General features: G+C 35.9%; 2 protein-coding genes across 6 annotated transcripts; one reads left to right on the top strand and one right to left on the bottom strand.

The window, feature by feature from the left end:
- Positions 1 to 342,075: 342,075 nt before the first annotated feature.
- Positions 342,076 to 869,524, bottom strand: STPG2 (sperm tail PG-rich repeat containing 2; the record flags this gene model as incomplete). The annotated part of the gene is given in 14 exon segments (XM_082642509.1): positions 342,076 to 342,114; positions 610,114 to 610,229; positions 717,795 to 717,954; positions 766,114 to 766,206; positions 784,127 to 784,287; positions 790,640 to 790,802; positions 793,946 to 794,053; positions 846,553 to 846,558; positions 846,560 to 846,665; positions 850,060 to 850,172; positions 860,691 to 860,855; positions 861,361 to 861,424; positions 868,250 to 868,316; positions 869,222 to 869,524. Coding segments are annotated over 14 exon segments (1,470 nt in total). The 5' UTR covers positions 869,331 to 869,524.
- A 118,420-nt stretch (positions 869,525 to 987,944) lies between these two features.
- RAP1GDS1 (Rap1 GTPase-GDP dissociation stimulator 1) lies at positions 987,945 to 1,138,924 on the top strand. 5 transcript variants are annotated; one of them, XM_082633983.1, is made up of 15 exons: positions 987,945 to 988,150; positions 1,023,259 to 1,023,369; positions 1,043,090 to 1,043,212; positions 1,045,934 to 1,046,059; positions 1,085,455 to 1,085,601; positions 1,098,544 to 1,098,672; positions 1,105,794 to 1,105,919; positions 1,115,900 to 1,116,043; positions 1,116,892 to 1,117,023; positions 1,118,222 to 1,118,356; positions 1,119,722 to 1,119,847; positions 1,120,620 to 1,120,756; positions 1,124,721 to 1,124,847; positions 1,128,438 to 1,128,566; positions 1,138,233 to 1,138,924. In XM_082633983.1, the coding sequence occupies exons 1-15, from the start codon at positions 988,147 to 988,149 to the stop codon at positions 1,138,358 to 1,138,360; spliced, it is 1,824 nt and encodes a 607-aa protein (XP_082490109.1). In that variant the 5' UTR covers positions 987,945 to 988,146; the 3' UTR covers positions 1,138,361 to 1,138,924. The 5 variants fall into 5 exon arrangements, with proteins under 5 accessions (XP_082490109.1, XP_082490108.1, XP_082490107.1 ...); XM_082633982.1 differs by having other exon boundaries at positions 987,946 to 988,150; positions 1,023,262 to 1,023,369; positions 1,120,617 to 1,120,756; XM_082633981.1 differs by having other exon boundaries at positions 987,946 to 988,150; positions 1,120,617 to 1,120,756.
- Positions 1,138,925 to 1,153,433: the final 14,509 nt, after the last annotated feature.

The raw sequence follows: 1,153,433 nt of genomic DNA, 5'->3' as shown, positions 1-1,153,433 counted from the left end.
TCTTCACTCGGAGGTTGCAGAGTAGTCAGGTCCAAAGGAGATGTTCCTAGGCACAAGAAGCTAAGTGCTTTCCTAGGTTTTGTTTGTAAGAGTTATGGAATTCTGTGGAATTATCCCAGAAGGGAAAGAATGAAAAAAACAAAAGTTACTAAATGAAGAACTGTTGGCAGAAACTTTCTTCCAAAACTGTGAAAGGAATAAGGATATTATGAGTATCATAGCATCCTGGAAATCGCAGGATCTCAGTGGAGAATGTCTATGCAATGCACTTAGAGAGACTGGACACTTGAAGCCCAACATCACCACCTTGCAGGTCAACAATGGTTTAGCTTGGTATCTGCATTAGTAAGACTAAGCTGGTTTAGACCCTGAGCACATCAACTATGACCAGTGTAGACTGAAACCAGAGGGCCCGTCCCCCACATGTTCTATAACCCATAATAACCTATGGAACTTTGTTCAGTTGTCTACACTTATATCTTTATATTCTCCTCTAAATAGTCCTTGGTAAACTGCAGTTAGTCTCCTGACTTCAACTTCTTATTACCGCTGCTTTAGCCATGGTGGCCAACAAGCTCTCTATTGCTAAAACCAGAGGACAATTTTTAAGGAATTTAATTGCTACTTTTGACATGGTCTATAGTTCCTTTCTTGAAATATTCTCTTCCATTACATTCTGTGATTGTTTTTTTTGTGTGTGTATGTGTATGTTTTTCTCTTATCTGTGGATAATCCTTTATAGGCTCCTTTTTGGGCTTTCCTCCCTCTACCCGTTTCATAAAAGCCCTTCTTCCTTCCTCATATTAACTCTCCTTTGCACTGTTAACTTTTCACTCCACATGTTGTCCTGGGTGATCCTATAGTCTCAAATTCACCTCTTTTTTTAATTCACTAATCATCTCAGTTTAAACATTACTTTCTCCAATAAATTATTTTTGACTCTCTAAGTTCAGATTATTTGTCCTTCTGTGTGATCTTTTAGAGCTCAACTTTATTATATCATGTGTCAGATTATGTCTCTGGACTATGACCATCTTAGTACAAAAGCTAATCTTGTTCACTATTGCATCCTCAAGGAGTCACACAGTATCAGACATGTAATAGCCACTCAATAATCATTTACTGATTTTTAAAAAAATAAAATTGATTAAAATAGTGGGACATCCTCAGTATCTCTGTGTCCTCATTCCATGTGTCATAGAGAAATAATATTTTCTAATTAAAAAAAAGAAAAAATTCTCCTTAGATCCCAAAAACTCAAATTCCTTGCACTCCTCTTTTTTCCTATAACTGAAGTCATTTAATTCAGTCATTCCTCCAGTGTCTAAGGTAAACCCTCATCTTAAACTGGAGATGGAGTTGTAAAGCAATTGTAGAAAATCAGAAGTGCAAGAACAAAAGGATCTAAATTATACTAACTTTGCTCTCTTCTTTGATATCAAATTGTTCTTATAGCTGTATTAACTTTGCCCTTTTGTTTCAATTTTTTAAAACTTGGCTTCTGCCTAACTCATTCCTGAATCTGTGTCTTAGCAAAGACTTAGTGGCCCAGTCTCTATGGAATTGTCCCTGTCTTATTCTTGACAGCCTTTCTTCCACAGATTGGAGTCTGCTTGTATTTCACATCCTTGGGGAAATGTTCCATAATTATGTCGACTAGGTTATATTTTCTTGCCATATGGTCTCATAGCTCAGTATGGCACTTACTCTTGATAAGTATATATTATACTTATATAATTATAAGTATACACCAATTCTATAATTATATATGTAAAATTAATATTTGTTTATCTCCCTCACTAAACTGTTTGCTCTATGAAGGCAAACATCATGTCTACCTTGTTCAAAACTTTTATTTTGTGTCACTAGCATAGGATCTGGCACATAACAGATATTCAGTAGCATATAAGTAGTGAAATAATGAAGCCATCCCTTTGGCTGGGGCATATTTCCCCCCAGCACATTTCCTGAAGTCCAGCTGTCTCTCTTCCTCTAGGTCTTTGCCTTTGGATGCTCCACTTACCTACTGTTACTTTGGACTAACACAGTGCACTGGCACTCACTGCTGGTCTGAAACATAGTCTTTTGGTGCCATACCTCTGTGTGTGGCTTTTCTCTCAGCACCTAAAATTTAATCTTTTTCTCTACAATAATCATCTAATTCCAGATCTCAGATCCCCTAAGATTGCCTTACTCAGCCACAGTTACCCAAATCCCATCTAATTTTGCTTAAATTGAGACAAATTGCTTTTGTAGCTCAAAATATGCTGGATATGATTTGACCAAAAGTGATGCTACTCTCAAGTTCATATTTGACATTCCTGCACATCAAGAAATGTCATGATGAGGCAAACTAGGTGACTGTACTTTAAGCAAGATTTCCATTTAGAAAGCCAGTTTAAAATGTCCCCTTCCATTAACACAAGATAATAATAAACATGCTAAAGTCTGCAGAGTGGATGAATTGACAGAAAACATGGATATAGAGTTCCAGAAAGACAGAGGAATTCTGCATTCTGTGTACAAGTAAATTTATCCCTCAGAAATCAGTTGTTAAAGGCTGATATTTAACAGTGGTAAACTTTGAAAAGTAAGGAAGACTAAGCATGAGTGACGATACAGTCCATAATCTACACAGTTCATTTTAGGTTTACAGTCGTGTTTTGGCAACTAAGATTGACGTTAACTGGAAACTGTTCCTTTGTATAAGAAGCTATTAACTTACCACTTCTTCCATCATTTGTCTCTCTGCATCAAGGCTGTACTCTCTTTAATCTCTAGTAGAAATTTACCTGCATGGAATATAAAGACATGCAATTATCAATTGCAAATTTATGTTTCTTTGAACTATGGATTACATAAAATGTAGCTGTTTATTTTGTAAGCTTAGACTTAATACAATTACTAATTTTCTAGAACTTAAACAATTTGTCTGGGTACTTAGTGGTATAAAGACTTATCACAGAATCTTCTCTTGACAAAAGGGATCTTCACTTTTAAAGAGAGAATTGCTTCTGTAGCCTTTTGCAATAATGCCCTCAAAGAGATTTGTGACATTTAAAATAGCTTAAATAAATACAAATAAAGTAATCACATGGATTTTATCATCGTCTCAGAAAGATTTGCCATGTTGGCTTCTTTCTTAAGTACCTAAACAATTCATTATTTACTTTATCTCCTTCGAGGTATGTTGACATTTGCATTCTAATGTTTCTGAAGGTTTTCACGCACACACAGAGGCATTTCTAGATAAAAAATATCTTTTCATAAGTATATCATTGAGACTTGCCTCAACACACCTCATTTCATCTACATACCTGTAGGTTGGTATACCAAATAAGTGTTTCTGACCACTCAAAGGTGATGTATAAATGAGATTTTTGTGATCACAAAAGTATATATGTCGTGGTGAGCTCACTGCTTAAAGGGATCTTATACTGAATGCATTGATTAAGAAAAGGACAGCTAAACAAATGGCAACTTTGTTATTAAACAGAGGCCATATTTTCATCTATTATTTTTCTGTGATAGGAAACAACTTTCAATAGATAAAATAAAAAAAATAATAACTATATTATTAAATAAGTAGTTAAATAAACTATTTATTTCTTTATTTGCTAAAAGTATCTGCTGCATATTTGGTGGAGTCATTATGGAGATTCTGATGATGATGTGATATGTGGTCATCATTAAGTAGCTTAAGTTACAGTAAGACAAATAACTGTTTGTTACCAAATTCGGGTTCGGCTGCTTACTGCTCAAAAGCCAATACTTAAGAGACAAGTTGTTCAGAAAGGAAAGTTTGCTTTATTCAAGAGGCCAGCAACCTGGGGAGAAGGCTGATTCATGTCTAAGAACCAAGTCTCAAGATTCTGCTTGACCCAGAATGTTTTTCAAGGGAGAAAAGAGAAGTTAATTGCAGTTAATTATTTGGGGAGGAGGTCAGAGTCTTCCTTATCTTCCACTGTGTACAGACTTTCTTCTGATTGGTTGGTGGTGAGGAAACAGGGCAGTTCTCCAGGACTTTTGTGCTCAGCCTGAAGTTACCATCCTCCACCTGAGTAGGGGCCTTAGTTCCTGCAGAAGAACTCAGAGATATAGTGTTATGTATATTCCTTGAGAAGGAACCAGGACCCTGCTTTACAGCTGCACTGTTGTTTCTTGACTTGCTCCTCTTTTGTTTTTGCATTCTTTCCCCTCCCTGATTAGCAACTTTTTGAATCTGTCCTTTGGAACTCAGGGAAGGTCTTAGGAGGCTGAATTAAGCCTATTTTCTACAGAAAAGAAATGGGGGATGCAGAAAGTATTTGTACCCTGGAGGACTCCACAGGGTCCTGCTCGGTTTCATATTCATATAAAATTATTTAATTTAGTCATTTTAAATAAAGATAAAAATTGGAAGCAGATTATAAAGGAGATTAATTTCAATTGGAGACTATGTCATAGAAAACAGCCTTGGAAGATGTAATGAAGGGAAGGCCATTTTATGGTAATAAATAATATATACCATTTATTAGTAATAATAATAGATATAGTAATATATAATAGATACCATTTATTTTACACATTATTTTTAAGTAGTGTGTAATATTATCATGTTTGTGTCTGGCAAAAATTCTACAAATTAAATATTTCTTTTCTCATATTATACGTGAAAAGTCTTGTCTTAAAGAGTTAAGGTCCTTGACCAAAGCCCAGATTATCTTGCTGCCAACAAGGTCAGAGACAAAGTTTGAATCCAGGTGTATCTGATTCCAAAGTCTGAATTCTAAATTACTCCTCTGTTTTTTACCTCTTCTGAGGAGAGATGATGACTGCCAAAATAATTGGGGAGGTATAGTGAATACCTGAGAAAAGAAGTGGGTGGGGTAGGACAATAGTGATTGAGATGCATGTGAACATGTGCATCTGTGTAGACACATAAATGAAAAAGAACAACTCAGAATGAAGTCCAAACACTTCATCATGTTTCCTATGCCCCTTGGTGATCTGATCCAGGCCCATTTCTCTGACCCCATTTCCTACTGTCTTCTCTGGCATCTATGATGATACCTTCGTTTTTAGAAAGTGAAGCATCTTCCTACCTTTGGCCTATAACACTAACTCTTTTCTCTCCTTTCTTTTGTTGGAGAAGAAGAAATTTTCCTTTACTCTTCTAGGTTCTTCTAGCTGGTCTAAGAATTAACTTGACATGAAGCAGATTGACAAGAGAAAATCAAATGTTTAATAACATGTATACATGTATATTAATAACATTAATAACATTAAATGTTTAATAAATGTTTAATAACATGGGAAAGGCCCAGGAAAACTGAGTAACTGGCAAAATGGCCAAAGCCCTCACCTTAAATACCATCCTCAGCTAAAGACAAGAGGATGTTGAGGGTGGAGTTAGTTATGGGAGGCTACCAGGAAAATCACCATAAATGAGTATAAGATTGTGATGCAAATTTAAGTCATTGCCTTCTCAACTGATAAGATTTCTAGATATTTGGTCACCCACCTCATCTTGGTACAGTGAGGAAGACATCCTTACAAATGAAGATTTCCCTTACAAATGTAAATGTTTCTTACAAAAAGATAACTCCTTGGGTTTTCAGAATTTTTCCCATATCTGCTGTTTCTTAGAAAATAACCAGCTTAAAATAATTGATATGCCAGAGACATAATTTTGGGTGGCAAAATCTGGTCCCCTACACTTCCAAATCTTAGCTGTTTTCTTCTTATCATTTACATATGACCTTCTCAAAGACACATTTTATTTAGAGTTTCTCAATCAAAAGAAGATTTATCCCTCTCATAAAAACACTGTTCCCGCCCATTCCTCAAGCTATGATATTCCCATCTTTTCCATAGCATTCAGCCATAGTTTACTGCACCTAGAGACTCAAAGTTCAGGGGGATGGAGTAAAGATTGCAGAGTAGGAGGATGTGAAGTTTGTGTCTCAGCTGGGGGTCGGGCCTGAGCCCTTGTGGTGGGAGTGCCAAGTCCAAACCACTGGACTAACAGAGAATGTCGGGCCCCAGGGAATATTAACCAGTGTGAGCTCTCCTGGAGATCCTCATCTCAGCACCAAGATCTAGCTCCACCCAACGGCCTGCAAACTCCAGTGCTGGACACCTGAGGCCAAACAACCAACAAGACAGGAACACAGCCCCACCCATGAACAAAAATGAGATGACAGAGAAATATGGTACAGATGAAGGAGCAAGGTAAAAACCTATAAGACCAAATAAATGAAGACAAAACAGGCAACCTACCTGAAAAAGAATTTGGAGTAACGACAGTAAAGATGATTCAAAATGTCAGAAATAGAATGGAGGCATGAATCGAGAAAATACAAGAAATGCTTAACAATGACATAGAATAACTAAGGAACAAGCAAACAGAGATGAACAACACAAAAACTGAAATGAAAAATACACTAGAAGGAATCAATAGCAGAATAACTGAGACAGAAGAACAAATAAGTGAGCTGGAAGATAGAATGATGGAAATAACTGCCAGGAGCAGAAAGAAGAAAAAAAAAAAAGGAAAAGAAATGAGGACAGTCTCAGTGACCGCTGGGACAACATTAAATGCACCAACATTCGAATTATAGGGGTCCCAGAAGAACAGAAAGAGAAAGGGTCTGAGAACATATTTGAAGAGATTATAATCAAAAACTACCCTAACATGGGAAAGGAAATAGCCACCCAAGTCCAAGAAGTGCAGAGAGTCCCATACAGGATAAACCCAAGGAGAAACGTGCCAAGACACATATTAATCAAATTAACAAAAATTAAATTCAAAGAAAAAATATTAAAAGAGCAAGGGAAAAGCAATAAATAACGTACAAGGGAATCCCCAAAAGGTTATCAGCTGATTTTCCAGAAGAAAGTCTGTATACCAGAAGAGAGTGGCAGGATATATTTACAGTGAGGAAAGGGAAAAACCTACAATCAAGATTAATCTACCCAGCAAGGATCTCATTCAGATTTGATGGAGAAATAAAAAACTTTACAGACAAGCAAAAGGTAAGAGAATTCAGCACCACCAAAGCAGCTTTACAACAAATGCTAAAGGAACTTCTCTATACAGGAAAGCAAGAGAAGAAAAAGACCTACAAAAACAAGCCCAAAACAGTTAAGAAAATGGTAACAGGAACATACATGTCAATAATCACCTTAAGTGTAAATAGATTAAATGCTCCAACCAAAAGACACAGATTGACTGAATGGGTACAAAAATAAGACCTCCATATATGCTGTCTACAAGAGACCCACTTCAGACCTAGGCACACATACAGACTGAAAGTGAGGAGATGGAAAAAGATATTCCATGCAAATGTAAATCAAAAGAAAGCTGGAGTAGTAATTCTCATATCAGACAAAATAGACTTTAAAATAAAGACTGTTACAAGAGACAAGGAAGGACACTATATAATGATCAAGGGATGAATGCCAGAAAAAGCTATAACAATTGTAAATATTTAAGCACCCAACATAGGAGCACCTCAGTACATAAGACAAATGCTAACAGCCATAAAAGGGGAAATCGACAGTAACACAGTAATAGTGGGGGACTTTAACACCCACATACACCAATGGTCAGATCATCCACACAGAAAATTAATAAGGAAGCACAAGCTTTAAATGACACATTAGACCAGATAGACTTAATTGATATTCGTTGGACATTCCAGCTGAAAGCAGCAGAATACAATTTCTTCTCAAGTGCACATGGAACATTCTTCAGGATAGATCACATCTTGGGTCACAAATCAAGCCTTGGTAAATTTAAGAAAATTGCAATTGTATCAAGCATCTTTTCTGACCACTCCATGAGATTAGAAATCAATTACAGGAAAAAAACTTAAAAAGAGGAACACATGGAGACTAAAAAATACACTACCAAATAACCAAGAGACCACTGAAGAACTCAAAGAGGAAATTAAAAAAATACATAGAAACAAATGATAACAAAAACACAATGACCAAATACCTATGGGATGCAGCAAAAACAGTTCTAAAGAGGGAAGTTTATAGCTATACAATCCTATCTCAAGAAACAAGAAACATCTCAAATAAATAACCTAATCTTACACCTAAAGCAATTAGAGAAAGAAGAACAAACAAACTGCAAAGTTAACAGAAGGAAAGAAACCATAAAGATCAGATCAGAAATAAATGAAAAAGAAAGGAAGGAAACAATAGCAAAGATCATTAAAACTAAAAGCTGGTTCTTTGAGAAGATAACCAAAATTGATAAACCATTAGCCAGACTCATCAAGACGAAAAGGGAGAGCATTCAAATCGATAAAATTAGAAATGAAAAAGGAGAAATTAAAACTGACACTGAAGAAATACAACGGATCATAAGAGACTACTACAAGCAACTATATGCCAATAAAATGGACAACCTGGAGGAAATGGACAAACTCTTAGAAAGGTACAAGCTTCCAACACTGAACCAGGAAGAAACAGCAAGTATGAACAGACCAATCACAAGTAATGAAATTGAAACTGTAATTAAAAATTTTCCAACAAACAAAAGTCCAGAGCCAGATAGATTCAGGGCGAATTCTATCAAACATTTAGAGAAGAGCTAACACCTGTCTTTCTTAAACTCTTCCAAAAAATTGCAGAGGAAGGAACACTCTGAAGCTTATTCTATGAGGCCACCATCACCCTGATAGCAAAACCAAACAAAAATATTACAAAAAAAGAAAATTACACACCAATATCACTGATGAACATAGATGCAAAAATCCTCAACAAAATACTAGCAAAGAGAATCCAACAACCTATTAAAAGGATTATACACCATGATCCAGTGGGATTTATCCTAGGGATGGAAGAATCCTTCAATATACATGAATCAATCAATGTGATACACCATATTAACAAATTGAAGAATAAAACCCATATGATCATCTCAATAGACGCAGGAAAAGCTTCTGGCAAAATTCAACACCCATTTATGATAAAGACTCTCCAGAAAGTGGGCATAGCAGGAACCTACCTCAACATAACAAAGGCCATAGACAACAAACCCACAGCAAATATTATTCTCAGTGGTGGAAAACTGAAAGTATTTGCTCTAAGATCAGGAATAAGACAACAATGTTTACTGTCGCCACTATTATTCAGCATAGTTTTGGAATTCCTAGCCAGAGCAATCACAGCAGAAAAGAAATAAAAGAAATCCGAATTGGAAAAGAAGAAGTAAAACTGTCATTATTTGCAGAAGACATGATACTATACATAGAAAATCCTAAAGATGCTACCAGAAAACTACTGGTGCTAATCAGTGAATGTGGTAAGTTGCAGGATACAAAATTAATGCACAGAAATCTCTTGATTCCTATCAAGGAAAGATCAGAAAGAGAAATTAAGGAAACAATCCCATTTACCATTGCAACAAAAGGAGTAAATTACCTAAGAATTAACTTACCGAAGGAGGCAAAAGACCTGTACTCAGAAAACTATAAGATACTGATGAAAGAAATCAAAAGACTACACAAACAGTTGGAGAGACATACCATGTTCTTGGATTGGAAGAATCAATATTGTGAAAATGACTATACTACCCAAAGCAATCTACAGATTCAATGCAATACCTATCATATCACCAAGGACATTTTTCACAGAACTAGATCAAAAAATTTTACAATTCGTAAACACAAAAGACCCCAAATACCCAAAGCAATCTTGTGAAAGAAAAATGGAGCTGGAGAAATCAGGCTCCCTGACTTCAGACTATACTACAAAGCTACAGTAATCAAGACAGTATGGTACTGGCACAAAAACAGAAATATCAATGGAATAGGATAGAAATCCCAGAGATACACCCACACACCTGTGGTTACCTAATCTATGACAAAGGAGGCAAGAATATACAATGGAGAAAAGACAGCACTTCAATAAGTGGTGCTGGAAAACTGGACAGCTACATGTAAAAGAATGAAATTAGAACACTCCCTAACACCACACACAAAAGTAAACTCCAAATGGATTAAAGACCTAAATGTAAGGCCAGACACTATAAAACTCTTAGAGGAAAACACAGGCGGAACACTCTATGACATAAATCACAGCAAGATGATTTTTGACCCACCTCCTAGAGAAATGGAAATAAAAACAAAAATAAACAAATGGGACCTAATGAAACTTAAAAGCTTTTGCACAGCAAAGGAAACCATAAACAAGACCAAAAGACAACCCTCAGAATGGGAGAAAATATTTGCAAATGAAGCAACTGACAAAGGATTCATCTCCAAAATACACAAGCAGCTCATGCAGCTCAATATCAAAAAAACAAGCAGCTCAATCCAAAAATGGACAGAAGATCTAAATAGACATTTCTCCAAAGAAGATATACAGATAGCCAACAAACACATGAAAGAATGCTCAACATCACTAATCATTAGAGAAATGCAAATCAAAACTACAATAAGATACCACCTCACTCCAGTCAGAATGTCCATCATCAAAAAATCTACAATAAATCCTGGAGAGGGTGTGGAGAAAACAATAAATCCTGGAGAGGGTGTGGAGAAAAGGGAACCCTCTTGCACTGTTGGTGGGAATGTAAATTGGTACAGCCGCTATGGAGAACTGTATGGAGGTTCCTCAAAAAACTAAAAATAGACCTACCATATGACCCAGCAATCCCACTCCTTGGTGTATACCCAGAGAAAACCATAACTCCAAATGGTACATGCACTCCAATGTTCATTGCACCACTATTTACAATAGCCAGGACATGGAAACAACCTAAATGTGCATCAACAGAAGAATGGATAAAGATGATGTGGTACATACATACACTGGAATAATCCTCAGCCATAAAAAGGAATGAAACTGTGCCATTTTCAGAGACGTGGATGGACCTAGAGTCTGTCATACAGAGGGAAGTAAGTCAAAAAGAGAAAAACAAATATCGTGTATTAACACATATATGTGGAATTTAGAAAACCAGTACAGATGAGCCTATTTGCAAAGCAGAAATGGAGACACAGACATAGGGAACAAACATATGGACACCAAGTGGTGTGGTGGTATGGATCGGGAGATTGGGATTGATGTACGTACACTACTATGTATGAAGTAGATGGCTGGTAGGTGCCTACTGTATAGCACAGGGGGAAAAAAAAGAAGGTGTGATCTGTTTATAGGACATATATTAAGTTAACCTTAAAAATGCATTCCAGTATGCATCAGGTGCAGACAAATACTGTTTGATTCCACTTATACAAGGTACCTAGAATAGTCAAATTTATAGGGTCAAAAAGTACAGTGGTAGATGCCAAGGGGCGGGGAGGGGGTGGGTGGGGACGAGGAATGGGGAGTTAGTGTTTAAAGGGTCAGAGTTTCAGTTTGGGAAGGTGAAAAATTCAGGTGATGGATGATGGTGAGAGTTGCACAACAATGTGAATGTACTTAATGCCACTGAACTGTACAGTTAAATATGGTTAAACAGTATGTTTTATATTATGTGACTTTTACCACAATAAAAAATTTTAAAAAAAGAAGCTCAAAGTTCATTTCCTTTGTCTTTTTCTTTGTTAAATTGTTATATAAACTCAAACTGTAACCACTCCTTTGAATTACTCATTACTTAGTGCTCCTTTGTTTAGTGTGATGCACAGGTTAATAAACTTTTTTCTCTTATTAATCTGTCATTTATTAATTTACAAAGCCTCAATCAGAACCCACAAAGGGTAGAGGAAAAAGATTGTTTTTACTCCCCTACAGTAATCACCTCAATTTTTTTTTTTTTTTTTTTTGGTTGCCCCAGGTCTTAGTTGCAGCGCACAGGATCTTTAGTTGCAGCCTGCAAACTCTTAGTTGTAACATGTGGGATCTAGTTCCCTGACCAGGGGTCGAACCCGGGCCCCCTGCATTGGGAGTGCAGAGTCTTAGCCACTGGACCACCAGGGAAGTCCCACTTTTTTTTTTTAATATTTATTTTAGCAGTAATCATCTCAATTTCAGTACTATTTGAATAAATATATTTGAATAGAGTAGGCTTTGGTTATCTAATACTTTATCTCTGTGTACACACATCTTTCTTTCAGTCTATGATCTGTCTCTTTATCTATCTATACTAAGTAATGAGTGTTTATAATTTCAACATTTATTTAAAGTACATTTTTAAATTATATTTTTGAGGTTAAAAACTTCTGAACATGGGTTATTTCTACAATTATTATTTTTAAATCTTGTGAGCTCTATAAAAAACCCAGGCTATGCTATTTTCAGACTGTATAACTCAAGAGAAATTTCTTGAGAAATTTCCTCTTTGAATCCTTGTTTTCCTTGTTTGTATAAATGTAAATAGTAAGTAGATTAGAAATTTGCTGTAGGATTACATTAAATTGAATGAGTGATAATATGTGAACATGCCTACCCCAGAACTTGAGCATTAGTACACCTACAAATTTTTCAGTTTTCTCAGAAAAATAGTCAATATGGCTATAATTTTAGCAGATGTCATAGTCGATCCCACCTCATTATACATAGAGGGGTCCTCTAAATATCTAAACTTTATTTCATAAAGATGTGCACAGATTTGTAAAATCATTTGTCTTTTACTAAAAGACACTGTGCCATTCTCTATTATTTTTTCTCTAAAATACAATTTCCCTATACAAAGTAAAAATATATATTAAAGATAAGGGATGTAGAAAGTTCATTCAACTGTTGTAAAACTCCATGATTTTTAAAAATATCCACTAAGGCAACAATATACACTTTAAAATAAGACTAAAGATTCCACTTCTAGGATTCAGTGAACATAATCCACCCTCTCTACCCCACTGAAAGCAGCTATGGAACCTAGAAAAAAATGCATGGGACAGCTATTTATAGACTCTGAAAAGTAAATAATGATAGGAAGATTGAAGAAGAATACCAGTATTCAAAACACTATTGACCATCAGTGAGTCTGCCATTATTTTTCCCTCTTGTGTCCCCTAGCATGAATTCAATGCAGCCTGAAATCTGGAAGAGATAATCAATGCAGAGAGAGAGAGCTCCAGGAAAAATCCACTTGTCCAGCTTGAAGAACAAGAAAGAGATGTTCTCATGCTCAGAGAAAGTAAGGAAAGTCACCATTTTTTTTCTCTTTTTCTTATCTTTTTCTGTTCTTTTGTATCCTGAAACCTAAATGATCTTGTGGAAGCAGTAACAAGTGAGCTACAATATAAGCAAGTGCATAACTCTCTAGAAAGGAAGTCTTCCTCACTGTCCATGGAGCTGGGGTCCTTAGAGAATGGGGAAAATGCCCATTGACTTTTTTTTCCTTTTTATCTTCCCACATCTTAGTTGTAAACATGTGTGCTGTTGTAGGAAGTATGCAGCATATTGGGGCAAATTGAGACTCAACTTTTGGCCCAAGGATAAGAAGGACCCAGAGGATTGGAATATGCCTGGGCAATAGTGCAGGGGGTTGAACTCAGAAGACTGACCCTTTAAAGTTGTTTATAAACTCTCCTCTGACCTGAACATGCATGCATCTGCCTCTAAACAGCATACATAGCATTTGAAAACTAACTTCAAGATAGAACATGACTCAAGATTCAGACTTGGTGGTGAATGTGTGGGAAAGCTTAGACTAGCACTACAATAATTTGAAAACTAAATTAGTATCACAACTCACAAGATACTGGTTGGAACTTGTGGCTTGAACCCAGCTGGATCAATTGTTTGTAAAAATCTCTTTTATTATATATATTGTTTATTGACTGCTTACAAAACAAAAATAGCAACATTCTCTATAGATGTTAAATAAGCCCCAGAATCTTATAATATCAAAAGTGTAGTACAAAATCCAAAATTACTCAACATATGTAGAATTGAGAAAAATCTCAACTTGAATGGGGACAGTTACTGACACTGAGATGACATAGATGTTGAAATTATTGGACAAAGACTTTGGATTTCTTTAAAATTATAAATTTCTGTTCTGGAAAAAACACTTAAGAATTTAATGACAAGCCCTAGACTGGAAGAAAATGTTTGCAAAACACATATCTGGTGAAGAACTTGTATCCAAAATATACAAAGAACCCTTAAAACTCAACAATAAGAGAAATAAAAAGTGTGGGTAAAATATCTGAACAGATATATCATCAAAAAAGATATACAGATAGCAAATAAGCATTTGATTGAATATTCAACATTATATGTCATTAGGGAATTGCAAATTAAAACAAAATAAGATAATCTGAACATTTATTAGTATAGTGAAAATCCAGAACACTGACAACACCAAATTCTGGCAAGGTTGTGGAGCAGCAGGAACTCTGATTTATTGCTGGTGGAAATGTGAAATGGTACAGCCACTTTGGAGCACAGTTTGGCTGCTCTATCAGAACTAAACATACTCTTATCTTATGATTCAGCAGTCACATTCCTTGTTGTGTACACAAATGAGCTGAATACTTAATATCCACACAAAAACTTCCATATGAATGTGTATAACAGCTTTATTCATAATTGCTAAAACTTGAAAGCAACCAAAATGTCCTTCATTTGAGTGAACAGATAAACTCTGGTGCATTCATACAAAGGAATATTATTCAGTGATAAAAATAAATGAATCATTAAGCCACAAAAAGACATGGAAGGACCATTAATGTATATTACTCAGTGGAAGAAAGCAAACTTAAAAGGTGACATACTATATGATTCCAACTATATGACATTATGGAAAAGGCAAAACTATGGAGAACATAAAAAGATCAGTGGTTGCCAGGGATTTGGGGGGAGTCAGGGAAGGATGAACACACAGAGCAAAGGGGATTTTTAGGGCAGTTATTCTGCAATGGTGGATTAATGTCATTATGCACTTGTCAAAACCCATAGAATATAAATCACAAAAAGTAAACCTTATATAAACTATGGACTTTAATTAAATCTAAACTATGCACTTTAGTTATGTATTATAAATTAATAATGATAAATATTGACTCAAATCACAATGAAAGCAATACACTAATGTAAGATATTAATAATAGTGGAGATTGAAAATGTATGTGAAAACTCTAAATTTTTCACTCAATTTTTTCTATCAACCTAAAACTGCTGCCAAAAAAAGTTTATTAAATTAAAAAAAAAACTTAAAATCTATGGATCAAAGAGAATGTTTTAACGGAAATTAAAAATTATTTTTAAGTGAACAAAATTGAAAATACAAAATATCAAAATTTGCAGCATTCAGACAAAGCAGTATTTAGATATTTCTAAATAACTAGTAGTAAAAATATATTTGGAGGTATTGTGATATTATTATAGTAAGCCTTAAAAGTGGATAGTTCAATTGCTTCAGCTATTCTTTTTAAAATTATTCTGAACATTTTGCCTTTTCATTCAGTTTTAGAATAGTATATATATCTGGAAAAGAAAAAAAATCCTGCTTTGGTTTTGAATGGAATTGTGTTACAGTTCAATTTGGGAGTAATTGACATCTTTACTATATTGAATCATCTAATCCATGTACATGGCATATCTTTTATTTATTTATGTCTTCTTTGATTTTTTTCATTAGCGTTTGTAGTTTTCCCCATAAAGATCCTATACATATTCTTTTGGATTTATCTTTAAGCATGTTGTTTTTGAGCTATTGCAAATATATATATATATATATATATATATACATGAACTTATATATGTGAATATATAAACTCATATAGGATTTATATAGTACTTATTACCTGCTATATAGAAATCATTTACAATGATAAATTATATATAATATATATTATATGTATATATACATATATACTTATTTTTGGATATATGCAAGCTAACTTTAAAATTGAATGAAAAGGCAAAATAAGATAGTCAAAACCATTTTGAAAAAGAATACAACAGGATTCCCACTGCCCAATTTTTAAACCTACTATATACTGCTATTGGTAATGTGTTATTGGCAGAGAGATAGACATCCGTGGAATAGAAAAGACAGGCCAGTAATAGATCCACACAAATATGAACCATTGATTTTGACACCCGTGTAAAGATAATTAAGTGGAGAAAAGGTAGTCTTTCAACAAATGGAAAAATTGGACATCTAAATGCAAAAAAATGGATACCAACCTCACACCTTATATAAATATTAATTCAAAATGGATCATAGCTCCATATGTAAAAATTTAACACATTTAGAAAAAAAATAGGAGAAAATCTTTGTGGCCTAATAAAGTTATTTATGACAAAGGAGTTGTACATGCCAGATGACACCTGTGCCTTTTCAAAGCAGGACTTTTCTAGATCAGTGGTTTTCAACTTGGGCAAATTTGCCCCCATAGGAGACATCTGGAAATCTCTGGAGCCATGTTCATTGGTTATAATCTGAAAGTGTATATGTTGTGTTTGTGTGTGTGGCCGGGGCTGGGGGTGGTAGTGCTACTGGCATCTACTGGGTAGAGGCCAGGGATACTGGTAAACATCCTACAATGCACCAGACAGCCTCCCTCACAACTATTACACTGTATCTGGTCCAAAATGCCTGTAGTGCTGAGGTTGAGAAACCTTGTTAAGGTGTTTTGTTTTTTTCCTATGTCAGACACTTTAAAAATCATTTTGTATTTATCTAATTATTCAGAAGGGGAAAATATCTTTATTGATATTGTTTGATAAGATCAACCTAAATAACAAAGATAGTTTTTATACGAATAGGCATTTTCAGCTAGTATTCTGAGAGAAAAAGCATAGGTTACCAAAATCTAAAAAAAAAAAAAAAATTCTTGCTTCACTGCCAGATATTTTCAAACAAAACCATTTATTTCACTGGTTATAGGGAAGAAAATGGTGGCTTTCAAGTCAGTTATCACTGCAACATTTAAACAGTTCAGATTTTTTACAGACTTTTATTATTGGAAAAAGCAACAGCCCTGTCAAGGGATAACAGAAACTCAAGGAAATCAGGCATCCCTAATGACTCTGTTCCGATTTAGCACAGGTCTCTGGTGATTTCTTTCCAAGGATTCCAGAGCTCAGGCTTTTGATCTTGAGGGGGAAAATCTAAGCATGGGCAGGAAGGCATTCTATTTGCACAGCCTTAGTGCCTGTAGCATTCCCAATTTGGCCAGAGATCTCCCAGCAGGAGAGGTTCTTTCACACAGTGACTATAAATCCACATGTCCAGGGTTGGTTTCATTTGTTTTCTTTGGGAAGTCTCTTGAGGGCTTAAGACAATTAAAGGGCTAATCGGCTATGCTTTGCCTGTAGGGTGTTCAAGTTATTGATAGTTTCTTCATAGCAAAGTCACTGTTAACCACTTTTTCCTTTTCAGTCTCTAGATGTACACTATAGCTGGGACAAAGCTGAAAAGCTTTAGTCTCTGAGGGCAACATGCTCTTACTTGTTTGGGAATGGGCTTGAGCTCATTCTGCAGGTATACTGACACTGAGAAAACTAGATGTACACACTATGGCAGTGATTTTCAACCACGGGTGATTTTGCCCCCTACGGGACATTAGTCAATATCTGGAGACATTTTTAGTTGTTATAACGGGGGGTAAAGGTGATACTAGCATTTAGTAGGGAGAGGCAAGGCATGCTACTACTAAATATCCTACAATGCATAAGACGGCCCCCCCAAAACAAAGAATTATCTGGCCCAAAATCAATATTGCCATAGTTGCAAAATACTGCTCTGTGGGCTCATTCCTCTTCACAAGCATTGGATATATTTTTCCAATTTATGCATCTTCTAATAGTCAGTTATGTGGGGCAAACCTTAGATGAAAGATTTTTAGAGGTGATATCCTTAAGAATACATTTCTTTTGCAATATCTGTCAAAGTATAAAGCCTTCAGAAGTATTTATACTTTCTTAATTTTCTGAACAGGCTTGTAGGAACCTTTTGCAGACTGGTTGAACTTTCCAAGTCCAAGGGTCTTTGTAACTTGTGTTTAAGATGTATCTTCTATTTTCCAGTTTCAGTGCACAAATGTTTAAAATAAAATATATGGCTCATGGTTACTTGTGATAAAATGCTTGAAATTGAAACATATTAAGTGATTTCTTTGGAATACTATTATAGTTTTTTCTTAAGTTGTATTTTTTAACATCTTTATTGGAGTATAATTGTTTTACAATGCTGTGTTAGTTTCTGCTTTATAACAAAGTGAATCAGCTATACATATACATATATCCCCATATCACCTCCCTCTTGCATCTCCCTCACACCCTCCCTATCCTACCTCTCTAGGTGGTCAAAAGCACCCAGCTGATCTCCCTGTGCTATGTGGCTGCTTCCCACTAGCTATCCATTTTACATTTGGTAGTATATGTAAGTCCATGCCACTCTCTCACTTCATTCCAGCTTACCCTTCCCCCTATCCCTGTCCTCAAGTACATTCTCTAGGTTTGTGTCTTAATTCCTGTCCTGCCCCTAGGTGCTTCAGAACCATTTATTTATTTTAGATTCCATTTATATGTGTAAGCATACAGTATTTGTTTTTCTCTTTCTGACTTACTTCACTCTGTATGACAGACTCTAAGTCCATCCACCTCACTACAAATAACTCAATTTCATTTCTTTTTATGGCTGAGTAGTATTCCATTGCATATATGTGCCACATCTTCTTTATCCATTCATCTGTCAGTGGACACTTAGGTTGTTTCCATGTCCTGGCTGTTGTAAATAGAGCTGCAATGAATATTGTGGTACATGACTCTTTTTTTTTTTTTTTTTTTTTTTGAGGTACGCGGGCCTCTCACTGTTGTGGCCTCTCCCGTTGCGGAGCACAGGCTCCGGATGCGCAGGCTCAGCGGCCATGGCTCACGGGCCCAGCTGCTCCGTGGCATGTGGGATCTTCCCGGACCAGGGCACGAACCTGTGTCCCCTGCATAGGCAGGCGGACTCTCAACCACTGCGCCACCAGGGAAGCCCCATGACTCTTTTTGAGTTATGGTTTTCTCAGGGTATATGCCCAGTAGTGGGATTGCTGGGTCATATGGTAACTCTATTTTTAGTTTTTTAAGGAACCTTAATACTGTAGGTTACTACTTAATACTTAATAAAAGTTAATACTTAATAAAATAAAAGTTAATACTTAATACTGTAACCTTAATCCTCTATAGTGGCTCTATCAATTTACATTCCCACCAACAGTGCAAGAGGGTTCCCTTTACTCCACACCCTCTCTGGCATTTATTGTTTGTAGATTTTTTGATGATGGCCATTCTGACTGGTGTGAGGTGATACTAAATCGTAGTTCGATTTGCATTTCTCTAATGATTAGTGATGTTGAGCATCCTTTCATGTGCTTGTTTGAAATTTGTATATCTTCTTTGGAGAAATGTCTATTTAGGCCTTCTGCCCATATTTGGATTGGGTTGTTTCTTTTTTTGATATTAAGCTGCATGAGCTGCTTGTAAATTTTAGAGATGAATCCTTTGTCAGTTGCTTCATTTGCAAATATTTTCTCCCATTCGGAGGGTTGTCTTTTCGCCTTGTTTATGGTTTCCTTTGCTGTTCAAAAGCTTTTAAGTTTCATTTGGTCCCATTTGATTATTTTTGTTTTTATTTCCATTTCTCTAGGAGGTGGGTCAAAAAAAAGGATCTTGCTGTGATTTATGTCATAGAGTGTTCTGCCTATGTTTTCCTCTGAGTTTGATAGTGTCTGGCCTTATGTTTAGGTCTTTAATCCATTTGGAGTTTATTTTTGTGTGTGGTGTTAGAGAGTGTTCTAATTTCATTGTTTTACACGTATCTGTCCAGTTTTCCCAGGACCACTTATTGACGTGGTGTCTTTTCTCCATTGTATATTCTTGCCTCCTTTATCAAAAATAAGGTGACCATGGGTTTATCTCTGGGCTTTCTATCCTGTTCCATTGATCTATATTTCTGTTTTTGTGCCAGTACCATACTGTCTTGATTACTGTAGCTTTGTAGTATAGTCTGAAGTCAGGTAGCCTGAATCCTCCAGCTCCATTTTTCTTTCTCAAGATTGTATTGGCTATTCGTGGTCTTTTGTGTTTCCATACAAATTGTGAAATTTTTTATTCTAGTTCTGTGAAAAATGCCAGTGGTAGTTTGATAGGGCTTACATTCAATCTGTAGATTGCTTTAGGTAGTAGAGTCATTTTCACAATGTTGATTCTTCCAATCCAAGAACATGGTATACCTCTGCATCTGTTGGTGTCATTTTTAATTCCTTTCATCAGTGTCTTATAGTTTTCTGCATACAGGTCTTTTGTCTCCTTAGGTAGGTTTATTCCTAGATATTTAATTCTTTTTGTTGCAGTGGTAAATGGAAGTGTTTCCTTAATTTCTCTTTCAGATTTTTCATCACTAGTGTACAGGAATGCAAGATATTTCTGTGCATCAATTTTATATCCTACTACTTTACCAAATTCATTGATTAGCTCTAATAGCTTTCTGGTAACATTTTTAGGATTCTCTATGTATAGTATCATGTCATCTGCAAGCAGTGACAGCTTTACTTCTTCTCTTCCGATTTGGATTCCTTTTATTTCTTTCTCTTGTCTGATTGCTGTGGCTAAAACTTCCAAAACTATGTTGAATAATAGTCGTGAGAGTAGGCAACCTTGTCTTGTTCATGATCTTACTGGAAGTGGTTTCAGTTTTCTCCATTGAGAACGATGTTAACTGTGGGTTTGTCATATATGGCCTTTAGTATGTTGAGGTAAGTTCCCTCTTTGCCTACTTTCTGGAGGGTTTTTATCATAAATGGGTATTGAATTTTGTCAAAACATTTTTCTGCATCTATTGAGATGATCATATGATTTTTCTCCTTCAATTTGTTAATATGGTATATCACATTGATTGGTTTGCATATATTGAAGAATCCTTGCATTCCTGGGATAAACCCCACTTGATCACTATGTATGATCCTTTTAATGTGCTGTTGGATTCTGTTTGCTAGTATTTTGTTGAGGATTATTGCATCTATGTTCATCAGTGAAATTGGCCTTTAGTTTTCTTTCTTTGTGACATCTTAGTCTGGTTTTGGTTTCAGGGTGATGGTGGCCTTATAGAATGAGTTTGGGAGTGTTCCTCCCTCTGCTATATTTTGGAAGAGTTTGAGAAGGACAGGTGTTAGCTATTGTCTAAATGTTTGATAGAATTCGCCTGTAAAGCCATCTGGTCCTTGGCTTTTGATTGTTGAAAAACTTTTAATCACAGTCTCAAATTCAGTGCTTGTGATTGGTCTGTGTATATTTTCTATTTTTTCCTGATTCAGTCTCAAAAGGTTGTGCTTTTCTAAGAATTTGTCCATTTCTTCCAGGTTATCCATTACATTGGCATGTAGTTGCTTGTAGTAGTCTCTTATGGTCCTTTGTATTTCTGGGGTCTCAGGTGTAATTTTTTTTTCATTTCTAATTTTATTGATTTGAGTCCTCTCATTTTCTTTCTTGATGAGTCTGGATAAGGGTTATCAATTTTGCTTTTCTTTTCAAAGAACCAGCTTATAGTTTTATTGATATTTCCTATTGTTTCCTTCATTTCTTTTTCATTTATTTCTGATCTGATCTTCATGATTTCTTTCCTTCTGCTAACTTTGGGGTTCTTTTTGTTTTTCTTTCTCTAATTGCTTTAGGTGTAAGATTAGGTTGTTTATTTGAGGTGTTTCTTGTTTCTTGAGGGAGGTTTGTATGGCTGTAAACTTCCCTCTGAGAACTGCTCTTGCTGCATCCCATAAGTTTTGGGTAGTCGTATTTTCATTGTCATTTGTTTCTAGGTATTTTTTTATTCCCTCTTTGATTTCTTCAGTGATCTCTTGGTTATTAAGTAGTGTAATGTTTAGCCTCCATGTGTTTGTATATTTTACAGATTTTTTTCCTGTAATTGATATCTAGTCTTATAACATTTTGTTTGCAAAATATATTTCATGCGATTTCAATTTTCTTGAATTTACCGAGGCTTAATTTGTGACCCAAGATGATCTACCCTGGAGAATGTTCCTTGAGCACTTGAGAAAAAGTGTATCCTGTTGGTTTTGGATGGAATGTCCTATAAATATCAATGAAGTCCATCTTGCTTAATCTATCATTTAAAGCTTGTGTTTCCTTATTTATTTTCATTTTGAATGATCTGTCCATTGGTGAAAGTGGGGTGTTAAAGTCCCCTACTATGATTGTGTTCCTGTCGATTTCCGCTTTAATGGCTGTTAGCATTTGCCTTATGTATTGAGGTGCTCCTTTGTTGGGTGCATAAATATTTACCATTGTTATATCTTCTTCTTGGATTGATCCCTTGATCATTATGTAGTGTCTTTCTTTGTGTCATGTAATAGCCTTTATTTTAAAGTCTTTTCTTGTCTTATATGAGAATTGCTACTCCAGCTTTCTTTTGGTTTCCATTTGCATGGAATATCTTTTTCCATCCCCTCACTTTCAGTCTGTATATGTCCCTAGGCCTGAAGTGGGTCTCTAGTAGGCAGCATATATACAGGTCTTGTTTTTGTATCCATTCAGCGAGTCTATGTCTTTTGGTTGGAGCATTTAATCTGTTTACATTTAAGGTAGTTATCAATATGTATGTTCCTATTACCATTATCTTAATTGTTTTGCGTTTGTTATTGTAGGTCTTTTTCTTCTCGTGTTTTCTGCCTAGAGTAGTTCCTTTAGCAATTGTTGTGAAGCTGGTTTGGTGGTGCTGAATTCTCTTAGCTTTTGCTTATCTGTATACATTTTAATTTCTGTGTTGAATCTGAATGAGATCCTTGCTGAGTAGAGTAATCTTGGTTTTAGGTTTTTCCCTTTCATCACTTTAAATATGTTCTGCCTCTCCCTTCTGGCTTGCAGAGTTTCTGCTGAAAGATCAGCTGTTAACATTATGGGGAATCCCTTGTATGTTAATTGTTGTTTTTCCCTTGCTGCTTTTAATACTTTTTCTTTGTATTTAATTTTTGATAGTTTGATTAATGTATGTCTTGGCATGTTTCTCCTTGGATTTATCCTGTATAGGACTCTCTGTGCTTCCTGGACTTGATGAACTATTTCCTTTCTCATCTTAGGGAAGTTTTCAACTATAATCTTTTCAGATATTTTCTGAGTCCCTTTTTTTTTTCTCTTCTTCTTCTGGGACCCCTATAATTCGAATGTTGGTGTGTTTACTGTTGTGCCACAGATCTCTGAGACTGTGTCTTCAATTCTCTTCATTCTTTATTCTTTATTCTGCTCTACAGTAGTTATTTCCACTGTTTTATCTTCCAGGTCACTTATCCGTTCTTCTGCCTCAGTTATTCTGCTATTGATTCCTTCTAGAGAATTTTTAATTTCATTTATTGTGTTGTTCACCATTGTTTGTTTGCTGTTTAGTTCTTCTAGGTCCTTGTTAAACGTTTCTTCTATTTTCTCCATTCTATTTCCAAGATTTTGCATCATCTTTACTATAATTACTCTGAATTCTTTTTCAGGTAGACTGCCTATATTCTCTTCATTTGTTTGGTCTTGTGGGTTTTTACCTTGCTCCTTCATGTGTTGTGTGTTTCTCTGTCTTCTCATTTTGCTTATCTTACTGTGTTTGGGGTCTCCTTTCCACAGGCTACAGGTTCGTAGTTCCTGGTTTTTTTAGTGTCTTCCCCCAGTGGCTAAGGTTGGTTCAGTGGGTTGTGTAGGCTTCCTGGTGGAGGGGACTTGAGCCTGTGTTCTCTGGTGGATGAGGCTGGATCTTGTCTTTCTGGTTGGCAGGACCATGTCCGGTGGTGTGTTTTGGTGTGTCTGTGAACTTATTAAGATTTTAGGCAGCCTCTCTGCTAATGGGTGGGGTTATGTTCTTGTCTTGCTAGTTGTTTGGCATATGGTGTCCTGCAATGTAGCTCGCTTGTTGTTGAGTGGAGCTGGGTCTTAGCATTGAGATGGAAATCTCTGGGAGAGCTTTCACTGTTTGATATTATGTGGATCTGAGAGGTCTCTGGTGGACCAATATCCTGAACTCGGCTCTCCCACCTCAGAGGCACAGGCTTGACACCTGGCCAGAGCACCAAGACCCTGTCAGCCACATGGCTCAGAAGAAAAGGGAGAAAGAAAGAAAGAAAGATAGAGAGAGAGAGGGAGAGAGGGAGAGAGAGAGAAGAAAAGGGAGAAATAGAGAGAGAGAGAGAGAGAGAGAGAGAGAGAGAGAGAGAGAAAGGAAGGAAGAAGTAAAATAAAACAAAGTGATTAAAAAATTATTAAAAGTAAAAAACATTAAAAAGTAATAAAAATAGAGAAAAAGAAAAAAAAGAAAGAAAGAAAGAAGAGAGCAACCAAATCAAAAACAAATCCACCTATGATAACAAGTGCTAAAAACTATACTAAAAAACAAAACAAACAAACAAAAAAACAACAACAACAGACAGATAGATCCCTAGGACAAATGTTAAAGCAAAGCTATACAGACAAAATCACACAAAGAAACATACACATCCACACTCACAAAAAGAGAAAAAGGAAAAAAATATAGGTATCATTGCTCCCAAAGTCCACTGCCTCAATTTTGGGATCATTCGTTGTCTATTCAGGTATTCCACAGATGCAGAGTACATCAAGTTGATTGTTGAGATTTATTACACTGCTCCTAAGGCTGCTGGGAGAGATTTCCCTTTCTCTTCTTTGTTCGCACGGCTCCTGAGGTTCAGCTTTGGATTGGCCCTGCCTCTGCCTGTAGGTCACCTGAGGGCATCTGTTCTTCACTCAGACAGGTCGGGGTTAAAGGAGCAGCTGATTTGGGGGCTCTGGCTCACTCAGGCCGGGGAGAGGGAGGGGTACGGAATGTGGGGAGAGCCTGCAGCAGCAGAGGCCATCGTGACGTTACACCAGCCTGGGGCGCGCTGTGTGTTCTCCCAGGGAAGTTGTCCCTGGATCACGGGACCCTGGCAGTGGCGGGCTGCACAGGCTCCCGAGAGGGGAGGTGTGGACAGTGACTTGTGCTTGCACACAGGCTTCTTGGTGGCTGCAGTAGCAGCCTTAGCATTTCATTGCCATCTCTGGGGTCCGTGCTGGTAGCCACGGCTTGTGCCCGTCTCTGGAACTTGTTTAGGTGGTGCTCTAAATCCCCTCTCCTTGCGCACCACGAAACAATGGTTTCTTGCTTTTTAGGCAGGTCCAGACTTTTTCCCAGACTCCCTCCTGTCTAGCTGTGGCGCACTAGCCCCCTTCAGGCTGTGTTCACACACTCAGCCCCAGTCCTCTCCCTGGGATCTGACCTCCGAAGCCGGAGCCTCAGCTCCCAGCCCACACCCACCCCAGCGGGTGAGCAGACAAGCCTCTCAGGCTGGTGAGTGCTGCTTTGCACCAATCCTCTGTGCGGGAATCTCTCCACTTTACCCTCTGCACCCCTGTTGCTGCACTCTCCTCCATGGCTCCGAAGCTTCCCCCCAGCCACCCCCATCTCTGCCAGTGAAGGGTCTTCCTAGTGTGTGGAAGCCTTTCCTCCTTCACAGCTCCCTCCCAGAGGTGCAGGTCCCATCCCTATTCTTTTGTCTGTATTTTTCCTTTTTTCTTTTGCCCTACCCAGGTACATGGGGAGTTTCTTGCCTTTTGGGAGGTTGGAGGTCTTCTGCCAGCATTGAATAGGTGTTCTGTAGGCGTTGTTGCACGTATAGATGTATATCTGATGTATTTACGGAGAGAAAGATGATCTCTACATCTTATTCTTCTGCCATCTTGGAGGTCTCCTGGAATACTATTATAGTTTTCTGCTTCTTTCTTTTCTTAAACATATCTGGAGGGATTGCATGCTATTATATTCCATTTACTCCTAAATAACCAATGTCAAAAGAAAAAAAATCAGTATTTGGATTTGGTAGAAAGATAAAATTAATCATTGAATTGATACTATTTTAATGAATTGAATCAACATGCTAGAGTCAAATTGTCACTTGAAACACACAGAACACTATCTTATATGATTTTGTCAAGCATTTATAAGACTTATGAAACTATCCAGTGGTTAGTAGCCATTAAGTGAAGCTCAACTTGCTTTGTGCCTAGGTCATTACTTGAATAAAAGACTAAACTGGAAATTGATATTTATCAAATTTTTTTAAAGAATGTTATAAATATTTAAGTATAATTCAGTAATGTCTTAAACTGTAATTAAGTGCATTGTGAGATTAAAAATGAGCGTTATCTGTAACCAATGTGGAAATGTCAGTAATGCACCAAGGTTCTTCTGCTTCATCCTACAGACAAGGAATCAATACCAAAGTCTATTCAAGCTCAGAAAAAAGGAGAGTTGAATAACTGTCCAGTTAATTTAATAAATGTAAACAGCTGACTTAGATAAATCAGATTGTAAAGAACTCTTTTACCTCATTAGCATTTTTGGCCTGAATTATCCAGATAATTATTCCAATTTTCCACATCACTTTGCCCACATTGACAGAATGTCTTTCAGTTTTTCATGTAAGTGCATTTCTTCTGTACTGCTTAAGGCCCAGCAAGGTGTGTGTCCTTTATGATGCAAATCTAGCATTTCCCTATTTTGTTGATACTTTTCAAAATGCTATCTTTTCTGTTTGTATAACCTTTAACTCACTATTGATAATTTGACGATGGTGGTGCCAAGAGACCTATTTATGCATTTTACAATTCTGAATAGAAAACATTTCTTGGCTATTCTGCTCTATTTTTTCTTCATTTATATGTGGTTTATTTGAATTTCTGTAGAACATGCCTTTTTTTCCCTTTGCTCCTAATATATTTCTAATCAGTCGGGAAAACTAGTTCATTTGCTGACCTGGCTTATACCTACTTAGGTAGCAATGTTGTATTCAAGATGTTTCAAGCTTCTATTTCACACTGCTTAAACTAGTATGATTCAGTTTTTCTATGTCTAATCATAAAATTCTTATCTTGAATAATTTGAGATCATTTGATTATTTGAATGGGATTATAGAGAATGTATTATGGAAAATAAATATTATTTTAAGTGCAGCCATCATTTATATTACTGTTATGCCAAGACCATTAGTGTGGGGGGAGAAGGATATGAGAGTATGGAGGGTCAAACAAAAGCGTTGCTTAATTATTTTTCATAGCTTCATTCACCCATTGTTTATAATATATATATAAATAATTTTTTCTGCTATAGATTTTGAAATTATTTTGCATAAGAAAATAATACAACTGAGAAACTATACAATCCTGAATCATATTTGCTAGGCATCACTCACTATTTGACTAGTGAATCCAACTGTTGTTTATTAGTATTCTCTATAGTATTTTGCTTCTAATTTTAGTGGTAGCATGCATCTACATAACTTTTTTCTTATTCCAAATTTTTAGACTGTCCACTGTTATGATTTTTCAATTGCAGTTACCCTTAAGCCAGTACATTAGTTAACTATTGTTGTGTAACACACATTTCCTAGACTGAGTGAATTTTTAAAAAACCATTTATTATAACTTATAAGACTACAGGTCAGCTGGGCTGTTCTGCTGATCTGGGTTTCTTGAATTGTTATATATGTGAGGTTTATTGTCAGGTTAGCTAGGGGCTGGCTGGTGTTTGATTGCCTCACTCACAAGTCTGAAGGTTAGCTGTCAGTGGTGGAAACAGGATAAAATAGACCACATGACACTCATCATCCAGCATATTAGCGGATCTTATTCACATAGCAGTCTCAGGATCCCATGAGAGAGAAAGCAGAAATAAACAAGGCTTAGAATTCACACAATATGATTTCTGTTTTACTGTATTGGTCACCACAAATTAAAAGGACAGCACAGATTCAAGGAGTAAGAAAGAAATTCTACTGCTTAATGTATGATTTGCAGTGTTATATTCCAGGTAGGGTATGGTTATAGAGAAAAGATTAATTATACTATTTTTCTAAATGATATTCCACAGTCCACTTCCTGACCACAGTTGTTTATATCCATTCTATTTCAAGAGGCTCAAAATTCTGATCCACTTACAATATTATGCTCAAAGTACAGGATCTCATGATCTACATCAAGTTTTGATGTAAGTCTTACAATACAATTTGTATAAAAAAACAAATTATCTCACTTTTATGAAGGAGGAACAGAGACAGATCAACTGTAAGACCCAGCGACACCCAAGAAGGGAAAGAATGAGAGGTGCATTATAGTCCCTGGTCCATAGCAATTCTGAAATCCTGCTGGGTAATGTTGTCTTGATATCTAAGTTTGGAGAAAGAGTTTATGTGTATAAATTTCGGGGAATGTGTTTGTGTATGTGTGTATGTATATAGGTAATTGTATGATTTTTAAAAACTTTTTCACAGCAATATAACTATTCTGAAGGTATACTCTATTATTGTCAGTAACTTAACACTAGACTGAGAGATTTAGGAAGTATCGCTGAGCAAAAACTGCACATAAAATCATTATGTTTATGTCCTCCTTCAGAGGTAACCACAAGTAACATTGTACATGTTTTTCAGTCTTTTAAAATTGCATTCAATTTGTATTAAAAAATTTTAAATACCAAAGTATAATACAGTATGTATGGAAAACATAATATATAGGCAATCTATATAATTTTATGTAAAAATATTTTCCAATTTTAATACAGTGGTTTCCTCCCATAAAATTATATTATTTGTTAGGAATGATAAGATCTATCTAAATAGAATAGATATTTTGCATCTATGTATAGTCATTGATCTCTGTCAACTAAACCTTTTTTTTTTTTAATTTATTTATTTACTTATTTATGGCTGTGTTGGCTCTTCATTTCTGTGCGAGGACTTTCTCTAGTTGCGGCAAGCAGGGGCCACTCCTCATTGCGGTGCGCAGGCCTCTCACTATCGCGGCCTCTCTTGTTGTGGAGCACAGGCTCCAGACGTGCAGGCTCAGTAGTTGTGGTTCATGGGCCCAGTCGCTCTGCGGCATGTGGGATCTTCCCAGACCAGGGCCCGAACCCGTGGCCCCTGCATCGGCAGGCAGACTGCCAACCACTGCGCCACCAGGAAAGCCCTCAACTAAACCTTTAATTTTACATTAGGAGGATTGTTGTAGCTTTTACATTCTCTTATGTAACTTATTTAAATATGTATGTTTTGTTTTGTTTTGTTTCTGATTGATTCTAAATTTGTAAAGCATATTTTGCATTTTTGAGAACAAGAAAAGAGATTGGTCTGGTTGGAATTGAGTGAAGGAGTAAAGAATGTTTGAGGTGGGGTGTAAAATTTTTAAAAGTAGCCACTGTGAAGATATACAGGACGTTACAGACCATGGCATGAAGTTTAGATTTTATTCTACTATATTAGTAAACAGTGGAGAGCTTTGAAGGAGACATGCATGACCACAGTTACTTTTTAAGGGGAAAAGGTATATGATGAGTGAGGTGAAAGGTCAGTGGGGCAAAGAAGGAAGAGACAAAGTCAAGGGAAACTTATATAGTCCATTGGTGAGATGGTGGTGTCTTGAATAAGGTGGTCATTCTGTAGTTTATGAGAAAAAAATTGGGCTTGGATTATACTTTTTTTTTTTTTTTTTTTTTTTTTTTTTTTTTTTTTTGCTGTACGCGGGCCTCTCACTGCCGTGGCCTCTCCCGTTGCGGAGCACAGGCTCCGGACACACAGGCTCCGCGGCCATGGCTCGCGGGCCCAGCCACTCCGCGGCATGTGGGATCTTCCGGGATCGGGGCACGAACCCGTGTCCCCTGCATCGGCAGGCGGACTCTCAACCACTGCGCCACCAGGGAAGCCCTTGGATTATACTTTTTGATGTAAAGTAGAATTGATAAGATTTACTGGTAAGTCAGATGAGAAGTATGAGAAAAAAAGTGGGTAGGGATAACTGTAAGGCATGTGCCCTAAATTAAGTACATGAATGAAAGTACCGCTTTTTAAGAAGGGAGGCTTAATAATTAGAGGGACTTGTTGTTACTATTATTGGTAGTGTTGGTGATATTGTTTTAAATAATCTTGTGGTTTCTTGATATATGCCTCTTTCCTCCAGAGTCAGTTCTAATGTTTATCTGTTGTGGTCTTTATATTTCAAGGTTTTGATTATTACAGGTTGATTTTTTTTCAGGTAGCTATTGTGATTTTCCTTCACTCCTACATATGTAAATTTCCCTCACTCCTACTTGTCTGTTTTCAGCCAAGTCTGTCTCATAAATAGGAATGTTGACTGAAAATTCTGTATCAGTTAGCTCAGCTTGACGATTAATAGACTTTGCTTAAGAAATTAGTGGTCTAGGGCTTCCCTGGTGGCGCAGTGGTTGAGAGTCCACCTGCCGATGCAGGGGACACGGGTTCGTGCCCCGGTCCGGGAAGATCCCACATGCCGTGAGCGGCGAGGCCCGTGAGCCATGGCCGCTGAGCCTGCGTGTCCGGAGCCTGTGCTCCGCAACGGGAGAGGCCGCAACAGTGAGAGGCCCGCGTACTGCAAAAAAAAAAAAAAAAAAAAAAAAAGAAATTAGTGGTCTGAGAAACCATGAATGGATACGACTTTGCTCTGGAATGCCAGAACCCTAAATCTTCTCCACATAGTTTTTTCTATTTCTTATTTATTGTTGATTTTACTGTTTTTCTACTGTATGATTGCTTAGTTGGATTTTACCTAGGGTTAAAAGCCAAGTGCATGAGGATGGGGTAAAGGAGTACGCATTGGGTTAGAAGATGCCAATTTGTACAGCTATTCATCTAAGACAATTTCAATTAATTCCTTTTTTTAACCTTACTTCTCATTACTTTGCTCTGTAACTTCTAATCTCAAGCTAAAGCATATCTTTGTTTCTGAAAAATTGGTTTTTGCTTGAATTGAATCTTATTTTGCAAAAATTGTTTTTGTATACCTTTGTTTACTTAACCTAACATCAAATTTGTCATTGAATTTCTCATGGTATTCTTTCATTATCTTTTAACATCTTCAGTGTTTATGTAATATTTTTCACTCCAAAAGTTATATTTTTATTTGCATCTACTTTTTCTCTTAATCACTCTTGCAAATTTATCAGTTTTATTCATTAAAAAAACCACAACTACTGTATTCTTTAATTCATTCTATTGCATGCATGTTTTATGTTTTAGTGGCATCTGGTCTATATTTTCTTCTTTCTACTTTCTTTACATTTATTCTGTTGCTCTATTCTCACATATTAAATTGTCTGCTTCCTTAAACAATTTTTAGGTTTTTTCCCTAACATGAGCATTTAAAACTCTTACAGAATTCCCTCCAAGCAGAGCATTAACTGCATTCCACAAGTTTTGGTTTTGTTCTAAATATCTCCCAAGTTTTATTATAATTTATTCCTTAACTGTAAATTATTTAAATATGTTCTTCCTTTTTAAAATTTATTTATTAAAATGTAACATCCATTTAAAAATGCACATAAGCATACAGGCTGATGAACATTCACAAACTGAATATACCAATGTCACTAGCATCCAGTTCAAGAAATAGAGCCTTACCAGCAGCCTGGAAGAACCCCTATTTTCAGTCACTACTACACCCAATGGTTAGTAATTTCCTACTTCTAGTATTATAGATTAGTTTTATCTGTAGTCAAATCTTATTGTATAAGGATGCACTACCTGCTACCCTGCTCCCTGCTTTTTTACTTGCTTTTCCCCCTCAGCTTTGTGTTTTTGAAATTCATCCATGTTATTGTTCATAGTTGTAGATGATTCATTTTCATCATTCTGTATATTTCACTTTATGATATATTATAATTATCCATTACAACATTCATGAACATTATGGTAGTTTTCACTGTTTAGTTATTACAAATAATCTTTTTCTGAACATTCAGTTACATGTCTTTTGGTGAAAATATGCACACATTTATTTTTGAATGTACACTTAGAAATAGAATTGCTGAATCATATGGTATATGCATTGTGTTCAAACGTAGCAGGTATTTATAAATAGCTTTCCACCAAAGTGGTGGTACCAATTTACAATGTAACTAGCTGTGTATTAGAGTCATGTACAGAGTACAGAAACAGATCTGCACACAGCATCCTGATTTTTGACAGATGTTAATCAGAAATGCAATGTAGAAAGGATGATCTTTTCAATAAATGATGCTGGATCAATTGGATATTCTTAAGGAAAATTTAGTGCATCTACCCCTGAATCTTAAACCTTTCCTAAAAATCTCACACTTCTCCTAAAAATCAATTCCATATGGATTGCAAATCTAAATGTCAATGGTAGAAATAATAAGGATTTTAGGGAAAAAAGCATGGGAAAAACTTATGACATTAGAGTTAAACAAACTAAAGAAATGAAGTTATTTGTCATATATATTATGCATATATATATATCTCTCAGGAAAAAAGGCACATGTACCAAAATTGTCAGAAGATATCTTACAACTTAATAAAAAGGGAGATAATTGTATCTCTTAACAAACAACTTAAGCTAGTATTTAAAAAAAAAAGGCATAAAATGGAAAATAATCATTCGAAAAGCTGCTCAGTATCTTTAGTCATTAGGAAAATGCTCATTAAAGCTACAATATGATACTTCTGCATGTGAAAAGGGATAAAATGGAAAGCACAGAAAATATCATGCACTCCAATATGTGAAAAGACTTAGAAGTATATTCCTAATCCCAAAGAAATTCCTACTTGCTTTGTCATTGCCAGTTCATAATGCTATGTTTTTTACCACAAGCTGGTAACCTGACTTCAAGTCCCAGGTGATATGTTTACATGCCTAGCTAGTATGTTGTTCTTGGCATAGACGTTGTCTCAACTTCCATTAACTATAACAATTTGGATCAGCAGCAAGAGCCTAAAATCTTTTCATTAGTGACCATACACTTTCCTTACTCGCTAACCAAAAAGTATTTTTTCCTAGGGTCAGAGTTTAAACAAATTTATATGCTCTGGTTATTTCTTAAAGTTTGAAGTTCTCTCATCATTCATTAACTTTTTTACTCATTTATGTCTTTTTTTTTCACTCAGCCAGAATATATTAATTACATTCTATGGTTGTGCACTATGAAATATTATGAGTAGAGAGAAACACATAGCTTCTATGGTCAAGCAGTCCAAAATATATTTAGGAGAAATATAGTACTAACATACTTTGTTAGTTATACATTTTACATTTTCATAAATTTTTATGAAGGATTAGGACATTATATCTTATTTTTACATGTCTTTGACTCAGATTCTTACAATGTAAAAAGTATATCATTCACTTCTTGAGTGAATGAGTTCTTAACTGTCCTTGAAATTTATTTATAAAATAGTCCCAGTAGTCTGAAGAAACCGATAATGTACGTACTGACCAACAGTGAACATTTTAATTACTTCTTCAAGATTGATTGACTTCATAGCTTTTTATCTATTTTTATATTTAAATCACGTATTTATTCATTTATTAATATATTTGATCAAAAGATATGCTTTCAAAGATAAGACTAGATATTATGATTAAAAACAAACAGGCCTTGTCTTCAGACGTTGTAAGATTGTTTAGGGATGTAAAGATGTGGAAGTGAAGTTGGAAACAGCAGGTAGAATATTTTTCTCAATATAATTTCTTTTTTTTTTACCAGTCCTATACAACATAACAGATTCAAATGCATTTATATCTTTTGTGAGATTGAGACATAATTTGTATTATTAATAAAATAAGTGAAATATATTATTTTAAACTGCAAATTTAAAACCACAAGGCAAAGTAGAAAGCAATATGTGGGAATAGATCTATGAATGATTTAAGCTAAGCTAAGTGATACATAATTATAGGGGCAAGAAGGAGGAAAAGAGGAATCCATTGTGGTTGGTAGGACCTGGGGAGAAAAATCAGAGAAATTGACTTTTGACCTGGCTATTAAAAAAAGACAAGCATTAAGTAAGGAAGAAAAACATAAACAACCACAAAAATGGAAATACATGATATAGATTCGAGGAGCAGATTGGCTGTGAAGTTGAGTAGATACAGCAGAGTAATATGTGACGATTCTAGAGAGGTTCCCTCCTACCAGATGACAAGAGCCATGACTGCCACGCTGAGCAATAAAGACACCAAGTGGTTAAGAATACAAATTCTGAAGCCAGACTATATGTTTGAAACTCAGTTAGATCATTAACTCTCTGTGACCTTGGACAAGAGCCTTCAATTCTCTGTGCCTCAGTTTCTCCCTAATAGTAAGTATCGCATATGCTGTGCCAAAAATTAAATGACGTAGTATGTGCCCACTGCTTAGAACAGTGCCTGGAATGTAGTAAGTGATTGAGCTCAGTAAATATTGTTTATTATTTTATTATGATTATGCAGGTAATATATACCTTGAAATTTGTAAGCTAGTAAATCATACATATTTTTGTGTGGAAGTGAAATTGAAAAGAATGGGTAGAATATTTTTCTTAACATAATAATTTCTTTTTTTCCCAGTCCTATACAACATAAACAGATTCAAATACATTTATATCTTTTGTGAGATTTAGACATAATTTATATTATTAATAAAATCTCATGAAATATTGTATTATTTGCAAATTTTCAAAACAAATAGTAATTTTGTTATTATTTGCTAATTACTATTTGTAACTGTTCGTTACTATTTGGGATTTTTTCTAGATCTGGTGTAGACATAATACATATTTTTCTATTTCTACTTTCCTTTCTCTTTTCTTGAAGAAAGGCATTGTTTGTAGCATTCACAAAATATAAATTTGAAATGAATTTTTTCCAGAAGCCAATAAAAAGGTTTGAAAAATACAATAAAAGCAATATGTCTTTTTTTTCAGGAAAAGAACCAAAATTAGTTTTTGTGGTCTAGTGCTATTAAAATGTTATGCTATACTGAAATAGTATTCTTTATTGACCTATTATACTATGTTTAATATTTCAATAGATAATTTGAAGCTTCTAAGTTCCTGGCACACACCTCCAATGAGGTTAGGAAATATTTCTAATTTAAACTTTAAAATATGAAATCATAATATAATTAGATGGTCTTCATATTATTAATGCAAAATTTTATACAGGTCAAAAGAAATATCAGTGTTCAATCTAATTTTATTTCTTTTTCCCAATTGTCCTCCAAGTTTTTCTCATATTTCAGAGATTTTATCTCTAAGAAAAATCTTCTTTTACCCCTTACTATTCACAGTTTTTCTTCAACTGCCCAAGAATCTAATGATTTAATTATTTTCTTTACACACATGTGCATGCACACACACACACACACACAAATCATGTATCTTCCTTATGTTTTCATAAGGACTGATGAGTTTGCCTGCTTTATACTTTAGTCAGGTAAGAGTCTGGTTGCCAACTGTACTTCTTGGTTCATCTTTCTGCATTCCAGCCTTTGGTGAATCTATTTGCAACAGGTCTGTCCAACAAACCCAATTCCTTTTTACTCTTGTTCTCCTGAAAATGGGAAGCTCCTCTTGGTCTTCTCTGTATTCTCCAAGTCCTGTAGTATAAATCACACTATTTTTTTACTCAGTATTACCTTTAAAAGTCTATCCTCATTGTCAAGTGTACAAGTGGACTGTTGCTTCTAACTGCTGTTGCTGTGTGTTCTCCATGCTCCAAGGTGTGTGTGTGTGTTTGTGTGTGTGTATACAGATAAATATATAGATATATAGATACATGTGAGTGGAGGTACATATATGTATATGGTATATATTTGGTATTACCTACATGCATACATATAATTATATATGATATATAATTATATATATATACAAATATATTTTCTGTATTTTAAATATTTTATATATTTATAATTTTTACCTATTTACTTCCCTTTCTCCCTTTGCTTTAAATGCCATATTTAAGTGGCACCTCTTTAAAATTTCCACTACCCCATTGAGACAGAATTAATGATTCCCTCCTTTATGCTATATTAAAACTTTGTACCTTTTAGCTTACAGACATTATTTGTCTAATTCTGTCAAATTTATATATGTGATTGAAAAAAATGAACCATCATTCCCCTGTATCATCATAAAATGCAAATTCAGGATCCTAGTATTTTACTAGGATCTAAGTAAGTCTCTTATAAACAAGGAATAACTTCAAAGCATAGGCTGGGATTTTATAGCTAAAGAGCCATTTAAAATGAAAACATCCAATTATCAGATTAAGGGTTAGGGGGAAATAGGGAGCTATTGCTCAAAGGGTACAAATTACCAGTTACAAGATTAACAAGTTTGGGGATCTAATGTACAGCACGGTGATTATAGATGATAATACTTCATTATATTCTTGAATGTTGCTAAGAAAGTAGATCTCAAATATTCTTACCATAAGAAAAAATGGTAGTTGTGTGATGGAATAGAGGTGGTAGATAATACTATGGTAGTAATCATTTTGCAATTCATAAATATATCAAATCAACACCTCATAAACACGTTAAATTTACAATGTTGTGTGTCAGTTATATCTCAACAAAGCTGGGAAAAATTGGTCAATTATCTTATTCTAGATGCACCTAAGGAGATATAAAATGAGAGTGTGTGGAGGGTGACGCCAGAAGGGGATAGAATCAAAGAAAAAAAATAACAGGACTCTGCTAGATAAAAGCCATTCCTTTTTCATTTGGAGATGAATTAGCTTTAAAAAATTATAGGGCAGTTTCACTATGTCCTTCTAAGTTGAGATTCAACTCTGTCTAAGGATTAATACCTATCAGCAGGATATGTTTTAATCAGAATGGACTAGGTTGTGTCCTAGTAACAAATAATCCCAAAGATTAGTGCCTCAACTATACCAAAAAAGTATTTCTTGGTTGTATTCAGTACTTTCTGCATCTGAGTAAACCTTCAAGTCAACTTTTCTCTTTGTGTTGGCTCAGCATTCCAGGCTGGTTTGACTTAGCATTTTCACATCAATTTGTGCTATGATCATTGGTGCTGGAAAAGAGATTGCTGGAGATATGAGTTCTAGCAATTAAATGCTTCTACCTGTGAAAGATATGCTATATCTGCTCTTCCTTTATTGTCTAAAACAAGTCACTTGGTCTTGTCTACTTTCAGGAGGAAGGAGGAAGTGCAGTCTTCCTGTGTACCCAAAAATAAAGGGTAGTAATTTTCCTACTCTGACAGAGGTAGTGTGTTTGTGTGTGTACTTAGAGAAACAGAACACAAAAGAGGGAGAGACAGAAAGAGACCCAACATATGTGATAAACATACAGAAACATAGGAGTTACATTTCACATTCACCCAAACCATGTTAAAGAGGAACTATTTGAAGTGCTAAAGGCCTCTTTGCCTATAGTTGTCTGTTGGTCTATGTATGTATCTCCCCTGCTATCATGGGAAATTCTCAGTGCTAGGGAACTTGTTTTTCTTTGTTTCCTTGTGCCTAACTCAATCTTGAGACATTTTTCTTTTATTTCCAAAAGTCACTGAGGCTTGTACTGCTTAAAACTTGAAATCAGTATTAAAGAAAGAACATTGGAAGATAATTTAAAAAACAGGTTCTCAGCCTGGATAAGACTCTTCACTCTTTTGAGCTAATTTTGGTCTTCTATAAGATAAGAAATAAGAGTTCTTTTACAGATTGCAGCATTATGATATTATAGTCTTAGTACCTGAATTCCTTAATATTTAAACTCACACTTGGTTCACTGCAGATCACAGGAAGTGGGATGATTTTGTCTACTTGGTTATGCAAAGGCATTTCTGGTGATGTTTCTTGGAAACCTGCCTGTCGCATTCAGGAGTCAGACAGACACACAAAATTAAAGCAGTGAGATTCTGTTTTTCATAAATTAAAAGACACTTTTACTGAAAGTTGGTTTTTGTACCATTTATGTCATATAAACCCTAATGCAGAACTTCCAACTTTAAATAAAGTCATGACACACATAGTAAGTAGTAAGAGGCACAATAAGGTAAATGAACAATGCTACTTATGTCTAACAGTAACAAACTTGGGTGCCAGACAGCACTGAGTATGTCTTTATATTGACATACCTGTAATTCAGGTTAAGAAGTTTGTGTTAAAGGATCAAGACTTGAAAAAGCTAAGGACTGAGGGATTTGCCTGCTTTATACTTTAGTCAATCATTGGAAAATATTCATTGAGCAACCTCTGTGTATCCAACACTGTGACAGCTGCGGGGTACATACAATGGAGATTAACATTATAGATGTAGTTCTTATCTGTCAGACACTTAATTCTTAATCTATGAAGGGTCTGACATATCCCACGTGTTTTTTTTTTCATTTTATTTTGAGCCATAAAACAAGTGCCTATTGTTTTTATTTTTGGATGATAATACAACTGAAAATATGCAAACTAAGTTGTAAAGACACAATTCTATCCCTACTATTAGTTGACAGTCTTGTTGTATTGCAATAAAAATCTTGGAATGATCAACCTTCAAAAAAAAAAACCTTTCTTAGAGGATAAAAGGATGTTCTGATCTATAGCCATTATGAATAATTAAAATAAAAACTGCAGCTTATAAAAGCAACCAGGTATAGTGATACATTCTCAACATTAATATATATAAGCATCACTTCAGGAGTTTGTGAAAAATACAAATACTCAGCCATTATTCCAGAGGTTCTGTTTCAGTAGGTCAGCTGTGAAACCCTCAAAACAATATATATATATTTTTTTTTTAATTAAGGGTACTTTAATTAATTAATTTTATTTTTGGCTGTGTTGGGTCTTCGTTTCTGTGCAAGGGCTTTCTCTAGTTGTGGCAAGCGCGGGTCACTCTTCATCGCGGTGCGCGGGCCTCTCACTGTTGCAGCCTCTCTTGTTGCGGAGCACAGGCTCCAGACGCACAGGCTCAGTAGTTGTGGCTCGTGGGCCTAGTTGCTCCGCGGCATGTGGGATCTTCCCAGACCAGGGCTCGAACCCGTGTCCCCTGCATTAGCAGGCAGATTCTCAACCACTGCACCACCAGGGAAGCCCCAAAACAATATTTTTAATAAGACTTCCAGGTACTAATTATAGAGGGGATCCTGGGACCCAAACTTGTAGACACTGATGTTATGGAAAAAGAATTGGTTTAAGTGTCAGGCAGACCTGGATTTGAATTTGGCCTCTGTCTCGAATACTATGTATTAGTTATATATTGCTGTGTAACAAATAACTATAACTTACCACCTTAAAAGAAATACACATTTATTACTTCACAGATTCTGTGGGTCAGGAACTGGGAGCTTCTAATCTGGGTCCTCTACTTATGGTTTCACAAGGCTAGAATCAAGGTGTTGACCAGAGCTGGGTTGTCATCTAGAAGCTCAAGTGGGGAACGATCCACTTCCAAGCTCCCTCAGTTTGTTGACAGAAATCATTTCCTTGCGGTGGTAGGACTGAGAAGTTCAGTTTTCTGCTGACAGCCAAGGATCAGTTTTAAAGGCCTCCTCTAGTTCCTAGAGGCCACCAAAAGCTCCTTGACACCTGGGCTTCTCCAACATGGATGCTTACTTCAGCAAGGCAGCAAGGTGAGTCTCTAGCAGAAATCCACTAGCAAGATTGACATAATGTAACATTAGCACCAAAGTGACATCTCACCATGTCTGCCATATTCTATTAGATAAAATCACAGGCTCTGCTCACTGTTAAGGAGAAGAGATTATACAAGGGTGTGAACACCAAGAGGCACTAATCATGAAAAGCTACCTGAGAATCTGTCACCCACAGTGTGACCTTAGGCAAATTGTTTAGCACTATGAATTCTTAACTTCCTTATCTAAACATGTAGTTTTTAACACATGCCTTAAGAGATAACATGTGAAGGTTCTGGCATGTAGCTATTTTTATTAGTACCACTAACATAGAAGAACCCCAAAGAAAAAGAACCACAGGGCTATAATGCTGTATCTATAAAGTCCCTTCCAATTCTGTGGTTTAATGTCCAAAAAATATGTTCACTCTTGTATTGAATATGACCAATCTCCAGAGCCTAACATGGGGTCTGCCTCATGGTAGACACTAAGTAAGTGTTTTTCAATTAATAGCAATTTTAGTAAATTCATTTTTCTTTTATTTCTTTAAATATGACTTCATCTTACGATTTCCTTTCCAAAGATGGATGAGCGATAACCTCTCATAGCCATGTTTTGTTGAAGGATAATTTCAATCTGGGAGTGAAAACTATGAATGCATCCATATAAAAGCAAAATCTCCCGAAAGACCACAAGGGGAGTGTTCCTACATAAAAAAGAGCACACAAAATATTCTGTGCACAAGAGCAGCAGCTACTTCAGCTTGGTGTTCATAACATGACTGTCTGGACAGCTTCCCACTGCAGAGTGCAAGCAATTAGCAGAGCTATGAGTATTTCCCTTTCTGCTCATATTTAAAGACTTAGCATTTTCCCTACTGGCTGTTTTCCTCAGCTCTTCATTCCACTTTTCTAACATATCAAAAAAAGCATGTAGAGATGCAAAGATAATTATTTGAATGCTGATCTCAAAAACATAAGCAAGTGGGGAAACTGAAGAAAAATTGCTACAAATAACCTCCTTACTTCTGTTGTACATGTATCCTGTTTCCTTAATTATTCTATCATTATTTTTTTTCTGTTAGAGTCTTTCTTAAATAAATTTGATAGGTAGAGACATGAGAATTAGAATGTTTAAATGTAGTAGTAAATACTATAGGTGAAAAAATAAAATATTCTTCTATTCTCATCCTATCAATGTATAAAGGTCACAACACAGTAAGTCTTCAGAGAAACACAAGAGAAAGAATAATAAGAGATTTACTTTTCAAGCAGATAAACCCATAAACTCTAAAAATATATAATTTTTTCTTAATGCGCCATCACTTCTTAAATTAATCTGTTCAGTCTCTGACCCCTGTGTCTATACTGTGTAAATCCTTTCTCTTTACTCAATGATAAGCTCATTACATTTATAAACAGTTGTTCTACCCAGTAAGCATCAATTTGTTTTTTTTAAATAACTCGCTCAGTCTGGCACCTTTTCTCATCATGCAGTGTATTACAATTTTGGAAACATTTTTTGCCAGCAGCCAAGAGTTCTTTTTTTTAACCACACATTTCCAAATTACCCAGCACTTCAATAGATTTTGGAAATGGGTACTGCTAAGTAAAAATAAAGTAAATTCTATTTAATAAGTATTTCCTGAAAGTGGGATATAAGATAGGTAGGTAGGTGGATAGGTAGGCAGATGGTACGTTATGAAAAAACTGCAAAATGGAAAAATAAAATCTTAAATCTGAACTAAATATGAAAGATCATTAGCTCAAACTCTAAGGTATTAAATGCCTGTGTAAGAGCATAAAGCTGGTTTTTGTAAAAGCTGGGAGTGGAATATCTAGCCCTGCTTCTCCTGGTCTAGTATTCCTTCTACAGAGCCATGCTGACTCCATATATGTTTGAAAAATGGAGCTCAAAGAAGTGGGTAATAAAAATTCATAACCTTTTCCCATATTATGCATACTCTCCTTTTCATGCTTAGCAATCAGGATTTTTCATGCTTTTCTAAATGCTCTTATAAAGTCCTCAGAATAATCCAGGCAGCTGCCAAAAGGGTGGATTGTATGGCTACAAATATCTGTGCATTCACGCCTCACAATCTGGGGAAAATAACAAGGAAATACTTTAAAAGTAAATAGAAAGCTCTTGGGAATTAACTCAGATAATTTGTCTGAATTTATGAAAGAAGTAACAGTATTACCGATGCCTAACTTCACATTTCTTTTAGTTACACGTACGAATGGCTTCAAAACAGTGCAGTTTTCTAAAGGTAAAAAAATAATGTAGCTTTTTGGAGTTTCTAATCTTTTAATTTATAGGAAAGACTATTCATACGAAGTGTGTTCTCTCAATGTGTGCTCTAAATGTGTGTGCTGCATGCATTTTCTGCAGCATCTCAGTAGAACATTCTGCCTGAAGCTCAATGCTTTCACCTAATGAAAATGAACCACATTACATTCAGTGCAGAACATAAAAGAAGGATCTTTCAGGAATCAGGACAAATAATTATCAGTTTCACCTTCAAAGTAAACCATGAAGACCTGTGGGTAAGATTTGGGGCCAGTCATGTACACATTCAGTTTAAAAGACCTGGCTTCCAGGGATCATTAGGAGACCATTCAAGATTTTTGGTGTATAAACACTTAAAATTTAATTACAGGCATGAATAAGGCAGTAACAGTTTCAAACTTCATAGTATTTGTTTAGCCAGCCACCCCTGTGGTAATGTATTTTAATTCATTCATTTTCAGGATGAGATGAGCACAGTTAGCTATATATCTGATATATGGCTTCAAATATAAATGCCGGTTTGTTTAGACTTTATTGGTTAGACACTCAGTTGAGACTGTCATATATTGAAATAGATACAGAGTGGGCTGGGCTTTAGGAAATTTCAAACTCCAGCTCTTTCGGGAAATGTTATCCATAAAAAGTCAATTGCACCAGGATTTTCTGAGTGGTGGTATCCGTTGGCGGAGACAAAGTGCTCTGCATCCCTTTGTCTGCTGTTCTGCGATGCTGTGGGCTAGGATGTAATTGGTAGACTGCATCTGCTGGGGAGCCTTCAAAAGCTGGCTGTCCCTCTCCTGTTGCCCCTTCTGTGGTTGTAAATGAAAAGATAATTTGCAAGGTGATGACTTTTTTTTTAAAGGTAAATGTACCGTAATGCAGCCCGCAGGGTTAGCATCAGTCAGACTAAGATATCATAGGCAAGAGATTTAACATCTTTTAATCTGATATTCTGTGCACTGGTTAGAATTATTTTCTGTACACAGAAAGCCTCCTATGCGTTGTGTATTACATGGCAGGTGTTTAATGAGAAGTTAAAAATAATAAAAATAATAAATGGGAAAAAATAATTCTAACTTTGAGTACTATAAGTGTCCCAGATTCCTTTTACCAGAATAAAGTCAGTCAACTGTTTATAATCTTAAGTATTTCTAATAACATTTATATAATTTACACAAAGTATACATTATAAACATTTAGAGAAGCATTTTTCTGCTCACTAGGAATTTGAAAGATATAAGTGAGATTGTAGATTACACATCCTTTGGTGAATTTTTAAGCACCTCAATTTACACAAGAAAGCACATATTTTAACTAATAATAATTGCTTTTTATATTCTTTGCCAGTATTACGTTAGTTTGGCATTAAGGCAGTAATAAAAAGAATTTGATTTACCAATATTACACAAATTGCTCCACAGAATTGCTAATCCTCTGTAGGGTATGTAGTCTATATAATATAGCATATGTGGCCTTGCAGTTAAATGTGATAAATTTGCAAGGGAGGCAACAGAATAGAGCATTTAGTAAAAGTTTTGGATCAGACAGACCTGAATGTAAATCCTGTATCTGTGTGACCTTGGGCAAACCACTTAACTACCTTAAGCCTCTGTACCTTCAACAATAAAAGGGATAATAATTGTCCTTAAATTCAGGGGTGATTGGGGGATTCAAAAGAAATATTATCTGCATTGGTTAACTCACTAAATGGTAGCTAATCATCACATTATTTATAATAGTCTGGATAATATTAACAGTAGTAGTAGCAGCAGTAGTAGTAGTACTAAGTAGCAATTAAGTTAAAAGTTAAGGAGAATATCTACTAACTTCTCCAAGAAGAGTTAAGGAAGGTTTCCCAGGAAAAGTATGATTTAGATTGTTAAGGAGAAGGCGAAGTTTGCTAGTTTAAAGCATACTGTAAGGACATTACAGGTAGGGAAAAAGTTGATCAAATATGTATAATAGTGTAGAGTTGCATATTTAGATAAAAATGAGAAGTGCAATATAGGTAGAGTATAAGATGAAGATCCAAAATGGTAAGTTATTTGGATGATTTGGAACATTTTTCATTGCTAAACTAAGAAGCTAGAAGTTACTTTGTAGATAACTGGGAACCAATAAATATTTTTAAGCAGCAGTATGACACAATCAAATCTGTATTCCTTCTGACATTTTCTAAGGAGAATGAGGATTGATCAGACACCTTTCTAGGATTCTGTGGATGGAAGAGCAAGATACTGAGATATTTTGTGCTGATGGGCTCAATTATTTTATGGAAATAGGAAGTTAGATCATCTACTGAGAAATGGTGAGGATTGGGAATGCTTAAAGTGAAGGGTAAAAGTTTTCTTCTTGTTTTTGTTTTGTTTTCTTTTAATAGACATTAAAACTGGAAAGGGATAAGTAAAATTAATACTGCAGACTGACTTAGATTGGAGACCCTTGTTTTATGGTCGGTCCTCTACTCTGCAGGAGCACCAGTGTATGGGAGAAGACAGCATGGGTGACTGATCAGCCTGGGGGTGTGTCTGGGCCTGGGCAATAGTATGACAGCAAAGTAAGGGAATTGAAGGATCTGAGGAGAGAGTAATAAGGATGATCAAATTACAGTAAACATAGAATAAAGCAAAAGCGACACCAATGAAGAAAGTGAAAGATTCAATATTGGATATTGCTTAGAGAGTTCAATGAGCAGATTTAATAGAAATGAGAAAATGGAGGATAAAAGGCCAAGTTTAAAAAGCAGGGTACTGAAATATGAGAGATCTGTTTTGTAGGATATGTTAGGCAGAATAATGGTCCCGAAAAATGTCCACATCATGACACCCAGAACCTGTGGCTATGTAACAAGGCAAAAGGGACTTTCCTAATATGATCAGTTAAGAATCTTGAGATGGGAAGATTACCTTATATTATCCAAGTGAACGAATGTAACCACAAGGGTTCTTATAAGAGGAAGATAAAGGTCCAAGTTAGCAGTAGGAGATGTGCCAAAGGAAGCAAGTGGTTAGAGTGACATGAGGGAGAGGCCATGAGCCAAGCAATGGAGGCAGCCTCTAGAAACTGGAAAAGAGAAGGAATAAATTCTCAGGAGGTTTCAGAAGGAACAAGCTCAGCCAACACCTCAATTTTAGTCCTCTGACACTTAAAACTATAAAAAAACAAATTAGTGTTGCTTTAAGCCACTAAGTTTGTGGTAATTTATTATGGCAGCCATAGGAAACTAATACAGAGTACTCTGGGTGTCAAGGTTTAAGGTATGGGTGACCAGAACTGGAGTTGTATCACAAGACTTGAAGTTGAGAAGTCTACTGAGTGATTTATAGAAACAGAGAAGAATGTGATCTCGCTTTTGAAAGTTTTATACAAACTTCAATAAATAAACAGAGATACTACTTTCACTATAGGTTTATAAACCTCCAGAAAAACTGTTTTCTTCTTCTCTGTGTTCCTAAAACATTTTGATTATAACTGTATGTATTAGTTAAGTAGAGATGCCATTAAAAAATACCACAGGCTAGGTGGCTTAAACAACAGAAATTTATTTCTTCACAGTTCTAGAAGCTAGAAGTCCAAAAGCATGGTATTGGCAGATTATTTTTCTCCTGAGGATTTCCTTCCTGGCTTTGTGGATGGTTATTTTCTTCCTATGTTTTTACATGTTCTTCCTTTTGTGTGTATCTGTGTCTAAAATTCCTCTTCTTACAAAGACACCTGTCATACTGGATACTAATCCAGTACTAAACCCTGGCATATTGGATACTAACCCATCCATATGACCTCTTTTTACCTTATTTACCTCTTTAAAGGCTCTATCTCCAAAAACTGTCACATTCTGAGGTACCAAGGGTTAGGACCTCAACATATGAATTGGGGATGGAGGGTGGGGAGGTACACAATTCAGCCCGTAACACTGACACTGTACTATAGTGTTTATTACAGCCGTCTGGCTCTATTTTACATTTTTTATTGTTTGTTTGTTTCTTTCTTTCTCTAATGGGAGCCTAACCTCCTTGAGGATAGAGATACCCTCTAATTTAAATTGATTATCTTCACAATGCCTATCACTGTTTCTTGCTTATGATAGATGCTTAATACATAAGTAATTAAATCATCACTTTGGCAATCCAGCTTCCAAATGTCTATATCTAATTTCTAACAAAGGTAATTACCCATCTAGTATTAAATGCTAATCATTTTCTACATTAAATGCTAATCATTTTCACTCATCATTAATACAGTCTATCTGGGATCATTCTTCCTTTCTCCATGATAGTTTATAGAGATTAGATCATAATGTAATATAGTCTTTCTTAGTAGAATATATATAGTTCTATCTCAATCAGAGAAAACCAATAAACAAATTAAAATCAAATATATAGCTGATCTTCATTTCCCTATAAATTGCATCATTCAATCCATTTTTTTTTTTTTTTTTTTTTGCGGTATGCGGGCCTCTCACTGTTGTGGCCTCCCCCGTTGCGGAGCACAGGCTCCGGACGCGCAGGCCCAGCGGCCATGGCTCACGGGCCCAGCCGCTCCGCGGCATATGGGATCCTCCCAGACCGGGGCACGAACCCGTATCCCCTGTATGGGCAGGCGGACTCTCAACCACTGCGCCACCAGGGAGGCCCCATTCAATCCATTTTAATAAAAATTCACTTTAATTCTACTGTATATCCAACACTATGTCAGCAATAAAATTTTATAAAAATGAGACATGCTGTATGGTAATATTACTGTCTTAGAAGAATTTTACAACTCTACTTTGCAGGTATTTATAAAATATTCAGGAAAATGACAATGATGAAAATTTTTATGTAAAGCATAGTTTTATCCACTCATTCATTTATTCATCAAATATATATGGAGGATTTATTATGTGCTACTATGAAACAAAGTAGACTAATGGAGTTTAAACAGAGAAGTAATAAAGAGTAACTTTAATAAAATACTTGCACAAATAATGTTTGGTTGCAACTGTAGTAAGTGCCACAAAGGAGACACATAAGGTGCTACAGAGCCTTATAATGGGAGTTTACCTAACTGTAGTGGACAGGGAATGCTTCTTATAGGAAGTTTGCTTTTTCATGAAAGATCTCAAGCAAGAGGAGGAGTCATAGATGAAGAGAGGAAGAAAGACCATAACAGCAAGAGAACAGTATATGCAAAGTCCCTGTGGCAAGACAGAGCTTGAACAATTCTAGCGGCTGAAAAATGAGAACAGTAGGAGCAGTGTGAGCTAGGAAGAGTGCTGGGGAATCAGCTGTGGAAGGTTCAAGAAGACGTGTTGAAAACTTTTGTATTTTTCCCAAGAAAAATGGGAAGCCATGGCTGGGTTTTAAGGAAGAAGGTGCCATGATTGGATTAGAGTTTCAGAAACACTATTTTACTTCAGTGTTGGAGGTTAACTTGGGAGAAACCAGACTGGATACAGTAGATCAGCTGCAAGGTAGTTGCAGTGATCCACAGAGTGAAGATGGCAACTTGAATTGAGTGGTAAACAGCAGAAATGCAGAAAGGTTTTCAAGATATTGCACACAGTTTCAGAAAGACCAAAGGTGATAGTAATATGTCATATTTGAATGCCGTTTTATGCATATTAAGCACATTTATATGCTCTCTCAAGTCCCCTTAAGGCAGAGAAAAGTGAACATACACGCTTGATAGGAGGATAGGTTGAGACAAACAGAGTGACAAAATGGAATTTCAGTGCCACGAGAGACACTTTCTCACTATTAGTTTTGAATGTTTTATCTTAAACATTCATGTAACTTTTGAATTCCATACCATAATACTGGTATTGATTTTATTTATAAAATTATTTCATTTTTCTCCCTCCAAATTTTCAGTGAAATCCTTTTTTGTTGGATGATGTACCATCTTTATTTTAAGAATTCTGCACCTCCTGATTACCACTTTTCCTCCTTGGAATCCTTGTTCTCCATTTTGAGACGCCAAGTTGTATCTTATGTCATTTGATCCTCACAGCCATTCAGAGAAAGAGTCATGTCAGGGAGAGCCATTACCATTTTAGAGATGAGAAAGTTGAGGCTTAGAGTGACCACGAGACCCCCAAGGTTGATTGCCAGAAATGAACAGAGCTAGAATTGTTTAACCGTCATAAACACAGTAAAATTTTTGTTTGTCAGATCTTAACAGCAAGGCTCTAACAGGCCAGAGGTTAGCTAATTTATGCCATCAAAGTGTTGGGAAAATTAAAATGTAATAAAACTCAGCTGGCTTTAAGTGCTAAGTCCATATAGACACAAATAGAAATAGGCATTGCCAAGAGAAAACTGAAAAGGTCTATTTCAAAATGTAGTTATTATACAGAATCAATCGCAATTTTAATAGAAATCATACTTTATCATAGGCAGCGTAAGAATTACATGCTGCTGCATCAAGGTAACATGGAAATAGTAGCATCACAACAAAACAAGAGAGCACATCCTTGGAAATTATCAAGGACCTTGATAACTCTTGACACAATTTTTAAATGTATTCATTCCATAAAACTCAAAAAAGCATAAAAGGTGAGTGAGACATGAAAGCTTTCCTATATCGACTGGAAATAAAAAATAAATATGGTTTTAGAAAATACAGACAAGAGATCGCTGTGGAAAAATGAGTAGCAAGTGGCAGCAAACTCTAAAACCTATAGTTAAAAACTTGCTAACACTGGCTTTGTCTACAAAAAAAGTCCAGGTTCCTGAGTTACAGTTGTTTATACACAATACATATTTGCATTAAAATAACCAGCATTTTCAGGATTGTGGATCTGCTGACTCCTCAAAGCATAGGACTTGATTATGAAAAATTACCAGTAGTACATAGACATTTAGTAGTTGATGCTTGAAATGAAATGTGAGGACCAATTCTCTTTTATTTTTTTTTCCAATGTACTCTTCAAATCCCATTGTTCACCTGACACCTTGGCAGGCTCTTTTCCCAGCTAGAAGAAAGTAAAGCAAAACTGAGGCTTTACTAACTTCAAAATGTGTGTCATTGAAAAATTAAAATAAAAGCTATGTTATAGTTAATGAATATATTTCCTTTAATTATATCCTGAAACAAATAACTGAATAAAAACTATGTTAAACTTGGATAGCAATGAAACAAAATATGAACACTAAAAATATTAACAAAAAGAGAAAACAAAGGAAGAGATGGTCGCTGCATAAAAGCAAAGCTTTTATTTTTCATTGCCCGGAAAGAACCAAAAACAGTTTCTAAAATCATCCAATTTGTCTGAATGCCAAATTAACAATACTTGGTTTATAGCATATCACACAGGAAGAAAAAACATGAGTGGAGAAAATGATTAGCCTTAGGTAAACTAAGACATTTTACGTACTGATGGAATTTAAAGCTTCCCCTATTTTTGCCATTTGAGTAGAAAATGATTACTCCATGATCTTACTTGGAAATATATACATTAAAAAAAAAAATGTAGTGCAGTAGCAGGTAGGTAGAAACCACCTATCCTACCAGGTAGATAGATCACCAGAGATAGAAACTCAGACATCAGGGTGAATTATAGTTTTAAAATGAGTACATTCTTAACGCCACTTGAAATAAGTATCAGAGGCAGAGTATAATGAGGAGAGCCTTGATGACAGGGTAGGTAAGAGAGTGCTCTTTGGAGCTGGACTGATTAGACTCAAATCCCAGCCTTGTCTTTTAGTAGTTACATGACCTTACACAGATTACTTAATTTTTTAATGTCTCAATTTCTTCATCTATAGAATGAGGTCAGTAATAGTTACTACCTCCTTTAATTATTGTGAGGAATAACTGAGTAAAACGGAACCCTTCAAGCAGAGTCTAATGTATTTTAAGAAGTACAAAAGTGTTTGCTATTGTGATATAGTAAACAAATAAATCCCCCCAGAAAAACAAGAAAAAAACCCCACAATTATCAATAAATGCACACAGACGTTGTAATTATTTTGTGCCAAGCCCTGTGCTTGTGATTTCTGGCACATTCATTTGCTTACTGCTTAAAATATCTCTACCAATATCTCTACTTGCATGTTAATGATGAGAAAAGCATAGATATCCCATTTTTTATGGAGCCTTTTGTGATCTTCTGTGACCAGGTTTGTTGCCTTTCCTATGAGTTTCTGCAGTACGCTGTGCTGCTCCATCGTTTCAATTGCCGTGCAGCACTGTAATTGCCTATATTAATTTTCTGTCTTCCACACCATACTATGAATTCTGTGTTTATGGTATGTGTTTTGTCCACTCATATATCTTGAGTGTTTGGCATAGCGTCTGTCATTAGTAGTAGGTCAATAAATATACATTTGTTAAACATTCTATGAAATTCTCTGAAACAGATTCTGTAGATTGAGGGTTCCCAAATCCATTGTTAATCATCCTTTTCCTTGTCTCCTTTACTGTAGATACTGTAGACCTATAGTTATATTTCATGTAACTATTAAAAAGCCCTCTCACTTTTCCAGCCATTCTTGCAGCTAGGAGTGACCATGTAACACAGTTCTGGCTCTTGAGCTATACATGAATCAACTACATGAGGAAAGGATGGTGGTGTGGGAAGCTTTTGTTTTTCTTCTAAAAAGGGGATAAAGATAACAGGTCCCATTACTTTTTCTCTCTCTCTATTTTGTTTTTTCTGTTTTTATAGTAACTATGAGATGCATGGCATTTATCTTAAGACCACAAAGTGATAACCACAGTGGTGTGAGCTGAAATAGTGCCCCTTACCAAAATTCATATGTTGCCCCTAACCTCCAGTACATAAGAATGACTATATCTGGAGACAGAATTCTTACAGAGGTAGTTAAAGTCATTGGGATGGGCCCCAATCCACTGTGACTGGAGTCTTTATAAGAAAAGGAGCTTGGAACACACACACGTGCACAGAGGGAAGACCACACAAAGACACACGGAAAAGAGGACCATCTATAAGCCAAGGAGAGAGGCCTCAGAATGAAACTATCTCTGCGGCCAACTTGACGTCAGATTTCGAGCATCCAGAACTATGAGAAAATAAATTTCTGTTTTAAACCACCCAGTCTGTGGTCCTTTGTTATGGCAGCCCTAGAAAACTAATAAATGTGTGGACCCAAGCCAACATATAAGAATGACACGACAGGGAGATGTAAACGGCTTGGGTAGATAAATCAACACCAGCAATTAATTGCCTATCTTCAGATTTATGTGATATAAATAACACCTACATATTTGAGCCATTTTAAGTCAGAGTTTATGCTAACTTCAGTTGCTACCTAGAACATTCTTCCTTTTTCTTTGATTCCTAAGTGAGTTTGACCTGATTCAGAGTTTGGCATGAGAAGTATTCTATTACCAAAACCTAGATCAATATGCTTACCTGTCTGTCCAGATGAAGTAAAACAGCCAGATTTGGTCAGAAAATTCAAATGGCAACTGCAAAACCAGCATAAGGACAGTGACTAATTTAAAATAAACTTTGGTGAATTTTCTTTGGAGTGAGTCTGTTAACAATTGACATTCTCTGGGAATGTGATTAAATGGGGTTTCTATAAATATCCCAATATTTCAATTTTCTTAGTATATATATCTTATTTAAAAACAACAACAACAACCTGAGCAGAGATTTTCATAGATGTACATGAAAATATAAGTGGCAGAGGAAAAAAAAAAAAACTCTTACAGGGCAAAGTGTGATAAATGTCAAGGAAGAACTGAAATTAAAATGATGAGCAAAAAAAAAAACCAAAGAAAACCCAAATATACCTAAATTCTGTTATTTACTGCTAAAATGTTTAATACTGGTACTATTATTTCATTCCAGGGATTTTTATCACCTTATTTATCACCCCCAATGATTGAGTCTTTATTGCTTTCAGACAGTTGAGAAATTCGACACCAAATTTCCTCCTGAAGTTCTTCTTTTTATGACCATCCTTGATACTAGTTTTCTAAGCTGAGCTTCTTTAGCAAATATTTCCTAAAGCAAACCTTACGTGTAAACACTGTATTGAGAGAGGCAGTACAATCACAGGGAAACGAGTGAGTGTAGAGGGAAGTGAGGCAGTGAAGAAGGGCAAGCAAGTTTAAAGTTGCCTGTTACTTAAACTGTCCCAGCTTCCCAGGAAATGCAATCAGCTGCTTAGTTATGTGGAATATCTGCAGAGAGACTATATGATACCACCATCTCAAGGCTGTTAGAGGAGAGGAAAGGAAAGCAATCTTTCAATGCACTTTTCCCACTTTGTCTTTCTTTGGTCAAAGGTCATTTCATATGATGTTTACTCTTCCACTCTTCTGCATTTTACTAATTGGCCCCTTTGAGTAACTGCTGGGGAACCTGGCCCTTCCAAAAGTCCATTTGCATCACACTGAAGAGCCAAAGCAGCTTCATCTCATACCATGAGGATACAATAGAATTCTTGCCGAAGCTCCACTCTCACTCTTGGGATGGTAGGATAACTTAAAATGCTGAAGATGAGGCAAAGGTAGTGGCAAATAGATCTTGGCTTTGAGCCCATGGGAAGAGTGAAAGCCATTACTGGGGCAACTCTGTGTGGGAAGCAGGGAAAACAACCAACTCCCAGGCCCAGGGTTGGAGTGGAGTGGAGAGATCTAGAAGGCTCATAAACTGGCCTGAATACTATTCAATTTTCAGTTATTTACGTGTCTGTGATCTTACACTTTCCTTTTTGGCTAATTGTGCAGCATCATTACAATAACAGATTTATTTGCTTGAGGACAAACAGATAGTCCTCATAGTCTGTATGGGCACTGTTGCCATTCTTGCTATGTACGTGTATGAAGTTAAAATGAGTTTTAATGTTGGTTTAATTTCATCATAACTTTGTGCTTCAAAACCCACTTTTGAACCATTTGTAAAGTACACATTAAATTCTTCCAGTTTCCCCCTGTTTGGTTGCATATTAGGGTGGTAAATTTTAAACCTCTGAAGTTAGAAATGTAAGTAAAAGTGGCAGGTGTCACAACCAGGCAGATGTAGAAGGACCCCTACAGGAGTAACGTATACTCTTTCTATGGCTCCACCGGTTACAGAAGCATAAGCCAAGCTGAAGCTTATAATGCTGAGCAACTAGAGTGAACAGAGCTCCCTGCCTGCACATGTGGGATAGGTAGCCTAGGTAAGAAATGAACTTTTATTATGTCAAGCTGCAGAGAGTCAGGACTATTGTACTACCGAAACATAACCCAATCAATCAGAGTCCTAAAAGGAAGCCCCTTCAAACTAGATGATTGAGGAGGTTTAAACGAAGGAAGTATTTATCGCGTTGTCATCATCGGAGGGTAGGTAAACTAACCAGGACTGGTGTAGTATCCTAGGCCTTATGACATTGGATAGATGTCATGACCACTAGACCTGAAAGACCAAGAAGAAGGAGAGTTAATTACTAGAAGATGGATAGTATAGTTGTGTGGAAAGGGCCTAACAATAACTGTAGCCTTCATTAGAAGAATTCTGCCAACCTGTAGTGACCTGAACGGGAAGAATCCAGGAGAGTGAGCAACCTACTTTTACCCTCCAATCTCCTACCATTGATTTCTATTGCTGAACACTCTTGGAAGCTGGAAGACAAAAGAATCCACTGATGTAGATAATAACGTCAAGCTGCACCCCCTGCCCACTCCCCCCACTCCCCCCGCCCCGGCTCTGCTCTCCCTCCTCACACAAGGCACAAAGTAGTGAAGTGTAGACTATAGATCTAGCGGGGCAAATGAAAATATCCTGTCCTGATTTATACAAAAATTGATACTGGATGCTTCTGTGACAACAGAGCTAAAACATGTGGGATTAATATAAGGGCTAGGTAACAAGTAGGGAGATAACTGATATAGGAACCTGAAAGGGTGGTCCATGTTATGCAGGGTCAAAGCTCTTGGTAACATTTCCACCTCTGCTTGGAAGGCAGCTTATACACCACATGAATTTTTAGTACTAGAAGTGGTCTAATAGTGGAAAATAGGATAGTAATGGTTTGTTATTGACTGTATTTGGCAAGGTATCAGAGGAAATAGTTGAGTTCAAGAAAACAGATTTAAAAGACATAGAAATAGTCCACAAATTCAGGGACTTGTTGGTTTAGAAGCAGAACTGCTTTCAACTCCAAACTATAAAAAAATAAAATGGAGAAATGCTTTGCATTAAAAAGGCCAATTAAAGTTCAGACTCTTGGCAAGCATCATATCAAAGGCTTGGCCATTAAACTCATTATTAAAACCTCTGAATGGTTTATGGCAACACATAGGAAAAGAAATCCTTTCAATTAGTCAAAATCTCTCGAGGAAAATGATTGTTTAGATTTCCTACCAAAAGCTGATAGTATCATGGTACCTGCAATTAAGTCGAGAGAGATTCATGGGGGTTTAGTCAATAATATGTGAGCAAATGAGACACATCCATTCTGGGCAGACCTTTTAGAGACAGTGCATGGACTGGCAGGTTCTTTTCCCTCTGCCCTGCTAATCTAAGAAACAGGTGTCAGGATGAAGCCTGAAGGCCTTTGGTCCTGGTGACTGTGGTGAGAAGAGCACCCTGCTGGTCTTTTAGATGTGAAGCAACAGTAAGAGCAACATTTGGTTCTATTAAGTCTATTAAGAGCTTTGTGGTTATTTATTATCATCTAACATATCTTGAATACTACAATCAGCTTTTAGAATTGAAGATATGCAATATAGTAGTAACTATGAAAATGCAAATTGAACAAGTGAAACCATACAGGCAAATACTATACAAATAGGAAAATCATGAATAACTGCAGCCTAGATGAAATAACTGGTACAACCTTTAGCTTCATTTATACCCGTTCAGAGCACCATGGTTAGTTAGGAAGAAAAAAAAAAAGAGAATTGCTTTAAAGATCATGAAGGCTTACATTTCAATTTTGTAAAATATATATGAATAAACTTTTTTTTCCACTGAAAATTACTAATCAGCTAATGCAATTTTAAATATTTTCAGACACTGTTTTTATCTGTTCAGAAAATAATGAAGACCCAAGAATAGAGAACAAGGGTTTATGAGGGTGATATGGATGTTCTGATTGGTCTGATCTCGGAGAGGCAGAAGTGAGTGGTGGTGTGAAGTGAGATCTTAATTCCCTGCTCAGGAATCACACCTGGGTAGCCTGGATGAAAACCAGGACTCCTAGCCACCACACCCCCTGGCTCTTGCCCTCACTGATAAATGCATTTCTCATGGAAGCAAAAGTGTAAAAACAGGTACAAAGTTTATTATTAGAGACATAGCACAACACCAAGTGGGAGAGCACACAGAGAAACAGTTTGTTTAGTTAAGACAGAAGCAAGGCAGAGATGCACACCTGGAGAGAAAGGGTGTGGGCATCCTCCCTAATGAGGAAGACTGGAATAAAGAGGTGGTTAAGTGATTTCTATAGGGCAGTTCCTCCGGGTCTGTGTTTACCTCTGGCCAATTACCTGGTTTCTTTCTCCACACCTGCCCTGCCCTAGGACCCCCACAACGTGCGTGCCCAACATTTTTCCAAGATGGATTTCAGCCCAGAGGCCTATGGGACGGTCTTAGCATCACATATTATGGGGTGGTGCCCCCTCTTTTTTGACCCCCAAGGAGCCTTTCTGCACATGTGCCATGTTTCCCTTGCCCCAAGGATGGGAAGTGTATGACCCCTTGATCTTTTAACAGGGTTGAGCCCCTCTCTGTCCCTGCCATAAAAGTATCCAGTGTCTGGTCATCTACCCTATTTCTGTTATTATTTCTTATACCGATGTGCAGATCTCGAAATGCAGACAGAAGTCCGGTCATAAATATGTAGTCCGGAGCCTATTTGTCTCTTGCCTCAGGAAATGTAAAGAGGGGGCTGGTAATGAATGTCCAGCTTGGAGCCCACCTTCTTCTCACCCCAGGAGGTATGAACAGGAGGCCAGTTGTAAATGCCTAGCCTGGAGCCCATCTATCTCCTGCCTCAGGTCGACAGGTAACCTCTGGAATTTCAGGGAGAAATTCTGTCCTGTACTACAAAATATATTTGGCTTTGTTCGTGGTTCCTGGCATAGAGTTCCTAAAACCCTTGGAATTTCCTGAGTGATGGGTGTCTTTTGTTATTCATAAGGAACCTCTTTGTATCCTGCCTGACTGTTTAGATGACTCATAGCAATCCTCTAGATAGCTTCAGGATGAGGACTGGAACCAACCACATGATTAGAGGGTAGAACTTTCAGCCTGATCCCTCAGCCTCCTGGGAATGGGGCTGGAGATAGAGCTCAGTCAAAGGGGTCTATGATCTAATCAATCATGCCTGTGTAATGGAACCTTGATTAAAAACTCTGAATGACAGGGTTTTGAGGGGCTTCTGGGCTGGTGAACACATTGAGGTTCTGAGAAAGTGATGCTCCTAGAGAGGGCATGCAAGCTCCACGTCATCCCACCCTACACCCCCACCCCTGCGTACTCTGTCCTATTCATCTTTTCTATTTGGCTGTTCCTGAGTTGTATGCTTTATAATGAAACTATAATCATAAGCATAATGCTTCCGTGAGTTCTGTGGGTTGTTCTAGTGAATTATCAAACCTGAGGGTGAGGTTGAGGGAAGACTCGAATTTGTAACCAACCAGGCAGATGTGTGCATTACCCAAAGACCCCATTTATTTTGGTTCCCCCAATCTGATTGGGGCAGTCTTGTACAGCTGAGTTCTTAACCTATGGGATCTGGGTAAACTCAGGGTAGTTAGTGTCAGAACTCAATTGAATTGAATTGTTGAACAACCAGTTGGGTGTTGGAAAACTGCTGCAAGAAGACTTAGCTCTAGACTCAGAAAATGGCAAGCAAAGGTTAGTCTTATACAAGCCAGTACCTGGGGTAGAATCTCCAAATGTGGACAGAGCAGCTTGAGGAAATATACCATATGTCTGGTGGAAAAATCATATTCTGATTGGAATATAGAAAAGCATCCTTCTTCAGAGGTTGGGAAGTCTGTGTGAAGCAGATCAAATTTCCACACCTGGACAAAGCTGAAGAAGAATTATCAGAAGTCAACGAGGGAGTTTGCTTCTTTTACTTTTAATAATTTTGTCTAATACTTATATTTAAATTTGCTTGAATCCTTTTGTCCCTATAGATGTTCCATTACCTTTGACCAGTTTTTGTTTTGTGGCTCTTCCTTTTATAATAGAGTCAACTGTTTCCACGATTATTTAACCCTTGGTTTCTTTATAGGTATATTTCAGGGTACCCGTTTTGCCCTCCTCCATAGCTTGCTCTCAGACCCTACCTTTTTCAGTTGAGGATCTGTTTGTTCCTGTATTCGTACCCTTCAGGCTTACAATCCAGCGTGATGCCCAGAATTTCCTCAGGCCAGTCAGTTGGGAAATAATCAGCACATGCTCCAAAGAACAATAGTCTCAGAACGATACAAGCTCAGGAAAGCTTCAGGCACTTAGAGATAACCAAAAATTCAGTATGTTAAACAGAGCACAACACTAAGAAATCCCATATAGACTATTGATTAGGAAACAAAATATCTGTCTATAGTCAACAAACTTCCACTTTCAACTCCCTAGGGACTGGGGGTTATAGAAAACAAGGTAGAGCCCTACAGAAGAATCGAGGGATAGAATGAGCTAAGAGAGAACACATTTAAATCCTAAATGAGAATGTGGGTATTAATTAGGACATCAGTACTACTGGGAAGAATTCATAAGCCCCATCAAGCGCTCTTTCTGACCTGCAGCTACCAGGTAACTCCTTTGGCTGCCAAATTCCATAAAGAAGGAAAAAGGCATCCATTTTCATTTCAAAGTTATAAAAAAATCCCATTAAAACTGTCTAAAGGAAAAAGGGTAATTTATTTTCTTACACAACTAAAAAGTCCAGGAAAAGATCTGGTGAATTGTAGCTTGATACTAAGGGTTAATGGGTGTTTAGACCAGATCTGTTGTCATTTGTTGACTTTCTTTTCCCCTATTTTGGCTTAATCACAGACTCCTCTTAGTTAGCCAGATGGCTACCACAAGTGCTGTGGCTTTTTCTTCCAGGGTTAAGTCCAGTGTAAATGAGTAGGGTCTTCTAATTCCAAAGTCTGACTAACATCTCAGCATCTCTGTAGGTTACATCACTTCTCTGAACTAATGTGTCTCCAAGGGAAAAATGATATGTTTAGAGATTCTGGGACATTTGATAGACAAAAGATTAGAGCTACTGGCCTCATTTTATTACCATCACAATATCCTCCTATATTCTTGAGCATTACTAGGAAGGGCAAAAGAGACAAGACAGTAATGAAAACAATGTTCCTTCCAGCACTGAATGGGATATATTGTATAGTTCATTAACATTCTACAAAGACATATGAAGGTAAAAGAATTTTAGTCCACCCAAGGGGGGCTGAACTGTAGACCAACATTTGTGGATAATAAGGTTGAAAGAATAAATATCAGAACTTGAAAACTCAACTGCCCTCTTTAGGCCCAATATAGCTAAAACAGTTCAGGATGCAGTCTTGCCTAGATTGATGCTGGATAGCTCAATACCTAGGCCAGGTGCATCAAATCTATAAAGCAGCTCACAATATGATTGTTAAGGAATAGTGCACAGAACAGATATTTCTGAACAAACTTCTCATCTTCACTCTTTTTTTTTTTTTTTTTTTTTTTTTTGTGGTACGTGGGCCTCTCACTGTTGTGGCCTCTCCCGTTGTGGAGCACAGGCTCCAGACGCGCAGGCTCAGCGGCCATGGCTCACGGGCCTAGCCGCTCTGCGGCATGTGGGATCTTCCTGGACCAGGGCACGAACCCGTGTCCCCTGCATCGGCAGGTGGACTCTCAACCACTGTGCCACCAGGGAGGCCCCCATCTTCACTCTTAATCTCCCTGAGTTTACACAGCTTGGGCCAGTATCTTCCTGGCTTTATTGTTACAGAGCTAAAATAAACTTCAGTTACCCAGATGTCTCGGTGAGTCAACAAGTTCTTGAACTAGTTTTAGAGTCCATCCTTCCTTCTACATCTGACAGACAGACATAACTAGAAAGATTGGACCCATTCAGAGATAATGTTGGGGAAAGGAGAAATAACTAATATCTAATTAGTTATAACTAATAACTAATATTAAGTCCTTACCATGTACAAGGCTTTCATTTTTATTATCTATTTTACATAAATTATCTCTTCTAATTCTTCCAACAGATTAAAAAATATTAAATCTTTTGTTTTCTTAAGTGAAGACAGCTAAGGCTCAGAGAACTCAAGTAATTTGCCTAAAATTACACAGCACATAGTAATGTTTCAGCTTAATCTCAGGGCATTCTGTCTCCAAATATTATTCCTTTCCTTCCTCTCTATCCCTCCTTCCCTCCCTTCCTTCTATTCCCTTTCTGTCTTTATTTTTCATATGTATTCATTTTAGGATTTTTTTTAATTAAAACCATTTTAATGAGGCAGGAAAAATTCCTCTGCCTTTTGTTCTATTCAGGCCCTCAGTGGATTGGATGATGCCGCCAACAACAGGGAGGGCAATCTATTTTGCTGAGTTCACCTGTTCAAATACAATCTCATCTAGAAACAACAGATGCCCTCAGAAATAATGTTTAATCTGGGCACTCCATGACCTCTGAAGTTGTCATGTAAAATTAACCATCAAAGCTACCTTATGAAATCCTCAGAAAGACTAGTTAACCAGGTAGATCGAGAGAAGGGAGGCAGTGGCCACAATAGTGTGGGTGACACAGTTTTATGTTGTCCCCATCAGACACTCTCCAAATGCCACTCAAATCTAGAACCAGCCAATTCAGCAGCTGAAAATTCCTGATTGTCCTGAATCTTTGTATAACGATCACAGAAGTCAAAATTCTGCATAGGAATACTTAATTGTCTACACTAAGGCCCCAGGTCCACTTTATAGCAGTTTCTGGAGTGGGAGAGAAAATATGCATTTCATTTTACTTTTGTCATGAGAGTTGGGATAATACCTCCTACCTATATTGAAATTTCCTCCAAATAAAAAGTATATGCAGATGACAAATGGCCAAAAAATGTAAATGATCACTATAATCTAGTTGACATTTTTGGGTGTGCTCAGTTGAGTACAGGTAATTTTCATATTGATGTCAACCCAAATACCAAGTGGATTGAGGAGGAAGCCCTGCGTGGGTTCACCACATCTTAAGGATGGAATCCTGAGGAATATTTATTCTATAACAGTCTTAATGATTAGTCTGTGCTTTGCAAAAAATTCAAGTTGTGTTCTCTGTCTATGGTTGGCTTCAAGAAGAGGTGTGTTCAGCAGGTCAGTGACTGTGGCTCCAAAAACACTGAGAGAAAGGAGCCTCTTTGGTTTCTGTCAGACTTAAAAGTAGATAAGCAGCAAGCTGCACAATAAATGTTACTCCTTCCTTTCTATTTTCTGCCAATTTAATAGTAATCTGTAGAAATTTGTAAAATCAGAAATATTTAAAGAAAAAAGAAATCCAGTGACATTCACTATGCAACTTTAATATATCTCCTTATGTCTTTCCTGGTTTTGTGTTTATTTTTAAATAGGGTCATATTAAGGCATTTAAAAATTTGTATGTATTTTTAGCATGAAAATATTCTTGGACTGTTTTCCTTCATTCTTTACATTCTCCTAAGAATGGGTTTTTACTCTACTATTTCAAAGACGTATCTTATCCTTTAACCAAGCCATTGTGTTGGACACTTAGATTCTTTACCACTATTTTGCTACCTTTGGCTGACAGGTTTTAAGTTATCTGCCCAGAGTACAATGATTTGTTTATCTTCAGGAATTTCTCTCCCTCACTCCTAATTGCTCTCTATTTTAAGTGTCCTATATTTGTCAAACAGTATATTTTTGTAATTGAATTCATAGGTAGTTGGGGTAGGGACTCTGTTACCATGTTTTATATCATGGTCCTGTCTTGTTTGGCCATAGCTTATTGGGCAGAGGGTGGACACTTAGTTCAAGCTGAGCCAATGAGAATCCCTTCTCTAGAAATTTGGAATTGAGGCCAAATGAATATAGTATAGTCTCAGACTTGGCTGCCTTCTTGAACAAGGAGGTAAAGATACGGGCTTTATGATGTGATCATCTTCCACCTGGTAGACTGTATGAATAGCAGACAGTCTGCAGAGAAACATGAAATAGAAATGCTAAATTTAAAAGGTAAGAAGAGATGGAGAAAACACTAAAGATGAGTGTCCTGATGCTTTTTAAAACAGTTATTATTATACTCATAAAAAATTTAAAATGTGCTCTCATTGGCAATAGTTCTGAATTTTTAATGTGCTTCAGAACCACCAAAGATGTCTATCCAGATGCTTTTGTACAGCACTGAAATATTTTGACCCAGTGTGTTTTGAGTGGGCCAGGAATTTAAATATTTATTAAGCATTCCTGTTTACTGTACTGCAGGTGGTAGGAGAACCACTGTTTGGAAAGTGCTGCACTGTGCCATGTTCCCTCTTTAATACTTTGTCTGGACTCCTTTCTTCCAGGCTTCTTTCCCGACATCATTATCATCTAACTGCTTCCCAGGAACCAAATCTCCCTTTTTTAAGCATTGTATGCATTTAGTACTTAAAAAAGAAAATAGTACTGGAATGTATTTTATTTAAATGGGAGCTACTCATTCAGTGAAGGACTATGTTTTTCAAAAGCTCCTATTCTCCAAAAGGAAAAAAAATAAATTCTTTTTTATCATCCTTATTAAATTTTTCTCCTGAAGACAAAAGGAAACTTATTATAAAATTACCTTTAGAGAATCACATATTTAAACTCATAGTAAAAGACAAATTCACAAAACAAGTACACACAAAATCCTTGGCATTGCAGTTATAAAGTTTCATGACTTTGTACTTATTCTTAGAAGATAACTTTGATGCCTTTAGCAAGTATTAGTTGCCTGGTCCATTAGGATATGATGGCAAGACAATAGAATTAAAATTTTATTTTATTAGCAGGTAAATTCTGGTAATAGAATACATTCAATCTTCTAAACATGGAAGAATAGTTTCATTTACAAGATTGCAGTGAGAGTTAATGAGGAAGTATAATTATCTGATCTGTGTTTATATTCTTTTCCTTTTATTTTCACTTTTAGCTTCTTCATGTCTTACTCTTCAGGATAGATGCTAGTTTGCCTAACTGTTCTCTTTTATTATAACTCAAATATGCCATAAATAAACATGGTATTCAAGAAGGAGAATTGTTTATTTTTCTCTCTGAGCCATTCAGCTTCCTTCTGTGACAGCCAGGAGAGTCAAGCCAAATGAATGTTGGGAGGCACTATGAATTCATCAGACAAAACACACATTAAGGCTGGATATTATAAACTAGAACTGTGTTAACATTTTAGTCATTAGACCTGCTTAAATTCAGTTGTATTTTTGCCACATTATAGCAATTGCACACTAACCACATTGCCTTTCCTGTGCTAGAAAAGAAAGCTTCATTCCAGTGCAAGTCAACAGTTTAGACTTTCAAACATATCTTTGAGATGAATTAGATCATCTTTCATTACCAAGGAAAGAAATAAGGAAGATCAGTGTGTTTATTTGATAGTGCCAGACTAAAGACTGATACAAGATATTGAGAGGCTTTCTACAGATCCCTATTAATTAGTTAATTACCATGTAAATACTGTTCTCTGTCAGTTTTGTATTCTTTTTCTGTAAAATGAATGATACGTTCAGGAATAGACACATCAAACTATTCAAACAAGAAATATAGACTTAATGATTGGGCAATAAAAATTTGAATTTGAAAATTTAAGTAAGCACTTTGCATTTCATTAGGATCTAGGTCAGGTGATCACATGTGTATTTAATACAGCAGACCTTGTGCATTGGAGAAATGCAAAGGTAATTCAGACATGCAATTAAATGCAAAATAGGAACTGAACATACAGATAAACTGCATTTTATGATTTTAGAGGAGGGAAAGAACTATCTTCTTGCTGTAGATCTAAGAAGACATCTTTGAAGGAGTAAGACATTAACTAGAATTTTGAGGATGGTTACAATTTGTGCAGGAAGAGAAAAGGTTAGTTCAGATGGAGGGAACCCCATAATCTGTGACACAGACATAAGAAGGAGAAAAGAGTCTGATTGAATTTGATTGAAGTAAAGACTTCAAGATGGGAAGTACTAAGAAACAAATTTTTTTAAAAGTAGTTGGAGGGAAATCATTAAATGCCAGACAGAGACTAAAACTTTTTGTAGAGGATAAGGAACCACTGGAGTTTTTGAATAGTGAACAGAAGGGGTGATATTGAGCCAATATCTTTCACCTTGCATGCTGTGCACTTTAACCTCTTTTCAAGTCTGTGCTGATCAATCACAATTTCTCATGATCATGGTCAAAGTAAAACCACAATGTGGGCTTGAATCAGCCTTTCAGCTGTCTTTAGCCTAGGTAATAAATTTAGGACAGGAATATGCTTGAAGGGTAACAGACCCTGGCAGATGTATCCTTAACCAGTATTCCCTGATCTATGCTGGCAAAAGTGAAGTGCTATATATGCAGTTAAACTAAAGAGCTATGTAGCTTATTTGATGGTGATGGACCATGGCTATGTAGTACAGTGTACTTAAGGCAAAATTTAGTTAAGACAATTCTTGAACTTAGCGTGAGGAGCTATTTCTTCAATGGACTATTGGTTGTCTCTTGTTTCCTTAAAAAAAAAAAAAGGTAATTATATTATTGCTCTGAATAAGGCAGAAACACAGTAATATCAGTATTTATTTCCTTACCATTCAGGTTGCTTTTATGTACTGGAAATATGTCAATTGTTTGTCAATATGTCAACAGCAATACAAATTATGCTGTTTCTCTGACAGGACAGGTCATAAATAAAACTTACTGAGCTATTCACAATGTGCACAGGTTGCTTACAGTTCCATTTGTGGAAAAATGTATGCTTTCTCTCTGTGACAACTTCACTGATTTATTCATGAAGCACTTTAGAGTGTGAAAAGTTACAGGCACACCCACCAGGATTTTAGGATCTCCTTTCATTGTATGTCAACCATTTCAGTGTAAGACATAACTGGGCGTAATGAGCCTTAGCCTGAGGGGGAGCAAACTTATCAAATATAGAGAAAGATAAATTTGGCTGCTCAGGTATTACCATAATGAGATTAATATGATGTAAAATTTCTCTACCTCTTTTAGATGCTTTATTATCAGCTTCTAGCTTGCCTATATATTTCAGAATGGACATAGCTCTAGGGTTAATAAACTTAAAGTATTTTAATGGAGACATGTTTCATACTTTGATTTCTGGGACATTCCTAAAGAAAAAGATGCTGTGATCTTTCAAAAATGAATGAAATTGCATTGATTTTACAACAAGATTCTCAGAATGTACTTAAAAGTAATTTCCTTTTGGGTAGTAGATATTAGAGATAGTTTGTGGAAAATGAGATCTAAAATCTGCTGTCTACCACCTGCCGATGCAGAGGACATGGGTTCGTGCCCCGGTCCGGGAAGATCCCACACGCCGCAGAGCGGCTGGGCCCGTGAGCCATGGCCGCTGAGCCTGCGCGTCCGGAGCCTGTGCTCCGCAACGGGAGAGGCCACAACAGTGAGAGGCCCGCGTACCGCAAAAAAAAAAAAAAAAAAAAATCTGCTGTCTAAAGGTACTGTTATCTTCTTTAGACCAAGGTTTTTCAACTTCAGCACTATTGACATTTTGGGTCAGAAAATCCTTTGTTGTTAGGAGGATGTCCTGTGTGTTATAAAATGTTTAGCAACATCTTCAGCCTCTACCTCCTAGATTCCAGTAGCACCCATAAAGTCGTGAAAACCAGAAGTATTTCCAGCCAGTGCCAAATGACCCATGTTTGAGAATCAGAGTATATGTCAATGCATTAGTTCTCATGGCTGTATATATCAAATTAACCCTAAAATTAACAATTTCTATGGGTCAAGAATTTAGATATGTGATAAATGGGTCCTCTCCTTAAGAATCTCTCAAAAGGCCACAATCAAGTTGCTGGCAAGAGAGGGGGGTATCATCTGAAGGTTCAACTGGAGAAGGATCTGCTTCTGAGCATTTAGTTTTGGGCAGCATTTAGTTCCTGTAGAATGGTTCCTGGAGAGACAAGGACCTCAGTTCCCTGCTGGCTGTTGGCTGGAGGCCATTCCATGTGGATCTCTCCCATATGGCAGCTTTCTTCATCAAATTATGCAAGCTGAGAAGGCAATACTGAGAATCTGCCAGTAATAGAGAAGTCACAATCTTTTGTAATATAATGTAGCATCCCTCAATGTTGCTGTATTCTATTAGTGAGAATCAATTACTAAAGGAGACAGGATTAATAAGGCTATGAACACTAGGAAGAGGGAAGTATTTGGGGACCATTTTCAAGTCTGCTTACCACAATCAAGTTGGCAAAACCTGACAGCTCACAAACTATGTCAGTATTATTCAGTCTTCTGCTTTCTAGAATCACAACTGCCCCTGCCATCCCCACCACATCCTAAATAGCCAGTAATGAATGCACTGTACAATCAGATATAAAGACAGTCTAAAAACTAACCACCACGTAAAAGAAGTTTCAGACCTATGAGATAATCTATGTGATTTGGAGAGGCAGTAATCCTACAAGGTGATGGAAAATACTGTTTTTTGAAACAGGTTCAAATTCTTACTTTTATCTATAGTAAAATGAGGACAGAATGAATTGGCCAAGTCAAAATTGATGTTTTTATGAAGAATTAGCATTTTAAGGCATCAAGTTCATTCCCCTTTTACTTTAATCTAACAGAGGAAGACAATTAGCCAGAGTGGTTTGACTAATAGAAGCAACAAGGAAGTACAGAATTATTTCATTTAGATCTCTTTCACTGTATTTTCCAACTTCAAATATTTTTGTCCACAACTTATAGTGAGCAGCACATTTCATATCACGTCCCAGAACACACACACATACACACACATGCACACACACACACAGATATATACACAACCAAAGTAAACATTTCACCAAATATTCTTCACCTCCTAATCTATTCTGATTCTGTATTATTCTATTCCATTCCATCCTATCCTATCCTATTCTGTTCTATCCTATCCTATCGTATCCTATCTTATTCTATCCTATTTTATTCAATTTCATTTTCAAAAGTGATGTTCCAGATCTACTAAGGCATTACACTGATTGATACTGTCTGTTTGGAAACTACTCACCTACTCCGAGTTGCTGATCAGATGTTGCTCAAGTTCTCTTAATTAATCATCTTTACAAGATCAAAGGCAGTCTAGAAAGACATAATTAGAATTAAATCCCCCATTACATGTTGCCACCATGACCAGCTTGAGCAACATAGTTTTAAAAGCAGAAATCAGAATGGAAACAACCTAACTGTCCATCAATGAATGAATAGATTAAGAAAGTGTGGTATATATGTGTAATTGACTATTATTTATTATTCAGCCATAAAAAAGGGTGAAATCTTGCCAAATGTAACAAAAATGGTTGGACCTTGAGGACATTATGCTAAGTGAAATAAGTCAGACAAGGAAAGACAAATACCATACGTTCTCAGTTATATGTGGAATCATAAAAAAAAAAAAGCTCATAAATACAGAGTACAGATTGGTGGTTTCCAGAGGTGAGGTATGGGGAGTATGGAAATAGGTGAAGGGAGTCAAAAGGCACAAACTTCTAGTTATAAAACAAATGTCATGGGGATGTAATGTACAGCATGGCAATTTTGTTAATAATGATGTATTGTATATTTGAAAGTTTTTAAAAGAGTAGATCTTAAAAGTGCTCACCTCAAGAAAAAATTCTATGTATAGTGGTGGATGTTAACTAGACTTACTGTGGTGGTCCTTCCACACTATACGCAATATTGAATCATTGTAAATATTGAATATTGTTGTACATCTGAAACAAAAGTTACATGTTAATTACACCTCATTAAAAAAATTAGCAGGGAAAAAAGAAATAAAAAATAAAAGCAAAAGTCAGAGAAAAGCTTTTTCTTCTATCAAATTATCTTCATTTATTACATATCATACATCTAGCATTATTAATAAGACTTCTAGCGTTATGGTACTAAAATGAACTTCTCATCCTTCTCTCCTTTATGCCATTGAAGATGCAAATGTATTTTTGTCCATTTAATTTCTGCTTCTTAGTGATTTATATAAATAATTAGAGTGCACTTCCCAGATATAAAATCTAACATGTTCTTCTCTATTACACCTTACTCATTTCATACAGAATGATCTCAAAATCCCAACTATATCCTGACAACACTGACTTTTTACAGAAGGAACCCAGCAAATACAAAACTATTTTACTTTTATTCAATCAAAGTTGGCCCCAAAGACAACAACATAAGTAGAAAGAAGGGGAAAAGAGTCCATTGGGTCAACCTCATTGACATCTCTGAGAATCAGCTTTTTAAAAAGATGTTTTCTCCCTCAGAAGATAACTAGAATTATTTCTTTCTCTTTGAATGCCAATACACTACAGAGAAGTGTACTTCCTTGATGTTTAAATGTTTACTAATCTGCATGCCCAACAGCTTCTACCAATACTACCAAGTGAGTTTTGCAATGACCCATCAACCCCCAGGGTGTTTCAGGTGAACAACAGCATCTGTTAACATGTCTAACAAACTTTAGTAAAAATCATCTGTGGGCATGAGATAAGTGATGCTAACTGGCCCATTAAGGAAATATACCTGAGACCTTGGCCTTATTATTACCTTAAATGCTAACCAGGGATCTATGAAAAGAAAGTAAAGCAGGTCAGCATTTTTTGTCTTGGATCAAAGTTTAGAATTATTTCATAATGTTAAAGATTTTTACACAGCTGTTTAAGTATAAAAGAGAAATTGCATACCTTTGCATCTCTGGAAGGTTGGTGGAAAAGTAAGAAAAAAGACTAAATGATATATTACATAGTTTTAAAACTCTTAGAAAATGGAGTGAACAGATTTGGGCTTTAGATTTCAAATTTTAGATATTTGTGCATACTTCCTGGTTTGAAGGCAGCATATTCCAGTATAAATATAACTCTAAAAAAACATCAGTCTATACCAATTTTTTGTTACTGTCTCAACCCTTCTTTTTATCCCCGCATCCCATCTACATTGAAGGTCTGTGAACTATTTCCCGGAGTATTTTTCCAGTTGGCTTCTCTCTGGGTGTGATCGATAGGGGGCACTGCTGGGAGATGAGAAACAAGCATCGTCCTCTCTCTGTGTCTCTGTCGCTCTCTGTCTCCTGCTCCTTCCTCTTGCTTCCACACTCTCTCACATTCACTCTCACTCTAGCTTTTTTTTTCTTATTCTGGCATTGCTTCTGGAACATACCAAAGGTAGGGTCCTTTCCTCTGTGCTCCAAGGTCTGGTACTAACACTTCTTCCCTTGTGTTCCTCCGCCCGTCAGGTGATAGCTACTTCTCACAATTTCTAATTTCTGAGTTAATACACATTCCAATTTTTGCTTTTTCCATTTTCAAAAACATGCATAATGAATTTCCTGTGTTAAATTCTTCTCTGTTTGAAATACCTAGTATGGTTTCTATTTTCCTCATTGTAGGCTGTCTGATACAAATGTAAATATTGCCTTTGGCCACTAACTAGATAGATAATTCTGGATATGTTATTTAAATATTTTAAGCTTTATCTTTATCTCTGAATAAAAGACAGACAAGATAATATCCACATTGGAGGACGGTTGTGAAGTTTAATAAGGTGGTATATTTAATGTACATGGCATATTGTAGGTATTAAAAAACTATTAGGAAGAATTCTTATAATAGATATTTCTGTAGATATTTCTGTAACAGATGATACTATGTATAAAATAGTAATGTTAACTGAGTTAATACTTTGTGTGAAGTGACAGTGATAGTTTGGTTGATTAAATACTGGCTTGGAAATTATTACATTCATTTTGAAATTTTACTTGATCATTGCATTTCATCCTGACACCTTATGTTTTAAAAGATCAGGTTTGATGATGCTAAATATATTCTGTATCATATATCCAGGCTTTGATCTTTAAAGATCCAGTACTGGATCAGGACCAAGTTTGGTTGTTAGCCAGAGTGAGTGACCAGTCCTGAACAGGTCTTTGTGTATAGTATATGGAATGTATTTATTTTTCAAAGACAAATAAATATAATAAATATATGTATCAAAATACATGCATACCCTGTCTTTCTTTTTTAAGTTTCTTTTGGTAATAACTTTAGAGTCACAGGATATTGCAAAAACAGTACAGAGACATCTCATGTACCCTTCACCCTTTTCCCTAACAGTAACATTTTACATAACTATAGTACAATATCAAAATCAGGAAATTAAGATTGGTATAATGTATGCATATAGTTTATGCCATTTTGTCACATGTGTGTATTTGTATAACAACCACCAAAATCAAGATACAGAACAGTTTCATCACCAGAAAGAAACCTTACCTTCCTTTAAATCCCTTTACCCTTTTCAGTTTATAATAGCACTGTCTTAAATATTTCCTTTACATAGAAAACCACACCAAAAAAATGGCATAATTTTTGCTTCAACCAACAAACACAATTTAGAAACCCATCAGGAGAAAGAAAGTGTATGGTATTTGCCCATATTTTTTTTTTTCAGTTTTTCTTTCTTTCTTCATGTTCCAAGATTTGCTGCTTTTATTTTTATTTTTTAAATTGTACCCAGCCTGATTCAAGAACTCCTTTTAGCCATTCTTTTAGGGCAGATGTGCTGGTGACAAATTCTCATAGTTTTGGTGCTCTTGGGAATATTTTGATTTCCCCATCATTCCTGAAGGATATTTAATTGAATATAAAAGTCTAGAGCATTCTAATTGTTTTTTCTACTATATGTAAGGTGTTATTTATCTTGTGCTTCTTTGAAGATTTTTTCTGTCTTTGGTTTTCAGAAATTTAATAATGAGTTGTTTTGACATGACTTCTTTTAGGTTTATGTATAATTTTTTAGCCATACTCTTTTTCTACTCTCTGTCTGGGAAACCAATAACATGAATGTCAGATCTTTTCTTATAGTCCTACATAATCTCAGAGGTTGTTTATTTTGTTCTTCAGCCCATTCTTGTTCACACTAAGAAATTTGTATTTATCTATCTTCAAGTTCACTGATTCTTCCTCTGCCCTTTACATTATGTTATTGAGCGCATTCCCTGAGGGTCTCTTTTTTTCATCTTATTTCTTGTTCTAAAGTTTCCATTTGTTTACTGTTTATATTTTACATTTCTTTCCTTGTACTTTTTATTTTTTAATGTGTTTACAACAAGCTCATAATTTTTCTTTGAAGCGTTTTTCTGATCGCTGCTTTAAAATCTTTGTCAGATAACTCCAGCATTTGTATTATCTCAGTGTTAGCATCTTTGATGGCCTTTTTTCATTCAAGCTGATATTATCATGGGTCTTAGTGTGACAAGTGAGTTTTGATTGGGTCCTGGACATTTTGGGTGTTATATTGTTAGACTCTGTGTCTTATTTAAATCTTCTGTTTAATCAGGCCTCCTCTGACACTGTGTCAGAAGGGAAAGGGGTGCGCAGCTTGGCGTGGGAGTGGAAAACTAGGTTCCCCATGAGGCCTACACTGCACCATGAGGGTAGGGGGCCCAGGACCACCAGGGTCCCATTCAGCATGGCTTTCGGTATACCAAAGTCAGTTCCAAATGCAGAGTTGTCCCCTGACTTAGAGACTTTCCACATGGCACAAGGATAACTGCTGGGCCGGCACCATTGTTTTGCACCTCCATGGATTCCCCCCGAGACTTCGCCCCCTTTTCTCTTCCAGAGGCCCACTCTCAAGAGGATCACAAAGAAGGAGGCTTGTTCTGAAGCTGAGTCAGAATGATGTCCTGCAAGCACTCTTTCAACAGAACTGCTACCCTGGGATAACAACCAGAAAATAACTGGCCCGAGAACTTGGCATTCCAGAAAGCAGAATTCAGGTATGCCCAAGTCTCTCTTTTTTTTTTTTTTTTTCGGTACACGGGCCTCTCACTGTTGTGGCCTCTCCCGTTGCGGAGCGCAGGGCCCGGACGCGCAGGCTTAGTGGCCATGGCTCACGGGCCCAGCCGCTCCGCGGCATGTGGGATCTTCCCGGACCGGGGCATGAACCCGTTTCCCCTGCATCGGCAGGCGGACTCCCAACCACTGTGCCACCAGGGAAGCCCTGCCCAAGTCTCTTGATACGTTCTCTCTCTCGGGGTCTATGTCCAGATGCAATCTGCCCTGGATATATATATATATATATATGCTTAAATTTTATTATTTACTTGTATCGCAGTTAAACATATATATATATGCTGAGTCGTTCCTTGGCCCCCCGAGATCCCTAGTTGTTCTGCCTTCTTCTCTCCACCTTCCAGAGTTTTCTTATGCTTTTTGTATGTATAATCTCCAAAGTTTTTAACTGTACTTATCAGGAGCAATAAGGAGAAGTGAATTTACTCTATTTTGGTCCAGAATCAGAAGTCCCTAGGCTGGTTGATTTTAAAAGTATAATGCATTTTTAATAAATACTGTTTATGCAGAATTTTAAAGGTTTTAAAGAATTTTCAATATAAAACCGTAGTTAGTGGTTAGAATTTCAATAATTTAATTTAATTTCAAAAATTTAAGTTGTTTAACTGTGATACAAGTAAATAATAAAATTTAAGCATCTCAGCACCTGAGGCTTCCAACCTCTGCTCCAGGGTTATGGCCTTACTTCTTCTATCACCATCAGCAATACCAAAGCCCAGGGTTTCTGGCACCTTCTTACCAACTTTGTCACCTTTATTAGCCATTATTATGATGAAATAGCATCTGAGAGCTTTCTTCTCAAGTTCTTAAAGTACAGAGTTAGTTCTAGAATACCTGTACATTATAGCTAACAGTAAAAGCATAATGTGAATGTTGTTCAATCAAATGAGTTACAAAAAACCGTACATTTGAAAACCCACTATGTAGGAGGTAAGACTACCAACAATAAGCATACATCCATATTTGTAACTCACATTATTCTTGCACATATACATGCCAACTGACCCACATATTTTAAAGGATTTTGTTCTGATTAATATATCTTTGCTGCATAGATTTTATTATTGTTCCTTATACTCATGATTCAAAGACAACTGACAATTCATAGTCAAGCAAAAAATGTGTAACATACAATATATAAGATTTAAAGTTTACTCTTTTATTTATATTCATTTATTCAGTAAATATTTATTAAGCAGCAACTAAATGTGAGACACTGGGGATATAATGTTAATAAAGCACTTTATCTGCCTTCCAAGCTTCAGGAGTTTGAACTTCATTTGGAGAGACAAAGAAAATATTTATGAAAGTATGTCAAAGGGCATATCCAGGAAAATAAGTTACATGAATTGCAGTCCCAACAATCTATAACCTGAGTTTGACATTTCCTCAAGCCTTTTCCTAGAATCATTTATTCCTTTATTTCCTCCGGCTTATTCTGTCTTTCAAACTTCTATTCACATGCCTAATGTCAAGAATAAAGGTAAGTTTTCAGAGAGAATAAACTCTCAGAGAAGTAATTGGTTAAGAACTTTTGCCTACAGAACTCTGATTGTTGGGATTCATACTTCAAAAATAACCATTTAAAACTACCTTTGAAAAAGATTTCGGGTTTTTATTAAATAGTTCACTTCCAAGACTAATTGAAGATTTCAGGCTTATTTCATAATCTATTAGTAAATTAAGTGCTATAATGCCCTGGTAATCTTTGACCCATCTTAGATGGAACCCCAAGTCATGGTAGGTAATGACCTTGGGAAAATATCAGAGGTCCATTTGCATGTAAGAGCACATAGTCTTTGGTCATTCTTGCTGCCAGCACTGTGATCCAGTAGGGGAAAAGGGTGTTTTGAAATCAGAAACTGGTCCAGAAACACCAGCTATATCACTTCACAATTGTGTGATTTGGGGCAAAGTATTTAACCCCCTAAGCCTTTTCTCTGATCTCCCCAAATAGGGTTATGGTACAATAACATTAAATGCAATAGAATATATAAAATTGCATGTTTCCCTCCCACTGCTACTGTTGCCATCCTGGTTTCTTCCAGTATCCAAGTACTAACAGCAGAGAGAGGACATTCTCAGGAAAGGTTGGGGGTAATAGCTAGAGGACAAGAAGTTCTCTCACCTCAGGTCACAAATGGTGATGTAGGTAGTAGAGAAAGGAAGAATAGTACTTTAGTGACAACTGGGGTCCCATGATCTCATATGTGTGAATAAGCAGGGGCTGGCATGGGGTTTGAGCCTGGCAATAAACCAGACCCAGCTTCCCAGTAATGTTGTGAACATGGAGTCTAATGAGGGAATTAACAGTATAACCTTAAAAGAAAGAAGTTCACAACTTCATTAGGTAAACCTGGACCACAGTTGGGCTCAGGAATACTGTTATCCTAGCCTTACTCTAAAGCTTATTTAAATCATAATCTCTGTCTCTAGCTACTTTACAATGGGCTGCAGAATATATTAATTATTTACCACTTTCTTTTCCCACTGCAAGACAAGGTATGTGAAATGGATAAAGCTTAAACATTTGTGAAGCCTTTATTTTACAATATCAATTGGTGCTTTAAAATAACCATTGTTATTTTCTAATGTAAATTCACTTTAATTTATTCCAGTTAGAACAAATATCTGCTTAAGTACCCATGATGAGATTATTTTTAGTACTATATTCTTATTACAAACATTTACTTTAGTGTTAAAATTTACTTCACAAAGGTATTCTAGACACAATTGATATAAAATTTGTTAAAAACTTTCAATAAGTTGAAGAAATTCATAACACAGTAGATACATGGTGATAGAAAAGAAGAAAATTTTCACCAATCTTTTTTACAGTGTCTCAATTTCAGTAGTCAGTAGGACAAGGGTGAGTCAAAAATAGCTTTTTAAATATCCTAAGATGCAGCACAGTTTTATAATACTTGATTTCTTTGGATATGTACATCCAGTGTGCATATCAGCATTTGGAGATCCAAGACAAACACAAAGGTCAGAGAAGATGTTACAAATCCTAACATCTTTAAATGATAAGACAGGAGCCAGTGGATTAGAGAGTGCTGATGTCATCATGCTGTGATCAAATGTCTCAACACTGGTTTAAATTACCGATCATATTGTGTTCAAAAGGATTAGGCAGATTTAAGTGAAATTGATAAGGCAAATTCAGCATTACTTTAAAAATCACTCCTATGCATAGCTCCTAACCACCTTCAAGCTGTTCTTTTTCTGCTTTGTTGCTGTGGGATATTCTTTACACCATAAAGTCCTTTTCACTTTTCCCAAGGCTCACGTTTCACCTGACGCTTTTCAATAATTTCACTGTATTGCTTGAGAATGCTAAATTTGGCATGTTAAACTTACTCCATATTTATATACTTACACAAAAAAAGTTATGAAAAGGATTCACTTCATAATCTTGACATTTTCAACTAAACTTGGGCAGCTAAGGATGGACAATACTGTAGTGTTGAAGAGCAATTAGCAGTTAGGATTGTTTTAACTAGAAGAAAATAACAGATATTCTATTTCTCTAAAATGGTTCCTCTATTAAGGGGAGGGGGGGAAACAAAATAAAACCTGACATTGGCTAGTAAAAGTCACTAGAAGAAACATAATACAACTGCAAATAGAAAAGATACTGTCAAAAAGAAAATAATGTGTCTAAGAGCCTTGCAACCGTAGTTAGCAGTAAAGAACTACAGCATTTTGAACAGTAAATCAAATTTACTATAATATTGTAATGTAGATTTTTCTCTCAAATATATCCTAGCTCCTTTAATACCTCTAATTGGTCATTGTGAATAACCAAGCCAACATTTGAGGCATTGATGGAAAAGGCATTTTTTAAATTATTTATATTATACATATCAAATGTTACCACATAATTTAGAAACTGTGTACTTCCTTGAACTTAATGAAGCTCAGTTAATTCTTTGCAACACAGTAAGTAGTTACTAACTAATACAACAGTAAAAGTTCCATTTCCAAGCCACTAGCTGAGCTATTGTAGTAGAGAGTATATTTCATGAATTAATTCAAAGCAATCTCTTTAGGCTCTCACTAAGTAGGTACAGTAAAAAGTGCTGCTGCCCTATGAGTCACTTAGTCTTACTCTAGTTAAATATACAACCAGAGGGAAAAAAAAACACGCAGCATCTCAGAATCTGGGCTTAAAATCAGTTTACATTGAAAACCAAAATGTCTCCTTTATAAATATTTATAGGAAAGGATTTCAGATTATATGTTCAGCATTGAATGGTGCATATTATTCTTATTAATGTTTCATAGACATTTGTACAAAAAACAATATGCTTTACTTTGCTTCTAAGTATTAAGTAGAATTATTGCAACATCTGCTTCCAATGCTTGAGTGCACAAGCTATTCATGCCGTGTCATAAATTCCATGATGCATTAAAATGTCATTAAATGTACCTTCTGTGGTTGTCTCCTAATTTACATACCTTGTAAATTATCAGGTAAAAATCAAGTGAATTGGGGAATAGTCTCCTATGCTCTTCCCTTCTGCCACAAACTAAGTGCAATTCATATTCTTCTCCATTCCAGGCTCCAGCCACTTCACATGCTTCATCTCTGAGACTATGTCTCAGAACATTTGAAAACGTAGTTAATGGACACAATTATTAATGGTTTTTAAATGATGCCTGTAATAGTATAGAAAAAAACTTGGGAAATAGGCTAGGAGATTATAGATGAGGTTAGGCATAGCAGTTAAATTTAGCATCTCTGTTATAAAGAGAGGCTGCCTTTCCAGGGAACCAGCAAGTAGAGAGAAATTTGGAGGATAACTGGGGGATTCAGTGTCTCTTTTTCCCCAGCCTGTTTTTAATGCCCTCACCATATGGTTCTTAGAACAATGGAATCTCAGCATTAGAAGGGGCTTACAGTTCACCTGGCACAATTCCTCCCTATTGTGGGATTCCCCCAGATTTGTGTCCATCTCTTGTCTGAATACCTACAGTGATGGGGAACCCACAATTTTGTAAGGAAGTCCATTCAATTTGTCATTTGGATTGACTTGCTTTTCGGTTCTAGAAGGAAAAACCTCACTTAACTTTCAACCCCTTGTCTCCTCCTGTTTCAGAACTGTAACAATGGCAATTTTTCTTCAGTTTCTATGGCCAGACTAGAGTCTTCTCATGTTGAGTGCTACTGCTTTGTTAGGGGCCATGTCACAACAATATTATTCCTCTGATTTTTGTTACCCAAGGCATTTAGTTCAGAAACTTATATTAAAATCAACAGTTTCAGGCTACCTGGTTAAGTCACAATTGTTAGGATGCTGGAAAATTGAACTTCTGGAAAGAGCATCTTTGTTTTTACTAAACTGGACCTAGAACATTAATAAAATTTTATTGAAGAGAAAGATAAGGTATCCTAGGAGTTTTAGTGTTGTGTTTTTTACTGAAGTTTGGATGAGATTAATATCTCACAGAAATCTAACAAAGTTTTTTTGAGAGCAATGTCACTGAAAATCGATAAATATATGGGGATTTTATATCTAACACTCAGAAAAGAGGAGAATGATGGACGTATCAGTCAGGGTTCTCCAGAGAAACAGAACCAATAGGATATATATGGATATATGTAAAAGGAGATTTATCATAGGAATGGCTCCTGTAGTTATGGAGGCTGAGAACTTCAACTATCTGCTGTCTGTGAGCCGGAGAACCAGGGAAGCCAGTGGTATAATTCAGCTGAAATCTGAAGGCCTGAGAAATACAGATGGGGGGTGTTGGGGGAAAAGGCGCTGATACAAGTTCCAGAGTCTGAAGGTCTGAGAGAGAGGGCAGGAGAAGATGTCAGCTCAAGAAGAGAGAGAGAGAGAGAGAATTTACGCTTCCTCCACCTTTTTGTTCCATTTGAGCCCTCAAGGGATTGGACTTTGGTGAGGGCGGATCTTCTTTACTCAGTGTACTCATTTGAATGCGAATCTCCTCCAGAAACATCTTCACAAACACACCCAGAAATAATTCTTATCAGCTATCTGGGCATCCCTTAGCCCAGTCAAGTTGACACCTAAAATTAACCATCACAATGGGGAATAAGAAGGGAAGCATGAAACCATCACTGAGCAATACATGAATACAAGATGAACCAGAATTTTGCCAGAGTAAATCAATTTGTTTCATTTTGAATTTGTTTCTTCCAAACAAAAGTTGTCTAACAAATAAAATATCCTTTTATTTCAGGGTCAGATTTTTCCCTTATGTGATTTTACAGGCTGTACCAATTCCAACCACTAACACCATACAGGTCAGTTGTCATAGGCTTATACTAAAAGACAAACCTCTGAAGTTTTGCCTTAGAGAGGAAGACATGGTTACCAAGTGATGGGCAATTTTAAAAACATTGTGACATATAGAAAAGACATCAGCTTCTTGTTTTTCCTTGTTGTTTTTGCTTAATATACATACATCAGCCTTTGCAACAGTGAGTCCTTGAACTGCTATTGTAAGGGGCATTGTGAGAAATGGGAATTCTCTGCAATATCTAAACCTGTTAAAGCACCAAGAGTTTCTCTTTGCTTTTGTCCCCCAGGGAAACACTACAGTGTCTTGAGGAATCAAGAGCAGGGAGGAAGATGAATACAGGAGTGTAGAGGTCAGCAATATGAGAGAAGAGAAAGTTGTTCCCTTTAAAAAATGTATCAAAGTATTATACAATGCTCTAATATATCACTTTGCAACATGTTTTCCTTTTGAGGCACTGGAGGCAATGCCAAGAAGCAGGTGTCAGGAGAAAAGCGTAGGCAGCAGAAACAAATCCAAGTATATGAGCTTCTTTGACATTTTTCTCCTCTTCCATCTGTGAGGTTTCAATGGGCACACTGAGTCTGGGAAACTAATTTTAAATGTCACTCTCATCAGGACACAATCATATTTTCTACCAAATATAAAGGCAGATCCATTCTCAATAATAACACATATACAAGATTAAACCTGTGTTAAATCAGCTTTTCAGATGGAATTAAGATCTTGTTAATGTCAAGAAAAACAAGCATACACTTACCACATGTTATGATTTAGAAACTAAAATCCCCCTGTCTCTTTATCAGTGATAATTATTTGGAAGTCTCCAAAATGAGGTTTACACATACAGTACAAGTCTGGAAAGCTAATACGAAAAAAGCTCACATAAAGAAAAATGTTCTTATTTTGAAGTCATATAAATTTACGCATGGATGATTGCACAGGACAAATAACAAAAGTACTTGCAGATTATACCAGACCTTTGATTCAACCCCAGATTTACATAAGTTTAAAGATAGAAGACATCTTTGAAATCACTCATCTTCTCCCTTGTCATCAGAAAAGAAAACTGAGGCTTCCTAGCTTAGTCTTACCAACGCTTGGCAATGGGACACTTGGTAAAAAAAAAAAAAAAAAAAATGGGGCTAAAGGTCCCAGCTCCCAAATTCCACTCAGTGTTTTTCCCTTTACACAAGGTATTGAAAAGTGCAGCAGCTTTGCATTTTTTGTTTCTATAACTTTAACCATGTGGAATCTTGGGCACCAGAAATTATAATATTTCAACATAATAATGATATATATCATGTTTTTCTTTCATGTGCTATATACTCTACTAGGTAATTTGTATCCATTTATTCCGAATTATTCAGGAAAAGTTTGATTGAATACAACTTAAACCCTTCACCCAAGCTTAAAGAATGACTCATGAATCTAAAATTTTGAAGGCAATTTTACAGAGTCTAACTTTAGGAAATATAGTAGTTAGAACATTCCAAGCTTGTGGTTCCATTTCTGCCTTCTCTATTTCTCTTTCTCTTTTCATACAAAATCTGTTTTATCCCATGCTGCCCATTTTTCTCTGCAAAATTCTTGACTTCTGCTTTCCATGAATTTGACAGGCCAGGAAACTTTGAACAGCAGTAGATCCATCAACCCACTGATAGCTTCAGAGACCAAAAACCAAATTCCTGAAGCTCTCTGTCTCTCTCTTTTTCTCTCTCTCTCTCTTTTTCTAAATTGATAAGAAAACCTGATTGTATTCTCTTTCATAAAGTACAATGAAGTTTTTATTAAATCCTACACAGTTCAATTGATACTTATCTTCTAAATACACGTATGCACACACACACACGTACACACTACACACGCATTGTCTGCCTAACAAAATAGTCAGTTCCTTAAGGTCAAGTACCGTGTTTTATGCTCCTTTAATATCTTCTAGAATCCTGGGCACACTACTGATGATGAATAAATAATATTCTCATTGGTTGAACTGTCTGTGGTTGCTTTGAATTTTCATGCAATCTAAGATTGTGTCCCTGAATCACTCCCTCAATGATTAATCATGGTTAATTTTCTTTAGTTTATGAAGTAATCCAAAAGTATGGGACAAATGCCATTCTCTTTGCAGTTTAATGTATTCAGATGGGAAATGATTTGAAAAGGAGTTTGAAATGATGTTAAGTATCATTCCCTTTGTTTCCAGACAGTGTTGTACAATGAAAAAACAAACAAACCAAAGACAGTAGTCAGATTTACTTCTCTCTCTAACAGTAACCATGGGGAAATTACTGGAACTCTCTGTTCTCAATTTCCTCATCTAGCACCCAAGTTGTAAAATGATAGAAGGAGATGGAAGGAGGTGAAATAGACAAGAAGCTTCCAACCATGTTCTGTCAATTCCAAGGGCCATGTGGAACTCAGAGCTTTCTGGGAGAACCGTAAGGTCTGCCTGGGGGGATGTGGAGGAGATTGAGTAGGGTGGGGCTTTTTATTCTCTTCAAATTTTAACCAGAGGAGCCCCATTTTTATTGGCTGTTGTCAGGTTTAGATACTGGAATTCTGTGATATGATTTCCTTTGACAAATTAAGCTGCCATTTTTTTAAAAAAAACATAGAATTAATGATATTTCAACTCTTAAGTTGTATGATATTACTGACAGATAGTTATTTATGGTCTCTCAGGAGTTAAAGGAATGGCCTGCTTCTCTTTACCTCTCACATTTTCCAGCTTCTGCATACAGTCCTAACAGCCCTCTTGGCACCCAGGAGAAAGCACCCATCTTAGAGCCCTTGCAGTACAGAAAAGGCTCAATGTTCACCCTGGTGAACGACTCATAATTTCCTGGTATCTCTGTCATCAAATGCAACTCACATCAGATTTGACCTATTCCAGCTTTATTTCTTTTATGGGCTAAACACCCAGAAGCTGGGGAAAGAATAAAAGGGAAGGCTCAAATATATATCTAAGGTCAAAATTACAAGTTTGAGAATTACTGGTTAAAGGGTACCAATGTGACTTTGTAGATTTTTTAAAATCTGTTTTATTTATGTAGATTTTCTTTCTCTTGTCTGAAGGAAGGATGAAGAGGGGCGAGTTTGAGTATAGTAGTGGAAATTAGTAAATTATTAGCATTTTATCTTTGAGCATCAACGAAGTGTTTTTGCTTCGTCAAATACTGAATTAGACAAAGTTATTCTCCAATGACCTCACTTTTTTTGTTAGAATATTTTCTATTACTATCCAAGTCTAATCAATTCTCGTGCCCAAAGCAACAGAGAATCCATTAGGGACATTAGCATCTGTTGGACACCGTTTTGAGAAGTACAATGGGTGGTTTTCCAATGCCAGATCTGTATTTCTGTGTAATAATCCAGGGTCATATGTGTGACAGTAGGCAGTCTCTCCTTCCCAAAATTTTCTTGGCAGAAATATTTAAGAACCTGCTCATAAATACTCTAGAAACCTATCCCTGACCCAGTTGCTTTTAATTTGAACCCTGGTGGATATTTTACTTGAGGAAAAATAGTTATTAGATCATAAATTTTTAAATATATATTTCTATGTTGATATATCTATTAGATCACACCCAAAATGATTCTATTACTCTCACACCCTCCCCCAAAGATTTTCTGCATTGTAGTCTCATGCAAAATAAATCATTTTGCCACTGCTACAGACATGGAAGTTGCATCCAACCACAGGTTATGTCACTGAGTGTCTCTGTCAGTTAGGAGTTGTGTTTGGTTACTTATAACTAACGCCAGACTCCAGAAGCTAAAATGAACTACCATTTATCTTCTCCCAAAAGAATAAGTGCATCAGTAGGCATGCCCAAATTGATGAGGTGACTGCATCGTATCATTAAACAACTCGGACTTCTGTTTTTCTGCTCACATCCTTCCATCCCTATCCACAAAGGAAGAAACTGATACCAGAACTCCAAATTCCATGTATCAATACATGTTTCAGCAGGAAGAAGAACAAGGGGAAGGAAAGGCTAAAGGGTTCCTCCCAGCTAATTAAGTTCCATTTAAAATACCTTTTCAGGAGCCCCACCAATAACTTGCATCTGTATCTCATCAGCCATAACTTAACGCAAGTGGCTACAATGAGTAGAGAGGAGGCTGTAAATATAATCTTTTAGCTGAGCCACTTGAATAAAATGGGGGATGGTGTTGGGGAGGTATCTCTTCCTGAGAAAGAAATAGAGGAAGAAGAGAACGGATATTGAGTAGTAACTTGCAGTTTCTGGCATAGTGGCCTACAATTAACCAGGTATTCTATTTCATTATTTCTCAATGGCTCCATATTTTGATTGTGTATAGCCTCTGAATATTATTTCATAACTATGCATGTTCATGGGCAGCATGGTTCTCTAGGATGTCAAATATAGGCTCAATGATGTGTAGTTTTAAAAAAAACAAACAAAAGATTGTCAAATGTATTTTTCAACATTATATTAAAAGAATTTAAAAGAGGAATTCTGTAAACTTTGAAAACTTCTTTGTTTTCAAGTTGATAAAGGCAGAAAGCTAAAACCTTTTTGAGGAAATTCTAATGATTCAGATTCTGAAGCGATTGATAGCATAACACTAAAAATCTGAAAATAATATTATGAATCATGGAGAAAATCATTACTTTTGAGTTCAGTGATTTTTATAAACAAATGTGACATCTCTTCTGGTATTTTATCCTTATATGATTCTTCCTTAAATAAGGAAGAGTGACATTATAATTGATTTTATATTTATTTCAATTCAATTAATGTAACAGGTATAGAACAAATGTTGACTCCTCAAATGAAAAACCATAAAATAATAACTTCCTTGGCGAAACCCAAAGTCATCGAAAAACTAAAGTGTTATCTGTAGATTAATCTAAAATAACCAGGTAATTGATTACCTGAATTGACCATTCAGGTAATTGGTCAATTCTGTGCAGTGATAGAGTATGATATTAGTGAACTAACCACTAATATAAGAACCCTGAGCTACTAGCAAATGTTTTGTTGTTGTTTTTGAGTTTAGCAACTATTCCCTTTGCATATATTGTATAACTGAAACGTTTGTTTAATAATAAGTACTAGGCTACTCAGTTTATTGCATTATAGCAGCTTTTTTTTCTTTATTTATTTTTAACCATTTTGACGTAGATCATGATCTCAAAGCATTTTACACCTAAAAAGGCTGGTATATCTCAAAAAATTATTTAAAATATTTTCACCCTGGCACAATTTCCACAACACAGCTTGACATGACATGCAATACCAAAGCTATATGCATTCTTACATTTAATAAAATAGATCATACTTTTAAATTTAGGGGGAAAAAACTTAAATGAAATATACAACACTGTTCTTTTTAAGCTGACATTTTCAACCCTTATCAGTCTCATGAGAGAAAAGTGTGTTTTTATCCATTATTAATGAGAGAAAACTTATTCCCTTTCTAATATTTCATAGCCCTAACATCACGAAAGGAAAAGTCAATTTCACTTACTTACATTTTTTTTTTTTTTTTGCGGTACAAGGTCCTCTCACTGTTATGGCCTCTCCCGTTGCGGAGCACAGGCTCCGGACGCACAGGCTCAGCAGCCATGGCTCACGGGCCCAGCCGCTCTGCAGCATGTGGGATCTTTGCGGACCGGGGCATGAACCTGTGTCCCCTGCATCGGCAGGCAGACTCCCAACCACTGCGCCACCAGGGAATCCCCACTTACACTTTTTAAAGACTTATTTCACTATTAATTTTGAGCTATCACAAAGTCCCAAATCATGAAGTTTGTACCAACTTAGACTAAGATGATATCACTTGGGATTCAAGTCCCACCTATCTTCAGGATAAACTAGACAGAGACCATCATGAAAATTTAGAATTTAAAGGAGGTCAGTAAGTCCAATTTACACCCAATAAAAAATTACCTCTATCACTTTTGACATCATCGTCTAGTTTTGCATAAACTTCAGAACCTAAGAATTTTTTTCTTTATGTGCTTTTAGAAAGCTGTTATGTCTTAAAAACAATCTGTCTTTAGTTTGAATTGAACACTCTGCATTTATTTCTACCCACCGCCTTAACTTCATCCTATAGAATGACACAGAATCAGTCTAATTCTTCCATATGATCAGTCTTTACATAGAAACCGGTAAACCTACTTTTCCAATTTCTATTCCTTTCAAGCTAAATATCGCAGCTCCTTCTGCTTTCCCTCATGTGACAGAGCTCTTAGACCATTAACCAGCTCTTTCCAATTTTTTCCTGGCCTTACACTAGGTGTTTTTTGGTTTTGTTTTGTATGATTTTGCCTTGTTCCTATTAAAGTGTCCCCCCTATAACAAACATAGAAATCAAGATATGGCCAAGAACTTTTACCTGTCTTGCTTGATACTGTACTTCTACCAAAACAGGCTAGAGTAGTTTATCTCTGTTTGCAGCCATAGCTCACTACTGTCTAAGTATGAGTTATAGTCAGTTAAAATACTGGATCATTCTTATTTAAAATTCAATTAAGACAGTTCTCACAAAAACATACCGAGAAACATTTTAAGCAGCCTTGATGAAATACAGTTGTCTGTGGTCCTCACTATACCAGTTAAATAATTTTGTCAAAGCCTGAGAAAAATCAGGCAAAATAAAAGGACCTTTTTTTTTTTCTTGGTAAATAGAGACAGGGCCATAACTACCAATACTTTCTTTCCTAAACCTGACATGATTTTGTTTAATTTTGTTGAGGTTGTTACCAAGATCACTTGTCTATATTTTTAGAGATCTAGCTTCCCCACAAAATAGAAAGAAAGGAAGAGAAATGAAGGAAAGAGAGAGAAAGAAAGAAAAGAAAGAATGGAAGAGGTTAGGGAAAGAAAAAAAAGAGGGAGGGAGGGAGGGAGAGAGGGAGAAAAAGAAAAAAAGAAAAAGTGTAGACAGCTTTCTTCTACTGTTTTTGAAATGATCCATAATTCTTCAATTATCACCAATAGTAGGTCTGGAATTAAAACTTCAAATTGCTTCTTGTTTCTTAAGTATAACTTATCTCGACAAGAAATTTAAACTTAAAATAGGCCCTTCATAGCCACAGATTCAACTTCAAATTTCTATATGCAGAATCCACAGGTACTGAACCAGTGGACATTGAGGAAATCGAATGGAAAACCAAGGGCTGACCATACTAAGAAACTTGAGCATCTGAAGATTTTGTTATTTGTGGGAATGCTGGAACCAATCCCCCAAGGATATGGAAGGATGACTATATTTAATTAAGCAGTTAATATTTAATAACTCACTTATGATATTCAAATATTTTATCAACCAAGTTTAGTTTATCCTTTGACTTTGAAGATCATTTGTTTGGAAAGGCTGGGAGAAGTGATTCTTCTTTTGGCCTCTCACCAGTTCATCCTGTATTACTTAAAGTACTTCACATTTTCCCTACTTCAAAGTTTAGCATGCATGAATATCACCTAGTAAGCTGTTAAAAAAAATATCAGCTTGGACTTCAGCTCCAGATAATTATTCAACCAGACTTGAGTGTGGTTCTAGAATCCACATTTTTATGAAACAGTCTACATCATTTTAATGAAAACAGTAATTTGAAAAATATTGCCATATTTCTTCATCTTTGGAATTATTTAAAATTGTGTTATAAGAATTTATTTTTTATATCACATCACATTTCTCCTGAGCCATCTCCTTTAAGAATATCCAGCTTATTCTTTCTTGAAGTTTTTGAGATCAGTTGTCCTAGTCTAAATTGTTTATCTGACTATACATTCATTTCTATGTCAATTTAAATTCCAAGATGATGTGATCACTTTGCTTATTTGCCTAGTATTACAGTTATTTCATTCTGTATTATATAATTAATTGCTTATAGGCCTGTTTCTTTTAGTAAAAAATGTATTATTATAAAAAATAACTCAGCAGTTAACAAAATTAAAACAGGTGTTGTTTATAAAATGTTTTGTAAAGCAAAAAGCATATATTTGTATTCAGTCTTAGGTCATAGTCAAATTATAACAGGTCTTAGTCTGTTAGGCTGCTATAAGAAAATACCATAGTCTTGGCAGCCTTTAAAAAACCAGAAATTTATTTCTCACAGTTCTGGAGGTTGGGAAGTTCAAGATCAAGCCTCCAGCAGATTCAGTGTCTAGTGAGGGCCCGCTTCCTGGTTCTTAGACAGATGTCTTCTTGCTGTGTCTTCACTTGGTGGGAGGGGCCAGAGAGCTCTCTGGGGTTTCTTTCATAAGGTAACTGATCCCATTCGTGAAGGCTGTGACACATAGCCACCTATTAAAGGCCCCATCTCCTAATACAATGAGAGTTAGAATTTTAATATATGAACTTGGGGGGACACAAACATTCAACCCATAACACTTGGATACTTTAAATACCTTGTGGCACCTTAAAGGTTAAGTTTCAATTGTCCTAACTTGCAAATTAATTTAGTTACCATAAAAATATAGCTTCTCACTACATTTCTCCTGTATGCTGTTTCTGCGATGGTAATAATGATAACTGCTAAATTATGAGCTAGGCATCCTTCTGAGAACTTTGCCTGTACTGATGCATTGAATTCCAATCATAGCCCTATTAAATATCAATCCCTCTTTTAGAAATAGGGAAACTGAGATTCAGAGAAGTTAAGCAAATGCTTTGGGTCATGGAGCCAATTTAAGTACAGGCAGATGGGCTGTAGAGCCAGTTCTTCTAACTACCATGCTATACTGCTTGTCAATGATCGTGTATGGAGTTGTGTGGTCAAATGCAAGCTTCATAATGAATTGTTTCTATTGAATTATTTTAATTTATCAAATTCAACAGGTACAATTTTGATTTTTATTTACCTAGTAACTATTTAGGAGTAGCCTAAATATTTATCTCTCACAGTAATCAAAAGTCAAGTATGTTTCAATGTAAGGAGGGAATAAGTATGTATTTATATATTTAGTGTCAACGCAAAGTTTTTTTATGAAAAATAACAATATTTTGCAAGTATTCTTCCATGTCATCTTAGTTAGGTGTTCAGAAGAAATCATTTGATTGAACAAAGACACAATAAGGTGTTAATGACAAACACTCACCACTTGTCTCCTTTCTTTATAGGCATTTACATGTTCAAAGAAAAATTTGTTAGCCAAAGAAATAGATGTCACTTTTCAAACACTTGCATTTTATTTATAAAAGCAGTCTTATATCCTCACAGTACTTGTTTTTGACCTAGAGAAAAAGCATTTTTACTTATTTGAAATTGCCTTAGCACTCAAAAGGAATACGGATTAACCCTCAAATCTAAATCTAAATCACTGTTAATTTTATAAAGATAGCTACCATAGGGCAAAATGACTGTTACAGGTGTTCATCTTCAGAACCAAATACAAATTACAGCTCTAATCTCTTTGGAGATTCACTTTTCGTCTACCTGAAGTACTTCATTATGCAACATTATTTTGTTATAAACATCTCATTCTTCTGTCTTGTAACCAGATGTGCTGAAGATAACTCTCTCACTCAAAGTAAATTATGTGAGAATGAAAAGGAAAGCAAATCATTTCCTCTTAATAAAAGTTAGAATGTGAGCTATATGTTGGTCTGTATAAAAATAGCTAAGGGTGACTTGAGAATCTTTAAGATAAGTACATTTTCCTGAAATACCACTGTCTCTTCTTTTGAGAGAGAGAGAGATTCTAAATGATAATGAATTCTCACTTAGAAAGTAATAGGATTTAGGAAATACACTGGCTAATTACATGCACTCTAGACAGGGTTCTGTGGTCCTGAAGGAATTATTTTGTTTACTTTATGAAGGTTTATTAAACCATGTTTACGAGGTGGTACACAAACATTTGAGAATATAATATTACAGTTTAATATTGATGAAAAAATTAATCAATTGATCAAAAAAAGAAATGGAAAATTTCATTTGAGCCAACCTGAGGGTTAAAACCCAGGAGACAGTCTTCCAGAATGCTCCGAGGACTGTTCTGCCCATTAGAGATCAAAGCACAGTTGTATAAGTTTTTGAGACAAAAGGTTATATATCAAATGATGTATTGATAGTTTACACAATCCAGATCTGCACTTAAAAAGCAAGTAGGGGTCATGGGTCATTGTGACCTCTTACAAGAGTAAGAAGGAATGTTATCTCCTAAGGAGGTCTGGTTAATGCAGATGCATAAAACACACTAAAGGGGAGGGAGGAGACCCAGATGGGCAAAGAAAAGTTTTATGTTTAAATTTTTCTTGTCTTGCCATAAAATACGAATTTTATTTCATCAACTTGATAGGATGGGAGAATGCAATAACCACACATAATTAGGAATCATTCCAATAAACCTTTTTTTCAAAAGGTTTATTTTTTTTTTTGCTTTAAAAATATATATAAAACTGTTACTATTGTATGAAAGTATCTGCTTTTGTTACCCAGTTGTAACCACAGCTGTACCAGGAGCTAGGATTTAAGTCTGGTGCCTGGAACTTATTGAGGAGGAGACTTATCAAGGAAGATGGTTACATGCCCAGAGACAGGGAACCAAGCAAGATCACTGGCTCAGAACATTGCTCATATGGATGGATCATCAAATTCTCCTACTTGAAGCTAAGTTACAATTATGAAAATGAGATAGAATTTGGGGTAAGATGCATTAAGGCTTAATGGAAGAGGTACAGTAGCAACAGAGGCAGAACAAAACAAATGTTCTGAGACTGAACCAAAGTTAGCACCTAGTGCCTCTTATCTGAATGATGTTTGCAGCAAATTACAGATTTTTTTAATTTGGGGCAGCTTGAATGCACCATAGTCAGACCCATTGGTGAGGGAGTCCTTTCAGGTATGAATATAAGAAACTATTAAAGCAAGATATGATCTTTTCATTACTGACTTAATTGGTTGTTTTGTGATCTTAGGAGACTCCAAGTCCTTTGGGCCTCAGGATCCTCTTCATCTAAATCTTTCTCCAGGGTCCTATACCCTCCAGACTGAGAGGAGGAGACCTAAAAAGTAACAAGATAGATATAAGTATATCTTAATGTAAGACACAATTTGCAATAGTAAGATGAATCTAGGAGCTACTTCTCATAGCCAGTCTCTGAAGACTTGAAGTTCCTTCCTAGTAAGCTATATTTTTCAAATACTTAAGTTTTCCCATATAGCACACCTAAAGAGTATAGAGTAATGTACAATGTGGATGATCACTGAGTGAATTTTGGATTTATATTTAAATGGGGTAGATGGCTAATATGTGGTAATCTTGTTAAAAATTACATCTATAGTGGACAACTTTATCAAACCTTAATTAAAATAATAATTTGATTTGATTTTCAATATTATTATTATTATTATTATTATTATTTTTTTTTTGCGGTACACGGGCCTCTCACTGTTGTAGCCTCTCCCGTTGCAAAACACAGGCTCCGGATGCGCAGGCCCAGTGGCCATGGTTCACGGGCCCAGCCGCTCTGCGGCATGTGGGATCTTCCCGGACTGGGGCATGAACCCATGTCCCCTGCATCGACAGGCAGACTCCCAACCACTGTGCCACCAGGGAAGCCCTGATTTTCAATATTTTTAAACATTTTTATGAAAAGGGAAACATTTAGTAACACAAAAAAGCATTTCATTTTTGAAACCAAATATTTTATTTTAGTACCATTATTGTTTGCCAGTGTCCATTCTAAATAATTCTTTAAAAAGTTATCACATACTGGTGAGAATTGAAGACATTATTACACAGAGAAAATAGAATTTAATTAATTAAAATCTCCCTCATATATGAAATCTCAATTTAACTGTAATTAGAATATATCATACAAGTTGAAATATGTTAGTATAACACAAACATATATTTATATCATTTGGTTTGAAAAATTACCATGTTGTACAAGAAATATATATTTTATTCACTGTAGAATGTGAAACTAAGCAATAAAAGAAAAAAAGTAAAATAAGGATTATCAGTAATTTTATAACACAGAAATAACCAGAAGTTAGTATTGTATTCGTTTCAAAATGATATCCAGTTAATTATATGTTCTGTTAATGCAAGCCTAGATCAACAAACTTACTTTCATTTGCTCTATTACAATCGATTTCTACATTCTGAAATGGAGTTTGTTTTAGTGAGAGGTAAAGAGCAGGAAGGATAATAAAAATAATAATTAAATACAAGGCTAAGGTTCTGAAAGCATAATTAAATGAGCCCATCCCCATTATTTCTAGTTCTATATGGTCAGTTATGGCTTACCCAAGGAAAAACAAGCTAGTGTCCTAATTGTTTCACCAAAATGTCAAGTAAGTTTTGTTTGTCGTATAATTTCTTCTAACACACTTAGAAGAATTTATATCAAACTTTGGACTAAATACATTGAAGCACTTTGTTTCATTTGGGCTTTCAAGTCTTTTAAAAACTATGCATTTGGCGGGCTTCCCTGGTGGCGCAGTGGTTGAGAGTTCGCCTGCCGATGCAGGGCACACGGGTTCGTGCCCCGGTCCTGGAAGATCCCACATGCCGCGGAGCGGCTGGGCCCGTGAGCTATGGCCGCTGAGCCTGCGCGTCCAGAGCCTGTGCTCCGCCCACAACAGTGAGGGGCCCGCGTACCGCAAAAAAAAAAAAAAAACTGTATTTTTTAATATAGCATATTTTTCCATGTAAACAGTTTGCCTTTCTTAACTAATTCTACTTTAATTATAAAAATACATACTTAACATATCCATACAAGATGGAGACGAAACCTTGTTTTAATTGCTCTAGAATTTTACGACTATTTATATACTAGCAAAGTAAAGACAATATTATACAATTATCAAATATGCAGTGGTGTGTAGAGAAAAAAGTATTAAGTAACCAAAAGTAGTTTAAAATGTACCATATATTAATCTGTGATTAAATGGATAATTATTCCAGTTCTCCAATTAAGAAAGTAGTTACTCGTATGTAAAGCAATTATAAATAGGTAAAAATGACTTGATTACACCAATTCAAAAAAAAGTAAACTAAATACCTTGTATTTAAGATATAAGGTATTATACCTGTTATATATTAGCTTTGTATGTTGATTGTTATATCTTACCAGTCAACTTTTGCTATACCTAAAATAGGCAACGGTGTGTCTATATATTCAGTTTATTTAAAAAAAATTATAATTCACTTCACCATCTGTTTTACAGTTGGAAAGTAGTGAGGGCAAAATAAGCTCAATCAATTGGTGGAAAACAAGTTTGTAAAACTCTAAGCCTAGTCAGAGTGTACAGCCATAGACAAGTTTAGATAATAATGTTACTAACAAGTTTTTAAATAACTTGTGCTTAAGTTTATTAATAAGAATCGAATTCATTCCTAAATCATACAAGTATCACTTCATAAGAACTTGAGCATAGGTTTCAGGAAGGAACATGATTCTTTTAGATTCCCAGATTCACTTTTCAATAATTGAGAAGAGTCAAGTGCTTAGCAGTCACTAAGAATGATGGCTAACATTTACAAACAGATTTTTACATGATGGACTTTGCTAAGTTATTTTCACTTGCATCAATTCATTTAGTCCTCAAATAAAACTGTGAGTTTGGTGCTATTATTACACTTATTTTAGAGTAACAAAGTTAAGCTACAGAAAAAGTTACTTCCTCAAAGATGGAGAGTGAAGATATAGAATTCACAGTGACACTTTTGTGCGACACCTCCCTGAGGGAATACCTAACAGGCTTCAGGTGGTGATGGGGTGAATCTACAAGGTGGAACTGCAAAACTCTGCAAAAGGCATGATAGAAAAGAGAGAGACAAACTTATCGTCAAGTCAGAGCCAGATCTGTTTCTTTACACAGCTTAATGACCATTCACTCTTTTGAAGGCAAGCCTATACCATACTTATACATTACCAGGCTAACACCTGATTAATAGTTATAGTTAGCTCACTAACTGACAAAAGAAACAAAATACATTAACAATTACATTTACAAGAAATGCTTAACATAGCAAAATTTGCACAGAATAATGGCTGTAATTTATTGAGCATTTATTTTATGCCAAGTGCTACCCATTACTGAATTTAATATCCATAATACCCCTGTGATGTAAGAATTATTATTCCTAATTCCCTAATATGTAAATAGAGGTTTAGAGATGTTTAATGACTTGTTCAATTTTCAAAGTAAGAAAATGATATAAATATGATTTTCTGAATCTAACTCCAGACTCTCTTATTCCTACAGTAAACTGAATCGCAAAAATACTTCATTGCTACCTGATAATTGTTTATGCTACCTGTACCATGTTTATGCATTTCTGTAATACTGTATATAAATGCCCATTTTATCTTCCAGATTCACAGTATAACTACTCAGTCCCCCCATTTCAATCTAAAGTATGTCAGTTATCTTCTCTATGTCCCCAAACCTCTTGTTTCTGACCAAAAAGATACCATAGTATCTATGGCATTAAAATATAAAAAAGACAACTGAAATATTGAACTTACAATAATTTTTTTTACTTCTGTACAAAAGCAAAAATCTAGAGATTAGAAATTAAAACACCTAGATACTTGAATTTCCTTATGCAGATGATCTGTGGCATGCGAAAATGGCCCTAATATATATATAGCTCAGATAGTCATAGAGTACTTAGTAGTATAATATTAGTATTTATACTGGTATTTTACTCCATTTTCATTGCCTTCCTTTGGCGTTCAATGGTAGCATCAATTATACTTTCTTTCTCTTCTTTGAAATTTCAAAATGCTTTATGTGGATTTTGTAAACATTTATCTGTACAACATATGGTTAAAACAGCAGCAGAAAACCTAAATTTCAGTGTCCACTTGTACTGCATTCAAACATACTTAACATTTTAAGAATTCTGAAGCAATGATACTATTTTCAGGAATGTCAGTGAATCACCCCTGAAATGCCTTCCCTTTATCTTCCTAAAACTATAATAAAATGCTAGTGTATAATGTTTAGTGAATGAAGTTAAATGATGAGCTATATCTGTTACAGTAAAAAACACTTTCAGAAATAAATTAAATGATATTTTGACTTGTTACACTAATGGAGAAAAGCATATGTCTCCTTGATCATACATCTTTCTGAAAGTGCATTTGAAGGTCTCTTTGCCATTGGCATCAACCAGCTGAAACATTAAGCTCATTTGCCTCCTTTAGTGGAAAGATCCATTTTGACTGAAGTCAATAGAGGTAAAAAGAGCATATGTTTAGAGGCTCTAATGCAATAGTTAATAGCTCTGCTAGAGTAGCACGCTTTATGTCCCCAGTGCATGCTTCCTGCTTCATTCACTTTAATAATTCAACATTTTAGGTAGAGTTCTTTCCATCCAACTTCCATGTTGTTTTAGAGTTAATTACTGTTCATAATCATAGTATTTTATCACTGAGGAAGAAGAAAGAAACCATTCTCTGAAGTCATGTATTTTCTCTGCTGATATCAAGATTATTCCCTTATGGATATTTTGTGTACTTTGTCCATTTTGGTTACAGCTATCTTCAGAGACATGATTTCTATCATTTTCTCTGAAAGCTCATTTGCCCTATTATTAAATTCATGGATTTTGTGATTCTTTTACTTTTAAACACAAAATGTACCTTCCATTTTCTTAATTGTATCTAAATTTCACTAGATAAGAGGCCTTATAATGGCCTAAGTAATTTATCTCCACTTTCTAACTACATTCTCTACATAAGATAGTGATACAAAATGATCAAAGCATAATTTTATCTATACTATATAATGATAAATTGATTTTTCATCTATTTCATTGTGAAGAATGGAACTATATCTTAAGATATTTGTCTTCCAAAGTACCATATAGTTAAGTAAACTCTGAGAGAAAAATAAATGAAATGTTTTCGTGAATAATTATAGTCTTCTAAAATTTCAATTTTAATAGTTGGTAATATATTAACTTGCTATACAATTCAGAAGGTACCAGAAATTACACAATTAAAGGAACTCCCCCACACTTTTTCCCCAAGCAGCTCATCATCCCAACCAGATACCCCATCAGTCTTCCAAAGGTATTCTTTCTTACTTATTATCTAAACAAGTAAAACAAATTCATATATAAGCATACTAAATTACTATATATAGTGAGAAATTATGGAACACAAGTGGCAGCATAAACTAAAAATTATTGCAACTTGATTTTTCCACTTAATATATCATATTGATCTTTTCCTTATATTAATAATAGGTCTGTCTCATTCTTACTACCAAACTTGTAGCAGTAGAAGTAGTCACATTCTGAACTTATTTGAAAGAACTAACAGGATTTTCTGGGTGATAAGTATGACTCTGAGTTTTTTGGTCTGAAAAACTGAAAGGATGAAGTTGTCTTAACATACATGGAGAAGATTGTAAATAAACCAAGATTTTTGTGAAATGATCAGGAGCCTGGGTTTTAACATGTTAACTTTGAAATACATATTATGCATATATATATATATATATGATCATATATTTTGTATATATATATATATATATATATATATATATATATATATATATATGTATCTGTATGGAACTTTACACCTATTTCTACTTTAATAAGAGTTTTCATCCATAGTGGATGTCAAATTATATCAAAATTGGTTCTAAAACTATAGAAAAACTCATATGAATTCTTGGTCATTTTAAGTAGTTCCAGATAACCAGAAATCTGGTTGTCAGTTCCATATAATCAGCATCCTGATTGTCTAGTAATTAAATAGGATGTTTTAAAGTTATATTTTTTTCTAAAATTTCCATACTGGAGATTGATATGCATATAGTAAAAAGTTACTGTAAATATTCAAGAAAATCTGTAAATCTGTAAATGTTCAAGAAGGTTACCATGTTATACAATTCCAGAAACATCATTCCCATTCTATTCTCTATAAATGGTACCCCCTGGGGTAGAAATTAGTTCCAGACTTTATATTTTTCTTTTTACTTCGCTAAATCTACATGAGAGTTCAAAAGCAGCTCAGATGTAAGTACTGATAAACAAAGACTTCATAATTAAAAAGTAACCTATTGACTAGTGCATGCCTTCCCAAACTATCTTTTGCCTGTTAGACATAAAATTCTAAGCAGACACATTCTTTTTGATAACTTCTGATAGAATTGCTTGGGTCACTTTCCTTGCCCAAAGTTACTACCAATTTAGCACCTCATACAAACTAAACATTTTCAGAGGTGTTTCTTTATTTTTTCACTCTTTCTTGTACTAGTAATCCTGGTTGCTTCAAAGACTGTCAAGGACTTCTTTCAGTATTGGCCTCCTCCTGCTGAGGATTTGCTCCCCTCTGACAAGCACTTAACTCAACCAAACAAGACTTTAAAGGTGAGGCATCTGTGGAACTGAACCAGAAGCAACAGTCATTGGTTAGTTTGCTCAGCCTATCTCATCTATACAAGGTTATTTTGGGGCAAACTTTAACTTTGTCGGATTCTTAAGTGAAAATGCCAACTTTTCCATTGTAAATTTATTTTAAATAAGTAATTCTGTATGCAGGATTTGTGGGCTATAAAAATTTCAATTGGGTAGAAAGGATAAGAGGTCAAATAGAGTAAACCAAAACATTCTTGAACCCCTACCAACATATATCTAGCAGGCAGATACCGAGTTTGAAATTGAAGAAGGGGGAGGGGGAGGAAACAAGGGGAAGAAGAAAAAAAAAGAAAGGAAAATGCTACAGAATGCTTGCAAGAATATTGTTCTGCTTATAGAATATACATTTTCTCTATTCACCAGCATTAGAGAGGGAATTTGGGCATTAATACTTACTATTTATTTATTTATTTATTTATTTGCATAAACACAGTAGCCAGTTGTTATTGACTGTAGGTATTAAGTTAGGTCATGTCTTATTTCCCAAATTATCTTTAAGAACAAAGCCTATACTAAGCTTGGTTCTGTCTTCAGTTTTTTAGTAGACCCATAAAACAGTAATTCATAAAGTATAACAGTGACACAATGTATTTTTTATTTTTATTTTTTTAAATAAATTTATTTTATTTATTTATTTTTGGCTACATTGGGTCTTCATTGCTGTGCATGGGCTTTCTCTAGTTGCAGTGAGCGGGGGCTACTCTTCATTGTGGTGCACGGTCTTCTCATTGCGGTGGCTTCTCTTGTTGCAGAGCACAGGCTCTAGGTGCTCAGGCTTCAGTAGTCGTGGCATGGGGGCTCAGTAGTTGTGGCTTGTGGGCTTTAGAGCGCAGACTCAGTAGTTGTGGCACACGGGCTTAGTTGCTCCGCAGCGTGTGGGATCTTCCCAGACCAGGGCTCGAACCTGTGTCCCCTCTATTTGGCAGGCAGATTCTTAACCACTGTGCCTCCAGGGAAGCCTAACACAATGTATTTTTTATTTTTATTTATTTATTTTTTTGTGGTACGCGGGCCTCTCACTGTGTGGCCTCTCCCGTTGTGGAGCACAGGCTCAGCGGCCATGGCTCACGGGCCCAGCCGCTCCGCGGCATGTGGGATCCTCCCGGACCAGGGCATGAACCCATGTCCCCTGCATTGGCAGGTGGACTCTCAACGACTGCGCCACCAGGGAAGCCCACAATGTATTTTTTAAATGATTGTTTTCCACACCTTTATTTTCAGTGATTCTCAGACATATGATAAAAATACATTAGATTTACTTCTTTTTTTTAATTTTGTTGTTGCTGTTCATCAAATTTTAAACATAATGCTATAAATAATGGAACCTCTATAGCTAGAGGTTCTACTTAGAGAAAAATTTCTAATTTTAAATGTATATTGAATAATTTGCTTACAGTGGTATCTCTTTGGTAAAGGTATCTATCTGTTTCATAGTTTTCCAAAGTTTGTCAGACATAGGAGTCATACTTAACCATTACATAGTTCAGTTAACTAGCAAGATATCCCAAAAAAGTGACGAGTCAGTATAACCTAGGCCAATGCAGAAGAATAGAGCTGTTCTGTCCTGTCTGTAAATACTAAAGCATAATTCACAACTTAAAAGTGTGGCCTTTTACTGATTAGGGGCTGTTAGCAGGGTTGAAACGTGTTTCAGCCTTTTTACTCCAAGCTGCCCTTCTGGTGAAGAATACAAAACCTAACCATGGCTATGTTAGGCTTAAAGCACATTTTCTTCTCTAGGCCATGATCTTCGCGAATCACAGTCTAGCTGCTGTCAACATTTTAGGCTAGAACCACAGATAAATCTTCTTCCTTACATAGTGGACCCCGGGCTCAGATATTTCATTCAGGACTCCAGGATTCATTTTAAGCTTCAATTCTTTATGAAGCTTGTGTTTTTTTCCACCACCTTGTCACCAGTTTGATTAGAGCCCTCACCAATGTCTCTCCACAGCAACTTGCCCATATCACTTTCTTTGTCATTACCTTCTTCATGCTTAAGTCTTGTCCCATTAAACACTGCGTTACTTGGTGTTAAGGCCTGTGCCAGCACAATGGAAGGCATATACTAGGAACTCAATATATGAGTTGAATGAATGACCACATCTATGAATGGTCATTGGTCTGGACACAAGTTCCATCCTGTTGGTTGATCTCCCAGCATTATTTCCTGAGTGCCCCAGATAGTAACTTCTTTCTTCACTGTGACCACCCAGAATTCTTTTTTCTTTCCTCCTTCATGGAACTGCTTTTGTAAAGGAAGAAGATGAGAAGGAAAAAGACAGAAATAGTTCAAGGGAAGAAGAAAAAGAGAGAAAAGAATTGAATTAGAAAAAATTTGTATTGAAGAAAAATAAATATATATTTAATTACTAGAATTAAGAACAGAGTATATAGTTGGAAAAGTAAACAGGTGATGTAAATTTCTGAATGGGGGAATAAGAAATGCAATAAATTTATCTTTTCAAGGTATGTTCACCAGCATGGAATACAATAAAGAGCCTGAGTTTTTAGAGTCAGTCATATGTGGGTTTGAAATCTGTCTCCCATTCTATCCAGATTTATGACCCTGGGGAAGTCATAGCTTCTCTAGTCTCAGTGTCTTTACTTGTAAAATGGAAATAATGATGGGTACCCCTCAGGGTAAATTCTTGAGATAAAACTGGAAAGTGCCTGCCGCACAGAAGCTCAACGTGTAATTCTCTCTTTATTTTTCTACAAATCCTCTTCATTAAAAGATGATATGGGGGCTTCCCTGGTGGCACAGTGGTTGGGAGTCTGCCTGCCGATGCAGGGGACACGGGTTCGTGCCCCGGTCCAGGAAGATCCCACATGCCGTGGAGCAGCTAGGCCCGTGAGCCATGGCCGCTGAGCCTGCGCGTCCGGAGCCTGTGCTCCGCAACGGGAGAGGCCACAACAGTGAGAGGCCCGTGTACCGACAAAAAAAAAAAAAAAAAAGATATGTATCAATAAGCAGGTGACTGTAGAATTCTCAGCCTCAGTTTTGCGTTAGTGAGGCCCTGAATGCTCAAAGATACGCCAACTATGTAGAGTAGAAGCCGATTTCCAGGAGCAGCTAATTCAGCTGAGTTAAATAACCAATATTTGATCAAAGATGGTCACCTGTGATGAAACTGATTATGCTTTTTATCAGTTTAAGCTTCAAATCCTGTAAGTTTGCCATTTTCTTTTTAACTGGCTCATGTATTACCTGTCTCACGGAACTTTAAAAAATAAAACAGGTAATTTTTCTGTACTGAAAAATAACTATGAATACAAAGACTTTTTTTAAAAAATCACTTTCTTAGGACAATTATTATATGACAATACTCATTGTATAATGTAATGCTGAGTAAAGTATTGAAAGAATAGAGAAACAAACATATAGTTACATTCATTAATCTTGTTTTTCAGCATTCAAAAATGAATTGTGAACAATTTTGTTAGGTGTCTAGACTTCATAAATACTTCATCTCCCTAAAGATTATTTAAATTTCACTCAAATAGAACTACTTTTCCATCTTTAAAAATTTTCTGATGCTCTATAACTTCCCATTCTTCCTTTGGGTCCATGGAGGAAATAAGATGAAGAACACGGAAGAACAGAAGAACAGTCTGTTCTGTGACTAATAATAATTATATGATTATGATCTGCCACTGCAGATGTTTACAAGGTACTTCTGTGTACATGGCATTGAGGTTCCAAAGATACAGGTCAAGGAAGGGACAGCAGCACACAGCCTCTTTCCAAAGAGTCCATGGGGAATTGACTGCTATTTTTTATACCAAGGTGTCTGGATTATGCCTGTTCCAACATCAGAAGCTTCCAAACACAGAACTGTTTAATAAGCTTAGTGATCTCTAAGAAACATTTGCCAGAAAGAAAACCCGAGGCTCATGATTTCAAAGTGACTCAAACAGAGCTTTTTACTACAAAGGGTCTTTTCAATTAGAATGCTGGAAATCAGACAATGCTCTAAGATGTAACGAGGGCAGGCAAGTTGGGGCTGCCCATGGCTCAATTTAATTCATCTCCTTGAAGAAACCTGGGGCGCAGCAGATACCAATTCCTTGCAGTTTCTCCCTTGTTTCCGCTTTGAGTGTCTTTGTATATAGTCTGTTATTCCTTCAAGTCTACTGTGAAGTGGCTATTAGTTTTGCTTTTGTTTCCAAGAGGTAGCCTTTTACTTTTCCCACAACAAGAAAATAAAATTACTAAATATCATAAGCTTGGGCCTGTTTCTAATCATGGGGAGATTAAATGAGGAGATCATCTGACAGTCTCTGGATGTTGGAAACATCAACTAATGACATTTATTACTAATGATCTAGGCCCTCAGGCAATGAAACTAGACAACTCTGATTAAGAGCGAAGCCTGCTGGTTTTTATAGCTATATAAAATAGGAGTCTTTGTGTTAATAGAGCAGGGATAGGGCAGAGGAAAAAATGTACAAATGAATGAACTATAAAAAAGAAGGACTTTTTCCTTCCTTTGTGCTACATGTTTGAAAATTAATTAGCAAATATGAAGGCTCAGAAGTAATTTTGAACCAATGTGTGGGACTAAGTCTCTGGAATGGACAAATCTAACAACAAAAAAGCAGTTACCCACCAAATTCTGTGAACTTGGCCTACACATGCTCCAAAAAAATGTGTCGTTGTCTAAAGGGAGCTACATCAAGCACCTGAGACTTAGCAGAGTCCTGGCCACCTGACTTCAGTAGTGAGTTTAGCCATTCATATAATAATAGTCCTCAGGGGTCTCTCCTGTTAAGTGTTCTTTCTGTTCTCATGAAGTGGCACCAGGGAACTCCTTTACTGCTTCTCTTGGCAGGGTGTTTTTTACACAGGCACCACCCACTGCTTAAAACACTTCCTTGAGATTATTGTCCAAACTTTATTTAACCATTGTTCGTCCATTTGTCCCTGTCCTGGAGGTTTAATGAATGCAGCTGATTCATATCCCTCTTTCATTTTTAAAAATTTTAATACTTAAATCCACATTAGTTTCAACTATTCATTGATCTTCAACTGTTAAGATGTCCACACACAGCGAAATTTTTTGTAGTTGCATTAGAAAATTCCCTTATTTAAAATAATTTGAAGTAGAAATATTGTGGAAAAACATAAAAGCAGATTCCATAAAATTAAAATCACTCATAATCCAAACACTCCCTAGAAATACTTTAATAATTGGTTATGTTTCTAAATAATCTTTCTTTCTAAAAAAAATTGAGTTCACAGAGTATACAGAATTTGTGTACTATTTTTTGCATTTAGCAGTACCGTATATTTTGAGAATTTTCCCATGATGTTGGAAATATGATTTTTATTGGCAGCCTAATGCTGGGCATGCAGAATGTAGTACTCCAATAGATATTCAAGCTGAAAATAATCAGATCAAACAGCTAGTTAGTCCAAAAACAGTTAGCACATGATTAATAGCTGATTGTTAAATTCTGCCTTCTGATTAATATATGAACTGGTTATATGAATTGATAAATCTTCATTTCTAACCCTCTGACTAAAAGCATTAGTTCAATTAACTTATCACTTATTAAAATGTTTTCCATATGAAGAACAAGATATATCTTTGGATCATTGTTACAGAAAAAAAATAACTCTACCTTTATGTGACTGTTTTTTGGAGTGTATTTTATTTGAAAATCTTGAGGATTTCAAATGGCTAAAATAGCTTTTCTATTTTAGAAAATAGAATACACCTTTTGTAATACACCTTTTGTAAAGGTGTAGTAGAGTTCAGCAATCATATCTTTGCATTTATAGCATTCATTTATTCAACAAATATTTATTACCAGAGACTATGCTAGGTGTTACCAATACTGCAGACAACCAGATAGAAAAGAGTTTGGCAATCATGGAGCTTAGATTTTAATAAGGGGAGAAAGTAAAGAAATTAGGGAAGAGAGAGTAATGTGCTAGACAGCTTTCTGAGAAGGTTGAGACCTCTCTCAGCAGCATCCTCCCTGAGGAGGACATTGACGTTGAGACCAAAGAATGACAGTGTGAAGAGATGTGGGGAAAGTATTCAGTCAGAAGAAAGAACATATGTAAGGTCCTGAGGCAAAAAGGGCCCTGGTTTCCTCAGGGAACAGAGAAGAGGTCAGTTGCTGGGGACAGCGAATGATGGGATAAGTATTGACATGATGTTGGAGAGTGGATAGAGCCAGGTTTATGCAGTGACTTATAGGTCATAGAAGTATTGAAGTGGAGATGAGGACACTACAAGATTCTTGTTCCTCTTGGTGCTACAGAAAGATGAGAATTTTCATTTCTCAGGAGGGAAACAAAATATGAGGACTCTTATCGCTTTACCTAAGAGGAGAAATAGAGTATGTATGACTCAGCCCCATATGCATCCTCATTTTGGCTTAAGGGCTCTCAGGATGGATGTAAGTCCCTCCATATCCTGTTCTCCATGAGGAGAGCCAGGGCCCAGGACTGCTTTCTAGATGCAGATCTGTAAGTCTGCTCTTTCTGTGAAGCAGTGATTCTTGATATTCATGTCTCTCTGCAAACTCAGACATGCCCTTGAGTGGATGACCCAAGGTCTAGTGATAAATACATCTGTTTTTGCCATATTATTCACAAAATATAATAACAAACATTTAGTGAGACTTTCCTACTGCTTAAACCTCTGAACCCATTTAATCCTCACAACAGTCGTACAAGGTAAGCATGAATGTTTTTTCTATTTTACAGATAGAGAAATTAGATACAAAGAAGTTAAGTAACCCAATGTCAAGTACACAGCTTGGTAAGTAGCAGAGTTGAGATTTGAACACAGTTTGTCTGGCTCCAATGTTTATGGTCTTAGTCATATGTTCTTCTACTCTGCTGTATGTTTGCAATACCCATATTGTTGCTGCCTCTTGGCATTCACACCCTTCATCTTGAGTATGAAAGAGGACCTATTACTCGTTTCCAAACAATAGGATAAGGTAAAGGGTGGGAAGTCCCTTCTAAGATTGTAATTTCTGTCTTGCTAGGAGACTTCATTGACTCTCTCTCTTGCTGGTTTGGATGAAGTAAGCCAGCCATTAAAAAGGCCCACAGGGCAAGGAACTGAGAATGGCCTCTGGCCAATATCAACAAGGGCCTGATAATCAAAAAGAACTGAATCTTGCCAACCAACATTTGAGCTTGAAAGTGGATCCTTTCCTATTTGAGTTTCAGATGAATCCCTTGTCTTAGTCAGCACCTTGATTTCACCCTTTCGAGAAGCTCTGAAACAGTATCCACTAGCTGTGTCTGGATTCCCCAAATACAGAAACTATGAGATAATAAATATGTGGTTTTTTTAGCCACTAAGCTTATGGTAGTTTGCAATACAGTAACAGGACAAATGTATTGGCTACAGTGCCACTATAATAGGAGCCTGTTGGCACCAGTAAGCATTTCCCTACTTGTCTCCTTTCTCTGGTTCAAGCTGTAATACTCCCACAGACTGGGTCTTCTCTCTGGAACTAGATGTCCTTTCTAGAACGATGACTTATTCCTCCCCAGAGGAGAAGCCAACAAGGTTGGGCTGCCTTTCTGAAATCATAGGGACCCACAATGGTGTGATACCACCCCTTGATTAAGTACAGTTTCCTTACCTGGCTTTGTCATCTTCTATTCCTCACTGGGCCACATCTCCCATGACTGACCACTGGAAGGAATGATCTGTTTTACATTGACTCACGCCACAGCACGTACTCATGAAAAGTGGGAATACATTACTACTGGTCTAATTGCATTGTTCTGCTTAGGGAGATAAAAAAAAGTAGCATAAGAAAATCCATTATTCTAGTAGTCAAGTAGCAAAGGCCAGTATGAAGCCGTTACTCATATCAGAGTCCTTATAGCTTATAAATCAGTTTACATTTGTTTTCCCACATTTACTCACTATCTCAGTGAATGCTTATTGAATGAGAAAAATAATTGAAAGAGTCAATTGATTGATTTATTTTATGGTAAGCATGTCTGGAAACTAACAAGCATCAGAAATGAAAAACAGGAGAGAATGGTAAGGTGAGAGAGAGAAAAACCAAAAATCAGTACTTTTTTCTTTAACTGAAGTCAAAATTGGCCCTAACATTAAAGTGCCAGCTAAAGCAACCTGACACTACCTTCACATGCTACTATCTCCTACTCCATCCTTTAACAGGTCTAGTGTCAGAATATCTTTCATAAATGCCATGGCCAAATTTGCATGTGCACAATTAAAAAAATTATTCCATTTACTAAAAAGATTCCCACTGGTCAATACCATCTGTTTAGTTGGTGACTTGAGATGAAATTCTGTTAATTTAAAAACGTCATAAAGGGGAGCATGCTCTTAAATGCATAAACATAATTGCATCCTCAGAATTATACTGCCTTCTCTCATAAGGTTCATTGTTGTTGTTGTTGACTTTGGTTTAATATTAATGGGAGACTAGATGAAGAACATAGTCCAGAACATGATACAGGACAATTCCCGGCTGAAATAAAGCCTTTTATAAAGCTCATAAATCTTTAAAAGAAGAGGAAGTATGATCAATCCGAAATCTTGCCCTCCAAATGACACAAAATATTCATTAGTGTAATATGCTACAAGTAAAGAGGAGAATAATGATTCTAGATATTGAGGTCTGCTTAGATATATAAGCTCCAGGTGGCAGCTAGAACTTTGAAATGAAGTACTGAAATTACCTACAGCAGATCACTGAGAAAAGTATATGTGTCAGTATGGTATTATGTGCCTTAAACTCAGCATTTCAAAACCTTCATTTATATAATGATAAGAAAAAAAGTCAACATTCTCAGCATTAAAAAGATACAATCAGCCTAATTATTCTACATTTCATTTATATACTGGATTACTTTTCTCCCCAAATAGCCCTGCTTCTTTTTTATTTTTTATCTTTGTGAAATATACCACCACACACCAGAGACTCATGCCAAAAATCTAGAGTCATTCTAGGGTTTTACTTCACATTTAGACATTACGGGCACTCAAAGTCTTATTAATTCAAACTCCTTACAACACTCTGAAGCTACTGCTTCCCCATCACTACTACAGATTGCTTTTTTTTTAAATTTGGGGTATAGTTGTTTTACAATGTTGTGTTAGTTCCTACTGTACAGTGAAGTGCAGTTCCCTGTGCTATACAGCAGGTTCTCATTAGTTATCTGTTTTATACATATTAGTGTATATATGTCAATCCCAATCTCCCAGTTCATCCTTCCCCCTCTTGGTGTCCATACATTCATTCTGTACATCTGTGTCTCTATTTCTGCCTTGCAAACTGGTTCATCTGTACCATTTTTCTAGATTCCACATATATGTGTTAATATGCGATATTTGTTTTTCTCTTTCTGACTTACTTCACTCTGTATGACAGTCCCTAGGTCCAACCACATCTCTACAAATGACCCACTTTCGTTCCTTTTTATGGCTGAGTAATATTCCATTATATATATATGTACCACATCTTCTTTATCCATTCGTCCATCTGCTTTTAACTATGGCTTGCCAACATTTCTGCACTATTCTCCAAAATTGTCTCCCTACTTCTGTCTGTGCTTGCCTCACATTTTTCCTCCACAGTTGAAACCAACATGATATTCCTAAGATCAAGTTCAATCTTATTAACCCCCCTGCCTCCTCTAAAACCATGCAATGTTCCTCAACACCTTTTGACTAAATTCTCAGTCTTTCAAAATGACATACAGAGCTCTGTAGAATGACATATGGGGTCCTTCAGAATTCTACGTCTTCAGCTATTTTTCCCCTAACGTAACCCACCCTGTGTCATTGCTTTGTCAAACTGCTCATATTTTCTTTTTCGTCAGACTCCCTCACTCTAGACTACATCCTACTTGCTTATGCCATGCCTCATATTCTCTTCTATTCCTGCTTGCTCTTCCTGGAAGACCTTCACTGCTCTGACCAGCTAGAGAACATCTGGCCATCTTTCAACACTCAACTCAAGATTTTTCACCTCTATGAAGACTTGCCTAATCCTTCCACACCTAAATAGAATTGACGACACCTAGACCTTCATCCACAGTCTACTTTCTACGTATTTTCGTAATCTGTAATACTTTTGTGCTCTTATTCATGTGTTGTCATCCCCAATAGGTCATAAGCATCTAAAAAAAAGGGAGAGAATTTATTAGTTTTTGCATCCTGAGCCACTAGAGACAGTGCCTTAAGTGTTCATTCAAGGATTAATGTTGAAATAATGAATACATGTTCTGATATGTTATTCCATTTTTATAGTTTTATTATATATTTGATTTTTATTTGATCAAAAAATCATGAGGTGATTATAATATACATAAATGTAGGAATAACCATATTTGACATATTATTCATTGTGATTTTTTTCTTGGATATTACCCCTTTTACTTTGCTTTATTCCCCCATGTCAAGTTGCTAGACCTTTTCCTACTCAATACTTCATGGGAGAGATGAAAGAAGGCAGAAAAGAGAATTGTCCTGCCTATTGTCTTCCAAGAGACTGGTTTCCTCAGTAAATGGAGAAATACTATGTATACAATAAATATTTAAGAGGGGTAGATTGAAGAATCTTCACACTCACTCAAATAGAAAATTTTTCTTTGGAAAAAAGGAAAGTGAGAGGTGAGACACGATGAAGACAGGATACTGAAATGGATGGTTCCCTCCCAGACAAACATTCTGAGTTTTACTTCCCAGGCAGCACCATGAAAGTGGAGGAAAAAGGCAAGCCCTCAGACAGCCTTCCAGGGATTTCTGTGCCTTAGCTTTGCATGGATATAATAGCATGATTCTTGTACCTATGAATGTGGCATGGAAGTACAGGAAATAGAGGAAGAAGAAACAGAGGAATAGAGATGCCTACAAGGCAACGTATATGTACTGGTAAATGGGTCCAGATAAAACAATGGATCTCACTCAGCCAGGAAGAGGACACTGAGGATCTAATGAGTCTCTCCAATGCCTTGTCCTATGTAAGATTTCCCAAAATTTAGTACTGCCTTAGAAAAAGAGAAGTGGTTGGTTATATATTAAATTTTTTTCTGCCATATTGGCAGAAATTTAATTGAGTTATAGAAAATAAACAAACATAAAACAGAGGTTCCTACATGTTACATAAATTTGAAACTCTATTCCCAGCCAACTAATTTAGTTATAGTTGATTCTTTTTCCAGCTATTTTAATAACAGTACTCTTTATTGATTGCTGTATCAGTCACTCAGGTGATTGAGTTAGCCATTCATACACTGTGATTGACAGATTTCTCAATCAGGTAACTTTTGCCAATTAAATATAAATGTATATGCCTCACTGCCCGAAACTGTTAGATTTACTGGTACTCAACTTCAATTAACTCTTGACTTGATTTCAAATTCATCATATTTTAAAGAATTCAGTGTGTGATTTTACAAGAAAATCTTTGGAAAGTTTCACTACCCTCTCTGGCTGACTGAGAATGACTGATGTACACATTTCACAGGGAACTTACTGCTTTATATTTTGTATTATAAAAAGATCTGTGTGATTTTCTTGTTTTCTGTCCTACTCTTTAAGCCCCTGAGGGTCTATTTATTTTTTTGTGTTAAACATTTTTGTATCTCCTATGGAGTATAGTAGACTTACTTAAAGGTGGAGGTGCTCAGTAAATATTTATTGAATGAAGGAAAAAAAGAATAAGTCACAATTATATTCTATGAAACCAAAGTCACAAATTCATGTTAGAACCAAAATGCATTAGGATAGAAAGGACACATGCCTATAGACAAGGAAATTATTAATATAATAATGAATTCTTTCTTAAATAGTATTTCAAATATAGGTATTTTTAATAACAAAATGTCCTCTTGAAAGTGCCCTGTATGCTATGTGTAATATTTAAGGATATTTGTGGGACTTTTAGGAAGTTACATATTCACTTTGGGAGAATCTTCAATTAGACACTCATGCAGTGAGCTAGATAATCTTCCCTGAGGGATGTTTTCTCTGTGTACATGGGAGTCTGAGTAATGTTCTTTTGGAGATTGTCTTATACAATGAGGTGAGGTACGGCATTTGGTACCAGCTGCAATCTCCACATGGTTTTTTCTCCCCTAGTTTCAGAAAAACACATTGAAATAGACACATCTGAACATGATAAATGCAAGGATCACTGTAGCAAAGCCTGTGCTCTGTAGGAAAGGATGCAGGCAGTCAGTCAGATGGAGAGTTTAAAAGGGCATCCTGGCCACCTAAGCAATCTGAAAGGCATCAAAAGTGATAAAGCTAGTGATATTCCCAGGTCATGTTCCAACTTCACAGTTTGAGTACAACCAAAGTTCAATTTGTGATCCAGTTTCTCTCTTACACACTATGAAAGTATGGTTTCCTTCTTGACAATATCACTTTTTGTTAACTGGAGTTCCACTTACCCACTCACACCGAATATTGAACTCCACTTGTTCTTTTATTATTTATTGCCAAAAATGAACCTGTATTTATGTTGTATATAATCTAAATGTTCAATATTTTCTTGTTACAATTCTGTCCAGTATTTATCATTCATATGTGCATGTGTACCCTGCCAGTCATATATATTAACAGTGTCTGCCTTGCATTATTTCTACCAGATGTCCCAACTAAACTGATGAAACATGACAAATGAAAAATATGGTTTGTTTTGTTCGATAATACCTGACAACAGGTTGCTATATCTTAAAAAATTAGTTTACTGACTCTTTTCATATTTTTTCATTATCTACTCTGTCCTGGGGACTGTGATAAGCACTAGAAATTAATCTGACTAGTTTAATCTGAAAAGCCCTAAATGGGAAAGTGCTCACTAATGATTCAGAATGAGGATATCATAGTGCTGGTGATGAGGGGCTTCTGAGTTAAGTGGCAGAAATTTAGGGGTACCTGACTGACCACCCCTTCACATTCCCGCTGAAACACAACACAAAATAAAATGTGAAGTGAAAAGTTTTTACAGCACTAGAACTATTTTTTTTTAATCTGGCAAATATCAATAGAATGTCCCCTAACCAAATTTCTAACGAAGACTTGAGGCAAAACAGCAAGTGCACGCAAGGAAAAAACAGTATATTTGTGTTCACTCACCAGTATTGCAATCACTCATTCCCCCCCCCACAAACCCAAACTTTTTGTGGCTACAGGGAAGTAAGTCACCCCTTTATAATACTGGACCCAGTTTATGGAGCATTCAAAGCTGTTTTAACCCTTCTCCCTGCGCCACGCCTCCCTTACAATAATTTTTTTCCTACTTCAGTTTCTAGAAACGTGTTGTATTTGAAGGAGGAAAAAGATGTTAGTCTGGCAATAGCTGTCAGGGACTTCGCCTTGCTGAGACATAGGAGCAATACAATCTGGCCACTGTAGCTTACCATTTATTATCCTGGGAAGAGAAGCTCTATACAGTCTTTTGGATTATTCACAAATAAGTAATTTCTTTACAAAACTAGCTGTTCCTATTGCTGCTTCTTTTTAAATATTGTAAACACTGAGGCAAGATAATACAAACTCTTGAGAGTCAAAATATTACCAGTTGCTGTCTCTTTTTCATCTTGGTGTTTTCTTGATTTTTCAAATTTTCTAAAATATACATGTATTATTCTTGCAGTCTTGAACACCTAAATGCTCTCCAAAATAATGCTGAGAACCAATTTAGACTAGGTCAGTCTTATGTTTTCAACAGATACTAGGACAGCTGGGATCTTGCTCTATTGGATTTCATTCAAAGGTGATGTAGAATTTTGTGTTCTACACAGGAATTTCCATATGAGTCAACAGACTTTGTGACCTTGGTCAGACTTTAACTAGATAGGCTGGCAACACCAAGCCCTTGAAATATCTACCTCTGAGGAAACTTAAAAGTGAAATAGGAATTAAACCAAACAGTGTACCAGAACACAATAACTATTAGAATAGTCCTCAAGAAGCTGAGAGTACATTTTGCAAAGTCTTTTTTCTACACAGAACTATAGGGAACAGAATACGTTTTATAATGATATCACGGATATGCTGTGACACATTTAATTTCAAGTTTTAATTCAAGGTTTATATGAAATAGGAAAAAAACTGAGGTATTAAGGTGACTTTGTATGAGGGTCAAGTGGATTTATGTTTGTCTTATAAACAACAATAGCAGAGTAAAAAACAATAATGATGAGGACAACAACAATAATAATAAGTGAGAATACTAACACAAAACTTTGGATATTTAGTTAAAAAAAAAGACCCCATTTTATTTAAATTTCAAAATTGTCCCAGTGTATGTTTTTGGCATTATAAATAGTCTGAGAATGCTCAACTTTTCTACTTATTTTTTATTAATTGCATTTCATAATAGATTACATGTAATTGGCAAGATACCCTGCCTCCTTGTCACTTGCTTCAGATGCATCCTTTTCCTTGTAGGTTGGATAAACTACCTCATTCACGACAAATCTTTTTTTTTTTTTTTGCGGTACGCGGGCCTCTCACTGCTGTGGCCTCTCCCGTTGCGGAGCACAGGCTCCGGACGCGCAGGCTCAGCGGCCATGGCTCACGGGCCCAGCCGCTCCACGGCATGTGGGATCTTCCCAGACCGGGGCACGAACCCGTGTCCCCTGCATCGGCAGGCGGTCTCTCAACCACTGCACCACCAGGGAAGCCGCACGATGAATCTTGAGGTACTCAGTTCTTGGAAATTAAAAACCAGCCCGTACTATGAAAGTGTGGTGAAACAAGGCCTTGTCATGGGGGGCGGGGTGTAGATTTAAATTCTCTCTGTGTTCAGTGGGTCTGTCAGTGGATTGCATTTCTTTCGGAACAGCAACAACAACAAAAGATATAACCAAAGGCTGTATTAATTTGCTCCTGGAGACTGAATGAAGAAAATCACTGGACTCTGCAGAACCCTATTGTTTTTCAAGTCTTACTGACACCTGGTGGCTGAATCTTAACAGACTTCACAATAATCAAAGATGAGCTGCTTTTGCAATAAAACTTAGTCCAGGATTTGCAACACAGTTGACACTGAGGGAGTGCTAAACACTAACTCCAGTCTAAGCAGGGTAAGAAATTCAGAGTTGAAGCAAAACCTTGCAATTTATTCATGTTCAAAGATACTCATGGGTATTCATTTTCAAGTTTTCACACCTGTTTTCAAGAACTCAGTTCATCTGCTGTGAGTTTCTGTGTGGAGAAAATCTGAGTGTTTGGAGGTTGAAGCAAAATCACCAAGAGGTCTTACTGGTCTTAAATCGATTTGGGCCAATTTTTCTCTACATACAAATGCATTAATAGAAGTACCAACATTAAAAAAAAATCAATATTATGTGGTAGGTGTCCATTTTGTGGTCCGGTTATTTTCTTGCTTCAGATAACAAGTGACAAAGAAAATCATACAAATTCACAACTCAGAGAAACTCTACACATTGAATTATTGAGAGACTCAGGCCTTCCCATGGTTATAATTTTAATCCAGTGATTCTCAAACTTTATAGAGTGCTAAAGAATCCTTATTTTTTCTTATTTTAAAATGCACATCAATAGGACACAACCCTAGAGGATCTGGTTCAGATTCAGTAGAACTCGGGTGGAGATTATGAATATGTCCTTTTATCCTATCTTTTTTTTCATTGAAGTATAGTTGATTTACAATGTTGTGTTAGTTTCAGGTGTACAGCAAAGTGATTCGTGCATATATATATATTTATATTTCGGATTCTTTTCCCTTTATAGGTTATTACAAAATATTTAGTATAATTCCCTGTACTATATAGTAGGCCCTTGTTGATTATCTATTTTATATATAGTAGTGTATATATGTGTTTTTACTTCTATCCTATTTTTGAACTTGTTTTTACAAATCTCATTGGAATCCATCTCCCAGCCATTAATTTCTTCTGGTCCTTCTCTGATTCTCAGTATCCTGATTCCCTCTGTAATCCCCCACTTCCCTATCTCCCACCTACATACATTTCTACTTCTTCCAATAACATCATCCTGATTTTCCCTTAGTGAACAACTTCTGCACCCTCAGGCATGTTGAGCCAGTGTGACTCAGAAAAGCCTAACCCCTTACCCATTGAAGGTTGGGCATGTGAGTCAGGCCTGGACAAGGAGGGTATTCCATTTCCTAGATCATTTCCTAGTGAGTGAGTGGTTCAAGGATGAGTAGGTGACCTGGATTTAAAGGAGGCTTTATTATGGGAATTATTGAGAAAGAGGCACTACCTCATTGGAGTCACTTGGCCGGTAGAATATGACCTTGGAGGTGCTGTTGGCAATGTGTCACTTCATATGAAAAATTAAATCACACACAAAAACAGAGCTGGGAGATGATGAAACGCTTCTTCTGCAGTCATTGTTTGAGCATATGGATACAATGTGTCTGAAGCTAGACAGGCCTCTACCTTTCCTGTTACATGTATCCATAAACTCCCTTTGGTGGTTTCTGTTATTTACAATAACAGATTCTGTACTTGCAGTTTCCTGGCATGTGAGTTACCTTACCTTTAAGCTCCTGTGCTTTTCCTCCTCCATTTTCTGTATTTATTGACCACCTTATACCCAACTTATGATCTAGGTATTTGATCCTCCAAAAGAAAAACTAAATGTCTGCCACGACTGTAATGTCATCACAGCCGTAACCTCCTCATTATATTCAGAATAATGTAAAAACTTCATGATTTAACTCCGTCCTCAACTCATATTGTTACCAAACTGGGTTCATGGACTCTTTAGTTAATAAAAACTGATAAGAGGCCAGAGGAGGAATTCAGGCAAGGCTTTACTGGGACTCTTGTTGTAGCACAAGGGAGTGAGAACAAGTAACAATTGCCCTTGCTGCTTGCCCCTGCAGTGGGGAGTGGGGGGCCCTAGCTGGCGAGCTGCTTCCCTATAGGAGGTGAGGGTGGGAGCAGATCGGTGGGTTGGGCCAGAAGGGTGGCTTAGGTGGGCTGTCCACCATAATGTGGTGTTGTGTGCAGAGATCATGCATCATACCCTGCTTTTGCTCCTGGCACCTCAGAAGAGGCATTTGGGTTTAGCCTTTTTGTATCTTATTGTTCATAATTTGTCCAGCTACTCAGGCGTGCAGTTACTTTTAGTCCCTTGTAGTTTCTTTGTATTCTGTTGCTTGAGGAGATGTTTGTCCAGGTGCAAGCACTGCAGTGAAGGGTCCCAGATCTCAGGTCCCAGCCTGCCTCAATATCACTGCCCCCATTGCTCAAAAACCCTCCAGCCCACCTGGAAATTTTTCACAAGCTCTTCCTTCATCTAAATTGTTACTGTTATTATTTAATGAGCTATTCATCCTGCCTGAAACACACATTCTCTTTTTCTCCAGATGCATAACCTCTAGTCACCCTTCAGACTGCAGCTTAAATGCCATTTTGAGCAAGACTGTCTATAACCACCTCCCCTAAAAGTCGTTCTTCCTCTTACTGTATATCATTGCATCCTATTCTTTTCCTTCATTGCATTTTTCACAGATTTCAACTGTGGATTTATCTTTGTTCATTTAATGTCATTCCAAGATAACTAAAACTAGGTGTGTTTTGTTGAATACTAATAATAGGTACTCAAAAGTAGTATGTTGAACAGATTATAGAAGTTTGGTCTCTAGGTTTTTGTTTTTTGTTTTTTTAAATGAGGGTAATCTTGTACAACTCAATTAAAAGGAGAGAAGAAACACATTATATTTAAATTAGCTTTTAAACAAAAATAACAAATTACTATTGAAATTTACTGTTTTCTGGCAAGTTAGCCTAAGGCTGGTTAACAAATACTTTAACCGCAGCATGCTAATCCATACATTTTAACTCTAGCAAAATTGTTAGATATGATATTAGTCCATTTAGTTATGCAGTTATCAGAATTTTGCTACAAATATCTATATGGTTAATGTTCTGTGGTTTCGACTATTTGTACATTCTCCATATTTACCCCAAGATTATTCATGCCTACTTTGGATAATAACCGAGATGACCTATACCAATGCAGACTAGCAGTTGACAGGAGAACTGACTAATGCATTGTTCCTTTCTCTCTCTCAAAGAGATGCTACAAATATTCTCTATTCTATATAAAATGAGTCGTCCTCATTTTATATTGTATAAAATGATCTCATTCAGGTATACTCTTTGTTTTCTGTCCTCCAACTTTTGCTCAGTTATATAAATTCAGTTATTTGCTTATGTTTTAAAAAACCAATTGTAAGCCAATAAAAGACTGGAATCACAATTAATAAATTTCTTTTAAAATAATTAAATATTTTTCAATAATTAAAATTTTCACTTTGAAGTGAAATTATACATGGGCAAAAAAAAAAAACAGAAAACAAAACAAAAAACCCCAAAACAAGTTCTGTTGATTTTTAATGTACATGGAGGGTCTAGTACCTCACCTTACTTCCTTCAAGGACAAGAATTCAAGGAAAATTGAAATTTTTCATTACATATTTTATTTTTATGTTTATTTTTTGTATCACAAAGTATTTTATTTCACTATTTTTAAATATTACTTCTGTATTTCACTTACATAGAATGTAGGTTAGTTTTTTTAAATTTTTCTTCATTAAGTTTATTCCCTAATATTAATAGGTCTTGTATGCTAGTCTAGACAGAGTTTTCTACAGGAAGCTACATTCCAAATATCAAGCAATTAATTTTTTTTTTTTTTTTTTCGCGGTATGCGGGCCTCTCACTGTTGTGGCCTCTCCCGTTGCGGAGCACAGGCTCCAGACGCGCAGGCCCAGCGGCCATGGCTCACGGGCCCAGCCGCTCCGCGGCATATGGGATCCTCCCAGACCGGGGCACGAACCCGCATCCCCTGCATTGGCAGGCGGACTCTCAACCACTGCGCCACCAGGGAGGCCCAAGCAATTAATTTTTTAGTCTTTTGGAATGCAGACTTTTTAATTTGAGAATCTGGGGAATGTTGAGAATTATGGGTAAATAATACAATCCAATTATAAATAACCATAAAGGAGCTTAAGATAAATCCAAAGATCCAGGGATTAAGGATATATAATGGATTATTAAGGAAAGAGATTTAAATAACACCAACTTTGTGAGATGTTAATTTATCAACCATGTTCATTTAACTTTAGGAAAATATTTAGTACAATACTGAAGAGGAGATGTAAGAGTAGGCATGAATGTATTTGAAAATAGGACTTTGCAATAGTTTTCTGAAAGGTACTCAGAAAAAAAAGCAAAGTTATGTTTCAGTAATGGGTACTAAAATGCAAAACATGATATTGGATATCTATCAATATAGTGATATTATTTTATTTCCTTTTTAATCTTATTGTAGTAAATTACATTAGAGATTTCCTGACATCAACTAATCTTTGAAGTCATAAGACTGCTTTATGAGGTGTTTTCCCCTTGATACAGTGTTAGGTTTTATTTACTAATACTTTATTTTGAATCTTGTATCTTTACTCATATGTGAAAATGTTCTACTTTTTTTTACATTATTTGTGTTGCTTTGGTGACAGTGTTTTACTCAACTTATAAAATTAGTTGGAAGATTTGGATAATTTTAAATAAGAATTATATCTTCCTTGAAGGGCTGGTGAAATTTACAGTTTTCATGTTTCACTTAATTGATTTTTAACTGTGTTTCCCCCAACCTGTAATTTCCCTCAGCTTAGAGACCAGGTCCTGCACCTCTGTACATTTAATACTTAGTGTAGACTTTGCCACATAGCAGATATTCTGTGAACTTATGTTCAGTGAATTAACAAAGTAATGCAGTTGGAGAATTCTTTGGATCTGACCAAGCACAAATAATGAAAGGAAAAGCTTTCTTTAAACACTTCTCCAAACTCTGTGTAAATTTTCTCCCAAACAATAAATGATCCCTCCACTTTAAGATAAAATCAACATACAGAAAAGATTTCTCTTATAACAGTATTGATAGCTGAATGCTATTCCTTCAACTCCTCTGGAATTTTTTTGTTTCTATTTCAGCTAATTTGCATGTTTTATTATTCCTATTCTGCAAAATAATTCTCCTGTGTAATTTAGATAGAAGGGAAGCCTTGTCTATTCAACAACAAGTTAGCCCACAATACCCTACAGGCAGTCAACTCATGTCAACTCAAGTTCAGTCATCATAGCAATGCAACAAAAATATTAGCCTGCTGAAAATAATGAGGACTTAGGGAACTTAACAGTACTTCATGCCAAAGATTTAACACAAGGAGGTTATAATGTACCATATTAACAGCAATATTCTGTTCAGTGTTCAAATTCTGTGGTTTACTGAACAACTCTTCAATTTGACTTTCACTCATTCTCACAATTCTTGAATATCACAGAATATTCAAGTCTTGAACATTACAGCCATATAGTAAACATTAAAATGTTAATTTTGTCTTTTAAGAAATGATAGACTTTAAGAGGAAACATTAAGATAGAAAAGACAACCAAATATTGCACATATGAAAGGTGTAAAATTTTTCAAAGGCCTGAAAATTTCTACCTATGTTCTGCTCTTTCAAAAACAAAAGAACTGAAAAAGAGTGGGACTATAATGAATGCACATACTTTTGTTACTCGTGTTTTGGAAATTAACCCTCAATGTTTTTATTTTTCTTCTATTATAAGCAATTGAGATTTTCAGTGTACCCTTAAAAATAAAAACATGAGAAAAGTACTTAATATTCGAAACATCTCCCTACTATATTCTACTATGCATTTTTCTTCTCTCTATTAAATGTACTCAGCTCTTCCTCCTTGTAGACTGCTTAAGCTTTTTCATGGAATAGACTATGTCTCTTTTATCTTTATGTCCTTTAATATGCCTGGCATAATGTCACTCATGAAGTAAAACATTCTCTAAATATATTTAAACTTTCTTTTTAAAGATTATCAAAAATATAACAATGTAAAACAATGAGATTAAGAGACCAAATTAAATGGAAAGTTTAAAAGATATGTTGGAGCCTAACAAACCACATAGGAAACACGATTGTGCAAACTTAAAGTAATATATTACTCTCCCTATAATGTAAATGTTCCTCACTGGCTTTGTCACACAAGGCCAAATATCTCATTTGTCATTATCCAGCACCTTTCCTCCAAGCACTTAAATGTTCCTACAGATTTTTTTTCCTGAGTCAGAAGTTCTTACAATTGGAATTACTAATTAGAAAACCAAAGGTAGTTCAAAGTTTACGTCTGCATAGTTTTTCTAAATGTAGGAATTTTTCATGAGATGCTAAACTTAAAAAAAAAATCCTTGAAAAAAATTAATAAATTATTTTGGAATGAGAGGCAGATTTTTACGCAGACAGACACAGATGGAAGTTTCAGAACTTTACAAAACCTTTAAACAGACATTTTCCTCCCAATCTTTTCTTTGTTGATTAAGAGCCATTTTAGAAAGATTGAAGTCAAGGGAATTATTCACATATATACTTAGTACTATTGAAACATTAGGTTGACAGTCTTTCTCACTGTATTTTTCCACATTATAAAGTACCCCAAGCGTAGTAGTAATTTCCTCCCTTGGAATATATAAATTGCCTTATATAACCTCTGACTATATTGTTGCTGAGTTGGGCTTTAGGATTTTCTCTTGGGGCATTATAATAAGGTATGCACCCATATTTGTCTTAAAAATCATTGTCCAATCACATAGTCTCCAGTATGACAAATTCCATTATTTTATGGCTCTTTTGTCTAACTCTAACAAAAATTTTAAAGCATCATTTTAGCTTCTTTCTGCACAGAAGTAAATAATTGTTTCAGTAAAACACAATCCTTGTAGGTAAAAGTATCATGCCAAAGGGAATGAACCATGTTTCTGCAAATATTTTTTAAACTCTCTATAGCTTATTTCCAGGGTTGTGTCAGTTAATTTATTGAATGACTATTACATGTCAGGGTAGGAACTGGCAATAAACCAAGTGGTGAATATCTAATTGAGTGTTGAAAGAACTAAGAGACAAATGTTTTGTTGGGGAAGGTAAGAGTAGGAGAGAGAATTAGATGCAGAGGCCCAGGATGTACATTACTACTCCGGATATTCAATTACTCACTACTTTCTCTTACCAGCAGAAATATACTGAGTGAGATTGGAAAATCAAGAGTAGCAAAGTGTTCACTCTTACAATTACATTGGTTGTCCACAAAGACGCACCCCTACAAAGAAGGAGGGATTACATTAGTTTGCCTGTAATTCAATCAGTGGTAAAATGCAGGGAAAATTCCCTAAGAAGTGAAAGGAAAGTAGCTTTCAGAATTGAAAATGCTGATTCAAGCGTTTCAACTTTTATTCCTCTACGGATCTGGAGTAATGGTATTCTGTAGAAAATGCCTTAGCTTACCAAAATCAGACACTTAGAACTGGACATACAATTACATATTTGTTTTCTGAACTCCTGGGTAAGTGTCAAGAAGGCAGAAACAGCAATTGCCATGTTTATTTCTTCCTCTAAGCCACAGTACCCAGATTCAGAAGGGGCTCAGTAAATACCTATTGAATAAATAGGTACATTAAAATCCAGTCTAAGAGTTGCATCATTTTTCTATTTGGATTAAGAAAAAGGAGAAGTAAAATATTGATATAAACTGAAAATTAACATTTCAAAAACTGCTTTTTAGCTAGCAAGCTAAATTTCCAGCTGGATCAAAGCTACGTGGTAAAACCAACTTGTCAAAAATAGGTTTAGCAATACAAGTATAGGTAGCACAGTTGTGTGAATAGCATCATTATGATCTTTTCCCTTTTCCTTACTCATATTTAGGAAACTATCAAATTACATTCTGGCATGCACAAGATAATGGGAGAATGGGGTGGCCAAAGAACATGGCATTCATTACTGAATTTGAACAGTATGATAAAATCTCATACACATTGATAAGTCCCAGAGCAGCAAATGTCCCAGTATTGAAAATGAAACATTAGTTATAAAGCATTATCATGCCAGAGAGCTTTGTTAAGATGAGATTTTAAGAATCTTTAAATAGCTGATATTTAAAGAAATTAAGTATTTCTCAATACTTAATTACTTAATACTTAATTCAGTTATCTGTGTACTCTCCTGACTAATGAATTACTTTTTGAGAGAGAACCATAGTACATTTTGATGATAAAATAAAATTAATTAGCTCAGTGTCACAGTACACAGAAATTTCAAACACAAAAAGCACAATGTTACCTGAGCATGAACCAGAAACTCAGTTTTCCAGACATAGACCTAGATGATAACTGTAATTCATGTCATTTTATGACATTTCATGGAACATTTGGTCATTATGACATTTATGATGCAATGAAATAGGCCCTAAAGTGCTGTAAATTGTTGGGAACAAAAGACATTCATATTTGTGATGGGCATTTTAGGTTCAATCAAGATGTTAGTAGGTGAAATCAAAACTCAGTTTAGAGTTGAATGTTAAAGTTTTAAGTTTAGGTTTTTCTTTTTCCTTCCTCCTTCCCCAAATCCTCTCAGTCATTCTCTCTCTCTCTCTCTCTCTCTCTCTCTCTCTCTCTCTCCTATTAAATCAGATAAATAGTACAGAAAAGCTATAAGTTGAAAAAAGATTTTTTTTCATATTTTCTATGTTAGTATTTCTAGAAAGTGAAAAAATTCTATGTGTTAGCATATATGAATGAGAATAGCAAATCTAGAAAATGCAAAATACATGATGGTTGGTTCATTTGTTTATATCTCATGCTTGGGGAAATTATGGAACATGAAGAATTTCTAAGAGTAAATGTGTTTTTCCTATATCTGGTAACATCATTTCTTGAAAACTTTTTTTTAGCACTTACTGTAAAAGTTTTTAAAATGTCAGGATTGACTTTGTTGAATTATGCATGAAATTAATACAAATTATTTTCTGAGAAATAGATTTTAAATGCACATACATTCATTTTAGGAAAAGAAAGACAAATGTATGCTAGAGAACATTTTACTAACAAAGTTTGTCTATCCTTTTAGGTCTTGTTACTTCTTTTTTAGTTAGTATTTAGACTGTCACAAGAGTAGCATTTGAATATTAAAGTTTGATATGTTCCAAAATGTAATCAGCTCAATGTTCAATGAACTGTATAAGTATGAAGCTGCAATAATATATGAAGACAAGTAAGAGTATTGCTATTAATACCAAGAATACAACATTCCAGACTTGCAATTTTGTGGTTGGTCCACAAATAAAAGGTTAATTTCCTCACCAAATACATATAAACTACCCTGCTATCCAATTATTATCTAATTTTCTAACTTACCTTTTACCATTGTGGTGAGAGTTATTTGAAATACTTTGAGTAGTAAAAAGAAAAATGTATAGAAATGTTCTTTTTAAAAACAATTTTCCAATGTTATTTTGTATGATGTACAGTAGAAGAATATAGTGGTTCATAAACTCAGGAACTTGAAAATACTATTTTTTTTAAAAAAAGTTATTATAATAGTAGAATTACTCTTATTGCTTAATGTACTTGAGTGTTTAACTTCTATCACTTGGCAAAATGCATTTGAGATCTATCCATATTATTGCATGAATCAATATTTTATTCCTTTTATTGCCAAGTAAAATTCCATTGTATTGATGTATCAAAGTTTAACTATTCAACAATTGAAATACAAATGCTTGATTTCAGTTTTTGGTGATGAACATAAAGCTGATATCCATTCAGAAACAGATTTTTGTATAATTATACATTTTCATTTCTCTAGGCCAAACACCTAGAAGGAGGATCATTGGATCATATGTCAAGTGTATATTTAACTTTACAAGAAGCTGCGAAACTGTTTTCCAAAGCAGTTGTACAATATCATTTTACATTCCTACCAGCAAAATGTGAGAGTTCCAGTTGCTCCACATCCTCACCAGCACTTGGTATCGTAAGTGTTTTTTTGTTTGTTTTTCATTTTAACAATGTTAATAAGTATATACCTGTATCTCATGTGGCCTTAAGTTACATTTCTCTAATAATTAATTTTGTTGAGTATCTTATCCTATGCTTTCACGTCATCAAAATATCTTCTTTGGTGCAGTGTCTGTTCAGATCCTTTTCTCATTTTTCATATTGGGTTTTCTTTCATTGTTTGACTTTTAGAAAATTTTATGCATTCTAGGTACAAGTCCTTTGTCAGAAATGTGATTTATCAGTATTTTCTCTAGCTCTGTGGTTGATCTCTTCATTCTCTCAACAGTTCTTTCACAGAACAAAAGTTTTTAATTTTGATGAAGTCTAATTTAGCAATTTTTCTTTTATATATCATGTTCCTGGTGCCTTATGTAAAAACTCTGACTAATCCAAGTCTTCAAATCAGGTAATGTGAGTATTCCAAATTTGTTCTGAAGGGGAAAGAACATGGAGGATCACATTCAATCTTCTGTGGGCCACCTCTGGAAGTAGCACACTTTATATCATTGTCAAAATTCAGTCACTTGGCCACACTTAACTGCAAGGTATGCTAGTAAATGTAGGTTAGCTCTATGCAAGGGAGGAAGAAAAAACAAGTTTGGTAAACAGCCAGCCAGGTCCTGCAACAGAGATTAATAAGTATTTTATTTTGAGCAGCAAGCATAAACTAATTTTACTTTAACTATATCTTTCTAAGCTCATCTTTCATTTTCCTTGGGAAAACTTTACTAAACAACAATATTTTCCTAAGTCTTATGATTATGATTTCTCCTACTTCTTCTGCTTTGTTTCTACTGCTCAAAAATCTTACTGATTGCTCATAGGTTGTCTCAGATGCCACCTACTGAATGAGATATTTCTGGATTCTTAATGATATATATGATCTCTCCTTTCTCTGGATTTTCACAATACTTTATTTATATTAATAGTGTTGTGTTTATAAATTTTATTTTCTTCATAATTATTTATATACTCTCAGTACTTCTACTAGGTTTATAATTCTTGAAGAGAATGACCATAGCTTGTAAATATGTTCTATTCATTCCTATATTCCTAACGCAAGAACTCAGTAAACATGTGCTTTACTGTTGATGGTTCAGCCAAATGGCCCTAACATTCTTAGTGAATTAAATGGAAGTCATCATAAGGCCAAAGCTCAAATGAAAGAGTATAAGAATTCATATGGCATTTTGTCACTGTGAAATGCTTCTATAGTGCTTCTATCTTGTTCTATAAGGAATAAGAAAAAAGCAAAATAAGATTGACAATCCTGAGCCTAAGGTGATTTGAAATATTCTTTGGCCTACATAAGTCAAATGAATGTCAGACTAATAATATAGAGAGAAGCATTTTCTGGCTGCAAACCTCATTAATTAAATTAAGAAGTGCAATTCCATTAGTTAATTTAGTCTACAATATTTTAAGAGAACCACTGGGCATTCATTCTCAGCATTTTCTATCTCATTTCTGTTGTAGATGGTCCCTCTCTACTTTGATTTTCTCCCGGTGCCATTGTAGGCCATGAATTTTATTTCTATTATAGGCAGATATGGTATTTAAACAGTGTTAGAAATAGCCAATACAGGTATATCTGTTTCATCAATATTACATTTATTCTTTTCTTTTTAAGAAAAATTAGTATGTTTGTTAATATGTATTGTGAGATAACAGAAAAAAAAATATATATATACATATATTAGCCTCCACCCCCAGTTCCTGACACAGGTCTCCTAAAACCCTTGTAATTTCCTAGGTGATAGGAGTGTCTTTTGTTCTAATGAGGCAACTCTGGATGGGCTCCTGGATGAGAGCTGGTCACCAGAAAGACCAAGCCATGATTAGAAGCTCCCCACTCCACATTCTCCTGAGAAGGCACAAGGGCTGGAAATAGAATTAATGATTGATCATGCCTACATGAAGAAGCCTCCATAAAATCTTAAAAGTATGTGTTAAGAGAGCTTCCAGGTTGGTGAACATACAAGAGGGTGACACACCACAACTCCTCAGGGACAGAGAAGCTCCTGCACCCAGAACCCTCCCAGACTTTACCCTATACATCTCTTCATCTCACTGTTTATCTGAATCATTTATCTTATCCTTTAATATACTGGTTAACATAAGTGTTTTCCTGAGTTCTGTGAGCCATTCTAGCAAGTTAATCAAACCTGAGGAGGAGGTCATTGGAACTTCCAATCTATAGCTGGTTTGTCAGAAGTATAGGTGATAAGCTGAGCTTGAGGGTGGGAGCAGTCTTGTGGGACTGACTTAACCTGTGGGATCTGTCACTATATCCAGGTAGATAGTGTTAAAATTGACTTAAATTGTAGGACACCCAGCTTGTGTCGTGGAAACTTGCTTCAGGTTGTGAGGAAAACCCCCCACACAGTTGGTGACCAGAGGTGTCAAAAGTGAAATGTTTTTGTGAATAGTAAAGAGACTCAAAGAGAAGAAAAACATAGTAATGAAGAACTGGGTTTTTCCCTACACAGGAAGGAAATAAGGATGTCTGTATCTCTCTAAATGTTATCATTGTTGAACAATAACCAGTGTCAAGGCTGCAAAGAACTTTATTTGGATTCTGAGGAATTGCAATACCAGAGACACAGATTTGGGTAAAACCAAAACAGTGTTCTGGGGAAGAGAAAGAGTTAGGGGATTATAAAGACAAAAGTCACACAATTGTTAAAATTGTTTAGCAAGAATGGTGGTTGACTGTGATGCAGGAAAGTAAATATTTGTCCTTAAGGAAAAGGCTGTCACGAGTTATTTTAGGGTAAGTGTCCAATAAGTATATTAAGTTTCTGGCAGATGGTCTTATGCCTGGTTAAGACAATAAGTGGTCAAAAGTTTAAATTCCATCTGGGTTGAGACATACTTAAATCATACTTCCTCAGTGGCCTCCCAGCTCCATTTTATAGAGCATTCTTAACAATACCTACTCCATTATGATTTTCTCTTCACATCACCCAGCTTCAAAAACCAGAAATCTAAAGTCATTCTCCTTTCTGTATCACTCAAGTTTTAAATTAGTCAACAAGTCCAGGTGATTGTATCTCCTAGAGATTTGTCATTCTCTCTACCGAAACATCACTGCTCCAGTCAGATCTTTGTTACCTAGGTTACTACAGTAGCTTCATAACATGGCTTTTTTTCCCTCTAATCAGTTAGTGACGCTGCACTCATTGTTAGTGAATGTCATCACCTCATTCTCCATACAATTTCTTCAGAACCTGACCATTGCCTTGCAGGGTAAAATTCCAATTTTTTAGTAAGGATGTCCTTCAAAATTTTCCCTGGGCCTAATTAACCATGGAGGTATTTGTTTGTTTTTATCTTGGATCTACAGATAATTTCAGAAAAGCAACAAATGTTATATTTATGCTCAATTTTCTTCTGAGAACACTATAATTGTTTTTCATCAACTGTTTAAATTGGTTCATGGCCTCCCCCAAATTTAAGGTCTGCTGTTCTACAATTTCATCTCCCACTTGCCTCCATAGTTTTATAACTTAACATATTTTCCCATATCATTAAGCTTCTAGGTATGTCTTTCCCTTAACCCTTTATTTTAAACACACTTCCTCTATGTTAACAAACAAACAAACAAACAAAGCTATAGAAAAATGACTTCCTAACTACTATAAGATCTTCAACATGCATTTCAGGCACATATTACTTCTTTGCAACTCTTACCACCACTACAAAAGATTTAACAACTCCTCCTCTGAGCTACTATTGTATTTTTTATACACCATATGGTAGACTGTTTCTAAAGTAGCTCCCAATGATGCCTGAGTTCTAGTATGCATGCCTGTATGTAATCCCTTCCCTTTGAATGTGACCTGAATTACTTCTAATGAATAGTACATAGGCATAGGGATGAAATGTCACACCCAAGTTTAGGTTACAGAAAGACTCTAGCTTCCATCTTGTTAGACCTCTCTTGCTCTCTCACTTGCTCACTCTAATGAAGAAAGCGGCCATGTTGTGAGATACTCCATGGAGAGGCTCAGGTGGCAAAGAACTAAGGCAAGCCTCTGGCCAACACCTCAATTCCCTCTGTCCAAAAACATGAGAGGAACTGAATCCTGCTAATGACCACATGAGTGAGTCTGGAGGTGGTTTCACTTCCAGTAGAGCCTTGAGATGACTGTGTTTCCAGCTGATGCTTGATTGCATGTGAGGGACCAGCATTAGAGGACTCAGCAAAGCCATTTCCAGATTCCTGACCCATAGAATCTTTGAGATAATAAATATTGCTTTAAGCCACTAAGTTTTGAGGTAATTTATTACTCAACAATAGATCATTAATACACACCATTTTTATTTTATTTGCTTGTCAAGGGGAACGTGGATTAAAGGAAAGAAGTTTTGGAACTAAATTAGACAGTTCAAATTCTACTTCTACCATACTATTAACAGAATGAATTTAGACAAGTTACAATATGTTTTCTTATTGATTAAATTTGATACATATGTTGCATGGTTATTGTGAGATCTTTACCCCAATAATAATAGATGCTCAATATTATTGTTATTATATTATTTGTCTATAGGAGTGACTGTTCTGCTTACGTGTATGATTCTTAAAGACAGGGAAGATGTCTTCATCCACTTTTGTATAACAGCATTTGTCACATAGTATTCAATAATAAATGTTTAATTTAAAAGTAATTAAGTAGTAGAAAATATGTATTATACTTAACCTTCTCTTAAAAGCAAATATTAAGAAATATAGGGTGCTTTGCAGTCTTAATTATTTAATGGACATTGAAGAAGCAAAACTTGGACTCTTTCTTTATACAAAAATTTAACATTTTTATTTTACAAAGCAGCTATTTTTCCTTCATCTTCAAGCAACCATAGTTTCTATGCTCGTTTTAATGTCAAAATATGTTCATTATTAATTTCTTAATGTAACTCCAATAAGTAGTGAAAACAAAACCTTCAAAGTGAGTTCATGAAAGTAAAGCCAAAGTATCACTGATGAAATGAAACTCTGTTATATTTTTTAATCCTTCTCTCCCTTAGAGCCCACCACTTGTTCAAATAAAATAAACAATATTGTGGAGCACACTAGTTTGTAATTTCCCAATAATAAGTTTTTTTATTGTTTCTGAATTTAAGGCAGATTTTCGCATAAAAGCTCTGAATTTTTTTGGACTACTTAACTACCTCCTTTCCATATCTCATCTCATCACATTTGAAAGGGAGAACTCTCACCCCCACCTGTGTTTATTCGTAAGTAACAAATCTTCTCCATGCAGATACACTTTGTCACAACCCCCTTTAGATTTTAAGTATTCTGTGAGCAAGTCAGCTGCTCATATTCACCTGCATTCTGCTCTAGATTCCAACTCCTATAGACTAATCAGGAAATCACTGAAGAGTTCTCTGATATGAACATTTACTTCCTCAATACTGAATCATTCATGTCAGCATAAAAACATGGTGCTATATTTCTCTTCCTTAAAAGATGGCTCTCAACCACATTATACTGTCCCCTCCAACTACCATTTCATTGATTGCCTCCCTTTTACCATGATACACATCAAAAGAGCTTTCTATATTAATTTCCTCCAGTCTGTTTCCTCTAATTCTCTCTTGTAAAACATTTCAATAAGACTTTTACCCTAAATCTCCACAGAAATGACTTGCTCCAAAACCAATGACCTTTACGGTGCTAATCCAATACTCAATTCTCAACCCTAGTTTTACTTGAAGTGTCACAGTCAATTAAAAATTGGACATGGTAGATCAAACTCCATGTCTGCTCCTTCCTCCATGAGATATTTTCTTCATTTGAATTTCTGGATTCAACCATCTCCCAGTATCTGTCCCACATCATTAGCTGCCCCATCCCAATCTACGTTTTGCTTCCCTCTCATCTTCCAAATATATTAATCCAGGAATTTCCCAGAGCTCAAACTTTGGACTTCATTTCCTCTATATCTATAATGCTCAATAGAAATATGAGCTACAAATATGAGCTGCAAAAGAAACAGGTAAAATTAATCTTAGTAATATATTTACTTGAACGGCTCTAGATATTACTTTAATATTTAAGAATATATAAATGTTAGTAAACTATTTTACATTCTTTTTGGCATACTCAGTCTTTGAAATTTGGTGTATTTTTCACACTTAACAGCACTCTCAATTGAAGATAGCTGTATTTCAGGTGCCCAGTAGACACATTTGGTTGTGGCTATCATATTAGACAGTACAGGTTTATATCTCCACTCCCTTGATGTTTCCCTCCTGTTTCATGTTGTTAAATAATATCTACATGATGATGACTCCCAATTTATATTACAAGGCCAGATCTCCTCTCTGAAATTTGTACATATAAGCACAACTACCTACTTGATGTTTCCACTTGAATGCCTACTACTTGTCTCACACTTAACACATCCAAAATCAAACTCCTGATCTTCTCCACAGACACACAGAAAACCTCACCTTCCATTCTTCTCCATCTCAGTTAATAGCAAATGCTATGATTCCAATCATAGAGTCCAAAAAACTTGAGCCATTCTTGATTTGATTTTGCTCTCACAGTCCACGTTCAATCTCATTGGCTTTACCATCAAAATATTTCCAGAATCTGAACATTTCTTAGCAACGCAAGATCAAACACTATCATTTCTTGCTTGTGCTAATGTTCTAACTTCCTAACTAATCTCTCTGTCTCTCCCTTGCCTACTTTCCAACATAACAAGCAGGGTGATCCTGTTTAAATTTATCAGGCGATCTCATTCTGCTACTCAAAACCTTGCAATGATATACCATGTCACTCATGCTAAAATGACTTAGACTTAGATATCCATTATTTCTTAAATCGCCTGTTGCTCTTTCCCTTGCTTTTTCAAATTCAGGGATATGAGCACCTTGTTGCACTAATACAACAAAAATACAATTTTCTCTTTGCTTTGCCTAGAAAGTTCATTTCCCATATACCCATGTTGCTGGCTTTCTCCTTTAAGTCTTTACCCCTATGCCTTCTCTGATTACCTGTTTAAAAATTGCTACCCCTCCCACTAGCTTTTTCTATCCTCCTTCTTTGCTTTATTTTTTTCCATAGAACTCCTCTCTATCTAGCTTAATATATATATTTCCTTAATTATTTTTTATTATCTATATTTTCTACTAGATTGAAAGCTCCATGAGCATATTTATGTCTGTCTTTTGTACCACTAGATACCCATCACTGAAAAGAATTCCTAGTATATACCAAGGTACGCAGAAAATATCTGTTAAATAAATGTATGAATTAATTAATTAGGAGTAGAAAAAAAGACCTCTTTCATTATCTTAGTATTTGCAGAACAACTAAGTAATTGGAATAACAGTTAATGCTAGTTACTGCTTCTCACTACCAAACCTATTACTATTATATAATAGCTGCATGTAACTGACATCCATAATGATGAACAGGTAATAATTATATACCAAAGAAAAATGATATCACTCAATCAATCCTTCTGTCTCTTTGGTACAGACTGAAAAATAGCTTTGAAACATGGGCCTTGATTTACACAACAAAAGTTAATTACTCTATCAAGAGTTATCAATGTGTGTCTATTAAGTACTATCTCTAATAGAAGTTAGAGTCACATAGCTCCTCATACTGCATTTACTGATGCCTGGAGTATAAAGGAATTTGTATGTGTCCCAAAGGCCCTTTTAATTTTTTTCCCATTTTCCTTATTTTCATTTTCATATGAGTTCTACTAATTTATTCTGGCCCTGAACAAACTTCCTTTTGGTTCTTGTACTCAGACTATATTCTAGAAGCTATGGAAATGTATGGAGCATGTGTAATTACAGAGTGAAACTACCAAGTATAATTTGGGAGAAAATATGCACTGATTTTATCTAATACACGGTGGGTTTCTGAGTTCTCTCCTGAGCCTAACATTAAAAATATAAGTCTTCTGGTTCTTCTATGTTGTATTTGAGATTGAGAGGTAATATGGTATAGGGAATAAGAGCACAGACTCTGCAGATAACATGCCTGGATTCAAGTCCTGACTCTTGCCCTTACTAGATGTGTGAATTAGCACAAGATACATAACCTCTCAGTGTCTCATTTTCCTCATACACAAAATAATACTAGTAATAGTTTCTATATAGCTTTGTGATATAATGTGATAATTACATTAATACATGCAAATTACTTGGAATGTTGCCTAGAGTATGTATAATACCTGTTCACTAGATGTTAGCTATTATGAAAACTGTAAATAGTTTTTACATAAAAGAAGCAGTATATACATACAATCTGTTGAAAAAAACAGAATATTCTCTGGGATACTAGTCAATAAATTGACATAATCCAGGCTATAAAAGGAAAGGAAAATTTAAAAATATATTATGAGATTTTCTCTTATTAAAGAACTCTTTTGGAGTAGCACTGACAGTATTATGCACTAGGACACACAAATTAGATTCAAATTCCCTACTATACAAATTAAATAGTATTCATCCATTTATTTAATCATGCAATTTATGCTTAAACAGTTGTTTACTGAGGGACTACAATGCTAGGTTCTAGAGAGATAATAACCAAAATATGGATCTTACATACAATGTGTTTATAGTCCCAGAAGACATAGATAAATTAAAAAATAAACACTTTAAAAAGCAAATACTAGGGACTTCCCTCATGGTGCAGTGGTTAAGAATATGCCTGCCAAGGCAGGGGACACAGGTTTGATCCCTGGTCCAGGAAGATCCCATATGCCATGGGGCAACTAACCCATGTGCCACAACTACTGAGCCTGCACTATAGAGCCTGTGAGCCACAACTACTGAAGCCCATGTGCCTAGAGCCCATGCTCCACAACAAGAGGAGCCACTGCAATGAGAAGTCCACGCACCACAACAAAGAGTAGCCCCTGCTCACCACAACTAGATAAAGCCTGCTTGCAGCAACAAAGACCCAATGCAGCCAAAAATTAAGCAAATACTAAAATTGAAATAAATATAGGATCTTCCTCACCAAACAAAAACATAGGGAACCAGCCCACCCAACAGTAAGGTGGCAGCAGCCCCATGCCCCTCTGGGCCATGTAACTAATCACACAGGAAGCCTCCAGCAGACCTGAGAGCCACTACATAAGGCATGGCCTCAAAAAAAAAAAAAAAAAAAACAGGCTGGGGGCCAGCCCCACCTACCATCATGCCGACAGTCAGCCCTGCCACACCAGAAGAACCCATGCAGTGGGCACCCCTACCCTAGAGCATATAGCTCTGGTGACCAAAGGGGAATGCATTGCTAGGCCCCATAAGATGTATCTTACATAGGACCTTTTATCCAAGATCAGGATACATAACTAACCTACATAACACATAGAAATAAACATAGAGAATTGGGAGAAAATAGGAAGACAGAGGGACATGTTACAAAGAAGTAACAAGACATAACCTCAGAAAAAGAAATAAACAAAATGGAAATAAGCAGTTTCCCCTATAGAGTTCAAGGTAATAATCATAAAGATGCTCAAAGAACTTGGGAAAAAAATGGATGAACACAGTGAGAATTTCAATAGAGTCAGAAAATATAAAAGGGAACCAAACAGTGAAGACTACAGTAACAGAAATACTAGAAGAACTTAACAGTAGATTAGATGATGCAGAGGAACAGATCAGCGATCTGGAAGACAGAGTAGTGGAAATGAACCAAGCTGAACAGAAAAAAAGAATTTAAAAAATGAGGGCAGTTCTCATAATGACATTCACATTCTAAGGGTCTCAGAAGGAGAATAGCGAGAGAAAGAAGCAGAGAGTTTATTTGAAAAAATAATAGCTGAAAACTTTCCCAACTTGGGGAAGGAAATAGACATCTAGGTCCAGGAAGCACAAGAATCTTAAATGAGATGAACCCAAAGAGGTCCAGAACAAGACACATTATAATTAAGAGGGTAAAAATTAAAAATAAAGAATCTTAAAAACAGCAAGAGAAAGCTGGTTACATACAAGGGAATTTCCATAAGATTATAAGCTGACTTTTCAGCAGAAACTTTGCAGGCCAGAAGGGAGAGGCATGAAATACTCAAAGTGATAAAAGGAAAAAACCTACAACCAAGAATTCTCTTACTGACAGGTTATCATTCAGACTTGAATGAGAGGTAGAGTTTTACAGACAAGCGAGAGCTAAAAGAGTTCTGCACCACTAAACCAGTTTAATAAGAAATGTTAAAGGGACTTCTCTAGGAGGAGAGAGAAGGCTACAGCTAGAAATATGAAAATTATGACAAGAAAACTTCACTGATAAAGGCAAATATGCAGTAAATGTAGTTGATCAACCACTTATAAAGCTAATAGAAAAGACAAAAGTAGTAAAATAGTCTATGTCCACAATAAGTAGTTAAAGAATACACAGAACAAAAAAGATGTAAAATATGACTTAAAAAACATTAAAGTGGGGAGTAAAAGTGTAAAGATTGTTAGAATGCTTTCAAACTTAAGAGATCATCAACTTAAAATAATGATAGATAGGTTGATTGATATATATAGATAGATATAAACCTCATGGTAACCACAAAACAAAATTCTGCAATAGATACACACACACAAACATAACACTAAAGACAGTAAACAAATCACAAGGAAAAAGAACAAAACAAGAAGACAGGAACAAAAAAAGGCCTACAAAAATAACCAGAAAACAATGAACAGAATGGCAACAAGCTTATATCTATCAAAATTACTTTAAATGGAAATGGACTAAATGCTTCAGTTATAAGACATACATTAGCCGAATGGATAATAAAACAAGACCAACATATATGCTGCCTACAAAAGACTCCTTTCAGATCTAAAGACACACACAGACTGAAAGTGAAAGGATGAAAAAAATGTATTTCATGCAAATGGAAACAAAGAAAGCTGGGATAGCAATACTTATATCAGACAAAATAGATGTTAAAACAAAGACTATAACAAAAGACAAAGAAGGACATTACATGATAAAGGGAGCAATCCAATAAGAATGTATAACAATTGTAAATATATATGCACTCAACATACATAAATACATAAACCAAAAGTTAACAAACATAAAAGGAAGATTGACAGTAATACAATAATAGTAGGAGACTCTAACAACCTATTTAAATCAATGGACAGATCATCTAGACAGAAAATCAATAAGGAAACACATAAATGACACTTAAATGACACATTGGACCAGGTGAACTTAATAGATATACATAGAACATTCCATCCAAAGGCAGAATACACATTCTTTTCAAATTCAAATTGGACATTCTCCAGGATAGATCACATGCTAGGTCACAAAACAAGATTTAATAAATATAAAAAGATTGAGATGATACCAAACATCTTTTCCAACCACAACACTATAAGACAAGAAAAAACTACAAGGGAAAAAACTGCAAAAAGCACAAACATGTGGAGGCTACATGGTATGCTACTAAACATAGAAAGAAAGAAATCAAAAAGGAAATCAAAAACTAACTGAAGACAAATGAAAATGGAAACACAATGACCCAAAACCTGTGGGATATAGTAAATGCAGTTCAAAGAGGGAAGTTTATAGTGATACAAGCCTATATTAGGAAACAAGAAAAAATCTCAAATAAACAACCTAACCTTACACCTAAAAGAAATAAAAAACAAGCAAGTTAGAGGGAAAGAAACAAAAAAGATCAGAGTGGAAATAAATGCAGTAGAGATTTTAAAAACAATGGAGGAGATCAATGATACTAAGAGCTGGTCCTTTGAAAAGATAAACAAAATTAATAAACCTTTAGACAGACTCATCAAGAAAAAAGAGAAGGCCCAAATTAATAAAATAAAAAATGCTAAAGGAGAAATTACAATTGACACCACAGAAATACAAAAGATCATAAGAGGTTATTATGAACAATTACACACCAATAAGATGGACAACCTAGAAGAAATGAATAAATTCCCAGTGGTAAAATCCCTCAAGATTGAATCAGGAAGAAATACAAAATATGAACACACCAATTACTAGTAATGAAATTGAATCTGTGATTTTAAAAAGAAAAACTCCCAACAAACAAAAGTCCAGGACCAGATGGCCTCACAGGTTAATTCTATCAAGCATTAGAGGATAGTTAATGCCTATAGTTCTCAAATTATTCCAAAGAAATTGAAGAGAAAGGAATGCTTCCAAACTCATTCAACAAAGCCAGCATTGCCCTGATACCAAAACCAGACAAGAACATCACAAAAGAAGAAAATTACAGGTCAATACTACTGAAAAACCTAGATATAAAAATCCTCAAAAAATACTAGCAAACTAAATTCAACAATACATTAAAAGGATCATTGCCCATGATCAAGTGAGATTTATCCCAGGGATGCAATGATGGTTCAATATCCACAAATCAACCAATGTGATGTACCACATTAACAAATTGAAGCATTAAAACCATATGATAGATAATAGATATAGAACAAACTACTGACAAAATTTAATATTGATTTATGATAAAAGTTCTCAAGAAGATGGGTAAAGAGGGACATATCTCAACATAATAAAGTTGCAGGATATGAAATTCATGTACAGAAATCTGTTGTGTTTATATACACTAATAATGAGCTATCAGAAAGAGTAATTAAGAAATTAATCCCATTCACAGTTGCATCAAAAAGAATGAAATACCTGGGAATAAATCTAAGGAAGATAAAAGACCTGCTCCTCTTCTTTCTTTTTTGCATGGTAAAATTCTTACTCTGTTTTACATCTCAACCCAATCTTCACTTACTCAGGCTATCTTTTCTGATATCCCTAAGTTAAATTGTGTTATTTTAGTGCTATGTCCCTAACATTCATACCACTTGTAATCATTCATACCACTCATACCATTCATACCACTCATCACACTTGTAACATTTTATATACTTGCATGATTACAGAACTAATGCTTGTGATTTGTGTCCAACACCAGAATTTTAGCTCCATTAGGGATGGAATTACATCTATTCTTTCTCTCTGTGGTTAACCCAGTTCCTAGCACAGTGCCTGGTATCCTATTGGTATTCAGCATTTTTAAAATAGATAGATGAAAAAACTGGGTGTTTGAAGGAGGAGGAAGGGTCAAATGTGTTAAGTTTTATGATTTGGAAGAAGGATGGATGTTAGTATAATTAAGTATTTCAGGGAATAGTTAAGTTTGTTGTTAAAGACAAGGGGATAATCATACAACATATTGTGGCTGATATACCTGTATACACCTACTAGGGACTAAAATGTGTCCTTAATCCCCAAAGTGTTGGTATTTGGAGGTGAGACTTTGTTGAAGTAATTAGACTTAGATTAGGTCATGAGGGTGGGACCCTCATGTTGGGATTTTTAGTGCTCTTTTAGGAAACACCAGAGAATTCATTCTCTGTCCTTGTCCCTACCGTGTGAGGACAAAGCAAGTAGGCAGCCAGCTGCAAGCCAGAAAGAGTCCTCACTAGAACCTAACCATGCTGGCACCCTGACCTTGGACTCTTCAGCCTCCAGAACTGTGAGAAATATATTTCTGTTGTTTAAGCCACTCAGCCTATGGTATTTTGCTATGGCAATCTGAGCTGACCACTAAAACATTCAAGTGAAGTTATCTAGTAAGCAATTTGATATGTAGACCTGATGCCTAGAAGAAAGAAATAATTGGATATTTTAAATAAATGTATATCTTCAATATATAAATTATAATCAAAACCATGGAAATGAATAATATTGCCTTGCTAGTATGTATATAGAATGAGATAAAAATAGGTTTAAACAGAACCTTGTTTCACCAATATATCAATATTAAGAGGAAGCAAAAATAAAAAGAGGTCCTGCAAAGAGGACTAAGAAAGAGAGACTAGAGAAGAAAAGAGCTGTGAAAGCCAAGAAAAGGGCATTTCTAAGAGGAAGCTCTAGTCAGTGTTAACTACTGACAGAAATAGTCACAGAAAGCCTGAAACCTGTAATTTAGGAAAATGAGAAAGTGACCTAAATAGATACCCTGTATAATTACTGAGGAATGTTGAAATCTCACTTCATATTTTTATACCAAATTCATGTTGATAAGTCTAATTGATTATATGAATACTTTTGCACATAGGCTGTGGATCCTGGGCACAGGTACAAACAAAGATAAATAATCATATTCATCCAGGGTTTGTAGTTTTGCTAGATGTGTTTGACAAAAAGTTAGGAATAAGGCAGAGAGATAGCAAAAATATTTCCAATATACAGACCACCGAATCTGGGACAGAATATTAATTTGGGCAAAGACAAGAAGGGAATGATGCATCAGGAGAATTAGAGGGATGGATTGAAGTGTAGATATTGAAGGGACAGGGAAAAGCAAATGAAAAGGAAAAAGAATCAGTCAGAGAATGGAAAGTTTGAATTTAATATTTCAGAAGTGAAGGGGCTTCAGGGTATAACAAGTACTAATGTATGACAGAAAGAGAGTGTGACTGTATAATCTTGTTGAAAATGAGAAAATTTAAAAAACAGAGTTTTGGGATGAACCATCTGGTTTGAATAATGTCTCCCCAGAATTCATGTCCATCTGGAGCTTATGAATGTGACCTTATTTGGAAATAAGTTCCTTGCAGATATAAAGTTAAGATGAGGTTGTGCTGGAATAGGGTGGGCCTTAAATCTAATATGATTGATTTCCTTATAATAAGAGGGAAATTCAGATATAGAGACACAGACAAACATCTTCCACGTGAAGATGGAACAGAGATTGGAGTGATGCATCTACAAGTCAGAGAGTGCCAAGGACTGCTGGCAGCCACCAGGAGCTAGAAGAGGTGAGCTAGGAAGGATTCTTCCCCAAAAACTTCTGATAGAGTATGGCCCTCCCAACACCTTGACTTTTGGCTTCTGCCCTCCAGAAGTATGAGAGAATAAATTTCTGTTTTTCTAAGCCCCCAAATTGTGGTAATTTGTTATGGCACCAGTAGGAAATTAAAACACCATCTATATAAATATAAAATTTATTCAGTAGAATGGCAGGACTGAGATGGAGAAGTAAATTATGAGTCTGACTCAAAACTAAGGACAGCAGATTAATGGGCATAGATATAGACTAATGATTAGAACATAGTGGTTTACTAAAGAAACTAAGGTTGGGTAAGTTGGATGGACATATGTGTTTTTGTTTTTGTTTTTAAATATTTATTTATTTATTTAGGCTGTGCCAGATCTTAGTTGCAGAACTCGTGATCTTTGTTGTGGCGTGCAGGATCTTTTTTTTTTTTTTAGTTGTAGCATGCGGACTTCCTAGTTGTGACATGTGAACTCTCAGTTGTGGCATGTGTGCGGGATCTAGTTCCCTGACCAGGGATCAAACCCGGATTCCCTGCATTGGGAGCACAGAGTCTTACCCACTGGACCACCAGGGAAGTCCCAGACATAGGTTTTAAAACAACTAATTGCATCAATGCCTAGTTTGAGGGCCTTCAAAAATTCTGCAAGGAGTTCATTAAGGCTTGACTTTATCGTTCTAAAATAATCTTACTCCAATATAGCAGAGCAGTTATAACGTTAATTTCCCCCCAAGTTCTCTTTACCTATTTAAAGAGAAGTAGGCTCAGATGATTGGAAGAGCTCTTCTATCTTCCAGAAAAATTCAGACTCACTAAAACTGATTTGGGAAAGGCACAATCTATGTTAGATTCAATGTGCAAATGAAATCTCATATGCCTGGTAGATAAAATTTACTTTTATTTTTTCATTTTTATCTTGTCTTCCTTTTTTATTATTGAGATAGCTTTTTTATGACATATAAGTTTAATTTTCATGTGTACGATGTTATCTTTCTACTCTTATATACACTACAACATGCTCACCACCAAAAATTTAGTTTTCACAATACAGTTGAACTCCTTTACTCATTTTGCCCTCTCCTCTCCCTTCCCTCTGGTAACCCACATTCTGTTCTCTATATCTACATGTTTGGTTTTTTTGGTTCGTTCATTTATTTTTGTTTGTTTTTTATATTCAATATATGAGTAAAATCATATGGTATTTGTCTTTTTCTGTATGAATTATTTCACTTAGCATATTACCCTTAACGTATATCCATGTTGTGACAAATTGCAAGATTTCATCTTTTTTATGGCTGAGTAGTAGTATGTGTGTGTGTGTGTGTGTGTATATATATATATATATATATATATATATATATATATATATATATACACGCACACACTGTTCCTTATCCATTCATCTGTTGATGGACACTTAGGTTGTTTCCATATCTTGGCTATTGTAAGTAAATAATGCTACTGTGAACATTGGGGTACATATATCTTTTTGAATTAGTGTTTTCCTATTCTTTGGATAAATACCCAGAAGTGGAAGAGCTGGATAATATGGTAATGCTGTTCTTAATATTCTGAGGAACTTCCACACTGTTCTCCATAGTGGTTGCACCAATTTATATTCCCACCAATAAGATGTAAGTGTTTCCCTTTCTCCACATCCTAGCCAACATTTGTTATTTGTGGTCTTTTTGATAATAGCCATTCTAACAGTTGTGAGGTGATATCTCATTGTAGTTTTGATTTGCATTTTTCAAATAATTAGTGATGTTGAACATCTTTTCATGTACCTGTTGATCACCTGTACATCTTCTTTTGAAAAATGTCTATTCGGGTCCTCTGCCCATTTTCCAGTTGGGTTGTTTGAATATTTTGCTGTTGAGTTGTATGAGTTCTTTGCATATTTTGGATATTAACCCCTTAAAGATACATGATTTGCAAATATCTTCTCTCATTTGTTAGGTTGTCTTTTAATTTAACTTTATTAAAGAAAACACCTTTTTACACAACATTGTTAATCAACTATACTCCAAGATAAAATAAAAATGTAACAAAAAGAAAATACCTTTTCAAAACTTCTGATTATAAGTACATGGTAAAGGTAAACCAGTCAGACAGTAGTAAAAGCAATGAAGAGGAAAGTGAAAATGCTCGTAATTTCATTATAAAAGTTTTTCCATAAACAATATAGCTTAAATCTATTTCAACCTTGATACGTGTATCATTTTAAATAATACAAAATATTCAGTTATATAAAGAACTATAATTAGATGTTATTTTTCTAAGTATTGTTATAAGCATAACTTTATATATATATATATATATATACATATATATATATATATATATATATACACCCATATGTGTGTGTATATATTTATTTATTCATTTATTTTTTCTTTTTACCTGACAACAAGCTTAGGGAAAAAAATTCAATGCAATAGAGTTATTGACTTAGTATGTTAGTCAGAATGTACTAACTACTGTAACAAACAACCTCAAAAGTCAGTGGCTTCACACCATAAAATTTTTTCTTTGTCATGCACCAGTCTGTCATGAGTAAAGCAGATCTCCAAGTGGCGTCTTAGAGCCTATGGCTCCTTCTCTCTCATCACTCTGCATTCCCTAAGTAGGTAAGCTCCTCTGGTGAATTCTCTGCAAAGAAGTATGGGGATCATTTGAGGATTTTTAGGAGTTAGGCTTTGAGGTATCACACATCACTTGTGTCCGCATTCCGCTGGCCATAACTCAGTCACAGGGACATACCTAAATAAAAAATGTGGTCTAACTGTGTTCCCCAGAAGAAAGGGAATGTAGCTTTCAGTGAATCCATAGCAGCCTCTGACACAGTGTATCCATCTGATCCCCAAATATCATTTTGTACTTTTTCCAACTTACCCCTTTCCTAAAGAGATACATTCTGAAGTCCTATCTGGTCTTCATACAACTTGAAGTGCAGGATATTGATGTAATATGAGTGTAGTGATCTTTATTAGATCCATGTATATCTACTCTGGTCTGATGCTCTTGAAATAGAGCTTTAGCTCCCCCTACACCCAATGTACAGTAGCACAGTTGGGACAGGATGACCACAACAGAAAATCGTATTTGAAAAGGGCAGAGTGGGAGATACATAACAGTTATTGGTATGCAGACATCTAGAAATCTCAGTGGCAGGCTATATAAAAACTCCTTATCATAAGGTAGGGGATATCCTTGATGAGACTATGGTTTGCTCTTTGTGTGGAACTCCCTTGTCTAATGGTTCTACCCACTGATAAATTATTATCTTCCATATTCATATCTGAAGTGGTCTGAGGTGAGCAATGAGGAATATGCCCTTATTAGGTCTTCCCTTGTTTCATAGCCTGTTCCCCCTGGTAAAAATTGTGTTCTGAATATTATTTTATCATTTGAATGGCTGGTGGCTTTTAAGTTCAGGCTCATAGTTCCTTTTGGCAATAATATTCTCTCAGAAAATTAGTAGATCTCTCTTTGCCTCCAGTGAGTCCCAGGTGCTGCTAACCACAACCAAGGTTATCTTTTAGGCAGAAATTCTCAAGGCTAATGTTTTGCTTCCTCAAACCCATGCTGCTTTATCAACATAATGGCAATTATTTTGGCCAACTTAAAACAATAGGTGGAAAGTCCATACACTTAACACAGAAATGATGGTCTCTTTTAAGCTTAGAAGCTTTGCAATATCTTTTGAAAGCTTTTTTCAGTGTTATCTTTCACTGTTTAGGTCTAGAATACATAAGGTTTTAGAAACTTTTATTGCTCCAAGTCTTTGTACTTTCAAAACTCCTGTCCATATCTAGTAACAAATCAGACAAGACTTTCTTGAGTTTTTCACTTTCTTATAACGTGCCCAAAGCAACCAATAATAACCAAAACACACAAACACTGATTTTTTCTCTAGAGGTACAAGATCAGTAAGGCATGTGGTCTGCCTTCCAAGTTATCCCAGGCAAGAATTTTGCCAGATATACCATCACAATACAACCTGGGTTTCCACTTTCTCAGCCTCTGATATCAATTTTCTTGCTGCCAGCCACCTGACCAATTAAGCCAATGCCTCATTAGGTTTGCTGTGGCAGCATCATACTTTAAGATAATGATTTGTCTATGTCTGTGTTTGTTATAAACAACCTCCAAATTTTGGTGGATTAACACAAATGTTCATTTTCATCATGCAACCGTGCAACATATGGATTCTTTGTTGACCAGCTGTCCTGAGTGGCTCTCTTTCATGCAGTGAATTAGCCACTCAGACACCTTTTTAACTTATAATTCCTCCATTCCTTAGGGCCTTAAGTCCTTTGCTACATTATCATAATTCAACTGGTAGACATGAAATAGAGGGTACATAAAAGATTACATGTGATATATTTTAGTCTTCAGGATTTAAAACTGATGTGTCACTTCTAATCTCTTTCCATTGGCCAAATCTTAGTTGCATGACCATTTAACAGCAGATCTAACATCTAACAGGAAATCTCATCCAGCTATGTGCCCATGAACAAAAGCGAAGCAGGGTTTGTTGAGCACACTTATAGAAACCTCTGACAAAGTACATTTTGGTACTTGTTATCAGAAATATACCAGATTGCCTTCCTATCAGCATTGTATGAGAGTCCCTGCATGTCTCACAATCACATCTACCTTGGTATTACTAATGTCTTAATTACTGACGTTCTGGAATATGAATGTGCAATTTTATGATTTTTGTAACTTACATTTGATCTTATATGAGTTTGAAACATTTACTGATTATTTGTGATCTGTGTTTGTGATCTTACCTGTTCATGTTGTTGTGCATTTGGTAATAGGCCATTCAGCTTTTTCTTAATCAGTGTATCTAACTCAGTAACTCAGCTCATTGTGTGTGTGTGTGTGTGTGTGTATATATAATCCTTTTTCACTTCTTTTCTATTTTTTTTCTGCATCCAGGGTAAAGGCTTTTCCATAAATTTGTTCACTGTTTCTATGAATTCTCTTTCTATATATCAGTTTAGCTCCTTAGTACTTTTAAAATCATTTTAAAGGTAAAGTATCATTATTTTCATCCTAAATTATTTTCTTAATTCTGCCAATTCACTTTCATGTAATTGACATAAATCTCATCTTTAATCTCTTATTTATTAAACAAATCCTTTAATTTCCAAGTAATTCAAAGAAATTATATATTTAAAAAAATAAATCTCCTTCTAGATTATGATTCTCATCTAGCATTAACTGACCTTGTAAACTACAACTTTTTTGTTATAAAATATTGTCTATGTTTATTTACATTAGAACTGGAACATCACTCTTTCAGCCTACATTTGATCCCCAAAATTGTATGTACATAGATTCTATTTTAATCTCCTTCATTTTTTTTTCCTGGGTGCAATTTAACACCTCCCATAAAATATTCACACAGGATTTTGTGGATTTATCTGATCAATTCTGTCTTTCAGCTGTCTGAGGAACATAGGACAATGAATAATAATATTTAGGATAGTTTGTGTTTCTACATTTGCAAACCCACTTAATTTTGGAAAGTACCGTTATGTTAAGTTAGGGTAACTTATTCTATCAGGCAGTGATTATATTTGTTCTATCACTTAATGTATAAAGTAATTTTGGTGAGAGAAGACCCAGGCTATTTTAATGGTGATCCATATTTTTCTTTATAAAGTTACCTTTATATTTGCTGCTGTTGAGCCACAGTTTCAGAAAATGGTTCTTAGGAGACATTTTCTTTAGGATGGCCAATTCTGAAGTCTGTACTTCTCAAACTGAGGTGAAAAAAACAAAGAAAACCCCCTGGTTTTGACACTTCTTACATAATACTGAGTTCAGCTTGCGGGCTTTAAGTAAAACTATTATTCAAGAAGATGATGGGACTTTATTAGACATTTATGTGAAGGAAAACATATCTTTCTACATTGACATGTTTGAATAGTATGTCATATATATTTATATGTATGTATATATATACACACACACACACACACACACACACACATACTCTGCCTCTTATTAAAGGTGATAAAGCCAAATTATTTGACTCATAACTGGGAAAGTGGACAGTGATCACTCCTAACTCATACAAACTTAGTTGAATAATTGGGTATCATTTTTTAGGAGATTGGCTCTATTAGTTATCTATTCTATGTAATAAACTGCTCAAAATTTGGTGGCTTAAAATAGGAGCAATCATTTATGAATTTCATGAATCTGAAATTGTGGCAAATTTCAGAAGGATGGTTCATCATTGCTCTCTGTAACCATCAACAGGGGTGGCTTAACTTGAAGCTGGAGAATCCACTTTTAAGATAGTTGATCTATATAGCTGGCAAGTTAATGATGCCTGTCATCAAGGAGCTCAGCTAGGCCTGTAGTCCAGAAGGTCTTGGTTCTTCTCCTTGGAGACCTCTCCATTAGCTGCTTGTGTTTCCTCACAGCATGGTAATAGGTTCTCAAGAACAAATATTCAAGAAAATCAGTCAGAAGTTGTATCACTATTTATGACATAAACTCAGAAGTCATACTTCTGCCATAGACATAATCACATACAGATTCAAGGAGAGAGAATATAGACCTTACCTCTTAATGGAAGAAAGGTTAAAGTCGTATTGTAGAAGAGAATGTGGAATGGGAAATATTATTGGGGCTATTTTGGGAAAATACTATCACCCAAGTTATGAAGATAATCTCATTAATAGCCTTGTTCTCAGATCTATAAGACCTAATAGAGGAGGAGCTTCAAGATGGAAGAAGAGTAAGACGTGGAGATCACCTTCCTCCCCACAAATACATCAGAAATACATCTACGTGTGGAACAACTCCTACAGCACACCTACTGAATGCTGGCAGAAGACCTCAGACCTCCCAAGAGGCAAGAAAATCCCCACGTGCCTGGGTAAGGCAAAAGAAAAAAGAAAAAACAGTGACAAAAGACTAGGGACAGGACCTGCACCAGTGGGAGGGAGCTGTGAAGGAGGAAAGGTTTCCACGCACAACGAAGCCCCTTTGCAGGCAGAGAGTGCGGGTGGCGGATGGAGGAAGCTTTGGAGCCACAGAAGAGAGCACAGCAACAGGGGTGCAGAGGGCAAAGCTGAGAGATTCCTGCACACAGGATCAATGCTGACCAGCACTCAGCAGCCTGAGAGGCTTGTCTGCTCACCTGCCGGGACGGGAGGGGGCTGGGAGCTGAGGCTCAGGCTTCGGAGGTCAGATCCCAGGGAGAGGACTGGGGTTGGCTGCGTGAACACAGCCTGAAGGGGGCTAGTGCACCACAGCTAGCCAGGAGGGAGTCTGGGAAAAGTTCTGGAGCTGCCCAAGAGGCAAGAGACTTTTTCTTGCCTCTTTGTTTCCTGGTGCGTGAGGAGAGGGGATTAAGAGTGCTGTAAATGAGCTCCAGAGATGGGCGCGAGCCGCTACTATCAGCACGGACCCCAGAGACAGGCATGAGATGCTAAGGCTGCTGCTGCAGCCACAAAGAAGCCTGTGTGCAAGCACAGGTCACTCTCCACACCTCCCCTCCCAGGAGCCTGTGAAGCCCGCCACTGCCAGGGTCCCGTGATCCAGGGACAACTTCCCTGGGAGAACACACGGCGCACCTCAGGCTGGTGCAATGTCATGCCGGCCTCTGCCACCACAGGCTCGCAGCACATCCTGTACCCCTTCCTCCCCCCAGCTTGAGTGAGCCAGAGCCCCCTAATCAGCTGCTACTTTAACTCCGTCCTGTCTGAGTGAAGAACAGATGCCCTCAGGAGGCCTACAGGCAGAGGCGGGTCCAAATCCAAAGCTGAACCCCAGGAGCTGTGCGAACAAAGAAGAGAAGGGAAAATTTCTCCCAGAAGCCTCAGGAGCAGCGGATTAAATCTCCACAATCAACTTGATATAGCCTGCATCTGTGGAATACCAGAATAGACGAATTATCCCAAATTGAGGAGGTGGACTTTGGGAACAATGATATATATATATATTTTTTTCCCTTTTTCTCTTTTTGTGAGTGTGTATGTGTATGCTTCTTGTGTGATTTTGTCTGTATAGCTTTGCTTTTACCATTTGTCCTAGGGTTCTGTCTATCCGTTTTTTGTTTTTTGTTTTTTGTTTTTAGTATAGTATTTAGCACTTGCTATCACTGGTGGATTTGGTTTTTGGTTTGGTTGCTCTCTTCTTTCTTTCTTTCTTTCTTTTGTTTTTTATTACTTAAAATTTATTTTAATAATTGTTTTTTATTTTTTATTTTAATTATTTTATTTTACTTTATTTTACTTTATTTTATCTTCTTTCTTTCTTTCTTTTTGTTTCTCCCTTTTATTCAGAGCTGTGTGGATGACAGGCTGTTGGTGCACCAGCCAGGCGTCAGGGCTGTTCCTCTGGGGTGGGAGAGCCAAGTTCAGGACACTGGTCCACAAGACACTTCCCAACACCACATAATATCAAATGGTGAAAATCTCCCAGAGATCTCCATCTCAATGCCAAGACCCAGCTCCACTTAAACACCAGCAAGCTACAGTGCTGGACACCCTATGGCAAACAAATAGCAAGACAGGAACACAACGACATCCATTAGCAGAGAGGCTGACTAAAATCATAATAAGGCCACAGACACCCCCAAACACACCACCAGACGTGGACCTGCCCACCAGAAAGACAAGAACCAGCCTGATCCACCAGAACACAGGCACTACTCCCCTCCACCAGGAAGCCTATACAACCCACTGACCAACCTTAGCCACTGGGGACAGACACCAAAAACAACGGGAATGATGAACCTGCAGGCTGCGAAAAGGAGACCCCAATCACAGTAAGATAAGCAAAATGAGAAGACAGAGGAACACACAGCAGATGAAGGAGCAAGGCAAAAACCCACCAGACCTAACAAATGAAGAAGAAATAGGCAGTCAACCTGAAGAAGAATTCAGAATAATGATAGTAAAGATGATCCAGAATCTTGGAAATAGAATGGAGAAAATACAAGAAACGGTTAACAAGGACCTAGAAGAACTAAAGAGCAAACAATCAGTGATGAACAACACAATAAATGAAATTAAAAATTATCTAGAAGGAATCAATATCAGAATAACTGAGGCAGAAGAACGGATAAGTGACCTGGAAGATAAAACAGTGGAAATAACTACTGCAGAGGAGAATAAAGAAAAAAGAATGAAAAGAATTAAGGAGAGTCCCAGAGACGTCTGGGACAACAATAAAGGCACCAACATTCGAATTATAGCGGTCCCAAAAGAAGAAGAGAAAAAGAAAGGGACTGAGAAAATATTTGAAGAGATTATAGTTGAAAACTTCCCTAATATGGGAAAGGAAGAGTTAATCATGTCCAGCAAGCACAGAGAGTACCATACAGGATAAATCCAAGCAGAAACACTCCAAGACACATATTAATCAAACTATCAAAAATAAAATACAAAGAAAAAAATATTAAAAGCAGCAAGGGAAAAACAACAAATAGCATACAAGGGAACCCCCATAAGGTGAACAGCTGATCTTTCAGCAGAAACTCTGCAAGCCAGAAGGGAGTGGCAGGACATATTTAAAGTGATGAAAGAGAAAAACCAACAACCAAGACACTCTACCCAGCAAGGATCTCATTCAGATTTGACAGAGAGATTAAAAACTTTACAGACGAGCAAAAGCTAAAAGAATTCAGCACCACCAAACCAGCTCTGCAACAAATGCTAAAGGAACTTCTCTAGGCAGGAAACACTAAAGAAGGAAAAGACCTACAATAACAAACCCAAAACAATTAAGAAAATGGTAATAGGAACATACATATTGAAAATTACCTTAAATGTAAATGGATGAAATGCTCCAACCAAAAGACATAGACTGGCTGAATGGATACAAAAACAAGACCTGTATATATGCTGTCTACAAGAGACCCACTTCAGACCTAGGGACACATACAGACTGAAAGTGAGAGATGGAAAAAGATATTCCAGGCAAATGGAAATCAAAAGAAAGCTGGAGTAGCAATTCTCATATCAGACAAAATAGACTTTAAAACAAAGACTATTACAAGAGACAAAGAAGGACACTACATAATGATCAAGAGATCAATCCAAGAAGAAGATATAACAATTGTAAATATTTATGCACCCCAAATAGGAGTGCCTCAGTACATGAGGAAAATACTAACAGCCATAAAAAGGTAAGTCAACAGTAACACAATCATAGTAGGGGACTTTAACACCCCACTTTCACCAATGGACAGATCATCCAAAATGAAAATAAATAAGGAAACATAAGCTTTAAATGATACATTAAACAAGATGGACTTAATTGATACTTATAGGATATTCTATCCAAAAACAACAGAATACACATTCTTCTCAAGTGCTTATGTAATACTCTCCAGGATAGGTCATACCTTGGGTCACAAATCAAGCCTTTGTATATTTAAGAAAATTGAAATCATATCGTTTCTTTTCTGACCCCAATGCTATGAGACTAGATATCAAATACAGGAAAAAATATGTAAAAAATACAAACAGATGGAGGCTAAACAATACACTACTTAATAACCAAGACATCACTGAAGAAATAAAAGAGGAAATCAAAAAATACCTAGAAACAAATGACAATGAAAACGTGACGACCCAAAACCTATGGGATGCAGCAAAAGCAGTTCTAAGAGGGAAGTTTATAGCAATACAATCTTACTTTAAGAAACAAGAAACATCTCAAATAAACTACCTAACCTTACACCTAAAGCAATTAGAGAAATAAGAACAAAACCCCCCAAAGTTAGCAGAAGGAAAGAAATCATAAAGATCAGATGAGAAATAAATGAAAAGGAAATGAAGGAAATGATAGCAAAGATCAATAAAACTAAAAGCTGGTTCTTTGAGAAGATAAACAAAATTGATAAACCATTAGCTAGACACATCAAGAAAAAAAAAGGGAGAAGACTCAACTCAATAGAATTAGAAATGAAAAAGGGAAAGTAACAACTGACATGCAGAAATACAAAGGATCATGAGAGATTACTACAAGCAACTATATGCCAATAAAATGGACAACCTGGAAGAAATGGACAAATTCTTAGAAATGCAATACCATATGGTACTGAACCAGGAAGAAATCGAAAATATGAACAGACCAATCACAAGCACTGAAATTGAAACTGTGATTAAAAATCTTCCAGGGCCTCCCTGGTGGCGCAGTGGTTGAGAGTCCGCCTGCCGATGCAGGGGATACGGGTTCGTGCCCCGGTCTGGGAGGATCCCATATGCCGCGGAGCGGCTGGGCCCGTGAGCCACGGCCGCTGGGCCTGCGCATCCGGAGCCTGTGCTCCGCAACGGGAGAGGCCACAACAGTGAGAGGCCCGCATACCGCAAAAGGAAAAAAAAAAAAAAAAAAATCTTCCAACAAACAAAAGCCGAGGACCAAATGGCTTCACAGGCGAGCTGTATCAAACATTTAAAGAAGAACTAACACCTATCTTTCTGAAACTCTTCCAAAATATAGCAGAAGGAGGAACACTGCCAAACTCATTCTACGAGGCCACCATCACCCTGATACCAAAACCACACATAGATGTCACAAAGAAAGAAATCTACAGGCCAATATCACTGATGAATATAGATGCAAAAATCCTCAACAAAATACTAGCAAACAGAATGCAACAGCACATTAAAAGGATCATACACCATGATCAAGTGGGGTTTATCCCAGGACTGCAAGGATTCTTCAGTATACACATGCACCATGCACGTATGGTCACCTTATCTTTGATAAAGGAGGCAAGAATATAGAGTGGAGAAAAGACAGCCTCTTCAATAAGTGGTGCTGGGAAAACTGGATAGGGACATGTAAAAGAATGAAATTAGAATGCTCCCTAACACCATACACAAAAATAAACTCAAAATGGATTAAAGACCTAAATGGAATGCCAGATACTATAAAACTCTTAGAGGAAAACATAGGCAGAACATTCTATGACATAAATCACAGCAAGAGTCTTTTTGACTCACCTCCTAGAGAAATGGAAATAAAACAAAAATAAACAAATGGGACCTAATGAAATTTAAAAAGCTTTTGCACAGCAAAGGAAACCATAAACAAGAAGAAAAGACAACCCTCAGAATGGGAGTAAATATTTGCAAATGAAGCAACTGACAAAGGATTAATCTCCAAAATTTAGAAGCAGCTCATGCAGCTCAATATCAAAAAAACAAACAACCCAATCCAAAAATGGGCAGAAGACCTAAATAGACATTTCTTCAAAGAAGATATACAGATTGCCAACAAACACATGAAAGGATGTTCAACATCACTAATCATTAGAGAAATGCAAATCAAAACTACAATGAGATATCATCTCACACCGGTCAGAATGGCCATCATCAAAAAATCTGCAAACAATAAATGCTGGAGAGGGTGTGGAGAAAAGGGAACCCTCTTGCACTCTTCATGGGAATGTAAATGATACAGCCACTATGGAGAACAGTATGGAGGTTCCTTAAAAAACTAACAGAAGAACTACCATATGACCCAGCAATCTCACTACTGGGCATATATTCTGAGCAAACCATAATTCAAAAAGAGTCATGTACCAAAATGTTCATTGCAGCTCTATTTACAATAGCCAGGACATGAAAGCAACCTGAGTGTCCATCAACAGATGAATGGATAAAGAAGATGTGTATATATATATATATATATATATATATATATATATATATATATATATACACACACAATGGAATATTACTCAGCCTTAAAATGAAATGAAATTGAGTTATTTGTAGTGAGGTGGATGGACCTAGAGTCTGTCATACAGAGTGAAGTAAGTCAGAAAGAGAAAAACAAATACCGTATGCTAACATATATATATGGAACCTAAAAAAAAAAAAAAAGGTCATAAAGAACCTAGGGACAAGACGGGAATAAAGACACAGACCTACTAGAGAATGGACTTGAGGACACGGGGAGGGGGAAGGTTAACCTGGGACAAAGTGAGAGAGTGGCATGGACATATATACACTACCAAACGTAAAGTAGATAGCTAGTGGAAAGCAGCCCCATAGCACAGGGAGATCAGCTCAGTGCTTTGTGACCACCTAGAGGGGTGGGATAAGGAGGGTGGGAGAGAGGGATATGCAAGAGGGAAGAGATATGGGGACATATGTATATGTATAACTGATTCACTTTGGTATAAAGCAGAAACTAACACACCATTGTAAAGCAATTATACTTCAATAAAGATGTTAAAAAAAAGACAATAGAAATTTCAATTTGAAGTGTACTCATCAATATTTATTTTTCCAATTTTCTCTCTGTCATCTATTGCTTCATAGCAATATGAGAAATTACTTGAAGAAAATCATCTTTTTTATGAAATCTCAATAAATACTGTGTATGTAAAAGAAATAGTTAATCACATTTCCTTAGAGTCATTCACTGAGTAGATCCTTATGAGGAAACATGAAATTTAAGTACAAACAAAATCAGGTAAAACATTGTTTTGCTTTATTTGACATCTTTTTTCCACTTTGTATTTTATAAACTTTATATCTTTGTACTGTGATTTCTATGTGCTTTCTTCCTGCAATATTTGAAAGAATTTAGTATCAATCAAGTATGCATAGAGTTTCTTTCTACTATTAAACAGAATAACCAAAATCATAATGGAAAAAGAGTAAATGTAAGTAAATATATGTTAAAAGAAGGTAATTTTTTCTTTGCCAGTAGGAGAAAAGTAAGAGTTTATTGCCCTACAACAAACATAAAGAGTGGGTGGGAAGAAATCCATATCTGAAGAGACAGAATTTAAGCTTTTTTATTATTGTTGAGTGCATACATGTCCCTATAATCAGGTATCTGATTATACTTATAAAGTGCCAGATTATAATGAAAAGTACCAGATTATAATTAAGCCCCCAAAATGAGCTCCCATTCTTCAAAAACTTACAATTCATTTCTATGGGAATTCTATTTTTGAGAATTTCTTAGATTTATTAAAAACACAGAACTCAGTAACAATAGTACCACAGAAATTATTTTCATAATCTTTAAAAAATAAATTAGACATGTTAAAATGGTACCATCTGAAACATGTACAGTAAATATACATGAAACCAGTCTGGCTAAATTAAAATGTGGTTTAGATATATGCTTTTAAATGCTCAATACAATAAATAATTTGGTAAATCTAATAGTCTATATGATGAATAACTTAACTGGTGTATTTCATTTTGTCACTGGTTCTGTTATGTCATATGTGAATAGGAAAACTCAGGTATTCAATTTAACACGTGCACTTTCTTAACACAGAACTCAAAGAACATTGAATGTTAAGATTTTGTAATACTGTGGTAACAGTTCACTTATATTTTTTTAAAAATCTCTATCATTTGGAATACAGCCAAAAACCTAGTAGTAGGCAGCCATAATAGACGAATATAAACCCATAGGAAATTGTCTCAGTCATGTAATCAGAGCCTGTTTACCATTATTTTAGGCAATATTTTATCAAGCTAGAGTAACATTCTCCAAAAACACAACAAAAGGCATACTTTTAACAGCGTGGGAGAATGTGGAAGGGAAAAGGGTCTAGTGAGTGCTTTATGTATCAGGAATCCTGTTAAATATCTGGTGGATATTGTTCATTTAATTCACACAGCCGGTAGGTCCTATTATCCTCATTTGACAGGTGAAGATAGTGGGTCTCATTGAGTTTGAGTAATCTGCTCACCTTGAGAAGCCCAGGATATAGCTCAGGTCTGTCTGCCTCAGAGGCTCATTTTGTTTTCACTGTAACTGTAACACTCTGTTTCCCCTGGGAAGTGGAGAAGTGACCAGTGTGGCTGGTGAGCTGACCACAGCACGACTCCAGAGGAGAGCCAAAAACTGCAGGATTAAACACTGAGAACAGAGTAACAGTCTGGGTCCACTTCTGTTTAAGGAATAACTTTCCAACACAGCTCAAATGGCTCATTCTATTACAACCCAGAGGAATAACTAATACTGATAAAAATTTGCCCCAAAGGGTGGGGGAGAGATTTTCCTATCTAAAATACACACACGCATACATACAGGCAAAGTTCTCTGCCTAGACTATAAACTTTGATTATATGGGAAATGATTAGATCAGGAGTCAGCTGACCTGGGCCCCAGGTCATTCAGTCAATTCTATCCCGGAAGCCTTTTCAGTGTATCACCCTATCATTGATCTTTACCCTTATCCCTCACTCATTACCCATTTTTCATTCCTAATCCTATTTGTCCTTTTTGTTATTTTTAAAATGTTGAGAATATTCATAATTAGTTCTAAGCCTTAACTCAAACTGGCCATTTATGTGGTAAAATAACTTTTTCTAAAAGAGTGTCATTAAATTAAGTATCCATAGCGAAAAACAAACAAACAACTTTTGGAGCCTATATTTTGAGGAAGTTCCACCGGCAGAGTCAGAAAATATTCCCCACACTGTGCATATGTACATTGCCTCTAGAGCCAGGCAACATGTTTGTATTTTTAAAAACAAAAATATTATTAACAAATCAATGAGTCATATTTCTATTATCTTGAATACATTATTTATAGACATTAAGCCAATCTTACTATTTTTTCTAGATATCGACCTTCATATGTCTTTGTCAAATGATCCATTTTCAGTCAACGTATTCACACAAAGATATTTCAAGACACATGAAGTTTTACTGAAGTGTACATGTTACATGAAGCTTACGTGTTACAAATAGGAACCCAAAATATGAATTTGCTATTTAAACCGTTCCCTATTTAAAGATTACTCCAGATTAGTCATTTGCAGCACATGACTAAGCATGTAACACTTGTTTTATCATTAACGTTTTCTAAATGTTAACATCCTCAAGGAAAAGGAGATTATTTTATTTGTGCTAGGCAAACTCCACTCACATCTGGTGTTCTCCATCATTTAAATCTCCCTAGGGTGCAATAAATATTGTACTTGAAGTCATAGGAACCAAATTTCTCTGATTTCTCCCACTCTTATTAACTGGATCTCAGATGAGGTCAGATTTTTAACTTCTTGTTAAGGCTATGTAATAGAATGATAGGAGAAAATTAATATTGTGGATGTGTGTTTTGTGGCAGGCTTTGTAGTTTGAATGTAAGGAAACTGAGTCTTAGGAAACTCAGAAAACTTAAGACACTAGCCCAAAGCTACATAGTTAGAAAATAATAGTGCTTAGGATTTGAATCCATGACCAGCTATCCTAAGGCCAACATCCTTCCATGATACTCCACTGTTATGATCTAAGTCAATAAAAAATATTACACATAATTTTCTGTTTAAAAGAAGTAAGAGGAAAGAGAGTTTTAAAATACTCTGAATTAGAGGTCAGATAATACATATTAATTCTGTAAAATGTTCGATCTAAAATTTTCTAACTATATTCAATGTAAAATGTATTTTATTAATCTTCCATTTTAATAAATAAAATATATGATATTTATACTTGAAAATATAATTATCAGCTTTTCTTCTACTTTTAATGCACTCTGAATAAATGTAGCACAATTTTCAGAGTTTACATCATTAAAAGTCCAAATTCTTTATATATATTTGCAATTCTTAATTATTAAAATTATATAAAAATTTAACTTACTTCACACAAAATTCTTTGAAAATAGGATAACTCTCCTTATGTCAAGTTGTTCCACTAAGGCAGAGAAAAAAAAATTTTTTTGTTACTTTTTGGGAAGAGTTTGTCAAATTATCTTTTGTACCTTTTTTTTCTCCTGCATTTGTCAAATCACGCACTATTTTGTTGCCTAATGTCACAGCATCCACTGCATTGCTTTTCTCATTAGACTCATCCAAATGACAAATCGTTTCCTGATTGGTTGAGCTTTTAGTCTTCCCTTCTTACCAAACCCTTTCATTGATTTTTCTAGTCATTCCTAAAGGAAAATACTGGTCTTATTATCTCCGGGCTTCATGTTTATGGCCCCAGTCCACATGAATTTTTCTCTGTATGGTTTACCTAAAACAAAAGCAAAGAAAATTGCCTGCCATTTTAAGCAGGGGATTTATTCCTTTTAATTAGAATGAACCATGGCATAATAGGAAGAGCATGTGTGTGGAGCAGAATTGGTTCTAAGTTTAGGTCTGCACTGGCAGAGCATCAGGGAACTGCTGAGCAGCTCCTTTTGCTTGGCTTCACGGTACAGTCATTGATGATGCAGCATCCAGGCTCTGAAGTGAATTACTAAAATACATTTGGTGGTGATGCAGAAAATGTGAGATAATGCACAGATCTCTCTCTCCCCCCTGATCTTGGAGAGCTCTTCCCAGTATCTTTTGTACATATTTTTTTTCATTTAAGGTTCAGAGTTTCTTTAGAACTTAAAGTCTTCTTCCCCAAATGGCGTCTAACCACTTATTCATTGGTCAGTTCAATCATTTCAAAAAACATGCTCGTGCACAAACATGTGGGTGTGGTGAAGTCAGTGATTGGGTAGATTTCCTATAACAGGGTGACAGGAAATCTGGGATTAGCACCAGAAGGCATCAGAGATAAAGAATTAAGGTTGGGCCTCCCTGGTGGCGCAGTGGTTGAGAGTCCGCCTGCCGATGCAGGGGATACGGGTTCGTGCCCCGGTCTGGGAGGATCCCATATGCCGCGGAGCGGCTGGGCCCGTGAGCCATGGCCGCTGGGCCTGCGCATCCGGAGCCTGTGCTCTGCAACGGGAGAGGCCACAACAGTGAGAGGCCCGCATACCGCAAAAAGAAAAAAAAAAAAAAAAAAAAAAAAGAATTAAGGTTGTCAAGTGACTAAGACTTCCAGGGAAATATGCCTTTTAAACCCTCCGTTTCAGAGCCTGTTTCCTCACTTTTTCCAGCTACCAGAGTTTTGTCCATTCTGCAAGGTGTAACTCAAGTTACACTTCCTGAAGGAAACTTCAAATCTTTTTTTAATTATATGATTTTTGTCACCCTCCTCTGTACTTTCTTATACACACTTGCCATTTCTGTCAGAGGAAACCGTCAGCGGTATTGTTCCAGCTGTTGACGTGTCTGATGTACTCACTAGATCATAGAGGGACTCTCCTGCAGTGCCTGCAGAGAGTAGATAACACATGTTTGTTCAACTGACCCGAAGTACCAAAGCTGTTATTTGACCATGGCCAGCCTCAAAAGCTGACTGTAATTTGATCGTGATCTGTAACATCAAAGGTGTTTCTATCTGAACTCTGCCTTATGATATGGATTTCTGCAACTACTGGGCAAGAACATGTGTGTGTGTGTGTGTGAACATGCATATATACACGTTTCTTTTACTTACAAATTGTTATAAAATAGATTGTCTGTAAAATGCCAAGTGGTTTTTATTTTTAGTAAGTTTTACAGGATACATAATCAGAACAAGAGTGCTACTTCAAAGGAATCCCTTGGGGGGACAAAATTTATTCAAATTCACTGTCTTTGCTCTGAGCATTTTTGGAATGAAACTCCTCTTAAGAATTCGCCTTCAGAATTTATTGTGGAAGAAAATTGTGAACCTCATTGCTTTATAGTCACAAGACATGTTTCCTTAGTCCCCAGCCTTTATTCTCTCTTCTTCTCCATTCCTCTATCCTAATATTTTGATGTTAAGTTCTATAATTTTGTCTCTATTCTCAATTGATTAAAAAACAGCCATTCAGAGGAGGGTAAAGGTAGAAGACTTAGGAAAGCAGAGGCTATTAAGCATATAAAGTATAAAATAGGAATTAGAGTGTTAACATATGTAGGCCTTTTTTGATGCATCGAGCACTTTGATAAGCGCTTTGCATGAATTAACTTACATTTTCCTCCCCAAATGCTATCATGTGCATGCCATCATTATCTTCATTTCTACAGTGAAACAAATGAGAGAAGTTAAGTGACTCGTCCAAAGTCTTGCAGCTAGGTAAGTGATAAAACAGAGAATCAGACTCTGTCAGCGTTGATCTCAGGGCCTGCATTTTGAGTAACTACTCTGGCTATTTTAGATAATTTCAGTGTAACTAAGAGTCTAGTCAGTATTTCTGTTCCTTTTCATTCTCTGCTCAGCACTATTAGAATAACCCAGACTGAAGTTCCTTAGTTCTACCTTCAGACCATACTATTCAGAAACACTGTCATTCGTGCTTTTCACCTTTCCCTTAGATCATATATTATGCAGAGTCTATGCTAGGCTTGCCATTTGATTACTGGGCAATTAATACTGTTTATAATTAAGAACAAAGGACCAAAATGCACAGTAGAGCCTATATTCCACAGTATGTGTGTGGTCGTGTGCTGAAGATGATAAGACATCATAACAAGAAATGGAAAGGATCTTCTTGGATAAAAGGGTAATGGTCCCAGTGCCAGGATGATTCATACTGCCTCTCCTAGTAATATTCCTTCCACATTCCTCAGAAAAATGATTCAGTGATCATGGTGATAGGCTGAGAGGGGACAAAAAATGGGAATAGATTATAAAAAAATTTGGGGGGGAAACTGGATTTTTGTAACCTATTTAAATGTTGGTATACCATTGAGACAGATCTAAAATATGGTATTTCCAGTACTTTGAGTAACTCATAGGCTTGATGAGGAAAATAAAATAAACTTAATTAGATTACTTGCATAATTTTTTAAGATAACATAACACCACATTGGGTTATGATAGCTAAAGAGGAAGCAACTCTTTGGTATAAGAAGATGGCATATATATAATGCAGCTACATTATCTATACTAAGGCTCAGTGCTCTCTATAGAAACCCTCCCTGTGATTATTTAGATTTTATTCAAAAAACTCCCCAAACAACTCATTTTATCTTTCCACAGATTTGATTTTTAGAATGGTTTTCTCTCTCTTAAATCAAAATAGGTATCCTAATTTTAAGGGTATACCAAAAAATTATTTTTCCATTTGAAATATCTTTAGATTATTTTCATGACAGCTACTCAAATATTCTCCCTGAATCTTCCTTTGTTCAGGATAACCACATGAAGCCCATTTAAGTATTTTCTGTAAGTCTTAATTTTGAGTTCATTCATTTGTTCATTCATCAAATATTTATTGAGCATGTATTATATACCAGATATATTCCAGGAACTTTGATAAGAAGATAAATAAGATCGATAAGCTTCTGTTCTCATAAAGCTTGTACTCCAGTTAGGGCTGATAAAAAATAAGTATATACACATATGTGTACAAACATACATACACAAGGTAATTTTACACAGTATTAAGTAGACAGTATACAAAATATAAAACATAGTATTGACACAGAGATTGCTGGTAGAGTGTGATTAGGTGTGTCTATGTGAGGGCGATATAATTTTGGATAAGGAGTCCTCTTTAGGAAAGTAACAGGACAGGAGCCTTAAATATTTGATAAACAGAAATAAATCTGGAGTGTGTGCATTTTGGCTATAAGGAACATGTTGCATGAAATGAAAGGATAAAACCAGGTCAGACCAAAAAGGAATTTATCATAAATTTTAAGGAGTTTGATGTATATGCAGTAGAAGCCACTGGAGAGTCTTAAGAAGGAGAAATATATAACTTGACCCATTATTTAAAAAAGAAAACAAGTTACTATGAAGATAATAGACCATGGTGTTGCACAAAAGTGAAAGCAGGGAGACCACTTGGGGGCAACTGCAATGAGTTAGGAAAGAGATGGTAAAATAATGGACTAGGGTAGTAATAGTGGAGATAACGAGATATAGACACATAGAGGAGCTCCTATAGTCAACCCATTTATATATTTCATTGTTCATATGAGAAATTTTATACTGAGATTTAAATATTCTCAAGTTACTAGTACATGGGCATCTGTTAGAATTAGTTGGCCATGACAGAAACTATAATTAATCTTTCCTCTATCTTTCACTGTACCATTCTCAACATGCAGTTTCCACCTGATAGTCAAAATGACTACTTGAACTCCAGCTAATCACATTGATAGGGTGCCAGTAAGTAGGACCGGATCTGACAAAGAAAGGTGCACTGTCTCCTCTTAAGCATTCTCACTGAGAGTTGATGCAACAATTTAACATATATTCTAATAGCTAGAATAGAATTTTATGGTCACAATTTGTGAATTTGGGCAGGTGGAAAATACAGTTTTTATTCCAGATTTTTATGTACTCAAGTGAAGCTCTGAAGGAAGGAGGAAAGTGTGGATACTGGAGGACAACCAGTAGTTTCTGCTACAAAACCACTTATGCATTTGTATGTATATATGGACATATAGAAAAATACATAGTGAGCTAGGCAGATATTGCTAAGTAATAAAGAGAACATGGTTATAAGCAGACAATATGTGTGTATATGTATGTGTTTGTGTATGTATTTATGTGTGTATATATAATTATTGACTCCTTACTAATGTTTCTGGTACTGTTCTAAGCTTTATTTAATCCTAAAACCTATTCATGTTTCAGATGAGAAAACTGAGGCTTTGAAAAACTAAGAACTTGCTGAGAATCTTGCAACTTGGCTTTGACTGACTTCAAAATTTGTTCTCTTTGTTAGGATGGGTGGATGTTCAGACGGACAGATGGATGGATGGATGGATGGATGGATGGATAGAATTTGAATAGCTTGATCGCTGATGTTGAGAGATAGATGAATGCATAGATAGATAGGTATGTTAGTAGTTTAGCTATACACAATCAGTTTTTCCTTTCCTATAGCTACTGTGACAAAGTTATCACAAACTGGGTGGCTCAAAAAAAAAACAAATTTATTTTGTTACAGTTCTGGAGGCTACAAATCCGAAATCAAGGTGTCAGCAAGGTTGGTTCCTTCTAGAGAGCTCTGAGGAGGATTTTCTTCCATGCCTCTCTCCAAGCTTCAGGTGGTTTCTGGCAATCCTTGTCATTCCTTGACTTCTAAGTGCATCACTCTAATCTCTGCCTCCATTGTCACGTGGGGTTCTTCCCAGTATTTCTGCCTACTCTGTGTCCAAATGTCCCTCTTCTTATAAGGACACTAGTCATTGGATTAGTCACTTTAATTCAATGTGACTTTAACTTGATTACATCTGCAAAGACCCTGTTTCCAAATAAGGTCATATTCACAGGTACTGGGAGTTGGGACTTCAATGTATCTTTTTGGCAGACACAATCAAACCTGTAACAGAAATCTATTTTGATATGCTTAGGTTAATTTTCAACAAAAAATAACGCTGGTTATTCATAGCAATATTTTGAACTTAATTAATTGAATTTTCTTTCCTAAAATTCCAAAGGAAGAATATCGGGATTTGTTTAGCTAGAAAGATTTGAACTCAGATGAATTCAATTAAACATCCTGATTTCCTCTATTTCTGGACCCAGGGAATAGCTACTTAATCCTGTCTTATATTGTGAAATCACCTATTAAAAAAAGAAAAGTTTAACATTTGGATAATTGGGAAACAAAAATATCCCATTATATCTAGATCTATTTGTAACCACTTAACATTTCAAATTTGGTTCCTTTTACTATAAATTAAAATATACCTATATCGAGAAATATTAAGTGAGAAATAGATAACTAATAGGTGACTAGTTCCAAATCAAAAGCTAGATAATGGTTGTAGGAACAATTAATGCAGCCACTATATCAAGAAAAGATGAACTTGAAAAAAATCTTAGAACACATAGAAAAATTATTTTTCAGTAATGGTATTATATCTCTTTAAAGCTCAATTCATAGGCCAAATCCAAACAACTCCCAGGAGATATATAAACCCTGAGATGTAGAGGCTTTTATAAGTTAAGCTAAAGTTATCTTTGAGAAATCATATGATATATTGTTGTTTGGATATAGAGAGAGAAACATTACAGGATGTACTGTTGAAATTCATTGTGAAGGATGAGTAGATAATGACACAAATTTTAGAAAAAGGATTTAAGCAAGGTTCATGTAGGATGGAGCAGATGGAGGAGACTGAAGTTAGAACACATACAAAGCTCTTTGATTCATCTCTGTGTTAGGTGATGAAACTGTGGATTAGGATGTTGACAATGAAAGTAAAGTGAAAAGAACTTGGATAAGTGATATCTTAAAGGAATAATTCATAGAATTTGGTGACTAACTGGATCTTAAAAAGAATTGGGTTGAATCACATCTCATCCAAAATTTGGAGGCTGGATGACTAGCTTGAATCAAAAATAGGAGGTAAGAGTTTTTCAATGTCACAAGCTAGGAAGAAAAACAATTTACAATATGTTGACTTCCTCTCCACTAGAACTTGGAAAAAAACAGGAGAATGTCAACTCAGGCTGTTTTTCTTCTATATCCAGATGTCTAAACAAAGCCTATAACCTTCTGCTATGCTCCTTCTATTATTCTCTTCAATTCTCTCTGACCTATTCCACCCTCCCTAATGGAATTTTGGGAAAATTCGAAGCATTAATTGCCCCTAGTAACAGATGCCACTGTACTTTCAAATCACATTTTTCCCAAGTTCAGTATTATAAACTTTCTAAAAGATCAATTAAACATGCCAGAGAAATTATATAACAGACATGGATATGGTATATCAAAGAAAGTATACATAAAATGTTTTGCCTCCTGGAGCTCAGTCACCGTGGAGCCTATAATTTTACAATCATCCCTGTTCATGCTTTTATAATGCTCTTATTTAGGTAAATTGACTTTAAAGGGTTCCAATAATTATGCTTTAATAATTCTAAAGCAAAAGGCATACTTTTAAAAAGTTATAGATCTTATTTCAAGAGCTTTTATTAATAAATTTGTTCTCTTTACTGAGACATATTTGCAAGTCCCCTGTAACAAGTAGTAGGGAAAGTTTAGTTGGTAAATTCCTATGCCTTGCAGAAAAATTGCATTTCAAATGTGATATATTAAAGTTGGTGCTTATTCTAGGGGTATCTTAATAAGTGTTAGAAAATATAATTTGTATAAAGTAGATATTTTTCGGATTTTCCATACTTCATCGTTCATGGTTTCAAGGAGCTTATGCAGCTCTTTGAAATTATTTTTAGAAACTTAGGACATCTTGTTATGCTCTAATAAATGGTATGAGTAGCTCTTATAGTTTTACTAAAATACTGAAAAATGAAAATAAGCAATGATATTTTCTACAAAAGTATTATCAAATCTCTTAAGGAAACAGATCTAGTATTTTGATCAAGACTTATTTAGTTTTAGAGACTTAGGAGATGGATAAAGTATCAAATATTAGATAGCATTTGAGATACACTAAAGATTAAATAATTTTATTTACTTGAAACATACTAGCCTGTGGAAGTAGTCAGATTTCATTGTGTGAAGCAAAGTTTTGGATTAAAAGGCCTTCACAACATACACAATGAAGCAGCACTCTTAAGGATTCATAACAGCTCAACTTTGCTCATATTTTAAAGTAAATATTAAGTGCAGCTCATTTATTTTCATTTATAAAGCAGTAAGACAATATTTTGTAGGGCTTTCTTGGGTAGTGTTTTTTTGTCTTTATTTGAAATACATGTCGTACACTAGCCAATTTATATACTGCTATATTTTAACATTAACACCCCAACAAAATGGCCTGTGAGGGATTTGGTACTGATTGTTCTTGACTTTGACAACACATCAAATATGAGAATACTGTATAAGTCAATGATGAATTGCTTGAAGCAAAAATCAAGGAATGTTAACACCTGATTGATTACCTGGCCTTGATGCATGAGTGTTTTGAAAAACAACTTGTCTTTTACTAAGAGCATAAACATGGTATATCAAACAATTAGTCATCTGATACTATTCCATGGAGAATGATAAAGCAATGAGCATATACAAGTGAGGTTTTTTTTCACAAATAATTATTTCCAGATGCCTATATATCCATATTACCTAAAATCTGTGTGAGAATTGTAGGATATAAAAAACTGTGCATATATGTGGGTGTATGTGTATGTATGTATGTATCTATCTATCTATCTGGAAAGCTGCCTCGAAAGTCTAAGACCTTACTTGAAGAATGGCTTAGAGCACATTGTGAAATCCTAATGATAAAGAACAGATGGGATTGATTGCTAACTCAGTGTGAAATAGGAGGAAAATGCCTGCAGATATTCAAACCTGGTATGGAACAGCTATTCCAGCCTCAGTAGCCAGGGCTTATCAGGGTGAAAGAACCAGACTGATGAACACAAGGCAAAGTTTGTGTGAAAGAAGTGAAATCAGCCTAGTAATTGCTTGATTACTGAAAGGAAAATATCACTTCTGGAGGGGGAGGTTTTAAATGAACTAAAAAAATAGGCATACTGGTCTCAGTAGGCTTCAATTAAAAAGTTGTGAGATTTGTTTTACTGGCACTAGGAGATGCCCAGAAGTAATTTATGTTCTGGGGAGCCTTTCATACATGAAGTCAACTCCTCTTTTATCTTTAGATCCCCTAAGTCTCCTAAGAAAAAATTATGCCAGTCAAATGGCAAATCAGAATCAAATAGCCACATAATCCACAGTGGAAAAATTTTTTAAACACATAGAAATATTGCAAATAGGCTGCTTGGAAATCTTACTCTGTTCTACCTAGTATCTGTGGAAGATAAAAGAAAAAACAAGGGGGACTTCCCTGGCAGTCCAGTGGTTAAGACTTCGCCTTCCAATCCAGGGCGGGCGGGTTCTATCCCTGGTCGGGGAGCTAAGATCCCACATGCCTTGTGGCCAAAAAACCAAAACATAAAACAAAAGCAATATTGTAACAAATTCAATAAAGACTAAAAATGGTCCACATTAAAAAAAAACAGAAAGAAAAAACAAATTATTATTGTGAAATAATGAAAGAAAGATCTTACTTGTCATCTAGGATGGATAGAAAAATGGACTCTTGATTCATTTTGGTGTAACATATTTGTAACACTTCAGGTGCTTAGAAATGCATCATGTGTAAAAGCCATTATTCAGTTAATGAGATGCTAAACCACAATTTGCGTTGAAATTGTCCAGTGTTGCTTTTCATTAAATAGATAATGATTCAGAAGATATTTTAGGTGTTGCTACAAGCTGCTGTTTCATTCCATTTTTATTTAGCAAATTGGGTCACATTGTATTACAAGAAGATAATCTGATCTATAATATACCCATGTTACCTGATTTTGCAACGCAGAAATGATGAAACGTGATAGCCCCTTTGCACCTGGCTTGCAATCTCAGCATAATGCCATGCTGAGGCAAGTCAGCAGACCTTTATGCAATAACCTAAATTTTGCTTTATGGCACTTTTGTCTGTATTAAATGATACTCTTGGAATGCAAAACATCTGCAACAGTTCAGTATGGTAAAGTAGACAATATTACAAAGTCTGATAGTTGTTGGCATTGCAAGCTAGATGAGGATGAGGGCTCCATAGAACTCATTAGCTAGAGAGAGGAAGCACCTGGCAGTCACTGAAGTGCTAATATGGTGACTCCCATAGTAATAGACTTTCTTTGGAAGCATATATATAGCCAAGCTTCAGGGCAGTTTTTTAAGCTGCCAGGCCCCTTGGTACAAAGTCTAGATCTCTCAATCTTCCTCTCAGTACAAAGAGTGAGACTATCATGGAGAAAAGGCAATTCATAAATGTTTTACTATAATCATGATTCTCATCATAGGTGAAGGTATGGTGAAATCAGTCAATGCTTACTTTGTTAGTAGTGAAAACTGCCTCTCAGAAATAAGTTGAGTAATATGCCTTTAGGCAGAGTTTAGCCACTTCTTCTGTAAAGAACCAGATAGTAAATATTTTCAGCTTTATGGGCTGAACTACTCAACTCTGCCCTTGAAATATGACAGAGGGCATAGGTGATATCTAAATGAATGAGTGTGGCTGTGTTACAATAAAACTTTATTCACAAGAAGAGGTAATGGGCCACACTTGACCCACAGGCTGGAGTTTATTGACCCCTTCTCTGAAGCCATGTAAAAGTTCATGCTTTGATCCACTAACCCTATTTCTGGGTATGTACCCTAAGAAAGATGTTTACCAGAGAAATTTTTAAAAATATATTTCCACCCTAATGTTCATTGCTATGTTAACCATAATGGGTAACACTGTTATTGTCTTAATTCTCAAGAACAAAGAAATAGTCAAGCATACCAAATAGAGGTAACAGGCATCTGCCCCAACATAATTTTGAAAAATATGTGTCCATATCTAAATATCTATTTTTAAATAAATGAGATTAAGTGAAAAATTCAGACTGCAAAAATTTGTATACATAAGGACAGAAATTAAACATGAACACACATAATCAAAACATTTAAAAAAATTCAGGATATAAACAAAAGTTAAATTATTCAAAATTCATAAGTAAGACAGAGGGAAATCACTGGGATATGTCTGTACATTAATTCAGCAGTCTCTTATTGAGCATTTCCTATGTGAAAGTCCCTGTGTTAGGCATTGCAGTAACAGAAATAAATGAGAGCATTCTCCTGAAAGAGGCTTAACCGCAGACAATGGAATATGACAGAGAAGATGAAATTATGACACATCCTGCAGTGGATAATGAGGGAGGAGATTCTAAGGGAGCTGTAACAACATGAAGGTCAGGACAAAAACTTGCCAGAAAGGAAATTAGTAGTTTAGTACAACTGGAGCTGTTAGGTGGAGAATGAAAGGAGATGGGTCCTAAGAGACCAGGTCAGGGAGAATTTGATATGACATGCTAAGGAGTTTAGATTTTAACCAGAGGGCAATATGGATAAGAGTGGACTGCACTGAAGGGATTTAAATTCAAAGTCAAATAATCTTTTAAAAAATGTTTTTGGCGTAATATTGGGTTGGCCAAAAAGTTCGTTTGAGGTTTTCCCTAATAGCTTGTGAAAACTCCGAACGAACTTTTTGGCCAACCCAATATAAAGGGTCTAATAAGTAAAACAAGGACATCAGATAGGAAACAATTACAGGAACTATCAGAGGAAAGTGTCACTAGAGTATCAGTTGAATCCTGGATCCTTCTCTTCCAATTGCGTGGCCTGCAGCATTTGTTAGCCTTTCTAAGTCTCCTTCCCCTTACTTGTACACTGACATAGTAACACCTTTCTTGGCATAGCATTATAAAAATTATGAAAAATAATTTTTATAAAACCATTAGCATGGTGCAAGTTTTGAAGAATAAACATATAATTGGATGCTGTTAGTACTGATTGGAATAATATAGGTTAGCAGTATTAGAGGCTTGAATAAAATCAGTTTGAGAATAATGGAGAAAAAGGATAGACATACTAAGGAAGCCTCTGGATAGGGGAAGGAAAAGGAGGGGTCAAAATTAGCCTTCTGGGGAATTATGTCAGTAACCCAGTTTGGAATTATATGAAAAGGAACCAGTTTTGGAGTTAGAAACTTAAGAATTTGTCTTACCTTGGAAAATTATTAAAATATTTGAGGTATAAAAATGTTGGACTCTGACCCAGTACTGATGTGAAAATATGAAAAATGGGATTTCTTTGGAGTATACAAAATGTGTAAGACATAATGCTGTGCTGGTCTGGGCTTATAGGTATGGGAAAACATGAAGTGAAGAAGAAAGAGGAGAAAATATATCTAAATATATGACTGAAGGAAGGATTGAAGGAAGGCAGTTAAGATCTGCCCTCCCCTTTTTTGTATATGTCCTTTGAACAGAATATTCTAATCATCCATTAGTGTGTGAAATCCATTTTGGCACAAAAGATACAGCTATTGCTGATGAAAAACTCTTTCATATTTTCTAAGGAATTCAAAGCCATTAAAAAATCAAGGGAATAAATTTCTAATAACAGACCCACTTTGATCCTAATTTGTTTTAATCAATACCCAACTTTCAATTTTGTTCCCTTTAGCAGTTGTCTCTCTGAGCAGATATGGTGTGTGGGCACAGCTGCAGCCCCCTCTTTCCATTTAGGTCTTCCTTCTATGTAATCTGGAATGCCTGTCAATGTTCTTCACCATTGTGCACTTTTTTTCATTCAATGTATAATGTCTCCATAAATAACTTGCTAATTTCATGTTCTTGTCTATGATGTGGTAGCATGTCAAAGAGGTTTTTTAGTCTGTAAACAAATTATGTCTATTACTTTACCCCTGTCAAGAACTCATTGACTCTCCTGCCTGATGAAAGTTAATTGGTTTGTTAAGTCTGACATTCACCTTTCTTTTTATCAATCCATGCCAAATTTTTCCCATACCATTCTGTACTTGCTTAAGTGTTTTCATATTGTTTTCCATAATCTTTTTACCCAATATATTTCTTCTCACTAGAGTTACAGTTCTCCTTTTAGGGGCTTAATATCTATTGAGCTTCTGTCCATAAGAAGAAAATATCTGTCTGAATTTGCTCAATTTGATATTTATGTTGTATTTTAGGAAATGAATTTTCCCATGTTCTGATTTTGTTAAAGTAACATTTGTTAAGTGGAGCATAGGGTGCCAGATGGTGAATCACAGTTTAACGACAGACCAAAAGAGAAATTGAAATAGAGGTTTATTACTCCCAGGTCCTGGGGGAAGCATGGCATGCCTCAAGGGGCTACATGGGGAGGTCAAGGCAGACTACAGACAGAGCCATAGCATCTGGGGTACATGCCTTTACTAGGGTCCTTGGACAGAGTGCTTTGGGGTTCCAAGGCTAAAGCCAGACTGGTCAATTCAAACCAAAAGAGCACAGCTTTGGTAAGTTGCATGGGGGTCTTAGCTAAGCACAAGGGAAAGCCTCTGGGAGGCTAGGTGACTGTTGATCACAAGGGCAGTTGGAGGAGTCATATCAGGAACTTAACATTTGCTTGTGACTCTGAGCTCTTATCTAAGGCATGCATTTACATGAGGGGCTAGTGTTGGTTTAAGAGCCCTGCAGGTCACTTGGCCAAACAAAATGGACGTCAAGGCAGCAATACCATGAAGTAGCTTAGCTAAACTCTCAATAGCCCAAAATAGGAAAAAATGTGATTCAAGACAGTGGGTTCTGTCAAATGATCTAACTACAAGTGAAATTGAAAGTTACATACTTACACATCTCTTAGAAATGGAAGACATGGAAGACAGGAAGGTTCTGGAAAAGCCAGTTTCAACTAATATCTGCCCATGAGTCCTATGATATATTACATCATGCTCCTTGACAGTGACCTCCATTCAACAACAGCGCCATCAGAAGTTTCCTACAGTGATCAATTAAGGGAAAATGTGACTTCTAGATATATTCTCTCAGTTATTTTAAATGCTAAAATTATACTTTCTAGACACTATAATTTTTATTAGACCCTCATTTTAACTTAGTGAAATAGGATACAATATACCATTAATCCAAAAACATGACATTATGAAGTGATCAAATGTTGAGAAGCTGTATTAAGCTTTCTATCTAGTATGAATTATATCTGTAAAATGATATCGTGGTCATTTAGAACCAGCAAGCAGACCTAAATAGCATAGAACAAGTAATAAATTATGGCTGAAATGGGTAATTCTGAACAATGAAGTAAAATGGAACAATAAAATATGTGTTTAATGATTGACAGGAAATCAATGAAGAATAGACGTGGCCATTTGGCAGCATGCTGAAGCATTATAAATTTTAGTAGAAATAGTATAGTTAATTCTATTCATTTCACAAATTGTAATATATTTAATCAAATTAATTCAACATCTGTTTCATACAAAATACTATTCTAGTTATTGGGTAGGAGAAGAAATATTTTCTCTACCTTTAAGAAGAGGTATGAATGTGCAGAAATAATATACAGAAATTAGCAGAGAGCAGGAGGAAGAGAGAGAGCTGAATATGGTCTAAGAATACAGCCTAAAAATGGGTGTGGTTAGTTCCAAGTTCTCAAAATAGAGCATAGACACTTTGGTTTGAAGGGGTTGCTTTAAAATCCTCATCCAGTGAGAATTTCAGATAGAATATCTCCTCAAAACATTATCAGATCCTGCTGCTTTTATTAATGATTGGATTCTAAACTATTGGCCAGACCCCAAAATTCACCTTTAAATTTCATTTTAACACAAAAATTAATAAAACAAACAAACAATATCTGTAGAAAGTAATGAAGAGAAAATAGCTAGATGACATTTTTAGAAGAGAAAGAGAAAAAATATATACACATACAGTGTTTGTTGTTTCTTATTTTAAGAAATCAGTCATAGACACAATAAGGAAAATGTGACAACCATCATGCATAACACATTTTAGTGTTCTGATATCCACTGTCATAAATTATATTGAGAAAAATCAAAGAGAATAAATCAGTGTTTATACTTTTGATGCCAGAGCATTTTATCAACTTTTCAACAAATCTTAGAAGAATTTGATAGGGATAACATAATAATCTGAGAATGACTATTACCTATATATTTCTTATTTATTCACACAACAAATGTTGTTGTAGATCATATGCCAGAAACTTTTTTGGGCAGTGGGAGTATATTAGTCTGTGGTATTACTGATATAATGGGAGAATAACAGAAAATGACAAAAATAAATGATGGAATTTTAAAGCAAAATGGTGGCTTGGAATGAAGAGATAGTAAGTAAGCTAGATAGGAGAAATATTACTGTTAAGGGAAATTGTTGAATATAGAAAAGTTACAACATTCAGTTGATCAAATCAGTTTCAGGTGTATAGGATGGTGGTGAGGTGCCCAGAATCCCATTCAGGATGCATTACATTTAGTCCTCATGTTTCCTTAGGCATCTTTTGGCATTGGTAAACACCTATATTTTTAAATTAACATCCAATAGTTTAAAAATACCACCCCAAATACTCTCACTATAATTATTATAAATGATTATTCCAAAGTTTTAAATTTCCATAGTTTAATCAGAGAATGAGCTATCACCTTAAGTAAGAGATAGTATGTAGATTCCATAATAATAGTAATAAACCCTTTTTCTTCTTAGTTACCTTCTTTCCTTCCTGTTTCTCTTTCCTTTTTCTTTCTGTTTTCATTTATTCATTCATTTCTTTTTTTCTTTCTCAAAATATTAACTGACTGCCAACTGCATCAGATATCATTCCATGCTATGGGAATTTATCCAACAACAAAGCACTAGAAAAACCTGCTTTGTGGGGGCTTATGTTTTAGTGAGTAGAGAGAAAATGTAAAAAATGAGCATAGTAATTAAATTACAGAGTACTCTAGAAAGTGATAAATGGCATGGGATAAAATAGTGCAGGGTAAGGAAGATTGGAAGGGAAGGAGTAGTCAAAGTCCTCCTCAACTGACATACAAGGAAAGAGGTGAAGGAAATCAAGGAGTGAGCCATGCAGATATCTGGAGAAAGAAGCAAGAGCCACTACAAAGACTGTGAGTCAGGTGCTACCTGGAGTATGTGAAGAATAGGTAAGAATACTGGCACAGGTGACTGGAGAAGAGGAAGGGAGCAGGCAATAGACAGTACTGTCAGCAAGGTAACAGAGGGTCAAATCTGGTAGATCCTTGAAGGACTGTGTAAGGATTATAGCTTTAACTCTAAGAAATATTGAGAAAATTTGGAGGGTGGAGTAGAACTGTTCCATGATCCACGGTAAAACAGAATCATCTGTGCTGTTCTGCTGGGAGTAGACTGTAGGAAGCAAGAATGGAAGAAGGAAGAATGTTAGGAGATTAGTAATCCAGGCCAGAGATGATAGTGCTGTGGAAATAACTGTAGGAGCAGTAGAAATGTTTAGGGGTGGTCTAGTTCTGGAAATATTTGAAGGTAGAGCCACACCAACTTTCTCATAAATTAGATGTGAGGTATAGAGAAAGCAAAAAGTAAAAGAGGATTCTAAGGACCTGAGTCTAAACAACTGTATGGCAGAGTTGCCATTAATATGACAAAGACTAAAGTAGGACAGGTTTGTGGCAGGAAGGCAGAGTTAGGAGTTCAGTTCTGGGCATGTTGAATATGAGATATCTATTAGACATCCAACAGGAGCTATTGAGTAGACAATTGAATATATGTCTGGAGTTCAAGGTAGAGTTCTAAAACATGGATATAAATTTGGTGCCATTGGCACATAGATCATATTTAAAGCCACAAGATTTCATGAGATCTCCAAAGAAGTAAGTGTTTAATATGAATAGGTGGAAGTACTAAGGCCTGTGGCCTTCCAAGAACAACAAGTTTGGAAAACAGAATTATTCCTAAGGCAAGAGGAAAACCCAGAGAAGTTGTGTCCTAGAAACCAAGTGAAAAACACAGGACTTCGGGGAGAGGCAGTGATCAACTGAAGCCATCAACACATTTACAATTTTGAACTGAAGTATTATAAGACATAGTGAGATCATTTAAAATTCACTGTAAAAGTTGAGTTCCTATATATTGTATGGAGGAAAAAGTATGGGTTTTGAACTTAGACTTACGTAAATACGAATCTCCTCTCTGCCACTCAGGCTGTGCCTTGGGGAAGTTGCATACCTTCTTTATACCTCAGATTCCTGAGGAAAGCATTTCCTCTGGTTTTTCTCTGAAGTTGTTTGTCAGTTTCCTATATATTGTCAGGCTACAATAGACAAAAATACTGTTCAGTAACTATTCAGATTTTGAAAATGTTTAATTTTAGCTCTGACTTAATAAACCTTTATTTATTCCTCCAATAAGAGTAGAATCACGTTTATGAATTGGGGTCACTTTGAAAAACACACACACATTTTTGACTCCTTTTTCTCCCTGACATGGCCTAGGTGTATGCTATTTTACTCTATCATGGCTGCAAGTTATTTACGGGGATCATATGCAAAAGCAAATGTTTTGTTTTGGCTGCGCTGCGTGGCTTGGGGGATGTTAGTTCCCCTCCCAGGGACTGAACCTGTGCCTTCGGCAGTGAAAGCACAAAGTCCTAACCATTGGACCGCCAGGGAATTCCCAAAGCAAATGTTTTATGAGTACTAATATGTATGTCTTTGTAACCCTAATGGGTTCTTTTAAAATTCAGTACTTCCACCTATCTAAATGAAATGGGAGAGAGAAAACTATGAAAAAGCACAGCTGAAAAACTGGTGACCAGGTGCTGTATTTACAAGATAGGTTAATTTGTAATTGGAAAATGGTAGGATGGTTTTGTAACTTACAGCCCCAGGATCCATGACTTGAGATTCTTTTTAGCAATGGAGACAACCAAGAATACAGCAAACACGAGGAGGGGTACCTTGGGAGACAGGAACTCATTCAAAATAAGTATTTTAATTGATTGAGGTCAGTTATTACATACTTCTGAGTTGTCAGTTAGGATTTTCAGTTTTATGTCCACATAAAATATTGCATCTCATGTATTTTCCTCAAACTCAGCAAAAAGTAGAAACTGTCCTAACTGAAAGAGCACATCCTCACCACTTAGGAGCTTAATAAGTAATGATTTTTCTAATGAGGAAGAGACCTTCCTTAACTTTAGTGATAATGTAGATTTGGGGTTAGAGGAATAAATGTCTTACATGGAGAGAAGAGTGGTATCCATCAAGGAGAAACTGGAGTTGAGTAACCAGCAGGTTAGTGTGGCATTTGTAGCAAACCAGAGAGACAAGTATCTTAGCCCAAGTCAATGGTCATCATTTTATTTAGGGCGAGCCCCTAAAATGGTAGCTAAAGCCACCAAAGCAGTCAGACTTCATATGGTCATTAATGGAACTCAAAGAGATTAATCAGCCATAATTTGACCCTGATTAAAAAAGAGGTTTAAAGGTATTGGAGCTTCAGTGATTACATTGATGGGAGCTTATATTTAATTGCTCTTATCTATGTTTCTTAAGATGGATGTTGGGAAAATCTATGTTATGTTTGTGTGAAAATTTGTATCAGCATCTTATTTTTTCTGTTGTGAGTCTTTGAGTTAAGTTACAAAAATCATAAAGCCAATGATCTGTTTCTCTGTCTCTAAACAAGACCAGATAAATCATTTCAAACAAAATGTAAACATATTCTAAGAAGACCCCTAAGTAAACAATTCCATCCCAGGCAACTATGACCTCATATAGTGGAAACTTAATAAATATTGAATGACAAACTGAACATATTCATAATCAACTAACTTGAACATCAGGAAATGTTTCCTCATTGCTGCCTTAGTCTCTCCTATTTTATTTCTTATTATTATGATCTCAGAAAATGTAGAGAATAGCTAGCCATCAATCTCTGTATAATATCTGTTCTGTACATGAAAACTATTATTAAATTTCCTTCATGATCCTCAAACCCATTTAGTCTTCTCTTCTGCAGGCTAAATAATTCATATCTTTCTTTTATTTTATTCTTATCTGAATTTCTTGCATTAGCCAGGAGGAGAAATGCTAAAGTCACAGGGGATTTTGAACGCAACATTCCTTAAATATGTTAAGAGTAATAAGAAAAGAGCAGTGTTGTGTGGAGATAGCACTACTAAAACATGATAACTAACAGAAATTTTCAAAGAAATTGCTAACATCTGAATAATTTTATAATTTGCATTTCCTGTAAGACACAAAAGAAAAGATGTTCAGTGAGGGAAAATAAAATGTTTGTGCTTAGTCTCTATTCTTTAACTACATGTACTCTGATTCCACAGTTCCTCAGAACTCCTAAAATCTTAGGTTCGTATTCAATACCTGCTAATGGTCTCACTCTGTAAAGTGACAAATGCCTTGGAGTCTTCTTTATACAAGTAGATTCCTCTCTGAAGACTATAGAAAAGAAAAAATGGTTCATAAATTTCTGATGGCCTCAGAGAAGAAAATCTTGAATTCCATTCAGAGAAGTTAAATATAAAGAATGCAAGCTATTTATCAGCCTGACACTCATGTTTAAAGGAGTGAGACATGCAAAGTTTTTGGTTGTGAAAAAGCTTTGCTACTGAATTCTATCCAACATTCTAGTTCTGTATAATATAACAGACGGGCATTCTGAGCTGGTTTATGTCATGAAGCAGTGGATTCAAGAGAAGTTAAATGTCTTTTCCTCCGGCATACTGAGAATAAACTGCTGACATTACCAAACTGGTTCCAAAGTTAATACAGAAGATTGGACAGCTGCAACTTGATCGCCCCTGTTTTAAGAAAGAGCGGCACCATCACATTAGAACTTCACTAGACAGCCCTTAAAATACTAAAGCTTTAACCTATAATGTGATTACTTTATTCTAAATATTTTATTTGAATCAAATGTAATAGGTATAGCAATCTCATAGCCCTTCCAGACATATAAAGATTTCTTGCCTTAAAACGTAGAAAGATTACCCAGGAGACCTGTCATCTTTACAGTGAAATACAAATAATATAATTCAGTCATTTACCTCAACCTAAGTTCTTAATAGTACTTCATTGACCCAAATGGTATGCATGTGTCTCAATTTTAATTTTATGTCTTAATTTGCAGTCTGATTTAAAGAGTCATACTCCACCAAGCTTTTGAGGAAAGAGGAGTGTCTCAGATTTTGCAGTATCGTCATTAGTGAGGGACTGAATGGATAACTGGTTTTCTGCAAAACATGTTTTCCCTAGGGAATGCACTCACCCTGGTTAATCAACTGGCAAACAAGACACCTAGGGTTATCTCTTTACCACCCTATTGCCCCATCAATAATGTACAGACTGTCACTAAGTAGTCATTTCTCCCTTCTGGGCTGAATTTTGAGAGGTGAATCATGTGGGAAAAAATAGGAGTTATAGTGTGGAGACTGTGGGTCACACTGTAATCTCAAATACATGCTGTGCTATTCTGCAGACAGTCCATCAAGATATGTTTCAAGATGTGAACTGGTGCATACAAAAATATATAGGCTGAGACCACCAAACTCATTTCATTAGGACCTTTCAAGGTTAACATTATAATCATGCTTCAGGGCATAAACTGATCACCCGTTGAGCTCAGGAAGACATTTTACTTCTGTGAAAAGTGTCCCCAGTGGGTCAAGTTGCATTGCAGGTACATTTTACCTTTTGCAAATATTTCTTTAACCATACCAAAATTTCTTTCTTATCTTTATCTTTGTCTTGCAAATTAAAGCTTAAATCAAGCAATACTAATTTTGTTTTAAATAACTCCAATCTGAAGTGTTCTTCTTTCTTTTCTTTTTTGTTATTGTTTCCTAAATTTCCAATTAGTTATATATATATACACACACACATATATATGTGTATATGTTTGTTTGTTTACTAACAAATTTACATGAGAACTGTGCATTAGGATTCATTATAATTATCTCATAATGGAAGTTTTATTTAACTAAGGACACTGAAAGTACTTCCAATAGTTAACAATTTCCGTTGTCCAGAAGATTTCTGATGTTTAGCACCAAATATTGGACACTGCATTAGTGTAGTATATTTCTGATGGTCCAGGTCACTCACCTGATCAACATCATGAAAACACATACATGGTCCCCATCACCAGCTCCTACTTATGGCACCTTGCACAGAATGCCAGCAAAAAAGTCCTTGGAGTGACATCCTTCAAACATTCAGCTCCCATCCATCGCAGGAGTATTAAGGCAGGAAGGTGAGGAAACAGAGTTTGGGTCTCCATAAACAACTGGACAGCATGGAAAAGGAATATGAACATTATTAGCATGTCATACTGGTGTTCTTTTAATAGGATTCATCTGGAGTTTCTTGCTCATTATATGCTCATTTTGATAGGTGCTCTCTTTCATCTGTTTAGGATCTGGAGATTATTAGATACACTCAGAGAAAGGAGCCACTCTCAAGCAGATTCTTGGTCTTCCAGTAATGCTATCACTGAGAAGGCATAACCCTAACATTTTTTTTAACCATACAGGGGATATCACCTACATCCCCACAACCTGCTCAGCTTGAAAAATCACCTAGAGCTGTAGTTAATGACTTCTCAGCAGGGCCTATCTGCTGAGGCAGTAAAGCACTGACCCAGACTGCCTGGGTTCAAAACCCACCTTCACCACTTAATTAAGCAATCACTTAGCTTCTCTATACTTCAGTTCCAGCCCCATCCCCAGACACATCTGGGGATAAACCACAAGGTCAGTGTGAGGACTACATGAGATAATTCAGAACAGTCCCTGGCATACAGTAGATATTCAATAAGTGTTTACTGAATAAATGGATGTAGAGTACATTGGCATATACCTGGCTCATAGCAAATACTCAATTATTTTTGTACTACTTTTATCATAACTTTATATTAGAAATCTTGATCTTATTTGGGGGTAGAGCCAAGCAAACCTTGTCTTGGCAGTGGCTTTGCTGTGCACATCAAAAATCCTAGAATTTCAGAGTGGGAAGCGGGGGAATATCAAATTGCCTAAAACTAATTTTCTTAAAATCAATTGGCATAATGATCAATTTACCTAATGACACATTCATCTAAAATGTTCACTTACCAAGTATACAACTTTTCATCTGTACTAAAATAGTAGTAGCTTGGAAGCATTTTTATAAACTTTCATAGTGACTATTTTGCCGACCTTTGAGGATTTTCAAGCCATTTCACCCAATTAAGACTAAATGTTTAAAGTGTTATAAAGTAGATTTTAAAAGCCTATTATATCCTAAAAATGCTTAAGAGTGGCATCTTATTATATATGAAACGCTACATCTATGACAGATTTTTATTAGGAATATGATCATTAGGCTAATGGGTATTTGGGCAGATTGGATATTAGGAGAATTGGTTTTAGGTGAACCACGTTCAATCTCTCACGGGGTCGGGATGTGAGAGCAGTGGCACGAGTTTTTGCCTGAGTCATTTTGTTGACTTTTCTCTGTGACAAGGTTCGGCTCTGAAACGAGATCTAGTCTGACAGCTTTCAGCTTCAGATCCATGACAGATTTCCAGAGCTGGAGCCTGCTCACCCACCTTGGTTGACCCTATGACAAAGTAGCAAATCTGTATTCTGCACAGAATTGACATGGCCACAGAAATCCATTTTGCCCTATCTATGAACTCACAATGGTACACATGATTTAATACAACAGCTTCTTTTCGTTTTACCTGTTTTGATAATATATATTTTACATCACACATCTCCTCTGATCATAGGCTGTTTTATAACCAGTTCTTCTTCAAAAATAAGAAAGATAATTAAGATGCAGAGGCATGGTAAGTTTGCCTAAGAAAAGAGAGTATGGGAGAATATACAAAAGGTATGGGGGATATGTACAATTTCTATACACAGGAGTCCTAAGATACATGTGAACTCACAGTTCTTCTCCTAAAATGGCAGCCAACACAACAAACCTTTCTTTGAAATCAGTTTTACTTTCATTGATTCCGGCTCTCATATGGAGCAGTAAACTCTCTGCTATTGCTACTTCATAAAATTCTTCTTCAATTGTACATGTACTATAAAGGCAAGGAATTTTCATCTTGATGAGAATGTTTACATTTTCCTGAATTCAAAGGAAGGTAAACAGCGTACTAGGTGCACAGAGTTTGTTTAAAGTTCTGCCTGCCTATATAATAAGGTAAGTGTGTCCGTCATATCATGTAGTAACTAGTGGTGTGGAAACTGACATCTGCCAACCAGTAATGCTGGTCATACTTCACTGCTGCCCCAACTGCTCACAGTATGGTTCAGCCTGCCACCCTGAGCTCCAGCCAGCTGTCAAGGCTGCCACAGCTGCCATCTTATTTACTGCCATAAGCTTTCTTGGCATTGTGGGCCCAGACACTGCTGAGATGGCGCCTGTCATTGGCTGTAAAAGGCACAGGGATGAAAGACTCTGAGGAACCCTGGGAAGGTGCAACATGTTTGAACCAACTGACAGTGGAACCAGTAGGCACTGAATTCTCCAAGGTTGTTCTTTGTTGACTGATAAGATTGGACAAGTCACAGTAGGCCCCCCAGAACTCCTATTCAGAGCTGTTTTAATTGAATGTGTCATTGACAAGGGACAATCACTTGGGCTGTGGCATCTATTCCAAATGAAACAATTGTTTTAAAGTAATTGGTCTGACAAGAAGGCTGGCAGCCATTGAGGATAAGATGCATGTGTTTCTATGAGAAGAGACAGAAAACACGCTCCCTGTAATTGCCATGGCTAACCTGTTAAACTTTTCCCTTTACTTCTCATGAAACAAGTCCTTCCAACACCTCTGATTTGAATAAACATTGAACAATTCTAGGGACACCACAGCTTTGCTTTACATGTTTTTTATACACATAAGAGGCTCATTTTCAGCTTGTTTAAACTAACCAGTCACAACAATTTGTAATGGATTTAATAGGAAAAAAAGCAGAAAGGGTTAATTTGTCTTTGAACTTCTTTGCAGATCTCACTGTTAGCAACTCTCGATACAAGGGCTACAATTATGCTCTGTAAGACAGAAGGTCAGTTCCATCAGCCAGTTAACATGGATTGAGCCAAATTTCCCCAGTATGTACATGGTTTCCCAGGAGACCGCCGAGTCTGCAAAAGCCAAAAGCATCTAGGCAAGTGGAGTTTAGCCATATAACATACCTAGGTCACAACAGAATATATAGCACATTAGAAAGAGAAGAAATGATATGCTCTAACCCACAATCATTGCATACACTCTAGTCCAGATCATGCCCTATTATAGTGGTAAAGAAAACCAACATTGCTATAATATTTTGCAAAATATTTCACATATATGATCTCATTTGATCTTCACAATATCTGAGGTAGGAATTATCTTTAGCCATTTTATATATAGGAGGAATGAAGCCCACCTATATGACTATGTGGTGGAAGTTAATAGAAAGCAGTATTTTTGACTCCAAGTCATCATTTTTCTAGCACACCACAATGACTGACTCCATCGTCAATCTGCTTTTATTTTTGCTATATTGAATATGCCCTTCCTATGAAATAACATCTAGCCTAAAATTTTAACTAAAATACGTAAATTGGGGAAGAAGAGGGAATTTACTAGTCTTTCTCTAACACCTTCTTTTGTGAATCAGTTACCACTAAGTCACAAGACACATAAACATGCATGTTCTTAGTGATATTGCTTACGCTTAATACCTGGCTCTTGACATCTAATAGGTGTAGGAGCTTGGGAAATTCACTTATTTCTCTATGCCACAGTTTCTTCATATATAAAAAGAGCAGTAATCCATTCATTCATTCATTTTTACATTTATTCAGCAAGTATTATATACCAACAGAATGCAAGAGACTGCCCGTAGGTCCTAGGGATATAACAGGGAACAAGCCAAATAAAATCTCTACTTAGATTACCAGAGAAGATAGTCAGTTAACAAATAATAGATATATTCATTGGGTAGCAATACCCAGTTACAAATGAAGAAGAACAGAGTTGGTTGGAGGCTAGAGAGTGATGGTAGAGAAAAGAAAACGATGCTATTTTAGATAGAATGGTCACAAAAGGCGTCTTTTAGGAGATGACGTTTGAACAGAGATCTTTCTGTGGGAGGGAATTCTGTGAAGACAATTCCAGGCAGAGAGAAGAACAAGTACAAAAGCCCTGAAGCAGAACATGCCTGTGTGTGTTCATGAAACAACAAAGAGGTATATGTTGGGCACAATGAGAGAGGAGGAGGAAACTGGCAGACATTAGGTCAGAGAAGTGACCAGTGATTGCTCAGGTAGGGCCTTGGTGGTCTTCAACAGGACTTCTGACTTAGGTCTAAGTACGATGAGAATCAATTGGTGTTTCTGAGGCCTGAGGAATGTCACTCCAACAATTGTAGGATGAATAGGATGTAGGGAAACAGACAAGAACAGGGAAACCAGTTAGGAAGCAGTTTCAGTTAATACTGGAGAGAGATGACTGCAGATTGGACAAGGGCTCTGGCCGTGGAGGTTGTGAGGAATGACGATTCTTTACTGATGAATTGGAGGAGGGTGGAAGGGAAAGATTAATCAAGGGTGATGGCATTTGAATCAAGCTATTGGGTGAAAGGTGGTTCTAGTTACTGAGCTGGGACACCTAAGAGGTAAACAAGTTTTGGGGGAATTAAACATACCTACCTCAAAGGTTTAATGTGAAAATAAAAGCATTCTGCAAAGAGCGTGGTATATAATAAGTTTCAATAAACATCAGGTATTGTTATGATCATTACCATCCTCATTATTATCATTACTAAATTTATCAAGTCCTGTAAATCTTATTTCCTAGAAACTCTCAGAGCTTTCCTCTCTATACTCACTATTGTGCCTTGGTCCAAGCCCTCATTATCTTGTACTTGGATTCTTGCAATGGCCAGCTGAGTTTCCTGCCTTTAGACTAGACAATATTTAATGTTTTCTTCACTGCAAACAGAATAATCTTATCATGTTTCTTCCTAGCTTCACCACTTCAGTGACTCTCCATGGCCAATCGAACAAAGCTGTGACTCCTTAATTATTTGCCCCTCTTCTACTTCTCATCACTATCCTCCTGTTTTTTTCAGCCTCCAATAATATCAAAAAATACCTGTGGTTACCCTAACATTATAGGTGTCTGTGCCTTCCTGCCTTTGCCCATGTCATGTGTCTTGCCTGGAATACCCTTTCAGTCTCAGTGTATCTTGCAAAATTTTATTTTTCAGTTTAAATCCTAACAAGAATCACCTTTTCCATTGAAGTATTTTGTAAACGTTCCTAGAAAGAGCATATTATCATGTCTTGTACACAGTTCTATTACTGTAAATAGCACATTTCTTTTTCACATACAGATACTTTAACATGTATATCTGTGTTTGTCTCTTCTTCACAATTGTGAAATCCTTAATGGCAAAGATATGCCTTTTTACCTATGAATGGGTGTTTGTGCAGTTAGTGGCATGTATGTATTCACCTTTATTTTTGTGACCTAACCTCAGTGGTTTGTGAGAAGAGGGTTTGCTTCATCACTCGTGGGTCTAGATGTCAGAGATGAAGAATGGAGCATTAGTGCAGCTTCTACACTCTGCTGCCTAAGATCACCTGCTTAAGACAGGTTTTAGGGTTTTACCTGACTTCTTTACTTTATTATGGATTTTTCCAATGACATTGGCTATTAACACTAGTGAGTTATGCTAAATTTGAAAACAACTATAAAAATGAAAGTGATGGTGGAAGTAACACTCTTTTCTTTGCTTCAAGTAACTACTGCATTCTATCATGACTTTTTAATGTCTTGTGTATTCATCCTTTTCTCTCATCACTACCCCAAAGTATTCATATCTAACAAGTCTCTTTGTAGATTTTTTTAAAATTAATTAATTAATTTATTTATGGCTGTGTTGGGTCTTCGTTGCTGTGCGCAGGCTTTCTCTAGTTGCGGCGAGCGGGGGCTACTCTTCGCTGCAGTGCACGGACTTCTCATTGTAGTGGCTTCACTTGTTGCAGAGCATAGGCTCTAAGCACATGGGCTTCAGTAGTTGTGGCACATGGGCTCATTAGTTGTGGTGCACGGGCTTAGTTGCTCTGCAGCATGTGGGATCTTCCTGGACCAGGGATCGAACCTGTGTCCCCTGCATTGGCAGGTGAATTCTTAAACACTGCACCACCAGGGAAGTCCCTATAGATATTTTTAAAATCATCTCTGCCTTGAAGCCTTTATACCTCTGCTATTTTAAATATTCTGTCTTGTTTTCCGAGACTGTAGGTCTAACACATGCGATTTATGAGTCACCTCTTCCTTGGAGTCTTTATTGTTCACTCTGGTTTAGATTGATATCTCCCTTCTCTGAAGTTACAACATTATCTATACAACCGTCACTGGTTTCTAAATATGCATGGTTTCATGTTATTTTAGTACTATTTCATGTGTACATTTGTTATTTCTCCAAATAGACTTTAATACCCTTATTTGAAAATACTGTTGCTATCCCTTTTGCATCTCTCAAAGCCCATGGTACCGTTTTGACCTCAGTACAGGTGTTCAATACTAGATGTTGAACTGAAGAGAGAAATGCATAAAATGTAGTGATCAAACCCATAATTATAATCATTTCATGCTTACCTTAGTGGATTTTTGCATGATCTTAGACAGAACGTCTTTTTGAGGATCTCAAGGCAAAACGTAGAAAACACTTTATTTCCTTCCACCCACAGCATGTCTAGGAAAATGAACTCAATTAAAACTTAAAATTTGATCATCAGCTGTATTTTTTAGAGTTAGAAATGGAGATTCTAGTTGGAAAACAAAAGCAAAACTTATTTTCCCTTCAATTTTATAAGAGTAATAAACTCACAGGTGATATTTTACCATGCAGGAATGAGGAAGCAGTATCATCAGACCTTCCAACTTCCATTTTTCAAGGAAAATGGGCCTATCTGAAAATAGTTGGCTAAAATGTTATTTTTTTAAGTGCTTCAAGGGCCAACATTTTGAGGGCCAAACAAAATGGACCTGAAGGCTGGGGGCCTTGTAGGGCCAGATTATACCACCTCTGTTTTCTAAGAACTACCAGGGAAACATAATTAGATTCATCAGGGTTAAGAGCTTTCAAGGACCTAGCAAAATTGATATTATCATGGTAAATCCAGTATATAATATAACTGCATTCCATCCTTGGTTTTCACTCCTGAAACAGCAAGTTTGGGGGAGGGGGGAGGTTTGAAAGTATTTCCTCCATTTGACACATATTAAAATGTGAAATAAAGAAACATATATTTTTTATAGTACATAGTCTAAGGACTGTTTCTATTGCCCATGTAATATCTAATGTAAAGTTTCCTCATTAGACAATTTCACACTGTCTGGCTGCCCCCCTCCTCTATTACTTCTTTGTCAAAGAAGTTTTAAAAATGAAAGCCCAAGACAAGAGGCATTTTAAATGAACTAAAAACTGTCACAGCTGTTCCAACCAACCTGGGAAGACATATAGCAAATTTTACACCCCTTCATGTTATTTTTTCTCAGGATAACTATTGGCAAGTGGTCAGCCAGTCATGACAGAGTCCAATTAAAATTATATATCATTGCAAGTTTTCTTTTCTCTGTTGTCAATAATGGGAGCCTTTAGATAGCTCTTCAATATCCACTCCTGGGCATTCTAATTTCCTGACAAATCTATCATCTGAAATTTGCCATCAGGAGTAGTCAGTCTCTGAGCAGTGATAAAACAGCACAAATCCTGGTACTTTCCTTAGCATTGTAACAAAGAGATAATCTATATAACATTATTGTGGCTCTGTATTCTTATAACCTTGCCTATGTCTGTGTATCACAGTAGTACTATAGGAATGAAATTCAGGCAGGAATTTGATAAACTTATGAAGGAATGTATAAATTTATGATATCTTAGACCAATATTTCCAAATCTTTAAGATCTCCCTGGTCTCTCAAATTCCCATTATGTTATAATAAATCTCTTATACATATTTAGAGTATGTAAACAATAAAATTTTTATTCACTCACACAGAAAAGCATAATTTCCCAGAGAGTATATTGAGAATGAGTGCAGATATTTAGAAGTAGAAAAACTACTAACAGAGGTCAAAGCCACAAATTTAAACTGTTAAGAATTTATTGTCTTTGAAATGTATATTTATCCAATTAAACAAAATATAATATTTTCCCTTGGAATGTACAGAAATACTTAGGATCTGGGGATGGGGGCAGGTGAGAGTTTCTTATTTTTGAATTGTTAACTATTTGTTACTTAACAAATCAAAGTGGAAGCCAGTAAATTTGTTACTATTAATACTAAACTGTATTAATAGCAGCAATGATCACAAAATATTTGGGGGAGCTATTTAGTTTGTTTTTCAAGTGATGAGCTGTTGAGGAAGAGATTAGTTAATAAATGGGATGGCTCAAATGTGAGAACTGCTAAGACATCAGCAGCACAGAGCAGAGTACATGCCACTGTTAAGGGTAGAATTGTGCCCCCTCCCCAAATGTTTATGTTGAAGCCCTAACACCCAGTTACCTTAGAATGTGACTATATTTGGAGATAGGGCCTTTAAAGAGGCAATTATGTTAAAATGACGCTCTTAGGGTAGGCCCTAATCCCATCTGACTGGTGTCCTTATAAGAAGAGGAAATTAGGGTACAAAAAGTGATACCAGGGATGCTGTGCACAGAGGAAAGACCATCTGAGGATACAGCAATAAGGCAGCCAACTGTAAGCCAAGAAGAGAGGCCTCAGAAGAAACCAAACCTGCCAACACCTAACCTCAGACTTCTAGCCTCCAGAACAATGAGAAAATAAATCTCTGTTGTTTAAGCCACCCATTCTTAATTTGTTTTGGTATTTTGTTTATTTTGGTATTTTGTTGTGTCAGCCCTCGCTAACTAATGTATTAGGGAAGGCCAAGACTCATTAGAAATCAATGCAGTGGCATCCAGAATGGAACTAAGGAAGCAGTGTTTGTTGCAGAAGTCTCCCCTACCCTACACATTTACCCAAGAAGAGCACAAGAGAGCAAGTCTGCGTTTGAAGCCCTGTGTCTAGTGAGCATAAGCTTAGTCACTGTTACATACCAAGCATTCCAATCTGCATTCTGGGATATAGCAATAAAAGGAGATTAGGTAATAAATCAGTTCTGAAATGGGGCAGGGTGGTGTTTAGTTCTATGTCAGGCAATTTGTACATGCAAAGAAGGACTCTTTGATAAGAGCCTGAGGTAAACTAAGCAGGATTTAGATCTAGGGTAAGAGGACTGACAGGAATTAATGCAGTACCAGGACCCTTAGGTATTGGTTGAGGTTTAGAGCAGGGCCACCATCCTTGATTACCACATAGAGTAGAATGGAGAACAGTGGGCCCAAGAATCACAGGAAGATAGGAAACGTTATAACCCAGAGGCTCAGTGAGGCTTGATTTTCTTCCACTTTACCATTCTCCTTAGCAGTACACCAGATCTTTTACCTAGATGGCCACAGACAAGACGTGGAGACAATGGAGCATTGGTAGAGGGGTAAGGTGGGTTTATGTAAATGTGTAGATTTATTCAAGGATCTATTAATCATGGTTCAGTAAGAAGATTCTAGGTCTGGGGGAACTTGACTTAATAAGTTTATCATTTATTCATTCAGACATTCATTTAAATGCCAATATTTATGGAGTAAACACAATAGCTGAGGCTTCTTTCTGCCACACTTAATTCAGTAACTGATACTGAAGATGGGGTGGCAGGGAAGGTTTAGAGAGGGAGGTAGAACTTGAATGTAGTGAGTTATAGGGTAAGAGGCAGAGAGGTAAAGGTGTAGATTACATTTATTAGGTAATTTACAAATTAACAAATACTTGTTGCTCTTTTAAATAATGTGCCTCGTCTTACACAGGATTTATTAGAGAATTCACAAATCATTTAAAACATAATCTCAAATTTTAAAGACTGATTCTTACTTAGCAGAAGAATACATTTACAGGGAAATATAAACTATATGACTCAGTTGGAATGAGGAGCATAAATAGTCTTGCAGATGAAGGGCAGGGGAATGTCAATGTGGACTGAGACTTTGTGCTTTGTAAAAGCGCTGGAGAAAAGGCAAGCATTGAAGCCAGACATCCTGAGCAGAGGTTTTGAATTAAGAGATTAGCACAGCACATTTTTTTTTGAAACAGAAAACCCATTGATCCTACTTGAGGGACGTGATTAGTCGAAGAGCAAAACAGCATTTGAAGGTGTTGATTTCCCCAGGAAGGAGACTCTGAGATGGAGAGTGCACCTGGGGTGTTCTCAGGATCAATAGCTGTGGCAGGACTAAGCAAAGTGAGGATCTCGGTTTGGAGGCTGTCTCAACAGAGGCCTCAGCTACCCAAGGGGAAGCTCTGAAGCTAAGACGACCCTTCAGAGTTGTATCAAAGGGGACTGAGGCTTTATAGTCTCATATTGACCTGTCAATTGAATGTAGACTTTCACAGGAAGGAGGGTGATTTTGGACAAACCGGATCTCTCCAGCTGAGGGCAATTTCCAGAGGACCCTGACTGCCAGGGGGATCAGCTGGCAGCTGGGAGATTCAGTCTTTGAGTTCCGAAAGGAGACATGGGAAATAATGCAACATCCACTGCCATTTCACTCTTTGTGCCTCTCAGATACAGTTATTTGTATAAATTCATGGAGCAAATCTTCTAGAACTCTGGTGTACCTATTTTCCTTAGGAAAACTTAAAAGAGGAAGGTTAGTGGGACAAACTATGCCCCACTGGTACAGCTGGTTTCAGGACCACAAATTATGCTCAGGTCTCCCATCTATACTACTTTCTAGATTTTTCTATCCTCAGCTGACACTCCTCGTCTAGGTGGCTTACTGAACGATGTGACTGTGACACATCCTTATGGGATCTGAACTTGCCCTTTTTAGGCTGTGGTTTCTGCACTAGTCAATTTACTGTCAAAGATGAGCAAGGAAGTAGCAACAGGTACTAAAGTGAATCACCTGGTGCCAAGCATTTTCCTCCCTGTCCCTCCTGGGCAACATCCGGGTCAGTTATCCTTGCCAGGATGGTGAGTCCTCCTCTTGTCCTCTTGTCAGAGGAGCCCAAAGTCCTCAGGAAAAGTCAAAACGTATATAGTTCAGTGGAACTTTTGGTATGTGTCCAGGTGTAGGCATCCCTGCTTTGGAAATTAGAATCTTTAAACCCACGAAGCCCAGCATTACTAGAACAAGAAACTCAAATGTCCCAAGTGAGTGACAGAAGTGATGGGAAACACAGTCACTCTTGCCTCCAGCCTTTGGTTCCTGGATCCATATATTCTAGCTGTTGGAGAAACATCACCTTCAGTGTACACTGAATCTGGGATGATGGTGCCCCCTGTTTACAAAATACTGTCTGGTGCTGTAGTTGTGCTTTCCACAGACTAACCCATCATTGCGTCAGGCTAGAAGATTCTGGATAGTGTGGTATATGATAGGACCAGGCAATGGGTTCCTGTTCGTAAAATTGGGCAAAGCGTCATGAAATTTTATTGGGACAACGGCCCTAACCTCCTGACCATCACTCTTGACTGGTTTTTGTTATTTAGATGGTTGAATTATTTACATACCCTTATTGGCTCCTATGTCTTTCCCCGAAGAAAGCCATGTTCTATTAACCATCTCCCAAACTCTCTGTGTGTCAAGCCACCCCATATCCTCCCTTCCACGCTGTGACCTTGCCACCAATTACAATAATTGCATCCGCCTAGATTATGTCGATTAAGTCTCCCCACCTGGCCTCTATCGCTTGGGAGTCCTTATCATCCCACTGATGTCAGAGAATGCAGTTCTGTAATGGCATATCTTACCACCTTCCTTGGTTTAACAGAGAAGAGGCATAACTGAACCTCTTAGTGATGCCGATTCTCTTATCATCAACCTATCCCTTACTGTTTTGGTAAATAATGAACACTCTGGGTGCCCCTAAGGAACATAATCATTGGTGGTACTTCAGACCTTACCTAGCATAGTTATTCTAGCATCCTTTCTTCTCTGTCTGCTATGACAGTTTTGGCATTTCTACCTAACTTTGTGTTGTTGCTTGATTATTTTCAGCTTCTGAGAACCATTCTAAGAAGTGTGTTGCTAAGATCTTTATTTGGGTGCTGAATCCTATATCCCATGACAGCAGACCCATACTGTAACTTATCCAACTTTATGTTCTTTCCCTCCATTTGATATATCACCCTCAGAATCCAGTTCCATGAGTATCTCCTAGTTCCTACTGGTGTATGTTGCCTATGTTCTACAGCTCCTTGGGAGTATATTTCTTTCTCTCCATTGGCAGGCACAGCACTTCCTGAGCTAGGTTATGTTGGAATTTATCCCTAATTAATATCTTAGTGTCCAGAAACGGGGATAGGGGAGATTCAGAGGGATTGCAGATATATATGTCATATTGTCTTACAGGTAGAGGCCTCTGCCTTTTCATCAAGCCAAGGGGTACACTAGTCCTTAATAAGGAGACATGGACAATTTTGCCAAGCTGAGAGTTCAGGAATATTTAGAGATTCCTGAGTTTTTGAGCGCCTCAACATAGATGTCCCATTCCATAACTCTGGGCCCTGACTTTTGGGTGGCCGACTTAACTAGGTTTTGTACATAACTTTCTTAGGAGCTCTACCATATTTATGATTAAGTCCTGGTCTGCAGATTTTTCTGTCTTCAAGTTTTAAAAAGTGAGAGCCTTTTTTTTTTTTTGCCATGCCATGTGGCATGCGGGATCTTAGTTCCCCTACCAGGGATCGAACCCATGCCCCCTACATTGGGAGCGCAGAGTCTTAATGACTGGACTACCAGGGAAGTCCCAGTGAGAGCCTCTTTATGTTCTAGCAGGAGGACTCCTGACTTTTACACTTAGTTTTAATCCCCAGTTAGTCCTCTCAGCCTTTTTCATTATCCTTCTCTAAACCATCAATTGTACTTAGCAACACACATCCAATTTCCTTATCCTTATAGTTACTATTTCACCATTGTTCTCAAACACCTGATATACTGTCCCCATTAATGGAATCCCTTCCAGTCATATTGTTGCAGTTCACCACCAATGAACACTTTAAGGATTGCATCTGCTACCCTAGGCCAGCAACTATGCACACTCTACTTACCACCAGTGATGGAGTCCTCAGTGCCAGTGGGCTGAAGAATGATGGGCTCCAGAATCCCATCTTAGCATCTGCTTTCTTATATCATTATTAATACCACTCATGGAACCAAATGCTGTAGGTTGGGTTCTTCTAAAAGCAGATTCTGAGATGGAGATTAGCATGCAGAAAATGTGTTAGGGAGTGTCCTTGGGATCAACTCCTGGTACAAGGAAAGGAAAGAAGCAGGATTGAGCAAGGGAGAAGTTATGTTTTTATATAATCCACATTAGACTCAGCTGACCCCTTGGGAAGCTCTGAAGCTGGAATAACCTTTTAGATTTAACCTGCTTGTCGCAAGGAGGCCAGACCTTTAATACTCACATATCAATCAGTCATTGAGTGTAGTTGGCCTCTGAGAAAGGAATATGGCCTGGATTGAGACAGCTCTCTCCATCTGAGGGCAATCTCTGGAGAGGGTTTACAGATGAGGTAACCCACTCCTAGTAGCTGGGAAAATATGTCTTTCAGTCTTATAGATGTATTTGGGAAATGAATCATAGTGTTCACTACTGACTGAGGAGGTCTAGAAAAGGAATGAATACTTTATAGGCTCATTTTGAATAAAAGCCCCTTTCTCTTCCTACCACTATTCACTTTGTATAATCACAAAATTTATTCAGTGTAACTAAATCTGAACTATCACACAAAAGAATGTAGAATTTGATGAAATTGTAAGAACACAACCCCATCAATGCTGATTCCTTAGCATTGTATTACAGGTTATAAAAAGGCAAGAGTTTACATAGAAAAAAGATGTTTAATGTATGATGAACTCATAATTATGTAGATTACCATGAAAATAAGCAAAAATAGCAAAGAGGTTGCAATAACCAAAGTGAAAATTTATTGGAGTTCAAAGATATAAAAATCTTTTAGAAAGCTATACAGGAAGAGAACAAATAAAATATCTCTATAAGAGGATAGTTCATAGTTGAGTTGTTCACAACACAGAAGTTTCAAGGAGAAAAATGCTGCAGGTTATTAAAAAAAATAGATTGTTATCTGGCAGTAGGATACTGCTCCTAACTTATCACAAGAATCATAATGGGGGCTTCCCTGGTGGCACAGTGGTTGAGAGTCCGCCTGCCGATGCAGGGGACGCGGGTTCGTGCCCCGGTCCAGGAGGATCCCACATGCCATGGAGCGGCTGGGCCCGTGGACCATGGCCTCTGGGCCTGCGTGTCCGGAGCCTGTGCTCCGCAATGGGAGAGGCCACAACAGTGAGAGGCCCGCATACTGAAAAAAAAAAAAAAATAATGGAATGCTTGTTATAAATGCAGATTCCTAGTCCCATTCCAAACCTATCAGATTCTCTTAAATTGAGTGACCCCCCAAAAAGAAAACTGAAAAAAGTATTTGAGTACAAATATCATATTTGTGAGGGGAGTCCCAGGAAGCAGTTAAGGGCGAAGGGAAATGAAACAGGGAAGGAGAGGAAGCCAACAAGTTGCTTATTGCTGAGCATGTTACCGTTGAGCTGAGGCTCAATGTTGGAGAACTGTGGGACCATGTAAATAATTATAAATAGTTATTCCATCCAAAGGGTAAGGAAGCTCTGGCTCCCATTAGTCATTGACTGAGGTCTATCCCCAGGAACATGAAGCTTCATTACTTCTTGTCTGCTCTGCATAGACAAGAAAGAGTACCCAGAAGGAGAGTTGCAAGTGCTCATAGTGGGAATCAAGAGACATATGCCAGAACAGTGAGACCAAGAGTGGATATGGATGGGATACTTACAGTGTCTGACAAACAGACTTTCCAGAAGAGGAGCCTGGAATTAGTATTTTTAATAAGATCCTTAGCTAATTCACATGACCAGGTAAGTTTGTACAACACTGCTCTATTATGCGCTAATGGAAAGTGACACAAATGTTAGAAATGGCCAACATAAAGATATTACAGGCACACCTCGCTTTATTGCACTTCATTGTGCTTTGCGGGTAATGCAACCCCGTGTTGAGCAAGTCTATCAACGCCATTTTTCCAACAGCATTTGCTCACTTCATATCTCTGTGTCACATTTTGGTAATTCTTGAAAATTTTCAAACATTTTCATTATTATTAGTTTCTTATGATCAGTGACCAGTGATCATTGATGTCACTATTATAATTGTTTTGAGGCACCACAAACCGTGCCCATATAAGACAGCAAATTCAATTGATAAATGTGGTGGGTGTTCTTACTGCTCCACACACTAGCCATTGCTCCATCTTTTTCCCTCTCCTCAGGCCTTCCTATTCCCTGAGACACAACAATATTGAAATTAGGCCAGTTTATGACCCTACAGTGGCTTTTAAGTGTTCAAGTGAAAGGAAGAGTCACACGTCTCTCACTTTAAATGAAAAGTTAGAAATCATTAAGCTTTGTGAGGAAGCCATGTTGAAACCAAGATAGGCCAAAAGCTAGGCCTCTTAAACCAATTAGCCAAGTTGTGAATGCAAAGGAAAATTCTTGAAGGAAAGAAAAGCGCTACCCCAGTGAACACACAAATGATAAGAAAGCAAATCAGTCTTATTGCTGATATAGAGAAAGTTCTAGTGATCTCGATAAAAGATCAAACCAGCCACAACATTCCCTTAAAGCAAAGCATAATCCAGAGCAAGGCCCTGACTCTCTTCAATCTATGAAGGCTGAGAGGGGTGAGGAAGCTGCAGAAGAAAAGCTTGAAGTTGAAAAAGGTTGGCTCATGAGGTTTAGGGAAAGAAGCCATCTCCATTACATCAAGTGCTGTTGTAGAAGCTGCAGCAAGTTACCCAGATCTAGCTAAGATAATAAAGGTGGTTACATGAGAAACAGATTTTGAATGTAGACAAAACAGCCTTTTATTAGAAGAAGATGCCACCAACTAGGACTTTCATAGCTAGAAAGGAGAAGTCAAGGCCTGACTTTAAAGCTTCAAAGAACAGGCTGCCTCTCTTGCTAATGCAGCTGGTGACTTTAAGTTGAAAATATTTAAGTTCATTAACCATGCTGAAAATATTTAAAAATATTTAAGTTCATTAACCATGCTGAAAATCCTAAGAATTTCCCTTAAGAATTATGCTAAATGATTCTTCCTTTGCTCTATAAATAGAACAACAAAGCCTGGATGACAGCATGTCTGTTTACAACATGGTTTACTGAATATTTTAAGCCCACTGTTGAGATCTACTGCTCAGAAAAAAAAAAAGGATTCCTTTCAAAACATTACTACTCATTGACAATGTACTTGGTCATCCAAGAGCTCTGACAGAGATGTACAATGAAATTAATGTTGTTTTCTTGCCTGCTAACAACACAAGATCCATTCTGCAGCCCATGAATCAAGGAATCATTCTGACTTTCAAGACTTATTATTTAAGAAATACATTTCATAAGAGTATAACTGCCAAAGATAGTGATTCCTCTGATGGATCTGGGCAAAGGCAATTGAAAACCTTCTGGAAAGAATTCATCATTCTAGATGTCATTAAGAACATTCATGGGGACTTCCCTGGTGGCGCAGTGGTTGAGAATCTGCCTGCCAATGCAGGGGACACGAGTTTGAGCCCTGGTCTGGGAAGATCCCACATGCCATGGGGCAACTGGGCACTTGCACCACAATTACTGAGCCTGTGCTCTAGAGCCTGTGAGCCACAACTACTGAGCCCATGTGTCTAGAGCCCATGCTCCACAACAAGAGAAGACACCAGAATGAGAAGCCTGCACACCGCAGTGAAAAGTGGTCCCTGCTCGCTGCAACTAGAGAAAGCCCACATGCAGCAGCGAAGACCCAACACAGCCAAACATAAATAAATACAATAAATACATTTAAAAAAAAAAAGAACATTCATTATTCATGGCAGGAAGTCAAAATACCAACATTAACAAGAGTTTCGAAGATGTTGATTTCAACATTCGAGGATGACTCTGAAGAAAGCAGGACTTCAGTGGAGGAAGGAACTGCAGGTGTGGTGGAAATAGCATGAGAACTAGAATTAGAAGTGGAGTCTTAGGTGTAACTGAATTGCTACACTCTCATGATAAAACTTTAACCGATAAGGATTTGCTTCTTATGGATTAGCAAAGAAAGTGGTTTCTTAAGAATATACTCCTGGTGAAGAGGTCATGAAACTTGTTGAAATGACAACAAAGGATTTTGAATATTACATAAACTAAGTTGATAAAGCACTGGCAGGGTTTGAGTGGAGGATTGACTCCAATTTTGAAAGATGCTCTACTGCATACTACAGAGAAATTATTCATGAAGGAAAGAATCAGTCAATGAGGCAAAAGTCATTGTTGTCTAATTTTAAGAAATTGCCACCACCACTCCAGTCTTCAGCAATCACCACCCTGATCAGTCACTAGCCATCAACATCAAAGCAAAAACCTAAAAGAACTAAAGAACAAACGAACAGATATGAACAATACAATAACTAAAATGAAAACTACACTAGAGGGAATCAGTAGCAGAGTAACTGAGGCAGAAGAACAGATAAGTGATCTGGAAAACAGAATGGTGGAAATAACTGCCACAGAGTAGAATAAAGAAAAAATAAATGAGGAGAAATGAAGACAGTCAAAAGAACTCAGAGACAACATTAAACACACCAACATTCACATTATAGGGGGCCCAGAAGGCGAAGAGAGAGAGAAAGCACCTGAGAAAATATTTGAAGAGATAATAGCTGAAAACTAACCTAACATGGGAAATGAAACAGTCACCCAAGTCCAAAAAGAGCAGAGGGTCCCAAGCAGGATAAACCCAAGGAGGAACACACCAAGATACACAGTAATCAAATTGACAAAAATTAAAGACAAAGAAAAAATATAAAAAGCAACAAGGGAAAGTCAACAAATAACATACAAGGGAACTCCCATAAGGTTATTGGCTGATTTTTCAGCAGAAACTCTGCAGGCAAGAAGGGAGTGGCACAATATATTTAAAGTAATGAAAGGGTAGAACCTACAACCAAGAATAATCTACTGACCAAGGCTCTCATTCAGATCCAACAGAGAAATCAGAAACTTTACAGACAAGCAAAAGCTAAAAGAATTCAGCACCACCGGACCAGCTTTGTAACAAATGCTGAAGGAACTTCTCTAAGCAGAAAAGAAAAACCCTGGTAGTCCAGTGGTTAAGACTCCACACTTCCACTGCAGGGGGCATGGGTTCAATCCCTGGTCAGGGAACTAAGATCTCACATGCTGTGCGGCGTGGCCAAAAAAAAAAAAATTAATTAAAAATAAATTAATTAAAACACATCTTCCAAAAAAAGAAAAGAGAAGGCCACTGCTTGAAACAAGAAAAACATGAATGGAAAAGCTCACTGGTAAATGCAAATATAAAATAAATGTAGGAAATCATCTGCACGCAAATATTGTATCAAAACCAGCAATTGTGAGAAGAGGAGAGCACAAATGCAGGATATTGAAAACACATTTGAAATTAAAAGACCAGCAGCCTAAAGGAATCTTTCTTATATATAGACTGCTATATCAAAACCTCATGGTAACTGCAAACTGAAAATCTACAATAGATAAGCACACAAAGAAGAAAAAGGAATCCATACACAACACTAAAGTACGTAATCAAATCAGAAGAGAAGAGAACAAAAGAGGAAGGGAAGAAAAAAGACCTACAAGGGCTTCCCTGGTGGCGCAGTGGTTGAGAGTCCGCCTGCCGATGCAGGGGACACGGGTTCGTGCCCCGATCCCGGAAGATCCCACATGCCGCGGAGCGGCTGGGCCCGCGAGCCATGGCCGCGGAGCCTGTGTGTCCGGAGCCTGTGCTCCGCAACGGGAGAGGCCACAGCAGTGAGAGGCCCGCGTACAGCAAAAAAAAAAAAAAAAAAAAAAAAAAAAGACCTACAAGAACAGATCCAAACAATTAAGAAAATGGCAGTAGGAACATACATATTGATAATTACCTTAAATGTAAATGGATTAAATGCTCCAACCGAAAGACATAGACTGGCTGAGTGGATACAAAAACAGGACCTGTATGTATGCTGGCTAAAAGAGACCCCCTTCAGACCTAGAGACACATACAGACTGAAAGTGAGGGGATGGAAAAAGATATTCCATGCAAATAGAAATCAAAAGAAAGCTGGAGTGGAAACACACATATCAGACAAACACTCATATAGACTTTAAAATAAAGACTGTTACAAGAGACAAAGTAGGATACTGCATAATGATCAAGGGATCAATCCAAGAAGAAGATATAATAATTATAAATATATATGTACCCAACAGAGGAGCATGCAAATATATAAGGCAAAACTAACAGACATAAAAGGAGAAATCAACAGTAACAAAATATCAGTGAGGGACTCTAACACCCCACTTTCATCAATGGACAGATCATCCAGACAGAAGATCAATAAGGAAACACAGGCCTTAAATGGCACATTAGACCAGATAGACTTAATTGATATTTACAGGACATTCCATCTGAAAGCAGCAGAATACACATTCTTCTCAAGTGCGCTTGGAACATTCTCCAGATTGACCACATGTTGGGCCACAAAGTAGCCTTGGTAAATTTAAGAAAATTGAAATCATATCAAGCATCTTTTCCAACCAGAATGCTATGAGATTAGAAATAAACTATAAGAAAAAAACTGCAAAAAATACAAACACCTGGAGGCTAAACAGTATGCCACTAAACAACCAGTGGATCACTGAAGAAATCAAAGAGGAAATCAAAAAATACCTAAAGACAAATGAAAATGAAAGCACAGGGATCCAAAACCTATGGGACAGGGCAAAAGCCACTCTCAGGGGAAGTTTATAGCAATACAACCTTACCTCTGTGCTGTGAGACAAGAAGAATCCCAATTAAGAGACAAGAGACAAGAGACAAGAAAAATCCCAATTAAGAAGCCAAACCTTACACCTAAAGCAACTAGAAAAAGAATAACAAACAAAACCTAAAGTTAGCAGAAGGAAAGAAGTCATAAAGATCAGAGCAGACATAAATTAAATAGAAACGAAGAAAACAACAGATCAATGAGACTAAAAGCTAGTTCTTTGAAAAGATAAACAAAATTGATAAACCTTTAGCCAGACTCATCAAGAAAAAAAAAGGGAGAGGGCTCAAATCAATTAAATTAGAAATAAAAAAGGAGAAGTTACAAGGGATACCACAGAAATACAAAGGACTGTAAGAGACTACTACAAGCAACTACATGCCAAAAAAATGGACAACCTGGAAGAAATGGACAAATTCTTAGATAAGTTTGTGCTCCAAAGACTGAACCAGGAAGAAATAGAAAATATGAACAGACCAATCACAAGTATTGAAATTGAAACTGTGATTTTAAAACATCCAACAAACAAAAGCCCATGACCAGATGGCTTCACAGGAGAATTCTATCAAACATTTAGAGAAGAGTTAACACCTATCCTTCTGAAAGTATTCCAAAAAATTGTAGAGGAAGGAAAACTCCCAAACTCATTCTCTGAGACCACCATCACCCTGATACCAAAATCAGACAAAGATACCACAAACAAAGAAAATTACAGGCCTATATCACTGATGAACATAGACGCAAACATCTTCAACAAAATATTAGCAGTCCAAATCCAACAGTACCTTAAAAGGATCATACACCATGATCAAGTGGGATTTATCCCAGGGATGCAGGGATTTTTCAGTGTCTTCATATCAATCGCTGTGATACACCACATCAACAAAATGAAGAATAAAAAACATATGATCATCTAAATGGATGCTGAAAAAACTTTTGGTAAAATTCAACACACATTTATGATAAAAACTCTCCAGAAAGTGGGCCTAGATTGAACATACCTTTACATAACAAAGACCATATATGACAAACTTACACTTAACATAATACTCAACAGTGAAAAGCTGAAAGCATTTTCACTAAAATCAGAAACAACACAAGGATGTTCACTCTCACCACTTTTATTCAGTGTAGTTTTGGAAGCCCTAGCCACAGCAATCTGAGAAGAAAAAGAAACGCTTTATGACAACCTAGAGGTATGGGATAGTGAGAGTGGGAGGGAGGCTCAAGAGGGAGGGGATATAGAGATATATGTATATATAGCTGTACATATAGCTGATTCACTTTGTTGCACAGCAGAAACTAAGACAACATTGTAAAACAATTATACTCCAGTGAAGATATATACAAAAAAAAAAGGAATCCAAATTGGAAAAGAAGAAGTAAAACTGTCACTGTTTGCAGATGGCATGATACTATACATAAAAAATTCCTAAAGATGCTACCAGAAAACTACTAGAGCTCATCAAAGTATTCGGTAAAGTTGCAGGATACAAAATTAATACACAGAACTCTGTTGCATTTCTATACACTAAGAACAAAAGATCAGAAAGAGAAATTCAAGAAACAATCCCGGGAGTTCCCTGGTGGTCCAGTGGTAAAGAATCCACCTTACATTCAGGGGACATGGGATCGATCCCTGGTCAGGGAACTAAGATCCCACATGCCGTTGGACAACTAAGCCCACACGCCACAGCTACTGAGTTCACAGGCCTCAACTAGAGCCCGTGTGCTGCAAACTACAGAACCCATGTGCCCTGGAGCCTGTGCGCCACAACTAGAGAAGAGAAAACATGCACATCACGACTAGAGAGAGGCCCGTGAACCACAACAAAGAGCCTGCACACTGCAATGAAAGATCCCACATGCCTCAATGAAGATCCTGTGTACCACAACTAAGACCTGATGCAGCCAAAAATAAATAAATTAATTAATTAAATAATAAATAAAATCTTTTTAAAAAGGAAAAGAAACAATCTCATTTACCATCACATCAAAAAGAATAAAATACCCAGGAATAAACATACCTAACGAGGCAAAAGACCTGTACTCAGAAAACTATAAGATACTAATGAAAGAAACCAAAGACGACACAAACAGATGGAGAGATATACCATGTTCTTGGACTGGAAGAATCAATATTGTGAAAATGACTATACTACACAAAGCAATCTACAGATTCAATGCAATTCCTATCAAATTACCACTGGCCTTTTTCACAGAACTTGAAAAAATGTCTTAAAATTTGTATGGAGACATGAAAGACCCCGAATAGCCAAAGCAATCTTGAGAAAGGAAAACAGAGCTGGAGGAATCAGGCTCCCTGTCTTCATACTATACTACAAAGCTATAGCTATCAAAGTAGTCTGGTACTATCATAAAAACAGATGTAAATCAGTGGAACAGGAGAGAAAGTCAGGAAATAAACTCATGCACCTATGGTTAATTAATCTATGAGAAAGGAGGCAAGACTATACAATGAAGGAAAGAAAGTCTTGTCAATAAATGGTGCTGGGAAAACTGGGCAGCTACATCTAAAAAAATGGAATTAGAACATTCTTTAACATCATACACAAAAATAAACTCAAAATGGATTCAGGACCTAAATGTCAGACCAGATACTATAAAACTCTTAGAGGAAAACATAGGCAGAAGACTCTTCGACATAAATTGCAGCAATATCTTTTTCTGAGCCATCTCCTAGAGTAGTGGAAATAAAAACAAAAATAAACAAATGGGTCATCTTTTATCTCATTCATCAGTATCTTATTCAATACAATCCCTATCAAATTACCAATAGCATTTTTTTCCAGAATTAGAACAAAAAATTTTACAATTTGTATGGAAACACAGAGACCCCAAATAGCAAAAGTAATCTTGAGAAATAAAAATGGAGCTGGAGGAATCAGACACCCTGACTTCAGACTATCCTACAAAGCTATAGTAATCAAAACAGTACGGTACTGGCATAAAAACACAAATATAGATCAGTGGAACAAGATAGAAAGTCCAGAGGTAAACCCACACACTTATAGTCACCTAATCTATGACAAAGGAGGCAGGAATATACAATGGAGAAAAGACAGTCTCTTCAATAAGTGGTGCTGGGAAACTGGACAGCTACATGTGAAAGAATGAAATTAGAACACTCTTTAACACCATACACAAAAATAAACTCAAAATTGATTATAGATCTAAATGTAAGGCCACAAAGTCTAGAAAAATGGTATAGATAAACTTATTTGCAAAGTAGAAATAGAGACACAGACGTAGACAAAAAAAGTATGGATACCAAGGGGTAAGGGGGGGGGGTGGAATGAATTGGGAGATTGGGATTGGCATATATACACTAATATGTTTAAAATAGGTAATTAATGAGAACCTGGTGTATGTATAACACAGGGAACTCTACGTGGTGCTCTGTGGTTAACACCATGAGAAGGAAATCCAAAAAAGAGGGGATATATGTATATATATGGCTGATTCACTTTACTGTACAGCAGAAATTAACACAACAGTGTAAAGCAATTATTCTCCAATTAAAAAACAAACAACAAAAAATAAGAGACACACTTATAGCATAATGACAAAGAAAATTTGAAGAAAAGAGAATGGGTAAAGTATACTAGGCATATACCATCCAGAAGGCAGTTGATATGGCTATATGAACATATTTATATTTATCAAATAAATGATATTCTAAGATAAAAAATTTATTAGGAAATACAATGCTTTCAACATACAAAATATTAATTTGCCATATATATTATAAATATAAATATGTACACATCTAATAAGAATTAGTTCACCGTATAGATAATATATATTAATTCAAAACATGCATGCATCTAATAACATCATCCCAAAATATGGAAAACAAAAGTTAACAGACTTACATGAAGTCAACATATAGATTCTTATAATATGTACAAAATAGTGAAGAATTTGTAATTTTGGTTCTTGATGTTAAATTCTTATTTCTCCTCTTTCTAGTTACCTAATGTTGTGCAACAAACCACCTCAGATCTTAGCCTCTTAAAACATTTATTTTGCTCTTGAATCTGCAATTTGAGCAGGGCTTACCAGGGATAGCTTATCTCTGCTGTACTCAGCATCATGTGAGATGGCCCCAAGGCTGGAAACTGTATTCATCTAAAGGCTTGGTCACTCACATGTCTGGAAGCTAATGTCATTCATTTGAGACCTTAGCTGGGATACTGGTCAGAACACATACTTGTGGCCACTACACATGACCTGAAATTCTTCACAGCACAGTGGCTGGATTCTAAGGGTGAGCATTTGAGAGAGAGAGCTGGGGCAGGGGTTGGGCCAGGTAGAAGCTACATTACCTTTTATGAACTGTCCTTGAAAGTTATGCATCATCACTTCTACTGCATTCTACTCGTTAAGGCTGTCACAAAGACCAGCCTAATTTTAAGTAGAGGGAAAAGAGACTCTATCTCTTGATTGATGAAGTGGCTAGGTTCTAGAAGAGCATACAGGACTGGAAAATGTGCTGTGCCTTTTTGTTCAAAATACAACGTGCCATACCCTTAACCTAGAAATACATGGTGAAAACAAATGAAAAAAAAGGAATCGTATCAATTTGACAAATAATTAATTGAACTTAACTTCCTTGCCTACTTATCTTACTTTAACATAAGAATCTTAGATAACCAAAAGATTCATTGCCATCTTTACTGAATTCTCTTTTAAAAGGTAAATCAATTTTTGAACTATAAGACTTGTTAAACCACCTAAAACTTATTATCTAAAGTAATTACCTATTATCAGAAGCAGTACTTTTCTTCATTGATAGGTGGAAGAAGTTGAAAAATTGCAGTTGGAATGGGAAGCAAACAAGGGCTATTTTATAATTGCTTTTCATGGAGTTTTCTCTGGCTGTTAAAAACCCCAGACCAGTAAACAACTTGGGTCAGATTGTGAGATACTCTACAAAATGCTTACCCGTTTAAAGTTCAGTGAGGGAATAAGTTCTTACTTAGTTTCAAAGCCACATTTTTCTTAGTAAATGGGGAAGATGTTAACATACAATTATATTGAAGCTTTAGTAGAATTCACCTGAAAAACTTTTTTGTTTGTTCATGCCTTTTTGCCTTGCTTGCCTTCCTCCAAATGACAGCATCCATAGGTAATGGCACCCATATTTTAATTCATTTTAGGTTGTGATCCTAATGATAGTGGCACTTTATTGACACTTATGTTTTCTCCATAGTATCCATTGCAGTGTCCTTATGCTTAAAAATAATCACAATTATTTTTTTTAATATATTGGAAAATGACATAAAAAATAGTAAGATTTCAAAAGACTGCAGCAGCACAATTAATCAAGCTTCCACCAAAGGACATATAATGTATGTATCTATTTTCTCTAAGTAATGATTTGATAAATATACCCTAAGCACATAGAAAATTTATGGAAACTAGTATTAGGTCATAAAGTAATAAACTATTATCCTTCAATGCATGTTTTCTACTAGATTTTTTTCTTAAGTGCTTTACAGTTTTGTTGCTGTTGTAGGTGACTTAACATAAATTTCATTTTATAACTGTTGTTGGAATGTACTTTCATATATTACTCTTACATTGAGGAAACTTGCTGACCTCTCATCAATTGTGAGAATATATCTGTAGCTTCTCTTTGGATTCTATGTGCACTTGGACTTTGTGGACTTCTGTAAGAAGAAAGTAGGGACATGAGGCTTATTGGAACCAACTTTGACTTTCCTTAGTGGAAGGTGGGTACTCTGTTCTAGAGTTCTCATTCCAAATGCTTAGCTTAGTGATGCAGCTTCTAAGCCATCTCCCTGGCCCTCACATGCAGTACTCATGGCATAGCCTCAGCTCCAGGCTCACACTCCAGTTTTCATCATTCTAAATGTGCTCGGTAGGATGACAGTAGGGTTATGAACAGCTCTTGTAAAGCAAAGACTGTCGCTATGTGGAAAACCTCTTTTAGAGGAAAAAAAATCAACTCATCCACTTAGCTAATTGCCATTAATTAATTGCTTTTTAATTCACTCACTCTTAAATTTAATAGCCACTTCACTGACATTTGTTTAATATTTTTCTCTTGCTGCTTATATTTACTATCATAAATATCCAAGGATTTTACCTAGGGATTACATTGAATATTACCAAATAAGCAAAGCCTTCTTATGTGGAATTAGTTAAATTGTTTTATGATTACAAAATAAAGACTTTGTAGGAATGAGACATTAAATATGGAAAAACCTGGGTATATTAGGATGATAAAAGACTGTAAAGTCACCCACCGTGAACATAATCTAGATGGAGAGGCTGGGATGGAGGATGTGTGGAAGAATGATACAAGGAAATACACTCACACAAACGTTGCCTGAGAAGAGATATTGATTTGAACTCTGAACAAACTAAAACTTAGTCTAAGTATCACATTCATCAATTTTCTTTTAAGCAATTGGATGCATTTTCTGTGTGTCCACAGAATGATTACCAAAAAAAGTTTTGTTACCATATAATATTACTTCAAAAAAAGTCATTTTTAAATGTAAAACGTGAAGTCCAGAGGCGATAATATGTAATAAGATTTTGTTTTGGAAGTCATGAGATGTCTGAATTCCAGACACAGGTCCAGTGGGTTTGGGAGAAATATAGTTCTATCTAGTTAGACAAATGCCCTCAAATAAATAGGTGGGTCTGTGCCTTAGTTTTCTCATATGTAAAATGACACTCATAAACTTAACATAAATCTCAAGGATACTATCCAGTTGGTGATGTGGGGTATTTCTGGAAGAAATTGTATATTCATTCATTTATTAGAACCCTGTTGAATGCTAATAATACACCACCCCTCAGAACAAAAAGGGCAAAACCTCAGCTTCATGAAGCCCATGTTCTATTAAGGGTAAACAGATAAATATATAACATTTCAGGTATCAACAAGGGTTTAAAATACACACACACACACACACACACACACACATAAGAAAATTAAATCAGTAGGGTCTGGGGTTCTGTTCTACCAAGGGTGAGCAAAAAGCCTGCTGAGTAGAGGTTTGAATGAAGCAGGTTAGTGATTGAGGTAGTTACTATGGAAGAGAGTGATCCAAACAAAGCAACAGGTCAGGACAAGAGTTCCAAGACAGAAGCAAGAGTGGCATGTGCAAAGGAAAGCAAGGAAAGCAATGTGCTTCAGAGGAGTGAGTGAGGGGAAGAAGAAAGAGAGGTAATGGGTCCAGAACTCATAGGCTTTTACTCTGAATTACATTGCAAGTTGTGGGAGATTCTTAGAAGGAGAGTAACATGGTCTTATTTAAGTGTCAGCAGGATCCCTCAGGCTGCTGTATGACTGGGATCGGGGTAGACTAGGATTCAAGGAACCTGTCCAGTTGCTATAGTCTAGGTGAGGATCATACTGACTTTGAGTAGGATGGCGGTGGTGAAGATGATGAATAGTGATCAGCTTTGAGCTCTATTTTAAAGAAAGAGCCAACAAGATATGTTGATGAATTGGATGTGTGATATGAAAAGAGTCTAAGATGGCTCCAAAGTTACTCTTAAAATTTATAACTTAAAATAGTACAAAAAATTTTAAATAAATGTACAGTATGGAAGTATTTTGGTTCATCCCCCTCATGGTTTGGATCAATGGTTCTCAAACTTGGGGGTGTAGCAGAATTGCTTGGAAGGCTACCAGAGCACAGAGGCCAGCATATTGAAGCAAAATAGCACCTGAGCCTCTGTGCTTTTACCAAGTCCCCAGGTGATTGTAATACATGCCCAAGTTTAAGAATCACGGGTTTAGATAAAATCTTTTAGGGATATTGACTAATAGCTAAGGTCCTTTTTCAGCATAAGCCAAAAGAAAAATTAGAAATTTATTTATTTTCCTTCTATGACCAGGGACTGTTATTTATAAGTTATTTAGCATTTGCTGGGAAGAAAATAAATCTTATTAAATTAATCATACATGTTTTTTCTTTATGACATTTTCTTTTTGCTTAGATTTAATCCCCAGACTGAATAAATTCTCATTTTCCTATTGTATTTGAAAACTGCATTTATTCTTGGTGCCTGTTGCCCATAACCAGGCAGGTGAGTGTGTAATTCTCTTACTGTTTTCACACACACAGGAGGGAATATTTGCTGGCACAATGGAACACCGTGCTAATACTTTCTGCTTTGCTACATTCACCCTCTTGCTCTTTGGGGCTTTAAGTTTCGTTTTGTGCCCTAATTTTTCCAGCAGAAGAAAATTGTACCTCCCACAGGGATCATGCTGTGTTTTCAAATCCTAAAGGTAATGCAACAATGGTCGTTCCTGGAAATGGGGAAACCCAGAGAGAGGAAAACAGTTCTAGTATCTGGGTCATCCCAGATGCTGTGGGCTTAAGGAAAAAGCGTGAGAAGCCCCAGACACATGGGAAACTGTGGTTTGTACCCAGTTCGTTTTCGCACAGCAGACTGCCTCTATGTGGCTGAGAGAGCACCTGATCGAGATGCAGTGGAGAGATGGGGGCTTCAGGAGAGAGAAGGGAACTTGGGGATAAAATATTGGACAAAAATGCAAATGAAGTAAAGGTAATGGCCAGCATTACCAGGCTCCGTTGCTTTCAGTAACACAAATGCTTTCAAGAAGATGAATTTCTAGGACAAGAGAAATCTAATTGACAGAGTTGTTATGGGCAACTGATTCTATTCTTTTCTTTTCTTTTTTTTTTTTTTTTTTTTACCCTTTTATAGGAACATTTTTGCAAAAGCATCAGAGTTCACCCAGAACTGTCTGTAAATGACCAAAGACTTAAAAATGACCATGGTTAAAGATTTGATGAAAGTTCATAATAATGCAATTGACAAGAAAATTTAGTTATTTCTGAGATATACATTTTAAAGTAATAACTAGAATTATGACTTATAACATTATACCAGAACATATAAGATTTTTAGGAATTTCGTATAATGTCTGAAACATTTATATTAACATATTTCCATACAAATAACCCAAAGAAAGTTTAGTTTTTTTTTAATTTTTTAATTTAATTTTATTTATTTTTTTGTACAGCAGGTTCTTATTAGCCATCAGTTTTATACACATCAGTGTATACATGTCAATCCCAATCGCCCAATTCAGCACACCACCATCCCCACGCCCCCTGCGGTTTCCCCCCTTTGTGTCCATACGTTTGTTCTCTACATCTATGTCTCAGCTTCTGCCCTGCAAACCGATTCATCTGTACCATTTTTCTAGGTTCCACATACATGCGTTAATATATGATATTTGTTTTTCTCTTTCTGACTTACTTCACTCTGTATGACAGTCTCTAGATCCATCCACGGCTCAACAAATGACTCAATTTCATTCCTTTTTATGGCTGAGTAATATTCCATTGTATATATGTACCACCTCTTCTTTATCCATTCGTCTGCTGATGGGCATTTAGGTTGCTTCCATGACCTGGCTATTGTAAATAGTGCTGCAATGAACATTGGCGTGCATGTGTCTTTTTGAATTATGGTTTTCTCTGGGTATATGCCCAGTAGTGGGATTGCTGGATCATATAGTAATTCTATTTTTAGATTTTTAAGGACCCTCCATACTGTTCTCCATAGTGGCTGTATCAATTTACATTCCCACCAACGGTGCAAGAGGGTTCCCTTTTCTCCACACCCTCTCGAGTATTTGCTGTTTGTACATTTTTTGATGGTGCGCATTCTAACTGTGTGAGGTGATACCTCATTGTAGTTTTGATTTTGCATTTCTCTAATAATTAGTGATGTTGAGCAGCTTTTCATGTGCTTTTTGGCCCTCTGTATGTTTCTTTGGGGAAATGTCTATTTAGGTCTTCTGCCCATTTTTGGATTGGATTGTTTGTTTCTTTAATATTGAGCTGCATGAACTGTTTATATATTTTGGAGGTTAATCCTTTGTCCGTTGATTCATTTGCAAATATTTTCTCCCATTCTGTAGGTTGTCTTTTCATTTTGTTTATGGTTTCCTTTGCTGTGCAAAAGCTTTTAAGTTTCATTAGGTCTGATTTGTTTTTGTTTTGTTTTGTTTTTATTTCCATTACTCTAGGAGGTGGATCAAAAAAGATCTTGCTGTGATTTATGTCAAAGAGTGGTCTTCCTATGTTTTCCTCTAAGAATTTTATAGTGTCTGGTCATACCTTTAGGTCTCGAATGCATTTTGAGTTTATTTTTGTGTATGGTGTTAGGAAGTATTCTACTTTCATTCTTTTACATGTAGCTGTCCAGTTTTCCGAGCACCACTTATTGAAGAGACTGTCTTTTCTCCATTATATATCCTTGCCTCCTTTGTCATAGATTAGTTGACCATAGGTGCATGGGTTTATCTCTGGGCTTTCTATATTGTTCCATTGATCTATGTTTCTCTTTTTGTGCCAGTACCATATTGTCTTGATTACTGTAGCTTTGTAGTATAGTCTGAAGTCAGGGAGTCTGATTCCTCCAGCTCCATTTTTTTCCCTCAAGACTGCCTTGGCTATTCATGGTCTTTTGTGTCTCCATACTAATTTTAAGATTTTTTGTTCTAGTTCTGTAAAAAATGCCATTGGTAATTTGATAGGGATTGAATTGAATCTATAGATTGCTTTGGGTAGTATAGTCATTTTCACAATGTTGATTCTTCCAATCCAAGAACATGGTATATCTCTCCATCTGTTGGTATCATCTTTAATTTTTTCATCAGTGTCATAGTTTTCTGCATACAGGTCATTTGTCTCCCTAGGTATGTTTATTCCTAGGTATTTTATTCTTTTTGTTGCAGTGGTAAATGGGAGTGTTTCCTTAATTTCTCTTTCAGATTTTTCATCATTAGTGTATACGAATGCAAGAGATTTCTGTGCATTCATTTTGTATCCTGAAACTTTACCGAATTCATTGATTAGCTCTAGCAGTTTTCTGGTGGCATTTTTAAGATTCTCTATGTATAGTATCATGTCATCTGAAAACAGTGACAGTTTTACTTCTTCTTTTCCAATTTGTATTCCTTTTACTTCTTTTTCTTCTCTGATTGCCATGGCTAGGACTTCCAAAACTATGTTGAATAATAGTGCTGAGAGTGGACATCCTTGTCTTGTTCCTGATCTTAGAGGAAATGCTTTCAGTTTTTCACCATTGAGAATGATGTTTGCTGTGGGTTTGTCATATATGGCCTTTATTATGTTGAGGTAGGTTCCCTCTATGCCCACTTTCTGGAGGGTTTTTATCATAAATGGGTGTTGAATTCTGTCAAAAGCTTTTTCTGCATCTATTGAGATGATCATATGGTTTTTCTTCTTCAATTTGTTAATATGGTGTCTCACATTGATTGATTCGCATATATTGAAGAATCCTTGCATCCCTGGGATAAATCCGACTTGATCGTGGTGTGTGATCCTCTGTGTTGTTGGAATCTGTTTGTGAGTATTTTGTTGAGGATTTTTGCATCTATATTCATCAGTGATATTGGCCTGTAGTTTTCTTTCTTTGTGACATCTTTGTCTGGTTTTGGTACCAGGGTGATGGTGGCCTCATAGAATGAGTTTGGGAGTGTTCCTTCCTCTGCAATTTTTTGGCAGAGTTTGAGAAAGATTGGCGTTAGCTCTTCTCTAAATGTTTGATAGAATTCATCTGTGAAGCTATCTGGTCCTGGACTTCTGTTGGTTGGAAGTTTTTTGTTTTTGTTTTTGTTTTTTTTTTGCTGTATGCGGGCCTCTAACTGTTGTGGCCTCTCCCATTGTGGAGCACAGGCTCTGGATGCACAGGCTCAGCGGCCATGGCTCACGGGCCCAGTCGCTCCATGGCATGTGGGATCTTCAAGGACTGGGGCACGAACCTGTGTCACCTGCATCGCCAGGCAGACTCTCAACCACTGCGCCACCAGGGAAGCCCTGTTGGAAGAATTTTAATCACAGTTTCAATTTCATTACTTGTGTTTGGTCTGTTCATATTTTCTATTTCTTCCTGGTTCAGTCTTGGAAGGTTATACCTTTCTAAGAATTTGTCCATTTCTTCCAGGTTGTCCATTTTTTTGTCATAGAGTTGCTTGTAGTAGTCTCTTAGGATGCTTTGTATTTCTGCGGTATCTGTTGTAACTTCTCCTTTTTCATTTCTAATTTTATTGATTTGAGTCCTCTCCCTCTTTTTCTTGATGAGTCTGGCTAATGGTTTATCAGTTTTGTTTATCTTCTCAAAGAACCAGCTTTTAGTTTTATTGATCTTTGCTATTGTTTTCTTTGTCTCTATTTCATGTATTTTTGCTCTGATCTTTATGATTTCTTTCCTTCTGTTAACTTTGGGTTTTGTTTGTTCTTCTTTCTCTAGTCCCTTTAGGTGTAAGGTTAGATTGTTTGAGATTTTTCTTGTTTCTTGAGGTAAGCTTGTATAGCTATAAACTTCCCTGTTAGATCTGCTTTTGCTGCATCCCATAGGTTTTGGATCGTTGTGTTTTCATTGTCATTTGTCTCGAGGTATTTTTTAATTTCCTCTTTGATTTCTTCAGTGTTCTCTTGGTTATTTAGTAACGTACTGTTTATCCTCCATGTATTTGTGTTTTTTACGGTTTTTTCCCTGAAATTCATTTCTGATCTCATAGTGTTATGGTCAGAAAAGATGCTTGATATGATTTCAGTTTTCTTAAATTTACTGAGGCTTGATTTGATGTCATCTATCCTGGAGAATGTTCTGTGCGCACTTGAGAAGAAAGTGTAATCTGCTGCTTTTGGATGGAATGTCCTATAAATATCAATTAAATCTCTCTGCTCTATTGTGTCATTTAAAGCTTCTGTTTCTTATTCATTTTCATTTTAGATGACCTGTCCATTGGTGTAAGTGAGGTGTTAAAGTCCCCCACTATTATTGTGTTACTGTCGATTTCCTCTTTTATAGCTGTTAGGAGTTGCCTTATGTGTTGAGGTGCTCCTATGTTGGTTGCATATATGTTTATAATTGTTATCTCTTCTTCTTGGATTTATCCCTTGATCATTATGTAGTGTCCTTCCTTGTCTTTTTTAACACTCCTTATTTTAAAGTCTATTTTGTCTGATATGAGTATAGCTACTCCAGCTTTCTTTTGATTTCCATTTGCATGGAATATCTTTTTCCATCCCCTCTTTCAATGTATATGTGTCCCTAGGTCTGAAGTGGGTCTCTTGTAGACAGCATATATATGAATCATGTTTTTGTATCCATTCAGCAAACCTGTGTCTTTTGATTGGAGCATTTAATCCATTCACGTTTAAGGTAATTATCAATATGTATGTTCCTATGACAATTATCTTAATTGTTTTCAGTTTGTTTTTATAGGTCCTTTTCTTCTCTTGTGTTTCCCACTTAGAGAAGTTCCTTTAGCATTTGTTGTAGAGCTGGTTTAGTGGTGCTGAATTCTCTTAGCTTTTGCTTGTCTGTAAAGCTTTTGATTTCTCCTTCAAATCTGAATGAGATCCTTGCCGGGTAGAGTAATCTTGGTTGTAGGTTCTTCCCTTTCATCACTTTAAGTATGTCATGCCACTCCCTTCTGGCTTGTAGAGTTTCTGCTGAGAAATTAGCTGTTAGCCTTATGGGAGTTCCCTTATATGTTATTTGACATTTTTTGTTTGCTGCTTTCAATAATTTTTCTTTGTCTTTAATTTTTGCCAATTTGATTACTATGTGTCTCGGTGTGTTTCTCCTTGGGTTTATCCTGTATGGGACTCACTACGCTTCCTGGACTTGGGTGGCTATTTTCTTTTCCATATTAGGGAAGTTTTCAACTATAATCTCTTCAAATATTTTCTCTGGTTCTTTCTCTCTCTCTTCTCCTTCTGGGACCCCTATAATGTGAATGTTGTTGCGTTTAATGTTATCCCAGAGGTCTCTTAAGCTGTCTTCATTTCTTTTCATTCTTTTTTCTTTATTCTGTTCCACAGCAGTGAATTCCACCATTCTGTCTTCCAGGTCTCTTATCCATTCTTCTGCCTCGGTTATTCTGCTATTGATTCCTTCTAGTATAGATTTCATTTCAGTTATTGTATTGTTCATGTCTGTTTGTTTGTTCGTTAATTCTTCTAGGTCTTTGTTAAACATTTCTTGCATCTTCGATCTTTGCCTCCATTGTTTTTCCAAGGTCCTGGATCATCTTCACTATCATTATTCTGAATTCTTTTTCTGGAAGGTTCCCTATCTCCACTTCATTTAGTTGTTTTTCTTGGGTTTTATCTTGTTCCTTCATCTGGTACATAGCCCTCTGCCTTTTCTTCTTGTCTGTCTTTCTATGAATGTGGTTTTTGTTCCATAGGCTGCAGGATTGTAGTTCTTCTTGCTTCTGCTGTCTGCCCTCTGGTGGATGAGGCTATCTAAGAGGCTTGTGTAAGTTTCCTGATGGGAGGGACTGGTGGTGGGTAGAGCTGACCATTGCTCTGGTCGGCAGAGCTCAGTAAAACTTTAATCTGCCTGACTGTTGATGGGTCGGGCTGGGTTCCCTCCCTGTTGGTTTTTTGGCCTGAGGCAACCCAACGCTGGAATCTACCTGGGCTCTATGGTGGGGCTAATGACAGACTCTGGGAGGGCTCACGCCAAGGAGTACTTCCCAGAACTTCTGCTGCCAGTGTCCTTGTCCCCAAGGTGAGCCACAGCCACCCCCTGCCTCTGCAGGAGACCCTCCAACAGTAGCAGGTATGTCTGGTTCAGTCTCCCCTGGGGTCACTGCTCCTTCCCCTGGGTCTGATGCACACACTACTTAGTGTGTGCCCTCCAAGAGTGGAGTCCCTCTTTCCCCCAGTCCTGTTTAAGTCCTGCAATCAACTCCCACTGGGGTTCAAAGTATGATTCTCTAGGAATTCCTCTTCCTGTTGCCAGAGCTCCAGGTTGAGAAGACTGACGTGGGGCTCAGAACCTTCACTCCAGTGGGTGGACTTCTGTGGTCTAAGTGTTCTCCCATCTGTGACTCACCCACCCAGCAGTTATGGGATTTGATTTTACTGTGATTGCTCCCCTCCTACCATCTCATTGTGGCTTCTCCTTGGTCTTTGGATGTGGGGTATCTTTTTTTGATGAGTTCCAGTGTCTTCCTGTCGATGATTGTCCAGCAGCTCGTTGTGATTCTTGTGTTCTCGCAAGAGGGAGTGAGAGCACGTCCTTCTACTCCACCATCTTGGTTCCTCTCTCTATTATTTTCAATAGGCTGAATCAGAGAATCTGTTCAAACAGAGTCATAGCTTGTAAGAATATTCAAAAGGGAAGAATGTATAAGAGGCAAAACTGATTTAACTTTTTCATGTTCTTTCACATAAATACCTAAAGATGCAAGGTTTCAAAATGGCCCAAAGTATAATTCAGATACAGGGAATCCATGTCATGCTAAATAACTTAATTAACATAGGTGAGACTTAAAGAAAAAAATCAAAAGCAGAACCTTCTCAATCTGATAGTCATCTTTCATTCATCTTTCAAACAAAACCTTTTCCTGAAAATTCATGTATCACCCACATGTGTGGAATTATCTTAAGAGAGCAGATAATTCTAAAAAGCTGTTATAATGGATTTCCATAAACTATTCCATTATATGCTATTTTACTAGATTTAACATATTGATAGGTATTCATAACATTTTATTTAAATCTGTTAGCCAAAGATATAAAATGTTTTCCTTCATTTTAAAACCAATTTCCTAAGGTAAAATTATTTTCTCAGTTTTAAATCAGAAAGAAAAATATGTATTAGGAGAATTTTTTTTTGCAAAAGTATTCCTAAAACTATAAATATTAATTTTTTCTGTATGTATTGGTTTAGAAGCAGAAAACCAATGAAAAATCCAGGGTTAATATTTTGATTTGCATATCCAGTCATGGTCCAAATAGCTATGAGAATAATCATTGAACTGTATCTGCATTTTAGTTTCCTTACCTGTTAAGTGATGAGAATCACAGTCTTGCTCTACAAAGTTTGTAGAAACTTCATGAAGTTCACTGAAATTCTTAGGAGAACTGTGCCTCATAAATGTAGAGTTACTACTTTAAAAATAATAATAATAATTAGGCATCACAGAGATTTAGACACACTATACTTGGAAATCCCTGAAAATAGACCTGGCCTCACCTGTTCCCAGGGATATTGGCAAATCAGTACTCTAGTGGGATGGATTTCTGTTGTCCTTTAAATGAAAAAAGCCCTTTTTAAATTGTAAAGCACTTACAGAAACTACAAGTTTGGGTGTTATTATTAAAAATATCAATTTGTGTCACAATTGTAGGTTGATGATCAGAGTTGGTCTCTGTCTCTGGGAAGAAACAATTAAATAACTTAAGAGTATATTTTTATAAGATCAAGTAAAGCTTACCTAGTTTCCTAAATTCCATGTTCAACTAGGCATAACTTTATGGTAGAAAAATATGCTTAAGCTATAGGTTCAATAAATAATTCCTGCATTTATAAAAGTATTATTATTATTATTATTATCATTATCATTCAGAGGACTTCTTTTTAAGGAGATGCTCATAAATTTTGGAGTCACAGATTCCTTTGACAATCAGATAAAAATCAAGAATCCTTACTGCCCCACTCCTGTGCATATACACAAAATTGTACTTAGAATTTCAAGAGGTCTTGGAACCATCTGACATCCAGGTGAAGAATTCACCTCTAAAGGGACTAAGGTTAATTCATTCAGCAATCACTCACTGGGCCCTTACTTTGTTCTCAAAAATGCCCTAGATACTGAAGATACTAGGGAACTAGGCGCTGCCCCAACTCTAGTAATCGTTATACATACGTTGAGTAAAATACTGTCTCACCTAATCACAGATATGACTTCATGTGCCTTCATGTAAACAAATAGGTGATAATTAGGATGATTACAACTTTTGAATACACTAGGAGAATTGAAAATATTCAGCTCAAGGAAATAATGAGCTTTTTTTTTGCCTTCATTTTTTTTTCTTTTGGCTTTTTACTACCATAAAATGTAAGTAAACATGAAACCCTAATTTTGCTTTCAAAAAGTATGTTATGGCCTATCTTTGAGTTAATAAGCATTTTTGAGTGCCTACAATATGAAGAGAACTACACTAGATACTGTAAGGATACCCATCTAAATGTTTCAAAGCCATCTTTTATTTCCATCCATTTCTATGCTTTCATACTCATGTGTTCTCTCTCACTGAACACTTGCCTTTGAAAAATGGTATTTTAACACTTGATTGTCTCTTCAGCAAAAGTCATCTTATTGAAATAATAAAACAGACTATATCCTGCTGAGCATGATATTGTATGAGGAAAAAGAGAAAAGGAATAAAGATTTGCTTAACATTGATGAATGTAAGGAAAAATAAACAAAATGTCAAGAGATAAAGGATAAATACCAAAAATTATATACCAGTGTGTATGTTCTATGCAGCCAGGTCCTAAACAAAAAATGTGAGTGATATTCAGATAAGGGAGCATAACAGTAAACTCTCCCTCCAGTTGTATTTTATTGTTTCTCATTTGGGAGCCAATTCATTGGGTAACTGGAAGGTAGGTGAGAGAAGTGAGTAAGACAATATAAATGGAGGGAAAATAATAGAGAAGAATCCCATTGGAGGTCCTCTGGGAGCTGTTCATGAAGTGGGTGTTCTTCTAGTAGAAAGAAAGAGAGACCCAATAAAACCCTTTTATTTCTGCAACTATTCTTCACCTAAAAAGTAAAGCAAGAAGCACTAATAATAATAATATTAAAGAGAGGACAGCAGAATAACAAATAACCACACACAGTCACTTCAGACCTATTCTGAAACAAGAGAATACACTTTAAAAAGCAGTAAAAACAATAAAAATCCAGTTATTGTGAAAAAGGAGAGCCTTAGCTGCAATAAAGCCAGTCAATAAAGAAGCTCTCTCATTTAAGCATCAAATGCACATTGTTTTGCAACACCTGTTATTCAGACATAATAGCTTTCTTAACCTGTCAAAGTGTTTAAGCTGAGGAAAAGAAATGGGCCTCCAGCTGTGCAGTTCTGTGGAGAAAGTCTGTGCGAAGCGATATTAGTTTAATGAAATGTGTACAGATTGTAATTGTGGTAATAAGAGGGCAATTCCCTAAGGTGCCATAGGAAGGCGGTGAGCGCAGCCAGGCAGAAAACAGAAGCTTGGAGGCTGAGGGAGAAAATTCGGCCTGCTCTGGAGAGAGGGCAGGAAGTGAGCAGGAAAGATCAGGGAAAGAGGAATTCTGCGAATGTGTTTTCCTCAGCCTCACTCCAAGAAAGAAATCAGGCCTACAAGGGGTTAAAACCCTCTCCTTACAGCGCTGCTGACCCAGAGCTAATCTGAATCAGTGTGAACTCTGTGCTGCAGGTGCTGGTTCGGAACTCAGGGGAGACAGCTCTCAGTCTGTGACAAGATGACAATGACCTTCTGAAACTCATATTCAGGGTGAGAGACAATGAATAATCAAAAATAAGTGAGGTGTAAAGGGAGTGATGAAAAAGGAAAATATTGCAAATCAAGCAAGCATTGCCTTCCTTTGTGTTTATCTAGCCATCACCCCAGGATTTGCGTTGGGAAGAACATATTTTAGGAATCTTCCTTAGAGAAGGAGCCACTTCTACCAGTCACTTGATAGACGTTCAATTTGTCATTGTTTTAAACTTCCCAAATAATTTAAACGCCTGAAGGTGAAGCATGTGTAGCAGGTATCCATAGACTAGCATTATATTTCCAATTCTTTTTCTAACTAGCTGTGTGCCCCTGGGCAAATCATAGAACCTCTCTGGACCTCCATTTTATTACCTGTAAATCTGAGGTAGTCAGTCTAAGCAATGATTTAGTATGATGCCTGTCAGTGGTTTACTATTACCTAATAACATCAAGATCCATTTTAATCTTGACCCTCCTCTCCTCCTCAGGGCTCATGTTCCATCTGCTTGACGGCAGAATTTTTTTTTAACACCTTTATTAGAGTATAATTGCTTTATAATATTGTGTTAGTTTCTGCTGTATAACAAAGAGAATCAGCTATATGTATACATATATCCCCATATCTCTACCCTCTTGCGTCTCCCTCCCACCCTCCCTATCCTACCCCTCTAGGTGGTCACAAAGCACCAGAACTGATTGCCCCATGCTATGTAGCTGCTTCCCACTAGCTATCTATTTTACATTTGTTAGTGTATATATGTCAATGCCACTCTCTCACTTTGTCCCAGCTTACCCTTCCACCTCCCCGTCTCCTCAAGTCCATTCTCTATGTCTGCATCTTTATTCCTGTCCTGCCCCTAGGTTCTTCAGAACTATTTTTTTTTCTTTTTTTAGATTCCATATATATGTGTTAGCATACGGTATTTGTTTTTCTCTTTCTGACTTACTTCACTCTGTATGACAGGCTCTAGGTCCATCCACCGAACTACAAATAACTCAGTTTCATTTCTTTTTATGGCTGAGTAATATTCCATTGTATATATGTGCCACATCTTCTTTATCCATTCATCTGTTGATAGAGACGTAGGTTGCTTCCATGTCCTAGCTATTGTAAATAGTGCTGCAATGAACATTGTGGTACATGACTCTTTTTGAATTATGGTTTTCTCAGAGTATATGCCCAGGAGTGGGATTTCTGGGTCATATGGTAGTTCTATTTGTAGTTTTTTAAGGAACCTCCATACTGTTCTCCATAGTGGCTGTATCAATTTACATTCCCACCAATAGTGCAAGAGGGTTCCCTTTTCTCCACACCCTCTCCGGCATTTGTTGTTTGTGGATTTTTGATGATGGCCGTTCTGACTGGTGTGAGGTGATACCTCATTGTAGTTTTGATTTGCATTTCTCTAATGATTAGTGATGTTGAGCATCCTTTCATGTGTTTGTTGGCAATCTGTATATCTTCTTTGGAGAAATGTCTATTTAGGTCTTCTGCCCACTTTTGGATTGGGTTGTTTGTGTTTTTGATATTAAGCTGCATGAGCTGCTTGTATATTTTGGAGATGAATCCTTTGTCAGTTGCTTCATTTGCAAATATTTTCTCCCATTCTGAGGGCTGTCTTTTCATCTTGTTTATGGTTTCCTTTGCTGTGCAAAAGCTTTTGAGTTTCATTAGGTCCCATTTGTTTATTTTTGTTTTTATTTCAATTTCTCTAGGAGGTGGGTCCAAAAGGATCTTGCTGTGATTTATGTCATGGAGTGTTCTGCCTATGTTTTCCTCTGAGAGTTTGATAGTGTCTGGCCTTACATTTAGGTCTTTAATCCATTTTGAGTTTATTTTTGTGTATGGTGTTAGGGAGTGTTCTAATTTCATTCTTTTACATGTAGCTGTCCAGTTTTCTCAGCACCACTTTTTGAAGAGGCTGTCTTTTCTCCATTGTATATTCTTGCCTCCTTTATCAAAGATAAGGTGACCATATATGTGTGGGTTTATCTCTGAGCTTTCTCTCCTCTTCCATTGATCTATATTTCTGTTTTTGTGCCAGTACCATACTGTCTTGATAACTGTAGCTTTGTAGTATAGTCTGAATTGACTGCAGAATTTTATAGAAGTATACCCAAATACTAGTGCTTCCTCATATACATGGTGGATTTAACTCCTCTATAACTTCACGTATGGTTTTCCCTTTCTCAAAAATTTTACTCAACTGGTTCAATTCTATTTGTTCTAGAGTATGAAGCTGAGGCTGTTCTTCCTATGTACTTTTCTCTAGGCTGGAATATTTCCTTCACTTCCCCCACTTTTCTCTGGCTACTCTTTCTCTGACTTCAATTATAAGTTCAGATGCCACTTTGAGAAAGACTTCCTTGAGTTCCCTTGTCTGGGCAGTTTTCATTCCATATATTCCAATAGCTTGTTCTACTTCCTATATCATGTCAATCTATATTGCAATAGCATAGTCACTAATAGTCAATTAAATTCATATTTCTTGAGGACAAGGTTTATATATCTATGTTAATTTTTTAATGGTAGTATCACAAGAGATTCATGAAATTCCTGATATCTGACTGACTCACAGTGAGTGTGCCTTGGAAGAATGAATGAACAGAGCACTAGGAGAAGCTTAGCGTGCACATCCAGGCAGAGCAAAGGACCTAGTCCATGTGCTGGCCCAGTACGTTCCTTATCAGTTAAATATTCTCTGACTTTGTCCACATCACTCACCAGATTCTTAACTTCCTTCAACACAGGAAGGCCATTTACTACCTTGCACAACAGCTTTACTGCAAAGATGTTTGACAAATACTCATTGGAATATGTGTTTACTGATGAAAGTTCTATACAGATTATATGATGATAAGTCATTTCCCAAAAGATTTTCACCCAAAAGGGATTTTTTTAATCCTAAATGATAGATATTGGTTGGGAAATTATATATCTAACTATTCAATACTTGTCCTGTGTTTTAGAGAGCATATGTATAAAATTTAGAGAAGGAAAAGCAAAAATGATCAAAAAACAAACATAGTACCAGAGCTGAACATAGATTACCCAGTTTACTTTCTATCTCCATAGAGGGAACATGGGAGATTATAATTCTTATCCTTAAAACTGTACAGACTGAACATTCCTCAAGCATCTTTGGTAACCACTTATGAATATAAAAATAATTAACTGATATAAAACTTCCCAGAATAAATTTATCTTTTTAATACATAATATATGCCCAGGGATCATTTTTTAAAGTAAATCAATCCTTTAATAAAGCTAATCTGATAGAGCTTGAGCTCTAGAAATCATGTTAAATTATCTTTCTTTTTCATATCTTGGACACAATAGAAGGTGGCCTAGACTTTGAAATTTAAAAGTTAGGTGCATGTTCTGACTCTCTAACTTTCTGTTGGTTGGCCTGTCTGAACCTCAGTTTCCTCTTATGAAAAATCAGAATAATAATACATACTCTCATTTCTACTGGATCCATCCACATAAGTTTTATGTAACCCTAACACATCCACAGTTGCTTAGGGACAGGCACCTTGAAAGTCTGAGCTAAGAAAACTAAGATCCAAGATAGCACAGGACAAATTGAACCTGGATTCTTGCATTGTTTGAAATTTGATATTAGAACAGATTTTAAACATTCTTTAAAAGGTCAAAATTACTTGGGGACTAAGTATATCTTCTTTTCTTCCTCCATGTAATTACTAGGCATTGAAGTCATACAGATATTTAGTTAATTACTCAGAAACCATGGGGTGCCAAGCAGCATTAACTGTTACTATTAACTAATATTTACTAATAGCATTGTAGTTTGTACAGCATCTTCATGAACAGTTGCTCACTTACTGTATGCAAAACATTTACTACCTTTTTACCTAGGAACTGTGGCCTAGGAAATGGTAAACTCTCAACAAATGGTAAATTTCTATAGCTTAATTACCTTCAACAACTCTTAGAAAGAGGAATAATATTTTAATTCATGGTTTACAAATAGGAAAACTGGCTCAAAATGTCAAGTGACTTGCCTAACATTACTGCACTAGGAATTGGCAGGTTAGAATCTGAATCTAGTTGACACAGTACCAAATTGTGTACCTTTATCATTACTCTATGTAATCACCTAATCCATAATCCATGAAAGATGACTAAACCATCATGAAAGAGGACAATTATTAGGAGTTCAAAGATTTCACATCTTACTAGTAACTCTATGTATTGCATGTCATTTACTTTCACTGACAATTTATTACAATTTCCTTTTCAAAATTATGCATTGCTTTAATTCCCATAACAACAATGTTTTCCTGTGTCATTTGTATCAAAGGCTATCTTGTTAATTAAGCTACCATTTGAAGAGGACATAAACTATGTGTGAGGTGCTGCAAAGCTATAGGATCTTTACTATCATTTTCTTGTCTCATCCCCACTCCAACCTTAGGTGGTAAATAATATTATCTCACATTTACTAGATAAGTAAATTCAGGCTTAGCGATGCTAACTGACATACCAGGTACACACAGTTAATGAATAGTAAAGTTAGGATTCTGAGCCAAATCTGTTTGAGTCGTCACCACCACACTACATTACTTGAGGAAATGATGAAGAAACATGTTAAACAGTTAAAAAAATTTTTTTTTAATTCTCAGGTCTTTAATACACTCATATACAATGAGCATCTACAGATGATGGTTTAGTATACATTACTGCTCATGTTTCTTTAACAATGGAACTTTATTTTCAGAACATCGTGTGGAAATAATATTCTTAATTCTGTATATTTTAGGAATTAGATGATTTCTAAGAAAGCTTCCAACTCTAATATTCTGTAGTTTTATTCCTAATTTTTTACTCTCTAGATCTCTCTTTTCTTTCTCTCTGAATCTGCTTTTTAACCAAGACCAGTCTCAGTTTTCCTCCATGTGAAACAATGTCACATAAACACAGAGAGATGTTTTGGTGTCATTGGGCACCAATTACAAAATAGCATAAAACAAAAAGCATTTATTTCTGAAAGGTAATAAGTACTGTGTAGATTTAAGTAATATCTTAGATTGTATCATCAATTTGAAAACCCACATAGGCTTTTCTAACTTATTTTTTAAATAATGGTCAGATAAATTAAAGAATTTTTAGCAAGTGAGATGAAGCCTGAGCTAAGTGGGAGAATTCTGATATCTATCTCCGAACTAAACAAAATCTCCAAACCCAACTTTGTAATCTTTGTTTACTCCCATGTGTTCTTAACTTTTTCTGAGATAAAATTTTGAACCAAATAAAATTCAATTTGCCCAGCAAGCTGAACTTTTCATTTCCAATTTATTTCCTTTTAATAATGTGTTGGAGGGTTTCTGAGACTTTCCCCAACTGAGACCTCACATTATGAATGACACCATCTCCTTTCATCATCTGCACTTGTCTCTGAACCATGAGGTCAAGTGGAGCATTATGATAGATAGAACCTGACACGCCCTGTCCTGGAGCCAGATGCACCAGCTGGGAAGCCTATGGAGCAACAAGCTTCAGCTAAGGGCAACTTGGAGGTTAAAAACTTGGTTTTTGTTTGTTTGTTTGTTTTTTGAGGACCAATTTACCTGAATTACAGGGAACCTTTTCTAAATCTAAGCCAAGAAAATGATTTAGAACCAGATCCATGTTCACTTTTGAGGGTAACAAGATTGTGGAACAATCCAACATATATATCTTGTTCTGATTCCTTTTAAAATAAAAATTAAAAGTTACTTTTCTCTCTTAATATTGAAACAAAAAGGAAACTATTAGACTGGCTTTTTTTTTCACCACAATAAGTGGTTTTATTATGACAATCTTTATTTTTTCACATTTTCACTAAGACTGGCATATTCTTAATAAAACTCAAACAGCATTTGGGTCATCTGATCTTGGTAAGTTTCTTAAAACAGAGTACAAATATTGTTTTTTCACTGATTGCTATTTGAGTATTACAAGGAAAATGGTGATCTTTCTCAGTGGCTTATGGAGTAACTTGTATTTTGTGTAGAGGAATGGTGGCAGGGTGTTCCCACAGGGCTGTTAGTATCGGCTCCCTTCTTTTAGGGCTTACCTGGTAATGTTGCCATGAGAAAAACTCTGCCTAGGGATTAAGCTGAATGAATTTATTCCTACTATCTTGACATTATTAAAATACATCTCCATTCTAAGTAGAAAGTCTTACCTCCTTGAACATTAGGGGAAATAATTCAAACTTCAGCTGTTCCATCAACTTCTCTGTTTCAGTAGCCCTGAGTTCAGCACAAAAGCAAAACTCCCTGTATGAAATGCCTCTGAAAGCATTATAATAGTACATATTGCCCCAATGTTAAGTAGCTGAACTTTTTTTCCACATGCTTATTCCTATTTTTTTATTATCTTTTTCCATTCAACATCTGAACTCCAAGATATCTTTTCTCTTACCTCACACCCATCAATCAATAAAGTAAAATGGATCAACTTTAGGTAAATATGAATTTTAGCCAATATTTAGTTGTGCTTCCATAGATATATAAGCCATTTCTTTAATGGAAACAAAAATTCTCAGTACCTCATTAAAAGGAACATAAAACTTCATTGAATGGGACAAAGGTAGAAAATTTTATGGCCTATGGAAGCAAATTCCCCTAGAACACCTCTACAAAAGGACATTCTAACCAGGATTGTGTTAAAAAAAAGATTTAGTCCTTCCTCTACTTATTAATTCAACATAACCTCTGCCTATATCAATGTTTCCAAGTTAAGAGTAAAAGGCTTGGTTTCTGATAGTTTGCAGAATGAGCTCTATTCCTAATATCATTTTTGCTGTCAATAACTATCACCAAGGTGAGAATTGTCTATCTCTACCCTACTTCAGGCTTCAGCTTTGGCAAAAAGAAAATATATGAGCTACCTGTATTGAAAGGCCTTGTTCAGTGAGTCTTCTGTATATGCTCTCTGGGCATCCACAAGTTCTGCAGTGTTTTGTTCAAGCTGCTCAAGGTTGAGCATCTATTCATATTACTTTGAAATTGATACATTCATAGCTTTTCCAAAATAACCTTCCTATTAGGTCCAAGCCTTTCTACCCCCTGTCTCAGGGAAAATAATCAGAACAGCTTCTTTTCTTCCTTTCTGCACGTTATTATGTGTTTCAAGGTTGAGAAAAATACAGAATCAATGATTCCCTTTAAAATATGACATAGCTATTTCTTGCCCACAGAATAGATACCATAGATTTTCCTAAGGCCCTGGTTATGATACTAGATGAAGCTAATTTTAATGAGTCTATTTCAGGCTGCTGGGTTCCTCTACTCTTTGCAGGAGTAATTCACTTCTGTCTTTACATATATCTCTGCTGACACTTTAAAATGATCTGTTTGTTTCCTTTTAAGCATAGTACACAAAACCAAGTTTAGTAGCAGCTTTATCCACCCAGAAGCCAAGACAACTCAAAAGCCAAAACAATTTCAAAAGCTAAAAACAGAAGAAAAATTTAAAATATCTATTAGAAAGAATAAAACATTAACTCTGGCTTTGCCTGGGATACTCATCAAACATAGGGAACAATATTGGCTACTTGCTATTATCATCCATCATTGGAGCTTTTTACACTTTGATTTTTATTTTGGTAATATGGCTAATAGAAATATTCCTACATTTTTGTATGATCACATCAAAATGTGTGAATCTCTGCTACTAGAATACAAATTTTCAGGGCACCCAAGCTTTTGCTGGGCAAATCTGAGCCTTTTTTCCTGGTGTCAGGAAGATAACATATTTGATCCAGGTGAACATATAATCAAGGGAAAAGTATTTTTAATGGTGGCTTATAGTTTCCATTTTTATTAATATTTTGACTAGCATGGCAGAATTTTTAATAAACGCAGTTGAAATAAATGGCTTTTTAGCAGTTTTAATCCAAACTGAGGCCAAAAGAATTCCTAGACACTGCTGAGCTCATGAGAAAGCTAATTATTTTCTCTTCTTTCGATGAAGTGATGAAGCATGAAATATAGAGATTAAGATCATAAACTTTGAAGTTAGCTATATTTTGCCAGTTATTAGCTGTTATTTAATCCCCATGATCCTCAATTTTCCTGTCTCTACAGTGGGGATAATAATGGGTAGGTAGAGATGATTTGTATGAGATAGCATAGATCCTGGCCCATAATAAATACTCAAGAAACTATTGATACCACGTTATATTTTTTTAACATTTGCTGAGAATGTAGAAGAGTTCCTCCAAGTTCACTGAAACCAGATAATAGTTCTAGACTCTTAGCTTAAAGCTTATCATTCAAAAACATAATAACCAATGGATATGCAAAACATTCCTTCAACTTCATACTCTTGACAGGCATGAGAGGGAACCATCAGCATTTTAAGGTTCCCTTTTACTCATTTTCTGCACCCTGGACTGAGCTTTACTTCAGGTGTGGCTACCAAATAATGACCAAACTGAAACTGTCTGCCCCTTGATTTTACTCCATGTTTTAGTTCTGACAAACTATGGGTTTATGTTGGGCAGGCAGAACCAGCTGCCAATGCCAAGTGAGGATTTCCACTGTATGAAAGATGGCAGAGATCATAACAATGCCAACCTCCAGAAGCAGGAGCCCACAGCCCTCGGCCCACTGCATCTCCTCTGGGTGCAGAGTTGCTAAAGAGGACTCAGCACATAATATGCTGGTTGGAAGAAGCCTTACTCACAGAAAGGAGAAGAGATGCAGTGAGATCAGTATCTATAGTGTGTGCTGTCATCCATGGCCACCAGGTCCCTTCTGATAGCCAACACAAGGCAGTGGCTTCAGCACATCTCTCATGCTGCAGGCGAAGACCCCTTTACCTTGGGTTGGGGAGGGCAGATTTACTGGTGGACCTGTCCATATGACACGCATGTAAGCAATACAAGGAAATTCACTGTGTACCCGGAACATGGGAAAGTTTCCTGCTAATAAGAAAGAAAAATCTGGAGTCAACTGACACTTCAGCACCTGTCTTCCGTATAAGGGAATGTTCCAGGTGCAGGGCACTGATTGGGCAATCCCAGAGAGAGGGGTGGCAGGTTGAGCAGTGGCTGCTTACCCAACAATTTACTTATTTTTTTAAATGGTGATGGGAAGACTGAAGTTCTGTGACTTAGAAGTGAAAGTCTTTGTACTAAATTACCAGGCCTCTGAACTCATATGTCTCCTAAATAGGCAATTCCTATCATCAAATTTTATTTTCTTTCTTTATGATTGTATTTCACCCATCACTAATTCCCTATTTCTCTTGGTTCTCATTAACTGCTTTCATTTTTTTTTTTTTTTGCTTATCAGTCCGTTGAGGAAATGTGTTCTACAACATGTTTTAAACAGTAACAAGTTCATATTTATTTACTCACCAAGCAATCATTAAGAAAGCAACTAGTCTGTACAAAAAATTATGCTAAGTATGGGCAAGTATACAAGGATAAACAAGATACTACTGTCCTAAGGACCTCACATTTAGAAAATAGAAAAGTGCTCACACCCAAGAATAACATGAGGCAGATTCTGATTAATTTCATAATTGTCTTATTGTCTTACGATAACTGATTTCATAGACTTCATGAAGAATCTATGCCTTGCTTTTATGTATAACTCAACCTGGAGTCATACTGGTCTTTAAAAAAATCTGATCATCGCTGGCCTTAAAATCCTTGAAGGGCTGCCTTTTGTTGTCAAGAAAAACTTCAAACTCCATAGCATGGTGTTCCACGCTTTTCACAATTTGATCTCTGTTTAGATCTGTCACCCTTCTTGTCCTCATCTCTCCCAAACCCCACCCCACTTTATGTTTACTTATCTCCATCACAGAAACTACATCCTGTTTATCATTCTATCCTTAGCACCCAGCAGTGCCTGGCTCACTGAAGCCAACTGATAAATATTTTTATTAAGGGGAAAAATGACATGTCTTTTAATATTGATTCAAAGTTCTGGCATAATATTCAGACCAAGATATTCAACAGGTAAGTGGAAATGTTGGATTAATGCTTGACATAGCAACTGAGGCCCATTATATGCAGTTATTTGCAGATACATGATCCTTTAAAATATAGCAGTTAACAAGAAACCAAAAAGAGTGTTTGAAATAGTGCTAGATGTTGAGTTAAACACAAACAAGATTCTTTATTCCTTGGATGTGTAAAAGAATCTAATATGCTTTGGTAAGTTACCAAGAAGAGGGTGTTATTTGTAGTATTTTCCAAATTTATTTGGCAAAAGAGCACTTTTCTCATTGACTATTATTTGTTTATAAACATTTTGAGAGAGAGAGAGAGAGAAAGAAAGGAAACAAGAAGTGATCAGAAAGGTAGAAGGAGAACCAGGTAAGTGAAGCATCTTGAAAATAGAAGGATCAATTTTAAGAATAAAGTAGTGTTCAGTAAATCGAGTAATGTTGGAAGATCAAGGAGGAGTTGCCTGGCATAAGTATTCTTAACAAAATAAAGTATAACCAACTTAGAAAATGGAGTAGAGTGGAAGAGAGAGTAAGAAAAGGGTAATGAGTAAGACCAGCAGGCATAAAATGGGACAGTGTAATAGATGGCAAAGCAGTTGTGGAACTTGAATACAGCCATCCTGAATTGTCCCAGTGATGTGAATTAGGTGATACCACCTCTTTCAGCTTCCAGCTACATGAACCACACCAATTAAGACTGCAGTCTTAATTCGTTGAGTACATAGAGACATTGCCCCAAATAGAATTTGGATAATAGTTGTGCCTGTTAGAATTATATAATTGATGGACCACAGTCGCCAAATTGAGTTTATTTATTTATTTTTGACAGCCTAATTTATTAGAAACAGGCACATTGACTGTTTAACATTCCAGAATCATTTGCTAAGGGACAAATAAAAAATGTGACCTCAGAGAGACTCAGCAGTATATTGCCAATATACCTGTGCTTATTTTATATTCCACATCTATTCACCCCACTTTCCTTCCATTTTATGTGTCATTTCTGTTTTATTTCACTTTTTCCCTTTAGAATCAGGCCTTTGGTGAGTCTGATTTTCTGCTTATTTTCCACCCTCCTTTTTTCTCCCTTCTCTCTGACCAACAAATGCTATATAGCAGACAGACTCATTCATCTCTAGAACCTTATCTAGGGGAGCATATGTTTCTTTTCTTTGAGGTCAGATTAACTATTCCTTATATGTAACACAAAGAAGAAATATGCATTGGCAGCGAATTCTCCTACGGTAAACCAACATTTCTGTCCACTACGTTAAGCCAATTTAACATGCTTAAACATGCCTTTTGTCATCAACAACAAAAGCAAAAAGCAGCTGAACTCTGGTTAATAAATCATTTTCTGAGGCAGAAAGACTGCTTGGGAAATATGATCCCAGACATTTAAGACTATTCTCTCAAGAATTTTAGTCATGAGTTCACCCAACTTCCTCATGATTAAAACTGTTTTACACCGCAACAAAGAGTCGCCCCCGCTCGCTGCAACTAGAGAAAGCCCACGCACAGCAACGAAGACCCAACGCAGCCAAAACTAACTAACTAACTAACTAACTAAATAAATAAATAAATAAATAAGAAAAAAAAACAACAACAAAAACTGTTCTAACAAAAGACACTTAAAAGTGCATGAGGGGGCTTCCCTGGTGGCGCAGTGGTTGAGAGTCCGCCTGCTGATGCAGGGGACACGGGTTCGTGCCCCGGTCCGGGAAGATCCCACATGCCGTGGAGTGGCTGGGCCCGTGAACCATGGCCTCTGAGCCTGCGCGTCCGGAGCCTGTGCTTCGCAACGGGAGAGGCCACAGCAGTGAGAGGCCCATGTACCGCAAAAAAAAAAAAAAAAAAAAAAAAAAAAAAGTGCATGAGGAGTAACTAATTTTAAAAACAAACTCACTAAGTAGTTGAGGCAGACTTTATATTTGCAGAAGGGTTTATTGGATAAATTATAATTCCACAGAGAAGGGTAATGGGAAGATATTACTGAAGTATTTCATGAGGATATGAATTACAAGAAATACTAGCTTCTATATTCCCCCCAAAATCACAATCCTTCAATCTTTCTCTATTTGAGCTTCTGTTATATTAATTTAAATAAAATGCATTCATTCACTATTAACAGGGTTATATAGTAATGAAGCTAATGTGTTTTCTCCAAGATTACGTTGTAAAGCACTTACCATAAAAGACAGAATACCTCAACACCAAGAAAAAAAAAAAGATTCAACTTGAAATGCTTACCCAAAAAGAGAGAGAAGCCAACTCCTGGAGACTGCTACATGTTCAGCTGAAATGGCCATCTATTATCTGACCACAGACACATAAAGACACTACGACTATTATAAGAAAAACTTGCCAAATGCCAGGTTCTTAATTATCACTGCCAAATATTTGAGATGATAGCATAAACAGGACTAACTATTCACACTCATGTATTTAATTTTATTTCACTATGAAAAAAATTGTCAGTATTATACATTCATTCATACATACATTCATTTCAGATAGAACATTTTCAGGTCTGGTGATATGTTTAGAAATACCTCTTCAGGTGGTCTGGGAAGAATTTTTCTGGCCCTATTTTTATCTCTCCTCCCACCCAGCTGGTAAATGACTTTTAGAGTTTGGTCATGCTTCCAAACTGAGCAAACTCAGAGTAAATGGGAGTAAAAGCTTTTGAACACACAGGTGGCACTGTATGCAGAATCTTCTGTTGCTGTGCTTACTAATGAGTGTAGGGGAGTGACAAACAGCCCTGGCCAGATAACATAGTCATCTCTAATCTCTGAAAATGACATTGTTTCCTAATAGATGAGTAACATTGCAAAATACCATTGTCTACATGGACCCCTAGAGGAAAATTGGGTTGAATCGCATTTAGGACGATGTAACAAGCTGTGCTTTGAAAAGAGCTGTCTATAGCCAGTAGAGACAAACAGCAAATCTCTGGCTAGTATATAGCTTGCTACTGTCTTCATAACAACATGCTATATTTATATAAATGCTTTAGCCTTACAATAATTAGGTCCTTAACTTGGCTAAATAAACTTATAATAACCATGACACTTATGTGCCAGTTAATGTGCAAAACACTAAATATTCATTATCTCTCTTTTATATGACAATACTGAGCTGATAGATGAAATTATTTAGCATGCCCTTCGTGATTGTATTTTTATTAGCCTTATTAATGGAAAGAGTGCTACTTTGAAACAACTTCTGTTTGTGGCCAGTTCTGTTCCATACAATTAATACTACCTTCACTATCTTTTTAAGCAAATATTTATTAAACACATACTATTCTGCAGGTATTGTTCTAAATGCCTTAGTCATTTAATGTTTACAATAAAACCATAAAATATTATTTCCATCTTACAGATGAGGTAACTGGAGGCAAAGAAGTTGTTTACCAGATACTACACATGTGATAGGAGGCACAGACAGGACTTGAATCCCAGCATTCTGGGTGTTCTTAACCACTTTAATATATTGCTTCTCTTAAAACCTTGGAATAGCTCACTTCTTAGAGTTTTTTATTGCAAAAACTATTGTGAGTGATGTTGGGGAAAGGAGCTTTGTATTCTGAAAAGTACTATGAAAATATTGGTGATTTATTCATCCATCCATCCATTCACTTATTCATTCACTCCTTTGTTCCACTAAAGAATGAAAGCATAAAAATCAGTAAAATGCTGTTTTATCAAACCACTGTATTGTTTCAGATGCTAGATTGACTTCTCACTTCCTATCTAACAGCAAAGGATGAATAATACTGATCCCAACCTATTCGTTTTAAAATCTACTTTGCTAATCCAAATATAATTTTACATTTGCCAGCTCTTTTCTGATTACTTTCTTAGGTATGTTTCAAATATATCACTAAGATACCCAGTTTAAATTGTGTTTTGATTTAACAGTATCTGCTTCAGTTTCTCCTAACTTCCTGATAAAGCTTAGAAAAGAAACTTCATTCATTAATGTAAATATCTTAGAGAAAATAATAACTTAAAGTCAACTGCATGTGACACCCTACATAAAGTGTAGTTTACTTCAGGAATGCACAGATAGTGTAATATCAGGAAATATATCAGTGCAATTAATTATATCATTATGTTAAAGAAAGAAAAAGTAATATTCATAGACAGTTCCTATGAATAGTGAGTTCCTGCTCCACACAGCAACCAGACATATCTTTTTAAAACATAAAGCTTGGGGCTTCCCTGGTGGCGCAGTGGTTGAGAGTCCGCCTGCCGATGCAGGGGACACGGGTTCGTGCCCCGGTCCGGGAAGATCCCACATGCCACGGAGCGGCTGGGCCCATGAGCCATGGCCGCTGAGCCTGCGCGTCTGGAGCCTGTGCTCCGCAACGGGAGAGGCCACAACAGTGAGAGGCCTGCGTACCGCAAAAAAAAAACCCAAAAAACATAAAGCTTATCACATCACTTGTTTGCTCAAAATTCGCCAATGACTTGCTACACATTTAGAATAAATTTCAAAGTCCTAACCCTGTCCTTAAAAGATTTTACATGCTCGGGTCCCAGATTATCTCCTTGATTTCATCTCTTAACCACCCTTCATCTCATACTTTTCTAGCTGAGTCTAAGACCCAGCACACCTGTACCCAGTCAGGTCCTTTATACTTAAGGTTCTTCTGCCTGAAAACTCTTTCCATTTTATTTTCATGTAATTTTACCCCCTCATTTCATACAAATTTTGTCTAGTAACACTCCACAGAGTGTTTATTGGCACACATTAGAATGCTAAAAAAAAATAAAGAAACACAAAAGCAAGCAAAATATGTAGAATACCTCTAATCAAGCACAGTAATGAGTCCCTTATACACATTTTGACTTTTCATAATTTATATATTAAGGGAATGCACATAAATTTTACTCCAGTCTAAATGATAAATATAAACTTTATGTATTCCTAGATTAACAGACTCATTCTGGATAAGCAATAAAAATTTACATTTTAAAGTATACAGATTTGCTCTGTCTGCCTCACATTTAATTCAGCCCAGACATCCATACAGATCTACAAAAACAATAAAGCAGAATGTTAAAATGAGCATCCACTTGGTTCAACATGAGGCAAATAACCTAATTAAAGGCACCCAACCTTCTTTCACAGCTGCATATGATACAACTAATGCTTCTGCAAAGATTATAAGCTTGTGTCCACTTGTCTCTATCCACAAAGGACAGATTTTCTGACTTTACAAAATTAATACAATGGGCAATTGGTAAAATATGTACAGTGTATTCACTGCTCAGCTGCACATTAAAATCTCAGGAATGAGGCATGCAGAGGACACCAGAAGTCTAAGCAATGGACCTCAGTATTCTAGTGTACTGTACACATAAGGACATCCTTTAATGATATTGACTTCTGAGCATGTAATTGGGTTGATAGATGTGCATAAAAATAGTTCTTTTTACAAAATTTGCATGGTTGCTTGTGTGGGTGGTTAGATTAATTATTTGTGCAATGTAATAGCCCTAAATTCTTTCACTGAGAAATTTGATTGTTGATATAAATAGTTGCCACCTTTTCCACTTGTGTATTTGGATCAAATGAAGGAGTACTGTGGTCAAAGACAACTGAGATTCTAGCTAGATCAACATCTCATGGATTTTATAACTGATGTAGGAAGAAAGAAACGAATATTAGCTTTGACCCCCTCCTCTGGAGTTTCTTCATGTAAGTTTAGATTCTCAACAGATTTCTCAAGGAAACTATGTCACAGCAAACCCCTAGATTTGGATATGCTCTCAGAGAGTCTAATCCTCCCTAGGTCTTTGAAGTTACAAATAGACATATTCTGACTCTGTCTCTGTATCAAGCCTCAGAATTAAGCAGGAAAGAAAAACAAAGAGGAAATGCTTTTATTTGTGAGGGCACCTAATTCAAAGTAATTTACTTTTCCAGGTATCACTGAGAAGTGGTGCTTACTTTCTCAGTCCAATCAGATCACTGGGGTAGTGAGCCCGTGCCCACAGTGTCTCTTCTTACATTCACATGAAGGGATTCTCTCAACTTACTATTGTATGAGGAATGAAAAAAAACTTAGGGGGGCTTCCCTGGTGGCGCAGTGGTTGAGAGTCCGCCTGCCGATGCAGGGGACACGGGTTCGTGCCCGGGTCCGGGAAGATCCCACATGCCGCGGAGCGGCTAGGCCTGTGAGCCATGGCCGCTGGGCCTGCGCGTCCGGAGCCTGTGCTCTGCAACGGGAGAGGCCACAACAATGAGAGGCCCACGTACCGCAAAAAAAAAAAAAAAAGAAAAAGAAACTTAGGAAAGACTGATGTCATTTTAGAGTTAACTGATTTTTATCTTATGTCACAAAAGCATAATTATATACAGAAAACTACAACTATATATATATCCATAGTCTCCACATAATTTTAGGAAATCTAGACAAGGAAAAGAATAAACAGGTCCTGCCAAGTTCTAGAAAATCACGTTACTATAAATTAATAAACATTTTCATAAATATTCTAGTGAAAGGAGTTAATATAGTATACAACGCATCTTTAGAAAAAATTTATTCTCAGTGAACTATTCTCTGAATTTTTCTGGAAGAGACTCCCTTTTCACCTTTAGTTTTCCCCTTCTTTGTGCCTGAAATTCAAATGTAGTGACATGATGTCATTACATGATGACATTATCCTAGGAGCAGAAAGTTAGAATCAAAGAAGGCTTCTTTTGTATAAGAAAGTAACAAACTCCTATCTTGCTTATATTACTACCATTTAATAAAATATCTAACCAAACCAAAACCAACAAATAAAAAAGACAGGTGGAGATAGAGAAGGTAGGTGTTGGTGCCTGGGGCACAAAGGGGAAGTCTTCTTTGTATTGACTGCCGTGATGAGCATGTGAAAGAGACCATATACCTGCTCTCAGGGGTTCCACCCTGAGAAGAGAAATATGCTGGCTAAGAATAAGGCTTCTTGTCTTAATATCTTTTTCCTAAAATGATCTTGAAGGTGCAATAACTTGAATTGATTTAGGTTTTGTTTTTTTTTAGATGATAAGCTAGAGTCCAATTTCACATGTCAGTTTTGCTGTAAAGCAGAGATCAGGTGGTCTTAACGATTTCCATCGTTATATGCTTTTATATGCTTTGTCCCAAGCCTGTTCAAAAAAAGTTAACAAATACCTTTGAATCGCATTTTATTTAATAACATAGGACCATTTAGGGAAAAATTCACATATTCATAGACTTTGACCATTAGAAATGACAAAGCAGTTTTTTAAAAAAGGCTAATTGTCCACATGGACACCTAGAGGAAAATTGGGTTGAATGGCATTTAGGACGATGTAACAAGCTGTGCTTTGAAAAGAGCTGTCTATAGCCAGTAGAGACAAACAGCAAATCTCTGGCTAGTATATAGCTTGCTACTGTCTTCATAACAACATGCTATATTTATATAAATGCTTTAGCCTTACAATAATTAGGTCCTTAACTTGGCAAAATGAACTTATAATAACCATGACACTTATGTGCCAGTTAATGTGCAAAACTAAATATTCATTATCTCTCTTTTATATGACAATACTGAGCTGATAGATGAAATTATTTAGCATGCCCTTCGTGATTGTATTTTTTTAATTTCACTCTTTTTTTAAATTTTTATTTATTTATTTATTTATTTATTTATTTATTTATTTATGGCTGTGTTGGGTCTTCGTTGCTGCACACAGGCTTTCTCTAGTTGCGGCGAGTGGGGGCTACTCTTCATTGTGGTGTGCGGGATTCTCATTGTGGTGGCTTCTTGTGGAGCACAGGCTCTAGGCACGCGGGCTTCAGTAGTTGTAGCACACAGGCTCAGTAGTTGTGGCTTGTGGGCTCTAGAGCATAAGCTCAGTAGTTGTGGCGCACAGTCTTAGTTGCTCTGTGACATGTGGGATCTTCCTGAAGCAGGGCTCCAACCCGTGTCCCCTGCATTGGCAGGTGGATTCTTAACCACTGCATCACCAGGGAAGCCCAGGTAAGGAATCTTAAGCAAACAATAAAACAGAGTAATTCTTAGGATTTTTTTTTAATTTGCTTTTGGAATAGTTGTTCCTTAAATGTTTGAGCCAGAATTACTAAAATATATACTGTATGTCAAATATTTTACATTATCGTCACAGCAATGCTTAGACCTAAATACTATGCATAACTTCAGCAATTACCAAAGACGTTTTCCTGCTTTGTTTGACCTTCATTCCACAATATATCTATATTACACATATGTAAATACTCCAAATATGTATTTTCAAAATCTTCTGTAATGAAAAGAAATACAAAACAGTTGTACATTTATTAATATTTATAAATTTATCAAATTTCCCATATGGTTTGCCCTCCCTTAAGTTTTATAAATGTCTTCATGCATATCTGGAAAGATAAAGTCCAAAGGATTTTCGAGAATCACCTTACAGTCCTTTTCCAAATGCCATCTGCCTTCTTGCCGAGAAGAAATCTTCAATTCAGAATTAACAGAGCCCCTTGCTTAGGTTTAATTTGGATACTTTCACTCTTTAAAGAGCCAGACATTTTATACAAACAGTTAAAGATCCTGTTTGGAAAGCAGTTGGCTGTGGCGGGGGTAATTCCTTCCCCCAGAGTTTTGAGTATGAGGGTGTATCAATGTCAAATCTAATTGCTCTCAGTGTTTTCCACGACTGATGGAGTTGAAGCCAACAAGTCCATAACATATCTCATCATTATAGCTTTCTCACCGTGGGGTTGATTGGTGCATCTGCCCATGTGAGACCAAGGGCCATCTAGATTTATTTATTTAGTCTCTCTGCTGCCCTTGCAGAGTAGAGCTCTCTCCTACCCTGAACATGAGTTCAATAATCATTTAGATGAAATATGAATTCATGAGGAAACCCCCAAAAATATGAAAACAAATTCATAAAGAAACCAATATAACTAATTTTAAACATAATATAGGCAAATTAAAAACTGATCTTACATATATATGAACTATAAAATGGGCATAGACTTAAACTATAAACTGGGGAAAGGCTTAAGCTATAAGATGGGAAAAACCGCTAACTACCAGTAAACTATGAGAGACATAGACTGATGCAACAGCACATCATGGGTAAAGAACACACACTGAGAAAAACTACAGCTCTGGTGGCTCCAAGTGTCATTGAATTACAACCTTAGAAGTTCATGAAGATAAATTTTATGTAATATCAAATAAAAATGATAATCACTAAGCTCATTCTGTGTTCTTGGTGCTATGCTAGATCAGACAAGGTAATCCCTTTCAAAGGGAACTATTTCAAGAGGAGTACACTGATGTGAGTTAATGGTCATATAATGTAACTTTGAGGTCATTTTCTCTTAGCAGAGGAAAAATTGCCTATCAGGACAATATCTTAGGATGTTCAGATAACATAGTATGCTAAGTACAAACACAAAGATGTGCGCATATGTCCGTGTCTTGAGTCTGAGTGTAGTTTGTAGAAAACTACAAAATTAGCATTCTATCTCAAAATCTGGCGGTACGTAAATAATAATTTCACAAACCTTATTTATTAGTCTCAAATATCTATAGATATAGATATTTTACTGTAAATGTGAATTCTAAAAATATAGCACCTTAACAAACAACCTGAATCATTTTCAGCATAAAAATTGACTGAAAAAAAAAATCAGGATGAACTAGAATCTTACAATTTTTTTTCTTTTTTTGGCTTGCAATCTTAATTTTAACATCAACAATTAATCAACTTAACTTACCATGGTCAATTGGCTTTCCATCCCAAAGGCCATTATATAGGATGGCAGGATGTTTCCTTTTGGAAACTGTGCCAGTTTCACTGTGGAGCAGATGGCAAGTCAACTGGGTTTAGGTGGGCAGTCTAGATAATGCCATATTAAGTGACATCTTCCAGCAGGAAGTCAACTTCATTGGACACTGGTACCACCTTGATACACCACAAGGCTATCTACTGCTTTCCATCAGACCTGTTGCCACTGACAATGAAAATAGAGAATCTTGGGCAATGATTGGGATATTCAGACAGTGTACTTCTGAAGGTTTATTTCAAAAACACCCCAGCTTCCAGGTGAATCCCAGTCCTTTAACTGTTCAAACAGAGAAGGGCATGTGGTTCTAGTCCACATTGTGAAATAACTATTGGTCTAACAGATTAGAATTCATCTTCTCTATAGTATCAGACACACAATCCACATCTTCTTGTCAGGCTGAAGAAACAGTGATACTATATTCCCTTTACCTCCTGAAATGCAGTTGGCTAGAATAGTGGAAAATCATCACTTTCACAGTAAAATAATAGAAATACTAATAACATATAAAATTCCTCATCAGGATTCTTACCCAATGAAAACATATCTGACACCATATTCAGTCTAAACTCAGGTTAATTTTGGCATGAATCTGTTGTACATCCTTAGCATTAGCTTGGAGCAGAAATAATTTCCTCTTCTACTTTCCTGGAGCTCTGACTTTTATTTGACTTTAGCTCAGCACTTCCATTTTCATACCAGAACATGAAACCTCACTGGTATTCAATTCTTCTGAATTGAAGTGAAGTCTCAGCCAACGAGCAGCTTCCAGTAGGGACCGTGTAACTGGCACAACCATGGCAGAAATGACAATGTGCTCTGCCAGTGTTCAAGTCTCATCTGTCCTGGGTAGTTTTATTGTTGTGCATGTTTATGGGTATGAATCTTCTTGTCTAAAGATTACAATACAAAAGAAACAGGTCTCTGACTCTGAAATGAGGACTAAAGCTTTATAATATAGTGCCTTTGATAGCAAATATTATAGCTGGTCAATTTACCTCCTCAAGAAATAGTATCCACATTTTTGGCAGATTGCAGTCAGTATTTTTTTTTTCACATCTTTATTGGAGTATAATTGCTTTACAATGGTGTGTTAGTTTCTGTTTTATAACAAAGTGAATCAGCTATACATATACATATATCCCCACATCTCCTCCCTCTTGCATCTCCCTCCCACCCTCCCTATCCCAACCCTCTACTTCCCACTAGCTATCTATTTTATATTTGGTAGTGTATATATGCCCATGCCACTCTCTCACTTCATCCCAGCTTACCCTTCCCCCTTCCCATGTCCTCAAGTCCATTCTCTACATCTGTGTCTTTATTCCTGTCCTGCCCCTAGGTTCTTCAGAATTATTATTATATTTTTTAGATTCCACATATATGTGTTAGCATACAGTATTTGTTTTTCTCTTTCTGACTTACTTCACTCTGTATGACAGACTCTAGGTCCACTCACCTCACTGCAAATAACTCAATTTTGTTTCTTTTTATGGCTGAGTAATATTCCATTGTATATATGTGCCACATCTTCTTTATCCATTCATCTTTCACTGGACACTTGCTTCTATGTCCTGGCTATTGTAAATAGTGCTGCAATGAACATTGTGGTACATGACTCTTTTTGAATTATGGTTTTCTCAGGGTATATGCCCAGTAGTGGGATTGCTGGGTCATATGGTAGTTTAGTTTCTTAAGGAACCTCCATACTGTTCTCCATAGTGGCTGTATCAATCTACATTCCCACCAACAGTGCAAGAGGGTCTCTCTTTTACCAACTAAGAGAAATACACTGATTGCCTTTCAACAACATCTTTTAAAATTATTTTAATGCCCAACTATTTCATTATTTTTTGAATAATATAAGCAAGAATTTCCATGCTTTTTGTGCTTAATTTTTTGTGATTTCATTAAGAAATGATTATGAATTGGAGCTTTTTTTCTTCAGGCAAGTGTGCCTGAGTTCATATCATAAGTCGTCATCAACATTTTTAGGGAAAGGAGAACCAAGCATTCTCCACTGGCACCTTTATCTTTGCATTTAGTTTTAAAATCCATCTCCCATACACCTGCCTACTATGAGAAGCAGCCAAAATATTTTGTTCAAAGTTCAGTTCTGTAAAGCATTGCCTGGTGACTAGGACACATGACAAGAAGTGATAAGCAATATTTCAGTGGATCTGTATTTTACCCAGGATAAATGTGCCATGTATCTGTGGTTTGATAACATTTCATTCAAATTTGTCTTCATGCAGAGGGCACAGAAAGCATGCACACTTAAAAGTAAGATGATTATTTTGGTTAGTGAGTTTCATGATATACCTCCATCTTATCCTCTACCCCCAATCAAGATATTTCTCTGCTTCTTTGTTTGCCCAAGGGGAAGTTAAGAAAACTGCTGAAGGCAGACTGATGCAGACATTGCATTAGATGCTTTGTCTATATGGCCTTATTTCATTCTCACAACAGCTATTTGTAATAGGCATTGTTAGCTCAGTTTTATAGTTCAGAGAACAGAGGCCAAGAGAGTCCAGGTAATTCTTCAAGACTCACAACTTACAAGTAAGAGCCAAAAACCAAGATTTGAACCCAAGTCTCAAAGACTTCATAACCCATGCTTTTTTCCACCCTTGATAATGGCAAAGTGGTTTTCCATCTCTTGATGCCAACTCCAGCTGATTGGCAGTGGTTCTCCTGAAATTTGTCTTTAGAAAGTTTCTGAGGTAGAGTTAAGACCCAAGAGGGAAAAGTACTGAGATATGTTGGTATTGCCTGGAAAAATGGGGGCAGTATTTGTCACAAGTGCTGTGTACTTGACATGAAACCTTCTGGTCTCTCAGTACCAGGCATGTTCTCTGATCTGCAAGTTGGAAAACATGCTTTTGTATTTCTCCATGTTGCCACTGAGAGTTGAAGTGACATTATGGTGGGGCCTTGCTATTATGCTTACTTTGAAAACACAAATTTGTCCCAATTGATTTATTAATTTATCTATTAAGGAACATTTTAAGCATCATGCAAATTTCACACTTGCTTATGTGTAATTTCATCAGTGAGAAATGCTATGTGATGGCAAAAAACTGCACCCTCCTGAACCAAGACATATATGAATATATGTAATACATACAGGCACACACCTCAAATATCTACTAGTTATCTCAGTTCATCCAGTGTGTTATGAACCACACCTATCCACAGCTGCCGTCACAACTTTCGGACTGATTTCAGGTAACCCTCCCTTTGCCATTTCACAATAACTCTCAGGCTACAACCCTTCCAAAACCCCCTTCCATGTAAACTTCAGGTCTCTATCAAGATAAAGTGTCATATTGAATTATTTATCTATTTCTTAACAATTTAAAATGTGTTAAACTATGCTAACATTTTTATTAGATTCCTATCTTTTTTTAATGTGTCACTGAAGTTTTTGAGTGTTGTGACTCTAACCCCATTGTTCCCATAAGTCCTGTGATCTTGACTTTTTTGTGTGTTAAGAGTTTAGCTAAACTATTAACTATATTACTGCCTTGGCATCCAGCATCTGTTTTACGTGGCAAACAACCTACAGGTACCTTGAACTGACACTAGGCACACCCTCGATTACACGCCCTAGATAGCCTGCAGAGTCACAAGTAAATGTAAGTTCCTGATATGACTCTTGGCAACTGCCCTCATGATAAGCAGTTTCTCCCACCTCCCAGGGCCTTCTCCTTGTGCACTACTTATATAAGCCCCCTTCAAAGCCAATTTGGTTTTAGCCCTGGAATCCCAAAGCACTCTGCCCATGGACCCTAGTGAAGGCATGTGCCCCATGCCCTGCCACTCTCTCTGCCTACACCCTGCCTTAATCTCCCCATGTAGTCTCTGAGGAATGCCTTTACCTCCAAGATCACCAAGATCTGTGAGTAATAAACTTCTCTTTTTCAGTTCTCTTGAGGTCTTTTGTTGAACCACAGCTCACCTCAGATACCCAGGGCTTTACGTAACAATTGTTAATTTAACAAAGTTCCAATGTTGAGAATTTGTATAGTGATTTTTAGGCACACAGATGTCTCATTATAGCAGCACTTACTGTACCTGAAATAGCCAAATTAGACTTTGATAAACAGAAATTTTTAAAAATGCACCTGGAAAGAATGTAAGTGATTCAATGGCAAACCAAAGGTGGAGCCGCAGGAAGAGTCCCCTCCTATGTAGAGATGGTGAAAGGATGTCTATTAATCTTCTTTTTCTTATCATGATCCTAAACAATATTAGTGGTAAATTACCTCTCCATGAAAAGGATCTTTTGATGGTCTAACTTTTAAACAAGTGCTACAGTTACTCTTGAGTTTCACTAATGTACAAGGAAGTTTAACATGAGCACATTTTCATTGCTTATCCTTTAATAAATATTGTTTCTTTCATTAAAGTTATTTCAGGCAAAATCTAGTTATACAACTGGCCCTGACACATATAGCCTCAACTATGCACATTTATTTCAAGAAAATTTCATAGCAATTCAAAATTTTTCACTTTTGGTGCAGTTCATTTATCTAATGCCTATGAAAAACCCTATTTAATAGATTAGAAATAAACATATTTTTGTGTTTAGCTTGTTAGATAGAAATAAATGAATTGAGCACAGTGATTGTAAAAATAAACAGACAAAATACCCAGTACTTGAGTTCCTTCAGTTCTGTCAATCCATGCATGATGCTCATGAAACAAACTTTTGTCCACTCACCCAACGCACAGTAAAGCCAGTCTACTGACACAGGTTTGTGGCGAAGGAAAGTACAGGGTTTATTGGCTTTCACGGAAGGATTTTTAAAGACAGTGTGAGGGAGAGGGTCACAGGGTGTGTGCTCAGCTTGTGCACAATTCTCTGATTGGTTGATGGTGAGGTAACAGGGTGGTATTTTGGGAGTCAACATCTTCAACCTTCTGGTTCCAACCAGTCTGGTGTCTACATGCTAGTGGTCAGCAGTTAATTTCTTCCACCTGCTGGGGGCTATAGTATCTGCAAAAAAAACTCAAGGGAATGACTCAAGGATATACTCCTTAAGAAGGAACTAAAGGAGTAGTTTATTTTTAAACTATTATTATTTTGTCTTGCTTGACTGTTTTCTTTCGTTTCTGCATTTCTCTGATTAAATTTGCTCTTTGGAACTCTAGGAAGGCCTAGGAGGCTAACTCTTTTCAACAAACAAGAGGAAGGGGACACGGTTGGGGGGCGGGGTGGGGCTCTTGGGAAGGCCCCGCAGGGTCTTGCTCAGTTTCAATGTGAGCATTTGGAGTTTTTATTTGTGTTTAAAATATAAAACAGTGAAAGAAAGGGCAAACTGTAAGACACAATATTTTTGATTTGTGTGATAGGCAAAATAATAACCGCTTCCCTAAGATGTCCATGTCAGAATCCCTGAATCTGTGAATGTTACCTTACTCAGCCAAAAGGACTTTGCACATGTGATGAATTAAGGATCTTGAGATGGAGTGGGCTCAGTATAATCACAAGGGTCCAAGAGGTTGGAGTGATGTAATAGCTGGATTTGAAGAAAGAAGAGGGACAACCTCTAGAAACAGGAAAAGATAAAGAAAGTCTCCCCCAGAGCCTGAAGAAGGAACATAGCTCTGCCAACAGTTTGATTTTAGTCCCATGAAACCCATTTAGTACTTCTGACCTCCAGAAATGTAAGACAATAAATTTGTGTTAAGTCACTAAGTTTGTGGCAATTAGCTATAGCAGCTATAGGAAATACTACAATTGGTTAAGTGCAATTTTAGCTCACACATAAAATATTTTAATAAATTTTAATAGCTTTAAAATTGAAAGTAATTCTCTTCTTAAATTATTAAGTTTTATTAATAAAGAACAAATAAAAATAATAATTATTAAATGCTACTTAATTATTACTCAAAACAATTCTGTCACAGAGAACAGAGAGATGTTAAAAAATATATCAACTAGGCTAGGTCCATCACAACGCTGGTGCTAAAGTTCAAGAATTAGGTTGGCTTTTACACATTTTATCATATTTATATGCTACCTTCTCTGATTTATTACTTTTCAACTTCTTTTCTCTCTATATCATCTTCTCCACTTATAACCCTAACTGACTGGTTAAACACAATTTTTTAAAAGTTTGTATCAATGTATTTATACTACAGGAGGAAAAAGGAAAAAAAGATAAATTGCTTTCATAACATGAAACATCACTATTATTTCTTTGAGGGCAGAGACCACACCTTATTCATCCTTCCTCCCAGAATCAGACACAAGGTCTGACATATAATAGAACAATCAATACATTTTGAGTAATAAATTAACAATAAAAAGCAAAGGTTTGTATTTTGAATGCCCCTACTCCCCAGATATCTCCTATATAACTTCTAGGTGCCTTTTAATATTCTACTTCAAAGCTATATATTTACCAAAATTTTCCCAGGTACCCTGCACTCAGAACTAAGTTCTTTCTTCCCTAAATTCTTATGGCCTCTTTGCACCACTGTATAAAGATCTTATTATGGCCTGCTGCATTTTAAATCTAATTATATATGATTTTTATTTCCTCTGCTAAATTATACGCTCTTAATGGTTAAGTGCATGCAGTTTATTCATAACTGTGGTCACCATAGGACCTACAGAATAATTTTCATATTTACATTATCAATAAATCATTGTTCAATTTCAGTTGAAAGAACTATCTCATCATTACCTATTTCATTTCTGTCAATTCATGCTTTTAAAGATATAAGAATGTCAAACATCTTTACATACATTCTAAAAGCCATACATAGTAAGATCATACCTTTACCTTATTACCTTTCTTATTTTATACTATGATGTATCAGATGAAGAAACTTTCTCCAGGGAACTGATTCAATTTACTTGAATCAGTTATTATGTCAGTCATTATGTGAGATTTCAATATATGTTACATGCACTTATTCATGGCCCTGGATATAAATGAGTTATTTTTCCTTTCCTTATCGAAACCATATAGTTTAAATGAGTCTTTTTGATATAAATGCATTTTCAATACATTTTCAAAACATTTTCATTCCTCCTTTTTCTCTGACTAAATCCTCACCTTACCCCCACCCACATTATATTACTGCACGTCATATCCTTATTTTCTCCATCTAAGTGACCTGTGGGGATTATGGAGGCTAAATGGTAATGACTTTAATAAACGATTTGATGTGAAACTGCCTTTGCAATTTAAGCATATATTCCCCCACAGTCTTTCCTGGAAAATAAAATAATCTGGACGTCATCCTTACCTCTTCATGTACAAAAGGGACAGACAGCTGGAATTTCAGACAAGCTGTCTATATTTCCCCCTGCTTCCAAGACTCCCCAAGCTCAAAACCTACTGCTACCGGCTTGTGGCACTAACATTATTATGCCAAAGGGCTCCAGGGAAGAGCAGCTTTTCCAACATCTGATGAAAGTATCCGGCTTAACTCTCTAATATTCCTATCACAAATAATCCACATTGCAGTATCTCAGATAAACCAAGTCCAAGATGTTTTACAAGTAAGTGCTAAGTTTTTAGGAAACAGTAACATGAAAAAAACTGAGGAAAAATGAATTTGGCTGGAGGATACTGAGAAGATAAAGTCTTCTCTCAGATGAGGATACTCTCTGAAGCAAATAGTCTCAATGAAATGCAAAGAACATATCATTAACAAATATAATACCTATATATATATATCTTGTCACAAAGTTTGTTTTAAACCACACAGTGGTTAAGGGTATGGATTCATAGACTAAAGATTCAACTATTTCAGATGATATTTGTAGATTTTTTCTAACAAAACATATGAGAAATAAGACATTTTGAAACAAATTGACTATAAAGAAAACATCTCCACATCTCTCTCCAACAGTCAGAGTGGGAAGGGAAGTAGTAACTCTCAGAGATAATGAAAGAGAATATGCTTTTAAAATATAGATGGTGGTGTGCTGGAGCCAGCTCATACTGGTTCATGAGTATTAAGGTAATTCTGTAAATATTAAAGAATTCTTATTGGTAGCTTGAAATTGTCCACAGTGGAGGTATTTCCACCACAGAAATTATTTATGCAAAATTATTTAGCACATACTAATTTATGGAGCATTATTTAGCCTAGTGTGAGCTATTTTATATACCTGGAAGAAGTAAGTACATATTTAACTAGTTTAAATTAGCTTATTTCTAGTTAGTTCTCATTACAGAGGTTTTACTACACAGGTTGATAGTTGTTTTGTAATTGCTATCATGTTGTTTCATGTGCCTATGTTTTATTTCCTCAACTAGCTTCTAAGGGCCTCATACTCAGGAACTATATTTTCTATTTTATATTCCTGTCTAAAAGACCTGTGTGCACTATTAGCTGTAAGATTACAATGAATGCTTAATTTATGTCAGATAATTGGGTACATATTTTTAAAAAACAGTTACTAGTATTCTCAAGAGGCAAATACATATAATACTGTTTTGTGCATCTTCAGTCAAAAATTTAGCTTCAAAAGCAATAATGTTAAGAAAAATGTACTTTATTATTGTAGTAGATATAAACATACAAACTTACCTTCATTGGTAGAGATCATCCTCCATTTTACTAGGCTGTTCCCTTGAAGCAAAGCTGATATTTTGTCTTTCTGACAATTTTCTGTGCTAATCACCAGGGCTAGTGCTTTGCTGTATTTGTTTATCAATAAATTTTCATTAAATAACATATTAGCTCTCTCTTAATAACCATAGCAAGAACAAGAGACCAAATTTCTAAGTTACGAAGCTTACATGGGACAGTTTCTGTGTTCTCAGTTATAGTTTCTAGTTTCTTACTACTAGGTCAGAAAAATGCTAATGATATTTGCAAGATTTTTTTATATTCAGCAGGCTCTCTTTTTCACTTTAATAACTTCTTGATTCTGTTGGGCTTTCTTTGTAGATAATCATGTCATCTGAAAATAAGAAATATTTTTTAGTTCATTTATATTTTAGCCAGGATCTCCAAACCTGTATATTATATTTTAGCTAAGTTTAAAATCAGTATCACAGCTTTTCTTTGAATTGATATTTTCCTGGTGTATCTTGTTTGATCCCTGGCTTTGTTCTTTGCCCTGAACCGTTTCTTTCAGGTAAAATCACTTAGACAAAGAGTGGTGAGAGGAAAATTCTCAGGAGCTACCCCCCCCCCATTAGCTCTAGATACTATGTGCTCTCCACCTCAGCTGGACCTCTTTCTGTACTGATGTTACCCTGTCACCTCTGGTTGGTTTCACTGTGACGTCACTGGTTTTTCTGTCCCAGAATAGTGCAAATACAGACAATTATCCCCCCATGCTTAAGTAGGGGAGAGAGAAAGGCACAACTATAAAGCTTTTGCCCACTTTAAAACATCTAATTCTCCTCTGACCTCAACTCCCAAGGGTCCCCATTACAGATGTGATCCCAAATGTCTTCTCTCTCCCCAGGATTTTCTTACCATTTTTCAGGTTATTGAATCCATCAGTGTCATTCTTCTATTTCTGGTTTTAGGTTTAAGGGATAAGCTAGCAGCCATGCTAGATCTTCTAGTCAGGAATCAGAAGCATTTTTTTTCAGTCAACTATTTGTGACTGGAAATTTCCTCATACTTAAAAGATTCTAACTTGGTATCACTGAGTATACTTGCCACTTTCCCTAAAGGCTTAATAACATTTAACTAAGATTTAGAAATAATCTTTAAAATACCTTGTATAAAGATGTCACCAGGGATTCACTAAAGGTTTGCACTTAAAATACTTTTATTAATAACGTGAAAAAGATAGTAAGCATGGAAAAAAAGAGCTTAGGAGACAAGTGTGAAGAGAATGAAAAATATTTTATCAAAGACATCTTGTGGATAAAATTTTAAGGTAATACTTTTAGGACAAAAAAATGGGGGGAAGTAAGGACAATAGAGCATAAGAGATTTTTAGATAGGTTGTTCTTTCAATGTCCTTCAAACGTTGAATGTTGCCCACATTGTCTATGTAGAATTCTAGTTCTGTTACTACATTTAGACCAAGCTGCATAGTTATATCACATGAAAAATTAATCTTATTTCTAATCAATTTTCTCTTCTGGCTGTTTGAAGAATCCTACCACCTATTTAAAAATGTTTCAGTTGAAGAACAACCATTTCCTCATTCAAGTTTAAGTAGAATTTTATGAGTTTATTCTTCCTAATAGATTTTTTTAATTTGAAAAAGAGGCAAAATCTCCAGGAAATTCAACCCATCTGAGAGGTGTTTTCCCCTTTCTTTCAGTGGCATATAATGTGCTGGTCAAGGATTTTTGATGCAATTAATATTGAGATAACAGTGACACTTCTGTAGGATTATTTATGTACTGTGTTCAAGAAGAGAGGAGAGGAATCTGCCAGTTAGAATTTCAGGTTATCTCCCAATACAGTTGATGATAGATGAGTTTTAAGGTTGTAATTGCATATTGATAAAACTGACTTAGAAACATCCTGAGATTTACAAACATAGAGTTAAATCTCCCCCTTGGTACATAGTGTACTTGACTATTTCTATACCTCCCCAACAAGGCAGAATGATTTTCATTCGTTGTAAAAAAAAAAAAAAAAAACTTCATGTGGAAGGCATTAATCTTTGGAATCCTTCATATGGTATATCTGTGTTTATGTACATCTGCCATAAAGTGAACTAAGAATCTGAGATAAAGGATGTTCTACCCTAAACCATAATCCATGTCTTTTGTTCAAATGACCCAATCTTCTTAAATATAATTAACATAGAACAAAATCTGCATTTTCCAAAGCCATGAAATCATAGTAATATAGAAATTTCAAGTAATCTACACATTAAATTCAAGTTATTTCCCATCGTTTCTAGTTCCAGCTCTAAACACCAATATAAGCTGGTAATGGTGGTTGGTTAGTTATTTGTTCAGGAACTCAACACATTTTTATTGAGCCAGAGATTCTTCAAAGGTCTAAAGATTTGGCAGTATACAACACAGAAAGTCCCTTTCTCATGGAGCTTACGTTTTGGTGGGAGAGAGAGACAATTAGCAAGTATTGATAAATAAATGAGATAATTTCAGATCATGATTATAACTATGAAGAGAAGAAAACAATAAAATGATATATTAATGTGAGTGGGCAGTGGGATGGGTGGCAGTGGGTGGGCTGTGCAGTGGGTGGCATTTCATAGGGTGCTCTAGAAAAGGGCTCTCTAAAAATGAGATATTACAGCTAAAATTTGAATAAGAAGTTGTCAGCTATGTGAAAATCTGAGGAAAAACATTGTAAGAAAGAGGAAAGGCAAGAACAAAAGAAAAGGAATAAAAGAAAGCAAACAAATGAAAACTCAAAACTTGATTGAAATCAGTGACGATCTCTTAGTTACAGAACACTGTGTGGACATTACCATATATACATTGTTTGGCTGGAACAATCTGTGTTTATGCCTATTGCCCAGGCATAATTACCCATAGCTCACCCATTCACTCTTAAAATGTTCTGGTTTCAAGAAGAAATAATGTGGTCAATCTGATTATAAATCTGAGATAATTGTAGCTATTTATAGGACAATATAGGAAACTTTGAATGTTAATTTTATTGTGCTGCAAACTCATAACTCAGAAAACTACTTTCATTCATTAGAATCTACCATTTTAGGAAAATTCTTTGAATTCAGAACCATCCATTTAATTTACCATCTCCTCTTATGATGCTTATACTCTCCTCTGTTAATTTTCTAGCTGTCTACTCTAAAGCTGCAAAAAAAAAAAAGGAAAATAAAATTAAATGCAAAAATAATTTAAATGCCTCCTATTATTAGCTTTCTTTAATTATCACTTTTTCTTAGTCGTTACAATGTACTTGGGAAGTAGAACGATGCAAATAAGAGTGATTGAGTAGACTTTTACCATGTTCCTTCATGTGTGCTCATCCATGGTTTTTATCCCAGTATTCTGCAGTCTACACAAGAAAAAGTCTTGCATAATCTGAAGCCAGTTTGAAAATACAGAAAATATTGAAAACATCAACACAACAGATGCCCCAGGACTGGACATGGAGCCCCAGTAGTTAAAAAGTAGAATATTTGTCTAACACAAATGTGCCAAAGGAGCATTTTTTTTCAACTTTCAAGCACTTTTAAACCCTGCTTTTTGGGAGAAAGCATTGCAATATATTTTTTAAAGCCTTATGTGTGTGTGTGTGTATATATATATATATATATATTTGCAGTTTCTACCAGATCCCAGGTGCAATAAAAGGTAAATGACATTACTTAATTATCTTTATGATTAAAACACTCAACAACCCTTGGAAACCAGAAAGCATAAATGTTACAGGACAAAGGTCAAATAGGGGATGTGAACAAAAGTAAATATTTCTTCTGGCATTTTAATGTGTGATGTCTATCAACAGCCAAAACATCACCTGCCTTTTTTTTTTTAAATCTTCTTTTATTTTTCCCGGAAAATTCAAGAAATTTAAAGGCAATCAAATGTGCACTTGGCTTAAAGATCCCAGATGTATAAATAGGCAAAATAACACAGTTTTATATCTTTTTAACATTCTGTTTGTGCATATGCTAGATATTCAGTAGCTAACTTGTGAACAGGGAGGTATAATGAATCTAAAAGTAGGATATCCCAAGCACAGTAAGTTAAGCAAAATGAGAAGACAGAGAAACACATAGAAGATGAAGGAGCAAGGGAAAAACCCACCAGACCAAACAAATGAAGAGGAAATAGGCAGTCTACCTGAAAAAGAATTCACAGTAATGTTAGTAAAGATGATCCAAAAATCTTTGAAATAGAATGGAGAAAATACAGGAAACATTTAAAAAGACCTAGAAGAACTAAAGAACAAACAATGATGAACAACACAATAAATGAAATGAAAAATTCTCTAGAAGGAATTAATAGAAGAATAACTGAGGCAGAAGAATGGATAAGTGACCTGGAAGTTAAAATAGTGGAAATAACTACTGCAGAGCAGAATAAAGAAAAAAGAATGAAAAGAATTGAGGACAGTCTCAGAGTCCTCTGGGACAACATTAAATACACCAATATTCGAATTATAGGGGTCCCAGAAGAAGAAGAGAAAAAGAAAGGGACTGAGAAAATATTTGAAGAGATTATAGTTGAACACTTCCCTAATATGGGAACAGAAATAGTCAATCAAGTCCAGGAAGCGCAGAGAGTCCCATTCAAGATAAATCCAAGGAGAAACACGCCAATACACATATTAATCAAACTATCAAAAATTAATACAAAGAAAAAATATAAAAAGCAGCAAGGGAAAAACAAAAAATAACATACAAGGGAATCCCCATAAGGCTAACTGCTGATCTTTCATCAGAAACTCTGCAAGCCAGAAGGGACTGGCAAGACATATTTAACATCAAGAAAGGGAAAAACCTACAACCAGGATTACTCTACCCAGCAAGGACCTCATTCAGATTTGATGGAGAAATTAAAATGTTTACAGACAAGCAAAAGCTAAGAGAACTCAACACCACCAAAGCAGCTTGACAACAAATGCTAAAGGAACTTCTCTACGCAGGAAACACAAGAGAAGGAAAACACCTATGATAACAAACCCAAAACAATTAAGAAAATGGTAATAGGAACATATGTATTGATAATTACCTTAAATGTAAATGGATTAATGCTCCAACCAAAAGACATAGACTGGTTGAATGGATACAAAAACAAGACCCATATATTTGCTGTCTACAAGAGACCCACTTCAGACCTAGGGACTCATACAGACTGAAAGTGAGGGGATGGAAAAAGATATTCCATACAAATGGAAATCAAAAGAAAACTGGAGTAGCAATTCTCATATCGGAAAAAATAGACTTTAAAACAAAGACTATAACAGGACACAAAGAAGGACACTACATAATGATCAAGGGATCAATCCAAGAAGAAGATATAACAATTGTAAATATTTATGCACCCAACATAGGAGCACCTCAATACATAAGGCAAATGCTAACAGCCATAAAAGGGGAAATTGACAGTAAAACAATCATAGTAAGAGATTTTAACACCCCACTTTCACCAATGGACAGATCATCCAAAATGAAAATAAATAAGGAAACACAAGCTTTAAATGATACATTAACCAAGATGGATTTAATTGATATTTATAGGACATTCCATCCAAAAACAACAGACTATACTTTCTTCTCAAGTGCTCATGGAACATTCTCCAGGATACATCATATCTTGGGTCACAAACCAAGCCTTGGTAAATTTAAGAAAATTGAAATAGTATCAAGTATCTTTTCTGACCACAATGCTATCAGACTAGATATCAATTACAGGAAAAAATTCAGTAAAAAATACAAACACATGGAGGCTAAACAATACATTACTTAATAACCAAGACATAACTGAAGAAATCAAAGAGGAAATCAAAAAATTCCTGGAAACAAATGACAATGAAAACACCATGACCCACAACCTATGGGATGCATCAAAAGCAGTTCTAAGAGGGAGGTTTATAGCAATAAAATCCTACCTCAAGAAACAAGAAACATCTCACATAAACAACTTAAAGTTACACCTAAGGCAATTAGAGGAAGAAGAACGAAAGAACACCAACATAAGCAGAAGGAAAGAAATCATAAAGATCAGATCAGAAATAAATGAAAAAGAAGTGAAGGAAATGATAGCAAAGATCAATAAAACTAGAAGCTGGTTCTTTGAGAAGATAAACAAAATTGATAAACCATTAGCCAGACTCAACAAGAAAAAAAGGGAGAAGACTCAAATCAATTGAATTAGAAATGCAAAAGAAGAAGTAACAACTGACACTGCAGAAATACAAAGCATCATGAGAGATTACTACAAGCAACTATATGCCAATAAAATGGACAATCTGGAAGAAATGGACAAATTCTTAGAAAAACACAAGCTTCCAAGACTGAACCAGGAAGAAATAGAAAATATGAACAGACCAATCACAAGCACTGAAATTGAGACTGTGATTAAAAATCTTCCAACGAACAAAAGCCCAGGACCAGATGGCTTCACAGGCGAATTGTATCAAAAAGTTAGGGAAGAGCTAACAACTGTCCTTCTCAAACTCTCCCAAAATATAGCAGAAAGAGGACCACTCCCAAACTCATTCTACGAGGCCACCATCACCCTGATACCAAAACCAGACAAAGATGTCACAAAGAAAGAAAACTACAGGCCATTATCACTGGTGAACATAGATGCAAAAATTCTCAACAAAATACTAGCAAACAGAATCCAACAGCACATTAAAAAGATCATACACCATGATCAAGTGGAGTTTATGCCAGAAATGCAAGGATTGTTGAATATATGCAAATCAATCAATGTGATGCATCATATTAACAAATTGAAGGAGAAAAACCATATGATCATCTCAATAGATGCAGAGAAAGCTTTCGACAAAATTCAACACCCATTTATGATAAAAACCCTGCAGAAAGTAGGCATAGAGGGAACTTACCTCAACATAATGAAGGCCATATAGGACGACCCACAGCCAACATCGTCCTCAATGGTGAAAAACTGAAACCCTTTCCACTAAGATCAAGAACAAGACAAGGTTGCCCACTCTCACCACTGTTATTCAACATAGCTATGGAAGTTTTAGCCACAGCAATCAGAGAAGTAAAAGAAATAAAAGGAATCCAAATTGGAAAAGAAGAAACAAAACTGTCACTGTTTGCAGATGACATGATACTATAAATAGAGAATCCCAAAGATGCTACCAGAAAACTGCTAGAGCTAATGAATGAATTTGGTAAAGCAGCAGGATACAAAATTAATGCACAGAAATCTCTTGCATTCCTGTACACTAATGATGAAAAATCTGAAAGAGAAATTAAGGAAACTCTCCCATTTACCACTGCAACAAGAAGAATAAAATACCTAGGAATAAACCTACCTAAGGAGAAAAAAGACCTGTATGCAGAAAACTATAAGACACAGATGAAATAAATTAAAGATGATACAAACAGATGGAGAGATATACCATGTTCTTGGATTCGAAGAATCCGCATTGTGAAAATGACTATACTACCCAAAGCAATCTACAGATTCAATGTAATCCCTATCAAACTACTAATGGCATTTTCACAGAACTAGAACAAAAAATTTCACAGTTTTTATCAAAACGTAAATGTCCCCAAATAGCCAAAGCAACCTTGAGAAAGAAAAATGGAGTTGGAGTAATCAGGCTCCCAGACTTCAGAGTATACTACAAAGCTACAGTAATCAAGACAGTATGGTAGTGGCACAAAAACAGAAATACAAATCAATGGAACAGGATACAAAGCCCAGAGGTAAACCCATGCACATACTGTCACCTTATTTCTGATAAAGGAGGCAAGAATATACAATGGAGAAAAGACAGCCTCTTCAATAAGTGGTGCTGGGAAAACTGGACAGCCACATGTAAAAGAATGAAATTAGAACACTCCCTAACACCATACACAAAAATAAACTCAAAATGGATTAAAGACCTAAATGTAAGGCCAGACAGTATACAACTCTTAGAGGAAAACCTAGGCAGAACACTGTATGACATAAATCACAGCAAGATCCTTTTTGACCCACCTCCTAGAGAAAGGGAAATAAAAACAAAACTAAACAAATTGGACCTAATGAAACTTAAAAGCTTTTGCACAGCAAAGGAATCCATAAACAAGGTGAAAAGACAACCCTCAGAATGGGAGAAAATATTTGCAAATTAAGCAACCAACAAGGGATTAATCTCCAAAATATACAAGCAGCTCATGCAGCTCAATGTCAAAAAGCAAACAACCCAATCCAAAAATGGGCAGAAGACCTAAATAGACATTTCTCCAAAGAAGATATACAGATTTCCAACAAACACATGAAAGGGTGCTCAACATCGCTAATCATTAGAGAAATGCAAACCAAATCTACAGTGAGAAGAAAGAAAACAATGGGGAACACTCAAAACACAAACAGACAAACAAACAAACTACAGTGAGGTATCACCTCACACCAGTCACAATGGCCATCATGAAAAAATCTACAAACAATAAATGCTGGAGAGGGTGTGGAGAAACAGAACCCTCTTGCACTGTTGGTGGGAATGTAAATTGATACAGCCACTATGTAGAACAGTATGGAGGTTCCTTAAAAAACTAAAAATAGAACTACCATATGACCCAGCAATCCCACTACTGGGCATATACCCTAAGAAAACCATAATTCAAAAACAGCCATATACCACAATGTTCATTGCAGCTGTATTTATAATAGCCAGGACACAGAAGCAACCTAAGTGTCCGTTGACAGATGAATGGATAAAAAGATGTGGCACATATATACAATGCAATATTACTCAGCCATATAAAGAAATGAAATTGAGTTATTTGTAGTGAGGTGGATGGACCTACAGTCTGTCATACAGAGTGAAGTAAGTCAGAAAGAGAAGAACAAATACCATATGCTAACACATATATATGGAATCTAAGAAAAAAAATGGTCATGAAGAACCTAGGGGCAGGACAGGAATAAAGACACAGACGTAGACAATGGACTTGAGGACACGGGGAGGGAGAAGGGTAAGCTGATATGAAATGAGAGCGTGGCACTGACAGATATATATTACCAAATATTAAGTAGGTAGTGGGAAGCAGCCGCATAGCACAGGGAGATCAGCTCGGTGCTTTGTGACCACCTAGAGGGGTGGGATAGGGAGGGTGGGAAGGAGACACAAGAGGGAGGAGATGTGGGATATATGTATATGTATAGCTGATTCACATTGTTATAAAGCAAAAACTAACACACCATTGTAAAGCAATTAAACTCCAATAAAGACGTTAAAAAAATTAACAGAAGAGGAAGCATGCATAGCTGTATTATTAGATAATCAAACTCTGTGAAAATTTTAAAGTAGAAATTAAACAATGATTTTCCAGATTATTTGTATTTGAATGTTATTGTGTTACATACATACCACACACTGTATATCTCATTGGAATTTAAACTAGAGACGTTTGATAAATTTTTTACATTTATAGAGTAACCTTTAGGACAAGAAAGTTTCCTAGGTTCTCGTTGCTGGTGACCACATAAGCAACATGGCAGCAAAGAAGCTTATATATTTCCTTCATTATCTACATGATTATTTGCAAGTAGATAATATGGCTGTGCCTTTTCTTATAAACTTCAGATTCACTATGGAGTTGGCTAAAACGTAGTGAAGTTCTCTGTTCCATTTCTGAATATTCATTCAGCCTCACCAGGTTCAGCAAACTTTCTATTAAATGCCAGATAGCAAACATTTTACACTTATAGGCCATAGGGTCTCTGTTGCAACTTCTTGACAATGCAGTCATCAGGGAGGAAAAACTCCTTTTCAACCCTCTTAAGTTTATTACTTGGGGCCCTGTGAATTAAACTGACAGAAGACATATTAGCAAGAGAAAAGATAAAGTTTACTCATATGTTCACAGGAGAGCTCACAAAAACAAAACAAAACGTGTCTCGAAGAGACAGAATTTGAGGTTTATATACCATATCAATAGGGGAAGAGGTTGAGGAGAAAGGGCACTTGTGGGAAAACAAATGACTTTTAGGAAAGATACTGGGCCCTTAGCAGAACAGATGGGAGATATGATAGTTTTGTGACAATTTCTGTTTATTTCTTATCCCCATTGCTGACTTCTTTCCAGTGATAGGAGTTAATCTTCCCTGGTTGTGAAACTCCAGGGAGGGGTTTTATGACAGTTGAATTCTTTTGGGAGAGTCTGTTTCTAAGCAGATAAAGGGAATTCAGAAAAAGCCTTCATCTATTGATTCTCAACTGTCTTTAGCTCAAAATAATCCTTATGTCACAGTGGTATATTCTAGGACCCTTCATAGTTTTATAATGAAAACAGTCATAGATGGTATGTAAATGAATGGGGATGGCCATGTTCCAATCAATCTTTCTTTACAAAAAGAGTCATCGGCTAGGGGTTTTTGGTTTGCAGATCCTACTCTAGACTTTTACTGTAAGTTCAGGTCACACACATTAAATATAGATAAGGCAGTTAAGATTCAACTTGTTAACAAAGATTTTTACTTAATTTCCTGTACTTAGTTTGTCAAGAGCCTTCATTATTTCTATAGTTTTATAATGCTGTTTTTGAAAAAGTGGGTAATAATAACATATAATGTTCAGATTATTAGGTAATTGTCTACTTGAAAGAACATGGCTTTGGAAACAGACAAATATTCCTCAGATTTTTGGCTCTGCCATTTACTAATTGTGGGAAAATAATGTCTCCAAAACTCAGTTTGTTCATTTATAAAAGGGAAAGGATAAAATCTATTTCATAGGGTAATTATGAAAATTAAATGTAAAATACATAAAAGGAGTTAGCACACTCCCTTAGCATATAGTAACTTCTAAATAACTAATGGCTAAGTTACTCTTTCATAGTTTATCATGTATTATTAAATAGAGGTTTTATTGTACAGGCAATGGAGAAATGAGCATTTGGGTTCTACTGATGTCCCTAGAATAGACTTGATATCTACACCTTGAAACATTCAGTTTTAATGATAATTACCACTTAGAAACACCATGCTCTAAATTTTATAACTAAGAAGATATCCGTATTATTTTGTTCAGAATTCTGAACAAAAAATTTCTCCTCAACCCTCTAAGATTCAGTTCTTAAGATGAAAGTACTGAAATAGTACTGATGAAATAGACCCAAGTGCCAGTTTGAAACCTTATCATTTGAAAGATGCGGAAGAGTCTAAGTTGGTATCACCATAATTTCAGGAGCCTGACCCTTGTGTCCTTTTGTATGAACTTCCTAGTTTTATGTAGGGTGACTAGTGACTGAATAAGAATAGTGCAGTTGAATAAACAGATTAGAATAGTGCGTTGAATAGTTAAAATACAATATAATGAAGTAAATTGCTATCAAGCATGGGAGAAGCATATGACATCACAATCTCGAAACATCCTCTACAAGTCAAAAATACTTTATTCACCCTTCTCTCTCATCAGGGAGCATTGACAACCCTAATGACATCTGGGTTTCTTTTGAGCCAGTGGGTTTTGGACAGGGTTGAGAGGTTTTTTTCTTTGAATGGTTCACAGCCCCAATTAGGAAGAAAATTAGGCACTATCAGGGGATGGATGATTCTTTTCACAGAAGACTTTTCTGAATATATTTGAAATGCAAATGTCAAAACCCCTGAAGAAAATGAAGGCAAAATAAGTAAACAGTGCAAGTGTTAAGAGCAACAGTAATTTATTATCAAGCAATTAACCTTGCAATAAGCTCCCATTTCTCAGTTTAGAATATTTCAGTCAATATTGGAAATATAATTATGATAAAGGTTGAAGACATAGTGTAGTACTCAAATGTTAACCATTTATAAACAATTTGTCTTTAATGACAGACAGGAGAGCATCTAATTACACTCAGCATTTCAAGAAAGGCTGACTATTTGCCAGACATCACTCCCTTTGATTGCTTGTAAAGTGCAGCCCTGGGTTGTTAAAGGGAAAATAGGATTTTGGGCTCCAGGTAATTAACTTTCCCACTGTTCCTTTCTTAGGCCCGAACGAAGGTCCTTTGAAGTCTTCAGTTTACCAGTGGGTATTTGTCAAGGCCAAAAAATAATGCACACCCCAAGTCCTTCAAATAACAGTTTTCTTTGTCATTACTCTGTAACATTTTTGAAATGACTAATGATGGCCTGATAGGTGCAAAGGGCAAGGTTCTCTGCCTGCAAGGAGGTCAGTCATCTAGAAGGCTGGGAGAGGACAGCCTAAGAGAGGAAAGTGATACTGAACTGAAGGAGGATAGAGAGGGATTATTTGTAATCTAGATTCTTTCAACAAAGGCTCATTCTTCAACGCATTGTGGAAAGTGTAAAGGAAAAAAAAAGAAAGTATAAAAAGTAAAGTGAAAAAATTTAAAGCATATTTTAAAATACACACGTGATCATAGGAATTCTTTGTTGAGTGTGAATGGGCCAATATTTAGAAGCATTTGCCTTGAAATAGGAATAAGGGTGAGATCAGTCACAGAGCTGGTCTGCTGCATTTGTCTCAGAGATCACTAGATATATTTCTAGCACTTCTTTGTCTCCTAAGAGTCTAGCATTTATAGAATCTATTCGACAAGAACTCAGAAGTGCAGCATTTCTTGGACTCTTGATAAGCTGTCTGAATCAGGTGCCATTGTGCCACGGATTTCCTCAAGCCCCTTCCTTTATTAAGGTGCACAAAGAGACTCTGAATTACAGATTTGCCTTTGTTAAGACTTTTCTGCCCAGTTTCTGCAGTGTCCTACTGGAGACAAGTTTTCTTAGAGCTAATAATGAGCTCTCTAATTTTGACACGTTTTGGGAGTCTCACATTCTTATATATATTTTTTCAGATTATTCAAAAGAGAACCAACACTGATGGAATACTCACTGTGTGCCACATTACCATTTTCTCACTTTAACCTCCCAGCTTTTGTGAGGATGAAGGGATAGCCTTAATGAGTTAGTCCCCTCCTGGTTTCGACTCCTAGTAGCCTAGACTTGATTTACTTAAACCGTTAAATCTCCCAACAACGACTTTAACACCCAGTGCAAATATTCTTCCAGCAAACTCACTAGGTAAAATCTAAACCTTAAAATAATGGAACCATCTGCTTTCTCCAATGCCTCACTCGATAGCTTATTCTAGCTGTGGTTCAAATGATGCCTCTAAAAACTTGCTTAAGACTTGCTTCTCTTCTCAACATGCAAGTGTTCTACAGCTGTGCCACATAAAATTGTTAAAAAAGAAGAAAACAGGCCCAAAACTGAGTCACTTATGCTGAGCCCAAGGTCACCAGAACTGAGACTTAATTACTGTTTTGGCTCTCCCAGAAACGAAATCTTAAACCAGTCAATCAGGAATCACCTGATCAGCACTAGTTAGGTAATCTGTCTGATTACCTGCCATCCCCTAAAGGAAAGTAACCTTGCAGTAACCAATCTGCTTTTTTGACTAGTACAACTTCCTTGTTCCTGCTCCCTTCTGCCTATAAAAGTCTTTCATTTTGTACAGCTTCTCAGAGCTCCTTTCTATCTGCTAGATTGGATGCTGCCATATTCAAATTGATTTTTGCTCAAATAAACTCTTAAAAATTTTAATATGCTTCAGTTTAACATAATAAATCTTCTTTGATTTAACATTCTCCTCCAGCCATCATCTGATCTCTCCTTCACCTAAAAGCCTGTACATCAGAAAGAGAGCTAAACCCACGCTGTCTCCAGTGCTTCACCTGCCATTTAATTTGCCCAGTGAAATCTGATTTCTGTACCTCACTATCACAGTGATTACACCTAACATCATCTATGACCTCCTAGTTGCTAAATCCAGTGGAGAGTTTTAATTTTTTACCTCAGTAAGTCTCTCTGCAACCTATAAATATCCCTTCTCCCTTGGGTTCTGAGATCCACTTTCTCCTTGTTTTACTAGCTTGCTGGAAGTTCCATCTTGGTCTCCTCTTCTAGAATGATGTTCTTCCTATATTAATAACTTGCATTCTGACATTTCCTAAAATCAATCCCTGACTCTTTTGTCTCCTTATTTTGACCTCATTCTGGGATCTTCTAAGTTCCCTAATGGCATCCGTATCTATGATTGAAGCCAGACCTCACCTGGGGTCTCTAGACACAGGTTTTAAACTTGAATTACAGACCCAGGAAATCTCTTCTTGGATTTCTTGTCTTTCCTACCCTCCTCCACCTCCCCCAAATATATTTCATCTTTATTACTCACAAACCTAATTAATGGCACAATCATCCACCCATGAGCTAGTCTGGTAATGGCTGAAAGCTTAGAGATGGTGATGACTTGGCTTGGCTTGCCCTTCTCTATGGTTTATTCATGAGGCCACAATAGGAAATGCAAAGGATACAAGTGATAGGCATGGCTCCCAATTCATTCCTTGTTTTCATGAGAAGGAATGCTCAAAATTTGGTATTCTTTTTTTTTGGCCACACCACACAGCATGTGGGATCTTAGTTCCCTGACCAGGGATCTAACCCATGCCCCCTGCAGTGGAAACATGGAGTCTTAACCACTGGATCGCCAGGGAAGCTCCAAAATTTGGTATTCTTGACCACCCACAGAGAAAGAGAGGCCTGCCAGGTCAGAGGAAATACAGAACTTTGGGCATACTTGCTCTTTATCTGTTGCTACATCAGCACTTTGAAGCAAATTATCATACAAGGCTCGGCCTTCAGGCCTTGGCATTCTTAATGTGCCTGCACTGTGCGCAATCTTCATTGATCTCTGCCTCTGCTCTCAGACCCTAAGAGTTTTCTGTTTATGTCCTTTTAGAAGGTATCTGTGGACAAGGCTGGTCATGGCCCATCACAACCCAGTTACCCAAGTCAGAAAATTTGGAGTTACCCTTGCTGTCTCCCTCTCCCTCACCTCCTGTATTCAACTAATGAATAAGTCTAGCCATTTTATTCATAAATGTCTTTTGTCTGTCTATTTCTCCTTATTTATTGTGCTATTGCCACCATCATCTCTTAAATGAGATACTGCAAAATCTCCAGCCTGGTCTGTACCCTCAATCCTTGCCCTCTCTCCATCCATTTTCCAATCTACTGTCAACATTAGCCTCCTACACTGTAAATATAAAACTGCCTCACTCCTTCTCAAAAAACCTTCAAGGATGCCTTTCCACATTCAGGATAAACTCCAACCTCCAGAACACAGCAGCAGATCCTATATAAGCTAGGTCCCCTTGAGCTTTGAGATCTCCCTTGTCATTTATTTTTCTTCTCCTCTTCCGCCAAGGGCTTTCCAACTCCTCAAGCATGTACTCTTTCCTTAAGCCTCCATGCCTTCTGATAGGTGTGGAGTGCTGTCCCTTCCACTCCCACCTTCACTACTCCCCTCTTCACCGTGATGTTTACTTGTCTGACAAAACTCATTTCAGGTCTACTCACATACCCCATCTGCAAATCTCGGATTCCATTTTCAGAACATAACAACTCCAACCACTTCTCATACTAGTTCAAGTCACCATGACCTTTCAAATAGATTCCTGCAGTCTCCATCTAACTAGTCTGTCAACTTCTACCATTGTTCACCCCATGCTGAATTCCTCTACACAGCCACCAGAGGGACACTTGAAATCCTATGTTAGATCATATTATTCCTTTGCTTACAACTAACCCATAAGCAGACTCACTCAGAGGAGAAGGAAAAATTCTCAAATGGCCTTCATAGCCTACATGATCTGGTCTTCATTTACCTCTCTATCTCCTGTCACATGTTTCTCCCCTTCACAGGCAATAGTGGCTCCTTTGCTATTCCAACAATACTCTTCTACCTTAGGACGTGTTTCCTTTGCCCTCTCGCTCTGTGTGTGTGTGTGTGTGTGTGTGTGTGTGTAAATATATATATATATACACTATATATATATATATATATACATACACATATCTGATGTGTATATATATATATATATACACATATATATCTATGTAGATCCATATACACATACACACATATCTGATATATATATACATACACATATATATCTATATAGATCCATATATGCACATACACATACACATATCTGATGTATATATGCATACACATGTATATCTATATAGATCCATATACACATACACATATCTGATGTATATATATATATATATACATATATATCTATATAGATCCATATACACACATATACATATCTGTTGTATATATATACACATATATCTATATAGATCCATATACACACATACACGTATCTGATGTGTATATATACACATATATATCTATATAGATCCATAAACACACATACACATATCTGATGTATATATATACATATATATCTATATAGATCCATATATATGGCTCATTCCACCCGAATGCTATCTGATGAAAAACACTTCGTCTGACAACCCCAACTGAAAAAGTAACCTCCCTTCAATATTCCTCATCTTCTTATCTGACATTTTTTTTCATAGCATCATCCAATGTATCCTATATTTTATTTTTTCTGCTCTACCCCAATAAAATATAATCTCCAGGAGAAGCGACCTTCATTTTATTGCCCACTGCTGTATCCCCAAAACAGGGGATAATGAGTAGATGAATCTACTATCTTTCATTTTGTGTCCTCCTCTCATTATAGATTCTAAGTAAAAATTTATTATCACTTTTTTATGATTCTAAAGACAGTTTGCTCCCAATTTTGAGATATTTGGAAACAAAGGACATCACTTTCCATACATTACTGTTACCCAGTAACTTATAAGTATATGTTCATTCAATTGTTTGTTCACTTCAAAGAGCTCACATTTCAGGTGGATGCCATGTTGGGAGACCATTAACACCTTACAGAGTAGAGGCAATCCTTAAGTATCACATATGCTTTTATTTTCTTGCCTACACCAGTTCCAATTTAAAGATAACCCCAGGTAACATAAATAAGACAGTTTAAACATACTAGGTGTTTTGGTTACCTAGCATTTCCCTAACAAAGCACCACAAACTGGGTGGCTTAAATTAACATAAATTTATTCTGTCTCAGTTCTGGACACTAAAAGTCTGAAATCAAGATGTTGACAGTATCATGCTTCCTCCAAAACCACTAGAGGAGAATCTTCCTTGTCTCTTCCAGCCTCTGGTAACCCCAGGTGTTCCTCAGGTTATAGCAGCATAACTCCAATCTTTAGCCCTGTCTTCATGGCCATCTTCCCTCTGTGTCTGTTTTTCCTCCTCTTATAAGGACACCAGTCATATTGTATTAAGGGCCCACCCTACTCCAGCATGATCTCTCTTTAACTAGTTACATCTGCAACAATCCTATTTCCGAATAAGATCACATTTTGAGGTACTGGGATTCAGGATATCAACATATTATTTGGGGGAATACAATTCCACCCAGGAAATAAAACCTCGTATATTTCCCACCATTGAGGCTGCTCCTTTATTAATTTCACACACATTTATTCAGCAGTTCTTTTTTGATAGACGCAATGCTAGATTCTGAGTGATAAAAATTAATTAGATCTAGTTCTTACCTGAAAGAACATATAGAAACAAACACTTAAAATACTGTATTTCGATGTGATACTTGTGGTATGACCAGAGTGCCCTGGGGGCGTAGATTAGTGTGTGATTAATTCAGCCTGTGAGACCAGGCTAGCCATTACAAAGAAGATTTTCTGGATTTAATATTAATTGAAGTATAAGAGCTAAGCAGGCAGGGCTTCCCTGGTGGCACAGTGGTTGAGAGTCCGCCTGCCAATGCAGGGGACACGGGTTCGTGCCCTGGTCCTGGAAGATCCCACATGCCGCGGAGCAGCTGGGCCCGTGAGCCATGGCCGCTGAGCCTGCGCCTCTGGAACCTGTGCTCCGCAAAGGGAGAGGCCACAACAGTGAGAGACCAGTGTACCGCAAAAAAAAAAAAAAAAGAGCTAAGCAGGCAGAAAGATCAGAGGAGGCATTCCAAATATGAGTTTATTCAACACACATATATTGAGCACCCACTGTGTGCTAAACATAAGAGTTAGGTGCTGGCATACAGATATAATTTGTGTTAGTTTTTGGAGATAGAGACATTAAATGTTCCTGTTTTATGAAATATTAATTTAGTCGGGAATACAGAAAAGTCAACAAATAACCATAATGGAATGTGATAGGTACTATGACGGAGCTATAAAGGAATAGACGAAGACAAATAATTAGGCTTGAATACCATGTTAAATGCCTTGGCAATATCATGCAGACTACTTATACAGGGGAGCGATATGATTAGACATTTTGCTAAAAAGAAAAAAAGACGCCTACAGAGCATTTTATTGCCAAATGAAGAATACTTCAGACAGTGCAGTATCTATCTTTTTTTCAAGCCCAGATTTTTATATATCTATATCCATATTCTCTTTGCTAGATGTTGCTTGGATGTTGTGTTTTTTATCCCTATCCATAAATTAGCCCCCAGGGTCTAAAACAAACAGATGATAAGAAAGGAATAAAAGGAGGGCCAAGTTTCTCTCTTTCTCTTCAGCATCAAGCTATTAAAAAGAAAAAAAAATTGAAAGGGAAAAATAAAAAATTCTTTGGTAATATAAACTTGAATTTAAAGTTTTTCTATGCATTATACAAAATGTAATCTTTTAAATCACTGGATTCTGTAGTAAGAAAGGATTTGGGAAAACTCCTCATTTACCAGAGTTCAGTTTTTTCTAAAGACAACGTTTTCTCATGATTCCTTTTGTTTTAAGGGGATCTCAGAAATAATAGTTTTACATAAATGGCCATATGCGAAAATTATATGGAATAAATTTATGTATACATATGAGTATACATGTTATAACTTTATCTTTTTAAATACATACAAATGAAATTCTATAATACATTGATGTCTGGAAGCCACCCTAAACAAAAGGCAGAGAGAATTTTGCTAAAATTGTTAAGCATAAGCATAAAACCCTGTCTTTGAGGAAAAACTTTTCTTCTACCCTCTTACGTTGAGTTTTGGGAGGCCTGCAAATTAAATTGACAGAAGACAGATTAGCAAGAAAAATGACAGATTTTAACCACCTATGTACATAAGAGAGTTCACCAAAAAATGTGACTCAAAGTGGTGGTTAGAATTTAGAACATATAGGTGAAGGGAATGGGGAGAAGAACACATGGGAAAACAAGTAAATTCTTAGAAGGGGAGGTGGGGCATAGAGAAAGGCACTTATGGGAAAACAAATGAGTTTTTGGTAAGATAAATGAGTCCTTTGGAGAACAGACAGGAGTTATGATAGCTTTTTGACAGTGTCTTTTAGGTGTGCTGCTGACTTATTGTTTGTCTCAGGTGATAAGAATCAACTGTCCCTTGTGGCTCCCTGGAGGGAATTTATAACAATTGAGTTCTTTTGGGAGGCTCTACTTTTAGGCAAATAAGGGATTTCAGGAACTCTAATGCCTTCAACTCACAATAATTATTATGCCACAGTAGCATATTCTTCAACCAGATAAGGGAAAGGCGGGTACAGGTTCTCAAGGAATAGTAGAGATAATAGGATTCTCTCTGTGCTGAGCACACTAAGGCTAAAAAGAATAATCTTTCTGTGTTCTCACTTTGTAACTGGGTGGCTACCACATCCAGTGGAGTGTTTAAGGATAGATAGATTTCACCTCCAAGTTTTGTCTTTGCCCCTCTCCCTCTTTATTTCTCTTTGCTTTTTATGGGGAAGAATGATAAACAGCTTAAATTAGCCAAAATCCTCTTTGCTGAGTTATTTTCTAACTACCCTTGCAGTTAAAAAAAAAATCTACTCCTGCCAGTTAAGGAATTTTAATCAGGACTCTGGAATCCAAACACAATATAGCACTGTGTGTGATTAAAAACTGAGGAGACCCAGGAGCATCCAGGGTGTCCACAGTGAGCTGGTCTACGAGGTCAGGGAGAGTGACAGAATACCTGGAGAGAGCTGCCAGTGCTTCTGGGCAGGAGGGGGAGGAGGCTTCAGACACGGTGGCCCACAGCTTGGGGGAGTGGGGAGGGTGACGGTGCCAGCGCAATCCAATCATTATCTCTCCTCCTCACAGGCTGATTTTGATACCACTACCATCAAACATTCTTTTCAATTATCTGTGCTAAATATAGGCAATGCAAATCAACCTGAAGGGATTTTTCTATAAAAATATTAAAAATGCATTTCTCTTTCTTAAATGGACCAATGCCATCTTGCTCTCTGTATTCCTATCGTAAATTCTGTAATTGTAGCTTCTTTTCACTTCCCTTCTTTTCTATTTTTACTCACTTTTATGTACAGATGAGAGGTTTTAAAGGCATTCTCATTTGCTGAATATAAAAACTGAAGTGTAACTGAAATTCTTAGAAGAGCAACCTATGTCTCTCACTCAACCATCACCTTCTACATTGTTTGTGATTACTGGGCTTGAACTTAACAAAAGGCTTCGTTAGAAACCAAGGGCAAGATCCCACCTTTTTGAAGGAATCTATTAAACAAAACCAAACCCATGAGATTTGGGAGAAAAAAAAAATAACAAAGAAATATCTGACCCATTTTTAGCATGCTAAAATAAACCACCAGCACCATCTATCAGGAGATTTCAGACAATGACAATAGCACAAAGACTTCATCCAAACGGAAAGGTGATTTGAGTAGAATTGTTGGTATGCCTCACAGTCTTTAATTTGTTCATTAATTTAATTAATTCATTAATTATTGTTCCGTTCAAACTCAAAACTCATTTCTTGTATACAAAACATTCAAAATACATGTGCATGTCTGAACCTATGTATATGAGTGTGTGAGTATACATCTACACACTGTAAAGTGCAGCAAACACAAACACACACATACACAATAAAGTCACGTTAAGGTGAGTCTAAAAACATATATTATAAAGACTTTTTCACATGTTAGATATGGGCTTTTAGATTTCTAATGGCAACAAAGAAGCTATGATCAGTTATAAGATTCACAGTGGCCAAAGATTTATGAACCTATTTCAGTTAAAATATTATCTCTATTTTGAACAAATAACTTTATAGAGCCTATGACTAATAAGAGTTATACTCTGATTGTATTATCCAGAATATCCAGCAAGTTTTTGTGTACTATCATTGAAATAGCAAAGCAGGGATAAAAGTTAACATAAGAATTACTGAGGGTAAACGTGGATGTCCTGGCTGTTATCACAAATTCTAAAACTCTGATGATTGCAGTCTTCATATGAATTCTTTCCAGAAAATAAGTTTTTGCAAAAAGAGAGTGTATAACACACACATATAATTCTTTAATTTGTAATCTGGATTAAAAATAAAAAGAATGGGAGGTTTTTTGTTTCGTTTTGTTTTTACAAGTAAAACTTTTTGGCATTATTGGTAATACACTTCTACCTTTCTCAGCAATTTCCTTTAAATGTTCAATTTACATTTATCCAATCAAAGAAGACACAGCATGAGTGACTTTATAAAAATGATCCTTCATCCAGTCCCTTATGTTATCCTGGCCCATGTCAGTGTTTTGAAGGTATGATTTTAGATAACAAGAAGTAAGTGAAAACTCTGAAACCCAAGCAAAAACATTTTATTCGCTTTGCATATGAGCTTCCTCTAGTCATAACTACTCCCAGCATTTGGAGAAGAGGTGCAAGTTAGGACTACAGTCCAAAGAGTTATACTCTTAGTATAAATACCCGTAGCTGATGCAACATCTATTGTAGAGGCTGGTTAGAATCAGCGCTATTAGTTTTAAAGAAAGATCAAAACACCGTCTTTATTGTCTTGTTTTGGTTCTATATTAAAAGTGAGGTATTTTATTCGGCAATTTTCCATCTAGTTGTGACACAACAGGACTCATGATTGGTGATGGTGGATGATTGAGCTGTTTTTGAGATAAGGACTGCTTAGTGGAAGAGTTGTGAAGCAAAGCAGCCAGTAAAACTATCTACAAAGAATAATTGACAGTGATGACAGAGCTATAAGCACAGCAGGAAACGTTTTTAGCTCCCTTTCCTGTCATGGGAGTGCACTTTCCTCTGCATTAGCAAGGGTTGGGTCAACACCTGCAATACAGTGCATTTTAAATCTCAAATGGAAGCTCACCCTGCTCAAGAAAAAAGGTACTATCAGATTTGCCTTTAGCTTAGTGCAGCCCTTGTGATTGTGTGACCACTTAACAAAATATGGGGCTGGGCATCACAAGAAGAAAATAGCCAAATTATGACAAATTCATAGCATCTGGTAATCCCAACCTGTTTACATGTAGATATAAAATGATCTAATCCAAATGACAGAATCTTACTTCTCCCTCAACCACAAACATAGAAAAAGTGCTCAGTGGGCACATTTTATTCCTAAATCCTAATTTCAGTTTCGTATCCACCATCACATTTCCAAGTTATTATTGAAAAGAAGTGGAGAAGAGAATGGGAGTACAGGAGAAGTCCTGGCTTGAGCCTGGGCTACTGGTATTCTTGGGCAAAATTGGAAACTTGAAGAGAAGCCTAATTTTATGAGACTAAAATTTTCCAGGGAAATAACTCAGGCTGAGAGACACTAACAAATCCCTTTTCTTTGGAGGGCAAGAGGAAAGACAGTCAGTCATTAAGATGGCCCCCATGGATATGTAGCTAAGTGGAGTATCTCATAAATAAAAACCAAAACTTCTGCTTTGCTAAGAACTCAATTAGGCACAGACAGACCAGCATGGGACATAAGAATTCCCTGGAGTGATTTTATGTGTTACTACCTCAAACAGGTTTAAAACGGTTTTGCATTCAGTGTACAGTTAACAGGGGCAGAGAGAAATTGATTTGCTCTTTAATATTGTTTAAAAACCAGTTTCACTTATCATTTCATTTCCATGGTCTGGATCAGACCTGGCATTGTGGAAATAGTTTACAAACCACCTCCTTTTTCTTTTGCACTTGTTCTTCTTTAGCCTCTTGTGATTTTTCAAAGCTTCTTGGGAGGCACATTAAGCCATTTATGACTTAGATAATAAAAGCAGAAAATTAGTCTCAGTAAACAGCACCAGGCCATGTATTCGTATGTTTAGGTTTTCAGTTAACTGTGACCACTGGCTTTCAACTAGCCAAGTATGTAACCTTGCAAAATGAATCAACAGAAATAGACCTGTGTTAGCAGGGAGTTGCTGCTGTTGTTGTACTGTGATGCCGCTTGGTTTATTTTTGTCAAATTCCAGCCAATGGTCTAGTCCATTTCACAGGGAGTAAGCATCATAATATAACAGTGATGTTTCCTCTCGATTACATATAGGTAGCAGAGCTATGCTCTGGCTGGCCTACTCTTTTCTCAGACTCTTCACCAGGACAAAAGTAATACCTTCTCTATACCCTCTATCTTAGAGCAACATTTCAAGATGAGAGACCAGTTAGTCCCCAACTTTGCCTAAGAACACTACACAGTGCTAGGGGATATCCTATTCTGTTTCCCCATGTTTATGTGAGTTTCTCCCTCCAGCTTCTCTCTCCTTCTCTTAGTTCCTCCTCTCCACAGAAAAAGGATTGACTGATTTGATTGGTGAGATGACGAGGCTCTGGTGCCCATTGTTCCACTGGTCCATGTTCCTCCATTGCTTAGTGGCCCAGGCCCAGGCCCTGGGCCTCACTCTCTGTCCCTGCTCTCAGGGGGCAGTGGGTATGAGACTGTGATTTCCCATTGCAGCTTATCTGTGTAAACAGCCTGCATACCCTGTATTCCTAAAAGGAGTTTTCTAAGATCAGAACTCAGGCAATAGCTATTAGGAAGTCTGTGCACAGTCACACACCCAAGCTGTGTTTTCTAACCCACCTCCACTGATGATTAAGCTGACATTTTAGTCTATATTTATCAAGCTCCTGTATCTGTTTTTCAACTGACTCTACACTTGAGGGGGAGGGGGACTGTGTACTACATTGGCCCTAGTTAAACTCCCAACTCACAGGTCTGCCACCTCCAAAGCTCCAGGGCAGTGTCCCTAGAGAAGGCAATGGACCCGGCGGGTTCCCAGGACCTCACACAGGGAGGCCATGGCAGGAGAAAAGGTAAGAAATTGTGGATGGCATTTGGCAGCTCATTGAAAATGTTTATGAGAACGTGAGAGACATTCCTTGGAGGCTCATAGAAAAACTCAGATAAAATTCAGGAGGAGGTGTGGTGAAATTGCAAGATGTGGGATGAAAACATTCAAGCCATTATTATATTTGGGATCTCAGACTAGTGAAACTTGGGGAAATTTAGGTTACCTTTGCGTATATCAAGTAAGTTGTTATAAGCAACTTATTTGTTCAAATGACTCTTTTGGTTTATGTCATTTAATTATAAGAATATGTCTGTGAGGTAGACAAGATAACCACAATTTCCCTATTTCACATGTACAAAACTGAGGCACAGTAGGTTATGAAATTAACCTATGTTGTATAGCTGGCAAGGAATGGGAAAGAATTTTAAAATATATATTTTCTCTAATTTCTAGACAGATTTAGTAATACATCACTTAGGATTTCTCAAGACTACAAATTCTCCACCACAGAAATATTTGTACAGAATTTTGCAGGAATACAAATTTACTTAGACATAACTGGATTCAAAAATAGAGAAATAGTTTAGGGCTTAGTAATTGGGATGGGAAGATTTTAAGATGGCCCCCAGTGATCCCTGCCTCCTGGTATTCACACCTTTGTATAATCATCTCCCTTATGAATGTGGATAGCACCTGTAACATACCTTTAGCCAACAGAATATGGCAAAAGTGATGGATGTCACTACCATTATTATATTACATAGGGCTATAGTTTCCGTCTTCTAGCAGACTCTCACTATTGGCTCTGTCTCTTGCTGGCTTTGATGAAACAAACTGCCTTGTGAAAAGGCCTACATAGCAAGGAACTGAGGGAAGCCTCCAGCCAACAGCCAGCAAAGAATTGAATCTTGTCAACAACTATGTGAACTTAGAAGTAGATCCTTCCTCAGTCCAGCCTCAGGTGAAACCCCATTCCTATTGGACACCTTGATTGCAGCTTTGAGAGACCCTAAAGCAGAGGCCTCAGCAAATCCATGCCCTGATTCCTGACTACAGAAACCATTAGGAAATAAATATGTGTTATTTTAAGCTGCTAACTTTGTGATAATTGATTATGCAGCACTAGTAACTAAAGTAGTAATTGATCCATTTTATTTTCAATAGAACAAGAATGCTACTGTAGGTAAAATGCTAACAACACACCTAACAATTATGTTTGCTGTCATCACCCTGTTTTATATGCTACCCTAACTTGTACCAGATAATAGGATATATACTTGTACCTGATGATCTTGTGCAGCAGACGTAGTCATCTTATTGTGTTATCTCTTACCTCCCTGGCAGAGTTTAATGCTCAGTTGTCCACTACCAGGCACTGCAAGGCCAAAATCATTTATTATAGAATGCTTAAGAATGTTTCTGTATTAACAAGTCCTTGTGACATAAACATTAATGGAAAGCATAACTCAGTCTCAAAGTACCTTATGGAATATTTATCATGAATGGCTTTACCAAGGCCTGGAAACAGTTAATCAGAATTCCCCTCTGATGATGTATGCAGCTCAGAACTACTGTGACAGATGAAGGAAGGGAGGAAAGAAGAAAAAAGATAGCAGCCCCCTTCTATTGTTCCCAGGCAGCCTTTCATTTAGGGCATCTATTTTATTAAGTGTCTTTTATTCCTTCTGTTTCCATGCAAGAAGTGGAAATGAGAAAGAATTGGCTTAATCATTTTTCTGAGAAATCAGCTAAATTCTAATGTTGTTTGATCACATCCAGTTGCAAAAATGTCAAGTGCATTTCCATTTAGAGTGCTTGCTTAAACAGCCGTGCAAAATGGGGAACACCCGAAAATCAGCATATATCATGGGAGTTTTGATTTTTTTTTCAGTACACACTTGCATTAATCCACTCTATTACTCTTGAAAATAATGCATTTTTCCAGCACATCATTCCTTAAATGAGAGTGATCCATCACCACTGGAGATTCACCAGTGAGGTACATTAATAAAAGCAGACAGCTTCAGTCGTGTTTTCTTTGGGAAGGTTTGCTTCTCCTGAGTACATTTGGTTGCTTATGCCAAAAATCCAACCCAGATGTTCCTACAACTTCTATTTTCCTTGCTAGGACATTTCCCCAGATAATAGTCTTTCACAACTCTCATTCTACTCTTCATTAAGGACCTGTTCATCTCAAAATATTCTATGTGACATAGTGGGATGGGATTTTTCTCCCCTCTTCTGAAAACTGAAGAATTAAAAGGTGTTATACTAGACATCCATTCTCTGATTAACTCAGAACTCTTATGTGATTAAAACACACACACATTCAGTCACTCATTTGAGTAATAATCAGTGAGGCTCAGACGTGGAGTTCAAACAAATTTCACATTTTTATCACATATTTTTCAAATCTTAAATGTTTCTGGATCATTTGCTTCTTGCAAATGGAAAATAATGTGTTAGATGGGAGCACTGAATCTTGAAATTTGGGTATTTAATTAGATTAAGAATTAGCTAAGTGATGTTCTATTGAATGAAATTATATGGTATTTTTTGTCCTAATCAAAACCCATTTTTTTAAAATTCCAAAATGTCTATAAGTACATTACATGTTTGGGTAGCACTACTGACTACGTGCAGTTTAATCTCTAAACCCCACTACTGTATTTTATAATCTAGACTTTCCATAGGGTAGGGTGAACTCTCCAGCATAGCTATATTTTAACTTTAATGAAAAGATTATTTCATCATCTCATATTCATCCTGACAATTCCATACTTCAGCTATATATAATGATTGAAACAAGTGTCTGTGCTTGTAGTGTTGCATCAAATATTTAATCACCTCAATAACACTGAAAATAAATATGTCGTAATCTATATATCATCAAATAATCAGCGCTCAACTATATGTTTATGACATTTAGAGAAATATAAAAATATAACAATAAGATACATAGAAACTCCCTAGAGCAGATCAGCTTTTCTTGTTATGCTCAGTAATAGATTCAAAGGAGCTCAATCAAGTAAAGCAAATTGATAAAATATGTGTTGATTAATCATAGCAATATAGTTATGTGTTAGATGCATGGGGCCATGCATCATTTGAAACATAATTTACAAAAATTCTCAGTAGAAATAGTGTTGAGTATCTAATTGCATGAAGTTGCCAAAAGATGCAAAGGGATTTATTTTTATTTTTTCTTCCAGTTTTATTGAGATGTAATTGTCATACAGCACTGTATAAGTTTAAGGTGCACAGCATAATGATTTGTTTTATGTACAGCATAAAATGATTGGCATAATAAGTTTAGTGAACATCCATCATCGCATATAGTTAAAAAATAAAAGAAAAAAAATTTTTTCTTTGTGAAAAGAACTCAGAATCTACTCTCTTAACAACTTTCATATGTAACATACAACTGTGTTAATTATATTTATTATATTGAATGTTACATCCCTAGTACTTATTTATCTTATAACTGGAAGTTTGTGCCTTTTGACTGCCTTCATTCAGTTCCCCCTCCACCTACCCCTTACCTCTGGTAACCACAAATCTGATCTCTTTTTCTATGAGTTTGTATGTTTGCTTGTTTGTTTGTTTTTGAAGTATAATTGACCTATAACACCATGGTAGTTCCTGGTACACAACATAGTGATTTGATATTTCTATACATTACAAAATGATCACCACAATTAGTCTAGTTGCTATTTGTTTTATTATTTGTTAATAATATTACATTATTATTAGCTATATTCCCTTCACTGAACATTTCGTCCCTGTGACTCATTTATTTTGCATTTGGAAGTTTATTCCTTTTCATCTCCCTCAGCTATTTCACTCATCCTCTCCAAGAGACAGGAAGTGTTTTCAAAGAGAAGAGAATTACCATAATACTCAGATTTAAGTTCAGGAAGAGTCACATGTCCTTATATTGGGCTGGCCATGAAGTTCAGGTTTTTCTGTATGATGTTACAGAAAAATCCAAACAAACTTTTTGGCCAACCAATGTGAAGAAAAACTGACCTAAAGAAAGAAAGAATACATTCAAATCAATTGAGGAAGTCAACACAAAAAAAAGAATACTAAAGAAATGAATTGGAATGTTCAAAGGCAAACACCTAGTATGAAAAAAGAACAGGTTTGAAAAAAAGGAGGTGCTTGGGAACAAATAAATTTACTTGCTTGATTTTTTCCTTACAGTTTCCTGAGGTTGGATGTGAATTTCATTGTGCCCCAGGGCACCGGAGTTCAAATTAGTATTACTAATTTTTCATCACCAAGTGGAGTTAGTATCTAGAAAGTCACAACTGAGTGTCACTCCATCCAAACAACTAGAACAAGCTAGGTAAGCTACAAATGAAGGGTGTTAAAAAATCAGAGAATTGACTATGCAAAGAAACCAAAATGAACTAAAATCCTGAAAGTTATTAGCATTTGGACACCTGCTTTCACTGCTAACAAGGGGAGAAATGGAGAAATCTTCCAGAGATAAGGGTAAGACATGTAGAAATCTGAACAACCTTTAATGAACTTTCACAGCAGAATGTAGATCAGTATAATGGGTGAGAATCATAGGGCACCTCAGCCACAGAGTAAGCCTGTACCCACCTGCCCAGTCTTTCCCCAAGTATTCACATAATAAGGTACACTGCAGCCCAGAGACAGAGCAGCAAAGTTGAGAGAGATACCCCTCAAGGTACCTGGGCCTTCCGAAGGAAAAGCAGCTATATACTGAAAGCTGGGTCTAGGGAGGGAGTAATCAGAGAAATTCATAAAAATTTTCTGGGCTTTTGCCACTGTACTGCAGCAGCATGCCAAAGGCTGGGGCAGAGCAGGAGAACAGAGAGAAATCCCTGTGGGAAACTCTGGCGCTTCACCAAGTGTACTGCAGCAGTACAGAAGCCTATGGACTGGGCTGCAGGACAGAGAGAGACCTCCCAAGTAGCAGGACCGGAGAGCAAAGAGAACTCCCAAATGGCCCAGAAAGCTGGAAGATGGATGTTCATGAAAAAGAGGTTAGCAGACTCTTGCCAGTGCCCAGGTCCCAAGACTCGCTAAAGGGAAACATTTTAAGTCAGTTCTTCAAAGTATTTTAAATCAGTGATTAACTGAATTTAACTAAAGCTTCAAGAAAACTCAGACGGAGGTCAAATATATATTAGGCTGATTTAGTCCTCATCACTAATGGCTGATATAAGAAGGGCACACCTTTATGGAGATAAATATTATTTTCTTTGGTTGCTTATGTACAAATTCTGTCATAAAAAGCAATAATAATAATAAACAAAAAGAAATAAGGTATATGACCTTTGATGAAGAGAGGAAATAATGGAAACAGAACTAGAATTAGCCACAATGCTGGAATTATCTATCAGACAGTGACTTTTAAATAACTGGGAAAAATATGCCTAGTGAAAAAGGTAGACAACATGCATGTACAGATGATGGATTTTAGCAGAAAGGTAGACACTATAAAAATGAAGAAAATGAAAAATACAATATCAGAAATCTTTTTTTCTATGAGATTAACAGAAGACAGGACACAACAGAAGGAAGAATCAATGAGTTTGAAGACCTGTCAACAGAAATTATACAAAGTGTAACCCAAAGAGGAAAAAAAAGGTGCAGAACACCTGAGGTCTGTGGAACAATATCAAATGGTAAGACAATATATGTGTAATTGAGGTCCCAGAAAATGAGCACATAGAAAGTGGGCCAGAAGAACTATTTGAAGAGATAATTTGCTGGGATTTTTTCCAAATTGATAAACCATATTAACCTATAGACTGAGAAAGCTCAACAAACCTCATGCAGAGTAAATGCAAAGAAAACCATAACTGGTTTCATCATACACAAACTGATGAGAACCAAATATATAGAAACAGCTAAAGAAAAATGAATCATTACATAGAGATATATTGGTAGCTGACTTCCCATCAGAAACAATGAGAACCAAATACAATTGAACAACATCTTTAAAGTGCTGAAAGAAAAACAAAAAAGAACCATCAAATGAAATTCCATATTGAGTGAAAATATGCTTCAAATATGAGGGCAAAAGAAAGACATTTTCAGACAAGCAGAAGCCAAGCGAATTGATTGCTAGCAGACCTGTACTGGGTGAAATGTTAAGAGATCTTCTTCAGGAATTGATACCATAGAGAAGTCAGATATGCAGAAACCATTAAGGGGACCAGATAGGGTAAAAGTATGGGTAATTATAAAACATCTTTTTACTTTATTTACATACAAATTTATTTTTAAATGTTTTAAAAAGAATACTGACTTATTAAAGCAATATGTTTTTAGCATATACAGAAATAAAATATATTACAATAAGCGTGGAATTATACCATTGTACTTTTAAACATTGTAATGAAGTAGTATAGATAGGAACAAATATGAAGATGATAGACAAGCTCAACCACAATATACTAAATTAAAATGAGCTAATCACTCCACATAAAAGGCAGATATTGTTAAACTGGATTTTAAAAAATGGATTCGATTATATGCTGTTCCAAGAAACACAGTTTATATATTAATAAAGATATTGAGAGTAAAACCATGAAAAGATACACCATGCAAATGCTAAGCACAAGGAAACTGCCATGGCTATATTAACACGACGGTGATTTTCACTAGAACTAAAGACATAATGATAAAAGAGGAAATTCATTAAGAAGACCTAGCAAGTTTAACTTTATAACTACATAAAAACAAAACTTTCAAGTATATGAAGTACAACTTAAACACTAAAAGAAGAAATAGACAAAATTCACACACAGTTGGATATTTTAAGAACCTTATCTCAGTGGTTGAAAGGACAAGTAGACAAAAATATAGGTATCATGGTGGAAGACTTGAACAAGAGTATCAACTTAGTTGACCCAGTTGATATTTGTAGAACTCTATACCCAACAGCTATAGACACACACATTTTTGGTAAGCATACATAGAATATTCACCAAGAAAGACAATAAGCTGGGTGCAAAAAACAAGTCTCAATAAACTTCAAAAGATTGATATAACAATACAGAATAGTGTTTCTGACCCCGATAATGTTAACTAGAAATTAGTAACAATAACATATCAAAAACATCACAAAATATTTGGAAATAAAAACACAAATGACCCATGATCAAGATACAGAACTGGATCAGTCTGGTAAACTTTCAGATGCCATCAGGAAACAAGAGTGTGGGTATATAGCTATAGAGCTATAGCTTTAAAAGCACAAGGAGGGGGCTTCCCTGGTGGCGCAGTGGTTGAGAGTCCGCCTGCCGATGCAGGGGACACGGGTTCGTGCCCCGGTCCGGGAAGATCCCACATGCCGCGGAGCGGCTGGGCCCGTGAGCCATGGCCGCTGAGCCTGCGGATCTGGAGCCTGTGCTCCGCAACGGGAGAGGCCACAGCAGTGAGAGGCCCGTGTACCGCAAAAAAAAAAAAAAAAAAAAGCACAAGGAAATGATTATTCCTTCTAATGTGAAACAGAAATCTTCTTATATGTTTCATGATCACTGACAGTTAATTCCTACTTTTTGGAGTCTTGATCAACTATGTCATTCATTTCTGTCTGAAATATATGGGATATTCTTTTTTACAATTTCTCCCCACTGCTCCCATTTTATTCTTCATCCCCAGAAAATAGTTTATAGCGATACCAGAATAGTATGGGCAGCAGCTGGTAAATACATTTAGTTCCCCCAGGAGTCCACAGTGCTATAGTTATCATTTTAACAACAGAATGTTTGTAAGGGAAGGTTAGGTGTCAGTAATGAATGTTGTTAATTAATCAACTCATGATCACAGTTGTAATTTAAATAATACAATGTTGGTATAGTTAAAAAATAAGTTCTCTAGTATTCAAAATCTTACAATAAAGCAAGGCAAACAAATGTAAAGAATGAGATATTATGCAAAAATGGAACATAAAACCCATAATGATTGTTCAATAAGGGCAGCTGCATAAAACTAACGTGCATAAAACTATTTTACTTTGATCTTTCATAAGAAGACTTGATGGAAATTGGTAAAGTATACAAAAATCAAAAGATTTTACATCTGATTATAATACCTGCATCTATAGAATAATATCTGATCACAATTCTTTTCTGTTAAATTACTAGTAAGTATTGGGCCAATTTTGCATATGTAACTAAATTTTCTCCTTTATTTGGAAGTCGTTTTTGCTCTTCAGATTATTTCTATAATCAAAGTAACCTTGTTCTATTTTATAAAAGTAATGTATGGATATTATTAAATATATCATATATAGAAATGTCTAAACTGAAGAAATGTATAAAGGAGAAAATGAAGTTGCACCTTAAATCACCCTAGAGATCATCACTGTTCAATAGTCAGTAAATATCCATTCAGACTTGCTTATGTACATAAACAAAATTTGGAGATATGTATACATATATATGTGTCTGTGTATAAAACATTCATTAAATGTGCATATAATTATAAATACATATATACACCTATTATCCTGTAATCTTATTTATTCACATAATTATGCAAAGCAGTTATATTTCAAAATGTACTATAGGTAATAAAAATCCAACATATATAATAGCTGTATGCCAGGTATTTTTCTCAGCATTTGACATAAATTAACTCATTTTATCTTCATAATAATCAGTGTGTTAGATACAATTATTATCATTTACAGCTGAGAAAAATGAAGTACAAAGAGGTCAGGTAAATTGTCCCTGGTTACATCACTAAGATGTGGAATAACAGAGGACTTCATCCTCTTTTATAGTTGCCTGACAGCCCAACGTATAAATGCACCCGGTTTATTTAATTAATCCCATATGGATGAACATGTAAGCTACTTCTACTATTAAAACAGATGTCACAATAAGCAATCCTATACATATATATATGTATATTTGTCCAGTCATTTTCAAAGGATAATTTTGTAGGATAAATAGACTAGCTGGGTTCCAGGAGACTGGGGGTGGGGGTGGGGGGGAGATACACATATGTGTGTACATATATGCATGTACAGTTGCACCTTGATTACATGGTGGGGCTCACGGGCACCAACCCCAAGCAGGTGAATCCATGTATAAGATTACAGTCTGACCTCCATATTCAAGGTTCCTTTGTATCCATGGTTCCACATCTGAGGATTCAACCAGCAGTGGATAGTGCAGTACTATAGTATTTATTAAAAAATATCCACGTATAAGTGGACCCATGTAGTTCAAACCTGTGTTGTTCAAAGGTCAACTGTACATAGTAAAACAAATAGAAGAAAAACAGTTTTTGTTTCTTGAAAGATTATTGATAAGGGTACAAATGGAGAAATATAAACTTTGATGATGAATTTTCTATATGCATATAGATATGTTATACATGTGCGTATATATAGTCTTACAAATAGGTTTTATACACACACATATATCATGTAAGTATTGTGTATGTATCATGTGCATATTGCATATATATTTATGTAGGTATATACAAACATGAAATTGTATATCAAAGTGTATTTTTATCCATATATACCTTTACCAATAATCTTTGCAAAAAACCCACAAAATTGTGTTTCTTTTACTATTAGTAATATTATGTATCTTTTCATAAAGTTTATTAGCTATTTATTCTTTCTTTCCCAAGAATATTTGATCCTGTGTTTACTTCTACTCTGGGAGACTATTGTTTCACATTTGTGGCTGCAGTCGGGTAACTGCTTCTAGGCTACGCAGTGCTCTCAAAAGGAAAGCACATGTTCCTATAATTTATCTATAGTTAAAATAAAAGTGCCTGAGAGTTGGCCTCTGTGGGAAGAACACTTGCCTGGAATGCAGGAAAATAGATGCACAAGCCCCCATGTGTGATGCGCCTGCCTCTATTTGTAATGCAAAGTTTGTTAATAAGAGCCAGCTGTCTCTTATAGTGCCAGGGAGTTCCTACTCAGAACATGTTTACTAAAAGGCCCTCTCAAGCTGACAACCAACTGGGCAAGTATCCTCAAGCTGTTTTTAAATGAGAGAAAAGAAGGGAAAATGGGGTTAAAGATACATTTTATAGAACCCCTGCTGAACAACTTCAGGAAGCTTTCCAATAAATTTAAGGTGGTACTCAATAAATGAAAACAATTCTACTTAGAAATTGCATTTAAGTCCCTTAATAGCCTTCATTTTCCCTGCATTTGGACCATTTCATCAAACCAACTTCTAATCTGGTCATGATGCAGATCTCTTTACTTGTTCAAAATATCTATCAATTATTTATTTTTCAGTCATATGCCAAAGTGTTTAAAGATCATTTTTCTTAGATCTGAAAATGAATGGCTTGAAATGAATTTTTCAAAATGAAATATTACTCTTATCTAATGTGTGTGTATGTGTGTGTGTGTGTGTATGTATGTGTGAAAGCACTTTAAACAAAGAATAACATACAGTTTATGTGGAAAGGTTTAGGAAGCCAGTAAGGAACTCTATTATTCACAGAAGGAAAATTGTGGAAGAGAACTTAAGCAAGTTGTTTAATGTATGGATTATGATTTGGAATATCCTGAGAAACAGGACATAGTTGGAAGAAATCCTTTAGAGATTTCATGTGGTAAACCATGTCAGCTCAAGCAGTATATTATTTGAAAGTCACTAATTTTGAATAAACTACTGATTTCCAACCTATGGAAACTTTGCATAATTCTATGGATATACTGAGTTACTGCACAAAGTTAAATAAGATCCAAATGCAAATCAAAATGTAGTATAACAGAGATGTTGCTTTACATTTACAGGCTTCTTTAAAAATCAGTAACAAACAATGGTGGTTCAAAGGAAAATATTGTGAGTAAAAAAATACAAGTCATGAATAGATTTTATAAAATACCAGTATCCAGGACATGAAATTTTGAAATGTTCATTTTCAGTACGAAATGTTGAATGATACATTGTTGACAGCAGTAGCTCATAAGTGAGAAGGACATGGGTTCCAGCTTTGTGACCTATGGTAAGATACTTACATGGTGTTCTGAGTCTCAGTGTATCTCAGTGTCTTTATTTATAAAAGAAAGACAGTTCTTACCTCATGGTCTTCTGTGAGAATTTTTGTTTTTTTAATGAACGCATCGGTAGCTAGTGAGAGATTTTTCATTCATTACTTAGTCAAAGAATTAAACGATGCTATTCTATGTTGGCATGATTTTGAGAAATGAACATAGCACATTATATGCAGAAGTTCAAACTGAATCATATTGCCACACTGGAAGGAGAGTCGGCAATCTGAATCAACACAGGGAGCAATTCCATTTGTAGAATCCATAATAAATAAATCGAAAAATAATAAAAAGTATATGTGCAAGGTTGTTTCCTAAAATTTTCCTTATAGTAGCAAAAAACAATTCTAACACAGTAACAACACCCTTTGCCACGTAAAGCAGGACATGGTACATAATAATACTTATTTACATGGCTGATATAATTCTCTTACATTAGCAGTCAAATTAAACCTATTGAACTGCTATTTCTTAAGTTCTCAAGTTCTATTTGCCTAGCCCTTACTAGGGTGAGCTAATTACAAAGATGGAGGAAATTTTTTTTAAAAATCTGACTCCTCTCTTAGGTCTACCTATCCCCTTATAAAAAAAAATCTAAGCATTTCTCATATTTTAAAAATGTTGCAAAACACATTGGTCAGGTTGCAAAGAGTAGAAATTTATCTCTATAATTTTACTAAGGTTTCCTAACTCATTCTGTATTCAAAAGCATAGAAATTGATGCTAGGTCACTCTTGCATTTATTGACCCAATAAATGTTTATGGAGGGACTTCCCTGGTGGCCCAGTGGTAAAGAATCCGCCTTCCAATGCAGGGGACACGGGTTCAATCTGTGGTCAGGGAACTAAGATCCTACATGTCAAGGGGCAACTAAGCCCATGCGCCACAACTATGCGTGCTGCAATGCAGAGCCCACGCACTGCAACGAAAGATCCCGCGGGCCACAACTGAGACCAGACACAGACAAAAAATAAATAAATAAATAATAAATCTAAAAAAATATATTTATGGAATACCTACTCTGTGCCCGGAGTCAAAGCCTGAGTGTAAACAATGGCTGGATGTATCCATTGATTCTAAAACAAGAGTTATACTAATGATTAAAAGAACCTGGTCATGAAAGAAATAAATAATTGCATTACTTTTTCCCCCACTCATTGATATAGAGGAAGTAACTCAAAAAGTAAATAAAATTTGTATCCAATGATTGACATTTCTCTAAGCTTATTTAATGGTAATTTATTTTTCTTTTGCTATGTTGGCCTTTATTTGCAACTTACAAACTTTTGACTACTAGATCTGATTTGAATATTATGAAAAAGATTACAATAATAGCATTTCCATTACTCACATACAGAGTGGAGAGAAAGAAAATAGGAAAAGGATGAAACTATCATAGTATATGATGAATCCTAGATGAAATACTTTACATATATTGGAATCCCTTTCTAAGGGACGTTATGTATAATTTCAACATACAAGAAAAGCCATCTTACCTAATTGTGACTGAGCTAGAATTTGTAAACGCAGAGACAATGACTTCTTAGTAAATTTGTCACTTTCTTCGTACAATGCAGATTGTGAAGAGAAATGAACAATTACAGGAGACTCAGTTCAAGTTTGTTGAGTCTATTTAAATTCAGCAAATGTTTATTGAACACCCAATGAGTGTCAAATCTTGGTGCTGGAGTAATCGATTCATAATGGTTTGGATGGTTTTCAGTTAACAGAGTTTGCAGTATTTCTTTGCTGTATGTGTGGTTGGGTGGGGTTCTGAGATAATTAATGTATTAAAATCATATAAATTCCTGGAGGAATGATACAGAAAGATAAACAAATGTTATTCTCTCCACTCATAACTATCATTTCTTTTCAACAACCTATTTGTCAGAAAATTGTGCCTTAAAAACAAATATGGAAAACTCATAGTTGATAACAAATGTAAATGGAAATCAATCTGCAAATTATTTTGAAACTTTACAAAAATCTTGACAAATCAACATCTGCTCCTAGAAAGTTACTCAGACATGCTAATAAATAAAGAAAGATGAGGCTCATAAAACCATGAGGCTAAATGGGACTTCAGGATGTATCTTTATTTTTTGTCTTCCCAGGAGAACTATATCAAATCATTCACAGAAGATTTGGCTATTTTATTCATGCAAACCTCCAAAAAGGAGTTTTTCTTTTTTTTTCAAAGCTGTGACAGGAGATTCATTTATTCTCTAAAGTGATATTTATCGAATTCTATGGCAAGCCACTTAATATCTCCTCATATGGTCAAAACTCACTAAGCTTACCATTTAGCTGCCAATTTTTATTTTTTTATAATTGAATTTCTTTAGCACTTCTCACAGATTATTCTAAAATATTTCACAGCCTGTGCCTCTCTTCAGTATCCTCTTAAATCTACTCTTTAAAATTCTCCTGTAGTTTTTTTTTTTCTAATATGAACAAAGTCAAAGCATCTAGAATTTAACCAGTGTGTAGTCTTAGGAGATAAACTCTTATAGTAGCAGAAGCATGAAAAACAGAAATCCAGGATTTTTATCTTATGTCGTTTTGTCACACCAATGGTTTATCTGAATTCCAGGCACTGTTGAAGGAAACTACTGACATCAGATACTTGTATAGTTCAGATCTAGGACATAGGGTTGTACTTGTGTTAAAGGAGGTACCCATGGGTGGTGAAAAGCAAGAAAAGTAATTCCAATAGCAGGTTCTCAGAGACAGCCATTGACAGCCTTGCCTGCCCATTTGCTTCCCATGAAGCCATTTGATTTAGATAACAGTTCTGCTTTCAGGGCTTGGCATCTGGCAAATCCCAAATCCACACCAACAAAAGCTTTATATGGTTGGTTTCCACTAAGAAGGGCCTACGGTAATAGGGCACCCTTCTGCGACCTCCAATACTGAAACCCTGGTACTCAAACACCCCTTACCCTCCCACCCCACACCCCTTGTCAAAGTCCTCAAAATAAGATTTTGACGGGCACAAATAGGCTGAGCTTGACGGCACCTCCAGAAGTGACCACATGATGTTACATTTACTCCAGAAGAAAGGGGTTTGTGCTTTTTAGTGGCACAATTAAATGTCAGGCATCTCTTTGCATACATTTTTAAATATAGATGGGGAAACGCGGTAGGGACTAGATTCATTATCATGGGAATGTTTCTGCCTCCTTATCTAACTTAATCCCTTCCCTTTACCCAAGGGAGTGATACAATTTTTTGGATACTTTGTAAATGAATAAACAGGATAGTAGGAAACGGTGGAGGCAAGAGTGAAGGACTTGATTTCAGAGGCTAAACCTATCAATGCAATAAAAGCCTGGGAGTAGAGGGAGAAATTAGGTAAAAGAAAACTTGAAATGGAGAGAATGGTGGGTGTGAGGTGTGAGAGATTCCAAATGAGTTCTGAGTGAATGGGCTGTTCGAGATGTGTCACCCTGGGCTGTTCAGGAGACGAGAGTAAAGAATGAAGTTCTTTTTACTTACATGAGTTATTGTCCAGTGCTTCTCTAAGTGTGTCTGTGCAGATGTGGAACCCCCTTCCCCCAGGTTTTGTGGGTCTTAATATAATATTCAGTTTATCTCTATTTCCCTCTCTAAATTTTAAACTTCTTAAAGGCAATTCTCTTTTATTCATATCTGATTTCTGGCCATGGCTGAACAGTTGTGTGATTACTTCAACATGTCCTGGGGACGCTACATTGACATTTCCAAATGCAAACCTTTTATTATTCAATACAATATTTTAATAACTTTCTCTTGAAAGATTTAATATATTTGTGTTACCTTAAATATGTATATATATATATATATATATATAAATGCATAAATATATAGATAGAGGCATAGATATATTTAGCATATATCTTAAAAGTACATATATTGAAGGTATAGTCAGAATATTAGACTTTATTCTTAAGAAATATTACAAAAGTGTGATGATTTTGTGCTTGAGAAAACATATCTTCTACCTCTGAAGTTATACTGTTTGGCAGCTACTGTTTGAACAAAGATATAATGAACATATTCTAATGTTGAGGAGCTAAAACATTTAAAAATAACTTTTAAGTTTTATTACATTCTAAGTCTAGAATATCACCTAAGAAAATAATTTTTTTCTTTTTTTCTTCCCCAGTCTCTCTCTCTTTTTAAAAAATTTTCATTTTATATTGGAGTATAGTTGACTAACAAGGGTGTATTAGTTTCAGGTGTACAGCAAAGTGATTCAGTTATACACATACATGTATCTATTCTTTCACAAGTTCTTTTCCCATTTAGGTTATTACAGAATATTGAGCAGGGTTCCCTGTGCTATACAGTAGGTCCTTGTTGGTTATCTATTTTAAATATAGCAGTGTGTATATGTCAATGATTTTTAATTCAGTAAATAAATTTATGTACAAATACATTCATTGAGCATTGCTTTTTGATAATGAAAAATTGGAAATATCCAAAAATATCCTAAAAAGAGATTAACAGTTTAGTTAAATTAGTATAGTTTTAAAACAAAATAGCTAGAAAATATTTTGTTGTGATGTTGCTGAGAAAGGTAAGATTAAACTAATATACATATATATGAAACAATCATAACTAACTTTAAAGTATAGATAGAAAATGATTAGAAAGTAATGCAGTTGAATGTTAACAGTGTTTTTTTAGTGTTCTTTAGATTATTTTTTCTTTCTTTTTACATTTCTGTATTAACTATATTTCTATAATTGCATAACTTTTAAAATTAAAAATAACTTTAAAAATCTTATTAAGGAATAATTAGATCACTATTTTTTTCAATTCTATTAATAAAATTTCTTTTTCAAATTTCTCATGTGCCAAATAAATTAGCATGCATAACTACTCATTCAATCAACGTATATTGAGCACATTCTATATATGAGAGAGTGTGTTAGATGCTGGGGACACAAAGTGTCAGGCTTTGAATTAGTCATCTCTCCTATGTTACTTTTTGAAATAATGAAAACTATTATTAACAAGATAATCATATATATTATAGGAATTTTTACTATTGGAATTATTAAAATGTATTGTACTACCTTTTTGTATATGTTGGGTATTAAAAAATATATAAAAATCAATAAAATATATTAGCTACAATTAAGTTCCAAAAGATATTTTAGAAGTAAGCCAGCCTAAAAGTAAGTACAGTAAGTCCCCTACATACAAACCTTCAAGTTGTGAACTTTCAAAGATGCAAACATGCTCCTGTATGCCAGCTGTGGTACTGTACTACTGTACTTTTCAAGGTACTGTACTGTAAGATTAAAAATGTTTTCTTTGTTTTTTGTTTTTTATGTATTATTTGTGTGAAAAGTATTATAAACCTATTACAGTACAGTACTGTATAGCCGATTGTTTAGTTGAGTACTTAGGCTAACTCTGTTGGACTTAGGAACAAATTGGAGTTATGAATGCAGTCTTGGAACAAAACTCATTCATATGTAGGGGAGTTACTGTAATAAAAAGCATGCTTATACTACCCTTTCACCCCAAGAAAAGAATCACACTAAAAGACAAAAAGAATTTAAGAAACAGTAAGATAACAAACTAAAATCAACCTTGGACTTTAATCCATCTATGAACTTCTTTTACTATCTATACTCACTCCTTAGGTGATTTCATCCAGTTCAGCAGATTAAATAGCATCTTTAGGTTTGTGTCTCCAAATCTTATATATCTGGTCTAGATCACACCCTTGAATTTCAGGCAGCTATCCAACTAGCTCTTCATTCTCTTCACTTGGATATCTAATCAACACCTCAGACCTAATGTTCAAAACTGGCCTCCTGAGAGTTTCCACTGTTCCTCTTACAGCCTTTAGTTCTATTTTCCCAGAGGCTTAGGCCAAAATCTTGATGGTCTCCCTTATCTTCTCTTTTTTTTTTTTCTTTCACACTCACGTATGATCTGTCAGCACATCCTGTTGGATGTACTTTCAAAATAGTTCCAGAATCTGGCCAATTCTCTCTACCTCCACTGCTGCCATCCATCTCTCACCAGAATCATGATCTCCCCATTTCTGTTCTTACTTTCTCCTCATTTTCTTCTCAAAAAAGACACCAGAGTGATCATGTCAAAATCTAAGTCAAATGCCTCATCACTGTTCACAACTCTCCACGGGGTTTCCCACTTACTCAGCGTACAAGCCAGAGTCCTCAAAAGGCCCTCCAAGGCTCACTGTGATTTGCTTCTCTCCCATGGCCTCTTTGACTTCACTTCCTGTTCACCTCATGTTAGTTGCCTCTGCTCTACCACACTATCATTGTGATTTCTTAAACAACACGTCCTCACTTGAGGGCATTTGTGCTGTGCCTGGGTTCTTTTCTTAATAGCCACAAGGCTCATCCCAACTCTTCCTTTTGATCTGCCTTCAAGTGCCCCCTTCTCAGTGAGACCTCCTCTGGCCAGCATTGCAAGCCCTGCCTCCCACACGGAAATTCCCTAACCCCCCTCCCTACTTTGTTTTTCTAACCAGCAGTTTAATTATTTTAATATCTTACACACTCCCCTCCCAATATAAGCTTCATAAGGGCAGATATTTTTGTCTATTTTGTTCAGTGCCACATCTCCAGTGCCTAATAAAGATGCTTGGCACATAGCTGATACACAACAAATATTTCTTAAATTAATGAATGAGTGACCCATGGGATGATTGTGGTAACACAGGTAGAAAGCTGAGTAGAGGCGAAAGAGGGACTAAAGAAAGAAGCATGCTTGTTTAAGAACTGGGGAATGTAGCTGAGTTATTTCTCCCATCAAAAAATTAATAGATGGTGAAAATAAATTAATATTGGCCAGTTTGTGTGGTTTCACATTCTCTACCAACCAGCCTCATTGAAAAACTGGCTCCTATCTTTAGAGACGGAATTGCTTTGGATTGGTCAGTTTCTGGCAGTCTTGCCACAGCTGAATTGCTCTCCCAGCTCCTGCTTCCAGCTGATGCATGAATGAGAGAGTGGGCTCTTCAGTATCTGGACATGGGGATACATTTTTCAATGTCTTTGAATTTACATAATAGAGAGTTAAACTGCTGAAGAAGATAAACACGATTATTGGAATCATCTACATTTGCAGGACTTTGAGCTGGAAATGATTTGAGAAAGATATAGTATATTCAGTGTTGAGGGATCTAACTTTTTCAGTAATTGGCTAAAGATGGAAACAAATAATTAGAAAATTAGATATTAGAAGTTACAGTTTATATTTCAACAAGGACACTTGATAGGATTTTTTTACTGTGTTTTATAAAAATCAATTGTTAGATGCAGTAAGGTCAAGCAAACATAAATATGACCTCCTATTTATATCTCTGAGGCTCAAGTGACAATGATGCAGAAGTGCCATATTCAGAATATAATTCACAGATAATTATGTTCCATATTTGTAAGGAATCTAGTACATAAATCCTTAAATGGAGCAGTTTAACCAAGTTTTAAAAGAATGAACAGCTGAATGGAATTGTAATGATATAATGTAGAAACATAAAAATCGAAAGAGTATGGTCACCCTATAAATTTTCCCCATTTCATATTTATGCTCTCTCTCCTCGATTTATTGTATCATATATCAAATTATTCAGCTTCCTTGGAAACCCATTTTTATAAGAATAGCCCCAGTGATACAGCCATGGTAAGTCTGGAGTAGGAATTTAAGGATACATGACAACCTATATACTCCAGATGGCCTTGTATGATTTCTTCAATCGTTATAAAATGCAAAGAAGCTCTATGGACATCAGTCAAATGGTGACATTTAAATGTTCACTAACCTAAGATTTTCTTGTGTGAAGAAGGCGTATGGATAAATATGCACATTTGGAAAACAGTGGAGTCCCAGCCTCTGCCACACAGGCCTGTAAAATAGCCAGAATGGGCCAGGAATGATCAGATGAACTCCCACACAAAAGCAAATCATGCTGTACCTTGAACCAATTCTTCATCTTGAGTGTCAAATTGGGCTTAGAAATAGCTTCATAGCTGTTGATAACACTGGATTATTTAAATTGCCACTGAATTGCCCCCTTCAATTACTTTGTCGTGATCAGTAAAAGGCTCACTACATTATGTAAGGTGGTGTCTAGACCTATTGTTCATGATGAGCTGTATGAAGCATTTAGTATTACCTTCTTAAAAGACACTTATTTCATACGATTCTTATATATAATTTTTCAGATATTCTTCTGTCTGTTGCTAATAACTACTTTAAGTGTACTTTGAAGTAACCATTACAGAATATTTATATTTCTCACTCTATTACATGTTTTTGGCCTTCCTTAATCTCATTCAAGCATATTTTTTTATTAGAGAAATAAAAATTATTATTAGCTTATTTCACAGAGAAAGTTTTTTCCTTCTTTATCTACAAAAATAATTCAGATGTGTAAAATGTCTACAATATACAAAGCAGTTGTATTTACAAAGCAGCCATAAGCCAGAAAATTTTTAAAGCCAAAGTATATCTTTGCATGGCACTAATTTTACTCAGAGGTGACTACAAAACAAAATTTTATTACAGTTAATGTAATATATTAAGGAATAGAATTTAAAAGTCATATACATTTTTTATTTAAAAAAAAAAAAACTAGTAAATCAAAGAAATTTTGTGTTTGTACAGCTGGTTCAGACTTAGCCCCAGAGTCCCAGGGTTATACATCCATACCCCAGAATCTTAAGACTTACATAGATAAAAACGGCGAGACACAGCAAATATATAATTTATATGTTTTAATCATTGTGACAACTATGTGTGGTAGGTAGAGCAGAAGTTTAACAATCCCATGTTACAGAAAGGGAAGCTGAGGCTAAAAAGAATTCCATGATTTGCCAAAATGAATAATTATTGTTTTGAGACATGGTCCCAGGTCTTTAAACTACAAGTCTGCATCTTTTTCCTGAATGTCATGCTCATTTTAATAATAATGGTGAAGGACAAAAAAGTATAAAGAAAAAAGTAGTAAAAACATAGACAAGAGTAGACAAACCCATCAAATCAGAAATTAACTTTCTCCCTCGATTCTAATATATACTTTCTCTGATTTGTAAAAATTCTATTTAATAAATTTCTTAGTACAGCACTTTTACTATGGCTCATTTGCCAAAATAATCTCGTAAGAATCACCCACAAGAAGTACCTATCCATCTATCTATCTATCTATCTATCTATCATCTATCTTCTATCTACTTACCTACTTATCTAGTTATTTTTATGTCTACGATGAGTGAAGTACAAAAATCAAAAGCTAAAAGGAAATATTTCCTGACCACAATAATGATTACATAAAATTGTTCTCTGCAAGACAGCCATGGCCTGGTGTGATCTGTATTGGATGCTGTAATATGAACTAAATGCAGTATATTAGCCAAAGGATCTCAACAGCATATGCAGCTGTTAATTGACAAAAATAAATTCAGCTGGTACATGAACTCATACCATGAACCATGCTTTATATTCCGACAGTTTATGTGAAACTGAATGGGGCCCACATGGCATAACAATAAAACGGTTGTTAGAAAAATGGCCTCCTCTACCTCCACTTGATTTGTATATTTAAGTACTCCCATGGTTTCACACTTCATACAAAGTCATTACTTAAAGGGGGAATCACTGAAGAAACAAAAGAAAAAAATTGTTGAGGAGTTCAATTATTTTGTAATGTCTTCAAATAAATAAATAAGTCAACCAGTTCCATCCAATTTTAGAGAAGGACTTATTTAAAATGTGAGCTTTATGGTTGGTATTTCTTATAATAGAAATTTGTGAAACTGAAATTTCCAAAACGTGTTATGGATTACTAAAGAATGACTTAAAATGAAATGTGTATTCAGTAAAATCTCTTTACATGGCATATATTGCATCTGTTTGACAGATTGGTTTATGCTACAAATACCATGTGTAACAGATATTATTTTTGCCCAGATACTAACTTTGACTCTTGCCTGTGGATCAGGAGGATTTTTTTCAGTAAAAATGAAAAGTATATAAAATAAATAATCTGAATTGTCTCACTTTACTAAATATGCATTCTGTCATTTAATTCTCACAGAATAACTATTAGATAAGTAATTTTATCTGCATTTCCTATAAGAGTAAGTCAAGGTTTATAGCAATTAAGCAGCTAGCCCCAAATTGCACATTAAAACTGGTAGTTGATCCCAGGCCTATGTAAATACTCCAAAACCAATGCTTACCATATTTGCCTCTAAATGAGTACAGGAATTAAAAAAAAAATCAACCCAAGTCGGGTTATCTTTTCATTTTCTAAGCTTAGAAAAACAACATAAAATCATGAAATCTTTAACTGGGTATGACAGACAGACCCTGAGGTGACCCCAGTGATCTCTGCTATCTGGCACTCATGCCCTTCAAGATCCCTACCCCTTGAGTGTGAGTGGGACCTGTGACTTGTTTGTAACTGCTAGAATATGAGAAAGGGATGAAACTTTCTGTGATTATATCCCACTGTATAAGTCTTGCTAGCCAAATTGCTTCACAGCTTCTCCTTGTTAGCTTGATGAAGTAAAAAGCCCACCTGCAAGGAATCTCTGGTGTTTTTTAGGACCTGAGGGGAGCCTCAGATGAGAGCTGACAGCCAGTAAAAAGTCAGGGCCCTCAGGCTTACAGCCACAAGGAAATAAATTCTGCCTGGATGTGCTTAAAAGAAGATACATTCCCAGCTGAGCCAGCTGAAAACGCAGTTCAGACAACGCCTTTATTGCAGCCCTGCTTCATCTTGAGCAGAGAAACCAGTCCTGTGCCAGGATGCCTGACCTATAGAGAATAAGAGGTAATAAATATGTGTTGTGTTACCCACTAAGTTTATGGTGATTTTTTATGGAGAATATAAAACTAATGCAGGATGAGAAGCAGGATTGGCAGGAATATTTCAGAAACTAAAATATCTCTATTTTAATTCACTTGCATCTGAACCATATCTGTGTGCACTCTCCATCCTTGAGATACCGATGCTAGACTTCTGCAGTTACCTCAGTGATCTCGACCTTGAGGCCTAGAGAAAATCCCAAAATGGATAGTGCTCAGAGTTACCTCATGTCAAGTGGAGAGAGGTTTTGCTTTCTCTCAAGTTAAAGTATTTTTATTCTGCAAGTGAGAAATCATCTCCTGAGTCATTATTATTCAATACCAAATATGTAATATTTGAGTTGAGATTTTGCTAACACACAAGGAAAAAAAATAACATTATTCTTTTATTTTTCTTGCTGCCCCTTGATTTTCTTGGGTGCCCTTTATAAAAAGTCAAAACATACCCAGGGAAAAATAACTGATTTTCAGAAACTTTGGAGTTATGTTGCTTAATTTCAATGACTATTAAATGTCAGGAAATCATCTGAAGGGAAAAGTGATGTTGATGCTAAATTCTAAATAGTGTTTGGAAGAAATTTAGATGTATTTACAAAGTGCTTCCTGATTTATTGTTTGTATGGTTTCTATCACTACCATAAAGAATCACCACAGTCTTAGCCATTTAAACAACATAAATGTATTTTCTCATAGTTCTACGGGTCAGAAATCTAGTGGGTTTGGCTGGTTTCCTTACATAGGGTCCCACAAGGCCAAAACCATCAGGGCTCTGCTTTTTTCTGGAGGTTCTTGGGGAGAATCCATTTCCAAATCCTTTTCGAATCTACCCACTGACAGAATTCAATTCCATGGCTTTGTGCTACTGAGGTCCCCATTTCCTTGCTGGCTGTTGGCTCCAAGTGTAATAGGGAAGAAACTTTGTATTCTATTATAAGTTGATCACTAAAGGGATGTTGCCCATAAGCTTAAATTTTACATAATGATCTATCTCTGGGAACCTGGCCTCCCAGGTAATGAAGGTTAAGCTAAAATACCTTTGGTTAACTCAGGAGCGTCTCAACCAGGCCCACCTGTGCGTGGCTGGGGAAAAGAATCAATTAACGTATCCCTTCGGAGTGCAGCCAGACGCAGGACTTTAACCCCTCCCCTTTTAGTATAAAAGAAGGCTGAATTCCGTCTCGGGGGAGACAGTTTTTTGAGCGCGGTAGTCTGCCATCTTCTCGATCTGCTGGCTCTCTGAATAAACTTGCTATTCCTTGCCCCAAAACCTTGCTTCTCGAGTGATTGGCCCGTTTTGTGGCGAGCAGTATAAGCTTGGACTCCGTAACACCGGAGGTGAGTTCATTTCTTGGCTTATGACCACTTTCCTTCCATCTTCAAAGGGGCTCAAGCTCTTCTCACACTTTAAATTTCTCGGCCTCACCTCTCGGCTGCCGTTCTCTTCTGTGGCATCTCTCTGACAACAGCCAGAGAAATTTCTCTGCTTTTAAGGGTTCATATGACTGGATTGAGCACATCCAGATAATCCAGGATGATCTCCCTACCTCAAGGACTGTAATCTTAATCATAGCTGCAAAGTCCCTTATGCTGTGTAACCATAACATATTCACAGGTTTTGGGGATCAGAGAGTGGGCACGTTGGGGGGGCTAGTATTCTGCCTACCACACTATTCTTCAATTAAGTTTAATTATAATTTAATAATAGACAGCTGCATAGGGCCTTAAACATCTTTAAATGGGGGGAAATGGTATCTCAAAAGAGTTTTCTGTTGTGTAATTTTTGTGAGCTTTGTTTGGAATTGATTCCATCACTTTCTTTTCCTGTCTGTATAGAAGCCCATTTGAAGGCCTCTCTGTAGTTATCAACTGGCATAACTTTTTGTTTTTAGTATCTAGCTATCTAATGATACATTCCTCTATTTTTTCTTTACTTCACTGACTTTTTAAAATTGATAAAATTTACATAACATAAAATATTAAATTAACTTTTTTTTTTTTTTTTTCCCTGTACGCGGGCCTCTCACTGTTGTGGCCTCTCCTGTTGTGGAGCACAGGCTCCGGACGCGCAGGCTCAGCAGCCATGGCTTACGGGCCCAGCTGCTCCACGGCATGTGGGATCTTCCCAGACTGGGGCATGAACCCGTATCCCCTGCATCGGCAGGCGGACTCTCAACCACTACACCACCAGGGGAGCCCCTAAATTAACCATTTTTTAGTGTACAGTTCAGTGGTATAAAGTACATACACAATGTTTTGTATCCATCACTACTATCTATTTTCAGAAATTTATCATCATCTCAGATAGAAACTCTCTACCCATTAAGCAACAACTCCCTATTGCCCCCTCCTCCCAGCTCCTGGTAACAATTTCTCTCCCTAAGAATTTGCCTTATTCTATATACCTCATATAAGTGGAATCATACAATAGTTTTTCTTCTGTAACTGGCTTATTTCAGTTAGCATAACGTTTTCAAGGTCCATCCATGTTGTAGCATGCATCAAAACGTCATTCCCTTTGATTGCTGAATAACATTCCATTGTATGTATATATTACATTTTGTTTATCCAGTCATCTGTTGATGGATACTTGGGTTGCTTCTGTCTTTTGGGTATTGTGAATAATGGTACTATGAACATGAATGTACAAATGTATCTTTGAGTCCCTACTTTTAATTCTTTCAGATATATAACTAGAAGTGTAATTGTCAGATTACTATTAAAACTCTATTTTTAATTTTTTGAGGACCCACCATACTATTTTCCATAGCAGATGCACCATTCTACCTTCCTAGCAACAGTGCACAAGGATTCCAATTCTTCCCCATCCTTGCCAATACTTATTTTCTGGGTTTTTGTTGTTGTTTTGTGTGTTTTTTCATACTAGCCATCCTACTGAGTGTGAGGTACTATCTTAATGTGGTTTTAATGTGTGTTTCTCTAATTATTAGTGATGAGCATCTTTTCATTTGTTTATTATTGACCATTTGTATATCTTCTTTGGAGAAATGTCTATCCAAGTCCTTTGTCCATTTTATAATTGAGTTGTTTTCTTCTGTTGGTAAGATGTAGGTGTTCTTTAGTCTCAATATTAAATCCATATTAGATACATGATTTGCAGAATTTTTCTCCCATTCTTTGGGTTGTCTTTTCACTCCTTTTATAGTCTCCTTTAATACACGAAAGTTTTTAATTTTAATAAAGTCCAATTTATATATTTTTTCTTTTGTTGCCTGTGATTTTGGTGTCATATTTGAAAAATCATTGCCAAATTCAAGGTCATGAAGATTTTCCTTTTTTTTTTTTTCCAAAGAGTTTTATAGTATGAGCTCTTAAATTTAGGTCTTTGATCCATTTTAAATTCACTTACTTTTAAGCTTATCATTTACTCTTTCATTTTTCAAGATTTCAGTTCAGATAGCAAAAAGTGTTGTTCACGTTTTTTTCATGGCTTGGCAGCAAAAAATACTTCCCCTTCTGTTTCAAATGAAAATCTAGGATATGAACAGTATTTAATTGCTTGATATTGTGTTTTATTCATTTTAATAAATGTAATATTGAATCAAGATATAGATACTTTATAAACTATGGCCACTGACCTTTTTCTCATTATGTTTAAAAATGCACGCATGAAAATCTAAGGAGACCAATTTTCTTCTGCTTGGTAAGAAAGTTGTTAAATTTGTGTACTTATTTTGTGTGATAAAGGATTTGGCTGGCTGTTACCCCAGTTCTGAGGAAATAACCTCCTAACCCTTCGAATTTCCCAAGTGATAAGACTGTCTTTGTTATCCAGGGTGGGCCCCTGGACCACATTTGATAGTTTATGCTAACAAGGTGAATCGTGGTGGGCCCCTATATAGTTTATGCTAATGAAATGACTCAAAATGGGGGCTGGCCATGCCAGAAAGACCAATCATGTAATTAGAGGGTTTGGGCTTTGACCCAGGTGATATCTATCCTACCTCTGAGGGTAAGGAGGATGGAGATTGAGTTCAATCACATAGCCAAATCTTTTAATCAGTCATGCCCACAGAATGAAGACTAAATGAAAACTTTGGACACTGCAGCTTAGCTGAAGTACCCTGGTTGGCAATACTTTTTGAGTATTATCACACTTTGGTTCTGAGAAGGTAACCACATCCCTGGAAAGTTTGCATTTGGAACTCTCCCCAACTTTGCCCTGTGTATCTCTCCTTTTGGCTCGTTCTAGTTTGTATACTGTTGTTATAATAAAACTAATGCTAAGACTGGGGCTTTTAGTAAGTTTGTTGGAAAAAAAAAGACTCGATGATAAATCTGAAGGAAGGTTAATGGAAATAAAGGACAATTAATGGAAGAGAGGAGATGAAGTCAAGGGTTCAGTTTACATCAATTGTAATACATCATGTGCTGAATATGAGAAAGAAAGATTACTCTGGGCTTGAGGTATCTGAGAGAACTTCTTGGAGGTGTCAAGTCTTGTTCAGGACCTTGAAGTTAGAGCAAAGTGAATGAGAGAGAAGATGTGAGTTTTCCAGGCAGGGAAACAATGTGAGCACAGTCACACAAACTGCTCATCAATTTTAAGAGAAACTTCATGGTGTGAAGATCTAGAGGTACAAATTGAAACTGAGAAATGGTTTTACTTTTTTCCTAGAATTTATCTCCTAAATTAAGTGATAAAAGTCTGATAGCCAATAGAATGGACTAGGCATATGCTATGTTTTTCTTATTTTAGTATATACAAGACTGAGCATTAAAAAGAGATTATATGCCACAAGTATGCCACTTAAGCTCACCACATGGAACTAGGATACTTAGGGTTTTTTTTTATTTTAAATTTTAAGCTAATTTTTTACTTATTATAAAAATGTACATGTATGGCATAAAAGCTAATTTTAATAAAGATAATATAAAGAAGCAAAATAAGATCATCTAGAGATAATAGTCATTATAGATAACTATATTTTTACATAGATATCCTTTTGGTCTATGCATTTTTTTACATAATTGGGATATTATAAATAGAGACAAAGAGAATTCTACTTTAATTGTATAAATTCATAAGCAGTTTTCCATGTCTTTATAAAAAAACATTTTGAAGGACTGAAAAGCATTCTAATATAGTTAGCCATTTGCCTTTTAAATATTTCATTTGTGTTCATTTTCACAATTCCAAATATTTATATACGTAAATCATTATATACATTGCAGATTATTACCTTAAATATCTAGGCATTATATTATGGATACAGTGGGTAGGACTGAGATACCTTATTTTGACAACCAACTTCTTTATCAAACTTGCAAAATATTTGTTTTATATAATTTAATGAATAACCAAGAATCAAACCAATACCCTCATATACACAAAGAGAAGACTACTTTCTCCTCTTGGGGTCTCTTTGACACTGTTATGGAAGAATGAGCTTGTGGGAAATTATTTTGTGAAAGCATTTTGTTTGTTCAGCTGAGCTAAAAGAAAAGAAACAGTTATACCACATACCTGGAACAGTGATGTACATCCACTATAACCATGTAACTAAAATAAAATATGATTTATAACGGCATTTAGAACAAGCACATTCTATCAAGGAGCAACCATGGAAGAATGCTTTCCAGGAATCTGAGTCTGCCTGTACCTCCCAAATCCACAGCTGAAACTAAGAAAGAGCTTCCTTTAATTCAATGTAAATCCTATGACAAAAGGTAGTATGCACTCCTAGATAGGTAGGAAAGTACGTATAGAATTTTCCCCCTTGACTAGACGAAGGTGCCCAGTTTTTTGGCAATATCAGTCTAGATACTGCTGTGAAGGTATTTTTTAGATGTGATTAATATTTAAATCAGTACACTTTGAGTAAAGCAGATTACCCTCCATAATGTGGATGGGTCTCATCCAGTCAGTTGAAGACTTTAAGAGAAAAGACTGGGATCCTTGAAAAGGAAGGCTTTCTCCCTTGAGCCTGATGATCTTCAGGCTCAAGTCTGCAACATCCAATCTTGCTGGGATATAGGGATATATCTATATCTCTATATAGTAGTCCTATGTGTTCTTTTCATTTTATATATGTGTGTGTGTGTGTGTGTATGTATAGAGAGAGAGAGAGAGAGAGAGAGAGAGAGAGAGAGTGAAAGAACATAGGATAGGAGATAAATCTATGTTTATCCATTTGGTTCTTTTTCTCTGGGGAACCCTGACTAATTAGTTAAATAGGTGAATGGATATGGATGGAGAGAGGGAGAGATGGCCAGATAGCCAGATAGATAGAGGTGTTGCTCCCAGGTGATATGACAGTGTGCATTGAAAGTGCATTGGAATAATAGTCAAAAGACTGGGGTTTGAGTTTTGGTTCTACCGTTTATAAGTTGTGTGACCATAGAAAAGTCATTTAACCTCTCTGAGTTAGTTTCCTTATCTATAAAATAATATCAATAGTCTCTTTGCCCATCTTGCCAGGCTGTTATAATGATTAATGATAAAAATAACATGGATAATGGCTGCTAATATTTACTGAGTCCTAACTATGAGCCATGCAGTGGTAGTCACTTTGCATACATTATCTCATTTAATCCTCAACAAAAAACTTCAACGTAGATACAATTGTTATCTTAACCTCATAGACAAAATCTCATCTCAAATGTTATTTCCTCAGAGACCTTCTTGATTATCCTACCTAAAGTAGCACCCCCTTTATGCAACTTTCATTCATCTCCCTGTTTAATATCTTAAGAGCACTAATCACAATCTAAGATTTTCTCGCTTAAATGACTTGTTTACTATTTTACTATTAACTTGGCAGAGAGTAGGCTCTCATTTAATACTTAAGATGAATGAGTGAATGAGTGAAAATTTTGGGGGGAGATGTGAGCATATATTATAATTTTGGGGGGAGATGTGAGCATATAATATAATATATGTAACCATTAAAAATTTAGAAGTAAAAGCTCTAGAGATGAACATTATTGCAGTTTACACTATTGCACAAGTGACAGGGCCTCAAAGACTCATCTCTACTCTTTCTGAAGAGTAGAAGAAGAAGCCTAAAATACAAAGCCTCTTCCTGGTTCTTATTTCCACTATCCTGTAGAAACTGAGGGTGGGGAAGCTCGTCTAAGAAGGGAGATGCACTCCAGAATGTACTTTTTCCTTGCAACACTTACTCTGGAGAAGATATTTAGTGCATGCTGCTGATTTTTGCCCTCCTCCATCATAACTGCCCTTGTACTGTAACCTAGTCCTTCAGTAATACAGTCCTTTAGCCCTGCTGTCTTGGTGTTATGGTCTTGGTTTTATTTGAAGGACCTAGATGACCAAGGAGGACAACCTCCACCTCTCCACTAACTCCCATGCTCAGCAGCCTGTACCCAAGAGAGGAGGAGTGCTAGAAGGTGGTCAGCGTTATTGTGAGTGGGGGATCCCAGAGATGCTGGGACATGTGCAAATCAAAAGGACCAGCATCTACATTTCCCCACCATAGTCTAGGCTGAGCCAACCTACAAACAAGACAAAGCAAGGGCTTGAGGAGGAGTGTGGGGAGAGGTATTTAAACTGCAGTGTTACTGATGAGGAAACTGTGACCAGACACATCAGGAATTGTCCAGGTTTACATGTTAGTGATAGAGAAAGGTCTAAAACTCTGATTCTTTCCACTAAATGGTGCTTCACTTTTTTTCTTGACAATGAGTATTGCAAAGCTTATTTTCAATGAATATATTTGAACAATAATGAGAAGAAATGATATTTCAGAATATGATAGATGAATACCTGTATTTGGCAAGGCAGTTTCTTCCCATAGGCCTAATTAGGTTATAATTTCAAAAGATTCATGTGACTCTCTGATGGTGCCTCTACTATATTTTCATGCTTCATTTCTTACCCCCCCCACCGAAATGGTGTTGCAAATGGTCCAGCAGCTGTTATAACCAGGCATCGCATTTTCCTTCTATTTATAATTTTGTAGAAATTCTGATAGTCGCTCTTATCTTTAAATGTAAAGTCAAAGTAAAAATATTACTTTCCCATCTTCCACATTTAATGCTTTCAGAGCCAAGCTGTGGGTGAAGGGCACTTTCTGTTTGGCTAGTATTTGGTGTCTTCTGGGTTGAATTTTGAGATCTCATCAGCAAAATTAGCATTACCTGGTAGACTGGTGGTTCTCTTCATTGGGAAATTGTGCCTTAAAGTTGTGTGAAATATTAGTGAAATGGTTCAGACCTTCAGGCCACATGAGACAAACTGGGCTCAGATTGATGTGACACATGCTCACACTTCAGTGTTAGAGGGCAGCTGTGAGCAGTTGGGCTCAGGGAGCTCAGTTACTTATATTTTTTATGACAATTAATGATTTCTTTAGCTCTTCTTCCCTAAACACTTTCATAACCAGAATCCCCGAATCCTTCCTTTTTCTGTTATTTGTATTATATTTGCATTGGGTTGGTTTTTTTTTTTTTTTTGCCTTTTTTTTAAATCTCCTGAACCCTTGCTCTAAACTCATTCTTTTCATCATTTTTGAACAGATTATTCACATAAAGTGAACTTCGTTTTTATGCATAGTTGACTTGGCATACTGTATTTTTACAAGAGTGTAACAAATGTGGAAGCTGCCACAAAGTGCATGGTTTCCCATAGGGCTTAATTATATATTTCTTTTTATAAGACAAGGTAAGCCACTGAAGTAAAAAATTTCACAACATAACAGTGAGAACAGTAGCCATCTAATTAAATCTTTCCCTAGGTGACAGATATCAGGTGAAAACATCAAGGTGGGCTCCAGATAACATCTAGTCCACTCTTCCTCTAATTTTCACTTATCTTACTTTAAACAAAGAAGGAAGAGGGAGCACTTATTTGTGGAAGTTTAAAGAAAGCTGTAAAAGTGGCCACCAGTGACAAGTGAAATATGCTCCGTAGAATGAAATAGAACATACAGAAACAGCAAGTGCCTGCTATTCCAATATTCCCTTCAACTATGTTCATAAATAGACTGAAACAAGGCAAAATAATATATACATACCCTCCTCTGTACTGAAGGAAAATGTTTATAAATCAGGATCATCCTGGGAGAATATGCTTATAAAAATGGACCATACCCACATTGTTTTCAGGAAATCAAGTCAGGATATATCTTCAGTCTCCCTTAAGATATATCCTGCCCGTGACCCATTATTACCCACTTCACTGCTACCACCTTAAATGGAAATGCTTTGAACTCACACCTCAGTTACATCAGTGGCCTAATTTCCTTGCTTCTACCCCTTACCCTTTATAGTGTTTCACCAAACCAGCACTTACAGTGACCCTTTTAAAAGAGAAGTCAAATCTTATCCACCTTCAAATTGGCAGTCCTGTCACTCAGAGTCTAAGCCTTATAATGGCCTAAAAAGCCATTACTGGACTAAAAAGCCTTACTGGACATAGAACTTGGTGTTCTGATGACCTATTGCTGTGTAATAAGTCACCCCACAGTGATCATTTTATGATTCTCTCTCATGGTTCTGGGGTTGATTGAGCTCAGCTAGGTGGTTCTTTCTCAGGTTCTTTCATGATGGTGGGGACTGGAATCATCTGACAGTCTTTACCAGTTACAAGACTGACAACTAATCCTGGCTGCAGGTGGTCATGCCCTGTTAGCTGGGATCTACACGTAGCCCCTCCACGTGGCCTGCACATCTCGCAGTTCTAAGAGCAAGCAATCCAAGGAACAGTAAGCAGAAGTTACCAGTTTCATAAGGTCTGGACCTAGAAACTGGCACAGCATAACTTCAACCACATTGCCAGTCAGTCACCCACCTCCATTCAAGGGGGAGAGACCTATAAGCTCCACCTGTCAGTGAGGGAAGTGTCAAAGAATCTGGGAATTAGGTTTCGAAACCACTATAGTTGGCTACCTCTCAGAGCTTATCCATGTACCTCTTCTCTTTGCTCACTCAATTCTAACCATAGTCACTCCCTTCTGGTCCTTAAACACACCATCCAGGCCCCTTCCTTGAGGCCTTTGCACTACTGCACCCCCTTCCCCCCACCTCCTGCCATGACCACACACAGATTGTCTACACTCCATAGTGTTCCTGAAAGCTTTCTCTAAAATATCTCCCTTGAAACTATGCTATTTTTTATACTAGGGTATTTGTTTCTTAAAGAAGCTTCAGCTTACTCTTCCTTTGGTATGCTTAATGAGCAAAGTCATTACTGAATATAGAATGGGTTGAAGGGTGATTAATAATTGATATTTATAAGAATGACTTAAAGAGAACAAAAATAACCTTGACTCATCAAAAAATTATGTTTGGTATGATGTAGATAGTAAAGCAAAGGATTAACAGTTTAATTTTAATAAGATTTTCAATTATGAATATTGAAATAAGGAGAAAATTCTGGTTAATTTAGGGTTAACCAGAAAATGATTTAAAATACTTCTTTTCTTAGATCTCTTTTAGTTCAAGTTTCCACTGAAATATGTAATGCCGTATCACAATAGATGAAAATTGTATCTTGTGTTTATATCTTATTTATACCTGAGTATTCAAGGTGTTTTTTGCTGGAAAGTGATGTGAGAGTTTGTTCAAAGATACATTTTATCTTTGCTATCTTAGGAACTGACAATAAAAAAAACATTACAAATGGATGAACATTTTCAGGCTTTTAACAAGTGAGAAATACATGCTTGGTGAAGAAGTATCAATATAAAACATAGAGTAAAACAGTGTTACAAAAACATCCTTTGATGAAGGAGGAAGGGCTAAAGCATAATTATCCTATGTCATTCCTCATGTCCAATTAACCACCAAGTGCTATCTGTTCAATCTCTCGAATCTGTCCTTTTCTCTCCACCAGGGCACCAGCACCTTGAATTACGGCATCATCATTTCGCAGTCCACTATGGTAACAATTTCCTAAATGGTTTCCATGACTCCTGTCTTGCCCCCTTAAGTTCACTTTTCACATTATCACCAGGGTAATATTTCTTAAACCTGAATTATGTAGTGACACAGTTTCTTTCTTAAAACCCTTCAATAGCTCTCTGTTGGCCTAAGGGAAAGGAAAGTTTAAACTCTTCAGTGTGACATGTAGGCCCTTTTATGGCTTTGCTTCTCCCATGGTAGCCACTCAAAATCTACTCCTTCTGAAGCACTATCAGTTCCCTGAAAGAGTCATGCTTTGCTTACCTTCAAGCCTTTGCATTTGTTATCCTTTCTGTCAAAACACATCTTCATTCTCCTTTCTTTCCTTTGGGAACATGTAAAAGTGTTAGCACCTGCCCATTATCTAGTCCTCTCTATACACATGAATTAGGAGTAGTGGATACAGAAAATTATAATTCAGATGCTTCCAGGCAAAGTAGGACCAAGACCAGGAAGGACTGATCAGCACAAGTGGGCACACACCGTACCCAGTTTAAAAGAAGGTCCAACAGTATATTGCAATGGACATGAGCCTTGGATAGGCTGAGGCTGGATACACACCCCTTGCTCTCAAGTGGGAACAAATGAATGTGTTGTCTCTGGCTTATTGCTAATAAAGAAGGCCAACTGTCCTTGGGGCCAATAGGAAATTCTTCTGGCTACATTGGTTTTGGTGCTTGTGACTTGGGACCTTATAGCAAGAACTACTGGATCACAGTCAAATCTGAGGATTAATATTTGCCTGCTCCTGGAAGACTTTCCTCACTTCCCCTGGCCTTTCCTTCCCAGGCTAGGTTAATGCCCTCCGATGTGCCTGTGACAGCCTGTGCTTATATCTGTAGAAGCACACTGTCATTTGTGCTTTGTAAAAAAACAATGTTTTGTTTTTTTTTTTACTTCCTCCACCTATCTGTATGTTCTTAAAAGAAGTATAAATAATTCCCCATCACCTAGTAGACACCTGAGACATAGTAGACTCTGAATTAATAAAGTGAGTGATGTCCTGTGACTTTGAGGGACACCAAAGTCTGAGACTATCACTACTGTATATTTACCTTCAAATTCTAGGGTGGAAGAAAACAGGTAGAGGACACGACTTCCCTGGATAAGATGTCTTAGCTTACTTGGTGAGAACCTGTGGTTCTAAAATAAAACAGCATTATGTTCTAGCATAGTGGTCAGAGTCTACATTCTTGCATTCATCCCAGTCTCAAAGGAAAAATGATGAATATTTCATCACTAAGCATGACGTTGGCTGTAGGTTTTTCAGAGATGCCCTAAATCAGGCTGAGAAAGTTTCCTTTTATTTCTCACTTGCAGCAAGTTCTTATTAAAATGAGTGCTAAATTTTAATCAAATGCCCATACTGATTCTATTGAGGTTAATTTATGATACTTTCTTCATAATATGGTAATTAAATTGGTAAAAATGTTAGTGCTGAACAAACAGCATTTCTGAGAAACTTTCTTGATCATGATGGATTAGCCTTTTATGTATTATATGATTTGATGCACTATATCCTGTTATGGATTTTTGTGTCTATGTTCATAAGTTTCAGATTTGATAAGTTTTATTGACATTGATTCGAGTTCACTAAATCTTTCTCCATCTGTGCCCAGACCACATTAGCTCATCAGATAAATTCTTTTTTTTTTCAGATAAATTCTTTATGATTCATATCATATATTTTTATCCATAGGAATCCCTTTTGGTTCTTTCTATAGTTTCCATCTCTCTCCCATTGTTCCCTTAAGTTGCTAATCTTTCCTCTGGAACACTTAACATTATATCTCATAGTTATTTTTAAGTCTCTGAAAATTCCAACATCTGGGCCATCTCTGAGTCTGATTTTATTGATGCTTTTCTCTTTTGACTATATATATATATATATATATATATATATATATATATATATATTTTACTTTATCTTATAATAAAAACACATGATGTGTTTTATCACATGACAGTAACTGTATAAAAAACAACAAAAAAAGTATGACATTAAATATTTTTTGCCACTTAGAAAAGTTTGTGTGTTGGGAAAGGCAGTCTCATGTTTACAGGCTTTTGACTCCCACTCGGCCTCATAAGAATGGGCCTTGGACCTGGAACATTTCCTTACCAAAAGAAAGGGAACCTCCTATACTGTTGGTGGGAATGTACTATGGAGAACAGTGTGGAGATTCTTCAAACTAAAAAAAGAACTACCATATGATCCAGCAATTCCACTCCTGGGTATATGTCTGAAAAAAAACACAAACACTAATTTGAAAAGATACATGCACCCCAGTTTTCATAGCAGCGTTATTTACAATAGCCAAGATTTGGAAGCAACCTAAGTGTCCATCAACAGACGAATGGATAAAGAAGATGTGGTATATATGCACAATGGTATGCTACTCAGCCATAAAAGAACAAAATTTTGGCATTTGCAGCAAACATGGATGGACTTGGAGGGCATTATGCGAAGTGAAATAAGTCAGACAGAGAAAGACAAATACTGTATGTGATGACTTGTATTTTTTAGATTCCACATATAATAAACTAGTGAATAAAACAAAAAAGAAGCAGACTCACAGATATAGAGAACAAACTAGTGGTTACCAGTCGGGAGAGGGAAGGGAGAAGGGGCAATATAGGGGTAGAGGATTTTAAAAAAGGGTTATTATGGGAATTATATGAAATCATGTGTGTGAAACTTTTGAAAACAGTAAAGCACTATAGAACTTAAAGAATCTTCCATTCGATTTTTTTAAAAGTTTTAAAAAAACTTTAAAAAAGCTCACCCAGCCTATGCCACGCTTATCACCTTGTGTGGAAATACCTTTCCCTGTTTCATGTTCAGTGGGTTCTCTGTGGTTCTCCTTACATGTGTGTGCTATAGAGCACTTGATCAACCCTACCACTATGTCTGTCCTTCACAGGGATGGCATGGGGTGTTTCCACTGCAGCACGGGAGGGCTGCACATAGGAGAACTGCCCTGCATTGGCTGCTGAGAGAGAGACCTGCAGGCCATGGGAACCGACACCCACTACAGAAGCTGATCTCACTCTGTCCCTTCTCTATGTAAGTAAAGCATTGTTTCATCCAGTGCTTGATGCATTGTTTTCCTTGGAAACTCCAGTACCAAGATTCAGTGGGCAGAGGTGTCTGGACTGCTATTTCTGGTGGTTGGCACAGTGATGATGTTTGCTACTCTCCGTGTAGTTGAGGAGTCTTCCCCTGGAAATGGGAACCAGTATACAGTGTTCTGGACGTCATGCCTCTTATTCTCTCAAGCTGTTGGTATAGGGGCCTGAGTTAATGTAATTTGTGTTTTATTTTGGCCTGAGTTTTGTTGTACTTCTAGTTAGATTCAGTTCACCACTGGTTTCAATTATTTGAGGGTGAGATCATAATCTTCCCTTTAGAAGCTGAGAGGCTAGAAGTACATGGCACTGTTTCTGAAAACAGCATTGTGATTTGGGATCGTAAAATCTTTGGAGGATGCAATACATTTTTAATATCTTTACTGTAGAATAGATTTTTATTCTTTAAGTGGACTTTTGGTATTTTAAAATGAATTAAACATCTTTGAATCGATCTGGTTAAATAAAATTTGTGTGACCAAAGGGTAAAATATTATTATGGGTGCAGTAAGATAGTGTGGCCACAAGGGGAAGATGCTGATTTCTTGGGGTGTCTTATGCTCTGTCCCAAAGCAAAGTTCATAGCAGATTTCAAGCAATGACAGTCTCTTTGGACTAGATGTACTACTCAAGGCACTGCTTTCAAAAGGGCAATGTGTCTGAGTCAGTAATTCTAACCTAGTGCTTCTCGGAAGGTAGTGTGCATACAGATCACCTGGAGATCTTATTAAAATATAGGTTCTAATTCACTAGATCTGACATAAAGCCTGAGATTCATCATTTCTACTCAGCTCCCAAGCGATGCCAACCCTTGGATCACACCTTGAGTGGCAAAGGTTGTGTCTCTGGTCCAGAAGTCAAAATGCCTGACTCCCCACTTATGGTAGCTAGCTTCCAACATGGCCTTCAGTGATCTATGCCTCCTGGTATTAAACACTGTTAAGTCCCCTCCTTTGTCTGTATGACCAATTAAATATGACAGAATAGATGTTATCTCACTTCTGAGATTAGGTTACCAAAGGCACTGTGGCTTCTGTCTTGGTTTCTCTTTTTCTATCTCATATCCCTCACTTTGATGGATGCTGACTGTCATATCACAAACATCCCTCTGGGGAGGCTGACCTGGTGAGGAACTTAGGCCTAAAGCCAACTAACACTGCAGAACTAAGTGAGATTCCAAGTGGATCCTCCAACCCTATTTAAGCCATCAGATGACTATAACCTCAGACACCAGTTTGACTAAAACCTCATAAGAGACCCTGAGCTACAACACCCCAACTAAACTTCTTGATTCCTGACCCTCAGAAACTGTTAAATAATAAAGGCTTATTATCTTAATTGGAGTAATTTCTTATGGAGCAACAGAAAACCAATATAAGTTGCTTAACTTCTCTATTTTAAACACAGTGATGTCAGTAGATTTTAGAGACACTAGATCAGAACTTTTTACTTTGGGTGCTTTAGTGGATTAAATTGTGTCACCTCCCTACCTACAACCATATATTTAATTCCTAACCCTGGGTACCTGTGAATGTTACCTTATTTGGAAATAGGATTTTTGCAGATGTAATCAAGTTAAGATGAGATCATTCTGGATAGGTTGGACCCTAATTCCAGTGATTGGTATCCTTATAAGGAGAGATATAGAGACACAGACACAAAGGGAAGAAGACAGCGTGACAACAGAATCAGAGAATGGAGCAATGCAACTGCAAGCCAAGGGATGATAAAGACTGCCAGCAACCCCCAGAAGCTAGGAAGAGGCAAGGCAGGATTCTTCCTCTTCAGGGCTTTCAGAGAGAGTATGGCTCTGCTGACACCTTGATTTTAGACTTCCAGCCTCCTGAACTGTGATAGAATACATTTAAGTTGCATTAAGCAGCCCAGTTTATGATAATTTTTTATGGCAACTCTAGGAAACTAATACAAGCGCCCATCAGAATGATCTGTTACACATCTAAAAATATACATGCCAGGTTCTCGTTCTTACTCATCCAGTGAATAAGCATCTCAAATTCTTATTCGTACATACCTGGAGCTCAAGTATATATTCTTTAGCACCAAAGCTTATTATAATGCATATTCAAGCTTGCAAATCACTGGACTAGATGATTTTAAAGTCCTAACTTTAAAATTCAGTGACTACAAGTCCTAGTGAACTATTTTAAAAGGAAAAAGGTAATGTATTAATGTATAACCTACTTTGATTATTCATGCAAACACATGAAAGCCATTTGCAATTGTTTTCAGGGATACATATATAAACCTAATTAACTCTTTTGTATGAAAGACATTCTAGGTATTGGGTTGTTGACGTTAAATTGTTTGGGAGTTAATACCAGTTTTAAAGATAACTACATTTAAATGTTTACAAATTTATAAGTATCCCAAACAAGAACAGCATATGGTTTTGCTCCTGTAAGCACTCCACAAAGAATAACTGCCTGTATGTTGCTGCTTTTTTGAATTGTGTGATAAAGTGGAAAATTATCAGGATCTGGCTCTTCAGTTTTTGCTAAAATAATTAGTGAAAAAATTGAACAGATGCTGGATATAAATAAATTTCATAAACTCAGATATTTAGAGATCTATGAATTCTGGGCACCACTTGTAGAGATATATTTATGATGGCCTCAATGAAACAGTTATTTTGTACATTTCCAGGTCAGTGCAGTGAGGTGAATCTCTCTTCCAAAAATCACCACAGCAATGTGGAGCCAGAATGTCATAGTTTTTATCTGACAGTAGGAGGGTAAACAAGCTCTGATTCCTATATAGCCAAAGCCTCAGCGGTCATAAATTACTTCCAGCATAATACTGCTCTTCTTTTTCTGTTCTCCTACTGGCAGTACCAAAGCATAGGAAGCAAAATTTCCCTACTAAAAATAGAGATTCTAAAATTTGTTTCTGTGACTTATAAAAGAAGAGGTGACATGAATAGGACCACACAGATTTCAGTACACTTGGTGAGGGCTTGGTGAGAAAGGCTGCCACTTCCACTGCATCATCAAATTTACCAAGGAGGAGGATTAAACCAATGACAAGTACCATTCTTGGGAAATTGAATTTAGGACTGCTATCACTGCCACACTCAGAGTAATGATGGTACAATAAGATGAGTGCACACAGAAAAGCTGAAATGTATAAGAGTGTTTCTAACAACAGATACTTACCAGAGGGCAACTTTGGATTTATGATGATTTCTGCATATTCAGGCAGAAGGAGCCAGCATGAAGCAGAAGATGTGATTCACATGTGGGCTTCAATTAAGGCTATCAAAGAGCAGCAAGGGAACAAAATACAGAGGTAGGAAGGTAATTAGAACTTACTCTTAACATTCCTTAATTGCCAACCTTTATCAGCAGCAGATGGTAAGTGAGCAGGAATTTGGGGGAATAGCCACCTTTTTGACATTACTTCTAATTAAGAAGGCTTTCTCAGTTATCAGAACAAACTTTGAAATCATTGCATTTTTCCCAGGTCAATATTAACTCAGAAGGTGTAATGAATTCTGTTCCCCTTCTGTCTATCATTTTCTCTAGCTGCTTCCATCTGTTCTAAGGTGAAAAGATGAACTTTCCAATGATTCTAGTCCAGGTTGCATGCTCAGGGCCCCCAATGACTCATGAGTGTTACTTCTCATTGGATAACTTTTAGGGGAGAGCCACCTTAATGGCACCATTGATACCTGGGAGAGTGTAAAATGGGCTCTAATAGACCACCATTATGTGACAGCATGGGAATTTGATACAAAACAACAGTGAAACAAAATATTGCTACCTAGCACCAAGCTTGAGTGCAATACTGTTTTGGAAGGAGAAGTCGTCCCAGGCCAATACAAGACCAATGCATATCAGCTGAAGACATTTGTATACCTCTTCAAAAATTCTATTCTTGGCAGACTCCATGTTAAGACAATAATTCTGCCTAAAGGCCCTTTTCTTCAACGTCTCTGATAGGCATATCTGTTAAATGCCTCTGATAAAGGCACCTGATACAACATGACCACTTTGACAGCTTCTCTTTTTATAGAACATTTGTCAGGTACTCTATGGCAGTGATTCTCAAAGTGTGGTCCTCAAAGCAATAGCATCAGCATCACCCGGGAAGTTACTAATAATGCAGATACTCAGGCCTCGTTCCAGATCCACTGAATTAGAAACTCTGGGGGTAAAGCTCAGATCTGTGTTAAAAAGCCTCCAGTGTGTCTGATGGAAACTAAAGTTTGAAGCTGTGATAGAAATAGACACCAGTTACTGGGTGATACCGGTATACCACACTAGATCCAGTGTTAATCATTTAATTGTAAGCATTTTGTCAGTCATCACGATAACCATGTGAATCAAGTTTTATCATCACTCACGTTGTATAGGTCAAGAAGCCAAGGCTTATCAATGTAAAGTAACTTGACCAAAGTTATGGAACTAACAAGTGGGAGATAGATTTCTAAGCACATTCTGACCAGTCTAAAGCTCATACTCCGAACCACTGAAGAATATCCAAGCAGAAATGGGAAAGACAGGGACTTCTCCAATGCTGTGCAAAGATACACTGTAGGCACAACAGAAAAGTCAACTGTAGGCCCCAAATAGAAAAGGCTACATAAAACTTTTCAGAAAAACAAGGCTCTGGGGATCAGTAATTGACCCAATGGTGAGAAAAAATGACCTCTCTTATGGACATAAAAACTCCTGTATTGTGGAATACAATCACTTTACCCCCATTTAATGCATGATTTAAGGTTATGTTAATACATATTTTCCAAAATTTCAATTGGGAAGCAACTAATCTGAAACCTAAATAAGTTATAGTTTTGGAAATTATGACAGATACTCCATTTTCATTCCATCTAATAACCATAGGAAGGTTATATGTAGTTTAGCTTCATTCAGGACAATCTTTAACACATTGTAATTCTGTGTTAATCATTTAATTAAAAAAAAGTTCATGAAAGTATGTAAAAACCAATTCAGTATTTGTTTTTTTGGATTTGTGTCAAGGATATGTTGAGTATATTATTCAGTGCCCCTCTAAGGACCCACATTAAACAAGACTTTTATGACTTTTCCATAAAGATGATTCATGGTGAGTCATTAGTTCTGCAAGATTTTAGTGAGTCTTCCAGAAAACATTGTTGCACTGTTGAGCAGGTCTACAAATGCTAGATTACACCTACTTATACGTAGGTCTTCGTTGTACATCCCAGAGCCTTCAGCATACTGACGTGCTTTGTGAATTTCCAAAGAAGTTATAACATGGGTAAAGTTCCCCAATTCATTAAGCCATGGAATCCTTTTTTGGATGATTATTCTGAGAGACTACAGTTCTCTGGAATAAGTGCAAAGATACCTTTTTATAATTAAATACCAAGAGGAATGTCTTCCCTAAGGTATCATTACGCTCCATTTTTGCCCTACATTCGGGAACTCAATCAAGTCAGATACTCAGTTGTGCAAAGTGATAGCATAATGTAGAGGAAAAAGCATTAACTCCAAAGCCTGTCTACCAGGATTCAAATTCCAGTTCTACTGCTCCTTGGTTATGTGACTCTAACAAGTACATAAACTTCCTGTGTCTCAGTTCCCTCAGCTGGCAAATCTTTTTTTTTTTTTTTTTTAATAAGAGTAACCTCTTTGGCGTTTTTGTAAAGGTTAAAATTTGCAAAGGACTTAGAAGAGTAACTGGCATACGATTAAAACTACCTAAGCATTTGCTAACTAGCAACTAAACTAGCTTTCTCATGGTAATATTGTTGCTTTCTCTTTTGATCCAGGTCCTGCTTGTCAGCATCTATTTCTCTTTTATTAATTTTAAGGTACCTAAGTCACTTGTGAGTGGCATACTTTTTGGAATTATATAAATCATATAATGGCATATTTCAAAATGAAGCATATGGAATTAAAAAAAAAACAAGCTTTCAAAATAAACCTGATCAGCCAGTGTTTCTGAGAACAGTTCAGGGAAATTAATGCTATGTCAGTTTATTGCAAATATAGTTAATAAGGCCTTTCCAGAGGATCTGATTGGTCATTGGTAGGGGCCAGCTTTGTGACACTGCTCCAAACTTAGTATCATCTAATTCCTTTTGCTCTGACCTTAGTGAATTTCCCAAGAAAACTTTCCTACTGGGATAAATAGCTATTGTGGAACTATTCTATTCCTCTTAAAATTATTTTAGTTTATCTTTTGTTCTTTTCTGATTTGGGGTGGTGTACTTTAATTTACCAGGGTTTGGACACCTTGAGCGAACTCATAGAAGTGTGCTTTTACACTGACAAAGGTAAGAAGTAGAAAAAGTTGCAGAGGAAGCTGAAACAGAAGCAGTGCCCGTGACTGAGACACATGGTCTTGCTTAGATTAGCAAGTCAGCTCTGCTTTCATTACAAGGGCTACAGAGGGCTGTGCTGTCAGAGGGCCGTGCTCCACAAGTAGATCTGGTGATGAAGGCATGTTATTTGAAGAAATGGAGAAAAAGTGTTTGCAATCTGACAAGAGTACAGTTGTGAGACAATAATTAAATCAAGATGGAGACTAGGTTTGGAACCTGCCAGTGTTAATGAAGATTTATTCACTAGTGACATTTGACCAGATCTACTAGGTGGATTCTTAGATTTCATTAGTTAAAGACGTAAAGCGGTCTGTCTGATTAAAAAGGGGAAAAACAGTAGGGAGTACCCATAAATTATTATAGCTCAATTAGGTGCAGACAGTTTAGTGAGTGTTTATTACTAGTACGAAGGAAGATTTTCCAATTAGATTAAAAGGTTTTGAAAACAACAGTTATAGTTACAGTGATTTAGACCCGTTGCTAGAATAATACATTGTGAGATGCTTTATTAAAAGTAAACTGATAACTTATTTGTAGTGTTCACTGTCTATCAGTAGAACCCCTGCTATGAGGTACAGTTTCCCTCACAAGATCAATGAGAGGACTGGGCTAATTTCTTCTTGCTCTGAAAATTGATAAGAATATAAAGGTCACTGCTGAAAAGACCAGCATGATTTATTCAGGTTAATCATCGAGAAAGTGACATTGCATAAATCATTGGGAATTTACCTTGCCAGACTGGGCCCTTCAGGCAGGTTTCACTGTCAAAAGCTGGACCAAAGAAAGACAAAAAGAAGCCGAGGATTTGTTCAGACAAAGCCTTTGGCTCACTGAGCTGCCACCATAAGCTATTGTAAAACCTGGAAATGGCAAGAAATCAAAGGGAACTTACAGGGACACCTCTGTAATAGTGACCACTAGAATTTATTACAGTACTTCGGTGGGATGAAGCTCTAAGATGCAGGTAGCTCATGTGTCTCTTTGTCTTGAAATATCCATGTGACTTCCAGGAGTGCTGGAAATGCCCTCCACTTTGCCACATGTCTTGGAGTAGGCATTTCATTGGCCACAAAGTATCGATTTCTCACTACAGGTGATTAAATATGAAAAGAGGGAAACAAAAGCAAAGAAATGATAGCTGAGTTTCTGGATTCTGTGGATGCAAGCAATACTAATGCATGCTACACATAGATATCATGACATATGTTACCAAAATTTTGCTTAAAGAATGAGATATTTTTTCCCTTAAAACTCTTGCTCTTTAAAAAGTAGCTTAGAAATAAACAGTATCCCTTTTTTAATTTCCTTATTGAAAAATATACTGAATTTGTCTTTCTGATAGATTTGTCCCCTTGTGGTTCTATTCTTTCTCATTCAGTTCTTCTAACTTTGACTTTCCTAACTGAAATTTTGAAGCCAGAAGCAGCAGAGGATAGAAAAAGACAACAAACTAGAATTCCATCTGTTGTGAGATTTAGTATTAATTTTCCCAAGAAACTGCTTAGTGAATCAATTTCATATTAGCATTAAAAAATTAAAATCTTAGTTCACATGATAGCATACACTTATATTTCCCTTGATTCTGGAATCCAGCTGCTTTTTTTGCATACCTGAACTGCTTTTCCTTGCTGCATGTATGTGCCATTGGACAAGTTTTATTTTAATTGAAGTACAGTTGGTTTGCTATATTGTGTTTCTGGTGTACAGCAAAGTGGTTGAGTTTATATAGATATATATATATAAACTGAATATATATATATATTCTTATTCAGATTCTTTTCCATTATAGGTTATTACAAACACAGTAGGAACTTGTTGTTTATTTTATATATAGTACTTTGTATCTGCTAATCCCAAGCTCCTAATTTATAGCCCCCTTTCCCCTTTAGTGACCATAAGTTTGTTTTCTATGTCTGAGTCTGTTTCTGTTTTATAAATAAGGTCTTTTGTATCATTTTTTAGATTCCACATATAAGTGATAATATATGATATTTGTCTTTCTCTGACTTACTTCACTTAGTATGATAATCTCTAGGTCCAACCATGGTGCTGCAAGTGGCATTATTTTGTTCATTTTTATGGCTGAGTTATATTCCATTGTATGTATGTGTGTGTGTGTGTGTGTGTGTGTGTATATATATATACACCACATCTTCTTTATTCAGTCGTCTGTTGATGGACACTTAGCTTGCTTCCATGTCTTAGCTATTGTAAATAGTGCTGCTATGAATATTGGGGTGCATGTATCTTTTCAAATTATGGTTTCCTCTAGATATATGCCCAAGAGTGGGATTGCTGGAATCCATGGTAGCTCTCTTTTTACTTTGTAAAGGAACCTCCATACTGTTCTCCCTACTGGCTATACCAATTTACATTCCCACCAACAATGTAGGAGGGTTCCCTTTTCTCCACACCCTCTCCAGCATTTATTTTTTGTAGACTTTTTGATGATGGCCATTCTGACCAGTGTGAGGTGATACCTCATTGTAATTTTAATTTGAATTTCTCTAATAATTAGTGACGTTGAACATCTTTTCATGTACCTGTGGGCTATCTGTAAGTCTTCTTTGGAGAAATGTCTGTTAAGCCTTTTTGCCCATTTTTTGATTGGATTGTTTCTTTTTGTGTTCAGTTGTACAAACTGTATGTATATTTTGGAAATTAAGCCCTTGTTGGTCACATCATTTGCAAGTATTTTCTCCCATTCTGTAGGTTGTCTTCTTGTTTTGTTTATAGTTTCTTTGCTGTGCAAAAGCTTATAAGTTTGATTAGGTCCCATCTGTTTGTTTTTCCTTTTATTTCTTTTGCCTTAGGAGACTGACCTAAGAAAACATTGCTATGATTTGTCAGAGAACGTTTTGCCTATGTTTTCTTCTAGGAGTTTTATGGTGTCATGTCTTATATTTAAGTCTTTAAGCTATTTTGAGCATTTTTTTCTGTGTATGTTGTGAGGAAGTATTCTAACTTAACTGACTTACATGCAGCTGTCCAGCTTTCCCAACACCACTTGCTAAAGAGACTTCTCTTTTTTTTTTTTACTAGAAGAAACATAAAATGTTGTGTATTATTAAGAAATAGCTGTACATTTTTTAACTTGCTTTTCTAACTCTAAACACAGATGGAGTTCAATTTATACACATACATTTCCTTCTAACTACCAGCCAGTTAATTATATGATTGATGTATGTAAGGGAAGAAAAGAAAATATTGCTCTGTCACTTTTCATATATTAATACTGAATAGAACTTAAGGAAGACTCGTGACATCACTGCTTCTTCTTTCCTACCTCCATTAAGTCCACTTATCAAAATGTAAAAGTTTTGTTATTATTTTCTAAAAGAGAGTGGACATGATTAATGATTCTTATATTCTTTTGAAATCATATTACTCCTGTAATGACCTTATATTTTTCCACGTTACCCATTATTCAATTAAAAACAAAGAGGTTCAAAACGTTAGTATATTGTAAACCTTGGCTTTTTGTTCATTTTTTTTTTTTTAATGGTGAATGAAGCATTTGGCATGAGTAGCTCTTATAAGTGATGGCTAAATACAGGTCAGCTTTTTTTTCAGATTCAAAAAATGAACAGTGTATTTCACATCTAGATCAAGAAACAACACATTGCCCGGAACACAAAAGTTCCTCTCATGTTTCTTTTCCAGGCACAACTCCCTCAAAGATACCCACTGTCCCTAATTTCTTTTTTTTTTTTTATTCAGACAGGAAGTCACAAAACTTATAATCATCCTCATCAGTTCACTCAGTCCCATGTAATTAATTTCTTTTTCATCTTGATCTTTTGTTAGCACTATTATGAATTCATCAGTTTTCCATTAGAGTTCTGAAAATGCTTATTCATTCAGTTCAGCAGTATAGTCAGTTACCACAAACCTGTACTTGTCAGAGCCTTTTCCATGAATTTGTTGAAGACGAAACCCTTTTATAGGAACATTTTTGCAGATGCATCAGAGTTCACCCAGAACTGTCTGTAAATGACAAAAGACTTAAAAATGACCATGGTTAAAGATTTGATGGAAGTTCATAATAATGCAATTGACAAGGAAATTTAGTTATTTCTGAGATATACAATTTAATGTAATACTAGAATTATGACTTATAACATTACACCAGAACATGTAAGATTTCTAGGAATTTCATGTAATGTCTGAAACATTTATATTAACATATTTCCATACAAATAATCCAAAGAAAGTTTAGTATTCATTGTTTTTTTGTTTGTTTTTTTATACAGCAGGCTCTTATTAGTCATAATTTTTATACACATCAGTGTATACATGTCAATCCCAATCGCCCAATTCAGCACACCACCATCCCCACCCCACTGTGGTTTCCCCACCTTGGTGTCCATACGTTTGTTCTCTACATCTGTGTCTCAACTTCTGCCCTGCAAACCGATTCATCTGTACCATTTTTCTAGGTTCCACATACATGCATTAACATACGATATTTGTTTTTCTCTTTCTGACTTACTTCACTCTGTATGACAGTCTCTATATCCATCCACGTCTCAACAAATGACTCAATTTCGTTCCTTTTTATGGCTGAGTAATATTCCATTGTATATATGTTCCACATTTTCTTTATCCATTTGTCTGTCGATGGGCATTTAGGTTGCCTCCATGACCTGGCTGCTGTAAATACTGCTGCAATGAACATTGGGGTGCATATGTCTTTTTGAATTATGGTTTTCTCTGGGTATATGCCCAGTAGTGGGCTTGCTGGATCATACGGTAATTGTGTTTTTAGTTTTTTAAGGAACCTCCATACTGTTCTCCATAGTGGTTTTATCAATTTACATTCCCACCAACAGTGCAAGAGGGTTCCCTTTTCTCCACACCCAATCCAGCATTTGTGTTTGTAGATTTTCTGATGAGGTCCATTCTAACTTGTGTGAGGTGATACCTCACTGAAGTTTTGATTTGCATTTCTCTAATAATTAATGATGTTGAGCAGCTTTTCATGTGCTTCTTGGCCATCTGTATGTCTTCTTTGGAGAAATGTCTGTTTAGGTCTTCTGCCCATTTTTGAATTCGGTTGTTTGTTTCTTTCATATTGAGCTGTGTGAGCTGTTTATATATTTTGGAGATTAATCCTTTGGCCGTTGATTCATTTGCAAATATTTTCTCCCATTCTGAGGGTTGTCTTTTCGTCTTGTTTATGGTTTCCTTTGCTATGCAAAAGCTTTTAAGTTTCATTAGGTCCCATTTGTTTATTTTTGGTTTTATTTCCATTACTGTAGGAGGTGGATCAAAAAAATCTTGCTGTGATTTGTGTCAAACAGTGTTCTTCCTATGTTTTCCTCTAAGAGTTTTATGGTGTCTGGTCTTACATTTAGGTCTCAAATCCATTTTGAGTTTATTTTTGTGTATGGTGTTAGGCAGTGTTCTCATTTCATTCTTTTATATGTAGCTGTCCTGTTTTCCCAGCAGCACTTATTGAAGAGACTGTCTTTTCACCATTGTATATCTTTGCCTCCTTTGTCTTAGATTAGTTGACCATAGGTGCATGGGTTTATCTCTGGGCTTTCTATCTTGTTCCATTGATCTATGTTTCTGTTTTTGTGCCAGTACCATATTGTCTTGATTACTGTAGCTTTGTAGTATAGTCTGAAGTAAAGGAGTCTGATTCCACCAGCTCCGTTTTTTTCCCTCAAGACTGCTTTGGCTATTCGGGGTCCATTGTGTTTCCATACAAATTTTAGGATGATTTGTTCTAGTTCCGTAAAAAATGCCATTGATAATTTCATAGGGATTGCATTGAATCTGTAGATTGCTTTGTGTAGTATAGTCATTTTCACAATAATGATTCTTCCAATCGAAGAACACGGTATATCTCTCCATCTGTGTGTATCATCTTTAATTTCTTTCATCAGTGTCTTACAGTTTTCTACATACAGGTCTTTTGTCTCCCTAGGTAGGTTTATTCCTAGTTATATTATTCTTTTTGTTGCAATGGTAAATGGGAATGGTTCCATAATTTCTCTTTCAAATTTTTTGTCATTAGTGTATAAGAGTGCAAGAGATTTCTGTGCATTCATTTTGTATCCTACAACTTTACCAAATTCATTGGTTAGCTCTAGTAGTTTTTCTGGTGGCAGTTTTAGTATTCTCTATGTATAGTATCATGTTATCTGCAAACAGTGACAGTTTTACTTCTTCTTTTCCAATTTGTATTCCTTTTATTTCTTCTCTGATTGCCGTGGTGAGGACTTCCAAAACTATGTTGAATAATAGTGGTGAGAGTGGACATCCTTGTCTCGTTCCTGATCTTAGAGGAAATGCTTTCAGTTTTTCACCATTGACAATGATGTTGGCTGTGGGTTTGTCGTATATGGCCTTTATTATGTTGAGGTAGGTTCCCTCTATGCATACTTTCTGGAGAGTTTTTATCATAAATGGATGTTGAGTTTTGTCAAAAGCTTTTTCTGCATCTATTGAGATGATCATATGGTTTTTATTCTTCAATTTGTTAATATGGTGTATCACATTGATTGATTTGCATATATTGAAGAATCCTTGCATCCCTGGGATAAATTGCACTTGATCATGGTGTGTGATCCTTTTAATGTGTTGTTGGATTCTGTTTGCTAGTATTTTGTCGAGGATTTTTCCATCTATATTCATCAGTGATGTTGGTCTGTAATTTTCTTCTTTTGTAGTATCTTTGTCTGGTTTTTGTATAACGGTGATGGTGGCCTCATAGAATGAGTTTGGGAGTGTTCCTTCCTCTGCAATTTTTTGGAAGAGTTTGACAAGGATGGGTGTTAGCTCTTCTCAAATGTTTGATAGAATTCACCTGTGAAGCCATCTGGTCCTTGACTTTTGTTAGTTGGAAGATTTTTAATCACAGTTTCAATTTTATTACTTGTGATTGGTCTGTTCATATTTTCTATTTCTTCCTGGTTCAGTCTTGGAAGGTTATACTTTTCTAAGAATTTGTCCATTTCTTCCAGGTTGTCCATTTTATTGGCATAGAGTTGCTTGTAGTAATCTCTTAGGATGCTTTGTATTTCTGAGGTGTCTGTTGTAACTTCTCCTTTTTTCATTTCTAATTTTACTGATTTGAGTCCTCTCCCTCTTTTTCTTGATGAGTCTGGCTAATGGTTTATCAATTTTGTTTATCTTCTCAGAGAACCAGCTTTCAGTTTTATTGATCTTTGCTATTGTTTTCTTTGTTTCTATTTCATTTATTTCTGCTCTGATCTTTATGATTTCTTTCCTTCTGTTAACTTTGGGTTTTGTTTCTTCTTCTTTCTCTAGTTCCTTTAGGTGTAAGGTTAGATTGTTTATGTGAGATTTTTCTTGTCTCTTGAGGTAGGCTTGTATAGCTATAAACTTCCCACTTAGAACTGCTTTTGCTGTATCCCATAGGTTTTGGATCATCGTGTTTTCATTGTCATTTGTCTCTAGGTATTTTTTTATTTCCTCTTTGATTTCTTCAGTGATCTCTTGGTTATTTAGTAACGTATTGTTTAGCCTCCATGTGTTTGTGTTTATTACAGTTTTTCCCTGTAGTTCATTTATAATCTCACAGTGTTGTGGTCAGAAAAGATGCTTGATATGATTTCAATTTTCTTAAATTTACTGAGGCTTGATTTGTGACCCAAGATATCATCTATCCTGGAGAATGTTCCATGTGCACTTGAGAAGAAAGTGTAATGTGCTGTTTTTGGATGGAATGTCCTATAAATATCAATTAAAACTATCTGGTCTATTGTGTCATTTAAAACTTCTGTTTCCTTATTTATTTTCATTTTGGCTGATCTGTCCGTTGGTGTAAGTGAGGTGTTAAAGTCCCCCACTATGATTCTGTTACTGTTGGTTTTCTCTTTTATAGCTGTTAGCAGTTGCCTTATGGTATTGAGGTGCTTCTATGTTGGGTGCATATATATTTATAATTGTTATATCTTCTTCTTGGATTGATCCCTTGATCATTATGTAGTGTCCTTCCTTGTCTCTTGTAACATTTTGTATTTTAAAGTTTATTTTATCTGATATGAGTATAGCTACTTCAGCTTTCTTTTGATTTCCATTTGCATGGAATATCATTATCATCCCCTCACTTTCAGTCTGTATGTGTCCCTAGGTCTGAAGTGGGTCTCTTGGAGACAGCATATATATGGATCTTGTTTTTGTATCTATTCAGCAAGCCTTGTGTTTTTACTTGGAGCATTTAATCCACTCACGTTTAAGGTAATTGTCGATATGTATGTTCCTATGACCATTTTCTTAATTCTTTTGGGTTTGTTTTTGTAGGTCTTTTTCTTCTCTTGTGTTTCCCACTTAGAGAAGTTCCTTTAGCATTTGTTGTACAGCTGGTTTGGTGGTGCTGAATTCTTTTAGCTTTTGCCTGTCTGTAAAGCTTTTGATTTCTCCTTCGAATCTGAATGAGATCCTTGCCTGGTAGAGTAATCTTGGTTGTAGTTTCTTCCCTTTCATCACTTTATGTATATCATGCCACTCCCTTCTGGCTTGTAGAGTTTCTGCTGAGAAATCAGCTGTTAACCTTATGGGAATTCCCTTGTATGTTATTTTTCATTTTTCCCTTGTTGCTTTCAATAATTTTTCTTTGTCTTTAATTTTTGCCAATTTGATTACTATGTGTCTTGGCGTGTTTCTCCTTGAGTTTATCCTGTGGGACTCACTGTGTTTCCTGGACTTGGGTGGCTATTTCCTTTCCCATGTTAGGGAAGTTTTCAACTATAATCTCTTCAAATATTTTCTGTGGTCCTTTCTCTCTCTCTTCTCCTCTGGGACCCCTATAATGCGAATGTTTTTGCGTTTAATGTTGTCCCAGAGGTCTCTTAGGCTGTCTTCATTTCTTTTCATTCTTTTTTCTTTATTGTCTTCCGCAGCAGTGAATTCCACCATTCTGTCTTCCAGGTCACTTATCCGTTTTTCTGCCTCAGTTATTCTGCTATTGCTTCCTCTTAGTGTAGTTTTCATTTCAGTTACTGTATTGTTCATCTCTGTTTGTTTGTTCTTTAATTCTTCTAGGTATTTGTTAAACATTTCTTGCGTCTTCTCAATCTTTGCCTCCATTATTTTTCCGAGGTCCTGGATCATCTTCACTATCATTATTCTGAATTCTTTTTCTGGAAGGTTGCCTATCTCCACTTCATTTAGTTGTTTTTCTGGGGTTTTATCTTGTTCCTTCATCTGGTACATAGCCCTCTGCCTTTTCATCTTGTCTATCTTTCTGTGAATGTGGTTTTTGTTCCACAGGCTGCAGGATTGTAGTTCTTCTTGCTTCTGCTGTCTGCCCTCTGGTGGATATGGCTATCTAAGAGGCTTGATGGGAGAGACTGGTGGTGGGTAGAGTTGACTGTTGCTCTGGTGGGCAGAGCTCCATAAAACTTTAATCTGCTTGATTGTTGATAGGTGGGGCTGAGTAACCTCCCTGTTGGTTGTTTGGCCTGAGGCAACCCAACACTGGAGGCTAACTGGGCTCTTTGGTGGGGCTAATGGCAGACTCTGGAAGGGCTCACGCCAAAGAGTACTTCCCAGAACTTCTGCTGCCAGTGTCCTTGTCCCCACGGTGAGCCACAGACCCCCCCACCCCCGCCTGTGCAACAGACCCTCCAACACTAGCAGGTAGGTCTGGTTCAGTCTCCCCTGGGGTCACTGCTCCATCCCCTGGGTCCCAATGCACACACTACTTTGTGTGTGCCCTCCAAGAGTGGAGTCTGTGTTTCCCCCAGTCCTGTCGAACTCCTGCAATTAATTCCCACTGAGCTTCAAAGTCTGATTCTCTAGGAATTCCTCCTTCTGTTGCTGGACCCCCAGGTTGGGGAGCCTGACATGGGGCTCAGAACCTTCACTCCAGTGGTGGACTTCTGTAGTATACGTGTTCTCCAGTCTGTGAGTCACCCACCCAGCAGTTATGAGATTTTATTTTACTGTGGTTGCGCCCCTCCTACCATCTCATTGTGGCTTCCCCTTTGTCTTTGGATGTGGGGTATCTTTTTTGGTGAGTTCCAGTGTCTTTCTGTCAATGATTGTCCAGCAGCTAGTTGTGATTCTGGTGTTCTCGCAAGAGTGAGAGCACGTCCTTCTACTCCGCCATCTTGTTTCCTCCCCGAGAATTTTCTTCATTGTATGTTCTTGCTTCCTTTGTTGAATATTAATTGACCGTAGGTGTGTGGGTTTATTTCTGGGCTCTTCATTATTTACCATTGATCCATATGTCTGTTTTTGTGCCAGTACCATGCTGTTTTGATTACTGAGGTTTGTAGTATTGTCTGAAGTCTGGGAAGATTATGCCTCCAGGTTTATTCTATTCCTCAGGATTGCTTTGGCAATTCTGGGTCTTTTGTGGTTCCATATGACTGTTATGATTACTTGTTCTAGTTTTGGGGAAAATGTCATGGGTAATTTGATAGGGATCACATTAAATCTGTAGATTGCTTTGGGTAGTATGGCCATTTTAACAATATTAATTCTTCCAATCCAACAGCATGGGATATCTTTCCATTTCTTGACTCATCTTCTGTTTCCTTTTTCAATGTTTTATAGTTCTTAGCATATAAGTCTTATACCTCCTTGGTTAGGTTTATTCCTAAGTATTTTATTGTTTTTTGATGTGATTTTAAAAGTGATTTTACTTTCTTTTTCTGATATTTCATTGTTAGTGTAAACAAATCCAACAGATTTCTGTATGTGAATCTTGTATCCTGCTACTTTGCTAAATTCATTTATCAGTTCTAGTAGATTTTCTGTGGAGTCTTTCAGGTTTAGTGAATGTTCCTGAGAGAAAAGATGCAACACTCTTCTAATCTGGCCCACATACTCAGAAGTTCAGAGGTTAGAGTAATTTCAAATAAGTCATGAATATACTGCCTGAGGAATCAGCAACCTTCAAGGGATCAATCTGGGTAACCAAATGCAGTAAGTGTCGCTTTGTATTAGCTAAACAGTGGCTTTAGGCAGACAGAAATCAGTGATCAGTAAACCATATCAGTTAAACTAAACAGCCTGCACTGTTTATATATGAATAAAAGAAAGAAGGGGAAGAGCCATGAACAGAAGCCAGCTGAAGATTGGGAGTCAAAGACCCTGACTAGAGATCAGGGGGAAAAGAAAACAAAGCAAACAAAAAAAACCCAGGCATTATTTTTTTTCAGAGTGGTGATTTTTATTTTTTTTTAGAAAATACTTTTTTTTGTGTGTGTGTGTGTGGTACACAGGCCTCTCACTGCTGTGGCCTCTCCCATTGCGGAGCATAGGGTCTGGACACGCAGGCTCAGCGGCCATGGCTCACGGGCCTAGCCACTCCGTGGCATGTGGGATCCTCCTGGACTGGGGCACAAACCTGTGTCCCCTGCATTGGCAAGTGGACTCTCAACCACTGCACCACCAGGGAAGCCCGAAAATACTTTTTTTAATTTTTAATTTTTAAATTTTTTTAACTCTTTTTTTTTAAAATATTGGAGTATAGCCAATTAACAATGTTGTAGTAGTTTCAGGTTCACAAGCAAAGAAACTCAGCCACACATATTCATGTACCCGTTCTCCCCCAAACTCTCTTTCTGTCCAGGCTGCCACATAACATTGAGCAGTGTTCCCTGTGCTGTACAGTAGGTCCTTGTTGGTTATCCATTTAAAATATAGCAGTGTGTACATGTCCATCCCAAACTCCCTAACTATTCCTTCCCCCCCATTCTTTCCACTTGGTAACCATAAGTTTGTTCTCCAAGTCTGTGAGTCTGTTTCTGTTTTGTAAATAAGTTCACTTTTATCATTTCTTTTTAGATTCTGCATATGAGGGATATCATACGATATTTTTATTTCTCTGTCTGACTTACTTCATTCAGTATGACAATCTCTAGGTCCACGCATGTTGCTGCAAATGGCATTATTTCATTCTTTTTAGTGGCTAATATTCCATTGAATACATGTACCACATCTCCTTCATCCATTTCTCTGTCAATGGAGTTTTAGGTTGCCTCCATGTCTTGCTTATTGTAAACAGTGCTGCAATGAACACTGGGGTGCCTGTATCCTTTCAGACTATGTTTTTCTCCAGATACATGCCCAGGAGTGGGATTGCTGGATCATATGTTAGCTCTATTTATAGTTTTAATCTCCATACTGTTCTCCATAGTGCTTATAGCAATTTACATTCTCACCAACAGTGTAAGAAGTTTCCCTTTTCTCCACACCTTCTCCAGTATTTATTATTTATAGACATTTTGATGATGGCCATTCTGACTGGTGTGAAGTGATACGTCATTGTAGTTTTGATTTGCATTTCTCTAATGATTAGTGATGTTGAGCATCCTTTCATGTGTTTCTTGGCCATCTGTATATCTTCTTTGGAGGAATGTCTATTTAGGTCTTCTGCCCATTTTTTGATTGGGTTGTTTGTTTTGATGATATTAAGCCTCATGAGCTGGTTGTAAATTTTGGAGACTCATCAGTTTTTGGTCACATCATTTGCAAATATTTTCTCCTAATCTGTGGGTTGTGTTTTTGTTTTGTTTATGGTTTACTTTGCTGTGCAAAAGCTTTTCAGTTTCATTACGTCCCATTTGTTTATTTTTGTTTTTATTTCCATTATTCTGGGAGACAGATTGAAAAAGATATTGCTGAGATTTTTGTCAGAGAGTGTTAAGCCTATATTTTCCTCTAGGACTTTTACAGTGTCCAGGCTCACCTTTAGGTCTTTAATCCATTTTGAACTTATTTTGTGTATGGTATTAAATAATGCTCTATTTTTGTTAACATGTAGCTGTCCAGTTTTCCCAGCACCATTTGTTGAAGCGACTGTCTTTCCACCATTGTGTAATCTTGCCTCTTTTGTCCCAGATTAATTGACCATAGGTGCATGGGTTTATTTCTGCACTCTCTATCCTGTTCCATTGATCTATATTTCTATTTTTGTGCCAGTACCATACTGATTTGATAACTACAGCTTTGTAGTATAGACTGAAGCCTGGGAGCCTGATTCCCCCAGCTCCATTTTCCTTTCTCAAGATTGCTTTGGTTATTTGGGATCCATTGTGTCTCCATACATATTTTAAGATTTTTTGTTCTAGTTCTGTGAAAAATGTCATTGGTTATTTGATAGGGATTGCATTGAATCTGTAGATTGCCTTGGGTAGTATAGTCATTTTGACAATATTGATTCTTCCAGTTCAAAAACATGGTATATCTTTCCATCTCTGTATGTCATCTTCGATTTCTTTCATCAGTGTCTTATAGTTTTCTGAGTACAGGTCTTTTGCCTCTTTAGGTAGGTTTATTCCTAGGTATTTTTTTCTTTTTGACGCAGTGGTAAACAGGCTCTTTTCTTGAATTTCTCTTTCCGATCTTGCATTGTTAGTGTATAGAAATGAAACAGATTTCTGTGTATTAATTTTGTATCCTGCAACTTTACCAAATTCATTGAGCTCTAGTAGTTTTCTGATAGCGTCTTTTAAGATTTTCTATGTATAGTATCATGCCATCTGCAAACAGCGACAGTTTAACTTCTCCTTTTCCAATTTGGATTCATTTTATTTCTTCTCAGGTGCCATAGCTAGGACTTCCAAAACTATGTTGAATCAAAGTGGCAAGAGTGGACATCCTTGTCTTGTTCCTGAACTTAGAGGAAATGCTTTCAGCTTTTTACCATTGAGTATGATGTTAGCTGTATGTTTGTCATATATGGCCTTTATTATGTTGAGGTATATTCCCTCTATGCCCACTTTCTGGACATTTTTTTAAAATCATAAATCGATGTTAAATGTTGTCAGAACCTTTTCCTGCATCCATTGAGATGAGCATATGGTTTTTATTCTTCAATTTATTGATGTGGTGTATCACACTGATTTGCAGATATTGAAAAATCCTTGCATCACTGGGATAAATCCTACTTGATCATGGTGTATGATCCTTTTAATGTATTGTTGGATTCAGATTGCTAGTGTTTTGTTGATGTTTGCGTCTATGTTCATCAGTGATATTGGCCTGTAATTATTTTTTCTTTTTTTTTTTGTGGTATCTTTGTCTGGTTTTGGTATCAGGGTGATGGTGTCCTCATAGAATGAATTTGGGAGTTTTCCTTCCTCTGCAAGTTTTGGAACAGTTTCAGAAGGATAGGTGTTAGCTCTTCTCTAAATGTTTGATAGAATTCGCCTGAGAAGCCATCTGGTCCTGGACTTTTGTTTGTTGGGAGTTTTTTTAAATCACAGTTTCGGGGCTTCCCTGGTGGTGCAGTGGTTGAGAGTCTGCCTGCCGATGCAGGGGACACAGGTTCGTGCCCCGGTCCGGGAAGATCCCACATGTCGCGGAGCAGCTGGGCCCGTGAGCCATGGCCGCTGAGCCTGCGCGTCTGGAGCCTGTGCTCCGCAATGGGAGAGGCCACAGCAGTGAGAGGCCCGCATACCACCAAAAAAAAAAAAAAAAAAATCACAGTTTCAATTTCAATACTTGTGATTGGTCTGTTTATATTTTCTATTTCTTCCTGGTTCAGTCTTAGGAGGCTGTACCTTTCTAAGAATTTGTCCATTTCTTTCAGGTTGTCCAATTTATTGGCCTGTAGTTGCTTGTAGTAGTCTCTTATGGTCCTTTGTATTTCTGGGGTGTCAGTTGTAACTTCTTTTTCATTTCTAATTTTATTGATTTGAGTCCTCTCGTTTTTTTTCTTGATGAGTCTGGCTAAAGGTTTATCAATTTTGTTTTTCTTTTCAAAGAACCAGCTTTTAATTTCATTGGCATCTGTTGTTTTCTTTGTTTCTATTTCATTTATTTCTGCTCTGATCTTAATGATTTCTTTCCTTCTACTAACTTCAGGTTTTGTTTGTTCCTCTTTCTCTAGTTGCTTTAGGAGTAATGTTAAGTTGTTTATTTGAGATTTTTCTTGTTTCCTGAGGTAAGATTGTATGGCTATAAACTTCCCTCTTAGAACACTTTTGCTGCATCCTATAGGTTTTCATCATTGTGCTTTCATTTTCTTTTGTCTCTAGGTATCTTTTTGATTTCTTCAGTGATCCATTGGTTGTTTAGTAGCATACTGTTCAACCTCCACGTGTTTGTGTTTTTTATATATTTTTTTCTTGTAGTTCTAATCTCATAGCATTGTGATCGGAAAAGATGCTTGATATGATTTCAGTTTTCTTAAGTATACTGAGCCTATCCTTGTGGCCCAGCATGTGGTCAGTTCTGGAGAATGTTCTGTGTGCACTTGAGAAGAATGTGTATTCTGGTTTTGGATGGAATACTCTATAAGTAGCAATTAAGTCCATCTGGTCTAATATGTCATTTAAGGCCTGTTTTTCCTTATTCATTTTCTGTCTGGATGATCTGTCCATTGATGAAAGTAGGGTGTTAAAATCTCCCACTATTATTGTGTTACTGTTGATTTCTCCCTTTATGGCTGCTAGTATTTGCCTTATATATTGAGGTGCTCCTATGTTGGGTGCATATGTATTTACAATTGTTATATCTTCTTCTTGGATTGACCCCTTGATCATTATATATTGTCTTTCTTTGTCTCTTATAAATCTTTAAAGTCTGTTTTGTCTGCTATGAATATTGCTACTCCAGCTTTCTTTTGATTTCCATTTGCATGGAATACCTTCTTCCATCCCCAACCCGGCCATTATTGATGTACTAAGTACATGAACAAGGTGCTGAGTCAATGATAATTGTTTCCCCCTTCTAGAACAACTGTGAAAAAACACTGAGAACTCTATTACTGACTTCCTGGAAGAGGGTATAACTAGTTAAGCTGGATGTCCTACTGAGTATTTGGAATCAGCACATTCTTTGGTCTTTCTAGTAGTCATTTTTTAGAGAAATAAATGTCTTGCAGAAAATGGCCTAAGTTTCTCTCCATTTAATGACTTCTACCTTTAAATGAAGATATTTTGACTTGTGAAAGAAAAATTAATTTTATTTCTGGCTCCAGGTAAATACCTGTTTAATTTCTGAGACATTGCATAAGAGCCATCCAGAACATATTTATTGAAATTTACTCTTTCAGGGAGAATACTGAGTTGCCACAAACTCTTCAGATATCTACACTCACAATGTTTTGGTCTGAAAACAGAAGAAGGCCAAGCAACCAATTCTCCTATTGAAATTTATTTGATTCCCTTTCTAATATGCATGTTGAAATTTTAAAAAGTAGCCTTATGCTGATAATCACTAGCAATCTGAACAATAAACTTAGAAACTAACTGTTACATTCTATCATCAAATCCTGTCCATAATGTCTTTGAAATAGCACATATATCCATTCTATTCATCATATTTACAATTTTCATTTTCATTCTGTGCCATTATTTCTTCTATTCTAAACTAAAGCAATTATCTCATAAATGACTCTATTGCTTCTGTTTTTATTCAAATATTTGATCCTAAAATCTTTTGTAAGCTACCATTTGCTGAGCACTTACTAAATGTAAGCCATCATGGTGAAGGCTTCACAAACAAGCTCATCTAATCCTCACAGTCACCCTGAGAGTTAGGAGGTGATAATGTGCATTGGCTCCTTCAACATTTAATCTTAACTTTTTCCCAGTGTACCTTCCTGGCCTGGAAAGTGGGAAAGCTAAATGCCACATTCCCCAGACTCATTTCCAACCAAGTGCATCATTCATATGCATTCATGCAAAACTTGAATCAGAACTGAGGGAAGTCTAGAGAGATGCAGAACTGGAGGTGTATGTTTTCTATTACAAATTATAGCAAAGATGTCATGACTCTGGTCTTGAGAGATGTCATGGTGACTTCTTGATACAGCAGTGGCTTCCTGATTATGGCAGGAGCAGCAGTATATCCATGTTGGTCCAGTTCTTCATTGGCTTTGGGCATCATTTTTTAAAACTCAGCAAATGCTTCCAAAGGCCATTTGGTATTCTGTAGTAACTCTCTCCATGCTTAAACCAGGCAGAGTAGATTATAGTAACCACAAATAAGCACTAAACTCTGTAGGTAAATTATATTCCCACTGTCTATTTGAGAGAGAGTAGTTAAAAGTATTTTAAATTTATACAGATAGTAAATAATGATTTAGGATTTAAATCCAGACAACACTGAGACATTGTTTTAAACCACTATGGCATGATGTGTGTGCACTGTTTTAATTCTCTCTTTATAAATTCATCACCGCTGACAAGATGAAGTCCAAATACATTTGATTATCACCAAAAGCCATTTTTAGCTTATCCCAAGTCCCTTTCTTGTTTCTCCTTTTTTTTTCCCCCAAAGCATTCTATGCTCTAGTCATGCTGAAATTACTCCTGGCCTTGCCCTTCCATCTTGTTTTTCACCCTAATTCTTTTATCTGGAATTCTTTCCACTCACTTAACTTAGCCCAATTCTACCCATACTTTGGAGGATTTATTCCAATCTATTGCTCTGAGAAAATTGTAGTGCGTAATTGTCCTTTCTTTTAAATTTCATATCACTTATTATATATCATTGCTTTGATAATTAAACATAATGCCTTATATCTCACCATTATCTTATATAGTGACTCTTTAAATTCTTTATGGCTAAATCAGAAAGTTTTTGGTAAATGTGCGTCCTCTTGTAGTTCACTGAATCCTCCTCAGCAGTATAGATATCCTGGTGACTTGCTTCTTTTATTTGTGTAATAATTTTAAGATGATGATTTTCAAGCTATAGCTCTCACAAGGATTTCCTAGAGAGTTTCTTAAAACATGGATTCCTGAGCCCCATCCTCAAAAATTCTTATTCAGTAGAGCTGGGATCTGAGAATTTGAATTTTTAACAAGCTCCCAGGTGATGCAAATGCTGCTAGTCTTGGAACTGTATGTCAGCCTTGTGGTAAGAATAATGGTCATTTCTATAAAAATTTTTTTAAATTATTTTTAATTATTTTTTATTGGAGTATAGTTGCTTTACAACATTGTGTTAGTTTCTTCTGTAGAGCAAACTGAATCAGCTATATGTATACATATATCCCCTCTTTAAAAAATTCTTTTCACAAGTACTATTTTATTTGATCCCCATAATAGCTCTCTTAGAATTCTAGTATTACACCATTTTAAAAATTAAGAAAGGATATTGTGAAGTTTAAATGACTCTCCCTAGTCACAATGGTAGTAAGTAGCAGAACAAGATTTCTAATTCAGGTCCATTAATTTTAAATTCTTTTCTTTCCCTTGACATCATAATGCCACTCCCTTCTCTTGAAACTTGAAAATAATTTATAGTAAATTATTTGTTACAGTAGTTTTCATTCCTTGCAATCTTGAAGCTCAGAAGTAAAATTTTCTTGTCATAGGGTATATTTATTTTATAATCCTTGGTCATACTAATTTGATGTCAAGTGAACAAATAAAACAGTTTTATACAACTCTGATCAAATGAAAACCTTTACTGAAGAAAAAGGAAAATGTAAGGGAAACAGAAAGAAAGCATATATTCATTTACATTTCAGAAGATTCTAGAAAATTGCATATGAGTCAAGACTATTTTAGTTGCAAATGACAGAAACCCAACTCAAACCACTTTAAGCAAAAAAAGGATATGTACTGATTCACAAATCCAGGGAGTAAAGCTTCAGTTAAGGTTGTTATCTAGGTGTTTAAACAATACTACTAATATTTTCTTTTTCTCTTCAATTGTCAAATTCTTTTCTCTGGTCTGGATAATTCAGAGAAGCTATACTCTCATGATGGCCAGAGAGTTACCAGTAGCTCCAGGTATGGTTCCAGTTAGTACCTCATAAACCCCATACAAAAGATAGATGGTCTTTCCCCATAGTCTGGCTCACACCTATTGGCTCTGTTTAGCTCAGCCTGATTCATATATCCACTCAAGTGACACTTGTTAACAACCAAAATTCAACTGAGTAAATTTAAAGACCTAAGCTTGCAGAAGCTTTAAATGATTCATGAATCAGGCAGCATCTCATCTGGCAAGCAGAAAGATATTCTGAGGGGTTATACAAAATAGAAGGCTTTTAAAGAAAGTGGGATAAGGAAGTCATCAGCAAGAGAGAAATGAAAGTTCATTGAAGGAAAGTAAGAGCTCAGGTGATGATAGCTTCTCATTGACTGAGCTGTGGCAAATCCATTGACTGGGCTTGTTGCTGGGCAAGAAGATCTTCCTTCCCCCTGCTGGCTAGGAAAGTAGTTACACTTCCTGTTTGAGAGTACAATGTAGTCTCTTTCAATTGGGGTCTGCAGTTGACCAAGATCGGTACCGTGTTTGAGTTCCCTCTACAGTCCTTCCTGACTCCAATTTTAGTTGAGGTTTTTCTTTTATTAGTTTTCACACACTTTAAAGCACAGAATATCCAACTGAGACAGGGGTTTGAAAATGGTTAAAGGGTAATTTTTTTAAAAAAATTGGAGTATTATTACCAGAAAAGGCTGGAACATTATCTAAAGCAGGCAGAAACAAAAGATGTCTAACAGGCCACTAAATATTTGGGTATAAATTTTGGGAAAAGTAATATGAACCTGCATATAAGGAAACCTTATGTTGATTTGGGGAGTTTGAAGAGATTAATCATGCACATGGATAAAAGTAATCTGATTAAGTGTTTTTCAAAAGTCCTTTTATGAGAGTGATCAATATTAGTCATTTCAAGATTAGAATTATGTTCTTCCAGATGAGAAACAATAACAACAACAGAAAGAACAGAGGTGACCATAAAGGGGTACATCCATGAAGAGAAAAATACCAATATTGGTGTTTTATAGGTATCAGAACTATGATTGGTCTTTGTAATAGATTGTATTTTGTTCCAAATTATTTTCTTCCTCCTTCCTTGTTAGAATATTGCATTTCTACCTTTTATTATGTGACTTGCAGTGCCTTTCTATTGAAGAAGTATACTTCTCAACCTCGTGGCACCATGCTGGCCCAAATGATCTGCATTTGAGTAGAAGTGAGAATATGCCAGCTGTGAGCAGAGCTTTAAGAGCCATTGAGTACTTTGGTTTGGACTCCTTTCCTCTGTTACAAGAATAGCATGTTCTAGATAGGTACTTCAGGCTCTATTTTTAGCCTGCATTCTGGAATGAGGGAGAAATGTGGGGCAGGAACAGAACTAGTGTGACAAGTAGATAAAACAAAACAGAAACAAGAAAAAAACAAAAACTAAACTACAAAAAAAGTTTGTTCTTATAAACTACTTGAGATTTGAGGGAGGGTCATTTGTTACAGCAAACTAACCTAGAAAAAAATTGACACAGTCTTGTGTAAATTTTGTTGAGTGACCTGGAGAAAGGCCTGCATTGTTTTCTCTTCAATTTGTAGATAACACTAAGCCATTTTGAATAATAAAATGAAAACAAGTAAATTTCCTGAACATTTGTTAAATCTCAAGCTTTATGCTAACAGCTTTACCAACTTTATTTTCAGTATCCAGTTCAGACTTCTCTGAATCCCTATTACAAATATCACGAATCCCTTTACCAGTAAGGAAACTCACTCATAGGTCATAGACTATGACTCGCCTAAGGTCATAGATCTACTACCAGGCAGACTCAAATTAAAATTCCAGCTTAGGTGCCAGGCTTTGAAGCATTTATGAATTTTGGAATGAACAAGTGATACATAACACATGTTTGCAGTGATAATCCAAACAATGGTAATGCAATTGCAGACCCTAAGAATGTAGAAATTACCCTAGAAAGAGTAAGAAAGAACACTGTAAGACACCTGCATGAAAGCAATTGGAACACCATAGACACTGAAAATAAAAGCTGGAAGAGTAGGTGACAAATCTAAAAGCCATGAAGAGTGTTAAAAATAAAAAAAATGAATATGGCTTCAAATATAAATTTTAGACTATAATGAGTTATTATTTCAAGTTGCTTGAATAAATTTAACTTAGATTAAATAAAATTGTGTTATGGGTTGAATTATGTGCCCCCGACTGCCAAATTCGTATATTAAAGTTCTAATCTCTAGTATGTCAGAATGTGACCTTATTTGGAAATAGTTGTTGCAGAAGTAATTAGTTAAATTAAGATGAGGTCATACTGGAGTAAGATGGGCCCCTAATTCACTATGACAGGCATCTTTATGAAAAGGGGAAATTTGGACACAGACATGCACACAGAGACTGCCACATGAAGATGAAGGCAGAGATCAAGGTGATGCAGCAGAGGCTAATGAAGGATAAAGATTTCTACCAAACCACCAGAGGCTAGGAGAGAGGAATAAACAGATTTCTCTCTCCCAGCCCTCAGAAGGAACTGATCTGGCTGACAACTTGATCTCCATTTTCTAGCCTCCAGAACCAAGAGACAAAGCCACCCACTTTGAGGCACTTTATTGTTGTTTAAGCCACCCGGTTTGTGGTACTTTGTTACAGCAGCCCTAGAAAACTATTAGAAATTGATGATTACTAACTTAGAAAATAAGTTGTAAACTTAATACGCACCACTACAAAGTGATAATTAGCTTATCAATAGGATAAAACAAAGTTTGTATAAATTCATAAAGCTAAAAGCAGCTGTGAAGGACAACTGTGATATGTTCATGCTTCTAGTCTGAGGCTGACTTAGAGGGAGAACCTAACAGAAAGCTTGAAAAGTTGTTAGTTTATTCTATCAAAGGGATAAACATTCGAGGTTACTTCAATAATTGTGTATAAGACTGGGATGATTTTCCAGATTTAAGTTTTGGTATTTCCCAAGAGTGTCTAATATCTCCTTGTAAATTTTTAGTTGCTTTAAAAATGTAGGCATAGTGGAAAGGGCAGAAGTACTTTGGCTTCTCGTGGAAATAGTGTATTCTTTAATGCCCTATAGCACTCAGCTGAAAATGGTGCCTTGATGGATGTGAGAGAGTTAATCCACATCCCAGATACCTAACTTACTCCCTGGGAGTAAATTACTCATGGCAGGGCAAGGTCATTCTTCATTTTAACCATCACCATAACATTTTATATTGTCAAGTGCTACGTGGTTTCTCAATCCTTAAAATCCCCTGGTGGAGTAAAGGGGATGACAAACAAATTATGTCTGATTTACAGACTAGGGAACTGGGACTCAGGCAAGAGACAAAGCCGTCATTGGTAAGGACCATCCCAGAAGGCAGGAACTGTGGCTTGGGTCTCTGTTTATCATGTAGAGTGCAGGAATAAACCTAAGGGATATTAGCTATGCATGCAATTCTTATATTTCCTGGAACTTTAGCTCCCCACCCAAGCTGATTCTTAGCAGCAGCCATCTGTCAAAGAAACAAAAGGTACAAAGAAAGTTAAGTACAAATTATGTACAGTGTGTTAGAATCTAAGCTGCAAAATCAAAATGAAACACACTGTAACTTAAAGTCAACTCCCCAAAACAGCATCCACGAAAATAAGGACACTCTACTATGTGCCACTAGTTTGACAGGTGAATCCAGTTAAAACTATCAGTGGAGGCATGGAAAGGGGGCCAGGAGAGAAAAAGCTTAGAAAAAAGTACAAAGAACAAACACTCCATTACTTAGTATAATTTCATCTAAAAGTTTACATTAATTTGAACAAAATCACTGTTTCTACTTTGTCATTTTATTATGAGGTCAAGCCACGACTTGGCATTTATTCAAACAAGCATGTTTTACGGACTCTTGCAGCTATACACTCAGCATTTGTCAAATTATCGCCTGTAAAACAATGCTGGGCTTTGTGTTGTGAGTCTTCTGGGAATGCTCAGATTCTACCAGCCTACCAACCTAGGATCCTAGTTCTTGAAAAGTGATAAAAATTTCAAAATGAGATATCATAAAGAGCCCTTAAGAGTAAGTCCACATTTGGGTCTCAACTGGAATGTTGGGCAATGGGATACAAAGTTGGGGTGGCTGGCTGATTTTCAAATTTCTGAAGTTGAATGTTGGACATTTCATGTCTGCTTCAAGCTGAATCCTAAAATGCAAGCAGCCAGAGCAGATGTGATTTCGTGAAATTTAATGTTTATTTTGCCTTTATTTTATAAAGTTTGAAATGTTCTAACCCATTTTCCTGCTGCCAATCAGAGATCCAGTGTTGCCCTGATGTCCCATTGATTCTAAAATCAATGGCTGTGCTACCAGTGCTTAGGGAGCATGATTGTTCTTTGAAAGCAAGCTGCTGGGTAAAGATGACCCTTCTGAGTTTGATCAGTTTTTACCACAATGAGGCAGAAGAGTTAAGAATCAGTGTGATGATCTATTTATATTGATGTCACTCAGGTCTACAGCTCTTCTGGCACAAAGACTTACAGATGGAAATTACAAATTGGGGGTGACACGCGTGGAAACAGCTGCCACAAATCTATGACACAGAGTATACTAAAACTTATTTCAGTGTTTTTACAATTCAATAAAATGAACACATAATTAGACTTAATTTTATGATCCAAATCGCACTCTTTAATACAATTATAGAATTTCTTCTTTGGTGGTAAGGTCATAGTATCTACTGAGCTAAATTACTTTCTAACAGACCAAGCAAATTAATTACCATTATATGCTCTCACTCTTAATAAATAAGGGAAAGTTCTCAGATACTCTTTCACCTGGACTTCAAGGTAAAATTCCACCCATTACAAGTATTTGGAAAAACGTTTATCCTTTAATGAGAAATTAAACTTCAAAAGAATGTACACGATCCATTGGTGGGGCCTTTTTTTTATAAATTTTTTTTATTGTATTAAAATTCATATAGCATAAAACTCACCATTTTAACTACTTTGAATTGTACAGTTCAATGGCATTTATACTAATGAACATGTGCAACAAATGAATAAGTATACTATTCACAATATTGTGAAACCATCATCACTGTCTTATTCCAGAGCACTTTCATTACCCCAAACGGAAACTCCATATCCATTAATGAGTCACTACCCATTCCTCCCTGCCCACAATCCCTGGCAGACCACTTATCTGTTTTTTGTCTCTACCAATTTGTCTATTCTGAATATTTCATATAAACAGAATTATACTGTATATGGTCTTTTGTGTCTGGCTTAAATTTTCACTTAGCATAATGTTTCTAAGGATATCCATGTTATTGCATATATCAGTGTTTCATTCCTTTTTATGGCTGGGTAATATTCTGTTGTCTAGATATACCACACTTTGTTTATCCATTCATCAGTTGATCAACTTCTGGGTTGTTTATTTCTTTTTGACTATTCTGAATAGTACTGTTATGAATATTCATGTATAAGTTTTTGTTTGAACATTTGTTTTTAATTCTTTGGAGTGTTTACCTAGGAATGGAATAGTTAAGTCACATGGTAATTCTATGTTTAACTTACTGGAGGACTGCCAAACTGTTTTCCACAGTCACAGCACTATTTTACATACCCACTAGCAATATATGGGTATTCCAATTTCTCCATGTCCGTGCAATATTTGTTATTGACTACTTTTATTATTATAGTCATCTTACTGGATATTAAGTGGTATCTTATTGTGTTTCAATTTGCATCTCTCAAATGAACAATGATGTTGAGTATCTTTCACGTGCTTGTTGACCATTTGTGTATCTTCTTTGGACAAATCTCTATTTAAGTACTTCACCCAAATTTTAATTGGGTTGGCTTTTGTTGTTGACTAGTAAGGTTTCTTTATATATTCTGGATACTACACTCTCTCTATATATATGATTTACAAATATTTTCTCCTATTATGTGGGTTGCCTTTTCACTTTCTTCATAGTGCCCTTTGCACAAATGTTTTTAATTTTGATGAAGTCTAATTCATCTGTTTTGTTTTAATTTGTTTCTTGTGTTTTGGGTATAATATTTAAGAAACCATTGCCAAATCCAAGGTCATGAAGATTTACTTACGTTTTCTTCTAAGAGTTTTTAGTTTTAGCTCTGGCACTTAGTTCTTTGCTCCATTTTGACTTAATTTTTATATACTGTATGAGGTAAGGATCGAATTTTATTCTTTTGCATGTAGATATTCAGTTGTCCTAGCATCATTTATTAAAGACACTATTCTGTCCCACTGAATGGTTTTGGTACCTTCATCAAAATAAATTGGTCATAGATGTATTGGTTTATTTCTAGATTCTCAATTCTATTCCATTAATCTATATGTCTACCCTTATGTTAGCATCACACTTTTTTGATTATTGTAGCTTTGTAGTAAGTTTTGGAATTAAAGAAGTGTGAGTGTTCCAACTTTGTTCTTCTTTTCTAAGATTGATTTGGGTATTTGTGGTCTCTTGCAATTCCGTATGAATTTTAGGATCAGCTCTTCCACTTCTTAAAAGTAAATGATCATTTAGATTTTGATAGAGATTACATTAATCTAATGGGGTATAATTCCATTTTAACAATATTATGTCTTCTAACCCATGAATATGCAATGTCTTTCTATTTATTTAAGTCTTCTTTAATATATTTTAGCAATGTTTTATAGTTTTCAATGTACTAGTCTTGTACCTCCTTGGTGAAATTTACTCCTAAATATTTCATTCTTTTTTATGCTATTATAAATGGAATTGTTTTCTTAATTTCCTTTTGGGATTGTTCATTGCTAGTATATATAAATACAACTGATTTTTGCATATTGCAAAATATTGCAATCCTCCAACTTTGATGAATTCATTTCATAAAACTATGTTCTATGTTATAGTTACTAGTCAAAAACAGACTAGAGAGTGCCTGAATAACTTGGTACAATGAGTTACTTCAGAAAAACCATTACATTAAAAAAAAAAGGATGGTTTTCTTATCACATTTCTATTTTAATTGATATTATGGCTATTATTACATACCTCTTCCACAAAATAATGGTGAATTTAAAATAAATCTTTCTGCATATGACCAGAACAATTGCAATGTACTCTTCCTTTCAGAAAGACTATTATTTTTGTTAACAAAACATTGTTTGTCTGGTGAGTAAATAATAAACCTGACAGCACAAGACCTATGAACCACTGAAGAAAGCAAAGAAGAATTAGGAACTAAGCAAAATCGATTTTTAAAGAAATGGTCAGGAGATATAAAAATGTATTTTAACACTTTAGACTCAGATATATTTCTTGTACAAGTTTATCTTAAACAGCACATAGGACCTGTCTATCTATTGGTAAAAACTTCACAGTATTTGCAGACAAGTTTAAACCAAAGCACCAGAAAGTCTGCCACTACAAAGAAAATAAACACACAAAACTTATGTCATAAAGTGTTATGAATTTAAAGCAGTCAGGATTCATAAAAAATTTAAAAGCTTAACAATGATTAGGGAGAAGAGACTAAGTGCCACCCAAAACATCTAGCTCAGAGATAATTACGTGATTAAAAGGGTGGGAATAAGAACATAATTCTCTAGCAATAAAGAAAAAGAGCTGAAGCAGAAATAGGTTGGCTCAGGAATGAGACTGATCACAAAGGAAAATTGAAGGAACTAGATGATACATGGCCAGGGGACAAAAACCTGGAGAAGAATCAGATTTCACATTAAGAGCTTAATGAACAAAGTAAGCAACGTGCAGAGAGCTTAAGCAGCAGAATTATCAACCCATAACATCCCTATCTGCAGTACTCATAGAACCCGAGCTCTCTAGGCAGAGGTGTGAAGTAACTGGCTGAAAATATTTTAAAACAAGTACAAAGGATAAATTTTATGGCATCAAGGACATGACATTTTAAATAATTTTGTTTTAAAGTCCCAGCTTAAATTCCCTTGAGTGGTAGCAGGAAGAGGTGATCAGTGACAAAAAAGGGAGTTGCTCTTTAGAGTTTGCTCTAAGTCTGCTTTATCATGCTGATCTAATAGTGTTTGAAAGTTCAGGTCAGCATCCATCAGTGTTGGGAATCATTTAGCATTCAAAATTTCACAGGGTGTCCATAGAGGTGAACCCTGCCTCCAGCAAGGTCACCATATGAATATATTGCTTATCTTAAAGCTAAAAATCTAAACTAGTGGATGATTTTTTCCTCTATGAATTAAAGCATCCTTCGTTTACAGAAGTTTTAAATATGACATCTCTTGTCTCATAATTAAAATGGTTCCAGTTTTTAAAAAATCAAGCCCTGTATAGTATTAGGAGAGTATCTTTTACAAGGTAAACTTGTGGTGATATTCATTCTCCCATGTAATGGGCACTGTAACGCGGTACCCAGATTCCTTTCAGTGAAGGACTTGCTGCCTCAGCTATGGGAAGCGCTGGTGACAGACAGCTTTGAACTGTCAGCACCTTCAAGGGATTCACTCAGCTGCAGAGAGCCACCTTGCACAAGGTCACACTCTTTGTGGGGTGGCCCACTGCAATGACTGACTGATCTATGCAGGAGTACAAAGGCCAGTTGTTTTAGCCCAAGTTAGAACAACTCTGAAAGCCCATTCTCCCTCCAGAGCACCCTGCTGGGTTGACTAGGGCTGCTGTTGAGCTAGGATTGCAGCTCAACTTCTCCCTCTGCTCAGTCCTGCTTCCACACCCTCCCTTCCATAAGTGTTGATCCCAAGGATCCTTAAAAGACATTCTGCATATTAAACTGCATACCAGAGACTGTTTTCCAAGGAGCCCCACTTCTAAGTATGTAAAGAAAACAGATCCAGATTGTAAAAACGTACAGATTACAGAAAATATGTAAAGAAAAATTTATCCAGATTATTGAATTATATACATATTTTCAGAGATAATAGAGTATTGAAAGAAAATGATAAAAAATGGAAGGACTTAGATAATATCAAGTAGAGAATTAAGGTTCGAGCTAATACATACATAGTGGTCAAAGGGATTGTGTGTGAGTATACTCTCAAGGATATGCCTTTACTTTTTTTTTTCAAATGAATATTACCAGAATTAAAAAAACAGGTGTTGTTCTTCTCCTCCCGTCCATAAGAAAATAGAATTCACCTACTCTTTACTGTTGGTGGACAAAATGAGGATTATTAATAAAATTGAAAAAGGGCAAAAAGAATAGAAAGTTGGAACAGGGAAAGGAAATTTTCTATAATAATTTTACAGTATTAGTTCATCTATGGTTCTATTTTCACTTCCAACACTGGTTTGTACAGACTTTTTTTTTTTTAATTTCCTTAAATCAAAATCTGATATTGTATATAGATTTCTGTTGACTTTGCATCACAAACATTTGTTTTTGCCTCCAAAAGCACATTTTAACTAGTAACAGAAAGGTTAAACACAAAGTTCATTCTTATATAACCTAAGTATTTAAATCTAAATTTTAAGTTGTTTATGATTCATGCATATTCTATTAGTTTGCTAGGGCAGTCAGAACAAAGCACCACAAACTAGGTGGCCTAAACTATAGAAATTTATTGTCTCGCAGTTCTGGCAACTGAAACTTTGAGATCAGGGTGTTGGCAGGGTTGGCTGTTTCTGTGGCTATGAGGGAGATTCTGTTCCATGCCTCTCTCCTAGCTTCTGGTAGTTTTCTGGCGATCTTCAGCATTCCTTAGCTTCTGTTGCATCACCCTGATTTCTGTTTCATCTTCACATGGAGTTCTCTCTATGTGCATTCACAAAGAGAGAAAATTCTCCCTTTTATAAGGGCAGAGTCATATTGGATTAGGGTCTACCCTGATCTGTCTTAACATAAAGTTCTGCAAACATCCTATTTCCAAATAAGATCACATTTACAGGTACTGAGAATCAGGATATCAATATCTTTTTTGAGGACACAATTCAACCATATACATATGAAATTTTTTTCATGCGCACAAGTAAGTTACAACAAGTTCTAGTAAGATATGTACGTTGAAGGTGGCCTAATACTTTCGATAACATTTAGCCTGAGCAAAAGAAAAAGAAAAACCTTACTTTGTTTTGCTGTAACTCTTATTTTATCATAAATTCTGCTCATGCCAGATTGATCTCAGTAAATTAACATGTATTGACTGACTATTACATGCAAAACATTTTGCTATGCACTTTGGGTGATACGAAGATATACAAGTTGAGGACTTTTTAAGAGTTTGTAATATTGTATTTATAAAAATATCAAGGGTACAAAGACATTTAGATCTACTCCCTGCAATTTAAGAAAAATGTTATAGAGTTCTTCAGTTTTGTATACATTTCTTCATTGCAGAATTTGGTTTATACTCTGAGAGCTGAAAGTTGTGAAAAGTCCTTGAATGATGTAATTCTATAAATTCATACCACCAGTTACATTGAGAATGACTATAATATAACAAGACCTTTTCAATTGATAAAGGAAATTTAAAGCATTTTTATTGCTGAATAAAACAATGATCTATTGCACAAAAGATCAATTGGTAGTTAACTTCTTGTTATAGGTTCAGCAGTTTACATTTATTTGACATTCATGAAAAATTATCCTTGGGTATTAATTGCATGACTTTAGTTGAGAGTGAACAGCTTTAGGCACAAGATCTGGGACAGTAACCCTTCTTTTGCTTAAAAATTTGCTCTGTGACCCCTTAGCAAACAGCATACAATATATTATTATCTTTACATAAAATTCTGATTAATGCTATATTCAATTTCCCTGTTTCACTATTGTTTAAAAAAGAACAAAAACTTAGGCAAGTAAGAACCACTCTCTAAGAATATGGGTTTAAGTGTCATGTTCCATATAATCCTATAGATTACATAGATCTCTATTCACCCTCAAAGCAGTTTACAAGATTAAATTCAAAATGAGATAATTTGTATTTTTGGAATAATGTCTCTTTTTACAAATCATTTTACAAGATTTAAGACATATTTAGCCATGGGAAGAGAAGATAATCTTCAGTAAAGAATTTATGCCTCCCCTATGATATCATCTGCTAAGAATAGTGTTAAATCCAACTTCAGATCTTTGATTGTAAAGAAAATTATATGCATAGGCACCAAGGTAAACTGAAGACAATTCACCAATAAGATCTACCTCACATAAAGATAAAATCATAATGCACAGATGTATATCATTCTGGATATCTGAATTATCTTGATAGGTGAGCTATAACATTTTAAATACTATCAATTAAAAATTTTAATTATTTTTAATGGCTGCATTTCTTCAACCTACTCTGCACTTCACTGTCATGTTAAGTAGATGTGTAATGAAACTTTCTTGACACCTTAGCCATTATTATTTAATATTTGTTACTTAATATAGCAAAATATGATTTTAGACACATATGTATAACTAAGAGATTTAGTCCTGAGGGGGCCCTGACCAAGACATGGGCCCTGAATTTTCTTTCTTGATGTCAATTTGCTTTTTAATTATCTGTTGCATCTTTATGAGAAACTGCCTTGTGAAAAATTAATTGGTACCTCATGATTTGATGTTACCTTCTTTTATGTGGATTTCTTGTTGTTCAGAAAATTATATTCTTCATTATGTTAATCCCCATCACTCAAAAGTTTTGTCTCCAACTGAATATCATTGGCTCAAAAGCCGTCCCCAAAATCTTTGTATCCTTTCTTCTATAGTAAGTATCTTACTTTCAAAAGAGCATAAAGAAAACATACACCATATCTTTTTAAGAATTAGGTAAAAAATTTAGAGAGGTAGCTTACTATAAATTCAATAAATACATAGATAATTCTGTAGACAAGACTCTAAGATTTTCTTAGTGCTTGACATTTATTAGAATTCTAGGTATAAGTAATATTAAGAATACCACTTAACCTACATAAATAAATATACAGTATTTATGAGCACAAGATTACAAATCAAAGAACCTTTTTTATCTTGTGTTTTATGGGTAAAACTCAGCTTTTAAAATATATATATAGTGCTTTGAACGATGCAGGGGTTAGGGCCCTCAATGCGTGTGCACTGGAAAATCTGCATATAACTTTTCCGTAGGCCTTCCAAACCTGTGGTTCTGCATCTGTTGATTTAACCAACTGCAGATCTCCTTTAGTATCATAGTAATTATTGGGAATAATCGTTGGGGAGGTCTGATTTAAAATAATGGAAAACTTAAAATAAGGCACATAAAATACATTTTCAGCAACCTTGGAGGTAAAGAGGTAGATAATAATTTTCCAGAACTGCTAAAACTGAGGTACAATCCTAGTTTTTAAATAGCTACTGATTGGGAGAAATAAGCTATATTAATTAAAATGCCAGAGAGCAAGAAAACAAATGTCTTTAAAATTGGATGTAGAATTAGAAGCCACAAGGGAAGATCATTCAAGTCATAGCATAATTTAGCTGCTTCCCACATGGGGAACTTTAGGCAACATACCCTGGTGTGAGTAAGAGCAGGAATTTGTTTATGTTACCAAGGCTAATGACAACCCTGGGCAACATAGGAAAAAAGTGACAGTGCAAGAGTAACAGTATAAATTTTGAGAGCGTCCACATGATGGATTGTCCTGCTTGTGAAATCCCTTTTGTAATAGCGTTTAATATCTCGAACATTAACATATTAAGAAAAGATTAAATTGGTCAGTAACACTAAAGGACAGAAGATTAAAAAATATTCCTAAAAAAAACTGCCTCCTTGAAATGAGCTCTATAATCATCAAATAAGAATAAGTTTCCTCAAGAAAACCTAATGTTTTAAGTGATAGTGATAGTTCAGTTGAAAGAGATGAAAACTAACTAAAAGCAAATAAGAGACTTACTGGATGAAATTGCTGGAAAGGATTAGTTGGTGGGTAGGGAGGAAGCTTTTCCAACTTATGTTTTTCCAACTAATTCTGGTCTAGAAAATTTTTAAACAATTCAAGATTACAGATGTAAGAACTGTATTGTCTTAAGAGCTGTGACTGGCAACTGTCTCCCACATTCTAAATTTTCATTTTTCTTTCATGAACAGATTTTCATATCATGTAATATATTATAGAAGAATAGAATTAAGACAAAGACAATAAAAATTATTCTATAAAGTTTTATCATAAAAGAATACATGCAAGGGTGTTGCAACATATGTAATACAATTCAAATGTTCCTGGTCATCTGAATTTTCTGTGACCAGAATTATATTTTACATGGTCACATGACATAAAAAAGTAACTGCTGAAAAAAATACCATATGGCTAATAGAAACCTTGGGGGCTATGTAGCTACAGTTTAACTTCATCACATTAACACCTAGAGGACAATACAGGTTCCAGGACTCCATCCAAGGATACAGACCACAGTAGTTGGGGAGTTGTTAGATGAGGAAGTTGTATTGTTTTATCAACTCATTTGGTAATTGTGAAGCAGTGTCTGTGTTTGAAAACTACTAACCTAGCACACCAACTGTTTATTTTAGAGCCATAGAACAAAGAATGAGGTGATTAAGTAATTCACTTAGCGTTTCCTAGCCAGGACATGAGCTCAAGGTTTCTATCAACCATCAGTTCTGTGCTGTTTTTCCAATTCAATTCAATTTAATTCATGAATCCAATGGAAGAGCAAGTATTCATTGACCATTTATTCTGGGTTTTATTGTTCCAATCTTAGATGAGTAATTCTAGGTACACTAGTGGAGATATTTTAGATAAAGTTTTCTTAAACCAGAATATATTGAAAGAGTTCAGGACTTGAATCCTTTGAAATGATGCTAAATTTTGGGTTCTAAAATTTAGAAAAAAATTAGGTTCTAAAATTTATGCCATTCTAAAAATAGCATAAGTCCATTTTTATTAATTAAATTTCTATAAGTTTTATCAAAATTTCAAAGGGGAAATAATTATGTTCCCCCCCCAAATTAAGACCCATTGATCCAAATCCTTATCCCTAACTGATTTCCTTTTCAAGACTATGTTAGAATTAGAACATTAACCCCAAGTCTTGGAATTTCATATTTATCTATCTTCCCCAAATATATTGGCTACTGGAATTAAATTGTGTTACCACAATTCAATCACTTTTTCCTTGCTCTCTTATTTGCACATAAAACTCACAAAAAGTAAAATATACTGAACATTCCTTTTATGATTTTTATTCTCCACTTTTATAATTTCAGAGAAATAAAGAGTAAGAAAATAAGTCAAGTGGATAACACATACACATAATAACATCATTTGCTTTGTTTCAGCATGCCTGGTATTTGGAAAGTAATTGCATTCTCTGGTCACAGAATGAGAGTCTAAAGTGAAAAAGACTTTTCATCAGATGTCTTTATTCAGCATTATATTTTGTATGAAAGCACTAGTAATATATATTGAGAAAGAATGCAACAAATACATTTACTGTTTTTGTAATAGGAAAATTTTTGAGGAAAAAATAATTAAATGTCTTGCAAGAACAGATTTTTCTATCTCTTGAGGTTAGAAGAGCAATTATGTTTGAGCAGCTGATGGAGGACATCATCAAAATGGAATTACTTCTTTGTGAGAGAACTGTCAGCTTACTTTATATTAATAGATAATAACTTTGGAATATATCTGTGGGGAAAGAAAGCCTGTTTCAGTAAGTGGTGTCTTTATTGTACTACTCAACCTAAGCCAAAATATTCTCTCAGATTGCTCCTCTAGTTACATTACCTCAAATTAAAAAATATACAAAAATTTCACAAAATACCTTTTTTCCCCTAACCAAATTGACTAAGTATCACTGATATCAAGTAGTTCATATTATGCCAAAATCCTAGCTTTTGGATTGTCCTAATGACTCTTCTAGAGATTCAGGGTACTTGAAAGTATATATTAAAATACATATTATAACTGCAATTGTTTGGATGTTACATCGTAATAATAGTGAATTTAATAAGATGAAGTATCAACTGACAGAAGTCACAACTAAATAAACTGATAAAACTTTCAAAATATAATTTGATATACTGATTTATTCATTGATGAATATTTGGGGAATGAAGATCCTTTATAATATAATTGGTTTTAAAATGTACTTGTAGCACATAAAAGGCTGTACTAGATTTCATCTTAGGAGAAATCAATTTTTTAAGGAAGTTTCATGTATGTGAGACTATACATGCCAAAAATATTTTATGTTTATTTCCATTATGACCAGGAACAGTTGAGCAAAATGTGGTTATTTGATCCTGGCTAAACCTGTGAAGTCCAGAGAATTTGTTTTGGTGACATCATCCTTGCTATTTAACATTCAATTGGTGATTCTTTCCCAGTTTTCAATCATCCAACACTCCTCTGTTATCTAGCTTGCTCCCCCTTCACCCAAACATGAGTGGAGCTGATAGCAGCCACTTGAACATGTTAACTCACTCATTTTTCTTTAGAGTTAATGTAGTAGCTCAGCCAAACATTAAACTCCTCTCTAATTGTGAAATAAAATTGTTTTTCCTGAAAATTAATTAAAAGAGGGAGCCTCTAAATTACACTATATTTACTGAAATGCAGAATAATTCTGAATCCAAATCTGATGTCCTTTTTTTGAGGTTCTCTAGTGGTAATGATAGGAGAGTATATAAACAGAAAAGACGGAATCAGTCTTTTTGTTCATCTGTGATGGAAATGTTGAACAAGGAGCTAGTCTGCTTTGTCTTCTGAAGGTTTATTGCACAGAGGGTTTGGGATGTGGGTGGGCACATCTGGGACATGAAAACATTTTTGAAGGACTTATTTTGTGGCACCATGTAAAAATAAATAATTAAACATATAATCTTAACATATTCTTTTAGTTTATAATGTGACAATAATAATTCTCAGAGAAATAAATATGCAAGTAAGTTAATAAATATACTTTCTTAAAAATACTGTATACTTTTAGTTGGGTGATGAGCATATAGTTACATGTCTAGAAAATATTATATTTAGTTATAAATGTTCATCAAAGATATATGATTTCAAGAATTGAGTGGTAAAAGGCAAAGAGCTTGGCAAACTATAGTAAAGGAAGAATTTCAGATATGGCAGAGTAACTTGTTGTAGACCAAGTCTCTGAGAAAAATTAGGGAATTTATTTCTGTTTATATCTAGTCAAGAGAATGGAGAGCTACACAGACAACCATGTCTTGTAAGGGCCAGGAACCTGGTGAGAAGGATGGGGAGGGCACAACTTTGAGTGTAACATTGCTTTGGAGGACTGCTGTAGTTCCTAAGGCTAAGAAGACAGCCACGAAGTAGATAGGAATCTAAGCTGAGATTCTGGCCTTCTTAGGGTCTATAGAAACAAACCCTAGAGTTCAGGTCCAAGATAGCAGGACTTGAGGGGACAAAAGTTCCAAAGAAACGAGAACACTGATGAAAGTCTAGTATTGTGTCGGGTTTTTTTTTTGCCCCTCAAGCCATTGCTAAATTTTATTTGATGTTGGGTCAAGAGTCTAAGAAGTAGAGTCAGAAGTGGAAGGTAAAGATCTGGGCATCTGCACAGAGTGTTTGGCAGTTTCACAGGATGGAGGAAAAAATGTTAGGGGAGGAACTCTAGTGATTGCCACTGACTTCCTGTTAGGATCACAGAAATATACCCTAGGAACATGGATGATGAGAATTAGATCAGTTCTCACAAAAATGGGAAGCTCAGTCCTAAAAATGCAAAATCCCACACTGGAAAAAATTGGTTTGCTCCATATCTAAGGTGCCTGAGAGAAAGCAGAAGAATATTCTGTCTGGAGGAATATAGTATGAGACAAAACATCAAATTATCTCTATAATTTTTCATAAGCTAAAACCAACATTTAATCAAATTTATTAGGCATGCCAGAAGATAGAATTAAAAGACAGAAACTAAGAAAATAAACAATATGAGCAGATCCAAAGGTGAATCAGAGTTGGAGTTATGTATTATGGCCTTTAAAATAATGAAGAGTAAGATGCTTAACAAAATTGTTGATGAGATGGAGAATCTCACCATATAACTGGAATTTATAAACAATAAATGGAAATTATAGAATTAAAAATATAATAATTGACATTAAGAATGCAATAGATGTGTTTAACTTCAGATTAGACTATTGAAGAGAGGATTAGTGATCTAGAAGAGAGATTGTTTGCAAATATACAGACTGAAGTACAGAGATAAAAGAGAGTCTGTAATATAGAAAAGAAATCCAGGATATATGACATACAATAAAAAGATTTAATATCTGTAATTATATTTTCAAAATAAGAAGAGAGAGAATGTTATAAAATGTTATAAAAGCAATATTTTAATAGATAATGTGTGAAAATTTTCCACAATTGATAAAAGGACATCAATCCACACAATCCAGAACTTTAGCAAATACCAAGGAGGATTGTGGTGGAGAGAAATAAAACCTAGGCATATTAGAGTAAAATTAATTTTTTAAATGCATAAAGAACATTTGGAAAAGCAGCCAGATAAGACACATTATATTCAAAGAAAAAACATTTCATAAAAGAAACATGCAGAAGATAATGAAGTGACATCTTTAAAATGCTGAAAGAAAATATGTGTGAACCAGGAATTCTTTATCCAGGAAAAATATTCCTCAAAAATGAAAATGAAATAAAAATGTTTCCAAACAAAAACTGAGAGGACTCCTTAACAGCAAATCTACATGAACCTACACATTAAAAGGAGTTCATTAGATAGAAGAATAATGATCCCAAATAGAAGCATAGAAATGAAAGACAGAATGAAGAGCAATGGAACAGATAAACACATGGGTGAATCTAAATGAATATAACAAGAAATGATAATAACCCCTTTGGGGTAAAAAATAGATATAGAATTGAAAATTATGACAATTATACCATAAATGGTAAGGCAGTGGTTTTAAATTAAATGAAATAGCTTTTAAATCTTTGTATTTTAAAGGAAATGCTGCATATTAATAACTAATAATGATTATGAGTAAAGTTAATGGGCTATTGCTCCCTGTCATAACAAAACATATAACAGAAGCAAAAGTATAATGTGTGGGGCTCCCCTGGTGGTGCAGTGGTTGAGAGCCCACCTGCCAATGCAGGGGGCGCAGGTTTGTGCCCCCGTCCGGGAAGATCCCACATGCCGCGGAGCGGCTAGGCCCGTGAGCCATGGCTGCTGAGCCTGCGCGTCCGGAGCCTGTGCTCCACAATGGGAGAGGCCACAGCAGTGAGAGGCCTGCTGACCGCAAAAAGAAAAAAAAAAAGTATAATGTGTGAAATGAAATTGAAAATGAGACATTATTGTAGATATTCTTTTTCAGCATAATTTACTGATGAATTCACTATTCCTAAACATGGATGCTCTAGATCCTCACTGTTCAATAGAAATATAATATGAGCCTATGACCATATTAAACAAGTAAAAATAAACAGATGAAAATAAGCATAATGGTATATTTTAACACAATATATCTTAAATATCATCATTTCAACATATAATATAAAATATTATTAATCAGATATTTTATACTCTTTGTCAAATTAAGTTTGCAAAATCTGGTGTGCATTGCAGACTTACAGCTCATTTCAAACTGAAATAGCCACATTTCAGGTGCTCAATAGTCACATGTGGTTAGTGGCTACTATAATGGACAGCAGAGGTCTAGACTGTAAGCAGGAATAAACTCAGATGACATCTATATGAATTTGATCTACTGACCAGTAAGTAGTCTAATGATATATCAGATATTAAAGTTTATATTTTATTGTAATACTTTAATAAATAATTTTCTGTTTAGAGTCTAGTTCCCTAGCAATTAATATAATCTCAGTTAGTTCCTGAAATATAATGCCACTTGGTGGTATGGATACTGAAGTGAAAAGGAATTTTTGTCTGGAATACAATAACATCAAATTGTTTAAATCCAGCCCCTCCCCACCCCCCAAATCAAAGTCGAAACCACTGTCACAGTCATTATTATATAGTCAGTGTTTAACCCATAATTCAACAGCAGCTATTGATCTATCTTAGTGCAATCTTGCTTGATTGTACAATTTGGTCAAAAAAGCCTAAATATCAATGAAATGTAATCTCACAATAACTGATTTAAGCATTGCCTTAATTTTCAATTACTTTGTATTGAAAAACATGTTAATTAAAAGAAAGTCTGTTGCCTTTACCTCATTAAGGTAACTCTTCTATCTTGGCAACAAAGGTAAATGAAAAGCAGGCTTTATAAAAATGAAAATGTAATAGCTCTTCTTGACCAGATTAGTACTCATTTCTAGAAGCATGCAGATTGTCCTCTACTGTAACCCCTTAATTACTCCTTGGGGCCATAAATATAACCAATCTTTAGAAGAGGGATGCAAATATACTGCCTTGAAAACAGAAAAAATTTATGTCACCCAGAGATTCTGAATGACAGTTAAATTATGGATTGTAAAAATGTAGCAGCCATGTGATTCAGTGAGGACAAGCAAGCACACTTACCATTTAGAAGATTCTACTTTGCTTCCCGGGTGTTTTTGTTTGTTCTTTTGTTCTATAATTGAAGCATTTTCTCTTTTAATTGGGAAAGGATTTGATAGAGTGACATTAAATGTTCTTTTCAGAACAGAATACCTTAAAAACGGACTGAGCTATGGATATTCAAACAAAAGAATAACATCTTAATTATATCATTCATAAACTTTGAAAAATTATTTTACATAAATCAATAATGGATTCATTAATGTAAATAACTTCTGTAACATACTAATGCTATTCATTAATATCTTACACATTTAGATTCTTAGGGTTAATATGTATAAATGTACTTTAAACTGTAAAAAAGTTACTAGTCATGAGGTTAACTAAAGTATGTTTAATAGTTTTCCCAAACATATTTGAGAGAGACCAAAATCTTTGGTGAAACCTTAACCATTTTTCAAAAAGAAACACAGAGTTTTTTGCATATATTAACATCAAATAATTTTATTCTCAAAACAAATTTTGCTTCTAATGAAAGTAGATATTTGACTCCCAAATGTGTCTTCTCTCAACATTTATCCTTTCAACAAATATTGATTAAATGCTTATCATCTGTCCAAAACTATCTTTAGTACTGTGAACATGCAGTAACAAAAGTTCATTTGTATTCCGCATTCACATACCAATGAAAATATTGAGAAGACAAAATTTGAAACTACTCTGAAAACTAGAAAACAAACAAAACCCCAGTGCCTAATTTTCAACTGCTGTGAGGAATGTCCACTGAATCTCTTGCTAAAAGGAGATGACTGATGGACAAAATTATGGAATTTCATTCAACCAATATGTATTGAGTGCCTCCTATATGACTGGTATCAGTCCTAACATAGCCCTATCAACACATATCCTTTTTTTTCATGCCCCCACCAAGAACACTGTGTAACAGGATATACAAAGAAGTTGGGTATTGAGATGCACAGCCGATAAGTACATATTTTTGAGAATACTGCATTCATAGATGTATATTGTTTCACTGTCTACATGTGATAGGATGAGAATTACAGATTTAGAACCAGTTTCATGAAAAAGGATACTTAATCTCAGTGAAATTTTAGACTCGTACACTTATAATATCTGTGATGTTTGGAAGGTTATCTCCTCTTTATGAACCTCAGTTCCCTAATTTTTCAAATAGAGACAATGTTATCCACCTATAAACTTTCTTGGCATTAATTGAATTAAATATAATTGAATTAAATATAGAAAGTAGTCTTTGTTCTTGAGAAGCAATATAGCTTAGTGATTAAAAGCATGGACTTTCTATGACCACACCCTTGCTATGTGCTTTCTTTGTGTCCTTAAGCAACTTACTTACTTACTCTCTGTGCTTTGTTTTTCACGTTTGGAAAATGAGGATGATAAAATGATACCTATTTTGTAGTACTGTATTGAGGACCAAAGAAATTAATATGTTTAAAGCATATCAAGCCTGGCATATCAACACCATTATTTAAGTATCAAGTATTGTCACTATTATTATTATTACTTGTATAGTGTCCTCCCAAAAAGTAAATATTTGCATCAAGTTAGTTAAAAATAAATTTCTGATGCAAAGAGACAGAAAGATATCGTGTGTAAGTGGATTGGAAGAATTACTATTGTTAAAATGTCCATAAAACCTAAAGCAATCTACATATTTAATGCAATCTCTATCAAAATACCCATGACATTTTTCACAGAACTAGAAAAAATAATCCAAAAATTGATATAGAACCACAAAAGACACTGAATAGCCAAAGCAATTTTGAGAAAAAAGAACAAAGCTGGAGTTACCACACTCCCTGACTTCAGACTATACTACAAAGCTACAGTAATCAAAACAGTATGGTACTGGCACAAAAAGAGACACATAGATCGATGGAACAGAATAGAGAGCCCAAAAAATAAACCCACACACTATGGTCAATCTATGACAAAGGAGGAAGGAATAGACAATGGGGAAAAGTCAGTCTCTTCAATAAGTGGTGCTGGGAAAACAGGACAACTACATATAAAAGAATGAAATTAGAACACTCTCTAACAACACCATGTACAAAAATAAACTCAAAATGGATTAAAGGCCTAAATGTAAAATGGGATAGTATAAAACTACTAGAAGAAAACATAGGCAGAACACTGTGACATAAATCATAGCAATATTTTTTTTGGATCTGTCTCTTAAGGCAAAGGAAGCAAAAGAAAAAAGGAACAAATGGGACCTTAATGAACCTTAAAAGAAATGGGAAAATCTGAAACTTAAAAGCTTTTTCACAACAAAGGAAACCATCAACAAAATGAAAAGACAACCTATGGAATGGGAGAAAATATTTGCAAATGATGGACCAACAAGGGGTTAATATCCCAAATATAAAAACAGCTCACACAACTCAATATCAAAAACAAAAACAAAAAACTCAATCAAAAAATGGACAGAAGACCTGAGCAAACATTCTTCCAAAGAAGATACACATATGGCTAACAGAAACATGAAAATGTGCTCAGTATTGCTAATTATTAGAGAAATGCAAATCAAAACAACAATGAGATATCACCTCATGCCTGTCAGAATGGTTATCATCAAAAAGTCTACAAATAACAAATGTTGGCCAGGATGTGGAGAAAGGGGAACCCTAGAAAACCATAGGTGGGAATGTAAATTGGAGCAGCCACTAAGGTAAACAGTATGAAGGTTCCTCAAAAAACTAAAATTAGAACTACTGTATGATCCAGCAATTCCACTCCTGGGTATATATCCAAAGAAAATGAAAACACTAATTTGAAAAGATGCATGCACCCCAGTGTTCATAGGAACATTATTTACAATATCCAAGATATGAAAGCGGCCTAAGTGTCCATCAACAGATGAATGGATAAAGAAGATGTGGTATATATATACAATGTAATACTACTCAGCCATAAAAAAAGAATGAAATAATGCCATTTGCAGCAACATGGATGGACCTAGAGATTATAATACTAAGTGGAATAAGTCACACAAAGACAAATATCATATGATATCACTTATATGTGGAATCTAAAAAAAAGACACAAATGAATTTATTTACAAAACAGAACAATGAACCAACGTTCATAGAATTACTCCCAAAAATATAGTCGTAATCCAAATTTTTCATGGTTTAAAAAAGGAAAACTGGGTAAATTCCATTTATTCCGCCTTCCTCTCATTTATCCCACAAGTGGATATCAAGTGCTTACAATATACCAGGCACTGTACTAGGGTCTAATGATAAAATTGTCAAGAAATAAGATAAAATTTCAGGCCTTGTGAAATCCACTACCAATAATCAGATAATCATAAAATAAATGTAAAATCAAACAGTGATAAGAACACTTAAGAAGAGGTACAAATTGGAAGATTTGACCAAGGAAGTGCAATCATTGGCTTCATTAAGGAAGTGATGTTTGAACTGAAGTCTGAAGGAAGGATAGAGCTTAGCTAGGCAATGGTGATGGGGGGATTGAGGGAGGTACTCCAGCCTCAGAGATCAATATAAGCAAAGACTCTGTAGCATGTTCTAGTAACTGAAAGAAGACCAGTGGGCCTGGAGTGGAATAAAGAAACAGAGGCATCACAAGGGATGATGCTTTGGAGGAAAGTAAGCCAAGTTAAGGAGTCTTTATGATGAACTTGACTAGAGACCATTGAGGTTTATTAAAAATAGGGTGAGAGATGATTTTCTGATTTACTTTTTAGAAAGATCATTCATTACTACATTTTGCATTAATGTTTTTATTATGAAAACATTGAATAGCATGTGTGTATTATCTAATTACTGAAATAATTGTGTATCATCAATTTCAATGGGAATTATTTATTTTTGTTTATTTTCTTAAATGAGAATTACTCAGCAAGAAGTTTTTCAGGTTACAGTTATCTTCTGGAAGCAGGGAAGACTATAGTCTGAAGCTCAGAGGAGAAGAATGGGTTAAAGATTAAAATTTGCAGATTGTCTGCAAATAGACTATGGAGAGATCACAGTACAAGAGAAGGACCCAGGGTCAAATTTATGAAACCAAATTCATGGCCATGTATGGGAAAGGAGGCTATAAAAGACAAAAATGGAGCAGGTAGAGAGGCAGAAGGAATAGCAGAGAGTAGTATGTCAGTGAAGCCAAGAGAAGAGAGTGTACCAAGATTTCAGTACTGCTGAGAAGTCTAATAATAAGTGGACAGAAAAACATTCTTCATTTTGAAACAAAAGGAGTATACTAATTAACTTAGTTGAGGTAAGCTAAAGTGAATATAAGCCAGACTGGAGGAAATTGAGAAGAGGAGAAGAAAGTACAGCATTACTGAGAAACTTTTTCAAGAACTTAGGTTCAAAGATAGAAAAGAGGAAGAAATAACCAGAGGTAAATGAAGCATCTGGAAATACTGGTTTATAATTTTAGTTTTATTTTTTTTAACAGAGGAGATTTAAAACTATTTAAAGATGAGAAATTACCCTGTTGATGAGAATAAGAGGGCATAACTGATAGTAAAATGTCCCAGAAAATATAAAGAGGATAAAATCCATAGCATAAGATATTTGGAGTTACTAGTATTAGAAAAAATGAGTGAGTTTCTATTGTAGCAGTTGGAAGGATTATGAGATAAAGCCAGATGTATATAAATTTATGAATTAAATAAAATGTAAATGAGAGACTTTCCATCTGATGTCTTTTTGTTGGTTTGTTTTTCTCTATAGCTGGCATCAAGTGTTCCTCCTCAAATTCCCACAGATATGGCCAAGGAAACATATGATTAGGGAAAACTCTGTTAATGAAAAACAAGGATGGAACATCTATCTGCTGAAATTTTCAAACAATTACAGGTAGATATAATAGTGATGGGAATGGACTGAAGGAGATTTAGAGGGCTGATTCAGGCTTCCTATCCCCCATCCTCAACCTACTTCCAAGTAGAAATATTCACTTCAGGAAGCTGAAATTTTGTCATTCTCAATCTAGAGATAATTAAGTAGTGTAATATCATTGAGATTAAAATACTGGAGTCTACTGACTCCAGTATTCAAATTCAAATTTTTTTGAATTATTTATTTTTAATTTTTATTGAAATATAGTTGATTTACAATGTGTTTCAGATGTACAGCAAAGTGATTCATATATATATTCTTTTTTTATATTCTCTTCCATTATAGGTTATTATAAGATATTCAATATAATTAACTATTAAATATAGTTCCCTGTGCTATACAGTAGGTCCTTGTTGGTTATCTATATTATATAGAGTAGTGTGTATATTTTAATTCCAAACTCCTAATTTATCCCTCCCCCCTCCCCTTTGGTAACCATAAGTTTGTTTTTCACATCTGTGAGTCTATTTCTATTTTGTAAATTAGTTCATTTGTATCACTTTTTTTAGATTCCACATGTAAGTGATATCATATGATATTTGTCTTTCTCTGTCTGGCTTACTTAGCTTAGTATGATAATCTCTAGGTCTATCCATGTTGCTGTAAATGGCATTATTTCATTTTTTAAGGCTAATATTCCATTTTATATATAATAGTCATATATATGTGTGTGTGTGTGTGTGTATATACACACACACATACCACATCTTCTTTATCCATTCATATGTTGATGGACATTTAGGTTGCTTCCATGTCTTGGCTACTGTAAATAGTGCTGCAATGAACACTGGGTGCATGTATCTTTTCAAATTACGGTTTTGTCTAGATCTATACCCAGGACTGGGATTGCAGGATCATATGGAAGCTCTATTTTTAGTTTTTTAAGGAACCTTCATATTTTTCTTTATAGTGGCTGTACCAGTGTACATCCCCACCAACAGTTTCTTTTTCTCCACACCCTCTCCAGCATTTATTATTTGTAGATTTTTTGATGTTGGTCCTTCTGATCCCTGTGAGGTGATAACTCATTGTAATTTTGATTTGCATTTCTCTAATAAATAACAATGTTGAGCATCTTTTCATGTGCCTCTTGCCCATCTATATGTCTTCTTTGGAGAAATGACTTTTTAGATCTTCTGCCAGTTTTTGATTACGTTGTTTGCTTTTTTAATATTGAGCTATATGAGCTATTTGTATATTTTGGAGATTAATTCCTGGTCAGTTGCATCATTTGCAAATATTTTCTTCCATGATATAGGTTGTCTTTTTTTCTGTTTATGGTTTACTCTGCTGTGCAAAAGCTTTTAAGTTTAATTAGGTCCCATTTGTTTATTTTTGTTTTTATTTTTATTACTCTAGGAGGTAGATCCAAAAAGATATTGCTGCAATTAATGTCAAGGAGTGTTCAGCCTGTGTTTTCCTCTAGGAGTTTTATAGTATCTGGTCTTATACTTAGGTCTTTAATCCATTTTCAGTTTATTTTTGTGTATGGTATTAGAGAATGTTCTAATTCCATTCTTTTACATGTATCTGCCCAGTTGGCCCAGCAACATTTATGGAAGAGACTATCTTTTCTCCATTGTATATTCTTGCCTCCTTTGTCACAGATTAATTGACCATATGTGCATGGGTTTAATTCTGGGCTTTCTATCCTGTTCCATGGATCAATATTTTTGTTTTTGTGCCAGCACCAAACTGTTTTGATTACTGAAGCTTTGTAGTATAGTCTGCAGTCAGGCAGCCTGATTCCTCCATCTTTATTTTTCTTAAGTTTGCTATTGCCTATTCAGGGTCTTTTTTTTTTTTTTTTTTTTTTTGCGGTACACGCGCCTCTCACTGTTGCAGCCTCTCCCATTGTGGAGCACAGGCTCCGGACGCGCAGGCCCAGAGGCCATGGCTCACGGGCCCAGCCGCTCCACGGCATGTGGGATCCTCCCGGACCGGGGCATGAACCCGTGTCCCCTGCATCGGCAGGCGGACTCCCAACCACTGCGCCACCAGGGAAGCCCCAGGGTCTTTTGTGTTTCCATACAAATTAAAAAATTTTTTGTTCTAGATCTGTGAACAATGCCATTGGTAATTTGATAGGAATTGCACTGAATCTGTAGATTATCCTGGGTAGTATGGTCACTTTTAACAGTATTGAGTCTTCCAATCCAAGAACATGGTATATCTTTCCATTTGTTTGTGTCATCTTCAATTTCTTTCATCAGCATCTTACAGTTTTTGAAGTACAGGTATTTTGCCTCCTTAAGTAGGTATATTCCTAGGTATTTTATTATTTTCATGCAATGGTAAATGTGATTGTGTCCTTAATTTCTCTTTCTGATCTTCCATTGTTAGTGTATAGAAATGCAACAGATTCTGTGTATTAATTTTGTATCCTGCAACTTTACTGAATTCATTGATGAGCTCTAGTAGTTTTCTGGTAGCATCTTTAGGATTTTCTGTGTATAATATCATGCCATCTACAAACAGTGACAGTTTTACTTCTTTTCCAATTGGGATTCCTTTACTTTCTTTTTCTTCTCTGATTGCTGTGGCTAGGACTTGCAAAACTATGCTGAATAAAACTGGAGAGAGCATATAGCCTTGTCTTCTTCTTGATCTCAGAGGAAATGCCTTCAGCTTTTCATTGTTAAGTATGATGTTAGCTGCGTGTCTGTCAAAAATGGGCTTTATTATATTGAGGTTAAGTTCCCTCTATGCCCACTTTCTGGAGAGTTTTTTTATCATAAATCGATGTTGAATTTTATCCAAAGCTTTTTATGCATCCATTGAGATGATCATATGGTTTTTATTCTTCAATTTGTTAATGTGGTGTATCATAATGATTGATTTGCAGACATTGAAAAATATTTGCAGCCCTAGGATAAATCTCACTTGATCATGGTGTATGATCCTTTGAATGTATTGTTGGATTTGGTTTGCTACTATTTCGTTGAAGATTTTTTCATCTATGTTCATCAGTGATATTGGCCTGTAATTTCCTTTTTTGTGGTATCTTTGGTTTTTGTATCACAGTGATGGTGGCCTCATAGAATGAGTTTGGAAGTGTTCCTTCCCTTGCAATGTTTTGGAATAGTTTCAGAAGTATAGATGTTAGCTCTTCTCTAAATGTTTGATAGAATGATAGAATTCACCTGTGAAGCCATCTGGTCCTGGACTTTTGTTTGTTGGAAGTTTTTTAATCATAGTTTCAATTTCAGTACTTGTGATTGGTCTGTTCATATTTTCCATTTCTTCTTGGTTCCATCTTGGAGATTGTATCTTTCTAAGAAATGGACAAATTCTTCTAGGTTGTCCATTTTATTTGTCATATAGTTGCTTGTAGTAGTCTTTTATGATCCTTTATATTTCTGTGGTGTCCCTTATAACTTCTCCTTTTTCATTTCTAATTGTATTGATTTGGACCCTCTCCCCTTTTTTCTTGATTAGTCTAGCTAAAGGTTTATCAATTTTGTTTATTTTTCAAAGAACCAGGTTTTAGTTTCATTGATTTTTTTCTATTGTTTTTTAAGTCTCTATTTCATTTATTTCTGCTCTGATCTTTATGATTCCTTTCCTTCTAACTTTGGGTTTTGTTTGTTCTTCTTTCTCTAGTTGCTTTAGGTGTAATGTTAGGTTGTTTATATGAGATGTTCCTTGTTTCTGGAGGTAAGTTTATATTGCTATAAACTTCCCTCTTAGAACTGCTTTTGTTCCATCCCATAGGTTTTGGATCATTGTGTCTTCATTTTCATTGGTCTCTGGGTATTTTTTGATTTCCTCTTTGATTTCTTCAGTGATCCATTGGTTGTTTAGCAGCATATTATTTAGCCTCCACGTGTTTGTGCTTTTTGCAGTTTTTTGTTGTAGTTGATTTCTAATCTCATTGTGATCAGAAAAGATGCTCTATATGATTTCAATTTTCTTAGATTTACCGAGGCTTGCTTTGTGGCCCAGCATGTGATCTATCTTGGAGAATGTTCCATGGGCACCTGAAAAGAATGTGTATTCTGCTGCTTTCAGATGGAATGCTCTTTAAACATCAATTAAATAGCAATTAAGTCTATCTGGTCTAATGTGTCATTTAAGGCCTGTGTTTCCTTCTGATTTTCTGTCTGGATGATCTGTCCATTGATGAAAGTGGGGTGTTAATGTCCCCCACTATTATTGGGTTACTGTCAACTTCTTCTTTTATGTCTCTTAACATTTACCTTGTATATCAAGGTGCTCCTATGTTGGGTGCATATATATTTATGATTGTTATATATTCTTGAGTTGATCCCTTGGTTATTATGTAGTATCCTTCTTTATCTCTTATAACAGTCTTTATTTTAAAGTCTATTTAAAGTCTGATTTTCCCATCCCCTCACTTTATGTCTGTATGTGTCTCTAGATCTGAAGTGGGTCTCTTGTAGAGAGCATATATATGAGTCTTGTTTTTGTATCCATTAAGCCAGTCTATGTCTTTTGGTTGGATCATTTAATCCATTTACATTTAAGGTAATTATCAGTATGTTCTTATTTCCATTTTGTTAATTGTTTTGGATTTGTTTTTGTAGGTCTTTTTTCCTACTTTCTCTTTTGTTCTCTTCTCTCATGATTTAATGACTTTCTTTAGTGTTGTGTTTGGATTTCATTTTTTTTGTGTGTGTATATCTATTGTAGATTTCTGGTTTGTGGTTACCATGAGGTTTTGTTATAGCAGTCTATATATGTATGTGTGTGTGCATATATATATATATATATATATATATATATATATATATATACACACACGATTGTTTTAAGTTGCTGATTGCTTTATTTCAAATGCATTTCAAGTATCCTCCATTTGTACTCTTCTCCTCTCACAATTATTGGTTTAGATATCATATTTGTGTGTGGATGATTTCCTACCTTTACTGTATGTTTGCCTTTACTGACTGGTGAGCTTTCCCATTCACAATTTTCTTGTTTCTAATTGTGCCCTTTCCTTTTCTGCATAGAGAAGTTCCTTTAGCATTTGTTGTAAAGCTGATTTGGTGGTTCTAAATTCTCTGAGCTTCTGCTTATCTGTAAAGCTTTTGATTTCTCCATCAAATCTGAAGGAGAGCTTGCTGGGTAGAGTATTCTTGGTTGTACATTTTTCCCTTTCATCACTTTAAGTATATCCTGCAACTACCTTCTTACTGGCAGATCTTCTGCTGAAAAATCAGCTGATAACTTTATGGGGGTTCCTTTGTGTATTATTTGTTGCTATTCCCTCATTGCTTTTAATATTTTCTCTTTATCTATAATTTTTGTCAATCTGATTACTGTGTCTTGGTGGGTAATCTCTCTGCTTCCTGGACTTGGGTGACTGCTTCCTTTCCCATGTTAGGGAGGTTTTCAGCTATTATGTCTTCAAACATTTCCTCAGGATCTTTCTCTCTCTCTTGTCCTTCTGAGACCCCTATAATGTGAATGTTGGTACATTTGACATCGTCTGAGAGGTCTCTTAAACTGTCCTTGTTTATTTTCATTCTTTTTTCCTTTTTCTTTTTTTTTTAATTAACACCCTCAGGTCTTTCTTTGCATGAGCTGCTGTCAAATGGATCCCCCAGCTCTGTAACTCTTAAATTGATTTTTTAAAAGCCCAAATGGAGATTTCAAATGATTTTTTTTCTGCTTTATAACAAATTTAATCAGTTATACATATGTTCCCATATCCCCTCCCTTTTGTGTCTCCCTCCCACCCTCCCTATCCCACCCCCCCAGGCGGTCACAAAGCACCGAATTGATCTCTCTGTGCTATGCGGCTGCTTCCCACTAGCTATCTACCTTACATTTGGTAGTGTATATATGTCGATGCCGCTCTTTTGCTTTGTCACAGCTTACCCTTCCCCCTCCCCATATCCTCAAGTCCATTCTCTAGTAGGTCTGTGTCTTTATTCCTGTCTTACCCCTATGTTCTTCATGACATTTTTTTTTCTTAAATTCCATATATATGTGTCAGCATACAGTATTTGTCTTTCTCTTTCTGACTTACTTCACGATGTATGACAGACTGTAGGTCCATACACCTCGTTACAAATAGCTCAATTTCATTTCTTTTTATGGCTGAGTAATATTCCATTGTATATATGTGCCACATCTTCTTTATCCATTCATCCGATGATGGACACTTAGGTTGTTTCCATCTCCAGGCTATTGTAAATAGGGCTGCTATGAACATTTTGGTACATGATTCTTTTTGAATTATGGTTTTCTCAGGGTATATGCCCAGTAGTGGGATTGCTGGGTCATATGGTAGTTCTATTTGTAGTTTTTAAAGGAACCTCCATACCGTTCTCCATAATGGCTGTACCAATTCACATTCCCACCAGCAGTGCAAGAGTGTTCCCTTTTTTCCACACCCTCTCCAGCATTTATTGTTTCTAGATTTTTTGATGATGGCCATTCTGACTGGTGTGAGATGATATCTCATTGTAGTTTTGATTTGCATTTCTCTAATGAGTAAAGATGTTGAGCATTCTTTCATGTGTTTGTTGGCAGTCTGTATATCTTTTGTGGAGAAATGTCTATTTAGGTCTTCTGCCCATTTTTGGATTGGGTTGTTTGTTTTTTTTGTTATTGAGCTAAATGAGCTGCTTATAAATTTTGGAGATTAACCCTTTGTCAGTTGCTTCATTTGCAAATATTTTCTCCCATTCCAAGGGTTGTCTTTTGGTCTTGTTTATGGTTTCCTTTGCTGTGCAAAAGCTTTTAAGTTTCATTAGGTCCCATGTGTTTATTTTTGTCTTTATTTCCATTTCTCTAGGAGGTGGGTCAAAAAGGATCTTGCTGTGATTTATATTATAGAGTGTTCTGCCTATGTTTTCCTCTAAGAGTTTTATAGTGTCTGGCCTTACATTTAGGTCTTTAATCCATTTTGAGCTTATTTTTGTGTATGGTGTTAGGGAATGATCTAATCTCATACTTTTACATGTCCCTGTCCAGTTTTCCCAGCACCACTTATTGAAGAGGCTGTCCTTTCTCCACTGTACATTCCTGCCTCCTTTACCAAAGATAAGGTGACCATATGTGCGTGGGTTTATCTCTGGGCTTTTTATCCTGTTCCATTGATCTATCTTTCTCTTTTTGTGCCAGTACCATACTTTCTTGATTACTGTAGCTTTGTAGTATAGTCTGAAGTCAGGGAGCCTGATTCCTCCAGCTCCATTTTTCGTTCTCAAGATTGCTTTGGCTATTCGGGGTCTTTTGTGTTTCCATACAAATTGTGAAATTTTTTGTTCTAGTTCTGTGAAAAATGCCAGTGGTAGTTTGATAGGGATTGCATTGAATCTGTAGATTGCTTTGGGTAGTAGAGTCATTTTCACAATGTTGATTCTTCCAATCCAAAAACATGGTACATCTCTCCATCTATTTGTATCCTCTTTAATTTCTTTCATCAGTGTCTTATAATTTTCTGCATACAGGTCTTTTGTCTCCTTAGGTAGGTTTATTCCTAGATATTTTATTATTTTTGTTGCAATGGTAAATGGGAGTGTTTCCTTGATTTCACTTTCAGATTTGTCATCATTAGTATATAGGAATGCCAGAGATTTCTGTGCATTAATTTTGTATCCTGCTACTTTACCAAATTCATGGATTAGCTCTTGTAGTTTTCTGGTAGCATCTTTAGGATTCTCTATGTATAGTATCATGTCATCTGCAAAGAGTGACAGCTTTACTTCTTCTTTTCCAATTTGGATTCCTTTTATTTCCTTTTCTTCTCTGATTGCTGTGGCTAAAACTTCCAAAACTATGTTGAATAAGAGTGGTGAGAGTGGGCAACCTTGTCTTGTTCCTGATCTTAGTGGAAATGGTTTCAGTTTTTCACCATTGAGGACGATGCTGGCTGTGGGTTTGTCATATATGGCCTTTATTATGTTGAGGAAAGTTCCCTCTATGCCTACTTTCCGCAGGGTTTTTATCATAAATGGGTGTTGAATTTTGTCAAAAGCTTTCTCTGCATCTATTGAGATGATCATATGGTTTTTCTCCTTCAAATTGTTAATATGGTGTATCACGTTGATTGATTTGCGTATATTGAAGAATCCTTGCATTCCTGGAATAAACCCCACTTGATCATGATGTATGAACCTTTTAATGTGCTGTTGGATTCTGTTTGCTAGTATTTGGTTGAGGATTTTTGCATCTATGTTCATCAGTGATATTGGCCTGTAGTTTTCTTTCTTTGTGACATCCTTGTCTGGTTTTGGTATCAAGGTGATGGTGGCCTCGTAGAATGAGTTTGGGACTGTTCCTCCCTCTGCTATATTTTGGAAGAGTTTGAGAAGGATAGGTGTTAGCTCTTCTCTAAATGCTTGATAGAATTCGCCTGTGAAGCCATCTGGTCCTGGGCTTTTGTTTGTTGGAAGATTTTTAATCACAGTTTCAATTTCAGTGCTTGTGATTGGTCTGTTCATATTTTCTATTTCTTCCTGATTCATTCTTGGCAGGTTGTGCATTTCTAAGAATTTGTCCATTTCTTCCAGGTTGTCCATTTTATTGGCATAGAGTTGCTTGTAGTAATCTCTCAAGATCTTTTGTATTTCTGCAGTGTCAGTTGTTACTTCTCCTTTTTCATTTCTAATTCTATTGATTTGAGTCTTCCCCCTTTTTTTCTTGATGAGTCTGGCTAATGGTTTATCAATTTTGTTTATCTTCTCAAAGCACCAGCTTTTAGTTTTATTGATTTTTGCTATCATTTCCTTCATTTCTTTTTCATTTATTTCTGATCTGATTTTTATGATTTCTTTCCTTCTGCTAACTTTGGGATGTTTTTGTTCTTCTTTCTCTAATTGCTTTAGGTGCAAGGTTAGGTTGTTTATTTGAGATGTTTCCTGTTTCTTAAGGTAGGATTGTATTGCTATAAACTTCCCTCTTAGAACTGCTTTTGCTGCATCCCATAGGTTTTGGGTCGTCGTGTCTCCATTGTCATTTGTTTCTAGGTATTTTTAAATTTCCTTTTTCATTTCTTCAGTGATCACTTCGTTATTAAGTAGTGTATTGTTTAGCCTCCATGTGTTTGTATTTTTTACAGATCGTTTCCTGTAATTGATATCTAGTCTCATAGCATTGTGGTCAGAAAAGATACTTGATACAGTTTAAATTTTCTTAAAGTTACCAAGGCTTGATTTGTGACCCAAGATATGATCTATCCTGGAGAATGTTCCATGAGCACTTGAGAAAAATGTGTATTCTGTAGTTTTTGGATGGAATGTCCTATAAATATCAATTAAGTCCATCTTGTTTAATGTATCATTTAAAGCTTGTGTTTCCTTATTTATTTTCATTTTGGATGATCTGTCCATTGGTGAAAGTGGGGTGTTAAAGTCCCCTACTATGATTGTGTTACTGTCGATTTCTCCTTTTATGGCTGTTAGTATTTGCCTTATGTATTGAGGTGCTCCTATGTAGGGTGCATAAATATTTACAATTGTTATATCTTCTTCTTGGATCAATCCCTTGATCATTATGTAGTGTCCTTCTTTGTCTCTTCTAGTAGTCTTTATTTTAAAGTCTATTTTGTCTGATATGAGGATTGCTACTCCAGCTTTCTTTTGGTTTCCATTTGCATGGAATATCTTTTTCCATCCCCTTACTTTCAATCTGTATGTGTCTCTAGGTCTGAAGTGGGTCTCTTGTAGACAGCATATATATGGGTCTTGTTTTTGTATCCATTCAGCCAATCTGTGTCTTTTGGTGGGAGCATTTAGTCCATTTACATTTAAGGTAATTATTGATATGTATGTTCCTATTCCCATTTTCTTAATTGTTTTGGGTTCGTTATTGTAGGTCTTTTCCTTCTGTTGTGTTTCTTGCCTAGAGAAGTTCCTTTAGCATTTGTTGTAAAGCTGGTTTGGTGGTGCTGAACTCTCTCAGCTTCTGCTTGTCTGTAAACGTTTTAATTTCTCCATCAAATCTGAATGAGATCCTTGCTGGGTAGAGTAATCTTGGTTGCAGGTTTTTCTCCTTCATCACTTTAATTATGTCCTGCCACTCCCTTCTGGCTTGTAGAGTTTTTGCTAAGAGATCAGCTGTTATCCTGATGGGGATTCCCTTGTGTGTTATTTGTTGTTTTTGCCTTGCTGCTTTTAATATGATTTCTTTGTGTTTAATTTTTGACAGTTTGATTAATATGTGTCTTGGCGTATTTCTCCTTGGATTTATTCTGTATGGGACTCTCTGTGCCTCCTGGACTTGATTAACTATTTCCTTTCCCATATTAGGGAAGTTTTCAACTATAATCTCTTCAAATATTTTCTCAGTCCCTTTCTTTTTCTCTTCTTCTTCTGGAACCCCTATAATTCGAATGTTGGTGTGTTTAATGTTGTCCCAGAGGTCTCTGAGACTGTCCTCTATTCTTTTCATTCTTTTTTCTTTATTTTGCTCTGGATCAGTTATTTCCACTATTTTATCTTCCACCTCAATTATCCGTTCTTCTGCCTCTGTTATTCTGCTATTGATCCCATCTAGAGTATTTTTCATTTCATTTATTGTGTTTTTAATCGATGCTTGATTCATCTTTAGTTCTTCTAGGTCCTTGTTAACTGTTTCTTGCATTTTGTCTATTCTATTTCCAAGATTTTGTATCTTGGAAATAGAATCGTGGATCATCTTTACTATCATTATTCTGAATTCTTTTTCAGGTAGACTGCCTATTACCTCTTCATTTGTTAGGTCTGGTGGGTTTTTATCTTGCTCCTTCTCCTGCTGTGTGTTTTTCTGTCTTCTCATTTTGCTTATGTTACTGTGTTTGGGGTCTCCTTTTTGCAGGCTGCAGGTTTGTAGTTCCCATTGTTTTTGGTGTCTGTCCCCAGTGGCTAAGGTTGGTTTAGTGGGTTGTGTAGGCTTCCTGGTGCAGGGGACTAGTGCCTGTGTTCTGGTGGATGAGCCTGGATCTTATCTTTCTGGTGGGCAGGTCCACGTCTGGTGGTGTGTTTTGGGGTGTCTGTGGACTTTTTATGATTTTAGGCAGCCTCTCTGCTAATGGGTGGCATTGTGTTCCTGTCTTGCTAGTTGTTTGGCATAGGGTGTCCAGCACTGTAGCTTGCTGGTCATTGAGTGAAGCTGGGTGCTGGTGTTGAGATGGAGATCTCTGGAAGATTTTCGCCGTTTGATATTATGTGGAGCTGGGAGGTCTCCTGTGGACCAGTGTCCTGAAGTTGGCTCTCCCACCTCAGAGGCACAGCACTGACTCCTGGCTCCTCAATTTGGGATGATTCGTTGTCTATTCATGTGTTCCACAGATGCAGGGTACATCAAGTTGATTGTGGAGCTTTAATCCGCTGCTTCTGAGGCTGCTGGGAGAGATTTCCCTTTCTCTTCTTTGTTCTCACAGCTCCTGGGTCTCAGCTTTGGATATGGCCCCGCCTCTGCGTGTATGTCGCCGGAGGGCGTCTATTCTTTGCTCAGACAGGACAGGGTTAAAGGAGCAGCCGCTTCCAGGACTCTGGTTCACTCAGGCTGGGGGGGAGGGAGGGGCACGGAGTGCGGGGCGAGCCTGCAGCAGCAGAGGCCGGCGTGACGTTGCACCAGCCCGAGGCGCGCCGTGCGTTCTCCCAGGGAAGCCGTCCCTGGATCCCGGGACCCCTGCAGTGACGGGCTGCACAGGCTCCCCGGAAAGGGGGTGTGGACAGTGACCTGCGCTCGCACGCAGGCCTCTTGGCAGCGGCAGCAGCAGCCCCAGAGTCCCACACCCATCTCTGGGCTCCGCGCTTTCAGCCGCGGCTCGCGCCCATCTGTGGAGCTCCTTTAAGCAGAGCTGTTAATCCCCTCTCCTCGTGCACCAGGAAACCAAGAGGGAAGAAAAAGTCTCTTGCCTCTTCGGCAGCTCCAGAGTTTTCCTGGTCTCCTTCCCGGCTAGCTGTGGCGCACTAGCCCCCTTCAGGCTGAGTTCTCACTGCCAGCCCCAGTCCTCTCCCTGTGCTCTGACCGAAGCCCGAGCCTCAGCTTCCAGCACCGCCCACCCCGGCGGGTGAGCAGACAAGACTCTCGGGCTGGTGAGTGCCGGTCAGCACCGATCCTCTGTGCGGGAATCTCTCCGCTTTGCCCTACCCAGGTACGTGGGGAGTATCTTGCCTTTTGGGAGGTCTGAGGTCTTCTGCCAGCGTTCATTAGGTGTTCTGTAGGAGTTGTTCCCATTCTGTTTTCTTTACTCTGTTCCATAGTGATTTCCACCACTCTGTCTTGCAGCTCACTTATTTGTTCTTCTGCCTCACTTATTCTGCTACTTATTCCTTCTACTGCATTTTTCATTTCAATTATTATGTTCTTCAAGTGTTTGGTTGTTCTTTATTTTTTCTAATTCTTTGTTAAAAACTTCTTGTAACCTCTCACTCTGTGCATCCATTCTTTTCCTGAGTTCTTGGATCATCTTTACAATCATTACTCTGAACTCTTTCTTGGGTAGATAGCCTATCTCTATGCCACTTAGTTATTCTTCTGGGGTTTTATCCTGTCTTTTCATCTGGAACATGTTCCTCTGCCATCTCATTTTGCCTAAACTTCTATTTGTATTTTTATGTATGTGGAAGGTTTAGTTATGTTTCTTTACCTTGGAGAAGTTGCCCTCTATAGGGGATGTCCTATGTGTCCCAGCGGTACACTACCCTCTTTTCATCCAGTGGCCAGGGACCAGCTGGTCCAAGGGTAGGTTCTGTCCTATGTTTGTGGACTCAGTTCCACAGGGTGTGGGACTTTATATTTCTTGCTTCTGGTCCCTGCCACTTTTGGGTGGAGTTGAGTCTTGGCCCTAAGCTGGGCAGGGCCATGCAAAGGGGCAGGTGTAGAGGTTGCTGTGCGCTCCAGAAGTCTTTAGGCAGCCTCTCTGTCTGAGTGGGACTGTTTTCCTGCCCTGCTGGTTGTTTGGCCTGAGGCAACCCAGCACTGGAACCTAAGGCTGTTGGTTGGGCCAGGCCTTGGTGCTAATGTCCCAAGCAAGATGTCAGCCTTCAGATGAGTACTCCCCGATATATTTACCACCAGCTTTTATATCCCAAGAGAGGGTCATACCTGCCCCCCACCTCAGCATGAGACCCTTCAAGACCAGCAGGTAGGTCTGGCCCAGCCTCCTGTAAAGTCACTGCTTTTGCCCTGGGTCCCAGTTCACATGGAGATCTTGTGTGTGTCCTCCAAGAGTGGTGTCTCTTTTCCCCCCCATCCTGTGGAGCTGCTGTGATCAGGACCCACTGGCCTTCAAAGCCAAATGCTCTTGGGGCTATCCTCCTGATGCCAGACCCCCAGGCTGGAGAGCCTGATGTGGAGCTCAGAATCCTCACTCCTATGGGAGAACTTCTGCAATATAATTATTCTCCAGTTTGTGGGTTGCCCACCCAGTGATTATGGGATTTGATTATATCATGAGTATGCCCCTCCTACCATCTTGTTGTGATTTCTTCTTTGTCTTTGAATGTAGAATATCTTTTTTGGTAGGTTCCAGTCTTTTTTATTGTTATTCAGCAGTTAGTTGTGATTTTGGTGTTCTCATGGGAGGAGGTGAGCTCAAGGTCTTCTACTCTGCCATCTGGTCTTCTCTCCTCTGGAGTCAGTATAGTTTTGTGAGGACCCTAGTTTCAGTCATGACACAGCACACGAAATGAACTTAGACATTATCATGGTCAACTTTGTTTCTGACAATAGAAGCCAGACAAAGCTGAGACACTAGCATGTATGAATGTGGGCAGTGGAGACATATAAGTGGGGTGGAGGTCTGTCAGGCTGTATCTAGAGCAGAGGAAAGAAATGAAACTCTTCTAGTGGCTATTCATTGCACCAGTTCTCTCTCTATACCTTTCCCCAAAGTCTTCTGGTACTGAAAGGGTCTGAAATTGAAGGTCCATCTGAGAAAGATTTGAAGAGACGTGGGAGATAGTACCAGACATTATAAAATAATATAAATCTATAATACTTAAAACAGTATGGCTCAAGCCCCAAGACAGGTGGTAAATTCATTGGAAAAGTAACCTGCTAGGCTTAAGATAAACATATTCATTTAGCAAATGGTAAAATTGGCATTTCAAGTCAACAGGAAAAGGATGTACTCAAAGGTCATGGGTACTGGAATAATGAGATTTGTAAATGACTATAAATAGTATCTTCACATTGTGGGCTCAGGCAAATATAAATGTTTAAATTTTTTTTAATGGAACATTAGAATAAATAGAAGAAAACACAAATGTATATCAGGTCTAGGATTTTATTTTAGGAAATCATCCTGATTCTTCACAAATTGGTTTATGAGATGATATTTATTGTATTGTTTTATATAATAAGTATGCTGATAGTCTTTTAAATGTTCTAGAAAGAACTTCTGATAATGTTTTATAAATTTGTCCCAATATAGCAAAAATAGAATGGTCATTTTATAAAATTAGTTATATGATTCTAAAAGGCTACTGTTCTTTATTTAAAAAACATCCAAATTCAAGAGTTACTATACCTTACATTTGACAAAGTAATCAAGATATTGTGGTACTGGTGAAAGAACAGACAAAAATAAATGGAACAGAATAAAAAGCCCAGAAAAACATCCACACAACTATAGTCACTTGATCTTTTTTTTTTTTTTTTTTTTTCTTTTTTGTGGTACGCGGGCCTCTCACTGTTGTGGCCTCTCCCGTTGTGGAGCACAGGCTCCGGACATGCAGGCTCAGCAGCCATGGCTCACGGGCCCAGCCACTCCATGGCATGTGGGATCTTCCCGGACTGGGGCATGAACCCGTGTCCCCTGCATCGGCAGGCAGACTCTCAACCACTGTGCCACCAGGGAAACCCTAGTCAACTGATCTTTGACAGAGGAACAAAGCCAATACAACAGAGCAAAGACTGTCTTTTCAACAGTGTTGGAACAACTTGACATCCATATGCACACAAAAAGGATCTAAACACAGAACTTACACCCTTCAGAAAAATTATCCAAATTGACCTAAATGTAAAATGCAAAACTATAAAGCTCCTAGAGGATAACACAGTAGAAAAACGAGATGAACTTGTGTTTGGTGATGACTTTTTAGGTACACCATCAAAGGCATAACCCATAAAAGAAATAATTGATTAATTGGCCTTCATTAAAATTGAAAACTTCTGTTCTGCCAACAATACTGTCAAGAAAATGAAAAGGCAAACCACAGACTGGGAGAAAATATTTGCAAAAGACATATCTGATAAAGAACCATTATCTAAAACATACAAAGAACTCTTAAAACTGAACAATCTGATTTTAAAATGGGCAAAAGATCTAAACAGACATCTCAGCAAAGAAGATATACACATAGCAAATAAGCATATGAAAAGATGCTCAGCACCATATGTCACTAGAGAATTACAAATTAAACCAACAAGATACCACTACACATCTATTAGAATGGCCAAAATCCCAAACAGTGACAACACCAAATACTGGTGAGGATGTAGAACAAGAACTCATTCATTGCTGATCAGAATGTAATATGGTACGTCTACTTTAGAATAGTTTGGTGGCTTCTTACGAAACTAAACTTATTCTTACTATACAGTCCACATGAATTGTATTTACCCAAATGAGTTAAAAACTTCTGTCTACAAAACACCTCCACACAGATGTTTATAGCAGTTTTATTCATAACTGCCAAAACATGGAAGCAACAAATATAAGCTACAGTAGATGAATGGATAAATACACTGTGGTACACCCAGACAACGAGATTTGATTCAGGTCTAAAAAAAAATGGGTTATCAAGCCATAAAACCTATTGAGGAAACTTAAATGCATATTACTAAGTGAAAGAAGACAAAAGACTTCATACTGTATGGTTGCAACTATGACATTCTGAAAAGGCAAAACTATGGAAACAGTCAAAAGATGAGAGGTTACCCAGTGTTATTGGTGTGGGAAGGATTAATAGTTGGAACACAAAGGATTTTTAGAATAGGAAAACTATTCTGTACGATACTAGAATGCTGGATACATGTTTTTTAAATTGAAGTAGAGTTGATATACAATGTTTTGTTAATTTCTGCTGTACAGCAAAGTGATTCACATATGTATACATATATATGTATATATATATACTTTACCATTATGGTTTATCACAGGATGTTGAATATACTTTGCTGTGCTATGTAGTAGGACCTTGTTGTTCATCCATTCTATATATAATAGTTTGCATCTGCTAACCCCAAACTGACTCCATCCCTCCCCTACCCCCACCTTGCAAACCACAAGTCTGTTCTCTATGTCTGTGAGTCTGTTTCTGTTTCATTTGTATCATATTTTAGATTCCACATATAAGTGATATCATATGGTATTTGTCTTTCTCTCTCTGGCTTACTTCACTTAGTATGATGAATTCCATCCATGTTGCTGCAAATGGCATTGTTTCATTCCTTTTTATGGCTGAATAGTATTCCATGTATATATGTAACATGGCTTCTTTATCCATTCCTCTGTCGATGGACTTTTATGTTGCTTCCATGTCTTGGCTATTGTGAATAGTGCTGCTATGAACATAGGGATGCATGTATCTTTTTGAATTATAGTTTTGTTGTGATATATGCTCAGGAGTGGGATTGCTGGACCATATGGTAACTCTGTTTTTAGTTTTGTGTGGAACCTCCATACTGTTTGCCATAGTGGCTGCACCAACTTACATCCCCACCAGCAATGTAGCAGGGTTCCCTTTTCTCCACACCCTGTCTAGCATTTGTTATTTTTAGACTTTTTAATAATGGCCATTCTGACCAGTTTGAGGTGGTAGCTCATTGTAGTTTGGATTTGCATTTCTCTAATAATTAGTGATGTTGAGTATCTTTTCATGTGCCTGTTGGCCATCTGCATGTCTTCTTTGGAGGTCTTCTGCCCAGTTTTTGAATGGGCTTTTTATTTTCTTGATGTTGAGTTGTATAAGCTGTTTATATATTTTGGAAATTAAGCCCTTGTCAGTCGCATCATTTGCAAATATTTTCTCCCATTCCATAGGCTGTCTTTTCACTTTGTTTATGGTTTCTTTTGCTGTACAAAACTTGTAAGTTTGATTAGGTTCCAATCATTTATTTTTGCTTTTATCTCTATTGCCTTGGGAGACTAAGAAAACACTGGTATGATTTATGTCAGAGAATGTTCTATGTTCTCTTCTAGGAGTTTTATGGTATCATATCTAATGTTTAAGTCTTTAAGCCATTTTGAGTTTATTTTTGTGTACAGTGTGAGGCTGTTTTCTAACTTCATTGATTTACATGCAGCTATCCAACTTTCCCAACACCCCTTGCTGAAGAGACTGTCTTTTTCCCATTGTATATTCTTGCCTCCTTTGTCAAAGAGTAATTGACTGTAGGGGTGTGGATTTATTTCTGGGCCCTCTATTCTGTTCCATTGTGTGAATGCCATGCCCTTTTGATGACTGTAGCTTTGTTGTATTGTCTGAAGTCTGGGAGGGTTATGTCTCCTGCTTTGTTCTTTTTCTTCAGGAGTGCTTTGACACTTCTGGGTCTTTTTATAGTTCCATATAAATTTTAAGATTATTTGTTCTAGTTGTGTGAAAATTGCCCTTGGTTATTTGACAGGGATTGCATTAAATCTGTAGATTGCTTTGGGTAGTATAGCCACTATAACAATATTAATTCTTCCCATCCAAGAGTATGGGATATCTATCCATTTCTTTGAATCATTGTCATTTTCCTTTATTAATGTTTTATAGTTTATAGCTCTCTCCATATAAGTGTTTCACCGCCTTGGTCAGGCTTATTCCTAAGTATTTTATTTTTTTGGCACAATTTTAAAAGGTTTTTTTTTTTAACATTCTCTTTCTGATACTTCATTGTTAGTGTAAAGAAATGCAACCAATTTCTGTATGTTAATCTTGTGTCCTGCTATCCTGCTGAATTCAGTTATCAGTCCTAGCAGGTTTTATGTGGAGTCTTTAGGGTTTTCTAAATATAGTATCATGTCATCTGCATATAGTGACAATTTTACCTCTCCCCTTCCAAACTGGATAACTTTTATTTCTTTTTCTTGCTGTGGCTAGGACTTCCAATACTATGTCGAATTGAAGTGGTGAGAGTGGGCATCCTTATTTTGTTCCATATTTTAGTGGGAAGGCTTTCAGCTTTTCACTGTTATTATATAGGGTGTGGGTTTGTCATAAATAGCTTTTATTATGTTGAGATATGTTCTGTCTATATCCACTTTAAGATTTTTTTATCATGAATGAATGTTGAAATTTGTCATATACTTTCTCTGAATCTATTGAGATGGTCATGTGATTTTTCTCCTTTTTTTTTGTTGGTGTGTTGTACCACACTGATTTACGTATGTTGAACCATCCTTATGAATTGGGGATGAATTCAACTTGGTTGTGGTGTTTGACCTTTTTTATGTGCTGTTGGATTCAGTTTACTAATATTTTACTGAGAATTTTTGCATCTATAACCATCAAAGATATTGGCCTGTAATTTTCTTTTTGGTTGTATCTTTGTCTGGTTTTGGTATCATACAATGTCTTTGTGAGTGTTCCCTCCTCTTCAATCTTTTGGAAGAGTTTGAGAAGGATCAGTATGAGTTTCGCTTTGTATGTTTAGTAGAATTCACCTGTGAAGCCCTCTGGCCCTAGACTTTTGTTTGTAGGGTTTTAGGGAGGCTTTTGTGTTTTTTCTTTATATATATATATATATTACAGATTCTATTTCACTTCTAGTGATTGGCCTTTTCAAATTATCTATTTCTTCTTGACTCAGTTTTGGTGGGCTGTATGTTTCTAGAAACTTGTCCATTTCTTCTAGATTGTTGAATTTGTTGGCATAAAATTGTTCATAATTTTTTTTTGTATTTCTGCATTATTGGTTATTATTTCTCCTTTTTCCTTTCTTATTTTGTTTATTTGAGTTCTCTCTCTTTTCTTCTTGGTGAGCCTGGCCAGAGGCTTGTCAATTTTGTTTACCCTTTCAAAAAACCAGCTCTTGGTTTTATTGATTTTTTCTATTGTTTTTAAATCCCTATTTTATTTGTTTCCTCTTTGATCTTTATTATTTCCTTCTGCTGATTTAGATTTTGTTCGTTCCTCTTTTTCTAATTCTTTTAGGTTGTAGGTTAGGTTGTTTGAGACTTTTCTTGTTTTTTTTTTGAGGAAGGCCTGTATTGCCATGAACTTCCCTCTAAGAACTACTTTTTTGCTATATATAACTCATAGATTTTGCATGGTTGTGTTTTCATTGTCATTTGTCTCAAGGCATTTTAAAATTTCCTCTTGGATTTCATCACTGACCCATTGGTTTTTCAGTAGCATGTTGTTTAGTCTCCATGTAATCATTATTTTTTTCATTTCTTTTTCTGTGGTCAATTTCTAGTTTCATGCCACTGTGGTCAGAAAAGATGCTTGAAATAATTTATATACTCATAAATTTGTTGAGGCTTGTTTTGTGCCCTAGTGTATGGTCAGTCCTAGAGAATGTTCCATGTGCACTTGAAAAGAATGTGTATTCAGTTTTTTGGGATGTAATGTCCTGAAAATATTAAGTCTAACTGTTCTATTGTATAATTTGGGATGTCTGTTTCCTTACTGATTTTCTGTCTAGAAGATCTGTCCATTGATGTGAGTGGGGTGTTAAAGTCTCCTACTATTATTGTATTCCTGTCAATTTCTCCCTTTATGTTTGTTAGTATTTTTTTATATATTTGGGTGCTCCTATATTAGGTGCATGTATGTTGATGAGAGTAATATCCTCTTCTTGTATTGATAGTTTTATCATTATATTGTGTCCTTCTTTCTCTTTCTTTATGGACTTTGTTTTAAAGTCTATTTTGTCCAGTATGAGTACTGCAACCCCCCTCTTTCTTGTCATTTCCATTTGCATGAAATATCTTTTTCCATCCCCTTACTTTCTATGTGTGTCCTTTGTCGTAAGTGGTCTCTTAAAGGCAGCATATTGTAGGCTCTTGTTTTGTTTTTATCCAACTTGCCACTCTATATCTTTTGATTGGAGCATTTAGTCCATTGATATTTAATGTAATTATTGATAAGTTATTTATTGCCATTTTAAACCTTGTTTTGTAATTGAATTGATTCTTTGTTTCTTCTTTGTACCTTTCTTTTTGTTTTTCTTTTTGTGGTTTGATGATGTTTTATTTTATGCTTGTGTTCTCTTTTTGGTTTCTGTGCATCTACTGTATGTTTTTCACTTGTGGTTACTCTGTTTTTCAAGTATGTAACCCTCTCCTATATCTACTTACTTTAGACTGATAGTCATATAGGCTCACACACATTCTAAAAAAAAGAATCTTCTCATTTTCTTACTCTCCTCCCCCTATGTTTTATGATTTTGATGTCCTTTTTTACAACTTCATGGTTATCCTTTTGCTGTTCATTCTGGGTATCATCACTTTCACAAAATTTTTTAATTAAAAAATATTTAATCTGTATACTGGTTTATTTAAGTGATTTACTTTCCAATTGTGATTTTCTCTTTCCTATAAGATTCTCACTTCTTTTCTATTTAGAGAAGACCTGTCAGCGTTTTAGGATAGGTTTAGTATTGCTGTATTCTTTTAGTTTTTGCTTGTCTAAGAAATCCTTTCTCTCTTCTATTCTAAATGATAATTTTGCAGGGTAGAGTATTCTAGGTTACAGATTTTTCTCTTTCATGACTTTGAATATATTTTGCCACTCCCTTCTGGTCTGCAGCATTTCTTTAGAGAAATCAGCTGATAGCCTTAGGGGGGTTCCATTGTAATTAACTCTTTGTTTTTCTCTTACTGCCTTTAAGATCCTCTCTTTAACATTTTCCATTTTAATTATGATATGTCTTGGTGTAGGTATGTTTGGGTTCATTTTGTTTGGAACTCTCTGTGCTTCCTGTACCTGGACATCTGTTTCCTTCTTTAGGCTTGGGGAGTTTTTATCCATAATTTCTTCAAATACATTTTTGATCTTCTTTTCTCTTTATTTTCCTTCTGGAAGCCCTGTTATGCATAGATTGGCATGCTTTGTATTATCCCATAGGTCTCTTATAGTGCTTTTTAAAAAAAATTGGGCTTTCTGTCTGCTGTTTTAATTGGGTGATTTCCATTATTTTATCTTCCAAATCACTTGTTCATTCTTCTGAATTATTCATTCTGCTATTCATTGCCTTTAGCTCAGCTTTCATCTCAGCAAATGAATTTTCTAATTTTTCTTGGCTCCTCCTTATAGTTTCTAGTTCCTTTTTACAGAAATATGCATTTCTGTTGACAGACTTTCTTAATTCCTTCAGTATTTTCATTTTCTCCTTTTTGAACTTAATATGTTAGACTGAAGAGGTCTGTTTCATTCTTCTTTCAGGGGAATTCTCTTGGTCTTTTAACTAGGAGTGTTTCCTCTGCTTCTTCATTTTACTTATATTTCTTGTAATCTGTGAGTTTAAGAGAAACAATTATCTATTGTGGTCTTGGAGGGCTATTTTTATGTGAGAGTGTCCCTGTATAGCTTGTGTGCGTTTAACATTTTTCGTGTGAGAGTTGTTTTTAGTATGGATGCGTGCTGCCTCTTTCCTCAGCATGTGCTGGCTGTTATCCCCTAAATAGGGGGTGTGCAGATGCAGCGACCGGTGCCCACATCTATGGCAGTCCCAGGCTCCCTCCACATATACCCTCGGTTGCGCCTGCAACACACTCCAGCCCTTTCAAACTGTCTCTGCGCTGCCAACCCCAGACCTTTCCCTGGGCCTGATCTCCGAAGCCTGAGCTTTAGCACCCAGCCCCTGCCTGTACCAGTGGACACGTGTCTCAGTCTGGGGATTGCAGGATGGTGGCAGGGATTGTCTGTGCATGTCTCTCTCCAGTCTGTAAACTGGCTGCTGCACTACCCTCCGAGGCTCTGAAGCTCCCCCTCCATCCTAGGTGATCTCTCTGCTGGTTGCAGGGCTCCGCAGGGCACAAAGCTCCTCTCCTCTTTCACATTTCCCTTGAAGGTGCACAGGTCCCATCCTGATTCTCTCTCTCTCTCTTTTTTTTTCTTTTATCCTACCCATTTACGTGGGGATTCTTCTTGCCCTTTCAGAAGTCCAAGGTCTTCTGCCAGTGTTCAGTAGGTATTCCGTGAGAATTGTTCCACAGATGTATTTTTAGATATAGATGCATTTTTGATGTATTTGTGGGAGGAAGTGAGCGCTGCATCCTGCTACTCCACTATCTTGATCATTCCCCTCTGGATCCATGTTATTACACATCTGTCCAAACAAACAGAATGTATAACACCAAGAATGAACACTAATGTAAACCATGGACTTCAAGTGATAATGGTGTGTTGCTGTTGTTTCACCAATTGTAATAAATGTACCATTGTGGTGTGGGATGTTGATAGTGAGGGAGGCTGGGTGGGGAAAGGAGTATATGGGAACTTTCTGTATTTGTCACTCAATTTTACCATGAACATAAAATTTCCCTAAAAATAGTCTGTTAAAAACATGGAGTAATTCTGACATTCATCTGAAAGAATAGACAAGAAAGAATAGATTGGTAATTTTTCATAAAAAATACTAAGGAGAAAAAACTTGCCCTGTTATAAATTTTAGTATATGTGCTGCCAAAAGTGAGCATGCCCTGTTATAAATTAAATGATTTAAATAGTCATAATGATTAAAATAGAAATGTACTGGGTTGCTATTGACACATTTTTGTGTGGAAACAACTTTTATCAAACTCAAATGTTACCATGTCCTACATTTTCCATCCTAACCTCTTACTTGCCAGACAACATTAATTCATCCTCTTGGACTATTCTTAATGTAATTTCATATCATATTCTTTAATATAAGTTAAATAAGACATTCATAGTAAATTGTTCAAGAATACATCTATTTATTATCATTGAAAATACAAACTTAGAAGCTGAGGATGGTATGCAACATAAAATAAAGGGTTAAAAGTCATTAATACTGCAAATAAATTGCAGAACAACAATAAACAAGTATACGGAGAGACAGCTTAGGTTTGGAAAAGACTAAATTACATGATGAGAGGTGACAATATCCAAAAAACTAAACTTTAACACTTATTATACTGTTAGGCAAAAAAATGAAGTTATATGTATGATAGCACATAATTATGAGTTCTTAACTATGCAAAAGCATCATCTAATTAACAATTTGCTTTTTCTTCAGGCATATGCAAGTAGGAGAAGTAAAAAGACTGCTATCCTTGCTATATGGAGATAAAAACATTTATTTTGTATTCCAAGCGTTTTCCACCTGGAGTTAGAATGAATATGAGATGGCTTTTAAGTATATTTGATCTGCATTGAAACCATGTTCAGACTGTAGCTTTCAGAATACAAAAATATCTGAAACTATTTGTCTGCAGCAAAGAGTTGTCTAATGTCCACTTAGACTTTTTATATTCTGTGCTCTATGGTTTGCAAAACTGATTTAAGATTAATCTGAACTAAAGAACAATTTATATATGCCATTCCATTGAAATTATGATAAGTGCTTTGAAATTTGAATTACAATTGAAGTAAAATCAATAGTGTTCAAAGCTATACGTTTTCTTTCTCAAACTCATAATGAAATAAAAGCTAAAATGACTATATTCTAATTTGCCATGTTTATAGTTTTCACTGAAATTATAAATGATATGGTATCTATTTGTTATGTGAAATAAAGCACATTGCCTAAGATATTTTAGTCACAATGAATCATTAGGGTATTTTTGTTTGGTAGGATAACAACGATTATATTTTTCCTGGCATGATGAATGTCTTTTCATGTCACTGTGGGATATTAAAAAAAAATGCATTACATTGTTCCCTGTCAGAGAAGGATGAAAGGACAACTACCTGATAACTTTTGTACTACTGATTAGAAGTATGCATTTAGAAGAGACAATAAACAAATATTGAAACTAATTTTACTAAACAGCATCAAAAAGGTCTCATACCGCTACTCAGTCTCATACCATGCAGTTCAAAGGATGCCTCTTTTAAACAGTTTTGATGTTAGACAGTCTCAGATTTTTCTGCTAGAAATTTTTAAAATCTGTATTATTGAGCTGGTTGGGTCCTCCTAATCATCAAGTCTATTTGCATGAACACCATCCAACACCCTTACAAGTACTAAAGAGAAGTGTGTTTTTCCTATTGTCTTTCTGTCATTCTTCTTAAATAGCATGATCCTTTGACCTTTTCCTCTTTCAGGTAGTTAGAGAATGATAGTGAAAGCAACATTATGCTTCATTTACTAAGTGTATGGGGTAGAAGGGGCACAGAGAGGGAGAGGGAGATGCAAATGATACAGTACGTTAACGATTGACATATAAAATCATTCCACAGGGTCATTAGATAACACTGTGGAATATCCCTCACAATCAGGTAATAGGTAACTGAATTATGATTTCACTACAGAGAATTAGCTACAGTATTTGTAGAAGGATATCTTACTTCACCCTCTTCTATCAACCCCCACAACCACATCTCCCCACCTGCCTATATTTGTACACTTTATATCTCTCTACATTCAGTAAGGCTCTCCCTAGAAGCTCCACTTAAGATTTCCACATTGCTTCCCAAACCCAATATTTCATAGACTCTTTCTCTGCTTTATGTTTTCTACTTACTACTAAGTTACATATTATAGATTTTATTTTGCATCTTGCTTTATTTCTTATCTAGCTTACTAGAAGTAGTTTTTGTCTTTTGTTCTGTAACAGAGACCTGAGAGGTTTTATGTGTGTTTGTTTGTTTTAAAATTCTGAGGACTCAGGTCTTCATTCATTTCTGGAAAATTCTCAACTAAGAGTATGTATGTATCTCTTCTCCATTTTCTGTATTTCCTCTTTCTGGAACTGCTATTAGACACTGTTTAATCTTCTTAAACATTCTCCATGTATTTATTTAAGTAAGTGTTTACTAAAGCATAACATACATAGAGAAAAATGTAGAAATAAGTATAATATAATGAATCTTCAAAAAGTGAACATGTTGTGTAAAAAGACCCAAGTCAAGAAATAAAATATTACCAGTCCTCCAGAAGGTTCCTATATGCCTCCAGGCAGTCACAACTCCTGAGATCCACTTCAGAGCCTGCAAAAGTCACAAGTATCCTGACTTCTAAGAACATTATTAGATCAGTTTTGCCTGAATTTGAATTTTACATAAATGGAATCACACAGGGAATCTACTTTTGTATCTGGCTTCATTCATTCAACAATATGCTTGTGATATGGATTCAAGTAGTTGTGTATAACATTCTCCATTCTTTTGCATTCTACCATATAAACAATGTATTTAATCCATTCTACTTCTAAAGACCATTTATAGGTTGTTTCCAGATTTTAGCTGCTAGCCATTATTATGCATGTCTTTTGGTGCACATATGTACACACTTCTGTTGGTTATATACCTAAAAGAGTAATTGTTGGGTCATAAAGCATCTGTACTTTCAGTTTTAGTAGTCATGTCTTTGTGTGACTTCATAGCTCATTCCTTTTTTCACTAAATTTTATTTCACTGTATAGATGTATCACAGTTTGTTTTTCCATTCACCTATTGAATGACATCTTGGTTCCTCTTAGTCTTTGGAATTATGTATAAAGCTTCTATAAACATTTATGTCCAGGTTTTTGTGTGGCATTAGTTTCAAATCAGTTGGGTAAACACCTAGAAACATGATTGCGGGATCGTATGGTAAGACTGTATAGCTTTGTAAGAAACTGTCAAATTATCTTCCAAAGTAGCAGTACTATTTTGCATTCCCACCAAGAATGAATTTTGTTCCTGTCCCTATAGTTCCACATCCTCACCAGCAATTTGTATTGTCCATTGTTTGAATTTTAGTAATTTTAATAGGTTTGTGGTAGGATCTTTGGCTCTTTTAGCTTGCATTTCCTAATGATAAATAATGTTGAGCATATTTTTTATATGCTTATTTGCCCTGTCACTGTGCCTGGTATGTGTCACTATATAATAGTAATTAGTAAGTAACATTACTTACTAATGTTAATTACTTAATTACATATTTTTTATATGCTTATTTGCCCTGTCACTGTGCCTGGTATGTGTCACTATATAATAGTAATGATAAATAGTGGGTGAACTGAATTATTTCACAGAATATTTGCAAGGAATGTAAATGCATTATCATGTAGCCATATATCAATAGCCAAAAAGGTCACATTTATGTCCACTCCAATAATTATAGCCCTCTTAAAATATGCACTCTTTAAAAAAAGAAGTCACCTATTTTTTTTGTGCCTCAGTTTTCTTCAGCTGGTATAAACTTTCAGAATTACATCAGGAAAAGTCCTTCCCCCTGGAGAGTAGACCTTTTATTTTGGAGAAGGCTCTGGGCTTGTTTCACAGTGGTTATGCTCCTTGCTGGGTTTATAAGGGGACCTTTGTAGTCCTCACCAGAAGAACCTAGTGGTGAAGTAATTGGAGAGGGGACCCCCTTAAGCTTGCAGACCCCATGATTTTCTCATTTTTAGACTAGTCCACACTCAGCCTCTAGCAGTTTGTCGAATTTTTCTTGTAAGTATCCCTACCAGTTTATGGCTCAAGCAGCTTCTGCTCCAGATCAGTAAATCTCAGTCTCTGTATCTCTCAGGATGTGCCTGTCTCTTCAGATTTCAGAGCAGTAGTTGTCCCAGCAACTTCAGTTTTCAGACGGGTCTAAGAAAAGTCATTGATTTTCACTTCTTCCAGCTTTTTCTTGTTGTCAAGACAAGAGTGATGATTTCCATGCTGTACATATGTTAGAGCTGAAATCAAAGTCTATGAGTATTTTAGAAATCTTTAAAATCTTTGTGTTTCTGTTTCCCAGATTTTTCATTCTGGTTTCTATTAAATCTTTTGTTTAATCATATGTATTTTATAGTCTCATCATATGTATTTTTAAAGTCTCATCACATTGTTTTGATATATTGTTTTTGAGTGTGCTAATTCTCCTTTTATTTACATGTGCTTATTCTTCCTGATAGTGGTTTGTAATGTTTCATTGTTAGCTCATTTTTAGAAGTTAGGAAAGAAAAATCTGTTCAGTACTGAAAGTAATCCTACAAAGAAATGTTGTATTTGCTTTTACAAGATTCTGGAGTTTTAAAATAATTCTTTATATCTATTTACTATCATACCAACAGGTAATAAAAAGTAGACCCACACCTATGATTAATGGGAGGCCTATGACTTAGATTTCTCCTACTCAATATCCAGCCGCACCCAACATCCAGCACCAAGGTCGGAGAGCCTGTAAACTTTCAGGAGTTTATACAACCATTCTGAAACGTAATTGACAGAAGTTGGGGTTCATCTTCTACATCAGTTTAGTTTTAAAATATCTAGATGTTTCCTAATCATTGTTCTACGTATTCCTTTATGGGATTCATTATTGTTGCCCCTTGCTGCTTGCTTAACTTTGTGTTAAGTAGCAGTGGTTACACTATTTATACAATATCAGGATTTCCCCTAGGCTCTTCAAACTTTTCAAAAACATATTTTAGGGCTGCATAATATGCCACTGTGTTGTTATGTCATATTTTACTTCTACACTTACTTAATCTATATAATTTGTACTGTTTTCAGTTTTTCACTTTTAAGATAAATGATTAGACATAGAATTATTAGCCAGAGGAAGTCATATTTTGAATTTCTTAAGAGGCCTGATTCATACTGTCATCTTTTTCATCAGATTTTTATTGTCATTGTGTATATTTTTGAAGAAAAAGTTTTTGATAACTTGAATGATATGTAATGTCATCTAGTTCTTTTAATGATTTGTCTTTGGTTACTAGTACAGAGGAGTCTAAATTCTACCTTTACCTTTACCTTTAAGAACTAGAGTTCTTTTAAACTGGGCCTTAGAATTAAATTGGCTTAAGACAGATCAACAGGAAAGAATCATACAAATTTATTTAATACAAGTTTTACATGACATGGGAGCCTTCATAAGGAGTGAAAAAAGAAAATGACAACATCTACAGGCTTTTATATTAGGTTGAAAAAAGAGACGCAATTGTGGAAAAGTAACTAACCTATGTGGAGAGGCTAAAGGGAGATAAGAATTATTTTAACAAGGTCTACTTGTACAGAATTATCTTAGTCTCAGCTTCTCATCCTTAATGATAAGAATGTTACTTTTCTTCTGATATAGGGAGGACATCTTTCACATGGAAATTTCACCTCCTGCTTGGAAAGTTGGAGTGTTATTTATATATATTTTTTGTATTTGCCATTTTTCAAGTGCCTTTAACTCAGAATAGTCAGTACACCAGAGTGGCTTATTTTAGGGTGGCATGTTCTGAATTCCTTCACTCATAATGGAAATAATTTTATATATTTTTTAACTTTTAGTGGAGAGGTTGAGGGCATGTTCTCTCAAGCTATACTTTTCTAGATTTAGAACCAACCACTGCCTCTTAATAGTTTTGTGAGTGGGAATAGGTGATTGGTTTCATTTTCCACTGAGAGGAATGAGTCATTCTTAGAAGAGAAGTGGGCACATAGTAAATGATCCACATCTGTTAGCTATCTGTAGTATTTGATAATAATAATATTTTTTATTTCTTTCTGAAGATTTTAAATGTGTTTATTTTTCATACAAAAGTTTTTACTTTTTGATGGATAAGTCTATCACATTTGTCTTTTGTGGGGTTCTTGCATTTTATGGTTACATTATTCACACCCTCCTAGAGTTTAACAAAATCATCCAAAAAGTATATGAACAACATAGTAAAAATGTTAAGAGTAAAAAATGAGTTACTTTAAACAAATAAAAATGAATAAAAAAGGAAACCGGAGATGTTTTTCCATGTCCTTTCAGAAGACTAGATCATAGATTATTCAATGCCATAAATCATGCATTGAAGTGTGAAACAGCATTATCTATAAGTTGAGAAATACAGAGTTTGTTAAAGATATTTGCAATAGACTTTTTCACACCCATGTTCGTATAGTCAAAATCCACAAATGTGTGAAAAAAAAATAGTTAACATTTTAGTGACATTTTTTAAAAGTTCACAGTATTCAAAAGAAATATTATAGCTGAGAAATGGAAAATGACTAAGTTATCTCCAGTATCTGAAAAAGGTCATAAGAATTGCATAGCCACTGAATTTAACCCCATCTTATGGGGGAGTTTTAACCAGACAGTGCTTTGACATTATTACAGATGGAAGTTAGAAGCCAGATTCCCTGAATATATTCAGAATCTTCCAAAATAACCATTGTTGGTTTTCATGGCACCCCTAAAAAGAATTTTTTTAATTAAAGTGTTAAAAACTATAGGATTAAAAGAACACTAAATATTTTAAATTGGATAAAAGCAAATTCTTAATTATATATTACTATAATTAATCTACTTCTTTTATTTATACAGAAAGATTCCAAAAGTATCATTGTTAATTTACTAATGACAAAAGTAGAACAGAATCACCAGATGATGATTCGCCAAAAGAAATTTTCAACTTTAAAATAAATTACATGTATAACACATTCAAGAATTCATTTTACAGTCATACAGTATTTAGGCAATATGAATCACAAAGCATCTTAATAATTTTTAAAACCTACTGAAAGGAGACTAGTCTGTTAACAAATTATATTAAAAATGGAGAGAAAAAACGTGAAACCTGGTAAATAGGTTAAAAAATTTAGACCATTTTGGTGACTGGGTTCAGGAGATAAATGCAAACTCAGAGAAGACAAATGAAAAATAATTAGATTGTGATCAAGGAACACTGCCAGGAACTGGACACTAAATAAAAGTCATCCTATGATTTAAATAAGAATGTGGCTGATGGAGTTATTAAAACTGCTTTGCCATTTTTTTTTTAAAGATAGAACTCTGTATACTACAGTAAGAATGGATTCTTTACTTGGTAAGGCATCTATCTGGAAAACTGTAGACTGTAGAGTATAAGCATTATATTACCTCTAAAAGAAGAAAGTAAGTTGATAGGAAAAAGACACACTAGCATATTTATTTATTTATTTATTTATTTATTTATTTTTGGCGGTACGTGGGCCTCTCACTGTTGTGGCCTCTCCCGTTGCGGAGCACAGGCTCCGGATGCGTAGGCTCAGTGGCCATGGCTCATGGGCCCAGCCGCTCCACGGCATGTGGGATCTTCCCGGACCGGGGCACGAACCTGTGTCCCCTGCATCGGCAGGCAGACTCTCAACCACTGCACCACCAGGGAAGCCCACACTAGCATATTTAAATGATTTTACTATATATCCTCTTAAAGCTAAATCCTGTGATTAAGTTATACTTTAACAGCCTATCATCAATGTCTTGTATAAACAATGAAAGCTAAAAGAAATAAATGTTTATGATTCTAATAAGTGCATAAAATATTTCTGTTGAACTTTTTTCCTCATGTAATGATTTCTTTAAAACTCTGTGATAGTGACAAACTTGTATATTCAGTTTGATTAATATTTGAAAGCAATAATAAAAAGTGATTTCTGGGCCTCCCTGGTGGCGCAGTGGTTGAGAGTCCGCCTGCTGATGCAGGGGACACGGGTTCATGCCCCGGTCCAGGAGGATCCCACATGCCGCGGAGCAGCTGGGCCCGTGAGCCATGGCCGCTGAGCCTGTGTGTCCGGAGCCTGTGCTCTGCAATGGGAGAGGCCACAGAAGTGAGAGGCCCGCATACCGCCCCCCCCCAAAAAAGTGATTTCTTTGGATTTTAAAATTCATATTGATGTCCAACTAAGTTTGTTTTGTTTTGTTTTAATTAATGAAGGGTGAGCACTATCTTTTCTTTTCTGAGGGACCATCAGGAAAAAAGGAAACCTCCAGTGACCTCTGTGCTCTCTGGAAATGAGAACTTAATTGGATAGGTTGCTAACATTGATGTCATCTAGAATCAGAGTCCCTCATCAGTCTTCTCTCATTCCATACTTTACACCATTTTCTTTCTCAAATTCCTAAATATATAATGTGCACTTATATATAAAGTTCTGTCTGGAGGCTTTGAGCTTTTTAGAAAAAGAGATACTTAGAAGTGGTAATAAATTTAAAAAAATAGTTCAAAGTTTCTCTGGAGGTGGTCATTATAAACCTGATCTCTAAACTACTAAATTTCTTCCTCTGCCCTATAAACACTGTAGAGTAGCAAATCAACTCCCTCATGGTTCACTTGAATCCCATTTCCTTCCCCTTAGGCAGAGAAAGTTCTTTCATGTGTCAAATAGCCTTGTGGTAGTTTGGCCTATGCAGTGGAACTGGAAAATGAAGAAAAAGATATTTGAGAAATGTATTTTATTTAGTCAAGCTGCTTTAAGATTTCTCACATAACTAAAAAATTGTAAACTCCCTTCTCTATACCATCTAACTTCTCTTTCCACTCAAAAACAAAATCTACAGCAGAACTCAAACAAAAAAACACATACAACCAGTTTAGTACATTCAAAACTTTGTGGTATTTTGGTCAGACCATTAAACGAGCTGCCACTTTCTAGAAAACATGGGTCAGAAAAACAAAGATTGGAAATACTCCCACATGGCAAGAAGCATTTTTTAAAAATCAGGCAAAAATACCTAATTATGATATTCAGGTAGTACTATTAAAAATCCACCTGTTTATTGGCTTCACAGAGTGCTCAGTTTTCTATAATAACAACCCAATAATGTTTATAATTTTTTAAATGCATGTTAATATGTTATAGTAAAAACTGAGTTCATTCTGAATTTGGATTTGCAATTACTATGGTCATTTTTGTCTTCTTTTTGAATAAAAATGAAATAAAGTCTGAAATGATGTATTATTGAATCAAGCTATTCTATAATAACATCTAGAAGAGAAAGTTGGGGATTCATTGGAAACAGCGGATGGGTTGTCCAATTAGATACAGCAGTGATATAGAGGAAAATAACTGGTAGGATGTTGCTATAACTCACCATTAGAGACGGTACAGTGGGAGAGCAGAATCAGGCAGAAAGATATTAGGTTTAGTTCTGGACATCTGGAGTCTGATATGTCTGAGGGAGAGCTGAGACAATGAAGGTAGTAGGCAGCTGCACATTTGAGTCTAGCACTCACAGTGTGGGAGGGATAAAACTAGTTGTTTCTGACCCATGACCACGAGACAAAAAAAAAAAAAAAAAAAAAAGAGAGAGAGACACAGGCAAAACCAAATAGAAAGACCAAGCTTAAAGAGTCAAAAAGGAAGACTGAGGAAATGCCACATAAAGACACAGATACAGAAGTACACAAGCTAAAATACTGAATCAGAAATCTCTTTGTCAGGAAGTCAGGAAGGCAAAAAGGAGTGCAAGTGCCCAGAAAAGGTTTTGTTATTCCTTGCTTACTTTTTATGTGCTGGTCGGGGCATTGTGAGGGAATGATCAGAAAGAATTTAAAGGACCAGTAACCAAACCAACAGACAATTAATGAGGCATGCTCAAAATATTCTCCTTTCTATAAGCTATGAGTATATAAAGAAACAGAAATTAACATGTAGTAAAACCTACCCTACTATAATACTGGATTCTATTAGAACCACTATATTTAATAAGCTATGATTATGGGAGCTTTCAGCTTATAAAATATGTTTTCATTTTATAAAATGAAAGTAATTGAGACAATTATTTTGTGATTTGGATTCAAGTCTTCTCCCTCAGAAATAGATAATTAACAATAAAATAAAATATGAAGGCAATGAGATTAGGGAAATATTGTGGATGAACTCTCTTAATGGGAGCTATGTGATTCTAAAACAGCTGATTGAGATCTGAGGCACATTTGCTTTGCTGATATGTGCTGCTAGTTTTTCACTAAATATTCTGTGATCTATAATGTGGAAAAATTTCATTATTTTGCAAAGGAGAATTTGATATGTTTTATATATATATATGATAGTATTTTTCAGTGTAATTATGAAATGTAATTCTTAAAAGACATGATTTATGATACAAAATGCATCTTTATAGAATTTTATACACTATTGTATCATGTAGAATATATTGATTATCACATAGTTTAAACTTTAGTCTCCTTTATCTGAGTGTTTCCTGACCACAAGTGTCTCCTGACCACAGTCTCCAGTTGGAACAATAAAAGAAAACAGTAATATTCATATTATTAAAATAATATGCTATTCCTATTATTTCAATGTTTCTCAAATATTCTTCAGAATTATAGAAGTCATTGAAGTGATTCCTTCGTATGGCATACATTTCATCCATAGTAAAATACTAAAATACTGCCCAGGAGACCCATAGAGATTTTGAGAAAGTGCCTCAGGGACTCTCTTGGATGTGGGCTTTAGGGAGAAAAGGAGTAGCAGGTCAGGGTAGCCACCCAACCATTCCCCATAACAACTGCAATTGTATCTGTTTATCCTATTTGGCTTCTTATTTAAAAAGCCATTTTAAGAGAGTGTTTCACTGTTGGGGAAAAAATGAAAACTAGTATTCCAAGAAGAGGTTCATAACAGTTAAGGTTTAATATTGTAAAGAGGATACCACTCAAATTTGAAGAAAACATTTTCTGAGTGTTTACTGATTTATCTAAGCACTATTAGTTCTTCAGTTTCACATATAATGCAAAACCAACGTTTATAAGGCAAGCATATCTAAATGGTAAATAAAAAGATTTCTTTCTTCCTTTGAGCTCTCAAATTAGATATGCATAAATATACATCATACAAAATTTCAAAATGGCATATTTGAGAATATTTATGTTTATATTGAGTGCATATAGTACTTTATAAAACTCAAGCTATTTGGAATACATATGAAGTCAAGTTACTAATTTGATAAATAGCACAACACAGGATAATGTATATTTAAGAACATTTAGAAAACCATGTAACTGAATTTTGAAGTGGTTAAATTTATGTTTAGTCTAAAAAGATCAGAAGGAAGAAATATCTGCTTATGGAATGATACACCCCAAGAGGTTGACATTGGTTCTCCTTTTTTGTTTTTTTTTGTTTGTTTGTTTGTTTTGCTGTATGCGGGCCTCTCACTGTTGTGGCCTCTCCCGTTGCGGAGCACAGGCTCCGGATGCGCAGGCCCAGCGGCCACGGCTCACGGGCCCAGCCGCTCCGCGGCATATGGGATCCTCCCAGACCGGGGCACGAACCCGTATCCCCTGCATCGGCAGGCGGACTCTCAACCACTGCGCCACCAGGGAGGCCCTGGTTCTCCTTTTGAGATAGAATTGAAGATTCTATTAACCCTCTTGAGGATATTTCCTTTTTTGTGAATATATATTTCTATTGTGATGAAAGTAGATTTAACTAAAGAAAAATGTTGTTCATAATCGTTACTAAATGCCACCCCAGAATATGTATATACACACAAAAATACATATATATATATATACACACACACACACACATATACACAAAAACCATTCAATATGTACATTCAAAAATACACACAGGGGCCTCCCTGGTGGCGCAGTGGTTGAGAGTCCGCCTGCCGATGCAGGGGATGCGGGTTCGTGCCCCGGTCTGGGAGGATCCCATGTGCCGCGGAGCGGCTGGGCCCGTGAGCCATGGCCGCTGAGCCTGCGCGTCCGGAGCCTGTGCTCCGCAACGGGAGAGGCCACAACAGTGAGAGGCCCGCGTACGGAAAAAAAAAAAAAAAAATACACACAGGCACACACACACACACACACATTCTTTGTTAATAGCAAAGGATTAAGTAGAGAAAAGTTTTCTAAAATTGAGATATGATAGAAGCTACAGATTAGTAAATTAGTTACCCAGACTAACATTTCTTTTTCTATTGAGATATAACTGCCATGTAATATTATATTAATTTAGCTTCTTAACTAAAGGTGGAACATGGAAAGTGGTTGTTGGTGGTGGGGGTGATAGTGGACCCTCTGGCAGGGAGAGGCAATATCACTGATATTATTTAGAATTGCCAGCTCATAATGATAATAAAAATCGAACTGACTTTTAGTGGGTTTGCTTACTGTTTTAAAATTTTCTTCAATATACTTTCATATTGATTGCATGTAGGACAAACTTTTCCTACTACCCCACCCTTTGGTACACCAGAAACATGGAAGATGTTTAAAGAAGAGGAGAAAGCCTCACCAGTGGACCAGAAGACTTTCTGACTTTCAAAGAAAAGCCTCAATTAATATCATTATGTTCCTTTTTATTTTACTGAATTCTTTGAATAAGTTGTATTTTTTAAAGGTAATAAACAACTAACCCTCAACCAACAGGTAACAACCTTTTCATATGGATCCATCCATACTTTTCTCTTTGCTGAAACAAATTATGCATACATAGATTTATCTCATATAAATATATGGCATTATATAACAATTCTTTAATTGCTTATTTACTTAATAATGTATATGGATATCTCTACAAGTCAATTAATACAGCATTAATTCACTCTCAATCTATTTATTCATTTTCTCTTTTAGCATACTCGCAGTATAGATACATTACTATCATTTATTCAAATATTGCTGTAGATAGGCATGAGGATTGTTTTGAGTGTGCTGCCTACAAAAATATTGAATAACCATCTTTAGAAATAAATCCTTATATACAATATTTTTTTAGGATATTTTCTAAAACTAGATTTTGGTGGGGCAAATAAATACTGTTTTTCCAAAAATGTTGTAACACTAAATGTTTTTATTGTTTCTTATGCCAAATATTTTGTGAAAATACTAGCCCATTGTTTTGATTCATGTTTCTCTGTTAAAGAATTTGAATATCTTATTACGTTTATTGGTCATTTGCCCTTCCTCCACAGTGAATCTCATACTTATATATTTTTTCCTTTTATATTATGGTTTTTTATTGAAGTGTTGATTTATAATGTTGCGTTAGTTTCACATATACAGCAAAGTGATTCAGATATTTAAATATATTCTTTTTCAGATTCTTTTCCATTATAGGTTATACCAAGATATTGAATATAGTTCCCTGTGCCATACAGGAGGCCCTTGTTTACCTCTTTTATATATAGCAGTGTGTATCTGTTAATCCCAACTCCTAATTTACCCCTCTTCTCCCTTCCCCCATTGGTAACCTTAAGTTGATTTTCTATATTAGTGAGTCTATTTCTCTTTTTTTGTGTGGTACGCGGGCCTCTCACTGTTGTGGCCTCTCCCGTTGCGGAGCACAGGCTCTGGACTTGCAGGCTCAGCGGCCATGGCTCATGGGCCCAGCCGCTCCACGGCATGTGGGATCCTCCTGGACTGGGGCACGAACCCGTGTCCCCTGCATCAGCAGGCAGACTCTCAACCACTGCGCCACCAGGGAAGCCCTATTTCTCTTTTTTAAGTAAGTTATTTTGTATCTTTTTTTTTTTTTTTTAGATTTCACATAGAAGCGATCTCATGTGGTTTTGTCTTTCTCTGTCTGACTTACTTCACTTAGTATAATAATCCCTAGGTCCACCCATGTAGGTGCAAATGGCATTATTTCATTCTTTTTTATGGCTGAGTAACATTCCATTGTATATGTACCACTTATTCTTTATCCATTCATCTGTCAGTGGACACTTAGGTTGCTTCCATGTCTTGGCTATTGTAAATAGTGCTGCTATGAATACTGGGGTGCGTGTATCTTTTCGAATTTGAGTTTTCATCTTTTCTGGATATGTGCCCAGGAGTGGGATTGCTGGATCACATGGTAACTCTATTTTTAGTTTTAAATTAACTTCCATACTGTTCTACATAATGGCTTCACCAATTTCTATTCCCACCAACACTGTAGAAGATTTCCCTTTTCTCTAAATCCTCTGCAGCATTTAGTATTTGTAGACTTTTTGATGATGGCCATTCGACCGGTGTGAGGTGCTACCTCATTGCAGTTTTAATTTACCATTCTCTAATAATTAGCAATGTGGAGCATCTTTTCATATGCCTTTTGGTCATCTGTATGTCTTCTTTGGAGAAATGTCTATTTAGGTTTTCTGCCCATGTTTTGATTGGGTTGTTTGTTTTTTTGGTATTGAGCTATATGAGATGTTTGCATATTTTGGAAATTAAGCCCTTGTCAGTTGCATTGTTTGCAAATGTTTTCTACCATTCTGTACGTTGTCTTTTAATTTTGTTGATTATTTCCTTTGCTGTGCAAAAGGTTTTAAGTTTAATTAGGTCCTATTTGTTTATTTTTGCTTTTATTTCCATTACTTTAGGAGATGGATTCCCGCAAAATATTGCTGTGATTTATGTCAGACTGCAGAGTGTTCTGCCTACATTTTCGTTTAGGAGTTTTATAGTATCTGGTCTTACATTTAGGTCTTTAATCCATTTTGAATTTATTTTTGTATATGCTGTTAGAGAATGTTCTAATTTCATTCTTTTACATGTGGCTGTCCAGTTTTCCGAGCACTGTCCAGTCTTTTCCCCATTGTATATTCTTGCCTCTTTTGACATAGATTAATTGACCATAAGTGTGTGGGTTTATTGCTGGGCTTTCTATCCTGTTCCATTGATCTATGTGTCTGTTTTTATGCCAGTACCATACCATTTGTATTAGTGTAGCTTTGTAGTGTAGTATAGAGTCAGGGAGCCTGACTCCTTCAGCTCTGTTCTTCTTTCACAAAATTGTTTTGGCTATTCAGAGTCTTTTGTGTTTTCACACAAATTAAAATTTTTTTTTTGTTCTAGTTCTGTGAACAATGCCATTGGTAAGTTCATAGGAATTGTATTGAATCTATAGATTGCCTTGGGTAGTATGGTAATTTTGACAATATTGATTCTTCCAATCCAAGAACACAGTATATCTTTCCATCTGTTTGTGTCATCTTCACTTTCTTTCATCAGCATCTTACAGTTTTCAGAGTGAAGGACTTTTGCTTCCTTAGGTAGGTTTATTCCTAGGTATTTTATTCTTTTTGATTCAATGGTAAATGGGATTGTTTCCTTAATTTCTCTTTCTCATCATTTGTAGTTAGTGTATAGAAATGCAAGATATTTCTGTATATTAATTTAGTATCCTGCAACTTTACCAAATTCATTGATGAGCTTTAGTAGTTTTCTGGTAGCGTCTTTAGGATTTTCTATGTATAATACCATGTCACCTGAAAAATTGACAGTTTTACTACTTCTGTTCCAATTTGGATTCCTTTTATTTCTCTTTCCTCTCTTATTGCTGTGACTTGGACTTCCAAAAATATGTTGAATAAAAGTGGCAAGAGTAGGCAACCTTGTCTTGGTTCTTGATCTTAGAGGGAATGCTTTCAGCTTTTCACTGTTGAGTGTGATGTTAGCTGTGGGTTTGTCATATATATCCTTTATTTTATGTTGAGGTATGGTCCTTCTATGCCCACTTTCTGGAGAGTTTTTATCTGGAATGGACGTTGAATTTTATTTATCAAAAGGTTTTTCTGAATCTATTGAGATGAACATATATTTTTTATTCTTCAATTTGTTAATGTGGTGTATCACACTGATTTATTTGCAGATCTTAAAAAATCCTAGCATCCCTGAGATACATCCCACTTGATCATGATGTATGATACTTTTAATGTATTGTTGGATTTGGTTTGCTAGTATTTTGTTGAGGATTTTTATATCTATGTTCATCAGTGATACTGACCTGTAATATTCTTTGTTTTCGGTATCTTTGTCTGCTTTTGGTATCAGGGTGATGGTGGCCTCATAGAATGAGTTGGGAAGTGCTCCTTCCTGTGCAAATTTTTGGAATATTTTCAGGAATATAGGTGTTAACTCTTCACTAAAGGTTTGATAGTATTCACCTGTGAAGCCATCTGGTCCTGGACTTTTGTTTGTTGGGAGTTTTTTTAAATCACAGATTCAATTTCAGTACTTGTAATTTTTTTTTCATATTTTCTATATTTTCCTGGTTCAGTCTTGGGAGAATTTACCTTTCTAAGAATTTGTCCATTTCTTCCAGGTTGTCCATTTTATTGGCATATAGTTGCTTTTAGTAGTCTCTTATGATCCTTTGTATTTCTGTGGTGTCAGTTGTAAGTTCTTTTTCATTTCTGATTTTATTTGGACCCTCTCCTTTTTTTCTTGATCAGTCTGGCTAAAGGTTTATCAATTTTATGGTTTCAAAGAACCAGCTTTTAGTTTCATTGATCATCTGTATTTTTTTAGTTTCTATTTTATTTATTTCTGCTCTGATCTTTCTAATTTCTTTTCTTCTACTAACTGTGGGTTTTGTTGGTTCTTTCTATCAATGTGTTAGGTGAAAGGTTAGGTTGTTTATTTGAGATTTTTCTTGTTTCCCGAGGTAAGCTTGTATTGCTATAAACTTCCCTCTTAGAACTGTTTTTTTTTCTGTGTCCCATAGGTTTTGGATCATAATGTTTTCATTTTCATTTGTCTCTAGATATTTTTTGAATTCCTATTTGATTTCTTCAGTGGTCCATTGTTTGTTTAATAGAATATTACTTAGCCTACATGTATTTGTGTTTTTGCAGTTTTTTTTCCTTGTAGTTAACTTCTAGTCTCATAGTGTCATGGTCAGAAAAGGTGCTTGATATGATTTCAGTCTTCTACAGCAGGCTGAGGCTTGTTTTGTGGCCTAGCATGTAATCTATCCTGGAGAATGCTCCATGTGCACTTGAAAAGAAAGTGTTTTCTGTGTCTTTCAGATGGAATGCTTTATATATATCAATTAAGTCCATTTGGTCTAATGTGTTATTTAAGGCCTGTGTTTCCTTATTGATTTTCTGTCTGGATGATCTGTCCATTGATGTAAGTGGGGTGTTAAAATCCCCTACTATTACTGTGTTACTGTTGATTTCTCCTCTTATGTCTGCTAATATTTGCCTTATATATTGAGGTACTCCTTTGTTGGTTGCATATATATTTACAATTGTTATATCTTCTTCTTGGATTGATCCTTGACTATTATGTAGTGTCCTTCTTTGTTCCTTGCAACAGTTTTTATTTTAAAGTCTATTTTATCTGATACGAGTTTTGCTACTCTGGCTTTCTTTTGATTTCCATTTGCATGGAATACCTTGTTTTCTGTTCCCTCACTTTATGTCTGTATATGTCTCTAGATCTGAAGTGAGTTGCTTGTAGGCAGCATATATATGGGTATTGTTTTTTTATCCATTCAGCCTCTGTTTCTTTTGCTTGGAGCATTTAGTCCATATACACTTAAGGTAATTATTGATATGTAGTTTCTTACTGCCATTTTGTTTATTGTTTTGGATAGTTTTGTAGGTCTTTTTTCCCCTTTGTTCTTTTGTTCTACTCTCTTGTGATTTGATGGCTGTTTTTAGTGTTGTTTGGATTTCTTTTTCTTTTTTGTGTGTATATCTATTACAGACTTTTGGTTTGTGGATACCATGACATTTTTGTATAGCATTCTCTATGTATATGTGATTGTTCTAAGTTGCTGATCTTTAATTTCAAATGTGTTTTAACTACCCTGCATTTGTGCTCTCCTCCCCTCAGGATTACTGTTTTTGATGTCATATTTTACATCTAACTGTTTTGTTTATCCCTTAACTCCCTGTGGATACAGATGACTTTTAATAATTTTGTCTTTTAACCTCCCTACTAGCTTTCTGTGTAGATGATTTCCTACCTTTACTATATGTTTGCCTTGACTGGTGAGCTTTTTCATTTCATAATTTTCTTATTTCTTATTGTGACCTTTTCTTGTTCACCTAGAGAAGTTCCTTTAACATTTGTTGTAAAGCTGGTTTGGTGGTGCTGAATTCTTTTAGCTTTTGCTTGTCTGTAAATCTTTTGATTTCTCCATCTAATCTGAATGAGAGCCTTGTTGGGTAGAGTATTCTTGGTTGTAGGTTTTTCCCTTTCATCAGTATAAATACATCATGCTACTCTATTCTTGCCTGCAGAGTTTCTGCTGACAAATACCAGTGGATAGCCTTATGGATGTTCCCTTGTATGTTATTTGTTGCTTTTCCCTTGCTGCTTTTAATATTCTCTCTTTATCTTTAATTTTTGTCATTTTGATCATGATGCATCTTGGTGTATTCCTATTTGGGTTAATCCTATTGGGATTCTCTGCACTTCCTGGACTTGGGTGACTGTTTCCTTTACCAAGTTAGGGAGTTTTTCAGCTATTATCTCTTCAAATATTTTCTGAGGCCCTTTCTTTCTCTCTTCTCTTTCTGGGACCTCTATAAGCAAATATTACTGTGCTTGTGGTTGTCCCAGAAGTCCCTTAAACTGTCCTCGTTTCTTTTCTTTTCTTTTTTTTCTTTTCAGGAACAGTGGTTTCCACTACTCTGCCTTCCAGCTCACTGATAGGTTCTAAAGTATCACTTAGTCTAATATTGATTCCTTCAATATTGATTTTTCACTTTCGTTATTGTATTCTTCATCTGTTAACTTGTTCTTTATGTTTTCTAACTCTTTGTTAAAAAAAATTCTAACTTCTTCCTCTGTGCATCCATTCTCCTCCCAAGTTCTTTGATCATCTTTATGATCACTACTCTGAATTCTTTATCAGATAGATTGCCTATCTCCACTTAATTTAGTTCTTCTTAAGGGGTTTTATGTTGTTCCTTCATCTGAAACATATTCCTCTGCCACCTCATTTTGTCTAAGTTGCTGTTGGTCTTTTTATGTATGTGATAGGTTATTTACATTTCTCAACCTTGAAGAAGTGGCCTTCTGTAGGAGATGTCCTATGCATCCCAGCAGTACACTCCCCTCTCATCACCCAAGCTATATGCTCTAGGGGTTCCCTCTAAGAAGGCTGTATGGGTCCTTCTGTTGTGGTGGGCTGACTACATAGGGTGGTCTGGTAGGCTTATTTGGCCCCTAGTCTGGTTGGTTTCCAGGACCTGCCTTGTATGTTCCTGACTACTGTTTAGCCTGGTCACCAGGTGGCTGGTTGCAGAACCCTAGGGAGACCCATGACTAGAGTTGGCTCACTGGTGGGTACAGTCAGGGTTCCAGAGGCTCTAGAGCTGTTGCCCACCCACTGGCAGATGAAACCAGATCCTGGGGTTACTGCCAGACCACTGGCAGGCAGAGCTGTTTCCTGGAGTTTGGCTGCAGGACCCAGGGATCCCAGAGCTTGTTTCAGATCCTTGGGAGGAGGCGGTTCCTGACAGTTGGGTATGGGGTCTGGGGTGTCCCAAAGGTTCTGTTGACCTGCTAGTGGGCATGGCCAGGGCCCAGCTCTTCCCTGAATAGGGTCTGGCCAGCTGTTGGCAGACTCTGTCTGCAGGCCATGGGATTGTAGTTTTCTTACTTCTGGTGTCTACCCCATCATAGGTGAGGCTGGTCTAGAGGCTAGTGCAGGCTTCCTGGCAGAAAGGGCCAGTGCCTGCCCACTGATTGGTAAAGCTGGATTTTCACCCTCTGGTGGGCAGGGCTGTGTCTAGAGACATGTATAGAGGTCACTGTGGGCTCAGGAAGTCTTTAGGCAGCCTGTCTGCTGATAGGTTGGGCTGTGTCCCTGCCCAGTTAGTTTTTGGGCCTGAGGCATTCCAGCACTGCTGTCTAGAGTCTGTAGGGTGGGGCCAGGTCTTGGCACTAATGGGCCAAGATGGCAGCCTTCAGCAGCAGAGCTCACATGGTTGAATGTTTGCAAATATGTCTGACACTATTGTCTGTGTCCCCAGGGTGAGCCACAGCCACCCCTCCCACCTCCCTAGGAGATACTCCAAGACCTGCAGGTAGGTCTGGCCCAGGCTGCTATTACATTACTGCTTTTTCCCTGGGTGCCAGTGTGCATGAGATTCTGTGTGCTCCCTTTAAGAGTGAAGTCTCTATTTTCTACAGTCCTGTGAGTCCCCTGCAATCAAGCCCTGCTGGCCTTCAAAGCCAAATGCTCTGGATGTTTGTCTTCCTGGTGCCTGACTGCTGGGCTGGGGAGCCTGATGTGGGGCTCAGAACTCTCACTCATGTAATTATATTACATGCAATATAATTATTCTCCAGTTTGTGGGTCACCCACCTGAGGTATATGGGATTTGATTATATTGGGAGTATATTCCTCCTACCCATGTTGTTGTGGTTCATTCTTTATGTGTTTAGTTGTAGAAAATCTTTTCTGGTAGGTTCCAGTCTTTTTCATCAATGGTTGTTCTGCAGATAGTTGTGATTTTGGTCTGCTCATGAGAGGAGGTGAGCACAGGGTCTTTCTATTCCACCATCTTTGCTGCTCTGGTACATTATGTTTCTTAAGAACTTTTTTTTTTTTGCCTACTAAGAGTATTCACCTTTTAAATACAATGTATTAAAAATACGTTGAAATGCTTAAATATAATACAATGCAGATATAATATACATGGGTATGTGTGTATGGGTCCTACAGTAGTCTTTTCTTTTTTTAACTACTCATCCATATTCATCTTCTACCACATTCCCCTTCTGCTCCAGACACTGTTAATTGTTTTGCTCTTCCCAAATATACCAAAATCACTCTGGCCTCAGGGCTTTTGCGCTTGTTGATGCCTCTAAGTAGAAGATGTTTCTCATATTGTTCCTGTAATGACCCCTCACTGTTCAGATGTCTCTCCTGAAATGTCCCCTTCACAGAGACCGTCCCTGACCACCTATCTTTTAAAGACCAATGCCACCACCACCATCAGGCTCATGTCTATGCCCTTACTTTATTTTTGTTTGTACCATTTATAATTACCTTAAAAAATATTTATTTGTTTATATGTCTATTTGTCTGTACCATTTGAATGTAAGCTGTAGGAGGCTGAATCATAGCCATCTTGCTCATCCCTGTATTCCTAGTGTCAGGGTCATAGTGGGTATTAAATTCAATAAACATTTGTTGAATCAATGAATATATAAATAAATATATTGCATTAACTATATAATCTTTTAAATGTTTTCATTATGTTCAGTTTTCCTATACAGGTCTGTAGCATGTTTTCTCATATATGTGCAGGTTTTGGTTTGTATCATGCAGCAAAATTTTACAGTTTTATTCCCTGATATACTTCTTTTTATTTCAGATATTATACTGTCTTTCTGTGTGTGTGTAATAAAAATTTCCTAATTTGTTATTTTAACCTTAAAGAATTTTTTCAATATATGCTTGTTCTAGTCACTTTGCAATAGTCTCCAAATAATTTTAATACTGTTTCTTGTTTTCATTTTGCCATACATTCATGTCATCTGCATCTCTTTTTAATATTTTATTTTATTTTTTTTATATTGCATTATTTAGAGCCTCTGGAACAAAGTTGAATGATGGTTGGTATCACTGTCTTCATCCCAGTCTTAATGGGAATAAGACTAATATTTTAATATATAATATTATGCTTACTATCAGGATTTTCTACATAGTTTTAAAATTATTTTAATGTAGTATCAAATCCTATTTTAATTCAGCTTTTTTATTGGAAAAGCTTCCTGAATTTTGAAAAAAAATTTGCAGCGTATTTTAAAATAGTTACATTGCTTTTATTCTTTAATTTGTTGATGCATTTAATTACATTAAAATATTTTCTAATGTTGAGCCATTCTTTCATTCCAGGAGTAAACTCTACTTGGTTGTAAGTATCATTCTTTTAATTTCTTGATTTGGTAAATATTTATTGGTCACCTAGTAGTCACCTGGCACTATTTCAAGTGACATCTCCAAATGAAGATATCAAATAGGCAGTTGGGTAAATATTGTGGAGTTTTGGGAAGAGAACTAGAGCCAGGTTAGAGATATAATTTGGGAAATATCAGCAGATAGGTGGTATAGATTTGTAGTGTAGTTTAGTGAGAAAAGGGAAAAGGTCCAGCAAATGTATCACTGGCACTCCAATATATGAAATCAGGTTGATGAGAGGAATTAGTATAAGAGATCTAAAAGAAGCAGCCAGTAAGACAGGAATAAACCAAAGAATGTATGATATCCCAGTAGTCATGATCTAGTCTGTTAAATTTGACTTAAAAGTTAGGTAAAATGAAGGCTCAATACCACTATGACAGTTAAGCAGTTTATTTTGTTTTATTTTCAGTATATGTCATAGTGATGTCTATGATTGACTGCTTTCTTAAATCAAAGCAGCACATAAGCCTATATCATCAGGAAACAATTTATAACAATTAAGATCCCTGTTCCTGGGCTATGAAGAGTAACTAGAGTCTTCCATAGTTGTTCATTGGCTGTATCTCTGAATGTGACAGTGAGTCTACATGTGTGTGTTCGCCCTCAATAATTATTAACTGTTGTTGTTTTTTTGTTATTATTTAATTTTTATATAAATTGTCTATTTTCCATTTACTTATATGAGTCATATTTGTTCTCTGACACATGGGTCATTTATACTGAAAACTTATTTTGTATAACAGTTTCCCACATACAGCTCTGAATTACTAATTTCTTGGGTAGATACCATCAGTTCTAGGGATTTACCTACCATTATCTTCCTAGAAAAATCTGTAACAAAATTTTTGTAGTATTTTAATCTATTTTAATCTATCCTCAAACATCAAACGCTCTTTACAATTCTGTTTGTCTTCTCTTTTTTGTGTTCACACCTCCTCCTTAACTTATTGTCATTATTTATTATTCTTTCTCTGTATCCTTTTAACAAATCTGTAGTTTACATTAATCCAACAGAATGTAAATCATGTACTATATGATAAGTAAATAAAGGTGAGTAAATAAAGGTGAAGCAGACACAGGTATGGCTTATAAGAATAGACAGTCTATTAAAAGACATGGAGCTATCACATAACTAATAATATGAGATATAAATTAATTTGTTTATGTTATAGGGGGTAAAGATAAACACATATTCAAAGGAAGAGGTCACTGTGCTTTGGAGTGACAGGTAAGTCAACATTTAATCTGGGCACTGAAACATAAATTAATTCTATAAATGTAGAGATGAATAAGTTATACTCAAAGAAGAGTAAACATAATAAGTAAATAAACACAGTGGGATATTGGATCAAGTAGTGTGGTGAATGTAGCAAGAGGTTTCCTTAAGCTAAAATTTATGAATATGAAATGAGCTAATAGGAAATAATATTTGAAAAGAAAGTATATTAGGATCATGAAATAGAACTTTGGAGGTGAAAATTTTACTTTTTACAGTGATCTAGTTGAGTTTTGCTGCAGGTAGATTATACTAGAAGATTACTATAATTTTCTCATGATAATCTCACTGACCGTCAATTAGCAACAGAGGATTTGTTTTTATCTTGCATCCCACTTTGGCCTGAGTCCTACTAAAGTATTTTAACATAGCCTCCAAATTAACAAACTAATGTTTGTAAAAAATGTCACTTTTCATTATTTTTGTACTTATTTTGTATAGTTTAATTTTAGTAAAATTTAATAACTTTAAGATTAGGTTTACTCTTCTAATAAGATATTCAATTTAAGTATGCTATTATTATTACCTAATAACTCAGATATGATAACAACCAAGATAACTGCAACAAAATGAGTAAGGTATAATTTGCCATACTAGATCTCTATACTAATTAAATTCACTAATTTATTGGATTGACTGACAAGGATACTAATGGTGAGAACAAAATGGAGCCCAGAAACCAAGTCAGAAATGTATGGAAATTTGGTATATGAAAGACAAGGCACTATAAACAAGTGGAGGATGAATAATAAAAAATTATTTATCTACATTAAAAGTATTTAAATTCCTACAACATAAAAATATGCTCACCAAATATTAGATTTCTAAAATAACTAAATATAAAAGCAAATACTTTGAAACTATTAATACGATATATATAGAAGAATGTGTTGTGTGTGGGTTAGAAAATGATTATTTAAACAAGAATCAAAAAGGAAGGGGAGCTTAAAGATGGCAGAAGAGTAAGACACGGAGATCACCTTCCTCCCCACAAATACATCAGAAATACATCTATATGTGGAACATCTCCTACAGAACACCTGCTGAATGCTGGCAGAAGACCTCAAACCTCCCAAAAGGCAAGAAACTCCCCACGTACCTGGGTAAGGTAAAAAGAAAAAAGAAAAAACAGAGACAAAAGAATAGGGATGGGAGCTGCACCTCTGGGAGGGAGCTGTGAAGGAGGAAAGGTTTCCACACACTAGGAAGCCCCTTCACGGGCGAAGACTGCTGGTGGTGGAGGGGGGAAGCTTTGAAGCCATGGAGGAGAGCTAAGCAACAGGGGTGTGGAGGGCAAAGCGGAGAGATTCCCCACAGAGCATCGGTGCCGACCAGCACTCACCAGCCCAAGAGGCTTCTCTGCTCACCTGCCGGGGCAGGTGGGGGCTTGGAGCTGAGGCTTGGGCTTCCCAGGTCAGATCCCAGGGAGAGGACTGGGGTTGGCTGCGTGAACACAGCCTGAAGGGGGCTAGTGTGCCACAGCTAGCTGGGAGGGAGTCCAGGAAAAGGTCTGGACATGCCTAAGAGACAAGAGACTTTTTCTTGCCTCTTTGTTTCCTGGTGTGCGAGGAGAGGGCATTAAGAGTGCCACTTAAAGGAGCTCCAGAGATGGGCATAAGCCACGGCTATCAGCACAGACCCCAGAGAGAGATGGGCATGAGACACTAAGGCTGCTGCTGCACCACCAAGAAGCTTGTGTACAATCACAGGCCACTATCCACACCTGCCTCCTGAGAGCCTGTGCAGCCCCCCACTGCCAGGGTCCTGGGATTCAGGGACAACTTCCCAGGGAGAACACACGGCGCACCTCAGGCTGGTGCAACATCATGTCAGCCTCTGCCGCCGCAGGCTCACCCTGCATCTGTAACCCTCCCACCCCCGGCCTGAGTGAGCCAGAGCCCCCTACTCAGCTGCTCCTTTAACCCCGTCCTGTCTGAGCGAAGAACAGATGCCCTCGGGCAACCTACATGCAGAGGCGGCTCCAAATCCAAAGCTGAACCCCAGGAGCTGTGCGAAAAAAGAAGACAAAGGGAAATTTCTCCCAGCAGCCTCAGGAGCAGCAGATTAAATCTCCACAATCAACTTGATGTACCCTGCATCTAGGGAATACCTGAATAGACAACAAATCATCCCAAATTGAGGAGGTGGATTTTGAGAACAATGATATATATATGTTTTTTTCCCTTTTTCTCTTTTTGTTAGTGTGTATGTGTATGCTTCTGTGTGTGATTTTTGTCTGTATAGCTTTGCTTTTACCATTTGTCCTAGGGTTCTGTCTGTCTGGGTTTTTTTTTTTGTTTGTTTTTAATTACTTAAAATTTTTTTTCTTAATTATTCTTTATTTTTTATTTTAATAACTTTATTTTATTTTATTTTATTCTTTCTTTCTTTCTTTCATTTTTCTCTCCATTTTATTCTGAACCATGTGGACGACAGGCTCTTTGTGCTCCAGCCAGGTGTCAGGGCTGTACCACTGAGGTGGGAGAGCCAAGTTCAAGACACTGGTCCACAAGAGATCTCCCAGCTCCACGTAATATCAAATGGTGAAAATCTCCCAGAGATCTCCATCTCAACACCAAGACCCAGCTCCACTCAATGAGCAGCAAGCTACAGTGCTGGACACCCTATGCCAAACAACTAGCAAGACAGGAACACAACCCCATGCATTAGCACAGAGGCTGCCTAAAACCATAAGGTCACAGAAACCCCAAAATACACCACCAGACATGGACCTGCCCACCAGAAAGACAAGATGCAGCCTCATCCACCAGAACACAGGCACTAATCCCCTCCACCAGGAAGCCTACACAACCCACTGAACCAACCTTAGCCACTGGGGACAGACACCAAAACAACGGGAACTACGAACCTGCAGCCTGCAAAAAGGAGACCCCAAACACAGTAAGTTAAGCAAATGAGAAGACAGAGAAGCACACAGCAGATGAAAGAGCAAGGCAAAAACCCAGCAGAACTAACAAATGAAGAAGAAATAGGCAGACTACCCAAAAAAGAATTCAGAATAATGATAGTAAAGATGATCCAAAATCTTGGAAATAGAATGGAGAATATATAAGAAATGTTTAACAAGGACCTAGAAGAACTAAAGAGCAAACAGAGATGAACAAAACAATAAATGAAATTAAAAATTCTTTAGAAGGGATCAGTAGCAGAATAACTGAGGCAGAAGAACGGATAAGTGACCTGGAAGATAGAATAGTGGATATAACTACTGCAGAGCAGAATAAAAGAATGAAAAGAATTGAGGACAGTCTCAGAGACATCTGGGACAACATTAAACGCACCAACATTCGAATGATAAGGGTCCCAGAAGAAGAAGAGAAAAAGAAAGGGACTGAGAAAATATTTGAAGAGATGATAGTTGAAAACTTCCCTAATATGGGAAAGGAAATAGTTAATCAAGTCCAGGAAGAACAGAGAGTCCGTACAGGATAAATCCAAGGAGAAACACACCAAGACACATATTAATCAAACTATCAAAAATTAAATACAAAGAAAAAAATATTAAAAGCAGCAAGGGAAAAACAACAAATAACACACAAGGGAATCACCATAAGGTTAACAGCTGATCTTTCAGCAGAAACTCTGCAAGCCAGAAGGGAGTGGCAGGACATATTTAAAGTGATGAAAGGGAAAAACCTACAACCAAGATCACTCTTCCCAGCAAGGATCTCACTCAGATTTGATGGAAAAGTCAACAGCTTCTCAGACAAGCAAAAGCTAAGAGAATTCACCACCACCAAACCAGCTTTACAACAAATGCTAAATGAACTTCTCTAGACAGGAGACACAAGAGAAGGAAAAGACCTACAACAAAAAACCCAAAACAGTTAAGAAAATGGTAATAGGAAGATACATATAGATAATTACCTTAAATGTAAATGGATTAAATGCTCCCACCAAAAGACACAGACTAGCTAAATGGATACAAAAACAAGACACATATATATGCTGTCTACAAGAGACCCACTTCAGAACTAGGGACACATACAGACTGAAAGTGAGGGGATGGAAAAAGATATTCCATGCAAATGGAAATCAAAAGAAAACTGGAGTAGCAATTCTCATATCAGAAAAAATACTTTAAAACAAAGACTATAACAGGACACAAAGAAGGACACTACATAATGATAAATGGATCAATCCAAGAAGAAGATATAACAATTGTAAATATTTATGCACCCAATATAGGAGGACCTCAGTACATAAGGCAAACACTAACAGCCATAAAAGGAGAAACTGAGAGTAACACAATCAGAGTATGGGACTTTAACACCCTATTTTCACCAATGGAGAGATCATCCAAAATGAAAATAAATAAGGAAACACAAGCTTTAAATGATACATTAAACAAGATGGACTTAATTGATATTTATAGGACATTCCATCCAAAAACAACAGAATACACATTCTTCTCAAGTGCTCATGGAACATTCTCCAGGATAGATCATATCTTGGGTCACAAATCAAGTCTTGGTAAATTTAAGAAACTGGAAATCATATCAAGTATCTTTTCCGACTACAACACTATGAGACTAGATATCAATTACAGGAAAAAATCTGTAAGCAATACAAACACATGGATGCTGAACAACAAACTACTTAATAACCAAGACATCACTGAAGAAATCAAAGAGGAAATCAAGAAATACCTAGAGGGCTTCCCTGGTGGCACAGTGGTTGAGAGTCCGCCTGCCAATGCAGGGGACACGGGTTCGTGCCCCAGTCCGGGAAGATCCCACATGTCGAGGAGCAGCTGGGCCCATGAGCCATGGCCACTGAGGCTGTGCGTTCAGAGCCTGTGCTCCGCAACAGGAGAGGCCACAACAGTGAGAGGTTCCAAAAAACAAAACAAAACAAAACAAAACCTAGAGACAATGACATTGAAAACACAACGACACAAAACCTATGGGATGCAGCAAAAGCAGTTCAAAGAGAAAGTTTATAGCTATACAAGCCTACCTTAAGAAACAAGAAACCTCTCAAACAAACTAACCTTACACCTAAAACAATTAGAGAAAGAACAAAAAGACTCCAAAGTTAGCAGACGGAAAGAAATCATAAAGATCAGATCAGAAATAAATGAAAAGGAAATGAAGGAAACAATAGCAAAGATCAATAAAATTAAAAGCTAGTTCTTTGAGAAGATAAACAAAATTAATAATCCATTAGCCAGACTTATCAAGGAAAAAAGGGAGAAGACTCAAATCAATAGAATTAGAAATGAAAAAGGAGAAGTAACAACTGACACTGCAGAAATACAAAGCATCATGAGAGATTACTACAAGCAACTTATGCCAATAAAATGGACAACTTGGAAGAAATGGACAAATTCTTAGAAATGCACAACCTTCTGAGACTGAACCAGGAAGAAACAGAAAATACGAAGAGACCAATCAAAAGCACTGAAATTGAAACTGGGATTAAAAATCTTCCAACAAACAAAAGCCCAGGACCAGATTGCTTCACAGGCGAATTCTATCAAACATTTAGAGAAGAGCTAACACCTATCCTTCTCAAACTCTTCCAAAATATAGCAGAGCTAGGAACATTCCCAAACTCATTCTACAAGGCCACCATCACTCTCATACCAAAACCAGACAAAGATGTCACAAAGAAAGAAAACTACAGGCCAATATCACTGATGAACATAGATGCAAAAATCCTCAACAAAATACTAGCAAACAGAATCCAACAGCACATTAAAAGGATCATACACCATGATCAAGTGGGGTTTATTCCAGGAATGCAAGGATTCTTCAGTATACACAAATCACTCAATGTGATACACCATATTAACAAATTGAAGGAGAAAAACCACATGATCATCTCAACAGATCCAGAGAAAGCTTTCAACAAAATTAAACACCCATTTATGATAAAAACCCTCCAGAAAGTGGGCATAGAGGGAAATTTCCTCAACATAATAAAGGCCATACATGACAAACCCTCAGCCAACATCGTCCTCAATGGTGAAAAACCATTTCCAGGAAGATCAGGAACAATACAAGGTGGCCCACTCTCACCACTATTATTCAACATAGTTTTGGAAGTTTTAGCCCCAGAAATCAGAGAAGAAAAAGAAATAAAAGGAATCCAAATTGGAAAAGAAGTAAAGCTGTCACTGTTTGCAGATGACATGACACTATAGAAAGAGAATCCTAAAGATATTGCCAGAAAATTACTAGAGCTAATCAGTGAATTTGGTAAAGTAGCAGTATACAAAGTTAATGCACAGAAATCTCTTGCATTCCTATACACTAATGATGAAAAATCTGAAAGTGAAATTAAGAAACCTCTCCCATTTACAATTGCAACAAAAAGAATAAAATATGTAGGAATAAACCTACCTAAGGAGACAAAACACCTGTAGGCAGAAAATTATAAGACACTGATGAAAGAAAGATGATACAAATAGATGGAGAGATATACCATGTTCTTGGATTGGAAGAATCAACATTTTGAAAATGACTACTACCCAAAGCAATCTACAGATTCAATGCAATCCCTATCAAACTACCACTGGCATTTTTCACAGAACTAGAACAAAAAATTTCACAATTTGTATGGAAACACAAAAGACCCTGAATAGCCAAAGCAATCTTGAGAAAGAAAAATGGAGCTGGAGGAATCAGGCTCCCCAACTTCAGACTATACTACAAAGCTACAGTAATCGGGCTTCCCTGGTGGCACAGTGGTTGAGAGTCTGCCTGCCGATGCAGGGGACGCAGGTTCGTGCTCCAGTCTGGGAGGATCCAGCATGCCGCAGAGCGGCTGGGCCCATGAGCCATGAGCCTGCGCGTCCGGAGCCTGTGCTCTGCAACAGGAGAGGCCACAATAGTGAGAGGCCTGCGTGCCACAAAAAAAACAAAGCCACAAAAATCAAGACAGTATGGTACTGGCACAAAAACAGAAATATAGATCAATGCAACAGGATAGAAAACCCAGAGATAAACCCACGCACATATGGTCACCTCATCTTTGACAAAGGAGGCAAGAATATACAGTGGAGAAAAGACAGCCTCTTCAATAAGTGGTGCTAGGAAAACTGGACAGCTACATGTAAATGTAAGAAATTAGAACACTCCCTAACACCATACAAAAAAATAAACTCAAAATGGATTAAAGACCTAAATGTAAGGCCAGACACCATCAAACTCTTAGAGGAAAACATAGGCAGAACACTCTGTGACATAAATCACAGCCAGATCCTTTTTGACCCACCTCTTAGAGAAATATAAATAAAAACAAAAATAAACAAATTGGACCTTATGAAACTTAACAGCTTTTGCACAGCAAAGGAAACCACAAACAAGATGAAAAGACAACCCTCAGAATGGGAGAAAATATTTGCAAATGAAACAACTGATAAAGGATTAATCTCCAAAACATACAAGCAACTCATGCAGCTCAATATCAAAAAAACAAACAACCCAATCCAAAAATGGGCAGAAGACCTAAACAGACATTTCTCCAAATAAGATATCCCGATTGCCAACAAACACATGAAAGAATGCTCAACATCATTAATATTAGAGAAATGCAAATCAAAACTACAATGAGATATCATCTCACACTGCTCAGAATGGCCATCATCAAAAAATCTACAAACAGTAAATGCTGGAGAGGGTGTGGAGAAAAGGGGACCTCTTGCTCTGTTGGTGGGAATGTAAATTGGATACAGCCACTATGGAGAACAGTATGGAGGTTCCTTAAAAAACTAAAAATAGAACTATCATGTGACCCAGCAATCCCACTACTGGGCATATACCCTGAGAAAACCATACTTCAAAAAGAGTCATGTACCAAAATGTTCATTGCAGGTCTATTTACAATATGCAGGATATGGAAGCAACCTAAGTGTCCATCAACAGATGAATGGATAAAGAAGATGTGGTACATATATACAATGGAATATTACTCAGCCATAAAAAGGAACGAAACTGATTTATTTGTAGTGAGGTGGATGGACCTAGAGACTGTCATACAGAGTGAAGTAAGTCAGAAAGAGAAAAACAAATACTGTATGCTAACACATATATATAGAATCTAAAAAAATAAAAAAATTTGTCAGAAGAACTTAGGGGCAAGACGGGAATAAAGATGTAGCTAGACCTACTAGAGAATGGACTAGAGGATATGGGGAGGGGGAAGGGTAAGCTGGGACAAAGTGAGAGTGGCATGGACATATATACACTACCAACCGTAGAATAGATAGCTAGTGGGAAGCAGCTGCATAGCACAGAGAGATCAGCTCATCAGACAAATGAAAATGGAAACACAATGATCCAAATTTCATGGGTTGCAGAAAACTGAGTACTAAGAGGGAAGTTTATAGCAATATAGGCATACCTCAGGAAACAAGAAAAATCTCAAACAGTCTAACCTTGCACCTGAAGGAACTAGAAGACGAAGAACAAACAAAACCGAGTTAGTAGAAGGAAAGAAAGCATAAAGATCACAGCAGAAATAAATGAAATAGAGACTAAACAATCAATAGAAAATATCAGTGAAACTAAGAGCTGCTTCTTTGAAAAGATAAAAGTGATAAACTTCAATCCAATCTGATCAAAAATAAAATTAAGAAAAAATAATGTGAAAAATAAAAGAACAGCAATAGAAATCCTATAGCTAGTAAGTGAGTAATAAGGGAATGTTACAAATAGCTAATATATTTGACAATTTATATAATACAGATGAATTCCATGGAAGATACAAACCATTAAAACTTACACAAGATGACACAGACAATGCTAAGAACCTTATATCTATGAAAGAAATTAAATATCTGTTTATTCTTTCCCATAAAGAAAACTGTAGGTACAGATGGCTTCAGTGATGAACTATATCAGTCATGATATGAGAAATTAATGTAAATCCTACTCAATTTCTTCCAGAAAAATGAAAGAGATGGAACTCTTCTCAACTCATTTTTTAAAGCCAGCAGTACCTCAATACAAAAATCAGATAAAAATATTACAATAAGTGGAAACTACAGACCAATAACTTTTATTAACATAGATGCAAAACCCCATTCAAAAATTGTTTAATCAAGGGCCGTCTGAGCTGATTATCTGTGGGTGCAGCTCACGTGAGTTTATGCACCAGCAGTTCTGTGAGTGTGTACACATGCCTAAGGGACCTCCAAGCTGATTACTAGAGCCCACAAGGAGAGGCAACCACCAAGTGCAGTGCCAGCAACAGTGATCTTTGTGGGCACACACACCAGGTGGCAAGTGGAGTCACAGAATCGCATGTCCTAGAGGACAGCTCCTGGGAAGAACATGCAGCAGCTCCTTTCCCAGAGTGAGTGTTCCAGTCCTGCCTACTTCCCACTGCAGATTAGAACCTCTGGGGGCTTCAACTCCAACAACTGGGGAACAGACCCTGCTTGCAACAGGGCAACCACAGAGCAAACAGGAGGCCTTGTTCAACATCCAGTGTAGGCTCTGGTCACCACAATACCAAACACAACCCACTATGAAGGGATCAAGTGCCAGAACACCCTAAGGAAAGATGTGGTAAGCATTCAGAACAAAAACAGCCCTTGCACCAAAAATATTGGACTCAAGCAGGCTATACAGGTATACTCCCACATAAAAACAACCCTTCAAAATCAGTACATAACTGTTTCTCCTAAATTCATAGTCATAAATATAAGAAAAATGAAGAAGCAGAGGAATTACTCCAAACTGAAAGAACAAGAGAAATCTCCTGACAGAACAAACAAGGAAATAGACCTCTTCAGACTACTAGACCCTGAGTTAAAAAAGGAGGTAATAAAAACACTGAAAGAATTAAGAAAGGCTATCAATAGAAATGCAGATCACTGTAACAAGGAACTAGAAATTATAAATAGCCAATCAAAATTAGACAACTCAATTGCTGAGATGAAAACCAAGCTAAAGGCAATAAATAGCAAACTAAATAATGTAGAAGAATGAATAAGTGATCTGGAAGATAGAATAATGGAAACCACCCAATCAGAACAACAGACAGAAGTACGAGTGAAAAAGAAAACCCGAAAGCAACATACTAGATCTATGGGATAATATAAAGTGTGCCAATCTACTCATAATAGAAACCCCAGGAAGAGAAAAGGGAATCAAAAATGTTTTTGAAGAAATTATAGCTAAAAAATTCCCAAACCTAAGGAAGGAAAAAGATATCCAGGTACAGGAATCACAAGGATCCCAAACGAGATGAACCCAAACAGACCTACTCCAAGACATATCATAATTAAAATGGCAAAAAAAAAAAAAAAAAAGAAGATAGAGGATTCTAAAGGCAGCAAGAGAAAAAAAGTCAGTTCCAAGGGAGTCCCCATGAAGCTATCAGCTGATTTCTCTACAGAAAATTGCAGGCCAGAAGGGAGTGGCAAAGTATATTCAAAGTCCTGAAAGGGAAAAACCTGTAACCTAGGATATTCTATCCAGCAATATTATCATTTAGAATAGAAGGAGAGTAAGAGAATTTGTCAGACAAGAAAAAAGAATACAGCAATACTAAACCTAACCTAAAAGAAATATTCAAAGGTCTTCTCTAAATAGAAAAGAAGCAAAAATCTATAGGAAAGGTGAAATCAATAGGAAAAAAAATAAATACATAAAAGGGCTGAAGTTCATGTAAATAAGCCACATCCTAGATTAAAAAATAATCCAAAAATTTCTGTGAAAGCAATTATAACTACAATGAACAGCAAAAGGATAAACATGAAGATGTAAAGTAGGCCATAAAAATCACAAAATGTGGGCGAGGAGAGTAAGAAAATGTAGATCTTTTAGAATGTGTTTGAGCTTATATGACTACCAGTCTAAAGCAAGAAGCTATAGTTACAGGTTAAAATACTTGAAAACCAGGGTAACCACAAATCAAAAACATATAACAGATTCACAAAAATCCAAAAGAAAGTAACTCAAGTATAATGTACAGGAAAACCATCAAACCACAAAAGGAAAAACAAAAAGAAGCAGAAAGGAACAAAGAATAAATACAAAGTCAACTGGAAAATAAGGTTTAAAATGGCAATAAATACATACTTAACAATAATTACTCTAAATGGCAATGGATTAAATGCTCCAGTTGAAAGATACTGAGTGGCAGATTGGATAATAAAACAAGCACCTACAGTATGCTGTAGGTGACATACTGTAGGGTGACAGATAATTATAGATTGAAAGTGAGGGTATGAAAAAGATATTTCTTGAAACAGGAAATGACAAGAAAGCAGGGATAGCAATACTCATATCAGACAAAATACACTTTAAAACAAAGGCCATAAAGAAAGACAAAGAAGGACATTATAATCATTATGAAAGGGGGATCAGTACAAGAAGAGGATATCACACTTGTTAACATATCTGCACCTAAAATAAGAGCACCTAAATATATAAAGCAAATATTAATAGACATAAAGAGAAAAATTGATGGGAATACAATAACAGTAGGAGACTTTAACACCCACTGACATCAATGGATGGATATTGCAAACAGAAAATTAATAAGGCAAAAGAGATCATGAATCACACAATAGAATAATTAGAATAGTAAGTCATATCTACAGGACACAACATCCAAAAACGCCAGAATACATATTCTTTTCAAGTGCACATGGAACATTCTCCAGGCTAGGCCACATACTAGGACACAAAGCAAGCCTCAACAAATTTAATAGGATAGAAAATTATTTCAAGCATCTTTTCTGACCACCATGGCATGAAACTAGAAATCAATCACAGAAAGAGAAATGAGAAAAAATGATTACGTGAAAACTAAACAACATGCTATTAAAAAAAACCAGTGGGTCAATGATGAATTCAAAGAGGAAATAAAAACATACCTCGAGACAAATGACAATGAAAACAACCATATGAAATCTATGGGATGCAGCAAGGGCAGTTCTAAGAAGGAAGTTCATAGCGATACAGGCCTTCCTCAAAAAAAAAAACCCCCAAAAGACGACCAAACCTACCACCCAAAAGAATTAGAAAACGAGCAAACAAAACTTAAATAAACAGAAGGAAGGAAATAATAAAGATCAGAGAGGACATAAATAAAATTGAGATGAAAAAACAACAGAAAAAAATCATTAAGACTAAGAGCTGGTTTTTTGAAAGGATAAACAAAATCCACAAACCTCTGGCCAGGCACACCAAGAAGAAAAGAGAGGACCCAAATAAACAAAAAAAGAAAATGAAAGAGGAAAAATAACAACCGATACCACAGAAATTTAAAAGAAAACCCATAAGACAATTCTATGAACAGTTATATGCCAACAAATTAGACAACCTAGAAGAAATGGGCACATCTCTAGAAACATACAGCGCACCAAATCTGGATCAAGAAGAAATAGATAATTTGAACAGACTGATTACTAGAAGTGAAATAGAATCTGTAATTCAAAACAAAAATCCAGGACCAGATGCCTTCACTAGGGACTCCTACCAAACATACAAAGAACGTATAACTGTCCTTCTCAAACTCTTCCACAAGACTGAAGAGGAGGGAACACTCCCAAAGTCATTCTATGAAGCCACCATCACCCTGATACCAAAACCAGACAAAGACACTACCTAAAACGAAAATTACAGACCAATATCTTTGAGAATATAGATGCAAAAATCCCCAACAAAATTTTACCAAATCCAAAACATATGAAAAGGATCATACACCATGATCAAATTATATTCATTCCAGGGTTACAGGCTGGTTCAACATACACAAATCAATCAATGTGATATACATCAGCAAAAGAAAAGACAAAAACCACATGGTCATCTCAATAGATATAGAAGAAGCTTTTGATAAAATTCAACATCGATTCATGATAAAAACTCTTGACAAAGTGGGTATAGAAGGAACATATCTCAAAATAATAAAAGCCATTTATGGCAAACCCACAGCCAACATAATACTAAATGATGAAAAGCTGAAGCCTTCCCATGAAAATTTGGAACAAGGATGCCCACTCTCAGCACTTGTATTCAAAGTACTATGGGAAGTCCTCACCACAGCAATCAGACAAGAAAAAGACATAAATGTATCCAAATCAGAAGGGAAGAGGTAAAATTGTCACTATATGCAGAGGACATGCTACTATATATAGAAAATCCAAAAGACTCCACACAAAAACTACTAGAACTGATAAACAAATTCAGCAAGGTAGCAGAATACAAGATTAACATACAGAAATCTGTTGTATTTCTTTACACTAATGAAATATCAGAAAGGGGAAGTAAAAAAAAATTCCATTTAAAATTGCATCAAAAAAATAAAATACTTAGGAATAAACCTAACCAAGGAGGTGAAAGAATTATATGCTGAGAACTAAAAACATTGATAAATGAAATGGATGATGATTCAAGGGAATGGAAAAATATCCCATGGTCTTGGAGACCAAGAATTAATATAGCTAAAATGGCCATACTACCCAAAGCAATCTACAGATTTAATGCAATTTCTATCAAATTACCAATGACAATTCTCACAGAACTAGAACAAATAATCCTAAAATTTGCATGGAATCACAAAAGACCCAGAATTGCTAAAGCAATCCTGAGGACAAGAAGCTAGAAGCATAACCCTTCTATATTTCAGGCAATACTACAAATCTACAGTAATAAAAACATTATGGTATTGGCAGAAAAACAGACATATAGATCAATAGAACAGAATAGAGCGCTCAGAAATAAGCCCACACACCTATGGTTAATTAATCCTTGACAAAGGAAGAAGAACACACAATGGAGAAACAACAGTCTCTTCAGCAGGTGGTGTGGGAAACCTGGAAAGCCACATGTAAATCAATGATGTTAGAACACACCCTTACACCATACACAAAAATAAACTCAAAATGGCTTAAAGACTTAAACATTAGACATGACACTATAAAACTTCTGGAAGAGAGCATAGGCAAAACATTCTATGACATAAATTGTACCAGTGTTTCTTAGGTCAGTGTCCCAATGCAATAGAAGTAAAAACAAAATAAAGAAATGGGACATAATCAAAGTTACAAGCTTTTACACAGCAAAGGAAATTAAAAAAAAAAGAAAAGAAAAGACAACCTACAGAATGGGAGAAAATATTTGCAAATGGTGCTACCGACAAGGGCTTAATCTCCAAAATATACAAATAGCTCATACAACTCTACAACAAAAAACAAACCCAACTGAAAAATGGGCAGAAGACCTTAATAGACATTTCTCCAAAGAAGACATACAGATGGCCAGTAGGCATGTGAAAAGATGCTCAACATCACTAATTATTAGAGAAATGCAAATCAAAACTATAATGAGTTACCACCACACACCTGTCAGAATGGCCATCATTAAAAAGTCTACAAATAACAAATGCTGGCAAGAGTGTGGAGAAAAGGGAACCCTCCTTCACTGTTGGTCGGAATGTAAATTGGTGAAGCCATTATGGAAAACAGTATGGAACTTCTTCAGAAAACTAAAAATAGAATTACCATAGGATTCAGCAATTCCACTCCTGGGTATATACCTGGACAAAACTACAATTCAAAAGGATACATGCATCCCTATGTTCATAGCAGCACTATTCACAATAGCCAAAACATGGAAACAACCTAAATGCCCATCAACAGATGAATGGATAAAGAAGATGTGGTACATATATATAGTGGAATACTACTCAGCCATAAAACAGAATAAAATAATGTCATTTGGGGCTTCCCTGGTGGCGCAGTGGTTGAGAGTCCGCCTGGCGTTGCGGGGGACGCGGGTTCGTGCCCTGGTCTGGGAAGATTCCACATGCCGCAGAGCGGCTGGGCCCGTGAGCCATGGCCACTGAGCCTGCGTGTCCGGAGCCTGTGCTCCACAATGGGAGAGGCCACAACAGTGAGAGGCCTGTGTACCGCAAAATAAAAAATAAATAAATAAATAAATAAAATAATGTAATTTGCAGCAACATAGATGCAACTAGAGATTATCATACTAAGTAGAGTAAGTCAGAAACAGAAAGACAAATGCCATATGATATCACTCATATGTGGAATCTAAAATATGGCATAAATGAATGTATCTACAAAACAAACAGACTCAGAGACACAGAGATCAGACTTGTGGTTGCCAATGGGGATGGGAGGAGGGAGAGGGATGGACTGGGACTTGGGGGTTGGTAGATGAAAACGATTACATTTAGAATGGATAAACAACAAGGACCCAGGGAACTATACCCAATCTCCTGGGATAAACCATAATGGAAAAGAATATTAAAAAAAGAATGTCTCTATGTGTATAACTGAGTCACTTTACAGCAGAGATTGGCACAACACTGTAAATCAACTAAACTTCAATAAAAAAATAAAATAAAAATAAAGAATTACAATTATAAATAATGAAAGATTAAAAAAATGGGACCTAATCAAACTTATAAGCTTTTGCATAGCAAAGGAAACCATAAACAGAACGAAAAGACAACTTATGGAATGAGAGAAGATATTTGCAAATGATGTGACCGACAAGGGCTTAATCTCCAAAATATACAAACAGCTCATACCACTCACTAACAAAAAAACATAGAACCCAATCAAAAAACGGGCAGAACACCTAACTAGACATTTCTCCAAAGAAGACATCCAGATGGCCAAGAGGTACATGAAAAGATGCTCAACATCACTAATTATTAGAGAAATGCAAATCAAAACTACAGTGAGGTATCAGCTCACACCAGTCAAATGGCCATCATCAAAATGTCTACAAGTAATGAATGCTGGAGAGGGTATGGAGAAAAGGGACCCTCCTACCCTGTCGGTGGGAATGTAAATTTGTTCAGCCCCTGTGGAGAACAGTATGGAGGTTCCTTAAAAAAACAAATAGAGTTACCATAGGATCCAGCAATCCTACTCCTGGGCATATATCCAGAAAAGATGAAAGTTCTAATTCGAAAAGATACATGCACCCCAATGTTCACTGTGGCACTATTTACAATAACCAAGTCATGGAAGCAACCTAAGTGTCCATCAACAGATAAATGGCTAAAGAAAACGTTGTGTATATCTACAATGGAATATTACTCAGCCATAAAAAAGAATGAAATAATGCCATTTGCAGCAATATGGATGGACCTAGAGATGATCATACTAAGTGAAGTAAGTCAGACAGAGAAAGACAGCTATTATATGATACTACTTATATGTGGAGTCTAAAAAGTAGTATAAATTAACTTATTTACAACACAGAAACAGACTTACAGACATAGAAAACAAACTTAAGGTCACCAAAGGGGCATGTGGGGGGAAGGATAATTTGGGAGTATGGAACTGACAGATGCATGCTACCATATATAAAATAGATAAATAACAAGATTTTACTGTGTAGCAGAGTGAACTATATTCAATATCTTGTAATAAACTATAATGGAAAAGAATTGAAGAAAAAGGTGTGTGTGTGTCTGTGTGTATATATATATATATACATATATATGTGTATTACTGAATCACTTTGCTGTACACCTGAAACTAACACAATATTGTAAATCAACTGTTGATTTACCACAACAGTCAATTGCCACAACTATTTTACATTCAATGCCAAAAAAATCTTTTCTCTTTGTCATGACATATCCAAAAATTAAACTCAAAATGGCTCTTACATATAAATGTAATTAATAAAGCTACAACAAATATTGGAATAAAAAACCTAGTAGAAAATAGTTGTATCCTTAAGTGAAGCAAAAATTTCTTAGCATGCAAAATTATGTACCATAAAATGAAAAGCTGATAATTTGGAATCCATCAATTTTTTAAAAATATGCTTTTCAAAATAAGTTACAAAGAAAATTAAGTCAAGTCACAGCCTGAGAAAAAATACTTGAAAAACATATATCTCATTAAGAGTTGTAAGCAGAATATGAAAAAATACCTACAGCTAAATAATGAGAAGACAAAAACCAATTAAAGTAGTGACAAAGTTTCTCTCCTTGACCAAACTCTATCCAGGCTGTTTGAACCCTTTCTCCACTAGGCCTCAACCTTGGCCTATAAAGAATTGAACAGGGACTTCCCTGGCAGTCCAGCAGTTAAGACTCCAGGCTTCTGCTGCATGGAGCGTGGTTTGATCCCTGGTCAGGGAACTGAGATCCTACATGCCAGGTGGCATGGGCAAAAAAAAAAAAAAAAAAAAAGACTTGAACAAAACACTAACATGGTTTCTAACAGCTCAAGGCCACATCCTTAACATGACCATAGACCCCCTTAAAGTGCCTGTTGAGAAAACTGATAAAAGTTTGCTGGTTTCAGGGCTAGGCTGCCAAAAGAATTTTCTGTTTGTTCCAGTCAACACCTGCAGGGAGAGTCCCTGTCTCCCAGCCTCTGTGGGAGGGTAGAAGTCTAACTTCCATAAGTACCAGTTAACAAACCAATGTGGGTTTCACATGGACCAACCCCCTTCTGATTTTTGTAATTTTCACTTCCCTGGCTCTACTGAGCCCCTGCTCACCTCCTTCCCTATTCCCTCATGGTCCCTTCAGAACACCTAATTACCCCTGTACAAATAGAAGTTGAGTTCAGCTCAGACTGGACTCTTTCCTCTACTGTAATAGTATATTACTGATTAAAATCTGTCCTTACCACTTTGACTAGTGTCTGGCTTTGTTTATCTTTGACAGGAGCCAAAATATTTGAATAAGCATTTCGCAGAAGATTATAAACAAATAAGCATATGGAAAGTTGCTCAATATTATTAGTCACAAGGGAAATGCAATTTAAATTATAAACCAAATACAATGTCTAAAATTAAACAATATCAAATGCTGATGATAACAAGTAGCAGTTGAGGTTGGAGACAAGACAGCAGAGTAGAAGGACTTGAGCTCACTTCCTCTCACGACAACATGAAAAACACAACTAACTGCTGAACAACCATGGACAAAAAAGACTGGAACCTACCAAAACAGATTCTTCTTCCAAAGACAAAGAAGAAGCCAGAACGAGACAGTGGGAGGGGAGCATCTGTGATACAATCAAATTCCATACCCACTGGGTGAGTGACTCAGAAACTGGAAAATAATTATATCATAGAGGTTCTCCCATAAGGAGAGAGAGTTCTGAGCCCCATGTCAGGCTTCCCAGACTGGGAGACTGGTATGAGGAGGAGGATCCCCCAGAACATTTGACTTCGGAAGCCAGCAGGCTTGATTGCAGGAACTCTACTCTTGGAGGGTACACACAAAGTCTCATGTGCACCAGGACCCAGGGAAAAAGCAGTGACTTCATAGAGGCCTGTGCCAGACCTACCTACTGGTCTTGGAGGGTCTCCTGGGGAGGCAGGGTTGGGTATGGTTCACTGTGGGGATAGGGACACTGGTGGTGGAGGTACCAGGGAATAGTCATTGGTGTGAGCTCTCCCAGAGGCTGCCATTTTGACACAAAGACCTGCCCCCACCAAAGAGCCTGTAGGCTCCAGTACTGGGATGCCTCAGGCCAAACAACTAACAGGGCAGGAACACAGCTCCACCCATCAGCAGACAGGCTGCCAAAAGTCTTCCTGAGCCCATAACAGCCTATAAATGCACCCATTGATATGGTCCTTCTCACTAGAGGGCCAAAACCCACTCCACCCACAAGTAGGCAAAAACCAGCCCTTCCCACCAGGAAGCCTGCAGAAGGCTCTTAGACCAGCCTCACCCACCAGGGGGCAGAAACCAGAAGCAAGAGGAAGTACAATCCTGTAGCCTGCAAAAAAGAGATCGCAAACACAGAAAGTTAGACAAAATGAGACAGCTCCAACCAAAAGACACAGACTGGCTGAATGGATACAAAAACAAGACCCATATATATGCTGTCTATAAGAGACACGCTTCAGATATAGGGACACATACAGACTGAAAGTGAGGGGATGGAAAAAGATATTCCATGCAAATGGAAATCAAAAGAAAGCTGGAGTAGCAATACTCACATCAGACAAAATAGATTTTAAAATAAAGACTGTTTAAAGAGACAAAGAAGGACACTACATAATGATCAAGCGATCTATCCAAGAAGATATAACAATTGAAATATATATGCAACCAACATAGGAACACCTCAGTATATAATGCAAATGTTAACAGACATAGAAGGAGAAATTAACAGTAACACAATAATAGTGGGGGACTTTATTTAACACCCCACTTACATCAATGGAAAGATCACCCAGATAGAAAATCAAGGAGGAAACACAGGCCTTAAATGATGCATTAGACCAGATAGACTTAATTGGCATTTGTAGAGCATTCCATCCCAAAGCAGCAGAATACACATTCTTTTCAAGTGCACATGGAACATTCTCCAGGGTAGATCACATGCTAGGCCATAAACCAAGCCTTGGTAAGTTTAAGAAAATTGAAATAATATTGAGCATCTTTTCTGACCAAAAGGCTATGAGATTAGAAATTAACTACAAAAAAAAAAGTAAAAAACACAAACATGTGGAGGCTAAACAATATGCTACTAAACAACAAATGGATCACTGAAGTAATCAAAGAGGAAATCAAAAAATACCTAGAGACAAATGAAAATGAAAACACGATGATACAAAGCCTATGGGATGCAGCAAAAGCAGTTCTAAGATGGATGTTTATAGAAATACAATCTTACCACAGGAAACAAGAAAAATCTCAAACAAACTAAGCTTACACCTAAAGCAATGAGAGAAAGAACAAACAAAACCCATAGTTAGTAAAAGAAAAGAAATCATAAAGTTCAGAGCAGAAATAAATGAAATAGAGATGAAGAGAACAGTAGAAAAGATCAATGAAACTAAAAGCTTGTTCTTTGAAAAGATAAACAAAATTGATAAGCCTTTAGCCAGACTCATCAAGAAAAAAGAGGAGAGGGTGCAAATCAATAAAATTAGAAATAAAAAAGGTGAAGTTACAACAGACACCACAGAAATACAAGGGATCATGAGACTACTACAGACAACTATATGCCAATAAAATGGGTTACCTAGAAGTATTTGTCCATTTTGTAGAAAGGTACAATCTACAAGATGGAACCAGGAAGAAATAGAAAATATGAACAGGCCAGTCACAAGTACTGAAATTGAAACTGTGATTTAAAAACTTCCAACAAACAAAAGTCCAGGACCAGACGGCTTCACAGGCAAATTCTATCAAATATTTAGAGAAGAGTTAACACCTATCCTTCTGAAACTATTGCAAAAATTTGCAGAGGAAGGAACATTCCCCAACTCATTCTATGAGGCCACCACCACCCTGATACCAAAATCATACAAAGAGACCACAAAGAAAATTATAGGCCAATATCATTGATGAACACAGATGCAAAAATCCTCAACAAAATACTAGGAAACAGAATCCAACAGCACATTAAGAGGATCATACACCATGATCACGTGAGATTTATCCCAGGAATGCAAGTATTGTTCACTATACGCAAATCAATCAGTGTGATACACCACATTAACAAACTTAAGAATGAAAACCATATGATCATCTCAATAGATGCAGAAAAAGATTTTGACAAAATTCAACACCCATTTATGATAAAAACTCTCCAGAAAGTGGGCATGGAGGGAACATACCTCAACATAATTAAGGCCAAATATGAAAAACCCACGGCTAACATCATACTCAACAGTGAAAAGCTGAAAACATTTCCTTTAAGATCAGGAACAAGGCAAGGGTGTCCACTCTCACCACTTTTATTCAACATAGTTTTGGAAGTCCTAGCCACAAGCAATAAGAGAAGAAGAAGAAATAAAAAGAATCCAAATTGGAAAAGAAGTAGTAAAACGGTCACTGTTTGCAGATGACATGATACTATACATAGAAAATCCTAAAGACACTACCAGAGAACTACTGGAGCTCATCAATGAATTCAGTAAAGCTGCAGGATACAAAATTAATACATAGAAATCTATTGCTTTTCTATACACTAAAAAGGAATGACCAGAAAGAGAAATTAAGGAAACAATCCAACTTACCATCACATCAAAAAGAATAAAATACCTACCTAGGAATAAATCTACATAAGGAGGCAAAAAGCCTGTACTCAGAAAATTATAAGACCCTGATGAAAGAAATTGAAGATGACACAAACTAATGGAAAGATATACCATGTTCTTGGAATGAAAGAATCAATATTGTCAAAATAACTATACTACCCAAGGCAATCTACAGATTCAGTGTAAACTCCACCAAATTACCAATGGCATTTTTTTGCAGATCTAGAACAAAAATCTTAAAATTTATATGGAAACAGAGAAGACAGCAAATAGACAAAGCAATCTTGAGAAAGAAAATTGGAGCTCGAGGAATCAGGCTCCCTGACTTCAGACTATGGTATATAGCTACAGTAATCAAAATAGTATGGTACTGGCACAAAGATAGACATATAGATGAATGGAACAGGATACAAAACCCAGAACTAAATCCACTCACACATGGTCAACTAATCTATGACAAAGGAGGCAAGAATATACAATGGAGAAAAGACAGTCTCTTCAATAAGTGGTGCTTGGAAAACTGGAGAGCCACATGTAAAAGAATGAAAGTAGTATATTCTCTAACACCGTATACAAAAATACACTCAAAATGGAATAAAGACCTAAATGTAAGACTGGATACTATAAAACTCTTTGAGGAAAACATATGCAGAACACTCTTTGACATAAATCACAGCGAGATCTTTTTCAATCCACCTCCTCGAGTAATGAAAATAAATACAAAAATAAACAAATGGGACCTAATTAAACGTAAAGCTTTTGCACAGCAAAGGAAGACATAAACAAAATGAAAAGACAACCCACAGAATGGGAGAAAATGTTTGTAAACGATGCAACCAGCAAGGGATTAATCTCCAAAATATACAAACAGCTCACATGGCTCAATATCATAAAACTAAAATAATCCAATCAAAAAATGGGCAGAAGACCTAAATAGACATTTCTCTAAAGTAGACACACAGATGGCCAAAAAGCACACGAAAAGATGTTCAATACCGCTAATTATTAGAGAAATGCAAATCAAAATTACAATAAGGTATTACCTCACACCAGTTAGAATGGCCATCATCAAAAAGTCTACAAACAAAAAATGCTGCAGTGGGTGTGGAGAAAAGGGAACCCTCCTATACTATTGGTGGGAATGTAAATTGATACAGCTACTAAATTGGTACAGCTACTATGGAGATCAGTATAGAGGTTCTTTAAAACACTCAACACAGAGTTCCCATATGATCCAGCGATCACACTACTAGGCATATAACCAGAGAAAAACATGGTTGAAAAGGATACATGCACCCCAATGTTCACTGCCCCACTATTTACAATAGCCAAGACGGGGAAGCAAGCTAAATGTCCATCCTCAGATGAACAGATAAAGAAGATGTGGTATACACACACACACACACACACACACACACACACACATACATAGCTGGAATATTACTCAGCCATAAAAGAATGAAATAATGCCATTTCGAGCAACATGGATGGACATAGTGATTATCATATAAGTGAAGTAAGTCAGAGAAAGACAAATATCTAAAAATATCTCTCATTTGTGGAATCTAAAAAAAAGTGATACTGATGAACTTATTTAAAAAACAGAAACAGACTCACAGACTTAGTAAACAAACTTATGGTTACCAAAGGGGAAAGGTGGTGGGAGGGATAAATTAGGAGTTTTAGATTAACATATACACACTACTATATATAAGATAGATAATCAACATGGACCTACTGTATAGCACAGAGAAATCTACTCAATTAAGTAATAACCTATATTGGAAAAGAATCTGAAAAAGAATAGATATACATGTATGTATAATTGAATCACTTTGTTGTATACCTGAAACTAACATAATTTTAAATCAACCATACTCCCATATAAAATTAAAAAAAATAGTGATGGAAACTCTTTAGCATTTTTTTACTATAGCATTTTTAAGAAGAATAATGCAAGTTATTTGAATAAGCTTTCAATGCTGGGAATTTGTTACTACCAAATATTGGGTTGGCCAAAAATTTCATTTGGGTTTTCCGTAACATTGTATGGAAAAAGACGAACGAAATTTTTTGCCAATCCAATAAATTAATTATAAAAAAAAAAACCAAGTAGCAGTTGATACCCTCATAAGTCTTAGTGGGATGTATGATTTTATTCAACTACTGTGGAAAATTCTTGGGCAGTCTTTTGTGAAATTAGATATACACTAACCAATCTCACTCCTACTTATTTACTCAAGAGAAATGAAAACATATGTTCATGTAATGAATTGTACAAATTTTCATAACTGCTTCAGTCACAATAGTTAAAAACTGAAAGCAACTATAATTCCTCATCAACTGTTAAACAGATAAACAAAATATTGTATAGGTTTATAATGAAACAACTGAACAGATAGAGAACAAACTGTTAACTCATTGAACAATGTAGATGGGTCCAAAAACTATTATAATAAGTGGAAGAAATCAGATACAAAAGACTACATATGGTATGATTCCAGTTATATGAATTTCTAAAAAAGAAAAAATATATAATCATAGAAAGCAGAAGAGTGAACAGGGTTACTACGTGTTTCAGGGCAATTGCATACCCTGAGGTATATTCAAAACTGCACTATTCCATTAATGGTACATAAAAACACCAATCTTATGTTTTTAACTCTTTAGACAAAAAGCTATATATAAGCAAAGTGCACTGATTAATAGGAAAGTTGATTATTTATCAGTGTATGTAACTATATATAGATATAAAATATCAGAAAACCTAATTTGTATTTTAATTATATATTTCAAAATTAGAGAAAATAGAGTATAGTGTGTAATATAATAGAAACCTATATTTACCATCCATAACAGTCAAAATTGCATTTTAAAGAAAAAGCATATAATTCCATCCCTACTTTCTTTCCTTCTATTTCTAGAGATAACTATAATCCTGAAGTTGTTACATGTTCTTCACACCTATATTCTTACACTTTGTATTCATAGTAAGAAATAACCAAGTCATAGGTCTTAACACAAGAGACTACTATTAAACAGTCAAAATAAATTAACTAAATCTACATTTTTCAAGAGATCATCTCTAGAACTTAAATTAGAAGAAAAATCAAATAATGAATGTATAATAACAAGTCCAATGTATTTTAGGCTTTTTCCTATCTACTAGGCACTGTTCTAAGCACTTTACGTATATTAACTCATTTAATCCCAAGAACAGCTTGGTTTACATATGAGGAAAGTGAGGCATAGAGAGATGAAGTGTTTTACTGAAGATCAAAGAGCTAGTGATTTAGTTATACACACTCTGTCTGTCCCCAAATTCTGAGCTCTTACCCACTCTATTTTGTATAAATATAGTTTTGACCTAAACTGCTGTAACAAATAGGCAAATGGATACAATAGAAATTGTATCTTATTTGGATAAGAGTGAAGAACTAATGTTTCAGGTTAGCCTGGTGAATGAGGTGAGGGGAGTAGGTAGGTATTCAGTGTTTCAGGAACTTAGACTTATGGCAAATCAGCCATCTTCAAAAACTGGCTTCCGAGATGGCTCTGACAATCACAGTTTAACAGAAAGAGAAAGAGCACAGAGGACAACACAGTGTATAAGAGCCAGGCCTAGGAGTGACAGGCATCATTTCCACCCACATCCCAACGACTAGAGTTCAGTCATTTGGCCAAAGTACCTATATGAAAACTCCTTTGAAGAGCTCTGATTTTTAACTTCTCAGTTTTCTCTTTTCTGATGTTAACTATCCCATTTCCTGAACACTAGTCACTGGCAAAAAGCACACAAATAAATGCACTAAAAGGCAAGTAATATATTTAACTAAATCCCACTTAGAGAACAGAGAAATTAGCTTGGCAAATGCATTTTGGATTCTCTTTCTGATTCACTAACTTAAATTTTTTTGTATTTTCTTTTTCCTAATTGTGACAGTTGAAATTGTTGTCTTTGTTAACTCATTCTAAATCTATGGTGGGCTGTTAACCTCATCTTGGCTGAGCCCTAAATCCACTATCTCAAGTTTTGGCAGAAAATGATCTTTCACAAATCACTCTAAACTTACTTCCTTCATATATCCTTCCTACAGAAAATCCTTCATATAAGCATTCTTGGGTTTTTGTCCCCACTCCACCCATTCCCATGAGAAAAAAAAAAAAATGTTCTCGGTCTTTTCATTTCTCTCTGTAAAAACTGAATGCTCTTAAATAAGTCTTTAAAGAAATTTCCAGCTTCTTCTTACCTCAGTCTCTAACAGCATCAGAGAACCTAGCTCCAATAACTCATTTCTTAAATTATCAAACATTTATTTGGTAAAATCTGTGCACCAAAGGCTTTGTGCTTGGTGTCAGAGTTACAGAGGTGTTGAAGACATAGTAAAGAGCATAGAAGAGGGTCTCTGAATGGCAACTAGAGATGTAAAAGAGAATTCACTCTCTCTGTTTAACTGTCTTTTGAGCTGGAACATCAGTCTTCTGCTGCCTTCTATTCAGACTGGAACCTACAGCAGGCCTTTTTGGTTCTTAGGCCTTTGGACTTGGATTGGAACTATACCATTCACTCTCCTGGGGCTCCAGCTTGCCAACTGCCGATCGTGGGACTTGCCAGCCTGTGTATAACATGAGCCAACTCCTTATAATAACTCTCTTCATTATTGTGTGTATGTGTGTGTGTACATATGTATAGAATCCTATTGGTTCTCTGGAGAACCTTGACCAGTACAATACAGTATCCAATAATGGTACAATTTACAATGCCATAGCAATCTTTTCTTTATTTATATTCATTGCATGCCTAGATGGTCATCTGGTAAGAATAATGTAGAATGTAGAGGTAAATAAAAATTTTTTTTAATTACAATAAAAAATTTCCCTGTTGCCAAAGGGAAAATTTTGAATGCTTTCTTTGTCTCCTTGTATCTGCCTAGCTCTATAAAAAGGTTACATTCTTTTTTCTTTGTATTTTCTTTAGGGATTGCCTGTGATGTGTGTCATACATTAAAGTTTATTCAATGATAAAACTGTTTTCTTCGTTTCCTATATTTTGTGGCGAGGAATCTTTGGTTTGGTAGATTTTATTATTTATTATATTCTCCCCAAAAGAAAAGAATCCTTCTTGTATAGAACAATATATTGGATAGCTTATGAGACACCATTCAGTTATAATATCTGATACCTCAAAGTTCAAAAGATCTATGCTAATGCATAATATTATACAACATATTTTTAAAGGTGTATTTCCAAGATGGCCATAATAAAATTTCCTATTCCTAATTTTTTCCTGCTAAGAAGATTTTCATACAAAATGTCAATTGTCTTATTTTAGCTGCCCATAACAAACTGCATGAAAAGCAAGATGCACTAAAGGAGGAACTGTTCCATTTTCAAGTAGAATTTAGTGAAAAACATAAAAGAGCCAGTGTTTTCTGGAAATAAACATGAAATTGTTCTCACCTGCAGTCTCCTCCAACAAGCAACTATCAAAGTGAAAAAAGTTTCCAGTGCAAAGATTAAATCCATAGTGCTCCAAGGGTAATGATCAAACCAAAGGTCTGCAAAATCCTTTGTTAAAATGCCAAAAAGATTTAAGGAGGTGCCTTCTAGAACCCTTTTGCTAGGCAAATGGACTTCTAAGAGTCCTAGTGGAATATCTCAATTGCTCACCTAGGCAAAAACCTTTTAAGAACATTGTCCCACAACACCCTGAATCAAAGCAGAGAGATTATCTCAAAGAGGTTGGTAGGTATGGGTTTGCCAAATGGAGTGAATTTGTAATTTTATACATATGAAATCCATAAAGTTTTAAAAGAACTTATATATTTATGGGCTGAAAGATATAGGCATTTTGAAACACGTGAAAGCCTTTCTTACATAAACGGAAGTGGACAGAGTTAAAAGTAATAAAGAAGGATTCCTGGGGAATAGAACCCCCCTAATCAAGAAACCCACAAAATTTGCCAAGCTGGATTTTAGAATTGCCATGGACCAATGATTTCTATGTGACTCTGTCTTTCTCTCTTCCCCTCATATGTGTTTTTTGAGGTCATCCTGTCTTGTTCTCCCCCATTATATGTTGGATGAAGGAAGGGCAAATTGTTTTTGTAGTCTGTAAGTCTTTGGATTAAGAGAAGCTACATCCAGGGAGCTACACCTTAGGTCCCAGCCCTGAGAAGCATCATCCACAAATTGACATGATGAGATGATGAGATGATAGAATTCAAGCCAATGCTGTGATGGGATGAGACTTTTGGGGGAGAAGTGAGAATTTTTCGCATGGGAAGGATTTAAATATTATGGCCAAGAGAGCAGGGAGTGCTAAACTACGATTTCAAAGATAGCTACAACAATATCTCTCATTCCACAAGGTTTTCTGCAATGTGATATTAACATTTTCCCATCATAATAATTAAATGTATAGATTGATGCAAAATTAAGAAAATATATATGCCACATACTTACACTGGTATCCTAAATCCTAAATTAAACTATATCCATTGTTGATAATATAAATGAGAAAAAAAAGAAGATATCAAAACAAATGTTTTTGATATAGTTAATGATTGACAGTATTTCAGTTAATCTCTACAACATAAATATTTAGCACTCGTATTTTTCGTGTTTCTTTCTGAGAATAGTTGGATACCCATAGATATATAATAATGGATATATGATAAACATTTTAAAAGGCAAAGAAATTGTGACGAACTACATACCATTTCTAGTTGAGTACTTTTTATTTTGTACATAAGAATATTTCTTATTCTGTTTTTTTTTTTTTTTTTTTTTTTTTTTGCGGTACGTGGATCTCTCACTGTTGTGGACTCTCTCACTGCGGAGCACAGGCTCTGGACGTGCAGGCCCAGTGGCCATGGCTCACGGGCCCAGCCGCTCCGTGGCATGTGGGATCTTCCCGGACCGGGGCACGAACCCGTGTCCCCTGCATCGGCAGGCGGACTCCCAACCACTGCGCCACCAGGGAAGCCCTCTTATTCTGTTTTAATTTCTCCTTTTTATTTCTTATTATTTCTAGTTGTTTATTCCTATTTCCTTTTTAAAATCACCAAATTTTATTTATGCATTTCTATTTTTCCTAGCTTCTTATCTCCATGTTTTCCACTATGCTTACTATGCTAAAATATGGCATAAAATCTGATACACAAACAAAAAACATGAGTTTCTAATACTAACATTTCAAATTACATTTAAAAATCAGGAATGAAATATTATCCTTAAAACAATCCATAAATTTTTTTTTTGTTAATTATTCTCTGATATCGGACAAGCTATGCTTTCTGGGGCTTCTTTCTAGTGTTGTAGCTCATGTTTAAATTCCATGAGGCAAAATCCTATCTCATCCTTTGGGAGTGACAGAAATGCAGTCAGTTTCAAGAAAATAATTTAGATTTTAAAAACTATAAATGCAGGTAAAACTATATTAATTTTTTATATTTACAATATTCAAAAGGAACTCGGCCTCTCAGTAGTAAAGCAACTTACTTTGCCAAATATTATACATTTAATGTTTGAGAAAAAGGTGTTTTGGACAAAAAAATAACCAAGGGAACCATATGGTAAGTAAAATTTCAAATTTCCATTGAATTCCACCTAAGGAGTTTGGTTGAAAAAACAGATGAAGTAATTTACTTTCTTTAGCTTATTAACATCTGTATATATCAACAAGTAGCTATTGTCCACATGAACCTAAATAGTTGCAGGCTCTTTTTTACTTAAGTTTCACCCTTATAAGAGGAGAGAAGTATTTTGTATGCTCTCTGTAGATTGCATGGACACGTTAAATAAATACTCGAAAATGATTTACATATACACATACACACATATATATGTTGAAAAATCAGAGAGAGACCAAATGTGTTTTATAAATTATACATGACTAATATTAGTAAAGGCAAATTTCTTCAGTACGGTCATTTTCTACTTTTATTACCCTAAACATGAAAACATCTTCAAAGAACCAATTTATACACCCAAAAAGGAAGAAAGTGTTTCAACCAGAATATACTGTAAAGGGAAAGCAAAAAATAATTTGCAATTTTTCACTTGATTTTAACAATTGTAAGTTCTTGCCTACACAAATATAGAGTTTTAACAGTTGAACAGAATGTCTTTTGTACCTCCAGGCAGACAAAATAAAACAGTCTCAGGAAAAAAAAAAAATTAAACATGCCCCCCAAGACACATGCTGAACTCAGAATTACACAGCGTGCATCTAGTCTCAAAAGACTGTGATTTGCTTTTCAGTCAACTGTTTCCTGCTGCTAGAAAAAAAAAAAAAAGTAAGCTTTGTTTCATAACAAAGCTTTAACTGGAGAATTACTGCACTGCCATGGTTACCCAGTAAAATATATTGCATAATCTAGAAGGGACCAAGAAAACATTAGGTTTGGAAAATAAAATGATCTTTCTGCTGAAAAGTCATACACATGCCCTCTATGCTTGTATAGATATCTATACAGTTTAACGCATTTCCTTAGAAACATCCTAACTCTGAAGAAAGTTCCCACAGAGCAGTATGTGTATCCCAGCAGTATGCAAATCATTTCTTTTATCTAATAATCTTTTACAAATGTACCTGGGTTGTTCTTTGACTTTCCTCAAAGGTGAGACTCACCATGGGGCATTCATTTTGTCTGCCAAATATTTTCTTAGAAGTTGTTTGTTTTTCTGCTGCTATACTTTAGCTAGGAGTTCATGACTCCATGAGAGCAAAGAAAGCAACATTTATATTAAAATACTAAGAAAACTAAATTTATCATGTTTAAGTCCATCTTTTTAAAAAAAGCTTGTGAGTGTTTTACATAGGATAAAGGAAGCATTATTTAGGATGAGTTATACAGGAAAAATAAGTATTATTTTTAAAAAAATGATTAAATAGTTTTGAGGTATTACTTATTTCAGGGGTCCCCAGCTCCCAGGCTGCGGACTAGTACCAGTCTGTAGCCTGTTAGAAACGGGGACGCACAGCAGGAGGTGAGCGGGGGCAAGCGAGCGAAGCTTCATCTGCCGCTCCCCACTGCTCGCACTACCCCCTGAACCATCACTCACATCACCGCCTGAACCATCCCCCACCTCCATCCGTGGAAAAACTGTCTTCCATGAAACTGGTCCCTGGTGCCAAAGAGGTTCAGGACCGCTGACTTATTTCCATTACTTCCCAAGACTTATGGGTAATACAAACAGAAAACAGCACATGCAGGCAGCGTATATGATTCTGACTACTTGCCAATTTGACCTAAATATAGAAACTAATTATACAGAATTGTGGATAAACACAGCCTTTAACTACACGTCCAATTACAATCATTTCACTGCAGTAACTAACTAGTAATTTAATAAATGTGAATTATTTAGCATTATTGATCAGGTTACATAAACAAAATATGTAACATTGATATAAATGCTCCAGTTAAGTACTAATATAACAGGAAAAAGCAATACTTTCCTACCCTACCGCATGTTTTCCAAATCATTTTTCAAATTTTGAGTAATCATTTAGCAAAAAAGTTATCTAATTAATAAAGGTATACTTCTTCTATCTAGAGTCTTCAATTTAAACAAACATACATTTCTGCTAATCTCTTTGTTAGATAATTAAATTAATTTGAATTATGTTACACTCATTACTTAGAAACTATAATTAAAAGATTGTCATGCTGAGTTAAAACTTTAAAAAATTTTAGCAGTATAAACAGTAATACTCCAAGAATCCATGGCACATTACTTTGTCTTCTTTTTGCAACACTCTTAGAGAGCTAATGTACAGTATGTCTGACAGGGAAGTGCATATGATTTCAAAATATTGATAAGGAAAACACAAATAAGCAAGCTATCACTATAAATTTTTCCATTCTTATCATATTCATGTACATATTTTTCTGATTCCTATATTTTTCATTATCCCTATGTTTTCTGTTATTTATTCCATTTCTCTTGTTGCCTCAGTGTAATTTATCGATGCTGAGGTTTAATAAATTTTAATGGTGAACAGCCTGGGAACCAGTTCTCCTGACCATGTGCAGGAAGGGGAACAGGAAGAAGCAATTACAGACAGCGCTTACTAAATGGACCCTGGAGAAAAATCAGAATCCCACAGACCTTTTCTCTTTCCTGAAAACGTGGGTATAGAATTAGGGCATGTGTTTATTAAATAAAGGAATTTTAACAAAGAAACACTCAGTTTAGTCTTTGTGGGTCCTTCATGGGTTAGGCACTCTCAAATGATGACTTCGTTTTCATTTCTGAAGAAAACCAAGCTGTCCACCTTAACTGGTGGACTTTTTAATTTGCAGAGAATGTGTTCATGAGGAGTAATGTTGCTTAAGTGGGTGAAGTATTTTTGTAGGTATGTGTAATTTCCATGTAAGGTATTAAAAGGTTTTTAACAAAAAGTCCATTTGCAGGACTTCCCTGGTGGTCCAGTGGTTAAGACTCTGTGCTTCCACTGCAGGGGGCATGGATTCAATCCCTGGTTGGGGAACTAAGATCCCGCATGCCATGTGGCGTGGCCAAAAAAAAAAAAAAAAAAAAAGTCCATTTGCTTCAATTTTTATGTTATGCAGCTTAAGATTAAGAAAAATCTCATAAAGATCTGATTTAGCATTTGAGAAGACTTTTTTGTTCCTGATTATAAGTAATACTGCTGAATGTTGCCATTATTTAATTATAAAGACTTCTTATAAATCACAAACCAAGTGCTTTCATGTATAAAGAAAAATGCATAACCATATAGTTTAGGAAAATGTTACTTAGAAATTCTCACAGTAAAATCTACAGCTGGAAAAATAAAAAAAGCAGGCTGAACAAAAATATAATGGTCTTGGAACTTACAACCAATAACTGCACATTTTAACTAAAATAAGAAACAATGAAACAAAAACATGCAAATAGCACAGATTGCTGATTTATTTTAAAATATTGCTTCATTTTTAAAACTAAAACAAAATACACAGACTTCCTGTAAAGACAGACGATTGAAACAGTACTGAAAATAATCTCACTCCTTCGGTATTTAACAACATCAAGAAAAGTAGTAAAAAATTACAACAAAATTCACCAGCAAGACCTAAACTATGAAAGGGAAGAATTAGATGCCCAACCTAAAAAAGTAGTAGCCAACAAAAGAATACAGATGGTCTCAGTTAAAAAAAAAAAAAGTATCATTACTTGCCCCATCTCTCTCCAAGAAAGTAATACTTAGGAAACGAGGAATCAAGAAAATCCTGTGAATTTTCATTTATACTTTCTAATTTTGAGCAAAGCTGATTGGAGTGATTCATCAGTCCTGGGAAAATGAGAATAAACCCAAGAAAGTACAAATAACTGCTATGATGCAGGAAAACAGTAGCAGAGTAAGAAAGTATCAACAGGAATTTCCATATTCCAGGATATTATACTGAGTTAAGTAAAAGATCTAAAAACTATGGGAGTTCCACACCTTTAGCTGGGGTGAGTGGGCCCTGACATGGCAATTAATAAACAATAAGAAAAAGAACCCAGGTTACACAACATGAATTACTGTGAGCTGCAGCTAAGACCTAGCCCTTCCACAGTTCATTTGTTCATTCTTTTTTTTTTTTTTTTTTTTTTATTGTGGTATGTGTGCCTCTCACTGTTGTGGCCTCTCCCATTGCTGCGGAGCACAGGCTCTGGACGCTCAGGCTCAGCGGCCATGGCTCACGGGCCCAGCTGCTCCGCGGCATGTGGGATCTTCCTGGACCGGGGCACGAACCCATGTTCCCCGCATCAGCAGGCAGACTCTCAACCACTGCGCCACCAGGGAATCCCTGTTCATTCTTTTATTCATTCATTTAACCACTCTTTATTGAGAATCTATTATGTATATGGCACTGTTCCAAGTACTGAAGAAATGGCAGTAAACGAATCAGGCAAAAATATCTAGTTTTATGAAGTTTACATTATAATATTTAGAAACAGTTATTAAAAACAAAACAAATACATCGACAACTTATTAAAATGTGATTAAACATTAAAGAAGAGAAGAGAGAGAAGTCCTTGGGGGAGAATGGTGCCAATTGTTAATAGAGTGGTCAGGGAAGTCCTCTGTGAGAAGGTGACAAGTGAGCAAAGACTGGAAGGAAGTGAGAGAGTGAACCATGTGGACAGGTGAAGGTGAGATTCTAGGCATCAGAAACAGCAGGTACAAAGGTAGGTGTGAGGGACAGCCAGCTAAACAGTGCCACTTACATGGAGTGAGCTGGGTGGAGGTTAGTAAGGGATGAAATAAAAGAGTAACTGCGTTGGAGCTTGAGGCAGGTGTATTGCATAGGGCCTTATACCATTCTAAACATTTTTGCTTTTACGTATAATGAGAAGTAAAGCCATGGAGTGTTTTGAACAGAGGAGAGATTTAATCTAATTTATATTTTAATTAGCACATTCTGCCTATGGTCTTGGTCTTGAGAATAGATGCTAAGAGGAGCAAGCATAAAAGGAAGGAGACCCATTAGGAAGTTACATCTATAATTCAGAGAAAAGTTGATGACAGTGGTAGCAGTAGAGGTTATAGAAACAGGTGGAAATTTGTATATATTTTGAAAGTAGAGCCAGTAGGATTTTCTGATCAATTGGATGAGGGTGTGAAAGAGATGAAGAGATGAATCAAGCCAGAAGTTTGGCTTTGGATATGTAAATTTTGAAATGCCCACTAGACATCCAAGTGGAGGTTTGACATTTGAAGTTTAGAGAAGAGATCCTGACTGGAGGTAAAACATGGGACCTCCACGGACAATGGACCTTTACCTCCATGAACCATGAAGATAGCATTTAAAGCTGTCACCAAGGTTGTGAGATAAAAAGGAAATTGAAAAGCAGAGCCTAAGAGCAATCCAACTTAAAAAAAATTAGGGAGATCAAAAGGAACTGGAGAAGAAAATTGAAAATGGGTAGTCAGTGAGATAGGATGTTGTCCTGGATGTCAAGCATACAAGTTTCAAGGAGGAAGGAGTATTAAGTGCCATGTCATATGCTGCTAATAGGTAAGATGAAGACTGAGAATCCACACTGGATTTAACCACATGGCAGTTACTGCTGGACATAAGAGTGGTTTCTGTGCAATGTAGAGGGTGAAAACCTACTAGGTGCAAAGAAGAATAAAAGGAAAAGAGTTGGGGAAAGTGAGCCCAGAAAATATTTTAAGGAAGTTTACAGTAAATGGAAACAGAAACATGCAGCAATGACTGGAGGGGAAGAGGGATCAACCAAGCACTTAAAAAATGTGATATACAAGAATCTGTTTGTCTGATGTTGAGATGATCTAGAAGAGGAAAAACCTGATGATGAAGAGGGAGAGGAGAATTGCTGAAGAGATGTCTTTGAGTGAAGGAGAACCTGATCTAGTACCTGGTGGAGAGAGGAGGATTAAGGTGCAGGAAAGGTTCATAAATATCACCAAATATTCAAATAGAGACAGTGTGTAGATGAGAGTATTTAGCTTTTAGATAGTAAAGTAGAGAAAATACCCTTTAAAATGTAGAAAAGTGTCAAGGATAATTCAATCACATGAAGACAAAGCAAATACAAGATCTGAACAATGCTGCCCATTTTAAGATTTCTAAAAAATGAAAGGAAGAGCATATGTAAACTGTACAAACATACTATAATAGGAAAAAAAGAAAAGAAAGAAAAGGTTAGAGATGGGAGAGAAACAAAATTGAAAAAAATGAAACATCACATGCAAAATAAAAACAAGTAATTTGAAACATAATCCAAGGACTAAAAGCATATTCTTAAGAACCATTTGAGATATAGAAGAATTTAATAGAAGAAATTAGGAGTCAATGAGGTGGATCACAGAGATAAGATGAAAGACAACAAAATGAGTTGAAACATAAGATTTTACAGCTAAGGGAATTAATTGAGAGCCAAAATAGTCAACTTGAATGTACAGATTAGAAACAGTAAGAATCAGAATAAATACAATAAAAGTCAAATCAATGACATAAGAGAATATTTGAGGCAGTTATAGAAAATCAAGAGAAAATAGAAACATATTAAAGATTCTCATTGAGAGATGTTGATAAGCAGACACACTAAGATGATCAAATATATGGGTAATTACTTATTAGAAATCTTGTAACTGGAATAAAAAAATTGAAGACATGTGATGCAATAACATTTCTATGAAGAAATGAAGGAAGAACTGAATCTAAAGATGTTACAATATATACCAGAAAGAACTTTAACAGAACATTCAGAAATGTCACAAACTCTGGTTAAACTACTTTGTGCCCATGATAAAGAGTTCCTTAGGCAAACAGGCAGAAAGCACAAGTCAACTTCAAGGAAATAAATTCAAGCTGGCCTCAAATTTCATCACCACAACACTTAATTCCAGAATTCAGTCAAACATTATCTTCAAATTTCTGATGATGAAAAAAATGTATGAGTGAATATTATTATTCCCCAACGAGTTGCTTTTTGGACATAAAGGCAAATGGCAAACAGTCACATATGTGAGACAACACATAAAAGTATCCATGAGTTCATGGATATTTAAAAATTAACTATTCAGCATTGAAGTCCAGACAGCCAAAAGATGATTCAAAAATCAAGAATTAAAAAAAAAATTAAATGATATAGCTATGGTTATTTAAGGATGATAGTAAATGTTGAATTCACTTAGGGTACTCAGACATACCTTCTAGAAAAATTAAGGTTGTAGGGGAGTCTATAATATAAACCCTGACGAAGAAAAATAGTATCAGCAACATAATTAGAAAGTGGGAGGAATGGTAAAAAGTAGAACTTTAATTTGTACATCAGGGAGTCAGTACATGCAGATTAAGTTGAAACATGTAGTTAAAAACATTTCTTTAACTGTTGTTTTTCTCCTTCATTATACAGTCAGTAGCAGGGACCACGCCTATTTCACTTTCTGTGTAGACTGTCTCTCTCTCACTCTCTCTCTCTCTCTCCCATTGATGCTGAAAGTCTACCATGAGTTCATTGAAGACAGAAAAATTGTGATAGTTAATTCTACTATTTTGTATTCATTTATAACTGAAATAATTATTTATGAAGAGATCCTACTTTATATTATTTGGTTACCAAGGGGATAATTCAATCATAAAGAACTGTAAATATTTGATTCTTTCCTTTTATGTACCTAGTTTTCAGGATGATTAACTAGATCCCTGAAATGCTAGGATGACTCATACCAGATCACAGAACAATTTCTAAATTTTCAGAATTTTTACACAGTAGTTTAAAATAGGTCATGGCGGAAAGAGTCAAATAGTATCAGCAGGACTTACAGGTAATATATTTATTGATAATTTAGATTTGTTTCCAATGATAAGACACCATATTTTTCAATACCTTAAAAAATACTCATTTGGAAACAATTAGAACAGCAAGGAAAAAATATATTTCAAAATGTATCATTTATTCATAACTGCCACCAATATACTTGTGTATTTCCTTATGTTTTCAGTATGTATGTTTTTAAAATTAAAATGCAGCTTATAATTTTGTTTTTCATACTTTTAAGTATCCAATAAGCAACATTTGAATAAACTAATATGCTAAATGGAAATAACATTGTGTGCAATTGTTCTGAATTTGTTGGGTATTTAAATATTTTAAAAATGTTTACAATTATACAAAATTATCTGAAGAATATTTTTGTGTACTTTTTTCCTCCTATTTTCTGGTTATTTCCATAAAATGTATCCTAGAATTGAATTATATAGGAAAAGGATATTATCTTCTTTAAGATTATTACATATAGCTAAAACTGGTCTATAGCTTATACTCAACAGATTCTGGTTTTGATATCAAAATTACACTTCCACGTTTAAATAAGCTTTATAGATCTTGTGGCGGGGCGAGTGGGGAAACAAAGAACATCATTGAAAAATGAGAAAAATTGAAAAAGTACCATGTGAAATAATGTGAGAAAATAATTATCTCTGAAAGTTTTAAAATTTTAAGCTATGTTCCACATAACCAATTATTATATTCAATAGAAAAAAATGAATTTTTTATTAAACTTTCTATTCTCTAGGATCTTAAAGTCTGAATGTTCTCTTTTATCAATCTATATTGTCGTTTGAAAAATAAGAAAACAACAGTCAAAATCAGATATAATGCAGCAGATTAGTAATGAAAGTGCTTATATGGAATTTCCTATGGGATTGTTAAAATGTATACAAAATAAAACAAACAAACAAAAATGTGCTTTAGGTTTTAGTTAAAGAGAAATCATTTTGCTTTCAACTAATAGCTGAATGCCAAAAGAAAAACCTGTTATGTCCCAGGAACTATTCAATAGTAATTGTAATGTAATATGTTTTTGCTTTTTACAATCCTGTAAGGAAGTTATTGTTGTTACCATGTTAAAGATAAAGCAAGGCCAACATTCATAGGAATTAGGCTTGCTCAAATTAGCAAAGCCATAAAATGGAAGTCTGAAGCCCATACACAAAAGGACAGTCACAAATGGTGATATATTCCAGAGGTGTTTCTTCACTTAGATAATCTGAGTTGGATCTTTAGCCAACAAGCTGCTAATAAAACAAGTCTGCCCTCAAGTACTTATCCAACCAGAGGTCAAAGCATTTTCTCAGAATGAACCCAAAAGTATGCAAATGGCCCCCTCTCCCCAAGCAACATTTCTCCCATTTTCACAATGATTACCTTCCAGTGCTCTTTGCTCACTATTACCCCTACAATGAACAGCATCAGCAAATATGTAATGTTCAAGACACTTAACTTATCTAACCCAGAAGATGAAAATAGAAGTTGACAGTCCTTGACATAAGATTTCGGGGCATAATGGTTACTGAAAGGATAATAGTTGAAAAGAAAGGAAAACTACAACAAAAAAGCAAAGAGTGACTCAGGTGCAGAGGGGTTAGGGTGAGAAAGGCAGATTTAATTGGTTACATGCTGACAAATGCAAAAGTCCTGAGTTCTTGATGGCATTGTTTCAACCAGTGTGCACTGAAATTGTGCACTTACTTTGTTCTAATGATGAATTATCTATTGTGAATATGTAATTTCAGCACCTTGTCTATAATAGTTGCACATATTTTGAAGAATCCATTTTGCATTTCTTGTTCCTCATCTCAAAATGCAAAAATCAGCTAACCATAGGTCAGTACTACTGTGTTGTGTACCTCCAGGTAGCACATTGCATTCTAACTAAAGGCGACCCTGGAGTTGTGCAATAAGCAAATCCTACCTTAGATATTCACGTTCATTTTGAGGAGGTTTTTATATAAAATTGACTAGCTACTATTTTTACAGATATTTTCTCCTTGTTATCATTGTTAGCAATTATGTATTTTTTAAAGGCAATGTGTTCAGTGCAGCAAATAAAATATTTCCTAGCATCTGGAATATATATGTTCTTCTGTATAGAGTGTTCATTCATTCAGCAGACTTTAAAAAAAAATCTCTAACATGTTCCACACAATGATACAAAAAATGAATAAGACACTCTCATGGTCCTCGAGAAGCATCTTAACTTGAGCATCAAACTTCAAATCACATAACTAATTTGCCTTCTTCTGATTAGGTACTCACCAAACTACCTTTCAATTAAAATAGTTGCTCACATGGCACCTAGGGAGAAAATGTGCTTGCTAGAAGACTGAAGTGTCTGGTTCCCTGGATAGTTGTATTTCTTGCCGTGAATTTATAGACTGGCACCTTGATTATAATTAGGCTTTTCAGGTAGCTTTCCTTATTTGGTACCTTTAGAAATTGCAGTTCTCATTGTAAGTTGATATTTGGGTTTTATGTGTCATTTTCCTAAGCATGGTTAACACAGGTTTGCCTATGAATTTAACGTGTTTTTGGTGTACTAGAAAATAAAATTTCTTAAAGAGAATAGCTGAGACTCAGGCCCTGGGTGATGGTAAATTTACTAGGGTAGTGCCACATTTAAAAACTTCATGGAAATTATCCACCTAAGCTTCCCTAATTAACCCACCTCTTCTTTTAGATTAGTTGAACCAATTACATATTTGATAGTAAACAAGTTAAAATATTACCTTAAATATTAAGGTTTCTGAACCAATTAACAAGTTATGCATATAAAATTATAGTTCTAAACAACTTGACTTTTTTCTCTTAAATATTTATATATTTCCTTTGAATAACTATCTACTAAGAGCATATTTAGCTGACTGTTTCTCCTTACCCTACTACCTGTAATCCAGAGAAGTAGAAACTATAAAAATAAGCAACGTATTTTCAAATAATTCATGGGTCAAAAAAAATCAGAAAGCAAATTAGATAACATTTTGAATTGGATGATAATGAAAATGCAATATATCAACAAAAAATCAACTCAGTATTATTGTGCTACTCAGAATAGTTTGCTGTTTTCCATTTCATTAACTAGGTTTTTCATCTGACGAGCATTTATATTCTATATATTTAGAAATTTAAAACCATATTTTATAGGCTATTAACAAATCATTTACTTCAAAGGAAGATAATATTGGAATAAAAAGAAAGTAGGAAACTTTATAGAAAGTCCTTCAAACCTGACTTCTGATATATTTGTATTATCACATTATCACTCACTCACTAATCCCTTATGATTTGTTTTCTTTCCTAAATAACTAGTGAGAAATGTTGCTATTTAAATTAACACAAGGGTTTTAGTAGAAAAAAGTTTAGTAAGTATAATTTGACTACATGAGGGATATGAAGCTAAAAAAGCATTCACCAAATAATTCAATTCATGAGAAAATTTTAAGAAGCCTCAGATGCAGAGTTACATAATACAGAAAGTTTCCATTTAAGTTTTTAAGATGAAACTTTATTCCTCCTTATGAGCTTAGACATCCAATTTATAAAATTAGAATTGATGCACTAAATTTTAATTAGGTTCAGAAAAGTCTTACAAGAAATTGTAATAGTGTTTTGTCTTAAAATAAACCATAAAGAACAGTGAAGTTTCATTAGCACATTGTTCAGGGAATCATAGAGAATTTCCAAATGAGAAAGAAAGTGTGAAAAAGAAAACTTAGTTAGGATTTACAATATGAAGTGTCATTACAATATGAAAAAAAGCTGAAAACAAAGCCTTATTTAGGTGTTAACATTAGAAAGTTACTCAGAGTATTTGATTTTAAATCAAGAAAAATCTGCACTTTTAGCATTATGTAATATAAAGGCAAAAAAATATATAAAACACTGCTGTCATTTTCTCCACTTTTGCCACATGGTAAAGAGATGAAAAAAGGCATCACTCTGAAGAGGGAAAACAGGAATTTGTGCTACAGAATTACAAATGACATCATAATAGTGTACTCCACTATAACATAATAATGTTACACAATTGGTCATTAGAATTAAGCCTTGAGAATTTAAGAACATTGAAACCTTAGCAATAGCTTTATATGTAAACATTAAGTGTCTACTAAGAGCAGAGAACTCTGCTGAACCCTGTGAAAGACATAAAGAAGAGGAAATGCTATAGTTAACCAGGGTAAACTGATAAACTCTTGTCAGGGTCAAAATTACATCTTTGGCACTAGATTATACATCAGTATGGAGATAGTGTGGACACTGGAAACATTTACAACAAGCTATTTTAAATATTTCAGGCAACAATAGATTCCAAACTTCTAATAATCTGTGTCCTAGGATGAGGATAACTGCCTATCATTGATTTGTTCCATGTGTATTCTTCACCTTCCATCCATCACAGACACAATGCTGGGGACAATGACTCTAGAAACCCTACAGTCTAGAGGCAGAGACAGATAAAGACAACCAGCAAACACAACCAATATTCCCTATCCTCTGCATACACACATACATACAGACACAGAGAGGATCATTATTATCAAATGAGAAAAGTATTATGACAAAGATAAGCACAGAGCATTACAGTGTTATAAGAACCCTAGGAAAGAACAAACAGCTTCAGATAAGGGTAGGGAACCTCCATTTCTGCACAGGGCCTAATAAGTTGCAGTTACCAATGCTCATGCTACAACAACTAGTAAAATGAGTAAAACAGATAATTTGAAAAAGTCACATATTTTTTACAATATTAGAGTGCTGAGGAACCAATAAAGAGTAGATAAACTAAAATACCTAAGTGATGAGTCTTTTCTCAACAGATAATCACCATCTGTTTTCCTCTCTAGGGGCATCTGATTCTGGGTGTGGTCAGAGGATCCAAGTAGGATCACACAAAGTGACTTTACTGGAGTAAGGACAAACCAGTAGATGATTCGATGGTCATGTGGAGTCAGTGTGATTGTTTAGAAACCAGAGAAGTCACAGGTAAGTGTCCAGTTTTCCACATCAGGGGTAAGTGGACAAGGATGGGGCTGGGCCTGAAGGGAAGAGTGAAATCTTTTCCATCTGGCTGTGTTTGTGAGGCGAATACTAAGAAGTGACAGTCCCATCACACATGCACATCTGACACATTTTGAAGCTTTTGGGGGCAAAACATGAAAGCTAACTCTCCCACAGTCTTTCACAGTTAAGGAAACAAAAACCTACCAGGCTTTCAGTCAAAAGTTCATCAGGGCCATGTTCAAGGAGCAGGGATGAACCAATGGTGAACTGAGTGTTAACTCAAATTACAACCCAAGCCAGATCCTGCTCTGTCCTGGATGGGATTGAGTGATTAATCTCATGGGTAAACCCTCCCTGTTGGCAAATAAATTATAGAGCTAAAGATTTTACAGTTGTTTTATATACAAGACCTGACATACAATAAAAAAATTACTTGTTGTGCAAAGACGCAGGAGATCGTGACCATCAGTCAGGACAAAAAGTAAACAATAGAAGTATATGAATACTTGATTCAGATACTGGAGTGATCAAAGAAGAATATTAAAATATCAGTATGTTATAAATCATTAAGGAAAAGATTGATGAAAAATTTCTCTAGGGAATTGCAATCTATAAAATAAGCATCGAGTAGGCATTTAAAAATTGTACAACCACAATATCTGAAATTTAAAGTTCACTGAATGAGGTTAATAGTAGATTGGAAGGAGAAGAAGACAGAATTAGTGAACTAAAAAACAGGTCAATAAAAAAATTGTAAACTGTAACATAGAAGGAGAAAAGCATGGAAAGAACAAAATAGAGTGCAAGAGACATAAGAGACAACATACAAAGGTCTAACACACTTGTAATTAGGCTACCCACAGGAAATGACAGGGAAGTTGTGGCAAAAGCAATCTTTGAACAGATAATGACCAAGAATTTTCTAAAACTGATCAACGGTATCAACCCACATATTTAAGAAGATCATGGAACCATAAGCAGGGTAAATAGCATGAAGACCATAAGTAACCACATCAAGGTCAAGCTGATGAAATCCAAGGATTAAAATAAATTCTAAGAGGAGTAACAATAAGACCGACAGCCAACTTATCAATCAAAATATGGAAGTCAGTAGACAATGTGCTGAATTCTGAAAGACTGAAAAAAATTTCCAACCCAGATTTTAACCCAGTGAAAATACCCTTTAAAGATAAGGGTGCAATCAAAATATTTTCAGACAAAGAAAGGATAAGAGAATTAGTCACCAGCTGAGATAATTGGTTGCAATATAAAAATACACAGGAAGTTTCTCAGGCTGGAAGAAAAATGACCCCAGATGGAAAGATGAAACTGAAGGAAGGAATGAAGAGCCCTAGAAAAGGTGATTTTGCTGATGTATAGAAAAAAACTGACTTCTTAGAAGAACAATATTATTTGTGTCTTGTGGATGTACATCATAGAAAGAAAAATGTCTGACAACAATAGTACAAAAGGTAAGAAGCGACTAAATGAAGCTAAAATAAGGTGTGGTTTCAGCATTTTTAGGAAGTGCTAAATAGCACTAGCTTAGGGAGACTAATAAATCATGGATGTATATTAAAATCTAGAGCATAAGCACTAAAAATGAACACAAAAAGAACCAGAAGAAACAATCAAATAAATTAATTAGGTAATATAATTAAATACAATGGATATAAATATAATTAAAGTTTTTTATAAGAAAGAGGGAAGAGAAATAACAGCAAAAGTACATGAAAGAAATAGAAAATATATAGCAAGATGGTAGGTTTAAATGCAAATATATTAGTAACTGCATAAAATCTAAAAGTACTGAAACTACAATTAAAAGACAGAGATGTTCAGAACAGGTTTAAAAACTAAGATAAAACACATGCGGTTTACAACAAATATGTTTAAAATATGAGAACACAGAAAAATGCACCATAAAAGAATGGAAAAAATATGCCACAAAATACTTATTAAAAGAAATAGGTGTGGGCTTCCCTGGTGGCACAGTGGTTGAGAGTCTGCCTGCCGATGCAGGGGACACAGGTTCATGCCCCGGTCCGGGAAGATCCCACATGCCGTGGAGCGGCTGGGCCCGTGAGCCGTGGCCGCTGAGCCTGCGCATCCAAAGCCTGTGCTCCGCAGCAGGAGAGGCCACAGCAGTGAGAGGCCCACATACCGCAAAAAAAAAAAAAAAAAGAAAAAAAAAAGAAATAGGTGTGGCTATATTAATATCTGACTAAGAAGACTTGAAGGTAAAAATAATCACTAGAGATTTAAAAAGGCATAATTCATAATGATAAAATAACTTCAACAAGAAAATAATACACTCCTTGGTTTCTGTTTAATGATAACGAGATACAAAGTATATGAAGAAAAATTTGAACAGAGGAATAAGAAGAAATACATATATCTACAATCATAGTAGGAGATTTTAACGCACCTCTCTCAATAACTAGTAGAATAAACAGACAAAAAAAACACAAATAAACCCAGTAAGACAACTGAAAATTTGAACTACATGATTAATCAGTTTGACCTAATTGGCATATATAGAACATTATGCACAGTATCTGCAGAAGAGAAATTATTTTCAACTGCACGTAGAACATTGACAAAAATGTGTCATTAAAGGATCATTTGCCATAAATAGAGTAATCGTCAAATTAGAAATACAAAGAAAACAAAGCAGTTATGCCACTAATGTCCATACCTTGTTAAGAAGTTTTTTTTAACCTGAGATTGTATAAGGAACAACTTCAAAATTAACAAGTCATATAAGAAAATCAGATTTGCACTTTGCTAGTTTTAAACTGGCAATGGTTTGAATATTGGATGAGAAATATGCAAGACCAAAGATAGTGAACCCATATAGCAGACCACTGTAGTAATCTAGATGGATAATAAGAAGATTATGAACTGGGAAAGGAAGAGCAGGCATGGAAAAGATGATACAGATTTAGGAGATAGTGAAATTAAAGAACTTCCAGGACTAAGTGACTGGCATCAATAACTAAGACAGGAATGAAGCAGATGTAAGGTTAGTGGTGAGATAGGTTCACTTGAGCTTGGAACATGCTGTCTTTGAGGTGCCAAGGAAATCTCCAGCTGGAAATGTTTAGTGTGAAATTCAATATGAAGCTGAAGTACTTGAGAAAAATGTGAAATGGATAAGCAGACTGGGATTTATTGGTAGCAATAGCCATGGCAGTGATTGGAGCATCTGAGAGGACTAAAGAAAGAGACTCAGAGGAAGGGAGGAGGAAGGGAGGAGGATGGGAGGACAGAGGAAGAAAAAAGAGGAAAAGGAAGAGAGGGAAAGAAAAAGAGGAAGGATAGAGGAGTGGATATACAGGGGGAAGAGTAAGGGAGAGGGAGGAGTGTCCTCATGGTTTAAAAATATTGATAATAGCTGTCACTTATTGAGGACTCAGCATGCACCAGACATCATGATAGGCTCTTTAATAATTTTAAAAATAAGTGATCCTTACAACCCTATGAGGTAGATATGATTACTATCTTTACTTCAAAGAAAACAAAATTGAGTTTAAAGAGATTAAGTAATGTGCCCAAAGTAATCCAGACATTAAATAGCAAAATAGGGACAATAGATCCAGATATTTCTGACAAGTTTCATGAAATCAAACACTATGCTACAGTGCCTACCCAGTCTATGTCACAAAGCTAAGTCAAAATAGAAAAAGTACCAACACAGAAGAAGTGGTCACAGTAGCCAATACTGCAAAAACAAAATCAATCAAACAAACAAATCTAAAGTGAGAAACTATACTTCAAAACATGTTCTTTGGATTCTGCATTCAACAGTTCACTGCTGCTCTTGACAAAAACATTTGCCACTGGGTGGTAGAAGATAGACTACAATAAGTGGAGCATCATAAAAGGTAAGCAGATGAAGGCAATACATTTGGACCCTTCTTTAGAGCCTGGCAAAGGGAGACTGAGAGTAGTTAATGTGTCATGGAAGGAGGTCTTGTTTTTGGTCCAAATATCCTAGAGTCATGAATATACTGGATGCTGAAGGGAGTGTAAGCAGCTGGAAAGGTTAAAGAAATAGGAGGAAGAAGACGACTGTATGAGGGACTGTTCTGAAGAAACAGGACAGAGGAGATTGATGTAAGTGCGAGAGCCATGGGAGACATGAAAACTGTCCTCAAATTCAAGGAAAGATTTTCTTTTCACTGTGAAAGTGGATTCCCAAAGTGCCTATAAAAACGGGCATTGAAGAAATTCTTCCCGAGATGTCTATTTTCTTATGGAGGAGAAAAAAGTGAGTTGCATTTTATTGGCAATAAAAATATTTTTCATACAGTATGTGACTTAGTATTACTTAAACTAATAGTAAACAAAACTGAATCACTTATATTTATCCTTATAATTTCTTAGCTTCAAGAATACAGGCTTTTATATACTTGAAGATACTATCTGTAGATATTTAAATAAAGGTTAAAGCTCCAGTTCTTCATTCCAGTTGGCTCAATTTTTTTCCCCAGCCCTCAGTTACCTTGTACTTTTTAATCATCTTTATTGCTATCCCAAATTATATACACAGTCAAGTCTGCATTTCTTTGCAGAGAAGTTGTAGCTTCTCTCTCCCAAACATATTATCTTGCAAAGTCTTGTTTAAGAGGTATTATGTACGTGTAAACATATGTGTGTGTGTGTATGTATATTACACATATTCATCTTAATCAATGTGTTCTCTTTTATTAGGATGATTGAGGATGGAGCAAGGCTGGGGAAAACAGTCACTAACTGGAACGTCTTATCTGAAAGTTTATAAAATGTTATGAATAGGAACACTAAAACATTGTTTTTTAAAACATTCATGGATCTTTAAGTCCAAGGTCTCAGTGAAATCAACCTAAGTGCAAAATAATCAGACCTTTGGACAGAACCAAAAATGTATGTGGAACGTGATCTGCTTAAGGCGAGTGTGAGGCATGACTAATAAGTGCTATGAAGATATACAGTCATAATTAAGTGAACTACAAATCTGTTTTCTTGTGCTATGGAACGCTTTCGGAGATGAAAACCTTACTTATGGGAATTTACATGACTGTAAATCATTACCTTAGTAAATCTATAAGTTTGCATTATTATAAGTAGTTACGGATATTACAAGCAAGCCATTTTCCCTTCTGGCTTTTCAGATTTAGGGTCTTGTATTCAGAAATGTATACCCATTTGGGACACAGCATTCTGGAATTTTTAACAAGATATAAAATTTCATTTTCACAGAAAGATGGCCTCATTGTAAAGGCCACATATCAAGTAAATGAGAAAAGACATGAACATGTGTTTGTGGGTGCTTAGAGGGGAAAAGCAGAAAAGGGAATTGAAAGAAGAAACAACTGGAAAATAATCACCCCATAAAAAGTCAACCACTGTCTCCAGAGTAGTAAATTATAAGTTGAGGGAGCAATATGAAACAGGAAGTTAGGAAAGAATGCACAGTTTGTAAAGTTAAAATATTGTAAAGTTGGAGTAAGGAATTTTAAAGTAATTTTAATATATGGAAAAGTTTGGGAATATGCGATATTGTTTTTCTTCACTTCTAAAAAAAGTACTGTAATACTGAGTATAAAATTCCCTATGAATTCAGCCTGTAATTATATGTTAGAAAAATATTCTTATTTCCTTTATAAATGAAAACTTTATATATATATATACACATAATTTTTATTGAAATCTAACTTTAAAATTTTATGTTGAATATTTCTTATATTTTGTTCTGATATTGCGATACTGTATTTCCAGTCTGATTAAAGAAATTGTATCAAAAAGTCACTATATTTTCAACTACTTAATGCAAACCGGGAAAAAGCATGAAGTTGGAATGAAGAGTGGAGGAAAGAAATAAAAAATAAGTGAAGTCATCTCTTTTTCCCAAAACTGTTCTCAAACGCACCCTGGGAAATTTCAAAGCTTTTTAGAGTCTTCCTGAAATTCCTCCCTCCATGTCACTTGCAATGGAATAAAACCCATGAGCTTGGATGCTGCCTGTTACTTAGCTCAGCTCATTCTCCACTGAAAAAGTACTTCCAGATTCGTTCAAAATAGCAATTTATTTGCAGTCACCTTTATATGGTTTAGCCATGAATCTCAATCAGAGTTACAAATTTTAGGGTTAAACAGAAACTTTCAAATATTCTAACGGAACTCATTTGTTTTATGTGCAAATCTGAATGTCAATTCCAGTGAAATGTACTATAGTACGCTGGTTTTCCTTTCAACAGCTATCCATACGGAGCAAGTTTTGGGAAATCAGAGACATATGTTCATCTTACTTGAAGTAGCCTTTGTGCCATTCTTGTGATACTTATAAAAAAACTGCCTTATATTAAAATGATATGGTTTGGCTCTTGAGGGAGCACACATTCTTTTATATAAAATTCTAACTGGGCTCCCAGTTTGTGCTATATATTGGGCGTAGTCCTGGAAGCCAGAATGATAAGCGTGATGGGGATGGGCCCTGTTCTAAGGGAGCCCCCTAAAAGAGAGACAGACTCAGCCCAAACAATATAGTGTTAAAAGGATCTCTGACTTATGTATAGAAAAACAATACAAGTACATTTTAATCTAAAATGCAACATAAAGTGTATTAAGTCATAAAGTACATTAGGCTTGGAACTCTGTATACTCTTAGTTTTAAAATATACTTTTTCAGTTTTAAAAACCAACATGTAACTATATTTATACTGATTACATTATTCCTCATAAATTTATATTTATGAAGTTTGTTTCACATTTCAAATACTTTTCTCTTCAATCTCTTCTAGGTGTCAAAAAGCTATTAGTTTGACAAACCACTTTACCACATCCATTTCTATTAACCACAAAACAATAACTTATGAGATTTGACCTGTGATTAAATTGCAGTTTAAATGTTAACAACTGAATTAATTTTAACACGCTGCTACCTTGTTAGTTTTGCTCTTTTAAGTTTTCTATTGCTACTTTAACATAAAGCACATCAACTATATTGTCTTTATAGATTGTTCTCTTATTCAAAGAGCTATTACTCATTTACTAAAAATAAGGTGAATAATAGAACAAGGCTTTCTGAACTATATATCAAGGAGAAAGTTTTATAGCCTTAGTATTGCTTACAAATCAATTCCTTAGAGTTGGCCTGCCATTAGCAGCTTTTAAGGCTGCCTAGAGCTGTGTCATTCACTGCTATTTTGACACATTAATGCACTAATGGTATGTGCAGGCTGACATAACTTCTCTCAAGTTCTATTACAATAATTATCAAGACCCTTCTATGAGACATGCAAAGTTAAGCAAGGTGACAAAGAGTATGTAAATACTCAAGTATTCCTGGAGCATTCATTTTAAAATGACAGTGAATAATTAAGAAACTATAAAAACACAGAGATAAGAACTGTTTGCTGAGAACCTTGTCAGAGACAGTCACTTAGAAATGATGGCAGGTACACTTAAGTATTCATTTTCATTTTATAAAATAAGGTTAAAAGTTATGACATGATAACACAAATCACATATTAAAACCCTATGAGTTATTGGTAGTTTAATTAAATGAATATACAATAAGGAGCACATAATATAGTAAAAATGGAGTTGTCAAAAATTATTTCACATTTCATGGGAAGGTGGACACCATTCTTCCATGAAAAAGCAAAAGCATTAATATAAACTAGTAAATATAACACACTCAGGAGGAAAAACATTGACTATAAAGTACTTAATAATCTGCCTCCTCTTGTCTCCCTCTTTCATTTTATCATATCACAGGCTAAAAGAACAAAATTCCTCCATATAACCTCCCTGTTAGTTACTTCTGTCAAAAATATTAAATGCCTTCCTATTATTTATCTTATCACGTTAAAACAAAATTTTCATCATCCAGGCTCCCTACAAGCTCATTCTCATCAACCTTATTTTTTACCTCTGATGCCAATGTGAGGGAATGACATCAAAATCTTTTAATAGAATTGCTTTTCATCCTCCCCTTTTTCTTGTCCTGAATGGCCCAGCTATTTGTAGAAACTTGGTGCCCTAAGGGACAGTGGAACTAAAAATAGAGACATCAAATCCCTGATTTTCAAAACATTAAAAGCAGCAAACAAATAAAAATGGTGGGTTAGCCTTAAGACAGGAGAATTAAAAATAGTAAGAACTGCAGAGTTATTGGTACAGAGATAAGAAATTAAAAGGTAAAAGAGATGGAGAAGTGAGAGGCTTAGAACCAGGACTAGAACAAAGGATGTAGTTGCTCTCTTCCCTTGCTTGCTCTGGGAGGTATCAAGGTCTGGAAAGTTCCCCAGAATTCCATGCCAAAAGAAAACAGAATTGAGGTAACTACGAAAGGAGATTGGTGTAGAAAAGCCCACTGACACTCTCAAAATGCCACCGAGGTATAGAAGGGTAGCCAAATTTCCCGTGCTGTGAAAGGATTAAAAAAAAAAAAAGAAAGAAAGAAACATTGAGCCAGCAGACACTGAGGAGCATTAGTTGTCATAACGCAGGATGTTGCAGAGAAAAGTGGGATCAAATGTAGATGCAGGCACCTCTGCAAATGCCAGCACAGAGGGAAGATCCCAGGCAGGAATGTACTAACTCAGGAAGGAGATTATCACTCAGAAAAGAAGATGACATTAAAGCAAATATCGCCTTGCATCTCTAGCCAGGACACTACACAGCTAGGAATTTATATTATTCCTGAAAGAATGAGAGAAGAGAAAAAGGGAGAAGGGGAGAGAAGGAAAGAGAAAAAGAAGTGGAGAAAGGATGAAAGATAAGAAAGGAGGAGGGATGGGTAGATCTCAAAATAAACTAGTTGAGAGATCAGATTTTTGAGTCAGAATGTCAGAGTTTAATTCCCACTTCTACCTTATTTGCTGTGTAACCTTGAGCAAGTCACCTCATCTTTCTGTGCCTCAGTGTCCTTATCTTCAAAGCTCGGATATCAGTAGTACCTAACTCACAGAAATGCTATAAAATGAAATGAATCAATACATATGCAGAGCTTAAAAAGAATAAAAGTAAAGCTTTTAAACAAGTGGAGAGGATATTCTGATAAAAAGCAATAGAATAATTATGGCATGTCCAGGGAACAAGTAAAAGACAGTTGGCTAAAGTGGAATAACTGTACAGACAAAAAAGGAGCTGAGTATGGAGCGCTAGATATGAACTAAGTATAAAAAGGCAGGACAAGGACTTGGGCCTATCTCTTGTGTTCTACACGCACAGGGTCTAGTATAAGTAGGTATGTGATTGATGCATGAAAAAATGGACAGTGGGGAGTCAATGAAGGCCTTTAAATTGGGGGATATATGTATAAAGGACTAGATTTCAGAAGAGCAATCTTGCAAAGTTAGATTGAGAATAAGAGATGAACTAGAAAGAAGTAAATATGACAGAAGATAAACATATTTTCATAATAATACGCTAAGAACATTGACATGGATAGTGACAGTGAAAATCAAGTGGAATTTATTATTAGAAATCTAAATCAAAAAATATATATAACAAAATGATAATGTTATGAAAATCATAATCCCCAAATACTGTGACTTCCATAGATTAAAAAGAAAAGAAAGACATTAAAAATGCAAGCTGTCTTTTACTTGTTTCCTGGACATGCCATAATGCCAATGCTCCTCTGCTACAACACTCAGGATCATTATCCAGACTGACAAATCTGTAAGTCAGCATTCAGAAGTACATTTTGGACACCATGAAATAAACACAACAGTGAAACTGGAATTAACCACAAAATCAAAAACCCATTATTTTACATTATTTAGTTATCTTTGTAAGGGTTTTTGAAAAATTAAACTAGAAGTTCATCTTCAACACACATATGCTCTAATTTGTTCAGAAAAAAATTACAACAAAGATTATATTTAAAAATTGAACTAATATTAGCATGCATGCATAAGTGGGCTAGAATAGGATCCTGAAGTTAAACAGGATGAATTGAAATTAACTTTAAAGAAAAGTATTTTACATAGTCAAATTTAATTTGTCATTAAAAATGTCAAAAACAAACTATCTAGTCCAAGTATATTTTATTAAAAATATTTGTTGTAATGGAATATCCACCAGTACTAGTAAACACCAGAGTTAGTTACCTTTTCAATCTAAAGCCTGAACTTTGCTGTCTCCTATAGTCAGAGGATATAATTTTTTTTAAACCTACATCCATGAGAGGAAAAATAGTAAAACCTAATAATCACAGATATCTAATTAATTGAATAATGTTCACACAAATGTTTAGTTTGATACATTAGACTGCTTTTTAATAATCTGATGCTACAACTAAAATAGGAAAACAGTATTAGTATTAAAACACATACTTATAGAATTGCTAGTACTATATATTTTTCAAGTTTTTTCTATTGAGGAATAAAAATAAAAGCTGCTACTTTTGCATAAACTTTACTAGGCTTCTTATAGTATATAATTTAGGAAATTTTTAATAGGTTTTCAAGCTTTTATAATTTCAAGTAGTTAAACATTTCCCAACTTCCAGTTTTACAATGGAATCTGGTGGAAAATCAAACAATTGTATAGTAAAATTTGTTGGACTTAATTTTTCCACTCTGCAATTAATATTTAGTTATTTAAATTCAATATGTTACCATAAAAGCTATTAATATATACTTAATTAAGGGGTCACTAATGAGACTTAAATCATTTATAATGACACAAATTTTACTAGAGACACTTGACAAACATCCTGTAGGTGATGTTCAGGCTTTGTATAATCTTAAGTAATATTCTTAGAGAAAAGAGATGATTTAAACACACACACACACACACACACACACACACACACACACACATTCTAGTGAGTTGTCCTACAGATGGACAATGGAAAGCTTTAAATTAGACTGCCAGAACTTTTGGTTGGACAGTTGAAGAATAAATAAAATATTGGTGTGGCCTGAAGGGGTTTTAAGTTTCAAAACAATTGTTGACCATCTATACTGAATAATTTAAACAATCTTATGACTCAAGACAGATGTGTGGAATAATCATTTATAAGTCCTTTCAGCTATATATTACAATTTTAATTTCTTGAAATACCATATACTATTGTACCACCTAGATGTTTGTCACATGTGAATGGAAGAGTTTCCTCCACTACAGTGAAGTAGCTCCTTAAAGAAGCCAGCTAGTCAAACAATTTAAAATGTCACACTGCTTTAAAGTTACAAGTTTAATGTAATGCAAAGCATTTTTATCCACTGTATAAATAGCACATGGTATTTGACATTTTCCTACTATTTTATGGCTTTAGATATGTAACATGAAATTTTCAGAAAAAAATTTGGTTCACTATTCTTAGAACAGTGGAAAGAGTACACAGAAGTTTTGGTAAAAGGTAGATTTGGATTGTAATATAACCTCTGTTACATACCGGCTGGATACGGGCTTTAAACACTTAGTCTCATTTTCAACACCTATGAAAAGAGAGGCCATAACTACACTTCCTAGGGTAGTTATAAAGATTAAGTAAAATAATTAATATATAAAGGCCTAGAAAGCACATGATAGATGGTCAATAAATACGAGTTATGAGTTCTCTTAATACATACCTCCCAAATCACTTCAAGATGGGGATATATAAGTTGTAATTTGTGTTTATAAGGAAATTCATAATAGTAAAGGGTGAATGGACAGTCAAAAATTGTTTGTTAGGATAGTTTCAAGATGGTGGAGGAGTAAGACACGGAGATCACCTTCCTCCCTTAAAACACATCAAAAAAACATCTACATGTGAAATAGCTCCTAGCGAACGCCTACTGAATGCTGGCAGAAGACCCCAGACCTCCCAAAAGGCAAGAAACACCCCACGTACCTGGGTAGGGCAAAAGAAAAAAGAAAAAACAGACAAAAGAATAGGGACAAACCTGCACCAGTGGAAGGGAGCCATGAAGGAGTAAAGTTTTCACACACTAGGAAGCCCCTTCACTGGTGGAGATGGGGGCTGGGGGGGGGAGCTTCGGAGCCATGGAGGAGAGCGCAGCAACAGGGGTGAAGAGGGCAAAGCAGAGAGATTCCCGCACAGAGGATCACTGCCGATCAGCACTCACCAGCCTGAGAGGCTTGTCTGCTCACCTGCCAGGGCAGGTGGGTGCTGGGAGCTGAGGCTCGGGCTTTGGAGGTCAGACCCCAGGGAGAGGACTGGGGTTGGCTGCGTGATCACAGACTGAAGGGGGCTAGTGTGCCACAGGTAGCTGGTAGGGAGTCCAGGAAAAAATCTGGAACTGCCTAAGAGGCAAGAGACCATTGTTTCAGGGTGCACGAAGAGAGGGGATTCAGAGCACCACCTAAAGGAACTTCAGAGACAGGCACGAGCCGCAACTATCAGTGCGGACACCAGAGACAGGCATGAGACGATAAGGTTGCTACTGCAGCCACCAAGAAGCCTGTGTGAAAGCACAGGTCACTATCCACACCTCCCCTACCGGGAACCTGTGCAGCCCACCACTGTCAGGGTCCCGTGATCCAGGGACAACTTTCCCGGGAGAACACACGTCATGCCTCAGGCTGTTGCAACGTTACGCCAGCCTCTGCCACCGCAGGTTCACCCCGCATTCCGTACCCCTCCCTCCACCTGGCCTGAGTGAGCCAGAGCTCCCTAATCAGCTGCTACTTTACCCAGTCCTATCTGGGCAGAGAACAGATGCTCTCAGGCAATGTACACGCAGAGATGGGGCCAGAACCAAAGCTGGACCCCAGGAACTGTGCGAACAAAGAAGAGAAAGGGAAATCTCTCCCAGCAGCCTCAGGAGCAGCACATTAAATCTCCACAATCAACTTGATGTACCCTGCATCTCTGGAATATTTGAATAGACAACGAATCATCCAAAACTGAGGTGGTGGACTTTGGGGGCAACTGTAGACTTAGGGTTTGCTGTATGCAACTGACTGGTTTCTGGTTTTAAGTTTATCTTAGTTTAGTATTTAGAGTTTATTATCATTGGTAGATTTGTTTACTGATTTGGTTGCTCTCTTCCTTTTTTTAATATATATATATATTTTTCCCTTTTTGTCTTTTTGTAAGTGTGTATGTGTATGTTTCTTTGTGAGATTTTGTCTGTATAGCTTGGCTTTTACCATCTGTCATAGGTTTCTGTCTGTCCGTTTTTTTCTTTTGTGTTGTTTTCTTTCCTTTTGTGTTTCTCTGTATACTTTTTAGTGCCTGTTTTCACTGGTGGATTTGTTTTTTGGTCTGGTTACTCTCTTCTTTCTTTTTTTAAAAAATTTTTATTCCTTTTTAATTTTTTAATTTTTAATAATTAAAATTTTTTTCAATAACTTTATTTCTTTTTATTATATATTTTTTCTTCCTTCCTTTCTTATTTCTCCCTTTTCTTCTGAGCTGTGTGGCTGACAGGGTCTTGGTGCTCTGGCCAGGTATCAGGCCTCTGCCTCTGAGGTGGGAAAGCCAAGTCCAGGACACTGGTCCACCAGATACCTCCCAGATCCATGTAATATAAAATGGTGAAAGCTCTCCCAGAGATCTCCATCTCAATGTTAAGACCCAGCTCCACTCAACGAACAGCAAGCTACAGTGCTGGACACCCTATGCCAAACAACTAGCAAGACAGGAACACAACCCCACCCATTAGAATAAGGGCTGCCTAAATCATAATAAGTTCACAGACATCCCAAAACACACCACCGAACGTGGTCCTGCCCACCAGAAAGACAAGATCCAGCCTCATCCACCAGAACACAGGCACAAATCCCCTCCACTAGGAAGCCTACACAACCCACTGAACCAACCTTAGCCACTGGAGGCAGATAGCAAAAACAATGGGAACTACAAAATTGCAGTCTGCCAAAAGGAGACCACAAACACAGTAAGTTAAGCAAAATGAGAAGACAGAAAAACACACAGCAGATGAAGGAGCAAGGCAAAAACCCACCAGACCAAACAAATGAAGAGGAAATAGGAAGTCTAACTGAAAAAGAATTCAGAGTAATGATAGTAAAGATGATCCCAAATCTTGGAAATAGAATGGAGAAAATACATGAAACGTTTAACAAGGATTTAGAAGAACTAAAGTGCAAACAAACCATGATGAGAAACACAATAAATGTAATTAAAAATTCTCTAGAAGGAATCAATAGCAGAATAACTGAAGCAGAAGAACGGATAAGTGACCTGGAAGATAGAATGGTGGAAATAACTGTCACTGAGCAGAATAAAGAAAAAGGAATGAAAAGAACTGAGGACAGTCTCAGAGACCTCTGGGACAACATTAAATGCACCAACATTCGAATTATAGGGGTCCCAGAAGAAGAGAAAGAGAAAGGGTCTGAGAAAATATTTGAAGAGATTATAGTTGAAAACTTCCCTAATATGGGAAAGGAAATAGTCAATCAAGTCCAGGGGGGACAGAGAGTCCCATACAAGATAAATCCAAGGAGAAACACACCAAGACACATAGTAATCAAATTATCCAAAATTAAATACAAAGAAAAAAATATCAAAAGCAGCAAGGGAAGAGCAACAAATAATATACAAGGGAATCCCCTTAAGGTTAACAACTGATCTTTCAGCAGACACTCTGCAAGCCAGAAGGGAGTGGCAGGGCATATTTAAAGTGATGAAAGTGAAAAACTTACAACCAAGATTACTCTACCCAGCAAGGAGCTCATTCAGATATGATGGAGAAATTAAAATGTTTACAGACAAGCAAAAGTTAAGGAATTCAACACCACCATACCAGCTTTACAACAAATGCTAAAGGAACTTCTCTAGGCAGGAAACACAAGAGAAGAAAAAGACCTACAATAACAAACACAAAACAATTAAGAAAATGGTAATAGAAACATACATATCAATAATTACCTTAAATGTAAATGGATTAAATCCTCCCATCAAAAGACTTAGACTGGCTGAATTGATACAAAAACAAGACGAGTATATATGCTGTCTACAAGAGACCCACTTCAGACCTAGGGACACATACAATGAAAGTGAGGGGATGGAAAAAGATATTCCATGCAAATGGAAATCAAAGGAAACCTGGAGTAGTCATACTCATATCAGACAAAATAGACTTTAAAATGAAGACTATTACAAGAGACAAAGAAGGGCAGTATTTAATGACCAAGGGACCAATCCAAGAAGAAGATATAAAAATTGTAAATATTTATGCACCCAACATAGGAGCACCTCAATACATAAGGCAACTGCTAACTGCCATAAAAGGGAAAATCGACAGTAACATAATCATAGTAAGGTATTTTCACACCCCACTTTCACCAATGGACAGATCATCCAAAATGAAAATAAATAAGGGAACAGAAGTTTTAAATGACACAATAGACCAGATAGATTTAATGGATATTGATAGGAAACAGAAACAGCAGAATACACATTTTTCTCAAGTGCTCATGGAACATTCTCCAGGATAGATCATATCTTGGGTCACAAATCAAGCCTTGGTAAACGTAAGAAAATTGAAATCATATCAAGTAACTTTTCCAACAACAATGCTATGAACCTAGATATCAATTACAGAAAAAAATCTGTAAAAAATACAAACACATGGAAGCTAAACAATACACTACTAAGTAACCAAGGGACCACTTAGGAAAACAAACAGGAAATCAAAAAATACCTAGAAACAAATGAGAATGAAAACACATGACCGAAAACCTATGGGGTGCAGCAAAAGCAGTTCTCAGAGGGAAATGTATAGCAATACAAACCTACCTCAAGAAACAAGAAAAATCTCAAATAAACAACCTAAACTTACATCTAAAGCAATTACAGAAAGAAGAACAAAAACACCCCAAAGTTAGCAGAAGGAAAGAAATCATAAATATCAGAACAGAAATAAATGAAAAAGAAATGAAGGAAACAATAGCAAAGATCAATAAACCTAAAAGCTGGTTCTTTGAGAAGATAAACAAAATTGATAAACCACTAGCCAGACTCATCAGGAAGAAAAGGGAGAAGGCTCAAATCAATAGAATTAGAAATGAAAAAGAGGAAGTAACAACTGACACTGCAGAAATACAAAGGATCAAGAGAGACTACTACAAGCAAGTATATGCCAATAAAATGGACAACCTGGAAGAAATGGACAAATTCTTAGAGAAGCAAAACCTTCCGAGACTGAACCAGGAAGAAACAGAAAATATAAACAGACCAATGACAAGCACTGAAATTGAGACTGTGATTAAAAGTCTTCCAACAAACAAAAGTCCAGGACCAGACGGATTCACAGGCAAATTCTACCAAACATTTAGAGAAGAGCTAACACCTATGCTTCTCAAATTCTTCCATAATATAGCAGAGGGAGGAACACTCCGAAACTCATTCTACGAGGCCATCACCACCCTGATACCAAAGCCAGATAAAGATGTCACAAAAAAAGAAAACTACAGACCAATATTACTGATGAACACAGATGCAAATATCCTCAATAAAATACTAGCAAACAGAATCCAACTGCACATTAAACGGATCATACACCACGATCAAGTGGGGTTTATCCCAGGGATGCAAGAATTCTTCAAAATACATAAATCAATCAATGTGATACACCATAGTAACAAACTGAAGGATAAAAATGATATGATCACCTCAACAGTTGCAGAAAAAGCTTTTGACAAAATTCAACACCCATTTATGATAAAAACTCTCCAGAAAGTAGGCATAGAGGGAACTTACCTCAACATAATAAAGGCCATATATGACAAACCCACAGCCAACATTGTTCTCAATGGTAAAAAACTGAAACCCTTTCTACTAAGATCAAGAACAAGACAAGGTTGCCCACTCTCACCACTATTATTCAACATAGTTTTGGAAGTTTTTAGCCACAGCAATCAGAGAAGAAAAAGAAATGATAGGAATCCAAATTGGAAAAGAAGAAATAAAACTGTCACTGTTTGCAGATGACATGATAGTATACATAGAGAATCCCAAAGATGCTACCTGGAAAGTACTGGAGCTAATCAATAAATGTGGTAAAGTAGCAGGATATAAAATTAATGCACAGAAATCTCTTGCATTCCTAGACACTAATGATGAAAAACCTGAATGAAAGATTAAGGAAACACTCCCATTTACCACTGCAACAAAAAGAATAAAATACCTAGGAATAAACCTACCTAAGGAGACAAAAGACCTTTATGCATAAAACTATAAGACACTGATGAAAGAAATTAAGGATTATACAAACAGATGGAGAGATATACCATTTTCTTGGACTGGAAGATTCAACATTGTGAAAATGACTATACTACACAAAGCAATCTACAGATTGAATGTAATTCCTATAAAACTACCAATGGCATTTTCCACAGAACTAGAATAAAAAATTTCACAATTTGTATGGAAACACAAAAGACCCCAAATAGCCAAAGCAAACTTGAGAAGGAAAAACGGAGCTGGAGGAATCAGGCTCCTGGACTTCAGACTATACTACAAAGTTACAGTAATCAAGACAGTATGGTGCTGTCACAAAAACAGAAATATAGATCAATGGAACAGGATAGAAAGCCCAGAGGTAAACCCACACACATATGGTCACCTTGTCTTTATCTTTGATAAAGGAGGCAAGAATATACAATGGAGAAGAGACAGCCTCTCCAATAAGCCATAATTCAAAAAGAGTCATGGACCACAATGTTCATTGCACCTCTATTTACAATAGCCAGGACATGGAAGCACCTTAAGTGTCTACCAACAGATGAATGGATAAAGAAGATGTGGCACATGTATACAATGGAATATTACTCGTTATAAAAAGAAACGAAATTGAGTTATTTGTAGTGAGTTGGATGGACCTGGAATCTGTCATACAGAGTGAACTAAGTCAGAAAGAGAAAAACAAATACTGTATGCTAACACATATATATGAAATCTAAAAAAAAAAAAAAAAAGGTTCTGAAGAACCTAGGGGCAGGACAGGAATAAAGACACAGACATTGAGAATGGACTTGAGGACACGGGGAGGGGGAAGGATAAGCTGGGACAAAGTGAGAGAGTGGTATGCACATATATACACTACCAAACGTAAAACAGCTAGTGGGAAGGAGCCACATAGCACAGGGAGATCAGCTCGGTGCTTTGTGTCTATCTAGAAGGGTGGGATAGAGAGGATGGGAGGGAGATGCAAGAGGGAGGAGATGTGGGGATGTATGTTTATGTATAGCTGATTCACTTTGTTATACAGCAGAAATTAACACACCATTGTAAAGCAATTATACTCCAATAAAGATGTTAAAATTTTTTTTATGAGTCTTGACAATCTTCAAAGGTATGATTATTTATCAGAAAAAATGTGTATTATTAGGTAACAATATAGTTACTATGTAATTATCTGACTTTCTACCAGATTCCATTGTAAAATTGGAGAGGTTGGGAAAATATTATCTAACATCACAGAAAACAAATTATTGGTCAGTAAGTAAATCTTCTCTAGGCTGAGGTAATTCTCCTATATCACCCAACAGCAAGTTATGGTCATTCATTCAGCATCTAGTCACTGAACTAGATATTGGCAATTCAATTATAAACAGAGATACAGATCCAGAGAGCATAAGACTTACAGTAAAGTGAGGGAGACATATAAGATTAAGATAATCACAATACTGAGGACATAATTAAAACTTACATAAGACATCTTGGTCTCTAAAGGAGGAATCATACTTGGGTTTAGGGGACTGGGAAGACTTCCTGAAAGAAGAGGCCTTTGCTGATTAGGTACAGCAGTAATAATACAATAATACAGTAATACAGTTTTGGTGACAGGAGTAGACAATGCAGACTCCAGGTAAACAGCACAGCATGGTTCAACTATGATTTAATATGCCAATTACACCATTTAATATGCCAATTATACCATTATCTTTTCTCTAGTAAAAATCACTTCAACAAATCCCTAAATTTGCCACTACAATTGTGCCAGACAATTGTTTCTTTTTGGTTGGTGCTCTCAACTTTATAGCACAGAGTAAACAAATTTACAGATATTGGTAGTGCTATTCTGATTTTCTTGAGTCAAAATTTCAAAGTTTCTTTGATGAGCAAGACCCATTTGGTGTTATATTCATATGATTCTTCTTCTCAACTTACAGGAAGCTCCCTGTTTTATCTTCCTTAATTTATTATTGCCTTCTGTTCATATTAATGATGCCTTGAGTCTCACTGTTTTGTTGAAACTCAAAAGATCAGCAATACTCTTTTCCTAAGCATCTTATTCTAATGGGATTCAAAGAAGCTAGTCCATTATTATTATTTTTTTTAATGGAAGGACTAACACGACTTTCATCCTACAGCAACTCTGTCTTTTGGAGCATTATCTTCTGAGATCTTTCTAGTAAGGGTCATCTTGTTTCCATCTCTGAGTTTCAATCTGGACAAATTTTGTACAACTAATCACTGGATTTCTAAGCTGAAGCAGCTTTTTTTGGTCTTCTTCAATAAAGGCCTGTATTCACATTTTTCCTTTCCAAGAATTCAACTTCAGTAGGTCAAAAACTGAGCGAAGCAGCAAGTTGACTTTCAAATTAAAGACTTGTCTTTATATAGAATATATACATTATATAAAAATTATTTAACAATTAAGAACAAGCTATATTTCATCAGAGATCTTTCTATATTTAAACATATAGAATATCTTATATGTAAAATCCAAACTGATAGATGGAGAAAGTGAGCTCATTGAACTATATATTATAAATAATAATAATACATAATACATATATATGTTTAATATATAATACATATATATATTATACACCTGTTCTCATAAATCTTAAGTACTAGTGGAGGGAAAAAGAAAAATTAAAAAATTTAAAAAAAAGTTAGTTATTACAGAGAGTAATCAATACCATGAATAAAGTATTATAGGGTGACACAATAGAAGCTACCTTAAATTGAATTCAAAGGAAAAGTTTCTCTGAGGAATTCATAGTTGAGCAGAGACACTAAAGACATGAAAGAAGGCCGTCTTTAAAGATGGTATGACAGGAGGCTCCTGAACTCCCCTCGTCCCATGGACACACCAAATTAATAGCTACACATGGAGCAATTCCCTCTTAAAGAAATCCAGAAATTCCCTGAGCAACTCCTACACATTGAGAGAATTAGAAAATATCCAGAATGAAACGGGTAGGAAAGGCTGAGATGCTCTCTCATTATAAACCTTATCCCCAGCATAGCACCGTAAAATAAGGAGAAAAACTCCCAAGTCCCAGCTTCTTCCTGAAAAGTGAAGAGTTTGTACCCTATATATAGCAGCCCAACTTTAAAGACTCCCAACTGAGGGACAGGCCCCCAAAACATTTACCTGGGAAAGCCAATGGGGCTTGATCCCATGAGACCCACAAGACCATAGCAAATAAAGAAGTAATTAACAGGAGCAAGCATTCTCTGCAGCTATCACCCCAAGGCTCAGTGCAGAGAGAGTAGCAAAAATTGCCCATCTCCCAGTCTTTACCTGAATGGAGTCTATTTGTATACACTCAGGCTTCTAATTTAGCACATATTACTAGGCTGGCTGTGATCCTCACCTGAGAACAGGGAAGCCAGTGGACACCTCCCTCACCCTCTCTCTCCTGCATGCTCCAATTCACCAGCACCTCCCTTGGAAAGAGCTTGTACACAGTTCTGTACCCCAGCTTTAGCACCTGCTACCCAAGGGACAGGTTGCCAGATCATCTGACTCTAAATGGATTCCCACAGGACTGTAGCAAACAAAGAAGTCCTTAATGGGCTCAGGAGTACCCCCCCCATCCCCACCACACAATCATACACCTGGTCCCAGTACAGTGCGAGATGGCAAAAATACTCATCTTTTAGTTTACCCCAGGAGTGCTTTAACTATATACTTTCCTAGCTGTTGCCAGGGATCCAGCTTCTAATCAACCTGCATATAGGTGCAGACTGTGATCCACCCTTTCGGGACATTGATGGAGCTTGGCATACCCTCAAACTACTGGAAGCCACTAAGAACAAAGAAGGAGGTCTGGACAATCATAGAGGTTTGAGAGACAATCAGGAGCATGGGCTGGGCTAGTTGATGAGGTTCATCTTCTACATGAGACCACTCTGTCAGGACCGGGAGAGGTGGCTGTTCTACCTAACACACATAAACCAACACAGAGAGTCAAGGAAAATGAAGAAACAGAGGAATATGTTCCAAACAAAAGAACAAGATAAAACTACAGAAATAGAGTGAAATGAAATGGAGACTCATAGAAGAGTCAAAATAATGGTCATAAAGATGCTCACTGAGGTCAGAAGAACATGCATGAACGAAGGGAGAATTTTAACAAAGAGAAAATATTAAAAAGTACTAAACAGAAATCACAGTGCTGAAGAGTATAAAAACTGAATTTACAAATTCCATAGAGAGACTGAACAGCCGACTAGATGAAGCAGAAGAAAAGATCAGCAAACTCAAGGACAGAGAAGTGGAATTAATTCAATCAAAGGAATGAAAAAAAAGAATGAAAAATTTGATGATAGCTTAACAGGATTTATGGTTTTTTCCCAATCATAACATAATTTGATTTATCTAAAAGGAAACTCTGCAAAGAGGTCATGGAAAGTTTAACTTAAAATTAAATGTATTTATTAAATAGCTTCCTAACAAATTTAACTAAGCAAATATACTTTATCAAAAAATAAGTTAAAAAACAGAGCTCTATGCATACAAAATTATAAAGATACGATTCCAGTTAATTACATTATAAATCAGTATTTCAGAATGTGTGATCTCATAGTTCATGGAATCTACAGAGATATCCATAAAAGCATACAGTTCAGCTTTGGATAACAGTACCACTCAGTAGTAGAGCTTTTCAGATGAAATCTATAAACTACTGTGCTTTACTGTAAGGATTCACATGTTGAAAGTCAGCATAAATGGATTAAGTATTTTTAAAAAGAACAATGGGAATAGTAGAGCTGTCTTCAAATATTCAAATGACATTCAAAAAGGAAACATAGCAGCCACATAGCTGTTGTAGAGAACTAGAAAAAGTGAAGAAAGTTGTGAGAAGGGAATTGTGTAATAAATATAAACAGCCTGCAGCGGTTAGAGATGTTCAATGAAATATCAGAAATTAAATGAAGGGTGGAGTACAAGCTGTCTGGAGAGGGGCTCCTGACCTTGGCAAGATGTTATACTTGATGACCCTCATTTTCCCTTTCAAATCTCTGATTTCACGATGATTTTCAGTGAACAAAATAAATGAATAGATATAGCAAAAATAGAGAAGTATACTTTGCAAAGTAGCAATACAAAAATAATAGGCACACCCTGAAAAGGAGAATTGAATTTTATAGCCATATTTTAAAAACCTGATATGAGCACAAACTCACATAAGCTTATGGAAGGAAGACTATCTAAGGAAGGCCTATATCCACACAAATACATTTCTTGAAACTGAACTCAATACTTCCTTATATCTCCAGAATACAAATCTCTACAAAGCACCAAGAGGCAGCAATTTAGTTTTCAATGACTATTTTGGTAAAGTTACAAGAGAAGGTATATCACCTAGTACAGAGCAAACAATTTAATGATAACTAATGATACTTCTATTTTATCAAAAAAAAAAATTCCCTCTTTACTCCCAGCTTCCATGCCTCCTTCTTTCCACCCTTCCCAATAGCTTCTAAAAATTTCTCAGGCTTGAGTCTCTCCCTCCACCTACTTATACCTCTCTAAATTTTTCGCTTTCAGTGCTAAACTATTTAGGTAAATTCCAATTCCCTTGATGTTGCATCCTCCACATTATTGCTTAGAACCATTCTGATGTGTATGAAAGGCCATTGAATGCCTCTGTACTCTCAGAAATCCTCAGGGTGACTTGTAAATAACAAATACCTTCTTCTGCTTCACTTTATCCTTTTTATTTTATTTACAAGCATAATTATGGTATGTATTAAATGTAAGTTCACTTTTTAAAAATATTTAAGTGTTTTACAAATAACTCAATTTTCATATCAGTATAACTCTATTAAATGTATAGGCTTCCACTTAACCTTTTGGTTTTAAGTCAAGATCCAATATTCATTTGGATTGGTACTTTTGAGATAGACAATAAACTTTAAAATATAAGTGGGAACAGTTTACTACCTAAAATTTACTACCTAAAATGCTTAGTATATGATTAAAAACACATGCTTGCTTTACACAGGGGCAAAGTGTTACATATTGTGGAATCACAATCTCAACTTAAGAATTGTTAATTATAGGGCCTCCCTGGTGGCGCAGTGGTTGAGAGTCCGCCTGCCGATGCAGGGGATACGGGTTCGTGCCCCGGTCTGGGAGGATCCCATATGCCGCGGAGCGGCTGGGCCCGTGGGCCATGGCCGCTGGGCCTGCGCATCCGGAGCCTGTGCTCCGCAACGGGAGAGGCCACAGCAGTGAGAGGCCCGCATACCGCAAAAAGAAAAAAAAAAAAAAAAAAAGAATTGTTAATTATAAAGATAATACTTTTTTATCTGAGTTGTTTTTTCTTTTATAATACAGGGTAAAACTCAGCTGTTTGTAAAAAAATAAAGACCAGGCAATTTCCAAGAAGCCAGAATATTATGAAAGTGGAAAATTAACATAGTTTTTTAAATTCCCCAACATACGGAAGACAATAAAACACATATGTAACACCTGAAAAGACTCTTTCCTTGACCAAACTTGAGTCAGCTCATCTGAATCCTCTTTTTGACAAGGTCGCAAACTTGGGCTCTGCTTTGGCCCACTTAGTTCAGTTTTAGCAAAAAGCCTACTGAATCAGTTTTCGTTAGATCTCTCACTCTAGATATATTTTCACATTGGATACCTCATCAAATTCCTCATCCACCACTCTCAATATCTCATCCCCCTAGCCTGCCTTCTGCAGGAATCCTGTTGAGTTGGTTTAGGAAAAATCCCCCTAGCCTTGATGTTTCCTTCTAGTAATTTTCCATCCACTGACCCCTATCCAGTTCCTTGGCTATAAATCTCCACATATCCTTGTTGTATTTGGAACTGAGCCCAATCTCTCTCCCCTACTGTAAAAACCCCACTGTATTCATCCCTCTTGAATAAAGTCTTCTTTCATCTCTAACAAGAGTAATGATCATTTTTTTCTTTAACACACCAGGATAAAGGAGACATAATGCCTAATCTATACTTATATCTTTCTAAAGATTATAATGGGAAGTTAAACATAATGTTCTAGACAGCAAGTTCTATCAGGCAAGAGTCATTTACGTACAGCATATAGTTTAGTACCCAGTAAAAACAGACAGACAAACCATAGTTATAGCAAGGCCTAGATCTAGGTAAACAGGTAAAAGCTAGTGGAGAGAAGGGGGTTAAGGAGGAAATGAAATCTAGAGCTGGTACTAAAAATGACATGTGATTGTTTTCTTACACTGCTTACGTGTTTCTCAAAGTATGGTCTACAGAGTGCTTCTCAAATTTTAATGGGCAAACAACATCTAAGAATACTGTTAAGAATTTAAATTCTGATTCAGTGCCTGGGAAGAGGTCTGAGATTCTGTATTTCTAATAATCTAATGATGCTGATTCTTCTAATCCTTGGACAAGACTTTGGGAAGAAAAGCATAGGCAACTTGTATTCATCTAGGTTGTTTCTTAAAAGGGTAAAATGAATCAACCAATCCATGCCAGATTCTGATTCAAAAGATCCAAGAGGAGACAAAGGAATCCACAATTTTAACATCCTTTCCCAGGTTATCCTCTATGAAATCTAAACTTTGACAAGCACTGACTCATAAAGAAAGCTGGAAGAGGATTTGCGAATGGGTTTGCTAACCTAAAAACAATAGTCTTTATACACAGCTCCCAGGGGCTTCACACTTTTAAGAATGTCCTTGATGTTAAGTTTCACAGGATTTCATATGAATAAAAATGTTAAGCAGTGAGACTGCAAAATGATCTGCTCAGGGCCCTCTACCCCACCCTGGGGATGGCCTTAAACCATTAAAAACAAGTTAAGTGGTAGAAATTGAGTGGAAATAAGTTCCAAATCCTCAGGAAGCAAAGAGGTTAATTAGCAGGGTTAGTCTAGGATCCATAATTGTGTCTCCTATTCAATACTTTTGTTAATGATCTGGAAAAGAAGGTGAAGTTTTAAAATTTGCAGAAAAAACTAATTTTAATTTTCTTGAGATTAGGGAAATTGGTTGAATTCCAAAAGACCTAACAATGTAAGGTAATTAAGAAGCACAAAGGTTGATAAAATCCACTTAAAATATGTAAAGGCAAAGCACAGTTGAAAAATAAATTCAAATTACTCATACACATCGATGAGCTCTGAACTAAATGCAATTTTCTCAGGAATAAGATTTATGTATCTCTTTGTGCAATTCAACGAAGACATTTGTTCACTACCCAGAGGCAATAAAAATGGAATGAGGTATTAAACCATATTAAAAGAGTCCAGAAATAGGACACACATATTATAATACCTCAATTTACAAATCAATAATATCTCTTTATCTTAACTATAGTACCCTAGTAGTCATCTTAGTCATATCATCTTTAGGAGGTTATGTGAAAAAAACAGAGAACCAGAAAGCGATGAGGACTACTGCACTTACAAGGAAAATGAGGTACTCTTTATGATAAAAGACTAAAGGATACATTTAGTTGAGAGAGGGAAAATTAAAAGGATATGTAATAGTATACAAAATAATGAATACTAATGGCAAAACCAATTGGGCACTCTAGTTTACTTATATATCTAAAGACCACTTGCTAGTAATAGAAAAAATATAATCCAATTATATTAGGAGGTAGATGAATATTACAAATAAAGGGTATATTGGTTCTTAACAATGTCTTTCTATGAAAAATTCACTGTAAAGTGCATTGTATTATCTAGGTAAATAAAATGACAACAATATTAGCAGGCATGGTTTAAAAATAATGGCTTGTAGTTTATCTGAAGATGATATGCAGTATATTAAATAATAAGATCAGTTAGAATTAGGTAATTTTTTCTTTGTTCCTATACTGTGCAGTATAGAGAAAGAAAAGAAAATGGAAAGAAAAAAAGGTTGCTATTTCACCCTGGCAAGCAAGGTAGGTCTAATCATTTCCATCTACTGTTTCTGAAAAACACAACTTTAAAAATTCATGTATCAATTCTTATAAAGAAATAGAAATAAAATTAAGTATATGCCATTAAAAAGTCTAAATCAGGAGATTATAATCACTCATTCATTAAATACCTAGTACGTGCCATTCATTGTGCTAGATGCTGGAAACAGACTGATGAACAGGAAAGACATTGTCCCTGACTTCATCAAGTCAACCCCACAGACAATGATACTCTAGTGTGAGAAATGCCAAGACACAGGAAGTACATGCGTATATGATAATATAGGAACATATAAAAGAGACATATAATCCAAATTTAGGATATCAGGTAAAGTTTTCTGGAATACCTGATTCCTAATATGGGGAACTAAAAAATATTCAAGTGAAAAGCAGCAGGGCCAGCTTGTTCAACAGAATCAATTACCTGGTATATTCTTGCAAATGAAAGTTCAGTATATTCAAACAAAAAATGAGAATCGAAAAGAGGCTAGGGAGGTAAACTAAGATTTGGTCATGCATGCCACGATAAGGGTTTGAATTTATCCTGAAAGATATGAGAAACTCTTGAGTGACAGAAATATATAATTAAATTTTCACTTTAGAAAGTGATCTGTCTGCACTGTGAAGCACAGACTGGGAGTGGAGGATGAGGAGAAAGACTGGGAGTTTATGCAGTTTCTACGGAATAGATGATTATGAGGAAGGTACTGATATCGAGAATGAGTAGAAGCAGACAAATGAGAGAAATGTTTAATATGTAAAAATAACAAGTTTCTAATGGACTAAATGGGGGTCCACAGTGGGGAAAACCAACAAACAACTCCCAGGTTCAAGTCTGGTACTATTTGCTCAAATAGGAAAGCCAACACAGAGGACAAATTTGGGGTAGGAGAAGGTACAGATATATATTAAGTTGGAGTCACCTACAAGTACTTCAAGTGGGATGTCAGTAGGCAGTTCAATACGTTGTATTAGGAGTCAAGGCAGAGAGCTCCTTGAATATGAATATTCAGCTGTCTAATGAAGGGTGGCAGCATACGCCACCTCAAATGTACCACTTTGGGGCTTCCCTGGTGGCGCAGTGGTTGAGAGTCCGCCTGCCGATGCAGGGGACACGGGTTTGTGCCCCGGTCCAGGAGGATCCCACATGCCGCGGAGCGGCTGGGCCCATAAGCCGTGGCCGCTGAGCCTGCGCGTCTGGAGCCTGTGCTCTGCAACGGGAGAGGCCACAACAGTGAGAGGCCCGTGTACCGCAAAGAAAAGAAAAGAAAAGAAAAAAAAGTACCACATTGGTATAAGGATTATTTTGAGCTGAAGGCAATTGAGAAGAAGCAGATACAAAAAAAGCTACCTGTCTTTTCCCTATTTACCTAAAAGCAGGACAAAAATTTCCAAAGGTGTCTCTCCTCCCCCTCTGTACCAGGAAGGACAAAATCAATCACCAGAGACAATTTTAGATCCCACCAACCTGAAGATAGCACCAGAGGAATTTACATGACAAATTTACTAACTAGCCTTTATCTACTACAGTAGATATTCGTTTCCTCCCATATATTTATTTTCCCACATCTCGGGCCTTTGGAAGCTTAAAACTGCTTTCCTTTGTTCTGCCATCTCTCCACAAATTTATCATTACTTGTTGAGGAAGCTACACCTCAGTTATTAAGCCACTGCTTTGAGTTACTCATTCTTCCCTGGTTATCTCCCATGTATACGTGAGGTACACATGTTAATAAACTTCTATTTGTTTTTCTCTTGTTAACTGGTCTTCTGTTATAGAAATTCCAGCTGAAAACTTAGAAGGGTAGAGAGAAAAATACTTTTTCCTCCCCTATTAGTGAGTCTGAATAGACTACCCATGGGAAAATGTGTGGAAGGAGAAAAGAATGTAAAAAAGAGCTCTGAGAAATATGTGGAGAAAAAGAAGACTGATAAAAAATAGGCAGATAGATAGAAGGAAAATCAGCAAAGCATAATGTTGATGTCATTCAGGCAGGGACAAAAAAAAGAAGGAGGAGGGAGCATCAACACTGCCAGAGTTACAGACAGATAATTTAGTCTTTCGACTAGAATGCCAGCTCCATTGGGCAGTTATCTATTCTGTTTTGTCCATCATTATATCCCCAATGCCTAGAACTGAGACAAAGAGAATAAGCATTTACTTATGATTAAAGAATAAACTCTTCATCATTGTTTAATGGTCTTTAACTCATTTGGAGTCCATAATTTATTTTATATTATTGATTTATGCCTTGAATCCTTACTACGATAGTAGTGAAATTTTTACAAAGAAAAATGGTGTATACGTTTGTATAGAATTTGAAGACACTTTTTGTTTCTAAAGAGAAAAAAAATCTTCAAAAATCTGATGATATTAAAAGAAAGATATGTTGGATATAATTTCATAAATGTTTAAAATTTATAATAGTTAAGATTGTCTTGTACTTCAGTGTTGACAATTTTATTGAGAAATAATCATATATTAAAAATTCCCTACTACTACTATACTCTGGAAGAGTATAAAAAGTATTTCAATTTAAAACTTGTTTCTTTGATTTTGAGATTTTATTATAGTTGTACTGTAACAACCGTTGCAATGTTGAATGAGGTACAAGTATGATACCCCACTTCTCTTATGTTTCTGAAAACTGCTTTTATTAGAAATAGCACACAAAAGAGAGTCAGTTTGATAAATAAGGATGTGAAAATGAAATAATTACAAAAATAATTAAAAGGGGGAAATGGTTATAGAGAAGAGAGGGGAGTGGCTTATACTATGGAGCAGCCTAGTTTAGGAGAATTTAGGCTAGTTCTATATTTATTTACCACCATGTATGGAATATTATAACACTAATAGTCATAATTACCCATGTTGCTAATGCTATCCATTACAACAAATATATAGAAGAATAATGTATCCCTTATGATTTCTAAAAGGTAAGTCAGTTCACTTCAGATTAATAAAACTGCAAATGTTCTATGATTACAGAATCAAAGTAGTAAATGAAGCTATTTTTAAACAGAATCACTTGTGCTAAGTTCTATCTTTGTGTAATAGAGCTTTTAATTTGCTTAGAATGTCCACGCAACTAAATACAACACTACCATTTCTGAGAGTTTTTCACTTATAATTTTGTCTTAGAATGTGACTTTAAATCACTTTTGATCAACATCTGCTGTTGATTTTTTCAGTTTGCATTAGAACAAATTTTAATCTCTACTGAACAACTCCACAGGAGACCTGAGTTCTAGTCTCTGCTCTCTCATTAATAGCTGTGTGACTACAGTTATTGTTATGTAAATTATCATTTTAAAATAAGGAGCTCCTACTCGTGTTCCTGGACAAAATAACACTTATTATTACTACAAAAATTCTTTTTCGAGCTGTCTTTGACAGTTGCCAAGTATGCAGATAATAGATTCAGGGAAGTATTCTAGGCTTGGTGGGTTCCTTATATCATAGTTACTTGCTTATGGGCACTTTCACTACTAGGTAGAGACTGAGGTACCTCTTATTATGACTATTAAAGAGTAACTAAAATCTTAAAATCTAATCAATGTTGCATGATATTATCTAGATTCTTAATACTTAAGTAAACTAGAATACAAACAATGTGAAATTCAATGCAGATAACTAACTAAAATGATGTATTTTTAAAGAATACAAATAGAACATAATAAATATCTAGATTAGTTTGTGTCAAAAAGATTTGGGGATTGTCTACGAGCCCTACTAGTGCCAAGAATGTAACGGGGCTGGCAAGAAAGGGAATCTAACCTTAGTCCACATAAATAGGAGAAATGTATTATATAGCCAGTATTCAAATCAAGACTGATATGTATTCCATTCTATTTGTATCACTCAGAACATATCAGGGTGAATTTGGGCAAGTACTTCACCTCTTTTGTTCTTAGTTAAATATGTAAAATAGGTATAATAAAAGCAGTTACCAATATAGTTGTTATGATAAGTAGACAAATATATGAGAGACACATAGAATAGTTCTTGTATAGAATAAGCACTAAAAAAGTATTTATAAGATAAAGAAATATAATAGCAATTAAAGTCATGATGGGTCTAGAAATTGATGGGATAGTGAGTAATTTTCCTAGCCAATCAGTACTCACTTCTGCCTCTGCCTTGTTACATTTTGGACAGCTCTGATTCTGATTTCCAAGTAATCCTGCCTTTCTGTGACTGGATACTATATTAAAGGAAAGATCAGTTTTAAAGTTTCAAAATATGATTTTTCTGCTACTGAGTTTTTTTTAGAAGGAATCCTATACAATGAACTTAATATATAGACTAGAAGAAACAAAATATGCCTGTAATATTTGGAATATTTTTAGAATTTAGATTTTTAAAATCCATGAAAAGAATACTATACTTTTGGAGACAAACTCTAACATAAAGAAGAAAAATGAAATATATTGAGTTTTCAGATACTAATACTAATACTGGAGCAAATATGAGAACATACTTTTTCAAGTTTTCAAAAGTATGCTAGCAGTTGCTTTTCATGATTTTATTCACTGCTACTAGTAGCTAGACCCTGAGTCTTGAGAAAGGTCAAGCTATCTATGAGTTATGTTTTAAAGCAAATCAAACCAGACTGATACTCTTAACTCTTAATCACTTCCATTACAATAATAACTTGCAATCATAAGGCTCTTTTCCATGGATCCTTTTTCTGAATAATCTACCTCCATTATAGAAGTAGATGGCAATGCTCCTTTTCACAGTTCTCAAGTACATCTCTAATTTTCTCCATTGTGGAAGCAGTTAATGGCTTATCTTCTCTTTCTTTATGACATGAATGTTAATAGCAAGGGTCTGCGAGATAAGTGACTAAATCCTAGATGAAAGGATTTGTCGGAAACATTTCAAATCATGGCAGAAAATAAAATTGTTTTTGTTTTTTCCTAATTTCTATCATATTGGTGTGCCACGGCCATTTCATTTTTATTACAGAATAACATACTGCCGCACATGCTTAGGAAAACATCCACTGGACTAAGGCAGATGTAGTGAGGACAAGCCATCTCTTTTTCATCATTTTGAAATATTGCTAAATTTCTTCATGTGACATTGAGATATACGCTATATGGCTTTATGAATATAGGCACTAAACTATTCAAACTGTCAATATTCTAGGACCTCTTTAAGAATCATTACTAAGTGTCCTTTTCCATTAAAAATCTTCAGTATTTACTTACGTTTTTTGGAATAAAGGATTCTGAGTATATTTGAAAGAATGTTGGACTGGGTGTCAGATAATTGGTTTCAAATTTACTTTGCTACACAAGATTTATATGTTTGGAAAGTCCCTCCATCTCTCTTAAATCTCTCAATTCTATAGGACCATTTTGTCTCAGCCCCAAGTCTTCCTGCTCAGTAGTAGGCAGCTCTGATCAACTATGGGTATAGCCTCCTTCTCTTGGGTCTGGCCTATTTTATCTTTGGGATAGTCAATTCAACAGCATTTGTAAACCATACTTCATGAGAATGACAATAATACGCCGTTGTTATCAGTGCTGGCTCAATCTCATTATACCAACTTTAAGGCTTAGGTTATTGAAAACCTTGTAATAGAAGACAGTTCACACATACAAGTTCAGCCTCAACTCCCCGCTTCCTAAAATTTCTAAGGTCTGTACTTAATTTCTTATCATTATTTTTTCTCTCTCCTAAAATGTCATTATAAATAACTTCTATGTTTCCAACTGCTTTAGTTTCATTTTTCTATCCCTAAATCTAAACTTTCTCTGTCTTAATTTCTAATTATGTCTCAACAAAATGGAATGAGGACAGAAATTTTTGAGCTGAGGACAATATTCAGATGTAAACCTATGTGCCCTAGAATTTCAGGAATGGAAAACAGGAAGAGTTTTAGACTCCTGTGAAAATACTATCATAAGATATGCTTATATGATTATGCTACATATGCTATCCCAACTTGAGCACTCAAAGGGCATCTATTTTTAAAGATGTATCAGTTTTCTTTAAACTGGCTTGGTTGCAAACTGTTTTTCATCTCATTTTGTCTCAATAGAAGACATTGGCTAGGTAATATGATGCAAAAGATAAAATCTCCCTGAACCTCAGTTTGCTTTATGGGGCTGAAATTCCTATAAGATTGATTACGCTGTTAGGTTTTCTTCCCTGAAAAAGTACTGTGGAAAAGAATGATGGTGAAAGGGAAATAGATAACATAGTATCTGCCATTAATACATTAGTGCTATTTTTTTAAACCTAAAAAGTAACTCAGAACAATTATTTATGGTTATGCATGCTATCGTAAGAGTAAGGAGAAATGAGAGCTCCAGAGATCAATTAATCTGTAAAATCAACATTTATTAATCTAATGTTCACTATATGCCAAGCACTCGATACATACCAGATTCTGAACAAGTAGAAGTCCCAAAGCAGGTGGTATAGGACAGATTGGGAGCAGCATGAAAAAACAGTCTGCTAGAAATAGGGGGTTACGATAAAAACCTAACATTAAAGATGGGAGACAACAAACTCTCGCTCTGGGTAAATCATCCTTACCTGCCTGTATCACTTCACCAGTTACGTCTATTTATCATTCCATAAAGGTCATTATCATTCCGTATATATTTCTTAACATAACACACATCCTTTTCCTGAGCATTATAAGGCATGAGAGAGTCTTATGTTGATTCAGATTCCAGCATGATTTTTTAAACCTCTAAAATGAAAAGTCATTATTAGGTGTCTCAAAAATAGCTACTTTGAGTGATAAAAATATCTTTATGGAAACTGGTAACATCTTCTACGTGCATTTGCAGAAATAAAGAGATTTTATTGCAGAACTCTGGGACAAAGCACTCTTCATCTACTAAAGAAAGTGGTCATTAGAGTAAATGGTGAAGTTACTTAGGTTTACATCAGTAATGCATGGAATTAACCATATTTAATGTTATTAGAGAGGAATAAGCCATCTCCCTAATCATAATCATCTTGATCCAATTCTACCCTTCAGAAATTTTAATTTATCTAACTTATAAGAAAATACGTTAAACAAAGGCACTTCACAATATTAGTGCAATTTGCATCAAATGCACTAGAGAAAATTACCTAATACTATTTTCTAAGCCATTTAGTACCATGAAATTGGCACTAAAAGGAGAAAATTGCATTTTATGATTTGTAGGCTGTTGAAAACATCACACACCTGAATTCACACAATCTACATATTTTTATGCAGTTTCCTCAACAAAAAAGCCAAATCTTTAATAAGCCAGAACACTAACCTGAAGATTTTACTGTATTAAACTAAAACAGAAAGATAAGACATCTAGCTCTATTTGAGAAACCAACAGTAACTATAAAAGCACTATAATCATTTCTCTCCCTCTTTTGGAATAAAATTACAAGTCTCTTCTTATCTCTATAGTTATTTTTTTGTAAGACAGAAGGAATAAAAAAATTAAAAGGGGTACTAAAAAATATGTGTATATACTTTATTAATGTTTATACTCTATTGAATAAAAGGTTACTGAATAAAAGGACCAAAGAGATAAGACATATATATTAATAGAGTACATTAATTTCCCTTTAAAAAATACTTATACTTTATTAGAAGCTTTGTGTCCATATAAAATTAATTATATAAACTAGATTGAGTTATTCATTTAGAATAACTTGTAAGGAAGGCCTTCTGATTTGAAATTCCCTAGTCAGCTATCAGAGAGAGAGGGAGTCAAAATAAATGAAGCACTTTATATTTGGAATTATGATAAACAATACAAGTTTTTCAGAATTTGTCAAATGAGTTCAACAGAGTAGCTATCATTTCTATCTTATCATCATAGTCATGTGGCACATAAAATAGTGACAATAAAATGCTGTAAAGAGAATTATTCCTGAGATTCTTCTGTAGTCCTGGTCCTGCAAACATGGCAGGGTCACATTTCAACTTAGACACCCAAAAACTGATTCATCTTGCCAAAAGCAATAGAATATAAAACATCACCTTAACCTCAGCATCAGAAAGAGAAAAGAGATGGCAGAAAAGACACAAGGGCAGACACAGATTTCTCAGGCAAGAGAAGGAGCTGCAGGGCCAAGCAAATAGACAAAGTCATTCCTGAGGTTAACATCTAATACAGGTGGCAGGCATTTTGCAGGACTTATTCAAGCAAAGGAAGCAAAGACTCTGTAGAAATCAATTTATAAAGACTGTACTTAAAGTGACCTTTGAGCAACTGCATTAGCAGGAACTGAGAATTTCTTGCAAATAGAATAAGGGTCCTAAAATAAGAGGTATCAACACCGGGGAAGAAAGGCACAGAAACAAGAGCAAAGTGACATACACAAAAGAGGAATCTAGATTAAAGGGGAATAGAGACTACTTCCTAAGCTAAACTAAGCCTCTCTTACATTTCCTTAGCAATAAGTAATTGTCACTGTACATTAGAACGCTATAGCCTACTTTTGGAGTGGCTGCATGTATCTGTGCCAGAGGTAGCTATATGATAAAATCCATACAGTGTCATATATACTGTCATTCCCTGGTGTGGGTTCTATTTTTATATACACATTATATATATATATATATATGGTTTATTAATTAATGAAGTTGAGAACTAACATGCCAATCTGGAAAATGTAACTTACAGATTTGTAAGGTCATGTAAATCCTACCTAATAATTAGTCAAAATCCCAGAATGTGGTGACAGAACAGTAGGTGGCCTTCTAAAATGGCCCTAATGATCCCCAGTTACCTGTATTCACAATCTTTTGTGGTTCCCTTTACCTGAGTGTTGGCTGGACGTGGAAAAGGAATATCACTATTAAAGGTATGTTACAAGATTCTGTGACTTCCATCTTGCTCATACTGTATTTCCGGCTCTTCATGCTCACTTCCCCTGAGGGAAGCCAGCTGCCTTTGTGTCTACTGCTCTATAGATAGACCCACTTGGCAAGCAACTGTGGCCATCCTCCAGCCAACAGCCAAGGAGAAACTGAGGCCTCAGTCCAACAGCCTCTGAGAAAGTGAATTGTACCAGCAGGATCTTTTCCCAGTCAAGATACCTGGATGAAGCCTTGGCAAAGACCCTGGGCCAGGGGACCCAGTCAAGCCTCACTCAGATGCCTGAACCAAAGAAACTGTGAGATGATAAATATTGCTCTAAGCCATTAAATGTTGGAGTAATCTGTTAAGAAACAATAGATAACAAATACAATATCACTTTTTTTCTTTTCTTTTTTTTTTTTTTTTTCTTTTTGCGGTATGCGGGCCTCTCACTGCTGTGGCCTCCCCCATTGCGGAGCACAGGCTCTGGACGCGCAGGCCCAGCGGCCATGGCTCACGGGCCCAGCCGCTCCGCGGCATATGGGATCCTCCCAGACCGGGGCACGAACCCGTATCCCCTGCATCGGCAGGCGGACTCTCAACCACTGCGCCACCAGGGAGGCCCACAATATCACTTTTTAAAGAAATTTTTCTTAATAAGATTTATATCTTTGTGGTTTTGTCACATAGTTACTAAAGTTTACAGAAATGCCTGAACAAATTAAAAAAATCTTTATTACATCTAAATTTGAAATAAACTATATTCAAGTTACTGAGCAATGAGCAACTAACCTCCATTAAAGGCTTTTTTTTTTTGCTATAAATTTGTGTTACATTATCTGTAGTCATTTTACCAAATCTTTATTTTTCTCTCTCAAGATATCTACTTAATAAGAATGAGAAGAGAAAAAATTATCTACTTTAAAGAAAAAGTAATCTAGAAATAGAAATTAATACCTGACTATTATTTAAGCATTACCAAAGAATAACAATTCTTATAAAGTTAGAAGTTAAATATATAAAATGAAATAATATGTTTAAAACAATAAAGCCTGTTTCTTCAAAATTAAATGTTTGAGAATATAATAAATAATCAAAAATATATTTTACATCTAAATCCAGTACTTTAGTTTTTACTTCAGGAGGAGTCTTGTACACTTATTTACTTGCAATAACTTATTGCATAGGCCCACACATGTAGCAGAAAGCATAAAATTCATGGAGGTCAGGCATTCCTACCCTAGTAGAATAAGGTTTATTTGGTGTTTCTATTCAGTGATGAAACTGTTTCAAGACCCCCTGCCCTTCTATCCTTGTTCTTTATTTGGCCTCTGAAATCTGCAAGAGCTATTCAGCTTCAAGGGACTTCTCTACTGGCTTTAGAGTTTGCCTACTCTCAAATGTGACCTCAATGACCTCTGTCCTAACTTTTGACTTCCAGAACTTTAGTCTTCCTGTGCTGATTACTGTAGAGTATTTAACCTGCAATGCTCTGTTTCTAGTCTGGAGTTTTGACTGATTCAGTTTAAGCTCCAGTCTGAGTTACCTTACTTGTTCATATCCTATGCCACCTGCAGTACCTATTGCTCTTTTGATAAAAAGAGCAAATATTTTAATTAGCATTTCATTGCTCAACAACAAACATTTAATAAGTATATAGTAAGGGCCTACCTTATGCAAAGGATTTTCAATTCCTATTCTAATTTCCTTGCCTCTTCCTTCTGCAATAACCTTTGATTGATCCAAGTGACCTGGATTTCTCAGTCCTTCCTACTCACCAGACAAATGTGAATGATAGGACGATAATATTTAAACAGTGTCAGCATCCATTGACTAGGCTTTAACGTCTGACATCCTCCCAGACTATAGAGTCCAGTGCTGACCCTTAGGTAACATATTCTGCAAAGCAGTATAATACAGTGGAAATTGTTTGGTCTTAGAGGCAAAGGAGCCCAAGTTAAAACTCTAACTCCAACACTTGGAAATGTAAGATCTTGGGCAAGTTACTCAGTTTCCTAAATTATGACAGAAAACCTCTCTCTGCTGAGATATTACTAAGAAAAATGGGTCTAAATACAAAGTCTAATGTGCTGACTTATCAACCACACTGTAAAACTTTGTGTATAGTCAGAAAGACATCTCTCCTTTCCTTCTTGGAGTACAAAAGTGTTTAGACAAGAAAAGTAAATCTTTTGTGACAAAGGATATGATTTGTTGAGGAGTGAGACTCCATGCCCTTTGAGAGAGAGGGAAAGAATTAAGTACACTTTAGAGATGTAAGAGAATATTTAAGAGAAGAAGGTCTCAAAGACACTAGAGTCATGGAAAGTATGTCCCCCTTTAATGTAGCACTGGCTGAGTGTAAATTGCTGGAGCCATAGCTCTAAATTCCCCTTCTGTCCATCTATAAGAGAAGAGGCCAACTGCCATAGGGCAAAAACAAAGTAAAACTAAACAAAATGAGAAATCATGAATCCAAAGAAATAACATCTGGTAGCCTGGAACACCCGTTTTAAACCAACCCCCGTCAGAAAGGAAAGAAGATCAGAGACGCTTATCCAAGACTGGGACTCATAGAAGATGACAATCTGAGTGAGTAAAATCAGTGAAATTATTTGCCTACAAAGGGTGGATGCTGCTAAATGGTGTAAAAAAGATTAGAGAGCAGTGGTAATTCTCTGGATATATATTGTTGCATAGTTTTAACTTTTAGAAGCATATTAATGTTCTTCATATCAAAAAATATTGTTTGCAAACAGAAACAAATGAACCTAACTCTAAAATGAATAACACAGCCACACTAAAAGAGGAAAACATAGCTAATCCACAGTGTTTAAACACAGTACAAAGAAAATTTAGTACAAAGAAGAAGAAAACTACAAACAAATCTTGAACCCTTTTTAGTCAGTTTGTTTAGTAGGTATGAGTATTGCAATTCTGAAACTCTTTATATGCATGGTACAATTGAGCAAGTAAGTAAATGTGCAGATGTTGCCTCTCAGAATGGAAGAAGTAAGTGATGAATGTGGAATGAAGAAAAGCAAGGAAAAATTCTGTGGCAGGTAATTGAAATTAGAGGCAAGTATGAACTTAAACAACTAAATACCTCTCTGTCTCCATGTCTCTCTCTCTCTCTCTCTGTCTCTCTCTTGAAAGAGCAAGAAACAACCACACCCTAGTAGCAATGAGAACACGTAGTACCCAGATCTTGTTTTCTAAATACCATTCATTACCTAGTAAAGGAAACTGGCTCCTTGGAAAAATGGTTGAGTCCAGGACTTGATCTGGGAAGGTACTAGATGGTTCTGTAATATTTTCTTATTCCTGAAATGAAGTGCCCCCAAAGTGCTAAAATAAATGAAGGTGAGAGACACGTCAAAATGTCCTAGGAAGAGTTTGAAGGGGCTAGCACTGGCCAAATCTGTATAAGCATCAGAAATACTTTTTGCAGTAATGTGTTAGAATCAACTGAATATAACAGAGATCTATTAGTAATACTGATCATAAATATATAGGTAGATATATTAACAAATAAAGGTGAATGGGGGGTTCTTCTTTACAATAAATAGCTAACTGATAAATCTAGACTGAGAGGCAGAGTTAGAATAATCCCTGTACGGTCACCATTATATTTAGTAAAAATTGGTTTGGGCAAGAATCATCAAATAATGCTAAATAGAGGAAGAGAAAGGATGATGAGAAACAGTATTCACATAATCTCGAAGTATCTCCCTATAAATTACCTATTACTTACAAAAAAGAAATATAATATTTATATGGTAGGTAAAATAGACAAAATCTTAACCAAATGACCTTACTAATAAAGGACAAATAGTCACTCTGTGCCTCTAATGTGATACCCTGAAAAATAAACATATGACATATGTAGCATTTCAGCCATAAATACATATTCTGATCCTAATCATGAGGAAACACCAGAAAAGCCAAAATTGAGGAAAATTCCTCAATTTCTTAAAAAAATCACCATCATGAAAGACAAAGCCTATGCCAGTTTAAAGAAGACTAAAGACACATGACAGCTAAATGCCAAACATGATCCTGGATTGGATTCTGTATCTCCCAAAAATGATATAAAGGACATTAGTGAGATAACTGACAAATATAAGATGTGCATTGTTAAAGTTATTATATCAATGTTAAATTTTCTAAACTTGATAGCTGTACTGGGTTCTATAAATAATACCCTTATTCTTTGGAAATGCACATTAAAATTTTAAGGCCTAAATGGTGGCACAATGTATGCACCTATTCTCAAATGGTTCAGAAAACTTTGTACTATTGTTGCAATTTTAGTCTAAGAATAAACATATTTCAAAACAAGAGGTTAAAAAAATTCAATAAAACATTGAAGTTGAAGTTAAAGCTGAGGCCAGAATCACATATAAACAACATAAAATGAAGTTCTGGGATGACAGAATATGTTTGAAATGTAATTAAAATACTTTAATTTCTATAATTTTGTTACCAAAAATATTAGTACACTATATTGAAAGTTTGACATAATAGTGCAGGGGCCATAATTTCTTACTAATACTAGCTGTGAGTTAGTTTTGTTTCTGTACATATGTGAAATTTAATAAATGGTAGCTCTGAACTGAAGCTGCTGGAAGAGAAAGTATATTTTGGCTCCTTCTGCAAGTGTATGTATGATGTTGTCCCCAAGTTACTACTTGATTTTAACTGACCAATGTATACACCTATGTTCTTTTCCATTCCTGGACTTGACGATTTGCTCCACAATAGTGAAACAAATTAAGAGAAATAATGCCTCAAACTGAAGTCTGTGCATTGCTTGAATAAAATGCTTCCTAAACAATTTCAAGGCTATCGTCAGACTGTTGCCCTTAATTATATATTTTATTTCTAATCCTTTTTCATGTGCTTTATTTTTTACACAATCACTTGTCATCATTTTACTTTTCATTGAATACACATTTTCAGTACGGCCCTGGAGTCTAATGGCAGGAGGGTTTCTAGAGGGTTTATCATTTAACAAATACCTGCATTTCCAGGGCACAGCCATTTTGTTACTTCTTCCATGGTTTCCATCAAACTATTTTCTCTGCTAGTAACCACTGCTTGTTACTCATTACTGTTATCCTGGATTTTATAAGATTTTTTTTTTCAAGCAATAGCTTGAAAGTGTTATTTTTTTCTTACATGAAATAGCTGTTACTATATCTTGGTTGAACACCTCACATAAAAACAGTTTCCAAATCTTTTAAGTCATAACAGAATTTCAAAATATGAAGAATATTATAAATTAAATTTTATATGTTACCTCTATTTCGAAATGTATCTTGTATATTAACATAAAGGCAAATGTCATGCCTCGTTTGTGCTAGTAATAGTATGCCTTATAAAACTGCATGATCCTATGACTACTAGTCACTGGTAAGTTCAAGGATGTCAGAAATGATTTTGAAGTGAGCATTTATTAGCTCATTCTGTCTTCCAAAGTTTGAGACCTGAAGTTAAAGCTGAATTGCATATTTTGGCTAAATAATAAAACAGAATCCAAGCTTCCATTCATTTCTAGTTTATATGAATGTTTATACCAAAGCTTTGAGAAACACACTTTGAATAAATGTAGGAAATGAGAATACATGGTTAGTGTTAAAGATAGTAATTGTTTATAAATTTTAACTACTATTAATCAAATTCATATGTAAATAAATTTTAAATAAATTCAATGGGATTTTAACAAGTTTTATCCTTATTAGAGTTAGGTATTTGATCATTAACATTATAAAAATCCTCAGGGTAATTTGTAGCTGTTAAGACAGAAGCCTAGTTTGTTATTTCCCCTCTGCAGTGATTTAATAAAAATGCCTCAGACACTTGCTAAGCCTAAATACAATGTGAAATCAATACAATGTGAAATCTCAGTAATGAATGTGGATAATTTAAAAAATTTTCTTCTTTGAGTTTCTGAATTCTTTATATTTCTATAATACTTCTTAATTTCTATAGCAAATTGCTTTTATAATTGGAACAAATCTACACATATTATATAAAAATATTTTGATGAAATACAAAGTATTCTAAATATTTTGAAATAAAAACAGTAGCTAATATAATTTTTTAAAGATGCTCTAGAACTCAATAGTATATTCACTCACACAAATTCACCCAAGTAATCATCAGACTAATATCGGTAATTGCATCAGATACCTGAAGTCAAATAAAACATGAAGTAGCTTTACATAAGGATACGGAGAATCTGAAGAGGAAAGGAGGAAAAGGTCAGAGTGCTGGTTGTGAAAACTACATGGAAGAAACCAGGCTTTACCATGTATTTATTAATACAATCATAATTATTTTTATATTATAATTTCAAGAAAAACATTTAAAGATAAAACTAAAAGTTCTGAACTTTCAATTAATTGAAAATTTTCTATATTCTAATACGAGGAGAAAAAGGCAATTGAAACATTAATTCTCAGAACTTAGATAAATATATAAATAATTTCTTAAAAAGTGTCCTCAATATCTCCTGTGTCCATTCATATTCATTGTTTTCTTCATCTACCAGAAACACGGCTTAAGTAGAAATTGTATGGCATTATAAGCCAAGTCAACTATGTTTTAGTTTTAACACTAACAAGTGAAGGATTGCAGAATATACCACCCCAAAATATGCCACTTTGGCATAAGGATTAGTTTGGGCAAAAGTGACTTGGAAAACAACAGATGCAAGAAGGACACCCTGATCGCCTCTTTTCTTCCTAAAAGCAGAGATAAAACTCCCATGGTAAAGATGCCCTCCCTAAACCAGGAGGAAAAGAACATTCTTATCACCTTAGATGGGGAGTTAAGACCAAGAGGAAGATGTACAAACAAGTTTTGTTAAAATAACCCTTCTTTAGTCTTCCCTATATATTATAGTTACTTTTCCACAATTACTACTCTTTGTTCAACATAGTATATAAGCACTTAGGCCTAACTGTTCTGGAGTCTTCATTTTCCTGTGAGGATTACCATGTACATGTAAAAATATTAAGTAAGATTTGTATGCTTTCCACCTGTTAATCTGTCATATGTCAACTCAATTCTCAGGCATAGCCAGAGAAGTTAAGAGGATAAAGGGAAAGTTTTGCCTCCCTTACAAAAGTAAATTTTTTGAGCTTGTCAAACATCTTTAACATCACTAGGCCTCATTTTTCTTATCAATAAAAGAAGTTAGAATTAAACCAGCATTTCCCAAATTACTACAAATTTAGAGGCTGACAACACAATTTATCTCACAGTTCTATAGGTCCAAAGTTCAACATAGGTCTCACTGGGCAAAATTCAAGGTGTCAGCAGACAGTGTCTTCTAGCTTCTGGAAGGTGCCTGTATCCCTTGGCTTATAGTCCCCTTCTTTCACCTTCAAAGCCATCAGTGGGAAAGGCTTTCTGCTTTTTTCAGTCATATGATCATTCTGTGTCCACCCAGATAATACAGAATAATCACTCCACCTCAAGGCCTTTAACCTTAATTATGTTGCCATATAAAGTAAAATACTTACAATTTCTGGGTATTAGGAAATGGACATTTATGAGGGGGCAACTGTTCGGCCCACCACATAGTATTTCATGTGACTGCAGTTTAGGACCATGATTATTGATTTCTGAGAACAAAAAATTATGTGGTCAAATAAGACTGTGAAATCCTCTATTAAAGTTGTTACTTTTGGAGAGTCAAAGTATATATTACTACTTTACGGACTCTAAAAGTCTAAAAAGCATTTAAAAATTTTTATTTAGTAATTATTTTATATATTTTCACACCTATTACCTGGGAAGATTTTCTCTTAACACTAATTGTAAAGTACATAAATAAAATATCTTGTTTATTTTAGCAAAAATAGTCTATATATATTAACTTAATAATAATCATGAATATTCAAAATCACGATCTGAAGGATGTTAAAAGTCCTCAAAAACAAAATAAAGGGCATAACGTGTACAATGACAGGTATGTGTCCATTATGCAATAATTCATTAGAATTACAGATTGGCAAGAAAGACCATGGATTAACTAGATTAACCCCTCAAGTAGTTTGTCAAAAAAAGGGAATTTAAAGCAAGCAATGTAATCTGACTATATAGGGGAAGTAGATCCCATGTACCTTGGTAAAGCATTTCCTTAGTTTCTATTCTCTCAGTAAGCTCAAAGTTGCTTAGTAAGTTTGTCCACCAAGATAGGAACCTGAAAGGCAAGAGACTAGCCTAAATCCCACTCCCTCAAAAACCTTTTCTACAAGCAAAACCTCAAACTCGTCTGGGATGTGAATCAAACGCATCATCAGAAAAGCCATATCCTCCTCATCTGTGCACCCATATCTCAATCTTCAGTTTTCCTATAATCAAAGAAAGCCAATTTCTCTGCAATTTTCAACAAAGGTTAAAGCAAAAAACAGTTTCTGGTAAATATTTACTTAATCAGAAACTCTAATAATGAAAATAGCCCTTCTTCCTATAGCAATACAAAATTGAACATATCTATATTAAGCAGTAACTACTTAGGTACTTCTGTTCCTAACTATGGCATAGCCATAGCCTTCACTGGCTAGAAACTAAAAACTAAACACCTGGGGAGACAGAAGTTGTTAAGATTTAGAATTTAGAAGTTTTCCTATTCATTTATCATCAAATAAACAGTATCTGTGTAATCAAAGAAATAAAACACCCATCTGTTTTAGCCAAGAGCTCAGGAGTAAATGAGAAAGAGAATATTTACAATAAATAATCACTAAGTAATCATTAAACCACATCTGTCTTCTAGGCAAAAAAAAAAATTATCTACTTCTGCAAAGAACTTTCATGCATTTTTAATAAACTGATAGTAAAGATCATTACTTATGGCTATTAAATGATATTTGAACATGTCCAACATTGATTTCTTATTAATAGAGAAGAACATATCATATATACTCAAGAGTTTCATATTAACATAAACACACACATACATACATACACACTCGGAAAATACAAAACATTGCCTATGGGAGTTAAAATATTAATTATTTTTGCTAACTATCCTAATCAGGAAAACAGAATTTAAAAAATCAACTAGTACATTTTTCCTTTTAGGTACTAATATATGGCTCTTGAAATTTCAAAGTAAAATGTTATAATAGGGGTAAAAAAAAGTTTAAGTCCTCACCCCTTAGAAAAGATTTTTTTCATTTATAACATCTTTATTGGTATAATTACTTTACAATGGTTTCTGAGTTTCTGCTGGGAAACTAAATTAAAAAGAGAATCAGCTATATGTATACATATATCCGCATATCCCCTCCCTCTTGCGTCTCCCTCCCACCCTCCTTATCCAACCCCTCTAGGTGGTCACAAAGCACTGAACTGATCTCCCTGTGCAATGCAGTTGCTTCCCACTAGCTATCTATTTTACATTTGGTAGTGTATATACGTCAGTGCTATGCTCTCACTTTGCCCAAGCTTATCCTTCGCCCTCCCAGTGTCCTCAAGGCCATTCACTATGTCTGCATCTTTATTCCTGTCCTGCTGCAAAGTTGGTCAGAATCATTTTTCTTTTCTTTTTTAGATTCCATATATATATGTGTTAGCATACGGCATTTGTTTTTCTCTTTCTGACGTACTTCACTCTGTATGACAGACTCTAGGTCCATCCACCTCATTACAAATAATGCAATTTCGTTTCTTTTTATGGCTGAGTAATATTCCATTGTATATATGTGCCACATCTTCTTTACCCATTCAACTGTTGATGGACATTTAGGCTGCTTCCATATCCTGGCTATGGTAAATAGTGCTGCAATGAACATTGTGGTACATGACTCTTTTTGAATTATGGCTTTCTCAGGGTATATGCCCAGTAGTGGGATTGCTGGGTCATATGGTAGTTCTATTTTTAGTTTTATAAGGAACTTCCATACTGTTCTCCATAGTGGCTGTATCAATTTACATTCCCACCAACAGTGCAAGAGGGTTCCGTTTACTACACACCCTCTCCAGCATTTATTGTTTGTAGATTTTTTGATGATGGCCATTCTGACTGGTGTGAGGTGATACCTCATTACAGTTTTGACTTGCATTTCTCTAATGATTAGTAATGTTGAGCATCCTTTCATGTGTTTGTTGGCAATCTGTATATCTTCTTTGGAGAAATGTCTGCTTAGGTCTTCTGCCCATTTTTGGATTGGGTTTTTAGTATTTTTGATATTGAGCTGCATGAACTGCTTGTGTATTTTGAAGATTAATCCTTTGTCAATTGCTTCATTTGCAAATATTTTCTCCCATTCTGAGGGCCGTCTTTTTGTCTTGTTTATGGTTTCCTTTGCTGTGAAAAGCATTTAAGTTTCATTAGGTCCCATTTGTTTATTTTTGGTTGTATTTCCATTTCTCTGGGAGGTGAGTCAAAAAGGATCTTGCTGTGATTTATGTCATAGAGTGTTCTACCTATGTTTTCCTCTAAGAGTTTTATAGTGTCTGGCCCTACATTGAGGACTTTAATCCATTTTGAGTTTATTTTTGTATACGGTATTAGGAAGTGTTGTAATTTCATTTTTTAACATAGAGCTGTCCAGTTTTCCCAGCACCACTTATGGAAGAGGTTGTCTTTTATCCGTTTTATATTCTTTCCTCCTTTATCAAAGATAAGGTGACCATATGTGTGTGGGTTTATCTCTGGGCTTTCTATCCTATTCCATTGATCTATATTTCTGTTTTTGTGCCATTACCGTACTGTCTTGATTACTGTAGCTTTGTAGTATAGTCTGAAGTCAGGGAGCCTGATTCCTCCAGCTGTGTATTTCTTTCTCAAATTTGCTTTGGCTATTCGGGGACTTTTGTGTTTCCATACAAATTGTGAAATTTTTTGTTCTAGTTCTCTGAAAAACGCCATTAGTAGTTTGATAGGGATTGCATTGAATTTGTAGATTGCTTTGCGTAGTATAGTCATTTTCACAATGTTGATTCTTCCAATCGAAGAACATGGTATATCTCCCCATCTGTTCACATCATCTTTAATTTCCTTCATCAGTGTCATAGTTTTCTGCATACAGGTCTTTTGTCTCCTTAGGTAGGTTTATTCCTAGGTATTTTATTCTTTTTGTTGCAATGGTAAATGGGAGTGTTTCCTTAAGTTCTCTTTCACATTTTTCATCATTAGTGTATACGAATGCAAGAGATTTCTGTGCATTAATTTTGTATCCTGCTCCTTTACCAAATTCATTGATTAGCTCTAGTTGTTTCCTGGTGGTATCTTTGGGATTCTCTATGTACAGTAGCATTTCATCTGCAAACAGTGACAGTTTTACTTCTTCTTTACGGATTTGGATACATTTTATTTCTTTTTCTTCTCGGATTACTGTGGCTATAGCTTCCAAAACTATGTTGAATAATAGTGGTGAGAGTGGGCAACCATGTTTTGTTCCTGATCTTAGAGGAAATGGTTTCAGTTTTTCACCATTGAGAACCATGTTGCCTGTGGCTTTGTCATATATGGCCTTTATTGTGTTGAGTTAGGTTCCCTCTATGCCTACTTTCTGGAGAGTTTTTATCATAAATGGTGTTGAATTTTGTCAGAAGCTTTTTCTGCATCTATTGAGATGATCATATGGTTTTTATCCTTCAATTGGTTAATATGCTATATCACATTGATTGATTTGCATATATTGAAGAATCCTTGCATGCCTGGGCTAAACCCCACTTGATCATGGTGTATGATCCTTTCAATGTGCTGATGGATTCTGTTTGCTAGTATTTTGTTGAGGATTTTTGCATCCATGTTCATAAGTGATATTGGCCTGTAGTTTTCTTTTTTTGTGCCATCTTTGCCTGGTTTTGCTTTCAGGCTGATGGTGGCTAATAGACTGATTTTGGGAGTTTCCCTCCCTCTGCTATATTTTGGAAGATTTGAGAAGGATAGGTGTTAGCTCTTCTCTAAATGTTTGATAGAATTCACCTGTGAAGTCATCTTGTCTTGGGCTTTTGTTTGTTGGAAGATTTTTAATCATAGTCTCAATTTCAGTGCTTGTCATTGGTCTGTTTATATTTTCTATTTCTTCCTGGTTCATTCTCGGAAGCTTGGGCTTTACTAAGAATTTGCCTATTTCTTCCAGGTTGTCCATATTATTGGCATATTGTTGCTTGTAGCAATCTCTCATGATCCTTTGTATTTCTGCAGTATCAGGTGTTACTTCTCCTTTTTCATTTCTAATTCTATTGATTTGAGTCTTCTCCCTTTTTTTCTTGATGAGTCTGGCTAATGGTTTATCAATTTTGTTTACCTTCTCAAAGAACCAGCTTTTAGTTTTATTGATCTTTGCTACTGTATCCTTCATTTCTTTTTCATTTATTTCTGATCTGGTCTTTATGATTTCTTTCCTTCTGCTAAATTTGGGTCTTTTTTTTTTTTTTGGTCTTCTTTCTCTAACTACTTTAGGTGTAATGTTAGGTTTTTTGAGATTTTTCTTATTTCCTGTGGTAGGATTTTATTGCTATAAATTTCCCTCTTAGAACTGCTTTGGCTTCATCCCATTTGTTTTGGGCCGTCGTGGTTTTGTTGTCATTTGTTTCTAGGTATTTTTTGATTTCCTCTTTGATTTCTTCAGTGATCTCTTGGTTATTTAGTAGTGTATTGTTTAGCCTCCATGTGTTTGTATTTTTTACAGTTTTTTTTCCTGTAATCGATATCTAGTCTCACAGTGTTGTGATCAGAAAGGGTACTTGGTATGATTTCAATTTTCTTAAATTTACCAAGGCCTGATTTGTGACCCAAGATATGATCTATCCTGGAGAATGTTCCAGGAGCACTTGAGAAGAATGTGTATTCTGTTGTTTTTGGATGGAATGTCCTATAAATATCAATTAAGTCCATCTTGTTTAATGTGTCACTTAAAGCCTGTGTTTCCTTATTTAGTCTCGTTTTGGATGATCTGTCCATTGGTGATGGTGGGGTGTTAAAGTCCCCTACTATGATTGTGTTACTATCGACTTCCTCTTTTATGGCTGTTAGCATTTGCCTTATGTATTGATGTGCCCCTGTGTTGGGTGCATAAATATTTACAGTTTTTATCTCTTCTTGTTGGATTGATCCCTTGATCATTATGTAGTGTCCTTCTTTATCTCTTGTAATACTCTTTATTTTAACGTCTATTTTATCTGATATGGGTATTACTACTCCAGCTTTCTTTTGATTTCCATTTGCATGGAATATCTTTTTCCTTCCCCCTTTCAGTCTGTATGTGTCCCTAGGTCTGAAGTTGGTCTCTTGTAGACAGCATTCATATGGGTGTTGTTTTTGCATCCATTCAGCCAGTCTATGTGTTTTGGTTGGAGCATTTAATCCATTTACATTTAATGTATTTATCGACATGTAGGTTCCTATTACCATTTTCTTAAGTGTTTTGGGTTTGTTTTTTAGGTTTTTTCCTTCTCTTTTGTTTCCTGCCTAGAGAAATTCCTTTAGCATTTGTTGTAAAGCAATCGGGTGGTGCTGAATTCTCTTAGCTTTTGCTTGTCTGTAAAGGTTTTAATTTCCCCATCAAATCTGAATGAGATCCTTGCTGGGTAGAGTAATCTTGATTGTAGGTTTTTCCCTTTCATCGCTTTAAATGTCCTGCCACTCCTGTCTGGCTTGCAGAGTTTCTGCTTAAAGATCAGCTGTTAACCTTATGGGGATTCCCTTGTATGTTATTTGTTACTTTTCCCTTGCTGCTTTTGATATTTTTTGTTTATATTTTATTTTGATAGTTTAATTAATGTGTGTCTTGGCATGTTTCTTCTTAGATTTATCCTGTATGGGACTCTCTGTGCTTCCTGGACTTGATTGACTATTTCCTTTCCCATGTTAGAGAAGTTTTCAACCATAATTTCCTCAAATATTTTCTCAGTCCCTTTCTTTTCCTCTTCTTCTTCTGGGACACCTATAATTTGAATGTTGGTGCATTTAATGTTGTCCCAGATGGCTCTGAGACTGTCCTCAATTCTTTTCATTCTTTTCTCTTTATTCTGCTCTGCCACAGTTTTTTCCTCTATTTTATCTTCCAGGTCAGTTATCCGTTCTTCTGCCTCATTTATTCTGCTATTGATTCCTTCTAGAGAATTTTAAATTTCATTTATTGTGCTGTTCATCATGGTTTGTTTGCTCTTTAGTTCTTCTTGGTCCTTGGTAAATGTTTCTTTTCTTTTCTCCATTCTATTTCCAAGATTTTGGATCATGTTTGCTATCATTACTCTGATTTCTTTTTCAGGTAGAGTGCCTATTTCCCCTTCCTTTGTTTAGTCTGGTGGGTTTTTACCTTGCTCCTTCATCTGCTGCATATTTCTCTGTCTTCCCATTTTGTTTAACTTACTGTTTGTCATCTCCTTTTCACAGGCGGCAGGTATGTAGTTCCCGTTGTTTTTTTCTGTCTGCCCCCAGTGGGTGAGGTTGGTTCAGTGGCTTGTGTAGGCTTCTTGGTGAAAGGGACTGGTGCCTGTGTTCCAGTGAGTGGAATGTGATCTTGTCTTCCTGTTGGACAGGGCCACATCTGGTGGTGTGTTTTGGGGTGTCTGTGACCTTATTATGATTTTAGGCAGCCTCCCTGCTAATGGGTGGTGTTCTGTTCCTGTTTTGCTAGTATTTTGGCATGGGGCATCCAGTACTGGAGTTTGCTGGCCTTTGGGGGGAGCTGGATCTTAGCACTGAGGCAGAGATCTCTGGGAGAGCTGTTGCCATCTTATATTACATGGGGCCGGGAGGTGTCTGGTAGTCCTGTGTCCTGAACTTGGCTATCCCACCTCAGAGGCTCAGGTCTGACATCTGGCCAGAGCACCAAGACCCAGTCAGCCACACAGCTCAGATGAAAAGGGAGAAAAAAGAAAAAATAATAATAAATAAAAATATTATTAAAATTAAAGTAATAAAAATAGGAGAGCAACTGAACCAATAAACAAATCTATCAATGATAACAAGCTCTAAAAACTAAAATAAGATAAACATAAAAATCAGAAGCAAATAAGTTGCAGACAGCAAATCCTAAGTCTACAGTTGCTCCCAAAGTCCACCACCTCAATTTTGGGATGACTTGTTGTCTATTCAGTTATTCCAGAGATACAAGGTACATCAAGTTGACTGTGGAGATTTAATCTGCTGCTCCTGAGGAGAGATTTCCCTTTCTCTTCTTTGTTCACACAGCTCCTGGGGTTCAACTTTGGTTCTGGCCCCACCCCTGTGTGTAGGTCACCCTCAGGCATCTGTTCCCACCCAGACAGGACGGGGTTAAAGCAGTGGCTGATTAAGGGACTCTTGCTCATTCAGTTGGGGGGGACAGAGGGTTGTGATAGTTATAACTGGAATGCAGGGCGAGCCTGTGGTGGCAGAGGCCAGCGTGACACTGCAACAGCCTGCGGTGCACCGTGTGTTCTCCTGGGGAACTTGTGCATGGATCATGAGACCCTTGCAGTGGTGTGCTGCACAGGCTCTTGGTGGGGGGGGGTGTTGATAGTTACCTGTGCTTGCACACAGGATTCTTGGTGGCTGCAGCAGCAGCAGCGTTTGTGTTTCATGCCCGTCTCTGGGGTACGAGCTGATAGCTGCAACTCGTGCCCATCTCTGGAGCTCGTTTAATTGGTGCTCTGTGTTTTGTGGGCAGACAGGGAAGGAATTCCCTCTCCTTTTGCACCCCGTATCAATGGTCTCTTGCCTCTTAGGCAGGCCGAGACATTTTCCTGGATTCCCTCCCGGCTAGCTGTGGCGCAATAGCCCCCTTCAGGCTGTGTTCACACAGCCAACCCCAGTCCTTTCCCTGGGTTCTGACCTCTGAAGCCTGATCCTTAGCTCCCAGCCCCCACCAGCCACGGCGGGTGAGCAGAAAAGCCTCTTGGGCTGGTGACTGCTGGTCAGCACCAATCCTCTGTGAGGGAATCTCTCTGCTTTGCCCTCTGCACTCCTGTGGCTGTGCTCTCTTCTGTGGCTCCAAAGCTTCCTTCCCACCTAATCCCCGTCTCCACCAGTGTGTGGAAACTTTTCCTCCTTAGGTGCAGGTCCTGTCCGTATTCTCTTGTCTCTGTTTTTACTTTTTTCTTTTGTCCTACCCAGGTACATGGGGATTTTCTTGCCTTTTGGGAAGTCTGAGGTCTTCTGCCAGCATTCAGTAGGTATTCTGTAGGAGTTGTTCCACATGTAGATTTATTTTTGATGTATTTGTGCAGAGAAGGTGATTTCCATGTCTTACTCCTCTGCCATCTTGAAGGTCACTCCCTTAGAAAATATTTAATCCTAGGATTTGAAATATGTCTAAACGGGAGTTTGGGAGTAAATACAATGTATACTTTCTCTTTTCTTTGAAAGGTTTTAGTGCTGCTAAATTTATTACTTCATTTTATAAGCTCCAGTTTTATTTAAACTCTATTTTAAAGCAATTACTAGCTTAAGAAGTGATTAAAGTGGAATATTTTGGGGAAAACTTCGAAATTATGTCTTTTCATTTCCTAAGAAGGAAGCTGAGACTTAACTGTTGCCACCTTTATAAGAGAAATAAACTTTTAATTTACTTTAACTCATCTATTTACTTGTTCAGATCACTTTTTCACTGTGCTTTCAAGTGTACTACAATAAGGAAATATATAGCCATTAAGCTCATGCTTTGGTCTTCAATAATGGATCTTGATTTTTCTCTCATTTAATCAGATTTACACCATTTTGCAGACTAATTGGGGTAAACTGCCTAATTAAAAAAACAATTATATTTTATAATTGACCAAATCTTTTATTGAAACCACTATTCCCCATAAGTCATTGTAGATTTATACATACTCAATCAGCTAAATTGAGTATTATATATGAATAAGTAAGTTTATCCATCCTCAATTATAAATGTAAAGTCACTTGTATTGGGCAAGAAGGTACTGTGAAAGAAAGTTTGTATTGACTGCATATTTACAATCTTTAACACTATAGTGTTAACACTGTAACCCTATAACACTATAGTAACACTATAACACTGTAACATTAACACTATAGTGTTAACACTATAGTGTTTTTCAATGGGTATTCAGTACACTAATAAACTACATGAATAACTAAAGTCAAAATAATACTGTTACACATAGCAAATCATTATGTCATAAAATGATAGATGAATTATGTAACTGTTCTGCAGGCAAGTGAAGATACTCACTACCTGTATCTAGTCTGCAGTAAAGTCACAAGAGAGTATTCATTCAATCATTTCAGAGGCCATCCTATTAGAACCCCCAGGTGACACACACATCTAATTTATACAGTACAAGCTATGATTTTCTAATATAATATGGATGGACCTGGAGATTATAATACTAAGTGAAGTAAGTCAGACAGACAAAGACAAATATCATATGATATCACTTATATGCAGAATACAAAAAAAATGATACAAATAAACTTATTTACAAAATAGGAACAGATTTACAGACTTAAAAGCATGAATTTATGAGTACCTGGGGAGAGGGTATGGGGGAAGTATAGACTGGGAGTTTGGGATTGACATGTGCACACTGCTATATTTAAAACAGATAACTAACAAGGACCTACTGTAAAATTAATTAATTACATTTTAATAAGTTATGATTATATAATATAATCACTGAGATATCATTAATGTAATAAGCAGTACAGAACAAGCTATAAAGATTATCTGATAGACCATTACTTAGAATAGATATTATGTGCCTATATCTAAATGAAATTTGCAAAATTCTTCTACTTATTTACTTGACAGTTTAAGAAGGACCAACCACCAATGGTTGATTATTTCAAGTAAGCATCAAAAATCCTTTCCATGCCTACATTGTAAAGATACACTTTTCTTAGCATCGTTCTATGAGTATATATCATTTCTATTTTTATTTTTTGTGTGCGTTTGCTGTGTTTTTTTCATTTTTTGCTTTATTGCGATATAATTGACATATAAATTGGGTAACAATTGTACAATGTGTCAATTTGATAACACATATATTTCAAAATGATTACCACCAGAGTGTTTGCTAACACCTCCATAAAGTCATAATTACCATTTCTTCTTTGTGGTGAGAACATTTAAGATCTACTCTCTTAGCAACTTTCAAATTTATATTAGAGTATTATTAACTATAATCACCATGCTATACATTAGATCTCTACGATATATTTGTTTTATTACAAAAGTTGTACCCTTTGATGGATAATTCCCCCATTTCCCCCACCCCCCAGGTCCTAGCAAAGAGTAAAACCTTTCAACTTTCACCACTGAGTATGATGTTAACTGTCAGCTTGTCATATATGGACTTTATTATGTAGAGGTATGTTCCTTCCATATTGAATTTGTTGGGTCTTTTTGTCATGACTGGATGTTGTATTTTGTCAAATGCTAGTTTTTCAAATCAGGAGAAATAAAACTATAAACTGTTTTGATTAAAAGCTCCTAATGATTAAAAGTTAAGATTTTATCATTCTTTTTATTTAATTATTTTGGATATGATTGTAATGGTGGTTAGTATCTTATTTGAAACTCGAGCTGTGATATCCAGCAGAATAGACACTAGCCATGGGTAGATATTTAAATATAAATTAATTAAAATTAAATAAAATTAGAATTCATTTCCACAGTGTTCACACTAGCTACACTTTAATTGCTCAATTGACAGATATTATGGAACATCTGCATTACCTCAGAGAGTTCTTTTGAGCAGAGCTACTCTAGAAGTACCACAAAGACTGAAAAGATCATGTGGTTAGGCAATCAGCATTCTTAAGTGTTTTAGCCAACACTTAAACCCAGGCCTACCTACAGAGTCTCTGCATTTCCCATTGCACCAGGTATTTGGCAACCAATATTACCAATTAGCCAAAGATACACTAGTCAACAACACAGTTTCAGCAAAATTTATAAATGTATAACAGTGACAAACAGCTATATAAAAATTGTATTTGGCCCAATTCACTAGTTACAGAGAACACTGCAGAAATATTTTTAAAGACAACCAGTAAATAGAAACATAGATTAATTTATACTTAACTAATAAAGATAATAGTTTCATTTAAGTCTGGTCTCAGCCTACTTTCAAAAATAATTTGGAATTAATTATACTGTAAAATCTAAATATCTAGCACCTTATCAGAACATTGGAACTTAACTCATCAATTGGTTTTTTAATTTAATTTTGTTTTAGTTCACCAAGTGAAAAATGATTATTGTAATATTACGGTCAAAGAAATGGGGAATACCTTAGTCAGTTTGGGCTGCTATAACAAAAATACCACTGATTGGGTGGCTTGAACAACAAATGTTTATTTCTCCTGGTTCTGGAGGCTAGGAAGTCTAAGATCAAGGGGCTGGCCTCTTGGTGAGAGTCCTTTTCCTGGTGTACAGAGGGACACCTTCTTGCTATATCTTCACATTGTCTTCTTAAAAGGACACTAATCCCACTCATAAAGGTTCGACCCTCATGACCTAATTACCTCCCAAAGGCCCCATCTCCGAGTACCATCAAATTAGGGATTAGGGCTTCAACATATGAATTTTATGAGGATACAAACATTTTTTTATATCAGGAAAGGACAATCGTATGCCCTGAAACCAGATCCTTACAATTCTTTAAAAAATAGCTTTGATGTGCTTTTAAAAAAATACTAAGAAAAGGGGATTGTTTTCTTAAAAATGGGAATATTTTGAAGGAGCCAGAGTTTTAAAAAATTGTAATTGTATTGTGGTTGAGCTGATCTGAAATTCTTCACATTATCTTTCCAGCCCAGCCATGAGTCCCTGTTCCTTAGATCCAGTTGCTCTAGGTACCTTTTGTTGACCTAAAACAAATAGACTTCCAGATATTTCTTGAGCAAAGATGGGTTTATTTGGGATTATCAGAGAATGAAAATTCATGATCTGCCATCATGGTGAGCTACACACAGGTTCCCACACAGCAAGAGAAAGAGAACACTTTTATAGAAAGGAAGTTGAGAAGGCTACAGTAAACAAAGAATCCATGGTTTTCCATTGGCTGAGTCCTTGCCCGAAAAGAAGACTCTTCCTTCTTCCTGTTAGGCTCTGCTATGTTGCAGGTTATGAGAGCTACCCCTTCTAGTCTCCCAACTCTGTTTAACTGAGGTTTCTGTTTATTATTTTTTTTTATATTTCCCCATTTGGATCAAGATCTTTCTCTGAAAGCATCACTGATTAAGAGTCAGGTCTTCTAGTTTCAGTGGCTTTTGTCCCTCAATGTCAGGAAAGATCTTTCTGGGTGTAGTATCTCATATCAGAGGAAAAGTGCACAGATTGAAAACCTATTAAGGTCACATTTGAGAAAAAAGGAGAGGTAGGAGGGAGAATTCTCAGGCACTTTTTAAAAATATCTTTATTGGAGTATAATTGCTTTACATTGTTGTGTTACTTTCTGCTGTATAACAAAGTGAATCAGCTATACGCATACGTATATCCCCATATCCCCTCCATCTTGCATCTCCCTCCCACCCTCCTTATCCAACCCTTCTAGGTGGTCACAAAGCACCGAACTGATCTCCCTGTGCCATGCAGCTGCTTCCCACTAGCTATCTATTTTACATTTGGTAGTGTATATATGTCAATACTACTCTCTTACTTCATCCCAGCTTACCCTTCTCCCCCTCCCTGTGTCCTCTAGTCCATTCTCTACATCTGTGTATTTATTCCTGTCCTGCCCCTAGGTTCATCAGACCATTTTTTTTTAGATTCCATATATATGTGTTAGCATACAGTATTTGTTTTTCTCTTTCTGACTTACTTCACTCTGTATGACAGACTCTAGGTCCATCCACCTCACTACAAATAACTCAATTTTATATCTTTTTACAGCTGAGTAATGTTCCATTGCATATATGTGCCACATCTTCTTTATCCATTTATCTGTCGATGGACACTTAGGTTGCTTCCATGTCCTGGCTATTGTAAATAGAGCTGCAATGAACATTTTCGTACATGGCTGTTTTTGAATTATGGTTTTCTCTGGGTATATGCGCAGTAGTGGGATTGCTGGGTCATATGGTAATTCTATTTTTAGTTTTTTAAGGAACCTCCATACTGTTCTTCATAGTGGCTGTATCAATTTACATTCCCACCAACAGTGCAAGAGGGTTCCCTTTTCTCTATACCTTCTCTAGCACTTGTTGTTTGTAGATATTTGATGATGGCTATTCTGACTGGTGTGAGTTGATACCTCATTGTAGATTTGATTTGCATTTCTCTAATGATTAGTGATGTTGAGCATCCTTTCATGTGTTTGTTGGCAATCTGTATATCTTTTTTGGAGAAATGTCTATTTAGGTCTTCTGTCCATTTTTGGATTGGGTTGTTTTTTCGAAATTGAGCTGCATGAGCTGCTTGTACATTTTGGAGATTAATCCTTTGTCAGTTGCTTCATTTGCAATCAGGCACTTTTTATATAAAGTCCATTATTATCAAGATCATAGTCATTAGAGATCATCTGAAGCATTATGTCATCATCCAAGGATTGGTGACAAACTGCCAACAGGACAGGTCCAGATATCTTGGGAAATCTGTCTCATTAGATGTCATCTGCTTCAGTTCTGGGAAATCTTTACTTTCACATCACCAGATGATGGCCAGTTCCAGACAGAGTTTGGTGCTTTCTATAGGTGGGTCATATAAATCCAAGAGTCTATTTCTTGAAGTTTGGCAGCCACAGGGATGGTCAGTGGTACCTGATAAGGACCTTTCCAATGAGGTTGAAAACAGTTCTGGAGGTGTCTTTTCCAATAGACAAAAATCTCCAGATTGTAATGTGTGATGCTTTGTCTCTCAAGGGTGCACTATGAAAAGATTGCTTTACCAAAGCATGGTTATTTTTAATAGAAGTCATTAGGCCTTTGCAATATTGGAATATCTCTCCTTTTTTTCAGTTGTAGGTCAGAAGAAGCAGAAGCTAAGTACATTGAACATCCTGTGACTATTTCAAAGAGTGAGAGTTTATGGGTTCCAAAAAGGATTGGTCTGAGATTTCCTTTTCTGAGGTCAACTGTTGGGCTTCTCTAGTCAGCTTTTCTAAATTATCATTTGGGAGAAATATCCCTTCGTATCATGACAGAGGTTTGGCTGCTGTTGGTCCCTTTACAGCATTCTTTATTGAAATATCAGCAATATGATTTCCCCTAGCTTCCAGAGAGTCAAATTTAGAATGCCCCAGAATCTTAATAATAGCAAAAGATCAGGCAAAAAAGTACTGCATCCAATAATTCTTGCACATAGGGGTCATTTAAAATTTTTATTTCCACCGGATGTGAGGAAGCCATGTTGCTCCCACAACATTCCAAAATCATGAACCACTCTGAAATCATATCTACTGTCAGTATAAATAATGGCAGTTTTGTCCTTGGCTAAAGTACAGACCCACGTTAGAGAGTAAAATTCAGCCTGTTGGGCCGAAGTAGCCATAAGTAAAGATGTTGCCTCAGTGACATCAAAAGGAGTTATAATAGCATACCCAGCACAGTATTTGCCATTGTCCCCTTTTAAATAAGAACCATCGATGAACTATGAAAAGTTAATGTTAACCAGTGGAATCTCCTGTAAGTCATCATGAGGAGTCAGGAGGTGGTCTGTCAGTGTTAAGCAGTAGTGAGGGACTTCATTGATGATGGATGGGAGAAGAGTAGCTGGGTTAAGGCTATTATAATGTAAGAGTTATGTGAGGAGCAGTTAACAAAAGGACTTATAAGAGGTAAGGCAGTTGTCTGAGAAATGTTGATGTGATGAGAATTCAGGAGAGCTTCTACTCTATGAGGTACAAAAATTGTTAAAGGGCATCCCACAGTGATTTTTTTGGTGGCTTTAACTATAAGGGCAGTGGCCGTAATGGCTCTAAGGAAAGAGGTGTAGCCACCTACTGGACCCATGCCACAGTGTCCAGTTGCTTGTTACAATAGTCTATGGGTCGATGGTGGTCTCTTGTTTTTGAGTTAGTAGCCCAAGGGCATTCCCTTCCTTTTCATATACAAAAAAGGAAAAGGGAATCTGATAATTGGGATGCCCAAGGGCAGGTGGGTTCATCAAACGTTCCTCTAAGGCTTCAAAGGCTATGCTGTCTGGTTTTTCCCATAAAATTAGGTTGGAGTTCTTATTTTTGAGTAAAACATATAGAGGTATGGTATAAGAGAGAAACTTGGAATCCACTTTTGGCAATAATCAACTAGCCTGAGAAAACCTTGCAAGTTGGTACTTAGCTTTGGGAAACGGGACACCATGAAGTCTATCTGAATCTAGGTGTAGCCTTTGTTCTGATATCAGAGGCCCTAAATATCAAACCTGGGTTTGGGAAAACTGCAATTTTTCTTTGGCAACCTTATTCCTTTTGAAGCTAAAATCTTTAGCAAGTGGATGCTATCTTCCTGTGAGACTTGAGAAGGAAAGTAAAGAAGCAGCTCATCTACATATTGCAACAAAGTAGAACCTCTAGGGACCTTTATATCATCCAGATCAGCCTTCAGGATTTGTGAGAAATTAGAAAGACTCTCAGTAAAACCCTGAGGCATTACTGTCCAGGCGAATTGTTTTTCTTCCCAAGTGAAGGCAAAAAGGTATTGGCTGGTTTCATCAATTAGAATAATGAATTCACTGCATAAATTAATTACAGTAAAGAATTTACTTCCAGTGGTGAAACCAAGCAGGACCCTGTGGACCTTCTGGGCACAAAAGCCTTTCTGTCTCCTGTTTCTTGACTCCATGACCTTCCCTGAGTTTCAAAGGGCAGATTCCAACTGTTGCTATCAAGGAAGGGAAGGGATGCAAAGACAAGGGAGGGGCAGCCAGGAAACAATAGTGTAGCCTTGGGGCAGGGTCCTGGTTCCACCTGAAGGGACATCTTTTTTTTTTTTTTTTTTTTTTTTTTTGCGGTACGCGGGCCTCTCACTGTTGTGGCCTCTCCCGTTGCGGAGCACAGGCTCCGGATGCGCAGGCTCAGCGGCCATGGCTCACGGGCCCAGCCGCTCCGCGGCATATGGGATCCTCCCAGACCGGGGCACGAACCCGTATCCCCTGCATCGGCAGGCGGACTCTCAACCACTGCGCCACCAGGGAGGCCCTGAAGGGACATCTTTAAGCTCTTTAAGATATAGGCATTCTTCATACCAGAGAAAGATCACCTGAGGCTACATTAAAGGACCCAGAGAAGCTCATCAAGACATTACCTGAGACTAGATTAGAGGAATGAAGGCCCTGCATACACCTTAATCTTATCTGCAACCCCACCGTTGAACCATTGTTATAAAACTCCTCATCAAATCCTTCTGGGTTGGGACACATAGTTTTCAAGGGTAGGATTCTTCTGTGTCCCCCTTTGCCTGGCAAGGCAATGAAGCTATTCTTTTCTACTTCACCCAAAACCCTGTCTCCGAGATTTGATTCAGCACCGGTGTACAGAGGCTGAGCTTTCAGCATCAGTGGGAGTGGATGTTAGTAACGTATGAGGGTTAGAAACAACACCCACACGGTGTTGAGGGATAACAATGTTGTTTATTGCTCAGAGGTCCTGCTCAAATCTCTATCCTTGGCCCTTGGGTTTTATCGCTGATAAAATAGGACTGTTACAGAGGCTAGTACAAGGGATGATGAGAGCTTGAGCCTTGTAATCTTCTATGATGGGCCTTATGTCTTGAAATACTTCATTACTTATAGAGTATTGATTAATTGGGGGAGGAGGTTTTGAGGGATCTATTTGAATGCTCATGGTAGGTGTGCTGTGAATTTTGCTAACATCATTTGGAGATTTTGCCCATAAGGAAATGGTAGCTAATTCAATAGGAACAAATGATCAGTGTTTCCAGAATCTGCTCTAGTACCATCAGAGACCGAACAAATAACGGGTCATTTAATTCACCTAGTGTGTTACTTTGATGACTACTGTCAAATTCTAGAATTATTTCCCCCTTTTGGGAGAAAGAAATTCTAGCATACTTGTCTAAGAAGTCTCAGCATAATAAATGGGTAGGGGTGGATGAACCAAAGAGAACAGAGTAAGTATCTCCCAAAGGGCCTAACAAAAGGGGACAGGTTCAGAGACAGGAACCTCTTGAGGTTCATTAGAGATCCCCCCCCCCCATTCTAGCTGTTTTAGTACTAAAAGGCAGTGGCTGTTTTATAGTAGTAAGGTTGAGCACTGAAAGTTTGGCTCAAGTGTCAACTAGAACTGGAAGAGATTCATCCCTAATCTGGAGAAAAGTTTTACCAACCGATTAAGAGGGAGGGTTGGGAAGAGTGCCTGTAGTTTCTCACAGCCCCATCACTGAGAATTGGGAGGAAGGTGGAAAGGCTGGTTAGAGGTCTAAAGGCACCCAAAGTGCTTAAATTTGTAACAATCTCCTTTCCAACAAGCTCTTTTCAATAATAGCAGAAACTAGAAAGGTTTTGTTTTCGTTTTGGAACCTTCATTCATTGGAGGTGAAGATTAAGAATTTTGGTGCTCTTGCTTTTACAGTGCAAGAGAGCTGGTTTGCCAGATTAACAAAATCTGGAGTGGACATAGTTTCCCATTCCACCCTGGTTCTTTTCACTAGAAGGGAAAGGTCCTGATTCAGCCCATTAATAAACATAGGGTTAAAAGCTACCTGAGTGAAACAAATATCTGAAGGAAGACTAAAATTTTCTTTAAAAATAATCTGAGTTGATTATAATAATCAGGAACAGGTTCATCAGATTTTTGTGTGCAAGCCTGAATTTTGTTCTAATCAACGGCTTTGAAAGGCCTTAGGAATTGCTCAATGAAGTCTGCCTAATGATTGATCTAGCCTGATCATATAAGTTAGTGGGCTAGTCTCCTGGTTGTAATTCTAGAGACCTTTCAGGATTTTCCCAATTAGCAGTTTTCACCCACTGCTTGGCCTGATCTTTGCCAAAATGCATATGAATTAGCTGATATAAGTCTGTGAGATGAGGTTGGTAAGTTTAAATGACTATACTAAATTCCTTAGTAAATCTGTGAGGATCTTCAATTACTTTGGGAAAATCTTTGACTATGGCTTGCAATTCAGCTTTAAGTTCAGAGAGTATGAGAAATTAAGGGTTTAGCTCCTGGATCCTCAGAAAGCTTAATTTTAAAGGGATGGGTTCTGACTGACAAGTTGAGAGGAAAAGGAAGAGGGGAGAGTTTCAGAGAAAAGGGAAAGATTGGTGAGAGATTATTGTGGGGAAATTGAGGATATAGAGGAGGCATAAAGTGGCTTAGAAGAAAAGGAGGAAGATGGTGCTGGAGGTGGAGTCTGACCAAGGAAGAGAAGAAAGAAGCAGCCTGAGGCCTTCCATCTTATCTTTCTTTAATCCTTTGTTTGTCTCAGTTAATCTTAAAATCTTATTTTGCAGAGAGTCAATTTTAGACTCCTGATAACATTGGGTAACCTCAAAATACCTATCAAAATAAGCACTCCACTCAGTTCTGAAATTTCTGAGCTATTGTAGTCCAATTCTGTTTTAAGGAAATTAAGTTTGGGGAATTCAAAAGTTCCCCATAATGGCCACTGATGTTCTAAATTGCCTTTGGTCAGGTTAGTCCATTTAGTTAGAAATGCACATGAGGAAGGACCATGTTTTTTAAACATAAAATCAGCTGAAATCCCTGTAAGGGGGAGGGGGGTAGCTTCAAAATACTTCAAAAACCAGGATCCCATTAGTCAGAGGTTTTTCCTCTAATGTAAACAATTCACAAATAGTTCAAACATTTTACAGCACAAAAGGCTCAATTCAAGCAACTTGCAAACTAACCCCAACAGTACTAAGGAGACAGCTTGGTCCCAGAGGAGCCAGGCTGAAGGCTTTTTTAGCCAGTCTCCAGAAGATGGGCCCTTCCAAAACAACAGGCCAAAATTAAACTGACCTCTAACAAAATTTAAATTTCTTATGATTTCTCAGAAAAGAATGTTTTTGATATATTACAGGGGAAAAAAGCCCAAATCAAAACATAGTATTTGTAGCTGAGTAAAAGATACAGTCTAGAATGATAAATTGATTGGTGGTACAATAATTGCTTTAATTGTTGTATTACTAAATGTATACAAATGCCAGTAATAATCCTAAAAGTTATATGACTATAAATTTTAGGTTACCTAGATCACTAGCAAGCTCTGTATTATTTATACTGCAGCATGGAGATAAATGAGGTCAGTGCTACGTGAACTGCTGTCATAAACTTAGAGAAAAGAAGATCCACGAAGTGACAAATACTATCAAGAATGTGACAGTCTCCTGATGTTTTTGAGACACTATAGTATGCTTATCAATGAAACAGCCCTGAGCATATATTTTTGGCATAAATATACAATTCTTGACAGTACTGATGAAAATTCCCTTACATTATTACTGTAATGTTACTTTTTAAGTCTTCACCATTTGCCAACTTATAAACAAATATAGATTTGATGATCTAGGCTGTCATGGTTTCTTGCCAAGTCTACAAACAGACTTACATGGAATTTCTCCCACTAGAAGAAGAGATTCAATGTCCTGAATGCCAGTTTCACAGTGGCCAGCTACCAGCCCTATTACCCTATTATTAGCTACAAAAACTTTTAAAACAGCAATAGAAAGAGGTCTATCTAGGGTCACTCAGAGCAAGCTGAAGGAATAGTAACTGTGTACTACTGGTCACTTGGCAGGTCCTTTACAATGCTGAGTAAAGTGCAGAACTACTTTAGTCATAATGCAGGTATTAACAGAGATTAAGTTGCCAGAACCTCTTTTTAAAAACAACAACATTGAGAGACTTCCCTGGTGGTCCAGTGGCTAAGACTCCATGCTCCCAATGCAGGGGACTTGGGTTTGATCCCTGGTCAGGGAACTAGATCCCACATGCATGCTGCAATTAAGAGTTCTCATGCCACAACTAAGAGTTCGCATGCCGCAACTAAAGATACTGCATGCTGCCATGAAGATCTCACATGCCACAACTAAGATCCGGTGCAGCCAAAATAAATAAATAAATAAATATTAAAAAAATAAAAAAAATAACAACATTGAGCCTTCATTTTACAAATCTGTGGAATGTTTTACTTAAGCAAAACAAGCCAATTCAAAAAAATGGGCAAAATTTTTGCTTAAATATTTTTGCTTAACTAAGAGTTCCTGCTGTTTTCATGTGAACTGACTGATAGGGAACCATTCTAGGAGAATCACTGGCTCTTATAACCAACTTTAGAGTGTGGGAAGAATTATCCCCAGTTAAAAAAAAATTGTTATAAAGCATAAACTAACAACAACAAAAAAGAATTATCCCCAGTGCCATAAGCCATTTAGGACTATTTGGTTGGGGGAGAAGAAACAAAATGATGTATTCTAGCCAGAGGGATTAGAGAAAACCCAAAACAGTCTCTTAATATCACAAAAAAAAAATCTGCTCTTGGGACTTCCCTGGTGGTCCAGTGGTTAAGAATCCGCCTTCCAATGCAGGGGACATGGGTTCGATTCCTGGTCAGGGAACTAAGATCCCACATGCCACAGGACAACTAAACCAGTGCGCCGCAACTAGAGAGAAGCCTGCACACCACAATGAAAGACCCCACATGCCACAGCGAAGATCCCGCATGCTGCAACTAAGATCTAATGCAGCCAAATAAATAAATAAATATTTTAAAAGGAAAAAAAAAAAAGGAGATCATACTGAAAACCCTCCACTGGCTCCCCCCAACCCTCAGAATCAAACCCAAACTCCTTACCCAAGGTTTAAAAAAGAAAAATCTACTCTCACCTCTTCTACTTAACATTTTACTGGAAGTTCTACTTAGTGCAATAGGTCAGAGAAAGGAATAAACAGTCTCCATAATGGAAAGGAAGAAGTAAAACTTTCTTAATGCACAGAAGGAATTATCATGTATATAGAAAATCTGGTGATATTTATAAGAAAAGCTACTGGAACTAATAAGTGAGTTTTGTAGAATTGCGGGATACAAGATCAATATACGAAAAATCAATTGCCTTTCTAATTATGAGCAATAAACAATCAAAAATTAAAGTTTTAAAAACACCATTTACAATAGCATCAAAAATATGAAATATAGGGAGACCTATGACAGAAGATGTGAAATACCTGTAGACATAAATGTGTTGTAAAACATTATTGAGAGAAATGAACAAAAACCTAAATAGTATGGAGGCATATCCTGTTCACTGATTGAAAGAGTCAATATTGTTAAGGTGGCAATTCTTCTCAAATAGAACTACAGATTCAACACAATCGCAATTTTTAAAAAAAGCAGGTTTTTCAAAATCAATTGAGAAACTGATTTTAAAATTTTAAAATTTACATGGGATGCAAAGGATTTGATATAGCTAAAACAACTTTGTGAAAGAAAAAATTTGAGGATGCCTAATTTCACAACTTACTGTAAAGCTACGTTAATTAGAACAGTGTAGCACTGGTAACACGTAGTCAAATAGATCAAAAGAATGGAATGGAAAGAATAGCTACAGTGAGTGCAGAAATAGATTCACAACTGATTTTATCAAAGGTGAAAAGGCAGTTCAGTAGAGAAAGGACAGTCTTTCAACACATGATGCTGGAACAACTGGATATTCATATGCAATAAAATAAACTTCAGTTCAAAGAGTCCAACAATAATAGCAAAGACAAAAACAAGAGCTAACACTTTCTACCCACTCTTCTTAGTACTTAATATGTATAATTTTACCTAAATCACACAAAATATTGGGATATTAAGCCTATTTTAAAGATGGAAGACACAAGCACGAGGAGTTCTTGCCCAAGGTTCCATAGAAAGCAGCAGAAGTGGGATATAAATCTGTGCTGATTACAGACTGGCTGATCTTAAGGAATATCATAGTTAAGAATAGAAGGTAGTTATAAATGTGTTAATATGAAAAAATCTCCAAGAGAAAAAATGTGTAAAATAGATGAAAGTGTGCTCTCATGTGTGTTAGTGTATGTGTGTGTAATCACTATGGATTTTATTTTCTGGAAAGAATCACAAAATAATTTAATAATTACCTCGTTAACTTTGGATATGTATGTGTATTGTTTTTATTTAAAAACATCAATAGCCATTATATAGGCAAGAAAATTATGACCTATTTTTATTAACCTCTGTAGTTTTTTATATTAAAAACACACAATGTCATATTTTAAAGTAATAAAAGCAATGTTAGTAATAATAATCCATGAATCCGAAACTTAACCTAACAATCATTAAATTCATCCATTCATATATTAATTTAATAATTCATTCATTCATTAAACAAATATTTATTAAGCACTTAACAACCATATAAACAATTTTCTAGGTCAGGAGTTGGCAAACATTTTCTGAAAAGGCTAGATAGAAAATGTGTTAGGCTTTGTGGATCATAACGTCTTGGTCACAACTACTCCACTCTGCCTTTGTATTGCAAATGTACAATAGACAATATATATACAAAATGACAATGGTTGTATTTCAATAAAAGTTTATTTAGAAAAATAGGAATCAGACCAGTTTGGTCCATAGACTATAGTTTGCCAACTTCTGTTCTAGGTGATTATTTTTAATCCATCTAGGTGTTTTTAGCCTACATATACATAAACATGTATAGTTATAATAAATACATATCCATATAATTTATATATGCCTATTGATACTGCATGTGCACACAGACACACACAGAAAAGAACCAACTAAGAGGTTACACCTGACTTAAGTATAAGATGCAGATGTAATACCATGAAATTATGTAAAAATAATATACTTGGTTATATACTTAACTGATAACAAATAAGTTACTCAAAGTAAAGAATTTAGAGGAGAAAGCATGATGCAGCATTATTCTCAGATTTTGCATAAAGAAAGCAGGGGATGAACTGAAGAGAAAATTAATTGTGAACTGGATGTGGATGTACATTAAAATGTGTCAAGAAAATAGGCCATTCCTATTTTGGGATAAGTAAAAGACATCACATATTTAAACTAGGAGGTGAAATCTTTCACTACACAATTATATTGAGTCTGCATCTGGAATACTCATTTTAGTTGCATATCTCAGTACCAGAAACATACAGAATAACCTGCAAGCTGTTCAAGAAACAGCATTAAAAATAGTTCAAAGACAGAAGAAAGTGATTTTAGTTGATGAAATGATAAATACGCAACTAAGGAATAATTATATGACAATAAAGAAACTTAAAAGTAGAGAGGCAGCAGGTCCATTTATCAAAATATTTAAAAAGAATTTAAATGAAATTGTAACATTTATATTTTATAAATTAACTTCCACTAACAAACCCTGGAATCTGGAATTAGACCAGAAAAAAATAGTTGAATACATAAGAGAAGGGGTATAACTGTGGGCGCAAAAGATGAATTTTTGCTGCTCCATGTTCTCTAACATTAATCAGTTTATATAATAATGAAGACCCAGGTTACATAACACCATCCCTATGGGAGTCAGCCCATAACTTGACTTGCTCAATTTTTGAAACATAAGGTTACAAAGTTTTAGCAGCTGGGAAAATACTGTATGTAGTTCTAAATAAATGGTACACTTCTGGATAACCCGATTCTTTCACAGATCATCACACTTGAAGATGAAAAATGATGTGAAATAGAGATAAGGGAGATAAAATTCTGAACAATGTACCTTTTATTTCTTTCAAGCACATGTTGTACCCTAGTCTGCCATGGTTCACTGCAACCAAATTGGTTTTCTCTTCTTGTATCAATATACAAATCATGGTTCTCTCAGAAGGCATAAACTAACTTTCCCATTATTCCTGTGAATGTCATCAGTCAGGATGTTGGTAGCTAATCCATGTTGCTTTCTTGTAGGATGTACCTTGAGATTTCCAAAATATTATTTGTTGCAAGTAATAAGAAAAGCTTTAAAACATGCTTTTAGCTAGGTGATATATACCTGTACTTTTTAATAATTCCCTAAGCATACTATTCTTTTGATGAAAAATATAGAGAAATACCTGAGTGTCTTTAAAACATTTTTTGTGATTAAATAAAATGTTTAAATTCAAATGTGAATTGTATAAAAAAGAAATATATTAAAATATATTCCTCTAATGAGTAAATTACATTGAATAAAACTTCAGAAGAAATAGTAATTAGAAAGAGCAGTAGAAAAGCAATAATCATTCTGATAAGTATAATTAACCTTTAAATGATAACATAAAAAATAATAAAATTTTTAAGTTACATATTGAGACTTGAGAACCCAAATTAGTGTCAGCAGTTCTTTTTATATTTATTAACTTAGAGAATATATTTATCTACTTTAAAAGTCTAAAAAATAAAAAACAAAATGTTAGAATGTTTATTTAGAGGGTTTGCTTCATTAGAGCTAATTACTTAGTAGGATTAAGAAATTATTATACACATATCTTTTTTATAGATAGGTCCATGCCAATATATTTTGAGGTTTTAATTCATCAAGCTCAAATAATTAATTCACACATAAAAAGTTTACTTTTACTGTGGACATAATTTGGAATTTTTAATCAAACCTTTTTCTCCTTTTAATATTAAAAGTATATGCTAACTGAACAAAGTTAAGAATTTAATTTAATACAGCAAATATTTATCAAATGCACCCTATGTGCAAGGAACAGGCTAGCTGCTAGAATATAAACATGTGTAAAATAAAGCCCTTACTTCAAAGGGCTTAAAATCAAATACTGTAAGACCAGCAAACAAATAGCTATAAAGTAAAAAAAAGGGCAAATATTTTTAAAGTGTTCAAGTAAATATGGGGCTCCAACGAGATAAATGCCTATTTCACATTTGTGGAGAGATCAAAAAAGGACTCATAAAGGAGGAAACTTTGATTGGGGTATGAAGGCTAGATGGGATTTCTATGGAAGAAGGTGCACAGAGAGACACTCTATACGGATGGCACAGCATCCACAGAAAACTAGAAGTGATGATGAGGCAGTGACTAGAAGATAGAGTCACATGTACACCTCCCCCATAAAACAGTTAAAGCACAGGTATGCATATGCATTGTGGGAAAAATGCAAAAATTAGGCTTGGAGTATTTGTACACAAACCCTTAAAACCCAAGATAAGAAATTTGGACTTAAGTTAAGAAGCAGCAGAAAACAGCAAGTAATTTTGGGCACAGTTAGCATATAACTGATAGACTAGAATGCAGAGAGATTTTAGGCAAAGACTAATTTGGAGGTTATTGAAATAATCTAGAAAAGTGCAGGTAACGACCTAAACCACGTGGCAAAGAAAGGAATGGAAGGGAAGGAATAATGTGAGAAATATGGCACAAATAGAATCTAGGGCACTTAGCAGTTGAATTGATTAGGGATGGACATGGAATGGATGAGAGGAAGCCAAAATTGACCTTAAGGTTCTTGTTGGTATAATTATTCTAGTTGTTCTGGGAACTTCAAAATAAGATACCTCTGTTTCTTTGTGCATTTGTTTTTACTTGCTTTTCCTTTCATTGTACCAGGACATTGGTAGCCCTTTTCCATCTTAAGATCATGTCTTTAAATACGAGGAGAAATTTTCATATTAATTTCTTGACAAATTTCTTACCTTAATTTGTTCTGTTTTCTCTTTCTGGAACTCCTGTTAGTTATTTTCTCCCAGATTTCCTTAGGTGCTTCTTGTGAATTATTTAAAAAGTTAAAACTCTTATATAAATAGTTTCTATATATTCTTCTAAAAGATTTAAATTATGCTTTTCAAAATAAATATTTAATCTACACAGAACTGAATTTTGCATATGGCATGTTGCAATGATCCAATTCCTTTTTTCCAATATGGATTATTAATTTTTTTATGCAACAGGTCTCAAAAAGTCCATCTTTACCCCAGAGATCTTCAAGGCCACCTCTCACATATATCAAACTTTCTTATATACATAAGTTTATTTTGAGGTAATCTGTTCTGCTCTATTGTTGTTGATCCCTATACCAATATCACACTGATTTAATTACTATTGCACCATGCAATCTTATATGGTATAGGAATTTCCCTGCAATGTTCTTCCTTAGGAGTGTTTTATATACTCTTTACTATTTCAAATAAACTTTAAATAATCTTGTCAAATTCCTTGAGAAATCTTTTTTATAAAGCCACTAAATTTACAGATCAAGCTGGGAAAATTCGAACTTTAGAAACTTTCTGTTCATGAATATGGTACATTTCTCCATTTATTTAGGTGATTGTAATGTCTTTCCATATAGTTTTATTTATACTTCTTTTGTTGGACTTTATTTCTCTTACCTCACATTTTATTGCTATTTACATATGAACTTTTATATAATTTTACATTTTCTAATCACTGCTGGTATATAGAAATGCAATCACTTTTTGTACAATCAGAGATTCTCAAAATCTCTTATGAATCTTATTATTTGTCTATAGATTCTTTTATTATTTCTGTTAATATAATCTTCAAGTAATGCCAGTTTTTGATACCTTCTCATTTTATTATCTATGTATCTATCACTAATGCTTCCCACATGCTCCATCAAATCCAAGGCCTACTGATTTAATTTTTCAAATTCTAAGATGCATCTGATAACCTTATCTGTCAAAGTTCTTGCTCTTTAAAACTCCATCCATTCTCCTCCTCCAATCTTTATGAATCCATTCCATGCCAATCTTTATCCACATTTTCCCCCTTTTCTTATTATTTAAGATACTTCCTCAAACTTAAAGAAAAAAAAAAGATAGTGCCTCCATTATTCTCTTAAATAGGAGTGGAAATCATAAGACATCCTTGTCCTTTTCTTGAGTGTGAAAAAAATGTTTTTAGGTAAGTTGGGACGAAGTGAGAGAGTGGCATGGACATATATACACTACCAAATGTAAAACAGATAGCTAGTGGGAAGCAGCTGAATAGCACAAGGAGATCAGCTTGGTGTTTTGTGTCCACCTAGAGGGGTGGGATAGGGAGGGTGGGAGGGAGACGCAAGAGGGAGGAGATATGGGGATATATGTATATGTGTACTGATTCACTTTGTTATAAAGCAGAAACTAACTGCTTTAGTATAATTGTAAAGCAATTATACTCCAATAAATATGTTAAAAAAAGGAAAAAAATTATAACATTGAATACAATCTTTGTCCTATGTTTTGGGTAAATATTCAATTAGAATAAAGAAGTTTCCATCTATTATTAGTTTCCTAAGAGGATTTTTTTTTGAACAGGGGTAAGACTCTGCACCCAGTTCTAACGTGTGGGTATTTTCTCCACATATTCAAGCAGTTTTCTGGCACCAGCTATGTATCCTACAATTCTACTCAATTCTGACACTGTCTACCTAGAAATAGCATCAGACCGCACAGGTTAAGTGTTCAGTCCTACAAGACTGCCTCCCCCACATACTTCAGATGCCAATTACAAGTCTAGGTTGTCACCTATGCTTCTGACTGACTGGCTACAGACTAGAAGTTCCAATGAACCCCACCTTGGGTTGAATAAGAATAGTGACTTATTTCATCCTAACCAACGATTAATGATGACTGATATGTTATTATATCACCACTAGATAGAATGGAATTACAATTTCACACTGGGTTATTTATAACCTATCAAACTTACCATCTTTTCAAAATGAGTCAACTTTTGACTCTGAAACGGCAAATATTTCTTCTGTTACATATAGTAACTAGAAGGAACTGGCTTCCGGGAATGCTTAACAAACTGCAAATATCTTAGCAATGACTTTGAAATTCCATAAATTATATGAACATAAGAATGAAAATAGTGTAAAATAACAGAAAATGATATTTGGCACATTTTCAATTATATTTTGGTCAATTACATTTTGGTCAGTGTCAAAAGAAAAAACAGAAAAAAAATTACAGATCACTTTCCTAAAAGTATTATGGCCAAAGAAAATCTGAAAACAAAGACAAACTCAATTGTAGCACAGGCAATCGTTCCTGAGAGAAAAGCTTATGTTTGGGGTTGATAAAATAATCATGTTCAATCAATTCTTAGGAAAGGAGTTTTACTATGTTTCATTGATCAAAGCAAGACCACAGTTCCTCTACACCTGAAAAATATGAAACCAACTATTAAGTTTGCTCTAATCTTTAAAAAGACCTAAAGAGAAGGGATACCTCTTGACTATTTAAGACCAGATAAGTTCTAACTTAAGGACATTTGAGTGACTTGAATATCAAAACTTGAATACCAAAACAATCTTCTGTCTTCGATATGTGAAATATTAGAGCAGCTTCCCTATTATTAAAATGTGACCACAGTATTCATAAATCTCTTTATTGGAGTCCTAGTTATATGTACTACATAAAAATTTCTTGTGTAGAAGATAAATTGGATATCAAGACTTGATAATTTTGCTTTATAACAGACAATACTACGCAGGAGGGACAAAGGAAAAAAACTGACACATAAATTGACAAGCAAAGGGCAAATGGGAAAAAAAGCAAGAGGGCTTCAAGATAGTCATATCATTGTTTGTTTGTTTGTTTTTTGAATTTCCAAAAAAACTCTTGCTTCATGTTCACTGAGGTATATCAAAATAGAATTACATGTATTTATGTTTTTTACAGTTATTTTCCTATAATTGTTTTCCAATCTCATAGCATTGTGGTCAGAAAAGATGCTCGATACAATTTCAATTTTCTTAAATTTTCCAAGGCTTGATTTGTGACCCAAGATGTGATCTATCCTGGAGAATGTTCCATCTGCACTTGAGAAGAAAGTGTATTCTGCCACTTCTGGTGGAATGTTCTATAAACAGCAATTAAATCTAACTGGTCTATTGTGTCATTTAAAGCTTTTGTTTCCTTATTTATTTTCTGTTTGGATGATCTGTCCATTGCTGTAAGTGGGGTGTTAAAGTCCCCTACTATTATTGTGTTACTGTCGATTTCCCCTTTCATGGTTGTTAGCATTTGCCTTATGTATTGAGGTGTTCCTATGTTGGGTGCACAAACATTTATAATTGTTACATCTTCTTCTTGGATTGATCCCTTGATCATTATGTAGTGTCCTTCCTTATCTCTTGTAACAGTCTTTATTTTAAAGACTGTTTTATCTGACATGAGTATTGAGTATTGCTACTCCAGCTTTCTTTTAATTTCCATTTGCATGGAATATCTTTTTCCATCCCTTCACTTTCAGTCTGTATGTGTCCCTAGGTCTGAAGTGGGTCTCTTGTAGACAGCATATATATGGGTTTTGTTTTTATATCCATTCAGCCAGTCTGTGTCTTTTGGTTGGGGCATTTAATCCATTTACATTCAAGGTTATTATCACTCTGTATGTTCCTATTATCATTTTCTTAATTGTTTTAAGTTTGTTTTTGTGGGTCTTTTTCTTCCCTTGTGTTTCCCACTTAGAGAAGTTTCTTTAGCATTGTTGTAAAGCTGGTTTGGTGGTGCTGAATTCTCTTGGCTTTTGCTTATCTGAAAATCTTTTGATTTTTTTGTTGAATCTGAATGAGACCCTTGCTGGGTAGAGTAATCCTGGTTGTAGGTTTTCCCCTTTCATCACTTTAAGTATATCCTGCCACTCCCTTCCAGGCCTGCAGAGTTTCTACTGAAAAGTCAGCTGATAACCTTATGAGGTTTCACTTGTATGTCATGGAGGTTAAACAGTGTTCTACTAAATAACCAAGATCACTGAAGAAATCAAAGAAGAAATAAAAAAAATACATAGGAAAAAATGACAATGAAAACATGATGACCCAAAACCTATGGGACGCAGCAAAAGCAGTTCGAACAGGGAAGTTCATAGCAATTCAATCTCACCTCAAGTAACGAGAAAAATCTCAAATAAACAACCTAACTGTACACCTAAAGCAACTAGAGAAAGAAAAACAAAGAAAACCCAAAGTCAGTAGAAGGAAAGAAATCATAAAGATCAGAGCAGAAATAAATGAAATGGAAATGAAGAAAACAATAGTGAAGATCAGTAAAACTAAAAGCTGGTTCCTTGAGAAGATAAACAAAATTGATAAACCCTTAGCCAGACTCATCAAGAAAAAAAGGGAAAGGATGCAAATCAGTAAAATTAGAAATGAAAAAGGGAGAAATCACAACTGACACTGCAGAAATACAAACGATTATACGAGACTACTACAAACAACTATATGCCAATAAAATGGACAACCACAAAGAAATGGACAAATTCTTGGAAAGGTACAATATTCCAAGATTAAACCAGGAAGAATTAGAAAATATAAACAGACCTATCACAAGTAAGGAAATTGAAACCATAATTAAAAATATTCCAACAAACAGAAGTCCAGGACCAGATGGCTTCAAAGGTGAATTCTATCAAACATTTAGAGAAGAGTTAACACTGATCCTTCTCAAACTCTTCCAAAAAACTGCAGAGGGAGAAACATTCCCAAATTCATTCTACAAAACCACCATCACCCTGATACCAAAACCAGAAAATGCTATCACAAAAAAAGAAAATTATAGACCAATATCACTAATGAACAAAGATGCAAAAATCCTGAACAAAATACTAGCAAACAGAATCCAACAACATATTAAAAGGATCATACACCATGATCAAGTGGGATTTATACCAGGGATGCAATGATTCTTTAATATAGTGAAATCAATCAATGTGATACACCATATTAACAAACTGAAGGAGAAAAACCATATGATCATCTCAATAGATGTAGAAAAAGCTTTCGACAAAATTCAACACCCATTTATGATAAAAACTCTCCAGAAAATGGGCATAGAGGGAAGCTACCTCAACAGAATAAAGGCCACACCTGAAAAACCCACAGCAAACATCATACTCAATGGTGAAAAACTGAAAGCATTTCCATGCACCACAATGAAGAGTAGCCCCCGCTACCCACAACTAGAGAAAGCCTGTGTCAGCAATGAAGACCCAACACAGCCAAAACAAAAACAAAAAACAAAGAACATTTGGATGGTCTTTGAACATCAGAACATCCGAAGTTTTTGTTATCTTTATTAATATCAAACATATGGAGACAATCTGAAAAATCCAAAATAAGGATATGACTGAATGAATCTGTAATGTCTATTCTATGAATACATATATGTTACTAGTATACAATTATTTAAAAATAAGTTATTAATATTATGGGAAAATGTTTATGATATATTGTTAAGTGAAAAAATGCAAGTGGTTTTGATATTTTAGAAAATGTAAACCATAGAAAAAGGAAAAAAAGAAAATAGAAATACAGAGCCTCATCCAGACATAACCAATATTATATTTTGTTATATTTCTAATTAGTCTTTCTGTCAAGTCCAAAAGTTTGCCTAAATCAATCTTAAAGGATGCATCAAAGTACACAATCAACAGAGTGAAAAAGCAACCTATGTGTAACAGAATAGACAGCCCAGAATTGGACCTCTGTATATATAGTCAATGGAACTTTGGCAAGCAAAGACAATATTATGGAGTAAAGACAGTCTCTTCAACAAATGGTGCTGTAACAACTGGATATCCACATGCAAAAAAAAATTAATTTAGACACAGACATTATATCCTTCACAAAAATTAATTTAAAATGGATCACAGATCTAAAGTAAAACTCAAAACTATAAAACTCCTGGAAGATAACATAGGAGAAAACCTTGATGACTTTTGATATGGTGAAGCCTTTTTAGATACGCCACCAAAGACAAATCCATGAAAGAAAGAATTGATTAGCTGGACTTCATTAAGATTAAAAACAACTGCTCTGTGAAAGACAACATCAAGAGAATTAGAAGACAAGCCATAGACTGGGAGGAAATAAAAGACTCCTATGATAAAGGACTCTTTTCCAAAATACTCAAGGAACTTATAATACTCGACAATAAGAAAATAAACAACTCAGTTAAAAAATGGGCCCAATATTTAACAGAGACATCACTGAAGAAGATATACAGATAGCAAATAATGATATGGAAAAGATGTTCCACATCACATATCATCAGGGAAGTTCAAATTAAAACAACAATGAGTTGCCACTACACAACCATTAGAATGGCCCCAAACTGACAATACCAAATACTGGCAAGGATGTAGAGCCACAAGAACTTTTATTCATTCCTGGTGGGAATGTAAAATGGTACAGTTACATTGAAAGACAGTTTGGAAGTGTTCAATAATACACGTTCTTATCATATGATCTAGCAATCACACTCCTTGTTATTTACCCAAAGGAATTGAAAACTTGTCCACACAAAAACCTGTTTTTTTTTTTAAACCACACAGATGTTTATAGCAGTTTTCTTCATAATTGCCCAAACTTGGAAGCAACCAAAATATCTGTGAGTAAATGAATGGATAAAAAAACAGTGGTAGGAAACTCCCTGGTGGCACAGTGGATAAGAATCCGCCTGCCAGTGCAGGGGACATGGGCTCGATCCCTGGTCCAGGAAGATCCCACATGGCATGGAGCAACTAAGCCTGTGCACCACAACTACTAAAGCCTGCGCACCTAGAGCCCATGCTCCGCAACAAGAGAAGCCACCCCAGTGAGAAGCCCCTGCACCGCAACAAAGAGTAGCCCCCGCTACCCACAACTAGAGAAAGCCCATGTGCAGCAACAAAGACCCAACGCAGCCAAAACAAAAACAAAAAACAAACAAAAAAAACCCACACACATATCAGTGGTACACAGACAATGGAAATTACACAGTATTAAAAAGAAATGAGCTATAAAGTCATGAAAATGCATGAGGAATCAGAAATTCATATTACTAAGTGAAAGAAGCCAATCTGAAAAGGCTATATACTGTGTGAAATTTTGGAAAATGCAAAACAATGAGACAATCAGTAATCACAACAGGTGATGGGAGAGGGAAGGATGAATAGGCAGAGCAGAGAGGATTCTTAGGGCACTGAAAATACTCTCTGTATGATATTAAAATGATAGCTATATGCCATTATTCATTTGTCCAAACCCATAGAATGTACAACACCAAGGGGGAACCCTAAGGTTAAGTATGGGCTTTGAGTGACTATGATCTTGATATGTCAAGGCTCATCCTTGGTAATAAACGTACTGCTCTGGTCGGGATGCTGATAACGGGAGAGGCTATGCAAGGGTGGGGGCAGGGGATGTGTGGGAAATCTTTGTATCTTCTGCTCAATATTGCTGTGAACCTAAAAGTGATCTAAAAAATAAATTTTTCAAAATATAAGCAACCTATGGAATGGGAGAAAATATCTGCAAATCATATATCTGATAAGAGATGAGCATTCAGAATATATAAAGAACTCCTATAAGTCAACAACAAACAATCCTATTAAAACATAGGCAAAGAACTTGAATAGACATTTCTCCAAAGAAGATATTCAAATGACCATCAAGCGCATGAAATGATGTTCAACATCACTTATCACTGGGGAAATGCACATCAAAACCACAGTGAGATACTGTCTCACACCCAAGAGGATGGTTATTATCAAAAATCGAAAAATAACAAGTGTTGACAAAGATGTGGAGAAACTGGAATACCACTGTTTGTAGGAATATAGAATGGTATAATCACTATGGAAAACAGTATAGAGGTTCCTGAAAAAATTAACAATAGAATTACTACATGATCCAGCAATTCTACTACTGGGTATACACCCCAAAGCAGAGTCTTGAAGAAACTCATAGTCACAGCATTATTCACAACAGCCAAAAGGTGGAAGCAACCCAAGGGTCACTGATAGATAAATGGATAAACAAAATGTGTTCTACGTATACAATGGAATATTATTCAGCCTTAAAAAGGAAGGAAATTGTGACACATGCTACAATATGGATGAACCTTGAGAATACTATGTTAAGTGAATATGCCAGTCACAAAAAGACAGGTACTGTGCGATTCCACTTATACGAGGTACCTTGAGTGGTCAAATTCATTGAGACAGAAAGTACAGTGGTGACTGACAGCCATTGCAGAGAGGTGAAATAGTGAGTTGTTGTTAAATGGGTATAGAATTTCAGTTTTGAAAGATGAAAAGAGTTTTGAATATTGCACAATGTGAATGTACTTAACACTATAAAGTTGTACACAAAAATAGTTAAGATGATAAATTTTATGTTATGTATATATCCACAATTTAAAAAATTTTTAAATTAATCTTAAAAGATACTAGCCATTTCTGAATACTTTACATGAGAAAATCTTTGTCATAGTGGAGAAAATTCAGTCCTAAAGTCGAGAATCCAAGTATGTTCTTATATTGATCTTTGGTCTCAATTTTACTTGAGGGTAGTTCCATTCTAAATGGTAATGTAATAATCCATATTCTGAAAGGATAGCCCCATGTCTTGCAAGTCCTCTGAGTCTGTGGGAGAAATTTGGCCAGAAGAAAATGACATAAAAATCTTTTATAACATAGCCACAGTGGACTGAACTGAGGACTTAACAATTTAAAACAGAACATATGTCTAAATAGACATTTAAATATGATATGAAAGGCAAAGAAGAAAAAAAGATATGGCAGCACTGAAAATTTAGTTTCCTAGTTTCCAACCCCTAGATCTAAGGCATAGCCTGAGCATCCTCTCTGAGGATGAGTGTATTGAATGATGTCCCTCTTGAAGCATGACTCAACTGAGAGCCAAAATATCACCTGAATGAGACTCCTCCTTCCCTTCTGCTATCCCAAGAAAAAAGCCCAATCTTCACCGGTTCTTTCCAAAGGTAGATGCTCATGCGTAGCTGGCCTAAGACCCATTCAAAAGAATAAGCCTTTAGCATTCTAAAGGAGACAAATTTATTAATACTTGAGAACTAAAATATTTTAACAGCCAGTTCTGGCTGCCAAGTAAAGATTACTTCTGATTTATATTATATTCTATACCCAAACATACTAAATATCTGAGCATAACCATATTTAATATACCTTTCCCTTTTCCATTTCAAAGGCAAGATAATCAGTATAATATTCTTTAAGAACTACCCCAGGCAGCAAATATCCTGTCCTTTTCCCTTCTCTTCTTAAAGAAAGATAAACAAAATAGAACTTTAGAATATGTTGCCACTTTTCAAAAAATAAACCAAAGCTGCTCCAGTTGACCTAAGACCCTATATTAACATTTTAACTGCCTAGAGTTTTAACTGAAAATAACCTACTCTAGAGCTATATTTTCAGTATTCTCAACACTATGATGTATTCATTTGCAGTTTACTTAGTTCAACAATTACACCCATTTGCTTCCTCTCTTTCTTGATACACAAAGATATAAATTATCCAGCTCTGAACTGTAGTATTTCATTACCTTTTTAGGTTTTACTACTAATAGAGGCACAGGGATATGAACTTCTATATCAGATGAATTTTTTTCAAAATAAAGAATTTCCAAAAGCATAAAAAATGTCTAACCCAGTGAAAAATCTACATACGATACTTCGATACGCAAATATCTGGTAGTGCTAAAAGTGTTTAGATTGGAACTTAGAATAGGCTTGCATGCATTTAATATATACACTACCTCATTCAATTTAAATACCTCCATGAAATATTTTAAGAAGTATATATCTTAAAGAAGTACATGTCAGAGATCTAAAGAGCTTATGTTATGCTAGTTTGTTCAAGGTTGCAAAAATATTAATAGGTAGACCTAGGCTAAGACTCAGTTCATGATTCCAAGACCTGCACCTTTTTGTTTGAATGAAATATGTTGCCACTTATTGTTAACACTTAAATTAATATTTTGGAAATGAGCAACGATTCAGACATGTTGTGTAGAAATATTTTTTCACAGTAAATTACTGATAATATGAAAATTAAATAAACACAATATGTGTAAATTTAATAGAATCATCATGATCCCTACACTGTAATCAGGTATTGTATTTATAAACTTAGAGAGCTTCAGTACCTATCAGCTAATTCAGACATTTATCAGAGGCAAATCAGGGATTTCAATTTTATTTGTATTATTACCAAAAAAGAAAAAAAAACCTGAATTCTACATAAAAAGATAAGAAAGAAAGAAAGAAAGAAAGAAAGAAAGAAAGAAAGAAACCAGCACAAGTTCCTCAATCTCATCTTAAGACATTCCACAAAGAATCATTTGAAAAACTAATTCAAAGCCATGGAAATTTCACTGTGCGAGTTTTACATGTGTCATAAAGCCTCCTGCTATGGAAGTTTTAGATTTAATTTTCATTCCTAGATAAGAACTGAAAGGCAAATTACTTTCAAGCAGCAGCTCAGCTCTATTCACCTTGTTCAGAATTATTTGAAATGGCCTGGGACCTTCCAGAATACAGGATGTTGATGATGTCTATTTTTAAATGTTTGTTCTTCTCATCATATGAGGCCTTATTGTATTCTGAGTTTGTGATTTTAGTGCATGACTTGTGACTGCACCATGGTATGTGTTCTTAAGAGTAGCAATGCTTTCAAGATGGACACTAGTCTCTAAAAGAAGACTGTTATATCTCCTTCTTTCTGAGCAAGTTTTGTTTTTTAATTTTACTTCTTAACTGATATGCTTACTGAATACGAATATAACCACTGAGCACTTAGGAGCCTGGCTCTATAGGGCTTCACATTTTCTATAAATCTCATAAGTGGAACACTCTGTCAGGGAGCTTTACTGTGCCCCAAATAGAGAGAGTATAAAAATATTTTACGTGGAGAAGGCAACAAAACATAACATATAGGTCAAGTTCAGAGATACATACAAACTCTATGGTTATTTTCTTTTATAGATGCACTTCAACAAGAAGACTGATTAAATATACTACATGTCTGATTCATCCACTGACTGATTTTATTTCTAGCATTGCAATTTTTGAAAAATTATTTTTTTAAATTACAATTTACTATTGTATTATTTATAATACAATACTGCATCCAAATGAGTGATTAAATAAATATTGTGACAATTTATCTTTAAAAGTCTTTATATTTTATTATCTTTCACCTTTGAAAATGTTTCAAGTACTTGCATTCTAATAGATGTTTCGTCCTTTCTGTTATGCCTATAATTCCAGAAGCACAGTTTACAAAGATAGTTCTAAGAAAAGTAAGAAACTGCTGTGCAACTTCTAAAACTAAATTTCAAGAATACTGTCATTTATGGGCTAAAATTAATATCACAAATAATGATACAGAACTACATTATCTCCCTTCTATAAGACAACAATAATAATAACAAAATAAAGCAGTTTTGAATAGCAAACAAAAAAAGGTGATGGATATTTCTGGCTTTGTTTCCAACAGAAAGGAATCTCCACTGAATAACTTCATGGAGATTTTCAAGGTATTGATTTTGCCCACAATTTGATACACATATTGTGAAAATGTATATCAGTTACTGCAATAGTAGCAGCAGCAGTAACAGCAGCAAAGGTAAGATCTGCTGCTGCTACAGAATCCAGTACCTCGAAACATGTTATCACAGCATGTTCTCTCTCTCTCTCTCTCACTCTCTCTCAATATATATATATTATATTAAGAGACAGAGAGAGAGAGAGAGCAGCCCACATTATATAGGGGAAGGGGGCTCTTCCTGGCACTGCATTGTCGATATGAAGAATTTGCAAAAGCAATGATGAAGAACTTTTCCCATGACTCTTGGATTCAGCACAAGAATCTAAATCTTGTGCTGAACCTAAATCAAGGATACTAGAAGGCATCACAGAGGGGAGAAAGAAAATTAGTGGAAAGAGCTGTCACTATGCTGTGAATCCCCACCCCACTCATCTGTGGAGGATGAGGAGGGTGCACCCTTTTAACAGGTCTAGAAAGGGGGCATTAAAAAAAACCACTGAGAGATTTTTGAAATGCATTCACTGCATTAATTAGACTCCTGCCTAGGATAACGGGATTGACTTATACTGCCAGACTTTGAAGGGCCTAGAAATGCTGGAGCTCTTATCAAAATTGGGTGTGTGTTAGAAGAGAGAGAGAACTAGATTGCAGTTGTGTTGAGTCCTGTGTAACAGAGCCACCTAGAATGGCAAGAGGACATCGGGAAGAAAGTTTAGAGGTTACCCAGTGATGTCAGAAGGAGAATCAGTGGGCCACCCAAAATAGATAAGTGTCTGTCTGCCTGGATGAAGAAAATAGAGAGGTCCCAGAGAGAACTCCTGGATCCCACAGAAGTATACATGAGGTTCAGCTTTATACATCTGTCATCCCAGAGGGCTTGAAGTCAGCTTATTATCCAGTTCAGATAAGAACTGTTCAATTCAATGTCTTCTCCTTCTCCATATTCCCCATCCCTATGAAGTCCAAAACCACAGCTAAAACGTGGGGGCAGGAGAAGGAAAAAGAAGGCTTAAATCAAAGGAAAAAAGATGTTAACCAAGCTAGACCCTCATTTACACTGCAGGTTCAAGCTGGAGAAAGGAGGGAAAAACAATTGCAGCTGACTGAATTTCACAGCTTGGGGAAAATAAATGAGACTGGGATATTTTAATTCCTTATTTGAGACTTCTTTCAGGATAAAGTGTCTATAGTAGAGCATTGTGTCTATTTTTTAAAGGTAGGCAGAAAAATCATGAGCCTGCTTGAGTTTTTAAACCAGAGGCAAGGAAATGTTACCCCTGCTTAAAGTTTAAAGGAAGATCCTAAAAGATAAAAATCCATATAATGTTCTCAGTAAGCATATTAGTTCCATGTATATTTTATAAAGTTTACCTACTAGCCAGTGAAAATAGGCAATATTCCTTAATATCTTAGGAAATTCCCAGGGTAGTGTCTGATAGGCCCTTCTGAGTCATTTGGTCATCTTTGAATCAACAGCTCTGTGCAAGGGACAGTAGTTCTCTGACTAGGCATGCATCAGTTTCCCATTTATTCAGGAAAAGGGGCTCTGTTACCATGAGAAAGGTCGAAGAAGACAGACAAAAACAGCAAATACCCACTAGGATAAGTATCAATATCCTAAGTGTATCGGTAAGTAACTAAGTGAGCATGTGAAAGAAAGAACATTATTATACCCTGTTCCTATGGTCTTTCTTCTACATGGCAGCTATCTAGTGAAATGTTTGTGATGACTTAGACAAAGTGAATTTGATAGAATTACTTATAATTTCATTATTTTCCTAAATTAAAATTAAATTTTCTCTGCTATCAAGGGACCTCTACAAATTTAGGAGATCAGAAGTATATTTCAGATTATATCATGTTCAAATTTACATTTGAATTAACTTTATGTACATTTTGAATTCATTTCATAATCAATGTTTGTCCTGTGTGTCTAAGTGGATTTATACTAAAGATCATAAATAATTTTTCCCACTTGATTTATTATCACTAAAAATGTACATGTAAAACATATATGTTTATTATTGATGTCATATAAGTATACACATATATAATAGGACTACTTACAGATCACCAAGAAAATCTACTGCAATTGAAAAAAATAATTTCCTGATGAGAGTTAGTTAAAATATTGGCAAACTAGGAAGTCCTAATTTTTCTTCTTCAATTTTTCCACAGAAAGATATTAAAAACTAAGAAAGAAAACAAAGCCACCAAAGCAATGAAAATCAGGATAAATGGTCAGGCATCTGCTTGACTCCAGAGGGGATTTCTAATAACTAAAGGTTAGATGAAGCCATTAAGCAGAATCATTTAGGAGAAGGTAATAAATTACGTCCATTAAAAGTTAATGCATATTCTTACCTTAGAGACATGGTACCGTCACTGGAGGAAGCAAAATAAGTCATCGTTTTAAGGAGTAGGAACAGTTTTCTAAGTAACTCAAAGCCATTCTCTGTTGCCCTCCATTACTACAGCTGGGACTACAAATCCAATAATCAACAAATTCCATGACAGAATTGGACTGAAATTAACAAATTACTCCCCAGAAAGAAGTTAGTAGCAAAGGGAGATGAAGGCAAGAATAACCATGAGAAAGTGTATACTCTCTGGGCTACAGTTTTCACAACTGTTTCAAATTATCCTAAGATTAATTCTTATCTACACACTGACATAGCTGAGTAGGCAGTGAAAGCAAAAGTGCCAGTCCATTAGATTAATGACTAAATAGCAAAGAACCTTTTAATTTCAGAGCTGGCAGAAAGACTCTAAGAGCACCCAGGTATTACTGAAGTAGAACAAGAAGAACCAATCAATGTATTTGTTGAGTGACAAGTATGACCTTTTCATTAAATTATGAACACAAAAACAATAACATGTCAATTATGGTACAAAAGAAGAGGACAATGAATCTGGGTGGTACAAACAAATATATTCTTCTTGAATAATATGAACTATAGTAAAAAAAAAAGGTAAATTTTAGAAATCAAATAGGTGAAATATTTCTACATTTATAAGATAATACTATTTACACATCTATACTAATACATTTTAAAACCTGAATTAAATAGAATATTTTCTGGGGAAAATAATCAAATTACTAGATAAAAATTAGAAACCCAGGAAGGAATTTTTAAAAATTGTCATAGAATTTCCACCTTTAAAGGACTCTGAGCTGAAGAATTTTAACCATGAATTTTAAAATCTTTTAAGTAACAGATAAACTACAAGCTCAGTAAATGTAAGCATCCAGTGATACCTATCATGTGTTGATAGGCTGCTAAGCACGAGGAAAAAAATGGTGGGCAAGAAAATCATGGTCCTTGTCCCCATTGGAGCTTACAATCTAGTGTGCAGAGAGACCACAGATCCAGAGCACAGGAAAAAAAAAAATAGGGTATTTCAAATATCTTCATTTGTATAACCATGATATACAAACCTGATGATACTAATGCGCACACACACACACATTAAAATAGATAAAACTCATCCATAAACAAAAGTGCTAAATTAAGAAAGAAATATTAATAAATAAATAGGCTTTCATAATAAAAAGACTATACTATGAGCAAGTTTGGTTTATCTCAATATAAAGTTTTGACATAATATTAGAAAATATATTAAATAATTAGGTAAAAATGGAAAACCATGTTCTCAGTTAAATAAATTGCAAAATGTAACACTTCAAAAAATTAAATACACAAAGACAATGACTAGAATGAAGTAGAATTTTCAGAAAATAAGATGTCAAAAAGTAATAATGCAAAAACTGAGATTTCAAAAAATAGAATAAATAGATTAACATAATATACACTAAAGTTGACATTTTAAATCAGAGGCAAGAATTAGTCAATAATTGGTTATGAGACTGTTATTTATTATCAAAAAGAAAGTTAAATCTTTACAATAGAAAACAGAGCAAATTTCAGATGGATTAAATGTAAAAAATGAATAATATTAAAAACAAAAGAATATGTATTGAATTTCAGGTTATATTCTTTGTAAGAAAGAACGCAGAGGAAGCACTTACAAAATAAGAGTGAATCTTTGAAATTATGTACATCACATACTACAAATCAATGTAATATGCAAATAACAAGTTATGATCAAATATTTTCAAAATATACGACAGGAAATGGTGTAGCATGCTTAATATATCTGAAGGTCTTTAAAATCAAGAAAAGAATAACCATAAGATACCAATTGAAAAATGGCATTAATGCATGACTAGACACTTCACACACAAAAAAGTAAACTGGTTAAGAACAGCATCATTATTTATCAAATTAGATAGACTAAAACAAGACACATTTTCTTTGCCTCTCAAAATGACAAAGAAAAACCAAAAAGGAAAACAGAATTTTCAGCAACAATGAAGATTTTGTGAAACAGAACAATTCATTTACTGCTGACCAGAGTTTAACTGACATAACCATTCTAGAAAATAATTTGTCAATAGGCACAAATTCCTTCATAAATACTCAGGCCACTGGCACTATAATTCTCAAATTAAGCTGTACTAAGGAAGCAAACAGTTCTGAATCTTTGGCGACCTCTCTCTTCAGACAGTTTACAGGGAGTGATGACCATGTGGGGAAGATTTTATGGTCTTGGTCCGAAAGTAGCATTCCATCACCCCCTACCACACTGCACTGGTCAGAAATCAGGAATGTGGCCACCACTAATTACAAGGGAGGCTGGGGAATATGACCCGGGTGTGCACAGAACAAAAATATTACAAATTTTAATTAATGCAAATGAAAATCTGCCACACCATCTTTCCCAAATAGGACTAGTCAAGAAGAGAGGCACATAGGTTTAAGGGAGTACATGGGCGAAACAGGTGAAAGGGATTAAGAGGTACAACACCCCCAGTTATATAAAAAAGTCATGGGGGACTCAATATACAGCATAAGGAATATGGTCAATAATACTTAATAACTTTGTATGGGGACAGAGGGTTACTAGACTTATTGTGGTGATCATTTCATAATGTATGCAAATGTCAAATCATTATGTAGTACACCTGAAACTAACAATATTGTACATCAACATATTTAAATTTAAAAAAGAATAGATGCAAATAGATCCAAATAGACAAGGAAACAAAAAATAATGGGAGGAGGGAATAAAAACTCTGAATGCTCTTCTTATCACACCATATCAGAAAGCACATGATATTAATATGATATACCACTGGGGACACTAACTTGATCACTCGGTTAAGGTAGTATTTGCCAGATTTCTGCACTGTAAAGTTACTATTTCTTCCCTTTCTATACTTTATTCTATGGAAGTGAGTCTAAGTCCAGCCAACACAAATAAGCATTGGGGGTGGGGGAGAAAAGGATTAGATTACACTTCACCTCTTGGAGTGGGAAGTACCTACATAAATTATTTAAAATTTTTCTCTAAGGAAGATTTGTCCCTTCTTCCTCATTTATTTAATCACTAATTTGTGTCAGTCTGGACTCATGCATATTAATTTTATACTTTGGGTTATAATCCAATACTTATTTTATTTTATTGATCAAACTGCTCCAGCTTTGGCAATTAGGATACCTCTACCCTTTTGATTTCTTTTAGCACTTTCTTACTTTTTACTTTCTGGCATTATAGGATGTTCTAGACTTATGTTGTATTTTCTTTGCCCCAGTATTAGAATCAATCATTTTTCCAAGGAGCTCTGGCTATTTTATTGAAAAATGGTATTTAGAAAACAAGATCTGGGTCCTGGCCTGGCTGCATTTACAGCTGCAATTAATAAATGCTTGTTGCTGATGATTATGGTGACATAAAATGAAACATCAAGGATAGTGAATCAGTGTGAAATGAATGTGTGTTGTGTGTTGTGTGTATTTTTATATATATAACTGATCCTTATTTGACAGTATATTAGTAAATTATTTGGGTGTAAAAAATTGTCTCATTTACTACTCTTTCTTGTTCACTATTTTAATCATAATATCTTTAAAATCCCTAACCTTACCATGTACACCATGTGGTAAATAAAATATATTTTTTATAGATACCTCAATTGTTTATGGCTAGGTATTAAGGAAATGGAATAGCTAGTGAGTTATACAATAACATTCTGTGTATTATTAAGCTGGCAAGAAATAAGATATTTAACATCCTTCAATAGTAAGATAAAATCAACCTGTCTTATGTTCAGGTTTAACAGAGGAAAAAATAAAGATGAGAGCTTTTGGAAAATCCTAGAGAAATATGAAGGTGCCTTAAAAAGTCATGATGATTAAAATACCCATTCAATGGTTTGTTTCTGGTAGAACTGAATACTATTTCCTATATTCTTTTAGTGAGGTCAGAAAGAAAAAGAAATATTAAGTAATGTAACTTACTTATAGCAAGGAAAGGAATGAGGTTAATACTTTCCTAACTTTTTATTTTCTCTTTTACTAAGGTTCTGATTTTTGTAGCCCTATTTTCACAGGTAAAGTAGCACTAGAATACTAACTATCCCTAACAAATTTTGAGAAACTACATGATTTTCCACATATCTAGCCAAAAAAAAACGGCTTTAGAGCCATACTTTGAGGTTTCCTTTCCATTACTTGTAACATTCTATTGGAGACTAGGAAATCATTTTTATTTTATTATTGCTATTGTCTTTTTCTATTTGGCATTATTGATTTGTTTCTACTCCATTTATTCCTGAGCACAGACTGCACAAGGACTGATTAATTTGTTGTTTGTCAAAAACATCACTAGTCATGATACAAGCACAGCTTGGGGAATAGAATTTGCTAACCTAGGCTTAACTATGTGTTACAACTAAATTCTCTCTCTCTCTCTCTCTCTCAAAAAAAAAAAAGACTTTAAGTTTGTATAATAACATAAGTTACTTTTTAGAGAATTATTTCTTAGCAAAAGCTTGACCTGCTTACGCCAATTCAAATGTGCATCCTCTGAAGACTTATTAAATTATAAAAAGAGCAAAAGGTAAGAGTGATCTTGCTTGCAGGAGAAGAAGGGGCATGCTACTTTAAATGTCTGAAGCTTGAAAACATTATAAATACAATTAATAAATTCTATCAAATTTCCTCAGATTAAAAAAATTTTAATACTATATTGCCTTAACATATTGGTTTATAGAGCTTACTAGACAAATTATCTCATGTTCACATTGCAACAGAAAGCGAAGGGAAGGACTATTTAGATAAAATGTACACACTATCAACTTAAATATTTATATTTAACTTAAATATGTATATAAACTTAAATATATATATTAACTTAAGTTTAATCATTCTTTTAGAATGTAAGGCTCATGAAGGCAAGAATTTTTGTCTATTTTGTTCAAAGCTGTATCGCCAATACCTGGCATTAATTAGGTGCACAAATGAATAAGTAAAATGCAGGAAAAAGTATCATTATCCCCATTTCAGGGATAAGAAAAACAAAGTACATATTTATTAATTGATTTATAATTCTGATTTAATTTTCTGACTTCTGATTTCATATGAAAAGCCCTAGGTCTCTGTCTGGCAATGATTTGTTCTTGTGGCCAATTTAAGTTTAGGAATTAGAATCAGTGATATTTCTATAATACATAACAGGGACTAGTATTTCTCAGGAATTGCAAGGGTACTTTTCTGGAAGATTCATTTGCATTGCAAACTTCTTGTTTTACTTAAATTATATGGCTTTAGTAGGCTTGATGGAGATTATTTAGGGGTAAAGCAGAGACAACTCCCCCTCCCCCCAAAATCTCTTTTTCACTCATTCTCTTTTTCTGTCACTAACTGGAGAACTAGAGTAAGGATATGCCATATCAGTAGTAATAACAAGATACACATACTATTCCCTTCCATTATCTCAGCCATGTAAGTCCATTTAAGTGTCACAGAAAGTGATATACTAGCAAGTCAGCCTAGGAAAGGAGAAATGTGAGTTTGATACCAGCAGTGGCTATAGTCAAGGTAGTATTAAGAAAGAGTACCAGGGTGGTGCAGTGGTTAAGAATCCGCCTGCCAATGCAGGGGACACGGGTTCAAGCCCTGGTCTGGGAAGATCACACATGCCGCGGAGCAACTAAGCCCGTGCACCACAACTGCTCAGCCTGAGCTCTAGAGCCTGCGAGCCACAACTACTGAAGCCTGTGCGCCTAGAGCCCGTGCTCCTCAACAAGAGAAGCCACCGCAATGAGAAGCCCGTGCACTGCAAAGAAGAGTAGCCCCTGCTCACCGCAACTACAGAAAGCCCGCGTGCAGCAACGAAGACCCAACGCAGCCAAAAAAAAAAAAAGAGTACAGGGTAATAGAGGGAGACGTGCAAGCTAGAAATTGTGGAAATCTATATTAAATTACGCTGATACTACATCATAGTTTATAAGAATGGTGGTTAGGTAAGTCTCCATTATCATTCAGTTTTGTCTAATTAGTATTGCTAGCAAGTAATCTTTAGTATAAAAATCCAGACTTGCTTACTACGGTAAGTAAGTAGCCCAAAGGAACTGTAGCAGAATATATTTTCCAAAGAACATCGAACTTGCTCTTCTGCAATGTGACCCTGCTGTTCCTCCATCAAGAGTTGGAGTCTATTTCCCCTGCTCTTGAACCTCAGCTGCCTTTTGTGACTTGCCTTATAGATAGAATGTGGCAGAGGGATAATTTAGGACTTCCAAAGCTAGGTCATAAGTAGGCTGCAGCCCTCTGCCTGGGTCTCTTATAATGTTTCTTTTTGGGAAACTCCCTCTGGGAATTCAATTGCTATGCTGTGAGAAGCCAGCATCAGCTTCCAGTCATGAGAGTGATCCTTCCTGGACATCCAGCTCAGTCAAGCCTTTAGATGATGCCAGCTCCAGCTCACATCTTACTGCAGCAAATGGGAGACTCCAATGGAGAACTGCCCAGCTGAACCCAGTCAACCCACAGAATCATGAGAGACAAAAGAATTTTCTTTTAAGCCATTAAACATTTGGGTATTTTGCTACATAGTAAAGGGTAATATAAATAGGAACAAAGCTTTTTTAACTCATTAAGAATGTAAAATATTTCAGGGTAGGAGAAACCTTGGTTAAGTGAGTTCTTTCAGGGTACCAGTTCATTCAGAGAACAGCTCAAGCATAAAATCCTAATATCATCCAAATGGGTGACCTGAGTACAAGCACATGATTACAGGATGCACTGTTTTTCAACAAAATGCTGCTTTCTTGTTAATCAAGTGGTTTGCATTCAAAATAAGGACATTTCTTGCTAGAATCAATTTGAAGAGTCATGCTGTAGTGGCTGTTTTACTTATATTTTATATTCTCGTTGTTAGGTAAGTAGAATAGCAGCAGTGGTACTCATTACTAGTAAGCCTTTTATCATTATGAGTTGTTACTTCACATCCATCAGCAGAGTGGTGTTAGATATAAGTGGTGTCTAAATTTCTATCTTCATGCACACAAGAGGTATAGAACATAGCTTAACAATCCATTCCTAAGTTATTTACAATAATTAGTTCAAAAGTGACATTTACTTGACACAGGACCTAACTAAGGAGCCATCTGTTTTCATTTCCTTATTTCTTCCCCTGGTCACAGATGCTCCTTCTCACCTGCCCTAAAAGTCCACATATCTCTTCTATGGGGGATGAAAAAGTAAGTACTGAAGACTGGCTAAAAATCCATTTTTGCATAAAGAACAGCGACACCTCACTGCTGTATCTGTTCAAATAGTGGTCAGTGGATGGGAGAAGGAAAAAACTGAAAGTGTGTGTGTGTGTGTGTGTGTGTGTGTTTACAGGTGTATTTGATATTTATAGCATCTGGGTATCTCAGAACTCAGATACAAAACCCTCTCATTTTGTTCATGAGGAAAATACAGAGAAGCAGACCCTGGACACCATGTTAAAATTCTATCTAGAGGCTTTAACATTATGATAACCTGCCAAACTTCATAAAGCTATCCAACCTTAAACACAAGAAGGCTTACTCATTTGCACATTCCAGTATACATAAAAGGATAACACAGGAAGATATTAGGTAATTAGGAACAGAAAAGTATGAAGGGGAAATTTGTTAGTTACTGTAGAGCACAGATCAAGACACTTTTGCTCCAGGCTTTAAAAAAGCTTCTTCTAAATAGCTTCAGATAAATATTTTCCCAAAGAATTTATTCTTTGTTTACCATTATCCCTAAAAATGTAATAGCTAAAAGCTATTAATCCCAAAGGCACTAATTACCTGAAAAGTTTTTAAGTAGCATCTATGTATGACATTATAAAATATACTGTGAAATATTTTTAAAAAAAAGAAAGAAAGAAAAAGTAGGACATGTTCTCTGGCCTCACTAAGATTACAGAGCAAATCAAAAAGACAAAATTAGGTTGAACTAAACAATACTAAAGATACAAAAGTTACAGTGTCATATCCAAGTACAGTCTTTCAGATGGGAATTAAGGCTGGTTTAAGTTATAGGATTCAGAATGCTGAAGACAATCTGCCACGGGCCCTGAGGATCCCTGCACATTCTTTCTGTGTGGCAAAGAATGCAAGGTCCTCATCACTCTTTACCTGATCCATTCCATTTTCCAGGCTTGTTTTGTTGTTGTTTTTTTTTCCTGTGAGCAACATGGAGGGATGAAGTAACACTTCTTCCCAAAGAACAGCTTTATTTCCACTCACTACAAAAGCAGTGAATCTCCCAAGTGGTGGTTCTCTCTCCTCTAACCTGAAACAGCCCACAGGATGTGCAGGCACCCATCATGGGTCCTCTATAGCCCCCATGTATAGCTGTCAGGCAAATTACAGGATGTCTAGTTAACTCTGAATTTTGGATGAACAATGGACCTTTTTCGTTTGTGTCTCAAATATTGATGGTACATATGTAAAATGATAAAATACTTAATTAAAATTCAAATTTAACTACGTATTTTTTTGTCTGATAAATTCAACAAGCCTATCTCCATGGTACATGGTAAGCATGGGAACCAACAAAAGCAAACATGAAGCTCTGCCTACTGCTTTTGCTTTTGCTGTGAGTAATGAAGTCCTTTGTCGCTGACCCATGAGTCTCATGTCTTCCCAGCAGTCATGATACAGTAACAGGCTAACATGTTACCCTGCAAGTATGGAAAGATCTCAGATTCTGCATAGCTCCTGATACAGAGAAGGGGAGTTTGTTTGGACTTGTCCCATTTTAGTAGTTTATAGCTAAGCAGAGGAAAGGCTGGGGGTTTTCTAGACGGGGAAACTGAGCCAAAATGGAACACTCTTTGGAGAATAAAAAGAAAGTAAAACTGCATGTTCAGAAAAAACAAAGTTATAGAGGGCCTTAAAATTGTTGAGAAACAATTCTCTATGGGTCCCTTGCATTTCTTATAAGCAGAAGCACTGATTGTTTTTGTTTTAACTAACTTTTCAAATATGTTTATACAGTGAACAGCCTTGAAAGACAGTATATCCTTCCAGAGCTAAGGGTAATTTTGTCTACTGTTCAGTGTAATAAAGATAATGTCTCCTTGTGCAAAGTTCAGGCAGGCTTACAACACCTTTTAAATATTCAAATGTCCTACCTTTGATATTCCTCTCATGTAACGCAGCACACTGTATGTTTAGGCATCACCTGGCCTTCATACTACCCTAAACAAATTGGGTCTTAGGGAAATGAGGCAAATGCTGATACTCTTGCTGCTGCTATTGCGTCAAGTAATAAAAGGTCTATGTCTCTGTTCCAGGTGTCTCATACCTTCTGACAGCATCTATGAACTGTGGCAAGCTAACTTGTTAGCTTGCAGATAGAATAAAATACCAAACTCTACACAGTTCTTAAGACTATACAGGGTTTTGTAATTTTAAAGAATTTATACATGTGATAGTCACTAGAGGACTACTACATGTTTTGACTTGAAGGCTGACAGGAAGAAGATGAGATTTTGACATGATTCTCAGGCTCTTTCTCACCTCCAGGACCTTCCTATATACTGATTCACCGGCTGGAAGAATGTTATCCTGTCCTCTTCTTCTTAGTACACAAAATGCACCCCCCCTACACATGCATACATAATTTCCAGGCTAAGTATTTCTCTATGAGCTGTCAACCATTCCAAGAAGATTTCCCTGGCCCCTTCCAGTTCCGCTCTTTTGTTTTTTCTAAGTACTCCTAAAATGTCTTGTACTTTTAAGAGTCTGCATCACATTATTGTAATTTCTGTTCATACACCATTTCACCCACTAGACTTTGAGATATGTAAAGACAAGTTTAAAGTCGTATTCTCAATGCTTAGGATGATAGTTGGCATATTAAAAAAGTCTTGATAAATAGTTGTTGAAAGAAGAGTTGTAGAAGTTGCAGGAAATTCCCTTCCTTGTGATATGTTTGGCTGAATTTTCAAAGAAATTATTTTTAAGCACTAATCTATGATTATGGAGTGCCATGAAAACTTAATGTGATGGGCTTCCCTGGTGGCGCAGTGGTTGAGAGTCCACCTGCCGATGCAGGGGACGCGGGTTCGTGCCCCGGTCTGGGAAGATCCCATATGCCGTGGAGCGGCTGGGCCCGTGAGCCATGGCCGCTGAGCCTGCGTGTCCAGAGCCTGTGCTCCGCAACGGGAGAGGCCGCAACAGTGAGAGGCCCACGTACCACAAAAAAAAAAAAAAAAAAAAAAAAACGTAATGAGTGAGAAAAGACAAGGGCCAAATATTTTAGTTTCTCATTCTATTTCCAGAAAGCTTTTCCCTATTTAGTTGGCTCCCTGCAAGATTTGAAAGATGTCCTTTCTAGTCTCAAGAATCTCTTATACTGGCCATTTTTTTTTTATAGTGGCTTATTTAAGGGCAGATTGTTTTCCCACTAAAGATGGAATTTAGGGACTTCCCTGGTGGTCCAGTGGTTAAGACTCTGAGCTTCCACAGCAGGGGGTGTGGGTTCGATCCCTGGTCGGGGAACTAGGATCCTGCACACCAGCATGGTGTGGTCAAGAAAAAAAAAAGATGTAACTTAAAATGTCGTTATTAGAGTAATTATGGGGAAAGAAGGGAAGAAGTCCATTCCAGATGGATAAAGACAATAAAATATAGGTTCTATGGACTGAATTGTGTCCTCCTCCAATTCATATTTTAAAACCCTAATCCCTAATATGATTATATTTCGAGATAGAGTCATTAGGAGTTAGCTAAGATTAAATGAAGTCATAAGGGTAGGCCCATAGATACCATAGGACTGGTATCTTTATAAGAAAAGGAAGAGAGAGAGAGGGAGAGAGGGAGGGAGAGAGAGAGAGAGAGAGAGAGGGAGGGAGGGAGGGAGGGAGAGAGAGAGAGAGAGAGAGAGATCGAGATCACTCCCTTTATCTCCACATGCACATAGTATGTCAATATTGTAGGGGTTAAAGTTTTATCCCCTAGAGATTCATTGCACAGGCCTGTTCAATATGGAATTCTAAAAACATAGAAAATATTTATTTTACTAAGGCATCTAGTGTACCAAAATTGTTATAAAAAATGAAATGAGAAGGTAATTTTTCTATGCTAACACATTTATTTAAACTAGGACGTTAACCTACTTTAGCTAAATTAGAAAGAAAAGTATTGACCTGAGGAGAGTTGTGCATTTTTGAAACTCTTATGTAGGACAGAGAATAGAACATAATATAAAGTATCTTGAAGGTTTTTCTTGCACATATATACTGACAGACATTCTGTAATTAGCCAAATATTCTAAAATATGGGTTTCCTCTCTTTTTTATGTTTCATAGTAAAATCTTTAAAGGACAGAATTATTTACACATACATCAATTTCGTTTTCTACACCATCTATAGTATACCCAGAGAAACACTATTCTTTGACTACTTGGTATTAAGAGATATTGCCCCTGACTTTAGCAGGATTATCAGTAAGATACTGAACCTGGTGAGGTTTAATAAGACATTTTAAAATCTACTTTTTAAGCTGGATGACAAATCGCATGCATGGGTTTATTTTCCACCAACCATTTTAGCTACTCAAAAATAAAGCTGTGCCAGAGTGAATAACTTAAACTACATAGTTCTTGTTGACAAGCCTAGATTTTCACACACATTCTTAGCAAATATTACCCAACTAAATTTAAAGTTTACAGTGAGGGAAATCAAATATACATCCAACTCATGTTTTTTATTTGTCAATAATAATACTCTAGTATTTTATTAAATGTTTGTGTCAGGCACTGTGCTTAGTACTTCATATGCATTACTATATTTTATCACTTCTAAGAAACTTATTTTTCACATTTTAATACCTCTGAAATATGGATTTATCTTAAAATAACTGTTAGACAGATATCATAATTCAGTTGTTACTGTGTGTACATATATGAACTTGGCTGTTATCCCTAGGATCATGACTAGATAACTGAAGTCCCTCAGTCAACAAATCATTTATGGACCATAGTTAAGCTGGTAGTATATTTTTTTGTTAAATAACGGTGCATTTTACAATATTTTTACTCATGGTCAAATTGCCTCTAGATTAATTTTTTTTTTTTTGCTGAAAAATAGACACTGTATAGCATTTTGATGGGCAACAACCCCAATTGTTCATCATTTCTTTTTTTTTTTTTTGCGGTACACGGGCCTCTCACTGTTGTTGCCTCTCCCTTGCGGAGCACAGGCTCCAGACGCGCAGGCTCAGCGGCCATGGCTCATGGACCCAGCTGCTCCGTGGCATGTGGGATCTTCCCAGACCGGGGCACGAACTCGTGTCCCCTGCATCGGCAGGTGGACTCTCAACCACTGTGCCACCAGGGAAGCCCTGTTCATCATTTCTTAGGGGAAAAGTTTCATACCAAGCTTTCCAGAGCAAAGACTAGAAATATTTTGTCTCTGACTAGACATTTATATCTTTAAATGTCCAATGTTATCTGACTTTGATCTCCCACATTTACATGTAAACATTAATTCAGTACACTAACCATCTTAATATGTATAGGATAGGATGCAAAGGGATTAGAAAAATAAATTTAGAGTCAGAGGTCATAATGGTAATAATAATAATAATAATAATAATAATAATAATAAACTTGAAAAGCCATCAAAAACAGTGCTATTGAAAGAGCAAAATAATTATTTTAAACTGTAAATTTTATATAAGAAAGCAAACTACTTTATAAAGGTAGTGTTAGTAATAAGTCTGAGCAAATGGCCCATACAATCCATGACTCTCATTAATAATGCAAAAAAGAAATTTTTTTGTTTCTACCATTTTTGCTACTTGAACATATCACTGGTAAATGTTGAGATAAAAAACTAGATTAAAAAAATGCTATAGAAAATTCAACAGAGCGGTGTGGAGTCCTTGGGAAGCAAAATAAGATAAAGATAACAGGAACCAATAGGCTTGGTTCCAATACTTATTTAGTTGTGCATACTGAACATACATTTCAAGAATGTCAATGAAAAAATTCAAAATTAAAAAGTGATTTAAGCCAATACAGTGAATTCATAAGCACATTAATTTGCATGAAGTAGGTGTTCGGTGAATATAGGTTGAATGAATATCTGTAACAGTGGAAGGGTTACAAGGAACAGTAGTCTTGAAAAGAATACAAATACATTTGGCTACAAAATATCTTCACCTGTAAGATCTGAGAGTAGCAACAACATTTGAAATATGACAGGAGTAATGGAATTAAAGAAATTACAATAGCCAAATAAACAAGATGGGAATAATCATTAACATGATCAAAACAAAAGGATATTTTGTAAGTGAAATATAATTTGTGAAAGCACACAAACTTTGGAAAGCTCTATGTGAAGCTGATGTGCCCATTAATCCGTAGACAATATCAAATGGTTAATCAGACAATGAATCAATCTTCCCTGACATTAATTGAGTTGGTGAAATAAATTAATAATTATCTACATATTAAGCACCAGCTGTTGGTCTATAATCTACATAAATATGTGAACAGTTTCCAGACAAAACTAATTCAACTTATCAATGCAAAGTAATAACAGAAATCATTGGTTAATTCCAAAAGCACAACATGATGATGCAGTAGATATGCAAATTTTGCTGCAAAACTACAAAATAATGCCTAGATTCACCAAAAGTAGAAAAAGCCAAGGAGTCTATTTGAATTGACTTACTTATCTCTTAGTGTTACTATAAATCTTGAAATAAAATAATTGTGGTTGTTTTACTATACAGCAATCAAACTCAAGAGACTATCTGAAGCAAATTTAGCTACTGTCATACAATGTCCATTATACGCAAGTACTATTAGCTACAATTCAGTTAAGACAAAAGCAGTTCAATTTTTTTAACAACATAAATTACCACAAAATATGTTGAAAACTGACTATCTCTTGGCCTGATGTTATATTCTTCTGATTCTTCCTTGTTAGTTATAGGAAATAACTTATCTAGTATCTCTTATTATTTATGTATACATTTAAGTTACAACTACATCTTGCTCATGCATTTCATCAGAAATTAATCTAAAATTCAGATTAGATATAAATAAAACATATTTGTTCTTCAGCAAAAATAAATATTAACTTTCTGTATAAAACTATTAGATTGAAAGCATAAATATCAAAATAAATAAGTATATTGTAAAATATTACAGTTATGAAAGAGTGCTCTATTAGAGGATGTCTTATTCAAACTCGAAGGTGGCTAATCATTTTTGTTTTATTAATCCTAAAAAATCTTACAAAATACAAGAAAAAGTAACATTATAAAATTGATTTAAAAAATTCAGTGTCTCCAGAGTTAACACACTACATGGACAGTAAGAAAAATTAAATATGAAATGTTCATAAAATTGACTATATAAAAATAAAGAATGCATAATATAGAATGTTTATGGTTTTATGATTACCAGGCAAGAGGCAAAGACTTTTTGGACTACATCCTTAATTGATTTTAAAAAATATAAGAACTACTCTGAAAAAATGACAGCAATACACACACACACATATTTATGTATATATTTTTCCTAAAACCAAAACATTGCTTGCCTTTTTTTAATTGATTTTCTATTACAGTGAGAAAATATATCTTATTAAATCTGAGCAATCAAAAATAGAGAAGGAAAGTATTACAGTCACTCTTTTAATATGATTATTTCCTAGACAGAGAAGGCAAGATATTATTCAATATCAAATTCAGAACAAAGAAATGGCTTTAGAAATATTCAGGTGTCATAACTTGTTTAAATTTCCATCAACACAGTGAGAAATATTCCTCAAAGATACTCAGACTCATTTACCAAGTGACCTGAGCAATGCTTCCGAGACCTCATATCAATCTTGATGTTAAATTTAGTTTTTCAGCATTAAAAAATAACTAAGTTTATGCAATCAAAAACTTAGGAAACTAAAAATATATTCTGTAAATTTTTACAGCTTTTGAATGATAAAAATGTTAAAGATCTCTATGGTTTTTAGATAACCTTCAGGTTAGTTGAAAGTAAAAGAGTACTCTGTATATTTATATTTGATAATATTTTTTTAATTCTGAAAAACTCTTGTCCTTGATTGAACACTGAAGAAACTTAAAGCACAAAGTTTCTGTACAAAGTTATTGCACACTAAATGCTCTCATAGCCACCATATTAAAGGAACAAAGGCCGAAAATGTCACCCGGTCTAGGAAGAATGTTTTTGCTAGATTGTGCTAGGTTGGTCGAGTTGTCAGAATAAGATAAATGGAGCTGAGTGGTACCATTAACCTGTGACATTTCTGACAGTGCAAGGCTATGGCTATGAGAAAAGTAGACTATTTTTTTTCTTTGCTATTCCTCAATTTATAATAGGAATAAGAAAAGATAGATGAAATGTTTTAATGAAAGACAGAAACAGATCAGAAGTCTATCTTGAATAATAGATGCTTTCCATTATATGTAAAAGCATATTCCCAAATCAGAATATATTAATAAATATATCACATAATTTTTTCTATATTTAAAGGAGATAAACATTAAAATAGTCCTTACTTTTATCTAGCCATTTAAGAACAACAAAAGCTGCTTTTCCTTATTGACACCATGCTTGTACTTCCATCAAAAAAAGATTAATTAAACTAAATCACTTTTATGACAATAAATCTCATACCATTCTTAAAATCACTATTAAGTTTAAAATGCAGAAGCAGTAGTAGCACTTTCTGTTTTTAGGTTTACTAAAATTACATAGAAACTTTAATATGCTTATAGTTTTTTAATTACTGAGTTTCCCACTGACATGGAAAAAGTAAAATAGATAGATGATGGCGGTATTTTTGGAAAGATGAACTAATAAGATAACACGAAGACTAAATACCAGCTAATGTTCATAATAAGAGTAAAAAATCTAATAAAATCATGAATTAGTACTGATATTTACTTATGATTTGATGATAAAATCTAATTGCCTAATATGACTCTATGCCTTACTTATATGTGTCAACAAAATGACTTTTTATGATCCTGCGTCCTTGCAATGCATATACCAAAAATTCAGTTTTAAAGGACAAGAATGTTACACATTTACTGACTCGTAGGAACCAATATCTTTTATAAAATCATGTAACTAATACGGGCCAACAAAAAATCTGTACTGGTCACTGTGCTGAAGAAGGACAACAGGAAGATGCAGAGAGATATAGAGCTTGTACTCAATGTGCCCAAGACTAGAAAGGAATGCAGAAATAGGATCAATGCCTATATCGATAATACAGTGCTAAAATGCAACAGTGCTCAGAACGAGTAATCAATTATTCATTCTACAACAATTTATTGGGTTATTACTATATGCCAGATACTGTTCTAATTATATTTAAAAGGGAACGGAGAGACTTCCGGGGAAGATGGCGGAAGAGTAAGACGCGGAGATCACCTTCCTCCCCACAGATACACCAGAAATATAGCTACACGTGGAACAACTCCTACAGAACATCTACTGAATGCTGGCAGAAGACCTCAGACCTCCCAAAAGGCAAGAAAATCCCCACGTACCTGGGAAGGGCAAAGCGGAGAGATTCCCACACAGAGGCTCGGTGCCGACCGGCACTCACCAGCCCAAGAGGCTTGTCTGCTCGCCCGCCGGGGCGGGCGGTGCTGGAAGCTGAGGCTCGGGCTTCGGTCAGAGCGCAGGGAGAGGACTGGGGCTGGCGGCGAGAACTCAGCCTGAAGGAGGCTAATGCGCCACAGCTAGCAGGGAGGGAGTCCGGGAAAACTCTGGAGCTGCTGAAGAGGCAAGAGACTATTCCTTCCCTCTTGGTTTCCTGGTGCGTGAGGAGAGGGGATTAAGAGCGCTGCTTAAAGGAGCCCCACAGACGGGCGCAAGCCGCGGCTAAAAGCGCAGAGCCCAGAGATGGGCGTGGGACGCTGGGGCTGCCGCTGCCGCCGCCAAGAGGCCTGTGTGCGAGCGCAGGTCACTGTCCACGCCGCCCTTCCGGGAGCCTGTACAGCCCGTCACTGCCGGGGTCCCGGGATCCAGAGACGGCTTCCCTGGGAGAACGCACGGTGCGCCTCGGGCTGGTGCAACGTCACACCGGCCTCTGCCGCTGCAGGCTCACCCCGCACTCCGTGCCCCTCCCTCCCCCCCGGACTGAGTGAGCCAGAGTCCCCGAAGCGGCTGCTCCTTTAACCCTGTCCTGTCTGAGCGAAGAACAGACGCCCTCCGGAGACCTACATGCAGAGGCAGGGCCAAATCCAAAGCTGAGACCCGGGAGCTGTGAGAACAAAGAAGAGAAAGGGAAATCTCTCCCAGCAGCCTCAGAAGCAGCGGATTAAAGCTCCACAATTAACTTGATGTACCCTGCATCTGTGGAATACATGAATAGACAACAAATCATCCCAAATTGAGGAGCCAGGAGTCAGTGCTGTGCCTCTGAGGTGGGAGAGCCAACTTCAGGACACTGGTCCACAGAAGACCTCCCAGCTCCACATAATATCAAACGGCGAAAATCTTCCAGAGATCTCCATCTCAACACCAGCACCCAGCTTCACTCAACAACCAGCAAGCTACAGTGCTGGACACCCTATGCCAAACAACTAGGAAGACAGGAACACAATGCCACCCACTAGCAGAGAGGCTGCCTAAAATCATAAAAAGTCCACAGACACCCGAAAACACACCACCAGACGTGGACCTGCCCACCAGAAAGACAAGATCCAGCCTCATCCACCAGAACACAGGCACTAGTCCCCTCCAAGAGGAAGCCTACACAACCCACTAAACCAACCTTAGCCACTAGGGACAGACACCAAAAACAACGGGAACTACGAACCTGCAGCCTGCAAAAAGGAGACCCCAAACACAGTAACATAAGCAAAATGAGAAGACAGAAAAACACACAGCAGGAGAAGGAGCAAGATAAAAACCCACCAGACCTAACAAATGAAGAGGTAATAGGCAGTCTACCTGAAAAAGAATTCAGAATAATGATAGTAAAGATGATCGAAGATTCTATTTCCAAGATCCAAAATCTTGGAAATAGAATAGACAAAATGCAAGAAACAGTTAACAAGGACCTAGAAGAACTAAAGATGAATCAAGCATCGATTAAAAACACAATAAATGAAATGAAAAATACTCTAGATGGGATCAATAGCAGAATAACTGAGGCAGAAGAACGGATAAGTGAGGTGGAAGATAAAATAGTGGAAATAACTGATGCAGAGCAAAATAAAGAAAAAAGAATGAAAAGAACAGAGGACAGTCTCAGAGACCTCTGGGACAACATTAAACGCACCAACATTCGAATTATAGGGGTTCCAGAAGAAGAAGAGAAAAAGAAAGGGACTGAGAAAATATTTGAAGAGATTATAGTTGAAAACTTCCCTAATATGGGAAAGGAAATAGTTAATCAAGTCCAGGAGGCACAGAGAGTCCCATACAGAATAAATCCAAGGAGAAATATGCCAAGACACATATTAATCAAACTGTCAAAAATTAAACACAAAGAAATCATATTAAAAGCAGCAAGGGAAAAACAACAAATAACACACAAGGGAATCCCCATCAGGATAACAGCTGATCTCTCAGCAGAAACCCTAAAAGCCAGAAGGGAGTGGAAGGACATAATTAAAGTGATGAAGGAGAAAAACCTGCAACCAAGATTACTCTACCCAGCAAGGATCTCATTCAGATTTGATGGAGAAATTAAAACGTTTACAGACAAGCAAAAGCTGAGAGAGTTCAGCACCACCAAACCAGCTTTACAACAAATGCTAAAGGAACTTCTCTAGGCAAGAAACACAACAGAAGTAAAAGACCTACAATAATGAACCCAAAACAATTAAGAAAATGGGAATAGGAACATACATATCGATAATTACCTTAAATGTAAATGGACTAAATGCTCCCACCAAAAGATACATTGGCTGAATGGATACAAAAACAAGACCCATATATATGCTGTCTACAACAGACCCACTTCAGACCTAGAGACACATACAGACTGAAAGTAAGGGGATGGAAAAAGATATTCCATGCAAATGGAAACCAAAAGAAAGCTGGAGTAGCAATTCTCATATCAGACAAAATAGACTTTAAAATAAAGGCTACTAGAAGAGACAAAGAAGGACACTACATAATGATCAAGGGATCGATCCAAGAAGAAGATATAACAATTGTAAATATTTATGCACCTAACATAGGAGCACCTCAATACATAAGGCAACTACTAACAGCCATAAAAGGAGAAATCGACAGTAACACAATCATAGTAGGGGACTTTAACACCCCACTTTCACCAATGGACAGATCATCCAAAATGAAAATAAATAAGGAAACACAAGCTTTAAATGATACATTAAACAAGATGGACTTAATTGATATTTATAGGACATTCCATCCAAAAACTACAGAATACACATTTTTCTCAAGTGCTCATGGAACATTCTCCAGGATAGATCATATCTTGGGTCACAAATCAAGCCTTGGTAAATTTAAGAAAATTGAAATTGTATCAAGTATCTTTTCTGACCACAATGCTATGAGACTAGATATCAATTACAGGAAAAGAGCTGTAAAAAATACAAACACATGGAGGCTAAACAATACACTACTTAATAACGAAGTGATCACTGAAGAAATCAGAAAGGAAATTAAAAAAATACCTAGAAACAAATGACAATGGAGACACGATGACCCAAAACCTATGGGATGCAGCAAAAGCAGTTCTAAGAGGGAAGTTTATAGCAATACAATCCTACCTTAAGAAACAGGAAACATCTCGAATAAACAACCTAACCTTGCACCTAAAGCAATTAGAGAAAGAAGAGCAAAAACATCCCAAAGTTAGCAGAAGGAAAGAAATCATAAAAATCAGATCAGAAATAAATGAAAAAGAAATGAAGGAAACGATAGCAAAGATCAATAAAACTAAAAGCTGGTGCTTTGAGAAGATAAACAAAATTGATAAACCATTAGCCAGACTCATCAAGAAAAAAAGGGAGAAGACTCAAATCCACAGAATTAGAAATGAGAAAGGAGAAGTAACAACTGACACTGCAGAAATACAAAAGATCATGAGAGATTATTACAAGCAACTCTATGCCAATAAAATGGACAACCTGGAAGAAATGGACAAATTCTTAGAAATGCACAACCTGCCAAGACTGAATCAGGAAGAAATAGAAAATATGAACAGACCAATCACAAGCACTGAAATTGAAACTGTGATAAAAAATCTTCCAACAAACAAAAGCCCAGGACCAGATGGCTTCACAGGCGAATTCTATCAAGCATTTAGAGAAGAGCTAACACCTATCCTTCTCAAACTCTTCCAAAATATAGCAGAGGGAGGAACACTCCCAAACTCATGCTACGAGGCCACCATCACCCTGATACCAAAACCTAAGATGTCACAAAAAAAGAAAACTACAGGCCAATATCACTGATGAACATAGATGCAAAAATCCTCAACAAAATACTAGCAAACAGAATCCAACAGCACATTAAAAGGATCATACACCATGATCAAGTGGGGTTTATCCCAGGAATGCAAGGATTCTTCAATATACGCAAATCAATCAACGTGATACACCATATTAACAAATTGAAGGAGAAAAACCATATGATAATCTCAATAGATGCAGAGAAAGCTTTCGACAAAATTCAACACCCATTTATGATAAAAACCCTGCAGAAAGTAGGCATAGAGGGAACTTTCCTCAACATAATAAAGGCCATATATGACAAACCCACAGCCAGCATCGTCCTCAATGGTGAAAAACTGAAACCATTTCCACTAAGATCAGGAACAAGACAAGGTTGCCCACTCTCACCACTCTTATTCAACATAGTTTTGGAAGTTTTAGCCACAGCAATCAGAGAAGAAAAGGAAATAAAAGGAATCCAAATTGGAAAAGAAGAAGTAAAGCTGTCACTGTTTGCAGATGACATGATACTATACATAGAGTATCCTAAAGATGCTACCAGAAAACTACAAGAGCTAATCCATGAATTTGGTAAAGTAGCAGGATACAAAATTAATGCACAGAAATCTCTGGCATTCCTATATACTAATGATGACAAATCTGAAAGTGAAATCAAGGAAACACTCCCATTTACCATTGCAACAAAAAGAATAAAATATCTAGGAATAAACCTACCTAAGGAGACAAAAGACCTGTATGCAGAAAATTATAAGACACTGATGAAAGACATTAAAGATGATACAAATAGATGGAGAGATGTACCATGTTCTTGGATTGGAAGAATCAACATTGTGAGAATGACTCTACTACCCAAAGGCATCTACAGATTCGATGCAATCCCTATCAAACTACCACTGGCATTTTTCACAGAACTAGAACAAAAAATTTCACAATTTGTATGGAAACACAAAAGACCCCAAATAGCCAAAGCAATCTTGAGAACGAAAAATGGAGCTGGAGCAATCAGGCTCCCTGACTTCAGACTATACTACAAAGCTACAGTAATCAAGACAGTGTGGTACTGGCACAAAAACAGAAAGATAGATCAATGGATCAGGATAGAAAGCCCAGAGATAAACCCACGCACATATGGTCACCTTATCTTTGATAAAGGAGGCTGGGATGTACAGTGGAGAAAGGACAGCCGCTTCAATAAGTGGTGCTGGGAAAACTGGACAGGGACATGTAAAAGTATGAGATTAGATCACTCCCTAACACCATACACAAAAATAAGCTCAAAATGGATTAAAGACCTAAATGTAAGGCCAGACACTATCAAACTCTTAGAGGAAAACATAGGCAGAACACTCTATGACATAAATCACAGCAAGATCTTTTTTGACCCACTTCCTAGAGTAATGGAAATAAAGACAAAAATAAACACATGGGACCTAATGAAACTTAAAAGCTTTTGCACAGCAAAGGAAACCATAAACAAGACCAAAAGACAACCCTCAGAATGGGAGAAAATATTTGCAAATGAAGCAACTGACAAAGGATTAATCTCCAAAATTTATAAGCAGCTCATGAAGCTCAATAACAAAAAAAAACAAACAACCCAATCCAAAAATGGGCAGAAGACCTAAATAGACATTTCTCCACAGAAGATATACAGACTGCCAACAAACACATGAAAGGATGCTCAACATCTTTACTCATTAGAGAAATGCAAATCAAAAGTACAATGAGATATCATCTCACACCATTCAGAATGGCCATCATCAAAAAATCTAGAAACAATAAATGCTGGAGAGGGTGTGGAAAAAAGGGAACACTCTCGCACTGCTGGTGGGAATGTGAATTGGTACAGCCACTATGGAGAACGGTATGGAGGTTCCTTAAAAAACTACAAATAGAACTACCGTATGACCCAGCAATCCCACTACTGGGCATATACCCTGAGAAAATCATAATTCAAAAAGAGTCATGTACCAAAATGTTCATAGCAGCCCTATTTACAATAGCCCGGAGCTGGAAACAACCTAAGTGTCCATCATCGGATGAATGGATAAAGAAGATGTGGCACATATATACAATGGAATATTACTCAGCCATAAAAAGAAATGAAATTGAGCTATTTGTAATGAGGTGGATGGACCTAGAGTCTGTCATACAGAGTGAAGTAAGTCAGAAAGAGAAAGACAAATACTGTATGCTGACACATATATATGGAATTTAAGAAAAAAAATGTCATGAAGAACATAGGGGTAAGAGAGGAATAAAGACACAGATCTACTAGAGAATGGACTTCGAGGATATGGGGAGGGGGAAGGGTCAGCTGTGACAAAGCGAAAGAGCGGCATGGACATATATACACTACCAAACGTAAGGTAGATAGCTAGTGGGAAGCAACCGCATAGCACAGGGAGATCAGCTCAGTGCTTTGTGACCGCCTGGAGGGGTGGGATAGGGAGGGCGGGAGGGAGACGCAAAAGGGAGGGGATATGGGAACATATGTATTTGTATAACTGATTAAATTTGTTAAATAAAAAAATACAAAAATAAATAAATAAAAGGGAACAGAGAGATAGATAATTAAACAGGTAGGTAGGTAGATAGGCACACAGGTATATAGATATGGATATTTCTCCCAAATATTTAAGAAAATATTATTAATAATGTATTATATATATATAATATATATACATATATATCACAACCTTCAAATCATGTTGTACACATATGGATTTGTCATGTGAAGTGATGATTTTTTTAAATTAGTACAGATTTAATAGTACTCCTATCCAGCATTAACTAATATCTGTGATCTCTCAATTCTTGATCAAATGTTACATTTTTTAACTGCAACTTTGAAATTTCATTTAGAATCTGAAGTGGCAAATTCACCTCCTTAGTCTTCCTATCTTATGAACTATTCAATTATCTCAACCTTTTATACTTCAAGGTTGGTGCAACTATCACTTTTCAAGATTTACCTGGTCATCACATTGAGAATTTTAATTATGGAAAATCAATGCATAATTTTAAGAACAATCATCAGTATTAAAATATAGAGACTGCTTACACTCCAACACAGCTATTTATCTTTCTGTTTTATATCTCAGGAAAACAATGCTGCTTATTCCCTATAGGTCCCTAACAACACATAATGATGTTTATCTCTTAAAACATTCTTTTCCATCCCCCAGCCCCAGCCACACCCTCACACAGCTTTACTGAGGTATAACTGACAAATAAAAATTGTACATATTTAAAGTGTGCAGGGAGTTCCCTGGTGGCCTAGTGGTTAGGATTCCAGGTGTTCACTGCTATGGCCCGGGTTCAGCTCCTGGTCAGAGAACTGACATCCCACAAGCCGAACAGTGCAGTCAAAAAAAAAAAAAAAGAAAAAAAAAAGAAAAAAAAAAAGAAGGGTGCAATGTGATGATTCGATACACCTGTACACTGTGAAATGATGACCAGATGACCACAATGTGTTAACACATCCATTACCTCTCATAATTCAACTCTGTGTGTGTGGTGAGAACACAAAATCTACTCTCAGTAAATCTCAAGTACTCAAAACAGTATTATTAACTGTAGTCACCATGCTGTACCTTAGATCCCCAGAACTTACTCATCTTACAAATGAAAGTTAGTACCCTGTGACCAACCTCTCCCTTTTTTCCCCACTTCCCACCCCTGGCAACCACCATTCTGCTCTCTTTTTCTGTGAACTTGACTTTTTTATATTCCACACATAAGTGAGACCATACAGTGTGTGTCATTTTGTGTCTGACTTATTTTGCGTAATGTCTTCCAGCCTCACCCATGTTGTCACAAATAGCAGGATTTATTTTAAAGGCTGAAAATATTCTATTTTGTGTGTTTTTACATTTTCATATTTTCTTTATCCATTCTTTTGTTGACAGTTATTTAGATTGTTGTCATATATTGGATACTGTAAATGATGCTGCAGTGAACATGGGTGTGCAGATATCTTTTCAAGATCCTGATTTCATTTCCTTTGAATATACCCCCAAAGGTGGGATTGCTGGATCATATGGTAGTTCTATTTTATTATTACACAATGGCTATACCAATCTACATTCCCACCAACAGTGTACAAGTGTTTCATTTTCTCCACATTCTCACCAGCACTTGTTATCTCTTGCCTTTCGATAAATGCCATTCTAACAGGGTGTGAGATGATATCTCATTATAGTTTTGATTTGCACTTCCCTGATGATTAGTGATGCTGAGCATCTTTTCATATATCTGCTGGCTATTTGTATGTCTTCTTTGGAAAAATGTCTAATCAGATCTTTTGCCCATTTTTAAATTGGGTGTTTGGTTTTTTGCTGTTTAATTGTAGGAGTTTCTTATATATTTTGCATATTAACCCCTTATTAGATATATGGTTTGCAAATATTTCTTCCATTCCATAAGTTGCCTTTTCTTTTTGTTGATTATTTCCTTTGCTGTGCAGATACTTTTTAGTTTGATGTAGTCCCACTCATTTATTTTTTACTATTGTTGCCTGTGCTTTGGGTGTCACATCCAAAAATTCATTGCTAGGACCAATGTCAAGGAGATTTTCCCCTATGTTTTCTTCTAGGAGTTTTACAGTTTCAGGTCTTACATTTAAATCTTTAATCCATTTTGAGTTAATTATTATTTGTAGTGTAACGAGTCCAATTTCATTTTTTTGCATGTGAATTTTGAATTTTCCCAACATCATTTATTCAAGAGACTATCCTTTCCCTATTATGTATTCTTGGCCATCTAGTCAAAGATTAGCTGACCTATGCAGGGGTTTATTTCTGGGCTATAAATTCTGTTCCATTGGTTTATGTATATGTTTTTATGCCAGTACCACATTGTTTTGATTACTGTAGACTTGTAGTATATTTTGAATTCAGGTAGTGTGATATCTGCAGATATTTTCCTCTTTCTCGAGATGGCTTTGGCTATTTGGGGTCTTTTGTGGCTCCAGAAGAATTCTAGGATTGTTTTCTCTATTTACATAAAAAAAAATGCCATTGGAATTTTGATAGGGGTTGCATTGAAACTGTAGATCACTTTGGGTACATTCTAACAAATATTAATTTTTCTGATACATGAACACAGGATATCTTTCCATTATTTGTGTCTTCTTCAGTTTCTTTCATCAGTGTCTTATATTTTTATCTGTACAGATCTTTCACCTCCTTGGTTAAATTTATTCCAAAGTGTTTTATTTATTTATATATTTTTGCTGCTATTGTAAATGGCATCAGAGAGTTCATTGGTAGTGTATAGAAACACAACTGATTTTTGTATGTTGATTTTGTATCCTGAAACTTTACTGAATTCATTTATTAGTTCTAAGTTTTTTGTGTAGTCTTTCAGGTTATCTATCTATCTATCTAAAAGTATGTTCTCTTCAAACAGAGACATAAAGAAAAAATATTTAATTTTTCACGACTGAGCAAGATGTTAGCTGTGGGCTGGTCATATATGGCCTTTATTATGTCAAGGTATATTCCTTTTATATCTAATTTGTTGAGTTTTATGATGAAAGTTTGTTGAATTTTGTCAAATGCTTTTTCTGCATCCTTTGAGATAATCATATGTAAATCAAATAACAGGGAGACTAAATAGTAGCAGTTGGGCAAAAATATAGTCAAAAAATAGTTTAAAAACAAAGTTAAGGGTAAATGTCAGACTAAGTAGCATGCAATCCAATAAGCATTATGAGGGATGAAGGAGCTCAGTTTTGTAAAAGAGGGAATCTTATAATGAATATGTAACATATATGTGGAACCTATATCTATGAAAACCAACATCATAAATAAAGTGAAATACTGGCATCTTTCCCTCTAAAATTAGGGAAAAGTCAAGGATGTTAGCTCTCACCATTTCTGTTTAATATTGTACTGGAGGTGATAGCCAGTGCAATGAAGGAAGAAAAAGGAAATAAAATAATGTATTCAAAGCAAGAAGTAATCCTTCTTTTTAGCAAACAACATTACTACCAATGTATAAAAATCTAAGGATTATACAAGGCAATTGCTAGAACTAATAAGTTAACTTAATAAGATTTTAAGATTCAAAATAAACATATATTATCAGTACAGAATGAAAAATAAAATTATTCCACTTATGATTGATATTAATTATATGTATCAATCTTTCAGAAATCATGATGCATCACAGTACACAAGTGTTTGTATACACACACACATACACAGATATATATGCATATTCATGTGTGTTGATTATCTGTCAGTTCTATTTTAGTATTTCTGTTTTACATCTAGAACAGAACATTTTGGAAATAATGTAAAGGAAAGACATGGGGAAATAATTTCAGCTAATTTTCTAGTTCATTATAACTTTTACTATTATTCATTTCACCTTATCATAGACCATGACAGCAGAGTAATTATATGAAGAGACTTTTTTAAAAAATCTAAAATTCACTTCTTTTTACCTTTATATCCAAATGAGCAAAATGAAAAAATCTTTGAACACCATACAAATATTATAGAGTACAATAACAAAGAAAATTCATTCAAGTCTTCTATAATGATTTCTTATTTTTCTCTTAACTAAGCAATGTTTGTTAAAAGATGAAATGATTCCTGCTAAACATCTTTCCCTAAATTATAATTATAATTATAAATCTTTATTTATAATTCACTTTCATCAGTATGTAGGAGTTAATATAACATAGGAAAGTTATAGGCATAGTCATTTTGAACAAAGTGTGATTATGTTCATAAAATAACACCTATCCTTCTTTCTCCTTGATTTTATTTGGTGTTTAACTTACTTGTGCTCTAAACAATAAACCAAAACCCTATTTTCTCTCCAAATTATTTTATTGTCAACAATGACAAAGTGACTTGCCTATGACTTTTACTGCTCAACATAAATAGATCCACAGATATTTAATTGGTACCTACTTGTAGAGTATTTTTAGAGCAATATAAACTGCACTTCAGTATAAAATTAAGAATAGGATGCTGTAATGTAATAATAATTAATTCCTGATATTCATATATTTAATATCTGGGATATACCATTAAAATGCTTATAAAAATGGAGTATATTAATATCTTTAATATCACATGTGATACATATGTCTAATATTTAGGAAAATCATTAATAGCATTTATAAAAAATAGCATTTGGCAAAAATATAAAAATATACTTTTGATATTATTTTGATATTTTGATATACTTATGATACTTTGTATCTACAGATAGTACATATAACAAAATGCATAGAAATGTTAAATTATTATATCAATTTCTCAGAATCAAAGAAGTGAAAATATTTTATGCCCATTTTAATGCTAAAACTTTTTTTTAGAAAAATCAAAGCAATATATGACTGATTTTCATGGAAATCACTGTAAAAGTTAAAGTGGTCTACTCAATGTAACAAAATCATTTTACTTGGGGTCAGTTATTAACAAGGAATTAGATATAATCTTAATTCTTTATTTCTCTACTGTCGACCTTGAAAATATCACACAATAATTAAAGTGTAAGAAAATTCATGTAATGTATGTATCTTTCTTCTTATGGTATATATTTATATCTTAGGTCACATTGGAATATACCAATTGATATTTTAGAAAATAACAAAATAATCAAAACAAGAGAAAATTAAACCTTAGAGAATAATTGTCGAATAAATTCAAAAGGGCTAAACAAAAGCAGAACTTTCCAGAATAAGGGCAATATTTATAATCACTTTGAAAAGTGCTTAGACCAGTTTAGTAATGATTATTTGATGAATGAATCAATCAAATGATGCAATCGCATCTTTTTCATTAGAACTGATAAAAACCACTCTTCATTCATTGTTCAGCAGACACTTACTGAATGCCTGTTATGTACCAGAGATACTAGAATGCAATCTCATGGAACTTAGAGTCTAGTAAAAATTTTAATGACATAATTTTAAAAGAGGAAGTTGTTTGAGTTGAATACATAAGCTTTTAAAGACATTGCCAAAATTATTTCAATTCTCTACTTAGGCTATTTAAATTATTAATGGAGAATTTCTTTGGTTCTGCTCTTATGTTTCATGAAACAGTTTTGTTAAAACTCTTTACATGTGTTTTAGACATTAAGAGACTTCTCTTTGTATAGCCACATATTTAGTCACCTAAGAATTTCCTGGTGCATATTATTCTCACTTCCATCTACATAATTTAAAATACAACAATTTTTGAGGCAAATTTTGATACTATCAAGCAAATTACATTCTAGGCCACATGTGCTTTATGTGTATATCACAGTACCACAGTACTGCTTTTTCATTAATTCTGCACTTATATGTAAGTATGTAATCTCAACATCTAACCATTTAACTGTTTAGTTCTTTAAGTTACTTTAAATGGCTTCTTTGCAACAACATTAAACATACAGTTGTGAGGCCATACACACAGATAGATATATTTATTAAGTTAATGTGAAATTTCTTTGCCTCTTTCTTTATGGACTCATTTAGTTGACTTCTATAAGCATATCTATCTAGCAGTGATTAAAGTTGTATTAGATTAATGTGTCTTTTCCAAACGGGACATTGTTTCAAGAGGGTCTGATATTAGAGAATTTGAGATGACTCCCTCTATTCCAAAGATAATTTTGGTAAAATTCACATTATTTTCACCCGTATTAACTATTCTAACAAAACTTGTAGGCTGAAAACTGGTCCACACAAAATGGCATCACCAGAAAGTGAGATATATTGAAATTACCTCAAATGTTGTAGATGAATATCTTTTAAAAGTCTTTCAGTATTTCCAATCTCAAGGATTTTAAAATCTGAAAACCTAGACTTGAACTGATATACCAAAATTCATGTCCTTCTATACTGTGATTTAAGAGAATGAAATTTAAAGAGAATGTGATGTTTACTTGATGTGACCTTTGATCTGATTTTTCAGAAACCTCTGAAATACAACTTTAGTAAAATCTTTCATCTTAATATGGCATGCATATACATTATTTGAGAGAAGTACCTGCCTCACATATTTGTTTTGACAATAAAATTAGAAAAAATGTTTAAAGCATCTAGAACAAATAAGGCATCAGAATACATTAGTTCCTTTCCCTTTCAAAGAAAATAAAACACAGATTGTCACAAGAACTCATGAAGAAAAAAAGCATTCTATCTGTCTTGTGTCACTGTTTTAGACAAAAGAATTATTTTTCACTAGTCCCCAGCCAATCAAATAAGCACCTTAAAAGAAACAAATAAACATTCCACAAATGAATTATCTTCTCTGACAAACTGGATGTTGTGTCGGAGAAATGTGTGTTATTTGACCCACAAATTGTTGCTATGTCCTATCTTTTAATACCAAATTGAAAGATTCAGAGGGAAGCAAACGTCACATGGCTCTAATCACTCGTGAGACTGAGTTAAATTTGACACTTAAGAGGATGGAAACCCTGCACATAATATAACCTATTTTTCAATTAAGCAGATCTCACTTGGGAGGAGGGCAATATTCAATACTCTCACTTGAAAGGCACAATGAACAAATCAGTAATTTATTTTTTTGTATTCTAGTCTTCTGAAGACTCTTTATTTTGAAACTCTGGTCAAGATAGGTAAATTTACTTTGCTTCCCTCCCTTCAAGAGCAGGTTTAGATGTCTTAAAACTTTTTGTCAGTGACAACACTAGATTTGGGATGAAATGCTGTCATCTTTTGTTCCCCACAATGTCATGTTCAAAACTGGGTAAAGTGTACAAGCAAATTGCATGGCATAGCAGGGTCAAGAAAGTTACAGGCAACTGCAGTGTACTTTCCTCATAGCCTAAAGATATAATTATGTAATTTCTCTGATAACCTTAAAAACTAGCCTTCATCAAATATTATTTAGAGTATAATGTGAGGGTTATAAATAAACTGTTGCCTCTTTAAGCAATCCAGAGGGACATAAAAGACAGATGGAGAACTGAATGTGGCGACTGTTTTATATAGCTATCATTTTTTTAAAAATCCCCATTCACAAGAAAAGCCTTTGCTACTTGGCAGCTGTTGAATAGAGTGGGCTGAAAGCATCTTGCTAGAAAAACAATGAAACCAGCAGCACAAGAACGTAAGCTCAGTACTACAGTTCTTCTTCTTTTTTTTTTTTTAATAGATCTTTATTGGAGTAAAATTGCTCCACAATAGTGTGTTAGTTTCTGTTGCACAACAAAGTGAATCAGCCATGTGCATACACATGTCCCCATATCCCCTCCTTCTTGAGCCTCCCTCCCACTCTCCCTATCCACCCCTCTAGGTCATCACAAAGCAGCGAGCTGATCTCCCTGTGCTATGCTGCTGCTTCCCACCAGTCAACTATTTTACATTTGGTAGTGTATATATGTCGATGCTACTCTCCCTTCGCCCCACCTTCGCCCTCCCACACCATGTCCTCAAGTCCATTCTCTACGTCTACCTCTTTATTCCTGCCCTGCAACTAGGTTCATCAGTACCTTTTTTTTTTTTTAGATTCCATGTATATATGTTAGCATACGGGATTTGTTTTTCTCTTTCTGACTTACTTCACTGTGTATGACAGACTCTAGGTTCATCCACCTCACTACAAATAACTCAATTTTGTTTCCTTTATGGCTGAATAATATTCCATTGTATATATGTGCCACATCTTCTTTATTCTTCTTTATTGTAAATAGTGCTGCAATGAACATTGCAGTACATGTCTCTTTTGATTTATGGTTTTCTCAGGGTATATGCCCAGTAGTGGGATTTCTGGGTCATATGATAGTCCTATTTTTAGTTTTTTAGGGAACCTCCATACTGTTTTCCATACTGGTTGTATCAGTTTACATTCTCACCAACAGTGCAGAAGGGTTCCCTTTTCACCACACCCTTTCCAGTGCTTACTGTTTCTAGATTTTTGATAATGGCTATTCTGACCGGTGTGAGGTGATACCTCATTGATACTTTTGATTTGCATTTCTCTAATAATTAGTGATGCTGAGCATCTTTTCATGTGCCTCTTGGCCATCTGTATGTCTTCCTTGGTGAAATGTCTATTTAGATCGTCCATTCCATTTTTAAATGGATTGTTTGTTTTTTTGATATTCAGCTGCATACGCTGCTTGTATATTTTGGAGATTAATCCTTTGTCTATTGTTACAGTGGCAAATATTTTCTCCCATTCTGAGGGTGTCTTTTTGTCTTGTTTATGGTTTCACTTGCTGTGCAAAACGTTTTAAGTTTAATTAACTCCCATTTGTTTATTTTTGTATTACTTTCTGTCACTCTAGGAGGTGGGTCAAAAAACATCTTTCAGTGGTTTATGTCAAAGAGTGGTGTTTTTCCTATGTTTCCCTTTAAGAGTTTTATAGTGTCTGGTCTTACATTTCAGTCTTTAATCCATTTGGTGTTTATTTTTGTGTATGGTGTTAGGAAGTGTTCTAATCTCATTCTTTTACATGTAGCTGTCCAGTTTTCCCAGCACCACTCATTGAAGAGGCTGTCTTTTCTCCATTGCATGTTCTTGCATCCTTTGTCATAAATAACGTGGCCATATGTTCGTGGGTTTATCTCTGGGCATTCTATCCTGTACCATTGATATATATTTCTGTTTTTGTGCCAGTACCACACTGTCTTGATTACTGTAGCTTTGTGGTATAGTCTGAAGTCAAGGAATCTCATTCCTCCAACTCTGTTTTTCTTTCTCAAGATTGATTTGTCTATTCAGGGTCTTTTGTGCTTCCATATGAAATGTGAAATGTTTTATTCTAATTCTGTGAAGAATGCCATTGGGAGTTTGATAGGGATTGCATTGAATCTGTAGATTGCTTTGGGTAGTATAGTCATTTTCACAATATTGATTCTTCCAATGCAAGAACATGGTATTTTTCTCCATCTATTTATGTCATCTTTGATTTCTTTAATCAGCGTTTTATAGTTTTCTGAGTACAAGTCTTTCACCTCCTTAGGCAAGTTTATTCATCGGTATTTTATTCTTTTGGTTACAGTGGTAAATAAGAGTGTTTCCTTAATTTCACTTTCTGATTTTTCATTGTTGGTGTATAGGAATGCCAGAGATTTGTGTGCATTAATTTTGTATCCTGAAACCTTACCAAATTCATTGATAAGTTGTAGTATTTTTCTCTGGCATCTTTAGGATTTCCTGTGTATAGTGTCATGTTATCAGCAGTGACAGTTTTACTTCTTCTTTTCCAATTTGTATTCCTTTTATTTCTTTTTCTTCTCTGATTGCTGTGACCAGGACTTCCAAAAGTATGTTGGATAAGAGTGGCAAGAGTGGACATCCTTATTTTGTTCCTGATTCTTGTGGAATTCTTTTAGTTTTTCACCATTGAGTACGATGCTTGCTGTGGGTCTGTCATATATGGCCTGTACTATGTTGAGGTAGGTTCCCTCTATGCCCATTTTCTGGAGAGTTTTTAACATAAGTGGGTGGTGAATTTTGTCAAAAGCCTTTTCTGTATCTATTGAGACAATCATATGGTCTTTACTCCTTAATTTGTTAATATGGTGTATCACATTGATTGATTTGCATATATTGAAGAATCTTTGCATCCCTGGGATAAATCCCACTTGATCATGGTGTATGATCCTTTTAATGTGATGTGGGATTCTGCTTGCTAGTATTTTGTTCAGGATTTTTGCATCTATGTTCATCAGTGATATTGGTCTATAATTTTCTTTTTTTTGTGATAGCATTTTCCGGTTTTGGTATTAGGGTGATGGTGCCTTCATAGAATGAATTTGGGAGTGTCTCTCCCTCTGCAATTTTTTGGAGGAGTTTGAGAAGGATAGGTGTTAGCTCTTCTCTAAATGTTTGATAGAATTCACCTGTGGAGCCATCTGGTTCTGGATTTTTGTTTGTTGGAATATTTTTAATTATGGTTTCAATTTCATTACTTGTGATAGGTCTGTTTATATTTTCTAATTCTTCCTGGTTCAGTCTTGGAAAATTGTACCTTTCTAAGAATTTGTCCATTCCTTCATGGTTGTCCATTTTATTGGCATATAGTTGTTTGTAGTAGTCTCTTATAATTGCTTGTATTTCTGCAGTGTCAGTTGTGATTTCTCCTCTTTTCATTTCTAATTTTACTGATTTGCGTCCTCTCCCTTTTTCCCTTGATGAGTCTGGCTAAGGGTTTATTAATTTTGTTTATCTCCTCAGAGAACCAGCTTTTAGTTTTATTGAACTTTGCTATTGTTTTCCTCATTCCTATTTCATTTATTTCTGCTCTGATCTTTATGATTTCTTTCCTTCTACTGACTTTGGGTTTTATTTGTTCTTCTTTCTCTAGTTGTTTTAATAGTAGGGTTAGATTGTGTATTTGAGATTTTTCTTGTTTCTTGAGGTGAGACTGAATTGCTGTAACTTCCCTCTTAGAACTGCTTTTGCTGCATCCCATAGGTTTTGGGCTGTTGTGTTTTCATTGTCATTTGTTTCTATGTATTTTTTTATTTCTTCTTTGATTTCTTCAGTGATCTCTTGGTTATTTAGTAGCACAAGGTTTAGCCTCCATGTATTTGTGTTTTTTACACTTTTTTTTCCTGTAATTGATTTCCAATCTCATAGTGTTGTGGTCAGAAAAGATGCTTGATATGATTTCAATTTTCTTAAATTTTCCAAGGCTTGATTTGTGACCCAAGATGTGATCTATCCTGGAGAATGTTCCATGCACACTTGAGAAAAAAGCATATTCTGCCACTTCTGGGTGGAATATTTTATAAATATCAATTAGATCTATCTGGTCTATTGTGTCATTTAAAGCTTGTGATTCCTTATTTATTTTCTGTTTCGATGATCTGTCCATTGCTGTAAGTGGGGTGTTAAAGTCCCGTACTATTATTGTGTTACTGTCAATTTCCCCTTTCATGGTTGTTAGCATGTGCCTTATGTATTGAGGTGCTCCTATGTTGGGTGCATAAACATTTATAACTTTTATATCTTCTTGGATTGATCCTTTGATCATTATGTAGTATCCCTCCTTATCTCTTGTAACAGTCTTTATTTTAAAGCCTATTTTATCTGATATGAGTGTTGCTACTCCAGCTTTATTTTGATTTCCATTTGCATGGAATATCTTTTTCCATCCCTTCATTTTCAGTCTGTATGTGTCCCTAGGTCTGAAGTGGATCTCTTGTAGACAACATATATATGGGTGTTTTTTCTGTTTCCATTCAGCCAGTCTGTGTCTTTTGGTTGGGCCATTTAATCCATTTACATTCAAGATAATTATCAATATGTATGTTGCTATTACCATTTTCTTAATTGTTTTGGGTTTGTTTTTGTAGGTCTTTTTCTTCTCTTGAGTTTCTGGCTTAGAGAAGTTTCTTTAGCATTTGTTGTAAAGCTGGTTTGGTGGTGCTGAATTCTCTTAGCTTTTGCTTGTCTGAAAAGCTTTTGACTTTTCCATCGAATCTGAATGAGATCCTTGCTGGGTAGAGTAATCTTGGTTGTAGGTTTCTCTCTTTCATCACTTTAAGTATACGCTGCCACTCCCTTCTGGCCTGCAGAGTTTCTGCTGAAATATCAGCTGATAACCTTCCAGGGATTACTTTTTATTTTATTTTTTGTTTTTCCCTTGCTGCTTTTAATATTTTTTCTTTGAATTTAAGTTTAGTTAGTTTGATTAATATGTGCCTTGGTGTGTTTTTCCTAGGGTTCATCCTCTATCGGACTCTCTGTGCTTCCTGGACTTGGGTGACTATTTCCTTTCCCATGTTAGGGAAGTTTTTGACTATAATCTCTTCAAATACTTTCTCAGACCCTTTCTTTTTTTCTTCTTCTGGGACCCCTATAATTTGAATGTTGGTGCTTTACTGTTTCCCAGAGGTCTCTGAGATTGTCTTCAATTCTTTTCATTCTTTTTCCTTTATTCTGCTCCTCAGTGGTTATTTCCACCACTTTGTCTTCCAGCTCACTTATTCGTTCTTCTGCCTCAGTTATTCTGTTATTCATTCCTTCTATTGTATTTTTCATTTTGGTTATTGTGTTGTTCATCTCTGTTTGTTTCTTCTTTACTTTTTCTAGATCTTTGTTAAACATTTCTTGTATTTTCTCAATCTGTGCCTCCATTCTAATTTTGAGATTCTGGATCATCTTTACTATAATTACTCTGAATTCTTTTTCAGGTAGATTGCCTATTTCCTCTTCATTTATTTGGTCTTGTAGGTTTTTGCCTTGCTCCTTCATCTGTGACATATTTTTTTTTCCATCTCTTTTTTTTTTTTATGAGTGTTTTTGTGTTCCTGTCTTACTGGTTGCTTGGCCTGAGGTTTCCAATGCTGGAGTGTGTATGCTATTGGGTAAAGCTGGGTGTTGATGCTGAGATGAGGAACTCTGTTTGACCTCACTCTGATGAATATTACCTGGAGTCTAAGGTTCTCTTTTCATCCAGTGGTTTAGACTTGGAGCTCCCACCTCAGGAATTTCAGTCCAACCCAGGCTCGTGAACCAAGATCCCACAAGCTGCATGGGGCAGCAAAAAAAAAAAAAAAAAAGAGAGAGAGAGAGAGAATAACAAAGTAAAAAATAAAATTAGACTAGGAAACTAACAGATATGTTAGAAAGAATATAAAAATAAAATTATAGATGAATCAACAACTGGAAGGTACATCAGTACCACAATAGTAAAAAAGAGGAGGAGGGAAAAGAAAAAAAGAGGGGGGAAGGCCTTGGCTGTGGAGGGTGGGTCCTTAGCAAGGGCGAGGTTTGGGTGGTGGGCAGGGCCTATGCTTAGGACCCACAGGGCTGGAAAATGTCCTGGGGGATGTGGTGGGGTGGGGCTTAGGCTCAAGGAACAGAAGGGGCCCAGGTGTGCCCCCAACCCCTGGTCTCAGAGGGCAGGGGACCTCACCTGGGAGCCCAGCAGTCTTCCCGGGCTCGAGTGGGTGGGGCAAACCCTCTGGTTTCTCTTCAGATGTATAGTCTTCTTAAGATGAAGGACTTGAAACTTCAGTTTTAAAGATATAGTTCATAAAATAATATCAAGAAGCCTTTTTATTTTGCTATTCATTTCCAAGTAGGCTGCAGCTATCAGAGTTTCAAATACTCTAGCATCCTTAGGCTTCACTAGCTGCATTTTAACCTCTGCCATGTGGCATATGAATGTGGCTTGTTTAGTTTGTTTTATGACATAATTAATAGACATTGTCAGAGACTCATTTTTGATCAAGAGGGAGTTGGCAGCCCTTTGTTGCTTTCATTCTAGGCTTTGAGAAAGGTGCCAGATGGTATGTACTACTACAAACTGCAATGTGGAAGACATCCTTTTTAGGACACTTTCGAATCCTTTTTGGCCAACTTCATTGACTCCTGCAGAAGTTCAGTTAGTTACAGTTTTACTAAACTTGCTATAGGTACATAGATTGTTTCTGGACTCCGTCTAAAACTTTATTGATGTAAAAATAATTTGATATTTTTCTCATCTATTTGGCTTAGAGAGGAGGCAATGTGAGATACTGGAAAAAAGTGTTTCCACTATACATAAATTCCAGTCCAAGCCCTGCCAGAAACAGACTCTTTCCAGGTCTCAGTTGCTTCATCTTTGTAATGAGGCACTGGGCTAAATGATCTGATCTCTTCTCATTGGAAAAATCCATGGTCCTGTGGGTCTTCCTAAGTGTAATCAATCACAAACTTTATGCTGCTTGAAGTAGACCCTTGCTTGGCTTTCACAAATTAAAATGTGTGGTTTTGAAGACTTGTGAGAATCCTTGAAGTTCCATAACAGGTAGCAATTTCTAATTTTGCTGAGGAACAAATTTTATTTGCACACAGTGCAAGACTATATGCAGGAGTCATATTTATTATAACAAAATCCAGACCTCCACCCACCATTTGTATCTCAATATTGAAGTCTTATGTTATCTTCTTGTTATCAGTAGATTCCAAAGGGATTGCTTTTTTTTCTTTTTCTTTTCTTTCTTTTTTTTTTTTTTTTGGTGTGTCTTGTTTCATTTTATGGTGGAAGCTTATAATGTAATATATTCTATTACTTTAAAAATTAGTCTTTTATATAAAACTTGAATTATACATCAAAATTAACTAAACATAGCTGTAGAATGGAAACCAGAAGCATAAGGACCCAAGGAAAACTCTCATATGCCTCCATACTTTCAGTTCATATCAGAATCATCTAACTTCTCCATCTTAAGCATTCAGATTCCAAAAGCTTTGATGCTTTATGTAAATCAATATATGTATATACTGTTTAAAAGACATTCATGTTTATTCTCTAAATTAGCAGAATTATATACGTATATATGATAAAACCTTAATAAGTGATATAAATTATGGTGCAAATTACCCTAATAATTTCAAAATCAATTCTTGACTTTTAGAAATGCTTGGTGTAATCTTTTGTTTGGTATGCATATCACTAAGTATTGCCTCAGTTCAATCCGTGATTTGACACAGAAAACTACATCAGAGTTTTCTAAAAATTTCTCCCATTTAACTGATAGTAATTAAACATCTCAATAAGCAGGGAATTTCTCTTTAGATCAAGATTGTTTATAGTCCTAACTTCTCCTTCAGCTTCTGTTAAATTAATAGCAAATGCATTTAAGTATTTTCTAGCCCATGTCTGAGATCCTTATAGATTCAAATTTTTTTTATAACTTAAACATGACAATAAATCTGAATCTCATATTTAATAGAATTAAAGTAATCCTTCAGGTCATGTGAGAGGTGGCACAAAGTCATGGTTAAGAACATGGGCATGTTGCCAGGCTGTCTGATTTAGAATCCTTGTTCTGCTGTTTAAGTTTGAAATAATCTATAAGTGCCTCAGTTTCCTTGTCTATTTAATGAGGAAGACTCAGATGTGTTGGAATGATGTCTGGACCTTGATTTATTGTTAATATTGATGTCATTAATGCCTGTGACTAGCTGTCATGCAGTGAATTAAATAGAGGTAATATTTAACTGAGAAGCTTGAAAACAGGGATTTGCACTCCGGGCATCTCCTAGCCCCATGTTATTTTCGCAGGCTCCTTCCATCTTCTTCCCCCTTTGCAAAAATTCCCACTCTGCTAGAAGAATCAGCAATCCTTGGTCTTTGCCTGAGGTGTCCCAATTACCCTCTATCTACTAGCTGTCGCCATCTCTGTCTGCTTTCGTAAAGTCCTATGGAGGCTACAGTCTACCAGTGGACTATTTGACAGTAGCCAAGGTAGGACCATTGGTGGGGCTACAACCTTATGGAGGGAGATGAATAATAAGCATTTGTCTTCCAAGATGCTAACACTGCCTCTAGAGATGCCACGTTCCCATCTTTCCTTCTAGTATGTAGGCCTGGCTTTGGGCAGAGGGAAACAGGTGTGGATGGAGCAGTTCAAGAGCTGCAGTGAGTGCAGTGAGCCATCTGGCAGTTGAGCAGACTGGCTAGGGCCAGTGTGGCTCTAAATCATGACTACTCTGATGTCTCTGTAACATGAGACATAGGATGGACATGAGATAAGGGAAGACCCCCAGGCATTACCAGGTGAGGAGCCCATGTTGTTGCCTAGGCTGATCTGTTAGTTTGGTCAGTGATGGCACTACACAAGATAATAGCTGCCAACTTCAGAGAAGAAGCAGAATTCTAAAAGCCCTCATTAAAACAGACATTAATCCTTTAGGTGCTAGGGAGGTATAAAGTGGTCCCTGGAGAGGGTTGGGGCTATTTATCAACAGATATAGACATAGTTCAACAACAGGTAAAGCCATCCCAATGTGTGTTGACTAAATATCAGTTCTATCCATACTAACACTGGAATCTACATATTCTCCCATCCCTCAGGCATGGACTAGTATTCTGCTGCAATATGGGAACATCAAAGGTATCTATCTGTCTTCAGGTAGGTGCACAGAAGGTACACAATAGGTATTTACTGAATGAGTGACTGGATGAATGAATGTACCAATAGAAAGAATTTTTTCCTGTCTTATCTTGTCAAAAAGTTTGGACCACTTACTAGCACTGATTATTTGAACAGATCTTATGCTTGAGGTGTGCTGAAAACTCTCTTATCACCAGTGAAATAGAGGACTACTGAAATGAGCAGAGGCTTTGAAATCAGATACATCATAATTCAAGTCCCAGTTTTGTTCCTACCATCTTTAGTGATCACAAACAAATCATTTCTGCTCTCTGAGACTATGATACAATAATACTCATTTTCTCATTATTAAATATAAAAATGTTTTCTTTACAAACATGTTAGGAAAATAAGGAAACATATATAAAGTGTATGTATGTAGTGCCTGGAAAAAATTAATAATAAGTAGTACCTGTTATTGTTGTATATTGGTATTGTTATCAACACACTGCATTAGACTATCAGCCTTCCCTTGACTGGGAAGGAAAGTCTTAATATTCAGGTCAATCTCCCATGACTTCAATTAGCTAAATTCTGGTTTTTTTTTCCATCTAACATACCCAGGTTATAAGTTTGCTGCATACTTAAAACCCAGGCCTCTTTGTCTAACAATAATTCAGAACACAGTCCTTGACATCCTTTTTCACTAAAATCTATATGTAATTAACAAATTCTCCACTAATCGTCAGAAAACGCTTTGAGGAGAGAATAGAAACACAGGAAAAATACACTTCCTGATGTATACCCTAACAATCTGCCAAGCATCCTGATTCTTATTACTACTGAGTATTAACACTTACTATCTTAATTACGTGTAACACTTCTCTAGAAGTCAGATAATTATTTCACTCTGTGGACTTGTGAACCCAGAACCCAAGTTAAAAGCTTCAGGTAAAGGTTATTTGGTTCCCATAATTGTATTAACACTTACTGGGAAAAACAGGTATTATAACGCTCTGCTTTGCAGAGCATTTCTCTATTTCTAGATTTTGAACTGGTTTTAATTTGAAATGGTCTTAACTATCACAGGCTACTTAATGTAAAATGTATGTAAAAAGGACAAATTATCAAAGTTGGAAGATTAGTCTTTAGCCAGTAGGAGCTGAAAGTAGCAGAGGGGGTCACAGCACTTTGCCTGCAGATGGATGGGCCACCAATGTGGGGTGAAAAATCTTAATGTGACTTTTCAGTACATAATTTGGAGCAGACATTCAGATCTTTATTATGAGATAGTAACTTAACCAAGATAACCATTTGAAATAAAAATGGTTTTAACATCTCAGGTCAGTTGTATTTCAGTGTCATTTGTTCCTACTAGAGAACCATGGTTTATAAAATAAACCCTGTGTGGTGTATACATGTAGAAGACACAAGAAAAGCACAAGATGCTCCCTCCCATCATTTCTTCCTAAAAATAAAAGTAATGTCACAAAACCCTTAAAACCATCTCAATTTTTAAATCCTGCATATGTCAATAACTTTCTTGTATACATGATTCCTGTTGGGTAAGTATAGTTTCCCAATACAGAGCAGAACTTATTGTTTATATCTCCTTATTTATAAAAGATTCCTAAATCTAAAAATATGAAGAGAACTCATCAATGAAAGAGAATGCGTTTTCACAAATGCTCAGCATCAGAGTATTAACAGGTTAAATCACTAGTATGAAAATCAATCTAAGGTACAAAATAGGTCCAAACAGTATCATGAGGAAAATCTTTCATAAATTATGTTGCTATAATTTATGCTTTTAGGCTAACTGGGACATTTAAAATTAAAATCATCAAGGTAGAATCTGAACTGAATATACATTCCTAAATGATGTAGATAAACATTTGAAAAAGAAAATTTAAATATCAGAATGATAATACACTTTGGTCAGATAAACTTATATTTTAGACTTTGTTGTAAGTTCTTTATTTTCTAACTAGCAAAATAAGCACCTTATTCTCTCTTTTATTATTTTATAGGTAATGCTTGAAAGCAAAGAAGATAGGTGATAGAACACTGAAAGATGATTGATAATTAGAGGAAAACTGATGAAGTCTGTATTAACTAGAAAACATAGTTTGAACCTGAAAAGTAAATAAAGAAGAAATGAAAAATGGGTTCACATGATTTAAAAGTATTTTCCACATTTTAAAAAAAACACTGAATATTACATAATGTGAAATACATTTGACATTTCTTTACTGACTCTTAGTAAATCGATAAGAAATTACTTTTGCTATATGAGAGGACTCACACTTTCTTATTATAGTTATGCTAAAAATATCTCAAGTGAAATTTTTGGAAATGCTTATTAATATGAATTGCATTGCCTGACATATAATAAAAACAAGTATACAATCTTGAACAGATAAATGGATACTCTGATGGTAATATTACTATCTCAAATTTGCACAAGCTCAAATGAGTTTTTATCTAAAGGCCTTGAGATATCATTTATTGTAAAAGTTTTATGGGGTTTATGACAAATATTTCCATTTACACATTGTAATGAAGAAAGTGAAGCATATAAAGAACTGCTAAATTGCTAGCATGTCTACTGTGTCCTACAAACACACTGATTTATCTTTTACTCATAGAATTACAATTAAATGGGAGAAAAAAAAAACACCAAGAAGTAGAGTTTTCTTATCATTCCATTTTATAACTATTCTCTAACTTGTAAGGAGAAAAATCAAAATTTGATGAAACTATAAACAAAACCAAGCACATCTTTTCCTGTATAGAGGGAACCTTTGGCATCAACCTTGTCTCTGACCCAGGATTAAAAAAATAAAGAGAAAAGTACTGTAAATTAATAGTCCATGTTCTTATAGGAAAAAAATGCTACAATTTCACAGTTATTCATAAGTTAAATATATTAGAATGCATGTTATTTTGTTAGATGAAACATATGCTTTTAAATCTTTAAATTTATGTATTTTATCCAAAAATTATAATTTCCCTACCACATTCTCAGCTCTGTATGTTGGGGAGATAATCAGAAATAAAGTTAAATCTATGCCATAAAGGATATGCATGAAGAGATAATGCATATATGTATAAAACAATAAAATATAACAGTAGAAATTATCCTATCATTAAAACTTTAATGAATGATCTAGACAATAAATGAAGTTTCATAAGAGCATGCAAACCTTAAAAGCCAAGAAAATTATTAAAGATGAGATAAACTAAGTAGACTATTCAACAATTCATTTTACCGATGTTACTAAGGTTCTCTTTAAACCAAGATGTACTAAAATGATCATCATTTGCTATGATTTATTGGTGCTAAGAGAGGACTTTTTGTCCAAATGTAATGTTTTGTCCCTGGACTTTTTGTTCAATGATGCCTCACATGCCTGTCTACTAAAAGACGACCAAAACTTTTTCACAGTAGAGTTAAATTTAAATATGTAAAACAAAGGTGGTGACCTTGATAATATGGTAACTTAAATCCACAATGTGGTATATATATGTTTAGTACCAGATTCACTCCTCAATGCCCATTTTGACTCAGGTATTAGGGAATCACATAGCAGCACAGAATGGGGAAAGAAAGGAAAGTGATTTGTTGGTCTAATTTTGTTACTTAACAACAGGGCCAAAGGTAAGTTTTGATTTTAGATAACGATGTCTCAATGAACAGTACTGGGAAAAATATTTACTGATATGAAAAAAAAAGGAATGTTGAATCTCCACCTTTCTCATCTTCCACCAAAATTTCAAATGAAAAGTAAAAAAGAAAAAAAAAAAAACCTGAGTACTAACAAAACATTGAGAGTTTTTTCTTTTTGTTTGTTTGTTTTTTAACATTTTACAGTGGGGTTAAAAAAAATGTAAATATGACTCTAAAGCCAGAAATTATAAAGGAAACAATTGGATACATTTCACCTAACAGAAATGCAAAATTTCTCTCTGAGAAAATACTATAAAAAACACAAATTAGAAAAATATATCTGTGAACTATGTAACTGACAAATGTTTCTGTTATTGATAATTTAAAAGCTTGTAGCAGTTAAGAAGTAGAACAACTCTTGTTGTGTGAAGTGTCCCCAAGCTGATCCTAAGAATTCACATGTGAATAATTTATGTGGGAGGTGCTAGAAGCAATGTCAGTAGAGGGGGAAAGCAAGACAAGAGAAGCAAAGACACCTAATAAATGGAGCATTATTACAGCAGCTATCACTGTGGGTGACAATAGCTTAATCCTACAGGGAAACTTGAGGAAATGGTGTAGAACACAGGCCTCAAGACACATATAAACACAGGGGTGAGGGAGGGGGTATTTATCACCAACTCCTGCTGGCCTTTGGTGCAAAGCTGCCCTAAAGAGTGTTAATTCTCTAGCACTGTGGTCTGCTCTGTTAGAGAACTCTCTTAAAGAAAACAGATGCAGATACTGGCAGCTGGAAGTTGGCTGGCACTCACTGGAATGGTTAATCTCAAGAGAAATGGCAGAGTTTCTATACACTCTGCTATAAGGAGCAAATGATAGTAATTCTACTGGTAAAATGAACTGGTAGTTTACATTAAAAATACACAAATGTTCCACAGTCATGAAAAATAAACTTCATTAATAACCATGTGATGCAAAATTCAAATATTCAAATTTTGCATATTAAAATTGTTTATGTAGGTCAATTCATTATGCCATACATCTAAAACTTATACAGTGCTCTATGTCAATTATATCTTAATAAAACTAGAAAAGTATAATAAAATAATAAAATAATTTTTTTTTTAATTTGATTTTTTTATAATGTGAGAAAAATATTCTCATACATTGGTAGGAATATACTGATAAAAGGTTTATGGAAAATAATAAGCCCAAATGTTTACAGTGTTTGATATACATTGACCCAACAGTTTTACTTTCAGACCTTCCTATTTACAATTGCAACTCCATTTTTGACACTTCGATCACCCTTCCACACTTTATTTTTCTCCATAGTATATATCACCACCATAGTATATATCACCACTTATTTATTAAATATCATTATTTATTTCTATAGTTTGTTACCTTCACTAAACTATATGCCACAAGAGGTTAAGGATTTTTGTCTGCCTTATTCCTTGGCACCTAGACTTGAGAAGACTAGCTCACACATAATAGATTGTCAATAAAATTTGTTAAATGGATGATTTTTCCACGAATACATCATTAGACAACAATAGAAAAACTGATCACAAATATATTTAAAGTTTATCTTGATGTTGTTTATAATAGTAAAAATCAGAAAAAAACATGACCAAAAAATGTGCTGTTTGCATAATATACACATATATTACACAGATTAAAAATGATAATCTGCATAATATGCTTTTGACATGGAAAACTGGGCATGATATATCATTAAGTCAACAATGCAGTTTACCAAACGGCACATCCAGTATGACTCAGTTTTGGATAAATATATATTTTTAGCATAAATCTAAATCTAGGACAGTATAAAGAGCAATATTAACTCTGGTTAATTCACTATTCACAGGTAATTTTAAATTTTTTCTGCTCTAAATTTTATATAGTATGTGCCTTATAATGAATTATAAGTCTATTTTTATTGTGAAAACATGTTGAATCTAATATAGAAAGCCTATTGTGGCTAAAAGGCTACATCTTTAATTTTTACAGTGTAGGGAAGTGACCAAACATCAAACAGATAAACACTTGAAAACGACCAAAACATTTGTATTTATTATGATACTAACTTGTAAATTGTTTATGTAACCTAGACTTTACATTAGAGTTGCATTACTGATGGCATGAGGACTAAACTAGTTTTACTAAACAAAGCTCATTAATGGTATATATTTATGTGTATTTTGTAGGAAAAATACCACTAAAAGTTGTTCTTTTACCATTTCCGGGATCTGATAGTACTATTAAACCAAAGCATAACTTTTCACTTAGGTTAGTTCTTATTCAGACCAATATCAATTTCTTAGATTAATGCTGGAGGCAATAAAATCCCAAGAGAAGAAGACATTTCCATTTTTTTGTTTATCATGATCAAAAATGTATAAAACTCACTATAACTATACTTTAATAATGCCTAGAGCACCAAATAAGAGACTTTAGGTATTCACTTGAAACAACTGGCAGAATTATTTGTTTTATTTCTTACTTCAGTTTTAACAGCATATCCATCACTGATGTTGCTACAATTTCGCATACTAGTTTTTATAAGAACAGAAATTATGCTATTCTTCATGTCAATATAGTCTATAATCCCTTGTCATATTTTAATAGAATAAACCAAAAGAAATACACTTTAAGATCAAGTAGTTGATGCAAAGCTAGAATTATTTAGGGTACACATTTTTCTCTAGTTATTAAGTAACATTTGTCATTATTTCATATTTTTAAGATGACTCACTTAGAGGCAATTGCAAGAGCTATGTAGATGTATATCTTAAAATATAAGATCAGTTGTCTGTCAGTGGTAATTGCAGTAACCACATACTACAATCCTCAGGACTGCTCACAGAACCAGGAAGATGGGTCTCTGCCTGATGCCCTGTGCTTAGAGACCCTGCACATAAGAAACTCACAAAGATAAATGTGTTAAAGGATGCATGAAGGCCCTGGTCATTGGGATGCAGTGTACAGTACTGGCACAGCATAACCCATAACATTATAAATCCACTTCTATGACTAACACTGTTTACACCATGGGAACATTTCACATTTTTTCCCTATGTCCTCAAAAATAAAAGGTGGTTCCATCCAGACGCCATGAAGGTTTCTGGTATGTGTTCCTGTCAACACTGGACATATTTCAAAGAAAGGAGATGATTTGAGTAGTGGAAGTACTTAAGTGAGGAGACAAAGTAACTGTCAGATCCTTCCTCTCAGGACAAATGCAATAGCCTTTTTTTTTTTCAGTTTTATTGAGGTATAATTGACAAATGCAATTTTTATATTTAGGATATAAAAGTGATGTTTATATATACATACATATTTATATATATATATACACATTGTGAAATGAACACGACAAACTAATTAACATATCCATTATCTCACATGGTTAACACTTTCTCTGTGTGTGTGTGTGTGTGTGTGTGTGTGTGTGTGTGTGGTCAGAATGCTTAGGATTTACCCTCCTAGCAAATTTCAATTACAAAATACAGTATTCTTACTAACAGCCACGAAGCTGCGCATTAGATCTACAGAACATACACATCTTGCGTAACTGAAACTGTGTACACTTTACCAAGATTTCCCCATTTCCCCTACCTCCCAACCCATGACAGCTATTATTCTATTCTCTTCTTCTCTGAGTTTGACTATTTTAGATTCTACCCGTAAGCGAGATCATGCAGTATTTGTTTTTTTGTGCCAGGCTTATTTCACTTAGTATAATGTCCTTCAGGTTGATCCACGTTGTCATAAATGGCAGAATTTTTTTCTTCTTTAAGGCTGAATAATATTCCATTGTGTGTGTGTATCACATTTTCTTTATCCATTCATCTTTTTATGACCGTTTAGGTTGTTTCCATATCTTAGCTATTGTGAATATTGCTGCAGCGAACATGGGGGTCCAATATCTTTGAGATACTGACTTCATTTTTTTGGATATATATACCCAGAAGTTGGATTGCTGGATATTGTAATTCTATTTTTAATTTTTTGAGGAATTTCCATACTGTTTTCCACAATGGCTGTACCAATTTATATTCCCATAAACTATGTACAAGGGCTCCCTTTTCTCCACATCTTCGCCAGCATTTGTTATCTCTTGTCTTTTAAATAAGAGCCATTCTAACAGTTGTGAGGTGATAGCTCATTGCAGTTTTGATTTGCGTTCCCTGATGATTAGTGACATTGAGCACCTTTTCATGTACCTGTTGCCCATCTGTATGTCTTCTTTTGAGAATTGTCTATTCAGGTCTTTGTTCATTTTTTATTTAGGTTTTTTCATTTTTTGCTATTGAGTTGTAGGAATTGTTTACATATTTTGGATATTAACCTCTTATATATATGGTTTGCAAATATTTTTTTCCCATTCTGTAGGTTGTCTGTTCACTCTGTTAATTGTCCCTTTGTTGTGCAGATGCTTTTAGTTTGATGTAGTCCCACTTGTTTATTTTTGTTGCCTATGCTTTTGGTGTCATATCCAAAAACTTATTGCCAAGACCAATATCAAGAAGCATTTCCTACATATTTTCTTTTATTAGTTTTATGTTTACATCTTTAATCCATTTTTAGTTGATTTTTGTATATGGTGAGAGATAAGAGTCCAATTTCATTCTTCAGCATGTGGCTGTCCAGTTTTCCCAACACTGTTTACTAAAGAGACTATCATTTCCTCATTGTCAAAGACACCGTAAGAAACTAAAACTACTGGCCAATATTCCTGATGAAAATAGATGCAAAAATAGTCAACAAAATACAAGTAAATTGAATTCAACAGCACATTAAAAGGATTATAGACCATAAGCAGGTGGGATTATTTACCCCTGGGATGCAAGGATGATTCAATATATCACATCGACAGAATGAAAGATAAAAACCACATAATCATCTCAATAATGTAGAAAAAGACTTGGATAATTCAACATCCATTTACGATAAAAACTCTCAACAATGTAGGTATAAAAGAAACTTCCTCAAAACAATAAAGGCCACATAAGAAAATTCCACAGTTAATATCATACTCAGTGAGGAAAAACTGAAAGCTTTTCATGAAGATTTGCTACAAGGCAAGGACACTCACTCTTAGCACTCTTTTCAACACAGTACTGGAAGTCCTAACTAGAGCATTTAGCCAAGAAAGAGAAATAAAAGCATCCAAATCAGAAAGAAAGAAGAAAAATTATCTGTTTGCAGATGACATGATCATATATATAGAAAAGCCTAAAGAAATAACAAAAAGCTGTTAGAACTAATAAAAGAACTCAGTAAAGTTGCAGGATACAAATCAACATACAAACATCAGTGGCATTTCTATATGCTAACAACAAACTATCTGGAAAGGAAACTGAGAAAACAATCCCATTCACAATAATGAGTATTCAAAATACTTAGGAATAAACTTAACCAAAGAGGTGAAATACTTATACACTGAAAAGTACAAAACATGGATGAAGGAAATTAAGAAAAACAGATAAATGGAAAGACATCCTATGTTCATGGGTTAGAAGAATTAATTGTTAAGATGTCCATACTACCCAGAGTGATCTACAGATGCAATGAAATCTCTATCAAAATCCCAAAGAAATTCCTCACAGAAATATTAAAAAAATCCTAAAATTCATATAAAACCACAACAGACTCTGAATAGCCAAAGCAATCTTGAGCAAGAGAAACGAAGCTGGAGGCATCACACTTCCTGGTTTCAAAACTATATTACAAAGCTACAGTAATCAAAACCATATGGTATTAGCATAAAAATAGACACATAGACCCATGGAACAGATTAGAGCTCAGAAATAAATCCACACATTTGTGGTCAACTGACATTTCACAAGGGTGCCAAGAACAGGAATGTAATAGAGTTTTACAAAATAAGGCATCATTTTCAGTAGCACAGAGCATCCCTTTTTCTTTTTTCCCTTTATGTACCATAACTTGGCATTGTTTTTACAACAGTTTAAAGTTGCATGGTGGCACAGAACATTTTAGAGTATTAATAACTCATATTACTCTTAAGTATGTACATATGTATTACAACATGTATGCAGCATGAAACTATTTTTTTATACTGGCAACAAGATAAACACTGAATCCTACAATTGTGTACAGTTTCCTTTTTATAAAAATATTTAATAAGATTTAACTGAATTTTTATATTATTAAATAAAAATTACAGTTCTATATGTTAAATTTAAATTTTGATATTCACTAGTCATGATGTACTTGACATTTAATTTTAATAATTTAAAATTTTAGAAGAAATACAACTAATTAATTACTTATTAATTTTAATAATTTAAAATTTTTAGAAGAAAACATTTGAAAATACACAAGAAAAACAATCTTAATCATTTTACTTATTTTAAAATTCTGAATATATAGCCATATTTCATATGCTTTTTAATGTAATTACCATGTACTTTATAATCCTAATTTAAATCATTACTGTCAAGAGAACAAAATTATTTGAAAGATCTTGATTATGACAACACAATTAGTGATTTTACTGAAATGAAAACAAGAAAAATAAATTTAATGGAATAAAGGTGTGATTATTTTGAATTATGTATGTTTTTATTTTATTACTCATGAAAACTCTGCTGGCCAATCATCAGTTCACTAAGGTAAGCACAGTAATTAAATTCAATCATCTTTGATATTGCCAATTCCAAAATATGAAAACTATAGCTTTATACCTACTTTTCTTAATTTTGAGTTATAAAGGTATATCTTTTAAGACAGGATGATAGAACATATTGAATTTAAAAGTTTATTAGCTTGATGTATAACTTTAAGATATTTGGACATAAGGAGTCTAGGCTTCCATTTGTAGTGTTACCCTAGACCAACCTTGAGGTGGGCCGGCAGATTCTGGTCCCAGGTGGTAAACTCCTTTCTGCTTCATCTTATTTTGTGGTTGCTCAAGAGTCAACCTACCCCTAATCCCTGACTAATAGATCACTACAGTGGTTTACCTGCAGATTTCAGCTTCACCATATTTTTTATGTGAACTTCAGCTAACCCAGTTTACAGTCACTTATTTTCATGGTATTCCATGAAAGCTGAATTGTACCTAAAATTTGTCAACTAGGTCACCTGTAAGGGTATTCTTATTTAAAGGAACAAATTCAAAAGCAAACTAACTAAAATAAAAACCCAACTATGAACATGCCTATGAACATCTATTACTTTTTGGTTTGTGTTTGCGTAGCAGAGCAAGGAGGCACCGTGTAAACTGCTCCATATTGTGGGAGAAATGTGGTCAAAACTGCTTCTTCGAAAGATGTGACTTGCACAAAATGAGATTCTACAGGAAGAACATACATGATCTGTTTATTATTTTTTCTTTCCAAGATGGATAGTTTCATGATGATGGATTATTCTAAAAATGTCCAGATTGTATCACATTTTATAGATAAGGTTTCCAATACTTAGAATGTCAATATTTTGAAATAATAACAGAAGATATCTGCTATAATGTGCTTTGATGGTTGGGTTAACACTAAATATGTTATATGACTGCAATATTTAATTTTGGAATTTTGTTTTTAAGGTACAATAAATTTCACCCATTGTCTTCAAGGATATGACTCATTAATAATTTTACAACACTATCTCCAAATATATTAAGTTGAATTGAAAACTACTGAGAGAAGCAAGATCAAGCAGAATCATCCATGCTTGTGCCAATATACAGAAAATATTATGTCATATGCTAGTGAAAAACAGCATGGCCTGGTAAACTGCAGGGAAATGAGGCATAGGTGGAAGTACAAGTACCAGGGAATAGACCCCTGAACCTTCTTCATGGCAGAGTAAGTTGTAGAGTAACTGTATCAGCTGTTTTACTGGAGAAAGTCTAGCCTTTTCATAGAATATGAAATAGTAAAGGGCATCTCAGCAGTACTTGTATTTCCTGGATGAGGAGGAAGATGCTACTGGGGACAGAGTACCAGGCTTAACTAAGAAAATATGGACATTAATGGGACACTTTGTATTGCAAGGAGTACTTGACCAGTAGACTGTGTAGAGAATTGCTTTTTCTAAGAAATTAAATTTTCTTTAAAAAATCACTAGACCATTATTATTGCATACACATACATATGTATGTAAATATGTACTTACTAGATTTAAACTTTAAAATAGCAGAGACTGTTGTAGCCAGTGGGTGTATTAAGGAAATATACACAAACATTCTCAAATAAATACATATGCTTCAGAAATAATATTTAAAAAATATAAATCCTAGAGTTTTCTCTCCCTATTATCCACACACTCTTCCCCTACTCATTTGACTAAGCATTCTATGTACCTCTGGGGAGGAATAACCCAGCAGAAAACAATGAATTAATAAATACTGAAAGAAATTATGTTTTAATTTCTGCATTAAATATTGACATAACCCATATAAAGAATAGCTCTCTGAAGTCCTCAATATCTTTTAAGACTGTAAAGTGTTTGGTGACCAAAATGTTTGGGAATCACAGCTAGGAACCAAGGTGGTTCCACATCCCTACTTATATGGAACCGAAGGGGACCTGTTAGAGAACTCTCATCAAAAAATATATTCATTCACCATTTATATACGTATAACAAACAACAAAATAACTTCAGTATTTGAGTGACATTTTAATTGTTATTTAGTTTAGATAGAACATATGCAGGCTCTGGACTATACTACAAACCATTTGAAGACAGAATTATATAGTTTAATCCAAGGGTCTTCTTACTTCATTTACAAAAGTTGACTTTAGATCTCTACAGAACTGGAGAGGGATCTACTTCATAAAAAGAAGTAAACTTATCTTTTTAGGATGTCTCTCACATGGCACTGTGTTCTTATATACTCTCAGATTTCATGTCAGCTCATGAAGCTTGTTGGAAAGCCTCAGAATGCATTACCTTTTTACTTTTGAGGTAGCTAGTTCAGCTAAAGCTGTATTTACACAATAAGGAGAGAAAAGAAAAGTGTTTTGGCCCACTGCAAATATCCTATAAGTATCAAAGCCAGTTCAGTGATATAATAATGATTATTTTTGGCTTCTGAGCAGTTTACCTGCAGTACTGGACATGACCCCCTTTGTATTACATGATAAATAGTAAACAGGGGGGAAATGTTGCCCAGGCTTAACTGACCTAGTGGACACACATTTAAAAGAATTGGAAGAGTAAAGCTATGGCACACTAGTGCATGTTCTGTTAACTTGAGATAGAACACATCATATCCCAACAACAATTCATTGTAACATGGTTTCTTTCAGCATTTGACCAGTCATTTGGACATAGTCCTCCTAACGGAGCAGAGCAGTTATAGATGAGGCTTCACATTGTATTGATGGATCTGTTAAATTCGATTTTTCCTAGTAGCTATTGAGCAATTAACCTACTAAAATTCCACCTCCTCACCCCGCTTGACAAGAGCTTTTATGTACTTCATCACATATAATCACCAGAACTAGAATACTGCCTGCAACAATCCTATTGGAACTAAAGAGGAATGTGACACACATTAGGGACTTCTTAAACACCTCCCAGCATGGATGAAAAAGGGTGTCCTTTATTCATATTCTTTCATGAAATACAACTAATAAAAATGGCAACATTCCCAGGTCAGGGCATATCACTATACTTGTTCAATCCACAGACAGGATAAGTAAGATCTGCTTAAAAGATTTATTGAGCACTTTCTGGGTCAGGCATGGTGCCAAGTATTTTATATCCATTTTCTCACGTGATCCCCAGAAAACCCTTATAAGGGGTTTCCTGCCATCATCCCAACTTTATAGGTGAGGAAATGGAGGTTCAAAAAGGTTAAATAAATTGCCCTAAATCATGAAGTTAGTAAATGGAAGAGGCTAGGATGATAATTTTTTGAATTACAACTATTTCATAGATTAACCAATGTACTTATTAATTCATTAGCTATATTCCGACAAGTGAGATTTGTTGTGAATTTGGGATTCACATTCCAGGTAAAAACCACAAAGCACACTTGGCCAAGCTACTTAAGATAACAAAATACACATTTGAATGGAAAGATTATTTTCTGAAACTGATTTCATGAATTTCTCTATGAAGCCAAAAATGACTTAAACCCCAATCTATTGTTAAAAAAAATCCTAGATGTAATCTATTCATAACTAGCATAAATACAGCAATGATTCCTTGGTTAAACTGTCATTCTTGACAGTTTAGGGAAAAAATTAATAATAATATAGGGAGTTTAGTGTAGTGAAAGCAAAACAAAACAAACACAAATGTAGGCTTTAAACTAGATATACCTGGCTTTGCTGCTTATGAGCAGTAAATTTGGGCAAGTTATTTAACCCTTCTGAGCCAGTTTCCTCATCAATAAAATGAGGATCCCAGTTCCTGAATGGCATGTCTGTTGTTAGGATTAGTGGATTAGTGGTACTAAGGCCATTGTGACATGGTGTGTCTTCCACAATCCTTATCCATCATATCATTCTGTAAAGTGAATTATATCGAAATAATACCTTCTACTGTCTGAGGCTGAGATTTTGTATGCCAGGAAAAGAAAAAGGCAGAATTTCAATAAATTTGGGAAGACTGGATTAGAAGACACAGGGTATCTGCTAACAAATGTTCTTTAAAATAAAGATGAAAAGGGTAAAGTCTAAGTTCTTTGTACTTCTTGCAATTTTAATACCTAAAAGAGGAATGCTATTCACAATATGTACTTTTAGTGAAAAGAAGTTATATTAATGGGGAAAAAAAGACCGTGAATAAGAAAGGAAAAAACCGAAGCTCTCAATTCTAGGCTATGCTGCAGACATTACTTTTCCCAATCCGCCGCTACTTTTTCTAGGTCTGATATACCAAGAAAGAGTTGTGGAAGCAGTGGCCCAGAGTACTGAACTAAGAAAGCTTGAATTCAAGGAGGTTTCGGCTCTGAGTAGCTCTGTAACCCTAGACAAGTCATGGATTCTGAGATGATTCCTCTGTAAACTGAATGTTTGGACTATTTGCACTCATCTCTACCAGTTATGAGATCCAATAACTATATACTTCTAATTTTAGTAACTGTCAGCAAACAGATTTCAGCAGGAGATAAGTGAAAGGTGGCTATTAAAACGTTTGAAGGAGATTCCAAAATATGCCCCATAAACACGTACATTATTTGACATAGAAAAATCAAATTTGTACATAACAATTTTTAGGTAGTTTCAAAATAAAATACAATAAACTATACTAGATTAAAAATATAAGACAAAATGATGTATTGTTGGAGCACCTATGCAAGTATAAACCAATGAAATCGGAATTTGAATTTATGTTATAGATTGTGGAATCAGCTTTGTCAGTTCATGTTCATATGCTTAATGTATTTTGGTACAGGAAAACTAGGTTTCATTAATTTATTTCAAAAATTCTATAAATATTTGCTGAGTACCTAAATATGCTGGGCCCTATGCTAGCTACAAGAATGATACCAGTGATGAAATATTGCACATTTTAATGGGGATAGATACTAATCACCTAAGCTATGATAAGTACTGCAAAGGAAGAATTAAAACTGCAATGTGAAAAATTAACAGAGTATGATATAGACTGTGGATTTAGGAAGACGTTTTTGAGGAAAGGACTTCATATTTAGGTTGAGAACTATGAATGAGAAGTTGCAAAAAATAAAAGTAGAGGGAATCTGAAAAGGCTACATACTGTAGGATTCCAACTATTTGACATTCTGGAAAAGGCAAAATTCTAGAGACAGTAAGAAGATCAGTGTTGGACAGGAGTTAGGAGGGGAAGGATGAATAGGCAGAGAACAGAGGATTTTTAGGACAGTGAACCTACTCTGTATAAAACTATAATGATGGGTATATGTGATTATAAATTTGTCAAAACCCATATAGGTGTACAACACCAAGAGTAAACTCTATTATAGACTATGGACTCTGGGTGATAGTGATGTCAATGTAAGCACATCATTTACAAAAAATGTACCACTCTGCTGGGCGGATATTGATAATACGGGAGGCTGTGCATGTGTTGGGGCAAGAACTCTATGGAAAATACCTAAACTTTCTGCTCAAATTTTGCTGTGACCCTAAAAGTGCTGCAAAAAATAAAGTCTATTAAAAAGTACAGAGAAGAAGATTCAAGATGTGCAGGACTTGAAGCAGGAAAATTTTAAGGATTTGAAAGAGAAGGTATGGGTTTCTTGTCATTCTAAGACAGTCTTATCCATCTAAGATATTTCTCAAGATAAATATGAGCTGTGAATGAATCTTAAATTAAAAATACATAAATAAAACCAAACTCTAAGGCCTTAAGTGCTCACGTAAAAGAATTATACTAAAATGCTCTCTAAACAACCATACAAATTTATTCCATAGTACCCATTACCTGATAGTTTTAAATTATATATATATATATGTTTTATATACACACACACGTGCATATATATATATATATATATATATATATATAACAAGTAGTGTCTCTAAAACTTCCTATAACTTTAGCTCAAAAATTAGACACAATGTAAATTAACATCTTTTCCAGTTTCTAATACTAAATAACAAATTAACCCAAAACTTAGTGACTTAAAAACATTTATTAAAGCCCTGGGTTCTATGGATCTAAAGCATAGGCAGGAGGTGATACGTCCCTCTTATATCTCAAGTAGGAAAATTTGAAACTGGGGTTCATTTGTCAGCTGGGGGCTGGAATCAGCCAAAGCCTACTTCACTCACATATCTGGTGTCTGGGAGGAAATAACTCAAAGAGTAGGACTGCTGACCGGAGCTCCTGTATGTGACCCCTCCATGTGGCTTTGCTTCCTCCCAGAATGTTGACTTCAAGGTAGTCAGATTTCTTATATGGAATCTTTGGACTCCAAACACAAATATTCCAGAGAATAAAGTAAAAGCTACATCACCTTTGAGGACTTGACCTCTGAACTCATGCACTGATGTTTCTGCTATATTCTGTTGGCCGTAAAATTTGGAAGCCCACTTAAATTTGAAAGAGTATATAGATGCCACCTACAAACTGAAGGAAGTGTGAAAGAATGTGTAGCAATTCTTCTTCATTTCTATAACATCTAAAGCACTACTATAATCATGAAAATAGTAGCCTCTACTTCCAGATGTGCTGGTTAAGTCTACTCCTTCTCAGGAAATGATTATTTCTCCTGAAGCATTCTCAACCCCATTTTTCTGTCATCTTTGTATATTCTCTATCTTGATTGGCCATAGTGCCTCTTGTAATTTCTACTACATTCTCACCTAGGGACCTAAATTGATTACTTTGATCACTATCCCATCATGTTAGAAATTACTTCTCAGCATTCCATTAATACATATTAATGTAATGATATTTAATTAATACCTTAGTTATAATTAATAAATAATATTTAAATAATGCTTTAATAATTCTATTAAATTCCTAAGTTTCCCAGCTGAACTTCTAATTTCCCCCATCTATATTCTAATGGACTTGATAAGACTTGCATGCTAAGGCTGAACTCTCAGCTCTCCTTTCCTTCTCTCATGTTCCCATTCATTCTCAGAGCACCAACTACCTCTTCCATGTCACAAGTCTCTCTACTTCTCATAAAATGCTTCATAGCAGTTAATGCTTTTATATATATATATATATATATATATATGTAATAAGAAAAGAGAATAAATCTTTTCCCCATCAAAATACTTGTATTTTAGCAGTATCCTAAATTTGCCCAGCAAAGCACTGCACTAATTCAAAATACCTCTTATATGTGGGAAAATATAAAACATCATTCCCAGTTTCATAAAGTTGAAAACTTGATTTCTCTTCTAGTATTCTGTTAATTACTGTAACAAGACAATGAAGCTGTGAGCTTGAGTCAAGAAGTCTATACCACTGTTTCTCAAATTTTCTGGGGTTGAAGAGCCACGTTTTAAAATTTACAGTTCATGCTGCAGACCAGAATTCTTATAAAATAACAGTAAAGTGAATTAACAGAAAAATAATCATGCCCTTGGATTTCAAAGTAATGTCAAATTGCTATTAAAGTTTCTAAATAATTGCTCTCAATTTCATCCCCATCTAGTCATGGACTTGTAGTAAAGAGTTCACCTACCAGTGTGGATCCTCACATCACGCTCTGAAGAGCAGTGTTCTCCACAGTCCTGCTCTAAGGACTTCTCTAACTGTTGAGCATTCCTTAGCAAGTAGGTCTTAACACCTGGTTTCCAGACTTCCACAGCCTAGTTTTATTAGAAAGTAACCATTTTAAAAATGATGGATTTGCAGTCAATTAAGCCGACTGTGCTCTTTTCCCCATGGGGGCCCGGTACCCAATGGCTGCAAACAGAAGCCTCCTCAGTAGTGTATGCAGCCTGTTGCCTGTAATGGGTTGCCCTAAGGGACCTTGGAGACAGCCCTTTCCAGTGGACATTAATGACTGGCATGCTGTCCCCAATCTAGGCTCCAGACAAGTATGTGCGGTGCCTTTAGAAAGCCCCAGAGCAAAGTGGCCAGGGTCCACATTGGCCAAGTCATAATGTCCATCCGCACCAAGCTGCAGAACAAGGAGCATGTGACTGAGGCCCTCTGCAGGGCCAAGTTCAAGTTCCCTGGTCACCAGAAGATCCACATCTCCAAGAAGTGGGGATTTACTAAGTTTAATGCCCATGAATTTGAAAACATGGTGGCAGGAAAGCGGCTCATCCCAGATGTCTGTTGGATCAGACACATCCCTAGTCATGGCCCCTGGAAACATGGCGGGCCTTCACTCGCGAGAGCCTTGGTGCTGTCCCCTCCTTACTCATGCCCACCGATAAATCCTACTTTCTTGTCAAAAAAAAAAAATGAAGGAAATAATTCACCAAGAATAAAGAAATAGCTATCCCACATTCCAAGTTTTAAATATAAACTGAGAAGTCAATATATCAGAGGAGAAAGTAAATTAGATAATGAAGAATAATAGAAAAAACAGATTTTAAATTATCACAACATTGAAAGTGAATGAAAATCGACTTATAGGACAAGCAATAATAAGAACAAACTGACAAAATAATAATATTGAACATGATGGATTTTCTTCATTTTAATTTTATAAAATATCTACTCTGGGGAACATACTTTTACTGATTAATGTCATTTAACAATTTTGAGCTCATAGGTTTGTGTTTTAAAGCCTGATGAAAGCTAAATACAAATTCAAACATATAATATTTCACATTTAATTTCATGGACTTTTAAAAATTCATAGATAACTGACTAAGAATCCCTGATGAAGTTACAAGTAAAATATTTTTATAAGTTCAAAAATGTTGTAACTTTCAAATTGTGAATTGTTATTTTGTTTTTAGTGGAATGGAATTGAGATTTTAAAATACTAGAAGAACTAATGTGCAAATCTTCGGGAAAGTGAACCTATAATAGTTTACTAACTCTTCACATGGTCATTTTTTATATAAAGCTATTATATAATATATTCCCTGTGTTGTACAAGTATAAGATCCTTGTATCTTACCTATTTTATACATAGTGGTTGTGCCACTTAATCCCCCTCAGCCATTTTGCCCCTTTTCCTCTTCCCTCTGACAACCAACCGTCTGTTCTCTGAATCTGTGAGTCTGTTTATGTTTTATTACATTTTTTCATTTGTTTTATTTTTTAGACTCCACACATAAGTGAAAACATACAGTATTCCCTCTGTGAGGTACTCTGGAGTTCTCAAGAGTATGCATGCGTTTCTGATGAGAAGCTTCCTAGTTTTTTACTTTAGTATCTCCTTTGAGAGAATGAGATATTCATAGAGTGGCAAAAAAAAAAAAAAAAGTGAAATTTAGTCTCCAGAACATGCACTGTTAACATGAAACTCTTTTATTGATTCCCATTCAGGACAAAAATAGATACTTAGATAATACTTCCTTCAGAAGTGCCTTTTAAGTTTTCTGATGTTAAAGTATCACTAAGTAATATTTACAGAAATGAGGAAAACGGGATACCTGAATACTCTTTGGCTTTGATTTATGAAACTCAAGGATCTAGAGTTTTAAATATATTTCTGTTCTTCCATAGAAAATCCACCCACAAAATGTTGTTTACAAAATCAGAAAAGAAACAAAGCCACTTAAGGCATATATAATAGTTGGCATTTATTATGTATTTACTACAGGCAAGGTATTGTGCTAAACCTTATGAATTAGGGAAATCATTATCATTGTTTTATACATGAGGAACCTGAGGATTAGACAGGTTAACTAATCTGACCAAGATATTAAAGATAGTAAGTATTAGAGCTGGGATTCAAATTCAAGACAACGTGATTCCAAAGACCTGAATTATGCCAGCTCCATCTTATCACCACCACCACAACCACCACCTCTGACATCACTGCCACCATCACCACAGCCATCACCATGACCACCAGCACCCCAACTTTTGCCTCAACCGATGTTTCTGAAGAAGTCAGGTTCCAGAGAAAAATGAGGTGGTGGTAGTTGTGTGTGGTAAGGACATGAAGTTAATATTCAAAATATACACCTGACACAGAATCTTCCATAGTAGAAACCAAAAGTACATACTTTACCACACTCCCCAGGCAATTCTTACACAAAGTAAAATGAAAGGACCACTGTAATATTCAATAGTGCTTCAATTTATATGGAAGTATTTCAATTATTAAAATACTTCAAGAAACATTTTTAAGGCTACAAAAATATAAATAGAAAGGTAAACGGGACAATATTTTAAGTATAGATGCAGTTGCTTACTCTTGTGTTTTGTGGCATTTGAAACAATATGACCTAATGCAATTAGCAAGCAAGTATACAGTAAGAATTCAGTATAAAACACAATAGGTTTATTAGGAATAAATGACTCCTCAAGTACTAATCTGTTTCCAAAATTTAAGACAAAGAAAGCAATGCAATATAGATTAACTTTCAAAATTTTGTATTTGCACTTGCATTTAAGGCATGCTAATGAGAGAGCCTTATTAGGTAAAATGGTCTCACACTTTGCAACGGCACAGAAAACCTTAGATTAATAGATTTTTTTCAAACTTTCCATTCCTCACGTTTATTTGCATCGTATAACTACATGCCAAACCAAGCATAACATGGGAATTTTGACGCTATCATACTTTATACAAGGACATTTCAAGTAAAGAAAATTTGGAAAATGATGACAAGTGTCCACGTTTCACCATCCTCTCATTACTCTCCACAGGTCCCCAGATTAGCCATTTGAAACTAATTCATTAATTACTTAATGAATTGTGCACATATGTTCAAAGATACCATGGCAAGATTGTTCTCTGTAGCATTTTTATGCAAAGCGGAAAAAATAAACACAACCTATTTGTCCTCACTAAAAGAATGAAAAACAGTGAATTATTCATATAACAGAATAATATCAACTATAAATAATAAACAAAATCTACATGTTTTGACATGGATATATCTCAAAATATTAAGTCAAAAGATCCAGCTTCGGGACCCCGGAGGAAGATGGCGGAAGAGTAAGACGCGGAGATCACCTTCCTCCCCACAGATACATCAGAAATTCATCTACACGTGGAACAACTCCTACAGAACACCTATTGAACGCTGACAGAAGACCTCAGACCCCTCAAAAGGCAAGAAACTCCCCACATACCTGGGTAGGGCAAAAGAAAAAAGAATAAACAGAGACAAAAGGATAGGGCCGGGACCTGCACCAGTGGGAGGGAGCCGTGAAGGAGGGAAGGTTTCTACACACTACAAGCCCCTTCGCGGGCGGAGACTGCAGGTGGCGGAGGGGAAAAGCTTCGGAGTAGCGGAGGGGAGCACAGCAACAGGGGTGTGGAGGGCAAAGCGGAGAGATTCCGGCACAGAGGATCGGTGCCCTCAGGCACTCACCAGCCCGAGAGGCTTGTCTGCTCGGCCGCCGTGGCGGGGGGGCTGGGAGCTGAGGCTCGGGTATCGGCTTTCAGTCAGAGCGCAGGGAGAGGACTGGGGCTGGCGGCAGGAAGAGAGCCTGAAGGGGTTAGTGCACCACGGCTAGCCTGGAGGGAGTCCGGGGAAAGGGTCTGGAGCTGCCGAAGAGGCAAGAGACTTTTTTCCCTTTTGTTTCCTGGTGCGCGAGGAGAGGGCATTAAGAGGGCTGCTTAGGGAAGCGCTGGAGACAGGCGCGAGCCGCGGGTAAGGCGCGGACCTCGGAGACGGGTGTGGGCGGCCGACGCCGCCGCCGCCGCCGCCCGCGGCCCGCCGCCGCCGTCGCCGCGGCCCGCCGCCGACGCGGCCCGCCGCCGACGCCGCCGCCGACGCGGCCCGCCGACGCCGCCGCCGACGCGGCCCGCCGCCGCCGACGCCGCGGCCCGCCGCCGCGGCCCGCCGCCGCCGCCGCCGCCCGCCGCCGCGGGGCCTGTGTGCGGGCGCGGGTCGCTGGCCGCCCCGCCTTCCGGGGGGCCTGTGCACCCCGCCACTGCCGGGGTCCCGAGACCCGGGGGCGGCTTTCCCGGTAAAGCGCACGGAGCGCCACGGGCTGCTGCAACGTCACGCCGGCCTCTGCCGCCGCAGGCCCGCCCCACACTGCCCGCCCCTCCCTCCCCTCTGCCTGAGTGAGCCAGAGCCCCCGAATCAGCGGCTCCTTTAAACCCGTCCTGTCTGAGCGAAGAACGGACGCCCTCCGGCGACCTACGCACAGAGGCGGGGCCGGGTCCAAGGCTGAGACCCGGGAGCTGTGAGAGCAGAGACAGGGAAATCTCTCTGTGCAGCCTCGGAGGCAGCGGATTAAAGCTCCACGGTCCATTTGATGTGCCCTGCGTCTGTGGAGTGCATGAATGGACAGCGAATCATCCCAAATTGAGGAAGTGGACTTTGAGGACAAGATTTAAGACTTTCCCCCCTTTTCCTCTTTTTACAACGAATTATTCCAAATTGAGGAGGTGGACTTGGAGAGCAAGATTTTTGATTTTTCCCCCTGCTCTCTTTTTGTGAATGTGTATGTGTAATCTTCTGTGTAAGATTCTCTCTGTATAGCTTTGCTTCCACCATATGTCCCAGGGTTCTATCGGTCCGTTTTTTTTTTTTTTTCAATAATTACTTTCTAATTTTAATAACGCTACTATATTTCATACTTTATTCTAATTTACTTTACCTGCTCTTTCTTTTTTTCCTACCTTCCCTTCCTCCCTCCCTCCCTCCGCTCCTCCTTTCCTTCTTTCTTCTTTCCTCCCTCCCTCCCTCCCACCCTTCTTCTTTCCACTTTCTTTTTCTTTCCTTCCTCCCTCCCTCCCTCCTGTCTTTCTTTCTTTCTTTCCTTCCTCCCTCCCTCCCTCCCTTCTTCCATTCACTCTTCCTTTTGCTTTCATTCCTCCCTCCCTTCCTCCTTTCTTTCCTTCTTTCTTTCCATCCTTCCTCCCTCCCTCCTTTCTTTCTTCCTTCCTTCCTTTCTTCCCTTTTTCCTTTCTTTCCCTCTCTCTTTCTTTCTTCTACTAATTCTTTCTCTCTACCTTTTCTCCCTGTTATTCTGAGCCGGGTGGATGAAAGGCTCTTGGTGCTGCAGCCAGGAGCCAGTGCTGTGCCTCTGAAGTGGGAGAGCCAACTTCAGGACACGGGTCCACAAGAGACCTCCCAGCTCCACATAATATCAAGCAGCGAAAATCTCCCAGAGATCTCCATCCCAACACCAGCACCCAGCTTCAGTCAACGACCAGCAAGCTACAGTGCTGGTCACCCTATGCAAAGCAACTAGCAAGGCAGGAACACAACCCCACCCATTAGCAGAGAGGCTACCTAAAAACATAATAAGGCAGTAGGCACCCCAAAACACACCACCAGACGTGGACCTGTCCCCCAGAAAGACAAGATCGAGCCTCAACCACCAGAACACAGGCATTAGTCCCCCCCACCAGGAAGCCTACACAACCTACTGAAACAACCTTAGCCACTGGGGTCAGACACCAAAAACAACGGGAACTACGAATCTACAGCCTGCAAAAAGGAGACCCCAAACACAGTAACATAAGCAAAATGAGAAGACAGAAAAACACACAGCAGGTGAAGGAGCAAGATAAAAGCCTACCAGACCTAACAAATGAAGAGGTAATAGGCAGTCTACCTGAAAAAGAATTCAGAATAATGATAGTAAAGCTGATCCAAGATTCTATTTCCAAGATCCATAATCTTGGAAATAGAATAGACAAAATGCAAGAAACAGTTAACAAGGACCTAGAAGAACTAAAGATGAATCAAGCATCGATTAAAAACACAATAAATGAAATGAAAAATACTCTAGATGGGATCAATAGCAGAATAACTGAGGCAGAAGAACGGATAAGTGAGGTGGAAGATAAAATAGTGGAAATAACTGATGCAGAGCAAAATAAAGAAAAAAGAATGAAAAGAACAGAGGACAGTCTCAGAGACCTCTGGGACAACATTAAACGCACCAACATTCGAATTATAGGGGTTCCAGAAGAAGAAGAGAAAAAGAAAGGGACTGAGAAAATATTTGAAGAGATTATAGTTGAAAACTTCCCCAATATGGGAAAGGAAATAGTTAATCAAGTCCAGGAGGCACAGAGAGTCCCATACAGAATAAATCCAAGGAGAAATACACCAAGACACATATTAATCAAACTGTCAAAAGTTAAACACAAAGAAATCATATTAAAAGCAGCAAGGCAAAAACAACAAATAACACACAAGGGAATCCCCATCAGGTTAACAGCTGATCTCTCAGCAGAAACTCTACAAGCCAGAAGGGAGTGGCAGGACATAATTAAAGTGATGAAGGAGAGAAACCTGCAACCAAGATTACTCTACCCAGCAAGGATCTCATTCAGATTTGATGGAGAAATTAAAACGTTTACAGACAAGCAAAAGCTGAGAGAGTTCAGCACCACCAAACCAGCTCTACAACAAATGCTAAAGGAACTTCTCTAGGCAAGAAGCACAACAGAAGGAATATACCTACAATAACAACCCAAAGCAATTAAGGAAATGGGAATAGGAACATACATATCAATAATTACCTTAAATGTAAATGGACTAAATGCTCCCACCAAAAGACACAGACTGGCTGAATGGATACAAAAACAAGACCCATATATATGCTGTCTACAAGAGACCCACTTCAGACCTCGAGACACATACAGATTGAAAGTAAGGGGATGGAAAAAGATATTCCATGCAAATGGAAATCAAAAGAAAGCTGGAGTAGCAATTCTCATATCAGACAAAATAGACTTTAAAATAAAGACTATTAGAAGAGACAAAGAAGGACACTACATAACGATAAAGGGATCGATCCAAGAAGAAGATATAACAATTGTAAATATTTATGCACCCAACATAGGAGCACCTCAATACATACGGCAAATACTAACAGCCATAAAAGGGGAAATCGACAGTAACACAATCATAGTAGGGGACTTTAACACCCCACTTTCACCAATGGACAGATCATCCAAAATGAAAATAAATAAGGAAACACAAGCTTTAAATGATACATTAAACAAGATGGACTTAGTTGATATTTATAGGACATTCCATCCAAAAACAACAGAATACACATTTTTCTCAAGTGCTCATGGAACATTCTCCAGGATAGATCATATCTTGGGTCACAAATCAAGCCTTGGTAAATTTAAGAAAATTGAAATTGTATCAAGTATCTTTTCCGACCACAATGCTATGAGACAAGACATCAATTACAGGAAAAGATCTGTAAAAAATACAAACACATGGAGGCTAAACAATACACTACTCAATAACGAAGTGATCACTGAAGAAATCAAAGAGGAAATTAAAAAATACCTAGAAACAAATGACAATGGAGACACGACGACCCAAAACCTATGGGACGCAGCAAAAGCAGTTCTAAGGGGGAAGTTTATAGCAATACAATCCCACCTTAAGAAACAGGAAACATTTCGAGTAAACAACCTGACCCTGCACCTAAAGCAATTAGAGAAAGAAGAACAAAAAACCCCCAAAGCTAGCAGAAGGAAAGAAATCATAAAGATCAGATCAGAAATAAATGAAAAAGAAATGAAGGAAACGATAGCAAAGATCAACCAAACTAAAAGCTGGTTCTTTGAGAAGATAAACAAAATTGACAAACCATTAGCCAGACTCATCAAGAAAAGAAGGGAGAAGACTCAAATCAATAGAATTAGAAATGAAAAAGGAGAAGTAACAACTGACACTGCAGAAATACAAAAGATCATGAGAGATTACTATAAGCAACTCTATGCCAATAAAATGGACAACCTGGAAGAAATGGACAAATTCTTAGAAATGCACAACCTGCCAAGACTGACTCAGGAAGAAATAGAAAATATGAATAGACCAATCACAAGCACTGAAATTGAAACTGTGATTAAAAATCTTCCATCAAACAAAAGCCCAGGACCAGATGGCTTCACAGGCGAATTCTATCAAACATTTAGAGAAGAGCTAACACCTATCCTTCTCAAACTCTTCCAAACAATATCAGAGGAAGGAACACTCCCAAACTCATTCTACGAGGCCACCATCACCTTGATACCAAAACCAGGCAAGGATGTCACAAAGAAAGAAAACTACAGGCCAATATCACTGATGAACATAGATGCAAAAATCCTCAATAAAATACTAGCAAACAGAATCCAACAGCATATTAAAAGGATCATACACCATGATCAAGTGGGGTTTATTCCAGGAATGCAAGGATTCTTCAATATACGCAAATCAATCAATGTGATACACCATATTAACAAGTTGAAGGAGAAAAACCATATGATCATCTCAATAGATGCAGAGAAAGCTTTCGACAAAATTCAACACCCATTTATGATAAAAACCCTGCAGAAAGTAGGCATAGAGGGATCTTTCCTCAACATAATAAAGGCCATATATGACAAACCCACAGCCAACATTGTCCTGAATGGTGAAAAACTGAAACCATTTCCACTAAGATCAGGAACAAGACAAGGTTGCCCACTCTCACCACTCTTATTCAACATAGTTTTGGAAGTTTTAGCCACAGCAATCAGAGAAGAAAAGGAAATAAAAGGAATCCAAATCGGAAAAGAAGAAGTAAAGCTGTCACTGTTTGCAGATGACATGATACTGTACATAGAGAATCCTAAAGATGCTACCGAAAAACTACTAGAGCTAATCAATGAATTTGGTAAAGTAGCAGGATACAAAATTAATGTACAGAAATCTCTGGCATTCCTGTACACTAATGATGAAAAATCTGAAAATGAAATCAAGAAAACACTCCCATTTACCATTGCAACAAAAAGAATAAAATATCTAGGAATAAACCTACCTAAGGAGACAAAAGACCTGTATGCAGAAAATTATAAGACACTGATGAAAGAAATTAAAGAAGATACAAATAGATGGAGAGATATACCATGCTCCTGGATTGGAAGAATCAATATTGTGAAAATGACTGTACTACCCAAAGCAATCTACAGATTCAATGCAATCCCTATCAAACTACCACTGGCATTTTTCACAGAACTAGAACAAAAAATTTCAAAATTTGTTTGGAAAAACAAAAGACCCCGAATAGCCAAAGCAATCTTGAGAACGAAAAACGGAGCTGGAGGAATCAGGCTCCCTGACTTCAGACTATACTACAAAGCTACAGTAATTAAGACAGTGTGGTACTGGCATAAAAACAGAAAGATAGATCAGTGGATCAGGATAGAAAGCCCAGAGATAAATCCATGCACATATGGCCAACTTATCTTTGATAAAGGAGGCAGGAATGTACAGTGGAGAAAGGACAGCCTCTTCAATAAGTGGTGCTGGGAAAACTGGACAAGGACATGTAAAAGTTTGAGATTAGATCATTCCCTAACACCATACACAAAAATAAGCTCAAAATGGATTAAAGACTTAAATGTAAGGCCAGAAACTATCAAACTCTTAGAGGAAAACATAGGTAGAACACTCTATGACATAAATCACAGCAAGATCCTTTTGGACCCACCTCCTAGAGAAATGGAAATAAAAACAAAGATAAACAAATGGGACCTAATGAAACTTCAAAGCTTTTGCACAGCAAAGGAAACCATAAACAAGACCAAAAGACAACCCTCAGAATGGGAGAAAATATTTGCAAATGAAGCAACTGACAAAGGATTAATCTCCAAAATTTATAAACAGCTCATGCAGCTCAATAGCAAAAAAACAAACAAGCCAATCCAAAAATGGGCAGAAGACTTAAATAGGCATTTCTCCAAAGAAGATATACAGACTGCCAACAAACACATGAAAGAATGCTCAACATCATTAATCATCAGAGAAATGCAAATCAAAACTACAATGAGATATCATCTCACACCAGTCAGAATGGCCATCATCAAGAAATCTAGAAACAATAAATGCTGGAGAGGGTGTGGAGAAAAGGGAACACTCTTGCACTGCTGGTGGGAATGTGAATTGGTACAGCCACTATGGAGAACAGTATGGAGGTTCCTTAAAAAACTAAAAATAGAACTACCATATGACCCAGCAATCCCACTACTAGGCATATACCCTGAGGAAACCATAATTCAAAAAGAGACATGTACCAAAATGTTCATTGCAGCGCTATTCACAATAGCCCGGAGCTGGAAACAACCTAAGTGTCCATCATCGGATGAATGGATAAAGAAGATGTGGCACATATATACAATGGAATATTACTCAGCCATAAAAAGAAACGAAACTGAGCTATTTGTAATGAGGTGGATAGACCTAGAGTCTGTCATACAGAGTGAAGTAAGTCAGAAAGAGAAAGACAAATACCGTATGCTAACACACATATACGGAATTTAAAAAAAAAAATGGTATGAAGAACCTAGGGGTAAAACGGGAATAAAGACACAGACCTACTTGAGAATGGACTTGAGGATATGGGGAGGGGGAAGGGTAAGCTGTGACAAAGCGAAAGAGAGGCATGGACATATATACACTACCAAACGTGGGGTAGATAGATGGTGGGAAGCGGCCGCATGGCACAGGGAGATCAGCTCGGTGCTTTGTGACCGCCTGGAGGGGTGGGATGGGGAGGGTGGGAGGGAGGGAGATGCATGAGGGAAGGGATGTGGGAACAGATGTATGTGTATGACTGATTCACTTTGTTATAAAGCAGAAACTAATAAAAAAAAAATTGTGTAAAAAAAAAAAAAAAAAAAAAAAAAAAAAGGGATTATACCAACCCACTGTAACATGTGTATGACCTATGTGTACCTCAGTCCAAATGATTAAACTGTAAAAAGAAAAAAAAAAAAAAAAAAAAAAAAAAAAAAAAAAAAGATCCAGCTTCAAAAGTTTACATGTAATATGAGTCAATTTATGTAAAAAATTAAGAATAAGGAAAAGGGTATCAGGAGGAAAAAGTGGGTAAGGCATTCAAGGCAGCAGTCCTAATCAAAGTAAAGGAAGAAATACACAGAGGTATATGCCATATTCTGGGAATAGGCAGCAGTCCTCCATATGAAATTGTCAGGAAAAGATGCTAGAAAGATAGACAGTGGCCAGACTGTGAAACATTCTGATGGCTGTGCTAAGGAATTTGGACTTTACTATACTGGAAATGGAGAGCCAGAAAAATGATTTAATAGGAGGGTGAAATGAGCAGATCTATGCCTTAGGAAGATAACTGTGACTATCAGACGGAGAGGTCGGTAACAGAATTAGAAGCCTGTTAAAATAATCCAGGTAAAAGACAATAACTGACTCTGAGAACAGTTTGCATTATCAGCAGGTATTTCAGGAGCAGATCTCAGTAGAAGACTAGGAACATATGCCCAATCCGTATAAGAAAAGGGGGATTATAAAAAGTTAGATTAAGTGGTATAAAAATGAGAATAAAGTTATGATACCTGAGAAGAAAACAGGATAAGATAGAACTCTGGCAAACATCTGTAGACTGACATTAAGGCAGCAGGCAAAGAAGGAAACATCATGGAAGACAGAAAGCATGATGAAAGAGGTGAAAGAAAACAAGGAGGAAGTCTTGTTTCAGAAACAAAAGGAAGAAAATGTGTATTTAGCAAATAAAGAAGAGAGTAGATAAATGTATTTTAAGGATCTTTCCAGGCATTTTGATGGCTATCTAATGGATTTTTAGTTAAGAAAATACTTCACAAACTCTGACCTAACTAGTCAACAAAATTATATATATTCTTATGTACACTGGTTCATGAACACTTAAAAGTCACCAGGATGCATACATTATGGTCTCATGTATAGTGCATTCAAAGTTAGGTATTGGTCTGAAGGAGGTGACTAATAATGCTTCAATTAAAGACATAATCTTGTAAAATCAGATATGGAACTATAGTTCGAAGAACAGCAAGGAAATCAGAAATATACTGATAGAATGTAGTTTTGACTTGTATCATCACGGATGCTCTATTTAATTGTCATTGTAATTTTTCCTTTGGAAGCTTGTCATTATAATGCTAATGAGGTTATACATATTAAAATAGTTACAGTAAAGCAACTCTACATGTGAGTAGCCAAATTTAATATACAAAAATTCAATTTATTCCCAACTTGTGGAAGGCTTCTCATTATAGATAACTGCTATAAAAAAGTATACTTTTTATTACCACTATATTACTAAAAACTTAAAGGGAAAAAGATACCCTTTATAACATTAAAAAAAAAAAACCCTATCCAAGAAAACAAACTTCATTAAATTGTTGATAACATTTTTGATGAGTAATAAAGTTCTGATCTTAAGAATTCATTTAAAAAAATTTAACATGTTTTTATTATAATGTTACATACGTTTCACCCCTGTGGTTTCTTACAGTAATCTTCTCAAAAAATTCCCATATGGACAATATTAATTAATGGATAAGTAATTATAAAATAAGCCTAAATATAGAATTAAAGTAAAACAAATTTTCCAGCAGTTCCTGAAAGATTCAATAATTTTCAAACAATTATTAAAAAGGAATCAAAGTGTTTAGTCATGATTTGCTCATTCAGTTATTTTGCTCAAGTATTTAAATAATTGTTCAGATGACGCGGTCCAAAGGCGGGTTGGAAAAGAATTTCCAGACACAAGGCAGAATGTAAAGAAGATAGAATTTATTAGAGGGAAGGGTCGCTGCCAGAACAGCGCGCTGACTTCCTAGTAGTCTGGGAGAGTCGAGCAGGAACATGTGTTATTGATCAGTTTTTATAGCCAGAAAACAAAGGAATGGTCCGAGGTAAAAATTTCATTTACTGATTGGTTGAGGCACATGTACCTTCCTTCTCTAGGGTGGGAATGGGACAGGGCAGATGCCTTTCCTTATTTGGGACAGGTCTCCTCGCCCAGGTGGGCTCAGGAATTTTGTAACCATGGTAACATGGTGGTGAGTGCGATTAAGAGTCCAGGAGGGGGTGTAACGCTGAAAGTTTTTCAGGCAGGGTTGTCTTTTGTCCTTGAAGCACCATTGTCCTTCGAGCACCACACTGCTCTATATAATGTAGTATTTCTTGGAACAGAACTTTGAAACTCAATCTAAATAGTGCAACTAGAGAAAGCATATAAGTAAAACAATGAGCTGTAGACTACAAAGCATTCTTCTGCAGCAGATTGAGAGCTCACATTATGCTCTTTTCTCTTATTCTGATAAATTTATTCTTGAGCTTGCCTATTATTACATAAGAAACCACTGCTGAGAATTGCAGTCAATACAGCAATGAAACTTTAATATCATCTTCCCTTGTTACAAGTGGTGTGATTTTCTGTCATTACCAAGATAGCTTTGACTGAGATATGAAGGCAGATGCACTGACACATTAAATAACCATATACTGTTTAAGGGACACAGGAGTAGTTTCAAAGGAGGGGACAGAAGCCTCACAACAGGTCCCATATTATGTCATCAATTACAGACCTGTCACACTAATGACTAATGAAATGCAGGCTGCAGTGACAACGAGAACATTCATCTTGCTCTTCTCTGGAAAAGGTGCACCTGTATCCCACTGCACTGTCTTCTGCTACCTCCCACCTCCCTGATTTCTGTTCTCCATGACAGCGAATGCGATCCTGAGAATGCGATCTATCTATCATCCTTTCTTCCTGAAAGGCACCTTGACTGTGTTTAATGACGGTAATAAGACCAAACAATAGATAACATAGCCCGAGTTCTTATATTCAGCCTCTCTGAAAATGGGCTCAATGGAGACAAAGAAAGGATCGAAGGATTGCACTAGAAAGGCAAGTATTTTATAACATCTCACTTAATTTGCTCCTCTAGTTCATATCACATTCAGATAGGAAGTGTAACCAAAAAGTAATGGGACTGAATTTCTTGTGTGGATCATATAAACAACAGCAATAGATGGTAAGTATACATTCTACATACTTATAAACTTAAGATACACAAGCCTTGTAGATATTTATCAATAACAATTTTATTCTGAACTGCATGTTACCAGCACACCCCAACATGAAAGCAAGAATGTTTTTAAACAAACAAAAAAAATGTGAGAGATATTTTTATAACGTTAAAAAAGATAAACTAGGGCTTCCCTGGTGGCGCAGTGGTTGAGAGTCCGCCTGCCGATGCAGGGGACACGGGTTCGTGCCCCGGTCTGGGAAGATCCCACATGCCGCGGAGCGGCTGGGCCCGTAAGCCATGGCCGCTGAGCCTGCGCGTCCGGAGCCTGTGCTCCGCAATGGGAGAGCCCACAACAGTGAGAGGCCCATGTAACGCAAAAAAAAAAAAAAAAAAAAAAAAGATAAACTATCCAGCAGCTATTGCCCCTGCTGGTACTGCTACTGAAAGCAGCTCTTTGCAAAAAACTACCCTCAGCAGGAGACCCCTTTTGTCTTGTCACTTTCCTAAAGCTATATTGTAACTAACTATTAAACCCGCCACCCACATGCTCTACTCATCTGTGGCCCAAGAACATCTTTCAAATCTTTTGATCACACAGTGCCTTGCCTAACCTGTTGATTCTTTGCATAGATCAAAGAAGTAGAAATGAAGGATAAGTATTTAACGGAGACTAGATCTTTCCCCCAGCTTCCCTTTCAGTAATCTCGTGAACAGACTGTGTGAACAAGATAGCATCTAAAGAAGGATCACAGGGAGTCCACAAATCTGCACGCAATGGGACATCACGAGGAATCGGATTCTCTACCTCAGGGATTAATTGAGATTATTTCCCCTTTAGCCCTTGAAAAACTTTCATGGCCGAGAAAAATCTTTAGAGCTGGTTTTGGGACAAGAAGCCACCTGGTCCCCAGATTGCTGGCCTTCTGATTAAAGCAATTTCTCCATTCCTACTAGCACTTGCCTCTCAAGTATTGATTTTTGGGCAGTGAGCACCCAGACCTGAGTTGGGTAATGCTACTACTACTACTACTACTACTACTACTACTAGTACTAGTACTACTAGTACTACTACTACTACTACTACTACTAGGACTACTACTACTACTACTACTACTACTACTACCAGTACTACTACTACCACCACTACTACTACTACTACTACTACTACCACCAGTACTACTACTACTACTACCAGTACTACTACCAGTACTACTACTACTACTACTACTACTACCACCACCAGTACTACTACTACTACTACTACTACTACTAGTAGTAGTAGTAGTAGTAGTAGTAGTAGTAGTACTAGTACTACTACTAGTACTACTACTAGTACTACTACTAGTACTACTACTAGTACTACTACTACTACTATCATTGTTACTCCTTCTGTTGCTGCTGTTGCTGCTGCTGTTGCTGCTGTAGCTACATACCAGGCACTGTAAGGCACTTTCAAGATATACAGAGTCAAAGGAAAGGAATTTTAAAGGTGGATCTCAGGAGAACATAGCTGGGTTTATCTGAAAGAGGTCAGTATGCATTTGAACTGCCTGCAGCAAGAAGAGTTACCTTTTCTAGTTATAGGGAGGTATGTGATAATGGTGTGTGTAAGACACTAGAAGACTGTAAAATTCATGTTAAAATCCATTGGTGGGGGTGAGAGACGCATCTTGTTACTGGGTTCTCTATAACGGTGTTTAAATCCAGGAAATCAACATCTTTTTTAACTTTCCCAGTTACGTCTATATTTGCAGCAGTTTCTGAACCTGAAGCCAAGCAAAAATCTGTACTGGGTACAATACATCTTAATGTCTGAAAAAAACTTGTACATGTGATGCTTTTCAGAAATGAGTGAATTAGAGTCACTAGGTTTATTGTAAGCAAGCCTGTAGGGGAAAAAAAACCCTGATGCATTCTATCTAACAAGCAAACTGAAGCCACTTATATAGGAAAGTTATAGGAAACTATATCAGCTCTTTCATAGTTGATATTACAAGTATGGTAGGTAAAATCAGCTTCCAGTGAACAATTGAATTTACAATTTTAAATGAAACGGCAGGTATTTCACACAAACATTTTAACATGTAGCCTTCTATAATGAATATTTAATAATTTCACAGTCACAAGTCAACAGCCCTTGGGACTTTAAAAATAAATGATTCAATATTACAGGAAAGATCTTTGGCCTTTGTAGCCAATAGATTTAAAGAAAAATTCAAATTTATGATAATTAGATAAAAATAAACATATATTTAACTTAAATACTTTGGTAACTGATACATAAATATTCACTAATCTTTTTTTTTTTTGTCTGTCTAAACAGATGTAAAGACTTGCTCAGGGCTTGTCTTAAAGCACCTAGACTCTCCCATTCTTTCAAGAGTCTTCATTAAACTGTCAGCTGATGCTTGTAGCCTCTGGCTTCAGCTATATTTTCTACCAGGATTAAATTAAAGAATATGAAGCTTTATATTGTTTTTCTTTCCACGTTGGCAGGGTCCCATAACTAAGTATGAAAAGAATTAAAGTGCAGAAACAGATGTGATTTTTCTATCACATTCTATCTCTATTATAGTGTATAAAACATTTCTGGTATTTTGTAATATATATAAACACATATTTTAAGTGTATATTTTTGTAATCAGTTTATATCATCTGAATGAACTTTCTCATTTTGTGTTTTAAATTTAAATTTGCTTGAAAGGGTGATTTAGTTCATCATAAGTTGAGAATGTCAAGTAGTTGATCACAGATGTACTCAAAATGTCCTTCAGGATATCTAACACTGACCCAAAGGGTTTCCCACAATTTGTGCATATTATAATATACTCTGATTAAATCCTTCAAGTCTAGTGTCTAATAGATATTTATCTCTGAAGTTTCTATCAATAGACTTAAACACTCACTAGTGATCTCGCCCTTCTCTGATCTCCTCTAATGCTTATCATTCATACCAGTTTTTCAATGTTAACCAGTCTTTGCTAGGACAGGTTCTGTCCCTCTAACCAGACTGGAAGTTCTCTGAGGGCAAGAGTGCCTTACTTTTTCATATCCCCATTTGTAGATAGTAATAGGTCATTCATGTAACAAAGGTTCATGAATTTTTTTTACAAATTGATGATAATGAAAAAAGAGAAGAGGAGAAAGAGAAGAAAGGAAAGGGCAGAAGCATACATTTAGGAACTGTATTATTATAAGGATATTGAAAAGTATAAGTGCAATTCGTAGAATTCAGAACATAGGAAAGTAAGACTCTAGTTGATTCTTTGGGAAAGCTGATAAAATATAGCAGCAAATTGGTCAAAATAGCTCAAACTGCTAAAGCAATAGTCATAGTTTACTTGCCTGTGTTTATTTCACATATAATTTTCTGGACCCCAGACTGAGTTTTTCACAATCAAAACAGAATAGCATAATGAAAGGGATGGTACTGAATACTCTGCAATCAATCCTTTAAACAGGTCCTGAGCTGTAGAATGAGTGAACACTCAACTTTCCCTAACTTCAAACGGTCAATTCTGTCCTTTTAACACAGTCTGCCTTATACAGCAAAGCACTGTATTACTATTGATGTCATTGTTGTCAGTTTTAAAGAGATTAGCCAAAGTAGTTATTTATTCATTCTCACATGTGAAACATTTGTTAACAATACATTTCCAATAACTTTTATCCAAACCCTGAAATTCAAATGTTACATAAAACAAAATTCTCGATATAATAGTGATGATAATACATTCAGTGGAAACAGGGTACATTAGATTAGAGCAAAGAAATCTTTAGTTTTACCCTCAGTACTGCCACTAACTAACCACTATGACCTGATTTCCTTTTCACATATGAACCTGGTATGATACACAAATATTTTAATTCTAATATAATATAGGAAGCAGAGGAAGGAAGGAGGGTAAAGGGAGGGAATGGGAGATAGAATGCACTAGATTAAAAGGCAGTAAAACCTTAGTCCTGGTTTCAGCATTGCCACTAACTCATTAATGTGACCTTGCCAAGTCACTTAAACTTTCCAGACCATAGTGCCTCGACATAAAATGATGGCACTGGAGGATGTATTCTCAAAGGTTTCCACAAATTTTAAAATTCTATGCCTTGCTAAATTAATCAAAGTTAAATCATTAGCTGTACTGCCACAAGATTCTTACATCCTAAGGCAAATGACTTGTTTCCCTTATAACCAGAAAAGACAAAAGCCTGCATTTTAAAATTTTCTCATATCTAAGTAGTTTCATCAGAAGACAAGAATAAGCAGTGCTACTCTGAATAAAGAGAATTACTCATATGAACAACTTTCTGAATTAGATAGCTATTTTGATTTCAATCTTTAACAAATTTAGATTGGTAGTTTTCCATGATTTTTTTTTCAAAATTAAAAGTATGAGGTAAAAATTTTTTTTCTTGAAAGTCAATTACTGAAGCATTTTAATAAATACGAATATTGCCCTAAAGCAATACTCCTAATGGATAGTTACTATCAGTTCATAAACTATCAAAGGCTCTTTGCAACTGAAGATTGTTACCTACCTAGTAAAAATACTTTAAAGGAACTCTAAAATGGTTTGATGTATTGAAAAGTTGAGTAGTAGGACATGGCATTTACCGTTTTTTAATAACTCTACCAGTTTCTTAGCAGATGATGCAGAACCAATCATAGCTATTATAACAACTTAATCATGAAAAAAAATGATGACTAAGTTGTAATATAGCCTGACCAAATGTCTACAGTTTACAAAGCCAGATTTAATAGTTTGTTTTTTTTTTAACACTTTTGAGGGCATACCTATATTCTTCTAAAGATAGTGTGGTGGAGACTGCTAATTGGTTTTTGGATTCTAATTTTTAGCTGGGCCCCTTATAGCTGAATATAGCCATGTATCTATAAGCACTGGCTTAATAAAGAGAATTATCATCTGATTACAAAAGCAACTTTCTATAGCAAATTTGGGGGGTATATCCTTCAGAAGAAGAGGGGATACCCTTTCCTTTCCACCCTCACCCCTGCGATCTGGTACATGGAAATGTATGTGATGTCTGGAATAGCCCTCTTGAACTGGGTGGGGGGGGTAAGGACCACGTGACCAGGATTGCTAAATGCTAAGCTGGTTGAAGCCCATGTTCCTGGTGACTTCATGGGTCCTCTGTAAGAGCCCTAGACTGCCTATCTCTTTTTTTTTTTTTTTTTTCCGTACGCGGGCCTCTCACTGTTGTGGCCTCTCCCGTTGCGGAGCACAGGTTCCGGATGCGCAGGCTCAGCGGCCATGGCTCACGGGCCCAGCCACTCCGCGGCATATGGGATCCTCCCAGACCGGGGCACGAACCCGTATCCCCTGCATCGGCAGGCGGACTCTCAACCACTGCGCCACCAGGGAGGCCCTGCCTATCTCTTTTACATGAGAGAGGAAGAAATTTCTGTATCTATTTTGAGTTTTCTTTTATAGGCAGCTGAGCCTACTCTCAATCAACAGAGGCATTTCTAAGATTAGGAGGTTGTTTTAGTTCTCATTAAAATTGTAAATAAAAAATAATATCTTAAAGAATCATGAAAAATCAATATATACACCATTAGATAATGTTCTTAGGGAAAAAACTAACTTAAAAAAATTTTTTTGTAGATGTTATGATTTATGTGTGAATATACTGGGAGAAAAAATCTTAAGTGGAAGTGCTAGATATTGTAGGAAGTGTATGCCTCAATAAAAATATCCAAAGTTCATTTTAATCCTACATATTTAGCATATAATTTAGAAATAATACTTAGAGTGAATTTTTTTTTCAGTTTTCTAATTGGAACCACTATGAAAATACATCAGCAATGAACATATAGAATTAATAACTGTACACTAAATTAAAGATTATGTACTAGGACCCCCAAAACTAAAACTGTTTGATGAATGATTTTGTTTTTCCATCTTCTCCCTCCGTTGCTGGGGACTGAAACTTAAATTCTTTGTTACTGTGCATTCTTTGTTACTGATTAATGTGTGCAGGCATTTTCACTGTTTCTGCTTGTTCCTCTTGTCTTAACCACAGAAACCCAAGGCCATGAAGTCAACAAAGCAAGAATTATCAAAAGAAGGAACACTGTGACTGGGACCAGAGGGCTGAAAAAACCAGAGGACCGAAACAGTCAGAGATAATGTCATGGAGAGAACTAGCCTCAACAAAACAATCGACTATATGTGACAATGGTCACACTGAAACCCCAAATCTTTTCTTTAAATACCCCTGCTTTCTCTTAGAAGGCAGGGCGGTAGTGCTTAAGACGTTAGTCTGCTACCCTCCTCATTTTCTAACAAATCAATAATATTTCTCTTTCCTTTATTCTCAAACCCTTGCCCTTGTTATTCTCATTCAGCATCGAGGACATGGACCAAATTTTCAGTAACAATTTCTCTGCTAACATATAGAAAAGAAGCTAAAGAAAGATCCACTTAAGAGGAGTAAAATCAACACACAAACATTTTGAAATAATTTATATGCAAATACAATAGAATTCAAATTAAGTATTTACTAATAGATTAGATTATACATATAAAAATTTCTTATTTTTAAAATGGTGTTTACTAATGATAAAAAATTAAAACCCAAGTACAATATAAATAATGTAATCAGCACTTACTATGGACCAGCCAGCATACCTACTTTTTTGGTAACACTTAAAATGTCCTATCAAATAGATCCTATTAACAGCCCCATTTTAAAATATGAGGAATCTGGGGCTCACTTCTCAAATTCTCTGGATACGAGTGAAGTGGGAGAGAGTGGAAAAGCTAGTGGAGTGCCTATGTCTGTCTTATCAAAAAAGGTTAACTCTTAATGATTAGACTATGCTACCTATAAGGGCCTCAATAATAACAAAACTCAATATATATAGTTTTCCCCACCTCCAAGATCATCTTGCACTTGGCTAATACATAGATAGTAACTATAATCACAACTATATAGAATTTAAATTGAATTGAATTTAAATTGAATTGAAACCACAAAAAGTTTCAGTTATTTTAAGAATTTCTAAAAATCTATGATTTGTGATTTTCCTCAAGCATATATTGCATTACCCATTGTTAAGACGTTGGTATCTGCATTTCAATTCAAACTGGTTATTTTCTATTTGCCTCTCATATGCAGTAACACAGTAACCATTACAACTGTATTTCCTGAACAAATATAAACCCAAAGAGAAAACCATTAGTGCAGATGGAAGTAAAAAGTGAAAGGTCTAAGAAAATGATCATTTTAACTAGAAAATATAAGTTTTAGATAATGTGTAGAATGTTGAATTGAGCAGAGGTTCTGACCTCTGATGTGAATAGGCTCATTTTATGTTCTACATAGAAACAAGAAAAGGAAATTTATTAAAATGTTTCAGGACATGTTCTAGCCAGTGCAAAAAAAAGAACATATATGGGAGAAATTAGATGTTATGGTAGGGATCAGTGAAGCTTGATTTTATACCATTTTAGGTGCCCAGAATATAGTAACTTCTGTTTTCTTAAACTTTAAGTGTGACTGATATGACTAGGTTCTTAAGATATTCATTAACTGGTATTCTAAGTTTAGGATTTAATTTTTAAAGTCACTATTTTTATGGAATATGATAGCACACATCTCTTAACTAAGTTTCTAGTGAATTGGAACTGACTGAGCAATTCAGCACTTTACAAAAGGCATGACTTAAAAAAAAAAATCAAACCAGAAGCCAGATCTTTACTAGTTATCATCTTCATATTAAAAACTCAACCTATGTGTTGAAACAGCCTTATATGAAAATTATTTAAAAGAGATTTCTAGGGCTTCCCTGGTGGCGCAGTGGCTGAGAGTCCGCCTGCCGATGCAGGGGACGCGGGTTCGTGCCCCGGTCCGGGAGGATCCCACGTGCCGCGGAGCGGCTGGGAGCCATGGCCGCTGAGCCTGCGCGTCTGGACCCTGTGCTCCATAACGGGAGAGGCCACAACAGTGAGAGGCCCGCGTACCACAAAAAAAAAAAAAAAAAAAAAGAGATTTCTAGGTGTGACAAAGTTACTCTAATATTGTTTAATGTATTTGTTCTGTTTACACCCCTGTTTAATATCTTCTGTGATATAACAATAGAATCACATAGTGACCTGCAGCACCATTACCAATTTAGCATTTGTAGACAGTGTTGGTTGTACTGATAACATCAATGTTCTCACTTAAATTTAGCAAAAACTGAATTAAGAACCATTTAAGTAAAATGCTATTTTTCTAAATGACCACTAATAATAAAACACTTGTTTATAACAATATTACAGAAAACCTTCAGGATCAAATTCCCAATATCTTTATAATGTAGATATTTGTCTATTTTACCGATTTTCTCCTACTGGTTATTGTTAAATACAGAAAGTTCATTTTACCACATTTCACAAATTATATAGGTCATAGTAAGCTCTCTACCAGGCATTCAAAAGAGCTGTAACTTCAAAAAATACATCATTTTATAAAAGAATGTGGCCAAGAGAGTCAAGATTACAACCTCAAAAACTGGATGATTAATCTATATTTATCATCATCATAAACTGACAGATGGAAAATATCTTGAGCATCTTTTATTCATGAAGAAACATCAAATCATATTCAGCTTTTCTGTTTTTAAAATCTGAGTTGAATAAATTGAGCATTGGTACTATTCCTACTATCATTTAACTATTGATGTTCTGATAATATTTGTAGGTACTCTTTTATACTGTGAAAGCTTAGAATGTTCTATAAGATGCTCCTCTATCATTGTTGAGATTATACCTAACTTTCTATTACTTTAAGTTTCTGCCGAAATTTAAATTTCTAATGCAAACTTCCATAAAACCTAAAAATAATTACAAAAATTATATCATAAAGATAACCATGTAATATTATGTTTCCAGCTTGCTCTAATTACTAAATATTACTAAATCAATACTCCAATACAAATACACTTTGCATAAACACACAGAAAAATTCACAAATAATATTCTCAATTTTTGACCTAAATTTTCCTCCTTTACTTTCTCACTTTTAATAGGGACATGGTTTTTAATAGTTATAACTAACATTTACTAGCTGGTCAGCACAATTCTAAGTACTTTAAGCATATTACCTCAGTGAACTAAGTTAGCAGAGTTTAGTTAGTAACTAAGTCAGTGAATCTTCACAATAAACACAAAGAAAGTATTATTATTTCCTACATCATCATTATCAGATGGGGAAACAGACACACAGAAAACTTAAATAGCTTGCCTAAAGGCATACAGGTTTACTTAGTGAAATTTAAATTTGAATACGGGGATCACAGTTTGAGTCTTCTGTGCTAATCACTATTCTACAATGCCTCTGAATTTTACAATAAGAAACTAAAAACTCAGTTATAAAAAGAGGCAACTGACAGTGAGCCACAGTAGTGGGGACCATGAAAACTGGAGAAAATATGATTCACTGAAAGCAGCAGCTGCTAAGTAGCTCCAGCCAACTGTAGCCAGTAGAAATGTATTGGGTTGGGATTTTATTTTACTCACTTACAAACTAATTAGTTAGCCAGTTACTATTTCATGATGCTGGCAAGAACAGTGAGATTCCTGGGTCAGAGACAAAGAACTTTGTAACTCAAGGCATGGCAAACAGCCCTATCATCAGCATATTTCTGTCAGTTCCCTTTCCTTGTCATGTGATGGGTCCTGGCCCAGACAAACACGTGCGGTTTCAAAATGATGCATGCATACAAAAGGAAGCTATTCTATCATTAAAGAGCCCTATTCTATACTCCGATAATTACACAGATTAAGTGACATTTTCCACAGTTGTGACTTATAAATCAATAAATTTCAGACTTATTTAGAATTAGCAGCCTTGACAGACCAGGTACATACTGCTATAAAAGCATTTCACAGGTAAGGACCCTGTCTGGTAAATACCACTAATGTGATTGCAAGGATGTCTGCTTTTAACATGTTTATAAGGAGATTTGACCAGAAGAAAAATCATATGATCACATTAACAGATGCAGAAAAAGCATCTGACAAAATGCAACACCTATTCATGATAAAAACTCACAGCAGACTAGGAATAAACAAGAAATTGCCGAACTTCATAAACATTTACAAAATCCCCTATAGCTAACATTGTACTTAATGGTGGGAAACTACATGCTTCTTTCTTGTGATCAGAAACAAGAGATGGATGTTCCTGCTCATCATTCATATTCAATAGTGTATTGGAAGTGCTAGTTAATGCAATAAAAGAGAAGAAAACTAAGTAAAGGTATACTGATTGAAAAAGAAGAAACAAAATGGCCTTTTTTGGAACGTAACTGTCTATGTAGAAAATCCCAAAGAATCAACTAATAGCAAGGCTACAAGATACAAAATTTATATACAAAAGTCAGTTGCTTACCTATATCCAAGGAATGAACTATTGGAATTAGAAATTAAAAACACAATGCTATTTGCATTAGCACTCAAAAATATGAAATACTTAGGTATAATTCTAACAAATATATGCAAGAGCTATACAAGGAAAACTACAAAATTCTGATGAAAGAAATTAAAGCTGATATAAATAAATGGAGAAATATTCCAAGTTAATTGATAATAAGACAATATTATTAAGATGTCAATTCTTCCAAAAAGGGCTATAGATTCAATGCATTCCCAATCAAAATCCTGGAAATCTATTTTGTGGATATAGAAAAACTGATCCTAAGGTTTATATGGAAAAAGCAAAAAGACCTATAATAACCTAGACAATACTGAAGAAGAACAAAGTTGGAGTACTAACACTACCAGACTTTAAGACTAACTATAATGCTAGTTATCAAGACAATGTAATATTGGCAAAAGAATAAATAGATCAATGGAACACAATAAATAGCCCAAAAATGCTCCGACGCAAATATAACCTAATGATCTTTGGCAAAGTAGCAAAGGTAATTCAGTGGAGAGAGGATACTCCTTTCAACAAATGACTCTGGAACAAATAGACATCCATATTCAAAACAATGTAATCTAGACAGAGACTTTATACCTTTTACAAAAACTAATTAAAAATGGAACATAGACATCAATGTAAAACATGAAACTATACAACCTCTAGAAGATAACATAGGAGAAAAATCTAGGCAAACTTGCATTTGGCAATGATTTTAGGTATAATACCAACAGCACAATCCATGAGAAAAAAATTGATAAATTGGACTCCATTAGAAACTAAAAATGTCTACTCTGTGAAAGATATGGTTAGGAGGATGAAAAGAAGTGACAGACTTAGAGAAAATATTTGCAAAACACATATCTAATAAGGAAAGGACTTGTATCCAAAACATACAAAGAAACTCAACAATTTTAAAAACCTACAAAATGGGCAAAAGATCTGAATAGATACCTCACCAGAGAAGAGATATAGATGGAAAATAAGCATATCAAAAGATGCCCAAAATTATGTCATTAGGGAATTGCAAATTAAAACAACAATGGGATACCACTGCATACCTATTAGTATGGCTAAAATACAGAACACTGACAACACCAAATGCTGGTAAGAATGTGGAACAACAGACATTTATTCATTGCTGGTGGGAATGAAAAATGGTAAAGTCACTTTATAAGTCATCTTGACTTCTAAATATATTTACTACAAAGTAAATATATTCTTGTCTTATGATCCAGCAATCTCATGTCTATTTATCCAAATGAGCTGAAAACTTCCGTCCACACAAAGACCTATACACAAGTGTTTATAGCAACTTGATTCATATTTACCAAAAGAAGTCAAAACATGTAACTAAGATGTGTTTCAGTGAGTGAATGGATAAATTATGGAACATCCATACAATGGAGATGGAATATTATTCAGCAATAAAAAGAAATGTGCTATCAAGCTATGAAAAGAAATGGAGGAATCTCACATGCATCTTATATGGTGAAAGAAGTCAGTCTGAAAAGCTACACACTGTGTGACTCAAACTACATGTCATTCTTGAAAAGACAGAACTATAAAGACACTAAAACGATCAATGATTGCCAGGGGCTCAAAGAGAGAAAGATGAATATGTGGAGCAGAGGGTTTTAAGGCAGTGAAATTATTCTGTATGACACTGAATTTGTAAAAACCCACAGAATTGTACAACACAGAAAAATGAATACTGATGTAAACTGTGGACTTTAGTTAATGTATTCACATTGGTTCATCAGTTATAACAAATTTACACATATGTAAGATGTTAAGAATGGCTGAAACTGTGTATGTGCAGGGGGAGAGTATATGGGAACTCTGTACTTTCAGCACAATTTTTCTGTAAACCTAAACCTGCTCTAAAAAATATAATCTGTTTTTTGTTTTTTAAAAAAGGCAAGGAAAATGGTCTGGCTGATAGAGTGTATAACACACACAAGGAAGAATAGTACTAGGTCAAACCATATGAAATTGCCAATATTTAACCTTTGTTAACCTATAAAATTTGTAATTTTATATGGTTCAGCCTGAATTGGAGATGAGGTCAGAGAGTGATGATTGTCTGGAAGAAAGAACAGAAGAAAAAGCATGTTATTTATTTTAGATGAGAGCACTCAGTCCTTATAAGCACTCCTTACAAAATAAAAGTCCACTAAGTGCTCTCATGTTTCAGATAGAGTGTGGTGTCTGAAAACCATTAATACTGGGGTATTTAAAGTTTTCTTCTCCTTGTAAGATTCTCTTTTCCTTTTTTTTTTCTTTCCCCTCCCCCCTTTATCTTATCAAAGACTTTGGACTCAAATATCGTTGATTTTTGTTGTCCATTTATTTTGTTGCCCCACTCCTTAGGGCAATAAAGCTTGTTTAGAAGTTCTCTGGGCATAGTTCGGCCTTGCCAACCTAATCTTGTGTCCAGGATGATGTGGCTTAGCCATTTCACTAGCAAAACTTTGAAGTCAGTATCTTTAAGTTGCTTTTGTTTTTGCTTTTTTGTTAGGATTATTCTATTCCTCAGAGAATACTCCTTTATTTTCCTGCCTGGAAGTTAGAATCCTGGATGCCAACCTTCTAGAAATAAGCTAGGAGAAGAAGGCTGGTAGTCTCAAGGTTCAGTGAATATTTATTCACTTACTCCCCTCACCCTCTTTTCATGGTGCATGACTCCTCCCCTTTTAATTTTGATGTTAAATTCATTGGTTGGCAAATAATAGTTTTATTTCCTTGATGATTTTTACATCATAATTTTAAATTATTTTTTAGTTAGCTGAGGATTTTTTTTACCCAATTAGATGAAATAAACCAGAGTGGTAAATGCATTGCACTTAGGTTTATAAACTGATATTTACTTTTTCTCTAAAATTATTTTATATGCCTAATTTCCCAAGTGGAAATTTTCATTTTCTCTCAAATTACATATATAACATTTTAATATGATTTCTAATTTAAGTCCAGAATAAAGGGAACAAGTGAAAATATATGCATAAAATCTTAAGATTCCTGGTCTTTCCTTCCACCAGCCTGTGCAGAATGGGAGAGGGATGAGTCTACTTCTTAAAAAATTAGAAGTGACAACGTGAGAGTTAAAAAGGGATCTTCTGATTATATTATAACATGTATATAACATGCAAAGAAAAAAATTGATGTATTTTCTGAAATTACTTTGTACTAAATCACTATCTTTTTAATAATACACTTGTCTTTTTGATCTCTCAATTCAATTGTGAACACCTTAGAGGCTAATCTACTCATGTATCCTTCACAATATGTAGCTTAATTCTTTGCATGCTATAGATGCTCAATGAAAGAATAAAATTAGAGAGCATATTAAAGAATTAAATTAGGTAATTTTCTAGTATCCTTCAAGTTCCAAATTTATAATCTAAAAGCAATCTTCATATGATATATACATAAACATTCAGTTGTTCAAGTTAGCAATCTAATACTTTTGGGTTTAATTTGTAACTTTTATGCAAATATTAGAGAATAATATGAGCAAATATTCATTTAAAATTCAAATGAAAAAAATATTAAATATTTTTCCAAAACTTACTTTAGCCAAATCATGATCATTAAAAATTTTGAAAATCTGCTACTTGTAACAAGTTGTTAAGTAGATTGTTATACAAAATATAATTGGAATTATAAATATGCATCAAAAATCTTAAATATAATTAAGTTCAATTAAGGCAAGTGGACTGAGAAAATAAATGTATAAATAGAAAAATGTTAGATTTCTAATAAAATAGACCAATTCAGAGTTTTTGAAATGACAATGGTGCTCAGGTTTTTAATAAGATAATATAAGAACTTATTTATGTCTAATAGGTATCAGATTATTTTAAAATACAGGAGATATATATATGTGTATACACGCACACGCACACACAATGGAACACTAATAGCCATAAAAAAAGAATGAAATTTTGCCATTTGCAACAACATGGATGGACGGGGAGGATATTATGCTAAGTGAAATAAGTCATACAGAAAAAGACAAATACTGTATGATACCACTTATATGTGAAATCTAAAAAAATACAAAAACTATAGAACATAACAAAAAAGAAACAGATTCACAGATAAAAGAAACAAACTAGTGGTTGCCAGAGGGGAGAGGGAAGGAGGGAGGGGCAAAATAGGGGTCAGGGATTAGACGTACAAACTATTATGTATAAAATAAGCTACAAGGAGAGGAACCAAGATGGCGGAGTAGAAGGACGTGCTCTCACTCCCTCTTGCGAGAACACCAGAATCACAATTAGCTGCTGGACAATCATCGACAGGAAAACACTGGAACTCACCAAAAAAAGATACCCCACATCCAAAGACAAAGAAGAAGCCACAATGAGATGGTACGAGGGGCGCAATCACAGTAAAATCAAATCCCATAAATGCTGAGTGGGTGACCCACAGACTGGAGAACACTTAGACCACAGAAGTCCACCCACTGGAGTGAAGGTTCTGAGCCCCATATCAGGCTTCCCAAGCTGGAGGTCCGGCAACGGGAGGAGGAATTCCTAGAGAATCAGACTTTGAAGCCTAGTGGGAATTGACTGGAGGACTTCAAAAGGACTGGGGTAAACAGAGACTCCACTCTAGGAGGGCACCCACAAAGCAGTGTGTGCACCAGGACCCAGGGGAAGTAGCAGTGACCCCAGGGGAGACTGAACCAGACCTACATGCTAGTGTTGGAGGGTCTCCTGAAGAGGCGTGGGGGGGGGGGCTTTGGCTCACCGTGGGGACAAGGACACTGGCAGCAGAAGTTCTGGGAAGTACTCCTTGGCGTGAGCCCTCCCAGAGTATGTCATTAGCCCAACCAAAGAGCCCAGGTAGGCTCCAGTGTTGGGTTGCATCAGGCCAAACAAACAACAGGGAGGGAACCCAGCCCCTCCCATCAACAGTCAAGTGGATTAAACTTTTACTGAGTTCTGTCCAAAAGAGAAACAGTCAGCTCTACCCACCACCAGTCCCTCCCATTAAGCCTCTTAGACAGCCTCATCCACCAGAGGGCAGACAGCAAAAGCAAGAAGAAATACAATCCTGCAGCCTGTGGAACAAAAACCACATTCACAGAAAGATAGACAAGGTGAAAAGCCAGAGGGCTATGTACCAGATGAAGGAACAAGATAAAACCCCAGAGAAACAACTAAATGAAGTGGAGATAGGGAAACTTGCAGAAAAAGAATTCAGAATAATGGGAGTGAAAATGATCCAGGACCTCGGAAAAATAATGGAGGCAAAGATTGAGAAGATGCAAGAAATGTTTAACAAAGACCTAGAAGAATTAAAGAACAAACAAACAGAGATGAACAAAACAATAACTGAAATAAAAACTACACTAGGAGGAATCAATAGCAGAATAACTGGGGAAGAAGAACGGATAAGTGACCTGGAAGACAATATGCGGGAATTCACTGCTGCGGAACAGAATAAAGAAAAAAGAATGAAAAGAAATGAAAACAGCCTAAGAGACCTCTGGGACAATATTAAACACAACAACATTCTCATTATAGGGGTCCCACAAGGAGAAGAGAGAGAGAAAGGACCACAGAAAATATTTGAAGAGATTATAGTCAAACAATTCTCTAACATGGGAAAGGAAATAGCCACCCAAGTACAGGAAGCACAGCGAGTCCCATACAGGATAAACACAAGGAGAAACACGCCAAGACACATAGTAATCAAATTGACAAAAACTAAAGACAAAGAAAAATTATCCAAACCAGCAAGAGAAATATGAAAAATAACATACAAGGAACTCCTATAGGGTTAACAGCTGATTTCTCAGCAGAAACTCTACAAGCCAGAAGGGAGTGCCATGATATACTTAAAGTGATGAAAGGGAAGAACCTACAACCAAGATTACTCTACCCGGCAAGGATCTCATTCAGATTTGATGGAGAAATCAAAAGCTTTACAGACAAGCAAAAGCTAAGAGAATTCAGCACCACCAAACCAGCTCTCCAGCAAATGCTAAAGGAACTTCTCTAAGTGGGAAATGCAAGAGAAGAAAAGGATCTACAAAAACAAACCGAAAACAATTAAGAATATGGTCATAGGAACATACATATCAATAATTACCTTAAACATGAATGGGTTAAATGCTCCAACCAAAAGACACAGGCTTGCTGAAAGGATACAAAAACAAGATCCATATATATGCTGTCTACAAGAGACTCACTTCAGACCTAGGGACACATAGAGACTGAAAGTGAGGGGATGGAAAAAGATATTCCATGCAAATGGAAATCAAAAGAAAGCTGGAGTAGCAATACTCATATCAGATAAAATAGATTTTAAAATAAAGAATGTTACAAGAGACAAGGAAGGACACTACTTAATGATCAAGGGATCAACCCAAGAAGAAGATATAACAATTATAAATAGATGTGCACCCAACATAGGAGCACCTCAATACATAAGGCAACTGCTAACAGCTATAAAAGAGGAAATCGACAGTAACACAATAATACTTGGGGATTTTAACCCCTCACTTACACCAATGACAGATCACCCAAAATGAAAATAAATAAGGAAACAGAAGCTTTAAATGACACAATGGACCAGATAGACTTAATTGATATTTATAGGACATTCCATCCAAAAACAGCAGATTACACTTTCTTCTCAAGTGCACACGGAATATTCTCCAGGATAGATCACAGCTTGAGTGACAAATCAAGCCTCAGTAAATTTAAGAAAATCGAAATCATATCAAGCATCTTTTCTGACCACAATGCTATGAGATTAGAAATGAATTACAGAGAAAAAAACCTTAAAAACGCAAAGACATGGAGGCTAAACAATACGTTACTAAATAACCAAGGGATCACTGAAGAAATCAAAGAGGAAATCAAAAAATACCTAGAGACAAATGACAATGAAAACATGACAATCCAAAACCTATGGGATGCAGCAAGAGCAGTTCTAAGAGGGAAGTTTATAGCTATACAAGCCTACCTCAAGAAACAAGAAAAATCTCAAGTAAACAATCTAACTTTACACCTAAAGGAACTAGAGAAAGAAGAACAAAGAAAACCCAAAGTTAGCAGAGGAAACAGATCATAAAGATCAGAGCAGAAATAAATGCAATAGAAACAAAGAAAACAATAGCAAAGATCAAAAAAATAAAAGCTGGTTCTTTGAGAAGATAAACAAAATTGATAAACCATTAGCCAGACTCATCAGGAAAAAGAGTGAGTGGATTCAAATCAATAAAATTAGAAATGAAAAAGGAGAAGTTACAACAGACACCGCAGAAATAAAAAAACATCCTAAGAGACTACTACAAGCAACTTTATGCTAATAAAATGGATAACCTGGAAGAAATGGACAAATTCTTAGAAAGGTATAACCTTCCAAGGCTGAACCAAGAAGAAACAGAAAATATGAACAGACAAATCACAAGTGGTGAAATTGAAACTGTGATTAAAATCTTCCAACAGGGCTTCACTGGTGGTGCGGTGGTTGGGAGTCCGCCTGCTGATGCAGTGGACACGGGTTTGTGCCCCGGTCCAGGAGGATACCACGTGCCATGGAGCAGCTGGGTCCGTGAGCAATGGCTGCTGAGCCTGCACGTCCAGAGCCTGTGCTCCACAGCGGGAGAGGTCACAACATTGAGAGGCCTGGGTACCGAAAAAAAAAACAAAAAACAAAAGAAAAATCATCAAACAAACAAAAGTCCAGGACCAGATGGCTTCACAGGTGAATTCTATCAAATATTTAGAGAAGAGCTAACATCCATCCTTCTCAAACTCTTCCAAAAAATTGCAGTAACAATCCCAAACTCGTTCTATGAGGCCACCATCACCCTGATTCCAAAGCCAGACAAAGATACTACAAAAAAAGAAAATTAGAGACCAATATCACTGATGAATATAGATGCAAAAATCCTCAACAAAACACTAGCAAACAGAATCCAACTGGACATTAAAAGGATCATACACCATGATCAAGTGGGATTTATCCCAGGGATGCAAGGATTCTTCAATATATGCAAATTAATTAATGTGATACACCATATTGACAAATTGAAGAAGAAAAACCATATGATCATCTCAGTAGATGCAGAAAAAGCTTTTGACAAAATTCAACACCCATTTATGATAAAAACTCTCCAGAAAGTGGGCATAGAGGGAACCTACCTCAACATAATAAAGGCCATATATGACAAACCCAGAGCAAACATCATTGTCAATGGTGAAAACCTGAAAGCATTTCCTCTAAGATCAGGAATGAGACAAGGATGTCCACTCTCACCACTATTATTCAACATAGTTTTGGAAGTCCTAGCCACAGCAATCAGAGAAGAAAAAGAAATAAAAGGAATATAAATTGGAAAAGAAGAAGTAAAACTGTCACTGCTTGCAGATGACATGATACTATACATAGAGAATCTTAAAAATGCCACCAGAAAACTACTAGAGCTAATGAATGAATCTGGTAAAGTTGCAGGATACAAAATTAATGCACAGAAATCTCTTGCATTCCTATACACTAATGATGATAAATCTGAAAGAGAACTTAAGGAAACACTCCCATTTACCACTGCAACAAAAAGAATTAAATACCTAGGAATAAACCTAACTAGGGAAACAAAAGACCTGTATGCAGAAACTATAAGACACTGATGAAAGAAATTAAAGATGATACCAACAGATGGAGAGATATACCATGTTTTTGGATTGGAAGAATCAATACTGTGATAATGACTATACTACCCAAAGCAATCTACAGATTCAGTGCAATCCCTATCAAATTACCAATGGCATTTTTTACGGAACTAGAACAAATCATCTAAAAATTTGTATGGAGACACAAAAGACCCTGAATAGCCAAAGCAGACTTGAGGGAAAAAAACGGAGCTGGAGGAATCAGACTCCCTGACTTCAGACTATACTACAAAGCTACAGTAATCAAGACAATATGGTACTGGCACAAAAACAGAAGCATATATCAATGGAACAAGATAGAAAGCCCAGAGATAAACCTACGCCCCTGTGGTCTAGTAATCTATGACAAAGGAGGCAAGGATATACAATGGAGGAAAGACAGTCTCTTCAATAACTGGTGCTGGGAAAACTGGACAGCTTCATGTAGAAGAATGAAATTAGAACACTGCCTAACACCATACACAAAAATAAACTCAAAATGGATTAGAGACCTAAATGGAAGACTGGACACTATAAAACTCTTAGAGGAAAACATAGGAAGAACACTCTTTGACATAAATCACAGCAAGATCTTTTTTGATCCACCTTCTAGAGTAATGGAAATAAAAACAAAAATAAACAAATGGGACCTAATGAAACTTTAAAGCTTTTGCACAGCAAAGGAAACCATAAACAAGATGAAAAGACAACCCTCAGAATGGGAGAAAATATTTGCAAATGAATCAACGGACAAAGGATTAATCTCTAAAATATATAAATAGCTAATGCAACTCAATATTAAAGAAACAAACAACCCAATCCAAAAATGGGCAGAAGACCTAAATAGACATTTCTCCAAAGAAGATATATAGGTGGCCAAGAAGCACATGAACAGCTGGTCAACATCACTAGAGAAATGCAAACTGAAACTATCGATACAATGAGGTACCACCTCACACCAGTCAGAATGGCCATCATCAAAAAATCTACAAACAATAAATGCTGGAGAGGGTGTAGAGAAAATTGAACCCTCTTGCACTGTCAGTGGGAATGTAAATTGATACAGCCACTATGGAGAACAGTATAGAGGTTCCTTTAAAAACTAAAAATAGAACTACCATATGAGCCAGCAATCCCACTACTGGGCATATATCCTGAGAAAACCGTAATTTAAAACAGTCATGTACCACACTCTTCATGGTAGCTGTATTTACAATAGCCAGGACATGGAAGCAACCTAAGTGTCCATTGATAGATGAATGGATAAAGAAGATGTGGCACATATACACAATCGAGTATTACTCAGAATAAAAAGAAATGGAATTGAATTATTTGTAGTGAGGTGGATGGATCTGGAGACTGTCATACAGAGTGAAGTAAGTCAAAAAGAGAAAAACAAATACCATATGCTAACACATATTTATAGAATCTAAAACCAAAAAACGGTTCTTAAGAACCAAGGGCAGGAAAGGAATAAAGACACAGATGTAGAGAATGGACTTGAGGACACAGGGAGGGGCAAGGGTAAGCTGGGATGAAGTGAGAGAGTGGCATGGACACATATACACTACCAAATGTAAAATAGATAGCTAGTGGGAAGCAGCTGCATAGCACAGGGAGATCAGCTCGGTGCTCTGTGACCACCTAGAGGGGTGGGATAGGAAGGGTGGTAGGGTGATGGAAGAGGGAGGAGATATGGGGATATATGTATATGTATAGCTGAATCACTTTGTTGTAAAGCAGAAACAAACACACCATTGTAAAGCTATTATCCTCCAATAAAGATGTTAAAAAAAAAGCAGTAACTTTTCCTTTCAAGAAGAAAAATTATGAAAGAAAATTATTTGTTCAAAAAATTAACAGAAACAAGTGGTTTGGAAAGACAAAAAATTACAGACAGTCCTCAATAGAAAATTAACCTTCTACTACAGTATTATATCTAGTATATAATATATGGATATAATAGTTTGACATTTTAGGCATTACCTTAATTAAACCTCATTATTAAATCCACAAATGTTTTTTTCTGACACAGAAAATAATATTCCACAATAAATGACTGAGGAAGTATAAATATAAATCATAAAATCTTACTGAAAGAAAAAGCAATAGCATCTTCAAATACTAGGAATACTAGTGGGTACATCTTCTATGACAAATGTAGCACAAAATGAAAAAGTGTAACATCAGATTTACTGGCATTTATCATTTGTGGACACCACTAAAACCAGTTTTAAAAAGGAGTGTGGAAGCAATCAGTTAAAGATTTTCTATGATTTAATATGATCAAATGAACATCTATAATATCTAACTTATTAAGACTAATAGTTTACTGATCAATACTTGCTTAAAGACCTTTCCTCATTGTACCCAACAATCAAGAGTAAATATGTCATAAACTTTGCCAAATCTCTATCAGTTCCCAATTTGCAAGACTTGCCTTACATTACAGAGCCAAGGCCCTAAAACACTGTATATATATAATGTATCCTCCCTTGACTTTCACCTTCTGAACTACTATTAAGACTCTGTCTAGCAGATTTTCCCTTTGTGAAGTAAGTCTTATAAAATTAGATTTTCTTATCAGTAGAAAGTAACAGTGATATTTTGGGGGAATCAACAGCCAACAAGTAAAATAACAAGTCTTTCATTATTCATTTGATTTTTTTTCTTTCTTTTCTGATATTATATTATAAATGTGCTTCTGACAGAATGCTGAAAAATTCTTTGGATTATGACATTTTGAATAAGTAGAAAAACACACATTCAATAAAAATAAATTTGTCATTAACTAACCCAAATAAGAACATTCATTATGGTTTGCACTCTTAATTGCTATCAGTCAATGGGAAAACCTTTTCACACCAAATGGGGAATAAAAGCCTAGAGTGGACACAAATTCTAAAACCCTGCAGTTTATTTAAAACTCCTCCTTATAATCAGAAGACCCACAGCATAATGAAACATTTATTTATTATGAATCTAAACCACCTCATTTATTAAAAGAAAATAAAAGATCAATACCTGGTTTTATTGGATCCACAGGGCTTTCTTCTTCTGAGCTCTCTAATAAATTCTTGATTTCAATAAACACTTGGAAATTTCTATTTCAATTTTTGTATGTAAACAAGTAAATATTTAGAGTTGCAGGAATATAGAAATTACATATATTTGTGCTGTAGAGGCTATTTATAGATAAATTGTTAAATTATTCTTAAATTCTTAAATAATTCTTTCAGAAATGTCAGAATTTATCTTTAAAAAAGCCTTTCTTAGCCAAAAGATTTTGGTTAGTAATAAGAATAGAACATATGGAAAGGACTTTAATGAAGACATTTCCAGTACTTTCTGGAAATTTTTCCATTCTTGTATTATTATTAAAAGAGAAATATCATTGACAAACCTCATATGTCGCTGGACCAGGAGTAATCTCTTTGGAATCTTTAAAACGCTTTGATGCTTTAACAAATAAGGGTATGGAGCAAGATTTCTTTAAAACAGGATTGTATGTTGCAGGCCCTAAGAGAAAACAAATGTAAAAATAATAAAGCACGTTTTAAATTATTGATTTTGGTCACATGTATATTATTCTTAGATTTGTTATCTTAACATTTATATTTAGCATCACTCTTGAACCCATCCTTTTGAATGCTTAAAGTCATTCAGTTCAGGGATTTGAAATATGATAAGCATAAAACACAAGCATACCTCATTTTATTGCACTTCACTTTATTGCACTTTTCAGATACTGTGCTTTTTACAAATTCAAGGTTTGTAGCAACCCTGCTTCTAGCAAGCCTATCAGCACCAATTTTCTAATAGCATTTGTTCACGTAATTCTCACAATATTTCAAACTTTTTCATTATTAAAAATTATATCTGTTATGGTAATATATAATCAGTGATCTTTGATATTACTATTGTAATTGTTTTGGGGTAGCACAAACCGTGCCCATGTAAGATAGCAAACTTAATTCATAAGTGTTGTGTGTGTTCTGATTGTTTCCCCATCCCTCTCTCTGTCCTTGGGTCTCTCTATTCCCTGAGACACAACAATATTGAAATTAGGCCAAGTAGTACCCCTACCATGGGGCACTAGAAATCAAATGCTAGAAATGATTGAACTTAGTGAGGAAGGCATGTCAAAACCTGAGATAGGTCAAAGGCTAGGCCTCTTGCACTAAATATTAGTCAGCCAAGTTGTAAATGCAAAGGAAAAGTTCTTGAAGGAAATTAAAAGTGCTCTTCCAGTGAACACATGAATAATAAGAAAGCAAAACAGCTTTAATTCTGATATGGAGAAAGTTTTAGTGGTCTGGGTAGAGATCAAACCAGGCACAACATTCCCTTAAGACAAAGGCTAATACAGAGCAAGGCCCTAACTCTCTTCAATTTTGTGAAGGCTGAGAGAGGTGAGGAAGCTATAGATGAAAAGTTTGAAGCTAGCAGATGCTGGTTTAAGTAAAGATGCCATCTCCATAACATAAAAGTGCAAGGTGGGGGCTTCCCTGGTGGCGCAGTGGTTGAGAGTCCACCTGCCGATGCAGGGGACACGGGTTCGTGCCCCGGTCTGGGAGGATCCCACATGCCGCGGAGCTGCTTGGCTCGTGAGCCATGGCCATTGGGCCTGCGTGTCCGGAGCCTGTGCTCCGCAATGGGAGAGGCCACAACAGTGAGAGGCCCACATACTGCAAAAAAAAAAAAAAAAAAAAAAAAAAAGTGCAAGGTGAAGGAACAAGTGCTGACATAGAAGCTGCAGCAAGTTATCCAGAAGATCTAGCTGTGAAAATTAATGAAGGTGGCTACACTAAACAACAGATTTTCACTGTAGACAAAATAGCCCTCTTTTGGAAGAAGATACCATCGAGGACTTTCATGTTGGGATGGCCAGAAGTTTCGTTTGGTTTTTTTCCGTAAGATGGCTCTAGTAGCACTTAGTTGTCTTTAACTTCATTCAAAACAATCTTTTAGATTGTATGTGACAGCTGTCATATCAGCGTGCATTTAAAAAAGACATCAAAATTGGTGAATTTTTCTGTAGCCATTTTAATATTGAAGATGGAAGGAAAAAAGCAACATTTTTGGCATATTATGCTTTATTATTTCAAGAAAGGTAAAAACGCAACTGAAACGCAAAAAAAAAATGATTTGTGCAGTGTATGAAAAAGGTGCTGTGACTGACTGAACTTGTCAAAAGTGGTTTGTGAAGCTTCGGGCTAGAGATTTCTCGCTGGATGATGCTCCAGTTGGGTAGACCAGTTGAAGCTGATAGCAATGAAATTGAGACATTAATTGAGAACAATCAATGTTATACCACGTGGAAGACAGCCGACATACTCAAAATATCCAAACCAAGTGTTGAAAACCATTTGCACCAGCTTGGTTATATTAATCACTTATGATGTTTGGTTTCCACATAAGTTAAGCGAAAAAACCCTTCTTGACCATATTTCCACATGCGATTCTCTACTCAAACGTAATGAAAATGTTCCATTCTTAAAACAAATTGTGACAGGCGATGAAAAGTGGATGCTGTACATTAATGTGGAATGGAAGAAATTGTGGGGCAAGTGAAATGAACACCACCAACCACAGCAAAGGCTGGTCTTCATCCAAAGAAGGTGATATTGTGTATATGGTGGGATTGGAAGGGAGTCCTCTATTAGGAGTGCCTTCCAGAAAATCAAATGATTAATTCCAACAAGTACGGCTCCCAGTTAGACCAACGGAAAGCAGCACTTGACAAAAAGTGTCCAGAATTAGTCAACAGAAAACGCATAATCTTCCATCACGATCACACAAGACCACATGTTTCTTTGATGACCAGGCAAAAACTGTTACAGCTTGGCTGGGAAGTTCTGGTTCATCTACCATATTCACCAGACATTTCACCTTTGGATTTCCACTTATTTTGGTCTTTACAAACTTCTCTTAATGGAAAAAATTTCAATTCCCTGGAAGACTGTAAAAGGCACCTGGAACAGTTCTTTGCTCAAAAAGATAAAAAGTTTTGCAAAGATGGAATTATGAAGTTGCCTGAAAAATGGCAGAAGGTAGTGGAACAAAAGGGCAGATATGTTGGTCAATAAAGTTCTTGGTGAAAATGAAAAATGTGTCTTTTATTTTTACTTAAAAACTGAAGACACTTTTTGGCCAACTCAATAGCTAGTGAGGAGAAGTCAATGCCTGGCTTCAAAGCTTCAAGGACAGGCTGACTCTCTTTGTAGGGGCTAATTACCTGGTGACTTTAAGTTGAACCCAATACTCATTTACCACTCCAAAAATCCTAGGGCCTTTAAGAATTATGCTATATCTATTCTGCCTGTGCTCTATAAATGGAATAACAAAGCCTGGATGATGGCCCATCTGTTAACAACATGGTTTGCTGAATATTTTAAGCCCACTGCTGAGACCTACTGTTCAGAAAAAAAGATTCCTTTCAAAATATTACTGCACATTGACAATGTACCTAGTCACCCAAGAGCTCTGATGGAGATGTGCAATGAGATTAATGATGTTTTTATGGCTGCGAACACAACATCCATTCTGCAGCCCACAGATCAAGGAGTCAGTTTGACTTTCAAGTCTTATTTAATAAATATATTTTGGGAGTTTTCTGGCAGTCCAGTGGTTAGGACTCTATGCTTCCACTGCAGAGGGGACCAAGTCTGACCCCTGGTCTCCTGGTTAGGGAACTAAGATCCTGCAAGACACATGGTGCAGTCAAAATATAAATATATACTTCAAAAGGATCTAGCTGCCACAGAGAGTGATTCATCTGACAGATGTGGGCAAGCTCAATTAAAAGCCTTCTGGAAAGTGTTCATCATTCTAGATGCCATTAAGAATATTTGTAAAAAAAAAAAAAGAATATTTGTAATTCATGGGAAGAGGTGAAAATATCAACCTTAACAGGAGTTTGGAAGAAGTTGAATGACTGAGGGATTCAAGACTCAGTGAAGGAAGAAACCACAGATGTGGAAATAGTAAGAGGACTAAAATTAGAAATGGAGTCTGAAGATGACTGAATTGTTGCAGTCTCATGGTAAACCTTTAATGGATGAGGAGTTGCTTCTAATGGTTGAGCAAAGAAAGTGGTTTCTTGAGATGGAATCTACTCCTGGTGAAGATGTTATGAAGACTGATGAAATTTTGATAAGAAAGGATTTAGAATATTACATAAAGTTAGTTGACAAAGCAGCAGCAGGGTTTGAGAGGGATGACTCCAATTTTGAAAGAAGTTCTATGGTGGGTAAAATGCTACCAAACAGCATGCATGCTATAGGAAGAGTCAATTGATGCAACAAATTTCATTGTTGCCTTATTTGAAGAAATTGCCACGGCCACCTAGCTCTTCAGCAACCACCACCCTGATCAGTCAGTAGGCAACATCAAAGGAAGACACTATACCAACTACCAACAAAAAGAGTATGACTTGCAGAAGGCTCAAAAGATGTTTAGCATCTTTTAGCAATAAAGTATTTTTAAATTAAGGTATGTGCATTTTTTAGACATAACGTTATTGCACATTTAATAGACTACAGTACAGTGTAAACATAACTTTTATATGCACTGGGAAACCAAAAAATTTCTGTGACTCCCGTTATTGGGATATGTTCTTTATTGTGGTGGTCTGGAATCAAACCTGAAATATCTCCAAGATACACCTGCACGGACTTCTGTGTATGTAATAATTAAATTCAAATCAGAAGTAATTTCCAAAAAAAGAAAACAGTACCCCCTCAAAATATATCTACATAGTGAAAAAAGATACCCAACTCTTTTATTCCTACATATTCATTCACATGTTCAGTGAACAGGTGATGACTGAACTGCATTGGGGATATGAATAAGATTTAAAGAAGCAGAAAGGTGGTCTAACAGCATTCTGGGCACTAAACATGACAGATGTCAAGGCACAAATTTACATGGAAAAAGTTTTATGTAGCAAACAGATTGGTTAAATGCAACAGGGCTTAAATCCTAAATAAAGATTTTGTACTAGAGGCCATAGGTTTCAAATTGTATTCTAAAATGTACCAGAAATTCTAAAGAACTGCCCAGGGTACAATGTGTAGGTAAAGCGTAAATACAAGAGGCCTTAAATATTTTCAGCCAAAACAACTACAGATTTACTGTTTTATTTGTTTGGGTCCCATACAAGATTTTATTTAACTGAAGTTGTTTAGTAATTTTTTTAAAGGCTTTTGAAAACCACTTCCATAGTCTAGCTCTTGAAGGTTTTTGACTAAAGGAAATTTATGAAGAAAGAGATAGTTTAAGAAATAAACTCTGGCAGTAGTTCACAAGATGAAATGACTGGAAGATGGGCTGTTTCAGGGTCCCTAACAAGGAGTTCACTAACATTGATAATGGAAAGGAAGAACAACTCAGAATATTTTCTAAGAAATGTAATAAATATTTAGTATGTACAGTGATTAGAAGAAGATAAAAATGAAAAGTGGCTACGAAAAAGGTAATACTATGATGGGAATAAAGAAACATAGAAAAAAAGGAGGAGAGGAATAGCTTGTGCTTGATTTTGAACCAATTATGTTTGGAAAGATGCAGAATATCCAAATAGAAGTGTCTAGAGGACAATCGTAGATATATAACTGAAGCTCATGAGGAAGCTTGCCTGGAGAAAAAGAATGGAGTTATTCATTCAGAGGCAATAGTTGAGGTTTCTCTAAAGGAAAGATCACAGAGAGAGAAAAACTAAATAACTAAGGACTGGACCTTGGGGGACTGCACACAGAGAAGGAGGAGAAGAGTCAAAGAACGAAACAGTCTAGTTAATAAATCTAGTTACTACAACATATAGACAGTAAATAGGGAGAGGTTATTTCTTTCCCCATTTGCATGTTAACCAATACTTATTTTGAGTGTCTATCACATGCCATGCCTCACATATGAACAGTGTTAGAGGTCTACTATATCAAATATTTCAAATGGAGACTTATAGGGAGGTCACTGTAGAGTATATTGGATGTAACTTTAGAAGAGTGGTGATGAATGAAACTAAATTAGAGGGCATTTAAAAGACACTGTGGGAGAGGAAATAAAAACTAGGAGCATAGAATATTGACAATGAATATAAACAGTGAAATACCAGAGTAGATATAAAGATATTAATAGGGAGGAGACCTTCAAGATGGTGGAAGAGTAAGACACAGAGACCACTTTCCTCCCCACAAATACATCAGAAATACATCTATATGTGGAGCAACTCCTACAGAAAACCTACTGAATGCTGTCAGAAGACCTCAGACCTCCCAAAAGGCGAGGAACTCCCCACATAACTGGGTAGGGGAAAAGTAAGAAAACAGAGAGAAAAGAATACGGATAGGGCCTGCACCTCTGGGAGGGAGCTTTGAAGATGGAAAGGTTTCCACACACTAGGAGCCCCTTCACTGATGAGGATGGGGGGTGGGGGGGAAGCTTCAGAGCCATGGAGGAGAGTGCAGCAACAGGGGTGTGGAGGGCAAAGCGGAGAGATTCCCGCACAGAGGGTCGGTGCAGACCGGCACTCACCAGCCCGAGAGGCTTGTCTGCTCACCCGCCAGGGCAGACGGGGGCTGGGAGCTGAGGCTCGGGTTTCAGAGGTCGGATCCCAGGGAGAGGACTGGGGTTGGCTGCGTGAATACAGCCTGAAGGGGGCTAGTGTGCCACAGCTAGCCGGGAGAGAGTCTGGGGAAAAGTTTGGACCTGCCTAAGAATCAAGAGACCATTGTTTCGGGGTGCATGAAGAGAGGGGATTCAGAGCACCACCTAAACGAGCTCCAGACATGGGCACGAGCCGCAGCTGTCAGCACGGACCCCAGATACAGGCGTGAAACATTAAGGCTGCTGCTGCCACCACCAAGAAGCCTGTGTCCAAGCACAGGTCACTATCCACACCTCCCCTGCCGGGGGCCTGTGTAGCCTGCCACTGCCAGGGACCCATGACCCAGGGACACTTCCCCAGGAGAACACACAGTGCACCTCAGGCTGGTGCACTAGCCTCTGCTGCTGCAGGCTCGCCCTGCATTCCGTACCCCTCCCTCCCCCCAGCCTGAGTGAGCCAGAGCCCCCTGATCAGCTGCTACTTTAACCCTGTCCTGTTTGGGCAGGAACAGACGCTCTCAGGTGACCTACATACAGAGGCGGGGCCAATCCAAAGCTGAACACCAGGAACTGTGCAAATAAAGAAAAGAAAGGGAAATTTCTCCCAGAAGCCTCAGGAGCAGCAGATTAAATCTCCACAATCAACTTGATGTACCATGCATCTCTGGAATACTTGAATAGACAACAAATCATCCCAAATTGAGAAGGTGGACTTTGGGAGCATATATATATATATATATATATATATATATATATATATATATATATATATATATTTTTTTTTTTTTCCCTTTCCCTTTTGATGAGTGTGCATGTGTATCTTTCTGTTTGTGATTTTGTCTGTATAGCTTTGCTTTTACCATTTGTCCTATGGTTCTGTCTGTCCGTTTTTTTTTGTTTGTTTGTTTGTTTTTTGTTCTTTTTTAAATATAGTTTTTAGCACTTATTATCATTGGTGGATTTGTTTTTTGGTACCGTTGCTCTCTTCTTCATTTCTTACTTTCCTTGCTTTTATTACTTTTTAATTTTTTTTCCATGTTAAATAATTATTTTTAAATTTTTATTTTCATAACTTTATTTTATTTTATTTTTTTACTTTCTCTCTTTCTTTTTTTCTCCCTTTTATTCTTAGCCGTGTGGATAACAGGGTCTTGGTACTCCAGCCAGGTGTCAGGCTTGTTCCTTTAAGGTGGGAGAGCCGAGTTCAGGACATTGGTCCACCAGAGACCTCCCAGCCGCACATATTACCAAACGGCAAAAATCTCCCAGAGATCTCCATCTCAACACCAACACACAGCTCCACTCAACGACCAGCAAGCTACAGTGCTGGAGAGCCTCTGCCAAACAACTAGCAAGACAGGAACACAACCCACCCACTAGCACAAAGGCTGACTAAAATCATAATCAGATCACAGACACCGCAAAACACACCACCAGATGTGGTCCTGCCCACCAGAAAGACAGGATCCAGTGTGATCCACCAGAACACAGGCACCAGTACCCTCCATCAGGAAGCCTAAACAACCCACTGAATCAACCTTAGCCACTGGGGCCAGACACCGAAAACAACGGGAAATACAAACATGCAGTCTGTGAAAAGGAGACCCCAAACACAGTAAATTAAGCAAAATGAGAAGACAGACAAACACACAGCAGACAAAGGAGCAAGGTAAAAACCTACCAGACCAAACAAATGAAGAGAAAATAGGCAGTCTACCTGGAAAAGGATTCAGAGCAATGATAGTAAAGATGATACAAAATCTTGGAAATAGAATGGAGAAAATACAAGAAACGTTTAACAAGGACCTACAAAAACTAAAGAGCAAACAAACAATGATGAAAAACACAATAAATGAAATTAAAAATTCTCTAGAAGGAATCAATAGCAGAATAACTGAGGTAGAAAAACGGTTAACTAACCAGGAAAATAAAATAGTGGAAATAAATACTGCACAGCAGAAAAAAGAAAAAAGAATAAAAGAATTGAGGACAGTCTCAGAGACCTCAGGGATAACATTAGACGCACCAACATTCGAATTATAGGGGTCCCAGAGAAGACAAGAAAAAGAAAGGGACTGAGAAAATATATGAAGAGATTATATTGAAAGCTTCCTTAAAGTGGGAAAGGAAATAGTCAATCAAGTCCAGGAAGTGCAGAGAGTCCCATACAGGATAAATCCAAGGAGAAACATGCCAAGACACATATTAATCAAACTATCAAAAATTAAATACAAAGAAAAAATATTGTAAGCAGCAAGCAAGGGAAAACCAACAAATAATGCACAAGGGAATCCCCATAAGGTTAACAGCTGATCTTTCAGCAGAAACTCAGCAAACCAGAAGGGAGTGGCAGACACATTTAAAGTGATAAAAGGGAAAAACTTACAACCAAGATTACTCTACCCAGTAAGGATCTCATTCAAATTCTATGGAGAAATTAAAACCTTTACAGACAATCAAAAGTTAAGACATTTCAGCACCACCAAACCAGCTTGACAACAAACGCTAAAGGAACTTCTGTAAGCAGGAAACACAAGAGAAGGAAAAGACCTAAAATAAAAAAAAAACCCAAAACAATTAAGAAAATGGTAATAGGAACCTACATATCGATAATTACCTTAAATGTAAATGGATTAAATGATCCAAGCAAAAGACATAGACTGGCTGAATGGATACAAAATGGATACAAAAACAAGACCCGCATATATTCTCTCTACAAGAGACCCATTTCAGACCTAGAGACACATACAGACTGAAAGTGAGGGGATGGAAAAAGATATACCACACAAATGGAAATCAAAAGAAAGTTGGAGTAGCAATTCTCATATCAGACAAAATAGACCTTAAAACAAACACTATTACAAGAGAGAAAGAAGGACACCGCAAAATGATCAAGAGATAAATCCAAGAAAAAGATATGACAATTGTAAATATTAATGCACGAAACATAGGAACACCTCAATACATAAGGCAAATGCTAACAGCCATAAAAAGGGAAACTGACAGCAACACAATCATAGTAGGGGACTTTAACACCCGAATTTCACCAATGGACAGATCATCCAAAATGAAAATAAATAAGGAAACACAAGCTTTAAATGACGCATTAAACAAGATGGACTTAATTGATATTTATAGGACATTCCATCCAAAAACAAGTGAATACACTTTCTTCTCAAGTGCTCATGGAAGATTCTCCAGGATAGATCATATCTTGGGTCACAAATCAAGACTTGGTTAATTTAACAAAATAGAAATAATATCAAGTATCATTTCTGATCACAATGCTATGAGACTACATATAAATTACAGGAAAAAACATGTAAAAAATAGAAAGACATGGTGGCTAAACAATATCTACTTAATAACCCAGAGATCACTGAAGAAATCAAAGAGGAAATTAAAAAATACCTAGAAACAAATGACAATGAAAACGCAATGACCCAAAATGTATGTGATGCAGCAAAAGCAGTTCTAAGAGGGAAGTTTATAGCAATACAATCTTACCTCAAGAAACAAGAGACATCTCAAATAAACAACCTAACCTTACATCTAAAGCAATTAGGGAAAGAAGAACAAAAAAAACCCCAAGTTAGCAGGAGGAAAGAAATCATAAAGACCAGATCATAAATAAATGAAAAAGAAATGAAGGAAAAGATAGAAAAGATAAACAAAACTAAAAGCTGGTTCCTTGAAAAGATAAACAAAATTGATAAACCATTAGCCAGCCTCATCAAGAAAAAAAGGGAGAAGACTCAAATCAATAGAATTACAAATGAAAAAGGAGAAGTAAAAACTGACAATGCAGAAATACAAAGGATCATGAGAGATTACTACAAGCAACTGTATGCCAATAAAATGGACAAACTGGAAGAAATGGATAAATTCTTAGAAAAGCACAACCTTCCAAGACTGAACCAGGAAAAAATAGAAAATATAAACAGACCAATCACAAGCACTGAAAATGAAACTGTGATTAAAAATCTTGCCTAGCACCAGATGGCTTCACAGGCGAATTCTGTCAAACATTTAGAGAAGAGCTAACACCTATCCTTCTCAAACTCTTCCAAAATATAGCAGAGGGAGGAACACTCCCAAACTCATTCTACGAGGCCACCATCACTCTGATACCAAAAGCAGACAAAGATGTCACACAAAAAAGAAAACTACAGGCCAATATCACTGAGAAAATGGATGCAAAAATCCTCAACAAAATACTAGCAAAAAGAATCCAACAGCACATTAAAAGGATCATACACAATGATCAAGTGGTGTTTATCCCAGGAATTGAAAGGATTCTTCAGTATACACAAATCAATCAATGTAATACACCATATTAACAAAATGAAGGAGAAAAACCATATGATCATCTCAATAGATGCAGAAAAAACTTTTGACAAAATTCAACACCGGTTTATGATAAAAACCCTCCAGAAAGTAGGCATAGAGGGAACTTACCTCAATATAATAAAGGCCGTATATGACAAACCCAAGCCAACATCCTTCTCAATGGTGAAAAACTGAAAGCATTTCCACTAAGATCAGGAACAAGACAAGGTTGCCCAATCTCTCCACTATTATTCAACATTGTTTTCAAAATTTTAGACAGCAATCAGAGAAGAAAAAGAATAAAAAGAATCCAAATTGGAAGAGAAGTAAAGCTGTCACTGTTTGCAGATGATATGATACTATACATAGAGAATCCTTACATGCCAGCAGAAAACTACTAGATCTAATCAATGAATTTGTTAAAGTAGCAGGACACAAAATTAAGGCACAGAAATCTCTTGCATTCCTATACACTAATGATGAAAAATCTGAAAGAGAAATTAAGGAAACACTCCCATTTACCATTGCAACAAAGAGAATAAAACACCTAGGAATAAACCTACCTAAAGAGAAAAAGACCTGTATGCAGAAAACTATAAGACATTGATGAAAGAAAGTAAAGATGATACAAACAGATGGAGAGATATACCATGTTCTTGGATTGGAAGAATCAACATTGTGAAAATGACTCTACTACCCAAAGCAATCTACAGATTCAATGTAATCCCTGTCAAATTACCAATGGCATTTTTCACAGAACTAGAACAAAAAATTTCACGATTTGTATGGAAACACAAAAGACCCTGAATAGCCAAAGCAATCTTGAGAAAGAAAAACAGAGGAATACAATGGAGAAAGCAGGCTCCCTAACTTCAGACTATACTGCAAAGCTACAGTAATCAAGACAGTATGGTACTGCCACAAAAACAGCAATAGAGATCAATGGAACAGGATAGAAACCCCAGAGATAAACTGACGCACATATGATCACCTTATCTTTGATAAAGGAGCCAAGAATATACAATGGAGAAAAGACAGCCACTTCAATAAGTGGTGCTGAGAAAACTGGACAGCTACATGTAAAAGAATGACATTAGAACACTCCCTAACACCATACACAAAAATAAACTCAAAATAGAGTAAAGACCTCAATGTAAAGCCAGACACTATAAAACTCATAGAGGAAAAACATAGGCAGAACACTCCATGACATAAATCACAGCAAGATCCTTTTTGACTCACCTCCTAGAGAAATGGAAATAAAAACAAAAATAAACAAATGGGACCTTATGAAACTTCAAAGCCTTTGCATAGCAAAGGAAACCATAAACAAGATGAAAAGACAACCCTCAGAATGGGAGAAAATACTTGCAAATGAAGCAACTCACAAAGGATTAATGTCCAAAATTTACAAGCAGCTCATGTAGCACAATATCAGAAAAACAAACAACCCAGTCCAAAAAAGGGCAGAAGATCTAAATAGACATTTCTCCAAAAAAGATATACAGATTGTCAACAAACACATGAAAGGATGCTCAACATAACTAATCATTAGAGAAATGCAAATCAAAACTACAATGAGGTATCACCTCACACCAGTCAGAATGGCCATCATTTAAAAAATCTACTAACAATACATGCTGGGGAGGGTTTGGAGAAAAGGGAACCCTCTTGCACTGTTGATGGGAATGTAAATTGATACAGCCACTATGGAGAACAGTATGGAGGTTCCTTATAAAGCTAAAAATAGAACTACCATACGACGCAGCAATCCCACAACTGGGTATATACCCTGAGAAAACCATAATTCAAAAAGAGTCATGGACCACAATGTTCATTGCACCTCTATTTACAATAGCCAGGACATGGAAGCAACCTAAGTGTCCATCGACAGATGAATGGATAAAGAAGTTGTGGCACATATATGCAATGGAATATTACTCAGCCATATAAAGAAACGAAATTGCATTATTTCTAGTGAGGTGGATGGACCTAGAGTCTGTCCTACAGAGTGCAGTAAGTCAGAAAGAGAAAAACAAATTCCATGTGCTAACACATATATATGGAATCTAAGAAAAAAAATGGTCATGAGGAACCTAGGGGTAGGAAGGGAATAAAGACACAGACCTACTAGAGAATGGAATTGAGGACATGGGGAGGGGGAAGGGTAAGATGGGACAAAGTGAGGAAGTGGCATGGACATATATACACTACCAAGTGTAAAATCAATAGCTAGTGGGAATCAGCTGCATAGCACAGGGAGATCAACTCTGTGCTTTGTGACCACCTGAAGGGGTGGGATAGGGAGTGTGGGAGGGAGGGAGACACAAGAGGGAGGAGATATAGGGATATATGTATATGTATAGCTGATTCACTTTGTTATAAAGCAGAAACTAACACACCACTGAAAAGCAATTATACAGCAATAAAGATGTTTTAAAAAGATATTAATAGGATACAAAATTAAAAGCCTTTGTCTCACTAGTAGACAGGCAATTCAAAACCACTTACTTTGAAGAATAGATTCTTGTTGATATTTTAAAATATCAACAAGATATTTTGAATTCTATCAATTCTAAAATATTTTAGAATTGATGGGTTCATATGAAACACTGTTAATGCTTTAGCTTTATCTACATAGGACATTTCAAAATTTAAAATAAAACGTAACTTTTGGCTCTAGGTCAATCATTCTAATATCAAGTCAATTAATAGGATAGATGTCCAAATTTATAAAGCCTTTTTGGAACGCTGCTATGGACTGAATGTTTGTGTCCCTCCACAATTCATATGCTGAAACCCTAATCCCCAGTGTGATGGTATGTGGAGATGGGGCCTTTGAGAGGCAGTTGGGTCATAAGGGTGGAGCCCTCACGATGGGTTTAGTGTCCTTAGGAGGAGTGTATTCTCTCTCTCTCCCTCTCTCCCTCCTGTGTGAAAACACAGCAAGATGTCTATCTGCAAACCAGGAACAGGGCCTTCACTAGGAATAGAATTGGCCAGCACCTTGGGCACCTTGATCTTGAACTTCTCAGATTCCAAAACCATGAGAGATAAATTTCTATTGTTTAACCACACAGTTTATTGTACTTTTGTTATAGTAGCCCACATTGACTAAGACAGAGCGAATGTGTTTTGATCTACCAAGTGACAAGTGAAGTGTTGTAGCAAATGCCATCTTACTATAAAAACAGCATGCATGACTTTGAAATAATAATAATTTATATTTCTAGTACAGAGAAATAATGTACATATATAAACATAGTATCTTAACAGAGAGTCTTATATACACAAAGTGTACCATGCATGGGAGAATGTACCAGTTGCTGTAGCTTCCAGAAAAAACCTCACAAAATACCATCAGGAAATGGGTATGTAATTCCACAGTCAATTAATTGAAAATTGCAACTTTAGCCAAAAAGATTTATAAAGGTTAATGCAATAGGTAAGGTTATTATCCAAACACTACTGTAACTGTTTCATTTTCAGTTATAAAGTATAGTCTATCCCCTACTTTTACCAAAATGCTAAAGCAACTGATAAATATTTGCATTCATGGCTATAACTCATTAAAAGAAAAGATAATATTGAAAAGTAGTTGTAGTAGATTTCCTTTTATTGGAATTCCTTTGAGGAGTATTAAGTGAAGTGAAACTTTTCTTAATACACATCTTGCTGCATTTTAGCACTTAGTCTGCTTTAAGCTACAGAGCATTAAAAAAAATAAGTTTACTGTACTTAATCTTAAAATATATTTACAATTACATATGCTACTGCTTATATGATACAGGTCAAAGATTTACATTGCTTCACCAGCTCTGATTCACAACTGGATTATGCAGAAACTATCTTCTATTTGTTTACCAAAATGCCACATTTTAATCACAGGTCATGGAAGAAGAAAACTTCTCATTCCAAATCAAACACCTATGAAAAGTCTGTCTGAATCATGACTACTATATAATGGGAAATTCAAGAGCAGATGATTCTTATAATTACATATTTTCCAGCTCTATGCCAACTCATTCTCTCTGAAATGTCAACCAATGCTACAGGGCAAAATGGGGTAGAAGAGGAAAAATGAGTAATTTAAAATAAAAATCATTTTGGTGCATTAGAGCCAACTCAGAAATAACTACTTCTATGAATAAAGCTGCAAAACCTCATATTAAAAAAATGGCTGTCTTCGTAATGAACCAAAATTTATAAATCATGTAGTCAATTTTGTTTATGAATACTGAGTCCTTTTTTCATCTGAAGGTGACAGAAAGTTACTGGAAAATAAATATCCCATATGTGAGCATATCTTTAGAAATTAAAAAAGCATCTAGAAAATTGTTCATTAAAATGGACTGCCTGGCTTTAAAATGTCATTTAGAGAGTTTAGATTTTTATGGAACACATTGTCTCACAGATTTTATTCTTCAGCTTTACAAATGAAATAATAGGAAAGACAAAAGATTAGTACACAAGGAAGTATTATTATCAATGTCAAAACCACATTTAGGTTTAATGCTCCTCTCCTGCTTCTAACACTCAATTTGATTAAATGGCACTTCAGATTATGACCACAGAACTGCAAAGTCTATTAAATTCAGCTTATAGGTGATGAGAAAAAATGATAGAGTCCCAATAATGCGTAAACTTTTAACCAAAATTTCCATGTATGTTTTACCATATCGTTGACTTCTTTTACTAAGAACAAAATAGGTATTACATATTTTAAGAAATAAAATCTTAAATACTTAAGGATGATACCTTAAAGTTACTATAGAGTATCTAGGAATTATTGCCAACACAGTCCCTACGGAATGGACTATTACAATGCACTTCAACCTAAGTAGACTGAGAACTGCATTTACTGGAGTCTACCTAAATTATCCACCTGTTAAAATGTGTGTTCCTAGCATTCATTAAGCAGTAGGACTGTACTCTTATGAAATATAAACACAAAATCACATAGATTTGACTTGAACAAAATATATCTTCAAACGGCAGTGTTCTGTTTATCTGTGTACCACCAAGTACATACTTATCAAAATGTGTATCCAAAACCCTATCAGATGAAGTCTTTGAACTGCTGACAATTTTGCTCTCTGATAAGTACATTGTACAAATTTGAATGACTTTCACCTGTCTTGCAAATGTAGGTATAACATACTTTCTGTATGAATTATAGGAACCAACTGGAAGGAAGGATGATCACTTCCACCTAACACCATTTTGAGTAGGTAGTGTATGTGTGTGTGTGTGTGTGTGTATATATATATATATATATATATATATATATATATATGTAACACATGATTTTTAGTGATGAATGAACAAACTTATCAAGTAATCAATAAAATATGATATTATCTTTAAGGTAAATAAAATACCTCATGACTGGCCTGACATATTAGTAGCAATTTTCCTTTTATAACTGAATTTGGGCTTTATATTCTACTGTTCTTTTTTTTTTTTTTTTTTTTTTTTTTGTGGTTTGCGGGCCTCTCACTGTTGTGGCCTCTCCCATCGCGGAGCACAGGCTCCGGACGCACAGGCTCAGCGGCCATGGCTCACGGGCCCAGCCGCTCCGCGGCATGTGGGATCTTCCCGGACCGGGGCATGAACCCATGTCCCCTGCATCGGCAGGCGGACTATCAACCACTGTGCCACCAGGGAAGCCCTCTACTGTTCACTTTTAAAGGTTTGGATTCAGAATGTCAAGAACATTATCTAAGCAAAAAATTGAAAAGTCTCAGCATATATTCTAAGTCCTCTTACTAAGTCCTCTTAGATCATCATCATTATGTTAATACTCAGGGCTGAAATCGTAAGGTATTCCCTCTTAAAACTGGAACTTATCTCTGTGAATACTGTACGTAAAGATCAGGATAATGCTGTGTCTTTGTAAAACATGTCATGTCATAGATCAAGTTATAAAGTGTTCTTTAAATATAAATACCAACCTTATTTTTAAAATAATTAAAACATTTGATTAGTACTAACCAAACTGAATTATCTAAGAAAGCTATAGTAAATGAACTATGATTTAAAGCAAAACTTTTAAGTGGCTAGTTTTTACCATTTTAATTGTGACTATTGCCATTTTTTTTAACTTGCTAAAAATTGTTAAGCCCCTAGGTGCATTTGGATTTGAATTTTTCTTTGAATATGTCTGCTACAATTTATTCAATACTACAATAAAGCTAGACTGAGTTCAGAATTTTCTGAAAGAGCCTACATCATTTATTTAATGACAGGTCAATTAAAAATGATTAACATTTTTATTTGCAACTTAATTGAACACATTCTGCATCTTAAAAAATATATTTTCTAGATTAAATGAATGAAAGAATGGGGTTTTCATGCTTTCATACACAAATGTTTTGTTTATATTCATTAGAGATCAAACAAAAACTGTTAAGTTAACCACTGAATATCTCAGAAAGCTTCTTGCTCATTTTCAGTAAATTTAAATCTATACATAGATATAAATCTAAATAAGGTTTTTTCTTCACCTTAACAGTGTTCTCTGTTCATTCTGTTCTTGTGGTCATATAATGTAAATATTTTCCAACCTTGTTGCCATATCTTCATGAAATAATAGCAGGATTCTTCCCTTGCAAGCCTTCTCATCAACTACCACTAATTAATTTAACCATGACAAATAACAGTGGGATTTGTTCATATTAATAATGTTTATTTCCAAATAGTTGATGGTTTCCTCATCTGTCTTCAATACCCATGACCCACAGGGCCTATTCACAAGCCCTTCCATAGCTTTGGACATGTTTCTCCACTGGCCTCTGGCTGAATCTGTTCTATGGCTTGAAATATCAAGACTAAAAAACAAAGAGGATCATATTTAGCACCACACATTTTAAACTAATCTTTCTCAAAGTGTAGTTCATGGACCACAGGCATCAGAATCACCCAGATTAGTGTTAGAATGCAGATTCCTTGGATTCATGAAAAAATAATAAATCATATTCTCTGAAAGTGGAATGAAGAAAACAAATTTAACAAAACCCACTGTTTAGAACTCTAAACTACAACTTAATATGTAGCTGTTCTCAAATATATTTAAACACTGAATCGCTTTTCCCAAAATCTCAAGAACTATTGATCAAAGAATAAATCTTAAGAAATTATGGATGAGACTATCATTGCTTCTAGAATATACCTGAATGTCTTATGTCCCTTTGCCTGCCTATGGTAGAGCCACAATCAGTACTTGTTGAGCTGAATTGAGCCAAACCAAGGAAGGAAGAGCCGATTTATGAGTCCACTAGAGTCTACTCCCATGACTTTTAAGCATTTTAACAATTCTTTTTTCATTTTACTTTCTCAGTAATTGTCTATGGAAAAATGGATACCTTGAATTCATATTTCTACTTATAATGTGAAAATGTTATTTAGATGATATATCACATAAATATTTGCAAACAAGTTTAACAATTGCTGCCTGAGAGGATAGAGATTTATAGGAGGCTGGCATCATTAAGAAGGTAAAGAGACGTACTTTTCAGTGTATATCCTTCAGCACTTTATGAATTCTGTCATAGGCATGTCACGTTATTTCAATATGGAGCCAAATGTGTAAAACTTATTTCATGATCATGGAAGATACAGTTCTTTGAAATGTAAGTATATTTTCATCTCGATTTTATTTTAGTCTATCATTTTCCACAATAAATCTTAAACCTAAAAAATTCAACCTTTCTGTATACTAGCCATATACACTTCATAAATTCTGTAGATCTTATAAAGTTTTAGTTTCTTTATAAAAGAGGGATAAAATGGTGTAGAAAAGTTAAGCAACTTCTACAAAGTCACAAAAGGAGTAAGAACCAAATCATTCAACCACTTTTAATCCTTAGAACATCCCTGAGAGGAAAGAAAGGAAAATAAAATTATTTAAATTTTATAGGAAATTCAGTTAATAGCTGAGTTGTGACTTGCTCTATGTTTTTAACAACTCTTTTCAATATTTCACACTGCCTTCTTAATCTTCTTTTGCTGTCTCTAGCACCTTCCAAAACATCAAATTTGCCAAAAAAGATAATGTTAATTAAATGAGAATATTATGCTTTTATCTCAATATTACATTTCCCTAACAGGTGAATTGGGTCTAAGAGATGGAATAAATTAAGGTCTATATGATAAATTCAGGAAACTTGTTCCTGGATTATTAATCCATACCATTCCAAAGTAGATATAATTTTGGTTTTATGTCTATACTTTTCAATTTATAATAAATGCATACACATTTAAGGAAAACAAAAATGTCACAATTCTGAAAACCAAGTTGTCTTCCAGTCTCCATATTGTCACACTCCCAGTTGTCTAGGCTGCCACACACTGCTACTTTCTAAACCTGTTATAAACATTTTTTTTAAAATCTAGAGTTAAATATTATTTTCCCCAAACCAAATAACCCTAAGTCCCATCTTTTGGTGAAGGCTGCCTCTCTGTGGCAGAATGCAATGTGTCATGTTTTTGGAGGGACAATTTTCTTTCTCACTTTTTTTTAACTGGTAGAAAAGATCCATATGACGTTTTAAAACACATAGATTTAAACACAGTGTTTTCATCACTCTTTCAGGATATTTTTGGCCCCATGTTTGGAAAGGGCTTTGGACCCCTACAAGAGATGAAAACAGTATTTATGCAAGTAACAAAAATCAAGTAAAATAGAATTGCTCAAATAGAATGGTCACGTTTCCTGTCTTTTTTGAAAGCTGAAGTCATTTTTCACTCTCCTCTGAGTGACTCTGCTGGTCAGACAGAGTCATTATTAGACAATTATTAGTCAATTAATAGACATTGTACCTACCAAAAAGCAGCTGTTGTCTTAATTTCCTGAAGAAATTACTTTAAAATAAATACTAAGTGTGCCACAAGATAATGCCTCCTATTCACTTAAAGAGAGATGATAGAGGAATATATCCTATTCAAATACTGAAAGCAAACATCAAATGGATATGTTTAAAAAAATATATTGAGTTAATCTTTCTTTCTCTAGTAGTGACCTTTGTTAGTTGAAATGAAGTAGGCTCAGAAGACCTTATTATAAAACATATTTAGGAAGGCAGACATATTTAGGAAGGACATATGTTCTAATAATAACATTTTTTAGGATTTGATACTTTTGACCACATGATAACTGAAAGATTAACATTTGCACATTTTAACTAAAAAGAACAAAATCTCTATCATAAGCATGTGACTTGTTATATCTCAAAAGTAAATGATTTATTTAATTAAGCAATATAGTCACAAAAATGACATTTACCTTCTCTAAAACAGAACATGCTAACTAATCAGTTAAAACGGTAAAAACTAATTAGGAGAAGATACCCAGAGGATCATAGTAAACATTTCAGTAACAATATCAAGCTGCTTTGTTGTTTTTGTTTGAAGCATAAGTATATCAAAAAACATCACTCAGAAAACTGTGCAGATTCTTTTTTAAAAAATGATTTTAATACAGGTCAAAACCTTTGACATGAAGTAAATGAATAAAAACACCAAAGAAAGTTACCTGCAAAAATTTCTGATCAAGAAAATTATTACAAATACTGATTGCTAATGCTAATTATTGCAATATTGCGTTCCCCTCTTTTTTTTTGTTTAACAATGTCTGGGGGCTAGGGGAGAAACATGTTTTGTCTCTGCTTCAGCAAATACTGAAATCTATTTATATGCAAATAAGCTATCCATTATTAGTATGAGAAGAGACTTGTGCATAAAGGGAGAAATAAATTATCACTAGAAGCCATTAATGAAATCTATTTCAAAACATAACATTTTACAAGAGCTCTCACTCATGTAATATTTGTTTAAGGCTTGAGGGGAAATGGTGAGTTCTACACTTAGATGAAACCCAATACTACATTATTTCTCATGCCAATTTTTTTTGTAAAATGCATTTATCCTCTCCTTAGAAATGACTTGATAATTGTAACTCCAATGAGTTTCTTTAGAGAACGTTATCATTGAAGTCAGGGTCCTATGTGTTTGTCACATAATTGTCAGACTTTTTAGGGTAGTCTATTTTTGTTGTTACAATAACTGTTATTCCCTGAGATTTAAAAACATTAACATTCATTTTTATACTCTAATAGTAGTAATGTAAAAATAAATGAGCTTTAAGAAGAAGGAATATGAGTCTTTCTGGAATCAGTTGAACTTCTATGGAGAAGACTAAAATAAAAAATAATCAATAGAGACTATAAAATAATTTCATATGCTTTGCCGATTTTCTCTTTGGGTTTCTTGTTTTGTTCTTCTTGAGCTCATAAATTCCTTGTTTAGTCCATATTTGAATCTGTCAGTTTTAAACATTGCAGATAAATTCTTCCAGCTGTCATCTACTTAACTTTGCCAAGGGTGCCCAATGTTGAACTGAAATACTTAGTTTTTGATATATTCATGCTTATACCATTCTTTGCCTTATGGTTCTACTTTTGAAGTTTTTAAGAAGTCTTTCTCCACTTTTTAGGTTGCAATGGTATTCCCAGTATTTTCTTCTACTAACTTTGTAGTTTTACCTTTATTTGTCTTTAATTCATCTGGATTCCATCATTGTATGTGATATTTTGTAAAGATCTAATCTTATTTTTCTTTAGTTATTGTGTCCGTTTCCCCAGGGGGCCCTACTAAATTTTTCCTTTATCCATTGATTTGTGGTGCCAACTTTATAAGAAATTGTCTTCATATATGCATAGATCTATCTCTGAGCTTTTTTCTTTGCTTCCTTATTCATTTATCTTATTTTTTGCCAAAACCACATTTTTATTAATATAGTTTCTGCAATGCATCTTAATAAATAATATGGAAATTTCTCCCCTTGCTTTACTCTTCTTTTTTAAAATTATTCATGTACCTTTATTTTTTACATACATTTTAGTGTGTTTATCAATTTCTTCAAAAAGTTCAACTGGACTTTACATTTATAAATTAAAGTGGGGTTACATTTACAAATTAAAACAGGGGAAATTAATATATCCATTATATAAAGTCATCCTATTCAAGAGCCTGAATTAGCTCTTCATTTATTCAGACCATTATCTCTGTCCATTATTAGAATTTTCAAATTCTATTTATGGAAAACTTTGGCCTTAGTTAATTCCTAGGAAATTTATTCCTTTTAGGAGTTATATTTACCTTTTCATACATGATCACTGCTGGTATAGAGAAATGTTATTCATTGTTAGGTCACTCTTATATCTAGCAAGTGTGCTTAATTTTATAAGTTCTAGCAGTTTTTGGATTTTTAGAAATTATTTTGCAATGATGCTATAATCTGAAAATAAAGATAGTTTTATCTCTTTTCTTTCAATCCTTCCATTTCTTCTCTGTTCTTAGGTATTCTCTCCTTAGGTAATAGTGTGAACTACCTACTTTGTTAAGAAGGTATGGTAATAGTGGATATCCCTGTCTTCCTGCCTTTATGAATAATATTTAGTGTAAGTTTTAGATTTATAACCTTTATCATGTTAAGGAACTTACTTGTATTGACAGTTTTCTGAGATTTTGTTTTTTTAAACACAAATAGGTAAATTTAATTAAGATCTTGTTTCTGCAGCTCTTTATTAAAGTACTTTTTAAACAGTATGGTAAAGAAAACTGAAAACACCTTGGAATGCACTGCTACCAAAACTCCTCTTATCTCTGTTCCTGTTGATTTAGCTTTGCTCTTAGATACTAAGAAGTTTAACATGCAATATTCTTCTGCCCATCACCCTCTACAATCCTTCATGCTGGCATTTCATAGAAAAGAGCATATGAAAGTGGGATGAGGTAGTAGAGTAGAAAGGAAGTTGGCTGGTCCACTTGTTTATTCTAAAGCAAAGCTCGCTACTCAACATATCCCCTGCCTCTGCCAAACAAGACAGAGTTGTGAATCAGAACTGTAAAAAGAGAGAAAAAGAGAATAATACCTCTTATACTGGTGTACCCAAAGAGTACCGAAATAGAGAGAGAATCTGTTTTTAAGTATATGAACAGACACCAAAGATCACTTGGCATATGTGAAGAGCTAGCAGCATGAAAGACAAAGACCAAAATAAATAAAAATCTGACCCTAGAGGAAAACTAGATTGTTTAGGAAAAATAGAACTTTAAAAAGTTAAATAAATAATATGCTAAAATACATTTACAATAATATTGCATCTATAAAACAAAGAACAATCAGAGAGTAAGAATGTACTCTAAGAGCACAGAACTGTTGGTATAGAAAATTCAATGAGACAAAAATAGCTAAAGAAAAAAATTCTTGCTTAATATAGAGCAAAAGGACAAAAAAAGAGAAAGAGAATATGATAGATAAAGACATATTTTTTGAAAAGCCATCCTGTAGGTCTAAAATCCAGAGTTTCCAGAAGGAGAAAATTTTTAAAATGCTGAGAGGAAATTATGGAATAAATTCTTTTTAACTGTATTTTTTTTAATTGGAGTACAGTTGATTTACAATGTTGTGTTAGTTTCAGGTGTACAGCAAAGTGAATCAGTTATACATATATATATATATATATATATCCACTCTTTTTTTTTTTTTTTTTTGGTTATTTTCCCATAGAGGTCATTAGAGAGTGTTGAGTAGAGTTCCCTGTGCTATACAACAGGTTATTATTAGTTATCTATTTTATACATAGTAGTGTGTATATGTCAATCCCAATCTCCCAATTTATCCCTCCCCCCCTTATCCCCTGGTAACCATAAGTGTATTTTCTACATCCATGACTCTACTTCTGTTTTGTAAATAAGTTCATTTGTACCCCCCTTTTTTTAGATTCCACATATAAGTGATATCATATATTTGTCTTTCTGCACCTGACTTACTTCACTCAGTGTGACAATCTCTAGATCCATCCATGTTGCTGCAAATGACATTATTTTGTTCTTTTTTATGGCTGAGTAATATTCCACTGTATACATGTAACACATCTTCTTTATCCATTCCTTTGTTGATGGACATTTAGGTTGCTTCCATGTCCTGGCTATCGTAAATAGTGCTGCAATGAACATTGGGGTGCACGTATATTTTCAAATTATAGTTTTCTTTAGATATATGCCCAAGAGTAGGATTGCTGGATCATATGGTAGTTCTATTTTTATTTTTTTAAGGAACCTCCATACTGTTCTCCATAGTGGCTGTACCAATTTACATTCCCACCAACAGTATAGGAGGGTACCCTTTTTTCCACACCCTCTCAAGCATTTATTGTTTGTAGATTTTTCGATGTATGGAATAAATTCTAAATTTCTGGAAAAGGACAGAATTCTTCAAATGTAAAAGGATTCTAAAAAACATAAAGGGCCTGAGTAAAAATTGATAAAGATACTCAACCATAGACACATCATTGTGAAATTGTAGAATATTGAGGATAAAAAGAAAATCCTAAATGTTTCCACAGCAAGGAAGATAAGTCACCTACAAAGGAAAAAACATTCAGAATGCCACATGACTGTATTTGCATCCGTAAAACTGGATATTAGAAGATGATGGAACAAAAAAAGATAATGTAAGAGAAAAATAAAGACACTTTGAAATATAAAGTCCTGCCACCACTTCCATAAAATAATAGCCCAGGGCTAATATACATCAGTCCTAGAGGAAAACCAATGCAAAAAAAAAAAAAAAAAAGAGGTTATCAACAGAGCTCCCAGAAAGAGGTCTCCAGGTTAAAAAAAGAAAAAAAGTGTAATGGACACTTTGGATAAAATAATAGCCAACTCAAGAAAAAAGAAAGATAATTTGTATGATTTCACTTATATAAGGTACCTAGAGTAGACAAATTAATAGAGACAGAAAGTAGAACTGTGGTTGCCAGGGGCTAGGGGAGATAGTATTTAATGGGTAGAGTCTCAAGTTTTGCAAGATGAAAGGAATTCTATGGATGGATGGATGGTGGTGATGATAGCACAATAATGTAAATGTACTTAATACCATTGAACTGCACACTTAAAATGCTTAAAATGGAAAAGTTTTGGTTATATGTATTTTACCACAATTTTTTAAAAAGATAACTTAAAGTTCCAGATAACTATAAAGACAGTTATGGTCTAAATATGAAACTAATCAAAATGTGGCAAAATTTAAGCAACTAATGGAATGTAGAAGAGAAAATCTTATGTCATTTTTATAACAAGAATATTCTACTTTGAGAAGCCTAAAGATCATGGCATTGGACCCACAGAAAGAAGCCATCTTTACATTCTACTTGCTTCAACACTGAGTAATTTTAAAAAGTTTGCCCCTGGTAACATTAAAGAATGAGGAGGCAAAATTCTATTGCTTTTCTCTAGGCTCTTCTATACAATTTGGTTTGTTATCATGTACATGTATTACACACATATACACACACCTCTGTGGCTTCTGTTTCTAAAATTATATGTTCTGCAGAGATAGAAACAGAATTTTGAAAAGAAAGGAATTGTGCTTCAGGTTGAAATATCTGAGTCTTTAAATGTATGTGAAATTGACAAAGTCATCAGAAGAAATAGGTAAAAATTATCTACCTTTGGTTTCTACAGTAAAATATCATTAAAAAGGTAAAATTTTGTAAATAAATCTATTAGGCATTTACTGTGTAGTATATATATATTTATATATTAATGATATATTCATCTCATGGTTCCAAATTAGTTTTACATTTACCTTTATAAATATTCATGTTCTTTAACAAATCATTTTGAAATTTAAACAAAATGTCTTTTATATGAGTGTGATTGTCTATAACAAATTTTCCAGCATGGGTTTTGTTGTGTTTTGGTGAAAAGGTGATATGTTTCTAAATGAATAGCCTAAAGTTGGGCAAAGATGACAATGTCTACTTTGTCTTTTATCAGACATTCCAAAAACTGAAACTTGCTGTTCTAAAGCATTGAAGCAATATTCCCTCAGGTTTTTTTTTTTCTGCAGAATTCAAATTTTCACAGAATGTTAGTTGATGTGACACATATAAAGTGTTCTCCAGTCAAATAAATTTGAGGAAAGTTGGATTAAACAAGGTTCAAACAGGTTTCTTTACTGCAGATCATGGCAGGGTCTGTGATATTCTAATCCACACGTAACAAAGGACCAATACAATGTGTGCATTTCCCATTACATGTTTCATCACAGACTCCCTATTGTCCAACAGTCTTCTCATAGAGTTAATGTTTATGGAACATATTTTGGAAAATTTTAATTTCCAGGATAGGCAACTTAGTTTCCGGATTTCTAGTGTCGTTTTCAATGTACTAATTCTGAAGTTATAATTTAAATCTTAGCTACGGTGCTGGTTAAAAAGCATAAATGATAGCAGAGACAAAATTACAATAAATACATTTTTCCACTGACTTTAAAAATTTCAAAGTAAATTACAGTCAAATAGTTCACTTTAAAAAGCCCTTTACATCATCTTTGGTTTGGGATGTTATGGAACTGTCCTAATTTTGCATAATCAGTCATCTTTAGCAATGCATGTTATTATCTAATAGACAATAGCTTTGTCAGCTTCAGCATGTAGTATCTTGAGATAACCATAAAGCATGAACCAAAGAATTACATCAACAGTGAATGGTATTCTCTATAATTGGCCACAGCTGCAAGAAACTTATTCATTTATATTCTGTTCAACCTCTGTATCCTCCAATTAAAAAAAAAAATCTTAGAAGCATAGTGGTTATAGTCTGTCTGAAACTTGTACAACAGAATTATTACACAGCACAGTAAAAGCAAACATGGGTAATCAGAGAAATGAGATACTTTAAGGCCAAGAAGTTTATTTATTTATATAAAAATATTGGTTTAAAAAGAGCCTTCCATTCCATTGATGACATTTTTACTTTTATCAGTATTTGTAAAAGTTCATAGGAGGTAAAGTAAGTCACCCAACTAGGTGGAAATTGTTTGGTTTTAGGCTAAAGAAATTTATATGTAGAAGTATTTTCCAAGTTGTTATTATCCTGACAAAGTATTTACTTCCTCTCCTATATGGCCAGTAATTTATTCATGATACAGAGCAAATTTCTGGATCTAATCTTGGTGAAAGGCTTAACTCACCCAGGAAACAGAGTCACTTTAAAATCTGAGCACACCTGTTAAAACAGCTGCCCAGAACTGAGAAAAAAAGTTGATGAAGTACAAGCTCAGTTGAAATCATGCAAACTGTTTGACCAAACTGAACAAACCACTCAGCAGACCCTCTGGAAAGGCTCAGCAGTGTTAGACTTCAGAAAATATCATTCAAAATACAAACAAACAAAGAAAAAATACTTCATCCCTAGAAATATCTTCTGGAGAACTTTTTATCAAGAAATCTGTATGTGTGTGTCTGTGCTTGTGTGTGTGTGTGTGTGTGTGTGTGTGACAGTGAAAGAGAGACAGAGACAGAGAAAGAATTTGGGGAATAATGAAAAAAACAGAAAATAGTGCATAACTTTAGATCCTAAAATCCTCATCTCATTTCTGGGACTTGTGACATTAACTAATTTCTGGAAAGAAAGCACCTGTTATCAAGACTCAGAGGAAACTTTGATGGACACTGGTAGACTATGGGGAAGAATATATGGCTTTCGCTATCTTTCAGAATTGGAGAATAGAATGTAACTTGTGTCACCATAGTTCCTTTTATTTTGATGAAGCTACCTGAATGGGTGATCTAGTTGGAACTTGAGAATTAGATTAATTTTGTCAGTCATTATTGAAATAGAAATGTGAATTATTTAAATTATAAATCAATTATTGATTGAATTCATTACTGAATTAGAAACATATTAGATATTTTCTGTGTGAGAATGCTGTGCCTCTGCAGACTGGCTTTTTGGGGAGGAGTTCTTTCTTCTCCTATACAATCAGGGGTCTGAAACACTGAACAAGGTGGATGAGGTGGACTAGAACTAGCCCACAGATGGAAGACTCAAAACCAGGATGCCTCCAACATCTTAAACCCTTCTAAGAAGCATCAGAGAGAAGGAATTTAGGTAAAAGGTCACAAGAAAAATAACTAAAGAAACCAGACAACACTGATAAAATTTATCACAAGCATCTAGAAACGCAGTCTTCATAAAGCCAAGTCATTTTAAAGTAGCTTTTGTTTCAGGCATGGATTGAAAGAGAGGTAGTAAGGAAAGCTACCCTATTTAAAAAAAAGAAATTGTTGTGCTGTGTTTCTTTTTAAGGTATGCATTCCAGAGTAGCAAGAGCTAAGAACTACATTTTGGCTGCACTAGAACAATAGTCATTTTTTTAGATTGATGTTGCCCAAAAAGTTGGTTTATTATCCTCCACAACAAGTATCATGCATTTGTACAGAGTGGTTGCTTTTAAATACTATCAGAGCAAACAAAGGGATGAGATCAGATTAAGTACACTCAGTTCCAAGCTTTGGAAAAATGTTTACATCTTGACCATTGTCTCACTTGCATTGACTTCCTCTTATTTACACAACCAAAGAAATCTAAATTTTAAATCATTATTCTGGAAGACTATGATAAACCAAAGGTGATCATTCGTTTCCAAATTACTCAGAACTTGAATAACCTATTAATAGTTGACCTCTCATTTTAAATTCCGGAGGGCTAATCTGTAGAAACTCAAGTTAAGGAAGATTCTCATATCTTATATCTTCTGCTCAATAAGGTGTCAATTCATTTAGCATTTTGGTGCACAGGGGATATAGAGAAGAAAAATAATCAAGTTCTACCTCAAGGAAATTCCAGTACAGTGCAAAGGGAAATAGGACAAATGCACAAATGTCTATATTGCGAGGAAGAATGAGATTCGTATCATTAATTCTATGAGGCTCTAAAAGAGTGAGATTTCATCTGGTTGGCAGGATCAGAAAAGGCTTCACAAAAGGAAACACTTGAGATAGGTCTAGAAAATGAGCAGGATTTTGTTAAACAGGTATGAACTATTCCTAGGTGAAAGAAACAGCATAAACAAAATCTTTACACAGCAAAGCATAAGGCATGATTTGGGAATTGAATAGTGTAATTTTATTAGATGATACAGTAGAGAACAGAATAAAGGGAGGGATGAAGGATAGAGAAGATATGATTAGAATTGAAAGTTTGGGTCATGATACATAAGTTGAAACTTTTGCACTTATATAATAGTCAATAGTAAGGCATGAAATGTTGGTGAGCTTGGGAATGATATGACCAGAACTGTGTTCTAGGAGACCCTTGAATTTCTCATCTTTCCACATATATTGAAAGAATAAAAATGGCTTCTGAGATGATGGTATTTTTTTCCCTCATTCTGTCACATTACTTCCTATAGAGTAAATCTGACAATTTACCCATACTACTAAGAATATGTAATACATACTATTCTGAGAAATGCAGAATACATGGTGACAAGAATAAGTCCCTAGATAAATTATTGTATGACCTTATCTTAATATCAAATGACTCTTTAATTTTTGGAGGTGAGGGATAGAAAAGAGAAGAGGAATAATAGTATCCCCTTATTTGTGTATATTAAATTTCAAAAATATTGTTCTAATTTTATTTAAGTTTACCAAAGTCATTCATTTTTTGTATTAACAGTGGTTTTGTGGGTTTGAGCTGATTATTACTATATTCAGAAAATTAAATTAAATTGAATAAGGCTCAAATAGAAGACTCCAGTAAATTACTTTTTCTTTTTTACCATCTGTTCTTCACATAAAAGAGCGATTCAATGCTTTTAAAAGTGTTACTCCAATTACCAGTGAGATTTCTATTCTTTTTAGTTATGCTGAGTTGGTACTTCCAGAAATAGTTCCTTATAAAATTGCCTATTCAGTCAATCTAAAAACAAGCCACCAATGGTTTAAGAAGACATTAAAGAAACGTGCCTGTAATATGGTATAATTTATGAACTAGTATTGACACTTTGAAACTGGGGCCTAAGCCAGAACTGCTTTCGGTCAAATTTAAGTCATCCATACCTTCTCTGTGAGAGCTCACTGCACACAAAAAAAATAAAATTGTACAGAAAAGTGTCCTTAATTGGTCCAATAAATCAAATTCACATCAGTAAAAAGCAATTATGGCATATTTAATTTTATTCCTTTTTAAATCAAAGGATAAAATTATGTGTTAATCTCTGTACAAAAGATATTTTTTTTTAAGTAAAGGTATTTTGGGCTTCCCTGGTGGCTCAATGGTTGAGAGTCCGCCTGCCGATGCAGGGGACGCGGGTTCGTGCCTCGGTCCGGGAATATCCCACATGCCACGGAGCGGCTAGGCCCTTGAGCCATGGCCTCTGAGCCTGCGCGTCCAGAGCCTTTGCTCCGCAACGGGAGAGGCCACAACAGTGAGAGACCCACGTACCGCAAAAAAAAAAAAAGACTAAAGTAAAGGTATTTTTTTCTTCTTCATTCTTCCCCTTAGTCGATTTCATGAAATCATCTCAAATATTCACAAGGTCATTAAAGTATGCTACAATTATAAAATATCATAGCTTGATAGATCTCATTAAACATTTTTACCATGAAAGATCTTAGTAAAATTAATAGTCATAAATAAAATGTAAAAAAAAGCTGTTATCTTAATATCTATGGGAAAACACAATGTGTTCTATTAGAATTCAGGAAAACCTTGAATGAGTAAAAGAGCCTTATATTGATTTATATGGGACTACAAATTGTTCAATGAACCTAGATTAAAATCAGTTAAGAAAATTCGAGGAAAGCTCATATCATATGTGCATATGATTTTATCTTTACAAAATACTTCTTGGAGTCAATTAAACAGCAGTTAAGAGTAACAAAATGAAGCTTCTCAAAATTACGCTGCAATTCAATACTTGTTTGAAAAATAAAGAGTTAATCTTAACATCTGGATTTCTAATCTTCTATATAAGACGTAGTATGAGAAGATGAGAGTCATTTGAACTAATTTATCTTTTGGGCTTAAGTACCTCATCTTTTTTCTCTAAAAGTTCTTGGGTGTTCCGATTGCCCGTTTCTATGTAATGTTATAACCTTTACATCAGGTTTACTTTTCTTTATACAGATGGTCATTTGATACTGATGGATAAAATGTGGCTGAATGAAAGTTATGAAACAGACATACACATGAGAATTACGGACACTACCATTACTTTATAGTTAAACCTTCAATATATTTTGGTACAGTGTACACACATAAAACCATAACAATTTGTATCTCTAGCTTACTAAATTAAAGGAATCTATTTTAAAAAGTTTAAAAATAAAGCAATATACAATAACTTGGCTGAAATGATATTCATACTTAAGTCCACAGATTTAAAAGTTAAAAGTACTAAAAAATTATTTGTTCAGGCTTTACCCAATGGGATTCCCTCTCAATATACTTGCAATGATTCTCTAATTTAACAGTTGAACTTCTCCAATAAGTTCTATTATTGGCAGAAAAGGAAGGAACAAAACTTCATCCACAAAGAAAAATACTGAGAAGTAGCTGTATTTCAGCCATATCACACATACAAAAGACCAAAGTCCTGGGTCATGGTTATGCCAGGATTTAATAGATAGTGGATGATATTGTGAGATAAGATCATATCCAAAATCTAGTCAGCTAAATCATAAAGCCATCAATTACTAGTAGTAGGATTTTTTAAAAGGGGTTGTAAAGGGCTTAAACAAATTATACTGACATCATTGTTGCCATTTTTTAAACTTTTTTTTACCTAGTATGGCAAAGGGCATAGCAGGTTCAACTCTCTGTGTATCTCTTAACATATCACAAATTATCACAGTAATGGAAAACTCATAAGCTCCTAAAATACCCTATTTCTATTTCTACACTATTTCCTAAATCTTCTGATTACTGTCTATTGTAACTCTTACTGTTGTTATGTTTAAAGGCCTGTTACCCTCAACTATACTGGACTGCCTGATCTTGAAACGCACATATAACTATTTACCAACATGCTTTGAGCAACTGCATATACCAGCCACCAAACTAAGCACTTTAGTCAGGCATAATTTTGTCAACAATAACAGAAAACCCACCTACTGGCTTAAACAAATGGGTAATTATTTCTCTCACACAGCAAGAAGTCTTGAGTTTGGTGGCTTCTAGGTATGGGTCAGCTGCCCAACAATGTCAGAGTAGGTGTGTATGTGATTCCATCCACTGTTCCCTTATGTTGGCAAGATAGCTGCCACAGCTTAGTCCTCACATCTGTCTCTGATTTCATCCCTCTCTTCTCTTCCCCTCACTCATTTCAGTCCTACTGACCTCTGTTCCATTGCCAAAACAGAACTACATAATCAACCCTAGATGGAAGAAAGGATGTAAAAGAGAGCATTTAGCTTTTCCAGACTCTATTAGTGGACAGAGAAAGGGATAAGGGGATGGTGCGGGGAATAGGTGGGATGTTAGCTAACTAAGAGAAATCTCCCATGCATTGTAATATACCATTTCGGCTAAGCTTTAAAACCTCATAGTAGTTACTTTTATTATATTCTTTGATTGAATGAGTAAACCAAAAGTTAAGATTATCAAGCAACTTGCTCAAGGCCCCACAACTGTTAAGAGTGGCAATGCTAGAGTTTTAATCTGTGCTGTCATATTATTTCCTGACCATATAGATCAAGGGTCAAAAGGGCTAGATAATAAATATGTGGTCTCTGCTGCAACTATTCAACTCAGCCATTGTAGCACGAAAGCAGCGTAGACAATCTGTAAACAAATGAGCATGACTGTATTCCAATAAGATTTTATTTACAGACACTGAGACTGAGTTTCATATACTTTGGCACAAAACAGTGTTCTTATTTTGATTTGTTTTTCAAACATCTAAAAATGCAAAATGATTTTAAGCTCATGGCCCATAAAAACTAGATAGATTTAAGTTTGTAGGCCATAGTTTGCCAAACCCTGGAGTAAGAAAAAGAATTCTAGTAGTCCAATTTGTTTCTAACTACTTACTTACTACCACAGAAAGAAGTTTAATTCCATATATCCCCAAGGCTTTAGGAAAGTCTGTTTTGGGTATCTACTCTCTTCTCAGGGAAGGCTCTTATATAAAGAAGCAGTTCGCAATCAGCTGCCAGACAATTCATTACAAGGGACTTCAAATCAATGTGTGCATCAAACAATGTCTATGAACAGAATAAATAAAATGATTCACAAAATCATTGAATGATAAATGAAACAAAAAGTCAAGAGTCTTCCATACTTCTTACTACTAATAATTTTTATTTTTTTATTTATTTATCTATCTATCTATTTATTTTTTTATACACGGGCCTCTCACTGTTGTGGCCTCTCCCGTTGTGGAACACAGGCTCCAGACGCACAGGCCCAGCGGCCATGGCTCACAGGCCCAGCCGCTCCGTGGCATGTGGGATCTTCCCAGACCTGGGCACGAACCCGTGTCCCCTGCATCGGCAGGCGGACTCTCAACCACTGCGCCACCAGGGAAGCCCAACCATACAACTACTTTATATGTCATTTTCCCAGGTTGAAGTCTTCCAAAATCATGAAAATCATAATGCAAACATGAAACTTGAGTGAATACAGACTTATGACTATGAATTCTCAGAGAATTTTTTTTATTCAGGCCAAAACAAAATGCTTTCTTATAGCTTTTCTTTGATGGTATATTAGATATTTTTTTCCCAGCCCATCCTTTAACTGACAATGTAGTCCTTAGAAAATCCTAGTTTCGTGTATAAGTATCAGTTTCTGCTTACTTTATGTGGTTATCAAGATGCCAACCCCCCTACGTTCCAAAAGGCAGTCAAAGCATTAATAAGTGCTTATTACTAAGAGATGGTACCGCTTGAAAGCTAAGCTCTGAATTTCAAAGGATGTTGTCTTATTTTATCCAGTGTTTCTTCATAGTGTAAGGATTTTCAAAATAGCTAATCTTCCATAATTCCAAAAGACCAAGTGGAATGGAGAGTGGAGAAAGAAAGAGTAAAACTAACAAACGATAGGTTGAAGAGGTAGGAAGAAAACCTGAAGAGTGGACAAAATTGATGTTAAGTGGAGAAAGATTTTCAAGAAAGACCTGATCAAAAAATTGATACAGCAACAACCAGAAAGATGAAATGTGAGAAGAACTTTATTTAGCTTTATATAAAAGACTGCTAGGAACTTAAGAAAGTCACTTCAGAACTATATTTCAGGTGGTAACACCTAAAAAATATAAACTCCATTTATCTGAAGAAACTAGCTGAAAATAGACACGGAGTAGTCTCTTAAGATAGAGGACACTTTATTAATAAGATTATTATTGCACAGGGCTTCCCTGGTGGCGCAGTGGTTGAGAATCTGCCTGCCGATGCAGGGGACACGGGTTCGAGCCCTGGTCTGGGAAGATCCCATATGTCACGGAGCACCTGGGCCTGTGAGTCACAACTACTGAGCCTGCGTGTCTGGAGCCTGTGCTCCGCAACGAGAGGCTGCGGCACTGCGATGAAGAGGGGCCCCCGCTTGCCGCAACTGGAGAGAGCCCTCGCACAGAAACGAAGACCCAACACAGCCATAAATAAATAAATAAATAAATAAGATTATTGCACAGACTAAATAAAATAATTCATGTAAATCTTAAGCACAGTGCTCTGTAGACACAATATTCATAGTTACTTTGTCTAGACCCTTCCTTTCTTCCGTGAAATAATAATACATATATTGTACGATGCTGTAAGGCAAGAACTTCAGAAAATAGAATTCTCAGATATAAACTACTATGTAGGCAAGGGTCAGCAGGCCTGGGTTGCTTAAACCCTACACATTTCAAAGAAGGTCTGTCTTATGTGACTGACCCCAAATAAAAACTCTCGACACCAGGCTCAAGTAAGCCTCCTTTTTGACAGCATTTTTCACATGTTGTCACACATGATTGCTAGAAAATTAGGTGCATCCTTATGTGACACCACTGGGTTAGGACACCTGGGACTTTGTGCCTAGTTTCTCCTGGACTCCATCTCATGTACCTTTTCCCTTCGTTGATTTTAATCTGTATCACTTCATTGTAATAAATAGTAATTGTGAGTATAACAGTTTTTCTGATTCCTGGGAGTTGTTCTAGTGAGTCCTCAACTCTGGGAGTGGTCTTGGGGACCCCCAACACAACTACAAAATAGTTTCACGTTTCCTAAAGTTATGATGACCATGCAACTTATTTTCCAAATGGATATGCTTTTTAGAGGAAAATAAGACACTATGAATAGTTACCCACAACACGAGATGAAGGATAAGGGTCAAATTGCGGGCATTTCTATTAAGGAATTTCTATCATAAGTGAAAGCAAAAAAAAAAAAGAAGAATTCGATAGCGAATTAGATATTTTAAGGGAAGAGCCAAAAATTTGGGACAGATAACGTGAAAAGTATTCACTGAGTCAAACAGATAAATATAACTGAATTGCCAAATAGCAGCTAAGGTTTAATTGTATTTATGAGCATTGATTTGGAGTGGGTCAGGGTATGTCTAATAAATGGAAATTTATTTGTGGTCCTCTCCAGTAAAGAAACTGAAAGAAAATAAAGTAGATCATGAGAATGACTTCAGATTTTCGCCCAATTACTAAACCCTGCCAATTGTCTTCAGATTTTCTCTCAGATCTGTTTCTATGCATACATATTGGCTATCTTTCCATTTTAGGCCCCTAACACCTTACCAACACTACAGTATTCTAGAACCCTAAGTTCTAATCTAGAACCAAAAACTCTTATTTGTTTTTAATTGAAGTAGTACATGCTCATTATATTTACAAAGTATAAAAATATTAAAAATATGAATAAATCACTTCTAATACAAAACCCCTTATGATTTTGCTGCATTTACTTCCATTTATTTTAAAGTGAATAATATTTATTATTAACACACATAATTCTGTTTTAATTTTTTAATGGAATCATATTCTATAGAAATTTTTATATACTTTATCTTCAATTAATATTTTACTAAAGCATCTTATTAGCAGATCATAGGTGTGCTTTAGAACTATGTCCTTTTTTTTTTTTTTTTTTTTTTTTTTTGCTGTACGCGGGCCTCTCACTGCTGTGGCCTCTCCCGTTGCGGAGCACAGGCTCCGGACACACAGGCTCCGCGGCCATGGCTCGCGGGCCCAGCCGCTCCGCGGCATGTGGGATCTTCCGGGATCGGGGCACGAACCCGTGTCCCCTGCATCGGCAGGCGGACTCTCAACCACTGCGCCACCAGGGAAGCCCAGAACTATGTCCTTTATATGACTTTCTTATATTCCATCATAATGAAAAATTCAATCCCTTCATTTTACAGATAAGAAATCTGAAGCTTAGAGAAGCTAAGTGAGTTCCCCAAAGTCACAGAGCTGGTCACATTAGATTTAGGAAGAGAAAAATAATTTTTCTAGATTTCTTGTTTAATATTTTCGAACGTCACTTTAATCCACCCAACATAGTGTTGCTCATTTAATATTCCTAAAATGTTGATTTTATCATATCACCTCTCTGCTGTACAACACTGGCTCCCAGTTCCATAGAAAAAAAAATCCAAATTCTTCACCCTAGGTTTAAAGACCATTTAAAGTTTAGTTTTACACTACCTTCCATGTCTTTATCCCATACATGTCCCAAGTGTCTATTCCACATCTTTACATTAATCATCTGCTCAAACTTAGCCTGTATCATTACCCTAGAATATACCATGCTAATTATAGAATCCAAGACTAATGTACCTTTTTTTCCTTACCAAGATTTAATTTCCTCTTCTTTCATAAGTCCAAATACTAAAGTCCTTCAGGGCTCTATTCAAATCCTGTATCCTTCACAAAGCCTTTTTCAACCAGTCTAATTTATTCTAATTTCTTAGTTCTCTGAATTCCTAAAGCTTCTTTTTATATGAATAGTAGAATGTCTTCCTATAAGATGTAAATTATCTCAATTATTCATTGGCATGTCAATCACTCCTGCAATGCTAAAGAAAAATACTCAACCATACTGACCGGACTCACTCTAAATCCATGAATGCAAACTTCAGATGGGTTCCTTCTTAAGAAAAATTTATTATGGTAAAATATACACAGCACAATATTAATAACTTTAGCAATTTAAAAGAGCACAATTTGATATCATTAAATACATTCACAATGTTGTGTAACCATCACCACTATCTATCCCCAAAATGTTTTCATCATCCTCAACAAAATTCTGTACCCATTAAATAATAATTGCCCCTTCCGCCCTCTCCTCAATACCTGGTAATCTCTATTCTACTTTCTGACTATGTATTTGCCTATTCTAGGTACCTCATATAAGTGGAATTATACAATATTTGTCCTTCTGTGTCTGGCTTATTTCACAAAGCATGATCATCTCTAAGTCCATATATCAAAATTTCATTCCCTTTTATGGCTGAATAATATTCCATTGTATGTGTATAACACATTTTGTTTATCTATTCATTGTTATAGACACTTGGGTTGTTTCCTTTTTGGCTATGAACATGGCTGTACAAATATCTGTCAAGTCTCTGCATTCAATTCTTTTGGATATATACCTAAGCAGTGGAATTGCTGGGTCATATGGTCGTCCTGTGTTTAACCACTGCAAAACCACTAAATTGTTTTTCACAGCAGATGTGCCATTTTATATTCCCATCATCAATGCACATGGTTCCAATTTCTCCACGTCCTTGCCAACACTTGTTATTTGCTAGGTTTTTGTGATCCTAGCCATCCTAGTAGTTATGAAGTGGTATTTTATTTTGCTTTTGCTTTTCATTTTCCTAATGACTACTGATATTGAACACCTTTTCATGTGCTTTTCGGCTATTTGTATATTCTACACTGGACAAATGTCATTTTAAGAACTTTGCCTATTTTTTAAATTGGCTTGTTTGTTTTGTTGTTATTGAGTTGTAGGATAGATATAGATATAGACATAGATATACATATACATATAACTTCATTCTTTTGCATGTGGATATCCAGTTTTCCCAGCACTATGTGTTGTAAAAACTATCTTTGCCCCATTGGATGGTCTTGGCACTCCTGTGGAAAATTAATTGATCATATATGTAAGGGTTTATTTCTAGGCTCTCTATTTCACTGGTCTAAATGTCCACATGCAAGTACCATACTATTTTAATTACTATAGCTTTGTTTTAAGTTTTGAAGTCAAGAAATGTGAGTCCTCCAACTTTATTCTTCTTTTTCAAGGTTGTTTTGGCTGTCTAAGGTCCCTTGAAATTCCTTATGAATTTGAGGATTGGCTTTTTGCTTTTCAGAGAAAATGGCTGTTAGAATTTTGATACAGATTGTGTTGAGTCTGTAGATCACTTTGAATGGTGCTGACATCTTAACAAGGTTAAGCCTTCCTATTCATGAACAAGGCCTCAGGTCTTTTCTAAGCCTCAGTCTTTCCCTGGCTTGCCCAGTTGCCTTACAAATTCCCTGTGTGCATGGCTGTTTTTGAATATCAAAAAAAAAAATACCCAGGTTCTGTCTTTTTAAGTCTCCTGGAAGCTGCTTTAGCCCGTAGGGATTAAAACAATGGTGACTTGCCTTTATGCACTAAATCAGAACACATAGGCCCAATAATTGAAATACAAGTTCCTTATTGCCCATCCTGGCTCCAGCAACCCAATCTAGAAACACGGGCTGCCATCTCCACAGCTGCCTGCCGTGGGGCAGAGTGAGGGCTGGTTAGTCTCTGCTGCACTGAAAGCTGAAATGGACAGATATTAACAGCAATTTACCAGCCAAGCTCTCCTCTGGATGTTGCAGTGTTCAAAGAGACTCCAGAGTTCCAAAATAGACCCTTCAGTTTCTGCCAGTACAATTGTTTTCTAGTGAAGAGACAGATTCCTGGCGCTTCCTGCTCCATCACCTTCCCTGACTTCACACCTCAGCAGATGGGTTCTTAATTCCCAAATATATACATCTAGCCCAGACTTCTCTTCCCGTCCCCAAACTCAGATATCTAACTCCCACCTCTAAGGACTCTTAACAACGCCATTCAGTCATACTATTTCTGTCTGGTCTATGTAGTCTCCCACTCCTAAATGACTATTTCACACCTTCTCTCTTCTCAATCACCCAATAAATTTTCACTCTCAACCAATTACAGTACTTTCTACCTCACTGAGAAAATTAATCAGAGGAGACTTCCACAGACTCCCGTTACCACCTGCCTGACTACCAGCATCTGCACCTGCATCCTTTTCTCCCTTGTCTGTTGTCACAGATCCAAACTCAAGGCCACAAATGCCAGGAAGTGAGAATCACTGAGGCCACCCTAGAAATCCGCTCACCACATTCATGACACAGGAATATCCTGTGGCTGGTTTTGCTTACCATATTTTTGGAAACACTACTCTGGGTGACTGAGGTTAGTGAGGTCAAATTAAACAAACGACCAAAAGGGTTAACTCAAGGTTTCTGCTTACCTTCAAACTTCAAAAAAAATTTTTTTTTTGTGGCAAGTTTTTGGAGAAATGGGTATACTTTTTCACTCATTATTTTCATTTATCTAATAAATACCTAATAAAAATGAGTCTTTACCTATAGCTTCTCAAGCATAAAATATTTTTTAAGTCTTGCACAGAATGGTACACCATGTCTATTAGTGATTAAAGCATGTCCTCTAACAATATACTTATAACTGCAATCAGAGTGTAATGTATAAAACCCTGGAAAACATTCTACTTAATTACTGGTTCATGGAAAGCAACATAATAGTTCAAAGGGCATACACTGCATGCTCTAGTATTTTTTTCTATTGTAAGGATTTATCAATATCTGTTCTACAACTGTTATCTTTATTTACTCTGACATAAGCCTACTTTCCACAGACATACTGCATTTTCTTTCCCCTAGTAGTATGAATTGTCCATTTCCTTAAGAAAAAAATAAAATTTATATTCCCTTTGTTTCTCTTCATCTTTGTATGATATGTTTATAAAGCATTTGGCTCTCAAGAATAGACTGGCACTGTATGTATATCTAAATTTGACCAATACTTTCTTAAACAAAGAAATAGTCTAAACCTTTATATTAATCTGTATTTACTGGGCTCCCTGAATATGCTGCAGGCTAGTCAAAAGCTCTAAGTTTGAATTCTTACAAAATGATCCTCTGTGGAAGATGTATTAAATCCATCCTATTTTTATGTATTCCTATCTTTATTCCATGCTATGTTCTTTGGTTTTAAATGTAAAAAGTCCTTGGATGAGAGTCTTAGGAAGCACAGTCTGGTGAGAGATGCTCTAAAGACGTAAATACTCATGACACCTGGCAGAAGATTCGCATCAACAGTGAAAAACTTTGACCATGACATGGATTAGCCCTTCAACTGCATGACTTCTATTGGGCCAACCAACATTGCCTGAGTACGTTTCTGATTTGTTTCTTATCAGAATTTTTTCTCTCTCCTCTGCATTCTCTTTTCTCTGTCTCCATTTATAAATTTTTTTCTTTCTCTCCTTCCTCTCTCCCCACAAGAGTTACTACAAATCCTCCCACCTTTTGAAAAATCATAGATATTTTCTCTATTTACACTGACTACATATTACATGCAGCATCCACGAAGACGAAAACTTGGTACAGGACTGTTAATTGATAATTCATGTCCATCTCTTCATTATCTCATCCTTTCGTCTTTTCTTCATGACAAAACCCTTTGAAAACTTCTCCCTGACCACCTCCCCCCCAATAAAGTTAATTATGTCACAAACAGATCTTCTCCTAATTAAGCTCGTTCCAACCACAGATGCCTTTTCTTATTTTATTATCACTCACACTAGGCGGCAATTAGGTGCATGCTCTGCTCTGTGAGACTGACCCTCAAGCGCCGTATGGGATTAACTCAGGTTTGTGGTTATAAGAAAGTAGACATTTTGCAAAGTAAGTCCTTCTTGAGATATTCTTTATGACACTCAACACCTTCCAGAATTCAACGAGTTTTAACGTTTTCTATTTTTACTTCTAAACAAACACACATATATATGTGCATATATGCATATATATATCCCTAACACAAAACAATAGATCTCCTTCTGATTAATATATACAACACTTTATGTACAATGGGACCAAAACCTCCGCTCACTCAAACACATCAAGCTTCCAAACACATGTATTCATGCATGATTAGTGGTCAGGGACTTCAGAGTGTTTCTGTGTAATGTGTGTTTTCCTTGTCATTTTTTTATACATATTTAATAGAGGTGCAGATAGGTTGACTAGGTTGAGAGTTTAGCACCTGTGACTATATCATTGGTCTTATATTAGCCCCAATTTACTATATAAAATTAAGAGCAAGACACTGAACTTCTCTGACACTGTCACCTTCAATGAAGAAAAGAAAATCTACATTACAAAGTTGTTAGTAAACACTGCTAAATGAAATATATTGTAAAAAATTAATTCTAATTAAAACTATTATAGTTATTATTTTTATACATTATTTGAAGTTGTCAGTCTAGGCTTTAGGGGTTCTGAATTATTGGCCTCTAGTCTTTTAAATGAGATATAAAATGGTATATTAAGAAGTGGTTTTCAGGAAAGAATGACCTTAGTTTTTCAAAGCATTTTAGAAGGCTATTTGTGTGAGAATAGAGAGGCCCTACAGGGTGATCTGCAAAGAAGTGTAAAAAAATAAAATAAAATTAAAAAAATAATAAAAGACTGTTACAAAATGAAAGATAGTTGATTTTATTTTGCTCTGGCATTCTAGACAGGACAGGGATGAAGAACCCAATAAATTAAAGAGACAAGAAATTTTAGATGGAAAAACAGAAAAAGGCTTTAGCAGCATGGCAGAAAGCTGGGGATAACATACCTGCTAGGGAGGGGCAGTGCAAAAGACTTAGGAAAAATGGATACATAATACTTACATTTAAATTGTTAGCTCATGAGAAAGACACAATACATTGAACAATTAAGGACACAGTTATTCAGGCTATTGCAAAGAAGATGTCATTAATGAGAAACTTCTCAAAGAAAGGGAAGGGGTCTTCAAGTTTTAGAGAGAAAGGTAAATGGGAGCCACCTATGAGTCTTTTGGGTGTCATGAGAAAGAATGGCTGTTGGTCATATATCAGAGGATGTCAGGGCAGGATGGTCCTTTGCCATTAGGCTTTACACAGAACACAAAAAGGTAGGGGATTTCTTAATCTTCACTGCTTTCCCAGAGTACAGGGCTCAGAAAGAAGGTCAGCATTGTCACTATTCTCTGAAATAATCCCTCTTTCTTACTACCTACCTTTAGCAAAGTCGGCAGTGTATGGTACTTTTGGGGAAGGAACAAAGAGTTGAATTCTGTGTTTCAGATTCATGGAGTGGAGGGAGGAAAAAAGAATACAGGTAGTCAGACATAAAGTAGCGATCAAGGACTGAGTGGAAAGAGGAAATTAAAAGGTAGTCAGAAGAAATGTAAATCATCAAGAATCTTCAGCAATATTACACGGTCAGGGAGTAAAGAGCTGAATTTTTCAATGTATGTGGAAAGGAAGGTTGGAGGATTTAGTGATTCCCAGGTAGTTAACATTTGTGCAATTCAGATAAAACAAGAAGAATCAGGTGTCCATACGGAAATATAAAAATATTTAAGGGACCAGCAAAATATTTGCTTGCTGAAGTTTCAGGAACTTGTTTCCTGGAGTTTCAGATGGAGTCTAAAGATGAACCACAAGAAAGGATACTATATATATTTATCTAGGTAATAAATCAGAGAGTTTTGGAGATGCCAGAGATTCTAAGAAATATAGAGACCTGAACTATTGCAAGAGCCTCCTAACTAGTCAATCTGCTCCTCTTCCCAGTCCATTCTCAACATTAGCACAAGTTTTCTCAAGTATGAATCTGATGTGTCACTTCTTTACTTAATAGCTTCTGATGGCACACCAAGGTTGTTTATGATTTATCTCATCATGCTTCTGCCACTGTCACCACCACATTCACATTATATAAACTGCTGTCCCTCAAACATGCCAATTATTTCATACTTTCATGTTCATCTATTGGTCTTCATACATCTAAACAGAATTGATTATTCCTATGTCTTTGTTCCCAGTGTATGCTATTAGAGAACTCACTGCAATAAGGTCCTTGCTACTGAAGTTCAAATTCCCCCACCAAATTAAGAGATCAAGGACAGGAACTAAGGTTTCGGTTTTATGTACCCATCTCATACAATATACCCTGCCAAGAACCTAGCTCTAGATGTGTGGTCAGGATATGAATTTAAATGAATGAACCAAGATGCTATAAGTATCTCTTCCCTAGTAAGTAATTGAGCCAAAGCAAGACCCTATCTGGATACGTGTATTCCTCAGGAGGTGGTAAACCTCATTTTACATGGTACACATGTCAAAATATGATAACGTCTCAAGAATGATGTAGAGAGGCCATAAGCTTGAAACAGTGGGTTGAACCATAGGGTCTTCAAAGTTTCTTCCAAACTTATGAGTCAACAATTCTATGGTTAATATGTTAGGAATGGAAACAAAAGAGGATCTGAAAGAAAATATAATGCTAAGCATCTAAAGATAGTCATATTGAAAGAGAAGTTACTCAAACCCAAGTCTTTACTGTCTCTGTATATACCTCATTAGCTAGGGTCAGTGTTTTTGTTTCCTATTGCTGCTATAACAAACTACTATAAACATAGTGGCTTAAAATAATGCAAATTTACCACCTTATAGCTCTGGAGGTAAGAAATTTTAAAATTGGTCTCACTGCAGGGCTGCATTCCTTTCTGAAAGCTCTAGGAGAAAGTCCATTTTCTTACTTTTTTCTAGCTTCCAAAGGTTACCCACATTCCTTGGCTTATGATTCCTTCAATCTTCAAAGCCAGAATGGCAGGTTCAGTCTCTCTCACAGTGTTTCCTGTTTCCCTCTTTCACTTGTAAGGACCCTTGTGATTACACTGGACCCCCTTGAAAAATCCAGGATAATCTCCCCATCTCAAAATCAGCTGATTAGCAACCTGTAACCTTAATTATTCCTGCCATGTATTATGGGTTGAATTGTGTCACCCAAAAAATATGTTGAAGTTCTAACTCTCAGTACCTCAGAATGTGAACTTATTTGGAAATAGGATTGTTGTAGATTGGTTAAAATGAGCTCATATTGGAGTAGTGTGGGCTCTTAATCCAAAATGACTTGTGCTCTTATAATAAGAGGAGACAGACACAACACACAGGGAAAGATGGCCATGTGACCATGTAGGCAGAGACTGGAGAGGTGCATCTACCAGCCAAGGAACATTAAGGACCTCCAGCAAACACCAAAGCGGGAAGAGGCAATAATGGATTCCCCTCTACAGGTTTCAAAGGGAGCATGCACCCTGCTGACACCTTTATGGGAACTTCTTGCCTCCAGAGCAATGAGACAAGAAATTTCTGTTGTTTTAGCAGTTTGTGGTATTTTGCTATGGCAGCTTTAGCAAAAGAATACACCACGTAACAAAATATATTCACAGGTTCTTAAGATTACAATACAGACATCTTTGGAGAGGCCGTTATTCTGCTACCACATTCAGTGGGGAAGTGACAAAAATAGAAGACATTTGCCCTCTAATAAAGAAGAACAAGATAAATCTTTTTGAAGAAATGGAAATGATGCTCTTTTTTTCCTTCTAATTTACATAGCATCCTGAGGCTTTTATCTTCCTGGAACGTCTAGTAAGCATTCTGGATCACTTAGCAACAATTTTTAACCACTGCTTTTTTTGCTGATTTTACCATTAAGTGAATTAAATGCTTAACTAATATATGTGGCTACAATTTAGGAAAACATAAGTGAAATTTTAAAAATGCATAGCTGAAGTATAGATTAGTAGACTGGGGAAAAAAATCCGCTCCAGCTTAGTGTCCTTGAGTTTTAAAAAATGGGGAAAAAAAGTTACCACTTTCAATTTTTCAAAGTTATTTCAAAAATTTTATCTTACTGGGGTAAGAACACAACATAAGATCTACTCTCTTAATTATTTTTTGAGTGTACATTATTGTCTACTATAGGTACAATGTTGTATAGCAGATCTCTAGAGCTTATTCATCTTGCTTAACTGAAACTTTATGCCATTGATTAGTAACTCCCCATTTCCCCTCCTCCTAGTCCCTGGGAACCATGATTGCACTCTGATTTTATGAATTTGACTATTTTAGATACCTCATATAAGTGAGAACATACGGTATTTGTCATTCTGTGACTGACTTATTTCACTTTGTATAATGCCCTCAGGGTTCATCCACATTGTCCCGCATTGCAGAATTTCCTTCTTCTTTAAGGCTAAATAGTACTCCAGTGTATGTATACACCACATTTTTTTTTATCCATCCATCCGTCAATAGACATTTAGGTTGTTTCCACACTTTGGTTATTGTTAATAGTTCTGTGTGCCCATGGGAGTACTAAAATCTATTCAGGATTCTTATTTTAATTTGCGGGGATTAGAAAAAGTGAAGTAGGATTGCTGGGTCATATGGTAGTTCTATTTTTAATTTTTTGAGGAACCTCCATATTGTTTTCCAGGGCAGCTGCACCATTTTGCATTCCTACCAACAGTTTGCAAGTGTTCTCCACATCAATGCCAACGTTTGTTGTCTTTTGCTTTTTTTGATAAAAGCCATCCTGAGGGGTGTGAGATGATATCTCATTGTGGTTTTGATTTGCATTTCCTTGATGATTAGTAACAGAGAGCATTTTTTCATATACCTATTGGTCATTTGTATTTCTACTTTGGAGCAACATTGTCTATTCAAGTCCGCAGCCCATTTTTAACAGGGTTATTACTTTTTTGTGCTATTGAGTTGTAGGAGTTCCTTACATATTTTGGAGATTAATCACTTATCAGATATATGGTTTGCAAATATTTTCTCCCATTCCTTAGGTTATCTTTTCACTTTGATTCCTTTGCTATAAAGAAGCTCTAGGGTTTTTAAGGACATATTTAAATCTGTATTCAGTTCAGCTAGTGTCTAACAACACTTTTAGATGTGGCAGGATTTCTTTCCTTTTTCTTATTTTGAAAGAAAAATATAATTCTGAAGATCTTTTAACCCTACATAAACAAAATGGCTCATTTAGCATTTTTTCATTCTGTCAGATTTATCTTTCTCTTTCTTAATAGAGTAGGATTAACACATTTGTCTTCTGAGATAAAGCACATTCTGTGCTGTCCCCTGGTGACCAATCTTTATAGGAACATTAGGAACATTAGGTTCAGACCTGTTTTGCCCATACAACTAGTAGCTGATAACAGAAGGGACAGGAGAATGTGAGTAGGGACAGCTAAAAAAAAAAAATGAGGGCTTTTGGCCTAATAGGAAGCTTTCTCCCTATGAAAAGGATCTCATTTGCCATATAGATGTGCACATCATTAACAAATATGCACACTTACTTCAGTTATGAAGGGCATGTAGCTAAAATGCCTCAGGAAAAAAAAAGTATAGAAAGAAAATCTTATTTTACAACAGCAATGGAAAAGAAAATCAAAGCTATTGTCTTGCTCCTATTTGAAAAATATTTTACATTAAATCCAAACTAAATACGGACTTAAAGTATCCCAAACTGAAAACAAAAAAAATTTCTCAAGACGAAAAGAAAACAGAATAAGCCATTCAAAACCCCTCAATTTTCTGTGAAATATTTTCATTTCCTTAGCTATCATTATCAGATTATGAAAAGATATTATTCTTAAAATCATATGGCTAAAAAAGAACAATGCATTATAGTTCTGCATAAATGTTAATATATCTCCTTTCTCTCATATTAAAAGCATCTTGATGAAATCTTGCTAATATTTTCTCGATCTTGACTCTCAGAAGACCTAACTGTAAATATAATAATCTATGCTATATTTTCAAAAAGAAAAATTGGACACAAATATTAATACTAGAAAATGATCAGAGCCTTCTACCTCAAGAATGAAATAAAGACCAACATATAGTTTCCTATATAGTGTTAGTTACTTGTATAGCATATAGGTGATAAGTGATAAATTTAAACATGCTGCCCTAACTCCTGATCCTTGGATTTTAGAAAACAAGAGAGTAATCATTTCACAAACAAAGACAGGCTAAAATTCTAGAAAAGCAAGAGATAATTTAAATCAATGGCAAGGATTTTAAAATAAAGCTTTTGTATATATTTAAACGGCAATTAATGCTACACATTTCTATTACATAGTTTACTGAATTTCAGGCCAAAGTTTCATGAGATGAATGTAACTACGGACAAATATAGGACCTATAAGTAGGGTACCCAAATGTCCCAATTTGACTAGGACAGTCTTATTTTATGCCTTTTGTCTGAACATTATTATAGAGCCCCTTTCACTCTCAAAGGCCTCTTAGACAACAAATATTATATGGTCACCCTATACAAAAGAACTAAATCAGGAAGGCTAACCCCCCCAAATGAGTTGTACCTTCTAAAAATGTTTCAAGTTATGTCTGTAATTTAAGAAATAAAAAATATATAGGCATAAGACAGACATTATTTACATCTAGTGATTTATTCATAGTACAGTACCACTTACTGGTAGCAGAGGCCTCTGCTCTAAGTTGGTTCCAACTCTAAGTTGATTTTCTTATCTCAACTCAGTATATTTTAGGTAATTAAAACGGGCAGGGAAAGGTTGATAATGAGGGGAATAGAAATCCAAATGGGGAATGAACCTATCTGCTCAGAAATCCAAATTTAAGAAATTCAAGTCTACCACTTTGGTTGTATTATAGCCCAGGAAAGTGAAGCAAAATGAAATTTAGATTATGGGAGCATTACAGTTATCTAGGAAGAAGTATAAAGAATGCAAGAGGTGTGAGGAAGCAGAAATGGATTAAAGTAATCCCAACAGTTTTTTTCTAATTGGGACAGAGTAGATTCTACAAACAATAGATCAATGCTCCTCAGTTTGCTAGTCTGTGGAATACAGTCTATCCAGATTTTATTAAGGCATTTAATAATGTCTTTCACTATATCAATGCACAAAAGGTATATAATTTTTTATCTGCATATGTACTTCACATTTGGCTATTCCATATAACATATTGTAATTCTCATAAGATCAACCCAGACAAACGAACATCTATTTTAGACAATTACTTAGGCAAAGCCGAGTTACACTCAACATTCAGCTTTCACTCTTTGACCTCAGTTGTTATTTTTTTAATACCTATAAGAATTAATATTTCTTTAGCCTCATTTGATCTTTGCTTTTACAGTTTATTAAACTCAGCTTCAAAATTCATTTCAGGGTCTTGTTCCCCTAGCACAGTCATCTGTGGCATTCTAGAGAGAGGCACTAACCTCTTCTAACTCCAGTCCTATGGAGTGAACCTGATAGGGCCAAGAAAGGGAATTCAGTCTGTACGGTATTATGGAAATTGCTGGTTAATTATCAGCATTAGTCAGTATGGATATTTCTTTTGATTTTCTTGACATCATTGTGTTCAATGTTTTTTATCTTTAACCTAAATGATGATTCTGAAGTCACATTTTTCAATGCATAAAGATTAAGGTTAAACATGCTCTTGCACAACAAAGGAAACCATAGACAAAACCAAAAGACAACCCTCAGAATGGGAGAAAATATTTGCAAACTAAGCAACTGACAAGGGATTAATCTCCAAAATACACAAATGGCTCATGCAGCTCAATATCAAAATAATAACACAATCAAAAAATGGGCGGAAGACCTAAATAGACATTTCACCAAAGACATACAGATGGCCAACAAACGCATGAAAAGACGCTCAACATCACTAATTATTAGAGGAACGCAAATCAAAACTACAGTGAGGTATCACTTAACACCAGTCAGAATGGCCATCAACAAAAAATCTACAAACAATAAATGCTGGAGAGGGTGTGGAGAAAAGGGAACCCTCCTACATTATTGGTGAGAATGTAAATTGGTACAGCCACTATGGATAACAGTATGGAGCATCCTTAAAAACTAAAAATAGACCTACCATATGACACAGCAATCCCACTCTTGGGCATATACCTGGAGAAAACCATAATTTGAAAGGATGTATGCACCCGCTGTTCATTGCAGCACTATTTACAATAGCCAGGACACGGAAGCAACCTAAATGTCCATTGACAGAGGAACGGATAAAAAAGATGTGGTATACATATAAACAATGGAATATTACTCAGGCATAAAGAGGAATGAAATAGTGCCATTTGCAGAGATGTGGATAGACCTAGAGACTGTCATATGCAGTGAAGTAAGTCAGAAAGAGAAAAACAAATATCATATAATATCACATATATGGAATCTAGAAAACTGGTACAGATGAACTTAATGGCAAAGCAGAAATAGAGTCACAGATGTAGAGAACAAACTTATGGTTACCAAGTGGGGAAGGAAGTGGTGGGATGAATTGGGAGATTGGGATTGACATATACACACCACTATGTATAAAATAGATAACTAATGAGAACCTACTGTTTAGCACGGGAACTCTACTCAGTGATCTGTGATGACCTATATGGGAAGGAAATCTAAAAAAGAGTGGGTATATGTATACATATAACTGATTCACTTTACTATACAGCAGAAACTAACACAACATTGTAAAGCAACTCTACTCCAATAAAAAATGTTTCTAAAATTCCAAAAAGAAACCCCCTAAATCAAAACAAAACGAAAGTAAGGTTAAACATTTTTAACATGGCCTGCAAGGCCTACATGATTTGGCCTGAGCCCACTTCTTCACCCTTGTCTTGTACCACCCTTCCCTACTCTCCATTTTAGTCACACTTCCTTTTCACTACTTCAAATGTACTGTGCTCAGAGTTATAAGACATAGTGGTGCCTCTGCCGGGATCACTCTTCAGACCCAACCTCCACAGCACACATACACACAGAGTGAACTTTTATGGACCTCAGATCAGCTGAATATTAGAGAGAATCTTCTAACTTGCAGAGGTGGTAAAAAATGAAATTGGCAGTTTTAGTGTGCGTGCAAAGTTTCTAAATATTGGGAGGGTCACATAGCTCAATACATTTAGTTGGGGATATTTTAAAAGGATTTAAATATTGGTTGGGCTGAAGGATTATATGGCCTCTTTTTAAAAACAAAATGCAAAATGCAAAAAAATTTTGGCTAACTCCCAGCCAAAATCCAGATGACTCAAATCCACCTTTCACAAAGACTCGCTGCCCATTGTATGTTGGTTTTCTTCTCATTCTGTTCTTATTCAGTTATTATGAGCAGTTATTGGTAAAGAGAGGAAAGATTTATTTTAAATAAATCATATGCTTCCAAAACTAACAATCTAAGACTGGGTGTAGAAGTCAAATACAAGAAAATAACACCATTCACAAAGATTTAGATTAAAATATTTAAAACAAAGTAATTGAATTTTAAATTAAAACAGGGAATTACAAATACAAAATTGCTTCTATTCCTAAATATTCAAAAATAAAACACTCTTACTAATGAGTACATAGATTTATAAAATGAACCTTCATTGTATGCAGGGTATGATTTCTACTTCATTTATGAGTGTATAGTGTATGTATAGGTGTTAACATGACAACTAATAGGATATTCAATGATTTTAATTTTCTAACCAATATAGAATTTGTTAAGGAATTTTAATATCAAAATGAACCAACTTTTCAATTAAAAATTAATGAGTTATGTCTTCAGAAGAATGTTAATTCTTACTTTTATAAGAAAAATAACTATCAAATAAGTTTTCTTTTGGTACTTGTTTTTGTCAAACAGAAATTCAATGTATATATAAAATGTTAAATAATTAACATGTTAATTGTGGCTGCCAATATCTGTTTCTTCTATCTCTTCTAATTAATTTTTTATATTTAATTTTAACCATAATATGTTCAATTTTATCATACACTGTATTTTTTTTTCAAGTCGGTAGTTCACCTAATAAGTAAATATTTATTAAATTTCAATAATAAGCACAAAATAAATATAAGTATTTTTAAAGTGTGAGAAATACCTCACTATCATATCTGAAATCTCAAAATATTCAGCACGAGGAACTATAATACATTTTTGGACACTCATAAGAAAATTTTCTTTCAGCCTCCAATTTAGAAGCTCAGTGATTTTATGACCTAAAAAGCAAATGAAATGCAACTGTTGATAATTTGAGAAAGAGGCTTTGTAGTGTTTATTCCATTACTAATTATGTTTCTCTTTTTCCTCTATTAAAATGTTGACTAAATACCAAGTACAATGCATTCTTTTAATCAGTTTTTCCATTTTATACCTATAACAAACCCACAAAGGAGTGCAGTAAATGAACCAGGGAAAGTTTTATTTTCCTTTATTCTAGTTTAAATTTTTTTAAGGTTTTATCATTTATCCTCAATAACTCCCATTTCATTTGGAAATGGAAAAAAATTTAGAAGATCCTGAGTATCTCTGACAATTAAACATGGCAGCATGGTTTAATAATAAACTATAGCTGATACTAGAATTTAAATTTTATACTATTTGCTATGCTTAATTACAAAAGGAAGTAAGGAAATAAATCCTCCATAATTTATGTTTCCATGTAGTTTGTTATTCATGTTTAACATTTATAAAATTGCAATTTTGTAAGCAATTTTTCCTAAATTTAGTTATCTTTTTGTCTTCAAAATTAGGAGATAGCTTTACATAATGAGCATCTGGATAATGTGTTAATCAGTTTTTCCATGTTATAACAGGTCCACAAAAGAGTTAATTTGATTTGGTCTTCACCTAGAAATTTGGCATTTTAGAGGGAAAAAAAAAGTGATTGAAACTCAAAGGTTAAGAAAGTATCAAGTGATGGAAAGAGAAAATCAGAAATACTGTAATGAAGGCAAAACATAGAGGAAACCCTTTGATTCCAGGCTCATACAAATGACTTGCTATGCCAATGAAAATTTTAAAGACAATGCAAACAGAAGCTTGAAATGGGTGGGTGTGCACAGTGAGGCTTGCTCTTTTTCAACCTTGCCAATAACAGAATATGCCTGGATTAATCTGTTGGTGAATGAGAGCCACATGGAGCACATCTAAACTGCTCCAGTTGCCCCAACAATGGTTAGTTTAGATCAGCCAATAGTCAGCTAACTCCCAGCCAAGATCAGTTGAGCCTCCTTCACAACCTCTAGCTGTTGCTAGAGTGATAAACAGTTGCTATCCAATTTTAGGATAGTTTATACATGGTAAAAGTAAAAAAAAATAATACCAGATGGTTTGTAATTATTAGGTGCAAATTTTGGATATTCTAAGTACAACTGGTACTCTAACTAGAATAAGATACACCTAATATAACACTTAAACATGAAAGGGACCTACCCTTATAAAATAAGTGGCAAAGAAAATATTCTTAGTTTCAAATATACTTTAAAATATATATATTCTTATATTGTCATACATTTGATTGTATTTATTTATATGTGTTAGAAATTCTGAGACTTCTCAGAATTTATCATATTCATTATATGATAAATACAAACTTAAATATAAGAGAATACAACAAGTTATCTGAACCTGATTGCAGAGAATAAATACTTTATTAACTGATTACAGTTGAAAGTCACAAGCAACATAGGGATATATTAAGGCAAGGCCATACAGATATAGATACACACACACACACACACATATATGTAGATATATATATATATAGAGAGAGAGACAAATCCAAAGACTGTTACCTCATTACATTTTAACAGCCTCTGATTTTTCTTTTACACATTTAGGCAGTGTGCTTTCTTTTCTTCTCAGTTAAAGAAACAAATCTTGACCAAATCTTGACCAAATTTCTAAATCATATTTTGATGACAACTTACAGGATCATGGATTGAGACAATGACTAGTGTATCAAATGCAATCTGATAGTTTTCTCAGCATATTCCATGTGTGGAGTTTTCTCAGCATATTCCATGTGTGGTGGTATATTTACATTGGTGTGGAAAATCTGACAACTGATCATCTTCTCTTTTCCAGCAAAACTAACACGTAATTTTTTTAATGATTTTTTTAATAGTCAGCTAAAATAAGCTTCGACTTCCAAGTCAGTCGAATGCCCAAAGCATATTATTTTCTGCCCTTCTCAAACCCTCCTATATGTTTTAAGTAGTCTTTAGAATATGATTGCATGGCTGTATTTCAGATCTATAAATTTGAGTTTTTCAAAATCCAAAATTACTTCCTTATGCAAAGTGGCAATGCAAATAGCAATCCTACATAGTGTAGAATAATTTTTCTTCTGTATAGTGCCCTTTTATAAAAATGGGTAACCAGGGCTTCCCTGGTGGCGCAGTGGTTGAGAGTCCGCCTGCCGATGCAGGGGACACGGGTTCGTGCCCCGGTCCGGGAAGATCCCACATGCCGCGGAGCGGCTGGGCCCGTGAGCCATGGCCACTGAGCCTGCGCGTCCGGAGCCTGTGCTCCGCAACGGGAGAGGCCACAACAGTGAGAGGCCCGCGTACCGCAAAAAAAAAAAAAAAAAAAAAAGGGTAACCAATTACACAAAAAAGACATGAATTTAGTCCATCTGAAAAAGCACTCCAGCTCCCTAATTCCACTTTTGAAGGAGAAGGCAGAGGCAAGTTTACATTATCTCAGAAAACTGAGATTTAGTTGAAGGTCATGCACAGGCTTTGGTTACAGATAGGCTTGAATTCAAATCCTGTCTCTGCCATTTATTACTATTGTTTATTATTAATAGCTGTTTATTTATTATTGCCATGGAAAAATAATGAAAACTTTCTGTGCTCCAGTTTCCTCTCTGTAAATTGGCATTTGATATTATTCCATAAGATCAATACTTGAATAAAATATTATAGGCAACCAATTTATTCATTAATTAATTCATTCAACAAATATTTATTGAGCATTTACCACATGCCAGGCACCATTTTAGATGCTGAGGATATGGCAGTGAACTAACTAGACAAGGTGTTGCCCTTATGAGGTTGACATTCCAGGAATAGCAGACAGATCATAAAAAAAAATAAACATGTAAATATTAAATAAGCAACATGAAAAAATACCACATATAAAATAAAATGGGGTAAAGGGGACTATGAATCTTGAAGCAGGTGAAGAAGTGGGCCATGTGGATGTTTGGAGAAAGAAGCTCACAGGAAGGAGCTCACTTGGCAAGTTCAAGGAACTGTCTGCCTGGAGCACAGTAAGCAAGGGAGAGAGAAGGAGGTAAGTTCAGAGAGGCAGAGGAGGGCCAGATCTACCAGGTCCTTGTAGGTCATGAAAAGGTCTTTGCTTTTTACTCTAACACTGGAAGCTATTAGAGGTTTTAAACAGAGGAGTAACGTGAGAGTCGACTATAGGCAAGAGAAGAAGCAAGAAGATTGGTTAGGAAATGCTTTCAAATATGCAGCTAAGACAGTAGCTTGGACCAAAGTGTTCGCATTAGAGGAGATGAAAAGTTGTTGAAAACTGGATATATTCTGAAGATAGAGCCTACAGGATTAGCTCATGCACTGGATCTGGGATTGAGAGTACCAGAAGAATCAAGGATGAAGGTTCTAGTCTAAGAAACATGAAAAATGAAACTGCTATTATTGAGATGGAGAGGACAGTTAAAGGCCAAGTTGTAGGACAGGATAGGGTAGGATAGATTAGGCATTTGGTTTGGGTCAAGTTTTTTTGTTTTTGTTTTTGTTTTCGTTTTGCTTGTTTTGTTTTTGAGGGGGTCTGACAACCATCCAAGCACTTGGATATACAAGTTGGAGTTCAGGAGAGAAATAGAGGCTGATGTGTGCCTTTGAAAGTTGCACACCAATAGTAGGAGTAGCCTAAAGTTCAGCTTTAGGTTTGGTTTTGAGGTAAATACTGTTGTTCACTTTTGGAAAAGTGAACATACTGAATGTTGACATTATTTCTGGTATGTGTGATCATGGATGTTACCATCAGATCCTGTCAGCACCACAACTATTGTAAAAATAAAGCATGCTGTATGAAGGTCAGGCCAATCAGGAGTGGTTGAAAGCACACAGTGGTTTAAACAGGGAAAGTTTAATTATTAACTATGATAAAAGAGTGACTCTAGGATATAAGAAAACTCTGTATCTTGCCTAGGGCTAAGAGAGAGTACCCAAGGAAGGACAAACATGGAAAGGTGGCCCTCCTTCCAAAGGTTGGGTTTCAAACCTTTTGGGGGAAGGTGTAATCCAGTTTACTGGATGACAAGGCAGTTTGGTGATTTTCCCAGTCCAGAGCTGGTCTGGAGTTGGTGGGCAAGAAGGAAGCATCCCACTGGAGTGCAGTAAGGGGCCAGGGGAGGTACAGGTGGGACACAGGTGAGCATAGTCAGGTATGTGAGCATGTAGAGGGAATGGGGGTTCCGATGCAGCAGAGGGCTTGGAGCACAGTGTCTGTGAGGTGAACCGCTGCCGACAGCCAGCATGCAGGTTTGCGGAGGGAGTGGAGGCAGGGGTGCAGACTCACCGCAGCCGGGGGACTGGGCACATAGATATGCAGAGGGAACAGGAGCCCTGGTGTGGTCAGGAGGGCCATGGCATAAGGACCATAGGAGACAAACCTGATGTAGCTTACACGCAAAGAGGAACAGGGGTGCCAATATGGACAGGAGGGCTTGGGAGTGTGGTATCCATGTTGAGAGGGCCATGGAAAGTGATCACCAGGACAGACAAGGGCTGCAAGGTTGCATTCTGGGTGGATGGCCACTGCAGCGTACCACCAGATGGCTTTCCACCCACACTGCTGACCCACCACCCAGCAGCCAGAAACAGCAGGAAGCCCCTTCCTCCTGCAATGTCCCTTTAGTGCCCTCTACTGAGAAAGCTCAACATCACACTCATTGTAAAGGAGAGAGGCTTAGAGGAATGCCATTCCATCCATTTGCCCAGAACGTGTTAAAGGGTAAATCTGGAGCTGAGAGATAATAAACTGATAACTGGCATACACGTCATTAAGATTTATTATTAATATCTGAATAGTCATTCTCAAATATAGGTAAGCATTCTAGAAATAACTTTAAGTAAAACTCCCTGTGTGAATTATATGCTGAAATACTATCTTTCAAAGTGTAATTGCATCTTTATTGTTGCAAGAGGAAATAGGGATGATTGTGGAATTTGTAATGTTATACACAGAACAACTATTAAAACTCTCAATTATTTAAATAGTGAAGAGACTGACAGTCAGTATCCCTCTTACCAGAGTTTGCCAGCTAGATAACTTTAGGGAATATATGTCCCCTTTTAAGAGTAAAGGCCTATAGAAATTTAAATAACAAATCAAAAAGAAGTATTTGAATATTAGCTTACACCATAATTACATTTTTTGTAAAATGTTTGGTATATTAGCTCCAAACATTAAATACAATTACCCTTTCAGCATATATTTATTTTGTAGTCATTCAATTTTTTTAGGCCATCAGTCTATTTTAAGAATTCTTCTCAAAATTGTAAGCATGAAATAAAAACAGAATATCAACTTTGCTATTTCACAATTTAACCAACAAGAAAACCTCCAAAAATAAATAGAGCATCCATTTTGAACTGTCTTCTACTATACATAAAAAGGAACATAAAAATATCATGACAATTTAAAAATGTAGAGATACAAGTGAAAATTCAGGGATAATTTGTTTTGAAAATCTATTACTCTGCTCCACTGCTGCATTTTTAGGTCCAAGAGTTAATAGATTAAAGACAATGTTTCCCTGAGTTATTATGTGAAGTATCAGATATATGCACTAAGAGGAACAATTTTAAGTTGGCTCTGAGAAATATTCAGAAAGATCTGTTTTGTACATTAATGAAGCTGTATCATCATCACTGCTTTTATAAAGTCAACAAACATATTCCTTTCATATGCCTTTTTTATGATTTCTTAGTTTCAATCTCACTTTTAATTTCTTTTCAGAAGCAACCCTTTTCACTTTCCTTTTTACAAAACAGTACAAAAATCCATGATTGAAGGAAGTAAGACTATACTTTTGATCATACATTTATATGATTCAACAGTAAGATTGTAGTTGATGTTATTTCTAACACTGACATTGAAATAACTATCATTTTTTAAGCATACATTGTAGCATTTAAAGTCAATTTCATAAAGAAAAATGTTCACATACTTTAGGAATGTAGAACTTGAAAGATATATCATTCAGTGATAAGCACAGTTTTTAGTATTCATGCCATTCCATTCACATTGATCAAAAAGCAGCAAAGTGAATTTCATTACTTTACCACTTAACATTGTTTAATTCAGAAAGTAAAATATCCTTTATAGGTATGTCATTCCAATTGCAACACTCAAAAAAGTTTTTAAGGTATATACTTTAATAGCAGAATTGTTAAATTTATGACTTTTGTAACATCTATAAATGTTAAATGTGAAAAATTCATATTTCATGGGATAATTACTTTTAAAGTATTATCTTCCTTTAAGGAAATTAAAAGTATGTTAGCAAAAACAGTCACATTGTACTATAAAATTAATATATTCATACTGTTCTTTGAAAAGTTCAATGAAAGAACAAAAAATAATTAAATTTTATAAACACGTGTTAAATACTAACCACTGCAAGTTGATACAGGAAATGCAAGAAAGAATAATACAGCACAATAACCCACCCTCAAATTTCTCACAACCAGTCGGGGAAAGAAAGGCACAAACAATACTAAAAATAATGCCAGAAAGACTACAATAAATGCCACAATGGAACTTCAGTGATCATATCCCTCCTCTTTTAAGCAATTTAGTCTTTTATTTATACAATTTTCTATCAAAATGTGCTTTTACTTTTGCAGCACTTTTCGGCAGTCCTCAAAGATTTTTTGCTTCATTACAAATGAAACAGTAATTGTGACCTACTCTTGGAGTAATTTCTGTTATCTTTATATCATCTTGTGGTCTTCCTACCCTTTTGAATTTTAAAGTAAATTTAGGATAAAACCATACTTTACAACCTTTGGGGTATATAGGACCTTCTACCATCTCTGTAAATTCTAAGACTTATTTCCTTACAACTCTCTCTTTCTGTTTTTATGGTCCAGTGAACCATTTAATTTTCCTCACACTCACCATTCCTCTTCAAACCAAACCAACAAATACACATTTTCAATACAACTCAATTCTACCATTTGCTTGCTGTCTTCCAAAAGAAACTCACTCACACCACTCACATCATGGTTGTATTTTTGCTGAAAATTATTAGGTTCACAGTGAGAGGAGAATCTAAATCAGGGTTTCTACTGTTGTCCATTATCTTACTGGTCCCCTCAACTTACTCTTGGGGTTACTTTGCTCACTCTAACAGTTAGGATTAAATTCAAGTGCACATAACCGAAAACCCAAAAGAGAAGTGATTTTTACCTCTTTTTCACATACAAAAAATAGAAATCAGCAGTCTCTAATGAGAGTGTTGGCTTAGTGCTAGTGAGGAAACGAGTTCCCTTCCAAATTCCTCTCCCAGCATACATGGAACATACCTTTTAACCTCAAAGTCACATGGAGCTCCAAGGAGAAAAATGGCTGCTAGGGCTCCAGAGAGCTGGAGGGTGGGGCGGGGGGTGGGAGGAAGAAGATGAAGTGGAAGGGCAAAGAGCATCTTTTGCCTGTCTCCCCTTTAAGCAGTCTTCTCACATGTCCCACACACTGATGTCCAAACTTAAGACAATGGTTACACATCAGCTGGAAAGGACTACCAGGCTTGCAGTCTTTTATCTGGATAAAAGATACTGCTCTGAATAAAATTAGATTCTAAGGAATATTGAAATGTAACTAGTCCATCCTATCTATCATCTTCTTATAATAGAAAGGGTTAGTAAATAGAAAAGGATAGAAAGCATAAGACAGAGATAGAATTGAAGATTTTTTGTGACCAACAGAAAAAGATGAAGTAAAGTAAATATGATCCTTGGAGAAGAGCACTTCGGTGTAAAAAGAACTGAACAAGGGATAAAGACAAAGAGAGCAGGATAAAAACAAAAGGCAATCATTTATTTGCCTACTATACATCAAAAACCACGCTAGGTTACAGAGTATATAATGGTCAACAAGAGAGATACAACTCCTGCCTTCATGGAATTCATATTCTAGTGGATACTCTGAGAACACTACAATCACAATGACTCTAAATAGTTGACTGGAGGACCAAACATAGAATAAAATGGCCCTTGATACATGTATTATCTAAAACAAAGCAAAATGAATTCTCAAAGTCTCACTAAAACTTTAGGGAAGGAAAAGTCACTCTTTTTTTTTGAATTTTTGAATTTTATTTTATTTATTTTTTACACAGCAGGTTCTTATTAGCTATCTATTTTATACACATCAGTGAATACATGTCAATCCCAATCGCCCAATTCATCACACCACCATCCCCATTGCCCCGCGGCTCTCCCCGCTTGGTGTCCATACGTTTGTTCTCCACATCTGTGTCTCAACTTCTGCCCTGCAAACCGGTTCATCTGTACCATTTTTCTAGGTTCCACATACATGCATTAATTTATGATATTTGTTTTTCTCTTTCTGACTTACTTTACTCTGTATGACGGTCTCTAGATCCATCCACGTCTCAACAAATGACCAAATTTCTTTCCTTTTTATGGCTGAGTAATATTGCATTGTATATATGTACCACATCTTCTTTATCCATTTGTCTCTCAATGGGCATTTAGGTTGCTTCCATGACCTGACTATTGTAAATAGTGCTGCGAAGAACATTGGGGTGCATGTGTCTTTTTGAATTATGGTTTTTCACAGGGTATATGCCCAGTAGTGGGATTGCTGGGTCACATGGTAATTCTATTTTTAGTTTTTTAAGGAACCTCCATACTGTTCTCCATAGTGGCTGTATCAACTTACATTCCCACCAACAGTGCAAGAGGGTTCCCTTTTCTCCACACCCTCTCCAGCATTTGTTGTTTGAAGATTTTCTGATGAGGGCCATTCTAACTGCAGTGAGGTGATACCTCACTGTAGTTTTGATTTGCATTTCTCTAATAATTAGTGATGTTGAACAGCTTTTCATGTGCTTCCTGGCGATCTGTATGTCTTCTTTGGAGAAATACTTATTTAGGTCTTCTGCCCATTTTTGGATTTTGCTTGTTTCTTTAATATTGAGCTGCATGAGCTGCTTTTATATTTTAGAGATTAATCCTTTGTCTGTTGATTTGCTGGCAAATATTTTCTCCCATTGTGAGGGTTGTCTTTTCATCTTCTTTATGGTTTCCTTTGCTGTGCAAAAGCTTTGAAGTTCCATTAGGTCCCATTTGTTTATTTTTCTTTTTATTTCCATTACTCTAGGAGGTGGATCAAAAAAGACCTTGTTGTGACTTATGTCAAAGAGTGTTCTTCCTATGTTTTCCTCTAAGAGTTTTATAGTGTCTGGTCATACATTTAGGTCTCAAATCCATTTTGAGTTTATTTTTGTGTATGGTGTTAGGCAGTGTTCTAATGTCATTCTTTTACATGTAGTTGTCCAGTTGTCCCAGCACCACGTATTGAAGAGACTGCTTTTTCTCCACTGTATATCTTTCCCTCTTTTGTCATAGATTAGTTGACCATAGGTGAGTGGGCTCATCTCTGGGCTTTCTATCTTGTTCCACTGATCTATGTTTCTGTTTTTGTGCCAGTACTAAGTTATTGTCTTGATTACTGTAGCTTTGTAGTATAGTCTGAAGTCAGGGAGTCTGATTCCTCCAGCTCTGTTTTTTTCCCTCAAGACTGCTTTGGCTATTCAGGGTCTTTTGTGTCTCCATACAAATTTTAAGATTTTTTGTTCTAGTTCCATAAAAAATGACACTGGTAATTTGATAGGGATTGCATTGAATCTGTAGATTGCTTTGGGTAGTATAGTCATTTTCACAATATCGATTCTTCCAATCCAAGAACATGGTATATCTCTCCATCTGTTTGTATCATCTTTAATTTCTTTCGTCAGTGTCTTATAGTTTTCTGCATACAGGTCTTTGGTCTCCCTAGGTAGGTTTCTTCCTAGATATTTTATTCTTTTTGTTGCAATGTTAAATGGGAGTGTTTCCTTAATTTCTCTTTCAGATTTTTCATCATTACTGTATAGAAATGCAAGAGATTTCTCTGCATTAATTCTGTATCCTGCAACTTTAACAAATTCATTCATTAGCTCTAGTAGTTTTCGGGTGGAATTTTTAGGATTCTCTATGTATAGTATCATGTCATCTTCAAACAGTGACAGTTTTACTTCTTCTTTTCCAATTTATATTCCTTTTATTTTTTTTTCTTCTCTGATTGTCAGGGCTAGGACTTCCAAAACTATGTTGAATAATAGTGGTGGAGTGGACATCCTTGTCTTGTTCCAGATCTTAGAGGAAATGCTTTCAGTTTTTCACCATTGAGAATGATGTTTGCTGTGAGTTTGTCGTATATGGCCTTTATTATGTTGAGGTAGGTTCCCTCCCTGCCCACTTCCTGGAGAGTTTTTATCATAAATAGGTGTTGAATATTGTCAAAAGCTTTTTCAGCATCTATTGAGATGATCATATGTTTTTTCTTCTTCAATTTGTTAATATGGTGTATCACATTGATTGATTTGCATACACTGAAGAATCCTTGCATCCCTGGGATAAATCCCACTTGATCATGGTGTATGATCCTCTTAATGTTTGCTGGATTCTGTTTGCTAGTATTTTGTTGAGGATTTTTGCATCTATATTCATCAGTGATATTGGTCTGTAATTTTCTTTTTTTGTAGTATCTTTGTCTGGTTTTGGTATCAGGGTGATGGTGGCCTCATAGAATGAGTTTGGGATTGTTCCTTCCTCTGCAATTTTTTGGAAGAGTTTGAGAAGGATGGGTGTTAGCTGTTCTCTAAACGTTTGCTAGAATTCACCTGGGAAGCCATCTGGTCCTGGACTTTTGTTGGTTGGAAGATTTTAAATCACAGTTTCAATTTGATTACTTGTGATTGATCTGTTCATATTTTCTGTTTCTTCCTGGTTCAGTCTTGGAAGGTTATACCTTTCTAAGAGTTTGTCCATTTCTTCCAGGTTGTCCATTTTACTGGCATCGAGTTGCTTGTAGTAGTCTCTTAGAATGCTTTGTATTTCTGCGGTGTCTGTTGTAACTTCTCCATTTTCATTTCTAATTTTATTGATTTGAGTCTTCTCCCTCTTTTTCTTGATGAGTCTGGCTAATGGTTTATCAACTTTGTCTTCTCAAAGTACCAGCTTTTAGTTCCACTGATCTTTGCTATTGTTTTCTTTGTTCCTATTTATTTCTGCTCTGATTTTCATGATTTCCTTCCTTCTGCTAACTTTGGATTTTGTTTGTTCTTCTTTCTCTGCTTTCTTTAGGTGTAAGGTTGGATTGTTTGAGTTTTTTCTTATTTCTTGAGGTAGGCTTGTATAACTATAAACGTCCCTCTTAGAACAGCTTTTGCTGCATCCCATAGGTTTTGGATTGTCGTGCTTTCATTTTCATTTGTCTCTAGGTATTTTTTGATTTCCTCTTTGATTTCTTCAGTGATCTCTTGGTTATTTAGTAATGTATTGTTTAGCCTCCATGTGTTTTTTTTTTTACGGTTTTTTCCCTGTAAATCATTTCTAATCTCATAGCATTGTGGTCAGAAAGGATGCTTGATACGATTTCAATTTTCTTAAATTTACTGAGGTTTGATTTGTGACCCAAGATGTGATATATCCTGGTGAATGCTCCTTGCGCACTTGAGAAGAGAGTGTAATCTGCTGTTTTTGGATGGAATGTCCTATAAATATCAATTAAATCTATCTGGTCTATTGTTTCATTTAAAGCTTCTGTTTTCTTATTTATTTTCATTTTGGATGATCTGTCCATTGGTGTAAGTGAGGGGTTAAAGTCCCCAACTGTTACTGTGTTACTGTTGATTTCCTCTTTTATAGCTGTTAGCAATTGCCTTATGTACTGAGGTGCTCCTATGTTGGGCACATATATATTTATAATAGTTATATCTTCTTCTTAGGTTGATCCCTTGATCATTATGTAGTGTCCTTCCTTGTCTCTTGTAACATTCTTTATTTTAAAGTCTATTTTATCCGATATGACTATTGCTACTTCAGCTTTCTTTTGATTTACATTTGCATGGAATATCTTTTTCCATCCCCTCACTTTCAGTCTTTATGTGTCCCTAGGTTTGAAGTGGGTCTCTTGTAGACAGCATATATATGAGTCTTGTTTTGGTATCCATTCAGGAAGCCTGTGTCTTTTGGTTGGAGAACTTAATGCATTCACGTTTAAGGTAATTATTGATATGTATGTTCCTATGACCATTTTCTTAATTGTTTTGAGTTTGTTTTTGTAGGTCCTTTCCTTCTCTTGTGTTTCCCACTTAGAGAAGTTCCTTTAGCATTTGTTGTAGAGCTGGTTTGGTGGTGCTGAATTCTCTTAGCCTTTGCTTGTCTGTAAAGCTTTTGATTTCTCCATTGAATCTGAATGAGATCCTTGCTGGGTACATTAATCTTGGGTGTAGGCTCTTCTCTTTCATCACTTTAAGTATATCATGCCACTCCTTCTGGCTTGTAGAGTTTCTGCTGAGAAATCAGCTGTTAACCTCATGCGAGTTCCCTTGTATGTTATTTGTCGTTTTTCCCTTGTTGCTTTCAATAATTTTTCTTTGTCTTTAATTTTTGCCAATTTGATTACTATGTGTCTCAGCGTGTTTCTCCTTGGGTTTATCCTGTATGGGACTCGCTGTGCTTTCTGGACTTGGGTGGCTATTTCCTTTCTCATGTTAGGGAAGTTTTTGACTATAATCTCTTCAAATATTTTCTCTGGTCCTTTCTCTCTTCTCCTGCTGGGACCCCTATAATGCGAATGTTGTTGCGTTTAATGTTGTCCCAGAGGTCTCTTAGGCTGTCTTCATTTCTTTTCATTCTTTTTTGTTTATTCTGTTCTGCAGCAGTGAATTCCACCATTCTGTCTTCCAGGTCACTTATCTGTTCTTCTGCCTCAGTTATTCTGCTATTGATTCCTCCTAGTGTAGTTTTCGTTTCAGTTACTGTATTATTCATCCCTGCTTGTTTCTTCTTTAATTCTTCTAGGTCTTTGTTAAACATTTCTTGCACCATCTCGATCTTTGCCTCCATTCTTTTTCTGAGTTCCTGGATCATCTTCACTATCATTGTTCTGAATTCTTTTTCTGGAAGGTTGCCTATCTCCACTTCTTGTAGTTGTTTTTTGGGGGTTTTATCTTGTTCCTTCATCTGGTACATAGCCCTCTGCCTTTTCATCTTGTCTATCTTTCTGTGAATGTGGTTTTTTTTCACAGGCTGCAGCACTGTCAAGTAAAAGTCTTTAAAACTGTTAGCACAGTTTAGTAATCAGTATTAATCATCAGTATTTTAAGATATGCAAAATTTCACTTCTTTCTACTCCTACTTAATTTTGTTACTATTAAATTTTCTTTAACCCCAGAAATTATAAAGGGGCTGATGAGTAAACAAAATATTATAGGGAGATGAATGGATTAGAGAGAGGAGTAAGGAGAAAAAAGTTGATATCTGCCAAGGGTGTGGAGGAAGTGGTACTTAATACATTACTGGAATGATGGGTGGAATTTCAATAGAAATGTGGACAGAAGAACATTCCTTACAGGGAAAAAGGGCATTTTTTTTTTTTTTTTTTTTTTTTTGCATTACACGGGCTTCTCACTGTTGTGGCCTCTCCCGTTGCGGAGCACAGGCTCCGGATGCGCAGGCTCAGCGGCCATGGTGCACGGACCCAGCCGCTCCACGGCATGTGGGATCTTCCCAGACCGGGGCACGAACCCACGTCCCCTGCATCGGCAGGCGGACTCTCAACCACTGCGCCACCAGGGAAGCCCTGGGCATTTTTTAAAGCATTAAAGCCATTAATATCTACTGTTCTAATAAAATTTAAGTAGATCCAACAAACATAGAAAGATTATCTCTTAAATATCTCCAAAAGCAAAAAAAAAGTTCTTCATTATTGTTGTGATTTTTCAGTGTAGAGGGTTTAGAGAAGCAACACTGTGAGACTAAAAAAGCACTCATGTACATGCAAAAATGCCTAGAATTTTGTGCTGGTTCTTCCACTGATTAAATTTAGGAATAGTAGAATAATAATGACAATCTATACTGCCTACATCACAAGTTTATATAAAAAAGGTTTTTTTTCAGCACTTTGAAAACTACTAAATACTACAGAAAAATAAGGTTAAGTCATTATGCTTAATCACCATCACTATACAGGAGCTCAGGAAATGAAGGTTAGAGGATGATCACAATGCACTTTACACTGGAAAAATGATCCAGGAATAACTCCACAAAAATGCAGAAATAGATATTCCCATTTAGTCATAGAGGAAATACTGTTGACCCTGTTGATTTTATAGTTTATAGTTAAGTTGTAACAACAGCTACCTTTATAGGTTTGTCAGTTTTTGTCAATTTTTAGCCAAAATTATACCACAACATAGTCCCTTCTTTTAGATCAAACTGAAAGGTCCTATTCAGATATTACTTAAAAACAGGGCCAGGGCTTCCCTGGTGGCGCAGTGGTTGAGCATCTGCCTGCCGATGCAGGGGACACGGGTTCGTGCCCCGGTCTGGGAGGATCCCACATGCCGCGGAGCAACTGGGCTCGTGAGCCAAAATTACTGAGCCTGCGCGTCTGGAGCCTGTGCTCCGCAGCAAGAGAGGCCGCGATAGTGAGAGGCCCGCGCACCGCGATGAAGAGTGGCCCCCGCTCTCCACAACTAGAGAAAGCCCTCGCACAGAAACGAAGACCCAACACAGCCAAAAATAAATAAATAAATAAAGCAAACTGTCAACAAGTAAAAATAAACACTATTAAAAAAAAAAAAAAAAAAAAAAAAAAAAAAAAAAAAAACAGGGCCAAGGGGCAATTTAATCATGTCTCCCAGGCAGGAAAAACTGAGTAAAAAAAAACTCCAATTCCTATCAGGGATCTCCGTTATGGACTCTGTTCTGTGAATAAAAGTAGTTTCCTGGTCCCACACAAGAGTTTTCCAGCCACATTGCTAAACCAGGTGCTATTAGCTCTAGGGAACCAGAAAGAAGTTGCAAAATCAGTGATAAGTTTTCAGTTTCTTACTTTCTTTCTGCCGTAGAGCTACTCATTGGTTGGTTTTAGAGTCAAATGTAAAAAGTATTGTAAACCCCTATCTTTCTGTTGATTAAAAAAATGTAATCAGTTAACTTCTCTACCTTTCATTGTTTTAGATTAAATACTATTTGCCCTAATACCTGCTTTAACTAGGATAGAAATTATTTTTCTTCAGTCGTTATTCACAGTGAATTAACCATTCTCCTTTATTTCTCACATTATATCTCTGGTAAATTATCATCCTAAGATATCAAATTACTATATACTAATTTTCTGCTTTTAGAATCTATCAAGCAAAGATGAGGATTATATGCTCTATCTATGGCTTATTCCTTTTTTGTAAAATTAAAATTTAACTGTATAAAGTTAGAAGTAACATGATACAATAGCCCCATAATTTGGGTAATTTTCTATGTGTCAGAAATTCTATTTCTGCTAAAGGACTGTCTGCTACTTTTTTTGAACCAAATTTTCTTGATTCACTTTTAAATTGCCTCTGTCAATTATGTATGATAGCAACATTTCATTTTTAATGATTTAAGCATGATATTCATTTTGCTATCATTATATTGTGATATTGAACATAGGGGGGAATCACTAGAGAAATTAAGACACTGAGCTACATTGCCAATAAAATTTTCATTTATCATCTCTGAGTATCAATCATCTCTGAAACAAATAAAACAACTATAGATGGTTTAAGTGTAGTTCTATATTGAATCAGTAGAAACAGCAGAATCTTGACTCTGGAATTTCTTCTTGCTTTATTATTCAATGATTCATGTTGTTTAATATTATTATATTATAAAGAAAAACACTGAAAAATAACATATGAAATATTTATTCTAGTTCAAGTAATTTGGACTTATATAATCAATTAGCAATGGTCAAAGAGAACTATACAATGAGTTAACAAAAAAATCTATGAATGAATCCTTGTTATTTGCTTTATGGATATACTTAACTATATTTCCTTAAAGTAAAAAATCAAATGATTATATATCTTGTTATACTGTTTATATCTATATTTATATCTGTATCTATAATGTAGCTGCTGAGAAAGAGGAGGGAATCCATCTACCCATCTATCTATCTATCTAGATAAAAAATTTTCACCTGTAAAGTCTATAGCCAGGGATAAAGGCCATGAGACTAAACATAGGAAAATGGAGATTTTAGTCATGACTCTTTTTTCTCACATACTGTGTATGATCTGAACATCCCTTAACACTTGGACTCTCACATTCCTGATTTGTAAGCAGAGATTGGATCAAATGATATATACAATCCTGCCTATCTTTGGGACTCTACAGTTCCATGACATATAATTTCAAGATGTGCTCAAAGCCTTTATCGTGCACAGATAAAATTCACCAGAGTCATCTCTCTTTTTCTTTCACTTTGATCAAAGATGACTAAAACTGATAAAAGCAACTTGTTAAATTCTTCATGATGACAAGGCATTCCATAAGTTCTGACCTAAGTGTCTATCAAATACAACTTCTGATTTAACAGTTTGCCAGTTACATTCTTAACTACCATAAAGTGCTCATGAATGAATGAAAATTTTCTAATAGTTCACTCCACCCCATCCCTGTTTGTAACTTTAATCCCAATAATATATATGGGCCTTAGCAAGACTGTCCCATAACATGAACTAATTTTACAAATATTTTGAATAATGCATTTTAAGGAATGCACACAGTCAACTTTTCATTAGTTCAGTAGAAGACTATTTTCCAAATATGAATGAATAACTTTCTTCCCCTAGATACTTACAGTTGAACTTTACTCTGAATCACAGAAAACAGTTGAGAGCTCAATGATTATATTTACTATATTAATCTTAATAGATAGCAGAGAGAGATACACAAGATAGGAAAATTGCACTGTTTATTATGTCATTTCATGCAATCAGAAAAACTACTAAAACGTAAGATAACATTATGAGAGAGAATATGTTATTTTTCAAAACCATAAATAGCATTGCTAAACAACAAAGGAGAAATGGATGAAGTCTTATGTGAATTACATCTATAAATCCTGACAAAGTTTATTCTAATTTAATCTGTCTGTATTGCTTCAAAAGGACAATCATCTATAAAAATGTTTTTTAATGAACTCTGTCTGAAATGCCTTTCTGACTAAAGATAAAAGAAAGTATTTTGCATGTGAAAAACTAGAGACACAACAAAGTTCTTATTTGCTAAAACTTGCCAAGAGAACAAAAATATATTTTTGAAAGTACAGGCAGCATAATTTTACTAATATTTAAAGATTATAATTATTGTGCTAAATCATGTAATATTTTTCTGATGTTTTTTAATTAATGGAAATTAGTTGAAAACAAAGCTTGGCATACATTTAAAATTATTCATCTAGAAATACACAGTACCCTAAACATAAAGTATTGTGAAAGGAAATTCGAAGCCACTTGCTTGTTATAATATAAAAATACATCAGAGCATCATGTGATAAACAGTCTATTTCTATGAGAGAGTTTCTCCTTAAAATGTACTACCACAGATTGCTCTTACTACTATGAAAAGAATGATTCTAAGTCACTGTTTAAGTTTTTCCAAGCATTTTCCATTTCAAGTTATACTGTAATTTGTGATAAATATAATTTTATATAGATTTGTGTTCATACAAATGAAGAAGTTGATAACTAGAGAGAATGGATCTCTTTTCTAAAAGTGTGTTCAGATATTATGGTGGTTATTACAGAAAGATAAATGTGAAGGAGAAAATGGTAGAAAAGTTAAAGCAAAATAAGTGTATCAGGGTTAAAAACACACACATGCACACAAAAACAAAAACAACAAAAAATCTTTTCCCCATCTGGCACCAGAATTCTCTTAGGAAGACAACTGCTATTGATTAGAAAAATACCTTATTAGTGGCTTAGAGTTGGGAAGAGAAAATTCAACAGGCATAATCATTATAAACACAGTAAAACAAACACACAGCAAAATTCAATTTGATAATATTTTGTTAAGGAATTTTCTGTCTTTGTTCTTGAGGGAACCAATTTGTAGTTTTCTTATAATGGGATATAACTGCATGGCTATGTTATCCAGGATATGCTGGATATCATTAAAAAATAAATAATATTCCCATCTTTTCCATTTTCTAGAAAAGTTTCTATAGGATCACTATTTTTTTTTCTTTTTTTTTTTGGATCACTATTTTTTAATCCTTAAATGTTTATGACTGATATTTTTTTCTCAGAAGATTTTTTCTTTTTCAATTTCTTTAGTAAATATACAACTGAACTAATCAGATTATCTGTTTCTTCTCAAGACAGTTTTGTTAGTGTATGTCTTTCAAAAATCTGTCCATTTTATCTAAGCTGTCAATTTCTTTCGCATAAAGGTTTTCCCAATAATTATATTACTATCCTTTTAATGTGTGGAGAATATGGAAGGTGTGAACTTTTAAACTTCTGATATTACATAGTATTTTTGTTAATTCAGATTAAAAAATTTTTATTGCCACTATATAAATATATGGTTAGGTTTTGTTATGCACATCCTTTGTATCATTTCAATGTGTGTTGTCTCTTTATCTTGATGACTCTACCTAAAGGTTTATCAGTCTGATTAATTTTTTAAAATAATTAGTTTTTAGTTTCATTATTCACTGTCTGTGTTTTGCTCCGTTGAGTTTAAACCTTTTTTCCTTTCTAATGTAAACATTAAAAACGGCTGACTAAGTCACCTGGACTTCAGACTATACTACAAAGCTACACTAATAAAGACAGTACAAGACTGGCACAAAAACAGAAATATACATCAATGGAACAGGATAGAAAGCCCAGAGATAAACCCACGCACATATGGTCTCCTTATTTTTTGATAAAGGAGGCAAGAATATACAATGGGTAAAAGACAGCCTCTTCAATAAGTGGTGCTGGGAAAACTGGACAGCTACATGTAAAAGAATGAAATTAGAACACTTCCTAACACCATATACAAAAATAAACTCCAAATGGATTAAAGACCTAATGTAAGGCCAGACACTATAAAAGTCTTAGAGGAAAACATAGGCAGAACACCCCATGACATAAATCACAGCAAGATCCATTTTGACCCACCTCCGAGAGACATGAAAATAAAAATAAACAAATGGGACCTAATGAACTTAAAAGCTTTTGCACAGCAAAGGAAACCATAAACAAGATGAAAAGACAGCCCTCAGAATGGGAGGAAATATTTTCAAATGAAGCAACTGACAAAGGATTAATCTGCAAAATTTATAAGCAGCTCATGCAGCTCAATATCAAAAAAACAAAAAACCCAATCCGAAAATGGGCAGAAGACCTAAATAAACATCTTTCCAAAGAAGATATACAGATTGCCAACAAACACATGAAAGGATGCTCAACATCATTAATCATTAGAGAAATGCAAATCAAAACTACAATGAGATATCACCTCACACCAGTCAGAATGGCCATCATCAAAAAATCTAGAAACAATAAATGCTGGAGAGGGTGTGGAAAAAAAGGAACACTCTTGCACTGCTGGTGGGAATGTGAATTGGTACAGCCGCTATGGAGAACGGTATGGAGGTTCCTTAAAAAACTACAAATAGAGCTACCATATGACCCAGCAATCCCACTACTGGGCATATACCCTGAGAAAACCATAATTCAAAAAGAGACATGTACCAAAATGTTCATAGCAGCCCTATTTACAATAGCCCGGAGATGGAAACAACCTAAGTGTCCATCGTCGGATGAATGGGTAAAGAAGATGTGGCACATATATACAATGGAATATTACTCAGCCATAAAAAGAAATTAAATTGAGCTATTTGTAATGAGGTGGATGGACCTAGAGTCTGTCATACAGAGTGAAGTAAGTCAGAAAGAGAAAGACAAATACTGTATGCTGACACATATATATGGAATTTAAGAAAAAAAAATGTCATGAAGAACATAGGGGTAAGACAGGAATAAAGACACAGACCTACTAGAGAATGGACTTGAGGATATGGGGAGGGGGAAGGGTAAGCTGTGACAAAGTGAAAGAGAGGCATGGACATATATACAGTACCAAACGTAAGGTAGATAGCTAGTGGGAAGCAGCTGCATAGCACAGGGAGATCAGCTCGGTGTTTTGTGACCGCCTGGAGGGGTGGGATAGGGAGGGTGGGAGGGAGACGCAAAAGGGAGGGGATATGGGAACATACGTATATGTATAACTGATTAAATTTGTTATAAAGCGGAAAAAAAAAGAAGATGTGGTATATATACACAATGGAATATTACTCAGCCAAAAAAAGAAATGAAATTGAGTTATTTGTAGTGAGGTGGATGGACCTAGAGTCTGTCATATAGAGTGAAGTAAGTCAGAAAGAGAAAAGCAAATACCGTATGCTAACACATATATATGGAATCTAAAAAAAAAAAAAAAAAGGTTCTGAAGAACCTAGGGGCAGGCCAGGAAGAAAGTCACAGACGTTGAGAATGGACCTGAAGACACGAGGAGGGGGAAGGGTAAGCTGGGACGAGTGAGAGAGTGGCATTGACTTATATACGCTACTAAATGTAAAATAGATAGCTAGTGGGAAGCAGCTGCATAGCACAGGGAGATCAGCTCGGTGCTCTGTGACCACCTAGAGGGCTGGGAGGGAGAGGCAAGAGGGAGAAGATATGGGGATATATGTATATGTATAGCTGATTCACTTTGTTATAAAGCAGATACTAACACACCATTGTAAAGCAATTATACTCTAATAAAGATGTTTAAAAAAACAGCTGATTAAAGTATGGTATATAGGGGAAAAAATCACTGATTTTGTAATCAAGATAGATCTTAGGTAACCATAAACAAAACAAAAAGACAACCCACAGAATTTGAGAAAAAATTTGCAACGATGCGACTGACAAGGGCTTAATTTCCAAAATATACAAACAGCTCATACAACTCAATGTTAAAAAAACAAACAACCTAATCAAAACATGGGCAGAAGACCTAAATAGACATTTCTCCAAAGAAGACATACAGATGGCCAACAGGTACATGAAAACATGCTCAACATTGCTAATTATTAGAGAAATGCAAATCAAAACTACAATGAGGTAACACGTCACACCAGTCAGAATGGCCATCATCAAGAAGTCTACAAGTAATAAATGCTGTAGAGGGTATAGAGAAAAAGGAACCCCCCAACAGTGCTGGTGGGAATGTAATCTGGTGCAGCCACTATGGAGAACACTATGGAGCTTCCTTCAAAAACTAAAAATAGAGCCACCATATGAGCCAGCAATCCCACTCCTGGGCATATATCTGGAGAAAACCATAATTGGAAAAGATACATGCACCTCAATGTTCATAGCAGCGATATTTACAATAGCCAAAACATGGAAGCAACCTAACTGTCCACTGACAGAGGAATGGATAAAGAAGATGTGGTACATAAAAACAATGGAATATTACTCAGCCATAAAAAGAACGAAATCTTGCCATTTACAGCAACATGGATGGACCTAGTGATTATAAGTAAGTCAGACAGAGAAAGACAAAAATCATATGATATTGTTTATACGTGGAATCTAAAAAAATTCTACAAATGAAATATTATAAAACAGAAATACACTCACAGACAAAGGAAACAAATTTTTGGTTACCAAAGGGGAAAGGGGGTGGGAGGCAAAAGTTAGGAGTCTGGAATTAACATATACACACTATAATATATAGAATAGATAACCAACAAGAACCTACTGTATAGCACAGGGAAGTATAGTCAATATCTTATAATAACCTTTAATGAAAAATAATCTGAAAAAGAATAGATATATATACTTGTATGACTGGAACACTTTGTTGTATACCTGAAACTAACACAACACGGTAAACCAATTATACTTCAGTAAAAAAAAATAAAATAAAAACCTGAAAAAATAAAATGTGTCACATCTAGAAGTAAAACATTCATATATCAATTATCTTAATTCCTATGTTAATTAAAATATAATGAAAAAGATATAACTCACTCATCATTCACAATATAGTTGTTTCATCAACTAAAACATACAAATTTCCAAAGCCGAACAACAAAAAATTATCTCAAGACTATTTGGTTTCCATTAACTAGGGAAAATCAGTTTATAATTGTTATACTCTTTTATTTAACCCACATTCTGCACCATCACTACATCTGTCAGTGATCAACTGTTAGCACCATATATTCACTATATTCAAATTTTATTAATTTTCAAATTCTCAAAATATGGATGATTATATAAGAACAATTATATAAAACCAAAATGAAGTCTCACTATTTTCTGGTAAATGGATGGAAATTTTTACAGTTTTTTAAAGGATTTTTAACTGTTATAATTCTTTAATGGGGTTTTCTTTTAAACCCCTATGAATAAAGATTAATGTGTAAAATGTTAGCCAATCCATGACTCCCTGTACAAAACAGGCTAGGTTTCTGCCCATTACACTAAGATATTAGATTGCAAGGACAGCAGCTTATTTTTTTTTCTAACTCCTTCTTTCAAAATTTCCCTTCTTGTTAGTCTTCTCTTACGTCTAAATATGTAAAAACTTAACGTCACTAGAGAAATGATTGCCCATTTGGTTTCTATAACTCCCACTAGAGTGTCAACCCCATGTACACAGGGGTCTTGTCTACTTTTGCTCATCATTATCGTCCAGCGTCTAACAGGGCACATCAGGAATAAACTGTTCAATGCATTTGTGGGATAAATAAATGAATTAATTGATTAACTAACTAAAATTAATGAGTCAGTCTCTCTCTCTCTCTCCCCCCCCCTTCTCTCTTTCTGTCTTTCTCCCAAATAAAAGCAGCTACTGAGGGAAAAAGTAAAATTTCCCTTTAAATTCCCTTTTCTCTTGGAAAACTGAAAATTCTCTCCAAAAAAATACCAAAAATAAAACAAAACAAAATAAAAATTTATCATCCAGGTAGTTTGGTTAAATAAGCTATTCTGCAGACTTTGAGAAAATATCTAGTTTATACAATATTCTTAAGATGCAAGCCAAAGAATGAAGAAATCCATTTTTGTTTTCTCATCTCTAACTCCTACAGTTTTCTGACTAAGTGTAAAATGTTCCACAGAAATGGGTTTGGGACAGATAATTACAGAAATACACAAAGAGGAGTGATTACTGGAGGTCCTCAGAGATGCAGCTCTCACTTGGACGCAGGCTGATTTTAAATAGCTTTTAGATTAAATAAACTTCTTCCTCTGAAATTCCTGACAGATAGTAGGAAGTGACTGGGATTACAGAGGATGTTTTCAACCTAAACTTTGGAGAATATGACTGAAATTTTTATCTCTACAGCATGGAAATTAAAGTGACAATGTAAACCAAGACATTAGGAACTGAGATTCTTAATGAATGAAACCTTCTAAGTTTGCTTTTTGTTTTAACATATACTTCTAAATACATTTTATACTGCTATGTGTTGCTCTACATTGCTTGACCCTATTATGTTTCACTTGGATACAAATATCACTAACTCATCCACAGTATGATTTATTTTTTGCTAGATTTCAAAAAGTGATGATTTATATTGTATTCCCCAGACTCTAGCCCGGTCTCCCTTGTGACTCAATTGTTTGTACCTGGAGAAAGCTTAGTGAAAGCAAAAAGTAAGATCTATTGTGTTCAAGGACCTGAATTTTCATCTGCATAAAGGAGCTGAACTTCAAAGGAATTTAGCTGGTGATTTGGGGCTTATTAACACCAGACTTTTAAAATGCGCTAGATTTCCTAAGCAGCTAGATTTCCCTAGGCCCACTGCTGCAGAAATTGTATTATCTAATTTTTTTTGCTTCATTGAAATATAATTAACAAATTAAAATTATATATATATTTAAGGTGTACATGATAGTTTGATATATGTATACATTGCAAAATGATTACCACAATCAAGCTTATTAGTACATTCATAGTTACTTTTTTTGTGAGAACATTTAAGATTTACTCTCAGCAAATTTCAAGTATATAATACAGATTATTAAATATAGTCACCATGCTGTCAACACATTAGATCCTCTGAACTTATTCACCTTATAACAGAATGTTTCTATCCTTTGACCATCCTCTCCCCTTTTTGCTCAACCCCATCCTCTGACAACCAACGTTCTGCAGTTTGGTTCTACGAGTTCAACTTTTTTAGATTCCACATATAAGTGACATCATACAGTACTTGCCTTTCACTGTCTGGCTTATTTGACTTAGCATAACTCCTCAAGTTCCATCCATGTTGCACAAATGTCAGAATTTCCTTCTTTATTACAGCTGAATAATATTCTATTGTGTATATGTATACAACATTTTCTTTATCCATTCATCTGTCAATGGACACAGGTTGTTTCAACATCTGGCTATTGAGAACAATGCTGCAATGAACATGGAAGTATAGATATCTCTTTGAGACACTGATTTCATTTCCTTTGGATATGTACCCTGTAGTGGGATTACTGGATAGTATTTTAGTTCTATTTTTAGGTTTTTGAGAAACCTCCATAATGCCTATACCAATTTACATTCCCACCAACAGTGCACAAAGGTTCCCATTTTTCCACACCATACCCAACATTTGTTATCACTTGTCCTTTTGACAATGGCCATTCTAATAGGCATGAGGTGATATCTCACTGTGGTTTTGATTTGCATTTCCCTGATGATTAGTGATATTCAGCATCTTTTCATGTATGCTTTGGCCATTTCTGTATCTTCTTTTGAGAAATGTCTATCCAGGTCCTTCTCCCTTTTTTTTTTTTTTTTTTTTTTTTTTTTTTGTGGTACATGGTCCTCTCACTGTTGTGGCCTCTCCCTTTGCAGAGCACAGGCTCCGGACGTGCAGGCCCAGTGGCCATGGCTCATGGGCACAGCCGCTCCGCGGCATGTGGGATCTTCCTGGACCGGGGCACGAACCCGTGTCCCCTGTATCGGCAGGCGGACTCTCAACCACTGCGCCACCAGGGAAGCCCCCTTCTCCCATTTTTAAATTGGGTTGTTAGGGGTTTTTTTTTTGCTATTGAGCTATAGGAACTCCTTACACATTTTGGATACTAACCCCTTAACAGATATATGGTTTGCAAATATTTTCTCCCATTCCATAGGTTGTCTTTTCATTTTGTTGACTGTTTCTTCTGCTGTGCAGGGCATTTTAGTTTTATATAATCCCACTTATTTATTTTTCCTTTTATTGCCTGTGCTTTTGGTGTCATATTCAAAATGTCGTTGCCAAGACCAATGTAATAAAACTTTTTCTCCATGTTTTCCTCTAGGATTTTAGGGTTTCGGGTATTTTTTTGAAGTCTTTAATCCATTTTTAATTTTGTGTGTGGTGTGAGATATTGGTCCAGTTTCATTCTTTTGCATGTGAATATCCAGTTTGCTAATACCATTTATTGAAAAGAAGATCCTTTCCCCATTGTTTATTGTTGGCACCCTTATCACAGATTATTTATCAAGATATGTGTGGGTTTATTTCTGGGCTCTCTATTCTGTTCCATTGGTCTATGCATCTGTTTTTATTCCAGTACCATACTATTTTTTTTATTACTATAGCTTTGTAATGTAGTTTAAAACCAGGAAGTATGATGCCTACAGTTTTGTTCTTCTTTCTCAAGATTGCTTTGGCTGTTCAGGGTTGCCAGGGGCTGCATACAAACCTTAGAATTGGTTTCTCTATTTCCCTAAAAATGACATTGAAATGTTGATAGGGATTGCACTGATAGAATGTTTTGGGTAGAATGTTTTGGGTAGTATGGACATTTTCATAATATTAACTCTTCTGATCCAAAAACACATGATATCTTTGCACATATCTGTGTCTTCTTCAACTTCTGTCATCAATGTCTTATAGTCTTCAGCGTAGTTTTTTCACCTTAATGGTTAAATTAATTCTTAAGTATTCTATTATTTTTAATGTTATTGTAAATGAGATTTTCCTCTTAATTTCTTTTTAAAATAGTTATTTAATTTTTTAAGTAATTTTTCAGGGCTTACAGGTTCACCACACATCCTAGACTGTGTACTTTCTTCCACCATACTCACTGTTTTAAGAAAGAAAGGAAAAGTTACAAATATAATGAATGTAAAGAGATAGAAATGGATGCAGGGATAAAATTCAGAAAGAACAAGTAAGGTATTTCTCCCTGTCTTTTTGGTTTATTTTATATGATGAGATTTCTGCCCTTTTCAGAGGTCTCATTTCAGAATAAAAAAATACTGCCAATTGTATTAGTTTTCTGTTGCTGAAGTAACAAATTACCACAAATTTGGTGGCTTAAAATAACACAAACTTATTATCCCAAAGTTCTTTAGGTTAGAAGTCTGGTGGGGTTGGCTTCTTTCTCTGCCTCTGTCTCACAAGGCCAAAATAAAAGTGTCTGCAGGGCTGTGGCCCTTTCTGAAGGCTCTAGGGGAGAATATGTTTTAAGAAACATTCAGATTTCTGCCAAAATTCAGTTGTATACAGATGTAGGAGTCTCCATTTCCTTGCTGGCTCATGCCTAGGGGTCATTCTCAACTCCTTGAGGCTGCTTGATTTGTTCAAGGCCCCTCTCCTCCATCTTCAGCGTCAGAAAGGGACAGTGGGATTCATCTCAGATTTTAACTCTCTCCTCTTCCTATTATACCTCTCACTGATTCTTCTGCCTTCCTCTTCTAATTTTAAGGGCCCATGTAATTACTGAACTCACTTGAATAATATAAGATAATCTCACTAATTTAAAGTCACCTGATTAGCAACCTTTAATTACCTCTGTAAAATTTCTTCCCCATGTAAAATTAACATATAGTCACAGGCACTAACCAAATAATACCCTGAGACAAATGAAAACAAAAATACAACAATCCAGAATCTATGGGATGCAACAAAAGCAGTTCTAACAGGGAAGGTTATAATGATACAAACTTACCTCAGGAAACCAAAAACAATCTCGAATAAACAACCTAACCCTACACCTAAAGGAGCAAGAAAAAGAAGAACAAACAAAACCCAAAGTTAGTAGAAGGAAAAAAATCATAAAGGTCAGAGCAGAAATAAACAAAATAGAACCTAAAAATCAATAGAAAAGATCAATAAAACTAAAACCTGGTTCTTTGAAAAAACAATATTAATAAAACTTTAGCCAGACTCATCAAGAAAAAAACGATAGGCCCAAATCAATAAAATCAGAAATGAAAAAGGAGAATTTACAACAGCACCGTGGGAAAACAAGGGATCATAAGATACTACTACAATCAACTATGTGCCAATAAAATGGACAACCTAGAAGAAATGGACAAACTCCCAGAAATGTACAATCTTCCAAGACTAAACCAGGAAGAAATAGAAAATATGAAGACCAATTACCAGCAGTGAAACTAAATCAGTAATAAAAATAAATTCCCAGAAAACAAAAGTCCAGGACCAGATGGCCTCACAGGTAAATTCTACCATTTAGAGAAGAGTTCTTCTCAAACTATTCCAAAAAAAATTGCAGAGGAAGGAAGACTTCCAAATTTATTCCATGAGGCCAGCACCACCCTGACACCAACACCAAAGAAATCACAAAAGAAAATTATAGGACAATATCACTGATGAATGTAGAGGTAAAAATCCTCAACAAAATACTAGCAAACTGAATCCAACAATACATTAAAAAGATCAAACACCATGATCAAGTGGGATTTATCAGAGGGATGCAAGGATTTCTCACTTTCTGCAAATCAATCCATCTGATACACCACATTAGGATAAAAACTCTCCAGAAAGTGGGCACAGAAAGTGGGCACAGGGGGAACATACCTCAACCTAATAAAGGCCATATATGACAAGCCACAGTTAACATCATACTCAACAGTGAAAAGCTGAAAGCATTTCCTCTAAGATCAGGAACAAGATAAGCATGCCCACCTTTGACACTTATTCAACATGGTATTAGAAGTCCTAGTCACAGTAATCAGACAAGAAAAAGAAATTAAAAGAATCCAAATTGAAAAGGAAGAAATAAAGCTATTACTGTTTGTAGATGACATGATACTCTACAAAGAAAATCCTAAAGACACCACCAAACAACTACTAGAGCTCATCAATAAATTCAGTAAAGTTACAGGATGCAAGATTAATATACAGAAATCTGTTGCATTTCTATACAGAAAAACCAAACTGTCAGAAAGAGAAATTAAGGAAACGATCCCATTTACAATCACATGAAAAAGAATAAGATAACTAGGAATAACCTTACCTAAGGAGGTAAAAGACCTGTACACAGAAAACAATTAAACACTGATGAAAGAAATTGAAGATGACACAGATGGAAAGATATATCGTGTTCATGGATTGAAAGAATTAATACTATTAAAGTGACCATACTACCCAATGCAATCTACAGATTCAGTGCAATCCCTATCAAAATACCAATGGCATTTTTCACAGAACTAGAAAAAATAATTTTAAAATTTGAATGGAGGGGACTTCCCTGGTGTTCCAGTGGTTAAGACTCTGTGCTTCCACTTCAGGAAGCAGAGGTTCCATCCCTGATCAGGGAACTAGGATCCCGCATGCCACACAGTGCAGCCAAAAAATTTAAAAAATTTGTATAGACCCACAAAAGACCCTGAATGCTCAAAACATTCTTGAGAAAGAAGAACAAAGCTGGAGGAATCATGCTCCCTGATGTCAGACTACACTACAAAGCTATCGTAATCAAAGCAGTATGGTACCGGCACCAAAAAAGACACATACGTCAATGGAAGAGAATAGAGAGCCCAGAAATAAACCCATGCACTTATGATCAATTAATCTACAACAAAGGAGGCAAGAATATACAATGGAGAAAAGACAGTCTCTTCAACAAGTGGTGCTGGGAAACCTGGACAGCTACATGTAAAATGAAACTAGAACACTTTCTAACACCATACACAAAATAAACTCAAAATAGATTAAAGACCTAAATGTAAGACCTGAAATCATAAAACTCCTAGAAGAAAACATAGGCAGAACACTCTTTGACATAAATCACAGCAATATTTCTTTGGATCTGTCTCCTAAAACAAAGGGAACAAAAGCAAAAATAAACAAATGGGACCTAATTACACTTAAAAGCTTTTGCACAGCAAAGGAAACCATCAACAAAACAAAAAGACAACCTACTGAATAGGGGAAAATATCTGTAAATGATATGATTGATAAGGGGTTAATATCCAAAATATATAAACAGCACATATAACTCAACATCAAAAAATAAAACAAGCTGATTAAAAAATGTGCAAAAGAACTGAATAGACATTTCTCCAAAGAAGACATACAGATGGCCAATAGGCACATGAAAAGATACTAAACATCATTAATCATCAGAGAAATGCAAATGAAAACAACGAGATATTACCTCACACCTGTCAGAACAACTATCCTCAAAAGTCCACAAATAAGTGTGGGCGAGGATGTAGCAAAAAGGAAACCCTTGTGCACTGTTGGTGGGGATGACAGTTCATGCACTCACTATGGAGAACAGTATGGAGGGTCCTCACAAAACTAAAAGTAGAACTTCTATATGATCCAGCAAACCCATTCCTGGGGATACTTCCAAAGAAAACAAAACATTAGAAAAGATACATGCACCTCAATGTTCACAGCAGCATTATTTATAATAGCCAAGATATAGAAGCAACCTAAATGTCCATTAACAGAGGAATGGATAAGATGTGGTATACACACACACATGTGCACAATGGAATACTACTCAGCCATAAGAAAGAAAGAAATTTTGCCATTTGCAACAACATAGTTGGATTTGGAGGGTATTATGCTAAGTGAAATAAGTCATGGAATCTAAAAAATAAAACAAACTAGTGAATATAACAAAAAAGAAACAGACTCACAGATACAGAGAACAAACTAGTGGTTACCAGTGGGGAGGAAAAATGGGGGAGGGGTGAGACAGGGGGAGGGGATTAAGACATACAAACTGCTATGTATAAAATAGATAATCTACATGGGTATATTGTACAGCACAGGAAATACAGCCAATATTTTGTAATAACTATAAATGGAGAATAACCTTTAAAAATTGTGAATCACTATGTTGTACACCTGAAACTTATATAGTATAGTAAATCGAATATAGCACAATAAAAAAAAAGAAAAGTAAAAGACGATCTGATAAAAAAAAATTCACAGGCTCTTGGGTTAAGGGATAGGTATCTTGGAGGGGTGAGGCTGAGAGATAGGAAGGCATTATTCTATCTACAAAACCTAAGATTTATATTATTAGTTATTCAGCATTCATAATATTCAAAACATAGCAGCTACTCAAAATATACCAAACTTTGCACACTCTCTAAGTAATTTTGAATTACAGTTTATGCTCCTACTCTAAAAACAAAAAACAAAGCAGTTCTCTGAAGGTTTGTTTTCATTATTTCTTACTGACATAAGTTCACTTCAATTTGTATTTAATAAAACCTTGTGGTTGAGGTATGAGAACTGTTCTGAAAAGGTGCACTGAGATGGAAAAATGCCTTTCTGAACTTTTTTCCTACACTAAAAGAAATTCACAGTATAGTTCCAACAGATAGGAATTGTTACAATCTCTGGAAGCATGTACCCTGCAACGAATTTAATGTAATCTTTACAAAATAACTTGACTGGAAAACACAGTTCAGTAGGCCATGCTGAACAATGAATTTCATTTATAGAGAAATAAAATGGTTAACAGTAAAACTATGATCTCTACTTCATACACTACACTGATGTTATGATTTTACATAACACCATTTTTCTGCCTAGTACTGAATGCAATTTTAAAGTTGTCAAAGTCAAAAATACTTTAGAATACAAATAATTTCTATGAAATATAGTTTACATCACACTGAAGCCTCAAGCAGATAGTTTTCCTTTCAATTTTTTTACTAATATAGTTATCTTTTTTAGCTTATTATATTCAAATAAGAAAGATCAGGCACACAATACCTTTATTATTATCACATAAATAGAACAATTGTGAAATTATCAAGATAGTAATCATATAAAAAACTATTCTTGCAAGGTGACCTCAATATACAGGAGCCTGTTTTTTCCTGCAAATATACATATTATGATGTACTTTATAAATAATTGTGTGAATTGCATTTTTTGAAAATAAATAGACCATTATATCAAATCTACAACTCTGTTTACCAATACTAACCTTTAAAAGTAAGACTATATTCATATTGCACATCACATTTCTAGAAAGATTACTTCGCAAACTGTGTGAAATGTACATATCATAAAATTTGACTAGTCTAGATACATTATAGTAGTAATTAATAGCTTGCAATACTACTATAATGATATCAACTCTAAAACTGAAAGTTACTAAACAGCCCGAAATATCTCCTAAACAATAGTACCAATGAATTTAGTACCTGTCAGGTTTAAGATGCAAACTCTAGAAATGAAAAGCATATATATATCATATTTTTTTTAATGGGCATGAAAAATTCCTGAGAGGCTGAAAGTAGATAAGGTTGAAGAAAACCTCAGTCTAGAGTATGCACTGGAGGAGCACGAAACATGCAGGACAGAACTTAGGGAGAACTAGCAAGGTTGTTATCTGAGCAAGAACAATTAGGTGCTACCACTTCTCTCTCCCAAGAAGCCACAAGTCTCTGCCCTGTGTTGGGCCAGAGGTCGGGGTAGGGAGGTGACAAGAACAGAGAGAACGAGTGGAAAACCTTGGACAAAGACATAGGGGAGTGTTTCAGACGGCTAGTGAAACACAGTATGTGAAGACCAAATGTCAAAGTATCCCATTTATTGGCACATATTAACTATCTTTCCTTCTTAGTGCAAACAGTTCAGAGAGCAAGGCCTAACAGCAGCAGCTCCTTCCCCTGGCCCAGGTGGGCTATACCAGCACATACACTCCAAAATCTAACAACTATGTGACCATGTGTCCTGGTTTTGCCAGCATTTCGATCTGTATCTGTAGTTCTGGTGTCCCATCCAATTTAGCATTTATTTTGAAAATAGCAGCCAAGTTTGAAAGATATATCATATAAATGTTCTATCTAGCAAGAAATCCCAATTACAAAAATGAGCACAAAATCAAGTACTGACAAACATTTGAAGACAATTCAATTAAAAGGATACTTTAAAAAAAATGCATAACCAAAGAAATAAAGTAAAAACATCATTCAGAATCATAGTTTAAAATGAGGATATTTAATGTCCTAAGAGAGATAAGCTAACACCTATAAAATACTAGAAAATGTAGGACAAATGAAAACAGACATTTATGAAAAATATGAATAGAGGTAGAAATAACTTCTCAGACTGTAGAACAAAAATATAAATACATGGTTTGAATAGCAGAATGAAAGTTTTTGCATGACTAGGCTGGAAAAGGGCCAAATTATGGTCAAAGAACTTACAACAAAGACATAAAGAGTTAGAAGATACTAAAAGAAAAAGTGATCTAGAGGATTGACATTCCAACATTAGCTAGCAAAAAATAAAATAAAATAAAATAAGAAGGCTGGGGAGGCAATATGAGAAGAAATAACTGCTGGGAATTTCTGAGAATGAGAGAAAAGCATATGAACTCAAACTGAGAGGGCTCAGCTAGATCCGAACAGAATAAAACAAAACCTTCATATCTATTCAAATTAATGGAAATTGAGGACAGAGAAAAATTCCTGAATGATTACAACAAAAGGAAAAAATTACATTAACAGAGAAATTCTGAATACTGGCATGAGAAGACCACCAAGCAATGTGAAAGATAAAGAGATCTCAAAAATAGGTAGAGAAGACAGATTACCTATAAAATGATGACAATTAATTTGAAGACTGAATTGTAAGCAGTGGCAATGGAAGTTTGAAGTTAGTAGAAGGACACCTTAAAGTGCTAAGAGAAATTAAATATCAAATGAAATGATACAGCCAGCAAAACTGTATTGCCACTATAAGGATGGAATTAAGATTTTTTTATATGTTTTTTAAAGTTAATTTGTTCAAAATTAAGCTCCTAATAATCTTTCCGAAATCATCATCTCTTACATTTGTTTTCATCTCAGTTAACAGTAAATCTCCCCTGACAGTTGTTTGGACCTAAAATCTCTGTCATCCTTAGCTTCTCCCTTGTCTCCCATCCTACATCGGAACCAATGGCATATCCTATCAGCTAGCTTTACCTTCAAAAAACGCCTAGACTGTGACACTTCTCAGCACCCTCTCTGCCAATACTCTGCTCCAAGCTACCATCATCTTTCACTGATATGGCAATAACCTATTAATTTTTTCTACTTTTGCTCCTCTCCAGTCTATAATGTACAAAGTGAACCTGCTAAAACAGATCATATCAATTGTCGTTTCAAAACCCTCTAATAGCCTTCCATCTCACTGTGAAGCATGACCTACTGAGCCATGTGTCACCAAGATGTACATTAATCTCTGGGCACATGTACTAATCTCCAAATCATTCTTTCTGCTATAGCCTTACTGGTTTCCTTGTTGTATCTTGAACTTGCCAGGCCCTCTTGTAGAATCCATTCCTTTTGTCTGCAATGTTTTTTCATTACATACCTTCATATTCCCTCAGTTCTTTTGGTCTTGATACAAAAGTCACCTTCCCAGTAAGGCGTTCCTTGACCCCCTCCCTAAATAAAATTCCATATCTCATTTTTCTGCTTTATTTTTTCTACTACACAGTGTAAAATACTACATACAGGTGTATTTTATGTTTTATCTTGCTCATTGCCTGTCTCCCTTCCTAGAGTTTTAGCTCCATGAGAGCAGAGATTTTTGCATATATTATTTTGTGCCCAGCACATAATATGTACCCGTTTGAATGAACAAATGAGTGCTTATCACTAAGAGTCTATAACTAAAGGGATTTCTAAAAGATATACTTCAAGAAAAAGGAAAAGGACCCTAGAAGTAATGTCTGAGATGGAAAAAAAACTAAAGAAAATAATAAATATTGGTGAATCTAAACAGCAACTTATTGCATAAGATGATGTGTAAGGTTAAAGCAAAGTAAACAAAGCTGAAGCATTGTTTAGGAGAGCAAAGATCTTGATGAAATATAAACTTTATTAAGTAAATGTTCATGTAGCAACACTGAGGGTATTTTCTAAAAACGCAAGAATAGAGTACATAGGATCCAAACCAGTATAGCAAACAGATGAACTAGGGGTGGGGGTAGAAGAGAGTATGAAGACCCTGAATCAAGCAAGAAAGAAAACAAAGGGATACAGAAAAGTGGAAAACAACATAAAATAGCAATTTTACAACCTGGTTATCAAAATAAAATCCACCTAGTTCCTGAATATGTTAGTAACAAAAGGGAACCAATAAAAACACATGGTCAGAGAATAGCTGAAAGTAAAAGAATTAAGAATGATATACCAGACAAATCCTAATAACAACAAGAAAATAAAACAGTTTGGTATAGCTAAAATGCATGAGTAGAGATCAAGAGGTTCATTATAACATGATAAAAGGTTCAGTTTAACAGAAAGCTATAATTTGTAGTCACCTAATAGTACTGATTCAAAAATTATTATGTAAAATTTAAACAGACCATGAGTAGTAATTGTAAAATATATCCCTACAGTGGGAATTTTTGGCACACCACTCAAAGTAATTAATAGATTAATCAAATATAAAAGATATGAAAAATTTCATTAATAAGCTTGATCTAGCTGATATTGGTAGAGCATTATATCCAACTACTGGCAAATGCATATTATTTTTAAATGCATATGGAATTTTTACAAAAATAGTAAGTATTCAGCTATAAATCAAGCCTTAAGAGATTTCAAAAAATGAGCAGCAGATAGATCAAATTTCTTTTTTTTTAACATCTTTATTGGAGTATAATTGCTTTACAATGGTGTGTTAGTTTCTGCTATCTAGCAAAGTGAGTCAGCTATACATATACATATATCCCCATATCTCCTTGCTCTTGTGTCTCCCAGATCAAATTTCTTGACTACAAAATTTAAAATTCAGTTAATAATCAATTACCAAAAAACTGTATGATTAATTAATAAGGCTACAAACATTTGGAAAATTTAAACACAATCTTAAAAAACTTATAGGGCAAAGAAGATATCACAATGTAAATTAGGATATATTTAGAACTGAATGATACTGAAAACACTATAAACAAAGAAGCATAAATAAGTAAATAAATACTATGTTTAAGCCACTGAGATTTTGAAACTGTCTGTTTAACATAGAGCAATAACTGGTTACAAACTTCCCAAATCTTTTTTCTTGAAGCTAGAAAGGAACAAACAAATGTTAACAAAGACTGATATGAAAAATTCAAGACAATTACAGGGTAACCTCACTCATAAATATATGTGCAACATCCACTAAGATAAGATCATAGATCTAATTGTGAAAAGCCAAACAATAGAACTTCTATAAAAATTATTTAAGAACTATGATAAGGAAAGAATTCTTAAACAGGATGCTAAAAGCAATAACTGTAAGGAAAGGATGAATAAATTTGATGTTAAAATTAAGAAGTTATGTTCATCAATAGAAATCAGTAAGAAAGCAGAAGTCCAATCACAGAGGAGACATTTTACAGTATGTATAACTATAAAATATATCCATAATATATCAAGAACTACTAAAAATCAATAATAAAATAATCTAAAAGATAAATAGGCAAGAGACATTAAAAGGCAGTTTACAACAGGCTATCCAGATAGCCAAAAAATATATGCAAAAGTATTAAACTTCATTAGCCATCAGGAAAATGCATATTAAAGACTCAGTGAAATACTCCTAAAGCAGAATGTCTAAAATGAAAAAAAAAATGACAATACCATGTGTTGATGAGATTGTAGAGCAATTGCAACCCTAGGTATATAATTTAGAGAAATGTATATTTATGTGTACTAAAAAGTATCTATAAGAATGTCTACTGTAACAGTATTCTTAAAGCACTAAGCTGGAAACAACCCAAATTTCCATCAGTAGTAAAATGGATAAAGAAATTGTGATATGTTTTATACTGCGAATGAACTAATTATTGCTACCTGCAGCAACATGCATCACAGCCTACAAATTACAAGGTTGAATGAAAGAAGCCAGACACAAAACAGTACCCACCGTATTCAATTTATACATAAATTGAAACAGTGAAAATAAACCAATGGTGTCAAAAGCCAGAATAGTGGTTACTTTGGGGCAGTGGTAGTGATTAAGAGAGAGTAAGTGGAGGAGTTAAGGATGCCTGTAATGTTCTATTTCTTCATTTGATAATGGTTACATGGGTATTTCACTTTATAAAGACACAGTGAGATGGGAATTAATAATTTTGTACTTTTATATAATATTTTTAATGTAATAAATGTTTTTATTATAAACAGTGCATGGTGTGGAGGTTATTGATTATAATTAGTAGGTAAAGGCTTCATTGTCTCCTGAAATTACAAATTTAGTATTTCTGTTATTGCTCTGTAATATATTTATAATAAAAATTACATCCACGATTCCCAAAATGCTAAGAGACAGATACATTGAACCTATGTTAGCATAATTTAGCTTTACATGTAAAAAGAAGGCTTTTAAAATATGTTTTCAATATCCTAACATTTCTTAGAATTCCACATTTCATTACATTTCCTCAAAATGCAAATAACTCTGTAGTGAAGAATAACATGCACATATAATCTCAAGTTCAGACAATGAAACCTTCCAACAACATCAAATAATATTTTAAGAGAACTGTAATGTATTCAGGTAACTAATGCTGACTCTACAAAGTACACTACAAAAAATCAATTTTCATCACTTGAAATCTATTGCAATTAGAGAGCAATGCCAAGTCACGGACACACTAATGGGTTTCAAAATATTTCAAAAAGAACAAGGAAATTGCTAAGTGTCTTAATTGAAATGCAGTTCCAATAATTATAACAAATTGGATAATATGAGCTTTCTGTAAAGCTACCATATAAAACTATCATACCATACAGTATTGAGTTTTAATAAATTTGCAGAATCATCTAGATGCACTTTATATAACAATTACCCTACATTGAACTATTTAAGATCTTTTATTATATCTTCTAATATAAAATGAGTTTATTTCTGTGTTTCAACTGTTTGAATTTTAATTTAACTTTAGAACAATAGTGCGGCATTTCCAAAGAGGATCTGCTCCACAAAATTCAACATGGCTTGCTTGAAAAGAGTATTATATCTGACTAAAACATATTTTTCATGTATCCAACTGCAACACTATCCTACATGGAAATGTTTAAACTCAAATTAGTAAGAGTTTTCTAATTCCTGGAGTGTTAAATTAACATTTGTAAAATCATAATTTCTGACCAAAAAGTTGTAATAATTAGACATAAAAAGTAGAACCACTTCAAGAATATCGTAATCTTCCATTTTCATATCTCCCCTTATTCCCTTAACTTTGTTTTCTCGTTAGTCAATGGTCTTTCATCCTTTGATCCTTATAATTTCTATGATTATATCACCTGGTCTTAGAAGGAACATTCCATCCCACTCCCCCACAAACATATACATTTCTACATTTTGCTATCACTCAACCAGGTCAAGAAAATCTATCTCCCTCCTTCCCTTCCCACCTTTCCTTCCTTCCTTCCTTCCTACACCTCTCCCCCAACCCTAATGCTTATATCACATTATTCTCAACAAATCCCTTTCATTTTGGAATGGTCTTTCAAGGACTAGTACAACTTGTGCCTGGTGCATTCAGATTTCTTGCAACCAGCAAGACAGAAGCTATGGTGAATATGTAAGCCAGATAGGAATCTAGGATAGTAGTTTGGGCAGTGATACAGCTGGGTACTATTCAGAATTAAAATTACAACAGATGGAGCTCATATTAATCTCCCCCCAAGTTTATTTTTTCTTTCTCCTTTAAGATTCACTTCATAGTACATGCTAGGAAAGGCATCCACTTCCCCTCCATCCACTCTCAGATTTGTACAGGCTGAGGGATGGGGCAATGGGAGTAATTTAATGAGTACAGAGCTTCAGTTTTACAAGATGAACAGAGTTCTGAAGATGGATGGTGGTAATGGTTGAGGAACATTATGAATGCATTTAATACCACTAAACTATACACTTAAAAATGGTTAAGATGATCAATTTTACATCATATGTATATTACCACAATGAAAAAAAAGAAAACCAAACCAAAGAACTTAGTAATCAGTGCACTAATGGATACTGTTCCAACCCATTAAAAACAGTACAGTTAAATTTCCACTTGGCATCAGTATCATCCCATCCTCTGCAGCCTTTAACTCTAGAGATTATGCTTCTTTCTTTCTCAAAGACCAAGTCCTTGAGGACATTTACTCCTAATAAAAACCAGTTCCATCAGTAATTTAAAAAGTGGTAAAGACTTCATGAATCAAGGTTTGCTTGTTTGGGGGGGGTGGTTTGGCTTTTTAGTACAAAGAGAAATGTCTTTGCAACATCTTTATCTGTTCCCTTAGCTTCCTTAAAATCTTACCATGGTGAAAAGTGTAACAGGGTAATGACCACAAGCACCAAGAAGGCACAACTGTGCAATCTTCATATTGCTAAGTCTTCATCATTAGTCATAAGAAAGGATGTTAATGGTTGCCTCAAAACATATATGTATATGAACCAAGGCAACTTCTGAGTTTTACTGACTTCTTTGCCCTATTCTTTAATAGCATATGAGTTAATTCACTTTAAAGAAACATGCACTGCAGCAGAATAAACTGTATGATCTTTCATCCTCAAATAATGTTCCACTGACTTGATTCTCTGTATTACGTCAAATATTCTATTATCTTCGAATAGTTCCCAATGTCTTTCTATGATATAGATAATACTGTACTTAACTTTTATTTTCTTCTATTGATTTAATTTAAGAAAAATAATGTAATTTGGATTTTCATCTGACACTGGATTTCATTCTCAAATAACATTGATTTGTTTAATACACCAATATTTATCAGCTCATTTAAAAATAAAATGTAAATTTGTTTATACATTTTTAATATTTCTTTCTGCCTAACTATTTTCCATTTCTGCCTTTAAACTCCTGGGAGCAAAAAATATGTACGTTTGTTTTACTTCCTTTATATACCACAACTCTATCTGAAAAATAATTCTTAAATCCTTCAGCCATGATAATCATTATGAGTAGTCATAGACTCCCAATTAAATGGACTGCCTCAAAATGTTATCATTTAGAGATATACTGCAAATTGCAGAAATAAAAATACAATAATGAAAATTAATAATTTATTAAATTGTCCAAACAGCAAATTATACACAAAAGAAAGAATTAGTGAACTGGAAGAGAAGGTTAAGTAAAATACCTGCTTGATACATGGGGAAACAAAAGGATAAAAAAATGAAGAGATTGTAAAAGAAAACAAAAAAGGATACATTTAATTGGAGTTGAAAAAGAAGGAGTAGGGGGCCTCCCTGGTGGCGCAGTGGTTGAGAGTCCGCCTGCCGATGCAGGGGATACGGGTTCGTGCCCCGGTCTGGGAGGATCCCATATGCCGCAGAGCGGCTGGGCCCGTAAGCCATGGCCGCTGGGCCTGCGCATCCGGAGCCTGTGCTCCGCAACGGGAGAGGCCACAACAGTGAGAGGCCCGCATACCGCAAAAAGAAAAAAAAAAAAAAAAAAAAAAAAAAAGAAGGAGTAGGAGAAGGAGGAGTACAAGTAAAAGGAGAAGAAGGAAAGAAAGAAGAGTGAAAAGGATGCAGTATTTGAAGATATAATGACAGAACTTCCCAAAACTGGAAGAAAAAAAGACATCAAGGTGTAAACACAAGAAGTAGTATATAAACATATCAGGATATACAGAAAAGCATACCTAGGTGCATCATACTAAAATTGTTGAAAATCAAAGACAAAGAAAACATATTAAAAGTATCTTTTTTTGCAGACAAATACTGTTTGATTCCACTTATACGAGGTACCTAGAATAATCAAATTCATAGAGTCAGGAAGTACATTGGTAGATGCCATGGGCTGGGGGTTTTTGGCAGGTGGGAAGGGGGAATGGGGAGTTGGGGGAATGGGGAGTTAGTGTTTAATGGGGACAGAATTTCAGTTTAGGAAGGTGAAAAATTCTGGAGATAGATGATGGTGAGGGTTGCACAACAATGTGAATGTACTTAGTGCCACTAAACTGTACAGTTAAATATGGTTAAAATAACATGTTTTATATTATGTGACTTTTGCCACAATAAAAAACATTTTTAAAAAGCATCATTTTTTAATTTTTTATTTTATATTGAAGTATAGCTGATTAACAATGCTGTGACAGTTTCAGGTGCACAGCAAAGTGACTCAGCCATACATATATATGTATCCATTCTCCCCCAAACTCCCCTCCCATCTAGGCTGCCACATAGCATTGAGCAGAGTTCCCTGTGCTGTACAGTAGGTCCTTGTTGGTTATCCATTTTAAATATGGCAGTGTGCCATGTCAATCTCAAACTCCCTAACTATCCCTTCCCCCCACCCTTCCCCCCGGTAACCATAAGTTCTTTCTCTAAGTCTGTGAATCTGTTTCTGTTTTGTAGATAAGTTCATCTGTATCATTTCTTGTTAAATTTTGCATATAAGTGATTTCATACTATATTTCTCTTTCTCTGTCTCACTTTCTTCACTCGGTATGACAATCTCTAGGTCCATCCATGTGGCTGCAAATGGCATTATTTCATCCTTTTTAATGGATGAGTAATATTCCATTGTATATATGTACCACATCTTCTTTATCCATTTGTCTGTTGATGGACATTTAGGTTGCTTCCATGTCTTGGCTATTGTAAACAGTGCTGCAATGAACATTGGAGTGCATGTATCCTTTCAGACCATGTTTTTCTCTGGATATATGCCCAGGAGTGGGTTTGCTGGGTCATATGGTAGCTCTATATTTAGTTTTTTAAGGAACCTCCATACTGTTCTTCGTGGTTGCTGCACCAATTTACATACCCACCAACAGTGCAGGAGGGTTCCCTCCTCTCCACACCCTCTCCAGCATTTACTGTTTGTGGATTTTCTGATGATAGCCATTTTGACTGGTTTCAGGTGATATCTCATTGTAGTTTTGATTTGCATTTCTCTAATAATTAGCAATGTGGAACATCTTTGCATGTGTTTATTGGCCATCTGTATGTCTTCTTTGGAGAAATGTCTATTTAGGTCTTCTGCCCATTTTTTGATTGGGTTGTTTTGATGATATTAAGTCACATGAGCTGCTTGTAAATTCTGGAGGCTAATCCCTGTCAGACACATCATTTGCAAATATTACCTCCCAAGACTGTGGGTTGCCTTTTCATTTTTTTAATGGTTTCCTTTGTTGTGCAAAAGCTTTTGAGTTTAATTAGGTCCCATTTGTTTATTTTTATTTCCCTTACTCTGGGAGACAGATTGAAAAAGATATTGCTGCAATTTATGTCAGAGAGTGTTCTACCTGTTTTCCTCTAGTTTTATAGTGTCCGGTCTCACGGTTAGGTCTTTAATCCATTTTGAGCTTACTTTTGTGTATGATGTTAAAGAATGATCTAATTTCATTTTGTTACATGTAGCTGTCCAGTTTTCCCAGCACCATGTGTTGAAGAGACTGTCTTTCCACCACTGAATAGTCTTGCCTCCTTTGTGGTAGATTAATTGACCATAGGTGCATGGGTTTATTTCTGGGCTTTCTATCCTGTTCCATTGATCTATATTTCTATTTTTGTGCCAGTACCATACTGCTTTGATGACTGTAGCTTTGTTTTATAGTCTGAAGCCAGGAAGCCTGATTCCTCCAGCTCCATTTTTCTTTCTCAAGATTGCTTTGCTATTTGGAGTACTTTTTGTCTCCATACAAATTTTAAGACTTTTTGTTCTAGTTCTATGGAAGATGTCATTGGTAATTTGATAGGGATTTAATTGAATCTGTAGATTGCCTTGGGTAGTATAGTCGTTTTGACAATATTTATTCTTCCAATTCAAGAACATGGTATATCTTTCCATCTGTTTGTGTCATCTTCGATTTCTTTCATCAGGGTCTAATAGTTTTCAGAGTATGTTCAGAGTATGTTCAGAGTATGTCCAGAGTATGTTTTCAGAGTATTTTTTCAGAGTATGTTGTCTCCTTAGATAGGTTTATTCCTAGGTATTTTATTCTTTTTGATGTGATGGTAAATGGGACTGTTTCTTGAATTCCTCTTTCTGATCTTTTGTTGTTAGTGTATAGAAATGCAACAGATTCCTGTGCATTAATTTTGTATCCTTCAACTTTACCAGGTCCATTGATGAACTGTAGCAGTTTTCTGGTAGCATCTTTAGGATTTTCAATGTATAGTATCATGTAATCTGCAAAGAGTGACAGTTTAACTTCTTCTTTTCCAATTTGGATTCCTTTATTTCTTTGTCTTCTCTGATTGCCATAGCCAGGGCTTCCAAAACTATGTTGAATAAAAGTGGTGAGAGTGGACATCTCTGTCTTGTTCCTGATCTTAGAGGAAATGCGTTCAGGTTTTCACTGTTGAGTATGATGTTAGCTGTAGGTTTGTTGTATATGGCCTTTATTAGGTTGAGGTATGTTCTCTCTATGCCCACTTTCTGGAGAGTTTTATCATAAATGGGTGTTGAATTTTGTTGAAATCTTTTTCTGCATCTACTGAGAAGATCATATGGTTTTTATTCTTCAATTTGTTGATGTAGTGTATCATGCTGATTGATTTGAAGATACTGAAAAATCCTTGCATCCCTGGGATAAATCCCACTTGATCATGGTGTATGATCTTGAGAACAAATATATATTATCTTCAAAGAATCAATATTTAGATAGACAATATTTAGATGTTTCTGAATTCTACACTGAAATAATGGAAGCCAAAATATAATTAAATGATAATTATAAAGTGTTGAACAGTGACTGTCAGCATAAAAAAAATTTTTTTAAACATCTTTGTTGGAGTACAATTGCGTTACAATGGTATGTTAGTTTCTTCTTTACAACAAAGTGGATCAGCTATACATATACGTATATCCCCATATCTCCTCCCTCCTCAACATAAAATTTTAATCCAAAAATATATTTTAAAATATTTTCAACATATAAAAAAAGAACATAGATAATTATCCACTAGTGGATCCACTCTAAAAGAATTACTTCAGACAGAAGGGTACATTTCAGACAGAAGGTAATTGATCATAGATGGCAGAGTGAATGAAAGGAAAATGGAGTAGTGAAATCACAGATGTGTAAATGGATAAATCTGTAAGACAACTGACCACCTGTATAAAACAATCATGATCTCTTTGAGTTTAAGATATTAATGAATCAAAATACATGAAAATAATAGCAGAAAATGAGGAAAAGGGTAACTGGAATTGAAATGGCCTAGTGTTCTTGCATTGTCTAGGAATAAGGTAAAAATATCAATTGTACTTAACTTTGATAAATCAAGGATGATTTATCAAGAATTTTACTCAATTATATCAGTAAAATTCTTAAATGTAAATTTAATTAAAAGTTCTAATAATAGATAAAATTTTTAAATTGGATTTAAGAAGACAAAAATTATTTACACAGAAAAAACAAAAACATAAGGATGCATAAAGGTTGAAAGTAAAAGGATAAAAAGATGATATATCTTAAAAGCACTAAACCAAAGAAAGTTTATATAGTTTCATTAATATCAAAATGTACACATGCACATACACATACTGTCAAGCAAAAAAAAAAAAAAAAAAAGCAAAAAAGCAAACACTACATATAGAGATACTTAAAACTTCCTTTCCCAGGAAGTTAAAACATTTAAAAACATAGCCTCAAAATATATAAAGCAAAAACTGACTGAACTACTAGAAAATCCAATCTCTTAATGGCAGATTTTAAAATACTTTCTCAGTAACAGAGAAAACAACAGAACAAATGCTTTTAAATGGTAGATTAGACAGCATAATTGGAAAATTAAAAGTATCTAAAACTGACCATTTAAAATTTAAAACACAAGTGAAATATGGAAGAAAAGAAACACAAATATTAATGTCTTAACCAGCAATGAGATGAAGATATCTCAAGTCCTATATACATAGAAACTAAAGATATAATGAGATTGAAAGAAGGAAAAATTATAGGTATGTGTTCACTGTAATTGAGTAAACTAATTGTGATAAGCAGAATTTTAAAGACACCATTCCAAGGTTCCCATCCCCTGGTTACCCAAACAACCACTAATCTATCTACTACTATGAAGGGACTTTTGTCAATGTTATTGAAGTACCAGTCAGCTGATCTTAAAATATGGAGATTATCTGGATGAAGCTGACCCAATCAGGTGAATCCTTTAAAAGCAGAGAGTTTTCTCTGGCTAGTGGCAGATGAGGAAGTCAGAGACTTGAAGCATAAGATTTTGATGTGCCTCTACTAGCTTGAGGATAGAGAAAACCATGAGCCAAGGAATGCAGACAGCCTTTCAGAGCTCCGTGTCCCACTGGCTGACTGCCAGCAAAGAAACAGGTACCCCAATCCTAAAACCACAAAGAACTTAATTCCTCCAATGACCTGAATGAATATGGGAACAGATTTTTCCCTGGAACCCCCAGATAAGAGTTCAGTTTCACCAACACTTTGATTTCAACCTTTTGAGAAGCTAAGCATATAACCTCACAAAGCTGTCCAGACTTCTGACCTACAGAACTGTGAGCTAATAAATGTGTTGGTTTAAGCCACTGAGTTTGTGGCTTAAAAAACCTATGAATCACCAGCAAATTTTTAAAACTTTATTAAAGGCTGGTGTAAAACCCTTATTTTTTCCTAAGAAAAAGAATTATGATGGCAAATATCAGTTTATATATTCATTTGTTCTCTTCTTAAAATAACATAACTTTTTTAGGGACAAGAAGTATAAATATAAATTAATAAACTGGAAAATTAATCAAAGGTTGAAAAATTACAATGCCAAGAAATATCACATTCCTAAATAGTTAAATGCAGGGTCAAATATAAATACTAATTAACCTTTCTAACCATAAGAAGTGGCAATTATTAAGAATGCAAAGATGAATCAAGTTTTATATATATTTATATCTTACTTCCTCATGTTTTACCAGCTCTTTACTTATAATGGCCTAAAATTTAAAGAAGCACTTGTAGCCTGTTATATTCTGATATCTGATTTTCAAGTCTTTTATTCCTACTTGAATATTTTATACTAGTTTATAGATAGACTTCAAACTATTCTCTAAATATTTCCTTCAAATTTATAGAAATGTTTTTGATAAGTTAAATCATATTTATAGTCTGTTCTACATTTATTTCTAAAATTGGAAATTATAAAAGTAATTTTAATCCAGTGTGTATAAATGGTTGCTCATAATTATTTTGTACAATGGTTTGGAATAAATAATTTGAACATTGGATTAGGTTATATGGGTTTTCCAGTTCACTAAAATATTCATTGATTTGATTCTAATAGTTTTAAAAACTATTTTAAAACTTTTAAAAAACTGTACAACAAAATATACACCTAGTTTTTATTTGTTCTTCCTCCTCATATTAACCTCTGAAAGTTGTAATGCTGAGAGCTCAGATCTATGCCCTCTTTTCCTCCTGATTTCCCTAGAAGATCTCATGGACTTAATGTCATCTATACTTGATGATTCCCTATTTTTCATTGTCAGTCCCGATCTTATCCCTGAAGTTTATAATTCATATACCCAAATTGCAATTTAAAATTCAAGTAGACTCTTAAATGTAACATGTCCAAAACAGAGCATATTTCCCACTCCACGTTACCCCTAAAAAATCCTCCCTACCAGTTATCCCAGCAAAACCAGTTGATCAAGTCAAAAACTGTGTAGTCATCTTTCCTTCATCTCCATATATAATGTTAACAAATTCTGTTTTACATATATACATATATATGTGTATATATATATGTGTGTATATATATACATATGTGTGTGTGTGTATATATATATATATATATATATATATATATATCTTAACCCTGTCACCACTACCATCTTTTTCCAAGCTACTGTACTATCTTTGTTGCATTACCCTGCTCTTTGTCTTCCTGCTTCTACTTAAGCCCCCTGAATCTTATTACCAGCATCTTTTCTTAAATAACATTCTATAATGATGCAGGATCAAACTAAAAACAGTACAGAAGGGTTGAAGAGAAATAAATTGACATTACTGAGCACTTACTATGTTATAAGTACTATGTTAGGAGCTTTAACTCCATTTTTTTTCTTTACTGAAGTATATTTGATTTACAGTGTTATTTAAGTTTCAGGTGTACAACATAGTGATCCACAATTTTTAAAGATTATACTCCATTTACAGTTATTATAAAATATTGGGTATATTACCTATGCTGTACATTACACCCTTGTATCTTATTTATTTTATACCAAGTAGTTCTTACCTTTTAATCTTCTTCCCCTATCTTGCCCATCCCCCTTTCCCTCTCCACACTAGTTTGTTCTCTATATCCATGAGTCTGTTTCTTTTTTTTTATATTCACTAGTTTATTTTTTAGATTCCACATATAAGCGAATTTAAGCTTTACAACAACTTTATGAAATAGATATCAATTGTTTCCTTTTATGGGTTGAGAAACTATGGCTCTGAAAAGTGAATTACTTGCTTAGAGTCATTCAGCTCATAAATAAGCCCCAATTAGAATGCATTATGTTAGAATCTAGAGTCCATTTTTATCCCAGTACATCAAGTTGTTTTCAATAGAATGCGCTCAAGAAAGAACAATATATACTCACCCCATTAAATTATTACAACATACAAATACTAGCTCACAAAGAATAAAAATAGTAACAGGATATAGTAGCCTCTCTGGACACACAAAACATTGATATTTAGAACCAATATGTTTTGTTTTTTATGGTGAGTACAACTGTGTGTTTATATTAAACATTAAAATACTGTCAGAAAATATTTTTACTTGTGTTCTAATGAATAGAAAAAAAGTATGCCAAGTATTGAAAAACTGATGATAAACAGAATTTAAAATTATAAAACTATAAAATATAGACAAATCATAATTGCATGTTACCCTTAAAAGGCTTGTATTTTAAACTCCATTAATGCAGGAAATATCTTATTTTCTAATTACTTTCAGAAATTTAGGTACTGCCTGGTACAAATTAGCTGCTCATTACAGTTACTGAAAGAATGAATACACTAATTAAAGAATGAAAGAATCACATCAAATAACTGACACCATAAAAGGCAAGTCTGTCCAGTTATAATTCCTCACTTTTGTTGAGATATAATTTATTTGTTTTACCCTACTAACTTACATTATTATGATAAAATGAAATAACAAAAAATACTTTGAGTATATTTATCTTAAATGTCAAACAATGGATTATTCTAGCAGTCATCATGCTTAGATTATTAATTTTGGACTTTCCAAGGTACATTTTGTTAAATTCCTTTCAAGGCCCAGTCCTTGGGGAAAAAAACCCTTAAAAAGAGAAATTGTTGATTAACTCATCTTACAAATATTTGATTAAACTGAATTTCCTTTTGCATTTCCAAAAACATTGTATCCAACACAGTGAAAGGCCAGAGTACGACCTTATAATATTTGTTGACTATTAAATTTCAGGTAAGTTGATAATGTCAGTGCTCCATCCAGATTTCTCAGATTCCTTTCAGTACATTTTACACACCTCCAGCTATTGTATGCTTTTCCCTCCAGCAGCCAGCACCTATGGCTCTTTTTCAGAGGAATGCTGTCAGGAGCCCAGTTTGTCCATAAGCACAGAGATCCAGACCTGCATGGGAATTTATGTGCCCCCAGGGCAGCCCTTTATCAATGATTGATTGATATAGGAGTATGAAAGCTTCAGCGCTTTTGTTTCTGGGTAGGACAACTTTCAGGTATAGCTTACACTGCAAGTATCCCCTTTGAGATCAAGCTAAAGCCAGGTTACCCTCTGCAGAACTTTGCCTCAGACTGCATGCTTGCTGGGCTTCCAACCCTTCCAATTCTTGTTTCTCCCAATCCTTTACCAGTTGCCAAGGGAGGCAGGGATTAGGGGAGGAAAGGACTGGGAGTTTGGGATTAGCAGATGCAAACTATTACATATAGGATGGATAAAGAACAAGGTACTTTATATACTTAAAGTACCGTGTATATCACAGGGAACTATATTCAATATCCTGTGATAAACCATAATGGAAAAGAATATGAGGAAGAATATATAACTGAATCACTTTGCTGTACAGTAGAAATTAACATTGTAAATCAACTGTACTTCAAGAAAGTTTTTTTAAAAAGAACCTATACTGCAGTCTTCTTTTGCCCGCCAGTCCAATTATTCCATATTTTTACTTTCAACTAACTATGTCTGCTTTCACTTGTCTTTTTTCTCTGTTTAGAATTTGTTCTGGTTATCTATTGCTGCATAAAGAACTAGTCTCCAAAACTAATGGCTTAAAATGACAATAGTCATTTATTTTGTTCATAAATTTGCACTTTGGACATGCCTCAGAGAGAAAGCCTCATCTTGGCCATACAGGTTGTCATCTGGGGCACTTGACTGAAGGCTGGAGGCTCCATTCCCACTGCTGCTTACTTCCATGGCTGGCAAGTCTGTGCTGGGTGCTGGCTGCTGGCTGCTGGCTGGGGGTCTCCGAGGAAGAGGACTGGGGCTCTCTCTTCCTCTTCATGGGCCTCTCCCTGGCTGATTGGCTTTTGCACAGCATGGTGGCTACATTCAAGAGGGGACATTCCAAGAGGACCATCCAGAAGTGCAAGAGATTTTTATGATTTAGCCCCAGAAGTCACATAGCAACTGTTCTGCCATACTCTATTGGTTAAGGTAGTAGCAAAAGTCCACTAGGAAACCAGAAATAAACTCCAATACCCAATGAGAGCAGTGTCAACACCGCGCTCTGTGAAGAACACAGAGGATGGAATATCCAGTGGCAAATATCTTTGGAAAACACATTCTGCTACAGTCCACTCCCCAGCCACAAGATTTCACGTCTCCCACATGCAAAACTCAAGCAACCCTGCTCTGAAGACTCCCAGATTTCATCCCATTATGGCATTAACTCAAAGTCCAGGGTCCTGTCATCTAATTCTGGTTCAGAGGTGAATGAGACTCCCCTGTTGTAGTTCTTCTGGTGCAGCCTTTTGAATACTGTTTCTTTCAATCTAAAGACTTTCAACTAAAGAGATAAATTATCAGCCTAATGGTATAACAGTCGAAAAATGAATGCTAAAACACATCTGTCCAAAGGGGGAAAAACAGGAGAGAAGCATAGCACTTACAGTTGCATAGCATTTCAAATCCAGCTGGGCACAAGTTGCCACTTCATAGATGAGGGTTCAGTCCTACTTCCAAGGAGTTGTTCAGTATAGTATGTTCAACAACTCCATTCTGTGTGTTCTTGGTTCTGTCCTCTAAGTTATCCTTCCTTTTCCATAAAAAGTAACCTATGTTTGCAACTAGATAGTTTTTTCAGCCAATTTCCTACCTATAGAAACTCAAGAGTCCAAGTCTTTTTATTTTATATATTGTGTCCATTCCTCTTAGTTCAAGTTGACATAATAATGTTTAAAACCATGTGGACTTTTTGTTTTATCAATTTATAATTCATTCCATTATACAATGCCAAACTTACAAGATGTTTGAGATAAGCTCTCCTCTATATACAAGCATACCTCAGAGATATTGTGGGTTTAGCTCCAGACCACTGCAATAAAGAGAATATCTTGATAAAGTGAGTCACACAAATTTTTTGGTTTCCCAGTGCATATAAAGTTATGCTTACGTTACACTATAGTCTGTTAAGTGTGCAGTAGCATTATGTCTAAAAGAATGCATATATCTTAACTAAAAAATTCTTTATCACTAAAAACCTTTAAACCATCATCTGAGCCTTCAGCAAGTTGTAATCTTTCTGCTGGTAGAGGGTCTTGCCTCAATGTTGATGCTGCTGACTGAACAGGGTGGGGGGTGCTAAAGACTGGGGTGGCTGCAGCAATTTCTTAACATAAGACAACAATGAAGTCTGGCATATAGGTTGATTCTACCTTTCATGAATGATTTCTCTACACCATGCAAGGCTGTTTGATAGCATTTTACCCACAGGAGAACCTCTTTCAAAATTGGAGTCAGTCCTCTCAAACCTTGGTGCTACTTTATCACATAAGTTTATGTAATATTCAAAATCCTTTCAATAATTTTCACAGCATCTTCACCAGGAGTAGATTCCATCTTTTAAAAAAAAACACATTCTGTGTTCATCCATATGAAGCAACTCCTCATCTGTTAAGATTTATCATGAGATTGCAGCAATTCAGTCACATCTTCAGGCTCCATTTCTAATTCTAGTTCTTTTACTATTGCTACCATGACTGCAGTTCCTTCCTCCACTGAAGTCTTGAACCCCTCAAGGTCATCCTGAGGGTTGAAATCAAGGTCTTACAAACTCCTGTTAAGGTTGATGTTTTCACCTCTTCCCATGAATCACAAATGTTCTTACTGGTATTTAGGATGATGAATCCTTTCCAGAAGGTTTTTAATTGACTTTGTTCAGATCCATCAGAAGAGCCACTACCTATGGCAGCTAGGTCCTTATGAAATGTATTTCTTAAATAATAAGACTTGAAACTCAAAATTACTCCTTGATCCATGGGCTGTAGAATTAATGTTGCATTAGTAGGCTTAAAAACATCATTAATCTCATTGAACATCTCCATCAGAGCTCTTGGGTGACCAGGTACATTGTCAATGAGCAGAAATATTTTGAAAGGAATCTTTTCTTTCTGAGCAACAGGTCTCAGCAGTGGGCTTCAAATATTCAGCAAGCCACGTTGTTAACAGATGTACAGTCATCTAGGCTTTGTTATTCCATTTATAGAGCACAGGCAGAATAGATACAGCATAATTCCTAAGGGCCCTAGGGTTTTTGGAAAGGTAAATGAGTATTGGGTACAACTTAGTCACCAGCTGCATTAGCCCCTAACAAGAGAGTCAGCCTGCTCTTTGAAGTTTTGGAGCCAGGCACTGACTTCTCCTCTCTACCTATGAAAGTCCTAGATGGCATCTTCTTTCAACAGAGCGCTGTTTTGTCTACATTGAAAACCTGTTGTTCTGTGTAGGCACCTTCACTAATTACCTTAGCTAGATTTTCTGGATAACTTGCTGAAACTTCTACTTGTTGCTTCACCTTGAACTTTTACGTTATAGAGATGTCTTCTTTCCTTAAACCACATCGACAAACCTCTGCTAGCTTCAAACTTTTCTTCTGCAGCTTCCTTACCTCTCTCAGCCTTCAGAGGATTAAAGAGAGTAAGGGCCTTGTACTGGATTAGGTTTAGGCTTAATGCAATTCGTAGCTGGTTTGATTTTCTATCTAGACCACCAAAACTTTCTCCATATCAGCAGTAAGGATGTTTAGCCTTCTTAACATTGGTGTGTTCACTGGAGTAGCACTTTTAATCTCTTTCAAGAACCTTTTCTTTGCATTCACAACTTGGCTAACTTGTAGAAGAGGCCTAGCTTTCAGCCTATCTCAGCTTTCAAACATGCCTTTCTCACTAAACTTGATCATTTCTAGCTTTTGATTTAAAGTGAGAGATGCAGTATCTCCTTTTACTTGAACACTTATAGGCCACTGTAGGGTTATTGATTGGCCTCGTTTCAATATTGTTGTGTATCAGGGAATAGGGAGGAAAGAGGGAGAGAGACAGGGAACCGCAAGTCAGTGGAGCAGTCAGAACACATAATTTACCAGTTAAGTTTGCCATCTTATATGGGCGCAGTTGATGGTGCCCCCGAACAATTACAATAATAACATCAAAGATCACTGACTACAAATCACCATAACAAATATAATAATAATGAAAAATCTTGAAATATTGCAAGAATTACCAAAATGTGACACAGAGACAGGAAGTGAGCAAATGCTGTTGGAAAAAATGGTATGGATAGTCTTGCTCGACGCAGGGTTACCACAAAACTTCAATTTGTGAAAAACGCAGTTTCTGCCAAGTGCAATAATGCAAAGTACAGAAAAAAGAAGTATACCTGTATTATCTCTCTATATAAAATCTATATATTTTCAGTTATTCTTTACAACTTACCTCCCCCCTCAATTAACAAAGTCCATTTTCTGTTTTAAGGCTACCACTCTACTTCAGACTTTGATTCTGTTATCCTTTATATTCTAAAATATTTTGCGTCAGCTCTTTCCTGCCCCCCACCCCACCCAACATAGTCGATCTCTCCTCAGATTAAGATTTTCCCACAGTCTTCAAAGATTCTTTACTACACAAAGTGAATAACTCAGACAACTAGTATTCTGTATATTACATTTAGGGTAATTTTACCTATGACATACTTATTAATAAATTGATCTTTCTCAAATTATGTATAAATAAGAAGAATTTACTTTAAATATATATGCAGTGCCCAAAGAAACAAAAATAACTTGAGATTGAAAACTAATAGCTCATTTTCAAAAATAAAATTTCCACCATTTTTAATAATGATATAAAATCAACCAGTCTCCAAAACTGACCTGATCAATTTTTGCCTATACTCAGAATTATCTTGCATTTTAACAGCCTAAAAGCATTTCTGGAAGCTAAAGAAAAACAACCAAAAAATTACATATTTATTGCAATAGGTTAACAGCACTCGGCAAGTGGGATGAACTGCATTTCCATAAATTCCATAGTATTTCTGAATCGATAATATTACAAGCCACTGAGAAAATAGAATAAATAATTAGTTTTCACACTCCACTGATTTTTATGTCAAAGGTATTGCTTATGTTTATTGAAAAAGTGAACAGAAATATCTTCATGGGATATGTTCAATTAACTTCTAAGATGAATTATATTTGTTTCCTAAAATAATTTCCTGTGGGAATGTGATGCAGAAATCACAATGTTATTTTCATTAGAAATGATCTATACTTTCTACATAAAATAAGTCTCAGTACCTGTTATGTTCAGCCTACAAATGTTGTATTATATGCTATGGATTGCTTAATCATTCACTTAAATATTTGATTTTAATTAAAATTATGCTTTAAACTTCAACTCCTTTCTATTTAAAAATATTAAAATCGTTTTTACTTACTATAAAGCATTGTATGTTCATATAGAGAAAACAATTAAAAATTAAAAAGCAAAACACAATCTTTTACCACCCTAAGGCTGTTCAATCACAGATCATTTTCTAAGTGAGGTCTTCACCAATAACATTTTTGAAATTGATGCAGAACCCACAATGAACTCCCAATCCTCCTTTTCTTTTTCTCCATAGCATTTATAGCCACCTAGTATTCATTCTTTTTCTTTCTCTTCCTTCCCTCATCTATCAATCTATTGATCTATTTCTTCATTCATTTATTAAATGTCTCCATCCTAAAACTTTGCTCTATGAAAAAACATTTATATTTTGTTCACTGCTCTATCACAAGTCCCTAGAACACTGCTAATACATAAAAAGCTCTCAGTGCATATTTGTTAAATGATTGGTTAAATGATTGGTCAAATGAATCCTATCTTGTTATCAGGTTTAAGCAATATATACCATTTTTAAATTTTTCACAGGACTCTTCAGTTTTTACCTCAGAGTTAACTTAACCCTGTTTTTCTTTCATTTAGGACATTAAAAACTTCATTATTAGTATTTTTGGATGAATATACTTGATGCTTAAAACTTTGGACATACTATTAATTATTTTTTAGGGTAATCCCAGAAGGAGAGTTTTAGGTTAAATGGCATGATTATTTGAAACATTCTGCCAGCCTGCCCTTGACAATCACTGATATCAACTTATACTTCCACCACGATGTAGGAAAGTGCCCAATTTTCCACACTCTCAAAGTTTTCTTCATTTTCTTTTTAAATTTGCTGAGTATTTTTCACCTCTAAATGTCCAAAAACAGATCACTATGAGAGATAATGTTTAATTCTTTTCCACTTAACAATTTTACTTTACCTGAGCTAGATCAATCACAAAGTCATTTACATGTCCATGAATTAAAACTTGGTACATACAATGTTCACTGCAGCTCTATTACAATAGCCAGGACATGGAAGCAACCTAAGTGTCCATCGACAGATGAATGGATAAAGAAGATGTGGCACATATATACAATGGGATATTACTCAGCCATAAAAAGAAATGAAATCGAGTTATTCGTAGTGAGGTGGATGGACCTAGAGTCTGTCAAACAGAGTGAAGTAAGTCAGAAAGAGAAAAACAAATACCGTATGCTAACACATATATATGGAATCTAAAAAAAAAATTAAAAATGGTTATGAAGAACCTAGGGGTAAGATGGGAATAAAGATGCAGACCTACTAGAGAACGGACTTGAGGACATGGGGAGGGGGAAGGGTAAGCTGGGACAAAGTGAGAGAGTGGCATGGACATATATACACTACCAAATGTAAAATAGATAGCTAGTGGGAAGCAGCCGCATAGCACAGGGAGATCAGCTTGGTGCCTTGTGACCGCCTGGAGGGGTGGGATAGGGAGGCTGGGAGGGAGACGCAAAAGGGAGGGGATATGGAAACATATGTATATGTATAACTGATTAAATTTGTTATAAGGCAAAAAATTAAAAAAAAATAAAATAAAGTATTACTGCTCTTAAAAAAAAAAAAATGATTTTTTAAAAAATCCAAAGACTTAACATACTAGTTGTACCCAGCAAAAGTTAAATGGTATTAAGAACTGTAAATATAAATGGGCTATTCTCATTTTAATTAATTAATTTATTTATTTATCTATCTATCTTTCTATTTATTTATTTATTTATTTATTTATGGCTGCATTGGGTCTTCATTGCTGCGCACAGGCTTCCTCTAGTTGTAGTGAGTGGGGGCTACTCTTCGTTGCGGTGCACGGCTTCTCATTGTGGTGGCTTGTCTTGTTGTGGAGCATGGGCTCTAGATGCGTGGGCTTCAGTAGTTATGCCACGTGGGCTCAGTAATTGTGGCTCACGGGCTCTAGAGCACAAGCTCAGTAGTTGTAGCACACCGGCTTAGTTGCTCAGCGGCAAGTGGGATCTTCCCAGACCAGGGCTCAAGCCCATGTTCCCTGGATTGGCAGGTGGATTCTTAACAACTGTGCCACCAGGGAAGCCCTATTCTCATTTTAGAATCAAGAATTGTTTGTCATATTGATCAATAAAAAACCTAACCTAAATGAAAATTAACAAAAAAAGAGGAATCTATTTAGAGAGTTGATAATATCACACCTGACTTCTTTGCCTTGATTGGATCAATGTAACAGGACAAATAGAACTTAATCTTCAATTACCAAAACAAAGCATGGATATTAAATTGGCCCTGGTCACCTATTAAATCTATGTTAGACATATTTTGGACTGTATACCTTAAGATAGCAGATTAAGTTCAAAATAATGAATCCCATAATTATCACAGTATCCACATATGTCAGAGGAAATCAGATTTCATAATCATTGCATCAGGTAATAGCTTCAGAAATCCATATGTTTTTCTCTAATGTGTTGATTATAGAGGCATGTGGGATTTCTGCTATGATTTATCTGAATTATAGGCTACATTAAGATGCAGGATGGCAAACTTAATGAAGTATTGGCTCATTGTGATAAACTCTTTTCATTTAGCAAGCTGGCTAATTTACAGTTGTATAGTGACTTTGACAGTCCATATGTCTTTGACTTCCAAATAATAACTGTCTTCATAATGAAGATATTTCCCTGTCCCAAATTCTTTCAGAAGCTAGTGTTGGCTTGGCATTAAGAAGAAACATGTTTCATATTATAATAAGATTTTATACTTCTAAGGAGCTTCAGCGGTTCTGAAAATGACTTTGAAATATAGTCTTATTACTCTTTAGTATTCTCATGAGAGCCAAGTAGGTGGCAAATATTATCTCACTTTTGTAAAATAGAAACTAATGAAACAATTAGTGAATTTACTTGCCCTAGGCTAAATACTGAAGCAATGAAAAGTCAGAGTGCCAATCCTGGAACTTAACTGAAGCTCTTACTACGCATTGCATCTATAATAATTTTTATGGAGACAAGAGTAAAGGCAAAGAGAAAAAAAAATCTTCAGAAAATATGAAGATCAATCTAATCTACTTTAAGAGACTCTGGAATAGATATTTGTTACTTGATTGATTGTGCTTGGTCACGGTGACAGTGATAGTACCTAAACTTCAAAGAACTAATTTCCCTGCACCATTTCTGGGTGACCACATAACGAGTGTGGTCAGAAACATAGTAAAGGAATTTGAATTCTACTTCAAAGCAAAGCTAAAACCTGACAAAATCAACAATGGTACAATAACTCAAGAGAAGAAAAAGAAAATAAGAAAGGCTAAATTTGGACTTAAAATGGACCTTTAAGTTGGTAATATACTTGATTCCTGAAAGACAGTGAAAAATAAAGCAAGTCTCTATGGATCTCAGGGTCTCCCAAGCATTCTTATTTGCTTGACCCATCGTATTCTCCCGCTTTGATTTTTCATTAAAAACTCCATTCTGTTTCATTTTTTCTCTTCATAGTCTCATAAAGATTCATTACAACAGTTTGGTTACTTAATGGCAATACATTTGTAAATTGCTGTTGAAAACTCTTGTTCTCATTCTTTATCTAATTCGCTTGTGTGAAATAATCTACTTACCGGTTCATTTTCATTATCAGGGAAAGTTATTTCATTCTATTTAATATAAAAATGCCATTACTAGTAGATGAACCAATCCCAATTTTAAAAATCATTTTTGGAATTTCAACCCCTCAAATAAATTTTTACCTTTTATATAGCTGCTTTCTTAATACTTGAGGAAAATTAAAATAATTCCATGAGACAGGCATGATATATATCCTGTATACAACTGATCTTCCATATCAGTAGTTATTTCTCCTCTAATAACTATAGCATATTAAGAGTTTGGTTTTTTTCTCTAATAGGATATGACTTATTAGCTTTAGTAAAATTAGTAAAATTGTCTTTGGTAAAATTAAAAGACATAAAACTCCAAACAAATCTTCTTACAGTTGAAAAAACATCTAAAATCTAGAGGTTATTTTTTTGTCCTGCACACTTAAAAGAGACATGATAAATGTAAATATATGTTTACAATTGTCTATTTTAACAAGGAAACTTTAGATTTTGTTTCCATTTCTTTAAAAAGACAGTCTATACTTACCTGGCCCATCATTCATTTTGTCCAGGAACCGAGGAGTTGTGCTAAGAAACGAGGCATGTTTTATTCTAGCCACCACACTATGAGGTGGCATGTATTTATGCTGAACTTGAGACATCTCATATGGTTTTTGAACATCATAGGTGCCTGGTGCTGGAACATCCTGAAACAAATTTCAATGGACTAGCATAAACATATAGAAAATTTCCAAAAAGATAATAGCATATGTCACATTAAGCAATGATAATAGAAAATATGAAAATTTTCTTTAATTAACCATTAAAAGTGGAAATTTAAAAGAGTATCCCTAAATCTATGCCCTCCTTAAATTCACTTGTAAAAATCTAAGATAAAATTAACAGAATTATGAAGTATAGGTTCACATTCTTAAAAAAAAAAGCCTTCATAATATAGATCAAACTCTAATTTTCAAATTTCATAATGAAAATCAAATTTCATACAGAAATGAGAGCAGTGATTATTTGTTTTCTTAAGCAGCAAAACTATTCCTGCTTAACTGTCCTATGTGAGCACACCTTACTTATTCTACAAATGAGACTGTTTATTTCATTTTAATAGATTTCAATTAAGTTAAAAGGCTTCCCCTTTCATCACTTATGGCTCTTTACATGCTCCACAGTTATATTAACATTTTTAATCAACATAAACCACACGGATATTAATAAACACAATAATAATTCTAAACTAAATTAAATAAAAAATATCATGTATTTGTTGCACAATTAATGCCTGGAAACCATTAGCTAATTACCTCAATGGAAACTTATAAAACTCATTTTCTTCAAATTATTTTAACACATAACATATTATATATATAACAAATCTGTTCATCTGTATTATGTATAAACACCAAACTTTTAAAGTTTTAATGATTTTCTGGCAGGCAGGAGACTTGTATTGTGGATAAGGGTAGAGACTCTAGCACTAGACTTCTTTGGTTCCACATATCTGCTCCTTACTTGCTGTGGGATCCTAAGAGAGCTACTTAACCTCTGTGATCCTCAGTGTCCTCATCTGTAAGTGGGGAAACTATAAAATTTATATCATATGTCACTGGGTTGCTGTGAGGATTAAATGAGTTAAAACAAGTAAAATACTTAGATTAGTTCCTGATTCTACAAAAGGGTTAGCTAATCTTACTATTCTACAAAAGCTAATTTCAACGTAAAAAACAAGACTGAACAAACAGGGTCTAGACCAACAGAGAAGAATTTTAATGTTTCAAATAATTCAAACAAATTTGGATACTGAGAAAGCAAACTTTTGAAGTCCATCTAGGAGCCATACTTTATAAAACATACTTTCTCTTGTTCCTTATATCCCTATTATCACCCTCAAGCACAAGCCAACAACATTATCTCCCACTTCCAAAGAATCACTAAATATGGTAAAAGTACTGATCATGACTAGCAGAGGAGATTCTTACATGAAGCCCCATATTTCTGGTTTAAGTACTGTGTCAAACACAAATGCCACAATATATAAGTCAACTAAGAAATGTCAACAGCTGTTTGCTTCTTGTCTGCATTAGGAGTACATTTATTAAAGGTAGGCGGAGGATAAGCAATAGAAGCAATAGCTCCAAAGATGACTTTTGGATCTTTCGGGGCTGCTTCTGTGGTATGTGAAAGGAAAGTAGAAGAGAGCACAAAAGCACAAAGAAATCATGAGTACAATGTACTCAGAGTATTTAGGAAAGCTTTACAAAGATCTTGATTATCACTACTATGCATTTTCATTTTCTTATCAGAAGCTGTTACTGTTCTTGCTTCCCTTAGCACCCTGCCTGGAGTCACCATCTAGCCCCTCTTCCAGGGCCTAGCCTAGATATGACTTATGGATTTGGCTGCTGACACATAGGAACCTTTTTTGGTTTTTTTCTTTTTTAATGCCTCGAAGAAAAAGTAAGTAACTGCACAAGTGATCAGTTTTCTTCAACAATAGTGTGTTCCCCTCTAGAAAACTTTGTCAAACTAGCTACCCTAAATTTCATTAGATTCACTGGCTCTTCTACCAAGTGAAAATGTACTACCCTCATCATGACCATATCTTTTTATAGCATTTTTGTGCTTCTCTGAAAACTTATTCCCTACCTGTGTCCTTTACTGATGTGTCTAGGCTCATCTTACTCATCCTCAACTCTCACTTTATCTAACCAAGAGATTAATATGTCAAATAAATTTTCTAGGCATTAATTAATTCCTAGGATTAGTAAGACAAATCTGAAACCCTGTTTAAAAGCAATAACTTAAACAATACCTATACATAGTACTTTACACACCATTTCAGGGAAAAATAGTATGTATAGATAAGATCATCAAATTTCTGTTGGTGATCCTTTGTACATCACAGAAAACAGAGAAGGCACATGATGAGTGGATACAATAGACATTTCTCATACCTTTTTTTTTTTTAACCCAGTACTTGAATCCTGTTCCTGTGTTTGGGAAATTCCACATGCTTTGCAGCAGAATCTGAGTCCCAGCATAAAAGCCAAAATTACCTGAGTCTCATCTTCCTGGTCTAATTTTAAAAACCTAGGACATGAATCTAGGTCACAGACTCAAACGCCAGCCTTTCAACTGGCAGCCAGTTATTCAAAAAGACACAGAACATTAAAAATTCCATTTTAGATTTATTTTATTTATTTTTTAGTTTAAAGAAGCTGAATTAAAAAAAAATATTCTATTCTAGTGATGGCACTGATAGAGCTAGCAGTTATGTTCCCAGAGGCAACAGTGGGAGGACAAACTGAAAGAGCAATTAGAGGCTGAGGGAAAATGCCATAAAATGATGAAATAAAAGCTATGTCTCAATGCAAATTAAAGCTAAGTCTAAGGTGTCTTGACCTCTTCATCTGGAAAACCAAGGCCCTACCTAAAAAATGACATAAATAATCATAGAATTAAAATAATTGATGTATGTGAAATTCTTAGAATGGTATCTATAAAAAAATTAATAGACAAAAACCTCAATTAAATATAGTCAGAAGATCAGGAGGGAGAGCTCTCAAACCATGGGACAACAGCAGAGCCCAACAGGAAGAAGAAAGACCCTCTTCTTTCCTGGCAAGGACTCAGCTAATGAAACGCCATGGACTCTGTTTTCTATAGCCCTCCTAACTTCCCTTTTCCTCTCTGTAAAAGTGTTCTCCTTCCCTTGCCCTGCAGGGAGTTGCACATGGCTCACCATGGTTGCAGACACCAAACTGCAATTCTCTGCTGATCTCAGATAAACTCATCTTAGCTGGAGAAGTATCTGGCAGTCTATTTGTTTAGATCAACATACCTGATACATGCACTGGTATTTGCTTTCATTGCCATTATCATCATTATTAGCATTATTATTTCTATTAGTTGTGGGACTACATGAAACCCTCAGTGATATCACCCTTTCCTGAAGAAAGATACCAACAGGATATGTGAAAGGAAAGCTCCTAGTATTTTAAGCCCCAAACAAACAAACAAACAACAACAAAATCCAAAGTAGTTAAGTTGCTGGGAATCACATGAAGACAGTGAATCAGGCAGTAAAAAAAAAAAAGTCACTGGTGGCAACCAACTTCAAAGGAAGGCAGGTCACCCTGTTTGTATTTTGGAAAAACCTTTTCCCATATTTTGTGGTTTTATTTAACCATGTTAAGTTGAGTTGAAGCCCATTCACAATTCCCCATGCAGAACCCTTATATTAACCACTTAAAATCCAAGCCTAACTGACCTGGAGCCCCAAAGACCAGCTCCTCATTTCAAAAACTTCAGTATTTTTCCCATCCCTGTTCCCTGCCATTTTGACATGTGAAATTTCATATACTCTCTAACCTTGGACATATTAAACTGCATGCATGCTCTTATCTTCCAAAACTCTAATTACCAAACATCAACAATTAAACCTCCCAGGTCCAGCAAGAAATGGAGCATTTGATCACGGAGTTGTCTCCCAAGATGTATGCACAATGCAAATAAAGACTGAACTCAAGTTTTAGCCTCAAAATAAATTTTCCTTTTACCATGCTATGGTAAAGGACTTGGGGATGTCTTTATTTCACATTTCATTTTTTAATGATGCTTCCACTGGCTACAGAATTCTTGGTTGACTTGTTTTTCTCTCAGCATTATGAATACGTCATTTCATTGATTTTTGGCCTCCATTACCTTCTTTCTTTTTTTTTTAAGAGTTTTTTTTTTTTTTTTTTGGTTGCGTCAGGTCTTAGCTGCGGCACGCGGGATCTTCGTTGAGGCAAGCGGGCTCTTTGCTGCAGTGTGCGGGCTTCTCTCTAGTTGTGGCATGCAGGTTTTCTCTCTTCTCTAGTTGTGGCATGCGGGCTGCAGGGTGCCTGGGCTCTGTAGTTGTGGTGCGCAGGTTCCAGAGTGCGCAGGCTCTATAGTTTGTGGCACACAGGCTCTGAAGTTGAGGCACGTGAGCTCAGTAGTTGTGGCATGCAGGCTTAGTTGCCCTGTGGCATGTGGGATCTTAGTTCCCCAGCCGGGGTTCAAACTCATGTCCCCCACATTGTAAGGCAGATTCTTTATTACTGGACCACCAGGGAAGTCCCAGCCTCCATTTTTCTGATGACAAGTTCATGATCATATTATTTCCACTGTACGTAATAAATTGTTTTTCACTTTCAAGATGTTCTCTTTGTTTTGGTTTTCAGCAGTTTGACTATGATATGTCTAAGAGTGTTAGACATCTTTATGTTATTACTTAGCAGTTCACTGAACTTCCTGGATCTGTATATTCATGTTTTTCATTAATTTTGGAAAGTTTTCAGCTATCTTTTCTTCAAATGTTTTTTCTGCCCCTTTCTTTCTCACCTCCCTTTCTGAGACTATCATTACATATATATTGGAATATGTGACATTCACCCAAAGGTCTCTGAAACTATTCATTTTGTCAATCTTTTGTTCTTTTTTCTTCAGATTTAATGGTTTCTATCAAGCTATTATTTAGTTCACTGATTCTGTCTTCTGTCATCTCATATCTGCTATTGAGTCCAGCTGGTGAATTTTTCATTTGCATTATTGTACTTTATAATTTTAGAATTCTTTTTTTGGTGCTTTTGCTTGCTTGCCTGCTTGTTTCTATTTCTTTATTGAGATTCCCTATTGTCTAACTCAGTATATTTTACTTCAGTTATTTAAACATAAGTTCCCTTGATTCTTTGAATATATTTATGATGACTGCTTTGAAATCTTCATCTGTTTGATACAATGTCTAATCTTACCAGAGTAGGTTTCTCATACTCCCCCTAAGTATGAAATATACTTACCTGATATTTGCATATCTAATAAGTTTTGGTTGAAAAATAGACATTTTAGATAATATATTAACTCTGGATTATATTTTTCTTTAGTAAGGACTGTTGACCATGTTGTCTTGAGTTTTCAAATTTATTAAGAAAAAATATTGTCTGTTTCTTGCTTCAAGAATCTGCAGAAATGGCCTTCTTTACATTTTTGATATTTGTTATTTTTGCCATTTCTCATTTTTTTCTTGATCAGTAACATCACAAGGTGGTCAACTCTATTCTGTCTTTTAAAGATAGATCTATACAGATAAATAAAATAGGATAGATTTTTATTTTTGGATTTGTCTGTTTCTCCCTGTAGTTTTGTCAATATTTGCTGTATATATTTGTGGAGCTGTGCATAAAAATTTTTAATTATCATATTATTATGGTAAATTTAATTTTTAAAAATATTAAGTGAGAGTGACTGTTTATTTCTAAATCGCATTTTGTCTTAACATGTTTTATTTGTAATTAAAGTAGCTATTCCAGCGTTTCCACCAATGAGTAGGTTTTGATAAATCATTTTTACTTTTCAAAAATGGTAAAATATTAAAATCATAATTTTAAATATATAAGAGATCTGTGAAAGCAAAGAGGATTTTATGTACTAAATTCAAAAATGGGGAAAGCCCTTCTAATATGAGTTTACACTGCAAGCTGCTTTCTTCTATATGTGCATTTAGCAAGTCAGGGCAAGAGCAAAAGATTAGGTTTTTCATAGGCAGACAGATTATTCTAAGGAAAAGAAGAACTAGTGGAGCTTTCAAAGGTCACACAGTCTATCATAAGGGACTGAAGACTAGGGGAGACCAAATTCATTACTGGTTCTTTATGATGGACTATTTGCTGTGTGCTAGAACAGGCAAAAGAACAGAAGTCTGGGTTGAAGAGACAATAAAATTTGCAGTCTTCTGATGATTAGGAGCCAAAGTCGCACTAGAACAAGGGCTGGCAACAGAGTACAAGCCTCTTTCTCAGGATATTTGCCAAGTTTTGAACCCGAATGGCATAGGAAGCTAAAGAGTAAGCTGAAAATTTGTAAAGGGTAGGACTTCCGGGGAGAAAAAAAGAGACCCTCAGGCACTCAATCAAAAACTCAGAAGGGCAACATGAAGAAGTTGCAGAGCCACAAAGGCAGAGTGGAATCTCAGTCTTCCTGTGCTTAGGAGACAAACTCTCACCAGTAGGACGAGTCCACAGAGATACACAGCAGGTTTAATAATAATAGCTATGTGAGAGAAATTCATATACTTTACGAGAGTTAATATCCTAGGCAATTAAACCAGAACTACTTCTTACAAGAAATAACTGTTCTTCCATTTCTGTTTCCAGTAAGGTACATATGTATACACACATAACACACACACACACACACACACACACACACACACTGCTAGGTAGCATGATTTAGTAAATCATTAACTATGATTTGGGCTAAAATTTATTTATTCAGGGGTACACTTGTTCTAGCTGTTATTTCATAGCTAAGAATATTCTGGTCTAAAATTTTAGTTTAAAATCCCAAATACATAATTATTAAAAAGTCACTTAGAGCTTCTTTTATGATGAAGTTTGTCACATTAGTGAAGTGACTTAAGAAGACTTGAAGGATATTTTCAATCAAAGCTTCAAATCAAAATCTTTAATCAAATATATATGGTGAAAAAAATTATAGGCCATAAATGTAGTGAAGTTTGCCTAAATATGCAGAAAACTTTGATTAAAGCAATTTACCAATATGTTTATCCAAGTTGTTTAATTTTGGGTTTATAGAAAAGAAAGGCATTTCAGATGATAATCAAATTATCTTTGTTCTGCATATTGCAAATTATAATTACAAACATGTTACCCTTGCCATTTTTCAGCATTCTTAATATTCATCATTCTAAACATACACCTCTTTAAATATATGACTTAGAAAAGAATGTTACTTTAGAAAGAAAAATATTTTAATATAGATGTGACATAATGTTAATTGTAAGTGATAGTCAAAAATAGGAAGTGTTGATTTCATTTTCTGTATTCTCCCAGCACAGTGAAAAAGACCCTTTATCCTAATGCTGATTTACGAAAGAAACTACAATTGTCAGCTATACCATGATACTTCAAGGCCCAGTAAAGAATAACAAAACCAGCTGATGGACAAAATCATGTAGGCAATAAAACCATTAATTTCACCTAATTTCTCCAACATAACATTATACAATTCACATTTAAGTCACAAATTTCTAGTTGTTTGCTGTACATTTCCACATCATTATTCTCACGTAGTCTTAAGATAAAACTCATTAACTTCCCTTCCCCAACTACCTAACCATCTATCATTTCCCACCTGCCTACAATAATTCCTTGTCTAGCCAGGCCTGAAAATAGAAAGCTGGCTATCACATTTCTTCACCCTTCTCCCCCATATCTAAAAATCAATGCTCTCTTTCTGTTACTACCAAAAAGATCCTGGTAAGTCCTCTAAAATACTACTTGACAACTGTATTAACTGCCTCTTTAACCTTTAGGTCTTTCAGTCTCACATCATTGGCATCCCAGTAGCAAATAAGTTATTGTACTGAAACATGACAGACATCTGCTGGAAGCATTCATTGGCTCCTGAGTGTCTATGGGAAAAAATTCAGGAGATTCTCCTTGGTATGCAAAGCCTTTTTAAATTGTGAAGGCAGTTTTACAATTTTAAAGCTCAGTTAAAATGGAACATCGTCCATGAAGCATTCTTGATCACTCTAACTAGAATTGATATCCTCTATTTTTTAATTATTCTATTACTTATAGTTTATATAGACACATAAACATATAAAAAGCACATTAAACAAATATACCATATCTGCTTGAATATTTCTTTCTTTGTCAGTATAAGAGCAGAAGAGAATAAAGCCATCTGATGAGAAGGCAAGGTTCCCACAGATAGGATTCTATGTACCCTACGTATTTGCAGATTAATTTTTCTTTTATTCTCTCAAATTAAAGAAAACTGACAGTAGGAATACAGGAGCCTAGAGGATCCCCAATAACACTGGGGGTCTAGACCATTTCATGCTTTCTGTTTTACCATACTTAGATTGTGACCCTCATCCTAACGTTCTCAAGATTTTAGCCATAGCATTCTCATTTCAGAAATGAAGAGGAAGGACAAAGGCAAAAACTGTTTAACAGCTGAAACACTTTCCAAGAGGAACTTTCTTAGAAGCCAAACCAGTAACTTTTGCTTTCTTCCCGTTGGTTAAAACTGTGTCAAATAACCATTCTATAGCTATAAGGAAACTTTAAAAAAGTAGTTGTTTTAACCTGGGAATGTTGTTCTTCTAAATAAAATTGGGTCCTGTTAGAAAGGAAGAAAAAGAATAAAGACGGGGTAGGTAGCTAGTGATCTCAGGCATAATAGCTGCCTTTGAGGGCACTAGAACCATAAAAAATTAATTCATTTCTAGAATACTATCAGGATATTAGACTATATAAAAAGCTATTCTGACCCATGGCTTATTAACTTTGTTGTCTAATTCTTGCTCATCCTCTGGGTCTCAAATCTTCCCTGAATCCATTTGCTCTTGCAATAGGCTTTCAGAACACACAGCTCTTAACTTTGTAGCCATTGTTACATTTGCAGTTAAACAAGTCTTTAATTATTTTTTAATATCATTCATTCCCATAGAAAGGTAAGTTTCTTGAAGGTTCAGGAAGCATCTGTTTTGTTCATCACATCATTGTATCCTTGATGATGGCAAGTGCCTGGCACACAGTAAGTGATCAATGAACATTTTTTAATCAATGAGTAGATATATGGGCTAATGAATGAGTGAATGAATCTATGAGTATCTGTCTACCTCGAAGCTTTCCCTCTCAGGTGTGGCCTTGTTACTAAGTTCCCCCATAAAAGTAGGGCTGACACTATGCCACGAAAGTATTTTCAACCCCTACAGTGCTTAAATTTGCCTCACATATAAGCAGTTCTTTATAAAATGTCTGTTGTGTAAAACTGTTCAAGTATACTGCTTTCCCTAAAGATGCTCCAGTTTCTGGCAAAGACAATCTCAGCAATGATGTAGAAGTATGGATATTTCCATTCAAACTGATCAAGGACTAACTTTCACAAAATCATTACAGTGTGTCTCCAGGTAGTTAAATTTGATTAATATTTTATGTGAGATGTATTTCTTTCTCTTTGCTATCAAAAAAGTAGACTTTTACTTTTGATGCTTGAGCTTTTCATGATTACCTTTGACACTGGTTTTATAGAAAAAAATGTATATCTCATCAGATTAAAGTAAAACATGTGAATAGAAATGGCCTTTCTCTTCCTGTAAATGCTAATGTTACTGAGTTATGGAAAAAGCATAGATTATTACTAGTTATACTAGCTCTGATTGACAAGATACCATTTCTTCAATTTTATCAATTCAACAAAAATCCAGAAGTAAATTATTTTATAAGTCGAATGTGAAAGGGAAGAAAGTTAATGTAAATGATTCTTTAAAAAGAACATAACTGCTCCCAGAGCCAGTTGAACAGATTTGGATAAGACACTAAAAATCATCTTGCTAAACTTAGAAAACTTACAAGAGGTAAAATCTGAATGTGACTTGTGAAGGAAGTGTAATTTGAATAATAGAGCTGTGAAAATTATTCATTAACCCTAGAGAAATATCTAAAAGAAAGAGTCCAGAGACTTCCCTGGCAGTCCCGTGGTTAAGACTCCATGCTCCCAATGCAGGGGGCATGGGTTTGATCCCTGGTCGGGGAACTAAGATCCCACATGCCGCAGGGCATGGCCAAAAAAAGAAAGAAAGAATCCAATCGATTTGTTATGTTTAAACTTTGTGAAATCATATAACCCTTATTATCATCTACTTATGCTCAGTATGGCAAGAATTACTCATTGTATAAAAAGAGGAATCATTTCAAGGTAGTGCTACTGAAATACCTTAGAACTTGAAGTCAGAATTGCTAGGTCGTATTCATAACCTTATTATTAGCTTCAAGAAGGCCCTCAAAGATCTCACCTACTCATCCAAACCCCTCCCACCATAATGCATGCTGAAGGTCATGTGCAGAAATATTTAGCGGGTCACTGTGCAGGAAACATGTCTTTTTCTCTTCTCTTCTTATGAGATTGGCAGTAGATGAGTCATAGAACTATTCATGTTTGGAAGTTGCCTCTACCATCCATAGTAAGCTAAGAGTGGGCAGAATGATCCAGGCTGGCTTCCAGTAAGCTATAAATATCTTAGCATCCCATTACCTACTCCAAAAATAACTATGGTCATATCTAGACACAGAGGAGTAAAGATGATGAGAGAGGAGAATAAACTATGAAAAAGATGAAAAGAGAGAAGAGAAAGCAAGGTGACTAAGAAAAAGAAGGTACAGAACAGGAAATAAACATTGTCTAGACAGAGAGAGAGAGAGGGTGAGATAAGGAGCTCTGGTAATGTTAACCATACACAAAAATAACATTTTATGACACACCAGCTGTAGATCTCAATGTCAAAAGACAAACTATACATCTGAAATTCTGGAAACCCAATTATTCTCCCCTAATGTTCCAATAAATACCCTTCCTGGTTAATGAAATATATTTTAAATATCCTGTCTTCTTCCAGATCTATAGTGCTTATATGACACTAAACAGTTGTTCAGGTTATCTTATATTTGGTGACAAATTTAGTAGCACATTTCTTAGTAACACTAAATGTTTGTTGATTGAGTAGATAAAGAAACAAAACAAGCAAAATTAAAATTAGATGAAAAGGCTATTAAAGATCAAGGGTGCTATTGCTATTTTCCAGAGTCGTGCATATAAAGATTAAAGCCATATAAATACATCCAAAATATTATTTAATTTCATGAGGAGTCAAGAAAATGATCATCTAAAATAAAAATGTTAATATCCTTACTTCTTCCTTTCCCTTCTTTTAAAGAATGTGATACACTATTTCCTCTATAAAGAAAATGCTACTTAAGTGATACTGTTTTTAAATGCTACCCTAACACACAATTGTAAAGCAATTATACTCCAATAAAGATGTTAAATCAATCAATCAATCAATAAATGCTACCCTATCTTACAGCCTACAAACAAAAATTTACTGAGTCTTTACTAAGCACTGGCCTTAGTGTACACCAGTAGTAAACATTATGGACTCTGAAGCTGTGCTGTCTGAGGTCAAGCCCTGGCTTGTATTTTTGCTAACCATATGACTATGGGTAAATCTTGTGTCAAAATTTCCTCATCCATAAAATAGGTATAAGAACGACTGTTCCCACCTGTTAGTGTTCTTATAAGGATAAATGAGTTAATATACGTGCAATACAGAGTGCCAGGCACATAGGTGAGCACTACTTGAACAACTTTTAGTAATTATTATATTTCATTATAAATTTTAAGTTCCTAATATCTCACGTATTTAGGTAGCATTTGATTTTTCCCCAAATAACTACTACAAATACTATTTGAAAGTAATATATTTTTCAATGTCATAAATAAATTTAATTTTAGAACACGCAGTTTAAAAAAATCAGTGTATCTATTTCACATGACAAAATGTACAAACACTGACATGGAATTGTAACTTGCTTATGGGTCAAATTTAACAAGTATCTACATTAGACATAAAAAAATAAAACTCAGCGCAAAAGCCTCTATTATTTATTAACATTATTGGGAAATGTCATGCTAAAATAATATTGTTTTAAGCTTTTCCCATGCATTTTAGGGTGTCACTTATTGAACAATTTTAAGTGCCTTTGTACTAGTTATTGGGAATCTACATTTTAATATATTAAAGAAAATGTAAATTTTCTAGTCCCAGGTTCTAGTTTTGTGAAACACAAATATATTCAATACCTTAAAGATATGACTACCTTGAGAAGACTAAATTTCTCATTTATAAAATCCATAGTCCATGTTAATACCTGTACAATAAAAGAGTAGGTCAACTAAGCACATACAAAAGCATGTGAAAAAGAAGACAAGTGTAAGAGAAATAAAAGTTTGTGATTTCAGTTTGGAAAAGCATCTGATTATCATCTCTCATAAAGTCACTCCAAATTTTCCAGGGAACTTATGGCATATATAGAAAAGAAAGAAAAATATAATAAAATAAAAGCAAAATGAAATGAATAAAAAAAGTCAATAAACCAGAAGATGAATATCTGATAACTTAAATCATATGGTCCTGAATAGCAAACAAAAATTGGTAGACAATACTTACTTTGTTTACTTGAAATAAATAATACCAATTCTCAGAAACAGAGAAGAGATACTGTATCCTGCCTCCACTGTCTGTTCCTGGCTCAGATACCCAAAACCTATATAACACAAACTGTTTGATAATGTATGGCTCATCCTTGATGCAATCTTTGATACAATCAGGTATTGTTTTATTTTCCCTTCCCAATCACTACATTCCTGCATTTTAAATAACGTTCTCACTGTAAAAGTTTGAAATATAAAGTAAAAAAGAAAGCCCCTCACCCACTAACCTGCACAGTCCCACTTGCCAAAGATCATTCCCATATTATTCAACTGTAGTATGTTAGCCAGCATTTACTGATGACCACTTAACTCATGTCCACTTTTGCACTGTTACAGACAGTGACATAATAAATGAAAACACGTATATTTTATGTACTTCTATGCAAATGGCTGTAAGATAAATTCCTGAAAAACTGAACTGTTAAGCCAAGGGATATGTGTAATTTAACTTTTGGTTGAAATTATCAAGTAGCTTCAGAAAGGTTTTATCAATTTAAGCTCTACCAATAGTGTATGTGTTTCCCCTACCCTTGACAACACTATTATCTTTTTAAAAATCTCCCAAATGAGAAAATATATGTCCTTTTTAAAAAATTATATTTCATAATTTCAAGTGAATTTGAGCATCTTTTCAAGGATCTATTAGATATTTATACCTCATTTTGTAATTGAGTTCTTTATCCTTTTGCTTTCTTGTTTTATAAACTCTTGCATATTAAAAAAAAAGACCCTTTGTCTTCCGTGTTTAAAATATTATTTCTAGCTTATAATTTGTCCTTTGTATTTATTTATAGCATCTGTTTTATGGTTTGGAAATTTTCAGAGCTTTCTTTATTTTCAATAAGGTATTTTGGAGTACTTTTTATTTAGTTTTGCTATAATAAAGTGTTCAACTTCTTGAAGTTGCATTTACCTGATGTTTCTATTTTATAGTTCCTATTTCATGCTTTGTTCAAAAAGCCCTTCGGAATCAAGGATTATTTTTTAATCTAAATTTTTCTTCAATTTAACATTTAAATCTTTAACAAAAATTTTGCTTTATAGGAAAAGTAACCAACTTATGTTCCTATAACTATTTGAAACTTGTCCCTCTCAAGTTATACAAGTAACCAATAGACAATAGGGAAACCAGCCACTCAACATGGCATTTGTAGGAACAACCATCATAAGAGCAAAACATTATAGTCGGGGATAGAGAGAAAATATTGTTAGTAGTGCTTAGCACTGTAGTTTTCCAGGAACTGCAGACGTTCAAAGTACTTAAAAAAAAATAGGCTGGGGAGGTGAAGGGATGGTAGGAATTTAATTTGATAGAGTTGCTCTAGATAAATGCCTACTAGTCATTGAAAATTGATAAATAAATATATAAATCAACTTGAATGACAGCGGTAGCTTAGATGATCAACCATAACTCAATTCCATAGTAATAAGCAGGGTTAAAAGAAAGTCACAAACCCTAAATGTTGATGTATAGTGGGTTTAGATTGTTTTTTCCTTGTTTGAGATGTTTAAAATGTATGGCAGCATGTGAGATTGATAGGACAGGATGGTAAGTGTGAAAGTCTTATTCTGTTATTCTCTGTTCTTTTCCATAGGTTAGAAATATTTCCTAAACCAAATATTTAAAATGGTGTGTGGAGAGAGACCTTCAAGATGGCGGAGGATTAAGACGTGGAGATCACCTTCTTCCCCACAAATACATCAAAACTACATCTACATGTGGAACAACTCCTACAGAACGCCTACTGAACTCTGGCAGAAGACCTCAGAATTACCAAAAGGCAAGAAACTCCCCAGGTACCTGGGTAGGGCAAAAGAAAAAAGGAAAAATACAGACAAAAGAATAGGGATGGGACCTGCACCTTGGGGAGGGAGCAGTGAACGAGGAAAAGTTTCCACACACTAGGAAACTCCTTCACTGGCAGAGACGGGGGTGGTGGTGGGGAAGCTTCGGAGACACAGAGGAGAGCGCAGCAACAGGGGTGCAGAGGGCAAAGCGGAGAGATTCCTGCACAGAGGAGCAGTGCTGACCAGCACTCACCAGCCTGAGAGGTTTGTCTGCTCACCCACTGGGGCGGGCGGGGTCTGGGAGGTGAGGCTCGTGGCTTCAGAGTTCAGATCCCAGGGAGAGGACTGGGGTTGGCTGTGTGAACACAGCCTAAAGGGGGCTAGTGTGCCACAGCTAGCCAGGAGGGAGCCTGGGAAAAAGTCTGGACCTGCCTAAGAGGCAAGAGACCATTGTTTCAGGGTGTGCGAGGAGAAGGGATTCAGAGAACTGCCTAAATGAGCTCCAGAAATGGGTGCGAGTCACAGATATCAGCACAGACCCCAGATACGTGCATGAAATGCTAACGCTGCTGCTGCAGCCACCAAGAAGCCTGTGTGCAAGCACAGGTCACTATCCACACCTCCCCTCCCAGAAGCCTGTGCAGCCTGCCACTGCCAGGATCCGGTGATCCAGGGACAACTTCCCTGGGAGAACACACAGCATGCCTCAGGCTGGTGCAACATCACGCCAGCCTCTGCCACCACAGGCTCGCCCTGCATTCCATACCCCTCCCTCGCCCCGGCCTGAGTGAGCCAGAGCCCCCTAATCAGCTGCTCCTTTAACCCCATGCTGTAGGACTGGGGAACAGATGCCCTCAGGCAACCTACACGCAGAGGTGGGGCCGAATCCAAAGCTGAACACCAGGAGCTGTGCGAATAAAAAAGAGAAAGGGAAATCTCTCCCAGCAGCCTCAGGAGCAGCAGATTAAATCTCCACAATCAACTTGATGTAGCCTGTATCTCTGGAATACCTAAACAGACAATGAATCACCCCAAAATGGAGGTGGTGGACATTGGGAGCAACTGTAGACACGGGGGTTACTTTCTGCATCTAATTTGTTTCTGGTTTTATGTTTATCTTAGTTTTTAGAGTTTATTAGTATTTAGTATTTATCTTAGTATTTAGAGTTTATTATTATTGGCAGATATGGTTATTGATTTGGTTACTCTCTTCCTTTTTTTAATATATAGATATATATTTTTTCCTTTTTCTCTTTTTGTGAGTGTGTATGTGTATGCTTCTTTGTGTGATTTAGTCTGTATAGCTTTGCTTTTACCATTGGTCCTAGGGTGCTGTCTGTATTTTTAATTTTTTTTTTAGTAGAGTTTTTAGCACTTGTTACCATTGGTGGATGTGTTTTTTGGTTTGGGTGCTCACTTCTTTCATTCTTTCTTCTTTTTTTTATTATTTTTAAAATTTTTATATTTTTAATAATTTCTTTAAATTTTTTATTTTAATAACTTTTTATTTTTCTTTCTTTCTTTCTTTCTTCTTTTCCGCCTTTTCTTATGAACCATGTGGCTGACATGGCCTTGGTGCTATAGCCGGGTCTCAGGCCTGAGCATCTGAGGTAGGAGAGCAAAGTTCAGGACACTGGTCCACCACAGACCTCCAAGCTCCACGTAATATCAAATGGCGAAAGCTCTCCCAGAGCTCTCCATCTCAACACTAATACCCAGCTCCACTCAATGACCAGCAAGCTACAATGCTGGACACCCTATGCCAAACAAATAGCAAAACAGTAACACAACCCCACCCATTAGCACAGAGGGTGCCTAAAATCATACTAAGTTCACAGACACCCCAAAACACACCACCAGACATGGTCCTGCCTACCAGAAGACAAGATCCAGCCTCATCCACCAGAACACAGGCACCAGTCCCCTCCACAACCCACTGAACCAACCTTACCCACGGGTCGTAGACACCAAAAACAACTGGAACTACGAACCTGCAGCCTGCGAAAAGGAGGCCCAAACACAGTAAGTGAAGCAAAATGAGAAGCACGCAGTAGATGAAGGAGCAAGGTAAAAACCCACCAAACCAAACAAATGAAGAGGAAATAGGCAGTCTACCTGAAAAAGAATTCAGAGTAATTATAGTAAAAATAATCCAAAATCTTGGAAATAGAGTGGAGAAAATAAAAGAAACGTTTAACAAGGACCTAGAAGAACTAAAGAGCAAACAATGATGAACAACACAATAAATGAAATTTAAAATTCTCTAGAAGGAATCAATAGCAGAATACCTGTGGCAGAAGAATGGATAAATGACTTGGAAGATAAAATAGTTCAAATAACTACCACAGAGCAGAATAAAGAAAAAAGAATGTAAAGAATTGAAGACAGTCTCAGAGAACACTAGGAGAATATTAAATGCACCAACATTCGAAGTATACGGGTCCCAGAAAAAGAAGAGAAAAAGAAAGGGGCTGAGATAACATTTGAAGAGATTATACTTGAAAACTTCCCTAATATGTGAAAGGAAAGAGTCAACCAACTCCAGGAAGTGCAGAGAGTCCCATACAGGATAAATCCAAGGAGAAACACAGCAAGACACATATTAATCAAACTGCCAAAAATTAAGTACAAACAAAAAATATTAAAAGCAGCAAGGGAAAAGCAAAAAATAATATACAAGGGAATCCCCAAAAGGTAAACAGCTGATCTTTCAACAGACACTCTGCAAGCCAGAAGGGAGTGGCAGGACATATTTAGAATGATGAAAGGGAAAAACCTACAACCAAGATTACTCTAACCAGCAAGGATCTCATTCAGATTCGACAGAGAAATTAAAACCTTTACAGACCAGCAAAAGCTAAGACATTTCAGCACCACCAAACCAGTTTTACAACAAATGCTAAAGGACCTTCTCTAGGCAGGAAACACAAGAGAAGGAAGAGACTTACAACAACAAACCCAAAATAATTTAGAAAATGGTAATATGAACATACATATCCATAACTACCATAAATGTAAATGGATTAAATGCTCCAACCAAAAGACACAGACTGGCTGAATGGATATAAAAAAAAAATCTGTATATATGCTGCCTACAAGAGACCAGGGGATGGAAAAAGATATTCTATGCAAATGGAAATCAAAAGAAATCTGGAGTAGAAATTCTCATATCAGACAAAATAGACTTAAAAATAAAGACTATTACAAGAGACAAAGAAGAACACTACAGAGTGATCAAGGGATCAATCCAAAAAGAAGATATAACAGTTGTAAATATTTATGCACACAATATAGAAGCGCCTCAATACATAAGACAAATGCTAAAAGCCATAAAAGGGGAAATCGACAGTACCACAATCATAGTAGAGACTTTAACACCCCACTTTCAATTATGGACAGATCATCCAAAATGAAAACAAATAAGGAAACACAAGCTTTAAATGATACATTAAACAGGTTGGACTTAATTGATATTTATAGGACATTCCATTCCAAAAAAGCAGAATATACTTTCATCTCAAGTGCTCATGGAAGATTCTCCAGGATAGATCATATCGTGGGTCCAAATCAAGCCTTGGTAAATTAAAAAAAAATGAAATAATATCACATATCTTTTCCTACCACCACACTATGAGACTAGATATCAATTACAGGAAAAAACCTGGAAAAAATACAAACACATGGAGGCTAAGCAATACACTACTTACTAACCAAGAGATCACTGAAGAAATCAAAGAGGAAAGCAAAAAATACCTAGAAACAAATGACAATGAAAACACGATGACCCAAAACCTATGGGATGCAGCAAAAGCAGGTCTAAGAGGGAAGTTAATAGCAATACAATCTTACCTCAAGAAACAAGAAACATCTCAAATACACAACCTAACCTTACGCTTAAAGCAACTGGAGAAAGAAGACCAAAAATAACTGCAAGTTAGCAGAAGGAAAGAAATCATAAAGATCAGATCAGAAATAAATGAAAAAGAAATGAAGGAAACAGTAACAGAGATCAATAAAACTAAAAGCTGGTTCTTTGAGAAGATAAACAAAATTGATAAACCATTAGCCAGACTCATCAAGAAAAAAAGGGAGAAGACTCAAATCAATAGAATTACAAATGAAAAAGTAGAAGTAACAACTGACAATGCAAAACTACAAAGGATCATGAGAGACTATGACAAGCAACTATATGCCAGTAAAATGGGCAACCGAGAAAAATGGACAAATTCTTACAAAAGCACAACCTTCCAAGACTGAACCAGGAAGAAATAGAAAAAAAACAGACCAATCACAAGCACTGAAATTGAAACTGTGATTAAAAATCTTACAACAAACAAAAGCCCAGGACCAGATGGCTTCACAGGTGAATTCTATCAAACATCTACAGAAGAGCTAACACCTATCCTTCTCAAACTCTTCCAAAATACAAGAGGAAGGAACACTCCCAAACTCAGTCTACGAGGCCACCTTCACCCTGATACTAAAACCAAACAAAGATGTCACAAAGAAATAAAACTACAGGCCAATATCACTGATGAACATAGATGCAAAAATCCTCAACAAAATACTAGTAAATAGAATCCAACAGCACATTAAAATGATCATACACCATGAACAAATGGGGCTTATCCCACTTGATAAGGTGCAAGGATTCTTCAATGTACACAAATAAATCAATGTGATAAACCATATTAACAACTTGAAGAAGAAAAACGATGTGATCATCTCATTAGATGCAGAAAAAGCTTTTGACAAAATTCAACACCCATGTATGATAAAAACCCTCCAGAAGGTAGGCATAGAGGGAACTTACCTCAACATAACAAAGGCCATATATGACAATTCCACAGACAACATTGTTCTCAACGGTGAAAAACTGAAACCATTTCCCTTAAAATCAGAAACAATACAAGGTTGTCCATTCTCGCCGTTATTATTTAACATAGTTTTGAAAGCTTTAGCCACAGCAATCAGAGAGGAAAAAGAAATAAAAGGAATAAAAGGAATCCAAATCAGAAAAGAAGTATAGCTGTCACTGTTTGCAGATGACATGATACTATGCATAGAGAATCCTAAAGATGCTAACAGAAAACTACTAGAGCTAATCAATGAATTGGTAAAGTAGCAGATTACAAAATTAATCCACAGAAATCTCTTGCATTTCTATATATTACTGATGAAAAATCTGAAAGAGAAATTAAGGAAACACTCCCATTTACCACTGCAACAAAAAGAATAAAATTACTAGGAATAAACCTACCTAAGGAGATAAAAAACCTGTATGCAGAAAACTATAAGACACTGCTGAAAGAAATTAAAGATGATATAAACAGATGGAGAGATGTACCATGCTCTTGGATTGGAAGAAACAACATTGTGAAAATGGCTATACTACCCAAAAGCAATCTACAGATTCAATGCAATCCCTATCAAACTACCAATGGCATTTTTCACAGAACTAGAACAAAAATTTCACAATTTGTATGAAAACACAAAAGATCCCGAATAGCCAAAGCAATCTGGAGAAAGAAAAACGGAGCTGGAGGAATCAGGCTCCCTGATTTCAAACTACTATTCAAACTACAAAGCTACAGTAATCAAGACAGTATGGTACTGGCACAAAAACACAAATATAGATCAACGGAACAGGATAGAAAGCCCAGAGATAAACCCACGCACATATAGCCACTTTATACATGATAAAGGAGGCAAGGATATACAATGGACAAAAGACAGCCTCCTCAATAAGTGGTGCTGGGAAAACTGGACAGCTACATGTAAAAGAATGAAATTAGAACCTAACACCATACACAAAAAGAAACTCAAACTGGATTAAAGACCTAAATGTAAGACCAGACAATATAAAACTCTTAGAGGAAAACAGAGGCAGAATGTTCTGTGACATAAATCATAGCAAGATCCTTTTTGCCCCACCTCCGAGTGAAATGGAAATAAAAACAAAAATTAAAAAATGGACCTAATGAAACTTAAAACCTTTTGCACGGCAAAGGAAAACATAAACAAGATGAAAGGGCATTCTCAGAATGGGAGAAAATATTTGCAAATGAAGCAACTGATAAAGGATTAGTCTCCAAAATTTACAAGCAGCTCATGCAGCTCAATAAGAAATAAACAAACAACCCAATCCAAAAATGAGCAGAAGGCCTAAATAGACATTTCTCCAAAGAAGATATACAGACTGCCAACAAACACATGAAAGGATGCTCAACATCACTAATCATTAGAGAAATGCAAATCAAAACTACATTGAGGTATCACCTCACACCAGTCAGAATGGCCATCATAAAAAATCTACAAACAATAAATCTTGGAGAGGGTCTGGAGAAAAGGGAACCCTCTTTGCACTGTTGGTGGGAATGTAAATTGATACAGCCACTATGGAGAACAGTATGGAGGTTCCTTAAAAAACTAAAAATAGAACTACCATATGACACAGCATTTCCACTATTGGACATATACCCTGGAAAAACCATAATTCAAATAGAGTCATGTACCACATTGCTCACTGCAGCTCTATTTACAATAGCCAGGAGATAGAAGCAACCTAACTGTCCACTGACAGATGAATGGATAAAAAAAGATGTGGCACATATATACAATGGAATATTACTCAATCATAAAAAGAAACGAAATTGAGTTATTTGTAGTGAGGTGGATGGACCTAGAGTCTGTCATACAGAGTGAAGTAAGTCAGAAAGAGAAAAAGAAGTACCATATGCTAACACATATTTATGGAATCTAAAAAAAAAAAAAAAAGGTTCTGAAGAACCTAGGGGCAGGAGAGGAATAAAGACGCAGACGTAGAGAATGGACTTGAGGACACGGGGAGGGGGAAGGGTAATCTGGGACGAAGTGACAGAGAGGCATGGACTTATATATACTACCAAATGTAAAATAGCTAGCTAGTGGGAAGCAGCCACATAGCACAGGGAGATCAGCTCAGTGCTTTTTGACCACCTATAGTGGTGGGATAGGGAGGGTGGAAGGGAGACGTAAGAGGGTGGAGATATGGGGATATATGTATATGTATAGTGGATTCTCTTTGTTATAAAGCAGAAACTAACACACCATTGTAAAACAATTATAGTCCAATTAACATGTTAAAATTAATTAGTTAATTCAATAAATAAAATGTGTGGAAAAAAATATAACAGGAACTAATATAAATGTTTTTCAAGAACAGCATCCTATAATTGAAAAAAAAACCTAACAGTATAAACTCAAATTAAAAGATGTATAAATGATAAATCATAAATATATAAATAAAAATGTAAGACTTTTACTTGCAAAGATTATTGCAAAAATATTTAAAGATAAACAACAAATTCCAACTAGCAATTAACTACTAGCAGTGGTATAGTTGTTGTTGTTTATGGGTTCTTATCTGGTATACATAAATACCTCTTAGAAAGTAGTAAGAAAATACATTCTACAATAGAAAATGGGAAAGAATATGATTGGCTGACTTTCATACAAACAAATAACATTAGCCATAAACAAAAATCAATGATTAATTAATAATTAAAATGATGAAAATTGGAATCAATCCTGAGCTCCCCTTCTCCCAAGGACATACCGAATGTACAGCTCCACATTGAACAATTCCCTCTGATCCCTCAGCTAGATTTAGAAACTAGCCAAGTGACCCTTACAGATCAGACAAATGAGAAAATACTCATATTGAAATGGTTAAGAAAGACTGAGACAGACTCTCACCATAAACCCCACTCCCACCACAGCACCAAACAATCTGGAAAGAATCCCCAATGCCTAGCTTCTCCCCAAAAGTGAAGCGTTTAGACTCCACATCCAGCACACCAAATTTTAAGACTCTCACCAAAGGGAAGGGCTCCAAACACCTAGCTCTGAAAGCCAACGGGCTTATGTCCACAAGACCCACAAGACTAAAACAAAGAAGCAATTCTTCACCCACACATGAGAACTTGCCACAGCTACCACTCCAGGGCTCAGCCTGGAAGAAGTAGGCAAATTCTCTCATCTCCCAGTTTTTCCATGAAACAGGGTCATCTGCATACTTTTTAAGCTGTTGCCTTGAGGGCCAGGCTTCTAATTCAGCAGACACTAGGGGCTGGCTGTGATTTTCCCAGAAACTGAGGAAGACAAAGAATACTACTCCCACCTTCCCCCTCCAGCTTCCTCCAAGTCACCAGTATAAATTTATTCCTATTGACATGAAGATACAAAGCATTACACTGCATTCTTTACTTCATTACATAACACTAAAAATTGAGGTGAATTCCTTTTATAAATTATTGTTAATATCACTCCAAAATGCAAATTACATATTCTAAAACTCTTGATCATTCTATTACCAGATTTCATTACTTAAAATAAAATATAAATTTTAAAAATATTTAAGTATAAGTCTGATTCCAACCAGAGTGTGATTAAAACTAATATATTTATAAACAATACATTGGATTTTGAGATTAGGTTTTCAAAACATTTCTAAAGTCTTCATTTTGGCAAACCAACGTGATTTTTTTTTTTCAAAATGAAAGGAAGGTGCTCAATTTTGGTATGTCCATCATATCTTCATTCCTCCCCGACTTCCTTCCAAAAGTTAGTAAAAACAAGCGGCTTTGCCTTTGCCTTTCTCTTTTTCCAAGGAAAACATTCCATCTAATACTATAAAATATATTGCACTCTGAAAGGCTTTTAGGCCAAACAGTGTAATATTATCTAAGATCTATGGAATTTTGATTATTTGAAGGCAAATTAAGTAATGTTTTCATACTATTAATTTTTAATAAATACCATTAAAGCTTAGCAATACAAATTAAAGTTGATGTATGGTGCCACTTGAAAATGCAGGAAATCACTAATCCAACAATAGCACAATATGACTTTCTTAAATATTACAAATATTTTCTACAATGTTGCTGAAAACACTATTAATATGCTATATTTTATACTCTTAATTTTATGAAGATGCTTTATTCTCCATTTTATTAAGCATAAAAATTTGTCCCTGCATTGATTTGTTTAACCAATAAAGTTAATAAAGACATTTACTTCTCAGTATCTGTATTTCATCATCATTTCTGCATTTTCAGAGCTTATCTAATCCACATGGTGTTGTCACATTAATCAGTGATTACATCATCATGTAATGATGTTCCTAAGTATCAAAAAATACTCAAAATATAATTATACAGTGTCTTTTTACATATACAAAATACAGAAGAAAATCAAATTACATTTTAGATGAGCAGGAAAATGTAAATATGAATCAAAATATTTGTTCCTTATTCTATCTTTGAAATTTATTTCACTTATTCATTTAAATAGATTAAGTCAAATTATTTCTTAGGGATGTTAAACAAATTTAGTAAGAAAAAAATTAGGGTGTCACTTTATAGACTAATGTATTAGTTTTCTAATGCTGAGTAACAAATTGTCACAAACCTAGTGGTTTAAAACAATGCCTGTTTAATAGCTCACAGTTCTATAGATTAGAAGTCATGGCTGGGTTCTATTCTCAGGCTATCACAAGCCCCAAATCGAGGTGTCAGCCTGGCTGGGTTCTTAAACTGAAATCTCAGGGGAAGAATCCAACACCAAACTATGCAGGTTGTTCACAAACTCCAGTTTCTTGCAGCTGGAGGTCTGAAGTCCCTATTTCCCTGCTGGCTAGCAGCTGGGGGTCTTTCTTTACTCCTACAGACTCCGCATATTCTTTTTCAGATGACTGTCTCCATTTTCAAATTAGAAATGATCTATTCTGTCCTTCTCATGATTCTAATTTCCCTGATTTCTCCTTCTGTCCCCAGGTAGAGAAAGTTCCTGGGTATTGATGCTATTATAAAGCTGTTGCATCAGTCCTGGGCCGCCAACTTTCAGATATCATGTTATGTGATAAAAATAATTTTTTTTTTTTTTTTTAGGCTGCACCACATGGCTTGTGGGATCTCAGTTCCCTGACCAGGAATTGAACCCAGGCCACGACAGTGGAAATGCTGAATCACAACCACTAGACGACCAGAGAACTCCCCAATAATTTTTATTTAGTCAACACTGTAGTAGGGTTTCTGTTACATGTAGCAGAATAATAAGTAGAAATGATAAAATAAATAGCTTAGGAGAGATTTAGCTACTGTAAGCGATATCTGAAGAAATTGACCAAAATGCTTAAGAGATAATTAGTTGAAAATATGATAGGGAGATTAGGAAAGAAAGAATGAGAATTCCCAGAATGGATCTAATAGGAATTCCACAAAGAGTTAATTGAGATAATCTGGAAGAGAAAATATCTGAAGAGGTCATGGCTGATATTTTTCCAATACAAATGAAATGTGAATTCTTAGATTCAGGGAGCTGAATCAAGTTCTAATGAAGAAAAGTAAAAAATAAATACACACCTACACACATCAGTGAAACAGTAGAATACCAAAAAAGAGATTATCTAATAGCTGTTGATGCTTCCCTATAATAAGAGTTTCAAGTTATCTATTTAGATTAGGGTTTAAACACAGTACATGAGATGAATGGAAGAGGTAACCCTCAATTAACAAGATTCAACCTTTCTTTTCCACCCAGAATGTCTTCTCTGTGGCCCTAAACTTTCAAAACTTCACTCAAATTCCCATAGTTAACCAGTTCCTGACACTTTAGAAAGCAATTTTGTCATCATCTGTTATTAGAAGTATAACCCTTAGAAGTACTGACTTGTCTTCCAACACCAAAAAGCTAATCAATCAGCACTCAGTAATTTTCTGAGGATTTCAGATAAATATAATTTTTAAATTCTTTACACATCTAGTAATAGTTTAAGACCCTCCAATATTTATCTCCAAGTTGTAGCACATCTTGCCCATAACTAATATGACTTTGTTTCATATTACTGCTTATCAGTGTCAGAGTCAGGACAAGAACCCAGATCTTCCACTTACAGTTCAGTTCTCTATAAACTACTATCTTCCTCAATAATTTAAAAGTCTGCTCAGGCATTTCTTTCTATGGGCATACAATAATTTCTCCTCATTGTGCTAACTTGCATCATCACAGTAATCTGATTTATTAACATCAAATATAAGATCTTCAGCCACATGATCTCTTAAGGTCATATCCTAGAGGAAAACTGGCAACTATTTATGCTCTTGATTAAATGTTAACAGCTGAATAGTAACAGAACACTAGCTAATGAATGCCCTTCACACACACACACACACACACACACACACACACACACACCAGAAGAAAACTCTAACACAAAACTCCAAACTGAATTAAGTTTCCTCAATGACGCTTTTTGTGATTACCAAAAAATGATTGAATACAATTTAAAAATTAAGAACAGAAATGAACAAAAGAAAAAAAAGAAAGAACTAAAAGTTGATGTGACTTAAGAAAAACAGTGGAGAAAAAAAAAACATAACCATCTAAGAAATATAGAGTAATTTACTAGGTAAACATGGAAGAAAAAGTTCACATAAAAAATTTCAAAAGAACTGTTGACTAAAATCAGGAAATGAACCAAGAGTTAGAATATTAGATAAAGGAAGAAGTGAAGAGTCAGAGAAAAAGTGATTTGAAATGGAAGACAGGTAAAGATCTAATGTATGTATAAGTGGAGTGCCTGAAGATTATTTTTTTAAAAATGGAACTGCCAAAAATCCAGAAATAGCAAAATTAAAACCACCAAATCAATAAATAGTATTTAGTAAGAGTTTATTGTGCATAATTAGAACAGTTTGCAAACTGGGTGCCTCCAAAACTAAAAACTGTTACAAAGCTCAGGGGTTTGATATGATGGCTTATAAAGTGAAAATGAGGAAGCTGTTAACCTTTAGAGTCACTGGTTATTAGAATGGGGGTTTCCAGATGGCACAGTATTGGTTAAAAGTGATTATCTCATAATATTTTTAGGAATATGACAAAATTTTTTATGACTGTCAGAGGATTTATAATAACCTAGGTTGGTTATATACATGAAATAAGATAGATTTAGTTTTCCTTATGTGACAAATGGTTTTTTCTGCTCAGGAAATTCTCAAGTTTTCTGGTCAAGAGACCAGAAGAAACCATCTGGTCTCCATTTTATATGTAATTTTAACAGAGTAAATTAATATGCAAAGTAATAATGAAGAAAAAATATGGAAGTTAAAAATATATTTAAATATATATATTGAAAGGGACTATTTTATACGTAGGAAAACTGAAACTGAAATGTTCAGTCCTAGAAATATGCCAGTAAGTCTACTGGACTTTAAATATTAAACAAAAACAAAAATTCTCAGGACCTCCAAGCAAAAACCAAGAAAAAAAAAGGCAATAAAATTAGGTGGGCTACAGACTTCTCAAGATAGCATACCAAGCTAAGTAACAATAACTATTATTTTTAATAAACAGAAAAAAATATATCAACCTAGAACAATATATCCAGCCAAGCTGCCCTTAAAGTATCGATACCAAGACTATAGGAAAACAATCCTGAACACTCAAGAACTCAGGTAATACAGGCTTTATGAAAAATGTACAGAAAGATGAGTTTCACTCAACCAAGATATAACAGATAAAACTTTAGCAAAATTACTTACAAACAGAATTACTATATGCAATAGTAAATCTAAGACTAAAACAAAGTACAAATAATGCAATTGAATAATGGCAGGAGGAGGGAAAGGGACAAGAAAAAACAGAAAAGCCCATTGATTGCTACATAGGTCCCAGATGGTGGTCAGTGAAAACCCTTAAAAAGTGACAAACCAGATAGTAAAAAGATAGATAAGAAAATGGGACTAAGAAAATTTTCAAAAATCTAAGTACAAAAGTAACACATGCAACAAAAATACAAATATTCCTAAATAAATAAATTGACATTATGAAAGACCAAAGGGAAAAACAATGTTGAGAAAGAAATGCAGTAAACTTAACATACTATACAGCAATTATTACAAAATATTATAATAGAGACTACAGGCATACCTCATTTTATTGCATTTTGTCTTATTGTGCTTCACATTTTTCACAAATTTAAGGTTTGTGTCATCCTGAGTCAAGCAAGCCTATCAATGCCAGTTTTCCAACAGAATTAGCTCACTTCGTGTATCTCTGTCCTCACAATATTTCAAACTTTTTCATTATTATTATATTCGTTATAATGATATGTGAGGAGTGATGTTTGATGTAATTGTTTAGAGGCACCACAAATTGCACCCATTTAAGACAGCAAACTAAATCGATAAATGTTGTGTGTGTTCTGACTGCTCCACAGACTAGCTGTTCCCCCATCTCTCTCACTCTCCTTGGGCCTCCTTACTCCGAGACCAACAATATTGAAATTAGATCAATTAATAACTCTACACTGACCTTTAAGTGTTCAAGTAAAAGGAAGAGTCAACTAATGCAGCAAATTTTATTGTTGTCCTATTTTAAGAAGTTGTCACAGCCAGCTAGCCCTTCAGCAAACAACACCCGGATCAGTCAGCAGCCATCAACATGGAGACAAGACCCTCTACCAGCAAAAAGTTGACAACTTGCTGATGGCTCAGATGATAGTTAGCAGTTTTTACCATGAAGCATTTTTATTTATGTACATTGTTTTTACAATAGTTTTACATGCTATTATACTCTTAATAGACTACAATATAGTTAAAACATAACTTTTATATGCTCTGGGAAACCAAAAAATTTGTATGACTCACTTTATCGCAATATGTGCTTTACTGTGGTGGTCTGGAACCAAACCCACAATATATACAAGGTTTGCATGTACTCATAGTAATAAATGTGAACAGACAATTCACTTACTGAAGTAAAATGATTTTCAAACTGGGTAACAAAAGAGCAACCAACAAACAACTATATGTTTTGCACAAGAGACAAACATAGAAGTAATTTTCAAAGTCTAAAAAAAAAATAATGAGATGGGTAAAGATAAAGGTGTTTCAGGCAAATGCAAATAAGAAAAAGGTTTATGATCATAATATCAGATAAGTTAGAATTCAAGCCAAAAGTATTACTTGTAATGAAGAAGAACACTTTCAATGCTAAAAGACACATTCAATTTGAAGGCAGAAAAATTCATGACTGTCCATGCACCAAATAAAACAGCAACAACAATTATAAAATAAAATTACAAAAAATACAACTTTAAAACAATTATAAAACTACAGGAGATGTGAGAATAGATGGGAGCACATTAATAACAAGAAACATTAAAATACCATGGTCAGCTCAAGACAGTTCAGACATGCTGACTAATGGATTCCTGTTTTATTCTACAGATTACAATTCATTATCATCATTAATTACTTTGATGTTCAAATTATCCCTGATTTGGCCTGTGGGAGCACCTTCAAGCTGGCTCCTATGTCCTTCTAACATGTTCCAATCATTTATTTATTTTAGTGTGCACTGATTTTTAACACAGCAAGATATTCCTGCTCCTGCCCTGAAATCAGCCATTTCTCTAAGGATCTCTGGAAGCTTTAAGTGAGGAATGATTTTTTACAAACCAAGATCTGAGAATAAAGTGTGTTCCTTGCTACAATGGCCCTTTTAGCAGACAGAGCAAGGGGGGGAAAAAAGATAAAAAGAATGTACACATACATACACAAATACCTCTATGTTTATATCTATATCCATATGTCTCTTATCTATATACTCTAGGCTTTCTCCTTTCCATATTTATAACTCCTTTCTCTAACAGTGAAAAACACAATTCTCCTTATTCTCAATATATTTACCCGTTCGCTTACCCTTAGGTCACAAGGAAAGTTGTTTTAAAATTGCTAACCTACACCACTGTGAAAATCAGACCTCCTAAATACAGTTCATAATTTGTTTACAGTTCTTTTTGCCCTTAGTCTGAAAGTATTGTGTTCAAAATTTACTTGGATTACTAATAATAATATTTTTTAAATAGCACAGAAACTACAACAATAAAATGCACTAGTGAACATGAAAAAATTCTCTCATACGCCTTCTCTTTGTAAGGTGTAATGTTATACAATACTACAAAAATATCATACCATGTAGAGGAACAGTATGTTATGCCTTTTTTTTTTCATTTCAAACTGCAGAAAATACCCTATTACCAAAATTCTTATAACCTTATGTCTAATTTATTTTCCCAGAGACAACATTCCACTCAAACACTCTTACATGTTTGAATTAGAAATGTTTTCATCTCTTGCAAAATTAAAATTCCAGTTAGTAACTAACAGATTAATTCTATTACATGCATTGAACCTTTGAATCTAGAAATAGCCCTGGACTCTATTAAGTTCCCAGTGTCTTTGAAAGTTTCTATTACTGGAGCATGCCAAGAAAACAGTATAAAAAAAAAAAAAGTAAAAGTATTTTTCCTACATTATATTTCTCTAATTATAAAATTGAAGTAAAACAATGGATAATCAGAATTGTAGATAATAAGAGAAGCTTAAACATTAAAATAGTCAACCTTTGTAGATTACTTTGGGTACTAGGGTCATTTTCACAATGTTGATTCTTCCAATCCAAGAAAATGGCATATCTCTCCATCTATTTCTATCATCTTCAATTTGTTTCATCAGTGTCTTATAATTTTCTGCATACAGGTCTTTTGTCTCCTTAGGTAGGATTATTTCTAGATATTTTATTCTTTTTTGCAATGGTAAATGGGAGTGTTTCCTTAATTTCACTTTCAGATTTTCAATCATTAGTGTATAGGAATGCTACAGATTTCTGTGCATTTTGTACCCTGCTACTTAACCAAATTCATTGATTAGCTCTAGTAGTTTTCTGGTAGCATCTTTAGGATTCTCTGTGTATAGTATCATGTCATCCGCAAACAGTGACAGCTTTACTTCATCTTTTCCAATTTGGATTCCTTTTATTTCTTTTTTCTTCTCTGATTGCTGTGGCTAAAACTTCCAAAACAATGTTGGATAACAGTGGTGAGAGTGGGCAACCTTGTCTTGTTCCTGATCCTAGTGGAAATGGTTTTAGTTTTTCACCATTGAGGAGAATGTTGGCTGTGGGTTTGTCATATACGGCCTTTATTATGTTGAGAAAAGTTCTCTCTATGCCTACTTTGTGGAGGGTTTTTATCATAAATTGGTGTTGAATTTTGTCGAACGCTTTTTCTGCATCTATTGAGATGATCATATGGTTTTTCCCCGACAGATTCAATGCAATCCCTATCAAACTACCACTGGCATTTTTCATAGAACTAGAACAAAAAATTTTACAATTTGTATGGAAACACAAAAGACCCCGAATAGCCAAAGCAATCTGGAGAAAGAAAAACGGAGCTGGAGGAAACAGGCTCCCTGATTTCAGACTATACTACAAAGCTACAGTAATCAAGACAGTATGGTACTGGCACAAAAACACAAATATAGATCAATGGAACAGGATAGAAAGCCCAGAGATAAACCCACGCACATATGGTCACCATATCTTTGATAAAGGAGGCAAGAATATACAGTGGAGAAAAGACAGTCTCTTCAATAAGTGGTGCTGGGAAAACTGGACAGGCACATGTAAAAGAATGAAATTAGAACACTCCCTAACACCATACACAAAAATAAACTCAAAATGGATTAAAGACCTAAATGTAAGGCCAGACACTATAAAACTCTTAGAGGAAAACATAGGCAGAACACTCTATAACATAAATCACAGCAAGATCCTTTTTCACCCACCTCCTAGAGGAATGGAAATAAAAACAAAAATAAACAAATGGGACCTAATGAAACTTAAAAGCTTTTGCACAGCAAAAGAAGCCATAAACAAGACGAAAAGACAACCCTCAGAAGGGGAGAAAATATTTGCAAATGAAGCAACTGACAAAGGATTAATCTCCAAAATTTACAAGCAGCTCAATATCAAAAAAAGAAACAATCCAATCCAAAAATGGGCAGAAGGCCTAAGTAGACATTTCTCCAAAGAAGATATACAGATTGCCAACAAACACATGAATGGATGCTCAACATCATTAATCCTTAGAGAAATGCAAATGAAAACTAAAATGAGGTATCATCTCACACTGGTCAGAATGGCCATCAAAAGATCTACAAACGATAAATGCTGGAGAGGGTGTGGAGAAAAGGGAACACTCTTGCACTGTTGGTGGGAATGTAAATTGATACAGCCACTATGGAGAACAGTATGGAGGTTCCTTAAAAAACTAAAAATAGAGCTACCATACGACCCAGCAATCCCACTACTGGGTATATACCCTGAAAAAACCATAATTCAAAAAGAGGCATGTACCAAAATGTTCATTGCAGCTCTATTTACAATGGCCAGGACACGGAGGCAGCCTAAGTGTCCATCAATGGATGGATGGATAAAGAAGATGTGGCACATATATACAATGGAATATTACTCAGCCATAAAAAGAAAAAAAATTGAGTTATTTGTAGTGAGGTGGATGGACCTAGAGTCTGTCATACAGAGTGAAGTAAGTCAGAAAGAGAAAGACAAATACCGTATGCTAACACATATATATGGAATCTAAGGAAAAAAAAAGGTCACGAAGAACCTAGCGGCAAGATGGGAATTAAGACAGACCTACTAGAGAATGGACTTGAGGATATGGGAGGGGGAAGGGTAAGCTGTGACAAAGTGAGAGAGTGGCATGGACATATATACACTACCAAACGTAAAATAGATAGCTAGTGGGAAGCAGCCGCATAGCACAGGGAGATCAGCTCGGTGCTTTGTGACCACCTAGAGGGGTGGGATAGGGAGGGTGGGAGAGAGGGAGACGCAAGAGGGAAGAGATATGGGAACATAGGTATATGTATAACTGATTCACTTTGTTATAAAGCAGAAACTGACACACCATTGTAAAGCAATTATACTCCAATAAAGATGTTTAAAAAAAATAGTCAACCTCTTTTGCAATGAAGAAATTTACTTCATAAAGTAAAAGCAAATATCAAAAGTAAACTCTATCTTCTCATCAGTCAAAATAAAGGAGTCATTTTAAAACTGTGAACATATAAAATGAAAATTAGTTATTTAAAACTCCACTGGAAACACTTTATGAAACCCGTTAGTCTCTGGGGTTACCAATTCATGCAATGATCATCTTAATGACTTATTTTTGTTTGTCATTAATGTGTTTTTCTCTTTATTTTTATAACATAGATCAATTTGTCTTATTTCCTTAAGTAATTTTTTGTAACTTTGTTCCTGTGTACTTGACATACAGTAAACTTCACATATTTAAACTGTACAATTTGACAAGTTTTGGCATGTCATCTGCATGAAATAATCACAACAATCATGATAATAAACATTTTTTCCATCCCCCCAAATTTTCTTGTGTTTCTTTGTTACCCTACCTTCTATCCACCCTACCTTCTACCCACATTCACATGTAAACACTGATATACTCTCTGTGACTATATGTTACTTTCCACTTCTAGAATTTTATATAAATAGAATCATATATTGTATAATGTTTTGTTTCTAGCTTCCTTCACACAGTATGAGTTTAAGATTCATCATGTTCTTGTGTATATCTGTATTTCATTCATTTAAATTTCTGAGTAGTATTACATTTTATGGCTATCTAAGTCTGCTTATTATTCACTAGCTGATGAACATTTGGGCTGTTTCCAGTTTGGGGTTAATAATACTGGTTTTGGTTAATAACACTGCCATAAACATTCACATACATACCTCCCATTTCTCTTGAATAAATACCTAGGAGAAGAATGTCTGGGTCAATGGAAAGTGAATTTTAAACTTTTGGACTTTTGAAGGAAATGCCAAACTGCTTTCCAAAGTGGCTGTACATGATTATCTTCTTACAAACTTACTTATATTGCAACTACATCAATCTTGGTATATATTTTTCTCTGAAGGTCAGAAACTTCTAAAATGCTTAGCTAAGAAAAAAAGATCAAAACCTAATGACTTTTAAGGAAAAAATGAAAAAAAATTGGGAATTCATCATGACATTAAAGTATAGGTAGAATATACATATAAATGGAAAAAGGAATTGTCCCAGATAATATAAAAAATACAAATTATATTCCTCAGAATTTCTTTTTAATGGCATTAATTCCACTTTTGGATGAAGTTCTTCCAGAGGAAAGATCATAGTTATCTTTATATCCCAAATACTATCACAGTGCTTGGAACACATCAAGGTCATAATAGTGTTAATCATGAACTTAGATGAGCTAATAAAGGAGTCAAATGGACAGAAATTATAATATGTGTAAAATACTAAGAACTTATAAGATAAAATGTTTTATACCACAATTGAGCTCTAATATATCATTTGTCTTACTTCTGTTTCCTAGCATTAAGTGTTCAGATCAAAACTGCTTTGTCTTTCTTTAATTTCAGTCTTGTAAGTATACAACAAAATTTTATTAAAGTATTTGAGATGTGACATATCAGAAAGAGAATGACAACTGAAAAAAAAAATAAAAGACACTTTGAGAAACAACCTTATATAGAAGATAAAGAAATTACATAAGAATGAAAGTAAAAAAGTTAACTTCATTAAAAATTTAGCTGATACACAGTTCATCTATTTCACTGTGGTAAGCCATCAAAATAATTATGATTCCGTGAATGCAATCTAATCTCAGGCAAATGGGAAAAAGTCTGTCTTCCAATTAGCACGTTAGTGGGACTTACCTAATTAAATCAGTTGAAAACAAGTAGAAGAAAAGCCCCCTAAGTGTGCACTATGAGACTCATATGAAGAAACAGATTGTAATCATGAATTTACAATGCACATTAGGAAATTGTTGGCAAGTGTTTAATATGTGATCTTTTTTTCTTTGTATAGAGCAAATCAAAGGTATAGGAAAGGTCTTAAACCCTAGGGAAATGCTAAAATATGCAAATTCAGATCTTAAAAATCTACTCTGTTAAAGCTTCTTTTATAATTAAGCAATGATGTCTTAAAAGCCTACTTCTAGAATTGGATGTGGGACCATAAAAAATGGGTAAATTAATTTTCTAAATATAAACACCATATTAGAAGGTAATTAGAAAGTCCTCAGAGATATTTATCATTAAGTTACATGCTGCTTCCTTTGTTTTCCACAGTGTAGGGAACTGCTTTACTTTTCTTTGACTATCTTTTCCACACTATTCATTACATACATTTAAAAGTTAAGGATATCTTACTGTATGGAAGTTTTAAAGCATTTCTTTAAAAAAAGTCTTGTAAGTTTTTTAAGAGAAGATAAAACAATTAGTAGAATGCATAAAATCTCATTTTTCCTTTCAATTATTATATTTAATATTTTTTAAAAGTTTGCATTTTATATAGATGAGAATTAGGGATGTACTTACTTTCTTCAGAGACTCCTGTATTCTCTTAATATGGTAAAAACTAAGAAAACAGAAAAATTTTGGACTGGGACACAGCGACATTTGAATAAAACGATTTCATAAAAGATCTTTTGCATTTTATATCAATGGCATCAGATTCATCGAGAGCTTCTATTTCTACAGGTACACTTAAAAAGAGAAGAGAAAAAAAAAATCAGAGATGGCAAAAGAACTGGTAAAGATACTGAAAGTATGTCCAAACAAATAGGAAATAGCACAGATGTAAGAAGATTATCATCATACATCAGCAAAAATAACAAGATCTATTTCACTAGGAAGCAGCAATAAAAACCTGAGAAGAGAATCAGGATTCCTATTTCTAGTTCAGCGTCTGTTACAATGTAACTGGAACACTAGGGGAGCCCCAGAGTCAAATACTCCTACAGCAAAAATGACCTTGGTGGCTAAGAAGGTATGTCTCTTAAGAACTGATCATATATGAGGGAGGTAAGAAGTTGACATTACTAGCTATAGAGTTTAAAAGAAATGCAAATTAGCCACTTGAGCTAAAGTACAATACTGTTCTTTTCTCGATGTTCTGGCACTTTTTGCACGCTGGGAAGAGGAAGTCTTAAGGGAGAAGGGAATATGCTCAAGTTAAGAAGCAGGGATGAATCTACAGCACACTTAAGAACAAATGTGGAATAAGTCCACTAACACTTCTGTTACCGGTTCAGAAGGACACCAGTGATTTTTGTTAACATAATTTTAATATTTAACAGCTTAAAATGTCCTTTTTTATTGCTGTCTTCAATCTGTCATCCTATAAGGGTTATACTTAAAAGGAAATGGTCTATTTACTAATTTGGAAGAAAAAAAGAAAAGCAAAACAGAAGAGTACACCTAGACTCAGCCACAAAGACGACCCAGGAAATAAGGAAAGGGTATAAATAAGTTAAAAAAATAATCTGATGTCCAGTGCTCTGAGTCTGCTAAAAACCAGAAAAGAGAGGAAAACAGGTAGAGCAAGTTTGAGAAGAGGCCTTTAGTCTTCAAAATTAAAAGACAAAAACGCAAAGCTTTTCTTCTGATAGATGTCATCTAAGACAAGTCTCTACTTTTTTCAAGAAAACTCTTTGCAATATTTTCTGTCACTTAACATTTTGCTTTTTAATTTTCTCATCTCTTAAATGTAAAAATGTTACTTTAAAAGTTTCCTGAAGTCCCTTCCATCTCTAAAATGCTATTATTTAAGTAGTGATTCTTCCGTCAAATTCTCATTAAAAGGACTTTGTGAATGCATTTTCTATACTTTTGTATAATATTCTTGAAATATGTAACCATACTCATAAATGAACAAGCAAGAAAATACCCTAGAGCTTTAAATATTCCAATAGTTATAAATAAAGTGATTTAACAGAGTCTTTGAAAAATGACATAAAGGGAAAAAATATTCTGGCTCATTTAGTATGAGAAAATGACATTCAAAAATAAATGTTATGGTTTAAAAGAGTGACTTTACCAGAGAGGCTTCAGACAAAAATATTTCCTCAAGTACACCTCATAATTCTACATCCTGAAAACCTTTGACTTTTATACTTCTCCCATTACTGGCTTCAGATATCACTATCTAACACACAGATTACCAAAATAGTATCCTAATAGTACTCCATCATAATCTCCAAATCTATTCTCCTTTAGTTAGTCAGACAATGTTTTTAATGTCAAAACTGACTTTCAGCATCTATTTAGGATGTAGAAAGCTGGAATGAGTGTCATTTCCACCCTAACAATAACAAAAAAGCCAATTTATATGACTATAACGTTTCTTAAACCCATTAAAGAGACAAAGTTACAGGGTATAAAAAAGTTAACCAAAAATTTAAGAAAGACAGCTGTCCCCAAGAAAAAAACATGTTACAGCACTGATTTATCTGGGGTGAATCATGGAGGGAAGATGGGAAATACAAGATGGTATGAAAAAAATTTTAATGAATTGCTTAAGGCTAAGTGTAGGCTGGCATGAGAGTATCGAATACAGGGACTTACAGACACAAGGGGAGTTAGCACGCACTTGTGGGCTCTACACTATGGACCATGGGCTCACAAGAAATACTGGGGACAGGGAGGGAAACTAAAGAAAGCATCTCTCATGGTACAGACCTGGGGGAAGAAAGTATCAATAGTAGTAGTTGTCATTGTAGAACAGGCCAAAGCTCTACCCAAAACGTTCTTTCATATGAGACAAAAGCCTTAAGCTGCTAGAAGAAGGGCAGGTAAACCCTGCTCCTCTAGGGCACAGGTGAAGAACTATTATGGCTGGAGGAATGGAACAGGAAAAAAAAATTCCTCTCCTCTGGGATAGGCAGGGGCAGAAAACCATAGGATTGCTGCAGAAACTCAAAATGACAGAGATCCACCCAGATACTGGTACATGGGTCTGTCTAAGGCTGAGGCTGATTCAGGACACTACAAAACACCCATCCCATGCCCTCCAACACCACTAGCAAGACCTCAGTAACAGCAACATGAGGCATAGACTACAAGGAGGGTAGAACAGAAATAATGAAGAAAAATCTTCTGGAAGCCAATATTCACCCTAAACAAAGGTAACAATGGAGTAACATGAAGCTAGCAATGCATTAAGGTAAATCCTAGCAACACAAAACCTCAAACCAACACAATTCCTGACAAGACTAGCACAACCCTCTGCACTAAGGCCTATAAGAAGAAAAGGTATGGCAATCTACGGAAAGTTTACTTTATTCTCTCCTCTTCTACATCATGTCCAGCCTTGAACCAAAATTTATGAAACACAAATGGAAAAAAAACCCCACAACACTGTCAAAACACATACACACACACACACAAAACTGTCAAGAGAGAAAGCGAGAAAGCAATCAACAGAACCAGACACCGATATGATTCAGATGTTAGAACTTTCAGAAAGGGAATATAAAATAACTATGATTAATGATAAAGGCTTTAGTGGAAAAGGGGATAACAGAATAACATGCACAGACTCATGGGCAATATTAGCAGAGAGATGAAAGTTATAAGAAAAAATCAAATAGAAGTGTTAGAAATGAAAAACACAGAAACAGATGAAGAATGCTTTCTATTAATTCATCAGTAGATTTGACACAGGCATGGAAAGAATTAATGCATTGAAAATAGGCCAATAGAAATTATTCCAAGTGAATTACAAGAAGAAAACAAAAAGTTGAAAAAGAAAACAGAATCCAAGAGCTGTACAATATCAAATGGTCTAATATATATGTAACTGAAATCTTAGAAGGAGGAGAGAGAGAAGAACAAGGGGCAGAAGAAATATTGAAGAGACAATGACAAAGAATCTTTAAAAAGATAATGATCAAAGAACCTCAGAGAACACCAGGCAGGATAAATAAGGAGAGAGAAGGATGGAGGTGGGGAGGGGGGGAGAAAGGGGAAAGGGAGGTTCTTTGCCTACTCACATGTATTTCAAGGAGTCCACAATAAGTGCTTGAAGAGACTGAACCAGTTTGGGACCAATAAACTCTACTAACCAGGCTATCATGGTCAGAATTGTGTTCCCCCAAAATTCATATGTTGAAACCCTAATTGTAGTACCCTAGAATGTGGCTTTATTTAGAAATAGGGCCTTTAAGGAGGTAATTAAGTTATAAATGGGATCAATAGGGTAGGCCCTAATCTAAAATGACTGATGTCCTTGTAAGAGAAAATTGGGACACAGACTACAACATAACAGGTATCATGCGAAGAAACCACAAGATCATCTACAAGTCAAAGAGAGAGGTCTTAGAAGAAACCAACCATGTCAACACCTTGATCTCAGACTTCTAGCCTCCAGAATTGTGAGAAAATTAATTTCTGTTGCTAAGGCACCCAGTCTGTAGTATTTGTTACAATAGCCCTAGGAAGCTAATACACATTCAAAGCTTCCTTTTGGGACTCAGTTCTACACTGAGTAGGGAAAGAACAATAGAAGGAAAGAAAAGAGAAGGTACCAAAAAAAAAAAAAAAAAAAAGAGGAGGGGGTTCAGAAAAAGAAAAAGGAGGGTTATGAGAGCCAAGAGATCATAGAAAAGACAAAGCCATAGTTCTGAATGTTTCACAAAAACAACTAAAGAGGAAGCTTTAGTTATAAATTAGCTCTCCTGACCCTCCTCTCCCTTTTATAAGTTCGAGAAAATAACTTGATTGTGATAGAAACTAACACAAAGATATTATAAAAGAAAACAAGATGCAGAACATCATCCCTACAGACAAAGACAGCACACTCAGAAAGACGTGTACAAAACAATTTAAAAACCTAACCAAGTATATCTTTCTGGGTTTGGTCAAGAAAATAAGAGCTACAAAAATTACTACAGAAATGCAAAGTTTAATAAGGGAACTAGGGCTTACATCAACGTGGGGGAGTCTAGAGACTTCCCCACAAGACCTCAAGTCTCTAGTCAGAGAACTGAAAAAACAGTCACCAACAATTTTAGCCTGGAACACTAGAGTTGGTGAAGCCAGAACCCACAGAAAAATCTGAGAAATTTTGAACTTTGTGATCCTGCTTAACTTATTTAGCCTTCTGTCTTATGATCTTTTCATGTTCTAATCATGACCAGCAAAATAGGTGTGTTTTTGCTAGTTGAGTTTTGTCACTAAAGCAAAATTATAAGCATGCCACAAAAGGAACACACTATATACAATCTGAATTTTTTGAAATGAGAAATTTGGAGACTGAATTTTTTTTCACTTTTATCTGATGTTCTGCCATGTTAAATAGGATACTATACCAATAATAGTAATCACAATAATAATAATAATATTGTGAAATTCAGAAAATTCATGCTAAGATATGTGGAAAGTAATGAAGCATTTAAAAAAAGTGCTGTGCTGTTACTGTTGTTATTCCTGTTATTATTACTATTATTACCAGCAACTTGTATTGAACCTTCTTGAGTTAATGTATTGTTTTCAACAGCACATGATCACGGCTGCTACCACTCCTTTCACTGGCTGCCTCCAGGGGCCTTAGGTCTTTTGAAGTGTGTTGATTACATCAGTTAGATGTATGCAGTATTAAACAGGTGGAAGACTGTTGGTTTTAAATATTGTCTCCAAAAGTGACCACCACTATCCTCACCTGGCATTACAGTTTGATTTGCCTTTGTTTAAACTAAGCTTCCGAGTCTGTTTCATGTACTACAGCATTCTGAGTAGATGCCAACCTCTCTCAAGGTAATGCCACAAAGGTTGCAAGGAATCCTCAGTGTCTGTAGTTCTGATTCCCAAGAGGAACACCTGACCTCCTCCTGGCTGTAGTTCTAGAAATAGGATATCTTTAGAGGTCAAAAAAACTGACTTTGTATGGGAAAGGGTATCTTTCCTCATAATGCTAGGGATTGGTTTGACAATATAGGGCAAGTCTATGTTGAAACCAAAACCAATTGAGAGAACTTTGAATGTCACTGATGTACCTGGGAGACCACTCATATATAAACCATAAACATCTATTATCTCCTCTTCAGAGAAAATACAGCCTAAGAATTCCAAACAGAATCTCAAAATACCTTTACCATCTTTGACTTGGACCCAGAGCCAGTGCTGCAGCTGGAGATTAAGGACTACCTTGAGTCAGGGATAGTGTAAAGTCAAACTGGGGCAGCATATTATGAATTTACCCATGAAACCTCTTAGGCTAGAAGGCCAGGAAAGATGCTGTCATATGTACTTGATGTGAATTAAAATGTTTTCCAGGCCAAGTGGCATCATCATATACTTAAATTGGCCAAGACTTTATTTAGATGACTGTCTTCTATTCATTACCTTCCTGGTAGAGGCTAACATTGCAAGTACTACAGGTATAATTTTTTCAAGTGTCAACTAAATAACTTATAAAATACAGTTTTCTCCTTTTGAGCTTGTGTTATCCACGTTATGTGTCAATTTTTTCTTTTATCACACCCACTGTGGATATCAGGTGACTTATCTCCACATTCATTCAGAAAACCTGTTAGGGTTATTCATAAAAAACTGAAGTATCTCACAGTTTGAAAGATGGATAATAGTTTTAACAGATGTCAACTTGTATCTGCATTAAGTTGCATTAAGTTTAAAAGCATTAATATAGTATTTGGGGCTTCCCTGGTGGCGCAGTGGTTGAGAGTCCGCCTGCCGATGCAGGGGACACGAGTTCGTGCCCCAGTCCAGGAAGATCCCACATGCCACGGAGCGGCTGGGCCCATGAGCCATGGCCATTGAGCCTGCACGTACGGAGTCTGTGCTCCGCAACAGGAGAGGCCACAACAGTGAGAGGCCTGCGTATCGCAAAAAAAAAAAAAAAAAAAATATATATATATATATATATATATATATATATATATATTTGTTCAAGTAGTTTTTAAGTTTTACTGTCTTACTTTAGTCTCCTGAGTCCTCTCAACCAATTCAACATCTGTAAACTTAACACAGTGCTCTTTATAAATTAGAAAGTGATGGGAATTTGGAAAGATTTGGGGATCTATTGTATAATACAGATTAAGAAATTTGACTTCTATACACTATTATTATTTTTGAGTTGTCAAATAATATGCTCTTTTGTTTATGTGATTAATGTACTTTAAAATTGTTTATATTTATGAGACTATAATTTTCTATTTTATGTAATACATTAATCAAAAGTTCAAGGTTTTTTATTAAAGGGTCTTTCTCCCAAGGCATGAACATTTGAAAAGAAGTATTTTGTAGGTGACTAATTATCTAGACTCCAGCGAGTGCCAGTATTAAAAAATTAAAATAAAACATAATGGCTATAAATAGAAGAAGCTTTTTAGCCATATGGTCTGAAAGTAGTTTAATATTTCCATGCTGGGCACCCTTTTGCCAAATTTAATGAAAATCAGCATGATGTTGTAGCAGTTAGTGTTTGAATTCTGCTGTTATCTTCATGAGTACCGAAATGAGAGAGATTCAATTAGCAACTAATAAGCTAGTATTATTTTTATCGCATTCCCCTATGAATCAGAAACTGGCATGGGCCTTCAAGTAAGTTCTTTCTCTTTTGATGGTACCCTTGTTTTCTCTGAGAGTGCACTGGATCAGAATTGCTAACTAACAGTTTAGAAGCTTTATTCCCAATTCAGTGAATATTCAATTCAATGAATATTAGTGTCTAGTTGCTCTGAGAGATTAAAAGCAGAACTCAGTGATTTGACTTGCAGCCTTCTGTGATGAATCCATGAAAAAGACATCCTTATGTCAATGTTTTTATTCCTTTGTCTCCATTACTGCAATGAAGACAGAGTAATATTATTTTTTTAAGGATAGATTTTTTCATGTTGGACAACAGTAGTTTTCATTGAGAATAACTGAACTCACAAAAGATCCAAAATTCCTGGATGAGGTTTCTAATTGACCTATCTTTCAGTACTTTCACCCTTGGGGCTGTCAACTGTGACCAGAGGTAGAGTGAGGTTGTATTAACAAAATAGTTTCCACTGGATGAACAGGGGAATATGGATAACTCTTGGAGCCAGGATGCTGATAGACAGTTCCTTAAGCATCCACTATAGATGCTCCTGCCATCCTTGGTTGGCATCAAATTCAGAGATTGCTCCTGTTGACCTTGGAACCTCCAGCCCCCATGGTCTTTATGGAGTCATGACTCTGCATCGACCACACACTGGTTAAACACAGAAGTGGGTGCCTTCTGAATGTTTATGAGACACCACTCTTACCAGGGAAGGATAGATGCAGGGTCATACACAGCCAGGAGTCCACACATCACCTCCTAACTGACCCAACCCTGGCATACCCACACTCCTCCAGGAGTCCGTGGAATACCATACAGGAACACTTGGACACACTGTCCTCTGTGTAGGTATAGAATTCCTTTAGCTGAGGAGAAATGTTCCCCCCACCAGTCCTCAAAACACACACACACACACACACACACACACACACACACACACACAGAGAGTACCATTACCACACATGTGAAGGGCCTGCCTTCCTGAGACTGTAGCTTATGGTTGGCTAATGGCTCACCTGCTCAGCCCTCAGCCAGCAGGCCCTGTCAGCCTACCAAACCTGGAGCTGCCTAGCTAGCTCCAACTAACATTGCACATTCTACCATCCAGGCAGTTAGGTAATATATCATCTCCATATAAAAGGCTCTTATGTCAACAGAGTGTTATTAAATTAAAATTCCCTTCATTCTCAACTCTAAGTATTATAAAACTATATATCAAGTGATAAAATTTGTAGTGCAACTGTTCAGCAAATAATTCTAATATATTTCAAGTCATTTGTTAATTTTTATAAAATGTTAGTATAATTTTTTGTTGTTTTTTTTTTTTTTTTTTTTCTTTTTGCAGTATGCGGGCCTCTCACTGCTGTGGCCTCTCCCGTTGCGGAGCACAGGCTCCGGATGCGCAGGCCCAGCGGCCATGGCCCACGGGCCCAGCCGCTCCGCGGCATATGGGATCCTCCCAGACCGGGGCACGAACCCGTATCCCCTGCATCGGCAGGCGGACTCCCAACCACTGCGCCACCAGGGAGGCCCTTGTTATATTTTTTGAGACCAATTGTCACTAATCAAATGAGGCCCCTTTCTGAGCCATGCCTCAATATAAGAAAGTACATCAAATTCTTCCAGTGATTTTTCCACTAAATAGTCATTAGTTAATTTTTTGGTCTGAATAACTAGAGGAAAGTTATTAACTTCACCACTGTTTCATGATGCTGAATCCTCATCAGTTTCTGCTAAACAGAAATTGCATTTCAAAAAAAAAGTTCTATCCCTTATAATAATGTCTGAGATCTTTACAGTCACATCTCTTTTGTTTTAAATCACAAAACTCATTTACTATATTGTCATATTTATTTTATTGTCATATTTATTTTAGTTGAGCCTAATTCTTCAACCCAAGGGGAGTAACACAGAAAGACCCTTAAAAGAGTAGATTCTATTGATGAACTGCCTCGGTGTGAATTCTGACTGCCATTTAAAGACTTTAAACTCAGTTTCCGCATTTGTAAAGATGGCCATTATTATAGTACTCAGATGAGTTAATATACATGTGAAATGGTCCCTGGCATAGAACAAGCACATTATAAGCATTAGCTCTTATTTTTATTAATAAAATTAATTTCATTAATATCTGTAACCATTAAATGAAGGTGAAATGTAACAGGATCTCAGGGGTGATTCCCCTAACACACATTCAACACCAAAAAGTTCAACACTAACAATCTTCCTTAAAGTCCTTTGGTGTGTAAGAAGGGGAGATTTATTTGCATTTCACTCCTAACCTGCCTAGGTTGCCCTCTGGAGTCTTAACTGTATTAAGAATCTTTTTTGAGACTAATCACTGGGAGAGTCTTAGGCTCTCTTTCATTCTCTGGAGGTCTCTGAGGCTATACAAATTAAAACTCAAGGTCACCTAGTTTGGCAAATGTCCTCAGGGTGAGAGTTGGCTTCAGTGTTCTACTTGCCACTGTGGGCCCCTCCTTAACTTAGCCTGTGTACTCCTCTCTTTCTAAATCTTGGAAGCATTTGTGAATATGTTTTGTTTCTATTTTATCTAGAATTTTGGTTGTTTGCAGAGAATGAGTCAGTACAGACACCAGTATGTCATAATGCCATTCCAAATGCGTGCTCCTCATAAACTCAGGAGTATTATTTTTACTTTTATTTTAAAATAATATCTTCACATCATGAATAAAAATCAAATCATATACAAGTGTCTAAAATAAATGGTAAAATTGTCCTCCTTGACCTCTCCCTGGTTCCAGTCCCAGAAATAATTCATTTTAATAGTAATTGGGGTTTTTTCAGTTTGAGGTGCGTGGGGGTTTTTTTGTATTTACCATTACAAATTTAATATAAGAACTTATACTGTAATTTGTCAATTTTTGACAATATCTGTTAACTCCACACTATGAAATAAGAGATCTGCCATATTTCACTGCCTCCTACCTTTCAACTCTTGATTTTACTAATGATATTAAGGTTTCTAATATTTATATTGTTGTACGATAATTAAATCTTCTGCAATGTGTATAGATTGATTTCAAATCAACAATATTAAAACAGCATTTAGAATATCATGATTATTCCCCACTGAACCAACTAGTGCAGCCAAACACACAGAGAAGTAAATAAAATTCTGTGGTCACAAAACCCCTGACTCTTGAAGAATGTCCCAAGTATGAACTAAAAATGCCTTCTTTATTAATTTGTTTCCACTTTTCTCTACTTCATCCAGAAATGCTGAGTTTCTATTCTTCTCTATGTTTATATGTTTATGTCACCTTTTTCTTATTTCCTTTTTTTTTTTTTTTTTTGCTAGAGCGTCTTCACATATGGGGTTGTGAAGGTACTAAAAACTTTCCAAGCTCTTGCATGTCAGAAAATTATTTTCTTGATTCATTTAATTGAAATTTTGGGTAGAGGCAGAATTCTTTATCCAAAATTATTTCCTCTTAGAAATTTTAGGAAAAATTATCCTACTATTTCCTAGTTCTGAAATGTCTCTAATGCTGCTGAGAAAGTGTTGATATCAGTATGTTTCTCATCCCATTGTAGGTGACCCAGTTACTTTTCACTATGGAAGCTTCAAGGGTAATTTCTTTATTTCTAGTCTTCTGAAAATGCAAAAGAATGTGAGAAAAATACATGTATTTGAAAATTTGTCCTCTATGGTATTTTGTTGAGCTCTTCTAATTGAAGACATGTGTTTTTTCCGTTCAAGATAGCTTACTGTTTTTTACATCAAATACTCCCAACTACCATCCTAGCATTCTGCTCCTGGAATGCCTACTAATCAGATGTTTGGCTTGTATCTAGGCTCCATTAATATTTTCAACCTCTTTATCTTTTTATATTCAACTAATGTTTATATCATAGTTTTTAAAAAAGTTATTTCATTGGGACCTTGTAAAAAGAACGGAGATGTATATATATGCTCTGTCTTTCACATGAAACCAGAAGTCTGGATTTTTAAATATTTTTATGTAAAACTTTTATGTAACATGTTGAAAATTAAACTGTATGCCCTCCTTCAAGACTGCAGCATATCCACATATATAAAATGTAAATATATAGGAGGTAAATTTTCTAATATTTTTATTTGATGTGAAAATTATAAAATTAATTCCATTATTTTAAAAGTTTGAGATCAATAATTTGAATTTTTCACTAGATACATATCATACTCCCACATGTTTGAAGGGTATTCTCATTTATGGAAGGGATTCAAAAACCAAAGAATTCTATGTGACTAAACTATTTCGCTTCTTGGGTAAGCTGAGTCCCAACTAATCCTTTTAAATGCAAGTGTTTCTTGAGGGGAAAAAAAGACAATGCTATCAAAAAATCTACAAACAATAAATGCTGGAGAAGGTGTGGAGAAAAGGGAACCCTCCTACACTTTTGGTGGGAATGTAAACTGGTACAGCCACTATGGAGAACAGTACGGAGGTTCCTTAAACAACTAAACATAGAGCTAACATATGATCCAGGAATCCCACTACTGGGCATACATCCAGAGAAAACCATAATCCAAAAAGATACATGCACCCCAATGTTTACTTCAGCTCTATTCACAATAGCCAAGACATGGAAGCAACCTAAATGTCCATCGACAGAGGAATGGATAAAGAAGATGTGGTACATATATACAATGGAATATTACCCAGCCAGTAAAAGAGTGAAATAATGCCATTTGCAGCAACATGGATGGACCTAGAGATTATCATACTAAGTGAAGTCAGACAGAGAAAGACAAATATCATATGACATTGCTTATATGTGGAATCTAAAAAAAGGCTACAAATGAACTTATCTACAAAGCAGAAACAGAGTTACAGATGTAAAAAATAAACTTATGGTTACCAGAGCATATGCGGGGGCGGGGAGGGACAAATTGGAAGATTGGGATTGACACATATACACTACTATATATAAAATAGATAACTAATAAGAATCTACTGTATAGCACAGGGAACTCTACTCAATACTCTGTAATGGCCTATATGGAAAAATAATCTAAAAAATAGTGGATATACCTATATGTATAACAGACTCACTTTGCTGTACACCTGAAACTAACACAACATTGTAAATCAACTACCCCAATAAATACCCCAATAAAAATACCCCAATCAAATACCCCAATAAAAATTATAATAAATAAATAAGTAAATAAATAAAAAAGAATTTCCAGATGCAGTGAGAGACAAAGATAAAAGAGGAAAATGTAAGTTAGGTAAAAACAACTGGTAGGCAACTCATCTTCCTTTAGAACAGATCTCTATCATCTTTTTTCACTACAAGCATAAAGTGTAACTTATACATGTGCATTCCTATGGGTACCTTCAGAAATTTGCATTGTTCCTAGTAGCTACTATATTACAAGAGAAATAACTACAAATCCATTCTAAACATTCCTAAGCTAAAAAGCATTATATTAGTAATAAATTACTTATGACATACTTCATCATGGATCCAAAGGTGTGTATAACAACGATTCACTTGAGAAACACAACACAACCTTAAAATTCCACAAGATTAATAAATAATCTACTAAAACAACACATTTATTTAACAATTATGAGAATCTCTTAAATGTCAAGACACTGCTAGATGATTCTAAACTGTCTTTTGAACTTATAGCTACAAAAAGTCTCATAGAACCTGATGCTAATTTTGACTTCATCTCTCAGATTCAATTAATGTCTCAGAAAAAAAATAAGTCCCTTACTTAATGACTCTCATCAAATTAATCTAATTTCTGATTTCCTAGACATTCACAGCTGTATTAACTTAACTAGCACTGTATTTGTACTTCATTCACATGAGTTCTTCCTAATCTTGTACCGTTTACTTCACCATTGAAAACACTGTAAATGAACTCTTGGCATTGTGTACCTAGTAAAATTTTAGTTCAGCAATTCTGCTTCTTGGTTGACTGGCTACATTTTATGACCTGCTTAATGATCCTATTTTGGTCATTTGTTACTAATAATATCTTATAATAACAGTCCAATTTCTATAAAAATTTATTTTAACAATAGCTGTACACATAAGTCTAACCTTTTATCTTTAAATTTCACTTTCATCTTTTAATAAGTTTAAACTGAATGAAATAGTTAAGCATACAGTTTTAAATTTCACGTGACTTACTTATTTCAATTTATTCAATATTAGTTATTTATAAAAAATGGAAGTTGAGGTAGCAAAATTCTTATCAACACAATTTAAAATACAGATTAACAGGGATAAAAAAAGTCACTGAAAAGTCTGAAGTCTCAAGATAGATTCAAACTGAAAAGGGAAAATATTTGCACTTATGAGGAAACTGAGTTGAACCTAAAGTAAACAAACCTTCCACTTCATATACAACACAAGTTGAGTTTGTCTATATGACCTAATGAATGCTCTCTGACCCTTAAGGAGATGTTCCACATAATATTTTTCTCACAGAGAAATGCTAGACTACTGCTTAGCTTCAAGAATTTCATTGAACTTTAAAAATATGGAAGTAGCATACTAGCTGAAGATATTACAGCAGGCTACCAGGTACCTCTCTCAGGTCCTAATATAATGTTTATGTTATTCAGTCTCCTCCATGATTCCTAGATTACAAATACATTTGGTCATAGAAAAGCCTTCTTACCATATCTGATACTTTAGTAGTTCTTTCTGTTCTTGACGAGAAAGCAGCATATCGGTTAGTCAAGTTAGGTAGTTCATCAGAAATTCCACAGACCTGTGAATTCAAAAAAAAATTTTGAAAGAAGAAGTATATCACTTATTTTATTTTTATCAATATAAAGGTCATGATTAATAAATTTGCAATAAGCTCACTAATATGGCTCTGTCACTAAATAGAGATATACATATATTTATTTTTAAAAACTTTTAAATGGAATATAGTAAAAGACGTTAAATCAATGAGATATTAAAATGGGAAAAGGGTTGATTACATGAACCTCTACGAAAGTATGATGGATCTGCATACATTATTTAAACATATTAGGGGCAAGTTATTAGCTATACTCTAATGTCAAATTCAGAACCAATTCTTGTCCTGATTCATAACTAGCAGGTTGTAATATCAAAAATACATAAGATATTTGGTCAATTATACAGTATTATTTGTTAATAACTAATTATTAATACATGAAATAGAAATATATTAACAATAACTATTTAAATTGATTATGTGGCAATCCTGGATTAATAAATTTTCTAAGCAAAATTATCCACACTCTCTTAAACATCATAATTCCTTATATGCAGTGAAGATGCAAATTAATAGGCTAGAGGAAGCTGATAATCTAAAAATTTAATTAGCAATTAGTTAATCCTTGTGATATTATACTCCTTCTGATTTATTATACAATTTAGCCATTTGTATTCATTTAATAATTTAAACCATATAACCAGCCGTAACATTCTTTGTATATAAAAAAAGGATGAGGATTTATTTTCCCATTTTTATACACTTCACTGTTTTTATTTCAGAATTTGATATTCATATTTAATACTTCAGGATTTAACACCTAGAAAAATAGCTAGGTATTTCTTTCTTTGTTCTTTTTTTTCAGGAACATTGATCTACTAAAAAATTCATCTCTCACATACTGTATCTTTGAAACTACATGCTTCACTACCCTAAATGCTGAAGTTGGTGCTTCTCCTCTTTTCTTCATGTTTTATTGCTACATAGCCACTCAAAAGAAAATAGGTAGATTCCATCACTTTCACAAACAGAAAAATCACGGTTTCACATCATGTAGAAATGTGAAATCCTTCAAATATAGAGCATCTGAGCCATCATTATTACTTCATGTGATTTTTAAATTTATTGAAGCTGAAAAATAATTTACTTTCATAATAATTTTATTATTATCATGTATGTGGTATTAGAAATTATGAAATAAGTTCAAAAGCGTTTTGCAATTTTTACTGTTTAGGAGTAGAAATTAACAAGCTCAAGAAATGACTTTGGCTTTAGAGGGAATGAGCAGTTTGCATAAGGCCACATTTTAACCAAAGAAATCCATAAAAAATATAACAAAATAAAATCCAGATTTTTTCTTTGTTATAAGTATGATTTATTTGTTATAAATCCAGATAAAATACAACAAAATTCTTTTTTTTTTTTTCGGTACACAGGCCTCTCACCGTTGTGGCCTCTCCCGTTGTAGAGCACAGGCTCCGGACGCACAGGCTCAGCAGCCATGGCTCACGGGCCAGCCACTCCATGGCATGTGGGATTTTCCCGGACCGGGGCATGAACCCGTGTCCCTTGCATCGGCAGGCGGACTCTCAACCACTGCGCCACCAGGGAAGCCCCAAAATTCTATTTTTAAAGTCTTCATAGGGCTATGAATGCTTCCAACTCTATGAACTGCCAGTACAGACAAGGGGAGGCTAAGATTCTGAAGAGGATAGAACCTCTGAAAGTTTAGCAATCAATCTGCAGATGCTTTTTTCCTGGGACATTCGCTGATAAACAGGCAACAGAGAAAGAATCTGGGTTTAGACCTGGCAGAAGGTTGCCATTAAGGAGCTGGAAAATAAGCTTGTTGTGGTCTTGTTGGGCCATATAACAAAACTGCAGATTTGAGGAGCTTCAAAATACATGGTCTGTTTCCCTATCAAGATGTTTGCAAAGGGGTGAGGAGCAAGGTAACACTAAAACTCTAAGTTAAATCCCTGAAACACAGAGTCATTAAAGATTACAGTTCAGAACACGGGGGTGGGGATGGTTAAACATGTCAGGCTCACAGCTGAAATCCCCAGAGAACAATACTTTATAAAAATGAACAAAAAGAGGTAAACTAAGCCCTAGAAAAACTGTAATAGGCACAGCCATGATTAAATTAAGGTGATCTCCTTTGACTTCTACCTGCTTTGCAGAAAAAAGTATGAAATCTCTCTAGCAGAAGATAACACCATTAAAGTCTCTGTATTATATACAATATCTAGCACTCTATTAAAAGTTATGGGACATGCCAAAAGACAGACATGTATGATCAAATATCAAGAGAAAAAATCACAGAAAATAACAACAGACCCATAGGTGATCCAGATATTGGTGTTAGCAGACAGAACTTTAAAATAACTATGATTAATTTGTTCAAGAAAACATAGGATGAGCAGGCTGCTCAGATCTACAATGCTGTGAAAGAAACTAGGTTTATTCTATCTTGTTTCTTTCCTACTCCCTCTCCCTACCCTTGGTATCGTCCTTATCAACATGGTCAGCTTTGACACTATGGCCATATCAATCACTGCTCTAGCCTGTAAGAAGGGCAAAAGAAAAAGTGAAGGGAAATAAACTTTATTTTTAAAATAGTGTGAGCAGAATGTTGCACACATCACTTCTACTCATCTTTGAATAGACAAAAGTTAGTCAAATTGCCACATGTAGCTTCAAAGACTTTTGGGAAAGGTAACCTCTGGCTGGGAGTTTATGCCCACTAAAACTGTGAGTGGATTGTTGGTTTTTTGTTTTTTGTTTTTTGTTTTTTGTTTTTTGTTTTTGCGGTAGCACAGGCTCCGGACGCACAGGCTCAGCGGCCATGGCTCACGGGCCCAGCCGCTCCGCGGCACGCGGAATCCTCCCGGACCGGGGCACGAACCCGCGTCCCCTGCATCGGCAGGCAGACTCTCAACCACTGAGCCACCAGGGAAGCCCGGATTGTTGGTTTTATATTACTCAAAAAATATAAATGAGAAGAAAAATTAACATTTTTTTCCTATATTTGTTGCAACTGAAATAGTTTTCAAGAAAGAATTGATCAGGACAGTTATATGACTCTGAGATTCTTAACAAGATAAGCAAAAGTATTTTGATTGTGAAATTCATAACGAAATATGGGAATGTAAATTTACAACAACTATTTTAAAAGGCAGGATGAATAAGCATGTCCCAACATTGGGAGGAAGAACCAAATATTAATATAATAAATTTTTTGTCATATGTGTTCTTGCAATAAATACAAACTGATAGTGATTCTTCCTTTTCTACATACCACTGATTAATGTTGGCAATATTTTATTTAGGATTTTGTATCTATGTTTGTGAAAGAGACAGAACAGGATTTTTTTCCATTTATTCAAATATATTTGTCAGATTTGGGAATTTGAATTTTGCTAGCATCAACAACTGAGTTGGGAAATATTCCTGCTCAAATATTCAAAGGAAATATTCAAACAATTCCTTTAAGATTCAAAAATTCTTCCTTAATTGGTTGGTAGAATTCTTAAAGCAAGTCATCTAATCCTAGATTTTCTATGTGAGAAGGCTAACTATAGATATTGTACAATTAGTTTTTTCTATTTTTCTGTTCTATTACATCAAATGTTCAAAATAAATGTCATACATTTATATTATTTTGTGTTGATAGTATCTGTATGACATGTAATGTCGACCCCTTTTTTATTCTTGATATTAGAAGTCTGTGCCTTCTTTCATTGTTTCTTGATCAGTTATGCCAAGGAGTTATAAAATGCAGTGGAAATTTCCAAGAATCACCTTTTAGCTTTGTTGATTTTCTATATTTTATATTGTTTTCTCTTACTAATTTTTGCTCATGTATAACTTATGTCCTACTGTCTCTGCAGAGAAATATATAATCAATTTTTAACTTTAAAAAAAAAAGAGAAAACATAGGGGGAAAATTTTTGGAAAAAAATGCTTTAAATCATGGAGACTTCCTCCTGAGAAGTGAAATCATAAGAAATAATGAAATAGCCACTCTAGAACTGAAAAACAGAATATCTGAAATTAAGAACTCAATAGAATGATTTAATAGCATTTGAAACAGTTGAAAAAAAATTTTGTGAATTGAAAGATAGCTTTGTAGAAAATACCTAACTGAAGCACAAAGAGAAAAAGAAGGCATAATACAGAGGGCTTATAAGACATGTTGGGGGTATGGGGCATAGGTGTAACATACTTATTTATTAGCATCCCAGAAAGACAAGCAGGAAAGAATGTAACAGAAAAAATATATGAACATATAATAGTCAAGAATTGTTTAAAATTGATGAAAGACATCAATCCAGAGACTCAAAGACTCTGCAAACCTCAAGCAAGTAAACATACCATATCACCCAGCAATCCTACTCCTGGGCATATACCCAGAGAAAACCATAATTTGAAAATATACATGCACCCCAATGCCCATTGCAGCACTATTTACAATAGCCAGGACATGGAAGCAACCTAAATGTCCATCAACAGAGGAATGGATAAAGAAGGTGTGGTACACAGATACAATGGAATATTACTCAGCCATAAAGAGGAATAAAATTGTGCCATTTGCAGGGACATGGATGCACCTAGAGACTGTCATATGGAGTGAAGTAAGTCAGAAAGACAAAAATAAATATTGTATAATATCACTTATATGTGGAATCTAGAAAAATGGTACACATGAACTTATTTGCAAAGCAGAAATAGAGACATAGACATAGAGAACAAACATATGGACACCAAGCGGGGAAAGGGGGGTGGGGTGAATTAGGAGATTGGGATTGACATATATACACTACTATGTATAAAATAGATAACTGAGAACATACTGTATAGCACAGGGAACTCTATTCAATGCTCTATGATGACCTAAATGGGAAGGAAATCGAAAAAAGAGGGTATATATGTATACGTATAGCTGATTCACTTTGCTGTAAAGCAGAAACTAATACAATATTGTAAAGCAATGTTGAATGAATAAAAATTAATAAAAAAAAGAAAACCACACTCTTGACACATAAAATACAAAGACCAAATAATAATAATAATAATTGCTTTCAAAAGAGAAACAATAAGTATGACAACTTACTTCTCAAGAGAAATCACATAATGCTTAAAGCAATGGAATAACATGTTTAAAGTGCTGAGAGAAAATAACTACCAACACAGAATCTTTGTCCCCAAAATAAAAAATGACATAAAATTAACAAAATGAAAAAAATTAATGTCCAAAAATACAAAAATTAATCCCATAAATACAAAGTTGACATATAATGAAACATAAAAGAGTTAATGTGTCAGTAATTCAGGAAATCAAATGACAAATTAGTTACATAACAATTCCTCCCTTAAAATTGTTAATCATACTTCTTTCTAGTTTCTTTTGTTTTCATTGTTGTTGCCATTTGTTCTCATCTTAAAATTGTACTGTGTACCTTAAAACAATACTAAACCAAAATATAGTAATTAATTCCACTAAACTGAAATCTGAGGATATGCAAAATACTGTGACATCAAAGAGGCAGGGACAGTGGGGTGGAAGCAGGGAGAAAATGTGATCAATGAAAGATTTCCAAGGAGGGTGACATATGAACAATATATGGAGAATGAATAGGGCCTCTAATCTAACAAAAAAGATACCGTACATCCAAAGACAAAGAAGAAGCCACAACGAGATGGTAGGAGGGATGCAATCACGATAAAATCAAATCCCATACTCGCTGGGTTGACAACTCACAAAACGGAAAACAATTATACCACAGAAGTTCTCCCATGGGAGTGAAAGTCCTGAGCCCCATGTCAGGCTTCCCAGCCTGGGGGTCCAGCAATGGGAAGAGTAGTCCCCAGACAATCTGGCTTGGAAGGCAAACGGGATTTGACTGTGGGACTTCCACAGGACTGGGGGAAACAGAAACTCCACTCTTGGAGAGTGCACAAAAAGTCCTGTGTTCACCAGGACCCAGGGGAAAAAAAGCAGTGACCCCATGAGACTAGGCCAGACCTACCTGCTAGTATTGGAGGGTCTCCTGCAGAGGTGGGTGGGGGGGTGGGCTGTGGCTCACTGTGGGGACAAAGACACTGGCAGCAGCAGTTCTGGGAAGTACTCTGGTGTGAGCACTCCCAGAAGACACAATCAGCCCCACCAAACAGTCTTTAGGCTCAAGTGCTGAGTCGCCTCAGGCCAAACAACCAAAAGAGAGGGAACACAGCCCCACCCATCAGACAAGCAGATTAACTTTTTACTGAGCATGGCCCTGCCCACCAGAGGGACAAGATCCAGATCTACCCAAAAACCAGTCCCTCCCATCAGGAAGCTTGCACAAGCCTCTTAGATAGCCTCATCCACCAGAGGGCAGACAGCAGAAGCAAGAAGACTACAATCATGCAGCCTATGGAATGGAAACCACAATGACAGAAAGTTAGACAAAATGAAATGGCAGAGGAATATGTCCCAGATGAAATAACAAGATAAAACCCAAGAAAAACAAGTAAGTTAATTAGAGATAGGCAATCTTCCAGAAAAAAGAATTCAGAATAATGATAGTGAAGATGATCCAGTATCTTGGAAAAAGAATGGAGGCAAGGATCAAGAAGATGCAAGAAATGTTTAACAAAGACCTAGAAGAACTAAGGAACAAACAAATAGAGATGAACAATACAATAACTGAAATGAAAAATACACTACAAGGAATAAATAGCAGAATAACTGAGGTAGAAGAGCGGACAAGTGACTTGGAAGATAAAGTGGTGGAAATCACTGTCACAGAACAGAATAAAGAAAAAAGTATGAAAAGAAATGAAAACAGTCTAAGAGACCTCTGGAACAACATTAAATGCACCAACATTAGCATTATAAGGGTCCCAGAGGAGAAGAGAGAAAGGACCTGAGAAAATATTTGAAGAGATAATAGCTGAAAAACTTCCCTAACATGGGAAAGGAAACAGTCACCCAAGTACAGGAAGTGCAGAGAGTCCCAGGCAGGATACACCCAAGGAGGAACATGCCGAGACACATAGTAATCAAATTAACAAAAGTTAAAGACAAAGAGAAAATATTAAAAGCAACAAGGGAAAAATGACAACATACAAGGGAACTCCCATAAGATTTCAGCTAATTTCTCATCAGAAACTCTGCAGGTCAGAAGGGAGTGGCATGATATATTTAAAGTGATGAAAGGGAAGAACCTACAACAAAGAATACTCCACCAAGCAAAGCTCTCATTCAGCTTTGATGGCGAAATTAAGAGCTTTACAGACAAGCAAAAGTTAAGAGAATTCAGAACCACCAGACCAGCTTTGCAACAAATACTAAAGGAACTCCTCTAGGTGGGAAAGAGACCAACAACTTAAAACAAACTTGTACATATACAGACTGCTATACCAAAACCATATGGGAACAACAAACCCAAAAACTATAATAGACACAAACACACGAAAAGAAAAAGGAACCCTAACACAGCACTAAAGACGGCCATAAAACCACAAGAAAAGAGAACAAAAGAAGAAGGGAAGAAAAAAGACCTACAAAAACAAACCCAAAATAATTAAGGAAATTGCAATAGGAACATACATATCAATAATTACCTTAAATGTAAATGGATTAAATGCTTCAACTAAAAGACAAAGACAGGTTGAATGGATACAAAAAAAAAAAAAAGAAGACCCATATATATGCTGTCTACAAGAGACCCAGGACAGACCTAGGGACACATACATACTGAAAGTGAGGGGATGGAAGAAGATATTCTGGTATTCCATACAAATGGAAATCAAAAGAAAGCTGAAGTAGCGATACTCATATCAGACAAAACAGACTTTAAAATAAAGACTGTTATAAGAGACAAAGAAGGATATTACATAATGATCAAGGGATCAGTCCAAGAAAATATAAAAACTGTAAATATATATGCACCCAAAATAGGAGCATCTCAATATACAAGGCAAATACTAACAGCCATAAAAGGAGAAATCAACAGTAACACAATAACAGTGGGGGATTTTAACACCCCACTTTCATCAATGGACAGATCATACAGACAGAAAATCAATAAGGAAACACATGCCTTAAATAACACATTAGACCAGATGGACTTAATTGATATTCATAGAGCACTGCTTCCAAAAACAGCAGAATACACATGCTTCTCATGTGAACATGGAACATTCTCCAGGACTGACCACATGCTGGGCCACAAAGGCAGCCTTAGTAAATTTAAGAAAATTGAAATCATATCAAGCATCTTTTCTGACCACAACACTATGAGATTAGAATTAAGTATGAGAAAAAAACTGTAAGTAAAATGAACATGTGGAGACTAAACAATATGATACTAAATAACAAAAGGATCACTGAAGAAATCAGAGAAAATTAAAACTACCTAGAGACAAATGAAAATGAAAACACAATGATCCAAAACCTATGGGATGCAACAAAAGCAGTTTTAAGAGGGAAGTTTATAGCAATACAATCTTACCTCAGGAAACAAGAAAAATCTCAAATAACCTAAACTTATACCTAAAGCAGCTAGAGAAATAAGAAGAAACAAAACCTAAAGTTAGTAGAACAAAAGAAATCATAAAGATGAGAGAAGAAATGAATGAAATAGAGACAAAGAAAGCAATAACAAATATCAATGAAACTAAAACCTGGTTCTTTGAAAAGATAAAAAAAAATTGATAAACCATTAGCCAGACTCAACAAGAAAAAAGGGAGGAGACTCAAATCAACAAAATTAGAAAAGAAAAGGGAGAAGTAACAATGACACCAAAGAAATACAAAGGCTCATAAGAGACTAGGACAAGTAACCATATGCCAATAAAATGGACAACCTGGAAGAAATGGACAAATTCTTAGGAAGGTACAATCCCCCAAGGCTGAACCAGGAGGAGATAGAAAATATGAACAGACCAACCACAGGCACTGGAATTGAAACTGTGATTTAAAAACTACAAACCAACAGAAGTCCAGGACCAGATGGCTTCACAGGTGAATTCTATCAAACATTTAGAGAAGAGCTAACACCTATCCTTCTCAAACTTTTCCAAAATATAGCAGAGGGAGGAACATTCCCAAACTCATTCTATGAGGCCACCATCACTGTGATACGAAAACCAAAGATACCACAGAAAAAGAAAATTATAGGCCAATATCACTGATGAACATAGATGCAAAAATTCTCAACAAAATACTAGCAATCCAAATCCAACAATACATTAAAAGGGTCATACACCATGATCAAGTGGCATTTATTCCACGGGTGCAAGGATTTTTCAATATCCTCAAATCAATCAGCATGATACAGCACATCAACAAATTGAAGAATAAAAGCCATGGCAATCAGAGAAGAAAAAGAAATAAAAGTTAGAAAAGAAGAAGTCACTGTTAGTGTCCTAAAGTGTCCTAAAGACACTATCAGAAAACTAATAGAGCTCATCAGTGAATTTGGTAAAGTTGTGGGTTACAAAAGTAATACACAGAAATCTGTTGTAGTTCTATACACTAACAACAAAAGATCAGAAAGTGAAATTCAAAAAACAATCCCATTTGCCACCGCATCAAAAGGAATAAAATACCTAGGAAAAAACCTACCTAAGGAGGCGAAAGACCTGTCCTCCAAAACCTATAAGGTGCTGATGACAGAAATTGAAAATGACACAAACTGATACAATGATATACCATGTTCTTGGACTGGAAGAATCAATATTGTCAAAATGACTATACAACCCAAGGCAATCTACACATTCAATGCAATCCCTATCAAATTACCAATGTCATTCTTCACAGAACTAGAACAAAAAAATCTTAAAATTTGTATGGAGACACAAAAGACCCCAAATAGCCAAAGCAATCTTGAGAAAGAAAAATGGAGCTGGAAGAATCAGGCTCCCTGATTTTAGACTATACTACAAATATATAGTCATCAAAACAGTACAGTACTGACAGAAAAATAGAAATATAGATCAATGGAACAGGATAGAAAGCCCAGAAATAAACCCACGCACCTATGGTCAATTAATCTATGACAAAGGAGGCAAGACTATACAATGGTGGACAGTCTCTTCAATAAATGGTGCTTGGAAAACTGGACAGCTACATGTAAAAAAATGAAATTAGAACATTCTTTAACACCATACACAAAAATAAGCTCAAAATGGAGTAAAGACCTAAATGTGAGACCGGACACTATAAAACTCTTAGAGGAAAACACAGGCAAAACACTCTCCGACATAAATTGCAGCAATATCTTTTTCAATCCATCTCCCAGAGTAATGGAAATAAAAACAAAAATTAAAAAATGGGACCTAATAAAATTCAAAAGCTTTTGCACAGCAAAGGAAACCATAAACAAAATGAAAAGACAACTCACAGAATGGGAGAAAATATTTGCCAGTGATGTGACTGACAAGGGATTAGTCTCCAAAATTTACAAACAGCTCATGAGGCTTAACATCCTGAGAACAAATGACCCAATCAAAAAATGGGCAGAAGACCTAAATAGCCATTTTTCCAAAGAAGACATACAGATGGCCAAGAGGCACATGAAATGATGTTCAACATCGTTAATTATTAGAGAAATGCAAATCAAAACTACAATGAGATATCACCTCACACCAGTCAGAAGGGCTATCATCAAAAAATCCACAAACAATAAATGCTGGAGAGGGTGTGGAGAGAAGGGAACCCCTCTACACTGTTGATGGGAATGTAAATTGGTACAGCCACTATGGAGAACAGTATGGAGGTTCCTTAAACAACTAAACATAGAACTACCATATGATCCTGCAATCCCACTCCTAGGGAAGCAATGTACACACTGCTTTATTTTAAATGGATAACCAGCCAGGTCCTACTGTACAGCACAGGGAACTCTACTCAATACTGTGTAACAACCTAAGTGGAAAAAGAATTTGAAAAAGAATAGATATATGTATATGTATAACTGAATCACTTTGATGTACACCTGAAACTAACACAATATTGTTAAGCAACTATATTCCAATATAAAATTTTAAAAAAAATTTTAAAGAATGAATAGGAAATTTCTAGGAGAACTAGACATATATTCTGCCCCATATCATGAGAGAGATTTTAGCAAATCTTTGAGGGTGACAATTTGTTAATGGAGGCTGAAAGGGCAGTGAAGAAATTTTTGGAGACTGAAAAAGGGGGCTCCATATTAATTGATAATGTAATGTTTTAAAACATGTTACACACAGTGCTTAATTTGACTCAGCACAGGAGACCTGATTTGGCTCTGGCATGGACAAGACTGACAGACTGATAGTCGTTCCTCAATTCTATGGGGGGTGGTCACAGCCATTCTTAGTTGGTAAAGCAATTTGTCTGGTTAATTCTAATTACACACAAGACTGTGGCATGCTACTTAGTTATGCAACCCCCAAGAAGTGGGCATCTTCCAACTTCTTAGAGGGACAAGTGGTGTTCAGCCACCCAAGATTTAAGCAAATAACAGGTCTCTGATGCCCTTAAATATCCTGGTTTGCATGCATACTACACTAACTGCCTCAGCATAGGCCTACCCTGAAACTGCATGTACAGGTAACCCTTTGAACCTCATTCATGATGGAAATCTGAGGGACTGAAATTATTCCTGAAGAACAAGGAATTCCCAGTAAAGGCCAAAAGCTTGCATTGATTGGTTTAATGAGGCCCTCAAATCAGACCCTGGGTTAGTCTATACCTTGGCGAGAGCTGAGAAGGGAGTCCAACTAGGCTCTTTAGAGGAAGTAAAAGCTGTAACAAGGTTTCTATAGATGAACCTGCAGAAGCATCATTAATGAACCTTATCACCTAAAGGGACAAAGGAATGCTGAGTCTTCTGTCCTCCCAATGCATGAAAATACTTGTACAATGATATGATGTATCATGTTGTATTTAAGGAACTTTAAGTGAAGGTAAAGGTAAGGGAGTGAGAAGCAAAAACTAAGGGAAATTATGGCAGCAGTGAGAAATGAGGCTAGAGAGCTAGACAGACACCATAAAGGGTATTGTATTTATTTTAAAAATAATTGTTGTCAGTCAAGTTTTTATTAACAAAGCAGTTAGCGTGTGTTCATTAATTTTGTGTTATCTTAAAGGCATTTTTGAGCTTGGAGTGAAGGGAAATTATGGCAATAGTAAGATAGGAGTTTAGAAAACTAGGTAGACAACAGATTATGAAAAGGACATTGTTCTTAGACTTAAATTTCTTCCTATACCTGATAGAAGGCACAGAATTTTAGGCAAAAGGAGCTTATTAAAAGGCAGTACCATGACATGACGTGTTTTAGAGAGATATTACTTCCAATCATATAGCTAAATTTGCATTATTTTTTCTCAGCTTGATGATAGTTTTAACTCATGTGGTAATGAAAACATTTAAGATATACTCTCTTAGCAAATTTTAAGTATACAATGCAGTATTATTAACTATAGTCACCATGCTATACATTAGATCTCCAGAACTTACTCATCCTGCATTGAAATTTTGTATCCTTTGTCCAACATCTCCCCTTTTCCATCACCCCTCAGCCCTTGACAAACATCATTCTACTCTGCTTCTATGAGTTCTATTTTTTTAGATTCCATATATAAATGAAATCATGCAGTATTTGTCTTTCTGCATTCAGCTTATTTCATTATTTGATTTAGCATAATGTTCTTCAGGAGTTCTTCATCCCTGTTGTTGCAAATGGCAGGATTTCCTTCTCTTTTAAGGCTGAATAGTATTCCCCTGTATGTGGCATTTGTGTGTGTGTACACACAATCTTCTTTATCCATTCATCTTTCTATAGACACATACATTGATTCACATCTCAGCCACTGTGAATAATGCTGCAATGAACAGCAGATATCTCTTCAATATACTGACTTCATTTCCTTTAGATATATAATCACCAGTCAGATTGCTGGATCATACAGTAGTTCATTTTTAATTTTTTGAGGAATCTCCATACTGTTTTCCACAATGGCTGTACCAATTTACATTCCCACCAACAGTGCACAAGGGTTTCCTTTTCTCCATATCCTCACCAACACTTCTCTTGCCTGAGAATGCCCATTCTAACAGATGTGAGATGATATGGCATTGTGATTTTTATTTGCATCTCCCTGTTGATTAGTGATGTTGAGCATTTTCTCATATACCTGTTGGCCATTTGTATGTCTTCTTTTAAGAAATGTCCATTCACATCCTTTGTCCATTTTTAAATCAAACTATTAGTTTTCTTGCTATTGAGCTGTTTGAGTTTCTTATATATTTTGGATAGTAACGCCTTATCAGATGCATGGTTTGTAAATATTCTTTTCCCATTCATTCTGTTGATTGTTTCCTTTACTGTACAGAAGCTTTTTATTATAGTTTGATGCAATCCAATTTGTTTATTTTTGCTTTCGTTGGTTGTGCTTTTGGGGTCATATGTAAAGAAATTATTGTCTAGATAAGTGTCAAAAAGCTTTTTCCCTGTGTTTTCTTCTAATCGTTTTACAGTTTCAGGTCTTACATTTAAGTCTCTAATTAATCTTGGCTTGATTTTTTTATATGGTGTGTGATAAAAGTCCAGTTTCATTCTTCTGCATGTGGATATCCAGTTTTCCCAGCACAGTTTATTGAAGAGACTGTCTTTTCTTCATCAAGTGTTCTTGGAAGAAAATATATGGATGTATTTCTGAGGCTCTCTATTCTGTTCCAATGGTCTATATGTCTGTTTTTATGCCAGTACAAAACTGTTTTTATTACTATAGCTTTGTACTGTATTTTAAAATGAGGTAGTGTGAGGCCTCCTGTTCTTTTTGCTCAAGATTGCTTTGGCTATTTGAGATCTTTTATGGTCCCATATAAATTTTAGAATTTTTTTCTATTTCTGTGAAAAATGCCATTGGAATTTTGATAGAGATTGCACTGAATCTGTATATCATTTGGGTAGTATGGACATTTTCACAATATTAATTTTTCCAATCCATGAACATGGGCTATCTTGCCATTTATTTGTGTCTTCTTCAATTTTTTTTTTAATCAATGTTTTATAGTTGTCAAGTGTACCTTTCTCTTCCTTGGTTAAATTTATTACTAAGTATTTTTCATTCTATTGTAAATGGGATTGTTTCCTTAATTTATTTTTTGGACAGTTGTTGTTAGTGTGTAAAAATGCCACTGACTTTTGAATGTTAATTATATCCTGCAACTTTACTAACAACAATTTAAAATTTTGCAAGAATTTATGAAAATCTCACTTTGTGAAATTTTAATAATTTTTTTTAAATAAGAAAAACCTTTATTCATTTCCATTTTTCTGATATGCCTATAAATCTGCAGTATTACTAAAAGATTACTAATAATGATTTCACAGCTGTTCTTTCATTACAATGAGATGTATTTTAGCTACAGCTAAAGTTTTTAACTAATTTAAAGCACTAGGGTGCTTACTTTAATAGCAAATATACTAAAGTTGGAACAATACAGATATTATCATCCTGTGCAAGGATGACATGCAAATTTTTGTAGCTTTTTTTTTTTTTTTTGCGATACGCGGGCCTCTCACTGTTGTGGCCTCTCCTGTTGCGGAGCTCAGGCTCCAGACGCGCAGGCTCAGCGGCCATGGCTCATGGGCTCAGCCGCTCCGCGGCATGTGGGATCTTCCCGGACCGGGGCACGAACCCGTGTCCCCTGCATCGGCAGGCGGACTCTCAACCACTGCGCTACCAGGGAAGCCCTGTGTAGCTTTTCATTAAAAAAATTTTTTTAAGTACTAGGGTACTCTTACCCTATACCACCATAAGTATATTAGTGTTCAATTTCCTATAAAGCATGTGTGTTCCACACTTTCTGGGTTGAAAATCATTTTCTCTGATAGGAGAGTCCAATCCAGTTTAGTACTTCAGTGGCTCTGCTATCCCTATATCATCTACCCCACCCCTACAGGATTCTTGTATCTTCTTAGCAATTCTTTTGCCAAACCAAACTTATACAAAGTCATTTTAATTTTCTTTAGCATTTTTTACAATAAATTGTTCTTCTCTTTAAACTTCCTAGATTATACTTCTATGCCTCTCTCTTCTATTCATTCATTCAATCATTATTTCCAAGTGTGTACTATAGTATGAACACATTTCCAATGTTTTGTACATGCCCTTTAATGATCTGACAGCTATGTTCAAACTTCCCCAGTGTTTAACATCTGTTTATATTCTCTCTACAGATTATCTACTTATCTATTCTTTCTATATTTTCCACCCGAATTGTTAGCTACTTAAACTTTTCTATATACGCATTCTCTTAAGCTTTCTCAAATTCCTCAGAAATGAGAAAGAATAATTATATACACAAACATTAAGATGTCCTTTTAAAATCTGAACTCTAAAAGGTTTCATGTGTAGCCAACTGCACTGTCAGAATTTTACTCATGAGAGTGGCTTCCTGTCAACCTATTAGGCTATAATAATTAAATGAGTAAACTTCTTACTCATATAATCTCTGATCTCAGGACTATTTCTTGTTTTCTGCTGATCATTGTGAAATAGGGATTTTCTACATTTCTTGTATGTGTCCAGAATCTCTTCTTTGACAATTCTAAACTTTAAAATAACAGAATAGGAATTCCTCTCTTGGCTTCCACTACTTTCTGTAAAGGTAAATTGTCAGCAAATCAAACACATGTAAAATGTTTGGCTTTCAATAAAATGAGAAATCAAACAAACCCTTTTATATTTACCCACATGGTTATCTTTGATACTCTGCATTACTTTATACAGCTCCAGATTCCATCTGGTAACATTTTTCTCTGCCTGGAGGACTTCCCTTAACTTTACTTACACTGTAGGTCTTTTGCAGATAAATATTTCAGCTTTTATATATATGAAAAGTTCTTCTTTTTTATGGAGGTAGAATTGACATACAACATTATATTAGTTTCAGGTATGCAACATAATGATTTGATACTTAAACATATCACAAAATGATTACCACAATGTCAGGTTAACACCCATCACCACAAAGGTTTTTTTCTTGAGATGAGAACTTTTTAGATTTACTATCTTAGCACCTTTCAAATATTCAATACAGTATTATTAACTATAGTCACCATGCTGTACATTACATCCCCATGACTTATTCACTTTATAAATGGAAGTTTTTAGAAAAGCTTTTCAGTTTGTTTTCATTTTTGAATGATTTTTGAGCCTGCAGTAGAATTACAGGTTGACAATTGTTTTCTTTCAATACTTTAAAGATGTTGCACTGCTGTCTTCTGACTTGCATCACTTCCAACATGAAATGTACTGTCATTTTTAACTTCATCCCTCTTAATGTCATGTATACTTTTCCTCTGGCTGCTTTTACGAGTTTTTTTCTTTTTTACCAATTTATTCAATTTGATTATAATTTGCCTTGGCATAGTTTCCTTGATGGCTTTTGTGCTATGGGTTTGTTGAGCTTCATGGATATGTGGTTCTAGTTCTCATCGAAGTTTGGAAATTTTCAGCCTTATTTCTTAAAATTATTTTTTGTGTCCCCTCACTCTTTCTTTCAAGGATTCCAGTTACACATTTAAGCCACCTCAAACTGTCCCATAGTTCACTTATACTTTATTCTTTTTTTGTGTTTTTTTCTCACTGTACTTCATTTGAGATATTAACATTTTCTATTACCGTCTTGAGGTTATCTAATTTTTTAGTCTGAACTAATCTCCTGCTAACTAGTGTACATTTTTTCATACATTATATCAATACTTGCCATCTCTAGAACTTTAATTTGTGCCTTTCTATTTGTGTTATTGCTCTACTTAATATGCTCAATGTTTCTTCTACCTTCTTGAACATATAGAATATAGTTATAATAACTGTTTAATGTACTTTCCACTAATTTTGTCATCTGTATAACTTCTGGGCCTCTTTCTATTGATACTTTCCTGCTCCTTTGCATACCTAGTAATTTTTTTTTTATTCAGTGCTACACTCTGTGAATTTTACCTTGTTGGGTTCTGGATATTTTTAATTCATATGAACATTCTTGAGCCTTGTTCTGGGAGGCACAAATTCAGTAAGCCAAAAAATATATATATAAAAGATGAAACTAACTGAGAAAAAAAGAAACTGCCGGGCTTCCCTGGTGGTACAGTGGTTGAGAGTCCACCTGCCGATGCAGGGGACAGGGGTTCGTGCCCCGGTCCGGGAAGATCCCACATGCTGCGGAGCAGCTGGGCCCGTGAGCCATGGCCGCTGAGCCTGCGCGTCCAGAGCCTGTGCTCCGCCATGGGACAGGCCACAACAGTGAGAGGCCCGCATACCGCAAAAAAAAAAAAAAGAAAGAAACTGCCATCCACAGATGGCATAAAAGCACTTGAGGAAATTTTTTTAAAACTAATAATAAATTAGTAGGATTAATGATTTAATTTAGCAAGAAGTATGAATCATTGGTAAAGCAAATCTTTAATAAAGACTATTATATTTCTTTACACCAATAAAAGAAAGCTAAACAATGAAAATATTTAAAAGATAACATTTTGATAGCATTAAAAAACATCAAATACTGAGGAATAAATCTAATAAAGATGTGTAAGATGTCAGCATAAAAATTATAAAACTGCAGAGAGCATTTAAAGAAGCCCTAATTTAAAGGAAGCCTAAATTTACTTTCAGAATATAGTGGCCCAATCATAAAATGAAGATAAATATTTAAAGAACTACATATAAGATCTCCAAAGAGATAAAGAATAAGATCTACTTTTTCAAAAGAAATTACAAACATAGCTGTGAACCAAATTAATTTTTGTTCTTATGCCATAAATGACCATATGCAAATAATTTCAATAATAATAGTATGGCTTATAATAATGAGGTATATATATCACATGTAACCCTGTAAACCCTAAATTCTTGGTAATAGATATAAATAATATAATTTTGGTATCCACATATTACCTTATAGCCAGCAGGCCCAGGAGTAGGAAAAACTTCTTTCTGAACCAGGAAGAGAGTCCGAGGAACAGAAGAACCAAATGCACTTTTCTTTTGTTTCTTCAAGCAGGTATTGCTAAAGTTGTCAATTAAAGTATTGTTTTGGATATTATAAAACCCAGGACCTAGAATTATGAAGAATATCATATGTAAGAATAAGCACACTTTTAATTCTTTTAAACTGAGTAACTTTATTATTTACTTTATTTATTGAATGAAAGATTCTTTAACTTCTATAGTGCTTTACAATTTTCAAAAGTTTCACACACATCATTTCATATAATCCCAAAATAACCCTTTTACTTTTACCCCGCCCTTGTATTGCTCCTCCCCCTTTCCCTCTCCTCATTGGTAACCACTAGTTAGTTCTCTATATCTGTGAGTCTGCTTTTTTGTTTATTCACTAGTTTGCTGTATTTTGTAGATTCCATATATAAGTGATATCATACAATTTGTCTTTCTCTCTTTGACTTTTTTCACTTAGCAAAATACCTTCAAAGTCCATCCATATTGCTGCAAATGGCAAAATTTCATTGTTTTTTATGGTTGAGTAGTATTCCATTGTATATATACACCATATCTTATTTATAAACTGAGTAACCATAAATGAAGTAATTTTTTAGAAAGAATTCTTATATATTGCTGGCAGGAATGCAAAGTGCTTTGCCATTCTGAAAAACAATTTGTCAAATTCTTATAAAGTTAAACATATACGTACCATATGACCCAGAAATCCTACTCCTAGTTATTTCTGCAAGAGAAATAAAAACCCAAATGTCCATCAGCTGGTGAACAGATAAACAAAATGTGCTACACCCAAACAGTGGAATAATACTCAATAATAAAAAGAAAAAATAAATGCAACAACATGAGAATGAACCTCAAAAACATCATGCTAAGTGAAAGATAACAAATACAAAATCCTACATAATGTGTAATTCCATTTATATAAAATTCCAGAAAATGCAAAATCATAGAAACACTGACAGTTACTTAGGGCCAAGAGTGGGGGTAGAGATTAACTGCAAAAGGACATGAGGAACTTTTTTTTTTTTTTGAAACCTAGATGACCTTGGGTATGGTGATGACATTTCATTTTATTTTATTTTTTAATAAATTTATTTTTTTTTTTAATTTTTATTTTTGGCTGTGTTGAGTCTTCACTGCCGCTTGCAGCCTTTCTCTAGTTGTGGCGAGCAGGAGCTACTCTTCATTGCGGTGCACGGGCTTCTCATTGCGGTGGCTTCTCTTGCTGCAGAGCACAGGCTCTAGGCACGGGGGCTTCAGTAGTTGCGGCATGCAGGCTCAGTAGTTGTGGCTCATGGGCTCTAGAGCACAGGCTCAGTAGTTGTGGCGCAATGGCTTAGCTGCTCCGCGGCATGTGGGATCTTCTCGGACCAGGGCTTGAACCCGTGTCCCCTGCGCTGGCAGGTGGATTCTTTACCACTGCACCACCAGGGAAGTCCTGAGAGAACGTTTTAAGAATTATGGAAGTGTTCTAAAACTTGATTAAATAGTGGTGATTATCTGACTATGTACATTTACCAAAACTTGATTAAATAGTGGTGATTATCTATGTACATTTACCAACACTCATCAAAATGTACACTTAAAATGAACTATTTTTATTGTGTAAATTATACTCAGTAAAGAAGGAAGGAAGGAAGGGAAGGAGGAGGGCAGGAGGGAAATTCTTGATGCCAAAAAGTATTGAAATCTTGATGTAACAACATTAAAAACCAGTTTGGAACAGAAAAGAATCACCTATCACCCAATCTTCCTATCATAGTATTTAGTTATTTTAATTTTTGCCTTTTACCCTTTAGTGTACATTTATAACCAGGAATATTTTCTACAATGACAATCTGAGTGAATAACATTTCTTTTTTTTCATTCAAAATAATACAAACAACTTTCTTTGCCATTGATAAAAGTTTTTATCAAGACATTCAAATATTTTAAACAAATATTTGTATATGTTTTATAATTCAGTCTTTTCAAAAAATCAGTACCAGTGAGCAGCAATATTCATAAAATCAATATCAAATACTTGAAAGAACACCTGATTTGGTTGTACTCATGTTATCTGGAATCTACTAAATTAGATCTGCAACTAAATAGGTATGAACCATCACTTAAATCTCATTTGTTTTTCTGGGCTTCAAGTTCCTGTCTGAAGATAATAGGAATTGACTAGATCAGTGCTACTCAAAATGTGATCTGTGAACTGCTGCCCATCCAAGAACAATCTACAATAAAAGGAGCTTACAACTAAATGTAAACTGACTCACTAAACATTTTATAACTAGTCTTTCTCCATGAAGGAAGCATTGTGTGGATTTACATTCTGGTGAAATCTCCTTTCTCATTGTAGGCAGGAAACAAACAAATGGGCATGAGGCTAGATGATACTTTAGGTTCCTTCTGGTTTAAAAGTGATCAAGTCATTCTATGCAGTCAAATCCTCTGTACTCCTGATACATGTAAGGTTTTTCTCAAAGAAGCTGCCCATAAATTCTTCCCAGTTTTTCAAATATTCTAGTTCTAAAGTCTATTCCCCAAAAGTCTGTCATGCCAACTCTCAGAAAACCTAAATGCCAATACATCTTATTTCTGACGTCTTCCAACATTCCTCCACTGATAATGCTTGGGAAAAATATAAATAGAGAGCATAATGAAAACTATTTGGTCCACCATTTAAAGGACTTAAAATACAAATATCTTAGATTTGCCTCTCTTCTGGCATGAGAGGACAACATAACATTGTGACAAGCGAACTTAAGTACTTAAATATAGGGACCTCAAGGTGTGTGCATTTCAGGTACTACCTTGTTAAGGTTCTGATTTGAAAAGCCACCCTGATCATTATAATTCACTTACATTAGAGGATTTTTATGTTCATTTTCCAGTTATTAAGTGAAGAAATGCCCAGGAACCCCAGAGTTAGACAGTTTAGGATGCCTTTGAACAGTAACCTGCCACAGCTCTGAGCTATATATTAGGTGGTTGAATCTGTTCTATGACTGATTTGTGAGTCTAAGTCATTACTGTACACTAATATCTCCATGGGAAGAAGAAAACACATGAAGGCCATTCTCACTAATTCTTAAAATATGTAAGATCAGGATTAGATTTTAGAGGTCATCATAATTAAACTTTATCCTTTAAAAAATAAAATAACCTTTGGGGAATTTATAAAACTTTATTTATAATACCATCAAATTGAAAACAAGGCCCAAACTTAAGGCAGTTGGGTCGCTCAATAAATTGATATTTTGAAATAATTTGTATTTCAGATACATGATAAACTCTACTGAGCTAGGTTCATCTGGGGTAGTGCCTAGCACCTATATAAGACCTCTCCAGAATGGCAGTTTTAGACTAGTCAGATTTCTATCTAGAAGCTCAGGTCTCCAAAATCAATTGTTTCTATAGGCCCAGGTATATGCTGTTAAGCTTATGACTTTGCCTGAGAAGTGCTAGAATATCACTGCCACTGCATGCTATTGGAGAAGAAAGCCACCAGACTAGCCAAGATTGAAGATGTAGAAGAATAATACTCAACCTCTCAATGGCATAAATAATAAATAATTTTATACCATGAGTACAGCATTACTATAAGGAAAAATTACCGTGTCAAAACTTGGAGCAATGGTTTGGGATCAGGCAATGGGCCAGAAGCTGAAACAACTCAAGACTTAGAGAAATGGCCTTGAGGAGACAGCTGGTAATGGCTTAAAGAGAGTGGTAAAAATGTTATGGAGGTTGGAGAAAAGATAATTTGAATTCTATAATGGCAGAAATTTTGGCAAAACTAATACTTGGGATAGTGAAGAAAACACCTAATAAAATAGTGGATTCTAGCTAAGGAAATTTCTAGGCTAAATATCAAAAGTGCCAACTAGTTGCTTTTAGCTGTGTGTGAGAAGGTATAGTTAGAAAGAGATAAGCTAAAGCTGCTCAGTTTTCAAGCAGAATTTATATATAAATAAATAAAATGGAATCAAACGAACGGAAACCAAACCAAACGGAAATAAAACGAAACCAATATTTTCTGAGTTTGAAAGAATTGTTTTTCATCCCCAGTCTCTCCACACAGCAAAAAGCTCTCAAAGCAAGAAACACCCTGAGACCAAATCCAGGGTTTAGCTGTAAGACCTTTGTTAAGACCTCAAAAAGATTTAAGATGGTATCTCATAGAATCTCTCATTTAAAGAAAAGAACATCTAGGAATTTTAAGGCCATATGTCATAGACCCTCTAAGCTAAAACAATAGTGCTCCTAAGAATCTAAGAGTACGGAAACACAGCAACACTAAAGGTGACCCAAAGTAGACAAAGGTTTTTCTAAGAAGTACATGTGAGCTTGGCTTTTGTCCAGTGTATATGATTATAAATACAATAAGAAACCTACAAAGTTTTAATAAGGAATGAACCAACCTGGAATGAAACAAACAACAACAGTACAAAATGAAAAGTGGCTCATAGACCCTGGATCTCCCTGGGCAGGAAGCAGGCTGAGAAAGCTGAAAACACAGCCTATTTCTTATAGAAGAGGAAGGATGTTTCAAAGGATGAAACCAAGAGCCTAAAAGGTAAAACAAAGCACCACAGGAAATCTTACTCCCAGGGAGCCCAACTGAGCCCTAACTAAGAAAATGGCAACATGTGCCTGCTTGGACTTCAGAATTGCTATAGGCCTGTGACTTCTATTATCACTGAGCAGAACCCCATGGGGCCTTCTTAGGACAGATACCCTCACCCAATGCCCTCTGCCTGTCTCTTATCTGTAGAAAACTAGCCTCCTAGGCCTTCCCCAAGTTCCAAAGAATAAATTTAATCAGAGAAGGGAGAAAATGCAGAAAGAAAGGAAAACAGTCAAGCTAGACAAAATAATAATACTTTAGCCATTAAACAAAGTCAAGCACTTTTAGTTCCTCCTCAAAGGCTATAGATAACATTCTGAGCCATGTCCTTTGAGCTGTTTTGCAGATACTGAAACCTCCACCAGGTGGAAGAAGTTAACTGTATGCTGCCCACAAACAGGTAGACCCCAGATTGGATGGAAACAGAAGGTTGATGATGTTGACTCCCGATTACCTCCCAACTAACCCATCAGAAGATTGTCCACGAGCTGCTCATGCACCCCACAATTCCCCTCCCTCACCCTGTCTTTAAAATCCTTTTCCTGAAAGCCATTGGGGAGTTTGGGCCTTTTGAGCACTAGCTACCTGGACTCCTTGCTTGGTGCCCTGCAGTAAATGTTGCACTTTTCTTCACCACAACCCCGTGTCAGTAGATTGGCTTTACTGCACATGAGCAAATGGACCCAAGTTTAATTTGGTAATACTGTGGGCCTCCAGTTTTCTCTCTTTTTTGAATAGGAGTTTCTAGTATTATTATCCTATCTCTCTCCCACCACTATGTGTTGAATATATGGGGGAGATAACTTGTATCTGTAGTTCACAGCTCTTCTGATAGAGAAGAGAGACATACAAGATGATCTGAAGGACCACACCCAAGAATCCCCACCTGCACCTACACCTCACTTAGATAACAAGATCCTGGTCTTTAAGATTATACCACACTTGCCTGAGACTTTGGAGGCCTTGAGAAGGCATGTAGGAAAAATGAAAATATTTTGTAGCCAGAGGGTAATCTATAGCAGATTAAAGATGGCCACAAATTCCTTGCTACCCCTGTCATTGAAAGAAGAAGTTTCATATCCTTCTTTTCAATATAGGCTATGCTGTGCCACTTGATTGACTAACAGAAAGTGATGTCCTGGAATTTCTGAGGGTAGGTCATAAGAAGCCTTGCAGCTTCCTGCCAGGTCTCATGGAGCCCTGAGCTACCAAGTGAAAAGACCAACTACCCTGGGGGCAGCAATGCTTGAGCTATGCATGCACTCTGAATAACAGTCCCATCTGAACTCTGCCTTTTAGCAATCCCACAGATTAATGGGATATGATGGAAAAAGTCTGTTTTTTTAAGCCACTGAGTTTGTTATACATCAGCAAACAACCTATGTGTTAGTCATTATATGTTATTTTTGTGTTATAGTTTTAGATTACCCACTGTATACTAGAATACCCACTGAGAATACTAGAACATGTGGTTGGACATCCCCAAAATAAAATTTTAACAAAACCAAATATCATAAGTTATATTACTGGCAGTGACCAAATAATTAACATATATGTTCACCCACCAAGGGAAAATTAGGAAATTTATTGAAAAAAGGAAAACAATAGAAAATTACAACTAAGAGATGTGACAAGTTAAATTAAAATCTTATGAAAACTGTACATTATTTTTATCTATCTGTGTTTAGTGTAGAGTCAATGCTTTAAAAAATGTTGACTTAAAATGACAACACCACCCATAGAACAGAAAATTGTACTTTCTGGTGCATCCATTTTAAGAGTACTAAGTTGCATAAAGCTAAAGAGTAGATACACATGAATTCATTGCTAACCTGGCATTTTCTCTGTCCTAGAGTCTTGTGTGAATCGAGCAGCACTTTGACCAAATGAGGTATTATTTTTCAGTCCTGGTGTTTTCTTCAAGAGCTTGAAAGCAGTTCGAGATTCATTATATGCACCAGGAGCTGGGGTGATTGATTTCATAGGGACAAACCTCTAGTGAAGAAGAAGAAAATATGCCAGTGAGAAACTATGGTACGTTTTGATATTTTGTGAGTTAAAAGCTGCTTTCTTAGTAATATAACATCTGGAGTTTATTTCTTAATGGAGTGAAGAAAATGTAGATGAGTTAAGATCTTATATCTATCAAAACATAAAATATATACTTTTAGAAAAATCATCTATATATTAATACAGTAATGCATTATGTACTTCACTAAGCCAGAAAGACTTTTCAAAGGAAATCATCTCAATATGAGATTCAGATGATAGTGTGTGGACAATCTTCACATTTAAAATATTCTGCAAGTTAAGATAATAAAGAAAAACTACATGATCTAACATGGTTTCTTCTACGTAATAAAATTACACAAATTGACAAAGTTCCTCAACATATATATTCAATTAACTCAACAATACCATTAGCTACCTTAAGAAAAAAATCTTAGATTCAAGTGGTATATAAATCCACTTTAACTTATAATATTAAAGTTATGATTTTATAAACTTATAATAAGCTTACTTATTATAAATGTATAATATTTAACTGATATTAAATATACATGTATCTATATGTAAATTATGAAATCTTATTAAATATAGCATTGAATAATCTATAATTATTTAGAATTAATTTAAAGTTTGGAACATTCAAATTTATGAATAAAAATAATGCAGAAAATACCTGTGCAATGATTACCCAGATGCACCTGTTAACATGTTATACCATTCACTTTTTTCATTTGCCCACTCTATTTGTCTTTCTGTTTGTATGTCCATTCCTCCTTCTCTCTGTCTCTCTACAAACACACACACACACACACACACACACACACACACACACACAGAGGGACGCATATATATAGAACCATTTAATGGAAAGTTACATGTGTTGTGGCCCTTTACCCCTAAATACTTTAGTGTGTATGTATTAAAAATAGGGATATTTTCTTACATGTATTTTCTTAAATGTATCAATGATATGACTTTTATCTAATGTACCATTCATATTCCAAATCTGTCGGTTGATCTAATTATACCTCTACTGCATTTTCCCCCTCTAATACAAAACCTAGTCTAGGCTCAGATATAGCTTTTAGCCTCCTTTCATGTAGGAACATTTCCAAAGCCTTCTTAAATACTATCTTATTATTTAAATGCTGAGTCAATGTTTTTAAATGGTAATACTCAACCCTGGCTGCATATAGACTTGAGGAGTTAAAAAAAAGTATTGGTGCCTGGGTCCTATTCTGGACCAGTTGAATCAATCTCTGGGAGAGAGGAAAGAAAGCAACTGGGTATCAGAATGTATTAAAATTTCCCAAAATATTCTAATATGCAGCAAGAGTTGAGAACCATTATTATAAAGTAAATCTTATGTTTTAAAAATTAGTAGTTGAAGACATAAGAAAATTTCATGCATTTAAATAAAATACCAGACAACTCCTTAAGTCAAGACTAAAATAGGGCTTCGCTGGTGGTGCAGTGGTTGAGAGTCCGCCTGCCAATGCAGGGGACACGGGTTCGTGCCCCCGTCTGGATCCCACATGCCGCAGAGCAGCTGGGCCCATGAGCCATGGCTGCTGGGCCTGCGCGTCCGGAGTATCCTAATAACATAAGTATCCTAATAACATAACATGTCTTTAATCCTATAAACCAAAAATTGTGTTCTAAGTCCACCTTGTTAATTTCATTATTGCTTTTTCAATCATAATCATTAATAAATCTATTCATATTCAGCTAAACACTAACACTACCCCTAGCAGGCAGTCCTGTTGGTTTTTTTTTGGGGGGGGGTTGGTTTTTTTTTTTTTTTTTTTTGCGGTACACGGGCCTCTCACTGTTGTGGCCTCTCCCGTTGTGGAGCACAGGCTCCGGGCGCGCAGGATCAGAGGCCATGACTCACGGGCCCAGCCGCTCCGCGGCATGTGGGATCTTCCCGGACCGGGGCACGAACCCGTGTCCCCTGCATCGGCAGGCGGACTCTCAACCACTGCGCCACCAGGGAAGCCCCCTGTTGGTTTTAACTCCTCCATATCTTTCACCCCAGAACCATGATTCTTTTCCTCATGGTCTTCTTAAGCAAAACTGATATCATATTCTTTTTCATTTCTGAAAATATATTTAAAATATTATAATTGGCGCCAAGTAATGTCACATTAGGACTATATAACAGATGAACAGGAATAGCATAAAAACTGAGAGTTCTAGTTGTAAAAATGGTATTTTTAAAAATCAAGGGCACACACACAATATCCCATTCCCTCACATCCAGTCTGTGTAGTACCTTAAGTACTATCAAGTTGCTCAAGGCAGAAACCTACTGTTCATTCTTGATTCTTCCTAGTCCCTCACCACCACATCTAACCCATTAAAAAGTCATGTTAACTGTGTCTCCAAAACATACCTGCAATCTATGTATCTGTCTCCAAGGAGTTGCCTCTTAAGTACAATGAAACTAAAGTAGCCCGCTGTAGTCATCTGAAGGTTAATAACCTTCCCAAGTTAAATAAGATAATCAGAGTTTTACATAGTACAATTGGTTAAATATCACAACGACTTGATCTGGCCACTGTGACATTATAAAGGTTTGCTAGTATTATAATGTTCTTCCCTTAGGAATATCTTAGATACCTTCAAGTCCCCTCAATATAGACCTTGGAGAACAGGATTACTGTGAAATAGACTCTCACATCACTAATAAAGGCTCCAGTGGCAGTTTTAGATATAATTTACAGCTAGGCTCCAGAGAGCCTTCAGAACCTTCTCCAAAAGATATGCATGTCCTCATAGATTACACGTCAACACTTCATGTATTCATTAGTATATTTTAAAACCCAGACTAAAATCTCTTATAAGCTAAACTGAACTTCCACATAAGCAAATTTGCTTAATAGACAATGTTCAATAAACACTTTCTATTTGAATATTCATCTCTGCATATTATTGTTAATATTGTAATCTTAAGTCATTTCCTTTTACCCACATTTCTGGCAAAATGATTTGCCCAGGCTGCACCTGTTCCTAATTTGCTTAAATACCACTTTTCTTTTTATAATCTCCCTAACACCACTGGATGTGTTGCTGGCATTGCATTATACCTACTATACACTAAATATGAAATAACTGTAGAACACTACCCAGGATTGAAAAAGAAAAGCAGGTGATGCATCATTTACATTTGATGACATACTTTCATTCTTCTGAAATTGACTTTTAATGTAATATTTTCCTGGCCCTGGTACTCCCTAAATTACAGAAAGAAAAAAATACATACTCTCATTAAGAAAGCATCTATAGCGCCTAAGGGAACAGTTGGCTAAATATCTGAACAAAAGCTACAGGGCTTTTAAGTGATATTACCAAAGCACTTCATTAAAAAGCAAGCCAGAACAAACTTCTTAAGAGCAACAGCAACAACAACAACAAAAAGGAAATTTTCCTTAGCAAAGCTTCCCAGGAACCTGAAAACACACTACTTGAAACTCTGCTGCCCCCTACTGACAGAGCTCAGAAAAAAATTGTCTAGTTCTTCACGTGATTTAGACACTACAATGAATAAAAGTAGTTTCTATATTTCTTCCATTTAACTTTATACAACCAGCTCATCTCTAAAAAATATTTTACTGTCTTTTCAAATTACTGTTAATCAGTAGGCTGCTTTGTTTCCAACAAATAAGCTTTAGGATATATTTTATTTTAACTACAAATGTTAGATGTACAACATTAAGCTTTTAACTAGATATTTTACAATAGATAAAAATTAATTCAGTAAACATTGGGATTGAGTTTTAATTATCTTGCTAATAAAATGTAAATATATATATAGAAGTACTATTTAGTCATCATCAAATATTTTAACTACCTTGATAAAGTACCTTTCATAGTATAAAAAAGATAGATTTAAATCTTCTGCTTCATATAATATCTCCCCTACTTTTCTATAGTTGAAAGAATTATTCCTTAATTTATGAATTAAATACTTGGCTTATAACTTGGATGTATAATGAAATTCTATCAGCAAATCCTATTATCTATATCATAACAATACAGGCAAATCCAACCATGTCGCTCCACCTCCACAAATAGTCTGATCCAAGCCACAGTCTCTTACCCGGATTATTGTGAAATCTTCCTAACTGCCTCCCTTGCTTCCACCATTGCCCATCTTCAGTCTGTTTCCAACACAGAAACTAGTGGTGGATCCAGTTAAAACCCTTGGTCAGATTGCACCACTCCCCTTCTCGAACCCATCCAATGGGTTCCAATCTCACTTCTGGCAAAAAACCAAGGTCCTTAATATGAAATGAATTTCACCCCCAGACACACTATTACCACTCTAACCACCTATCCTACTACTCTCTCCACTCATTCACTGTTTCCCAAAAAGATCAGTCATATATCCACCTCAAAACCTTTGCACTTACCATTCTCTTTGCTTGGAATGTTCTCCTAGATAGCTTCACGGCTCACTCTTTCAATTCAGTCAGTTCACTACTCGGGTTACCTTCTCAATGAGTCATTTCCAGGCCACCCAACATAAAATTTCATTGTCTCCCCCAAACAATTCCTGTCCCCTCTCCTACCTATTTTTCAACTTTATTGTTTTTTACTATCCAAAATATGATTTCCTGCAATGTTATAAGCTCCAAGAGGGCAGTTGTGTTTTTGTTTTGTTTTGTTTTGATGGCTGCTGTATCTTTAGAGTATAGAAGAGTAGCTGGGGCATAGTAGGCAATCAGTAAATACTTGTCAGAAGAATGGATGAATGCAAGCATTGCATTTTCACTGACCATATAACGATTTTAGAGATACGTTCCTCTGGAAACTAATGTGCCCCCAAATAAGAGCATTATCCATTTCTAATTATAGTAAAATACCTATATTTATAATAAAAAATAATAATAATTTGAACAATTCTTTAGGAGAAATTCTTATACAGAAATACCTCTTCTTATAAATAAATTATATTCTAAAAATTTATGCAAAGTCCATGCTATGTTGTCTCAAATGAACAAATTTACACAATTATTTGATAGCTGATAGAAAAGATTCACTTTGGTCATGCATGTAAGATTGTTTTTTACCTATGAACTTGTAGATAGTTACATTTAGAAGAAAAGAAACTTCTGCATAATTCTGTGTTTATATAAACCTATGAAATATGTATCAAATACAGAAATATGGATATTCAAATACATGATGGTAATCTGTTTTCTTGAACTTTTCAGATATGCTATATCTATCTTCTCTCTGTATAGGAAGGCATGATAAAATTTATTAGCTACTGACAAACAGGGACTACTTTCCTACTGTTTTCAACAGTTGTCTAAGTGGTCATTACTATGGAGCATAGGGAAAAGACTAAGTGTGAATAATGAGATAAGTGAATATACTTAGTCTTGAGAACTATTTTGCATAAAAGACGAAATGAAATCTTGACCCCTTCAGTGAACACTTCCTATTCCTTTTCTTCTGTTTTTCCATAAAGTTCCTAATATTATTGAACTTTGCTTCACTAAATAAGATAGAGCAGTAAAATCAGGTCCTTACTTCTAAAAAGTTAAGACTTAGGATTTAATAAGCCAATTAAAAATAAGCTCCAAAATAGGATTGTGAGACACTGACCACTGAAAGGCAGGTCTCTGTTTATGACAATATAAAGAAGATAAAAAGACTTTACAAAGACCAAAGCCTAGGCACAGGCTGAAAATACTGTAATATTTATTCTGCTTTTCCATATTGTGATCAACAAAACACCTGCATTGACACCAACCTATTAAGTACCTGGCCTCCCAGTGTCTCATCTGAGATCTGGTGAATTAGAATCTTGTTGGGCCCAGGAATCTGCACTTTGACCAAGCCTCATAGAAGATTCTCATGCACAATAAAGAAACACAGCTCAGCCAAAAAGGGGTCACTACTACAGCTTTTTTTGCTAAGCACATCCATCTTAAGGCAGAAGGCCCAGATCTTGAAAGTATTCTACCTTGGGAACAGAAGTTAAAGATTATTGAGGCATGTTGTTTATGGCAGTTTTTAATGTGCAAGCTAATAAAAATGGGCCTGTCTTTAAAAACTAGGGTATAATCATTCATTTGATCAGATGGTGTGCAGGATTAAAAGCTTCCTGGCTAATGCTAATGTGCAGTCAGGACTGAGGCCCTAAAACAGTTTAAAACTCACACTGCTGGGACTCATCCAGGTACAGTCACTTTCCACTGGTTCCGTAACTGCCATTTTTCCCTAGAGTTTCAGAGTCCCCTTCAAGTCAGTAAGGACAATAGTGACACCAGGCTGCCAGGTATTTCTTTCAGCTCACATTCTATCATTTAAATTCTGTAATCACATTTTTAATTTTCAAATTATCTTTCTTATTCTCTAAATCTTCTTTATTCACACGTGCATTATCCTCCATGTTTCTGTGGATATTAATTATAATTTTAATTATTTATAATTTTGTTCTATTATCTGTTTCCTTCGAGTTTCATTGATGTTGGCTTTTTGTTTGTTTGTTTTTGTGTTTCACATTGGAGGGTTTCCTCAAATGTCTGTCTGGTGATCCCTTGCTCTTCATTCAGATGTAAGAGTGAGTCCCTAAAAAAATCTGATTGAAAATTTCACATAAGAATAGATGTGACCTGAGGGACTTCCCTGGTGGTCCAGTGGTTAAGACTTTGCCTTCCACTGCAGGGGGTCCATGTTTGATCTCTGATCAGGGAGCTAAGATCCCATATGCCTTGCAGACAAAACACCAAAACATAAAAACAGAAGCAATATTGTAAGAAATTCAGTAAAGACTTTTAAAATGGTCCATATCAGGGGGCTTCCCTGGTGGCGCAGTGGTTGAGAGTCCGCCTGCCGATGCAGGGGACACAGGTTCGTGCCCCGGTCCGGGAAGATCCCACATGCCGCAGAGCGGCTGGGCCCATGAGCCATGGCCGCTGAGCCTGCACGTCAGGAGCCTGTGCTCCACAACGGGAGAGGCCACAACAGTGAGAGGCCTGCAAATAAATAAATAAATAAATAAAATAATTAAAATGGGGGGCAAAAATAGATTAAAGGTCTGTTGTTGGTAAAATTTAGTGGCCTTCTGGGGAAAAAGACTGAAAATTTCCTGAAAATGAATCAAAATATATTTTTAATAAAGTCATAAAAGTACTAGAGGAAACCATGTGAAAAGTATTTTAGAACTAGAGAGTAAGAAAGACATTTTAAATTATGATGTAAAACTCAAAAACCATAAACGAGAACAGTGAAATCTGACCAGGAAAATATCAAAAAACATCTGTACTACAAAAATTAACATAAGCCAATTGAAATGACAAACTGGGAGGTAATATTTGCAACTCAATCACTAAAAGGTAAACTCCAGTAGGTACAAACTTCTTATAAAACTATAAAAAAAAGAAAACCTAATTTTAAATAGACAAAAACCAAAAGATGTATACAAATGGTAGTTAGCCACATGAAAAGCTACATAATTTCTCATAATAAGAGAAATGAACTGAGACCCCATTTTCACCTATAAAATTAACAAAGATCCAAAATTTGGATACATACCACTTTGCTGACCATGGGGGAAATAGGAGTACTCATATATTTCTGGTGAGAGGGTAAGTTAATACAATCTCTGTGAAAGGCAATTTGGAAATATCTACCATAATTACAAAGGCATATATCTATTCAAAAACCAATTCTAAATTTTGGAATTATCCTACAGATAGAATTATACATCTATGAAGAAGCAAATACAGGGTTATTAATTTCAGCATTGTTTGAAGTAGCAAAAGACTGAAAACAACATGATTTTGCATCAGTATGGAACCGGCAAAGTTAATCATAATATATAAGTATGATGCAATGCTACATAGCTCTTTTTTTAAAAGGATACTCTTTGTGAACTGATATGAAAATATCTACATTTATTGTTAAACTTTCTAGAAAAGTTTCATAAGAGCATCTAGAATCTGTTACCATTTTCGGTAAAAACAAACACAAAAAATTAAAAAGTGTGTATTTTTATTATGTATGTGCATAACATTTTTCAAGAAGTGAATGCTAGAAACTAATGTAAGTGGTTTACTTATTGGGGTGGGTTTTGAGATATGCGCAGATAGGGAAAAGTGGTAGGAAGTAGACCTTTCACTAGGTGCATTTTTAAATATGTATTGATTTTGAACCATATGAAATGTATTGTCTATTCAACTTCCTTTTAATTTAAACTATTTTTACAAAGAAATTAGAAGGAAAATTAACAACATAATGAACCCAAATTTTTTTAAAAAAAGGAAATTGATGTAAGAGAAAATATTTGAGATAATCGAAGATCCAAAAGCTGCTGCTTTGGAAAGATTAATGAAACACATTTTTAATAACTTTTTAAGAAATTCTGAGATTTAAAATGTTAATGAAGCACAGATTAACCCTGAGCTTAAAGGTGAATGGATATGTGATACATATATATGGCTGAAAGTTTTCCCTGATGAGGAGAAAACTCTCACAGAGACTAGAGTCCCTGCAACACTGCTACTCAATTAAATGTAATATCAGAATCATTAGAATGACTCTCCAAGAATATACAAGTGAGGCCCCTACCAACCCTACTGACTCAGAAGCTAAGTATAAAGATTTCTTTTTTTTTCTTTTAATGCATGATTCTACTGAACTTCCTACGTTAAGACCCACTTCCCTGGGTCCCTGGGGAATATACAGAGCAAGAGGGTGGAAGGAGTAATCCTCAAGGTTGGAAAGGATGAAGCAATATATTATAGTCTGGCCTGGTTTCTCATGGCTTTCTCTTTTAACTCACAGATAAAAGAAGATAAAATAAGTACAAGAATGTACAGAGGAACTCTAGATTCTTGAGAATAATGAGACTCTGTCCTGGATAAAAGTTCATATATTTGAGATAGCAGTGAAGCAATTAATCCTAGCTGAAGAACAAAGTTTCTCTTAAACTTGAAATGGAAAGACCAAGTAAAGTTATATGTAGGCTTTTTGATATATTAAAGCAAGAGAAAGCACACATAAGTTTTGAGTTCTTTTTTCCCTTAAAGCAGAATTTGTGGAAACTTAAACAAATGCTAAATAAGAATTGAGTTCATGGAGTACTCTCCATGTCTTCAATGGCTACAGGACTTGGAAGTTTTAGAATAAAATGGATCTGGGTCAGAATATCAGGCCCCTCACTTTCCTCCACTTTAAAATAAGGACAATACTAAAAGGAACCAAGACTCTGTCAAGAAATGGCAGATTACATGTCTTATAGGGATGAGCTTGGAACATTTTATTATACCAGAAAGAAAGAAAGGGATCAAAGCTAGCTTTAAATAAAAAGTCAAATTAGGCTCCCAACTGCCACGGTTGGAAGATGTTGGCAGCAATAAGAATACTGATTAAACACATGTAATACATTTAACTCCATGAATTCATAATGATATTTTTTAAAAAATAAAAATTGGTCACCATTGGAGGATGCTAAGCAACAACACATTATTTGGAAAATGGTAAATAAAAGGAATAAATTAAGCATTTATCTTGACTTTTCTATATGAACTGTAACACAGCATAACCAAACAGTTGTGTGTATTTCAACTAATAAACAAGGTGGAAAATTATAGACCATCACAATTTTGCAACCCCTAATAACTAGATATAGATTATGATCATCAATGGCCACCAATATCACAAAAGAGAGAGAGTAGATACTATGTACCCCCTGATGGAAGTATACAACACCACCTATGAAGTAGACTTGCTGAAAGGATTGAACATTAATCTGATCAAGCCTCTAGGTCTACTTTGTAGAAAGTAGGAGACAAAGGAACATTAAAGGACATCATCAGGAAATACTCAGCAAAGCCAGACTATGGGAATTTAAGAGAAAAATAACCCTTTTCTCCAATAAATATATATAAAGAGAAGAGAAAGATTACACATTAAAAGAAAGTTAAGAGCTATATTAACCAATTACAATGTATGAATCTTATTCAGATTCTCACTGAAACAATTTTTTTAAATGTGAGAGAGTTGAGAAAATTTGAACATCAAATGGCCAGTTGAGGCTATTAAATTATTTTCATTTTGTAGGTATAATAATGGGGCTGTAATTATTTTTAAGTATACATATTGAAATTTACATATTAGAATATATAATATTTGGGTTTTGCATCAAAATATTTCAGGAGGGAAAATAAAGAGATAAATGTGATTGATCATGAGCTGAAAATTATTGAAGCAGGGTGATGGTAACTCATTTTAACAGTCTCGCCACTTCTGTATATGTTTTAAACTGTTCATATTAACTTTTTTTAATAAAAACAATTTATACCCCTCTCCCTCCCTGGCAAGCCTTGCTCAACCTGGCCAGGCTGCTTGCCAGTCTGGAACACCCCTCACCAGAGCTCCCTGCAGCCTCTGGCACCCACAGAGAAGTCAAATGAGACCTGGGTTCCTGCAGAAGCTCATCTGTAAGGTTTCAATCATGGGGCAGATCTGCTAAAAAAAACAATCATCAAAAAAAGTGATGCTAATGAAACAGAAAAATCCATACCAACATTTGAAAAAAGGGGGTGGGTAGATACTTTAAGCCTTGAGGACTAGTATTATACTATGCAAAAACTACAAGGCAATCATTTTTGATAAGGTAGATCTGACAGATGCTAATGTGGTTGAGTCCAAAACCAAGTTTTGTGGTCAACACTCCACGTATACAGCTCATCTTACGTACTGATAACAAAAAAGACATGGAAGATTGGATTGAAAGACTGAAAAATGTTCAGAATGGGGAACATTTTGAGTGTGCTCAGTACCACGTGTACCATTTCTCAGGGACGTATAATTGGTATTCCCATTCACATGCTAGGCCAATGTACTGTAATTTTTAATTAAGAGGTTTAATCCAGGATCATATCACATAGATCAGGAGTTGGCAAAATTTTTCAGTAAAGGGCCGAATAGTTATTATTTTAGGCTTTATAGATCATATATGGTCTCTGTTGCATATTCTTTTTTATTTTATTTTATATAAAATATAAAAAATGTAAAATCCATTTTTAGTTTAAGGGTCTATACAAACGAAGCACAGGTCTATAGGCTATGGTTTGGTCCATGAACCACAGTTTGCCAAACCCTAAGGATTGTCTTGTGAAGTGTGCAAGTTTAAAGTCCACAAATGTGCTATGCAGGCAACTAATAACTGTAAATGGACCACATAGTCATTGATTGGGAAGCACTGCATCAAGGATGAAGATGGGATAGCCATGCTGGAAGGAAACTTCCTTATGAGTGCCAAGTGTACAGTGAGCTACACTGTAACGTCATGTAAACAATCATTACTGACCAAGTGTCTCCTTGACCTGTATAAAGTGTTGGCCTCACACCCTTCACCCCATCACAGGTCTTTGTTAATTCAAAGAGAGGGACAATAAAGGTATGAAGTTCTTAGAAGATTCAAATAACTGATGAATCCTGTGTGGGTCTTTGCCCTAATTAACAGAGGACCATACCTTAGACAGCTCAGGCATGGCTAGACATGTGGAGGAAGTTCCCTCTAGCCTGCCAAAGTTAAAGTTGATTCTATCAAAACTGGAGCACCTAACTGATTTATGTTGATGCTGCTTTATCATTCTTTGGAAAAAAATTTTTCTGGCACAGAAGAAAAAGAACCGCTAGATAAAGGTTTTGGAGGTTATGCAGATTCTCAAGGAGAGGAAGAAAGACGGGACAAGAGGCTTGATATCAGCATAGAGGTACAGAAGCTCAGGCTGTTATGTATAAATGGGAAACAAATTCACATTTAACAAGTAAAATGATCTATAAAATGCATTCTCTTCCAAAAATTCCTGAAGTGAAAGAGGAGGATCTGATAGAGATCAAGCTCCTTCATCCCCCAGCACCTCTTCTTTTTAGACAGGTGTGTAATTTACTGTTTGATGCATTTTTTGGAGAGTACTTCCTTATTGCTCCTATTTCTTTATCTCTCGATGAGAAAGAAATTTAAATGTCCTTGAACTTGTCAAGTCAAAGATAGGGTTCACTGGCCTTAGTCTTTTGTACTAAAATTAAAATAGCTTGTTTTTTTTATTTTAAAAATACTCGTGAATTCTCACACCTCCTTCCTCCTAGCCCCAAGAGATTACTAACCACCGTTAACATTTTGATAAACATCCTTTAAGACCTTTAAGCATATACATATGTATAATGTAGTTTTAAATCGGTTTTGCTGTCTTGTTAATGGCTTTTTAAAACTCAGTAATATGCTCTTGACATCTAGAATTCCACTTTAATAAATATAGATCTATATAAATAGTGAAAAAAATAAGAAAGGCCAACAATATAGACCTAATACAGGAGAATTAATAGAGACAAATATGTGGTAACTAGAAAGGATTAAATAAGATCATATATTTAAAATACCTAACACAGTGCCTATCACTTAGCAGACACTGAACTGGCGGATCAATTCTGGAGAAGAATCTTTATTCATTGATATGTACATAAATAGGCATCACCTATTAAGAGACAGCTAGTAAATTCAGTGACCAAGTCCATTCTTTCCTCCCTAACCTCACTGAGGGAGGGTAACATTGTCTTATTCTCAGAAAGAGTACTCTAAGTATGTTTTACTTTTCAAGGTTTAGGCAGTACACAAGGACTGATGAAACATTAGCAAATAGTAGATCTCAAAGGCTGGTTGGTTGGTGAGTTTCTCTGACAGTCTCTTAAGCTAGACAAAAGACCTGAGGCCCACTTACACCAAACATTACCCATTTCTTATAACAAAATGATAACAAGGAATTGGGAAAAAATAAAGTGGTATAAATATTCAGGTACATTAGTAAAATTTTAAAAACTTACTCTCTTTTAACCTGCAAAATATCATCAGAATAGCTGCCAAAAACGTCATTGATTTTGGCAAATGAGAACATGCTATTGGAGATCAGCTGTAAACACTTTATGAGAACCCACCTGCTGGTAATCACACTTTGAGAATCCTTTGCTTAGAATATAGGTACACAGCATCCCATATCCTTTAATATTCTGGTTTCTATATATATATATCTAGCAGGGACTTGACTCTACAAAAGCCATTAACCATACCTACATAACAACTTTAAGAATCAATCCCTAAGATACTTACAAAAGCGAGTAATACAAAATCTAAATTGGAGTAAAATTAACACAGGTTCCTTTTACTTTGGGCTTTTATTAGGTACCTGTGTCATAATGTATTTCCTCATCCCATTTCCTTCTATACAGAAGGAAAGTTTAGACAACCAATAATTTTATCTTTGTCCATCACACGAGTTTTATGAATTGTCTTGAGACATAATCATGGAAGCATTGATTGATTTCCTTTGGCAATATTTTGTGATAAATACACTGTTCATTCCCCTGAAAGCTAAGGATATATAAATCTCTTGCATATATCTTATTTTTAAAAGTAAGCAAAGATAGTTATATATCTGATTTTTCAGGTTCTTTCATCTGAAATTTCATTTGTTTAATGACATGGATGTACTACGGAAGACTTTAATCAAACTTGAATTTTGTAGCAGTTCCGTTTTTAAGCTCTGATCATGATTGTGCACATTCCTTTTTGTGAATTATAATTTCTCTAAATTATTTAGATAGCTAATTTCAGATAAAATGTATTATACACTCCTTTAGTTTATCCTGAAGCCTCTAACTTGTAGCTAAATCCTTTCTCTGATCTCTCTGAGATATCCCTTATAAAAAAATAAACTTTTATGATAAAGAGGGACAATATCGCAGTTCCAGAATATGAATTTTTAAGATAAAAATAGCTTAGGTTATGCTCCTATTTTTATTTTTCACCATTCCTCATGATCATCATGTTCCCATAAATTTCACGTATAACAGCAGATATTTAGCAGGAAATCAAATCAAAATGCATAACCTCATTCAACAGGATACCAAAAGCACAGGTGTTACTCACATAGTTTAACTTAGCACTTTACATTTTTATACAATTTACTCCAAAGAACCAAAATATAAATGAGGAAAGTTGTTCTTCAAAAGGGACAACACCCCTAAGCAATTATGAATATAAATAAAAATTACCGTTGCATTACTGTAAATTTGAACTATAATTGTAAGCAAAATTAATCTGCATAAGGGTTTATTTTGTTAAATATTAGTAAATGTGATTTCTCTAGATATTTAGAGCTCAGAATTCTTTGGTAGGTTATCTTTACTCTATCTACTAAAAGAAAAGTTTTGAGTCAATAGTTTTAGTAAAAATTTTCACTAATCTTAATAAATTTTACATTTACCATAGAATGAAATTCTTGTAACTGAGATCCATTTTGGAGCCTATCCAGAAGTTGTTAATTATTGAAAATATTACCAAATCATTAACTCCAAAAATAATGAAGAGAGTGATATTTTGGTGCATGCTATTCTGTGATTTTATTGCAATTTTCTTTTGGTGGAGTTCTTTTCACAATGTTTTAGTGAGTTATAAATTTATTCATAAAATAAGGAATTAGCAATTCTAGTAACTAGCACATAGTGTTTAATAAATGTTTTCTTTAATAATTATGCACAAAATGTCTTATAGTAAAAAATTTCTTGAGCCTAGGGCTAGGACAAGGCTAACTGCAGTGCTGTTCCTGGGACCTATGTTGGGTAGAGAAAGTTGGGACTAAACTGGATCATAAACGGCCTGGGAGAAGACTGGATCATGGAAACCTGAAACAGCCAATGGGAGAATCCTGAAGCCAAGATGGCAGCCTGAAAACAGTGCCAAATAAGGGGCACAAATGAGACTACTTATATAATTTTGAGGCACGGTGCAAAAGGAAAATGTCATATTGCTTGTTCAAATATTATTAAGAATTTCAAGATAACAATAGTCAAGCATTAAATCAAGCATGGGGTCCTTCTGAATGTGATGCCCTGTGCAACTGTATTGGTTGCATACCCATGAAACTTGCCTTAAGTGCAAATACATATGGTAAGTGTATAAACAGGAGAACAAACAGGGAGGTCAGAAATTAGAAAGACCAAGATCAGCTCAGAGTTCATCATGTACAACAGGTCAGATTAAGTAGTTCAGCACTAAGTCTGTGAAGGACAAGAGAGTACTGGGGAGGACAAGTGACAGCTTAAGGCCTGCTTTTATACGATACTAGTTATGCAGCAAAAGATCTTCTGCTGTGGCTTTACTTCATAGAATATCTGATACAATCAAAGCATGTTTGCTCTGGGGGGTAAATTTACATGAATGCCCTTACTAACCATACTCCTCTCACCAGATTACCCAGTAAAATTGGTTTCTGTGGCATAAGGAGTCCAGGGCATCTTGTGTTATACCTCAACTCTCTATCCTTGATTATTATTTGATTCTTTTAACAAATATTTACTTAGTACATTTGCCTAAGTGCTGCAGATAAAGTTAATAAAATAAAATGTCTGCCCTCATGGAGCTTACATTTTAAACAAATATATAAATATACAATACATAATATTATACATAATGTTGACAAATGAAAAATGTTACATGGGGGTAGGTGATTAGATTGGGTAGTCAGAGAAGACCTCTCTGAAGAGGTAATATTAGAGCAGAAATTTGAATGAAATGAGGGTAAAGCCTTTCAACAGTAAAGGTATTCCAAGCAGAAGTAATAATAAATGCAAAATAGTTGAAAACAGCTTGTGATTTTCAAAGAAACCAAAAAAGGACACCAGAATACTTAAGAGTAAGTCGGGAAAAAAGTGACAGAAAATAAAATTAAAGAGGTAGTCTGGGTCTATATCATTAAAGACCTTGTAGATTATGATTAAATGTATGAATTTCATTCTTAAGATGGTGGAAATCAGTAGAGGGTTTTGAACAAGAGAAGTATATATGATCTGATTTTATTTTAGAAAGACATCTCTGAATGATAGTATAGAATAGATTATATAGAGAGATCAATAAAAACTCCTAAGTTTTTTAGAAAAAGAAACTGGTACTATTTAATGACTGGCTTGTTGTATTGAATGGGAAAGACAAGTAGGAGAAATCAAAAGTTCTGTTTTGGACATGGGTGATTTGAGAAGCCTATCAGATATCTGAGTAGAGATGTTAAATACACAGTTTTTAAAAACATCTAAACTGTGAAGTCTGGTTGGGGAGCTAAGGTGGGCACGCAAGCCTCAGATCCCATATTTGTAACTACTCTTATGAAGAAGGGGTGGAATCATACTTACTCAAGAAATGCCTCTGTGTGTGTGTCAGCTAGCAAAGCCAGGGAGGAGAACAGGGTGGCCTTACTTGATCTATATCTTCTGCTGCCTTGCTAAGATTACCAACAAAAATAAAGAAACTTCATAAAGTAACTTCTACAATGACTGCGTGTTTTTAAAAGCTCAAGCCAAAAGGATAAAGTAAAATCTTGACTATAATTTCAGACTGCCTAGATCCCCTGGTTTACTGATGGTATATTTTTGAAATAGAAAAAGAATATAAAAAAATCACTGTACCATGTTTGGCTTACTAAACACTGTCATGTATTTTTCCCTGTTATAAATTTACCTGAGATCTACAGAATTAAGATATGGTGGGCCCTAGAAAACTAATTGGCCAAAAAACTATTCCAGTTAATTATAGTAGAGTGAACATTAATGACCCATTGAATAATGCAAATACTGGTGGTCAAAAATGTGCTGATTGTCCTTGTCTATGTGAATGTGTTAGCCAAAGCACAGGGAGCAGACCATAGGCAAAGGATTAATAAAACCCTTTCTACTTTGCTAGCTCTGTTCCCCTCATAACCTGAAAAGAGAGTATGTCCACTGGGTTGCTAGACAACATTATTTAAAGTAAAATGCTCCCTGATTGGTAAAATGTAACTGTACTCGGAGAACTATAAATACCTAATGGGGCACCATGGCTTTATCATTTGTACCTGGCATGTCCCTTGTGGGGATCCTGGAAGCTATTCCTATGAAGTAGTTAAGAGAGACAGTAGTTCGTGTGGGGCATGAGACTTTTTATTTTTATTTTTTTTTTTTTTTTTTTCTTTTTTGCGGTATGCGGGCCTCTCACTGTTGTGGCCTCTCCCGTTGCGGAGCACAGGCTCCGGATGCGCAGGCCCAGCGGCCATGGCTCACGGGCCCAGCCGCTCTGCGGCATATGGGATCCTCCCAGACCGGGGCACGAACCCGTATCCCCTGCATCGGCAGGCGGACTCTCAACCACTGCGCCACCAGGGAGGCCCCCATGAGACTTTTTAACACCCTCCTGATACATATCAAATCTCCTTGCACCTGAGCCATAATTCTGTGTGATTGCTAGAAGGACTCCTAGAGAAGAATTCCTGACACTTTCAGCAGACAAGCTGTAGTTCCTATCCTTTATCCTTCTGAACAGATTGTGCCAAGTACGGCCTAGGATAGTTTTGCGAGTCTGAATGTTTAGGTGAACCTAAGAAGAGGGTATTCAAAGCCCAAGATACTACCCTGACTGGCCATCAATCTTTAAGAGCTATATAAAGCACGGTTAGATTTCTACACGAGAGAATGCTCCAAGACTAGGATACAACATAAGGCCCTTGATCTGATACAATATGTTTGGAGAGGCTGCGGAAGGAAATGATAGGGTAGTAACAGCTAAGGCTAGAGTTGGTTGAGATAGAGAAGCAAATAAATAATCTTTGTTAGGCCATAGACTAAAGAACAAGAATAAGATCATAACCCTGATGGGGAAGTCCAAGAAAATCCTAAGGTCATAACTTCTAAGTCTGCTTTATTCCTAACACATCCCATATATTTCTGTATGTTTCAAGGCATGGCCTAGATAAGAGTTACCAAATGTCTCAGTTGTCACAATAAGTATTTAAAGGGAAACAGATAGTCCATTATGGCAATGCCGTGGTATCGGTGAACAGACACTGGCTCTGATTTCAACTGCTGAGGATTACAAGTGGCTATGTTAAACAGTAAATACCACCATCACCAGTCTCACCTTACCTGCACCCCTTTGCTTGCTAAAAAAATATGGTGAACTGTGGGGCCACAAAGTCCTCCATAAACAAAACCCAAATGGAAATGGCTTTGGAGGACATACAATAAAGATCCTTAGCCTACTAGATGTGGATAACTGATGTGTATACAAAATTCAAATGATGGAGAAACCAAGTCATTTCATATAATACAGGCTTGCTTTCTGTCACAACTGCTCCATAGTATATTCTTCACAGTTGCCTCCAGACTTCAAGCAATGCTTATTCACAACACATAACCTGAATCTCATATGGGATATTTCATTTAGTAGGGAACAGTACATGTGAAAATTATATATATGAGAAGCTATCAGTCAGGAATCTTCCTATGAAGAACTCTCTCCCAATAAAAAAAGGTTAAATGTACTTGTTTCTCTTCTGAATGAATTCTAAAAAAAACCTCAAGAGCAGAGGTGACAGTATCTGTTTCCATACTGAGTAACCAGAATTAAAGTAAAACTTTGCTCCTTCCATTAAATACTGAGTTAGTCATTATAAAAGTATACACAACCATTTAATTTTGACAATCTAAGCAGACAATTCATAGGGAAAGAAACTGCACATACCTACTAGTCCTAATAAAGTTACCAACAATTTCCCAATAATAGACTACTCAAGGCAGATTTTTTTAAAGGAAAAATAAGATCATCATTGAGAAGTAGGATTCAGAGAAAATATATAATCAGAATCTAATAGGAATTTCCACGTTTCATGGCACAGACATAGAGCAAACCTGAAATAAATAAAAGGGTGACTTCAATACTTCCCTATTATGCTCCCCTGCTAAAACTCATGAACTAAAAATGTGGGTAACAATCCTTCTACTGGGTCTATGCTATTTTTTGAGGCACCCAGAGCACTACTCCACCCCACCTGTCTCCACTCAACTACACATCTCTTTCCCTGTCCACTGAGTGACACATCTCAAAAAATGTAAGTAACAGAGATAGGGAATGTTATATCCTAGGATGTAATGGTCCCTAAAGTAAAGATGTTTTAAAAGCCCTATTAAACATAGGGGCTGGAAATTGCCATTTTACATGTACTCCAACCATTTAAACTGTCAATAAAATTCTCTTAAATTTTCTGCACTCATGGGTAGAATAAAAAGATATCATTTTGTACATAAAGTTGATAATATGAGAAATAATGACTTAAAAAATTTGCAAAACCCTGAAATAAATTATGAATAGGATTAAAACCAACAAATGTATATATTTGTCTAAAGAAAATGCTGATTCTTTCTCTTCACCTATAGTATGTGCCTAACTGAATCCTTTAAACTTTCCAGCAAATTAACTGATTATGAGCCAAACACTAAAGGGAGACGTGCTTCAATGTGGAAAAAAAAATCCTGCTATTCATAAAGAGGTAGTTCTACTTCCCCTGCAAATATAATCTCAAATCTTTGTTGCAGGTGACACTTCCTACTGCTGATTCAGCCACAGAGAGAAAGCTGTCTCTGCTTCAAGATCACCTTGAATGTTTTTGCCTTGAATTTTATTTTTTAGGAAATGAATTGGGTCACTCACGTTTTATTTTCTGTTTCTATTTGCCTGATATATCCTTGTCCATCTTTTCATTTATAACCATTATACATCTTTGTGTGTGTGTGCCTGTTATAAGCAGGATTTTAATTTTTTAAAAGACTTTAAAAAAAGTCTTTGCCTTTCATATAAGAGTTTAAACCATTTACATTTATTGCCATAATAGAATGAATTAATTCTGATTTCCATTTCCCATTTGCAATCAATTCAAGTTTGCACCATAGCAAATAATGGCCATATCTTCACCTTGAATGTGGTTGAAGTTTCCAACCAATCATGGGCTTCGAATTTTCATTCTCCCCAGAAATTTTAAAAATTAAATTCCCCATATGTTGGAAACATTCTATCAGGAACAAAGATCCATAATCCATCTAGTATGTAGAAATGTAGCTACTCTCAATTCCTGCTCCCGCTATGTTCCAGATCAGTCACATCATAAAGAGCCACAAGGTGACTATGGCTTCTGTAGGGAACCAACCAAAATCAACTGCTTCACTCCTCAATTGTAAAACTGTTACAAACTAATATTCTATCATTTATTATTATATTCCTTTGTGTAAACTCCACTAAGAATTTGACTCTATTTTTTGATGTTTGACTGCTGACAGCTTTTAAAGCCTCACCTCTTCTTCTTCCCCTTCTGCCTACATCTGGGCAAGCTGATAAGAAAGCCTGGATGATACCTCCTTCAGTCTTAGTATGAGTTTCAAACCCTACCAGCATGTCAGAAGCCCCAGCCTGGCCCCACCTGCTAACCAGAACAAAAACCCTAAGCCAACTGATTCAAATTTAGTAGAAAAATCTTATTAAACAAAAAAAGAATTTATAAAAGTTGAATTATAAAATTTAACTAATAACTCAGAAATGATCCAGGCAAGGAAAATTTGCCACCAAGTTCTTTAAAATGTAAAGATTAAATTATGAAATGTCAAGATTAAATTTATTTTATGAAAGAAATAATTCTGATATCATAATCTGATATATTTGTTATCACTACTATAGACTGATCTCGCAGGTACAAAAATCCAAATTAAACACAGGTATCAACTGCATAACATCATTCCTTCCTAAAAATTAGATGTTCTGTGCTAAAACAACAATTATAATGCATTATACATCAACCTAAAACCTCTAACATTTTTTCTGTAGTAACTAAAACCCTATAAAATGCCTATATATTTACCAAACTATCTTTAAGATATAAAATGTTAAAACATAGCTTCCTGACAAACAATTCACATAGTTATTAACAAACAGTGGCTTTGCATGTTTTAATATTCTCTTATCCTCTTATCCTGGCAACACTGAAACCTTTGCTAATAACTTTTGTAGATTCACAAAACATCTACAGGTAAATTTTATATTCTACCAAAGTTGTATTTAGGATATGCCTAGAGACTTTTCTTCCACATCATTTGTTAAAATTTTTGTATTGGGTATACAGGATGCACATTCTATGACATTTCTGTATTCATAAATAAGAGACAGTCCCTACTGGGAAAACATTAACCCAGGAGATGTTCTGTGAGACAGCTGCATACTTGTAAAATTGATTCAACGGTATTTTATGAGAATCAACTAATATCACTCAAAAATTAAAGATGGCTTAATGTAAGAAAATCTCTCAGTAGGTTTAGTAAGATCCTCCACATGGTGAGCTTATTAGATAACCAAAAATAGGCACTTAACACACTTTCCAAATTGAACAATATTGGAAAGCAGGAATAAAGGATGCTTTAAATGATAAAGAATATTCATTTTGACCTAGAAGCCAATGCCATGCTGAAAGGGGAAAACTAAAGTTGTTCCCATTAAAAACAGAATAGTCACATAAATATGGAATCTGAAAAAAAAAACAAATTGTTCTGATGAACCTAGGGGCAGGACAGGAATAAAGACACAGACATAGAGAATGGACTTGAGGACATGGGGAGGGGGAAGGGTAAGCTGGGACAAAGTGAGAGAGAGGCATGGACATATATACACTACCAAATGTAAAACAGATAGCTAGTGGGAAGCAGCTGCATAGCACAGGGAGATCAACTCCGTGCTTTGTGACCACCTAGAGGGCTGGGATAGGGAGGGTGGGAGGGAAACACAAGAGGGAGGGGATATGGGGATATATGTATACATGTAGCTGATTCACTTTGTTGTACAGTGGTAACTAGCACAACACTGTAAAGCAATTATACTCCAATAAAGATGTTAAAAAAAATAAAAACAGAATAGTACAGGGAGATCAACTCGATGCTTTGTGACAACTTAGAGGGGTGGGGTAGGGAGAGTGGGAGGGAAACACAAGAGGGAGGGGATATGGGGATATATGTATACATATAGCTGATACACTTTGTGGTACAGCAGAAACTAACACATTGTAAAGCAATTATACTCCAATAAAGATGTTAAAAAAAAAAAACAGAATAGGATGCCAGATACCACCATTATCATTTAATACTGCCCTGTAATTTCTGTTCAAGGCAGTAAAATAGCAAACCAAAGATAATGCTAAAAAAGCCAGGAGTCAAATTACCATTTTGATGATAAGATTATACATGTAGAAGAGCTATGAAAATTATTTGAAAATCTCTTAGAATTAAGAAAAAGAGTTCTGTAAGGAAACCAGTTATTAGACAACTATTTTAAATAAAATCTTTTTTCTATGCCACTTATAGTTAGTTAGAAGTGTTCTTTTCACTTAAAAAAGTTTCATTTGTGCCAAGAAGTTACAACTCTTGTAAACAGCACTGTTACAAGTGTTTATAAACAATTCTCTGATAATATTACAAAAGAGCTATCACATCCATTCTCCAAAATAACACTCATTTCAAAGTCACAAGCTCTAATAAGATAATAAAAAAAAAGATTTCTTCCACAACATCCCTGTCCTATATTAGCTGTGAGAACAATCTAAGCAGCCCAGAAACTGATCTTACTGAATATAAGAATTTAATACATGATAAATAAACATCACAAACCAAAAGATTATTCCAAATGGACTTTTGTTTGATTTATCCAGGAGCAGAGAGACTCTTTTTTCACTATATTTGAACAAGGGACTGTGAGGCTCTTCAGTGCAATAGCCTCCTTGCCACTATTAGGAAAAATCCCATCTATGAAAAAAACAAGTACAGAAGAGGTTCTCAGAAGTAAATGAGACAAATCAGGTCCTGGTGACATCACTGGAGCCTTAAACAGTGCCTGAGTCAGACCTACTCTAAAATGTACTGATAAATTCCTTTTCTATTTAAAACAGATTGAGTTCTCTTTACTGTCACCTGATATACCTACCAAGAAAAGTATATACCTTTAAGGAGTATGCAAAGTAAACAAATGCATACTTCAATAACTCCAACAATACAGATAAGTCAGAGACTCGCTCACAACCAATCTTTCATTTAAACAACACAGAGCTACTTTGCATAAATAACTGCCCCAATATCTAGGCTACTTCTGCTACTTAATCACAAGGCAATAGAGTTTAAATACAGATGCACTAAGAAGACCACTATTAGTTATGACACTGACATATACTATTACACTGTATATTTAAGCTTTACGTTTTTATAACTGCAACTTTATCAGAATGAGTAAATTTGCAAATATATGTACCCATGTTTTAGTTTGGATATCTATCTGCAGTTCAGTAAAGTACTGTATTATAGTGTGTTTCATAAGTAAAGAGAGGTTTGTATATCTTTCATTTTATTTAACGTTTTCTACTGGATTATGCTATGACTTAAATGTAACTCAATGATTTGATGCCTCAGAGTCTTTAGCTACTGGGAAGCAAAACCATATGTATTTGAGTGTGTTTGTGTGTGTGTATATATATATATATATATATATATATATATAGTATTTCATACATATATCAAAGCTGAAGGAAGTTTGTTTCATATACCAAAAATATATCATTAATAATATAATCAAATATATTACCTATCTTTATATTTAAATGAATTTAGTGACTAACAATTTTTTTAAATTACACACTTAGTGAAAAATGTGATCCAACCTGATTATCACAAAAGGCAAATTGTGTATGGATATACAGTATGTTTTAATACAGAAGTTATTTGTCAAAATTTAAAGAAAAAGCCACACTTTAATATTTGTTCCATTTGGAAAAGTGCTTTTGTCACATTCATTTACCCAAATCTAACAAGAAAATATATCTTCATCTGTAGGAATATTGATAAAAGACATCAGAAATGGCAGCAAATATATCCCCTTTCTACTAGATCAATTATTAATGTTACCACTCATGGGTCAGGAAGATGTTAACAATAAATCACCTTCACTATTAAGTGAGTAACACGTACTCAAATTGCCTAATTCAGTCTCTCCACCTGTAACTGTATAAGTGATTGCTTTATTTATTTACAAGGTTATTTTTTCTGACAATATCAGTTATGGTCCTTTTTATTAAATGTATAATATGTATTCAGAAACATGAAGAAATTTCATTCTTTTTTTGAGTTTAGCATTTATGGATGTCAAAAGGCTCAAAATTCAAACATGGACCCATAAATTACACCAAAACATTGAGGAAATGTTTCCTTCTCTCCTCTCTCCTTTTTAGGAATCTCAACAATCAATCTAGTTCACTGAGCCAAACATTCTCCTCATATAAAAACACTTATAAAATAGAAAATTAAAATTGCTTATTTGGTTATCACATAGAGAAAGGTGAGCTTTTCTCAGAAGGCAATCTCGAACTGTGTCTCAGACAAGTGCTTTCTGATTCCATAATAAAAACACTAAAAAAAAGAAATCACTGTGACCTGAAATAAACTTTCCGATTTATAGTACTGACATAACTCTCATAATATTCAGTTACAAAGAAAATTTCAATCCAATGAGCCAACATAGTAATTTAGCTGTTAAAAAATAATTAAATGATTTAACCTTTTGAATCGTACTGCTTATTATACACCTGGAAACCAGAGAGCCTGTAAGTCAATATTTTCATTGTCTTTCAGCCAAAAATATCAAAAAGATTCTGCTGCTTCAGGAAGTTTTTAGAGCAGGAAAGGAGAGCAACAGCAAGTTATAAAATACATTTAACATATTATTTTATCACTTCAAAGTACCCATATCCATATAATCTCTATCTGTACTATATTACTTAGGTATAAAGTTAAAAGAAATGAGGGATAGGGCTGATACATTTTTGAAAGCTTTTCAACAACGAGCTCTGAAACAAAAGGGGTTTCCTGATAAACCTATACCTTTCAACTTAGTTTTTGGGGTTGAAGCCTTGCTAATATTATGCTTTATTGGGTATTATGAAAAAGAATCTTTCTGTTCCTAAGCCTATATTTTTTCTATCAACATCCAAAATTCTATGTGCCATTTATTATTCAAGTTAGAAGAAAACAAAAACAGTTTTTAAATTTTTCACTTCTCTGATAAAGATTTTCCTGATGTATTCTGTAAAAAACCTAGGTCATCTCAACTTAATCTTAATTCCACAATAAGGTGCTCATTTTACAAAGTATCAATAATTCGTAATCTTTTGTATATTTCCTTATGCGTATGTATAAGGAATATCCAGGCTGTGCTCCTTTAACATCCTCTGCCCCTTGCCACCACAGGGCCTTTGATATTCTCTCTGCCTAGAACGTATGTCCCTTACCTCTTCCTCTAACTTATGTCCTCCTTCAGATTTCACCTCAAACCTCACTTCTAAAGGTAAGCCTTCCTTTCCCGATCTCCATGACTAGGTCACATTCCTCTATTTAAACTCTCCAAATCCTGATTGTCTCTCCTCCCTATGATGCTTTTTTTTTTTTTGGCTAAGCTGACTATAAAATCCCTGAGGAGAGACACTGTACATACTTTTGTTCACCATGGTATCTCCAGAGGTTAGTAGAGTACCTAGGATATACCTAGCATACAGCAGAAGCTTATTAAATATATGTTGAATAAATTATTAAATGAAGCCCAAGTATTTGAAAATGGTCATTAATCTGAATGGCTCTTGATTTCATGGTAACATTGAAGTGATCTAAAGTCAAGAGAAGAATGTTATACATTTCTTCCCTTAAACATGTGTAAGGGTTTTTCTGGATCCAGACTCAAACAGTGAGTTCCAAAAGTTGTGTGTGGGAGTATAAGAACAGTGACAACCTCTACATGCTATTGCATTTCTGAATGAGTAGAAACCAATCATTTTTAAAATATTAAAAATAAATGTGCAAAGATATGAATGTTTGCTCATTCTACTGCGATTGGTCATCTATGTAAGTATATCAATCACCATTATTTTTCAAACACTTGCACTGAAATACTTTATTTTTCATCCAAGGAGAATTTAGTGTTCTACATAGATAAATTTCCAGATAACTGAAAAGTATTTTTAAATAACTGAACATTTAAAATTTGAGTATTTTTAGCTATTGAGTAGTAAGTGTCTCAGAAGTAACTGATATATAACTCTTCTGGCACAGTAAATAGTTCTAGGGAGGTATTACGATTTTTGTATATGTTGTTTATAAAGTTTTGCCTTCTTCGACTTGCTGTAGTCACTGTGCTCCTAATCAGTTCTTTTGATTTGCTGTGGGATAGGATATCAAAGCAAAAAGTTCATGGACAAATGCCAAAAGTAAGAGCAATAAGTTCTAAGGGTCTCTCATAATGAAAAAAAAAAAAAAAACACATGAAATTTAGTAGCTAAAAAATATTTGCTGCTTATCAGAAAAGAGATGAAGTTCTAGCTGTTGGGAGACAATTCTCCATGAATCTATCTCATTTCCACACAACTAGACAATTAACAGTCAATTTGTTCCAGGACTATCTTTTCAAGAAGACTGGTGTAAGCAGATGGCCCTGGAAAGATGAAAACAGTGACTTCTTGAGCAAATTTATTTATTTTCCCAGACAGCAAACATAGAGATCTCTCCCTCCCCTACAAGCATTCAAGAGTAATAAAGAAAAAAAATTCCCATTTCCTCCTTTCTGCAGTAAAATTGCTACACTCCATGTTAATGAAGATAATCTCTCCTTCTCTGAAGGTAAAGATGGGAAGGTTTGCCAACAGGCCTCATATAAGATCAGAGTCTACATGTCAGGGTTTCTGTCCTGACATCTGGGGAATAATGCACCCCCACTGTGTGTACAGGCAAGATCTGGCCTCATTCAAGTTGCTCTCTGAGGATAGGTGATCAGGGATGAGAGCTAAGATGTTAATATTGCTGTAAGTATTAACTGCCTAAATCCATTTATTTACTGTCTCCTTTAGAGTCTGAATCTATGGAAGAGTAGCAAGTCAACCTAACAACTGTCACCACACTACTACTTAGAAACTTCTTGATCAACTTGACACTAGTTCCGCCACTTACTAGTCCTATGATGTTGGACAAGCTATTTAATCTCTTTATCTCAAGTGATCTCATTTGCAAAATTTCTATAACAATAATTCCCTCAAAAGACTGTTGTAGGAACTTAGCTAAATGGCAGAGTAGAAAGACCCTGAGCACACGTACTCTCAGGGGCACACCAAAATTACAACTATTTATAGAACAATTATCAATGAAAAAGACCAGACCAGTAGGAGGGGTGGAGTCTTGATATAGTCAAGTCTCATGCCTCTGGTCGTGGACCCATAAACTGGAGAATAATTACAATGAAAGAGGTTCTCCCCAAGAAGTTAAGGATCTGAGCCCCACATTAGGCTCCACAGCCTGGAATTCCTGCACTGGGAAGATGAGCCTCCAGAACATTTGGCTTTGAAGGCCAGTGGATGGCTGGGGGAAACAGAGACTCCGCTCTTAAAGGGCACACACAAAATCTCACATGCTCCAGGACCCATGGAAAAAGCACTAATTTTTTTTTTTTTTTTTTTTTTGCAGTATGTGGGCCTCTCACTGTTGTGGCCTCCCCCGTCACGGAGCACAGGCTCCAGATGCGCAGGCCCAGCGGCCATGGCCCACGGGCCCAGAAGCTCCGCGGCACGTGGGATCCTCCCAGACCAGGGCACGAACCCGCGTCCCCTGCATCGGCAGGCGGACTCCCAACCACTGCGCCACCAGGGAAGCCCAAAAGCACTAATTTGAAAGGAGCCTGGGTTAGACCTACCAGCTAATCTTGGAGAGTCTCATAGAGAGGCTGGAGGCAACTGCAGCTCACCTTGGGGACACAGACACTGGTGGCAGCCATTGTGGGTAGCTCATTCTACCATGTGGACACTGGTATTGGCAAACGCCATTGTATAATCCTCCCTCTAGCTTATTAGCCTCAGGACACAACCCCATTCCTGCCCAATAGTCTGTAAGCACCAGTACTGGGATGCCTCAGGCCAAGCAACTAACTGGGCAGGGACAGCCCCACCAACCAGCAGACACGCAGCCAGCCTTAAGACTCACTGAGCCCACAGCCACCCCTGGTCACAGCCCTGCCCACGAGAGGGCCCAGGACCTGGCACCACTCATCAGCGTACAAGCACTAGACCAAGGACCCCCAGGACCCCACAGGTAGAGACCCCAGGAACAAGTAACACCAATCAGTGGGCAAGCACCAGCCCCAGAATCCCTGGAACCACCCACCACTAAGCCTGCGCTAGCCTCAGGACCAGCCTTACCCACGAGTTGGAGGACACCAGCCCCAGGACAACCACAGCCCTGCTGCCTACAGACCCAGCCCACCCACCAGCAGGCCAGATCCTGACCTGGGACTAGTTGGACCCAGCCCCACCCACCAGTGAGCCTGCTCTAGCTCTGAGGCCACCTGGGGCCCCACAGCCAGCTGCCTCATGACCCAGCCCTGCCAACCAGCAGTTGGTAGGCTCTGCACAAGCACAGCCTGGCAACCAACTGGACCAAGGGCCAGCCATGCATATCAAATCACCCACAGCAGTCAGCTCACTACAACAGAAGGACCCACACAGGCCAAATAGGGGGCACCCATAGAGCACATAGCTCTGGTGACCAGAGGGGAGTATGTTGCTGGGACACATAGGACATCCCCTACAAAAGGTCACTTTTCCAAAGTCAGGAAATATAACCAACCTACCAGATATGCAGAAGTAAAAAACAGCATGTTAGGCAAAACGAGGCACAGAGGAACATGTTCCAAACAAAGAAAGGAGATAAAACCCCAGAAAAAGAACTAAGTGAAGTGAAAATAGCAAATCTAACCAAGAAGGAGCTCAGGGTAGCCATCATAAAGATGGTCAAAGAACTCGGAAGAAGAACGGATGCACAGTGCAAGAAGTTAGAAGTTTTTAACAAAAAGTCAGAAAATATAAAGAACAACCAAACAGAGATGAAGAATACAGTAACTGAAATGAAAAATACAAGAAGGCATCAACAGTAGACTAAATGATACAGAGGGACATACCAGCGAGCTAGAAGACAGAGTGGTGGAAATCACTGATGTTAAAGCAGAAAAAAGAAAAAAGAATGAAAAGAAATGAGGGCAGTTTAAGAGACCTCTGGGACAACATCAAGTATACTAATATTCTCATATAGGGGTCCCAGAGGGAGAAGAGGGAGAAAAGGGGGCAGAGAACATATTGGAAGACATAATAGCTGAAACCTTCCCTAATGTGGGAAAGGAAATGGGCATCTAAGTCCAGGAAGCACAGAGTCTCAAACAGGATCAACGTGAAGAAGACCACACCAAGACGCACTGTAATTAAAATGGCAAACATTAAAGATAAAGAGAGGGCTTCCCTGGTGGCGCAGTGGTTGAGAGTCCGCCTGCCAATGCAGGGGACACGGGTTCGTGCCCCGATCCCGGAGGATCCCATATGCCGCGGAGCGGCTGGGCCCGCGAGCCATGGCCGCGGAGCCTGTGTGTCCGGAGCCTGTGCTCCGCAACGGGAGAGGCCACGGCAGTGAGAGGCCCGCGTACAGCTAAAAAAAAAAAAAAAAAAAAAAAAAAAAGATAAAGAGAGACTATTAAAAGTAGCCATGGTGGGATAGGGAGGGTGGGAGGGAGATGCAAGAGGGAGGGGATATGGGAACATATGTATATGTATAACTGATTAATTTTGTTATAAAGCAGAAACTAACACACCATTGTTAAGCAATTATACTCCAATAAAGATGTAAAAAAAAAAAAAAGTAGCCATGGAAAAGCAACAAGTTACATACAAGGGAACTCCCATAAGGCTATAAGCTGACTTTTCAGCAGAAATTCTGCAGGCCAGAAGGGAGTGGCATCATATATTTAAAGTGATAAAAGGGAAAATTCTACAAACAAAAATACTCTACCCAGTAAGGCTCTCATTCACATTTATTGGAGAGATCAAAAGTTTCACAGACAAGCAAAAGCTAAAAGAGTTCAGCACCACCAAACCAGCTTTACAAGAAATGCTAAAAAAGGGCACAACTAGAAGCATGAAAAATACAAAATGAAAAAGCTCATCAGTAAAGGCAAATATACAGTAAAGGTACTAAATCAACCACGTTCAAAGCAAGTAGGAAGTTTAAAAGACAAAAGTAGTAAAACCATCTATATCCACAACAAGCAGATATAGGATACACAAAAAATATATATGTATTATATGATTCAGAAACAGTAATCATGAGGGGAGGAGAGTACAAATAATGGAGTGTTACAGTGTGTTTGAAGTTAATAGATCAGCAACTTAAAACAATCAGATAGATAGATAGATAGATAGATAAATAGGTAGATAGATAGATTCCTATATATAAACCTCTTGGTAGCCACAAACCAAAAATCTATAATAGATACACACACACAACAGAGAAAAGAATCCAAATATAACACTAAAGATGGTCATCATATCACAAGAGAGCAAAAGAAAGGAACAAAAAAGAACTATAAAAAACAATCCAAAAACAATGAACAAAATGATAATAATAACATACACATCAATAATTTTTAAATGTAAACGGACTAAATGCTCCAACCAAAAGACATAGAGTAGCTGGATGAATACAAAAACAAGACCCGTATATATCCTGCTCACAAGAGACACACTTCAGATCTAAAGATACATGCAGACTGAAAGGCAGCAAATAGAAAAAGGTATTCCATGCAAATGGAAATCAAAAGAAAGCCAGGAGAGCAATACTTTTATTACACAAAATAGACTTTAAAACAAAGACTGTTACAAGAGACAAAGAAGAACACTACATAATGATCAAGGGATCAATCCAAGAAGAAAATATAACAATTGTAAAAATATATGCACCAAATATAGGAGTACCTAAATACATAAAGCAAATATTAACAGACATAAAGGGAGAAATTGACAGTAACACAGTAATAGCAGGGGACTTTAACACCCCACTTACATCAACAGACAGATCATTCAGACAGAAAATCAATAAGGAAACATTGGCCTTAAATGGCACATTAGACCAAATGGATTTAATTGACATTTATAGAGTGTTCCATTCGAAAGCTGCAGAATACACATTTTTTCAAGTGCACATGTAACATTTTCCAGGATAGATCACATGCTAGGCTAGTAAAACAAGTCTCTGTAAATTTAAGAAAACTGAAATCATATCAAGCATCTTTTCCAACCACAACCCTATAAGACTAGAAATCAACTACAAGAAAAAACTGCAAAAAACACAAACACGTGGAGGCTAAACAATATGCTACTAAACAATAACTGGATCATTGAAGAAATCAAAGAGGAAATAAAAAATACCTGGAGACAAATGAAAACAAAAACCCAATAATCCAAAATCCATGGGATGCAGCAAAAGCAGTTCTAAGAAGGAAGTTTATAGTGACACAAGCTTACCTAGGAAACAAGAAAAATCACAAATAAATAACTTAAACTTACACCTAAAGTAACTAGAAAAAGAACAGAAAACAAAACCCAAAGTTAGTAGAAAGAAAAAAATCATAAAGATCAGAGCAGAAATAAATGAAACAGAGACTTAAAAATACAATAGAAAAGATCAACGAAACTAAGAGCCGGCTCTTTGAAAAGTTAAACTTGACAAAACTTTGGCCAGACTCATCAAGAAAAAAAGAGAGAGAACCCAAATCAATAAAACCAGAAATGAAAAAGGAGAAGTTACAACTGACATCACAGAAATACGAAGGATCATAAGAGGTTACTAAGAGCAACTATATGCCAATAAAATGGACAACAATTTATCTTTAATTTTTGCCATTTTAATTACAGTGTGTCTTGGTTTGGTCTTCTTCGGGTTAATTCTGTATGGGACCTTATGTGGATTGTGTGGATCCTTCTGTTGTGGCAGATTGACTACTGGGTGATCTGGTACGCATGGCTGACCCCCAGTACAGTTGGGTTGTCAGGCCATGCCTTGTGCAGAGGCTGCCAGCCACTGGTTGGCAGGGCCAGGTCATGAGGCAGCTGGCTGTGGAACCCCAGGTGGCCCTGGGGCTAGTGCTGGCTCACTGGTGGGCAGGGTCCAGGAGATCCCAAGACTGGTGCTCACCCACTGGTGGGAGAAACTCAGTCCTGGGGCTAGTTCCAGCCCAATGGCAGATAGAGCTGGGCCATGGGATCTGGCTGCAGGGTCCAGGGGTCTCAGAGCTGGTGTCAGAACTGCTGGTGGGTGGGGTTGATTCCTGACACAGCTGGCTACAGGGTCTGGGGATGTCCTAAAGGTTGTGTTGGCCTTCTGGTGGGTGGGGCCAGGAACCAGCTATTCCCAGGACTGGTATCGGCCTACTGGGGCGTGGGCTGGGCACTGCCACAGCAAACTGTGTGACTGTGGTTGTCCTGGGGCCAGTGCCCACCCACTTATGGTAAGGCTGGTACCAAGGCTAGAGCAGGTCACTGATGAGCGAGGCCCGATCCTGGGCCATCTCGTGGGCAGGGCTGTGTCCAGGGGTGGCTGTAGGCTTAATGCGTCTCAAGGCAGCCTGTCTGCTGGTTGGTGGGGCTGTGTTCCTGTCCAGTTAGGTGCTTGGCCTGAAGCATCCCAGCACGGTGCCTACAGGCTGTTAGGCAGGAGTGGGGCTGGGTCCTGAGGCTAATAAGCTAGAGGGAGGATTATACAATGGTGATTGCCAGCACCAGTGTCGACGCAGTAGAATGAGCTCCCCAAAATGGCTGCTGCCAGTGTCTATGTCTCCAAGGTGAGCTGCAGTTGCCTCCAACCAAATACCATCACATTGGGGATTAGGTTTCAACATACGAATTTTGGGGAGACATGTTCAGTCTCTAGAAAATACTAAGATTTTATTTGCCTATTTGTCTACTTGACTCTTGATTTCTCATAAGCACATATATTCTTGTATTTTAAATGTTTCTCAGTTTCAATTTCTAATACAAGTGTCAGTAGATACAACCCACATAAATAAAAGTTCTTTAGGGTCCTCTATCATTTTAAGAGTGTAAAGAGGTCCTGAGGCCAAAAAGTTTGAGAACCAGTGACCTACAACCTAAATGATAAATTAAGAGAGAAAATGATCAAACAAAAAGTGTTGCTACATCTATAGAACTACTTTTTAAAATATCACGTAAGTGAAAATACAGTTGACCCTTGAACACCACAGGTTTGAACTGCAAGGGTCCACTTACACACAGATTTTTTTCAATAGTAAATACTACAGTATTAAATGATCCGAGGTTGGCTGAATCCACAAATGCCAACTGTGGATACAGAGGAACTATGTATACAGAGACCCAAGTAGAAGTTATACACAGATTTTCAACTGTAGGGACCCCTGGGTTGTTGAAGGGTCAAGTGTAGTAAAAATTAATTTTACAAGTTGTATTGATAAATACTAAATGTCTAAGTGTACCAATAAAATACAATAAAAATAAAACACAAAGCAAAATTCACTAATATTAAATATTCCCACTCTCCCAGGATGATACGGACTGAATTGTGCACCCGCCAAATTCATATGTTGAAGCCCTAACCCCCTCCCCTAGTGTGATTATATTCACATAGGGCCTTTAAAGAGGCAACTAAGGTTAAATGAGGTCATTAAGGGTAAGGGTGGGGCCCTCATCCAATAGGAATTGTGTCCTTATAAGAAGAAGAGATACCAGGGATGCAGATGCATAAAGAAAGGCCATATAAAGAAAGAGCAAGAAGGTAAACAACTGTAAGCCAGGAATAGAGTTCTCAGAAGAAACTAAACATGCCAACACGTTAATCTTGGACTTCAGCCTCCAGAATTGTGAGAAAACAAGTTTCTGCTGTTTAAGCCACCAAGCCTATAGTATTTTGTTATAGCAGCCCTAGCAAACTAATACACAGGACTAAATTTTTTCATCTTATTCTAATGACCTTCTGTAACTTTTAGCTATTTTAGTGAGAATCACAATGGCAGAAAAAAGACATTGTGCAAGTCCCCACAACATAGTCCTAATTCTTTTATTCTCTTTGCTCCTTTGAAAATTTAAAACTTAATATAAGGGTAGTTTTCCTGAAATAAAATAAACTTCATCTCAGACACAGAGCTTGAATGTCATCTCAAATGTGATCCTGAAAAATCTATGCTTTTCCTCTCCCTAATTGTAAAGCAAGTTGATCACTGCAAAAATGAACAAACTATCAAACATGAAGAAAACATTTACTTTTTAACAAAAAGTGGGGCATTGTGTTTGTAGTATACCCTTATTTGGCTTCTTAGGCAAAGAATATCTTCTAAGAATATTATAAAGGGAAAGCTAGCCCACAATTACTACTATTATTATCATCATAATTATCATCATTTAGGAGCCCTCATAATATTTTTCTCTTAAAAACTTATATGAAGGAAACCAAATTCATCACTAGCCAGCCTATCAGATTTAAGGAAAAAAATAATTCCTAGAATTGCTAAGCCTTCCAATTCCCCAGGACCCCAGCCTCCAGATTCCTCAATTCAGAGCACTAGATTTAAACTATTACTTTACAGTGTTATGGGAAAAGTAACCATTTCATAAAATAGTTTTCCTAATTCAGTGTTTTAAGTTTATACTCATAGCCTGCATTTGTGGTGACCCTGAACATTAATGAACAAAGGCATCTCAGTAAATTAAAAAAAGCAGAAGTGCAAAGATAAATGTGCACAGTCAATATCTTCCCATCATTTACACCCAGGATATTACAACTAATGTAATTAATCTACACTTACAAAAGTTTTTGCTGCCACTGAAAAAAATAGACAGTCTCAGATATAATTCAATACTAAATTTGCGTACTTCAAGACTACAGACATGATTTTCCTTTTATTTAAACCAGTTAGATGGATCAAATATATGTCTCTAAGATTTTACTATCTTAAATTTGGAATTTAGTATCATATTATAAGGTATAATATTATTTGAACTCTACTATATAAATGGAAGGAAATCTTGAAATACATTGTATTTATGATGTAAAAGCATAATCAATAATAACCATGTCTATTACATACTATGTTTCTACTAAAGTCTTTCAGTATACTATTAAATTCAAATAATCTGAATAAAAATTTATCATCAACTTATGTCTAAGTTACAATTCAATTGTATCCTAGCTTTCACAGAGGTTCAGAATAGTTGTATTTTAAATATACGTTTAAGGAATTTCCCTCTCCTCCAAAATAATATTTTTGCATAAACTGTTCACAAATATGAATCCACATGGTCAGGCTTTTGGCTAAAAGTATCTTAATATATCATCATTACTCAAGATATTTTGCTCACATCCTAGTAGGTAAATACAGATGTGTCCTATATAGGATGACTTTGCATGTCCTCCAGGTAGGCCCACAGGGCAATGTTGGCAATAATGACCCATCTGTTCACTACTGGCAACCAGAAAACTTCTAATGAAGACAGATGTGGGTCACCCTGTACAAGCAGGCTGCAGCGTGTTAATGAATCCACCTAATGGTCACTACCTGCCACTCTTAACTGATTGATGACCTAAAATGTTTATTTTGAAAAGCAGAGATGAGTATTTCACGTACTCATCAGTCTTACCGGGACACTGCTCTCACTTTCTCTTACAAACTCATTCTTTACTACTTGTCTTTATCAATTCTTAGAAAATATTACAATTATTTATTAGACTCAGTCTTTTAAAATAACCTTGCTGCTAGCACTTTTGAGAAATTAATTCCTCCTAAATTTCTCTACTGACTCACAGGTATCAACTCTATATGGTGATACAGCAACACTATATATATGAAACACAAAAGGTGATATTTTCTTTTATCATAAAATTCTTTAGGTACATTTATATATGTTATCATTGATATCAATCTGTCTAAAATGTTACTTTTTAAGATATATTTTAAATACCTGCTTTGAAATAAAATTATGATTTCACTCCAGATTCCAAAAAGAATGTTCACTTATAGAGACAAATTCACGGAATATTTATATGCTCATAAAAAATGTATACAGATGGTCATTTTACTTTCTGAAAGATGCTATGGGTAAGACTCAAGAAACATAATTTATGTAGTTGTTTTTCAGAATAAATCTGTATTACATTGTACCTAAAATCTTAAAGAAAATCTAATGCAGCCATAAATTGGTTCTTAGAAAAACTGGTACATATAAAAAAAGGTGGATATATACAATCAAAAAGTGAAAACACACAACTTTTAAAAATACACATTTTATGTATAAATAGAACTATAAGAAATATTATTTAATGTAAAGTAATTGTTTAAATTAAGTTTGAAGGAGTATCTATAGTTTACAAACTATATTGCTATAAATTTCATTTTCTGTATAGAGATTTAAAACAACCTGCTGTTGCTTCAGTCACAAATGGACAACTTATTCTTATAGCAAATCTGTTTACTTGATTGGGAACTATGATTGACCTTCACTGAGATTACCTGTTACTCCTTAACAGTTAAAATTCATATGTGAACACATGCATACAACATATATAAACACACACACCACCTCAGTAAGTTACTAGAGAGAAAAGGTGTTCGTTTTAGGCTAATAAATCTAAAATATCCAATCAAAAAATCAATGTAAATTTTTAAAAAACAGGATAGGACCACTGAAATAATTTAAAGTGAGGCAAATTCAAAGTACAATTCTAAACACAGCAACAGCATAATCACATTATGAAATACAGCAAAGATTAGTTTTACTCATATGAAGGCAGTGATGTAGTTATCACAATTTCTTTCTTCAAAAACAGTACACAAAGATGAATTACACATGGCTGCTTCTGTCCCTCAATTTTAGGGTATTACGTTAGAAATTAGGGACTTTTTTTCAAACAGCAGCAATCAATATATGTAATAGCTTAAATGCAATAAGTGCTTTCACACACATGGTCTCATTTCTTATACAATCCTGTGAAGTAGGAATTATCATAATTAATTTTATAAATAAAAAAACCCTGAGAAATTAAGTTACTTTTCTACATCCACACTTAATAATAAGAGATGGATCAAAATTTCACATCCATATTTTCTAACTCCTAATCTCCAGTCTTTTTTCTTCTATACTTCAAAGTTGAAAACGTGATCTACTTGATTTACACCATAACCACACCTTGTTTTATAGCAACATTTCACTTACCTAGGGGCCATTTATTCAGCTAGCATGGATATATGAAACAGAGTCTAAACACCAGACAAAAGCAAAAGATTACCTATGAGTAAGTATAAAAAAGTTCCCATAGCAAAAAGTTAAGATTATTGGGTATTTTTCATAGTCGAGTAGCTGGAATCTTCATTCAACTCCTGTTTGCTTATACTGTATTTCCTAACCTAACAATGTTTTAGTGGTCTAAGCTGCATATAATCCTTCAAAAAAAATAACAAAAAAACAAAAACCAAGGAGACTACAGGGTCTCTACTAAAACTCACAAATTTAATGGCAGGTTCAGTGTGTGATTTAATTGACAGGGTTGAGAGTGGGGTAGGTACAGAAAGTGTAGAGAGGGTATGGTATCCAGAAACAGAAAGTCAAGGCAATGGAAGATCAGAACAAAAGAAGAGATCCGAAAAACAAAAAAAGAAGAAGAGGAGATCTGAGAGCAATCTAATCCTGCCAAAGTCTCTTCAAAGTCGCTCTGAATGGCCCACTTAAGCTTGCCGCCGCACTTGCTCTGCAATATCTTCAAGATGTCTCCTGGTATCTGATACCACAGCCCCCTGTACCATGCTCATGAAGACATGAGCTTCAGGGGCTGTAGTGACAGAATATTCCCACAACATCAAGAGTTCACCAGGAATGAAGATCCATTCTGATGTATGTGGAATGCCAGTTTAATTATAATCAGATATTCTGGTTTATTTATGCTATAATTGACTTAGGGTAATAGATTACTTGATGGATTTACAGACCAGAAGAGTATACTCTCTTGGAGCTGACAGTAGAAAGCCATTAATGACAGAGAAGAGTTGCAGAAATTTTCATGTAGCTTCTATAGCGTGAGGACAGAATTGAAACCTTTTGCTTTCCTAGGACAATGCTCTAATGATGCACAGAAATCCCAAGTCATTGCAAACTACATTTTTTCCAAGACAAATTCCTGAATCTGTAAATTTAGAACTATCCCAAGAGACCCAGGAAATCTTAAATATCTTTTAATTTCTCACTGAAGGGGGTGGGATGTATCAAGGCTCAGAGATTTTGCACACAGAGGTGTGTACACATATAAGTGCATGTGTAGCAGTCTATCAACAAAGGAGGCCCACTACAAATGAAATGATAAACAGAGTTGGAAACATTGGAAAAACAGATTGGTGAGTTTGTCCTTTTGAAAAAAGAAGGTGAAGTGCAAGTTCAGTGGAGTGATATGTAATCTAGTCTTTAAGACATTATATTAATCTTTCAAACATACAGCCCACAGTGCATAAAAATGGGCCTCAACATGTTCACACTATTTGTGTCCTCTGTTCTCTTTGCCTAAACCACCTCTTATTTTTACCTACCTAATATTGATCTTCCCAGATTCTGAACTGTTTCCTCACTTTCCTACCTATAATCTAACCCCATTCTTCAGACCTTATAATCAGCTACCTTTTAATTTTCCCTGCCTTTCTTATCTACATTTTAGATGCTGCCTTGGCCACTTTTATGTCTTTGCCCTGGCTCTCTCAATGCTGTTGCCCTCTACCAGTCCCCTCAGCAGGACTAAATACATGGTTGCAAAGTTCTCCTATCAGAGAAGGTAAATCTTCTGTGGATTTTAATCCTGGTGAAAAGAATTTACTTTTAGATGAGTATTTAGGAACACCATAATTATTGTTTTCCAAATCATTGATATAAATATCATATTGCTATAAATTTCTCTTTACTGTGAACAGGTCAAACAGATCTTTAGTGGAGTTTAATCCTTTTATTCATAGAAATTCTTGGAAAATATGAACTAATACACTATTATAATATGAAAAATATCCAAGACTAACAAGTGGAAACAGATTGTAGGAAAAAATACTGAAAAGGAAATGTTCATAGCTTATTGAATTCAAATGTCAATCAGATTTATCAATTCGTTCACCAAATACACAATGTGGTAAGTACCGAAGAACTGTTCTAGGAAGTGGGAATACCTCTGTGAACCCAAAAAAAAAAAAAAAAAAAAAAAATCTATGCCTTCTTACAGCTTACAGTCTAGGAAGTTATATAAATCATACAATTTACATACACTGTAATGTAATTTACAAATATAATACACCCATTTTAAAGGTACGCTCCAGTGAGTTCCAAAACTTCTGTAACCATTGCCATAATCAAGATATAGAATATTTCTATCACCCCAAAAAGTTTCCTTATACCACTTCCCAGACAATCCTTCTACTCCAGGCCACAGGCAACAGCTAATTTGTTTTCTGTTATAGATTGAATCTGCCTTTTCTAGAGTTTATATAAATGGAATCATATAGCACTTTTTATGTAAGCTTTCCTTTGCTCAGGAGAGTATTTCTGAGATTCACCATGAAGTTTTGTGAATGAGTCATTCTATGGGTAGTTCTTTCTATTGCTGAATAGTATTACATTGTATAAATATTCACTATTTATTTTTCCATTCACCTACTGATGAACAATGGGTTGTTTCCAGTTTGGAGAATATTCATAATAATGAATAAAGCTGCTATGAAAATATGTATATAAATATTTGGTGAACAGATGTTTTCATTTCTCTTATGTAAATAACCTAGGAGTTGAGCTGTATCATGAGTATGTATATTTGAACTTTAAAGAAATTGTCAAAAATTTTCTAAAGTGGGTTATTATTTTACATTCCCACAATGTATGAAGAGTTCCAGTTGCTGTACACTGTCACCAGCACTTGATATTATCAGTCTTTTCAATTCTAGCCACTCAAATGAGGTTACATTGTGGTTTTAATTTGAATTTCCCTCATGTCCAATGATTTTAAGCAAATTTCTTGTGCTTATTTGCCATTCTTATACCCTCTTTTGCAAAGTGACAGTTTAAATCTTTTGCTCATTTTTTGTGAGTATTTAGTCATATTATTATTCAGTTATAAGAGTTCTTCATATATTCTAGACACAATTATTTTGTCAGACAGGAGTATTGCAAATATTTTCTCCCAGTCTGGGCTTCCCTTTTCATTTTCTTGACAGTGACTCAATGAACAGAAGTATTTAATTTTGATGAAATACAACTTATCATTTTTTTTTCTTTTGTGGTTTATGCTTTTGGTGTCCTGTCTAAAAAATATTTTCTTATCCCAAAGCTGTAGAGATTTTCTCCCATATTTTTTCTTCCAGAAGTTTTATAGTTTAGCTTTTACATTTAAGTCTATGATCCCTTTTGAGTTAATTTTTATGTATGGCATAGGTATGACTCAAAGTTCATTTTTTTTTAACATGGACATCTTGTTGTTCTGGCACCATTCACTGAAAAGACTCTCTAATCCCCTTGAATTATTTTGGCACCTGTGTCAAAAATCACTTGATCATATATGTATGGATCTGTTTCTGGCTCTCTAATCTTTACTGTTGATCTGTATGTCTATCCTAATGCTAATACCGTATTTTTTTTTTTAAGATTTTTTTTGTTTTTATTTTTTGGCTGCACTGTGCAGCATGTGGAATCTTAGTTCCCCGACCAGGGATCGAACCCAAGCCCCCTGCATTGGAAGTGCATAGTCTTAACCACTGGACTACCAGGGAAGTCCCCAATACTATCTTGGTCACTACAACTTCATTCTGTCTTGAAATCAGGTAGTGTAAATCTACCAACTTTGCATTTTTTTAATACTGCTTTGGCTATTCTAGGTCCTTTCCATTTCCATAGAAATTTTAGAATCAGCTTATTTGTTTTTCCAAAAATATCTGCTAGGATTTTGATCAGGTTGATAGTAATACATTCAATGTGTAGATCAATCTGAGGAGAACTGACGTTATGAATAATATTTAAACTTTCAATCTATAAACATAGTACACTTAACATTTTTTAGGTCTTTTTAAAATCCTCTCAGCAATGTTTCATAGTTTTAATGTATAGGTCATGCTCATATTTTGATAAATTTATTTCTAAGTACTTTATATTTGGGGTTGCTACTTTAAATAATGTTTTTATTTCAATTTTTAATTTTTCATTGCTAGAATATTGAAATGCAATTAATTTTTGTATACTAAACTTCTATTATGTGACATCTACACTCACTTATTAGTTCTATTAACTTTTTCTAATTACTCATAATACTTTATTTCATCAGGTTAAAGAAAAAAGGAATATAAGGAAATGATTCTGTACTTAGGTTCTTCAAGAGTATTAAAATTATCAAATCAACACAAATTCATCAATCATAATCAATGGTTATCACAGTTCTCATGTTCCTTTTATAAATACTTTGTTCTAGTATAAAAACAAAATAACTTGGGGGCCGGGATAGGCAATGGCTCAGATGAACACAGAAAAAATCGTTAAAACTGTAAAAATCCAATATATCACTTTGACTCAGTTAAGTTAAATGAAGGTATATCTGTAGGGTACAATCCAAAAGAAAAGTTTTACATACTTTGACTTTAAATGTGCTATATTTTTAGTATTATAAAAAATAATAAATATTATAAAAATAATAAATACATATATAATAAATAAAATAAATAAATAATAAGTACTCTAGCAAGCACATCTCCTTCATTGTTTAAACTAATTCTCACAACAAACTATGAGATACCCCTCACTTTATAGGAGAGCCTGATAACAGTTGAATAATTTGCCCAATGGCCCATTGCTAGCAAACATTAAAGTAGAACTCAAACAAGTCTGACTTCCATAAAGTCCATGCTGTAGTTTGTTAGTGTTTGTGACTTCACCCCAAGAAGCATCAGAAATGGCGTTTTTAAAAAAATATACAATGCAAGAAAAAACTCTCTGCCTTTTTGTATATTAAGAATAACAAGGGCTTCCCTGGTGGCGCAGTGGTTGAGAGTCCACCTGCCGATGCAGGGGACACAGATTCATGCCCTGGTCCAGGAAGATCCCACATGCCGCGGAGCGGCTGGGCCCATGAGCCATGGCCATTGAGCCTGCGCGTCCGGAGCCTGTGCTCCGCAACGGGAGAGGCCACAACAGTGAGAGGCCCACATACCACACACACACACAAAAAAAAAGAATAACAAGATTTAGCAAATAAAAAAACCTCTAAGTTTACAACAAAAATAATGTATTTCACTTCATTTTTTAAAGAACCTAATTAAATATAGGTCTATATCACTATCCAAACTCTCACTACCTGAATGCAAATATTTAAACAATGACTTGCCAAGCATCTTACCCAAAATTCAATACTTAAATAGAAACTTGTTATAATGAATCTGAAGATGCAAGCTGGCAAAAAATGTGCCCTGCACAAATCCGGGCAGAAGGTACAGAGTGGTCTGCAGTCTTGTCTCAGCTGTTATCCTGATGAGATCACTACTGTTTGTTTTTTTTTTAGAGTACTGTGTATTACTGCACTCATCATCTTCCCAATCCCCTCCACCCTTCCCCTGCTCCCCAGGCTTAGCACTTCACTGGTCCCAGATTTTGCTTCTGCCAGGTGGCTAAGGATACAATCAAACCAGACAATTTAGAGACTTTTAGTATCTATAACAACTATTTCACTGTTTATTTACATTACAGAATATGGTTTTTGCAAATTAAAAAGTTATATCTGACACAGAACAGTATTATTGTCTATTACATAAGAACATACTAATGAGCTCAATAAATGTTTTTTTCTTCATTAGGTAACTGATGTTTTAAATACCCTGCTGAAATCCTTGTGTGATTGTTATACAGCTGTTTAAGAGTGTTTTGGGAAATTGATGTAGGATTTTGCATGGGCTGGTTGTATTATTTTTTGTCACTTGAAATAACAGAACACAGCTTTCTGCTACCCAAATATTTGCTATCCAACATGTTTTCAGGAATGGATTAGACTTGAACAAGGGAGTTCTGTAAAATAAACAACTATTAGAATAAACAACCTGAAAAACTTTTCCACATCATCATGTTTAAAAATGACTATTACAGTTTATGTGGAATCTGGATATTTCCAGCTTGCATTAAAAGTCCTCCATTATTTCCATCTTCAGCATTCTCTCAGTACTCACTAAAACAACCTCACTTAGCGTAGTCACAGTAGTCTGCCAGCTACATACACGTTATGTCTTCTACTCAAAATGTCCTCATTCACTACTCTCCATCAATCTGTTCTCCAATATTTCCTTTAAAAGCTAGCTTAATATAATTTTATTCCTTCATTCAATAATTCTTTTAATCTACCATGTGTTAGGGATTTAAATTCAGTAACACATAATCCCTCAAGAACAGCATGGTTTGGCACACAATTATAGTATGATAAATGCCATGATTGAGGCATGCATAAATAACTAAGAGTTGAATCTCACAGAAGAAATGGGAGTCAGCTATATGAAGAGAAAGGGAGCAACCCAGGAGAAAGAACAGTTTATGCAGAGGGAGAGGGGTAGGGGATGAGGGTGAAGAATGGTAAATTCAAGAATCTAAAGGTAGTTCAATACAACTAAAGTCCAGGATGCATATAGAAAAATTATGATGTGTGCAGTTGGAGAAGTTAAGGGTCAGATTATAACAGCTTTGTACGTCATGATAAGAAATATTAAGACCCATATCACTCAGTATATCCCTGTATTTCACATACACTCTATTTTTAACCTTCACAGATTTATATCATTCATTCATTCAGCAAATGTTAGAGTGAATACCATGTATTTTCTCTAATTGTTTCCTCTATGTGATTTGTGTCTCCAATTAGGAAGCAAATAAAACCCAGGCTCTTTTTTTTTTTTCAACTTCTGAAGTCCTAAGGCAACTAGTGTAATGCTAAGCACACAATACTCACTTCAATAAATGCTTCTTGAATTAAAATATTAATAACCTAATTATCATCAGGTTATTTAAAATCGTTAACCTAGCTTTTATCTTGGCAATAATCCTAAATTAACAAAAGGTAAATAACACATGCAGATAATTATAATGTCTCTCCTTTAAGAAAAAAAAATTCAGTAAAAGCTCAGCTCTCTGCCTTTCATTTTAGGCACAATCCCTGAAAGAGCAAACAGTCTATATTCACAGGATCCTGTTCTTTACCATCCATCCATTCTTCAATCCACCACCACCTTGCTATTTTCAACCAGTCCAGTCCACCAGAAGCGCTTTGCGAAAGTAACCACTGATCTCAAAATTCTGCAAAGTTCAGTGGACCATTTTCAGTTCTTATCATTATTAACCTACCCAAAATATATAACACAGGTGGCAACTATTTTCTTAAAATACAATCAACCTCTGGCTCCTGTGAGATCACTCTTCCCTATTCTGTTCCTACCATTTTTAATCCTCCTTGTTCCTTTCTTAGATTCCCTCTTCCTCCATTTATCCATTAAATGCTGTCAATCTCCCTGGTTCAATCCTCACCCTGTGTGGGTTATATAACTAACCCAATGACTAATTCCTAAATCTCCAGTCCAGATTTTTCTCAACTTTCTGACTACCTTCAAAACATTTCTACCTATATAACAAATAAATGTGTAAAATAATGTGATTTTCACACTCGTGTGTGCACACGTGCACACACACACATATAAACAACAAACACACAGAGTGTGGTATGCTTTCTGTATTTTCTCTAATGCACACGCGCACACACACACGCACAGAGTGTGGTATGCTTTCTGTATTTTCTCTAACTCTCTACAACACTATTCACACAGTATTCTAAGTGAGAAATCTAGAAGTCATCCTCAACTTCCTTGCCACTCATCCTCCCATATCAAATTAATCACTAGATAAAATCAATGCTAACATCCAGGTATATATTACCCCCTCATTTCACTATCTTAATACAGCCATTCACTATATGAATCACTATGTATCACCTCATGACTTCTCCCTCCCTCCCCTTCCCCACATCCCATCCATTTGACTCACAGCTTACTGTCCTATTTTTCTGAAATTACAAAACTGTTCATGAATCATCTGTTTAAAATATTTACTATCTCATCATCACCTATAGATAAAAATAAAAACTGCTTTTCTCAAAACTTCAAGGCTTTGCACATCCTCTTTGCCTATAATTTCTACTCCATTTGACAAATACCTATTCATCCCTCAAAACACAACTCAAACATATTTTGGGATTCTTTTCTGACTTGTGTCATCCCCCAAGCAGAATCAATGGCTTTCTCTTCTGAAGTCTCACTGTACCTTATTTGGATATCACTGTATAATTCTTTACATATTTGTATCTTCCATCAATGTATGAATTCCTTGATTCAGAAAAGTTTGTACTATTCCTCATCTTTCTATCCACAGCATGGAGTAGGTGTTCAATCAATATTCATTAAATAAGTAATAGGGGACTTCCCTGGTGGCACAGTGGTTAAGAATCCACTTGCCAATGCAGGGGACACGGGTTCGAACCCTGGTCCAGGAAGATCCCACATGCCACAGAGCAGCTAAGCCTGTGCGCCGCAACTACTAAAGCCTGCCTGCCCTAGAGCCCGCACATTGCAACTACAGAAGCCTGCACACTCTAGGGCCCACGTGCTGCAACTACTGAAGCCCACACACCTAGAGCCCGTGCTCCACAACAAGAGAAGCCACCGCAAATGAGAAGCCTGTGCACTGCAACGAAGAGTAGCCCCTGCTCGCCACAACTAGAGAAAGCTCGTGCAGAGCAACGAAGACCCAACGCAGCCAAAAAAATAAAATTTTTTAAAAAACTAATAGTAATAACTATAACTTACTGAGAGTTAACAAATGTCAAACACTGTGTTAAGCAGTGTCTGTGTGTGTGTGTATAATCACATTTCATTGAATTCTCACAATGACATTTTGTTATATTTTTATACATATTATTATTCATATTTTAGAGATTTAGAAGGAAAAATACATAGGCTTAGAATGGCAAAGTAACTTGCCCAAGGTCACAAAACTAGTATGTAATGGAGCAAAAAAATTGCAGTGTGGTTCCAAAGCGTGAACTCTTTACCACTGAACTATGAATAAATCGAAGAATGCTTTATTTTATAAAGTTCTTAAAATTTTACCATGAATGAGTGTGACTTCAGTATATATAAAACTCATTAATAATAGTACAAACTATTATACAATTAGACTTGAAGATATCAGATGCTCTTCCAAAGGACACTGAATCACTGTTTAAGCAATAAATAAATGTTTCCAACTTCAACCTCACAGCTTTTTTCACAGTTTTGTCCATTTATATTTTAATGATTCAATCTTTTCCTCCAATCTTTCTTGACATCTATTTTTTTATTTTTGAAACCCATAATTTAAAAATTGGAAAAGTTAGGCTTCCCTGGTGGCGCAGTGGTTGAGAGTCCACCTGCCGATGCAGGGGACACGGGTTCGTGCCCCGGTCCAGGAAGATCCCACATGCCGCAGAGCGGCTAGGCCCGTGAGCCATGGCCGCTGAGCCTGCGCGTCCGGAGCCTGTGCTCCGCAACAGAAGAGGCCACAACAGTGAGAGGCCTGCATACTGCAAAAAAAAAAAAAAAAAAAAAAAAAAATTTGGAAAAGTTTTTCTAGAAAATAAGAAAAGTGATCACTCAGATTTCAGGATACAGTAACTATAATTCAAACAATTAATTTGTGTTTGGGGGAGAAAAACACACTTAATTGTGTACAAGTCTTCCTAAACCTTTGTTTATCCTCAAATTTCAGCTCTTTCAAGGTCACCACTACATATTTCTAGCTGCAATAAATTCCAAGTGTCTGTTATAATGCCCGCAAATCAGGTAGTTTAATAAATGTTAAAGACTACCAATGAAAAGAGAAAAGGTGAAATTTTCACATCAGAAATACTGGAACAATCCACCCATAAGAAAAAATCATTAATAATAACGTAATGGCAGGCTTCAAAAAATAATCACAAAAGGCTATATATTATTTCTGCCTCTTATGTCCTTCTTATTAATCTTTGTAGCATGTTTTTGAAACTACAACTTTCTACTAGAGATCTACTTAATATCTACTTAAGAAGAGTACATTATTTTTTGGTATATTCTAATCTAGAGAAAAACCAAGTTTATAAATTACAACTTTAAAATATAACTTCTGAAATTCTAAAAATTTTCATAAATTTATATAGACAAATGAAGAGAAATGACAGCTCTATAACTTAGTTTGCAACCAGAATTTAAATAACATTTTGAAATATATAGTTCCAAGTTATTTCAAGGTGGCAGACCTATCAAAGAACTAAAACTTCCAATTTAGGTTTGCTCAGGATAACTACAAGGCAAATTTTCATACCACATGATTTTTAACCATTTGTTTTAATGAATATGGGAAATGAATGAATAAAGATTTTCTGTCAATAAAGAACCAAAGTACTGGCGCCACCTAGTGAAATTTTACTCAGTTTTTCTGACTGATCAGAAGCTACTACAGCAACTTCCTCAGTTTTTTATTACCAAATCAAAGAACTTCAATAGAAATAAGTTAAATGTTTTTGTATATTAAAGACATCATTAATGTTAAGGAGGATACTAACAAGAATTTTCATTGCCAAAGGCAAGACATATTCCTGTGGAAAATATTCACTTTGAATAAAAGTTAATAGTTGTGTTTCTTAACAGAAGTTATCAGTAGAGTAAAATGCCAAAATGCATTCAAAAGATATACTGAAACAATACTGTGTATAAAACAGAATTAAATAGATTTCAAGGATACGATAAGTAAAAAACAAAATCATTCATATTATATTCATACTATTATATATCATATTTTGTTGTACCAGCAGAAAATGCTTACATCCAAAGACAGTAGAGCACTTACTTGCCTAATTATTTTCTTGCTTTAAAACTTATCCTTCGAAGGCAGTATTATGAAAGGGAAAACCTAAGCATTCTTTCTCTAAATTAAAATTTTAAAATAAAACTGCTCATTTTTCAGATCTGTAATCATTCATTCAAAAAAGATTATTAAACATTATGTATCTCACTCAACTAACTACAGGAATACAAAAGTAAAAAGAAAAGTAGAATTAAACATTCTTGTCCTCTAAGAATAATGGTTTAATTGGGGACATAAGATTTAAAAAATTTTTTTAAAAAAAAGATTCCATATACAAGAAATAATGTTATTCAGCCCTGAACCAAGATGGCGGAGTAGAAGGACGTGTTCTCACTCCCTCTTGTGAGAACACCAGAATCACAACTAGCTGTTGGACAGTCATCAACAGGAAGACACTGGAACTCACCAAAAACATACCCCACATCCAAAGACAAAGGAGAAGCCACAATGAGACGGTAGGAGGGATGCAATCACAGTAAAATCAAATCCCATAAATGCTGGGTGGGTGACTCACAGACTGGAGAACACTTAGACCACAGAAGTCCACCCATTGGAGTGAAGGGCCCAACATCAGGCTTCCCAACCTGGGGGTCCGGCAACAGGAGGAGGAATTCCTAGAGAATCAGACTTTGAAGTCTAGTGGGATTTGATTGCAGGACTTCGAGAGGAATGGAGGAAACAGAGACTCCACACTTGGAGGGCACAGACAAAGTAGCGTGCTCATCGGGACACAGGGGAAAGAGCAGTGACCCTAGAGGAGACTGAACCAGACCTACCTGCTAGTGTTGGAGGGTCTCCTGCAGAGGCAGGGGGGTGGGGGTGGGGGCTGTGGCTCACTGTGGGGACAAGGACACTGGCAGCAGAAGTTCTGGGAAGTACTCCTTGGCGTGAGCCCAGAGTCTGCCATTAGCCCCACCAAAGAGCCCAGGTAGGCTCCAGTGTTGGGTGGCCTCAGGCCAAACAACCAACAGGGAGGGTACCCAGCCCCACCCATCAGCAGTCAAATGGATTAAAGTTTTACTGAGCTCTGCCCAGCAGAGAAAGAGTCAGCTCTACCCACCACCAGTCCCTCCCATCAGGAAACTTGCACAAGCCTCTTAGATAGCCTCATCCACCAGAGGGCAGACAGCAGAAGCAAGAAGAACAATCCTGCAGCCCGTGGAACAAAAACCACATTCACAGAAAGACAGACAAGATGAAAAGGCAGAGGGCTATGTACCAGATGAAGGAACAAGATAAAACCCAAGAAAAACAACTAAATATAGTGGAGATAGGCAACCTTCCAGAAAAAGAATTCAGAATAATGAGAGTGAAGATGATCCAGGACTTCGGAAAAAGAATGGAGGCAAAGATCGAGAAGATGCAAGAAATGTGTAACAAAGACCTAGAAGAATTAAAGAACAAACAGAGATGAACAATACAATAACTGAAATGAAAAATACACTAGAAGCAATCAATAGCAGAATAACTAAGACAGAAGAAGACCTGGAAGACAGAATGGTGAAATTCACTGCTGTAGAACAGAATAAAGAAAAAAGAATGAAAAGAAATGAAAACATCCTAAGAGACCTCTGGGACAACATTAAACGCAACAACATTTGCATTAAAGGAGTCCCAGAAGGAGGAGAGAAAGAGAAAGGACCCAAGAAAATATTTGAAGAGATTATAGTCAAACAATTCTCTAACATGGGAAAGGAAATAGCCACCCAAGTCCAGGAAGCTCAGAGAGTCCCATACAAGATATACCCAATGAGAAACACGCTGAGACACATAGTAATCAAACTGACAAAAATTAAAGACAAAGAAAAATTATTGAAAGCAAAAAGGGAAAAATGACAAATAACATACAAGGTTATCAGGTTAACAGCTGATTTCTCAGCAGAAACTCTACAAGCCAGAAGGGAGTGGCAGGACATATTTAAAGTGATGAAAGGGAAGAACCTACACCCAAGATTACTCTACCCAGCAAGGATCTCATTCAGATTTGATGGAGAAGTCAAAAGCTTTACACACAAGCAAAAGCTAAGAGAATTCAGCACCACCAAACCAGCTCTACAACAAATGCTAAAGGAACTTCTCTAAGTGGGAAACACAAGAGAAGAAAAGGACCTACAAAAACAAACTCAAAACAATTAAGAAAATGGTCATAGGAACATACATATCGATAATTACCTTAAACGTGAATGGATTAAATGCTCCAACCAAAAGACACAGGCTCACTGAATGGATACAAAAACAAGACCCATATATATGCTGTCTACAAGAGACCCACTTCAGACCTAAGGACACATACAGACTGAAAGTGAGGGGATGGAAAAAGATATTCCATGCAAATGGAACTCAAAAGAAAGCTGGAGTAGCAAGACTCATATCAGATAAAGTAGACTTTAAAATAAAGAATGTTACAAGACACAAGGAACGACACTATATAACGATCAAGGGATCAATCCAAGAAGAAAATATAACAATTAGAAATATATATGCAACCAACATATGAGCACCTCAGTATATAAGGCAACTGCTAACAGTTATAAAAAAGGAAATTGACAGTAATTCTATAATAGTGGGGGACGTTAAAACCTCACTTACAACAATGGACAGATCATCCGAACAGAAAATTAATAAGGAAACACATGCTTTAAATGAAACAATAGACCAGATAGATTTAATTGATATTTATAGGACATTCCATCCAAAAACAGCAAATTCCACTTTCTTCTCAAGTGTGCATGAAACATTCTCCAAGATAGATCACATCTTGGGTCACAAATCAAGCCTCAGGAAATTTAAGAAAATTGAAATCATATCAAGTATCTTTTCTGACCACAATGCTATGAGATTAGAAATCAATCACAGGGAAAACAACATAAAAAACACAAACACATGGAAGCTAAACAATACATTACTAAATAACCAAGAGATCACTGAAGAAATCAAAGAGGAGAGCAAAAAAATACCTAGAGACAAATGACAATGAAAACATGACAATCCAAAACCTATGGGATGCAGCAAAAGCAGTTTCTAAGAGGGAAGTTTAGAGCAATACAAGCCTACTTCAAGAAAGAAGAAAAATCTCAAATAAACAATCTAATCTTACACCTAAAGGAACTAGAGAACGAAGAACAAACAAAACACAAAGTTAGCAGAAGGGAAGAAATCATAAAGATCAGAGCAGAAATATATGAAATAGAAACAAAGAAAATAGCAAAGATAAATAAAACTAAAAGCTGGTTCTTTGAGAAGATAAACAAAATTGATAAACCATTTGCCAGACTCATCAAGAAAAAGAGGGAGAGGACTCAAATCAATAAAATCAGAAATGGGGCTTCCCTGGTGGCGCAGTGGTTGAGAGTCCGCCTGCTGATGCAGGGGACATGGGTTCGTGCCCCGGTCCGGGAAGATCCCACATGCCGCAGAGCGGCTGGGCCCGTGAGCCATGGCCACTGAGTCTGCATGTCCGGAGCCTTTGCTCCACAACAGAAGAGGCCACAACAGTGAGAGGCCCACATACCGCAAAACAAAATAAATAAAAAAATAATAAAATCAGAAATGAAAAAGGAGAAGTTACAACAGACACCACAGAAGTACAAAGCATGCTAAGAGACTACTACAAGCAACTCTATGCCAATAAAATGGACAACCTGGAAGAAATGGACAAATTCTTAGAAAGGTATAACCTTCCAAGACTGAACAAGAAACAGAAAATATGAACAGACCAATCACAAGTAATCAAATTGAAACTGTGATTAAAAATCTTCCAACAAACAGAAGTCCAGGACCAGATGCTTTCACAGGTGAATTCTATCAAACATTTAGAGAAGAGCTAACACCCATCCTTCTCAAATTCTTCCAAAAAACTTCAGAGGAAGGAACACTCTCAAACTCATTCTATGAGGCCACTGTCACTCTGATACCAAAACCAGACAAAGATACTACAGAAAAAGAAAATTACAGACCAATATCACTGATGAATATAGATGAAAAAACCCTCAACAAAATACTAGCCAATACAATCCAACAACACATTAAAAGGATCATACACCATGATCAAGTGGGATTATCCCAGGGATGCAAGGACTCTTCAATATACGCAAATTAATCAATGTGATACATCATGTTAACAAATTGAAGAATAAAAACCATATGATCATCTCAATAGATGCAGAAAAAGCTTTTGACAAAATTCAACACCCATTTATGATAAAATCTCTACAGAAAGTGGGCACAGAGGGAAACTACCCCAACATAATAAAGGCCATATATGACAAACCCACAGCAACCATCGCTCAAAATGGTGAAAAACTGAAAGCATTTCCTCTAAGATCTCGAACAAGACAAGGATGTCCACTCTCACCACTATTATTCAACATAGTTTTGGAAGTAGCCAGAGCAATCAGAGAAGAAAAAGATAAAAAGAATACAAATTGGAAAAGAGAAGTAAAACTGTCACTGTCTGCAGAAGACATGATACCATACATAGAGAATCCTAAAGATGCCACCAGAAACCTACTAGAGCTAATCAATGGATTTTGTAAAGTTGCAGGATACCAAATTAATGCACAGAAATCTCTTGCATTCCTATACACTAATGATGATAAATCCGAATGAGAAATTAAGGAAACACTCCCATTTGCCATTGCAACCAAAAGAATAAAATACCTAGGGATAAACCTACCTAAGGAGACAAAAGACCTGTATGCAGAAAACTATAAGACACTGATAAAAGAAATTAAAGATGATACCAACAGATGGAGAGATATACCATGTTCTTAGATTGGAAGAATCAATATTGTGAAAATGACTATACTACCCAAAGCAATCTACAGATTCAATGCAATCCCTATAAAATTACCAATGGCATTTTTTACGGAACTAGAACAAAAAATCTTAAAATTTGTATGGAGACACAAAAGACCCCGAATAGCCAAAGCAGTCTTGAGGGGAAAAAATGGAGTTGGAGGAATCAGACTCCCTGACTTCAGACTATACTACAAAGCTACAGTAATCAAGACAATGTGGTACTGGCACAAAAACAGAAATACAGATCAATGGAACAGGATAGAAAGCTCGGAGATAAACCCACACACCTATGGTCGACTAATCTATGACAAAGGAGGCAAGGATATACAATGGAGAAAAGACATCTCTCCAATAAGTGGTGCTGGGAAAACTGGACAGGTACATGTAAAAGAATGAAATTAGAACACTCCCTAACACCATAAACAAAAATAAACTCAAAATGGATTAGAGATCTAAATGTAAGACCAGACATTATAAAATTCTTAGAGGAAAACATAGGCAAAACACACTTTGACATAAATCACAGCAAGATATTTTTTGATCCACCTCCTAGAGTAATGGAAAAAAAAACAAAAATAAACAAATGGGACCTAATGAAACTCAAAAGCATTTGCAAAGCAATGGAAACTACAAACAAGACGAAAAGACAACCCTCAGAATGGGAGAAAATATTTGCAAGCAAATCAACAAAGGATTAATCTCCAAAATATATATGCAGCTCAAAGTTAAAAACATAAACAACCCAGTGCAAAAATGGGCAGAAGACCTAAATAGACATTTCTCCATAGAAGACATAGAGATGGCCAAGAAGCATATGAAGAGCTTCTCAACATCATTAATTATTATAGAAATGAAAATCAAAACTACAATGAGGTATAACCTCACACCACTTAAAATGGGCATCATCAAAAAGTCTACAAACAACAAATGCTGGAGAGAGTGTGTAGAAAAGGGAACCCTCTTGCACTGTTGGTGGGAATGTAAATTGATACAGCCACTATGGAGAACAGTATGGAAGTTACTTAAGAAACTGAAAATAGAATTACCATATGACCCAGCAATCCCACTACTGGACATATACCCAGAGAAAACAGTAATTCAAAAGGACACATGCACCCCAATGTTCATTGCAGCATTGTTTACAATAGCCAGATCATGGATGCAACCTAAATGCCCATCAACAGACGAATGGATAAAGAAGATGTGGCACCTATTTACAATGGAATATTACTCAGCCATAAAAAGGAACAAAACTGGTTCATTTGTAGAGATGTGGGTGAATCTAGAGACTGTCATACAGAGTGAAGTAAGTCAGAAAGAGAAAAACAAATATCATATATTAATGTATATATGTGGAACCTAGAAAAATGGTACAGATGAACTGGTTTGCAGGGCAGAAATTGAGACACATATGTAGACAACAAACATATGGACACCAAGGGGGGAAAGCGGCGGGTGGGGGGGGGGTGATTAACTGGGAGATTGGGATTGACATGTATACACAAATATGTGTAAAATGGATAACTAATAAGAACATGCTGTATAAAAATATAAATAAAATTCAAAAATTCAAAAAAAAAATTATAAACCTCTAGCCAGGCAAACTAAGAAAGAAGAGAGAGGATACAAATTACTGATATCAGAAATGAAGAGGGGGGCGCAGTCGTTGAGAGTCCGCCTGCCAATGCAGGGGACACGGGTTCGTGCCCCAGTCCGGGAAGATCCCACACGCCGCGGAGCAGCTAGGCCCGTGAGCCGTGGCCACTGAGCCTGCATGTCTGGAGCCTGTGATCTGCAATGGGAGAGGCCACAACAGTGAGAGGCCCACGTACCGCAAAAAAAATAATTAAAAAAATTAAGGAGGGGACATCACTACAGTTCCCATATGCATTAAAAGAATAAAGGAATACTGTGAACAATTCTATGCCCATAAATTTGATAACCTAGATGAAAAGGACCAATTCCTTAAAAGACTCAATCTCCCAAATTCTCATGAGAAGAAATAGATGATCTGAATAGGCCTATGCCTATTAAAGATATCAAGTCAATAATTCATAACCTTCCAAAACAAAAAGCACCAGACCCAGATGGATTCACTGGTGAATTCTACCACACATTTAAGGGAAAAAATTATACCAATCTCTACAATCTCTTTCAGAAGATATAAGCAGAGGGAATACTTCCTAACTCATTTTATGAGGCCAGCATTACCTTAATACTAAAACCAGACAAACACATTACAAGAAAACCATAAACCACTATCTCTCATGATTCTAAATTAACACTTTTTATCTTGTTTGAGATATATAATTGTTATTCTAGGAAAACAATGCATTATGTTACTCTGTTATGGTATATTTTTCTAATAGTTCTATAAGCACTATTTTTCCTTGCTGATTAATATTCAGGGAAAGACTGAGAAAATTCTTATTGAAATACTCACTGATTTCTCAACTGAGAGTCATTTATCCTTACTCTAAATGATCCATTTTGAAATGTTTATCCTATAATCTTTAAGTTTTTAAGTTTAAATATACTAGAGGAAAAAAATCCAAGGTTTTTGTGCCTACAAGTTCCAAATAATTAAACTGAAACATAGCTACAAAAAATATTTAATGGCATTTCGATTTTTATATTAATAAATATACACTACCTAGAACAATAAAGATAAAAATCTTACCATGTACTAACCAGACTTCACCAAGAATATTATTCTTAGTTCTCAAAATCATATTTTAAGGAGAGAAAGATTCAAAAACTAATGAAGATCCCTAGATAACATCAAAGGAAAATAAGTTATCCTGAAGCTAAATACTGAGAATAGTCAAAGATATTTAGAACATTTATCCTTGCTAGAAAAGATTTAAAGGGAGATTTAAAAGAAGTCATAGGAAAAGGGAGAATAAATAGACAACAAGCAGCTAAATTTAGGTCAATTTAAGAAGGAAATTGTAAGAAACATCTACTGAAACAAGAAACCTCAGGGGTATTGAGTTCTTTATCACAAGAGGTGTTCAAGCAGAGACAGCGATCAACTTGAAGGAAATTTTAAACACAGTTCCTTAGTTCCTTCCACAAAATTCAGAGTGACAACTACCTACGAGGAACAGTAGAAGAGTACTCTGTGTGATAATAAGATTCAATGACCTTAAAATCTAGGAAGTCAATGAAATAGTTACTTTTCAACTTACTTTTTTTTTCCTCCTGCAATATTATTACTTCATAAAGTCGTGGGAGATTTGAGCAATGATTTTGCTGTTGATCTTTCTTGATGTTAATATTTTCATAATGTAGTGCCTTTTTCCTTTAGAAAATTCAGGAAAAATTATTCTCAATTTCAAATATATAAATGTCTATATAAGTTAAGAGAATATTTTTACACCATTTCCTGCTTAAAAGGTATTCAATAAGATATCTGGGTGTGTTAGGCCAATATATCCTAAATTCTGTCAGATCTACTCATTTATGTTGGTTAGATCCGCGTTTTCCAATTTAGAGCATTAAAATATACCTATTCTAATAATGATTCCAAAAAGAAAACAAAATGTGGGATTTCTGTCATGAATTTAAATAAAAAGCTACCAAAAAAAGTTTCCCGTGTAGTTTATTCACCATAAAAGGTCTTTAAAATTTCAAATCACTTGGTATTTCAACTATTAACTAAAATAAGGGGAAAATAGTCAATGCTATTTATATCATAAAACAATCAGGAAAAGGGCATAAAGAACGATCTTTGAAAATGAAAGGGAAGCTTATTTTCATTGAAATTTACACACGTAAGAATAATAAACCAAGTAAGCAGTGAATAACAGCCCAAGCTCTGGAGTCAAACAGCCTGATATGAATCCTAACATTGCTACCTACTAGCTATGTGACCTTACACAAATCACTCACCCTCTCTAAACTTCAGATGTGATTCTTCATCTGTGATTGGAAATTGGAAATTCTCAAGGTTGTAATGATTAAAGTGGATGATATATGTGAAGTATTTACTGCCATACAAAACCCATAGTAAGTATACAATAACTGTTAGCTATTATTAGGAATTATATTTAAATAGGTTATTTTTTTCTAATTCTTAAAAAGAATTAGGAAAAAGTCATATTAAACACTTCCAGTGAACTATACTGAACATAAGATTTAAAAAAAGATAATATAGGGCTTCCCTGGTGGCGCAGTGGTTGGGAGTCTGCTTGCCGATGCGGGGGACACGGGTTCAAGCCCTGGTCTGGGAGGATCCCACATGCTGCAGAGCGACTGGACCCATGAGCCACAGTTGCTGAGCCTGCGCATCTGGAGCCTGTGCTCCGCAACAAGAAAGGCCGCGATGGTGAGAGGCCCGCGCACCGCGGTGAAGAGTGGCTCCCGCTTGCCGCAACTGGAGAAAGCCCGCGCGCAGAGATGAAGACCCAACACAGCCATAAATAAATAAATAAATAAATTTTTTAAAAAAAAGATAATATAAAAACAAATGTTTAAGTTACATAATTGCCATTTTTTTGTTTGTTTAGACATTACTATGATTTAAACATGCATATAACATCTTAGTTCACTGTCAAATGCTGACTTCATTGATTTTTTTGCACAAAATTCAACAAATCAACTTATTTTCAAAACCTCAAATAGTTTTATGGATAAAAAATTTATATTTGGGATATCAAAAGGGTCACATATCGTTTAGGTCTGTGTTTTCCCAAAAGGAAACCTATGAGCTCAACTTTCCATTTGAAATACCCAAGTATTTCCATTTTTATACCATATCAAATCCACAATAATTATGACTCAATCAATAAACAAAAAGTAGAAAAAAAAAAGGTAGAAAATATCAACTACCAGAAGGAACCAAGACAAGTCCAAATAAAAGATAGTGAAGGCAGCAAAAACAAAGAGCAAATTACGGAAATGATGAAATATCTGATGCAGTTAGGAATGCAATCTATATGCATACATTCCTACCAGCAAAAGTGAAAATACAAACAGAAGAAAAGAAGAAACAATGGAAATAACAAAGATCAAAGAGAAAGTAACATTTAAAAAAAGGGAGGAGAGGGAATTCCCTGGCGGGTCCAGTGGTTAGGATTCCATGCTTTCACTGGCATGGGTCTGGGTTCAATCCCTGGTGGGGGAACTAAGATCCTGCAAGCTGTGCGATGTGACCAAAAAAATAAAAAATAAAAAATAAAGTCAGGCAGACACTTATTAAAAAAAAAAATAGGAGGAGAATGGGAGTGGGACAGGGCTGGAGAAGTAAAAAGGACTGTGAGGAAAAAACTATCAAGCAAAATCAGAGCAATAGAATTAGACAGAGTGCTGGTCATGCCTGAGGTACTTAGTTAGATGTGTAGTGGAATGGATGGAAAACAATCATCACAGAACCACATACCCTAAAAAGGGTTAATTTTGCTTAATGTTAATTAAACCTCAATAATACTGACAGGCAAGCAGGCAGACAGATAGGAAAGCAAACCAGCCAAACTGGAAGAAAAAGATAAGAGTAAAATACTAACAAAAGCATTATGTCAAGGGGATGAGTAGAGTTAGAGCATTTGACAGACTTTGTTTTATTTGGAATGACAAAGATTAAATTTTGATCCCATTAAGCTGTATATACATGTTAAACTTCTAGTGTAACTACTAAAAAAATTAAAATACATGGCATATCACCCTAATTTGGAGAGTGAAAAAATGAAAAGGACAATAGAATAGGGTATAAATTCCCCAAAACAAGGGCCATGTTTTATTCTTTTTATTCTTAGTTACTAAGTTTAGTACTAAGACATAGCAAGAATTCAAACAATGTTTGTTCAATGAATGAATAGCAGTAGGGGAGTTTAAGTAAGAGCCTAAGCTAGGTCCACTGCTGGTATACAGATGTGTCTGAATCTGTCCAGCAAATTAATTGGATAGGTAATCACTGTGAGACTTCCTGCTAGAAAACTCATCCTATAAGAAAGGATCAGGCAGATAAACTGGAACCTGTTAAAAATTAAATCATGAAAAGCGGCAATAGATTCTGAGAACAACATGATATCTGTTACTCAGTTTTGCCTTCCATGGACTCATGTCTAAGACCTTACTGTAAGAGTAGGAGAAAATAAAGACAGAAACAATTATTTTAAAAGAAATGTATTTCCTAGTTAGACTTCATAAATATTACCTTCAACCTAATGTTATGGCTCTGACTTATACTGAGAATGCCTTCTAAATCCATCATGTAGTCAAAAGAATGGACACCAGAGCCAGGAACGAGAGGCAGAGTCCTGGGTCACCTTCTTTTATATTTTCTCTGATCTTTTCTCTATCTTGTAATTAAAGACAGTATATTTTAGTACTTAGATACATGGGCTGTATAACCGAAAAGGCCTCAGTCAATGTCAAGCTCTGCCACTTAATAGCTGCATAATATTAAACACATTATTTATTCTCTCTGACCCTTTCATTTTTCACTGATAAAACAGGCATAACACTAGTAACTACACAGAGACTTGTGAAGATAAATGAATTAATACATGTAAAACAGGTAGCACAGGATCTGGCAGACAGACAAGCAATGGTTTTCATATAGGTTACTCTAAAATATCATATTTCTTGAAATTTTTCATACTGATTTTTCCTTTCATAACAGCATAACCTAGTCTAAATTATTAAAATATTTATAGTCAAAAACTACAGGAAAGATATACTACTTTTTTACTTACTGTGTTATATCATACTGTCCAGGACCAGGCCCTGACTTTATAGGTAACTCTAGTCTTCCCAAAGAGTTGCCAAAATGTATCCCCTTGTATTTCAAAGTTACATTGGAAAAATCCTCACACACACAAAAAAAAAAGTGAAGATGAGAGACAATTTAAATAAATCATGAAACAATGTTTAACTTTACTTAAGTCTAAAGGGAGGGTAGCCTTAGTCAAGGAGTTTCCACTGGTAAATGCTAGACTCTTCCTTGATACATCTCAAGAGTATCACTGTGTGCCCCATCCCACTCCTGAGTCAACCAGAATTCCCAGAGAAGGGCCTCTAGTTTAGCATATCCTCAACCAATATGAACAACTTGCTCTAGGCAGTACACTCAACAATCTAAAATCTTAAGGGCAATGACAATTAGCTCCTCATCATTTAAAAAGGGGAGGAAGGGCAGACTTGCTTGATTTAGGGAATGGGAAAGCCTAACAAAAATGACTTAATTAAATAGAAATTAATTTTAAGAAATTAAAATTCAAACATTACCAACAGATACTAGATAACTTCTAATTACCTGGTAAGTGCAGAAGACATTCTTGTAAAGTTTTCAGAGTAACAAATATATAACAAAAATTAAACACTACCCCCAAATCATTTCATAGTTAATGTTTGAGGTCAGGATCAGTACTTTAATGCCAAAGAAGTCATCTGTGACAAGAGAAATCAGCAATCATCTTCCTTCACAGTCATACAATAAGCATGACTCACTAAAGAGTTCACTTTAGCGAAGTTAGAACACCTGCTTCCATTAGAAACTAATAAAAGAATAAAGTATGGGGCTTCCCTGGTGGCGCAGTGGTTGAGAATCTGCCTGCTAATGCAGGGGACACGGGTTCGAGCCCTGGTCTGGGAGGATCCCACATGCTGCGGAGCAACTAGGCCCGTGAGCCACAACTACTGAGCCTGCGCGTCTGGAGCCTGTGCTCCGCAACAAGAGAGGCCGCGATAGTGAGAGGCCCACGCACCGCGATAAAGAGTGGCCCCCGCTTGCCACAACTAGAGAAAGCCTTCGCACATTAACGAAGACCCAACACAGACCCCCAACATCTTCTTTAAAAAAAGAAGAAAAAAAAAAGAATAAAGTATGAAACACGAACAGTAGCATCTCATAGGAATTCTTGTGTTGACCTAATACATTCTAAATTGAGCAATCATTTAAGAAATTTATAAAATCTTACTTTTTTAACTGATAGTAAAAGGTAACTAGTCTATTTCACTTACTTTTAATTCATATTTGTAAAAATATAGCTTTCAAATAGGCATGGATTATTAAACCAATTAATATATATATATTGAATAAAATCCCAGTAACATAAACTGATAGTTTAACTGCATAAAACAGTATGTCAGTTGTTCTAGGTGACCATTACTATTCTTGAATAGTGGAACCAATCTCTATCAATTACCATTATAAACAATATGAATGAAATAAATAGCAATTGAATGATTAGAAAGCGTAATTCCAGTTCAGATTGGTGAATCAAACCCACATCTGCCCCCCTCCCACCAGAATCTCAGAAGAAGCGTATAAAATAGATGTAAATTATTAGTACTAGAAACTGAGAAGGTATCATTCACATTCCACTTCAAGGAATTTCTGGAAAATATAGCACAGCAGAGACTAGAACCAGAAAAAGATCTCACTGCACGTGAAAAGAACCTCAGTTACTCTATTAACATCCCCAGAAAGACAGAAACTAGAGGTAAGGATGGACTCATGGGTAGTGAGCAGGGAGCAATTCTCAAAACTACTAATAACCTTACAGATTTATGTGCACCGGTGCCATTACACGAAGTGATGAAAGAATGCTAAAACTCACTCCATTCTTGCCATGGATGGTTGGAAATAAGTTGGAAGCACTGCCACTGTCTCCTAACAAGGACAGACTTCTTAGTTAGAGAGGCACCACTCTAGAAAGCTTTGGGATGGCACAACAAAATCCAAAAATAAGCTGGTACAGCACTAAAATTCCCTACTATGTGGAAACATCTTTTACTTCCTAGAACTTAACACTAACAACTAGCCCTCAAATATTATAAAATACAAACACAATAAAACTAAACTTTCCCTTTTACACCACCTGACCTTAAAGAATTAAACAGGGGCCAACACAATCTCTGACAGAACTTTGACGTTTGCGTGAAGTGAAATGGGACCTTTGTTGATTCTTTTATCATAGATGGCAATCTCAAAGAGAAACTGAATTACAGTTTTTCTAAAGGTTTCTCCTGCTTCAATTTTAGTAAATCTCCTTGTTTGTTCCTTGCTTGGGTGATGGAGGATGTTGGAGCTGAGGGTACAGAAACAGGGAGTTACTAGCTATGTCCAAATAAGATTCAGACATATTTTGGAACGTCTAGTGAATAGAGCAAATCAACCAGAAGGTGAACGCAAAAACTATTCCTATGGGAAGCAGCTAATCATGGTAACCCACACCCAGTTAGAAAATCTTACTGTCAAAAGAGTGGCAATGCTAACTACTGAGTATTTTCGGTTGACTGAATTTGCCTTCTAACAGATAATCCCCCACTGGATTTATATCTGTATTCTGTAGAGTGCAAAAGGGCTATGATAAAAATCTAAAAGACATTTCATTAAAACACCGGTAAAAATCAATGCTACTTTTAGAGCATTCTATCTAATAGAGTATAAAACAAAGAGAGAATAGCATTATCCCCCCCCCCACCAGCTTCACCTCAGCTTATCACGCAGCTTTCGCTCTGATGGAGTATATGGGTGGAAATGCCCAGCAGAGAGCACCATCTGGCAAGAGACTGAACTACCTGGGGGAACAGAAGCTGTCTCAGTGGAAACAGACTTACTCAGAAGCATAGTTGAGACAGCCCTTCTAGAAGCCCCTGTGAAGGGGAACTTTGCAGAAGGCTGGAGGTCTACCACATCAACAGGAGGAGACAACATACATATATTTGAGTTACTAACATAATTGTGACTCTCTGTAGTACCCACAATCCAATAAAGCCTGGGAAAACTTGTTACATAAATAAAAAGCATTAATCCTTATTCCCACCAGGAATATTTCCAGCACTGTAAGTGGTCTTAATGTGCTTAGCTTATTGATATGCAGATTCCTTCTAATGAACTACAACACAAAGAGCAGAGAGGTATTTCCCCTCTTCACTAATCAGCTTTAACACACTATGAAGCTGTAACACTATAAAGCACCAAATCAAAGTAAGACACTGATATTATTATTATTGTTGTTACTGTTATAAATAGGCTGTCTAGCTGATATATGATCCCCAAGCCCAGAGCCCTGTCAGTCCTAGGAGGAACAGAGCTATGAATAAAAATTGAAAGGGCTATCCTACCAACCTCTCTAATGCATAGGGTATACACTGCTTTAGCACTTCTGAGTGTAACACAAAAGGAAATAAGGCAGTCAGATCATCCAAAGGCTTTGGGTCTGGGGGTGCAGAGACAAACACCATAACAACTAGCAGAACAGCACAGAAAAATAGCACAGACTGACATGTCCAGCAGAGCAGCAGATGGTAGTAGAGGAGTCCTGGAAGAAACCATGGCATCCACTAGAGTAGTTGAAAAGCAGCCCATTCCTTTGGGTCAATGGCAACTCTGAAGACTGCTGCACCCCACAGAGCTTCAGAAAAGGAAAGAATGATCAGCCATGCAACACTGTTTTGCTAAGAGAAGTGTTCTAGACCATCTTTCAAATGAAATTACTTAATAGAGGCATGGATTTTAAAAGTACATACACAGTTTTGATGGCAGAAAGAGAAAACTTTTTCACTCGTACTTTATTTTTACTTAGAAATGAAACAGTTTCATAATCGTGAAGATTTTAGGCTTAGTAAGTAGTGAAATAAATGTAGAACTCTCTTCTTATATAATAAGTATAGCCATGTTAGATATGCCAGATATTTTCTATATTTCAGGCAGGAGCATATCTAATATATTGATTAACTATAGCCTATAGATTTGCAAAAGTAAAATCAGTATTTTAAGACAGAGCATTCTGACAAATCATCTTTAACATTATATTTTTATACCCTACAAAGTATAAGTTACAATTTTATAGTAATTCTTCTACACAGCATTTCAGGAGAAATTATGTCCAAGTAGACTTATGTCTAAGAAGCTTTCCTCAGGTTAATTATTGTGATTTTGAAGGTCAACTGTTTAACAGTTCTTAAGGTAATCCAGCAGAAGGAAAGACTATGCACACACACCTACATAAACACACACCATTCAAGACACCAGCAAAATCCTTTTCCTGTGTATACGCTGAAATTCATTTCATTTAAACCATGTGAACTACTTAACTCACTAACCTGTACAGTTCTCAGGTAAATGTTCAATTGGAAATTTAATTTAAAAGCCTTTTAAAAATACAGATAGAAAATAAGGAACAAATTGATGTACTCAACTCTAAATCACACTCTCCTTATGTCAAGAAGTAGATGTAGAGAACAGATGTTCTATACGTTCTATACGTTTGTTCTCTACATCTCTACAACAGATGTAGAGAACAAACGTATAGACACCAAGGGGGGAAAGCGGGAGCAGCTGGGGTGGTGGTGGTGGGATGAATTGGGAGATTGGGATTGACATATATACACCAATACGTATAAAACAGATAACTAATAAGAACCTGCTGTGTAAAATTCAAAAAATAAAAATAAATTAAAAGGATGTGATATTAAAAACAAACAAACAAACAAGAAGTGTTGACAATACCATCTTCAAGGTCATCGTCAAGCTTGGAAAATCTTTAGCAAATAAAATATGACTTAATTGAAGCAAACAACACGGAGGTGCATTATTTTAAGTGAATAATGTAATGTAACTTGAAGAATTGCTAACTCTTACTTTCACTGACAGTGAAATCAATGAAGAAGGGGCTATGCAACTTTCTTCTCATGTCTTTTCCATAATTAAGTGTGGAAACAGAATTTGTGAAGAATTAAAAGTCCCAACGTGTGGCAGTTCAAAACACTAATGGACTGCATTCTAGTGTGGCAGCACACAGGTAGTTCCCAGCATGTTATCATTAGCAAATATGTCAGTGTCATGATTCCAACCACAAACTGTGCTTGTGAAATCCACCTCTGAAAAGCAGACTTCTAATGGTTACCTGAGCTCTTCTTTTGAAAAAGATAGAGAGAGAAGCTAAATTTTCTAATTCAAAATGTTATACAAAATAATTTATACAGAGGATTTCTCTTTACAGATTAAATATACCTAAAAATTACCATTTGTTGGCTAGAGTCTTATACAACTTGTAATTTCAGACTTGCTTCTATATTTAAGCTACATAAGATACCTTCAGATGTTATTTCAACAGTTCAGGGAATAATCACAATAATTACCTATCTGTTGGATTATTTTCTCAATTTTCTATTAATGTTCACATCTGGAAACTGAGCCCACATATAGTATTATCTCAAAAAGCAGCTAAAGAGATACATAGAATTACCAGAAATTTGGATAATACTTGAATTAACATTACTACAGTATCAATTTCATAATAGTCTGTGAGGCACCTGTGGTTTTTTTTTTCCCCTGCAGGAAAAAACAAGAAAATTAAGCCTTCAGCTACTGACCTTTGCTACCCTACCTCTAGTTTTTCTCTCAAATTCAAGATGGAGATTTCAGAAAATATCACAATTCAATTCAAATTAAGCTTTGTTGAATCTTCTTGAATATTAACCATTATGTCTTTAAGTTATACGTAAATCTATGTTTTTACAAACATGTTTTCTTAAATTTGATCTAGATTTTTATTCTAATAAATACAAGTTGGATCAAATCAGTAATTACTAAATTACATCATCAAATTGGACCTATTAAAATTGTAGAATCAATTTTCTTATTGTTATTTTTCTCTTCTATGAATAATAATGTAGCCAGAAATAAATCAAATTTTATATGTTAAAGTAATGTTTATTCATACATGAGAAAAGTTTTGCACATCTAGGGAAGCTTGGAGGCATTATTCTGGCCTTTTAATGGATGATACATTATTCTGAAACAAAGAAATAGCATATACAAAAAATATAATTTTAAAGCAAGAATAACATTTTGGGATTTAAGTTAAGAGTAACAGAGAACTGTTTAAGCTGAGACCAAGGATCAGTGACTACTGTGAAAAAGAAATACTAGTTCCAATATATTAAACCAAAGTTTTTCCCAGGATATTTTAGATAAGAAAACTTAGCACAAAGAGCTTAAGTAACTTGGCCAAAGACAACTATTAAGCAGTGAAGCCAAGAAATAAACACAAGCAGTCCAGTTCCATTACACTACCTTTCATAATTGTCCTTTACCTTGGACAGAATATACTGATATTAAACCATAGGACTTCCATTAATTTCAATGTAATTTTTACAGAGTTATCTCCATTGTTCTTCTGAGCATATCTTACTCAAACACCTAAGATACTGGCACTGTCTGTGGATGAAAACTAATTATTTTTATATTATTAACAGGATGATAGGATAGTCAAGGCCTGGAAAACCAGGCATGGCATCGACAGGGAGAGCAAAATACTCCTGGGATAAAAGACCCTATAGCCAGAAAGAAGTGGGAATTCTAAGGGTGTGAACAGGAGACATATCTATAACTTACAATATCTTTACTCTCCATTTTATCAGAGGTAAGTTGGTTATTCATAAGTTTTATAGTATGGAGCAGTCTATCAGGTCTTAAAATACCTGTATTTGAAGATAAAATGTATTATCTCTAGTGTGTTCTATAATCAATAGAAATTTAAAAAGAGGAGTTACAAACTAAAAGTAAAATACCAGCCTGTCTATTTACCTTTACCTTTGTACTTTAATTCTTTAAACAGAATGTGAGTTATTGTCTAATGAACTTTCATTTCATCCTGAGGAACTCTAGTATTTCTTTTAGAGGGTGTACTACAGACAAAATCTATCAGTTTCTGTTTATCTGGGAATGTCTTAATTTTGTCTTCATTTTCAAAGAATAGTTTTGCTGATTATAGAATTCTCGATTAGCAATCTTTTTTATTTCAGTACTTTGAATATATCACCTTACTGCCTTCCAGCCTCCATGGTTTCTGATAAGTCAGCTGTTAATCTTCTTGGGGATTTCTTGTCACTTTTCTTGCCGCTTTCAAGATTTCTCAATGTCTTTGGCTTCAACAGTTTGATTGTGATATATGTAGGTGTGCATTTTTTTGAATTTATGCTATTTGCAATTCAATGAGCTTCCTGTATGTGTAGGTTGTTTTTCATCAAATTTGGGATGTTTTCAAGTTATTATTTCTTCAACTATTCTCTCTGCCCCCTTTTTCTTCTCTCCTTCTTTGACCCTCATTATGCATACGTTGGTACGCTTGATGGTGTCCCCCAAGTCTCGGATGTTATGTTTATTTTTCTTCATACTTTTTTCTTCCTGTTCATCAGGTTGCATATCGATTGACTCCTCTTCAAGTTTGCTAATTCTTTCTTTTGCCAGTTCAAATCCACTAGTGAATCCCTGTAGCGAATTTTTCATTTCCATGATTGTACTTCTCAACTCCAGAATTTCTACGTGGCTGTTTTTTATAATTTCTATCTTTATTGATACTGTCTGTTTGGTGAGACATTGTTTTTATATTTCCCTTTAATTATTTAGACATACCTTCCTTTCTTTACTTGAATATATTTAAAATAGTTGATCTAAAGACTTTGTCTAATAAGTCCAACATCCTGGCTTCCTCAAGAACAGTTTCTAATGATTGCTTCTTTTCCTATGTATGGGCCATATTTCTGTTGTTGTTGTTGTTTTTGCATGTCTCATAATTTTTTGTTGAAAACCAGACATCTTAGATAATATAATATGGCAACTCTGAAAATCATAATCTCCCTCCTGACCCAAAGGTTGTGGGGTTTTTTTGTTTAGTGACTTCTGGACTAATTCTCTAAATTCTGTATTCTCTGTCATGTGTGTCCACTAAAGTCTTGGTCTGGCTAGCTGACTGGTCAGATAATCGTTGGACAGAGGTTTTCTTAATGCTTTGAACGAGTAGGTCTCCAACCTTTGCAGCAGTGCGCTGTGCATGTGTTGAGACACACCTTCAACACTCAAGTAGGCAGTTTACAAGTCTGTCTTAGCTTTCACTTCCCGAAGGTCACATAGAGGTAAGAGCTTTGTACCTTCTCAAGTCTGGTTTTTGAAGTGATGGGATAGCAATTCTGAAACTACATTCAGTGTTTTACAAGATTAAGCAAATAAGTAAATATACTGAGGATAGTGGGAACCAGGTTTCTCACTGTGGGAGAAGGGAGATCAAACACAGAAAACGAAATACAAGAATAAACATGTGGCACTGAACTGGAATTAGAGATATCAATATAAGCTTAAAGTTTTTAATAGACAGATAAGAAAAAGTATAGATTTCTAACTTTGTCCATTGAGATGGCCTAGAAGGAATGATACCCCAAATGTACCTAGTGTACTGATCTTGTTTTGAAATATCATTCTCCACTAAATGAAAGTAGAGCTCCTGAGGAAATGACTGATTCCAACGGCTGTGGCAACGGAAAAAATAAGATGAACCTGCAACATTTTATTGTGCCATAAAATAAAGAAATGCTCAAAGAATGATGGAGATATGTCAAAAAGACACAACAAGCAGACTGAAAGGGCTCCCAAGGGTCAAATATTAGATCATTTTAACCTCAAAATAGTGAGAGTAGTGAATTACAACCTTTTCAGTAAAACAGGAATTCATGAACCCATACTGATATAAATACATAAATGGAAAAGAATATAAAGCTGTTCTTTATAGTAAGTAAAGTGCCAACAAAAAAAATGTTAAAGAAAATATGACATTAGAAAACCACCATGTGATAAAATCACAGTAAAATTGATTCAGGCATCATCAATGGATGTTAAACTAATAGGTGAGAGTTTGATAAGGAATAGGATATCTACTCATTCTTAAAGTAACCTCTCCAAAATATTTATAAATTTTTAAAAATAGTAACTTTACAGTAGATAAAACCAAAAGACACTCCCTCAAGTTAACATCACCAACTACAGGATAAGTAAACATACTGCGCCTTTTTATGTGATACATTGAGAAGGATGCTTCACTTATGTAGCATTCCTGCTAAAATATAAAAACTCATCCTAATCATGATAAAATATACACGAATCCAAAACTGAGACATATTCTACCAAATAAACAGCCTGTACTCTTCAAAAAGTCAAGGTTACAAAAGACAAAGAAAGACTGAAGAACTGCTCCGAAAGGACTCTAAAGAGACACGACAACTAAATGCAGCTTGTAATACCAGATGGGACTCTTGACCAAAACTCATATTTTAAAGAATATCACTGAGATAATTAGTAATATTTTTTAAATATCTACAGATTAGATAATAGGATTATATGAATGATTTTTTTCTGATTTTGATAATTACATTGTGGTTATAAAAAAGAATTCTTGTTCTTAGAAATTTTACATTAAAAGCATTTAGGAGTAAAGGGGCATCATGTCTTAAATGTACTCTGAAATTGCTTAATTAAAATAAGAATATAAATATAGAGGGGAAATGATAAAGCAAATGTGATAAAGTGTTAACTGCAGGATCTAAGTGAACAGTATATGGGAATTATTTGTATTATTCTTGTAACTTTTCTATCAATCTGAAATTATTTCAAAATTTAAAATTATTTTTTAAAAAAGAAACTCACTAATTGGAAACTGAATGCATTAGATCTAGTATATTGATATAGCTAAATCTAGAAAATATAACATTAAGTGAAACAGCAAGCAACCTGCATGCCAGATGATAACATTTACTTAAATGTTTTAAATCATACAACAATACATATTGTTATTTATATGTAGTAAAGATTTACTGTTTACTTTGGCAAAGGGAAAAGAATGGAGGGAGGGAAATTGGGTAGGGTAATAATTGTAATAATATATTTATTTTAAAATATAGCTAATTCGAGTGTAAAAAAATTTTAATATGTGTTATATGAGATGGTGGGTACATGGTTATCTGTTTTTATGTTTGTTCAAGTCTACGTGCAATTATATAAATTATAATAAAAATATTTTAGGAATAAAAACTTAACAATTCAAAGTATCTAAGACTCCAAAATACCCCAGTATACCTATTGCCGAAAACCAAATGGTTTCATAAGGTGCTTAAGCCTAAGCTTAAACTATTAAACTATTTACTCTTTTTCCTGGATACAGTTAGACTGTATTTCCCAGGCTCCTTGGCAGTTAAGTGTGTGCATGTGCCTGAAATTTAACTCCCAGGCCTAGCCTACAAAAAACCCCCACTACCAGTTCTCTGTCCTCTTTCCCCTTCTGCCAGCTGGATACAGATGACACCAAGGCCTTTGGAGATGACAGTAACATGAATGGAATAAGCCTGTGTCCCTGAATCTCTACATGGAGGAACATCTCTTATCAACAAGAAATGTCCATATGAATGAGGAAAAAAAGAATTTCTGTTGCATTAAGCCACTGAGATTTGGGGGTCTATCTGTTACTGCAGTTAGTATTACATTAACCAGAACATGCATAATCATAAACAGTCTTCCAACTGTCAATGTGAAATGTATCATACTTACAAATTGAGGTTTATAGTATGCTGGACCTAGTGTACTGTCAATAGCAGGTGGAAAATGTTTTGTGATACTGCCATCCTCATTAATATGATAACCATACGACCGTCCACAAGAAGGAACTGAAGGAACATCAACACTTCTGGAAACTGTAAGTGCCCTGGACATTTTCTGTAAAAAAAAAAAAAAAAAAAAAAAAATTATATTATTTACTCAAAGGCAAGAAAAGGAATGAATAAACAAATATTAAAATTTACTAAAAGACAACTATTCAATATTGACTTTATGAGTTTTATAATATAAACCAAAAATGTTTGTCTGTAAAAGTAATTTAAAAGAGTGAATTCAAGTCTTACCTCATAATATAAACCAAGATTTAACCAAACTACTATTAAATAGTAACATAAACCATAATATAAACTAAACTACTGTTAAAGCCACTTTTAGAGATAAGGAATCTCTCACCTGGCTCAGTTATTTATCTTGCTTAGTATAGCAAGCATTAGTGATTCCAAAAACAGGCATTCATTCCTACAGTCACATCAACAATCAGCAGTTCAAAGTGGTTACTTGTGCTATGCTATCATAGTATCTGTCAGGTAAAAACAAACTTTATATTTTCTGTAACATTTTCTGGCTTCATTCCTTTCCAGCTCCTGACTTACCTTCATCTTACCGGTGCCCTGTATAAATATCCTAATTTTGCAGACCATGTAGCAAGGAAAATGTCTGATAAGATGCTAAATGGAAATTTAAAATATAAAATATAAAATTGAATTTATTACTATAGCTATGTAAGTTATGTAAAAGTATATGTAAGTGTATAAAATCATATACATATATGATTTGATACTGAAAAGAGCTATGCAAAAATCAACAGAATTATCAATGTTAAAGTCAGAAGTTTTAAGGTGCTTATCTTTTTTCAAAATTTCCTTTAATGGAAAACATTTTATAATTTAAGTAAAAACAGAAAGGAGTAACATACACTAGAAATACCAGTATAAAATACATCAAATAAAATACTGGCATTTAAATAATTTAGTAATATGAAAAATTACTTATTAAGAATATATTTATAATAGATATATTTAAAATAGATAACCAACAAGGAAAAAATGAAGGGAAGCTCATATATTCATTAAAAAATAAAAATAAATAGAGTCTGCAACTTCTATCAAAAAAAAAGAATATATTGATCCTCTGTAGGTTTTAAATAAATAAATGCTAGAGTTGACTGCACACATGCCCAATACATAATTGTGTCATACACATACTATCACTGGCAGAATTTCACTTTTTTTATCATTACAGACAACTATTAAGTAGTTTCAGTGATACTTATGAGACTGGTTACTAAATTAAAACAGGAAAATATTGAATGGCCTCCCCTCCATTCACTACTTTCAAAAAGTATTTACATGATGTCAAGACTTTCCAAAATGTAGCCCCAACCTTAGTGAATGCTTCTCCAACATCCAGTTTGTGATATCCCTAATTCCCTGCAAAAACTATCTACACCAGAAAAAAATATCTAAAGAAAATAAAACAAGTCTTTTTTCTTCTAAGCATATTTGGTTGAGATGAAAATGGAAGTTCTATTTAACTGATAAAATATTTTCATCCTCAGAAGATCACAGTTTTATATATTGGAAAAACATATTAATTATAGAGAATAGCATATATGAATTTGTAGGCAGCGCCTAGATAGAAATAATTTAAAGTGAGCTTATGGCAAGTAATTAATATGTTTCCTCACTTTGGTACATAGCTGGCACTCGGTAAATATTTCTTGATTGCCTGACCCCAAACAAAGGTTTATAAATCCAAGATACAAGCAGAGACATAATCAGTAAGTAAACTTATAGACAGATTTAGTCTGCTGAAAGAATGATAAAAATTTTCAAGAAATATAGCAAGAAAATGAGCATAGTTTAATCAACATAGATACTAAAGAAAAAATGAAAGAAAATAGAGCAGCTATATTCAATAGGTAATAAAAGAATGAAACTGAGGACTCAAAACTTGTGAGAATCTTGTACAACTAAGGACAATGTACACTATGAAGATTTATGGTGATAATTAGTACAGTTTAAAAGCTTGCTAATCTGGACTAATATTTTTAAAACCAGAAATAATGTTTCTTTTGAGGCCTTCATGTATTAAAATGCAACTGAAATCAAAAGTTATTTATTTGTGTTGGGTATTAAAGCACAAAAGAGGTGAGTCAAATGCAGACCTTACCCTTAAAAAGCAACAACCTACTGAAGCATTAAGCAAAGTACTAAAATAATTTTAAACATGGAAAAATATCTGAAGTGCTAAAAAATGCCCAGAGGGTCAAAAAGAGAAGTTCTCAACGACACTGAGGTGATTAGAAAAAGCTTCATGAATGATGTTAAAACTCTGGGTGTTAATTTAGTGACCGATGGTTTGAATTTGCTATCCCAAAGCAAAAACAAACAAACAAAACAACACAAGGACCATAACAGAAGTCCTTAAAAGGAAGCCAAGTTTCAAGAAACCCAGGACAGCAGTTGAAATGTTCCAAATCGGGGTAAACAACCAAAGAACAAGATACAGATTTCAATCAAAACACACATATAAGTACACAGAAACCAAGCTATAGATTATATAAAGTGAATAGTGAAAACAACCAGAGTGTTCTACCAAGCAGCAGGAAAATATGTCCTATAAACTGGAGAAAAGTCAATGAAAAGAAACACATTTAGGAATGAGAAGATGGAATTAGCCCAAAAAACATTAAAGTATCTATTATAAATATTCTTCATATGTTCAATAAGGTAGAAGAAAGATGAACATGATGAGGAGATAAAGATATAAAAAAGACCCAAATCAAACTTCTGAAAAGTATACTGAATGGGATTAACAACTAATTTTATGTGGGTTAATAAAAGATATTTTTTCTCAATTCTTAATCACTTTAAAAAAATTGACTGTTTTAAGCAAAAATAATTTCAATTTATTGTGGCATTACAGCATATGTAGAAATAAAATATATGGCCACAATTGCACAAAGAATGAGATGGGGAAAACAGAAGCACACTGTTGTATGGCTCATATACTATACATGAAGTGGTACAATATTATTTGAAGGTAGATTGTGATAAGTTAGAGATGTATATTGTAAACCCTAGAGCAACCACTAAGTAATAAAAGAAAGAGGTACAGCTAGTAAACCAATAGTGGAGATAAAAACAGAACCATTTTTTTAAAAACTCAAATCTTTCAACTGTGTTAGCAAAAGAAGAAGAGAAACAAAGAACAGATGAGATAAATACATAACAAATAGCAAGAGAGTAAATTTAAACACAACAATATTGATAGTGAAATTAAATGGAAAAGTTCTAAATGCCCCAACTAAAAGAGATTGTCAGATTAGATAAAAAAGCAAGACCCGGGGCTTCCCTGGTGGCGCAGTGGTTGAGAGTCCGCCTGCCAGTGCAGGGGACATGGGTTCGTGCCCCGGTCCGGGAAGATCCCACATGCCGCAGAGCAGCTGGGTCCATACCGCAAAAAAAAAAAAAAAGCAAGACCCAACTTTATGGTGTCTACAGGAAACCCTCTTAAAACATAAAGACACAGAGGTTAAAAATAAAGGGATGAAAGAAGATATACCACGCATCCATGTATCAAAAAAAGCTGGAGTGACTGAATTAAAATCAGACAAAGCAGATTTTGGAACAAAGAATACCAGGAATAAGAGAGACATTTCATTATGTTAAAGGGGTCATTTCATCAATATGATTTAATAATCCATAAAGAAAAGCAAGGAATTAATTGCCATAAAAATTAGAATAGTGCTTACCTGTAGGGGATAGGGAAAGGGTTATGATTGGAAAATAAAATTTTGCAATGTTATATTTCTTTACTTGAGTATTCACTTTTTAAGTTATTTAAATTTTATGCAATTTTCTGCATCAGTATTTCATCTCACAATTAAAGGTATATTTTTTAAAATTTATGTTCATTTAGGTAATGTGAGATAGATATGAAAACTAAGAAAGCTAAGCTCAGGCTAGTTCTGAGGCAGCTGTCATCAGAACATGGCAGAGATTCTAACTGAATCTATTTAAAGAAACAAAATGAATTGCAAAATACTGAAATTCATATAAAAATGGGGGAAAAAACCCTACACAATAGCCCCATGTTTTCAAGAAAGCCAGTACTCATAAAATCTTCATTGAAGTTTCCCAATATTAATCACAAAAGAATATTTCATCAATAGATTAAAAGTTTGTATGAAATATTGAGCTCAAGTAAAACCGCAAGAAAATGTAAATGTTTATACTAATAAGCTCCATAAGAGAAGGGACTTTTCTGTTGTATTCATAACTATATGCCTACTGTGTACAGTTAGGGTGACAAACTGTCTTAGTTTGCCCAGGACACAGGACTTGTAGTGCTAAAATCAGGACATTCCCAGATAAACCAGGATGGTTGGTCTCCCTGTCATGCTGTCGTGCATATTAAACAATAAATATAGAATTAATAGGTGATATTCTAAACTACACCTTTAGTCATTCATTCAGCAATACTGAATGCTTTATTACGTGTCAGAGAGAGGCAGTTAGGGTACAATAATGAATAAGCTAAAACCCTCGCCTCAAATAGTGGGGAAGCCAAACAAATAAACAAACAATTACATTACAAACAGTGCTGCTAATAATTAAGATACAAAATATAGGAGAAGACGATTCTGGCACATTAGGGTTGGTGGAGTGAAAAATTAAAAGTTTGATTTGGGACATATGACTATACTGACATGTTAAGTTCCAACAATAAATGATAAATCAAACTGTCAGGTAGAAAGAAGAAATGAAGAATATAGGAGAAGATAAGATTCGAGAAGAACGAAGTAAGTTCAATTTGAGATATATTAAGTTTGTGGCACCAACAGCAGAAGATAAATCAGACTGGCATGGAGCAATAAAAGTCAGTCTATTTTTTGAGAAAGAAGGTGGGCGGCGTGGGATAAAGGACAAGTTCTGCAGCCACAACTACAGTACAAAGCAAGCAGGGCGCTCTTCACATAAAAGCAATAGCTAGATCTTTGAAACCTATACTCATCTTCAGGGACATCAACATTTATATAGCAATCACATACATATTTTTATTTAAACTTAAATAAAGATAGAATTCCCTGAAATGGTCTCCCTAAATTCTGAATGGCTAATAAGATAAAACCATTATTGCCGGCATAAGCACACAGGCAGGAGTACAAGACCATGGACAGCTCATGCTTCTGTGGCAGATAAAACTGCTTTCCCATCAAAGAAGAAATTTAGCAAAGAATATATTAAGAACCACTGTCACCCAGCCTAGATAACTAATATAGAACCAGTACAGATAACTAATATATGCTAATATGGGGTACCATTTGTTATGTAAATCAAGCTCAAAAAGCAATGAAATACTCCTTAGCACAATAATGCCAGGAGCAGTCACATTATTAAAAGGACTATGTTTTTATCATAATTTAGTAGGCTGGTCATTTATGGGAAAGATTTGCTTTAATGAGATAAGATTTGCTTGCTTCTCAGATAATTTGCAAGAAAATCAGGAGCAGCTCTCACTAATCTGGAATCAAAATATCCATTCTCTCTCCCACTCATGAAATCAGAGCAGCTGAGTCCTATTCCTTCCGGGCTGCAAATCCTGGGTAGAAATCCCTGATCAACTGGACAAAAGTCAAGGAATGAAGTTTGAAAATTAATGTGGAAAGAATTTTCTGAGGAAAATATGAAGACAATACACTGGAGGACTGACCAAGCAGCCTATAGTAAGAGGAAAATGATAATTAGAAGAGAAAGGTTGAGAATAAAGATATCTGCACCTTTCTTTTGAAGTTCTAAGACTAAGATCTTCTCCTCTTGTGTAATTCAAGGTAACAAGTAAATTACATAAAGTCCCAACATCGCTTTTCCTACATCATACTCCACAAAATTTCCCTGACCCTTAAATAGGTGTGTATACTTCTGTATAGTCCAGTGTTACTGATCTCAAAGAGGTGTAGAGCAGAATGTACCTAGGAAAGAGGTAACAGCTACTTTTAAATTATCTTGCCAGGGAATCCTGTAGACAAATGACTAAAGAAACACCTGTAACCTCTATTGATTATTATTATCAGCAGGTCAGTGCTGAGTATTACTAAAACAGGGTTCTATAGGATGCAGCTGCTCAAAGTTCCCAACTATGGAATTTCCTAGTTTCCTTCATAGGTCAACAAGGTACAATTCTATAAAACAGTAAAAGAAGGTCCTTGCAAACCCCAGTTACTGATCTCTAAGCAAACTTCACACAAGTCAGATTATGAGTTTTTAATTCTGCTATGTGTAACTCATTAGATTTTTTTAAACTTTCTTTCAAGAATTACTGTTTATTTATTTTACATACGTGTTAAGGTATTGAGCTAAAAACTGAGACTAACACAGTCAAGATCTTGGTTACTGCCCTCAATAATCTCACATTTTAATGTGGCAGCCAGATAAGTTAACAGATAATTACAATATAGTATCAAAGTGCTTTGAGTCATTAGGAGTCAAAGAAGAAAAACCTGAGACAGAGTGGAGTCAAAGAACAACTTCACTTTACCCGAGGCTCAAAGGAGTTCAGATTTTAACCTTAGTGTTAAAAGGAATTTTTTAAACAAATAACATAATTATATCTTAGGAAGATTACATTAGCCGTAAGACAGAAGTTGTTAGAGACTGAAACAGAGAAACCAGTAATATTTTATTGGTTTATTTCAGAATAAAAATAACAAATCCCAAGCTAAGTCAAGGGCAGTTAAATGAAGAAAGGGAACCAGTCTGAGAGAGAATGAGAAGAGAAAATCAATAGGTTCTAATGATCAATGGGAGTGATCAGTCAGAGGAAAAAAAGAGTCTAAAATAATTCCAAAGCTAGAAGTTTAAAAGCAATTGACAGGGCATTTTTTTTCAAAGGGGTCTGTGATGGTTGGGAACATGATAGGTTCAGACACCTGGAATTTCAGATGCCAGAGACCACCCAGGTAGAGATGTTTGTCCAAAAAAAGTAATTGGCAATGCAAAGGCCTGATGATCAGGAGAAAGCTCATTTAGAGATATGAATCACCTGTATCTCTAAAGACTGTTAAGGAGTCATCAGAATCAGAATATAGATAGCAGTTGAAGCTATGGATTTGAATGAAAAAGTAAACATGAGAAAAGCAACAAGCAAAGCATGGGAAGTACAGTATATAAACGTTTAAAAGGTATTTAGAAAAATAAAAACCTTTAAAGAAGACTATGGAGGGTTGGTTGAAGAGGGGAGAAATGATACCTGATTCAGCAGTTAACAAATGTTTACTAGGTCCCAACCATGTATCAGGCACTGTTCCAAGACAATAGTTGGAAAAAGAACCAGGAAAAAATGATGTTACAGACACCAAGGGAAGAAATATCTCTAAAAAGACAATGGTCAGTTGTGTCAAAATAAAATAAGGATTGAAAAGTATCCTAAATGTAAGCATTTTCGGTGGTCGTCGGTGGCTAATAAATTGGTAGGGAGTTAATGCTTACAAGGACTCAGCTGCATTAAATAAAGACACATAATAAGCTCCAAGAACACTGATATCAATAGCAGAAGCTGAAAAGCAGTAAAATTCAAGATTAAAACAATGACAAATGACAAATTTGTACTCCAAAGAAACTTAAATCAACCTAATACCCTAATCTCATCAAACATGTTAACAGAATAGTGGCTCTTGGCATTTGTTTAAAAATACAGGAATAGTGTGACAATAGGGGAAATGCAGGCTAACAAGGGAAAAGGTGTAATTTGGATGGTATTAAGCCCCACAAAAATCATCAGATTAGAAAAAGCAGAAAGCAAACTAGAAGTATTTATTAAAAGTCACCCCCTAGCCACTAATTGCTAACAAATGAGAGCAAATAATTATTTAAATTATCCATTCCCACCCCACCTCTCAAAGAGTACAGCTTTTCTTTACAGAATGTGGGATAAACAGGCTCTCTCGTTAAGTATATTGAAAAAGATCGGTATGGTAAGATAGGAAGCATCTACCTGAAAAAATACATGGGACTATCTTAAAAAGGTATTCCAAAACAGAAATATAAAGTTATATCTCAGTAAATTAATGTTTCTCTGGTTAGTTAGGAAAGGTGTGTGAGGCAGGCAGGATTACAAAGAAAAGAGACAGAAAGCGGTAAGAAGTACACAGGAGATTTGGAGACTCACATAGTCAACGGGGCCAGGAAATAAAAATCCTAGATCTAATCTGCACCATTTAAAATATGATGTGGACAACTACTATAAAGTCAAAAGTCTTCGCCATACGCTTACTGGCCTTGTGAAATGCGACAAATTATTTTACCAGTTATTATCTGTAAAATAAGGATAGTATTTTCCCTGCCTACTTCATGTTTATACTTATGAAGTGGTACTATAGTGTTTAACTCAGTCACACAGAAGCGGAGCAGGCTGAAAGTGAGGAGCCTGTTACAGAAGGCTTGCCTTTCTCTACACCTTACCTGTTGCCTGCTGCTTCAGGAAAGGTACCTGGTAGGATCCAGGACCCACAGGATCCTCAGTGTTGCCACCTTCAGCCAATCTAAGCACACGGGGAGCCCGAGCATACATAATGGCGTGGGGGGAAGGGTGGGCGGCTGCAAAGGGATTAAAAACAGGGAGGCTAGAAGAGATGTGGAGCAAAAAGAAGCCGTCAACAATTTCAGGAGGCCAGGGAAGAACTTCTGTAAATGAAGGTGCTAGCGCAGGGGCTATCGCCCCACCTGCTCACTGGGGGTCACAATACTCCCAGGTCGATTTCTAGCCGCGTGGAAAACTGAAAAGGAGTATGAGCACAGAAAAGACATCCTACAAGTTCATCCGTTCACCAGCCGAGAGCGGAAGTGCTCCTCCAAGGAAGGAGATTAAATAGTAGGCGCCCGCCCCTCTGCTTCCGGAGCTGGCTCCGCCCTTTTCTTTCCACCTGTAAGTCTCTGGGCGAGAGGTGCAAGCGCTTTTCCCTGGCCGAGCCCTGGGAGCATGCGCACCGAGCCGCAAGCCTTCCCCACTCGCTCCGCCCCGCGCTCTTGGCGTCCTCCCGCAGAGGGCGGGGCCGAGGCCCGCTGCTCGCTTTATTGCATTGCATCGCGATTCAGAAAAGCTCTAGAAAATGCATTGGAAGGCGTTAGGGGTAATTTGACCGTGGTCCATTTCCCCTTTAAGTCAGTTAGGGCGGCTGGGAAGAGACTAGCAACTACTGTGAAAGAAAAGCCTTAGTGCCAAGGGAAACGCTTCCGCGACCTCATCCCCACCTCCTACCACAACTATACTCGCACCTCAGGGGGAAAGCACTCTGCCTTTATCCCATAGATAGTCCAAAGGGTGCTAAGAGAAGTCCAGAAGGTGGTGGTGACAAGAAACAGAGAACCGGGGGAAGGAGACGAAAAACTCACCAACCGAAGCAATGCAAATTCAGGTAACTGAAAGCTGCTCCTGTTGTCAGATACCAGGCAGCGGCAGCATTGATTTATTACATTGTGTATAAGTAGAGCAAAGACCTTGAGAAAGCCCAGTCCACCCCACTAAACCAAGGAGTCTCTTAACCTTAGGCGAAAGAAACCAGGCTTCTGCAAAGGCCTTAAGGAGTCTATGTCAGAATCCACTTAAAAGTTGTCTCGGGATTTTTTTGTTTTTTCCCAGCAAGGATTCCATCCAGATTCTAGCCATTCTAAAGGCTTCAACAAATCCTATCCTATCTTGACCATGCCTTACCCCCAAATGAGCTACAGTACTTTAATGTGTTCCTACTATAAATTTGTACTTATTTATACTCTGGAGGACATGGTTCAGTATTCAATTCTGTGGGTCATTTATTGTGCCTTAATTGTTCCATATATGTTAGAATGCTCTCCATACAAGCCTTATCTGCCTCTCAAGAATGTATCTGTACCTTTTTTTCCTACTCAGTAGCTTCCTGAATACTCATTTAGTCACTTAAAAAACACTTACTGGCATATGCCGTAGGTTCAGTATCCTGCTGAGTTATGGGGATACAAAGATATAAGAAAGTCTTCATCCTCAAGGGTTCTATATCTAATGGAAAAAGAGACGTGTGTAATCCATAACAAGAGATGACAAGAGAGGTGAATAAAATGATAAGAAAAATATTACAGTACTTTGGATACCTCCTCTTCCTACTAAGAAACTAGATACTCAACTATATGGGGACCCCAAAAAGCAAATTCAGATGCCAGCCATTTTGCTGTAGGCACTGGTGAAGACTCTCACATCCTCCTTCTGGCTTTTCACATCTGCAACAGTCTAGATTACTCTTTCCCAGGGTAGAGTTGGCTTTGAGCCTGGAAATGGAAGTGGTAAAGCAGGCTTTATATGCTTTCTGTCTGATCTGATTTTTGTCCACTGGACCTAACCTAACTTAGACAAAAGGAGCTCTTCATGGGTGTATCCTAGTTTGTTTACAGATCTCTAAAGGGGAGTTTGTAGCCTTAAGACCTAGGTACCACCTAGAAATGTAGAATTTCTTTATGTTGCCTGCCTCCTCAGTCCGTGTTCTTTCCTCAACGAGCTCACAGAGAGGGGTAGCTGATCAATGGCAGGACTCTAGCATTTCTGGGCCTTGTGGCCAGATCCCATCTAAATATCACACCACTGAGGTACAACCTCTACATTCTTTGATTTTGTAACACTTCGTCTCTAAGAATTCTGTGTTCCTTGCAAAAGACTTTTCTTTGAAAAGTTTTTGGTGTGAAAATCCTTCCTCTATTTCCTTGAATTACTGTGGCTGTTCTTCTGTCTACCTTTCCCAGCTATTATTTCCCTCTTACGGTTCAGTAACCAGAATGGTACACAGTATTTAAGAATGGGAAAATACTTTTAAATGAGAACAGCAACCTTTTTAATTATCTCTCAGTGTGGTAAATATTTCTTAAATAGTTTAGAATGAGTGTACTGCTAAAAAAATTAAAATGTTAACACAGAATTATAATTATTTATGAATACAAAATAAAGAATTTGGTTCAGCATTTCTCAGTTCCTGCAAAATAGTTTTAATGCTAATCAACCACACTATACAACCATTTCTATAGTATTAGTAAGAGATGGAAACTGTTTGAACTCAGGTTTATTTGACTGCAAAATTTGGGTTCTTTCCATTTCTCTATGCTGGCTCCCACAAGAATAAACTTTAAAAATAAAGCTTGGGGGTGCGAATTTGCTTTAAGTAGCATTAAATACCTTATAAATATTATAAAACTGAATTGTTTTTGAAACTAATTTCTTCAACCCATTATGACTTATTGGTTTTCCATTGTTTTGCTTTTTGTAAAAAAAAAATCAAGCAATGGTAATAAATCATTTGGCATGTATCAAAATCAAATGAATATACTTTGTCAGTGTTATTAGAGGTCACGTTGTAAAGTGATATGCACTCAAGTTAAAATGGTAAAAATTTTCATTTGTATGATTTGAAGCTTACAAAGTATATTTTATGTTCAGTACTTTGTTTAATATAAATTTATGTTTCTTTAAACTGCAGATTTGATATTCTGAAATCATGAAATTTCATGAAATGTGTTTTTTAATTTATTTTTTATTGAAGTATACTTGATTTACAATGTTGTGTTAATTTCTGCTCTACAGCAAAGTGACTCAGTTATACACATATATACATTCTTTTTTATATTTTTTTCCATTATGATTCATCTCAGGATATACAATAGGACCTTGTTGTTTATCCATTCTATATGTAATAGTTTGCATCTACTAGCCCCAAACTCCCAGTCCATCCCTCCCCTAATCCCCTGCTCTTGGCAACCACAGGTCTGTTCTCTATGTCTCTGAGTCTGCTCCTGTTTCGGAGATCGGTTCCTTTGTGCTGTATTTTATTTTATTTTATTTTATTTTTTTTTTTTTTTTTTTTTTTTTGCTGTACGCGGGCCTCTCACTGTTGTGGCCTCTCCCGTTGCGGAGCACAGGCTCCGGACGCACAGGCTCAGCGGCCATGGCTCACGGGCCCAGCCGCTCCGCGGCATATGGGATCCTCCCAAACCGGGGCACGAACCCGTATCCCCTGCATCGGCAGGCGGACTCTCAACCACTGCGCCACCAGGGAGGCCCTGTGCTGTATTTTAGATTCCACATATAAGTGACATCATATGTCTTTCTCTTTCTGACTTACTTCACTTAGTATGGTAAGCTCTAGTTGCATCCATGTTGCTGCAAATGGCATTATTTTGTTATTTTTATGGCTGAGTAGTAGTCCATTGTATATATGTACCACATCTTCTTTATCCATTCATCTCAATGGACATTTAGGTTGTTTCCATGTCTTGGCTACTGTGAATAGTGCTGCTGTGAACATTGGGGTGCATGTGTCTTTTTGAATTATAGTTTTGTCTATATATATGCTCAGGAGTGAGATTGCTGGATCATATGATAATTCTATTTTTAGTTTTCTGAGGAACCTCCATACTGTTTTCCATAGTGGCTGCACCAACTTACATTCCCACCAACAGTGTAGGAAGGTTCCTTTTTCTCCATACCTTCTCCAGCATTTGTTATTTGTAGACATTTTAATGATAGCCATTCTGACTGGTGTGAGGTGGTACCTCATTGTAGTTTTGATTTTCATTTCATGAAATGTATTTTAAAAATTATACCATATTACCCAATGACCACCTGAGGTTTTTTCACTGACATTTGTTGAGCACGTACTATGTGCTAGCACTGTGTGAAGCACTTTCCATCGATAATCTAAATCATTTCTCACGTAACCCATGAAGTAGGCTCTATTAATATGTCTACTCTATTAATATGATGAGGCTTAGAGCCGTTAAATTTCTTACTCGATGTCACATAGTTAATGAATGATGGAGCTGAATTTAATGCTAGTCAGTTTGACCCTAGAACCTGTTTTCATAGCCATTGTTTGGAAAATGCCCCCAACTGGACTCTACTCCCACACCAAATAATCAATTATTTTTTTTATCAATTCTTATTTGAGTGTGGCTGCATGTTTATTTATTTCTAAAAAGGAAAATCTAGAAGTAATCTTTCAGAGGTGACGTGGTGGCTCCTTGATGGCCAGAAACTAGGATGCTGTATTGTGCTGCTCCATATCTTGATGTGCAGTTCCCATTCTTGAGATCTCTTCATGATCCAAAAATTATCTGCTGGAGCTCCAGCCATTATTGGGAGCAGGAAGGGAAAATAAAATTATGCCCCCCCTCCTTTTCAAGGAGACTTCCTGGATGTAACACAGAAAATGTATGATTGCATTTCATTGGCCCAAACTATGTAAATAGGCACTTCTAGCTATAAAGGAGACTAGGCAATATAGCCCCTTTCTAGGTACCAGTTTCTGTTACTGAAGAGAAGGGAATCATTGTAAAGAAAAACACCTCTCAGTTTCATCCACAATCATCCCATTGAAAAACTTTCCCCTCCCTTGGTGTCCAAGGTACCCTACCCTCCAGATTCTCATTATACTTTCTTTTGACAGCATCTACTGTCTTCTCTATTTTTGTCTCACATTTTTCTTTTTTCTCCCATCCTCTTCTCCGTTTCTCCCTTGGTAATTTTTTTCATTCTCATAAATCCTATATCCTCTTTGAGCTTCATGCATTTCCAAGTGTCTGCTTCACACTTAAATATAAGTGAACCACGAACATTTCAAATTAAATATTCCCAAACCTTAATTCATTTTCTCTGGAAAGCCTGATCATCCTCCTAATCTCCTGTTTCTGTTCAGAAGAGCAACATCCTCTCGTACATTAGGCTTGAAACATCTTAGACTACTACTTCTTGTGCTCCCACATCCAAGTTCTGTTGTTTCCACCTCTGTGATCTTTCTGCAATCCACCCTCTCACCCCATCTCACCCCTGTAATTTTGTTGATTTGGTCTATTGTAATATCTCAACTGGAATTCCTTTTCCAGTCTCTCTATTAACAGTTTATCCCACATAGTTTAGTTGGGTTAATCTTCTAAGTGTGATTTTGAGAATGCCACTCTCCTGCTCAGGAGTCTCCTATTGCTTACTGAATAAGTTTGGCATTGGGTGTTTCAAACAACCCAATATACCTTTCAATTCTTATATCTTCCACTACTACCCATTCACACAAGTTACATATTGGTCACCTTGCCCTTTCCATCTCTGTGCTTTTGTTCAAGAATTTATCTCTGCCTGGAAATGCCCTCTCTTCAGTTGTTATCTATGAATGCTAAGCTCTTGAGAGCTTAATTCATCACAGCATTTAGCATAGCACACTTTAAAGAGTACATTTTAAATGTTTGCTGAATTAATGTTTAAAAGGATAGTAAGATATAAAATGAAACACCAGCCAAACACTATTGCTTCTGATATCAGCTGAGTACTTTAAATTTGATGAAAAGTAACCAATTCTTGAAAATGTTATAGAACAACAGAGTAGTAGCTACTCTTTCAGAAAAAGAATGAACCGTGCTTACAGTAATTAATTCATCTTCCAAATGTTTTCATAATTGTCCACATTTGCTGACAGTTTTCTGTTAGCTTTTTTAAAAAAGTATTGTTCTGTCAGATAGACAAAGACAAAGAGATCAAAAGGAAAAGTTTCGGGATTAAGGGAGCCAGCTTTTTAGCGGTAATAACAAGCATCACAGAATTTTCTACTTGTTGGAAACTATTAAGTATGTCTATGCTAATAAGCACATCTATACTAGTTAAGTACCAATTATTAATGTGAAGATATATATGAAGTCATATGTCTAAGTAAAAACATATTGGATCAAGAGAATTAGAAGATAAGCCACAAACTAGGAGAAAATATTTGCAAATGACATATCTGATAAAGAACTGTTATCCAAAATATCCAAAGAACTCTTAAAATGCAACAATAAAAAAACAAACAACCCAATTTAAAAATGGGCAAAAGACCTGAACACCTCACCAAGGAAGATATACAGATGTTAAATAAGCATGTCATCTGGGAAATGCAAATTAAAACAACAATAAGATACCACTTGTATTAGTCAGGGTTCTTTACAGAAATTGAACCAGTGGGACAAATAGAGATATATACAAGGAGATTTATTACGGGAATTGGCTCACATGGTAATCGAGGCTGAGAAGTTCCACAATCTACTGTCCGTAAGCTGGAGAACCAGGAAATCTGGTGATATAGTTCAGTCTCAGTCCAAAAGCCTGAGAACCAGGGGTGTCAGTGGTATAACTCCCAGTCCAAGGTCAAAAGCCTGAGAATCTGAGGGCACTGGTAAAAGTCCTAGAGTTCGAAGGCCCAAGAACCAGGAGCTCTGATGTCCAAAGGCAGGAAAGGATGGACATCCCAGCTCAAGAAAAGAGAGATAATTTACCCTCCCTTTGCTTTTGTGTTCCATTTCAGCCCCCAGGGGATTGGATTGGTGAGGGCAGATCTTGTTTACTCAGTCAAATGCTAATGTCTTCTAGAAACACATCCACAGACACACCCAGAAATACTGTTTTACCAGCTATCTGGGCATCCCTTAGGCCAGTCAAGTTGACACATAAAATTTTTCATCACACACTACACACCAATTAGAATGGATATGGGAAAAACAAACATGCAAAAAATATTGGATAAAGAAACAGTTAATCATATCCATTTACCCTATCATACTATCATGATTCTTACAAGTGTGAGAGGATACAATAAATGTTTATTAAATTAAATATCCAGGAAGTCCAGTGAAATAATGTTGTTTTAAAAAATTAATTGAAAGAATGAGTCCAACACCGGGAATCTGGGGATATAGTAATATAAATGTGGCTTCTCTCCCCTCCACTAACAACTTTAATATATTTATGCCCTCCTAGTAAAACAGTTCCTGAGGCTTCTGGACAGCCAGGTACATGTGAAGGTTCTGGCTCTATGAATACTGCAGTAGGGAAAATGGGAGGAGAGATTTTTTTTCTTTCTTTACTTTTTTAAAAAATTTATTGAGATATACATAGTTATATATGTACAATATTATAACAGTTACAGGTTTACAATATAGTGATTCACAATTTTTAAAAGTTATACTCCATTTATAGTTATTATAAAATATTGACTATATTCCCTGTGTTATATAGTATATCTTTGAAGCATATTTATTTTATACATAATACCTCTTAATCTTCTTAATCCCCTACCCTGTCTTGTCCCTTCCTGCTTCCCTTTCTCCACTGGTAACCACTAATTTGTTCTCTATGTTGGTAAGTCTGTTTGTTTTTTCTTAGATACACTAGTTGTATTTTTTAGATTCCACATATAAGTGATATCACACAGTATTTGTCTTTCTCTTCTCTGTCTGACTTTTTTCACTTAGCAAAATAACCTCCAGGTCCATCCATGTGGCTGCAAATGGCAAATTTTCATTATATATACATACAAAATAAATAAATATATATATATGTATATGCCACCTCTTCTTTATCTATTCATCTGTTGAAGGACACTTAGGTTGCTTCCATATCTTGACAATTTTAAATAATGCTGCTATGAACATTGGGGTACATATATCTTTTCAAATTAGCATTTTCCTTCCTTTCAGATGTACACCCAGGAGTGGGATTGCTGGGTCATATGGTACTTCGATTTTTAGTTGTTTGAGAAATTTCCATACTGTTCTCCATAGTGGCTGTATCAATTCACATTCCCACCAACAGTGTACGAGGGTTCCCTTTTCTCCACATCCTCACCAGTGTTTGTTATTTGTAGACTTTTTGATGATGGCCATTCAGACAGGTGTGAGGTGATATCTTACTGTGGTTTTCATTTGCATTTTTCTAATGATTAATGATGTTGAGCATCTTTTATGTGCCTGTTGGCCATCTGCATGTTCTCGTTGGAAAAATGTCTGTTCAAGTCTTCTGCCCATTTTTTAATAAGGTTGTTTGTTTTTTCTGACGTTGAGTTGTATGAGCTATTTATATATTTTGGATGTTAGCCCCTTATCGGTCATATAATTTGCAAGTATTTTCTCCCATTTAGTACATTGTTTTTTCGTTTTGTTGATGGTTTCCTTTGCTGTACAAAAGCTTTTAAGCCTAATTAGGACCCATTTGTTTATTTTTGCATTTATTTCCTTTGCTTTAGGAGACAGATCTAAAAAAAATATTGCTATGATTTATGTCAAAAAGTGTTCTGCCTATGTTTTCCTCTAGGAGTTTTATGGTTTCCAGTCTAACATTTAGGTCTTTCATCCATTTTGAGTTTATTTTTGTATATGGTATTAGAAAATGTTCTAATTTCACTCTTTAACATGTAGCTGTCCAGTTTTCCCAGCACCATTGAAGAGAATATCTTTTCTCCATTATATATTCTTGCTTCCTTTGTTGTAGACTAATTGACCATAAGTGTGTGGATTTATTTCTGAGCTCTCTATTCTGTTCCACTAATCTATGTGCCTGTTTTTGTGCCAGTACCATGTTGTTTTGATGACCGTAGCTTTGTAGTACAGTCTGAAATCAGGGAATGTGGATTCCTCCAGCTCTTTTCTTCTTTCTCAAGATTGCTTTGGCTATTCAAGGTCTTTTGTGTTTCCATGCAAATTTTAAAATTATTTGTTCTAGTTGTGTGAAAAATGCCATTGGTATTTTGATAGGGATTACATTGAATCTGTAGATTGCTTTAGGTAGTATGGTCATTTTAACAATATTAATACTTCCAATTCATGAAGATAATATTTTTCCATCTGTTTGTGTCATCTGCAATTTCTTTCATCACTGTGTTTTATTTTTCAGAGTACAGATCTTTTGCCTCCTTAGGTAGGTTTATTCCTAGGTATTTTATTCTTTTTGCTGCAATGGTAAATGGGATTGTTTCCATAATTTCTCTTTCTGATAGCTTGTTGTTAGTGTATAGAAATGCAACAGATTTCTTTGTATTAGTTTTGTTATCCATGAATTTTACCAACTTCACTGATGAGCTCTAGCAGTTTCCTGGTGTCATCTTTAGGATATTCTATGTATAGTCTCATGTCATCTGCAAACAGTGACAGTTTTACTTCTTCTTTTGCAATTTGGATTCCTTTCATTTCTCTTTCTTCTCTGATTGCTGTGGCTAAGACTTCCAGTACTGTGTTGAATGAAAGTGGCAAGATTGGGCATCCTTGTCTCTTTTTTTTTTTTTCTTTTGGTTTTCAGCACAATTTTATATCTTGTCAGAACAAAGAACATACATCAAATATGACAGGGGTACATTCCTTTAAGGTTTCAACAGAGATGTAGTTACAATTTAGCAGGTACACAGTGATCCAGCATGACCCTGTCATCTGGGAAGGGAACTTTATCTTTGAAAAAATACTAGCATTGGCATGATAGAAAAGGAGGCATTACTCCTCTTCAAAGTGGACATTCCTTAATGGTTAAAGCTGACAAATATTGTCTGTTTGGCAGCCCATAAAGTTCAGGACAAAGAATGTATAAGCCAGAATGGCTTCCCCATACCTGAATATGAAAAAATGTTTTTTCCATTAATGTTAAAAAAGTTCCTTTTCAATTCCTATTTTATTGAGTCATCATCAAAACGTACTGGATTTTGTCAAGAGGTTATTCTATATTAATTGAGATGATCATGTGGTTGTTCACTTTCACTCTGTTTATGTGTATATTATACTGATTAATTTCCTTATGTTGACCCACCATTGCATTCCTGGAATTAATCTGACTTGTTCCTGCTAATATGCTTTCAGGTTAGGTTTCCCAGTATTTTATTGAGAAGTTTTATGGTTATAGTCAAATAAGATTTTTTTTTAATTTATTTTGTGTACCCTGGGTCTTAGTTGTGGCACCCGGGATCCTCATTGCAACATGCAGGATCTTTAGTTGTGGCATGTGGGATCTTTTAGTTGTGGCATGCAGGCTCATAGTTGCAGCATGCAGGATTCTTAGTTGCGGCATGTGGACTTCTTAGTTGCGGCATGCAGACTCTTAGTTGCAGCATGCGAACTCTTATTTGCAGCATGCATTTGGGATCTAGTTCCCTGACCAGGGATCACACCTGGGCCCCCTGCATTGGGAGCATGGAGTCTTATCCACTGGATCACCAGGAAAGTCCCTCAGATGAGATACTGATTTGCAGTTTCCATGTGGTATTTTTATCTGGCTTTGGTATCAGGATAATGCAGGTCACAAAGAATGACAAAGGATGCTGTTAATTTTATATGTCAACATGGCTAAGCCATAGCACCTAGACATTTGGGCAAACACTAATCTAAATATGAAGTGAAGGTATATTTTAGATAAGCATTTAATTAATTAAAGTACAGATTACTATCCATAATGTAAGTGGGTTTCATCCAGTCAGTTGACACCTTAACAAAAAACAGACAGAGGACTCCCCAAGGAAGAGAAGCTCTACCTCCACACTGCCTTACAACTCTAGTTGCAACATGAACTTTTTCATGGATTTCCATCATGGGCATCCTTGTCTTCTTACTGACCTTAGAGGAAATACTTTCACCTTTTCACCATTGAGTATGTTGTTAGCTGTGGGTTTGTCATATAATATCTTTACCATGTTGGGGTATGTTCCCCCTATGCCCACTTTCTGGAAAGTTTTTATTATAAACAGATGTTGGATCTTGTTGAAAGCTTTTCTGCATCTATTGAGATGATCATATATTTTATTCTTCAATTTCTTAATGTGGTATATCACATTGATTGATTGACTTGTGAATTTTGAAAAATCCGAGCATCCCTGGGATAAATCCCACTTGATCATGGTGTGTGATCCTTATAATGTATTGTTGGATTCAGTTGGCTAATATTTTGTTGAGGATTTTTGCATCTATGTTCATCAGTGATATTGGCCTGTAATTTTTTTTTGTGATTGTCTGGTTTTGGTACCTAGGTGTTGCTGGCCTCATAGAATGAGTTTGGAAGTGTTCCTTCCTCTGCAATTTTTTGGAATAGTTTCAGAAGGATAGGTGTTAACTCTTCTCTAAATGTTTGATAAAATTCACTTGTGAGGTCATCTGGTTCTGGAGTTTTGTTTGTTATGAGTTTTTACATCACAGATTCAATTTCAGTACTTGTAATTGGTCTATTCATATTTTCTATTTCTTCCTAGTTCAACCTTGGGAGATGGCACATTTCTAAGAATTTTTCCATTTCTTCTAGTTTGTCCATTTTATTGGTATATAGTTGTTCATGGTAGTCTCTTATGATCCTTTGTATTTCTGTAATTTCTTTTTCATTTCTGATTTTATTGATTTGGGCCCTATCTCTTTTGTTCTTGATAAGTCTGGCTAAAGGTTTATCAATTTTGTTTATCTTTTCAAAGAACCAACTCTTAGTTTCATTGATCTTTTCTATTGCTTTTCTGTTTCTATTTTATTTGTTTCTGCTCTGATCTTTATTTTTTATTTCCTTGTACTAACTTTGGGTTTTGTTTGTTCTTCTTTCTCTAGTTGCTTTAAGATTAAGGTTAGGTTATTTATTTGTGATTTTTCTTGTTTCCTAGGGAAGCTTGTGTCACTATAAACTTCCCTCTTATAAATGCTTTTGCTGCATCCCATAGATTTTGGGTTGTTGTGTTTTCATTTTCATTTGTTTCTAGGTCCTTTTTTATTTCCTCTTTAATTTCTTCAGTGATCCATTCGTGGTTTTTTTAGCAGCTTATCATTTAGCCACCACGGGTTTGTGGTTTTTTGCAGTTTTTTCTTGTAGTTGATTTCTAGTCTCATAGTGTTGTGGTCAGAAAAGATGCTTGAAATGATTTCAGTTTTCTTAAATTCAGAGACTTATTTTATGGCCTAACGTGATCTATCCTGGAAAATGTTACATGTGCACTTGAAAAAAGGTGTATTCTGTTGCTTTCGGTTGGAATGCTCTGTAAATATCGATTAAGTCCATTTGGTCTAATATGTCATTTAAGACCAGTGTTTCCTTATTGGTTTTCTGTCTGGATGATCTGTCTGTTGATGTAAGTGGGGTGTTAAAGTCCCCTGCTATTATTGTGTTACTGTCAATTTCTCCCTTTATGTCTGTTAATATTTGCTTTATGTATTAGGTGCTCCTATATTGGGTACATATATATTTACAATTGTAATATTTTCTTCCTGGATTGATCCCTTGATCCTTATGTAATGTTCTTCTTTATCTCTTGTAACAGTCTTTGTTTCAAAGTCTATTTTGTCTGATAAAAGTATTGCTACCCTGGCTTTATTTTCATTTCCATTTGTGTGGAATACCTTTTTCTATTCCCTGCCTTTCAGTCTGTGTGTGTCTTTAGACCTGAAGTGAGTCTCTTGAAGGCAGCATATATAAGGGTCTTGTTTTTGCATCCATTCACCCACTCTCTATCTTTTGACTGAAGCATTTAGTCAATTTACATTTATGATTATTATTGATATGTATGTTCTTATTGGTATTTTGTTCTTTGGGGGTTGTTTTGTTAGTTTTTCGTTGTTGTTGTTCCTTTCTTCTTTTGTCCTCTTGTGATTTGATGACTGTCATTAGTGTTATGTTTGGATTCCTTTTTCTTTTTTGCGTGTGTATCTACTTTAGATTTTTGGTTTGTAGTTACCATCAGATTTTTATATAGCAATCTGTATGTATACGTGATTGTTTTAAGTTGCTGATCTCTTATTTTCAAACGCATTTTAACAACACTGCATTTGTACTTTCCGCCCCTCATGATTACTGTTTTTGATATCACATTTTACATCTCATTGTTTTTTGTATCCCTTAACTGATCATTCTGAATATACATGATTTTACTGCTTTGGTCTGTTAACCTTCCTACTCGCTTTGTGTATTGATAATTTCCTACCTTCACTGTATGTTTGTCTTTATTGAGGAGCTTTTTTCATTTCATAATTTTCATGTTTCTAGTTGTGGCCTTTTCTTTTTCACCTAGAGAATTTCCTTTAACATTTCTTCTAAAGCTGATTTGATGGTGCTGAACTCTTTTAGCTTTTGCTTGTCTGTAAAGCTTTTGGTCTCTCCATCAAATCTGAATGAGAACCTTACTGGGTAGAGTATTCTTGGTTGTAGGTTTTTCCCTTTCACCACTTGAAATATGTCATACCGCTCCCTTCTGGTCTGCAGAGTTTTTGCAGAAAAGTCAGCTAATAACCTTATGGGAGTTCCCTTTTATGTTATTTGTTGCTTTTCCCTTGCTGCTTTTACTACTTTCTCTTTCTCTTTAATTTTTCCATTTTAATTACAGTGTGTCTTGCTGTGTTCCTCTTTGGATTAATACCATATGGGACTCTCTATGCTTCCTGGACTTGGATGTTTGTTTCCTTTCCCAGGTTAGGGAAGTTTTCAGCTGTTGTGTCTTCAAATATATTCTCAGGCCCTTTCTCTCTCACTTCTCCTTCTGAGACCCCTATGTTGTGAACATTAGTACACTTGATATTATCCCAAAAGTCTCTTAAACTGTCCTCATTTCTTTTCATTCTTTTTTGTTTGTTTGTTTTTTCTGTTCAGTGGAAGTGATTTCCACTACTCTCTCTTCCAACTCGCTGATTTGTTCCTCTGTATCATTTAGCCTACTGTGATTCCTTCTAGTGTAGTTTTCATTTCAGTTATTGTATGCTTCATCTCTGTTTGGCTGTTCTTTATATTTTCTAACTCTTTGTTTAAAACCTATAACTTCTCGCTCTGTGTATCCATTCTTCTCCCAAGTTCTTTGGTCATCTTTATGATCAGTACCCTGAACTCCTACTTGGGTAGATTGCCTATCTGTACTTCACTTAGTTCTTCTTCTGGGGTTTTATCTTGTTCCTTTGTCTGGAATATATTCCTCTGTCACCTCATTTTGCCTAAGTTACTATTTTTATTTTTATATATCTCGTAGGCTGCTTATATTTCCCAACCTTGGAGAAGTGGCCTTTTGTAGGAGATGAGCTATGTATCCAGCAGCACACTGCCTTCCCATCACCCAAATTATATGTTCTAGGGGTTCCACTTATGAGAGCTGCCTGGGTCCTTATTTTATGGCAAGTTGACTGTGTAGATGATCTGGTAGGCTTGGTTGGCCCCCAGGTCTGGTTCATCAGGCCATGCCTTGTGTGGAGGCTGCCAGCTGCTGGTTGGTAGAACCAGGTCATGAGGCAGCTGACTGTGCCACCCCAGGGGTCCTGGGATTTATGCTGGTTCACTGATGGGTGGAGTTAGAGTCCAGAAGACTCCAGGGCCATTTCCTGCCCACTGGTATATAGAGCTAGTTCCTGTGGTTAGTACCAGCCTACTGGCAGGCAGAGCTGGGTACTAGAGTCTACTTGCAGGAGCCAGGGGTCCCAGAGCTGGTGTTGGATTGCTGGTGAGGTGGCGGGCCTGGTTCCTGACACAGTTAGGTACAGGGTCCAGGGTATCCCAAGGCTTTTGTTGGCCTGCTAAAAGGCAGGGCCAAGGTCCAGCTGGTCCCAGGACAGGGTCTGGGCTGCTTTTGGCAGACTGGATTCACAGGCTGTGGTATTGTGATTTTCTTGCATTTGGTGTCTGCCTGCTATCTGGTGAGGCTGGTCCAGAGACTAGTGGTTGCTTCATGGAGTTCAAGGATTCAGGGACTCATGCCTGCCCACTCGTGGGCGGCACTGGGTCCTAGGCTCTCTGGTGGGCAGGGCCATGGCCAGAGGTAGCTATGGGCTCAGGGATCTTAAGGCACCCTGTCTCCTTTTTTTTTTTTTTCAAACATCTTTATTGGAGCATAATTGCTTTACAATGTGTTAGTTTCTGCTGTATAACAAAGTGAATCAGCTATATGCATACATACATCCCCATATCCCCTCCCTCTTGCGTCTCCCTCCCACCATCCCTATCCCACCCCTCTAGGTGGTCACAAAGCACTGAGCTGATCTCCCCATGCATTGCAGCTGCTTCCCACTAGCTATCTGTTTTACATTTAGTAGCGTATATACGTCCATGCCACTCTCTTACTTCTTCCCAGCTCATCCTTCCCCCCTCCCCATGTCCTCAAGTCCATTCTCTACATCTGCATCTTTATTGCTGTCCTGCCCCTAGGTTCATCAGAACCATTTTTTCTTTTTTTTTTTAGATTCCATATATATGTGTTAGCATACGATATTTGTTTTTCTCTGTCTAACTTACTTCACTCTGTATGAGAGACTCTAGGTCCATTCACCTCACTACAAATAACTCAATTTTGTTTCTTTATATGGCTGAGTACTATTCCATTGTATGTATGTGCCACATCTTCTTTATTGATTCATCTGTCAGTGGACACTTAGGTTGCTTCCATGTCCTGGCTATTGCAAATAGTGCTGCAGTAAACATTGTGGTACATGACTCTTTTTGAATTATGGTTTTCTCAGGGTATATGCCCAGTAGTGGAATTGCTGGGTCATATGGTAGTTCTATTTGTAGTTTTTTAAGGAACCTCCATACTGTTCTCCATAGTGCTGTATCAATTTACATTTCCACCAACAGTGCAAGAGGGTTCCCTTTTCTCCATACACTCTCCAGCATTTATTGTTGGTAGATTTTTTGGTGATGGCCATTCTGACCAGTGTGAGGTGATACCTCATTGTAGTTTTGATTTGCATTTCTCTAATGATTAGTGATGTTGAGCATCCTTTCATGTGTTTGTTGGCAGTCTGTATATCTTCTTTGGAGAAATGTCTATTTAGGTCTTCCACCCATTTTTGGATTGGGTTGGGGTTTTTTTTGATATTCAGCTTCATGAGCTGCTTGTATATTTTGGAGATTAATCCTTTGTCAGTTGCTTCATTGGCAAATATTTTCTCCCATTCTGAGGGTTGTCTTTCCGTCTTGTTTATGGTTTCCTTTGATGTGCAAAAGCTTTTAAGTTTCATTAGGTCCCATTTGTTTATTTTTGTTTTTATTTCCATTTCTCTAGGAGATGGGTCAAAAAAGGATCTTGCTACGATTTATGTCATAGAGCGTTCTTCCTGTGTTTTCTCTAAGAGTTTTATAGTATCTGGACTTACATTTAGGTCTTTAATACATTTTAAGTTTATTTTTGTGTATGGTATTAGGAAGTGTTCTAATTTCATTCTTTTACATGGAGCTGTCCAGTTTTCCCCACACCACTTATTGAAGAGACTGTCTTTTTGCCATTGTATATTCTTGCCTCCTTTATCAAAGATAAGGTGACTGTATGTGCGTGGGTTTATCTCTGGGCTTTCTATCCTGTTCCATTGATCTATACTTCTGTTTTTGTTAAGGCACCCTGTCTTCTGATGGGTGGGGCTTTATCCCTGCCCAGTTAGTTGCTTGGCCTGAGGTGTCCCAATGCTGTTGCCTACAGACTGTTTGTTGGGGCCAGGTCTTGGCACTAGTGAGCTAGAGGGAGGATTCCACAATGGCACTGGCAAACACCAGTGTCCAAGTAGAGACAGAAAAGTTACATATACAGAGAAAGAATCAAAATTAAATCAGCGTGTTCATCTTTAACACTGTATGGTAGCAGGCAAAGGAAAAACACGTGCAGATTACCTTTTTAGAAAAAGTGCAAGGACACCAAAGAAGCCTATATCCAGTAATAATTTTCTCATCTGTCAGAGGACATAAGGAAGACATGTATGGCTATATGAGAATTTAGAAAGTACTATTTTATTATTCACATATACCAACTGAAGAGACTCATGAAATAGCTCTAACCAAAAAAGAAATGATATATGTGCATAGCCTCAAGGTAGAACACAATAAAAAAGAGAGGAAATAGGGTTGGTCAATGAATGTTTTTTGTAAATATACCACTGATTGTGTTTGAATGTTAATATACAGTAACAGACTGAGCACATTTGTATAAAATATGTTCTAAGGAAGGACTCTAACAACTAAGAAGACATAGTAGATAAGAAACTAATAATAATCTGACAAATTATATAGAAGAAACTAGGAATTGGGGAAGGTAAAGTCTCAAAAATCATGGCTGATGGGGAAGAGAAGAAAAGATGAGAATAGAGAAAATGAAAATATTCTAAAGACTTCATCTTACCTTGGAGAGTGACTAAGAGGGAAATAGGATGTCTTAATAAGAAAAAATTACCTTATGTTCAAGAAATAGTAAAGAAATATGTGTCTGATTTGGAGCACAGGAAAGGAAATATAGCCAATAGTAAAATGAAACTGTTATAGTAAGTCTTCCACATTAACACAAGGAAACAAAATGGAATCATTAATTACTAGATCAAACATAAATGAGGAAAAGAAAAATAAAGAACAGTGTAATATAAATAATAAATATTAAGTTAAATTTAAAAGATAAAATCAAGCATATGAATCACTGCACTAAGTGTAAAGCATTAAATTCTCCCATTAAAGATGGAGATTGTCAGATGAGTTATTTTTAAATCTCAAATAGATGGTGTTTACAAAAATCACTAAAACGTGTTGAGAATAAAGGAATAGGACAAATGTTACCAGGCAAATTCAAACAGTATTGAAGAAAGGTAACAGAGTACGGAGAATTAAAGGTTAAAATCCCACACAAGACTAAGAGATATCAGGTAGTGATAAAAACCAAGTTTATTTATGCTGTACACCTTAAACTTATACAGGGCTGTATGTCAATTATTTCTCAAACTGGAAAAGAAACCAAGTTTATGAAGATTATACATGTATGTATCAGACATAACAGCTGTTACACAAAGCAAAAGTTATTAGAAATGCAAGGAGAACTTGATCAAAATGCAATTATAGTGGATAATTTAATGCAGCTCTTTCAGAATTGGATAGATCATACAGGTGAAAAATAAGCCATAAATTATAAAGTCATTAGACTTGATATACAGAATCTTCCATTTGACTACAAAGAAACCTTAACAAATTTTAAAATATAAAATTATCACAAAATACCAAGTATTTTATGTAGAAACTCCTTCCCTAAAGGAGGAGCATAATTCCTTAAATACTGAGCTGCAGGAAGTGGCTTCCTCTCAAAGAGGAAGAAGTGTTGAAACAAGGAACAAAGAGTAATGGTAGGAAAACCTGACAAGTACTACCATAGCCAGGTGATCAAAATTAACACCAAAAGTCATAAGCTGTGTTGATAGTGTGTACCTTTGATGTGATGTGATGAAAATAGTGCTTTATCCCTATTGTCTTCCTCTGGAAAACTCATAGCCACAGTCTAATCATGAGAAAAACATTAGATAAATGCCAATTGAAGGGAATTCTACAAGATACCTAACGATTACTCCTCAAAACTGTCATTGTTATCAAGATCAAGGAGTCTGAGAAACTGTCACAGCCAAAAGGAGCCTAAGGAGACTTAACAACTAAATGCAATGTATTCAGTAGTATCCTAGATGGGATCCTGGAATAGAAACGGGATACTAAGTAAAAACTAAAGAAAATCAGGTAATGTATGGATTAACACATGGTAATGTATCAATATTGACTCATTAATTATATCAAATATGTCATGCTAATGTAAGATGTTAATAAGGGAAACAGGGTTGCAGGGTATAGATGGGGTATTTCTGTACTTTGCAATTTTTCTGGAAATCTAAAACTGTTCTAAGATAAAGAGGTTATTTAAAAAACAGGAATGAATACTGGATAAAAATCACAGATGTCTTATGTAACCTAAAAAAAGTTAATCCCAATATTATTTAAAATATTCTAAATCATAAAAATAGAATCCTCTCATCTTACTTCATGAAACCAGTATGACTTCAATACCAAAAGATGATCAAGATTCTCCCAAAAAAGAATAATACAGTTGATCTCTATAATAAATATATATGTAAAAATTCTAAAATTCTAATGAAGTAATAGCAAAAATTTTTTTTTTGGCCACACCAGGCAGCATGCAGGATCTTAGTTCCCCAACCAGGGATTGAACCCATGCCTGCTGCATTGGGAGAGGAGTCTTAACCACTGGACCACCAAGGAAGTCCCTAACAATGCTTTTAAAGGATAATATATTAAGACAAAAAAATGTAAATTCTATGACTGCAAGGGTGATTTCATTTCAAAAACATAATGCTTTACATTGATAAATTATCACAGAAAGTAATATATATTCATATCAACAGATGCAGAACAAACATTTGATAAAATTAAAGAGCAATTTCTAACAAAAATTCTATATTTAATGGAAATTGAAGGATACTATTTGAATATAATCAAAAATACTTACAAAATTTAGAGACAGAAAAAATACTACCCTAAACAGCAGAAGACTAGAACTACTTCAATTGAAATAAAAAATGGATGCTACTATAATAATTATTAATAATTATCATTTAATAATAATTAAATATATTAATTATATTGGATACAGTATATATTGTATAGGGTACAGTAAAACAAATAGTATCAAATTGAAAAACAAGTCATAAAAATATCTTTTTGCCTATAATGTAATGGGATATTAAAATATCACAGGGACATGATACTATACATAGAGAATCCTAAAGATGCTACCAGAAAACTACTAGAGCTAATCAATGAATTTGGTAAAGTAGCAGGATACAAAATTAATGCACAGAAATCTCTGGCATTCCTATATACTAATGATGAAAAATCTGAAAGTGAAATCAAGGAAACACTCCCATTTACCATTGCAACAAAAAGAATAAAATATCTAGGAATAAACCTACCTAAGGAGACAAAAGACCTGTATGCAGAAAATTATAAGACACTGATGAAAGAAATTAAAGATGATACAAATAGATGGAGAGATGTACCATGTTCTTGGATTGGAAGAATCAACATTGTGAAAATGACTCTACTACCCAAAGCAATCTACAGATCCAATGCAATCCCTATCAAACTACCACTGGCATTTTTCACAGAACTAGAACAAAAAATTTCACAATTTGTATGGAAACACAAAAGACCCTGAATAGCCAAAGCAATCTTGAGAACGAAAAATGGAGCTGGAGGAATCAGGCTCCCTGACTTCAGACTATACTACAAAGCTACAGTAATCAAGACAGTGTGGTACTGGCACAAAAACAGAAAGATAGATCAATGGAACAGGATAGAAAGCCCAGAGATAAACCCACGCACATATGGTCACTTATCTTTGATAAAGGAGGCAGGAATGTACAGTGGAGAAAGGACAGTCTCTTCAATAAGTGGTGCTGGGAAAACTGGACAACTACATGTAAAAGTATGAGATTAGATCACTCCCTAACACCATACACAAAAATAAGCTCAAAATGGATTAAAGACCTAAATGTAAGGCCAGACACTATCAAACTCTTAGAGGAAAACATAGGCAGAACACTCTATGACATAAATCACAGCAAGATCCTTTTTGACCCACTTCCTAGAGTAATGGAAATAAAGACAAAAATAAACACATGGGACCTAATGAAACTTCAAAGCTTTTGCACAGCAAAGGAAACCATAAACAAGACGGAAAGACAACCCTCAGAATGGGAGAAAATATTTGCAAATGAAGCAACTGACAAAGGATTAATCTCCAAAATTTATAAGCAGCTCATGCAGCTCAATAACAAAAAAACAAACAACCCAATCCAAAAATGGGCAGAAGACCTAAATAGACATTTTTCCACAGAAGATATACAGACTGCCAACAAACACATGAAAGGATGCTCAACATCTTTACTCATTAGAGAAATGCAAATCAAAACTACAATGAGATATCATCTCACACCAGTCAGAATGGCCATCATCAAAAGATCTAGAAACAATAAATGCTGGAGAGGGTGTGGAAAAAAGGGAACACTCTTGCACTGCTGGTGGGAATGTGAATTGGTACAGCCACTATGGAGAACGGTATGGAGGTTCCTTAAAAAACTACAAATAGAACTACCATATGACCCAGCAATCCCACTACTGGGCATATACCCTGAGAAAACCATAATTCAAAAAGAGTCATGTACCAAAATGTTCATAGCAGCCCTATTTACAATAGCCCGGAGCTGGAAACAACCTAAGTGTCCATCATCGGATGAATGGATAAAGAAGATGTGGCACATATATACAATGGAATATTACTCAGCCATAAAAAGAAACGAAATTGAGCTATTTGTAATGAGGTGGATAGACCTAGAGTCTGTCATACAGAGTGAAGTAAGTCAGAAGGAGAAAGACTAATACTGTATGCTGACACATATATATGGAATTTAAGAAAAAAATGTCATGAAGAACATAGGGGTAAGACAGGAATAAAGACACAGATCTACTAGAGAATGGACTTGAGGATATGGGGAGGGGGAAGGGTAAGCTGTGACAAAGCGAAAGAGCGGCATGGACATATATACACTACCATACGTAAGGTAGATAGCTAGTGGGAAGCAGCCGCATAGCACAGGGAGATCAGCTCGGTGCTTTGTGACCGCCTGGAGGGGTGGGATAGGGAGGGCGGGAGGGAGACGCAAAAGGGAGGGGATATGGGAACATATGTATATGTATAACTGATTAAATTTGTTAAATACAAAAAAAAAATCACAGGAAAATGTGTTAAATTACCCTATAATTAATAAGAGGAATAAGTGAAGTGACCAGGTTCAAGTTAAATACATAAAAACTAATAGTTTTTATCTATCCTAACAAGTTTCTATCTACCCTAAAAAGTAAATTGGTGAAAAACCCCTTTAACAATAATGGAATATATACATAAGAATATTTAAAAATTCTATTTGTCATAGAATATGACAAAAATCATGGAATATATACATAGAATTATGCAATAGGAAAGACTTAAAACCTAAATAAAGAAGATACGAGTAAATGAAAAGACACCAAAGTTACATGGGAAGCCAATATCATAAAATATAAATTCTCTTAAAATTAGTATATCTTATGCAATTCCAGTTAGAATTTCAGTTGATATTTTTATATAATAAATGTGGGTGAATAGACAATTAGGAAAAAGAAGAATGGTGAGGAATAACTCCCATTATCAAATATCTGAAGATATAGGGGCTATAAGCAACTACAATCAAATCGATGTGGTGTTGGCCTAGAAGCAGATAGATCAGGAGAACTAAATAAAGAATCCAGAAATGTTTCCAGTGTGTGTAAACATTTAATCTAAGACAAATATAATACCTTAAGTGAGAAAAGCTTTAACTGTTTAATAAATTCTGCTGACACAACTGACTACCCAATTTATAAGAAAATAGAATTTCCTCCTATATCGCACATTTAGAAATATAATTTCCAGATGTTTCAAGATATAAATGTAAAAAAAATGAAAAAATAAAGTTCATGTGTAAAAATGTAGACAATTATGTGTATGGGCAAGGAGAGTTTTAACTCCTTTCTTGACTCTGGAGACAGAATCTTTAACAGAAAAGATAGTCACTACATGACAATATCAAAATTTTAAACTTTTATGTAACATAAGATGTCATAAATAAATTCAGTAGATAAGCAACAACTCTTGGAAAGTTGTTTGCAATAAAGAACACAGAAAGAGTCTTAACATCTCTGCTATTCAATATATCATAAAGTCTTAAAAAGTGTCGGGAATGGAAAGAAAACCCAGTAGAAAAAATGGAAAAAAAAACGTAAAAAGCAAATTCACAGAGGAACCGATTCAAATAACCAAAATAAATATTCAAGCCCACTAGTAGGGAGGAAATGTATATCACGGTCACACTGAAATATCACTTTTTTACCCACCAGGATGGCAAAGATTTAAAAGACCATTTTCTGGGAGGATATGAGAAAATAATTTCATAATAGATGGTGGAAATGTAAATTATCAATTACCTGTGAATACCCCATAGATATCTTGTAAAAATAAATACCCCATCATAAAATGATATACAGTCATCCCTTGGTATCACAGGAGATTGGTTCCAGGACTCCCACTGATATCAAAATCCAAGATGGTCAAGTCCCTTATGTAAAATGACATAGTATTTACATATAACCTATGCACATCCTCCTGTATACTTTAAATCATCTCTAGATCACTTATAATACCTAATACAATGTAAGTGCTGTGTAAATAGTTGTAAATGCAGTGTAAAAGCTGTGTAAATATAAATAGTTGCCAGGGAGCAGCAAATTCAAACTTTTTTGGAACTTTCTGGCATTTTTTCCAACTATTTTTGGTCTGAAGTTAGTTGAGTTCAAGTTTGTGAAACCCACAGATATGGAGGACCGGCAGTACATGGATATTTACTTACATCCATATATTTAAACACAAATTTGTTTCTTCGTTGTGCAAAATGTCAAAAAATAGAAAAAAATGAAGTACCTAATAATAAGGGGAATGACTGAGTAAATCATGTCACCGTGGAATACTATGAAGATATTTTAAAGACTGAAGTAAAGTCATTTCATTTACTTGGCATGATTTCCATGAGGTATTACTGAGAAGAGCAAGATTCAGAAAATATATATCATACATATTTCTAAAACCAAGGAATTACCCCCCAAATTTTATTAATGTTAAGTGTACATGTGAGTATATACTATGTATATGATTACATAAACATGAAGAATATATAGAAGGTGTGCTAGATCACCTAAATCTAGGCGTGCTAGATTACCTAAAATGGGGAGAAAATATGATGGGAGAGGAGAAGAGTGAGGAAGGAATAAAGAATGATCACATTTATTAATTGTTTATAAAATGGGGAAGATGTTTCAGGATTATTTAATAAAATTTAATATGTAAAACGTTGGTTAAAAGAGACGAAACAAGGAAAGGAAGCAAGCAGAGCTGTGAAATGTTTGTATTGTTTTAATGCCATGAATAAGGTAAAACAAAAACATGGTGAGATGTAGATCAGAGTTTGCAGTAAAGGTTGCAACATGCATCCATACACCACTTGGGCTCCTTTGGAAAATATGCCTCACCCCACCTGCTTCAAAGAATACCGTGATGAGAGAAATCCAATGCCAAACGAGGTAAACAGTAATTAGAGGCAGAGACACATGTGCTCTAGTGAGGTCAATTATGGGGGAAGATAGGGAGATGTGGTTGAGAGAGGTTTTCCCACAAAATGTAGAGTCATGAAGGGAATAAGTTACATAAAGATGGATTAAATGAAGTTTGCACTTAAGAGTTTTTCAGGAAGGGTCAGATAAAATGTTTCTATTCTTAACTTTGACCAAAATCAGTGCACATAATAAATCATCTGCCTAGAAGCAGTAGCAACTGCTCATTCTTCTGATGCCCTGTGGAAATGGGGTTTGAGATCAAGGCACACACAGCAACCTGATCCTTAGATTGCTCTCCCGGTCTTTATCCTGGGCTACTCTGGGTAGGGTCCTCCTAGAGTGGATAGTTCCAGGTAACAGTTTACTGTTAATATGCTGTTAATGGTGTGAAAATAAGGAAAACAATACCAAATGCAGTACTTTTGTTTTAAAAAGTGTGAATGAAATGCTAAGGCATTTTACTTTTTCTTTTTAGAGGGTAAAATGAAGACCAAATAAGTCTTTTTTAATGTGGTGTGTGCTTTTAAAAGATTGGAAATCAGTAAATTTGACACTTCTCATCATTTAAATTCAGTATTTTAAAAATGGAAGGTATAGTGCTGAGATACAGATCTCATGTGGCTCAACTTATAAATTGTTGATAAAAAATTTAAGAACATATTTACATGGCATTTTTAAAAACCTATTATCTTGCATAATGGTCTCAAAGGAGCTTATTAAAGTTTTAGAAGATTCGCAATCATTAGAATTCTGTCTCAGCATTGTACAGTGTTTTACTAAATATATGTAGCTATATTCTGTTATATATGCAGACCATGTTAAATTGATTAGCAATTCTCATTAAGTTTTCTGACTACAGTCTACGTACTTTAAAAACAATTACCTTGAATTAATAATTCAATAATAATATTCAGCCTTAAAAAGGAAGGAAATACTGTCAAATGCTACAACATGGATGAACCTTGAGGGCATTATGCTAAGTGAAATAAGTCAGTCACAAAAAGACAAATACTGTATGATAACTACTTAAATGAGGTATCCAAAGTAGTCAGATTCATAGAAACAGAAAGAAGGATGGTGGTTGCCAGGGGCTGGGGGAGGGGGGAATGGGGAGTTGCTTAATGGCTATAGAGTTTCAGCTCAGCAAGATAAAAAGTTCTGGAAATCCATTGCACAACAGCATGAATATACTTAACACTACTGAACTGCACACTTAAAAGTGGTTAAGATGGTGTATTTTGTGTTATATGTTTTTTTACCACAATTTGAATTAAACATAAAATAACTACCTTAAGTTACATAAGTGCTTATGAAATCTCAAATGCGTTTAATGAAATATACTTTCTTTTCATGGTTGCCAAATAAAGGCTTTATTGACAACGTGTCTCTACCTGGGTAAAGGAAAATTCTACTGAAGCCCAGTGTATAATGTAACAAGGATTTATTAATTGCCCACTATGAACAAAACATTGAGAGGTATGTAAATGTTTTTATAGATATATAGATATCTATAGATATAGGTATAGTTGTTGACACAAGTATGAAAAACATGATAGCAATTCAAGATAGAAAAAATGTCAAGAAAATAACCGAAGTCATGAGATGGTACATGATTGATAGATAAGAGAAGGTCACTAGATAAAAAAACGAATCCTTAGCTTCATTGAACAGGCATAATATCCAACACAAGCGATGTCCATGTGTCTCACATATATAAGTAAGTAAAGAAGTTTTTGTTAACACATTTGTGGTTGAAAGGGATTGATATTCATTACGTGATTATTTCTGTGCAACCGTTATATAAGGTACCTGAATTTACTTTTCTTTCCATCTACCCCCACCTTTTTTTTCAGCCATATGAAAATTAAGTCTCCAAAAGTAATCAGATAATTCCAAATTCACACAAACCCAAACCTGGATAACTGTGACTCTGGAGCTTTCTGTCAATTAATTTCAGCTCCCAGTACCCTAAAATAGAATTTTAAAACTTATCTTTTCCTTCTCCATCACATTTCCCCATTTATTCTAATACGACTCATGACTCCTCTTTTCCCCTCTTGTCAAAACATGTACACACGCACAACTCTGCTTCCTCCAGTTCTGAGTACAGGGCAATGTAGCCACGTAGCAGGGGAAAGGCAAGGAAGGAGAGAAGAATCTTGAAGCCCCAGTCTTCCAGATCTTTCACCACCAACCGCCAAGAATCTTATTATGTAGTGGTCTGCAGTCTCCCCACTACTACACATACTGCACAGAGAATGTTATACTAGATGTAGTAAACAAGTGTTAGGAACTGCTTGGAATGACCACACCAATTCCTAAGGATTGGCTAGAATATTTTCCTGTATGTGGAACACTCTCTTCCAGAAACATATGTCCTAACTGTATTTTCATTTGTACTCATATTTCTTATCTGTAATATTCAGGTTGAAAAAATAGATTTCTAGACTTATTTTTAATCTGTAATGTGTAAGATTCTGGGGACTGAAAAATAAATTTTAAAAAATACTTTTTTCAGTAAAGGGCACTAGATGGCACAATTTCATCAATTTATGCTAATAAATTCATTTGTCTTATTAATTCACAAATAAAATAATTTAGCTTTATGAAGACTTATACATAAATAATTTAACAGGAAATCTATATAATTATAAAGAGGAAAGTTCTTGAGAATATAGTGTTTCCAATATACCATGTTTTATGTCCTTGTTTATAAACACGGTAACCAGAATTCCAGTGCTGGATGAATAATTTAAGTTACCTAAAGAAAATAGCAGTCTGTCTATAGTGAAATACATCAAGACCTTATAGATGTTAAACATTTATTTCTGGCAAATGTACATTTTTTATAATATTACTAACATATAACAAAGCTATGCAATACAATAAAGTGGACTGGTGATTCCATTGACCATGAATGCTTAAAATCAGGTACTATACAGACTGAGTTTAAAAGTCTGAATTTTTCTTACTTCAATGTTTGCCTTAAGCTAATTATACCTAATTAGGACCTTCATTTCTTCATGCTTAAAAATGAAAAAATTGATCTAAAAACAATAGAAAACGATTAAGGTCTACCAGATTTAGTATCCAGTTGACCTTTTATTTGCTAAAAGTACCATATTTATAGCAAAACCCCCAAATCTATCCAGTGTTTTCACACTTTATTTCCTGGAACTATTAATCATTCAGAAACTTTATCAGATCTTGAGCTACATCCTGACATACAAGACAGCACATCAGCCAAACAAGCAGAATGTACAGCTCACCTGGAACATCTCTGAACCCTGGCTCAGGCTCCTGGAGAAGTCTTGCCTAATTGTACAGTGAATACTCCTGCCAGGTGGTGGAGTTAACTGTGGTAAATCTTCACTTAAGAGATTCTAATATGGAAATAACCCTACTTAGATACTCTTGCCTAATCAAGAGTTCTCCTCTTTAGAGGAAAGTCATAGTCTTGAGCAAAGGGAACAGCTTCTGGAGGGTCACATGTGAAGAGGGGAGTAGAAAAAAATGACATCTACCTTGTTAGCTAGACTGTCCCAAGGTACACTAGATATTAACAGAGTGACATGCTGTACAGCCAAATTGCCCTTACATTCCAACAAACTAGGCAGAGCAGGGTGGCAGATGGGCTGAGTGAGGGAACAAGAAATTAGACAATTTCTAGAAAGGTACTCAAAGTAATACTGGAGGTCCTGGAAAGTTGATGCTGAGTGGACAGTGGCTTCTTATAGAAAGTTGTTCCCAGCCACCTAAAGTGACTTACCTATAACAGCTGAATCAATATCAGTCTACATCTGCCAAATTCTACATATTTCACATGAAGACCTGTAAGAAACTCCAAAGCTGTAACCATAATGCTGCTGCCATCCATGAGTTTAACAAGTAATCAGCTATCTCTTTTTACAGATAGTTTACTGTGATAGAATAGGAAAAAACGGACTTCTGTTGCTCAAATGCTAGGCTTCACTTCTAAAAGTCTCTTTTTTCCCCTCCCCTAAAATGTTTAACTGATATGCTAACCAACATGTATCATACCATTATGATCAATAAGGAAGAAAATAGAGTATGAACAAGATAATAGTATTCTTTGTAAGAAAAAAGATATATATATATATATTATAGACAGAATATATGAACCCATTTGACACCTCTCAAGGGAAGCATTATTATGTGAGTACATAATGTACATTGTGGTTTATCTCCCAACACATCCGCTCCATCCAGAAAACTATCTGAGCAAATTATGGTAATTCATTGCCTGGACAATGATTAGTTCAGGAAAGAGCATGCGACCCAACTGTGACTGTTGTAGGCATGATTCTAAAATGGCCCCTCAAAGATGTCCCACCCTAATCCCTAAAACCTATGAATATGCTGAGATATCAGTCTCCTGATTATGTTCTGTAATTCAGCACAGCTGGTCTCGGGAAAGGGAAATTATCTGTGTGGCCTAATCTAATCACACCAGCCCTAAAAAAAAGCAGAGAGGTTTCTTCAGCTGATGGTGGAAAGAGATTCAAAGCAGAAGGATTCAAGGGAGCCACTTGGTAAGGAATGCGGGCAGCCCCAAGGAGCTGAGATCAACCCCCAGCTGTTAGCCAACAAAGAAACAGGGACCTCAGACTTACAGCCACAGAGAATTGGAGTTTGTGAATAATCTGAGTGAACTTGGAAGTGGATTCTTTCTCAGACCCTTCGGCTAGAAGCCCAGTCCAGCCTACACCTTGACGTTCACCTGTGAAGCCCTAATCAGAGAACCCAGTAGAGCCTTCCCATACTTGTCCTACAGAACTGTGAGATAATACATGAGTGTTGTAGTAAGCTACTAAGTTTGTAATGGTTTGTTATGACAGCAACAGAAAACCAATACAGTGGACAAAGAGTTGTAAAATATAGTCTGCTAATGTCTCTGAGGAAATTTTACTTCTCCGAAAGAGCCACTGGACAAAATCCTGTCTCCTCTTTCTTTTAATGTCGCTGTGTCTGGACCTAATGCTTAGAGCTGACATGTGGGTGTAAAGGATTATGATGGACTTCTTAAAACTAAATCACCCTTAAAATTACAGAATAAGTTTACTTGATAATAATGTATAGGACATAAGCATATTGAAAAATGGAGCAAAACTAGGTCCTCTTGCTACTGAAGAAACTACCCCTGGAGCCCACTCTACCTCCAGAATGACTGATATGTGAGATAACAAATGTATTTATTGTTTAAACCAGTTTGAAAGGATTCTTTTACAAACAAAATACTTTTTTTTTACATCTTTATTGGAGTATAATTGCTTTACAATGGTGTGTTAGTTTCTGCTGTATAACAAAGTGAATCAGCTATACATATACATATATCCCCATATCCCCTCCCTCTTGCGTCTCCTCCCTCCCTCCCTCTCCCACCCCTCTAGGTGGTCACAAAACACCGAACTGATCTCCCTGTGCTATGCGGCTGCTTCCCACTAGCTATCTGCTTTATGAGCAAACAAAATACTTTGATTTATTGGTATAAAACTAGTAGAGTTACAGCTAGAAGCATAGCGTTAGATAAAGAACACTAGACACTGCAACGAGAGATATCATATATCCAGCTGCAGTTATATAATTTTTTATTTCACATTTAAGAATTTTCTCCCCTTTTTCATCCACAAATCTAGTGAAATATAAAAATTTCAGAAAATTATATGGAATATACCTCTGTGATGACATGAAAGATTTCTACCTAATACCAGTATCTATGGTTGAGGAATTTAAAGTTTGGTCAACAAAAGTGGTGCTTTATTTTCATAGTATGAAATACCAAAGCATGACCAATACTCAGGAATTTGTAACTTGTTAGTTATATAAGTTTAAATAACAAGAGATGAGGGTTGAGAGATTCAAAAGTCAGCATATAAGAGGTAATTAAAGCCATGTTAATTGTCACTCAACATGAGAAGGCAAAGAGAGAAGAGCAGTGCCTGAAGACAGAAAGAACCCTCAGAAACAACCAAGGTTAAAGATCTGTGGGCAAAAGAGGAGGAGCCTGTGAAGGAAAGTAATAAAATTGGTTAGGCATATTTGATTAGAGTCAGAATAAATGATGTCAGGGAAGCCAAGAGCACAGAAGATAGTTTAGAGAAGTGCTTGCCCAGCAATCAGAAGTAGAGAAGAGATTCAATAAGATAAATATTGAAAGGAATCCACTGAATTTGGCAATTTTAATGCATTATCTTCTTTCAGTAAAGATAATTTTCGTTGTCGAGGGGGGGTAAGCAGAAGCCAGATTGTTGTGGGTAGAGCAGTAGGAGGGACACTTCATCTTCTGAGACAGGAAGGAAGGAAATAAGCATGAGTGCAGATGTTTACCACAATGGAAATATGCAAATGTGGGCACATGGAAATAATACAACAGCAGGGTACCTAAGCTCAAGTGAAATAATTGCAAGGAGGAACAATACTTAAGAGATTTCTTAAAACACCATCTCACACCATCAGAATAGCTATTGATGTCCAGGATATAGCACCAACCTCAAATGCGGCTATAAGTAAAACATTAATTTACTTTCTACATTTGTCAGTACAGAGTGCTACTCTGTGCTACAGCTACAGTGCTACAGTTGGGTGGTCACACAAGAATGTGGATATTGAATAAAAAAGATTGCCCTCAAAGAGTTAAACTATATACTTAACATATGATCGACTTATAGGCAAAGTCACCTGAAAGACAGAATTCCTGCCAAGTCAAGTCTGCAAGATTTGAAGTACTTTATTGAATATATTAACATAGCTAGTGAAAGAATGTATTAACAAAAAAGGGAAGGGGGTGTTGATTGGCTATGGAAGTAGAGTAACTGGGCAAACCCAGACAAACCCACCCAAAATACAGGGATGAGTGTGTTTGTCCTGCTGACAGGGCTATTCCTGATGGGAAAACCAACAGAGAAAATATATGCAGAGAAATTATTATAATTCGACTTGTAGATAGAGTACCATGGGAATGAAGAGGAAAAAGAGATGACTTCTAATTGATCAATGACATATGAGCCTTGACACAGGGAGAAAAAAAAAAACTTGTCAGGTTTATGGAAGAATTTGCTGCTGTTCTATAAATGTTTCATTTCTGTCTATGTTTTGTTTTCCCAACCAGGTTACCAAACTCTTGTCAGAGACTCACAGCAAGATTGTGATGAAAAAGAAACTCTCAACATCACTTGCTGTAGGGCAGGATTACAACTAAACTCCAACAAATTCACCAGCTTATAAGCAGAATATGCTCTTTCCCATGACCTCATAGGAATTTGTCAACTTGGTCCTTCACATGGAGTAATATCAAATCTCTTACTTATGATTTTCACAGCAGGCTTACAAGTAGGAATAACTGATGTCATTGTTACTATTGAAGGATAAGATCTGGAGGCAATGGAAAGAAGTAGCAAATGATTTGATCAAGGTTATACTACGTATGAGAATCAAAGAACCAGGACCAAAGTAGAGAAGGGGCACATCCATGGTTTGTGCTCAGAGAGAAAAGGAAGATGTAGGAAAATCTCTTCCTCTACCCATCTTAGTGTTACCAGTAGGGGTCCTGCAAATTAGACTGGCCAAAGACAGATTAACAAGAGAAAAACAAGCAGGTTATTAACATCTGCATTGCACATAAACACATGGGAGCACTCAGTGATAAGTAACACAAATGGATGGTTAGAACGTGAGTTTAAAGCCCAACAAAGGAAAAGGGGTTTGGGGGCTTTTGGGCAGGGGAGGCAAGTTATATAAAAGTGACCAGGATTGCCATCGACAGAGGAATGGATAAAGAAGATGTGGCACATATATACAATGGAATATCACTCAGCCATAAAAAGAAATGAAACTGAGTTCTTTGTAGTGAGGTGGATGGACCTAGAGTCTGTCATACAGAGTGAAGTCAGAAAGAGAAAAACAAATACCGTATGCTAACACATATATATGGAATCTAAAAAAAAAAAAATGGTTCTGATGAACCTAGGGGCTGGACAGGAATAAAGACGCAGACGTAGAGAAAGGACTTAAGGACACGGAGGGGTTATGGGTAAGCTGGGACGAAGTGAGAGAGCATTGACATATATACACTACCAAATGTAAAATAAATAGCTAGTGGGAAGCAGCCGCATAGCACAGGGAGACCAGCTTGGTGCTTTGTGACCACCTGGAGGGGTGGGATAGGGAGGGCGGAGGGAGACGCAAGAGGGAGGGGATTTGTGGATATATGTGTACATGTAGCTGATTCACTTTGTTATACAGCAGAAACTAACACACCATTGTAAAGCAGTTATACTCCAATAAAGATGTTAAAAAAAAAAGTGACCAGGGAAAAGTATGGTAAACAGGGTTGTTTGATAAGGTTATGTAAATTTGAGTTAGTGCTTTCTTCATTGCTAAGAGTGTTAAGAGTCCTCCTCTTCTGGTAGGAGAGAGGGAGACATTTCTACAAATGAAAATTTCCTTTATAAATGTAATTTCCTTTACAAAAAGAAAACTTGTGTCTTGTTTGTAGGGCTTTTCCTGCATCTTTTGGTTCTCAGTGGCCTTTAGCTTAAAATAATCCATATGCCAAAGAGGCATATTTTGGGGTGGTATATTCTGATACCCCTCAATATCTACAAGGGGCTAGAAATTCTACTGTTTTTTGCAGTAGTGGGAACCAGAATCCATCTCAAGTTGCCGGAATCTAGTTTTGCAAATAGTGTTGGATGGTCTTTACTCTTTCCCTCCATGAGATGAGCAGCAAAGAGCATATGCCTACAGGGCTTCTTCAGGTCATACCCAGCATATTAGGCAAGGCATGGTGTGAGAAAACAACAAAGAATTGACACAAACGAGAAGACTTCAAGAAATTTTAGGGATAATTATTACTCATATTTTTTTTCATTCTTATTATGGTAAAATACCATTGTAACCATTTTTAAGTGTATAGTTAAGTGGTATGAAGTATATTGATAACATTGTACAACTATCACCACCATCTCCATACTCTTATCATCTTGTAAAATGAAACTGTGTATCCATTAAACAATAGCGCCTCATTCACAATGCTACTTTCTGTCTCTGTGATTTTGACTATTCTAAGTACCTCATATAAATGGAATCATAAGTATTGTCTTTTGTGACTGGCTTATTTTACTTAGAATAATGTCTTGAAGGTTCATCCATGTTGTAGCATATATCAGAATTTTCTTTTTAAGTCTGAATAATACTTTATTGTATGTGTATACATTTTGCTTATCCCTTTATCAGTTTGTGAACACTCAGGCTGCTGCCACGTTTTAGCTATTGTGAGTACTGCTGCTCTGAACATGGGAATACAAATATCTCTTCAAAATTCTGCTTTCAATTCTTTTGGGTATATACCTAGAAGTGGAATTGCTAGGTCACATGGTAATTCTATTTTTAATTATTTGAGGAACCATCATACTGTTTCCATAGTGGCTACAGGATTTTACCTTCCCACCAATAATGCAGAAGGATTCTAGTATCTCCACATCTAAATAGCTATCATAATATGAAATGGCCTCTCATTGTACTTTTTATTTGCATTTTCCTAATGATTGGTGATACTGAGCATCTTTTCATATGCTTGTTGGCCATTTGTATATCTTCCTTGGAGAAATGTCTATTCAAATCCTTTGCTCATATTTTAATTGCATTTCTTATTTTTCTATTATTGAGTTTTAGGAGTCCTCTGTATGTTCTAGATATTAGTCCCTTATCAGATATATGATTTCCAAATATTTTCTCCCATTCTCTGGGTTGCCTTTTTTACTCTGTTTTTTTTGTTGTGTTGTTTTGTTTTTGTTTTTGTTTTTTTTGCGGTACGCGGGCCTCTCACTGTTGTGGCCTCTCCAGCCGCGGAGCACAGGCTCCAGACGCGCAGGCTCAGCAGCCATGGCTCACGGGCCCAGCCACTCCGCGGCATGTGGGATCCTCCCGGACCGGGGCACGAACCCGTGTCCTGTGCATCAGCAGGCGGACTCTCAACCACTGCGCCACCAGGGAAGCCCTTACTCTGTTGATATTGTCTTTTCATGCACACAGTTTTTTAATTTTCATGAAGTTCAGTTTGTCTATTTTTGTGCTGTTTTGTTTTCTGTGCATTTGGTGTCATAGCCAAGAAATCATTGCTGAATCCAATGTTATGAAGCTTTTGCCCTATGTTTTCTTCCAAGAGTTTTTTAGTTTTAGGCCTTACATTTAGATCTTTGATCCATTTTTGGTTAACTTTTGTGTATGATGTTAGGTAGGGGTTCAACTTCATTCTTTTGTATTTGGATATCCAGTTTTACCAGCACGTTTTTTGGAAAGACTGTCCTTCCTCACTGAATGGTCTCGGCACCCTGGTCAAAAATCAGCTGGCCATATATGAGAGAATTTATTTCTGGGCTCTCTATTATGTTCTGCTGATCATAGGTCTGTCTTTATGCCAGTACCACACTGTTTTGATTACTGTTTCTTTATAGTAAGTTTTGAAATTAGGAAATGTAGGTCCTCCAGCTTTGCTCTCCTTTTTCAAAATTCTTTTGGTTATTTAGGATCCTTTGAGATTCTATATGAATTTTAGCATAGATTTTTCTATTTCTGCAAAAAACATTGCTGGGATTTTGATAGGGATGCATTGAATCTGTAGATTGCTTTTGGTAGTATTGACATCTTAACGGTATAAGTCTTCCAATCCATGAACATGGAATATGTTTCCATTTATTTTCATTTTTTTAAATTTCTTTCAATATTTTATAGTTTTCATTATACAAATCTTTCACCCTCTTGGTTAATTCCTAAGTATTTTATTCTTTTTAATGCTATTGTAAATGGAATTGTTTACATAGTTTTCAGATTGCTCAGTGTTAGTGTATAGAAATGCAGCTTATTTTTGTGTGTTAACATTGTACCCTGCTACTTTGCTAAATTCATTTATTAGTTCTAACAGGGTTTTTTTGTGTGGAATCTTTAGAGTTTCTGTATATAAGATTATATCATCTGAGAACAGAAATAGTTTTACTTCTTCCTTTCCAACTTGGATGCCTTTTGTTTCTTTTTCTTACCTAAGTGCTCTGGCTAGAATTTTAAGTACAGTTATTCATAGCTTTAAAGAAATTTTGTAACTTCATAAATTCTCCATTGCTTGTTGTCGATGAAAAATTAATCAGTAGATCTAAGAAAGAAATGGAAATTTTTATTCGAGCCAAATTTGAGGATTATAACCCTGGAAGAGCACCTCAGAAATCTCTGAGAACTGTTCTACCCATTAGAAGTCAAGGCACAGTTATATAAGTTTTTTGAGACAGAGGGCTGTGCATTATATGACGTATTATTGACAGCTTATGCAACACAGGTGTAAGCGTCATCTTGGCCCCTTACAGGATCAAGAAGGAATATTATCTTTTAAGGAGTTGTCTTGTTGATGCTAGGAGAATGTTGCTCTTTTCAGTTGAGACACATTTCTGCCGATGGGAGAGGTTTGGTTGATGCATAATATAGATACACAATGCACAATAATGGGGAGAGGAGGCCAAAGAGCAGAGAAAGTTTTTTACGTTTAAAGTTTTCTTGTCATAAAATATGAATTTTATTTTACATTGTTATTGCTTACACTTTTGTTTTTCAGTCTTTGAAGTTAATCAAGCAGTCTTCAGAGTTGGAGGCAGTGCTGGATGAAAAAAGGCAAATGTACTTCAGGTATTGATTATAGCCATCCATCAAAAAACCCTCACATATTCTCAGGAAAGCTCAAGTAAGCATAGATTTTTCTGTGTTGATATTTTGACCACACCCATTAGGTCACTTCATAATTCAGTATAAAGGAGCATCTTTTTTTTTTTTTTGGAGTATAGTTCATTAGCAATGTTGTGTTAGTTTCAGGTGTACAGCAAAGTGATTCAGTTATACATATACATGTATCTATACTTTTTCAAATTCTTTTCCCATTTAGGTTATTGCAGAATATTGAGCAGAGTTCCCTGTGCTACGCAATAGGTCTTTGTTGGTTATCTATTTTAAATATAGTAGTGTGTATATGTCAATCCAAAACTCCCAATTTATTCCCGCCCCCCACCTTCCCCCTTTGATAACCATAACCTTGTTCACTGAGTGCACAGTCTATGATTTGGCACTATCCAATCCTTAGAAGAATCATGTACAGTTTTTATTTACAGAAGAGAAAACTAATGTTCAAAAATTTGTGATAAATGTGTGACTTATAAGTTACAGGGCTAAGATAAAAGCCCAGTTCTGATTCCAGGATCCTTTTCACAATACTACAGTGCTTTCATATTACTTTCATACTAGCAAGTGTTTGAGAACAACAGAAAAAAAAAAGAAATGACTAAAGTCAAAATGATTGGTAAAGTGATTTTAAAATGCTATTTGCACATCTTACAAATTTGAGTTTGAGTTGTAAGAATTTTTGGCCCACGGAAGGAAATTGTTCAGCAGTCACTGCAATAGTATCTAATACTGTTAGATACTGCTAATAGTTATGTCTAGCTATTATTGCTGTAGAAAACCCAGTAGCTTTGCCATTTAAAAGGGAAGATATTCTTTTGAGTGAATTCCCAAACAAGATAGAGGTATCAAAGTCACACTACTACATAGATACAAAAACTAAAGAATAAAAAAATTAGGGCTTCCCTGGTGGCACAGTGGTTGAGAGTCCGCCTGCCGGTGCAGGGGACACAGGTTCGTGCCCCGGTCTGGGAAGATCCCACATGCCGCGGAGCGGCTAGGCCCGTGAGCCGTGGCCGCTGAGCCTGCGCGTCCGGAGCCTGTGCTCCACAACGGGAGAGGCCACAACAGTGAGAGGCCCGCGTACCACGACAACAACAACAAAAAATTAAAATAAGACGTGTTTTGATGATGGAATTGTGGATGATTTCACTTTCTTTTAACAACAACAACAAAAAGTCCTTTGTTGCTATCATCTTTGCTTATTTTGAAATAAATAAACATCAGGAAGAAAAATATTATAAATGAGTTTACTTGTGAATTGCTCTTCTAACGTTACTTAAAAAATTATTTTCCTGAGCCTTGGGACTGCTTGAATTCTGGATAAACTTACTCAGTTTCTTAGAATTAATTTTTTGGACTCCTTTTCCAGCACAAATCCTTTGGTCTATGCTAAGACAGTAAATTCTGTCTCCCAGGCAACTTTGTGTAAATCAAAGCTGAAGATCAGACCAAAGTTAATGCATTACATTAAAGTAAAATAGGATTGCTTTGCATTTCAATTGGTGTTACTCGATTTTGTGTGATTAAATGTCCCTATTACCATCGTTGGTTAATTCTAGGTAATTTGAATCTCTCGTACATTTAAGGTCTGAAGCATTTTATAAAAGAAAAATGAAATTTTAAAAATTAAACAGTAGTCAAACAAAAGAATTAATCAAGTGATAAATTTTTATCTTCATTATTAATAAAAGACATTGAAATCCAAGCATCAATGAGGTAACATTAATCACCTATAAAATAAGCAGATTTAGAAAATAATAACCAGCACTATTAAGGAGAGAACTGTTTCCTGTATTGGCTCCATATTCAGGTCCTCATTATCTCCTACCTGGACAATCTCAAAAACTCCCTTCTAACTAGTCAGCCTGATCCCAGTCTTATAGTTCTTAAATCTAGTCTTCACACTGCAGCCTGAAAAGTCTATCTAAAATATAATTCGAACCATAATACTGCTTGTGTTTCTCAACCTCTTAGTTTCCAAGGAAGAATAGTCCGTTAATGATGTATCTGTAAAGAAATAGCTAAATGTATGGTTACAGTTCAATTCTGCCACGGTTAATACTAAATCCAAGAGTTGTTCCTCTGACAGCCACAGGAAGCCAAATTGAATTACAATGTTGTTTAGGAAGCATGGGATTAGAATAGGGACATCAATTATATTGGTTAAGGGAATCAGGTTAAAGAAGCTTGGAGCTGTCTGTCACCTCCTCAGCCATTTTCATCAGTCTGAACATTCTCTGCCTGGACAGTGCTTGGATGGACGTTAGCAACTTTGTATTTGGGGGTTTCATATTCTCTACCCCAAACAGAATTTACCTTTTTGTTTATGTAAGGGAGGCAAAACGTTTCCTCTGTCCTCTTAGGGTCTCTGACTGAACCTGAGAATTAAATTGATATAGACAGATTAACAGGAGAAAAGCATACAAATTTTATTTCCACATGTACATGGATGTCTTCACAAGAAAATGAAGACCCAAAAAGTGGTTAGACCTGTGTGCTTATATACTAGATTGAACAAACTATAGTAATTATGGAAAAGTACCTAAAATACATGGGGAGACTAAAGGAAGATAAGGGTTATTTTAACAAGGTTTGTTTGTGCAGTTTCTTCACAACCTTGACTCCCTGTCTCTGGTGATAAGAATGTTCTCTTCCTCCAGGTGCAGGAGGACATCTTTTGCAAGGGAGTTTTCTCTCCTGTTTTCAGGAAGAAAAAGGGAGGTAAGCGTGCCTTTCTTGCATTTGTTGTTTTTCTAGTGTCTGTAGCTCAAAACAGTTAATATGCCAAATTAGTATTTTTTGGGGTGGTGTGTTTTGAACCCCTACAGTTATATCATTTTTCTAAATGAGATATGCCACTACTTAGGGTTTTACTTATTTAGCTTTAATCACATTCCAGACTTGCCTCTCAAGATTGCATCTAGGTTGTTTTGATTAGAGTTTGAGGTATTCCCAAAATCTTTAATCCTGTAGTTCTACACAGTCTCCAAGTTTACTCCTACAAAGTCACTAATTTAAGCAAATATTTGAGACCTACTCTATGCAAAGCACTATTTGATGTTCTGGGGATAACCTATGACCTAGACAGACCTATTCCTATTTTTTATAAAAGCCATAAGAGTAGCTTTCCCAGAGAGCAATTTTATTTTTCTTATTATTATGTTCTTGGGTGGCCTTTCACTGTTGATACTATTTCCAAAAATAAATCATTGGGAAGTTTGTTAAAAACTTTAAGCCATCATTCTGTATCATAGGTAACCACCTTCCAGTTGTCTATCACATGTTGGCTTTTCTTAAGATGTAGCACCGAGGATGATCCTGTTTTTCATTCTCCTTAAATTTAACAGTAGATAATTTTAGATAACATGTAGAATAACAGGCCTTGCATTTAATTAAGGTTAAAGGGTTTGAATTAGGGGTGTAGAGTTTGAAAATTATCATTAAATTGTTTGATACATTCAGATACTTCTCTCATTCTTCATTCACCTGAGTGTTGAACTTTTGTTTAAACCCTGTGTTTCGAGCAGCAGTGGTTGAGAAATCCATGTACCCTTTCCTGTTCTGGGAAATGGCTAACTACAAAGCACGACTCTGGCCTCACATGTTCCGAGATGTCTCTGTCATTCCCCGTAACCCAACATGGCAGGTGACACCCTTGTTTATCTGCCCCATGAAACCCCAGGCCTCTTCCTTTTCTTTGAGACATTCCTCATTAAATAGTCTCTTTACTGCAGTCAGACAAAATAATTTCCTTAACTGTCTAGTGCATTTTGTCTTTCACACACCAAATCATAATGCTCAGTGCTGCCTTAACACAAAGTTGGTTGGGTTTTTATGAGAATTAAATGAGTTAATATTTGTATAGCCCTTTGAATGGTATCAGACATCTAGTATGTGTTCAACAGTATATTGTCTGCAATACCTATATTATCTACAGGGAATAACCATTATTATTTCATTGTTGTTAACACCTAATCAACATTAGAGAAAAAATATTATTGATATTGTTAAAGAAAATATTATTCATGACCCTTGTTGAAGGTGGTAAGTAAGGCAGATGTTATTCAAGGGGGACCGTCGCAATGGATGTAGGGACAAACTGCAGTGAGATCTTGAAGTGGGAGAGAGAGATTGGACCCAACTCCCAATACAGCAGATGCAAGTGGGAAGTTTTAGCCACGGAGCAGAGCTGGGAGTCGGGGGTGGTCATTGCTAAGAGGAAATATCAGGGGTAAGGGGGGAGTCTGGCGAAACTGACCTAACAGGATTCTTGCTGAAGGCAGGCCAGGGTCATCAGACACCACCTGGGGGATGGTGGCAGGTAAGGAAGCAAATTACATATTGAGGGTTAAAGTGGCTTATCAGGATTCTTGATAAAATTGGAAAATGCTGAAAGGAACACCTAGTCAGGCCTAGTTGAAAAAGAGTTCTACGGAAACTGAGTAGGGTTCGGTCAAGGAGAGAATCTTTGTCATCAGGCAAGGAAGTTTGGAAAAATATACTCATCTATATGTTTCATTTTCAGTGCTGCAATCTGACCTAAGTTGGCCAGAAGAGAAGGAGCAGGAAAAAGTCCAAGGGGAGGTGTGGGAATGGCAAGGTTGAGAGAAGGAGAAATACATGGTCCTTTCCTCAGAATTGATATTCTCCGAGATTCCCAGTGCTACTTCTAGACAATAGAGTGAGCACCTTCCCTTCCAATCTCATCATGTGAAATGGAAATCCTCAGTCAAACTCCCCTTCCCCAGTTCACAGCATCACAGTTCTCCTCTAGCAGAGACCTCTTCCTTCTCCTTGGATACCTTCAGGCTACAACAGTACCTTCTTCCAGTATCCTCTATACCCTAAGGTAATTTAACAGCTCCAGTTCCCTGAGTCTTTTCTTTCCTCCCTTGATTCTGTAGACCTCCATCTCCATTCCATCAGCCAGGCAGAGCCTTTACTTTGATCTCATCACAATGAGCAACCCTCTGATTCTTTAAATCAGAAATACCTCCTTTTCAACAGAATTTCTTTTTTACGTGCCACACTTTCCCTTTTACCTTACAGAGGCTAACTTGCTTTTTACCTTCATTATGAATTTCACTTAGCTAAGTCATTCACTTTTCCTCAGGTTAAAAGTTACTTTCTTACCTCCCAAGATTCTCTTCAGAATCCAGTGCATCGAAGGTATGTTCAGCTTCAGAGAAAAGAAACCCTGCCTACAAGTGGCTTATATCAGAATTCTCTGAGAGCTGCAAATGGTTAAAAGTAAGCTGAGATAGTGATCATTTCGTCTTTAGAGTGGCCATGTAAGGTATGAGAGGTTGTCTACAGTCCTAAGCAGCTTTGTCTATCTACCTACATGTGGAACATGAATATTATCATTTCCCTGTGTGCTAAGATATGGAAAAGGATGCGAAGCACTAGCTTAAAGGAATAGAAGTTTACTGTCTCACTGACACAAGTCCTGGGATAGGCAGTTCCAGGCTAATGTTATGGCTCAACAGTGCCATGGGACACCCAGACTTCCTAACTTTTTAGTCTGTCATCCTTATCATGCTCTCATTTGTCCTCTTTCTTGTTGCCTCATGGCACCAAATGGCATCAGTGCCTCCAGTCCTCCAAAACCAAAAACCTAGCAAAAAGAAGAGAGGGAAAATAGTGGTGCTAAATCACATCTGCTTATACCTCATGGACCAGAACCACGTCACATAGCACTTCAGTTTCAAGAAAGGCTGGGAAATTGGGTTTTTAGGTTACAGCTGCTGTAATAGAGTCAGATAAGAAAAAGTCAGGGAAGTGGGTGGCATGCGTATTATGTAAGCCAATCTATCATATCTGAAACACCAGGATTCCAAGATGATAATATTTAATACAACCATTTCTAGCAGAAGTTCAGTACCCTAGACTTTCCTAACCTGCAGTGGACCTGTGTTATCTCACCAAACCCTGAATCCTCCTCAGTGTCTGCTTCTAGTCTCTTACTAAACAGCAGGATGGTGATGGAGGAAAATGAGGCCAATCCAGGTATTAGTTCTCATTCTCCAGTTGAAATCTCATCCTTGTTGCAGCTCAGCTTTTCTACCATAGTCTACTTGTAATTATGGGTCTTTCTTTTTTTTTTTTTTTTTTTTTTTTTTTTTTTTTTTTCTTTTTGCGGTATGCGGGCCTCTCACTGTTGTGGCCTCTCCCGTTGCGGAGCACAGGCTCCGGACGCGCAGGCCCAGCGGCCATGGCTCACGGGCCCAGCCGCTCCGCGGCATATGGGATCCTCCCAGACCGGGGCACGAACCCGTATCCCCTGCATCGGCAGGCGGACTCTCAACCACTGCGCCACCAGGGAGGCCCTGGGTCTTTCTTTAAAATACCCATCCCTTTTCTTCATAGGGACAAAAATAATACCCAAACTGTCTTGTGTCATATCTCATGTCACACAGAAGGTCAAAATCCCCTTTATGTTGTTAATACAAGTAACAAAAGCAGAAAGGGGAGTGGGACCAGGTCAGGAACCCAGTCAAGGAGCAAAAGCATCAAGACTGAAGAGAGACCTATTGTGAATACTTAGAATGAGAGAGACTGATCAGGATTGCTGCTGTTATCACATTGGCAACAATGTCTTCTGAAGAGTCAGGGCAAGAAATTAGGAGGGCTTGCACTACACCCAGATAGAGCTATGAGGGCTGCATTGTGTTCTAACCTGTTTTTTTTTTTTTTTTTTTTTGCACCTCTCGGCGTGTGGGGTTTTAGTTCCCTGACTGGGGATCGAACCCGTGCCCCCTGCAGTAGAAGCTCAGAGTCTTAAACACTGGACTTTCAGGGAAGTCCAAAACCTGGTCTCTTTTGAAGGCTTCTAGTCCTGCCCCGAAGAATGTGCCACAGGTGTCCTTAAAGTCACAGTGCTCTGAACCCATCACATGACAGATTACTCCAACTAATTACCTCCACAGTAGTTTCTCCTAAGTTTCTTTTTCTTTCCTTGGCATTTCACTTTGTTTTAGTCCTACATTTCTAACTACTCACAGAACAACCCCACTCAGATGCTTATGATCTGCACTGGAATTTGAGTGACATCTGGAACAAAATGGAAAAGTCACCTGCCCTACCATCCAAAGGACTGAATCTTGACATCTTGTTTCGGAAGAGTAAGGGAGCTGAAAAAAATTTCCATTTCAAAGCTGCCAATAGTTTTTTTTGTTTGTTTCACAAAAACATGGAACCACATTTGGGACAAACAGCCCCTTTGTTCTGATTAAACCTCTTGAATTTTTTGTTATGTAAATATACAGCAAAGACTACAATTTTTAAAAGAAGGGTTTGTTTAATTATATAAAAGATTGTTCACTGGGTAGACAAGAGTTGAATTTCAACAGATTTGGTTCCCTTGAGTGAATGTCTCCCTTGAGACTGACTCCTTTATACGTGAAAAAAGTTGCTTCTCTTGGGACATGTGAGTTGAGGACATTGCTGGTAGAAGATAAGGACCTGGAGGTCAGAGGTTGAAGGAACTGTTTATATAAGACATATTCTAAGCCGTGGGCATGAACAGTGCTGCTTTCAGCTCCAGATGGTGAAGTGTGATACAGAGCTGAGGACACAGCCTCCTCTGCCCAGAAATTTTCCTTGACTAACAAACACCCTGAGGAATGTCAGCTTTCAGAGCCTCAGACCTGGAAACACCACTCAGTGTCTCCTAGTCTCTCTCTGTCTGCCTCTCTCTCGTATCTCACTACATCTGTAACTCTCCTGTCTGTCTCTCTGTGGTTTCATTATCTGCACAGGATGAGCAATAAGACCACTGGCATCTATTTTCACAAACTTCTAACTCTAGTATTCAAAAGTAAGGCCTTCCTTGCTATCTCCATCTAGAACAATCCTGGTGAAATACTGTGGCTTGGATCAGATGACTTACCTCACCGGAGGAAGAAGTATTCTGACTGACCTGGTCTGAGTCACATGCCCAGGAAAATGAGCTTTGCCACTAGAAGGTATGATTGGAGTTGGCCTGTAATCTGACTAGTGTACTTGGCAGCTAAAAACAATAGCTAGCACTTGCATTATGTGGAAAGGTGAGTAAGATTTATTTCCCAACTTTGAGCATCTATCCATTGCTTGAGAGCCCCATCTGTGCTGCCTTATACTCTCAGGGAAGCCCTTAAGGAAAGAGAACAGACATGTTGCTCAGATGCTTTAAGACGGGCATCCAGATATTTGTGAAAGAAGGAATGAATGAAAACCCTGAAACCATTATTTCCTGGGCCTTGCCCATCATTCACTTAATTCAACCTGCTCCTTTTCATCATGTAATGAAGTTGTCTATGGCAGGGGGTACAGGTAAGAGGAATGGTCTTGTCTGCCCTGAGCCTTGACTGGATAATAGGGGAAGAGGTTTGAGGAATACAGTTCATTTTCAACAACATAAACTTGAACAACATTTAATCCCCATAAGTCTGTGAAGTAGGAATTCAAACTCTAAGAATTTTAAATGTGTAAATCAATCAGCATGAGTGTGATCGAGTTAAACTGCCTATAGAATCAGAATAGACTTTTAATATTTACCATTTTTATTGAAAAAAATCAAGAAAATTAATTTCTTAAAAGAAGGGAGGGCTTCCCTGGTGGCGCAGTGGTTAAGAGTCCGCCTGCCAATGCAGGGGACATGGGTTCGAGCCCTGGTCTGGGAAGATCCCACATGCAGTGGAGCAGCTAAGCCCGCGAGCCACAACTACTGAGCCCGCGTGCCTAGAGCCCGTGCTCCGCAACAAGAGAAGCCACCACAGTGAGAAGCCCGCACACCGCAACGAAGAGTAGCCCCTGCTCGCCGCAACTAGAGAAAAGCCTGCTCACAGCAACAAAGACCCAACTCAGCCAAAAATAAATAAAAATAAAATAATAAATTAAAAATAATAATAATAAAAAAAGAGGGGAAAAAGAGTTTGACTCTACTGTAACAGTAATATAATTGCAACCATTAAAAGAATTGTTCACCACAGATTCCTAATTATCACTCAGGACAATAACAAGTATGCATTATTATTAAGTAAGTGTCAAATTTACTTTGCAAATTCTTTTTTTTTTCCATTTTTAGTGAGGTCTAACTGCCATATAACATTGTATTAATTTAAGATGTACAACATAATCATTTGATATATGTATATATAATGAAATGATTACCACAATAGTTAACATCCATCACCTCACATAGTTACAGTTTTTTTTTCTTATGATAAGAACTTTTAAGATCCACTCTCTTAGCAACTTTCAAATAAACAACACAGTAGTGTTAACTGTAGTCACCATGCTGTACATTACTTCCCCAGAATTTATTTATCTTAAAACTGGAAGTCTGTATGTTTTGGCTACCTTCACCCACTTCCCCCAACCATCATGGGTGTCCTCATCTGGTTTTGGTATCAGGGTAATGTTGGCCTTGGAAAATGAGTTTGGAATTGTTCTCTCCTCTTTTATTTGTTGAAGGAGTTTGACAAGGATTGGTACTAATTCTTTAAATGTTTGGTAGAATTCACCAGTGCAGCCATCTGGTCCTGGACTCTTCTTTGCTTGGAAATTTTTGATTACTGAGTCAATCTCCTTACCAGTAATTGGTCCATTCTGATTTTCTGTTTCTTCATTATTCAGTCTTTTTTTCTTTCTTTTTTTAACATCTTTATTGGAGTATAATTGCTTTACAATAACAAAGTGAATCAGCTATACGTGTACGTATATCCCTATATCCCCTCCCTCTTGAGTCTCCCTCCCACCCTCCCTATCCCACCCCTCTAGGTTATAACAAAGCACCAAGCTGATCTCTCCCTGTGCTATGCGGCTGCTTCCCACTAGCTATCTATTTTACATTTGGTAGTGTATATATGTCCATGCCACCCTCTCACTTCATCCCAGCTTACCCTTCCTCCTCCCCATGTCCTCAAGTCCCTTCTCCACATCTGCATCTTTATTCCTGTCCTGCCAGTAGGTTCTTCAAAACGTTTTCTTTTTTTTTTTTAGATTCCATATATATGTGTTCCATATATATTCCATATATATGGTATTTGTTTTTCTCTTTCTGACTTACTTTACTCTGTATGACAGACTCTAGGCCCATCCACCTCACTACAAATAACTCAATTTCATTTTTTTTATGCCTGAGTAATATTCCATTGTGTATATGTGCCACATCTTGTTTATCCATTCATCTGTCACTGGACACTTAGGTTGCTTCCATGTCCTGGCTATTGTAAATAGAGCTGCATTGAACATTGTGGTGCATGACTTTTTCTATTATGGTTTTCTCAGGGTATATGCCCAGTAGTGGGATTGCTGGGTAGTATGGTAGTTCTGTTTTTAGTTTTTTAAGGAACCTCCATACTGTTCTCCATAGTGGCTGTATCAATTTACATTCCCACCAACAGTGCAAGAGGGTTCCCTTTTCACCACACCCTCTCCAGCATTTATTGTTTGTAGATTTTTTGATGATGGCCATTGACTGGTGTGAGGTGATACCTCACTGTAGTTTTGATTTGCATTTCTCTAATGATTAGTGATGTTGAGCTTTCTTTCATGTGTTTGTTGGCTATCTGTATATCTTCTTGGGAGAAATGTCTGTTTAGGTCTTCTGCGCATTTTTGGATTGGGTTTGTTTTTTTGATATTGAGCTGCATGAGCTGCTTGTAAGTTTTGGAGATTAATCCTTTGTCAGTTGCTTCATTTGCAAATATTTTATCCCATTCTGAGGGTTGTCTTTTAATCTTGTTTATGGTTTCCTTTGTTGTGCAAAACATTTTAAGTTTTGTTAAGTCCCATTTTTTAATTTTTGTTTTTCTTTACATTTCTCTAGGAGGTGGGTCAAAAAGGATCCTACTGTGATTTATGTCATAGAGCATTCTGCCTATGTTTTCCTCTAAGAGCTTTATAGTGTCTGGCCTTACATTTAGGTCTTTAATCCATTTTGAGTTTATATTTGTGTATGGTGTTAGGGAGTACTCTAATTTCTTTTACATGTAGCTCTCCAGTTTTCCCAGCACCACTCATTGAAGAGAATGTCTTTTCTCCATTGTATATTCTTGCCTCCTTTATCAAAAATAAGTTGACCATATGTGTGTGGGTTTATCTGTGGGCTTTCTATCCTGTTCCATTGATATATATTTCTGTTTTTGTGCCAGTACCATACTGTCCTGATTACTGTAGCTTTGTAGTATAGTCTGAAGTCAGGGAGCCTGATTCCTCCAGCTCCGTTTTTCTTTCTCAAGATTGCTTAGGCTATTCAGTGTCTTTTGTGTTTCCATACAAATTGTGGAATTTTTGTTCTACTTCTGTGAAAAATGCCATTGGTAGTTTGATAGGGATTGCATTGAATCTGTAGATTGCTTTGAGTAGTATAGTCATTTTCAGAACGTTGATTCTTCTCACCCAAGAACATGGTATATCTCTCCATTTGTTTGTATCATCTTTAGTTTCTTTCATCAGTGTCTTATAGTTTTCTACATACTGGTCTTTTGTCTCCTTAGGTAGGTTTATTCCTAGGTATTTTATTCATTTCATTGTAGTGGTAAATGGGAGTGTTTCCTTGATTTCTCTTTCAGATTTTTCATCATTAGTGTATAAGAATGGAAGATATTTCTGTGTATTAATTTTGTATCCTGCTACTTTACCAAATTCATTGATTAGCTCTAGAAGTTTTCTGGTAGCATCTCTAGGATTCTCTATGCATAATATCATGTCATCTGCAAACAGTGACAGCTTTACTTCTTCTTTTCAGACTTGGATTCGTTTTATTTCTTTTTCTTCTCTCATTGCTGTTGCTAAAACTTCCAAAACAATGTTGAATAAAATAGTGGTGAGAGATGGTAGCCTTGTCTTGTTCCTGATCTTAGTGGAAATGGTTTCAGTTTTTCACCACTGAGAATGATATTGGCTGTGGGTTTGTCATATATGGCCTTTATTATGTTGAGGTAAGTTCCCTCTATGCCTACTTTCTGGAGGTTTTTTATCATAAATGGGTGCTGAATTTTCTTGAAAGCTTTTTCTGCATCTACTGAGATGATCATATGGTTTTTCTCCTTCTACTTGTTAATATGGTATATCACACTGATTGATTTGCATATATTGAAGAATCCTTGCATTCCTGGGATGTTTGTCCCCACTTGATCATGGTGTATGATCCTTTTAATGTGCTGTTGGATTCTGTTTGCTAGTATTTTGTTGAGGATTTTTGCATCTATGTTCATCAGTGATATTGGCCTGTAGTTTTCTTTCATTGGGACATCTTTGTCTGGTTTTGGTATCAGGGTGATGCTGGTCTCATGGAATAAGTTTGGGAGTGTTCCTCCCTCTGCTATATTTTGGAAGAGTTTGAGAAGGATAGGTGTTAACTCTTCTCTAAATGTTTGATAGAATTCACCTGTGAAGCCATCTGGTCCTGGACTTTTCTTTTGTTGGAAGACTTTTAATCATGGTCTCAATTTCAGTGCTTATCTTTGGTCTGTTTATATTTTCTATTTCTTCCTGGTTCAGTCTTGGAACGTTGTGCTTTTCTAAGAGTTTGTCTATTTCTTCTAGGTTATCCATTTTATTGGCATAGAGTTGCTTGTAGTACTCTCTCATGATCCTTTGTATTTCTGCAGTGTCAGTTGTTACTTCTCCTTATTCATTTCTAATTCTACTAATCTGAGTCTTCTCCCTTTTTTTCTGGATGTGTCTGGCTAATGGTTTATCAATTTTGTTTATCTTCTCAAAGAACCAGCTTTTAGTTTTATTGATCTTTGCTATTGTTTCCTTCATCTCTTTTTCATTTATTTCTGATCTGATTTTTTTTTTTTTTTTTTGCGGTACATGGGCCTCTCACTGTTGTGGCCTCTCCTGTTGCGAAGCACAGGCTCCAGACGCACAGGCTCAGCGGCCATGGCTCATGGGCCCAGCCGCTCCACGGCACGTGGGATCTTCCCAGACCAGGGCACAAACCCATGTCCCCTGCATCGGCAGGCAGACTCTCAACCACTGCACCACCAGGGAAGCCCTGATCTAATCTTTATGATTTCTTTCCTTCTGCTAATTTTGGAGTTTTTTTGTTCTTCTTTCTCTAATTGCTTTAGGTGTAAGGTTGTTTATTTGATATGTTTCTTGTTTCTTGATATAGGATTGTATTTATAAACTTCCCTCTTAGAACTGCTTTTGCTGCATCCCATAGGTTTTGGGTCATCGTGTTTACATTGGCATTTGTTTCGAGGTATTTTTTTTATTTCCTCTTTGATTTCTTCAGTGATCTCTTCGTTATTAAGTGGTGTATTGTTTAGCCACCATGTGTTTGTATTTCATGCAGATTTTTTTCTTGTGACTGATATCTAGTCTCATAGCATTGTGGTCAGAAAAGATACATGATACGATTTCAATTTTCTTAAATTTACCAAGGCTTGATTTGTGACCCAAGATATGATCTATCCTGGAGAATGTTCCATGAGCACTTGAGAAGAAATTGTATTCTGTTGTTTTTGGATGGAATGTCCAATAAGTATCAATTAAGTCCATCTTGTTTAATGTATCATTTAAAACTGTTTCCTTATTTATTTTCATTTAGGATGATCTGTCCATTGGTGAAAGTGGGGTGTTAAAGTCCCCTACTATGATTGTGTTACTGTCGATTTGCCCTTTTATGGCTGTTAGCATTTGCCTTATGTATTGAGGTGCTCCTATGTTGGGTGCATAAATATTTACAATTGTTATAACTTCTTCTTGGATGGATCCCTTGATCATTATGTAGTGTCCTTCTTTGTCTCTTTTAATAGTCTTTATTTTAAAGTCTATTTTGTCTGATATGAGAATTGCTACTCCACCTTTCTTTCTTTCTTTTTTTTTTTTTTTTGTGGTACGCGGGCCTCCCACTGCCGTGGCTGCTCCCATTGTGGAGCACAGGCTCTGGATGCACAGGCTCAGCGGCCATGGCTCACAGGCCCAACCGCTCCGTGGCATGTGGGATCCTCCCGGACCGGGGTATGAACCCGTGTCCCCTACATCAGCAGGCAGACTCTCAACCACTGCGCCACCAGGGAAGCCCTCCACCTTTCTTTTGATTTCCATTTGCATGGAATATCTTTTTCCATCCCCTCACTTTCAGTCTGTATGTGTCCCTAGGTCTGAAGTTGGTCTCTTGTAGACAGCATATATACTGGTCTTATTTTCATAGCCATTCAGCCAGTCCATGTGTTTTGGTGTGAGCATTTAATCCATTTACATTTAAGGTAATTTTCGATATGTATGTTCCTATTACCATTTTCTTAATTGTTTTGGGTTTGTTTTTGTAGGTCTTTCCTTCTGTTGTGTTTCCTGCCTAGAGAAGTTCCTTTAGCATTTGTTGTAAAGGTGGTTTGGTGGTGCTGAATTCTCTTAGCTTTTGCTTGCCTGTAAACGTTTTAATTTCTCCATCAAATCTGAATGAGGTCCTTGCTGGGTAGAGTAATCTTGATTGTACGTTTTTCCCTTTAATCACTTTAAATATGTCCTGCCACTCCCTTCTGGCTTGCAGAGTTTCTGCTGAAAGATCAGCTGTTAACCTTATGGGGGTTCCCTTGTATGTTATTTTTTGTTTTTCTCTTGCTGCTTTTAATATTTTTTCTTTGTATTTAATTTTTGATAGTTTGATTAGTATGTGTCTTGGCATGTTTCTCATTGGATTTATCCTGTAATGGACTCCCTGTGCTTCCTGGACTTGATTGACTATTTCCTTTCCCATATTAGGGAAGTTTTCAACTATAATCTCTTCAAATATTTTCTCAGTCCCTTTCTTTTTCTCTTCCTCTTCTGGGACCCTATAATTCAAATGTTGGTGCATTTAATATTGTCCCAGCGGTCTCTGAGACTGTCTTCAGTTCTTTTCATTCTTTTTTCTTTATTCTGCTCTGCAGTAGTTATTTCCACTATTTTATCTTCCTCGTCACTTATCCATTCTTCTGCCTCAGTTATTCTGTTGATTCCTTCTAGAGAATTTTTCATTTCGTTTATCATTTTGTTCATCATTGTTTGTTTGCTCTTTAGTTCTTCTAGTTCCTTGTTAAATGTTTCTTGTATTTTCTCCATTCTATTTCCAAGATTTTGGATCATCTTTACTATCATTACTCTGAATTCTTTTTCAGGTAGACTGCCTATTTCCTCTTCATTTGTTTGGTCTGGTGGGTTTTTACATTCCTCCTTCACCTGCTGTGTGTTCGTCTGTCTTCTCATTTTGCTTAACTTACTGTGTTTGGGGTCTTCTTTTCACAGGCTGCAGGTTCATATTTCCTGTTGTTTTTGGTGTCTGCTCCCAGTGGCTAAGGTTGGTTCAGTGGGTTGTGTAGGCTTCCTGGTGGAGGGGACTAGTGCCTGTGTTCTGGGGGATGAGGCTTGATCTTTTCTTTCTGGTGGGCAGGATCACGTCTGGTGGGGTGTTTTGGGTTTTCTGTGACCTTATTATGATTTTAGACAACCTCTCTGCTAATGGGTGGGGTTGTGTTCCTGTCTTGCTAGTTGTTTGGCATAGAGTGTCCAGCACTTTAGCTTGCTGGTCATTGAGTGGAGCTGGGTCTTAGCCTTGAGATGGAGATCTCTGGGAGAGCTTTTGCCGTTTGATATTACATGGAACCAGGAGGTCTCTGGTGGACCAGTGTCCTAAACCTGGCTCTCTCACCTCAGAGATACAGGTTTGACTCCCGGCCAGAGCACCAAGACCCTGTCAGCCACACGGAAAAAAGAGAAAAAGGAAAAAAATACATATATCGTTGTTCCCAAAGTCCACCGCCTCAATTTTGGGATGATTCGTTGTCTATTCAGGTACTCCACAGATACAGGGTACCTCAAATTGATTTTGGAGATGTAATCCACTCCTCCTGAGGCTGCTGGGAGAGATTTCCCTTTCTCTTCTTTGTTTGCACAGCTCCCAGGGTTCAGCTTTGGATTTGGCCCCGCCTCTGCGTGTAGGTCCCCTGAGGGCGTCTGTTCTTTGCTCAGACAGGGTGGGGTTAAAGGAGCAGCTGATTAGGGGGCTCTGGCTCACTCAGACCAGGGGGAGGGAGGGGCACGGAGTGCAGGGCGAGCCTGCAGAGGCCGGTGTGACGTTGCACCAGCCTGAGGCGCACCCGTGCATTCTCCCGGGGAAATTGGCCCTGGATCACGGGACCCTGGCAGTGGCGGGCTGCACAGTCTCCCGGGAGGGGAGGTGTGGATAGTGACATGTGACACCCAGTGACACCCAGGCTTCTTGGTGGCTGCAGCAGCAGTCTTACTGTCCCATGACCGTCTCTGGTGTCTGCACTGATAGCCGAGGCTCGCGCCTGTCTCTGGAGCTAGTTTAGGCGGTGCTCTGAATCCCCTCTCCTCGCAGACCCTGAAACAATGGTCTCTTGCCTCTTAGGCAGGTCCAGACTTTTTCCCAGACTCCCTCCCGGCTAGCTGTGGCGCACTAGCCCACTTCAGGCTGTGTTCACACAGCCAACCCCAGTCCTCTCCCTGGGATCCAACAGAAGCCCGAGCCTCGGCTCCCATCCCCCGCCCGCCCCGGCGGGAGAGCAGACAAGCCTCTCTGGCTTGTGAGTGCTGGTCGGCACTGATGCTCTGTGTGGGAATCTCTCTGCTTTGCCCTCCGCACCCCTGTTGCTGCGCTCTCCTCCGTGGCTCCGAAGCTTCCCCTCCACTACCCCCCGTCTCCACCAGTGAAGGGGCTTCCTTGTGTTTGGAAACTTTTCCTCCTTCATAGCTCCCTGCCGGTGGTGCAGGTTCCATCCCTATTCCTTTGTCTCTGTTTTTTCTTGTTTCTTTTGCCCTACCCAGGTACGAGGGGAGTTTCTTGCCTTTTGGAAAGTCTGAGGTCTTCTGCCAGCGTTCAGTAGGTGTTCTGTAGGAGCTGTTCCACATGTAGATATACTTCTGATGTATTTGTGGGGAGGAAAGCGATCTCCACGTCTCACTCTGCCATCTTGACTCATGACCCTCCATGATTCAGTCTTGATTGGTTGTGTGTTTCTAGAAATTTATCCATTTCTTCTAGGTTATCCAATTTGGGGACATATATTTGTTTATAGTAGTCCCTCATGTCCATTTTATTAAGGGCTATTTCCAGAGTTTTATCTTCTTTAAAATTTGGAGCATACTCCTCTGTTTCTTTATTTTCCTTGACTCTCTGTGTTGGTTTCTGTACATCACATAAAATAGCCCCCTCTCCCAGTCTTGACAGAGTGCTCTCATGTAGGAGATGGACTTATTCATTCGGCCTGGCCTGAGCTCTTGGTTGTCTCTCAAGTGGAAGTTTTAAGAGTTGGGGCACCTCAGGTATCCAAACCGTTCACTCCTTAGGGGGAAGCTGGAAGCTGTGAGTTTCCTCCCAATTTTATGTTGCTGTGCCAGGGTAGGGTTTATGGCAAGAGTGTGTTTTAGCATCTCCTATACATTTTAATATGGGTGCTTTCTTGTTTGCACAATGTGTAGGAGTCACTCAGCCAATTTCTGGATTTCTTTCTGAGAGAACTACTGTGTGTGTAGCTGTATATTTTGTGTGTCCATGGGAGGAGGTGAGTTCAGAAGTCTTCTTCGAAGTTTTCTTCTGGCACCAGAAAACTTTTATAAATTCTATGTGCTTGTGATGCTTAGTTCTGAAATCTTGGTTGTCAACATTTGTTGTTCATGTTACATGGTCATCTGCCCAGAACACTGTATTCCATATTTGATAGTTGCTAAGAGAATAGATCTTAAAAGTTCTCATCATAAGAAAAAAATTTTTGTAACTATGTATTGCAATGGATGTTAACAATTGTGGTGATCATTTCATAATATATACGAATAGCAAATCACTATGTTGTACACCTGATACTAATATGTCATATGTCAATTATACCTCAATAAAAATAAATAAATAAAAAGTTTTCTTTAAAAAATAACAAACAAAAACAGAGAACACATTGGTTAGTATCTTATCATGAGCACTTGGGTGCTCTCTAATGTTTCATATATTTGTTTTGCAATCTTCCCAAATAGATTACAGATTTCTTAAGCTGTCTTACACTTATATAAGGCAATTCTAGGTTGAGAATAGATACTAAGACCTTTTAGAACTCTCGGAGACAAGAAAAACAGTCCTTGAAACCAGTGGTTCTTGCCTGTCAGATTCAGTACCCTCTCTAGAACAAATATTTTGAAATGACCACTTTACCATCTAAAATGTAATTCATTGGTGGCATAACCAATCAACAAAGAATTTTCCCCAAAAAAAGGCAAGATGGTGCCCTAACTATAATAAAGAGGAGAAAAAAATTAATTTAAAATAAAACACTTATTTTATTGTTATATATGTATAAGCACGGTGAAATAAAAAGACATATGAAGTTTTCCATAACCTTTATCACTTTCTAATATAAAATATAACTTACTTTCCCTATAGTTTTTTTACTTAATATGACTCTCCCTTTAAAAGTAAAGTCAATGAGGGCAAAAGAATTTGTTTTGTTTACTGACATATTCCCAACATAAAAATAGTGCCTGGGGCTTCCCTGGTGGTGCAGTGGTTGAGAGTCCACCTGCCGATGCAGGGGGCACGGGTTCGTGCCCCGGTCTGGGAAGATCCCACATGCCGTGGAGCGGCTGGGCCCGTGAGCCATGGCCGCTGAGCCTGCGCGTCCAGAGCCTGTGCTCCACAACGGGAGAGACCACAACAGTGAAAGGGCCGTGTACCCCCCCCAAAAAAATAAAAAAAATAGTGCCTGATACATGGAAGGTGCACAATAAATGTGTGTTGAATAAATGTGACATTAAGAATGCTTTTGCCTGCAAATTAAAAACAATTAACTGTAGCTTAAAGCATAAATACATTTTTTTATGTTATAAGAAAACCTGGTTAGTGTCACTGATTCTCTGCACTCTGTCATCATGAGTGTCAGTGGCATCTCCTCTTATTTTTACAAGATGGCTGCTGTAGCTGCAGACATTATATCTTCATACAGTAGAATCTCAAGGAGAAGAAACTGGCAGAAGAAAACAATTCCTTCTTATATTCTCTTTTCAGGATGGTAAATCTTTCCCAAATCTACAATAGATTTCCCCTGAGGTCTCATTGGCTATAATGGCTTCACACTGTCATTTTTACACAAATTACTGACAAAAGGAAATGAATAGCTGTAATGAACATATATACCAAGTGAAGTTCATGCCAGAGGCTGAACTTAACGCCATCTAAACAAAATTGGAATTGTTTTAACAAAGAATTAGGAAAAATGGTTATTGGGTAAGGAGCCAATGGTGTCTCCGTGAATGACATACAGTTAAATAAATATTAAATAAATAGTTAAATAAATATTGTTTATGAAAAATTTATAATTAATATTGTTACCTTTTATAATTATAATAAAAGTACCTTTCTATAATAAACACTATAGTAAAGTTATAATAAGTATGAGGTTACCTTTTAAAATTTAATATGATTGAATAGGAAAAAAATTTCAGAGTGGCAGTGTATTAGTGAAGGTTGCATTTAGCTGCGTATAACAGAAACAAGATTCAATGGATTAATCAAAAAGTGGTTTCTTTTTTTTTTACCTATAACAAGAATTCCCAAAATAGGCAGTCCAAGACTGGTAAAATGGCTCCATGATGCCGTCAGGGATTCAAGCTTTATTATGCCTGACTGCATGAGATTTTCTTCCTTTAGGCCACAAAATGGTGGCTGCTCTTCTAACATGTTTGAACTCTATGCAGGTAAAGGAAAAGAAAGGGGAAAAGAAAAGGTGATTTTCTTTTCCAAATCAAAAACCTTTCTAACAGTGCCTACCCAGTGATTGCCGCCTGCATCTCCTTGGCAGGAACTGGTTCACAGGTCCACTGCTTATCTGGGTGGTGAATATTTTAGCTTGACCAAACAAAAATTTGTATTTGTTATTAAGAAATAAGGGGAGAATGGATATTTGATGGGCAACTAGTAGTGTCTGCTGTTTTTGTTCACCAAATATATTGAGTGGCCACCTTTGAATGAAGAAGTAATAGGTGAGTCTTTTTATTTTTTAATCAAATTCATATTTTATTCAACTAAAAGTTCACATTTAAAGAATGACCATGTTTTTGCTGTGAGCATATACTTATATAGCCAGTTTCTGCTTTCCATACAAAGTCATTTAATGCCTTAAGGATTTAATCATATCAGGAAAACTATAATCCTTTGAGAAAGAGTCTTATACCTTTTTGTATTACCCAAATTGTTTTCAATAGGTGGTGTTATTTTAATTGGAAAAGAGCACAGTAAAGCTATTTTCATTTTGTAGTGGAAAATAGAAAGTTTAAAGATTTGTTTTTATAGGCTGCACCAAAATATCCCTGACATTAGAATGTCTGCTTCAAATGATCATGTCAGAATATTCTTACTGAATATATAACTTTGAGCTTATACTCTCTGAGCCTCAGTTAACATATCAGTAAAATAAGGACATTACAGTCAACTCTCAAAGTTATTGTAAAATTTAAATGAGATAATGTGTATACAATACGTAGCACAGTGATCGCTAAATGATAGCTTTTGTTAGTAGTACTTAGATACATGGTAGATGATGTAAAATAGCTCTTTTGATTAACTATATGATTTGTTGATTTTACTTAGCTATATCTTTTGTGTTAGCTCATTTCTTTCTGTTGGATATTTACTGTATAAGAGGAACCATACTAAATGTCTTATCTATATTAAGTCATTTAAACCTCAAAATAATCTGTGAAGTGGGTAGTATTTTTATCTGTATTTTACAGACGAAAAACTGCAGCTTAGGGAAATTAAGGCATTGACCAAGATTATATAGCTAGGATGTGACAAAGCTTGAATTTAGATCCTGGAAGTTTGACCCAAAGTTTTCATCCTTAATTAGTCTACTACAACACAAATCTGAAATTCCTCCATTTTAAAATTATGAAAACATTATTACTCTGGTTATAAATCAATTCATCTAAGAAATTACTTTGGCTATTTTAATTTCTGAGTCTAGGAAAAAGAACTGTAGAATCAGCTGAAAACATTTTGAATAACATGCAAAAGTTAAAACCCTTGTTGTTGCAATTTTTCCTAATGATATAACCCTGTTTGATAGTGCTGCATTGAATAATTTCTGAAAATTCTACTATAAATTCTCAGCAAAGTATGGATTCATACTTTTTATAAATACATAAAATGCAAGTTTTTCAAGTTAATTCATGTACTGATTACAGTTTGACTAGGTCAGTCTAGAAAACTATTGAAAAAGAATCAAGCTATGAAAAAGAATCAAGCAATCTGTAACAGAACAGTGACGTAAATAGATGCTCTTTCTCAGATACTGTACTAGCACAATTAATTGTATTAACTTCTCACATGACTCCCTTTATAAGTATAAAATTAATAAAATGAGAAGAGAATAATGAGATTTTAGTTTAAAAGATACTAATTAAAATCATTTTATAAACAATTTACAAGTTCATATTTGAGCTGAATCTAAAAGGACTGTAATAATTGGAAAAATACCTTGGTAAAAATTTTAGACAATTTTATAGTAAGTATCTCTCCAAGGCTATTGCATTTACCAACACAAGTAAATTAAGTTCAGTAAAAATTAATGAGTGTCTGACATGGAATTAGACTCCAAAAGCCTGAGTTATTACAAAGGCTATATCTCAGGTTTAAACATCAGAATTAAAAAGTCAAATAGGTACCTTAAAAAGGCATCTTGACTCACATAGTCACTAAATTTTTGCTTTAGTAAATAAACTTCTGTAACTTCTAAAAAAAAATTACTGAGTGCCTAATATCTTCCTGCTGGCTACCAGAAACAGCAGAATTGTACAAGAAATTATTTTTTAAGTGTCCATGAGGTACAGAGGTACACAGAAGAGGGAAGAATTATATGTGGAGGTCAGTCAGAAAAGATTTAGCTAGGATATAACAGAATACAGCTTTGAAAGATAAATAGAACTTTTCCAGATGATTTCCATCAAGAAAAGCATTACAGGGAGTGGGACTAATACGAGCAAAAACACAGAGAGCTTAAAATGATAGAATAATTTTGAGTAACTGCATGCTCTTCAACACTGCTGAACACAAATTTTGTGGGAAGAAATGTCATGAGATGTTAGTGGTAAAGCAGGTGATTAATGGAGGATCTTATCTACTATAATTGTAGTTTGAGCTTTATTCAAGGTCAATGGGGAGACATTGAAAGATTTATATCAGTGAAGTAATGTGGTCATCTGGAATTTTAAATCAGTCACTTCCATCACTTTGATGGAAGACCTTTGTATCATTATGAAATATCTTTCTTTGCTTCTAGTAATACATCTTGCATTAAAGCCTATTTTGATCCTAGCATAGCTATACCAGTTTTATTTTGGTTGGAGTTTACAAGGTATAGCCTTTGTAACCATTTTACCTTCAGCTTTTATGCACCCTAATATGTAAAAAAAAAATTTGCAACATATAGGTAGGGACTTTTCTCCCCATCCAACAATCTTAATCTTTAATTAGAATATTAATCCATGTATTTATTTAGCATAAATTAACTAATATAACTACTTGTTTTCTATTTGTCCCATCTGTTCTATATTCCTTTTTTCTCTCCATTCTTTTACTCTCTTGAATTAGTCAAGTAATTTTTACTGTTCATTCTCCTCCTTCCCACCATTAGCTTATTAGTTATATAATTTTTAACTTTTATTTTACCGGTTACTCTAGAGCAGGGTTTCTCAACCATGTTATGATTGATATCTTGGACTGAAGAATTCTTTATGGGCTGGGAGGAGGCTGTTCTGTGTATATTATAGGATGTTTAGCAGCATCCATGGTTTCCACCCACTAGATACCAATAGTACCACCCATGCTGCTACAATCATGACAATCAAAAATGTCTTCGGACATTGTCACATATCTGCTGTGGGTCACAATCCCTCTTCTTGAGAATCACTGCTCTAGAGCTGGGCTGTCCAATATGTTAGCTAGTAGCCACATGTGAGGACTTGAAATGTGGGTAGTCCACATTGAGATGTGCTATAAAAGTAAGACAACAGATTTTGAAGACTTATTATTTTAAAGACCCTCATTAATAATTTTATATTGATTTATATCTTAGATATATTAGGTTAGAAAAATATTATTAAAATTAATTTCACCTGGTTTTTTTCCTACTAGTTTTAAATATAACTGCTAGAAATTGAAGATCTACTTATGTGATTCTCATTTGTGGCTTGCATTACTTCCCTAGAGATTATGACATACATCCTTCACTTACTCAAGTCTATTATAAACTAGTACTTTTACAAGTACCAGACAATGCAAGGATTTTGGAACACTTCCACTCTGTTAACTGCTCCTTGCCTCCTTTTGTGCTATTGCTGTCAGGTGTTTTAGTTCTAGATATTACAAATGTCATTTGGCATTACTATTATTTTTTTATAAAGTTAATGTTAACCCACATTTGACCCTTTCTATTGCTATTTACTGCTGCCTGCATTTCCATGCTTTCATCAAGGATCATTTCTTTCTAATTGAAGCACTGCCTTTTTTATTTCTTTAAATGCACACCTACTGTTAAGTCTCTCAATTTTTTTCTTCTTCTGAAAATGTCTTTCATTACAGGTAAATGAATTTTTACATATGTAAACACTTAGGTTACCATGACCTAGCTCAAGCACTCTAGAAGAATTTCCAGCAGGCTAGAAAGCTCTGTTATATCCTCCTAATCAAGATTTTCCCAGAGCTAACACTATCCCAACCTTTATAACCACAAATTAGTTTTGCCTGCTTTTAACCTTCATATAAATGGACTTATACTGTATATACTGTTTTGTGCCTGCTTTCTTTTGCACAACATTGTATCTATGAGATTCATTCATTCTGTGGCATGTAGCAGTTTTCTGAATAATATTCCATTGTATGAATTACCACAGTTGGTTTATCCCATATCATATTGATACATATTCAGGTTGTTTTTAGATGACTGAGATTATGAATAAAGCTCTATGATCATTCTTGTACATTTACATGGTGAACATAAACACTCATTATACTAGGAATGAAATTGCTGATCATTTTAGACCATTTAATAGATACCACCAAACAAATTTCCAAACTGGCTGTACCAATTAACACTCCCATTAGCAAACTATGAGAGTTCATTTCTCCACATCCTCACTAACCCTGTGGTATAGTCAGCCTTTCTGTTGGATAACAGTCTTTGGGTGGATATGCCTTATGATTGTAGTCTTCTGATCTTTGGCTTCCCTTTTCACTTCTTAACGTTGTCTTTTCATGTACGTAAGTTTTTAATTTCAGTGAAGTCCAATTTTCCAGTGTTCTTTATTGTGGTTAGTATGTTTTGTTTAGGAAATAATTGCTTACTCCAATGCCAGGAAGATAGTTTCTTATTATTTAGTCCGGAAGTTTTATCATTTACCTTTTACACTTAGTTCTATGATCCATCTTAAATTATTTTAATTTTTGAAGGATATTTTTGCCTGTTTGGAACTCTAAGGTATTTGTTTTCACTTGATTACAGAAACATCTTTTTTTTTGTTTGTTATTTTCATCATTTCTGTTGAGGCGTCTTACGGTTTTTCTTCTGGCTACTTCCAAGATTTTCTCTTTATATTTCACTTTCAGCAGTTTGACTAATGTGTTTATTATTAGTCTAGATGGTGTTTACTTTTAATTATCCTGCTTGAAGTTCATAACTCTTCTAGATTCTATTATTTTGTCTTTCATAAGTTTTCAAAAATTTATGTCATTATGTTTCAAATATTGCTTCTGCTCATTCTCTGTCCTCTCCTTTCTAGGACTCAGATTACGTGTACATCAGAAAATGTCATCATGCCCCAGAATTCTTAAGCTCTTTTCTGCATTTCCTGTCTCTTTTTCTCACCATAACTCGGTCTGGATAATGTTTTCTGATCTTTCTTATATTTCATCAACCCTCTCTTCAGCCATGTCTAATATCTATTGCACTCATTAGCTAAGTTCTCGAGTTACTATAATTTTTAGTTCTAGAATTTTCAAAGATAATTTGATAATTCCAGTTTTCTGTTGAAATCCCTTATCTTTTCATCTTTTACTTAAATGTATTAATTAATGGTTATTTTAAAGTTCATACGTAATAAGTACAACATATGGATCTCTTTGTGTTTGTTTCTTTTATCTTTTTTTCCTCTCTCTCTCTCTTGGGTTGTGGTCATGTCCAGGCATACCTATAATTTTCCACAAAATACTGGGTGTTGTGTGTGAAAATTTGTAGTGATAACTTGAAGCTCTGGATCATGCTTTCTTTCTCCAAAAAAGGATTTAGTTTGGTTTTTTTTTTCCCCCTGTAGGTAGTTAGAATAGGGATATATCACCTTGAATATACTCTTGGGTTGTACCAATTCACAGTTGAATTTCAGTTTTGTGATAGCTCCATATTTTCAGTTTGTACTCTTTCTAGGATGTTTCCCTTCATGGGTCTCAACTGAAAGTCTGGAGGGTTTACCATAGCCTCTTTTCTTTAGGTCCTTAAACTCCAAATTTTGTCTCCCCACCATTGTAAGACTGATGAAATTCCTGCTCAACCTCTTGGCCAATGATTTCTGTTTGATTTGTAATCCCCTCATTCTACACTATGCACAATAAGCACATGCCTGGAGAGGATAAGCAGCACAGCATGTTGGGATCATCAGGTACCAATTTATGTACCTTCTCTCCAAGATCTTGGTTCATGGGTTACTAGTTCCTAGACATCTAGCTCTTTGATGCTTCAAAACCAAGAAAGGAATCAATGATGCTCAGATGATGGATAGTGGTGCCACTAACTGAACAGGGCATACAAGATAAAAAATGATTAAGGGGGTCATAACGGAAAGAGATGTGGCCAAGAGGAAGAGACAATAAACCCTGCTTTGATAATGTTTAAGGTGTTTGTGGCTCTTCTAAACAAAGATAACCACTAAGCAGCTGGATTTAGGGAAAGAGGTTTGGGCTATCGATACAAATGTTTAAGTTATCTGAATATAAGTGATGCTTAAAATTATGAGATCAGATGCAATCATAAAGGTAGAGTTCTATATGTAGAGTAAGTGAACCAGGCTTAAGATATAACTCTGGAAAACTCAGATATTTAAGATGAGATAATGAATATCTGTTTAGAATCAGTCTCAATTAATTAACTACAAAAGTAGTTCAGTAGTCCAAGAAAAGAACTGTCAATCTGTCTTTTTAATTATTCCATGAAAAATTATTTCTTCCAAATGTTAGTTTATAATCTTTCCTCGTATAGTTTTAAATTAACAAAACTAGCATGTTAGTAGATCCATAGGGAAGCTGTTAGTCATGTATTTCCATAAAGATTTATGTTTCTAGAACATAGCATAAACACCAGAAGAATATAATGAAACAAAGGTAGCATATATAAGTTCAAGCTGGAATTGATCTGTTATTATTGGTTTAGAAAGTAGGCTCTGAAGTATCTGAATCTGTCAGATGTGTATCCTGTCTTTTCCACTTATTAGTTTTAATATCAGGAAAGATGCTTAATCTCTCTAACCCTCAGTTTTCTTATTGATAAAATGAAAATAAAAGCAGTACCTATTCCATTGGGTTGCTATGACAACGAAATGAAATGATGTGGGTAAAGTGTTTAGCACAGTGTCAGGCATATAATAAACTATACATAAATGTGAAAAGGTGTATAACTTCAGACCAATTACATGAAGGTAAAATTGGTAGATCATTCAAACCACTGTTGGATTCAAGCTTAGAACACCTTTTACCTATGTCTAAACGCCAGCAGAAATCCAGTTGTAATATTTTTCGCCCCTTTAATTACCAAAATTGATTCAACTTTGAATGTTTCCTTTTTCCATATGTCTCTCCCAAAATAAAAATAAAGATGCATTTCCCACATAGATTGACCATCTTTTTGTCAAAGTATATGAGTGACTATGATCCTTGTTTGAACTGCCTTTGCATATGTAACCAATGTGTGCCTTCCAAACTAGAGGAAAGTTATATTATCTAAAATGACTAATGGAAAAGTGTACACGAGATTTATCAGGTGTTGAGCTACAGTTAATCATACTCCCAAAAGATCTAGGTACTGCTTCTTTTTAAATTCTGCATGACCAGACTATTTCAGGGGAATTAACTCTCCTAAGCCAAGAACAAAATTTGTATGACAACTTCACTCTTGAAACCAGTGAACTTTAATGATTCAGAAGCTAAATGCTTGCTATTTTAACCCAAAATAAGTAAGGTGTTTTTCTAAATTTTATTTTATTTATTTTTTTATACAGCAGGTTCTTATTAGTCATCCACTTTATACACATCAGTGTATACATGTCAATCCCAATCTCCCAATTCATCACACCACCACCCAATAAATAAGTTTATATTCAACAGTGAGTAATGGAAGCATTGACTTTCTTTTGTCTTCAGAGATTTTTTGAACATTTTTTACCTGTAATACTGTCTCCATCTGAGTGTGCTTGGTTAATGTGCACAGAATTCAGAAAGCATTCTTCTTTCTTTAAGAAATACACTTTACCTGTGTGCATGGCAAAGAAGAAACTTGCTTGTTCTATACTTTCATTTTCCTTACACTTTACAAGTTGGAAATTTTGAAAATGAGATTGCTACGTTGTAATTTTAAGACTTTCAGTTGTAGGTGGTAGAAATACATACAAATTATTTGGTGTTCAAAACAAATGTGTCTGCCCAGTAACTGCAGTTTGCAGGGATGGTACTGGCTTAGACACAAATAAATGAAGGGTTTCAAACTGCATCATTGCAATCATCATCATCATCTTCACTGATCTCTCTGTGTCTCTCCCTATTTCTCTCTTCTCTCTTATCTCTCTGGTAAAAAGGGTGTATTGAGTTTTCTGTCCCTGCTTTAATAAATTACCACAATCTTAATAGCTGAAAACAACACAGATTTATTCTCATAAAGCTCTGGAAGTCAGAAGTCCAAAATAAGTCTTGCAGGGCTAAAATCAAGGTGTGGGCACTATGCTGCTTCTTTCGATGGTAGCAGCACCAGTGTATGCAGTTTCTCTGTGGTTTCAGGGTCCAGTTCCCTGCACAGAGTGGCCTAGAGGGGAGTTGGGAGGTGGCAGCACCTTCCCTAATGCTCTGTAGGACAACAACAGAAGCAGCAGTTTCCTCTTTGGGCCAACTGAGCTGTGTGATGTTCAGAATCGTTCCCAGGCAGTTAACTTCAAGTTTAGCTCTCTGGGCCTCCCAGCAGTTCCCTGAGCCAGCCAGTATCCTTCTAATAAACTCCATTTTCTGCTTAATCAGCTAAAGAGAGTAAACTTCAGGTGCTTGAAATTAAGGGTGATGATTGATTTATCTACCTCAGAGAGTTGATGTTGTAATTAAACAGAATAAAATCGATAGATTGTCACACAAGTTGCCTTCCTCAGTTTGCCTGCAGATTATTCCCCAAACACACCCTCTGCACCCAAGCTCTTGTTTCAGGGTTGGCTTTTAAGGGAACACAATGAAGACAGATTCATACCAATGGAAGGAAAATATTATGTTTGACTTTGAACATACCAGATAAAAAGAGGCATTCAAAACTAAAATTCCACCGTGATGCCTCCACTTTCATTTTCTTCAAATCAAACTGCAAAAGTACTGAATTTCATTTTTTAAAATTTGGGATCATTCCCATGGCTTTCTATGCTTTTAATGATTCTGGCATACATTATTTATTTTGCTAAAAATGTTGGCAAAATTCCCTAAAAGGAATAGTCTTTTTAATGCATCATCTTTTTGTTTATCCCAGAGGTAAAAGTTTAACATGTGTTTACACTGAAAATAGTGCTGAAATTTGAGAATTCATTTAAAAGAAGATTAATAGTTTATAATATTCTACTGGTTGAAATGTAGTTTACAAGAAAAACTAATTACTTTTACAGAGTAGTTGAAAACCTTAGACCTAGAATATGTGAATGATCTTCATTTGAACAAATTAAGGGAATTGATTCATCTTTGTTGCAAAGCAATCCAGTTACATTTAGTCAGGGAACACTCACAGTGTTTGGGTTCAATGTTTATGGAAACCTAAGAAAACAAAACAAAACTAGAGCACATTTTCCCTGCAGGCTCTAACTTGAAAATTCAATTAAGATTTATTGATAAAAGACTGCACCAGCTAAAATATATTATCCTAATTTAGGAATCAATAAGCATTTCTGTGATTTTTATGCACTATAAATTATATACTTTATGCCTATCTGATGTCCAAATGTGTTGGTAAGTGAGATGCCTAAAGTAACATGTAGGGATAGAATATAATTCTGTTAATGTTGAAAAGAGGTGGCATTTGTATGCTAATCATAACAGAGCTTTTGTGGACTGTTTTAACAACTTCCATACTAGACTCATTATATTTATATAGCGTCCCTTCTGTCTCCAGTCTTTTACACCTGGCGAATTCACCCACACATCCTAAAGACAAACTGAAAGCACCAAGGAAAGTTTTAGGCAATTGCCTCCCCCATTTCTCTTTCCCAAAACTCATACCTCCTCCAGACCTGCTTTGTTTTTTTTGATAGGCCACATGTGTAACAGAGTTTCAGGTGAGCTGAATTTAGAACCTTGAATGACAAGCTGGCAGCATTTCTTGGTTTAGGTACCTGTAGCCAGTCCCTTTGGAGATCTTTGTTTTGCTTTTAGTTATGTAAGATGTTCAGGCACCTGTTCTCTTGGGGGTAAGTCTCATAACCTGATGTTTTTCCTCAAGACTTCATGGTGTACAGAGCCTGCCTCCAGGGTAAGGCATGGGAAATTTTGCATACTGGTGAAGGAGCCACTTGGGGAAAAAAATATGAACTAGAATTTGAACAACTTCCTTTTTGAGGTTTAACATTGTTAGAAGTTTTCTGACAGATTGAGGTGGTTCAGTCCAAGATTTTTCACTGGAAAAAAGCACCAAGGGCTTTGAAGTAGAACTCTCCTTCAGTGATTTGTGCTTAAGACCCAGCCAACCCAAGAACCTCAATATCCAAAGTAAGCAGTTTTGGTCGAGGCACACATGAGAAATAGGAAATTACATCAGGAGCTTCCAGTGACGCCCTAGCATGTTATCACCTTTGGGGATCAATGGCTGGATATGTGTAAGTATAAACCTGAAGTCTAACTATGGTATGACTGTACAGGGCTGAAGAGGTCTGGGCAAGAAAAGATATCACTGTGGCAATAGATAGGTACTCCTCAGATTGTGCAGAACAGATACTCAGTAGAGACAGCATGTGCGATAGCAAAACACTTCTGGTGCTAAAGGCATCAACAGACTTTTTGGTTCTCTCTCCTCACATCTTTTTGGAAGCTGAACTGACCATTGTGGGCAGTTGCTTGTGGGGAGGCCACAGGAGGTAGACATCAATGTTTCTGCAAATATAAGAATGAGGTATGCCAAACTGATGAATTAAGTCGTGGTTTCCAGCTCTGTTGACTCCTAGAGTTTTGGCAGCCTCCCTCTACTCCTGTCTCTGAGTATAAGCTACTTTTATTGTGAAACTTACTTTTTCTTTTTCCCTATGGAAAAAAACAATTGAGCAAAAAAATATATAATTGATAAATTTATTTTTAAAATATCCACATAACTCAAAATGTTAGGAATAATTTTAAAACAAAGAAAACAATATATAGATGTATAATAGCATGTATTACAACTCTGAACATGCTTGGATGAACAATAGGGAGTTGGCTAACTGAGAAAGATGCTGAGATACAAGACATTGAATAATAAAAGGGCCATTCTCAGTTTTAGAATGGATAGGGGGCAAGTAGGAGAAGACCTACATAAAAACAAGACCAAATATAGCACAGAACTTGAAGTTGTTTGTCTTAACTCTGCTCAAACCAGATTCACACATCCACTCCTGATGTGGCTGGCACCCAATGAGAAAACAAACCTTTGGACAAAAATAGGTTAGAAAACAAAATGAAAGAAAGCATCCCATTTTACAAAATCAGATTTTTAAAACAAAATACTTAGTGGTAAAATTAAAAAGAAAAATATAAGATCTACTTGGGAAAAATTATGGAATATAAAAAATTAAATATATAGAGATATATAGTTGACTCTCGAACAACAAGGGTTCAAACTGCACAAGTCCACTTACATGCTGATTTTTTTTCAAGAATCCTACAGTACTACACACTCTGCAGTTGTTTGAATCTGAGTATGTGGAACCACAGATGCAGAGGATGGACTCTAATTTAGAGATGGATTTTCCAGTGCTTAGAGAGTCAGCACCCCAACCCCTACATTGTTCAAAGGCCAAGTGTACTTTGATCCAGTGTAGAAAGACTCAATAATACAAACATCAAGGTCATACAATATAGCACAGGGAACTCTACTCAGTATTCTATAATAACCTATATGGGAAGAAAATCTGAAAAAGAATGGATATATATGTATGTTAACTGCACCACTTTGCTGTACACCTGAAACTAACACAACATTGTAAATCAACTATACCCCAATATTACATAAAAATTAAATTAAAAAAATAATTATACAAACATGAAAATCTCCCAAAGTTTAATAGGTTAATTCATTATCATCCCAAACAGAATTCCAGAGGTTTCTTCTTCTCTTTTTAACTTGCAAAAATAATAGTAGAGTTCACCTATAAAAATAAATGTCTGGGGACTTCTGGGGAAGATGGCGGAAGAGTAAGATGCGGAGATCACCTTCCTCCCCACAGATACACCAGAAATACAGCTACATGTTGAACAACTCCTACAGAACACCTACCGAACGCTGGCAGAAGACCCCAGACCTCCCAAAAGGCAAGAAACTCCCCACGTACCTGGGTAGGGCAAAGCGGAGAGATTCCCGCACAGAGAATCGGTGCCGAGCGGCACTCACCAGCCCGAGAGACTTGTCTGCTTGCCCGCCAGGGCGGGCGGCGCTGGAAGCTGAGGCTTGGGCTTCGGTCAGAGCACAGGGAGAGGACTGGGGCTGGCGGCGAGAACCCAGCCAGAAGGGGGCTAATGTGCCACAGCTAGCCGGGAAGGAGTCCGGGAAAACTCTGGAGCTGCTGAAGAGGAAAGAGACTTTTTCTTCCCTCTTGGTTTCCTGGTGCGCAAGGAGAGGGGATTAAGAACGCTGCTTAAAGGAGCTCCACAGACGGGCACGAGTCGCGGCTGAAAGCGCAGAGCCCAGAGACGGGCGTGGGACGCTGGGGCTGCTGCTGCCGCCGCCAAGAAGCCTGTGTGTGAGCACAGGTCACTGTCCACACCGCCCTTCCGGGAGCCTGTGCAGCCCGCCACTGCCAGGGTCCCGGGATCCAGGGGCGGCTTCCCTGGGAGAACGCACGGCACGCCTCGGGCTGGTGCAACGTCACGCCGGCCTCTGCCGCTGCAGGCTCGCCCCGCACTCCGTGCCCCTCCCTCCCCCCAGGCCTGAGTGAGCCAGAGTCCCCGAAGAGGCTGCTCCTTTAACCCTGTCCTGTCTGAGCGAAGAACAGACGCCCTCCAGCGACCTACACGCAGAGGCGGGGCCAAATCCAAAGCTGAGACCCAGGAGCTGTGAGAACAAAGAAGAGAAAGGGAAACCTCTCCCAGCAGCCTCAAAAGCAGCGGATTAAAGCTCCACAATCAACTTGATGTACCCTGCATCTGTGGAATACATGAATAGACAACAAATCATCCCAAATTGAGGAGCCAGGAGTCAGTGCTGTGCCTCTGAGGTGGGAGAGCCAACTTCAGGACACTGGTCCACAAGAGACCTCCCAGCTCCACATAATATCAAACGGCGAAAATCTTCCAGAGATCTCCATCTCAACACCAGCACCCAGCTTCACTCAACGACCAGCAAGCTACACTGCTAGACACCCTATACCAAACAACTAGCAAGACAGGAACACAACCCCACCCATTAGCAGAGAGGCTGCCTAAAATCATAAAAAGTCCGTAGACACCCCAAAACACACCACCAGACGTGGACCTGCCCACCAGAAAGACAAGATCCAGCCTCATCCACCAGAACACAGGCACTAGTCCCCTCCACCAAGAAGCCTACACAACCCACTAAACCAACCTTAGCCACTGGGGACAGACACCAAAAACAACGGGAACTACAAACCTGCAGCCTGCAAAAAGGAGACCCCAAACACAGTAAGATAAGCAAAATGAGAAGACAGAAAAACACACAGCAGGAGAAGGAGCAAGATAAAAACCCACCAGACCTAACAAATGAAGAGATAATAGGCAGTCTACCTGAAAAAGAATTCAGAATAATGATAGTAAAGATGATCGAAGATTCTATTTCCAAGATCCAAAATCTTGGAAATAGAATAGACAAAATGCAAGCAACAGTTAACAAGGACCTAGAAGAACTAAAGATGAATCAAGCATCGATTAAAAACACAATACATGAAATAAAAAATACTCTAGATGGGATCAATAGCAGAATAACTGAGGCAGAAGAACGGATAACTGAGGTGGAAGATAAAATAGTGGAAATAACTGCTGCAGAGCAAAATAAAGAAAAAAGAATGAAAAGAACAGAGGTCAGTCTCAGAGACCTCTGGGACAACATTAAACGCACCAACATTCGAATTATAGGGGTTCCAGAAGAAGAAGAGAAAAAGAAAGGGACTGAGAAAATATTTGAAGAGATTATAGTTGAAAACTTCCCTAATATGGGAAAGGAAATAGTTAATCAAGTCCAGGAGGCACAGAGAGTCCCATACAGAATAAATCCAAGGAGAAATACACCAAGACACATATTAATCAAACTGTCAAAAATTAAACACAAAGAAATCATATTAAAAGCAGCAAGGGAAAAACAACAAATAACACACAAGGGAATCCCCATCAGGATAACAGCTGATCTCTCAGCAGAAACTCTACAAGCCAGAAGGGAGTGGCAGGACATAATTAAAGTGATGAAGGAGAAAAACCTGCAACCAAGATTACTCTACCCAGCAAGGATCTCATTCAGATTTGATGGAGAAATTAAAACGTTTACAGACAAGCAAAAGCTGAGAGAGTTCAGCACCACCAAACCAGCTTTACAACAAATGCTAAAGGAACTTCTCTAGGCAAGAAACACAACAGAAGGAAAAGACCTACAATAACGAACCCAAAACAATTAAGAAAATGGGAATAGGAACATGCATATTGATAATTACCTTAAATGTAAATTGACTAAATGCTCCCACCAAAAGACACAGAGTGGCTGAATGGATACAAAAACAAGACCCATATATATGCTGTCTACAAGAGACCCACTTCAGACCTAGAGACACATACAGACTGAAAGTAAGGGGATGGAAGAAGATATTCCATGCAAATGGAAACCAAAAGAAAGCTGGAGTAGCAATTCTTATATCAGACAAAATAGACTTTAAAATAAAGACTACTAGAAGAGACAAAGAAGGACACTACATAATGATCAAGGGATCAATCCAAGAAGAAGATATAATAATTGTAAATATTTATGCACCAAACATAGGAGCACCTCAATACATAAGGCAAATACTAACAGCCATAAAAGGAGAAATGGACAGTCACACAATCATAGTAGGGGACTTTAACACCCCACTTTCACCATTGGACAGATCATCCAAAATGAAAATAAATAAGGAAACACAAGCTTTAAATGATACATTAAACAAGATGGACTTAGTTGATATTTATAGGACATTCCATCCAAAAACAACAGAATACACATTTTTCTCAAGTGCTCATGGAACATTCTCCAGGATAGATCATATCTTGGGTCACAAATCAAGCCTTGGTAAATTTAAGAAAATTGAAATTGTATCAAGTATCTTTTCTGACCACAATGCTATGAGACTAGACATCAATTACAGGGAAAAAAAACTGTAAAAAATACGAACACATGGAGACTAAACAGTACGCTACTAAATAACCAAGAGATCACTGAAGAAATCAAAGAGGAAATAAAAAATATCTAGAAACAAATGACAATGAAGACACGATGACCCAAAACCTATGGGATGCAACAAAAGCAGTTCTAAGAGGGAAGTTTATAACAATACAATCCTACTTCAAGAAACAAGAAAAGTCTCAAATAAACAACCTAACCTTACACCTAAAGCAATTAGAGAAGGAAGAACAAAAGAAACCCAAAGTTAGCAGAAGGAAAGAAACCATAAAGATCAGATCAGAAATAAATGAAAAAGAAATGAAGGAAACGATAGCAAAGATCAATGAAACTAAAAGCTGGTTCTTTGAGAAGATAAACAAAATTGATAAACCATTAACAAGACTCAAGAAAAAAAGGGAGAAGGCTCAACAGAATTAGAAATGAAAGAGAAGAAGTAACAACTGACACTGCAAAAGTACAAAGGATCATGAAAGATTACGACAAACAACTATATGCCAATAAAATGGACAACCTGGAAGAAATGGACAAATTCTTTGAAAAGCACAACCTTCCAAAACTGAACCAGGAAGAGATAGAAAATATAAATAGACCAATCACAAGCACTGAAATTGAAACTGTGATTAAAAATCTTCCAACAAACAAAAGCCTAGTACCAGATGGCTTCACAGGCGAATTCTGTCAAACATTTAGGGAGGAGCTACCACCTATCCTTCTCAAACTTTTCCAAAATATAGCAGAGGGAGGAACACTCCCAAACTCATTCTACGAGGCCACCATCACTCTGATACCAAAAGCAGACAAAGATGTCACAAAGAAAGAAAACTACAGGCCAATATCACTGTTTAACAGATGCAAAACTCCTCAACAAAATACTAGCAAACAGAATCCAACAGCACATTAAAAGGATTATACACCATGATCAAGTGGGGATAAACATCCCAGGCATGCAAGGATTCTTCAATATATGCAAATCAATTGGTGTGACATACCATATTAATAAATTGAAGGAGAAAAACCATATGATCATCTCAATAGATGCAGAAAAAGCTTTCAACAAAATTCAACACCCATTTATGATAAAAAAGCCTCCCGAAAGTAGGCATAAGAGGGAATTTACCTCAACATAATAAAGGCCATATATGACAAGCCCACAACCAACATCGTTCTCAATGGGGAAAAGCTAAAACCATTTCCTCTAAGATCCAGAACAAGACAAGGTTGCCCACTCTCACCACTATTATTCAACATTGGTTTGGAAGTTTTAGCTACAGCAGTCAGAGAAGAAAAAGAAAGAAAAGGAATCCAAATTGGAAAAGAAGGAGTAAAACTGTCACTGTTTGCAGATAACATGATACTATACATAGAGAATCCTAAAGATGTTACCAGAAAACTACTAGAACTAATCAATGAATTTGGCAAAGTAGCAAGATACAAAATTAATGCACAGAAATCTCTTGCATTCCTATACACTAATGACAAAAAATCTAAAAGAGAAATTAAGGAAACACATTTACTATTGCAACAAAAAGAATAAAATACCTAGGAATAAACTTACCTAAGGACACGAAAGACCTGTATGCAGAAAACTATAAGACACTGATGAAAGAAATTAAAGACGATACAAACAGATGAAGAGATATGCCATGTTCTTGGAATGGAAGAATCAACATTGTGAAAATGACTCTACTACCCAAAGCAATCTACAGATTCAGTGCAATCCCTGTCAAAGTACCAACAGCATTTTTCACAGAACTAGAAAAAAAGATTTCAGTTTTTATGGAAACACAAAAGATCCTGAATAGCCAAAGCAATCTTGAGAAAGAAAAATGGAGCTGGAGGAATCAGGCTCCCTGACTGGACTATACTACAAAGCAACAGTAATTAAGACAGTATGGTACTGGCACACAAACAGAAATATAGGTCAATGGAACAGGATAGAAAGCCCAGAGATAAACCCACACACATATGGTCACCTTATCTTTGATAAAGGAGGCAAGAATATACAATGGATAAAAGACAGCCTCTTTAGTAAGTGCTGGGAAAACTGGATAGCTACAGGTAAAAGAATGAAATTAGGACACTCCCTAACACCATACACAAGTATAAACTCAAAATGGATTAAAGACCTAAATGTAAGGCCAGACACTATCAAACTCTTAGAGGAAAACATAGGCAGAACACATTTATGACATAAATCACAGCAAGATCCTTTTTGACCCAGCTCCTAGAGAAATGGAAATAAAAAGAAAAATAAACAAATGTGACCTAATGAAAATTAAAAGCTTTTGCACAGCAAGGGAAACCATAAACAAGACAGAAAGGCAACCCTTAAAATGGGGGAAAATATTTGCAAATGAAGCAACTGACAATGATTACCTCCAAAATATACAAGCAGCTCATGCAGCTCAATATCAAAAAAACAAACAACGCAATCCAAAAATGGGCACAAGACCTAAACAGACATTTCTCCCAAGAAGATATACATATTGCCAACAAACTCATGAAACAATGCTCAACATCACTAATCATTAGAGAAATGTAAATCAAAACTACAATGATGTATCACCTCACACCCGTCAGAATGGCCATCATCAAAAAATCTACAAACAATAAATGCTGGAGAGGGTGTGGAGAAAAGGGAAACCTCCTGCACTGTTGGTTGGAATGTAAATTGATACAGCCACTATGGAGAACAGTATAGAGGTTCTTTAACAAACTAAAAACAGAACTACCATATGACCCATTAATCCCACTACTAGGCATAAGCCCTTAGAAAATCATAATTCAAAAAGAATCATGGGGCTTCCTTGGTGGCGCAGTGGTTGAGAGTCCGCCTGCCAATGCAGGGGACACGGGTTCGTGCCCCGGTCTGGGAATATCCCACATGCCGCAGAGCGGCTAGGCCCGTGAGCCATGGCTGCTACGCCTGCGTGTCCGGAGCCTGTGCTCCGCAACGGGAGAGGCCACAACAGTGAAAGGCCCATGTACCGCAAAAAATAAAAATAAAAACAAAAAGAATCACACAGTGATTCTGTATGAATACTGTACCACAGTGTTCATTGCAGCACTATTTACCCTAACCACGACATGGAAGCAATCTAAGTGTTCATCAACAGATGAATGGTTAAAGAAGATGTGGCACGTGTGTACAATGGACTATTACTCCACCATGAAAAGAAACGAAATTGAGTTCTTTTTAGTGAGGTGAATGGACCTAGAGTTTGTCAAACAGAGTGAAGTAAGTCAGAAAGAGAAATGCAAATACTATATGCTAACATATATATATGGAATATTAAAAAAAATGGTTCTGAAGAACCTAGGGGCAGAACAGGAATAAAGACACAGACGTACGAATGAACTTGAGGACACGGGGAGGGGGATGGGTAAGCTGGGACGAAATGAGAGAGTGGCATGGACATAGATACACTACCAAATGTAAAATAGATAGCTAGTGGGAAGCAGCCACATAGCACAGGGAGATCAGCTCGGTGCTTTGTGACCACCTAGAGAGGTGGGTTAGGGAGGGTGGGAGGGAGACACAAGAGGGAGGGGATATGGGGATATATTTTTACATATAGCTGATTCACTTTGTTGTACAGCAGAAACTAGCACAACATTGTAAAGCAATTATACTCCAATAAAGATGCTAAAAAATAATAATACTTTTAGAGTAGGAGGCTTTTTATGGGAAGATTGAAAATCTAGAAGTCATTAAGGAATAGATTAATATGTTTGACTACATAAAAACTAAGGGCTCATGCAAGACAAAACAAATACTACAAATAAAGATAAAATACAACCAACTCGAGAAAAAATTATTTGTAATACATATCAGTAAAATTCTAATTTCTTTCATATACAAAAGCACTTACTATTCAATAAGAAGAAAAGCAACCACAAAGACAAAAATTGATGTATAGACTTACAAATCTATTTAAAATATTTTATTTAACAAAGAAATGATACAGGCACAAAACAAAGTCTCCTTAATGAGTCTTAATTCTAGCAGGCAGGCCTGATTCTCAGCTGGTAAACCCTTGTAGGGCTATGTTAGTTGCTTACAACTTGTGCCCAATCTGATTGGTGAGAACTCATTCCCTTTCCAGTTAAAGTTAAAAACAAAAGCACCTAATAGTATAATTCCTTGTTATTTAAAAGAATTAAAAAGGCATATGTGTGTTTGCTTTTAAGGATATTTATTTTCTATGTATCTGGTTCCAATTAATAGCTTTGTTCCCTATACTTTTCACTGAACATAATACAAGATGATTACTAATGAATGATTCCTTTTACTTGCATGCTTGATTTTTAGAACTTTATTTTGTAGATATACATTGGGAGAGCTCTGCTTTTTTAAGGTATTACATTCCTTGCATTCATATTTTAATATAATTTAATAATAATGTACTAGTATATGGATAGAAAATTCTGGAGGGATACATAAGAAACTGTTAACAACGGTTATCTCTGGACAGTGGAAGTGGAAGTGAGTGGGGTAGGAGATTTTATATTTCATTTCATACTTCTGCGTATTCATTTAAGTTTTTTTTATCATGTGCCTATTTTCTATAATGTTCATAATAATTTAAAATAAAACAAAAGAATACAATCTTCTAGAATACCAGCTTTGAACTCCTATCTTCCAGGCCTGTCTCCCTACATTCCTAGTGCAGGAAATAACAAATTTGGTTTTCCTGGTTTTATTCTCAGTTCTCTGACTCCATTCGCATTTGGTCTGGCTCCTGTTTCTCCTAGCTCTCCAGGTAACCACCTCATGTGGTTTAACATGTGGTTCATCTACTTGCTTAACTGGCACCCAAACCTGAAAGAAGGTCAGACCAAAGTTTCATAAAGTTCAATAACAAGTAACATTATCACTTAGGAAAAGCTATTGTAAAAACAAAAAGGAACATTTAATAAAATTGACTTCATTAAGATGCTCGATATCTAATTTAGGGTTGAAGATAAAAACTGGTTGCTGTTGTTTTCATGCTTTTATTATGAAATTGTAAGATTACTATGGATCTTATGTGGTTTAGGGCTGCATGAACAGATGCATACCTTGCTCAGATACACTAGCACCGCGTGGAACAACCATACCAGTTACAAAATAGCAGAGGAAATTGGTAATTGTTTCCATTCTGGCCTTCAGTGGGCCCACTTTTGTTGCCACACAGTCTAGAGAATATATGGGAATATTGTTTCAGATTGACTCGGGCCATGGGTATTGATAGTTGGCAAGGGAGAATTTTTTATTGGTCTATTCCCGACCCCTCAACCCCATGGTTGGTTTCCTCTCGCCATTTTTAAACAGCACTTTCTTGGCCAGTTACTCCCACCTGCCAGGTCTGGGCTGAATACTTTTCATCTGTTACTGTGATCGTTTACCCTGAGTTGTTAACACATAGCCAATAATAAATGATGGCATTACTGACATTTTCACAAGGAATAAAACAGTGTATGTAGGTATACATGTCAATTTTTTGATGTCCAAACTCATTTCCTGCTTTTTCTAACCTTTATATTTTGCCTTTATAGCTCACATCTATTTCTGAGCAGATTTTGCTAGGTAAAAACTTCTTCTGGCTGAATAACTGTCAGATTCCCATTTGGCCTTTATACTTTCTTCAGCTCCAAGTGGATAAACACTAAAGGGGAAAAAAAACCCGATATTCAGAACTAGCCTAAATAGCAATTTTTTCCTTCTCTGCCAAAGTCAGTAGTGGTATTGCAGTTCCAATTAATAAAAGTGGTTTGGTGCAGCCAAAACACACTTATTATTTTTTTCAGTAATTATATTAAGACAGTATTAAAATGATTATTCAGGTACCCTACTCCTTAAGGACAAATGAGATTCTATAAAACTGTCTGGAAAGCTACTTGAAATCCTACTTGATATTTTAATTACAGAACTGGAGATATTACCATGGAAAGCAAATTCTTCAGTGACCTGAGTCAAAAGCTTTCTGGAAAGAAGAGATTGCTATGGTGATCATTACTGTGGTTTGCTGGGCCCTGTCAGATAATGACATTCCAGCTCATCACTGCACCTAGTGATCGACTCTTTGCCTTCAGGTTTTGACAATTTGGATGGATTTTAGCAGTGCCTTCTCTACTTCATGATCTACCCTTTCATTATTTCTTTCCACACAATCTTAAGAATTTCTCTTTTGCCAGAGTATGTCCAGGTTCTACGTAGAACTCTCCTACATCCTATGCTTTTAAAATGTGCTTATGGACCTGCCCAGATATGTGACTAACACATGACATATTCCTCAGGATTTTTATTTCTATTCCTTCAAATAATGTGTTAGTTCCCTATTTTACCAATTTTTTTAAGTTTGAAGTTTCATATATTGAATAATAATGATGTCTACTATCTACTATAAATAATAATATTTCATACATAATAAACCTCACTATTAATGTATAAAGTATGAGATATTAGCAACAGAACTTTAATTAATATTCAACCAGCCTTAGAAGGACTGCTCCCATTTTTATGTGAAAATCTACATTATCTACGATGTAAAAGGAAAAGACTGAATTTTACTTGCTAGCATAATAATTGTTGGAAAGTGATAATAATGCTATGTAAGTTTTGCAAAAATATTATTACATAAGAAATTTAAATGTTTTTAACATTTAAAAATATAGGTTCTTAAATTTAAGATACATGCATTTGCAATATGGATGGAAAGTTTCTTGAGATCTAATTTTAACTACCTGCCTTGTAACCTGTATATTTTGTGATGAAATGTAATTATTGATGATTACTAATAAATAGGTGACATCAATTTTTTTGCTTATTTATTAGTTATATCATTAGCTCCATCAAAGAATAATTATTTATAATTATTACATTACATTTAGTTTTTTACTTCCAAATACCTTTATAATACAGGGTCTCTAAAGCTAAAAATAAAAGCAAAAACATAATTGTGAGCACATCTTTTTCCTTTATATGCCTTTATATGTTCTCCTTCTGGAACTTCCTTTGAAGCTGTGACAGTCCAAAAGATGGAAGAGGAAAGCAATAGAAAGAAATCAAAATTCCACTACAGCTGTTTAATATTATTGTAAAGTCAATTCACCAACTTTAAAAAAACATTGATAGGAAGTAGTGAGAAAAGAGATCAGATACAATAAGTTAACAGCAGTTTGAATGAAAGGCTAAGAAACTTGGATTTAATTCTACAAGTGAAAGGAAGTCAGTGAAATTTCCTGATCAGGGAATTGACATAGTAAAAAATTATCCTTTCAAAGATTAATGTGCAATTCTGTCACAAATTAATAGGAGTGAAAAGAGATGGAAAACAAAAGGATATAAGAATCTGGTTACAGTCGTCCTAGCCAGGGGACCTGACTGCCTGAAGTAAAGTAGTTATTATGTAGAGGCAGATAGCATTTAACAAATATTATAAAGAAGAAATGGGCAGAGCTTTAGGAATGATTGTTATGGGTGACAAATAAGAAGGAAAGATAAAAGAGACTCTCAGGCAATGGGCTTATGTATTAGGGCAGCAAAGCTAACAAATATATATGTATATTTTTATGTAAGGACATCTTATTAAGAAAGTCATAGCCACCTACAGGACAGTAGTTGTAACTTAAAAATCCAATGATGGGGAAAAATACATAGTAACAAACAACTGCCATTAACTCAATAATGCTTTAGATGAAATTGTATTTTATGAATCACATCAGCCATTATGTCTGTTTACACTGTACACAATTTGACCCTTCTGCATATTGACATTGATATGAATGCTACCCTCGGAGTTGTGCAGTACACAGTCTACCCTACTGTACGCAGTGTCCATGATGACAGCATCTACACATCTTTGGAAACAGTTGAGCAAAACTGGAGGAAACCCATTTATTCAGTTCTCAGTTACTATCTAATTCAAAATGGCTTCAGGGATGCTTTGCAAGGACTCACTTCCCCAGGGGACAGTCTTCCATAGATTGGCTACCAATAGGAGGAAGAGAAACAGGAGGATTATATTGTTGCAAACAGTGATGGGAAAGTTCATAGAAGGAAGGACTCCTCTCCCCACCAAATCCCTAGACTCTCTGCTTTCTAAGATAAAGTATGAGCTAAGAATTACCTCCTATATATTAGATTCCTAGGGCTGCTGTGAAATAATTATCACAAACTTGTTGTCTTAAAAAAGACATTTTTTCTCCCACAGTTTTAGAGGCCAGAAGCCCCAAAATCAACGTGTCCCTAGGGTCCTGCTCCCTCTGAAGGCTCTAGGGAAAAATCCTTTCTTGCCTCTTCCAGCTTCTGGTAATTCCCAGCAATCCTTGGCACTCCTTGGCTTTTATCCACATAGTTCTAATCTCTGCCTCTGTCTTCACACAGCCTTCTCTGTGTATCTCTGTGCCTGTTCACTTCTTCTAAGGACACCTAACATTGGGTTTAGGGCCCACTCTAACCCAATATGACCTTATCTCAAGATCCTTAACTGATTACATCTGCAATGACCCTAGTTCCAAATAAAGTTACATTATGAGGCTCTGGGTGGACTTGAATTTGAGGAGTACACTATTGAACCCATCACATATCTATAACTAAAAACCTAAATATTTCACAGGCACGCTTTCAACTCTTTTAAAGAAAATGTTACATTTTTACAGTTGCTGAGCTTTGCAAAGGTAAAGAAGCAATATGTTCCGATTCTGAAGCTCAAATAGGAAAATAATAGCCGCAAGGCTACATTGGGAGTGGGTTAAAGCAAACATGTTTTGATCGAACAAAACCACACAGAGCACTAAAGAAAAGGCAAGGTCTCCAGGCTCCTGCTTTAGCCTCTTGAGAACAAAGCCTTCCCCTGCATGGTGACTTTTACTTTCATACCTTTCCCTACTTGTGATAGACAAGTCCTGCTTTTAATTCACCATGAAAAAAGGAAATAAAGGAAAGAAGATAGGACATAATTCCACAAGCTTGTTATCTGACTTTCTTTTCATAAAACAAAAACCTTTTATTTTGTTGTTAATTGATGTTTAAATTGTACAGTTAGTTGCTATCTTGATCTTTCTTTCTCTCGTTCAGCATATTCTTTCACTGAAGTCTGATTGGAATATTTTATCTAAAACACTCTGATTCTTTATTAATGTAGAATAGAATGTGTGGGATTTTTAAAATATTAGTTTATAATTCTTTTTGAAATTTGTATAAAGTTTTGGACTTCAAAAAATCCACCACAGTTTTTTTCCTAATATGAATTATTTGTCCTGTGCATAAAAAAGTAGAAAAAGGGGCCTCCCTGGTGGCGCAGTGGTTGAGAGTCCGCCTGCCGATGCAGGGGATGCGGGTTCGTGCCCCGGTCTGGGAGGATCCCATATGCCGTGGAGCGGCTGGGCCCGTGAGCCATGGCCGCTGAGCCTGTGCGTCCGGAGCCTGTGCTCCACAACGGGAGAGGCCACAACAGTGAGAGGCCCGCGTACAGCAAAAAAAAAAAAAAAAAAAAAAAAAGTAGAAAAGGGTTTAAGTAAGAAAGAATTTTAGATTTATAAAACTATCTTTGTTCTTACTCTTTGTTGCTTTCACATTTTCATGTAGCAAATTAAAGGAAAAACTACATTAGTGTAGAAATCCAATATCCTTTTCCTATGTAATACTAAATTTGTTCTCCTGTCTAAAGTAAATAAGAACGGAAGAAATATGTTTATCCAGAATAATAGGGTCTGTTGGTAAAGAGATGTGTAAAAATCTGCCCCTGCCATTGAAGTGCTGAAAAAACTAGTGGTAAAAATAGTAATTATAATGTAATGTGATGCATGCTACAGTAGTGATGTTTACATATTGCTACGACATTATGAAGGACAAGTTGGTTGAAGATTTGAGCTAAATCTGGAAGGATAAAAAAGACTTTGCCAGGCAGAGTACATTGGAGAAGAATGTTCTAGGCAAAGTAAACAGCTGTGCCAATTCATGGAGTATGTTGTGTTCAGAAAATGTTAAGAAATTTATGGTGTCTAAAGAATCGGGTTTGCGTAGCAGATGGAAAATAGCAGGAAATGAGGTTAAGGTGATAAAGCAGATTTGGATCATGTTCTGTGTAGTAGGGATAATATTTTAGAAATACTAAATCAGTGCATTGTAATATCCCCATGAACGCATGTTCCTTTGCATTCTTGCACTTCCAGTGTCAAGCCGTGAAGTTTATCATGCCATGGTAGGGGAAATACTGTAAAATAAAAGAGTCTTTGGTTTGCTTTAGGTATCAAAGCAGACTTTCTTGACTTTTTTAGGAAGATAGTAATTGAGAGAGCCAGGTTTTATAAGAGAGAGAAAAGGACTCACTAAATTCCTCAATCTCTCCCTTAATATTTCAAAAGCCAGCCTATACAGTTTGTGTAAGGAGAGCCAATACAGGCAGGAAGGTTAAATTGGAAGCATCTGCCCCTTTCAGTCTTGCACATTATACAGAAAGACAAGAAATAGGAAGAGTGACACCTGAAGGATGTCTCTCTCCTCTTTCCTCCTGCTTTCTGCTTTGAGACAGCAGAGGGACTGCAGGTAAAAGGTGGGGCATGAGACAGAAGGGCATTTATTTGTTTGTTTATAACTATTTTCTTTTTTTAATTTTTATCTTATAGTGAAGTATAGTTGATTGACAATGTTGTATTAGTTTCAGGTGTACAGCAAAGTGATTCAGTTATACATATACATATATCCATTCTTTTTCAGATTCTTTTCCCATATAGATTATTACAGAATACTGAGTAGAGTTCCCTGTGCTATACAGTAGGTCCTTGTTGATTATCTATTTTATATATAGTAGTGTATATATGTTAATCCCACACTCCTAATTTACACCACCTTTCCCCTTTGGTAACCATAAATTTGTCGAAGTCTGTGAGTCTGTTTCTGTTTTGTAAATAAGTTTATTTGTATCGTTTTTTTAGATTCCACATGTAAGTAATAGCATATGATATTTGTCTTTCTCTGTCTGACTTACTTCACTTAGTATGATAATCTCCAGATCCATCCATGTTGCTGCAGATAGCATTATTTCATGCTTTTTAATGGCTGAGTAATATTCCATTGTATATCTGTACCACATCTTCTTTATTCATTCATCTTTGGATGGACATTTAGGTTGCTTCCATGTCTTGGCTATTGTAAATAGTGCTGCAATGCACATTGGGATGCATGTATCCTTTCAAACCATGTTTTTCTCCAGATATATGCCCAGGAGTAGGATTGCTAGATCATATGGTAGCTCTATCTTTAGTTTTTTAAGGAATCTTCATACTGTTCTCCAATTTACATTCCCACCAACAGTGTAGGAGGGTTCCCTTTTCTCCACATCCTGTCCAACATTTATTATTTATAGACATTTTGTTGATAGCCATTCTGACTTGTGCGAGGCAATACCTCACTGTGGTTTTGATTTGCATTTCTCTAATAATTAGCGATGTTGAGCATCTTTTCATGGCCTTCTGTATGTGAGGGAAGGGCATTTAGAAACATCGAAACAGCAATTATAAAGACCAAGGACATTGGACCTAGGGACTCTTTAGTAGCAGCGTTGGGAGGCTACTGGCCTGGGAGAACCCCACCCTACACAATGTCCAACATGGCATGGGAACCGTGGTGTGGAGGTAGGGATATATCATGGCCACATAAATAAATCTGAGGCACATCTCCTGGCTGCTCATGGCCTATACGTGTCCTCCAGTGACCCCAGAAATTCCTGAATGCTTTAGAGAGGGAACCTGAAAGTGCTGAGAGAGCCAGTAGACCAGCATAGCCTGGAATCACAGAAAGAACACTGTGAGAAAACTTAAAGGCCCAGGGCAAATGACCAGGCTTCAGTAGTTCATGCCACCATATCACCCCCCAAAGTTGCACCTCAATGCTCACTAGTCCAAGGAGAATACTCACCTAGATTTTCACAACAAAAATTCACCAATTATCCAACTAACAAGTATTTTTTGAGTAGCTAGATGTTTTAATGTGAGGATACAGAGATGAACAAGACAGGCAGAACTTTCTGATGAAGTGATTTTTGACTTGAGCCTTGAATGGTGAGAAGGAGGCAGTGCATGCAGATCTTGGGGAAGGTCTGAAGTGGGCTAGAGCACTGTGAATGAGAAGGACAATGGTAAGAGATGAAGTCAAAGAGGGAGGCAGAAAGGGAAGACATAGGCAGGGCCTTGTAGGCCTTGGTAGAGAGCTTGGATTTTATCCTGAAGGCATTCATGAAGGGGAGTGACATGATCTGATTCACCCATTGGAAAGACAATTCTGGGGCTTCCCTGGTGGCGCAGTGGTTGAGGGTCCACCTGCCGATGCAGGGGACACGGGTTCGTGCCCCAGTCCAGGAAGATCCCACATGCCGCGGAGCGGCTGGGCCCGTGAGCCATGGCCGCTGAGCCTGCGCGTCCGGAGCCTGTGCTCCGCAACGGGAGAGGCCACAACACTGAGAGGCCCGCGCACCTCAAAAAAAAAAAAAAAGAAAGAAGGACAATTCTGGATGCTGTGTGAAGGGTTGACTGTAAGAGACAAAAGTGAAAACAGGGAGGCTAGTCAGGAAGCAACTTTAGTGGTTGAAATGAGAGATGACAGAAGCTTAGTTATAACAGCAGCAATAGTGAATTTCTGCTGTCTGATTTGTCACATATTTGGAAGTACAGCCAATAGGTCTTGCTCATGGATCGGATTGAGATGTGAGGCAAAGAGAGGAATGGGGACTGTTGGTTTGAGTAACTGGTGTACAGCAGCCATTACTGACACAGGGAAGGTTTGGTAGGAGATGAGTGGATTGGGGGAGAGGTGGAATCAAGAGTCTTGTCTTGGCAATGTTAAGTTTGAGATGCCAATTAGACATCCAAATGGAGATATCAAGTTGGGAGATGGATATATGAGTCCACAGCAGGACAATTCAGGATTGGAGATGAAAGATCAGTCTGCAGTTTATCTGCAGCATATAGATGGTATTTAAGCCAAGGGGCAGGATGAGGTCATCTAGATAGAGAGAAAAGACTCCTCTCCTCACCACCACAAGATACTGTACCACCCTCTCTTCCCAGCCCAGAGAGTCTTAGTAATAGTGGAGGGAGAAGAAATCTGAGACACTGAGCATCCTGTAAAAAAACTACACATTTATCCAAGTGGATGTTTAAAGTTATTTTACTGGATTACATTTACAGGTTTAGGTTAAAATTTCGATTTTCTTTTACCTACAACACAGTAAGTGAGGGCTTAACAGATCAGCCCTAGAGAAAAATAAATTTCATTTTCTTTGATCACCTGAGTATAGTATGAATAAACCTGAGATATATAATCTTCATATATAATTTTAAGCACAGCAGTTCTTATGATAAACAAATACTTGTTCTTATTACTCTTCTAAAATGAAATTCATGGATGATAAAACTGACCTACACATGGTTTCAAAAAATCAAGGTAATATTTAATGTCATATATAAGAGAAATGAAAGTAACTTATAATAACATGTATTTCAATATATCAATGCTTGGGCACAACTACACTAGAAAACATGAAGTAGTCAGATGCTTACATCTATATAGAGACTCACCATAAATGAGATAGCCACAAATGAAGATGTGTTTTTGGCAACTCAGATACCCCAAGCAGCATCCACCATCAGTGTTAGGATTCTCAAAAATGGCAAACAACTTTTGTAAAGTTCTGAACAAAACTAAGTACATACTTCCCTGAATTTACACAATGCTTCCATTCCTGTAAAATGTCTGCTTAAATGCTTATACAAGTTTCCCACTTACATGAATTTCTTGGGGGACATTTAAAAGATGTGCCAAAGGCTTCCCCGGTGGCGCAGTGGTTGAGAGTCCACCTACCGATGCAGGGGACGCGGGTTCGTGCCCCAGTCCGGGAAGATTCCGCATGCCGTGGAGCGGCTGGGCCCATGAGCCATGGCCGCTGAGCCCGCGCGTCCGGAGCCTGTGCTCCGCAACGGGAGAGGCCACAACAGTGAGAGGCCCGCATACCGCAAAAAAAAAAAAAAAAAGATGTGCCAACCATGAAACAAACTTTTATTAAGCAAGACTGTCCATGCGTTGTAGAACGTCTAGCCTCCCTGGCCCTGCCCAGTGATGTCCAGTAGTACTCCTAATCCTTGTGACAATCAAAAATATACTCACAAATTTGCAAATATCCCTAGGGAGCAGTATTACTCCCCTTGAGGACCACTTTTTAAGTGATATAAGACTATTTTTTAGTTAATGGAGAGCCAATGAAAAATTGTAAATAGCAAGGTGTTCACACACCAGTGTTTTGGAAGACAGCCGCCGATGGCATTGTACAGATTGAAATAGGTAGAAGTTAGTGGTTAAGAGTTCCTTTAGGTAGCTGTTGCAATATTTTGGATAATAGATGATAAAAGCCTAGATTAAGATCGTAGCATTATGAAGGTAGAAGAAGAATCATAATCTGGAGACAGTCCAAAGCAAAATGAAAAAATTTGAAGGTCAATTATACATAGATTGGGGAAGAGAGAGAAATACAGAATGGCTCTGAGCTTTCTAATTTGGGAGATCAGGTAAGTGATAATGCCATTAGCCATGTTAATGAATACAGGAAGAGAAGCAGATTGGAAGCACAAAGGGTAGAAGCTAAATTAAATCTCATTTCATGAATATACAGCTTGAAGAAGCTGCAAGACATTTTTTGCCTTCACCCAATTTACTACCATTAGTTCATTCAACAAATATGTATTGACTACCAACTATGTGCCTGTCACTGGATTTGTAGCAGTAAGAGAGTCGTGCTCTCTGCCCTCAAGAAATTTACTATCTAATGAGAGAAAAAGACATTTCAACTAATAATTACACACATAATCATCTAATGATAATTATAGTTAGTGCAGTTGTGATAAATATACCAAAGAGTTTGGCATCCAGTGAAAAGTTGACCTAATTAGTCTGGGCAATAAGGAGATGCTCGCCATCCCTGCCAGAGAGGCTCTAGCAATCTTTATGCCCTCCAGCTTCTTAACCATGCTTCTTTACATAGCTCTGCATTGCCAGAGTGTGACACTGGTTGAGAATTATTGAGATGACCTATTGTACAATTTCCTTAGCTGCTGTCTTGCAGTCTCTGAGCCAGCCTTTCAACCTTTATTACCCATCATGGCTTTCATGTGAGAATACCCACAACTAAACTCATTGGAGAAAAATAAAATAAATCATTTTTCCTGATCCAAATCTGACTTTTTCTTACCAAACACCTCTTGTCTTTGGGTTGGAGCTGTGAGAGCAACTTTTTGAAGTCTCATAGTCATATATGGAGCTGGCTTCTCACACCTTTGTCCCTCTGGCAGATAACTGTCAGGTACACTTGGGGATGTCTACCTGCCTCTCAAAATCACCTCTCCCACCATCCCCAGAAAACTCCACCTCCATTTTCCCGGTTCATATGGTCAGCCCACAAGGAAGCTGGTTCAGAAAAATCAAACAGGTCCTCAGCCAGAATCCTTGTGAGTGTTTGTGGCAGCACACAGGAACAGTGAGAAGATCACCTGACACTCCCTAGACCCCCAAAGGGAATCAATCCCAAGGGAATCCTCACACCTGTGAAGAAAGGCTGTTGTAGCAGTCTCTCAAGTGAGACAAAGTTTCTGTTATAATCAGAATAAAAAGGGGAGGTGTAACATAAACTTTGATGAGTTATAAGACTCTGTGGATGAAATAAGTTTCTACTTAAAATCTGGCCATCTGATGTTCATAACATTTATCTTCAGTCAGTATTGACTTGGCCAGAAGTCATGGCATCAACACAGGGAAAATGTGAAAGATTTTCCATGTTTTACAATTTTCGCTGCAAAACTATGTTTTAAATGTAATTTTATTGTAAGTCACTACTACTTTCTAACTCACGATTTGAAAAATCGCACATCCTACTTTCTTTTTTTTTTTTTTTTTTGCGGTACGCGGGCCTCTCACTGTTGTGGCCTCTCCCGTTGCGGAGCACAGGCTCCGGACGCACAGGCTCAGCGACCATGGCTCACGGGTCCAGCCGCTCCCCAGCATGTGGGATCCTCCCAAACCGGGGCACGAACCCATGTCCCCTGCATCGGCAGGCGGACTCTCAACCACTGCACCACCAGGGAAGCCCCCTACTTTCTTTTACTAGAACAAATCTAGAATATTATAATAAAGTGCAACTAAAAATTTTAACATCTATCTATCTTTTAAAGACATCTTCTCAGTTCTAAAAGATCATGAATTCATAAAGCCCCAATCATTCTCCAAACACATGGTAGCTCTGTTAAGAAAACCTAGGTAATTAGAAAGTATATGAAATCTTAATTAATTAAACAGAGGTGCTTCCAGAGATGAAGAGGGCAGTTTTGCCTCTGTAATATACCATGTTACTGTCATCATTGACAATTTGAACACTGTAGACACAGGCATCTCTATGTAGAAGATAATGTCTATGGGGGCTTCCCTGGTGGTCCAGTGGTTAAGACTCCACGCTTCTACTGCAGGGGGCAGGGTTTGATCCCTGGTCAAGGAACTAAGATCCCACATGCTGCGTGGCACAAACTAAGACAGAAAAAAACAGAAGATAGTGTCTACGGAATATCTATAGGAGAGTAACTCGTTTGTGCTGATGTCTAACTAGAACATTGTAAAAAATTAAGTACCAAAATACACCAACTATTTTAAACAAATAGAAATAATATAATGTATATGCACACATTATTATTATGTTTTAATTACAGTTCCAATGAAGATTAAATCAGTTGCATTTCTGATGTTAGGTGTGCCTTTTAAAAAAATATTATTTCTCTTTCAGTTACAATGATGACTGTGGAAATATTGAACTATCTTAATAATTGGGGTCAGAAAAGAGCTGATGATAGATTTAAATCCTTGAGTATATATTCAAACAAAATATATATAAGTAATGTCTCACTTAGCTATAGTCTCTTTGGGAGCCTCTTTTCAAATTCAGAAATGAGAACCTGGAAAACACAAGCTGATGCAATATTCTGAAAAATCCTCCAGGGAAAAGAACATCTACAAAACAAGCATAGCAAATGAATTGTGTTCAAGACTTTAAACCAAAATGTTAATGTTAAAAGAGCAATATAGGATCATGAAAGTAAAATTATTTCACATTATCACTTTAAACCATTCTCTCTAGGGACTTCAGTAATTACTTTCAAGAATATATTCATTACAGGAAAATTGAAAGCTATAGTTATTTTGTCTTGGTTTTTAATAAAAGTATTGCTTTTATAATAGCATTGGACTTAATAAAAGAAATGAAACTAACCCCCCCCCCCCAAAACCAAAAGCATAGTATTATTTTAAAAGCTCCCTCTTTGGTTACACTGACCTGAAAAATAATAAGGCAAGCTTAATGTTCATGATAAATCCCATGGGACTGAGAATATTTTTATGAATATGAATATGAAAGTTCCTATGAGAAACATTTGCATTTTGCCACTGCATAAAAAACAAAGCAAGTTGCAAATAAGGTAGAGAGAACTTAATTAAAACCATTTTACCAAATTTTAATTCTTGAGTACCTACCAAACCATTGTGATAATATTCTTATTGACTAGTTAACATGGAAAAAAACTTTTTAATTTTAAGTAGATTTTTGAAAGTATAAATGATCCTCACCCTAATCTCAGTTTATAGTTTAAAATGATAATATATGATAATTAGAAGATATTCTGAATTACTTGTAGAAAGTAATCACTGTGATTTTTTTTTTATATTTTAATGTATCCAATGGAAAAAATAGTTCTGTGAATTTAGCAAGACATAAAAACTTGTTCCATAGGTAAAATTCTTATGCATGGACTTCCCTGGTGGTACAGTGGTTAAGAATCTGCCTGCCAATGCAGGACACGGGTTTGATCCCTGGTCTGGGAAGATCCCACATGCTGCAGAGCAACTTAGCCCTTATGCCACAACTACTGAGCCTGCGCTCTAGAGCCCATGAGCCACAACTGCTGAGCCCACATGTCACAACCACTGAAACCTGCGCACCTAGAGTCTGTGCTTTGCAACAAGAGAAGCCACCGCAGTGAGAAGCCTGCGCACAGCAACGAAGAGTAGCCCCCGCTCGCCGCAACTAGAGAAAGCCTGAGTGCAGCAACAAAGACCCAATGCAGCCAAAAAAAAAAGAAGAAGAATAAAAAAAAATATTCTTATGCATTATTCAGTACTTATATACTATTTTTTGCACTAATATGTCTCACAGAGTATTTACAAAATTTAGAATCCTTGATAGAACAGGAAGGACTCTTATATGTTACCTGATATTAAGGTAGACAAAATAACAATCCCCCAAAGCTGTCTATGTCCTAATTCCCAAAACCTGTGAATAAATTAGGTTACATGGCAAAAGGGAATTAAGGAATAAGCTTGCAGATAGAATTAAGGTTGCTAATCAGATGGATTTGTAGTGTGGAGGTTATCCTGCATTATCTAGGTGGGCCCAGTGTAATCACAAGGTACTTAGGAGCAGAAGAGGGAAGCAGAAGAGTTAGAATCAGAGAGAGATTTGAAGATGCTATGCTGCTGGCTTTGAAGATGAAGGAAAAGGCCACAAACAGTGCAGGCAGCTTCCAGAAGAAGGAAAAGGCAAGGAAATGGATTCTCCCCTAGAGCCTCCAGAAGGAATGCAGTCTTGCTAGCAGCTTGACTTTAGCCCAGTGAGACCCATTTTGGACTTCAGACCTCCAGTACTGTAAGAAAATAACTTTGGGGTCTTCACTGGTGGTGCAGTGGTTGAGACTCCGCCTGCTGATTCAGGGGACGCGGGTTCATGCCCCGGTCCGGGAGGATCCCACGTGCCGCGGAGCAGCTGGGCCCGTGAGCCATGGCCGCTGAGCCTGCGTGTCCGGAGCCTGTGCTCTGCAGCGGGAGAGGCCACAACAGTGAGAGGCCCACATACCGCAAAAAAAAAAAAGAAAAAAGAAAATAACTTTGTGTTGTTGTAAACCAATATGTTTGTGGTAATTTGTTATAGCAGCAATAAAAAATTAATTAATATGTCTGATTTTACAAACAAGGAAATAAAGAGTTAAAGTGACACTGATTTTCTAATTAATGGAAAATCTTGGTTAATATAAAGTGTTTCTTATTTTTAGGCCTAAGGGCTAAGCCACTTATATTTACAAATAATGAAAATTAATACAGGACTAAGGAAAAATTAAAACAAAAATATAGCACAAACAATTGAAGGGTTGTACTACTATAAATAAAATGAATAAAAGATAGTAGGTAACTATCACGCAGTCCAACAGTACTGTGGAGAGCTATGGCAGATTACCCTAAGAACTGGATAATCAGTTCTTTTAACTTCAGAGTATAATTTTTTATGTATGTCCCTGACATTTTTGGAATTTCTAGAGCCGCACAAATGAGTGACCACAATAATGATACCATAAAATAAAGCTTTGACTTACGAGAAGCTATGAAACTTATGAGAAGATTATGCAACCCAGTGTATAATTTCCTTTCCACACAAAGGTTGGACAGAACAACTTCTCATATCAGTGAAAAGCAGGGTTTAATCAGAGAGAATCTAATGTGTTGTTTTTCTCATCATATCTTTTTCTGGTATAGAGCGGGTATGAAGTATTAAGCTTTAAAAGAGTGTTGAGAGATTTACAGTCAAGATGACACTGTAAGTTCAGGTTTTCATGTGTCCACCCAGCACACACAAAAAAATCAGTAACATATATTGTATAACATTAAGATAGAAAGCCAAAAAAGACCTGTCAGACTCAAACATAAGATCAATTTCCATGGATAAGACACAGAAGAGAAACGTCACAAGCTCTGCTGGGCTCTAAATCCAAAAATAAAAATTGGTGGCTGGAATTTGCTTTCTGAAGGCTAACAGGGACAAAAAATATGCCATGCAAGGTGGAGGACTGCAACCACATCCACTGATCCAAGCTAGACTTGGGATGGAGCTCACCTCCAAAAAGGCAAATGGAAAACCACTGTTGTATCCGCTGCTTTTATATGGAGGTTCAGGCCTAGGCAAAGAAAACAGTAGGCACGGCTCCTCGAATGTGAAGAAAAGCAAGTCATTAGCTGGCTTGATGAACAAATCCGCAATATTGCCAAATCAACAGGTAGCGAGGACTCCAAACTAATATTATAAAACCTGATTTTGGCCTAAGGATCTGGGCAGAGGCAACAATACAACCACCAGAGAAGCAGGGGTGAGCACAGAGGTAGAGAAAGTAAGAGAGAAATTCAAAGTAAAAGTTCAAAATATATATATTTCCAAGAACAACAGCAATAAAATCAACAGAGGAATCCATCCCAGATGAAATTAGAGAATAGTCTAACAAAGATATTAAAATAAATATTTAGCAAGTTCATTGATATAAATGAAGACGTAATTTGCTTTTAAAAACTAAAAAGAAATTTGAAATAAGAGAGAAAAATAAAAGAAGAAAAAAGATAAATATGAGAATTGTAGAATTTATAGAAATTAAAAATAAAGCTATTGAGATTTAAAAAACTCAATAAATGGGGGCTTCCCTGGTGGCGCAGTGGTTGAGAGTCCACCTGCCGATGCAGGGGACACGGGTTCGTGCCCCGGTCTGGGAAGATCCCACATGCCGCGGAGCCGCTAGGCCCGTGAGCCATGGCCACTGAGCCTGCACGTCCGGAGCCTGTGCTCGGCAACGGGAGAGGTCACAACAGTGAGAGGCCTGCATACCGCAAAAAAAAAAAAAAAAAAAAAAAAAAAAAAAAACTCAATAAATGGAATAAAACTCTAGACAGTATTAATGGATACAAAGAGAGAATTAGCAAACTTAAAGATAATATTGAGATATTCACCCCCAAAATAGAACTTTGGGACAAAGAGATTTATGTAAAAGAAAGAGATACAAATTAAAATAATTTTTTTTAAAAAAGGGGACTTCCCTGGTGGTCCAGTGCTTAAGACTCTATGCTTCCACTGCAGGGGGCGTGGGTTTGATCCCTGGTCTGGGAACTAAGATCCCACATGCTGCACGGAGTGGTCAATAAACAAATAAAGATAAATAAAAATAAAAATATAATTAGGTGCAAAAAGCAACTGAAAAAAAGAAGCAAATAGAACTCTCCTACATTGTTAGTAGGAATGTAAAATTGGACAACCACTTTGGAAAATACCTTTGCAATTTTTTATAAAGTAAAACAAACACTTCTTGTATGAACCAGCAATCACATTCCTAAATATTGACCTAAGAGAAATAAAAGCATATGTTGATACAAATTTTTTACAGGAGAAGGTTTATAGAAGATCTATTTATAATAGCCCCCAAACTGGAAACAACTCAAATATTCACCAACTGGTGAATGGTGAATGAATAAACAAATTGCAAAACATCCATACAGTGGAATACAACTCAGCAATAAAAAGACACAAAGTACTAATACATGAAATAATATAAATGAACTTCCAAAACCCATCATACTAAGTGATAGAAATCAAATAAAAATTCTGTAGAATTCCATTTATGTAACATTCTGAAAGGCAGATTCATAGAGACAGTAATCAGATCATTGTCAGAGATTGGAGATGGGAGAGGGGTTGCATAACAAGGGGCATGAAAGAACTTTTGGGTTTAATGAAGATGTTCTATATTACTGAGCTGTACACATAAAAAGATTGAATTTCATTGTGTGTAAAATATACCTCAATGAACCTGAATTTTTAAAAAAGAATAAAGAAAAAATATTAAAAGCTACCAGAGAGAGAAGAGGAACACATTTTAACCTATAGCAGGCCTCTCATCAATAATAATAGGCAACAGAGGCAATGAAATGACAGCTTGAAAGCACTGAGGAAAAGAATAATTGTTAACCTAAAATTTTATATACAGTCAAACTATCATTCAGGAATAAAACAAAGTAATTACATTTTCAGATACACAAAGACTGAGAGAGAATACTACTTATGGACTGTCAGTGAAAGAAATAGTGAAGGATGTCTTTCAGCAATAAGTAAAATAAACCAGAAGATGCATGAGACTTTTTAAAATGGTGTATTAGAAATTAACAAACTGATGGTTGCCAAAGGGGAAAGGGGGAGAGGAAGGGATAAGTTAGGAATATGGGATGAACAGATACACACTACTATAAATAAAATAGGTAAGCAACAAGGATTTAATATATAACACAGAGAACAATATTCAATATCTTGTAATAACCCATAATGAAAAATAATCTGAAATAGATATATATATAAAAGTGAATCACTTTGCTGTGTACCTGAAACTAATACAATATTGTAAATCAACTACAATTAAAAATATTAATGAAGTGCTCACTTCAGCAACACATATACTAAAATTGGAACAATACAGAGAAGATTAGCATGGCTCCTGCACAAGGATGACACACAAATTCCTGAAGCATTCCATATTTTTTTTTAAATTAGTGAAACTAAAGTTAGTACTGACTATTAAAAAAAAACTACTTTTGTATTAAAAAAAGTCAAACAATCATGAGATTGGAGAGTACAATAATGGATAACTGCAGCATACTAAGATCATTTTGTGTTTGAAAAATAAAAACACCAAATAACTTAAAACCTGTAAGAAATATTTATAGTTAAATATTATGCTGAAAAAATAAGGATTATAACTAATAGACAAAATATATAATCAGTAATAAATGACTCAGCAGACAAAAAGTGGAGAATAGAAAACTTTTGGACCAAGAGAAGGCAGAAAAAAGAAATTAAGCAATAGAAAAAGAATGGTAGGCATAAAATATAAAATAAGACTGTTAAAGTCATTGCAGATATACCAGAAATAGTAATAGTAATAGTGAGATTATTAGGTTGGATAAAGCAACAAATCTTGCTCTATGTTGCTAGCAATGCACTAAACTAAAAGACCACACACAAAAGCTGAAAATAAAAGATAAAGATATCTTATGTAAATACTAGCCAAAGAAAGTTACTTTAGTGATATAAGATTTGGAAAAAGTCAAATTTCAAAACACACAAAAAATAACAATTCAAGAGAATGAGAAGAAAAAAACACAGGCTTGGAGAAAATATTTGCAAAAGACACATCTGATAACAAACTATGATCCAAAATACACAAAGGACTCTTAAAACTTAGTAATAACCTGATTAAAACATGGGCCAAAGATCTGAACAGACACTAATCAAAGAAGATATATAGATGACAAATTCCTATGAAAGGATGCTCCACATCATATGCCACTAGAGAATTGCAAGTTAAAACAATAATGAGATACCATTATACACCTATTAGAATGGCCAAAACCCGAAACACTGATGATACCAAATGCTGGAAGTGATGTGGAGCAACAGGAACTCTCATATATCACTGCTGGGAATGCAAAATGTTACAGCCATTTTGGAAGACTTTTGGAATTTTGGCAATTTCTTACAAAGCTACACATATTCTTACCAATAATCCAGTCATTGTGATCCTTGGTATTCATCCAAAGGAGTTGAAAACTTATATACACACAAAAACCTACACATAGGTATTTATAGCAGCTTTATTCATAGTTGCCAAATCTTGGAAGCAACAAAGATGTATTTCATTAGGCAAATGAACAAACTATGGTACATCCAGACAATGGAATATTATTCAACACTAAAAAGAAATGAGCTATTAAGCTATGAAAAGACACATAGGGACATTAAATGCATATTACTCAGTGAAAGAAAACAATCTGAAAAAGATACATACTGTATAGTTCCAATTATATGACTTTTTTGAAAAGGCAGAAATATGGAGACAATAAAAAGTTCAGGGATTGCCAGAAGTCAGAGAGGGCAGAGATGAATATGCAAAGCACAGAGGATTTTTAGAGTAATGAAAATACTGTGTATGATTTTATAATGATGACTATTTGTCATTATACATTATACATACATTATACATTTGTCCAAACCCATAGAATGTACAACCCCAAGCATGAACCTTAAGTTACACTGTGGACTTTGGGTGATTATGATGGGACAATGTAGATTCATCGTTGGTAAAAAAAATAAAATAAAATAAAAATGATCCATTCTGGTGAGTGATGTTGATAATGGGGGAGGCTATGCATGTGTGGGGGAAAAGGTATGTAAGAAATCTCTGTATCTTCTCTCAATTTTGTTGTAAGCCTAAAACTCCTCTAAAAAATAGTCTTAAAAAATGCAGTGTCTAGGCAATGTGTCTTTACAAGACTCCCCGACTTAGTTCCTATTTGTGTAGCTTCCATGATTGATTCTCCTTTCTTTCCAGAAATTTTGAGAGGTATCCAATATCCTTTACTAAAATCCTTTTCTGCTGATGCCTAGCAGAGCTGGTATCCTAACTAATATAGCTCTGAGGTACAATCCACCTGGAAATCAGAGTTTATCATATAGCCTCTGTGAAGGAACAAAGACTGTGCCCTTGGGCTGTATTGTTAGGAATCTGAGCATTGTAGCATAGGAAGAGTTTAAAGGATCCAAGGGTATGTGCACTTAAACTGACACTATAGAAATGCCTCTCTCTGTGTTTTTTTACTGCTAAATACAGTGGCCTCTGTTCTCTTCTCATGATTGACCTTTGTGCCATATTTGGTACTGTTGACCACTCCCTCCCTCTGGAAGCTCTATTATGCCTTGACAGAGAGCATTTCAAGGGCAAATATTAAACAGGATTATCTTTGTATTTACAGCACATTGCATTGTGCTTCACACATGGCACTCAATGAGATTTCAATGAATGAATGAATGAACACATATTGTATTTTAACTGTGACTAAAGGAGAGCGCCTAATTGAATAAAGCACACAGGAAAATGTTGATTAAATAGCGAAAAAGTAATAGTAACTCATCTTGAGTGTTTTCAGCCCATTTTAATCGTAGTGATTAATAATGGCATGTAAGCAAATTGTGGATTAATACAAACAAATAAGACAGGTAATTTTCTTCTAACTAAAACATATCATGGTATTGGTCTATTTGTTAACATATATTGATCAATTAAATTGGAGAGTAAAAAGATAATGAAGGAGGTGCAAAAACTGCATGCAGTTGTCAAGATTCCAAGGAACATCAAAAGTCCTGTGGGTATTCAGTTAATCATGCAGGTCTCTACCTCAACAAAACCAAAAGTGCCCTTGCTGGTTTCACAATACCCCCTCATTTTTTGGATCTTCAAAGATCACCAGATTGATGTTTACCACACCTAGATCAAGATATGAAGATAAATGTGATTTTCACCTGGACAAAACTGGACTAGCTCTGTGGGAGATTTATAGTTCATACTTACACCAAGATCAAACATGCCCACCCTAACCAGGTATCAATCTCACTTGCATGACTGATCAGAAACTGGGGTTAAAGAACTTTAGCCTATGGACCAAATCCAGCCCCTCAGTTTCATAAATAAAATTTTATTGGATCACACTCATGCCCATTTTTTTCATGTATTGTCTATGGCTGCTTTTATTCTACAATGGCAAAGTTGAGCAGTTGGGACAGAAATAGTGTGGCCCACAGAGAGCTTAAAATATTTACAATCTGGGGCCTCCCTGGTGGCGCAGTGGTTGAGAGTCCGCCTGCCGATGCAGGGGATATGGGTTCGTGCCCCGGTCTGGGAGGATCCCATATGCCGCGGAGCGGCTGGGCCCGTGAGCCATGGCAGCTGGGCCTGCGCATCCGGAGCCTGTGCTCCGCAACGGGAGAGGCCACAACAGTGAGAGGCCCGCATACCGCAAAAAGAAAAAAAAAAAAAAAAAAAAAAAAATATTTACAATCTGGCCCTTTACAGAAAAAGTTTGCTAACCCCTGATCAGGAATATAAGCTTTTTAACCAAATTACTATTGTCAACTTCCCCCTCCATAATTAAATAAATAAATTTTAATTTTCAGTTCCAAAAAAAGGGAACATACCTAATCATAATAAAGGCCATATATGACAAACCCACAGCTAACATCATACTCAATGGTGAAAAACTGAAAGCATTTCCTCTAAGATCAGGAACAAGACAAGGATGTCCACTCTCACCAGTTTTATTCAACATAGTCTTGGAAGTCCTAGCCATGGCAATCAGAGAAGAAAAAGAAATAAAAGGGATCCAAATTGGAAAAGAAGTAAACCTGTCATGGTTTGCAGATGATGTGATGCTATACATAGAAAATCCTAAAGATGCTATCAGAAAAAACTACTAGAAAACTACTCGAGCTCATCAATGAATTTGGTAAAGTTACAGGATACAAAAGTAATACACAGAAATCATTGCATTTCTATACACTAACAATGAAAGATCAGAAAGGGAAATTAAGAAAACAATCCCATTTACCACTGCATCAAAGAGAATAAAATACCTAGGAATAAACCTACCTAAGGAGATAAAAGATTCTGTACTACAAAAACTATAAGATGCTGATGAAAGAAATCGAAGAAGACACAAACAGATGGAAATATAGATCATGTCCTTGGATTGGAAGAATCAATATTGTCAAAATGATGATACTACCCAAGGCAGTCTAAAAATTCAATGCAATCCCTATCAAATTACCAATGACATTTTTCACAGAACTAGAACAAAAAAATATTTTAATTTGCATGGAAACACAAAAGACCCTGAATAGCCAAAACAATCTTGTAAAAGAAAAATGGAGCTGGAGGAATCAGACTCCCTGACTTCAGACTATACTACAAAGCTACAGTAATCAAGACAATCTGGTACTGCCACAAAAACAGAAATATAGATCAGTGGAACAGGATAGAAAGCCCAGAGATAAACCCAGGCACCTATGGTCAACTAATCTATGACAAAGGAGGCAAGGATATACAATGGAGAAAAGACAGTCTCTTTAATAAGTGGTGCTGAGAAAACTGGACAGCTACATGTAAAACAATGAAATTAGAACACTCCCTAACACCATACACAAAAATAAACTCAAAATGGATTAAAGACCTAAATGTAAGACTGGAAACCATAAAACTCCTAAAGGAAAACATAGGCAGAAGCCTTTTTGAAATAAATCATAGCAATATTTCTTTGGGTCTGTCTCCTAAAGCAAAAGAAATAAATGCAAAAATAAACAAATGGACCCAATTAGGCTTAAAAGCTTTTGCACAGCATAGGAAGCCATCAACAAAATGAAAAGACAACCTACAGAATGGGAGAAAATGTTGGCAAATGATGCTACTGGCAAGGGATTAATTTCCAAAATATACAAACAGCTCATATAGCTCAAAATATCAAAAAAACAAACACAACCTAATCAAAAAATGGGCAAAAGACCTAAATAGACATTTCTTCAAAGAAGACATACAGATGGCCAACAGGCACATGAAAAGATGCTCTACATCACTCATTATTAGAGAAATGCAAATCAAAACTACAATGAGGTATCACCTTACACTGGTCAGAATGGCCATCATCAAAAAGTCTACAAATAATAAATGCTGCAGAGGGTGTAGAGAAAAGGGAACCCTCCTACACTGTTGATGGGAATGTAAATTGGTGCAGCCACTAGGGAGAACAGTATGGATTTCCTTAAAAAACTAAAAATAGAGCTACTATATGATCCTGCAATCTCACTTCTAGGCATATATCTGAAGAAAACCATAATTCAAAAATATACATGTAGGAACTTACCTGGTGGCACAGTGGTTAAGAATCTGCTTGCCAATATAGGGGACATGGGTTCAAGCCCTGGTCTGGGATCCCATGTGCCATGTAGCAATTAAGCCCATGCACCACAACTACTGAGACTGCACTCTAGAGCCCGCAAGCCACATCTGCTGAGCCCGCGCACCACAACTACTGAAGCCTGCGCCCCTAGAGCCCATGCTCTGCAACAAGAGAAGCCACCGCAATGAGAAGCCCGTGCGCCGCAACGAAGAGTAGCCCCCACTTGCCACAACTAGAGAAAGCCTGCACACAGCAACGAAGACCCAAAACAGCCATAAATAAATAAGTAAATAAATTTATTTTAAAAACATGCACCCCAGTGTTCATTGTAGCACTATTTACAATAGCCAAAACATAGAAGCAACCTAAATAATGTCCATTGACAGATGAATGGATAAGGAAGATGTTTTATACACACACACACACACACATATGTATAAATAACCAATAGGGGAAAGGAATCTGAAAAAGAATATGTATGTGTACTGTATACCTGAAACTTACACAATATTGTAAATCAACTATACTTTAATACAAATTAAAAATATATATATATGGAGAAAGCAGAGAGGTCTAATTTAGTTTTCTAGACTTGTACAAGAAGGCCCTGAAAATGGGAATTCTTTCTATTTCAACATCATGGCTGAAGCTTCTCCCTCATCCCCCTTTATCACCCCTGCCCCTACTTCTTGATAATCAGGCTTATAACTGTGAACAGTTTATCATGTTTTAACAGTTTAAAAACTTTGTGATTCAAAACCTATGGTAGGACTTCCCTGGTGGCACAGTGGTTAAGAATCCGCCTGCCAATGGAGGGAACACGGGTTCGAGCCCTGGTCTGGGAAGATTCCACATGGCGCGGAGCAACTAAGCCCGTGCACCACAACTACTGAGCCTGCGCTCTAGAGCCCGTGCACCACAACTGCTGAGCCCGCGTGCCACAACTACTGAAGCCCGCATGCCTAGAGCCTGTGCTACACAACAAGAGAAGCCACCGCAATGAGAAGCCCGCACACCACAACAAAAAGTAGCCCCCACTTGCCACAACTAGAGAAAGCCTGCACGCAGCAACGAAGGCCCAACGCAGCCAAAAATAAATAAATACATTTACTTTTTTAAAATAAAGGTATGAAAAAGTATTTTTTTAAAACCTATGCTATATCAGAATTCCACAACTACTTGTACATCATATATCCTAATTCTTTATCCTAAGTTCTCACTTTTTAAAAAATAATGGTCTTCTTTTTATCAACAGTCCTTCTCCTTCTGACAACTCGTGGTCAATCTGTTTATCTGTTCCTATTTTCCCACAAATATCTTAAATGTAATACTTCCTTATGTACATGTTCTTAGCACTATTTTCTCCCAGCTTCACACTTGCTCATGCATCATTTATCTGCTTCCGTAGCTTTCATCATCATTCTGTACAGCTAATTTCCTCTCACTTTGACCTTTCCTTTAAACCTCACACATGCATTTCTAAATGCTGTACATCTTCATGTGGGTGTGTTGCTTTCCTACTCATACTTGTCTGGTTTGACATCTAAATCATTATCTCTGCCCACAAAAACAAATCATAAAATACACACAAAGATAGAGCAGCTATTCATTGTCTATACTCCCTAACTCAGTTAATTGCATCATTCGCCTACTGGTTGCCAAAGCTAGAAACAAGAGAAACCTCTCCACCTTCTACATCTAATCAAACTTAAAATTCTGGAGATTCTTGAATTTTAAATGTATTTAGAAATCATCTTCTCCATGTCATTTCCATTACTCTGTTTTATAACTTCGTCACTGAATAACTTAAAAACAGTTGCAAATTATTCCTGTCTTTGGTGGACTATTTTTCTAATTCATCCCTCATATTGTTTCCAGGCTTATCTTATTATAATACAAATCTGATGATGAAACATCTCTGTTCAGAAATCTTCAAAATTCCCTATTGACCTCCAAAATAAAAATGTTTGGGGTGACATTCAAGGCTAATCATGCCCTGAGCTACCTTTTCAAATTTATTTCCAACTAAACCCCATTGTGAAACTTAAACTCTAATAATATTGAATTATTTTCCATTTTCCAGACATATCTGTGGCATAAGAGTTGAGTCATTTTCCCCACCCACACCCCTATGCCGACCATCCTAAATTCGTTTGAGAAACAATAGGTGGTCATAGTTTGGCTGACAATTAGATTTTGGTTTGCTGAGGATACGATGCAAGCTGGCTAGAGAAGGGGGAAGGGGAAAAAGAGGACTAAGTGATTAGAAAGGCTGCTGAGGAGATTCTGAGGAAGGAATAAGGCAGTTATAAGAAAGAGAAAGAGCAGAGTTTTATGCTATTTTGCTATATGACTCCTTCTGTTTTCTCATTAAATCTTTAGTAAGGCTATATTTCTACACAATTCTCTCACAGTTGGATTTATTTAAAAGCTAAAACTGAGTGGCCTCGTTTGAAGGTGTGCCTGAGGCTAGTCCAAGCTGAATTTTGGATTCCATTTAACTATGTATATATTCACTTCCACTTTTATATTGTAAATTTCCTTGAAGGCCTGAATCATGTTTTATAGTAACTGATCTCTGTTTGTGCAATTGATTTGGATTCTATCCATCTGTAACTTATATTTCTCCTGTGATTTCTATTTTAATATTATCTCTGTGTTCTATTCTCCCAACCGCTCATAGTACAATCAGCTGGACAAATGAGTTGGCTCTTTTCCACAGTCTTATCTCCTGTATAATCCTATCACTGTCATCAGCGTAGCACATGCTCAGAAGAGCTCCTTGAGTCTATTCATTCATCTCCCTGAATCAGAAGTCTAAAGCTATTAAGATTCTTTTGAAAACAGCTGTTCCATTAGACATCCTTCCCGCTACCAAACAACTGTTGCTGGATATGACCCATCTCCCATTAAACAGCATTAGATATGAGACACTTTTAATCAGGCTTGTGATATTCTATCTTTAAAGCTCTCTTCCAGGGCACTAAATTAGAGCATGCAATTGATGTTTAAAAGAAAATCATTCTAGACATTGTTCTAACAGTGCCAGTTTACAAGAAAGATAAAAATCCTTATTATTACTATTGTTATATTCTAATACAGGGAGAAAACAAACAAAACAAGAAAATATCAGATAACAATAAGGCTATAAAGAAAATAAAGCAGAGTGATGTGATGGAGTAACTGATTACTTTAGATTTGTCGGTTTGCGTACATTATAGAGGTGAGGCAACTGAGTTCCTCTATAATAATTGAGCTGTGACCTGAATGACAAGAAGGAAGCAGTTATGGAGAGAGCATTCCTGGCTGGGGGAATATCTGGTTCAATGGCTCTGAGGCAGGAATGAACTTGGCATTTTTAGGAAACAGAAAGAAAGGCAGTGTAAGGGGGAAAAGAGTTTAAAATGATGACAAAGATGCAAGCAGGATAGATTACATGAGACCTTGTAAGCCAGGGTAAGGAGTTTGGGCTTTCTTCTAAGTGAGGTAGGAAGTTTGGGGGGGTGTTTAGCAGGGGAGTGATGGATCTGATTTACATTTTATATAATGATGACTCCAGCTGCCGTGTAGAAATTAGATTGTAAGCGGGCAAGAGAAAAAGTCAGAGACCCTGAGAGAAATCTAGGCATGAGAAGATGGTGGTTTGGACCAGGGTTGTGTAACAGAGATAGAAGTGAACAGATGTGAAATATATGTTTTGAAAGAAGGAGAATCAGATGGATTGGGGTGTGGAGGTAGGGGTAGGTCGTAAGGAACACAGAGTGAAAGGGAAAGTAAATGATGAGTTCTAGGTTTTTGGTTTAAACAAAATGAGATGGTAAAGATTAGGAAAGAAGCAGATTGGAGATGAAAGGATGATTGAAATTTCTTTTTTGGCTATATCAAATTTGAAATGTTTATAAGACAAGCAAGAAGAAGTATGGTAGGTAGCTGGATATACAGATCTGGAACTCAGTGTCAAGCAGGGATAGTGTGTAAAGGAGAGAAGGGAAGATAAAGAAGGGAAGAGAAGAGGCCCCACCTCACGCTGAGAGGTGGGCAGAGGAGAAGGAGGTCCGAGCTAAGAGGAAAAGCAGAGCATGACCTCTTCTTCTCCACTGTGTTCCAGACTCCTACATCCAATGTCTGCTTTATAATCATTCCCAAACAACCAATAAGATATCCTTTTCCTATGTTGCTATTTGAAGAAATTCTAGGATTTGCCTGTGAGCCACTAACACAGTATGCTTATTTGTTCTAAGAAGACAAGTGTTTCCAATGACTTCCTTCCTTTGACTGATTCCTCTGCTGCTGCAAACCACCTGCCCCCCCCCCGACCCCAAGTCATTTCTGAACTCAGCATACTATGCTACCCAACTCTGGCATCTGAATGTTCGTGCTTTTCCCTGAGAGTACAAGTCCTGTTGTGCTTTTTGTTTTGGGGGGACTTTTGTATTTTGTTTTTGTTTTTAGCATTTTATGCCTGATTAAATTCCATCTTAGTAACTGAAGAGCTTCTTAAAGGAAGTATTTTAGATAGAAAATACCTTAAGCATATAGCTTAATCTTCACCACCCACAGTAAGTGTAATCTTTGGTAAATCCTTGAAACTCATATCAATATTACCTCACTTCTAAAATATGTGCCAAAAGTTATGGAAAATATATTAAGTGAATGAGTGAATTTATAAATGTATATAATACGTACCTGAAGACCAAAAGTTGGATCACCTGTCTTCCAATGTAAAAGTCATTGTTATAACCCTTGTCTGCATATAGTTGGTGCTTAATAATTGTACTGCAATGGGATGTTTTAGCATGAAGTCTCTACTATACTGAGTGTTGTCAGAAGGAGCAGTCACCCCAATGTCACGGTTTTACTGTTTTGCTTAGGACCATGCTGCCAAACCAAATGTCCCTCCTCTTCATCCTACTCAAAGAGTATGGTTTCCAAAATGGAATGTGCAAAACAAAACAATGGGGAGCAAGAGTAAAATATTAGACTTGACACATTTATTTTGTATCTAAAAAAATATGAAGGGACTTATGCTTTTCTAATACTCAACGTACTGACTGACACTCCTGTCCTCACTTGCTCCACAAGTCAAATACATAGCATCAAGATGCTATGAATCGATTTCCTTTCTATGTATGATACTGTACCATGGTTTGTGTGCTACACAGAATGTTGTCAATGTGATTAACTTTTTAATAAAATAAGATCTTTAAAATAATAGTGGAGCCTTGTAATAAGCAAGGGCTGACCATGAAAATCTTTTTACCACACAGTAACCAGTATACTGGTTTTCTTAGAGAAAGGACTGTCCAACTAAAAGCTGAATAACATCTTGTCAAGTAAACTTGACAAAGTGTGCCCAATTTGCTAACTTTTTCTATGAACGCAAGTGACAGATATTTTTGAAAAAATAATACTCTTAATCAGTTTCTTCAAGGTAAAGGTGACATTTTTAATAATGAAGGAGAAAGTAACTGCTGCTCAAAAGACATTTGGGCTAAGGAGAGAGCATTTTTAAAATAGATACTTGGAAATGTTCCATTGTTATGTAATTTTGTTGTTGAAAACAATTTAAATGTAAAACTCTTAATATCTGCACACAAAAACTTGGAAATTGAGTTTTTAAGGACTTTTTTAACAAATCTTCCTTAAAGATCTTCCTTTAATCTCACTTTAAAAAATGAGTAGTTTCAGTGGGTTTTGAACCCATTTCTTAAAAATATAAAAATGCAATAACTTCTGATTAGTTTGTAAGAATGACTGACTGATACTGGGGATGATATATGTTGGCTGGCTGAATTTCAACAAAACCCTTTGCATAATTGGGGATGGGTTTGAAAAATGAGTATCATGGTTTAGCAGGCACAGCTAACGGTGCACTTCTTCCATCTGGCTGTATTTATTTTTGTGAGAAAGCTCTTTCAGCTAAAATAGCCATTAAAACCAACATGGGAATAAACTGAACTTAGAACCAGACTACTGAGCCACTATATCACAAGGTATTAAAACAAAATTGTTTTAATTGATGAGGAATTGTCAACCAAATTGCTCTCACCAGAAAGGGCAAGGAGGCTGTTGAACCATTGATAAATAGAATAAAATAATATGAAAAATATTATTTAATCTTTTTTATCTAATCATTCTTAATTTCTATTTTAAGTTCTACAAAGTACACATTACAGTAGAACATTATTAAATATATATAGTTAATAATTATGTAATTATAAGGTATTAAGTTGTTCAAAAATTTTTACTTAGGGGTGCATAATCAAAAAGAAATTTGGAGATCACTGCTTTAGTAGAACTAGTCGCATCATGCCTCAAATTCCTCTTTATTTCAGTCATCTTGGGAAGTACAAGTCCCTTCATCACCCATTATAACCTGCTCTTCCATTCCCGTACTGCTCTGTCATCTCCTAATCTGACTGAATCTCATTGCAGCCTTTCCTCTCTGCCTTCTAAAAAGTTTGAGTCTGAATCAACAAATTTCTTATGGTAAGCTAATCACCACAGATGGCTACCAATGGATCACAATTCCTGGTATTGACATTATTGTGAGACCCCTCCCTTGAATCTGGACTGGTCCCATGACTCACTTTAATTAATAGAATGTGATGATGATGTGCCAGTTCTGGGTATAAGCCTCAAGGTCTGGCAGATTCCACTTTTGTGCTTTTGGGAAGCCTAAGCTGCCATGTTAGAAGTCGTGTAGAGAAGGAAAAACCCTGAGATGAGAGAGAGAGAGAGAGAGAGAGAGGGAGAGATGCACTGGTATCCCAAGTGAGCCCAGCTTTCCAGTCATCTCCACTAAGACACCAGATATGTGAATGAGCTAATTGGATTTTCCAGCCCAATCAAAGCTCCCAATGGCTTCAGCCCCATATGACATCATGTGAATCAGAAGAATCACCCAGCTGAACACAGTCAATCTGAAGTATTTTGAGAGATAATAAAATTGCTATTTTAAGCCACTGAGTTTGGTGTGGTTTAGTAAGCAGCAACTGATAACAAAACCATCTGTTACATTCTCAATCTTCTGGAAATTTTCCCTTCCATCTTTTGACTTTCCAGTTGAGGACACTTTACCCTACTGGCCTCTTGAGTGACATCTGCTTTTCCCCCTCACACTCCACCTACTACAGAGCCAATAGATAGAGTAGGTGTTGTCCTCTCTCCCCACTGTCCTCCTGCAGAGACCTCTGCTCTCTTGAAGCTCATGCCATCTGGCTATATCCCTCTCTAAATCACGTTGCTGCCATCTGCTGATCTCTTGGCCATTCCTCTTTACTCATAGATAACCTAGCCCCTGGCTCACACTCCACTCCTATTTTTGTCAGCATGCTCTGTGATTTCACTGTGCATGTGGATGACCTAGCCTATAACTTTCCTCTTAGTTCCTTGACTTCTTAACTTTTCCTCTTCTCCTCTTCAGCCACCTGTTCCCATGGTCATGCCTAGAATAAACTGAACTACCCCTGAAATACAAATTTCAAATATCTTTTTAGCTCACATGCACTATTAACTGCACTACAACCATTCTTTGACCATATCAGAATCTAATAAACAATGAAACTTTAAAGAAAATAACCAAACTGATATATTATACTTTTCACTGATAATTACAAACCTCACATGGGCATTAAACACTGCCCAGTAGTAGTACTTAATTTCTGCATTAGCTTTGAATTCATAATTTTGGACACAACTGCTTCGTGTTGTCTCTTCTCTCCTCAAATCACTTATCTCCCGTTACCCTCCATTAATGATGTCCCCTCACGCTTCATAAATAAAACAGAAGTTATTCAGTGGGGGCTCTCTGTCTTCCTGCCATCAAATCTACCAGGCCACCTGTATCTGTATCTTCACTCCTGTTACAGAGATTCAATTCAGGTGTCCGTCTCTTGGGCCCATTACCCAGTTAGAGCTCTGGGTCCCATTCCCCCTTGCCTTTCTAAAGGTTTTGTACCTCCAGTTATTCTACTTTGCATCACTCCATTCACTTCAGTGTAAAAACAAAAAAATCTTCAAACATCCCTTATCTCCCTTATTATGCCATTTCTCTGCTCACCTCCATAGTAAAATTTCTTTTAAAAATGTACACAGGCAAAAAAAAAAAATGTACACAGGCAATCACCTATCTATCAGTCCTTCAAATTCTAAATCTGGTTTCACTTCCTGGTGTGCACAAAAATTACTCTTGCAGAATCACCAACAATCTTTTCTTTGCCAAATCCAAGGAATGTAATTCTGTTGCCGTCTTATTTCTTTCTCAGTTTTCCCAATTGAATACATGGCTCCACCATCCACCCAGTCATTTAAACCAGAAATGTCAGCCTTAATTAGCCTTAATTACTTAGCCTTAATTCCTCCTTGACTGTCTGCCCTAAATCTAACTCATCAGCAAGTACAGCCTTTCTACCTCTAATCCTCTTACTTTCCTCCTCCACTGCCCTGATGTAAGCCATACCATCTCTCAAATCATCTAGGAGGCAGTAACTCTTCCTGCTAGATGCTCTTCTTATTTCGACTTGTCTCCACAGCAGCCAAGGTGATCTTTCCAAATTGTATATCAGTCTATGTATCAGTCTATCAGTCTATGTAACTCCACTACTGAAAACCCTTCACTGCTTGTTGTTTGTACTTAGAGTGAAATTCAAACTCTGTATCATGGCCTGTAAGACCCATCTAATGGAACTGTAAGGGTAATATTTATTTTTCCCCTACCCTCCACACATTCCATAGAAAGGAGAGAACTTTCTCTCAGCAGGGAAAAAAATCATGGAAATAGTCCCATTCTCTCTCAGCAACTGCCCCCTCCACTCTCATCCCTTAGTACTCCTTCCCCGGAGTAGGAAGAGGGAATTATCTCACTGGTGAGATGGCAACGGGAATTGAGAACGCGTGGCTCAGAGACTTCTTGGGTTCTTTTTTTCAGAATGGCTTATTTCTCCTCTGCCCTTCAGTAACTAGCTTGCCCCTAGAGGGAAAGCCTGCAGTTCAGCTCTTCTGGGGAACACGGGAGGTGATAGCAGTGGGAGGAGTATTAGGAAGCCCATTTGGCTGAATTCTCCAATCAGCAGAATCAGTAACACAGATGCTATTTTGACCTCTATTTAATCTGACTCCTGAGTCCTATATCCCACTTGTTTTTAAATTCTGGAATACCACAGAGGGCTTTTTTTTTTTCTTGCATCCATTAAAGCCCCAAATTCAGCATTAATGGACTTTTCACTACCTCTGCAACTTCATTTTTTGCCACTCTCCTCTACCTACTAGGCTTCAATACTCTGGCCTTCTTTCATTTCCTAAAACGTAGCCACAATTTTCCTGCCTCTGGTTCTTTGCACTTGCAGCTCCCTCTGTCTGAAGAGTTCTCCCAGTGGCTTTTTGTGTGATCAGCTTCTTATCTTCAGGTCTCAGATTAGTTATCATGTTCTAAGAGTGGCCTTCCCACACAATGTAATGTTGTAAATTACTTCCCCACTGTCATTTTTGTCTGTCCCAGCTCCTTATCTGCTTCCTTTAGAGTACTTATCCCATCTTTATGTTTTGTTTATTTGGTTGTTTGTCCTCCTCATTCAAATCTCCTCAATAAAGGAATAAGTCTTGGGCTTCCCTGGTGGCGCAGTGGTTGAGAGTCTGCCTGCCAATGCAGGGGACACGGGTTCGTGCCCCGGTCCGGGAAGTTCCCACATGTCGCGGAGTGGCTGGGCCCATGAGCCGTGGCCGCTGAGCCTGCGCGTCTGGAGCCTGTGCTCCGCAAAGGGAGAGGCCACAACAGTGAGAGGCCCGCGTAACGCCAAAAAAATAATAAAAAAAATAAAAGAACAAGTCTTTATTGTTCACTGTTGTATCCTCACGTCTTAGCTCACAGTAGGCTAGTATTAAATATTTGTTGAATAAATGAATGATTACATGGAAATAGCAATGCAGAATTAACAGCCTGACTTGCTGACTTGATAATTACAAAGTGTAAATTCTAACTAATTTCCATATGAATTTTTCATATTCCTTTCATTGTTTTGCTCCCAGAAAACCATGAATTGGTTTATTTACCATAAAAACCTGGTTCAAGTCTGATTACTTCAGGAATATGAGTCAACTTAATCAATGATGTTTGTTGAAAATGTACATTTTGTGTTAGCCAAAAAGTTCATTCGGTTTTTTTCCATAAGATGGCTCTAGTAGTTGTCTTTAACTTCATTAGAAACAATTTTGTTAGATTGTATGTGACAGCTGTCATAGAGTGCATTTAAAAAAAACTTATCAAAATTGGTGAAATTTTGTGTAGCCATTTTAAGATTGAAGATGGAAGGAAAAAAGCAACATTTTCGGCATATCATGCTTTATTATTTTGAGAAAGGTAAAAACGCAACTGAAACGCAAAAAAAGATTTGTGCAGTGTATGGAGAAGGTTCTGTGACTGATCGAACATGTCAAAAGTGGTTTGAGAAGTTTCATGCTGGAGATTTCTTGCTGGACGATGCTCCACAGTCGGGTAGACCAGTTGAAGTTGATAGCGATCAAATCGAGATATTAATTGAGAACAATCAACGTTATACCACGCAGGAGATAGCCGACATACTCAAAATATCCAAATCAAGAGTTGAAAACCATTTGCACAAGCTTGGTTATGTACATCTCTTAGATGTTTGGGTTCCACATAAGTGACAAAAACCTTCTTGACCGTATTTCCGCGTGTGATTCTTAAACATTAACGAAAACATTCTGTTTTTAAAACAAATAGTGATGGGCGATGAAAAGTGGATTCTGTACAATAATGTGGAATGGGAGAGGTCATGGGGCAAGTGAAGTGAACCACCACCAGCCACACCAAAGGTCGGTCTTCATCCAAAGAAGGGGATGTGTGTATATGGTGGGGTTGGAAGGGAAGTCATCTATTATGAGCTTCTTCTGGAAAACCAAACGATTAATTCCAAGTGCTGCTCCCAGTTAGACCAAATGAAAGCAGCACTTGACGAAAAGTGTCCGGAGCTAGTCAACAGAAAACGCATGATCTTCCATCAGGCTAACGCAAGACCGCATGTTTCTTTGATGACCAGGCAAAAACTGTTACAGCGTGGCCGGGAAGTTCTGATTCATCCGCCATATTCACCAGGCATTGCACCTATGGATTTCCATTTATTTCCATCTTTACAAAATTCTCCTAATGGAAAAAATTTCAATTCCCTGGAAGACTGTAAAAGGCACCTGGAACAGTTCTTTGCTCAAAAAGATAAAAAGGTTTTGGGAAGATGGAATTATGAAGTTGCCTGAAAAATGGCAGAAGGTAGTGGATCAAAACGGTGAATACGTTGTTCAATAAAGTTCTTGGTGAAAATGAAAAATGTGTCTTTTATTTTTTGTTAAAAACTGAAGAAATTTTTTGGCCAAGCCAATAGAACTATTACTAGATTCTAGGAAGGAAAAAAGGACATAAAAAAATGGATCTGGATAGTGGATCTAGAAAGACAAATATATGTATATCCATGAAATGATTAAAACACATATAAAATAAAAATTAAAAGTCTATTTTCCAGCATGATTAAAGAACTAGTTAACAAATTTATCATGTACACTCACATATACATATCACATATGTATCATCTATGCATATAGGTTTTTGCTAATTGTCATACATTTAATGGAACAAAATAAATTTAATATTAACTACCAAGGTAGGTAGAATAATGCTTCTCCACCTGCAAGATATCCACGTTCAAGTTCCTGGAACCTGTCAATGTTACCTTTGTATGTAGAGATTATCATACTAAGTGACGTAAGTCAGACAGAGAAAGACAAATAACATGATATCACTTATATGTGGAATATTAAAAAAAAATGATACAAGTGAACTTAGTTACAAAACAGAAACAGATTCAAAGACAGAAAATAAACTTATTGTTACCAAAGGGGAAAGGAGATGAGGGATAAATTAGGAGTTTGGGATGAACAGATATACACTACTATATGTAAAAGAGACAAACAACAAGGACATACTGTATAGCACAGGGAACTATATTCAATATCTTGTAATAACTTATAATGGAAAAGAACCTGAAAAAGAATAGATATACATATAGAAAGAATTGAATCACTTTGCTATACACCTGAAACTAACAACATTGTAAATCCACTGTACTTCAATAAAAAGAAAAAGAAAAAAATAAAAAATATATTACCTTACATGGCAGAAGGGACTTTGCTGGTGTGATTAAATTGAGGATCATGAGATGGGAAGATGATCCTGGATTATTTTACTGGGCCCAATATAATCATGAGGGCCCTTAAAAGGGAAAGAAACGGGCAGGAGAGTGAGAGGAAGGGATGTAATTGCAGGCTGGAAGGAGCACACAAGCTAAGGAATGTGGGCAGCCTCGAGAAGCTAGAAAAGGCAAGGAAACAGATGCTCCTTGAGAGCCTCCAAGGAGGGATAAAGCCCTTCTAACACCCTGATTTTAGCGCAGTGAACTCCATTTTGGACTTCTGACCTCCAGAACTGTAAGCTAATAAATCTATGATGTTTTAAGCCAATAATTTTGTGGTAATTTGTTACAGCAGCCATGGGAAACAAATACAAGTACATTAAGCAAACTTTATTCAGTCTTTAATACTTTAGAATCTTCAGGATCATCATTATGAGAATCAATTATCCATGAACTGTAGGTAAAGTGACATGCTGGTTAATGAGGCTTTTCTGTTCAGAAGTCTGAATAAGCCAGTTTTTGTTATAGGAGCTTTATAAGCACTAAGAACTTCTTAATCAGGGTTGGATGAGATTAAGTTAGAATATGTCTCCTTAAGGAAGTCTTTAGGTGAATTTTAAAGTAGATAAAAGAGGACCCCTGAAAAGGAAATGGTGGAGACTTCAAAAGTATCTGGAAAAATCCTAAGTAGGGAAAATGGGCAATTGCTGGTGATTTGTGCTACACAAAAGTATATGAAGAAAATAAAAAAGTATATGAAGGAAGCAAGATAATCTAATCAGAACTCCTCTTTTGAATTATTTTATTTTTATCTAAAACACCACTCTTAAAATGCTTACATATGTTTCACAAGAGGAATGGATGGTTATAAGCCTATTGGCATGGATTACTAGATTAGCACCTGTTAACTCTGAAAAGAAAATAATTCATGAACCAGATAGTTAACCTTGCCAGAGTGGAGAAGTAGGTAAGATAAAATATAGGTGTTTCTTTTCCATGAAGTGTTACAGTGGAGGTGAGGTTAGGGGTGAGGATACAAGTTTACATGAGGCAATGTGATGAAATGGAAGGAGCGTGGACTTTGAAATCAAACAGACTTGGTTCAAATTCCAGCTCTACCTTTTATTGGTCATGTGACACTAGGCAAATTAATTAAAATATCTTGTTTCTCCATTTCGTTACCTGTGAAATATCTAACTCATGTGGTTAGTATTAGATGTTAGTGTTATTGATACATGAGAGTTTTTGACACATAAATAACCCCAAGAGCATCTCACTAATTTCAGTTACTTCCCAGTTTTGCCTTAGGCCAGTCCAGGGTAGGAGGAATGAAATGTTTTAAGACTTGGAGGATTTCTCTAGCAAGTTTGTGAGGATATGTACACGTGGGTGGGTGGTCTGGAACGTGGAGATAATTTCAGGTAGTAGAACTGAATGCCTCTATCAGAACCATGCACCATGAGGAAAATATCCCTTAAATGTGCAAGACAGTTCATGTTTTCTCCCCTTGACAGATGTATTATAATTTACAGTATTTACAAAGACGAAATGTGAGACTCAGAAACACAGTGAACTATCCCAAAAGACAAAATTAACTGCCACAGAGGTGGTTAGAGGTAGAATAGGACTCAGCATTCTTGTGTCTTGAACTCCCTTTGCCTCCATGGTAATGTACTCAGCCATCAGGTCTCAGTGTTCTCAGGCCACCTATTCATTTTACTTTGGCACGATTTTCTCATTATTATGAAACATGAAAGGAAAAATGAGGTGACAAAACTCAGTAAGGAGTCTGTAGACTGAGATGTCACTTTCTGAGCTGATATCTCACTAACAACCTTTTAAAGACTGAGTTAAATTTGAAGTTTACAGGAAGAAAAGGAAACAAAGTTGATCCGTGCTTATCAAATGGTCTAAAAACATACAAATGTAACGAATCCCTGCATGTCATGATTTAGAATCCTAGATGCATAGCAAACTTCTAACCCCCATTTTAATGCAACAGAATGGCAAAGCCAACTGAAATTAAAATAGGCCAAATATTATTTCAAGAATAACTGAGCCTATCTTAATCAAAAGTAGTTTTATTCAATATTCACAAATAGTATAGTAACACAGAGATTCTGTCTTTTAAACTTGTAAAGTTCAGAGAAGAAGGAGCACACAAAAAGTATTTTAAAGACAATGAAACTCACTTCAAATAAAAATATTTTACAACATAGTATTTTTAATCTGTTGAGGTCACACAAAATATAAGGTATTTTCCCTCAACACATTTATCTAACACATTATTGCAGTGAGGATTTGAGTCAGAGAGGCTTAGATTTGACTTCTGCTTCCTTTATGTATTAGTTGTAGATCCTAAGTTAAATTATTTAACCTCTCTTAACATGTTTCATCATTTGTAAAGCTGAGATAATAATACCTCACCCTTAGTGCTGCTATATATTTAAAATAAACAATCCTAAACAACATCTGATCAATCACCAAGCCAGTACCACTCCCTTAGTATTTCTCAGGACTGTCCATTACTCTCTATCCCTACTGCTTCTATTTCAGTTCAGCTCACATTTGGAATATTGCAACAGTCTCCCAGCTTCTAGTCTAGACCTCATTCTTAGGCACTTTCCACTTTGCAACTACTCAAATATAAATTGAACTGTGTCATTTTCAAACTTTAAACCCTCCAGTAGCTTCTTTCTGCCCTCAGGATACTGTCCAATATCTTACCTGAGCCATCAAGGCCCTACAAGATTTGATCCCTCTTACTTGTCCACTTTGTTCCATGACCTTGTCCCTTTCCCCACATCTGTGCACATCTCACTGTAGCCACCAACTGCTTGCAGGTTCCTCAGAGATTCAAACTCTTGTCTCCAGGCCCATGTACATAAAGCCTTTTGATTGGTTGACTTCTATTCCTCCTTCAGGCCTCTGCTGGATGGCATCTTCTCCAGGAGGCTCTCCATGACAGGGTTAAATGTCCTACCTATATTCTTCCGCACTACTCCGTCTTATTACTTACAGCATGTACTCTGTTCACGTGTCTGTCTCTACCACTGTACTCCTCGAGGGCCAAAACCCTCTTATTCACCCTTGTGTACCTAACTCCTAGACAGAATGTCACATGCTCTCAGTAAGTAGTGCTTTTTAAAATCTACTACTCCTTCTCCTGCCCCCTATATTGTTTTCACCACATTCCATTTCTCAGAAACTTTCAATGGTTCCCTATTTCCCACCTTATCACGTTCAAATTCCTTTGCTTGGCTATTTTAGGCCATCACAGTCTGTCCCTCTTACTACAGTTTTCAATCTTATTTCCCAATATGCCTCAACGTGTACCTTTCTATGGTCTTATGAATATGACATCTCTGTGCCTTAGCTCATACTCTTTCTCGGAATAGATTCCTTTCTTCTCATAATATCTTCAAAAAAATTCTATCCATACACATCTTATGAAGCCATCTTTGACTTTTTTGACTAGTGTTCTTTATATGTTAGTATTCACAGATGTAGGCGATTTTCTAATAGGAAGAAACTTTAAAAATAGACTGTTCCTACTCTTGTTTTGCATGATGCATACCTATACCTATCTCTTAGAGCACCTAGCGCAGTGCTGAGCTCAGAAGAGATGCTCAGCAACTACTTGACTGATTGCAAAGTGCTTCGTCCCATCTGAAAAATGTATATAGGACTTCCCTGGTGGTCCAGTGGTTAAGACTCTGCGCTTCCAATGCAGGGGGCACAGGATCCATCCCTGATCGGGGAACTGAGATCCCACATGCCCTGTGTTGTGGACAAAACAAAGCAAACAAATAAAAAATGTATATAATCTAGGCCTATAATTGTTTGCAATATGTAGACATTGGTAATTTGAGGTGACAAACTATGAAAAAAGAAGATTTAGATTTCATAAGATGTAGAAAATGGTTAATATAGGAAGTAAATGAGAGGAGGGGGTGGGATAGGATTACAGTGAGCTAGGGTTTAAGACATTTCAGTTGTTCAACCTGGACTAGCCTAACCTCATTGAGGCCTTCTCATTGAGGCCTTTTAAAACTATAGAGTTTAGGCAGAAGACTGTTCACTGACAAATCATTTTTTATCACTGCAAAGTCTAGTTAACTACTCCAGTGAGATTCCCTTAAATGCTATTAAGAACATTATGGGGAAGAAGAGGCAGTCAGTTCCCTATTTTTCTTTTAAAGAACATTCTTTCTCTTCTCTTTCTACTTCCTCTTGCTCTGCCCCTCCCAGTGCATTTCCTTTACAGAATTTAAAGCACCTTCTAACCTTTTGAAGTTTACATGCAAAAATGAGTTAAGTTTTGTTATAAACCTTGTCAAAATATAGTGCTTATGACCCTTTCTACTAAACATTTTCCTTGATACTTCTCTTCACCTGCCCCCTACCACAATAATTTGCTACACAAATAAGTTACACCTGGTGGTGCAGTGGTTGGGAGTCTGCCTGCCGATGCAGGGGACACGGGTTCGTGCCCTGGTCTGGGAGGATCCCACATGCCGCGGAGCGTCTGGGCCCGTGAGCCATGGCCGCTGAGCCTGCGCGTCCGGAGCCTGTGCTCCGCAACGGGAGAGGCCACAACAGTGAGAGGCCCGTGTAACGCAAAAAAAAAAAAAAAAAAGTCTGTGATACTTCATGAATATATAGGCATTTCTGGATAGAATTTCCTCCTTCACTTTGTAGCAGGCCTAATCAAATCCTGAGCATTGCTTAACCTGGAGCATAAGTACTAGTATATTTATTGTGGAAAACTCTTTTGACATCAGGAGTATATTTTCTAGCTATTTATGTGATCAATGACTGGAAGTTTCATCAAAGCAATTTTTCTAATATATAAGTTTTTTGAGAGCAGGGACCATAGTATATTCTTTATCCCTAATGCCTACTATAGTGCCTGATACATAGTAGGCCCTCAATAAATCTCTATTAACTGGATGAGTGAACAGATTAGTACAAAAACTAGTCCCTACCCTTTAGAAGATTCATAGTTTAAGACAGGAACAACACAGATAGCAGCTGTCATCATCATCATCATCAGTATTTATTGCATAACTCATTTTACTTGGTACGGTGCCTGAGTTTATAAAAAGAATATTAACACCATTCTTGCTTTTTAAAGACAAAAACTCTGAAGGAAAGAATGAAAAGACTTTCATTCATACAACAGATTTTTACTGAGTATTTGCCCTGTGAGCATTTGTTCTGGCACTGAAGACATAATGGCAAATAAGGCGGGCAAAACTTCCTGCCGTTGGAGAGCTTAAATTTAAGTGGGGTGATAGCCAATAAGCAAAATATATATTATTTTAGTGATAAGTGGTAAGGAAAAAATAAAGTATGGAAGTGGGGCTAGTGTTGAGATTTTAGATAAAATGGCTAGGGAAGGCCTCACATAGATAAGATTTGAATAAAAAGATATTCCTGTGACATTCCTATGACAGGAGAGGACAAGGAAGGGGAGGGGAACTAGTGTGAAAGGGGTGGGCATTACACCGGCGCACATCTGCATGTTGCAGTCAGTATTGGGTCTCACTATGGTTACACAGCAGTGCATTGGGATTCACTATGCAGTTTGCTTGGACGGCCCTGTGGTTTTAACTGGTAGGGGTGCTGAGAGGATGGCTTGTGGATGCGAGCAGAACAAAGAAGGCACCTAAACTAGTGTCAGGTGGGAAGTCAGAAAACCTCTTCAGCTGCTTTTGCTAGTTTCAATTTATGCATCCAAACAAAAGATAAAAGATGCTCTTAGAAATTATTGTAATATATAACTACAAAAGGACGGTAGCAGGAAAGACGAAGCAAATGAACTTGAGAATCTGGAAGAGATTAATGTAAGGTTAAAGAAAGAGAGAGGGACAAAAAATGAGGAGCAGCAACACAAAGGCCCAAGGCTGGTCTAGTCTCCTGGCGAGGTCCAAAATGAAAGTGGAACATGGTAGGGGTGTGTGCGGGGGTGTGTGCATGTGTGTAGCTTGCATCAGTATGTGTTATGGATTGACTCACGTTCCCTATAAAATTTATATGTTGAAGTCCTAACCTCCAGTACCTCAGAATGTGACCTTATTTGGAAATAGGGTCACTGCGGATATAATTAAAGATGAGGTCATACTAGAGTAGTTGGGCCCCTACTCGAAAATGACTGGTGTGCTCATAAAAAAGAAAAATTTCAACAGACATGCCATGTGAAGTCTGCCGTTATGCTACCATAGGCCAAGGACCTACCAGAAGCTAGGGGAGGCCCGGAAGAAATCTTTCCTTAGTGCCTTCAGGGTGAGCATGGGCCTGCCCACGCTTCGATTTCAGACTTCTGGCCTCTAGAACTGTAAGAAAATACATTTCTGTTGTCCTAAGCCACCCAGTTTGTGGTACTTAGCAGCCCTAGGAAACTAATTCTGTTCTGTAAGACTATTTTGAGGCAAAAAGCAAGAGCATTCTTATATCACAGAAAGGAAAGCAGCGTAGTAGGAGTGAAGAGCCTGATTGTCTTGGGCATCACAAAAGTCTAATAGTTTTCACTTCTGTAGTTCTATTGTATTTTCTTATTTTATCAAACCTTTTTATTATCATGTTTCCTTTTTGTTTTAGAAAATCGGCTGTCCGCTTAACGCATTACAAGGCCTATTCTGACTTGTGTGCTTGTGATATGACTGTTAAAAGGGGCCACGGATGAAGGGCGGGGGGCACCTTTTTCTCAACACTTGAGTCGAAAGAGCAAAAGTTGAAAAGGGAAAGGAATTTCCGTTGAGCTATTCAGCATCTCCCTCTCACAGGTTGTGCTGCTGACGGCCCCCCTTCCCCTGCAGGACTGCAGTTGCTGCTGCCTCGGGAGAGCGACCTGATCCCTCACCCCAGCCACCAGAGAGGGTTCAGGCCACGACCAGGCTGCGGAGAAATGGGAAGTCTTCCCCAGCCTCCTCCCCCAGGGTAGAGGACCCAAGACCAGCCTTCGCCCCGCGCGCATGCCCAGTTGGGAGGGCGCCCTCAAAAGGGAGCGCGCGGCTCAGGTTTTCCCCGCAGTTAGTGGGGTGTCGGGAGCGGGCGGCGGCCCCGCGGACCGAGGAAACTCCGGCCGGCAGACCCTGCGGAGCCGCAGCCGACTCAGCGGACTTTTATTTTCCCACCGTGGCAAGCTTGTTCCGGCCGCGTTCCAAGGGAGCCGGGCACAGCTGGGCACATTCCGGGAGGGTGGAGCCCGACGGCCAGGGCACCCTCATTACATGGCTTTTCAGGTGTCCTCCGGGGAAAGGAAGGCCGCACTCCTCTAGGAAGGAAAACGACACACTCTCCGAGGACGTCCCGGGGCGATCACTCCTCTCGCTGCCCGGACTTCTCTTTTTAAACTGGTCTTAACCGTCCCGCTAATATTGAGCGCCTTACCAGCGGCCGCCCAAAGAGCCCACAGGCTGCTCTGAAAACGGGCGTCCCCAGGTATCTTATCTCCAGAGGCGCTGGCCTCATCGCCAGTAGGTCTATTCCAGCTTCGTTTCAGGACGTCCGCTTTGCTTTCCGACCACCCTCCCAGGTCTGAGGAGGCCCAGCGTTTCCTCCTTCGGGAAATTCCCGCCTGTGCACCCGCGCTGCCCCCTAATTACCACCGGCCCGTTCTCCGGGTGTGGGTTGGTGGGGTCGGGGTAGCGAGCCGGAGGGTAATAGTTCGGGCTCAGCGTCCCGGCGCCCAGCCTTCCCGAGGCTCACCCTCTGCCTCTCAAGCTGCCGCCATCAAGCTCCTCCGCGAAGGCGGCAGCCGGCCCGCAAACACACGCCCACCAGCACGTTCAGATTCTCTTGCCCCGGTGGGGGGGGGAATGGGAAGCACTGAGCATGCTCGGTGGGGAGGGCGGGGCGCTCCCGGACCGCGCGTCGAGGCGGACGCCGCTCCAGCAGGCTCGGCGCCTCCGCCTCCAGCCCGCGGAGCCGCGGAGCCGCGCCCGCCGCAGGCTGCGCCCGCCCGCCCCGCCCTACCCCGCCCCGCCCCCCGCCGTTCGTCCCCGCCGCGGCCGCGCCGCCTGCAGCAGCAGCAGCGGCAGCAGTAGCTGCTCCTCCCCGGCGGCCACCCCCCGCGGGTCCCTCCCTGGCTGCAGGAGAGGCGGAGGTAGAGTGAGGACACAGCGCCGCGCCGCCCGCACCGGAGACCTTCGCCTCGCCCTGCCGGCTCCTCACCCTCTGGGAGGACCATGGGTAAGTCATCCTTCCTCCCCCGTCATCGCCTGACATATTTCTCTTTCTCGGCGTGTTGCAGGGTGGGAAGCATTTCTCGCGCAAAGTTGCCGGATTTCTCAAATCCACTGGTGTGAGGCTGTGGCTCTTCCTCCGGGGAGAGTCGGCGCACGCGGAACGCACGCCGAGTCCGCGGGCTGGGAGGGTCCCGAGGGCGGGGTGGGGTCGGGCCGCGGGGCCGGACCGCCCGCCAGGCTCTCGGGCACCTCGCTGCCTCGCCTCCCCTCCTCCATTCTTCCTGCCCGAGCCGGTGCTCGGGCACCACAGAGCCTGCCTCGCGGGCTCGCATCCGCTGCCCCATCCCGGTTTCTTCGGAGGCCGCCCGCTTCCTTTCTCCCGCGGCTGCTGGGCTGGAGGCTCGGGGCGGACCGCGAGAAAGACCACTTCACGTAACTTCCCTGCCAGGGCGACCTTTCCCCATCTTGGGGACTGCCCATCCCAAGGCGAGGAGGTGTGAGCAAGTAGTTTGTGCGGGAGATTTTACAACCTGCACGGAAATTATTTTCGGTGGGGGAGAGCGGACAGTCTCATAGGTTGAAAGGATGACTTGTCAGAGGCCACGAGGAACGTGAGGAAGGATGGATAGAGCCCGCTAGCTGTTGAAATAGTGTTGGGTGACTACGGTGTGCAATATTCCTGTGCTCAACCCATTTTCTTGGTTCCTTCGCCTGTCTACTGTAGCAGGGAAACTGCAACCTGCCTGTAACATGTTACCGAACTTACATGTTAGTTATTCTTTCCCAGCTTCACTTGTCGAAATCTCCATAATCCGATTTTAGTTCTTTCGCGTTAATATCAAGAGTTTTGGATGAGATATTTAAAAGCAAATATGTTTTATAAAACTGCATGTAATTTAAACCTACAATTTTTTTTCATAATATGTTGCTTAATTGTTAAGTTCAGCAATTGCAGAAACGTCTCTTGGATGCTGTGATGTAATTAAAAGACGAAAGTTAAAAAAAAATAGCAATTTGGAATGCCATACTTCTGCAAGTTCCCCAGTTTGCTTCCATTCCTGTCTATCATAGTTTCCTCTTTTTAAAATTTGCTACATTGGCATCTGTCAACTCGGACTTTTCCCACCCCTTCCCTGCAAGTTATTTTAAGCTTGAGATGAGTGTGGTCCTTTCACCTGTCAATACATTGCCCAACACGTACAGAGTTAGGTCATGGCAACTCTGAATCTTCAAAGAAGTATCTGGTGTCGATGGAGCCTACTCGAAAAGCAAATGCTCCAAGCTCTGATTCAGACCTTTGGCCGTATATGAGGAAGAGGTCATTGTTACAAGAGGAGGTGGTATGAATGAAAAATGAATCTAGGTCCCAGAATTTTATTTTCATTTGTTCAGATTTTTCCTTTTTAATGTACTATTGGTATGGTGACAGATTTCTGTAAAAATCGGACGGCCCATTTATATGTGTCTAGTATTTCTCTGGGAGTAGAATTTTAAATAAATATTAGTTCGGATTATTGGACACATTGCGTCTTTCCCTTGAACATAACAAAAATTTTCCTCTTAATTATAGGCACAAGTTTGGCCTATAAAATATATTTCCCCATGTTTCAAGGTGAGCTAAAAAAAAAGTCTGTTTAACTAAAATTTTAACTTACATGTTAAATCAGTACCTTTTCAGTAGAAAAAATTCCATTCTGTCGCAATACCAGTGAAAAAATACTTAAATAATTTACTTAAAAATAATTAATCTTGAAAATCTTGAATTCTTTACTTGATTTCAAAGAAAGTCCAAATAGAAATCCATCTCTCATTTGAAGCTTGTCGTATATACTTTGATTAAGCACTCTCTCTCCTTTTACCATTCTGTTTGTACCTTGCTGGAAGCTTTATAGCCCTTACGTAATCTGCTTTATAATGGAGTTGTTAAGGTGTGTGTGTTGTGCATTTAATCATGTGTTCCAGAAGATGAAATTTGTGTCTTATGAATTTTTGGGTCCTCTACAGTGCTTACCACATAGTATGTATTCAGTAAATCTTTGGTGAATTAATTGTTGAACTGGAAACCTGTCTATTATTTTCAACTTGTGAACCTGAAAGTATGGGCTCTGAACAAACATTTGGGTTGGTAGGTATTATGGAGGTGACGGAGATGTGAAGGAAGTGGGAACAGAGAAGTATAATTACACTATGACTGCTCTTCTCTCTCAAAAAAAAAAATAAGTTGGGTTGTCTAAGAGGTACGGGGTTTGGAGCAGCCATCAGGCAAGCTATTTCCTTCTACACTGCTGTTTTCAGTGGTTTAGTTTGTGATCAGTAGGTACATACCATAATGTAAAATTGAAACCTTGGGAAGCAATGTTATATTCGAAGCCAAGGAAGTTATTATAACAGTTCATATATACATAAGGGGTATACTGATTAATGGTAGGGGGAAAAATCACTTTTTAATGTCTTTTCAAGAAATAAATAAGGTGATTTTTTAAAAAGATATTCTCGTGGCAGTGATTTTTCTCCATAAGAGAGTGAAGGAAACTTCCTGTGTAGTCTTATGGACCATGGCTATTATTATTATTATGTATAAGGTTTATTATAAATTCAGCGTAATTTGTTGAATATCAACCATATGTAATGTACTGTGGGAGGATAAAAATTAATAAAACATTTTTCAAGTTTCTTATAATCTTAACAGGAATAATGTTCTACATACACAGGTAACTAAATAAAGTATGAGTGATACAAAAGACCTTAACATATTTTATAGTTTCAGAGGATGGAGAGGAGTTTTCAGAAAAATGATGTTATTTGATCTAATGGTTGGTTAAGCTTCTGAAAGGTAGAAATGAACGGAGACTGTTAATCAGGATGGGAGTAGAGGGAGAGAAATGACATAAAGGAAGATACAGAGATAGAAACATTCAAACAGTTTCAGGATATGATTAAATAACCATGTTTGGCTGGAGCAAAAGGTAAGGAAATAGTGGGTGACAGTGATGAAAAGTTGTAATAGGTAAAGAACAGATAATGGAGGACCTTGAATGCCAAGCTGAAGAAGTTTTTAGACTTGACTTGTCTATTGAGGGACTGTTGAACTTTTTTATATAGGTAAGTGATGGGGCACATCTGTGGTTCAGGAAAATTAATCTGTCAGTTGAGTGCAGGATCGATTGGATGAGAAACTGGAGAATAATTCAGAAGGTGGTTGTTGCAGTTTGGGTGAAAATATATACTGTCCTGAACCAGCCTGTGGCAATGGGAATAGAAAATTGCAATAAGGAATATGGAATTAAGAAAAGAGTCATACATTGTTGCCTGGGCAATAATGAGATTGTGGGATCTTTTAAATATCTATTTAATCCCCTGGAAGAGGAAACGTGAATGAATAGTCAGTTTTGGACCTGATGTGTTGGACTGTTTAGTTTGCCTTTTAGCTTCTCTGCTTCTTCATGACAGGGACTCTCATATTAGGTTTTGAATACATTTCCTAACACCAGTGTCTTGCATGTAGGAGCTATGCAGTAAAAATCAGTTGACTAACCAAAACTAGGTAAAAAATATTTAACAGTTATTTTAACTCTCAAGAGAGGATTTGAGCTAGAGATCTGGATGTTATCCACAATTTTCCTGAGATAATAATTGAAGTTAGGTAGGAGGATGAGAGTCAACAAAGAAAAAGAAGAAAATTTGTCCAAGGTAAGAATCTTGAAGAATGCCCCATTGTTAAGGAAAAAGAATGAAACGATTTGATACCAAAAAAGACAGTAGTAGGTAGGAGTGAAAGACTAGAATAGGCATATGGTTGATTTCAAGAGTGAATGGTCAATAATGGCTGTTGCTTCAGAACAGTAAGAGTAATAGGACTGAGAAAAGGCTCCAAGCTGATGTGGTTTGGTTAGGATATTGCCTAGGGTATTTTCTAAAAAGCAGCTTTACGAGGTATGATAGCTATGGAGGTCAGTTGTAAAGGCTAAGTGGCTAATGAGTAAGTGGAGACAGAGTTCCCTATGTATAGTAGTACAATATTCCTTGCCCCGTTTAAAGATCTGTACGTAAGCATAGTTTTCTTTAAACATTTTTTAAATGTCTCACTTTACGTGGAATGACATGTGCTATTTTTTTGCCGAACAATTTGTAATCTCACCATAGCGCCTCACATTTCTTTGACATTCCATTTTTTATGTCTTTGTGACTTAGTATAGTATACTTTCTGTTTTTGCAGTATCTGTCATGCAGAGTGAGTTTAGAAATGGTTTTACAATTTTACATGACAGTTTGCATAAAGGATACTCTACTAATGAATGGTTTTATCACTTTTTATTTATTATTCATCTTTGTGAATTTGGGATTTCTCTAGTTATATATTCACCTCTAATTATACTCTTAATTCATGGAGTTTTCTTCTTCTCTGTAAGTATGTATAAGCCTTATGCATAAGTCCTTTTTTTTTTTGGCTTGCATTTCTAAGTCCTGGAATAGTTTCGTAGATAAATAGTTAAAATTGGTACTTTTACTTTTTCTTTATAAGTCAAGGTAGAGCAATACAATATTTTTATAAGTTGGTAATCACTAAAATTTATTATTTTAAAAGAGCATAGATTATATATTGACTAGTTCAATAATTTTTCTTATTGGCTTTATACCTATTTTGTATATGCCCACTTTTTTTTTTTTTTCACTATCCTTGGCAGAGTCATATTTTCTGAAGTCTCTAGTTCTACTATTTGGAAAGTTATAATAGCCTTAATTCATTTTGAGAACCATAGAGTTTTAATTTTCACAGTGGAATGTTGGAGCTTCTAGGTGCCTTTAGGGAAATAGTGTGATTGCTCTCTCCAGAGATTCCAGATCAGCTGAACTGAACTTGGCGATTCTGGAGTATCAGAGGCACCAGCAACAGCCATAAAGAATTATGTAAATTTTTAATATCCCCTCATGAACATCAAGAGGGATGGAGAAGGAAGATCATCTCATTTGGGAACTCCATGTTAATTTTAGATAATCAGATGTTCAGATAACTGATAAGGAAAAAAATTTAATTTAAAATGCTTTCCTAGACATTTAACTTGACAAACAGCTCTTTCTTATGGAGAGAAGAGCCAAAAAAAATGAAGGTATCAGAATAGGTTATAAAGTCTATTTTGGTTCTAAAATTCTGTAATTCTTTGAAACTAAACTTTGAAATATACTCAATATCATTGATGTCTTAAGTGTGTTATAATCATCCCTATATAACTTGTTTTTCTTTATTGTTCGAAGGGCAATGTCTCCTTGAGGTAGAAACTTCTGAGTATGAACCAATTTGTTAGACTTGTCTGAATAGATGGCCTAAAATACCATTACCCATGCTGGCTAAGATATGGATGCTGAATTCAAATTGCAGAGTAATGTAATTCTCTCGGTACATCTATTTATACAACTTTTGTTGGTAGAAGCATTCCAGGAGTTAAAACTAAGAATTAGGATGGTGATAAATGGAAGTAATTAAATTGAGCTGCTAGCCATAATTGGCTGTACTTATAAACTCTAAAGTCCTTCTGACTTTTGGTTCACAAAAATAACTTTTTCCATATGGGTTCTATATCTGACCCCTTCTCTAAAGGCTGTTTCGCTCAATTTTGTCCATGTTTATGGCTTCAACTACTGTCTATATGCTACTGCTGCCTAAAAATATATATCTGGGCTCTATCTTTTTATCTAGTAGATGGTTAGACATCCCTACATGCATAGTCAGTTCAAACTCATTGAGTTCAAAACTGAGTTCATTGTGTAATTTTTAATAATGATAACCAGAGGTATGTTGATTAACGTTTTGCCAGAAGCCTTTCTCCAAAAAAGCTCTGATTTGTGGTGGTTGATTTCCTGTGAATGCATAGTCGGGAAGAAATGAGATGCAGCACACCAGTATATAATATATCCACCATACAGACATAATAGCCTCATGAGCACAGATAATAATAAAATGTAGTAAAGTAAGTAGTGATGAGTTTTGACTATTAATAACTTTGTTTTAATATAACTTATTTAATTTTAAGTTTATAAAATTTTTGATAATGGCTATTTTAATAACTGCCTCACAAAATTCCGAAAAATTTAATTATTATCTCATGGGCTGGTGCAAGGAGGCCCCAGTACACCTTCGAAGTAATAATTATCATTTATTACCATTTATTAAGAATTATTGATGTCAGTAATCATGTTAAACTACATTTTTAAAATATTTTTTTAAATAGTTTTAATCTCTTCAACAGTTCTGTGAAGTGGGGGACACTATCCCCATTTTATTTACTCAAAGAATTAAATAATTTATCCAAGGGGACAGAACTAAGTCTCTAAAATCCTGTTTGAGAGCATTGATTCTCACACTTCAGCTTGCATAAGAATCACCTATAAGCTTGTTAAAAAAAATAAATTACTGGGCTCACCCTCAGAAATTCTGATTCAGTAGGTGTGAGATGGGCCAAGAATTTGCCTTGTCAAGACATTTCCCAGACGATGCCGCACTTTGAATAGCATCACCATAAAGCAGAGGTCTGCAAACTTTTTACATAAGGGGCCAGATGGTAAGTATTTTAGGCCCTGTAGGCCGAGAGGCAAAATCAAGGATATTACATAGATGTGAAACTATATATGAGAAAAAGCAAATATCCACAAAATTTTTATTGACTAAATTCAAAATGTAATGTGAATTGAACATGATTTATTGTAAAATACAGGTCTCCGAATGAAAAGATTGTAATTCCTTTTTTGAGAGAGCAGTTTCCTTTAATTGGGATTTCCAGTTACCCTATCATCAAAATTGATTGCAGTTGTTCATTTGTTAATGCAGATCTGTAAAGGCATTTAATTGATCTTGTCTTTGAAACATGTTTTCACACAGACAGGTACTACCAAATGCTGCTATCAATCATGGGCATGTGATCTTAATAATCACATTAATTGTATGGAAGGTATTTATAGAATTCTTTTAGATTCTCTTGGTAGTTTCCATTTAGTATGCTGTTTACATTGCAGATGAACCAATTGAAAGTTAGATGGAAGCTCCTCAATTGCATAGCGAAATGGATTTTGATATATGGAAGTTTCTTTTGCACTTGCAGTGAGGTCTGAAAAACACTGCTGGAACTGTAGTTTGAGCTTGCATAATATATCTGTTGCACATTTGTATATGCACAGAGATCTTCTTGTTTTTAACTTTTGACAGCGCAAGAAATGTATAAAGCAGATTGATGGTTACTTGTGATTTGAACGATGTTGTCAAAATGACTTAACACAGTATGTTTCACATATAAGCACTGTTTTGCCTTGACTTTCAGGTCAGATTCAAGGAGACATTATCAAATCTGCAGCAAAATATCATTTCCAAAGGTATTCATTGTTTGATAATAATGGTTGAAGGCACTTCTTTTTGTTCAGAATTTCAGTCTCACCATTGAGCTAAAAAAAAAAAAAATCACTGTAAAACCGTACAGCTGCTAAGCCCTTAAGCTGTTGTGTGGTAAGGCAAGTTAGGATATGCAGCTTCTATTTCTTATCAAAGTACAAACAACCGACAGTGGTTAAATCTGTGAGTGTGAATGAAGTTGATACTATTGGTTCAATCATACATGTTAGTTTAAAATATTTTTCCTATAAAATACCTGCTGATTAATAATATAATGAAGAAACGTAGACTTTAAACACCTTATTTTCACAGGCTTTATAAATTTATTCACCTAAGCCTTTTTCTGGTCCTCACATGTTTTTACCACCATCAGGTGTAACACATCTTAATAGATTCCACTTCAGGTTGTACTGAATTAATGTTTTCTCAACTTTAAAAATATTTTTGTCTCTTCTATGCAGTCTTTATAGAGGCTCTTCTTCAGTCACTTCACATTCAGCCTTGACTTCTTGAAAATAAGAACACTATGCAGTGTCACAAATATCTATCTGTTAATTTATCAAGAATCAAGGAAAACCTTTTTTAAATTATTTGCCTTGTCTTTTAATTGAATATTGACATTGCTTCCCGTGCCCTTACCTCTTCAGGTAGCTATTCTCACTGAAAGACTTTTCTTAAACAAGTTTTTTCCCCCTCTGGAAATGTTTCTTTGGTTGCTATAGTCAAAATAGAGTTTAATTAACTCACCATGAGTAAACAGCTTTCCTTGCTTGACTAATAAGTGAGCCCCTCAGGAACTTAGTTTGTTTGCCACTTCATTTTCACTTTTTCTTTTTGTGAAGAAATTCTGCTATGATGAGGTACTTTGTTTTATTTATTTTTAAAAATTTTTATTGGAGTATAGTTGCTTTACAATGTTGTGTTAGTGTATACTGTACAGCAAAGTGAATCAGCTATACGTATACATATATCCCCTCTTTTTTTGGATTTCCTTCCCATTTAGGTCACAGAGCATTGAGTAGAGTTCCCTGTGCTATACAATAGGTTCTCATTAGTTATCTATTTTATATATAGTATCAGTAGTGTATATATGTCAGTCCCAGCCTCCCAGAGGTACTTTGTTTTGTATTTTCTAATTCCTCTGACAATTACTTTCCTATTGTGAATATGTTGAATACTTAGTTTGGTAATATAGATATATGTTGAATTTTTCTAGCGTAGCTATAGTGTCATTGTGTGATACAGTGGTTTGCCATTTCATTCAGTAACAAAATAATCCATATGCCACTTTAAATATTAGAAGTGTGATATTTGAAGTATACTTTTCTCTTTTTGCTTTGATGTGATGGTCAAAGTGAAATATGGTGTGGCAATACACATGGTACTCGAAACACTGAACAATCATAACTGTGTCACTGCAATTTGTAGTACATCAAGCAGCAGTTTAAAGTGATGAGAGTACCACATATGGTTGCTGTCTCAACGACTCACCTCTGTCATAGTGAAGTGAACACAGGTGTAGACAATCAATAAAGGAATGAATTATGTCCCAATAAAACTCTATTTGTGGACACTGAAATTTGAATTTCATATAATTTACACATTATGAAATATATTCTTCTTTTGACTTTTTTCAACCATGTACAAATGTGAAACCATTTGACTTGTGGGTTGTATAAAAACAGGCGGTGGGCTGTAGTTAGCCAACTCCTGCTTTAGAGTAATGCTATACTACCTCACCTTTCCCCAAGACTTTTTCTCCCTTATGCATTCTGTAACTCCCTGGGTGGTATCACCATTTATCCAGTCAACCATTCCTAAAATCTAGAATCATTCTACTTCCAACACCCTTAGGGTTCCCTAAATTCTAATAGTTTTACCTGCTTGAATCAGTCCTCTCCTCCTCTCTCCACTGTAAACATGTCAGTTCACCTCTTGAAACCACTTTACTAGTCTAACAGATGTTCTTTCTCTCAGCATTCCCTCTCTTAAGTTCTTGCATGCTTCTAGAGTACTCTTTCTAAAATGTGAATCTAATCATTTCACTCCTTAGATATTTTTTTCAATAGGTTTCCAACATGTATAACAGGGTTTCCAAACTCAAATGAAACTATATGATTAAAGAGGGTTAAATGGTGATCTTTTCACACATATGCACTTTTTCTTTTGCATATTAAATCTAAAGGAATATTTTATTTCCATAAAAATATATGCTTTCTTTCATTTTTCTTGACAAAATGTCTTTTTGTCTTTCATTTTCTCACCTTTGATAAAAGACAAAGTTTAGAAAAATGTTTCTCTACCATAATAAAAAACAGCAATGAAAGCATGATGAATTGTAACTAACTCTGGACCTCACTGAAGGGCTACAACAGGAAATGGTGGGACTATGGCCAACTAAGAGAGTATGTGCCCAGCCTAAAAGAGGAATGCCCTACTCAGCTCCAGCCAGTTTTGCCATGTACAGATGAGGGCCCAAGGAAGCCAGATTTTCAGACTTTTCACAAGAAACCAGAGATTACATTTTTATCTGAATACTTCAGATTGTTAGTTTTCGGAATTGTAAGACCCAGGGCCTCAAACAATGACATCTATCTGGCTCTGTCTCTTTCTGTCCAGATTATGGAGCTGAGGCTCAGTGAAATTAAGAGACATGCCCAATTTCACACATTTAGTTAGGGTCAGTGTCAGATCTAGAATCTTTATTTCCTAACTCCTTAACTAGTGTTCTGTTCATTATACTAGACCAGCTCCAATCTGTTAATGAAAAAAAGTACACACACACACACAGGGGCGCGTGTGCGTGCGCGCGCGCACACACACACACACACACACACAAGCTAATAACAAGGATTCATTCAGGTAAATAGGATAGTGGAAAACTCTTTACCCATTTCTATTGCTAGAGTCCAGGCCCTTACCTCAGCTACTACTGAGACCATTTCTTAGTTGGCCTCTTGATACTAGACTGTGCTCTCCAGTCTTTTCTACGTGCTATGACCATCTTTTTTTAAGACACCACATTGATCATGTCACTTCCCTACTCAAGATCTAATATTGCTTCAACTGTCGACCGCATCAAGTCTAAACTCTGCTTAGCTTTCAAGGTCCATAGAAATCTGCTACCTCTCGTATTTCTCACTGCTCTCTGAAATACATCTTCCTTTGTCCTAAATATTCTTCGTCAGTGATACCACCAAGACACCACTGTTCATGTTACCCCTTCTTCTAGAATAACTTTTCATATTCATTCTCCTTAGTCCAGCTCATAAAAACTACTTCTGGCCTCTCATACTGACCTCTTGTTGTTCTCTGGACACCTCTTACTTCTTGGACTTCTATAACACATTCAATAATTCAATAATTATAGTTGCTCAGTGTTTCATATTTCTTATTGGCATTCAGTAAATACTTGTTTGTTCAGTTATAGAGTCACTACAGATTCAGGTCAGTCTTCTCCTAATTTAACAGCATTACCTTATAGTGATGATAGACATGTCTGTAACAGAGCTTGCAAACCAGCAGTCCATGGGCCACATATACTCTGCAGAAGGATTTTTTTAGCGAAGTTTTAGAAATTGGAATTAGTTGTCAACATTTAAATAATCAGGAAATTTCTGATAAAAATCTGCTTCACCAACTTTTCTTGAAAAATTAAACATTTAGGATCTCTGAACCTGTATTTCTATTGGTGACAATCAATGATAGTTGTCCTTTAGGCAGGGTATAAGGTCCCCAGTTCATTACTTCTTATTATTATCTTTTATTTTAAAGACACTTCTTTTACCACTTTATTTTTATTGTTTGTTTGTTTGTTTTGGCCTCACCGCCCGGCATGTTGGATCTTAGTTCCCCTACCAGGGATCAAACCCGTGCTCCCTGCATTGCAAGCTCAGATTCTTAACCACTGGACCACCAGGGAAGTCCCTCTTACTATTATTTTAAATCCTACAAATCTCATTCGGTACTCTCTCACTCTTGAAAGTATTTAAATTTGCAATGTCTGAAATTTCTGTTATAGCTTTTGAACTACTGAAGAGTTAATTGTATTCAAACTTCTGATAAAATTGAACTTATATTACTTTGAAAATTAATACATTTATTTTAAAATAAAGAAATTGTTGTGAAAATTAAATCGTACAACTAGTCAAGAGCAAAGTTAACTATCTGTGATATATATGGTAATCAGTGATGATTAAACTGAATTTTCAATTGACCAAATGATACAAGAAATCAAAGAGATAGAGGATGGAATCTCTGCTTTTCCGTAAATTAATTAATTGTTTAGTATAGCCCTTTGGCAAGTTAGTTAAGGTCTTTAAATCCCCATTTCATATATATCCTTAAAATATTACATTATTATTGAATAGGAACCAAATAATAGATTTCAATTAAAAATGGAAGGGGGATGCCCATTTCATACTAATATAAATTATCATATGGAAAACTTCAAGCTCAGTTACTAGCCCCCAAACCAAGATCTGTTGTATTTTTCCTTTCTTTTTTGGCTCTCAAGCATAAAATACATTTTCTAGGGCAAATGATGGCATGGCATTTAAAAAAGCAATCGAAGTGCAATAAGACTGCTAAACTGTTTCTAGAGAATATTATTTTCTTATGTATTAGAAAGTATTTTCTAAAATATAAGAATTATATAAACTTAAAATAATTATATAAAAAGAATTACATAAAATCATAATTTAAAATTTTTTTAATTTTAAATTATTTTTTAAAACTATATAAAAATAGTTGTATAAAATAATTTCAAATAACTAGTAAGTTCCCTGAATTTATGGGTGGAGTTTTGTTTTTTATAGTCAGGAAAAAAATATAACCAGCAATCAGCATACTTCAACAAAAAATTTGTTTTCAAAACTGTGAGAAGCTCACATCATCTAAGATTCTTTTTTTTTTTTTTTTTTTTTTTTTTTTTTTGCTGTACGCGGGCCTCTCACTGCTGTGGCCTCTCCCGTTGCGGAGCACAGGCTCCGGACACACAGGCTCCGCGGCCATGGCTCGCGGGCCCAGCCGCTCCGCGGCATGTGGGATCTTCCGGGATCGGGGCACGAACCCGTGTCCCCTGCATCGGCAGGCGGACTCTCAACCACTGCGCCACCAGGGAAGCCCTAAGATTCTTTTTAACAACAGATTTGTTAGGTTGTAAGAATTACTTCCTTTAACTCTTCTGAAAAATATTCCCCTTCTAAGATTCCTCAAGTAACTCCATTATGAAAGATGAAATTGATCATTATAAGAACGTAAAACTTACATTGATGTATTTATGCTTCACAGAAATATAAATGTTGGTTTATCTTTAAGATTATAAGATATAGTTGGCCTCAGAAACAAAATCAGTTAGAACAAAGACAAAATTTATATGAGCTGATTAACTTAATTTCCTTTTAGTTGCAAGAACACATTTTTGGGGAGGGTGGTGGTAAGCTCCCAGAAAAAATAACTGTCAACTGTGTCACATTTCTGGCTTCTATATAGTTTGTATAAAGTACCGTAGTCAGATCAGAAACACAAGATTACCATATTAGGCATTACAGAAAGTGACAAAATAAGTAGTGCAAGTAGTCACATTTTTTTGCTTTTGAAAAGCTTAACCTCTAACTGGTAGATAAAGAACAATATAAAAGAATGAGTAATAGAAACAGATACAGCCATAATTTGGATTCTTTTTTAAAATTAATTAATTAATTATGTTTAAATGTTATTATTTGAGTCAGGTCTTCGTTGCAGCATGCAGGATCTTTAGTCACAGCGCATGGGCTCTTTGTTGTGGCACGCAGGCTTCTCTAGTTGCGGTGCACAGGTTCCAGAGCACGTGGGCTCAGTAGTTGTGGCACGTGGACTGAGTTGCCCCACGCCATGTGGAATCTTAGTTCCCCGACCAGGGATCGAACTCACGTCCCCAGCACTGGGGTGTGGATTCTTAACCACTGGACCACCAGAGAAGTCCCCATAATTTGGATTCTAGAAAAAGAGAAAACACCTCCCCCCCTCTAAGAATTTAAATGAGAGGATAGATCAAATTTATCTTTTCAGCACCTAGTACAGATTCTTTGGAATATACAAGTGCTCATTACTTACAGTGATCTGGAAAATTTTTCCTAGAATTTACTTACTTATTCAATTAAACACTTACTTGTACTAAACAGCATGGTACTACCCTTGAGATGCTATGGCAGAGACTGCGCCCTGATACATTTCATCGTGATTTTCTTGTTTTTTGTTTTGTTTTGTGACATATTAAGATACATGGACAGTCATTAGCTAGTACAACTATCTAACATGGTTGGGTTATAAATTCATTATTGAAGAGCTTTCATCTATACAAAGAAAGATACAGGTAGTCCTGCTTCGTACAGCTCTGGTATGCATGTGATCTGCATGAGGTTCACTTAATTGCAGTACGGTGCAGATTGCTTGGTCAGTGAGAAGTGCTTGGACTGTGAAGACACACATGTCTGGATTTATCCCAACCTTGACACTTAAGTTTCTGGGCAAGTTCTTCAGCTGCCGAATTCAACTTTCTCAGCTGTTAAAATATAGGTAATAATAACACCTATTTCACAAGGTAGTTGTAAATATTATGTAAAATAACAATCATATAAATTTTAATTTCTATTTCCAAAGCTGAAAATACAGTCATTTTGGGGAAACTTTATCTTATATTCAGAGTTAAAACCAATCAAAGGGTATAATGCTCTTTGTTGTATTATTTTAACCAAATTATGTAGTGAATATTATTAAGTTACTGTAGCAGATTATATTTTCCAAAGGTGGCCACAACAATCTCTCTTGGCCCCAGGTATTCTTCTAAATCTTGCCACTCTCCATTGAGAGGTGGGGAATTCTCTTCCTGTTGAATCTGAGCATGCATGTGACTCACTTGTAACCAATAGAAGACAGCAGAAGTGATGCCGTGATTTCCTAGTCTCAGTAGTAAAAGGCATTGTTGCTTCTACCTTATTTGTCGAGACACTGGCCTGCTTGGAGCCCTGAGAAGTCTGAGACCCTGCAGATGCCATGCTATAAGGAAGCCAGGCCACATAAGGAGGCCTCAGATGTCAGGTGTCAGGTGTCAGGTCAGCAATCCTAACATTCACATCCTTCCAGGCCAATCACCAGACATGTGTGTGAATGAACTATCAGATGATTCAGATGATACCAGCCTCAGCCACTGAGTCACTCCCAGAGACGTTCCTGGCCTTTGAGACAGCATTGAGGCCCCAGACCTTGTGGAGAAAACACAAGCCATTCTCAGTGTGTCCTTTGTGAATTCCTGGTTCATGGAATCTGTGAGCGCAATAAATTGGCCTTTGTTTTATGCCAGTAAGTTTGGGGTGGTTTGTTATGTAACAGTAATTATTGGAACAGTTATAAAATGTGAAAGATACATTGTTTCAGTAAGAAACAGATTGCTGTTAAAACTCATTAAAGTGGGAACCACCTGCTGAATAAATGTTTACTGATTTTTTTCTTTCATTTCAAATGAAGATAGCCTAACAGAATTTTTTCTACTAAGTAGCATTTCCTTATGGTTTATTTAATTGTTCTTTATGTGACATTAATTCCCTTGAAAAAATGTTTGTTGACTGTCTTGGCTACCAGAAAAGAGATAGGCATGTTTAAACAGTATTATAGGTTTCACTATAACTTTTTCGTAAATGTTACCTGTTTGGCTAATGAAAAATGTCAATCAGTACTTTTAAGTTAATAAGGATAGTTACCACTAAAAATTACGTATTTTTTTCAAAACCTAATAGCCTAATAAAATCTCATAGGAACAAAGGAATATCTGTACTCCTCTCTCCAAATGAAAATTTAATTATTATACCTGATATTAATTTTTTTTTTTTTTTTTTTTTTTTTTTGCTGTATGTGGGCCTCTCACTGTCGTGGCCTCTCCCGTTGCGGAGCACAGGCTCCGGACGCGCAGGCTCAACGGCCATGGCTCACGGGCCCAACCGCTCCGCGGCATGTGGGATCTTCCCAGACCGGGGCACGAACCCGTGTCCCCTGCATCGGCAGGCGGACTCTCAACCACTGCGCCACCAGGGAAGCCCCCGATATTAATTTTAATGTTAATCTTATATTCGTATATTTGTTAAGCTCATATTATATATTTGACAAAATTATTTTGAATCTGTTTCTTTCCTGTCACTTTTGGAAGACAGTGGGTTTTCTAAGTTTATTACCCTTAAATGAAATAATACTTTCTCATATAATTACCAAAGAGTTTCAGATACATAGTAGTTATTAGATTTTCTAAAATAATACTATAATGATTCTAATAATAATGGGTACTTTATTAAGATCATTACCATGAGAACGGTAGTTAGTACTATGGTAACATTTGGATTGATTATGCTTTAAAGTTTGTGTGTGTGTGTATGTGTTTTTTAAATATAAATAATTGCATAAATAGAGTGCTTCTGGAAGGATGCACAAGAAAATGTTAACATTGATTGCTTGTGGGAGTAAATTGAGACATGTGAAGGTAATTCCCACCAAAATAAAATTAAAACTAAAAAAAAAAGTTTTCTATACTATGCGAACTGTGTTGTATACATCTTTGATGCTTGGTAGATGCTTAGTTCATATTGTTGGATGAATAGAAGTTTGAGGTTATCTTCTTAACCTTTATTCACCTGGTACATAGCATTCATGATCTGATAGACTATGATATTGTTCACTGAAAGAGCTAATATTCTTAATTGTTTGCCACATAACTCCTCATTTTTCTTAGCCGACTATGTATATATCTGTATCAGTCTAGGTCCAATCAGAAGGCAAACCACATAATGTTACATTTATATGTATGTATAGATATTCTGACAGGAAACATGAGGTCTGTAGATCTTAGAACAGGGTTTATTACTCATAGAACATTTTAGTACTGGTGATTGGTGCACATGTAGCAGAGAGGAATTTTAAGAGAGGAATCCTAAAATTACAACACTGAGAGCTTATATTGGGTTACTGGCACATCTGCCATTCAAGGAACACATGCACACATACCCCTTATCTTTGCTCTTGAATTAAACAAAGTCTCTCTTGGGAGGGGGATGGCATCTCTAGGTTTGTTACCCTAAAAGCTAAAAGCAAATATCTGGGAAGAAGAGGGCAATTTTTTACAATCCTAGAATGTGTCCTTTCTAAGGGTGGGAGACTTATCTTTATTATAGGTTTTCAACTTCCTTTGCTCAGAATGCCCCAACAGTGCAGGAACACCATGAAATCCAGGGAGAATTGTCTTTCAATACACAGTAATTTAAACAGGGGACATTTGACGTAAAAACTATTAAACAGGGCTTCCCTGGTGGCGCAGTGATCGAGAGTCCGCCTGCCGATGTAGGGGACACGGGTTCGTGCCCCGGTCCGGGAGGATCCCACATGCCGCGGAGCGGCTGGACCCGTGAGCCATGGCCGCTGAGCCTGCGCGTCCGGAGCCTGTGCTCCACAACGGGAGAGGCCACGACAGTGAGAGGCCTGCGTACCGCAAAAACAACAACAACAACCCTATTAAACAGTAATTGGAGAGTAACTTTAAAGGTAGATAGCAAACTGTATGAAGTGTTTGGTGCAAGAGTGCATCCAAGGAGGCACACACTTCTTTGGAAGGGTGAATTCTCATTAAACGATACAGTTTCAGGCCTCCTGATTGCATAGAAGTTCACTGGGTTGCCCAGGCCAGAGCTGGTCCATACCCATCAGACCTGCAGGAGACTCCTGGGAGAACAAGGAAGCTGGGGTTGATGGGTGGCACACGGATAGTTGGGCATGCAGAGGAAGTTGAAGCACCACTGCGGGTACTACTGGAACCCGGAGCTGGGGAAGCCCTCTTCTGCAGGAACCCTTCTGTGTACAATTTGGGCTGGAGTAGCTCTGGATAGCCAGCTCCACAGGGCTTCTGGCACACACACTTCCAGGGCTGAGAGATGGTGTGGGAAGCAGTAACCGGGGCTGGGATGCAGCCTTGAGTTGTGTGGGGCTGTTGTACACAGCGCTGCTGCCTGAGCTGAGAGCTGGAGAAAATGTATGGTGAATGCTGTGACTCGCAGACACTTGACACTGGAGAAAATTATGCAGGCTGAGCAGGAAGGAGAGCACCTTCCTCTTCAGTGCTATCCATTGTCATCTACAGACAAAGCTTGTATCATGCCATCTGACAAAGGAAAAATATGTAAAGGGCCCAGATTCTTTTCTTTTTTTGCGGTACGCGGGCCTCTCTCTGTCGTGGCCTCTCCCATTGCGGAGCACAGGCTCCGGACGCGCAGGCTCAGCGGCCATGGCTCACGGGCCCAGCCGCTCCGCGGCATGTGGGATCTTCCCAGACCGGGGCATGAACCCGTGTCCCCTGCATCGGCAGGCGGACTCTCAACCACTGCGCCACCAAGGAAGCCCCCAGATTCATTTTTATAGATCAGGCAATAAGAGTGAATTTGGAGCTGAGAGACAAATAGGTTGATAACTGACTTAAATGTCTCTTCATCCTATTGCTTGAATTTTATTCCTTTTAAATTCATGGTACATCATAGCTTTAAGTACAGATATTATCATGCTTTCTGTCTTATATATTTAAATTTTATCTAAATTCTCTTTTGTTTTACCTTGACCCTCACATTTCTTTTTGCTTTCTGTATCAGTATCCTGGGAAAATATTCCTTTGTGGGCTCATCAGTTACAGTTCAGACATTATCATTTTTATTAGATTTTTAAAATTCTTAATATATTCCTTAATATATGCCTATGTTAAATTCATCTGTCACATTTATGACTACTTGTTTATATATCCTTTTTCTCTGGTTGGCATTTTATTACCCAGAAAAGTTGGTATTGCCTAAAAGTTTATAAATTTCAGTGTATATTATCTCTTTCTTGTATTTATCTGGTTATGAAGTGAGACTATTTGCTTTTCACCAGTCTTAATGAAGTACTTCTTTATATATTTCTCTAGCTAAAGAAAGTTCCATTTACGTAGGTCTTTTATGTCAATATTTAATCTAGTTCTCTATTACAAAGCATTATAAAGCAGGGTCTTTACTTCTTTGTCCATCTTTATAATTGATTAGTCACAGTTCTAAGAATACTCTAGTGAAGAATTTGCTCGGGACTGTTTGCAAGTGTAAGTAGATAGCCCCCAAACACTTCTGTTTATCTACCTTATATAGCTTTTAAAAATTCCCATATATTTAGGCAGGATTTCCTCTTATTGAAATTATATTATCTGTCTCTTGTCTGGTCTTCCTCACCTTCCCCGGTCAGGCATATCCTAGAGTCCAGGGCAGAGCTTGGAGGCAGGATATCTTTTACTCTTGAATCTAAATGCCAGGAGCTGAAGCATTATAGGCAGACACTTTAGTATCCTGGAGGAGTAAAAGGTCACAGCTAAGATATTAAGTCCAAGATCAATGTACTATTCTGAGGGACTAAATAAAATATGAAAGCCTGAAGATAAATGGGGCCTGAGAAACTGGGAAATGCAGGATAATAAAGTAAACTGATAAAACATTGTTCCGAAGAATCTGGTGATAGAATGCTGATACTGAGGACTCAGTTGATCTGCAGGCACATACCAGGTACAGGGAGCTGGAACAGGGTAAATACGTTTCAAGTAGCTGTTTTTATGTTTAGAGAGTTTCTCTTTTGTTACAGACTCAGCTTACTTGTACAGAAGTGAAGTTTGAAAGTATATAGTTCCCACTTTGCAGCATTTTCTGGAACTCTTGTGTACAGAGATCATTCTGACAGTTCTTCTACACGGAAGCTGTTTGTAATATGACAGATTACACGGTTTCACCGACATTGTTCTAGTATAATTCTTGGGTGTCTAAAATTCTTTGACAAATGCCGTTGTGCTTTGTAGATTTATCTACATTGATTTTCTAAGTTGGCTTACAATATCCTGGGTGTTGACAACTATTTGGTATGGTTGTATTTTAAATCTTTCTGTTAGGGGATTGTTGAGGAGAAGAAATCACCCTGGTATTTTTCTTGGTCAGTTCTGGGTCAAAGAATTAATTAAGCTTGAATCTCAGCATAAATCATTCTCTTAAAAAAAAAAGCTGATGTATTAACTTATTAGCAGTTTGTGTCATACTATCTGCTAAAGCTATATTTGACAGCTATAAAACAGTGAGATCATTCTTGAACTCTAAGTGAAAAGGTCTTTGGCATTGTGTGAAAGAAAATTTTACAAACTGTATCTTATCCAAATGCTGTTATCCATTATGGTTTAATATTGTAGTTGTGAAGATCATCAATCATACTCTTGACCCTCTAGTCAAACATGACATCTTACTAAGACGATAGTGTTATTGGTTCAAACTAAAATAGACTTTAACTCCATTTAAGAATGCATGAAAAGTGATTGCTCAAAAAGTTTTTATCCAATTTCTGAAATAATTAGAGAAGAAAACTTAAAGTGAAGCATAGTCATTGTTTTTAGTGTAACATCTTTTAGTGTAACATAAAAACATTTCTTAATCATGGCAATTTATGCCATAATCTGTAATAAGAAATGCAAGTACAAATAACTCAGTAAAGTAGGTTTTCAGGATTTTTCCAGTTTCTACTATAGGAGAGCAATGTGAGTATCCTAGAAGAATCTCCTGTTGTACAATAATGTCCCATCAAATAGTAGAAATAAACTAAAAGAGTTCTATGAACGTAGGACTATAAAACTAGCAAAATGAAAAATACAGAAGAAATAGAACTGTACAATAGTATACAAAAATGATTTCTTAGTTAAATAGATTTGTGAACTTGATTATGAAGTTAAATTTTGGAATTCATCTACTTATCATATAGTTCAAACTGTTGACATATAGAAGAGATTGATTAAATTCATCTAAGGCCTTATATTTTTATGAACTCTTAAGTTAGTAATCTTGTCTCAAGTGAGGGAGGAAGTAATGTGAGATGTGCAATTAGAATCATCTTGTGGAGTGAAAGAAGCATATTCAGTAGATAGATGTGTGGATAACTGGCAAATGGGCACAGAGTTATGATGTCATTGCAACCTGGAGAAGTGTATTGGGAGAGAACCCACATGTACGAAGAGGTATGACTACATGTTAAAGTAATGAATGAATTAAGGTAGAAATTAGGAGTTTAATATTTATGAAATTTATTTTGGAGTCCTTTCATTAAGTAAAACAGTTTCTATGTCTTCATTGTTTCTCTCTAAATATTACAAATATTTCTAATTCTCCAAGTATTGCCTGAATTGCTGTTGAAAATAAATATTGCACACATGCATTTTGAACTGTTACATTTTTGCTCTGGTATCTATTTTCCAAGTCAAGTTTAGTGTTCTCTAAACATTTAGTATTTAGGTAGATTCTTCTTAGAATGCTTCTGTGGAACTTAATCTTGGAAACGAATTTAAAGAAAATGGCCTATTTACATTAGCTTTATATTCACTTTAAGTTTCAAATTCTTTATTCTGTGACTGAACAATAATTATGAAGATAATAGTAAATGATTAAATTTAAATCTTTTCCTAAGTTCTCAGGTGTTGCCCCACCCCCTGCTGCCTCAGTTGATATTTTGACCCCAGAAATCTATAGTAGCAGCAGTAGTGACTGAATCATGAACTTTTCTACTTCACCTCGTTTTGCTTGCCAAGAAATAAGTCCCTGTTCTGTTAGGTGTGTATGTGTGTTTATATGAGCATATCTACCCACCTTCAGAGAGTCATGGAGGATGCAATGGTATTAAGAGCAGAGGAGAAGGTTTTCTATGTTGAATTTTAACCTAAAATGATTACCTTACGTGGCCATGAATTAATCGAGTTTAGAACTATTTTCTCGTTTGATCCTATCTTTCTTGGAAATGGGTAAAAACATTAGAAAAGAAGGGATAACACGATCTGTTTTTTACTAATCATATAATTTTCTATACAGAAAACTCAGGAAACTAAAAAGTCCCACTTTTTAATAACCTCCTATTAATAAGAGAATTTGGCTGATTATGAAATAATTATACAAAGTAGCTCTTTTCTACTCTAGGCATAAACACCTACACATGATAATGGGAAAAATTATTCAGTTCTCACTAATGACAGAAATTTTAAATATGTTGAAACAAATTTAATAATAAATTACAGGATCTATATAAAAATAGAACATTTTACTGAGAGACCCAAAACAAGATCAGAATGAAATGAAATACATACATTTAGTGGAAGGGAAGACTTCATAGTGTAAGAATGCAAATTATCCCACAATTAAAATATAAATTTAATATAATTCCAGTTATAATCTCAGGAGGGTTTTTATTCGTTCATTCATTCATTCGCTGTGGCATGATTAGATGAAATGATGTTAAAGCTCTTATGGAAGAAGAAAATCTGAGTAGTCAAGATAGCTGAGGTCTTCCCTGGTGGCGCAGTGGTTGAGAGTCCGCCTGCCGATGCAGGGGACACGGGTTTGTGCCCCGGTCCGGGAAGATCCCACATGCCGCGGAGTGGCTGGGCCCGTGAGCCACGGCCACTGAGCCTGGGCGTCCGGAGCCTGAGCTCCGCAATGGGAGAGGCCACAGCAGTGAGAGGCCCATGTACTGCAAAAAAAAAAAAAAAAAGACACAGCTGGTGAGTGCCATTAAATTCTGTTCAGCAGTTGTTCACTGAATGCTTACTGTGTTCGAGACAGTATGGTGGGTGTAATGAGCAGTACAACTATGACAGTTATTAATAATTATTATATCAACAGTCACCAACAGTGCTTGATTGCTTAATGAGTGCTGTATAGCCTGTTCTAAGAGCATTATGTATAACCTCATTTGATCCTTACAGCAACCTGATGAGGTCCTTATTATTGTTATCCACATTTTATATATGAGAAGACAAATAAAATAAGCTTGTGTAGTTTATGCAGTGTAAGTGGTGGAACCAAGATTTGAACCCAGATGGACTGACTCCAGAGGCTATTAATCATTAAAACATGGTGACTTTTTTGTCCATGAGTTGCTTATTATGGTGAAACAGTGGCAATATAGAAAACAGTGAAATCCGTGCCATCATTGAGGTTAAGAACAAGATATGGGAGCCTAGAAAAGAAAGGAGTTGGTCTGACTGCAAGAATACAGAAGATTTCACATCAGAATTGAATATTAGTTGACTTTGCAGAGTAAGTAGTTATTCTGTAGATAGAGAATGCACAGAAAGGCATTTTAGACAGGAAGAATTTAATAAGCACAGTTGTAAAAATGGGCATATGCCTGGAAAAAAGCCAGTAATCTAGTGGGACTGACACATATGTTGTGTGAGAAAGTAATGAGATGGGGGCATCATATTAGTTGGTTTTGACGTAAGGTATTCTGGACTTTAGGCAATTATTCATCGCTGAATACTTTTGAAAGAACAGTGATATGCTCTGGGAAGAACATGTTTCTGAGGTTTCTAGCCTGGGTGAATAGAAGTTGCTAAGTTGGACCCAGGTTCCATAAGACTCAGAAACAATCTTCATTTACTCATTTTAGTGTTAATAAGAAAACTGGAGAATCTAAGATTTATTTGTAAAGAGGGAGGGATAATAATCAGAGGGGACTTAAATCCTGTGTTGGTCTTTGAGTTCTCAACTAGCAGAAATGGATTAAAAGAAAGAATGAAACAAATATATTTTTAAAGTTTTTTTCCCCTCACATGTAGCATGATTTAATGGAAGACTCAATAGACTATGTTTTTAAATAAATCTATTTATTTTATTTTATTATTTTTTTTGGCTGCTTTGGATCTTTGTTGCTGCACGCGGGCTTTCTCTAGCTGCGGCGAGCGGGGGCTACTCTTTGTTGCAGTGCACAGGCTTCTCACTGCGGTGCCTTCTCTTGTTGCGGAGCACAGGCTCTATCTAGGCACGCAGGCTTCAGTAGTTGTGGCACGTGGGCTCAGTAGTCATGGCTCGCGGGCTCTAGAGTGCAGGCTAAGTAGTTGTGGCTTACGGGCTTAGCTGCTCTGTGGCATGTGGGATCTTCCGGGACCAGGGCTTGAACCCGTGTCCCCTGCATTGGCAGGTGTATTCTTAACCACTGAACCACCAGGGAAGTCTGCAATAGACTAATTTTTTAAAGTGTTCTGGGTTTTAGGCCTGGCTCTGGACTAACTCTGTAAAGTTATATTAAGCAAAAAAATTAGATAGAAACTGGGTTACAATATATGAAAGCTGAAAATACTATAATTTTTAAATACAGTACTTTCCATCGTCATACTAGTAAAAAACAATCATTTCTTCTTTCTTTAGCAGGCAAACTTTTAAAATAGTTTCATTTTGTCAAATCCTAAACCCTTTTGATAAGTGAAATATAATATTCAGGAGAGACTGTTATTATTTCCAGCTCCCTAAGCCAGGTGCCCCAAACTGACTTAATGCCATTCATTTGGAGATGAATTTGAAATTCTTCCAGTCATGCATTGGCTACATTCTAGGTGCTTGACAAGCATGTTAGTATAAAAATAATTTTTATTTTCATTTGGTGTGTGTAATAATGATGATAGTAAAGCTTTGCTACTATATATGTACATGAAGATTAATTCTCTTCAATTGCAAGAAATCCTTAATCTCTTTTTTAAGAGTGTTGCTATTACTAAGACGCTGTATATTTAGAAAATATTGAGTGGCATTTGAAGGGGGATAACTTTGTCTCCTAATGGGTATTATCAATAGTGATGTAGTTGTCCAGAGAGATAAACACCTCTCTATCTGTCAGTCGGTCAGTCTGTCCATCCATCCATCCACTTACTATATAGTAAGATGATAGAATGAACATTTGAAAGTATACACTATATTTTTAGATCCAGTAACCTTGAAACTAAAGGTACTATTTCTAGATAATATCTGTGAAGAAGATAAACTCTTAAAATTATGCTACCATGAATAGCATAAAGAACTTCAGATTTATATGTGGAATCTAAAAAATGATACAAAGGAACTTATTTACAAACAGAAATAGACTCACAGACGAAGAAAAACTTACAGTTACTAAGGGGAAAAAGGGGAGAGGGATAAATTAGGGATTTGGGATTAACAGATACATACTACTATATATAAAATAAACAATTAGACCTACTTATAGCACAGGGAACTATATTCAATATCTTGTAATAATCTATAATGGAAAAGAATCTGAAAAACAATGCTATCTATATATATCTGAATCACTTTACTGTACACCTGAAACACTGTAAATCAACTATACTTCAATTAAAAAAAAACACTTCAAGTTTCAGCTGATGAGATTCAGAAGGAAAAAGGATGAAGAAAAATAAGACTAAAAACTGAATAATTCTGGGACCTGAAGTAATTTCCTTTTTGATCTACTTTGTGACTGAATATCGATATCCTTACATATAAAATAATGCTATCAGCATTCAGGTATCTAATTAGGGAATACTATTTGGAAAATACAAATTTGTTAAAAATGAATGGTATGTCTTCCCTACCATTAACCATTCTGACCATCAACCCCACCCCTTAGGCTAACTATAAAGCAAAAGTTGCACAATGCACACTGTGCTTGACTTTATATAATCATATTAAAAATAAACAGTGGTTGTTTTTCTCTTTTAAAAAAAGAAAAGAATGTCAGGACTTACTAGCTTAATATGATACTCTCTCATTTTGAGACTGGCTCTTTGGGACAGTATATTCTTTGATGATGGTGATTATCTTAGGCACTTCTATAGTTAAGTTATTTAAATATAAAAATAACCCCACTTTTCTTGTCAGTTTTTCTTAGATTGATATTAAGAAAAGAGAGGAACTGATAGCTGTAAAATTTTAGGTCTTATTGAAACTCTTCTATTGCAGTACACACTTAAAGACCAGCAAATTGAGTTTCTGGCTGATAGAATAGAGAAATTGGAGCATAAAGAGCCTCTGGTGCCTAACGGTATACAGGATTGGAAGAGAAAAGTCTGGACAAGGTTGTTTCAAAGTTCTAGCAGGGGCTTCCCTGGTGGCGCAGTGGTGGGGAGTCCGCCTGCCGATGCGGGGGGGGCGCGGGTTCGTGCCCCGGTCCGGGGGGGTCCCGCGTGCCGCAGAGCGGCTGGGCCCGTGGGCCGTGGCCGCTGGGCCTGTGCGTCCAGAGCCTGTGCTCCGCGGCAGGAGAGGCCACGGTGGTGAGAGACCCACGTACAGCAAACAAACAAACAAACAAACAAAAAAAGTTCTAGCAGGAAAGTATAGCTGTCTTCATATCTTTATGTCTTAATGTCTTTAACAAGGGCTTCTAAGAGGAGACACTTGGAATGAGAGCTAGCTTGCTGATCAGGGTTATCAGAAGTTGCAGTCATATTTTATCCAAATGTAACAAGGCCTAGAAAGTGGCAGTTCTTTACATTGATAGGTAGATAGCTGGATAAAGGAAGTTATCTGTCCAGCTGGATAAAGGAAGGAAGGACAGAAGGAGAGGCAGCATAACATTCTACGTATTTATTTTATTTTTTAAATTAATTAATATTTTTTATTGAGGTATAGTTGACTTACAATACTGTGTTAATTTCAGGTGTACAACAAAATGATTAAGCTATACATATATATATCTATATTCTCTTTATTCCTTCCCATTATATTTTATTATAAGATATTGAATATAGTTTCCTGTGCTGTACAGTAAATCCTTATTGTTTATCTATTTTATATATGGTAGTGTGCATCTGTTAATTAATTCCATACTCCCAATGTATCCCTGTCCCCCGCTTGCCCTTTGGTATCCATGTTTGTTTTCTCTGTCTGTGAGTTTGTTACTGTTTTAGAAATAAGTTCATTTGTACTGTTGTTTTAGATTCCACATATAAGTGGTATCATATAATATTTGTCTTTCTCTGTCTGACTTTACTTAGTATGATAATCTCTAGGTTCATCCATGTTGCTGCAAATGGCATTAGTTAATTCTTTTTTATGGCTGAATAATATTAAATTGTATATATATATGCCTCATCTTCTTTATCCATTCATCTGTTGATGAATATTGAGGTTGCTTCCATGTCTTGGCTATTGTAAATAGTGTTGCTATGAACATTGAGGTGCATGTATCTTTTTTTTTTTTTTTTTTGCTGTACACGGGCCACTCACTGTTGTGGCCTCTCCCGTTGTGGAGCACAGGCTCTGGATGCGCAGGCTCAGCGGCCATGGCTCACGGGCCCAGCTGCTCCGCTGCATGTGGGATCTTCCAGGACCGGGGCACAAACCCGTGTCCCCTGCATCGGCAGGCGGACTCTCAACCACTGTGCCACCAAGGAAGCCCCATGTATCTTTTTTTAAATTAATTTTTATTGGAGTATAGTTGATTTACAATGTTGTGTTAGTTTCTGCTGTACGGCAAAGTGAATCAGTTATATATAAAAATATATCCACTCTTTTTTAGGTTCCATTCCCATATAGGTCATTACCGCATGATCCAGCAGTCCCACTCCTGGGCATATATCTGGAAAAGATGAAAGCTCTAATTCAAAAAGATACATGCGCTGGATCATGTGGTAACTCTTAGATTTTTAAGGAACCTCCATACTGTTCTCCATAGTGCCTACACTAATTTACATTCCCACCAACAGTGTAGGAGGGTTCCCTTTCCTCCACACCCTTTCCAGCATTTATTATTTGTAGACTTTTTTTCCCCACATTTTCATTTTAATTAGCTCTTTAAAATGCTAGGGTTTTTTGGCCACGTGGGACTTACGTACATTTTCAGTCACATAGGACTCAATATTTTAAATCATTAAATTCTCATTACACATTCTGCAGTTCATAAGCTACCCTATCTATACGTACTATCATGTGTTTAAGTATTAACTTGCCTCTGATCATTTAAGTAGTAAAAGAGTGAAAATGAGACCTGCGACAGCAATTCTGCATACTTGCTGAGTGACCTTAGAATATAAATCTCTGTAGGTCCCTATAAAAGGAGAAAGTTGATCCAGAAGATCACAGATATCTTCTATTCCTAATAGTCAATGAATACCCTATTCTTTTTTTAAAATCGAAATATAGTTGATTTACAATGTTGTGTTCGTGTCTGCTGTACAGCAGAGTGATTCAGTTATACATATATATACATTCTCTTTTATATTCTTTTCCATTATGGTTTATCACAGGATATTGAATATAGTTCCCTGTACTGTACAGTAGGACCTTGTTGTTTATTTGTAGGCTTTTTGATGATGGCCATTCTGACCAGTGTGAGGTGATACCTTATTGTATCTTGATTTCCATTTCTCTAATAATTAGCATCGTTAAGCATCTTTTCATGTGCCTGTTGGCTATCTGTATGTCTTCTTTGGAGAAATGTCCATTTAGGTCTTCTGCCCGTTTTTTGATTGGGTTGTTTGGTTTTTTTGTTGATGATTAGCATACCATTCTAATTCTCTGGTGAACATATATATATTATCCAGAGAGAGAAGAGGACTCTGGGCAAAACCACGGTCATGCTAACATTAAAGGGACAGATAGAGAAGAAGACCAAGAACAAATATTTAGAGACACTGGTGTTTTGAAGTAAGATGTCAAATAATAGAATTGAGAAAAGTCCATTGTGTTTGTCGAGATATTTAAGACTTTTGCCAGACTAATTTTGATAGAGTTTTAGACAATTTGGTTAGATTGTGGTTTTAAGAGTGATTAAGTGGTTAAGAAGTAGGAGACAGAGAATTAAGGACCGAAGTCAAATTTGCTTTAACTCCTTCTTTTAAATTAATTAATTAATTATAATTTATTTATTTTATTTTTGGCTGTGTTGGGTCTTTGTTGGTGCGCGCGGGCTTTCTCTAGTTGCGGCGAGTGGGGGCTACTCTTTGTTGTGGTGCACGGGCTGCTCATTGCAGTGGCTTCTCTTTTGCGGAGCACAGGCTCTAGGCAAGTGGGCTCATTAGTTGTGGCATGCAGGCTCAGTAGTTGTGGCTCCTGGGCTCTAGAGGTACAGGCTCAGTAGTTGTGGCACCATGAGCTTAGTTGCTCCACGGCATGTGGGATCTTCTTGGACCAGGGATCGAACCTGTGTCCCCTGCATTGCTAGGCAGGTCCTCAACCACTGCACCACCAGGGAAGTCCCTGCTTTAACTCTTTGAAGATGTCATATTTTCTTTCACAAGACAAGCTAGACCATATGCTGTAATATAAGGAAGAGATTATTATTTTAAGGAAAAAATTTTTATTTTAGTTGTTAATACTTCTTAGTACTAGAACTTCCCATGAAAATTATCATTCTCTACTTACTGCCCCTACCCTGCCCACCAGCCAGAAGCTGAGAAATTTCTATTAGAATAATTACAGTGTCTTAAATCATAAGTAAATATAAAGTATGGAAATCTGGATTTACACACACAAAAAATTTGGATGGTAAGGATTTGCTACTGAGATGTACTGTCATGCTTTGAAGGAGTCCAAAAATAATACCTCCGTTCCCTACCCAAGTTCAGAATCACTGGCGATATAAGCAGATGAGTTCTCTGTTGGAATTCAGAATAACTGCTTTAAAATAGATAAAGTCTAGAATGAAGGACAGAGCTTATTTGTATAGTCACAAAGGAATGGCTAATACTTCAGGGCTGAATTAAATATATTTACTAATAATCTTGTCAGCTGGACAGCCAAAGATGGGGAGGAACAGAGAATTCTTGCCCCTTCTACTAAAAAATCAGGAGCCCAGAAGGGGCTGAGCCATGCATATCCAGTTCTTCTCTCTCAACTTGTTAATCAGATAAATCATTCCTCTCCTGGAGAATGGAGGTGGCAGTTGCTAAGTGAGGAGCCAGAAGAAGTGTCACTGTAGTAAAAATTCCCTGTAAGGAAGCTTGAGACCAGTGGGAAAGGGGTTACTGCCCCAGTTGTTTTATTTTCCAGTATGCTCTTTTAAGGAGGTATAATTCACACAGACTAAAATACACAGATTTTAAATGTACAGTTTGATGAGCTTTGACAAATGTACATACTTATGTAATCACTATTCCAATCAAGATATCAACATTCTGACACTATAAACAGATTCACAGCAAGAGTTTTTTACGTACTAACTTGTTCGTTCATTTTAAATGCTTAAAAATACATTAAATTTGTAATAATTCTGTTGACAGCGTTGGTTGTCTCTGGATGAAGAATTTAATGAACTTTTTCTAAAAAGATCCCACATCATTAGTAGGCATATAATTATTTCTATGGAGAGAATGAATGATTTTTTTTACTGAGTAGAAGTCTTTTAAAAATGGGATGGTCTGTGTATTTTTTAGTTATATATTTTATATTCTTAAGTACTTAAATTGTCTTCACTGATATCTTCCTATATTAAAATGTAAGATCCTGTATTTCTATTTCTGATAACACGGAGTGCATAGTGTAGGTGCATAGCAGGTAACATTTACCTTCCCTTCCCTATTGGTATACTTTGGCTCATAAGTGTGTGATAAAAGGATGGTAACTAGAGAACTTTCTGCAAGTAAGGAATTCATTCCCTTATTCACTTAGTTAATTTAACAAATATTTGCTGGCTACCTTTTTGTGCCAAGTAATAGGTATAGTGACTATAGTTAACAATGTGCCCTGTACACTATAGAGGGGGAGTATATATTACCAATTAAACAAAAGAATATATAACTGCACACTGTGAATAGGGCTGTGAAGGATGGATGCAGTGATAGAGAATAACCCTGGAGGGTTGGGGAAGAGAAGACTTAGAAGAACAACGATGGTCTCTGGGGTTGTGACAGTTAGGCTGAAACTTGATAAGAAAGGGATGTCAAACAAGGAGCACTGGGGAAAGAATGAAGGAAAGGAAACAAGTAAAACAGATCCAGATGCCAATATAGGTAGTACTAAGTACGTCTTAACTACTTTTATTACTTGTTGACTCATAGTTTTGATGTATTATTATCATTTGACTAACATTATGTCTTTTTTCCTCAGTGTTGTGGTAATTACTTTTTATTACTTTCAGTAGTATGAACTTAGATATGATATATTATTCATACTTTATTTCAGAAATATCAACCTAATATCCATGTAATAAGATTGAACAAGTATATCTGAGATATGATGCCCTACAACTTCTTTTTAGTTAATAGAAGACATGCATATGAATATAGTTTTCTTTTCCTTTAGGGAAATAAAATCAATTTCTCAAAACTATTTAAGCCCTCTTAAGAAAATAAATATTAACCTTCGTTGTGAATGATAACCTGGGATTTTTTATAAAGCAGGTTTAGGATTACTCGGTTAATCACAGTTGTACGAGACATCACTAGAGCATATTAGTATTATTTAATGTAAATTTTTAAGTCTAGTTTTTCCTGGGTTGACCTGGAAAATAAATTATCACTCATTTTATAATAGGGAATTCCACTTTATTTTTAGAATTGTCATGAGCTGGCAATGTACAAAAGTCTATTAAAAGTAAGAAAATGCCTGAAATTCTAATACTAGAACAGCAATCCCAGGAGTCCTTGGTATCCTATTAGGGTGCCCGTGAGGTCAAAACTATTTGTGTGGTAACATCAAAAGACATTTTTTGTCTTTTTTCTCTGTATTGACATTTGCATTGACAGTGGTGCAAAAGCAACTGTGGGTAAAAAATTGCTGGTGCTTCAGTATGTGTGAATCAGGCTAGTAGTAGCACCAAACTACAATAACTAGTAATTATTGTATTCTTTACCATCGTATACTTGAGGTTAAAAAAAAAAAAAACAGTTTCACTTAAGAATGTCCATGGGGGCTTCCCTGGTGGCGCAGTGGTTGAGAATCTGCCTGCTAATGCAGGGGACACAGGTTCGAGCCCTGGTCTGGGAGGATCCCACATGCCGCGTAGCGACTGGGCCCGTGAGCCACAACTACTGAGCCTGCGCGTCTGGAGCCTGTGCTCCGCAACGAGAGAGGCTGCGATGGTGAGAGGCCCGTGCACCGCGATGAAGAGTGGCCCCCGCTTGCCACAACTAGAGAAAGCCCTTGCACAGAAACGAAGACCCAATACAGCAAAAATAAATAAGTAAATTAAAATAAGTTTAATTAAAAAAAAAAAGAATGTCCATGATGAAGCAGGAAAAACAATGTTTTTAAAACTCTCAACTTTTTTATACACATTTTAAAAATATACTATTTGATAAAATAGGAAGTACACAGAAAACACTTGCATTGCATTGTAACGTCTGATGGTTGTTTTTAAGAAAAGCAATTGTGCAATCTTTTGAGTAGTGAGCTGACTGAGATACTTTTTTTCATGGAATAACATTTTTTTTTTTAATTTGAAAGAACAGAGAGACGAACTGGCTTTTCATATTTGGCAGATATTTTCTCACGAATGAGATTAATTTGTCATTTAAGGAAAACAGCTCACAGTATCTGTTGCTGGTGATAAAATTAGAGGTTTTAAAAGAAAATTAGAATTTTGGAAAACTTGTATCACCTTAAGCTTGACAGCTTCCCAGTACTTAGTCTTTAAAAAAGATTAGTGAAGATATTAACAAATGTGATATTTTGAAATAGTACAGTGAAACGTGTCAGTGTTTGGAAGATACACATAACTCCATGACCTAATTTTTTAAATGACCAATGCATTGATGATAAACATGTTGCATGCAAGAAAGATTCAAAATGCAAAAGAACAATGGATTTTCATGTAACAGTTGGCAGAGCTCAGTGATATTGTTTCAGATTTCACATGGTAACTAACCTTTAAAAAACTACCACTAATCAAGTTTTGGTGTAGTATCAAAGAATATCCACTGTTATCTGAAAGGGCTGTTAAAATACTCTCTTGTTTTCCAACTATGTATATGTGTGAGGCTGAATTTTTTTCATCTACTTAACCAAAACAACAAATTATAAAGATTGAGTACAGAAGCAGATATGAGAATCCAGTTTTCTTCTGTTAAGGCAGACATTACAGAGATTTGTGAAAATGTAGAAAAATGCCGCTCTTCTCAGTAAGTTGGTTTTGAAATATAATTATTTTTCATTAAAAGTATAATTATGTTAACAGATAATAGTTTTATATTTGTTAGGTCTAAATGAATTACTAAAATAAGTCTTTAAAAGTCTCATTTTTAATTTTTAGTATGTTAAATATCAATATAAATAATTGAAAAAAGAGCTCTTTTGTACATGATACTATACGTAGAAAATCCTAAACACGTCATCAGAAAACTACTAGAGCTCATCAACGAATTCGGTAAAGTTGAAGGATACAAAATTAACATACAGAAATTTGTTTGCATTTCTATACACTAACAATCAGAAAGAGAAATTATGGAAACAATCCCATTTACCATCGCATCAAAAAGAATAAAATACTGAGGAATAAACCTACCTAAGGTGGTAAAAAAAACCCTGTACTCGGAAAACTGTGAGACGCTGATGAAGGACATTGAGGATTACACAAACAGGTGGAAGATATACTGTGTTCTTGCATTGAAAGAATTATTATTGTTAAAATGACCATACTACTCAAGGCAGTCTGCTGATTCAATTCAATCCCTGTCAAAATACCAGTGACATTTTTCGCAGAACTAGACCAAATAATTAAAATTTTGGATGGAAACACAGAAGACCCTGAATAGCCAAAACAATCTTGAGAAAGAAGAACAAAGCTGAAGGAATCACGCTCCCTGACTTCAGACTATATTACAAAGCTACAGTCATCAAAACAGTATGGTACTGGCACAAAAACAGACACATAGACTAATGGAACAGAATAAAAAGCCCAGAAATAAACCCACACACTTATGGTCAGTTAACCTACAGCAAAGGAGGCAAGACCATGCAATGGAGAAAAGACAGTCTCTTCAATAAGTGGTGCTGGGAAAACTGGATAGCTACATGGAAAAGAATGAAATTAGAACATTCTCTAACACCATATAAAAAACTAGACTCAAAATGGATTAGAGACCTAAATGTAAGACCAGAAATTATAAATTTCCTAGAGGAAAACATAGGCAGAAAACTCTTTGACATAAATTGCAGCGTTACTTTTTTGGATCCATCTCCTAAAGTAAAGAAAATAAAAGTAAAATAAACAAATGGGACCTAATTAAACTTAAAAGCTTTTACGCAGAAAAGGAAACCATCAACAAAATGAAAACACACCCTACTAAGTAGGAAAAAATATTTGCAAATTATATGACCAATAAGGGACTAATATCCATAATATATAAACAGCTTATACAACTCAACATCAAAAAGCAAACAACTTGATTAAAAAATAGGCAGAAGACCTGAACAGACATTTTTCCAAAGAGGACATGCAGGTGGCCAACAGGCAGGCACATGAAAAGATGCTCAATGTCACTAATCATTAGGGAAAATGCAAATTATAGCCACAGTGAGATATTATCTCACAAGTGACAGAATGGCTGTCATCAAAAAGAACACAAATAACAAATGTTGGTGAGGATGTGGAGAAAAGGGAACCCTTGTATACTTTTGGTGGGAATGTAAATTGTTGCTACACTGTGGAAAACAGTATGGAGGTTTCTCAAAAAAATAAAGCTAGAACTACCACTCCTGGGTATATATACCAAAACACTAATTCTAAAAGATACATGCACCCCAATGTTCATAGCAGCATTATTTGCAGTAGCTAAGATATGGAAGAACCTAAGTGTCCATCAACAGACGAATGGATAAAGAAAATGTTGGGGGGAGGTGTCTGTGCATATATACACACACACAATAGAATACTACTCAGCTATAAAATAAGAATGAAATTCTGCCATTTGCAACAATGTGGACAGACTTAAAGAGTATTATGCTAAGTGAAATGAGTCAGAGAAAGACAAATACTGTATGATATCATTTATATATGAAATCTAGAAACAACAAACTATTAAATATAGCAAAAAAGAAACAGACTCACAGATATAGAGAACAAACTAGTGGTTATCAGTGGGGAGAGGGAAGTGGGGAGGGGAAGTAAAGGGGTAGGGGATTAAGAAGTACAAACTATTATGTATAAAATAAGCTACAGGATGCATTGTACAACACCGAGAATATAGCCAGTATTTTATAACTATAAATGGAGCATAACCTTTAAAGATTGTGAATCACTATATTGTACACCTGTAATTTATATAACATTATACATCAACTAAACTTGAATAAAAAATTTTAAAAAGACCTCTTTGGGGTCCTAAATAATTTTTAATAGTGTAAAAAGATTTTTAACAATCTATGGTCTAGAGGAATCTGTGTATAATTTAGGAGGAGAGCATTGCTTTAAAATCCAAAATGTACATGTTTTGGCTTAAAGAAGTACTTTGAAGCGTTTTTTAAGTGGCATTGTTAAAACAGGTTTTATAGTCATCAGACTTTATTATTTTAAGTCATATCATTTTGAAACTTTTCTAAACCTTCATATTCATTTTATGTATTTAAAATACAACAGAGGAAACCAAAAATGTAATTAAGTATTATTTGCAAAGCTATGTAATTTTTTGTAGACTTTTTTTTTTTTCAGTTAACCATGGCTTGTTCCTGAACAAGCTAAATAAGGTACAAGAATGCTGAAAAGGTGTTCTGTGACTATCTATGGAATATTCTTGGTATCTTACAGATACAGAATGAATATTTTATGAGTTAAATGGATCAAATTTTATTTAAAAAATATGTAATCGTATAGTCCATTGCCATTTTGGAATGTATGTGGAAATTAATTCACCATAATGGGAGCCTTATGCCTGTTAGTGGTACTGTTTATCATGTAACATGATGGTTAGAGAGATTTCTGATTGCTCTTTTTTCTCTAAGCAGATAATCTCAGTGATACCTTGAAGAAGCTGAAGATAACAGCTGTTGACAGAACTGATGATAGTTTAGAAGGATGCTTGGATTGTCTACTTCAAGCCTTGGCTCAAAATAGTAAGTTTTAAGGAACCTCCGTACTGTGAGGATATAGGGAGGGGGAAGGGTAAGCTGTGACAAAGTGAGAGAGTGGCATAGACATATATACACTACCAAACGTAAAATAGATAGCTAGTGGGAAGCAGCCACATAGCACAGGAAGATCAGCTCAGTGCTTTGTGACCACCTAGAGGGGTGGGATAGGGAGGGTGGGAGGGAGGGAGATGCAAGAGGGAAGAGATATGGGGACATATGTATATGTATAACTGATTCACTTTGTTATAAAGCAGAAACTAACACACCATTGTAAAGCAATTATACTCCAATAAAGATGTAAAAAAAAATAGTAAGTTTTATTATGTTTACTCAAATGCCAAACAAAAAATCAAATCAGCAGTCATTCAGAAATTGGTATGTAGTTTAGCACATAACTTATATTCACATAACTTGAATTCTTTTGAATCCTATCCCTGAATACTGAGATTGTTTTACATGTTCACCCTCCTACTTACCTCGCCTCCCCCAGGATACTGAAAGCCAAGTTGATAGGCAGAAGAAAGGTGGAATTGACTGGTGGTGATGACATTAATACTAGTCCCAGAGAGAGGCAGTTCTTAACAGATAAGCACCAAAGTTGTTTTTCTTCTTAACACCTACATTTATGCTTTAAAAAAAGACTGTGTTTACATGTGGGGAGGAGAAACAGAGAGGAAGCTTTGAAAAAAAGAAAGAAAGAAAGAAAGAAAGAGAGAGGAAGCTTAAAACACTTGAAATTTTTTTTCTGAGATCTTTTTAATCATTTTACTTTAAAATAATGTGTATGCTTAGGTTTAATTGGAAAGAGCCATCAGCAGTCATCCAAAAATCCTGTAAAACTGAGGTAACACTTGACCTTTGGTGGCGTGGTAAATAATACTAGAGATAAAAATTATACAACTCTTCATTGACTAATACATTGTATTGTTACATTTGATCCATCATATTTCTATTCACTAATTTCTCTATTATCACAATGAATAGACAGATACAGAATAATTTTCATTTGTTTCCTTAATTCTCCTTGGTTGTGCTGTGGTTTATGCCGTACTTGTTTTTAATTATGCCATTATTTTATCCTGGGACTAATTATGTAGCTGACAAATAATTCAGGAGGAAGTATAGACTGTATTGTTAGAGTTCAGTTTCAAGCACTCTGATATGTATGCATTGTTTTTTCTTTTTTAGTAAACTGTGATTAGAAAATTTAAAATAATTGATTGCAGTACTCTTCATCAAAAAGCACATTTAAGGTAGCTTTTAAAATTCTGTTTTAGTAATTTTTTGCTTTTGAGATTATAATTATGTCAAGCTATTTAATCTTAGAGATATCAGAGAAGGGATTTAAAATAAGGAGTTCAGTAAAAACATCTGGATAAGGGTCACAGTGGTAAAGAAAAAGAATAAGAGAGAATGTGTAAGGCTGTACTCTCCATTATAATAGATGCAGGTGGCTATTTAAATTTTAACAATTAAATTTAATTAAAAATTAAGTTCTTGGGCTTCCCTGGTGGCGCAGTGGTTGAGAGTCCGCCTGCCGATGCAGGGGACACGGGTTCGTGCCCTGGACCGGGAAGATCCCACATGCCGCGGAGCGGCTGGGCCCGTGAGCCATGGCCGCTGAGCCTGCGCGTCCGGAGCCTGTGCTCTGCAACGGGAGAAGCCACAACAGTGAGAGGCCCGCGTACCACCAAAAAAAAAAAAAAAAATTAAGTTCTTTAGTCTAACTTTTCAATAGCCATGTTTGATTGGTGACTGCCTTATTGGGGATCACAGGTATAAACTATTTCCATGATCACAGAATATTCTTTTGGATAGAACCACATAATGACCTGATTTTTACACATGCCTGTATAGGCAGATTTACATAATCTTGTAATTAGCCTGTATAAATTGAGTATCTCAAGTTCATTTTTTTTCAAGCATTGTTTTATTATAACTTATTTTGTTTTAAATGGCCCAGTTTTTTCTCTGTGTGAAAAACAAGTAGTATTTTCTAAATGGACCATTTGTTCAGGACCTGAGGGACATGGAGGTGATCTCCTTGGTTATACGTGGAGTCTTGCTCAGCCCTCTCCTGGAAAGACTGGTACACAGATAGATGAAATTGTTGAAGAGAAATGAAAAAAGGAAGCAACATTTTATAGCTTTTTAAAGAACAGATTCAGGAAATATTGACAAGTGTATATAGTGGCAATTCCTATTTCATACAAGTGTCACGTAATTGTTCATTATCTATAGAAAACCCTATGAAAGAACATCAGTTTACTTGTTTTTAAAGAAGAAAGTATTTAGTATCTAGTTCCATATTCCTAACTTTGTAATACTCATCTACCTGTTGAATCCTTAGGTTATTTCTTAACGCTTGTTCTTTATTCAGTATGTTGATTTTTGGCTCCCTACTAGGCTATAATCCTAAACATATCAAATTATGTACAGAAGCTACTAATGTAGATTATAAATCTTCTCTAACAGTAAGAATTGTCTGTTGTTGTTTGCTTTTAGTCTGCTTTATGCCTTTAATATTTCTGAACAGACTTACTGTCATGTATCAAAATTATTTCCTAAGTAAGGGACTTTGAAATTTGTTACCAACTGTTTTTCAATAACCTTGTTAAATCTTCATTTACTGAGCATGAAAGATTGCTGCTGTTTTAGTAGAAATGAAAATTTATTTCACTTAATTATTTCACAGTAATATCTAGATTTGTTTTTTACCCTAAGTTATCAAATGTATCACAGAGTGATACATTTGCAGTTTTCTTTGCAAGCTAAATTCATTATGGTGTTCACCTCCTTTATATACTTTTGTATTATGTGGCTCTTTTAGTTATTGTGTCCATCATTAATGAGGGCTTATGACTGGTGTTAATCATAAATTACCAAAGATTCAGTTTTTACTAAATATAGTATTTTAAGAATAGAGGAGACTAGACTAAACTAGAGAACATGGTCAACTAAAAAGACACTGACAATTCTTGATGAATTAAGACCCCTGAATTGCCATAGAGTAGTGGTGGCCACCTAAGTTTGAATTTTTCTACACAGTCTAAAAAGCCATACAAATCAACAAAAAATCAGATAAAATCAAATATCTATAACCTATGCCCTGGAGACACACTAAGAACTTCAGATTATTAGGAGAGAGAAATTAATATCCAAATCTAGCCTACTCAGCTTCAGAGCCCATTTTTAGAGGGAGTTCATGAAGACTGCAGAGACTACATGGAAAAGACGAGAGGGGTTGAATCAGGAGCCTAGGGGTGATAGTTTACCCCTAGAGAGAAAAAGTCTTAACTTGGTGGGAAAATTCTAAGATCTGGCCTTAGATTCAGTTTGGAGCATTGGCTATTGGGAATCAAAAGGAGGAGACTTAAAAGTACACAGGACCCTAGGCAACAGATCAGGAGAGTGCCGCTTTGGGAGATGAAATTGTTCTCCCTTGTAGGCTTGGTGTTGAAGGGAAAGAAGGATGCAAGATGGAGAAAGTAAGTGCTCTGTAGAAATAAGAAAATCATACTGTTAGAAGACACACTAATAACCCCCTTTGGTTTAAGTTCAGAAGAGGGAGCTTTTGAACTAAAAAACCTGAGAATTCATCCTTACTCTTACTGCATACAACTTTTACTGCTAGTTAAAGAAAAGAAAAACTATACACTGAATAGGAAATTGCAGGCTATATACATACATAGGTGCTATAAGGAACAAAGCAGAAAATAAGAATCAAAACATTTTAGTTATTGAATATTTCTCTCCTACACCACCCACGAAGTGGTTATCAGTAACAGAACACCATGACCTCTATTAAACATCCTTAAGCCTTTGCAGATATGAAAAGGAAAAAGAATACCTGGGTAAGAAATTCAGGAACTTGGAACCAAAGTGGATAATTACTAGGAAGATGTAAAGTAAGAGTTGACTAGAAGATAATGAAGAAAAAGAATCGTTTTGAAAAGTAAGACTAAATTACAAGGTACCAAGGAAGAATAGAGGTGACTGAAAATTTAATAAGGAGCATTGAGGAAAGCGGGCAAAATGAAGACAGAATAAAGGATCAAAGAGAAAATGATTAATATAGAAGATAGGCAAAAAGATCCAGCATACATGCAACTGGAATCCTCAAGGAGAAAAACAAAACATTGAAACAGAGCTAATATTTAAAAGTATGAACTTTTCTGAAGTATAAAAAGACCAGAATCTATATGTTGAAAGGGCCTAGAATGTACTTGTGAAAATTGACCTCGAAGAAGTCTAGCAAAACTTTTAGACTTTAAAGGTAAAAATAAATACAAAGGAGAAATCCTCCAGGCTTCCATGTTAAAAGATCAAGTTATTTAAAAAGAAAAGAAAATTAGATTGGCATCAGACTTTTCAACAACAATATGCAAAACAATTCAATATTAGAGCAGTATTTTCAGAAAACTAAAGGAATAAGAATTTTATATTGAGCCAAGGTGCTCAGTAAGTATCAAGGCTATAGAAAAATTTTGTTAAACATGGAAAAACGTAGGGAATACTATGCTCACTAGCCTTCCAGAGGAATCTTCTAAACTTGTGCTGTCCAATACAGTATCCATTCTTTGACATGGCTATTGAGCATTTGAAATGAGGCTAGTCTGAATTTAGGTATGCCATAAGTGTAAAACACATACTGTACTTTAAAGACTTAGTACTTCCCCGAAAGTAAAATATCTCATTAAACCTTTTAAAATTATTGATTACATATTGAATCTTATTTTTAAAATTTTATAAAATATTTATAAATATTTCTATTGGAGTTTTATAGGCTATCATTTCTTGAATTATGGGTGGTTTAAGAATTGGACCAGCCAGTATGCTATGATGGAAATGCAGCTTAGAAACAAAATCATCATCATTGTCATCAATAAAATATAGTTGGGTTATTCAGGAGTGGACATTTTTAAAAGAGGCCACTTAAAATAATGAACCTTAAGTTCATTATCCTAGGGTTAGATTCTAAGGAAGTAGTAGCATATAGGTCCAAGATATATGTTAGTCAGAAGCAGAAAGAAGAGACAGTATATATTCAAATATATTTATATCCAGGAATTCGACGAAGAGGGGTCACAGGAAGGCTTGAATCTGATTGAAATAATGAGAAAGACCATCTTGAAATCTTTCACAGGTCACAAGATTAGTAACAGAAGATAATAACATGGTACTGGGTGCTGTTTGCCTTCTAATATGCTTTTAAGCACTGTACTTCATAAAGGGCAAAGAAAGCTCTCATTATGTACAGTCTCCAGAAGGAGATAAGCCTCCATTGGTATTTGTAGTTTGTGATTGAAGCATTGACAGAGAATCTGGATTTTCTTACACTAGCTAATTAATAAATGATACCATTTTTGCTTCTTAAGTTTGCTAAATTTGAGAAACTTCTTATGTTCCTGACAGTAAAATATGTAAGAGAAATGTGATTTGAAATGATACTGTATGCCAAATATATACTGAAAAAGATCTGCCATCCGCAGTAAAACACTAATACTGACTTACTGTCACTAAGTTGTTGAGGGAGAAGCTGATGGGTTTGTGCTGCTGTGTCTTCCTAACATTTGTTTCTGACAGGGTCCCATTTAACTGTGTAACTGCAGCTACCTGTAGGTCTTCTGTGGCCATATGCTTAATAGATGTTAACTGGCTTCTCAAATTAAACACTAACCCAATATGTCCTGAACATGTCAAAAAATATGAGGCATGCAGATTGGACTTTTAATTACTATAATGAATTGGAAATGAATTAATAAGAATTATATGTTCTCTCATGGAGCTGATTTTCAGATAGCTGGGGGCTTTGAATGACACTCCGGGAGGCATGCCATCAACCACCACACAGCCAGGGTTGTGATTTTCCTGTAGGGAACTTTCACAGGGAAACCCATACCAGTGGCTTCACCAGATTTTCGACTAAAGAGGTCATTAACTTGTTCTCTTAGCTGTCTAGCTTTTTCAACTTTTGACAGTCTTTCATTATCATAGTCTGGAATTGTCACCTGAATGATGTTAAGATCTTCAGCATCTGATGCAGTAGTATTAACATTGGGCGACGAATTTATTTTTCTTGGAGGGCTCTTAGAGGAGGAGGTGCTCTCCTTAATTGCTGTCTCAAACATTTCAGGCTTTTTAATGATGAACTTAATTTTGGCTTTGTTTCTGAGGATCTTCTCCAGCCTTGGAATGCCAAAAGTAGATGGTCATCAGAATGGCACACCCTCGGGTGAGCCTTCCACGTGCTGAGTTCATTAAATTCACAGTCATTAGACCATTTCCAGGACTTGTGATTAATAACCAGTTGGTTGATCAGAGTGAGTCAGAAGGCCTGTAATCCAAAAATCAGCCGAGCCAAGCCAGTTGGAGTTTCCTGCAACAGAAGAAATAGAGACTGATAGAAGCTCTCAAATCAAGCAAGAACCAGACCCTACGTGATAGTCTTCTTCCCTCCTAGGCTTAAAGTATCAGTGGGTGAGAAGAGCTTTTCGGACCTGTTACTGCCCCAAGCTGTGTAATATACTTGTATAAAAGAAATACCTTGTATACAAACCTTTTTTTCTACTTTTAAATAGAAATGTCTACTTTTTCAGCAGTTCTGTGAATTGAGTTAAAGAGCAGAGTGACTGTAAAAAAAAAAAAGAATTATATATTCTCAACAGAAAAATGTAGTTTGATGTTTAAAGGAAAATGCTTTAAAGTAAGAGATTGATTAAATTAACCTATTTTCAGTGTCTTTGCTGTGATTATGGATGTTTGAACCTGATATTAAAGGCATGGGCAGTAGCATACTGCTTTTTAGCTCCTGTAGTACTTGGTAGTCATGATGGTTGTTTCCTCTAGAAAGCTTTCTTACATAGTCTAAATGCTTTCACTTTTACCTCTTGTAATTCAGATTTCCTGAGTACCCACTTGGCGTTGTAAAACAAAGGTTAAAGTTTCACCATTAGGTAGACTTTGGGATTTATAAATGTGACATTTTGAGAAATTAATGAATCATTATTTTTACTAAAGGAAGCCTCTATATAAAATACATGTATTCTTGCTATTTTACTTATTTGATTTTATTATATCCAATTATTTATTTTTATATATGGTATAGGTGAGGATTTAATTTTATTATTTTCTAGACAATCAATTTTCCCAACACCATGTGTCATTTAATCTATTCCTTATTGGTTGAGGACGTTCCTTTTATCATATAATAACTACTTAGTTTAATATAATTGGGCCAGTCTTGGGGTTTTATTTTATTCCATTAATTTGTTTGTCCATTATTGTGTTGTAACCGTGCTATTTTAATTATAGTAGCTTTATTGAGAAAGTTCCTCTTTATAAATCTGTTTCAAAGTTTTTTATTTTCATGGGTTTGTTATATCAGAGAAGTTGTGTAAATACTTTGTTGCATTCCTGGAGAATGCTGTTGAAATTGGGATAAGCTATAAATTAATTTGGAAAGAATTGAAAACTTCTTAATAGTTATTCTAAAAACATAAATTATATCTTTTTTTTATTCAAGTTTTTTTTTTTTTTTTTTTTTTTTGCGGTACGCGGGCCTCTCACTGTTGTGGCCTCTCCCATTGCGGAGCACAGGCTCCGGATGCGCAGGCTCAGCGGCCATGGCTCACGGGCCCAGCCGCTCTGTAGCATATGGGATCCTCCCGGACCGGGGCACGAACCCGTATCCCCTGCATCGGCAGGCAGACTCTCAACCACTGCGCCACCAGGGAGGCCCTCAAGTTTTCTTTATGTCTCATTAAGATTATGTAATTGGGTTCACATGCTTTCCATATATATCTTATTTAAAGCATTTTTCCTATGTATTCTACATTATTTTGGTTGTTTTTGCAAATGGACTTTTTCCTATTATAACTTCCAGGCCGTTTTGTTAGAGATCAGTTTGAAAGCTGTATTGATTTTTATATCTTTTATTTGTATTCAGCTACCTTTGGAGCTCACTTATTAGTTAAAATAATTTTTTAGCTAGTTCTCTTGGGTTTTGCAGTCAGAACATACAGAAGGTGTTACTTTTGTTTCCTCTTTCCCTTGTAACTATAGCTGACTTATTGAGTTGGCTTGAACTGCCAGCAAAATAGTAAATAACAATGGTATGAGTAGTATCTTATTTTAGTTTCTGATATTAGTGGCAGCCCTTCTGATGCTTCACCATTCAATATAATACCTCTGGACTTAATATAAAAGTCCTTTTTCATGTTAAGAAGATAGTCTTAATTAAAGAATGATTTTCTTAAAAAAATCAAGAGCAGCTACCTCTAAACCATAAGTCTTAGGCTACTCAATATAAGAATAGTAAACATTGTTCTTTTTTATTATTTTAAAGTTTATTTATAATGAAATTATTTGCTGAGAGCATTAATTCTAGAGGAAGATTTTCTTAAGAATGGAAAGTACAGTGTAGTTTTACAATCTCAGATTCAATGTCATTTAGTAGAATAGTGAGGTTCAGTATAATTTATATCTTCCTTCGTGTATTCAGGGACAAACATTTACCTATTGAGAATTAGTACCTAAAGAATAATTAAAATTAATAATGTTAATTATTTATTTTAGAATGAATGATTATTAAATGGTCTGATAAACATTTTAGGAAATTTCTTAATTTCATAATTTACAGCCCCCAAAGGTTCAAAACTACAGTCAGTGGAGCATTAATTTTGCCACCAGATAATTGTTTGGTTACAATTACAAGGTCATATTATATCAGTCTTTGAATTATGTTTATAGCTATAAATTGAGATATTCATTTTTTTGTTAGTTTGTATTACTCAACCCTGACAGTGTGAACTTGATTGCTTATTATTTTTTTTACTTCATTTTAATATAGTTTCACATAGATATAAATTTAGTTCTACATGTAGTTTTATACAGTGTAGTTTTATATAGATTTCTCTTAGACATTTGTAATGTTATATGAATTTTGGTATGTCAAGATTTAATGAAATATGAATATAAATTATTTTATAAATTTAAAACATATTTTAATTACTTGGCATTAATAATCATTTTTTAAATTTCTAACATTTGGCTTAGAGGAAGAAAAAGAAACACTAGCCAGAAAAATAGGTAATTGAAATAAATTTTTCTCCTTTTGGAGGTTTGATTTTATATGAATCTTAATCAATGTAAACCTATAGTTTATCTATTATGTTAAAACTGGAAGAGATGCCATACCATGGGAATATGTTTTATACCAAGTAAATAAACAAAAGCAAAGTTATTTCACTTTTCACTGTTACTCATTTATTATCTACTGCAATTTCCAGTTTTTGAGTTATGAATGTATGTGAATATTAATGACCAACTGCAAATATTGTTGAAATAGGAAAAATAGTAGTAACATTAAAGGCAAAATAGAGAGTAAAAGGTTAACTCTTTGCTTGAAATATTCAGAGTAAGGGAAGAATAGCCAGAAAGTGGAAAAGGTCTCAAATTAAGAAACACTTTTTAGAAGCACATTAAAAAAGAGTTGAAGAAATAAATGTATGCTAAGTCAGCTATACATCTCTTTAACTGGATGTAAGATACTATATTTTTATTTGCTGTACAATAAGATTTTGATGAAGAATACTAAGGCCAAAATATTATATACCATATTCTTAACTGTGTGTGGTTCATGGTCATTTTACTGTCTTATAACAAATCACAACATAAATCTTAGCAGTATTTTTTTGGATCTGTATCCTAAGGCAAAAGAAATAAAAATCAACAAATGGGACCTAATTTACCTTAAAAGCTTTTACACAGCAAAGGAAGCCATCAACAAAACGAAAAGACAATCTACTGAATGGGAGAAAATATTTGCAAAGATATGACTGATAAGGGGTTAATATCCAAAATATATAAACAACCCATATAACTCAATACCAAAAAAACCAAGAACCCAATTTAAAAACGAGCAGACCTGAATAGACATTTTTCCAAAGAAGATATACAGATAGCCAAAACGTATGTGAAAAAATGCTTAGCATCACTAATAAGATAACTAAAATCAAAACCACAATGAGATATCACCTCACACCTGTCACAATGGCTATCATCAAAAAGTCTACAAATAGCAAATATTAGCTAGGATGTGGAGAAAAGGAAACCCCCAGTGCACTGTTGGTGGAATTGTAAATTCGTGTAGCTACTATGGAAAACAGTATGGAGGTTCCTCAAAGAACTAAAAATAGAACTACCATATTATCCAGCAATTCCACTGCTGGGTATATATCTGAAGAAAACACTGGATCATTGGGATACATGCACCCCAATGTTCATAGCAGCATTATCTACAGTAGCCAAGATATGGAAGCAGTCTAAGTACCCATCATCAGATGAATGGATAAAGAAGATGTGGTGTATGTGTACACACACTAGAGTATTCTCAGCTATAAAAAAGAATGAAATCCTGCCATTGCACCGACGTGGATGGACCTAGAGAGCATTATGCTTAGTGAAATAAGTCAGACACAGAAAGACAAATACTCTGTTATCACTTATATGTGGAATCTAAGAAATAAAATGAATGAATATAACAAAACAGAAACAGACTCACAGATACAGAGAACAAACTAGTGATTACCTGTGGGGAGAGGGAAACGTGGGGGATGACAAGATAGGAGTATGGGATTAAGAGACACAAATCACTATTTATAAAATAAGCGACAAGAATATATTGTATAGCATAGGGAAATATAGCCATTGTTTTGTACTAACTTTAAATGGAGTATAATCTATAAAAATATTGAATAATTATGTTGTCACCTAAAACCAATATAATATTGTAAATCAACTATTTCAAAAATAAAGAAAAAAATTAACAAATAAGTAAAAATAAACACAACCTCTTTCCTCAAAAATCATCAGTAACTGAGAAAATGTGAACGTTTCATGTGCTTAGTAAGATAGAGTTTAGGTATAATATTCTAGGTAGTATTCATACAATGGACTGTATAATGTAGAGAATCTTTATACTGTCATTTTTTTTACTAGAATTTAGTAGCATTCAGTGCCTTCTGTTGTCAGATACCTTCACTTGGAAATTTTGGCTGTTTTATCACCAGTTAAAAAACAAACAGTGCATTGTGTAATTTCTTGAGATTTCAGAAAGCCAACACATTTAGATAGAGTCAAAGTCATTTTTCTTTTCTGACTCTAGTTATTCAGAGTTGGAGCAGTAGTACAGAATACTATGTGAAATTTCATGACCCTGCACGTGAATTACTCTGCTGGCAGCATTCCTCTTGCTCCAGGGCACGTAGGGGAAAGAAGAGGTCAGGGTGGTCAGTCTTTTGTTCTGTTCAAACATTCAGCTGATAGAATGAGGTCTACCCACATTGTAGGAGGCAATCTGCTTTGCTTAAAGTGTACAGATTTAAATGTTAATCTTATCCAAAAACTCCCTTACAAAAACATCCAGAATAATGTTTGGCCAAATTCCTGGGTACCATGGCTCAATCAAGTTGTCATGTAAAAGTAACCATCACAAGTGGACTCTATATTCTACTGACATATCAAAATGAATTGTGTGGCATAATAGTTATGTGTTGGGATAACTGCTAGTGAGGAATGATGCCCTTAACAGAAGTTTCCACGAGCAAATCTATAGTTGATTTTACTAAGGTTGATTTTATGACCTGCTTTTTAGTATTTGTTGTGATAAACCCCAAAATGAGACTCCAAAAGGCGGAGTAGTGGGGTTTTTTTTAAGAGACATCTGGATGTAAATTCTGGGTTTTAGCGCACAGTGTTCTCTGAGGTGAGTTCACTTAGATGCTGGTAATTTTCTCTGCCCATATTGAAGTGTTACACATCTTTTCTCCTCCTTGTACTAAAGGAGCAAACAGAATGTTTTCATTTTGCTCATAATAACTTACTTATGGATTGATCACCTTTTCTTTCTGATGTGTGCATGTGGGAGGGATAAGATAAAAACAAAGTAGTTTCTAAAATGATGTCTGAAGTTTAAAGAACATTTTTGCATATGTTTGCTTTTGAAAAAATGTAATCTGAGACCTGATTAGCTTAATGCAAAGTGAAAAGTTTAGTCTCTGCATGAGCTAGTGATTGGTAATGCTACCAAAAAAGCTTCCATTCTTGATGAGAAAATTCTTAAAATATAAGACAGTCTCCTTATAAGCTCAATCCTCTTTTCTGTTAAAAGTAATTACAACTTCTACAACATTAATAAATGTAACTCAGTTGCTCCATCTTTAGCATTCTGTAGGACAGTTTATGCATCCCTCTAGTTGAACTTATTTCGGTGTATATTAATTATGCGTGTATGCCTTTTTTAATTCAGTTATAAACTCCTTAAGCACAGGGCAGTTCTATTCAACTAGCATTAATTGGGTATCACCATGCATTAGTTGGTACCTTGCCCTGGAGCGATTGGATAGACAAGTAACAGATAAGTTTTAATACAGTATAACACATTATATAATGGAGCTGATTACAAAGTGTTCAGAGAACTGGGTTCAATTCATAGTTGTAAGAGTCTTTCAAAGTGTCACAGAGAGACCGACATTTCACCTAGATTCTGATGGATAAATGGGTGTTTCATAGGTGTATTCTCTTATCCTTCTCCCTTTACCTACCTTTTCTTCAAACCTTAGATAATATCAGCCATCTACCTTTTCCACTTCTCAATTCTGGCAGCCTCCAGCTGCTGGTAAAAAAAAATCACCCAGTGGTACAGAATGTTGCTATTACAAATTTAGGGTCTCTAGCTTCAGATAGTAGTGCTTTTTATGTGTTCCTTCTTTGTGGAATAAATTTTTCTCTTTTTCTGCTTAGAACATGCTTTATTGGGCTTCAAAACTCAGTTTAAATGTTACCTTGTTTATGTGATCTTCATGGAACTGTGATTGCTTCCCATTATACATTGTATGTAAGCTCCATGGTGTTATCAGTCACACTGAATTGTGGTAATTTATTTACCTCTCTCTTTCTCTTACTAGGCAGCTCACTGAGGATATGGTTTGTATCCTTTAGCTTATATTCCCGATATAGTAGGGACTCAGTAAAAAGACATCTTCTGTGGATAATCTCATCTACTCCAAGTCTTCAGCTACCAAATGGGTTCTAACAGCTTGGAAACAATTACAACATTGTGTGTGAATATTGGGGAAGAGGGGTGAATTTGATAAGCAGGATCAGGGAATGCTGGATTTTGAAAATACAGTGTACTTTACCCAGGTAATGTGAGGGCACAAGGATTATGGGAAGAACATCCCAAGCAATGGAAGCAACATATACAATGTCACAGTGGTGGGGAAGAAACCTAGTTCAATCAGAAACTGAAACTGGAAAGGGAGTAGGGGTCAAGTTATGAAAGGACTTTTATGCCATACGTCTTAGTCCACTTGAGCTGCTGTAACAAAATAGCCTGGACTAGGTGGTATTCCTCACACTTCTGGTGGCTGGGAAGTCCAAGACCAAGGCACCAGCAGATTCTGGTGAGGGCCTTCTCCCTGATTCATAGACCGCTGTCTTTTCAGTGGAACCTCACATGGTGGAAGAAGCATGGCATCTCTCTCGGGTCTATTTTTGTAAGGTCATTAATCCCAACATGAAGACTCTGCCCTGTGACCTACAGATGCCCATCTCTTTAGCTTTGTTTACTTCATATTTTTCCCCAAGGTGTTTCACAGGAGGATGGAGATGGATCTTTTACCAAAAATATTCCTTCACTGTGTTTTACTATGTCCTCATTCTCTTAGTATGAAGTGAGGAAATCCACGTTTACCGTAGGGACCATGTTTTCAGTAATTACTGTGAACTTACAGTTGAACGATTATATACTCTGCTTTTACCACAGTCATTAGCACAGTTCCTCCGGGTATTTCTGAGCAAATATCTTTCTTTTATTTTTTAACCAACTCAATTTTTAGCAACTGCTTTTGACCTAGTTAGTGGTAAGTTTAAGGAAAATAGCCAGACTAGCAGATCTCCCCGCTTATTCTAGTGATGATTTCCAAATACATAACTTCCCCAGCTCCCACAGCTTACATTATCCCTGGAATTGAAATGACTGCACAACTGTCAAAATCATTTATTATAATTTTATAAATGACTCTCACAACTTAATCTTTTAGTGAGACCTCTTTCTGGTGGTGAGTCATGTGCAAATGGGTCTTTGTTCTGCCCTGTTTCTTTTCATGACTATATCCATCCTTTTCTTTCCTGTACTTCATGTTCCTTTTATTTGCTTAAAATCTTTATTGCGGGAAAAAGATTCTCATCAGTGAAAGAAAAAGCATTTTATAACAACCCCCCATATACTTCCATTTTCTTTTAGAAACATTAATTTCTCATTTATCAGGCCCTTTATACCCAGTATAGTCCTCTTATGTGTTTTATATATATTTATATCTATATATAAGTCCTCTTATGTGTTTATATAATCTTATACCCAGTATAGTCCTCTTATGTGTTTTAAATATATTTTAAACCTGTTTCACTTTCTCTATACACAGTTCCCTTTCTCTCCTTCAATCATTGAGTCAATTTATCTATCTCGAAATACTGTGCATCCCTTTCTTACCCAGTTGTCTTAGTTCTTACTTCTGAAAAATATGTTAAATAAAAATATTTGTCACGTAATAACTTGGTGAATCTGGTCAAGGTATTGTTAGCACTATATATCTTCTAAATTAACAGTTGTGTTAGGAAGAGCACTGGACTAGGAATCAGAAAAATTGGTTTCTTATTGCTTTTCCAATATAATCATATAGCTTTATTTGTAGTATGAAGAAAACATAACCTATCATGCCTATGTCACATGTCTGTTTTAAAAAATGAGTTTTTATGGTAGTCAAGTATTTTTAAAAGATTGAATGGCTCTCAGTCAGGTGCCTTTAAATGAGGACACTATGCCTCTGTGTAGGAATTAGCTATAGTGGTGGGGTAGGTGTGGCATTTCAGAGTGGGAAAAAGTGCAGTAAGAAGGTATGAGATAAAATGATTAATTTAGCTTTCTATAAGCACTTTAGTGTGGCTAGAATGTAAGATATCAATGGAGGAGTATCAGGAGATATGGTTGGGAAATATAAATATCATGGATGTGCTTGAATGTTTAATTAAAACTTATAGAGGATCATTTAAAGATTTAAAGTAGGGGAGTGACATAAAATTTGTATTTCCAGAAGCTTATTCTGCTGTCAATGTAGATGACAGTTGCAGGGGAGGCTGGAGTTAGGGAGACTCTTGAGGAGGCTGTTGCATTTAATAAAGGTCAGAATTGAGAACTGGAAGTAGCATGAATGTAACAAGGAAAGGATAGATGCACAAGATGCTAGTCAGATGGAATCTACAGAACTTACAGTACTTTCTGATTAACATGGGTGGTAGCAAGGCATTTACTAAAAGAGAAAAATTTATAATCATTCTAGGGCTTCTGGCTTAGATGGGTTCCCTGCCATTAACTGCAATAGAGACTAAAATGAAAGGAAAGGAAGAGAGTAAATTTAAGTTTGGAAATGATAAATTTGAGGTATTTATTGTATATCTAAGCGCACATGGCTTTGTTTTCCTTTGGATAAAGGGAGAGAGGATTTGGGTCTCGTCTGTGTGGTAGGAAATGAAACCTTGGATCTGGATCAGATCTCCCAGGCACAGGGCCAGATCTCTTGTTACACCCTATTCTAAAAATCTACCCCTTGAGAAATACATATTTCCCCAGAGACAACGATACACACGGCCCTTGAGTCATATTCCTTGTCCTTGCAGTCAGTCCCAAATCTGAGTCTTCTCTTCACAATCAGTCACGAGGATCCCTGGACATAGAATATAAATAAAAATAGCAATTCTTTATTGTTCTCATAACTAGAAGTAAATAATCCAAGTACATTTTTAATCTAATAGAGTCATAGTAATAACAGTCATTATTTTTGTTTTTCTAATTTGGAGTTTACTGTAAATTGGCTATCACATGCTTTTCATTAATTTCTCCTGATAAAGCCTATATGCTAACATAACATCATAAATTGAGTTTATAGTAGCATACCTGAAAACCTGCTCTTGATATTTAACTGTAAAGCCAATTATTTTAGTGTATTTACTTGGCAGCTTTGTTGGGAACTTTAGCATTTTTCAAGCCATATCTTAAATTCCCATTCCCATTCCACCCATTCTCTGTCTTCTACTGGGTTATTGGTCTTGAGAAATTCTGTGAGTTGTGCTTTAACTTCTCCTCTCCCTATAGCATTGTAGCACAGCTTCTTGATTTACTCTTCTTTCAAGTTTCTCTGACCCGATTGCCCAGTTTTCTTTTTCTTTCTGTCACTGGCAGTTTCATAACGCAGCTGCTTCTTGCCACCAGGAGGTCAGGTGGGGTGTGGACATAGGACTGTAGAGAAAGAATGAGTGCTTGCAGAACTGCAAGGGCTACTCTAATGGATATGACTCCTGCCGTAGCTCCACAGATATTATTTTAGAGTAGCAACTGCCCGTCATGTATGGGTCCTTCAAAATTCAAGGACTGCCAGCTGCCTATAATTTATAGGCATACTCAAACGCTTTTATGACTGCACCTAAATGTGAAGGGGGAGAAAGAAGTGGAATTGATTCCTGCAAATATTTAAAATGGGTATAGTTCCAATGTCAGTAGTAGTGTGGCTAAAGATAATGAAAAGTCTGCCTTTTTTTTTTTAGGACTCCTAATCACAACACATGATTTCTTTTTACAAGCAGTCATTCATTTAGACCCGCAAACACCACCACTGACGCCTTCTTAATGCTCTCTTAAAATCATTTCAACGGTGCTCACCGATATCTGAGAACATGTTTAGTTCACAGGTACACATTGTGAGATGCAGTAGAATGCCAGTGTAGAAAGCATATATGAAGTGAGGCTGAAACTTTGTAATTGTTTATTGGGTAGTGGCATTTTAATGATAAGCAGTATTTGGCTTGTTATATTTTTATGACAAACGAAAGAAGATAATTCCCAGCTGTTTAATTTAAGTTCTAAACCTATATATAAATCCACATGCTAGCAAGTAAATAGAATTCCTTTTCTATTTTTCTAAATTGTATGTCAGATTTATATGAAAAACCAGATTATATTTTCCCTTTTATTTCTCTGACAATACTATTAAAAAATACTATTCCCAAATCTTGATTCATCTTATTATAACTGTTTTCCCAGTTCCTTGGATTGTAATCCATGGAAACTCATCAGAGTGCAAGAGTTTTGTATTGTTTTGTTTTCTTTTCTTCCCTGTGCCCCTGACATTCAGCTCTGATGTTAAGCCATTTTTTTAGTTATAGTTAAAATGAGACGTGCATGGGTGATTTGCAGTTAACTGCTCGCCTCCACACACACAAATGCCTCAGCTTCACATCTAATCATGATTCATGCCTTATGCCAGATTCTTGCTGTCATCCTAGCACCAGCAGATGGTGGGACAAGACCCCTGGGGCAGTCAACCCCAGTGTTCTACCGTTGTAGCAGGGTCAGAAAAGGAAGAATTTTAACATGGCAAACTGAGTTCAGTTCTTTTGGCTTCTTGCTAGAAAGAATAATAATAATAATTAATAGAAACTTGGTGTCAGATTTTCAGGTGGTACCTTAAAAACTTATTTTTTAATCCAAGAAACAAAATAAAAGTGAAAAGCCACGTTGTATTTTATAAATGCGCTTGCTGAAAGGACAGCTCCTGTGTTTATGTTCTATCATGTGTACTTTACATTTGTAATAATCTGAATTGTGAGAAACCAGTGAGTAGCAGCGTACAAAAAGACAAATTTCATTTACTTATGCTTAAGTAAGTTTTCTGTTCTAAAAAATAACACCAGTGGTTGCCAGGTGATACACATGTTGAATTGTTAGTGTAGTAGAATCTGAATTTGCTGTTCATGCTCTATGATTATTGGTGACTTTAGACAAGTTTACTTTATCTTTCTGGGCTTCTGTTTCTTCACCTAATAAAAAGCACTGTTTTAAAGTATCTCCAAAATATCCTTTTTTATTACAGTACATAAAATGTACCAAAATAGTATTAGCTGTATTAAAGTGTACTAGGCTTATGGAAAAGGAAATGCATGGATGGAGTTTCAACACTGACTAATTTTGATTACTTGATCTTTTGTACTAGTATCATATATAAACATGCACATACACCCAAGTAACTACAGTAATTGCAAAGAAATGTTTTTAAGATAACAAATCCATGGAACTTTTATAATTTTCCATTTTTACAAATTTATAAATAATTTTCCATATAATTTTCTATTGCTTCAGCCATTCAGCAATTCTAGCTTCTCTTGATGATGTTAAGAGTGTTATACCTCTTTAACCCAGAATCCTGGCTAGTCTTGGGTTACACAGAACATTGCTTTTTAACTTTTTGACCAGAATCTATGATTAGTGGTACATTTTACATTCAGTAAGCATACACATACAGTTACATGTGCATGTGTTTCACTCAGTGTTTTACCTTACTGTCTGCAAAAAAAATTTTTTCTATTCTTTTGTTGTTGTTGTGGATATTGTTGATTCTATTTCTCTTTTTAAGAAATTGCTGGTCCTTGTTCACCAGATTGATTTCAGGGTTCTTAATGGGTTGGGACCCACAGTTTGAAAAACACTGAGCTAAACAATCAGCACTTACTATAAAGAAATAGATAATTTTTTGTAGACTTTCTCAAATTATTAAAAATGATTTCCTACTCTCTGTTGATCAGAGCAGCTGCTATTTACTTAACAAGAAATCTTTAGAGTTCTCTTGTTTGTTTGTATAACCAAAGGATGTAAATGATATAGAGGAGCTACACATAGAAATAAATTTAAATAAAATGTTTTAATGAGCCTTATAGCTCCCTGTTTTTAAACAATGCCATTCCTCTTCATTGTTAAGAGCCAAATAGTAATTTTAAATCTTGTTTCCTTGAGCTTGTCTTTATTTCCATCATCATTCCAGGTGTTCCTGTTTTTTATTTTAATAGGTCATGCTTTTTACATGAAGCGGCTTGATTTCATACAAAGGCTCTTTATTTGTATTTTAACAAAGATGGACAGAAAAGGAAAGAAGTAGGTCTTCTTGAATTTCTATATCACCAGATAGAGTTCTGAATACCATGGCCTTATTGCTGTTTACTATTTCCCTTCTTCATTAGCGGTGGTTTGAATAAGTTGTGTGAGAAACATAGTAATCATATGGAACTGAACAGTCTCTTCTGTCACTCCATATAAAATGATATGAGGTGAGTTTTTTGCACATTTAGTTGCCACTTATTTTTTTTAATTGCTGTAGCATTATAGGTAATCATAGAATTCACATGTATTAATAACACACTGTTAGAGAATTCAGAAGGGAAGTAGAAAGTAAAGCATTCCTACTCTGAGTAGACAGTGTTGGAAATAACATTGAGAAGTAAGTTTGGTATGCAAATGGTATATTCAGAAAGGATTCCTTTATAATCTGTAGATTTAGAAAAGATTGTATTAGAAAGTTTTGCATAGATAAAAACTGAACATAAAAGCAGCTTGTGGAACTGAAGGTAATTTTATATAAATATACACATTTTAATATATAATGAACTGTTTCTATTATGGAGGGTGAAAATTCTTTTTTTTTATTAGTTTCTGCTTTATAACGAAAATTCTTAAAGAAAGAATTTATTGTAGATGAAGTTGTCAGTGCTAGTGTTGAAGATGTTCACTGAAGCTCTTTGTATGTATTTCTTTCAGATATGGAAACAAGTGAAAAAATCCAAGGAAGTGGAATACTTCAACTGTTTGCAAGTCTGTTGGTTCCACAGTCTTCCTGCACAGCCAAAGTAGCTAACATCATAGCAGAAATAGCCAAAAATGGTGAGGTTTTCCTCAAGAACTTTTCTGCTGGGAACATCTTCAGTTTTACACCCTACCTGTCAGTATGTTTTATTAATTTATGTTTTAATTTTGTAGATTAGACCTTTTTACTTTCTATTTTTCTTTTCTTTGACTTTTTTCATGTAATGAGATGTTGTTTAAAATGACTATCATTATAGTCATTCTATTTGTACATTTCCCATTTGCTATTCCATTCCTTCAGAGTAGAATTAAAGAATAGCACTGCTGGTCCCTCCTGTACCTGTATCATTTATAGCTTTGGTTACAGGATTCTTGAGCTGCCACTGAGTCATTCGTCTTCGTTGTCACAGGAGAGCTTACACTTTTTCAATGTATACGTTGGTTTGTGTTATATCCAGGTAAACTCACTGTTTTGTTTTTTTTTTTAGTCTGACCTACTGACGTTGGCACTTGACTGCAACAGTGTAGTCGGAATACATATTCTGTTTTCTGAATTCATCTTCATGAGAAACATTTATTCCTTAGGTTTCCATGTAATGACAGCAAAGCATAGATTATAAAATAGCCATCCCATTATATATGGCTTATATCCAGTGAGAGGGGATTCTTTGGAAGAATAATTTTGTAGCAGAAATATTTGTGTATGATTTCAGTTTAGTCAGTTTGAGAAAAACACTGACTTCTTAAAGCAGTTTTTCAGCAAAAGGGGAGGCCATGCAAAATGTAATATACCATTAGTATGCCTCAGTTTGTCAAAGTTTGATATTATTTTAGTTCTTTTATTTTAGTAAGTTGCATATATTATACTTTAAAAAAAGAAACTTTAAAATTCTGGCTTCAGTTTTACACAATTAATTTTATACATTGTGTAATCACTGTGGCAGGTGACATTGTAAAGTATGTTTTTAGCCCAGTAAAACAACTTGTTCATATGTGTGTTACCAAAAAGAATTGCCATGAAATTTTTTCATTTGTTTAGAGGTGCTCAAAATACCTTTCAAGTTCCAATGAGGTTCTATATTGGTAAATCATTTTTTGGTTGTTAATGAAAACTGACCATCTATTGTTTGTATGTACATCTAAGCTATTGTAATTATAATCATTATGCTGTGCTTTGGAGTTGAGCTGGTCATAAATGTTCAGAGATTCTTAGTGGTCTGGAGTATTTAGTGTACTTCAAGCAGATTTGAACTGCTCTGAATAGATAGGGATCACCTTGGGACAACAAAGAACTCCTGAAGCAGATCTAGTTTGAAAATGAAACCCCTTCAGATATTGTTTGTTAACTTAGAGCAACCACTATCTAAATCTTCTTAGATGCAAAGCAGCTTGATTTTTAAGATCAAGTAATTTATTTTTAACTTCATTAGAAATACAGTATAGTTTCCAGAAATCAATTTTTATCTTAAAACTTTTTTTCTTAAGAATGAGCACACACACACACATAACATGGATTGAGAAATTTTGAGTAGATTTTTTTTGAAATGGATTGCCATTCCTATATGATCTTATTACTTAATAGTATCAGTCCTCATAATACTTGGTCACAGTTGCATGATAACTCTGCTGCTAGAGGTTGCTTCTAGTTACACTCTAGTAGATGACAACTATGTTTTAAAGACATAATTTATAGCATTTATACTTTTAATCAGAGGCTTGTTAAGGGCATGCCACTAATCCCTACTGGTTAAAATAAATGGGATCCATTTAAATGGTTGTTTACTGCTTAATCGCCACATTGTTTTTTTTTAAGTGACTGGCTGAGAAAGTGGATTAGAGTCTTTCTTTTTAAATAAATATCTTCAGAAATGCAACATGACCCAACAGAGATATTAACTGGCCTTATATTTCTTCTGGTTAGAAACTTGACAATGAAAGAAGATTGTGTGAACCAGAGAAAAAAAGAAATTGGAAGTTGGTCTGTTCATCGTCACTCTGCTGTGCACATTATATAATAATAGAAGAGAACTATTAGCATATACTTGTTAGATTTGGATTAATTATAAAATATAATTATGGTTAAATTTGTATATACAAAAGGAACTCTCTAAAAATTAGCGTCCCTGACTATGTGTTGATGTTCAAAATCCAGAGTATTAGTAAGAAGTTCCAGGGGCAAGTTTAATGTGGGAGCCTAGCTATGACCATAAATAGCAGTAAAAGATTTTGATATCTTTTAAAAAAGTATTCCCCTATATAACAGATTTAAGATGGATTTGAGGCAAAGGAAAAATAAGTAAAAGAGGAAGTATCTGTGAATATTTCTTCCTTTTTAGAATTGTACTCTCAGTGTCTAATAATAATAACAACAACAACAACAAATTTCTGAAACTAGGTACTATTATGTGTCTACAGTGCTGATAACTGAAGTTGAAAATGTGTAAAAGCAAACAAACCTTTACATCTTATTCCCCTCCTCCAACTCCTACCCCCCCACTCCTCTTATAACATCCAGGTATAAGAAGATAGTGATAAATTAGGTATAATGAAAGTTAATGAAAAATTCTTTTGGTTTATGGTAGAGACTATCAGCAAAGAAAAATATGACCCCACTCATTTTTGTGTACTTATTTCATGAAGTATTTAGTAAGGTTGTAATGATACTTTTAGACAGAAATGTACTCTTCAGATAGTAAGCCATCTTAAACATTTTAATATTAGATATTTATTTTATTAGGGGAGGTTTTTTATGTAATTGAGAATCTTTATATTTTTAATTAAATATGTTCTTCTTTTCAGAATTTATGCGAATTCCATGTGTGGATGCAGGATTGATTTCACCACTGGTGCAGCTGCTAAATAGCAAAGACCAGGAAGTGCTGCTTCAAACTGGCAGGGCTCTAGGAAACATATGTTACGATAGCCGTAAGTGTTGAAATAGCAATGGTACACTTATAAACTTTTGTTTAAGAATTATGATTTTCATAATAATTCTGCTTTTAGTGTTAGCACTGTCTTTTCTAGGCTAAGACATTAATGTGAGCCAGTATGACTTAGCTCTGCTTATGTAGCTGAATCGATGGAAATTCGGGCCATAGTATTCTTTTAACTAAGACTTATCTGAAATGAATTCTTTTTCTCTGATATCACAAATGATATTTTCAGAGGAAAATAAGTTATTTTCTAAGAATTGGAGCTTTTAATTTTAGGAAAAAATATATCTTTTCAATTGGGTTTTATTGAAGTACCATCTCTGCATGAGAATACTTCTGAACACATTTTTTAGTTTCTAAGTCTGTCCAAATACATTTTTAATTATGTGCAATTCAGTAAAGCCATTCGTAAAAACCATTATCTTCTCAAGAGCTAGATTGGCCTATTGCATCTTGCATTGATTCCATTCCTATTTGTCATAATGTCATTGTCATCCTCACCACTTTATATAATATACTGTTCTACTAGGCAAAGAGAAAGCAAGAACTTGAGTATGGGTATAGATATTGCAAAATTTTTACATTTTCTACTTTTCCTTCCCACATATATGCAAACAAAATACAGAAAAAAATCTTGAGTATATTCAGTTTAATTAGGCTTATCCTGATTTTCCTTAGATTTCTGAGACAAAAACACATTTTTTAACACTCACCTTTAAAGTCTCCTAGGAATTTAGTTCTATTTATACAACTAGGATAACTTTTATTGTTTATTTTCCCCATTGAGTTTATGTACCAAAATCATAGATAGCTCTTTTATAATACACAGTGTTTCAAAAAGTGATTTGTGCATATAAGCCAGACAGAAAATAAAGTCATAAACATATTTATTTATGATAAAAGAAAGAAGCAGAAAAAAAGATTGAAACTACAGCTTTCAGTTATAACTTCTCTGTAGCAGTAGTGGTAAGACTAGCCTCATTTATTCTTTCCTTTTTCTGGAATATTATATATTATATTTGAGGACACGGGATGTCTTTTAATGTGAATTTTAATTGGAGAATTTCAGTCCCTAATGCTGCTTATAAATTTACCTATCTGTGCCTTCATTCCAATTCTTACTATCCTAGGGTATTAGCTTTGTTTATAAAATCCTAGTGCTCTATGTTTATAACTTGCATTTTCATATTTAGGATTTTTATTAAACACTATAGCTTCTAACGTTAGCTTTCAAGAATGAATGTGTATTTTATATGATTAATTTTAACAATATATATTTAATAGACCTTTGCAGAGTAATAGGCAAAGATTGATGGCAAGTATTTGGAGAGTATAATCATTACTCTTTTTATTTTTATCGTCTGTGTTTATTACTAGGATTTAAGGCTATCAAAAGTATTCTTTAATCTTTGTTCAGTTTAGATATTCTTGAATTATGCATTGTTTGAACATCATAGGAATTATCTGTTTTGAGTACTTTTGTCCTAGAGTTTCACTTAATATTGACACAATGGAAGAAATACCCATAGTGATCTATTGTCTCATCTTGCTATGATTTTTATGGGCACAGAGTCATTTTATTTCCTGTATATGCTAAAGAACCTTGAAGTTAGGGTAATAAATGTCTAGTTAATAAGATTATCGTTTTGAAGAAACTGAAGTCCATTATTATGCTGTTTATCATATCCATTTACTCTGTTCTTATGAGGTATACAGTATAAAGTCTGTGGATATGCTTTAGGCTATGAAGTTAATTTTTTGTTTCATTTATTTGTGAATATTTATAACCACTTTATTCTCATTCAATTCAATGAAAATTATAGTTAAATAGAAAATTAAGCATAGTGAATACAGACTTTTTATACTTTTAAACCTTGTTTAAGGAAAATGAAGTTAGTAATCTTAAAAATGAATAAATATAAGAAGTGATTTATTACTGTAAATCGTGGTAAAAATGTTTTCATTGTGCCATGCTGTCTTAAGCATATAATTTCCATAATACTGTATGCTTTCTTATCCTTTTATTTGAAATTAAATTTATGTCAATTTATCAGTGACTTCTCCAGAATAGTTGTAGGAAGAGTACAGCACCTTTATTTTAATTGCAAGAATGATATCAAAGTCTATAAATGTGATGCTGTGTGGTTGATTTTTTAATTTACTTGAAATGCAGTGACATTTTATGACAAGCAGGAGTTTGAAAGAACCCAGAAATTAGATTTCTCTCTTTAAAAAGTATTGAATAACTTCAATTTTAATTAATTACTTAACCTTCTTCCCTCTTAAGAATGTAATGCTTCATTCCTAAACGGAAAATAGAAAACTATAAATTACAGCCTTGTAAATACAAGCAATCTTCTTCTTACAGATAACATGTGTTTTAAAATTCACGTTTGTATTTTATCAAACTTACCCATAGGACTAATCAGTTTATTCTTGTTTTATAAATGTATTCCAAATGAATAATTTTTTAGTGTGGGTTTATTCAGAATTTTATTGGGCTTACAACAGATAGTAAAGTCAATGTATACATAAAGTAGCATGGGAATTCAGTATTACAGATAAAAATGTGAGAAATTTGTGCATATTTTATAGATTTTTATTTTGATACTTAAAAAATGTAAGGCAGTTTGCCAGCATATTTCAGTTAACAGTTCTTTTTGAAAGGAGAGCTCTAACTGTAAAAAGAATTACACTTACCACAAAATTCATGGAAATCTTTTGAAAAAAGTAGGTCAGATTTCAGATTTCCCAGCTTTGACAGTGCCCATTTTAGGGAACTCTTCCTAGTGGAAGGAAACTGTCTTATATATCCTAACATCAGGTAATAGACTGATATAACTGCTAAATGGGACAGGATGAGGCTTTGTTGCTGATGAACTTTTTGAATCCCACCCAGTCTCTCTCTTGCATATAGAGAGAGATGAAAGCATCAGCGAGAGGGAACAGTTTTCATTTAAAATGCCTGGTCTTTTTTCTGTGCTTCCAGAGAGCTGCCAAGGCATTTATGGATTTCTCTTTCGAAGTATCCAGACTTCTGATATAAGCAACGTTTTAACTCTTTGCCCTTTAACTTCTCCAAAATGATTCTTTTTATAAGAAGTTTGACTTCTTTTAGATCAAAGAAGAGAGAAAAATTATATTTCAATTTGGAAAGAAGTCAGCAAAGCTGTGATGGGATGTGCTAGGGGATATGATTTTAGATAAAGTGGTATTACATCTCAGCAGTGCATACATTTGGCCTGTTTAATTACACATTTCTCTCAAAGGTGATATGGAAAAAAATGAGCCCCTTTTTCTCCTTACCTGGCCATTTTTGTGGTATTCTCTTCTTTTAATGATTAGTTTTGTTTATATAACTGTGCACATTTAAAATTGCTTATATAATTAAATGGTCTTATAGTATTGAAGAGCTTCATGTTAAATTCCCACCCCATGTTTATTATTAGTAGGGCTAAATGGGTGACTGGAGAGTGAGCTTTCTCTGTTTGTAGATGGTACTGCTTGAGGTCAGGAAATAATTGATATCGGAAATACTGGTTAAAAGTCATTTAGTAGAGGCTAAAAGAAAATGATTGCATGAAATTAAATATTTGTGCCTTTTTGTATACCAGAGAAAGAATAATATAGAATTCAAATTAATACATATTAAAATTAAACAAATACACCTCTTTACAGAAATGAAATTAGTGCTTTTGATTATATAATTAGTCCTATTATTAGAAAGATGCGCACTTAAGAAGCTTGTATGACATGCTGTCTTACATGATATAAAGAAAATTGAATTCTTGCTCACTGATGAAGAAATAAATCTACCAAAATGAGGTGGTAATCAGGCTGGCCAAAGCCATTGTTTATGAGGTAAACTAAATATTGTTTATTTCAATGACTTCAGGAAGTGTAAAAATGAAAGGATGCCCAAGTACATGCATGGACCTATTTATATATTAGTGATTCTAACTGTGCTACACTATTTTTAATGTAAGGGATGAAGAAAAAATTTATTATTCTGACTGCAAATGCTGAAAAAGAATTAGCAATAATTCTATAATATTTCATAATGTAAGTTGGTTAGCTAAGAATAATACAGACATGCTTTGAAATTGCCTGAGTAGTCAGAATATGTTTGCAGCAGTTATATTAAACACAGAACTATTTATATCTTACATTTAAAATATTTGTTTCAGTGATATAAATTAGGTTAAGTGTTTGATTATGTTATTAAAGAGTTTGCAGGTCTATTGATTTGTCCTACTTTTTTTAGTATTCAGTTTTAGAGTAGAATAGAATTATCAACCAATAAGTACAAAAAAAAGATTCTTCAGCTTTTACTAATCAATCTGTTGTATTTTTTAATAAATTTATTATCAGAGTACATCATGTATATAAGAATAAACAACTGTATGCAACTGCTTTTAGAGACAGTAAGTATGGCTATTATCACATGAAAATCCTCTCTTGTAAAGATTTCCTACATATATAGTAGCTGGAAATAGATGTTGTTTTGTAACACTATCATAAGCTCTATAAAAGGTTCATGCCATTAAAGAGCTTTTAATATAGTGGAGAAAATAAAATGCACAAAGGAACACAACTTAGGGACAATTACAGAGTACACACTAAATATGTGGTTTTTGATCAGAATGAAAATAAATGGGTGATGGGAGTAGTATTTGGAGCCATTTTTTTAGAAATTAAGCAAATGATGCATTGCTTATAAAATATAGTTTATTTTTAAATTAATAAATTATAAATAAGTGAAATTTTGGTATGCTCTTGGAAGGCAAATATTACAGATTGATAAGATTTCCAGACCTACCATTTACTAAGTCATCATTTAATCTTTCTGAATTTTATTTTCCTCATTGGAAAAGTGGACTGTTGTATGGATTAAATAAGGTTTATATATAGATGTACAATATAAATTATGAACTGCTAGGCAAAGGAAATACGTAGCATTTATGTATGATCATTTTTCTTACTCAGTTTGGGCTGCTATATTAAAATACCATAGACTGAGTGGCTTAAACAACCAACATTTATTTCTCACAGTTTTGGAGGCTGGGAAATCCACCCCAGATCAAAGCAGTAGTAGATTCAGTATCTGGGGAGGACACTCCTTGTTTGCCCACAGCCTTCTTATTGTATCTTCACAGAGAGAGGAGAGCTAGAGGAAGCAAGCTCTCCTGTCTCTTCATTGAGGATTCTACCTGCATGACCTAATTACCGTCTAATGTCATAACATCAGGGGTTAGAATATCAACATATGAATTTTAGGGAGAAACAAACATTCATTCTATAACATTATTGTTTCTAAAAAGTATGCTGTGACATAATGCAATGCATACACTAATGTACTCAAGATATTTTTTTTTTAAGTATAAAGGACAGAATCCGTATAAGGAGAGGCAAAGATAAATCTAGTAAGAGTCAGGGATAATATACTTACCATAATGAGCACTAATTTAATTTGAGCATCTCAGTTGCCAAAGTGGAAAACTTGATATGCTATGTAATTTTTATTTTATGCTAAGGAGTAATTTTCTAGCTCTTCAGTTAAACAAAAAACTTGAGACAAATTCTAGAAGAGATTTATCATCAGGATATCATTAGCTTCTTAGATGATTCTGTATACATTCCTCTTAAAATATGCAAAAGATATTGGTTTGCATTAGACAGTATCTTCAATAATGGTTCTAAAAAATTCCTCAAATAGTCTCCATATGATTGCTTCTTATACCACATCTTTAACAGAATCCAAGAAATAATACGGAGTACTTTAGCAAACATATTTCTATTTGGACAATATAGCCCAAATGTGTTGTTTTTTGGTAGTTGAACTTGATTCAAGCATATAACTTAAAATTTTCAAGAAGTTTTGACTTGAATATATTTCCTAGTTTATTTTAAATCAAAATACAGTTCTACTTTGCATTCATTATACCTGCTCAATTTCTGTGTTGTGTAATGTATCCAAGTTCTATTTTCTGAGGCCAAAAAATATAATTATCTTTGATTTTTAAGCCTGTTATCGATTTGATAAAATTTGATTTACATGATAGTGAATATTTAAAACTACCACAGTTACATGAATCTATACACATGATAAAATTGCTTTGAACTATACATGCCCACACACATACACAAATGCATATAAAAACTGATGAAATCTAAACAAGGTCCGAAGATTGTCACTTTCCTGGTTGGTATATTGTATTAGTGTTATGTAAATGTTACCCTTGGAGCAAGCTGGTTGGAGGGTACATAGGACCTGTCTGTACTAATTTTTTTTTTTTTTTGCAACTTTCTGTGAGTCTCTAATTATTTCAAAATTAAAACTTTAAAAAACTCCACATTTCTAAGAGGCATACATATAATCTCTGGCAAATGACCTTGTTTCTATCAGCCCTACTTGAGGGAGTGGGAAGACAAAATGTGTATAACATAATTACAAACTTATATACATATACACGTACATATATACATTTAAAGTATGACCTACAACAATAATTTTCTTTTTATTGGATTTGTATAATTAAAGTGGAGGACAAAATTGCCTCTAATTTTTTCTCCCTCCAAATTTGACTTTAAGGGAAAAAAAACAGCCAAAAAATTGACAGCCCTAAAATAAAATTTAGGGAGAGACAATTCATACTTTTGGGACCTTGATCAGAACAGGTAATCAGTAGGTTCTGCCTTCTCTGCATCCTGTAGGGATAGATTAGGCATTAGCACTCCTAGTCTCAGGAGGATTTCTGTGTTGGGCCACAAGCCTCTACTTCAGGTGAGATTTCTGGTGAGTCAGGATCAGCCTGTAAGTATTTTATAATTTACCTTTGTTCTGGAAAAACCAACGAAAATAATGTGAGGGGCGAAATGGTTTTGCTGGTCATCACTTCTGTTTAATTGTTCAAGTGTGTCTCCTATGCTTAAAGGGTTTATAGTGCATTCAAGGTAATGAAGCATGTATATCAATGAGTAAAATAGGACACAGTGATGGTGCTGTAAGAGGATCCACAGTAGAGATCTAGGAGGGAGCTCATTTGTGTTTGAGCCCTTCCAGTGGTGTTAATAGGGGAGGAAGCAGTCAATCTGCATAGTATCTGGACATGTGGAGAAAGGATTAGGAGATTATTCAGGAGCACAGAAAAGCATAAAAGGTAGATAATATAGTAGGGAGATATGTCTGGAACCCATATTGGAGAAGGGCTAGTACAATGGGGAGTCATTGGAGGTATCTGAGCAAGAGTTAAATGTGCAAATCGATCCCATAGAAAAAGTGGATTTGAAAGAGATGTACATTATGATAGGCAGTTGCCCTTAACAAGAAGTATGTATCTGAAACACTTAGCAGACTTTTTCAAAATACATTTTCTTGTCCACACCCTAGAACCAGTAAATCAGAATCTCTGAGACTGGAATCTAACGTATCATCTATATTCTGCAAACCTCCCTAGGTGATTCTAATGCACATTCATACTTAAAAACCATTGGACAGTGGACTAGATGAAAAATAACCAGTTAGAAGGTTATTGTTTCTTTTCAAGCTTGAAGAATAAAAGAGAGAATAGAAAGGAAGAGAGGGTGTGTGTGTGTGTGTGTGTGTGTGTGTGTGTGTGTGTGTGTAAGAATCCAAGAAAGTATCAGGTAAGAGAAAGGAGTCCATGAGTCCAAAATTCAAATCTGGATAATATCAACAATAGAAATAGATCTCAACCAGGTGGATATGTTTGGAGGCATGTTGAATTTGAGGTGCTGTTGTCACATTCAGGTGACAGAGCTTTGAGATTCATGCACTTAAAAGTGATGGTTGACCCATGGGAATAGAAGAAATGTTTAAAGGAAAGCGTGAGGAAAACAGCCACATTTTGAGTGTAGAAGAAAGGAAGGAGCTTATGAAGAAGCACTGAAAGATTCGAGGAAAACAATTTTCTTGTCATGGATTCCAAAGAGTTGGGTGATAAACACTGTCAAGTACTGTCAAGTCCTGCCAAGAAAAATACTGAATTTTGTCATTTGATTAACAGACATTCATGCTTTAAAAAAATCTCTAAGTCGAGTCTTGTGGAGAAAGAAATAGAATTTCCAGGGCTATGGTGAGTAATGAGGAAATGAAAAGAGGGTATTAACTTTCTAGAAATTGAATGAGAAAAGAAGAGACAGAAGCGGTTTGTGGGAAGGGCAACATTGTGAGAGTAATTAGAGTAGTGGAGACAGGAACTTGTTTGTTGGGCTAGGACCCTATGGACAAGGACAGAGTAAATTTCCTGGAGTAAATGATTGACGGACAAAGATCATAGATGAAAACAAGAAGAAATGAAATCTTTGGTGTTAGAATGGGAAGGGACATTCTTAGAGAAAAATAACAAGCTAGGTGAAACTATAAAAAAACAATTTACAGTAGTACAGAGAGCAGTCAGAAGGGTGCTTCTGGCGTGGCCTCCATCTTCCCAGTAAAGTGGAAGTCAGGCTCATTATTAAATAGAAGTCAGGTGCAAAGTGACGGTAAGAAGCTTTGGTGTGGGGAAGGGATCAGAGTTGGGGCTGTGAGGCATATTATAAGCAGTCATAAGGATATGATTTTCAAGTAACCAAATGGTAGTGAAGGTTTACTGTAGGTAGAGATCTTGATCTTGCATTCATTTATCGATTTGTGTTGTGCACTTACAATGTATGTAGGCTAAGGAGTTGTTTTTGTGCTGGAATGTGTGGACAGGAAAGAGCCACTGGAAGAAAACTTGAAATTGGTATTTGCAGTTCCATAGAAGGATTCAATTTGTATTGGAAGGAGAGGAGAAGTGAGGTAGAGATATCAAAAAGCCATTATAGTAGACCCAGGTATGATATGGTAAATACTGACTGGGGCGGAGAGAATGAAATTGAATTTTGAAGTGAGATTGGATTGATTGTCATTAATTTGGTTGGTTCTTGCAAAGTACTGTACCAGGTTTAAGCAATGTTAAATATTTAGTAACACTTCAGATAGTTTATACTTTGAGGAACTATGATTTTTCCATTTTTGTGCTTCATATTACATTCAAATACCTTTTGTTTATTAAAATGGTATTTAAAAATCTAACAGTCTATAAATTTTTACCTTCATAAAACTTGTACGGCAAAGAACACATTATATATTTAGCTGCTTTTTTCCACTGCTTGATTAGTTCCCACGTACCATGTTATAAAAAAGCTAATACCTTGTTAAAGAGATGGACTAATAGTTTACAGGTAGCTGTGATCAATTTTAATAGATAGCAAAGTAGAGGCAACATGTGAGGGAGCATTGTACATGGCAAAAGTATTAGATGATTTTGTTTTTGAACTCAATAAGAAGTCATATAATGTTGCCAAATTAAATTTTTTGTGTGTGTCCCTTGGATACCAGATTCTCTCCTCTCCTCTGAGTCAAAGCCTAAATGGCATTTGGAATTTCCCTTTCCTGATTAACAAGTCTTAAAAAGGGTAGGGAAAGTCTAATTATGAAGCTCTGCAAAAGTAAGATTTTTTTGTTTGCTTTTGCTGTTGAAATCTGTTGTTTTCCCAGACCTTTACTATCCTAATTTCACCTGTTAAAGATAAAGTCTATGTATAGACACATTAAACATAAAATTTCTAGTCTGCTTATTGAAACCCTGTCAATACATAGTATCCTCTGCTCTTAATTGTGTTCTGTTTTAATTTTTCTTCTTTGTAACCAAGCTAAAGTACTGAAAACTTTCTCTATTTTTAATCAAAATTATCCCTACTGCGTGTCGGAGTCTTTCCCTTGGTTGGGAAGGAATATAAAAGATAAATACTATTTAAAGGTGAATAATTCACCTTCTTGCTGAGTGGAATAATGAAACTTTTGAGAAACTGTGCTGTTATCAATTTAAGTTAAATTCTAAATCATTACTACATATACATGTGAGCACACATGCAAATACGTATACATCGTCTAGGGTAGTTTTTTTAAAGTATGAAATAGTTTGATACAAAAGCATCTCATTTAAAATAGTTGGAATAAAATTTAATTTTGATCTTGAGCAATTAGACTAATAAATTGGAGCAGTAAATTATTTACATTGTTACCTGAATGCTGTTTGGAAGTCATTTAAGGTAATTTTATGAAATAACTGAGTTTAATTAATAATTTGTTTATAAAATACAGATATTCAGTCTTTTGCTGATACAGTAAGTCCCCTACATATGAACCTTCAAGCTGTAAACTTTCAAAGATGCGAACTTGCATTTCATCAACATCAGGTGTGAGTGAAACTGCAGCTTGCTTTCCGTCTCCTATTGCTGACGATCCTTCAGCTCTACCATCTCCCACCTCCCTCCCTCCTCCAGTCAGTAACTCTTCCTGCCTGTTCACTTGATGCCAGCCCCTCTATGCCAGCTGTTATACTGTATTACTGTACTTTTCAAGGTACTGTACTGTAAGATTAAAAATGTTTTCTTTATTTTTTGTGTGTTTGTTTTCTGTGTATTATTTGTGTGAAAAGTATTATAAACCTATTACAGTACAGTACTGTATATTCTATTGTGTTAGTTGGGTACCTAGACTAACTTTCTTGGACTTACAAACAAATTGGACCTATGAACGCACTCTCAGAACAGAACTCGTTCATATATAGGGGACTTACTGTAATGTAGAAATATAAAAACCTGGTAAATAGAGTAACTTCAGTGATTTCTTTAGCAAATGCAGTGTGACTTACGGATGCTCTATTATTATATAAAGGCTTTTTTAAAAAATTAGAGTTGTCAACAATTTTGACTGATGTGAGAAATCTATTGGTCTATATAAATTAATACTGATATCAGTAGGCACGCCAAAGCTGTCCATCAGATGCCGTGCTGTGATCTAATTTTAAACTGCATCTCTGGAACTAATGCTTTCCTCTCCTGATCCTGCATTATAAATGTAAATATATAAATATTTGAAATTATCCTACATTAAATAAAAGCAAATTTTAAACCTGAATATAATACTGTGCCACCAAATTGCAAGCTTTATGTTTCCTTTTGATATATGGGTATTTAACAGTCATGATGTTTTTTTTCTTCATGACTCATTTTTGTAATTTCACTGGTATAATATTTATAGCTTTTGCTTTTTTTTTTTTTTTTTTTTTTTTTTTTTTTTTTTTTGCTGTACGCGGGCCTCTCACTGCTGTGGCCTCTCCCGTTGCGGAGCACAGGCTCCGGACACACAGGCTCCGCGGCCATGGCTCGTGGGCCCAGCCGCTCCGCGGCATGTGGGATCTTCCGGGATCGGGGCACGAACCCGTGTCCCCTGCATCGGCAGGCGGACTCTCAACCACTGCGCCACCAGGGAAGCCCTAGCTTTTGCTTTTATATCTAGTCTTTCATGCATTTTACCTGCACCTGGATCATAAATAAGTTGTTTTTTTTGAATTTCAGAAAAGATGTTGATGGGTTTAAATTTTTCATTTGAATGCTTAAAACATATTTGAATATGTCTAAGGTACATAATAGAAATTACCTATTTTGACAAAATTATAGGGGAAAATGTAAGCATTAGGAGTTAATTTTCTTCCCTAGTAGATTTCATAAGTATGTTTTGACTTTATCTTGAAAAGCAAGGCAGGTATGTCTATTTACCAGTAACCTGCTCCTAAAAAATAAAATAGCGCTAGGCAAAATTAAGAGACAATATATTTAAGAAGAGTACAAAAATCATTTATAATCTTATATATCAGAATAGACAATATGTCTGACTTACAAAAATATGATACTACTCCTAATGATTTACATCATGTACCAACTTATTTTTTCTTTTTCATGCACCCATAACAAATAAAATTATAGTTTTTGTAGGCTACCAACTTTTTTGGGTATGAAGACCTTCTTTTCAGCACCAAAAATAATTGTCCTCCCCCCACCTTTGAGGATATTGCTCACATACAGTAATGATTTATTTATTATGAAAGTTCATTTATACCATGTAGATTCAAAGGCTAGAATTTTTACATTGGGGGATAATTCTTTGTCATTTACAAAATGTTTATTTTGAATCTAGTCGTATGATGCTGAAGATTGCAAATCAAAAGAGACATGCCATCATAGTAAAATAACTAACAGAGATTTAACCTGTAAACTCTTCTTTTTTAATCAGCCTTCTATATGACATAGGGGAAAAAAACTCTCTCCTAAGTGAGATTAGAAGTAGAAACATGACTTTATTTCATTGAAGGTATGTATTTATGTTCCTCCTTATAGAAAGTCTCAGTACATACACCATGGGTCATATGATTTGAGTGTTTTTTTCCAGTAATGATGATGAGTAAATCCCAGGAAATTCTCATTCTGTGCCTTTGTATTATTTCATGTATATATATGCACCAAATACTTTAATCAACAAATATTGATTGAGCCCGCTGTGTTCAGGGCATTGTGCCAGGTGTTGGGAATCATAGAAAATAAGAGCGAGAAGCCCCTTTGTGGGTATTGTACAGGAGGAGATAGATAATAAACAAGTAAACACTACAAAAAAGATGTTTACAGATTGTGATCATTGGTATCAAGGAAATAAACAAGATGATATAATGGAGAGTATGTGAAGGTGAAGAAAGTTCTGTTTTTATCTGAGCTGAAGTCTGAAAAAATGAGAATAAAGTAGCTATTTAAAGAGAAGGGAAAGAATATTCCTTAGAGAAGTATAGCAATTGCAAAGCGCCAATTGAGGACAGAACTTAGTTTCGTCAAAGCACAGGAAAGAGACCAAGGTATATGAGATGCAGTAGACAGGGAGAGTGTTGGATAATAAAGTGGAAGAAATAAATAAGACCTAGATCATAGCCTTGTGGGCCATCCCAGAGTAATGAGAAGCTGTCAAAGGGGATCTGGCATAGATTTTTAAAACATCGCTCTTGGAGCTGCATGAAAAGTGGGTTGAGAAGAATGGAAGAGTATGGAAAGGAAGTGTGGAGACCAGTTATAAGATTTGTAGTAGTCCAGGCAAGAGATAATGGTGACTTGGCTTAGGTTTGTGGTAGTGAAAATGAGGGCCATCAGAAGAATTTGCGAAATACTTAGAGTGGTGGATGAATCAGGAATAAGGGTAAAGGAGAAGTCAAGAGTGATTCTTAGATTTGGGGCTTGAGCAGCTGACCAGAGGATGGGGTAGTTTACTGATAAAGGAAAGAACAGAGGTTATTTTGTTATGTTTTTCTGAGTTTTGTTGTTATGGCTGCTTGTTTTTGTTTTGTTTTATTTCGTTGGTGGCAGTAATAAATCTGAGATTCTTAATAGAGAGATACAAGAGGAAATAGCAAGTGGGCAATTTCTATATCTTTATATTTGTATATACTTTGGGGATAAACATTCAAAAAGTTTAAATCTCTCTTGTTTAGCAAAATATTCAGATGTTACTTGGATAGAATATGTGGATTCAAGGAACAAGCTTAAGGGAATAGAATTCATGAAATTTTTTAAAAGAAGGGACTTTCAGAAGTCATCTAATCCAACCCTGCCATATTTTACAGATAGGGAAACTGAGGCCTGATAGTTCACATGACTTTTCAGGATCAACAGCTAAACTGGTCATAGTGTTGAACTAAAATTCATGTCTCTTGTTCATTTTCTCAAAGTACTATAATTGAAGAAATTATCACTTTCATAAATACTTAAATATGTCATCAAATACCTTTATGTTTCAGTACTAATAGTTCAGCTCTTAGAATTGCAGATATAGGAATATGTTGTAAGAATTTTGCTAGAAGCTAATCTTAAACCAATATTTTGTTTAATCTGTTTTAAGTCAAAAAAGTAAACTTAACCTAATTTGAAAGAAGATAGAGCAGAACCAAGTGATGAAGGAGAAGCGTTTCACATTTCTCCAAATTTTAAAAGTTTATGTAAAAAAGTATATAAACATGCACATGTTTGATCCTTTATTCTTCTCATTTTCTCTAAATGTAGAAGAATGTATGAAATGTTGACTTTCCTTTTTATTCATTGGGAAATGATGGACATTTAGATTTGATCAGGATTCTTAGTAAAAACTAAGCAAAAGTAAAAACTAAGGAAATCCAGTTAATAATCTGAGGGTTTTACGATTCTCAATAAACCAACTAGACAAACATTGGTAAACCCTTCAGGTTTTCAGACAAATACTGATTGCTTTGTACTATTTCCTCTGTACACAAGGTATATAGATAATAAAAATTAAAATTATACTGTCCTTACTAAATATCCTGAATAATTCTTCCTTTCCTGGGATGAAAAATGATAGAAAGGAATTTATACACATCTTACTTTTTTTTTTTCTTTTTTGCGATACGTGGGCCTCTCACCATTGTGGCCTCTCCCGTTGCGGAGCACAGGGTCCGGATGCGCAGGCCCAGCGGCCATGGCTCACGGGCCCAGCCGCTCCGTGGCATGTGGGATCTTCCAGGACCGGGGCACGAACCCGTGTCCCCTGCATCGGCAGGAGGACTCTCAACCACTGCGCCACCAGGGAAGCCCCACATCTTACATATTTTTAATAAATATTTAAAATTCAGTTTTATTCTGTTTTACTGATTGATACACCCTTTTAAATTTCTCTAATTTATTGGCTTAGCCAAGTGAGCTTTTCTATTTAGTAGTTCTCTAACCTAAAATTTCTCCTCATACTGTGCTCTAAATGAAATAAATTGGGATTTAAAGTAGAAAAACCATAATAATAACAAATAAGCAGCAAAAAAATTTCCTGAGTGACCTGAAAATCCTTAAAATAAGCAGTGATAAGACACAAGAACAGAAACAGGGGACTTCCCTCGTGGCACAGTGGTTAAGAATCCGCCTGCCTATGCAGAGGACACGGGTTCGAGCCCTGGTCTGGATAGATCCCACATGCCACAGAGCAACTAAGCCCGTGCACCACAACTACTGAGCCTGCACGCCTAGAGCCCGTGCTCCGCAACAAGAGAAGACACCACAATGAGAATCCTGCACACCGCAACGAAGAGTAGCCCCCGCTCACTGCAACTAGAGAAAGCCGGCGTGCAACGACGAAGACCTAACACAGCCAAAAATAAATAAATAAATAAATAAATTTATTTTAAAAAGAACAGAAACAGGTTCTTTCCTTTGGACAGCTTGTCATTTGAGTGAACACCAGGTGATGCTAGTTTTTTTCCTCTCTCTTCCACATAATGTAGTATGGGTGAGTTAAGTATTTAATATATGTTGTTTGTATTAGCTAATCTTTATTAGACCAGATCAATATTATGTAGTGTCCCATGATAAAGAAAAGAACGAAAAGAAGATATACCAAATTATTTTTCAGATTGGTGTATATTTCATGATGCCGTAAGTGAATGAAAATCAGGCAAAATTAAAAAAAATAATTAGATGTTAAAATTGACTAACAACAAAGCCAGCAGGTGAAATATTTAATGATTTCTGAGCATGGAATCAATTGCATCATTCTTAAGTGAAGGTCTAGTTGCCTTTTTCCTCTTCACAATTCTGAATCGTTATGACAGTTTCTTAGCACTCATTTCTAGAATTTTATTTTTTAATCAACCTTTCTTTTAGCCCTGAATTTTGTTCTCATTTTGTAACTTAGATGATTATTTATTGTAAAATTAATTAGAAAAGTTACACATTAAAGTTAAAATCAGTTTCGTAGAATGAGGCTGATGCTTTTCTCTAGTGGCCAAATTGATTTTGGAGCAGAAGCCCTATGCTTGCCTAGATATGAAGCTAAGGTTTCACTTCAATTTGATATGCATTTATTTAAGTACCTCTTATGCTCAAGAATACATGCATTGTCCTTTATTTTAAGAATTTTCCATTTTTACTGTATTTGAGAACTTTTTAAATACAGTTTTTCAGTGGCACACCACATTCTTTTAACTGTAATAGTGCTCAATAACCATATACTCATAAATGTACTCCTACCATAAGATCCAGCTATTTCATTTCTAGGTATTTAACCAAAAACTTGTACATCAGCATTTACTGCAGCTGTATTCACAATAGCCCCAAACTAGAAACATCCCAAATGTCTTATACATTTAGGTGAACAGATTAAAAAAAAAACTTTGTGACATATGATGGAATACTACTCAGCAATAAAGAAGAATAAACCACTTACATACCTGACACTATGTATAAATCTCAAAATCATTAGGCTGAGTTAAAGAAGCTAGACATAAAAGAATACATATTATATGAATGTATTTATTCAAACTAATCTAGAATGACAGAAAACAGCGGTTGTCTGGGGACAGAAGTGGAGGGAAAGATGGCCTGCAAGGGGACATGAGGAATCTTTTGATTGTGATAAAATGTTTTGTATTTTGATTGTGTTGGTAGTTTCTAGGATGTGCAAAACTGTCAGAACTCATCAATTATATGTTTTAAATCTATGTGTTCAATAGTTAATTTTACATAAACTTTTCCTTGATAGAGTTAATAAAGTAGCGAATCCAATCAGAATCTAAGCAAAAAAGTACACAGTTGGGTTTTTTTTTCTTTTTATGCACCTAATAAATGCCATTAAGGACTTGAAAAACATTCTGAGAAACATGACAATGAATCTTTTTCTAACCCTTCTAGGTAAAACTTCTTTATTTGTGCTTGCACTGTACTCTGAAAACTTAACTATTTACTGCATAAATATTTCCCTTCATACTTTTCTCTCCTTAACTATGAATTAGTTATCTTTGTATTCCCCAAACCTAGCTCAGTATGTGAAACACCATAGGTATGCCCAAAACATTTTGATAAGTAAATTCAGGGAATTAATACTAATTTGGCCCCAGGTCTTAAAATACCTTGATTAAACTGAGTATGTAATTTATGCCATTAATCAGTAGTTTAAGGAACTATTACTCCTTTTAAATAGTGATTAACTTAGATTACAGGTGAGCTAGAAAAAACTATAATTTTACTGTATAAATATGCCTCTTATTATGGATTCATAATTTATAGGTCTTAGGTGACTACACTTATGTTTATCATGAACATTTAATTTCTGTGAAGTTTTATATAAACCTCCTCCTTTTTCCTCCATCTGTTCCTCCCGAAGATGTATATATTCTCTTACCTGTGCTTCCATAACATGCTGTAAAAAACTGTATTGAAGCTTTTATTGTTTGCTATTCTGTCTTTCTCACTGAAATAGAAACTCTATAAAGGAAGAGGCTTCTTATATTGCTGTTTATATCCACACTGTCTGACATAAAGGCTAAGTTAATATTAATAAGTACCTATTCTATAATTGAATGTCAGTTTCCTTGGATAAATTGGGCAATACTAATTTCTGTCATTTGTCTTCATGACTGACTTCTTATACCTTTTTTTAATTCTTTAGTGGTTGCCCATACATACATCTTTAACTTATCACAATTTACCATCAAATACTATATTATGTCACATGTAGTTTAATAACCTTACAACTATATAATTCCAATTCCTTCCTCCCATTCTTTGTGCTATTATTGTCGTATATATATATATATATATATTTTGTTGTTGTTGTTGTTGTTGTTGTTGTTGTTGTTCGATATGTGGGCCTCTCACTGTTGTGGCCTCTCCCGTTGTGGAGCACAGGCTCCGGACGCGCAGGCTCAGCGGCCATGGCTCACGGGCCCAGCCACTCTGCAGCACGTGGGATCTTCCCGAACCAGGGCACGAACCCGTGTCCCCTGCATCGGCAGGCGGACTCTCAACCACTGCGCCACCAGGGAAGCCCATATGTTGTTTTTACATGTGTTAGAAATCCCACAATATATTGTTGTTAATTATATTGATACTTTACACAGTTTTCTTTTTCCTTTTGTGAAAGAATTTATTACATTGAACAAAAAATTCATGTTAAAAGCAGAAGGAACCATATGACATACTGAGTCTGGATCCTTTGCGTTTTTTTTTTTTTTTTAGCAGTTCATTGTAGATTTATTTATTTATATTTTTATACAGCAGGTTCGTGTTATCTGTTTTATACATATTAGTGTATATATGTTAATCCCAGTCTCCCAATTCATCACCTCCCCCTCAGCTTTCCCCCTTGGTGTCCATACGTTTGTTCTCTACATCTGTATCTCTATTTCTGCCTTGCAGACTGATTCATCTGTATCATTTTTATAGATTCCACATATATGCGTTAATATACAATATTTGTTTTTCTCTTTCTGACTTGCTTCACTCTGTATGACAGTCTCTAGATCCATCCACGTCTCTGTAAATGACCCAATTTCGTTCCTTTTTACGGCTGAGTAATATTCCATTGTATATATGTACCACATCTTCTTTATCCATTCGTCTGTCGACGGGCATTTAGGTTGCTTCCATAACCTAGATATTGTAAACAGTGCTGCAGTGAACGTTGCAGTGCATGTGTCTTTTTGAATTATGGTTTTCTCTGGGTATATGCCCAGTAGTGGGATTACTGGGACATATGATAATATTATATTTAGTTTTTTAAGGAACCTCCACACTGTTCTCCATAGTGACTGTATCAATTTACATTCCCACCAACAGTGCAAGAGGGTTCCCTTTTCTCCACTCCCTCTCCAGCATTTGTTGTTTGTACATTTTCTGATGATGCCCATTTTAACTGGTCTGAGGTGATACCTCATTGTAGTTTTGATTTGCATTTCTCTAATAATTAGTGATGTTGAGCAGCTTTTTATGTGCCTCTTGGCCATCTTTATGTCTTCTTTGGAGAAATGTCTATTTAGGTCTTCTTCCCATTTGTTGATTGGGTTGTTTGTTATTTCAATATTAAGCTGCATGATCTGTTTGTATATTTTGGAGATTAATCCTTTGTCCGTTGATTTGTTTGCAAATATTTTCTCTCATTCTGATGGTTGTCTTTTCATCTTGTTTATGGTTTCCTTTGCTGTGCAAAAGCTTTTAAGTTTCATTAGGTCCCATTTGTTTATTTTTGGTTTTATTTCCATTACTCTCAGAGGTGGGTCAAAAAGATCTTGCTGTGATTTATGTCAAAGAGTGTTCTTCCTATGTTCTTCTCTAAGAGGTTTATACTGTCCAGTCTTACATTTAGGTCTTTAATCCATTTTAAGTTTATTTTTGTGTATAGTGTTAGGCAATGTTCTAATTTCATTGTTTTACATGTAACTGTCCAGTTTTCTCAGCACCACTTATTGAAGAGACTGTCTTTTCTCCATTGTATATCCTTGCCTCCTTTGTTGTAGATGGTTTGACCATAGGTGCGTGGATTTATCTCTGGACTTTCTATCCTGTTCCATTGATCTATATTTCTGTTTTTGTGGCAGTACCAGATTTTCTTGATTACTGTAGCTTTGTAGTATAGTCTGAAGTCAGAGAGTCTGATTCCTCCAGATCCATTTTTTCCACTCAAGATTGCTTTGGCTATCTGGGGTCTTTTGTGTGTCCATACAGAGTTTAGGATTTTTTTATTCTACTTCTGTTAGAAATGTCATTGGTAATTTGATAGGGATTGCATTGAATCTGTAGATTGCTTTGGGTAGTATAGTCATTTGCACAGTATTGATTCTTCCAATCCAAGAGCATGGTATATCTGTTTGTGTCATCTTTGATTTCTTTCATCAGTGTCTTATAGTTTTCTGAGTACAGGTCTTTTACCACCTTAGGTAGGTTTATTTCCAGGTATTTTATTCTTTTTGTTACAGTGGTGAATGGCATTGTTTCCTTAACTTCTCTTTCTGATCTCTTGTTGTTAGTGTATAGGAATGCAAGAGATCTCTGTGCCTTAATTTTGTATCCTGCAACTTTACGAGATTCATTGATTAGCTCTAGTAGTTTTCTGGTGGCATCTTTAGGATTCTCTCTATATAGTATTATGTTACCTGCAAACAGTGACAGTTTTACTTCTTCTTTTCCAATTTGTATTCCTTTTATATATTTATTTTCTCTGGCATGCCTAGAACTTCCAAACTATGTTGAATAATAGTGGCAAAAGTGGACATCCTTGTCTTCTTCCTGATCTTAAAGGAAATGCTTTCAGTTTTCACCATTGAGAATGATGTTTGCTGTGGGCCTTTGGCCTTTATTATGTTGAGGTAGGTTCCCTCTATGCCCACTCTCTGGAGAGTTTTTATGATAAATGGGTAATGAATCTTGTCAACAGGTTTTTCTGCATCTATTGAGATGATCATATGGTTTTTATTCTTCAGTTGGTTAATATGGTGTATCACATTCATTCATTTGCATATATTGAAGAATCCTTGCATCCCTGGGATAAATTCCACTTGATCATGGTGTATGATCCTTTTAATGTGTTGTTGGATTCTGTTTGCTAATATTTTGTTGAGGATTTTTGCATCTATGTTCATCAGTGATATTGGCCTGTGATTTTCTTTCTTTGTGACATCTTTGTCTGGTTTTGGTACCAGGGTGATGTTAGCCTCATAGAAGGAGTTTGGGAGTGTTCCTTCCTCTGCAGTTTTCTGGAAGAGTTTGAAAAGGATGGGTGTTAGCTTTTCTCTAAATGTTTGATAGAATTCACCTGTGAAGCTCTCTGGTCCTGGACTTTTGTTTGTTGGAAGATTTTGTTGTTGTTGTTGTTTTGCGGTATGCAGGCCTCTCACTGTTGTGGCCTCTCCTGTTGCGGAGCACAGGCTCCAGATGCGCAGGCTCAGCGTCCATGGCCATGGGCCCAACCGCTCCGTGGTATATGGGATCTTCCCGGACCGGGGCACGAACCCATGTCCCCTGCATCGGCTGGCAGACTCTCAACCACTGTGCCACCAGGGAAGCCCTGTTGGAAGATTTCTAATCACAGTTTCAGTTTCATTACTTGTGATTGGCCTGTTCATATTTTCTGTCTCTTCCTGGTTTGGTCTTGGAAGGCTATACCTTTCTAACAGTTTGTCCCGTTCTTGCAGGTTGTTCATTTTATTGGCATTTTATTGGCATAGTCTCTTATGATGCTTTATACTTCTGCGGTGTCTGTTGTAACTTCTCATTTTACATTTGTAATTTTATTGATTTGAACCCTCTCCCTCTCTTTTCTTGATGAGTCTGGCTAAAGGTTTATCAATTTTGTTTATCTTCTCAAAGAACCAGCTTTTAGTTTTATTGATCTTTGCTATTGTTTTCTTTGTTTCTATTTCATTTATTTCTGCTCTGATCTTTATGATTTCTTTCCTTCTACCGACTTTGGGTTCTGTTTGTCCTTCTTTCTAGAGTTCCTTTGGGTGTAAGGTTAGATTGTTTATTTGAGATTGTTCTTATTTCCTGAGGTAGGATTGTATTGCTATAAATTTCCCTCTTAGGGCTTCCCTGGTGGCGCAGTGCTTGAGAGTCTGCCTGCCGATGCAGGGGACATGGGTTCATGCCCCGGTCCGAGAAGATCCCACATGTTGCGGAGCGGCTGGGCGCATGAGCCATGGCTGCTGAGCCTGCGCGTCCGGAGCCTGTGCTCCGCAACGGGAGAGGCCACAACAGGGAGAGGCCCACGTACCGCCAAAAAAAAAAAAAAAAAAAAAAAATTTCCCTCTTAGAACTGATTTTGCTGCATCCCATAGGTTTTGGATCATTGTGTTTCTGTTGTCATTTATCTTGTTATTTTTTGATTTCCTGTTTGATTTTTTCAGTGCTCTCTTGGTTATTAAGTAACATATTGGGTAGCCTCCATATGTTTGGGTTTTTTCCCTGTTATTGATTTCTAATCTCATAGCGTTGTGGTTAGAAAAGATGCTTGATATGATTTCAGTTGTCTTAAATTTACCAAGGCTTGATTTGTGAACCAAGATATGATCTATGCTGGGGAGTGTTCCATGTGCACTTGAGAAGAATGTGTAATCTGCTGTTTTCGGATGGAATGACCTATAAATATCAATTAAATCTAGTCTATTGTGTCATTTAAAGCTTCTGTTTCCTTATTTATTTTCATTTTGGATGTTCTGTCCATTGGTGTAAGTGAGGTGTTAAAGTTCCTGACTATTATTGTGTTACAGTCAATTTCCTCTTTTATACCTGTTAGCATTTGCATTATGTATTGAGGTGCTCCTGTGTTGGGTGCATATAGATTTGTAATTGTTATCTTTTCTTCTTTGATTGATCCCTTGATCATTATTTAGTGTCCTTCCATGTCTCTTGTAACATTCTGTATTTTAAAGTCTATTTTATCCGATATGAGTATTGCTACTCCAGCTTTCTTTTGATTTCCATTTGCATGGAATATCTTTTTCCATCCCCTCACTTTCAGTCTCTGTGTGTCTCTCGGTCCGAAGTGGGTCTCTTGTAGGCAGGATATATGTGGGTCTTGTTTTTGTATCCATTCAGCAAGCCTGTGTCTTTTGGTTGGAACATTTCATCTATTCACATTTAAGGTAATTATCGATATATATGTTCCTCTTACCATTTTCTTAATTGTTTAGGGTTTTTTTTTGTAGGTCCATTTCTTGTGTTTCCTACTTAGAGAAGTTCCTTTAGCATTTGTTTTAGAGCTGGTTAGGTGGTTCTGAATTCTCTTAGCTTTTGCTTGTCTGTAAAGCTTTTGATTTCTCAATCAAATGTGAATCAGATCCTTGCTGGGTACCGTAATCTTGGTTGCAGGTTCTTCCCTTTCATCACTTTAAATATATCGTGCCAGAAGAGTAAGACATGGAGATCACCTTGCTCCCTACAAATACATCAGAAATACATCTACATGTGGAACAGCCCCTACAGAACACCTACTGAAAGCTGGCAGAAGAACTCAGACCCCCCAAAACGCAAGAATTTGCCCACGTACCTGGGTAGGGCAAAAGAAAAAACGGACACAAAAGCGTAGGGACGGGACCTGCACCAGTGGGAGGGAACTGTGAAGGAGGAAAGGTTTCCACACACTAGGAAGCCCTTTTGCAGGCAGAGACTGTGGGTGGCAAAGGGGATAAGCTTCAGAGCCATGGAGGAGAGCGCAGCAACAGGGATGCAGAAGGCAAAGCAGAGAGATTCCCCCATGGAGGATCGGTGCCGGCCAGCACTCAGCAGCCTGAGAGGCTTGTCTGCTCACCCGCCGGGGCAGGTGGGAGCTAGGAGCTGAGGATCGGGCTTTGGAGGTCAGATCCCAGGGAGAGGACTGGGGTTGACTGCATGAACACAGGCTGAAGTGGGCTAGCGCGCCACAGCTAGCCAGGAGGGAGTCCAGGAAAAAGTCTGGAGCTGCCGAAGAGGCAACTTCTTGCCTCTTTGTTTCGTGGTGTGCGAGGAGAGGGGATTAAGAGCGCCTCCTAAACGAACTCCAGAGATGGGCACGGCCTGCGGCTATCAGTGCAGATCCGAAAGACAGGCATGAAACACTAAGGCTGCTGCTGCAGCCATCAAGAAGCCTGTGTGCAAGTTCAGGTCACTGTCCACACCTCCCCTCCCGGAAGCCTGTGCAGCCCGCCACTGCCAGGGTCTCGTGACCCAGGAACAACTTCTCCAGGAGAACACACGGTGTGCTTCACGTTGGTGCAATGTCACGCTGGCCTATGCAGCCACAGGCACCCCACATTCCTTACCCCTCCCTCCTCCCAGCCTGAGTGAGCCAGAGTCACTTAATCAGTTGCTACTTTAGCCCCGTCGTGTCTGAGCGAAGAGCAGACACACTCAGGTGACTTACACATAGAGGCAGGGCCAAATCCAAAGTTGAACCCCACGAGCTGTGGAAACAAAGAAGAGAAAGGGAAATCTCTCCCAGCAGCCTCAGAAGCAGCGGATTAAATCTCCACAATCAACTGAATGTACCTTGCATCGGTGGAATACCTGAATAGACAACGAATCGTCCCAAATTGAGGCAGTGGACTTTGGGAGCAATGATATATATATTTTTTCCTTTTTCTCGTTTTCTGAGTGTGTATGTGTATGCTTCTTTGTGTGATTTTTTCTGTATAGCTTTGTTTTTACCATTTGGCCTAGGGTTCTGTCTGTCCACTTTATTTTTTTAGTATAGTTTTTAGCACTTGTTATCATTGGTGCATTGTTTTTTGGTTTAGTTGCTTTCTTCTTTCTCTTTTTTATTTAAATTTTTTTAATTTTTAGTAATTTTTATTTTAGTAACTTTATTTTATTTTATTTTTTCTTTCTTTCTTTTTTTCTCCCTTTTATTCTGAGCTGTGTGGATGACAGGGTCTTGGTGCTCCGGCCGGGCTTCAGGCCTGTGCCTCTGAGGTGGGAGAGCTGACATGGCTCCACCACAGGACATTGGTCCACATCACTGCATTGGTGCACCAGAGACTTCCGAGGTCCATGTAATATCAAACAGTGAAAATCTTGCAGAGATCTCCATCTTAACGCCAGGACCCAGCTCCACTCAACAACCAGCAAGCTGCAGTGCTGGACACCCTATGTCAAACAACTAGCAAGGCAGGAACTCAACCGCACCCATTAGCACATAGGCTGCCTAAAATCATGGTAAGGTCACAGACACACCAGAACACACCACCAAATGTGGACCTGCCCACCAGAAAGACAAGTGAAGCCTCATCCACTAGAACACAGGCACTAGTCCCCTCCACCGGGAAGCCTACACAACCCACTGAACCAACCTTAGCCCTGGGGGCAGATAGCAAAAACAACGGGAACTACAAACCTGCAGCCTGCCAAAAGGAGACTGCAAACACCGTAAGTTAAGCAAAATGAAAAGACAAAGAAACACACAGCAGATAGGTAAAAACCTGCCTGACCAAACAAATGAGGAGGAAATAGGTAGTCTACCTGAAAAACATTTCAGAATAATGATAGTAAACATAATCCAACATCTTGGAAATAGAATGGAGAAAATACAAGAAACGTTTAACGAGGACCTAGAAGAACTAAAGAGCAAACAGTGATGAATAACAAAATAAATGAAATTAAAAACTGCCTAGAAGGAATGAATGGCAGAACAGGTAAGTGATGAGGAAGATAAAATAGTGGAAATAACTAATGCAGAGCAGAATAATGAAAAAAGAATGAAAAGAATTGAGGACACTGTCAGAGACTTCTGGGATAACATTAACTGTACCAACATTCGAATTATAGGGGTCCCAGAAGAAGAAGAGAAAAAGAAAGGGACTGAGAAAATATTTGAGGAGATTACAGTTGAAAACTTCCCTAATATGGAAAAGGAAATAGTTCCAAGTCCAGGAAGCGCAAAGAGATCCATACAGGATAAATCCAAGGAGAAACACACCAAGACACATATTAAACTGTCAAACATTAAATATAAAGAAAAAATATTAAAAGCAGCAAGGGAAAAACAACATATAACACACAAGGGAATCCCCACAAGGTTAACAGCTGATCTTTCAGCAGAAACTCTGCAAGCCAGAAACTCTGTAAGTGATGTAAGGGAAAAACCTAGAACGAAGATTACTCTACCCAGCAAGGATCTCATTCAGATTCGACAGAGAAATTAAAATCTTTACAGAAAAGCAAAAGCTAAGACAATTCAGCACCACCAAACCAGCTTTACAACAAATGCTAAAGGAACTTCTCTAGGCAGGAAACACAAGAGAAGGAAAAGACCTGCAATAACAAATCCAAAACAGTTAAGAGAATGGTTATAGAAGCATACATATCGAAAATTACCTTAAATGTAAATGGATTAAATGCTCCAAGCAAAAGACATAGACTGGCTGAATGGATGCACAATCAAGACCCATATATATGCTGTCTGTAAGAGACCCACTTCAGGCCTAGGGACAAATACAGACTCAAAGTGAGGGGATGGAAAAGATATTCCATGCAAATGGAAATGAAAAGAAAGCTGGAGTAGCAATTCATGTATCAGACAAAAGAGACTTTTAAATAAAGAGTATTACAAGAGACAAAGAAGGACACCACATAATGATCAAGGGATCAATCCAAGAAGAAAATATAAAAGTTGTAAATCAGAGAAGAAAAAGAAATAAAAGGAATACAAATTGGAAAAGCAGTGAAGCTGTCACTGTTTGCAGGTGACATGATACTATATGTAGAGAATCCTAAAGATGCTACCAGAAAACTACTAGAGCTAATCAATGAATTTGTTAAAGTAGCAGGATACAAAATTAATGCACAGAAATGTCTTGCATTCCTATACACTAGTGATAAAAATCTGAAAGTGAAATTAAGTCAACACTCCCATTTACCATTGCAACAAAAAGAATAAAATACCTAGGAATAAACCTACCTAAGGAGACAAAAGACCTATATGCAGAAAACTATAAGACACTAATGAAGAAAATTAAAGATGATACAAATAGATGGAGAGACATATCACGTTCTTGGATCGGAAGAATCAACATTGTGAAAATGACTATGCTACCCAAAGCAATCTACAGATTCATTGCAATCCCTCTCAAACTACCACTGGCATTTTTCACAGAACTAGAACAAAAAATTTCACAATTTGTATGGAAACACAAAAGATCCCGAGTAGCCAATGCAATCTGTGAAAGAAAAATGAAGCTGGAGGAATCAGGCTCCCAGACTTCAGACTGTACTACAAAGCTGCATTAATCAAGACAGTGTGGTACTGGCACAAAAGTAGAAATGTAGATCAATGGAACAGGATAGAAAGCCCAGAGATAAACCTATACACATATGGTCAACTTATTTTTGATAAAGGAGGCAAGACTGTACAATGGAGAAAAGACAGTCTCTTCAATAAGTGTTGCTGGGAAAACTGGACAGCTACATGTAAAAGAATGAAATTAGCATACCCCCTAATGCCATACACAAAAATGAACTCAAAATGGATTAAAGACTTAAATGTAAGGTCAGACACTATAAAACTCTTAGAGGAAGACATAGGCAGAGCCCTCTATGACATAAATCACAGCAATATCCTTTTTGACCCACCTCCTAGAGAAATGGAAATAAAAACAAATATAAACAAATGGGACCTAATGAAACTTAAAAGCTTGCCCAGCAAAGGAAACCATAAACAAGAGGAAAAGACAACCCTCAGAATGGGAGAAAATATTTGCAAATGAAGCAACTGACAAAGGATTAATCTCGAAAATTCACAAGCAGCTCATGCAGCTCAATATGAAAAAAACAACCTAATTCAAAAATGGGCATGGGCTTCCCTGGTGGCGCAGTGTTTGAGAGTCTGCCTGCAGATGCAGGGGACATGGGTTCGTGCCCCGGTCTGGGAGGATCCCACGTGCCACGGAGCGGCTGGGCCCGTGAGCTATGGCCGCTGAGCCTGTGCGTCCGGAGCCTGTGCTCCGCAGCGGGAGAGGCCACAACAGCGAGAGGCCCGCATACTGCAAAAAAAAAAAAAAAAAAAAAAAAAAAATGGGCAGAAGACCTGAATAGACATTTCTCCAAAGAAGATATACAGATGGCCAACAAACACATGAAAAAATGCTCAACATCATTAATCATTAGAGAAATGCAAATCAAAACTACAATGAGATATTATCTCACCAGTCAAAATGGGCATCATCAAAAAAAATCTACAAACAATAAATGCTGGAGGAGGTGTGGAGAAAAGGGAACTCTCTTGCACTGTTGTTGGGAATGTAAATTGATACAGCCATTATGGAGAACAGTATGGAGGTTCTTTAAAAAACTAAAAATAGAACTACCATATGACCCAGTAATGCCACTACTGGCCATATACCCTGAGAAAACCATACGTCATGTACCACAATGTTCATTGCAGCTCTATTTACAATAGCCAGGACATGGAAGCAACTGAAGCGTCCATTGACAGATGAATGGATAAAGAAGATGTGGCACATATATACAGTGGAATATTAGTCATAAAAAGAAATGAAACGAGTTATTTGTAGTGAGGTGGATGGACCTATGTTCTGTCATACAGAGTGAACTAAGTCAGAAGGAGAAAAACAGTACCATATGCTAACACTTTTATATGAAATCTGAAAAAAAATATGGTTATGAAGAACCTTGGGGCAGGGCGGGGATAAAGTTGCAGACGTAGAGTGTGGCCTTGAGGAGACTGGGAGGGGGGAGTGTAAGCTGGGACAAAGTGAGAGATTGGCATGGACATATATGCACTACAAAATGTAAAACCAATAGCTAGTAGGAAGCAGCCGCATAGCACGGGGAGATCACCTCGGTGCTTTGTGGACCACGTAGAGCAGTGGGATATGGAGGGTGGGAGGGAGGGAGATTCAAGGGTAAGAGACATGGGGATATATGTATATGTATAGCTGATGTGCAGAAACTAACACCATTGTAAAGCAATTATATTCCAAAAAAGATGTTACAAATAAATAAATATAGTGTGCCCCTCCCTTCTGGCTTGTAGAGTTTCTGCTGAGAAATCAGCTGTTAACCTTATTGTAGTTCCCTTGTATGTTATGTGTCCTTTCTCTCTTGTGGCTTTTAATAATTTTTCTTTGACTTTAATTTTTGTCAGTTTGATTACTCTATGTCTTAGCGTGTTTCTCCTAGGGTTTATCCTGCCTGGGACTCTCTGTGCTTCCTGGACTTGGGTGGCTATTTCCTTTCCCATGTTAGGAAGTTTTTGACTATAATCTCTTCAGATATTTTCTCGGGTCCTTTCTCTCTCTCTTTTGGGAACCCTATTATGCGACTGTTGTTGCATTTAATGTTGTCCTAGAGGTCTCTTAGGCTGTCTTCATTTCTTTTCATTCTTTTTTCTTTATTCTGTTCTACTGCAGTGAATTCCACCATTCTGTCTTCCAGGTCACTTATCCGTTCTTCTGCCTCAGTTATTCTGCTATTGATTCCTTCTAGTGTATTTTTAATTTCAGTTATTGTATTGTTCATCTCTGTTTGCTTGTTCTTTAATTCTTCTAGGTCTTTGTTAAACATTTCTTGCATCTTCTCGATTTTTGCCTCCTTTCTTTTTCCAAGATCCTGGATCATCTTCACTATCATCATTCTGAATTCTTTTTCTGAAATGTTGCCTACCTCCACTTTATTTACTTGTTTTCTGGGGTTTTATCTTGTTCCCTCATCTGGTACATAGTCCTCTGCCTTTTCATTTTGTCTGTCTCTCTGTGAATCTGGTTTTTGTTCCACAGAGTGCAGGATTGTAGTTCTATGTGCATCTGCTGTCTGCCCTCTGATGGATGATGCTATCTAAGAGTCTTTTGAAAGCTTCCTGATTGGGGGGACTGCTGGTGGGTAGAATTGTGTGTTGTTCTGGTGGGCAGAGCTCAGTTAAACATTAATCTGCTTGTCTCCTAATGGGTGGGGTTGAGTTTCCTTCCTGTTATTTGTTTGGCCTGAAGCGACCCAGCACTGGAGCCTACAGGCTCTTTGGTGGGGTAATGGCAGACCCCTGGAGGGTTGACACCAAGGAGTACTTCCCAGAACTTCTGCTGCCAGTGTCCTTGTCCCTGCAGTGAGCCACAGCCACCCGTCACGTATGCAGGAGAGCCTCCAACACAGGTACGTCTGGTTCAATCTCCTGTGGGGTCACTGCTCCTTCCCCCTGGGCCCTGATGCGCACACCACTTTGTGTGTGCCCCCCAAGAGTAGAGTCTCTGTTTCCCCTAGTCCTGTTGAAGTCCTGCAATCAAATCCTGCTAGCCTTCAAAGTCTGATTCTCTGGGAATTTCTCCTCCCATTCCCAGACCCCCTGGTTGGTAAGCCTGATGTGGGGTTCAGAACTTTCACTGCTGTGGGTGGACTTCTGTTGTGTAATTGTTCTCCAGTTTGAGAGTCACTCACCCGGTGGTTATTGGATTTGATTTTATTGTGATTGAGCCCTTCTCACTGTGTCGTTGCAGCTTCTCCTTTGTCTTTGGGTGTGGGGTATCTTTTTTGGTGAGTTCCAGTGTCTTCCTGTCGATGATTGTTCAGCAGTTAGTTGTGATTCCAGTGCTCTCGCAAGAGGGAGTGCGCGCACATCCTTCTAGTCCACCATCTTGAACCAATCTCTCTTGACTTCTATTTTTAAAAACAGGAGAAATTTTTATATTTACTTTGATTTTTGTGATTGTTAGCGTTTCTTGTTTCTTTGGATATATTCAAATTTTTGTCTAGTATTTTACACCTTCTGCCTGAAAATCTGTTTTGTTAACAGGGTTTTTTTTCTTTCAGTATGTCAAAGATGTTATTCCATTGTTTTTTAGCTTGCATAGTTTTGGATAAGAAGTCTGCTGTATTCTTATTTTTGCTATTCCAAATATAAATATTTCTATTTTTTCCCTCTTGCTGCCTTCAGAGATTCTCTTTTTCTTTGATTTTTCAGCAGCTTAGCTATTTGGTGTGTATTTTTGTTTTGTTTTCTTTGCTGGGGAGGGGGAGAGTCCCTAAAGTTCACAGATTTGTGGCGTGATGTCTTTCATTATTTTTGGAAATTTTTCAGCTGTTAACTGTTTAAATGTTTCTTCTACCATGTTCTCAATCTTTTCTCCTTCTGGGATTCCAGTTGTACTTATGTTAGACCCTTTGCTATTTTCTTTCAGCTTGTATGTGCTTTGGGGGTTCCCCCACTCTTTTTTGTCTCTTTGTTTTTTAATTTTTATTTTTGTTGATCTACAAGTTCACTGAGTCTTTCCTTCATTTTGTTGAGTCTACTGCTCAACCTTTTGAAATAATTCTTTATCTTTGATAATATTTTTCATTCTAACATCTGCATTTAACTCTTATAATTTCTGTTTCTCTACAAAATTCCACATGAGTTCATGGATATTCACCTTTTCTACTAAATTCTTTAATATATTAATCATGATTATTTTAAAGTCCCTATCTGATAGTTCTAACATCTTGGTCACCTATGAGTCTCATTCTGATGATTGATTTATTTCTTGACAGTGAATTATTTTTTCCTTCCTTTTTAAAATGTATCTCTTAATTTTGTATTGAATGATGGACATTGTGTGTAGAAAACCACTAGACACTGAAATTAACAATAGTCAGAAGTTGAGCTGGGTTCATGTTTTGCTGTTGCTAACTTTACTTCAGTGCAGTAGTCTTCAGAACTTTAGTAGTTGGCTGTTCCTACCTTGTGCTTAGAGTAGGCATACTAGAGGACTTTTTTTAGTGTTCCTGCTCTCTCTTCAGACTTTAGCCATTCATGCCTGCCTGTTCCACAGAGAGATTCTCTCCGTACACTTGTTCTTCTCCCAACAGTAGGCTATTATTGATAAGCACCATGCTGAGCATCCATCAGTGTTACCATTTATCTATGAAGCAAAACCCATTTCTAAACATTTTGGTTCTAAGTAGAAAGAAACTCAAAGTAAATTAAGTAGTGAGGAAAGAAGCTGTAATTTTCCATTGGTTGTACCCATATCACTGTTGCTACAAGTGATTAAGTAATTAAATAGGTAAGTAAATAATTCAAGCCCTATATTAATTGAATAATATAATGTCCTGTATTATTGATTAAATAAAGTCTTGTATTAATTATACTTGAGAAACATTATTGTTAGTAATCTGAAAACTAGTTTCTGTGAGATGTATAAAATCTGAATACAGTAAAGGCTTACTTAATGTCAAATATTCTTTTTTTAATATGAAGCTTGAATATTTCACATTGTTTATGTAGAGAAGTGTATTAGTTTCCTGGGGATGCTGTAATGAAGTTCCACAAACTGGTGGCTTAAAACAACAGAAATTTATTATTTTACAGTTGTGGAGGCTGTAACTTCAAAATTAGCATGTCAAGCAGGACCATGCTCCCTTTAAACCTGTAGGCAAGGAGGGCTTTTTTTTTTTTTTTTGGCTTCTTCTTAGCTTCTGGTGGCATCTGGAGTTCCTTGGCTTGTGGCAGCAAACTCCAGTCTCTGCTGTTGTCTTCACATGGCTGTCTTCTCCATTTGTGTTTTCATGTCTTCACATGGCATTCTCCTCTCTGCATCTCTCTCTTCTTATAAGAATACCAGTCATATTGGATTGGAGACTCACCCTACTACAGTATGACCTCATCTTAACTAATCTTTCTTCAATGATCCTGTTTCCAAATAAAGTCTGAGGTACTGGGAGTTAGGACTTGAACATATATTTTTGGGAGATACAGTTCAACCCATAATAAGCAGGAATAATGTCAGTGTCTCAAAAGCAGACTCCTTTATCAGTAGCGTTATCTCAGATAAAGATATTAAACTACTGAACCTAAATGGCAGGCTAAGCATATGCTCATGAGTAAATCTGTGTGTCATAAATTTGTGTTTTAAGTTTATAAGAAGAAATTTGATATTTGATTCCTTTTCAGTTCAGGTAAATTTAAAGATAGCAACTAACATTTTTTAAATCACATTTTAATGAAAATATTTACAAACTTTATCCTATTTACCCCTTATTTGGATCATTATTCATACAGAATTCTTGCAAACTTTAGAAATTCAATCATTTTCTTAACTGAGTAATGTGATAGTTTGGGGATTTTCGGTAATATTTTTCATTTAGTTATCTAAGGCATCTGAGTTTCATAACACATGTGGCTGGCATTCACTGAAAATGAAAGGGCTCTTAATGGGCTGTTTGAAGTTTAAAATCTAGGATTCTAATCTCACTTATAGTTTAGTATTGACTAAAAAGTCTCAGAATAGTATTTGTGTCCCTGCATTTAATATGAGTCTAATTTGTGTTGCCTGTTGTATTAAGATCCTTGTTTAGTATATATTATACATTTTTAAATTCTGTTATAACAAAGTACTTGTTCTTAGAGGTTTAAAAGTGGCATAGTAGTAGAGTCTGAAGGAAAGACGTGAGGAATGTGATTAAAATAAATGTTATTAAAATAAATGGCATCTTTATAATGTTATCACTTTTTCCAAACCAATACTAGTAAGGTCTTAAGTTACAATTGTTTTGACTTTAAGCACCTATTCTGAATCACTTTTTTGTTCACTAAGAAAAAGCACATCAAAAATTATTATTGTTCTTTCTAGACAGTATAATTTTTCAGAGCTCAACTTTCTAGCTTAGCTTGTAAAAAGAATTTCTGATTTATTTGCCATGGTCTTTATAGTGTCTAGTAATATTTACTTGGGAAAAATTTAAATAAGTACATGAATTATAATGATTAATGATTGGAAAGCTAAAATAGCAAAATTTAACACATTAAAAAACCTTACACAGCTTATGTTAAGTATTTCCTGTGTGCACACAGGAAGAAATAGAAGAAATAGCATAGCAGAAATAGAAGTAGAAATTGAAATGAATAAGTGGATGTCAAAGCTAAAAAGAAGTCTGACCATCTTCTACTCTTGCTTTCCCCCCTTTTCCAGATTAGGAAACTGATATCAACAGAGGTTTAGAGGCTTTCTTATGGTCAATCTTAATAAAACCCCAAATTTAAAGACCTTATTATAGTTATTTTATGTCATTACCTCAGTGATAATCACTCAGTGAGTGATTACCTCAGTTTTTTTAAATATTAAAAACTTCTACTTTGCCTTATTGAAATTCTTCATTTTAACATTCCAAATTTTAGGTAACAAAAAAATTCTAATTTCTACTCCAACAACCAGGACTAGTCCAAGGACTTCATCATTAAATGTTCTTTCCATTCAGGTCCTCAGTTTATGACATGTCTACAACTTTATTTACTTAAAAAGGGAAGTCTTACTTCCTGTTGAAAATAAATCTTCTTTACCCTTAAATAGCTATAACTGAACTTTAATTACAGTATGAGATACTGAAAGTGATTGGGAAAAGTTGCATATCATCCTAGATCTAATAGTGGAGAGGGTGAAAAACTGGGAAAGATTGTATCTGATGTCTTCTCTTTTCTGTCTGTGAAAGTAGGAAACATGGTTTCTGTTAAGAATGCAGAAGTTGGGAAAGGGAGGGACTTGTAAAAGTTGTGACTATTTGGATGGCTCATCATGGGTAATGTGACAGGGATGTGTGAAAAGATGTGCAGCATAGTTTAAGGGTTTGTCCTTGTTTATAAGGCATATAAGTTTTACAGAGTTAAAAGATTGTAATTTGTTCATTCTTTGCTGTGATTCTAATATCATTAGTTAAAGCACATTTTCTCAGAGATATGGAAATTTCTCACTCTCAACGTGGATCTCAATGAATGGATGTGTGACTCTCCATGAGTTTTGATACAGATATGAAAATTGTGTTATTGTACTATGCCTCTTTAATCTCTTAACCAATTATATGTGAAATAGATTTTGCCTATCATCTTCTCTCTGTTTAGCCTGCATTTTGGACAGCTGTTGTTTAATGTAGATTGGTCTTAATATTTGTTAAGTTCATGGATACCCTAAAAAGATTTTGGGGGTAAAGATACCCAAGAACTTGTCAGAAATGAATCTTTAAAAAAGATTCACAATTGACACCAAGACAATGCTACTGTCTTGCTGAACTAAATGGTAAAAGTATTTCAATATACCTTTTTTAGTGTTTAATGAGGGAACGTTGAATTGGAATTCAGATTTCCCAAGTTTTAGTTCAGAAGGCTGATATTTAATCATCACAATTTCTTTAAGCAAAGTCTGAGTTGAAATATAAGAAAAATGAAATATGGTTTATAATTTATCTTCTTAATTCACTTATAATAGTATTATCTCTAAAGTACATGTACAAGAAAAGTCATTTTTATCTCTGTGTTCAGAGCCTTAGCTTTTATTTTGGCCATCAGTAACCCTAGAGAGCCTTTGTTAGCTTTATGCTCCATATCATCTTTAATTATGCCAAATCTCTAGCACTTACTATAATGTGTGTGTGCAGCCGGTGCACAGCCAGCATTGTTAATTAACACAGAGCACTTGTGCAGGATGCTTTTCTAGAAAACAGAGTGAGTGAGGCAGTGCACACATCCATGACAGTGTAACATGTTAAAAGTGAACTCTTTAATTGCTAAAACTTCTTTGAAAACACAAAAGATAATTTATTCAGTAGTATCTCCACAACACATACTTTTCTCGTGTTTTTCAATATTAATTTTTGACAAAATTTAGATGAAAGCTTATTAGTATGATCAGCTCCTGTAGTTTATTTCTCTCGTGTAGTCATAATTTTCTGAGGTGCTGCATCATAATCATCACCACAGCAACCACTCCTGATGTCACAGAGGATTATTACTTCTGGTGGGAAATAAGTAGTTTGAGCAGATGGATGCATAAGGAATGAAGATCTTGTTATTATACAAATAAGTAGAGGGTGGGAGGAAAACATAACAAATATGTATATAGGCATAATTCTTTTAAAATAGAATTATGATACTGAGAATTTCTGAGAAGAAATATGAAAAAAGGTGATGTTTAAACCACAAAAGTGGAAGGTAGCATGGAAAACATAGACTTTTAGATTATAAAAATAAATTATTTTTAAAAATTAATTTTAGATAAAATTTGCTATTGCAAATTATGGGCCACTTTGACATCCAACACCGTGCTGCTTCCCCAGTCTTCCTCCTTAGTCTTTTCAAAGATTTAAGCCTTCTAAATTCTCCTTTCAGAAAGCTGGTGATTATTGAAATGATAAAAAAAAAAACAAAACAGTGTATTTGCTGATATTATTATAAGGCTTTTCTATAAGCAAGAGTATAAAAAATTTCCAGAATTGTGCTTATCCAGTCATATTCTTACACAGGCTTGATAGTCAGCTTCTAGTAGCTACTTGGCTCTCTTTCCATTTTTTTCTTTAAAATTCTAACATGTATGCATCCATTTATCTCTCTTTCTCCCTCCCTCAACATGAGCTGTTTTGTTCCCCATGTACATGCTACATACTCTTGAACTAAATTAACTGTCTTATTGAATGTACAGAAAAGGAAACTGTCAGCAAAGACCTGCTCCTGTATATTCTGCAGTAGGTTCAACCTCACCCATCAGATTTAAAAATCAAATAGAATGCCAGTGGTAGTGAGGGAGTGAAGCAGCAGGAGTTCACACATTGCTGGAGGGAACGTACACTGGCTTTGGAAGCCTGCTGGTCATTATCTAAAAAAGTGGAAGATGTGCAGATTATATGAACCAACAATACCACCTGGGTGTTATAAATAATAGCCCAAATCTAAAAACAACCCAGGTAATAATCAGCAAAAGAATAGACAAATAATTACTATGTGTTCCTACAATGAATATTGTACAGCAAAGAAGCATATAGCAGAGTGGATGAATTTCATAAACATACTGTTGAGTGTAAGAAGGCACAAAAAGAATGAATATAGCATGAGTTCATTCAAATAAAGTTCAAAAAAAGCAAAGCCAAACCATATTGTGGTGGTTTAAACATTAAAAAAGAAGTAAATGATTTTCATTCTCATCTCTCTCTCTCTCTCTCTCTCTCTCTCTCTCTCTCTCTCTCTCTCTCTCTGTGGTGAATCATACTTTACCAAAATCTACCCTAAGTCCCCATCCATTCCATAAATATTGAGTGCCTGCTGTGTACTAAGCATTTGGGGAAAGATACAAGCAAATCTGAACGTAGGATATACTATAACCCATCAGATAGTTGTATTCGGAGGTTGTTTTTAGGTCCTTTCCTCAGCCTTAGCGTATAACTTGCACTTGGTAATGGAATACCAACTTGTTCACATTTTTTTCTCATTTGTGAGGCATACTAAACATGACATACAAATTTTATTGCTTCCTGCTTTTGGCTACTGAATATCTTTTTGACTACTGAAGAGTAATACCACCTGTTAGATTTAAAGTGCAGTATCTCATTAGATTTAAAGCCCTGCTCTTACCTAGTGTGACGAAAGATCATATTTGTGCTCGAAACTACTTTGTGTGACAGGTCATCATTAAAGAATGTAGCAGGGCTTAAAGAATTGGTGGGCTGCACTTTCTCCAGTGGTTGGATACCTCATAATTATGGAAAATAAAAATGTAAATTATATTTCTAGAAGTGACAGCTCAGGATGCTTCACAAATTAGAAGTCACTTATTATCAGAAGAGTTAAAAGTGAGCCTACATTCGGAGACATGAACGTTTAGGATAAGGAACCTTTTGGAAATTATTTTTAAGTGAACAATAATAATACTCATTTTAATATCATAACATAAAGCTATAGGGCTACCTTTACTGCGGAAACACAATTTATATGGACTTGTGTAATGACAGATGTTCTAATATGTATTTTAAATAATTTGTAAGATGCCTTTAAAAACTTACTCACTGGAACACAGCATTATAGCACAGCATTATAGCACAGGGAACTCTACTCAGTGCTCTGTGGTGACCTAAATGAGAAGGAATCCAAAAAAGAGGGGATATATGTATACATATAGCTGATTCACTTTGCTGTACAGTATAAATTAACACAACACTGTAAAGCAACTATACTCCAGTAAAAAAAAAAAAAAAAGCATTATTATTTCTTTGCATCTTCAGATTCTTTAAATATTTTAATAAAATTCTCTTTGACTCAGATATCTTCTATTATACGTGCTTTGCTTTTCTTCTCAAATTTGGTAATAATGTATCAATAATTTCTGAGGTAGAAATTGGGCTTATGCTCTCAGCCAGCTCTTGATAACACATAGCTATCTTGTAGTCCAAACAGGGCAGGGAGGGAGGAAGGGAATGAAGAAGGAAGCAAAGGAAGGGAAGCGAAATACTGTGGTTGTGAAACACAAGTAGGTAATTTGTCTTTTAATTGTAGCTTCGTTTTAATTTATTGCATTATTAAATTTGATGAACAAATTTGTTGAATAAATTTGTATTAAAATTTATTGAATTATTTAATGTTTTGAATATTGAATACCTGAGTGTTGATAGGAAGCCAGCTTAGCTTTCTAAGCATACACGATTTATATTTTGAAAGCCCATATGTACTCAACAGTTAGAATCAAAAACGATTTGAGCTTTGCAGTTTAGGGATGGGATATATATTGTATATGCATAGTATTGAAGGTCTGAACCTTTAGATTTGTCATCCTAATATTTAGTTTTTTCTGACATGATCCACCTACAAATTGCCCAACAATTTAGATAATTTACATTTATGTTATTGGAAAAGAAAACTTTAGAAATTAGATTTCTAAATGAGATATGACCAATGTACTTGGCTGGCTTATGTGACTAGCTACCTTGGCATTTAAGAATTTTCCGTGATCTTATTAGCTAATTAGCATAGGGTCCTTTTCTGCATCTGTATAATCATAAAATAAAGCCAAGTGGATGTGACACAAAACTTAAGTGAACAAAACTGTTTTGTTTCATTTTAGTATGGATTTCCTTAAATTTTGCAAAATTATGAAGCCCTGCTATATAAGTTGTGTGTGTGTATTTCTACCACAGGAAATGATATGTATTGTCTCATTTTCTAATATGGTTCAGCAACAGTTATAAAGATATGACCTTAGTTTCAGTTCTTTTATTAGGAAAATGAAAATCTTTCATTTACTCACTAATTTCATAGCTCACATAAGTCCTTTGTGAGGCATTTCTTTTACTGATCCTTTTGTTGTGCTTCTATAGCTGCAAGATCCAGTATAGCAGCCACTAGGCATTTTGACTCTTGAGCAATTGAAATGTGGCTAGTCTGAATTGACATGGAGCTGTAAGTGTAAAATATAAAATACACTTGGATTTCAAAGATTTATTACAAAGCAGAGATGTAAAATATTTCATTAATAATTTGTATATTGATTGTGTATTGGAGTGATCAGTATTTTAGATATATTGGATTGAGTAAAATATATTACTAAAACTAATTTTTCACTTTTTATGTTTTTAATGTGGCTACTAGTAAATTTAAGTTATGTAGGTATCTCACATTTGTGGCTCTCATATTTTTATTGGATAGCACTGTCCTAGAGTCTATCATATTTTATATAAGGAAGTCAGATTTAGAAAGACATAGTCTTTCTTTCATCTCTTTCCAATTCTATGTTCAAGGGTTAGAAAGTATTTTAAAGCAGTTTATATGTTCCAACAATTAAATGACATCTGTTCTATGTAATGTAGGTGTACACATAACAGAAGGTATGTCTGACCATTTGACCACTGGTTGTAATGTTTAAGTGTATTGGTGTGCTCTTGAATGGAGAGAATAAGGAAAAATGAAACACAAACTACTAAGAACTGAAAAAAGGGAACATGCTTATGTGCTATTGAAAATGCCAGTAAAAGACCCTAGTACTAGTCTTTAGGAATTACATATTGTAATCTAAAATTATACTGTGTTGCAGATGGTTATCTTTGGTAATAACTGACTTTGAAACCACTGATAGAAAGATACGTTCAGTGGTTTCCAAGCTGAGAAAAAAGAATATTCCAATGGAATATTAGTTCCTATTTTTTTCTCTTACACAGAGTTTTCATCTGTGAAAGAGGAGGCAGAATATTTCATATGTCATAGTCATAAAATCTTAGGACCCACAGAAGTTCTTTAAGTTCCTATATGATACCAATGAGAATAATCATTTTTCTCCTAAAAAGTGATTGTCTCTTTTCCCCCATCCCACCCCCATTTCCATGTTTATTTGTTTTGTTTTCCAAAAAGTCATATTTAATGCCCTACTTAGGTTTATTTTCTACTTACTCACTAAATAAGGAATAACTGTTATGTTTTATATTTGAAATTGTAAGGTACATTTCTTTTTTCTTTTCTTTTTAATTTGACTCTTTGTTTTACAGATGAGGGCAGAAGTGCAGTTGACCAAGCAGGTGGTGCACAGATTGTAGTTGACCATTTAAGGTCACTGTGCAGTAAAACAGATCCCGCCAATGAGAAGCTCTTGACTGTCTTTTGTGGCATGCTGATGAACTATAGCAATGAGAATGGTAAACAAAATTGAAAACTTGCTTTATCTGTGGGGGAAAAATTAAAAATCATTACTGTAGTATAAACCAAAACTATTTAGAAAAATTATGAACAAAGCATTGACAAGTAGCATATAAAATTAGTAATTAGTCAACATTAAATAACAGTGTTTAAAAATGCTCAAATTTACTAAATGGGACTAATTGTTGAAGGGTTGTCCATGTTAATACCAAAAATAAGAAACAACATAATGGTATGGTTTAAGATTTTTTGCTATGAACATTTAAAAAATATACAGTGTTAAAATACCTTCATGTTTATTACTTTATATTAATACCAGGAGCAGCTTTAAAACATAAACACTGTCTGTATAAATAGAATTATTTTCTCTAGATACTGGATTTACTTATAACAATAAAAAAGTCTTTTAATGAAATCTGGCCTTAGAAAAATAAAGTTCAGATATTTGATTTTAGGAATTTAATAAATACTTGTAAACAAAAGTTTCTTTTCACTGTAAAACATTCTTAGAACCCAGCAACAAATAACATGTCAATTTGCAGATAGCCTATATGGTTGTTAATTAAATGAGCATAAGAACAGTGAAACAAAGGCTTCATTGTACTTTTAAATGTCACAAAAAATTCATCTATCTATTGTATGAATTACTGCATGGTAAAACACTCAAATTCTGGTAGGTTCCTAGAATTAATACAATAAGGTCTTTCTGTGGCTTATTTCATCATGGCATTTTAAGTTGTAGTCTCTGGCAGAGACCAATTTTACTTGTATATTGAAAATGTAATAGTATTCTTTCATGTGTCCTAGAAACACATGGCCCTTTAGGTATATTTTTTATTTCTTCATGAGTCCAAAGAAATATTCTCAGTAATTAAAAAAAAATTAAAAAGGGTAAACATCGATGACAAATGGCTACTGACATTTGACCTTGATGTTAGTGACAGCAGCAAATGGTGGGGACTGAGCCCTGTCCCACTGAAAGGGGGGAGCTACTACTCTCCCCTAGCCAGTTGTTGCTGTGTGGCAGTTTGGCCACATACTGCCAAATCTTTTCATCTGGTGGGAAGAGGAAGCTAGAAATTTAACTTTTCATGTGACATCTGTTTTTTAAATGGTGGATTACATTTGCTTCTTTAGCACTGTACAAGCTAAACAGAATGTGTCCTCAGGTCACATCCTTTCCAAGGAACACCAGTTTTAAACTTATGAATTAAAGTTATCTATTATAATAATAAAAAATAGTTCTTATTCATCAAATGGCTTGCCTGTTAAACTTGAGCTAGTAACAAATGTAGTCTTTATAGGGTCAGTTACCTCTATTTTTCTTACCCTCTGGTGGAATCATTTTTGAAGAGAAAATGTCCTGAATATGAACAGGAGAATTCATCTATCTGGGTAATCTACAAAATGAATAGTCAGTTCCTAAATAATTGAAATTTGACCATAGGACACAGGTATCTGAATTGCAGTAAGAAATCATTGGCCAGTTGTTCATGTCACTTCCTTTTTCTTCAGCTTCATTTAGGCTTGGACACCTGAGAAAGTGGGACAAAGCTAAGTGGGAGAATGGTTTAGAAAGACAAGTGAAAGAAACTAGTTGTGAAGTTATTATGGCAGCTTTGGATATAAAAGAATTAGGCTTGTTATGCATCTAAACTAGTTGTTTCTCCTTTGAGGAAGTTCTTCAAAACTCTGTACAAAAGCTTATCAAATGGCAGAATGATCTTCAAAAACATCACTAATTCTAATCCAAAGGAGATTGTGACTGAGTCTCTATAAGAGGGTGTCACACTGTGTAGGGAGGTGTACTGAGAAGGTAATGTTAACAGTACGCAGAATGCACGGTCTAAATGTGTGATATATTTCTTTGTAAGGGTAGGTTTTTTCCCCCTGGTGTGCAAGTATTCCCAAGAAATAGCTTAGATACTTTAGAAAGCTTTATTAACTTTTCTCAGAAAATTATTCGAGCAGTGGTGTTTTTGTTCCATTATACTAAAAGCTGCAATTTGAATGCAGCTTTCAAAACTTATTAGATAAAACAGAAGTAAACTTATCTTTAGTATTTTAAAGGGACAAATGCCAGACTTGTGACGATCTTCTTTCCTCTGCTTCCTTTACTTTTGTCTGTCATGGGGATCACAGTTTGTGAAGTGGTTCTTTTTCTCCATAATGCTCTTTAACTTAAATTATATCCTTTTTTGTTTTGCATAATTATTAAGCATCTTTGTTGTTGTATCAATTATTTACTTACTCTTTTCTTTAAAATATGTGTTGAAAGACTTTCCAACTTAATGTTAGGTCTTCTTGGTTAACTTAAGATCATTTGGTATTGATCCTGTCCACCTGTATGAGTCACTGAGCCAAAAAGCAGTAGAGCTTTTTGAAACTCAGGAGGCGCTGTTTATTAACGCTGATAAATGAAATTCCTCTTTATGTGTATTTACTATTGAATTCCAGTACACAAGCCTGTGCTACTTTCTGAGTAGAATAGTTGAGTGATAAATACCTCCTTATTACTCTAACGGAAAAATTAACTCTACCCTTGGGCCCAATAACTTAAGCCTCATTTGTAGTTAGGGAGTTATTCTTTAGCTTCATAGATAAAATTTTTTTAAACAGAGAGAGATAAAAAACTACTGAAATGGGGCTTCCCTGGTGGCGCAGTGGTTGGGATTCCACCTGCCGATGCAGGGGACACGGGTTCGTGCCCCGGTCCGGGAAGATCCCACTTGCCACGCGGAGCAGCTGGGCCCATGAGCCATGGTCGCTGAGCCTGCGCGTCCGGAGCCTGTGCTCCGCAGCACGAGAGGCCACAACAGTGAGAGGCCCGCGTACTGCAAAAAAAAAAAAAAAGTACTGAAATGGTAACAAAGACCCACCAACATAGTTTCTCTCATAAGAACATTTTCAAATTGTTTATTAGTCCTAAAAGTGGCTTGACACCAGGCTGAGACTTAGGATATCTTGATTCCTGTCCATATAGTGGACAACTCTGGGCATATCAAATCTTTGAATACATTAAATAGGAAATCAAGTTTCTTAAACACATGCAAGAAAGATATCTATAATGAAAACACTCAGTAAAGGCATTTTTATACCCTTTGATAAAACTGTATAAAAGGTTCACGAGTTTTAAAACTTTTGAACCAGCTCAAGACTTTAAGCTATGAGCTAGATATATTCTTTTGTTTCCCCACTGGTGAAGCAATTAAAACTTTCTATATTCAGACAAGTAATTTTGGAATATCTGAATAGAAAAAGTTATAATTGCTTAGCTAGAAAAGTTGTGTCATTAATATTGCTAAATAAAATCATGTTTAACTAGAATAACAAACAAAACTTTGTTTAGTAAAAATCATTTCAAATTTTTCCTTTGGGGAAAAATCATACCTGTTTTTCACATGGCGAAAAAACATTCTTCAGTTCTGTGGCCCTCCAAAATATTCTGAGTATTTGACAGTTGTGGTTAGAGACAAGCGTATTGACAGTTTGACGTTCAATTTGAGGAAATATGAACTTCCTGTATTTTCTTTATGTAGTTACAGCAGGGTCCCCAACCCCGGTACCGGTCTGCGACGGCCTGTTAGGAACCGGGCCTCACAGCAGGAGGTGAGCAGTGGGCAAGCGAGCCCTTCTAAAGTGACTAACATAATATACACAGTCTATGATGGGCTTCTTCATGTGACCAGTATCATATATATGATATATGTATGTGTATGTGTATATATAGATATATGTATATACCTATGATTTTTACAAATAGAGCTGATTTTTCTGTGGTATCTTAATAACTCCTTATTATCAAAAGAGTAATTTCTCTTTTTTCATGGTTCCTGAAATCTCTCTGCGATACTCTCATGATAATTCTCACATTTATTTGCCGCATGGACTTAAGATAACTGAACTATGGTTGAAGGGAGGCCATCTGTGTGATTTAAGAAATGCAGCTCATGGAGTATCAGAGCATTTTAACGATTGAATTTAAGTATTAAGCCCAGTACTTAAATTCAGTTGTTTAAAATAGGCCTGTAAAGTATCTTCTCTCCTCTAATTTAAAGATCACTTAATATGTAATTAGTTTTAGCTCCTTTCATTTCAACCAGCAGTTTCCCAATTCTGATAATACTCTTCCTAGTGAACTCAGCCAATAACTTGGCTTACTTGATTTTTCTTCATATTTAAAATAGGAAGGGGCCTCCCTGGTGGCGCAGTGGTTGAGAGTCCGCCTGCCGATGCAGGGGATACGGGTTCGTGCCCCGGTCTGGGAGGATCCCATATGCCGCGGAGCGGCTGGGCCCGTGAGCCATGGCCGCTGGGCCTGCGCATCCGGAGCCTGTGCTCCGCAACGGGGGAGGCCACAACAGTGAGAGGCCCGCATACAGCAAAAAAAAAAAAAAAAAAAAAAAAAGGAAGAATAGAAATTAATAAGTAATAATCCTGATTAAAAATGCACTTTGGGGGCCTCCCTGGTGGCGCAGTGGTTGAGAGTCCGCCTGCCGATGCAGGGGATGCGGGTTCGTGCCCCGGTCTGGGAGGATCCCATATGCCGCGGAGCGGCTGGGCCCGTGAGCCATGGCCGCTGGGCCTGTGCGTCCGGAGCCTGTGCTCCGCAACGGGAGAGGCCACAACAGTGAGAGGCCCGCGTACGGGAAAAAAAAAAAAAAAAAAAAATGCACTTTGGGCTGAGCTACTTGTTTATGTTTTGGTATTACTTTATTATAGGTAAGAAAGAATACTTCCTAGATATTAGATGTTTAGAGAATGATTTGCTTTACATGAGTGAGGAACTTGTTCCAAAGTTTACTTACTGTGGGTATAAGCTAGTTAATAATTCATAAATTTCCTAAACACTGAAGACTTTTTGCCTAACTTTAAGGGGGAAAGACAAAACAAAGTGTGTTTTTACAATTTATTGTCTTTTTTTCTTAATTAGAATTTTCCTATACACTATTTTCATGTATTTTCTGTTCATAAAGGCATGGGAGATGTACCTTTAAGTTACATCTTTTGAAGCCCAGTTTGTCAAATTAAAGTACTCTAGTATGTTAAGGTGTGTTAAAGACTTATTGTACCCCTGAAAAGTTTTTAGGTTTTAAAAAATAATAATATTAGAATTCTTTATTTACTAACTGCTGTTCTCTCTAAAAAATTTCTGAATTTTTACTGTTTGTCCAACAGAGCTTTCTAATCAATCTGAAGTAGGTTGCATTCATGAAGTTCTGCTACAAATGTCATTTTAAACAAATTGTTTTATTGACATACAGAGCAGTTAGTTGTTCTTGTGCCTCCTGCTAATTCTGCCTATTAAATTTGACCAATTAGACTAGGTTAGCTCTTCATCATAATCCTCCTAAACAATTACTATAATAATGCTGTTACTTAATGGACAGGCTAAGAACTTGGTTTTTAGTAGAGGTGTACCAAATGCATATTTTGGTTTAATTCCACATAGACAAGTATTAGTGTTAGTATTCAGCTTTGGCCATTATAGAATGAACTTCTGAATGCAAGAATTAGAAATTTTATCACACAAAAAATGAAATGATTGTTATAGTTTTTTTTGTTAATGATTTAAAGTTTGGCATTATATTATAGAAATAATACTTTTTGCAGCATTTTCAGCTTCTGGATTATTTTTATAATCATGACAGTGCATTTAGCATTGTGATACTAAATAATCAATTTTAACTGGGGACAGTGGAGTAACAAAATATGTTTGGGGTTCTTTATTCTCTAACATGTTTTTCTTCATTTGCTTTATGTCTTGATTGAAGATGACTAATCATGGATGTTATTGAATATTACTTTCAAGAATTTTCTCATAGTGAAAATTTAAAGAGGCAGAGTTGGCTTTCTGATTTTAACTCATCCTCGTAAGATGTAAAGACTTCTCAAATTGGACTTTTTCCTGAAAGATTCATGGCCTGAATGGAATTAAGTAACTAAAAATCAAAAACAACTCCTAACATTTATTTTATTTTTTGTTGTAAATTATAAAGAGAGTAGATAATATAATCTCTATTATTCTGCCTTGACTTAATTTTTACATTTGTATAGCTTTCACCCTCATTAGTTATTGCCACATTTTAATATTGCAGTATAAATACACATTTACATTTCAACTAATAGAATTTCAACACGTGAAACACATTGGGAGATTTTTCTCTGTACATGAAATGCTTACCTGTATTTAAAAATGAGTATTTAGATAGTAAAGATAAAACTGAAAGAACAGGCCTTTTTTTTAATTTTTGATGTTACACTGGTTGAAATATGATGGTATCAAGCACATGATCATTGACTATGCACAAATTTGTCAGTGCTAGAAATGACATTGAAGTAAGCGTTCAGGTGTTTGACCTTCAAGAGCTGAGGCAAAAGCCAGACATGAATAATGGATTTTGGCCATATATCAGTGCATCTTTAATTCAGACCATTTAAAATATTCATTCAGTGAGAAGCTCAGGGCAGAAAAGTATCATATGTAAACTAACTTGTGTAAAAATTAGTAACCCTGTTTTCTGACTACAAATAAGTCCAGTTAACAGCAAACTGCCTATATTTTATTTACTGAAAAATATTTTTAATTAAATATTTGAAAAATGTTTCTTGGAAAGAAATTAGAAATCTTTGGGTTATATAGATATTTCTTGTTAAATTAGAAATCTTTGGGTTATATAGATATTTCTTGTTACTGAAAAAAAATTTTAATTAAATATTTGAAAAATGTTTCTTGGAAAGAAATTAGAAATCTTTAGGTTATATAGATATTTCTTGTTAACACAGTTTGTGTGTTGCAAATAACTTCTATGAATTTTTAAAGTGTAAAAAATTTAATCATAGTAATGCTCCAGGGTAACTAGTATTATTTGGTTTTTGTTAAAACCAGTAAATCCTTTTGTAAAACAGAATTTTCATGTTTTTTAAACGCATATGATTATAAGATATACATGTTGTCTGTAAATTAACCTGGCAATTAGCTCAATTTGCTATACAAAAATTTAGGCTTAAATTTATACTTACTATAGATGTGGCCTTTCAGCAATGCCCTATGAGAGCTGAGACTGGATTTATTTCTCCCAATAAGAGCTATGTAAGCAACAGCTGGCAGTAGTCCTCTTCTAAAAAAACAAATAACAATTTTAAGTTTTAAAAGACCAGTTTGTTTCTGAGATGAAAGCACAACATTTTCTTAAATCAGAGTAGATGTATATGTAGAAATCTTTGTAGCAGTATTCATTATAACAAGAGTTGATCTGTAGTAAATAATTTAACCTGAAGTGAGTCTAGGGAAAAAGTTATCTGCTGGACTAAGACATAATCACTCTAGATGTCATTGGATTTAGAACAGCAATGGGTAGGCCTCTTAAGAATAATAAAACATTTTTCCTTTCTCTTGTGATTTGCTTTGAGGTTTTTCATTGTTGCTGTGTTTTACATCATACTCACTCATGTACTTTGTCAGTTATCTCTAGAACTTTTATGAAAGGGAAATTTTGCTCTGTAGAGACTTTTATTTTCAGAACCCAGAAAAAAACTTTCTCATTTTTTATTGTTAACTTTTAGAAAGCAAGAAATGTGTAAATGTATTGTTTTTAAACCTCTCATATTCTGAATACTAATGAATCTTGATTCTCTTTTTTTTTTTTTCTTTGAAATGGCTGTTTGTCATGGAAATGTATAACCTGGGGCTTAAATTGTAGAGGTAATCTGTAATTATCTGCAAAACATATAATGCAGGTTTTGTGTAAAGAGGCCTTTCAAAATCATTGATTTGAAGTTAATTTTAAACAGTTTAAATATTTTTGGTTTTATATCTCAGCACTAGGTTTAGAATAAAAATTCTTCACTTTCCTGATCAATCAACAAAAAGTAAGTCATAAGTAACTGAAAAGGAAGTCTTTACTTGTACCTGCACATGTGTATGTATAAAGTTTTTAACCACAAACCATCCTCTTGGTTGCTGTATTTAAGTCAGTTTACTTTTCAACATTATAATAGATAGAGCTGCAACTTGCTTCAACTTGCAAGTTCTACTTCACTGTTACCTCATTTCTAATTTTTGCTTTTTATATATATTTTTGGAAATATACATGTGCCATTAGTAAAGGGCAATTTTCTTCCATCTTTATTATGCCCAAATGATTTTTATCCAAATTGTGTTAGAACTTCTCATCAGGATTTACATTTGCTTGTTTTTATTGTTTCAACTGTATATAATTAATTTGACTGTAGATGAGGTTTTTATGCAATCCTGTAAATAGGAAATGTTGTACTCTTTATACTATAAATAATATACATACCAAATATACATACTAATGTAGAGACTGTATATTTTGAATTGTGTGTGTGTTATTTTGACACAGTTTCATCATTAAGTCCTATTTATCAATAAGCTTATTGTCTATAAGGGCCATTTCTTAGGAATAAGATAAATGTGTTATAATCTTCTTAAGAAACCTATTCTTTTTAGTAATTGATCAACATAACTTCAGTTGAATTACTGCAATTCTTGGCATACATTTCTGGACCTATAATCTATACCAACGTTTTAAACATTAAACTTAAAACTCAGGGGGAAAAAGGTTCTTCAACTTGAGATCTTCTCTCCAGATCTCCATTCTTTGGAGTTTCCATGTGTGTGTGACCTGAAGAACTTGGAACCATTGAAATTCAAATGTAGGTAGGTAAGTGTTCACACCAGCGCATGCGTTGATTGCCTTATATTTCTTTGTATATGCATCTGTATTGCACCCCCTCAGTGCCTTTCTTCCTCTTCCCCCCCATAGATCATGCAGGGCCTGTGTCATCTTGATATTATGTAACTTTGTAATTCTGTTTTGGTCAGTATTTGTCTGTGTTGTGTGTCAGGAGCAATTTTTAAAAGTCTTCAGACATTTATGACATTGTGCTGTCTAAAGACTGTCTTTCACAGATAAGTGTTTGCTGTGTATGGGCCTTGGTTGCATTTTTGTGAATTGTGTTTGTTGAGCTCTGACAACATTCCCTTGGAGTTGCTGGTATTCTTTGAAAGATGCAAAAAGTCTCAGTCTTGAATTATGTTACTTATTTTCTCAAATCTAGAGAATGTGAACTATTTCTGGTTCTAAGGATTTCTTCCAGTTAGTCTTTAATTTAAAAGTCATATTCCTGATACCATTTACAATAGCATGAGTGTCAGGTACTATCCTTTGAAGTCTATTCAAAGCTTTCTTTGGACAATAAGAAAAAGTGATCCAACTTAATCATTTGCTTCTAGCAATAAATACTAATACTAATTTATTCCACACAAACAGGACTTCTACTTAACCCTCAAAAAAACTATTTATTGATAACATAGTAAGTTGTAACTGAAATAGGCACACAGATCTAATCATGAAGTATTTTCTTGGCTTAAATAGGAAAAGCTCACATAAGCAAAATGAGATGTTCAGGTGCTTAATTAATGTTATTTTGCTCAAAATATCTGAGCATCACAATCTAGGATTCCTACTGTGCTTTTAATTTTACATTTTTTCTATTGTCACATCTGCCAAGCATATCATTGAATTTCAGAATCTCTTTTTCCATATTGTTTTTTCCAATTCCTATAAAAATCAGGTAATCTGTTGGCAGTGGTTCTTAAACTTTTGATCTCAGAACTCTTTTAGACACTTAAAAATTACTGAAGATCTCAAAGAATTTTTGTTTATATATATGGGTTATATCTATCAATATTTACTATATTGGAAATAAAAGTGAAGACAGTTTTTTAAATTATTTAGTATTGCATTTTACCATCTTAACCTACCATTATACGTTAAGATAAATAGCATGTTTTAATGAAAAATAATTTAAAAAAATTTTTTTAAATTGCTGAGAACAGCATTTATTTTACTGTGAATGTGTGATGGTAAAGAATACAATGACTACTAATACAATTTGGTGCCACTGACTGCGTTCATTCTAATGCCCCAGCAGTTTTGCCCACTAATGTTTTTATACCATCAGTACAAATGTCAATACAGTGAAATAGGCAAATCAAATCTTGGTATTTTTATGAAAGTAGTTTTGACCTGGTGATCTTCTGAAAGGGTTTTGGGGACTCCACTTTGAGAACCATGTTCTAGGATGCTTGCTTATCTCGAAATGAAATTTGTACCAACCTGTTTGAGTAAAGTCTTTTCCCTCTTTTGGGCCTCCATTATCAAAGGAGAATGACTTGCCTGTAATTGGTATGAACAGATTTTAGAGTTACTTGAGCATAATTTTTATTTTAGTTACCATCATAGAAATGGATATAAAAGAAAGCACCCAAGTGGTCCAAAATGCGGTCTGTCCATTGGATGACTATATATTTTTCTCTTTACTTGTGTGTGGTATGTGTGTTGTATGTGAGTATACAATCAGTTTGACTCCTGGGTAGCTTGAAAACACATTTTCATGTAGCAGTGTGATTTTCATGAATTATGGCAATTCACACCATATGCCATTGAGCTATGCTACTTTTTCTGCTGATCTACCCCAATTTCAAATATTACTGCTTCAATTTGTATGCCACAGATTGTATGAAACTCTGTAATATTTCTTAACCTTTTGTCCCTCTTATCCCTGGAACCAAAATTCATAATATTGTAAAATCAGAGAGCATTAGAGATGCTAAGTTAAGAGAACATGAAGAACATCTAAGTGGCATTCTCCTGTTATCTCCTTCACAAATTTTGTTATTCCTCTAATGTCCCTGGACTGTTGGATTTTTATAGTTTGGACCAATAGTACTGAGGGGGTGTGTGATGCTTACATATATGCAAACATATAGTGGAGTTTGACTCACTCAATGCATGCGCTAGTGCTCACGCTTACGTACCTAAAAATTAATGATTCAGTAGCTCTGCAGTATTTGAAGAGGTAGTCAAAATGAATAAATAAATAAAGTTAAAAATACTGCTAAAGAACAAGAATCTGCAGAGGTGGTCCAATAGTAAGGAACTCTATCTACTGGTAAGTAACCAAAATAATTTCTAATTTGGAAAGCTTCTTGGTACATGATCTTTAAAAATACTATAACCACAATACAATATTCTGCCACTATAACACATAGGTATAATACTATAATAGATATAATACTATAGGTATAACAAGTAATTTGCCTGTAAAATAATATAAGTATTGTCATTCATTAATTACTAAATTGTAAAGTTAGAAAAAATATTTAGCATCAAAAGCATAAAAACAAATCATTTAGTTGAATGTTCTTTTATATCTATCTCCTTTTAGAACAGACTTCATAATCCCATTGCAAATTTTGAAATTGTTTTAGACTATTTGAACTCTAAATGTAAACTTAACTTTGTCTCAGGCCTTGTTTCCTATTTTTGTTTTGGTAATAGGCCCCTTTCTAGTATAGATGGTCCCCACAGCCAAACCAGATAATATCCATAATTACCGTCAGTTTTCAGGGCTGATAAGCCTCTGTTGGCTGTCTCTTCATACTTCACTCTAAAAGCAGTAAAAATTAAGTACAGAGGGCTTCTCTGGTGGCGCAGTGGTTGAGAGTCCGCCTGCCGATGCAGGGGACACGGGTTCGTGCCCCAGTCCAGGAAGATCCCAGATGCCGCGGAGTGGCTGGGCCCATGAGCCATGGCCACTGAGCCTGCGCGTCCGGAGCCTGTGCTCCACAATGGGAGAGGCCACAGCAGTGAGAGGCCCGCGTACCACAAAAAAAAAAAGTACAGAAACCTCCGGGCAAGTAATCAATTGGCATGTGAGACAGCTCAACCTTGCCTTTATGTTCTTTCCTGACGGTTAAGAACTATGAAGAGTGACAAAGAGATTAGTACGCAAACTCCGTCAAGGGATGCATGCTGTGAGGAAAGTGTGTTCTGTAAGAAACAGATTTTTAATCTTTAGGTTCCAAGTAGGTAACTTAAAAGAATTTAGAGAAAATTATTAACTTGAAAATGGCATATAATTTTTAAAAGGAAAAGAAAAAAATTTTGAAGGCATACCTTTATCTTTAGATGAACCAGTTATTAACAGTAATAGTGTTTTGCATAGGCATGTGAGTGTTTATGTCTTTCTTCTTAGCTTATTCTAAGAGGCACTACTTCTGGTTTTCATTTTGATTTATTTACCTTCAACTCTACTGCTATAGGTATTCTGTTATCATTGTTCATGAAGAGCCATTGTGGAAATCCAAGGCATATTAAGTACTTTAAAACCGATTAGTTCCTTAGAAAATGAAGGCAAGCAATGATGACAAAGCCATATTGACCTCATTCTCTTTACCTCTCAAGCCAAATTTTTTCTTTACTAAGATGATTGTCACCGTTATTAAATAAAACTTTGAAAAGACAAATATTTTAAGTAACCAGATTTTTTTTCCTTGTTAAAACTACTTTCCTTCCTAACAGTCATCAAAGAACACTCTGCTGCAAATAAGCAATAACCTGTGTGTGTTATATACTTTTCATTCTTTATTATGAAGCAACTATTTTTAAGGGATTCTAAGATTTTTATTGTCTTAGTCTTTATTAAAATTGCTTTTTTTCTTACGCTTTTCATATACTCTGTGACTTTCTGTAATGCAAATGTTACTTTGTCTAACCTTTTAACTTAAAAACCAGTGGTAGTGTTTAATTACTTATACATTTTAAAACCTGCTCTGTAAAGATATAGCACCGTGTTTTTTAAAAAAATTAGTGATTTGACATCTTATTTGAATTATTTTCATTTCTAAATTTCTTTTAATCTTTGAAAAGTTTTAAAATTCAACTCTTCTGAATTAATGTCTTAAACATTTTCAAGGCAGTTATATGAGTGGACTTAATCTTGCTTTACTCTAATTGAAGTAGTGTTGAGTTTGCAATAGGGAGAATAAGAGGTGTTTTTTTCTTACTAATGTCCATTTAATACATAAACATTTTTTGTGTGTTTTGTTGTTTTTTTTTTTTTTTTTACAGATTCCCTTCAAGCTCAGCTTATCAACATGGGTGTTATTCCTACCTTAGTTAAATTACTGGGCATCCACTGCCAAAATGCAGCTCTTACAGAAATGTGTCTTGTTGCATTTGGCAATTTAGCAGAACTTGGTAAGTCCTAGCCATGAGTCAAAAATGTAATTAAGTTATTAATGTACTTATAATAAATTTTCCTTTAGAGGTTAACCTGGGAATCTGTTTAGATTATATTAGTTTATTTTTTTTTGAAGCATTGTAGATACATTATTTCAATGTTAAAAAGTGTAGATCCATCTTAGGGTTGTATTGTTTATAATTGGAGCTAGTTTGCTTTCCTAATTGTTTTATGTATTAAGGCTTAAAGTTTATACTTGTATACTATTTAATGGAATTGAATATTTAAAATGATCTCCACTTGACTTTAGTATTCTTAACGTGAGGGATGGTCTTAAAATCAAGTATTTCCAGGGCAAAAATAAGGACCTCATAATTTATTACATTTTGTATAAAGTATTTGCTTATCAGGTGGAAAAAAATCTAGCAGACTAAGGTTCTTCCCTCTCTTTTTACAAAATCCAAAAAAATAATAGAGAACTTTTTCATAAGAGTATGTTTGTAACAGGATTTGAAAAAAATATGAGAAATCCTTGAAAATCAGAAGGCGGGCAGAAACAGACCAGTGCTAGCAACACAGCCCAGCCCTAACAGAGGGAGGACTGATGACCCCAGCACGCCCATCTCTTTTCCCTGTTTTATTTTTCTCTATATCATGTATATTATTACCCTTTCTTCTTTTCTCTCCTCCTTCCCCATAATTCTTGATAGAAAGTTACAACTCCTGGTCTAAATCTACCCCACAACCATGTTCATAATAAATTGTTCATCATGGGGACAGTGAAACCAAATGATGTCTCATCATAGCTAAAGTAATAGCTACATCAAACGAGTAAATCTGTTCTATTAATATCCCCATTTTATAAATAAATAAAAAGAAGCACCAGGACTCTAACCTTGGTTTTTCTAACTGAAAGCTCATCTCCTTGCACACTCACATTAAGATCTTGATTTCAGTACTTTACTTTTGCTTTGACTTCAAGTTAAGGGAATAGGGATTATTTATCAGAGTTAATTTTTAGAAGCCATTTTTATTCAGTGGGTCATCTCCTGGCATTTGTGAATGTTTCTTGTCTTCTCTTCTGCTTTTTTCTTTTTCATACTGTCTCATTATTTCCATCATTCAAGTAAGCCCAAGAATGAAAGAACATTCATTTACTGTTTTACAAGTTAGTTTCCATTATTAAAATGGAATGTAGGAGTTTGTGTTTAGTATAGTTTGTAGAATTAAAACAGAAATTATGTTATAATCCCTGATAATGTCATAACCTGTGTAACAGAGACAGACACCACTTAATATGAGTTAACTGTATTAAGGTGTCAGGATTTGTTTGGGAAATTGTATAGACCACCTCGATTCTGCAGACAGGGAGACCTGGGTCTGTATTAAAAGATGGATATGCACCTAATTTAGTTTGGCCCAATTCCATACTCTGGTCCCAGCTGTTACTGCCCTTACCCCGTATGGAGAAAGAAAGTATAAAAGAGAAATACTTCTTCATTTACTAAGACTTCTAGAGTATATATCATGAGTCTGTTATGCCCATGTAATAGCTAAGTTGTACATCAACACTGAAATAAAACATGTATGCCCCAGGATACATGTTTTCTCTTTTCAGTGTGGACTTTATTGCCCATGAGTTAGCGAATCACCTAGTATTATTTTATTGACACAGGTAAAGATTAAGATCATATCACACACTTCTGAATATGGCATATCATTAAATGCTAGAGTTACTTTTTGTCAAAATTTCTTAATAAAAATGTTAAATAGCAGAAATTTGTATGGTTTTGCTCACTAAAGATATAAAGACAAAATATAAAATAATTAAACAACTGCAAACTATTTCATAATTGGGGGCCGAAAAGGAATGTGCATCTCTATCTTTTTATTCTCTTTCAGTCCTAGTTTATGTGCACACATAATTTTTCTATATTCACAATTATAGCATGAATCCAATTTTAAAGTTTGCAGATTTATTTAACATTATAGATTAAGCAGAATGGGATTTTTTCCCCTTTTTATTTGGCTCCACAATCTTTTATAAATAAAATTGCCTGCTTAAAATATTAGTATTTTGGGGGTTAGAGATGTTAGAATGAAAATCTGCACTTACTTTCACTCCCTTCTGGAAACCAGCTAAAACTACAATAGATTCTTTTTTAAATGGAAAACCATCAAGGAAAAGGAAGCGGGGTTGTCGGGGTGGGGGGGCAAGTAAAGAGGATAACACAGAAACTTTTTAGAGCCTGGAAAGAAAAGCAAGCAGTAACTCACTTAGCAAAACTTTGAAATCTAAATCCTGAATTGGAAAGCCAAGAACTAACCAGTTTGCTCTTTGGAATCTTCAAAAAGTTTAGGATTTGGTGGCATCAAGATTTCTAAACCTTCTTTCCCTTCCCACACTGTGGTAACTAGCCCTTCCCATCTAAGCAGAAGACTGTGTTTACTCTCTGGAGAGACTAAAAATAGAGGGTTTGTACACTGGGGACATCAGACTAAATGAAGTAAGAGTTACCAGAGTACCATTCTGAACACAGATTAAGTGAAGGTAGGTATGCTTAATGGTCCCATTTGTTCTCTAGAACATGGACTTAAAGATACTTATGTTGGAGTTTCTCTACAAAAGAGCCATCTGACCTACAGGGAATCTTCAGACAACAAGGCCACTCATAGATTGGCATTGACATATATACACTAATATGTATAAAATAGGTAACTAATAAGAACCTGCTGTGTAATAAATTAAATAAATAAATAAATAAAACAAGGCCACTCCTACTCATAGATCCTAATCAGTTTTTAGATCCCAGTTAATCAGTGGCAGACAAGTAGAGAGGTGAGGATAGCCTCTAAATGGAAGATAAATAAACAAAAAAAGGTAACTCGGAGGAGGTAGAAACTATGCAGGATGGGGGTGGGGGAAACTCAAACATGCTCAGATAAATGAGAAAAATGCTGTAATCAAGAAACAGGATGCCATTTTTAAAGAAAAGGAACAAATGAAAAAGCTAGAACATTAAAAACAATAGCTAAAATGAAAGACAATAAAATGTATGGAGGAATATTTATAGATATAAAGCAAAAAACAAGGATATGGAAAGTAGAAGCGAAAATATAGATAGAGGATCAGACGAAGAGTTCTAGAAAGAGGTAAATAGGAGGAAATGGCCAAATAACTCAAGTACCACAAAACTAAAGTATATATTTCTCCAGATTGGAAGAATCTGTCAAATGCCTAGCCTAGCAGATGAAAATTAGGCCCCCAGACCATGGCACATCAATGTGAAGTTTTAGAATAATAGGGACAAAGAGAATATTTTACAGACTTCGAGAGAGAGGGGAAAAAGTTACATTAAAAAAATGGTGAATCAGTAGACATCAGATGTATCAAAACAACACTGGTAACCAGAAGAAAATGGAATATTGTCTTCAAAAATTTGAGGAAAAATTATTTCCAATATAGAATTCTATATGCAAACCATCAGTCAAGTCTGAGGTTACAATAAGGACATTGTCAAACATGAATGTCTCAAAATTGCTGTCCTACATCTTTCCTGGAAGCCACTGGAAGATATGTCCCACCAAAACAAGGGATATAAATAATAAGACTACATAGGAATCAGGAAACAAGAGATCCAACAGGAAAATAGGAGTTCCTAGTATTATGGTGACATGAGAGCCCCAAATGGCCTATTTTCAAAGAGCAACCAGTCCAGATTGGGGAAATTCTTTACAAGATGAAATTGATTGAGCACCTAAAGTGAACGAGCTTATTAAGAGAAAACTGGACAACTGATGGAGAGTGTGGAGTTGAACTAATGTAAGTACATTGAAAGCTAAATAAGTGAGAAAAAAAAATTTCCTGGAAATAAAAGGAATTCCAGGACAAATGAAATAGTGCATCATTGAAACACTAATTATTGAAATAACCAAAATTACAGTAAAATTACATTGAGAAGATGGAGGGTATTGTGGAGACAAGAAGAAAAGAAAGCTATTGCTTCATCTTTCATAGTGGGAAGTCGATCAAAACTTAATATAAATACATTATTTAAAGATTTGGAGGTAAATACCAGTGAATTAGCTAAAAGAGCTTTATGTGCTTATTTTTGAAGAAGAAATGGGCAAGGGGGACTCGATTCTGCCAGTAGTGTAAGTATTAGGACTAACTCTTTAAACCCATATATAATTTTGATTAAAAAAAAAAAACCCTTAGGAAATAAGCCTTCTTGCTAAAAGTCTGTTAAGGATCCATGGCATTTAATTCAAATATAATGTCCAAATCATAATTCACGCTATCTTTTCTTTTCAGGTGTCCACCTGCAGGATAAGTACAGGTTTTTGTTAATTCCTATGTTAATCATAGTGCCTTGTTTCCTTGTGCTGGCAAATGACCTGAATTACTTAGCAGCAGTGATTTGGTTTCAGTTTAATAAGTAGAAGAATAAAATATGGATTGGAAAAAAGAGTGCTAGAACTATTATTTTTTGAAAAGAATAATAGCACATAACTAGATAAATGATGTCTATCTACTTCACCTGTGATTTTATGTTTCATTTTATTTGAAGAATTGTCTGAAACAGAGGAGTAACCACCAGCGTTAAGGAGTTAAATCATTCCTATTTAAATCAAACTAACCTCCTTTTAGGGTAAGATGGGCTGACGTTTGTAAACTATGATTTCTGAGGGTTTAACTAGCTTATTAGAAAAGACGCTTCACCCATACTCCTTTTTTTGTGGCACTAAGGAATCCTCCTTACAAGTCTTGGAGTGGATTCTCATCATTTTGGCATAGATCTGGTACATGTGCCAAAAGCAGTGTAACAGTAGAGTGAATCAAAACTGTATTAAGCCGTATAAAAATTTATGTTTCTCCATTTTCTTTTAAAGTTGAATTTGTAATATTTTTTATTTGATATTGGCAGAGATTTACCAGAGACTAGAGAGCAGAATATCACTCTTACATTCATTTACTTGTTCTTTCAGTCACACATTCATGCAATCAATAAATTTCTTTTGAACACCTGCTCTTTACTGGGCACTATACTGTACACTGTATTTACAGTAGTTAAAATACTATACACTGTCCGTGCCCTCAAGGAGCTTATAGTTTAGTGGGTGCGTTGGAAATTTATTTTTTAAATGAATTTACAAATAAATAAGCATATAATTTTAAATTATGATAATTGCTATTATGAGAAAGTAATTGAACGGGGTAAGGAACTAATTTAAATGACAGGCATAGACTCTAGGTGGGAAAGAGCATTTTCAGACAGTCAAAATTTCAAAATATTTATCTCCTATACACAGTACATAGTAGCTTTCTCAGGAAGCTGCTGGAGGATGCCTCCACCAAAACTAAAAATGTGAAGGTGAAAGGACATAGATAATAGAGTATCTGATACAGGAGGGAGAAGAAAGCATCCATCAAGGTAATGAAAAAGAAATTCCAGGATGTCAGCTGTGCCCCACAAACATGGAGAGCAACCAATCTAGGTTGGATTTGGTCAGAATTCTCTGAAAGAAACTTCTAGATAAATTGATAGGATATCTGATGCAGCAAAAGAAACTGAGAAGAGACTTGGAGAGGAATGGATTCTGGTTGTATTTTGGAGGTAGACTGATAGACCTTGGTTATTCTTTGGATGTACAGTTGAGTGAGAACAAGTGAGCAGTGACCCCCAGGTTTCTGCCTGCATGGCAGATGGGTAGGTGACATGTTCCTTCACTAAATTATGGAAGTCTGGAGGAAGAACAGGTTTCAGGGGAGCATCAGAAGTCCACTTTAGACATGGAGTTTGGCTGCTAGAGAGATATTCAAATGGAGACGTCAAATGGCCAGTTAAATAAATAGCCTGGAGTCCAGAAGAGGGCTAGAGATATGATTATATAAGCATCAACATATAGGTGCTATTTTATGCTATGTAAGATGTTAGATTGCTTAGGGTGAGAGTAAGGCTCAAAAAGGTGAGAAGGCAAAAGATCAAGATCCAAGGAACCATAATAGAATGTATAGAGGTCTGGTGCAGGAGGAGGAGCAAGCAAGGGAGATCGCAGAATGGAGAGGTGGGCCAAACTAGTTTGAGCTGGGTGTAGGAATGCATGTGAGTTGAGAAAGTAAGGACAGTGTATGTAGACAATGCTGTCAAGAAACTTGTTTGTGAAAGGGAACAGATTGGATGGTAGTGAATAAAAGTGGTGTAAAGGGAAGGTGTTTGTTTTTAATATTGCTATTTTTCTGTGAGAAATATTAAAGCACATTTAAATGGTGAGGATGAGGCTCTAGAGTGAGAGGCTGGAGACGGTGAAGAGGCAAGAGGGAATGAGGAGTTGGCCTTTGATAGAAAGACTTGTCAGGGGCTTCCCTGGTGGTGTAGTGGTTAAGAATCCAACTGCCAATGCAGGGGACACGGGTTCAAGCCCTGGTCCGGGAAGATCCCACATGCCACAGAGCAACTAAGCCTGGGCGCCACAACTACTGAGCCTGCACTCTGGAGCCCACAAGCCACAACTGTTGAGCCCACGTGCCACAGCTAGTGAAGCCTGCGCACCTAGAGCCCCTGCTCTGCAACAAGAGAAGACACTGCAGTGAGAAGCCCGCGCACCGTAACAAAGAGTAGCCCCCTCTCGCCGCAACTAGAGAAAGCCGCACGCAGCAAGGAAGAACCACCAACGCAGCCAAAAATAAAATAAATTTTAAAAATAAATAAATTAGAAAGGCATGTCGAGAAGAATGCAAAAGTATACCACTGTATTGGTGTAAAGACAAGTCACCTTTAATTCAGCCATGTAAAATGCAGTCTGTTATGAGTAATTTTTCTTCTTTGACTGAAAGCCTTGAAACTATGAATTTATAACAGTAATTTTACTGTTGCTATGATTACCTATATGTTATGCTAGTGAACATTTATTTTATAGCCTTGAATAAAATTGGGCCAGAACATTTTATTTAAAGACTTAGATGTTTTTCCTCTTCAGGGGCATTTTAAAAAATGGTTTTGATTGTTCCTGTATTTGAAGAGTGTTTGTACTTATCAGTAATGGTAAAAAATGACCAAATATTGAAGGTAATAGAAAACAATTTCTGGGCTTAATTTTGCTTGCTTACTCTAAATTTTCCTCTTGTTTTTTGCAGAGTCAAGTAAAGAACAGTTTGCCAGTACAAACATTGCTGAAGAGCTGGTAAAACTCTTCAAGAAACAAATAGACCATGATAAGAGGGAAATGGTGTTTGAGGTTCTTGCTCCATTGGCAGAAAACGGTGAGAAAATAAATGTATCTCTTGATTTTTGATCATGTAGGCTTTTTCCAGTTTTTTCTAATATTATTTAATTGCCAGCTATTTAACTCAAAATTCTTTTTTTAATTAATGATTTATTAATGATAAGTTTTATTTTGGGTATCTCTAACTTCAGCTACATTATCTACTGCATAACTATATCTACATTGGCCAAAGCTACTTTCCAGGTTTCTTTGATTTTATAATCTTGGCAAAGATGGTTCTGTAGCTTATACATGCTTATGCCAATCTGGACAAGGCAGCTAATAGGCTGAACTCCACTTATGTACCCTTGCAGGGCAAAAAGGTCATAAAAGTTGGAGTACCAGGCCCACCAACAGTGTGAACACTGGTAAACTATTCCTGTCTTTGAGCAAAAAATCTTAAAGGATACACTCTAGGAATAAGAGGGAACCAGAGTAAGCAAACCATCCCATATAAATAATTTTTCAAATACAGTGTCTAGCACACAATCAAAGAGGACCAGACACATGAGGAGACAAGACATTGTAAGCAAGAATCAGCACAAAGAACAGGCAACAGCAGCAAATCTCCAGATACTGGAATTATTAGACATTGACTCAAAACAGGTATGCTTATTATGTTCAGAGTTAAAAACAAGCTTAAAATTTTTGGAAGGAAACTAGAAACTATAAAAAGTGGAATGAATAGCAGATTTGAAAAAGAAACAATTGGAAATTCCTGAATTGAAAAATACAACCAAAATTAAGAACCTAATAGGGCTTCCCTGGTGGTGCAGTGGTTGAGAGTCCGCCTGCCGATGCAGGGGACACGGGTTCATGCCCCAGTCCAGGAAGATCCCACATGCCACGGAGCGGCTAGGCCCGTGAGCCATGGCCGCTGAGCCTGCGCGTCCGGAGCCTGTGCTCCGCAATGGGAGAGGCCACAACAGTGAGAGGCCCGTGTACCGCAAAAAAAAAAAAAATTAAGAACCTAATAGATGAGTTTAACAGCAGATTAAATATAGTTGAACTAGAGAACCAGTGAACTGGAAGATAGATTGGAAGAAAATCCAGAATGAAATATAGAGAAATAAAAGAACCAATATACATAAGAGAGAATAAGAGGTACAGAGTATAAAGTGAGAGGGTCTCATATACATTTTTTGGAGTCCCAGAAGGAGGGCAGATGGGAGGGCAGAAGTTTGAAGAAATTTTGTCAGAACCCTTACCAGAAATTATGAAAGATATCAAAGATTCAAGAAGCCCAATGAATTTAAAACATGATAAAAAGAAATACACATTTCGATACATCATATTGAAATTGCAAAAAAAAAATGACAGAAGTTTTAAAAGTAGCCAGGAAAAAAAATAGATTACCTTAAAAGAGGCAAAAGTTTCACAGCTAACTTCTCGACAGTAGCAATGAAAGCCAGATAACAAACATCTTCTGTGTGCCAAAAGAAAATAAATTCAATCTAAAATTCTAAACCCAATGAAAATACCCATCAAAACTGAAAGCAAAATGAAGATATTTTCAGGTTAGAAACTGTGAAAGTTCACCACCAATATACCCTTACTAAAGGAAATTATAAAGGATGTTTGTTAGAAAAAAGGAAAATGATTCCAAAAACAAAAGGAAACAGACTCCAGAAGGAAGGTTATAGGTACAAGGGAGGAGAAGGAAGCAAAAAAAACCCCAGTAAATATGTGTGTAAACTCATGAACATTGAATATATAAAATAATAAAAATAATTCACTGTGAAGTTTAAAATGTACATATGTATAATCTAAAATACACCACAGAATGAGTGTATATAATCTGGAGGGAGGTAAAAGTAGTTAAAGAGTCCCAGGACCCTTGTACTACAAGGAGGAAAGTACTATTAGATTCTGGTGAATAAGTGATTTCAAATTTTAAGGTGAACTAAAATAATTTTTAAAACCAATGTGTAACTACCAAACTAATGGAAGGATTTATGGAAAGATTTTTTTTGTTTTAATACCCCATTAATCCTAATTAACAGAAGAGCAGAGAGAAAAGGGAACATGGAAGAGGGGGTAAAAATAGGGCAGAAAAAATATGCTAGATTTATGACACAGTATTTCATTAATTACATTAAATGTATGTGGCCTGAATGCTTTAGTTAAAAGACTAATCGTTAACTGAATTTTAAAAAACCAGCTTTTTTTTTAAACAAGCAGTGCTTCTTAAGTATGAGGAGATTTAAAAGGTTGAGATTTAAAAAATTGGAAAAAATTTACCATTCAAACCTAAAAAAGGCTGAGGTAGTCATATTAATATCAGATAAAATAGACTTTAATATTAAAAGACTTGGTAGAGATAAAGAAGGTGACTTTATCATGATAAAAGGTCCAATTCTTGGAAGCTATAAAAATGTACATTATGTCAAAAGATATGAAGCAAAAATATTCCGAACTATGAGGCACCCTAAATATCCACAAAAATCATTATAGAACAAACAGATTAAAAAATAGGAATATAGAAAACGTGGGCAACATGATTAAGAAAATTGATTTAATGGACATATTTTGGAACACTGCACCCTGCTTCAGAGCCCTTTCTTTTCAAGTACATATGAAACATTTAAAACATGTATACTTATGGAAAAAATATCAAAGGATTGCAATCTTAGAGTATGTTCTCTGATCTAAGTGAATTACAATAGTAACTAATAATAAAAAGATAACTAGGAAATCCCCATTTATTTAGATATTAAGAAATACACTTCAGATACCTCGGAGGTCAAAGAAGAATCACGAAGAAAATTAGAACATTTTTCTAATAATGAAAATGAGAACACTATCTCAAATCTTGTGTGTTTCAGGTAAAGCCATACTTAGAGGGTTTTTTTTTTCACTTTAAATGAATATAATAGGAAAAAGCTAACATCAGTGAGCTCAGTATTAATCTCAGGAATTGAGAGAGGGAAAACATAAATGAAACCCAAAGAAATTACAGTAGAAGGAAGGAAATACAGGAACTGAAATTAATAAAATAGAATATATGTAATGCAATATAAGCATATACTTGCCTATGTTGAGTCTGAAAAGACATCATAAAACTGGTAAATCCCTAGTAGGATTAATCAGGAAAAAAAGAGAGAGAAAGCACAAATAACCAAAATCAAGAAAACAGAGATCTCACTACAGATCTTACAGATATTCAGAGAATGTTATGAAAATTTGATGCCAATACATTTTCAAGTATGGGTGATACAGAACAGAAAAGCTGAGTAATCTTATCTTAAATTTTTTCCAGAATAGGAAAAGCAGATATACTCACCAATATATTTTGTGAAGCTAATAAAATACCAACAAAGACAAAACAAGAATAAAAATTAAAGGCCAGTCTCACCATGAACATAGATCCAAAATTCCCATAAACTTTTAGCAAACAAAATCCAATAATATATTTAAAAATTAATCATCATACCAAATTGGATTTATTCTGGAAATATAAAGTAGTTTAGTATTCCAAATGCAATCAATATAATTCATCACATTAAAACTTAATAAAGGGGAAAATCATATGATCTTGTCATTCAGAAAAAACATTTTATAAGATTAACCATCCTTCCATGATTTTTAAAAACTCTTTGCAAACCATCACTAGAAGAGAATGAAAAGAATATATAACCAGAAGCCTATAGAAAGCATCATACTGAGTGGTATAACAAAAATCATTTCCTTTTAAGATTGGGAATAAGAAAGGTCATCTCCATTTTTATTTCTTATTGTATTGTAGGAACTATCCAGTGCTGTAGGGTAAAAAAGAAAGAAAAAAAAGATACAGGAAAGAAATAAATAAACTATCATTATTCATATATATGATTATGTATATCAAAAATACAAAAGAATATAGATTTTTAAAATTAGAATTTGGTTGGGTTGCCAGGCAAGACAAAGAAAAACATCTAAAAACCCAAAGCATTGTATTTTTACATACCAGCAAAAACAGAAAATACATTTTAAAAAATACACTGTTTACTATAGTATAAAAAATGAAATATTTAAGGGAATTGCCTGGTGGTCCAGTGGTTAGAACTCCGTGCTTCCACTGCCAGGGACCTGGGTTTGACCCTTAGTCACGGAACTAAGATCCTGCAAGCAGTGTGGCGTGGCAAAAAAAAAAAGGAATACTTAAGAATGGACTAATAAAAGATGTGTAATCTAAACAAGGTCTCTCTCCTTGTAGCCTTCTTCCTTAGCCCTTCCCCACCACTGTCTTCCTCAGGCACACCATTTACCAGAGGATTCGACTTTAATGCATGCAATAGGTGTGTTTGTGTATGCTTATATGAAATTGTATGATATCGTTTCATGAATGTATCTTTATAATTTACACAAGTGACATTTTTCTATGTTTCCTTGTATTCTTAACTTGTTGCTCAACAATGTGTTTTAAGAGTTATGCATAACATTCTGTTATATAAGCCTACTTCACTTTAATTATTTATTCTATTTATTCTTAGTTGTCAACAACCCTCATATCCAGCAAATACTGGATTTCATTGTTCATTTCTTCTTTGCTAGTTGTTCGAAAAGCAAGTGTTTCATTTGATTAAACTTACAAATGGAGAGATGACCCATAGTCATTATCCCAGACAGCATTCCAATTCTGCAGAAACCAATACTGACCCAGACAAAGAAACTGTTGAAGCCATTGGGTAAAACACATAGATCTGTGTGCCATTTCTTTATGAAGATACCACATTTTGGATTTCTCTTTTTGTGAAATCTAGAGGTGGTGTTGCAATTTCAAGAAGAGGGTGGGACTGTATGAGACAATGACAGTCTTTTAACAGATACAATTTTGGTGTTATTCTTTTTAAAAAACTTTTCCTGTTTAAGCAATAAATAGTTAGAATTGTTACTTTTTTTTTTTTTTTTTTTTTTTTTCTTTTTGCGGTATGCGGGCCTCTCACTGTTGTGGCCTCTCCCATTGCGGAGCACAGGCTCCGGATGCGCAGGCCCAGCGGCCATGGCTCACGGGCCCAGCCGCTCCGCGGCATATGGGATCCTCCCAGACCGGGGCACGAACCCGTATCCCCTGCATCGGCAGGCGGACTCTCAACCACTGCGCCACCAGGGAGGCCCTAGAATTGTTACTTTTTATTGTCATCTTGGAAATACCATCAAATGAAATTTGAAAAAAAAAAAGATGTGTAAGAAAACTGTAGAAAGTCATCAAGAGAAATTAAAATCTAAATAAGTGCAAAGCTATATCACTTTCATAGATTGGAAACCTCGATTTTGTAATGATCTTGTATCTTACCATACTGATCTGAAGACTTATGGCAGTTCTCATCAAAATCCCAAAGACTAAGAATAGCCAAGATACTGTGAAAGAGACTAAGGTAGAAGAACTGATTTTATTGCATAACAATAATAAAACTTCATTCTGATAAAACTGTAGTATTTAAAAGACGATGTGGTATTGGTTCAAAGATGGACAAGAAGACCAGTGGAACAGGATAGCCCATAAACAAATGGATGCATTAGTAGATGTTTATTTTACTAAGAAAAACAGGTGTCACTGCAAAACTATATGGAAAGGACAATCTTTTTAATAAACAGTGCTGGGAATGGAAAAAAATACCGTTGGAGACACTCATACAATCCCACTTAATACTATTATTATTTTTTAAATTTTTAAAAATTTTTATTTATTTTTGGCTGCGTTGGGTCTTCATTGCTGCGCGTGGGTTTTCTCTAGTTGTAACGAGTGGGGGCTACTCTTCATTGTGGTGTGTGGGCTTCTCATTGCGGTGGCTTCTCTTGTTGTGGAGCATGGACTCTAGGTGCACAGGCTCAGTAGTTTTGGCTCATGGGCTCTAGAGCACAGACTCAGTAGTTGTGGCACACGGGCTTAGTTGCTCAGTGGCATGTGGGATCCTCCTGGACCAGGGATTGAACCCGTGTCCCCTGCATTGGCATGTGGATTCTTAACCACTGCACCACCAGGGAAGTCCCAATACTATTTTTTAAATTTCATTTCAGATAGATTATTGACCTGAATGTAAAAGTTGAAACAAGAAACTTTATCTTAAAATATGAGATAGGATAATACCATCACAGCCTTGGAGTACAGAAAGTTTTCTTAAGTCACAAAAAGCTGTAACTATAAAGGAAACTTTGATAAATTTTGTTATTTTAAAAGTAAAAACTTTTATTCCTCAAAGGACACCATTAAGAGTGAAAAGCATGACAGTAGATGAGAATTTATTTACAACATATGTAACCAACAGAGGGCTGATGTGTACAATATATAGAAAAACTCCCTCAAATCATTAAGAAAAATGTAGAAAACCTAGTGGGAAAGTGTGCAAACAATTTAAGAAGGCAAAAGATAAAATCCAAGTGGCTGATAAACACATGAAAATATGCTCAACTCATTAAAAATCAGGGACTGCAAAATAAAACCACAATAAAATACCACTGTGTACTCACCGGAAAGTGATAATACCAAGTGTCGATGAAGATGTGGAACAGTGGAAACTCATTAAGTGCTGATGGGAGTGTAAATTGGTACAATTTGGAGAACAGTATCTACTGAGTTGGAGATATGCCTTCCCTGTGAGCCAACAATTCTGCTGTTAGGTGTATACCCAGAAATGGGTACATGTGCACCAGGAGCCATTACAAGAATGTTCATAACAGCATTATTTATAATAATGAATAAATGGAAACAACTCATATCCATTAACAGTAGAATAAATAAATTATGGTATATCCATATTATGGAAAAATACACAGTTATGAAAGAATGAAGACAGCTATAACCAATAGTGTAGATGAATCTTATAAACATATTAAAAGGAAAAATCCAACACTGAAAAATACGTATTTTACGATTCCATTTATATGAAGTTACAAAAAAGCTAAAATTAACTATAGTTTTTAGGAATGATTATTTGTGAAACTATAAAAGTATGGATGTGATTACCTTAAAAAGGGTGGTGATTTGAAAGGGAGGGATATGTGATAGAAAAAAGTAAAGCACAGAGGGGCTTCCAGGGTTGTTGGCAATGAATTTCTTTTTTGTTTGTTTTTTTTTTTTTGCGGTACGCCGGCCTCTCACTGTTGTGGCCTCTCCTATTGCGGAGCACAGGCTCCGGACGTGCAGGCTCGGCGGCCATGGCTCACAGGCCCAGCCGCTCCACGGCATGTGGGATCCTCCCGGACCGGGGCACGAACCCGTGTCCCCCGCACTGGCAGGCAGACCCTCAACCACTGCGCCACCAGGGAAGCCCAGCAATGAATTTCTTGATCTAGGTGATAGTTACACAGCTATATACTTAGTAATAATAATTGATTAAGAGTAACATATATTTTATGCACTCTGCAGCATTTGTGGGCTTTTTTTCACCACTTAGAAAAGATTTTCAAATATTCATTTATACAGATATACCTGTACATATATATGATACATGTATGTACATATATGTACGTATATATGCAAACAGTGGTGATAAAGATAGATGTCCTTGGGCAGAATGGTATTTGATCAGTGTGTGCTGGGCTGTCTGCTTTGGCAGAATGGCTCATTAATCCTTTTTAATAAGGCAATTTAAGCCTCCCACATATACATGTGATTACAGTTAAACTGTTGAGAGGAAAGATTTGTAAACTTTAATCCTGACACATTTTAAATCTTCTGAATGCCTTAGATCTTATTCTTTAGGAAGAAATTTATTTTTCCTCTCATTTGGTGGTTTGGCCAAATAGGAAGTTTTCATTGTGACCTTCAGTCAACTTTATGCCGGAGAATGACCTGTACCCTTCCTTGCAATATTTCAAAATAACAGTGTTTTTATCTCTTATTTTGTCCTCCACTGTCTTCACTTGTGTTTTATAACTGTGCTGTGGGTTGAATGCTACTTTGGAAAACTTGTTTCTGGACTAGCCTTAGCATATCATCCTTGGTTTTCCTTGTATGCAAAGGAGAGTGATTCCAACATTTAAACTGGGATTTGTATAATTCAAGGTTTTTTGTATTTTTAAGGCTTTTTCATTGTGGCTTTCAATTCTAGTCGCCACACATTTCTACTTCTGTCATTCTGTAACCAAGGAAACGCCCTACTTTCAGCATGGCACAGTGCAAGTATACCTTTTAAAAAACTATTACAGGTTGAATATTCTGTGTATTCTGAAATAATATGCTAAAGAATATCAGCGATCCTAGTGATAGAAAAAAGCCAAATTTTTACACATTAAAATTGTCTGAAAGAACAAGTCTTAAGTATGAAAACAGTCTTTCCAAATAAAAAACAGTTTCTTGCAAATAAAAAACTTGAACTGCCATTGCTGTAGATATGTGCATATACAGCTTAGGGAAACTGAAGACTAAAATAAAATCCAACTAGAAAATAAAATTTAAATTAAAAAAGTTATGTGTAGCAAATGTATTTCTGAGGTCAGTTGATCAGCATTTATCTTAAGCAGTATCAAATATACCCAAAATATTTAAGAAGGCCAATTTAGGTTAAAACACAAAGATGAATGAGGTATATTGGGGGAGACAGATATGGATGCAAATATAAAATCTTCAACGAAGTAAGTTCTATAATGAAAGAATATTTAAGATATTAGTGGTGCAAACAATATCGATTTGATAGGCTCACAGAGTTTGCTATGAAGATAATTTTTTAAAATATAATTGGTACGTAAATTCTGTCTCTAAAATTCCTTAGTTTGTTAGTTATCTATCAGAAAACTTGAAAGTTATTTGTTTCTTTCAACTTTTATTGTGAAAACTTAAAAATCTATTCAGGGGCTTCCCTGGTGGTGCAGTGGTTAGGGATCCGCCTGCCAATGCAAGGGACACGGGTTCGAGCCCTGGTCTGGGAAGATCCCACATGCTGCGGAGCAACTAAGCCCGTGTGCCACAACTACTGAGCCAGCGCTCTAGAGCCCACGACCCACAACTACTGAGCCTACATGCCACAACTACTGAAGCCCGCGTGCCTAGAACCCGTGCTCCGCAGCAAGAGAAGCTACCGCAATGAGAAGCCCGCGCACCACAACGAAGAGTGGGTCCCGCTCACCACAACTAGAGAAAGCCTGCTCACAGCAAGGAAGACCCAATGCAGCCAAAAATAAATAAATAAATAAATTTATTTTAAAAAAAAAAAACGGGCTTCCCTGGTGGCGCAGTGGTTGAGAGTCCGCCTGCCGATGCAGGGGACACGGGTTCGTGACCCAGTCTGGGAAGATCCCACATGCCGCGGAGCGGCTGGGCCCATGAGCCATGGCCACTGAGCTTGCGCATCCGGAGCCTGCACTCCACAACGGGAGAGGCCACAACAGTGAGAGGCCCGTGTACTGCAAAAAAAAAAAAAAAACAACCTATTCAGATGTAGAGAGATTGTAGTATAATGAACCACCATGTACCCATCACCCAAGAAAGCTTCAAATTAATGAACACCTGAAACGCTTTTTAAAAACATGACTTTCAAGTTCAGAAAGTTACAAATTAATTAACTGCCCTAGAAAAATAACATCTATACAAATATGAATCCAAATGTACATACTTGTGATATACTTTAAAATTTACTAATACCTGTTTTTAGTATCTTTGTATTCAAACTCCATTAGTGAATGTGTTTTAGCTTTAACAGTTATGTGTGTTTTATTTTAAACAGTGTGCAATATTTTATAGTATTGCCTTTTAAATGTGAGCATAATATCTAGAATAACAGTAGAATGATATTACTTACCTTCAGAGCTGAGAATCAATTTGTTTAGTTGCTGCCAGACATTGTGAAAAGTGACATCATATCAAATAGAAATTAAATAAAGCTTTTGTGTATTTAAGCTGCACTGTCAGATACTCCCTTTTGAAACTCAAATCTTCAGAGGTGTGTTATCTAAATCATGCACTTTTTTTGTTTTTTATAATTCTTTACATTAAATTGCTTATACCAGAATTCCTATTTCATCTCAAATTTTGCTTATTTTGTTCACATTATTCTTTAGATGCTATTAAGCTACAGCTGGTTGAAGCAGGCCTGGTAGAATGTCTACTAGAGATTGTTCAGCAGAAAGTGGATAGTGACAAAGAGGAGGATATTGCTGAGCTCAAAACCGCTTCAGATCTAATGGTTTTATTACTTCTTGGAGGTGAGTTGTAATTTATACCAACGAAAGAACATGACTGTCAGATATTTAAAAATTTATCATCTCTTTTATAAATACTATATTAGGCATTTTCTCATTTTCCTGTCACATTTAATCCTGTTGATGTGATGATTTTGAAACCTTAAATACATCATGAAGAGAACTAGAGATAATGAACCTGGAAAAGGGGAACCTTTACTATCTTCCAGTATTTAAAGAGCTGTCATATAGAAGAGACAGCTGTGGCACCAAAGGACTAAAAGCGAGATGGCTACTTGGGACTTAGACTAGAAAAATTCTAAGCCCTTTTGTCCAGTCTCTGCTAAAGGGTTATTAGAAAAAGAGTCATTACTGGGACTTCCCTGGTGGTGCACTGGTTAAGAATCTGCCTGCCAATGCAGGGGACACGGGTTCGAGCCCTGGTCCGGGAAGATCCCACATGCTGCGGAGCAACTAAGCCCGTGAGCCACAACTACTGAGCCTGCACTCTGCAGCCTGTGAGCCACAACTACCGAGCCCACGTGCCACAGCTACTGAAGCCTGTGCGCCTAGAGCCTGTGCTCCGCAACAAGAAGGCACCGCAATGAGAAGCCCGCGCACTGCAACAAAGAGTAGTCCCCACTCACCACAACTAGAGAAAGCCCGCGCGCAGCAACGAAGACCCAACGCAGCCAAAAATAAATAAATAAATATATATATAAATTTATTTAAGAAATAGAGTCATTACTTTTCCCTTTGTGAATTATAGATTGTAAAGTATCAATATGTGATTTCCCAATTGGGTATTCAGTTAAGAATAGGGATCTGTTACTTCTAAGTATTTTCCTCTTACCTGTTGCATTTACCTCTAGATGAATCCATGCAGAAATTATTTGAAGGAGGAAAAGGTAATGTGTTTCAAAGGGTACTGTCTTGGATTCCATCAAATAACCACCAACTACAACTTGCTGGAGCATTGGCAATTGCAAATTTTGCCAGAAATGGTAAGCATATGAGTTCATCCTTATTAAATCAGACCTTCTGTATTTTTAAATTTTGCTTTGCCATAACGTATACTAAACCTAAAACAGTTCAGAAGCATGTGCAGTATCTGTGTGTAATACTACCTTAATTTTTCAGAAATCTGAAATACTAATATTGACTTTCCCAACAAATTACATATTTTATGCAACTCAACTAAGTTCTAATAGTTTAAAGGTCATGAACAGTGATTATGCAGTCTTTCTTTTGAGTACTGTGTACTTCAGAGATGAATAAACTTGAGTCCCATTCTAATAAACTTCTGATCTGGGAGGATATACTCTTTTGCCTGGTGATTTTATTTTGGATTTAATAATCTGAGTATTCATTATTGTGCCTCATTTATAGTGTTATGCCTATAAAATCTAAGCATGGGTAATCCTCTGGTTTAGGATAGAATATTTACTTAAATAATATTTCAGAGGCACCAGACCTCCATGTATATTTCTGAAATCTGACACTTCTGCTATTCCCTCTAGAAACTTATACTGTGTCTAGGAAATATGAGTTATTTTTGTTTTTAATTTGATTTTAATTGAGTATTAACTGTTGTTATAGCATGTTATAATAGATGACTTATTCCACTTTTCCTTCCTTCTTTTTTGGGGACCATCATTAACTCCTTAATGGTGAAATTAAGACTGGCAAAATATTGATAATTATTGAAGCTAATGGGGGGTAAATAGTAGTTCATTATAATATTCTCTCTGCTTTATAAATGTTTCAGAAATTCTGTCTTTAAAGTATAATTTAAATATCAGCCATGATGACAAAATGTAGAGTACTGTCACTGTAATGTTCGCAGAACGCTGGCATACTTCACTATAAATGGAAACTGTTGGAGGACATTTTAAGCATGTTGTTTCTACTTACTCATCTTCTGATATATTATCAGGAATTCAGCTAGAGACTTTTTTGGCCAGTTTTTAAAATTTTGGCCAGTTTTTAAATTTTTATCTATTTTAAGAATCTTATAATCAGACTTCTCAGTCAGTAAACAAACAAAAAAATCTGTAAATCTGATGTAAGAAGGAGATGGAATTCATTTTATTTTCCTATAGATCCATTTTCCCTAATGTAGATAATGGGCAGGCATCAGTTTTACAAAACCTTTATAAATATTTGTAAAGAGGGAAAAAAATGTTTTTTGTTGTTATTTAGATGGAAATTGTATCCATATGGTAGACAATGGAATTGTAGAAAAACTTATGGATTTACTGGACAGACATGTAGAAGATGGAAACGTAACTGTGCAGCACGCGGCACTAAGTGCCCTCAGAAACCTAGCCATTCCAGGTAAGACTTAAGAATGGGAGCCAATGAGATTTATTCTAAAAGTCATCTATGAGATGGGGTGCTTTGAGACAGTTGTATCAGTAGCCTTTTTATTAGCTCAAATGCTTTTATCTCGTTCTCAGTGCAGTCCAATATTTTAATCTATTATTTAAATGAAATTCGTGGTTTCAGTCATAGAAACTGCTCTGAAACAACATCAAAGCCAAGGTCAATAGCTCAAAAAGCAATAGTGCCTACTGTACAGCACAGGGAACTCTACTCAATATTCTGTACTGACCTATATGGGAAAAGAATCTAAAAGAGAGTAGATATATGTATATGTACAACTGATTCACTTTTCTGTAAGCAGAAACTAACACAACATTGTAAATCAACTATACTCCAATAAAAATTAATTTAAAAAAAAAGAATGGGAGCCAACTGTGTAAGAGATAAAGATCTGTCGTTTGGGGAAGATATTTGTGATTTGTGGACCTGCCCTGACCAAGAAAAGAAAAATAGTCTTCAGATTGCTTACATTTTTCTTACTAATAAATGGAGATAATATGTTAAAGAAGTTTTCTGAGACTATACAAGCATAATCTTCCTTTTTCAGATTATTCAAATATTCTGTTACTTTTTGTGAACTCCTAGATTTTCATCATATTGTATAGTTAAGATTTTTTAAGCATCTTCAGCTGAGGTAAGATAATGGTATCAATTAACAGAATCCCTTAAAGAATGACTTTTAAGAATTTTTTTTTCCCTACGAGCAGACGCACAATTTTTTTAAATAGCCTTAATGTGCCTTTTTGGATTACAAGGCTTTTGAAATCACATTATCATGGGAACTAATACAGGATATAGTTGAAACTATCCTTTTATTTTACTTTCTAAAGGTAAATTTCTGATTAGCTAAAATAGTATAACTATATGAAAATGCAATCTATATAAAATCAATTTGGCTCATGTAACAGATTAATATTGTTTATTAATGTCTATAATATCTATATTAACAGTTGGGTCAAGGACAGAGGTAAAAAGAAACATTTATTAAAGTTGAGGAATTGTGCTTTTCATAAATAAGAAGTCAACATTGTCAGATTTCCTTTACAAATTATTAGTTTATGATTAGGTTTTAAAAGCAAGTAAGTGTGATTTTGTATGTTGTGTTCCTATAGACAAATAGGATACTTATCCCCTAGCCCTCCCATTCCCAGTCCCATTCTTAAAATTAACAGAAAAGTAACAATGTTGTTTTTAAGTAGAAAAATATAACATGGGACCTTAAGATAATAAGACACTCAAAAAATGTATATTGAATTGAATGATTATCATCAAAAATGCTAACATCATTTTAACCAGTCTTTTTTTTTCTCTCTCTAGTTATAAATAAAGCAAAGATGTTATCAGCTGGCGTCACAGAGGCAGTTTTGAAATTTCTTAAATCTGAAATGCCCCCAGTTCAGTTCAAACTCCTGGGAACATTAAGAATGTTAATAGATGCACAAGGTAAGAGAAATGCTTTCTCAAGGTGCATTTTTGGTATAATAGTCTTAATGTGCCCCTAGTGGAAAAAGGACCTGTTTTTAGCTTTCAGAATTATGTAATCATAAAGATAAATAGCAAATAAAAGGCAAAAAGAGATTGGTTTTGGAACCCCATTCATTTATTTCCATCCTTGTTATAATTGACTTTAAATGGAAATTATATTGCATTTCTCTTTAGTAGTACATATAATCTGATTTTAGGTTGATTTATTAGTGGTTCTTGAGGGGTTTTTATGTTTTGGCATTTTCTATACCCTTTCTTACCTTGTAAAATTATCAAATTTCAATACAGTGACAGTCAAAATTTTTTAAAATTTGTTTTGCAAACAGGGAGATCATTTTTCTGTTTACAGAAACAATAATGAAAACCAATCCTTGGAATGAGTTATATTTATTTACTTATTTCTAAATTCTAAACCTTCTCTATATTGATTCCTTAGAGTACTGCTAAAAATTCTTTGGCACAGTTTTCCAGAGTACTAACAGACTGCCAGACTGAACCAAAAGAGTATAAAGTTGTTTATTTTGTTTTTCTATAAAAGTCCACAACTGAATAGAAAATCTCAATAGTCCATCAGATACGGAATATTTGCAGTTCTTGCTTTAATAAAATTGTTGTGTTCTGTTTTTAGACCTGTAATTTTCCTTCACACTCTTACATCTTTACCAATTATTTCAGTTGATTGCCTATCAGTGATTCATTCCTTTGTGGTTTGCCTTCTTTCCTATAGCAGAAGCTGCTGAACAACTGGGAAAGAATGTTAAATTAGTGGAGCGTTTGGTGGAATGGTGTGAAGCCAAAGATCACGCTGGTGTGATGGGGGAGTCAAACAGACTGCTCTCTGCCCTTATACGACACAGTAAATCAAAAGTAAGTCCCGGAGGAAACCATTCGTTTATTTATGAAACAGATTAAAAGAAGATGGCAAGAGAAAAAGCTTAAAAGTAAAGGTATTCCTTGACTTGTGTAAATCTCCTTCATATAAATAACTGACTTCACCATAGTAACTATTCCAGCTGGTTGGCCACAGGAATGTTCCTCCCCATCAGATGCTACCTCTTGGCATCTTTCCCTGCAGCAAAAGCAGCTGTTAACTTGGACCTTCCTACTACCTGTCTCACCTGTAGCAGCCTAAAATCCCATCCATTTTCACTGACACCAGTACAGGTCTTTTTTGCAAGAGGCATCTATTAACATTCCACTGGACATACTTTGGATAATGCTGCTCTGGAGTAAGTTTTTAAAATAATTAAACACTAGGTACCAATTTGTTACATTCCTGTATATCCTTAACCAACTGTTGTGAATCACAGCTGTGTCCTTATGTTATTCTTAAACTTTCAATATTCTACTCCTTTTAAAGTACTTTGAATATTCTACTCCTTTTAAAGTCACCCTGAATTCTGCCTTAGAGTCCAGTCCTCCAAAAGTTGGCACTGATTCATGGGGTTTCATGCTGGCTTAGGCCTTTCAGCCATATATGGTGTATCCTTGTGCTTATGCCAATAAGTAAAATTACATCTTCCCTCTAAAGAGTGCCCTAGGCTAGGACTGCTAACCAACTAGCTGGACCTTCTGACTGCAAAAATCAAAAACAGAGAAAGAAAAATAGTTTGCCTCTACAATAAGAATATAAAAATTCCCTCTTATCAAAGTAGGCACTTTTCTTTAACCTGTAAAACATTCTTCATCAGTATCAAGCTAAAAACTTGTTTAAACAAATGTACTTAGTCATTTGCTTATTCATCCAACATTTACTTAAACCTATACTGAGAGCTTTGATGATACAATATTAAAAACGAAAATTTTTGGTAGGTGATTCAGTAGCTACACCAGCCTACAATCTTATAAATTGATTATCTCAAATTCAAGCCTATCTCAAACCATTCCATTGTAACAACATTGTTATACAATTTTCAACAGTCTTTAACTGGATTTATCTCAACAGTTAAGAGCAAACTGACCATAAATGCTAAATATGTGAGACTGTTAACATAGATAATTTGCCTTAGTTGTATATGTACCAAAACTTAGCACTCCATAAGAAAACTCCTTGAAAAATAGGATTATGAAATAAAATATTGTTTCAAACTTCGTAAAGCATTACAAAATATTTCCAAAATTCTTCAAGACTCTCCAGAGACATCTAAGGTTTAGAAGGATTACCCAGAGAAAACGTCTCATTATGTATATCTGCAGTTTACTTATTATAAATGAAATGGTTTCAGAGAGGTTAAAATAATCTCTGGATTAATTTTAGAAGTGTATTGGTTAAAATTATTTTTAATTCTCCAGATGAACCTTCTTGCTCTATGGAGTGGTGCTAATATTCTTTTTTTTTTTAATCTTGAAGTTAAAAATATAACTTTAAAATACATTCATAGAACCCCTTCAAATCACATTAAATGATTGCCTCTGCTTGGCATTATGATGAATTCAGTGTGTATGCTTTTCCATAGACCACAAATGGTTAAAAACAAGACCTAGTAGTCAAACTGCCTGGATTGAACCTTGGCTTTTTACCATTTAATCACTGTCTGATTTGGGGCAAATTCCATAACTTAATCTAAGCTTCAATTTCTTCATCTATAAACTGGAGATAGTATCTAGCTAGTGGGATTTTCTGTGAGGATAAAAATGAGCTACTATCTGTAAGTTACCCAGTGTATAAGTGTTGTCCAGTGTATAGGTGTTTCTCCATACAGGGTAGCTGTCAATAGTAATAATCCTTTTGTCATATGACACAAGTACAATGCTTCATTTATCTTTTATCCCCCATTCTATCGGGCAAAGTGATTCTGTAGAGTAGCTACTCAGTAAGCATTTATTGAAGTAGGAGGAGAGAGGGCAGGCACTTTAAAGGACAGTACTCAGATATTTGTTCCAGAAAAGTGAGATGGAAAAGAAGCTACGCTTTGATTTAAGGGGTCAGGGTGGGGGGTGGTAATTTTTGGTATTTCTGATGTGCAAATTTTCTTCATTCATTCATTCCTTTCCCTTCTTTCTACTACAGTGGGCTTTTGAGGGTGAATCACAAAAGAGAGGATGAAATGACAGTCCAGAACCTTCCTAGGTGACTTCATATGTATCTTGTGAATCTCTTTTGATCTTTTTTACTCAACAAGCTCCTTTGTGATATTTATAAAATTCTTTACTAATTTTAAGAGTTCTATATCAGTTTCAAATAAACTGCCTCTGAGTAAGCAGTATAAAGCAGTATATAGTCATCCTCATCCCTTGATATCTGAGGGAGATTGGGCACCCTCTCAGATACCAAAATCTGTGAATGCTCAAGTCCCTTATATCAAAATGGCATAGTATTTCCATCTAACCTACACACATCCCCCTTATACTTTAAATCATCTCTAAATAACTTATAATACCTAATACAGTGTAAATGCTAGTAGATAGTTGTAAATACAGTGTAAATACTAAATAGTTGCCAGCGCACAGCAAATTCAAGTTCTGCTTTTTGAAACTTTATGAAATTTTTTTCCCCAAATATTTTCAATACATGGTTGGTTGAATCCATGGATGCAGAACCTGAAGATACGGAGGGCTGACTGTATTGGGAGGCCTTCTTTTCATTAGAAAAGGCTTTAAAAGATAGTTTCTCACTTTCTAAAAAAGTTGATGTGAAAAGACATTAAATGCTAGGACACAACTGCTGTAAAAACTCAGAACTTAGACTCTATTGATTTAGAATGTTTGCTCACTAAACAAGTTTGGACTCAAAGCAAAGATACTGTCTATGAATAGTTTTCTTAAAAATTTACATAAGGTAGAAGCATAAGGGAAACCCTTTTTCCAATATTTTAGCAAATTAACTTGAAAATATTTCTAATCACAGTTTTGTACCATTGAAGTGAACTTGGACAGGCTACTTAAAATATTCAGTGCTTACTTCAAATTACTAAAAATAGTGAAAAGTAGTAAAATTACTTTTTAAATACTTTATAATTGAGGCTTTCTACTAAATCATATTTAATCCAACAAAACCCTAAGTGAGATGAAGACAAAAATGAGTACTAGAAATAAATGTACCCATTTCTTTCTATCTAGCCTTTGCTGTATACTTTTATGTGTGCTCTTCATGTAATAACTTTATAATTATAACAAAAACCTATGAGATATACACTTACATTGTCTCAGTGTTATAGGTGAAGTCTCTGAGATGCAGAGAGAGTCAGTAGTTTGCTCCAAGTCAGTGGGATTTATTGGGTCTGGAGCCCACTGCCCCTCTGCCGCTGGAAAAGACAGAGCTGTAGGCACCATGAGAAACGAGGGAGACAAGTTTTGATTTAAGTTCTGCTCAAGTCCTTTTGTATGTGATCTAGTTTTGTTAGATCCAACAAAGGTTTTAAAAGGCTGCATACATACATGTATACATGCACACATACATACGTAAAAAGCTTCACCTGATGCATCTGAGAAAACTACCTGGTGTTGTAATAAAAATTGGAAAGGAAGAACTTTTTACATCATTATTATTCCAAGATTTATTCTCTTTTGTTGATCTCGTGGTAAGTCTTCATTTGGGGCAACGGCACTTTTATTTCTTTGACTTTGTTAGCTTCTGGGACTCTCTGTTCCTTGATATGAACTGTAGTGGTCTTTTTCGCTTAGGTAATTTAAGTTGTCATCTTTTGATGAATTTATTTAAAGCTAAAAGCTTTTTCCTTCTCTTCTGTGAAGAAAAAGAAATTATGGTTAAATGTAATGATTCATAGGGACACTGTCAGAAAACCACTCAACAGTGAATTGACTGATGGTAACGCAGTTTTTTTATGCTTAAAAGTAAAGTTTATGATTCTGTGATATTAATTTATTGTAGGATGTAATTAAAACCATTGTACAAAGTGGTGGCATCAAACATCTAGTTACCATGGCAACTAGCGAACATGTAATAATGCAGAATGAAGCCCTTGTTGCTTTGGCACTAATAGCAGCTGTAGAATTGGGTAAGTACCCCAGCGACAAACTTATTTTCTCCTATTTTTATCTTGGATGAAAGGAAGCACAGGAGTGGAATAGAAGTCAGACAGAACCTTGACTAGAAGCATTTTGCCGGTGTGTTTCTGTACCCGTCCAGATCTGAGTACAGGGAAAATCATAGTCTATAGATTGTCACCATAGCTGTCCTTTTTGGTTGTTCTTTTGGTAACATTTTTTGGGTAATGCTTTAAGTAAGGTTAGTTTGACTCTTAAATGATACCTCAAAGTCTAGGCACTTAGGGAATACAGAAAACATTTTCAGCAGACCTCATGGAGAAGTGAAACAATACTTAAAATACAACAACAAGCTTAGGGTTTGCTACTCTTCCAGACATCCAGACCTTCTCTTCCATCTCTACTACTGATGCTCTCTTACTAACCTCCTCCTTTCTATCACCGTGGTTTCTGTTGCTTTACAGCATTGTATTCATTCTAAATTCTCACCTTTTATGTCACTCTTCTGTGTATTTACATTCAGAATTCCCCCAAAGCAGAGTCTAAATGATTCAGGTAGTTTCTCTCTAGCAGTAGCATTCCAGTTACTCAGAATTCTTCAGGAGAAGCTAGCTCATAGGCATCTAGTTTATGGGTAGCAACTTTGTCTACGGAACCAAACTTTGATACATAGCTGGGGACAATCAAAGTCACATGGCCTGTGGTAAGGCCTGAGGTTGCCTTACATAAAGGAGGACTATAGACTTAGTAGGCATGTCCTGTTTGGTTCAAAGCCAGTCGGGTAAATACTGTTAACTGATCACCTTAGTTCCCAGTGATGATTTTTGCCCATAATTCTCACATTGGGGCAAGTGGACCCACCAACCCCTAACCCAGGAAGGAGAAGCCAAAAGATAAACATGGTATATCTCCTTCAGTGTCAGATTTACTCAGATTTCAGGTATGAGAGATTTGAATTTTTGTCCTCTTAAGGGGACAATTAAAACAATTTATAATTTTTTAAAAAATCAGGTTTAAGTAGGATGTAAAATTTTCTTGAATTCTAAAGATAGAAAACATCCAGAAAATATATGTGGCTTTGGTCACTAACTTAGGTTAAAGATGCTGTGATTTCCTCCATGGTTTCGGTAGATTATGTGAGTCTGTCCAGAGGTCCAGACACCTTTAAGAGGGGAAGCTATGAAGAAGAGGCAAGAGTTGGTGAGGACATTGAATACCAAACGGGGTTCATGGCTTGATTTTTAAAAATGGCTTAAAGTGATAGAGCAATTTTAGAATATCCTTGACTTCCTATTCTGGGGTGAATCTGGTCTTGTGCCCTTCATAACTAGTATCTTCTAAATAGGCTTTAATTTTGTCTGCTTCCTGATAGCTGAGCATTTGCCTGAGTCTGTTTACCTTACCACAGAACTATATAAAATGACAAAACATAATCATATTTGTTGTTGGTTGTTGTCACCTAGTGTTTCCTAGGCTCCTTGAGCCTAAGATTTAAAAATGAGGTCATACTACCTTTTTAACATAAAATACACTTTGAAAACCGTATGTTTCCAAACTTGTATCCTTACAGGCTTTTAGGTATTATTAAGGAATTACTATAAACTTTTTGTATGATAATAGTATTAAAGCAACATTGTAAGAGTCCTTATCCTTTTTTTTTTTTTTTTTGATAATTGTAGATTCACAAGCAGGCATAGGAAATAATACAGAAAGATCCCTTGTACACTTTGCCCAGTTTTGCCCAGTGGTGACATTTTGCAAAACGAGTGTAACATCTCAACCACTGATACAATGTACCTGTCTTATTCATACTTTCCCAGTTTTACTTGTACTTACTTGTGTGTATGTTATATTCCGTTTATCACCTGTGTAGGTGTATCTGAGCAGTTCTAATACCACAAGGATTCTCCATGTATAACCACATTCACCTACTTCCTACACTGCTCCTAATCCCTGGAAACCACTAATCTTCCCTTCATTTCTAAAATTTTTTTCATTTCAAAAATATATAAATGGAATCATATAGTATGTGACCTTATGGAATCGGCTTCTTTTGCTCAGCAGAAATTCCTAAAGAGTCATTGATTTGTGTGTCAATAGTTCATTCCTTCTCATTCCTGAATAGTATTTTGTGATGTGTATGTACCACAGCTTGTTTAACCATTCACGTATTGAAGGACATCTGGGCTCATTCCACTTTGGGATTTTTAAAAATAAAGCTACGATGAACATTCATGTACAGGATTTTATGTAAACATAAATTTTCACTTTTCTAGATAAATGCCTACGAGTTACTAGATAACTCCTGGGTTGTATGGTAACTTCATGATTGATATTTAGAGAAACTGACAGGCTGTTTTTCAGAGTGGCTATACCATTTTACATTCCCGCCAGCACTGCATAAGTGATCTAATTCGCTTTGTACCCTCACCAACGTTTAGTAGTGTCCCTGTTTTTTTCTTTTATTTTAGTTAATCTGATAGATATATAGTGATATCTCATGTAGTTTTAATTTCCATTTTTCTAATAACTACTGATGATGAACATCTTTATGTGCTTATTTGCCATCTGTATTTATTCCTTGGTGAAATGCCTATTTAGATCTTTGCCCATTTTCTAAATTGTTTTTAACTATTGAGTTTTGAGGATTATTTATATTCTGAAAGTCCTGTAGTTTTACATTTAACTCTGTGATTCTTTTTGTATTAATATCTGTATAAGATGTGAGGTTTAGGTCAGGGTTTCTTTTTTTTTTTTTTTTTTTTTGCCTATGGATGTAATTGCTCCAGCACCATTTATTGAAAAGGCTGTCTTTCCTCAACTGAATTGATTTTGTACCTTTGTCAAAAATCAGTTGCGCTTATGTGTGTGGGTCTACTTCTAGGGTCTTCTTTCAGTTCCTCTGACCTATGTGTCTGTCTCTCCACCAACACCACAGTGTCTTGATAACTGTAGCTATACAGTGACCTTCATATCAGGTAGAGGAATTCCTCCCACTTTATTCTTCTTTATCAAGATTGTTTACCTCTTCTAGGGCCTGTGGCTTTCCATATAAATTTTAGTATAAGCTTATCTATTTCCTATGGGGAATCCTCTTGGGATTTTGATAGGAATTGCAGAGTCCGATTCTCTTAAAGATACGTGCTGAAATACCTGTGGAGGAAATTATGTGATTATAGGATTTGCTCCAAAATAATTTGGGATGGGTTAGAATAAGTGGATAAGACTAGAGATAGAGGATACACAGTTGGCCATGATCATTTTTGAAGATGGTGATAGTACATAGTGTATCATACTATCTTTTCTGCTTTTGTATATGTTTAACAGTTTTCATAATAAAGGTTTTTAATTGCCTCATATTTAAAGGAATGTTTTAATATTGAATTTTAAGCCTAAACTCCTGAAATATCTACTGAAGTTTAGATCTAAATACCCTTTAACAAGGTCTAAATTTAATATTGTATATCTATGTCATTATTATTTATGAGTCCCTTTTGAAAGGTTTCGCATTATCAGTTTCTAGAAAGGGAAGTAGTATTTAGCCAGATTGTACCAGGTTCATACCCAGTGAATATAACTGATACTTCGTTTCATGTTCCAGGCACTGCTGAGAAAGATCTAGAAAGTGCTAAACTTGTACAGATTTTACACACACTGCTAGCAGATGAGAGAAGTGCTCCTGAAATCAAATATAATTCCATGGTCCTGATCTGTGCTCTCATGGGATCTGGTATGTATTTCCTCTGTCATTTGATATTCATCAACATATGGTTGACATTAAATATAAAATAATAGTAAATGGTGGCTTTGGGTTTTAAAAGCATTAGAAATTAGTTTATGGAAGATACAGGATTACTTTTACACTGCAAATACTCCCAAAAGATTCTTAATAATGAAAAGTGTTATATAGCAAATATAGGTAAAAGTCAGTGTTAAAAAATTAATACCTTTAAGTTTCATTAACCCTAAAATATTTTATATAAAGAACAAATTCTGATTCTGTATACCATGATATTAGCTAAGGAGTTTGTTCAAGAAATCATTGGGGGCTTCCCTGGTGGCGCAGTGGTTGGGAGTCCACCTGCCAGTGCAGGGGACACGGGTTCGTGCCCCGGTCTGGGAGGATCCCACATGCCGCGGAGCAGCTAGGCCTGTGAGCCATGGCTGCTGAGCCTGCGCGTCCGGAGCTTGTGCTCCACAACGGGAGAGGCCATAACAGTGAGGGGCCCTCGTACTGCAAAAAAAAAAAAAAAAAAAAAAAAAGAAATCATTGGCATATCTTGTTATACATTTCATGGACCACTTGAAAAGAACAGGTATCCTGCTGTTATTGAGTGGTGAGTTCTATAAATGTCAATTAGATCCTTTTGTTTGGTAATGGTGTTTCTGTATTCTTGCTGATTTTCTACTCGGTCTGTCAATTATTGAGAGAGGGGTGTTGAAGTCTCCAGCTATTATTGTTGATTTGTCTGTATCTCCCTTCAGTTCTATCAGGTTTTGCTTCATATATTTTGCAGCTCAGTTGGCAGGTGCATACACCCTTCCTAGTGGATTTACCTTTCTATCGTTATGTAATGTTCCTCTCTGTCTCTGGTAGTTTTCTTTGCTCTGAAGTCTACTTTATCTGATATTAATATAGCTACTCCTACTTTCTTTTGAATAACATTCACGTGATCTTTTTCTACCCTTTCAGATTCAATCTGCGGGATCTTGTATTTGAAGTGTAGGCAGCATATTGTTGGGTCATGTTTTTTAATCCACTCTGTCATCCCCCCACCTTTTTTTATTTTTTTTTATTTTTTTTTTTTTGCAGTACGCGGGCCTCTCACTGTTGTGGCCTCTCCCGTTGCGGAGCACAGGCTCCAGACGCGCAGGCTCCGGACGCGCAGGCTTAGCGGCCATGGCTCACGGGCCCAGCCGCTCCGCGGCATGCCCCCACCTTTTTTTAATGCTTAAAGATTACATAATTTCATCCGCAAAGTTGGTTATCATTATTATTACTACCATTTGTTAGACGAGGAAGCCAAGACTGTGAAGGAAGTAAGCAGGGACATTGCAGTGGTGCTGGGTGAGGAGTGGTGAACATAAATTGTCCTGTCTGGTTAGTGACAGGCACTTTCAAGGTGATGGTAACAACCAAAATGATGGGCAGTAGAGGGGGTGGGTGTCGGGAAAGCACCTCTGGTAGTGAGCCTTGATGGGCAGAGTTGGGTTCCTAGGTGGACTTTTTTGTGCACACACCAAGGATGGATATATCTCCTGGGGCAGGCTCACCTTATCCAAGTACAAAACCAGAATGGTAGTTTACTTATATATAATGAGAAGTATGCCTGCTACTGATCTCAGAACACCCCAAGTGCACATATCTGGCTCACTGACTCCTTCAGGTCAGGCAGGCATCAAGAGTTGCTTGATGAGCTTTGATCTGAACAAGGAGAATTAAATGAATGGACTGTGTAATGGCATCAGGTCAAAGTGGTTTGATGCATCTGTCTCTGCAGTTGCATCAGCTTTGCTAAAGGAGCTGGAAGCATGGAATCCCTTGGTTTGAGGCTCCATCTTTTTGGATGTTGCTGGTATGGCTCTGTCTGCATTACCCACAGTAGTGTTTTCTGTTCTATGCTGCTGTACTGACGAATGCCCCAGTAACCTCTGCTTTGCTTGCATTCTTTGAGGTAATTGTTGATACTTTCCACAAATCCTGCTTGGGGAACCCCTCAAATGTTAAAATTCTCCTTTACAAAGAGTGCATCCATTCTCAACTTGACCAATAAATAAATGGTCAAGACACTCTTGTGTTAAGTCTTTAGTTAAGGAAGTATTTCCTTTGGTTATTTTCTGAATCTTTCCAGGGCCAGTATTTTTAGTGATGCACTGTTAGAGAAAAATAGAAATATTATTTGGGTAATCGGTAAGATTTTTTTTTTTTTTACTGTAATATTATACCCAAGTTGGAGAGCAGTGGGAAACAAAAAAAGTTTGTGTGTTGTTTAATCAGTAAGCAAAAATCATTTACTGTTTCTTTGAGTTTTTTATTATTATTGCAGTTTTTAATATTTATTCCATTTATTTAAATTAATTTTTAAAAGTTCACCCATTTCTCCCAACCCCAATCCCTGCCCCCTGCAACCACCAATCTATTCTCTGTATCTATGAACTTGGCTTTTAGATTCCACATATAAGAGAGATCATATGGTATTTGTCTTTCTCTGTCTTATTTCACTTAAAATAATGCCCTCAAGGTCCAGCCGTATTGTCACAAATGACAAGATTTCATTCTTTTTATGGCTGAATAATATTCCATTATATACACACACCATAATTTCTTTACTCATTCACGTATCCATAGACATGTAAGTTGCTGCCGTATCTTGGCTTTTCTAAGTAATGCTGCAATGAACATGGGGTGCATATGTCTTTTCAAATTAGTGATATTTCCTCTGTATACATTTAGAACCACATTAGTGTTATAATTTTTGTTTTCAACCATCAAACATAATCCAGAAAACTCTTGAGAAAAGGAAAGCCTATTGTACTTATCTATATGTATTTGCTATATCTGTTCTTTCTGATGTTCCAAAATTCCTTTTTTTCCCTTTCTGTTTAGAGAACTTCCTTTAGCCATTCTTTTAGGTTAGGTCTGTTTGTGACAAATTCTCATTTCCTTTATTATTCCTTATTTATTCATTTTCATTGAGAATATCTTGATTTCTTCATTTCTGAAAAATATTTTCTCTGTGCATAGAATTCTGGGTTGACAGTTCTTTTGTTTCAAAACATGAAAAATGTTGTGCCACTTTCTTCTGGCCTCCATAGTTTCTTATGAGAAATCCACTACCTCACTGTTTGTTTTTTCCCTTGTAGGTAAGGTGTCATTTCTGTCTCAAGACTTTTTTCTCTTAGTTTTCAAAAGTTTGAATATGATGTGTCTTGGCAAAGATTTCTTTAGGATTATCTTGTTTAGGGCTTGCTCAGCTTCTTGAATCTGTAGGCTTATGTCTTTTGCTAAATTTGGGAAGTTTTTAACCATGTTCCTTCAGGTACTTTTTCAGTCCCACCTTATTTCTCTTCTCCTTCAAGGCCTCTAATGACATAAATGTGAGCTCTTTAGTTATATCCCACAGGTCCCTGAGGTTTTGTTCATTTTTTTTCCAGTTTATTCTCTCTCTGTTGTTCAGATGGGGTAATTTGTATTGCTTTAAGTTCACTGATTATTTCTTCTGTCTTCTCCATTCTATTGTTGAGCTTATCAAGCTTTTTGTTGCAGGTACTATAGTTTTGAGTTCTAAAATTCCTATTCTCTTCTTTATATCTTCTGTTTCCTTGCTGTGATCTCATTTGTTTCAAGCATGTTCATAATTGTTCAGGCATTTTCTTAATGTAAAATGTACATATAATTTGCCATTTGAACCATTTTTAAGTGTACAGTTCAGTGGATTAAGTACATTCATATCACTGTGCAACCATCCCCACCATTCATCTCCAGACCTTTTTCTTCTTTCCAAACTGAAACTCCATACTCTTTAAACAGTAACTCCTTAATCACCCATCTCCCCAGCTTTTGGCAACCACCATTTTATTTTCTCTCTTTATGAATTTGACTACTCTTGGTACCCCATGTAAGTGGAATCATACAATATTTTTCCTTTTGTGTCTGGCTTATTTCCCTTAGCATAATGTCTTCAAGGCTCATCTATGTTGTAGCATGTGTCAGAATTCCATTCCTTCTTAAGGCTGAATAATGTTCCATTGTTTGTATATATTACATTTTGTTTATCCATTCATCCATCAGTGGACACTTGGGTTATTTTCACCTTTTGACTATTGTGAATAATGTCACTATGACCATGAATGCACAAATATCTGTTTGAGTTCCTGCTTTCAGTTATTTTGCTTATATACAGAGAAGTGGAATTGCTAGATAATACAGTAATTCTATGTTTAATTTTTTGAGGAACCACTGTACTGTTTTCCACAGTGTCTGCACCATTTTACATTTCCACCAGAGGTGCACATGGGTTCCAGTTTCTACATCCTCGCTAATATTTGTTATTTGTTTTGATAATAGCCATCCTAATGGTTGTCAGGTGGTATCTTATTGTAGTTTTGATTTGCATTCCCCTGATGATTAGTGATGTTGGGGATCTTTTCATTTGCTTACTGGCCATTTGTATATCTTATCTTCTTTGGTGATATGTTTATTCAAGTCCTCTGCCCATTTTTTATTTGGGTTGTTTTTTGTTGTTGACTTAGAAAAGTTCTCTATATGTTCCGTGTATTAAATGCTTATTGGATATATGATTTGCACGTATTTTCTTCTATCCCAAGAGTTGCCTTTTCACTGTTGTGTCCTTTGATACACAGAAGTTTTTAATTTTGATAAAGTCCAGTTTATCTGTTTCTCCTTTTGTTGCCTGTGCTTTTCAGGCATATCCAAAAGATCATTACTAAACTCAATGTCATGAAGTCTTCCCCCTATGTTTTCTTTCAGAATCTTACAGTTTTAGCTCTTATGTTCAGGTCTTTTGATCTATTTTGAGTTAACTGTAGTATGTGATGTAAGGTAAGGGCCCAACCTTATTTTTCTCCTGTGGATATTACCAGCACCATTTGTTGAAAAGACTGTCCTTTTGTCATTGAATGGTCTTGACACCCATGTCGAAAATTATTTGACCATATATGTGAGGGCTTATTTCTATTCTATTCTGTTAAAATCTCTGTCTTTATATCAGCACCACACTGTTTTGATTATTGTAGCTTTGTAGTAAGTTTTGAAATTAGAAAGTGTAAGACCTCCAACTTTATTCTTTTTCAAGATTGTTTTAGATATCTGGAGTCCCTTGAGAGTCCATCTGAATTTTAAAATGGATTTTTCTATTTCTGCTAAAAACATTGGTTCTGGTTTCATTTTTTTGTATTTTTTTAGCCTTTCCACTATGTTTATTTTTATTTTATTACATTGTAATGAAACTGATTATTTTTATTATTAGTTTTACCATTCTATTAGTGAATGTTTTATTTATTTTTTAAATTTTTTATTTTATATTAGAGTATAGTTGATTAACAATGTTGTGTTAGTTTCAGGTGTACAGCAGTGTGATTCAGTTATACATGTACATGTATCTATTCTTTTTCAAATTTTTTTCCCATTTAGGTTATTACAGGGTATTGAGCAGAGTTCCCTGTGCTGCACACTAGGTCCTTGTTGGTTATCTATTTTATATATAGTTGTGTGTATATGTCAATCCCAAACTCCCAATCTGTCCCACCCCCCCCTCCACCCCTGGTAACCAAAAGTTAATTCTCGAAGTCTGTGAGTCTGTTTCTGTTTTGTAAATAAGTTCATTTGTATCTTTTTTTCTTTAGATTCTGCATATAAGCGGTATCATATGATATTTGTCTTTCTCTGTCTTATTTTACTTTGTATGATAATCTCCAGTCCATCCATATTGCTGCAAATGGCATTATTTCATTCTTCTTAATGGCTGAGTAATATTCCACCATATATATGTACCACATCTTCTTTATCCATTCATCTATCAGTGGACATTTAGGTTGTGCTACGTCTTGGCTATTGTAAACAGCGCTGTGGTGAACAATGGGGTGTGTGTATCCTTTGGACCATGTTTTTCTCCAGATATATGCCCAGGACTGGGATTACTGGATCATATGGTAGCTCTATGTTTAGTTTCTTAAGGAACCTCCATACTGTTGTCCATACTGGCTATACAAATTTACATTCCCACCAACAGTGTAGGAGAGTTCCCTTGTTCCACACCCTCTCCAGCATTTATTGTTTGTAGACTTTTTGATGATGGCCATTCTGACTGGTGTGAGGTGGAATCTCATTGCAGTTTTGATTTGCATTTCTCTAATAATTAGCGATGTTGAGCATCTTTTCATGTGCCACTTGGTCATCTGTATATCTTCTTTGGAGAAGTGTCTATTTAGGTCTTCTGCCCATTTTTTGATTGGGTTGGTTTTTTTTTTTTGATATTGAGCCACATGAGCTCTTCGTAAATTTTGGAGACTAATCCTTTGTCAGTTGCATCATTTGCAAATATTTTCTCCCATTCTGTGGGTTGTCTTTTCACTTTGTTTGTGGTTTCCTTTGCTGTGCAAAAGCTTTTGAGTTTAATTAGGTCCAATTTGTTTATTTTTGTTTTTATTTCCATTACTCTAGGATATGGGTTGAAAAAGATATTGCTGTGATTTATGTCAAAGAGTGTTCTGCCTATGTTTTCCTCTAAGAGTTTTATAGTATCCAGTCTTACATTTAGGTCTTTAATCCATTTTGAATTTATTTTTGTGTATGGTGTTAAAGGATGTTCTAATTTCATTTTTTTACATGTAGCTGTCCAGTTTTCTCAGCACCATTTATTGAAGAGACTGTCTTTTCTCCATTGAATAGTGTTGCCTCCTTTGTCATAGATTAATTGACCATACATGTGTGGGTTTATTTCTGGGCTTTCTATCCTGTTCCATTGATCTATATTTCCGTTTTTGTGCCAGTACCATACTGTTTTGATGACTGTAGCTTTGTGGTATAGTCTGAAGTCAGGGAGCCTGAATCCTCCAGCTCCGTTTTTACTTCTCAAGATTGCTTTGGCTATTTGGGGTTTTTTGTGTCTCCATACAGATTTTTAGATTTTTTGTTCTAGTTCTGTGAAAAATGCCATTGGTAATTTGATAGGAATTGCATTGAATTTGTAGACCGCCTTGGTTAGTATCAGCATTTTGACAATATTAATTCTTCCAATCCAAGAACACTGTACAGTATATCTGTCCATCTGTTTGTGTCATCTTCGATTTATTTCATCAGCATCTTATAGTTTTCAGAGTACAGGTCTTTTGCCTTCTTAGGTAAGTTTATTCCTATGTATTTTATTTTTGATGAGATGGTAAATGGGACTGCTTCTTTCATTTCTGTTTCTGATCTTTTGTTGTTAATGTATAGAAATGCAACAGATTTCTGTGTATTAATTTTGTATCCTGCAGCTTTACCGAATTCACTGATGAGCTCCTTGTCTTGTTCCTGATCTTAGAGGAAATGCTTTCAGCTTTTCACCATTAAGTATGATATTAGCTGTAGGTTTGTCATATATGGCCTTTATTATGCCCACTTTGTAGACAGTTTTTATCATAAAAGGGTGTTGAATTTTGTCAAAAGCTTTTTCTCCGTCTATTGAGATGATCATATGGTTTTTATTCTTCTACTTTTTGATGTGGTGTATCACAGTGAGTGATTTGCATATATTGAAGAATCCTTGCATCCCTGGGATAAATCCCACTTGATCATGGTGTGTGATCCTTTTAATGTATTGTTGGATTTGGTTTGCTAGTGTTCTGTTGACGATTTTTGCACCTCTGTTCATCAATGATATTGGCCTATAACTTTCTTTTTTTGTGGTATCTTTGTTTGGTTTTGGTATCAGGGTGATAGTGGCCTCTAGAATGAGTTTGAGATTGTTCCTTCCTCTGTGATTTTATTGGAATAGTTTCAGAAGGATAAGTGTTAAATCTTCTCAAAACATTTGATAGAATTTGCCTGTGAAGCCATGTGGTCTGGGACTTTGGTTTGTTGGGAGTTTTTTAATCATAGCTTCCATTTCAGTACTTGTAATTGGCCTGTTCATATTTTCTGTTTATTCCTGGTTCAGTCTTGGGAGATTGCACCTTTCTAAGAATTTGTCCATTTCTTTTGGGTTGTCCATTTTATTGGCATATAGTTGTTTGTAGTAGGCTCTTATGATCCTTCGATTTTCTGTGGTGTCCATTGTAACGTCTCCTTTTTCATTTCTAATTTTATTGATCTCAGCCCACTCCCCTGTTTTGTCTTGATGAGTCTGGTTAAAGGTTTATCATCAATTTTATCTTTTCAAAGAACCAGCTTTTCGTTTCCTTGATCTTTTTTTATCATTTTCTTTGTCTCTATTACATTTATTTCTGCTCTGATCTTTATGATTTCTTTACTTCTACTAACTTCGGGTTTTGTTACTTCTTCTCTAGTTGCTTTAAGTGTAAGGTTAGGTTATTTGAGATTTTTCTTATTTGCTGAGGTAAGATTGTATTGCTGTAAACTTCCCTCTTAGGACTGCTTTTGCTGTGTCCCATAGGTTTTGGACTGTTGTCCGAAACTGGACTGTTGGACTGTTGTGTTTTCGTTGTCATTTGCCTCTAGGTATGATTTCCTCTTTGATTTCTTCAGTGATTCATTGGTTGTTTAGTGGCATATTGTTTAGCCTACACATGGTGTGTTTTTTACAGTTTTTTTCTTGTAGTTAATTTCAAATCTCATAGCGTTTTGGTTAGAAAATTTGCTTGATAAGATTTCAATTTTGTTAAATTTACCGTGGCTTGCTTTGTGGCCCAACATGTGATCAGTCCTGGAGAATGTTCCATGTGCACTTGAGAAGACTGTGTATTCTGCTGCTTTGGGATGGAATGCTCTATAAATATCAGTTAAGTCCATCTGGTCTGATGTGTCATTTAAGGCCTGTGTTTCCTTATTGATTTTTCTGTCTGGATGCTCTGTCCATTGATGAAAGTGGGGTGTTAAGGTCCCCCACTATTATTGTGTTACTGTCAGTTTTTCCTTTCATGGCTGTTAGTATTTGCCTTTAAGGTGCTCCTGTGTTGGGTGCATATATATTTACAATTGTTATATCTCCTTCTTGGATTGATCCCTTGATCATTAATTACATAGTGTCCTTCTTTGTCTCTTGTAACAGTCTTTATTTTAAAGTCTATTTTGTCTGATATGAGTATTGCTACTCCAGCTGGTTCTGGTTTTATACCTCAGTTTTATCAAAATAAACACATCAGTTTGAGGGATGCTAATTACATCAAACTTACTGGACTTAAGAGGACTCCTGTATTTTACTGTAACTGAAGTTAAATAGAGCAAGAAAACCAGAAAGAGGAAGATAGTAGCCTCCTTTTTAGATTTCTTTTCACAGAAGTTTGTTGAAAGGATGTGAGGTAATAACCTTTTTATTTGCCACAAAATTAATTTGAAACAGATCTAAGATTTTTCTGTAAGTATTGGACTTCATATTTGAACTGATGATAGGGTTAAGTTAGGAGTGTATAACTGAACCTTGAGATCATACAATGAGCTGTGTTTTAATTATAACTCATTAATCAACCTTTGACTGTAGAACTTGACATCTGATTTATTTTTATAAAGGGTCTCTGATTTTTTTATCCTAACATCCCTAAAAAAGACATTTCTAGGCTACTGCTGTGTCTTTTTCCAGAATTGTTCCTAGTTTTATAACTAACTCGGTATCATTTACATAAGCATTTTGGGTATGTGTTTTAGGTCGAGTGTATAGTAAGAAAGATTAGAACAACCTAATAGAAGCATATCTGTTGCCTTGTTTTTGTCTTCCAGAATCTCTACACAAGGAAGTACAGGATTTGGCCTTTCTAGATGTTGTATCCAAACTTCGCAGTCATGAGAACAAAAGTGTTGCTCAACAGGCCTCTCTCACAGAGCAGAGACTTGCTGTGGAAAGCTGAGAACTACCCCTCCCTGATACACCTCTCATTTCCCCTTTGTCCTCCATCCAGCTGACTCTTCTGCTTCATTCTCTTCCATATCACTTGTGCATGCGTGTAATGTTCCAATGCCAATTGAAGAACTGCTGTAGGTACCTGCCCAATAAGATTTCTAAACCCATAGTTAGTTTAGTTAGTTAGTGTGAACATGGATTTGTCAAAAACAAGTCTCCACCCCATAACTGTTTCCTTGTATTCCTGTTGCTTGAGCTACATTAAGTAGAATGTGCATGTTGTAGTCCTATGATGATGACGTAAACTTGGTACTACACAATGACTTGCTCCTCATCCTTGGTAGACTACATAATAATGTACTGGTAAATTAATTAGAAACAAATGAGAATGCAGCAGGATCTGACTAGCTTATGAAAGATGGAATTGAATAGTAAAAATAGCTCCATTTATTGGTGCTTGGAAAGCACAGTGACCAAAAAACCTGTATGGCTGCTTATTCATTAGTCTTACCTACTAATGTCAAACCCATGGTACCTAGAGTTAAATAAAGTCCAATGCTCTCGCTCTTTACCCTCTGGTTTCTTCTTCTTCCTTTGTAGACTCTTGAAACTGCCACAAACTTGGCAAGACTTCCTAAGGTTTTTTTATGTCATATTTAATTGCCCGTCATCAGTAGCCTGATGTTGAAAACGTTTGTAGTTTTCAGCATGAAACTAAGGGGTTGAAGAATATTACACTAGTACATCTTGTTTTTTGCCTGTATTTTAGATTCTGATATATGTACAGTTTCACCTCAGAATTTCTTCTGTCAGTTAATCAACATTGTTCAACAAATGTCTTTAAAAGTCACTTGTCATTTGTTTTCAACTGAGAAAGTTGAGTACGGCTCTTTAGAAAATGGATTTTTTTGTTTGTTTTTCACCATTCAGCTTGAAAGCAAGAAGTTTCCTTGGTCTTTTAACCCTTTTAAATTTTATATGAGAACTAGCAGGGCATATGAAAAAGATTAAGAAATGTTTGTCTAGACTAAAGAAAGGAAGCAGGTCATAAAAGCCACAGTAGTCAGTCCAGTTCATTCTGCACATGGCCTCATCCCAGTAGCTGTTTGTTAGAGTTTCCCACCTCCACTTTCCACAGAGAACTGCAGTGGATCTTAAAGCCTATTGGAAAGTGACAGTGCCAAGTGCCAAGACTCAAGAGGTCAGAAGCCCCCTTGGCAGAATGTAGTACACTCTTCACTGCTACCACCACACCAAACGGGTCTTAGAGCTTTGAAACACATGAACATCCCTGTGACATACCTGCCTTCTCCGAATGCCCGTGTGTGACAAATACTGGCTGAAAGGTAAGGTGGGCTCCTTGCTCTCCAAAATTGATGCTGCGCATCTCTATGGGTTGATCGAAGTTGGACTTTTGACCCTGAAATAGGTGTAATTCAAGAAAGTTAAAACCCCAGTAGAGGTAAAGAACTTTTTGACTGACTGTTCCCTTTGATGTCCAAGCAAAGAACGATTATTGTGAGTGCTTATGCCACATGTACTGTAAGAATGATCTTGTTCATTGTCTTCTCCTGGGCTGGATAGTGGACTATATTTTATTTTAGATTTTGAAAGACATCTGTAATGTTGCATAATAGGCTGTCCATATTAATAACTAAATAAACAGTATATAAACTGTAATGACATCATTTGGTTTATTTGTATATTTTACTTCTATTTCCAGCTCCTAGAACAGTGCCTGCTCATTGTTGGTGCTCAGTAAGTATTTGTTGAATGAATCCCTACTTTCATGAAATTTCCAGAGTGCCTGAACTATTTCTAGATAGATTGATAGAGAAATTGAGATGTAGGTATTATCTGACTTCAAAGAATTTTTCTTTTTTGATAGTAGGATCTGTCTGTATTGAAAAGCATTATATAGAAAAGCTTGGAACAGAAGCATCCAAAAAGCACAGACTTGAGAAGAAATACTGTCTGGGCCCGCTGCCTGCAACCAATTTGCTGATATGCTAGGAACTCTCATCTTCAGCAAAACAAAATGCAATTCAAATCACCAGTTGTTCTGCGGCGTGACCAGACCAGAGGCTGTGCCCTTATAATGACAGGGCTCCACCAAACTCGGTGATGTGCTGCTGTGCCATGGCAGTGGGTGGGAGGCCACAGACAATACCATCCCTCTCCTACTACTTGGTCCTAGTTTTAGAGACCACCTTTACGTTAGTTTGCTACTCACTAAGAGTGCATTCTAAGGGAAAGATGGGAGGAGCCGCACAACAAAGCTTTCATTACCACTTTGTGCCAGGACTAGAGCATAGATGAAAAGCAAAAAGGCCAGAACTTAGAGGGAATAAGATGTCTGAGTGAAATGCACTGGCATGTCCTCCTTCCCTCCCTCCCAGTCCCATTAGCTCCTTGGAGTCTCGCTAACCACCCACCCACAGTGTAACTTCACTGTGCTCAAAGCAAAATTGATTAAATACTGGCCCATAGTCCTGTGTCTTCCTTGATAAAACATGCTTTGAGCATACTATCTGATAACAGTGGAGATGTGGAACAAAATTTTTCAGTTCTAATACAGTTTCCTCTTGGGTGGAACAGAATGCTGTCAGATATAAGCATTAGTGTGAAGTGTTCTGAGAAACCCCTGCATGTGAAGATTTCAAAAAGAAATACTCCTTGGTATCATTAGAAGGCTTATTACCTAATTCTGTTGAACATAAGGGGTGAAGATGTCTATTACTCAGGTGAGCATTATCCTTTGTATCCAGCTGTTACTAGAATCAGTAAGCTTAAAAGACACTTCTTAACTCTAGGAAGCCATACATTTGAATCATACAAGTGTCTATTAAAAAGCACTTAATGAGGGGCTTCCCTGGTGGCGCAGTGGTTGAGAGTCCGCCTGCCGATGCAGGGGACGCGGGTTTGTGCCCCGGTCTGGGAAGATCCCACATGCCGCGGAGTGGCTGGACCTGTGAGCCGTGGCCGCTGAGCTTGCGCGTCCGGAGCCTGTGCTCCGCAACAGGAGAGGCCACAACAGTGAGGCCCGCGTACCGCAAAAAGAAAGCACTTAATGATATCTGGGGTGAATCTTCATGGCTGTAACCAGGAAAATTGAGGGGTTTTTTTTCCACAGATGTGATCTCTTAGTTTACATACAAAGATACATCATTATATGCCATGTGGCGTCACAGATATGTTTTAGAGGTCTGTCTTACTAAAATGTTGTGGAAACTATTTGAAAAGTGTGATAAGTGGAAAGAGTAAGGTCTCCGGATACTGCCTCTTCCGTAGTCACATCCTGGTTCTATTACTTACTACCTATGTGACCATTGCCAATTACTTCAACTCTCTGGGCCTGTTTTCTCAATGAGTTTAATAATTCCTCCTTCCCAGGGTTTTTGTGACAATTCAAACTTTCAGGGGTTGACGGTAAAGCTGGAGGGAACTGCAACATCTTATGGCCTAAACTATATTCCTCACCTTCCCCCTACAGGATTCCTGGCTAAAGGAATTCAAAGAACAAAAGCCAAATAGGAGAATTAGTTTTAGAGACTAATAGAGAAATTGAGATTTAGATATTTGTCTGACTTCAGAGAATTTCTTTTGATAGTAGGCTCTGTCTCTATTAATAGTGTATTAATAATGTATTAATAGTGTCTATTAATAGTTTGAGGAGCACCCAGTTATCCTCCATACAGAGTGCATAACCTCTTACCTCCTTCCCCCTGAAACTATGATGGCCAGGTGGGCAGAGAAGGCCTTTCAGTGTAGCTCCCACTGTAGTACTTTCTCTTCCTGTCTCAGACCTCTTCATCTGTAAAGTGGGAATAACAGTACTAGCTCAGTGATATTAGCTTTTATTAGTATTATTACTAAGTCAATACAGATAAAGCTGTAGTACTGAGTTTTTCCTCAGTATAGAAACAAAACAATCCCCCCTTCCCGTTTTCAGTGCTACCAACTTTTTATCAGTATATATAAATTACAGCTTTTTAATATACATACTTCTCATTATATGTCTTTTGTCTCTTTCTTATATATAAATGCTGTGTGTTTTGCATAAAGGTTTATGGTAACTGTGCTCTGAATCCTATAATAGAATCCACCCATTTATCATTATGCTTCTTGACTAGACAGGCAGAGTCCCTTGTTGGAGGTTTCCAGGGGTAAGCTGTTATTAGTTCCTTGTATGCCGTGAATGGTAAGCTACAGTATTTGAAGGAAAAGGTGAGCTTTGCATGGAATTTATGCTCCTAAGTTCAATTTATGTATTCTTTCCTTCTCAGTTGACTTTTTGAAGTTCATTATTTCCTTATCCTTACTTTTGTTTCTTCCCAGAAAAACAAACAAACCCTTTTACCAAATTGAGCTTTTCAGTCATGGCCACAGAGATTGTAATCTGTCATCATTTCAGAAGTGGACAATATGCATCTGTCTGCTATTTATTAATAACACTAGATAGACATTTAATATGGCAACAATTCATTTATATACTGGAACCAATTATAATTAGACCAAACTTAAGCCAGGTAGGAACTGATGCCTGAGTTCTCCTGACATTCATTTCCTCAGTCCCTGGCTTTTCTACTGCCTGATGTCACATTTGTCCAAAGAGAAATGTAGAGCTTCCCACTTCCTAAGCAAACTGGAGGATCAGGGTGATGTCTTCTCCCAAGTGGTTTTAATGTTTCTCTGATCCCCAACATTATGAATGCAGCTTTTAAGGAGTCAAAATGGAGCCAGTAGGATGGTTAAGTCATGGACACAGGGGCTCAGGGGAGAAGTGACTTGATTCAAATACCATCTACAATCTAAAAAAAAAAAACTTCATTTTCACATTCACCCCCAACCTTGGAGTACATTCTTAGAACTTTTCCATGACTCAGAGATCTGTGGTTTTGCTGGTAGGCATGTGTGCAATCTTATATTCATCTGCTTAACCATACAAAGGTAAAACCACATTCAGTGGTGTGTGGAACTTTATAGTGTTTAGTTGGTGTTGGTCACATATATAGAGAATTTTCTGTTTCAGGATTAGGTTTTAAGAAAATTAACTAGCTAGGTTTTTTAGTCTTCATCAAGGAAGTTTAAAGCCTAATCCTGTCATACTTTGAAGCCTCTTAGTCTCAAGTTTGGGATTTTTTTAAATTAAATAATTCAAAAGATCTTTATTAGATTTCTGTTATCTCAGGATAAAAAAGTTTAAAGCTTTAACCCAGATTTCCAGCATATAAACTTTATATATATATTTTGAAGATCTATGGTTGGATTTAGTGTTCCTTGAAAAATTAAAAATAGAACTACAATACGATCCAGCAACTTCCCTTCTGTGTATTTACCCAAAGAAAACAAAAACACTAGTTTGAAAAGATATATGCTCCCCTATGTTCAAGATATGGAAGCAACCTAAGTGTCCATCAATAGATGAATGTATAAAGAATATACAGTGGTGTATGCAGTCATACCTTGATATCCACTGGGGATTGGTTCCAGGACCTGCCTCAGATACCAAAACTCCATGGATGCTCAAGTACCATAGTTGGCCCTCTGTATCCATGGTCCTGCATCTGTGAAATCAATCAACCACAGATTGTGTAGTACTGTAGTTTTCATTGAAAAAAATCCACGTATAAGTGGACCCGTGCAGTTGAAACCTGTGTTGTTTAAGGGTTAACTGTATTTACAATGAAATATTACTCAGTCATAAAAAAAGAGTGAACTCTAAGCATGTGCAACACCGTGGCTGGATCTAGAGGATATTATGCCGAGTGAAGTAAGACAGAAAGACAAACACCGTATGATTCACTTATACTTGGAATCTAAAACCAACAAAAACAAAACCAAAGCAGACTCACAGATACAGAGAACAAACTGGTGGTTGCCAGAGGGGAGAGGGGTGTATAGCTGGATGAAACAGACGCAGGGGATTAAGAGGTACAAATTTCTAATTATAAAGTCACGGGGATGTGATACACAGCATAGGGAATATAGTCAATAATACTGTAATAACTTGTATGGTTACTAGACATGGTGATTATTTCATAATGTATTTAAATGTCAAATCACTATGTTGTACACTTGAAACATTATATTGTACATCAACTGTACTTAAGTTTTTTAAAAATCTGATTTTCAAGTATACTTGACAGATATTACTATTGCAGTAGTTATTTTGTCATTTATTGATTCCCAGGAATTCTGAAGGAAAGAAACTCAAACTATACCGTCAGATTACTGTCAAAAATAAATTCCTATATGAATTCTCACTTTGAATTTTATAACCATATCTACTTTAAAATAGGCCTCCCTTCTAGCCAAATGGTGTCTTTGTGGTTTCTTTGGCTCATTTTTTAATGAACTGTCATACAAAGAACAGAGCTAAGCCTGCTGGGAGGCTGGCTACACCCCTGCCCTTAGGGTGTCTGTGCCCTCAGATGAAAAACCCCTGCTCCTTTGAGGACATTTCACAGTGCTCTCCTGCGGTCACCATCACCCCACCACCAGGACCAGAGAAGGTCAGCTGCCTTTGATCTTGAGCGCTCTTCAGGGATATCTGCTCTGTTTCTTGGTGCTCCGTTCTTCCCCATGTCTAACATAAGCACATCAGATGAATACCTGTGATTACCTAGAACTTATGAAGGAGGTAAAGGTAAAGTATGTCTCTTTGGACATACTCTTAAGATTGCAACCCACCAGTAGAAGATAAAGTGCTGCCCTAATCAGAGTGACCCATGGGGAGGAAATATTAACCAGAGCGGCTTTGATTTTAGGCCCATCTCTGCAGGACCCAAAATAGTCCCTAACTTCAATTGGTGCCAACTATCCGTACACAGTTCCTTCACCTTCACCCTCCGTTTTTTTATGGTTCTAGAATGTATCCCAGTCTCCACCATGCCTCTCCTATAATGAGTTCCCTTTTCGTGCAGGTAAGTATGGAAGGAGTTATTAATGACTCATATTCTACTCTTTTCACCCACACCCCTCACCCCCTGGTGCCCAGTAGAAGTTAGGGGAAGTGACACAGCAAAGTGACCATTGAGCTTCATAATAGCACAATCTACACAATCTGTTAAATCCTCTGCTTCCCCCTCTCCTACCCTTTGCCCTCTTGTTCCCCTTGCCAGGATCACTGTGAGACACAGGGCCCTCCCCCGCACTGACCGAAGAAAAGCAAGAGATGGAAAGCAGAGATTACCTATACATCTGGATGTTTATAACCTGATTTGGTAGTCCCTTACTCTGTGACATGCAGGCTTCATCTGATGCAGTTTCGGAAGGATGTTCTGGCGTGCTCTCCACAGCAGTTGCCCTGTGTGTGTGCATATTTTACATAGTTGAAGTGTTATGCCACATGTAGCTACATCCTTTTTTTCCACTTACACAATAAGCATTTTTCCACATTACTAAGAACTCTGTTTCATAACCTCATTTTTAATGGCTGCATATTCTCCAATTATATGGATGCACCATAATTTACTTAGCCATTTTCCCACATCTGGACATTAAAGACATATTCCAGGTTTTGAAAAACAAACCTCAAATGCTAAGTCGTGAGCATTTGCAGATGCTCAACTAAAAACATCTGACCTGTAAGTCCCCTCTGCTTTCTGCCTCTAATCCTAAATTAAAACCTCCACTCCTTTCTTCTTCAAGAGCCCTTAGCAATTTCTCAATTCGGCCTCTTTGCACCCTTCCTGATCCACTTGTACATTTGTCACCTCCTGGACACTCTGCTCCTGCAAAGTTCTTGCTAGTCTTCTAAGGGGACCCACCACAAGGAGTAGTGGCGTCACAAGGGTGGGGTGGCCGCACCTCCCTCCTGGCATCCGGGCCTTAGATCAGCTACACCCACACACCCTTCACCAGCGCCGCTTACCAGATGTATCAGAGAGGGCCTCTAAAAAGAGGTGGCACAGAGCACACCACCAAGTACCCACTGGAGCTGGTGTTCAGCTAATTGGAGTCTAGTGCCTCTTAGCACTGTCATCCACCGCTCCCAACACTTCTGCACCTGTCGCCAAGCCTTTGTGGTTCCAAGTGATAAACACACTCCAGGCACCACTCACATGGAGAGAGGAGAGGGGTGGAGGGCCTCTTCTTCCACAAGAACCCTCATTTCACACTCCTGAGGCCTCTGTGACCTGGCTAATCCATTTCTTCCTCTAGAGACCAGGGCAGACTGGGGGCCTTCATACATCTTTGTTTGTTCCACATGGTATTTTGGGGGAGAAAAAAAAAAAACGAACAGCTGTAAACACTGAAATTTTGGATGATTTTGCATAAAAATCTAGTTATTTGACTTTTCTTTTAAAAGGGGGAGAGCTGGCAACCAGGCATTCTGCACCCCAGGAGGGCAGTGTGTGGCTCTGACCCTGTGCCTTTGGACAGGGCATGCGTCTCCAGCCTGTTAGAGGCCCCACCTTCCCCCCCCCCACTCTGTTCCCCTCAACTCCACAGCCCCCGGGAGCCTGCGTGGCTTGACCCTGTGGAGACCTCATGTGTAGTCTGTCTGCTTCCAGAGCAGAAGGGGTGGGGATTTTTAGGGGAAGAGAAGCAGCGCCATGGGAAGGGCCTTGTCAAACAGAGGTCCAAATACTTGATCCCAGGGCATTTTTATGACCTGTGCAAACTTGGATTGTTTTTATCCCCTCAGAGAAAAGACTCGACATTCTGAAGGCCAGTGACAGCTGCAGTCTGACTGTCAAGTGTCAGGAATATTGGAAACCCAAGCAACTGTAAGCCGTGCCCACGCCCGTACCCACGCCATCCTGCTGATAGAAGTGGGCTGGTGCTGACCTTCCTGTCCCCTCACACGGCTGGCAGCAGCCTGAGGGAACTGTAGGAATTTAGGACATCCTTTCTTGGCTGGATAGGAGTGCAGCCCTTCTCCTGAGGCCAAAAGTATCCTCCCCACCCCCTTTATCCCATGATTCAGGACCTCTTATGGAATACGGGGCCCTGCTAACCCAAGCGATTACACTCTGCTCTTTGAGAAGCAGAGAATTCTAACACCTGCCAAACTCCCGGGATAACGTGATCAACCACAATTTCCTCTCTGTAGCCAACCCTTCAGATATGAGTCTCCTCCCTTAAGAAGGCTCATACAATTAAAAGTTTCAACGCACTCTCAGCCGAAACACCCCTGAAAAGAAACAGCCTGCTCCTAAATGTTTCATTGACATAACGCACCAAAGGAGAGTATGTTCCTCATATCCCCCCAGCGTGAGGAGGACCAGGTAAGTCTCCACGCCTCAGAGCACCAGGGAACGCACAGACCAGGAGCTAAAGTGTGGCTATAGCACAGGAGTGGTTGTCAGACCTTGTTTTCTCTAGAGGTGACTAACCCAGGACCAAAAAATGCCGGAACTCCCCACCTCCCTGCCATGGTTGAAGAGGAATATAATATCAATTAGAGACCCAAACAAACAAACAAAAATGCCTTCAGTTTCTGAGAAGACAAGGCAGAGCGTGAAAGAGAAAAGAGGAAGGAAAAATCATTCAGGACTCAGGACATGAATGTCCACAAAGTCATCGGACACAGGAACAGTGGGCCTGGGCAAAAGCTCACGTTGGTAGGACCAATAAATAAAGAAGCTACAGATTAGCAGTTGCAAAGTATTATGTATATGTATAACTGAATCACTTTGCTGTACACCTGAAACTAAGACAACATTGTAAATCAACCTGTACTTCAATGAAATAAAATTTTTAAAAAAGAACAATACAAAGACAAAAAAGAAAAGGGACATCTGTCTTTGGGGCAGATATTGCAAGCTATTTACCCAATATCCAGCTACCCCTTCTGCCCTATTTACAGAACCCCAATTTTGTTCAGGAGGACAATGTACCAAGCTTAAAATACTCCAATTCCCCGGCTTTCCAAGTTGGTGTTACCACTCTATAGAAGTTCATGGGAGGGGCATCCCTCAGTAAACAAAAAGGCAGAGACCTGCTAGAAGGCCTTTGGCCCTTCACCTTTTCATGTTCTTCCTTTTCCCTACCTCAAATGTTGACATGGGCCCCAGAAGTGCAGGGGCCCTCTTGCAACCAGGAAGTATGAACCTGAGAATGAAAGCCTCCACATTAAGCACAGTGGAGCAGAAAGGTGGAAAGAACCTGGATCCCGCAATGAACCAAAGGATCAGCCCTGTACTGAGGAACCTTAGATAATGCAGGAGACACACACCTACCTGTTTAAACCCCTAGAGCAAGGTATTCTGTTATTTGGATCGGAATGAAATCTTGATTCACGTGGCTAGTCACTAAAGCATCAAGACCTCCCTAGAACAACTTTTTGTGCTTACAGGTTATGGCCACAGAACTCAGGAAAACAAAGCCCAGAGGACTGAAACAACTGGGGCTACAAGCTTTAACCCTCAAAGTTCAGAAGAACCCCAAACAGCCTGACTTGCTGACCTAGCAGCCTTCCTCACTACACAAAGATCTACTGAGCACGTACTGTGTACATCAGGCACCATGTTGGACTATGGATAGAGCAACAGAGCCCCCCAGCCCACAGCGCTCCCTTCGGTGCTTCCTAACTCACATGGCATTGTGTCACATCAGAGTTCCCAAGAAACACCAACAGACCCCTCTAAGAAAAGAAAAAGGGGTGATTTACCCAAAACTTACAGAATGAAATCTTTGGAGCTGGAGCCTGGGCATCTGAATTTCTTAAAGCTCCAAAGGTGATTTCCGATCTGCAGCCAGAATGGAAAAGCATTGTTCTATTAGAATGAAGGGCAAGCAAACTTTCCTTAAAGTCCTCAGAGAGAGGCTGACCTAGCCAACAAAAGGGTCATCATCCTATTTGGGCAAGCAGGTGGCCATTTACTGCATCAGTAACCCAGGATTACTATTCAACTTCCATCCTTTTTGAGTCCCCTCACTTCTGACCCAGGGACCCGTTATCCCTTGCCAAGTAAACTGCTGCACTTAGAGCAAGCCAACTTCCTGAGCTGTTCAACTCCAGATGTGGTCTATGGTAGACATCTCCCAGAATGGTACCCTGAACTACCTGGAATCTATGCTGCCTGACACATCCTCTGGAGAAATCATCTGGATACCCTCACACTTGCTTAGTCTTACTGGGCACAGCCCAGAAACAACCATCCACCATGGCAGCCTGTCCTCCATCACCCTGATAGAAGGCCCAGGCATCAGGAGCCTCTTGCTGATAGTCTGGGGCCCTGAGCATCCAGAGAAGACAAAGGGAGTTGCTGCATTCCTGAGGGGCACAGAGCCTTCCTCATAAGCTTTCCATGTGTCCAAGTGAGCCTGACAGCCTTACAGTCATGGCTGACTCATGACTTCCACTTGTCTTGGAAAGCTTGATCTCCCTTTCCCCTGCAGGACATGAAGGGTAGCCATCTACTCCAGCACATACACCCTTTTTTAAAAAAATTTATTTATTTTTGGCTGCGTTGGGTCTTCATTGCTGTGCACGGGCTTTCTCTAGTTGCAGCGAGTGGGGGGCTACTCTTCGTTGTGGTGCGTGGGCTTCCGTAGTTGTGGCTCATGGGCTCAGTAGTTGTGGCTTACAGGCTCTAGAGTGCAGGCTCGGTAGTTGTGGCTCATGGGCTTAGTTGCTCCATGGCATGTGGGATCTTCCTGGACCAGGGACTGAACCTGTGTCCCGTGCACTGGCAGGCGGATTCTTAACCCCTGCACCACCAGGGAAGTCCTCCAGCACATACACTGTTACTACTGTTTGAACCTAAAAGCATAAGATTCAAGAGGGTCTCAATTCAATCTGGCAATCCTGCACGAGTTTTTCTCAGCTTAACTGTGATCCCACCTCCTGGCAACATAGCTCTTTCAAAAAATGTTGAGTTCAGAAATCCTGAAAGCCTGGAAAAAACTCAAGAGTTCATTAGCAAAATAATTTCTTCCAAGGCTTAATCCTCACCCGCCTTTGCCTTTCTTGTTTGATGCTTAAACAGGATTGGTGGGCGGGGGAGATGGAGGTGCCCTGGGACGATTAGGCACTTACTGTACTCAGTGCACAGGCCTGAGCCCATCCAGGGTCAGTTCCTCTTTGAAAAAGCCATATTACAGGAAAATAGAAATAGTTTTCTTTTTCAGAATAAAAGTCCATCCATTAGGTGAGGACATACTCTCTATGCAGAAACAAAGGTATGCTCATCCCCTTTGACTTGCTCAAAGCAGTAGCCTGGTCTGGGTGCTAGAGACATAGTGGTTCCTGATTCCATGGAAAAGAGATGCCAATCAAGTAAGTTCTTCCAGAGAGGATGCTGCAGGAGCACATCTTGGTGTGGAGAGGAGGGGGCTAACGGAGCTCCCTGAGAAAGCTGATTTAGGTGAGACCTGAAGCATGAATGGGGTTTGGGGAAGAAGAGCAGTTCGACACTTTTCATCTTTGCAACATCCCTGTGGTATAGGCATGACTATCTCCATCTCATGAGGGAGGCTCTGAGGATAGGAGAAAGTCATGTGTCTAAGGTCACACCCACACTATAACCAGTGGCCAAGCTCTGAGTCCAACCAGCAGACACACTGTGACTTTCTTACTTTGCCACACATGGGTTTCCTTCGCTAAAGCAACCTGAGGAGCTTTTTCACTGAGTACAGATTGTACGATATTCTTCAGGCTTAGTGACTGACAAGCCTCCTAGGGTCTCCCCAGAGACCGAATCATTAAGGCATGTGTTCCAATGGCCAGCTTGGCTCCAGGTCTTTCCATGACAGAGTCAATAAAGGAATCCAATCTCCTCCAGCCTTTGCTCTGCACTGCAGTGAAAGGAGTAAGCCCTGCCTTACTCTTTGTTCTGGTTTTAGTACCTCCTGCTCTTCCCTCTCTTGCTCTAGAACTTAGTAGAATATTTGATATATGTTAGGCTCAAAAAATGTGCACTAAGCTTGAGAAACAGCAGACACAGGAAGGGCTCTGTGACTCCCCCTTTCTACCTAAAAGCAGGACATGAAATTTCCCCTGAGAAAGGTGCCCTCCCTGTACCAGGAAGAACATTCATATCACCAGAGACTGGGAGTCAATGCCGAAATGGACCTGTACAAACACACCTACTAAAGTGACCCTCCATTAGTTTCCCACATTTAGTTGCTAGTCACTGTCCCACAATATACTGCTCGTAGCACCAGCCCCTCTGTCTTCTCACATCCCCACAATTTATTGTTCTCTGTGTAACAAGGTATTTAAGCTTTTGGTCCTAATGACTTCTGGTCTTCATTTTCCTTTTGAAGACTCCCATGTACAGGCAAAAAAAAATTAAATTTGTATGCTTTTTTTCTTGTTAAAAAAAATTGTGCTAAGAGTCCTCATTACCAATTAACATCAGTAGAAATTAAATTAGAACATGAAGCCAGAGTCCTGAGATGATCTTTCCTAAAATGGCCTGACAGAACCTTGAGAGCCATTTTCTCATTTAAGTTCTCACACTCCAAGCAAAAGACAGGGGTAGGGCATGCAGCTCTGCACTCCAGACACCCCAATGGTAATTAAATACCTCCACTGCAACAGGTCTGGGTTTGTGGTGTAACGAATTCTATTTTTGTTAGGTAAACAAAAATGCTAATCTGGAGACATTAATCTTTCCTCTTTTGATTTGGGTGCAAATCCTGACTTAAACCATTTTCACTTTAAAGTTTAAATGTCTATGGTAAGGTATTCATTTGGTGCCACAAATGAGATGTTTTTAATCCTTTGATCCACTCATTCCACTATGAGGGCTCTATCAATGTGCAAAGTATAAAAAATATATAAGAATGTTCACTGCGGAGATTGATTCAAGATGGTGGAGTAAAAGGAAGTGCACTCACTCCCTCTTGAGAGAGCACCGGAATCACAACTAACTGCTGAACAATCATCAAAAGGAAGACACTGGAACTCACCAAAAAAATACCCCACATCCAAAAACAAAGGAGAAACCACAATGAGATGGTAGGAGGGGCGCAATCACAATAAAATCAAATCCCATAACTGCTGGGTGGGTGTCTCACAAACTGGAGAACAATTATACCACAGAAGCCACCAACAGGAGAGAAGGTTCTGAGCCCTGCATCAAGCTTACCGACCTGGGGGTCTAGCAATGGGAGGGGGAATTCCCAGAGAATGAGACTTTGAAGGCTAGCAGGATTTGATTGCAGGACTTTGACAGGTCTGGGGAAAACAGAGACTCCACTCTTGGAGGGCACACACAAAGTAGTGTGCACATCAGGACCTGGGGGAAGGAGCAGTGACCCCATAGGAGACTGAACCAGACCTACCTGTTACTGTTGGAGGGTCTCCTGCAGAAACAGAGGATGGCTGTGGCTCACCACGGGGACAAGGACACTGGCAGCAGAAGTTCTGGGAAGTACTCCTTGGTGTGACCCCATTAGCCCCACCACAGTGTCTGTGAGCTCCAGTGCTGGGTCACCCAGGCCAAACAACCAAAAGGGAAGGAACTCAGCCCCACCCATCAGCAGACAAGCAGATTAGAGTTTTACTGAACTCTGCCTACCAGAACAACAACCAGCTCTACCCACCACCAGTCCCTCCTATCAGTAAGCCTGCACAAGCCTCTTAGATAGCCTCATCCACCAGAGGGCAGACAGCAGAAGCAAGAAGAACTACAATCCTGCAGCCTATGGAACAAAAACCACATTCACAGAAAGACAGACAAAATGTAAAGGCAGAGGACTATGTACCAGATGAAGGAACAAGATAAAACCCCAGAAAAACAAATAAATGAAGTGGAGATAGGCAACCTTCCAGAAAAAGAATTCAGAATAATGACAGTGAAGATGATCCAGGACCTCAGAAAAAGAATGGAGGCAAAGATCGAGAAGATGCAAGAAATGTTTTTAAAAGACCTAGAAGAATTAAAGAAAAAACAGAGATGAACAATACAATAACTGAAATGAAAACTACACTAGAAGGAATCAATAGCAGAAGAACTGAGGCAGAAGAACAGATAAGTGCTCTGTAAAACAGAAGGGTGGAACTCACTGCCACAGAAGAGAATAAAGAAAAAAGAATGAAAACAAATGAAGACAGCCTAACAGACCTCTGGGACTACTTTAAATGCACCAAAATTTGCATTATAGGGGTCCCACAAGAA

This window comes from Mesoplodon mirus, assembly GCF_964341445.2.
Source record: "Mesoplodon mirus genome assembly, chromosome: 2".
Lineage (NCBI taxonomy): Eukaryota > Metazoa > Chordata > Mammalia > Artiodactyla > Ziphiidae > Mesoplodon > Mesoplodon mirus.
This window is presented reverse-complemented; position numbering and strand designations above follow the sequence as displayed.

Bases quoted from the DNA above. Each gene is read 5' to 3' on its own strand.
- RAP1GDS1 (XM_082633981.1), top strand. The intron at 1,043,213-1,045,933 runs GTGAGGTTTTCC...TCTTCTTTTCAG, and splicing joins AGCAGAAATAGCCAAAAATG to AATTTATGCGAATTCCATGT. The intron at 1,046,060-1,085,454 runs GTAAGTGTTGAA...TTTGTTTTACAG, and splicing joins AAACATATGTTACGATAGCC to ATGAGGGCAGAAGTGCAGTT.